At 34.2% G+C, this 1,153,433-nt stretch overlaps 5 protein-coding genes, 1 long non-coding RNA gene and 1 other non-coding gene across 18 annotated transcripts; 5 read left to right on the top strand and 2 right to left on the bottom strand.

Annotated features, from left to right (window-relative positions):
• The first annotated feature begins 207,559 nt into the window (after positions 1–207,559).
• LOC118187589 (uncharacterized) lies at positions 207,560–220,796 on the top strand. The gene is made up of 2 exons (XM_035357838.2): positions 207,560–207,659; positions 218,881–220,796. The coding sequence occupies exons 1-2, from the start codon at positions 207,623–207,625 to the stop codon at positions 219,495–219,497; spliced, it is 654 nt and encodes a 217-aa protein (XP_035213729.1). The 5' UTR covers positions 207,560–207,622; the 3' UTR covers positions 219,498–220,796.
• Positions 220,797–345,590: 124,794 nt separating this feature from the next.
• On the top strand, positions 345,591–828,302 carry LOC118189934 (neogenin-like). Of its 8 annotated transcripts, none has more exons than XM_085807362.1 (26): positions 345,592–345,882; positions 722,247–722,415; positions 724,756–724,901; positions 734,101–734,385; positions 746,057–746,210; positions 752,611–752,756; positions 755,831–756,106; positions 759,216–759,375; positions 763,465–763,619; positions 765,923–766,069; positions 766,806–766,961; positions 767,072–767,121; positions 775,658–775,802; positions 779,929–780,039; positions 784,512–784,706; positions 787,346–787,441; positions 789,552–789,777; positions 791,569–791,771; positions 793,032–793,226; positions 794,306–794,441; positions 796,600–796,793; positions 803,782–803,883; positions 805,911–806,054; positions 812,103–812,381; positions 813,631–813,788; positions 822,380–828,302. In XM_085807362.1, exons 1-26 carry the CDS (start codon positions 345,798–345,800, stop codon positions 822,476–822,478), a joined length of 4,212 nt encoding a protein of 1,403 aa, XP_085663488.1. In that variant the 5' UTR covers positions 345,592–345,797; the 3' UTR covers positions 822,479–828,302. The 8 variants fall into 8 exon arrangements, with proteins under 8 accessions (XP_085663506.1, XP_085663488.1, XP_085663482.1 ...); XM_085807356.1 differs by having other exon boundaries at positions 759,183–759,375; positions 765,923–766,054; positions 796,615–796,793; XM_085807346.1 differs by having other exon boundaries at positions 759,183–759,375; positions 765,923–766,054.
• Positions 828,303–836,154: 7,852 nt separating this feature from the next.
• LOC118189902 (DNA polymerase epsilon subunit 3-like) lies at positions 836,155–876,155 on the bottom strand. Of its 4 annotated transcripts, none has more exons than XM_035360615.2 (5): positions 876,040–876,155; positions 852,361–852,441; positions 844,266–844,351; positions 840,469–840,587; positions 836,155–838,695 (listed from the first exon to the last, which is right to left on the bottom strand). In XM_035360615.2, exons 1-5 carry the CDS (start codon positions 876,136–876,138, stop codon positions 838,493–838,495), a joined length of 588 nt encoding a protein of 195 aa, XP_035216506.1. In that variant the 5' UTR covers positions 876,139–876,155; the 3' UTR covers positions 836,155–838,492. The 4 variants fall into 4 exon arrangements, with proteins under 4 accessions (XP_035216506.1, XP_085663460.1, XP_035216512.1 ...); XM_085807334.1 differs by lacking the exon at positions 876,040–876,155 and adding an exon at positions 871,205–871,227; XM_035360621.2 differs by lacking the exon at positions 876,040–876,155 and adding an exon at positions 854,293–854,475.
• Positions 876,156–883,952: 7,797 nt separating this feature from the next.
• Positions 883,953–1,071,260, top strand: LOC118188927 (uncharacterized). 2 transcript variants are annotated; one of them, XM_085807305.1, is made up of 22 exons: positions 883,953–884,106; positions 918,740–919,250; positions 934,600–934,699; positions 956,980–957,027; positions 986,876–986,994; positions 992,120–992,180; positions 995,053–995,151; positions 997,102–997,212; positions 1,002,236–1,002,367; positions 1,005,210–1,005,267; positions 1,006,809–1,006,892; positions 1,012,793–1,012,934; positions 1,014,707–1,014,866; positions 1,016,597–1,016,821; positions 1,032,128–1,032,330; positions 1,037,901–1,038,012; positions 1,041,361–1,041,404; positions 1,058,531–1,058,621; positions 1,063,625–1,063,730; positions 1,064,647–1,064,696; positions 1,065,485–1,065,594; positions 1,069,397–1,071,260. In XM_085807305.1, exons 1-22 carry the CDS (start codon positions 884,064–884,066, stop codon positions 1,069,539–1,069,541), a joined length of 2,754 nt encoding a protein of 917 aa, XP_085663431.1. In that variant the 5' UTR covers positions 883,953–884,063; the 3' UTR covers positions 1,069,542–1,071,260. The 2 variants fall into 2 exon arrangements, with proteins under 2 accessions (XP_085663431.1, XP_085663424.1); XM_085807298.1 differs by having other exon boundaries at positions 1,014,671–1,014,866.
• LOC146999560 (uncharacterized) lies at positions 920,379–1,047,840 on the bottom strand. Its single transcript, XR_015038423.1, has 2 exons — positions 1,047,448–1,047,840; positions 920,379–920,666 (listed from the first exon to the last, which is right to left on the bottom strand). It is a non-coding gene; the product is annotated as an uncharacterized LOC146999560 (long non-coding RNA).
• A 4,499-nt stretch (positions 1,071,261–1,075,759) lies between the features above and the next one.
• LOC118188928 (cytochrome P450 4V2-like) lies at positions 1,075,760–1,129,650 on the top strand. The gene is made up of 11 exons (XM_035359455.2): positions 1,075,760–1,076,019; positions 1,081,815–1,081,927; positions 1,091,497–1,091,582; positions 1,099,480–1,099,670; positions 1,099,764–1,099,833; positions 1,109,408–1,109,534; positions 1,110,962–1,111,156; positions 1,118,004–1,118,174; positions 1,120,192–1,120,258; positions 1,122,167–1,122,346; positions 1,128,788–1,129,650. Exons 1-11 carry the CDS (start codon positions 1,075,797–1,075,799, stop codon positions 1,128,982–1,128,984), a joined length of 1,620 nt encoding a protein of 539 aa, XP_035215346.1. The 5' UTR covers positions 1,075,760–1,075,796; the 3' UTR covers positions 1,128,985–1,129,650.
• TRNAN-GUU (transfer RNA asparagine (anticodon GUU)) lies at positions 1,095,036–1,095,109 on the top strand. Its single transcript has one exon. It is a non-coding gene; the product is annotated as a tRNA-Asn (tRNA).
• Positions 1,129,651–1,153,433: the final 23,783 nt, after the last annotated feature.

Genomic DNA, 1,153,433 nt, shown 5'->3' with positions numbered 1-1,153,433 from the left:
AAGTAGGATTAGTTGTAAAGATGCTGGATGCCTCTCGAAATATTGAGCACCCCACTCTCCTGGAAGTACAATTTTCAGATCCTTGAGGAACCAGACCTCTGTATTTGGTCATTCATCCTATATTATGCTTCATTTGGGTTTTAGACGGCATATTAATTTGGAAAATCCATTCAGATGATATCTCCTTTCAAGTATTTTGACAGCAGAGATGCTAGATGAGGAGGAGCATTGTCATCCATTAACTACATTATGGGCCAATAACACCCCTAAACAGCTTGCATGAGATTCCAAGACTTCACTTACATATCTGTGCCGGTTACAAAACTTCTCTCAAAGATATTGTTACGAAATGTCCAGGCGCGGTTAGACAGCTTCCCCGCAAATTAGGTTTAGGGTTGCCATAAAATGGAAAGGGAAGGCAGGGTTGCCACATTTGGAGAAAAATCGACCATTTGGAGACAAAATTGGTGATATGCCATGGACTTATAAAGAGCCTTCTGGAACGAATTCTTACCGGATAAGCCCAGAACGTTCTCGAACACAAGCCAAGAAATATATAAACCCTGCTGATACACCGAGTATCAAGTGCGAGATAGTTAGTCTCGAGTAAGTCAGTCCGTACGGAGTCGATCGAGTTGACAGCCGGGCAGCGAGTGCCGAGTGGGTCGTCGAGTGCATCGAAAGAGTCTTAGTGTATCGCGGTTAGTGCATCGTCGAGAGAGTGTGTTGAGCTCCGGGAACGACTGAACCGAAGAGTCAGGAGCTGTGCTCTGTGTGTCATCGACTGCATCGCGAGTTGTAGCGTGCAGAGTCTCGAGAGTACGTGGAGTTCCGAGAACGACCAAGCAGAATCGGGAGCTGTACTATGATGCTTTGCAGTGAAGCTGTCTTCACCATTATAGCCTGATAACCTGAAGGCTGTGTCGCTGATTGTTCCAGCGAATGTATAGTAGATCTTCGGCGACTGTGAAATGTGACTTTGGAGCTGTCCTGACTAATAATGGCTACATAAAGTGTGTTTCGATACTTCATCAAGTGTCGTCGTTATTCACTCAAAATCTACGAACCCCGTACGAACGTGAAGGAAGAAAACAACGTAATAATATATTACTGAGTAAGGCCATAGCTTTATTGAATATGATTACAATGTCACCATTTTAAACGGACCTCTTTGAAAAACTGTTTGAGTGGGATACATACCAATGAATTTTCTTCACGTAATGTCCAACCTTGTGAAGCCTTCGTGCAGCTGCGAAACAGTTAAGTTCAGTTGCTGTAGCAACTTGAAAAGTTAAGACGATTAGCTATTTCTGACCAGCAAATAAGAAAAATTAGTTTTTCCTTTTCAGGACTCGAACAATAGGCACTTGCTAGACGGATGTGTTAAGCATTTACATCATGAGAACAGACATGACTGAATGCGATAATTCTTTTCTTGTTGTTTAAATGGCGACTAGACAAAGACACAAGCCAAAATCGACCAAATCATGTGTTGCTAAACATTCATTCCATCACATTTTAGTTCGGTTACAGTGTAAAGAACATAAGGATGTTTGGAGAAGGAATCTTAAAAATCATCTGTGCCCTTGTAAGGATTCGAAGCACGGATCTCCTATTTTCTAGCTGGCAGAGCAAAACGTTTATACAAAAAGAGCATGCCATGGGGGTAATAACACATTTTCTTATATTTTTTTCACCTAAGGGGCAACTGTGGGGTAACTAAGGGGCAACCTAAGGGGCAACACAAGAGCTCCAGCCGTTCAAATACAGACAGTGACAAGTTATTATACAGACATTTTAATTCGACGGCACTGCAGAAATTATTATCTTCTTTTAGGTGCCTCGAGATTTGAACCACAGATATTTCTTCTAAAAATTGGACATTTTAATCACTTACAACACGGAAGCACACGAGAGAAAGGGTAGATGTAGCAATTCCGTACGAATCAGTATCCACAGTCTAGGATATTTAATGTAAGTGGTAGCTTTATAGTACTAGTTTCATCTAGTTTCGCATGACTGTGACTTTCGCATGAATTCCATTACGTCAACTGAAACAGAGAGGTACTAACAGTCAGTTTAGGATACCAAAAGTAGATAAATATTTTTGTTAAAAAATTATAAATTAACTGTATGCTATATTACGATAAATAGCTTGCGTATGAGTTGAAGAAGTTAAAAAATAAAAATTGCCTATAATAAGAAATTTTCGTGTCGCCTACTAGGTATGACGATTAGTATTTCTTGGGTGTAATTTAAGAGTTAGCGTAAAGGTTTATCTTACTCTTTAAAGGTCGATTCGTTTATCTTACGCTTTAAAGGAAGATTCAGGCCTTGGATATTTGTGACTGTAGCGTAAGTTAAGTGAGATAGTCCAAGTTAATTGTCCTCTTAGTGAGATTAACAGTGGAATAGGAAAGTAACAAGATCTTAATTCTGTCTTCTCTAGTGTTTGTTGAAAGTTTCTCTAGAGCTGGGCAAAATCCTACTGGTTCTTGTGGTGTTCAAATTTGAACATATGCAAGGATTGTGTTAATTTTATTAACAGTTAAATTTTAAGTTCCTTTACTGTCAAATTCTTAACTTCAACTTACTACTTCCGGCCAGAACGTAGTTTTGGAATCACTCTGAATACTTAGTGGGGAGGAGCGGTAAGGTGAAGTCTACTTGCTGAGTTAGAGAGAATCAGAGTTTCTGATTTGCGCGCGTCTGTCTTTTGGCTACTCTCTTTCAAATCTGTTATTACGCTCGGCCGTACTCAGGCCCTTGATAAGCTTCGTAGTCAAATAGAGTTAAGGGGCCAACTCGATTAGAATCTTGATAGCTTCGGCTATATCTCTTTAGTTAATCTTAGTTTTAGTTTATTTCTTAGTCTCTCAAGTTCAAGCCCAAGTGTCGTCTTTTATTGTACACTCCAAGACGGAGTTTTGTTAAATCTTATTGGAATAATAAAGGGTTAGTTACCCTTCCATCTTGTTGTTTCTTGTTACACGAACTTAAGCGATTATTCGCTAACTAGTTTTTAAGGTTTTCACTCATAATTGCAAATGCTCAGTGATAAACCCCACACATCAATAGTGGAAACATTTTTATTCAGGCTTTAATCATTAAAGCCTTTTTATCAACCATAGTTATAGAATTTCATAATGAAACACAAAACACACTGTTCATAAAACTAAAGGATAATCTGAAAATGCTCTTTGATTAAACTTTTCAACAGACATCCAAAGGCATAATTACTTATGTTAATTATCTGCAACTAAACGCAAAGCCGGATTCCAGCATATAAAATGAAATATTAAATTATACAACTGAAAACATGTTAACGTTGCTTAAAATTAATGTAGTCTCTTCAGTGACTAATTCTATGACTCAACGATACCGTTTACTTGAAAGGCAAGTTAATTCGTGGACTCTAGGAGAAAGCAAATAGAGGTCGCTCAAGATCTGAATATCGCTCAAAATACTATATAGAGAATTTGACTCTCTTTTCACGCCTTGTATCAGTTTTTAGACAGCCTCGTCAAGAACGGCTGAGAGCAACTGCTGAATCCAAAGACCATTTTCTGTCATTGTCGGTTGAAGAAACCGATAGTGAAAGAAAACGTGAAACGTCTGCAAGAGCATGCATTGATTTTAACTTGTCAAGTTGCTACAGCAACTGAACTTAACCGTTTAACAGCTGAGTGAAGGTTTTACAACGTTGGACGTTTACGTGAAGAAAACCCAGTGGTATGTATCCCACTCAAACAGTTTTCCAAAGAGGTCCGTTTAATGTGGAGATCCGTTTAATCATAATCAATGAAGCCAAGAAGAATGGGACAAAACTGTTTACTAATAATAGAAACAATTGTGAAATCCTCTATAAGTACTGGGTATGTGGTGTATATCTCACGGAACATAATATTTCAAGCCTCCTCACGTAAGATGCAATTTCCATTTACTTCTGAGTTTGTTTTATTTGGTGCATTATAATTTTTATTTTAGGTAGAGCTCGGAAAACATTTGTGACATATTTGCGGGAAAAATATTATTTAAAAATTTTTTTATTATTTATGTTTTATGAATATCAACAAGGCATGAATCTTCCGCAGTATTCTGCTCAGCCACCCACCTAGTAGCCACAAAATTCTACTTGTAAACATTCTCCTTTATTTACCGAAATAAGTCAATTTCCTTTTAAATTCTCAATGTATTGTTGCACTGTTACTTTACCAAAAATATAAATTCAGAGCCACGTGCTTAAAGTTCTTTTCTCTTTCGAGGAAAAAAAGGACAATAGCGTCATGTTTTATGGAACTCCTTCGCATGGAATCATTCTGGTCGAAGAACTCACGGTCGTGGATACCTTATCTTTGCCTAATTCCTCTTCACTTCCTTGAAAGGGATCTTCGGCATTTTTTCCTTTCCCCCTTCTTTCCCTCCGCATCATTCTTTCCATAATTCATATCTAGAGGTCCCTTTCGCTTTTTCCTTTTCTTTGGTTTTCCGTTTTCTTTCGTCTTACTCCTACACCTTGCAGAATTCTGTAGCTTGCCCAGCATTTGCTGCCAGTGTCTTATACCACTTTTTTGTTTAGTTTTTTAAGGTTTACTTTTCGTGTGGCGGCGGAGTTCAGACGTTAGTTCCCGTTTCGAATTTTCACCCCTCACCGAGTTTGTCCCTTGTTGATTTTCTAGAGTGAAGTGGATTCCTGCCTGTCACGTGACACCCTTCGGTATGTGATCAGAATTTTAGTTTCTAGTTACAGCGTACCCAGCTGGGTACAAAAATGAGGTGGGGTAAATTTCACTTCCCCCCCCGCGAAGCATAGTATATGCATAGGTTTTCATTTGATGGAAGTTGTGAGTGAAGTACTGTACTTACAATACCCAGCGGTAAAGTAAGCTATGAAAATTTGAAAGGGCTCGAATTTTATATTATTAAAACAAAATATCAAATTCTAATTGAATGTTTTACTTTTTAAAAAATAGAAAACATTGGTGGCACACATTATTTTATCTTTGTTTCACTTCAGTTGATCTTCCAGAAGGTTTAAGGCCGAGCCATGATTTTCACAAAAAAAGGTTTAGGATTAAAAACTCCTTTGAAGGCTTCCCGATTTAAAAGATTGTCATTAAATATGAAATACTTTTTTTAATCTAATGGCGGGCTCTTGCCTATTCGACATTAGTCACTCCTAAGGCCAGAAGTGGTGTCCATTTTATTGTGGAGGCACCTAATAAGCAGCCACCGTCGCTTCCTATGAAGATGCTTTCTTTGGGATTCGAATGCAGGCCCTTCGTTATCGAAGTCTGCTCCCCTAACTACTGACCAGTCTCGGACCTAAAGAGTCGGACATTCCATCAGCTCCTAAGAGTATGGCAAGAACGATGGGATCAAGCCCTTACAGGGAGACGTGTTTACAATCTCATTCCCAAGGTCAAGACAACAATCCAAACTAATAGCAATTACATAACGTATTTGCTCACTGGTCATGGGCCCTTTCCTTCCTACCTCCGCCGCTTTGGCTTGAGAGAGAATGGTAACTGTGAATGCGGGGAGGAGGGTCATCCAGATCATTTTGTGTTCTCCTGCCCACACACAGCACTTAACAGCCTCAAGCAACCAGGAGCCAGATTCTGGCCAAATTGGTTCCAGAATCTACAAAGTAGCAGAGTTGCCCAGAGGAAACTGAAAACAATAATTGACGACTGCACTAGCAATTACTTTTCTGACACTGGAAGATAGTAGTCATAAAAGTCTGTATAAGCTAGTTCAATATGTCAGCAACAGAGTATGTGATATGTATGTACAATATGTAATTTTGCATTTATGCCGTGCCAGGTTTTCATACATAAAGTTCGTACTGTATCTGAATGCTGTAATGTATCTGTACATGTTTATATCTTTTATTTATGGTAACTAATTTATACTAAGGATCACGCGTACCTCAATGGCACGCTTCTTGTAAACGTTAACTATCATGATAACGTATATGTATGGGTGTATATATCAATATGAATGAGAGTATGTATACTTTTATTTGTTTCGGAATATCTATGTAAGTGTGTAGTATATATCTGTATATGAGTTTGTATTTATATGTATATACATATATTTTGATTGTACTCTTCTTCAAGTGTCTTGTATGCACATGTATATATTTCTTTGTACATTGTTGTACTCTTCTTCGAGTGCCTTGTATGCACATATATATATTTCTTTGTACATTGTTATAGTCTTCTTCAAGTGCCTTGTATGCACATGTATATATTTCTTTGTACATTGTTGTACTCTTCTTGAAGTGCCTTGTATGCATATGTATATCTGTTTTTTGCATTTTATAAATGCCGTCTGCTCAGCTGGGGCTGCCCAGCTGCCCAGCAGGGCTGCGGCCTGGTAGCTAGTGGTTGACTCCCGCCGAGTTGGTAACCAATTCTGCATGGATATATCTATACTATCTATACCTGGGTCGGAAGCCAACCCAGCGGTTTACCTCCCCTAACTACTATACTATGTGGGCGGCAATATGAAATATGTTGCGCATAAAGGAAGATCTTTCTGCGGAAAATATTGTTTAGCGAACAGAAAGTTCGTTCAGCTTCAGCGAAAACCATCATAACAAATCCCAGAAATAATTTGCTTTTATTTCATACTTTGACATAAAATTTAATGTTTACATTCTTTTTTCTTCTTCTGGATATGGACATGTTGCTTCTATTTTCCATCTCTGGCTAATAAACATTAAAAAAATCACTTTTAATTCTTTGCCGTTGAATTCTCCTTCCTTTTAATTTTTAATTTTAGAATTACTTTGAAACCATAATATATTTTACAGACATCGCGAGATAGTTCCGTAGGTTTTCTGCTGTAATTTGTTGAATTTGTTCTTGAGTTTGATCATCAATCCTTTAGATGCCTTTGATTTTGAAAACGAAATTAATTTTAGATTAAAAACACCCTTAAAAACGGAGACCTTTCTTCGAAATAGAAAGACTGGTGTCATTTAAACTATGATAATGACAAGCAAGATATGTGTTTTTCTTGGAATAAATAAACAAGTCAAGAAAAAGTATAAGAGGATCATAAATTAGAGGAAAATTTAACAAAATGCTCGTGGAAACCCTAGAGCAGCGGTTTTCAACCTTATGAGTAACGCGTAACCATCTAAACAAAAATTGAAAATCTTTAGTACCACCACTACTCTCGAACAAAGCTCAGATCACATAAATTTACGAGTGTTAGAGAAAAACTCAATAAGAATGTTGGGTTTTAATTTTTGAATTTAATAATTTAAAATAATTTCCTTCTTTGCGTACTACCGGTTGAAAAGCCCTGCCCTAGAAAAGTCATCACTGCATATACATTACGATACATAGATCGCAAAATTACAGCTAAAAAACACATTTTAACATTCGTTGTTTGTGCCCAGAAAAATAATCTTGTAATGTGAATAATATACCAAAAACTTCATATCAGTAAACCCTGCATGTTGGAATTTAGGAAAGTTCGAAAGCCACAAGTAGACTTTGCATAAGCCACAAGATCATATTCACATCATTTTAAAAGCAATGAAACAGATTTTATATGGAAAGAAAGGTCTGATTTTAAACAATTATTAAATGTCACTTTATCTTCAGTATGTGACGATGCGTCGAGGACAACGCAAAGTTTGCGGTGTCTTGGTTTTCTTACAGCTTACGAGAAAAGTACTCTTTTTCACTTTTTAAATACTCCCTTTCTATCACAGTTAATCTATCACAGCTTTGTAATGCTCATGAAAGACTTTGTAATGTACGTGCAATGCTCACTCTTAAATAGGCGCCACATAGACTGAAATCCTTTCTCTGCTACCTTAAAAATTCTCCCTTAATTCCCCTATATGTTTGTTTCACGGGAAGCAAGCCGTATATCCATTGTTCTAAAATTTTACGAATAATTCTAGAAATTTTCTAAAGTAATTTCTATAAATAACATCCTCTAAGCTGTGAATGCCATAAGATTTGTTTGAAATTCCCAAAGCTTCCAATTGCCCTTAACTCATCAATCCCCTAAGTGTGGTCATATTAAAAGTGGCATGAATAGTCTGAAGTGACCTTCAACATCATTCATTTTTGGAAATTAAACGCTGCTGCTGCACATGAAAGAATATAATTCTTCCCTGTCGGTACTAAAATTATCGGGTTTTTTTGTTTACTATTTGCTAATCTGCTGTACCTAAACTGAAGTGCACGGCAGTTGTGCCAGTTGCTGTTATGCAATACTTCAGCAATAAAAATCTCAAAGCAAATTTTTGTCAAAATACAAAAATTTGGGTGATTACGATATACCATCCAAATTATCTATTTTCAAATTACTTAAAATAAAGATTGTTCAGTATATGAAGAAAACTCAAAAAATTAAAAGGACAGACACCCAAATTAAAGTTTGAGGAATCAGTTTTCCGTTGGAAAGAAGACTTTAAATGTGTCAAAGAGTACGTATTTTAGACAAATAAATAACTTTTCCCAGGAATCTTAAAAAACATTCTTGCTTTGGCTGAAAAGTTTACCGAAACGTTTTGTAAATGAACAATAGTATACTTGAATAAAAAACGCAATCTTTTTTCTTTTCTTCTTCTTATTCTCCTCTTTTTTTCCAAATACAGTTAGAGGAAGAAAGTAAAATAGTTGATTTCGGAATGAGAATGTTGATTTTTTTTTAAGTGAAGAAATATCCGGGTGCTAATAACTTTTGGAAGAATGTCAAAAGGCTTTGTAAAATTGAATCAAAATCCTTTCCTTTTATCCAATAGTTTCCATTTATCACATTTTAACACGTCTTTTTCAATAACGAGAAATCCACAAAATCCGGTAACGTTTGCGTTTAAACCAGGAAACCAGAGTGACTTTAAAATTTCATTTTATGAATACCGTTTATTTAATTTAAAAAAGTACTCAGCATTCATTTTTAAATCCTATTCCGTACTTTGAATAACGTTTCTTTAGACAACAAATCTGAAAACATGGAGGGTGAACTTCATTTAATAAAAATGAAGTTATACCTACTTTTTAAAATTTTTACTTTATAAGGTAATTTTATTTAAAATTTTTATATAGCCCTACAGGGTGTACATTTGTGCGTATTATAATCCCCCCATTTCTTTAATTCAAATAATTTTAAAACATCCAGTAAGAACAAATAATGGAGTCTTCTGACAAAATGTTTTAAAACACACTTTATAATTTAGATTTCCTGTCGCATATTTAAAAATAGCTACTTCAAATTTCCAGCTTTTGTTTTGACGTTAATTTTTTAAAGAAACTTCTTTGGAATAAAATATTTTATTCGAAACGTTTCAGTTTTCTTAAATTAAACATATTAAGAAATCAAAGGATTCTTAAAAAGTTCTAATACATCTTTTAATACTACGTATTATCTGAAGAACTGACGGATAGATTTTAATCAACATGCTATGGGCATAGGCTGATAAACGTACACACACACAGAAAATGTAGTATACGGCAGCCATGGTACACAAAAAAGATCTTGCGTAAAGACGTAGAAAGGTCTACAGTCCTGAGGCTAACGGAGTATTGCCTCTTCTAACTGTCATACAGCTCTTACAGCAGGACTTCATACTGGAAATGAAGCAGTTTATGAGTGCCAGTGGCTGTTGATCCTACTCCTGTAATTACTCTATTTTCGTGCTATTACCTGGAGGGTTTAAAAATGGAATGGCGAGTTGCAGTTGCGCTTCTTGGAACTTTCCAGACATGTTCTGTAGGATTTAAGTCTGTAAATCTGGCTGGCCAATCCATTCATTTAATGTCCTCACTTTCCAGAAAAATCATCCATCAGATTAGCTTTATATGGGCGATGGTAGTCCACAAAGTTCAACGAAGGATAAACTGTACCATGTCAAACATAGGTCTGTAAGATCGCATCTCTTTGCCTGAACACCCATGCTTTTTCGCCTCGTTCAACTTCTGCGTACAAACAAACTCTTTAGATGGTGCAGAGGATACTGTGAACCAAGCATGAATGAGGAAATCGTTCTCTTTGCAGATGAGTCACAATTCAATGAAACCATTGATTCTCGAAGGAATTTAATTTGCGAAGGGCCAGGCACGCGCTTCCTGCCCGTAAACATCCTGAATTAAAAGGACCAATATGGCAAAGAAGATTTGATGGTCTGGGCAGGTATCATGTTGGATGAGCGCACAGATCTTTATATCTTTGACATATGCCGTTTTTAGGGATGCAGTTAAAGCTCAGTTCATTTTTATGGACGATAATGCTTGTGCATCTATGCTAATTCGCTAGACGGTTTTCTAGAATGGCAAGATGTTAAGCAAATGGATTGATCATCTAAACGTCCATACCGAAACCCCATAGAAATATCTTCGATGCTGTTGGGAAGGCAACCGCCATTCACCATTTAACACTCAGAACCCTCCAGGACCTAAAAACAGCGTTACTGCAGGAGTAAGCGTGACTGTCAAACATTGAAGGCCAAATCTTCAGTATGAAGTCATGTTGTGAGAGTTTTATGATCATTAGAGATGATTACATCCTCCATTAGGCCCACTTTTGTTTTGTTACAAGATTTATTTAACACCTTGCTGCGTTGATGAGCCTTACGCGAGATCATGCGTCATCTTAAATCAGTTTCATTAATTAAAGTTTGTTTAATAGTTTTTGTGATTATCAACTTAATGAGGATATTTCAATTAATTGACACCAGTGTATATTTTTCGCATACAAAATGGCACGCAAAAATTCGATTTGCTTCCGTTCTGCAGCCAATATGTCAAACACAAACGAGGACAAATTTTTTTCTAGATTCTTCTACAATAGTTTTTTGAGCAGTGTCTTCGTTACTTAGTTGAGTCAGTTATCGTTCGAAAAGGAAGACGATGATTTTTCCTCTTTACGGTGAAATTTTAATGCTGCTATTTGTTCAGCATTTCGAATACGTGATAGCAGATATTCATTGGATCAAAGCAAACAATAAAATAAATAGGAAATTTTCTCCATAAACAAGCAATATTTTAGAAGAAACAAGTTGAGATATCATAGTAATAAGTATTGTCAGTTATCCTTTGGTGTGTTACTTGGAATTCGTTAAAAATTTAGAAACTTTTGTATACGCATTGTGTACCGAAGATCATTTGCACTTAATGAAAACAATTTTCTATTTAAATGTTCTCGTTTGTATTTGGAGGTAAAGATTTGGCATTTTCAATATAATTGTCTGATATTGTTTTATTCCGATTGTAATACAAAATAAGATATTTATATTGCAAATGACTCATAAGATTAATAGATGGCTCAAAGGTTACGCAAATCGACTTTCCGAAGGAAAATTTTCGTATCAACAAATTGTAAAGCGGTGTAAAAATAGAGATTATTGCCTTTTAAGGAAAGATATTTTTAATTTATTAAATTTAAAAGGGAAAAAGTGTCCAACTGAAAGTGAAAAGGAAGAAAATGACCTCAAAGCATAAGACTGTTCGAAATGCGGCTGAATATTAAGAAAATGAAGTCTCTGATACAGGAACAAAACCTGATTACTCAAAAATACATTGTATCGGAAAGGAGAATATCATCTGGCACTGTCAGGAAAATCTTTCATAAAGAATTGAAATTAAAAGAAAAGATGGTTAAATCTATTGTCAAAGCATATTGCAGAAAGAAATACAGATTATCGAAAATTATATGAAAAATACCTAGCTGATGGATGATAAAAGAAAATTTGTGGTAACACTTGGTGAGGCATAGGTATAATTAAGTACCTGTAATAAAAAAGATTCATTTTCTATTTCTCAGTATACCGTACAAATGGTACCGTTTGAAAGTGCTTCGTCAACGTGCAGTAAAGTTCTCAGCGGAATTTATGATAATTATACGATTTTGTTACAAAGGTAAATTAAGCCTCAAGTAAAGTCTAAAATTAATTCCTTGTAATATCAGTAGAATATTTTAGCATCGCGTTAAGGGAAAAAAACTAAAGCCTTATATAGAAAGGGCATAAATAAAGTTGAGCTACATACGAACAAAGTCTCTCGCCTAAATCAACTGCCGTTTATTTAGCAAAGAACTAATCAGAAACAGGAATAAAATATATCCTATTTAATGAAATACCTTCAAAATCACCTGAAGCTTCTCTTATGATATTTTATTGTGCTTTTGGTTTGATAAAACAAGCCTTATAAAATTTTCATCCAAAAGTACTGAATGGTCTTTGGAAAATAACCCAAGAGGAGTGTAATAAAATTGACATGACGGGGTAAGAAAAATTTTACTTTTAGGGAAAATTCGAGCTAGAGCCCAAAATAAAAGCTATAAGGTAGAAACAAATTGCCGAAAGAAATACGTCCTTTATCCATAAAACTTAATTATGAAAATCATTTCCATAAAGGGCAAACGACGTTCTGTAGACCTATGGTAGACGTAATATGACGTAAAGGTCCAAAAACTTTTGGAAAGGTTTAGACATTTTTATGGTCTAAAACGCTTTAAACAAACACATCTTTTAATTTAGTACCAAGTATTATGTATAGGTATAGCATTATAGTATTTGGTGCTGATTAAAAGAATACATAAATCAAGCATTTGTATTGCTAAACTAGATATCTCATATTTTGCAATTATTCTCGCCATGTATTCTTCGGCTTGGTTATTTGTCTTTGCGTGCTGTGTTTTCCTTTTTATCGATCTGAGAGCTTTCCGAAAGCTCATCAACCTTTCCATGTTCTTAGTTTTATGATCTTTATCCCCCTTCCCTTGAGAATACCCGGCTTCCGTTATCTTGATCTGATCTTCCCTCATGTTCTCGTTTTCCTATGGGGCTTCCTTTTTGAATTCTTGAAAAATCCCTTTTAAGTGAACGATCCTTAGCGAAAAAATGTGCGTTGCATAAACATGTGCGTTAGTATCAGCTACTTAAAAACATTTGACGTGTTTTTGTAAAGAACTTTTAACCAATCATTATTTTTAGATATATTTTGCTTCTATTTTCAAGCAAAGATTACGTTCACTGTTGCCATTTACCAAAACCGAGCTTTTCCATTTAAAATAATATTAAAAATAAAAAAGCAGGCGATTTCACTCTGCAATTCTGCTACAGGAATTTTGCCAATGATTTTAAGAACAGCTTTAAAATAAATTTTTGTTATTTGTTAGGAAATCGGAGCTATTGCAATATTTTTTGCTGTTGTTAATTCAAACATTTTTTCCGAATAAATTGTATAGTAGAACTCTGTAGCTTAAAAAATACGTATTACATGGTGTAAATGTCGAGACTTTCATTGATTATATTTCTGGAAAATTTGAGTGAGAAAATTGATTATATTTCTGGAAAAGTTTTTTGACGAACCACTGAGAAGAAAATGCTACTTTCTAAAGTACTAGATGGTAGATTTTAAACTAGTGAAGAAACACGTTAATGTGAAATTAAATGAAAAGGATTTTGAATAAAATTCTCTTGTTTTCTAGGACGATCTAATTTCTCATTCTCATTTTCAGTAGCAAATATATTTTGCAAAGTTAAGAAGAGTGACACCAGTTTTGTTCATGTGGACGCGATGGGCGGAACAAGCTGAAAATGACGCTGGACCTTCTGTCGAGGAAATTAGCAATGAAGCATTAAAAACAGTAAGATGGTTACAATTTTGAAAACATTGGGAGAGAAGTGGCTTGCAATTCATGTCATTTATAATGAAAATAAATTTTTGTGAATTGAGAATCTTCAAGGAAGTCCAGTTAACTGATTGGAGGAAAGAAGCTTTAGGGATAATTTTTGCAGAATATAAAGTCAAATTTGTGATTAAGTGCCTAATTATGATAAGCTATAGATTAGCTATTTATTTACCCCTTCCGAACATAAAAATCATATTGCTTGACATAAAATGCTAAGACTCTTAGTTTGGCCGATAATATATCGAACCATATTGACCAAATAGCCTAGAAATTTTCAAAGAATTAAAATCAGAGATAGATACTTTAAGAATCAATAAATTCTGAGCTTTATGTATATCTACAGAATTCAGTTTCGACACATACGTTATAAAGGGAATCTCAAAACATATTCACGGCAGAACTGCTATCTAAAGACCTCTTATGTCAAAAATAAATGCAAGATAGAGGCTAAACTGAATTTGTCTAAAAAGAGGGATGTTGGTTTATACAAACAAGTCCTGGTTTCAGACGAGTCAGTCTTCACACTATTTCTCACCTCGGAACTATTTCTTACCTCATATGTGCTAATAACACCATATAAGCTTATGATTCAGAGTGCATCTTTCAGTAAAATACGGTACTGATTGAGTTATGCAATGGACAGTTATATAGTGGTTTGTTGAAGATCCATCTCCAAACAGCACAGAATAAATATCCCTTATTTACATAGCCATTTGAAGCGATCATGTCCAGTGACGGCGCAGAAATTGTTATTCAAGCGTAACTGCCATTTCGAAGAAGATAACGTTTCTTTCGTAAATTGTTACGTAAACTGAAACACGCAAAGACAAAGTACACATCTTCTCAGTCTTACAAGCACTAATCATTCTTACCTATACCAGACTTTAATGTCTGTTGGGAGGATGGAGTGAGGTTCAGGATCTTTCTCCAGAATCTGTCAAAGGACAGGAGCTGTAATTAATAGAAGAATAATATGAAATATCAATTACCAGCATTCAGAAATTATATGCCTTCGTTTCAAAGAGACTTTAAGCAGTCTTCGTTTCAAAGAGACTTTAAGCTCTTCAATATAAATGTGCTCATATAATTCTTAATATTTTTAAGTGTTTGCATTATGTAGGACAAAAACTGCAACCACCATATTCTTAAAATGATACCTTTCGGGGAATATTTAAGTCATCGGAGAAATTCTATTGCAAATGATTAACTTCTATTTTACCCCAAAAAGATGTCTTTAAGCGAGTTTTAGAAAAATCTAAATGCTAATAATATACCAGAAAAGTAAATATTACAAAAATATGTATGTGAATCTTAATACAGGCTTTTTACAGTAATTTTGCGTATTCTCCCTATTTCGTATTTTGTCAGTTATTGCAAATATACATACATATCGTTGTGCGTACGGGTTCGCAATAGATTGAATGCACACAAGTCGATGATAGGTTGATAAAATTTATTTTATCAAAAGAAACATTTCAGAGTTCTGCAACGTCTTATATAGTTTTCACCCGGCCGCTGAGATATTTCTAGTATTTTCAACTTCTAGAAATCAGTGGAAGGCATACTACGGCCAAATTACGGTTTTATCTAATATAGTGGTAAGTTACATTTATTCAATTGCAATATTTATTACGGTGATATAGAGACCAGACCAAAATGTCGCCAAATGGTCCCAAGTTTGGCAATTTTTCACTAAATTGGGATACAAAAATTAGTACCCAAAAACATCGCCAGCTAGGCCATATCTCGCCAATTTAGCGAAACCGTTTACTCAGTGTTAAACACACGTGCACACGTATTCTTACTTTTCCGGCAACCTTCACTCCTCCGAATTTTCAGGTTTCATTATATATATATATATATATATATATAAAAGAGAGAGAGAGAAATTACATATAATTGCTCTAAATTCATCTATCTATGTACAGAATTCGTAACAATAATTTCAACTTTGATTGCTTTAGATTATGGAGTGTTTTAATATATGTACTCTAAATACAAGGTTGTTATTGCGATTTTGATTGTCACATTGGCGTGTTTCTCCTTCTATTGTATTAGAATACGTACTCATTTTCAATGTAATTTTAATTACTTCTTAAGTATTTATTTTTAGCTTGCCTTTTAGTTTTATACACTACTTTATAAACACTATACTATATTTTTATTTAGTATAGTGTGTATAAAGTAGTACTACTTTATAAAAAGTATACTGTATTTTATATACACTATATTATTTTATATACACTACATTTTATACACACCATACTATATATTAATATATATATAAATCTTGGAAACATTCCCCAAATTTCACAACTTCAACCCTTTTGAAAAAATAAATATCACAACATGAAATAAATTCATTTTTTTTGTTCTTTTAGCTGAATAATAATTCTAGATAATGTTTTTGATTCCAAACACATATATTTAGTATTCATATAAAGTCTGAAAAATCCAGCATGTTCCATACCAAAAGAAAAAAATATTATAAAAGAGGGGAACTTAGCATTTAACCGTCTGGATTTTCGCATCTGAAATTCTAAACTACAATATCAAATTTTTAATCATAGTCTTATTAATAAGAAAATCATAGCAATTGAATAGATATAAATAAGAATTATTTCTTATTATTTATACACTTAGAGTATTTGTTTTCCTAATTGTTGTATATTTTAATGCTCTATCAAGAATCTGAATTTTATTTTCCCCTCTCTCAAGTAAAAACTACTCGTGGCTAAAATATGCTAAGTTTATTAACTTTATTCCAAACTTCTAAATAAAAAGACTTTTATCCTTTTAAAACTCCGACCTACATTAATTACTATTTACTTAGAATTTAAAAATTAAGCAACATTTTCCTATGTTCAGTTTGGAGATAATTTAATCAGTTTTCGTCTGCGTCCATGAAAGCTGTTCCCTTTTCAAAGCTCAGTAACACTAAATTAAAGAAGAAACACATTATTAATGCAAACAAAGTTCTCAAGTTTGGGATTTATGAAAGGTAACGACAAAGATATAATTAAGATATATTCCTTCATTGACGATTTTATTAGCAAAAAGTTGCATTTTATTCGTATAGATTTTAGTAAGATCTTTTGAATTACAGAAACCAGTCCAAGTTTTATTCAAAAAGAGTTTTAAATAACTCAAAGAACTGTAAATATTTTATATTTATTATAATAAGGATTAAAATTCTTTACTATAATCTATTTGAACATTATCCTAAATTCTTTTAATCTGCAGCATAATGAATGCTTTAAACAAACTGGTTTTAGTAAGAAATAGAAATGTGATATTGCGTAGCACTATAAAATGCAAAATTTGGTGATACGACATGAAATCTACTGGGAGCATTGAATTATATGCTTTGCAAGATTTCAAAAATTTGCATAGCTACATATAAATAAATCAAATGATGAGAACATAAAAGTAAGACTAAAAAATACGAATCTTTATTTCAAATAACTGATAACAAAATTGCTAAAATATTACAGATATTACGATCAACATTCTTGATAGAGCACATTTAGGATATATTCCTATATCCTAAATGTGTGAATGCTTTTAATGAATGGCAGAACAAAACTCACCATACGCTATTCATAATAACTACTTAACATCAGGCATTATAATTCATCTGGAGTAGCCTGAATGTTCTCCTCTTATCACACGTCACCATGTACTGCTTTTGAATCGCTTAGCTTTTAAATCTATGACAGACAAATTACATCTAAAAGTTAAATATCTTGCGCTTCGCTTTGACTAATGGCGACACACTGGCGCGTGAAAGATAAATTTGTTTTGTGCAGTGGCAACACTTTCCTTTGGAATTTCTGAGTTAGTTGATTAAATTTGAAAGATAAATATTTTACGCTTTGCAGCAATGGCAACAGCTTTTTTTTTCATATTTCAATACTAAAGATTGTAAAATATTTTAGACTGTTTTCGAAGTCAGAAAAGTGAAGAAATCTGCAGTGTCCTCGCCAGGATTCGAATTCCAGACTTCCCGAATATGTGTTCAGTATGCTTCTAGTTACCCAGTTACACCACGAGTACACGCGAAAAGAAGGGAGAAAATACCTTGTATACGTTCCATTTTTTACAGGGCGAATGGGGATGATATTCTCCAGATTCTGGTGTGATGAATTATCGTATATCAATTTTTTACTTCATCTGCCATTGTAGAGTCATTTAGAACTTTTCTGAAGCGGTAAAGTGAAAATCTTCGCAATGCCATCATCCAGGTTCGAACTCCGGACCTCCCGAATACTCGTCGAGCGCGCTTCCAGCTACCCCCCCCGAAGGCATGTGGGAAGGTTTGGTTTGATAGATTATGGCAAAGCACACTAGGGCTGTCTGCCTAAGGGAAGGGATGCCTTTGTGGAGGGCTTTTAAGGAAAACTGGCTCATATACACATTTACGCAGGAGGAAAGCCACGAAGCGCCCCCACAGCCAGTCGCCTGGAGTCGAACGCAAGTCATAACTACCAGTGTTCAGCGATTTTTATCGCTCTTCTGGTGGTGGTCCCATGCGGAAAGGAGAGAGAAAATACCTTATAACTGGATTCGGAGACTTTCTTCCTTAGATTTTTTTTGTTCCACTAAAATTAAGCAACAGAAAGAAGTTGCATTAAATACATGATAAATAATTAATTATGTTAGTAAAAATGAAATATAATTCTTGTCAAAATACAAAACTGCACACTTCTACAAAATTTAAACTGGGGACGATAATCACGAGCTCAAAATGTTCAAATATTGCAACTTCTATGCATTTTAAATCGCAAAGAATAAGTTTTAAGATGTGAAAAGAAAATTAAACTGCCCATTATTAGAACTGCATCAAAAGATGATATTTCATGGGCAATGTTTTTAACGTAGATAGCTAAAGTTGAACATGGGACCTTAAAATAGCCGTTTCTTTTAATAGCTGAATTGCAAGCAAAAGTTCGAAACGCTGAATCGAATAGTGCGTATATGAGATTTTATTATAAATTCTCATATGTGGGTTTTGATATGTAAATCGAGAAAATAATCCGAGTATATTTGAACTTCATAATATGTCGCATGACAAACTTGAATGATGTTTTGGAGAATATTCATATATTATTTACAAATTGGTGGGAATTTTTTGATTGATTTACATGAATAAAGAAGAGTTAAACGCGTGCTCGTCTATCATAAAAAATCTACAGTTTTATTAAGATCTTGACGCAATTTGGCACACTTTACCCACCAAACAAGAGGAAGGTCATTCTCTACCATACCTTTGTGCTGTAATGGTAGCACACTCTGCGTGCATTCGAGAGGTCCACGTTCGAGTCCCGGCGAGGGCATTTTTTAAGATTTCCTTCTTTAGGATAACCTAAGGTCTTTACAGCGGCGTCCAAACTAAAAGGCGGTTGACGATAATTCGTCACCACCAGGATTTGGCGATTGGTCCGCTCATCTCCTGTCACCCTTTAAAAGGGATTGTATATAAGATATTTTCCCTCTCCTTTCCAGCATGACTTTGTAGTGTAACGGTAGCGTATCCGAGAGGCCCAGGCTCAAGTCCCGGCGAGGGCATTGGCAATTTTCCCGTCTCCAGCAACAAAATAACCTAATGACTTTGCAATTTAACGAACGTTTGATTAAAAATTCAGCGATTTAAAAGTTATATGTTGCTTTTCTGCAAAGCATGAGATAATTATATTTCAAATTTAATCGAAAAACTCGGCGATGCAAAAGAAATTTGTTGCCATTCGCAACATATTTGCCTTTCGAATTTAATATATAAACTCAGCTATTTAGGCCGAATTAAAATACTTTTATCTTCCACGTTGTTGTTCGGGAAGATATTTCAAATTTTAATTAACAAACTAAGCGATTTAAAAGCAATAAATGCATATTTTTTTCAATTATTATTAATGACCAGCTGGACTCGTGAAATTAATCTGGCTGAATTCATTAAAATTATCTATATACGCAAAGACGAGAGAACGTTTGTTTATTTGTCTATGTCTATTCATGAAAATCTACATGAAAATTTTGATGAAATCATTTTACCCACTTGAGCTTTAAAACACAAGGAAGATTACTGTCTACATAGGATTTCGAAAAAACACTCCACGGGGCCTAGTATTTATATTAGAACAGTGCGTTCACAGCACTCATCGTAGATTCACGTCGCCGTTGTTGTGCTCCTACTGTCAGTAGCAGTAATACATAATAAACAAAGATTTTATAATTTTTTTTTGTAAAAAATAAATATTAATATTCCTACTTAGTTCACAAATGACGTCAGCCATATTAGTTTCATTTCGCCATTGCGTTCCTGCTAGATGTTTAACTAAATCTGGTAGATGGCAGCATATTTGTTTACTTTTTAGAGCAGTACAGAACCTTCAAAGCAGAATTTAAGCGCCCTTTCTATCAGTTTTACGCGAATATTTCGTAATAAGTAAAGAAATCGGGTAAATTGGATGGTGAATTTCAAAAAGCTCATTTCTGAAGAAAAGACAAAACCGATTCCGTTGCATAGCGCCGTGTTAGTTCTACATGTTATTCGAACGTTGTAAAATTTTGCGCTCTTCATATTCAACCAAAATAGGAGGAAAATTACTGTCTACCTGAGATTTCGAAAAATTAGCTCCATCCCCCTAATTGAAGCCTTTCACTTTGCATAAATTCCAGGCAATGTCGGGTACTTTAGCTAAATTGTTAATAATTATGATTTTTGTAATGTGGCATATTGTTTTCATACATTTATTTATTTAGTACATTTTGTATAGCAATTTTACGTTTATTGTGTATTTTATATAATTTAAAATTTTCATTATAAGGTACTAAAATTACAATTACTCTGTTCTTGAATTTAAGTTTTTCACTGTTTTATGAATATGAACACCCATGAAATAGTTCCTCCCCCACCCCCAAGAAAAATCTACTTGTTCTAAGATGTGTAGATCTCTAGAACCAAGGAATTTTACCATTTGATGAGATAATATTGCGTAAGATTTCACACACACACATGTGCACATTCATTTCTGCCTTGCTAAGTGATCGCCCATTCTATTTAGTTAATATCACGTGCTTGAATTGATCTCAGATTTTCTGTTAACTACGGAATATGCAAGATAAAATATGAAAATTATGTGCATCGTATTGGTGTTCATCTTTAAGACTTCATTTGCTCAGAATGCAGATCTTTCGCACAATAGTTAAATGTTATTTCAGGTACTTTCCATTTAGAGTAAATATTCGTTCCTAAATATATTTTTAAAAGCATCACTAAATTCTTAATGGTTCCGTTTCTTTTTGCCACCTTTATTTACACAAAGAACATTTCAAGAAAATAATATTTATACAGGAAAAAATTTACTATATAGAGATAGATTTTAAAAAAGCAATTGCAAAATACTAAACAGAATCAGGATCAAAACATTATCCATCTTTCAGGAATGTAATCTCTTAAAAACACCCATAGAATCTTAATTCGCTTTTAGATCTTCCTTGTAAGAAAATAATAACAATTCTTGTTTAGACGTGCCAGTCGCTATTATGAGTTCAATATTCTTTATCTATTTCATGATCTTATTTCTTTTCTTATTATCAGCAATTAATCATATTTATAAAATAATATTACGTAATATTGGCAAATGTGCCAATTCTTCCTTTTAAAATTTTCTTCTCAAAACTCTGATAAATATGCTTTGCGAAAAAAACCAAATTTATTATTAAGGACTCCATTATCCCAACACATCAGTAAACAAATTATTTTCTTGTCTTATTTTATGAAATCATAAAGACTCTAGAGGGTGCAGCAGCGATAGGAAATGAGCTGAGTCCAGAATAATAATAGGACAACATAAATCCACCTCCTGGTGGTCCCGTGAGCATATCCGAAAGAAGACCACTTGCTGGGGGTAGTAAAGGGGAACGGAAAGACAAACACAAGCATGCAAACTCCATATCGGATCGATTTCTGAGCTCTCCATCGAACATGAAATATTGAGGACTTACTGCGAGTTTTCCGATGTCTTAGCTGAAAGAATATAATTCCAGAGTTTGTTGATGTGAGAAGTCAAACATAAATCTGCAATCCAAAGACTTGTATTAGGACAATTAAAGTCGAGACCGTTTTGATCCAAATCCAGACATAAATGCAACATAAAAGTCTGAGATATATTTGTGCCTATTCCCATATTTGAAACAATAATCTACGGTCCTCGAAGTATTTCAGAATCTGAGACATTTTACTATACTCAGACTCAACAATATTTATTTTAGCAATCTCTTGATGATTTCAGTAAGAGATAGCTTTCCAAAAATTTTCTCTTCGGGATTATTTCCAATATTATAGATAGATAGATAGATCTAAAGTTAAAGTTAGGAAATGGGTTTACATTTATATGGAATATAATTTTTACTTTTCGTTTTTAAAGTGCTATAAATAAAAAGGCGATTTTAAAGTCAGTATTCTACAAAAGTAATGCGTTTTTAAAATTAGGTAAATAAATCAACTTTGGATTGTGCAGATTTTGAATAAAACTCTGTATCAATTGTGACGATCAGACTGCTCCTCTTCTTCAGAAGCAAAAATTTCTTATAAGGATGGAAAAACAAAAACTGTCATTTATAATTACACCAATGAATGGAACAAAATTAAAACAAATTTAGCGTCATCTGATGAAGAGAGCGGTAATTAAACGTGGAAAAGCTAAGATGTTAGAATTTTTAAAACGTTGGGAAGGTTTAGATTGGAATTAATATAATTAATTAAAAAATCCAATTAAATTTTCTTAGAAAGATATTGTAAACATTGTTTTAAAAACTGGAGAATTATCGTGTCTGAAACGCACGGCACACCTCAACTTTCTTCTGGAACGAAGGTTTTGGCTTACTGTAGACTTTCGAAAACATCAGGTAGAAAAAAAAGTGTTCGCTGATATAAAGCTGCTGCAAATGTCTGATCGTGTGAAGACAAATTTTGTAACTTTTTAATCAGAGCTGTATCCATGTATTTTTTCACTTGAGGCAAAGAATTTAATATGCGTCCCAGTGCGATCAAAGTAACTAGTATACTTTCAAATACAGCAAACACAACTATATTAAATCATACACAAACTCTTGTACTGTGTATTGTTTAATCCTAACTTTATATCCTCAGTAAAATTATAATGTAATACTTCATAATTTTTAAATTGTAGGGCTACACTTGCTCGGCATTGCTATTTTAGTCAAATAACCCAAGTAGGCGTGAAGCGAATTATCACTCTGCCTGGGTACAAAGATAGTGCCTTGAGAAGGTTGAACAAACTTTTTTATTAGATCAGAATTTAGAATATAAAGACACTCTACTGTACCACAATTTCCATAATTCGTGGGGATGCAACATAAGATAAAGCAACCCAAATTAAATAAAATTATGAACAGTAGTCAAAGCCTACACGATTAAATATTACTAGAAGCTGCCTCACTCTACCGGAGCGTCAGAATTAAAGTGTCGGCAGCGATAAACCGCAAAGCCGAATAATTACAACTATCAGAGCTAGTATGAAATTAACAACCTAGCCCTCACGCGATGCCAGGAATTTTCTCTATCTTAAAATCCCAAAATCTGAGTTTAAATACTGGTTACTCATTCGTGCGAGGAATACGGAACGGGGAAGTTATAGTAAAGGTTGAAATTATAAATAACTGGTTAATTAACATAAGATCCCTTACGAAATGAAAAAATTAACAGACAAATTTTGGATAAAAAGCAAAATTCTTTGAATTCGTGTAAATAATATTAAAATTAATTACAAAAGTTTTGCTTTAATTTTCAACATTTTTTTATCGTTTATTTTTTCTTGCTTTTAATGAAACAAAATCGGATTCTGTAGAAAATCTTCTTCTATTCTGTAGAAAAAGTAATCATATTTGGAACTCTTTTTAAAAAATTTCTTTAAGTAAGGAAAGATTTACGTAATTTTGAATTATTTTATATGTGCTAAATTTTCTTTCTACTTCTTAAAAGTAATCTTTTCAATTGGGGCAAATTTGAAAATATTCTTAACTTTATTTTCACACTGGGAACTATTAGTGCACAGAATTATTGAAAAGCGTAGTAAATAACTTTTGATAAAAGTTCTTGAGCATTTAATATCATTTTTGATAATGTAAGTTACGAATACTAACGCCTTTTAAATTACAGCATAAATTTTTCACCAATTCGTGGAAATCAGAAGCTATCTTGTATAAATTTTCATATCACCGTCATTTTACCAATTAGATTAAAATATCTATCAGTTCGAAAAAATATTTTTCTGAATATTTTTTTAGTTTAATTGATTTTTTTATGAAATGAATCTTGATAGTCTGATTTATTAATATTCTTTTTGTTTTCCTTTTTAAATGTTTTCATCTTTACAGGTACATTTTGAAATTTCTCAAAAATATTTTCTCCCACTTTCTGTTAAAAAAATCCTTTTCTTATATTAGTTTGTTTAATTCAGTATGGCAAGACGTACGAGGGCTAACCTTTTAAGGAAAAAGAATGAACTGACACGTTTACATTTACACGTTACACATGAGGAAAACCATAAAAACACGAGTTCAGTCAACGCATTTTTCAAGATTCTATATTAGATTAATCCCTCTAGTAAGCGTGAAGTTTAAATTTTTTTATTGCAAGGCTTTTTTTTTAATATTCAGGGTGGCCTAAAAGCTCATTAACATTTGAAAATTCAGTAATTCTCTGAATAATGTAGGTATAGAGGTAAAATCTAAAGCACATGTATGGCATGTCATGAAGTTTTATTGAAAGGGGGGGAAGTGCTTAAAACGGTAAACAGATGGCGCTTTATATGACAGCAAAAGCAATAACTAGCATAACAATTGATTTTTAGCAAAGCTATGTTTTTTATAACAGATGCTCAACATGTCTATCGTCATTCACCAACAATACCTGTAGTCGAGGGATAATGTTATGAACAGCACTGTACAGCATATCTGTAGGTATGGTGAGAAATTGCCGTCGGATGTTGTCTTTTAGCATCCCTAATGAGATAGGACGATCGCGGTAAACTTGCGATTTAAGGTAACCTCCACAACCAATAATCACACGGACTAAGATCTGGGGACCTGTGAGGCCAAGCATGACGGAAGTGGCGGCTCAGCACGCGATCCTCAACGATGTGTGCAAGAGATCTTTCACACTTGTAGTAGTATGGGGTAGAGCGCCAACCTACATAAAAGTCATACCTTCCAACAGGTGATTATCTGCCAGATTAGGGATGATGCGATTCTGTAACATATCAGCCTACCTCGCACCCGTCACACTGACATTTTGAATAGCAGAACTACACATTTCCTCGAAGAGTTACGATCATGACTGATGTGATAAATCCACATCACATCGTGACCAACACCCGGAGGCGAGGATAGAAAAGTGAAAAAGGTCAAAATGGATTTATTCTCTCTCTCGCTATAGCTCATTTCATACAGAATTCTCGTGTGTCATCACTGACATTTTGCTACCCATCGCCATAAATCGACACTTTTTCCCTTTTTCCTTTTGTTTTTGCTTTCAATAAAACCCCATATCATTTCAAGCATGTGTGTGAATTTTTGCTTCTTTACCTACATTATTCCGTAATTTTTAGATGGTTTCAGATCCTTTCAGTATTACTTTAAAGAATAAAATTTTATACAGATTTGCATAAAGACGGTATTTTTTTTAACCCTAGTGTAATGATTTATCATTCGATACCATATACAGGGTGATGCAAAAGTATCTGGTAAAAATTTATAGGTAGGTGGAAGAGACTGAAATAAGCAGATTTTGTAACTGAATGTGTGTGCGGACATGGCTCCTTAAGATGGTTTAGAGAGTTTGGGCGGTAGACAAAAACATTCTGCTGGCGTTTAATTCTCTTTGCCGTGTGGATTAGGACCTGTACAAATTCGGAGCTTGCCGGTAAGCACTTTTATCCGTGCGTCTGCGGATGGAATTGGAGAAGGTGTTCAAAGGAGGCGTTCGGGAATCATTCTTCTGCACCTTCTTTGGGTAATAAGGTATTTCTCATCCTTTCGTAGCATGCTCTCGTGGTGTAGTGGTTCTGCACGCTGGGCCGGTATTCCAGAGGTCTGTGGTTCGATTTCTGGCGAAGGCGGTTGCTAATTTTTCATCTTTCCTGCTTCGAAAAAATACCTAATGTCTCTACAAGGTATTTGAAGCATTGATTAAGGGAAAATATACGAGTGTGCAAGTGCTCAAGAATGTAGGGTTCTTTTTATTGCTTTAAATATTACATTTTAAAATGATGCTTCTAAACATGTTTTCAAATTAAAAATTAATAATTATAGTTTCTTTTTTCTTTTTTAAATAAAATTTCGCTCCTTTCCTACTTTTTACCTCCTCCTACTTCTCTTGGGGCTCTTCTTGTTATTAATGCTATGTTTAAATATAGTTTTGTGTTCGTCTTCATGTATCCTGTTTACTCTGGAATACTTGTTTTGAATTCTAATTCAACATATTTATGAACAGTCACCCAGGAAGAAATGCAGAAAGAAAACAATATTTCTATTGAAATAAAAAGGGTTTATCATTGAAGAAATAAAATATTAAGTTATTTCTTTAAGATGGAATATATGCCGGGAGAGTGAACTGTATTTTATGTCATGTGATGTTATTTATTTGTAATACATTTGAATAATATTTTGATATTCAATTTTATATTGAAATTCAATTTGTTTTTAAAGTTAACTATTTAACAAATAAAGTGAAATGATCAACTACCGATGATTTGCTTTTTTCGCTTTTCGAACATAGAATTTTGATGGGGAATACAGCATATTAACGTGCATTTTGATGTAAAATTTTAAAGTTCTAGTTCGGCCGATATATGTTAAGCTATACAGACAACGTATGCTAAAAATTCCTCAGCAGAGCTTGGGATCTTATAAAATGCAACTTCAGATAAAAATACATTGATCTTCCAATCCATATGTTTCATACAGAATGAACATTTTGAGTGTATTAATAGCTGTTGCTTGTTTGACGTAGTCGGCCCAAGCCCACGAAATTCCTCGTGGCAAGAAGCGCTAGATTACGTCTGTCGTTGGCAACGGCCTTGAACACCTAGCATGTGACAGTGCTATTTGGCTTAGTTTCGCCCCCAATTTTGACGGAGAGCACTCTGAGGGGACGGATCCGAGGGTCTCCGACCCTTTCCCCTTTCAACAAACGAAACAAAAAAACTTTTGGCTCGCCGCATGTCTAAAGTGCCGCCATGCTGCACCGACATTATACATATATAAACAACCATGCCGTCTCGTGGATTCGAACCCGGGCCCTTAGCCACGGCAGTCAGCGACACTAACAACTTTCAGTTCATATATGTCGGTTTAAGTGCCTCTAAATCAAAGACTTGTCCCCAAACTCGATTTTAGATGCTAGATACGTAAGGTTTATCACCACTACTTTACGCGTTAGGGAATCTCAAAAGTACTGCTATTTTATCAGGCATTATATGATTTATTTATTATTCGAAGGCTGGTAGGTATTGCTATTCGTGTTGCGTAACATTTTTATTTACCTTTCAAGAGTATATTTCTTAACTAATTGCAACATTTTAAAGCAATATATGTGTTACAATAAAGTGCCGTTTATGTCTTTCAGGAAACCATTCAGAAAAGAAGATTAATCGAAATTTTAATTTAAAGTACTGTGCGTATATTTTAGTTTTAAAATTTGAATACAATAGCTATACTATTGCTGTATCAGTACTGTACTAGTATTTTTATTCCATACTTTTGCTATATTTTAAAAAGGTCGAGATGTTTCCTTTTTAAAATTGTATAAATTCAGAAAGTATAATATTGAAAATAGAAATAAGAATGGCTATACTTTTATTTGCCCATTTTGAAAGTTCAGTTGCCCATTTTGAAAAATACTTACATAGCACGTTTTCCAGCGAAAGATTTCAACAGAAATGCAGATTTTGTTACATAATATGAAATCATAATTTATGATTTTTGTTACATAATATGACTCTGTTACATAATATGACTTTGTTACATAAGTGTCATCTGTTTATGCCATTTGATTATGCGTTACTATTATTAAGTGTCATCTGTTTATGCCATTGCAAAGCAATATTCAATTAAACGTTTGAAACGTTTTCTCACTAGTATCATTAGAAATGAAACTTTTGAGTGTATTAATAGAATGCATTGCATTTTCAAAAGACAATGATAATAATTTACCCTTTTCTCTTCATTTCTTTCATTTAATTGTTTATCCAGACATCTATTTTCAGGCAATTTTTCGACTGTTCATATAGCTTTGAAGTCTTTAGTCTGGTATGACAGTTTATATATTTTTCGAAAACAATGTCTGTTTCAGGAGAGTCTTCCTTTTCTTTCACAATCTCAATTTTTTTATCGTTCTCTCTGTCAACGGTTTCGACTAACTCTAGATTTGAAAACCCTCCTTTAACAATTTTGACCCGAATTAAAGCCAGAAAAAAAAACTTAGAGCCTCATGTACAATTTTTTTGTATTTCTTGCAGTAATTTTCTGAAGGGCAAAATAAACTAATATCTTTTTAATGAAAAGTTTAAAATCTTGATTATGCCCAAGTCTAAAGATTGCAATGCAATCGATACATTGGCGGATTCCCCCTTTTTAAGAAGTCTCTGCTCATTTTTGAATCCATTACACTGACTGACTGTGCATCAATTTAGAATCTTACATGGATGAGGTAGTCAACGTTAGAAATGCCTTTCGTACGACATTCATGAATTTTATTGGAGAAATGCTTCAACCACTTTTGATCAGATTCATTTGAGATATCTTTGGGTAACTTGTCATGCTATAAGTTTCTATGGTTAAATTTAAAGTAGCCACCCAGCTGTAAACCAAGCGTCTTTCTCATTCAGTAGCAATGATATTTAATGTGGTTTCTTCGCTAGCATAGAACCGTTCACTGCAAAGTTATTAATAAATCTTCGGAGCGGAAGCCATTAAAATTCAACTGTACTCTAACCAGGATTTGACCCACCACTTACTAGCTGTATGAGCTGACGCTTACTTCCCGAAAGCATGAAAGTTAAATGCAGCAATTTCTTACAACTATCTCCTTTAAGAATGGCTAGGAAGAGGTGAGCTATACCAGTCGAACAAATCCAGCTAATGTCTAGTTACCGTCCACCATATTTCTAATTTGGTCACCTCTGTAGGGACTAGGTTTTACGGAGCAGATAACATGAACAGTCAGTTTTACCTTCGTTGGAAACTGAACGCCGAAACTTCCACTCAGTAAACCTAGAAACTTCCTTAAGTCTTTAACAGTTTTCTGTTTCTTCGAAATTTAAAACTTTATCTACTTTTCAGGTAAATGTTTACTTCCATTTAGTTATTAAATAGGGTAAAAATTCTACATCAGAAACACCGAAAACACATTTTAAAGTATTTAATTTTAGACTCTACCCATTTAAGTTGTGAAAAACTTTTGAAATGTGTTGTTTGTTGTGTGTTTCATATTCTGAGAATATAGAATGTCATCTAAGTAAAGTATGTAAGAGAAAGCTAGTCCTTATAACACTTCGGGAATGAAATGCAGGAAGGCTTGAGCAGCATTTTGAGTCCAAAATTTAAGTTTGAAGACTCAAAAAGAACAAGACGGTTAATTATTGCTGTTTTAGGTATGCGCTCATCATAGTCGGGTATATGATGATAAATTCCATGCAATATCTAACTTAGGAAACACTATTTCGCAGTGAAGTTTATTGAGCGAAATCTTGTATATGTGGACTTAGGATATGAATGAAAAACTGTAACTGAATTAAGTGCTCTGTAATCTCCAACTGGTATTATGTCAGTAGGCGTTTTATGTGCTGCACGTAAAGGTAATGGACCAGTTACTTCTAGGGATCAACAAATTCTTTGTTTAAAAAACATTCGAACTCCTTTTTTTGCTTCATCATAAACTTTGGGCGGATGCCTTCTTGATTTCGAGGTGGACTGGTTGTCCTTTAGTTTCGATATAATGAATGTGTTATATTTGATTGATTTGCTATTAATACGAATTTTGTATTTATATAATTAATTTTAGTAGAATTATAATTAAAATTGTTGCATTTACACGTGCAATGCTGCGCGAGATAAATTTTAAGAAAAAGCTATACTAGAAAAGTAAGAACAGAGGGGTACGTGCATTTAACATTGAGTGAATGGTTATCTCGGTAATCTGTATTGAAACTGAATAAATGTAATTGACCACTATGTTAGCTGTAACCATAATTGCATCCTCTTATTGCTTTCCAGAAGTCTCGAGAAGCAGAAATTTCTAGAAATACCTCGCGACCAGTTGAAAGTTATAAATGGCCGGAGAGAGAGCGACTCACTTCAGTTGCTTAGTTACTGTTGTTGCAAGTTCTTATTTCCGCATGAATTGAGAAATCCGAGTTAGCTATCTCTTTAGATACGCTTTGCATTGCGTTGTATTTTAACGTTTTTAGTAGTTTAAACTTTAACTACTGATTATCGTGATATTCTGAATACTTGTACGAATACCTCTGAGGAAAATTCAAGCGTTCTGATATATTTCTTTTGATAAGAATAAATTTTATTGACCTATTATTGACTTGTGCATTTAATCTGTTACGAACTGGTACGTACGCAACACTATATATAGCAGAATTAGTTAGTTCAGGAAATTGTCTAAGTATTTTGTGACATACAGAACATTCAAAAACAGTCTTAACATTCAGTTAAGTGTTGGAAGTAGCAAGAATCGTCAATTTGTCAACGATTTGTTTTTGCATAAATTAACTGGTAAGCTAAAATGGGCATGAAGGTCAGCTCCTGTTATGGAAACTGACGCATCAGCGATTATGAAATCCCACTTAAAATTTCGCCTGAGATCGAAAGTTAAAAGTTAAAGTTCGTACGCATTAATTTTAGTATTATTTATGGCAAATAGTTCTAAATTAATAGCACTAATTTCTTTTCCTGTTGGCACAGGAATACAGGAAATGCCACTACTAATTAAGAAGATATTTCTTGTTTGCATTTTTATCGTATGTGTGTTATCTGTTTGAAGTGTTTGCTGCTATTTCAGTACAGTTCATGATTTGCTTTGGACTAGTAGCCGAATTTATTTTCCTGACTCAAAAATACACGGAGAAATACACTTACCATCATCAGCTTTGAAATTTTGATGATAAAAGCAGTAACCAGTGCTGGCTTTATTTATGTAAAAACTACGTTACCTACTTTTCCAATTATTACGGGTATTCTGTTGTCTTAGCGTTTCATTGTACAGTTTTTATGACAAAAGTTTAACTTGCTTAGTGAGATTCTCAGTTTGTTCGTTTCATTCTGACTTTTGTATTTTGTTCAATATTTGATGCCGCACAAATAGTTGGTTGTGCATTGTTTGTAACTTTAGAAATTTTATTTGCTGTTTGGGCTAGACGAGTTAAATCTTCATCAGAAACCAAAGCATTTTCTTCCATATTTGAAAGGAACTCTTTGTATATACAAGTATTTTAGGAAATCATCATATATTTTGTTTAGAATGTTTCATTTGCTTCAAAGGGTTTTTGTCCCCTAATTTTAAATCCGATAAAAGTTTACGGATTTATTGAAATTCGGAATATTGAAATATTGCTAGTAATCTGTTTTTTAAAGACAGCTATTTGTCATTTTTAGGAACTGTTAAGATTATATCTTAGGCATGCGTTAAAGTTAACGGTTAGCTCGACTAAGTGAGCTCAGTTCTTTTTATTCTTATATATTGGTAAATTTTTGCATATTTTGCCTTAAACGTGATTCAATTATGTTGTTCTTATGTGTGCGTTGCGGTTTTTATGCCTTTAGTCAATTTGCGTGCAATATTTGTAGAATTATCAACAATTTAAAAGTTGTTTAAGTGCAGCAAAGCCTATTTTTTTAATCATAGCAGCTATTTTGTTTACCTTTGAAACTTAGCAGAAGAGTGAATTAATTATTTCTGCACCTTTAGTGTGTAATTTTAATTGTAAAAACTGTTTTTAATTGCTTTAGCTGTATTTGATGTTTTATGTTTTTCTATATTTTTCAAATTTTAATGGGGATGTTTAGTTTTTATGTATTTTTGCCTTATCGCAAAGTGAGAACTGAATTAAATGAATGAGAAAAAGTCGGCTATGGGAGGGAATCCAAGTGCTGTTGCTCGCAGAGGGAGAAGCTAAACCTGAGTGACAGGCGGAATTAGACAGGAAAGTATCAAAATGACAGACTGAGTAAAATTTGCACTGATTATCTTCACTCTCGCGGGGGGGGGACACTTTTGATAGCATCCTGCGCAACTGTCCGTGTCGCTAGTATCTTGAGCCGACATTGTATATACTATTTATACAGTACAATATACTAATATATAGTATACATATAGGATAATTATAATTTCTATGTGAGGTGAGGAAACAATATGGCTAATTTTACTTTATTAATTTTAGAGAAGTTACTTGGGAAAAAAATCGCAATGTATGGAGTTCCGCCTGTACTCAGCTACAGCTATTTGTTCTAAATTTAAAAGTCTACTGCGAAGTCTTTTCACTTGGTGTATATTTACTAAATAATTTTGCCGCATTGATCCAAATTTTGCCCTTTTTGCAAGACGTGCTTCATCAAGACCTCCCCCAAGCCTCTTAAAAAGAGTATGAAGGGGTGGATTGTGAAAGATTCATGAATTACATCACCCCCGAAGGGATTTTTCTGCGTCGCAGAACACGGAGTCTATAAGTAGCGCCCAGATGCATGTCGGAGTAATTGACTTCCAATTGACAAGAAGGGGCTTTAGCAGAAAAAAAAAAAGGTGGTTGTTAGCCTACTCGGATGTTAGGGGAATGAAGCGGCTTCCCGTAAAAATAGTAAGAGTTTGTCAGGATTTTCTAGGGATTTCCTGCTAGCGGTTCTAGGAAGAGAAAGGATTAAATATCAAGCGTTCTATTTATTTATTTATTTTTTTCAGGTTGTCTACATAACCCATTACGAGAAAACTGCAATTGGTTTTTCGTAATTCCGTGAGTGCTTTTGAGTAAACATCCGTGCTATTAACAAAAATACATAAAAGTGAATTCTTTAGTTGAGAAAGAATATAATTAAAACAAAACGATTTCAAAAATCCTTTTCAGTTTGTTTTAAAAATGAGGATGACATGTTTATAAGAATTTTCAAGTCGATGGTAAATCTGATTTTTTTCCAGAACTGTTTTCGTTTTGAACAATCTCATAACATGTTAGATAAAATAAAATCATGTTTTGTAATCAGTCTCAAGCCCGTCTAAAATATACTATTCCATGGAAGACAAAATGTAAAATGAAACAGAAAATACATAAATTATATACATGCAAATGTGTACACAGCTTACAATGTCGGATCACTGTTCAAATTGTTGCCACCAAATATTAGAGCCCTGTATTATTTTTAAAGAAATTAAATAATGAATAAATGAAGAATCTGCATAAATGTATGTATGTTTCTCGAACTGTGATAAAACAACGGTACATAGACCTATCAAATTTTGAATAACGTAATTCTCCTCCGAATATGGGCATCTGGAAGCCCAAATTTGGAATTTGATAGTCCAAAGGAGCAATTTGCCCTGAAGGATTATTTATGGTTTGACATTTTAGCAGTTTTGGCATTTTGCGTTGGTTCACTTTCTGCGTTGTTTCCCTTTTCAAATTTTTGCCACCAAATATTATCGCCCTGTTTTATATTTAAAGAAATTAAATAATGAAGAATCTGCATAAATGTATGTATATTTCTGTCACTGTGATAAAACAACGGTACCTAGAGCCATCAAATGTCGTACGTCTCCACCCGAATATGGGCATCTGGAAGCCCAAATTTGGAATTCATTTTATTATCTAGTTCATATTTTGTAAACATTTAATGACTTTTTAATTAACAAACTCGATGATTTCAAAGCAAGCAATGGCAACACTGAAAGGGAAAAAAATTATCTCCAGGGCGCGAGACTGTGTGTCGGAATTTCTAAAGATATTCTCATTTTAAAATTATTTTGCGACATTGCTGTTGAACTGTATTTTGTGGTTTAAGTGCGAAGAACACGATATTTAATAAATAAAGGTAAAACACAAAATGTTAAAAAAGCGCCCCTTTGGGCGTAATGTAAAATCTGAAAGCTTTCAGATTTTTGAATATATATATATATATATATATTAATTAATGTTTAAGTTTCATAGTGTTCTACGATTTCTATTTTCAACTTTTTGAATGATGTCACTCTTTCTAAATGTATCCAAACATAAGAAGAGACAAAAAAAAGAAAAACTGTGTTTAGTCACGCTTTTTTGCAGCTATTTTATATTTTATAGGAATTTTCCGTTTCGATAACCCTAAAAAATTAAGCCATATCGTATCTTATAATTGTACATCGCTCCAGTATTACGATTATTTGTCATTACGTACGTTAAACATTTTGATTCGTCGAACATTATTAGTGAAAAAATATCTCTCAATATTTGAATAATAAAATTGTCATATTTTGAGTTACTCCAAATATAATGTGCGTTAAGCAAAAAAGTTGTTTTGAAAGTTGATAGAGTGCATCTTATTTAAAGTGGAAAATAATTTTTAATTTAATATTATATGGTGTCCTTATGCTGATATATATCACTGTGCTAAAACCAGTTTTAGCGACTACATCAATTTTCTGTTGTGTCTCTAAGTAATTAACTCCGAGTTAGGGCTTGAGCTGATTCATGTAAACAAAACTGCCGATGTTAGCAGAGAGTAAATTTCACTCCAATGACCGCACGCAGCAATAATATGCCTTATTGATTGTTAGGGAAACAGTAGGTATATTGCATTTACACCATGGACATACTTAGGAGAAGTAAGTAGCGCTTATATATCAAGACTCAATCATCACACTTGCACGAGATTTCATCTCACTTATGGACTTTTCCACGTTATGATAGAAAATTATTATGATTTTCTATCATAATAATATCATATAATCTATAAATTAGTTATGATAGAAAAGATTGCCATTTTCATACGAGTTCCATACAGGATGTGGTTTTTCACCCGGGCGCCTGATAACAAGTGTTTCTAACACCTGAGTCTCTCTCCAACGACTTATAGGTTTCATATAGGTATTATAGTCTCTCTCCAACGACTTATAGGTTTATAGGTTTCATATGGTGGACATTAACTATCCAAGATATCGATTCGATTTGTAAACAGGTGGGTTATTGTATACTTCTTCGTCACGCCCGCCCATTACAATACAAGGTTTAATTCGCTAGAGCAGGCTTCGGCAACCTATGTCTTGAGGGTCATTGAGTGACTCATTTCATAATTTCAAGTGGCCCACTTGAGTTAACAAAGCCTATTATATAGAAGTAAATTATAAAGCATAAATATGAAACGAACCCTTGAAGAATACATAAAAAATTAAACTGGAAATAAATAATAGAAAAACTGAAAGCTTTCAGATTTTGTAATATGCCCAAGAAGCAGTGACAGAATTTCAAAGAAAAACCGATAAGATTGGTAACGCCGATCCGTAATTCATAATTTAAAAACATTGGCTTAGCCGTTTTGTCAGCATTCGATTCAACTTATAAATGCAAGCGAGTATTTTCACACCTGAAATTTATTTTAAGTAGGAACAGCAGAAGCTTAACTACCGAAAATTGAGATGTTTGTATTCGTGTTAAGACGACTAGCCGTAACCCAGACTTGACTAAACGGACATCACAAGTTCAGCATCAGAGGAGCCAATGATATCGAACAGAGAAATCAAGTTCCTTTAGTTATGTTTATTTTTATAATAATTAGAACTATAATTCTAATTTTTATAGTTTGTTCAGAGTTTAAAACGTATTGTAATTATTTTCTCAATGAATTTTTTCTTATTATACACACACACACACACACACACACACACACAGAAAAAAAAAAAAAAAAAAAACTGTTCTAAAACGAAAATGTTACTGACTCCAAACGTCGTCTTTATACGCATATTTTGGTTGAATTTGAGCGGCAGCCAAAAGTTGTCGACGCCTGGTCTACAGCCCTTTCACAGCCGATGTCTAGTCTAAAGTCTGGCCTACAGTTTCCACAGTAGCGTTAGATATCCCAGAGCTCATTTTAGGTCCGATCTAGGACCAAATTAGCGGTTCCACTAATTTACCAACGTAGGTATGATATTTCAGCTATATTTTTAAATAGATCGAAAACCTCAGATATCACTTATGAGTTTTAACTAGCTGTTATTCAACTACTATTTCTTGACGACGATAGTAAGCTTAGAGAAATTTTTACCGTCTCCTCTAACTGCTCTATATTGCAACTTCAATAACAATTCAAAGAAAGGAATAAAACCTAAATATTTATTCTGCAATTCATAAAATTTAAAAAAACATTTGAGTTTAATCAAAATAGATAAAGATAAAATCTTTAACTATGAAATTTTAGCTTTACAGCTGAGTCATACACAATTTCTGTTAATTCAAATTCTGTTACAAATTCTGTTTTCGTCTTCAAATGTGTAAAGAATTTTCGAATCACGACGGCGGGTTTGCTGATCTTTTATATCCCTTGCTCCACAGTAAACGTAACAGTAACGTTTATGAAGTGTGCTGCCACTTTCTTAATGTCAGTTGAGGAAATAGTTTGTAAAAAGACTGTTTCGAGGGTTTATTTTAGTACCAGAGGTTGTATATACGTTTCGATATTCGATGGAATTCTATTTTGTATTAGTATATTACACCTATACAATTTTAGTTATTTTATCGAAGTGAACCGAGGGTCACAGAAAAATGATCAAAGGACTACATGCAGCCTGCAGATAGCAGGCTTGAAACGCCTGGGTTAAAGTATTTACAAGTTTAAATTTAGATTCTAGCCACCTGGCTCTTCTATTATAACGTTGTTAACATATTTTCAAGTAGAAGAAAACTCCTTAACTGGTAATATTGTAAGGATCTTAAGTTTTACTAACGTTTATTTTATTTTAAATCTTTACTATCACTTCTTATTTTCTACTTCCGGCCAGAATTATAAGCGTTAAGGTTTTTATGCAAAGTATGTCTGGCGAACGCCAAGTATTTAAGTGTGGCCTTTTTGCTAAGCGAAAGAGAGGAAGCAGTGAGTCAACGCAGGCCGCTTACCTTAGAAGTTACGCAGTTGCTGTTTGCCTTCCAGGCCAGAGGTTTTAATCCTCTTGATAAATTAAACGTATTGTAGTGTTCACAGTCTCTGTGCTACATACGCTTCCTGTTATTATAAGGGCAATCTTCCACGTGTATTATTCTAAAGTTAAATTAGAGTTTAGTTTTATTTTTATACTTTTACGTTAGACCCCGAGTGGTGGGTCATTGTATTCCGAAGTACGGAAGTTATTGTATATAGAGAAAAATAAAGGGTTTTGTATACCCTTCGTCTGTATCCTGTCTGCTTACCACAATTAGTGAACATAGCTTTAGTAAGCTCTCTGTTCCGAGTCAGGTCCTTGTATGTTCCCGAAGAAGGTTAGAAGGAACATTGAACCTGATAGTGGCGCCCAACGAAGAAGAATAACCATGGCCGAGTTTCAAGAAGAACCTGTGCTGCCTGCAGAAACGGCTCAGAATCCAGAAATGCCAGCTGCCGGCCTGGAAGGATTCGGTTACATCGTCCAGACCATGCGCGCTTCGATGAAACCAGAAGCAACGTTTAACGGAAACTCACCGGTAACCACTTTTTTGGAAAAATTGGATGACCACTTCATGCTCTACCCCGTGCACGAGTTTCAAAAAGTTACCTTAGCTACCAGCGCTTTGAGGGGCCAAGCGCTTAACTGGTTCAAATGTATAGGCAGAAGTCTCTTGGGTCAAGCAGGAAGTCCCACCTATACTTACGAAAATTTCAAGACTGCCCTACTAAAAGCCTTCCCTGTTGTAAGGGATCGTGCGAAATTAGAAACGGAACTTTTCAGTATATATCAACAAAGAATCGAAAACCTCTCGAGCTTTATTTTAAGAAAAATTCACGTTTTCAAGCTCTTGTATGGAAACCGTCCGGATCCTGAAATAATTCAAGTGATTTTGCCGAGGTTACTGCCCCAAGTGCAAAACTTTATTGAATTAAGAAATCCGACTACACTGGAAAAGTTATTTGAGCTAGCAATCCAGTTTGAAAGTAGAAGAACGGCGGACGTCGAAAGAAGACGCCAATATCAACAGCGAAACCAATTTGGTACGCCAAGACTACAGCAAACTCAAGCATACGGCTACGGAGAAAAAGCGAATCAGTGGGCAAGGAAACCCGAGCATTCAAAAACAGCCGGCGAACGTCGACAGTTCAATAGCAACCCAGGAAAAAAGTCTCAAGGCCAGTGGAAAAAGAAGGAAAGCACGGAAAGGAAAAATAATTTAAACTAAAACGGATTTCTGCTGACGAGAGGGTGCGGAAATCCGAAGGCCACGAAAATCCCTCTTCCTACAAGTTAAATACAGTAATGGTGAAAAATTTGACTCTTCCGAAGATTGAAGTCTTGGTAAATAATATCCCAGCCACCGCACTCCTGTATACCGGCGCGCAGTGTTCCTGTGTGGCAGAACAGTTTTTTAGGAAGTATTTTCGCAAATACCGCATATATAATGCGGATAATACGACAGTATTAGCGGCGCAAGGAGAAAAATGTAAGTGCGTAGGTAAAGTACCTTTGTATATCCGTATCAAGGACGAACAAGTAAAGGTGATGTTTTTTATAGTAAAGAATCTGCAACCACATTTAATCTTAGGAATAGATTTTCTTTCAGACGCACAAGCGACACTGGATTTTAATGAAGCGTTCCTTAAGCTGACAATGAAACCAGTGCGTGTAGAAAAGGCTGAACCGCCAAGGTTAAATCTTGACCACCTGCCTAATGACGAGCAAGATAGAATCCGACAAGTGGTAAGTGAATTTGCTTTGTTATTTAGTGATATTCCAGGATTTACTCAGGTTACTAACCATAGTATTGACACTGGAGATGCAATGCCAGTTCGCCAAAAACCATACCGGTATGATAAGAATAAGGAAAAAATTATAGAATGGCATATTACCGATATGCTACGTAAAAAAATCATAACGCCCATCTCAAGTAGTTATGCTAGCCCGGAGGTTTTATGTAAGAAAAATAATGATTATCCTTTGGAGCATCCAAAAAGGTGGAGGTTCGCTATTGATTACCGTAAATTAAATTCCATAACGAAATATCCGGTATATCCGTTACCGATCATAGAAGAAATTTTAAGAAACATAAAATCAACCAAATTTATGACGACTTTAGACTTAACGACTGGTTATTTTCAAATAGGGGTGAGGCCTGAGGACGTGCCTAAGACTGCTTTTATAACCAAGTCTGGCACTTATGCATTTTTGCGTATGCCGTTTGACCTTTCAGGGGCCCCAGCAACATTTCAGCGATGCATGGACATTGTGTTAAGACCTGTTCTTGGAAAGTCCACATTTATCTATTTAGACGATATCATTATTACTAGTGATAATCTCGACTAACATGTACAGGATTTAAGACAGGTGTTTTCTTTATTAAATGAGGCCGGTCTAAAAGTTAATGTCGAAAAGTGCAAATTTGCAGCCCCTGAATTAAAATATTTAGGTTACAAAATATCTCAAAAAGGGATCGAGACAGACGAATCAAAAATAATCGCTGTACAAAAGTATCCGACTCCAAACGCGGCAAAGAAGCTCTCTTCTTTTCTAGGACTTTGTTCATATTATAGGTCCTTTATAAAAGATTTTGCGGTTATCGCTGAGCCATTGTTAAAATTAAAAAGGAAAAAGGCAAGATTCTCGTGGACGGCCGAAGCCAATAGTGATTTCGAAAAATTAAAACAAGCATTAACGCAAGCCCCTGTGTTGAAATTTCCTGAAAAGGATGAAAATTTAGAAATTTCAGCGGATGCTTCGGATTATGCGGTAGGAGCAGTACTTTCGCAAAATCAGCAGCTCGTGGCATTTTTTAGCCGAACTTTAAATCAAACACAAAGAAACTATTCCGCGACCGAGAGAGAGGCACTTGCAGTTCTCTTAGCAGTGCAAAAGTTCCGAGTCTATTTTGGAAAGGCGCCGATAACAGTATACTCTGATCATGCGGCGGTAACTAGATTGTACTCAGGGAAAAATTTATCCCCGAGGTTAATAAGATGGGCACTCAAGCTGCAAGAATATAATCTGGTAATCAAGCATACCCCTGGAAAGGAAAATATCGTAGCAGATGCCCTATCAAGGATTAAAATAGACGAACAAGGCAATACCGTAAAGATGGCAATGCTTACAGCGTGTACAATAAATTCCCGAGAAACTGTAATAACCGAACTGGGTAAGGATCCTGAGTTTGGAAGTATTTATGAGTATTTGAAGGATCCTGAAAATTTTAGCCACCAAGATATTGTGGCGATAAGAAATAGGGCGGCCCATTACGAACTAATAGATGGTCTATTATTCTATACAAAAACTACGAATTCCAACAACGAATTTCGACCTGTTATCCCAGCTAGTCTTAGATTAAATATCCTGCAGGAGCTCCATGACAGCCCTTTAGCTTCTCATGCTGGTATTCGAAAAACTATCCAACGCGTACGCGAGGCAGTCTACTTTCCTGAACTGCAAAAGTTAACAAGGGCGTATGTCCAGTCCTGCCCAACATGTCAAGCAGTTAATTATATTAATTTCCGCCCGGCCGGGTTTCTAAATAGTATTAAATCCGAATTTCCAAATGAAATAATTGGCATCGATTTATTGGGCCCTTTCCCAAAAAGTCAGTTAAATAAAAGTCGCTATCTCCTTGTTATGGTTGATCATGTTGATCATTTTAGTAAATGGACCGAAATTGTTCCCTTAAAACGAGCCTCCGCGAAATTAGTTACTGATTCTATTTTAAATAAATATATTTTAAAATACGGGGCGCCCCTAAAAGTTATATCGGATAATGGTCCTCAATTTGTAAGTAATATATTTGAAGACATGTGCCAAAAACTGGGCATACGTCATTTAAAAATGGTCCCGTATCGGCCGCAATCAAATATAGCGGAACGGGTCAATAGAAATATAGTGAAAATTATCCGTAGTTATGTTAAAAATTTTCATAAAAGCTGGGATAACTATGTCAATGAATTTGCTTTCGCCCTTAGGACCGCAAAACATGATACAACGGGCAAAACTCCTGCTGAGTTATTTCTAGGCAGAAAGATTATAACGCCGTTAGATAAATTATTTTATGTGCAACAAAGAGCCCCAGAATTTAAAATGGGTGATATAGAAAAACTAATAAAAGAAGCAAAAAAGAATACGGAAGTAGCACAAAGAAAACAGAAGCTATATTATGATTTGAAACGACGGGGAGTAACTTATAAAGTAGGGAATGAAGTTTTAAAAATTAAGCATTCACTTTCTTCAGCACCAGAAGATAAAACTGCCAAATTTTTTCCACGCTTTGAAGGACCATATGTTATAGAAAAAATAACTCACGCTGTTGTAGTGTTAAAAGCCAGAAATGGTGAAACCTGTTCCGCAAACATTGATCAAATCAAGCCCTACTTCGATCGTAATAAAATGCAAATCTTTTCAGATCTTTTGCAGGATCCGGCACGGCAGACACCGCAGGTACAAGTTCCAGAGGTGGAAAAACGACAAGTACAAGGGCAAGCCAATGAGAGACAGAAGCAAGTGAAAAGAAAATTGCCCCGCGGAAAAATTGAAGGTAACAAGAAAAAGAAGCCGTTCCACCGTCCAGAAAACAGAGTTCACGAACACCCCCAGAATGAAGAAGGGAGAAGGACGACGTATGTGAAGAGGACCAGGAGAAATGACGGCAACTATAACCCGGCTTTAAAACGGAAGATCTACTCATCCGACAGAACTCTCCGCAGCAAAAGTCGCCGAACTGCGGAAGGGCCATCAGCGGCGGAGGAAAAAGTACAAGGAAAATTTGAACGGCCAACAACGAGGTCCAAGCAGGATCACGACAGAAGTTTCCCGGTTCCGCCAAGACCAGCTGCCTTCAAACGGCCAAGACCACAAGCAGAGGAGAAAAGGAAGGTGTTCAAGGGTGGCCGAACTGGTGAAAAACGGAAGCTTCCAGAGGAAAGCACTGAAGGGCGAGCCCGTACAAGAAGGAGGATAAATCAAGCTACTATCTGCAGTACATTTAAAGACTGGGCCCAGAAAAGGATGTCCGAATATTACAAATTTAAGTAAAATTTTATGTTACTTTGCAAACTTAAGTTAATCTTTCATTCTTACTGCAAGTGGCAGATTTCAAGAAGTTTTACCTCATGCGAGGTCTACCTTTATCGCCAAAAGGGCGAGAAATGAGTTGTGACCGATTTTCGTATTATGTTTTTCAATTACTCGTGCGTAAAACTAAAGTTGATGTATAATAGCGTTGTGTAAAAACTTAAATATTGTAAAAAGTTATTGTATAAATTTTATTTAAAACATTCTAGCAAGAGAGAAGTTTTAGTCTGAAAGACGTTTTTTGAAATGTAGTATTTCAATGTAGAAAGAATTGGCACTTGCTTTGAAAAGAATAGAAGTTAACAATGTACTACTAATGTATGTTTTCAAATGTGTAAAATTAACAGCATGTTGATATGTTCTTATATACAATGTGAACTGTTATTTTAAATGTTAAGAAATACCGTGATATGGTAAAAGTGAAAGTAATGTTAAAAATTTGTTATTCGTGTGACTGTAAAGACTAAATCATGGCGAATATGTGTTAAAGGTTGAATGATGTAGTTAGGCTCTCTGACGCTACACTTTAGAGTTAGCCACTTTTAGAATAGCACATCAGGGTTTAGAGTTGATATTAGGGTGTGTTAAGAGGTCTCGTTATGTTGAATTTTAACACGTTTTTTTTTTGATTGTAGGAGGAAGTGTGGCACACGTAGACAGAAACACATTCGTGTTTGGTGTTCTTTTACAACACATGTCAGAGAGCACGGGGAGAGATAATTAAAATAGTCATGAATGAAATAAGAATGTTAAGAGCAGTATAATTGTATATGTTACTTGCCATGTCATTGTGTAACATTTCATTAAACTAGTTTTCCTTCCAGATCTCTGGAAGGAACCAGAATTGAATAAAAGCTCCTGTTTAGATGCAGTACAGATGAAAAAAAAATTTTTGTATCCTGGGAGCTGCTATTGTAACAAATTTCTTTCTTTTAAATTTCTAGTTTCTAGCGAAGTGTGTTTGTAAAAGGTTGGCCTCGCGTTAGATTCTAGAGCTAAAAGTTTTCAACAAGGTCGTTTTAGACCTCAGTTTCAAACTAATTAACTCTGGCGGGAAGTATGTAAGGATCTTAAGTTTTACTAACGTTTATTTTATTTTAAATCTTTACTATCACTTCTTATTTTCTACTTCCGGCCAGAATTATAAGCGTTAAGGTTTTTATGCAAAGTTTGTCTGGCGAACGCCAAGTATTTAAGTGTGGCCTTTTTGCTAAGCGAAAGAGAGGAAGCAGTGAGTCAACGCAGGCCGCTTACCTTAGAAGTTACGCAGTTGCTGTTTGCCTTCCAGGCCAGAGGTTTTAATCCTCTTGATAAATTAAACGTATTGTAGTGTTCACAGTCTCTGTGCTACATACTCTTCCTGTTATTATAAGGCCAATCTTCCACTTGTATTATTCTAAAGTTAAATTAGAGTTTAGTTTTATTTTTATACTTTTACGTTAGACCCCGAGTGGCGGGTCATTGTATTCCGAAGTACGGAAGTTATTGTATATAGAGAAAAATAAAGGGTTTTGTATACCCTTCGTCTGTATCCTGTCTGCTTACCACAATTAGTGAACATAGCTTTAGTAAGCTCTCTGTTCCGAGTCAGGTCCTTGTATGTTCCCGAAGAAGGTTAGAAGGAACATTGAACCTGATAATATTAGCGTAAAAGTCGGACATTCACAGACAAGCTTCACTACGGGTCGTTTAAATATCCAAACCGCTCTCCTAAACTCAGATTCTTGCTGCTATTAAAATGTTTTCATTTACATATTATGGTGGACAGACGAAATAGTAGAAAGTAGGACAGGTTTTTAATATGTGCATTAAAATAATCCTTTCGATCAGTAGCTTACATTGGATAATTTCCTGTTCTTGTGTTGTGACTTATCTCGGTTGTCTGACAGTACCATCAGAACGAGCCAACGAAATTCATCGTGTCAAGGAAGGCAAGATTGCGCCTGTCGTTGGTAAGAGCATCGAGCACCATATAGGTGACCATACGACTTTACTCAGTTACCCCCTCTACCACCACCACAATTTTGGTGGTGAGCATCCCGGGGGGGGACTGCTCCAAGGATTTGCTATCTTCCCCTACTAACAACCTCTCGAGAGGACTTTCGTCTCGGCGCATATTTAGAGTGTCCCTATGCCGCAGAGACACTGTACATTTTCAAAAATCCATGCCTTCTCCAGGATTTGAACCCGGGTCCTTCGATACCGTAGTAGTCTTTCCTACCTACTGTACTGTCTGGGCAGGTAGATAATTTCTTTATATATCCTAGAAACACATAATATCTTAAGACACAATAATAGTCATTTGTTGTTTGAATTCTGAATTACATATTATCTTTGATGAAAGGCCTTCTTTCGGTGTGGCACACACTTTCGTGTATTTCCTTTGTCCCCCACTGTCTTATTTGCATTTCTTTTCTTAGAGAGAATCTATTTTAGTTGATTGGTGACTATTGGATTAAGAAAGAGCTCTTTTTCTAACAAAATCAAACGACAAACACAAATATATATTAATAACTTCAAACTCATAACTAGCAACAACTTTCTACTCCATTCCTTTCGGAAGTGAGGAAAAACTCTTTCCCGAGTTCTGTCTGTTTGTTTCCAAACAAACGCTGTACAACTTCCAGCCAAGCGCTGCAATTTCTATTGCTTTCAAACCGGTAGAAGCAGTTCTTCGCTTGATCTGGACTAAGCTCAGTTGAGATTTGCAATCAGCAATAAGCTTTTTGTTTATTTGTGCTAATTATTATGTTGTAGTTTTTCATTTGTAAACTATTAAATAACATAAATTTACTTTTTTGAAACATATGAAAAATGTTTTCATTTCGGAAAAATGTTTTCATTTCGGAGAAAAATGTGAAAATTTATTCATTCAGCTGGGCAGTGTACCCAGCACGCAGCATCAGGATATTAAAGCTTTATAGTCACCTAGATAGTAATAATCCTCATTAGGCAATATAGACATTAACAAAAATATTATTGAATGGGAAAAAGGAAAATGAAACTTATTTTAGGAGATTATGAAAATCACTGATCTATAATAGACAAGAACACGGTTCTTTTCATTTTCACTACTACAAAATTCTCCCGCATTTAATATATTAACGCTCGATATATTGACAATAAATAAGCAATAAAAGAGTCAAAACAGAGGTTAATTTGGAAGCTGTCTTCTAATTTCGCTTAAACAATCATTTTTAAATCGTTTTCTTTCTCTGTAAAGTTTTAGATATTATCGATGGCACAATAACTCAAAGAAGTTTCCATTTTTAGAATATTAACCCCTCCGGCCAGTCTTTTTCCTCCCTGTCTTCTTTAGTTAATAATTCGAATGAAAAAGCCTGATCTTTCCAGCGAAAGGAAATAAAATAAAACTCAAATTCCCTCTCCTCTTCGAGTAATATCTAATAACGCCATGTGGGACAACATCAGAAAATTCCCTCAAGGAATCCCTGTGGGGGAAAACAGTCTAACTTATTATTATTGCTCGACATAACTTCAGTAGGGGGAACACTTTTGATGAGATTTAGAATTTGTTATTCCCGAGTTGTTTCTGCAAAACAGAAGAACGTTCTTTACTTCGAAGCAATAATTTGTTGCAACATTTTCCCTCAAATGAATGTAGTCATGAGCATAATGAGAGGGCTTTTTTTCATTTGTGGGAGTTTAACTGGTGTTTAGAAGTAGGATGATTATTTTGGGTTTAATCTGAAAATATATAGTGGAAATATATAAAGACTGGAAACTGAAGATAAAGAATTTTACCATTAAATTCACTCTAAACATCGATCTAAAATTTAAGTATTGTCGAAAGGTTTTGTAATATTTATTTATACTTCACTGCAGTTTTGTTTCTGTTATATTTCTCTCATGCTATGTATTTTTTTAATTTATGTATTTGCTTATTTTCATATCTTGATAATTTTAATCTAACAATTTTAGTGTGGGTTTTAATTTAATCTAGTTTATTGTATTTGAATTTGAAAGTGTTTATTCATGTACAGTGCTTTCGCTTCTGTAATTCTGAACCGGTCAGCTTTTAAACTGGGATAATAGCTTAATTAGAAATCAAAATAGAGGAAGAAGTTCTTCTAAGAGTTCTGGCACGACATTTGGTGATTCATCGTCAGCTTGGGGATATTCTAGAAGTTTCTGGAAAGCGCATTTTTGAAGTTGTATGAGCAAAATTTCACAAAGCTTTCACAAGCACTGGGCAACCGTATCAATTCGGCTGCTTTGAATGTGAGAGTTAAGAGATTTAGCGGAGTTATTCAATTCAGAATTGTGCGATTACTGATTTAGAGTTAATCTGTGAGTCATGTCGGTGATCTACAATATTTCTCCTGCAATAAGGAGAGTTTTAATTGAAGTTGTGTTATTCATTTCAATATGGTTTCAATTTCTTCCTGCTCATCTGACGTAGTTATTAAAGATTGTACGAGTTCGTAGCTAGCAACAGTATAAGTAGGAAAAAGAACATAACTAAGCACGTAGTTTCACGCTTTCCTTCAATTTATTGTGATGATTTAACGTGTCTCATAAAATATTTTACTCTAAATTTCCGGATAAAATTGATGTTTCATACATAACATCCTTTGCATACCTATTATAGGAAACTCATAGTTTACATAATTTTCACGTTTAGAGTCAAGTGACATTTTGAACGTTGCACAAACATTAGTTTCATTAAAACACTTTTCTCAATATTTTTCTGCATCCTTTTAGAAGGAACGAGCCGACGTATGTGACCTAAAGATGGGTTTACAGGGAAATAGTCTCTTTCTTTGTAAAAATGTGTTCATTGTTCAAACAGGTTAAGGCGTTTTAATTAATACTTAAACTTGTCAGTGACACCGCCTCTTACGTACTAAACATCCTATTAAGTTATAATGGGCTCTTCAGATGTCTGATTTTCATTTAAATCTTCATTTTGAAATTCCTTTTTAAGTGCTTGTTAATTCATATAGCTGATATGGTATTAAATTAATTCAATGATTTGCTCTATATTATTTTACAAGAAGTATTATTATATGCTATATGTACAATGTAACGGCTGTGCAAGAATTTTTAAGCCTTTACTTAAAATTCTTACATTAGTTTTGTCCTTTAGTTCTGTTTTTGATTTGAACTGCGGATCAATTTTGACTAATTTTTTAATCTTTACTTAAATTTTTACTTAAGTTTTGTTTTTAACTTGTGCTATGAATCAATTTTGGCGACCTTATTAGACTTGATTTGGTTTTTATAAATAGTCGTTGCATAGGAAGACGACGAAACACATTATAGATTAATACAGTACATTAAAAGTACATTAATTATTGTAAACTGATGGGAAATTGATTTGTTCCCCAAGTCAATTAATTTCAGATTAATAAAAATAATTGTTTCAATATTTACTAGTAACATAAAATTTTTACTTTTAATGAACTTTTTACTTTCAATAGATGATTTTTAAAAAAAGTTTTACTAAACTATTTTATTACAGTTCACTATTTTTATTCATCTTCATAAATTGTTTCTCTAGGAGATAATTCTAAAACTACTTTAATAAATATATTCACACATATATATATATCCATTCCCTCATCCGGGATAAAAGTCCTTCTCGGGCCTTTATTTTCACAATCATTGGTCGTAGTCATATATTTCCAATTACAGAAGTGTTTTAAATGACAAAAATATTTTGACAGTGCTAAATTTTAAAATAAAGTTAACGAAATATAATGTTGCCTCTCGGTTAATATACTTAATTTGGGAAAGTTTCGTACTCGTTATGAAACAATAAAATAATAAGAGGTTTGACTTCTTTACGACAAAACTTGACAGTGATATTCAATTCCAAAACTTGCAATTTTTGATGTCATTTTCAACTTGCCAATTTAATAAAATGGCTGTTATTCAGCCTGTAAGATATGATTAAAGAAGCAATAATAAATATGATTATTTAAATGTAAGTATCTGTTCGTAATTATAATGGAAGTTTAACTGGACCCTAAACAGTAGTTAAGCTATTTTACACAGTGAAATGTAATAAGATTAAGAACAAGCTTCGAATTTCCGATGAAAAGTTTTGATAAAATTTTGAAAAGAAGAAATAGATTTGGAAAGCAGAAATAGATAGCAAAATTTGATCACTTAGTATGCCTCCAAACACTTTTATTTATATTCACCTCTAATTAGGGTTCTATGGAATTGAGCTCAGAGCTCTGAGTATCTTTCCTAGAATTAATTAAACATTCGTCAAATTCATAGAAAATATTAAATTAATCAAAAACAAAGTTGAAATTCAAAATTCTGGCTTCTATGAGCATATGTTCGGGTGGAAGTCTACTCGTGTTCAAAATTTTCTGACTAAGTGCTGCCGTTCTTCCGCAATGTGAGGAACATGTAAACATATAGTGACTCCCAAAAGTGTTTGTACACCTACGAGTTTCAATGAAATATTTCTTTATTCATTAGTTAAAATTAATATTTGAGAGTGTGAAATTTTAGTAATATCTATAAATTTCTCTTAACAAAAATATATTAGTTATTTTATGAATATAGTGAAAGCTATTTTTGGAAAATAAATAGTAAAAAAATAACAGAAAAGTTACCCCACAAATGACTCAGTACACTTTAAAAACATCTGAACATATTAGAAAATATACATTTCTAAATACATAAAATACATTTCTGTTAGAAATTTGTAGGAAATCTTGCAGTATTTATGACAGCTTTCAAACTTCTCGGCATAGAGTTCACAAGCTTTTGTGTAGGGGGGTAATATCTGCATCAATGTCCCTCCATTCTTCCACCATTCCTATTAGTTCGGTTTTCGTTTGTATGTTGCGTCTTCGTACTCTAACCTCCAATTCTCTCCAAACATTAGGTATTTTTTCTTACATTAGGTATTTTTGGAAGCAGGCAAGATGAAAAATGAGCAACACATTCGCCGGGAATCGAACCACGGACCTCTGGAATACGCGTCTCACTCGGAGCTTCCCTAAGTTCGAGGCCCTGAGTGGTAGTTACGACCCTCTTTTCCCCTTCACAAAGATTTACCGTATTTAGTTGATGGCATTGTTTCCAGTACAGTTCTTCCTAACACTTACAGAATTTTAATGATTTAGTTTTTTATACTTCATTACTATTTTCTGCGAAAGATGGCACTACGTTTGTTTTCTCTTTACTCCATTCATTACTTTCGATATAAATTGGTAGTTGCTTCTCCTGTTTTTGGAAAAATATTTTTACTACTGAGAAAGAGGTAGTTGTGTTTGGTCGCCCTAGAAATACGTAGGGTTTTAATTAAAATTGTGATTTTTTTGCCAAGTATGAACCCTTAACCTTCTTATGCTGCAAGGCTCTCGTTCGAAATAGGAAGGTGAAAAGCTTATTTTAAAATCATTTAAGTGCATAGAATGTAAATGCAGGGAATTTCAGATGAATGCAGTTTGATTTCGAGGAGCTCTACAATAGCATTTACCGAAAGCGCAGCATGCTGAACTTAGCCAACATAAAACGACTGCTCATATTTTAATAATATTCTTCATTGAGTATGTATGAGTTCAATATTTTACTGCAGATTAGCACGTTATTTAACTCCACATAATATGCACTCTTGTGAAGGCTGATGATTAACGTAGAAGGAAATAATTAACATAAAATTGCCGTGTTACTTAAAATAAACTTTTCGAATCTTAACTTCCTTTTGCTTTCAACGAAGCAAATATTTGTTATATTTTGATTTATTAATGAATAAGCAATTATAAAAGGAGATGCTATATCAATTTTTATTGGATAAAAGGAGATGCTATATCAATTTTTATTGGATGCCAACGAACCTTCTGAAGAAAAAACGCAAACAGAATTTTTAAAAATATTTATCAAAGACATCAAGAATTAACAGTTTGCATTATTTCTGGCTAAATATTGCTATATTATCATTCCTGAAGTTTGATAATAATAATATAACAATGAAAATACCATTGGGTTTCTCTAAGAATAAATTATTTCGGGAAAATAATAGATTTACAATTATTTTATTTTATAGCAAAACTTATTTTTATGGCTTAAATGAAAACTTTGGAGAAGATCATAAAGTTGGTTTCATGGGCAGTTTTTTATTTACCCATTTGCGTTTTACCAAAATTTTATGCACCACTCTCTTTATCCATATTTTAAACTAAATTCGTGCCTGTTCTAGTTGTAGAAAGACCCCGGAACCGCCGCGCGAGCCTTTCAAAATGAGTCTCATAAATCTTATGAGACACAACTCTCAAATCCCAGACTGTCAACATTTGCTACACCTGAACTAATCACTCTTACTTGAGAAGAGGCGAGGCAAGTTCAGTTCACCGTAAACTCGTAAAAATTCGAATCTCTTAAAACCACTTTACGGCCCACGCCTGGACGCTCAACAAACGCTTCTTCTTCATAACTTCCTTCCAAACGTGGAATTCCACTTTCACTTCGAAATGTTTCGAGGCCAAGTTATGAGACCCTGAGATGGCAACTGTCGCTTCGTTGTCATGGAGACGAGAGTTTTAATGCTTCGCAATGGAGCTCACCTTTGCGAGCATTGATCGTTTGCTTGCTTTTATTTATTTTTACCTTCTTTTGCCTGGGAAAGGGGAATGTAGGAAGGTTTTTACACGTTTCGAAAAGCTTTCTTTCGAAATGCCCCTCTTTCAATGTATCCCCCACTATACTCTCACACATTCGAACATTAGCGCATCTTGATCAGCTCGTTAAGTGAGAGTTTATTTGTCTAGGGAAGACATTTTTTATCAGTTTATCAGTTTAATTGAGCAAATATTTTTCCTTCAATCTCAAACTTGAAATTCAGTTTCACTTCTTAAAACTTTTCATTTTTTAATATTACATTTCGTTTCGAGATATCATAATTTCATGACAGTTTCGCTTAGACATCATTCTACTTTAAACAAATGTATTAATTCTAAAATATTTCGGAGGTCTCGGAAAAAGGAATTTTTGAAGCAGAATTGTATAACATCTGATATTAAAATTATGATAATTGTAATATGTGTTCATGAAGACTTGTACAAAAGCATTTTACTCATTTTTACAACCAACGTTTCGAATTGCAACTGATCTTCCAAACAAAGTTGCTTATTTATTAATTGATTCGTTTGATTCTTATGTTAAAATAAACAGTTATTATGGTTTTTATCTTTAATTTAGCTTCTTCTTTTCGTATTTCTCACAATAACGCAAATTAGCCTGTAGTGTGTTTATGGTGAGGGCTTTTGGATCTCGAGTTTTCTGCGAGAGTTTTCTGCCAGTCGGTGTTTTAAAATTCTGCCAGTTCTAGCTAAAAGCAATGATAACTGGATTTGTTCTTGAAGCCGATACTTAAAACTTGCACGCCAGTAAGTAAATTGAGCCAGCTTGTAGCTTAGTATTAAACTGTGTAGTCTCAGATTACTTTCAACGTTTAAATTTATTTGGCTATTATTACGTATTTACTTGCATCGTCACAAACGTTGGTTATCTGTAGCACGAACCGTGCCCTGTTTTGTTAAAAGTTCACTTTAATAAAATGTAATGGCGATAACTCGCTACCTGTCTAGTAAGGTTTATATAGGACTAAAGTTCAGAGGACAAATATAACCTCGAAAGTGACGCGCGAAACTATGAAAATTAGCCAGGATTAAGAATTATTAAACCTGCTGACATACTAGATTTCAATTAAATACTTTCATTTGCAGCGAAATTAGCACGCTGCAAATGCAAGTATCGTATATCACAGCCAATCACGATTAACTGTCAAAACATATACTAATTGAACAATCGTTGGAGATATCAGGTATCTCATGGGTTTGAAAATGTTTATTTAAGTACTAATACGAAACGTTTAAGAACTTTCGTAGGGTAAGTTTTGAAGATATTCGTGTTTCTGTAACTGAAAGAAGACGATTGGCAGCTAGTGAGCTCTGACACGTTATCAGACGAACCAAGGTCAATCAAAGTTGTCACTCTTTTCTTTGACATTGTTCATTCAATGAGCAGTTCCAAACAACTGCCTGGAGATATGTGTCCGGTTTACCAGGGTTACACCCCTTCTGGAAATCTATATACTTCTATAGCAACCAATTGGAATCAAGACCGACCTCCGAAGGTGTCATAACCGTAGTTGTAGCCAGACTATATTTGTGAGTACCGTGCACCGAAAGCTTAACATGAAAAAAATTGTACTCCCTAGTATCAAGTGCTTGCGTTCAACCAACCTCGTAGTCTAGAGAGGCAAGATTGAATTGGTTTCTGCAACATTTCCTTCAGGCTGTTTCATATTGGCGCAACATTTTGTTCACGTACGAGTCCAGATCTGGCCTCAAATCAGATGATATGTGTGCAAGGGTCTAGAGAGAACGAGGCACACAGAATTGGGTTTACAACATTATCAAATATCGCGCATTCAGACGTTGCAGCATCATGAAGTGAGCTAGAATTTTAAAGGGATATCACTCTCGAAAGCAGACCTTAAAAGTTTTGTCAAGGCTGTGAGGTATATGTACAAGTAAAAATATGGAGGACCCCAGCGATGTGCTATGGGCCAACTGGTAGACTGTCAGGTATCGGAATGAAATCCTAACCCCACTGAGAGAAACTTCTTTGCAGAAGTTAGACCTAATTTCCTCCTCATGGAGACTAATGCCTGTCCCCATCCATCTAATATCGTGATTGAGTACCGGGAGAGTGAGGGCGTTTCTCGTATGGAGAGGCCGTCGTATACCCTCGATATTTATCCCATTGAAAATCTTTTTTACGCTGTCTCTGCATGTTGACATTCTCCAGAAAGTCTCAGAGAGTTGGAAAGTGCTCTGATAGAAGAATGACCATTGCTATCATCTGTGATGGCTGATCACCTCATTGAAAGTACGAGCAATCGCTGTAAAGTTTGTGAGAAGGTCCAGGGTAGTTACATATCTTATTAATGTAAGTTTATGTAAGATTTGTTTGTTTATTTTTTATTTTAAACATAAATTTTTACTGGTCCAAATGTGATGTCAACTTATAATTCACGAAATTTCTTTATTGTTTCTGCCTTTGTGTATAACGCTTGTTTTTATTTTCATGCGTAAATATGTTTGGAACCTTAATCAGCAGTTTTGTGTTAAAGCTCTGCTTTTCCTTCATTTTTGATTTTATTGTTACATGCCCTTAAATTTTGGAAATATATGCATATATATTATCTAACTATTAACACTTTAGAAAAAGAGAATTTGGAAACAGAAGGTCCAGTTCTCTAATGAAATCATAAAGTTAGTATTGATTGATTTTTCCTTATACAAAGCTAGATGATCATTCATAAAATTATGTACATATAAGAATAAAATTAGTAATGATGCGTAAAAAGGAAGATAAAAATAAAATACATAATAAATAGAAATAAATTAAAAGGAAATTTCAAATTCGTGTAAAACCGAAACCACACAGTAATAAACAAAAAACAAATAAAATTAATCCACAAATATTCTACCTTTCTCCTTTTAATTTCATACGAAAGAAGCGAAGTTTTAAAATAATAATAGTAATAACAGTAATAAATATAATCAATGGATAATGAAATGATGAGCATATATTATCAGAAGGTGGTTAATATACAATTCCATTAACTATTTTTTTATATTACCAATCCCCTCCCTAAAATAATTTTTAAAACATTTTATCACGATCAAATGCCAAAATAAATTTTCTAATCTCAGTAAACTGACAAGAGTACACTTATAACTTCAGACGAATTATTACAAATATAGTTTTTTAATTACGGCCTTATTTAAACGACGACAAGATTATGGCCAAGATTTAGTTAAGAAAAAGTTCAAAACTTAGTAAACGGGTAACGTGGTAAACGGGTTTAATACTCCCAATAAGAATTTACACAGCTAATATATTTACTTCCCTTTCGCATGCTTGTTGTAGAGCGGTAAGCAGTCATGGCTTTGGATATAGCTTTGAATCCTGCAAGAAATATGTATATTTGTAAGCGTATACTTTCTTTCCGATATGGACGTACTTAACATACTGTCAATTCGAAAAGTCCTTTTGAGAAGTTGATGGTAGAGAAAGAGGTGGAAGGGACTCTCTTTCCTAAGGACATTATCCGTCATGATTGGTATGGAACTGAGCAAACTCGTACTGTCATCTATAAGGTGCCCTAAGCCTGAACCAACGACAGGCACAACACTTGCTTTTAGTCCTGATAAAATTTATGGACCTGATCTGGCTGTAGGTCCAGATTAGAAGGATCAGAAACAACAGCGAAAAAACTTATCGCATACCATTTGTGGCTGCCATATCTCGGTAAATGTTTTTTAATGTAGCATTAAAAGCACTTTCTTGTTTCAAGAATTTCCACCATGCAGCCACTAAACTCACAACTTTAAAACTAGCATCCCTCTTGTTAAGGGACAGTGCTGAAACGGCAACTTATAATTGCATTTATGATGGACGGATTATATGTGACAGAAGCTAGAACAGCTGGCTGTTTGGCGACGACTTGAGAGAATCTGATGTTATTTCTATAGTAGGCGGCGAAATAATAAGGAAATACCTCTTTCTCCAAAGAAATTTGACAAACTGTGAATCATAGATAGAATGACGACGAATGAGAATTTTTAAACAAAAATAAATGGCAAAAGCTAACATACACAATACTATGTACAAAAAAAAAAAAAAAAAAAAAAAAAAAAAAAAAAAAAAGAAGAAGAAGCAGAAAAAAGCAAATTTTATTATAATTACAGCAAGGTGGCTGAGTGTCTAGACTAGTCCGTGGGAAGCTTGTGAATTTAAAATCACTTTTTATAGGCTATAGAGCCAATCTTACTCCAGCTGCCATCATATGAGAAAGAAGGGAAATATGTATGAAGTATGTGATGAAATTCTAGGGAAACAAACAAGACCTTAAATATCTTATTTCAAGGAAAATTTCATTAACCGTATAATGAATGTCATTTTAGTTTTAAACTATCCAGTTTCGCTCAGTCACTTAGCTTTTCTGTCTTTCTCTCATTTCCATTTCCTGCCAAAATGATATTTTAGTTTCGCGTGATATGGAAAATAGGGTAGAATGATACTATTTAAGCTGGTGTCTGAGATTCTTCAGAGAAAGCGTGGTTTGCCTTTCCACTACGTTGTTTCACTCAGTTAAGCTTGCTTGCAATTTTACTGCTGTGCACTTTAATTACCGGTTTATGTACGTCGGTGGTAGGGCTAAGAGCCAACTCGCGTTAATTTTCTTTGTGCAGCTTCGGCTGATTATTTCTCTTAGTTTGAATTTTATATTTCTATTTGAGATGCAACCAAAAGTGTTGGCTAAGTTTGCAAGCACCAGGAGGGTCGTCTGCAAATTCCTTCATGACTTCAGAGTCTTCATGAATAAAAGAGTCTTTTCATCTTTAGTACGTTTCGTTATTGATATAGTATGAACTCAGCGAATAGTCGCTTCATAGTTCAAGTAAAGATATAGCCATCAAAATAAAGTTAATTTATCTAGAATCTTACAATCGTTTTGTTCAGATCATTTATTTTGCATATAAAATTTTAAAGTTTTATGCGATTGATTCTCTAAACATTTTTCAAGTTCCTGATTCAATAAAAAAAAAGATTAATTAAACATTCAAAAATTTCAAAATTCACGTTAAAATATATTAAAAAAGTATTTCGAAAGAGCAAAACCTGAAGTTATGAAATCTAATAATTCTATATGTTTAATCAAACAAAAATAGTTTTAACTGCATGTGAATACTTCCATTTAAAAGTAATATTACAAAATTTCCTTCATAAACATTCTCTGCATTTTTCACTTGAAGAAACGAAACTTAAATAATTTTATTCTGGGTAATATTCTAAGCAATTCTTTTAAGCCATTACTCTAGAGACTCATTTTACCGAACGGAAATAAAAATAATAAAATTCTCCAAACATTTCACAACCGTAAATATAAAACAAAAGTAAAAATAGTTTCTTAAAGAACTGAGAATTAATTGTAAGTTTCTTTTTTTTAGGAGCAGTTAAGGGTAAATACCCGTAAAAGTACCCGTCACTTCCTAATTAGTGACCTAATTGGTTAGGGATGTAATTATCTTGCTCAGTGCAGAACAATTGCTTTTACTCGTTAGAAGAGCTTTAGGATCTTACGTGAATCCAGAAAACAAATGTAGAAAACAATTTATAACTTTAACTTCGAGGCATTATATTGTGTCATAAGTAAACGAAATAAAAAAAAATATGTACTTTTTGTTTTATTTATTTTATTAATTATGCTGAATAAAATTAACGTTAATTATTTGTATTATTAACGAAATGTAAAAATGCTACAATAAAATATTACTTTTTTTAATTTAATAAATGATTCTTTATTCACTTAATAAATAATTAATAGAATAATATTTTATTATTAATTTTTAGAATAATTTTTATTTTAAATAAAAATAGGAGACTTCTCGCGATATATCTGCATTATTTAAAATAAATATTCAGTTATTTTAGAGAGTCTCTTAATAAGAAAAACGAAGCCAGAAAATTGTTTTCAATTCAGAAAAGAATTAATGTGGCTGAAGCGAACAAATATTAAATATGTTGGCCAATATGATGTAAATTGCCAAAAAATCATAAATTGACCCGTTTAATTATGTTAGACTACCATATTCGAAACTTACATACTGGAGCACAAGTTTTCTTGCATAGTGTTAGACAAAATGTTGTTTGGCCGATAAGTGGACGTTATCTTCCTAGAAGGATCATAAGAGAATGCGTAACGTGTGCTAAGGTAAAACCAGTATTGCTGGATCAAAAGATAGCCGCACTAGTGTTGAGATTTGTGGCCCTTTTGGTATAAATTATACATATCAGACGAAGGCTAAAGATTTATGTGAAGATAGGCTAAAGATAAAGTGATGAATGGCGTGAACAAAAACACCGGAACAAGTTTGTGGCTGTCAAGTCCCAAGCTTATATTATAATCTCGTAAAGAATTATCTCATTTTCTTAACGTATCTTCTCGTGGTTTAAGTAATTAACTTGCCCAACGTTCAGAACACGAAAATCCGTATACTGAAACACGGCAAGGGCACATTTGAAGTTTTACTGTTTCTGACTTTGAAAAAAAGTAATCATCTCTATAATAGCGCACAAATTAAAATGCGGTTGCATTATTTAAAATCTGTATTTAATCGAAAGGTTTCGTGCCTCTTTTCATTCGCCTTTTAATTGATGAAAATGTAAGGAATTATCGCATTCGTCGATGAATTCTATCGTAGTATAAGTAGTTTGAATGTCCAGCTAGCAATGAAAAATCCATTGTTTGCAGCAGAGCCACAGTTGATTTCTCACATTTTTCTAAATCCATAGCAGCGTAGTTGCTGCCATAGGGACGCCTGCACTAAATATGAAGACGTGCATTTCAGATTGGATTTAGATGACGGGACACTTTGCCTCAACATAGTCTTTGTTTAATACGGGAGAATGTAAGAAATTATCGCATTTACTGCTGGGATGTCCTCTCTGTGTATGCGTTTAACAAGCGCTGGTGACTACGAAATATCTGTGGTTCAAATCCTATCGACAACACGTTTGGCTTATCACATTTCTTGGCTGGTACTTCTGTACATTTCTTAAGTTTCTAAATAACTTCAGATTCAACCTGTACACATATACACAAAACAAGCTTCTGATTTTAATTGACAGTAATCTCTTTTATTCTTCATTTTAATTTGCGTACTTCCCTTTCTGTCCTAAAAATAGTAACTACTTATCATATATCAGTCTAAACTGCGTAACTTCAAAATTAACCCGCATCCTACTATCCTACGTAACACTGCAGTACAGATACAGTTTAACCACTCATTTTTAAACTTTTTATCTCCCTACACTTCTTCTGAATACGTAATGCCCCTTCTCGCTTGCCTGCATCAAAGTAACAAGTCGCCGCTCGCTTCTGCCTGTCATCAGTTCTATGTCTTAAGATGTAAGCTTCCGAAAATTATGGGGTGCATATTGCGCCTATAATGATGAGTGAATCAGATTATATATCTACAAAATTGCGTCATCCAGTAATAGAGTTATGTTGAATATACGACTACTGCAGTCTGTTTGCAAGGTGTCATTTACGCAATATAACTCTCCAAGCTATTATACCAACATATATGTAGAAAGAGAGGGAAAGGCTGCATTTTCGTTAAAAGTTGAATGTTTTACATTCAGCGAAAGATGCCTTCTGTTCGATATGATGGTTAGTCGAGCTGATTTCCAGTTTTCTGAGACTGCATTGGACTTCCTTTGTGGATGCAGTATTTGTCTACTTTTTGTGGTGCTTACTGACCGACGTTCCTGGTACTATAATTTCTAACAATTCCGACCACAAAATTTCCAAAGACCTTCATTGACTGGGTTGAAAATTATTTTTTTCCTCAAAATTCAGTGAAACCTCTTTAATATTGTAAGGTATTTTCTACCTTCCTTCTGCATGCCTTCGTGGTGTAACAGTAGCACACTCGGCGCTTATTCGAGAGGTTCAGGTTGGAGTTCCAGCGAGGGCAATGCTTAATTTTCAGTATTCCTCCTTTAAAAAACTTAAGGACTCTACAGTACCACCTGAACTAAAACAGGTGGTGCATGATGATTCTTCACCACCAGAATTTGGCGATTGGGTCCTTTAATCCCCCAGTCGCTCTTTAAAAGGGGGAGTACACTAGGTATTTTCTCCCTCCTTTCTGCATGGCTCCGTGATGTAACAGTTAGCACAACGCGTATTCGAGAGGTCCAGGTTTGAGTTCGTGTGAAGGCGTTGCTCATTTTTTGTGTTTCCTTCTTCTAAATAACCTACTGTCTCTACAATATGACATCCACGGATTTAGACAAATTTGGTTTTATGTGTAAGTGGTCGACTTTGAATGCCTGTACGTTATGAATAGTTGACTCTGCCTCTGCGTTATGTTTAATAACATTATTCAATTATATTATCAGAAATACCGGTCAGTTTCAAGATGGTTTTTTTGCGGAGGTGGTCATCATGTCGTTGTTGTTGCTAATGCTCACTTGTTTGACCTATAGTCAGCCCAGACCCAGGATATTCCTCGTGGCAAGGAACGCAAGCTTACGCCTATCGATGGCAACAGCATTGAGCACCATACAGGTGAAAGTAGGGTTAGCTCAATTCCGCCCCAATTTTGATGGAGCGCACCTGGGGGGAGACGGATACTAGGGCCTCCCACACCTCTTCCCTTACCACAAACCTCTCGAGAGGACTTTCGGCTCGCCCTATGGTCTTCGTAATAGCATTCCTTGCATTTTATTTCCCATCGCTTTACTGTAAATGTAAATGATGTTTTATTGGCATTTTTAAGGAAGAATTCTAAAAAGACATAATCAAGGGAACAGGAACTATGGTAAACCATAAAAGCCAAATCACTCGTAAAGCTTTCAGCAAAATCGCTGTGTACATCACCGCGCAAATTTACGAGAGTTGTGTATAGTATCTTATCTACTTTTTCCTAATGCGAAAATGACAATCAAAAGCCATTCATTCCTCTCAGAGTGCCATTCATCTGTGTATCGATAAGCATTACGCGTTGGAATTACGGCTTTCCTAATAGGTATTCACTGAATCGTAACCAATTTTGTATCACTCAGCGTACACAAAAATGACATTATGACTCAGATAAGCGTTCTTGAGTAGTTATTAAACTCCCATCAACGTTCACCGTTCATCGATTAGAATCAGCTTTTGTTATGGTGTGTAGTTTGAATGACAAGATGACTGTTCATTGTCACTTCCCTGATATCTAAATGAACCTTTTGCCACAAAGCGCATTTATTTATTGAGTACAATGAAATAAATTAAGCAACTCAGCATGCAAATAGATCATTAAATGAGACGAAAGTAAAGCATTTGAAGGTTACTTTGCGATGATCGGGAAAAGAGTAATTGACAATGTTTTGAAATATTTGTCGTATTTTATTATCTGTGCTAAGGTACAGGGGCTGTTCGCATATTTTCAGACTACTTTGCTTTTCTACGTAAAGCAGCGATACATAATATTGTCAAAAGGAAAGGCCAAAAAAAAGTTTGCCTTCAAGGATAAAAATTGTTCAAAATACATATCCAAGGAAAAAAAGGGTATCGTTTAAATGTTGCAAAGGTAAGAACGTTAATTCTGAACAAAAATTCGCGAAGTCAAAACACAGCTGGGTAATTATTAAAACGCTCAGTGTCAGCTGTAAACAAAGTGATTAATGCTAATTTGAATATTGAAAAGGCGAACAAATGCAATGTGCATCATCTTTCTCCACAACATATCTCCGAAAGAAGAACGTGCTGCAGAATTCCTTATGAGAAACATTTATCCAAAAAAAAAATGGAAACATGTTGTAACAATAGATGAATCCTGGGTATATTTAAATGACAGCCATAAAAAGAGATCCATTTATGATCATCGAAGAGAAGCCAACAATCTTAGAACAAGGTTCAAAGAATCTAAAATACGTTTTTCTTTAGATTCTTTGAATAATATTAATTATAATATAAATCAGAAAACCACATATTATCCAGAACATATTTCATACCCAATTTTCAAATATGAAATATCTTGTCTTCACTCTCAGTGCCACCAGTCAGTAGAATTGCATCAAGACAAAGCAAACAGCCGCATGTCAAATTTTGTTAATCTGTTGAACAAAAAAGGAACAAGAAACGGGTATCAAGGCCATACCGTTCCCTAATATCCCTACTAAATTTCCTGATGTACCACCCACGAATGTTTGTGCTTTTAGACTTAAAAAGCGAATTGTCCTCTCCTTGGCCTCCAGAAAGCTGTTCAGGAGGAATGGAACAAAATACCGCTTTCGATACTCAGAAATGCTTTATTGTCTTGGAAGTTACGATGTAAAAGGTTAGTGAAGATTAAGAATTGCCAAATGGAATATTTAAAACACAAAAATTATAAGTATAATATTTCTGTAACTAAAATGAAAATCAGAATAGAAGAGAAACACGCCAAAGTGACAATCAAAATCGTAATAACGACCTTGTATTTAGCGTACATATATTAAAAAACTCAATCGATTTCGAGAGCAGTTAAAGGTCCCTCCTCATCAGGAGAACGAAATTACTAGAAAGGGGAAAAAGAAGAAAAATAAAGCATCGGCAAAGAGTATCAGAAATCACGTGGTCGTTATCAGCACTGCACGTGGTCGTAATCGGATTTTAAATTAGAGTTACCCTGGCCGCCTACTTTTACTGAGCCAGGCTATCTGATCAAACACATAACACATAGACTAGAACGCAAAAAAAAATCAGCGAAGTCAAAAAATAGGGAGGCGAGGGGCAACTGCACCTTCACGCACCAAGTCTGAACCTCGAATGAGGACCAGGTCTTTACCATTCGAGATTCAGAATTAATTCAGAAGAATTAATCAGAAGATAATAAAATTCTAGTGACATTAGGTCATTTTGAAGCAGCAGAGATGAAAAATGAGCAATGGCCTCGTCGGGACTCGAACCAAGGAAATCTCGAATACAAGCCGAGTGTGCTGACCATGACACCACGAAGGCATGCTAAGAAAGAGAGAAAAATACCTTATATACTCCCCCTTTTAATGGGCGACTGGGAATTAGGGGATCCAGTTGCCAAATCCTGGTGGTGGAGAATAATCATCCACCACCTTTTTTAGTTCAGGAGCCACCGTTGAGACATTAGATTTTTGGAAGCAGAGACATGAAAATTGACCAATGCTCTCACCAGGACTCGAACCACCGACCTCTCGAATACGCGCCGAGTGTGCTGACCACTACACCACGAAAGCATGCTAAGAATTCGGGAGAAATACCTTATAAAAGATTTATTTTGGCTTTAGCTCGAAATGCAGAACTAACACAACTATTACATAACAAATTTCTGTTTCCCTCGGAATTTGAGGATTTAAAAGTATAACAATGGAAGATAACGATGATTTAAAATCTTTACAAATTTATGGTTCAAATTTAAATCTTAGCTACCTGGCTGTGCTTTTCCAAGAACATTAAGGAATGCGACGGATTCCTTAATCAGAGAAGCGACGGATAATCATATGGGAACTTCATTACGGCCAGGTGAAGTGGTCAAACCTGTCTCCTAAATTCACATTCCTTCTCCTACTTAAAATTCCTCTCATTTATATATTCTGGTAAAGTTGCGGAAACCAATAGAAGTATAAGACAGATTTTTAATATACAAAATAGCGTCTTAATGAACTTTGAAAGGGTAATTTTCTTTAACTAAAAGACTAATAAAACTTGATTTTTAACAATTCTTCCGACCATTACTTTTGCGCTAATAACCCCTTTTCCCCAGTTTTGGGGAGGGCATATATCGGGTTAAATGCAGTGACAGTAGAGGCATTTTCGTTCAAATTAAAGGTTTTAAAAATATTGGCAGTGATTACACTGTAATACCTATTTTAACCCCATTTTCAGCTGAATCAATTTCAGCTGACCCCATTTTCAGCTCGATTTCATTTTGAATAAAAAACATATTTATTCATCTAATTATTATACATATTTATTCATAATTTTACTTGGAGAAGAAATAAAAAATATATAAATTTGAAAGCTTAGAGATTTTACATTATACTCAAAGGGGCGTTTTATAACATTTTGTGTGTTACCTTTAATAATTAAATATAATTTTCTTCGCACTTAAACCATAAAATAGAGTTTAACAGCAATATTGCAAAATAAATTTAAAATAAGCATATCTTTAGAATTTACGATACAGTCTCGCGCGCTGGAGATAAAAATGTTCTTTTTTCGTAGTGTTGTTATTGCTCACTTTAGAAGAGTTTGTTAATTAAAAATTCGTTAAAATTTTACAAACTATGAAATAGTAATAAACAAATTCCAAATTTTAAATTTGGGCTTTTCAGAGTGAAATTAGATTTATCACTGCAGAATATCCTACACTTTCTGATATTCATTAAAAATAAAAAATTAAGAAGTTATTTACAAGAAACGAGCACATTTAATCTTTATCTGGATAAATAAATAAAATAACTTACGAAATTAATTGTTTTTGTTATGTATCAAACTTTATATCATCTTTAACCGCAGCGTGTTATGGAATGTTTGTACGAAAAATGCTTAGCAGTTAGTGCAAAAGTATGTTTGTATAGCTTTTATCATTTCCGAGTTCGTTTTCAAAAGAAAACTGTAAAAAAAATTCAGTCATAAAGATTTGTTTCTGCAGATAAAATTTCTTTATTAGCTTATCTTCTGGCGTTCTTTCAAAAACTGTAATGTTGAACTTTTACATACTGGACAGCTTCAATTAAACGAAGTGCCTTTGCATAATTTTCTCATAACCTAAGCGAATTTCAAAAACTCTACTTTACTTTTAGCGGCGAGTTTTATTTCTTTCCGTTCTTGGTGTAGGATGTTTTTATCTTGTCAGGTCGTCAAAGAAAAGAAGTTCCATTCTTCTATCTTCCCGTTCTTTTTTTCCCCAGACAAACTCGTCTGCTGAAATAAGATTACTGCTAAAACTTAGCCTCGGGGCTAAAAGCCTTTTCTCTGGTTGTTGATAACAACTTCAACTTCTATTCTTGCATCACTTAGTGACGTCAACAGCGGCCAAAAAATCAGTATGCCCGCGAGAGAACGAAGTTACCGTTCATAAAAAAACGTAGCGAAGCGTATAGATACAAAATACGTGTTTATTCGCTCTAAAGGCATTTTTTATTTCTGTTTTTGGTTCCAGATGAAATCGTTGGGAATGTTGAGGAGTCGGAATACTTCTCTAGGGTGGTAAGTAAACAAACAATCTTCAGGAAGTTTCTCAGAAACTTTAGTAAAATGCTGGTGTAAACTGTCGCGTATTTTTTTATACTTCAGAGTTTTTGCAGTAGGCGAAGAAATTTTATTGGGCATAAGTTTTAAAATTAATACGAGCATACCATGGAAATTAAAGTTTTCTTGAAATGTTTTCATCTTTCTGTTCGCTATTTAGAACATACAAAAATATATTATGTGTTCTTGCTTTATGTTATAAGGCAGGAATATTATAATTCTTATTTGCATTTAATAGAAGCTTTCCTGAAAAAATAAGTTAATGTAACTGTGCTTTGACCAAACCTTTGTTTTAAGAATACAAATGTTAAAAACTGGCAAAATACCACTTTGTACAGTGATTTTATGTGAAAATTATTGATTTGTTTCGAAAAAGCTTTATTTTTATTGCAATTTTTTCTGAATCCAGTTAGCTATAATTCTCAAATAAAAATGAATCTGTGTTAGCAGCTTTAAATCTTGTAAAATAAATTTTATGCATTTCTCTATATCAAAAAGTTCCAAAATTTTCTAATATTATAATGGTTGGCGCTAAGATAAAGTGAGAGAATGATTCTAGTACGTCCTGGCGAACAAGCTGCTTCCAACCACTGAGCTACTGAATTCTACTTCAGTTTTCAGATAATTTCTACCGAATGAACTTCGATCATGTGACATAATGGATTAATAATTTAATAACATAACAAGGTTTGTTTTTTGTTTCACCGATGTCTTTTAGGTGAGATATAACACAAACAACAAAGAGCAAAAATATCGTTGAAGTGAAACCCTGCACCTAAAAGACTTCTACTTTTAAATTAGTACCACTGTTACGGCTTTGACTACATGTAAGATTTGATCTTGTCCTCTTCCGCGCAATCAGACGATCTTTATAAATCGAATTGGCAAATAAATACAAATACTATCAATCTAAAACAAGAACTCGAATGACTGATTTTCATGGCTTAGTATAGATGTATACTTTAGCCATTCTCATTGACGGCTTCCCTTACATTTTCTAGAATTAATTTTGTTTTACGTATGGAAATTATCTCCGCAGAAGCTAATTCTTCAGATTAATTGACATTTCGTGATTTAAATAATTAAAAAACATTTTGTTTCTCTTTTTGTTCAGTTACTGAAAACTGTTTTTGTACAGAACAGTGCGATATTTCTTTCGTAACAATTCGCTAAAATATTTTTTAAATCTAATTCTTATTTAGTGATTCCCTACATTGTTTTTATTCAATCGAGTCTAAAATTAATGAATATTTAGGAAATTTATTGTTTCTCTAAATGCACTGGTTCAAAAAACCATTCACTTTGATTAAATCGAACATATAATCAATAAATATTTCACTTCTAGTAGTTTCCGAAATGCATTCGTCCAGAAATCCATTAATTTCAATAAATCGAGTATAAAATGAATGGATTTTCATTATATCTCTCGGTTTCTGAAATCCATTGGTTCATAAAAATCCATTCATTTTCATGAAGTTAGGACAGATCCAACGAAGTTTCCATAAATCGTTTGGGAAACAATGGATTTAATGGAGCTATAATTCGGAAGCTAACGGATTTAATGGAAATCCATTGTTTTTATACTGTTTTAATGGAAATCCATTGCTTTTATACTGATTTAATGAAAATAAATGTTTTTTGACAGTGTAAAACTGATGGATTTGATGCAATTTTATTCGTTTCAGGTTGAGAAAATTTACAAAAGTAATAAAACTTTTACAGAATTAAAGTTTTTTTTATTGAAATATTTTAGCGATATGTATGCTTAAAACATATAAGATGAACACTGGTAGTTCGGTCCGAGTCCCCATGTGTAACGCGTACACGAGCCAGTTTCCCTTAGAAAGTCCTCTACGAGGTCATCCCTTCCTTTCGTGTAGGGCCTAAGGACGAAGCACGTAAATAATAATGATAATAAAAAAAGTACAACAGCCAGATAATATAAATAAAAGTTTAATTCATTCTAAAACTATCAAATTCGACATCTTGTTCGTTAGAAGAACGGTTTAAATAAGTTTAAGGATAATGCACGGGACGATGCAATATTCCGCAAGCAATGCAGCAAATTTCTTACTGCAGCTAGTTTGTCCGTCCTTAAGAAACCTTTGCCTGTAAAAGTTGTTTTTCCGCGGATTTTTGGATACTGCAGAAAATAAAACGTCACAATCAATTATTTGAAAATAAACGCAGTGTACTTTTTAAGTTACCCACAAATCAGATAGTATATTCAGAAAGTTCCCTAAATATTTTACTATCGTAATCACATTTTAAAAGGTCTATAAGTTTGTCTTTTTTCAAAAATTACTGCAGTTGTCGGTATGATTTAAGCATAAAAATAAATCTAGAGTAACATTAATTTAAATTTAATTTGCTAAATCAAAACGCAATTCAAATGGCGAAAAACGATAATTTATCGCAAATAGTGATAGTATTTTTCAGTAAAATTGATTTTTCTTTGCTTGAAGCTTTTGACTTCAAGAGAATTATTATATCTTTAAGAAAGGAAAATAAGATTATGTATTTGGCAGAAACCATGTATTACCATTATTCAATGTATTGCCAAAGAATTTTATCTCCTAAGAAAATTTTATTTAATGAAGAATTTTAGAGATTATGTAATTAACCATTTGACTTCAGTTTTAATAGCTATGATGCTTCTGCCCTTTCATCAAAACTTTCATCAACACTTATCCGTATCTTTTAATGTGTAAATTAATTTAATACTAAATGATACTGTCACGTAATCTGCTTGTAAGCTTGTAAGAGTTTATTTTGTATACAAATTGTAGTTGTTTAAATTCTAAATCATTCAATGTTTAAATTGGGAAAACTGCTCATCTAGAAGCCCAACTATGAAACTATACTTTCCTAACAACGGGCTTTGCAGAGTTTTGCCAGCTTGGCGATTTTTTTATAAGTTTCCAGGAAATGCATATATGAAACAAAATGAGTATTTTTCTAGAAGATCTGGCAGCTCTTTGTATACATATATATATCGATATATATGTATGTATATATATGTATCTTTATATACATATATATTTGTTAGTTATTTTAATAGTTAGTTATTTCAGAGACTTCATTGGATTAAAGCAGTAGGCTGAACGAACCCTTTTGTGTTTTTTGCTGTCGTGTTCACTGCGGTGAGTTACATCCGTAATTTGTGATATATCTGCTGGGCTGAAAAGGAAATGTCTTATCTCTGTGCTTTCTCTCCTTCAGTTATTTACAGCTGTTTAATTTCTTGGGTACTCTTATTAACAGCAATAACTTTGCCGTTCCTTCCTGACGCATATGGAGCAATTATCGAAGAGATCTCCAGGAGCCTATAGCTGGTAATAATATGTTTAAATTCAAAGTATGATTAGAATTCATTTATTCATTCATATCTACGTTGTTTATATCTATTAAGTAATATTAATATTTCTACAGTCTGTTTTTAATTGTTTACATAACAAAATAAATTTTGATCAGTTGTTAAACTAGTAACATTAAATAACAGTATCTATTGCAAATAAGAGAATAATAGTTTCAACTCCTAACTAAAGTAATATAACATTCTGTTGCTTAAAAAAATCAAAATAATGCGACGGTGACATCTAAACTAAACGAAAACACTTAAATACAATTATTGCTTTAATTGTTGATCTACGCTAGTTTATTACGGACATAAGCCGAAACTAAAAGACAAGAAGGTTGTATTCAAGTTTTTCAGAAAGTTCTGGAGCTGGAGTGTTATGTCGTTTTTGAACTTAACAAAAAAGGTACCCTACTAGTTGACCACAACAAATTAAATAAAAACTCAACAATAAGATACTAGTACCAATAAAATTTAACATTTGCGTTGTGTTTATTCCGGATTAACCCTTAAATCAATTTGAGTAAAAGACTGGTAAAAATCATGAGCACACAAAATAAATTTAACCATTGATTGATCTAGAAAAACTTATTTATTTAACTATTAATGCAAATTATATATATATCCATTAGTTGAAAAAAAATCAAAATCTATTCAACAAAAGTTGTACTATTGTTTTACACATCCAACATTTCTGAGTAATTATTTTTTTAACATCCTTGTAATTGCTATTAAATTTAATATTGCAAATCTGGTAAAACATACCAAAAATAAACTATAAATTTATGAACAGTACCCTCCCCGGGGAGAAAAATAATAATAATAAAAAAATTTAACAAGTTACACTTTCCACTTCACACAGAATTGATCAATACAAAAATTATTGCATAATATTGCACTCAATACCATCATTTAAATACTATTATTGCACATAATAATTTTTATCATCTATTTTTTCTTTTTTGATTAATTAAATATGGTTTAACCGGATAAAGATAAGTAGTGACACCTTTACACTTCTACAAACAAGTTCGTCCTGAGAGGAGCAAGAAAGCTCTAATGCAGGCACTATTACAAATCATCCTCACCAATGAGTAATTCAAACAAAAATTCAATTACATAATTTCAAGAAGGACTTCTTTCTCTTAACTATTAAGTTAAGTTACAATAATTTTAATAAGGTTATAAATCTTTATTCAATTTAATGCTTTTACTTAATCGATACACCAAGGAAAAATGAGTTCTATAGAGTTAGGATAAATTTGTCAACTACAAAAATTTAAGGTTCAATAAATTAAATTAATTCAATCATTTTTACTGCAGAAATCTATAATATTTAACTAACCAAGAATAAAAAAAAAAAAAAAAAAAAAAAAAAAAAAAAAAAAAAAAAAAAAAACTTATCTGGTAGCTGAGTAGCAGGAAAGTCAAACAAACAAAAAAAATGTCCATTGAAGCTCATGAGGAATACTGGCAGCCTGTTGAATGGAAAAAAAAAATGTTCGTCGAATGTATGGAGTCATTACGGTAGCCTAGAAGTTCTAGTAGATTTTAGGATGAACAAATGAGGTTCCAATACGGTAAGATAAGTGAAATACAGTTCCGGATGTGGAGATACGAGGAGATTAAGAGGAACTAATTTTCAGACAATTTTCCGGACATCTTCAGCCGGAAACGACGAGTCAAGATCTAAAGGGGGTCCGAAAGCAACGGTGGTAATTTTACGCTCCATTTCAGAGTATAACGGCAATCAGACGGTTGAGAATTGGGAGCACTCATCATTTTTCATAGATACTGCTTTAAATTTTTTCTTGAAATACACAAACACACACGAAAGAAAATAAATTGAAGAAGGAATTTTGAATTTTTGCGAAGACATAGATGCCCGTACCTACGGCCCGCGCTCAAAGCGCTTAGCCAAGAGTCCCGTAGTTCCCTCGGGGCCAATATACATTTTTTTCGGCTGAATCAGCTGTCGCCTCGGACCGCCTCAGAAAGCAATTCAAAAGGGCAAACGAAGTGTCAAAAAGTGACCTCGTCCCCCAAAACTAGCCGTTAAAAGGGAGCGCGCCGGAACTCCAACTTGGCACAACTCCCTCCTCGCCAAAAGTTAAACCAGTTGCAACTACAGCATTCCTTTATGTTAGCAAACTCGCCAAATCCACCACTTTGAAACCTCAACGGAAATTCTAAATCGCCAAGCCGCCGCCAAAATAACCACGCCTAATGGAAGGAGAAACTTGGAATTTTAACAACCCTGTAAGCAGTCCCAACGAAAGAACGCTGAAAACTCGAAAAAAGCGACAATTCTACCGGAAAAGGGCATTTCTTCTCCCACAAGAGAAATCACCAAGAAAACGGAAAAAATCTACCAATTAAAGCTCATAATTAAAATGCAATTAAAGTTAGGAAAACGAAAGTTATGTCAAATTAAAGAGCTAATGATATTAAATACTAAGAAATCAAATTAATTTTTGACATGAAAAACTGAGTTTATTACAAGAAAATTCACCTAAATTCATTGTTTGATCGTACAAGATTGAAGACGCAGTTCGCGTAAACTCGAATAGCCGAAATAGATTACACTAGAATTAATAAGCCAAATAAAAGAATATAACCAAACTTGTTAAGTAGCTCAAATTTTGAATAATTACAAATTAAAATTTTGATTTTTATGAATCACTTAATTATATTAAATTCGCTACACAACAGGAGTAGGAATCTAATGTAACCATTTTGCATTCTATAAGGCAGTGAGAAGAGATACTACCAATTTTGATGGTGAAGTCGAAGCCATATTTATTGCTCTGAATCATTTAAGCGCTCGAAAGAGTTATTTCGTCCGATAGTAAAGCCGCTTTTCAGACTATCTCCAACAATAAATTTTAAATTTCTGAATGAATTTACGAATGTAGGGAAGATTCTCAACACTCTGGCTGACTAAATTGTCTTCGGGTGGATTCCTGCTCATTGTGGTATCGAGGGAAATGAAAGATACGATTTCTTGGCAAAGAAAGGAATGACGTTTCTGCAGACCTCTAATAACCATATGACTTTTAATTCTGAAAAACTCATAATAAATTAAAATTTAATAGGAGGTTTGCCTTCTACCTATCAAATAAAGCTAAGCAAAAGCCTGGGAGTGTCTCACTAGTTTAAAGCCAGTTATTCCAGACTTTTCCTCGTCCTGTAGCTGTGAAGTTATTTTGTCTTTTGACTGGACACGATTGTCTGAATGCCCATCCTTTTAAAATTACATTTAAGAACTCTTCTGTCTATATACTTTGTAACTCTGGACAGTCGATGGATAAGGAGCATATTGACGAAGGCACTGCAGGTATTATCTTTCAATTCTAATTTGCTTAAGTATTGGGAAGCAAGATCAAGACTAATGGCTTAGTGAGCAAATGCCTGACATTTGTATAAATAAATAAATAAATCTTATTTTTCTAAGTGTTCAGTTGGTTAATTTTTTCAATTATCAGTCTGCGCCTTGATTTCCATGTTAAAAGGGCATTTGATGACTTTAACATGCATATGTTATTAATTTTTGTCCTTTAATTGTTTTAGGTTCAACGTCTAATAGCGTCCTTTTCGAAGTTCCGAAAATACAGTAACTTATTTGTACTATATAATGAAACTTTGCTTGGATGTTTTAAATGAGTATAATTTAAATTTCTGAATGAATTTACGAATGTCTTACAAAGATCACTTACACTGGATATTTATTAGGAAATGTTGATGCATTTTCCATATTCTGGTGGAGATCAATTTTTTTAAATGGCATGTACAAAAAACGGGATTGATTTCAGGTTTATTAAAGACCGAGTATTATTACAAAATCTTTTTTGAAACTTCCTTTAAACTCTTAAAGTCTTCAGGTCTTTTTTTTTCTTTTTTAAGGTTGGTCCCCTCATGGCTTTCTGCTCCAGTCATTCAACTGTAATCACAGTTACACTCACAACTAATAACAAACAAATAACAACCAACAAACTGTAAAAGTATAAAAAATCTATAAAAATATAGATCTATAAATATATATATATATAAATCTCATAACAAATCTATAAAAATATAGAATCGGAACAAACTGTCATTTTTCAGACAATAAATGATTTTTGTAAAGACTTCTACTTCTGGTCTTACACTCGGTAGCACATCTTGGAAGAAGACGATAAACTCTGTATTTTTTATTAAAATATTTGTTTGCATTTTCATTCACAGTGCAAACATATTTCAATAGCTGATGATATTGTAATGTCTAAGACGTTAAAATAATGGAGAATTATTGTACCAAACATAACGGCTGACCGTAAAAATTATCTTCAAATAACTGGCGAGTTATTACTTAACCATTAAGACACAAAATAAAGATTAATTTTAAAACTATAATTTATGTTTTAAAATGCGTGCTATATTCGGCTTAACTATTTGGCATTTTATTTCTTGTAGAATGCAGTGACTGCCTACTTCTTTTTGTTGTAATTGGTATTGTTTATTCTAATCTTAGACATCTTAATTCCAAGATTACTACATTATTTTGTATTAAAAATGAGAACAGTTTTGTAGAGTCCCTGGGTTATTTTGATGCAAGAGACATGAAAAATGAGCAATATCCTTACCAGGACTCGAACCTTCAGCATATGGACCTCTCGATTGCGCGCCAAGTGTGCTACCATTACACCACAAAAGCATGCTGGAAAAAAAGGAGAAAATAACTTACATATTTCCCCTTTGAAAGGGCGCCTGGGGAGTATGAGAACTAAACGCCAAATCCTGGTGGGGATGAATTATTGTCTATCACCTTTTAGTTCTGGCCTCCACTGTAGAGACATTTGGTTATTTTAAGCAAGAGGTGTGAGAAATGCGCAATACTCTCCCCGGGACTCCAACTTGGACCAGTCGAATGCGCGCCGAGTGTGCTGCCGTTACACCACCAAGGTATGCTGGAAAAAAGCAGAAAATGCGTTATAGTTTCTTCGCAAAGTGTATTAACATAGCCTTGTATCAAAAACATATTTGCATGAAACCTCTTGTTGTTGTTGTTGTCTTGTCCATAATACATAGAACAATGGTTGCCAGAGGCTACTCCGAAAAGAGATTGGACTTCTATTTCCCACCCGCAATTTTGAGAAAGAGCACCCCGGGCGGGGATCCGGAGGTCTCTCACCCCTCTCCCCTTCCACTAATCCGTACGAGAAGACTTTCGGCTCGCCGCATATTTAGAGTGCCGCCATGCCGCAACGACACTATACATTTACGAACATCCACATCTTCTCCGGGATTCAAACCCTGGCCCTTCGATACCGTAGTAGACTCCCCTAATCACTATACCGTCTGGGAAACATGAAACTTCTTGAACTCATGAAATGTGAAACATTTTGAACTCGTTAAACGTTTGATTATACCAGACGGTAATTTATCACTTAGTAGAAAAGCTATTGCCATCATTTTATGGATCGTTAGCTTCAGTTACTTTAAGTCTCTCTTAACCATTCAAAAATGTGTCAGTAATTTTTATTTAAGTTTATAATACATAAAGTGCTTGCTTCACAATAATTGAAGAATTAAGATCTCTTAAACATTTGGTCGTAAATTTGTGGTTACTATTTAAGAAATGATTCTGATAGTATAGAATTTCAGAGCAAACAAGTGAAATAATCACAATAAAAATTTTTTTATTATTGAAGAGAGTTAGATTAGATGCAATTCAGTCCAACTCATGTTTTAAGAATATGGTTATAGAACTGTATTAAAATAAATAGATAAATAAAGTAGGAAATATTCATTTTTAGCAAATTAAAAATAATTAAAGAAATGCAAATCTAAAAAAATTGTATGTTACATTGTCAAACGTAAATAACTTAGCAATCATTCTCTTTCATTTTCTCTAGCTCTTTATGGAACTTTTCTTTAACAAGAGGCTATTTTAATTCTGGAACTCGTCACCTAGAACAAACATGCTAACTTCATGATTAGACGAGAGGGAGCGGAACTTCAGAGCAGAACCTTTTGTTTTGGGCGATCTCTCATCTGCATCAGCAGTTGAGAAGTGATGAGTTGCTTTGTGCCTTGGGCGATTAAGTCACGTGATTTAGGGTCTCTAGTGACCAGCGATAAAGGAGATTTTACCTTCGTTGTCCTTATTCTTGAACGGAAGAAGTCCTAATCCTTGAGTTTGCTTTATCATTACGCAATCTAGGAGAATTTGGTAACAAATCTGACGGTACGCTTGGAAGTTGAGTTATTTAGTTGCTCTATTTTCTACTTGAAATGCTACTATTTCATAAGGAAATATACGTAAATTTCTTTTAATCTTCTCGTCATTCTAGTTTTTCTATTATTTATGTTTTGTACATTTGTTAATAATGTACTTAAATTAATCTAATGCATTAAAAAACATTTAATTCATTTGAACATGTTAGTTTAGTTTAGTTTAGTGACGGAGGATGTGGGCACCATTCCTTTACCGTTATGGTTAAAACTTGAACATGTTATAAGGTATTTCTCCTGCCTTCGTGGCGCGGTGGTCTGCACGCTGGGTGGTTCACCGTGGTTCGATTCCCGGCGAAGGCGTTGCATATTTTTCATCTTGCGTGCTTCTAAAAATACCTAATGGCTCCAGAACTAAAAGGGTGTTAGATGATGATTCTCTACACCCAGGATTTGGGGATTGGGTTCCCTAAAAACTCCAGTTGCTCTTTAAAAGGGGGAGTATATAAGGTATTTCTCCCGCCTTCTTGGCATGCCTTCGGGGTGGGGTGGTATGCACGCTGGGGGCGTATTCCAGAGGTCCGTGGTTCGATTCCCGGCGAAGGCGTTACTCATTTTTCATCTTTCATCTACACTGTCTAATCCCTCTTCTCTACAATGTTAAAAGCACCATTTGCCTTTGAAGAACTTTAACTTCTAGATGACATTTGGGATTAGTATTGTTAGAATATTTTATAACTATTTGTGTCTATTAGACTTTTTTTAAACTTTTGTGTATCGTTTTAATGTTATGTTGTGTTTCTAGTTATTCATTTATATATTGCATTTTATGTACTAATTACAGAATACATTGTTTGGGTAATTTTCTTCTGTTCATTTACTGTTTCACTGATTTTAAAAATGCGCAAATAGCTTGTGTCGGTCCTCGGAAAACGTTATTTCGGCTGCTGAGTACAGTGAATTCTTTTATGGTGACCGTCTCTAATAAGATGACATGGATATTGATCATGATCTCTCTAACGAGACCATCTGCACATGAGAAAGACGTTGTCTAGAAACACAGATGGTAGTCTTCAAGATGAGTTCAATGCATTTATGAATTCGAATATGTGGCTGCTAGTTTGACTACGCTATTTGCTTATATTATGCACTTCCACTGAGATATAATCGTTTTGTTATGTAAGTAAGACTGTAAGGAATTATCTCATCCTCATGTGCATGCCATTGTGGCGTAAGCGGCGAACAAGTCTAGCTAGAGAAGGAAATATCAAAGTTTCTAAACTCGATGTGGGCACTGTTGACGTTTTCCACTATCTAACCATTGAAAGTCTGTCAAGAGATGTATTTCTTTTCACTTGCTTCGGGAGCATACTGTATCCTGAATAAGAACAGGGAACTTACTAAAGCTCTGTTCCAGATTGCGTGGAATAGACGACACAAGCAGAAAGGGCACAAGCAGAAAGCAGCTAAACCCTTTATTCTCTATTACTTTACAGGTACTCCTGAACTTCGGGAAACAGAGAACAACCACTTGTGGTCTGAACGTAAAAATATAAAACTACTAACTAAAACTCTAACTAAAAGCTAACTTTGAATTAGTATACAAATGCCTAGCACTAAGACTGGCCTTTATTTGAAAGGGTACGTATGTAGAATGCTGAGCTTCTGAAACTACAATACGTTTTCAAATATCAAGGGGGCTAAACCTCTGGCCTTAAAGGCAAACAGCAACCGAGTGAAAACTCGTAAGACTGCAGTGGCAAGCGGCTCGCTTCCCAAATCTCCTTCTCTCTCTAACTCTTGGCAAAAGGCCACAACTTAAATACTTGGGCGTTAGCAAGAAAATTTGCATAAACAAGTTAAAGCATTTAATTCTGGCCGGAAGTAGAAAATAAAAAGTGATAGTACAGTTTTAAAATAAAAATAAACGTTAGTAAAACTTAGGATCCTTACAAACCTAATGATTTATTCAACGAGCGTGTTAATTATTTTTAACCATTAAATTGTTTTAGCAGAAAATAATTTAGCTGATTTTAAATATTAAAAGTTTAATTTTTTTTAAATTCTAATCATTTTAGATTTATTAAAATTAAGAAAAGGAATTGGAAAAAGGATTTCTCAAAACGCTGAGTGAAAAGAATTTAAATTACCTCATAACCTGTATGAGATAACAGGAAGTTATCTCATACTCACATTTTACGTTAATATATCTTTTGGGCAAAAACTGCTTTTCCTCTTTATTTTACCAACGTGCCGCCATTATCTGTGGAATGAATTAATAACGTTTCTACCGAATATTTGGTTCTTTTCACTTTTTTCACTAACAAAGCAGTAAATGTCGTAATGGCCTGTTTTATGCCTATTAATCTTTATAAATAGAAGACATTTTAATAACTTTAAAATGTGTTATCTTGCTTCTAGCTCTGATGAAAAATATTTCCTTTACATGCGCTTTATTATGTTAACAAACAAATGCATAAATTGCATTCATGGCAAGTAATTTTCTTTCAAAATTTCATAAAATTTCTTTTAATACATGAAAAGAGTATTATTATTTTAACTTTGGAAGATTTTAATAAAATTTAATTATCTAACCACGGTTTTAAATTTCTTGTCTGTGCATAAAGGGAGTCCGTCTAGAAACTGAAAGTATTTCATGCTACTATTTTAACATTTCCTATAGTAAAAATTTTATTAAAATTTTCAGAATAACTAAATTTACAGAAAATGTCTTTAACGCCATATATAATATAGTTCTGCTATAAAATTATTGCTAACTGTTAAGCTATTTCGAAATTCTGTGTTTTATTTATATTAATTAAATTAAGGAAAGAAAGTCGAGTATTTATAATTTAATTGTTTAAAATTAATTATTGTATAATAATTAATCTAATTGTCCCAAAAGGACAATGCTTTTGGGACAATGAAAATTTTTCATCAGGAAACATTCTTCTGTAGGACAATTAGGGTAGAAGAGAATTTTACGTAAAATCATTATAGATGCGTAGTTTTACTTTTCATTCGAGTTTGTTGCCATTCGGCAAAATGTAAGGTAATTTATCTTCCAAACTGAATCTGTCTGTTGTGGATTAACAAATTAAACTATTTGAAAACAATAAATACAGTTCTTAAGAATATTCATTTCTTAGTTTTGAATAGGATTTATGTAAATATTAAAAATGCATTTAATTCATGATCTATCTAATTAAAATATTCAATATTTTCATGGAATGACGATATAAATTTTTTGTTATTTCTTTCATATTTTACAAAACTTTAATGAATATTTTTATTAACAAAAGCAAAGTTTAGAAAGCGATCAGCGGCAACTCTGTAGGGAATAAAACACTTTTATCTCCACCTCCCCCCCCCGAGACTGTCTGGCGAAAATTCTAAATTTTGTTTATAATTTTTTGTGATTTTGCTGTTGAATTGAATTTTATATGTCTTAAATACGAAGAACGTGATATTTAATAAATAAAGTTAGCAAACAAAATGTAAATAATAAAAGGACAACAAAATTTTGTAAGCCACCTTACTAAGAAAGCTGAACATTCATACGATGAACTAAGAAAAGACAAAAAAAAAAAAGTAGGTAATGTTTGCGAACACTTAACACTGTATCGAGAATTGTGATTTTGCTGTTGAGTTATATACAATGTAAATGCGAAGAAAACGATGCTTAATGATAAAGCTAAAAAATCTTATGTGTGCACCACATGATTTCTTGTACGGAGTATTAAATTATACGCCTTTTTTTCTGGCACTTCATTTAAACTTATTGAATTGAATTAAATCTACTTTATCGATAACGCATAAACCACAATAGAATAAATGTACTCCTTAAAATTCACTATATTTGTTTACTATAGTGACACTCTGTCCCTAGGTTCACTTAATAGCGCTACATTTCAATCATTTTTTAATTCAGAATGCACAAAATTTATATCATCTTAAGAATTATCTAATCGTTGTCACATGTTCTATCCAAATACTATAATAAATCTAAAACGATGTATAAAAGAAATTAAGCAAAGAACAAAAAAAAAAAAAAAAAAAAATAGAGAGAGAGAAAAGAAACAGTTTTTACAGATTATTTAGTATTTTTCATTCAATTAATTCAGTTCTCACTTCGCGACAAGGCAAAAGTACATAAAAACTCAAAATGTGTCTGCATTGAAATGTATTAATTTTATTAAATTTATGTCTGTATTGAAAATTATGAAGTAAATCTTAAACACTTATTTAGTAGAATAAATTCCAGAAGGGATTAAGCACGATTTTATTTTCAATAATAAAAGAAGGCGTTATCTGTGTTATTGCGTAGCTTACTTCTCTAGATTGGCAACAAATCTACTATTCTGCTGTTTCAAATGTAAACGAGCAATGGCCGACATGGCAGAAATTATTAGGCTTAGCGGCACTTAAACAACTTTTAAATTGTTGATAATTCAAAAATATTGCATACAGATTTACTAAAGGTAACCTTAACCGTAAGATAAGAAGAGCATAATTCAATCATTTTTTTAAAGATAAAAATGCACAATTTACAAACATATAAGAATAAAGAAACTGAGATCACTGAGCCAAGTAACAGAGTGGATATATATATACTTTTATATTATATACTTTTGGTGCCGCCGATTGCAACCAAAATACGAGGTACACATCTACATGTTATAGCAGTCCTATATACAAAATTTCAACATTCTGAGGCTACTCGTTTTTGAGTTATGTGAGATACATACGTGTGTACGTACGCACAGACGCGACGAAAACTTCTCCTCAGAATTCCTTTTAAATTAGTTTTACATTTTTTGGGGGGGAAAGAGCCCTTTATTCTGTCCTTACTTACAGATGCCAGGCAAAAAAACTGCATTCGAATGCGGTAAAAATGGATATTTGCGTTGAAATATGATGACTGAAACTTTTTGCGATTACAATACTTCCTTTTTACTTCGTACAAGGAAGTAAAAAACAAAACAAAATTGGTTATCAGGAGTGATCGCAACAGCAGACTAGTGGACTGCGAGCTCAGTGAGAGAGTAAAAAACCTTAACAAACGCTTTTGGGAGAAGTTAAAACCTGAAACCTTTCAGCCATTTTTTTTATTTTGTTTAAAATTATTATGTTGTTATAACTGTTTAAAATTAATTTTGTTTTTGTTAAGAAAATTAATATGCAATAAATACTGCTGTAGTAAAATTTTTATTGGAAAAGGGTAACTCGCAAAGAATTTTTTCCGGTGAACACAATACTTTATAGACATCACGGAAAGATTTCTTAAGAAACCTCAAAGTGTTACACTTGAAAACCTTTAATCATATCACTGATTTTTGCTTCCTGATAATGCGGCATCGTATATTTTCATTCTCGTGAAGCAGTTTCAAGCAAAGGGCTTATACCATAATTCTTAACCATCCTCTTTATTGTCTAGACGTTTCCGTAAATTAAATCTTAACTCAAATATTATTATTTTAACAACACTAAAAATGTTAAAAAAAACTTTAAGGAGAGATTAAAATAGCATTCTAAAATGTGAGTTCTATACAGGAACCAAGCCGCTATACGCACATATCGAGCGTTGTTTACAGGGTGAATCTGAATAAGTGGGCAAACCTTAGGGGTTAACAGAAGGCAGCTATACAAGCAATATTCGGCATAAAATGTATAAAATATCTGTCCTCTCACCCAACGGCATTTTCTACCTTAGATTACTGAGGGGATTGATGGTTATACGAGCCACAAAATTTTCAGGGCGATCGATCGGTCGAGGTGGTCCCACAGCTCGGCCACTAAGATCACCGGCTCTCTCATGTTTGGCCTTTTTCTTGTGGAGCCATATAAAGCCTAATCTTAGAGTGCCCCATTGAAACACTGCATCGAGAAAAAGAAATATGGAATCCATTGAAAGAAATATGGATCTCGCTCTGTTGCCGGTGATAATCTGAAAATGCCTGGTGTCTTCGCAAATGTGAGTAAAATTTTATTCCGCAGGTGTGAAGCCTTCATTACAGCTGTGGAAGGTCTTTTGAGCAATTTCTATGAGCTTGTTCTGTTAATAAAATGCTGCCTGAAGTATCTCCTCTGATTGTTGTGTTAATTCTTTAAATGTGACAGTGGAAAGCTACCCTTTAACTTCTTACCGCTATCCTTTCCGACCATACATTGTATGACGAATATTGCTCTTACAGTTACCTTCTATCATCCCCTAAAGTTTTGCCCACTTATTCAGATTCACCTTGTGCATTCAGAATGATTGTATACTGAAGATCATAAAGTAAGAATGTTGAATTCTTCACTTTTGATTTTACACGAAACTAGCCCTAAAACTTTGTACACGCACTGTGTATGTTGCACATAAACATCTATCGTCGCTAACCGATGCCAAAACCGGCAGCCGATTTCTCCCAGTATTTCCTCTGCAGGGAAGAACATCGTGACCGAAATGAAAGCTTCCTCTACGAGTGTAGTTGCAGATATTTCCACGAAAAATCAATTTGAAACCTTAGATGCAGTTCCCTCTACTGAGATAGAAATAGATTGCAATGTTGAACCTTGTCCTTAAGTTGACAGCCAATCGGAAGTTAACCTCTGAAGACAGCCAATCAGAAGTTATCAACACTGTGGTTGATCCTAGCAAGGAAAGTGTGCCTCCGATCATCTGCCCGAGACCAGAGGTAACCTGGAAAGAAGTCCGAAGCTTATTCTCCAACTACAATGCAGCTAGCTACATTGGTGTATTAACAAGAGATAAGATTACTATTATTTTTGACTCTGCTACCAACAGGGAATGCGCCTTTACTAACTTTCTGAAGAAAGAAATACAATTCAGTACCTTCACACCAAAGAAAGATGCTCCCCTTAAAGTTACAATCAGAGGACTTTCTGAGGATTCTGATGACGATGGTATCAAGAATGAAATTTTTGCGGAAGGTTTTCCTATCATCAAAGTTTCTTAAATGAGAAACTCAAGGAAATGAAGTCAAGCTTCCAGTTTTCTTCGTGGCGCTTACTCGAAATGATTCAGGTCGCAGTATTTATAAGAAGAAGTTTACTCTGCTTCTTAAGGTTAAAATGCGAAGATATAGAACAAATCGCAGCTCTGTTATGTGCTTCCGTTGCCAAAGGTTTGGACATGGCCATGGACAATTATTTTGTAACAATAAGCCTAGAAGCTTGAAGTGCGGGAAAAATAATTTGATCTACACTTGCGATCTCCCAAAAGAGGAAAACCCGACTTGGGTTCTTGTAAACAAAGTTGTAAGTCACGTTGCCCGTTCAAGGAATTGTGAATTTAATCCTAAATTACGTACAAAATTCTGAGAAGTTAAGCCAGTTCCGAACGAGCTAACGAAACTGTTAAAAATGCTTCTAAGTCAAGCAAGAAATCACGGTAAAGAGTGCTCCACTCTCAGTGAGCGAAACCATTCCTGTGACTGATTCTTCCATTGGAACTATTCTGAAAATCTTTGCAGGACGTTATCAGCAAATTTCCTAACTTCGCTGCTCAATTTAAAAAGTTGAAATCATAATACGAAAAGCAACTTGCTCTGTGTCTTGTGGACATGTTTGAAGGACTTGAAGTTTAAACTTTCACATTTCTAATGTACGATGTAATCCTCTAATGTAATTTTTTGTCATGATTGTTTTACTGTCAGCACCCTTACGCCACAATTATTTCAATTGAACCGAGACACAGCTGGCAAATGAGCGAACTAGTCACGGCATTAAAAGTCATGTGATTTCATGTCATCTGCTCTCAGTTGTTTAGTTAGCTGCTGTTGTTATTGTTGCGAGTTTAGCGTGAGATCGGATTAGCTTTCTCTTCAGATGCGCTTTGCATTGCTTTTTTTTAAACGTTCTTAGTAGTTTGTTGTGTAATACTGATTATATTATGTGATACTGTGAACACTTGAACGAATATCTCTGGGGAAAATTCCAGAGTTCTGAAATCTTTCTTTTGACAAAAACACACTTTTTTATTAATCTATTGTCGGACTTGTGAATTTAATCTATTACGATTCCGTACGTACGCAACAATATATAAATCAAACTGCTCATGTAGAACTGTACCTTACTATTCGTCAGCTTGAAGACAAGTTTAAAGCCTTATGCCGCAATAAAGTCTCCAATGTGAAAAATGTCAAGATATTCAAGGGAAACATTAAATTTTATAAATAATTGTTTTTATCCCAAAATCGGAGAAAGATTATCAAAGATGATGAATCATATCTTATTTTGATCCTAATCTGAGTAGTGTAATGAGTATTATGATTCAGAATTTTCTAGCTGTTTAGCTATACACTTCAGAGTACAGTCTACAGGAAATTTCATAAAAGAATTAACGGTATGACATACCATGGACAGAAAGAGATGTTAAATCAAACCAATATTGTTCAGAGAACTGTAAATGGCCTCATACATGATAATTAAAAAAAGGTTGATTTTTGCTTTCTTAAACGACAACAGCAAAGTGAAGTCATCTTATTTTCTCTAGGTTTGGTTCGCACTCATTTTACAAAAGGTGTTGTAAACTATTTGAAAACCAGAAATTTGATCTTGTGTTTTATCATATAATGCCCCCCCCACGTACTTCAAACCAAAGAAACCGAAAGTTTCAGAACATGATTTAAAGTAGGTGCTCTAATATTAAAAATCGGATGTGGCCAACACATGACTTATTATCGCCTATTAAATTATACACATTTTTTTCACTTCATTTGAACTTATTTCTACGAATTATTCTAACTTAATTTACTGATCCCTCTAGGCAAGTTGAAAAGGCATCAGAAACTGCAAATTTTGAAATTAAAAATCTCGGTCAATTTTTGTGCGGGAGTCCAACTACTTATTATTTTATTTTTCATAATGAGTATAAAAGTTCCCAAATATAAGTATAGGAACCGAGGGACCCCATTTAAAAGTTAAATTTCTTTATTCGTCTACAATTTTTTTCTTATTTAAAACTGTCAGAACATGAATATTTGCGTCAAGAATTTAACTTCCAAAAAAATCTACAACCACAAGAGTTAAATTACTACAAGCACACTTACAGATATATTGATGACCTTATTACAATTAATAATTTTAGTAAAATTGAACACTCCGAAATTTATCCAAATTGTCCTACACTTAATAAAACTAATAATTTACAATATAGCATAAACTATCTAGATCTTCAAATCATTAACTACAAAAAAATTTTACTTTTTGACAAAACAAGAAACTTCAATATCAATACTAAAAAATTAATAAATTGGAATTCCAACATATCAAAAAAAGTAATTAGCAATACAATAATAAATCAAATACAACGAATTAAAAATATCTGCACATATACAATAGATCTACAACGTGAAATTTTGCTCCTTATTAAAATTCTCAAAAATATCTAATACCCGATCAATTTATTAACAATTGCCTTAAAAGAGCAGGCGTTAAATACTCACTCTAAATCATTTAACTGATAGGGATATGATAATTTGTTCCTAAACCTGAGAAGGCGGTATAAGTTGGATGACTATCAGTTGAAGGATTTGTATATAGTGTAATTACTCAGTTGTATATATTGTAAAAAGCTGTTACTAAAAAAATGGGCCTATTTCATAATCTTTAGTCTTTCAAATAGCTCTTTGACAATGAAAATTCCTTTTTTCCTTTCTTAAAATCTTAATCGTTTCGACACGACAATTAGCCAGAAATTAATTAATTTCCATTCACACGGTTTCACTCAAATAAGAACTCCACAGAATAAATCCCTCAAGAATTACGAGTCCCACCCACTACCATAAATTACTTCACCCAAGTCTTACCGACTGATATAATTCACAGCCCCCGCTGCCGCTAAGAATTTCCGGAAATACTACACTTCTGAGTCAGACGCGAAGAGAACACTTTGCCCACTCCCCACTAGAAAGAACGTAAGTTAATTAATACTTTTTCTGGCCTTTATATCTTCATGTACCTTCACTTTTCTTATTATATTTTTTATTTTTATATTATTTTTTATTTGTTTTTACAAAGTTTGCATTATTTATCTTATATTTTATAATTTTCTAATGTTTATTTCAACTACTTTGAATTCTATTTCATAATGACAATTTCCAATGTTTAATTTTTACAAATAATATTGAACTCAAATGCATAAACACGAGGGTGTCGGGGGACGGTTACTCGAGCATTATCGAAATTTACTGCAGAAATTGATTTTCACTCAAAATTGAATTGGCTAAAATGCTTAATAGGAATAAGTTCTCTGAATATCAGCATTGGTTCATAATCCCTTCTATTCACGGAAATATTTGACCAGACTTGAATTGCCGGTTTGGCTTAGCCTTATTGCTCGACTAAAGACGAAACACAGCTAATCACTTTTGAGTTATGTTAAGTTCATACTTACATAAATACGCATGTACAGACGTGACGAAGGAATCCCTTTTGAAATCCATTTTGGGAAAAAGAATCCCTTATCCTGTTCGTATGTACAGATGTCACACAAATGGTGGAAATGGATTCTGGAACGGTTAAAATGGATATTTTCCTTGAAATATGGTACCCGAAATTTTTTCCGATTACAACACTTCCTTTACTTCGTACAAGGAAGTAAAAAGAGTCTAAACCTTTGCTCAATTTCAGATAATTTACTTTCGACGTTTAAAGTCAATTTCCCAAATAACAAAAGAAGCATGCATGGATAGAAAACAAAGTAAATCTTCATAAGATATAAAAAAAGGAATTCACGCAGGAATAGAATGCGCACACTGGAAAAGAACAAATTAAATAATATCCCGTAAGTTAAATTTTTCTGCGAATCGCAGAATAAGCTTTTAAAAAGTTTGTATCTCTGTTTTGTTTCATTTTTAGTTTTTTACTGAGTATTTTATTTTGCCTTTTCCTTAAACCGCATTAAATCAAAATGGCGTAAAATATTCCACTTTAAAACAGAAATGTGCTCCTATTCTCTTTTTTTGAAAATTTACGAAGAAATGACTTTTATTTACTTTCCTACAGTGGCAACAAATATTTCTTCACTCTGCGAACGAAGACAAGAAGTGCATTAACGCAAGCATTGGCAAAGGTAACTCATTCAATTGGACGTAGAATCCTTGATGAACAATATAGCATTGAAGCAGCGTTGCTATAGAAACTCATTCTTGTCCGCAGATTCGAACGAGACAAGCGGAAACAGCCGTCTTGGGAGCTATAAATTGGTTAATAAGACTGGTGTAGCGTCTCGTTAGCCGTTAGGGTTTCTTATGAGAAACTTGGCTGACACCGAGTCTTTCCCTAGAGCCCCTAAATGAGAAATAAATATCCAATATAATGCTTCTTTAAAAATTTTACGCCTTTAACGTGTTCTGGTGGTTTAAATTGAAAAGCGGAATCAAAAGGGAAATCTCGCTTAAAAGTGCTGTTTCAGAGAAATTCGTAATTTTTGTGAAAGGAAGATAACAAAGAAAAAGGCACAGTATTGTTTTTCCCATTTAAGAAAAGCATCTAATATGTGTACTGGAATATAAATATTTTCAGCATGAAATATATAAATGTACTGAAAAACTGATGTTTTGTAAGGAAAAATACTTCTTCATATCTAAGTTATATAAGCAAAAAAGTATTGAAACTTTTCTATGATGACAAATAGTTGTCCTTACAACGAATTGCATTGAATCAATAAGATCGATTTTTTTGTAGGGTCTATATATATTTCTTAGAAATTCGAGGTTATCCAGTTTCACGAGTCTAATTTCCATATCTTTTTATGCAATGAGCTTGAAAGCTTTTTTCTTAATTAATACACGACGAACAGAAGTCAAAAAACAAAAATCAGCGTTATATTTTAAATTTTTGAACTTGAGACATGCAACTCTCTTCCGTTTCCCCAGATTCTGGTCACACGTAAGACATCCAATTTCAGTACTACGGTTTACTGTAAACCTTCATCGGTTTGACTTCCACCACACTTCAAATCATGTCATCCCACTAAACAAACCTTTCTTCATTTTATTCCTAAGTTTTCCGTGAACTTCAAGTTTGCTTCTCCAAACTGTCTCTTGATGAAAAACTAAATTATTTAAAAGCAATAGCTATTGACAAGGGCTTTTCACCCAACATTACTAATCAAGCAGTTAAAAAATTCTCATCTCAACACACCAAAAGGCACACTCTTGTTTTAGGAGATTATAAGAGTTCTGTTGTCATTTCCTTCTTTTCATCAATTAGCTATAAAATTGCACGTATTTTACAGAAATTTAACTTCCTGGTCGTTTATTCTCCCATCAATAAAATTCCGAGTTCCATACTCTAGGATCCCACTCCGGATATGAATTCCTGGAGTATTTACAGAATTCCTTGCCAGTGTGGTTTAATTGACATTGGTCAAACTAAGATAACTAAGCGCAATAAGAGAGCCTTAAAATTTTGCTTTAAGGAACATGAGGCATATGTTAGAAAAAAGGAAACACAGAAGTCTTCTGTTGCCCAGCATTGTTGGTGCGAAAATCTCACTTTCAATTTTTCTGCAGCCAAAATTATTCAAAAAACATCTTACATTCGTGAATTAGATTTTCTAAAGGCATTTCAAATTTTAAAAAATCTTTCTTTTCTGATTAATGACTCTAATTCCAAGCCATCTTCGCCTTCAGCCTTTAAAGAAACTATGTTTTAGTTCTCCTTTTATCAACAGATGGTGGCAGTAGCTTAACTCCTGTCCAGTCTTTCTTATCTTACCTTATTTAATCACTATATCTTATCTCGTTCAGCCCACCAGCGGCCGAGCGGTAAAGTCGCTGAACACTGGTAGTTCGGTACGAGGTTCGAATCCCGCGAACGGGCTGGCTGCATGGGCGTTTTCGTGGTTTTCCCCATGTGTAACGTGTATACGAGCCAGTTTCCCTTAGAAAGTCCTCCACGAAGGCATCCCTCCTCTTAGGCAGATAGCCCTCGAGGCTTTGCCATAATCACACACACACACACACTTATCTCGTTCATTTGCAGCCCTCCAGCGGCTGAGCGGTAAAGTCGCTGAACACTGGTAGTTCGGTCCGAGGTTCGAATCCTGCGAACGGGCTGGCTGTATGGGTGTTTTCGTGGTTTTCCCCATGTGTAACGTGTATACGAGCCAGTTTCCCTTAGAAAGTCCTCCACGAAGGCATCCCTCCCCCTTAGGCAGATAGCCCTAGTGTGCTTTGCCATAATTAAATACACCACACCACCACACACCGTTCATTTGCGCTTTTGTAGCTGAGGATGATGGTTCGGTAAAACCATCGAATCTGGTTCTGTGAAAATTTGAACATATAACGTTGATTTTTGTTGTTTGACTTCTAAATCAACAGCTTTTCTTTTGCTTTGAAACGTCGATAGAAAACAATTCATTTGGCTAAAATATAAACCAGAAGAAATTTTCATAAACGGTTCGCGTTTCCTTTTAAATGAAAATAAAAGCCCTCACCATCATCGAATAAATCGAACTCTTTATCCATTAAATAAAATCAAAAGGAAAAACATGTAGACTCTGTACTTTGATTTAAAATTTTACTTTTAACATTAAGTTTCATTTTTAATGCACATGATAATGTTCAAGTAAATCAAAATCTGCACCTAAAGTGTATAATATAAAGTAGTTAAGGTAACAGGAGTGCTCGATCTACAATCATTACAGATCTATAGATCAATACATCTATTGCAGTACTTGAATTAATTTTTATGAGGTATTTTCTCCCTCCTTTCTGCATGCCTTCGCGGTGCAACGGCAGCACACTCCACGCATACTCGAGAGGTCCAGGTTTGAGTCTCGGGAACGCCATTGCTTATTTTCTCGTCCCCTGTTTCAAAATAACCTAATGACTAAAATATAAAAGAAATATATAACAGTCTAATTTTACTGCAATTACGTTTTAAAATTTGCGAAAAAAGATCCAAATTTTAGAATTTTACTGATTATTAGAGATTAAACACTTCTACCATTGTGTAGTATACTACAAAGTGATATCGTATATTTATGATATGTGCAAATGTAATGATATAATATATACAGTGTAGTATTTGAACTGCATTATACGTATGAAATAATAACGTATACAATAAAATATATTATATACATTATTTTATGTATATAATATATGCTACATAGGAACAATATATATACGGTTCTACAGCATATGATACTATATATGATATAGTATCATATGCTGTAGAACCGTATATTAAGCTGTTAGTATCAGTGGATTTGTAACGGTAACAAAAAATACTGAAAACATTTTTTCATATAATCAAATTTAATTCTTAATTTATGCCCCGCAGTTTTAAAATTCAAGGAAACGTTTTAGGAAGTTTTTAAAAAAATATTTTAATTATTATAAATGTATTTAGTAAAGATTGCACTTCACCCCCACGTATAAATTTGAAACAATGTACAATTTTTCCAACGTAGAATATTATGCTACAAACAAAAATTTGATGTATTCTTTGCCCATCATCTGAGCTTTTAGAAAGCCATCAGAATAGCTGTATGATATTCTTGAACACGTTTTCTGATTTCCCTCAAACTGAAAACACTCAGCTATGAAATTTTCTATCCAGAGTCCAAACTCCCAAAATTTCAAAAATGAAATCATCATAAACTATTCCTCTCCTACATCATTCTACAAAGGGCGTCATTTGATGAAACGTTTCGGGAAAGAACATCAAGGTTCGATTTAACAAAATGCGAGTACCGCTCATTCGCATTTTGCGTAATACGTATAAACACCAAAATGAGAAAGAATAAGACGAGCGAAAGAGAACATTTCTCAAGAAAAGCAGTTCCTTTACGTACTACATTTAAAAACTCACGATATGCAGTTGCCTATTCATAAATCACACGGCAGTAATCACGGGAAAGATTTTTAGGACGGAAATGGGAAATTTTCCCATGTCATTAAGGGAAGAGTTTAAGGAAATGGGCTTTTTTATTAACATTCGTAGCGAGATAGACGAACTGTTTCGTCTTCTTAAATGTTTTAAGCACATAGTTTTAAAGAGATTACCCGGATTGTTTTGTATCAGAATACAGAACTAAGCGCAATATGTAATTATTTTTTATGCTAGAAATTAAAATTTTCATTCAAAATATGCTATTTTTGAATCAATACAAGGCTAAGGTGTCACGAACTAAAGTAGGTTGGTTTGGTTTATTCATTGCGTCAAAGCACTCGAGGGCTATCCGCCTAAGCGGAGAGATGCCTTCATTGAGGAACTTCTAAGGAAAACTGGTTCGTATACACGATACACGAATACGTTTATGAAGCCAGCTCCTTTGCCAGAATTCAATCCTGGACCGAGCTATCAGGGTTCAGTAACCTTACCACTTGATCGCTGGTGGGCCTGAACTAAAGTAAGAATAGATTTTTAAGGATGACTTCCCAAATCTTCGTCTTCATAAATTATTTGAATTGAGTATATTCAATTGCCTATTCATTTTGTCATCATTATCATTTTGGGAAAATGGCAAAGAAAAATAATGTCCGATGAATAAAACTGTCGCATGAAGTTAAATTCTACGAATATCAATTATATATAAGAGTTATTTAATTTATGATATTCAATGGATTGGTTAGATGGACCGCTTTTGCAACAAGCATGGTCTTAGCTTTCCCTGTTCAGATTTAATTCAAACATTCCTTTACCTTAAAATCTTCTTTTCAAAGATTCACTTTATGAATGCAATTCGTGATAAAAAACACATTTTAAAAGAAAAAAAACAAAATCTGAAATGTTTCAGATTTTAAATTACGTCCAAAGGGGCGTTTTTTAACATTTTGTGTGTTACCTTTCTTTATTAAATATCATGTTCCTCGCACTTAAACCATAAGATCCAGTGCAACAGCAATATCGCAAAATAGTTTTAAAACGAGCATATCTTTAGAATTTCCGATACAGAGACTCACGCGCTGGAGATAAAAATGCTCATATTCGTTGGAGGATTACGTTATTCAAAATTCGATGACTCTATGTACCGTTATTTTATGACAATGTGAGAAATATACATACATTTACGCAGATTTTCATTATTTAATTTCTTCAAATATAATGCAGGACTCTAACATTTTATGGCAACAGTTTGAAAAGTGAACCGACATTTATCCGTCCGACGCAAAATGCCAAAACGAAAGTAATAGTCCTTCGGGACTCAAGTCCCTTTAAACTAACAAATTATTATTATTTTTTTCGCATTCTTTCTGAAATTCGTAGATATTTTTGCAATTTACGCTAGCGTTTGAATTGGAGGTTATACTTGAAACACCATATCTTATCACAAATGATAACGTAAACAGAGAATTTCGAAGGTTGTTCTGCAATCTTAAAAAAACTTCTAGTTTACAAATACAACTTTATAAATACTACTAGTTTCGAAGAATTTATAAGGTTTCATTTGAATGGAAATGATACTTCGTTCAAATCTTTCCTATTCATGTACTGTTTCACCTACTTCACCAGAAAATGTAAATGTAAATAAAGTGATTTTAAATAAGAGCGAGAATTTACGCTGAAAGAAAGGGTTGATAACTAAAGCATACCGTGATGAAATTCTTTGTTTTAGATTCTTTTCAATACTGTAAAGCGAGCTAAAGTTGTCTTTGATTTAAACTCCATGAGAAATAGAAGGTTTGAGAAGGCAGGTTGTTAGGATTTAAATTTAAAACATTCTGTTGCAAACAGTTTGAATTATTTGAAGTGCAAATAATTATTTTGTTTTACATTATTGTAATTAATTTGTGCTCTGAGGCTGAAAGTTAAACCCAGGACGGTAAATTGCCCCGCAGTCTAAGAAGGTTAGATTAGTGTTTATGTTAAGGCAGAGTTTAAATTTATCGTTAAAAAGCGAACTTGTAAACCTATACCTTTTCTTGAGCTTCTAATAATCAGCGGGAAGCAAAATATTTATTTAGATAATTTTTTAGATAGTAATAGTGTCGCTTATTTTTTGATTAATTCATTGGATTTTGTATTCTTCTGAAGTCTTTCCGATGAACTGTCTTTCCCCTTATCCTTAAAATGCATAAGCATGCGGTTTATCAATGCAAGAATCAGCGAAAACTTTTACAAAGTTCAAAACAAAGAATATTACTCACTTTTGTTTTATTTTGGTTTTAACTATGTTACTGTATCTATTTTTATCAGCATTTTACAGAAAATATTTAGCCCATGTCTTTTGCTAAATTTTTAATAAGAAATTCAAAATTGTGCGATAGAACTAAATTTTTGTATATATCCGTGTTCATTGGATTGTATTTAGATTTTATGTACTTATGTAATGTTATGCATAGTTTTTAATTGTTTAGTTAGCTAGTTATTTTTATGATATAAAAATGATAAATTATAAAATCATTTCATAAAACAAAATCTGTCAGAGATTTTTATCAGTCTACCAATGCTAGAGACCGTTAGCATTGCATAAATGTTTAAATCTAAATAAGAGCAGAAAAAATAAGCAAAGTTATCCGTGTATATTTCTTATTGTTCAAAGTTACGTGAACTGTAGTTAAAAAGTTTGTATGAATGCCAGAAAAGCAAAACTGATTTGTTCCAATTAAAAACCATAGCTTCAATGAATGGGTACTATAATGGGTTCAATAGACAATTAATCATAATACATAAGAGAAAATATTCTCCTTTTTTTTTCGCTAAAAGAATAGTGAAATGAAAAATGTTAAATCAGGTACTTAAATCGTGAATAAGTGCGAATGAATGAAAACACGTCCGTATAACTGTGTACATATATTTTACGTAAACGAACAATTGAAAAATATAAAATCAGGTACTACATATATTGTGAAATTATAATATATCCAAGGAGAAATATGAAAGGTATGATTCTTATGGTAAGAATGAAGTTGTGAACTTTCGAAACAAAACGAAATTTTTCTTCAAATCTAGTTTTCTGGAAATTTTTTGATAAAATTTAGAGAAAAGTGGTCTCGGAAGTGGAAGAGAACAATTATTTTATAAACTTTGCACAGGTCCGTACTGCGAAATATTGAATTGATTGTTCGTAAAGTTTTCTTTCCGGTAGAAAATGAAACCCAAAAGGAATTATAAATATTTGTAAACACCAGTAATATTCAAAACATGATGACTTCACTAATTCTGCTAATATGAGCGTAAACTATACTTGGGGAAAGAAATTTCTAACCACTAAGATAAATTAACTATTGAACAACGTATTGTTTATTGCTGGCCACTTAAGGCGAGATGCTGGACGTATACTATAATGCGATCTTCAAAAACCAAGCAAAATGGAATTCTGACCATGATATAAGATGCTAAAAAACTTTACTTCATTTAAAAATTTTTATAAAAATTTCTAACTTAACGCTCAAAACTGGTTAATTTATAAAACTTTTATTATGTTCATTTCATTATTTTATAGGCTCTACAGTAATTAACCTAATTAATACGCAACCAATTAAGCCACTTTGGAATAAATACAATGCTAACCCCCAGATATTAATACAATATTAAAAAAATTATGTTAAACACTATGCCCTTTAAAGAAATTCAGTGTGTTACCCTAGGGGGCCCATGAATTCGTCTTTGGATCGTGACGGAAGATTTTCATTTTCAGTTACCCCAAGACAAAGAAAATCTCAGCTTTTTTTCATTTCCCGTTAATATGTTTCCAGTGTATGATTTCATGTAGGTAAAATTTTTCTTCAAATCTAGTTTTCTGGAAATGTTTTGATAAAATTTAGAGAAAAGTGGTCTCGGAAGTGGAAGAGAACAATTATTTTATAAACTTTGCACAGGTCCGTACTGCGAAATATTGAATTGATTGTTCGTAAAGTTTTCTTTCCGGTAGAAAATGAAACCCAAAAGGAATTATAAATATTTGTAAACACCAGTAATATTCAAAACATGATGACTTCACTAATTCTGCTAATATGAGCGTAAACTATACTTGGGGAAAGAAATTTCTAACCACTAAGATAAATTAACTATTGAACAACGTATTGTTTATTGCTGGCCACTTAAGGCGAGATGCTGGACGTATACTATAATGCGATCTTCAAAAACCAAGCAAAATGGAATTCTGACCATGATATAAGATGCTAAAAAACTTTACTTCATTTAAAAATTTTTATAAAAATTTCTAACTTAACGCTCAAAACTGGTTAATTTATAAAACTTTTATTATGTTCATTTCATTATTTTATAGGCTCTACAGTAATTAACCTAATTAATACGCAACCAATTAAGCCACTTTGGAATAAATACAATGCTAACCCCCAGATATTAATACAATATTAAAAAAAATTATGTTAAACACTATGCCCTTTAAAGAAATTCAGTGTGTTACCCTAGGGGGCCCATGAATTCGTCTTTGGATCGTGACGGAAGATTTTCATTTTCAGTTACCCCAAGACAAAGAAAATCTCAGCTTTTTTTCATTTCCCGTTAATATGTTTCCAGTGTATGATTTCATGTAGGTAAAATTTTTCTTCAAATCTAGTTTTCTGGAAATGTTTTGATAAAATTTAGAGAAAAGTGGTCTCGGAAGTGGAAGAGAACAATTATTTTATAAACTTTGCACAGGTCCGTACTGCGAAATATTGAATTGATTGTTCGTAAAGTTTTCTTTCCGGTAGAAAATGAAACCCAAAAGGAATTATAAATATTTGTAAACACCAGTAATATTCAAAACATGATGACTTCACTAATTCTGCTAATATGAGCGTAAACTATACTTGGGGAAAGAAATTTCTAACCACTAAGATAAATTAACTATTGAACAACGTATTGTTTATTGCTGGCCACTTAAGGCGAGATGCTGGACGTATACTATAATGCGATCTTCAAAAACCAAGCAAAATGGAATTCTGACCATGATATAAGATGCTAAAAAACTTTACTTCATTTAAAAATTTTTATAAAAATTTCTAACTTAACGCTCAAAACTGGTTAATTTATAAAACTTTTATTATGTTCATTTCATTATTTTATAGGCTCTACAGTAATTAACCTAATTAATACGCAACCAATTAAGCCACTTTGGAATAAATACAATGCTAACCCCCAGATATTAATACAATATTAAAAAAAATTATGTTAAACACTATGCCCTTTAAAGAAATTCAGTGTGTTACCCTAGGGGGCCCATGAATTCGTCTTTGGATCGTGACGGAAGATTTTCATTTTCAGTTACCCCAAGACAAAGAAAATCTCAGCTTTTTTTCATTTCCCGTTAATATGTTTCCAGTGTATGATTTCATGTAGGTAAAATTTTTCTTCAAATCTAGTTTTCTGGAAATGTTTTGATAAAATTTAGAGAAAAGTGGTCTCGGAAGTGGAAGAGAACAATTATTTTATAAACTTTGCACAGGTCCGTACTGCGAAATATTGAATTGATTGTTCGTAAAGTTTTCTTTCCGGTAGAAAATGAAACCCAAAAGGAATTATAAATATTTGTAAACACCAGTAATATTCAAAACATGATGACTTCACTAATTCTGCTAATATGAGCGTAAACTATACTTGGGGAAAGAAATTTCTAACCACTAAGATAAATTAACTATTGAACAACGTATTGTTTATTGCTGGCCACTTAAGGCGAGATGCTGGACGTATACTATAATGCGATCTTCAAAAACCAAGCAAAATGGAATTCTGACCATGATATAAGATGCTAAAAAACTTTACTTCATTTAAAAATTTTTATAAAAATTTCTAACTTAACGCTCAAAACTGGTTAATTTATAAAACTTTTATTATGTTCATTTCATTATTTTATAGGCTCTACAGTAATTAACCTAATTAATACGCAACCAATTAAGCCACTTTGGAATAAATACAATGCTAACCCCCAGATATTAATACAATATTAAAAAAAATTATGTTAAACACTATGCCCTTTAAAGAAATTCAGTGTGTTACCCTAGGGGGCCCATGAATTCGTCTTTGGATCGTGACGGAAGATTTTCATTTTCAGTTACCCCAAGACAAAGAAAATCTCAGCTTTTTTTCATTTCCCGTTAATATGTTTCCAGTGTATGATTTCATGTAGGTAAAAATAAGATTTCATTTTGTTATATTATTAAATAAGATATAATTACTTATTTGTACCATCCTGTATAGTCTACTAAGATCACTGAAACAAAAAGCTGGTTTAGAAAAGTTGGAGATGGGTAGTTTCTCAGAAATTACTGATTCTCTCTTGCTTTCCATTGCCGTTTCGGTTAACCGAGGCTTCCATTAAGCGCTATTTTTAAACACTAAGTTTGGCTAAATGTTATTTGTTCGATATGTATTATCAGTATATGTGGCTTGTACTATCTGAAAGCTTATTTTATGAAAGATGACACACTGGGAATTTCCGTTTATCTGATTTTGATTTAGTGTAAATTTTGCTGCTACTTGACAACTGCTGCTATCTTCTGCAAGTAACAGAAAGAATAATACGAATTTTCTAGGGAAGTTTGTACCAAACCTTTAATTCTGTATGGATCTAAAGTATTTATAAGAGTAATAGAAATAGTAATATGGATTGGTAATTAAAAATCTTAGTAACTAACAATTAGATTTACTAGCTTTTGCTAAGGAGTATGCATATATGGTTCGGCAAATGAAAAGTTGCTGACTGTGCTAAGAGTGTGCGCTACTTCCTCACGAAGGTATTACAAATATAGCCTCCACCTCATCTGGTGCTACTAGAGAGAAACAAATTTGTGACGTCACTCAACATGAAATAACCCTGCGTAATAGTTCCTGATTCCCCTCCAGTCGGATGACATGCGTATTTGATGAGTGTATAAGGTATTTTCTTCCTCCTTTCAGCATGCCTTTGAAGTGTAACGGTAACATACTCGACGTGCATTCGGTAGGTCCAGGTTTGAGACTCGGCGAAAGCATTGCTTATTTTTCACACCTCCTGCTTCAAGAAAAGTCTGTACAGTGGCGCTTTAACTAAAAGTAGGTGGACACCTAATGTCTCTACAAGTGTAATGTTTGAAAATGATGTTCCAGCTAGGAACTGTTAGAATAAGTGTCGTGGCCGATGACTGTGGGTTCGTTTTACTGTTTTCTTCTCAGCATTTCGCTGGCAGACAGAACAGCACTGCAGTGATAGGATAGATCCACTATCAACTTTATGAAGATAAGGACGTATAACACCAGAGTGATCAATTCTTAGGTGAGTTAAAAGAATCTCCTCGCTCCGGCCTCTAGTTGCCCTCTAGTTCCTTCTAGTTCCATTCTGGGTTTGACGCTCCTTAATTTTTCATTAATGTGGACGTCCCATAATAGCTTTCATTTATTTATTTTTTTTCGGCTGATATCTCTATGATATAAGAGTTATAAGAGAACGACGATTAGTGGGGAATTCCATCTCAGATTTTGCTGTGATATCCGCTAGTTCGTTTCCCTTTATACGAACATGTCTAGGAACTCAGCAATAAAGAATTTAGTATCGCCAGGTGGTTAAATTCTGGCTGAGTCTTAGAATTTCAACAACTACAGGATTCCTGGCATCAGAGAATGCTTCTAGAGTATACTTCAAGCACTGTATACTTCAAGCATTCAGTACACACTATAAACATTTTCCTACATAGCTCCGATATGCAGGAAAAGGCAAAATACACAATAGTCAATTCCGAAGTCAAAAATGAGCAAGCCGCCTCATGCAGTCGTCTTCCCTTCACATGATTTCCAATCACAAAGTATATTCTGACATGAATGGTTGCTTTTGAACCATATGTATAAACATGAAAGCAACTTCTGTACCTATGCCTGTGCACAAGAAAGAACTGTTTATGAATGACCCCGTTAGCACTTTTTTATCAGATTAATGGAAAACATCAAGAAGCTGAATTTACGCATTCTCTCAAGGTGGAGTTTCAAAATGTTTTTCAGGTTGGGGATTTATGTCACGCTGTCATCAATCAGGGAGTAGACTCTTCTGAGGAAGAAAGCCACACATGATGGTCGCGCTTCAAATAAGCGATCAAACATGTAAACACACAAAGAGATTTTGCTTGCATGGTCCGTTTGCGACAATATATTGAAATAATGATGGATTGACAGATGTATGTTCGCACCGTAACTGAAACGATGTTTTAAAATAGTCAACACACTGTCTTTTAACAGGAAATATTCAAAATTCTTCAAAACATATTCGAACATGACCATAGTCGAAAATGAATCAGAACATATTCGAAAAACCTCTTGAATAGGATCAAGTTTCAACAGAGTAGAAGACCTTACCAAGTCATAAATTGCGGAGCCATAGTCCACTTTATAGTGAATTCGAGCTTTGTAAACAGGAAGCATAGCGCAATGATCCGCACCCCAGGATGTATTCGCAAGCAGTTTGAGGAGGGTTGGAATTTTAAGGCATTTCTTCCTCAAATATAGTATATGGGGAAGGAAGGTGAGCTTTCGATCTAATAATCACTCTTAAAAATTTCATTTCAGATTCAATACAGAATCAAGGAACCTTCAAGGTACAGATCAGAATCAGAATGGGCATTTCGTTTCATGCAATAGTGTATACAAATGTTCTTTTGACTTGAGAAATTGAAACCATGTTGACTAGACCAGCTAACGATTCTGTTAATCGCAATCTGCAATTTTCGCTCCGCATATGTAATGTCTGCAACTTGACATTTTATCTGGAGTTCATCAACATATAATGTACGAAAAACAGAGAAAGTAAGCTATTCTAAATCTTAATTTATTTTTAGACTGAACGGTATGATAGTTAGGACACTTCTATGAGGCACACCTTCTTTCTGAGAGAAAACGTCTAACAAAGCATTATTAATCCTTCCTTCGAGTGTCTTAATATGAACATTGACATGTTACCACGAAAGCATCCTATTGTCTAAGTATCATAAAGGTCTCAGAGAATACCAGATCTCTAGGGTCTATGGTAAACTTTAAAAATATTGAGACCAGATTTTTTTTTTTTTTTTTTTTTTTTTTTTTTTTTTTTTTTTTTTTTTTTTTTTTTACGAAGGCATTTTGCATGGAGGTTTCAAAAACAAGAATATTATCTAAAGTTGCTCTTCCTTTCCGAAAACCACTCTCATATGCGGATAATTTATTTCCCTCCTCCCCACATAGGCAGTGGGTTGTTTTCCACTTTTTTTCGGACATTTTATATACCCAGTTTGTAAGAGTGATCGGCTGGTAGTTTGAAGGTCTCCCTGTATTCTTTCCTGGCTTAGCAATAGGGGTGATAACAGCATTTTTCGACGCACTGGAGATGTTCTCTTTCCACACTATATTGAAGAATGTCAGAAGCACTTTCAATGACTTAAGGCGAGATGCTTTAACATGTCTTAATCACGGACCTGAGCTTTATGTGTCTTCAACGGTTTTTTTTTAACTCCAGCATAGTAAAATTCCTTCTGTAAGAATCTGAGTTGAGAGATTTGAAAGAAATGGGAATTCTTTTCAAAGCGGTGTTTGACACGAAGAAATGCTGGTGCGGTAACAACAGCAAAACTCTTCCCTATTGCATCTGGCCATCTTTTCCCAGAGTGGAATGAGAGTGGTTTCTGTACATTTATGTTGCTTTCTTTGCTCTTTCGCATACGTGTTTGCTTGTAGAGGATATGATAGAAGACACATAAGGCATCCAAGAACCCCTCTCGTTCTCCTATCGTGCATGTCGTGCATTTGCCTTAGTTTTTAAAGGCCAGGAGATTTACTGAAGTGGAATACCGGAGAAACCTATACGAGGGTTTCCTTAGTAGTTGTAAAGTCTCTTGGCATGGACACCTATAAACGTGCATTTTCTTTTTTATTACAAAATTATCGGAAATAGAAAAATGATCAGTATTATGTAAATCATTTCCAACTTTTAATTTGCAAAAGGGAAACAAAGATGATGAGCAGATAGCGAGATCAATGTTGCGTAAGTTATTCGTAGTTTTGGTGGAAGTAAGTTTGCTCTCCGTTGCTAAGGAGACATGGGAAATAGTGACTGAGCATTTCCTCAGTTTGCCTATCATTCAAGTTTTTATCTTTACTTCCCCAAAGAGGTTTGTGGCCACTGAAAGAACTTAGATTAGAAGAACTGATTAATTAGAACTTTTAATTTCAACTGTAAAAATTGTTTTTTAACTATTTTAATTGCATTTGGTGTTCAACAGTTTTCTGTATTTTATCTAACAATTTTTAATGAAGATGCTTAGAGTTTTTATATATTTTTGCCTTTCTGTGATGTGAAAATGAATTAATTGAATGAGAAATGTATCTCTAATGAAATTCGAGGAAATGAGTTTAAAAATGAACTGCAGGAAGAATGTGTATAATGTCCATACAAGGAAGTCACATTTGTCCACATCCGATGTTTTCGTTCCGTCATGGGTAAGGCCAAAATGCAGAACAATATGGAAATATTTATTTTACTTACAAATGTTTTATTAAGCACTTTTGTAATGCGTGGATTTACACCCCAGATAAATTCACGTATTCTTCGAAGTCTGTAACCGATTTGATGTGCTCAGAGTTTAATTTCTTTAAGGTATTTGTCTTTGATCAATATAAATGCGAAGATACTTAAGAGATTTCACTTCCGTTTTACGAGCTGCCCTGGTTTGTGAATTGTCGTAAACTGAAATTTGGAAAATGAAATTTTTAATTTATATTTTTGCAGAAGTTTTTGGGATATAGGAACTGTTGCTTGGCCGATTGTTTGGAGGAGCGAACTCAAGACTGATAAACATATGAAACGGTTGAAGTAATAGACGAAAACGATGTCTCGCCAACTTCCATTATAATCGATGTATATCTAAACATGGTCCCTTCCCTTACCTCTTACTATGAGAGAAACATCTTGTCTTTCGACTATTGCATTTGCAAAGAAAGGGGGAACACTTAGGCACTACCTCTTCTATTAAGACAAGCACATCACAGTGGTAGACCAATTTTGAAGCCGTTAGAATTTCTAAGGTACTTGATAAACACTCCAAAGCTTTATAATATGTTCAGCAAAATTGCCAAGCAGATTTCGAAATAGGGCCAAGATACATACGAGCAGTAACTGTCACGAAAAATACCCCTGCCTTAGGGTATGTTCTCTTCAAAAGTAATAACTGTTTGAAAATCCTTTTGGAGAAAGAGAACGTTAGTAATGTGTTGCACTGGATCAGTAGCACCGCGAGAGAATACTTGGATCACCATATAGCACAGTCCCAAAATCCGGTATACTTATTCCTGTTCTGTTACGTTAGTGCGTTATCGTCTGTCATTTTCAATATCATATGGCGAAAAATGGCATCATTACGTAGTAAAAAAATGAAACTACTGCTCTAAATTACTGGGTCTCATCCTTCAACGGAAGTGGCAACATTATTTTCTTAGTATTTTTCTTTTAAGTTAGATCTGTCCTCCCAATCCCCAAAAAGAGCTAATAGCTTTAAAATTCTACGGCTTTTTATGTTAGCACACCTTTACATCTGGACTTAGAGAAAAAAAGCCTAAGTATTACTTATCCTTATCACCACTCAATAGCTGTTCTATGTATATAAAGAAGAAGAAATATTAGAGAAACTATTATTGAGCTACAAAATTCGTGTAAAAGAAAAGGAAATTTACATTAATAAAGATACTCATAAATTTTGTAAGGTAGTTTATGTTATTTAACTAGTTATTATGGTTTAAAATTTTACTATAACTTCTCTTTTCCGTAAGTCCTCACCAGGATGCAAATTTAAATAAAAGTGCATCTAAGTAGACATTTTGAATGCCTTTTATATATCGTCTTTAGCCATTTTGCTAGCCAACTTTATACCCAACAATAAAGTCTTGAATTAGTTTAAATATACCAATTCGTGTGGTCTGAGACTACGATACCTTTCATTTAAACTTTCAAGTTTGTTATTTTAAATATCGCAAACGGCAATGTGATGTTGGTGCGTACAAGCCACTGTTCATTTCAAAAGTTAATAAAGATGTTATTTAAACTTTTTTAACATTTACAAGCCACTGTTCATTTCAAAAGTTAATACAGATGTTATTTAAAACTTTTTTAACATCTCTCTTCTCCGGGAAAGAGAAGACTTTCACGTCTCAGCAAGTAGTAACGCACCTTTTGGATGAGTCTATGTGTTTTGGCAGAACGCCAGCCAAGGTTGCGTTTGAGACGGTCGGACTATATCTCGATTATTTTTGTTCTTTATTCTCGTCTAGGTGCATGTTTCTGTTTCTCATTCTCATTATCGCAGCTGAAGAGAAGTTTTCTAATTAACCTTCGATAGTACATGCCCACAAACCTGTTCTCGTTGCTCTTTATTAGTTTCTTTAACAAGTCCTTTAAACGTTAAACATTATCATATCGTGACCTACAAAACGTTCTCAAATTGGTACAATTCATAAAATTAAAGAAGTAAATAAGCAATAAAATACATGAGGAAACTAAGGAAAATTGCCTTCTTCGTTTAAAAGTGCTCTAACATTTGCTTTTGATTAACAGCAATTTAAAAAAATCTGAAAGGGTTCAGATTTTAACGATCACCTTAAACTGATTGTTAAGGTTTTTTGCGCTCTCGCTGAGCTCGGAGTCTACCAGTCTGTTGATACACGCACTCTTAATAACTCTTTTTTTGGCCGTTTTAGCTTTATTAAATTATTAAGCATAATTTTTTTTGCACTTACGTCATATACTATTTAACAGCAAAATTACAAAAACAAAAACAAACAAACAAAAAAAAAATTAAAAGTAACATAGAATACGTTTGGAATTCTCGATGTAGCGTTAAGTGTAAGTATAAAAAACAATTTTATAATTTTCTTAGTCTTCTCTCAGCTCACTATATCAGGGTTCAGTTTTCTTAGTAAGATGGCTTGCAAAACTTTGTCTTTTTGTATCAACTTTTTATGTGTTAGCTCTATTTATTAAATATTACGTTCTTCGCATTTGCGCCACATAAAATTCAAGTGCTTTCAGCAAGAAGGGCCCAGCTCTGCACTTTTAAATTTTCGAAAGTGAAAAAAATTCATAAAAAATCTGGAAGCTTTCAGATTTTACATTGCATTTTTTAACGTCTTGTGTGTTACCTTTATTTATTAAATATCATGTTCTTCGCCCTTAAACCATACAATTCAATTCAACCATACAATTATCACAAAATAATTTTAAAATGAGCATATCTTTGGAATTTCCGATACACAGTCTCCCGCGCTGGAGATAAAAATCTTTTTTTTTTTTATCCCATACAGTTTGCCTTTAGTCGCTTTGAAATCGTCGAGTTTGTTAATCAAAAATTCGTTAAAGTTTTACAAAATATGAAATGTAAAATTCAAAATTCGGGCTTCCAAGGGCACATGTTCGGGTGGGGGGCTACCTTATTCAAAATTTGATGGCTCTAGGTACCGTCGTTGTTACACGAAGATTCTTCATTATTTAATTTTTTAAAAAATAATGCAACGACGATAACAGTTTGTGGCAATAATTTGAAAAATCATTCGTCGTTTATAGTGCAGGACGCAAAATCCCCTTTTGAGAGTAATAGCCCATTAGGGTTAACGCTCTTTTGGGCTGAAAAATGAGTAAACGTGGAGCACTAAATAGCATTTTAAAGTTCGAAAGAAAGTATCATTTTATATGATAGATTAAACTTTCTCATATACATTTTAGAATGATACTCATTTTAACTGAAACGCATGAACATATCACTTTAAACTTGAAGCAAGAATCGAGTTAGTACTTCTAATGCATCCAAGGGAGCAATTTGCGAAAAGCTGTAAAAACGCAACGTTCCTGTTCTAGGCAAAAATGTTGATTATACGCTTCAAGAAAAGTAGCGCTGATATCTCTCTTCGACTTTCGCAAAATGCCAATTACGTAAACTCGCGAAAAAGATGGTGAATGAAAAGAAATATTTCCAGGACTTAACGAAACTGAATAAGATAAGAACGAGCTTTTTTTCTCCAGATAATGTTCGTGAAAATTGGATTCATGTTAAATTTTAGATTTAACTTGCCTATATATAGCAGCAAATTGGAAGACTTTCTTCTAGATATAAATATGAAAAGTCTTAGAGTTTAGGAGTTTAACCTGCGCGCTTTAATGTTCTGCACAATTTTGTTAAGCTATTGTAAAAAGTATTTTTAAAAACTACCGTAAGACCTTTTTTCTCTAAAAAAGACATTTATTTGTGATATTTTTATATTACCCCTCTAGTAAAGATTGGAATACCTAGCCAAGATGGAAATTAAATTAGCAGACCTTTCTACTCTCCACCATTAGTGATTGGGTGGTTGATTGAGTACACAAAAAGTATCTGTAAAACGGCTGATGCCTTCGTGGAGGACGCTTTAAGAAAAAATTGTCCAAATTCAGGTTACCCATGGGGAAAACCAAGAAAAATCACATTCAGTATTTTTTTTTTTTTTTCTCTGAGAAATTTTAACCCGGCTCAAAATAGTACTGTTCAGTGGCTGAGTGGGTAAACTCAGCCACTGGTAGTCAACATAAATTTCAGTAAGACATTCAGACGATTCGTTTTCATTCCAGTTACCCTATATAATGAAAAATCTTATATTGTACAAAATATTGTTGCGACCTACGATTTGCACACAGCAAAAATAACAGTTGTGAATTATTAAAGAAGGACATAAGGCAAATTCTTCTCAATAAGCAAGAAATATCGCAGGCTAATGATATGACTTACAGAGTAAACGCTAAAAACGCACTACAGCTAACCCCATGGATAGTATTTTTTCGGAAGTCACACGGAACTGACCGGCTGCTGACTGTCGGAACCACATATACTGACTAAATGTTGTTGCCTGGCTTTCGGGGAGACTCAGTCCTAGAGCTTCGAAAATGCATTTATCTAAAGCTTTCAAATAGTAACTAAGTGATAAGAAAAAAGCAATAAAAGCCGGTCAGCAAACTCCGTCGGGAGAATTTTTGCAACATGGCTAAAGGTTCTACTTTAACTATTTTCACAACTTCAACTATTGGTGCATTCGTAATCTTAAGATCTACAACTCTGTATAACCACATAAACATGTGTACACTAATTACATGGCCGAAAATTTAATTATACAGAAATAAGCCATAAAATTGTAACATAAAATGCAATAAACAAAAACAATACAAAACATTACAACAGTATCTAAAACAAGAGTGTAATCAACTGCATTCAAATATTTACAGCAATTTATAATAATATGTTAGGGCTGTGTTTTTGGTAAGGATTCTGAGTAAGTAATTTCATGGGAATTAATTTTATGGAAAGTAAACGTTACACAATGATTTCAGACAGATAGAGATAGAGGCTAAGCCAGCATCTTTGTAGTACCAGAGGTATTGCTGAACCTAGCTAATCGTCAAGTTTCTGTCAAAATTTTAAGGATCCGCGGAGGTTCTCTGAGGGTTTCCCACTTCTCTTCCCTTACCTGTAACCTCTCAAGAGGACTTTCGACTCTCTATGTATTCCAAATGTCCCCTTGCCGCACAGACACTGTATAGTAAAAAACATCCATACCTTCCCCGAAATTCAAATCCAAGACCATCGGTAATGCAATCAGCGTCAGTCAATCAGGCTGAGCAGTGGTTTCGCTCCACTTGGGAAGGGGTTGCTCGTTTGACTCGTACGTTATTCAAATTCAAGCGTTTTCGCCGTGGCACTCAGTTTATCTTTGGGCGCCATATTATTTCTTCAGGAAATGGAGGACTTTTGCAAAAGCCTATTACTACAATTTGGTTGGCGATATTTGCCAGTACCTTGCACTGTGAATGAAGGTTGATGTTTTTGGTTCATTACATCAAGCATCCTGAATACTCTTAGGTGATGGCATAAAAGCTCGTGCCATCCAGCTGAAAGCATGGTCGGTTGAGATATCCAGGTCTATGATAGCAAAACTCCCTGAGTTACCACTGCGGCGAATTTTGAAATGTCGAGTGGAAACATTACTTTGGAAGTTTTTACTTGTATATTGAACGTCATGTCGTCTCATACCTCTTAATCGCTCGACTTGCATGGCGTCAGCTTTTAGATTGCAACTTACACAAACAGCGCATACCATGTTTCTTATCTTCGTTTGGTTCGCCACGGAACATTAAATGTAACTGTTAGGAAATACACTTATTTTCCTTTATAATACAACAAATAGCATTATCTCGAGGATAATTTATATTAGATTAGCAGTGTCAAGAGAACAATGCTAAATTATTAATAGTTCTAACAGGTCTTATAGGAGGCATGAAACTGAAACAACAGAAAATATTGATAGCAAGATATCCTTCCAAATAATGAGATTTGAGTTGAGAGCAGAATCTGGACACCCGTGTGGCTTACTTAGACTGTTCGAGTCTAGTCCAGGTTCCGCAACTATCCGGGGCAACACCTCATGGGGCCTATAAAGGCATACATTGGTCCTGTATACATGCTTACATAGTTCATAGTACATGCTTATATACAAGTAGTTCATAATACATAGATCTTTCATAATGCTTGCTTACATAGTTCATACATATACATGCTTACATAGTACATAGTTGCTTACATAGTTCATACATATACATGCTTACATAGTACATAGTTGCTTACATAGTTCATACATATACATGCTTACATAGTACATAGTTGCTTACATAGTTCATACATATACATGCTTACATAGTACATAGTTGCTTACATAGTTCATACTTGCTTACATAGTTCATAATATATTGAGCCTGTTACATAATACATAGTTCATAATAATTTTCATTGTCCATAGTACATACATGTTTCATAATATATACAGTGGGCCGTAATACATACATGTTTCATAATATATACAATAAAAATAGAATGAAAAAAAAAGATAGAAGAGAGAGAGAGAAGAGAGATTGACAGGGAACTACACCACACTGCACAAATCTGTTCCCAATTCCTCCAGTTTCTGCATTATCTTGCATATTTTAATGCGAAATGCTGGCTGTTTGATCAGATTACTCTTATGAGAAGTTGCCTGTTCCGGAAGCTGCACATGCCACTGTGCGGTTAGAGGGCATTGGGTCAAGTAACGGTCTGGTTTACCAATGCCTCCCCAGACGCAACTTTCGGTATTTGCAATTCCTCTCTCATAGTAATAGGAGGGGAAAGGCCCGTGCCCCATCACAAATCTCGTTATTTGTGGGGATGACTCGAGACGATCGAGCGAAACTTTATGGTAATATTCATAGGTCTTCCTGCTTTGTTCAATAGAGTCCCATTCCCATTGCCACTGGTGCTGAGCTGCTGTCCTTGTCACTTTTTTAAGGTGAGAGCACGGGAGTTTGGTAATTACGCATTGTGCATCGATATTGTGAGCTGCTTCTTTTGCTAGCCTGTCGGCTTCCTCATTACCTTGAATCCAAATAATGAGAGAAGTATGGTGTGCATTTGGTGTGTATTTTAATTATGGCAAAGCACACTAGGGCTATCTGCCTAAGGGGAGGGATGCCTTCGTGGAGGACTTTCTAAGGGAAACTGGCTCGTATACACGTTACACATGGGGAAAACCACGAAAACACCCATGCAGCCAGCCCGTTCGCGGGATTCGAACCTCGGACCGAACTACCAGTGTTCAGCGACTTTACCGCTCGGCCGCTGGTGGGCAATAATGAGAGAAGAACAAGTTTGAAAGTGCTAAATATCCTTGTCGTAAATCTTCGTAAAATATACTTCTTATGTTATTTTTCATTAACAATAGAGTGGCAAACAAAGCCGGATATTTTTATAAAGCAGGTGGATTTTTTAAAAGTAATAATAACATTATGTCAATACAAAAGAATAATACAAAACTATTATAATATGCATAAAATAAATCATAAGACAAAAATAATAAGAAATATAAATAAATATATATAATACGACACATTCCAAACATGTTGTTAAATTCATACAATGGAAACTGACGTGTGTCATTCTACATATAATCACTGAGAGTTGTTCCTTCTCGCACCGTGTTGCGAGATTTTACCAATTCGCTATAATACCACTTTATTGCGCAATGAATTGATCACAATATCCAGGCATTACTTTCTGGCTTTCCCAAGTGCCAGGTGCCGGTGTTAGGCACAATCAAAATAGTTCTTGGCCTCAGTCACAAAGTGAAGACTCCATTGTATAAAGTTGCTACGGCATAAAAATTGACAACACCATGTAATCAACATCCACATACTGTAGACAAGGCTTATAATTAGCAGCGGCGCATAATCAAGAAAGAAAGGATTTTATTAAAATATTTTTTTTGAATGCCTTTCTTATTTTTCTTTCTTTCTTTTTTTTTTTTTTTTTTTTTTTTTCCATAGCCTCGAAACCGGTTTTTGATTCTCTGATTCGGTCATGTCCAGCCGAAAGATGTCGATCCTGTGCCGCGTCGGCTCTGTTCCGAATTCCGATTTTGTTGACGAGTGTACTTAAAGCATAATGATTATTTTACTAACTGAAAATTTTACTTTTAGGGGGCAATGCAAGAATTTTGGTTTAACCCTATTAGATTACTTTTCACTTTTAGGTTTGACATAGTTTCCTACCTTCTAAATATTAGTAATTTGAATCTGAATTGATAGACGTTTAACTATTTTTAAAACCGTTATCAAGATTTTTAAATCACGATAATATATTATTATCTTTTTTTATTATGTACTTGTGAGACCTAATTTTCTTGGCTAACCTACAACTAGACCAGACCTATAAAATGACAATTAGGGAGTTATTATGTGCCTCGTGAGTACCGCGGACGCAGAGAAAGAGTGTGAAAGAACCCTTACCCCCCTAAACAAAGTTAAACAGATGGCACCAACTCGTATTTATAGAAGCTAACAATTTTGGCTTTAAATCAAATATAATGGATAAAGTCAATGAAATTTAGGTCTAGCCTAACTGTATCACAGTTGACTCTGACTGAAGTCGGCGTAAACAAGACTAACTGCAAGAATAACAAATACTCAATTTTAATCGCTGGGGAATAAAAGCTAGAAACGTGGCCTTCAAGCAGACAGAACACGCTCTGATTTCACCCTCCTAAACTTTCCTTTAAGTTCTTCCTTCATTCTACCTAATTTGAACATCGCGCGCGTTGGAAATTTACATTCTGGAAGGGAAAAGAAATGAGGCTGTATAGAAGAGTAATTTAACTTAAAATAAACAGTTAGGAAATTAAAATGAACCTTACAAGTAAACAAAATACATCGTATAACGCCTACAACGGGTGTTCTAAATGTAGACAGTTTCGAAAAACGCAAGCCAGTAATTTAAGAAAAAAAGAAAGATTAACTCATAAAACGCTTAAAAAACAATATGTTTTTTAAAATGACTGCACAAGAAATTTCTAAGCCACGTTTATTCGTAACCAAGTACATAGGATAAAACGCTATTCTTATAGAAAATTTAAGTCTAGACGTAAACGTAAAAGACCCAAGAATAAATTCAAAGACTAAATCTCAGACGACAAGGCAGAATCTGGCCGGCCATTACAAAACATCCCGCATCTCCTCGTCTACAATGAACTGCAACAGGCGGAGCGAAATTTGAATTTTTAATGCAACAACGGAAGTCCTTGAAGACGACTACAACCTACGAATGCCCCTCGTAAGAAAATAAAGAGCACGTGACAAGACACCTAAAACGATCCCAGCCCGAAGATGAAATCCGAAACTGAAAAGCTCGTGCGCCACTCTTGACAACTGCTGGTTTAGCGATTCATTTTTTATACATGCAGTATTAAGGCTGAGCTGAGATGGATCCTGAATTCAGCTTCTTGAAGGAGCGAATTTTTTGCCGCTTTTTGCTTCGGGCTGTCATCTGAAGAGAGTTTAAGGAATATCGCAATGACACTTTAAGTGATTTTTGTTCCAGCGAAGGTATTTTGAGAGAACTGCATTTGACATTTTCTAGGAGTTAACCTAGCAGCTCCACAAAAGGCTTGACAACGAAATTGAATAGAAAGTGTGTCATAAGTTTAAAACTAAGGGAGCGAGAGTTAAGTGATGTTGAAAATTAATCTGGGCATCAAACGAAAGTCTTGGTACAAGCATATTTTTAATATAACCTTGTCTGATTTCATAAACGTGAGGAGTTTAAAGGTAGAGAAGCAAGCATTTGTAATGTATTTTTAACAAATTATACATATGTATATATAAAAAAAATGGAGTTTTTTTCAGCCACTGAAGGCAAAACTCTCAGTTTTGTTTATGCTGGAAATCTCACTTAGGATCAACTCTTTTAAGCATTTTCAAATTTGGAATTATATATTTAAGCATAATGTTTCCGAAATGTTAGCTTAAAACCACAAAACAGTTTCTGTTATTTTACTTTTCGAAATCAACAGAAATTTCTTTCTTTTTTTAATTTACCGTCAGAAACGTCAATATTAGCGTCTATAGTATCTTTCCAATGTTTTAACATGTCTTTCTAATGCTTTAAGCGATTATAGAATTTTACATTATGCATTTATAAATCACACAGTCCGATAAATATTGCTATTCCAAGAAGCGTGAGTTCTTTAATTTAATAATCATGTCTGCTCAGATTATTGCCATTCAGTGTCACACAAGATCTTCAATTTATCTTTCAAATTATCATTGAAGTTGCCTAAAAAATTTGAGCAACTCAAATGTAATAAAATAGCATTCTAACAATTTTTACATTATTTGTCATATTGCATTTATGTTCATTCATGGATAATGCTTGGTAGATAGAATTGCAGCTCACAGATGATGCCTATAGAATAGATAGAACTGTAGCTCATGGATAATACGTGTATGTCTTTTGAACGGTAAACATTTATTTTAAACGTCAATTATAACATCTATCAAAACGTATATATTTACTACAGCGCTACAGTTATTCTCGGAAGCACTAGGAGTATTGGTATTTTTAAGAGCAATGTTTTTCAAATTTTGTCGAATAACACATAAGATTATATTTTTTGCTTTTGTGCAATCCCAGCTATTTTCGAAAGATTATAAGAATTGAAAGGCTATTTCTAGCTACTAGCTACTTAAGCTTTAACTCTCGCCTATCAGTGTTACCTAAAAGATTTTTTAGTTTAGCTAGCAATGAAAATTACGATGCTAATTTTCATTGCTAGCTAAACTAGTAAATTGTGAAGGCAGAATAAGTTAAACAAATAACCTTTATTCTACCTCAAGGGTTCTTAAATTGTGGATCGCAAACCCAAGGGGGTCGCCAAAAATTTTAGAAGTTTTGATATTTCTTATTATAATAATTTTACAATTACCAAATAGTTTTATACTAGGTATCTGAAAATAGATAAAGATAAGACAATACAGACAAAGAAAAAACGAAAACGTTTCAACGCAATTTTTTTTTATAATATAAACGTTCATTTTCCTTGCTTTGAACGTGACGCTGTCATATCGTCTGTTACTTATTTAAAATTATCACATTGTTCTATTTCTTAAAATTAGAAATTATAGTTAATAACCTAAAACTGCAATAGTATATTACAGTATAAGTGAAAACATTGACAGTTTCACTCACGCGTGTGTCGGATTTGCGCAATACTTATGGGGTCTCACAAAAGTTTTGTAAATATTATGAGGTTCTGGGGGTTGGGAAAAAAATGATAAAAAGGGGTCGCGAATGAAAAAGGTTTAAGAAACCCTGTTCTACCTCATCGCTTGAGAATCTGAAATTGAAGTATTATTAAACGAAATAACAGCTAGAACGTTAAAGATAAAACAAATCTAACTGTGCTATTAAATCTATTAAGGTTACAAGCTCTAGGTAGAACAAATAAATCTTCCTTGTACGAAGTAAAGAAGTATTGTAATCACGAAGAATTCCGGGTATCATATTTCAACGAAAGTATCCATTTTGACCGCTATCGAATGTAATTTAACGACGTTTTTGCGTAACGTCTGTATGTAAGGACGGAATAAAGGACACTTTTTCTCCAAAAGGGAGGAATTATAATAGTGATTTAACATGGATTCAGAATATATTTTTTTCGTGGCGTCTGTACGTACGTATTACAATGCTTTTTATTTTTTAAAATGCCAAATCTGCTGAGTGAAAGCTCCTCGAAGAATTTTCTTTGGAGAGATTTAAAAATCCTTTACCAGTGGATTGTCTAAAGTTGATGTTAGAGGTCCTGCATAAATCGTTCATTTCCATTTTCTTTCCTAAAAATTATCAAACCGATGTTGTAATCCTCATTTTAAAATGTGAAGCGTTTTTCTCCTTTCAAAACTTGTAGAGAATTTACCATCTATTTTAATAGCTTTTTCTTCAGAAAGTTTCTCTTGTATTGCACTTGGATGTAGCCGAGAAAAGTGGTAAAAGTCTTCTTCTGCTATTCTTGTTCGTACTTGTATTTGTTTCCTCAATATCCACCCAAATTTCACATTCCTCAATAGTTCGAGAATTGCATGTCCTTCTTTCTTTTTGCTCATTTATTTAAAACCACGCATGCTGTAAAAGATTCCTTATAATTTTTGTGGAGATGTTTATAGACATCTTCAGCAGGTGCACAACATCAAGGCTGATTTCTTTGTTAGCTCATCTGTTCTAGCATCTAAATCTTCCATATTGTGAACACATATAAAGGGTGACAATACGGAAGGAGTGTTATAAATGAACTCCCATATTGTGAAGGATTGATGGCTATATCTCAAGGCTCTCTTTCATTGCTATAATCAGCCATTGATTACACGACTGAATTACGGAAGTGTTTTTTTCCCTAAAGAATCCAACTTTCGTACATGCAGTATATAATTTCAGACAATAAACTAACCATAATGAGAGTGACATCAGAGTTGTTCGCTGGGTAGCTGGCCCCATAAAAATGTTGTCATTCTTTAGTTCGTAATTTCGCTACGAAATTCATTTCTTAAAGCTGTTAATATCATCCATGCCATATATTTAGCATTAAAAAAACGTCAAATATAGTATTTTTTCTTTGTTATCTACTGTAAAGACCCTTATTTTCGCGACGTTTAATTTTCGAGATTTTCGCGAACCCGTCGTAATCGCGAAAATTAAAGCCTCGCGAAATACTTTTATTTTTCCACCTCAAATAATAATCAAAAATCAGAAATTTTTCTTCATATAAAATTCGCGAAATTTTCAGCTTGCGAAATCACCGATATAATCATTTATGCGAAAATTACGGCCCGCGAAAAGATGTGCCTTTACAGTATTTTATGAACCTTCGTACACCAAACCTTCGAATCTCAATAACGTGTATAAAAAGATAACATTTTTACCAGACACTGATAAAAACCTTGAATCAAAAAGATTTTAAGTAAAGATTGGCAGAACTTGCAAAAACCAAGAAATGTATATTGGTCGGAATAAAAATCAAAACAATGTTCATTCTGTTCCACGACTGCAAAGGAATTATGTGTAAAACTTTTGTCCTGAACGGACAAAATATTTCCTGTCCCTGATTTTTCACAACATTGCTCGGAATATTTTTTCAAAAACGTACATATATTCTATTACTCGCTGCTATTCATTGGACTTTTCTCTGCTTTCCAGAAATAAAAGCATTATTTCAAATGTGCAATTTTAATGATGTATCTACTAACTGAGAACTCTTTTTCTTAAACCTCATCCATTTTTGTGCTTGTCAGCAACCATTTTGTCCACTTTTCTAAATATATAAAGCAGTGAGTAGATTCGGAAGCGACTTTCTAATAGATTATATTATAATAGATTATACTCTAAGTTAGTAAACCGCTATAGCAGCTCGTTAATTGTAGAGTCATTAGGTTCTTTTGAAGCAAGAGACGTGAAAACTGTGCAGAGCCCTCGCCGGGACTCGATCCTGGATCTCTCGAATACGCGCCTAGTGTGCTACCGATACACCACGAAGGCATGCAGAAAGGGGGGAGAAATTACTTTATAGACTCCCCCTTTTAAAGGGCGACTGAGAGTTAGGGAATCCAATCGCTACATCCTGGTGGTAAAGAATCATCATCTACCACCCTTTTTAGTTCGGGCGCCACTGTCGAGTCATTAAGTTATTTTGAAGCAGGAGACGTGAAAAATGTGCAGTGCTCTTGCTGGAACTCGAACCTTGACCTCTTGAATACGGGCCGAGTACACTTACACTACGAAGGCATGCAGAAAGGAGGGAGAAAATACCTTATTTATATTTTATATATTTTTAACCATCATCAGTCTCGTTATCATACTAAAATTTTTATACATATTCTTTTCCATACCTCTGTTATCAGCAGCCAGGCTTAGTGATTACTGTATTTATAAGTTGCGTCCCCAGGACTGTCAAAGCATAAACAAAAGAGTAATTTAAATATAAAAATGAAACCTTTTAATTCAAATAATAATAATTTCAATGGTCTCAAATGATCCCATTTTGCGCAAATAATGAATTCACTTCGATCGTTTTACTAAATGATTGATTATTCAGCCTATTTTTACCTTGAGGCATTTCTTAACAATGCTAATTGAAATGAGAGCACTTGACAAACAACTTTTGCATGTGAATTTCCGTTTTCTGTTGAGGATTATTTACGTATTTCCTACAATGCTTCAAGGTCAGGGCCTCAGAGCCACAAATAAAATTATTTATTCATTTAATTGCAGATTCAGCTAAAGATAAAAAAAAATACAATCTACTATAGGTATGAAATGTCAGAACTCGAGCGTTATTAAACACCTTTCAAAAAGACAATTCTTGGGCTCTGAGTCATCTCCAAAACGGCGCCACCTGGTGTCTGCTTTGGAAACATGAGGTGGTTGTTTCCGGACGTGACTGACTAAAAAGGGCGTGAACCTTTTATGCTTAGAATGAAAATGTTCCTGAGTCATTCGTTCGCAGATGGTTGAGCACGACTCGAGGACCACATCGAGTTTCAGACAAATGGGTGGCAACAATGGAGAGAAAAGAGCACTGAGATTATCACTTATAAAACATTTCGCATTTGGGAGATAATCCCAGCCAGATGAGCTCATTTGTAGTCGTAAGTAAACACAATCTCTCGTATGAGAAGGACCGCATCGCTTGGGGCTGGCTGCTGTGAGCGTTTTGTCTGAAAAGTAATCGTTAGAAAGCAATGCTATCCATCATATTTATCTTAGAAATGTCAGATTTGTGGGAGTCGTTCGAAAAATACGTAGTTATTAAGCCTAAAAGCATTTGCATATTTAAAATAATGAAATAAGTCTCATTCTTTCTCTTTGTAGAAAAGAATTTACTGGTTCAGTTTTGCAACAAAACGGAAATTGCGGATTCCGTTAAATTTAAATAGCAACAAGTTTAGAATAGGAAACATACCTTTCCTGAGCTTTTAGTTTGTAAATTCAGAAACCTTACATGAGTGGTAGGTTTAATGCTGCTGTGACAAAAAATTAATCCGAGGGCACAGCTTTAGTATAGCCCACCCGGAATTTTAACTAAACAAATATCGCCAAGAGCGGCGATAATGATTTGATGTAGTAACCCATACAATTCGCCAAACGCAATGTAAACAAGAGGATGAAATTACGGTTACAGCTAATATAGTAGACAGTTAGATTTATTCAATTTCAATACAAATTACCGAGATATCCATTTACTCCAAGTTAAATGCACGTGCCAATATATTCTTACGTTTCCGGCGTAGATTTCACTTAAAATTTGTCTCGCGCTGCATTGCACGGGGAAATACAACATTTTAAATCAGAATTCTACTAAATATCTAAATACAACATTTTTAATCAGAATTCTACTAAAATTAATATTTAAATACAGTCGAGAATAAAAAACGATAATCATCATCACAATTCGTAATACTGTTTTCGGGCTAAAAAGATATTCGAGAATAAAATACGATCTGTTGTGCGATTGTTTAACGTTCAGTTCCCGTGGAAAATACTATTTTGGATATATTTTTTGGCTACTTTGGAGGTGAGATTTTTGTATTTAGTTATGGCTTGCTCTAAACCTGCTGTTAGCGATGTTGTATTTAAGTATCAGGAGATTTTAAAGGAAAATTTAAGGTGGGAGTTTTCAAACAAGCGTAATAGTTTGGGAAAGCCAGGCATTCCAAACAGATATTTTATGTATGAATTAACAAGAGAATATGAACTTTTTAGAGGATTTTTGATGGATTGTGGTTTACTGAAGGATAACGTTTGTTGTGAAAAATGTAAGATACCATGCGGGTTAGTTAATCAGGAAAAGTCATCGAATGGTAGTATTTGGAGATGCAAGATGTGTAGGGCTGAAAAATCAATTAGGCGAGGATCTTGGTTCGCTTGTAGTAAGCTCAATTTACAGGAAATCTTTTTCTTAACATGGGAATTAATTAAGGGTACGGCGTCTAGTAATATTGAAGAGGATTTTGGCTTTTCTTCTACGACTTTAGCAGACTGGCGTCAATTCGTTAATGAACAAGTGTTAGATTATGTTGAATTGATGTCAAATAAAATTGGTGGTGTAGGCAAAGTTGTGGAAGTAGACGAATCAAAATTTGGTAAAAGGAAATACAACAAAGGGCATTATGTCGAAGGTCAGTGGGTTTTTGGGGGTGTAGAGCGTGATTCTGGAAAGGTGGTTTTAGTGGCTGTTCATGAGCGGAGTCAAGAAACTTTAATTGCATTAATTAAACAATGGATAGAGCCAGGCACTACTATCATCTCGGATTGTTGGAAAGGTTATAATCACGATGTGTTGACTAAAGAAGGATTTAAACATTTAACCGTTAACCATTCACTGAATTTTGTTGATCCAAGTACGGGCGCTCACACCAATACAATCGAAAGCACTTGGAGACACGTATAAACACGTTTCCCAACATATAATAGGCAAAATGATGCGTCTTTCCACTTAGCTATGTTTATGTTCGAAAAAAGTTGCTATGAAAAGAAAATTGATTTGTGCAATGCATTTTTTGAGATTATCAGAGATGTAGATTGAGAAAATTTTACTTATAACCTTTAGAGTGTTTTCATTTCTTAGTAGAAAAAAAGAAACATTGAAACCAAACCAAAATTACAATTGTTGAAAAATGGCAAGTGTATAAAAAGAATGGAAAAACATTAAAATTAGGAAAAATAAAAAGGTTAAAAATATTCTTAAAATATGTAACAAAAAATTTCCATAAATTTGCAATATTGCAATATAAGTGTATACATAATCAACCATTATAATAGTTTTTTATGTAGACACTTAAATTGCATCGAGTGGAGTGACACGTGAAACAGGGTCCTCGTCCCTCACTCTGGAAACTGTGCATTAAATATGATTGCACAGGCTAATGGTTTCACAAATTTAATTTTTTTGTTTCCCCGGGGGGGATCTCGTAAATTTGTTTTTATTTTCTTTTTATAGCCTGTTATTTATGGTTAAAATTATTGACTCAATCCTGGAATAGGCTGCCCCAGTCGATACGTTTTTTACTTGTCTTAGGCTTGGACACGCCTTTTTATGACGTAATATTGTTACATTGTTACGCCTTTTCTTAAAAATAAGTTATACCTAAGCTATAGCTTCTTATTTAAAGAGTTATTCGCGCAGCATTTCTGAGTATATGAGCAATGAAGAGTTTAACAATGTCTTAATTTTTAAGTTAAAAGAGATCACTATGTACATGGGCAAAGCCAATGTAGTGCGCAATGCCGAGGTTGTGCACGTTGCCATGTTTCTGCAATTTTAGGATGTTCTTTTAAGTGAAAATAGATCGATGTGTACATGGGCATAGCCAATGTTGTGCGCAATGCCGAGGTTGTGCGCGGTGCCGAGTTTGTGCAATTCTAGGATGTTTTTTAAGTGAAAATAGATCGATGTGTACATGGGCATAGACAATGTTGTGCGCAATGCCGAGGTTGTGCGCGGTGCCGAGTTTGTGCAATTCTAGGATGTTTTTTAAGTGAAAATAGATCGATGTGTACATGGGCAGAGCCAATGTTGTGCGCAATGCCGAGGTTGTGCGCGGTACCGAGTTTGTCCAATTCTAGGATTTTTTTAAAGTGAAAATAGATCGATGTGTACATGGGCAGAGCGAATGTTGTGCGCAATGCCGAGGTTGTGCGCGGTGCCCAGTTTGTGCAATTCTAGGATGTTTTTTTAAGTGAAAATAGATCGATGTGTACATGGGCAGAGCCAATGTTGTGCGCAATGCCGAGGTTGTGCGCGGTGCCGAGTTTGTGCAATTCTAGGATGTTTTTTTAAGTGAAAATAGATCGATGTGTACATGGGCAGAGCCAATGTAGTGCGCAATGCCGAGGTTGTGCGCGGTGCCTAGTTTGTGCAATTCTAGGATTTTTTTATGGGAAAATAGATGGATGTGTACATGGGCAGAGCCAATGTAGTGCGCAATGCCGAGGTTGTGCAATTCTCTAATATTTTTAAGGTGGGAATAGATGGATGTGTATATGGACACCGAGCTTTGATGTTTTTCGAGCGAATACGGATCGTTGTGTACAAAGGAAAACGAGATAATGTGTGATGACGAGCTGTGATATAACGTATTTTATATGCAATGTTTAACATATCGTTTGTGTATTTTAAATTTGTATTGTTGTTTTAATTGTGAATTATATTTAAGACATTATTTTTCATTTAAATTGTAATTTTAATTTTTTGGTTTTGATATGTTTATAATGCTTTCCGACTTACGATATATATCGATAGCCCAACGATCTACTCAACAGTAGCAAAACTGTAAACTTTGACCCTATAAGTAACTTTTACCTCATTATTATAATACGTAGTGTTTGCAATCGTAATCGCACTTGATAATATGAGTTCTTTGATAATACAGTGTCTCACAAAAGTGATGGGACACTTGTGCTTTACAAAAGGAAACTGTAATAAAATAAATTAAAAAAACATGTAAAAATTTTTTGTGGGTGTGTTTCATACTTAAATTTAGTAACAATTATTAAACATACATTTTGTCAAAATATTAATTTAATAAAAATACAATTGTTTAGAACGGAGCAAAAAATGGTTCACATAATTTATGGGACACCATTAGATACTAACTACTATGTACTATGCAACAAAAATCGTCTGAAGTAAGCAATAAAAATATTTTTGGGGTTTTTATTTTTACTCAAAAGCAATTGGCAATAATTTATAAAATCGTCTGCAGTATTTCTCTCCAGTTTGTTTTGGAATTTTTGAGTTTTTTATCTCTGTGTAGCCATGAATGCTAAACGAAAAGAAACTTTGCCTGAAATTCGAAAATTAGTTATTAATTTGCATATTGAATGTGGAAATTCTATTAGAGAAACTGCTGAAACAGTTAACCTGAGTCATTCAACAGTTTTCAATATCATTAAACGAAATAAAAAGAATCATATGATTCAGGATAAAAGAAGACCTGGTCGACTATCAAAGCTATCCAATGGAATAAAGCGAATTATCGTTCGAAATATTAAAACAAATCCAAGAATGAGTGCTCCTAAAGTTGCTGCTGATTTACAAGCATTATATGGAGTAATTGTTAATCCTGAGACTATTGGAAGAGTAATTTGATCTGCTGGATATCACGGTAGAGCAGCCAGGAAAAAATTCTTCGCGAGTGAAAAGAATAGAAACCTCAGACTAGCTTTCGCAAAATCCAACATAAATAAGAATTCTGATTACTGGAATGAAGTTATATTTGCTGATGAGAGTAAATTTAATATATTTGATTCTTACGGTAGAATCTTGGTGTGGAGAAAACCCAGGGAAGAATTTCGCAAACACACCATTTCTTCAAAACAACAATCAAAATCGGTGCTTCAAGAAGAATGGGGTAAAATCACTCCAGAAATCGCAAAAAAATTAGTCGAATCCATGCCAAAAAGATTAAATCATGTTTTAAAAGTAAAAGGAAATCAAACAAAATATTAAAACCTTTTATGAAGAAAAATTTTTGGATAAATACTATTTAATGGAAAAGTAAGTGTCCCATCACTTATGTGAGCCATTTTTTGCTCCGTTCTAAACAATTGTATTTTTATTAAATTGATATTTTAATATTTTGGGAAAATGTATGTTATGTAATAATTGTTACTAAATTTAAGTATGAAACATACCTACAAAAAATTTTTACATGTTTTTTTAAATTTATTTTACTACAGTTTCCTTTTTTAAGCACAAGTGTCCCATCGCTTTTGTGAGTGTGTGTGTGTATGTGAAGCATTGCTTAGTGTTCCTAATTTGTAGTATTTATTTTTTATAATATTTTCTTTCATTGCGAGAAATTAAATTTTTTATTTATTTATGTGTAGAATTCTAGTATGCCTGCCTATAGAGAATATAATGTGATTTAGGAATTTAAGAACCTGTTTTTCATTAATGTGAAGTTTAAAATTTTTAGAAAATAATGAAAATTGTTTACTTCCTGGTATATAAGGGATTATGTTGTTACGTAGTAAAACGTTAATTTGTAAATATAATAAAATTGATATGTTTCAGAGTATTAATTTAAAAAAAACTTTTTTTATTTGTATAAATGCTAAAGCTTAACAATCTTTGAAAATACTGAAGCTGTGTGAAATACAAGTATGAGAGACTGCGACGTTCTTTATCGTTGTAATAAGTGGTAGAATTCGCTTACTGTATCATGATAATTTTAAATATAAACAATTTATTATACTTAGTTTCAGTTGCGCCTAAGCTCAGAAATGTAAATTTAAAGATTTACAATAATAAACAAATCATTATCATCTAAAGAAGCATATCTTTAGATGTTAATTTACAATAATAAACAATTCATTATTTTTTTAAAGAGAAAATAGAAATTACGCGTAGCATGGAGAATACATTGTGACGTCACACCAAATTATTTATTAAAGGTGAAATAGCTAAAGGTTTCCGGTATTGTTTTTAAAATTACATCCTTTTAATCTTAATCATTTTTATTAATCTTTTCTTAATATTTCTTTCTCTTAAAATCGTGTATAATAGTCGTAAACTTATTTCTATTATCCACGATTTCTCGTGAAATCAAGATGGCCGCCATTTTTTGAAACACGGAGTTTCGTCGAAAATCTGTATGGCAACCACTTTTCAAAACAACGTATTTCATGTGCTTTGGCGCCAAACCAAATTCGCCAAACTTTGAAGGTGGGCTATACTAAAGCTGTTCCAATCCGAGTTCTAGAACATGCTTGTTAATCATTTATTTCATTTTACATGAGTGTAACAAAATGCAAAATGAGGAGCATTTGCAGAAGGATAAACTGGCGTATTCTGGCTTGGACAATAATTAACTTAGTCATATAACTTTTAAAAATGTTATTTCAGATGCCAAACAAATAAAACATAGTAATGAAAACTGCATTTGGAAAACTTCAGATTGAAGTTTAACTTGTCAGAGGAAATTAATTGTGTCATTAAATAAATAACAGAATTATTTACAAAGTTAATACTTTGATGTTAATAAAATTAAAATACAACTAAAAAAAACTGAAGAGTTTCAGATTTTAAATTACGTCCAAATGGGCGTTTTTTTAACATTTTGTCTGTTACCTTTATTTATTAAATATCACGTTCTTCGCACTCACAACTATAAAATTCAGTTCACGAGCATTATCGCAAAATAGTTTTAAATTGAGCATATCTTTAGAATTTCCGATACGCAGTCTCACGCGCAGGAGATAAAATTTTTTTCTGTACAACATTGCCATTACTCGCTTTGAAATCCTTGAGTTTGTTATTCAAAAATTCGTTAAAGGTTTACAAAATATGAAATCGATAATAAAATAAATTCCAGATTTCAAATTTGGGTTTCCGCATGCCCATATTCGCAGTAGAACGTCATTCAATATTCGAGGGCTCTATATACCGTTGTATTATCCCAATGCGAGAAATATACATACATTTATGCACATTTTTCGTTATTTAATTTCTTCAAATATAATGTAGGACTCTAACATTTGGTGGCAACAGTTTGAAAAGTGAAACGGACATTTATAGTGAACCAACGCAAAATCGATAAACGAAAACAATAGTCCTTCAGGGACAAAACCCTTTAGACTAAAAATCAGTTTTGAAAGCTCTGTAATTAGTTTCTGCAATTGTGTTTTAAATTTTAAGCTTTAAAAATAGGAAAATATCAAAATAATAAAACGTGTAATTAACGTTTGAGAAATATTATTGATTGGATAACGATTAAAGAAAAATTTGTATTTATTATACCGTTATGATAATAAATATATGATAACAATAATCTATATATAATATATAGATTATTGTAAAATATGATAACAATAATCTATATATTACTTTTTATTTTTTATCATTACCATATGATTTTATTTTTGACATCAGCAAAAGTGTACACAAAACTAGAGTTAGAAAATGTTCTAATATTTTTTAGAAATGTACTTTAATGGAAAAATTTCTAAAAATAATGGAAGAATTTTTTAAAATGGAAGAATTTAACGGAAGAACTTTTAGAAATGTACTTAACAGTGGCATAAAATAGCACCAGTTGTAAAATTTTATTAAAATTATATGTAAAATTATTTTTAAATGATTCATTTTCTAACGTTAATGAGCAATGCACTTCATATCAAAATCATGAATATCATCACAGGCGGGGAAAGGGCTTTTGGCCTTCCTTTATTGCAATTTTAAGTTAGAACAGATCTTAAAATACATATATAATGTAATAATTAAAATAAAAAAGCTATTATAATAAGGCTAATTATATTGCCAGTTGTAAAAATGCAGCCAACTCAAAAAACGAACCAAAAGAAAAAAAATTTTTTCGGGGGGGGGAGATGTTATTCGGAAAGGAGAAACATTTAGGCTTAAAATTTGATTTTTTTTTTTACATTTGTGGAAATATGCGTTGGGATTAGATATGTATTCAATTTCAAAAAGTACTTTTTTTTCCTCTAGCGTTGTTTGTCATCATATAGCGTAAGCAGTTTTATATTAAATGTTCAAAGTGAGTCGTCTGTGCACTAATAATCAATCTAAGATCAAAAGTGAGTCATCTGTGCACGAATAAGTCTTTTAGGTATAAGTACGGTAATGACATTTGTTTACGAATCAGTTATAAAAATTTATCATCAAGGACAGAAATGGCTCGGCTTAATTGATTATGGCATAGCACATTAAGTGTATCTGCCTAAGAGGAGGAATGCTTTCGTGGAGAACTTTCTAAGGGAAACTTGCTCGTATGAACATTACATATGGGGAAAACCGCGGAAAAGCCTATGCAGGCCGCACGCTCGCCTGGAATGGGACTCATGTTGGAACTACCAGTGTTCACCGATTTTACCGCTCGACCGCTGGTAGGCCTCAAAGACATAAATACGAATTATATGTAAAGAATAATACTGAATACTCTTCTATTTTATTGGTAAACAATCCATGAAAACACAAATTAAAACAATTATAAAAAATCCTCTAAAGGGCCATTGTTTTTAGTTATAATATTGACAGAAAAAATAATTAATTGGCAAATTAGACGCAATAAACTATTTCTGATAATATCGTTCTCGAAAATAAACGCATTTTTTCTACAGAAAAATCTACGTTTGTACTTAAGAAAAAATACTTTAAATATAATAACAATTTAATAAATCACTTAAATTAGTTCATATTATTCATTCATAATTTAATACAGCACTTAAATTAGTTCATATTATTCATTCATAATTTAATAAAGCACTTAAATTAGTTAATTTTCCAACATAATAGTTAGAGTTTTTATGCAATACCTTTACTCACACAGAACAGTGGGTTAAAAAAAGTTGTAACTCAGCAAATAATACACGAATTACTATTTTATGAGAAAGGACAAATTATGCAATAGACATCTTTAGAAAAATATTAATTTATTTTCGAGGAAAAATAAGGTTATACATTTGGCAACAGCGTATATAAAATGTGTATCCTGTGAAAGCCATTTCATGAATAAGTATGATTTTCAGTGATCATCTATCTGTATTCAAATAAAAAGTAATTATATGCGTTTTGAATCTAAAAAGAATAATTATCTGTTGGAAAAATATTTCTTTAAATTCTACACTCATGATTGAAAAACTTTTAAAAAACTAAAATATTTTTTCAAGGATTTTTTTTTTTTAAATTTCACATAGGCAATTTTCTACCAAATGTAATATTTAACTGCAAAAACATTCATTAGTTTACAAAAAATTAATTTCAATGCACTGGAATCACAAAAATGTTTTTAAATTTAATTTATTTAATATATTGTTTTGTAAAAAACTGCAAAAAATTGTCGGTTCATTCAGTTCTTATATAACTAAATCCTACTGATCATGTCATAAACTATATAAATATAGCGAAATAATAATTTGAAAGGCTCATGAGAGTTAGATATTCCTTCAACACGAACGTCGTAAAAAATAAGTGGGGAATTATGTTATAACTATTGAAGTATCTCTAGAGTAATAAAAAATACGTTGAAACTACCTGTATTGCAGGGGGTAGTCTTCTTTGCATGTTCTATACTTATCGTTTTACATGCTATCTATGCCTCTGCCTCTAGTGCTGAAGCCTTTTGTTATGGATAACTGTTACATGATGAATGAAGCAAGGGGAGTCCCAGAACACGCACGGTTCATTTACAAACACTTTCATTCTTTTTTAACATTATTTTTTTCGTTTCGTATTTCCATTTTGTGCTTCGCCACCTCAACATTAACAACAAAAGTGCAGAGGGGCGGGTACAATTTAACGAGATTGTGTTCAGTATTTCTTTCTTTTTTATGTTTTCTTATCCAATTTACCTATCTTTTCTTCTTCCGTGTTGCTAAAAAAAGACATTGTAATAAATGACTGGCAGATTTTTTTTCGTTGCGTGTTGGACTTGTAATATGATACTTTCTGATGCAGACGATGCTATGGTGTAAATTTCCTTACCGGTTCGATGTGTGTTATGGCTTTTGCGCTTATTCCAACAGCTCTCACTGATTTATCGATGTAAAAAAAAAATCGATTCTTTTAAAGTACTTTCTGGTGCGCATATTTTATACATACAGTGAATTTCGTTTATAAAAAAATTAACTTAGTATTAAAACGAAAAGTAAAGGTAAACAAAGGGTAATTCGTAAAATGCAACTAGTAAAATTAATTTAGCAAAATTTGAAATACAGGATGGTTATAATTATGTTGACCCTATTCAGATCCCTGTAGAACGCGTTCCGTCTATCGGATTTTGATGAAACTTGGCATGTACGTTATATGGACTATGAGGAAAAGATTTCTGCAATAAAAAAAAAGTTCACATTTTGACCGCCAGATGACAATTTTCAAAACTTCCTTCTGAAAATCAGTCAAACCTCTAAACAGACTTGCAGCCAGAGCCAGAAAATCATTCTGCGTGTCTTTGTCATCGTTAATTATGCTTTACGGGTAACATTTTTTTATCAGACTACTGTCTTCATGCAAGATGGAGCAACTTCCCACATTGGGCGTCAAGTCAAAGAACTGCTTCGTGCTAACTTTGGCGAGAATCATGTAATATTCAGAGCTTTTCCGGATGCCTGGTTTCCTTGTTGACCCTACTTAAATCCCTGTGATTCCTGGTTGTTGGGATTCCTGAAAAACGGCGTTTATGGAGGAGGAATTATGACTTTACCTGAGTCGAAAGACAGCATTACTCGCCATCTTCCTGAAATCCTTCGAGAGTTATTTCGCGATACCATTGAATATGCTTTCGACACGTAATTGGTGTTAATGAAGCACTCATTGGGCACATTCTGTAATTGAATAAATTTTAATGATTCTGACAGATTTTTCGTCCTTCTTTAGTCCTTCCATAATTCCTCCTGGTGGTCAAAATTGGAACCATTTTTTATTGCAGAAATCGTTTCCCCACGGTTCATATAACATATATACGAAATTTAATCAAAATTCAATACGTAGAACGGGTTCTAGAGTGGTCTAAATAGGGTCACTTTAATTATAACCAACCTGTACTTCAGCTGGTATTTCATCATACAGAATATCGATTAATCACAAATTAGCTTGTGACTGTTATTTTTAAGTTTTAATAACAGTCGAATTAAATATTATCCAGTATTTCTCAACTTAAGACACAATACTGCTAAGATAAGGAAGTTTTAGTAAGAGATGTAGTTTAAAAGTGTGAGGTTCATCTTAGTAGATATAGATGAGTAGATATAGATACTCATCTACTAGATATCTTAGATATAGATGTTCTATGAGATATAGTTTACAAGTAAAAGGGTCAAGCCTATTGGAGCTTGCGCCACATCGTGGTTGTTTCTGAATGAGTGTAATTTCTTTTCATTGAATGGCTTTAGTTAGGTAATGATTGTGATATTGTAAGTGTTTAGGTATAGCTAAGAATTTAGGTATAGCGCATCCGAACAGTGTTGTAGTTTTCCATTTAAGCTCATGTCACAAATAATTTGAATATTAGTAGCTAAGGCAAATTGTCTTGTCTTGTGTTAATACGTAACATTAAGTTAATTGGTTTAGTTTGTATCATTAGTTAGTTCGTAAACCACTAAAAGTGAATTACTAAATAGTTAAGACACAATAACACGCCGAATAAATACTGATTCAGAAGTCAAACAACAAAAATCAGCGTTAATTCACAAAATTTTCACAGGACTAGTTTCGATGGTTTTACCGAACCATCATCTTCAGCTGCAAAACCGCAAATGAACAAGATAGGAAATAATGTTTAGATAAGATAAGAAAGCCTGGACAAGAATAAGCAAGTGGCGCCATCTGTTGGCGAAACCAGAACTAAAATATAATTTCTCTAAAAGCCGAAGGCAAGTTTGGATTGGAATTAGGATCGTTAACTAGAACAGAAAGATTTTTATGAATGTGAAATGCCTCTAGAAAATCCAGTTCTCCAATGGAAGATGTTTCTTGAATAATTTTGGCAGCAGAAAATTTGAAAGTGTGATTTTCGGACCAACAATGTTGAGCAACAGAAGACTTCTGTGTTTCCTTTTTTCTAACATATGCCTCATGTTCTTTGACGCGAAATTTTAAGGCTCTCTTAGTTTGGCCAATGTAAATTAAACCGCACTGGCAAGGAATCCTATAAATACCCCAGGAATTCATATCCGGAATGGGGTCCTTGAGTATAGAAGTTGGAATTTTATTGATGGGAGAGTAAACAACCCGAAAGTTAAATTTCTGCAAAATATGTGCAACTTTATAACTAATTGATGGAAAGAAGGGAATGACAACAGAATTTTTATAATCTCCTAAAATAAGAGTGTGGCTTTTAGTGTGTTGAGATGAGAATTTTTTAACTGCTTGATTAATAATGTTGGGTGAAAAGCCCCTGTCAATAGCTATTGCTTTTAAATAATTTAGTTCTTCATCAAGGGCTAGTTTGGAGGAGCAAACTTGAAGAGCACGGAAAACATAGGAATAAAATGAAGCTAACTTTTGTTTAGTCGGATGACATGATTTAAAGTGTGGTGGAAGGCAAACCGATGAAGGTTTACGGTAAACTGTAGTACTGAAGTTGGATGTGTTACGTGTGACCAGGATGTCGAGAAACGGAAGAGAATTGCAAGTCTCAAGTTCAAAAGTGAACTGAATAGCAGGATCAATAGAATTCATTGTTGAAAGAACTCTATTTAAATCATCTTTATTAGCTTCAAACAGGGTAAAAGTATCGTCTACGTAGCGGAACCATGCCGGGAAGTTTAAAGTTTCAAACAATTTTGATTCATAATAATGCATGTAGATATCAGCCAGGATGGGACTGAGGGGGCTTCCCATGGCTAATCCCTCAGTTTGCTTGTAATATTTATTTTGGAAAACAAAATGTGTTTGTTTCAAACAGAGTTGAGTGAGAGAAATTAGCTCATCAATTTCGATGCAAGAGAAATGAAATTCGCGAAGTCTGGTTTCTAGACATCTTAATGCACCCTCCACTGGGACATTGGTGAATAATGATTTTACATCAAAAGAAACCATGAGTAAATTACGAGGAGAAATGTTTTTAACCTTTTTTACAAACTCTATTGAATTTTTTATGGTGTAAATGTTATTGTCTAATAGAGTGGAAAATCTAGAAACTAAATATTTAGCTAATGGATACGAGGCAGTACCTAAATTTGATACAATAGGGCGGAAAGGAATACCACTTTTATGAATTTTGGGAAGAGCATATAATCTGGCACAATTCGCAACAGATGGGATAAGCGAATGTTTTAAGTTGCTTGAAATGATTTGCGAAGATTTGAACGGAGAATGCAGTTAACCGTCATAAAAACACCCTTGCAGTTAAATTCGAAAAACTTCTTTTACAGTCTTCCAGTTCAAGTAGTTCAAAAAATCTTCCCATTGTAAACATCAAGCCAATAGTTAATATTTCTAATGTTAGTCTTTCAGAAGAACAAGAGAGAATTCTAAAATATAATTTTAACTTCTCACAAACCTGTAAACCCTCGATTCCAAAGATTTTGGCTCCTATCGAAAAAGCTTTCAAGTTCAGTAAAGTTTCAGATTCACAGAAAGAAATGATTAGGCATCTTATCGCTCATAATGTGAAATTCAATAATAAACCTTTGAAACCAAATCTAACTGCGAGAGAAAGAGCTACAATGCGCGAGATTCATTCTAACCCGGATATTGTCATTTCAAAGGCCGACAAAGGTGGCCAGATAGTCGTCATGGATAAGAACACTTACATCGATGGTGTCACTAAACTCTTAAACGAAGGACCATATAATCCGATCCCTAAAGATCCTTCACCTTCGGACTTATCCAAAATAAAAACTGCGATCAAATCTTCGCAAATCATTTCAAGCAACTTAAAACATTCGCTTATCCCATCTGTTGCGAATTGTGCCAGATTATATGCTCTTCCCAAAATTCATAAAAGTGGTATTCCTTTCCGCCCTATTGTATCAAATTTAGGTACTGCCTCGTATCCATTAGCTAAATATTTAGTTTCTAGATTTTCCACTCTATTAGACAATAACATTTACACCATAAAAAATTCAATAGAGTTTGTAAAAAAGGTTAAAAACATTTCTCCTCGTAATTTACTCATGGTTTCTTTTGATGTAAAATCATTATTCACCAATGTCCCAGTGGAGGGTGCATTAAGATGTCTAGAAACCAGACTTCGCGAATTTCATTTCTCTTGCATCGAAATTGATGAGCTAATTTCTCTCACTCAACTCTGTTTGAAACAAACACATTTTGTTTTCCAAAATAAATATTACAAGCAAACTGAGGGATTAGCCATGGGAAGCCCCCTCAGTCCCATCCTGGCTGATATCTACATGCATTATTATGAATCAAAATTGTTTGAAACTTTAAACTTCCCGGCATGGTTCCGCTACGTAGACGATACTTTTACCCTGTTTGAAGCTAATAAAGATGATTTAAATAGAGTTCTTTCAACAATGAATTCTATTGATCCTGCTATTCAGTTCACTTTTGAACTTGAGACTTGCAATTCTCTTCCGTTTCTCGACATCCTGGTCACACGTAACACATCCAACTTCAGTACTACAGTTTACCGTAAACCTTCATCGGTTTGCCTTCCACCACACTTTAAATCATGTCATCCGACTAAACAAAAGTTAGCTTCATTTTATTCCTATGTTTTCCGTGCTCTTCAAGTTTGCTCCTCCAAACTAGCCCTTGATGAAGAACTAAATTATTTAAAAGCAATAGCTATTGACAGGGGCTTTTCACCCAACATTATTAATCAAGCAGTTAAAAAATTCTCATCTCAACACACTAAAAGCCACACTCTTATTTTAGGAGATTATAAAAATTCTGTTGTCATTCCCTTCTTTCCATCAATTAGCTATAAAGTTGCACATATTTTGCAGAAATTTAACTTTCGGGTTGTTTATTCTCCCATCAATAAAATTCCAACTTCTATACTCAAGGACCCCATTCCGGATATGAATTCCTGGGGTATTTATAGGATTCCTTGCCAGTGCGGTTTAATTTACATTGGCCAAACTAAGAGAGCCTTAAAATTTCGCGTCAAAGAACATGAGGCATATGTTAGAAAAAAGGAAACACAGAAATCTTCTGTTGCTCAACATTGTTGGTCCGAAAATCACACTTTCAAATTTTCTGCTGCCAATATTATTCAAGAAACATCTTCCATTGGAGAACTGGATTTTCTAGAGGCATTTCACATTCATAAAAATCTTTCTGTTCTAGTTAACGATCCTAATTCCAATCCAAATTTGCCTTCGGCTTTTAGAGAAATTATGTTTTAGTTCTGGTTTCGCCAACAGATGGCACCACTTGCTTATTCTTGTCCAGGCTTTCTTATCTTATCTAAACATTATTTCCTATCTTATTCATTTGCGGTTTTGCAGCTGAAGATGATGGTTCGGTAAAACCATCGAAACTAGTCCTGTGAAAATTTTGTGAATTAACGCTGATTTTTGTTGTTTGACTTCTGAATCAGTACTAAATAGTTGTTGGATTTTGAGTTAAATTAGTGTTGTTTTGACACTTAAAAAAATCTGAAAGCTTTAAGATTTTATATTACACCTAAAGGGTGACTTTTTTATTTACATACACATACAAGTTTCGAAAACATTTGAGCTAAAAGTATTTAAAAACAGCCTATCTTTAGAATTTCCGATAGACAATCTCGTGTGCTGGAGATAAATTTATTTCCGCACAATGTTGCCATTGCTCGCTTTGAAATCTTTGAGTTTATTAATTAAATATTCGGTAAAGTTTTACAAAATTTGAAATACACAGTAAAATATTTAATACAACGTTATGATCTCTGAGTTTCATTTTCCAGTTGTGCATTTGTCTTTCATCTGTATAAGCCAAAACAAAACCCACAACCTGTACCTTTGTTAATTTTACAACGATCTGTATAAAGAACTGAGGGAGTTCACGTAAGAGACTCGCAAATCAAACTATAGTTAATATCATAAAGTCCACGGTCACGTGGAAGTTTAATTTCAGGATGTTTATAATCGCCCCATACATAGGTGTGTTGAAGTAAGGCAATAGTATATTGGATTCAAACTGCACGTACAGGAGCTTCTTCTGTTTGTATTATACTAGATGAAGAGAAAGACTTTTATTGAGTAAAGCAAATTAATTTTCCAAGGAAAAACAGAGTTATCAGAAGAAAGTTTTCTTAATAAGCCAGAAACTTCTCAGGTCACCAAAATCACTCACAGAGCTGCGTTTAAAACAGTAATCACAGAGTAGAATAATTAAGATACAATAACACTCCGAATAAGTATTAATTTAAAGATCAAACAACAAAAATCAGTTTGTTGTTTCACTTCTAAATTAACACTTAGTAGAAGTTCAAGAAGTTTAAGTATTTGGAGATGCTTAAATACTTTTAAGCATCTCAAATAAATAATTTTCCTGGGTTTACTGGCCCTTATTTATAGGGTTGCTGAAAGTTAAAGACATGTACTTGAGCTCAAAACATTTGCTCAAGAACTCCGTGCTTAAATACATAAATTAATTTGCATCCTGGTAGGAGTTGACGAAATTAGAAGAGGTACTGTAAGGATCCTAAGTTTTACTAACGTTTATTTTATTTTAAATCTTTACTATCACTTCTTATTTTCTACTTCCGGCCAGAATTAAACGCTTTAACTTATTTATGCAAATTGTCTTGCTAACGCCAAGTACTTAAGTTGTAGCTTTTTGCCAAGCAAGGGAGAGGAAGGAGTTATTGGAAGCAAGACGCTTGCCATTGTAGTTTCACGAGTTTTCACGCAGTTGCTGGTTGCCTTTAAGGCCAGAGGTTTAGTCCTCTTGATAATTGCAAACGTATCGTAGTTTTAGCAACTCTGCGTACTACATACGGACCTTTGTTAAATAACGGCCAATCTTAATGCTAGGCACTTGTATACTAATTCAAAGTTAGTTTTAGTTAGAGTTTTAGTTAGTAGTTTTTATATTCTTACGTTCAGACCACAAGTGGTTGGTCTCTGTATTCCGAAGTTCCGGAAATACCTGTAAAGCTAGAAAAATAAAGGGTTTCGTATACCCTTCCTGCTTCTATTGTCTACTTCTCAATTTCTTGAACATAGCTTGAGTAAGCTCCCTCTTCCGAGTCAGGACAATTCATGTTTCCAAAGCAAGTCAAGAGGAATACAAGTCCTGATAGTACTATAGGCAAATATTAAGATACCTGAACTAATTAACATAAAACTCTACAGTTCGACTCAGAAGTAAAAGATTTAAGATAGTGTAATACTTGAAATAAACATATTAACTTTCTGCAAATTCAAAATGAAAGAAAGTGAACATAAAATCACTATACAAAATGTGCCGAATAAAGAAGTACAAATACACGCTAAATACACACTAAATGTATTAAAGTAATTATATAACAGTATGAAAATAAATAAAAGTAAAATTACAAACAATAAAGTACAATTAATCACAATATTTAAAAAAACGTAAATATTTGACTTAACGCTGAAACGAACAAACAAATATCTGGATGAAACGGTAATAAGAACAAAGACTATCATATATTTACATTTCGTAGCTTCGAATATTTAAAGTGTGTCATTTATAATTTTGTGTGTTGTTCTCTGACTTAAATCACTTGTAGTGGTCAGCACACTGAGCCGGTATTTTAGAGGTCCGTGGTTCGAATCCCGAAGAAGGCGATGCTCGTTTTTCATTTCTCCTGCTCCTAAAAAAATACCTGATATTTCTACACACTTATCTGACAGATATCAGAATAAGCCCTCGAAATACATAGTGGGCAAAGATGTATTTCTGCATCTTTGCCCTGCACCTGACTTGAGCACCATACAGATAGTACGACTTCGCTCATAATTTTGATGGAGAGCACTCCTGGAGGACGTATCTATCCCTATCAGAAATCTCTCGAGAGCCTTTCGGCTCGCCATATATTTAGACAGCCCACATGCCGCAAAAACACTATACATTTACAAATCACATCAGTGAACTCTGAAGACAGTAAACGGTTCACGGCTTGATCTGTCTGCATGGTATGTTATGTATATACTTAGCTACTTAGCAGCAAAATGCGAAAGATTATTTCTAGCTTTGAAGGGAACAATTTGCTTGATCTCCGTGAATACCAGTTAAAAACGTATACAGACTCTGAGCCAGAAGGCCATTCAAGGGGCTTATGTGTAAATCCTATAGTCAGGTGCAGCGGACTCTAATTTCAATGGGATCCTTCCCACTCTGGAAAAACAAGTAACAAAACGCCCCATGCCACTCTTGCCACCAAGCCTGTTGTGCGTCACTTTAAGTTTAAATTTTAAAGCAGAGCTGAAACGATGGCGACATGACTAGGTCTCCGATACTACCGATGAGTATGCACCGTTTTCAAACAATCTTTTCTTATTTTTGTAGTTGCCGTTACCTAAATAAATTTGGTGTAGATCTGGTTTTATGAGTAAAATCACAATAAAATAATGACTGGTTTTTCATTTTGCATTTAAAGTATACGCAGTACGGATAAATTATCAAGGCTTGAAACATTTGCTTTTCTGAGAATGATATGCATTATAAGGTATTTTTCCGCATGGCTTCGTGGTGCAATTGGAAGCATACTGAACGCGTATTCGAGAGGTCCAAGGTATGACTCCCGACGAGAGATCTGAATATTTTTCACGTCTTCTACTTCAAAAAAAAATCTAATGACTTTACAGGATGACCAAAGAGTTTGAAGTACGACAAACATATATGTATAGTTTTATGGGTTTCTTCAGTCGAAGAAGTTTCAAAACCACTACTCTAAAATTACTTACCTAGGTCAACATTGTCAGTATTTGAAACTAGCATTTTCCCAATACTGGGTTTCGGGAGTTTTCCTTTTTTGGTTTGTTTTTCAAACAGGGAGCATTTGAAGGGGAACAACTTGTATTTTTATGCATGCAAATATTTATAACGTTGTTAGTCAACAGAAAAAAAGTGACAAGTAAAATAAGTTTCAACTTTTACACGGTGAACTATTCCAAACACGTTCTCTTTCACAACAACACTCTTTTTCTATGTTCATCCTTCTCTCTCTGTGCGAGTAAATTGAGTTATTTATTGAAAAGCACTTTTAAAGACGGTACTCAAAATAAAACTTGTCTCAAATTCGCATCGCTGGTGTTCGTAAAGGATGGACCGATTTAAAGGCAATAACAATTTTATGGAAAATTGGACTTTTATACTGCCTAAACCATCTCTTTCACAGCGTGATGGGAGGGTCCCTATCACGTAGACGGAAAGGAACAAATATTTTTTCTTGCCAAAAAGAAGAGGAAAGAAAGACGAAAAGATTTTTCTCCTTCACAACTTACTTCCTAAACTATTTTCGCCATCAGTGATTCGGATAATAGGGTACTATGTTTCGCTAAAGAAAAATACGAGAATGGGGATTTTTACGCTCCTGTTTCCTGGAGAAAGGTCGTACAAAAGAAGAAGAAATTTTTCTCTGCCGGAAAAGGGGCATGTGTACGTGATATTTGTGAATGCCGGTTTTCAATAGGTGCAGAAGGACAGGGTAACAAAGGGCTTGTTTATGATTCCTGTAAGGGTTTATTTTCGTAAAGACCCTCTGAGGCTTAGAACTGCTATTGGCTGAGTTATGAATTTTCTAAATATACTTTGAGGGTATTATCAAAATAATTCTGATGAATTATTATAAATGTTAGCAGACATACGTGATTCGCAACTTTTACTTGAATAGTGTTTCGCATCATATAGGGAGTTTATGAGGTATTTTCTCCCTCTTTTCTGCGTGGTGTAACGGTAGCACACTCGTCGCATATTCGAGAGTTCCAGGTTTAAGTCTCAGTGGGCACATTGCTCATTTGCCATGTACTCTTGCTTCAAAAAATCTTAACGATTCTGCAGTGGCGCCGGAACTAGCAGGGGGTGGATGGTGATTCTTCACCACCAGGGTTTGGAGATTGGGTTCCAAAATACCCAGTCGCCATTTGAAAGGGAGAGTATATAAGGTATTTTCTCCCTCATTGCTGCATGTCTTTGTCGTGCAACGGTTAGCACGTATTCGAAAGCGCGTATTCGAAAAGTCCAGGTTCGAGTCCCAGGGAAGGCACTGTTCCTTTTTCATGTATCCTGCAGCAAAATAACCTAATGTCTCTACAGGTTATTGCTTCAGACAGCTGAGCTCAGTTCTATAAATTATTATTCAAAACTATAAATGAAATGTTCTAAATGAATACAAAACCTTCAAATCAAACAAATTACAACTGATTACAACCTCATTCAGAATTTACAACTAAAATACAAGGGACCTTTAGATATCAGCAGGAATTTTCATGCTTTTCTCTTGCAAAAAATTCAACTTAATTATAACTGATTAAAACAAATGCAGACTAAATTGAATTTGTGAGTAGTAGTGCTAGTTTCTCATTGCATTAACTATTTTAGTTGTAATCAGCACACCAGGACATGAGGTTCACTGGAGTGTTGCAATAAGTATCATCTCTAGATTTTTTGATTAACGAAGGTTTCATTTGGCCTCATATTTATTCCAGATTTAAAAATGACTTTGGAGGTGTGCGTCTCTCTTAATATATAAAAAGTATGTCTGGCGCAATTCTTTAAAAGAAGGTCGGTGAGAGATAAAAGTGAACCAGAAATCAAATGAGCAGGCTATTGATGCTGTAGAAGAATGGGTCAACATGAAGTCAAAAGAATTTTATTCTTTGGAATTAAGAAGCTTACTGACAGCGAAATAAGTGTATTGCAAAGACAGGTGACTTCATAGGAAAACGGCGAGAAAGTTTTTTCGTTGCTCTTAATTTTACCTGGAACTAAAGTAAATTGATTTCGAAGAATCTCGTTTACAGCAGGAGTTTAAATTTTTCGAAAAGTTAACAGCGTCTGTAATCCTCCTCGAATTTTCAATGCAAATGTATTCAGCATCTGAATCATCGTGAGCTTTCTCACAGATACAGGGCGATCATAAAATAATTTCAGAAATTAAAGACAACATTGCGAGCACGAAAAACAGAGAATTTCTTGCAACTTTTGCAGGCTAATTTAAAGTGACATGTATTCATGATACATGAAATAATGTGTAGAATATATATCACTGTTGTAATTGACGTAATATTATCTCAAAAGCATTCTATATAGACACCCAGAACACACTCTGTGTGGGAAAAATGTCATAAAGATTTGGAACAGTGTAACTAGAACGGAAAACAGCCAAGTTATTAGTTTTTTAGTATAGAGACAGCGGCATAGGCCAACAGGAGCCAAAGACAACGCGAAAAGGACTAGTAAAGATGAAAAATAAACTGTATGGATTTCGATATATCCTCCACTGCTATTAGGGACACACAGCATATGGCCAAACAGAAGAAAACAGTAGCCCGACGCACATGAACTTGGATACACCAACTCTATAATACTTTCCTTAAACCACTCAATATACAGGAATTATTCCAATAAATTGATCCAAAACCACAGATCTATTCGTGTTAGATCATAGGAGTTTGGAGGTGATGAGGTAATAGGAGAAGATACTATTACCGAAGTGATCTTCAAGCAGCCGTTTTTCATTCATTTCACATGTGGTAGCATGAAAAACATAACGTGTCTCCGGATCGAAAAGCCTATGCTTAGACCTAACTTGCATTTGCTTAATTTAACTTTGTCTGTATGACAAGACTATCTTCACTGAGAACATAGTATGTCTGCTAGTTTCCTCCTTCATCATGCTTCCATGATAAGGAGATACACCCTGTACATTTTGGCTAATATGTACGACCGGTGGAACAGCTGTTCAACATTGGTATCTGTCTCCTGCCGTAAATTGAGTAGAAATTGTCGTACTGTTTGCATTGTACGTAGCATTGTAATCTTTCGTGTAACACAGTTCACGATTTCACTACATTTGTTTACATGGACCTTTTCCGTGAAATCCGTAAATAGAATAGAAGAGCGAGGAATGCATAAACTTTTGCACTCAACAAAGCTTTGTTTTACATGGAGTGTTTTATCTGCGAATCATTTTTTTTAATAGACAGCACTATCCATTTTTAGGCTTTCGCCACTACTAAGGCTGGAAGTGATGGTCATTTTATTATGAAGGTACCTAATAAGTGACCACCGTTACCTCCTATGAAGAGACAGATAATGTACATCTATTTCTACTCCGGGATTCGAACGCGGACCTTTTGTTATCTCAGTAGGTTCTCCTAACCACTATACCATCTGTATCTGCGAATCGAATAGAGGTCTTCTATCACAGATGTTGGCTTTCTTGTTTTTTTTTATTATTTAAAGATCGCTGTCTCTGTTGCTTTTTGTTTTATACACATCATTTCGCATCTTATGCTATTTCCCTTTATGTAGAATCTTGCGCCATTGCCATTATGAAATCATGAGGTTTGATTTAAAAATTTTTTAGAAACGATTATAATAACTGTAATTATGATACGCATTTTATTTCTGTTTTCGTATAACCTAAGCTTTTGTTCCTCTGGCTGATCTAGCAAAAGTTGGAAGGATTCCAGTTATTTTATGACCACCCTGTTTGGTTTGGTGGTTGGCGGCATCGAATGATGTGTCTCTATCGGGTTCGAATCATGAAGATTACATGGATATTTGTAGGTGGTGTATTTAATTATGGCAAAGCACACTAGGGCTATCTGCCTAATGGAAGGGATGCCTTCGTGGAGGACTGTCTAAAGAAAACTGGCTCTATTTTCTGAATGTGTAATACTTAAGCAACACGGGAATCTTAAAATACCATCAAGCTGAAAATCATCACGAGAGGTTGGTGATAGCAGATAAAGAGCATGAGGTCCTGGAATCTATTCTTCGAGATGATTTTTCATCACATTTGGATAGAGTTTGGCAAGCTCATTCAGTTATCTATAAGTTCCCAAGTTCTTAGCTAATGGCAGGCGCAACCCCGTCTTGATCTCAGTAAATTTGTAGACTTAATGTAAACTATGTTCATATTAGAAAGATAAGTCACAAAGTAGTGTTATTGTTAACGTTAATCTTACTGCAGTTCCTCAATCTTATTCGCATCCCTGTTCGAAATTTTTCTTTACGTATTTATAAAATTATATTAATTTTATCATTTACACATATATATTTGGATACACAATGATATTTGGATTGAGCGAGTAATTTAACGAGAAAGGATAAAAGAATAAAACAAAAGACTAACAGTTTGCAAAGTATCTAAGTCTTGCAAAACCGGAGGTCCCTACTTATCCGTATAGTTTTTTTTTTCTTCTTTTAAGTCTATTTAACATTAAGCTTGCAATAAATTTTCTGTTGCCATAATCGATTTTTTTTTCGTTTGTAAAAGTAATATAAAAAGATTTATACATATATATATGTGTGTGTGTGTCAAAAAATCCGAGCACTCAGAAGAATTGTAACATAACGTAAATACCTGTACGTGAGGAATGAGGAGACAGAGACGAAAGAAAGATGAAACCCGGATAGCATTAATCATCATTCATCAACACTGAGTCCATAAAGGCTACTAGCATCATATTTAACACCTATAGCGTAAATGCACGAGGTTGTAGGTCTGACATATAATTATTCAAAGATTAAATGCTGCTCACCAGCGTTTGCGCTGTATACTTTGTAACTGCTCAATAAAACACTTCTCATCGTGAGATGATGTAATCGGTATCATTAACACGTAAAGTAAAACTTGTGTAAAGATGTTAAAGTACTGCTGCATAAAGGTGTGCGGTTTATCTATTCCTTTTTAACTAATAGTTAATTTTTAGTACTTTCCTATCACTCTCTTTTCATCCACGCTTTTCATGCCAGAATGTAAAAGATATATTGAGTTTTTATTCAGATTAAGGTAGAAAGAACTGCTATTTAAGCAAGAGTTTCGGAACTGTTATTTAAACATGAGCTTCTAGCCATTCGGCTTGTCTCGCCGGTTTTTCTACAAACTAGAGCCTTTCCTGCACTTTAAATTATTCTGTGAGCCGTTAGGCTTGTCTACCACATTTGAATTTGTTCCACGTACGTATTTCTGTTAAGCCGGAAGTGCTTGGCTTGTGTAATCCCAAGTTGGGTAATTGTGAATTTTGTGTTCGAATACATACACCCTTCTTCTGACTTTTGTTTTGTTTCACAAAGCTAGAAGATACTTCTTGAATAGTCTTTTTTAAAGTCTGTAGTGTATGCTTCCTTAGAAAACTAAGTACCAGATATCATAAGCAATTCGTGCACAAATTGTGATGTCATGAGTAATGAACGTATACCGCTCCCCAATGACATAGCATGAGCAGCACCCGCCAGGTCTCTTTGACATCCAAATACTTCCGTGAAACGAAACCCTGATTTATCACTGAGCGTATAATGCATCAAAATGAATATAAAAGCAACTGCTACATTGGTCCACGGGAGAGAGTAAAGAGTAAATTTTACTATTGATGGTCCTGAAGATAATAGTAGACATCAACATTGGAGTATAGCCTCTGGGAAGCTTCTTGTAATTGCGCATCGCGATACTGCATTTCCAAATGATATGGGCAACCGTTTTTCAATGCAAATAACATATCTGCTGCTATAAATGTAGCAGCCCTCAGTATTGCCTCAGTCGTATTGCATGGTTTCTTATAGGAGTGTTTATACTAATCTGGCTATGACGTGATGCAGTAGATGCCTTTTGCCTTTTATGAAACAGCTAATGAATTTCTAATTATAATATGCTATGCGTTTAGTGCTACTGACCCATTAGCACAACCTATCCGTTTCCCTTAACTCGGTTAAGCCGTGATAATAATTTAAAATTGTGCAAACAATTAAGTTTAAGATAAACACTGTCCTACCTTTTCCTTGCTCCTCGTCACATTTATCAACTCATGCCGAAAGATTATGCAACTTAGCATGCTAAAAGGAATTTAAAAATTAGGCAGGTTACATACATCTCATGTCCATACTATCTTTGATAACTGCAGCTTATAGAATGAACGCCAACATGTTGGAGAAAGTTAACGTCATAACTGAGCGGAAATCATAGCGACAAACCGACGTACAAATTGTTAAGTGCTTAGGAGATAAAAAAACAACCAGATGAGGTTATAATATCCTAGCTATAAAAGAATTCCTTGAAAGGTAGAATATTGAAGAACTATGTAGCGACTATTCGCTGAGTTGGTGCAACGTAAGTAACAAGTTAAAAGAAGGGTTAAAATACCCTTTTATTACAACTCAAAATAAATGTGCAAAAGGCCCCTCTCCGGCGCACAAGCTTCTTGTGCGCCGGAGAGTGCTGAGATGGGCTTTAACTCAAAATAGAAAATATAAGCTAAGACCAGATAAGTCTAAATCAGACGAAGCTGTACAGAATCCACTCGAGGAGTTGGCCCTTCTTTCAAGATCACCGTAGGCTATCAGGCATATATTAAGTACGGCCGTAGAATAGCAAGCTTAAACTAATAGCATCAACGTGGCTGAAAGGCAGAACAAGCTGTCATTTAGTGACTCAGACTTTAGCTTAAATATCCGTTTCTAACTTATATGCGTAAATCGTAATCCTGAAACTCATTCTGTGAATTCTGAAACTCATTCAATCTCTCTCATTCTGGCAGTGAAATGTAGGTCAGAAACTAGAAGGTAAAGGAAAGGCTTGTTCCAAACTAAAAATAGCTATTAACAAAATAAAGAAAGTAAAACTCTACAAGACCCATCTCTTACAAACTCTTAATCCTCAAAAACACGTCATTTTAATTTTGTTTCTCATTATCACTAAGTTATTGACTATTTAGTATGAAATAGGTTTCAACTATCGGACACATAAATTATTATTTAGTTTAATCTCTGTTAGTGGGAAATCAATAAATAGCTTCGTACCACAGCTGACACCCAAAAGTAGTAGATTTGTAGGCAGCTGAGCAGGAACAGTTTAATTGAAAATTTATAAAGCAACCTTACTCAAATACTTTCAATTATTTGTGAAGTCGTGGTTTGGGTCTTCGAAGCATTCTCATTTGCTAATGGAAATAACACTACCATAAAAAAGTCCGATCCATACAAAACGGCCGAGAATTGTATACCATACTAGCTGTACCCGCCCGGCGTTGCCCGTGCATTTAAAAATTGCAGATAAGTGAATAGCGCAGGAATAGTAGTGTAGGACATGTAGACTGTCTCTCTCTCTTCCCCCCCCCACAAGCTACAAAAAAAGAAATGAATTGTAATTAATCGATTTAATGTATCGTCAAAACAGCAAACTAACGCTAGAATAAAGAAATCAATTGTTACAATCGAACGTTATTTGAAAACAAATAATAATATCAGTGAGTCAAAAAAACCGTGATTAATTAATTATAAATAATTTTTTTAAAATTTTTCTAATTCAAAAATCGAAAATCGGGCTTCGAGGTCTGGTGGCCAGCCCCTTTGTGCTTCCGTATAAAAAATTCCAGGTCCCTGCGTGCGATAGATTTGGCTGGAGAGCTCGGTCAGACAGACAGACAGACAGATAATTAATTATAAATAATTTTTTAAAAATTTTTCTAATTCAAAAATCGAAAATCGGGCTTCGAGGTCTGGTGGCCAGCCCCTTTGTGCTTCCGTATAAAAAATTCCAGGTCCCTGCGTGCGATAGATTTGGCTGGAGAGCTCGGTCAGACAGACAGACAGACAGATAATTAATTATAAATAATTTTTTTAAAATTTTTCTAATTCAAAAATCGAAAATCGGGCTTCGAGGTCTGGTGGCCAGCCCCTTTGTGCTTCCGTATAAAAAATTCCAGGTCCCTGCGTGCGATAGATTTGGCTGGAGAGCTCGGTCAGACAGACAGACAGACAGACACATTCCACTTGCTTTTATTATTATAGATGTATGCTTGGGTTCATTTTTCCCGCCTCTTTGGACATGCTTGGATATTTCATTGATTATGTGTGCTTTACCTATATTACTTGCATATATAGCTAAGATTTACAATCAAATTCTGATTTATTAGAGGCGGATTAACCGGATTGTAGGCCATTCCGGTTCTATCTTAAAAATGGTTAATTTGTTCCTTGAGAAACAATGAAGATAATTACTATCACATACCATCAACGTAAAAAAGAAAAAAAGCCTGTCTACGAAAAACACAAAAAGGGAAAGTAGATACGTGGGAGTAGCATTAGTGATAGTTATTATGTTCATTCTTTCTTTATTCAAAGGATGTTCATTTTTGTTTTGAACACTTCATTTTGTTCTGAACATAATTTAAATTACCAAATTAACTTATTCATTCAGATTAAACTGCTTGAAAATCAAAGCAAATTTAACCGTAATTTTCTTGTGTTTTATAATGTACAATAGTTTATTCCTCTTTTCCTGTATCTTTTAACAATCCTCGGATTAATAGTGATTTTGAGTTAGCCGTGAACGTCGTTCCCTGTGTTACCCCACTAGATCAGGAATTAACTCTATTAAGATGTGAAAATTCACGATAGTGAAGGAATGATTTTTCTTGACAAGCGAAATTGTTTTTCTTTCATCCGAAGTTAACTGTACTTTATAAAGCTATTAAATTAATTTGAATTAATGTGTGTTGCATATTTATTCATTCACATTAAAGGTAATTTATAGTAAGGTGGTCAATATATCAAACATCTTAATTTAATAACATCTCATAATATTAATATGTTAATATATACGATTCAACTTGTAAATATTAACATAAAACCAGTGACGTATTGGATATAGGACTGTTATTTGCACACTAGGCTGTAAGGATTATGTTAATTTTATTAACAGTTAAATTTTGAATTAAACTTCTTTCCTGTCAAATTCTTAACTTCAACTTACTACTTCCGGCCAGAAAGTAGTTTTAGAATCACGTCTGAATACATAATGAGGAGGAGCGGTATTTAAACCGCGAAGTTCTTCGGTCCTAGAGAGAGAGTTACTAGATATTCTGTCTGCAGGCGTCCGGCTTTTTAGGCTACTCTCTCGTAAGCTATTATTACGCTCTGTCGTACTTAGGCCCTTGATAGCTTCGCAGTCAATTAGCGTTAAGGGGCCAACTCAGTTAGAATCTTGATAGTTTCGGCTATATCTCTTTAGTTTATATTAGTTTTAGTTTACTTCTTAGCCTCTTAAGTTCAAATCCAAGTGTCGGCTTTTAATGTACACTCCAAGACGGAGTTCTGTTAAATCGTATTTGACTAATAAAGGTTTCATTTTGTTGTTTCTTGTCATACGAAATCAAGCGATTATTCGCTTATCAGTTCTTAAGGTTCTTCACGTTCAGCTGTAACGTAGGATTACAAGTGGAGAACTCTAGAAGGTGGAGCACTGATTAGCCAAAAAAACTACTTATTTTCTAAAAGCATGCTTATCAGTGTAAAGTTCTTTCTCCACACGAATAAAATGTGATTAATATCATTACGCATCAGCTTTAGCGCTTTGCATATTAGAAGTGTTTTTTGAAAGTGTGCTTTGCAAGTGTGTTTTGAAAGTGTGTTAGTTGCAAGTGTGTTTTGTGTATTGTTTCAAGAAATTAGCTAGACTATTTCTAATATTTACCATGGAATTTCTTCCGTAATCATTATGTTTAGTTTATATAGCCTATCCTGGCAAGCAGGTCTAACGATACTATCGTTTAACTTCTTTTTTAATGACCTTTAAGAAAGATTTGCCAGGTTTTGTTGCATACAGCGAAAAGAGAAATTTTAGAACAAAAATAATATACATAATAACTACTATAGAACGCCTATTCTATCCTCTAGCATAGAGTTCTTCACGTAAAAAAGCAACAATCAATATATACTGAAAGACAGAAGAAGTATAAAGGATCCCAAAATACTGTTAACGCTCACTGGGAATTAATAACCTACTTAAGTAAAGGGACTACTTTTCTTTTGGGAACTTTGTGCGGTTTCATCCAATGCGTGCAGTTCCCCATAGAAAAGGATTGCAACTGCGAGCATCAATAGTTAAACGCTGAAGCTAAACAAAGGAGAGGGAAGGTGTATTCACGAGAGCTACTTTTAGTCCCTTCAAAAAAATGATTTGCATGTCATTCAAAACCCCCCAAAATTAATGAGCCATGCACTAGCATGATAGGGGAAAGCATCAGGTAGAAAAGGGACGTAGGCGTTTAGTTGACCTCCCGATGCACAGGCGTTTTGGCAAACGTCGCTGTTAAAGATTTAAAGTTATAAATATCCTCACAGTTTTATTTTAGTAGTCTATTTATCGCGTATGAATTTTAATAATATTGAATTAAAAATGTGTTCGAGTGGTAATTCATCTAAACGTGTACAGTATTATTCTAATTAATAAATGAACAGAATCTGTTGATTTTTTTCCCTACTTAATGCTGCCGTTTTCTGTTCAAAATTGTTCTCGATTTCGTAAGGCTGAAAATATTTTTTCAGATCAGAAATTCGTTCTCGAAGTTTGAAGAAATGGTATATCCCAGAACCTGTTACATTTCAAGAGTAACTCTTTAACTTCTAAATTTCTGCAGCTTTATTTGCATCAAATTTTTCGTAGCATTCTTTTAATATCCGAAATAGGAAGTTATGTCAAGCTGGTATTAAATTAGAGGATTCACTTAGAGCTTTGCGTACTTTTTATTATCATAATACTGTAGAAATACTAAGAGGTCATTAAAATCAAAACAGATAAATTCTGATTACTACATGTCATATACAAGATTACATCGTTATCCTCTAAATTTAAATGATATCCAAAAAAAAGAAAATCGGTTTTTTATCTTACATTTTTTTTTCTCATTGAAATATAATCTAGAATCAGAACAATGAATCCCAAAAGATGGAAGTAGCCTGAAAAATATCTTTCAACACACTGCCATCACTACACTTGAAAAAGTTAAGTTTTTTAAAAGAGAAACCATTATATTGATATATCAATTCTAACTCCTTATCTACTGATTTGAAGATAACGCGCGCACCTGTCCTTATTTCGCAATTCATTTTATTGTTGTTTTTGTTTTTCATGAAAATTCATTTCCTATCTTCCATGGAAGGCTGATACAGAAATGAATTTTATTTCCTCTCTGCGCAACATAGTTGAGGTCGTTTGCGAGTTGACGATTGGTGATTTCGTTTCGATTATCCCGACAAAAGAAGCAACTGGGATGCAATTGTAAAATGCTTTTTATTTTTCATTCTTTGTGAGATATTGTTATGGATGATAGAAAAAAGAATTTAAAGAAGAATGGAAAAAATAAAGATCTTTTTAGTACTTCTTTTGTGTTCCTTATGTCATTTTCTTTGAAGTATGAACAAATACGCAACAAGAAGAAATTCTCGATTTGTCGTACTTTTGTCATCTGTCGTCACTCAATAACGTAAAAAAATTATTTTTTCTTGCCCCTTTTTTTCCTATGTCTTATTATCTATGGTAGATAAAAGTATTCCAATACAAGGAAAACTGCAAATGGACTACGTACGTTTGAATTTATTATCGGATTATTGCTTGTAAAAACGTTCTTAACGTTCTTTTTTATCCAATACTTCTGTTTATGTTTCGTAGGTTACTTTACGTTGCGTTAAGTTATATGCTACCAGGCATGCATAATCATTTGTCCTTGCAAATGTTGCCACTGCGCCAAACATAAGGTCTCTAACTTCTCGCAAAGCCTGTTTCTACAGTGTTACCATTTGGGAAAAAGTAAGACTTTTCATTTATTTTCAGATTTATTCGGCTTCAAACTGCTTGATAAACTATGCTATTTAAAAGCAAAAAACACACTTTTAAATAATTTAAAATCTTATTTAATTTTTAAGATCTCACTAATTGATACAAGTTTAAGCAAATTTGAGATACAAAATATCCAACTGCTAATTCTTAATGACTATTTCCAATTTATCTTGTATTGGAAATAGTCATTAACAATTCAGATATTTTTTTATTATTCAGAAACTGCTTGACATCATAGTTTATCAAGCAGTTTCTTAATAATAAAAAAAATATTTCCAGTGCTATTTATCACGTAAAAAATCCTTTATAAATCAGGGAATTTATAAACAATATTATAATTTTCTGAAAAGTTCCCCAATTTTAATTTACGAACGAAGAAAAGAAAGAAACATTAATAATAATGACCATTTACATATCGTGTTGTAATAATAAGTAATTTGAGTCGTATCTCACTTTGTTTTGTGTGTTCTTATTTCAGACTGCAAAAGTGCTAACTTCAGAGGAAGTGCGAAATAACTTAACTTTTAAAACAGGCTTTGATAGAAGAGGTTTAATTGATATACGATTCTGCTGAGGAGCTCTCGCAGTAGAGATGTCCCCAAAATATTTGCTTCAGAGAAAACTGTTTTTTTACGTGATCGTTTTTTTTAGCGCTAATAGTAATGCTTGCATCTCAGTTTTGCTGCAATAATCATTTTCTTGTAGAACACCTTTTCTTTGTTTATTTTTTTAGATTATTTTTTACTCTCAGTTCCTTAGTCTATCAATTAATTATTATCCGAGATATATTTGTTTCCAGTCTTAAATTTGCTTAGCATGCGGATTGAATTTTAAAAGTCAGAGCCTCTACTGCTTTGTCTGTGTCTTCCTTATTACTGAGGGAATGAATGATGTCGAGGATATTTTTAGTTTCGGCTTTCATGACAGCAATAAACTCCTCTTCTTTGTTCTTTGCGATTTTAAAACGTTTTAGAACATTTACGGAGGTCGGATTTGAAAAGTTAAATGTCGGACTAAGAGATGTTATCCAGGATTCTTCTGTTGTCGAGCTTATTTGCTAGGTGACAAGAAGCAAGTGTCAAATCGGTCAAACCACGTCCTTCACTTGTTTTAAAAGAAGGTACATTTACAGGATTACAGTGAATAATTGGGTTATATTTATTAATAAAGTGTTTAAGTTGTCGGCCTCTTTGGGAGGTAAATTAGGAGCCCCATAACTGAATTTGAGAGTTAAAGGTTTCTACAGATGACATGTGGGGGTGGAGAATTAAATCATTATTTAATCGTTAATTGATGAAGTTCGTCTAAGGTTGAGGAGATTTCTTCGACTGGAGGGATGTAGAAACTTTGATTAACAGTTGAAAATCCCTGTAATTCAATGAGAAAGTTACTATACCTCTGCTGGATTTTATTAGAATAGGATTAAATGGAAAATGTTCTATGAGAGAGACAATCTCTCTACTTTGCTCTCAGCGCAATGACCTCTTTTAGGATAGTGATATTTTTGTAATTTAATTTAAAAAGAACTGCCAGATGCTGTTTTCGATTTTGCATGTTAATTTGAAGAAACTAAAAGTTGCTTTTGCCTGGAATTTACTTGAAGAAAACGGCACTGGGAAGACGATGACGCGTAGAAAATGTTGCTTGAGAAGGCTGCGTATCTGAATTAAAATCCATTATACGTTTGAGCTTTTATTTTCCAAACTTGTTTCTGGTATATCTGACAAATCGGGGCTGTGGCTGAATAATTGATATAAAAATAGCGTGGTTTACATAGCCGTTTAACTTTCAAATGATGCATTTAATACTAGTCGCAATGCATTTTCTCGAGTCAAGGCTTCCTGCGCAGTATCTTTTATAGAATAGTACTCGAATCTACACTGTCTAAGAAAGTGTTCGTAGTCTTGATAATTGTTGCATCGCTTCATGCCGTTACATTCAGCCTTTCTGAATGTTTGCCATACATAGATTGTTGTTTTAATATCAATGAGAGGCGAAGAACTGCAGATTAATTACTGATACGAATGATATAATAAGAATTTCGAAGGCGAATACAGCATTTGATGGTTCTTATACGAAAGCTACTGTAGTTTCCAGTAGTTTACGTCGGTGGTAATTTGATCTTGATTTCACACAAAATTGATGACTGCTTTTCGTTTATATTTTAATGAAAACACCAGAAAGATATATTACAGTAATACCGCATCATCGCAACGCCGAACCGAATGTTACATAATATAAACACAGAATATTTTCTTTTGGCGCAACAGCGCCCCTTGTCATGAAAGGTTGCAACAGTTACTTAATGAGTTGGCTGATGTTTTAGATTTGGATATTGGCTCTATTTGAAATATAGGAAGATTGTTTTTTTTTTTTTTTTTTTGAGAATTAGTTTAGCTGTTTCTTTGAAAACTTTGGATTGGCTCTAATGAGTTGACAGAGGATTTTCTTAATGATATTTTTATTTAGGCATTTGTATTATATATGGTATAGTTATTTAATTATAACTTATAGTTATTTAGTAATATTTTTCTTACATGAGTTACAAATGCCAATCTCAGAGCTCCAAAAAGGGAATGCATCATTAGCAGTTGAAAAGAAATGTGTTTAGCCGCCGGACAGAAAGATTTGATACTATGGTACACCAACCTATTTTGGCTGAATTTGTTTTCGATTCGCTGCAAAACTCTGTAGCTCTTGTTAGGCTTGACACACATATACTTTTAAAATGTTCATAATACAGTCATTTACAAATTGAAAAAAACTATATTAAAAGATACGAAAACGCTTAAAATCCACGACGCGAATAGAAACACATTATTATGCAAACACTTAATATAAGTCTAAAAAACGACAGCTCACAAACTGTGCAGCTACATCGGCTGGTATTCGCAGAACATTAGTGCATATGTATAGTAATAGCAAGAGGGAGGATGCATGATCTTGCGGTTGTTTCTTCAAAATAACGCTGACATAACACTATGTTCCAACGTACAAAATCCATAAATCGGCCGACTTGTTGGAAAGACTTCTGAGGTGGCCGCAGGTCATGAAACACTGGTTCCTGTGCCGGAGCCCTATTCCAGTCTAACAAGATATGTGATAAACGTATCATGAAAACATAACTTATAAATAATATAATAATGTATAATAAGCAGCATAGTCCTTGTAGCAAGTTCTTGTAGGGTGAAAAAACGATGGGAAAATGTTCGTAAAATGGCTATACGAAATGAAGCATATCCGTCGATATCAAAGCTTGTATAAAAAGCACTGGTGGAGGAGTGGGAGCGATGAGATGGGTCAAATGGTATACGTCCTTTGAAGATTTAATGATAGGCAGGCGGAAGCTTAGCTGTTGCCTGAAAGTAAGGAAAGCACCAGAGCACAGAAAATTACAGGCTTGTTCCAAATAGTAACACAAACAGGAATAACACGTGTTATAACAGTATACAAGTAAAATGAATAAAAGCACAACAAATGAATATAATAATCAGTCTAAATGTCTAAGAATGGCTCCAGGCCATCTTGTGAAAACTGCATGATAAGGATCATAATTTAGCATTGGAATTAAGGGGTTATTAACCCTGGAAATTCTGTTAATTTTTTTTTTTTTTTTTTTTTTTTTTTTTACTGTTAGAAAGACTCCAGCAAGAGATGCACCCAAAAGTAGGCGGAGCTTCTTTTAACAAAGGGCTCTAAAACTAGAAATCGCGGTGCACTAAAATCCTTCAAACAAAAAGTTCGGATTTGATGCAAAACACACACTTAACCTAATTAAGCTTAGCTACATGAAAGGCAAAAGCGTTAATTATTTTATTAATTCCACTCAAAATAAAAAAAAATATTAAGCGACACTAGACTGAATATCACTTAAATTACTTTTAACACACAAAATTACAATTTAAATAATCTTATAATCATAAAATAAAAGCATAATTTGATGAGCTCACCAACTTCCACGTAAGACCCACCGCGTCTTACAGTTTTCTAATTTAAAGTAAAGCTTATGGTGGAGGTGAAAAAAAGCACAGTTTTCTAGAGTCAGGTGTACTTTTTCGGCACAAAAGCTTTATTTTAGATTAAAAAATTACGGTTGAAACATTATCAAATAAAAGGGGTATTTTTCATTAACGAACGAAGCAAGAAGCAAAATTGAGTAACCAAATTATATAATTCTGTTTATCTTCTTACGTCTATTTTAGTTAATTTTTAAAATAGCATTAAAAGTCTAAGCTTTAATTTTATTTAAGCTTTAATAAGCTAAGCACTTGAGCTAACAAATTTCTTTCATTCTTGGCAAATTGTTTAGTGTAATTCTACTCTCAGATTGAATCTATTTGTTCAATATGATTTCTACTTTCACATCTGAACTGAAAGTTTGCGAAATTTTTATTATAATATTGCTTTTAAATTAATCTGATTTTTATTATTTTTCAACTGTCACCTTTAGATTTTCAAATTCGTAAGATATTTGTTTCGGAAATAGGAGGAAGAATTGCATCAGGTGCGTAAGTAGAGAGTCTCTAAAATTACCAGCAGATCTACTTAGAAGGCGATATCATGACTTTTCGAAGTTAATTCAGGAAATTAATGGGAACTTCTGAGGATGCGGGCTATGTCAAATTGAAATATCTTGAAAATATTCTTGTGCTATGTGGGTTCATTTATTATAGCTCCTTAACTTCCGCTGAACATCTAATCCAAAGCTTTGCAACCTTTTTGAAACAGGTATCATACAACCAGCTGCAAAATTGTCGTCCCAATTTTAGAATAAAATAAACAAACTATTTAAAAAGAATTATTGAATATGGGACACGTAAACATGACTTAGATTGTAAGGACCTTAAGTTTTACTAACATTTATTTTATTTTAAATCTTTACTATCACTTCTTATTTTCTACTTCCGGCCAGAATTATAAGCGTGAAGGTATTTATGCAAAGTTTGTCTGGCGAACGCCAAGTATTTAAGTGTGGCCTTTTGCCAAGCGAGAGAGAGGAAGCAGTTGAGTCAAAGCAGGCCGCTTACCTTAGAAGTTACGCAGTTGCTGTTTGCCTTCCAGGCCAGAGGTTTTAATCCTCTTGATAAATTTAAACGTATTGTAGTGTTCACAGTCTCTGTGCTACATACGCTTCCTGTTATTATAAGGCCAATCTTTCACGTTTATTATTCTAAAGTTAAATTAGAGTTTAGTTTTATTTTTATACTTTTACGTTAGACCCCAAGTGGCGGGTCAGTGTATTCCGAAGTACGGAAGTTCTTGTATATATACAGAAAATAAAGGGTTTTGTATACCCTTCGTCTGTATCCTGTCTACTTACCACAATTAGTGAACATAGCTTTAGTAAGCTCTCTGTTCCGAGTCAGGTCCTTGTATGTTCCCGAAGAAGGTAAGAAGGAACATTCACCCTGATAGTGGCGCCCAACGAAGAAGAATAACCATGGCCGAGTTTCAAGAAGAACCTGTGCTGCCTGCAGAAACGGCTCAGAATCCAGAAATGCCAGCTGCCGCCCTGGAAGGATTTGGTTACATCGTCCAGACCATGCGCGCTTCGATGAAACCAGAAGCAACATTTAACGGAAACTCACCGGTAACCAGTTTTTTGGAAAAATTGGATGACCACTTCATGCTCTACCCCGTGCACGAGTTTCAAAAAGTTACCTTAGCTACCAGCGCTTTGAAGGGCCAAGCGCTTAACTGGTTCAAATGTATAGGCAGAAGTCTCTTGGGTCAAGCAGGAAGTCCCACCTATACTTACGAAAATATCAAGACTGCCCTACTAAAAGCCTTCCCTGTTGTAAGGGATCGTGCGAAATTAGAAACGGAACTTTTCAGTGTATATCAACAAAGAATCGAAAACCTCTCGAGCTTTATTTTAAGAAAAATTCACGTTTTCAAGCTCTTGTATGGAAACCGTCCGGATCCTGAAATAATTCAAGTGATTTTGCCGAGGTTACTACCCCAAGTGCAAGACTTTATTGAATTGAGAAATCCGACTACACTGGAAAAATTATTTGAGCTAGCAATCCAGTTTGAAAGTAGAAGAACGGCGGACGTCGAAAGAAGACGCCAATATCAACAGCGAAACCAATTTGGTACGCCAAGATTACAGCAAACTCAAGAACACGGCTACGGAGAAAAAGCGAATCAGTGGGCAAGGAAACCCGAGCATTCAAAAACAGCCGGCGAACGTCGACAGTTCAATAGCAGCCCAGGAAAAAAGTCTCAAGGCCAGTGGAAAAAGAAGGAAAGCACGGAAAGGAAAAATAATTTAAACTAAAACGGATTTCTGCTGACGGGAGGGTGCGCAAATCCGAAGGCCAAGAAAACCCCTCTTCCTACAAGTTAAATACAGTAATGGTGAAAATCTGACTCTTCCGAAGATTGAAGTCTTGGTGAATAATATCCCAGCCACCGCACTCCTGGATACCGGCGGGCAGTGTTCCTGTGTGGCAGAAGATTTGTTTAGGAAGTATTTTCGCAAATACCGCATATATAATGCGGATAATACGATAGTGTTAGCGGCGCAAGGAGAAAAATGTAAGTGCGTAGGTAAAGTACCTTTGTATATCCGTATCAAGGACGAACAAATAAAGGTGATGTTTTTTATACTAAAGAATCTGCAAGCACATTTAATTTTAGGAATAGATTTTCTTTCAGAAGCACAAGCTACGCTGGATTTTAATGAAGCCTCCCTTAAGCTGACAATGAAACCAGTTCGTACTGAAAACGCTGAACCGCCGATGTTAAAACTTGACCACCTGCCTAATGACGAGCAAGATAGAATCCGACAAGTGGTAAGTGAATTTGCTTCGTTATTTAGTGATATTCCAGGATTTACTCAGGTTACTAACCATAGTATTGACACCGGAGATGCAATGCCAGTTCGCCAAAAACCATACCGGTATGATAAGAATAAGGAAAAAATTATAGAATGGCATATTACCGATATGCTACGTAAAAAAATCATAACGCCCATCTCAAGTAGTTATGCTAGCCCCGAGGTTTTATGTAAGAAAAATAATGATTATCCTTTGGAGCATCCAAAAAGGTGGAGGTTCGCTATTGATTACCGTAAATTAAATTCCATAACGAAATATCCGGTATATCCGTTACCGATCATAGAAGAAATTTTAAGAAACATAAAATCAACCAAATTTATGACGACTTTAGACTTAACGACTGGTTATTTTCAAATAGGGGTGAGGCCTGAGGACGTGCCTAAGACTGCTTTTATAACCAAGTCTGGCACTTATGCATTCCTGCGTATGCCGTTTGGCCTTTCAGGGGCCCCAGCAACATTTCAGCGATGCATGGACATTGTGTTAAGACCTGTTCTTGGAAAGTCCACATTTATCTATTTAGACAATATCATTATTACTAGTGATAATCTCGACCAACATGTACAGGATTTAAGACAGGTGTTTTCTTTATTAAATTAGGCCGGTCTAAGAGTTAATGTCGAAAAGTGCAAATTTGCAGCCCCTGAATTAAAATATTTAGGTTACAAAATATCTCAAAAAGGGATCGAGACAGACGAATCAAAAATAATCGCTGTACAAAAGTATGCGACTCCAAACACGGCAAAGAAGCTCTCTTCTTTTCTAGGACTTTGTTCATATTATAGGTCCTTTATAAAAGATTTTGCGGCTATCGCGGAGCCATTGTTAAAATTAAAAAGGAAAAAGGCAAGATTCTCGTGGACGGCCGAAGCCAATAGTGCTTTCGAAAAATTAAATCAAGCATTAACGCAAGCCCCTGTGTTGAAATTTCCTGAAAAGGATGGGAATTTAGAAATTTCAGCGGATGCTTCGGATTATGCGGTAGGAGCGGTACTTTCGCAAAATCAGCAGCCCGTGGCATTTTTTAGCCGAACTTTAAATCAAACACAAAGAAATTATTCCGCGACAGACAGAGAGGCACTTGCAGTTCTGTTAGCAGTGCAAAAGTTCCGAGTCTATTTTGGAAAGGCGCCGATAACAGTGTACTCTGGTCATGCGGCGGTAACTAGATTGTACTCAGGAAAAAATTTATGCCCAAGGTTAATAAGATGGGCACTCAAGCTGCAAGAATATAATCTGGTAATCAAGTATACCCCCGGAAAGGAAAATATCGTAGCAGATGCCCTATCAAGAATTAAAATAGATGAACAAGGGAATACCGTAAAGGTGGCAATGCTCACAGCATGTACAATAAATTCCCGAGAAACTGTAATAACTGAACTGGGTAAGGATCCTGAGTTTGGAAGCATTTATGAGTATTTGAAGGATCCTGAAAATTTTAGTAACCAAGATATTGTGGCGATAAGAAATAGGGCGGCCCATTACGAACTAATAGATGGTCTATTATTTTATACAAAAACTACGAATTCCAACAACGAATTTCGACCTGTTATCCCAGCTAGTCTTAGATTAAATATCCTTCAGGAGCTCCATGACAGCCCTTTAGCTTCTCATGCTGGTATTCGAAAAACTATCCAACGCGTACGTGAGGCAGTCTACTTTCCTGAACTGCAAAAGTTAACAAGGGCGTATGTCCAGTCCTGCCCAACATGTCAAGCAGTTAATTATATTAATTTCCGCCCGGCCGGGTTTCTAAATAGTATTAAATCCGAATTTCCAAATGAAATAATTGGCATCGATTTATTGGGCCCTTTCCCAAAAAGTCAGTTAAATAAAAGTCGCTATCTCCTTGTTATGGTTGATCATTTTAGTAAATGGACCGAAATTGTTCCCTTAAAACGAGCCTCCGCGAAATTAGTTACTGATTCTATTTTAAATAAATATATTTTAAAATACGAAGCGCCCCTAAAAGTTATATCGGATAATGGTCCTCAATTTGTAAGTAATATATTTGAAGACATGTGCCAAAAACTGGGCATACGTCATTTAAAAATGGTCCCGTATCGGCCGCAATCAAATATAGCGGAACGGGTCAACAGAAATATAGTGAAAATTATCCGTAGTTATGTTAAAAATTTTCATAAAAGCTGGGATAACTATGTCAATGAATTTGCTTTCGCCCTTAGGACCGCAAAACATGATACAACGGGCAAAACTCCTGCTGAGTTATTTCTAGGCAGAAAGATTATAACACCGTTAGATAAATTATTTTATGTGCAACAAAGAGCCCCAGAATTTAAAATGGGTGATATAGAAAAACTAATAAAAGAAGCAAAAAAGAATACGGAAGTAGCACAAAGAAAACAGAAGCTCTATTATGATTTGAAACGACGGGGAGTAACTTATAAAGTAGGGGATGAAGTTTTAAAAATTAAGCATTCACTTTCTTCAGCACCAGAAGATAAAACTGCCAAATTTTTTCCACGATTTGAAGGACCATATGTTATAGAAAAAATAACTCACGCTGTAGTAGTGTTAAAAGCCAGAAATGGTGAAACCTGTTCCGCTAACATTGATCAAATCAAGCCCTACTTCGATCGTAATAAAATGCAAATCTTTTCAGATCTTTTGCAGGATCCGGCACGGCAGACACCGCAGGCACAAGCTCCAGAGGTGGAAAAACGACAAGTACAAGGGCAAGCCTATGAGAGACAGAAGCAAGTGAAAAGAAAATTGCGCCGCGGAAAAATTGAAGGTAACAAGAAAAAGAAGCCGTTCCACCGTCCAGAAAAGAGAGTTCACGAACACCCCCAGAATGAAGAAGGGAGAAGGGCGACGTATGTGAAGAGAACCAGGAGAAGTGACGGCAACTATAGCCCGGCTTTAAAACGGAAGATCTACTCATCCGACAGAACTCTCCGCAGCAAAAGTCGCCGAACTGCGGAAGGGCCATCAGCGGCGGAGGAAACGTTACAAGGAAAATTTGAACGGCAAACAACGAGGTCCAAGCAGGAACACGACAGAAGTTTCCCGGTTCCGCCAAGACCAGCTGCCATCAAACGGCCAAGACCACAAGCAGAGGAGAAAAAGAAGGTATTCAAGGGTGACCGAACTGGTGAAAAAAGGAAGCTTCCAGAGGAAAGCACTGAAGGGCGAGCCCGTACAAGAAGGAGGATAAATCAAACTACTATCTGCAGTACCTTTAAAGACTGGGCCCAGAAAAGGATGTCCGAATGTAAGGTTATTTTTTACGATTTTGATGTCCGAATATTACAAAGATAAGTAAAATTTTATGTTACTTTGCAAACTTAAGTTAATCTTTCATTCTTACTGCAAGTGGCAGATTTCAAGAAGTTTTACCTCGTGCGAGGTCTACCTTTATCGCCAAAAGGGCGAGAAATGAGTTGTTACCGATGTTGGTATTATGTTTTTCAATTACTCGCGCGTAAAACTAAAGTTGATGTATAATAGCGTTGTGTAAAGACTTAAATATTGTAAAAAGTTATTGTATAAATTTTATTTAAAACATTCTAGCAAGAAAGAAGTTTTAGTCTGAAAGACTTTTTGAAATGTATTATTTCAATGTAGAAAGAATTGGCACTTGGTTTGAAAAGAATAGAAGTTAACAATGTACTACTAATGTATGTTTTCAAATGTGTAAAATTAACGGCATGTTGATATGTTCTGTTATTTTAAATGTTAAGAAATACCGTGATATGGTAAAAGTGAAAGTAATGTTAAAAATTTGTTATTCGTGTGACTGTAAAGACTAAATCATGGCGAATATGTATTAAAGGTTGAATGATGTAGTTAGGCTCTCTGACGCTACACTTTAGAGTTAGCCACTTTCAGAATAGTACCTCAGGGTTTAGAGTTGAAATTAGGGTGTGTTAAGAGGTCTCGTTATGTTGAATTTTAACACGTTAGTGTTTTGATTGTAGGAGGAAGTGTGGCACACGTAGACAGAAACACATTCGTGTTTGGTGTTCTTTTACAACACATGTCAGAGAGCACGGGGAGAGATAATTAAAATAGTCATGAATGAAATAAGAATGTTAAGAGAAGTATAATTGTATATGTTACTTGCCATTTCATTGTGTAACATTTCATTAAACTAGTTTTCCTTCCAGATCTCTGGAAGGAACCAGAATTGAATAAAAGCTCCTGTTTAGATGCAGTACAGATGAAAAAAGATTGTTGTATATCCTGGGAGCTGCTATTGTAACAAATTTCTTTCTTTTAAATTTCTAGTTTCTAGCGAAGTGTGTTTGTAAAAGATTGGCCTCGCGTTAGATTCTAGAGCTAAAAGTTTTCAACAAGGTCGTTTTAGACCTCAGTTTCAAACTAATTAACTCTGGCGGGAAGTATGTAAGGACCTTAAGTTTTACTAATGTTTTTTTTATTTTAAATCTTTACTATCACTTCTTATTTTCTACTTCCGGCCAGAATTATAAGCGTGAAGGTATTTATGCAAAGTTTGTCTGGCGAACGCCAAGTATTTAAGTGTGGCCTTTTGCCAAGCGAGAGAGAGGAAGCAGTTGAGTCAAAGCAGGCCGCTTACCTTAGAAGTTACGCAGTTGCTGTTTGCCTTCCAGGCCAGAGGTTTTAATCCTCTTGATAAATTTAAACGTATTGTAGTGTTCACAGTCTCTGTGCTACATACGCTTCCTGTTATTATAAGGCCAATCTTCCACGTTTATTATTCTAAAGTTAAATTAGAGTTTAGTTTTATTTTTATACTTTTACGTTAGACCCCAAGTGGCGGGTCAGTGTATTCCGAAGTACGGAAGTTCTTGTATATATAGAGAAAATAAAGGGTTTTGTATACCCTTCGTCTGTATCCTGTCTACTTACCACAATTAGTGAACATAGCTTTAGTAAGCTCTCTGTTCCGAGTCAGGTCCTTGTATGTTCCCGAAGAAGGTAAGAAGGAACATTGACCCTGATAAGATAAAAGTGCAAGTTTTTGCTTTTTCCATACAGAAATGTTTTTTTCTGTAATTAAAAAATCTGATGTGGGCACCACATAACTTCCTTTTACGGCCTATTAAATTATTCACAAGTTTTCTTGCACTTCACTTATATTAAATGTGGTTTAATGAGTGTTTTTCAAAGAAAGTTCTTGATCATTTCAGCCTACGCATTTCCAGTGGGTCTGAAGATTATTAATCTCTGTTTAAAGAAGTTTTTCCTACCAAGCCTCTGGATGCATCTGGATAATATCGTCACCGTCGTGAAAAATTTTAAAAAACATTTGGAAAATATTAGGAAGCTGCTTTACAAATTGACAAATTGAAGGAAACCATACTAAAATTCAGTTCCCCCAAATGTTAATTGTTCACACAGTAGGTGTCTTGCCTAGTACATGCCATCTCCGACGAAGTTGTTGAAGAAAAGGTTTCGGTTGTCAAATATTAAAGATACCCCAAAAATGTTCATCAGCTGAGAAGTTTTCTGGGGCTTTGCACCTACTATAGAATATTTTAGAAGGATTTTTTTTAACGCAATGACTTCTTCACAAACTGACAGACAGCAAATAAAAGGACAAAAAAATGTGAAGATGCATTGACAAATTGAAGAAGGCTTTAGAAGATGCGACAATACTGACGTCAACAAACCGCTGCTGCGTCATCAGGAAAAATCGCTCGCCGTAGTTAAAGCTGTCGAACATTTCCATCACTGCAGAAAATTCCTGCTCTGCACAGTTCATGCATCGTTGGCCTGCCTTTCAAATTCCAAGCGTCCCTAAGGGTAATAACCCGCTGGATAGAGAGACTCCAGGAATATGACAATAAATTATCGGTTATTGCAAGAGATCATCAGATGAAAAGCCCAAGGCCCTATCTAGAGGATCCTGCCAAGAAAGCTGCCGATATTATTCCAAGGTCGAAGAAAAATACGAGCTGCTTAATCCGGTCGTAAGGTAAGATACGAATTCTAAATCGTGTTGTGCCAGAAGTTCGAATTGGATGATGGTACATCACTGGATTTCCAGGTTGAGTGCCTCTTCAGTTACATTCCGATCAGGGAAGGAATTTTACGTCGGCAGTAATCAAAGAACTCTGCAAACTACTCGGCATTGACAAAACCCAAACGACGCCATTACATCCCCAGTCGGACGGCATGGTAGAGAGGTTCAATCAAACCATCCTTAATAACCTCTCATTAGTGGTTTTCAGAAACCAACAAGACTGGGACAAGAGGTTACCTCTGTTTTTACTTGCTTATCGTAGTGCTGTCCGTGAGACTACTAGCTATTCTCCGTCCCAGATGCTCTTCGCTCGTGACCTTCTTCTGCCTTGCGATATCTTGTTTGGTCGCTCTCCGGATGTGTCCTCCGCCCTATCTTCATCGCCTGAGGAGTATATTGAAGATCTGCAATCTGAAGTAATGCACCGTTTTGCATGACAGAGAGACAACTTGACGACGGAGAAGATGAAGACTCGCTACGACATGAGAGTTACAGGACATCAATTAAACGAATGCGGCAAGGTATGGTTGTGGAATCCGACTCGACGGAAAGGATTGTCTAAGCTACAGTAACTTTGGGATGGTCCTTACACAGTCCTAAACAGGTTGGACGCTGCCGTAGTTCTGATCCGTAAATCATCACTTTTTAAACCTAAAATCGTTCATTACGATAAGCTGGCCCCTCACTATGCCACAGTAAGTAGTCCGCATAGTGTATATATAGTAAACAGTATACTATGTGTATATAAAATTTGACATTTATGCATTAATTTATTGATTTAGTATTTGATTTATGCTATTTACTAAAATTATTGTGTTAGTTCTGCATTTATTTTTCTTCCTTGTGATTATGGTATCCTGTCCAGAGATTGTATTGCCTGGGCAGTGCAGTCCTTGAGAAGACGAAAATGTTACGAAATTTTACATATGTAAGTAATTTTAATGAAACTGTAGTATTTTTTATATAATGTAACATGAAATGTTAGAAAGAGAAGAAGTTTTATGGAAAAATAAGATTAGAGGTAACAAGTTTATTCAGCATCATGTAAATTGCTATCTCGCTAAATTGGCGAGATATCGCCAACCTGAGGGTGGTTTTGGAGACTAATTTTTGTCATTAATTTTGGCGAGAAATCGTTCAAAATCGCCAAACTTGTCTACCATTTAGTAACATTTCGGCCCGGTCCCTGTATAACTAATTGATACTGTAACTGAACAGCTAATTGGTTCCCATACGTAACTATAAACGTATTCGGCCCTTAGATGTAACTTTAATCGTATATGCCTTCCAGTAATTTCGAAAAATGGAAGGCAATAGAGATTTCTCAGCAGCCTGGTGAAAATGCTGAATTAGAAGTATTGAGATATCCGTGAGAGTTTCGCTTTGTATTGCTTTGTGTTTAACGTGCTTAGTAGTCTTAGTTGTAACTACTATTGTTCTCTGCGATACTAAGGAGAGCTTTAAGGGGTATTTTTGTGGAAAGTTACAGAATTGAAAAGTGTTTCTTTTAGTAAAATAAATTGTATCACGTTTTCATCGGTTCAAATACTTTGAGAGCCCGTACGCATGTAGCAATATAGTAATTATTATTGGTGTGACGCATCATAAGGTTATACATGCTACAAATGGCAGCCAATGACAGCAGTATGGCATTTGCAACGCTGTAGAATAGGCTGAAAAACAGTGGATATTATTTCAGAGTAAAGGGAAGCACAAGTATTATCAGACAAATGTCTCATACATCCCGTGCCCGTGGCTTTGTGGCGCACACATTGAAAGTCTGTTACATCGTTCCTACATTTCATCCGCTATTGTTGTCTTCTGCTGCAACATTCTTTAGATCCCACACAGTTCAATCCTGTTTAATCTTGTCACATAATATCGTAACTACTATGCTTGAATATCAAATTCTGTTCTTCATTGCCTTTGCTACTTGCCCACATTATCAGCTTCCTGATAATACTTTAAAGTTCAGTTTCCTTGCTTTAAAGAAACGCGTACTCACTTCTGTTTAGTGTACCATGGTGCCTGCTTTCTAGTCAGCTATGACAGAACTAACACGCAGCTGTGACAGAACTAACATTGCAGCTTCGAATACAAAATACCTACTCAACATGTCTTTAATAATTTTCCTGTTGCTAATGTTTAAAAAATATAAAGTCGTTAAGAAATAATATGTGCAACAACTCATTATTTTACTCCAGAATCAAATACTTTTCAAATTACCGCACTGCGTAATTAAACAAATAAGGGCTGATGAAAGATGCCAAATTGTTTTTTGCGTAGTGGTAAACTTTACTTCTTCATTTCGCAGTAAATACACAAGAAAGTTCCTCTTTCCGCTCTAATTCTATCGACCTAAGAATTCTCTCCCAGGCGACCTTTATCCTGGCCAGGAAAACGGAAACTGTTATGTCCAGGAAAACATTACAATTTCACTTTATTGCTGGCTCGTATGTCGTAAAACCTCTATTACTTACCGCACAAAATATCCCTCACTTCCTTTAGAACGAGCACTTTTCTTGTCGAATATTCCTCTTTCACTCCTCCCTCCAGCATTCCAAATCACATCGCTTGCAGAATATATTCTTCAATCGATACTTCGGGACATGTTCGAACGTGCCCCATTCGAATGTAAATGCGCTCCAGAAAAAGAAATTTTTGCATTTGAAAGAGAAACACGGAGGTGATGTGCACTTTTTTGGAACGACACTAAAACGAGAAAATTCAAATCAGAGACCATATTGTACTCTTTTGTGAGCTTTAAAGAAATTGTTGGCAACACTTCGAAGCAATGAATAAATAAGTTCTTAATGCTTTAATGGTTATTTTAGATAGTGATTTTTAAGCAGCGTGTACGACAACAGGGAATTTTGTGTATTGAAAATGTTTGCGTTTTCAATGTGCAAGTTTTTTCACTTTTTAATGGCCTATTTCCATTTTTAACGATATTTACATTAAATAATTTGTTTTGACGGTTTACAGATTTATATGTCAAAGTTTTATTTTTGTCTTGCATGTTGTAATAATACAATGACGATAAGCATTATCTAAGCACAGTTTACGATTCAATAATAATGTGATCCTTTTCGATGATTTCAAGATTACAACGAAACTATTTCCTGTCTGAGCAAAGAGTTTCATGCTCTCATTTTATATATACTTATATCATTACGTAGAGTCATTAAGTTTGTCGATGCAGAAGACGTGAAAGATGTACAGTGTCCTCTCCAAAATTCGAACATCCGACCTCCCGATAGCCAGCCGAACATGCTATCTAGTTGCACGACAAAGACATGCGAAAAGGAGCGAGAACATAAACCGCATGTTCTGTTAAATATTATATTATCTAGGCTATATTATCTCTGTAATTCACAGTTTCGGTGGTGTCCAGATGAATTTGCCTTTCTATTGGCGGCCAGACGGTATAGTGGTTAGGGGATGTAAACCGCTGAGTTGGCTTCCGACACAGGTATACTTGATATATCCATACAGAATTGGTTACCAACCCAGCGGGAGTTAACCACCTGCTGTCAAACCGCAGCCCTGAGACGCCCCAGCAGAGCAGACGACATTTATTAAATGCAAAAAAGAAATATACATGTGCATACAAGGCACTTGAAAAGGAGTACAATCAAAATATATATATATATACATATAAATACTAACTCAGATACAGATATATACACACTTATATACATATATTCCGAAGCAAATAAAAGTATACATACTCTGACGCATATTCATATACTTTATCATGATAGTTAAAGTTTACATGAAGCATGCCACTGAGGTACGCGTGATCCTTAGTATAAGTGGTTAGTGGTTAGGGAAGCATACTGCAGAACTGAAGGGTTCGGGTTCGTATCCTGGAAAAGGCATGGTTGTAACTGTCCGTCTCTGCATAGGAGACAACGGTGACCACCTGTTAGGTACCTCCACGATATAATGTCCACCACTTCCGGCTTAGAAGTAACCAACGATGAATAGACATATGCCTGTAATATTTGTCAACCACTGCTCCGCGAGATGGCCACTAATTTGTTTCCTGCGTTCTTGCTAAGAAGCGATCCTAATTTCCATGTCTTGAGGTGTTCTGGAGTTCCTTCGCAATTCAGCTGGCATTCAGCACCGAAGTTCCATTAATTTAGAGTCGTACACTTGTCACTTTTATTCCGTCTCAATGCATTAACTTGCCTGGTTAATTCATCAAAATGAGCAGTCACTTGATCTATTGGCTCCTGGCTACTGGCAGCTGTGATTGGGTGCCGATCTTAAAGAGTGGCTTGCTGGACTGCCTCGAAATTCATGGCGTACATTAAACGCAAGGCTTTCTTTATCTCAGTATCTCGGATGCCATCGATGAAGATACGGCAGAGACAGGATTTCCCTTTTTTCTGATGAACAGTCTAGAAAGGCGAGATGAGACTGCCTTTCAAGTTTTGTGGCGAGCTCTTGGAGTGTTTCTGTGGGCTTTTGTTGACGAGAAAACTGAAGGCCTGCTATAGCTTTTTAATGCAAAAAAAAAAAAAAAAACAGAGGCAACAGAATCGAAAACATCGCTTCTTTAAACTCGGCCTCTGGTGGGTGAAACGTAATAGTACATATCAGCAAACCTAACTGTCTTGGACAGTTTTTAGAATTTTTTTATTTTAAGCTCTGAGTCTTATGTAAGTGACGTACATAAAAAATATTACAGATCGCTTCCAATTTGCACCTTTCACGGTTAAACTACACATAAACGCAGATGAGTATAACTCTGAGAGCATACCGATCAATGACAGAAAGTTTGGAAGTTTATACAAAGAGCTTGTAATTTTAGAAATACTTTTAAAGTTCATTTCCGAGAACTTTTGACCCTGTGAACTGAAATGAAAGAATAATTTCTCTACTAGCCGAAGGATTTAGACGCATCTTCAGTGTGTTAATAAATTAATTTAACTATCTTTGCTGAGTTGTACTGAGTATAACCGTTCTGGAACTAAACCGAAAAGCCAATAATCACAGAAATAGTAGTTAAAGTTATATTAAAATACTGTGATCATAACCGGTACCTAACTGATGCTTTGTAGATCATTCGCAGGATATTATCCCAGTAGCATACATACAATTCCAACATTCTTTTTAAATTGGTTCTACATTCATTGTGTATAGCAGTAATGATTTGCCTGACCTTGAGAAAGGCTTTATAGTCTGTACCGGAAAGATGGGCTATGGAATATCCGAGATCGTGCAGGATTTCTGCTTTGCTAAATTTGCGATGTCAAAATTTTCTCGTGTTCCTTGCATTATTGAGATTTTCGCTGCAGTAAGCATTATTAGTTTCACCGTCATGTTCTCCTCCCATCGGAGCTTTTAACTGCTGCCATAAATTTTAACACTTACTAAAACAAATGAAATGTTACTTACTCGCCTACATTTAATGAAATAACTACAAATTAAAACGTGGTTCAAGCGCAAAATGCTCTTGAAAATATTAACTTTAACTTTTACTTCCTGTTCTCTGTCCGAGTTGGAAGACAAGCACCTTCTAATGCCATATATTTACTCTTCGTCACAAAAGACTGTGCCCCAAAATTGCTTCATTAGATTATAGAATAGTACATGCTTGTAGTCATGGTCCAATGAAGACATTTCCAACTTATGGTTTCCCTAGAGTTAAGAGTAAACTACTCGTAACCTGGCTGTAAGTCCCCTTTAAAATAGGAGAGGGTTCTGTTTTGGTATATTGCTTATTAATGCGCTCTGAGTTCATCGGAATGAAGCAATCGTCTATATTTATACTCAATAGGAACATTCTTGCAAGTAAACTTCATTCCTTTATAACTTTCAAATATCCTTACGGTAAAGGAATATTCCAGCAAGAAAATGCACTATGTCATCACACCCTTGTTATGAACTTCTTAGAAAATTTAATATGAACAAGCCCAATACCCTCTTAGCTATGGGTTTCGGTCAGCTATAGTCTAGGGTGTGTAAGCCCAATATCATCTAACGCAGCATAGCTATTGTCTTTCAGAATTTGTAAGCATTATCTTTGAAGAACGGCATCATCAAATCATTAAATCAACTTGTTGCTCAATATTGGGAGCTCGATATAGGCCAACCATTTTATCTCTACCTATAAGATAATGGCAAAATTTTCTCTGTAGTCAGCTAGTGTTTTTAGAAAATTCCGCATAAATTATTGACTTCTAACAGCATCGATGCAGAAAACTGCGCCAAAATATAATCTTCAATAATTCTGTAAATCGAAAAAAGCTTTACAAACTTTTTCGCTAGCCAACTTTGCACAAAAGTATAATTCACTTAACAATGTTAGTGAAAATATAAATTTTATTCTCTGACATATACTTTTAGCCCAAAGTGAGTTAACCCAGAAGAGCTATTAATTTCGTTTTGGCATTTTGCGTCGAAAACTTTTGAAAAGTTTGAATCATTTTTCAAATTGTTGCCACCAAATATTAGCGACCTGTTATATATTTAAAGAAATTAAATATTGAGGAATTTGTATAAATATATATATATGTTTTTTACATTGTGATAAACAACGGAACTTAGAGCCATCAAATTTTGAAGAACGTACGTCTCCACCCGAATATGGGCATCTGGAAGTCCAACTTTGGAATTTGTTTTATTATCTATTTCATATTTTGTAAAGCATTTATAAGTTGTTGATTAAGAAACTCAACGATTTCAAAGCGTGAGATGGTAAAACTGTGCAGGGGAAAAAATAATTTTATCTCCAGCACGCGAGACTGTGCATCGTAAATTATAAAAATACTCTCTTTTTAAATTATTAGTCCAAAGGGATTTGTGTCCCGAAGGACTATAACTTTCCGTTTGGCATTTTGTGTCGGACTCCTATAAATGTCGGTTCACTTTACAAACTGTTGCCACAAAATGTTAGAGTCCTACATTATATTTGAAGAAATTAAATAATGAAAAATCTGCATAAATGTATGTATATTTCTTGCATTGTAATAAAACAACGGTATCTAGAGCCATATAATTTTGAATGACGTAATCCTCCTACGAATATGAGCATGTGGAAGACCAAATTTGAAATTTGGAATTTGTTTTATTATCGATGTCATATGTTATAAAATTTTAACGAATTTTTGATTAACAAACTCAAGGACTTTAAAACGAGCAATGGCAACACTTTGAGAGGAAAACAATCTTTTTATCTCCAGCGCGCGGAACTGTGTATCGGAAATTCTAAAGATATGCTCAATTTTAAAATTATTTTGTGACATTGCTATTGAACTAAATTTTATGGTTTAAATGCAAAGAACATGATATATTTAATAAATAAAGGTAACACACAAAACGTTAAAAAAACGCCCCTTTGGACGTAATTTAAAATCTGAAACATTTCAGATTTTTTTTTTCTTGCGATATTGAATTTTATGGTTTCAGTGCAAAGAACATGATGTTTAATAAATAAAGGTAACAGACAAAACATTAGATAAAAGCCCCTTTGGGCGTAATATAAAATCTGAGCTAATTTTTTTTTATTAGCCATCTTGGTGTAAATGGCATTTTTCTCCACTAAATCGCAATCTTAAGGCTTTTCAAAGTAGAATAGTTTAATATTAATGTGCAGTGATATTAATATTTCCTTTTTTATAGTTTAATGCTTTGACCCAATAGCTTTTTCAGTGTTTATTTTTATAGACCGAAATCTCATTCTTTACACTCTTGCTAATTTACGCGTGAATTTTAAACAAGTCTCTCTAGAAGGCAGAATTATTAATCTTGTTTCTCAGCCTTAGACCTGTAAGTCAACATCTTTTAATCAAAAGAAAATAAGTCCAACAAGAACCTGAAGGAAAAGTATGAAAAACAAGCCAGCCATTTCCACGGAAAATTTAACCTAATCCAGCGGATGAGATTCAATAGAATATTTAAAGCATGAAATTCGAAATACTTTTTTTATGCATAACAGAACTTAAAGCTAAATTTTTGTTTTATCACGAGTCTTTGAGTTTGGGATTTGCAAGGAAGCAAGTAATGCATATAAGTTAGGCGGGTAAAAAGAAGTTTGAGGATTTGGTGAAAGAAACGCTACCACCCATATATATATATATATATATTTAACTTATAAAATCGACTTGCTACGCCAAACTTAGGGAGCTTCCGCATTATAAAGCGCGAAATGGTTTCTTTCTCAAATGGATTTTAGATTGGTTGTTGAATTTCATGAAAAATAAGTTTGAAGAGATTAAAACCTCATATTCTAAAATGAAATGAAAAGGTACGCGAAATTAACCGTGTTTTACGTTCAAGAACTTAAAAAATTCTACTCGAATCAAGTTATTCCCTGAAAAAAACTTTAAATCAGTAGAAATAAAAAACCGAAAGCACTTACTTGGATTTCTACTTTTTCATGACGTCAGTTTCCTATTTAGTACACATTTCATACGCGTGCAAGAGCAAATATTTTTATTATTAACCAAATTCAGTTTGATTTTTTGATGAACTGATACATTTCATACTATAGATTATAAAAATTAGATATTTCTCTAATTTCATACTATAGATTATAAAAATTAGATATTTCTCTAATTTCATACTATAGATTATAAAAATTAGATATTTCTCTATGCTTACTCGTGTAGTGTAAGTGGCAGCATGTCCAGCTTTCTGAAGGAAAATTCAGGCACTTTGGATCAAAAATAAAGTATTTTATTAGGAGAATAAGCATAGCTTATTTACTACAACGATCATCACATTGCGAGTGAATTCAGAGCTAATGTTGGCGTATAGCCAAATGTTCATGTATTCATGTAACAGTGCTTTCCACAAATGCGCAGAAGTCGTAGAGACATTAGAGTATTATTTTAGATCAAGAGACGTGAAAAATGAGCAGTGCCTTCGCCGGACTTTCAGCATTTCGATGCTACCCGTATGTGTGGGGAAGGCGTGCTGTAAGGAAGGAGATAAAACATTGCAAAGGTGGGATAAGGAGTATTAATTTACTACAGAGGTAAAAGCTTCTGAACACTGATAGTTCAGTCCGGGGTTCGAGTCCCGGCGAACAGGTTGTCTGTATTTCGTAGTTTTTTACAATGTGTAATGTGGATAAGAGCCAGTTTCCCTTAAAATGTTTTCTACGGGGCATCCCCCCTTGCCGTGTAGTGCCTAAGTATGGAGTATTTATGTAATAAATAAATAAAGAACGTCAGTACATCTCTGGAAAAGATAGATTAATAACACCCCTTTGGGATGATAAATTCTTAATAAAAATGCCTCTAAACTTATAAACACTGTATTTACAACAAATACATAATTAAAATGCATTAATAAAAGTGCAACGGGCGCCAGACGGAACTCCAGGGCACCAGTGGGAGACCACGGGCTAAAAGGACATATTCCCAGTGATTACTATTGTGTCGGAAGTGGTGCTTAGCGAAAGATGACATTTTGCTCATTCTTAACATAGAATGACTATATAATTTTACAGACGGGAATTCCAGTTTTTATCTACTCTGCCGTGTCATCCAGTTTCTATCTACTCTGCTACACATATCCAAGAAATCTGGCATGGCGGTATATAAATCGTCATGCCAAATTTCTTGGATATGTGTTAATAACGGTTGCTACTTGTATCATTTCTCATAAGGAGTAGCATTTTAAGTTCTTTCTTCTATAATCTGTTTTGCAGGCGATTATCTCTCACAACATCTTCATTCCAATAATTGTTTGGAAGATTAGCTCCTTTCAGCGGCATGCTGGTCATCTCAATTTATGTTCGGTTCTTTTTTTTTTTTTTTTTTTTTTTCAGCAACTCTATTTTTTGAAGAGAAAAACGAAGAGTTTTCTCATGTATTGCACCATCTCCTTTAGCAGGTTTTCAATCCTTACTCACATATTCTTCTCCTCGATCAGATCTCAGTTGTTTTGATGCTATCCAAAATTGCGTTAACACTTGTTTGGTGAAATATGCTTTACATTCTTGAATTTCTACTTTCTGCTTCAGAAGGTAAACTATTGCGTATTTAAAATTATATACTGTTAGAATATATCTGGCGTTATCTCGAACTAATGTTTGTATTGATCTGAAAACATCAAGATTGCGCTAAATCGAGGATTATGTAAGTTCGTGGATCAGACTGCCAAGGAAATTGCTCTCAACATGCTTTGGTTGCAATACAGTACTCGCAAGCCAGTAAACTACAGGAAGTATTCATGTTCTTCGGCCATAGTTTCTTTATACATTATGAAAGTGTCTGCTTGATTTCTCTGGTGTAATTTTATTTGCCAATCAGAAATACATTCGGCATCGGTTTGTCTCGTGAGAAGAACATGTTCACTTTTTTTAAGAACGTATAAGTCTTCTCTGATATAACCAACATCTATTATATTGTCATTCTTAAAATATGTTATTCTGCCCTTTTAAAGTTCAACGCATATGCATAGTAACTTAGCGTCTTTATAGATAAAAATTTTCCAGCTAGTTGTGGAACAAAAGAATTTTTATCCATATTCCATATTTCCTCATTTTATATATTTTGGTACTTTACCGTGCTGTTACCCTTTCCCCTGACTAAATAATGTATTTTCATAAGCTAATGATATTTTCACGTAAGAATTGAGTTACTGTTAGAATTGATGAATTGCCTTTTATCAATATATACGTAAAGTCTGACGAATTGTGACATGTGATTTGTATAGATCACTCATGGAGGTTAGAATAGATCAGTAAGAATGGCGCCACAAAATTGAAGCCAAGTAGCGTAATCAAAACAATATTTTTACTTGTTTATTTTGAAATAAAAATTTTATTATTACATTTTTATTATTTTTCCTTTATTACTATTTTTTATTATTATTGTTATTTTTCGTATTATTATTCCAATTTTTTTATTATTATTGTGTAAAGTATTGCCTCATGAATTTTATAACTATACTTCTTTTGTTGTGTGGCAACAGCTCTTCTGTAATTCTTAGATATATTTCTTTTTAGTGTGTGGCAACAGTGATTCTGCAATGCTTTAAAATTAGAGCACCGTTTTTGATTTTGTAAATGAAACATATTATCTCAGAACATTCTTTCTTTAAAAATACTATGTGAAATAAATGTTTTGTTTTTGAACTTGGATTATACAAACGTTATTTTGTTTCAACACAAGGAAATGTTAGCAACGTGACGTCAGTCTTATACCCGCCATACAGCGTTAGGGTAAGACTACAAAAGATATTGCTAAATAAAATAACACTGAATTTGAAAGCAAATATCAATTTCTGCAGGCTCAAAAAAGTGTTTTTAGGCATAAATTTGCATAAAATACTATTGAAACTTCCAGTTATCTTCCAGCTTTTAACCTTGTATATATTTGAGTTAAAGTTACCATTTACACACTTTCACGCAACTAGATTTTAATAAATTTGAAAAGGTTTCTTGCAATCCTTGTGATTTTTCTATATACTAAGTAGAAAATCTTTTATGTTAAGTATTAAAATTAGAACTGGGAACTTATAAACATTCAATATTGAATAGCTAACATGCAAACAACGTTGATTAGAATATAAACAAAGTCAGCATGGCAGCGGCCATGATAAATAGTGACGTAACATATACATATGTACCGAACATATGGAGAAAGCTTACTCCCTCTATTCTAACCTCCATGGGTGCAGCAGTAATCCTACAAATTATTTATATTGGAAAAACCATGATGATTAGAAATTTGCCTCGCTTCATTAATATCCCGTGAATTCACAGCTGCATTCAGTAATTACTTTTGATTATGCTTAATTTCCATTTCGTATATTTCCTGCAATCAATCTTAACGTGTCCTAATTCCTTTCAAAAGAAACACTTTATTCTCGTCAGTTGCCATGTTACATGTAGAAGAAGAACACGATTTTAAAGTGTTATTTCCGTTGTCTATAAGAAATTCTTTCGTTTCGTTTCGGCAAATATGCTCTTCTAGCAACTTATTTTTAACTAATTATTATTAATTAATTTTTAACTAATTAACAAACTATTTTCAGCCTAGTTTCTAAAGCTGTTATTAACGTGGCATAATTTTCAGATAAGTTTCTTAAAATCGATTCAATCAAAAGCAAACTCAGACATCTTTTTAGCTAGAGCTAATAACTTATCAATCAGTAGCTTCCATTTTCATTAGATCATTGCCCATTTGGTTGTTTTTTTGCCATAACGCAAATTAACAAGTCTTTTCAGATGTCCACCTTTTTCGGATAGTGCTGACTTTTCGGTACTGTTAAAGTGTATTCTATATCCCTTTCACAGCCGTACACCTTCGAATATCCCTAAATTGATCGGACGCGGCTGTAGGAGTTTCAGTAAACGTTCTATAGTGTTCTAGCGTTTTCGTCTTTTATAATCCTTCTTTGGAAATGGAGGTTCTGTAGGTATAACTTCTCATAAATCTCTCTTAATTAGCAAATATTTGACTTTTCGAATTTCCATGTACAATAATTTCAGTTGTTCAGCTTTACGATGAGGATGCGACTTATATTCAAAGCCGCCTTTTCTAGAAATCTTTGTGCAGCCAGGAAGAGGCGAAGTCATCGATTTTTAATCAAAATTGCTGGTGGTAATACTATTAGTAAAAAATATAATGTACGTTTTCATAATTAACATTTATTATCCGGAATCGGATTGTTTAAAAAAACTGTGCTTAGTTCAAAGGACTTTTGTTGAACACTGGGACCTTGACGTTTTTGTAAAAGTTAATCACAGTGGATTCAAGTAAAGCGTTTTATTAAGAGAATAAGCAAAGCGTATTTATTACAGAGATCATCACATTTTGAGGTCAGAGTTAGCTTTAGCACACATACAAAATACACACAATCACACATACATCACTCTCAGAAAGAGAAATTATTCATTGTATCCCAGCAAATGCGAGGTTAAAACATAAAAAATTCAAAACTGTAGCCTGTTCTTTAAAATAGGCCCTTCAAAGACATTTTAGCTTCTTACTAGACTGGTAAACATGGTAACGAAAACTTTAGTCGAGTCTCTCTTATTTTGTTTTCACTCCATTTATGCTTACTGTGTTTCCCTTCTTGAGGAGAGCATGAATGAAGGCTGACGTTAGCTACTCTCTCAGCTGAGACAGAAAAAATAAATGTTGCTTGATTATGACCAATTATCATTATGCTGCGCGTCATGATCTCAAATGAGGGAAGATCGTAAAGAACTTAAAATGGTTATATTTAAAATAACAGACTATTGCAGTGTAAGATCCGTGGTTCGTTTCCCGACACCTGATTTATTACGTTCTCCGATTTTTTAAAAAAAGGGAATGTTTATATTATGACACCTGAAATAAGATGTACTGTAGGATAATTCATTAGATATGCTGTAGGATAATTCGTCAGTACCTGGATTTAGTCGACTGGATCTTGTGCTTCTCCCCAGCCATTTTTAAGTGGTAAAGAATACAAAGAATTTTGGTATTGTCTAATGTATTCTATCGTCAAGTAAGTAACGGTATATTGCTCTTACAATTGGAAGTTTCAAGCATCGAATACCGAAGAGAGCATAGATGAATTGCCCCACTTGCTTGTTTTGGTAGCATGGCCAACTAGTATCGAAAGATCTATGGTTCCAAATATTAACGAGAGCATAGGTCATTTATCACTATTTCTGGCTTTGATAGCACTTGCCGTTAGCACTAAAAGAACTATAGTTCAAATTATGAAGAAGGCACAGTTTAATTTTCACGTTCTCTGACTTCAGTAGCATATGCAACCAGCATTGGGAGATCCGTGGTTTGGATTCTGGCCAGAATATAATTAATTTATGACGTTCTCTGGTTTCTTTAATACTTCCAGCTACCAATGAAAGGTCCATAGTTCTCTGGCTTCTATAATACTTCCAGCTACCAATGAAAGGTCCATAGTTCTCTGCAAAAGAATAGTTGTTTTATCTGGCTTCGGTAGGACTTTCTGGAATACCATGGATTTGATTCTAGATACATCATAACTGACTTATCATGTTCTCTGATTCCTGTAGGGTATTCACCTAGCAGTAAAAGATTATGGTTTGAATTCTAGAAACAGCATAGTTCATTTAACACTGTTTCTAATTTCTGTAACACTTCGAGTTAGCCCTGAAAGGTCCATAATTCGAATTCAGGCGAGATCATTATTGATTTAGTCCGTTTTCTGGCTTCGACAGACCAGCTATCACTGGGAGATTTCTGGTTCAAATCCTAGCGAGTGGATACATAATTTATCACATTCCTTAAATTCAAGAAAAGCGTAATATTATTTGTGTAATGATGACTGAACTAAAATCTAGCAATGGACAATACGTGGCTCTAATCCTGGCGTGGAATAAAGTATAATTTAATGTTTTCTGTCCTGAAATGTAGCTACTGACTTCATAAGATTATCCGTACGACATTTTTCAGCAGCTAATTCTTTCACAGCGAAGACACTCGTAACGCCCGTGCATTCAGACAACGGAAGATCACCTGCACGCCTAAGTCTATTTCCTACCCGGTCCTTTCACCCATCACGTTAGTGCATGGTTTGTTGGTTTCGTGAGTTGTTATATGATATGCCAATCATTCTTTTGAAACGAATAAAAATGCTCTGATATTTGAAAGCACTTTCTCTCTCCTTTTCTTAGCATCAACATTTAGCTACTGATGCTCGCAGTTGCAATTCTATCCTAAGGGGGAACACAGTGGTTGAAACTACACAAAGACTCTAAGAGAGAAGTAATCACTTCACTTAGGCAGGCTATTGTTAATGCTGTAGACAGAGGGGAAGGAAATATATTTTAACAGAAATTCGTATACACGAGCGTTTTAGATATTTGAAAGCAACAAATTTTGACCTCTCTCGATGCGAAAGAGTTAAAAAATAATCTGGCGAATCAGTTTTCAATTGCTTAATTTGTAGAGACATTAGGTATTTTTTTTTTGGAAGCAAGGAGAGATGAAAAATTAGCAACGGCTTTGCCGGGAATCGAGCCGCAGACCTCTAGAATACGCGCCCAGCGTGCAGACCACCATACCATGAAGGCATGCCAAAAAGGCGGGAGAAATGCCTTATAAATTTTCTATTTTTTAACGTCATGTCATGTTAGCTACCGCAGGGTTAATCATTCGCGTGGGTTGCAAACTGCCAACTCTAACCACTATTTCCAAGCTTGTGGCAGAAGCTCTGTAATATACATGCATAAAGAATTATGTAATGAGCAAATAGCTTCTTACCTTTTGAATTATAACACCACATTGCATATTAGCGTAGTATACGTAATTTAGCGTAATATTCGGAATTCCAAATTCGCGCTTCGAGGTGCGCATGTTTGGGTGGAGGACTACATTATTCAAAAGTTGATGGCACTAGGTACTGTTGTTGTTTCACAATGCGAGAAACATACACACACTCATGCAGATTCTTCATTATTTAATTTCTTTAAATATAATACAGCGGCGATAATATTTGGCGGCAACAATTTGAAAAGTTATACAGCTCATTTAAGTGCTTCGAAGAAAAATGCCGTTTGGAGACTAATATCTCATTCTGGACTAACGTCCTTTTTGGGCTAATTAATAGTTTCAAGTATTTCTGTAATAAAATAACTATTTACCAATGAGCCTAATATAGACTATTAATTTTTTGAAGAGGGAAATACGAAAAATCAACTTCCAAAGCTAGCATTCAACCACGTATGCAGTAATCACTTTTACCAGGTGATCGTGTACAGTGGAATCTGGTAATTCCTTACATTCTCCCCCAACTTAAAGAGCAACTGCTAAGAGGCACGAGGCCTAGTCAGTCAAATCCAGATGGTGCCAGTTGGCCTCCACCATAGATTATTTCGAGTGCCACTGTAAAGACTATTTTGATTTTTCAACACCAGAGAACATGACAAATCAATGTTGCTCTTGCTAAGATTCGAATCACGGATTTTCCAGTTGCTAGCTGGAAGTATTGCCCACTTACACCACAACAGAACGCACAGAGGAGGGCGACAATTCCTTGCAAACTAACATTTAATTAAAGCCTCGTAACTTTAATTACAGCCACAAGCACTGCTGCAAAAATTAACTTCATCGCAGTAATTAATAAAAGATGTTTCAAACACATATACTTGGTATTTAGCAACAAAATAATCGTTTGGAAGCCTCCTGGCAACAAGTTTGCGTTACGCTGCATCTCAACGGATCCGTGCGGAATTCGAACGAAATGGGTATCAATTTCCATTCTCGTCCACGAACTTAAACTGCAAAGAAAAAATGTGTACAACTACGCATGCGCATTACGACACCAGCAAAACGACCTGGCGCTAGATAAGAATTTCCATTATGCGAGTAAGGTTTAATAAATATACAAGAAGGGACGTATCTGTAGTAATTTTTCCTCCTTCTTTGATTGGAACACATAAATCACAAGAGAGCTTTCTTCGTACTTGCATGCAGTTGACATGTCTAAGTCTGAAAAGTCTCATTCGTATGCACGGGCTTGATTGAAGTAGTAGTAAATATCCATTTCTCTCAGAAAATCGGTTTTTTTTCCCCGCTCTTTTTCTTCTTAGCCGAGAAAGTTTGAAATGATCTCTAAAATGTGCGTTCACTGGGAAGTGAATGCTGTTCTTAGATAAGGAAGGATATATATTATGCCAATATATTTCAAGGTTATAGCCTTTTCAGATCTTAACTCCAATGTGGAAAAGGGCTAGATTTTTTTCCCCGTGTTGTTGTTGTTCGATCCGATTTCATGAAGGAGGGGCGGAATGTTTTCAATATTTATTTGGAAAATACTTAAGTGCAACGCAGTTATGTAAGATCGTATCCAGTATGCAAAGCATAAACCTTAGGAAGCATTTTCGAAAATAAATTCGTTAGTTACATTTGTATTCAAAATCTTGCCACTTATATCAACTTTATGGGTTTCTTCGAGATTGAATCTTTAAATTGGTTCCGTTTCAAAACAGTAAATTAATTACTGAAATGGATTCTGAAGCAATTTACTGCGAAGCAAATAGATTCGCAGAAAATATAGCCAAGGAAGGTCAGATGGAATAGGAGCACAAATAAGCAATATCTTTTAAAAACGAGTTTTATGTGTTTAACATAAAACAATGGTTTACAATCTTTATTGCTTTATTCCCTCTTAGGGTCAATGGGAATTACCCAAATGTCAAAACGTCGTTGCTCCACGTAATTATTATTTATTTTTATTTAGCGATGCCATTCAAACAGTAGATAAAACTGAAAATGAAAAAAAAAAAAATATTTTAGTACGCATTAAAATTGCATAGAAATTTAAGATTCATTATACTTAATTGTACTTTATTTATATTTAAATTATTATATTTCGTAAATATAATTAAGGAAGCATATTTAATTATTTCATTTCACATACATGATACTTATAGAAAATTTTCTTAGTCCTTTTGAGTCACGTGATTTCTAACATGCCTTAGTTTTGCTTTCACAGCGAGTTTTCTCTTAGTTTGATTCTATCAATTCTAGCGGAATTATTCCCTCAGAGAGAAATTCTTCGTCGACTGAAATCTTCTGCTATGAAATCGGTCAGTTTGTTCTGAGGTCATATGAAAAAGAAATCTACCCTGCCTATAGTTTTTTACTTTAAAATAGGCATTTCCAAGTCATAAAGACTCTTCTCTCATTTACGAAAGTAACGTGTATCCTCTTCACAATAATTAATAATGGGGCAATTAGTGGCAGGGTGTGTCATCATCGTGTGCCAAGTACAGAGCGGGTATTAAGACATTTTAGCTAATTAAAGGACACGGCTGTCTTCTACAGCTGCCGTTACCATGGTTGCAAGGCAGGCCAGGAAGGAGAAAATGATCTTGAAGTGCATATTTTAAAATAGCATACAGTAAAACAGGCAGTGTCTTTTATGAATAATCAGCATTCCTTTAATTATAGCTGGTAGCTGATGGATGAGAGTACACAAAGGTGCCAGTGCTTTACTGTGAGGTCAACAGGTATTGCCTTTCGGAGGCAAACTTTTGTGTACACAACGCTGTTAGGGTACAGCTAAACTAGTGTTGCATTTTAGGGCGTCATTAAACGTCTAACTTTTGGAAATGAGTAGTTTTCCTTTACCTTTAAGGTTTGCCTAAAGCCAATTATCCACAAGACAATGATATCATGTTGCGGACAAATGCAATAATTTCTGAATGGTTATCATGCTCTTCTACTTCTTTGGCGCCCGTCTTCATGAGATCTATAGCCAATTGAATAAATCTGGTTCATGATCTTACTGCTGTTATCGCGATCACGACCAGAAGAATTTTCATGTGGGAAAGTGTCATGTATTGATTTAGCGGAAACACATATTCACCTTCTCTTCCTTTATAAGCCGGGCAGTGTTATAGCAGTTATTGTTGTCCATATTGTTGTCCATACACGACATATTGATTTCTTTATTTCGTAAGTCGAACTAGAAGTTATCTATATAATAAATATGGGTTTAATATTTGTTGTCCATTCACAGCACTGTGTTTTTAATGACCAGCAATATATGTTAAAATAAAGTATGCTATGTTTTCCAAAGGTGTGCCTTGCAACTATATCTTATACATCAAGTAGAATGTATGAGATCCTATTGCGTGCGTTCGTATTGGGTTGGATGAACACAGAACCAATGATAGATTGATAAATTTCGTTTTCGCAAAGGAAACACTTTATAGTTCTGGAACTTTCCACCAAGGCACTGGTACGGTTATTTTCAGTTCGCAGAGCACAATTACACTTCAGACTGCTGAAACCGTTAAACACAAGGCAATGCAAAGCACATCTACAAGGCGAAGTTCTCGCAGATATCTCAATATTCAGAAGTCAACCCTCAACTAACAACTGAGGACTGATGCTGTCTTCAACATTATATAGTGTTCCCCCGGCCGCCCAGAAATCTCTATTACCTTCCATTTCTCAAAACTACTGCATATACGGTTAAAGTTACATGTAAGGGCCGGATACGGTTTAGTTACATATGGAGATCAATTTCAGTTATGCAGTGACAGAACCAATCACAGTTATACAGGAAACCACGGAATGAGCGGCTGTTCAGCCTGAAAGACTTTCCGCTTTTTCTGTTTATTTAGCGGCTTTTATTTAAAAAAAAAATCTTTGGATACAAAATTTTGATATAATGGTAATATAAATGTTACAGAGAATTTTTTACACTTTTACAAAGAACATTACATTTTATAGAGATTTTTCTGCGAAGTATAAAATTTTGTTACAGGTAAAACACTGGTGTTGCAAAGGCAAAATAGATGAGCAGAGATGGTAGTGAATACTTTTGACATAAGGTCTGAGATTCTGAGAAGATTTTACAAATCTGAGAAAGTATTTGGCAAATTCTGAGAAAATTAAACAGTTTAGAGAACTTATGTAATAAAATTAAATTATGCTACAAAAATAAAAATGAATCTAATAAAATAACGAACTAAATAGAGAATTATACTGCTTTCAGGTTGTCGCTGTTTATAATAAGCTAGTTCATTAGAATCTGAAGAATTACAGTTATACAGGGACCAGACCAAAATATCGCCAAACGCTCGCCAAGTTGGACGACTTTTGGCGATTTCTGTCAGAATCTGGCGAAACAAATTAGTCGCCAAGACTATCTCTAGTTTAGTCATATCTAGCCAATTTGCCAAGATAAGCATTTATTTCAATATTAAATGGACTTGTCTCTGTAGTCTTAATTTTCTGGCAGAGTTTTTGTCTTTTCAGACTTTTCATGTTACATTATAATATAAAAGATACCGCCATTTCCCATATTATTTTACTAAAATGACTTATATATATATGCTGAATTTGTAACAATATAAATGCAAGAGCTATTTTAGAGCAATAGTCGTTAACTGTTGGTGTTAAAATAAAAAGGGTTAGTATTGTTTTTACCACTGATTATTCATTTGTATTTTTTATATCTTTTGTAATAAAAAAAAGCTTTCATACTTTTGTTTATGTTTACGTATATATTAACGAGTTCCTTTCATAGTGTAAGCGTTTATTTTTGAATTCAACAAATATATCATCTAGAAAATATCCGTGAATTATCCTCCAGGGCCTCTCTTTTGGAAATTTTATTTAAACATTATTTTTCTAGAGTTAACAGCATTCTAACTTCCGAAAATGTATCAAGAGAAATGAAAAACCATCATCTATGAAACAATAAAACTATAATACAAGAGATATCTTACATATACAAAGCAATATTCATAGGAAGAAACATAAAGCACAAGCAAAACAAAATGATAACGCAAATTAGAAAACTTAATTGCAAATGAAAAAGCGAAAACAAAACAAAAGAATTTCGCAGAGTTTAAATTAAAGCGCATTTGTTTAAATATAATCGTAAAAAAAAAGAAATATTGCATAATTATTTTAATCAGCTGAAAGCAACGCATATTTTTAATATTCTTTTGCTTACAAATCATCCTAAAAATCTCATACTAACAAAACAATAACGGTAATTCTTTAATTTCAGTTACATTTATAAAATTAAACAAAAGAGGATTGTCAAACTAAAACCAAATTTTTAATGTTTTTTTTAATAGTATAAGCACAAATGGATGTGACAGAGATAAAAACACGCCAAAGAAATAAAAATTCATTTTTTTGAAATTGCGTAACTGGATTTGGTAGGAAGCACAAACGACCTCGGCAGATAAAAGCTAAATTCCATTAACTGAGTCTTAAATTGAATTTTATTCCGCAAGACAATGCATACTAACAGGATACTAACCTCGTTCCCAAAGCATTGTTTGCAGATACTGTTTAAAATGAAAACCACGTTAAATGTTTGTAGAAAGAAGCTATTCGTATTATGCTCTTATTGGCGCATAAATCGGATAGGATTTGAACGGTTCAGATAAATATGCTGAGCTCTGTGAAATCCAGAATAGAATTCTTAATTAGTCTAGGGATCATTCTATGGCGACGTTTGCTTGAGTTGCCTACAAAAACTTCTGAAGATATTTACATTAAATATGTACATCAATCCGGAATATGTGACAAACATTTGAGGACTTTGTGAAACGTTAAAATTCGTTAAATGCTTCATTTGAATCTGTTGACATGCAGCTTCCCTTAACAAAAGAGAAACAATTCTTTAGAGTAGGTTGCGGAAACTTTGTTCAAAGAATACTTCATCCCTGAGCGAAACGCGTAAGGAAATCAATTAACAGAGTGTTGAAATCTTTTAAATGAGTCTAACACATTTAATGTTTCATTCGTTTCAAAAATGTAGCTGTAACCGTATTCATAATTCGAGTAGAAATTCTTTAGTATTTATTATGCCAGCCTATTCCATATCTTATAATATCACCGTACATGGTTTCATTTAATTTCATTAACTAGTTATTTTATTTTAATTTGCTTTTCTGTTCTTGTTTCCCATTTTCCTGACAGAATGTAAATTTCTAACTTGCATGCGTTCAAATTACAAGGTATTTTCTCCCTCTTTTCTGCAGGCTTTCGCGGTGTACCTGTAGCAGTCTCGTATTTGAGAGGTTCATGTTCGAGTCCCGGCGAAGGCATTGCAGATTTTTCACGTCTCCCGCATAAAAAAAAAAAAATTCCTAATGACTCTACAGTGGCGCCCGAACTGAAAAAGGTGAGAGACGATGATTTTTCACCGCCAGGATTTGGCGATTGGGTCCCTTATTCCGCAGTCGCTCTTTAAAATGGGAAGTATATACGGTGATTTCTCCCTCCTTTCTGCATGTCTTCGCGGTGTAACGGTGGCGCACTCGGCGCATATTCAAGAGGTCCAAGTTTGAGTCCAAGAGGTCCAGGTATTATTAATTTGATTCTCTTGAAAGCTGTAGTCTGCGGCGTTGCGTTATTCTCGCCATAAGCCTTATCACTCGGACTTTAGCTCAGAGCCAACTTGCGCGACGCGCTTCTGTATCTGTCTTTAACTTACATTTACTTAGTGAAGTCAATTTCAATACTTTTGATTTAAGCATGGCTCTCCTGTAAGCCCGAGCGGTGCCTTCTGTTAACTTTTATTTGAGTTAAAGGGTCGCTTACACTCTTTCACAGCCTCTGTTTTACTGTACAAGACATAGTGATAATTCACTTTAAAAGTTTTGTGCATTTGATGTTACCAAAGAAGAAGAAAATCTATAAGCGTTAAGCTTCTAAATTTAAGCGTTAAACTCTGAGAAATTTATAAGCGTTAAGCTTATAAATTTCTCAGATAAAGAACTTTATAAAGATAAAGAGATTAAAAAAGATAAACTTTATAAACGTTAAAGAGCTTTATAAACGTTAAGCTTATAAAGCTCTTTATCTTTTTCTATACTCTCTGAGAAAGATTCGCTTGGCTTCGTTGCATGGGTTAAAAGGGAAAAAAAGCAGTTTTGCTACAATGATATATATATATATATATATATATATATATATATTAATTGAAAAAGAAAATGTAAAGCGAACTGGTAATTCGACGAAAGACCTATCTGGCCTCAAAAACTTTTGCGCATAATGCTGCAAAAAGATTTGAAAGAATAGTAGTAGGTGGGAACATTGCAGCAACCTTGCTAAAAAGTTACCAGGAGCTGTAGCTCCACGAAATGTGCCAACATATATATGGCGATTAACCATTGAAGGCCCAGTCATCGCTTATAATCGATTTTTTGTTAATGACAAAAGCCAAAGAAAACAAGTGCTTTTGAGCTAGCTGTAGCATCAGTACTGCCAGAATACTGAAAACGAGAACAACGTATCAAAAGTAATACAGCTATAGTTGAGAAAACTTGAAGGGAAGCAAGCAGCCGATTCATATTTCATTCTCAGTATTTAACTGCTAAAAATAACCTAACTGAATTATGTAATAAGTAACGTAAACTGAAATGTAATATAATGTAAATAAAATAATGTGAGTAAATTATTGAAAATAAATAAAATAACAAGGCAAGCTTCTCACTAAACCTTAAGCACCAAACATTTCTTAAGTCCATTTTGTTTAGGTATTTCATACTTACATTTTATGCAATGTTGAAATTAGTCTCTCGTGCTCGAGGTTAAAAAAAAGGTATAAATCATTATCATAATCTGCTTCCGAAAATAACATATGCATTGATTTCATGAATTTTCTTTTAAAATTCGTTTAACTCACCCAAAATGTAATATAACTTAAAAAGAAATTCAAAATTCAAATATCGATCTTCGAGAAGCACATGTTCGAGAAGCACATTACGCATATTCAAAATGTAGTGCTCTAAGTCCCACTCCCATTCCACAAAACAGAGAACTTCCATACTCACAGATTCTTCAAATTTTAATAATTGGTCACTTTCATAGTCAGCGTAAGTTGCTATTATATAAAATAAATAATATATAATCATTTTAATTAATCTAGTTAGGGTAATTCCATCAGGTTCATCTGGTGTAACTTCATAAAAATATTTGATCATTCTAACAAAAATGATTGATTTTGAATTACTTTATCTTAATTAATCTCTTCGCAATCTCTCCAATCTTACGATTCTAGAGTTTATATACCATACAAATTATAAACGAACTTTAGCTCATTTTATTCTTTCTTTAATATGACTCCTTTTAATTATGCTGCAAAACGGCCTGGTATCACAAACATATATTTTATACCATTTTATTATTCAGTGCATAAAAGAATCTTATTGTTTAACAAGTAACGGAGAATGAAATATTGAATCATCTTATTCTTTTCCTTCAGATCTTCTCAACTATACATAGTATATTGTTTTTGACATGTTAATCTATTTTGCAGTATAAATTGGCAATATTTATATGAACCAAATTTCGAATGTTTCTTATCTCCCCCTCTTTTTTCTTAAGAACTTTATAATAGGCGACACGATAGTCGTTTCGTATCAATCATCATATATATTATTTTTGTAACAAAATTTAGAGCTAATTTTTAAAATCTACTCGTGCGACTTTTACGAAGATTAGATCTTTGTGTCGTTTCAGAAAAAGTCCGATTTCGTGTCAAAATATATGTGTTAGAACAATGCTATATATAAATCTAGTACATATTCTAAATCGCGTCTTTCGAGACATGAAAAACGTAAGTTAAAATTTCGTTCCATCAGCTCAGTAGAAAGGAAGATACAGAATTGTCCCTCCCTCATTTTTTGTGCAGAGTGTACATGTTGCCAACCTATCGTATATTTCGTAAATCGTGTAGCAAAAATTCAGTCAAAATTGAAAATTATCTATAAAGTGTGAAAATAGTAAAATAGGAGTAATAAAAATGTAGGAACAATAGGTTTCACTTTCTCAGTTCTCTAAACTTTTGGATATTCATATCGTTTGGTGCTTTTTAACAGCGTGTGGAATTTTACTTGAATTCACAGTTGAAGTAACCATTTTCAAGTAATCCCAAGATTTTTTTCTTCTTATGTGCATTCTTGCTTTAATGGATAAAGTACAATTTCTTATTTCAGGTACATAATGAAAAATTGACTACTTTTTTTGGGGGGGGGCTAGTTTTAAATTAAAGTTTCTCATCTGAGCTTAGCTGCGGAGGAAACTGAAAAGGATATTATGTATGATGTTAAAAATGAACTAGAGAAACGATGATATTCGTCTGAACTTTAGCGTTTAACAGAGAATAACTTCCAAACATTGCTAAACAATTTCGAGCCGGCCACCGATTCTATAAATTTTATTTCTTAATATCGGTATTCGGCTCGGAATTTCGTCAAATTAAACAAATAAAAGTAATATTTTTCAATTCTTTAATATAATTAATTATTATTTTAAAACATCATTTTTCTGATCGAATTATTTATACATTACTTTTAATACTTGTACGAGTCGATCTCCGAATTAAGTAGCAAACATTGCTGAAATTTCTTGGCTTGCACACACAAACAAAGAATAATTAATAATTTTGGGCCCTGAAAGTGTTTTAAATGGGTAGGCAGCACATTAAAAAATCCAGAATGGCAATTTACATATTTAATGACGGTCTTGGTATTTAAACGAGTTGAAGACCGGTCACTGAATTAAATGAAAACTTCATCGAGTTAACAAATAATTCATAATCTATATACATCATAAAAATATGATGTGGGCAGCACATGACTTCCTTGCGCGGCCTATTAAATTATACACATTCTTTTGCTGTGCTTCATTTAAACTTATTTCCTTGAATTCTTCGAAATTGAATAACCGATCCCTCCATATAAGTTGAAAATAACATTAAAAGCTTAAAATTTTGAAATTCAATATCCCGGTCAATTTTTATCGTTAAGAGAGTCAAACTTCTTATAACTTTATTCGTAAGAAGTATAAAATTTTCCCGTAAGTATAGGAACCGGGAGACCACATTAGAAATTCTCGTTATTTGTCCAAAAATTAATTTTAAAAAATCTGAGATTTCTTAAACATGAATATCTCGTTATTTAAAACACTTCTGCAACTCGAAATATATGACTACGACTAATCATTGCGAAAATAAAAGCCACATAAGGAGTTTAAAGCAGGGTAAGGGGGTGGCTATACATATTTCGTCGATACGTCGTACTGCCCATTGCAATGAAAAAGAGATGTTATAACACAACTAGATATTATAGCAGTTTCATATATGAAGTTTCAGTGTTCTACGGCTAATCGTTTGAATTATGTACGTACGTACGTAAACACAGACGTCACGACAAAATCCCTTTTAAACCCATTCTAATTCCATTTCGTAATCAGTTTCAGGAAAAGGAATCCTTTATTATGCGCATGCATAAAAACGTCATGGAAAATATTCGTCCAAATAGATTCGGCAACGGCCAAAATGAATATTTTCTTTGGAATATGATACTTGAAATTTTTCACAGTTCCATAATTCCTTTACTTTGCACTAGGAAGTAAAAAGAATATCGAGAGCTTCAATAGGTCTTGAGACAAGCAGAATAAAAACATGTGTAGTGATTGGAAAAAAAGTGATGAATGGCAACAGCGAGGGAGCAAAATTTCATTCTCCGTTGCCATTCATCATTTACAAAAGTAACATTTTATCTTGACTACCGTCAGTCTGTACGTCTTTAAGTACATGCAGGCAACATTCATCTGCGAGACTTAAACACTAAAATGATTTTTAAAATGCTGTAATTAATGACCTTCAGCAACAAATACCACAAACTAAACTTCGCTACTGCTGTTAGAGGATTTTCTTCCTGTTTCAAATCGCCATTCAAGTAAGTAATGGCTGTTGCTAGATTCTGCTTCTTTTTTCCCAAACAAACAGCAGTTTTCCGAAAGTAACTTTTTGTTTGAAACGAACTTCTATAAAAGATGAGCGGAGTTACTTTCTTCGATTAGACAAACAGAGGCTGCTAACAAGATGTGAAAGTTTCTGACATGGATCAGAAGCTAAATGATGTCATTAAAACTTCCTTTTTGTGTCTTTGCTTGCATTTTCGGGTACACTAAATGAATTTTCTGTAACAGATCATTATTTATCTTCTCTTCACGGTAAAACAAATGGCTATGATTAACAAATTGCAGCTTCTTTTTAATGACGGCTTCTTCAGAACAATAGCACATTAATAAGAAGATTTTAAAGTATTGTTAACATCAAAATAAGATGTTTAAGTTGCTAGAAATAATAAGATACAAATAGTTTCGATGAAATAATGTTACGAAATGCAATTGGAAGATCGATTTGTTACTGAATCGACAACCTCTCTGCCAGCAGAGAATTGATGCGGAAGTTCTAAATCCGGTTTCGATTCTATGACGATTTTAATCATGTGCAAGTACCTGGCAAATAAGAATTTAATGAAATTTTACCCTCGTGATCTTTGCTAATTGTAAGACATGCCTACTTTCCGGAAATGTCGCTTGTATGCCGTTGTTGATACAATGCGATATCGATCATATCTTAGTGCCAATTCTATGTACGCTGTCGGCCCTGTGTTAGTGTTTATTCAACATAAAGTCGACTGTGTATTTTATTCAGCATCGATCGTGTGATTGTGTAGATCCTGTGCAACCGACAAAATGTGCAGAACTTCTCTTACTGATTATTACATAATCATCCCAAATTGCTTTCTTTTATCGTATCCATGCTATACCCATGTCTATATTATACTAATACGATTTTACGACTTTTCGACGTTACGCACGGTCGATCCTTTGAAGTACAGAACCTGTGCGGTGTCGATTTTACTGAGTGTTAAACCTATGAATTTAAGCTCAATATAGTGTGTTTCAAAAGGATTGCACAGAGTATTTCTCATTGTGGGATTGTAGACTCGTGAAGCCAGTTTAAGAAAATGGATCAAATAATGTACGCCTTCTAATTGCAGTAATTGTTTCATGACAACTTTCATTAAAAATATATGAAAAATAACTTTTAACATCGCATGAAGATCTATGTTAAATGTTTTAGTGAATTGGATTATTAAATTTAGGCAAAACGGAAGAAAGCTCCTCTTTCTCTACCAGCAAACTCCTCACAGAATTTGCGGCTAGACTGATTTTTAAATGCTTTTGCACACCGAAAACATTACAGTAAAATGGTCCAGAACTTAACCATATTCTAAACGGGACTCAGTGGCGTGGAAATAGTCACCTGCTGCTAACCAGCGTTTTATATCGGCAGCATTAAATCTGGGAATGCATATTTCCAATAAGATACATTTTATATTAGGAAAAATCATAATTCAGAGGTTTCATATTGTAGAGTCATTAAAAGTTTTTATGCTGGGGACGTAAAAACATGCAGTGCCCTCGCCGGGAATCGAATCCTGGACCACTCGAATACACGCCGAGTATGCTTCCATTTACACCACGAAGGAATGCGGAAAGGAGGAAGAAAATACCTTATAATATTATCATTCAACAGAAATATTAAATTTCGCAACTTTGGGTTCAATTTAATTTTGTTTATATGACCCCTAAATGATTCTTTTTCCCGAATGACAGTACTTTAAGTCACATAATTTTGATCAGAACACTTTTGTGCATTATATACGAGAATGTTTTTCTTCCTCTTACATACTTTCATACTAGACTAAACAACAATCACTAACTGGAAATTCTTTCCTCGTAGATAATACGTATAAAAATTAAAATTTCGTATTTCAATTTTTTCGTAAATAAAGAACTTTCATAAAGAGCTTCACGTTACCAAAATTTTCTAGTCTATAAGCTTACTTAGATGATTGATTTTTTGCAGTAAAGTAACGGCGTGTGTTACAGATCTTACAGGATTTCCAGAAAGTGGCAAGGAAAAGCAGTGTTACCAGATTTGGCCCGAAATCGCCCATTTGGCGATTTGCCGAGAATTCTAGGACGAATTCTTCCCCGTTTGCCCCAGAATGTTCTAGAAGGCAGGTCAAAAGCTATATATACCCTGCCTGTAAGCGGAGTAAGAAAGTATCTTGAGAGTTAATGTTGAGTTCAGTAGTAGTATCTTGAGTTCAGAGATTAGCTGGAGAGCGATTGACCGAGTTGGGATCTGTACGTTAGTGTTTTGCCGTTATAGCCTGATAGCCTGAAGGCTGTGTTGTTGATTGTTTCAGCGTGTTTGTCGTAGTTTTTCGATGACTGTAAAGTGTCTTTGGAACTATTCTATATAATACTGACGAATAAATTGTACTTTGATTCTTCATCAGATTTGTCATCAATTACTCCAAAACCACGAACCCGTAGAACGCAACAATATTATTTATTTCTGACGAATTTCTCTAATGTATTACAGAGTGTATAGTTTTATTTAACCGTAACCAGCTATATTATTTTCTGTTTAAAAAGAATAAAGCATAAAAAACAGGGTTTCTAAAAACAAGCAGTGGGGTTTCGTGAGGTCTCTCAGAAATATGTATTATGAAAAATACGTTGTAAACACTTTTTCTTAGTTGATTTAATTAAAACGATTATGGGCTTATGTTTTTGCAATACGCGCAACCTGATGTTGCACCTTCGGTTTCAAAATATACATCTTTTTTATTTCAAATAAAGCGAATGAAAATGTCTGATTTGTGTATCTTATTTCAACAGGATGAAACACCGCCCCATTTTGTTATCCACGTCCGAGGTGAATTGAACCTTTGATTTCCAGGACAATACATTGGCTGAAATTGACCCATCTCACGTCCCGCTATAGTTTCGACTGCGTATCTAGACATCTGTAATCGTGATCTTACTGCACCAGATTTCTTCCTTTGAGGCCTTGTCAAAAATTAGATTTGCAGTAAAAGAATTGATAATTTTGACCACCTCAAAAACACATCAAACAACCAACCGCAGACGTCACGTTAAACCCTCTAGTCCCAATGTGGGCGGAAATTGAATATCATTATGACATTTGGCGTGCTATTAATTATGCACGTACTGAAACTTCTTCATTTTTTTCGTGATCATTTTGAATAAAAGTACTTTTGATTCATTTGAGATGATATACTCTTCGAAGAAACGTCATGGAATCCCACTATTCACTGACGAATAGATTATACAAATACAAATGTTTTTGCACCGTCTTTTAATAATATCTGTTATCTTGGCCTTGTGGACAGTGATCTACACAGTTTAGTTTTGTCAGTGCCATTACGAAACAGATAATAAATTCCAGGAATTAAGTAAAACAGTAACCTCTTGAGTAAAAGTTATCATCTCTGCTGTACGGTATGCTGTTGATATATGCATCAGCAAATTTTGTGAATTAGACTTTACAAATTTCAGACAATTTAAATTTGCATATCTTACGCATATGTGATTAAATATTTCTTGTCATCAAAAACCTAAGATGGACGTTTGATGATGATTAATGAACTTACAAGTTCTAAACATTGAATATTTCAGTACGATACCTTACAAGTGTCGCCCTGGATTCAAACTGTAAGTTTTAATAGTTCATATGTGTAAGCAGATGTTATTATTTTCAATATTTTCAATACTGGAAATCATTGCATTCACTACTGAAAATATTCAGGCTTTAAAAGTAAACATTTTGTTGTGTTTTGCGTGATACCTTTCAATGGTAGTGGGTATTACGCATTGGCAGTGTTATATATCCCTCTGTAAGATCTGTCTCTTCTATTCCACATAAACTAAATTAGATCTTAAAATGAACCTGGCGAATTCTTTCACAGTCGTAAATGCAGTGCCACAGCACAGATCTTGGCGCTTTACAATAACACCGTCAACTTGCGGTGAAATTTAAAACGCAGAATTACGCTAATTAGAATAGAGCTGGACTAGCACCTTAAGTTATGTCTAACTTTGGTTGACTCAACAAATCCTAACAGGCATGAGGATAATCCGAAATGGCCAAGAGGCGTACTAGCGTAACAGCGAGATAGCAATGAAACCTGCGCTGGCTAGCGAAAACATGCTGTGAATAAACTCAGAAATTCACCCGTTTAAATACTCACTTCACTTACCTTTAAATTTACATCCTGGCGAAAAAAGTGCGAGAGGAAGTTGAGGAGTTCAGGAAAGGTATTAAACATAAAATAATTTGTTATGAAAAATAAGGGAAACCCTACACCTTCTTCTAGCATACCTTCGTGGTATAATGTTAGCACACATGTTAGTTCCGACAAAGGCACTACACATTTTTCACGTCTCCTGCTTCAAAATAACCTGATAACTCTATAGTGGCCTTCGAACTAGAATGTGATTGACAATAATTCGTTCCCAGGATGGCCAGCAGGATTTGGAGATTGGGTCTCCTAAACTCAGTCGACTTTCAAAGGGGGGTATATAAGGTATTTTCTCCCTCCTTCTAGCATACCTGCGGATTATAACAGTAGCACAACCGGCGATTTATTAGATAATAGCGAGGCATGTAAAATGCTCTTTTTTATTGACACCAGAAATATTTCTAGTTAACTCTTTTCAAATATTTCGGACCATTACAGTACGCTAAGCTACCAATCCGTGCAGCTTGGCCAAGTTTGCAATTGCGAGAAACATAATCATCTTTATTCTATCTTCTGCAGGGCCTGGCAGATAGCGCAAATAGGTTATTTTCAGACTGTTACTATTCGACCTGATGTAACACCTTTAATTTATCTTTCAGATTTAATTTACCATTACTGCTTAACAAACTAAAAGCTTTAAAAGCAATAAATGCACGACTGCAATAACTTAAATACTTGTTTTGCTTACTTAACAATATACTTAATGACTCAATTTAAAATGCATTTAATTTGTAATATACCCAGCTTACGACTATGAGCATCTGCAACATTAATTAATTAAACATGTTTCTAATACTGTATCTTACGTACCTTGACACGAAAACTTTCTTTCCCCTTTCCGTTTTAGATAAATACCATATAATGCGCTCGACAGTACAAGCAATGCAAATGCTTTAATTCATAAATACTTATTTACCTGATGATAAGCGAATACTCAGTGGAAACAACACGGAGTTTTCCATGCTCTTATCATGTATTCCGGGTTTGTGAAAGTTGCAAATTCAGAAGTATATGCAGAAGTCTTTCTGATGTAAGCCAAATATTTGAATCTTCCTCACGTTGCCTTCAGAGACAGAGAAGAGACGAGAAACTGTTGCATATTTTGGAGAAGCAACAGAATGCAAAATTTCCGATGCATGAAACCACTTGCCTGCGCTTCACCAAACGCCGTATCCACCCCTTCAAAGATGTATGTATTGCACATAAGGGACGACGAATGGAGGAAAAGTCATTTCAAGGTTGGTTGAGAATAAGGAGAGACATGCTTGTTGATTCGTGGAAGACTGAATCAAGACACAGCATCTTTTTTGTTTTTTCTTGGAGAAGGAGGGTTCTTAATCAGAAAGTATTGAAATTCAGATAGTAGCGAAAATAATGTTTCGAGTGTCACTGGATCAAGTTTGGCATTCTTGGTATTTAAATGTTCATGGTAGATGCTTCATATCATGGTAAAAATTTTTCCGAAGAGTGAAAATAGCAAAATATATACAGTCTCCCCCAGGCACAGACATAATATATTTTGCTCGTGAGTTTAGTTGAATAATCTGTGTATACATGTATATTGTTGTAAATTTAGGAAGCATTTGTGCTATTCGTGTTTTGTTATATATCATTTTTTCAGTTGGTCGATTGCGAATTCTGCTAAAATTGGAAATATTGGCATTTTTTGGAACTTTTTTTGGGAAGTAATTTTATTATTTAATTCATATTTATTATTTACGTAATATTAAACAACTTTTCGTTTGTTTATTGTTTTCATTTCATGGATATCGCTTCCTGACAAAATGGAAATTAGAGAAAAATATTTATTGGTAGCCTCGAGGGCAAAAGATAGAAGGATATAAGTACACAGTAAATCATAATTTAAAACTCCACCTAACCTATAGAAAATAAAACAAAGCTTTTCGAATTATCAGATTTGAATTTAGATTGTTTGATGAGATTCGAACATTAATCAAATTAAAACTATTCAAAAATCTACTTCGACAAGTTATCTACTCAGCCAAAATTTAATTGCAACTCTAATTGCCTTTTTATTATATTGCAATTATTGCTGCATTCAACGCAATTTTAATTACAGGTACAGGTAGAATTGCGCGGGACACCAAAATCTCACTATTAGTCATGCAGGTATAATCCAGCTACACTAAGTGAGCAGTTCCACCTCAGGTTTGAGGGAAAATGTCAGAGGAACACCCATCCCTCTTCATCTGCCGTCAACCTCTCGAGAGGACTTTCGGCCAGCAGTACATTTGACATAGACATTATACGCTTACAATGATTCATATCTTCTTCTGGATTCGAATCCAGGCCATTTGGTACTGTAGTTAGCGTCGCTAACCACTGTACTGGCTGAGCGGCTGTTTTAATTAAAAAGTAACTATATGTAATTAACAACTTTGTATTCAATTATTAGCACTATAAGGTTGTAGAGTCCATCTAACGGGGAGGTCACCATTGGGTCTGCCACTTCTGAGCCTTGTGGAGATACTTCTTCGTCGGCCATCAGTTTCGCGTATTAATTCGGGCGCCAGTTTAGAGTTCAGGTGGGTTAACTTCTATCTGTGTACTGGAGTAGCAGGAAACTACACAGGAGAAGTTGTACACTTTATTAACTCTTTAAAATTTACAATGCGTCAACTCGACGCTAACAAACTTCGCCTCTACTTGGGCGATAACCGAAAGTCAGATAATTGAAATTAAAAGTTGAAATGTTTAACAAGTAATAAACTAACCTACAGGGCTCAGTGAGATCCCGAACTTCAACCGCCTTCTAAGTTAGTGGCAGCAAAGCAATGCAATTAAGCCACTTGAACCAGCAATGAGCAAACGTACTTGCGGCAGACACAGCAGCTAGAGCCTAACTCTCCCCTTCTCCTACCGAAACTCGGTTTTAAACTACTTCCTTCGAAATAGAAAATTTGCATTCGTTCACGCGCGCTACAACATTTAACTATTCTGGCATTGACAATTAGGAGAATGAAGACTTATAGAAAAGTTTCAAAGAAAACTCTAAATTATTAGTTAAATATAAATCCCTACAAGGTAATTATCTCGCCTTCCTAGCGCGCCTTCGTGGTTCTGCACGCTAGGCCGATATTCCAGAGGTCCGTGCTTCGATTTCCGGCGAAGACGTTTGCTAATTTTTCAATTTCTCTTTCTTCTAAAAATACCCAATGTCTCTACAGCACACTTCTTAAATTTCAAAGATAAATTAAAGATCTTATGCTTTGGCGAATGACTGAATTCTGAGAATTCGCTATGCGCGAAGATGCAGGAAAGATAAATAAAGGTTTCATGTTCCAAGCAGTCTCAATATTCGCCGAGGCCTATATATAGATAAATTCCGTTTATCTCATCCGTTAATTTTCGAGGTATGATCGTAATTACGGATTGTATTATCCAAGGAAAAAATTTTACATAAGTAAAATATTACAGTTTCCTCGATATATAAGTATAATAATGCTCGATTTCTAATAAATTTCAGTATAATAATATTGTAACTGCAGTTAATACACTTATTATGCGATTATAACTGTGTTTTTTAATTATATTGTAGTTGTATTTATATTGCAATTATAAATACTAAATTTGCAATCGTATTGTTATTGAAATAATTTTAATTACAATTAGATTGAAATTGTGTGATTTGTAATTATAATTTCACTGTAATTATTGTGTCATTATAATAATTGTAATTATTTGTATTGTAATAATGATAATTATTTGTATCATTGTAATAATTGATCGTTAATTTTTATAATTGCAGTTACATTGTTATTGCAACCGCAAATGTATCGCAATTCAAGTACACTGAAGGAAAATCTTAAAGGAACAACAATGAAGAGGTGTTTTGTTATTATTTCTGTAAAGTCCAGTGAAATATAGTTGTTTGGCAGCTCAAGGTAAACATTATCATGTAACCCAATGGGATTCACTTCTGCTACACAGAAATATACAAGTTTTTTTTTTGTCTTTTGACATGTGGGGAAAGAAATGCATTCGGATGCTTATTTGCCCATGCTACTGGGAGCAGATGGAGCAGTAGAATTACAGAACAGATTTTAACATAAACAAAAGTGTATTAGTTAAAATAAATCTTACTAGGTCACTCAAAATAACAAAAAAGTTCGGGTTACTTTTGCAAAAAAAAGGGAACAGATTTGTATTCTGACAGAAAATAAAATTAATGGAAGTTTCTTTCTCACTAAAAAAAGTTGTAATACAAATTGTGCACTGTGTGCAAGAAGTATATAAATGTAAATGAATGTGGATTTACTTAAAATATCATTTGGAGAAACCTGGTGTCGATCATTCCAAGTAAAACAAACTCAAAGTTTAAAAAATTCTGTCTCTTAGACAACTTCCGTATACCTTTATATCATTTTTTTGAAGCACAGCAGAAATTACAGAATTTGATTCTCAAAAAGCTATAGGAATTGATTGAAAGTTCTTCTGCGTTTCGCCAATTAGAGGAGAAGAGTGGAGAGTAGAAAAAAGTAATCAGCAAAAATAGATTGAGAAATTGTCTTGCGTTTCGGATTGAATTTCGAAATTGTCATTTCGAAATCGAGCATTTAAACGATAAAAAAAGCATTTGCAACGAAGAGGGGATTTTTCAAATGAGGAGATTTCACTTCTGGTTTCTGCTCAATCGTTTTATTGGCGGGGCTTTCCTAGGAAATAGATTCTGTAATCGTAAAATTATGTTTCTTATGTCTTTACAAGTCTTTACTCAAAAGACATTGTTTATATCATGGCTTTAATGCAAAGGTTGGTATGAAATTTGTCTTAAATCCCTAAAAGTATATATTTGTAAAATTGTCCCGGATAACATAATATACTTTACATTAAAATACTATTCTTAAACTCGCAGAAGATTTATATGCCTATTATTCAACCTAATACTTTTTCCCTCATATTAGTGTGATTAAAATGTATCGTGAAAGCTTTCATGACACATCGGATGTGGCCAGCACATAACCTCTCATCAATCGGAATGCCAACAAGCTTTAATTCAACTATAGTTTCGATTGGTTGTTTGTAAATAAAATCTGGTTTAATCAATACTAATTAATAATATAATATCGGGTTTTAACGAAATTTTACCGCCACTGCAAATATCGTCTGAGCAAACAATTCGCATTGGTGCCTATAATCATATTTTGTCAAGCGAATTTTGGCATTTGAAAGAAAGAGACTTGCTTTAGAACACTATATTGTGAAATTTGCAAAGAAATGTCGTTATCATTAAATAAAAGGTGTCTGAAATGGAACTATCACGCTATCAGATTAGAACCATCATTTACTTCCAGTGTTGCAAAACGTCAACTACAGAATGTCACCAAATCATGTATATAGCTTTAGGTACTAATCTTGTATCATATGACACAGTAAAGGTTTGGTACCGAAAGTTCAAAAACAAGGACCATGCCATTCAAGAAGCAAAGCGCTCTGATGTTGATGAGACACGCCTGCGAGAACTTGTGGCAGAAGGTCAGTATGCAACCATTTAAGAGCTTGTTAAGGAGATACACATTAGTGCCATGTCCATTAGGTGAACTATGCATCGCATAAACGTGAAGTACTAGTTAAATCGATGCCGCATGAGCTGACTCAAGCAGATAAGAACAGACGTGTTAGGGCCTACACCAATCTGTTCGAATATCAACGCAAGGACCAAAGTTTGGTCCGGATCGTCACCTGTGATGAAAAGTGGACTTGTGATAAAAAGGTGTTCGTCTGCGCTCGGTGTGCCAGTCCATAGCGTCACAAAGCGCAATTTGACTAATGAAAAGATGATGCTTTGTAACTGGTGGGATTCCCTTAGTATTATCCACAAAGAGTACACAAAGAATTCGTAAGTTCTACATTTTTGAAACTTTTAAACGTTGTTTGAGTTTTTACTTTTTTTTTGTTCTAATACCTCCTAGAGGTCAGTACTAATCTATTTCTAATTGAATTTCCCCCCTCCCACCCAGGTTTTATGAACACTCGCGCCATTTTACATAAGATAGAAGACAGAGAGAGATCTTCAACGTCTACTCAGCAGAAAAAAAGAAAAAAAAAAATGGTTGTGAATTGGAAAGACAAGAAGGATATACGTTTGATGAGTGCAGCCCATAATAACTCGATGTTTGATGTTGAAACACAGAAAAGAACTGTAAAAAAGAAAGCAATAATTGTAAACAATTACAACAACAAAATGGGAGGAGTTGACCGCCTGGATCAGATGTTATCAAATTAATCCTGCTCTTAGAAATAAGCAGAGATATTATTATTTTTTTTTCCATTATGCTTTATTTGCTTATAATTTTACTTAATATTCATTTACATTCATCCACTACAAAAGTTATGTATGTACAAAGAAAACAACATTACACGTTGTGAAAAACAAAGGGCCGCTGGGGAGAAATTTTCGCGGACAGGCGAGGACGGCGAAAGGGTTAATAAAAGCTAACTGCAAAATATTACGAGGCCCAATTGGTGAATGTTATAATTAGAATATCTTATGTCAGATGGATTGACAACAGCTTCATACTTGGCACAAGGCGTAAGACAAGAAGGATATACGTTTGATGAGTGCAGCCCATAATAACTCGATGTTTGATGTTGAAACACAAAAAAGAACTGTAAAAAAGAAAGCAATAATTGTAAACAATTACAACAACAAAATGGGAGGAGTTGACCGCCTGGATCAGATGTTATCAAATTAATCCTGCTCTTAGAAATAAGCAGAGATATTATTATTTTTTTCCATTATGCTTTATTTGCTTATAATTTTACTTAATATTCATTTACATTCATCCACTACAAAAGTTATGTATGTACAAAGAAAACAACATTACACGTTGCGAAAAACAAAGGGCCGCTGGGGAGAAATTTTCGCGGACAGGCGAGGACGGCGAAAGGGTTAATAAAAGCTAACTGCAAAATATTACGAGGCCCAATTGGTGAATGTTATAATTAGAATATCTTATGTCAGATGGATTGACAACAGCTTCATACTTGGCACAAGGCGTAATATGAGTAAAATAAAAATGATGCCACTTAAAAACGTGTTGCGTAATAATATGCGCAGGAGCTAAATAAAAGATAAAAAAGAAATAAATAAAAATTATTCGAAGTTAAATGGTAGCCTAAATTTCCTTATAAGTAATGTTTTACGACGATATAACTAAAGATAAACTGAATGAGTGTGAGAAGTACCATTCTAATATTTCCTTGGCTTTCAGTACTAATAAAAAGCTGCTATTTTTAATTAATGATTTTAATTCCAAATCTTTTTATCTTAAAGAATTTTAAAACTTCATCTTATATTATTTTATCTGGCTTTAACGAAAGTTTTCCACCAAAAAACATTCTTAATGAAGTTATAAAAAAAACCATGAAAGCAGTACCTTTAGTGCGAACAGTAATCACCAATCTATGATTTTCTGCCAAATGTTTGGTAGTTTTCAAAGCCTTCAAACTTGGTGTCACGAGTCCAAAAACAGGTAAACCTCATTTAGGACGTCCTGTACAAAATGAAAGATAGCACCAGCAAGATGTAGCTGCAGGTGTGAAAAAAGGTAGAAGTTCGAAGGAGCGATGGCAGGCCTATATGGTCTGTGTGGCAAAAGATCCCATTCGAAGTCCGTACAGAGTCCAGCCTGTGAATGCAGACAGATGTCTTGTATTATCTTGAAGGAACATTACGTTTTTGAGCCGAATCTCAATTCGGGTTTTTATTTTAGCTGAAGGTCATTAAATTAAGTAATACTACTACTTGTATAATTTTGGTAAAGTTTAATTGTGTGTCTTAAGTATCAGAGTATTTATGTGAGTTCATTTCCAGCATTTTTTGAAAAATTATTTGATTTCTAAACAGGATTTGAATGCCATTTTTGCAACAAGCAAATTTGAAAGCAATAAATCAGAGAACGTGTAAAAAAAACTGAAGTCGGTTCCTTAATATTTAATTGATGTCTTTTCAAATAAATTTCAAACTCCAAGGCGTCTGAAAATAAATGCCAGTCAGTGTAAATCTTTATACGTTACAAAATACTAATCGTTAAAAATAGTACAATGTTGCAAAGGATTCATGCAGATTACTTTAAGATCTACGCGAACAAAACTGAAAAAACTTTTATACGTTTTATTTAAATGGATGCACATTATTTAATACAGGAAAATATATTCTTCACATATAGAAACAACTTTAAATAACTAAAGATAGAAAAAAAGAAGATAAGACAAATTCTATTTAAAACACTAAGAAAGCACGATTTTGAATGAATCACTGGAACTAACTGTAAACAGTGTGTGTATTAATAGGGTTGACCATCACTTCTGGAACTTTAGGAAAATTCTGTGCTCATCTACTAATGTTTAAAAATGCGTTTCCCGGAGACTCAGAACGTGTCACCAGTGTCTAGAAATCGTCAGGTATCTCCAACCTTGTGACGAAAAAGCACATGAAATAAATATTTATAAACAGAATAAATAACCATAAATCTGATCAAAAATACATATTAAAATTATTACACAAAATTCGCAAAATAGATGAATAAATTAATAAAATCATAACTTATCAAAAATAGATCAAAATCAAAATGCAATCAAATAAACATAAATGATTTCATAAATGGGTAACAATATTCAAAGTGTTTTTAGCTTTTACAAAGTATGTTTGGAAGAAGTTTTCGAGATTTATAAAATTAATATAAATAAACATTTAATCATTAGAATAGTAATTGCTTACATTGTTTTCCACCAAATGCATTTCATTTAATGCACACAACTAACACTGAACTGCATTAAGCACATTAAGATGCAATTATACATTTATTGAATTCCCGATAAAAAATGCTTCGTTAAATTTAAACTCGACGGAACTTCAATCCAAGGCAAACAAACGCACAACACTTTAAAATTGAATTTATCATTTTCCTAGAAGCTACAATTCTCCATTCGATATGAATACAACATAAAGAAATTGATGTTCAACAATGAAGTCTTTGTACTTTGACGAAACAGAAAAAGAAATATTCTAACTTATTATTTGAATGAATACGAAGGAAATGAAAAATGAACAGCGACATCTTTCTTGGATTTCTACTAAAAGAGTAAAAAAACTCCAAAAAAGCAAACGCAAAATTCCTCGCAAATATCATTAACTTGCTCCGTTTTCCTTTTAAGGATCATGTAGCTGTCGAATTTTCTAGACTTGGAAAAGATGGTAGCTATTGTTAAAACACAAAGCATTAAGAAACGAAATTCTTTTTTAAAGCAAGAAGACGATACTTTTTTTTTATTCAACCAGTGTAGAAAAGAATGAAATTTTTATTTCTTCTTCAGTCTATATTTGAAGAATCTGCAAGCATAAATATGTTTCGGAAAATTAACTTACGGTGATGTACTGCAAAGTAATAATACTCTTTCGAACTTTGGAATAAATTGCATTCAGATTTTACTCTTTTTCCCACTTTCTTTCTATGAAAAATGTATGTTCTTTCTAGAAATAACTCAAGAAGTGTGCCCAACTTTCCCAGCATGGAACCTGATCAATCATTCTGAAATACTGGAAAATGCAACTAAGAATTAATTTCGTATGTTTGAATATGTCTCCTTTCAGTAAATTTATTTAGTTGTTTTACATTATTAAAAAAAGAATTCAGATTTCTTTGCTTGTTTATTAGATAATGTATAATATTATAATGAATGTAAATAGTAATTTATGACAGTAGTAATTTAAGTAAATAGTAATTTATGACAGTCTAATTGATTTGCAGTAATTTTTAAAACTAGCACCCTTTCTTAACTGTTTTACTTTTTAAACGTTTCTAGTATTTCTATTTCGAGTTATAAGTTACGTTACTCATTCTAACATTAATCACTTATTCCGCTTTGCAATGCGGCAGTTCCGGGAAGTTTTGCCGTTCTATAACAACATTTTTAGTAGTAGCTTTCAAATTATGGAAGTGTTTAAGTTATCAGTATAATAAGCTGAGCGATTTAAAATCATAACGTAAACGAAAGTTTTTGATTAATTTTGTATTTATACTTAGAAAACTTGTTATTGTTTTCAGTCGCAGATAAAATCTAATCTATTATAAACACGCATTCTTACCCATAGAATATGCGTAGGATCTTTTATCTATCTTCAGTATTTATAAATGAAGTTTAAAGGTAATGTGGGTCCAACTCATCGGCAAGAAGACATGAATTCTACCAATTAATATAGCCCATCATCGGCCGAACGGTAACGTCGCTAAACACTGGTAGTTCGGTCCGAGGTTCGAATCCCGCGAACGGGCTGGCTGCATGGGCGTTTTCGTGGTTTTCCCCATGTGTAACGTGTATACGAGCCAGTTTCCCTTAAAAAGTCCTCCACGAAGGCATGTAGTCGAAAGACCTTTTTGGCTACTGGAATTAAGAAATTTTCGGGGGTTTAGAAAATATGTTCTGCAATGTCACGTGACTACAGAAAAATAGTTTTTAGTCGTTTCACTGCATTCAATAAATAACGTTTATCAGAAATACTTCTGCTTTAAACCTACCTCGTTGAATAATATTAAGAAAAAAAAAAGAGTTAAATGGAAATGCAGAAGATACAAAGACATGAAAAATTTCACCACCAAAGTAAAGGATAGTAAAAAGAAAGTTCTTCTTTTATTGAAAAATTCCCTCTGCGTGCCCTAAATTTACAAAGATTAAAGGAACAGCGAGCGAGCGAGTAAAGAAAAATCTCTGCTTTCGACTCGCATCCAATCAAGTTCAGATGAGAAGAAAAATGAGGCCGAATCCATCGCACTTCGTAATGTTTCATCCTGAAATGTCGAATCATGGGGGAAATGAGTGGAAAAAGAAAGTTCAGTGACTCCAGATAGAGTGGGTGGGAAAATATTCGAAGCAATATTCGCTCTAAGGAAAAAAAAAAGGATTCAGGAGCCTGCTCCTGAGGTAGCAGGTATTGATCGGAAACGTCTCATCAATCATAGACACTCCTCCTTGAGGAGTGTTGAGAAGCAACCGTGATTTTTGACTTCATTGTGAAAATGGAGATCATGTCGCCTATGAGGAAACCTGAGAATTGGGGTTTAAGTGGTTTACCAGGAAAATTTCCCAGGCTATAGAAAGAATTTCCAAGTCCTAGAATTTCTCTTTGGCTTGCCAATTAGGTGTATACTTCCAGATAACGAGGTCTAATGTCTGTCGCAATAAAATGAATGTCTCAACGAAATGAGTCTCATGAGCATTTCTAGTTTCCAGAAGTGTATAAGACTTATGTTTATGGTATACATATTGTAGGTTATAAATAAATAGAGTTATTTCATTTTTATATTCTTAACATTTCGAAGAATCATTTCCAAATATTATTGTTTTTAAGAGACATGCACGATGAATACGGTGTTTCATTTATTTTCGATATTATAAAATTGCAAAAGATTAAATTTAGAAAAGCGTAATAAATTACATTTAAAAGTAATTTTATTTGGACTTCTTGACAGCATTTTGCTGTGCATTTTATTTTTTATTATGAACGTCGCAAATCAAACAGGTTTGGATTAACCTGTAGAAACATTAGGTTATTTCGAAACAGGATACCTGAAAAATGAGCAATATCCTGGCCGTGACTCGAATCACTGCCCTCTCGAACACGCATCGACCACTGCACCTCAAAGGCCTGCTAAGAAGGCGGGAGAAATACCTTATAAACCTATAAATGTTCTGTGCAAAGCTTCTCTCTCTAATAATACCAAGAACACATGAAATCTACAACATGGAAATTATAGGAATTCAAAAACCAATGAATGCAGCCTTATATTTTTATTCTTCAAAACTCATGAATGCTTTACACTGCATTGAAAAAGGTCTGCAGACATCCATTAGACGTATTTGTTGTACTGAAATATGAAGGTTTCGGATTGTTGTTTTAATCTTAATTCTCTGGAACAAAACTTCCTTATAAGAACTGTTCCGTTTGGCTTAAATATGCAATGTGAGGTCTAGTTCTGAGATTAGCAACTTTATTTCTTTCTTTTTAAAGTACTTTAGGTTTTACTTTGCACATTTAATATGTAATTGTACAAATTGTTATTAGCCCTAATTCCTGTAAAATAATAGCAAAGATTTTAAAATATTACAAGAATTGTATACGTTTTAAATGTATGAAATTTACGCAGTTATAATAAAATTCTGAGGAAAGTAAGATTTAAAAGTGAACTTTAAATCTGCTACGACATCATAAAGAAGGTTTTTGATATTATTTTTAATTAAAAGTGTTTGCAGATTAAAAAAAGGAAAATAAATATTTCGCTTTCTTTTTAAATAAAAAATAATAAACTCAATTAAAAAAGAATTTTAAATTTACACATTTTTCTTTTTGCATTTTTTGTTTGAATGTAAAATGTTACAAAGAGAAGAATAGTAATATATTAAAATAAATATCACCGTTTGAATTAAATTTAAAAAAAAGTAGGGAATAAAAATTACATTTGGTTCAAAACATTAATGAAACTTTTAAACAAAATAAAACGTCAAAGCAAAATTCTTAAATGATTATGATTTATGTTACATTTTTTGCATTAATGCTATTAATTTTTATAAAACAGAACAAAGAGCAGAATATACCTTGGCACTTCAGAAAATGACTGAAACTTTAAAGTATAGTCCAATTCACATTTTCTCAACATTTAATGAAGATTTTTACTCAATATGAAAATGAACGACAGGAGTATGGATATTTACAGGACAGTTGTCACAATAAAGAAATGTAAAAAGTTCTTTCATCTTTATAACGTAGTATAGCTTTTTTATAAATCATATATTGTCTTGGCGGCCTCGTCTGAGTTTTGTTTTCAAAAAAGTAACAAAACAAGTCGAACAAGATGCACCGCGCTCTGTCGGCCATGAAAGATGACATCCTACAATAATGTATGGTAATGTGTCATGCGATTTTATGAAAACAGAAAGTCTTCAATTCGCGAAAACATGTACGCTCAGAAAACATTAAATTAAACCTCTAACATCTCAGAATGGAATTTACCGTTAAATAAGTGAGAGAAAGTCTACTGTTTCCAGCTTATAAAACTAAAATTTAAGTGTTAAATAAGGTTAAAATTTAACATACCAAGAAAAAGGTTTTGGGAAAAATTGCAGTTTTATTGAAAGCTTTGGTGATTCTTTCCACATTTTCATGTTGATCACATAATGGCAATAGAAAAATAGCATCATAATAAACAAACCATTTGAATTACCATTGAGATTTGAATGGAATTAATAAAAAGAGAAATGCTTAGAGAGCATTGTGATATACACTGGTGTGCAAAAATTAAGGACGGTTTTTTGAATATAACTTTGTACAAAAGCTTTCCAAATCAACACATTTAATACCGTAAGATCCCCAATACGTAAGGACATGAGTAATGTAAGCAACACTTACTAAAAGAGAAATCTGAGGGATAAAAAGAAGCTTTGTTTAAAAACTAGCATGGAGCGCAATGCGACTGAAGGCCAAAACATCCCTGTGATGGGTGTCCAGCAAGAAACACCCGTTCTTTAATAGGAGATATGATCTCCCCTGACTGCTAGGCAGGTTTCACAGCGTCTGCCCATGCTGAGAATGAGGGTGTCAATAAGTTGTTGAGGCATTGTTGCCGATTCGTCTTGCAGCGCCAATCGAAGCTCCGGAATCGTTACTGGTGGTAAGGTACGAACTGCCAAGCGTCTGCCTAGAAATTCCCATACATGATCGATGGGATTGAGATCCGGAGATCGTGCCGGCCAATCCATACGTTCAATATCCTCACTCTCTAAGAGCTGTTTGGCAGCTACTGTGCGATGCTGTGCGATGCTGTGCGATGACATGGTGCATTGTCGTCCATGAAAAGGAACTGCGGACCCATAGCGCCTCTAAAAAGACGCACATATGGAAGAAGAATCTCGTTACAATAACGGGTCCCGTTGACTGAACCTGCGTCGAAGATGTGAAGGTCTGTACGACTACGAAGCATGATGCCTCGCCAAACGAGAACACCTCCACCTCCATACCTGTCCCTTTCAATGATGTTCGAGGGATGATTGCGGCTTCCCCGCTCTCTCCAGATGAGTATGCGATGAGAATCGCTACTCAGACTGAATCTGCTCTCATCTGTAAAGAGTACTCGTCCCCATTCATTGTCTCTCCAATTCCGGTGTTCCCGGCACCACAGAGAACGCCTTCTCCGATGGGCAGACGTTAGAGGTACACACCGTACAGGGCGTCGTGCAAACAGACCACCACCGTGCAGTCTTCTGGCCACGGTAAAACGCGATATCGGTCGTCCAGTCGCCTGTGTCGTGTGTCTAGCGATTTCTCCCGCTGTCTGCCGCCTGTTTCTTCTGGCCTGTAAGGCAATATACCGGTCATCTGCGGGTGTAGTTCCTCGTGGACGACCATTACTAAACCCCCGGATAGCTGTTCCTGTAGTTTGAAATTGTCTCCAAAGTCGTGAAACGATGTTGTGAGCAATTCCGAACTCTGCAGCCACACTTGTCACACTGCGGCCTTCCTCCAACTTCCCAATCATTCGACCTCGGGTAAAAGCATCCAGATGTCGTCTAACAGATTGATTATTCGCCATTTCTCGCTGAGGCAGCAACTCGGTGTGATTTTAACTGCTATACGGCGTGCAATCTCTTTGCCAGAAATACTGATCTTACACCGACAACATGCTTTATACTACTCAGACACTCTCCCATTACGTCTACCTGCATATCTGCGCATGTGCTACCGTACATCACCTTACTTAATCTCCTGATTGGTCTTTCTGTCCGCTCTGCCTCTTCGTTCAGCTGATATGCTAATTTTTCGACTTCGTCCTTAATTTTTGCACACCAGTGTATTTATTATTAAGAAATATCATCATAGTCAATAAGTTTTATTTATTAAAAATTTTATGTTTTATGCAGTGGCAACGCTACTTAGGTTGAAGAAATAAGAAACGACCTGGTAGGATAAAGTTAAGGGATAAAACACGACATGACTGCCCTCAAATTGTAAAGATTTCACTAAAGGCAAAGATATTTTTAGCACCAAAATTAATAATACATGTGAGATTTTCATTCCTTAATATTCTGAAAATTCCATTTCATCAGTGGAAAGTAACCATCCAAGACTCTCTAGCTTTGCATTCATTTCAGATGAAGAAAGGAAAAGGTTGATCTGTATCTCTGATGCTGTTGCAACAAAAATGAACAATACCAAGATACCGTATGATGTCTCGTTCCTTCTCTAACCATATTTCATCTTTTTTCTGATGACATTTTTCTAAAACTCGCTTTGTCTCCACAAAACTGATTTAAGCACGTTCTTCTGTTTTCTACTACGAAAGGAAAAACTAATCTGGAGTTTATGGTAGCTAACTTTCAATAATTCAATTTTCTAATACCTTATGCGGTATTCAGTGTAAATCTGGATATATATCAAAAGCTTAAAAATTAGAAACTATGCTAATTAGGTATACATGTTTCTATTAATATAATCTGCTATAAATCTAGTTAAATTTTTATCAAATCTGGTTAAATGTTTATCAAACTAATAGGAATATTGACATAAAATCTTTTATTAGATTGTAGGGTTTATATTTATTTTAACTAACAGTTATTTTAAGTTTAAACTATCTTTCCTGTTAAGCCTTACTTTGCCCTGGAATTGCCAATGCCAGAGTATATAAGTTTTAGTAGAACGCGCAAGGATTCAAATTATCAGCGGAAGTATTCTGAGTTAAATAGAAAGGAAACGAGTTCGAAGTGTGCTTTCTTGCTTCACGAGTGTAGAGGTGTCTAGTTAGAAATTGAAGAACCACGCGTTTCGGCCTGTGTGCTTGCCTCGGCAAATTGTTAATCTTTCGACGTAATATTCAGAGTTTTCTGAATTATCAGCGGTATTGTAGAACGCGGTGAGGTCAGTTACGTTTAGAGAGCCTCGTAGTTAGTCACTTGTTATTATCTCTTTTCATTTTCTTATTTTTATTTTACCGCCGGGTCGGCGTAGTTTGTGAGCGTCAAGAGCACGCATTTGTAATTTCTAAAGTTGAATAAAAAGGGTCTTAAACCCTTCTCAAGACTCTGTCTAATTTCCAGTTTTCAGCAGTCACCACTTTGTTGCGTGCAGGTTGGAAGCGCGCAACTTTACAAGATAATACGGCATAATTATTTTTATGTAGCTTTTATTTTGTAATACTACCTGAATTCGACAATGATAAACTTATGCAAGTAAAGAATAACAGTTGAGGATTAGAGCTAGTGGATTTTTCTTTGACTGAAAATTAGGATAGTAATCGCGGAAAGCGGAGCCAGATTGTAGGCAATAAATTTAAACTTTTATCTGCAAATTCTGTATCAACAGTCATTACATAAGTAATCAGATTTTTCAGTCACTGTCACTACTGCAATCGCTAAAGTGTGATGAAGCAAGATTAGCTCCCAAATTCCATAAAATCTTTTAATTTACGTTCAATGCTAATTTAGGTTGAAGTGTACTCTTTTAAACCTTAACGAGGTATGTATTCGAAGTACCATCTGTGACTATGCTTAACATATGATGAAACTAACTTATCCCAAATTCTGCCATCATATTTATGGATCGATAAAGTTTAAGATTCGGTAGGAATTTGACGGCTTGTTATCACTATCATTACTTCTGTCATGACTAATGCTAAAACTATATTCTCCAACTTCACCTACATATACTTCCTATTTATTTTATGCAGCTGTGTTCATTGCCTCTTCGCGCACCATTTTCGAAATGACAAATCTTTAGTTCATGTTTCCTCATTTTCATAGATTTTCTCATATGACACAGTAATGAATTTCCTTGTAGATTAATATGCTCTTTTAGACATTGATCGGAAAACTAAGCATTGAGATTTCAAGAAGTTGCCAAGAAATACCAAAACAAGTAATTACCACTTTTTTAGATCACGATATCAAATTTTACAATGCGAAGAAAACGAGCCATAAGGACTATTTACATTCACACAGAAATCTTAGGATCTATTAATTTTCTGTTATTTGGAAAAACAACAATTCCTTCGCAACATTTTCCCAGGCATTGGTCGTCTTTATAAACGTTGCTTTACTCTTGATATAGTGTATTTGGGTATTTTGGGTTTTGGGTTTATTTGGTATATTTGGGTTACTGTTAGATAAAATGATGAACTAGAATAAATTGATCTTACAAATGGTACTTATGTAGCCTGTAAATCAGATTAAAACTGTGCATGCGAGATTTAAAACGCATACATTTATATGCAACATAAACATAAACGAGGGATGCTCAAATATAAATAAGATTTTGGGCTCTATTCTTGTAAAGAATTCAACGTAATCATACCTTATTCGAAAATATACGCAGATTTGAACTTGTGAACTTTTTTTCCCTGTTAGATGAAATCAATATGTCGGAGCAGAAGGTTTACAAATCTGTTGGCCAGATTAGATTTCTGACTAACGAAGCTGCTATTCTGTCGCAGTTTTTTTCGAATAGGGTGTATCATTGGTGCGAGTCTTTAAAAGAGGGAGGATGAGGGTTGGAAATGAAGAGCCTTCTCTTCCACCGATGCACTATTTCGGGTCTATCGGATAATCCCTTCGAAAACTTTGTTACGAAATTTAGTATAAGTGTTAGTGGAGTGCACACATTACTTAAATATCGTCTTAAACTGAGTAAGTTCAGAGCCAGATGTTTTTATCGTATTTTAATGCTTGAATGCAAAAATTGATTGCAATCATACAACTTCTGAAACATTATCAAAAAGGACAGCGACAAGTTTTTTTTAAACATTATAGTAACCTACGATGAAACGTGGATATATTATTTCACTCTACAAAGTAATTTTAGAAGATCTAAAATTTAATTTCATGTGAAGGTTATTGATGCTATCAAAGAGTGAGTCAACATACTATCAAATGATGTTTATTTTTCTAGAAACAAGAAACTTACATCGTGCTGGTTACGCAGAACAAAATATTCCACCGTATTTAATAAATGAAGTTTAACTGATAAATTTCTGCTGTTATTTAAACGCTTTTCGTAATATCGTAAATAGATATTCAAAAAATAAGCAATTTCGGTATGTAATTTTTGTTTCAATTTTAAACAAACTCGTGCCGTAGATAGTAAAACGCTATTTGAAGTATAGGGCTCGAAGAAGTTTAAAACTTTGATCCTTAAAGCCCTATACGTTTTTCTGGTAGTGACAAGCTGAATTTGTTACACGATTAAAAAACAAGTTTTTGCAATGATAACATCATACTAGTCGTTTAAACATCAAGGGCTCTTTTTCTTATAATAATAATAATAATAATTTGAAATGTGATATAGTCGTTGCTGTTTCGAGACTAATAGCCCACCTGGGCTGAAAATCTAGAAACCTGAATGGCTTTATTTTACGCCCAAATATATACGTATTACAAAGTGTTATTTTGTCCAAACTACTGATCACTGCGATCACTTAGATATTGGCGAAACAAATACATAGTCTAGTTTATATTAATAGCCGCTAGATGTCAGTTGTCTTCTGTTTTGCGTGGTAACCGTCACATGTTTAAAATGACTACTCCGCAGCAGAAATCATTTTCTGTTTTCGAGTTTGCGAAGAGCAATTCTGTGATTACAGTGCAAAGACACTTCAAGTTGAGGTACCAAAGTGATCCTCCTTCGAATGGGTGGAACATTCGCAGATGGTATCCACGGTTTGTAAATACAGGATGTGTATATAAAGGAAAGAGTCCTCCCCGCACTCGTGTTCTCGACGAAAATGTTGCTCGAATTCAAACTGCTTTCCAACGTAGTCCTTCAAAATCAACTCGTCTTGCCAGTCGAGAGTTATAACTGCCTACAACAACAATTTGGCGTGTTTTGAGACGTCGGTTGGTTATGAAGCCGTACAAGTTACATTTGTTACAGGCTCTGCGTCCTGATGACAAACGCAAATGTGTGGCATTTTGTAACGAGATTATTGACGCTATTGACAATGATAACACTTTCGCACAACGCATCGTGTTCAGTGATGAAGTGGTCATGCAAACTAACACAATTTTCGAATTTGAGGCCTACAGAACCCACATGCAGCCATTGAATATTTACGAGATTCGCCCAAAATCAATGTGTTTTGTGCGATATCCTGATCATCTGTTTAAAGCCCATTCTTCTTTGATGAAAACACGGTTAACGGTCAGCAGTATCTCGCTATGCTACAAAACTGGTTGTTTCCGAGGCTATACGAAGACAACTTCATTTTTCAACAAGACGGGGCACCCCCTCACTGGTGTCACCAAGTGCGTGATTATCTGAATGAAACTCTACCGAACCGTTAGATTGGTCGTCAAGGAGCTGGCGACTTAGCATGTCTCAGCTGGCCTCCATTGTCACCGGATTTGACACCCTGTGACGTCTTCCTGTGGGGTTTCATTAAAGACAACGTTTATATACTACCAATCCCACAGAACCTGGAAGAGGTGAAAAACCGCATCCGTACTGCCGTAACATAAGTGACGACGGACATGCTTGCCCGAGTATGGAAGGGATTTGAGTATCGATATGATATTGCTCGTGTCGCTGATGGAGGACATAGTGAACATCTGTGACATCTGTAATCTGAACTTGAGAGATTCGTACATATGTGTGTAAAGTTTCATATTCGTATGCCATACAGTTTAATAAATATATGCATTCGAAATGCATATATTCTTTCTGAAACACGCTGTATTTAAAAACAGCATATTTATAGAATTTATGATAGACAGTTTCCCCCGCTGGAGATAAAAATATTTTATTCCCTACAGTGTGTTGCCACTGCTCGCTATGAAATCGTTGGGTTTTTTAATCAAAAATTCGTTGAAGTTTAAACAAAATATGAAATAGATAATAAAATAAATTCGAAATTCAAGATTCGCGCTTCCAGGTGCCCATATTCTGGTGCAAGTCTACGTTATTCAAAATTTGATAGCTCTAGGTATCGTTGTTTTTTCACAATGCGAGAAACCTACATACTTTCATGCAGATTCTTTATTATTTAATTTCTTTAAATATAATACATGGGGGATAAAATTTGGCAGTATCAATCTAAAAAGTGATACAGCCGTTTATAGTGATTTCGAGGATAATAGCCATCTTGGCTAATACCCCTTTGGGCTAAAAAAAAAGGAAAGAAATTTGATGACAATGTGATTAAAAAACGAAACTTGACAAGAGAGAGTTTATTTGGTCTTCCAATTTTAATTGTTTTAACAATCTCAAACTTTGTATTAAAAATGGGATTGAATAACGTAACCTAAATTCTTCATTACGTAATCAGTCGTAGTCATTACGTAATCATTCCTTCTTTAATATGTAATCTAAACCCTTCATACAGTAATGAGAGCAAATAAATAAATAAAAACGGAAGATTACAATGATGATGAGAGTTTAATAGCAGCACCTGTTATGCAAAATATAATTGAGTTCAGCCCGCATTAATAACTCAATAGTGAGAACGCTTTATAGTATTCTCACTATTGAGTCAGATTCTTAGATTAAGTAGCAGTTGGCCATTTAGGAAATCATGATTGTTGCGTTGCTCGTCACATTTGCTATGATTGGTGAGTAAATTTTCAAATTCTTAATATAATTTGTTTCAGGAAAATACGTTATCAGTTTATGTTTTACCGTTTCATAGAGGAATGAATTTTCTTATTTTTTCATTAAATTACGTAAGAAAATAGTAGAAATAATTAAGTATTAGAATCGTCAGTCATCCGATATAACACATGATTACCGGAAACCAACGGATTTTCGCTTTCCAAATTCTACCTCGAAAAGCAAACACCCGAAGGTGTTTTTGATAAAAAAAAAAAACCCGAAGGTGTTTTTGAAAACCGAAGGTGTTTTTTGTTTTTGATAAATGTATGTTAATAAAATATTTCGTTAATATATGTCTGGTAGTATGTTTACTGATCCTCTTTCGTGCATTTGTGCAAATCATTCAGAGTTAGCCGAAAAGAAACAGACATACTAAATGCTTTGCAAATGCAAAAATATTTGCTTTTATCTGGAAGGATTTAGTACTATTTTACAAGAGAAGACTTTATGTTTATGACCGTCTTCTTTCGTTTGTTTTGTCACGTGGCAAGCATCACATAAGCACTCTTGATGCACGGACATTATAAGAAAGGTATTCTTATGAGGTCTGTATATTGATTTGAGTCGAGCTATATGGCCTCTAATCAGGCAAGAAGAAGCTATAAGGTATTTTCTCCCTCCCTCCAGCATGCCTTTGTGGTATAACGGTAGCACACTCAGCGCGTATTCGAGAGGTCCAGGTTCAAGTTCCAATGAGGGCATAGCTTATTTTTCATGTCTCCTGCTTCCGAATAACCTAAAGACTCTACAGTGGCGCCCGAATTAAAAACAAGTGGTGAACTTTAATTCATCACCATCAGGATTTGGCGACTGGGTCCCGTAATCTCCAGTCGCCCTTTATAAGAGGGGAGTATATAAGGTATTTTCTCCTGCCTTCCAGCATGCTTTCGTGGTATAACGGTAGCACACTCGGCTAGTATTCGAGAGGTCCGGGTTCGACTCCCGGCGACGGCATTGCTGATATTTCATGTCTCCTGCTTCAAAATAGTCTAATGACAACAAAGCATTTTCAGACCTGTAGCCAAAAGGGTGCCCTGAGGGTCTTATGCACCTCCTTCCCCCATGTCGTAAAGTGGGAGCTAAACATAGAGCAATTTAAAAACTTCTGACGAATAAGAGTTCTAAACTATTTTTATTAGAAGTATTTTTAAAACTTTTATGCATTGATTTCACACATGATATAAATTCGACTGATCAGGAAGGATTTAACACAAAATTCAAAAGCTTCCTTAGTGGCAAATATTTGAATTATAAAAAGCAGAAAAATAACATTTTCTACACTTTCAAGAAATCTGAATATGGTAAAATGTGAGTGCGATTCCTTGATCACAGAACAACAGCATTCATAATAGCTACTGTCAATTTTAACCCGTTGGGGGTCTCAGTAACCAATATTTTTCTCGCGCTACCGCTTTTCAAAAGAATTTAATTCCAGGAATATAAACTGCCTCTGAGTAAATCCAAGAAATATTCGTGATGGGATTATGTTCGGATAATCTTAATTAATTACCTTTTCTGCATTAAATCATGTTTCAATTTGAAATCTATAAGTAAATATAGGGGGAAAAGTTGATTTTAATTTAAATAAATTATGAAAATTTTTACTGTTTAGTATTGCAAACTTTATTTTATTTATATTTTATTTGCAGTAAATTTTATTTTCTTTTATTTTAGTATCATAATAATTTTTATTTTTTTTTCAAATATTTCATTTTGTCATCTTTCTGATAAATCTAAATTTTTCCAAATTCAGAACATCATTCAATCATTTTTTCTTGAAGCCATAGATTTTTTAAGTATCTGTTAATTAACGAGCCTTCTTTGCTTACATTTTGTAAGAGTTACTATAGTTAAGGGTTAGTTTGTGGGAAGCAACTCATCCACCTGACCACAAGCTGCCCTGTGGCTTAATTTGGCTGCCCTAGTTACAGGTACAACACAGTACATACACTAAAGTAGGATTCCCACAGCTGATCGATTATTATCTACATAATACATAATCTTTCTTGATAAACTGCTCGCCTTGTCAAAATTTCAGAAAGCCATTCCATATTAAAAGTTTCATTTATGATAAAATCTTTTCTTAAGTGGGCAGATTTCCATGAAGTGTTTAACATCTCCTGTTGCTTTGCAGCAGCCACAGAGGTCGGAGTTTTGAAAATTAATTATTTTAAAGTTTGCAGGAAAACAGCCATGACCTCCTAAAATTTGATCTAAATCTATGTCATTATATGTTTATTGTTGCCAGTCTCATATAGTTTTTATTTTTATCGGACACTTCTCTTTCCATAATTTGTAGGTATAATTCTCCATTAGGGTCGCGGCCTTTTTCTTCAACCCCTGCAAGGATTCAGGGTAATTTTGGGTAGTAGCCTCTTTGGCAAATGCGCTCGCCCTTTCATTTCTAGTACCGATACGTCTACGATGTTTTCAGCTGTAATCGTATAAGAATAAGAATATCGAGCGAAATTATTATTCAGTAAATGCTGTAAGTACAGACTGATTTTTCAACACAAAATTTACACTTTAAATTTCTGATAAGCTTTTTATAGCCTGCGACTTTATGGGTTATAATGTGATATACATAATTTCTACTTTAATATAATGAAAATTTATGCTTCATAAAAATGTAATTTTTCAAAAGTGCATGTAATAACAATAAAAATTATTCTAAGAAGTAATTTATCGATATGATATGCATTTGATGCTTAGGATCAAACTGCAGTTATGACATATGTAGAGTCATTAGGTTATATCGATATTGCCTTTGTGTTATATCGATATCGCCTTAGTTCCTACTGTGTTCGTGAAAGGCAAAAGCTTAATCGATCAGTTTACCGTTAGTAAATACTTAGGATTTTAGAGGTAATGTAGTCTATTAGGTACGTAGTTTTAAACTTAAAATCTTATTATTTTGTTTTGTGTTTTGTGTTAATAGTAAAATATTTGTTATGAATGGTATGTTACGATAATGCAATGGTTAGTCTTTGAGTTGAATATTCAGTTTAATTGCACATCACAGGAGATATACACTTATAATAAGACATGAAGTCCTATATCTTATAAGGTATTTCTCCCACTTCCCTAGCGAGCCTTCGTGGTGTAGTGGTTCTGCACGCTGAGCCGGTGTTCCAGAGGTCCGTGGTTCGATTCCCGGCGAAGGCGTTTGCTATTTTTCATCTTTTCTGCTTCCAATTAATCTAATGACTCTACAAGTGGCGCCCAAACTAAAAGGGTTGTGGATGATGATTCTCCGCACCCAGAATTTGGCGACTAGGTCCCCTAAAACCCTAGTCGTCCTTTAAAACGGGGAGTATATAAGGTATTTCTCCCACTTCCCTAGCAAGCCTTCGTGGTGTAGTGGTTCTGCACGCTGGGTCGGTATTTCAGAGGTCCGTGGTTCGATTCCCCGCGAAGGCGTTTGCTATTTTTCATCTTTTCTGCCTCTAAAAAATTCCTAATGACTCTACGTTCTTAATCTATGCAACTAATTGGTTTTCTGTCTAAACAATAGATATATCATATGCATTGCATCCGAAAACAACATTACGTATGAAAAGAAATTCATATGCTTTGTCTTCCTAAACTTCAATTTTAAAAGTACGTGGAGCCGTTTAGGTACAGGAAAAAAATGAAGACTGGCTTTCGGCCGGAGAACCCGGATGCTCAGTGAAGCGAATTATAAATCAGCGATTCCGCTCCTGTTCATGTAGTTAGTTTCCCTTTTGTAAAAAGTTTACATAAGTTGTATAACGGGTTGTAAATAAGCGGAGAAGATTAATCTGGGTGTCATTAACTGTGTACAAGACACGACATCGGCTACAAATAGATGTTGCAAAAGTATTGTGTTGTACACTTTGCACTAAAATAAATAAAAAAAAAAAGACATTACTATATCTCCCGTTCTACTGTCCCAATGGACGAAATTTAACTTGCGTTTTTCATGTCTCAAAAGCGCGATTTAGGATATATATTAGATTTATATATAGTGTTATTCTAGCATAAGTATTCTGACACAAAATTGGACTTTTTCTTAAATTTTATATCGAAGTTTTCCCATATTTCGATTTTACAACTCAAATTATGCTGAAGTACCAAGTTTTGTAGAAATCGCTTAAGTAGTTTTTAATAAACTAGCTCTCAAAAGTTAAGCTCCTCGGTGTTAACTCAGGCTTCGTATATATTTAATAATATCTCTTTTTTTATTACACTTACTTGATTACTTCTTTCACAGTTGGAAAGTTAAATCCAATCTAAATAAAATTCGTATATATTATAAGATGTATTTTTTAATTTGTATTTTTTAGTAATTCTTATAAATGTTTCGAAAGCATTTCTGAATTATAATCTATAAAAATTTTACCGTCACCTTAAAGTATATGTATTTCCAGGCATAGCTGCAAAACATTAGAGTTTTTTATTCAAAATTTCGAAAGATATGCGGGATTTATACATTGACGCGTTTTGAAATTTGACATATTTGTTATAAGCGATAATGACGTCAAACGTGCTTAACGCACTTTATTAAATTTATTTGAAAGAATGTACGATACACTTTTTTTCCGCTCGTGCACAACTGGAAAAGGGAAATAAAAGTGGGTTACTATAAATTAGGAATTTCGCCAACTGAAATTTTCTTGGCGAAAACTGAAAAAAGTGAGCTAAGATAAATTTTTAAATTTCTCGCTAGGTTTCTTATAAAATTTTACAAAATTTAATAAATGAGCATAATTTGAGTCGTAGAATCGAAATGTGGAAAAAAATCGGTATGTTGTTTCAGAAAAAGTCCGATTTTGTTTCAAAATAACTATGGTAGAACAAAGCTATATATAAATCTAACAGATTATCGTGCTTTCCAGACACGCAAGTTAAATTTTGTCAATTATCCCAGTGGAACGGTAACTCTCCCTCCTTATGGTGTGTGTGTGAAAGGTGTAACTGATAAACAACAAACTTTCAATATGATTAAAATATTGCATGCCTGAAAACGAAATAAGAATTCAAAGTAAAACTACTTTGCACGCACTATTTGATATGCATTTCCACTATTAATAAATAACGAACTCAATTAACTGAACAAAATTAATAAATAATGAGCGGAATTAAATTATCCTTTCTAAGGACTTTAGAAACTTCTAACATTTATTACCATAATAATTGTTGCTAAAATTCATTAAGATGAAATGAATAACGCATACATCAATGGACATTTACATTTGTACCCATTTAACATAGACGGACAATATAGATCTATTAATTTACCGACAGTGATTTTAGCAAACGTCTTCAAACAGTATCTTTTTTCCCATAAATGTGAATTTATTCACATAAGATTTAAAAAGGCAGTAACTTAAAAGAAATTAACAGTTAACTGCTTGATTTTATTTTTTTACTTTTCATTTTTAAAACCAGATTGTTCAAAGCAGGATATAGTAAATCGTGGCAAGTTTTCACTAACTCACGATATATCTATCCTAATTTTACTTATTGATGTCAAAATAAACTGCGCAGTTGTAGTGAAATAGTTCAAACTACTGAAGATCGTTTAAGGATCTAAAAAATCTCGTAATTCTTTTTGCGTCCATGCATTCGTTGGTTTCGCATCTATGATTTACTATGATTCAAAAAAATGTATTTGTTTAAATTGATTAAAGGCAAAGCATACGAGAGTTACTTGTCTAAGCTGAGGGTTGCTATTTAGAGCATTTTCTGATGGAAATTGTCTGTATATTGTCTGTAAAAGCCACAGAAGCACGCATGAAACCTGTCCGTACGCTGATATTCGAACCAGCATTGAATTATTAATATTCAAAGGTACTCCACTGGTAGACTAATACACTTTTGAAAAATGAATAAAAAATTGGGTTTGTAAAATACAAAATGCGCACCTAGGTAGTATAGATTATAAAATAAAGAAGTGCTATAATATAAAATATTGTTGTAAATATTTGTAAATATTTAATTCCCTTTTGATTGTATTTTTGTCTTTCTCTAATTGTTTTAGTTAATTGCTTTACTTATTTATTTTATTTATGTATTGTTATTAGAACAGTATTTTGTTGTTTATTTAGCGTGTACTTAAGTGTTTGATTGTTGTATAGAACTGTATATCTTTTAACTGGTGGCAATAGTTTTGGAATTGCAAAAGTAACTCAGTTAAAACCCGATATTTAGACAGTTTCGTTCCTAAGGAATTTTGATGAAACTTTTCGTCACCACATTGGCAAAATTTGACGATTTTACCATCTTGAAGACTTTTTGGACGATTCGCGGAACACATTTTTGAAGCTCTACGACCGATTCTTCTAGAAGTTTCTAGAGCCCCTGCTTCAGGGTATAAATAAGGGTCAGAGAGCTGCGAAACTCCTTTGTGAAACAGTTGCGAATCGGCTATGAGACTTATCTGTTAGCTAAACTGGAGTTAGGATTTATCCTAACAGTGATTTAAGGAACTTAGCGGTTTTTTCCCCTGAGCTAAGCGGTTTTTTCCCCTGAGCATTCTCGTTTTCGAGTTATTTCCAGATATTATTGTGCTGGGTGTATTGTATATTGCGCTTATCTTCCTAATAAATTGTTTATTTCTTTCTGCTTATCTGAACTTATTATTTAAAAAAAAAACATCAAATATCCAGTAGCTGACAGAAAATGATGTCAGAATTTGAGGTTTCTCTAAATACCAATAAGCAGAAAGATGGAAAAATAACTGAAAGCTATATTGGAAATAATAGCCGCAACTTCTGCCAAACAAAGAATTATATCGACGGAAATGCAGCTGAGATGAAAATAGACCTTGATAGAAGTGAATGCTGTAGAAATGAAGAATTCCATCGAAGCAAATGTCGATGAAATGAGGAAGATGGAAGCAGGAATAAAAGAAGATACTTCGCCAAACTACTTTCTTCAAATTTCTTCTGTTCAAGGCGGAGATCAACAAAGGTGCGTGGAAATAGAAATCAGCAGTTTTCCATCCCTTATGATAGCAGATACGGGAGCAAATGCGACTGTTCTGTGAGCTGATATAACTAAGCGGTCGAACGATCACCTACTGTATACGGCTTTATCTTTGGACCTACAAGACGTGAGTGGAGAAAAAATGCCAGTGCATTGGAAAAATGATGGTGCTCATCAAGTTTCATCCTATGCATATGAGCACATATTCTATGTGGCTGATTTAATCGATTCGTGCATTCTCAAACTTGATTTTCTGATGAAGCATGGATTTTTCTTAGATGTCAAGAATAATGAATTGCTCACATTTAATGAAGAAATACCTATGTTTGGAATAGATGAAACTCATATGAGTTGCTATAAGATAATTATTCGTGATAATATTACTATCTCTCCAAGAATAAAATGCATCATCAGCGGTGCAGTGAAAACTCACCAAAAGTCGCTCTTCGGGATTACTGATTTGCCAAAGGAAACTACAGTTTCGAAAGGACTTCTAATTTGACTGCCCCTACTGTACTTAGGAAACGAAAATGTGCCTGCCAACATAAGTGACAAGCGTCGTGCTTTTATGAAAGGAAAGGAAATTGTTTCATATTTTCCTGCGGCAAGTATCGTACGAAGTTCGGTCCATTGGAAACAGAGTTCGCCCGAATTAAAAGATTTAATTCAGAGTACAGAATTAAATGCTAAACAGATTCAAACTGTAAGTCGTTTAGTATAGGAATTTTAAAATATCTTCTCAACTTCGCCTAGTGACGCTGGTCACATGAATGTTAGACTGTATAGGATCAACACAGCCACCGATAGATGTAAAGGAGTTAACGATGGCATGTCGACAGAGAGGGAATTCAAGGAAGGAAATCAGGTCTGGCTGTACAACCCGAAGTATCATCGCGGGATTTCTCCCAAGCTGCAGACATTTTAGGAAGAGCCCTACCGCTTAATCTCGAAATTGGACGACGTTGTAGTGCGCGTACAAAGAACTCCTTCTTTTAAACCTAAGCTAGTGCACTAGAACAGACTGGAACCTTATTAAAGTAATGAGAATTAGTTATCCCCGGTACTAAGGACTGTACTGCCCAGGATGTGCAGTCCTTAAGAAGAGGGCTCATATTATAAATATTTGTGAATATTTTAATCCTTTTTGATTGTATTTTTGTTTTTCTTTATCATTGTAGTATTTTGCTTAGAATGGTAATTTTATTGTTTATTTTAAAGTTAATCTACTTTGTGGCCATATGTCTTACATTTAACTGTTTATTTGTTGCATAAAATTTTGATAATTTAATTCTGCTTGCAATAGTTTTGGAACTGTAAAAGCATCTTAATTAGAACCTGAGATATAGGCTATTCCGTTCCTAAAGGTCCTTGGCGAAAATATTTTTATCCAAGTTCGCAAGAGCAATTTCTCGGAAACTTGGCGACTTTCTAGGAGATTCGAGACAATACATTTTCAAACTCTTCAACCGATTCTTCTAGAAGTTTCCAGAACATCTGCTTCAAGGTCGGAGAGCTGGGGTCGCTTTTCCAAGCTCGCAGCAAGGTGGGAGAACTGGGAGCTCATTTGTGAAACAGTTGCGAATCGGCTGTGAGACGATTAGCTGAACTACGAGTTACGGTTTACTCTGAAAGTGATCTTAGGAACTCTTTACTTCATCTGTTGAAGAGGAATATCAGCGCTCTCCTTGAGTTACTTCCAGACATCACTGTGCTGTGTGTACTGTTTATTATTGGACTTGTTACTCAAAAAAACATCAACGATCCAGTAGCTCGCAGCAATATGCACTTATGGTTGAGTTGTGCTCATGAGCCGATCTTCCTTTGGTAATCCGGTCTATAAGCATCATTACATGTGGTAGATATGGATAAGCGTTTCATTGCCCTTACAGCGTTTCAACAGAAAGCATAATTATATTTTATTCTAGCTTTCATTGAAACTTTACATGTAAATGTAGTAAATTTCGATTGCTGCATCTTTTCATGAATATTAGTCTGAAATCCCAAATCATTAACTTCAATACAGTTAAAAGAGGAAACAGAAATTATACTGCCTACAGCTCAGAGTACTGAAACGGGATAAGATAAACTTGAAAGTTTGTTCAAAAATATAAAAATCAAACAATTTTTGCTTAGTATCTTGTAACTGCAAACTCTCCGTATTTACTGGAGGAAGTTATTCGTAAAAACTAAGTTGAGCAATACGAATCAGTATCATTTGAATCGTTCTTGTTCGGGATAGGAAAGCATTTTGCTCTCAAGATCCTGCGTTAGAGCTCCATAACTTTTGACACGAAAACGAGTCGGAAACCTCATTGCGATACCAACACGTGTTCGCGAGAGACCTGACGTTTCTGACAAGTTCCCGATATATGCGTTGAAATTTCGAGGTATATTGTCACGGAATGAAGTGAGTTTCGAATGCTTCCTATGACATTGTAAAAAAATAGACATGTCTAATATACACATTGCATTGTCCTAGCTACATTGCTACGGCTGCCTTTTTTATGCAAGTTCCTGCATAAGTTAAAAATAGCAGAATTCTGCCTTACATTATTTTCTAGAACCAAAGGAAACATTCTTGAATTAGTAAAAACTTAGGCAACTACAGTCTATTCCTTTTTCCAGGTTTTCTCTTATCAATAAAAAATTTTAGATACTTCATTCTTTGGTTCCATTTGTTGATGCTGATGATATTAACAACGACTCTTCCTGTTCGATCCGTTGTTCTCTCACTAGATATCACATGGTTTTTCAAAATGTGATAAACATACCTACATACACACATTTAGATTCTTCATTAGTTAAGTTTGTTAAAGAGAATACAGGGCTACAATATTTGGTGGCAACAATTTGAAAAGTGATTTTCTTTTTACAGTGAGCGACGCAAAATCCCGTTTCGAAAATCAGGCTAACGCCCTATCCGTCTAATAATAAAAAAATGTAACGCTATTCAATGAAAATATTAGATATTTTTAATTAGATACATCGCGAATTGAATACATTGTATTCATTCAATATTATTCAAAAGTAAAGCATGAATATCCTTAATAAGTGCATCTATTGCTTTCAAGCAACTTAGGTTGTTAATCCACAACAGGCAAATTCAATTTAAAAGATTAATATCTTATATTTTGCCGAACGGCAAAAGACTAGAATGAAAGGTGGAACGACGCATTTATAGCGAATCGACGCAAAATACCATTCCGAGACGAATAGCCTTTTTTGGGCTAAAAATTATGTCAGACACAAAAAACCGAACGCAGCCCCCAACATAGTATTAAGTTGCTTGCTTCAGTTATGTTTGATACAATACGCCACGTCAGTCACATTGGATACAGCAGTGTATAAGAAAAGTGACCGATATAAATATATCTAACGTTAAAACCGAAATGTGTTGTCGGTCACATGTGATCTTAGCAGTCCCGAAGATTCAATGACGCGTCTGTCGCATATTCCCAATACGACAGTATATGTAAGCTTAGATTGTTGGACAGTTAGGCGTCTAGCAAACAATACAAGGTCACAGTTAAATGGACACAAAACAATTTATAATGAATAAATAAGTAAAAATTACATAAACACAAGCCAGAAAGAATTAGGAATATCTACCTCCTAAAGGTATTTTCCGTAAAATTAGCTGCAAAATATGTAAAGTAGGTAAACTATAGCATTATTCCTGAACATCCGATCTTTGATGATGATATGAAAATAATTTAAGCCATGTCTGAGTTAAAATAACACGTCGAATAATGATTATAACAAGAAACAGCGTAATATTTCTTAAATTTTCAGAGCTAGTTTCGAAGGTTTAAATACAGAACTTATTCAGTTATAGAAGTGCAAATGACGAAAGAAAAGTCCGATGAGGACAGGCTTTTCTTTCCCCATTTGCACTTTTGCAAGTGAAGAGGAAGGTTTTGTATTTAAGCCTTCGAACTTAGTCCTGCAAATTTAGGAATATTACGCTGATTATTGCTGCTTTAGTACCTCTAATAGTTTAATTCCTAATAATTATTTCTATTAAAAGATTTATCCATTGTATTTTTCTCTTTCTGTGCCCTAAAAAGGCGAATATAATTTTAATTTACTTGAATTTTCTCTGTGAATACGTCTATCCCTAACTCTGAATGGTAAAAAAAGATGGTTTCTTTTATTTTTCACAATTCTAAATAACTAAAATGTATGCCGACTGTAGTTTTTAGATGACATAAATTTTGATTACTTTTTCAGATGGTTCAAGTTCTAATGTAGCAGATGAATATTTGGACTCCATCATTGGCGAAACTTTGGAAAGAGAGATTAAGAATATGAAGCTGGATCCAGCGCCTTTGCCAGATTTTGGCATCCCTTTTAAACAGATTGGTCCAATACCTGTGTCAGGAAGAGTGGATTACCACAATGGCATTTTCAATGGTCTTTCCCGCATTCGCAGATTCAGGCAGTGCGATGGTCCTTCCATTAACATTAACGAAGTCAAGATGGAATGTGTGATGAACTTCTTTGGCATGAACACTGTCTACGATGGCAAGGCAAGAGTAGAACAGTTTCCACCAATACCATTCCAAGTCACTGCGTACATCAATGAAACAATTGTCCGATCCGCAATAGCCGGGCAACCAGCAAGTCTGAAAGGACAACTGAAAGCTTTTGAAATTGAAAAGTTTGGTGATATTAACGTCAGGCTATCAAATCTTGGACCTTTTCAGTATATATATAATATTGTGGAGGAAGAATTTAGGGAACGAGTAAGAGAAGAGATAATTAGCATTATAATAAGTCAATTTCCAGTTGCTTTTAAAAAAGCTATAACACAAGCCAGACTTCCAGGTTTAGGAGGCAGACGTTGATTATTTCCTACCGATTCCTACCAACGATCTATAAAAGGCAAAGAAGTCTGTAATAAAATCTCCCGATTATATAAAAAGGAGTATTTACATAAAAATTGAAAAATAAAATATGTGAAATCAGTTTAAATGCATTAAAGAAACTAAGGATAGCTTAAATTATTTCAGTAATATTTTTGTTGGACTAGAATAAAAACAGAAGATTTCTTGATTTTTATTTTAATGGGTGAACATAGCACACGCAAGTTCGCTTCAGCTATCATTTTAAAGTCTCTTTTTTTTCAGAATACTTATTTTAATGATAATTAATACAGGACGCATTTAATCTGAATTTAATTACCTCTATTCTTTTTCCATTTTTGAATTACTTTTGACAGGTATGCATAAGGTATTCATTAACTTAGTTTAATACTTTAAAGTTTTCCTCTAACAAATCTACATTAATTATAAATAAATAACAATAAAACTGGTGTAATAGGAGCATATGACGACCCCATATGAAATTTTAAAATATCTGAGAATACATAATTAATTCGATTGTATCGATTTTAAGAGATTTGATAAAAATTTTCCTTGTTAGCCCAAGTGGGCTAGTAATCACGAAACAGGATTTTGCGTTGAATCACTATAACTTGTATATCGCGTTTCAGACTGTTGCCAACAAATATTATTGTTCTGTGTAATTTTTAAATAAATTAAGTAATGAAAAATCTGCATGAATATATGAATGTTTTTCGCAGTGTGAAAAAACGACGCTACCTAGGGCCATCCAATTCTGAATAACCTTGTTCTCTACCCTAACATGTGCACCAGGAAGACCGAATTTTAAATTTCAAATTTGTTTTATTATCTATTTCATATTTTGTAAAATTTTAACGAATTTTTTATTAACAAACTCAACGATTTGACTCAGCGACTTCAAAGAGAGCAATGGCAACACTGTACGGAATAAAATATTTTTATCTCCAGCGCGCGTGTCTGTCTAGTATTGAAAATTCTATACTGCGAGCTTAGAGACAGCGTAAGAAAACTTTAACAAATTGGGCAACCGTTAAAATCTGAAACTTTTCAGATTTTCTTATTGAGTTTAATAACATTACATATCCTCAGATAAGAAGTAACATTCTATTGCTATTCGTAAATGAACATTCAAAGATGTTCATAGTTTCAAAATATTTGTTTACCTCAAACAGAAACTTCTAGGAAATATTTTTAAAAGGCAGTTAATATCCATCTTTTCTGATTTCATTCATAAAATACTGCATCTTTATAAAACATTTTCGAAAGTACCTTCACATTTTATTTTTGTCATATTATAGAATCATTAAACTGTATTAACATTTTCATTAGCTTTGCATTAATTTTGAACCAAATAAAAATTATATATTTGCGAACCATGGTTTTCTGACAATATTTGTATGAAATGTGGTTACTAGTAACGCTAGTTAGAGGCATTTACCTAAAATCGTGAAGCTATATTCCTAATTTAATACTCATTAAATCTAGTGCTATAAAGCTTCTCGTTTCTATTATGAAATGCTCATTTTAAATATAGCCCTTGAACTGGCATATTAGACTCCAATAATAAGATTTTTTTTCCAATAGCGGGCACTTGTCTATAACGACATTGGACACTCCTAATTCCAGAAGTGGTGGATATTTTATTGTGGAGGCACCTAATAGGCGGCCACCGCTACCTCCTATGAAGGGACAGACAATTTTACATCCATGCCTTCTCCGGGATTCGAACCCAGGCCTTTCGGTATCGTAGTCAGGCTCCTCTAACCATCATACCGTCTGGAGCTGCAAAATAAGATACATACATATATGAGCTAGCTGCACAATATTTTCATGGTTTTCTCGAAATCTAACACAAATACCAGAGAGTTTTTCCTAGAAAGACCGCATTGCTTTCCTTAGGCAATATCCCTTGAGTGATTTTTATTAATTACTTGCCCTTTTGCCACATTTAGGTTTTGACTAAATCGTCTTTTCTTTTTTTTCGACATATTCTGCTGTTTACAAAAGATAAGAAAAATATTACTATTTTCATGATTTATTAAATTTATTAGCATTTTCTAAAATTAAAATCGTATACTCGCCTGACAGTGTACCAACTTGCATTTTAATATTCAAATTGCATTTAGCATTAAATATTAAAACTTAACAACCTCTATGCAAATAAAACTAGTTGTTTAACGAGATGGAAACGAAGCACATAAATTAAATTTTTAATTAAGGCCTCGGGTCATTCCGTTGGGAAAACTCACCCAACCTTCCCCTCTTTTAAATCTGAGCAGTTAATCACCTTCACTTAATGTGACACAGACATGAAGCGGAAGAGAACATGGGTCCCTCATTTTGTTATCGGACTCAGCACCTAATGGAGCATCTGTGTGACTGGCAGTTTAATTATCCGTGATGCAACAATAACTTGAAAGCCGAGAATAATTCATTGATTTGTTGTAGAATATATTTTCTTTCGGGAAGTCAAACCCGGCTGCATAGTTACTGGAACCAGAAAGATACAACATCGAGAAAGAGGATCATCAAAATTCGAAACCTTATTACTATAAGATAAAAGCTTCCTGTTATACTGCTTTGAGAAACGAAAGAGGCGTTGTAATCTCTTGCAAAATTTAATTACGTTTTCATAGCTTGCAAAATAAGGGATGTATGCTGTAAAGTAGTTTTGCACAGCACACAGCAGACGAGGCCGCGAAGAATATTATTAACTCACAAACTCTAAAAATGACTGTAATGTAAGTCGATCAGTCGTTATTTAATAAAGCTACATCGGCGGTACTTGTTTAGGGTGGAAAGACGCGCTATCAGTATGAATTAACGCAAATATGTTCGCGAAGATTAAAATTCGCTTATCGACGGCTGTAATTATGTTTAGAATATATAGAAGGATGTTAGAATGAAACTAACTCCGAGGAAATAAATTTATGTCAAAGTAATCACAAGGCCTTAATTGAAAATAGGAAAATTGATGGCGTAAATGGTAAGCAGCAAAAGATGTAATATTAGAATTTATAATTTGCAATTATGGAAATTAATAAATTGCTTTTAAAAATTTCTAAGCAAATTTCATTGAAAAATATATCATATATACAATATAATAATCATCATATAGATTTACAGACGCAAAGGAATTGGTCGCTTTAGAGATTCTACAGCATTCCTGAAGAGATTCTGCTGAAGTTTCTTCCACCGCAGGTAAATCCCACAGTTGCTAATTTTAAAATTGAATTTAAGACGAAAATGATCAAGATTTGTCTAGAAAAAACATTAGAACTTGAAATATAACAAAAAGAAAGCGTTAAGAAAATGGCCATGTTGTTTATTAAAACTAAAGAATTGTTACGCGTAAGACTGCCTGAAGAACTGTTGCTAGAGTTAGACATGTTGCTAGAGTTAGACGCATTCTGAAAATTTTGTTATTTCTGTTAATATGGTAGAGCTAATTCGTAAGTGTTTTATTTTTTAGCTAAGAGAAATATGTTAATTAAACCGACAGCTGGTCGGGAAGTATTAGATATCAATATTACCTATTTTGTTTTCGTCATCACTACTAATCACCATTAAACAAACGGTGTTTCCCTTTTAGGGAAATCATCTTCTGCGTTTTCTTTAGCAAAATGTTTAACTTTGTTTTTCCAAAAAAGTTTTCATTTTTGTTTGGTTGTTTTTGACTAATAGAATTTTGCATTTGCTATATGTAGATAAGCACTGGTGAAATGTTTTCTTAAACTTTGTTCTTCTTTCAGTAGAAAGGTTTTATAAATTAAACTAAATCTGAATACTAGATAATCTTGCTAAATTTCTGATTGGGTTTTCATCCCGTTTCTTATTATAATCCATACAAAAGTGATAGCAACATTCGTATAAAAGCAATTAAAACGTTTCATAACATTGTTACGAAATGCTCAGCTTCGGTCAGATAGCTTCCGCGCAAAGCGGTTTTTAGGGTTCCCAGATTTTGCGCGAAATCGCCCATTTGGCGACAAAGTTGGTGATATGTCTAAGTCGGAGCGAGAACATTCTAGAACGGATTCCTACCAATTTTCCCCAGAATGTTCTCGAAGGCAGGTCAAAAGCTATATAAGCCCTTTCTGTACGCGGAGTAACGGTGTATCTAGGAGTTTATCTTGAGTATGTTGAGTTCAGAGATTAGCTCGAGAGCGATCGACCGACTCGGAAGCTGTACTTCAGTGCTTTGCCGTGAAGCTGTCTTCATCGTTATATCCTGATAGCCTGAAGGCTGTGTTGCTGATTGTTTCAATGTGTTTATCGTAGTTTTTCAAAGACCGTAAACGTGTCTTTGGAACTCTTCTGTATAATACTGGCGAATAAATTGCGTTATGATTAATCATCAAGTGTCATCACTCACTCCAAATGCACAAATCCACGAACTCGTAGAACGCAATAATATTTTGCTTGAAGGTATACAGCTAAAATGATTAACAGAGGTGGAATATCCTCTGCTTGTGATCTGAGAACACGATACTAGTTAGCTTTAAATTAAAAATTAAGAATCTGATTACAGTGCTAACTCACCTGTTCATATACTACAGTTTCGAGTTAAAATGAGTGCTAACTCACCAGCAATCAACACAGCAGTACCAGCATTGGTCAGTATCAGAGAGCTCTAGGTCTAAGATGCCCAAACTCTATTCTATAAGTTTCAGTTCCAGCTTGTTAATTAAGCCAATTTAATATCAATTTCTTCTGCAATAGACATAAAATAAGAACTTCACGAAACATTCAACGCAAAAAAGTTATATCTAAAATTAATCTTCCAATCTCTCATTTAGAAAATGAAACTCAAAATGTTTGTCTCAATAGGTCACAATTAATTATTTCTTCTTCTTTCTTTTATGATGTTTAATAGATAAATATCTTAATTATGCTAAAGATAAATTATCTTAATTATGCTACTTTTTAATATGCTACAGTGTAAGGTAATAGTAGTGTTCTGTCTTAGATACTTGATAAAGGCAATTGTTTCGCCTTTGATGAAATTGCGCCTTTGATGAAACTGTTTAGAAATGCGGTGTTATAGAAAAAAAAATGGTTCTTAATTCTGGAGCCATTTTAGAATGAAAACATGTTAAAGGAATGTCATGTTATGCAAGTCCTATCTCTATGTGAAAGGAAAACATTTCTAGAAACATACATAAGAAAATATAGTTTGCAATTTACACCTTCAGATTGATCTTTCTTTAAATTTCTTGAAATATTTACATGCATCTACATTTCCTTCACAATTATATGTATGAAAACAAACGTAAAATAATATAATTGGCAGTTTTTCAGAAATTTAAGTAAGAAAGAAAAATGAAAACTTGTTAAATACGAGCTTCAGCAAGTTTTAGTAATAGCTAAGAAATAATAAAATCGAAAGAAAAGAACCTTCATGTTAATGTCTAACTCCGTTCAAGGACAAGAGATACAAGAAGAATCAAAATGTATTTTCAACGGATTTAGCTAGAAATAAACGAAGCATTAAATACAGTATAAGACCGTAAAATAAATACAACGCCAATGTGCCGATATAACCTATTTTAAAAGAATATCAGTTTTTGAAGGAATACTATTGTATTAAATCATCAAAAAAGCTTATAGCTTGTAAAATATTAAATAATTAAGAGCTGTAATAATTAAATATTGGAAGCAGGCACAGGAACAGGTAAAAATAGGGATGGCACCAGAGGACAAGAGGACCTTCCCATACTAACTCTAATAAAAAAAAAGTTTTATGAGAGTTTATAATAATAAAAATTGCACGTATATATATATATTTATATGCATGCAAGTTTTATCTATATATATACTAGAAATCTCGGCTCAAATTCCCGGAGCTCAACACGCTCTCTCGACGATGCACTAACCGCGATACACTAAGACTCTTCGATATACTCGACAACCCACTCGGCACTCGCTGGCCGGCTGTCAACTCGATCGATTCCGTAGGGATTGACTCGCTAGACGAGACACCAACTCGATGGTAACTAAATCTCCGCGTACCAGCAGGGTTTATATAGCTTTAGGCTGGTGTTCGAGAACATTCTGGGCTAAACTGCTAAGAGTTCGTTCCAGAAAGTTCTCCATCCGTCCATGGCACATCGCCAATTTTGTCGTCAAATGTCGCCATATATGGCAACCCTGCCTTATCTTGCCGTTTTATGACAACCCTAAAACTGCTTTGCTGGGAAACTATCTCACCGCCCCTGGGCATTTCGTAGCAATATATATATTATGCAATTCTTATTATGGGAAGGCTTTATCTGTTGGCCCATGGTACATCGTTGGTGCGCCCCAGATTTTTACCTGTACCTGCTTCCAATATTTAATTATTACAGCTCTTAATTATTAATAATATTTAGAACAATTAAATACCCAGACAATTAAATATTAAAATAATTAAGATTAGACATATAGAGCTTCTACAGAAAGAGAAAGCCTATAAGGTTCCTGTGCAAATTCTGCAGAACTTAAACTGGAAGAACAACACGCCATTGTAGAATTTAAAATTTAGGCAAAGAAACAAATAACTATAGATTGAAATACATTTTAAAATAAAACTCTATCAATTACTGAGGCAATGACACATAAATCCTTTAAGGAAATCAGTAGACATCGAGGAATTTTTTACATTTTATTAGTTGTTTCTCGATAGATAGTCATTTTCTTTTTGCCGCGCCAATTTATTCATTGTAAATACAGCTGTTGCTCCCCTCGTCTTTACAAAAAAAAAAAAAAAAAAAAAAATTGTTCGCTCCTGTATAAAAAGGACCTACGTCTAGTTGATCTCGAAATAAATTTTATTTAGAGTTTTACTCAGAATCTACTCCAATTTAAGGTATGTTATTTAATTTAAAGTCTTGTGAAGGCTATAAAATATAACAGATAATAAATGTACGCCCGTGGAATAGTTAACCTCAAAGACGGAAAATGATTGGCTGCTTGTTCTTCATAGAAAACAATAACATTATGAATCAGATCAAGCTAATATCTAGGTTTCGGATTTACATTATGAATAACCTAAAACGAGTGAATAAGTAATTAATGTGAGCTTATTTTAAAAATTAGAATTTGGTAAACGAAATTGCTATTCATTGAATGTCTACTGCTCACGAAGGATACACTTCCAGGAAAATGGGTAGTAAGCACTTTCTGTTTGAATAATTATGTTTCAGAATAACATATGCAATACAATAAACAAAATTAAAAGTTATCAATTTAATACTAAAATTTACGTTTTAGGGATAATTTATGATTTAAAACTCATAGGCATTAATTTAATCAAGGCACAGGTTGAAACACTCAGCATAAAATAAACAGAGAGTAAAAGACTGCAGACAGTACACCTCTAGACTACAAACCTCTACATTTCATGAATTAAAATATTTAAAAAAAATAGTACAAATCTAATGAGATTAAAGCAAACGTATTACAGACAGCATCAAGAATGAGAATGAAAAAACATGCAACAGAAGACCAAAGAACCAAAAGACATACAGAAATTGGAAAATGCTTTTAAAAGACAAAACAAGATAGGTTGTGTTGCATGCTCATTAAGTAAATAAACTTATCTGAAAATGTGTATTTGCTTTACAGAAACTAATCGTACCTCTTTGCGTTTCGTATATCATGTGTTATTTTATTTGGTGCTTCCATGTTTTGTTTTTTGAGTTTTTCTTGCACGATGAACTGTCTGAAATAGATAAGATTCTTTTGGTACTTTTAAATACATAAAAAAATTCAATATTCGGTATACACTTTTCTGCTCTATAAATAGTGTGCTTATTCTCTTTAGGTCACTTACCTTACTTGTCAGTATACAAGGCAATCACTTACCTTGTATACTGTTATATCACTTATCTTGAAAAATTAATCATAAAATCAAACCTCGATTTCAAAAGTGCGCTAACATTAATTTGCATGAAACGGTTACCTAGATTTTATTTGTTTACATAGGTATCTAGATAGCATACGTAACTGTCATTGTTATATCTTCTAGTATATTTTCAAGAAAAAATAAAATATTGGGTTAAAAATAGTATATTTATCATGAATAAACTTTATTTTATAAAACAAACTGAATATGAAACCATTCTACCAAATGAACAAAACGTATCCTTTATTTTAGAAATCAAACAAAAAGAATTACTTTAGAAACAAAGGGATCTATATTAGAATGATATTGAAAAACTTTAACACTCAAAATTATGCATAATTTGCTAAAAAATAAATTTTCAGAAGAGAGTTTAAATCTGCAGATAATATATATATCAATGAATAATTATTTTTTAAGTTGCAATTGTTAAAACTTCATAACAATTAATTGTTTCGGACGAAAAGAATATTAGAGAAATAGAACATAAGGGTAATAGAACTCGAGGCAAATACTAATTAGAGCTGCCCTCGTTTCTTTCGAAACTCGCCGACGACCTAAATTGTAGATATTCCATGTTTAGGAACAAATTCTTCTACATCTTTTTACAAAGCTTCTGGTTGGAATCTCTGTTTCGAAATATTTGTATCGAATAAAAAAATGTTAAATAAGCTCCTGCAAAACTTCTTACTTTCAACTAAATTACTCGCTCAAAAGTTTTCTTCAAAACAATAGATCTAGTAAAAATAAAAGAATTCCCTTTAAAAGTTCATCTTTTGGTTTCGAATCAGTTTGACTTTTAGGAAATCTATCATTCTTACACCTATGGGGAATTTAGAACAACATCCTACTCTTCCTTTTTTTTCCTTTCTGTAACCTTTATACATGATTCTAAAGTCGATTGCAGAAGTTTCGAACATTCATAGAGTACAAAGAATTTTTCTTTTTTTTTCCTGTTGTTGTTTTGAAAAGATTTCTTTTCCTTTTTAGACAAGGATTCTCTGTTTTGATTTGGGGGTAGTTCGAGGAAAGGAGAAGGAATGAAAAAATGTGGCATGGAGAAGATATCACGTTGTCGTTCCGGATGAATGAAACGAACATTGGAAAGGAAGAAAAGTTTTGTAAGTGATAGCGTCATTTGTTAAGAAGCAACCTCCCTCTCTTCGGCAAAAAGCTTGAAAGACAAAAGGCATCATTTCATTCTGCAAATACGAAGCTGCTTAATTACTTTCTTAATGAGAAATCTTTAATTATTTCTCATTTTTGGATACTGTGTTAAATCAGAGGAAGAATGTGGTTGCTTACAAATTTACATCTCATGCAGTTTAATTTCTCTGTGCAATTAATTATCGCATATTCCCAAATGCAAGCCTATGCGTGTGTAAGCCAAGAAGTAAGATTTACTAAAAAAAAAGGCAGAAAATCTATTAGAGTCATTAGGTTTATCGATGCAAGAGATCTGAAAATTCGCAGTACTCTCTTCAGGATTTGAATACTGGACCTCCCAACTGCTTGCCGGATGCGCTATCCAGTTACATCACAAAGGCACAGGTAAGGAGGCAGAAAATATCTTACATACTTCCCCTTTTTAAGAAAGACTGGGTTTGAGGGGACCCAGTTGCCAAATCTCTGCGGCCACCTTTTGTATTTCCAGCTCCATTTGTAGAATTTATTAATGAAATAAAGGTTTATTGATGCAGGAAACGTCAAATGTGTGCACCTTCCTTGCCCAGACGTTCCGATTGTCAGCCGGACGTTATATTCAGTTACACCACAAAGGCACGCGGTAGGGAGAAAGTTTGTACTATTAAAATCTGTGCACGTCTGTTTGTTTGTTTGTAATATCATCTCCTCCAGAACGGAGGGGAGTTGAGGTACCCACGGATTCCAAATATTCGTGGGAGGCCATTTCGAGCATTCTCATCTTCCCACGACTTTAATCAGCAGAGATATTAATTCAAAATTCTGAAAACGTTAATTTTTGCACTCATTTTTCCGAGTGGCCAAAGTTACGCGAGCTGGAGTTAAAAATGCTTTATTTCTAAAAACGTTGTCACTGCACGCTTTCAAATCGTACAGTTTGTTAATTAAAAATTCTTAAGTTTTACAAAATAGTTTTACAAAATATAAAATGAAAATAACATTTCCAAGTATTAAACATATTGCTATTATATAAGGTCATATTCTGAAGTTGAAGACAGCACACGATTGCAAGTGACGTCATTTCTACGTCGAAACGTTTTCGTCAATTTCAGCATTTTAAGTAAATAGCTTGCTGCTGTCAACTTTTCTCTTTACGGTTATTTTAATTGATACGAAATGTTACTGCCACGTTAATTCTTTTATTAATATTGAGAAAAATTTGTAAATTGCATTAAATTTAAATCATGACGTCATACGCACATCCGAAGTGTCAAAAATTTATGTTTCCAGTTTTGGCAACAAAACAATTATTTAGAAATTGGTTGTTTCTAGGAAAGAATGAACTCATTTCATTCATTCTGACATGTTTTTATGCATTTTCTTTTCAGGTGTTCATAAACCCTAAATTTTGCTTTGGCAGCAGCCCGCTCATACAGGGGCTTGCCCGTTAGTACCTGATAACCTGAGAACCTGTATGTAAGACAAATTTAAAATCCCCCTGTAAATTTAGCTCTGGGTGTCATTAAGGGTGTGAGTAATTCTGCGTTTAAATTTATGTAATAGATCAGGCTGAAAGAAGGGCCAATTCCTCTTCGGTTTCCATTTAAAAAATACAGTTGAGGCTATTACAGAACGGGCACTTGCTAACATTTCATGTTCCTCAATTTTTCTGCTTTGGGGCGTGCGTATCATTTAACATTTTAGAAATATCGTGGGGAATTTTACTTTAGTACATGGTTGTGGAAATCATTCTCAAGCGGTTACAAGATGTTTTCTGTTCAGTTGCGCTCTTGCGTTTATTAATAAAATTCAATACTTCATTTTTGTTACGTAATGAAAGATACTCGAAGAAGACCAAACTGTCACTTTTGTTGAGAAATGATATGAAACAGAACTGAAGGTGATATTTTTATGATGCGGATGGCAACTATGTTCATAATGAAATAGGAAACATTGACTTACATCCTCTAGTAGACGGAGATATCTGATAATGGCAAGAAAATTTCGAATTAAATACCAATATCAATAACTCTAATGACTGTATATCAGGATTAAATTAAATTAAAATACTTTTTCAGTCATTTAACATATAATATGATTTTGTGACCGATTTCTTATTAAATCATTTTGAACTAGTATGTATGAATAGACCTTTAAATTTCAAAACACTGCTAAAATATGTTGACTCATATAGCTAAGTATACAATCCTTTTGATTTAAATTATTTCCTGTTTTTTTTTTTTTTCCCCCTCCAAATCAGGCCTATCTAGATGTTGAAAACTCATTGCTAACACAACAAGTAATGAATAGAGATGATAAATATAGATGTTTTAAACTACTCGAAGTATTTTTTTTAATTGTTTTTAGTTTCTTTGAAATGGTTTTTATTGGAGCCACGACAGCTTTAGCTGAAAATTTCTTCGATTGGAAATCCGAATACCTCAGTCATACCAAATAACTTTTTGATTATTCATATTTGACTTGCATTTGACTGTATTTGGTTTAATCATTAATACCTGACCGAAACAGAACAAATTGGATTTATTTTAGTTAATTCATAAAGCTAGAGTTATGAACTTGTTAACCTGTGCCTTCTTCTCGAGGTGACAATGGTTAGCACTTCCAAACAGCAGTTCGAAGATCCGTGGTTCGTATGTCGGTTGATTTTTCATGTTCCTTCCTCTGATACAGTTAATGATCTATTCAAATTTAATAAAAGTTAATTTTATTTTTAACTTCTGTTATGTTACTTGACAAATCCTTCATTACTCTCGAGATTTCAGTCATCGACAGATATTAAGTCCAGCCTTGCAGACAAAGTAAACCTCGGACCTTCTAATCCATCTATAAGAATAATCGGAAAATGAGATATAAGAACATAAAATTTTAGCCTATTTTTTCTGTTACAATGGAAAAGTAAAAATTAATCATTGTGAAAATATTATTGCCTGTTTACAGGTTCATAGAGATCTCTTCAAATGCGTATGAATAGGAAGACTTGAAACTTTATTCAGACAAACAATAGCTATTACAGCAGGATGAAGTGTCATAAACAGCTTAAGTAAAAACAGAGGTAAGGCAAAATATTTCTAACATACGAAGAACATCGCAAATTACCAAAATTACTCACAAAGTAAAATCGAATTACTGAAAAGTTCAATATTGTGGCAGGACTGTTAAAATTAAACTACTGATCTAACCGAAGCCGTTTACAGCCTCCTATTTATAAACTGCTCAGCGAAGATTTCTAGAAGTTTCAAGAACACTCGTTCCTAGAGCTTTGAAATTAATTTGCCAGAAATTTTTAGAATGTTTTTGCGACTGGCGCGAACTTACGAAATGTTTTTCGTAGGAAGGTCTTAGTCCATATTTCCACTTCAACTTGAAGTGTCTTTATAATTCGAATGTCAATCAACTAGGAATTAAAAGTTTTCTACTACTATAATGCGATAGAGATATACAAACACATTAATGTGGTCACAAAAGTTTCCAATCCGGAATAAAATATAGCATTTAGAAGTGCGAAGCTCTGTCTAAGATAAGCAAAAAAGAAGTAAAAAAAACTATTGATTCTGACGAAGATTAAAAAACAGGGTCTTCAAAGATATTTTAAAAGATAAAGTTTGAGCTTAGAGATAAAAAATGTACACTTTAAAAAACAAAATTCTTAGAAAACTAGATAATGTCACATTATAAAAAAACTTAAAGTATAGAGCGGAAAGCAGTTAAAAAATGTAAAGTTTAGAGCATACAACTAAACAAGGAATCTAGGAAATTGGAAATAAAAAGTAGAATTTGTCAGGCACCCTGAAAGTCTGAAGAGTTGACAACAGTAAAGGAGAAAGAAGAACAGCTATAAAGTAATATAGAAGTAGGAGCAGTACATACGAGAAAGTGCTAAGTAAATTTTATATGAGTCTAGTAAAGCAGAAGTACTCATGCGTATGAGGCAGCTACTAAAGTTACATACGAGACGAACGATCCATGCACGAAGTATTGGAGATTTCATATTTTTAAAAGTTGTGTAATTTAAAATAGAAGGGCAGGTATTGGGATACAAAGAAGAGATAAGAACTATGACTAAAGAAATTTTCCAGACTAAATTTACGCTATTGTATTTTTATATTATTACTTGTATAATTGTATAACAATGTCTTAAAAAGTATAGGTATTTCTTATCCAATGGATTAATTTTAAGGAATGTTAAACTTTGTATAAAAAAGTGTGCAAAGCAAGCATAACAAAACTCTCATACTCATGACTGATGCACATTATTATGTGCGGAAAACCAGAGGCTTCACTAGGATCTTGCATTGCATTGTATAGCACCTAAATTAAAAAATTAAAAGTATATCTATCAATTAAGAGGTTTAATTTTAAAGTAATCCAAAAGAACAACAAACAGTTCAGATTGAATTCCTGATAATTAAAATCCGAATAACTGTATGTAAGTACCTTTTAAGAATACCGGAGTATACTGGCATTTACTTTATGCATGTAGTTTTGTTGAAGTTTAAATTCAGAAAACGCCCCAATTTCTGTTTCTATATTTTGGTTACAATTTCCAGTTAACTGTAATAAAACCAACTTTTACGATTCTTAATAACCTAACTCAGTTTTCATAAGTACCATTAAGTCTTGCAGTCATTTTGAAAGAAACCTAAGAAGAAATGAAGATCTTATTTTTAAAGTTCTAGTGTAAAATATGTAAACAGAACATAACTGATGATTTAAAAATAACCGCCATTCTCTTTCATCTTCAGATGAGCTGAACAAAGTAATTGCTGTTTCCCTAAAGAAACAGACAGCTTAGAAAGGAAGAATCACTACACCTGTGAAAACATTAACCAATATAACAATAACAATAATATTACTACGTTCAATAAATTGAATGCCACGTATAGAACATTTGAAATTCCTGAAAAACTATACATCTCTCTCCTTTGCCACAATAAACTACGACTTACCGTGAAGAGATTCAACAGACATCTTGGATAATCCCAGATAGTCCTTGATTCCTAATTATGGCCGCGACTGTGTTCTGGGTAGGATAAATATTGGGATTTTTAAAGCAATAGCTAATAAAGAGTAAAATGACAACGTTAACTTAATACAAAGGAGGGAAATAGAGCAAAACTTTACTAATATTTTTACTAGATTTTAGAAAAAACAAGTATTTTAGAGATCTTAGCGGGTAATTTTCTTAATGCATCTTTATATCATCTGCATGTTCACACCAGACATATTGAAGAATAGTATAGAACTTTTCAATAATTTGAGTATATTTGTTGATCGACTTCGCTGCTTCTTCATTTGTTTTTACGTCTTTGCGTGTTCTTGTTTGTTGCGTTAACTTACTTGTCGCTTTCCTGAATTGAATTTTCTGAATTAATGACTGAAATTAATTTTCATAAACAGCCCTACTGGGCTTTCTTGAAATAAGGTAACTCTAATTATCAAGAACTTAACTCATACAATCAACCCATTGTAAGCATATACTAGAAAAACATTTTCTCCCCATAATTGACGGTTAAAAGGAAAGAAGATATTTTTTATGGACCCAGAATTAGATTTGCAGAGTCATTAGGAATTTTTGAAACATTAGACGTGAAAAATGTGCAATGCCCTCGTCGGGACTCAAACTTGGACCTGTCAAATACGCGCCGAGAGTGCTAACCATTGCACCACGAGGACATGCCAAAAGGAGGGAGAAAATGCCTTATAGACTTACCAGTTCAAATGCTGAATGGTAGGCTGTATATTCCAAAATGTTTCCAAAACCTTTTTCGAAAGTGCAAGGCAAAGATTTATTAAAGTTATTTTTTATAATGAATGATCTTCTCTAGTTACAAGAACCCATGGGTTTTAAATCTTCATTTTTTGGTTTCACTACTGAGGTTTTTAGTGAGCAGTTTTAGAGCAATAAACAATGAGCTTAATGAACATTTTCTTCGCGGAATTTTTATATCTAGAAAGATATTAATGCTGCTGGAGTTTCAAGAAGTTTTATAATTTTTTCTACACCCCTAAGTGATAATGCTGACCAATGACCGAGTGGATAAAAACTCTGAGCGCTAATAATTCGACTCACATTCAAATTCCGACAAAAGAACTGGCTACATGGCTTTCTCCGTAATTTTCCTCCATACATAACTGAATAGCCCACCAGCGGCCGAGCGGTAAAGTCGCTGAACACTGGTAGTTCGGTCCGAGGTTCGAATCCCGCGAACGGGCTGGCTGCTTGGGCGTTTTCGTGGTTTTCCCCATGTGTAACGTGTATACGAGCCAGTTTCCCTTAGAAAGTCTTCCACGAAAGGCATCCCTCCCCTTAGGCAGATAGCCCTCGTGTGCTTTGCCATAATTAAATACACCACCAACACACACCACCATAACTGAATACAAGGCAGTTTCCTTTTGAAAGTTCTTCATGAATGTATCTTTTTGCTTAAGCACATAGTCTTCGAATGGTTTGCCATAATCAATTAGCCTAATATTACATTATGCATTCCTCAGATCAAAGACAACGGAAGCCCGCCAGCGGCCGAGGGATAAAGTCCCTGAATAGTGGTAGTTCGGTCTGGGTTCATATCCCGACAAACGGGCTGGCTGCATGAGCGCTTTCCTGGTTTTCTCGATATGTAACTTGGATATGAGCCAGTTTCCCTTAGAATGTCTTCCACGAAAGCATCCTTTCTCTTAAACAGATAGGCCTGGAGTACTTTACTATAATTAAATAAGCTATAACAAACCAAGGACAACAGAAATTCGTACTACAATTTATGCGTGCACACATAAATTTATATCAGCATGCTAATATAAAATTTAATGCGTTCACGAAACATCATTGTGTGATAAAGAAATAATGATTACTTTCTTCAGTTCAGCAAAATAAATATTGTAATGCTTCTGTTGCTTGAATTGAGCAGCAGAAATGCATATTTTTAATTGTGTGACGAAAGATAGCATAATGTTATTTAACAGTGATAATTAATCTTGCGAAATATTTTGAAAGTTTTAATAAAAATGCTCTTTTAAATTTTTATCAGAAATTCCAATCTAAAAATAAAAAAGGCTTCATTATATAACAATAATTTCTTAGTGATTTAAGAATTATTTCTATCAGTGGAAGCTGAAATAGCAAATTCAAAGTAAATAATCTTAATTAAAGTTTACTTTGTTACCAACCAGCAAAATGAACTTTAAATTAACATTCGCGAGAAAACATAGAAAATCAAAATACTCTCTACCAATTTTATCAGCTAAGGAAGTATAAATAGTTTACTACTATAACCCTTACAAGACCTGGTGGCGCGGTGGCTAGCGCATCGCGCAGCACCACTACAGGTCTGGGGTTCGATTCCCGGGCTGAGCTAGGTCGGCTCAGCGTTTCATCTCTTGATTTTAAACTTGATTAATTATTGAAAGTAACTTTTGTTGCAATGTATCAATATTTTGCATAATATTGTCTGAGCATTCAAAATTCAAGCATTAACCCTCCGGCTGAATTTATTTATTTTTAATATTGATAGCACATTTCTATTAACTCGAAAATTTTGCAAAACATAAAAAGGACATTCTCTCTGAAACGTTTATTTATATGGAAATTCTGCGTGAAATATTTCACACACAAATCGTTGATGCTATTCTTCTGATGAAATGAGCATTTTGGATTAACCCAATTACTTTATGCAGCTTCTCGATGAAATGATTATCATATCGTTATGACAGAGAAATGTAATCCTTTTCCATGCAAGTTAAAAGGTACTCCTTTACTGATCTTTATCGTCTGAAATATTTAAAATTTACTGTTTCATTTAAAATACGTGTATGCAAAAGCAGAGGTGATTACTATTCTTAGACATATTTCTTCCTTCTGAGATGGTCTTTATTTTGTCCACCTCAAAGCGGCAAGAGTCAAAAAAGAAAAGGAAAAAAAAAGAAAGAAAACATAGCCAGAATAGAGAACAAAAGACAACCGGGAAACAATGGATTTATTTATTCATTCATGGAAACAAAAATCCCTGCGGAGGGGAAAAAAGTCGCATCTGCAGATGTGACTGACAACGAGAAACAGGCAGGAGGAGAAGGGAGAAAGAAAAATACACGTTTTGATCTATCTACCTTACCATTCTCTTTTCCCCAAAGACATGCAGGAATAATCTTAAGTCTGGCCAAAGCTATTGGCTCAGAGCTGGCATTATGCATCATGGGTACGTTGCCCTCATCCCTTTTTAAAGGTTAGAAAGACATTTTCAGGAGAAAAAAAGCATTTTGAAGCTCGTATGGGTTAGCTTTGGTTTCCCAGCGCGTAACGCTTTCGCCACGAAGAAATGAAAAACTCGCTAAGGCATTCACTAAAATCGTAATAGTTCATTACTCTTGACTTTGGGTTTTATACTTAAGGTATACCGCACGTCTTTGATTTTGAGACTCGCCGCACCCCCCTCTTTAAACTTCATTAAAAATAGGTACATGTTTTAGAATAGCTGGTTTTTTACAATGCAGACATTTCTTATAATTATACAGAAAGAATTAGTTTTTTACTAAATTACTCATTCAAACAGATATATTATAGTCTCAGTTTATCTCAATCGATTTATTAAGGCATTTGCAAGATATATGAAGTTAAACGTTACTTGGTTTAATATAAATACTAGTCTAACTTCCTAAGATTATCGGGTGAATATCCGTCCGTTTTATTCTTTCAACACCAGAAAAACTAAAAGATTTTTTACAGCAGTTTGAAGATATGGAATCGTAAACAAAATAAAACTGACTTCCGTTTGTTGCACAGGCTGGACGAACAACAATGATTCAAATTAATTGCAACGTTTAAATACTAGCTCGTAGAATCACCGTTAAAGGCACAAAAGTGTGTGTATGCGTGTGAGGGGGTGTTGTTTTGCTTTGTTTTTTCTCAAATGGCGGATATTCTAACCGTTCACGGACGGTCACTACAAAGGCCGAAAGTGGTATCACTTTATTGTGGAGGCATTTACTAGGTGGGCCACAAAGCCTTCATTTACGCATTCTGGTGGAGTAGATAGAAAAGAAGCTACGCAGGAATGATTTTTTTTAAAAAAAATTCTTGATTTAAATTAACCTTGCAAATGTAAACTAGTCCTGTGAAAATTTTGTAAATATAACGCTGCTTTTTGTTGTTTGACTTCTGAATTAGTACTTGCAAATGTATTTTAGCTTTTATTTAAATCTCTTCTACGAGTATATGTAATACTACAAGAAAGGGATGTGTCCCTAGAATTAATGGCGTCTTGTAACCGAAGGAATACGGTATGCTTTGATTCCAAATGATAAGTTTCTCACTAATGTACAAGACATTAAAATATTAACCGTCTGTATGAAATACAATAATATTCTCTTCATTGTAGTTATTATAAAGACAGCGTATTTTTAATCCTGCATTGTATAGTATTATAGGATTCAATATGAAAATAATATTTCACTTCTTTACGTTGGGTCTTATTAAATGTAGCCAATTTCAACAAGATGTGTTTTTTATTAATTTTACTTTTCTCAATTTAAATCATTTGGATAATAGCCAACAAGAATAGGAAGACAGATAATTTGATTCTCATTCGAAATTATCAGGAAAACATTATAGTAATTGCTCTAATAAGGCTTATTTCTAGCATTGGAAGAAAACGTTAAAATTTACATTAGACATTCAAAACCATTTTAAGCAGGATGATGCATCATTTTCTTCATTTGTGAAAGTTGTTCTTTTCGTTTATCATTAAAACACTTAGATTTAACCCTTTTAAATGACTTGTCTTCTTTTGGCAACAGAGTGCCGTTCTGTCCATTTGTAGTGTTTATCGCTGTCGGCTAGCTTCTGATGTTATTATCATCTGGTGTCATCTGCAGGGGAAACTGTTATGAAACCAACTACAAATTATAAGAAAAAAGTCAAATGTAAATTGGTTTTTACACATAATGGTTATAATAACTAATTACAATAATATGATGTAAAGTACACAGCACTCTTAAGAGAGGGAGGTATATGGTTATAACGCGCACTAGAAATTTCGACTATATCGGCACTTATTGCATTTAATTATCATAGATGAATGATTATTGCAAACGTTCGTACGTAATGATAGGGGCATTTAAAATTAGTTTCAGTTAAACGTGAACGATCTACTTAAAATGATTATAGTCTACATGCAATGGCAAACATAAAGTGGAAAAATTCTCCGGAAGTATGATTAGATAAAGTAGTCATTAGCATGAACATCTGAACTATAAACAGCGATTTAACATACCAACTTGTGCTCAGTTTATCAAAACGAAAGGTTTAAAATGCTTAATTCCTATTTTAACAAAGAGAAATATTATATATAACCAATAATAACAAATCCGTTTTCAAATTCTAAGATTGATAATGAAGAATGATCAAATTTCGAAGTATTATTATGTAGTTCTTCAAGTATCTTTACAGAATGTCTAAGGCGATTTGAAGGAATGTTTTTTAAAATTCTGAATATTTTCCTGTAGGGAGTTCTTTCGCTCTATCGATATTTCATTTCCACTCAACACTCAGTAGTTTGTTAACACCAGAATGGCAACACCTCGGCAAAAAGTGCTCTACAATCTCTTCCAAGTATTCGGCAGTAATTTCGAAAGTTTCAAGCTAGTGGACATTTTTGCAAAGAAGCAAGTCCTGGATGGCTACGACGTTTGGAGGACAACGTGGAAAGTCTTCCTTGGATAAGGAAGTTGGGCTTCCAACTTAAGCCATGAGCTTCAAACAACAATTCATGAGCTTATGATTCTTGAATCCATTTGAACTCCTGTAGCACAGAAAATTAAACTACATAATAAGTTGAACCCTTTTCATGCCCAAATTTGTTTTCTTTAATAAAATTCATAAATATAACGTTTCAAAACATAGTTCTATGCTATCAATTCTCTTTTTTAATAATCCCGTATTTCAAACATGCTTAGGTTCTGCTTCGGCTGGAGAGCAAAACTTTCGTGGTCTAGCCGCAGTAAATCGGTTGTCTTTTAATTGGTTAAAGAAATTACAGCTAAGACATTTTGCATAGTTTAATAATTTTTATTAATTTTGTAAAATTTGCATCAAGCATTTTATTAATTTTTCTGTGCTATCTACATTTTTTGGAAAGAGAACTTTGACATTATGCCAGAATAGCGATTCTTAACTTTTGTTATGTAGAGAAATTATCTGATAGCGTTGTAAAAACTAGGTGAATGATTTTATGATTTATGGAAATTTAAATTTTATTTTGATTCTGAATTATTTAATTTAAGGCTTTAATTTTGGGGAAGAACAGATGCTTCTGGAAATATTATTTAGTTTAAAAGAGTATTATTTATTTTCCTCTATTTGTAAATCTTGTACAAACTTTTATTCATTGAGAAAGAAGCAGGGAAAGGGAGGCAATTTTCGCCAAGTCATGATTTCGCGCGCTTTAGAATGTTCGAGAAATAATTTTCATTGTTAGTTGACCTTAAGAGAGGCAAGTACGTGACGGAAAGGTCAAAGGTTGCTACTTGTCTTTCAATGTAAGTCATTCAGGTTTTTGGCGATTGAGGGTCCGGTTGTTGGCTAAGTGAAGAAGGGCGCGCATGCGCGATCACCCTTTTTTTCCGCATTCTGGAGTTGAAAACGAAGATTTTGCCATAATTAAGGGGGCGATAAGTGAAGCCATAGTGGGAGCCCGTTTGGTGAAGGAGAAGAAAGAAATTTGAGTTGGACAGACTTACTTTTGGCTGACTCTCGGACTGACTCGCTGATTTTTGGGCTTGCTGGAAAAAATGTGACTCCGAGAGGTGTTTTCCGGCGGGGAGCGGCAAATATGCTCCCCGGCCGCGTTTTGGTTAAGAGGCGAGACTCTCTTACACACTTACTCTGGACTCGCTTAGGCACTCACTGCTTGGATTCGCTGACTTTCGGGCTTGACGGACTTGTTGACGGAGACTGAGAAAAAACTTGTGGGTGTTGCGAAGGAGAAAGGAAAAGATTTAGTCGGCATCGAGCAGTGCTTCCGGCGGGGAGGGGCAATTATGCTCCCCGGCCGCGGGTTTTCTCAAAAAATGCGAAGAAAAAAAACTGTTGAGCGAATAACAAAAAAATTAACAGAGACTTGGGTCTCTATCTGTATCGGCAAAAGTCAGGACGATGTTCTCTGAACTCCGACTTGAAAACAGAAGGAATTATGTCACCTTAGACAACTGGAAGCCTGCGTTAGCCGTTCTCTAAAATGCCTAGCTTAATTGTCTACGTTTTCCTTGGTGGAGCTGAGAGTCTAGGCAGACAGCCGTGCGGTGTAAGCTGTTCTCTTGCTTCCAGTGGGAATAATTGTCTTCTATGGAAACCAGTAGCAGGCGTAAGATTTGACGGTATAGCTGATGTAAATTATTGTCGTGCCGTTCGAGTTTCTGGCTTGCGGATTTGCCAAGTGACGTAAGGATAGAGCTAAGATATGAGCTCTCCTCCACTTCAAGATGTCCACTCAAGATAAGTATTATTTTTTTTTGGTGTGTTGGAACTTTAGGCAAGTTTTTTCAAAAACGTCCTTAGCAGTAAAAACAACGTCGAATCTACAATTTAACTCTCAGGCCATAAATTGTTTCCCTTCCCTTTCTTTTAAATCACCAGACAAACCTTAAGTTTTTTTTTATGAATTTAAATGAACAGACTCTCAGATGAGGTTAAGATTTTTCTTATTGTGTTGTAATTGAATAAACTGATATTTAATCTGGAACCTCTTACAGTATGTTTTCTTTATATATTTAATATGAACTTTTCCTTTATATCTTGTATATGTTTTATGTTTTCGATCCTCTCACGGCGCGGTCCCGGAATGCATTTTTTTCACAACGCAAAAATGCTGTACACGTTTCACTATACGATCACTCCCTTTAACGGCAAGTAGTTTCATATTTAACATTTAACAATATAGGAATTTCAGATATAACTGGTACCTAGAAGTAAAATTATTTAACCTTGGTGTCGAAACTTATTTCTTCATAACACTTTGGCTATTTCCTCCTAAACGAATTAACCAAATTTATTTTCTCCGTTGCACACTAAAAAAAAAAAAAAAAAAAAAAAAAAAAGTTTATCATTCTTCGCGAAGCATATGTAGGAGTTAACTAATCTTAAAAGTCGTAACTCGATCTCTTTTAAGTATTTAATCGAAATTTTCTGGAAGTCATGATTTTCGAGATTCGTTCTTTTGGCTTGGCATCGTGGCGTATCTTTTTAAGCACAAACTAAGGATTCTTTTTTTAACCTTAAAGCTAAAAATTAAAATTTTAACAAACTTAATTTAGTTAGCTTATGACAAATCCTCGATTTAAACACATTTCTAGGTTAAACTAAATATTTTCTTTATAATATGTACATTTGGAAAACGTCTATGGCATGATATTTCTAATTTAAATCTTGTATTAAGTAAATATTGTTTGACAAAAAAGTATTTAATGCTTATTATGAATTTACTTCTTACATGAAAAAGAATATTTCGAAGAATGGCAATCAAAGTCTTAGAGGCCGACACTTTGTCTACATGATATCTCTCGGATGCTCGTTCCGAAGCCTCATGGGAGTAAAGTCGCCCCAACCACAGCAGCCACGAATTACCGAATTAAAATGTAATCGTGATCGTATTTCCCTCTCGCAGCTGCGCGGTAGAGGTGGCAATGGGAATATTCATGAAAGGTTATTAATGGAACGAATGAAGTGGAGGGTCTCTTTTGGAAAACGCCACGAAGGGAATTCGGTTGGTTTATGATTACAAAATGCATGTACAAGAACATAATGATTCACAGCATCGTCTAAGTGAGAGTGACAATATAATATCTTTTTTTGCTGTTAGAGACCGTAACCAGATCCATTGGCAGATGGCAATGTGTAATCGTAGGAAAGCATTTAACAACAGCGATTTGCTTTCCCTATTAAATTTGAATTTAAAATAGGTATTACATGAAACTGCATCCGTATATTTAGATTTGCTCGCTTGTCTGCTCTTTAAAAGGGTAGACGAAAGCCAGCATAGTTTACCACGTGACACAAGTCTCGAAATTTTCTAAATATGCCTTCTTATCACTTTCACGCTAATATTTTATTTGTTATATTTTGAGACATCTCTCTTATTTCATGAGAGAACTCCCTCATTTGCCTCAGCACCGTCATGCCAGTATATACTGTGTAAAAACTTAATTTGTATATTTTTGTTACGTTAAAATTTAGTTTATATTATTATTTGGTAATGAAAACCATGAAACTGACTTTTCTTCTTTCCAAAAATTATGCATTTCGTGGGAAAAAAAAGAGAATTAGCTTTTTTGTAGTTTTTGAAAGCACAAAAAGAAAGTTTTGTAGCACGTTTGAAAATGCGCTGTGTTTTGTATTCAGAAGTAAAATATAATTTAGAATAATATTCACATTAAATAAAATGTTTAAGTACCTACGAAGTAAGACCGAGGTTTAGGTTTTCTCGAACCCAATATGTGTCAGCGGGATTCGAATTACGTATCTTCCAGTTGTCAGCTCGACATATGCTTACACATGAGAATACATGAGAACACATCAGAATGCTTACACATGAGAGTGTACTCGGAGAAATGCAACGGATACTTACTTTCACTTTTAGTTAAAGGGCAACTAGGGAAAAGCATGAGACCCAGTCGACCAAATCCAGGCAGTGATGAGTTATCATCCGCGATATTTTAAGTCTGGCGTTAGACATTTCAGACCATGGAAACATGAAAATCCAACTCTGACGTTACCGGGATTTGAACTATTGATATTCCGATCGTCAGATGGCAGAATACCTTCATCACGATAGCATTCATGGGGAATGCAATAGTTCTCCCGTCATTCTTGAATGTCACTGGAACACCAATAATATTGCCCAAGGTTATTGAGTCTTTTTACCTCAATATCTCAATATCTTAATAATATCTGTTTACCTTATCTGTTTGTTGGGAGCATCGCTGTTAGTTATAATAGATATAACTTACATATATGCTCCCCGCTATCGAGTTATTTTCATCTGGATCATTGACGTTATTTTTTTTCATTTTATTGCTATCATTGCTAGTAACCAATCATTAGTATAATTAGTTAATGCTAATTATACTAATGATTAGTTAATAGCATACCCAGCTCACCATATAGGGTTGCTAAAAAAGTAATTTCCGTTTTTTAGTGTGAAATAAAACTCGTTCTTTTCCTATTACAAAAATTAACTTGAATCAGTCAGGTATCTTCCATTCTGTTCGATGACTTTTCACCACCTTTCTGGTAACTTCCTTGCTCGTAGAAATGATCTTTTTCAGCAAAAAACTCAATTTAGTGCGATTTAATGTCATCGTTCCATTCTGTTCGATGACTTTTTGCCATCTTTCTGGTAACTTCATGATTCCGTGCTCACAGAACTGATCTTTTTCTGCAAAAAACTCAACCTAGTGCGATTTAATATCATCGTGGTTACTGAAATTTTTACCATTTAACAAATTCTGTAAACTTCTAAATAAATGATAATCTGATGGTGCAGAATCGGGCCTATATGTGGATGCAACAATACTTCCCAACCAAGCTCCAATAATTTTGTACCTGTTTCTAAAGTTGCGTGAGACCTCGCATTGTCTTAGTGGAACACGATTCCTTTATGAAATGCCAATTCTGACCTTTCTCTTCCATTGCTTCCTCCAAATTCATAAGTTCTTGGCAGTAAACATCAGAGTTGATCGTTTGGTTTCTTGGAAGAAATTCAAAATGCACAACGCCCTTGTAATCCAACCAAATTGACAGCATGCTATTTTTTGATACAATTCAGCTTTCGATATGACTTGCGCGGATTCTTCATGCGTGCACCATGGTTTTCTTCCATTGATGTTGTTGTAGCTGATCCATTTTTCACCGCCAGTGTTAATTCGTTTTAACAAAAGGTCGATAGCATTGCGTTTGAAATGCGTATAGCAAATATTGACTCTTTGTGTCAAGTGAATTTCTTTCAACTCACGCGGAACCCAATTATCGAGCTTCTTGACGATTATAAGACAGCTTATGTGATTTTCAGTTATTTTGTGTGATACATTTAACTTTTCTACAGCCTCTCGCACAATACAATCTCTTTCTACAATATGACGATTGGATTTGATTATGGCTTAAATGTTTCATCATTTACTTCAGAAAGCTAGTCATCTTCAAGTGAAAAATCTCCAGAAAGAAATATTTTAAATCAGTTCTGATGTATACGTTCTGTTAAGAAATCAGCGCCATAAACTTTACGTATCTGTTTGTGAGGCTCAGTCGCTTTTTTGCCTTTATGGAAATAAACATGCAAAATATGTCGAAAATATTTATTTTTGCACCTCGCTTTAAAGCTGATCGTAAACCAAAAGTTATGAATAAAAATACACAGAATTTACTTCTGTAGCAACCTAAAAGGGTTGGCTGCCAAATCTCATAAGAAAACAAAATTATAAGATTGACACAAGGATAAAAAAAATGAAATTATTTAAACTAATTGAACTAATTAAAAATATAAGATTAATTTCTGTTTCTATTGTCATGGTGAGCTTTCTCCCATCAAACAAATAATGTCCATTTTTATTTTTGACTCATAAGTAAAACATCGCTATCTGAACACATCGGTATTAATTTGAGCTCTACAACCAAACCTTTATAATGTATATTCTCTCTCCTTTCCGCATGCTTCCGTTGTGTAAATAGAAGCACACTCGACGTGTATTTGGGATGCCCGGAGTTCAAATCCAGGCGAAGGCATTGCTGATTTTTTCAGTTTTCTGACATCGAAAAATTCTATAAGACTCTCCAATTGGACCCGGACAAAACAGTTCTGGACGATAATTCGTCATCACCGGGATTTTGCGATTGTGTCCGCTCATCTCCAGTCGCCCTTTAAAAGAGGAAGTATATGAGGTATTTTCCTACTCCTTTCCGCATGTCTTCCTGGTGTAATTAGAAGCACGCTCGAAGCATATTCGGGAGGTTCGGAGTTCGAATCTGGGTGAGGGAATTCCAGATTTCTTCGATTTCCTGACTTCAAAAAATTCTAAAGCTTAATGACTTTGCACCATTTTGCTATTGTTTATTCAGCTTTCGAACCTATGGCAATATGCGTTCACTGGCTCAATGCAAACGATGAGGCGCAAAGAAAATTCTATTACATAGATTATAATTTGGAAAAAAGCAAGTTGAGATGACATAGTAGTAATTGTTGTCAATAATCGTTTAACAGAGGTTCTCTCAAATGTGTTAAAAGGTAGTTAGTTCTAAGATTTTGTGCCAATACTGTGTATTTTGCAATAGCACCCTCTAGCAGTATGCCTTCCAAACATGCTGCGCTATTTTTGTAACATGTTTCTCACCATCTCAGACCTTGAATTTTGCCCACTGCCTTCGTCGCTGTTTTCTCTATACCTCAATTAATCTCCGGACATAGCCTTTTTTTTTTTTTTTTTTTTTGAGGGGTAAAGCATTTTCCCCCTGGGGATGTGAGAAATTAGAATTTCTACATCTCTGTACTTCGGTACTTCGTAAGGTTATAAGGTGTTTTCCCCGCCTTCTTGGCATGCCTTCGCGGTGTAATGGTCAGCACGCTCGACGCGAATTCGAGATGTCCGTGATTCGAGTCCCGGTGTGGGCATTGCTCATTTTCCATGACTTCTGCTTCAAAATAAGTTAACGTCTCTACAGTGGCACCGAACTGAAAAATGTGGTGCATGATGATCCTTCATCACCAGGATTTGGCGATTGGGTCCCTTAAAATCGCATTCGCCCTCTAAAAGGGGGGCGGAATATATAAGGTGTTTCTCCCTCCTTCTTGGCATCCCTTCGTGGTGTCATTTCTGCACGTTCGACACGAATTGCAGAGGTCCGTGTTTCGAGTTCCGGGGAGAAAATTGCTCATTTTTCCTGACTCCTGCTTCAAAATAACCTAATGTCTCAATAAGTTGAGAAACTAACTGATTTCTTTCAAAGTGGGCAAAATAGTGTAGAATGATAAAGTTCGGCACTGAAAGGTATAAACCAAAAGCTAAACGCAGGTACAGGTTTAAGGTTTCGGCTCCCCAGAATTTCACCATTGGTTCCCCATTCACTATATAACTCCGCCCAAATGTTGATGAAGACCAGAATTCCAATGGTGGACAGATCCGAAAGGGACAGAGGACATCCATCCCTCTTTCCCTATCACAAAAACCCTCGAGATGGCTTTCGATGCGATATTAAGTGCTCCATGTCACGCAGACACTATACACTTACAAACATTTGCGTTTTCTCCGGGATTCGGACCTAGGCTAACGATACGGCAGCCAGTATCGTTCAGGTTATAGTCGCTAAGCTATTATAACAATAGGGTCGGATAAAGACAAATGCTTCATTGCTTAATGCATTAATGTTTAAAGTATTTCTCCCGCCTTCTTAGCATACCTTCGTAGGGTAGTGGTCAGCACGCTCGACGCGAATTCGAGAGGTACGTGGTTCGAGTCCTGGCCAATGCATTGCTCATTTTTCATCTCTCTTGCTTCAAAAAATACAAAAAATACCAAATGTCTCTACAATGCTATTGAAAACTTTAGTTCTTCAGAGCTTCAAACTCACAAATTTCAGCAAATGGTAGGCCGCTCATTGCTAGTGCTTCAACAAATCTGAATCATGAATATTCAAAACATGAACTAGAAACCTGGGCCAGATTCTTCTTTGGTTTCAAATCCGACGTCTTTAACTGACGCCGAAGTCTCAAGACTATTTCCCTTCAGGCGCAGCTCAATCTATATTTAACCATCTGAGGGAAATGAAATTGAGTAATCTCACGAGATTAAAGGAAGAAAAGAATCTTCCGAAACTTCACCTAGCTTGTCACAGTGGGGAATGGGAATGGGAATTTCCGATCACCCCCCTTCCCCGCAAATGAAATATCTTCCTAGACAACTGCAAGCAGATAGATGGCTGTGTGGGAAACAGATGGGAATGTCAGTTCTCCCTATTCCGGTATTCATCAGAAAGAAGAGTTTCCATTTTTTAGTCCGTCTCTCAGGCCGTTGAAGTGCGAGTTCCAGAAATCGAAAGAGGAAATTCTGAACAGATTATTGGATATTCTTCATTTATTTATGCTAGAGAAGCAATGAAATTCCTCGCTTTCTATTTTTAGTTATCGTCGAATCTGGGCCTACATAAACTAGATAGCTAGACGTTGATGTATAATCAAAATATTGTCTATTGTGTTCCAAAATAGGATTTCTGTGGCTTGACGGAATTATCCATTAAACTCTTTCAGTGAAAGATTGAGAATGAAATCCAAACTAAATGCATAAGAAAAGACATGATAGCCATAATTTTATAAACTTACAGTTTTAATAAAATATGTAAAAAATATTGAACTTTCCTAGATAACAAGTTATACTTGCTAATTTATTTTAAATTAGTTGTACTAGCTAAACTAACTCATTTTTGCACGTTTTCGTCGCAGTATTATAACTTTAAAAGAAGAGTTAATGAGTTAAGCGAGAAAAGTTTTACGATATGCTTTATTAAAAGTTTAAATTATGACTTAGAATGCTTTCAGCTGCTATTAATTTGTCCACAAATGCTAACTTGAACAAACAGTTGTTTTCTTTTTTTTTTTTTTTTTTTTCAGAACAACTGACCGCTTCTGACTAAATTTCTTTTGCCATCCAGAAAGTATCCTCCTCACCACACGGCTACTAAATAACATCTTCAAACATCTTTAAATACTGAGACATCCAAAGATAATGCTGATGTCTGTTTACCGGGGACATGCACTATTTACAAAGTTTGCGGAAAATTCATGTCATGTACTGAAACTCGTAGTAATTGTATTTAGCTGTTAAAGGGATTTACTTTGTATTGAAGAAATATATGAAATAACATCGTGCGGAACAAATTTAGTGTAGTGCAAATGGATATGAAGGAACTTTAGACTGTTTAACGCGATTTAAGCATTTTGATCAAAGAAATGTCGATATCTTTGAACAGAAATAGATCTCTTTCCTACCATTACCACAGATCTTTCCTCATCTGACTCCTTTGCTGTCCTTCGTTCCAATACTCTGCGAGGTCAATTCTCTCAGGTGCTTCAAGTAATCCAAAACGACGTGAGGTCAGTGTATTATACTTACCAAAAGATGTAGGGTAAGGTTGCGTGAGTCATTCCACCTAAGAAAAAAATAGATATAAATCGTAGTTTGTCTTACAATCCAGAAGCCTCAGCTTAAAGTGCTTTTTAACTCAATCTACATTCTGGTGAGGAAACGCAGAGAAGGCAGAAATTATAAATAATTAGTTAGTTTAAATAATAAGTCTTATACGAGGTTTGGAACTTTAATAGTGGCAACACAGCTGAAAAAACGCTACGCAACAAAACCAAATAATATCGCGTATACCACACGTAAACTACATACCTACCTTACCTCTCAGCAAAAAGACTCGTCCTGCCTACTTCACGCGCATGCGGAGTGACACGAAGAACGAATCCTTTTATTAGCTCGCGGTCTAAAGTAAATGTTGTCAGGATGTTTTCAAAAAAAGAACAACGATGTTGGATAAAAATTGAATGTGCCAGAGGTTGTACAGCACGACAGTGTCATCAAGGGCTTCAAGAGGCTTGCGGGGAATCTGTATTTCCTTACAGAACCGTAGCAAGATGCGTGAAAGCATTCAATGAAGGACGCCAAAACGTGGCAGACATGCTGCGGCCAGGTCGTCCGAGTGTCAGCGATGCAGACGTGCAAGCTGTTGCCGCACTAATGGACATGATGTACGTGTGAGTAACACGTGCATACGAAAATATCCCTAACATTAACTAGGAAAGCCGAAATCTTAGTTAAGATAGACATGTTATAATTAATAATCAAATTTAATAAGGAAAAGTAACAGTTGCCGGGTACATTATAACGGCTTAAGAAATTCAGAGCACAGTACAGATGCGAGTACACAAGTTCACATATCTCGGCGAAAACAGAGATGCACACATTTGTTGAAGTAGTTCCACTTGACTGCCGGAGAAAATTCTTCTCTCCCCGTCAGCCTGTAGGTTTTCCAAACGGGTTTACTGTTTCGCCAACTGGCGCTTTTCTGTACAGTTTTTAAGTCCGTATCGCCTGTTTGGCGCTGCCGCTGCATACTCCTTCCGCAGTGTCAACGAAATGTGACATACCGATGCGGGGGTCGGATTAATCGTCCAGAACGGGTGATACAAATGTCCGAAGTTTTTTTCACACTCTTGGAAGCAACTTGAGAAGAGTCCATGGTTACAAAAGCGGGTTTCAGTCTATCTATGGAGATCGTTTGCTTAGTCCCTTTTATTTCGAGATCAAACGTTTTATCTCGTCTTTCTAGCACCTTAAATGGTCCATCACAAGGAGTTTGAAGTGGTGCACAAACACATATGTGGACTTGTGAAGGCGTGGATGAATGAAACATGTTCGCTGGCCGTGGCTAGAAGTCGTGGTCGGGCGGACACTGGCAAAGTGAGATTTTAAATCCTCCACAAACTGTTTGGGGGACGCATCCGGAGGTGTCGGATTGAAAAATTCTCCTGGGAGACGGATAGTCTTTCCATACACCAGTTCAGAAGTGGTTGCTCCTATGTCCTCTTTGAGAGCGGCGCGGAAACCCATCAGCAGCGTTGGAAGGGCAGCCACCCAGTCACTGGTATCGTGCGCTTTTAAGGCAGCTTTCAAAGGACGGTGGAATTCCTCGATCAGTCCATTCGCCTGTGGGTGGTACGGAGACGTCCTGATCCTCTTGATTCCCAATAATTGGGAAAGGGGCTCGAAATAAGCCGCTTTCAAACTGTCGCCCTTGGTCGGTAGTAATAACAGTCGGACAACCAAATCGAGTAATCCAGTGGTCATAGAAAGCCTGTGCTACTGTGCGTGCTGTTATGTCTGGTATGGGTACTGCTTCGGGCCATCTAGTAAATCTATCTATCATAGTTAGACAGTAATAATTATTTTGAGAAGGAGGTAGGGGACCAACAAGGTCAAGGTGGACGTGATCAAACCTCTGTGATTGGTCTGGAAACTTCATTAACGGGGTTCTAGTATGCCTGCTTACTTTTGCTTTCTGTCACGGAATGCACTGCCGTGCCCATTTCGCGCAATCTTTGCGGATGGAAGACCAAACAAACCGTGAACATACTAACTTTGTTGATGCGCGAATGCCGGGGTGAGACAAATTGTGCAAGGTGTCAAAAACTTTCTCACGGAATGCCGGAGGAATGTAAGGACGGGCGTTACCTGTTGACACATCACAATATATCGGTAAGCTACAATTCGGTAAGGTAAGTTTTTTGAGATGTAGAACGTTTGACTCTTTAAGCAATGTTTGTAATTCTGGGTCAATTTCTTGCATTTTAGCGATTTCCTCATAGTCGATAGGGTTAGGCATGCTTATTGCTTCTATACGCGAAAGTACGTCGGCAGCGATATTCTCCGAACCTTTTATATGGCGAATTTCAGTGGTGAATTGTGAGATAAAGTCTAACTGCCTAGCCTGACGAGGTGAACACTTATCCAAACGCTGTCGGAATGCATACGTGAGCGGTTTGTGATCGGTGGTTAAAGAAAAGTTCCGTGCTTCCAACATATGCTTAAAATGCCTAATAGCAGCATAAGCTGCCAACAGCTCTCGATCATACGCACTATAGTTCCTTTCCGCCTGCGAAAGCTTTCGTGAGAAAAATGCGAGAGGCTGTAAATTTCTATCAACTATTTGTGATAGCGTTCCACCGATCGCGAAGTCTGACGCATCAACCTGTAAAACCAACTGGGCATCTTTTTTCGGGTGTGCCAAAAGAACAGCATTAGCGATTAGCTGTTTGCACTTTTGAAATTCACTCCGCGCTTCCTCAGACAAATTCAGGATTGTCTTATCATTTTTCTTAGCCCCTTTTAAATACGAAGTTAAATGTATTTGATTCTGGGCTACGTTGGGTAAAAATCGACGGTAAAAATTTAAAAATCCTAAAAATCTCTGCAAATCTTTTACCGTTTTCGGAAGTGGGTAGTTAAGTATCGGTTCCACTTTGTTCGTCAGAGGCTTGGTACCATCTTCATTGATTATATGGCCTAAAAAAGATATTTCCGGAAAGCCGAAAACACATTTCGAAGCGTTAATTGTCAATCCATATGAAGTTAATCTTTCAAAAACAGTACGTAGATGAGATTTATGCTCATCTTCCGTATCACTAAATATCAAAATATCATCTAAGTAGACGTAGGCGAATTTTAGATCTCCAAGAATTTCGTTCATAAACCTTTGAAAGGTTTGAGCTGCTCCGCACAGTCCGAAATTTAAAGATGGAAATTCGAAAAGACCAAATGGGGTGCAAACTGCAGTTTTCGGTATATGATCTGGATGGACTGGTATATGATGATATGCCCGAACGATATCAATTTTTGAAAAAATTGTCTTTCCGCTAAGCGTATTATTAAAGTCTTGTAAATGCGGGATAGGGTATCTGTCGGGTTCGGTGCACGCGTTTAGTTTTCGGTAGTTTCCTACTAGCCGTATGTCGCCCGAACTTTTAGAAACTACATGAAGAGGTGATGACCATGCTGATTTTGATGGTCTACAAATACCTTGATCTATCATAAATTGAAATTCTTTTTTTACTGCTTCGTATAACTTAGGGCTTAACCTACGCGGTTTACTGTGCACAGGAGGACCGTTTGTTTCGATGTAATGAACCGTACTATGCTTTACTCTACCCGAATCGGATTTTAACTTCAGTACTTCCGGAAAGTCTTTCAAGATTCTGTGATATGGTGAATCACCAGATATTAACTTTACCGAAAAATAATTTTTAGAATCGGAAAGAGAACCAATACGAGTTAATTTCGTAGTATTATCGATAAGCCTACCTCGTTTTAAATCGATTAAAAGATCAAAATGCCTTAAAATGTCGGCTCCTATTATAGGCACTGGTACATCGGCGATTAAAAACTTCCAAGAAAAGTTTCGTCTAAGTCCTAAATTCACAGTTAACAATTTTGTTCCATACGTAGAAATTCTGGAATTATTCGCGGCAAATAATTGAAGCGAATCAGGATGCATTTTCTTAAACTTAGAAGTCGGTGTCACACATAAAACATCCGAGCCCGAATCAATCAAAAAGTTTAAATTTAATCTGTTATCGTAAACATGTAAACGACATGAATGCGCGACTGCCGATGAATTTCGATCGACAGCCGCTACTACTAGTTTTCCTGGGCCGTAGTGTTCTGAGAAAAGGAACAAGGTGCTCGACATTTTCGTGCATTATTACCGAATCGCGAATGAAAATAACAATAATTGTTCACACGCTCTCGGGAATGCCCCCGCGAAAAACTACGTGCTGTGTTATGTTGATCCCGGGGGAAATTATTCCTCGTTTTTCCGCGGGAGAGTCGCTCGACTTGTTTACTTAGGGCAGAGATTTCACTCCTTAAGGCCTTAAGCTCCTCGAGGGGGGCACCAGAATCGTTAGGGTTTCTGGGGGAACTCGCCGAAGCTGCCTGGACCGCGAACACGCTGTTGTTCGTTGGCGTGCGCACTTCAGCTATCTTATCAGCCATTTTTGCTAAATTGTCTAAGGATTCCGAACTTATTGATAAAATGGCATGCACCTCGGAAGGTAACCTTTGCAGCCATAATGATTTTAAAAATTCGTCAGTTATACAGTTTCCACCTAATTCTCTCATTTTTCTCAATAAGTGAGATGGTTTGTCGTCCCCTAAATGCAATTCGGAAATAAGTCTGCGTATTTGCTCGCTTTCCGAATCTGAGAATTCTACTATTAACCTAGCTTTAAGGGCATCATATTTAGCCGTCGCTGGGGGATTAAATAAAATATCTGATACTGCGGAAAGAGTTTCAGGGTCTATCGAAGAAACTACGTGGTTGTATTTTGTACTATCGCTACTAATCTTCGCTAAAGCAAAGTTACTTTCAACTTGAATAAACCAAAGTTTAACATTTTTTTTCCATAAAGGGGGGATTTTAACTGCCACGTGTGAGATTTGTGGCTCCTGAACCGCCATATTCGATTCCTCGTTGGTTTGGCCTTCCGATCCTGGCATGGTTGCCAATTATAAATATATCGTAAATCGTAAACTTAATGTTTTGCACTATACCTTATCAAAACAGTATCAATTTAGAATAAAATAATGAAGACATTCAACATCTCAATAAAAGCGTGAGCACAAATATTACCCAAAGATCAATTTTAAACAATCAATAATTAAATTAAAACTATAATTTTAGAGCAAAACATATCACAAAAACATAATCAAGACCAATCACAGATAATTAAAAAAATTTGACCACATACCTGTAAATCCTCCTTAAGTGTGATAAACCACGTGTAATCCGTACGATAAAATGAGGAGGAAATAAATAGGGTGGAGCCTTTATCAGTCATAAGGAAGAGCATTGGCATCAAAATAAGGCATATTTTTAGTTTTTTAACAAAGATTGAGACAGATAGTCATTAGGGATCGAAACAGAAGGAGCGAGGGACAGGGTCACCAATGATGTACGTGTGAGTAACACGTGCATACGAAAATATCCCTAACATTAACTAGGAAAGCCGAAATCTTAGTTAAGATAGACATGTTATAATTAATAATCAAATTTAATAAGGAAAAGTAACAGTTGCCGGGTACATTATAACGGCTTAAGAAATTCAGAGCACAGTACAGATGCGAGTACACAAGGTCACATATCTCGGCGAAAACAGAGATGCACACATTTGTTGAAGTAGTTCCACTTGACTGCCGGGGAAAATTCTTCTCTCCCCGTCAGCCTGTAGGTTTGGCAAACGGGTTTACTGTTTCGCCAATTGGCGCTTTTCTGTACACTTTTTAAGTCCGTATCGCCTGTTTGGCGCTGCCGCTGCAGACAGTGATCGCCGCCAAACGATTCGTCAGCTGGCCGGACAAACAGGATTAGCGCATACGACTCTGCTGCATATTCTGAAGGAACGCCTGTCCATGAGAAAAATTGCTTCAGGATGGGTTCCACATCAATTGACGAAAATGAAGAAATGCCTACGATACGATGCTGCCCGAACCCACCTGGAGCGCTATGAGCGCTAAGGAGATGCTTTTTTACGCCGTATCATTACGCTGGATGAGACTTGGGCCCGATCGTACCAGCCAGAACTGAAACGCCGATCAAACGAATGGCGTCATCACGGGTCACCACGACGTTCGAAATTTCGTCAGAACCCCAGCAATGTGAAAGTTATGGTGATTCTCATGTACGACTGTGATGGTGTCATCCTAACGCATACCGTTTCCCCGCAGCAGACCGTCAGTGCGCAGTATTACTGCTCATTTTTAGAGCACAATCTCTGACCAGCTTTGAGAAAAAAACGGTGACACTTTCTGCAGAACGCTCCTCTCATTTTGCATGACAATGCTCGGCCGCATGCAGCGCAAGCTGTGACTGATTTGTTGAAGCGATGGGGCTGGGAAGTGCTTTACCATCCACCATACTCCCCAGATCTAAGACCTTGTAACTATGCCTTAATTCCTAAGATGAAGGAACCACTTCGTGGCATTCGCTTCCAAACTGTTTCTGAGATTCTTGCGGCAGTAGACCGGTACATTCAAACTATCAACAAAACAGGCGCTGCTACAGGTATTCTGCGACTTCCACATCGTTGGAAACGGGTTGTACACAATGCTGGCGACTATACTGAAGGACTGTAAAACATGGTGACATGAATCACGTTTGTATTCCTTGTAAATAAATAGTTGCCACTATTAAAGTTACTCAGAGAAGGCTGAAATTATAAATAACTAGTTAGTTTAAATAATAAGTCTTATATATTGGTTAAGGCCGGAGCTGTGAGACTCGTGCTGACCGAAAGGACGATTCATCAGGAACTGGTTTTAATGTAGTACATAACTGTACTGATAGTTTTTCTCTTCATCTTCATCTATGCCAGACATTTAATCTGGGATCAGTTTAATGATTATCTTATAAGAATTGTGTTGTTTTTATCAATGCAGTACGAAGCACCCCTCTCTAACAGTGTGATGATTTTCAGAATCTTTTGCTGTCTGGCTGTATTTTACAAAGAATGAATTTATTTCTTTTCTGTTAGTCTTTCATATTACCTGTTAAGTTAACAGGAACAGGAAAAAGCGGACGGAGTACCAGAACTTCGCCTATGAAATCTGCATTAATCTATATTATTTTGGTTGAATTTTTGTAAAAGGTGGAATTATTGCTGACTGTAAATAACTCAGCTGATGCTCAAAATCTCGGTCATACTGGGTCGGGAAGGGGAGACACTTGGCTCAAAACTGAATCCAAAATTCAAATAGATTGTTACGAATTGTGTACTCAGATAGGTAATTTTAGTAGAATTATAGTAAAATTGTTGTATTTCTTTTGTAACATGAAAAATGTAAAGAGTAGGTATGCCGGAAAAATAAGAATACAGGGACAAATGCATTTAACATGGGTAAATGGGTATCTCGGAAATTCGGGGAGATATCGCCAAGCTGACAAAGGTTTTGGCTAGAAATTGCTAAAAGTCGACAAATTTGACGACTGTTTAGCGATATTTTGGTCCGGTTCCAGTACCACCGTAATATGTCTTGAAATTGAACTAATGTAATTCACCATTATGTTAGCTATAACCGTAATTCCATACTCGTATTGCTTTCCAGTACTTTCGAGAAGCAGAAAGTGCTATAAATATCTCTGCGGCCGATTGCAAACTATGTAAAGCCGTAGAGAGAGCATGTGCTCTCAGTTGCTTAATTATTGTTGTTGCGAGCTGTAGTTCGGCGTGAACTGAGATAAATCCGAGATCCAACTCTCTTTAGATGCACTTCGCGTTGCATTGTGTTTAACGTTCTTGGTAGTTTGAGGTGTAACTACTGATTCTAACGTGTGATACTGTGAACACTTGTACGAATATTTCTGTGAAACATTTCAGAGTTTCAGAGTTAAATTTCGGAGTTCTAAAATATTTCTTTTGATAAAAGTAGATTTTATTAACCTATTATCGGACTTGTGAATTCATTCTATTAAGAATCCGAACGCACTCGACAATCGCAGTTGAGTAATGGTGCCATCGTTTAGAGTGGGTACCAATTGCGCTACTGGTGGGTCTAGTGTCCTTAAAGTACTGTTCAACTAGTGTCCTTAAAACTTGTAAATGATCTTGAGAAACGAAATGAGCTCTGCACGTATTGCACCACAAGGCAAAAGACCTCCCAGATTATACGTAGTTTTATTTTTTGACTACGTGCGTTGATTTGGTCATCGAGCTGTCCAATATAGTAAATTAATATAAAAGAGATAAAAATTCTGCAGAAAGGATTATTAAGAAATTTGCTTTATTAAAAAAATATGTCAACACGGATCTGGACATAGTAATGTAATTAATGAAACAACTTAAATGAATATATGCGTGCAAATTAAAACTCCCTATGAAATTATTAAATAATTAGTATTATTTATATATAATTCAGAGCAATCATTCGGAATAATTCTGGCACTCCGAAAATAAATCCCTGAAATTCTAGAAAGTCTCAAATCAGAGCTGCATTAACGAATATCATTATTTTCGTCTTTTAACTGCCTAGCTACAACAATTTAGCACTTAATTAATACATGCCATAATATATATTTTTAATGTGAAAATTCATATTCAGTGAAACCTTCTTATGACCAACTATGATTCAGAGAACTTTGACTTTTGCGCAGGTCACCGCCTTAGAAAAGTGTTGTTTCGAAATTTATTTCTGTTCTTGCAAATACTGATGGCATTCACCGATGGTTATCTAAGAAAACTGGTCATCATAAGAGTGTTAACAGTATATTTATTATTAGAAGCACTGAACATTCAGAGTTAGAAATCTTTCCTTGTTAGTTAAGTCAAAATATTATGTTTGCATTTCTAGTGCTAACAGGTAACTTATTATTATTTCAATCTGCTAAGCTAGAACATTAATCTGATATAATTCAGTGCGTATTTTACCACCACTGTTTGTTTAAGATATAAATTTAAGCAATTATCGACAGCTCTCGTAGATGATATTGATCTTAGTGACTTTTCAGGCTTCACAACAGATAGCTGAATATTTCAACTAGACCAGTAATATTATCCATGAAAGCGTTCGGTTATTTAGTTCACAAACTTTTAACATTAATGTAGTATTAAGTATTTCACAAGCAGATTTAATCCGCCAGCTATAAATATCAAACACCATTATTTAATTAAACCATTAGTAACAAACGAGCAGTTGAATAAAAAATTAATTAGAATCAGAAAACCTATGTTCTAATAATTCCACGCACACTTTCATTAAATTTAAGCAGAATGCCAGTTTCAAATTTCAAATTCGCATTAATCAAAATCAAGCGTTATTTTCAGGCTTGGATCATAAATTATGCGCTTCTCAGTTTTGAATTTCAATTAAATAGCTTATGAGGTTTATCTATTAATTTTTAAATAATAGTTTATTTTAAGTTTGACTTTCGTATCACTCTCTCTTCTCACCCACGCTTTTCATGCCAGAATGTAAACGAGATAGCATGAGTTTATTCAGATTGAGGTAGAAAATAGTGCTATTTAAGCAAGAGCTTCGGAAGTTAGTTTTAGAGCTATGCAGATGACACCGCGTTAGCTGTGAAATCTGCAAATGTAAGTCACGCATTCAAAAAAATTCAAGATCTCATTCCTTCGATTGAACAGTGGTGTACGCAATGGAAAATCCAAATTAATGTCTCTATGTCACAGCTCTTGATCATTCGGAAACGCAAAAGGAACGCTCCGATCAAAAAGCAACTTACTTTATTCAACGAAACTATTCCGGTGGTTTCCCAGGCCAAATATCTTGGTGTTTTATTTAATGACTGCCTTACTTGGACACATCATGTTAATAATGTGCGTGACAGGGCACTTAAAATCATCAAATGCTTATATCCAATTTTTGGGAAAGACTCTTCACTGGACCTGAACAAGAAGAGACTTATTTATCTCTCTGTTATCAGATCAGTCATGACTTACGCTTCGACGGCATGGATAACTATCTCCGATAAGGATCGTGAAAACTTCAAGTGGTACAAAGCAGATACCTTCGCATCATTACAAATGCCTATTTCTATGTACGTAACAAATGTCTTCACGACGACCTTAAGATCGGACCTTGGGCGAAGTTTCTCAGAAAACTCAATGAACGCTTCTACCAGGAAGCACAAGAAGGTAATATGATGAACCACTTTGAACTTTTCAATTACGAGATTCTTCAAGAGGATTGGCATCTGCGCCCATTTTTGGCTTTCATGCTCAGCGATAACCAAAATTTTCCTACATAAAGCTTAAATGTGCTTTCACATCTGTGTCTAAGATCTCAGCTGAACCTGTGTATATAGTGTTATGAAATAAATGTACAGGCGCGGTAAGATGGCTTCCCCGCAAATCAGTTTTAGGGTTGTCATAAAATGTAAAGGGAAGGCAGGGTTGAAACATTTGGCGAGAAATCGCTCATTTGGCGACATTTATCGTGGTTAGTACATCGTCGAGAGAGCGTGTTGAGCTTCGGGAACGACTGAACCGAAGAGTCGGGAGCCATGCACTGTATGTCGTCGAGTGCATCGCGAGTTAAAGCATGGAGAGTCTCGAGAGTACGTGGAGTTCCGAGAACGACCGAGCAGAGTCCGGAGCTGTACTCTGGTGCTTTACAGTGAAGATAGTATTTCGACCGTTATTGCCTGATAGTGTGAAGGCTGTGTCGCTGAGTTTCAGCCTGTTTATAGTAGACAATAAAGTGTGTTTCGATATTCCATCAAATGCTGTCGTCGTTATTCACTCCAAATCTACACGAACCCTGTAGGCACATGAAAGAAAAAAATAACGTAACTGGTGTCATAAAAGAAAAACGCAACAATTGGTGTCAGGATTGGGATTTGCGAGTGAATGCCAGTGACCCGCCTGCAAAGGAAAGCCGACTTTGATGGACTTCTTGGCTGAGATGAAAGCCGGACATGATACGGTCTTTTGGTGTATTTAATTATGGCAAAGCACACTAGGGCTATCTGCCTAAGGGGAGGACTTTTTAAGGGAAACTGGCTCGTATACACGTTACACATGGGGAAAACCACGAAAACACCCATGCAGCCAGCCTGTTCGCGGGATTCGAACCTCGGACCGAACTACCAGTGTTCAGCGACTTACCGCTCGGCCGTTGATGGGCCCCGGACATGATACGAAGAAAGCTAAACTGAAAGAGATGAAAGCCGTACAGGGGGAGATAAAGGCTGAAATCAAAGCCGGACTGAAAGAGATGAAAGCCAGACTGGAAGAGCAGAAAGCCCGACGAGAAGAAATAAATGTCGGCCAAGAAAAGTTTCGAAAGCAACTTCCAACAGATGAAAGTCGAGCTTCCAGAAGAAACTAGACCCATAAAAGACGACGTGGAAATGAGACAAGTGGCATTTGAAGAATCAAAGGATGAAGAAATGAAAGAAGTAGCTAATGAACTGTCAGAGAAAGATCCAGAAATGAAGGATGAAATATTTAATGATATTAGACATTAAATATAAGACAGATATCGAAAAAGTGAAGAAATGAAAGACGGAAAAGAAGTTTTTGATTCTCATGTGCTTGAAGTGGAGATGGAAGAAAGTGAAAATGCGACTATCAAGATCGTAGAAAGTGTATAAGGTATTTCTCACACTTCCCTAGCGTGCCTTCGTGGTTTAATGGTCAGCCCACTGAGCTGGTATTTCAGAGGTCCGTGGTTCGATTCCCGGCGAAGGCGGTTGGATATTTTTCATCTTTCCTGCTTCCAATTAACCTAATTTCTCTACAAGTGATAATGAAGTTAGAGAGTCCCAGTTGGCGAGAGTTGAACCATCTGAAAGTGCATGTGATGAAGAGAGGGGAGAAGCTGATATACAGCTTAGGCAACTCCAGTACTGAAAGAAAATTCAACCACTTTGCGAACTATGTGTGCGTCTCATAGTGCAGGTTGTGCAGACAAGGATTTGATTCTAAACCAGGATGCTTCTGTTTGTAAAGAATCGGATTCCGTTCATGACTCTGATGCAGAATTTGAAGCTGGTTCCTAGGAAACGGGGGAAAACGAGTATATACCAACTGGCTAAAAATACCGAGGTGAACTGTATGAATGCTGCGAATGAACTAAAGAGTGATGAACAAACTGTTTCAGATCTTTCTGTGGATGAAAAGTCGGAAAGGATTAAACCTTCAGACTGGATATGAAAAACATAAATATATCTAAGAATTGCAGTGGAAGAGTATGTGACCCGGGTATAACTTAATGAAAAGACTTAGACTAAAATTCATTCTTAACTTTAATTTGCATACTTTAAAATTGTTATGTGTTTAATTTGTGTATATAACTTGTACATAGTATAAATATTTGTTTCTTTAGTTATGTTATCTGTATGTTTTAAAACGTAACGAAGTCGAACGAAGTCTCTGCTCGAAATTCGCAATAACCTGCTTGAGTTAGTCTGTTGGAATCGAATTTTTCACTCTTGGTAATGTAATTTTCAGCTCTTCCATGATTTTTGATCGATCTCTGTAGACTTGATCTTTAACATATAAAACGAAAAGTCAGGGCTACAGATTCCTATAGTAGGAATAAAACCATCCATCGCCAGAGCGATTCGGGAAGCCTTTTGCGACCACACGATTGTGGTAGTGACTTCTGAATAAGTCCGAGACGAGTCCTGTTGAATGTCGAGGATCTCTATCCTGCTGAAACCATGTGGCTTGGATCAAGTGTTCGTGGTAGGTATTAGAAAGGAATCGTATTCTCAAGAAGTGAAGACAGCATTAAGAATTCACTGTCTAGACAAAAAGTACTGATCCAAACTGCCATCTACACACAAACCGCACAATCCAGACAGTGACTTTTCGTGGGTGAAGAATCTTGACAACAACAAATTCTGGCTTTTGGCTACCCCAAATCCAATAATTTTGACGTTTGACTTAGCCATCCAACCAGAAGGGCCTCATCAGAAAAAACGATATCTGCATAGCTGAAACTAGTGTTGATGATTTCGCACATGATGCTGGGGAACTCCAGTTGTTTTTCAATAGCATTTGAACCGGGAGGTTGTCCTAACTGAATTTTTTAAGGGAAACTGCCAAGATCTTTGTGAGCTATTCTTCATGCTGCTGTGCCTGCACTGACATCAAATTGTTGAGCCAAGTGTTGAGTTAATGCCCCTTTCATCATTACTGTTTTGACAGCGGTGACGTTTTCGGGCGTCTGCCTTTTTTCCCGTTTTCATGCCCACTTTTTCATACTGAACTTGTTCTTTCAGACTTGGTAATTAATGCTCTTAACATGCGTGAAGATGGTTTTGTCTTCGGCATTAGACCACTTACTGAATTTTTCGGCAGGTCCTTGGACTCCTAAATAATAATTAGGTGTTCAAGAGATAAAATGTTTTGACTAAAAATCACTCGCTTCAGTAGAATATCGGTATATTTTGGTGAAAGCAAAGTATTCTTCAAACTAACCAGAGTCCGTAAATAAGTTTCATTTGGCTGGCTGCACATTCGTACGCAATTTCGTACGTCACTGGCTCTACTAGTTGAAGATTTATCCAACTAAAAATTTCACTATAGCCTGTGAAGCGCCCTGTACTTTATAGTACTTAAATAAATTTAGAAAATAACTCATCTATTTTATGATACCTGAAAAAATTTTCCAGAATTAAATTTGAAAGATAATTTATTGACTTTTAAATCTGCTTGTGAATTAGCAGAACACAGTGAATGTGACGCTTTGTTGAAAACAGAAAACGTGATTGTGAAAAGGATAAATTAAAAATAAATATTTCTTTTTTATACCTGACCGATGTGAAACAAGTATGAGTGATATTTTTAGGAGATACGTTTAATTTTACTGGCACATTTTGTATGTTAAAGGTAAGCGACGTGTTTTCTGTGATAGAATCGTACAGGAATTATTACAAGATGTAACACCCAGCTGTACTGGGTGCTACAAAATATTTATGTAGAAACATGCCTAGATTTTCATATGATCAACAAGAGACTTGAAGCAGTAGTTTAATATTAAATAACTAAACATTTAACATAAATATTACACATTAAATTAACGTACGAGTAGATAACAACTGCGTCGGAGGAAAACGACGACGCGGCAAAGACGTTTCACGTGAGGCGTTACTTATTTTTGACTCGAATTCTGTTAGAGATATCGTTACGCTGTTGGTGAGTAAACGCAAATTTACCCTAGAGTCGTCGCAACATTAATTGTAATTCTATATTGTTCAATCCTAAAAGCATTCAAAGCGTTTAAATTCCTTTTTCTTTTTTCAGAGTAGCAATTTTTAGATTCGTAATTTTGGTCAAGACGATATATAGTATAAATTCAGAGCGGAATTTTACTTGGAAAATTTTTTCTACATAATGTATGCCGTAACGCCTCCATCAACTTGTCTACGTATGCCCTCTGGCAGGAAGAATGAGGCAGTACAAACTACATATCTGCTCAAGTCGGGAAGATTCAGCAACAAGCAGAGTTTTAGGCAATCAACGCTTTGCTGTTAAATTTTAATTTTCATTTAAAGCCTGTTGTGCGTATTTCTTAATAAACTTACACCTCCGTACAATTCCATTAACATTTATAAGAAGAACCAACAATTCGAATAAGTAAAATGATCCCCGTTCATTTCAGTTTCATTATGACTCCAAGTGGAGGCAGACTCTATGTCTTTCAAGAGACAATACACTTAACCACCAGCTGAGTTACTGTATCGCCTGTTATATGACTATCGGCATTCGTACTCAATTGGTAGAGCATTCTATTGTCGCTAGGCCTAGGCAAAAATCTCTATCACCCAGGGTAAACATCCACCTAAAAACCACTCTCGCCCTGGATCAGAGAATGGCAAAACTAATATTGACAGCAGTTATTGATATTGAGAGAGATTTTGAACGCATAATAAAAACGAATTGTGGAAATTTTGTACATTTCAATACATTTATTTTCCAAATACAAGAAAAGTAAAGATTTAGGGTTACGAGAAAGAATTCAACATGGTTATTACATGCCTTTTAACCCCAAAGGGGCCATTCATCTCGGAATGGGATCTTGCGTCAGTTCATCATAAACGGCGAACCACTTTTAAAATTGTTACCACCAAATATTATCGACCTGTATTATTTTTAAAGTAATTAAATTACGAAGAGTCTGTACGAATATATGTATATTTCTCGCATTGTGAACAAACGACGGTATCAAATTTTCATATAACGCTGTTTTCCAGTCGAACATGCGCACCTGAAAGCTGGAATTTTGAATTTCGAATTTGATTTATTATCTATTTCATATTTTATAAAATTTTAATGAATTTTTTATTAATAAACTCGACGATTTGAAACTGAGTAGTGCAAAAACTGTACGGATTAAAACGTTTTTACCTCCAGCGCAAGACTTTCAACAGACTATCTTTAGAATTCCCGATAGACAGTCTCGCGCTCTGGAGATAAAAAAATTAAAAAAAAATAATAATAATAATCCGTATAGTATTGCCATTGCTCGCTTTGAAATTATTGAGTTTGTTAATAAAAAATTCGTTAAGATTTTACAAAGCATGAAATACACAATAAAACAAATTCGAAATTCGGGCTTCCAGGTGTCTATAATCGGGTGGACGACTACATTATTCAAAATTTGATGACTTTAGCTACCGTTTTTTCCAGTGCGAAAAACATGTTTATATTCGTGAAAATTCTTCCTTATTTAATTTCTTTAAATATAATACAAGACGATAATATTTGATGGCAACAATTTGAAAAGTGATTCAGGCTTTTATAGTCAGGCAAAATCTCATTTTGAGACAATTAGCCCTTTTGGGCTAACGACACTGCATCTAGAATTCTAAACATAGGCTGCTATGCGTCTTTTAAAATGCTTTTAATTTTCTGTCAGATTGTATATGGCATAAGTCAGGAAAGAAAATGATACTTAATAATAAAGCTAAAAGGAAAGGGGAGAAAAATAAAGCTTAGCAGGAGTGCGAGTTCAACAGCCAAGCTGGTAGACTGTCAGCTCAGCAAAAACGTAAAAAAAAAAAAAAAAAACGGTAATAAACCCTTTTGAAAACGTTAATATCTGAAGCCCTTCAAATTTATTATTATTATTATTATTATTAAGGGTAAGTTAAATTACAAAATAAAAACACCAAATTATTGCTTGAAATTACTCTCCTTGTCTGCACTGCCGACTTTTCATGTCAAATATGGGTTGATATAGCCTTCTTTTCAAAGTATATCCCACTCATAAAACGTGGTATTGAATGGATATATTTCTCAAATATTTGATTTTGAAATTACCTCAAATACTAGGGCAGAATTCCTGAAATCAGTTTGCTTGCATTTCCTGAACAACTAAACTGGAGAACTGCACACATTTCAATTCATCTTTCAAACCTATTACAGAAATTTTGCAATATGCGTGGTAGTGGTGTGTGACATGGTATACGGAAGATGACGAAGCCGATTCCCATTTATTATTTGAGACATTACGTTACATGATTTGCTTGCATCATTTTGAAACTAACTACGATAGACAGCGCACCAAATGCAGTGGACAACAAAGGAAATATTGCAACCAGTATTGTCAACAGGTAACGTTAGGTTCCCTTTACTAACTGGATTACATCCAGTATTTATGAGTAGAAAATAAGGAGCCACTTATAGCTAGATCATTCTCGAAAGGCTTTGCAGACACGGGTGGTATCTGCAAAGTTTGAATATTAATCTCGTTGAGCTGTTCTACTAAGCACATATCAGTCGGTATCCTGTGTACATTTAATAATTCGAAAGATAAATTAATGTTTTCACACAGTATCCGCAACTTTTCTGAAAAATGATGCCATTTGGTTGGAAAGATAAATTTAGGATATTATACCTCGAGACTGACAACGGTTATCAAAATCGGAAATCAGGTAGCCCAAGATTTCGAATAAAAGTTTGTTCTTTAAATTTTTTTAAAAAGTAATAATTTTAAAATGAAGCAATGCAAAACATCATAAATATGTTAAACAATAAATTATTCTGTTGCAGTTAAGTAACAAACAGTATTAGAAAAATCTTATACTGAATACAGCAAACCTTAAGAAGTTGGCAAATTTAATTGTTGGATATATTGTAAGTTATATATATTTTATTTTACATCAAATATTGGATGTATTATTAAAAAATAAATAAAGATTTAAATTGGTAAAAAGAAATTTTATTGTTTTTAAATAGCTTAGTTTTGTTGATCAGTAGCAAAATGATTAAATGCGAAACGTACATTAAAAATCGTATGCTTTGCTTGTTAAGCTAAATATAATTAGTTTTTAAACTACGCCTAATTAAATATTCTGACGCCTATTAAATTTCCCCCAAACATGAGGTGAAGTTGGAGGAAAATTTCCATTGCCACATGAAGAAAAGAAATTTCCCAAAATCATCATTGCCACAAGGTAGAAATGGAAATATTGAATTTTCCGTCATCCAACATGTCGGGAAAACGTCACATTCAGGAATCACGGAAATCCAAAGTTTTCAATGTCACGCCCCATTTCTGCGACGTCACTTCTACAATCCGCGGAGCTGAGCTTATAAGGTATTTCTCCCACCTTCTTGGCGCTTTCGATGTGTGGTGGTCTGCACACTGGGCCGGTATTCCAGAGGTCCGCGGTTCGATTCCCGGCGAAGGCGTTGTTAATTATTCATCTTTCCGGCCTCCAAAAAAAATCCTAGTGTCTCTACAGTGGCGCCCAAACTAAAAGGGTGGTGGATGATGATTTCTCCCCACACAGGATTTGGCAACTGAGTCCCCTAAAAACTACAGTCGCCCTTTAAAAGGAGGAGTATATAAGGTATTTCTCCTGCCTTCCTAGCATGCCTTCGTGGTGTGATGTTCTGAACACTAGGACAGTATTCCAGATGTCCGCGGTTTGATTCCCGGCGAAGGCGTTGTTAATTTTTCATCTCTCCGGCCTCCCAAAAAAAAAAAAAAAAAAAAAAAAAAAAAAAAAAAAATTCGTAATGTCTTTACAAGCTTACTACTCACTCTGTCTCAAAATCATAAATGGAGACATCATCATTATTATTAAGCCTTTGGAATGTCGCCAGCACAAACTTTAAAAAAAAAAAGAAATTACAGAATTTCGGATCCACAAAATTTTCTTATTATTCAGACCTCAACCAAACTAAGACGAATCCTGCTGAGAAATCCTCAGTGATATTTTATCTTCAGCATAGAGACTGCACAACATTAAAATACTTATATTTTGACGAATACATGACATAGTTCCTGTGCAAATAAAATGAAATAAAATAAATACTAGTTTGCAATCATTGATATGCTAAAGTAATTTTAAAACAACCTCAAAAAATTCTTAGCCTTTATTTCAATATTTCTTTGAATAAAATATAAATCCTCGAAACCCACAGTAATCCTCCTCAACCCTCCCCCTCCGCAGAAAAAGCCCGGTTATAGAGCTGATCTGACATCCAATAAGATTTTTGCTTTCTTTGAGCAGTTACTGTAGAAGTGCTTCTCCTCGTATTATTCGCCTCCTCTCTTATTTATAAGAATCAAATTTGCAAAAAAGAAATTTCATACCCGCATTTTCTCACGTATTCTCCTAATACGTGTTAGTAGGAAGGCAAAAATGAAATTTTTCAGCTACCCTGAATTTTCTTCGCTCAAAGTTTAAAAATATCGACACAGGGATTCTTTACAACAAAAGTTTTCCTAAAATAAAACTTTTATTTTCAAAAAAGAATACATCGCTAAATTCAATAGGAAATGGAAAAATAACGTGAAAGTAACATCTATTTGCTTTTAGTAACCAAGGAAACATACGGGTCTTAAGTCCAGTATTATTTATTTGAAATATGCAGTGTTCTGTTCATTGGTATGTAAGATCAGAGACATTATGACGGATTCCGTTTGTTTCCTGAACTCAAGATGTGTATTTTGCCAATATATTTCCAGTTATTTTATTTATCATTTACGTATAAATTCCCTGATTGGACAGGACAGGAAAATGCAAGGAATGAGTCAAACAAAATTAGTCAGCTAGATATTTTCTCTAAATAGCACCAAATTAAGGTCCTTGGAAAACATATTAGGTGCTACATACACAGTCCTACCAAAGGTTGATTGAAAAATACTGAGACCGTCCTAATATTCAAAGGCTGATTGAAAAATACCGAGACTGCCCTTATATTCAAAGGGCTGCCCTTAATTGTTTTGCCTGGTATTAGATGTGGCAATTCTGTACTGGGTTTTGTCAAGTTATCTTGTTCCTATCAAAGCGTTTGAACTTGCAATTGGATAGGCATAGAATATGAACCCCGGCGAGTGGAGTTCTAACTACAAATGTCCATTAAAAATAAATAATAAAAAAATATCTAAAAGCTTTCAGATTTTATATTACGCCCAAAGGGACGCTTTTTTAACATCTTGTGTGCTATCTTTATTTGTTAGATATCATTGTTAGCTTTGAAATGGTGGAGTTTGTTAATGAAAAATTCGTTGAGCTTTTACGAAACATAAAATAGATAAATAATGAAACAAATTCCAAATTCTAAATTTGGGGTTCCAGACACCTATATTCGATTGGAGGACTACGTTATTCAGAATTTGATGTTTCTAGGTACAGCTGTTTTTTCACAGTGCGAGAAACATACATACATTCATGCAGATTCTTCATTAATTTCTTTAAATATCATGCCGGGCGATATGATGACAATTGGAAAAATGCAACGCCGTTTATAGTAAACCAACGCAAAATGTCAAAACGAAATTAATAGCCCTTATGGACAAATTGTCCCTTTGGGCTAGTAAAAAGTAAAAAGGAATTTTCATGCTTAGTTCTTGTAAACAGTTCAACACTTTGAAAATGTGCATATATCCAAATTTAGCACCATGGGTTTTCATGTCTTCAGTCCATAAGTCTAATAAGAAAATTACTGAAGCTGTGCAAGAAAGGGTTAACGACTTTTTATTCTTTTGGAATTAAGAAAGTTCCGGGACAATAGAACAAGCGTACTATTGACAAGCGAATGGGTGTTACAGTTACGTAAGTTGCTTCGTTGTATTGAAAAAATAAAATTTTGTTGATAAATTCTGGTTTATGTTTGAGTGTTGTTGTTTTGCGACTTATCTCACTTGTCCGACAGTAACATCAGACCAAGCCTACGAAATTCATATAGCAAGAACCGAGAACGCGCGCAGGGATGGCACCTATTACGGTATGGAATTCATGTTTAAAAATGTGCCTCCTCCAGAAATAAAATTGGCTATGACGACTGTTATCGTCTTTTATGTTCACCAAAGTCTGTCCTTCCGTCACTCCATAAATCATGTTCTCTGCCTCGTCAAGAATTTTTAAACTGCTTCATACATTTCTTTTTTGAAATGTTAGCTTAAAAGAAATGATATAAATGGTAGTTTATCTAGGAATAAAACCAGTAGAAAAAAAAATGGGGAATTTTTAGAATCAACTATAAGCTGCAGAAGATTGAAAAGAAGAGGTAAACATCGGGTGAGGTTTAGAAATAAATAACCATTCGGGAGCTTAAAATAAAGCTGAATGTGAATAAAATATGTAATGCGATCCAGAAAGAAAAACGAGCCAGTTTTGCTAGACCTGAATGAAGAACAAAAAATCTAAAACATTTTGCAATCTAACGAAATGCTGAATCAGAGAGAAACACTTCATGATTTAAAAAAAAAGAATGGAAATACTGTAATATGAAAAATACGAACTCTCTGTAAGATGACCATCTACGGTTTTAAACGATTGAGGTCTTCTGTCAAGGTGATTGTTTTAGATAGATCGTATTAAAAATTAAAATGTATTTATGCTGTCATAAATAGAGATTACTATCAGAAATGGTCGTCTTTTCGAAGTGATCTCTTCGAGAAGATTCATTGTACATATAAATACACTTTTGTTTATCTGGTGCACTTGATAAAAATACACTTAGCATTTAGTTTAAAATTATTGCTATTTGTAATTACATAAGCAATGTTATAAAATTTCAGATAATGGGAAATTCAGAGTTACTCTACTCTCTGAATGATGATTACAGATGCATATTTAGAAGAAATCTTGAAAAAATTGAAGGAAAGAATTGAAGAATTGAAAGAAGAATCATTGCATATCTTTAAAAAAACGAAACGAGCTAATTAAATACGCTTACATGGAAAAACCTACTCTAGTTGCTGTCTATTTTAATTCTGATATGCATTAATCTCAATTGTCATTATTTATTTTGTTATTTTTCCATTAAGTAGCATTCTTTCGCTTGAAATGAAATTATCTGATAATAGAATCCGAAAGCTGACCATTAAGAACTCCTTACTTAAGCATTATGAACGCCAAAACATAGAATTTTAATCAACTGCTAATGATTCTATGGAACAAAGACGTGACTTTTCTCCTATGATTTGCTTAGTAAACCTCATTAGGAAATGGAAATTCAGAATTTCCTCAAATCTCATTTATTCTAAAACTTTTCATTAAGAGAATAATAATGATTCCTTTTGTGAATATGCTATTCTTCGAAATTAATCTTGAAAGCTTAGTGGTCATCTGAGTACAAAATTTAAAGAGTTTCATAAGTATTTAATTTAGTGAGATCAGATTTGAAACGAATTAGAATGAAACCCAATTGTTTCCATGATTATGCTTAAACGTATTATAATTACATATTTATCATTATACGCCAATACGAATGATCAAAATTATTCTTATATTTACTTTATAATTCATCATTAATTGTCTATATCTTAACTCTTGCACTTAAATAACTCCGTAGCTGGAACATTAGAGTATTAGAGGAAACATAAAAAGTAATATGAACGGGATTATGCAGTTCATATGCTCGTATTTTCACAAATGCATTCTATGAAATGCTATGAAATTCATTCTATGTTTCGAGTACCGGATTGAGGATCAATATTAAGTAAGGTCAACGGATTCTGTGGCAGCATACATCCGACATGACTGCATCAACACTGTTTTCCATCCTGTTCGGGAAAAAATATTACACAGGTGCAAGCATCCTCAGGCGATGTTGAAATACCTTGAAGTTCAGAACAAGCATTTCAAACGCCAAAATTAATTTGTCGAACTAAAAAGCTTAGACCCCTAAAAAATAAGACAATCAAAATCGACCGAAGACGAGGAACAAAAGTAAATGGTTTGGATAAGCTACAACAAACATCGGGCTTATAAGGTATTTCCTCCCTCCTTTCTGCATGCCTTTGCGGTGTAACGGCAGCACCCTCGGCACGTATTCGAGAGGTCCAGATTTGGGTCCTGGTGAGGGCATTGCCCATTTTTCGTGTTTCCTGTTTCAAAAATCCTAATGAATGTGTAGTGGCGTCTAACTAAAAGGTGGTGGATGAGGATTCTTCACCACCAAGATTTGGCGATTGGGTCCCCTAAACTCCAGTCGCCCTTTAAAAGAGGGAGTATATTTTCTCTCTCCTTTCTGCATGCCTTCATGGTGTAACGGTAGCACACTTGGGGCCCTTTAAAAGGGGGAATATATTTTCTCCCTCGTTCCTGCATGCCTTCGTCGTGTAACGGTAGCACACTTAACGCATATTCGAGAGGTCCAGGTTCGAGTCCCGACGAGGGCATTGCATAATTTTCAAGTCTTTATGCTTCAAAGTAACCTAATGACTCTACAGCCTTGCCGTAAAAAATGGGACTAGAAGCAAATCTTAAGAGTTCACAGAAATATTCTGCTACCAATAATGACATATCAGCTTCATTTTCCAAATAATCAAAAAATAAATTCAAGCAATAACACATATAATGCCACAATAACAATAAATACTGTCCTTCAAACAAGATTTTACTGATGAAGATACTTCAGATCAGAAAGTAATTCGCAATTGCGTTATCATTCCAGAAACAGCAGAAAAGTCTCATTTACAATAAAAAACATCTCATACATAATCACTTAACCAGGGAAAACGCTCCGTCTCGATAAGCTTGATAACCTGATCACAAAACTTATTCATGCGTCAACAAGAATTTAATCAAGGACTTCAGCAACAAATGTCTTGAATTACACACTTTTCCCATTTCTTTAAAAGTAGGTCAGATTTTTCTATTTGCTAAAGTGAGATCCCAAATCCTATAAAAGCCAATAAATCTTCTTCCAGCTCTAAAAAGACTTTTGAAAAGAGTAATAATAAGAAGACTCAGGTATCACTTCCATACAAAGGACTTCATAAGTGCTCACCAATTAGGCTTCAGAAACTAGTGCTCGGTATTTCATGCAGCAGATGCTTTATTGGAACAAATAAAATCCCAAGATCCAACAAAACAAATCAGCAGCCATCAGCTATTTTATGCTTGTATTTAAAGTATGCATTTGATTCGCTTTTGGTGCCTGCGGTTCTACAGGCTCTCAGAGTGATTAATTGTCCCAAAAATATCTCTACCATAATAGCGGATTATTTACAACAAATAAAAACATAATTTTACAAAATAATAAGATAATCACTACTAAAACGTCAAGCGACTGTCTCCAGAAATCTCGCATGAATGCAGACATTTTGAAAATCACATCAGGGGCCCTCACTATCTAAAATATTCGTCTTCGTGGACGCGGACGATGTAGTGTTCGTTACCGCTGGCGCAGTAAAAATCCTTAAAGCTCTTAACTGCAGTAACTATTAATTCATAAAACAGCCAAGAGAATTCTTAAAAGCATAACATTAAAAGTATAAGAAATTTGTCTCCTTCCTTTGGTGTAATTGGAAGCACATCCAACTAACAATCGAAAGGTACGGTGTTCAAATTTCGGCTTATTTTTCACGCAAAATTATCAAAAGGCTGATTTTTTTATATTTCCTATCCGCAAAAATTATAAGAGACTCCAAGATTATAAGAGACAAGTGGTGTCTAAGCCAAAATGTGGACGATTTTAAGTCACCATCTGGATTTAGTAATTGGGTGTCTGCCTTCTCAGTAGCATTTTAAATGGAAGAGAATGTAAGAGATTTTGCTCCCTTTTACCTCATGCCTTCGTGGTGAGTAATTGGATGTAGGCTCCGCTAGCAATCGGGAGGTCGAAATTCAAATTCTAGCTAGAAAATTGCTGTTTTTTCTTGTTTCCTGCTTTGATAAATATCTAACTGCCCTGCAAATATAGTAAATAGGAATCAAAAGAGTTACAAGATTGAAATAGCTTGGTATTATATCCGACCCAAAAATTATATTTCATTTCTCATCTATAGGGCATTGATTTACGCAGTGCGGCAAAAGGATTCACACAATGCCGCATGCAAAGTTACAAATGCAGACTTAAATCCTAAGTAATAAAAATCCTATTAAAAACGGGAATAACTAGTATGGTAACATACAGTGCAGCCATACATGCTTTCCTATGAATACAAGGAAACTGAGGTCTCTCCGTGCCATTAAAGGATCATTTGTGTCGCAAATTACTAGAGATTTTTAAACGGCGTAGCACTAAACCCTCTGAGAGGGGCTAATACTCTTAATTAACAGAAACTGTGGCCACTAGAATCCTGCAGGTTAGTCAACAATTAGAATGTACAGGTCAAACCTTACCTATCTTTTTAATAGTACTATTATCTAGTCTTATTAATCTACGGTATACTTTAGTACTTTTATTATAATGGTAGTCATAGTATTATGTTTTTCCACTTTTTCTCTACGTATGATTGTTGTATTGTACCTCCTTTGTATGATTGAGTTATTTATTTTCTTCTGTAAGCATCGTAGCATACTTTGTGGAACACAACGAGCTCTGCATTTTGTTTCCTTAAAAAAAAATCTTATCCCGAGTCAATACGAAAAAAAAAAAACAGGACCGTATGATAAACATCCAGCATTTTCCTACAATAGATTAATATTCTATAGATTTAAAAGGTAAGAAAAATAAAAGAAAATAGCATATTCTGAACCATGATCTTTAAAACCCTGTCCATGTTAACCTAAAATAATGTTGCGGCGTGTGTTCAGTGGAATCTGATGTATAAGTAGTTGAGTCTGAGGTGCAGGAAATTTCATTAGAAGAAAGTGAGGAGGACAATATTATTTCGATTATCCGCCAATAAATGTTCCACGCCTTGGTATGAACCATTTTCTGAAACATCTAAATTTACTATTACTTTTACGAAAGAGATGAGTACAGTTTGCCCTGAAGTTACTAGGCATTTTCGCAGTCATCTGTCACATGAATGTTTCATCAGAAAAAGATCTGAGAGTTCAGTTTTTTAAGCTACAGTACACTAATTTATGTGGTACTGTAGTATTTTTTATAACAAATATGTATCCTTTATCAGAAAAGTTCCGGGACAAAGTAGAAAATTGAATTTATCAAGTAATGATCCTAGCAACGTAGTCCCCTTAGCTATCAATACACAACTACCAATGTTTCTGGAGATCTTGGAAGCAAGCAGGGAAATCTTCAACTGCCACACTTGCAAGGTCATTTGTCTCAGCCGATTCGATGTCTGCAACAATCTTGATGAAGCTCTCCTTTCGGTCACCTTTTCACTCACGGAAACAAGAATCTCATGACACACATCCCGATTCAAATTCAGTTCTTCTGATATAATACGTACAATGCAATATTGATTCTACACAATATTGATTCCCGTGTAGTTACACGACGATCTTCTTTCAATAACTGCCTTACACACTCCAGGTTTGCATCGGTATGTGTAACAGATGGGCGACCAGCTCTGGGATCGTCTTACACTGAATCTCTAATTTCACGAAACCATTAATGGCACTCGAAAATACGACTCCTTGAAAGTGCCTCACCTGCATATGCTTGCTTAATCATGTTCACGTTTTATTAGGTGTTTTTACCGAGCTTAAAGCAAAACTAAATATTCACACTTTGCTCGCAATCAGCATTCATTGTGTCACCTTAACGAATGCAACAACAACCCGAACAATCTAGTAAGTTGGGTGGAAACATGGCCAAGGTCATGTCAAGTTAGAGTACATACCAGGTAAAATAAAAACAACATTTGTTCCTTTTCAGTACTACAAACTCAGAAATAAAAAAAAAAAAAAGTGTCCTGGAACTCTTCTGATAAAGGATGTAATATAATGTAGTACGTGTGTACTTGCATATTGTGGAAAAAACTATTCCATAAATAAAATTTCAGTCTCCGTTAACACTAATGTTTTTAACAGAAAGTCTTCTTTTTTTCAATCCTTGGGATTCGTGTTTTAATGAGGGTTTTCTGTAGTATCAGTTTTGTGCAATATTGATTCTACACAATATCGATTCCCGCGTAGTATTGATTCTGTGCAATATCGATACAATTAAATGTTAGTCTATTCCAAATAACCAGGCAGGATGAATAGGGAAACCTGAAGCATCAAGCAATAATAGATTTTACAAACGGAGATCTAAACACAGTTCAAAGAGGAACAAGAGCTAATGCTGTTATTTGACCCTTTGCCACTAATTAAAAATTAAGGACAACTGTGATTGAGAGATAAATCGCTCATAGTCAAGAAACTCAAGTAAAGGAATTTTAATTAATTATAAAAATATAAAATTTGTGCTTGAATGTAGGAATTTTATGAAAATTTTTAAGTAATGTTAATTTCTAATAAAATGTTTATTTCTAAGAAATGTTAGATCATACGCCTGGCAACAGCGATTTTAAGAAACGAATCATTATAACAGTGCACTCTGATAAAAATGATTTTAATGCGAAATGTTTTACGATGTCTTATCTCGCGTTTTATCGTTAATACCAACCATTTCTCATTAGAAGGAACTCAGCGTAAGCCATTCCGCGGAAGATTGATAGACTTCGCGTGCTGTGTCGTAATAAATTCTACCCATCAAAACTGCTCACCTCGTTTCGACTGAACAAATACATCAATTATTTATATTTATGATAAAGAAATCCTAATTCTGTGGCACAGTAATGCAGGGAGAATTCAATATATAATTTCTCGAATATTTTCAGTTTCTAAGCTGACTGTTTAACTTACCAGTTAATTTACGAAAACAAATTTAACCTACAATTTTTTTTCTTCGAATACACTTTGGATTTGTAGATTTTCTTTGTCTATGTTGTACACTAATACCTAAATTATTCTTAAAAGTATATTAATTTAATTGTACTTCACTAAGAGTTACATTTTAAATGTTGGTAAATTATCGTTCAAACTATGTATACAAGTTATATAAAATTTACTAACTTTATTTGACCACTCTTAGCAAGTTAGTTATAACTAAAGCGAGAATTTACCGAAGTAAAGGATCGATTGCAAAAACTAGTAACAATAATACGATTTGCTTTGATATTGTTGCGAATTTTGTACATAGATAGATGATACAAGTGAAATTATATTTGAAGTTGTATTATTCTGCTTGATGGAACATGAAAAATCTAGAGAGAATACAGAGGCAAGCCTATTTAACATTATGTAAATAGGTATCTCGGTAATTTGGCGAGATATCGCCAAGTTAGTAACGATTTTAAGTTGCCAAAACTGGCAAGAAATCGCCCAAAGTCTCCAAATTTGCCCACATTTTGTGACATTTTGGTCCGGTCCCTGTATCACCATAATAGACTGAATAAACATAACTGATTACACTATGTTAGCTGCAACCATAATTCGACCCTTATTATTGCTTTCCAGTAATTTTGACAAGCAGAAAGTAATAGAAATATCAGAATATTTAAATTTGGTAGCGCGCGTGAAGTAATACAAATTCTACTTTGAGAAGAAAAGGTTTAAATGCTGAGTTCTAGAAGGGGAAAGCTAGAGAGTGTGGGCAAGCGCTGTACTTTTGTAGCGCGAGCTTCTGAATTCCACGTTTATTGCTGGTTATTGTGTCGTAAGTGCTATTACTTTGCTGCCACTGTAGATTTCGACGCGGTTTTAGATAACAGGATTATCTGAGCCCTGTAGAGTAATTCTACTGCTTGTTAATATCTTCGTATTTTTAGTTTAGTTCTTGTTATTTGACTGGTGAGACCAGGTGAGACGTATTTTGGTAGCTTTAAGTCGGCGCATTGTGAATTTTAAAGAGTTTAATAAAGGGTTCTTTTTACCCTTCTCCTGTATAGTTCCTATGCATACTTCAGCTGTAACATCAGAAGATAAACAAATAGATATTACAAATTGTTTAACTGGAACTAAGCCTAACGAAGCCGCCGTTTGTTTATATTTGAAACTTTTAGTGGAACAGTGAATTAAGTCAGTTTCTGCACCATCACTGTCTTTTTGCCGAATTGGACCAAATGTAAAAAACTTTCACTTTCGTGCGCCGAAAAATTTGCCTTCATTTCCTCTATCGTACTGCTTGTTTTTACGTAGAAACTCTAATTTTTAACCTTTTTAACTGTATTGTAAAAATATTTTTAACCTTTTTAACTGTATTTGATGCTTTAAGTTTTTCAATATTTTTAATTTTTTATGAAGATGTTTTCAGTTTTTATGTATTTTTGCCTTGCCGCGAAGTGAGAACTGAATTAATAAATGAGAAATATATCTCTAAGAAATTCGAGAAAATAAGTTTAAATGAAATGCAGCAAAAAATGTGTGTGATATAATAGGCTGTACCAGGAAGTTGGGGTATCCACATCAGATTATCTCATGTAGCTATGTGTGCCAGTGTCCTAGAAAGATTTTAATTCTAAAAACTACGCCTTTTAACTGCAGGTTACAGCGGTCTCGTACAATGTCAAAAACTTGCTCATTAAACTTGAATTTATTTGCAATTGCATGCCTATTCATTTCTTGTAAGGAATAAAGTCATTCACCTGTGCTTCATCACAGGTTACTAAAGAGAGTCTAAAAACTTCTCGTTATCATTTACGTAACCTTGCAGCAGTTGTGTAACTACATCCATTCTTCTTCCTTTGCATCCAAGCATGAAAAGAGGGGAACCCACTTGGCGCTAAGGCAATCTGTAACTAATATTTCCAAATTGCAGATGTCTATTTTGAGTTCCTTACCAATTTCTTTGACGCTACTCTTCAGTCGATCCGAAACAGTACATTAATGTAGGCAGCTTCTCTATATCTTTTGAGAGTTGCGGGAGTATGGTATATTTTTACGTGCCTCCCCGCCATGTTTAAAAGATCTGCATCAATTATATTCTCTGTAAGGAAAAATGAATTCACCTCCAAATTGATTTTAAGTGTTCAGTAACTCTGAGATCTTCGTTAGTCAAACATCTAATGATGATCTGATGCGCAATATTGTTGTGAATCTCGTGCCGTGACATTTAAGCTACTTCGACCAGGGGGGTTATGAAAAGAGAAAAGCGCCTTGCTTATTGAAAACTTCAAACGTGTCGGATAAATCAGTCCAAAGATCCCTCAAAAACTTAACGAATGTAAAACTAAAAATTGAATTATGTAAAAATTCAGAAGGTCCCAAAAACTGAATGCATATAAAAATTCCAAACTGTCAAAGCAAACCTTTTCTAAAAGCATTTGTAATTCGTATAATTTTGTAACAAAACTCTCTATAAATTGGAAATTTACAATAAACTGCAGTGGCAGGTAGTAGATAATTGCACAGTAGCATATACAGCTGATAGCTGCTCACTTTGTGGTCTCTTGTCCTGTCCAAAGATCCATTATTACATTAAACTATTTATAAGAATGAAGCATGGAATTTCATGCTTATATTTAAATATTGCTGGTACATTCAAAGTAACAGCAAATGGCTTTATCCCTGCGATCTCGAATGTGGCTTTCTCTGAATGAAGTTGACTCTGAACTCATTAATATCAAACACCTAAAATTAATATTAAAAAATTGGAAAAAGAACCACAGTAATGATTCCAGAACCCTAATCAGAATATAATGCCTACCTCTTTCCGCCTACTGGTTACAGATTAATCATTCCATTCATAGTTCGGAACTGTACACATTATTTTTCCATGCTAATTTCTCTCAATACCCGCTGCTTAAAGGAGAGGAGAGCGGTACTCATTTAAGACGCGGAGAAAAGGGAGCATTACCGTCTGAGGAGTATTTCAGCATAATGTAAGCACCATGACTAATTTTCTCAGTGGCTGCGAAAGAGAAAAGAGTTTGTTTCACGCATCTCAAAATCTGTTGCTTAAAAGCAACGAATAAACAAATAAGAATGTCTTCTCCGTCGCTTAGCAACAAACTACGCATTCTGAATTGCCGAGCGCGGGCTTCCCTGGGGGTTGGGGTGGAAATTTCGAAGATATATTTCTTTCGCTTCTTCTTTTTGGAATGTAAACGAATTTAATTCGGTTGGAGGCAGTAAGTTATTTATTGCTGCACATCAGTTATCGTTTTACGGCGAGCATCTAATCATCAGCAATTTATGATATAGGGAGCGACGTTGATTTATGTTAATAAGTGTTTTTAAATGAGGTAGCATTTTTAATGGCTGTTGTTTGAAAAGGGAAGTATATGCTTTTGGATACTGCTGCATATGCCTAATAAATATTGTAGAAATTCCTAGACACTTGAAAAAATATATTAAACATCTCTAAGACGACCACAACCGTTGGTTCTGGCCATTTGTAGAAATGGAAGTCTTAAAGACATAATATTCAAAACGATTATGATCATTTATGTTATAGAGTTTCACCTTCTGCACTAAGTTGAGACTCCGAAAGACTAAAGCGAATTATCGCTATGTCTTCCAAGAAAACATGTAATGCAAGCAAGATATAAAAGACCATTTTATTAAGAACTCTAATAGTTAACAGAAGGCACGCCTTGTGTTTACAAAACCAGCCAGTATTTATGACTTAACTCAAAAGTGAGGAATTCGAATTAAAATTATGCTAAATCTTAAGTTAGCCCAAAGACTGCCCAGAAATAATAGCGCGCAAGTTGGCTCAAACTTATACCGGCGTAATAAGCACTATTGGCAAGAACAAAGTAACGCCGAAGACGGACACAATCCCAGGATGATTCGCTATAGTAGGATTTTGTGGCCTTCAGGGGGCTGAACTCGGGCTGTGACTAATCCCTTCCTCTTGAAGGCTTCTCTCTTTCTACTTCATTTGAATGCACGCGAACTAAAATTAGCATTCTGGCATTAAAACGGAAGAAGAGAATGACAGTAAAGATACTTAATGTAAAATAACTTGTTGTATAAAATAAATAAATACCTTACAATGTTCTCAGAATTATGGTCACCTTCAGAGATAATTCATCATAGGGAGATTGTTCTCAGGAGAGGGTTTATAATAATTTCAATACCTATTTTTTAAGGGTGATTACTATGTACAATAAATTGCATTTATTCTTATAAGTACAACTTAACCATGTTTAACTTTTTCTAAAAATATATGTTTACTTAACGTTTACTGGCTTCTAAAGGTAACCTCCGCTAAGAGTTACTTCTTAATTGTTTGGGAGTTAATCCTTTGATTACAGTCAACAAGTGCAAGAGTCCAACAAGCTATTTGCGCACTACTAATGGGTTACAGCTAAAATAAGTAGTAATAAACAAAGGGTTGATTAAATTTATCGGCATTTGCTGATAATATGTAAGACGGCCTTTCTTAGAAATTTACAGCTATCACAAACAGATCCTCTATAAAAAGGACACTTGGATTTTTGTCCTCAGCTAATCGTTTGGAGAGAAAGCGGGCACTTACCAACCTCAGACGGAAAAGGGACTGAATATTAATGTGTAGAGACATTAGATATTTTTGAAGCAGGAGAGATGAAAAATGTGCAATGCCCTCGTCGGGACTCGAACCCGGACCTCTCGAATACACACCGAATGTGCTAACCGTCACAGCGCGAAGGTATGCAGAAAGGACGGAGAAAATCCCTTATACACTTCCGCTTTTATAGCTCATTAGTGACTGCAATTAGACTTTCAATAATTTATTCTTAATTATAAGGTTTTAGAGAATTCTCATTTGAGAAAATAGTATTCAAACAATTAGACCAAAAGCTAGTTATCTCTAGCCTTTTATTATTTTTTCAACCTGGTCCATTCTTTATATAAAAGTTCATATTTCATAATGGAAATGCATTAATGCTTATGCGATAAGTTCTATGTACTGAAAAGCGGAAAATAAAATAAACTATTAATTTAATGCGAGTTTCATGTTTTGTATACAAAGTTTTTTTGCTAGCTGCTATCAAAGCAAAATTTATGAGCGTTATGTACACCTGAAAAAAAAGTGCATGAAAACGTTTCAATATGAATCAGTTCATTCTTTCTAAGCAACAAACCGTAAATAATTTTTTGTTGCCAAACCAGGAAACCAAATCTTTTGACATTTCAGGTTAATACGGATGACGTCATGATTTAAATGTAATGTAATGCAACAGCGTTTTCTCAGTATCAGTAAAAGAATAAACGTGGCAATAACCATATCATGTGTTAGCCTGAAACAAAAAAAAAGTTGCCAACAGCAGCTATTTATTTAAAATGATTAAAGAACAATTTTCGACGTTAACGAAGAATTTTCGACATACAGTGATGTCCCATGCAATCGCGTGCTGTGTTCACCGTCAGAATGGGACCTTATATAATAATATGTTTAATGTTTGGAAATGGTTATTTTTATTTCATATTTTGTAAAACTTACCAATTTTTAATTAACAAACTCTACGATTTGTAAGCAAGCAGTGGCAACGCTTTTCTAAATAAGCAGATTTTTATCTCCAACACGCGAGACTGTTGCCACTTAGAAAAATGAACGTGAACTTTAGCGTTTCCAGAGTTTTTAATTAATATCTCGGTTGATTAAAGTCGTATGCAGATGGGAACAGTCGAAATGGCTTCCCACGAATTTTTGGAATCGGAAATAAAATATGTAATGTTTGGCCAAGCTAATTTTATTTCATATTTTGTAAAACTTATAAATTTTTTATTAACAAACTCTACGATGTGAAAGCAAGCAGTGGTAACGCTTTTCGAAATAAAGCAATTTTTTATCGCCAGCGTGGGAGATTGTTTTCACGCGGAAAATGAGTGCGAAAATTACCGTTTTCTGAATTTTTAATTAATATCTCGGCTGATTATAATCGCATGAATATGAGAATGGTCTAAATGGCTTTCCACGAAATATTGGAATCCGGTGGTACCTCTCTCAAAACTCAACTCCCCGCCCTTCCGGAGGAGATAATGCCGCAAATAAACAAACAGACGCGCACAGGTTTTTTAATAGCATAGATTGTATTGTTATTATGTTATTGCTATTATATAAATTATTAAATTCAGTCTTCTAGCTTGAAATATTATCCTGATATATGTTAGTTTGAAATATTATCTACATTTAAAAAAAAACTAAAAGATTTCAAAACAAAGACATAAAATTTCGGACTATTATAATATTGAAAATAGAAATGAAAATGCAATTCTTCTACTAGTAGAATAATTTTATAGCGCATTATTACGGGGAATTTTATTCGAAAGGAACATAAAAATTACTAAATGAAAAAATAACATAACGATTATAATAGAAATTTAAAAAATAATAAGAAATTTTAAACGACATTCGCAAAAAAAATCTGATATTCGAAAAATTATAGAAAATAAAATTCAGGAAATTAATCGGAAAAATTTGCATAGAGATAAAATTCCTGCTTTAGTCATTATGCATTCTATTCTATTACTTTGTCCCCAAAAGCAAAGGCTGAGTAACGAACTCAACAAAAAATAATTCTTTTGCTATTAAATTATGTTAATTTAATATATAAAATATGTCATATTTAATGGAGTATGTTGCTCATAGGAAATTTTAACTTTGAAATTTAGTGACATGATACTTCTGCATTTCTTAAACGTTTATTTTGAGAAATTTTCTTGGGCAAGATACCTAATCATATTGTTCTTAATACCTTTACTAAGTACATATTTCTGACGTAAATTTCCGAAATTTCTTGAACCCTCTGACTGGCAAAGAGTTTTGCTAAAAAAAACTTTCCCAAAACAGCCATGAGAAAAAAGGTATTTTTCTCCAAAATAACGCTGGTATTTTTCACCCGGATTTATGTACTTTTAATATATTTTTTTAATTTCTTGGATATATTTCAAGATTGCACACATATATACTTTCTTAAAGGCATCACAATATATACTTTCTTAAAGACATCACAATATATACTTTCTTAAAGACATCACAATATATACTTTCTTAAAGACATCACAATATATACTTTCTTAAAGACATCACAATATATACTTTCTTAAAGACATCACAATATATACTTTCTTAAAGACATCACAAAAAGTATTCTAGGCTGTATAACCCTGGTACTTTATACCTGGATTTATGTACTTTTAATATATTGCCTTAAATTTTTGGACATATTTCAAAATGCACACATATATGTACTTTCTTAAAGATATCACAAAATGTATTCTATTCTAGGCCGTATATATAGGGCATTAGGCAATATATACGGCCGATTCGGTAATGGCGGCATTTACGAAATTAGATATTGTGAGGTATTCTAAATGACTCCACTCATATTAATCCATATGAGGCTGTTTCTACTTTAGCTATCGATCGCACTACCAGCCTTACTAAAATTTCCTGAAACTGTCGAAACATTCCTGGAGGTATTTTCCCACTTTCGCTTAAAACTTTTAATAAGTGCTTATTTTGATGCGAAATCGGTTAGCATGAGTTATCCAAAAACGTAGCGATCTGGAATTTCTCTACCCATATTAGTTCATACAAAGGGGTTCTACTCCACTGGCGATCGATCGTAATGTCACCTTATGGCTCTATTAAAACCTTGCAGAAATTGTTGAGACATTACTTTTCAATGTCTGTTAATGTCTCTGCGCATTAGGACGACAGCTTCTGGGACGTACTACGCTATTTTAAAATCAAGGAATGCAAAATAAGTTATTACGAAAACTCCATTTCACCTGTTCCTAGTGTTGCCATGGTACCCAAGGGACTCGCTTTGCAAGGAAGGGGGAGCACTGCGTGCTGTGTTTTATTGCATTCATTCTGGCAAGACTCAGGTGAAGGCATTCGATGTTCTTTTGAACGGTAATACTTTACTACTTCCAGTCACGCTTGGAAAGGGAAGGGGAATCCAGGAGTTTTCTCTCCAGTAATGATGTTTTACGGTGGATCAATACCTTCCAGTAAGTTGGGGGTGGGTTGCTACGCGAAGTGTAATTCCGTCACATACTATTCTGAGGAGACCGTTAGGAAAGACTGGAATAGGAACATAAGGAGATATGCTGTCCTCTAAAGATCGTTATGTGCTTTAGAAACGGTGTCCGAAAGTTTAGATTTTAGATGGACACTTTTGTGGTGTCATGCATTTTAAGTAAAAAACCGTTAGACAACAAGAAGACTGTGATAGGACATTTCATTTGAGACATGCTTTTAAAAGTTAATTATGTTCTCTCTCCACTGGAAATAAAACTATTTAAAAATATTAATGAATCGTTTCATTCCAACTAATGTTATTTCCATTAGATAGAAAGGATTGCTAGATCTAAAATTATTTACATGAATTCATGTTCAATAATTTTGCAATCATAATTTTTTCTTATACAATTTTTATATTTTTATCATTAGAGTAAATTATGTTGATGCTAAGACAGAATTTTTGAAGTTCCATCTTTTGGAAGAACGATTCTGACTTCGGGTTTTTTCAAATTGTATCTCAATTTATAATTTCTATCATCACAACTGATTTAACAAAATTTCATTCTTCAAGGGTAACACTAGATTCGAAGATGTTATCATATATTAAGGATGTTATTCGTAATTCCCCGAAAAGGGTAATTAGTCCGCTCTTAAAATTAAAATTCTGGATCACTACAGTCTCAGGCAAGTCTGATGATTTGAAATCATTGCATTCCGAAGTGCGAGTTGTACCAAGTGAGATTTTAGCAAGTCTCTCTTGGTCAATTTCTCCTACTGATAAGTAATCAAAATGTGCCAAAAGATCAAGTTCACGTAGCCAAAACAGGTACAGAAAAACTCCGCCGATCATCTGTGATGATGGCTACTGATGAACGTAGAATGATGGGCCGCCCGTTTGTTTTAGGTAAAAAGACCTGGCTATGTTTTCTTAAATTACCTAGTCTACAGTAAATAGAGGTGCTCTTTGTTCTCTATCAGCAGTAAAGAACAAGAGCAGCCAAAGTTTTCTTGTTGATTGCGATGCATCAGTGACTGTCTCCCTAGAAAAAAATTAATTCACTCTTTTCCATGTTAAGAGTTTCTGAAATCCATACTTATGGAGTTAAAAATTTAGAATTAAATCTAGGTATACGTAAAAGGTTTCGTTTTGCTTTTATAGTAACAGATGTGTCTCATCTCATGATCGTTATCCATTTTTTAAGAGATTTGGTTTTCTAGTGGATGTTAATATCGCGTGCTAATAGATAACATGACTTATCTTAAAACAGATTCTCAAATTCTTACTTGTAGCGGATATAATTTCGCAGGCGATGAGGATCTGAGCTTCTGGGGATCTGAGCGAATCTTCGGCGCTTGCAGCACGCAGATTTTGTATGAAGAGAACTACACTCGAAGCCATCTGTTAAGCGTATAAAACTAAAGTATTCTTCAGTGGCCAGAGAAGAGAAGAATTTACCTATGCATTATAGGGCCAATTTTAAACTACACATCTCCAGCCGGATCGGGAATAATAAATGCTTAGAAATTCTTGGATCTGCCATACCTCTTGTGACTGATCGATCTACGCAGATATTCAGACTGAAGTACTTGATGTTCCTCTGGATCTCAGTGCAGCCATTTAGGAGAAGACAAGAAGTTTCACATTGCTTTTACTGGCATTCTACCACACACAGTTTGGATGCAGACACGAATCGAAGAGCGTGAAATGCGTTGGCATTCACCACTCGACACTCTGCGAAAACCCCAAATCGGACCACCTGTTTTGTTCCAACTTTTGTCAAGCACAGACAGGAATTTTTAGACGTTGCCCATCATATCCGAAAGCAGCGCTCAGCACGTGTTAGAAACGGTGTGAAGTACGCTAAATAGGTAGCTGTAGCCCACTCCGAGGTTGATGACTGACCAAAACCTAGAGGGAGCCAAAATTTATACTGGAAAACGTATTTCATCTCTAGCAATAATTAACGACTGAATAAAGCCAAAGTTCTGGAGGCTGCTTAAGTAGCAGTAGATCAATCCAGGAATTTCGCAGTGCGTCATGGTTAGATTAACACAGGCGGAATGCTCCCTCATTAAAATCGCTTCTTGAACTTCATCAATTTTCAGTAGAACAGGATTCGGAATTTCGCAGTGCGTCATGGTTAGATTAACACAGGCGGAATGCTCCCTCATTAAAATCGCTTCTTGAACTTCATCAATTTTCAGTAGAACAGGATTCGGACATTTGTCTTATAACGGAGACATATGCTAACCTATCTCACTCCTTTAAACTAGCAAATTACTCTGCGTATCGTTGTCACAGACTCCACAACTGTGGCACTCATTTACGTGAAAATGAACTTATCTCTACGAATAACTCCACTTCAAGGACTTCGAAGCTGTGAAGTCCTTGGTTCCTTGGACATAAAACTCCCAAAATATGTACTCTGAAGTCTTCAATACCATCGTAATGTCCATCAACAGTAGACATAGCGTGAAATAGAACTGTTATCAGATGCCGATGAAAGTCGTAATAACATCTGAAACTTTTTGCAAGAGTTTTTTATACGTGCGTATTTTAAATGAATCGTTTTTGATAATTTTTATTACAATGGCCTATAGTGTATTTTAAGGGAGATCAAGACGCGTACTATAACGCCTGTAATCTTTTGAAATAAAAACAAATTATTCAAAGAGGAAAATTGCACATTAAATAATTTGTGCTACATTTTCAATCCAGTAACGATCTAACAGAGAAAATGACTGTTTTATTAGCCGATTATTTTTGCTCGTCATCATATCCTTAAAAAAATAATAGAAATGCACGAATAGAAAATTAAACGGTTACAAATAATCACAATGAACCGCAATTCGTTAAAATAATCAATCATTACGCTACCTCTCGTGATGAAGAAAAGTACCTACAATTATTTTGATTACGTACGACAATCAAGAATAATTAAGTATACCTTAGCAAAGAAAATATAAGTACAATCTTTTAGAAAATAATAAAAAACGCAATCATAGCAGTTTTTTTTCTGAAGGTTATTTAATGGAACTTAATTTTCTGGAAAAATTTTCCAAAGGTTCAGTTTTCAATCATTGCTCTCATTATGCAATAAAAAAAAAAAAAAAAAAAAAAAAAGAGAGAGAGAGAGAGTTCGCGTCTCAGTATTTCAGGAATTGAAAATGATTGGCCACTCAAAACTCGAAAAAAATAACTGGGTATTATGGGTAGTAATTCATTTCCTGAAATATTTCTTGGAAAAAGATCTCGAATAATAAATGCCCCAATCTTTTTCATCTCCAAAATTTAAGAAGTTTTAAGCTTATAAATGTCGACAGATCATTTACTATGCATAAAAACGGAAATTTGTAAGGATTTAATGGCAGCGTTTACGCTCGAACTATAAATTATCTAACTATACGTAAGGAGCTCTGAGTGAGTTATGCATGCTTTAGGTTTGGAATTCTAGCGTTAATAGGATTGAGTTGCTGAATATTAAATCATTGATTCAGAATACAAATTAGTTACCGACGCCTTTGGCCATGTTCCACATTCATGTATCTACCCTGTTCAAAACTTACAGTTTTTGATAGAAAAACTTCTATAATTAGCATCATTTTCTTTTCCGTATCATGCCACCACCCTTATATTATATTCAACCGGAACAGTGGTTAGCGACACTACATAAGGGCTAGGGTAATTCGGCAGAAGGCAGGGATGTTTGTAAATATATAGTGTCTCTGCGGTATGGGGTACTCTAAATATGCGGCTAGCCGAAAGTTGTCTCAAGGTTGATGGTAGGAGAAGAGAGAGAAGACCCTCTGACCCGTTCCTGCCCTCGGGTTGCTCTCCATATAAACTGGTGTGCAAAAATTAAGGACGAAGTCGAAAAATTAGCATATCAGCTGAACGAAGAGACAGAGCGAACAGAAAGACCAATCAGGAGATTAAGTAAGGTGATGTACGGTAGCACATGAGCAGATATGAAGGTAGACGTAATGGGGGAGTGTCTGAGTAGTATAAAGCATGTTGTCGGTGTAAGATCAGTATTTCTGGCAAAGAGATTGCACGCCGTATAGCAGTTAAAATCACACCGAGTTGCTGCCTCAGCGAGAAATGGCGAATAATCAATCTGTTAGACGACATCTGGATGCTTTTACCCGAGGTCGAATGATTGGGAAGTTGGAGGAAGGCCGCAGTGTGACAAGTGTGGCTGCAGAGTTCGGAATTGCCCACAGCATCGTTTCACGACTTTGGAGACAATTTCAAACTACAGGAACAGCTATCCGGGGGTTTAGTAGTGGTCGTCCACGAGGAACTACACTCGCAGATGACCGGTATATTGCCTTACAGGCCAGAAGAAACAGGCGGCAGACAGCGGGAGAAATCGCTAGACACACGACACAGGCGACTGGGCGACCGATATCGCGTTTTACCGTGGCCAGAAGACTGCACGGTGGTGGTCTGTTTGCACGACGCCCTGTACGGTGTACGGTGTGTACCTCTAACGCCCGCCCATCGGAGAAGGCGTTCTCTGTGGTGCCGGGAACACCGGAATTGGAGAGACAATGAATGGGGACGAGTACTCTTTACAGATGAGAGCAGATTCAATCTGAGTAGCGATTCTCATCGCATACTCATCTGGAGAGAGCGGGAAGCCGCAATCATCCCTCGAACATCATTGAAAGGGACAGGTATGGAGGTGGAGGTGTTCTCGTTTGGCGAGGCATCATGCTTCGTAGTCGTACAGACCTTCACATCTTCGACGCAGGTTCAGTCAACGGGACCCGTTATTGTAACGAGATTCTTCTTCCATATGTGCGTCTTTTTAGAGGCGCTATGGGTCCGCAGTTCCTTTTCATGGACGACAATGCACCATGTCATCGCACAGTAGCTGCCGAACAGCTCTTAGAGAGTGAGGATATTGAACGTATGGATTGGCCAGCACGATCTCCGGATCTCAATCCCATCGAGCATGTATGGGATTTTCTAGGCAGACGCTTGGGAGCTCGTACTACCTTACCACCAGTAACGATTCCGGAGCTTCGATTGGCGCTGCAAGACGAATCGGCAGCAATGCCTCAACAACTCATTGACACCCTCATTCTCAGCATGGGCAGACGCTGTGAAACCTGCCTAGCAGTCAGAGAAGATCATATCCCCTATTAAAGACCGGATGTTTCTTGCTGGACACCCATCACAGGGCTGTTTCGGCCTTGAGTCGCATTGCGCTCCATGCTACTTTTTCAATAAAGCTTCTTTTTATCCTTCTGATTTCTCTTTTAGTAAGTGTTGCTTACATTACTCATGTCCTTACGTATTGGGGATCTTACGGTATTAAATGTGTTGATTTGGAAAGCTTTTGTACAAAGTTATATTGAAAAAACCGTCTCGTCCTTAATTTTTGCACATCGGTGTATTGCTCGTATACTGCGAATTGTAAGCTTGCAGTATATTGTATGTGTTTTGCATAATAATTATACTATATTGTTAACTTAAAGCCCTCATCAAATTAAAATCGCATTTGTACGTACGTAAATAATATGTAGTAAATATCTTATATATATTTTTTTAATATTATATATTATTTGTATGTCATTCTACACAGCGTGATGATTAGATGTTATGTATGAATAGGTATTTAACTGTATACGCCGTAGAGATATAGGTTAACTGGAAGCAAGAGAGATGAAAATGAGCAACACCTTCGCCGGGAATCGAACCACGTACCTCTAGAATACGCGCCCAGCGTACAGACCACTACATTACGAAGGTATGCTAAGAAGGTGGGAGAAATACCTCATATACTCCCCCTTTTTTGAAGGGCGACTGGGGGTTTTAGGGGATCTAATCGCCAAATCCTGGGTGTGGAGAATCATCATCCACCACCCTTTTATTTCGGGCGCCACTGTAGAAACATTAGGTTAATTGGAAGCAGGAAAGATGAAAAATGAGCAGAACCTACGCCGGGAATCGGATCACGGACATCTGAAATACGCGCCCAGCGTGCAGACGACTACACTACGAAGGCATGCTAAGAAGGCGGGAGAAATACATTATAACGTTATGCGCATATTGCACGCGTATATTGCACGTATATTGCAAACTGCAAGTATTTAGTATATTGTATGTGTTCTGTATTTTAATTGCATATTGTTAACCAGAAGCGTGTATTGTACGTGTATATAGCGTATATAGTAGGTGTACTGTATTCTATTAAAGTGTATTGTATTTATTGTATATTGTATACATGGCATGCAGCGAAGCACATAGTATTTATCTGTCAAAATTACATGGGACTCAGTAACTAGAAACTTCAAAGAAAAAAAATTTTTGGTATCATATTAAAAATTTGAATGCTCAGTTAAGTTAATTGAATTTGATAAATAATTGAATGCGAAAACGAAACCTGGGAGAGGCACGGGGAATCGTAACGATTTGTAATCTCTGAATTAGTAATTACTGGCATCATATTGACTATTACCGGCTTTACTACGTTCGATTCAATCCTGATTGTAAATTGTCATCAATGATAACCTCACACCCTTTTACTTTACTTTTTTAAATTAAGTTACAACTTCTAAAACAAACTTTCGAATTGATGTCTTAGTTTCTCTAACTGAGTAACAAATGATCACTGATTAAGTACATTCATCTGTCGACTCTATGCCTACCTTGGCGGAGGAAGCTGTTAGCTAGTAGACTTTCCGCCGAGGCAGGCATTATTCCGTTCGGTTTTAGCCTTAGGTCGGAAGCCTCCTTGGTGGCGTTATGAGGTGCTCTCGATTAAAATTGGGGACGGAACTGGTGTCCAAGGGTCTTGCAATAACAAGCGTAATCTTGACTCCTTCCCAAGATGAATTTCATGAGCTTGCTCTTACTTCGGAAACCTGATCTGATGTTGCTGTCGATCAAGTGGGATAAGTCAAAAAACAGCAACAATACGCTACGTTATTTATTAAATAAAGAGATTTAATTGTCGATATTAGAAAGTTTATAGACTAGCTATTCTATTTTTCAAATTTTACATAATTGTCGGTTATCTGAATAAGCACAGAACATGCTATCTTGACAACGGTTAACCATGTACACTGCGAAAAAAAAAAGGGGGGGAGAGAGACATTTCTACATCTCCCGTTCTACTAGGCCGATTGAAGAAATTCAAGTTGCGTTTTTCATGTCTCGAAGGCTCGACTTAATATATATATTAGATTTATATATAGCATTATTCTAAAGTAAGTATTTTGACACAAAATCGGAATTTTTCTAAAATAACATACATTTTTTTTCCATATTTCGATTCTACGACTCAAATTACGCCAAATTACCAAGTTTTGTAAAACATCGCACGAGTAGTTTTTAAAAAATTAGCTCTCAAAATTTTAGCTCCTCGGTGTTAATCGAGTTTGGTATATATTTACTAATCTTTCTTTTTTTATTGAACTTATTTGATTCTTTCTTTTACATTTCGAAATTCAGGTTCCTTCAGAATAAAATTCACCTATTTTTTATGATTTATTTTTAAAATTTGTATTTTTAAATAATTTTTATAAATTTTTCGAAAAGATTTTTGTATTATAATTTATAAAATTTGTAACCATCATCTTAAAATAGACGCATTTCTAAGCATACCTGCAAAAAATTACAGTTTTTTATTCAAAATTTCCGAAGATATACGTGAATTTAAATATTGGCGAGTTTCCAAATTTGGCATATTTGTTGAGAACGATAAAATATCAAATGTGGTTTAGACGCTTTGCTAAAATTATTTGAAAGTAGAAACGATGTGACTTTTCAGCTCATGCACATTGTAAGAAGGTAGGAACGAGGTGCCTTTTTTTCCGCTCCGGCATAATAAAAGGGAAAGGAAAATGGGTTGCCATATATTAAGAAGTTTGCCGAGTGAATTATTCTTGGCTCAAAGTGAAAAAATTGTGCCAAGATAAATTTTTGAATTTCTCCGTAGATTTCGCACCAAATTTTACAAAATTTAATATCTAGGCATAATTTGAGTCGTAGAATCGAAATATGGAAGAAAATGGTATGTTATTTCAGAAAACTCCAATTTTGTGTCAAAATATCTAAGTTAGAACAATGCTATATATAAATCTAATATCTATCCTAAGTCTCACTTTCGAGACATGAAAAATGCAATTTGAATTTTGTCAATCGGCCGAGTAGAACAAAAGATATAGAACTGTCTTTTTTTTGGGGGGCGAAGTGTACATATTGCTTACATTCTTTGTCACAGGAATTAGTTATAGACCAGAATAAATGTACTTAAGGATTAAGGAGCCTTTCAGTAGGAAATAACGGTATCTGACAAATAAATGGAGAGTGAAAACAAATATTTGCAAGGTAGTTTCCATGTAGCCAAATCCATGTAAATATTAATTCAGAAGTCAAACAACAAAAATCCATGTAAATATATTAACATATTTTCTTTCTGCCGCAGACTTTATTAACATGCGATGTATTGCAGTAACAACCATGATATGAAACAAGTTGTATGCAGTACTAAATTTAATTGTTTCAGTTTTGTTGTAAATAATACACATATTTATTTAAATAATCTGTAAGATAGCTCGACTCTAAACCAGTATTTTTCAAACTGTGTTCAGAGAGACCGAGAGGTTCCATGAGTAAACTCCAGGGGTTCTATGTGCAAAAAAACTCTACGTATGACATATGTCAAAAAGAATGAACGATGTGCACTTAATTGCAAAACTAAATAGTAGATTTCCTTATAGAAAATTAATTACATTTAGAAGGCAATGTTAAAAATTACATAATTGAGCATCTTTTTTCGGTTTAAGAAAACTATAAAATAACATTTCTCAGAAGAGAAAACTAAGTATGACTGAATAAAAAATTTCCCTTTAGTGCTGCGTTAAATCAGAAAGCTTGCCAGTGAAGAATAGGGAACAACCTTTCGACATATCGACAGATTCGATGTCGATTTAAGAAAGACATCTAAATTTTTGGTTGCAGATTCTTGCAGAATACCTAGAAGCTTCTCACACAGCTATAAACATTTTAATACCTTTCGGAGAAACTTGTTTAAGCAAAATAAATCTTTCTCAGTGTATGCGGCAACAAAAACACAAAGTAAAGAAACAAATAAAATTCAGAATATGAAACGCGACTGCAGATAGCACCAACAGAACAAGACTTCCGACAGTTTATGCAGAAAAATGTTAGCACACCCCACTAAATATAATGCCACTAAAGGGTAGGTGACATCTGGGGCACTTACTTATATATGTATGTAACTTACATTATTTTTATATTAAACTTATTTAATAAAAGGTACAATGCTTTTCTTTGATCCTCTTTACTTCAAGTACCTATAACATATTGATCTACTTTAAATATTATTAAGGTAAATTTTTTAAGAGCAGGGGGGTACCCCGAAAAAACTTTTCTAGGGCTTCCGTTGACAGAGCTTGAAGACCATTGGTCTAAACACTAGTCTAACTTTCTTTGCCTGACGGACGAATTATCGTCCTGTCATTACCTTCAAACTTCTAAGATTTAAATAAGAGCAACGGAATACAAAATAGAACTAAACATTTATTTTCAGTTACAACTTATTAACTGCCTTTGCCTTTGGTTTTTTCGAAATGATCTGACAGCAATAATACAATTTACTTACAAGTTCAGATTCAAAATCTAATAGCCGGACTCCGCTACTACTTCACTACTAACTTAATCTGAATCAAAGAGAATTTCGCCAGTTCACTGCACAACGCTAAAGGCAAGTAGCAAATACCACAGCCTAAGGTCAGCAACTCACTCTCTCTATGTCACTGAAATGATAAGGAATTATTGCATATCCCTGTGCGTGAGCTCATAGTATAACTTTTTTGTTGTTAGCATGTCCAACTAACAACTGGAAGATATACGGTCCGAATTCCCACTAGGAATAACTGATTTGTGGTGTACCTACACCGAGAAAGAAAGAAACCTATCGTCACTACAGTGGCTCTCAATTAAAAATCTGGTGTAGCCTAATTAATAACTACCTGGATTTGGTCGACTGAGATTTAATCCTTTGAAGTCCAAAACACCCGAAACACTTTTTCATTAAAACGAACGAAACGGCCAAGATTATGATGTTGTTTTCTTCACTCCCCCTAAGGTATGCAGTGGCAGGTGTAGTTTCCTCAAATACACTGTATCAACTGTATCAGCTTATTGCAGAACAGTTTGTTTATTGCAGAGCAGCTTGTCCTGAAAGGCTAATGGAAGCTTCTTTGTTAGGCAGTAGAAAGGATATCATTCGAAATCTTCTGAGCTGTTTGTGCGTTAATTAATAGGAAGGGGAGGAAATGAACGGTACATGTAATGAACAGAGATGACGTTTCGTATTTTAAGCATACAGGTTAGCGAAGGCTTCGGTTTTCCATAGGTTAAAGTAGGCTCTCTTTCAATGGGAGGGTAGTATAAGGAATTATTGTAGTCTTCTAGCGTTCTTTCGTGGTACAAGTGGTAGCACATACAGCTGGATGCTTAAAGTTCCGTGGTTCGAATCCCGGTGGTGGTACAGATGATTTCTCGTGATTTCTGTCCTCCCCCCCAAAAAAAAACCTATTGTTTATACACGCTTATTTCACGTTATTTAAGCCCACTTCATTTACATTTCTGGCAAAGTGTAGACAGTTGAACATGAATAATATGTTAATTAAAATAAACTTTGTACAGAATTGTAGAATCACAGAATTTCTAATCTAGTAACAATTTCACAGAATGTGTTTGGCGATGTGCTTTTAAAATGTGTTCGTTTATATATATATATATATATATATTATTTACTAGTTTTTTATTAGAACTAGTTTTTTTATTAGAACTGTATATAAAGTAGTGTGTTTATTACTAGTTTTTTTTTATTAGAACTGTATATAAAGTAGTGTGTTTATTACTAGTTTTTTTATTAGAACTGTGTATAAAGTTCTAATATCAGAATTACGTTTTTGTAATTTCCTTATTGTATTTCATAATCTAATTTATTTTTAGCAAGAAATTACGGATGAAGTTGTGAGCTTTCGAACTCATCATGCAAAAATATCGATCTAATCTAATCTCCAGAATTCAATGTTCATTTCTTAAACACATTCCAGCCAAATATGCGCTTGAAGAAATTTCCAAGCATATCTAATAAAAATACACATACATTACCATATTAAATCAGGAAAAGAAAATATTATCGTTTCAGTTACAAAGTTTTACGGCAAACTATAAATAGTTTAGATGGAGCTGAACTTCATTTTACTTCCAGTTTTCTTGTTCACTTTCAGTTTTTCTTCTTCAATTTTTTTTTCCATTTTTATCATTTTTCCATCCTTAGATGTATTTTTCTTCCGAAGGATTTTATGACGGATAGCTCGGATTTATAGAGAGATATTAAGCAAGAAGCATCTTAGAAAATTAGTTTTTTTTTATTATTTTTATGTTACTGATTGCTGTAAAGTCGGTGCTGGTTAGGGGGGAAAAATTAGATCCATATTTCATGAGGTCTTAGTCTTTGGAAGATTGGAAGATCTGAAGTAAATTTCATAATATTGAAAGAAAAATGTATTCATGTACTAGTGAACATTGAAGAAGCAGGCTGATGCAGTAAACTGATGTAAAATGTTTAAAGTACGTCTCGTTGTTGATTACGACTGCGCAGTTTTCATTTCATAGAGTAGACTGATTGCATGTAGACTTTTAAAAGAATAGAAGTTACAAGATGGGAAAATTTATTACACTGAGTGCACCATTAAAAAAAGCGCGTGTAGAACTGTTCACTAGAGCATACCGTCGCCTTCCGAATACTCGCATTGTGGACGAATACATAGTGGTGCCCCGTCTTCAAAGTGCAGGCACTTTTATGCAAATCTGTCAACCTACGAAGACATAGATGCTTTCATAAAGAAGCATAGCATAAAAGTGTCCGTACTTTTATGCACGTAATTTCTAACTTTAAAAACAGCTTTCATAAAGGTGAGATTACTTTTGTGCCAGGACCGTTAAGCAAGTACCATTTTCATTTGTTTTGCAAATCGGAATAGCAAATCAAAACACATCTTTTATAAGCATAAAGGGTTCAAGCACTTATTTTAAATGTATTGATTACGATGATTTTTTTTTTCTTTTACAAGTTAGAAACTGATCATCATTAGGGTGCAGGCACCCTTGTAAAAGTTTCTGTCTCTTCGAACAGTAGCTGATTTGCATAAAGATACCGGCACCTTAATGAGAGGTTTGGTTTGGTTTATGTGGTTGCGGCAAAGGCTGGAAGGCTATCTGCTTGAGGGGAGGATACCTTCGGGGAGGACGTTCTAAGCAAAAGTGACTCGTATACACGTTATACATGGGGAAAACCACGAAAACCACAATGCGGCCTGCCCGTTCGCGGGATTCCGAACCTTAGACCGAACTATCAGTGTTCAGCGACTTTACCGCTTGACCGCTGGTGGGCCCTTTATAACAGGACATAGGCGGCATTCTCCTTTTTAGAAGCATATCTCAAACTTGTTTGCCGAGAAGCTGTTACAAGCATGTCTCGTATTTCTTTGGATATTAGTTACTGTATAAAATATGTAAGTTTACACCTATTATTTTTCATTAAATAATTAGTTTATGTTTTGGATCTTTATTATCACTTCTCGTTCTGTTTCCCTACTAGAATGCAAACGAGTAAATGAGATAGTATTTAAAGAAAGGTTTTGGAAGTTTCATTCAGAGCGTGTTTCTGACTGTGTATGCGCACGTTACTTTTATCCCCAATTCTAACTGCTTGGATTTCTCGGCTTTGTATTAATTACTGCCGATACTTGAACATCTATCCCGGTTGGGTTCATGAGCCAAATTTGCGTTACTAATTTGTGTAGTTTTTTACTACTACCTTATTTGAATTTAAATTCACTATTATTTTTAAGTTATTTCGCCATAAGTACTGGCTGAGTGTATAAGCACCAAGTGTGCATTTTGTTTTACTTAATAAGAAGGTCCTTTACTACCTTCCCAAGTCTCAGTTGTAAACTTTAGACTTAGCGATAATTCGCTGTCCGTCTACCTAAAGTTTGGATAAATTTTATGATGGCTAAGAAAATCAAATTTTATAAATATTCGTCATATCGTAACAAGTTTCGATTTTGGAAAAAGCTATAAATCAAACAGAATGGAGTCGGATGAATTCGCACGATGATTTAATTACGTAATCGCGTTTTTAGCTGTAAATCTGTCACATGGAGCACATTTTGATGTAAAGGCACAATCTTCGCAGAAATCTTTCTCATGACCAGTTCTAGTGAAATTATAAGAAATTTTAACATTCTTCAGGTGCGCGTTCTCATGGTGTTAGTGTTTACCATGCCCACCTAGCAATTAGAAGATCCGAGTTTTAATACTAAGTAGAGGATCTTGCCGGCTTCAATAACATATAAAAAGGTATATAAAGTGGCCCCCAAAACTAAAAAATGTGGTAGATAATATCTCGTCGCCACCTAAATTTGGTGTGTTAACTCTTATACACTCTTGCAAAAAAAAAAAAAAAAAAAAAGGCGGGCGTTTCTATATTCCAGTTCTGCTGGGCCGATTGAAGAGATTTAACATGTGTTTTTCATGTCTTGCAAGCGCGACATTTATATATACCGCTGTTCATTTATATATATCGTTTGTTGACATTTATATATACCGCTGCTCGTGTCCAAATAGGTGTTTTGACACGAAATCGTATTTTCTCAACCGAAATATCAAATTTTTTCCATATTTCGATTCTATGATTTTGATTATGCCAAAATACGAAGTTTTGTGAAAATCGCGGGAGTAGTTTTTGAAAAATTAACTCTCAATGTTACTTGTATTTGGGATATATTTATTAATATATCTTTTTTTACTAAACTTACTTGATTCCTTCTTTCAAAATTCAAAATTTATGTTCAATCTAAATTAAATTCGCAGATATTTTCAGATTTATTTTTAAAAAATTTTATTTTTCAGTAATTTTTATAGGTTTTTCGAAAACACTTTTTAATTATAAAAGTTTTACCATCACTATAAAAGAGTTGTATTTCTAGCAAAACCTAATTTTTCTTCCATTCCTTTGAAACCATTTCTGCAAAAAATTAGAATTGCTTACTCAAAATTTCCCAATGTATATGTGATTTTATATACTGACGAATTTTGAAATTTGGCTTATTTGACATAAACGATAATAACGCCAAATGTGGTTTACTCACTTGATTAAAATTATTTGAAAGAATGAGCGATGCACCTTTTTTCCCCTCCTCCACAATGAAAGGAAAAGGAAAATAGGTTACCGTAAATTAAAGAATTTCTTCAAGTGAATTATTCTCGAGGCAAACTGAAAACAAAGTTCTCCAAGATAAATTTTCTAATTTCTTGATAAGTTTCTCACCAAATTTTACAAAACTTTATATTTGGGCATAATCTGAGTCGTAGAACCAAAATATGGAAAACACATTGGTATGTGATTTCACAAAAAGTGTGATTTTTTGTCAAAATGTTTATGTTAGAACAGCACTATATACTCTACGTCAATAACGCTATATATATCTACTATATACTCTACGTCGCGCTTTTGAGACATAAAAATACGAATTAAATTTGGTCAATCGGCCCAGTAGAACGGAAGATATAGATAGAACTATAACCCCCTTTTTTGTTTTGTTTTATTGTTATAGTGTATCTCTTCCCAGTTTTTTTTAAGACGGAAAGAATGTACAAGTTGATGCACTTTTTCATTCTTCTCTCGTGGCGTATTATTTAGTGTGTCCAGCTAGCAAATGAGAGAGATTTGTGTTGAATGCCTGAAAGGGTCCCGTTGAATCTCGTTTTATGTTTGTAAATAATGTAATAGTTTGTAGAAAAACGTTTAACTGTTTCATCTGTAATTCTTCAGCCATCAGCAGTGCATTTAATTGTGTGTCGGCCATAACTGCTATTGTTAACGACTGTCATTGTTATTTTCTTATTGTTACTACTGTTCATCTGGGATCATCTGCAGAATAAACTGAACCATCTTGGAATGTTTTATGCGAATCAAATATTCTGTTTTTTTTTTTTTTTTTTTTTTTTTTTATCCGTGGCATCTTCATAATATGCTATTTTTAATGCTTTTTATATTTCAGTGGTTCTTTTTCCAATTTCTGACTAAATGGCATAAACTATTACTCTCCATTTTTATGATGAAATATATTCAAGAATATTTATTACTTTTCCAATGACTAACTAGCACCTACTTCTATCAGGCTGAAATTTATGTATATATTAGTTCAGACATGTTGAAGCAAGAAATAATCACCTAATTTTAATATAGTTTCGTCATGATATCATGAAGATGCCAAACCATGATTAAATTTCCACCACCTTTTTCAGTGCAAAACTTTCCAGTAGCTGGCATTAAATAATATTACATGAGATTGCATCATTGCTGAAAGCTATGAGGAATAGAAAATTTGCTAAATAAAAAGAGAACAGGCATTCTGTTTTTATTCAACTGTTCAATTCAAATTTTCAATTCAAACAGACAAAAGGAATCAAAGAAACGATCTGTAGAAAAAGATTTTCCAAAGTTCCACTTGCCCTCCGATAATACGTTCTTCCATTCTCCTATTACAGAGACTTTACACGGAGGCCTTATCAAATATTTAAGGAGTTCAAAAACTTATTCCAGCTCAGATCACTGTACTACCAAATTAGTCTGGGTTGCTGTAGGAATGCCTCTGGTAATGATAATTCCCTCATCAAAGATTCCAGCCATTGAGGAAAGATTATATGGTGAGCACAAGGCGAGACTCAAATTAGACCATGATCCTCCCGGGTGGTTGGTGGTATTGAAAAAAGGGTGGTAGACAGCCTCCCGGGTATTCTTCCAAAAAATTAGGGCGAAGATGCACAGTTAGTGCGGTGGGTCTACATTTGTATAACCTATGGTGAAATTCTGGTGTCCCGCCCACTTATACCGGTACTTGTTATTATTATAACTATTATTATTATTATTAGTCCTATTATTATAACTATTATTATTATTATTAGCCCTATTATTATAACTATTACTATTATTATTAGCCCAAAGGACTTATTGGTCTTGAAATGGGATTTTGCATCCAATCATTATAAATGTGTCGTTTAACTTTTCATTCGAGTCTGTTACCATTCGGCAAATTCAAACTGAATCTGTCTGCTGTGGGTTAACAAACTAAATTGTTTGAAAGCTGTAGGTGCAGTTCTTAAGAATATTCCTTTCTTACCTTCGAATCGGATTGATTTAAATATTTAAAATGCATTTAATTCATGATCTATCTTTTTAAAAGGATTCAATATTTTCATAGAATGAAGTTACATATTTTTCTTATTATTTATTTCCTATTATTTTGTAAAACATTAATAAATTTGTGATTAATAATGTCAAAAATTTGACAGCGAGCAGTGGCAACACTATGCGGAATAACACATTTTTATCTCCAGCGTGCGAGACTGTATCAGAAATTCTGAAGATATGCTGTTTTTGAATACCTTGCGATTTTGTTGTGGAATTGAATTTTATGTGGCGTAAATGCCAAGAACATGATATTTAATAACTAAAGTTTATAAACAAAACGTTAATAATAAAAAGACAAAAAGATTCCGTAAGCTATCCTACTAAGAAAATGATATGATAAGCTGAGAAAAGACTGAAAAATAGAAAAGTGCTATGCCAACATTTAACACTGCACCGGGAGTTCTAAACATATGCTGTTATGATGCTGTTAAAAATTTTGTGATTTTTCTGCTGCATTGTATATCAATCTTGTTTAATTTTGATAAGTAGTATATCAGAATAATGAGCTTTGATGTTAGAAAGAAAGCGTAGTCTAAGTGCCAAATCCAATGATCAATCGCACTGTTTGAGATCTGTGACACGTTTCGTTACTAGACATTGCTTGACAAGAATATAACTGTGGGACGGCAGAAATACTGCCATGGCACAGTTACTGCCGTAGTACAGCAAAAGAAAACAATTATTAAGTATTTTCAGGCCTAATGCTCTGAATTCTTTCTAGTAGTCTATTACGTCTTTATAAATTACCTGTCCCTCGAGAACCAATTCATAGGAAATTAGGTACTGTTCTGTTATCAGTACCGGTTACAGAAATGTATGAATGTATGCAAATGTGTATGTATGCATGCGCATATATGTGTATAAGTATATACACACATACATTCGTACTTACGTACACACATGCATACATGAATGTACTTATATACGTACATACACGCAAACGTACATACATTTCTTTATCCGGGCTTGATAGCAGAACAGTACCGGAAATGATCAATTTCCACTCAAGAAAAGCTCTCCAAAATGGTCTTTGGAGTTCATTTCAGAAAATGAAGTTTCTGTGTTTGAGGTCACCCAAGCAGAGGAAGCCGTTTTACCTCAGGTTTAGAAACAAAGCGCCAAGTTTCATCTTTTCTCCCAATTTGTTTGAAAAAGTGAACACTAATTCCCTTTTTGAAGCAAAACTTGAACGCTTTTTAATTCATAACATCAGATGTTCAATGAATCAAAGCAAACGGTTAACAGTAAAAAAATTTCCGTTTATAAGCCGATGATAATTTAGAATAAGCAGGTTTCTTTAGGATATAAACTAATTTCAAATCCTAACAGACATTTAGCAAACAACCTTCATGTCTGAAATTAATTACAAAGATTTCAAAATGTTTAAAACAGCTTTTTTATTAAAACAGAACTTGAACGTAAGTGCACGTTTTGTGCTCAACAAAATCAACCTCCAATTGTGGCGACGGAATTAAAGTAACGGATAAAATTTGAAACGTAGGCTAGAGTCAAAGACTATACAATTATGTTTACATTGTATAGTCTCGGAAAACTCTAACCGTAGTATCAGTTTGAATCTCTGCAGCATATAAATCAAAGCCAAATAATTAAAAACTGATCAGAGCTGGTGGAATTACTCAACGTGGCCTCGACAGATAGAAACACGCTCTATTTTATAACCCCCAAACCTCAGCTTAAATACGTTTTTAACTCATTTAGATTTCTGGTGAGGAAACGGAAATGAGAAATTATAATAAAGGCTGAAATTATACATAGCTGCTTAATGCAAAATAATTGTAACCCTACAAAATGCTGTAATTTTTTTCTGCGTGTTTGACGGAAATGGTTAAAAAAATTATTCTTAAAACTTTGTACACGAACTGTGTATGAAAACTCAGTACGCATATCAAATTGAGAAAAAGCAGCTACAAATTCCTCTTACAGGTAAAAGTGTTAGAAACTTCATTTAAGATCGAACAGATATAACTCTCAAAAACTAACCGACTAGAGCAAATTATAAAAAGCTATTGACAATTCATTGTAAATACATAAGTTATTAAGAGGGATGCATTGCTTAAGAAGAAGTCAAAAAGGGAGAATATTCAGTACCAAGCAACGGATGGACATAGCCTACATCACCAGGACTGCCTCCTCCAGCTGAGACCAGGCCTCTCATTCATATCATTCATATTTCGTAGAGAAAAATTCGTAGATAAAACATCAATTTCGCAGATAAAAATACATAATTATATAAATGCAAAATATGTAAATAAGAATAAACATCAAATATATAAGTACATAAGATGAAGGATATACATAAAATACATAGAAATAAAATATAAAATTAAACATAAATATCATAAAATGTCATATTATGAGATACCACATCATAAATATCATAAGATATCATAAAGTATCATATGATAAAGTTAGAATTTTCAAATTTAGAGACAAAGGTAAAACATAAAAATGTATAATGTGTAATGTAATGTGTCACACAAAAAAGTTTAAAAAAAGAAAATAAAATAATAAAGATAATATGTTTTGTTTAGAGTTAATGCGTCATTAAAGTGCTCATGAATAAGAATTCATCTGAAAGACATCATGATTTAAATTCACATATTTCATGACTCATTTTTCTTTAGACACACAGCAATTACGCGCAGTGGCTCCTTTCTCAGTTCAATTTTGCTGCCATGACTATTTTTATCTTACAATAATTGCAAGGTCAATTTCATATTTTTCTCTGACTATGAGACTAAATAGTATTTATTTTTCGATTTATCGACTAATTACTGATAGTCACAAAAATCAGAATATATTTCGTGCATTTCATCTGGAACAGCATCAGTTCTGGGTTAATTATACCTGAAAATTACACTAAATAACAACAGCTGCTATTCGGTTAGTGAAAGATGTTCATACTTATTCATTTATGGTTCATGAGATCACGTAATAACAGGCCAGGCGTAGACGCCGGCTGCAGATGATTGAGGTATTGTGATAAACGATTAGAATGGTCTTTAAAATGCCACTGGAATCAAATACAATAACAAAATATCATTTGAAATGAAATGCATGCATGCTAGATTTCTTAGAAAGCCTGAAATGTATTTTGGTATTGTTGCAATTTGGCAATTTTTTGAAGAAGAAAAAGAATATTAATTTCAATAGAAGAAAGTTATTTATTTCATATCATACATGTTATTAGGTACATATTTTAAGTTCACTTCGGTATTTAACCCAGAAAACATTATTCCAGTCTACCACAGTGTTACCGGTTATTTCTAACTCTTTCGAGCAAAATTTAACATCCATCAACTCTTTACTCCAGCAGTATATAAATATAGTGAAGTAAGTGGCAGACGACTGTTTTCGAACCAGTTACCGCTTCGAATGCCGACGTGTTCGTTACAGGTTTCAAGTTGCATTTCCAAAAACGTTGCTTTACATACTACATTGTGATATAAATACAACATCATCAAATCCAAATTTGAACATTCTCGCCTTCGTGGCAAAATATTACATTCCTGGAAAAATTTCACAGAACATTCTTCGTTTGCACGCAAATTCGACAAGCGCATACTTCAAAATTCAGCTGAAGACCAAAAATATCGCAATTTCCCTACACCAATGTTTATGAAAATGCAATAACAGGAAGGAATTGTCGGAAATGAATGAAATATATTCCACATATTACTGATAGTGATACAAATAAACGTTCAAATGGACAAGACAAATATACAAAACGAACCCTGGAAATCAATATTTTATGTCTCCGGCACGTTGAGCGATGAGAGCCTGTTCACGTTATGGCACTGAATCATATATGTTCTGAATGTAATCCTGGGGAACGGCATTCTATATGGCTTCGACTTGACGCCAAAGTTCAGTGTGCCTTACCAGTTGTATGCGAGAATCGTTGACCGATGAAATTCCAGATTGAAATGCTCAATGGGCAATATATCCGGGGTATAAGCAGGCCATGAAAGAAGCGAAACCTGATGTACTCTAAAGAAAGCTTGTACAGTCTGAGAAATATGTCCACGGCCTTTATCCTGCTGAAATATAGTTCCCGGAATGCGTCGAAGGGAGAGAACTTCTGCTCTACAATTTCTTATATAGAGATCACTGTTGAGGTTGCCTTCAGTCAAGCAACCTCGCCATTTTTGTATTTCTTTTTGGTTGTATTCGAAGTTCTAATGCTTTTAAAAAAATCGTGATATTTTTTACCTTAGTTTTTAAAAAATGAGCTTGTAAAATTTGCCAGCAATGGAAGAAACTGCGGTGAAACTTCTGCAAGAATAAATAAATTTACTGAAATTTTGCCAAAGGCAACAACGAGGAAATGCATTTCATAGATAGCCCCTGTTGCCGAGATTTGTACGCAGCTGAGTCTCCGCAACTCTCTGATGGAGTTTTTGAGCGAAAACAGATCACTGTGTACTTCGGGAGAAGAATAGCGAGAAAATGACACTAAAATTTGAATAAGAATATAAATGTTTAATTTTTTTAATTATCACGTAACTCTTATTTAATAATTAAAATTTGTATTTTAAATTGCTAGCATATGTTATCTCTTCATATGTTGATAATGTTTACTGGTACACTCTAAATATCAACAGTTTTGGAATCGTTCTTAAAAAAAAAAAGGCACCAAAATCACCAAATTACACCCGATAAGTAACTTCTGCATTTTCATCTGTATAAAGTCACCAAATTGAGCCAAGGAGATTGCGTTAATATTTAAGTACCGAAAAAAGAAACGTACAAAAACCGAATTATAAAAAAATAAACGCAAATATTTGCAAAAATGGAAAACAGTATCAAAACATGAAGCAAAAAACTAAACTTCTAATTACGGCAACTCCTTAAAGATATTATTAATATATATAGATAAATAATAGCATTAGGTTGAAAGTTTAGACAAAATCTTCGCATGAGTTCGAAAATAAGCAGTTTAAGAAAAGAAAAAAAGTGTGAAATATTTTGTTACAGTACATTGTTTTTAAATTCATGTATTTGGTTTTAAAATTTGTAGTCGCTAGTTGTGGCATATTATAAAAAATTCAGAATAATTAACACAGAGTATAGTCAAAACTCACTTCCAAACAATGAAACACCCATGTTAATTACGTCTCCCTTTTGATACACAGCCTTTAGCCTTAATCGGTTTAAACACGATAAAGTGACGCGGTGTTTATTTAGATAATCCTTTCGAACTCTTATGTCATTAATTCGTAATATAATTACAGAAAACTTCGTTGATTACTTGAAAGCAATATTAGTATCAGAAATAATGCAATTTTCTTGCCTCCAGAGAGTTAGCAAGCTCAGTAACGCTGGTATCAGAAAATGCATAACAGCAGTTTAAAACTTTTCTGTCTTATTTTGGTTCAGCTATCAGGTATTTTTCTCCTTCTTTGTCTCATGCCTTCGTGTTTAAACTTAGCACACTCGGCGCGTATTCAAGAGGTCCAAGTTCCGGTACCTGTGAAGGAATTGTACATTTTTATCATCTCCTGCTTCAAAATAACGGACTGACTCTACAGTGGCACACGAACTAAAAGGTGGTGAACGATAATTCGTTACCACCAGGATTTGGTGATTGGGTCCCCTCATCCCCAGTAGCCCTTTAAAAGGGGGGAGTATGTAAAGTATTTTCTCCCGCCTTCCAGTATGCCTTCGTAGTGTAACAGTAGCACACTCGGCTCATATTCGAAAGGTCCCGAATCGATTCCTAGCGAGGGCATAGCACATTTTTCATGTCTCCCATCATCAAAAACCTTAATGACCGTACACAGCAATATTGTACCATTTTTCAATGGAAAAAGATTGATTTTCAAGGTATTTATCCCGCTTTTTTAGCATGCCTTCGTAATGTAGTGGTCAGCATGGGGTGCGTATTCCAGAGGTACGTGGTTCCATTTCTGGTGAGTGTGTTGCTCATTTTTCATCTTTCATGCTTTTAGGGAAACCTAATCCCACTCTTAGAAAATTATATCCTAAAACAATATTCAAGGCTTGGAAAACCGAAGCCTTCGCTACCTGTATACTTAAAATATCGAAACGTCCATATCCGTCCATCAGCCGTCCCGTTCGTTTCCTCTGCTCCCTATCCATTAATGCACAAAGAAGTGTAAAGTTTTCAAATGACATCCTTTCTACTTCATAACAAAGAAGCTTTAATTAGCCTTTTTGGACAAGCTCTCTACAGGTGAGCTCTCTACAGTAAACTGATACAATATAATTGGGGAAACTACACCTGCTACTTCACACCTTAGGAGAAGGGAAGAAAACAACTTCGCAATCTCGGCCGTTTCGGGCAGTTGTGGTCGTTTGAATGAAAGGTCTTCTCGGGTGTTTTGGCCTTCAAAGAATTAAAGAAGATCAATATGTCATAGGTACTTAATGTAAAGACAATTAAAAAAAATTGCAGTTTTTATTTCAAAATTTTAGGGCGAAATTAATGTAATTTATTCATTAATAGCATTAATTTCTGCTCCAGGTGTCACCTTCCGCTTGTATTAGTTTAGTGCCAGGAGTGTGCTTATAATTTTTTTGCACAAACTCACATTCTGTATTTAATTCTTTCCTATATTTTGTTTTTGTTGTCACATACGTTGAAAAAATATTTTTTATTTAAATATATTGTTTCGAAATTCATAAAAATGCTTTAGCTGTAAGAGGAATTATTCTTTTATAGTTTTCTTCAATTGAAAAATGTTCTGCTTTGCATAATTTTTAACACTTATAAGGTATTTCTCCCACTTCCCTAGCGAGCCTTCGTGGTGTAACGGTAGCACGCTGGGCTGGTATTCCAGAGGTCCGTGGTTCGATTCCCGGCAAAGGCGGTTGCTAATTTATCATCTCTCTCTGCTTCCAATAAACCTAATGACTCTACAAGTGGCGCCCGAACTAAAAGGGTTGTGGATGATGATTCTCCGCACCCAGGATTTGGCGACTAGGTCCCCTAAAACCCTAATCGCCCTTTAAAAAGGGGAGTATATAAGGTATTTCTCTCACTTCCCTAGCGTGCCTCGTGGTGTAACGGTAGCACGCTGGGCCGGTATTCCAGAGGTCCGTGGTTCGATTCCCGGCGAAGGCGGTTGCATATTTTTCATCTTTTCTGCTTCCAATTAACCTAATGACCTTACACACTGTCGTCTAAATTTAACTCACTTTCTATTAAAAAATTGTTTTCCTGAGTAATGAAACATATTGTTACGAATTCTGTACATTGATCATTTTATTGAAATTATAACTGAAATAGTTGTATTTTTCTGTACAATTTAACATGAAAAATCTAGACAGAGGATGTTGTGCTGGAAAAATATGAATACAGAGGCAAGTCTATTTAACGTTGAGTAAATGGCTGTCTCACTAATTTGGCGAGAAATCCCTAAAAGTCGCCAAGTGATCATTTGGCGACATTTTGGTTCGGTCTCTGTATTACCGTAGTAGGCTATTGCAATAGAATAACTGTAATCGATTTTAGATGCTCTGTAACGCTACTCAACCTGACTTCCAGTAATTTTGAGAAGCAGAAAGGATAAGAAATATCTCGGCTTCCGTATGTAAACTATATAAGACTGGAAAGGGCATATGTTCCTGTTTTTGTTATTGCTGTGAGTTGTTATTTCAGAGTAACTTCAGAATACCGAAAGCTTCGCCTTTTAGAGGCGCTTTGCTTGCGTTGGGTTTAACGTTCTTAATAGTTTGAAGTGTAACTACTGATTGCACTCTGTGATACACGAATATTTCTGAGGAAAATTCGTTAACTCTGAAATAAATTTTATCAACTTTTCATCAGACCTGTTTGCATTCAATCTATTACGAGGCCGTATGCACGCAGCAATATGATGATACGATGGCGTATGATGACCACATATTAAGTTTTAAAATTAATTTATAACTAAATGTATCTTTGTATTTTGTTAGTTAATAAACACTAGTCAAATAGTGTGAGCACTTTATTATCTTCTTATCTAACTTTTATTTTGACTCGCAGAACCCTGAGTTTTTACTCGAGGAACCTAGGGGATCCGCGGGACACATTTTGAAGATCACTGGCTTAGTTTGTCATTAGATCTGTAACAGCTTTCTATTATTCACTTTAAAAATTGATTTGAATCCATGGTACAGATAAGCCTAATGGAAATTAACTTGCTTTAATTAGAATTAAGAGTGACAGTTAGATTGAATTTTCCTTTCCCGTTTATTTAAATGATGTGTGTTATTTCTCGTAATTACTATAAATCAAGTCATTTTATTGTGATCTTTATCATTCTGTAACTAACACATATTTGTCTGTTATTATTTTCGTTTCCAAATACAGTATTTTGCATTGTATTTTAGCTTATTTAATTCTAAACTTTTCTATTATCGCTTAAAAGTTCTTTGAGCCGCCCAGACGGGATAATGGTTAGGAAAGCCTACTGCGATACAGAAGAGTCTGGGTTCGAATTCCAGAGAAGCATAGATGTTTTTAAATGTATAGTCTCTATGTGGCATGGGGGCACTCTAAACATGCGACGAGCCGAAATTTCTCTCGAGGTTTTGGTGGTAAGGGAAGAGGGATGGAAGACCCTAGAGCCTATTTTCCTGGGAGCTCTTCTTCAAAATTCGGAGTCGGAAATGAACGAAGTCATACTGTCAACTGTATGGTGCTCAAGGCTTTTTCAACGACAGGCGCATTCTTGCTCTCCTTGCCATGGTGAATTTTATGGGCATGTTCTAATATCACTGTCAGGCAAGTGATATAATTCACAACAAATGTTCCTGGCTTGAAATTTGAATCAGAGTTACAGTAAGTGTTTGTAATGATATAGAAAAACATCTCACAACGACAACTTATTTAAAACGAATGACCAAAATTTCTGAGAATATAATTAAGAAACGGTAATTATATTCTCAGAACATCACTATCAGTTGTGTTCTGTAAGGCGGCCTCCTCTACAAAAAACCAAAATTGTTTAAATCCGTGGATGATCGCCGTAACGAAGTTTCACTAGTTAAAGACATAAAATAGCACTATTACGGAAAATCCTAACAGTCATCATAAAAATATTTAACTCTTGACAATTTGAAGAATCCCACTTTTAGACTCTCAGCGAAATTTAGTTAAATTTCATTAGTTCTGCAGTATATAATCTAAGTAATCTGTAGCTCTAGTAAATTTATTATGTAGTTTATAAATTTAAGCGTAAACCAGTTACAAATGACTTTAGTTGCTAATCCTGACGATGCATTTATTATATTAGCCATTTGTTTATTACTAATTTATTTCAAATACACACCTGCTTCCTAACAGCTGCCCTAACCATTATTTACTTCTAACTATGCATAAAGGAAGTTAAAAAAAAGGGAAATAATTTTTAATTATTTGATCCATTCAGCAGCTGCAAAAGTTCCTATTATTTGGTCATAGGCTGAAGTTTCACAAATCTTTCTGTTTGCTAGTTAGATTCAGATTTGTAAAATCATCTGAATTATTACAAGACTCCACGTATTCTAATATCCGGAACGGATCATTGATTAATTTTTAAAAATCAATAAACATATTATTTAAAAATCAATAAACATATTATATCGCAGACGGCGTCGAAATTTTAAGAGAGATGGAACTCCACGTCATAAATCCGCCACTGACTGAAGAATGACAAGATAGAGAGTGAGTGTAAGAAATTTCCAAAAATTATATATGTCATCCAGTTCATGATTATTAACTCTACGTATAGAGGTGGGCATAAATAAAATTACTACGTCTACCTCCATACATAGAGTTAATAATCATTATTATGGTGATAGTATTTTACCATTTTAATCTCTCAAACATGTTCTTCAATTGCAGTACGCGTAAGAGGAATGTAACTCTGAATATTTTTCGGAATGTTGGTAAATGACGACATCAACTGAATAATATCCCTCATCTAAGCTTTTTGAAAATGTAAGCTGAATAATGCTTTGCCAGATATATAGTATACCAGTTCGCGATTTATTTAATTTATTGCGTAGAACATTTGTAGGAGCTTATTTTACTGAACTTAAAACACAGGAATGAAAGAAAATTAACTATAAATTACGGAAAATCGAATAATTGATCAATTATTCTTTCCCGTATAAGAACTGGTTTCTTTTATAATCGATAGGGTGCATAGCAAGCAGACAAAGAATTGTCGCAATCTAGCGTGCATATTTTCATAGAGTAAGTAGTAACACGTCGAACTACAACTGAAGGATACATAGTTCAAATTTCAGGGATGACATAGATTCCAGGCATGACATTCCAAATTTCATGGCTTCGAAAAATTCTAACAGACTCTGTAGCAGCCCCCGAACTAAAATATAATGACGTAACATACGAGTGTGCTGCAACCCTCCTGGACAATAATAATCGGCCTCATGGTTATCTCAGCACACCTAACACAATTGAAAACAAAAATACTGTTAAAAACATCAAATCAAAATTTCCAGTATTGTCTATTGCCATTTAGAAAGTTAATTAAACCTTCGCAAATCTTTTCTGCGACAATAGAATTCTTTTACGTTGCCATGTTTTTCCCTAACATATCGCAATAATACGCAGTCTTCCACAAATGTCGTGCATTGCCTTCAGTACTGCAAACTTTATTTTGCAAATTAAATCTTTTCAGGTACTCGGGAAGCGTCCGTGAACAGTAATTATTCGATTGTAATCAAAATCGCATATCATTCTCACATTTTTAGAAACTTCAATCGTTCAGCAAATAATCTTTCCTTTTTTTTTTTTTTTCAGAATGTGTCATTTCTCTTTCCAGCACTCATAACATACTTCCTTGATTTTATCAATAACAATTCTTTTTGATGTCTGAATATCGAAAGCATCCCGGCATTACCCATAGCGGCCTCTTTGGCCAACATGTCGGCCCTCTCGTTTCCTATAACACCGATATGGGCTTTCACCCAGTTCATTTTCACTTCATGTATTTTCTCAACTTTTACAAGGAGATTCTTTTATATATGAGGCCAAAATATTAGTGTTATCAGCATCTGCTAGTGTTTTCTAACCAGACAGTGAGGCTGTATATATATTACATATATTACATATATATACAACATATAATATATATATTAAACATATATATATTAATATATTTTTTTACAGTCAGGTTTTCATCAATCTATTTAAGAGCAAAATATGATAGCAAAATATTAATGATACTAAAATGTAGCGGATAGTAATTCGCCATCGCCACTTCCTAAAATTTGATAGATTGGGTCTCCTGCTTCTCTCGTTTTTTGCAAATATTTTACGCCGGCAGTTTTCGTCTTACATATATCGTTCTAACACCATTTGTGATTTTTCAATACGCTGATCAATTCGCGTAGGAAAAAAAAATGTTGCCATTCGAAAATTTCGAAATTTTTCTACTGTAACCGTAACTGTGAGAGCTCTACTGTTTTAAATGATTGGATTCTGCATTGCTAGGCAGAAGAGTCCACATTTTTTTCTGAAAAACTGAGAAAGAGGCACTACACTATGACCATGCTCTGAATCAGTATATCACAGGGCACGGTCCTTTCCCCACCTACTTCCATGACAGAGGCATGTGCCCCACGGATCTCTGCATATGTGGCGAAAGGGGTGACCCTGATCATTACATTTTTTACTGTCATCTAACAGTCGGCAAATATCTGATTAAGCCTAACAATAATCTAATACTATTTAAGAAATATGCAATAAAGAACAGACACCTTAGGGCCAAAATCAGAGACGTTCTTATACATATCCAAAGACTCGGACTGGATATTTGTCATATCTAATGCTTATTCATCTACATATGTTACTAAACCATATTTGTCTTTTTTATTTTATTTTATTTTATTTTATTTTATTTTATTTGTTTTTATTTTTATTTATTTTTTATTATTTATTTTATTTATTATTTATTATTTATTATTTATTAATTTCATTTTAATGTTTCAACAGTTTCATTTATCTACGCAATGCTGATGGACGGGAGTTTCCAAAGACTTGCTTATTATACCTTCCGCCTTAGAAAAGACATTTGCTCTTACATTTAGGCTTTTGGAAGCATCAGTTGTTGAACTTTTCAAGGACAGTCTTTTCTCAATATGATTTGTGTACACTATTAATACCAGAACTCAGTTATCTCAGAAAGTCCTCTCAAGTGGTTGATGGTAAAAAAAGAGGGGCGGGAGAACCTCGGACCCCCCCCCGGGGTGTTCTTCCTCAAAATTGGGGTTGAAAGTTTAACAGTTAGCTAGGTTCAGCAATACCTCAATTACCTGTGGTACTACGGAGGTGCTGGCCTATCTACTACCTGTACCTGTTTTAAATCATTACAATCTCGAGCGCATACCTTTGAAGAACAAGATCTGAAATTTCATTTCCATTAGTTGAGCGGATAGACCGCTAGGGAATCGTTTTTTCTTTTTTATGACCACCATGTAGCCATTGGGCCAATGTAAACCATTGGACTGAGAGTCGTCTAGGATGACCACTGGCCTGATTTGTAAAATTCTTGCAGTGTCAAGAGACATCCTGGCAAAAGAGATTATTTCTTCCATATATAAATATAAATATTACATGGGTATACAAGGCTTGTATATAAACACAGATATGTTAATTACAAACATTGTCTTGTGTAAGTTACATGAAATACTTTGATGTAATTATGACAGTTATGTGCACATTTAAACATTATTTGATTTCATATTTACAATACTGTTACTGAGATAATCACAGTAAGCTCGTAATTCAGTTACACATTAACTGGAGTTTCTATGTTATTATTAACTGCCTTACAGCATTATGTGTAACAAAATGGATAGTAATGAGCTTCCATTACAATCGTTTTTGCTCTGACAGTCCAGTTACTATTCTACGGGGCGAGCTATTTTTCTAATGCTGATTTTCAATTGTTGTAATATACTATCTGGCTTAGTCTGGGTAGGGAGTTACGTGACTCAGTTTTCTGATACCTTAGCTGATTTGCTTGGAATAGTTGCAACTGCTGTTATACCTATCAAGGGAGTGTCTGTCTTTGTTACTGTTCAGCTACTTGGGTACTGCTGTTGTAAGAGATAACTACACTAATCTGCTGCTCCGTTATCTGCGAATTGTGAGTTCAATGTACTCCACTTTTGTAAAACCTCTCTCCACCACTTTGTTTTGCTATTGAAATTATGTTGCGAAGATCCAATTCTCAAGGGAGGGTAGAATTTCTTAGTACCTTGCTGAGCATAACCTGATCACCTCCTAAATCTTAGTTTTCGCCTGCTTGTTGCCGCAGATATTCTCCGCCCACTGGGGCCAGTATTCACTGCTTGGTGGTTTTAAGTGCAATTTATCTGTGTGTGGGGCAGTTGAAGAGGATCTGCATCACCTACTGCACTACATTTACATAATTTTGAGTCTCGTTTAGCGAATTTCTTAAGATAATGTAGCAAGGGAGCATAGCCAGTGTACAATTCAATATGTGAGCCGCTGTGTGTTTTAATTGAACATGAAATCACTGGGCTGAACTCCTTACGTCTCTAAAAATATAAATGAGGAGAATCTACACATTATTCCTGAATTCATTTCTTCGGATGAGGTTCTTGGGTTACGTTCATTCTAACACATTTATCTGAATTAAGACAGTCATTGTTAAATAAATAAATATGACATCTACAGGAGGTTTAGCAAGAGTGGTAAACAAATTTAATGTAAGCTAAGCAACAAGAAATCCTGAGTTGCTACTATTTCTTTTAAATTCATTTGCATAATATTATACTGTTGGTTTATCTCTCTTTTAGCTTTCTTAAATAATTTATAGCCACTTAATAAATTAAAACTGATAAGATTCCAGAAATTAAGATTTTAGCATCCCCGCTTACAGAGATAGCCATTTGAATAAAACGCGTCTTAGGGATTGGTCTCCTCGAAGTTTTCTTTTATCGAATTTTCTCTAAATCAGTTTTGATACATCTGGGAAATCAAGATTGGTGAAACCTTCTTACTTTCGGAAGCACCTGATAGAATTTGCATTCTAGAAGAAAATCGAATTGTTTTTAGTGTTATTTACTTTACTTGTTATCAGTTTCATTTCTGCGTTAGATGCTGCTTCGGTGGAAAATCAGCTTTCTCTGTTCAACCACTATCGTGTTAGATTTAGTCACGTTTTACCTCGAATACCCTCGCTGCGAGAGAAATTTGTTTCGGGAAGCAAATTGCCCAAAAGCTGAGGAAATGAAAACTGCGGAAAAGGGAAGAGCCAGGTGTCATGTGAGTTGTGGGTGGGGAAGGCGTGGTTGACACTGGAAAGGGGATCGGTATCAACCGGTGAGTCATATTTTCGCTTTTGCGGCGACTCAAAGGCACCTCTAATTAAGGAAAAAGAAGATGACGGGGCGCCACTTACCCCTGTCGTGATGCCAGCTAGCTATGCCATTTTTCTCATTTAAATTCGGTGCTTATTCGTAAAAATTAACTGAGCTTAATTCTTTCCGTTTTTTTTTTTTTTTTTTTTTTTTTTTTTTTTTTTTTTTAATTTGAAATACTTGAAGAAATATCCCTCATGAATAAGACATGTCTCGAAATCTCCGTGATATTTTTATAAAACAACACAGTTAAATAAAGTGCGAAGCCTATTTTTTAATTGAGTTCTGATTTTTTTAAAGTACGGTCTGCTTCCGATAATCCGGATTAAAACCGGAAATGACGTACACGGTTAACTCGAAATCCCTGTCAATCCGAGGATGGTTAAAAAAGTACAGGAAAAGGAAATAACCTATATTATGATAAACTGAAAAAAACATACTTACCTGTACTTTTAGGTAATTTAATAGGCTCTTTTATTTAAATAAACAATCAATATTCGAAATTCTGTCTTTTTCATTGTCTATTCTCGATGGCGCCTCTCACGTTCTTTTTCTGTTTCTTCTTATTTCTGTATAAGGTATTTTCTCCCTCTTTCCTGCGTGCGTTCGTGGTGCAACGGCAGCACACTTGGCGCGTTTCCAGTGGTCCAGGGTTCGAATCCCGGGAAGGGCATTGCACAATTTTTTCTTCTCCTGCTTAAAATAACCTAATGTCTTTACATCTGTTTATCCTTGTTTCATCCTTGTTTTTATTTACTTTATTCCTGTATTTTTAATAGAATTGTAAAACAGAATAGTTGACTCATTTTTAAAACTGTACAATTTACTTTCATAGGAGGATTTAACAATGTTTATATATTTCCGATTTCGTAAATCTACATTTTGTCAGGTTGTGGATACAAACAACTCCTGAATAGTACACATCATCTGCTGTCTCTTATGTTAACCCTTACCATTTTTTTTCCCCAGATAGTTTTGTTTTATGCTGATGGTTTGTGATATTAATTTTTCCAACGTTCCGCAGTAAAAAAAAATCAATCATCATAATAATAATTTTCCCTTCTTTCTAAAGGAAGAAAGTAAAAGTACTGTAATCGAGAAAAAACTCTGGTATCATTTTTCAGCGGAAATATAAATTTAAACCTTCCCGAATCCATTTGGAAGATTTTTTTTTGCGTGACATCTTTACGTACGGACATAATAAAGAACTGTTTTTCCAAAAACAGATTGTAAACTGAATTTTAAATAGATTCGAAAGGGATTTTTTTCGTGACGTCTCTGCGTATTCACGAATACATGTATGTATGTATGTATCTCGTTGAACTCAAAAACGATTAGCTAAAGAAAGTTGAAATTTTGTGTATGGAACTGTATAACATGTAGTTGTGCACCTCCCGTTTATACTTAAATCAGCAGTACCAAACTTATATATATATATATATGTAATCCATCTCTTACCTGGCATAAAAGTGTTTTATTTTCTCAATCGTTGGTTGTTCTCATATACTTCTAAGAAGCGCTTTAAGAAAGAAAATATTCATGTTTTGGCAATGTCAAATTAACAAAAAAAAAAAAAAAAAAAAAAAAAATCGGCAAACAATGAAATCTAACTTTTAATGCTGTCTTTCCTGATTTCTATGCTTATGTTCGAGAAAGTTTCGTACTCGCTATGAAATAAAATTATAAGAAGTTTGACTCTCGCAAGACAAAAATTGAGGGGGATATTTAATTTCAGAGTTTGCAGTTTTTGATGTCATTTTCAACTTATCTTAAGAAATCGGTTAATTAAGTTAGAATAATGCGAGGAAAATTATAATAAGTTTAAATGAAGTGCAGCAAAAAATGTATACTTTAATAGGCAGTACAAAAAAGTCATGTGGTGTCCACATTTTTTTTTTTTTTTTAAGAAAAAGATTCTGCCCCTTGGTTATCAGTATTTAACTGTTTGCCTCATTAAAATTCTTATAATATATTATCTCTACTCAAATCATTGCTTTAGGCAATGGTTCTGGATAAGAAAAACTCAATTTTCCAAGCTAATATGTGGTTTGGGATTTATCAATAAGAACTTGACATTATTGCCCTTTTCCACGAATCTTCCGTAAGAACTTCTAGCAAATAAACAGTTGTGTACCATTCGGCACTTGTGGACGTTTCCTCTGTAACGACTGCTTTATATCTGAGTGAAGAACGAGGCAATCATTTATTTGCAGGGCTCCTTTTGCCGATTTAATCTTTCAAACATTTTCGTGCATCACTTCAAGCGCGTCTTCTCCGCAATTGTCGTTTCGTAAAGAATCTATCTGCAACAAAGCTTCATGCTTAACAGCAAGGTAAATACCCTTGACGGCACCACTGTCCTGGAGCTGAGGAGTTCGCCAGCGGCCGAGCGGTAAAGTTGCTGAACCCTGTTAGTTCGGTCCGAGGTTCGAACGCCGTGAAAGGTCTGGGCGCATGGGCGTTTTCGTGCTTTTATTCACGTATTTCCCTTAAGAAGTCAACCACGAAGACATCCCTCCCTTTAGGCAGATAGCCCTCGAGTGCTTTGTCATAGTCTAATAAACCAAACCAAACCTGGCGTTGAGGTATTGTTGCGTTAGGCATTCGCTTGTTCTCTTCATTTGCTTCTGGGATGGGAAATATATTTTTCATAGAAAATTATATAGATCAGTGAATCATTATAAATATTCTTAATGAAAACCTGAAAGCATGTGTTTATTATGCAGCTGTCGTAAAATTATCAAACCTCCTCCATATTCTCCGGACTTAAACACTATCGAACATGTATGGGTTAAGTTGAGGAAAAGAATAAAGAAACATGATATTTCTTCGAAAGCTCTATTAAAAGTAATTCTTACCGGTAAATGGAATAATTTTATATAAAAGTATAGAGTCTAACTCTCTTTGGCAATATAAACTGAGGGAGAACTTTGGAAGACTTAAGCGAATTATCGCTATGCGGTGGATTTTAGAACATAGACTTTGGAAAGGGTGTAAACTGTAAAGGGCTCTTTTATTAAAATCAGTAAATTAACAGAAGTCACAGACTGTGCTTATAGAACTAGCTAACATTTAAAGGGTAAATCAAAAGTAACGAATTTAACTAAGCAAATCGTAAAGGCTACACAGACAGAATGCGCTAAGATCTAATATCGGCCAAGTCTAATAGCGAGATTAACACAACGCCTCAAAAACACTTTTATTAAGAGTTTCAACTAGTAACGTGATTTTCAGCAGGCAGAACACGCTCTAGTTCTACAATCTAAACCTTTCCTTTAAATACAATCTCTTTTCTACCTCATCTTTATACGCAAGAGCTAGGAATTAGCATTCTGGCAGGAAAGAATCAGTACATCAAAGGACATCAAAGGCGTAATTTTAATCAAAAGGTGTTGAACAAAATGTTGAATATCTCGTTAGTTTCGTGTTTTTACATTAAAGTTTAACCAAAGTGTGCGAATGGTTACGTGAGTTCAGAACTTTTTGAATAACTTATTTCATTTGCCAAAAACGTTTTTAGAAAATATTTCCAAAACAAACAGGTTTAAAAAACGATGATCGCTTCTACTTGTGAAAGTTATTCCACTAATATTTAGTAACTGATATTTTCAAATTAATTTGAAAAACACAAGTGTTCCAAAACAAATTTGTCCAGTTATAAGTGGCGATAGTAAAAGAATATTCTTTTGATCTATATTTTAGATATATATTACAATATCAATTTTTTTATCAGAATCCTATTTAAATGAATTATCAACAAACCATTTAATGTAGAAATAAATGCTTCCATTCTAATTAGATTTAAATTTGTTGTTAAATTTGTAGGTAGTAGATGCCATTTTATACAAGCGTGTCATCGGATTTTATTTTGCCAGTTTAGAATTTATTAGTATTAAGTGAAAACAATATGCTTCATTTGTGTTAAAACGTAATATTTTATTATTTAACAAATAATTATATTATTATTCTTGATACTGGAGTGGCATCGGCACATTTGATATCGTCTGTATTTTTTGCATCTTCTTGTAACCGTTGCTATGCAACGTCAGAAAATGTTTTAAAAATTCAGATTCTTCAAAAAGTTTAACCAGTAGTAGATGTACTATGAAAAATTTGTAACTAAAAGATTGCATTCAAACTATCTATCGCCGTAAATTAAAAATGAAATTTATGTTTCACTAAGACGATCATCTGTTATTTTGTTAAATACTGAAAAATACGTTACAAAGTATTTGATACAGTAAATTCTGTCAGTGTAATTCCTACACATAACTTGTATTTTCCTGTGTAGTTTTTTTTATCAGATATTTATATTATTTTTGTTATTAAGTGAGAAAAGCAACAATCCCTCACAGAAAATCTGCCTTTTTTTTTTTTTTTTTTTTTTAATTTGAAGATCGAAATTCTTTTAAAACCGGTTATAGACGCAGCTAAGGAACTGATGGTAAACATGACTATGTGAAGAATAAAAATAATGATACAAAAACTAATTCTGCTAGAGGAGAATAGGGGAAAACAGAATTTATTCTCTACCTTAACCGGAAACTCTTGTTTTTACAAAATCGTAAAACTAACTGAATACAAGCAAGCACTCTTTTAACTGCTGTCATAATAAAGTTTTAGCTCTCCATTTCTTTTAAAACGTAGCTACATTTGAATTGTATAACGTGAAAGTTAAACACGCAATACAAAAGCATCCTGTTAATATTTAAATCTTTGCAAACCTCATGGCCTTCCCCTAAACAGACGATAGACATATGCGAGGTTTGTTTACAACTAGGAGTTGTCGACTTGCCGAATCTGGTTCAGCATGATTGGTCCCCTTCGGACAGATGTGCTTCAGGGAAGGTGTTCGGTTTGGCACATTTGGCGCTAAATCGCTAGAAGTGCAAGCAGAATAAATATGCACGTATTAATCAAAAGCTAAGTTTGGAAGATACTACTTTTCGTAGACTAACTGATAGCTTCTGATTTACGTGTTCAGAAGAAATGGCTTATTTAAAAATTGGTTGAAATATAGTATCTATCATCTTACTGTTTTAAACAATTCATACACTAGATTTTTTTTTTCAAGTGTTGTTTCACATGTAACGCTTAAACCACCTAAAATAGATTTCGGCGTTCCAACCGATTTCCTAAGACGATACAGAATACATCAGAGATGTTCAATATCAACACTTATTTTTCAGAAATATTGTTTACTTTTAATGGTGGTCGCCATAACGGGTTTCATTGTATTATATATGTAGCAGCTCCCTCTTACGTATATTATCTTTATTGTTGCTAAGTTTAGTTTTTCTAAATTGGCAACAAGAAAAAAGTAAATTAAAAAAGTTTGCTTTGATGTTGTAACCCTAACGTATTCTTTTATTATTGTGAATTAAAATATGCTTAATCCAACCTGCAATTATCATTTTAGTTATTAAAGTATCCCATGTATTGATCTAGCATAGCGTCCACAACACATGCATTTCTGAAAATATATTGTGCTGTAACTGGAAATGGAATTCTCTTTTTAATGTTACAGATTTAAAATAAACACAATTATGGAGAATATTGTTACTCTGCTTCAGTTTTATATTAGAATAATCATTCAATTTTTCAACGTTTTAAGCATCTTTCTAAAAATATAGTTTCTTTGAATAACTTTTTATGAGATATTACCAAAATATTTTCTTTCGAAAGTTAAATTTTCCCGCACATGTTTGCATTCTACAATATTTCCAAACGGTGAATTCTTCAGAAATTCGAAATTCTTCAGATGATTTAATTTTGCTCTCAGTATTTCAAGTAGATCAGAAGTCTAAAAATTCTTTCATTAGTCAACTTTTTTTAAAACTTCATGAGTTTTAAATAGTCTTAAAAATTGAATTAATTAATTATTATTAATTATTAATGGAAAATTGAATTCGTAACTACGAATTACGAATGAATTATTGTTCACTGGGATCATTGAAAATATTCCTTATGCCAAAAAAAAAAAAAAAAAAAAAAAAAAAAAACATCTCGTGACTGTTCGGAGCTGCATTTATAAATTGCTTGTCAAGCATGTTTTCGCTATCCATGAATGTTTACAGAGGCATTTTCTGGGATATATACTGGACGGACAACGGACAGAAGTAAGATATATTTCGACCTATGTCATCCGCGATCATGAGAGCAAACACGCATGCGCCACTGGGACCAAATATTCTAAAATAGGGTTTGGAAGGATATAAACTCTTCTTACTTCCATACTGAAAGAATACTGTTGAAAGAATTTTTATTCCATATTATTTGGATGCTCCAAAAATAGGAGAAATTGACATTTATACAAACGGGTCAGGTCTGGGAGACGTCATTGCTTTCGCATGTGTTATATATTATTATGGAACAGAGATTGAGAATAATAAATTTAAACTCAATATTTATAACTCAGTTTATCAAGCGGAAGCTTTGGCTATTTTTTATTCACTGAAATGGGTTAAGACGACTCTTAAAGGGAAATGTGATATACATATTTATTCTGACAGTCTGACAGTTCTTCAAGCTCTCTCACGACCTGATCAAGACAACCCTTTAAAGGTAGATATTAGAGAATTATATAAAGACTTGAGACAAGATCAAAATATTGTGTTTAATTGGGTGAAGGGCGCACGTTGGACATTTTGGAAATAAGAGGGCGGACGCACTGGCCAAGGGGGCAATTACCGATGTTAATGCTCGTGATATTGATGTACAGGGATCAACAAGGAAAGCTGTGACTATTATGAAAAGTTGTATTTATGATAAATGGAGGGAGGAGTGGGAAAGGTCTGATCGAAATAAAGGTTATATGAAATTTGTTAAACTTAAGAAAGGTTTATGTTATTCAGACATTGACGTTAACCAAATCATTACAGGTTATGGCCGTTTTCCTTTCTATTTTAAAAGGTTTAAATTATAAGAGTCTGACATCTGTGATATCTGTAAAGAACCGGGCACTGCGGAGCATTATGTGGAAACATGTAAATATTTTACTAATAGCAGGAACGAGTTTAACACAAATAATGTTTTTAATATATATGATATTTTAAATGATTTTAAAAGACTGAAAAAATTTGCCAGGAAAATGAGGGAGAATATTAATCATGATAAGCTGGAAGTAGAGATTTAATTTGGATTTTTTTTAGTTATATATTTTATGTCTGTTTGTTGAAGGTGTTGTTTCTAGCTTGCTCTGGCGCAGCCCGCAAAAAGGCCATAGGGCGACGCAAAGTTTGGCAGGAGGGTCGGGCTGCATTCCTCATATCATATCATACTTCCATATAAATTCTCTCTTTACGGAGAAGAGAAGACTTTCACGTGAGTTTTCACGTCGCAGCAAGTAATAACGCCCCTTTTGGACGAGTCTATGTGCTTTGGCACAATGCCAGCCAAGGTTGCGGTTGAGACGGTCGAACTATATTTGGATGCGGAGCTATCCTGCACGATCTGGGAGGTCTAGTCACTCTAATTTACATTCAAAACCAATAACTGATTTAGGATAAAACCTATTTCCTAAACAGTAGTTGAAAAGTACGGTGTGTTCTATTTTTTTTGCAGTGAATGAGACCACAGGAGTGAACATGCATGATTTAGGCAGTTGTATTTACAAGATACAGTTGAACTCATTTCCCAGACATACCTTCAGAATCGTTAGATTTATTTCGGAGTCGTGAAACTTGATAAATCAGCGATACCTTCGCCGAGATGCGAACTCCGGACCTCCCGATTACCAACCGGACGTACTTCCAATTACGCCACGAAGACACACGGTAAGGAAAGAAAGGATTCCTTGCAAGCTTATCCGGAAATACAATACATCGGATCAATTATTCTCCTTTCTATGCCAAATAAAATTTATACTTTTACTTTATTTAAACGTGTTGCAAATTTACGTTTACTTCCGCCTTTCCGCATACCTTCTCGGTGTAATTGGTTGTACACTCGATATGTGTTCGAGAGGTCCAGGTTCGAAGCCCGGCGTGGGCATTGCTAATTTTTTACATCTCCTGCTTCAAAAAAACTTAATGACTGTACAATTTTTATTTTTTTCCATTGGTTTAAATAATCTAAAATGGTAACAGAGTAAGTCTTTTTATCTGTAATCCATCCCCGGCCCATAGGTCAGAACTAAAACTGGCTAAATATAAAAAAAGATTACATTCCAGCGGATGGCCAACTTTTTTCCCAACTAGCAGGATTTTTTTTTAATTTTTATTTTTTAAATAAGAGTATACTCCTCATTAACAAGAATAATAACGGGCACGATGTCTATGGTCCTAAAATATGATACCCGAAATTTTTCGCGATTACAGCCTTCTTTTGCTTCGTACAAGGAAGCAAAAATTCTGCACGGCATTAGTAACTTATGATGATAAAAATATTTATTAACTTCGTTTCTACTTAAATAACGTTGCAATTATTCATACTAGTTAGATATATTGTTTAAAAATTAAATTCAAAATGTTAATAATTAGGAAACAAGTTCGTTCTTTTAAACAGCTTAATTTCTTAAACAATTATAATTCGAAAGATAAGCTAATGGTTTTATGTCATGTTGAATGACAACATGCTAAAAATACGCTATTTGCAGGGTCGATTAAGATAATTTGGGGTTTTGGACATAGAGATTTGTTCCTTGTTTTGGCAACAGAAAACAAAGGTTATGAAGAGCTACAGAATGATTTGAAGACTTCCTAAAACCTGAAGCCCTAGGCCAAATTTTTGGGTCTAGGCCTATAATCAGGTCTTAGCTATTTGCGACACCACGAGAAACTTAAAAATCTTGTTCTCATTTAATAACGTAATTTAACATAAGCTGACAGTCTAAGAGTATTGAAAAGGTTCCGCTAAAGCTAATGAAAATTACACTGAATAATATTTAATTTGTTTCTTCTGGATCTACTGGGAAATTTTCGGATTGCTTTTCATCTTGCTTATTTAACTGGTCGAGGTCATGAGGGATCGGCTTTTTTACATGATGGCATTTCCCATTCATTGATATCCCATTCATTCTATGTAATGAATTAAAGTGGCTATTGTTGCGATTGATAATGAAGTAATGTTTGTCACGAAGCATTGTTATCGAAAGTTCGTAAGTTATTCAGATTCACTGTCTTAAAGTTTTAAAAATTCTATCTAAATGAAAAATATCCCTTTTGTATCGAAGTTAAAAGCTAAATAACTCTCAGAAAATCAAAACAGTCGGAAACTCAGTACTACTGCAATGTCAGGAGAAATCCAAGTGTTATTTCCGGTTTGGCCATTTGGTGGCTTTCAAGAAATTATCATCGAATGCAAAGTTCTTGAAAAGAAATGGTTAAATAAACAATCAACTCAGACATGGGAAACGCCTCATGTAGTTGAAGGGTTATACGCGGGGTGGGGAACTATTTTGCATTTCATTTGTGTGCCTTCATTTCCGTAGATTGTACATATATTCTGAGGTTTACCGCAGTTGGATGAAGTGGCTGATACCAGGCGCTACATGTAATGCGATATTCAAGTAACGTGCATATGTGCGATAAAGGTTCAAAGATAAATTAAACACAGAAAGACTTTTTAGCTTTAAATAAAATAATAATAAAGCACGTCGCATTGCCGCACATTACTTTATCTTCCTCGCATAGAGGATTCTAAAGTTTTTGTCAAAAGACGACATTCAAATAAAAACTGTTGCAAAACTGCGCCATAAAATTTTGCAAATTGCAATTCTGTTTTTCTCAGAAACTCTTTGAGAGGGTTTAGTGGCACTTCCGCACGGGATATTTCTGTATAATAGAAATCAGGGACATTTTCGCATGAAAAACATTCATTAATGGACAGTAATCGTAGTTTATATAATTTAGTGGCACTTCGCGCAAATTACTCTCCGTGTTTATTTTTCAATAAACTTGGGATGGTGATGTCGATTACTTACTTTAGTTTAACAATATCTTCATATTATATATTGTTTAAGGGGTATCAGCAACCCCTATACCGACAATGTTTAAATTGGCCATTTTCGATGCACCTTTTCTCAAAATCTGCTATAGATACACGCTTGAAATTTGTTGCGTAATTAAAGTATACCTATCTGTTTATACTGAAATGAGCTTTTGAAATATTTTGAATTTTAGAATAATTTACAGAATATTTTGTTAGGCATAGTAAAATTTAGCACTTTTCTCACACAAACAAAATTTTTAAAAATTTGTTCTCTTAGTTTATACCAAAAGGCTCATTTCAGTAAATATTAGGAAACCTAATAAATAAGCCATAAAAATTTTAGATACCTGTGAGCAGTAATTCCTGAGAAAAGATACATCGAGTATAAAAAAATCACGTTTGGAGAAAAACGCGTTTTTATATAAAAATCCTCATTTATCAAAGCATTCGATGAAAAATTAAAAGTAGGTTTTTTAGATTTCTAATTTTCATAGAGATTAAAGGATTGGATTTTTAGAAAGATAAAAGTGTAGAGAATTCGAAAATGCAAAAATCCGGAATCACCATTTTTTTAAAGATTTTTGGGTTCCAACACCTCTTAAGGGCTTTATTTTACTTTAACCAATTACTTTTAGTTTTATTTTTACTTCCTGATTTCAGTTTCCTGCCGGAATGTAAATTTTTATGACGCAGTATGCTAATATAAACGTGTTTTGGAAACAGTACTTAAGCTGCGTTTCAAGAATTCGAAAAGGAGTAGTAGCGGAGTTAATTCCGATGTTTATGCTGCGTATTTGAAATTAGCTCTCTAGTCGGTGTTAGACACCTTTCAGTTTATAGTGATATTTTTAGGCTCGGCTTTGCTGTATGCACCCGATTTAGCGTTTAGTTAAGCTAAGGAGCCAGTCGTAAGCCATTTTAATTTAATGTGCATTTTACATTTTTATTTTCTTTAATTTAGTTAACCACAAGTGGTGGTGAATTATGAGCACCATTGCATGCGTCTGTTTAAGTTTAGTTCAAATAAAAAGGTTATTTAAACCTTCTTCTGTAGCATTTGTTCTTCAAGATATAGGGACTATTCGCTACTTCGTCTTCTACGTAGAGTCCACGTTGTATGCTTCCGAAAAGAACACACCGCCTCTACAATTGTTACGTGCATTTATGTAAAGAATGATAAGTATTTTAAATACATCTCGTAATTTCTATTCTTCCTTTATCCAGGCTTTGGGCTGTCATGATTAAAAAACTCATGTCCCTCATGATTAAAAAAGAAATCTTAAATTTTTGTTTCGACGGCAAAGTTCCTCTTAGTCGTTGAAAGAAAAATTTAATATTCTTGTTGTTAATCATAAGTGTCTTGTATTCAAAACACAAACTATTATTTTTCATATTCAGTTTTTGATTATATATTTTTAGCTATGTTTTGCGATGAATGCTAGAACATTTAACTTCTTTTTTGTAATATTCGTTGCTTCTAACATAATTAAGATACATCTGATCTTCTTATCCACCCGAATGCGTTCTTTCTGTGGCTTCTTTCCAGAAAATTTCACATCTCCGCTATTGATCTTATAGTCACTGTATTTTAAATTCCTTTGACTGTTTTAGTGAGCTGCTTGAACAGTTCAGGTCTTTGCATAAGCCCGATGAGTTTTTGACTTCTTTTCTCTACAATAGTTGGTTTAAGCATCTCTTATCATAATTTCGCAATTTCATCTGAACATTTTCTTTAACCAAACAAAATATCAAAGAATTCTCTTAATTTATGTTCACTGTATCTTCCTGTTAGTGTTACTTCCTGTCATCCGCTAGCTGTTGAGGTGATCGCGTTGTCAATTTGCTTGCGTAAAAAGATATTACATTCATGATTGTGTTGGAAAATAAACGAGATATACAATAGTAATTGCACCTTCTTCCAAACTCCTTTTTTTCTTGTCGGAGGGGGGGGATATCCTCCAGCCGCCGCATTTTATTCATCTGCTGAGCACCGATGTATTTTTTCCCTCCTTCCAGCATGCCTTCATGGTGTAACAGTAGAACACTCGGCGCGTATTCGAGAGGTCCAAGTTCGAGTCCCACCGAGGGCACTGCACATTTTTCCCGTCTCCTGCTTCAAAATAAAAAACCTAATAACTCTGTGACGGCGACCGAACTAAAATACCACCAAAATTTAGCGGTTCTATCCCCTAATCTTCAATCGCCTTCTAAAAGGAGGAAAATATAAGGTATTTTCTCCTCCTTTCCATCATGACTTCAGGGTGTAACGACAGCATACTCGGCGCGAGCTCGAGAGGTCCGAGTTCGAGTGCCGGCGAGGGAATTGTTCAAATGTAACATCTCAACATCTCCAGCATGTTCATATTTAATATCTCAACATCTCCAGCATGTTCATATTTAATATCTCAACATCTCCCGCATTTAAAAAAAAAAAACCTAATGATTCTACACCTTCTAAGGATACAAGGATACACTGCCCGTTCCTACATCTGAAAGTCCCATTCATGAAATAATGTGTGCCATGTTTCAAAACCCGTGTTAATGTTTTCGTCTAAAGCAGCGGTTCTCAACCTTTTGAGTAACGCGTACCATCTAAACAAAAAATGGAAAACCTTAGTACTGCCATTACATTTTACAGTGATTTTTCAGTTCCTCAATAAAAATATTTTTAAAAAATATTTTGCCACTATCACAATCTATTGGCTATTTGTATTAATAATATGCACACATAAAAATATTAGATTGAGGTTGGTTACCATCTTAATCATCAAAATTTAAGTTACAATACTTTAATTCTAAAATTTAGTATGAAATTTAGGCCTGTTTAAGGGAGATCAATTTCTTTATGTCTGATCTTATTTCACTTCATTTTAACCATAAATTAGGATACACTTTTAATTTTCTTCTGTATTTATTTTTCAAATATAACATGAAAAAAAATTCTTGTCCACACAATTAGGTGCTGCAAAAAGGTGATAAAAATTTAATAGCTTTATTTCAAATACTTTTAAATTCTTTTTTTCGGTTCCAAACATTAACAAGTGTTATTTTTTTAAATCTTGGGTTAGAGTTCGATCACAGGAAATTTCTATCAAGCGTTCTTTTTTTTTTCCGAGATTTTGGAATTTAATAGTTAAAAATACTTTGTTTCTTTGCGTACCACCAGTTGAGAATCTCTGGTCTAGAGATTATGTCTTTGGTGTTGTAAGGAAATAGCTTGTGAAATCAGTAGAAACAATTAAATCATTAGTACGATCTATTTCCTGCATTGTTTCTTGAGCTTTTCTCCGTATTCTGTAAAGAGATTAATTTTGAAATGGTGGTATATTGATTAAAAAGTTATAATTCCTACAAAAGAGTCCACTCATTTAAGAAAAACTAATTAATGGAGTTATTAAATAATTTTTAGTATCAAGACATCTTTTCTAATTCGTTTACATGTGTTCAACTGAGCGTTAACTATGGTTTCGGATACATTAGACGTATACATATCTTCTTTTACTGTCGAGTTTGCTTTATTTTGCGTCGCCATCCCCTCTTTGTACCTTTTATCTTCGCATTTATTACGTCTCCAAGCAGTGCTTTAAAATTTATATTAACACGAAAGTGTAGATGTTGACGGTAGCTGTGGACTGCACTTCAGATGTTACGATATTGGTGAATACGATATCTCGTAGAAGGCAATTCATGTTACATATTTTTTTAAAGTACGCCCGAAAAAGCTAAAAAAAACTAAAACCACTGAGACCAACCATCACAGCAGGAATGGACATTATTAAAAATATTCTGTGAATAATCATTGGGTTATAGATTGTTTGTGATCTAACGTGGGGAAGTGCCACTTGTTCCTGATTAGTTACGATTGTTAGAAAACTTCATGCATTACTCACACCTAGGACTTGCGAAAATGCCATGCGCAGAAGTATCAAATCACCTGTGGGAGAGAAGTCCACAGGTGGTCGTTAGCGATACTTCGGTAATGGGAATTTTAATCAGCATGGAATGCTTCACGGATGATCAGCGCGCTTTTTACTTGAAACACTTTTGCAAAGATAATCGCAAAAGTGTGTAATACCCCTTTAGCATAATGACTGTGTATCCGTACCATTATCATTTATTTACATTGCACTATGATTTAAAAGTCTGTGCCTGAGTGTTAATTTAATTAAAGCATGGGTTAGAAAATTCGAACAAACTAATTCCACTAAAGCTGTGAAATAGCCGCTCAACCGGGGTCATGGGTGACTCTGACTGCCATACCGAAGAGTCCGGGGTCGAATCTCGTAGAAGGCATGAATGTTCGTAAATGTAAAACGTAAATGTTCGTAAGTTGTAGAAACATTAGGTAATTTCGAAGCAGAGACATTAAAAATGAGCAATGCCCTCGCCAGGACTCGAGCCACGAACCTCTCTAATACGCGCCAAGTATGCTGACCACAGGACACCACGCCGAGGAAGGCATGCTAAGAAGGCGGTAGAAATACCTTATACACTTCCCCTTTTAAAGGGAGACTGGGGATTAGGGGACCCAGTCGTCAAATCCTGGTGGTGAAGAATTATCATCCACCACCTTTTTTAGTTCGGGCGCCACTGTAGAGACATTAGGTTATTTCGAAGCAGGAGACATGAAAAATTTGCAGTGTCTTCGCGGGGACTGGAATCTCGGACCTTACGAATACGCGCCGACCGTGCTGACTACTACACCGCGAAGGCATGCTAAGAAGGCGGGAGAAATACCTTACAAACTCCCCGTTTTAAAGAGCGGCTGGTGATTAGGGGACCCAGACGCAAAATCCTGGTGGTGCCGAATCATCATCCACCACCTTTTTTCACTGTTTGGGCGCCATTGTAAAGACATTAGATTATTTCGAAGTTGGAGACATGAAAAATGAGCAATACCCTCGGCGGGACTTGAACCACTAACCTCTCGAATACGTGCTGAGTGTGCTGACCACTACACCACTAAGGCATGCTAAGAAGGCGGGAGAAATACGTTATATAGTGTTTGTTCGGCATGGGGCACTCTAAATATGCGGCTATCCGAAAGTCCTCTTCAGAGGTTCTTGATAGAGGAAGAAGGGTGGAAGACCTCGGACTAGTTCTCGCTGGGTGCTCTCTCTCATAATTGCATGGAGGTAGGAAGTAAGATGGAATGGCTCTGATCAGTTTCCCCCATACCCTACTTTGAAGTACTGGCGATCCCTTCGTGGTGACCAAAACATTGGGTAATTTACCAAGTTCAATGGGTTTTGACACGATCGGATGTAAATATTTTGTAATTACGTCGTAAATATCCTACATATAAATGTATATATTTTCTTTTACTACAATACTTCAGAGACCTAAGTATATGAAAAGACATTTTCATATACTTAGGTCATCTAACTTAGGTTTTTAAACAACATTTCATTCTGAACGGAATTAATGCTATACTTTTCACAGAACAGTTTGCTCAGAATGGTTTAATTTGAATGAAGTACTTTCACAAATTTTCGTTAATTACATTAGAACTTATTTTAATGTAATTTGATTTTATTCGGTTAAGGATTACAAAAATTAAGATCAAAGTCTATTGTATTATTAATATTAAAATTATGCATTATTTTTTTTTCTATTTATAGAGCTTCTTCCTAAAATACTTTCTCAAATATGACATTATTTTTTAGCTTCTGAGGCATGTTTTAAATCGAAAAATATAAGTCAATTTATAATTAATGCTCTATTCAGTCCATTTCAAATTAGAGCACCTTTTATTTTAATAGCGAAATAAGTTAAATAGTACTTAACTTTCTCTGAATATTTCTGAAAGAGAATAGAATATGGATTTTTTTAAATATTATATAAAACTTGTGACTGAGTTATTATAAAATGTAAGGGGAATAATTCTTTTAATTATACTCTTCAGATTTTTTCCCCTTAATTTCAGCAGTACATATTTCAAAACTCTTCTTAATTACTTTAAGTACGCATCTCATAGAATTTGCTTTACAATACCTTTTAACAGATTGCTTTCCAGCACGAACAATTCTTGTTTAAATAGTTTTATAACGTATTTGTCAACAGGATTTCAATTTATGTGTACAATTCAATGTTAAGGCTATTATATATGTTTAGAAAATATTTATAATCATTATAATTTTAGATAGATTTAATAATTAGATTTCTAGTAAGATAAATTTTAGTAAGATTTAATAATTAGATTTCTAGCAAGATTAATTTTAGTAAGATTTAATAATTAGATTTCTAGCAAGATTAATTTTAGTAAGATTTCTAGTAAGATTTAATAATTAGATTTCTAGTAGAGTAACTTTCACAGTTGTTTATGAGTGAATAAATGCTTCATTTCAAATACATTTATAAATAATTTAATTTTTATTTACTTATTTTGTTAAAGACAGATGCATGATTTTTGCAAGCACATGCATAAATACCCATACATATATCATATTTTCATTTCCGGCATGTGCAAATCTTTAATTTTCATTCACTATATTTTTCGAGTAAAGTAATTTACACTAATTTAATATATACCCGAAAGTTTTACATGAGAAATATGTATAAATATAATTTGAATAAATTAATTTAAATTTTAAGTGTACCGTAAGGTATTTTTCATTCTTTGAGTGCCGGTTTGGCCACTCCTTCCTTTCTTACCTCCATGCATAATTGGAGGAGGGACTTGGGCTTTCACCTAGAGGGTACTCTAGGCTCTTGCCAACGACAAACGCATTTTGATAGCTTGCCACGATGAAAGTCACGGTCATGTGCTGACCATTGTCAGACAAGAGAGATTCGTGACAACAAGCGGGAAAATCCCGCTTTCGGCGAAGCCAAGGAAATGTGCAAGACGTTAAAGCCCTGGTTGTCCTGTAAAGAACAACGAGGGGCTGAAAGAATTTGAGGGCTATGATAAGAGAACCTGGATGAAGTAAGATGATGCCACATGCCTTTCCTCTTGTCTGTACTCGGGACTAAAAAAATGTTTTCCAAGTAAAGTCATTTCTCGTGACGATGACATCCTATGGCCTGCAAGGAATCATGATCTTTCTCCGGCCGACTTTTTTATGGTAGTATTTGAAAGTCGTATATACAAAAATGAATCTAAAATAATAATCCATTGAAATAGAATATTTCTGTCGAAATAGTCGCAATTCTACGTGCCATGAATCAGTTTTTTTCCCCAAATACCTATGTCGTCTTTTGTGAAAGTATTAAAAATGAAGTAAAAATGAAGGTGGACATTTATATGATATTATTTTTGAAAAGAAAATTCCCGGATGTGTGTATTCTGATTAACCCTGTTAAAGTAATTAAGATAACTTAACTACATTTATTTTATTTGATTTTCAAAAACCCAAAAATGTACAGATCACCCTATAACTTGTGGCACTGGCTGCTATGGGTACATAGTATAGACACTTTGAGCGTACACTGTCTACCCGTGGCGGCCAGTCTGAAAGCAGAGCTTTCTCGTGAAAGCTTTCTTAGGCCGAAAGAGGGTTAAACTAAAAAGTAGCTGGTATTTATGAAGGAGTGAGAAATGTTATAGAAAAATTTTAAGATCAACTCCACATATTATCAATAAACCTGATTTGTGTATTTTTTACCTTACATATTCCGCCCCGCCCACCAGCGGCCGAGCGGTAAAGTCGCTGAACACTGGTAGTTCGGTCCGAGGTTCGAATCCCGCGAACGGGCTGGCTGCATGGGCGTTTTCGTAGTTTTCCCCATACGCGCCAGTTTCCCTTAGAAAGTCCTCCACGAAGGCATCCCTCCCCTGAGGCAGATAGCCCTAGTGTGCTTTGCCATAATTAAATACACCACCATATTCCGCCCCTTCAAAGAGAAAAAGCCTATTTCCTCTTTATTATTTTATTCTAACAATATTAAAACATTTCTGGACTGCGCCATTTCTAGATTAATCTCTACCACAAAGCTTACATAACGCTAAGGACGTAGTTATTTTGGAACCTAGACTCAGAGAACTGAAACCTTTCTAACGTAAAACGAAACCTTCATTGTTGAGCTGCCATATTGGATAAATGCACATTTCGCTTGTATCTCTGTTCCTGCGTGGACGCCATTTTCTGTCACTGTGCTCTCTCTTTCCATCGCAATAATATTCAAAAATGTAAATGTTCTGAAAGCAGGCACGATTAGAGTGCCAAGTGAATTGTCGCCACAAATGTGGATTTAAATAAAAATGGAATTTAATCTGCCTCGACTGTCAAGTTTCCTCTTCATTTTGGATTAGCATTATACGGCTCAGCATTGCTACGTCTTTCTACTGTTTTCATTATATATATATTCGGTTGATTTTTTGGAGCAAAATCTTGCCTTTTGACTTACATTTGGAAATATACGAAACGTCTTTGACTTGCTGAACATAGTCAAAAAGAGGCTAAAAGCCTAAAAAATTAAACCAAATATTATGAAAATAGATAATGTGATGTAATTGAAACAATAATCAGTTTTATTCTTAATAGATTTGTTTGGATATAATCTTAATTGTAAAAAGCTTTTATTTATTATCATAACATACAGCATACAAGAGTTATTAAATTTACAATAATGATTTCTACTTCCGTTGATTATTTTTCATTGACCAAATCTCTTTTTTCTCTGCCCCCTCCCCTCTCCAGTCTTTCTCTTTTATCCAGTCGTTGCAACTACTTCACGAGTGCTCTTTGTATCACATTAACGTGATCGCATTTGGAAGGTTTCCAGAGATTTAATTTCTTTAATGGATAATTTTGTTCTCTTCTTTTAATTTTCTTTCTTTTGCTTTAGAGCAGCGTAATGAAAGCAAAAGCTATGCAGAGGATTTGAAACAAAAGCAGATCCTTTTCGTTTTAGGAAGTACCGTCCTGTTAAATTTCGATGAAAAATGCTTATTTTATGCAGTGTTCCACAGCTGAGATGTAGCCGAAGGAAACGGAGGGAGAGGAATTTAAGTGCAAGCGCATTTAATGGAAGTATTAAAATATTGTAAAGATTAATGGATGAAATGAATATGAAAGAAATACAATTCTGCATATCCTTCCGTCTATGCATAATATGCAGGAAATGATTAATTGGTTTATATTAATAATGATCAACTAATATTACTAGGCTATTGCAAATGATATGCCTAATTTTAAAAACGATTGTCAAGAAGAGAATAAAAAGAAGAAAAATATGTGTAATCAAAATAATTTCCAGCTACATCAAAGTATTGTTGCCAACGTGTGTAAAGTCACTTGAATTACTTTTATAAAATTTTATAAAAATAAAATGCAGCATTTATAAAAATACTAGCAACTATGAGGTCAGACTTAGTCTGACTTTTAAATTTACTGGAAAAATGCCTGAAGGGAACACCAAACGTCAAATTTAAAAAATGCGCAAAATTTTACTCTGCAGAACAACTTCATAAAAAAAAAAAAAAAAAAAAACCTCACAAATTTAGAAAAAAATTTATTACATATAACAAAATTACAATGAAATAAGCAATATCCCTTAATACAAATATTAATTATCCTAATAAATAAGTTAACCAACTTCCTGTTCCCTTCTCTCAACAAACGTCCAGTATCCAAGAGAAATATTAAATTTAAAAACTGCGCAGAATTATCTCCTCCATTTTTCCAAGGAGCAACAGTACTGATTTTCAAACAGTCAGCAGTCCACTATGCAATTGAATGAAAAACTGTTCCAAAACCACATTTCTAAAAGAATGAAACTATTCAAAATGACGCGATAAAATCGAAAAGATAAAATAAAAAAATCTGATTCTAATTTTGAAAAAAAAAAAAAAAAATCGCTTCGAGGTGCACTGGCTCTTGTCTCGATACACCTATATACCATGTTTCGTAGCTCTGGGTCTATTAGCTTACGCGCAGCACGAACGAAAGACGCACAGACTATTTATTTTATTACATGTAGAGAAGAGATAACTATATAGCCGATAGACTATCAAAAGAAGGTACTTCTATGCCTCAGATTTATACTGAACCTTTGACGGTTACAGCCGAAAACATCGCTAACGAAAACGTCGCGGAGAAAACAATGCAAAACGAAAACTTCGTGGTACAAGACATCGTGGAAGAAAAGAAAGCAAAGAGCATCGCAGTTCTAAAACATCGTGGTACAAAATATCGTAGTCGAAAATATCGTGATAAAAAATAAAGCACCTACAAATCATCGCATGAGGATAACTTCGCACACATGTGCTTTTTAGGTTTTAAAAGTTGTAAATGCATATTCGCATAAAGATTTGGTAGCGCAAGAAATATTAACGACACTTTAAGAATAAACGGAAACAAAACAAGATATAATTCTCACCAAAACAATATCAGATTAATAAACGTGAAAGAAAGTAATTTGATAATTAAACTAATTAATTTTTATAGAGGTAAACTCATGTAGTTATTTATCTTCCCTTTTCTAAATATTTTAGGCTTTTTTCCCCATGAAAACTTATGAGCAAACTTTATAAAAAAGATTAATTTATCCATGACATTTGTTAATTAACTATGACAATTAAAAATTATGTTAAGTGCTATAAGTTGCATTATAGGTATATCTACTCATTTTCAATTTTTAAATGCTTAGTTTTTTTTCTTTATTTTTCAGCAAAAATTTATTAAAAAATTTTTTGCTAAATTAAAAAAAATTTATTCAAAATATGAAATTTAAATGTAAAAATATCCCTCTTTCCTTTTGCGCTCCTAGACCATCATGCGAAAATGCATGTACAGCTTTTAAAACCTCAAAAACGTATGTGTGCGATGTTATCGTCATGCGATGATTTGTAGGTACTTTTGTTTTACCACGGTATTTTCTAGGACGATGTTTTTAAACTGCGAAGTTTTTGAACCTCTTTATTTTCCATGACGATATTTTGTACCACGATGTTTTAGACCTGCGATGTTTTCGGAGGTCACGCCCTTTGACCTGACTTGAACTCTAGAAGAAAGGCTTTAATTAACAACTCTTGGAGACAGCTACCGACACACTCATGGTATTGTAGCCCAGGTCCTGGTACTGCTATTGGTTTCAAGGGTGGCAAGAAGGACCGTATGGCTCTGGCTCGGTTGACTTCAGGACATTTAAGGACCCTGATGAATTTCCGTGGTACTAAAACTTTTCCCACTTGCGCCAAATGTGAAATCCATGAAGGTACTGCACAACATCTACTTAGATGTGTTGCCTTGGTGTGTGAAGATCTGCTGAAGAGGCCTAATTTCGTTTTGGAAGTTTTGAAGGTGAGTGAACTTAATGCATCTGATTTGATTCAGATCAGAGGGATCAGTAAGAAGATAAAAATCAGTGTCCGTGGAAATTATTCCCAATAAAATGATGCGTCCCATTTCTTCGGTAAAAAATAATTCAGATGCTGTAAAAAAATCTGTGTTGAAAATGTCAGAACAATATGGATGATGATGCAGAAATTTTGCATCCCAAACCGTTAACAGTGCTTTAAATGGTCGGGCATTATCTTTAAGCAATAAGACTATTCTCAAGCGCTGTTGCTTAAGGCACAAGTTTTTATGTATTTGCTGCATGTCTGTACAATACCGAGCTACGTTTAACGCTTCATTTTGTATAAGGAATGAATATTCAACAACTCCATTACGGCATCATCATATAATAAGTATCTGTTTTGGATACAAAGGCAACTTTGGAGTCCATTTTTAAGAGTCTTTCATTCTCAATCAACCACTAAAAAAAAAAAAAAAAAAAAACGACGATTGTCCTAGAATATGCATTTCTCATACGTGATCAGTACAATTCGTGTGCAGGAACCATTCTTTACATAGTTTTAAAGAAGAAAACCACACTTCCAAACACCGTGCTCTTTTAAGGTCCAAAAAATTTCTCATTTTTCTTTTCCTTTGCGTTTTTTTCATTTGCTCGTTCCAATAAATTTTCCTCTGCCACAATTTTGGTATGAATTGTTTGGGTTGTAGGATAACTGGACACTAAAGTTCAAGAAATAAAATAACCGATCATTCTCAGACAACATTCAGCACTTTGTTGGAAGCTCTGAACCACAAGAATCATTTATTTGGCTCCCAATTAAGCCAAACGTTTTACACTTTTATTTTTAGTTTCAGAAGTCATATTCTTAATGGCGGACAGGAGCACGATATATCCACTGTTTTTTATTTGAAGACTTTCTTGTGAAGTGGCATATACCACTATTTAATATTTTTACAAATTTTGTATGGGGTTATTTCTGTTTTTGATGCATCGTTAATCATCATAATCATCATAAGTTTATTGAAATTTAAGTTTATTAAAATTATATGTAAAATTGTAGTGTCTTGTAAATAATGTAATATGAAAATCTAAAGAAGTGAAGCTTTGTTTGAAAAATAAGAATACAGGGGCAAGTCTATTTAACATTGACTACATAGCTATCTCTCTTAATTGGCCAGATATCGCCAAGCTGGCTATAGTTTTGACGTCAAGCGACCGTTTGCAGAAATTTTGGTCCCGGTATAACTGTAAAAGACCGTTCTCACTAGGGTTTATCTGAGCTAACAAAGACAACTGACTCAGCCGACCGTCTCCAAAACTAATTTTTTTTCCCATAGGACAGGCAGCAAGTTCAAAAATCTGGACTGCAGGCATAGTCGACACATGGAACTGACTCCGTTAGCTCAGATAAATCCCAGTGGAAACGGCCTTTAATGGGTATTGTAGTTGAATAACTGTAATTGATCGCATGTGTAGCTATAACCGCATCCGACTCGCATATGCCTTCCATTAATTTCGAGAAGTAAAAATTACTAGCGGTTTTTTCGGCCGGGAAAAATTAAAAAGTTCCTACAAAAGTCCTACAAAATTATTTAGAAATCCTATTCATAGATTCAGAAATAAACCCATTTTATGGAATACATTTCCAATGATCAAACTTCTTAAAAAAAGATGCATAATTTTAAGGAAATAGTCTAAAATGGGATCGAATTTATCATACAAACCCTGCAAAGCATAAATTTTAATTTTTAAACTAGTGATAATGTTTTAATTACTTAATAACAAATTATTCTTTACCTCTGCTGAAATAGACAGAGGCACGATTAATACCCACGTTTTCAAAAATTAGAGGGGCTTGTTAAAAATTTAATATCGGAATGCCGCTTTATTTAATCGCTTTATTTTATCGGAATGCATCGTTAATCATCATAATTAGTCCAGCTGCCTTTGAAGCAGCTGTGTCTGCATTTCTTCTAAAAGCTTTGAATTTAAGATTTTAGTAGCAGTAGAAAAAAAATTCTACAATCTGTAAATTCGTTCTACAGTACCTCTGCGAATTTTACATCCAAACATTTGGAATAGTTTATTTCTAACTAATTCAAGTATAATTAATATTTTACTAGTTGGAACCTTTAATTTATGAAAACCACATAAAAAGGTATTTTTAGAACCTTTCTACACACAACATCAAAAATGCTATGTAAAATTTCGCCCCTTACTTTGAGAAACTCTGTAACGCACTAAGCCTGATTATCTGAATTTTAACTACACAAACTGTATAACTGTATGAGCAAGCCAGGTTCATGATTAAATTGTAAGTCAAAGCAATTTAGAAAGGAATTCTTATTTTCGAAGATAGAAATACTCGATAAATTTGAATATGAATCTGGAATAATTGGAAGCAGTCTGATAATTTGATCTGAATATGGAATACCTCGGAAGACTTCCTATAATCTGAATGATCTAACCTTAAACAGAAAGAGTTTGGCAACAGATTTGCAAAGCTGTTTCTCTTGTGAAACGCCAACCTGTTATTTGAGCTGGTTTGGGTACGTGTTTTGTGATATTTGCTAACTTTTACGCATATTGGTGACTAATTAGGAGCTAGCTTATGTAGATATTAAATATATTTATTGTGTCGCCTTCTTAGCATGCCTTCGTGGTGTAGTTGTCAGCACGCTCGGCGTGCATTCGAGAGGTCCGTGGTTCGAATCCCGGCGAGAGCATTGCTCATTTTTCACGTCTTTCAGCATCAAAAATCCTAATGTCTCTACAGTGGCGCTCGAACTAAAAAAGGCGTTGAATGATTCTCCACCACCAAGATTTGGCGATTGGGTCCCCTAATATCCAGTCGCCCTGTATTTCTTAAAGCTCTAGATTGCAAGGTAAAGCGGTAGGTCGTACAGTTATAAGGTATTTCTTCCGCTTCCCTAGCGTGCCTTCGTGGTGTAGTGGTCAGCACACTGAGCCGGTATTTCAGAGGTCCGTGGTTCGATTACCGGCGAAGGCGTTGCTCATTTTTCATCTCTCTGGCTCTAAAAATAATCCTAATGACTCTACACAGTAGTCAAGAACGTTCGTTTTAAGAGTCAATTGAATGTATTCAGAATGACTGCTAAATCTCAATGAAAAGAATTCTATACAATAGAGAAAAGAATTATAATTATTTTAATATTAAATTTGCTTATAATTCTTTTTTATTATTAATAATAATAATCCATATAACTACGTACCCACCTCTAATTGCATTGCTTTAATGTTAAAAGAACTTTACGACTTGCTCATTAAACTAAAGCGTTGTACATACAAGAATTGTTATTTAAAAAATATTTTTCGCTAAATTTTTTATGAGAGAAAAAATGGCATTCCAATTTTACATTAAGCCGGCGAAAATTACTCATGCGTGTTATTAACAACAAAAAGCGGAGAAGGCAGTCCAACTAAAAATTAATTAATGAATATTTATAAGATTTTTGTTCGATAAGCTTAAAGACAAATTAAAATTAGCATACCCAAATTAATGATGTCTCAGAATAAATTAGAGGGAATGGCATAATCCCGATTAAGGTAAGGGTAAAAAACTCGGAAGTTTAATAGTGAATTAGTCCGAGAATTAAATAAGATATTCATAGATCTTTAATTTGAAAAATGTTTTGGATACATTTATCACAAGTGATTAACACGTAGTTATTAATAGTTAAATTATTAATTCCTTGCGAATATTCTTCTCTCGGTAATTATTTTTCCAGTACAGATGAACGAAAAAAAAAAAGTGTCTCATTTATCCCAAAATCAAATATTAGCAGAGCAAAGAAAAGAACAGAAAAAAATTTAAACTGATTTCTCCATCAGAGAAGAAAACGCTTGATTAAATTGTTGGAATTTTTTTAATTACGCTTCTCTAAACTTAAGTTTGCTGTGAGCAGCTGCAGAATTTGGAATATGCATGATGGTCTTTTTTCTGCTTTTTATCATTTGTAGAACAGATTTAAAGCATTACAGTTTTCTAAATTATGGGTCGTAGGATAATATTTAGCTAGTCGCAAAAAGTTTGGATTTTGCAGTTTTGTTATGCAATTATGGGTTCTCTTTTGTTGAAAAAGGTCTAGGAAAAGGCATGCAACATGTATGAAACTTTGCATACCGTGAACTCCCAGTTAACTGGGGTAGATTAACCGGACTGCACATTAATTAAACCTTGTCTAAAGAATGAAAATTTGTTTATCGGAGAAAGATAGAAAAATTGCTATAAAAATATCTCCTTAAAACGAAACGGTATGCGGAAAATACAAAAAGAAACAGGCAACGCGTGCAATAACAATGATAGCACATTAATGTTATAGTTTTATACTTAAATTTAATGATTAAGTGTTAAGCAAAGCAGGTTTAGGGTTGCCATAAAATGGCGAGGGAAGGCACATTTGGCGACAAAATTGGCTATATGCCATAGACGGATGGAGAACCTTCTGGAACGAATTCTTACCGGTTTGGCCCAGAATGTTCTCGAACACAAGCCAAAAGTTATATAAACCTTGCTGGTACACGGAAAGTTAGTCAGTCTGTGCGGAGTTAGAGAGTCCATCGAGTTGACAGTCGGTCAGCGAGTGCTGAGTGGGTCGTCGAGTGCACCGAAAGAGTCTCTTAGCGCATCGCGGCGGTGAGTGCATCTCGAGAGAGTGTGTTGAGCTCCGGGAACGACTGAACCGAGGAGTCGGGAGCTGTTCTCTAGCGTATCGTCGAGTACATCGCGAGTTGTAGCATGGAGAGTCTAGAGAGTACGTGGAGTTCCGAGATCGACCGAGCAGAGTCGGGAGCTATACTCTGGTGCTTTGTAGTGAAGCTGTCTTTACCGTTATTGCCTGATCGTGTGAAGGCTGTGACGTTGAATTTCAGAGTGTTTATAACAGATCTTCGAGGACTGTGTAGACGTCTTATTGGAGCTGTCTTGAATAATAACTGGCACTGGGCAATAAAGTGTATTTCGATACTTCATCAAGTGTCGTCGTTATTTACTCCAAATCTACGAACCCCGTGCGAACGTGAAGGAAGAAATTAACGTAACAATATGTATGTATGTATGTTCTATATAAATTTTTCTATAAAAGCAATGATTTTTTGTGTTCCGAAAAATTCTTCAAACTGCACAAAAGGTGGTTAGGATAATACTCCTCTGTTATATTTGCAGTTATTTTACGTATCCTTCTGAATATTTACTTCATTATAGACCAACGTGTTTGAAATTGTAGGTAAATTGTGGAGAATATTTTTATGTTACTTATACTATATGTTGCTCTTCTTTCGTTTGATTTTTAATAGTCCCCTCATCATCCGTGATTATCAGTTAACCGTTAACGCTCTGGATGATATTACTCGTACTCTGATAAATTAGAAGCTGACTGTATTTGAATGTAACTGTTTCGGACGTTAGTCTGCTTTGTACAGAAAACATGCGTGAAATGATGTCCCCTGTACAGTAAATGTCATGTTCAATTGCAAACGAAGTTAAAGCATCTTCCGATCTTTCGGCATGATGTAACATTTTGAAAAAAAAAAAAAAAAAAAAAAAAAAAAGAGGGCCTTTGAGCAAAAAAGGCCTGGCTTTCATTGACCAAATCAGATGCTTTTCAAGCCATAACCACACAAAACAATGTGATGGCCAATCTGTGGAAGGTATTAAGGCAACTATTTTCTTCCAGGAATGTCAGTAGGGCTGGAACAGCTGTACGTGTTTCGATTTCTATTAAAGTTCACTAAATAGTGCATTTTACATCTCAAACACAACTGAAATACATGCAATTTTATGCGAATTTATATGAATGTATTGATATTTATTCGTAATTGTTAATAATTAATAAAAATTAACTAATTATCAAAAAATATGTTTAATTATAATTATTTAATTACTATATAATTTATTTTAAAAAATGTCTTCTCACTCTCTTCTTTTTTTCAGGGCTGTTGTACACACATCCCGTGTCAGAAAAGTTTCAGAACAAAGGTCGTAAAAAACTGAAACTTGCGTTTACCAAGTAATGATCCTAGCTGCTATCAAAGTAGTCCTCTTGGCTATCTATACACAACTGCCAATGTTTCTGGAGATCTTCGAAGCAAGCAGGGAAATCTTCAACTGCGACGCTTGCAAGTTCATTTGTCACTGCAGATGTCAGCAATAATTTAGATGAAGCTTTCCTTTCAGTCATCGTTTCACTCACGGAAACAAGAAAGAAAATTAAAATAATTTTTGACACAAATGTGGAATCAGGTCTGGCTTTATGCAATAGTTTAGCAGAAATTCTTCGTCTTTCCTCTTTTTATTCATCTGTTAGTAAGTGAGGGACGATTCTTGCATTAAGTTTCCGTTTCCCTAAATCTTCGCGTAAGATCTTATGACACACATCACGATTCAAATTCAGTTCTTCTTATATAATATGCACAGTTACAGCACGGTCTTCTTGCAATAACTTCTTGCAATCACGCTCCCCATTTGCATCGGTGTCTGATATAGACGGGCGACCAGCTCTGCAATCGGCTTGCACTGAATCTCTGCCTTCACGAAACTTTTTATGCCACTCGAAAACACGACTTCTTGAAAGTGCTACGCCTGTATATGATTGCTTAATCATGTTCCACGTTTGACTAGGGGTTTTCCTGAGCTTAACGCAAAACTTGATGTTCACACTTTGCTCACAATCAGCATCCATTGTGTCACATTAACGAATGCGACAACAATCCGAACAGTGTGTTACCTAGTTCAGCCCTGCTCGCTACTAAATTTGCGAGGAAATGTGTCATGTCATGTAAGAATACATGCCAGGTAACATAAAAACAAAATTTGTAACTTTTTTAGTACTGCAAACTCAGAAATAAGAAAAGTTGTCCGGGAACTTTTCTGACAGAGGATATACATAAGTCATGAAAATTTGCAGCTGTATGCATATACATTGTGAAGCTAAAACCTTTTGCAACAGCTGAAATAACGTACATGTATTTTTTAAGGAGTAAAAGTATAGCAAAATTCTTTTGGTTCACGTGAGACAAGTGGTTAAAGTTTGGAACATATGATTTATACTAACTAATATTTCGCGAAATTTTACGCCTTTGCATCAGCTGAGTTGCGGATTAACCATATTCTGTTTAGAAGGAAGTTTGCTATTGCAAAAAGATGTATAAATTACTCTCGCAAACATTTAGCGTTAAATAAAACTGTCTATAGAGAACAAAAAGAGAAAAATAAAAATGCTTGGTATAACAGCAGAGGACGTTTAGCTGGATGAACTCTGGGGGGAAGAGGGGAAGAGAAATGGAGCTATAAAAAAATGAGAAGAGAAATTGTAGTTAGCTCGCCAAAAAGTTACCAAAAGCTGTGGCTCCAAGAAAAATCCATCATATGCATACTCATATAAAAAAAAAAAAAAAAAAAAATCTGATAGCTTTCAGATTTTATAATTATGCCCAAAGGTTTTTTTCTTTTTTTTTTTCTTTTTTCTTTTTTTTTTTTTTTAAATATTTTGTGCTTTACCTTTGTTTATTAAATATCATGCTGTTCTCGAGTAAACCAAATGAAATTTAGTTCAATAGCAACATCGCAAAATATTTAAAAACAACATGTCTTTAGAATTTCCGAAGAGTCTGGCGGAAATATTTTTTTTTTTTTTTTTTTCCGTAGAGTGTTGCCATTGCTCGCTTTGAAATTGTTGACTTTGTTGATCAAAAATTCGTTCACGTTTTACAAAATATGAAGTAAATAATAAAACAAATTCGAAATTCAAAATTCGGGGTTCCAAGTGCCCTTATTCGGGTGGAGGACTACGTTATTCAAAATTTGATGGCTTTAGGCACCATCGTTTTTTCACAATGTGAGAATAGATTCTTCATTTATTAATTTCTTTCAATATAATACAGGGCGATAATATTGAGTGGCAACAATTTAAAAAGTGATTGGCTGTTTCTATTGAAATAACGTGAAATGCCATTTCGAGATTAAAAGTCGTTCTGGGTTAACGCTCCTTTGGGGTAAAAGAAAGAAAGAAAGATGTTGTTTCCTAATATTACTTAGAGCTTAGTTTATTCTCTTTGATTTTTAGTATGGGCTATTCTTGTTCCTTGCTTTTTTTTTTAGTTTAATTTAATTTTTTTTAAATTACTTTCGGCCGACTCGTGATTTATGGATGTCGTGTAGGTCTTAGTTTACTTGAATACGGCATATTACGCGAGATGTATCTACCAACATTAACACCGGAGTCAGAGCCCTTGCATTTTTCAGCCAGCGTTTTTCAGTTTTTAATGGAGGTATTTTATGTACTTCTGCCTTGCTGTGGAGAACCGAATTAACTGAATGAGAAATGCATCTGTAATGAAATTCGGGGAAATAAGTTTAAATGAAATGCAGCCAAAAGTGCGTATAATTTAATATTCCGTACAAGGAAGTCATGTGGTATACACATTAGAGATTGCTTTGACTCTAAAGTTTGTTTTGTAAGAAATAAATAAAAGATAGTCTTCTGTTATCGGGACCTAATTCAGAAATGTATGTATTTATGCACGTGTGTATGTACGTATGTATGTATGTATGTGTGTGTGTGTGCGTGTATGCACACACTGCATACGTACGTATATGCACACAATGCATACGTACGTATATGCATGTATATATGAACACATACATACATGCATACATATATATTTCTGAATCCGGTCCCGATAACACAACTGTACCAAAAAAAAGTAAATTAACATTCTCCTGATTTTTAATATTACTTACTGCAGTTTTTGAAGAACTGGAACTAGATTATTGATTGTTTTAACTTTTGAGTCGGCATGTTATCTCGATGTCCCAAGTAAGATCGTATTGCCAAAACGTTTTAATATCTCTGCTGTATAGTATGATAATTAAACTCCTTCCTGTCATTTTGCAGTTTCATTTATCAAAATGATCTGTTATAAAATCTTGCCAAATTTTCGAATCAAAAATACAGCAAAAATGGCGATAATATGGGTGTGATGCTGTATTTCAGTAAATATGGTAGTTATTTTTTGATGGTAGAGAGAAGAAATTTTTTCTTGAAAGAGGGAGTGCAGAGTTAGACACCACACTCTACAAAGTAGCAATAGGTACTTTCTTCTCTTTTTAAATTTCTAGTATTAGCTCACACTTTCCTTATATGTTGTTCAAAATTCAGTCGTTAATAAAATACTTTTTATTCATCCATTCAAGTTCAAATACATTTTTTTAAACTTGCAGTGGATGATACTTCATGTTAATACAGTTTCTTCACGTATTAAAGTCAATAAAAGCAATAAAATGCATATTAAAGTCAATAAAATGATGTCATTGATTTTATTGATTCATTAAATTAATGAATTGATTAATTTCATAATCAATTCATAAATTCTTTAATGAATCATTCAAATCTATTTAAATTTATTTAATGCGAATTAAAAAAATTAAAATCAGTTAAATTTTTCTTTGCTGAACTAAGTAGGAATAAAAAAAATTATATTACTTGCTTAGTTTTTGATGGTTTGCTATCATTGACGTCTTTTTTCCCCCTTTTCTTTTTTTCAGTTTATGCTTAAATTTCATATTTCTGCTTCACTTCAGCTGTTTTTTTGTTTGACAGTTATCCGATTCTGATAAGCCTTTCCTTTCTTTTTCTTTTTTCCTAAAATATCCGAGGTTACTTCTGGATGAGCAGATAATCCCAAAGAACAGTCCCGAAAACAATATTTCTCTTTCATGACGCTGAGGAATCAGACACCTCATCAAAACGCCGCTTAATTACATGCAGTAATTACAATGTTGGTCTAACTATGTTATCTCAACTTCAAAACGCTGATGCATCATGTTCTCCTGTCACCGCAAAAAAAAAAAAAAAAAAAATTAGAGCAGCCTACCGACCCAGAACTTGAACTTTAAATCCATTGGCGACCCGCGAAAAACTTCTCTTGGCGCGCATCCAGAAAACGGGCGCCGAGGCAACCAAGGATCTTCGCCAAGAGAGGCCAGAAACCCTGCCAGACATTCGGGCGGCTTGAGCGCGGGGTTAACGGTTCCTCTGAAGCAGAAGATAGTAGAATGCCGACCTGGACTGATCTGTAGTGTGAGAAACTCTGGGTGAGAAGATCGCCGCTTGGATTATTATGCCTTTGGAACTTAGCTTATGATGATTTCATCACAGTGGGTAGGTGTGTTGTTGTGTGGGACAAAGAAAATTTAAATATGAATTTAGCGCCAGGACTAAAGATATTGCGCTGGCTGTCAAGGATTTTGTTCATCATCTGTGCATGGGAGATCATAATAACAGGTAACTTTTTATGCAGTCCTGGTTCTCTTAATCGTATGTAAATTAGTTGTGCCATATCAGAGCTTGGAAACAATTAACTGTAAATCATAATATATATTTATACATTAAAATTTAAAGGATAAAGTGATTAATGAATAACAAATTATTAATTAATTCAAGCGGTGCATTTCTTTTGAACTGGAATAGTGCTGCTAGATTGATCACTCAGATGAGCCTGATCGTAGTGATTAGATCACATTTTTTTCGCTCAGTGTTGTTTGTATTTTCTGTTACAGTTGTGACTAAATATGCGTGATATTTTTGAAGAATATTGTGTTATTTTTATTATTAGAAATTCTATGATAATCACAATATGTGTGAAATTCACGAAATTTCCGATTTTTGCTTTTGAAGAAATTGTTTCCTGGTTTCCAGGATATTGATCTAACTCCCTCACGCCAGTGATTCTTCGTGTTTTCAGTCTTCTTTTGTTTTAATGAAAGTGCTAGTCAGGAAGACATTTATATTTTTCTTTTCATACTGAACTCCAAGCACTAAAGATAGTAAGACTTTACTGCCGCGTAGGTGTGGAGATATTAAAACGTAACTTACTTATGAAGGCATTTTTACATTACTACATTAGATTGTTTATATTATGGGTTTTATTATATGCTATGGCTATCAAAGGATGAGAGGCCTTCGTGGAGGATTATATGAGGGAAATTTGCTGATAGTCATCGGGGAAACTCTCGAAAATTTCAATGCATCCGCCCTATTTCCCGGTATTTGAACCCGGGTTACACTACCCGTGTTCGGTAGTTTGACCGCTTGAACACTGAGAAGTATTTCACATCTTAGAATAATTTTAATGTTATGTATGGCTTTTGTGAGAGAGCGGTTTGATTTGTGACTTCTTAAGAACATTATTGTATTCTCGGATCAAATTCCTGCGATTAGTCCCTGCATTTATAAGTATATTGCTAAACCGTAATGATACATTACGAGTTGCATGGCTTATTCAAATTGTGAATAATATATTATTGTATTGTGAGATAATAACGTAATTATTTATAACGTGAAGACGCTCAAAAATTTAAAGAACTTTAAAAAAAGTGTGTATCAGTGTTTCCATATAAATGTGTTGGGATACTTTCACCTGGGTTTTGGGAATACCTTTTATCCGGCATCCTGTATAACCGGATAAAACCTTACCTGTTTAACCGGCTGTGCTTTCGTAAAGAATTCTTTTTGTAAATAAAATTTCTTTCACCGATTTATGGCAAAAATACAGTAGATACATGGGTCCTTCCCGTGGTGCATTCTCAGGGGATTCTAATTGCCAAAACAAATTTTATCGCTCCCAAATTCTTCTGATGCGTGCTGTTCACGCCGGTTCTGGCGTCGCTCTTTTTCATACACAACGCATACTTTATTCAAAATGCTTGCTTGTTTGTTTAATCGAAGACAACGAAGCACACGACGTGTATAGAAGTTAGTGACGTCGACTGTCGTAACGAAGGGCCGGCGTTCGAATCCCAGAGAAGACTTAGATGTTTGTAAGCATATAGTGTCTTTACGGCACTCAAAATACATTAATTAAGTTACTCAAAATACTCCCCCCGGGGTATTTTCTTTTGGAATTCCATCTGGAGACGGAGTTTACCTAATATGCCTAATTTACCAATATGATTCATATTTGCCGGCCTTGCCTTCAACCTATAAATTGTAGCTTATGTTTAAGAACAGAGATGGCATCGAGGAGAGCATTATAAGATTAAAATTATCCCGCATAAAATTATCAGACATTTCCAAATCGTGTGCTTAACAAGATAGTTTCAGCGAATGGAAAGGAGGGGAAACTAACGCTACTTTGAAGCATATCTTATTAATTCTAACAACTAATATTCTTGAGGTTTATCGTTTGCTGACATGTTTTACAGGCAAACAGACATCACACTAATGATTTTGGTCTTCTGTAAAGCTGGTCGCCTTAGAAAATTTGACTTTCGGTAACGGTCTACGCCAGTGTTTTATTTATTTCTTAGAAATACTGTCTTCTTTTAGAGGTAAACGCTACGAGAGGTTTCAGCTACATTTATTGTTGAAAATTCACTATGTTTCTACAGTTCTTGCCCATAAACAGAGTTCAGTTATTACAGATTTGATCGAAACTTAATTATGCTGCTTATACGAAAACCCTCGCTATCTATTCTAGTGCTGTATTCAGACTTTTCTGATATTTCATACCTTTCTAAATGTAATATTTTATTGAATAATTTGTTATCAGCTAGGTATCGTCCGTGAAAATTTTGTTCGGAAATTAATATTGTCCAGTCCATGTAAATTTTACAGTATTTTCATGACGTGATCCATTTGACGCTCATTAGATGACCTAATTTTATAAATCATCTGATATTCTCTCTCTCTTTTCGTTTTAAGTAACCAAAATGAAAATGATTTTAAGAAAACAATTTTTTTAACGAAACTAAAATTTAAATTTTATTTACTGAATGTTTATCAAAACATATATTAATAGTAATATTAATGATATTATTACATATATTAATAATAACAGTAATATAAATTGCAAAAAATGCAGTTTATATTTATTTTATGTATTTTATCAAATTTTATTATTTATTTGAATATATTCATATTTCAATTTATATTTGTTTATTCGTTTCAGCAAGAAATTTCTGAAGGCTACACTTTGTAATTCAAACGTATTGACCGCATAATATTAAACTTTGAGCATGACATTTATTTAAAATAATTTGATATTAAATAAATGAATATAAAAAAAATAATAAATTAATAAATATAAAAAAATATGTTGAATAAACGATCATATAACTTCCTTTTAAAATAAACCAATACTGAAAAATGTCTCAAGTGAAACATAACTTGAGAATAAATAATGAAAACCTATTCTCTTTTTTTAGTCCAAAGGGACAATTTGCCCTGAAGGACTAATAATTTCGTTTTGGCATTTTGCGTCGAAAATTTTAAAGGCTGTATCACTTTTCAAATCGTTGCGATCATATATTGTTGTCCTGTTTTATATTTAAATAAATTAAATAATGAAGAATCTGCATAAATGTATGTATGTTTTTCACATTGTGATAAAACAACGGTACCTAGAGAGATTAGAATTTAAATAACGTAATCTTTCATAGAATATGGGCATGTAGAAGCCCTGATTTGAATTTGAAATTTGTGTTATTATCGATTTCATATTTTGTAACACTTCAACGAATTTTTGATTAAAAAAACTAAACGATTTCAAAGCGAGCAATGGCAACACTATAAGAAATAAAAATTATATCCAGCGCCGCAACACTCTGTATCGGAAACAAGATGTCTCTGTATAGATATGCTCATTTTAAAATTAATTTGCGATATTTCTGTTGAACTGAATTTTATAGTTTGAGTACGAAGAACATGATATTTAATAAATAAAGGTAACACACAAAACGTTAAAAAAAACACCCCTTTGGATGTAATTTAAAATCTGAAACCTTTCAGATTATTTATTTATTTATTTTTTAAATTTATTAATTTTTTTCGTACATGACCAGTAAAAAATAAGATATATTTGTAAAGATACAAAAAAGTAAATAGAAACTTACTTTTGAAATGCTAGAAATAGTACGTACTTTTTTCGAATATTTATTTGGATTAGAGGTCTTTCCATGTAAAAATAACGATTGACGACATTTCACTTTTCGATTAAAATTTTTATTTTGTTCTGAGAAATATTAATATCATATGTTCTCATCATCATCACCATCTCAGAAGTTTTTGAATTGCGATATAAGAATATTTCTTATTTTATTAAATGGCAAAAGTATATCCTTCGATCGACAGCTTATTTATATCCTACGTTTTGAGTGAAGAATAATTCCAAGGTAGCAAACGACATTTAGCGATGTTTCCCATTTCAAATCATACGTTCTGCTGCCAGAAATTTTTATTGCATAATATTTAAACTTTGTAATCCTTTATCGAAATCTTTCAAAAAATATGTTAACACCCTCGGTATGGAGAATTCGGAAATAATTTAAATACACCTGTAGTCGTGACTATAACTGCATATGCAGTACATTTTTCAATTAGAAATGTGGAAGTAGAACTAGGAAAAACTATTCTTTATTTGCCGTTTGCTTTCAGTATTGAGGAATATTTTAGATAAAGAATAGTGTTGGACCACCATTTCACGTTTTACAACATTCTTCTATTCGAAGATATTTTTTATTTTCACGATCATAGTCTAGCTAATATTGTTTCCATTTTCAATTTTTTCTTCTCTTCCAAATAGGGTAATGTTATCTTATTGTAAAAAATCAGTTAGTATATGTGTATATAAATAAGAAACAATATTCAGTTTGATTTACACATACTATGGAGAATGAAATTGGAAAAGTTTACTCGCCTTTTGTATTACTGTAAAGTTTCCGATGAATTTTGATGTATGTTGTGAAAATATTTTCGTATAATCATTCATGTGCAGCAACTATTTTCTTCATTTCAGTTCATTTGTATGTTAAAATTATCAACAACAAATTTCTTTGAATTTTTTTTTCATTTCTCTTGGGACAGTGAGTCGCTTAATATGTGTTCTCTTAGTTTTGTATTCTGCAGTAAAAATATTTTTTAAATACCATTTTGTGCAACTACAATAGAATATCCGTGTTGGAAACAGAACTTCCTTGAAAAATCATTATCTGATGTGTTTTAAACTTGTCAGCAATTTGGTATGATTGTAGACAGCCTCATTGAATGTCTGGCAAGGCTGAATTCTTAAGACTTGGATAACATGATCAGATTTTTCCGAAATACCAAAATTGATAAGACAGTTATCTAAGGCTGAAAAGAAAGAGGCCTGTAGGGATTTTAACACGGGACCCGTTTGCAAATCTCGAGCTTTAGTTGCATACGTGTTTTAAACACGAGAAACATATACAAATCATCTTTGTACCTGTTACAAAACGCTTTGTTTCGAAACTATATGCTGGCCATAAGAAATATTCTTACACATTCGCCATTAATAACGTCCTGCAAGAGGCTTGTAGTTCTGTTAGCTGCACGTGAACTTGGAAAGTTTCATGAGATCAACCATTCAGTGAGTGATGTTAAAATGCCACCAGATAATGAATAGGTTATAGGATACCACGACATGAACTACGGTGATCATGGGACATTATATAAGATTAGAGGAAATAAGGAATTTCTCTTAGATGCCAGAATTTGAAAGTTCTTTATGATCTATATACATATAAAGAAGAAAGTCTGTGTGTTTGTCCTCTAATAACTCAGTCACTACTTTAGCTATCGTCACCAAACTTTCTACGATTCTTTTCTGGGTCCTGGAAAAGGTCAACGTCCACTTTTTTCCAAATAAAAGTAGCTAAGATCGGAGATATTAATTAAAAACTCGAAAAACGATAATTTTCGTCCTCATTTTTCCGAGTGGCATTTTCTGGTTTACGAGCGAAGAACATGATATTTAATATATAATGGTGACACACAAAACGTTAAAGCAAAATCTGAAAGTTTAAGGGTGGTTTTTTTTTTTTTTTTTTTTTTTTTTTAAAGTTTATCACATTAATGTTCAGTTTTCTAAGTAAGATGGCTGACATATTTCTTTTTTTTTTATTTTTTATTTTTAACACTTTATGTGTTAACTTTATTTATTAAATATCGTGTTCTTCGCACTTATGTCATTTAAAATTCAATTCAACAGCAAAACCAGAAAATATTTAAAAAACAGCATATCTTGAGAATTCCCGACAGAGTGTTAGAGGTTACCATACATATTTTTTGTATTCGCTATATTAGTCCTTTAAAAACTGAAAAAGTATATGATGATTTGAATGAGTCCAGCTAGGGTAATTTCGTAAAAATGATTAATATTTCTCATGATTTTAATACATGTTTATTTAAATTAATCACATTAAAAAGTAGAAAAATATTTATAAAAACTGTGTTTATTGCTTTTAAATCGCTTAGTTGATTACTCAGTATCCTTTCAGATTATATTTGAATGCTCCACCGAATAGGAACACGATGACGCTCGGAAGATATAAGTATTTTATTTTTGGCCGCAGCAACACACTGCTTTCATACAGCCAAGTGTAAAATTAAAACTAAAAGATAAATAAGATAAATAAGTACTTCATAGGATCTTACGTTTTTCCGAATGGCAACAGTTTCACACGCTGGAGATAAAATATTCCATTTCGAACAATATTGCCACTGCTGGCTTACAAATCGTTGTGTTTGATAATTAAAAAATTTAGGTTCCATAAAATATGAAATTCAAATTTCGGGCTTTCAGGTTCACGTGTTCGGGGGGAGGACTACGCTGTTCAAAATTTGATGGCCTTGGATACCATCGTTTTTTAACAATGTGAGGAACGTACATACATACATTCATGCAGATTCTTCATTATTAATTTCTGTAAAAATAACACAGGCGATAATATTTGGTGGCAACAGTTTAAAAAGTGATACAACGTTTATAGTGAACCAACGCAAATTTGCATTTCGAGACTTTCAGCCCCTTTTGAAGTAAAACTACCTTCATCCTTTGGGTTTAAGTGAACTGCAACAAAGAGAATTAATTACCAGTGCTAGTTTTACATAATCTGATTCATTTTTAACTTAAAGTTTAGACTTAACTTCCCCACATGTTTTGTACAAAATACACGAACTAAAATCGTCTTCCTTTTATAAAAATATCCGTTGACGCGGGTAAGATGCGTGACTTCAGCTATTACCAGAAGAGCATTTGCATTGTAGAATATTACATGTGTAACCATCATTTCCCCCACAAATAGGGAAATTTCCTTTCGTTAATTAATATGAATTTCCCCGTGCTTTCAGCATTTTCTTTTTGCAACAAAGTACCGTCACTAAGCCTTAGTTACCTAGTATTTATTTCCGGTTTAGAGCAACGTATAATGAAAAGGCATCTCGTTTGTTTCTGCTATAAATTCACTTAAATAGTTGCGGAATTCGCTAAAAGATATTCCAAAATAGTTACTTTATCTGTTGATCGCAAACATATATTTCCAGTTATAAAGAATTTCTTAAAATAAGGTGTAGAATTTTGCGAATGCGGTCTCGGTAGTGCGGGTGAATAGTGCTCTGTCTGTGAAAAAGTTGCAACTTTTTATAGTGTTCAAAGGAAAGGACCGATTCAGAATAACTTCTTTTTATTGTTTAGTTAAAAGCAAAAGGTCTGAAAAATAAAGAGACATATTCAACAGCGAATTTACTGGCGCAGAATTATTTACCTTGCTTTTCTAAGCTTGTAGTCAGGTCTTTTAGAAAGGAATTGAGAATGCAGAAGGAAAAGAAAGGTTGTTTCACTTGACCAGTTTGACCACTACGCTAAATGTGTGCTTATTAATGCATAGATATCAACAGAAAATCTGCAGATACGGCTAATGTGAAAACGACAGCGTAAAATTATGATTAATGCACAAATATCGGAAAAAATAAATTTTCGGGGCGTTAAATCACCAACAGGCAGTATATGCTGTTAAGAGTGTAACTGAAATAATAATAAAATTTATATACATTCTTTAGTTTTTCTTTCAACGAAAAAAGCTTGGGATATTTCTTTTTTTGGGGGGGGGCTTCTTTCTTTCCTTTTTCCTGTCCCCAGAATCATTTTGAAATTCCTAAAGCTTTTAGAAATATGGCGAGCTGTGTTTTTGTTTACGTGAGTACGATAAAGCTGACAAGAACTACCGTATTTACGCGAATCTAATGCGCATCGTTTTTGGCCAAATGTAGTATTCAAAATTGGGGTGCGCATTAGATTCGATGGCGCATTAGATTCGAGTGCAAAGTTCGCCGATGACGTCAACCAAATTTCTAGACTACGTTTACCGTTACATTTATCGTTGATACATTATTGCATAGAGGATACAAACTGCAGAGTACGTAGTCACGAAATGGAGGGCAAACAGAGAAGAATGTCATATGACGCTACTTTCAAACGTAAAGTAATTCTTTATGCTGAAAAAAAAAATGGCAATAGAAAGACAGGGAGAGAGTTCAACGTAGCTGAGAGCAATGTTCGCTTGTGGCGGCAACAGAAATTGGCACTGTTTGCAACTAAAGCTAGTAGAAAGAAATTCACTGGCCCTCGCAAAGGAAGACACCCTAAAATTGAAGAAAAAGTTTTGGAATTTGTACGTGAAAGGAGGAAGAATGGACAACCTGTGACTAGTGACACCATAAGAAATAAAGCAAAAGAGGAGGCTGAAGTTCTTGGAATACCGAAACAAGAGTTTAAGGCTAGCCGTGGATGGGTGGATCGGTTTATGAAGCGGATGGGTTTATCTCTAAGACGCCGTACAACAATATGCCAAAAGCTTCCTGCAGATTTTGAGGGAAAACTACTAACATTTCAGCGGTATGTCATCACACTTCGGAAGGAAAAGAATTTTTCAATGGGGTAAATTGGCAACGCTGACGAGACGGCAATTTGGTTTGATATGCCTCGTAACTACACCATTACGGATAAGGGGACTAAGGAAGTTATCATCAAAACTTCGGGATGTGAAAAACAACGCGTAACAGTGATGCTGGCAATAACAGCAGATGGGTGCAAACTTCCCCCTTTCTTAATCTTCAAACGGAAAACATGTCCTAAAACCCCTAAGAATGAAAAGCTGTTCCCAGATGATGTCCTGATTCGAAACCAAGAGAAGGGGTGGATGACGGAATCATTAATGCTTGATTGGCTCAAATGTATGGAAACGCCGTCCCGGTGGGCTCTCTAATCCACCATCAATGCTTTGTCTGGACGCATTTCGTGGTCATCTCACCGACGACGTAAAAAAGAAGATGCACAGCCTAGGCAGTGATCTTGTTATCATTCCTGGAGGGGTTACATCTGTGTTACAACCCCTGGACGTTAGTATAAATAAACCTTTTAAGGGGTACGTTTAGGCGGAGTACGAAAAATGGTTTTGTGAGCCAAACCTTGTATTGACCCCCGACAGGAAAAATTAAGCGTGCTGCACCGCACATTGTTGCACACTGGGTTTCTGCTGCCTGGAAAAGCATCAAAGCACCAATGATTGTGAAATCTTTCAAGAAATGCTGTTCAAATTCATTGAATGGCAGTGATGATGACGTGCTTTGGAACGCCGAGGATGACGATGACGATGATGAGGAAAGAAGAAATGAATCTGCTTTGGACGAAAAGAGCTGCGAGGATTCCAGTGATGAAAACATTAGTGAATAAAGACGTTTACTATTAATCACTGATTGTAGAAACTGTTAGCTAGATTGAAATGTTACGATTTATTTCATGTTCATATTTTACGATAGGTACCGTATATACGGTAATGCTAATTAACAATGATTGTTTCACATGACAAAAGCCCACTAATAGGTTAATTCTATGTTCTGCTACTTTATGTATAAATCCATTGTTGTATAAAATATGGTATCTAAATTTAAATAAAATTATCATACCATTAATTGATAGTTTATATACAAATCCATTGTTGTATAAAATAAGATTCAATAAATTCCTTATATCATTGATGCGCATTACATTCGCCGACAAACAATTTTTTTATTATTTAAAGTTTTAAAATGGGGATGCGCATTAGATTCGCATAAATACGGTATCTGCCTAGGGTGGGGGAAGAATAGCTTTGTAGAAACTTTCTAAGGTTAAAGCGGCTGATAGCCCACTGGTGTCCGAGCGGTAAAACTGAGCACTGGGGGGCAGTTCAGTCGTGTGTTCCAGTACCAGTGACGGGCTGGCTGCATGGGCGTTCTCGTGTCGTTTCCCCGTGCAATAACATGGATACACGCCAGTTTTCCTTAAGAAGTCCTCCAGGGGGCATCCTTCTCTTCCCGTGTAGTGTTGAAGCAGGTAATAAATAATAATAAAGTGACCTTGGTGTACGTTACGCTGTAGAGTCAATAATGTTTTTTGAAGGAGGAGATATGAAAAATGTGCAGTGCCCTGGACGGGACTCAAACTTAGACCTCTCGAATACGCTCCGAGTGTGCTACCGTTACACCACGGAGGCATGCAAAAAGGAGGGAGAAAATACCTTATAACGTACAAGGAAAATCACAATAAACTCGTGTAGCCTAAAGAACTCAAGGCGAACCAACAGTATTTCAAGGCTTTAGCATTGGTCAACACACTTCCACGTAAATCATTTTTGTATGACAATGAACATAAAAACTGAAATCGGATAATTTCTATTACTATCTCGATACATGGTTTTTGGTGTGAGAGTTTCTTGCAAGGAGGTGGAAGTTAATTTATTTAGACAAATTCAAATTGTAGACACAAAGCATGTATGCATTTAGAAGAATACATTTATAGAAGTCTTTCTAAAGGAAATTCCTCGTATTAACGTTATGCATGCGAAAACTATACCAATTCTATACAGCCAGCCCATATACGATATTTGAAATCGGATCGAACTATCAGTGTTCAGCGGTCTTCATGCCACCGATGGGCCATATCACTTATATCATTCTACTTGAATTCCATTCATTCAGTTATATGATCTTCGCTTATATAACTGTTAGAGACATTAGGTTATTTCGAAAGCAGAAGAGATGGAAAATGAACCATGCCCTCTCCAAGACGCGAACCACGGACCTCTCGAATACGCGTCGAGCGTGCTGACCACTATACCACGAAGGCATGCTAAAAAGGCGGGAGAAATACGTTATATACTCCTCCTTTCAAAGGGCGACAGGGAATTAGGGGACCTTTCGAATACGCGCCACTACACCACGAAGGCACGCTAAGAAGGCGGGCGAAATAACTTATAAACTGAAGTCATGTTAGCAAAGTTTGCTTATATATTCCATTGCCATATGCCATACCATGGCCTTCATTTTTATTCCACATTCATCATAATTTTCGCATCGCTGTTTCCTACGGGCTGTTTTTCGGACGCTGCATCCAGAACGTTTTGGTCAAGAAAAAATCATATCGCGTGCATTGTTCTTTCTTACCTTCCTAATCCATACGTCTAAATTTCCCTCGTTTTTATTTACAAACGATTTAACGCCAAAAATAATTTCAACGTGGCTGATCGCTATTATAGCTTCATCGGCAAATCCTTCCACTTTCAGATAAAAGGGATCAGTTTCTGTCAGCCATGTATAAGCGTTAAGCTTTATTTTATGATTTAGATGTATGATTCACGGCATCAAAAAATCGTTAGCTTCTTTCAAAAGGTTTTTCAGCTTCTTCGATATAAGTCTAGTAAACGTTTCATGCAGGGTCAGACTAAAAGTTTTAGAGGCCCTTGAGAACTTCAAAGATTTTAGTAGACCCACATACACTTACCCCATTCTTTCTCTCTCAGTCTTGATTTATTTGAAACGTACATCTATCTATCTCATTATAAAACCTGCAGTGGCAAATTTGTATGGTGGCCCGTTTCCTGCGTCTCAATACCATTTTTGATGCCGTCTTTCTTTTATGTCCTAAGCGAGTACTTATTTTACTTTACCAACTCAGGTTTTGGGGAATATTGCACGAATAATTCGCAAACGGATAATCAAGAATTCTGTATCACCTTAGTTCTTCTGTGTCTCTTTGCCACTTTCTAGTTGTTTTAGCAATATTTTACCCTGTTTGTTTATTATTATATTCAAATTAAGCAAACGAATAATCATACGTAGCGTACCTAAAATAAGAAAACGGCTGAAGACGAGATTCTTGCTTCAAATTGTAACCGAATTCTGAACACAAAGGACTAGTTCTTGTAGGACAGTTTCAAATATTATTTCACGGAGTAAAGAAATAGTAAGAAAATTGAAAGGACTTTATTCATTTATAGATTGTAATATAAAATTGTTAACTAGGGATGGGACATTCGAATCTCTGTAATCTTGAAGAAGGAATTGAGATTCAAAACCTCAAATCTCATTTTTTCCTTGTTTTTGAAACCGTCGAATCTGTTAAATATATTTTAAATATTTTAACTCAAAACTTCAGAAAGATTAATTTTACTGACGTCCAAAGTATTCATTAAACGAAGAACGCAACTCTTGCAGTTCACTAGCACTCACTGGATTATGGAAATCACGTCGTGGAGTACTACACTGGGTTTTGTTGGGCCAATCTTCCAGAGTTTTCAAATCAGTGGCGCGCACTTTCTGGAAACCTTTGGAGACTTAACTCTCAAACCATCTTTATAGTTCTGGAATAGATAACTTATTAGTACTAACCAATCCTGGATGTCTCCAGCAACTCATGTTATGGTGTAAAACTGCTGCGCGGCGCAAGCAACTCAGGATATCCATCAGTTATTCAGCGATTAAAACGTAAACTATTAATTGAAATTTGAACTGTTTCTGAAATATATTTATCAAATTATGTTTACAAAATGAACCACAAGATTAGATTTTTTTATTATGTACTTCATTTAATTCTTCTAAGCTAACTGACCTCGTTCAAAAGGCCGATTTGGGCAAAAAAAAACTGAAATGTTTTTTATTTCACGTTTTTAAAGGCCACACTCTTAGCTATCAAAAACAACTTGATATGTTTATTAGAAGTGGAGACATACCAGTTTTTCTGAGAGACGACAAACCGGAAATTATCCTTTGCCACCGCGGAAGTGAAAGTTTAAATGGCAAATTAAAAATGGAATTTACGCCCTTTTTTTTTAATGTGATTTGTTAACTAAATATGAGCATTTCAATTAGTCTGGACAATCTGGCAAAGTATTTTTAGTATGAATTTTCTCGTTTTCGTTTGGTTCACTTGTGTAGTAATGTTAATCAGAGAACTTAAAATGGGATTTTTGATTTGTTTTTTAATCCAAAGGGGCAGTTTTCAATAAAGGACTGTTAATTTCGTTTTGCATTTTGCGTTGAAGTGTCGGTTCACTTTTCAAATTGTTGCCACCGAACATTAGAGCCCTGCATTATATTTAAAGAAATTAAATAATGAAGAATCTGCTTAAATATATGTATGTTTCTCGCAGTGTGATAAAACAGCGGTACCTAGAGCCATCAGATTTTGAATAACATAATATGGGAAGCCATCTAATATAGAAGCTATGTATATCTAATATGGGAAGCCATCTGGAAGCCCGAATTTGAAATTTGTTTTATTATCGATTTCATATTTTGTAAAACTTTTAAGAAATATTGAATTAACAAACTCAACGATTTGAAAGCGAACAATGAAGACTGTGTATCGGAAATTCTAAAAATAAGCTCATTTTAAAATTATTTTGCGATATTGCTGTTGAACTGAATTTTATGGTTTAAGTGCGAAGAACATAATATTCAATAAAAAAGGTAACACAGAAAACGTTAAACATATGGTTATCTCATAACATATTATTAAATAAAATAGTAAAAAAAATTTTAAATATGAAATTCAGATTCAGATTTTATATATTTTTTTTACTATTTTATTTAATAATATGTTATGAGATAGCCATATGTCGACAAAATGTTTGTAACAGTGATCCGTTTAAAAATTTCTGCGGATGAGAAAGCTTATTTAAAAACAGCATACCTTTAGAAATTCCGATAGACAGGCTCGCGCACTACAGATAAAAATGTTTTATTCCGTATAGTGTATTATCACTGCTCGCTTTGAAATCGTCGACTTTCTTCATTAAAAATTCTTTAAAGTTTACCAAAATATGAATTAGGTAATAAAACATATTCGAAATATTCGCACATATTCAAGATTTGGACTTCCAGGTGCCCATATTCCGGTGGAGGACTGTGTTATTCAGAATTTGATGGCTGTAGGTATTATTGTTTTATTGTTTTTTCAGAATGCGAGAAACATACATACATTCATGCAGATTCTTCACTATTTAATTTCTTTAAACGTAATATAGGACAATAATGTTTGTGGCAACAATTTAAAAAGTGTTACGCCGTTTATAGTGAACTCCTTTGGCCTAATAAATTGAAAAATTAAGTAGTTTTCCGAGTATAAATCAGAAATTAGCGGAACGGAACAAGGTCTAATCAGAACAAATATAATTCTTTCAAATGTGTAGCTGAAGTCTGCTTATTGGAAAAATTGCAACAGCTCACCGTATATCTTTAATTTCACTAATAAGTATAGCGAAGCCTTTCATGGCGATAACCTTTCAAAGTGGATAATATTTATAGGAACATAAATGAACAGTGATTTTGAACATTATCGACAGTCATATCCTGTGAGGCGACCAGTTTCATGGAAGATGGAAATTGTTTGAAATCTAATAGTTCGATTAATTTCATTGTTACAAGTGAGCAACTAAAAAAAAAAAAAAAAAAAAAAACTTAAACCATAAAACTCAGTTTAAGAGCAATATTGCAAAATAGTTTTAAACTGAGCATATCTTTAGAATTTCCTTCACGCAGTCTCACGCGCTGGAGATAAAAATGTTCTTTCTGTACAACGTTGCCATGGCTCGCTTTGAAATCCTTGAGTTTGTTAATCAAACATTCGTTGAGGATTTACAAAATATGAAATCGATAATAAAACAAATTCAAATTTCAAATTTGGTCTTCCACGTGCCCCTATTCGTAGGAGGATTACGTTCGTACAAAATTCGATGGCTCTATGTACCGTTGTTTTATCACAATGCGAGAAATATACATACATTTAGGCATCATTTTTCATCATTTAATTTCTTCAAATATAATGCAAAGCTCTAACATTCGGTGGCAACAGTTTGAAAAGTGAAACGGACATTTAATAGTGAAGCAACGCAAAGTCGCCAAACGAAAACAATAGTCCTTCAGGGACAAAGCCCCTTTGGACTAAAAATGGGCAATGCCCTCACCGAGATTCGATCCCTGGACCTCTCGAATAACGCGTCGAGTATGCTTCCAGTTACACCACAAAGTCATGCGGAAAGAAGGAAAAAATACCTTATAAGTGCATTAATTCTCTGAAATAATGCGACTAATATTCCAAAATACTTCTTTGCTCCTTCTGTTGCCGAAATTGTCTTGGCCGAGAATGGTTCGGAAAAATCTGCTTACTTTAGGTTTAGATTAATGGTATATGAGCTGATTTCGTTTCAGATGTTTATGAGGCAGCTGCTGTTTTGAAGCTAATTTGAATCAGCTTGACGAGGACCTACAGCTAAGCCAAAATTCATTGAATATGTATATCGCAACGGGGTTCTTTGAAGATCTGTAGGGAAGCATAGCATGTCTCCTTTTCTAAAGCATTTGTAGTCTTTAGTGTTCTGAGTATATAATAATGATGATTTCTTTATGGATGTCTACCCATCACATTTAATGCTTGAAGAAACGGCAGAAATAAGTAGATAAAATCTACGTGTCTTTCAGCTTTGGATGGGAGGATGGCTGGTATCAAGCTGCTAGGAATTTGTTAAGTACTTTTAACTAATTGTTGAAGGAAGTCAAACAATTTTTCTGCTGGTAGTTTTAATATCAAAACGTATTTTCCTCTATTTTTATTCGAATCTGAGGCTTAAGAATAAGAAGAATATACTCAAAGTGCAAGTAGATTCGCTAGATATGTACAATTATTTTAAAGCAGAGAATGAATAAGTTTGAAAGCTTTAAACTGTGGTAGAGATGACATCTGTTGTCAAATTTCTAAGGTTATGAAGAGACTTAGAAATTAATTGTGTGATGTTGTTTGTGACTTGTCTCACTTCTCTGATAGTATAACATCTGATCAACTCCACGAATTTTATTGTGGCCAACAGGCAAGGGGTGCACCATTGGGTGCCTTAGGCCTTGGTTACCTTACAAGTGACAGAACGACTTTCACCAGCTTCGTCCGAGTTTTGAAGCATTTTCCTCGGCGGACGGATTTAAGGACCAGTTGCGAGATAGACGGCTCCATCTTTCAAGAGCTTTCGTAATTCCAGAAGGGAAAAGGGTCTTTCGACTACATTGCACATCTTTGTACAGTATTAATAATCTGTTCATTAGACTTGAATTTTCTTGCGATTTCATTCTTGTTTATTTAAATTGTAGAGGGGAATAATCCATCTACGCTGTATTACGGATTATTGCAGGGGTGGGCGAAAGCTGGCCCCCGGGTAGAATGCGGTTCTCTTAATTGCTTATTCCTGCCCCGTTATGAAATTGTGTGCAACGAACCTGTGCATTTTCGTTCCTTTCCTACCCAATTTTGTACGTCAATTATCAAAATGAGAATCATCGGTGCACATCTATTGTTGCAGTGTATATGCGCATATATACTACAATACATTAGGTATTGTAGAAAGTATGTGCATCCACTAAAGAATATAGTTCTACCATTTCTAGCAGCTTTAATTCAGAACTTAAGCAATTAAATATGAGTATTTTTGAAGAAGACTTATCAGAAAAGAGAACTTAGGGAAAAGAAATTTTAGTCGTAAATTTTTAATTTATTAAATTATTTTAAGATGAAACAGTACATATATGTAAATTCTGGCGAAGCTCCGAATTGGCATTAGCAATAGCCCAGCAATACTCTCTTTCTAAGAAAAGCAATAAAATAATCAATTACCCCCCGAGCTGAAGAAAGGAAGGCAGTTGTCATGGGAAGCTCAGTTCGAGTTTCATCGTACACCCAGAAAAGGGGGAGGGGAATCTTTGCTGATTAAACTCGCCAAATTTGGAAAACAATTACTAGATTATCCGGCATTATTCGAGCAATCGGGCATTTACGAGTGGTTAGTGCGTACGGATAACTTAAACAACGGAAGGAATAGCTGTGATTTTGTCCTTGTTATTTTGACGCAAGTTATATTAGTTTGGTTGGCATCGGCCCACTATCTCCCGAGCGGTAAAGCCGCTGAACACTTGTAGTTTGATACAGGGTTCGAATCCCGACGAACAGGCTGGCTGCATGGACCTTTTCTTGGGTTTCCCTATGTGTAACGCATATACGAACCAGTTTCCCATAAAACGTCCTCCGCGAAGGCAACCACTTCTCATAGGCAGATAGCCCTCGAGTGCTTTTTGCCATAACTAAATAAGCCAAACGATCGCAGTGAGAACAGAAGTAGTAACTTAGTAAGTTGCGGAACTCCATTGGTGAATATTCTCATGCAGAGTCATCTTAACCTCGTACTCACCATCTTAAAATAAAACGTATGAAATTAAGTGCGTCAATTGCTATTTTAAAAACTATTTTTTAAAAACTTTCTACGAAAGCGGGGTGTTCCCCTCTTCTCACCTCGTCCTGGCAAATGCTAGAAGAACCGCCAAAGATAGTCACACAAGCACAATTGTACCTTGCGACGACCTTATGAGCACGGGCACTTAACATGCCCATGGTTAAAAGCATTTGGCCGTGGTTGAAAAGCGTTTTTTTAGCCCGTGGTTAAAAGCATTTGTCCAAGCCATGCTCTAGAGTCTAAAAATTTGTCAACCTTTTCATAACGCTGCAGAAATTAATCTTCTTCCTTTGTATTCTAGCATTAAAAGAGGTGGAATCCATCTCTCGTTCATTTTGCTAACTATGCAATGAATTTCAATTAATGCTTTCCCTCTGCCAATTTCTCTGACTTTTCTCCGATGTGTGATTCAATTTCAACTTTCATCTGGTCTTCTTTAAAAATACCTGCTTCAACCATGTAATCTAAATTTAGAGCTCTCCAGACTGATTTTTAAGTCTCGAATAAATCTGACAAGGACATATTCGTTAGTCAAAATTTAATGATTACATCTAGCAAAAGTATTGTAAAGTCGAATTGCCGCTAGTAATCACTGGTTCAAATATTATGTGTTTGCCCAGTAGGTCATGATTGCATTACACTCTTGATAAGAACGAAACCTGAAATTCTAGTTTATATTTTAACGTTTCTTGTGGTCATAATGCATCTTTGTAACGCTGAAACGAATCTAGAAGTTGTTTCTGTGGATGTTGTGCAATGCATATATATCGCTAGATTAATGGGGCAGGATAACTAAAACGACTGTGCTCAGTTTATAGACTTGACAGAATGGTTTTCTTATCACAATTCAGTTTAATATTTGTGTCACGTCTCATAGCCTTTCCTTCTACAAATCGGTCTGAACTTTGGCAGCGATATATTTTACTGTCGTCAGAACTCTTTGAAAATCTTCCGAGTATTATAAAATACGATGAGTCGTGTAGTGGTTGCTATAAAAGAATAATTTAATCACACCTCATATTATGTTCACTAATTTTAATATTCTTTCCTTTTCGTGCTTTGAAAACCGAATGTTTCCTTCTCGCTGTTTGTATCAGTTATCCCTTTTTGTTGTTTAACACTTATTACTATGGTAGAACTGCATATATTATCACAATAATATCACACATTATTATTTTAATTTTATGGCCTATATTCGAAATATGCGTTCATTTTGTAAAGGGAAAGACATCTCAGGGCATTCTTGTAAGAGAGAGAAACTACCTTATATACTACCTTTTATAAAGTATATAAGGTAGTTTTTAGGTAAGGTATATAAGGTATATAAGGTAAAGTATATAAACTACCTTTTATAGGGCGACCGGGGATTGGGGGACCCAGTCGCCAAATCCTGGTGGAAGAATCATCATCCACCACGTTTTAGTTCGGGTGACACAGCAGAGTCATTCGTTAAAAAAAAAGTAAGCTGGACTCGAATCTAGACTTCTCGAATACGCGTCGAGTGTGCTTCCGTTACAGTACGAAAGCATGTAGAAAGGCGGGAACAAATACCTTATACGCTTTTGAAACAATTTCAAAATCTTCACCCCGTGGAAGATAAATATACAAATTTACTTAAGGATGAACAACGCTGATGAAAAATATGCACCAGAACGCTGTTTATCCGAACCTTTTAGAACATCAACATTTCGTATGAAGGGTTTTTTTTTTTTTTTTTTTTTTCAAGATAAAACCGTGGTAACTGTTTTTGACATTAAAGATAGAAATAATTACTCGTAGCATTGCTAAGAAAAATATCTGCATTACAAAATATATTTATCTAAGAATAAACCCTGTATAAGACGATCGCTTACAATTCCAGATGGTCGTCTTAATGAGGAATTCTCCACGAAATAGTTCACTGTATTTACATGCATATTCTTTAAAATAATGAAAGTTCTTTTGAGATACTATTTAAAATTCAAAAGTTGACGTTGATTATATTGAAACTTGCTGTACGTTCGATTTCGTAGATCTACCTAGTTTTGATAATGAGTATCTATTTTTTTTTAATATTATTTTCGCAACAGTGAAATGTTTATCTGAGAATCATACACAAAGCACCAAGTTTCGTCTGGAGTCGTTATTTGTTCGAAACATTTACCTATTTTTCCCGCTTCACAGCGAAACTTTATCGCTATTCTTTGCTAATAGATATTCACTGAATCAAAGAAAACTATTAACTGCATAGAAAATTCTGTCCGCAAGCAGACGATATTTTAGAGGAAGCATATTAAGATCTCTTTGTTTTACACTGTATGGAGGTTTGCTAGAATTTGTTTAAAAAAATAGTTCTGAAACTCTGTATTCGAGAAGGAATTAGCATTATCGATTAAATAGTTTGGAATATGTATTGTCAAGCAGCAATTTCTACAAATTTCAAACTGCAGAGTTACAAACTCTAAAAATGGGGACATTCATAAAAGAAACACATGACATAAAACCTTCATTGAAATTATATTCGCTCTCTTTCTTCCGCGTTCTAAATATGTCCTAATGGCGTCCGTGAAGAAGCGTTTGAAGAAGAAAATATTTATTCTTCCAAAAATGGCTGTCTTGCAAAGATGCGGCTTTAGCGACAAATTAACTGCAACAGTCCTCCATGGGTGATCCTTCATCTGAATATCATTAGCGACCCATTTGCAATTTGAGAGCGAAATATAATTAAGTTAACTGGAGAGTCTTTACCTTCATCCTCCCCATTAGCCCGCAACGTACGGTGGTGGATGCGTTAATAAGAAGTTTGACATGATTTGCTGGCAACACGATCCTGATCTATTTTAGAGTGATTTGGAGGAAAGCGGAAGAATGTTTTCTTTAAGAATTATAAAATTATGGAATACATGTCGAGAACGATTTTGATTTTTATTGCCTGTGGATTACATAAAAATGGAAAATTTCGGTACTTAAAATAAATTGAATAATGCTCCGTTCTTGATTAGCCGGTATAATGTGGAATAATTGAAAACTTGAATAAAACGGAAGCCTGGCTTTTAGATTAAAAACATGGATGTAGTATTTTTACCAGCTAATGAGTAGAATAAGTTTTAACGTTCCTCTTTATATTTCGATAAAGTACTTTATTTATTCAATAATCAATATATTATTGCAATTACTATGAATTTAATTTAAATAATTTAATAGTTTCCTGGTCTGAAAAGTGTAATAAATCTCTATAGTGGCGCCCAAACTAAAATATGATGATCAATAATTCCCACCATATGTATTTATTTAGTCGACTGGGTTTTGTGCCTCTCCCAAGTCATCCTTTAAAAGGGCATAATGTAAGGAATTATCACATTCCTCTGTCCATGCTGTTGTGGTTAGCATGCCTAGCTAGCAAGTGGAAGATGAGTGGTTCGAATTCCGGCTAGGGTATAGTTAAGCAATAGAAAAGTATTGTACTTATTACATGTAAAAGTTCTGCCGTATAATGCAGAACATCGATTAACCGGGACTTGAATAATCAAGAGATTCCGTTATGGCAGTTCCGCTCGCTCTGCTGTCTTAGAAAAGATGACAAAGGTGGAGATAAGAGGCCGTCCTGGCCTTGAGGATGGTAAGTCACTTTGGAGTTTGATTGTGGTTCGGTTTTTGTGGCAAATAAACGTCTAACCGTCCTCAATCACGACGACCATTCGTGAATGCGTTGCGATCCCGAGAGCCTATCAGACACTGGCAACACGAAACATTTCAAATATCCGAAATTATCGTAAAGTTGCACTTATGCGATAGCGGTGAGGTGTTTAACTGCTACGGAACAGACTCACGACAGTACCCCGAAATTACGTATCGACTTAAAGAACACTGGAACACTCAGAGCAGCGCTTACTCATCTGAGTTAATAGATGGCATCACGAACAAACAGCAGCAGTCCAAGCAGCATCTGCGAACGAGAGTCCAGGACTGCCACATTTATATTATAATTTGATCATCTTTATAATGACGAGTGTATATGCGAAGAAAGACGCGTAAAAATGTACACTGCAAATAAAAACTGTGTCATATATTTCCGAAATTCTGTAAGTTTATTTATTTGTAATTAGGTATTATAAAATACATTTATAACTTAAGTATTAAAAGTTTTATCTAACTTCTGATTTGCGTAGATTGGTCTCTTTAATTATATAAATAGTTAAAGATTTTGATATTAAAAGTGTCTTTGGTGGTTAAAACGTTCGTATTTTTAAACATAGGTTTTTTTTTTTTTCCAAATGACTTCCCAAATAAGTTTCTAGAGTGTTGCTATTTCACTTGATGTAAGACCGCTAATTTACCTTTCAAGTTATAAGTGTAATATTGTTTAGTAATAACTGAAATTATACTCAGTATTGATAACAAAAATCTTTATTTCTTTAATAATGTACTTTCAGCTATCGATTATCCCGAAGGGGGGATGGATTAATAAGATTCTGTCTAAAATAAGGTTATTTATTATCGCAGGACGACTGGCAAACTATTAGCAGTAAAATAAATTATTATTAATAATAATAATAATAATAAAACTGTCTTCGGGGGGTACAGAGCTTGTTATAATAGCAGTGAATGCAAATTATGTCTGCCAAATCCATAAAATTAAAAAATTTCACTCGCATTTGAATTCAGTGACATCGTTGAAGTAATGTTGTAAATATTTTTCTTTAGTGCCATTTAAAAGTTTGTTTCTTCATTTCCCAACTATGTCTGTTTTTTCGTTATTTACAGTGTATTCGTTTGCAGTAAAATATGGATTTATTTTATGCTACCAAATGAACCTATTTTCCTTGCTAAGCATTCCCGTTAAAGGTTAGGTTATTTAATTACGGCAAAGCCTCGAAGAGGGCTATCTGCCTAAGGGGAGGGATGCCTCCGTGGAGGACTTTCTAAGGGAAACTGGCTCGTATACACGTTACACATGGGGAAAACTACGAAAAAACCCATGCAGCCAGCCCGTTCGCGGGATTCGAACCTCGGTCCGAACTACCAGTGTTCAGCGACTTTACCGCTCGGCCGCTGGTGGGCCCCATTCCCGTTAAAATACATGTAAATTGTTAAAAGTATTTTTCTTTTAATTCTATTACTTTTTTTTTTTTTTTTTTTTTTTTTTGCGTATTTTTGAGCTGGCCTTGGATTAATGGTGACTTTAAATTAACTGTGCGCATCACCCTCGGTATCACCCCGACTGATCGGGAGTCGACTGTTGTTACATGACATAATTTAAAATGCATTAAACTTCCAATAAATCCAGTTTAGAATTATGAAAATGTGCAGCAGTATTATAATTGATACGATTTTTCTAATTCCATATATTCCATATTTCGGCACGGAATTGTTTAGTTTGGTTTATCTTCTCGCTCGCATTAATCTAATTCGGTTTACAAATTACGTGTTATTTATCCCTATTTACAAAAGGGCCTGTTCTTGATCTCCAAGACACGACCTAGAAAATATCTCAAAATTTCAAGCCCACCAGCAGCTCTGAGCGGTAAAGTTGATGGACACTGACAGCGAACGGGCTGCCTACATGGGCGTTTTCTTGGTTTCTCTTATGACTAATGTGTATACAGGCCAATTGCCCTTAGATAGGCCTCGAGTACTTTGGCATAATTAAATAAACTAAATGAACTATACGGATATGCTATATTATATTTTGTAGCTTGAAAGTTGCTGCAGTAGAGTAAGAGGTAATTTTGTTTTTGGCCTTGTAGGCCTGTGCAGCAAACATAACTTTCTGACATTTATCAAAGTCTTCTTAAGTTTAGTCAATTTAGCGAAACCTTCGTGTTAGATAGAAGCTAAAAATCTATATTGTTTTGAGAACTTCAAAATATAAAACTTTATAACTGGTGGAGCTATTAGAATTTTGAACTCGAGCAGCTACTAGTCAGTAGTACTTTGGAAAATTTTCCAGTTTCATAGAATCTGAATTTTTTTCGCTTTTTTCCGTTATCTGATGACATTACTTTCATTTCATTAATAACCTTTTTATATCGATAAGTAAAAAATATATATATATATTTATATAAAGATAAAATATTGAATTTTCTATTACGCCCAAAGGGGCATTTTTTTCCATGTACACATACACACACGTTTCGAGAGCATTTGGGCTAAACCCGTTTGGACTAAAGATATTTAAAAGCAGCATATCTTTAGAAATTCCGATAGACAGATATAAATGTTTTATTCCGTACAGTGTTCTTTGAAATTGTCGAGTTTCTTCATCAAAAATTCGTTAAAGTTTTACAAAATATGAAATAGATAATAAAACATATTCAAAATATTCAAGATTTGGACTTCCAGGTGCTCAAATTCCGGTGGAGGACTGCGTTATTCAAAATTTGAATGCTCTAGGTATTGTTGATTTTCAGAATGCGAGAAACGTATATACATTCATGCAGATTGTTTATTATTTAATTTCTTTAAAAAAATAATACAAAGCGATAATATTTGGAGGGGGGACAATTTCAAAAGTGGTACAACCATTTATAGTGATTTGACGTAAAATACCGTTTCGAGACTAATAGCCCTTCTGGGTTAACATACCTTTGGTCTAATAAATGAAATAAAATTTTGTTGTCTTTAAAGCGGAGGGCGGTATTTTTTTTTTTAATCTTTAAGTCCCACCCCTCCCCCGTCCTTTTAAAATTATGTTACATTTGCTTAGATCTGCTGTCAGTTATTATACATTCAAGAACTACTCATTTTCTAACGCTGCAGTTCTTAATCTTATCTTTATTGAAAGTGGATTGGTAGCATTGACCTCTATCAAGTAACGATGAACGATGCAATAATTCATCATAATTCTATAAAGAAGCGAAAGAAGATGTTTCACTTGAACACAAAGTTATAAATGCATGTTTTTTTTACTGTCAGAAATTTTTTAACACCTCAAAGAAGTTGTTATTTTTTTTTCAGTACACGATTTTCATGGTTTAGAGAAAGACAGATTGTTGAAATACTTACTGTGGAAAATGGTTTTTGTAAACCTTGTGAACAGACGATAAAAGTGAAAAAAAAGTGCGCCGCGAAATCTTGAAGTAATTAAATTTTTCTAGCAAAACTTTCCTGCTGGCATTAATTAATGATAAAAATTATATCACAGCAAGTTTTTTTTAATTGTTTATAATTACAGTTTGAGCAATTTTTTAATATATAGTATTTTATGTTCTTTATCTAACGTTTCTTCTCAATGTTAATTTAATTTCGTATATATTTATTAATATCTTTTTTTTTTTTGTTAAACTTATTTGATTCCATCTTTCACAGTTCGAAATTTAGGTCCAATCCAAATCAAATTCACAATATTTTCTGATTTATTTTTTAATTCGCATTTTTAATAAGTTTTATAAATTTTGCAAAAGCATTTTTGAATTATAACCTATAAAATTTTTGCCGTCATCTTAAATTGGATGTAATGTCTTGCCATACCTTCCAAAAAATTAGTTTTCTTTTTTTATTCAAAATTTCCCAAGATATATGTGAATTTATATATTGGCGTTTTTTGAAATTTGACAAATTTCTTATAAATGATAAAAACGTCAAATCTTGCTTACGCGCTTTGTTAAAATTATTTGAAAGAATGAACGATGATGCCCCACCCAGAGGGAAAGTTCTGACTGTTGCTCCCGCGTGCACTCACACGTCTTTCGAACAATTGAGATCTGTACATCACTGATTGCTGATTGACGAACAACTGCTTCAACGTTTTAAGTCCCTATCACATATGCCCCGTCGAAAGGGACGTTTTTCAGGACCCGCACGTTTCCACGAAACCTACGTAGCTAGGTTAGCATTTTCACTTACTAAACAGACTTTAACTCCAAACAGTTATCGGTTATCGCTCAGATTGGGATCGCGTGATCCTTCAGAAGCAGGACTTTCGTCTGATTGGTCTTGATCTACGCGGGACACAGCTACAGACGGAACATTTTCGGTGAAGTTTCAAAATATCCTGCGTAGCCAGGACATCGTTTCCGTACCTAGGCGGGACTTCGTTTCCAGAGAAGCTATGTCTTATAGGAATCCTCCCGTGTAAACCAATGCTACCAGAATCACATTTTTCAGAAAAGTCCCGTCTAGCGGGCACCGTCGCTAGACGTGATAACCCTTCTTGTGCTCGACTTGTTTATGGATTTATTTTTCCTGCTGTCATCACCCCGGTGCTACTTTTAATACTATGGCGGCTGCCTAACAAACTGCTGTATTGAAGGGCCTGGGCTGGAATCATAGTATGGATGCAATTTTCTGTTCCTTCATAGAAGGCAACGGTAGCCCACCTATTAGGTGTCTTCACAATAAAGTGACCATCGATTCCGGGCCGTAATTGTACTCAGTGCCTATAAACGACTAGAGTCCACCATTGAAGGGGGGGGGGATTTCGCCACGTGAGTTATTCTTAGCACGAGCTGAAAAAAGTGTGCTAAGATGTGTTTTTAAATTTCACGGTAAGTTTCTTACGAAATTTTATAAAATTCAATATTTAGACACTAGTTTGAGTCGTAGAATCGAAATATGTGAAAACTCGGTATGTCACTTCTGAAAAAGTCCGATTTTATGTCAAAATACCTATGTTACAACGATGCTATATATAAATGCAACTATGCATCGTAAGTTGCTCTTTAGAGGCATGAAAAACGCAAGTTAAATTTCGTCAGTCAGCCCATTAGTAGAGGAGCTATAGAACTGTACCCCTGCCCCGTTTTTTTTGGTCCAAGGTATCATGTTTTGTGCATCATGTAAGATAAAAACTAAATACTATAACAATCGGATTGATCATTTCATAAAATTGTTATAAAGGCAGAGATAAATAATATGACACTATTATTATAAGGCATTTTCTCCCTCTTCTCAGCACGCCTTCGTGGTGTAATGATTAGCACACTCGGCGCGGATTCGAGAGGTCCAGGTTCGAGTCCCGGCGAGGGCACTACTCATTTTTCATGTCTCCTGCATCAAAAAAATCATAATGTCTCTATAGTGGCGCCCGAACTAAAACGATGGTTGATGATCATGCTTCACCACCAGGATTTGGCGATTGGATTTCCTAATTCCCAGTCGTCTTTTAAAAGGGGGAGTATATAAGGTACCAGACGTGGGCGCAGGCCGAGCCACCTAACCAATAGGTATATAAGGTATTTTCTCTCTCCTTCGTGGTGTAATGCTTAGCACACTCGCGCGCATTCGAGAGGTTCAGACTCGAGTCCCGGCGAGGGCATTGCTCATTTTTCATGTCTCCCACATTTAAAAAAAAAAAAAAAAAAAAAAAAAAACAATGCCTCTACAGTATTAACAAAATTAATTGATTCGGCGCTATATGGAACCGTGTTATTTTAGATTAAATTGTTTCATAATTTTGAAAATTGCATGTGATCTCTATTTTGGACTCCAGATCCAATGTTTCCATTGGTAGTTGATTTCAAGAATGGAAACTTCTCGTTATAAATTTATACTATGACGTTTATAAACATATGCGAATTCTGGAAATTAACATTATCCAGAATAATTATGAGCATAATTATTTTTGAACTGTTAAATGCGGTATTCAGTTCTATTCGTGTGACACGCATGGCACCATCGGACCAAAGTGACAAAAACAAAATAAAAAATAAGCTTGGAATTTTTTATAATTCTTTTGGCTGATACTTATCCATAATTTAAATTTAAAAATATTTTTTGTATTATTTTTAATGTTGCCAAATATTTTTGAAAATAGGTAGTGAGGAAAAATTGAATAATTTGACATTTATATTTTGTAGTGGGTCACTTATGTGTTATTATTACTTAAATATTATTTCTAGTCTAATAATTTAATTATGACGTAAAATTTATCTGATATATATTGAGCAGAAACTACGAGTACAAAAAATATTACATTTACAACTGATATCAACAAACAAGTTCAGACAAGAGTATATTTGAAGTTAGTGTGAACCAAGTATCTTCTTGTTGCAAAGACAGAACCAGAAAGAAATTTGGGTGTGGAGTAGATCTGTTTTCCTTCTTAAGTGGTCATAATACTAGGTTAGGCTGCATCTCACCCCTCCGAGGTGACTTCTTGAAAAGTTCAAGGTCATCCCAAAAGGCAGAATTTGTTTTTGAATTTAGTCTCGGTTTCTGTTTCTTTTGTTCCTTCCCTCCGGCTTGCATGGGAAAACGCAAAAAACATCGAACACTTTTTTATGATTCATCTGGTATTTTTTTCACTTGGGCATTTGCTTTGGAATGCACCGTCCGAAACTCACCCGTAGGCAATAATGCGCCTATCCCAAACGTGGTACCCCTGAGCCTTCTTAAAGACACTACTCACGACGATTTGTTGACCCTTGGCTTTGTGTTTTTTTATCCCTATTCGCTTCTGCTTTGTTGGTTTTAAAACAGGAGCACAGATCAACATATGGCAGGTTCCAAGTCAAAGTACTGTGAATTTTTTATTTTTCATTTTTTGGAAGAATGCCTGGATTGAATAGCGCAGGAGTTCGCGCCAATAAAAAAAATATTTAGCTATGCTGATTCGCTGTCCGTGGTTTCAGCTATCCGAAATTCATTGCCACCCAAAAAAGGAATTTGAAAATTAACGGAATAAATGGTGGAACGCGCGTCATGCAAGAACGCATCATACTCAACATCCTAAACGCATCTAATACTATTTTTCTACATTAGTTCTAACTCTATGACCGCTTAGCAGCGGCCGACCCGTAAAGTCGCTAAATACTGGTCATACGATTTGGGTTCATCGTTTTTGTAGTTTCCCCATATGTAGGGTGGATGCGAGCCAGTTACCCTTTGAAAGTCCTCCGTGAAGGCATCCCTCCCCTTAGCTCTAGAATGCTTTGCTGTAATAAACTAAACCGAACCAAACCAAACCACACAAGACCACACAAGAGACACTGTCTAGAACTGGAAATGAAAGAAAAGAAAATTATTAGAATTCCTAATCCCCTCTACTTCTAATTTTATAAAAAAATGCATAAAATATAAAAAATTTTTAAATACTGAAAAAAGTATTTGGAGGCCCATCCGAAAGGGGGAGGCACGATGTCTGCCGTGACGTAAATCAAGTCCTGCAAATTGTCGGAAAATGTCAATAGTAGTGCAAAACAAGTAGTTATAATAATAAAGAAGAAAACTGTTGTACTTAAACAAAGGGGAAATTTCCCGGATAAGAATGAAGTGCTTGACGTTATACGTTTTCTGGCGAAGTCGTGTGATCGGTGAAGCTGCGAAACTTTCAACTGCAGCATTTAAAATTTTTATGTGATATGTTGAAAAAAAAGATGCAGAAATGTTCCGTACCGCTACTTTTCAATAGCTCGTGTTTGAGAAGAGTTCGAAACATCATTCGGTTTCTTAAAACGTCAAAATTTTAAGCTATTATGAAAGATAGAATTTTTGAAGTCACAGCTTAAATGTAATGCACAAAAAATGCTCGAAAGCGTTTTTCTTGGAAGAATCAAATTAATAAATTACTTTTAAATTTAATTTAGAAGATTATTTTTAGCCCAAAGGGCAATTTGTTCAAAAGGGCTATTAATTTCGTTCTGGCATTTTGCATTGATTCACTACAAACGGCGAAACACTTTTTAAATTGTTACCGTCAAATATTAGAGCCCTGTATTATATTTAAAGAAATTAAATAATGAAGAATCTGCATAAATGTATGTATATTTCTCCTAATGTGATAAAACAGCGGTACCTAAGGCCATCCAATTTTGAATAACATACCTCTTTACCCAAATATGCGCATCTGGAAGCCCAAATTTTGAATTTGATGTATTATCGATTTCATATTTTGTAACACTTTGAGGAATTTTTGATTAAGAAACTCAACGATTACAAAGCGAGCAATGGCAACAGGCAACACTGTACAAAAAAAAAAAAAAAAAAAAAAAAAAAAAAAAATCTCCAGCGCGCGAGATTATATATTGCAAATTCTAAAAATATGCTGTTTTAAATATTTTGTGATATTGCTGTTGAATTGAATTTTATGACCTAAGTCGAAGAATATAATATTGAATAAATAAATGTAACACACAAAACGTTAAAAAAAAGCCCCTTTGGGCGTAATATAAAATCTGAAAGCTTTCAGTTTTTCTTTTTACCCCTGGAGATGCAAATGTTAAAACTAGCGATAATTTTAATGCCATTGTTAATGAAGGTAGGGCTAGCGCATCGCGCAGCAGCATTACAGGTCCTGGGTTCGATCCCCGGGCTGGGCAAGGTCGACTCAGCCTTTCATCCCTTGATTTCCATCACTTGGGTCGATAAAATGAGTACCAAGTTCGCTTGGGGACTAAACATTGGAGGGCCTGCGATAAGCTGACCACGGTCAAGAAAGCAGATTTCGGGCACTTCATGCCTTGGCCCACTAGGGCTGTTATGCCACTTAGTTTAGTTAATGAATGTACAGTGAAGGGGAAAAATTCCCCGCACTAAGAAGGAGTTGTGTTAGATAAACGAAATATGGTAGGCGTATTTATAGATTTGAAAGATGAATGACATATATTCACGTTTCGCGCTCGGTGCGTAAGTGCGGCGCTAGTAGTGCCACTACAAGCACTCAAATCGAGTGATTTGCTTTAAAATACGCTCTGTAAAGTGTGTGAGCGTTATTTATTGTTGAGTTTTAACGAAGCGAGTTGATCGTCTTGTCAAAAGTTAAGAATGCTTTTGACAAGACGAAAAAACTATTATCAACAGTTCAGTGGATTTTAACGAGGTCGCGTAATAGGGCTACTATTACTACTGTAATAGGGCTACTACTACGAGGTCGTGTAATAGAGACACTTACTAAGTTGTTTTACTAATAAACAGAGTAATTCCGGAAAACATACCAATAGCGAAACAACATGAGCAGACAAGGTCCTTGAAGAGAGTACATGTTTTCAGCGAAGAATATATAAGGTGGAGGCACACTATTGTGCAGAATGATATGCGTCTAGATAAAAATGCAGTTAGGGCTACGAGTGTAATAGGGCTACGAGAAGATGGATTTTCTTTCCGAGATATTGCAGAAAGACTTGGAAGGAATATATCCACTGTATGTGATTGTTGGCAGCAGTGAGTGAGGGAAGTTATTGGCTGAAGAAGACTGGATTCCGGGCTTCTACGTGGCACTACTGAGAGGGAAGACGCCGTGTTCGGCGTATGACTGTGGCGCATTGTGTTCTGCGTCTGCAGTAGAATTTCGTGCTGCAGTTAGCAAAACGAACGAACTGTTACAAATTGGTTACTTGAAGGACAGCTCCGAGCCAGACGCCCTATAGCGTGCAATCCACTGACTCAACCACTGCCGTTTGCGACGTCAGTGGTGTCAGGCTAGAGCTCATTGGAAGAATGACTGGAGATCTGTTGGGTTTTCTGATAAAAGCTGGTTCTGCTTTTGCACTGGACCTAGAGTTATGGTCAGGGATGAAATTTCATATGACAGTAGGAGCACTGACGTGGTTATCTCACGCACACTGACAGCAAGTTTGTACGTCCGTCTGGTGATTCAACCTGTTCTGCTGCCATTCGTGAACACCATTCAAGGGGCTGTTTTCCAAGATGAAAACGCTTGCCCTAATACCGCCGTTGTAACCCAACATGTACTACAGAATGTCAACATGTTGGCCTGCTAGATCAGCAGATCTTTCTCCAATCGAGCATGTGCGGGACATCACTGGACGACAACTCCAGCGTCATCCACAGCCAGAATTAACCCTCCCTGTATTGACCGACCAAATGCTAGATAAGATATGAAAAAAGAATTCCTTTCAGGTGCAAACTCTCCTTCCCCTTGGAGAATATACTTATCAAATTTCGAAGCTCTAGAACTTACCGTGTCTACGCTTTGATATACGCACGCCTGTCATTAATTTGCAAAAACTGCATAAAGAAAAACTTCCTGTTATTGCTGTTGTTGTTGTGACTCATCTCACTTCTCTGACAGTAACATCAGAACAAACCCACGAAATTCATCGTGGCAAGGAGTGTAAGATTGTGCCTGCTTTTGGCAAGAGTCTTGAGCACCATACAGGTTATTACTGTAGGTAGTATGTGCAATGTCAACGTGCATTTCTGGAAAAGCATAAAGGGAAGGCATATCTGTAAAAGCAAAAATTTCATATTAATTCTTTTATTGCAATTGCTATTTTAGTCCTAGAATTAGTCCTTCAATATTCCAGTGTATGCCTGTACTGCAAAAGCTCCGACATTAAAAATAAATAAATAAATAAATAAAATAAAATAAAATGCTAAACATAAAAATTGAAATCAAATGCACTTAATCGATATCACCAGCTTTTTGTTCGTACGATTTGCCAAACATGTTAGTGTTTCTCAGAGCCTGTTTAATTTCAGTGCGTCTTTTTTTCTCGTAAATTATTTTTTCTTCTCATTTATTTTTCGTTTGATCCAGTCCTGAGACATTATTAAAAGGAAAAATTTAATTGATTTGCACAGTTCAGATAATCTCCAAGCTTTAATTAAAATTCACTGCTTGTATTAAGCGTTGCCATAAAGAAATAAGGAGAGAGATGAGAAAAAACAAAAAGATATACGCATAAAATTCATGAGAGTCCGTTGTAGCAGCATTTATGCCGTTGCCAATTATTTCCCCTTAAAGATCAAACGAGACGTCAATAACAATAAAAACCGAACGGTTCGAAAAAATATATTTAATTCTTTCTTTCCCTTCACCTCGACCGTTCGAACAAGAGCTGTGAGTGTGAAACTCCAAACGCCCTTTGAATGATCGATGCTAGCTCGATCTGTCTTCCCTCTTTTCTTTTCTTTTTTTCCCCCTTTTTTCGTATTTTTCTTTTGGTTATTTTCTTTTCCATTCTTGACAGAGCGGCACGCGAGAACTCTCAGCGCATGCGCTGGCGTTTCGCACGCTCTTCTAGTTGTGGATCAATGACAAGCGTGTACCGAACGATATAACCGTGTCGGTAGAATAGAAGTTTTATTTTTATTTATTTATTTATCCCTTTTTTAAATGTTCGTATAATAGATTTATTTATTTAATAATTATGGGTATTTTTCAGAAGGTCAGGGTTCAACAATTGTTGCTTTTTTAGATGTGAGTAAAATAACTGGAATTTGAATTCCCAACGAAATGTAAAGGAATTTTGATTTGCTGAATGGTGTTGCTGTAAAATTACTCTATTCGTCTATTTTAAACGTACAAATGTGTGTACTTCTGCGTAAAGACTGTAGATTCAAGTATACTTTTTCTTGGTTTCTGTTTAAAAGTATAATTTCCATCTCCACTACACCCCCCGCCTGTTTTATATGAAGGATTAGAAAGTAGGACTCGGATTCTAGATAAGGTAGGATTCGTCCGATATCGATTCCGAATTACTGAAAATCATTGGAACTGATTTCGTTAAAATTCTTTAAAAGGTTTCGTGAAAATATTTTTATTGCTGAAAAAAATATGCCTATGTCTGAATGTTCATTAAACTAAATAGACAAAATTTTATTCGAAATCTGCGCGAGCCATAATTTTATTGCCCCCTCTTTTTTTTTTTTTTTTTTTTTGGCCTAATTTTAAGTATACAAAGCTATCTGAAAGTACATATAAGCAAGGCCAGATTTACGTACAAGCAACACAAGCTATAGCTTAGGGCCTCCACGTTTTGGGGGCACCCAAAAAATTAAAAGATACTATAAATAATATTAAAATATATTATAATAGACTTATAAAGGGCCCCATATCTCAAATAGCGTAGGACCTTATCAAATCTAAATCTGGCTCTGCATGTAAGACATTCGGGCATTCCTCCTGAACGGCCTTTGTTGTGTAGTTGTTCGACTCTCATTAAACTTACAGTGGGCTTTTCCCATTTCCCATTACCCTGCACACGTGTTTACACCATTACCTTGATAACACGTCAGTACACTCTTATTACGTATCTTTTCTGAAGTTTCAATCCGTATTATCTATTTCCGTTTATATCTTATTCTAAGAAGAAACTCCTCTGAAAACGTCATTTTGAGCTTAACTTTAATTCTGTGAATTTTTGATTGCCAAAACGCATTTAGAGATCTCGAGAAAATAGCAGGCTATGTCATGATGTAAACTGAAGTAGTTCTACTATCCATTTCTTCCGTACGCGCAGTCCGTGTGGAAGGGGGCACTCTAAATATGCGGCGAGCCGAAAGTAATCTCGAGAGGTTGGTGATAAAGGAAGAGAGTGGGAGACGCATCCCACCGGGATCCTTACCACGAAGAATTTCGTGGGCTTGGGCTGACTATAGGCCAGACAAATGAGCATTTGTCAACAACAACAACAAAAATTTATATTTTGTTTTCTGTTAGTTTCAAAATTTCACTACCTTCTCGATGGAAGGTCTTATGCGTCATATCAAGGAATGAATCAAGTTATCTTTTGGAATTACATTCCATATTCCAGAAGATTCCTTAAAATGATTTTGAAGCCTTTTGAATGCTGGCAATTTAATTGTATCAAATCAAAAGAAGTAGCGGATGAGTCATAATTTCTCTTTAGGGTATCTTAATTTTTTCGAACATTTTTAGGTAATATAAAATCATGCATTTTGTCAAGGTGAAATATACGCACTTTATGCTAATTAGTGATGTAGGTTTATTATAAGCATTTATTTAGTTCAATTATAGTGTTTCACTGTGAGTGGAACTTTGTCTCCCATTTTTGACCTACTTCCTGATGACGATGCAGTGTGAAGTAATTCATTTTTAAAATTCGATTTAAATATTTTTATTTAATATTTAATCGATTTTTTGCACATATAATTGTTTAAGAAACAAACTAAACATATGAGAATTTTATTTTTTACTTCATCGAATAGAGCGGGAAAAAATATTCTCATTGTAATTTGTCGGAAAATTCTAACTTAATTTCTGAATTATTGTCGAATTTTTGAAAATTTTCCGATTTTTTAGACTATTTGACACTTATGATTTTAGAATTTCGGCATTTAAAAGTGTATCGTGCATAACGTTTTGAAATTTTCATAAATTATAAAACAATTTTTTCGCCCTCTTTTAAATAGAATTTTTAAGAAAAGCTTAAATTGAGCGATTTTCTTCCCCCCTTTTTCTTAAATATGTTTTGGTCTGAACCCTGCGAAAGAAAAGAAGCGTTTCTGGGGAGAAAAAAAAAAAAAAAAAAAAAAAAAAAAAAAGTGCTTTTGTGTTTGCCATCGAGGCGCATGTAATAAAAAACTTACAATATTAGTTTTTTTATGAGTTTTTTTTATTGATCGCATGTAATTCGGACTTAAAAAAAATAAAATAAAATTTAATTTATAAAGTATTATCTCCCTCCTTCCAGCATGCCCTCGTGGTGTAACGGTAGCACACTCGGCGCGTATTCGAGAGATCCAGGTTCGATTCCCAGCGAGGGCATTGCACATTTCTCATGCATCCTGCCACAAAATAGCCTAATGACTCTAGAAATTTTAAAAAAGTTTTTGTACAATAACTTTTCATTTAAAATAAATATGATAATTAATGCCATAAAAGAAAAAAATAGTGTATCATATAGTTTAATGGGGAAAAAGTAATTCTATTTATACATTTGACATTGCAATTAAATTAATACATTTCATTAAAGCTTTTATTATTCCCACAGTAAAATTGTAATGAATTCTGTAAACAGAATTGTTTAATCTATTAGTCCCATAAAACTATATGATAAATAATTTTTATCCGTTCTCCATTTTAGATTCATTAATTATCTTACCCCTTTTAAATCAAAGCTTATTGCATAACAAGCTTTTCTTTAATTGCCTTTTACTTTTCACCAATAGATTATGGGATAGTTATATTCAGAAACAGTTCATGTTCTAGAAATGTTCATATTTCCTTCACATCTCTCCAAATACACAACATTATCTCCTTTAGCATGTTCTTTGTATGTGGTTTTTACTGCCCTGGCTTTATCAGACTTTTGACTTTTATGTTGTATACTCTTGTAAAGAATGCAGTTTCTATCCCTAGTTTCATTCAGTTTTAGTGACTATGTAGAGTTATTAGGTTTTTTGATGGAGACGTGAAAAATGAAAAATGCCCTTCCCGGGACTCGAACCCGGACCTCTCGAATACGCGGCGAGTGTGCTCCCGTTACACCAAGAAGACACGCAGAAAGGAGAGACAAAATACCTTACATACTCCCCCTTTTAAAACGCGACTGAGGATTATGGTCGCCAATTCCTAGTGAAGAAGAATTATCATCCACCACCTTTTAGTTCGGGCGCCACTGTAGAGTCATGTAGAATTTTTTTTTGAATCAGGAAATTGAAGAAATGTGCAATGCTTTTGACGGAACTCAAACCTGGATCTTTCGAATACGCGCTGGGTGTGCTACCGTTACACCACGAAGGCAGGTAGTAGGAAAAAAAAAAAAAAAAAAACAGGAGGAAGAAAACACCTTATAGCTATTCGATTAAAAAATGACTCTATTCTTTCTAACTTTAAGAGATTAGAAGTATTTCAAATTCATATTCAAAAGTTAGTTATTCTTTGGTTCCACTAACTAGTTCTTAAAGGTTTTAAAGATCAGTGACCTCAAAGGCTTGATTGGATCTTCTACCATTAAAAATTAGATTTTTCTCTATCAGTTCATATGAACAATACGTTATTCGTGGAATGACCTAATATTATATATCTAGACGGTACGTATAATTTTACTATCTTTCTCGTCTTTCAGATACTATATCTTTCACGCAATATTTGTTACAAACCTTCGTATTGTGCGTTTACAGCTAGCCGATGATTGAATTCTTTCTGTCTTACTCACAGCGTTTGGTTTTTAGTTTACTTAATTATAACAAAGGACTCGAGGGCTATATGCCTAAGTGGGTAGGAATACCTTCGTGGACAACTTTCTAAGGGAAATTAGCTCAATACACGTTGCATATAGGGAAAACCATGAAAACGCCGCTGAACCAGCCCGTTCGCCTGGATACGAACCTCGGACCGAATTATCATTATTCAGCGATTTTACCGTTCGGCCGCTGGTAAGCCCTTACACAGAGCGTCTAGAAAGTTTTAGGAATAATCATAGAAAATCGAAAGTTTAAGAAAACAAAATTTTTATGTTTTAACTTTCAGTGTATGGTCGTCGTAAATCTGTGCAACGTTTGTGATGTTTTTTACATTGAGTATATTTTAGTTTTTTATATTATTGAGTCCCTTATAGAATATTTTTCAGAATGTTCTTTAAGTCTCTGGCTACGGTTTTGTGATTTATTTCAGTGATATTAAAGTAATGACTTTTGAGGGTGAGACTTTCGGAAAAAGAATGTAGTCTGCACGTATCAGATCTGGTGAATAAGGGTGATAATTAATGCCTGTGACAATTTTGTTTTGTTTTGTTAGAAACTGTATCATGAGAATGGAATTGGGTGCCGACGCATAATCGTTCATAGTCATGGCACATATTCGTGCAGCGATCATTCGATTGCGTGTTTCCAGGCTTAACATTCTGTGTGTGCGTTCTGAATTCTCTTCAGAACTCTATCTAATTACGTCTTTTTTAAGTATGGAGTTTACTCTGTAACCTCCCCCGGGGGGGGAAGAGCTATCCCTTTCCAATCAAAACAGGTCATCCACATGATCTTTTCTAGAAATTTTTGAAACCGAGATTTATGTAACTGTGGCGAACGTTTTCCATCCCAAGCCAGTGGCCATTTTGTCTCTGTATCTTAACAAGAGCTTAAAAGAAACATCTCCATTTAACAATTTATGGGGGGGGGGGGACCACTCGATGAATGTTTTCTATTTGGATAAAGCAAATGCAGATCATAAGTTTTTTTCCCCCCAAGCTCTTTCACGGCTATTTTGTGAATAGTGTCTTTATATACGTTAAATTATAGCTACCATTCGAAGAGACAAGTGACGATTTTCGACAAAGCAAATTATTAACTACGTAGAAAATTCCATCCTTTAGAATAGAAAGCTGAGCTGTCTTAGTAATAAATGTGTGGCATAATACTAATTGTGTTCGAATTTGCTTTTAAAAATTATTTCTGAAACTTCGTTTCTCATGTATATTTATCTAAAATCTAGATGAGAATTTATCTCTTTCTACTGAAAATGCAATACCCAAAATAGCTGCTCAATTTCAAAAGGAAAGAATTTTGCCATCTTTGGATCGTTTTGCAGCAAAAAATGACTAGTATCGAAATTATCAACTCAAAATGAATTACAGTTATTTGGTTGTTATTTTCAACGTCTATTCCATATAAATACGAAATAAAGATTGTAATACATTGCAAAACCAAGAGAAAACAATTTTTTTTTAAATTCCTAATTCAAAAGTAACTGAAGTCGAAATAACAGCTAGTTTGTAAAAATTATATGTACATGGGTAAAGTGTTTCTGTATTGTATAGATTCCGTTATAAATTTAAATTAGAATAAAATCTCAAATGCTTTTTAAGTCCGTTTTAAAAGTTACCTTGTTTTATACGTCACCTTTAATCATTCCTAAGAATCATGCACCATCGAAGTTTGTTCTTCTTTTCACTTTTTGCATGATAAAAAGTGCAAAATGTATATAAATTTAAAAATATTTGTTAAAGCTAAGTGTTTTAAAAGTCACTTAATAGTAAAAATATCTTAAATTTTTACCAAAATGAATTCAATTTTTTTGTAGAGAAATTGCTCCGAAAGTATGAAATATTCTAAAGACTATTATAATGCAACTAAGTAATACTTTAGATTTTAATTTTAGATTTACATTTCATGTAATTTACATTTCAAAGTCATGATATTTCTTTTTTCATTCCATTATCTGCATATGAACATATCACATGTAAGTAATGCTTGCGAAGAATTCTCATAAAAGTGGATTGTTAAATTTGATTCTTCTGTCTATGACTGCAGAAAAATTCTTAAGTACTGAAGTTTTCTTATGCAAGAAAATAAACAAAGAAAGTGATTTTAATTTATGTCTTTTAGATCCAGCGCTTGTTTTGCGCGAAATAAAAAATAAAGAAGTTCCACCTCAGAAGAAGGGAAGGGGAAAAAAAAAAAAAAAAAAAGATTATACTCGAGCTCAAAACTCACCGAGTTTTCCATTAATCTCGCACGCAGGGACGAAAGTTGCACATGCACCCTCGAAATACGATCCTCTAAAGCGGCTGCTGCTGACGTCACTGAACTAACATAGATGAAAGACTATACTAAAAAAAAGATTTCGCCCCTCCCGCTTTTCTTTGTTCCTAGGCATGAAAAAGCTTCCGTATCGTGATTCTTTTTCTTCTTTTGTCCTTTTTTTAATTCCGTCATTTCCCCTCCCCCCTTAAATTATGGAATTTTAAGCGATGGTATAATTCGAGGCGAGCTGTCAAATGAGAATGTGAGATAGTGAAGAGAAAATGCTACTTCTCTCTTCTCTCGGAATCGAACTATTTCAAAACAAATAGCGATCCTACTTTGAGAAAAAGGATTTTTTGTTCTTATTGAAGAGCAGTCTTAGCAATTTTTTAAACATACATGGCATCTTGGAATCGCATGCCTAAACTCTACTGCCCAGTGATGAGAATCCATACAATTATTCAGTTTTTGGTGGAAAAAATGCTGAGTCCCCTCGTCCCACATATCAAACGAGCTTTTTCGTTCTGTCCAAATCTCTAATTTTTTAATGATGTTTTATACTGCTATAGCGAACTTCCAAACATATAAAAAACTGATATAAAGACACTATTGGATATCTTGGACTGAAACTTTTATTAAATTAATTTTTTTATTTATTTTCCCTTATTTTTTCCTGAATTCTTGGAAGCTTTAGCTGAAAAATTAGCAACCATTTAAGCCTTATTAGCCTATTTAGGCTTATAAAAAAAACGAAAAATAACTTTATATTGGTCTTACATCTTAACTTCCACTTTTCACTGTGCTCTAACTTTAGTTTTATGAGGCAAGTATGTTACCAATTCTTGATCTCATGTTGTCTCACTAGGGGAACTAAAAAAAAAATTAAAATGAAAGATAAATAAAATTTTCATTTCAAAAATTTCAGATTTTAAATTACGTCCCAAAAGGCTTTTTTTTTTTTAAGGTTTTGTGTGTTACCTTTATTTATTAAATATCATGTTCTTTGCACTTAAACCATAAAATTCAGTTCAACAGCAATGTCACAAAATAATTTTAAAATGAGCATATCTTTAGAATTTCTGATATACAGATAAAAAGGTTTTTATCTCCAGCGAGTGTTTACCATTGCTCGCTTTAAAATTGTTGATTTTGTTAATCAAAAATTCTTTAAAGTTTTACAAAATATGAAGTAGATAATAAAACAAATTCCAGAATTGGACTTACAGATGCCCATATTCGGGTGGAAACGTACGTTATTCAAAATTGGATGGCTCTATGTACCGTTGTTTTATCACAATGCGAGAAACATACATACATTTATGTTTTATTTATATATATTCTTCGTTATTTAATTTCTTTAAATTCTTCATTATTTAATTTCTTTATTGCCCTGTATTGTATTTAATTCTTTAAATACAATACAGGGCAATAATATTTGGCGGGAACAATTCCAAAAGTGATTTGCCGTTTATAGTGAATCGACACAAAATGCCAAAACGAAATTAATAACCGTTCTGAGTTAACGCTCTTTTGAGCTAATAATTTAAAATTAAAGAGGAAGATAAGAAGCAAGTTTTGCTCTACTCTTTCAAGCATCAAATTACGCGAAAATGGTCAAATAAAATTCACATGGATTTGAAACTGAGTAATAGTAAAATGTAATTTAAACTTAAATTGAAAAAAAAAAAATCTTTCACACAGATTCACTTAAAACTGAGATACAACAATAACCATTATCCACCATTTACCCAGACTATTTAAAATCGGACAAACTGAAAACTTAATACATACAGAATAGAATAATAGGTTCAAAAGAAAATCTCCCCCTTTCTGTTTTTCAATAAATAAAACGCAATTTAAAAAATTCAAATTTCTTTATTATGAATAATTTTTAAAAACGCATATTTATCGCAATTTCATTGCCTAGAAATTTCAAGATCGATGTTTGCAGATGTTTTTTCTTTTTCACTTTAGGTCATTTCTCTGTAGCAGCTAACTGTATCGTTTATCGTTCAGCTTTAAAGTACATTCCTATTACATTCTCTGACAAGGTTTCAATCATTCCAGTAAAATTTTAGCTGTTCGGCTTTAATATTGATAATAATGATAGTTATTCAACGGTGGGCCATAGACAGCTGTTGGAGTTCAAGAACGAGGCTTTAGCATAGATGTACACATAAACAATGTGGAACCCCAGAAAAAAGTGAAATATGCATTGTATCGCATAACTTTAAAATCTTACCTGATTGTACAATGAAAGTCCTGATTGTACAATGAAAGAAAAATCAAACACTTGTGATTAAAATTTAATCTGTGTACTATTTTCGTAGAATTTATTTTTATTTTACTTTATTTTCAAATTTTCAATTCGAACGAATGTGAATACGGTCTATCCGAAGATTTTTAAAGCCCTTCATAATGTACGCAGATTTGTAAAGCCCTTCTTTTATAGTGTTTATAAAAAGTAATGAAATTTTTTTTTCATCTAGGCTGAAAGCTCTATTAGTGAAATATTACTTAAATTACTTGTAAAATGACAGTAAACAAACAAAGCTTCCAAAGTTTATTTTTAACGGACGGTAACTATATTTTAATTTATAAAATGAAGCATTTTACCGTGCATTTAAAAAAATATTTCACTGATACGTGTGATAACATTTAATTACTATTTAAAAATGAAACGAAATATCCAGCCGTACGCGTATGGTAAATCGAAACAATTTTGATTATTTGACTCACTCTCATATTTGATGTTCCTACTTTAAACACCGAAGCTACATTCAGTATTAGTAAGTAGTTAAAGTTATGAAGATATTTGAAGTAATAAAAAAGAATGATGATGCAGATTGAATTACAGCATGTTATACAATTCAGAGGAATAATCCGAATTTCCTTTTGTCGAGAATAGCTTTATAAAAATATGATACAGTAAAAAAACTTGCTTAATTATTTATGCAAAATACATGAATGCACTGAAAAAGGCCTCTCGAAAGAGCTCTAACCTTATTAAATATACATTCTAACAGACGTAGATCGCGTAGTTTCAAACGGAATAGGTTTTGTTTCGTTTATTTAAATATGGCAGAGCACGCAAGGACTATCTGCTTATTAAAATGGGGAAGGACTATCTGCCTAGGGAAATGGATGCCTTCCCGAACGACTTTACTAAGGAAAATTCGCTTATATAACACGTTATGTGTAGGGGGAGGCACGAAAAACGTCCATGCAGCGAGCTCGTTCGCCTGGAATCGAAATCAGGACGGAACTACCAGTGTTCAGCGACTTGACCGCTCGGCCAATGGTGGGCTCAAACATAATAGGAGAGACGTTTCTTTGTTTACGTGTGGCAAGATTATTTCCATTGCAGCAACTCAGTTTGTTAAAATTTTCATTATTTTCGAAAATGCGGGTCACCCATATGCATGGGAAATATACGAAAGTCAAAACTTTAACTATCCATTAATGCTGATTGCAATATCTGTGCCTAACGCTGACATATCAAATATAAGATAAAGTTAAAAGGTCAGAATGCCGCCGTTTGCCATACATGTTAAGCTTGTTGATTCATTTCCTTTTTAAATAAAAATTAGAAGTCATAATACATATCAGTGAAACGATTTTCATATTTTCTGCTATCAAATTCAATTTAATTAAATAACGGTAAATTAAAATGAAAATGCTGTTTTCTAAGGATAAGCTTTACTGTTGTCTTACCGTTTTTTTAGTAGTATGTCGAAGACAGAAATATCAATCTAGCTGAATAAACTAATTACTAAAGGAGTTATTTATAAATCCCCGCATTTTACTTTTCCTTAACTTGTCTGGATTTTTTTTAAAAATCAGAATTACAAAGAAAAACATTTTTAGTCTTTCCAATTAAAGTTTATTTCAGTACTTAGTTTTTAAATACGATCAAATAAAACAAATTGTATTGTGTGCTGAGTAATTTCGTTTAAAACATGATCGAACGGGGGGACACGTTAAGTAGTCTGCTCTATAGAAGTTAGTGCTATTAATTAGTATGCTAATTTGGCAAACGGTCGCCAAATTTGAGCCAGTTTAAGACATCGGACTTAAGAAAAAGTTAAAGCCGGAATAAGGGGTTGCGAGATTTTAACTAAGTGGGGAGCGTTTATTTATTGCAGCCTGCTTCGATTCCCCTTCTGTGAGGGAGGAAAGAAATTTTGGCTAAAAGTTCACTATTTTCTCGATTTTCCCTCGTGGCTAAAAATCCATTGGCTAAAAGGATACCAAACTACAGAGGGTTGCAGAGAGAGAGACTACCGAGAACTGCTTGAAACTTCCAGGAATGACAACATACACCTGGACTTGCCTCTTGCAGAGAGAGACTTCCGAGTCGTATACTGATATTAAGAAATTTGATCAGTGTATTAAAAGTGGATTAAAACGAAACAAGTAGATTTATCATTTCTTTAATGTATAATATCATTTTTGTAATCGAATCATTTGCAAGTGCAATCCATACAGACCGATGATCCAGGTTTTATTTGTAAACTATACCCTAGAATTTCTCGGCTTATACAGGGAAATGCACTATATTTCAAAATGCTCAGATGTGTATCAATTTCCTCTGTGAATTTCACTTTGCGTTTTTTCCTTTTTCTTTGTTTAAAATTAATTTTTACTTTCACGAATTTGGCAAGTTTGCTTAAGTTCCCCATCGGCACAAGCGTTTTCCTTGCAATGTCAAGGCCTTTAATATCTGTTTCTACTATTCGCTCTCGGGTCCTCGCTAACTGCGTCGCCATAAATCGAAAAGACAATTTACTAGCTACTTCTCCTAACTCTGATGTATAACCGTGCCCACATTCCGACGGTCCTTGTGTATATATATCCTGCCAACCCTCTTCCCAAATGACACGTTTCTGACGGCATGGAAAATTAACTGTTATGTCGTGAATGTCCCCTTATGCTAACGCCATTAGTTGGTTCGTGGCCACTGAACGCATTCCGCCTGTCTGGGCTTGCCTAATATTTGGTGAAGGGTGCCTGGTAAAAGATGATGCGTATGGGGGTCAGTTAGTTCCACTGAACATGTAGAACCTGTGTGAGATTGCAGCTGCTGCTTGCTATTCTGTACAGAGGGTACTGCTAGTCTAAGAGTATACATAAGCTATAGTTAGCAGACTTATTTACATCGTGGTTATTAGAATTTGTAAAATTGTTCTGGTATTTAGAAAGGTGTGCTGATAAAAAAAATGAGGTATTCCGTTTGTTGCGGAAGCTGTATATGGTACCTAAAAAGGAAAAGAAGAACGCCATTGTAAAATTTAAATTAGTCAAAGGGCAACCTTAACTTGGCGTAAATGTGAAAAAGTTCTATCGATCTGGAAGAGCAATCAGATATATTAATCCCTTTTCTTCAGAAGACAAAAAAAAAAAAAAAAAAAAAAAAAAAAAAAAAAAAAAGCGAATGGGAAAAAGCATGGGATTATGGGAATAATACGTGCAAGAAAGCGAGAGCAAATGTTATGCCATCTGTCTATATAATCAGTGATGAAATGTTCAGAAGGTAAGCTATTAGGGTCCTGGAAATGTTGGGATGAGCTGGATTAGAATTAATGTCTTTAGCTGAAGGTAGTAATTTTTTTATCAAAGTGAAAGACTTCAAGGAAATTCTGTTTATCAGCTGAAGAAATTTCGAGGATAGTTTTCACAAAACAAAAAGTCAGAATTTTGTTAAAGTAACCAGGTGTCATTAACTATCAAAAATTAGTTTATTTTTCTGTTTCAAATGTAAGATTCGTGTTCCTTGATGCTGAAATTTTACACTGACTTAGTTGGGTCGACATGACAGAATTTTATTTAAAATCTAGAGGCAATAATGAAAATGATAGAATTTTCTTAAAATCTAGTCATTCACCAAATAATATTTTTTTCAAAATCTATGCCTTGAAATCAACAGCATTTTTTTAAGTGACAAAGTTTATTACATAAATATTTACTTTGTGCGAATTCTACTAATTTAATTTTATTTGTGTGAAATAAGAATGCGTGTACCGCTCTTTCACAGAAACAAGAAAGTTTTTGACAACTGCATAAACAAGAATCGCGGGAACAGGAAGACATTCTAGATATTATGCATAGCTCGTTATTTATGTAGGAGGAATATATAAGTAATAGTAATAAAAGAGGAAATCTGTGACTTTCACCAATAAGAAGAGAAAAGCAAAGTCTATGATCGCAGCGGAGAGAAATCATAAGGCATAACGGTAACAGGGCTTAATTGTTGGGTTGAACATTCGCCATATCCATGCATAGTGAATCTCTTGTTAAAGTCTTCAGTCTTTCATGTAGGAACCTTTTCGAGACGAAAACCGTTTTTTTCCAGGAATCTTCTTGACATGACACAGTAAAAGTCTGCACTCCCACTGGAATCATAGAACATAGGAATGTATTAAACAAACTCACAGGACTCTCCCTCGTAAGATTTTTGTCTCTGTGGATCTGTACGTTACCTAGGCCACGTTTGTACCAGATCTTCGTGGCATTATTTTTCAGCTCCGCGACAGCTAGGAATGTACGCAAATTCCTAACTTTCTATAAGCAGTATTTCCCCAAAAATTACTAATAAATGATTTATTGCATCAATCAGTTTGCTTCCAAATCAAGTGTTAAATCAGTTTGGGAGTTCTAATGAAAAAATGTGTGAATCAGTTTGCTTTTAAAGTGGAATCAGTTTCTAAGCGCTTCTCAGTTCTGCTAAACGCTGTAAAAACTCCTCTTGTCATTATTTTATAGATTCCTTATCAATAAATCTAACGCTGATAATCATACGTTAGGGACATTCTGAGAGCAGTGACAGTCTGACCATGAGATCCGTATGAACAGATCACTTTCCATTGCATCCGAACATGCGAGAGACTAAATGCTTATTAACTATTGCTGAGCGCCGCCTGAGATAACCACTGACCTTGTTGTAGAAGTCTTACAATGTTAATAGTCATCGAGTTATTTAATTAAATCCTATTTAATCACAGCGTGTTTGTTATATACCAAACAGGATACACAATTAATGACGATGATGCGGCCAATGATGAAGGTGGCCATGGAGAGGGTTTGACAAGAGGAAACATGCATAATTCAAAAAGTTTCCGATTCATGGTATGACTTAGCGTGTATTGTTGGATACATGTACTTCGAATAACATTGTATGTAGCATTTAAAACATGCCTGTATAAACTTGGTAATTTCATAGTATTTAGATTTGTGTAAAATGAACTATTTTTGATTGCTTTGCTGCATATAGTACACACTGAATACAGTTTTGTGAACTGATATACACTAGACATGTCCATATAGGTTGTATTAGTTTATTGTAGAGAAATTCTCTATGTGTAATTTCCTTGGAAAAATATAGTTTTCTAATTTGCTGCATTTTAGCTGTTATCTCGTACGTATTTGATGTAGCATACCGAATTATATGAAAATAGTAAAGGTTAAATAATGTTTCTTCTTGTAAGGAATAATCGCATGCTTTTGTATGTGCTGTTGCTGTGTAAATTGCAAAACTGGTAATCGAAAGATCCACGTTGAAATTCCCTCGAAGGCACATTTGTGATTTCTCACGTTTTCTGGCTTCAAAAATCTTAGATCTCTTTAAGATTCCACACTGGTTTTAGGTATGAGGAAACGAGAAATTATTGTGTATCCATCCGTGTAGTGTTCAGCTAGCAATTAAAAGACCCGTGTTTCGAGTCTTAAATGAGGGTATAGTTAATTTTTTGTTACCTGAGTTCTAATTATTCGTTATATTTAATAATACAGTGGAAATCGTTTACCACGAAACTGAGGGGACTGAAATATTTTTTCGTGTTAAAGGAAACTTTGAAAAAAACTTTTTCAACAAAGTTAAGTTTATTAGAGTATATTTTATTTAGATAGATATGTATATATGCATATATTTAATAAAAATCAATGAATCAAAAACATCCACAAGAACTTCATGAAATTTAATGCAAAATTATCAAGTCTTTTGAAAAACAAAACATTTTCTGAATTTTTGGAAAAGAATCTGATTGTCCTTTTTAGCTTTGTCTGAATTGTCTTTTTTTAGCTTTGAACAAACTTCCAAAATGACTTTGTCTGCCATAGTTGGGGCTGTACACACATTGTCATCAACTACTGCAACGAATTCTTCCGATAATACAGTAGGGCAGTCCTAGGGGCGTAGCTAGAGTGGGGCAAGGGGAGGCATCTGGCCCCTTGCGCAGAATCCAAGGGGCGCCAAACTGATGTTACAACATTTTAGAATTAAATGTTTTCCATTTTTGGCAAGCAGTAGGGGGCGCGAAACCTTCAGTTGTCCCTGGGCGCTGAAAACCCTAGCTACGACTCTGCGCAGTCCAATAATACAGAAACGTTCTCAAATATTTTATTAAATGTCGGCTTAGTTTCAATATCCTCCTTCTCCGTTTCTTTTGGCGCCAAAGAATCTGATACTTTTAAGGATCGTGCATGACGAAAACAATTTTCATTCGTTCGTACTGAATTCCATACAGAGTGCAACATATGAAGAGACAGACATGCTGAGTGCAACGTATGAACCAAGCTCAAACAAAACAGGCTCTTGTCACAGGCTATTCCGAGGGTATTTCAAAGCCAAGTTAGCCTCCTTTCTACGAAACATGTGAAACCACCTTTTAAATCTCGTCTGCGAGGCTGGTGTTTTCCGTATTTTGTTCATTTCAAGAAAGGATATCTTTTCGTGTTAAGCGATTTTTGTTTCGTGTTAAGAGAAACAAAATGCATGAAAATATATAGTAGTTTGTCGGAACCGTTGTATTATTTCGTGTTAACCGATATTTCGTCTTAAGCGTTTTTGCGTTAAACGTATTTCACTGTATTGATAATTTGGAACTTTATACAAATTCCTTTTGTATTCTTTGGTATAACGGGCACATCTGAAATCGTATTTTCTAAATGTCTCGTCAAGAGTATTTATATGTGAGTGGTAAGTGTAATATGGAGTGTTTCTAACTGGAATCAATTATAGCTCAGATTCGTTTAGGTCAAGATTATTTTGTAATAGCGCTTTTAGACTTGTAGTCATTATTTATAGCCTAAGATCTCAGAGGCCCAGATTAAATAGCTTTAATCTGATAGGTAAAAGTTCCGAAGTACGTGAAGATAAAATGTTCATGCATGTTTTGGTAGCAAAAGTGAAATTATTCTATTTTTATATAAATTTATATTAAAATAAAGGAACTAATTAAGTAATTTCAAGCAGGCATATATATTTAACTAATTAAGAATATGTAAACGCGAAAGTAAGGATAGTAATAAACAAACACTCAAAGCCGAAAAAAACATGAGTGTTGTATGTTAAACTAACTTTATGCACGTCGTTTAGAAATTTGCTTGAATTGAGCTTGCTCTAGGTTCTACTGCATTAGTACTTGTATGTAGATCACCATAGCTAAAGTACTTGCATTGCGCAAAAAATGAAACGTTTGTTGATTTTTGCATGTTTATCCTAAATACTAGGGAATTCAGTGTTACATTTAGCAAAACTTTCATGTGATATTCATATATAAAAGAACGCTTTCTTAACGTTGCGCCGTCATGAAAGTGTTAGCACTTATAAAAACTGTTGGAATTTGGAATAAAAAGAACACTTAAGAAAATGGCGACATTGCTTGACTAGAAAAAAAGATTGTTACGAGTATGGTTGGCTGAAGAATGTTTATGCGTATGGTTCCCAGAGTTTGGTAGGAATCTGGCAATTTGGCGATTCTTACTAAGGTGGCTGCTATTTGAGATAAACAAACTGTTTTCAGAATTAAATTATCTTTTATTTTCCTTCTTCTGCAATATAGTACTGCCGTCCCAAATGTCTCGGCAGTTGCAACTTAATGCATTAGTCGAGAACAACCAATATCTATCAAACAGTTATCCACTTCATCACTGAGAACATTGCCCAAGATGCACCAAAGACAGCAACCGGTTTTGCGCACACAAAAATTAGTTTCGTAGAACGTAGAAGTTTCGTCTCAATTTTTAAAGAGAACATCCCTGAGTGCGGATCCGAGGATCTACCGCTCCTCATCCCTTACCACAACCTCTCGAGAGGACTTGGGCTCGCCAGTAAGTGCAGCCATACTGCACAGATACGTTATACTGTGCATTTAATAATATTTAATACTTCTCTGGCATTCGAACACTGGTCCAAAGATATGGCAGCCAACATGCTCATTTACGATGTACCAGGGCGTCAGTTCTGCGATATAATTAAGAATTTTTTTTCCTTTTATTAACCTGAGTTACGTTTAATTAGTTTTTCTTTTACCGAAATTAGAATTTCTGCCAGTAACAAAGATGTTTAAATCGTGAGCTACCCCCCCCCCCCAGAGTTGCTGTTATCGATGCTAGTTATCCTTTCCATATTGTTTGCAAGCCTGACGCTCTAAATTTTAAAGAATTTATTGTTCTGCGTTTATCGGTTAAATGGTTAAATTTTAGATGTATTAGGTTTGAATGACCGTTTACCTCCTTTCGTTTAAACAATAGTTCAGCGAACAAATGTAACATGAACTGCTAATTTATAGCCTGCAAATGTAAAATTATTTTCCGTCAAATTACACTGCTAACCCATTGTCCTTGATGATTGTAATATATTTAAAAAGGGGGTCGCGAAAAGAGCTATTTGAGCTCCCCTCCTTCAATTTAGTCGCAATAACCTCGGTTAATGGAAAGCATTATTGCGAGCAATGGCATTCGAAGTCGTTCCATGAAATCGCTTCTCAAACATTCGCCTCCCGTAAGTGCACATAATTAAAATATTCCAACCGCTTGGAAAGGGGGTTAGAGCGAATGTTCGAATGTCCTGCAGCGTCGCCTAGTACCAGTGTTGCCTACCCCCGTCGTCCTCAGAAAGCATGGTTCTAAGGAGCTCATCGATTAGCAGTTCGATATCGGCTGGTGTCTGGACATTAAAGTGAAAGTAAAGTGCTGTTTCGTGTGTGCTGTTGCCACTTACTTCGTTTGATTAGATAAAACATTGTGTTTTCTGGTATCTTTAAAGAGCTGGGTGTTACTGTAAAACATGCAACATTTAGATTCAAGAATTCCTGTGCATTCAGTACTAAATAAAATGCGTGTAAATCATTTTCTTTTTCAAATATTTGCTTTAATATGGAATATGAATTACAATTAGACCCCTACGTACCTTGGGTGACGTTACTATGCCTTGTCTGAAAAGAGAAATTTGTTTATTGCGAAATGATCGCAAGAAAGGAACGTAAAACAAAATTCCCTGTGAGAAATTAATCAGGCCTTGTATTATAGTATTACATTTTTTTTTGTTACTCTTCTGCTTAACTGAAAGATCTGTTGTGTTGAACTTTCAACTACGTAGCATTTAGATATTTTATTGCGCTTAAATTTCTGTATTTACTGGTAATTTTAATTTCTATTTTTAACGTAATTTTTTTCTGTTTCTTATGAAATTTTGTTGCTGATATTGCACGTATTATTATTTAACAGAGGTAATTCTAATGAGATAATTCTCTGAGAACCCTAGTCTATTATTGAGTCCATTTGTGGTTTGAATCAGAATATTTAACTATAAAGAGACGTTTAATTATTTTTGTAAATAAAGTTTACCTTGAATAAGTTTTTAGAACACTGTTTCGAACTTTAAACAGACTTTCAATTTTTACTGCGTATAATTCTTAGTGAACCGATTCTTACGTATATTTGCGTATCAGCAAGTTTTTGGGTACTGTTTGGACTCCTAATCAAGCGAATAGAACAGTTAATAAAAAATGTAGTTATGAAATTAAAAATCGTTTGATTCGTAATATATTTTTGATTGCAATGTGTAGCGTGTGTATCTTTGGCTCTTGAATCCATTAACTGTGTACTTTGCATATAACTGATTGTAATCTCTTCCCCTTCCAACGTCATCAACGTCATCAACTCAATGACATTACCAACGTTCTTTTGTAAATATTATTTTTTAATGTCATTTATAACTTAGTTTTTTTTTTTTTTCATTTCTTAATGATATTTCTTTCGTTATTTACAATGTGCTCTCTTTTGTTTCGAATATTTATGTAATTCACTAACTAAAACGAACCGATTAAAATGTTTGAAAATACAGATAAATTAATAACTATTTTTTGTTAATTATTATATGGATTATTCGGGTTTCCTGTATCACTTATGAATACTTAGCACTTTTTGGTACCCTTTTTTCAGACGTTCGCAACATTCGTAAAATTTCCATTTCTTTTGTTATCCAGCAGAACCTTTTTGTCAAGGAGATGTCATTTTTGTTCTCGTTGAGCTCGTTGTTCTAACCTTCGTAAGAGCTTTCAAGACCCCAAAGTTCGTTTAATTTGAATGAAACTATTTAGATGGCTTATTATTATTCCTTTTCTAAACTTAGTATGTTTCACCATAATCAGTTTCAAGTCAGGTGTATTTCTTCAGACAACGGATTCACTGTTCGGAACGCTTATTAATGTAGGATGTCCTTCTTAATCTAGCAGTTCTTGATTGCTCTGTTGACGTTATCTTAGTTCTGTTAGTTTTCCCTCTTCGTAAAACCTTGTGTTTTTCAAGAAAAAATCAGAAAAGAGCTGCTGCCATATCGGGACAATTCGATGGATTTTCAATCATATTGGTTACTGATAGGCTGGAACAGGCAGGGTCCTCCTGGTCATGAACGTCGCCAACATTGGATCTGTGTTCTCCAGAAATGCATCGACACGGCAGTACTCGTCTGAAAAATGCTGAATAACTAAGCTCTGAATGAAAAATAAGTATCTAAACGGATGTGATAATTGAAAGATTGAACGTCACTCTATACTATCTGCATGACTGATATTCACGTAGATAATTTACAGCAGAATTTTTATCAGGGTTTCTCTGCAGTCTGTGTTTGCATCACGTCTGGAATAAGTGTATTTGTGTATTGTATCACACAGACTAAGATCTGTCTGTTATGTACACGTTAGAGGAGTTGATCACCTGCCAGTCCCCTTTCCATTAATTCAGTTCCACTGACCCATCTGTTTCTGGGGAAGAGCTCCATCGTAAAACGTACTAAATAAATGAATGGAGAAAACATAGACTCTTTTGAGCTCCTGTCCAATATTTACTTTAGGGATTGATGTTCGGGGTTAAGCCTGACCTGTCGTGCAAATTGCCTTTATTATATTGCTAGGGGCATGGTTTATGTGATCCTCAATTTTTCGCAAAATAAGCGTATCCAGCTATATTTGATGACCTTCCTTAAACCTCGGTGCAGTTTTTGATGTCGTATAAAAATGTACTCTGCTGATTAGTTTGCACAGGAGAGTGTGTTTGTAGCTGCATGATACATTTAGGCTTTTTTTAACCTTTCTTTTAGATGTTTTAATACTATTTTTGTTTGAAAACTTATCCTGCCCTGTCTAAATTTTAATAATAAACAGCTACTTGTTCTAAGTAGTGTGGTTATTAAAAAACGGACTTTCAAAACTGAAACTACATCTCATGTGGGTATGTGTCATGAAACTACATCTCATGTGAAACTACATCTCATGTGGTAAAAGTCATGAATTGATGTCCAATATCATAGCAATTTTGAAATCTATCAAATAGAAAATATTTTATTTTCTGCCTAAAATTAGTCCGAATCATGCCTAAATTAAAATGTGACGTCCCGGATTGTGCGAGGCAATTCCGAATTAGTGCAGTGTCCCGTTTCAAGGTATGTCACGGATTTTGTAAATAGTCGACATGAGTTTTATTAGTGCTGCGTTCAATAATCAAATAGTTCTGTAAGTTTCACCTATTCACCTATATAAGAGAACGTGCGATGTAGGAAAGGATTTGTGAACTAATTTTTGGATTGCTACTCAAACTGCATTTTGTGCTTACAAAATGGAGTATAGGATTTTTAATAGATCACTGTTAGAAAATATTGTAGAATGAAAAATTGGAAAACTTAATTATTTACATGAAAGCAGTTTGAGGAAGAACTATTTTAGAAGAAACATTTCAAAGAAATGTTGTTTTTAGAAAGATGCGTGACATCAGAAAATTTAAAACAGTTGTTCGAGTATAAAAATAAAATAGCGAAACGGACAGAACCATTTTCCATTAAAAAATTATGCTTATTTCAAATCTGTAACATTAGTAACTTTAGGAAACAATTGCAGCAGCAGAATATTTCTATAATAAATACATTGCAATGATAAAAGCTGTATCTCTTTGTGAAAAAGAACAATATCTGTAAGTGATAAAAGGTAACAACCAACAGGGATTGGCAAGCTATGTTTGAATGACACATCTCTCCTCAGAAGCATGAATGCTAGTAAGGAAGGTCCATTCGCAGGCGACAACATCTAGATGATCTATTTCGATGACGTTGATCCATGTCCGACTTTATCGAGACCTCAGAGAGGTTCAGTACCTAAACTAATGATTATCGTAACAATGTCAGAAATTCATAGAATGGTGCAGACAACAACAAAATCGGAGTGTCAGCAACTGACAATGAGGTAATGTATTTCAGCGAACCACCATTTACTTTTTCTCCTACCAGAAAAATTGATCTATGAAGACTGCCTTCAGCTGTGAAACACAGAGAATTGTTTACGATGGCTTGGAAAGCTGTTTTATGGCATTTCTTAAGTCAAGTCCGTTAATCATTCTGAAAAGCTGTGACATAGCTAAAAGATATCTGGTCTTTTTCCAAGGCCGTATGCATATTTCATAATACGGACAGTATTTGCCAACGCTGTTTCCTGATTCCAGGTTGATAATTTTTTGGACATGTTCACGAAGTTAATATTAGAGTCGCGATATAAATATTTGAAGTGCCAGGTTGATCTCCATATCTTCTTAATTCTTGCAAATGATAAAGGAGGGAAAAGTACCTTTACCTTTACTACTCAATTTCTATCTTTGTCTATTACGCGTCGACCTGTTGTTGCTGTAAACACTTCCAGGGATTCCAGTACGTTCCAACTTTTTAACAAATCATGTATTTTTGTAGCGACGTCAAAAGTCTTAGGAATCTCCTTGTGCAAGAAACAATTTAAATAAGAGGCTTAATGGTTGTTATTGAAATAAATCAAACCATTTAGTTCTTCGCGTAATGAAATAGCTTACAAATGTTTTGAAGTTTGACACTGACTATTTTTATATTCTCGAAGTTTATTTGCTCATATATTTCCGATATAACTGCAAGAATTTTGGAACAAAAATTGCGGCATAATTACGTATTTCACGTTCCTATTTATAACGGATCCCCCCTTCCCCAACATCTGCAATAAAAGTTAAGTACAGTTTGCCATTAGATTGTTTTCTCAGATTAAATACGAGCTTCTGACATGCAGCAGTATTTTCAGTATTTTTCGATTATTGCTTGTTACACTTTGTAAAATTCTCCTGAATTAATAGGTCATATAAAGAAGAAAACTGGAATGTGCAACTAGTACTATTGGTTTAATTCCGTAACTTAGTTAATTAGTAATGAAAGTTTTTAAATAGAGTATATTTCCAAATATAAGTCAAAAAGTAAGATTTTGGTAAAACAATTTAAAATCTATTATCATTCAGACTTAAATTCGCCCTAGGAATCCAGTTATTAGAGTGATAAACATAAATGAAGGCACACTTTGCATTATTTTCAAAAATATCGTAAAACACTTTCTTAAAAAACACTTTTTTTATTCAAAACATATATGTTATTAAATTCCTACTATTAGCTCACACTCTCTTTATATGTTGTTCAAATTTTCAGAAATGTTCAAAAATAAATACTTTTTATTCATCCACTCAAGCTCAGATACATTTTTTTAAAACTTGTAGTGGATGACACTTAATGTTAATAAAGTTTTTTCACATATTGAAATTTAAAAAATTTTTTTAAGTTTTTATTATTTTAAATGTTAAAATTAAAAAATAGTTTAAATGTTAATTTCTTAAATTTTCAATTAAAATTTTTTTGTATTTAAATTTTTTTTGTATTTTAAAAATTTTTTCTTTATTGACCTAAGTAGGAATTAAAAAAATATTTAATTATTAATTAATTAATTTTCAATCATTAATAAAATGCTTTTTATTCATCCACTCAAGTTCAAATACATTAATCTAAACTTGTAGTGGATGACACTTGATATTAAAACAGGTTTTCACAATTTTTTTTTGTTTTGTTTGAAACATTTTTTGCGTATTTTTAAAATTTTTCTTGGTTGACCTAAGTAGGAACTGACTTAAAAAACTTTCTTTTTATATTGCTTGTTTATATGATCTTCAGAATAATGAAAAGACAACTATAAATTGTGAAATTTAATTTATTATTTGATAAAATAACTTTTACAATTTTTTCCCCATTTTTTAGAAAATGTAAAGTGTGTCTTCACTTACCTCCATCACTGTAATATCGCTAAAAAGGGGCAAATAATTCGTCGTCTAGCTTTAATAAACTTCCCAGACGAGGTGGAGAAGATTGACACTTCACCTGCCAGCACCAGAAAATAAAAGCGCTTTTTGGCGCCTATAATTCCTCTTACTCATTTCTTCAAAATTTTAAGCATTTGACAACAGCGTGAGAGATTTTATTTTTCAGTTACGATAACTTTTAAACAAGCATAAGATTCCCCCTTCCCCTCAGATGCGTTTTCGTTTTCAGGTGTAACGTGGTATTTTTCATTTCTGTTGTATAGTTAAAGGTGTTCGGAGACACACGCGCACAACAACAATTTAAAAAAATGTATTACGCCCAGAGGGGCCCTTTTTTAACGTTTTGTGTGTGTTACCATTATTTCTCAAATTTCATGTTCTTCGCATTTAAACCATAAAATTCAATCCAACAGCAATATCACAAAATATTTTTAATATCTTCAGAATTTCCGATACACAGTCTCTCGCGCTGAAGATAATTCCCCCCCCCCGGTACAGTGTTGCCCTTGGTCGGTTTGAAATCGTTGAGTTTCTTAACCAAAAACTCATAAATGAACAAAATATGAAATAGATAATAAAACAAACTCCAAATTCGGGCTTCCAGAGGCCCATATTTGGATGGAGACGTACGCCATTCAAAATCGGATGGCTCTAGGTTACGTTATTTTATTACAATGCGAAAAAAATACATACATTTATGCAGATTCTTTCATATTTAATTTCTTTAAATATAACACGGGGCGATAATATTTGGTGGAAACACTGTGAAAAGTGAAACGTGCATTAAAAGTTTTCAACGCAAAATGGGAAAAAGAAATTAATAGCCTTTCTAGGCTAACGCCCTTTAGGCTACAAACTACGTATCCTGCTAGTTAACTTACTGCTCAGCAGTAAGTCGTGATTACTGCTGAGCAGTGCTACGGACGGACTTGGCAGATGGTATTATCTACGAGGTTGATAGCGGTCATGCTAACGATGAATAGAGGACGATCGCATTCACTGATTACTTAACAGAGAATAACTTCCTAGAATTGCTGCAAATTTCCTAGAATTACTGCAAAACTGATATTAAGAATTTTTATTAATGTATATTAGGATTAAAAAAAGTAACAATAATTCCGGTTATATAAGATATAATATTTTTATTATCGAATTATTTATAAATAATTTTGAACTTATGTATATGCCGACCTTCAAACTTCAGTAGCAAAATATTTACTAAATATTCTTAGCTGATACTCAAAAATATGCTATATTGTACTCATTTTGCAAAGTTAAACATAGAATCACACAGCAGAAAGTAGAAGAAAAATTTACTAATATTTGACAATTCATTAAGTTTACTAATCAAGATATCGAAGTTGAATGATAATTAATAAGTCCCTGTAGGAAGTGTGAGTGAGGCGTGTGAGCTTTCATATAATTGAAATAAAACCAGCTTCAATATGAAAAATTTATTAACTTGTTAAAAAAATCCGCAGTTTAATTTGCCACTTTTGAGATAACGGAGTTGTTCCCTTTATGGAGATAAAAGCACCGCGAAATATCACACAAGTTTGTAATCCTAAAAATGTTTTCTGCGCTCAAGAAAATTATTACTCTGGCAGTGAATGAAAGTAAAAATGCACACAGCTACCGATACAACAGGTGCATTTTATTATTTTTCCCATTTTCATCTACATTCTTTTGTCTTTGGAGGTTTTATAATGCAAGTAACCCAAGTTTCTTATCGGAGTAACGTATTTCACTATTTGCCCTCTCTCGTCAATAGATGTATTCCGGTTCAATTGGGCTTGCGCCCTTTATTATTTATTACATTGCCTACAGAAATTCACTTTATCTTAGTGGCAACGGAAAGAATGGAACTGTCTGAATACAACTTCTGCATATTCCAAAATGGCAGAGAAAAGGTAATAAATTGATTTTCGATATCCAGTTCCTTTTCCCCTTTCATAACAAACAGGAATAAATAAAAACCGAAAAAGGAGGAGTGTGTGACGAATCCCGAAAAAGGGAAAAAAAATTTCCCTTGCCTCTAAGTGGCTAGTTCTTTATAAATCTAACGGAGAATTTTTTTATTCTTTTATTGTTGTCTCTGTTGCTGTTGTTATTCCTTTATTTTTTATCTATTCGCCCGAAACCTGAAATTGATTGTTTCTTTTCTTAAGGTGCTCATTTCAATAAAACCTAGGCATTCAAAGAAAAATTTAAAAAAAAAATAAAGTTTCTGGTTTTTGGAATAGGAAATGCATTAAGGCGATGAAATGCAAGGCGATTTTAAAAAGCTATTTCGGTGAGGGATGGTTTTTGAAAGCGAAATCCGGCAGCGAAAAAGGCATCGATGTGCCTTGCCGGATAATGAGAGACCGGGCACATCCGGTCGATGGTTTAATCCAATTAGTTTTTCTTCGCTGGAAAAATCAACTTCGATGGTGGCTCGTTAAATCGTTGTTTCTGACGTGGTAGGAATATTTTCATTTCAAATAAAATGTACTTTTTTGCCATTGAAGTAGTAAGCTGCCAAAGTAGTCTTACGGAGAAGAGTGGTTTATCTGTCTAAAATAACGTACTATTTTGGGATCTGCCTCATCTGTGATGCAGATATTTCTTTTGAAAATTCTCCTTGAAGGTATAACTTAATTGACATAAACAGCCCGCTAGTGCTTTGCCATAATCCAGTAATCTCATTTTTTATATGATTTTCTTCAATATTTTTATATATGCATATATATAAGATAAATAATACGCAACTCTGAATTATACTTAGTTAGCAATAGCCTCTTAATTTCTGTTTTTGGTTTGGGAACTCCCCCCCCCTCCTCTCTATTCTAAAAGTAGTAATAAATGTTTTCGAAACTGCGCCATATCTGAAAATTAATTTCGCATCATGTTATTTTAATCTTCTGCATTGCGCATAATTTTTAGCCAATCAACTTAACGAAAATAACTATATTATTAAAATCTGTGCACGTCTCTCTATTGGTGACATCAACTACTCCGGAACGGGGGGAGAGATGAGTTTCTAGAGATATCCACAGATTTCAAAAATTCGTGGGAAGCCATTTCGACTATTCTCACCTTCGCTCAGCCGCGATTTTAATTCAAAACTCTGAAAACGATCATTTTCGCCCTCACTTTTCCGAGCAGCAACAGTCTCGCGCGCTGGAGATAAAAAAGGTCCTTCTCCATTTTAACCCAAATTCTCTAAATCTGCATCACCATGGGCTGTTTAGAAATATTAGGATTTTCTGTCGATTACCATATTTTTGCTTTTATTACTTATTCGGCAATTAAAAAAATTGAAAGCAAATAAATCATATATTGAAAAATATACCTAAGTAAGTGATTAATTGAGTGTAAGATAATTTTAAACTAAACTGAACTAAGTAAAACTTAAAAAGGATAAGATTAAAAACTAAATAACTTAAATACAAAAAAATCTGAGGTTTACACCACATGACTTCCTTGTGCGAAATATTAAATTATACGCATTTTTTCCTGCATTTCATTGAAACTTATTGACTTGAATTAAATCTACTTCGTCGATACCGCATAAACTACAATAGAATAAATGCACTCTTTAAAATTCACTGTATTTGTTTACCACAGCGACACTCTAGCGTTAGGTTCACTTCACAGCGTTACATCTCATTCATTTTATAACTCAGAATGCATAAAATGCCACATGTTCTCTTCAAATACTATAATAAATCTAAAGCGCTGTATAAAAGAAATTAAACAAATAAAAGAGAAACAGTTTATTCTTTCATAGACGATTCAGCGCCGCTTACCTAATGCGCATGCGCTGCTCTTAAGCATTTTCCTCTGTCTGAGACAGAGTGGTGACAATATTTGATGTTAATACAATACACTTATTTCCTCGATTTTCATTAGGGATTTATTTCGCATTCAATTAATTCATTCTCACTTCGTGGCAAGGTAAAAATTACATAAAAAACTCAAAATATCTTAATTAAAAATTAAAAGATATAGAAAAACATAAAATACCAAATACAGTTAAAACAATTAAAAAAACAATTCTTACAATGAAAATTAGAGTTTCTGCTCAAAAACAAGCAATTCAGCCAGCAGGCAAAAAGGCAGATTTTTCGGTGCACAAAACTAAACGTTTCTGCTAAGTTTCAAATGTAAACAAATATGGCTGCTATGGTAAGAAAAATTAGGCTTAACCGCACTTAAACAACTTTTAAATTGTTGATAATTTTACAACTATTGCATGCAGATTAATTAAAGTATGAAAACCTTAAACTGAAGATAAAAACAACATTATTCAATTATTTTTAAAGCGGATAATGCTTAATTTACCAATATATAAGAATAAAATCTAAGCTCGCTGAGCCAAGTAACAGAGATTTATATATATATATATATATATATATATATATATATATATTGTAGATTAGTTCGCAGCAGTAATTAATCATTTATTTGTATTTTAATTTCATTGAAAACTTAATTAACCTTAAATTTTCTTTTTACGATTTTACGAATAGAGAATGTTTGTTAAATATATGTATATATATAATTTATTTACTAAAGAAGATAAAGGAAATGTAACTTATGGGCAAGAAAGAAAAAAAAATCATTGAGCAATATGCAAGGAATAGTCTCAAACTACAGTGATCTTATCAGCATACCATATTTAAACGGAAGCTCTGTAGAAAAGTTTCTGCCCGATGAGTTCGTCACTTCTTTATGTACCGTTACTAAAATGATATTTGATAATGAAGATGACAGATGCCTGCTTCGAATTATCACTTTTGGAAAAATGTCGATTAGAGACTTTTAACCACAGTTGAAATTCCTGTAAATCCTGTAGAGAAGAAGACCATCCTCCCAGCGATCCTAAATTTCGAATTACGCTATCTTAAATGAAGTAATTAACTATATTTACCTAGGATAACCAAGAAATCATTACAAAGGTAAGAAAGGTATTATTCTGAGTGGTTGCTAAAACTGCGCAGAAAAGTACGTAAAAGCTACTTAACTTGCTTAGGTATAGGCAATACTTTCTGAACGCATTACACACCTGCATGGTAGGAAGTTGTGACAAGTGAAAAGGTTTACTTCACCCACCATAAAATATATACGTCCATTAGAAATCAAATTCCTTGCGAAATTCTTTGTGAAGACGTTTCTTCATCAGTTACCATACCATATCCATCTGGAGACTGTAGTTGTACCCTACAAGGAATGCAAACCCTCCAACACTCTGAATGGTGACAGTTTAGAAGCAAGAGGCCTACTCAGATAAAACATAATGAGAAAAATATTAAAATAAAATAAATTTAAGAGGACAAAAGTTCCAGGGCATTATTTTTTAAATGAGTTTCATACCATTTTTTACTCTAAAATTCACATGGCCCCGTGATTCCCAGAAAGGAATTATTTGCCATTTTTTTATTACTGAGTGGATTAGCGCATAGCACGAATATATTGGAATCGACTAATTTATCACACAAAAAATGTAAACTAAGAAATTAAACTGTTGTTGTCGTGTGTATGATAAAGCCTATTCAAATAGTGCCTGCCATGCGCGAAGATGGCAGCCCTGGCAATCTGCAAAATGTTATCATCGTAGAGGTTCGGTTTCTCAAACTAGACCTCAAAGAAATTAAATTACTTATTGGTAAAGAAATGTGTCGTTGAACGATTTGTGTTTTAAAATGCAATTATATTTTTTAAAATAAATCTATTGTTTATTGCAGGCAAGTTATACTATTTCAGGAGACAAACAGCTTCATTCGGGTCGCGAACCGCTGTTCGGCTGTACCTGCTTTAGATGTCTAGGTTAAAGATAAAAGCAAAATTGTCAGTACACACTAAATACCAACCATTAACTGGTTTGTTCAGTAGACCTGAAATTATGAATGGATTTGTTCTGTCATGTTTCCTGTGGCTTGGAACTTTTGTATTAGGGGTGCATATTAATAGGATTGAGCTCCTGTGAGCACTTTCATCTAGTCAGAGAACATCTGCTGTTTTTCATACCTCACTTAGTGGATTTAGAGTCATGCCTCATCAAACTGTCCTACAGAATGTAAAAAATAAAATAATGTTCATGGATAGGTTTATTGATTTTTATCTTGGTGAGCTAATGTTATCTTTTTTAAATAATACTGGAAACTGAAGCATTTTCGGTATTTATCTGAAATCTTATTATAGTGAACCCTCTCGAGGAGACAACTTCTCAAGATGATCTTCCGACTAGTGACAGGGGGGAGGGTAAATCGCTGAACACTGGTAGTTTGACCTGGGTTCGATTCCAGGCTGGCTACATGGGAGTTTTCATGGCTTTCCACATGTGTAACGTGTATACGAGCCAGTTTCCCTTAGAAAGTTCTCCACGAAGACATCCCTCCCCTTAGGCAGATAGCCCTAGTGTGCTTTTCCATAATTAAATACACACACCTCCTCAAATCCGTATTTGTTTGAAACCTATTAGGATTCATAGATATATATGCATAATGTTTTATACAATACGTATTATATATAATGTTATGTATGTCTAATTTTATCTCTTGCGTTTTATATTTTAATCAAACCAGTTTCCCTTTAAAAGTCCTTTACGAAGGCATTCCACCCTCACGTGCTTTGCCTTAATTAAATGAACCAAACCAGACCCAAGATGATCACTTTTGAAAGTGACCAGAATGTTTAGGAACATAAACAAATATACAACAGTGAATTCTAAAACGATGGGTGCTTGTCTTAGGGTTCGATACATTTGAAATAACCACTCCGAAAAAAAAAATGTTGCAGAATTTGATATCTTAAATATTCATCTTATTTACGCATTTTCATTAGAAAAAGTTCTGAAACGGAAAAACATTTTAGGTAAACAGTTTCAAAACTGTGGGTGGAAAGATTCCCCCAAAAAATAGAATAGCTTTTCATAGGATCTCCATGGAATAGGAATTTCATTATATAAAACACACAATGCATTTACAAAATTTTTGGACTGATTTTTATTAACAAATTACACCAAACTTGCCAAACGATAATAGACGGCATATATTACTATGACATCTCAGTTTGCTTCCCTTAAAGTATCGTCTGCTTATGAACACAATTTTAGATGTTGTTAGTTGTTTTCCTTGATCCAGTAAAAATAGTTGTCACGGATTCAAAAGCTGAACAAACAGCAATAAAGTTTTTCTGTAAAGCAGGCAAGATATTTGAAATGTTAGGTAAAGCATATGAAGATGAAACATTAACACGTTCCAATGTTCTTGATAGTATAGTACGGACGATTTTGTGGTTTGCGCGATGATGTGATGAATCCAGGAAAGGTCGTTCTTCGTAGTCTTCGATAGTGTGTCGTCGCACAATTTCGTTGTTATAAAGCAGTTTCTACCTTGCTCATTCACAATTCTCAGCTCTTCTTATTCACCAGATCTGACACCTGCGGACTGCTCTGTCTTCCTTAAAGTGAAACCTTACCTGAAAGATTATTTTAACAGCCCTGGAGAGATTCAGCAAACTGTGACGAAAGACTTAAACAGTACTCCAAAACATGAGTTCCACGAAGAAATAAAACAGCGGTGTGAACATGTCGAACTTTATATAGACTTGCAAGAATTGTATATTGAAGGCTGGTTTTTTTCAGCTGCTGATTTTGTACGAAATTAATCTTAAAACTCAGTAGACGCACTGTGCTACTATTTTTAGAATGGAATGCTGGAGGAGGGGTGGAATTAAGATAGAGAGCTAAGGGACTATTGTAAATTTTAGTTATAATTTTGACTTACATATTATTTATCTATATTTTACCAAAATAAGTTTATTGCTAGCATACAAATAAAATTACGTTGATTATTTAAAAAAATTCAAATTAATAATACAACATTGTTGCGTATGAATAAAATAAAGATATAATATAATATAATTAGTTCAAAAAGGCTTTGTTCCTGAAGGACTATTCTTTTCGTTTTGCGATTTTGCGTTGAAAATTTTAAAAGGCTTTATCACTTTTCAAATCATTGCCACCAAATACTGTCGCCCTGTATTATATTTGAAGAAATTAAATAATGAAGAATCTGCATAAATGTAGGTATATTTCTCGCATTGTGATAAAACTATGGTACATAGATCCATCCAATTTTTAATGCTGTACTCCTACTGCGAATATGCGCATCTGAAAGCCCAAATTTGAAATTTGGTTTTGTTTTACTATCGATTTCATATTTTGTAAACTTTAAAACTTTAACGAATTTTTGATTAACAAACTCGACGATTTAAAAGCGAGCAATAGCAACGCTCTACGGGGAAAAAAAACCTTTTTATCTCCAGCGCGCGGAACTGTGTGTCAGAAACTCTAAAGATATGCTCATTTTAAAATTATTTTGCGACATTACTGTTGAACTGAATTTTATTGTTTAAGTGCGAAGAACATGATATTTAATAAATAAAGATAACACACAAAACGTTATAAAACGCCCCTTTGGACGTAATTTAAAATCTGAAACCTTTTAGTTTTTAAATTTTTGATGGAATAAGTTCAAAAATTAGTTTCCTCGATTTTTTTCCCTTTTATTTATTCCGGCCGTTTTTTTCTGCTGCGAAAGAAACTTTCATCCCCTGCTTTCAGCGTTGGTCTCTTAGAGAGCTGGTCGCGTTGAGAGGATTCATTGTAATTAGAATTTCACTATACTGTTTCTTGGTTTTAATTCAAAGTTTTAATCTGATCACGCTGGAGAATAAGAATATACAAGAGTCCATTACCTCTTTTCAGTGCTTTCTCTGGCGAACCCATTTCCCGGTTTCCAGAACCCGAAATCCGGGAACCAGATATACCGGTCGACCACTTCCGACCTGGAAATCTCATCCGGGCATAATTTTCACGTCACTTCCTGCGCGTGACACGATCCTATCCTCCTGCAACATCTCCGGTTTGGTAAAGTTTCCTGAACGGGAGGAGGGAGTACGAGAGGGGTCGGCGTGCCTAATTTATGTATCCATTCAGCGTGCGGTGCTGCCGCTTGTTTTGACTTTCAGATGAAGTTGACAGTCTCTTCAGCTGTTCGGGAGGCCTCATTTTTTTGCAGAGGAAGAGGATGATCGTCTGGCTTGTTTTCGCAAAGCAGCTGACGACTATTATTATAGAGAGAATATTCTAATAAAAAGACATGAGGATATATATGATATGTAGCTCCTCCCTCCTTATTTTTCTTGTATTTGACTGATCCGATTTGTGTAATGATTCCTTCCTTTTGTTCTTTGCCACTTGGAAAACTATTTTTGTTTCCAATTGTGAATGCTTATTTGTGAATGAATATCCTTATTTGTGAAGAAAATTTCTTATCATTTACTTTGAGATATTTTATGAACTTTTGTAAGTACCTTTTTTTTTCCTTTGCACTTAAAGAAGGTAGCGTACAGATTAGAGTTAACTTTGACCAGGCGTCGCGAACAGTTCGGGATAACCCTGCATTTCAATGCATTGTCCTGCTTCAGAATATCTCCCGGAAAATGCCCCACATTCTGTTGATATTCCCAGATTTTAGACAGAACTGAGAGAAATTTTATTAGTGTGCTGCTTCTTGTAGTTATGGAGATTTTTCTGTAAGATCAATATATTATTTATTTAAATAATCAATTAGTTGTGTTTTCTAGACATATGTTTTAGGAAACACACGACGTCTGTAAGGCCCATATCACACAGCGTTTGTTTCACACAAACAACTGTTTCGAACAATTTTTCTCTCTGATTTACTATTGAAAGAAAGACGTGCGACTTTTTCCTTCCTTTCCAAAAATATTGTAAGTTGTTCGTTTTCAACCAATCAGCTGCTTTCTCTATGTTAACCCCAAAGCGATCTATTGTGATTGGCTGTTGTGTCAAAGCAGAAAAATTGTTCCAAACAGTTTTTCTTCCGAATCAAACCCACGTGTGATAGCAACCTAAGAAGACCTGTGAAAGAATTTCTACATTTCTCTTTCAGTTGCGTTTCATCCTTTAAAAATCGATAGTGAAATTGAAGAATTTTAAATAGATACGTTTTGAAATTTGTATAGAATGTAAACACTTAGAAGGAGGCTTAACGTTTGAAAGAAAATATTTTGATAAAGGATAATTATATGATATATGTAAAATCTGTCTCTGTTATTCCACAAAATTAAATTAGATCCTACAATTAGCCTGGCGAATTCTCGCACAGACGTGAATTAAATACCAGCATAGAAAAAGGGTGAAAATAACCCTTCATTAATTCAAACTAATTAACAGAAAGGCACGTTACAAAGACACCGGCCACTTGCAGTGTCAACTAAAACGTAGAATATAATACAAGTCAAACTGAAATAAATAGTGCAAAAGCGCACTTAAGTTTACGCCTAAGAGGTGAACAGGAACCTAACCGGCGTGATACTAATCTGATAAGGCCAAGAGGCTTACTAGCGTGATAGCGAAATAACAACGAAACGTGTGCTTGGCTAGAGAAACACGCTGTGAATAAACTGAGATATTCACATGTTTATATAGCACTTCACTTAACTTTAAATTTAGATCCTGGCGAGAGAATGTGAGGGGAAGTTGAGAAGTTTAGAACAGGTATCAAATTTTAAATAAATTTGTTATGAAAAATAAGGAAAACCCTACATATATAATTCAATAAAATGCTGTATTTAGAAAGATATGAAATATTCGAAAAATTAAATTAATATCCCAGTATAGAACTGAAATTTAATGATATAGAGCAATATATTTCCTATAATTACAATCATATTTTATTCATGTGTGCGGATATTAATAACCGAATTCAGCGTATTGGGAAAACTGGCAGCAACACAGTATGTGTATTTCAATAATAAATGTGGTAAAGCCTTTCATGGAGGCTACCTGTAATATGTGCGAGTATAAATAACGAAGAGTTCTATTCCTTGAACTTGAACGTTAGTAAAAATAACTGCTTTTTATGCTTGACAAGAAGACTCGACTCAGAAAGCCTTAGCAAACTTTGACAGATAAATTTCTGCTAGGGACCGGGCATTTAAATCGTGGAATTCTCGAATGGTTTTGAAATTCGTAAACTGTAAAAAATCCCTCACTCGTTTTTACCTGTTGGAATCTTAACTTGTTAAGTAATTTAATTCAAAATTATAGAAATGTTAATTTTATTGACGTCTAATTGAAACGTTCATTAAAAGAAAAGAAGAAGAAAGGGGTAGAAAACAAAATAAAAAAAGAACGGGATTGTTTCAGTTTCAGTGAGCTGGATCATGAACTTCGCCTTATGATGGTTTTCAGTACCACACTGTCATTTTTTGAATAAACACTTGTTTTGATTTAAAAGGATTTGGGATTCTAGAAAAATGTATGATATATGATTTAATTATTTTTGACAAATTTTATTGAGAAAATGAAGCCTAATATTAAAGAGTGTGCGTTTTTTGCTAAATTTTGTTTATATATTTTTAATAAATGTGGAAAAACACTTCCTAAGCTTTTATGTATTAATATCTGGGGCAACAGAAAACTCGTTAATGGCTTTATTAGTCTTTTACACCACGCGTGAAATTTAAAAAAAAATGAAAGGAATTAAAACAAGATTTCCTTAGAAAAATGGTCAAAAATTATTAAGAACTGTTGAAGACGTTTTGTATATGCTTTCATTTTAGTTTAAGCATATATTATTAAAAATGTTTCTTGTGCGTGTTATGTTTAGTTAAAATATGGAATGTGAAATTCACCCAAATACAGGTATATTTGTTCTATAAAACGTAAATTTGAAATTTTCTTTAATTAAATTTTGATAATAAATGGGAGTTTTTTTTTCTCTCCTTATATGAAGATTCGAAATTCTCTTATAATTCGGATTGGAGAAAATTCAGGATTCGGTCCATACTTCTACTAATAAAGATGTAACTATGAACGCTTTAGAATTACATGGACAGTTTTTGTAAAGTATTCATTGCTGGAAAAGATCTGTTGTTCGTATCTGTTTTAATATATTCTGCTATTCCACAGAAACGGTAAGACTGTGTTCCACAGAAACGGTAAAGTAAATTAAGTACTTAATTTACTTTGTGGTATTCAATTCACAGAAATTTCTGAAAAAATAAATGCTTTTTATGCTACTTAAGTGCTTAAAGCCTTTGCAAACTTCGCCAGAGCTGTGATACTTCTTTGGAGAAATGAAGCAACTCCAATGATGGAACACAGCAATAACTTTTTTTTAACACTCAAAAAAATGGCGACATACAAAACAAAAAGAGAGAAAACATATTCTATAAACTTATTTAAAAAAAAATAATTACATGCTTCGTGCGAGAAAATGCATGCAGCTCTCGAGCCTGCATTTCAATATTGCCAGTAAACTGTACATTATTTATTATTCACCTATTTCAAATGCACGAGAGATTAATAACGATATTAAAGCTGTTACAGAGCGTTTCTACCTTATTTATTGGCTGTTTTCCTACAGATATTGTCTCCCCTTTCGTGGATACATTCCCAACATTCTACAATCCAGCCCCCAAACCACAATTCTGTCATTTCTGTGGAAAGAAATAACTGGGTAAACACGATCTCATTTTATCCACTTTTTGTGGAGATGAATGAACAAATCTGGGAGCTAGAGTTCAGCCTCTGCCACAGATGTCTCTCCGATCATCCAAAAATAGATCTCATAACTGGCATTTTGGCTACTTTTTTCTTCGAAACTTTCTTCCTCTTTTTTTCCTTCTTGGTTTCTTTTTCTAAGAGAGGGCGTGTGGCTTTTTGCTTTCGTTCTTCAGGGTCACGGGGTTGACGTCTTGGCAGTTGAGTTAGAGGCTGAAAATTGGCGTAGAATCGGCGGGTAATGTGTCATCGGGGCCTTATTACTGTGCCGGTTTTGGAGAAGGAATTAATGATGATGCTGAGTGTGGGTTTGGGAACAAGCAAACGATAGGCCTGAACTGAAGCAAGCTTTCGCGGCTTGTTGTTTCCAGTTTCCGCTGTGTTTAGAAGCAACAAACATCGCCATCTCTTAGGTTAATGCGCTGTAGAAGGTTAACCCAAACTAAATTTTCTGTCTACCTCATTTACAATTTTCTTAGTTCTCATCGAGAAAATAGAATGGAGGTTTATGTTTTGTGTGTCTACCCACCAGCTTTTGAAATCAGCTTTCGGTTTGGCGTGTGTAACTTATTGAAACAACAAAAAATTAATACCTATCTTCTCAGAAGATGAAATTGAAAATCAAACATCGACCTAAAAAGCTATTTTTCATTTGTTATTAAATAGGTACCTTGGCTGAAGGGCAAAGAAAGAATTAATGTTGCTGAACAGTAAGGAAGTAGTTAATAAGCATGTATACTGAAAAGAAGGGATCAAGGAATATAGTACATTGTTAAGTATACAAATTCGCTTGTAAATAGAGCATTAGTGTAATCAAAACCTCAAGCACAAAAGTTTCCAACCGCAAAGAATTTTTTTAACATTTTAAACTTTCAATTCGAATCATGCCGCATGCAGGTGAGGCAAGGAAGATTATCATTCTGCTAAATCGAAGAATTTATTAAAAGAGATCTGAGGTGATTTTTATGAAAAAATTCATAAAATATTCAAATTTTAAAGTACATTGGTGATATAGAATTTGTAAAAGGTAGAAACATCTTGTTTTTAAAATGATGCGTAATATAATGTAGAGAAAAACGAAACATGTTGTTCAGCACTCATTAATCGACCCATTTTAATGTTTTAAATACGTACCCCTTGACAAGTTTAGTTTGAAATATTAAATAAGGGCGATTAATTTATTATTTTTTCATTGTTACGTTTTCATTGCTTCTTTAATTCTAATGATTACGTCACTGTTTAACAAGTTCCTGTACCAAAATGCCTACTCTAATAAATTTTCACTTTTAATATTATGACAAATTATAGATGCCCTACACCTTTTTCCTCAGATAGGATAACCAAAATTTTTAATCATTTCGAACTCAGTCTTTTAAATATACATACTGTTATTAATTTTTTATAATAGACAATTTAAAAATATTTTTAACATTTTGGGACTTTTTAGTCCAAAAGGGCAATTTGCCCTGAAGGAATATTAATTTCGTTGTGGTATTTTGCGTTGGTTCATTGTTAATGTCGGTTCACTTTTCAAATTGTTGCCACAAAATATTATCGCCGTGTGTTGTATTTAAAGAAGTTAAATAATGAAGAATATGCGTAAATGTATGTATGATTCTCGTATTGGGATAAAACAGCGGTACCTAGAGTGATCAAATTTTGAATAACGTAATCTTGCACCGAATATGGGCATCTGAAAGTCCTAATTTGGAATTTGATATTTATTTTATTATCAATTTCATATTTTGTAACACTTTAACGAATTTCTGATTAACAAACTCAACGGTTTCAAAGTGAGCGACAATGTACGAAAAAAAAAAAAAACATTTTTATGTGCACCACGTGAGACTGTGTATCTGAAATTCTAAAGATTTGCTCATTTTAAAAGAATTTTGCGATAATGCTGTTGAATCGAATTTTATGGTTTAAGTGGTAAGAACATGATATTTAATAAATAAATGTAACAGACAAAACGTTAAAAATCACCTCCTTGGGCGTAATGTAAAATCTGAAAGCTATCGGTTTTTCTTTTATTATAGTAACTCTCTCCTTTAGGGAAAAAAAAAAAAAAAAAAAAAAAAAAAAAACTTAGTTTTTAAATCGCAGAGGTCGAATGTATTTCGTTTAAAAAAGAAATGTCTGTAGTTTACGGTAATATAAGAGTTGAAATTGTGCGGTGAAGAATATCGCCTCTAGGAGTGGCAGAAATTCATTAAATTCGCATAAAGTGTGAAGGGGGGAGGAATCGAAACTCAAAATTCTAGCTGCGTTGTGCACGTGTTCGATATCAGGATTGCGTATGTTCAGAATTTGATGCCTCTAGCTGCCACCATCGTTTCACAGTGGAACGAACTCACACTCATACACACACACACACTTTATTTCATAATAATAGAGCTTACCAATACAGGATGGTCATAAAAAATACTTCTCCGATATGAACCCCTAGCAGCCTACCCGCTTTACCAACTCAAATGAAATTTCAGATATTGTTTTTATAAGATATGCGCTCGAGATTTTGATGATTTAAAACAATGGAGCTATCACGGCTAAGGACTGCAATTAAAAAATTTCGAAATTTTCGAGTGGCCCCTGCTGATTTTTTTCTTGCGCAAATTGATCAGTGCATTAAAAAACCATAAATGGTGATGGACTTATACACATATGACGCAAAATTGCCGAAGTAAAGCATTTGCAAAGAAAAGCATTGTCTTTAGTGGTGATGATGCCACATATCTTCCCGCAGACTTTATTAATATGTATACTCCAGATAAAGGGGCGGTTGAAAGTGATTTCGAGGTATTTGGTTGAGCTAATGAAGGGAATCAGTTTAGCAGATAGATTAATTGTTGTAGTCATCCGATTAACAAATGTATAACGTCTTACCAATAAGGTCTGTGACTTTTCAGGATTTATGTTAAACTTTCAAATCTTACAGTAGTCTTCAATGACGGCGAAGATGTCCTGCAGTCAGTAAACTGCACGATTCGCTTTCTTGGACCTTGAAGAAAAAGTAGTGACAAGCAGACTTACACTTACTTCGGCGTTAGCCCATCAAAAAAAAAAAAAAAAAAAAGGAACATTTTCTCCAGTAAAACTCTGAAGTGAAGACTTAACTGAAAGTGGCAAAAAGACGCGAAGCAGTTTCGAGACCTTTCCATATATTGCCGAGTGAAATGCTGATAATGCCATCTACAGCAGGAATGTCGGTGAAAGAAGTACTTGATTACTGAGTGTGGTTTGGTTTGGTTTGTTTTCATTATAATAAAGCTGGCGACCGCTAGCTGCCGAAATGAAGAAATGCCTTCGTGGTGGACTTTCTAATGGAAATTGACTGATACTCACGTTACACATGATTCCTGAGAGTGACAAACCTTGAATGTCGCCAGATTATCAGATTTTTCTCTGTATATTTGGAACTTCAAAATCACTAGGGATTTTTAAACATATTTGGTTTTCGTCGTTTCTTTCTTCGATTCATTTAGTACTTAAAGTACAATAAGTATTTCCTTTACTATTGCTTCAGGCACAGCATAGTTGAGAATGGAGTAAAAGATGGCACTTGTCACAAGCGATGATATAAAGGGCGAGAAATTTAAAATACGATAAATGAAATAATTATAAAAAAAAAAAGTCTGAAAGTTTTCAGATTTTATATTAGACCCAAAGGGGCTTTTTCTTAACGTTCAGTCTTTTACCTTTATTTACTAAATATCATGTTCTTCGCCCTTAAACCATAAAATTCAATTCAACAGCAATATCACAAAATGATTTAAAAAGAGCATATCTTTAAAATTTACGATACACAGTCTCGCGCGCTGGAGATAATTTTTTTCCCCGTACGGTGATGAAATCGTTAAGTTTCTTAATCAGTAACTCATAAATGCTTTACAAAATACAGAATAGATAATAAAACAAATTCCAAATTTGGGCTTCCAGATGCCCATATTATGGTCGAGACGTTCGTTAATGCAAACTTTCATGGCTCTTGGTACCGTTTTTTATCACAATGCGAGAAACATACATACATTTGTGCAGATTCTCCATTATTTAATTTCTTTAAATATAATACAGGGCGATAATATATGGTGGCAACAATTTGAAAAGTGATTCAGACTTTTAAAGTTTTCACCGTAAAATGTCGAAACAGCCCTTTGGGCTAAAAATATTTAGAGAGGTGCAGTTTTAGTATTATATCCCTTAGAAATTCTAAAATCTGCGTCTTCCAGTTTTTAGGATAGTATATATAATTTGAAAACTTTGTATAATATCACGCTTTCTCAAAATGGAATATATATTTTGTATTAGAAAAGTCAGGCGAGGGGTAATCTGTTTTCATAACTGAATTAAAGAAAAATCGACACAAAATAATTTTAAAAATTTGATTTTAGGAAAATGTTAATATGTAACGTTTTTTGGAAAAAGGTATGATTTAGCTATTTAATCAAGCTGAATCTGCAAAATTATAATAATGAGTATTAGGAACTCAATTTTTTTTAATGTTTTATTATTTTTCCATCAATTCTGCTTGAAAAACGTTTCATTAAACACTTTAAAGATTAAAATTACTTGATAAATTGAGTGAAAGGCTATAATTCTTTAAAGTTTTTTAATGATGCAAATATTTCCATTAGACTATTAAGGGATGTAATTACTTACTCTGGAGAAAATTGCTTTTGTCTTCTTTCACCTTGTTCCCAGATTCATTATCTTTGTTCCTTACATTTATTTTTTTAAACGAGTCACTTCATTACGCGTTGGTGTTTAAAACAGTCGTTGTACTTAAAGAAAAGTACTGTTTCTATTCTCTACAGTAAGCAAATTTACGAATTCATATCCAGTGCGATCGCAGTGAGGCGATAAATAAATAAATAAAAATGGATGAAGGGAAGATAAAAAGCAGCATTCTGCTTCTGCTTACATTGCAGTAGACCGTTCCCTTATTGGCAGAGAATGTTAACATCGGCGTCCCTTTGTCGGCAGCGCCTAATTAGGCCTAAGGCTGGCTGTTAGATCGAGAACTGATTGGGGGGCTATCCGTGCCTTATTCCCCTTGGAAATTTACCCTAATTGCCAAACCTCATTCACCCATCCATCCTATTCCCTTCCTGGCTTTCTGTGGGTGTTTTGTAATGCTGTACAGAAAAGAACTTTGCTGACAGAATATTTCCTGTACTCTAGAGTTAGTCTTTGTGGTTATCAGTAAGCTGAATTTTCAATACTTTAAGGAAATAAGAAGCCTATCTGTAACTCTAACTGATAAGAACTTACGAACTTTAGGAAGGACTTGTCTTCTTTACACAAAGATACCGATATGGCATATAGCAACAAAAATATAAAACCAAGCTAGCGTGGGCAGCCTTCGGTCTGGCATAAAAATGAAGTAAAAAATAATAAATAACCTTTGCAAAAGGTGAAGAAGTAACAATATCAAAAATCATGACTTAGCTGTTCAATGTTCCAACGGCGAGGTCCGTAGGCAAAGCGAGCAAGACTGCCTAAAACGAAGGGTTTATTAGTCTCTGTTACAAAAATCATAACAAATTTAGCTTTTAAAATACAGCGGTGAAGAAGTTTATTAGAATATAAATGTCTTATTATATATATCAGATATTATGTACTTAAGATGATATCATGAAAAAAAAAATAGAACTTCTGTAGTGTGAAATTAAACTGAGTGTTTAGTCTAACTGGCAACCACAGAGATAATAACTGGTTAACAAGTTAATCTTCCTTTACAGTGTTCTGCAGTTCAAATGCAAGCCAGGTTAAAATTAAATAAATATTTACTTATCCTCTCGTTATGGGTTGCAAACTGACAGGGGCGGATTATGACCTTTAGAGACCCTAAAGTACTTGAAATATTTCGGGGGTCCCCTGCATATGTTTACGCCAAATTTTCCTTCATTCCCTACCTCTCGCGGTTTTGTTTTAACTGCAACTTGCATTCCATGGTAGAACCGGCAAATTTTTGGTGTCCTGTTTCTTGAATAGCTAAGGGCCTTTTTGTGGTACCTCTTTCACTTGATGTCTTAAGCACGTTCTTATATTGCTTAGTGGTTAATCTAGCCCTGCAAACTGAAATGCGAAGACAACTAAAATTATTAAATTGTCGTTAATGGAAATTACAAGATGATGATACCTGCTTTAGTTGCTGAGTTTCAAAATATGTAGAGAAAAATCTTACAATCAAAACTACAACTCTAGTCTAGTTGGCTGCTCCATTACTAAATTAAGGAACATAAAAGTCAGACAAAAGACAACGTGGCGAGAGCTCCGGTAGCCATGTTGTTGAGATATTAATTTTCTACATTCAAACTGTACCACTTAATTTGCCGATAAATTTGCGTAACTTGCTAGTCTGTGCGAATATTTTCGGCAAGAGCTAAGAAAGATAGGATATTTAGCTCAAATTTAACTTTTAGAAGTTAAAACAAAATTGTGTTAGAATCGCATGATAATATTACGAGTCCGTAGGTCCGCACCTCGTGGATACCAGAATTTTGTATAATTTAAGACTTGATCACAAACCTTAGCTGAAACCTGAAGGGAATGTCTGTTTGGTATTTTGTCTTATAGAACTGAACTGTCTCTATTTCAATATTAACTCTTCGAAGTTTGATCCGCAAATTTTATATGCGACTACACGGAACAATTATTTATTTTGGAGACCCTTATTATTCGAACACATATCAAAATTATTTTACAATAATATGTAGACGAAAAAAAGTATTTACAATTGCAATTACAATATACGTTTTTAAAAGTGCATTTTTTAAATCCGCCACTGCACTGCTTACATTTAGCGATTAAAAAAATATGAGAAGTTTCATGTTCTAAGGTATTTCTCCCACTTTCTCCCGCCTTCCTAGCGTGCCTTCGTGGTGTAGTGATTCTGCACGCTGGGCCGGTATTCCAGAGGTCCGTGGTTCGATTCCCGGCGAAGGCGTTTGCTAATTTTCATCTCGTTTGCTTCCAAAAAATACCTAATGTCTCTACAGTGGCGCCCGAACTAAAAGGGTCTTGGATGAGGTTTCTCCACACCTAGGAATTGGAGATGGGGTCCCCTGAAAACCCCAGTCGCCCTTTAAAAAGGGGAGTATATAAGGTAATTTTCCCACTTTCCTAGCGTGCTGTCGTGGTGTAGTGGTTCTGCACGCTGGGCCGGTATTCCAGAGGTCTGTGATTCGATTCCCGGCGAAGGCGGTTGCTAATGATTCATCTTTCCTGCTTCCAAATAAATCCTAATGTCTCTACAATGTGACTAAAAATAGAACGTAAGATATATTAAAAAAAAAAAAAAAAAAAAAAAAAAAGAAAATGTTATAAGTAGATTTAAGCCACCTTTTAATACTCTCTGATGACTTCCAGAAAGATCGCGACTAAAAGGCAGTTACCAGTGACCATATGATGTTAAATTATAAACCATTATAAACTAAGTTCAACAGAGAGGCTAGTTTCTGGCGCAATTAAAATGGTCAAAGCTTCTAATTTTTTTTATGTGGCTCTAATTAATCAGTTACTCGTGTTTTCTTAAAAACGTTTCCATATTTTTGAAGTGAGCAACTATTAACAAACGACATTCTAATTATTTCCAGAATTACATAATAAAAGTATTGACTTTGCTGTCAATGTTGACTTTGTTGGTTTTAGTTAAATTTAATGAATAAATTTATATTTCTGAAGTATTTTTTTCTTTAATGCCTTAAAGACGTGTAGTATCAGTTGAATTGGTACGACCAAAAAGGATCTTTCGTTAGAAACTTTAATACTTCCTAGAGTAAAGCCATTGTCTTTAACAAGCCCTCTGCGCACGAGAATTTTACAAGCTGCATTCCATTTATTTTCGTTCCATTCAATTTGGACGTCGATTAAGACAAAGACCTACTTGTCTAAGAAGAAGTTCAGCAGCAGAGAATTGATTTTTGTGGGAATCTTAGGATAAGATTAAAAGACTGTCTTGTTCTTTGAAAAATGTCCCGAAAGCTCTGCACAACGAATTTTGTTCTCCTTCGTTAATCTGTCTAAGAGCGTAGCTTCTGTTCTCTTTCCTTAATCTATCTAAAAACGTGCCTTTCAGGGTTTTAAGGAAATGATTTTAATGGTTTATCCAGGTTTCGAATTCTACGTCAGTTTATGTTTCTTTGAAAGAGCAAACGAGGTTTCCTTTTTAAATTCCATGAGCTCTTCTTTATCACTAACGGTTGTTTTAATTCTTTCATAGCTCTTATATGTTATTTAACTATTTTAATTTGCATCGCTGTTTAACTCAGCTGAGTCTATCATTTATTGAGATTGCAAAAAGGAATAATTTTTTGACAAATATTATTTCTTTTTCGACTTCCAAAACATTAACTTCAACGTGACTTCAGATATCGTGCAGTTAATGTGGTTTAAAAATCGTAAAAGGAGTAAAAATAATGTGTATTTAATTTTTTTATGGAACATAGAGAAGCTATATATTAAAGTTTCTTTCACGGCTTAAAAAATTGTTGTGAAAAACGGTCGCCCGAATTAATAAAGTAACTCTTAAATTGCATTCGAAATCCAACGAACAAAAATTATTAAGGCGGAAAAAAACTATATACATCCTTTTTAGCCTTTAGTGAAAATAAGTTTCAAGATTCCCACAAAAAAATCAATTCTCTGCTGCTTAACTTCTTCTTAGACAAGTAGGTCTTACTTTGTCTTAATCGACGTCCAAATTGAATGGAACGAAAATAAATGGCGTGCAGCTTGATAAAGGACCTCTCGAATACTCTTCGAGAGTGCTGACCACTACACTACGAAGGCATGCTAAGAAGGCGGGAGAAATACTTTGTGTACTCCTTCTTTTAAAGGCCGACTGGGGTTAGGAGACCCAGTCGCCAAATTCTGGTGGTGGAGAATTATCTTCCACCATCCTTTAGTTCGGGCGCCACTGTAGAAACATTAGGTTATTTCAAAACAGGAGAGATAAAAAATAAGCAATGTCCTCGCCGGGACTCGGACCACGGACCTCTCGAATACGCGCCGAGCGTGCTGACCACTACACAACGGAAGCAGGCTAAGAAGGCCTTACAACCGTCCGAGAAGCACAATCTGAATATTTTTTTTCTTTTTTTATTGACGGAAACTTTGGCACTCTTACACCAATTCAGAATTTTTATAAAGGTATGGGCAGGTTTATAACAATTTAGCATTTCTCATAAGGGTAAGGGCACCCTCATACAAAGCCCCATTTTTTGTAAAGGTGCTGAAGATTTATTTCGTCTCCTGTATAGTTAATTAACGAGTAATCGAAACGAAAATCGGACATGCATAAGGGTTCGAGTATATCAATGATAGACGCCGGATTGCCATAAGGATGGCGACGCTCAGTTTCATGCGAGAAATTGATATTAAGTTTAAGCACGCTTCGTTATGCCGTGGCACTGTAATAAAAATTTCTGTCTTTAGCGGCCGATTTGCATAAAGGTGCGGCACTGTTATGAAACAGTCCAATGTATTGTTCAAACTGCGGACTTGTGTTCGGATATGGCCCTTTAGAAAAAAAATACTGTGTTTATATCGGGTCTTTCAAGGAGTTAAACAATTAAATTTCAATAAAGCCTTTACAGTTTTTAAATTGCTTTTGGTCTCCTCAAGTAGTCGTACGTACGTACGGAACCAAATTATTCTCAAGGGCATACACATTGTCACATCTGCACTCTAATAAAAATTTAAAAGCCATCACTTGAGTTTTGAGTGAGTAGAAGGCGTACACCCCTACTAACAGATTTCAAGGGGGGGGGAGTTATGACTCATATTTATCTCCTACAGTGTGACATCGGGGCAGGCATAGGTCGTGAGAGGGGTTGGCGGTTCACAAAAGAGGGATCGGAGCAGCTCTTTTTTTCTTCTCCTCCCACTTCCCTTGCGATTGTGGGGCGAATCAGTTTTTTTTCCTCTTTGCTTCTCAATTTCTTTTTTAAATCCTGTGGCTGGTCGAGAAGTGATACGGAGTTGACAAAAAGGATTAGCGTTGGTGTGCTTGCGTTGCTGTTAATGACAAGTTACTTTCCGAATCCTTTTGCTTTGTAAATTTTTTGGGGAACTTTTTTTTTCCTAAAGTCCCCCCTTTTTTTATTGTGGAGGAGAACAGATATGGTGGGAATGGGATTCAACGTTGATGGGAAAGCAACAGAAGTGTGAGTTTTGGTTGTGATTGAGTGCGTGTTGAGCGTGTTTGTGGAGCATTGAAACATAAATGAAAGTAAAGTATCTTAACGGTGATTTTTAACGTTACTAAAGTACCTTAACGTTTAGTGCTTCCGAAAGCTAAGTTATAGATGGGTAGTATTTACTTTAAGTTCGTAACTAGTTTTTCGAAAGTGAGACTCAGTTCTCTTCCTTCTGATTTCAAATCCGCAAGCTAGAAGGTTACATAAAATAGTTAAGAGAGAAAGAGCAGCAAGACCCAGTGATTATAAATGTAACTGCTATAATATTGATCATGTATATAACTGAAGTTTGGGAGGTCGATTTAATTTCGACTTGAAATGATTTACAAATATATTAATCACAAAAATGATATAGATTAAAAGCTGAAAACAAAAGTTGCTGATATAAAAGAATATCATTTCAGTTTTATTTAATCTTACATACATTTATCAGATTTATTTATATCGATATTCGACTCAAAATGTTTTGCAGTTTTCGAAGTCTGTCTCTACTAGAGTCAAATCTGCAAGGTATCAATGGCTTCCATTTCACCTTTAATATCTTTATCATCCGCTTCCTGTTGGCGTTACCTTCAATTGCGTCCACAGTAATACTCAGCAAAGATGTTAAAGGTTTAAAATTTGGAGGAAACACTGTCGGTTTTTGCCGCGATATCTTTTAGTAAATAATATAAATGAAGAATTTCATCTTACTCTCAAAAGTAAAAAGCACAGCTGCGGAGGAAAAAATATTCTGTGATCGTTTAAGAATGGGTATCACAGCTCAAAAGCTAAGTAAAATGGCTTCACTGTTGCAAAGCATCAAATAATGCTTGCGCCCAGAAGTTAACGGAACTAAGAAAATATTGAAATCAAAACTGCGCTTTCACTTTACATTGATTTCCTCTCTATTTATAGATCTAGGTAATGTAGACAACCAGATATTCACACAGTTGGCGATATGTATATAGTTGGTTTTATAGGGCGATTTTTAATTCGGCTTATGCACTAAGTCTCCGATCGCGTCTGACATGATGAGCTTATCTACGAATTAACTGACTTCAACCTGGGCAAAGAACTTACAGTACTTATACTTTCATTTATTACGAACAGAAAGTTCGAGGTTTCAAAAGAAAATCCCATTCTTTCTGAAAAGGTTATCCAAGCTGGAGTGTCCTAGGGCAGTATTATTACACCTGTATTGTAGCTCTTCTATGTGGCCAACTTTCCAAAGAGTATTTGCAATTACAGCTCCATGCTGGCGTGCTGTGCAGATGACACTCATTAGCAGTGAAGTCCGCTAATATTAGTCCCATGATTCGCAAACTCCAAGAGCATACCTCACATTGAAGATTGGTGCAGTTTCAGCTTCTAATTATTAAAGGCAGGAAAAGAGATACTATTATCACGAAAAATTTACTGCTTTTCAGTGAAACTGTCCCATTTTGTAAAGTAAGCGACGTATTCAGATATAATTCTGAATGAACGACTAACCTCGGCTCACTACATACAGTATATAATATCCAAAGCTAACAAAGTGATCAGTTTTCAACTCCACACTGGACATGAACATGAAGCGCGTTTACTTTACATCTCTATGTTTCGACTTATTTTAACTAAACGCTTCACCAGCTCCTGCTGTATTTACTGAAACAGATTTGAGAAAACTGTGAGTTGTTTAAATCTGATATCTGCGTATAATCACTAACGCTCACTATTTTATAAGGAAAGCACAAGGATTTTAATATTGACGTTTTATACTTTTTTTTATGTAGACTTTTAGTTCCTCAGGAAAGTGAACGAAAATTTCTTTAAAAATTCTATGAATTGTGACCATCTTAAGTACTTTATTTCACTGTGCAATACTCAATGAGGATAAATATCTACTCCCTTTTGATTAACCAGAAATTTACTACATAGTACGATAGTACTGAGCAGTGAATGTGCTTTTGTAACTATGTATATACTAATCTCACGTACATGTGTATATTATCTACATATTTATTTTCTTTACGATATTATTTTTATGTATTTTGAACTTTGTTTATTTCCCATCCGAAGTATTTAGCAGTTTCTTTGCTAGACACTCTCCCGGAAATGGAGTCAATCTTTCTCTGACCAATCCCTAGATTGAGGTTCATGAGTAACCAATAGCAGTGCGACTACTCTCGCACTGAATGTTTAAGACTGGCTTAACTACATCACGTAATCACGGCTACAACTTGCAATCCTATGACTTAAAACTTTTCTCAATGCCTTTGATAGGCCTTTCCCCTTAACACCTTTCAAGTCTGCTAGGAGAAATTGCATGTTAGGTAACATTTTGCAACAAAATCTTAGTTCTCGGATTATACGCAGATTGGCTTATATTCAGAAATAAAAGTTAATTCTTCTTCCAAAACAGCGCAAATTCAGTTTTTACTCTTCATCCAGATATGCTTTATAAAACCCTCCCCAAGCGATGCCATTAAAATTTGATTGCAGAGTTGAATCCACTTGAATGTTTTATCTGTAACTTTTTGAAGCTTTCTTCACATCAGTATTTATCGAATGAGTAACATATCAGGTATGGTACCTTTGTTTTGGAAGTTGGCAAATCTTGTATCGAACTGCTATAATAGTGACTACATTTCCATTTGCAAATAATTCATGTTTTTATTCCTGAAGGACAGCGTATTAACAAACTTTACAGGATGCTTGGGCTAGCATTTCTTTGTAGATCTTTCACCAGAGTTGGGAAACCCGGTCGAATTTGTTTGGTGGATCGCAGAAAAGTTTTTAGGTTTGAAAATACGATATTAAAACGTTTAGACAGCATAGCTAATGCTATAGCTGAATGATAAGCATGTTTCATCTTAAGATACACTCATGCGCCACCGCTCATTGGTTCTTGTAAAGTTACGTTGGCAGTGTTTCCTACTCCATTTAAACCACTTCCAGAACGTCACGCATATATGACGAACGTTGATGATGACATTGCATATGTTAAATATTGTCTAAATTGCCAAATAAATGAGGTATGATTTAGCAGTTAGATTATTAAATCAGAAGTTACATATTTAATGAGCCGTGAAAGTATCATCTGGCCTCCAAATTAAAATTGTTAATTTAAGTTTGCTGGAGGGAATGAGTCTCTCAATGCGAACAGCGACAATTTTTAAATTGTATTTTCTGAAATTTCCATAACTATAGGTTGTGATTTGCCATTTTATATTTTTTTTCCTCTGGTTACGGAACGATAAGAATCTGGCTAGTGATTGCCCATTTGGGTATAAGGTCCTAGTTCTTTGCTTTCGAGATAAGATACGGCTGTTTTTAAGGCATTGCCTTGTATATCCTTAGGAAACGTTCAGGATAACATCTTGAATTAGGTGTTATAAATCAGCCAGCTGCCCCCAAAGTGTTAGACGCAGCTTCGTACCCTTTAGCAGATGTGTAAAGTATCTTTGTCTCGTATGGGCTCTTAAAATACCATCGAGTTGAAGTCCCCTCAAATTGGGGATAAGAGAAGAGAAGCAGAAGATCCTTGGATCCGGCCCATAAAATATTCTGCATCAAAACTAGGACGGAGTTGGAGAAATTTTATCATCAATAAGATGCGCTGAGTGTTCTCCTACGACTAGAATCTAGATTTAATCTGGACTTACTTTAGATAAGAAGGATTTAGTCAGAATACTAATGTACATAAGTACTACCACAAGGACAAAAAGCAAAGACCTGAGGACAATTACACTTTTGCTCGAAAAATCAGTTACCGATTTCATTAATTATTCCTGAATTCTGAGTTTTTCAATGATGATAAAAACAAGAAATTTGAGTAAGCACTTAAATAAGCATAAAGATAAGAATGAGGCTCAGGGAATGTTTTCTTTTTTAAACTTTTTCTTTTACAGTATGAGTTTTTTTAAATCAATGTTTTCAGAGTATCTTTTTATCAGTTTGACTGTAAGTTTTTTTTTTAAATGCAATTTAAGTTTGAACTGCGTCTTGAATTTCATTCGATGGCATCCACAGTACAAAGAATACTTAAACCATCTCTACAAAACGCATCCTATCATTCGCTAACGATCAGTTTTCTTTCTTTCATCGTCTTTATGGGCACTCTGGTATTGATTTCCCAAGTGACAATGTTTAGTGTCGATAACATGCAGCCGCCAACGATGTTTCCCATCTTTCAACGACCATTTTCTTTTCTTCCCCATTTCTGCCATGCTTTCCTTTGTCCTGCCGCACAAAAGACTAAGGCCTGCAACAAAAACAGAAGGTGGACAAGAGGAGGCTTTTGTAAAACGTTTTTCTTTCCAAAAAAGAGAAAATGTTGTTGTCAAATTGCACCTATTATATATGAGATGACATCAAATCGATATGTCTTAGTTCTGCGCTTTCTTCTTAGCCGCAAATATGAATGCTTTGATATAAAAATGGAGGAACTTTTCAGGCTGTAAATAACCACAAAAAAAAAAAAAAAAAAAAAAAACAACAATAGATTCATGCTGGTTTATGGTATTCGATAGAGTTCATTAGAATCTTAAAATTGAACAGACGGCCATGAAGACTTGCATATGTAAAGTTTGAAACATTTTTCAGAATTAAATTAGTGGCATAATTGCTTAGCATTTGACTTTTAAATGTTTCTGTTTATAAACTAGTAGTTATAAGCAGACTGATTCAAAATTAATAAATCGTATTTAATACATTTCACACAGAAAGTAAACTAACTTTTATTATGAATATTTTTTTTCTAAGTTTTTGGTCTACCACGTGGTATTATGATTGGAATGATGCCACAGTTACTATTACACTGGGAATAAATAAAGTTAATACTCTTGTCAACTAGTTGTTGCTGCCTGCTAAAGTACAGTTGGCGAAACTTTTGCACGTTGGAATGGGGCTTAAACATCCTGATTGTTTCGTCATCTGAGCCATATAAGTCATGATAAAGGGCATTGTGTATTGTAGGCTTGGAGACAATGAAAAGATGTGACACAGCAGAATCTTCCGTGAATTGGGAGACCAATTATGTGTTTCCCATTGGGCACTCATTTGGCTTCGTTATCCAGACATAGGGCAAGACAGACATTTCTTGTCGATTGTAAGATTATTTGCAAGCAATTTAGCCTAGTCCTCAGTATGTATTCCATGAGAACAAAATTATTTCATAAACTAGTTCTTTGCTCCTGTACGTTTTCTCATGCTATCTATAATATTGTAGCTCATTATCAGGAAATGCTGAATGAAGATGGTAGCTACAATGAACATTTAAATGCTTTGACTAGTTTTTTGTCTTGTACAAATCCTTTACAGTTTGTAGGGCATAACTGTACTAAATGTGCATAATAATTTACTTTTCAAACAACGTAATTTTATGCATTTTCACGCTAGCTGCACTACCTTGCATTGAAAATTTGGCAAAATACGAACTTCTTAAATGTTTGTAAACTTTTGGATAATCCTGTTGCATTCAAATATTTCGAGCTTCAATTAAATTAATGTGACCTAGGTATAACTAAGAAGTTTAATACCGGACACTGTGTATTTTCAGTATGAATTCTTGGCATTGTCGTTGGACTAAGGGTTATATTCTTTCTAGAGTTGTCTGGCAAGTTGGCCACGCGTCCATAGCAACGATGATGTTATAAAATATTTACTTTGAGAGTTTGCTATGTGTAGAAATTAAAAGTTCTGGATGAAATGACCATGCAAAGAAAAACCGCCGTTAATGATCAAGAATTAAAATGAATATCAGAATAGCCGTTGAAGGGACAGCTATTAAAAGAAATTTGCCTGTTCGGCTTACTCATTACATAGATTAATATGTCCATGTATTGAAAGGTAATTTGGGGAATATGTTTCAGTCAGGTTTTTGTTTCCAGTGCTTATCTGGATATTACGTTCCAACTGCTAACACGTAACAATACTGTGGTTAAGCCTTTTTAAATTGCTGTCTGTCACATTTTTTATTTTTGCTTCATCAAATTTTTAATATATAATTTTTAATATTCACACATTTTTGTAACGATTTTGCAAAGATTTATGTACAAACAAACCTTATAATTTTAGTTTCTAATATGTTTAGTCTGATAGCTCTTTTGTTGATCTATCATATTACATCTTAATTTCCAAGATAAAATTGCTTTTCATAAAATATCAAGGTTGACCCTTTTTCTACTTCTCTTTCACAATCTTCCAGAGTCCATCTCATGTTTTGGGATGCCGCATTTAAAGAGCTGGTTTTAAAAATCCAAATGTGCAATAATCCATAGAAGACACATCAGAGAACTTGGGTGGGATGCATTTAAAGGGAATAGCTTCAATTCCGGTGTCATTTCTTATTTTTCAAAAAATAGAGCAGTCAATTTAGAGGCATGGCATGGAGCCTTTTCCTGATGGAACTTACACAGCTCTTTAAAAGGCGGAGTATATAAGGTATTTCTCCCGCCTTCTTAGCATGCCTTCGTGGTGTAGTGGGCAGCACGCTCGGCCCGTATTCGAGAGGTCCATAGTTCGAGTACCGCGAGAGCATTGTTCATTTTCCATCTTTCTTGCTTAAAAAATACCTAATGTCTCTACAACTGAATAAGAGTACTTCTTTTCGGAAAGCGTAAGAATATAGCCTTCGATCCATTGTTTATTTATCGGCGACGTTTTAAAGGAAAGTCTGTTTTTAATGCTGCAAACGATAATTGAACCTTATTCCAATTGGATGCCAGTCACGTTTGCATTTTAAAATTAATATTTAAATTTATGGAATAAATAAAAATCGTTTCAAAAATGTGTGAAAACTCTCTGAATATGTTAACGGCAGTGTATGAAACAGCGGCATTCTTTAGAATACCTAGGCATTTTATAGAATGTCTGGCGTTTTTAGGTAAAGTATGAAATTTGAAAAATAGTATATACTTTACCTAGGCATTCTGTAGAATACCAAATGCTCTTTGGCTAAAGTATGAAAAACGTCATGATACGGCTATTATTTAAAGGACGTTCATTCCTTAAAAAATACAAATGTTATTTTGAAGAAAATAATGAAATACTGTCATTGGAAATGTTTTTTAAAATACGTACAAATATTAGCAAGATGTACTTTGTGCACTATACATACTTTGTACACGATAATAAATTCGTGTTTTATATCTGGCTGACTCTGTAAATCAAAAAGATGTACCTGAAAACGGGAATTATATTCAGAAAAAATTATTATAGTTTTCACAACAGTACTTTTTTGGTTTTCCTGGCAGGGCTCATAAAGGTGTATGTCAGTATCATATACAATACATTGCCGGTCAATTTTCGGCAATCTATAGAATGCCCGATTTTATACTTTGCGAGTAACATATAGTATATACCAACTCTTTTTAGCCAAATAAATTAGCTTTAAATTGTCATGGTATGTGTTTTCGTCGTGAAAGCACTTAGGTTGCTGTGAAAGATGTATTATTTTAATTTGGAAGATGAAATACAAAACTTACGCCATTAGCAGGCAAATGGCAATAATAGCCTGCTAAATTGGCAGCTTGCAAAGTCGGTCGGTTTGTTAAACAAGTGGATAGTAATCAGGTAGCGAAATCTAACGTAACGGTAATGTGAAAGTGGAGGAGAACTGAAGGATTTAGACAGAAGTACCTACTTTCGTACAAAATTGAGAAGGGAATTTTTTTATTCTCGATTCGTTTTGTTTCTGGATTCAAGGCTATTTTCTTATTATTACTGTTTTGCTTCGGAATAATTTATCCCTTTCATTTTGTGAGTTAATTGCTCATTGCAGTGTGTATTGTTTTTGTAATATCATCAACACATTTTGCGATCTGGCAAGCTAATTATTTTGCTTTGTGAGTTTATCTGTGCATGGTAATATACACATTTTTTTGTTATATTGTTAGTAGATTATTATTAAATCCTTCGAAGGAAACCTTTTTGCAGTGTTTATTATTTTAATTTCGCAAATTTCATATCCTAGAAAAATATAAATTGTTATAATTAAAATCACATTGGAAAAAAGTGTTTGTTGCAAGTGTCCGGTGATACAAATACGCAGCTACGTCTTGAATAATTAAATCTTTTCTTTATTAAATAAGTGCGCCCATATCCATGTGACGTAATTTAATGCGGAAAACTACCATAGCAAAATGTTTTCTATACAGTTTGGCTTTACCATTTGGAATAACTAGCTTTCAGTATAGGATTTCATGTTCTATACCTCGAATTTCTTAAATTAGTAGCCTTACCGTAACAGCTTGCTTAAAATTAGTAGTTCAGAATTTCCAGAAATTTCAGGTCTTCATTTGGAATCTGCATATGAGGATCAGATGACAATTTCGATTTACTCCTATGATATTAATATTTTATTTTTTTTTTAAAGTTTTGCTAGCCCAAAAGGGAAATTTGCCTAGAAAGGCAATTAATTTCGTTTTGACATTTTGCGTCGTCCACTATAAAACGACGTTTCACTTTTCAAATTGTTCCCTAGAAATATTAGAACTGCGCATTGTATTTAATGAAATTAAATAATGAAGAACCTGCATAAATTTATGTATGGTTCTCGCATTGTGAAAAAACAACGGCACCTAGAGACATCAAATTCTGAATAACGTAATCCTCCACTCAAATATGGGCATCTGGGAAGCCCAAATTTGGAATTTGTTTAATTATCTGTTACATATTTTGTAAACCTTTAACGAATTTTTGATTAAAAAATAAATGACTTCAAGCGAGCAATGGTAACACTGTACGGGAAAAAATATTTTTATCTCTAACGCGCGAGACTACGTGACGGAAATTCTAAAGATTTGCTCTTTTTAAATACATTGTGATATTGCTGTTGAATCGAATTTTATGATTTAAGAGCGAAGGACATGTTATTTAATAAAAAAAGGTAACACACGAAACGTTAAAATCGCCCCTTTGGCCGTAATATGAAATCCAAAAGCTTTCAGTTATTATATATAATACTAATGTTCTTTTATAAAAAATTTTTTCGCCTTAAACAAGAGCTTCAATGGTCTGTTTCGGCGAAACGCGTAATGGTATTTAACCTAGTTCGAAAATCAGTTTTTTTCCCTTGAAAAGCCAATTGAGAGTACGAGTGGGTTAATTTACCATTTTTCCGCTATTTAATTATTGTTTATTGTATATTGTATTGATGCATTTTGTGTCTTCATTTTAATTTTAATTTTTTAAAATTTTTTATTTATATATTGGCGTTTTATAATCTATGTTTTTTGTACTTTCCTTATATATATTTTTTTCCGTCGATCTATTTTTCATGTGAGTTAACGTTTCACAAAGGTCAGATTAATTAATTTTTTTCGTGCATTAGCAAGTCTTCCAGCACTAAATTTGGCTGTTTTTTCGCGTGTCTACAGTTTTTTCCAGTTTTTCCAGACAAATTTCTTCTTATTTATGTAATACTGCGTTACAATATTTCGTGGAGCTACAGCTCCTGGCAACTTTTTAGCAAGTTCGCTGCAGTGTTTCTACCTACTACTATTATTTCAAATCTTTTTGCAGCATTATGCGCAAAAGTTTTTGAGACCAGATAGGTCTTACGTCTAATTACCAGTTAGCTTTACATTTTCTTTTTCAATTATATATATATATATTTAATTTAGATGCCTTAACATTAAAAAGAAAAAGAGGGCCTGGAACAAAAGAAAAAAAAAAAGACAGTGTTATCTCAGATTATTACAAAGCTGCCATAGACAGTTAGGTATCTCCATGAGTATAGTGTGCTAAAGGATTTGATTTGATTTTATTACAGCAAAGCGCACTAGGACTATCTGCCTAAGGGGAGGGATACTTCCGTGGAGGGCTTTCTAAGAGAACCTTGCATTACACATGGGGTTGGTAGATGTGATTACGGCAGAGCCGCGAAGGCTATCTACCTAAGGGAAAGGATGCCTTCGTGGAGAACTTTCTGAGGGAAACTGGCTTGTATACACATTAACCCATGGGAAAAAAACCACGAAAACGCCTATGCAGCCAGCCAGTTTGCTTGGATTCGAACCAAGGTATGAACTGGCTGTATTCAGCAATTTTACTCTTCGCAGCTAGTGGACCTGCGCCAAAGATAAATATGACAATTATGTACATATATTCCCATACAGGCATATACATGGATTCAGCGCATTCTGAAGAAATATGTGATATTTCACCACCATGTTCTGTGTCAGCAAAATTTAGTTAAATCGGAAAATGTCCTAACTTTCACATTTTTTTATTTCTTTTTCACTTTTTCCTTTGGCACCTCTCGTTTTTTCCACACATTCCAGAATCTTTTGTTCTTCCGCATGAAAGGAAATAAAAAGAAGAAAGATGAAAAGAATGCTCGTTGTTTTGTTTTTCAGACAACATTTACCGGATGATAAAGAGCAGACGAGAAAAAAAAAAAAAAGATCTCCCAGCAGCGGTTTCTTTTGTTGATTCTTTGCTTGAAGTAAAAAACGGGGTTTCTGGGGTCATTAAGAACGAAAAAAATACGCGAATCTGGCAATTTCGAAAAAAGAATTTATAGGAAAATGCGTAGCTAAGTTATTGCTTTGTGTTCTAAACACGTGCTGTATCTCACAGCGATTAAAAACGATTCTTATTTTTTGTTCTGGCATTTGATCCGCCAGATATATTGATAAAAATTCTAATAATCCCTTCATTAATAGATAATTAAATTTAAGGTTTTTATTGTATGAACATAAGATATTACTTTACTGAACGAACATTACCGAACATGGGCACCTGGAAGCCCAAATTTTAAATTTCGATTTTTTTTTTATTGTGTATTTCATATTTTGTAAAACTAAAGCATTTTTGATTAACAAACTCAATGATTTAAAAGTGAGCTTTGGCAATACGGTAAGGGAAAATCACGTTTTTGACCCTAGCCCGCGAGATTTGTCTATCGGAAATTCTAAAGATAGGCTGCTTTTAAATATTTTTCGCCCAAATGCTTTCGAAACTTGTGTATGTTTATGTAAATGAATAAAACGCCCCTTTGGGCATTATATAAAATCTAAAAGCTTTCAGATTTTTTTAAAACTGTTTCAGAAGGACTTGTTAATTTCAGAGAAAAAGAAAGCATTATTGCATGAAATAAATGAAGAGAATTTAGGATTTGAAATTCTGCTTACATGTGCTCATATATTAACCTAATTGATTTATTGGTAAGCTAGAATTTATTTAAAAAATTGTTTTTCAGGAGAAAGTTTTTTCCCCACAGTGTTGTGACAGATCTTGGTTTAATCCTAGTGTACGGTACATACGGGATTTGGCGACATTATGATGAGCAGTAAACGGTCATTTTATTGTTGGCGACAATTTTCAAAATCGCACCAAGGCAGTACCGTATAATAGGATTTTACCCAGATCTTTCTAAAGATTTACATATTTTAAATATTATTATAAAATGTGTTCACAAATTTACTTTTTTTATATATCAGTATAAAATGTGTTTAGAAACTTGCATTTCGGATTGTGTACAAATTTATGTATTTTTAATGGAAATGATAATGCGTTTATAAATCTGTATTTTTAATGCAACAGTTTAAACCTTGTTTACAAACTATTATTTTTAATATAATAATATGAAATTCATTTACAATATAAAATGCACTGTTTACAGCTTATAAATGTATATTTTTTAATGTAATAGTGTAAAACTTGTTTGTAAATTTATATTTTTAATATAACAATATACAGTGCATTTATAAATGTATATTGCTTAACAATATAAAATGTAATTATAAATTTATATTTTTTAATTTAGAGCTATAAAATGTATTTCTGAATTAATATTTTTAGAATATATGAAGATAAAAAATGTGTTCATAAATTTATGTTTTAACATAGCAGTATGTGTTCACAAATTTAGATTTTTAATAACACTATAAAATATGTTTCTAAATATATTTTATATAACCATATAAAACATGTCTACAAATTTAGATTTTTAACACTTTCCGTGCAAATTTATATTTTTTAATGTAACGAATTATTCAATATAATATATAAAAAATTATCCTTTTTAATGTAACAATAAGAAACATGTCTACAAATTTATATTTTTTAAAATAATATAAAATACAAATGCAAAATTTTATTTCTTATTATAATAATTATAGAATCTGTGTGTCTTACTGTCTTACTGTAACAATTATAGAATGTGTTTACAAATTTATATTTTACAATTTTCTTTCTAGGTAAGCTAGAAATTATGAGGAAAAGTGTTTCTTCCGGACAATACTCATTGTTCAACAAGATGGCAAGTTAAAATGCTTTTGCTTTCATTACTGGAAATTCTTTCTTTCATTTTGCAGGAATTATTTAAAACTCACGTTCACGCTTTAAATTTGTGTGTATGAGTATCTATCTGTAATTATATCGTAATTATCAAAGATAGAGTAAATATCGTAATTATCAAAGAAAATTGTATTGAAAATTAAATTGACAAAAATAAAATCAAGAAAAGGTTTATCACCAAGAAAAGTCTTTTAATGATATTTTAACTGAAAAATCGTATATGTGAAAAATAGAGTCCTTCTTATTCTTTTAAAAATAATGTATCTAGAAAAATTTGAAAAGTGATCTTGTTACTTAACAACCTGTTGCTTGAGAAAATACATACCGATTATAGCATTATTTTCTTAGTTAGCTTAAGAATCATTATGCTAATTTTCATCACTTTAATGGATCTTATTCAAATCTTATTTTCCTTTGCACTTAGCTCTTCTTTTAAATGAAGATGCCTTGGTAATTCTTCAGTAACGGAAGAGAATGTATTTTCGTTTTTACGTGCTTGTACGAAGTAAAGGAAGTATTGTAGTCGCAGAAAATTTCGGGTATCGTATTTCAACGAAAATAGCTATTTGGACCGTTCTCGAAACCATTTGAATGATTTTTTTTTTTTTTTTTTTTTTTTTTTGCTTGTCATCTACCGATTATAACCTTTTATTTCACTTACATCCAGTATTATCCTTTGGTGGGCTACCACGTATAAGTACTACGTATCCAAACCCAACATCCCCGAAACAACAAAAACAATGAACAATTTTCTTTTGACGCCCTCAATGCTTTGGCCTTTGACTTCAGTGTAACGTGCACTGTGGAGTGAACTGTTATATAAGAAATCCGAGCGTAAGTTTCTATTTCAAAACTCATTAATTTTCTAACGCTAGAGATCCTTTTCTGAAATGTTGTGAATACTCCGCATGCCAAAGTTCCGAGTCTACGTTCGAAACCCCGAAACGACATGGATGTTTGTAAGTGTATAGTGTCTTCGCGGCATGGAGACTCTTAAAATACTGTCGAACTGAAATTACTCTCGAGAGGATGGTGTTAGGGAATTTTATTTGTAGTGTTTTATTTTAAGCGAGCCTATTTTAAGTTCCCCTGTGTCCCAAAGAAATATACCGTTACAAAGATCCATGCCTTCTGCGGGATTCGAACCTGTACTCAAGGCTATGTTAGGTGGTTTGTTCAACTATAAATATACAAATAAAACTCAAAGTAAAATCTAACAGAAAACTTTATTAACCATGACTTGGGGTAATACAACCAAACCAAAATAATAATTTGTAACAAATATATATTATGCGACTTCTCCTCAACTAGCACGACACCAACTTGTTGGAAAGGTAAAGCTTTGTTGTTATTACAACAATAAAATGTATTCAGATTTAGAATAACTTTTTAGGTTGGATGGAAAGATCAGCTAACTTTCTAATACTTGGCCGAATTTTGCCAATTTTCAGGAGCTGTAACTTCTTGCTGCAGCAAGAAGCTGTGCTTGCTGTAGCAGAAGACGTGCTTGCTGTCTCAAAGAACTAATTATCTAAAAGATGTTGTCTAGTAGCGGCTTTCTTCATCAAGGCAGTGCACCAGAGAAAATTCCACTGAGTTCCCAGTTAATCTTGCATCTTATTTTTAACTTGCGTTTCTAGCCATACAACCGATATAACTATCTGGTCGGAGAGAGTAACGTGACGAGACGAAGCATATAGGAAAGAAAGCTGACTATTAGGAAAACTTAAATCGTTAATGTTACACCTGTAGCTACGACTTTTCGATCTTCTAGGAACATATCTGCTTATAACCATGCCCTTATTGCTTCCTTTTCCAACCCTAACTAACATACAGCCAGGCGCAGCTTCAGCATTTTCGACCCCCTAGGCGATTGGATGACCCAGAGGATTGGTACAGATTGCGCCAATGTAAAATAAACATAGTAATATTAAAAATAAACTGTACCTTTGGTAGAGACGTTAGGTTTTTTTCTTAGCAGGAGACATGAAAAAAGAGCAGTGCCCTCGTCGGGACTCGAACCTCGGTCCTCTCGAATACGCGCCGAGTGTGCTGGCCATTACACCACAAAGGTATGCTATAAACGCGGGAGAAATACCTTATATACTCTCTCTTTTGAAGAGCGACTGGGGATTAGGGGACCCAATCGCCACATCCTGGTGGTGGAGAATAATCATCCACTACCATTTTTAGTTCGGTCGCCACTGTAGATTCATTACCATATTTCGAAGCAGGTGACATGAAAATTGAGCAGTGCCCTCGCCGAGACTCGAACCTCGGCCCTCTCGAATACGTGCCGAGTGTACTCGCCATTACACCACGAAGGGCTGCTAAGAAGGCGGGAGAAATACTTTATGCCATTAATTAAACTGTCTCTTCTAAGAAAAACTTGCTAAGGCATTTTCGAATTGTTATTCCTAGAGTGTACTATTTATATGGGGTTAGTTTCGGGCGACATCTGCTATCCGAAACTTATTGTACTAAACAGTATGATAAGAAAGACTATTTCAGTTATAAAAAAGTTTTTCCCCCCTACACAAGAAAGAACTTTTATAGGAGACATATATCAGAAGAATTTTAGTTTTATTAATGGCTGAAGACTGTCCAAGTTATACTCTGCACGTCATAGTTAGTTCTCAAAAACATTTACAAGATATAAGTCTTTCATCAGTATTCTGTTCTTGTTTCATTATCGAACCAAACCTGCTGGGACAATGCATCGTAAAATTTCTATTAACCTATTACGCAAACCATCGCGTCTAATTTATCGTCACTTTCGAAGACAACCTCAATAAAACGTCATAGCTCTTGATAATGTACTCTGGTTGGCAGACAGACAGCTGGTTAATGCTCTTTTCCCATCCAGGCCCACTCACTAACTGTAAACCGAGAAGGACCTTGTACACTCGCTCTGACTCTTCACGTCAAGAACTAGTACTGAAAGTTATCTCAAGAGGGCGTGTTATCAGAGTACTTCCGCTTTGTATAGCTGATGGGCTTTTACTGTCAGCCATTTTTATTGCTCTCTAAGTATTTTTTCCCCTCCTTAAGATCGTTTATTTTTCTCATGTTTAGAATGGGTGCCATGTGCGAACGAGGGAGATTTTTTCATTGAGTTGAAAAGAATTTATTTTGGTGCTTTTTTATATTTTAGGATCTTGTATAGTGAGGTGAGAAAAGGAAGTAAATGTATAAAAATATATTCATACAAAATAAAAAAATATATTCATAAAAGAATTAAAAGAAAGAAGAAGAAATTAGAGTTGCAAATACAGAAAGCTGTCTGAATATCTGTGATAAACAGTCTATTTCGTTTAAGTGTGCAGTTTGTACCTAATTTATATTTTGAAAGAATAAATTTGGCGTTCATTACTATGTTGTATTATAAACAAATCCTGTCTGTTTGATTGTAACTGTTTAAATATGCATGTTAATTGTAGATATAGTTGTTGTTCACTTTTCTAAAATTTTTAGAAGTAGTTATACTTATTTCCATTAATAATGGTGAAAGACGAATTTATTCATTTACATTTAAATCATTTCAAAAATACTTTTGTTTACTTGTACATTTCAGCTTTTAGAGTTTTTTTTTTTTTTTTTTTTTTTTTTTTTTTTTTTTTTTTGTGTGTGTGTGTGTGGGGTGTAGATTAAGAGCAAGAATATCTAATATTCGCATAAAGCATGATCATAAAATTTTGTTACGAAATGCCCAGCCGCGGTAAAACAACTGCCCCGCAAAGCGGGTTTAGGTTTGCCAGAAAATGACAAATATAGGCAGGGTTTCCAGATTTGGTGTGGTGCCAGATCGCCTATTTGGTGAAAAAATTAGTGATATACCATAGAGGGAATGAAAACATTCTAGAAGGAATTGCCCCAGAATGTTCTCGAAGGAAGGTCAAAAGCTATATAAACCCTGCCTGTACGCGGAGTAGCAACGCATCGTCGCATGTATCAGGAGTTTATCGTCAAGAATATCTTGATTGTGTTTGAGCTGCTCCGAGAGCGATCGACCGAATCGGGAGCTGTATTTTGCCGTGAAACTGTCTTCACCGTTATAGCCTGATAGCCTGAAGGTTGTGTTGCTGATTGTTTCAACGTGTTTTATCGTAGTTTTTCGACTACTGTAAACGTGTCTTTGGAACTCTCCTGTGAAATACTGGCGAATAAATTGTGTTTTGATTCTCCATCGAGTGTTGTCTTCAATCACTCCAAATCCACGAACCCGTAGAACGCAACAAAATTTATAATAATAATATTTATATAATAATAAATTTATAATATAATAGGAATAATCTGACAAACCTCAAAATCTCATCAAAGGAAAAAGAGGTTGGGATATGCAAATGATTAGTACTTCAGCGCATTTAGACGACGCGAAGGGAGAAACAACACCTCAAGCACTGCATAAAAGAAAAGTTGTGTCGTGGATTTCTCATTCGGAAAGTGCTTTGTAAGGTCGGGGTTTACTCAGAATATCGTGTTATGCCTCGAATAATAAGAAAAATTCCTACCAGCAAGTATCGGAATTCGACAGAGGCAGGACTGTTGCTATCGAGTGTGGATTATCGTTCCATGATATCGCCCGTTGCACGGGTCGGCATCTATCCACTCTTATGTGAATATGGAATCAATGGGTTGCTGAGGGTCATACTGAACCGCATGAAGGATTTCAAAGCCCTCCGTGTCTGTATCCCAAGAGAACAGATTTATTGTGAGGTCATCCCTGCAAACCGTACAACCTTATCACGGACATTTAGTCAGGAAGTGGGCATGTTTCTAGCATGCCCATTTCCTGACTATGCCCATTTCCTAAACTCATATATAAACCCCAGAACTTCAGCAGTAATATATTTACTAAAATCTCTCGGCTTACTTACGGAAACATATGTTAGTTGCCATTCATAAAGTGACTACAGTCAAAAGTCGTTAATTCGGACACCCATAATCCGGAATGATCTATAATCCGGACCTCAAAGCTAAAAACTTTATGCGCATGCGCCGCGTTCGCACATGCGCATAGGCGTTTACGCGTGCGCGTAAGACCTTTACGACTGCGCATATGCGTGTGCGCAAGTGCAGAATACGTTTCCGCGTGCGCGTTTAATGTATAACGGACGTTATAAGCTAAAATTATCTAATTATCTGTTTTAGTTAATGTTGATGATTGCGTTGTTCCTTAATCTTCGAACTGGATCCCGCTTATTACTTTTTTTCAGACTGTAAGAGCAATTTTATAAAAGTAAACTTAAACTTTCGATTATGTCAAATAGAATTTCCGATGCTGGAGATCCCAAAGGATCTACAAAACGAAAGTATGTTTCAATGTCCATCAAACACAAAATGGAATTGCTGCAAAAAAGGGATAAAGACATGAAGAAGGTGACAGAGAGGTTAGTGAAAACGAAAAAATTTCGATTGATAATTTAGTCGGTATTCTCGGCACAGCAATTACGGGACTTGAACAGCGGAACTTTGTAACTGAACAAGAAATTATATCTGTTTATAGAATTAAAGAGAAAGTATTATCACATAAAACGAAGCAATTTAAACAACTTACATTGAAAGAAATGTTTAATAAAGTAAACAAATAAATATTAAGCTTTTTTTCTTTGTAAATTTTGATACCCTTTAGATCATAATTGTTCTTTATTTCATAAATTACGGTTTCATATTTTTAATTTTAGAATTTCTGCATGCCATCTTACGAGATTTAAACTGATGATCTATAATCCGGAAAAATCGATAATCCGGAATCGCCGAAGTCCCGACGAGTCCGGATTAACGACTTTTGACTGTATTTTTCAATCTATTGACCATTTTGATAGACCGGAGATTCCGTTCCATGCATAATGGGATCAGCGATAGAATATTACCTATCGTATAAGGAATATTCCTCGTTTGTTGAGCTGATCCTTCTTTATGTGTCTGATATGACTGTTGTTTTGTGTTAAGTACTAACATCCTAGACACTGACATTTAAATATTTCCACCATCAAATGTCGTATGGAGTAATAATCAGAGGAGAGTGAGGACAACTTTAAGCAACGTGGAACAGTACGCCTTTCTAACTGTACTGCATCATATAAGGTGTCATTATTTCGGCACCTTAATACAAGTAGACCGCTTTTTGAAAAGACTGAAACCTTCGTAAATATGTTTCGGGTTAAAAATAGCATAAAACCGCCTTCATAAATGTATGGGCAGACCTTTATGCCGGGGCACAACTGTACAAGCATAATATTCGTTTGTAATCAAAGTAGCAAATTAAACTCCGATTGCCTAAGCAGTCTCTCTGCATAATGGGGCTCGCAGGTTTATGATTTTAATAAGTTTAAAAATGATGAGCAAAACGAAGCTGTCTCCTTTTGCTGAGGCACCGTTATGAAGGTTTCCGTCTTTTCGTATAAACTGCTAGTCAGTGTACCTGACTAAACAGATAAACATATTTTATTCGTGTAAAGCTGTATAAGGTATTTTCAACCTCCTTCCAAGCATGCCTTCGTGGTGTAACGGTCACACACTCGGCGCATATTCGAGAGGTCTAAGTTCGAGTCCCGGTGAGGGCGCTGCTCATTTTTCACTTCTTCTGCATTAAAAATAATAATGACTTTACAGTGGCGCCCGAACTAGAAGGTGGTGAAAAATAATTCTCTTCACCACTATGATTTGGTCCCTTAAACCTCATCCGCCGTTTAAAAGGAGAGTATATAGCGTATTTTCTCTGTCCTTTCCACATGGTGTAATTGGAAGCATATTCAATGCGTATTCTAGAGGTGCAGGGTTCGAATCTCGGCAAGGACACTGTACATTTTTCACGTCTCCTGCTTCAAAATACCCAAATGACTAAACAGTGGCACCGGAAGTAAAGTTGACGACTAGGTCTCTTGATCCCCAGTTGCCCGTTAAAAGGGGGTGTACATAAGGTATCAGAAGTGGAAGCAGCCGAACCCACCTAACCAAACAAGTTGGTCTCATGGTCATAACAGGCCGCGAGAGTACATAAGGTATTTTCTGCCTCCTTCCAGCATGCCTTCGTGGTGTAACGTTAGCACACTCGGCGCGTTTTCGGGCGGTCGTGGTATGAGTCCCGGCGAGGGCATTCCTCATTTTTCACCTCTCCAGGATAAAAAAAGCTCTTCATGGCGCCTGCATAGCGAAATTAAATGTTAGAGGCTCCATTTTTTTAGTTAGAAGGGCAGTTTTCCATTTGTTACTCTAAATACATATCTAGTGCGAAAGATCGCTGGCCAGGTTTAGAAAATTTTCGTACACTTTTTAAATGGCAATGTGCTTTTTAATGGATTAATTGGATTAATCTTAAACTGAGATTTTGCTTAGTCAGAACTGATAAGAAAAAACTGCATTAGTTATAAGCTGAGCTAGGAAGTTTTTTACTAACTTCAGTTTAGCTGTTGATCTGTGTATTTATCAGCTATCATTTTCTGTGATATTTTATTATTTATGTGTTATAGTTAAGGAATTCAACCATAATCATGATGTCTGTCATTGTAAATTAGACACGTTTAATGGAAAATCTATCATAGTTAGGAAGGGATTTTAACGAAACGGGTCCATTGTACACTTTAACACATTGGCTATTGAAATTTATTTTTCCTTCTTTAACTAATCTTAGTTTAAATTACTACTGAGCGACTCAAAAGCCTTTGTTCCTTCTGTAATTAAGAAGACAACTTAGAGAAAATAAACTTCAGATAGAAAACCGTTACCGACAACACTGAATAAAACGGAAAAAAATCAATGCCGACAGAAACTTTTTCTTGCATTCCTCTCAATATATCCAAAACTGCGTCTGTGCGAGCTTAGAAACGCAAAGACAACTGAAGATCTGTTTCGGTCGAAAAGAATCAAACTGCATATTTTCCCCGCTTGGTTTTTGTTTGAAGCCGTGTGAGCTTTTGGTTCCTTTTCCCTGATCCTGTTGTTTCTGGCCGTTTTGATGTATTCCGACATAAACGATGGAGGTGGGAATCTTCCTATTTCTGGATGCTGTTGGTGTAGCGGCTGTTCTTTAGAAAATGGTAGCATTTGTCTTGATGCCTCGGTTCTTTTTGTCCCTCCCCCTTCGGGCGGTCATGTGTGTCTAATTTTAGAAGCGATCAAAAGGAATGAAACAGATCTTAAGACACTTTAAGTGCTGAAGACATTTAACACGTTAAAGAAAAAGGTCCTTGCGATACTTAAATGTGCACTGAGAAAATTCGTATGTTTATTTCTGTTATCTTAATTTATGATATGAGTGTTGTATCTATAATAAAAAAAGACATAATAAATATAAAATGCATTAAAAGACATAATTTTCTTTATACACTCTTTTGCAAAAAAAAAATCGAAGCACCATGAAGGAAGTGGTTGTTTTTGATGAAACTGAATATATGTATAGCTCATACACAGATAATCGGCTCACAATCACTCATTGAGTGTTCAAATTAGTAGTCGGTCGAACCGCCCGTGGCAGCAGTGTATGTTTGAATTCGTCGAGGCAAGAAGTGGTAAAGGTTCTTAACGTCATACTGCGACACATTCTGCCAGGCATTCATCATTTGTTGCTCCAGATCTGCGATATTTTGTGTTGCCCGAATCTGGCGGCCTACCATGCCCCAGACATGCGCGATTGGTGAATGGTCTGGTGACTTTGCTGGCCAAGGAAGAGTATCAACCGCACGGAGACAGTCCAGAGATATGCGAGCGGTAAGTGGCCTGGCATTATCTTGTTGGAAAATGGCTTCAGGATGACGTGCCATGAAGGGTAATGCAACCGGCCGCAGGATGGTATCAACATATCGTTGAGCTGTTAAAGATGTACGGTGTATGACTAAAGATGACCTGCTGTCATAAGAAATAGCGCCCCATACCATCACACCAGGAGTTATGGCTGTATGCCTTTGGAAAACAAAGGCTGATTGGAACCACTGGCCCCGTCCTCTCCAGACATGAGCACGGTGGTCATCTGCTTCAAGAGTGAAGCGGAATTCATCGCTGAACACTATGCGATGCTAGTCTGATGGCAGCCATGAGGATCGGCTGCGACACCACTGCAGACGACTCCGCCGATGTTGTGGGGTCAAAGGCAAACCTCTTAAAGGCCTTTGTAAGCGTGACCCCGCCTCAGACAAGCGCCGTGACATGGTGGATGATACCACGGAAGGTATAGATGTAGCTGTAGTGCGTTAAATAGTCGACAATGTTGGGGCGGTTCGGGCCTGGCGAACAATCATTCTATCTTGCCTCGCATTTGTGCTCGTTGGTCTTCCAGTGCCTTCATTTCGTTGGCAATTTCCTTGTAGCAACCATTGCTTCCAACATCTTTGCACAGCAGTGTCTGTACGCTGCAGGTGGCGGCTTATTGCTCGGTATGAACACCCAGCTTCACGCAACCCTACAATGCGACCACGTTCGAAGTCGTTTAGTTTTCTGTAAGGTCTTCGATATCGTCGTAATTTCATTTTTAGTTGCTTCTTTACGGAATTACAGCGGCAGCAACAAAAGAAGATAAATTTTCCGCCTCTGTTAATAGTTTTATACATTGCGAATTGCGCACTAGAAATGCGCGCTATGACTGCAATTCCTGTTCATTTTCCTTGAAACTTTGATCATTTGCATGTTCTATCAAGATGTTTTTACATACCAAATTTCATCACGATCGCAAAAGTTCTTCTTGATGCTTCAATTTTTTTTGCAAAAGAGTGTATATAAAAGGAAGAGTCTGTCTGTGTGTGTCTTTCGTTCGTGCTGCGCGTAAGCTAATAGACCCAGGGCTACGAAATTTGGTACACATGGCGCATCTAGACAAGAGCCAGTGCACCTCGAAGCGAGTTTTCCAAAATTCGAATAAGATTTGTTTTTTATTTTATGTTTTCTGATGAAATCGCATCAAATCGATAATTATATCAGCAACAATGGCATATCAGCACTGTTGCGACTCGGAAAAATGAGGATAATAATTCTATGCAGATTTTAAATTTAATGTTTCTCTTGGATACTGGACGTTTGTCGAGAGAAGGTAACGGGAAGTTGGTTAATTTATTTATTAGGATAATTAATATTTGTATTAAGGGATATTGCTTATTTCATTGTAATTATTGGTGCTAGTTTGGTAGACGGTTGCACGGATTTTTGGCGATTTACGTTGGCGCGGTTTTTACAATCGTCAGCCATCTTGAAAAACGCTGTTTTTACGTATTTTACGCATAGTAAAGTATTCGAAACTTTAAAAAAAAATAAATGTCGTTAAAAAAATAGATGGATTTTTTTTTTAATGTCGTTTTTTAAGATGGCAGGCAACTGTAAATAAATACATTCACTATGAGTATAAAATACGTAAGTAAGGTTAAATTATTACTTGTATAGCAAAGAAATAGAATAAAAACACCGCTATAAAAACATTGCGCCAACGTTTAATTGGATTAAAATATTACTTAAATTGAATATCGAATTAAAAAACGTTTAAAAGAATTAAAATATTACTTAAATTCAAATCCTTTAAAGCAAGTTTTGTAGGATATAATTATTTAACATTAAAACAACATATGTGGCAATAAATATCTTGGCAATTTTTTAGAACAGCAATCAGCAATATTAAAAAAAAAATTTTTAAATCAAAATTGCAGTATACTATTATAATGCATTACAAGTAAAAGAAAATATGTACTTACATTTTTTTGAGTATTTAACCTGTAGTATATTGATAAGTACCACAAAAAAATCGGAATCATAATTTACACATCAATGAAAAAAATTTGAAAATGTAATATAATTTAAAAAATGTAATCTAAAGAAAAAATTTTGAAAACATTTTTATAAAAATTTGAAAAATGAAATATAAGGAATTCGAAGAGATGAATAATAAAACTTTAAAATGTCGCGGTAATGCACAAATATTCAGTAACCAATCAAGGAGGTGATTACATCACGAATAGAATTAAAATCATTTAAATAATCATACATAATAAAATCATTTTAAAAAATGCAAAATTAAATTTATTTTAATATTAACAGCCATAAATAATGTTTAAAACATTAGATTAAATTTATAGGTATTAAAACCAATTACTTTTAAAGTAATGTGACGTCATTCATTACATCATCCACAACATAAAATTCCAAAAAATAATTATAAACAATAAAATTTTTATTTCAAATAAAACTGCAAAATTAAATGGATTTTTAATATTTAGAAGCCATAAATAATATTTAAATCACGAAATTTATGCATAATAAAACGCACTATTTTTTAAATAAAATGACAGCAAAGTATCGGTTACCATAACTAACTTGTCTAGCAGTGGGTTTACCATAAGTCGTATTACTCTGCAAAAGAAAAATCGCCAAAATCCGTGCAACCCGTCTACCAAAGTAGCACCTAATTATTTTATATGTAATATATTATTAGTCCAAAGGGATTTGAATCCCGAAGGACTATTAGTTTCGTTTTGGCATTTTGCGTCGGACTCGTAAATGTCGGTTCACTTTTCAAACTGTTGCCACAAAATGTTAGAGTCCTGCATTATATTTGAAGAAATTAAATAATGAAAAATCTGCATAAATGTATGTATATTTCTCGTATTGTGATAAAACAACGGTACATAGAGTCATCGAATTTTGAATAACGTAATCCTCCAACGAATATGAGCATGTGGAAGACCAAATTTGAAATTTGAAATTTGTTTTACGATCGATTTCCTATTTTTTAAAACTTTGACGAATTTTTGATTAACAAACTCAAGGATTTCAAAGCGAGCAATGGCAACGTTGTGCAGAAAAAACATTTTTATCTCCAGCGCGTGAGTCTCTGTATCGGAAATTCTAAAGATATGCTCGTTTTAAAACTATTTTGCGATATTGCTGTTGCACTGGATCTTATGGTTTAAGTGCGAGGAACATGATATTTAATAAAGAAAGGTAACACACAAAATGTTAAAAAACGCCCCTTTGGACGTAATTTAAAATCTGAAACATTTCAGATTTTGTTTATTTTTTTTTTTTATTATTATTATTTTGCTAAAATTGTTCTGCAGAGTAAAATCTGTGCAGTTTTTAAATTTAAAGTTTAGTGTTCCCTTTAGGCATTTTTCCGGTACATTTAAAAGCCAGACGAAGGCTGGCCGCATAGCGACTAGTACAGGAATAAAATGAAAAGGAAGTGCGTCATGTAAATAGTATATACTTTGGAATTTCACTTTGTAGAATTGAGATAGGTGTACAAATATGTCTATAAACGTGCAATATTTTTAAAATGAAAACAAAATATAAAAGCAAATCATCCAACACATTAAAGCAGATACGACTTGAGAGTGACGTATATTAAGTATGATTAAAAATTAAAATGCTGTTACGAATTTTGTACATAGATAGATGATTTTAGCGCAGTTATGTGAAATTGTTGCATTTTGTTGTGTAATGTAACGCGAAAATTCTGAAGCTAGATCTATGCTGGAAAAGTAAGAGAATACAGAGCAAGTCCATTTTACATTGGGTAAATGGGTATCTCGGCGTTGTCTTTTGAGGGCCCAGATGATGGTGATGATCATACGATAAGTTGAGACATCGAAGAGAGAATGGTGAGAAATGCAGGAGATGAGGCGTATGATTCTGTTGGCGAAGTGAACTGGGGAAAAATTTCTTGTTTATTATTTTTATGGCGTAGAAAAAATTAATGATTTCTAAAAAATTGTGGAAAATTGGCCGTTTATAAATTTGAAATGTTGTTCTTTGAAAGTGTTGGCTTTTGACGAACCACAGCTTTTGATGACAGTACTTCGCTGCAGCATATTGGCAACAGCGTCTTCTTCTCTCGCGAGACAGCGATATGTGAAACGGTAACTTGTAACGAACCTACATTTCTGTAAATAAATTTTACGAAGAATATTGGCAACAGCGTCTTCTTCTCTCGCGAGACAGCGATATGTGAAACGGTAACTTGTAACGAACCTACATTTCTGTAAATAAATTTTACGAAGAATATTGGCAACAGCGTCTTCTTCTCTCGCGAGACAGCGATATGTGAAACGGTAACTTGTAACGAACCTACATTTCTGTAAATAAATTTTACGAAGAATATTGGCAACAGCGTCTTCTTCTCTCGCGAGACAGCGATATGTGAAACGGTAACTTGTAACGAACCTACATTTCTGTAAATAAATTTTACGAAGAATATTGGCAACAGCGTCTTCTTCTCTCGCGAGACAGCGATATGTGAAACGGTAACTTGTAACGAACCTACATTTCTGTAAATAAATTTTACGAAGAATATTTTCTCTTGCTGCATAACATTACTTTGTGGAGTTCGTTTAGTGAAAATACATGATCGTAATTTCCATGAATAATTAAATCATCAACTTTCCTTTACAACCAAATTATGTGTAACGTTGTTAACTTTAATCTCTTTTTTCTGTGTCTTTCTGTTTAAAAAATATGACAAAATAAACAAAGAAGGTGAGTATATTTGATTGAATTTTCATATCGAAGGTAAATACGAAATCATATGCTTTGCTTGGAAACAACTAAATTAGAAGAAACAATCATTGATCGTTACTGTGAAAGAAACTTACAACTCTCGACTTCGAGATATTGGTCGAAAAGGTAAAAAACAACATACATACACACATAAAAAAGAGGCTAAAGAAGAAAAAAGGAAACCTCGAAGAAAAATAAATTTTGAAACTTTTTTCATGTCACTTTTTTTTTATCTTTTAATTTTCTTTTCTTTTCCGCCTCCCCTTCTTCTAAATTAAAAGGGTGCAAGAGCGTATCTTGATTGTACCGAACTTGAAGATTGCTATTTAACCTGGCTGAGTTTACTTTGGGAATAGAAAATAACGTGGAATAGAAAAATAACACTTGGCAATAGAAAATAACATGAATGGGATAATAGAAAATAGTAAAAACATTTCATTTTTTAAATAGTTGCTGAATATTCGTTTTATTTTTGCACATGTGAACAAGTTACACTATGATATGCTTTTTTAAGATGAATTTCCAGTTGTTACATAGTTTTGTGCTTTTATTGAAATTTACCTCATATTGAAATACAAGATGAGTCAGAAATAGAAATATGGCTACACGTTTGGTCGCATAATATGTTGGAAGTGTTCCGGGCTACGGGAAGTAACTTTGACTTTTTGGGAAAGTGATTTCAAATTGAGGAACAGTACACGAGTTAACAAAACTCTTGCATCTTTCCATCTTAGCGAATACTTCCCAAATCATGATCGATGTTGCTGCATCGGTGCTACTGCGAATCCTTCCAGATTTTCTTTTTTCAGATGTTTTCCATCGTTAAAAGTGGGTTTCTTACTATTCCTACAATCAACGGCAACGAATATGACATTCATGTCATGTTTCTTCCATCTGTAAGCCCTTACTATAAAACCAGCCACGCTGCAATTACAACAACTGCTGCTCCATGAGCACCATCTTGGCTAATGGCATGAGTTTGGGCGGGGGAAAAAGGAAATTCACTATTAATTTTTAAACTGTTTTCTAATATACTGCAGTTATTTCAGAATTGTAGCCATATTTCCCACTCACCCTCTAACAATAAAAATCTCTTTTTGAAGGCATCGATAAATTTAGATGTATTTCTTCCAACGCTCAATTATTGTTTCTTTTGATGTTAAATCACTGTTTGAAGGAGCAATAAATGTCTTGAAGCCAGACCCGAGAATTCCATTTCACTTACACTGAAAATGAGGAGTTAATTCCTTTCACGAAAAATTAGACCCGCTTCGTTTTACAGTTATTATCGTTCGATTCAAGAATTAGCTGTGGGTAATCCCTCAGAACAATACTTGGTGACATTTACATCAGTATTTTGCAAACTGTCTTTTCAGCTCTGGATGCACTACGTTGATGAGATATTCGCGATTTTTTATGATGATGAATAATATTTTGCCAATATTTTATTTGTCATGAATTTGGCTCGTCCAGCCATACGGCTCACTTTTAAAACTGAATCTGATAATTCCTTTCATTTCTTCGATAAAGCATTAGTGAAACATTTATTAACCCAAAGGGCGTTAGCCCAGAAGGGCTATTAATTTCGTTTTGGCATTTTACGCAATTCACTTTCTGCGTTGATTCACTTTTCAAACTGTTGCCGCCAACTATTACAGCCCTGTATTATATTTAAAGAAATTAAATGATGAAGAATCTACATAAATGTATATATGTTTCTCGCATTGGGATGAAACAACGGTACCTAGAGCCATCCAGATTTTGAATAACGTAACCCTCCATCGAATATGGGCATCTGGAAACCCTAATTTGGAAATTGTTTTATTACCCATTTCATATTTTGTCTGACATTAAAGGATTTTCTATTAAGAAACTCAACGATTTCAAAGCGAGGAATGGCAACACTTTACGGGGAGGGAAAAAAAACTTTTTTTTATCTCCAGGACGCGAGACTGTGTATCGGAAATTCTAAAGATATGCTCATTTAAAAATAATTTTGTGATATTGTTGTTGAACTGAATTTTATGGTTTTAATGCGAAGAACATGATATTCAGTAAATAAAGGTAACACACAAAACGTTAAAAAAACGCCCGTTTGGGCGTAATGTAAAATCTGAAAGCTTACAGATTTTTTTCTTTGTTTTTATTATTGTAATTATCTTAGAATGCACGAGATGGGCCTATATAATAGCAGCAGAGAACTTATTTTGATTAAGTGATGCCTTTCGAATTATACAAGTACGGAATTGGGGACGAGATGGTTAGCGATCAGTGAGAAGGGAAAGCAAAAAGTGAAGCTTATGTCACTGATTCTGACATATGAGAAGATGGGAAAGAGAAAAATTTTAAACTCATCTGCTTAGACCTCATGGTATTGTTGTTGTTATTAATGGTATTAATTTTCGAAAAGGAAAAAGTACTGGATTTGTTCGTAAGCCCTAAAGACTTATTAAAAAAATTAGATCTGTTAGGCAAGTATTAGAGGTGTATACTGCTTCAGGACAGTATTAGTTTAAAAAAACTGAAATATTGCGATTGTTAATAGTCGATGTTTTTAACGCATGAAATATGTAGCCATAAGAGTCAATTACTGTCTGTGCATCAACCAAGGACCATTCAGAAAAGACGTATGATCGGAACTTCAGATTGAGAAAGTGATAGATATATTTTAAAAGGTACAATTTTAATTCCGCTACCGTAATGTTGCTGTTATGCAACATTTTACGTCTTGAATTTAGTTTATTTAAAATGCTAAGTACAATTTAAAAAATAAAATTCCTTAAAATCGTAGGATCCTAAGCTGTATAATATTTATTATAAAATTAAGAACGATCACACATTTCAGTTGTTATCTTGAGAGTATATCATCACTAACACGTTTTGAGGAACATTTGAATATAGATGCAGATCTGAATTTAAACAAAAGAAAACAAAACAAAACAAAAAAAAAAAAAAAAAAAAAAAAAAAAGCCCTCAAGTGTTATGATATACCTTTGGTTTTGAATACAAAGCTGTGAGAGTGCAAAAAGACAAAGAATAGTCCAGTTAAAATTTCTTACTGGATGAAAAAGAAACGAAGCTTCTACCATCAGAAAACCCATCTGGTCAGCAGACTCCATTTTCTATACTGTCCCTTTATGTAACCTCCATGTTATCCACAGGCCGGATTTTAATCCCTGCCCAGCCTGAAATATTCCACAACTTAATCTCCTTGGTATTCCAGTTTAAAACTTCTAAATGCTAACAAAAGATAAAAATGGCATTCAAAGAAGCTATCTGAGCTGAGAAAGAAACATCAATAGACAAAATCAAGGGCAAAATATGTAACCGAAATTATACGTCATATAAATGAAAATACTTTACGATTAATAACAATAAGAATGTTTCGGGTTAAAGATGAAAAGACCTATAAATGTTTCACTACATATATGATTTTTATATTATGTAATTGCTCAATTTTTTTTTCCACTGGCCAACTGTTCAATTTCACTTTAATGCGGATATAATTCCAACGCACCGCCTTTAGTAACACTGTTCATAAACGTTCACAAAGTATCTTAAAATCTGCTTATAATCTTTTTCTGATCATTTTTGTTAAGGCACATGCAATTATTTCCAAATCTTTGCCCTTCCTCATTAAATGCGATGTCTGAAAATCATTTAGTTAAGAATTCACAATATAACATTCCTGTAATCTACGCTTGCCAAGAAGTCGCAGAGCTTTCGAAATGCCGTCTTACATCTATTTGGATTTCTACCAAATCCAGAAACGAAATGTTTGCCGTCAAATTCGAGTTCCAATACCTGAGGGCTGAAGCTGCAGCTCCAACTGCATCACTGGGCCGTTAGTCTTTAATGAAACCAAACATGGAGGAGAGCGGAGTTGAGTGAATTCTAGTCTGCGACTGCCAGAAATTTCTCCTGCATGGATAGAGGGACCAGCAGAAATTAATTCCGGACGGAGCTGCGTTGTTTGAGCGTTCGCCAACAGATAAGACACTCAGGATGGCTGGCTTATTAGCAAGCGGGCCGTGTTGACACTTCGGTGGTTTTGGGCGTCCTCCACGTGTTTGCCAATCTCTGCCAGCAGATAAAGGGATACATTTAAACGCAACCCTGGGATCTAGAATGGTGGTTGTTCGTCGGCGCGTTAGAACATGAAGTCGCTTCAGCTATGGCTCATTATCACACCAGGGTTGAGTTTAGTTGTAGATGGAATGATACCGTGAATATCGATGCATCTTCCGATGATGATAAGTCAGTGACGCGAAGGGAGTTGTGGCTTGATTTGGGTGGCTTAATATATTACGCATCATCGATTTTCGTTATCCGCAACTATGATGTGTGTTTAATAAATTAGTGAAGGTTTATTTGCGCAGGCTTTTGAAACTGAGCGATTCGCCAAGGTTTGTCCACAATTATGTGAAAATTAATTTGCGAATAATGCAGATTTTTTTCATCCCTTCATTTTCTGCAAATATTTCACACTTCTTAAGTAGAAGCTCAGCCATGATTGTATTAATTAAGAAAACGGATTTCGTGAGCTTACGTGTATAAAAATTAAACAATTTAAAGGAAAAAAGCAAGTGTAGAATACAATATATATTTTTTTTTTTTTACTACAGCAAAATGCATTCATTGGAAAAAATACTTTCATTATTGTTATACAGTTAAACGTCGATCTATCGTTCCCTGCAATGATCGTTCGCTAATTTTCGTCCCAAATGAAGGGCGAAGTGCTGTGTGTGTGTGAGCCTGATTTACAAAACTAGTGGCCTTAGGCTGAAAATTTCTTATGAAGCTCATTTGTTCTTTAATTTTTACTTCCTTGTATGAAGTAATGGAACTATTGTAATCCCGAAAAATTCCGAGAACTATATTTCAACGAAATTATCCATTTTGAACTCTGTCGAATGCAATTTAACGATGTTTTTCCATGACATCTGTACGTAAGTACAGAATAAAGGACTCTTTTACCTAAAAGGAATTATAAAACTGATTTAAAATGGATTCAGAAGAGGTTTTTTTTTTTTTTTTCGTGGCCGTATGTATGTGTCTCGCATAACTCGAAAACGAGTAGTCTTCGAACTTTGAAATTTTGTATATAGTACTGCTATAACTTGTACTTGTGCACCACCATTTTGGTTACAGTCGGCCGCACCAAAAGTATATATATATACGTATATATACCCGCTCAGTTACTCGGCTAAGTAACTTAGTTTTTTTTATTCTTATATGTTGATAAATTGAGCATGTTTTGCTTTAAGAATGATTGAATTATGTTGTTCTGATCTTCCGCTTAAGGTTTTTATGCCTTTAGTTAATTTTCAATTTTCATGCCATAGTTGTAAAATTATCAACAATTTAAAAGTGTCTTAATTTAAAAGTTGTTTAAGTGCGACTAAGTCTATTATTATTATTATTTTTTTTTTTTTACCATAACAACCATATTTGTTTACATTTGAAACTTAGCAGAAAAGTCTTTCTGCGCCTTCAATGTCTTTTTGCAGAGAGGAACCAAAAGGAAGCTTTTAATTTTGTGCCCCCAAAAATCTTCCTGCAGGCCGAATTGTTTATTTTTGCGTAGAAACTGTAATCTTAATTCTAAGTTTTAAAAAAAATTGTTTTAGCTGTATTTGATGTTGTATGTCTTTCTATATTTTTCAGTTATTAATGAAATTTTGAGTTTTTATGGATTTTTGCCTTGCCGCGAAGTGAGGACTAAATTAATTGAATGAGAAAGCTATCTGTAATGAAATTGAAGGAAATAAGTTTAAATGAAATGCAGGAAAATGCAAAAATGCGTAGAATTTAATACCGTACAAGGAAGTCATATGGTGTACATACCAGTTCTTTTTTTTTTTTTTTTTTTTTTTTTTTCCGTTAATGTAGTAGTTGCCGTTGACGCAAATTATGCAAAATATATCTTTGAATAACTTAATGTTTATTATTTTTTCATATAAAGTTATTTAAAGTAAAAATAGATTTTACCTTTGTGCATATTTTGCTTCCATAGTTTCAACTTATATCGTTGTCGTGTAAAATATAGGTTTCTTTATTTTTCTCGCTTGAAAACTAGATGGATGGGGAAGGGGACATCGAGAAAATTACTAACTTGTATCGTCGGTATTTTGAGAAGTCCCAATCTTATCATAAATATTTCTTTCTTTGCGTCACAGAATTAGCGAAGAATGATGTAATAATTCTTTCAATAAAAGTATCACATCCTGGCTACTTAGCATTTTCCTTCTTTCGTGTCCGTGAATGGAAAGTTCCGCGTATTTCTTATCTCGATAACATCATCGCAGGAGATGAACTGTCTCCAGGCGCCCTAATTAGATCTCGAATGACTACTTCTGTCATCGATTTTCGATTGAGTAATTTGTAGTTATCATATCTAATTCTATCGTAGGTATTAATATCCGATAGGCTATCGATTTATGTTTTTATTTTCGAAAACTGGATAACAAGGTTTTGTTTGAGAATGCCAGGAAGTGCGCGCAAGGAACTCAAAAAATAAAAACAAGATTCTCTTGATAGTTTATCTCTTCAATAGTTTTGCAGCTTCCTGCTTGTGAAATATCTATCGTAAATCTGTCACGTGATGTCGGTTTATATGGTATCGTATAGTAATATATCATACAATCGTATTGTATTGGATAATAGTAATGATCATACGACATCGGTTAATGCTGATGCAGAAAGAACGCACCCTTTCTTTCCCTTTATTTTTTAAATATAATTAATATTGCGTATTTTTATTTTCTAAAATAGCTTTAAATATTATGAACGCAACCAACGCAGGCTAATTTTAATGAATGTGTGTTAATTTCAACTGAAAAAGGTTGAGCACATTTAAGAGAAAAATGATGTCCTCTTTCTTCTTGAACAACTTGAGGATGTTTATAAAACAATGTTCTCTTCAAGGAGAAAAATTGCGTCTTTTATTTGTGAAAATCTCTTCGAAAATAATGGCAAAAAAATTCAATAGTAGTACCTTAAGATGTACTTAGTTTTCCTATTCTTCTAATTATGGGAAATCTATTTGAAAATGATGGCAAAAAATTTCAATGTTAGTACTTAGTTTTTCTAGTAGAGTTAGTTTTTCTTTTCTTTCTAATTATGGAAAATCTCTTTGAAAATAATGGAAAAAAAAGCTCAATATTAATACTTTTAAAAAGATAGTTTTCCTATTCTTCTAGGTATGGGCTTACAAGCGGCGTAAAGGAAAATTCACTGAACATTCACAGTTCTACGCTGTGTTCAGCAATTTTTCTTTTTAGACTGTTGTGTAAACTTCCATTCAATCAGCCGAGTTCAAATCCTGACAGATGGGCTGATTGAATGGAATTTCTCTTAGCTTATCCCATATCTAACATAAATACAAGACAGTTTCCTTTGAAAACTCCTCCACGAAAGCATCCCTTTCTTTACTCGTTCTTTTCCTTCCGTGTTTGTTTTTGCATTCAAATAACTAATTAAACATAAACTTCAAATTATGCGGAAATCGGTTGTCTGCATTTTTAATTTTCTGAAGTAGAATCTTGAAATGAATAAGCCCTAGCCTCCTTACTTCCACGTCGTGAGGTGCATATTCGAATCGCAGAATGATATAGACATATCTGATAGTGACTTTAGTAGCTTTGCATAAAGGGGGCATCAAAATCTGTCGGTATGCAAAGGGTCCTGTCGAGAAGCTGATGGCAAGGGATGAAGAGTAAAAAAATCCCCGGATTCCATTGATCCAGGGGTTGCTTTCAGCTAAATTTGAGGCGGAGGTTATACGCTAATGCAATCAATTCGTTAGTGGTTAAAATGGTTTTGTCAATTTAAAATCATCGTACTTATTTCATTCTATTTATATTATTTTATTCGATTTTTTTTTGTTATTTTTATGAATTTATTTTTATGTCTATTATTTATCAGCTCAAAGGGGCAATTTTCCTAGTAGGACTGTTAATTTCGTTTTGGCATTTTGCGTTGATTCATTATAAACGCCGAATCACTTTTTAAATTTTGCCGTCAAATATTAGAACCCTGTATTATATTTAAAGAAATTAAATAATGAAGAATATGAATAAACGTATGTATGTTTCTCGCATTGTGATAAAACAGCGGTACCTAGAGCCATCGAATTTTGAATAACGTACGTCTCCACCCGATTATGGGCATCTGGAAGCCCAAATTTGGAGTTTCGAATTTGTTTTATACCTATTTCATATTTTATAAAGCATTTATGAGTTTTTGATTAACGAAGGTCACTGATTTCAAAGCGAGCAATGGCAGCACTGTACGGAGGGGAGGAATTATTTCCAGTGCGCGCGACTGTGTATCGGAAATTCTAAAGATATGCTCTTTTAAATATTTTGTGATATTGCTGTCGAATTGAATTTTGTGGTTTACGTGCAAAGAACATGATATTTAATAAATAAAGGTAACACGCAAAACGTTAAACAAAGTCCCTTTGAACGTAATGAAAAATCTTAAAGATTTCAGTTTTTTTATTATTATTTACTTTTATTACAGTTTTGATTATAGCATAAATCCTTATAACGAATAACTTTTGAATCTTATTTCATCAATCCATGCCTTTCCTCCGAAAAAAATATTCTTAAGAAATGTACAGGCGCGGTAAGATGGCTTCCCCGCAAAGCAGTTTTAGGGTTGCCATAAAATGACAAGATAAAGCAGGGTTGCCACATTTAGCGAGAAATCGCCCATTTGACGACAAAATTGACGATATGCCATGGACGGATGGAGAACCTTCTGGAACGAATTCTTACCGGTTTAGCCCAGAATGTTCTCGAACACAAGCCAAAAGCTATATAAACCCTGATGTTATTCGCAGAGTTAGTTAGTATCGAGTTGGTGTCTCGTCTAGCGAGTCAATCCCTGCGGAGTCGATGGAGTTGACAGCCGGGCAGCGAGTGCCGAGTGGGTCGTTGAGTGCACCGAAAGAGTCTCGTAGTGTATCGCGGTTAGTGCATCGTCGAGAGAGCGTGCTGAGCTCCGGGAATGGCTGAACCGGAGAGTCGGGACCTGTGCTCTGTGTGTCGTCGAATGCATCGCGAGTTGTAGCGTGGAGAGTCTCGAGAGTACGTGGAGTTCAGAGAACGACCAAGCAGAGTCGGGAGCTGTACTATGATGCTTTGCAGTGAAGCTGTCTCCACCACGATAGCCTGATAACCTGGAGGCTGTGTCGCTGATCAGAGTGTTTATAGTAGTTCATCGACGACTGTAAAAACGTGTTTGGGGGCTGTCCTGACAATACTGGCCAATAAAGTGTGTTTCGATACTTCATCAAGTAGTATTGTCATTATTCACTCCAAATCTACGAACCCCGTACGAACGTGAAGGAAGAAAGTAACTTAACAACTGGTGTCAGTAAAAGAAAACGCAACAATATTGTTACTGTATTAGCCTAAATATAAAAAACGACTTTATAAATAAGATGTGCCTGTAGTTTTTAAGATGTTTGTTACATGACTGGTGGAATGTTGTCCATAGCCTTTTCGCATGCATGAGCCAAGATACGTCTCCTACTGAAAGATAAGGAAACGAACTACATATGATATATCTTGATGTAAAACTAAGTATGCTTTGATTTAACATAAAATTGAAAAAAAAGTGTGAAATATATCTTTATATGTATTTTTAATGTCAGGCTGTGCATGTAATATGGGTGTGATTTTCAGAAGACCTTCTTTTAAAGAAAACAGCGACTTACATTGTGTGATATAATATTTATTTTTGAACGCATTTGAAACTATATAAAATTTATGTTAATTTGCGCCTAAGTTATTATCGTTAATGTCATAACCATTAATAACGAATGTAAAAACGAGAATTGCATTATTAATGCATAAATAAAAAACACATCTACTTAGAAAATTGCATCTTTTTTCCAACTCGGATAAAAATCATGATAACAAGTTACCTTTTCCGCAAATAATGAAATATTTTCGCTTCATTCTAAGTGAAATCTGAAAGTTAATTAGCATATGTAAAGCCTTCGTCGGCTCTGCTGGTTTCTGTAAACTTTCCTGGCTAATGTAGTCTTTCGTCAGAAATAAATTTATCCATAATATCATCATTAATTTTTATAATTAATTATAAATTTTCATAAAAGAGTATATTGTGTGTATTATGTTTTCATAGATATTATTATTTCAGAATTTTTAAGTGTGATTTTTCTAATCAACAATCACGGGAAAAGAGGGGAGATTCTGTATTGCCGTTAAAAACACGTTATTCATTTAAAACAATGTTGCATTTTTTTAAAAAAAAAGTCTATACCAATTAAATACAATATTAAAAATGAAATAATTGCTTCTCATAGAGAATTTTTCAGTGTGTTCTGCTTTTGGCGATGTGTAGGAGAGAAAAACAATGGGCATTAAATTTTTTCGCCTTTTGAAGATTCAAATCGTCATTAATCACTTTGTTTATAATTGACACAGATCATTTTAATGATTATGCAACTGTCCTTTGATTTCGAAAATTTTCTTTTAACTTTAAAGTTCTTATCTTTGCAACATTCGAAACATTCTGTTTTTTCTTTGGATATGTATTTTGAAATTTTTTCTCCTTGAAGCCGAACTTTTGACGGGGTGTTTTTTTCTTCCTTTTTGACAATATTATCTAACGTTGCTTTAAATATAAAAAAATCGTAACTTTCGCAGCATATTTTAATAACAAAATACAAATAATTTTCTTTGGAAAGAAAACAAAGAATTGCTTTCTGTCCATTGTTTCTTTAAGAGGGCCATTTTGCATGAAAACAGAACTGCCAAGTAGAAGACTATAATTTACGCTTTCAAAAATATAGTTGCTGTAAATAATAATAATAATAATATTAATGTCCAAAAGGCTTTTTTAACGTTTTGTATGTTACCTTTATTTATTAAATATCGTGTTTTTCTAACTCAAACTACATACAATTGAATTCAACAGCAATAGCAAAAAGTATTTAAAAACAGCATATCTTTAGAATTTCCTACAGACAGTCTCGCGCGCTTGGAGATAAAAATGTTTTTCTCTGTACAATGTTGCCACTGCTCGCTTTGAAATCGTTGAGTATGTTGAGAAACAAGTCATTAAAATTTTACAAAATATGAAATAGATAATAAAACAAATTCCAAATTTCAAATTTGGACTTCCAAATGCCCATATTCGAATGGAGGACTACGTTATTCAAAATTTGATGTCTCTACGTAGCGTTGTTTTTTTCACAGTGCGAGAAGCATGCATACATTCATGCAGATTCTTCATTATTTAATATTTAAATATAATGCGGGACGATAATATTTGGTAGAAACAACTTGAAAAGTGAACCGACATTTATAGTGTGTAGAGTTTATATTTATTTTACCTAACCTTTATTTTAAGTTTAAACTATCTTTCCTGTCAAGTCTTACTTTCCCCTGGAACTGCCAATGCCAGAGTATGTAAATTTTAGTAGAACGCGCAAGGATTCAAATTATCAGCGGAAGTATTCTGAGTTAAATAGAAAAGGAAACGAATTCGAGATGTGCTGTTCTTACTTCACGAGCGCGGAGGTAGTTAGCCAGAAATTGAAGAACCCCGCGTTTCGGCCTGTGTGCTTGCCTCGGAGAATTGTTAATCGTTCAACGTGATATTCAAAGTTCTCTGAATTAGCAGCGGTATTGTAAAACGTGGTGAGGTTAGTTACTTTTAGAGAGCCTCGTAGTTAGAGTCTTGTTATTATTTCTTTTCAGGTTCTTATTTTTATTTTACCGCCGGGTCGGCGTAGTTTGTGAGCGTCAAGAGCACGCAATTGTAATTTCTTAAGTTGAATAAAAAGGGACTTAAACTCTTAGCAAGACTCTGTCTATTTTCCAGTTTCAACAGTCACCTCTTGGTTGCGTGCAGGTTGGAGGCGCGCAATTCTACAAGTGAACCGACGCAAATGCCAGAACGAAATTAATAGCCCTTCTGGGCAAATTGCCCCTTTGGTCTAAAAATAAATAGAGAAGCCTTTTTAAATTATTAAATAATAACTAAATAGCAACGGGTCATAACGTGGTGTAAAACAACAGTGTATACATGCCACTACAGATGCTTACACTTCCAAAATAATCACGACTGTAAATATCTACATATTTCTGGCAGTTTAACTGAATATGGCGAAAGGCGGTGGTCTCTGTGGAACGTCTTATATTCTCTCAAGTTGAAGGTCGCCCATGAGATTAGCGAAATCCTTTATTCATGTTATTTATTCTTTATGACTATGAATGTATATGCAGTGGATCGCGTGAATTGAGTGGTAAAAAAGTATTTGACTTACCTTTCCTTTGTTTTCATATCCAGTTTTCTTTGCCAAGTTCGTCTGTTCTGAACCTGGCATTCTCTCTTTTTCATTAATGCTGCGTTGATAGTATTATTTTTTATTGCTTTGTTGTAAAAAGAGTGAATTTTATTTCACTCGCCCTTTCATATAGTACAGTATGCTATATAGCACAGAAACCTACATTTCTTCATTCCTCACTCGTCTTTTGCAGAGAAAGCTGAAATGTCAATAGCATTTACTTTCTTTAGTATGAAACTTTAGTCAAAAGCATTGACTTACTTTAGCATTAAAGAGAGAACGGCGATGTGCAGTATAATTTACATTACTTTATTTAATACAGTATACCTTATTGTTATTTTATTTATTATTGGTCATGTGTACTTTGCATATTTTATCGATGAAATTTCACGGTAATTATGTACGTCTTATAAATATCCTGTTTGATGCAGTGTTTGCCATCATTCACGTATCCGCAGTAGATCTTGGAATGTGCAAGGTTATATCATCGGATTTCAAAACATTTATTTCATAAAGTATGGCAAATATGATATTAAGTACTACTTGAAATGAAATAGTCATTAAACCGTAATCTCCGATGTGTAGTCTTGTTAATGTAATAACAATGTCAAGAGGTACCTCATCTCTGGCCATACGCGTTGTATCCTATTTTCGCTGATTGTCGTCAAAAGCAACCATAATACTGTTCTTAGAACTTTTTCAATGTTGCTTGCAATGGAGGCACTTAAACATTATTTTTACATTTTTACATACATATAACATTTTTATACATACCCCAAAAGGAAAATAATCGCTGAATGATAGGTCGGGAAACCTCGTGGTCTTCTGAGCAATGTTAAATGGTTTTCCCATGTCAACTAATTCTTTCTCCACTGTTTTATAAGAAACACTGGACATTTCGGTATGCTTTCCTTTTTACTGGCAGCCAGTGTTTTGAGTTGCCGATACATTCTCGGAATGCTATGATACCTGGTGGATATGTACCGTACTTCCTTCAAAACTTAGAAAATTGCATACCAACAATGGAAAGATATTTTCTCATTCTAAAACGCAATACATTTTCTGCCGAAAATTCGCCACTTTGAAAATAAAACTTGCCTACTACACCGCCTCGGAATGGTTCGTTGTTCACGCTGAGATCTGTGCTCTGGCAGTCTCGGCTATGGGGGTATGTTACATAAAAACTGGGTTCCTACTTAACATCCTTCGGGCAGGTTCTGCAGCGGACAGGTCGTTTTCAGACTGTGGTTTGTTTGTCTCCTTCTATTCTTAATGCATAAGAGCTTGTCTTCCTTAAATTGGTCCTTAAATTGGCTGGGCTTCGAGTTTAATGGACTGTCTGTGGAACATTTTCGACGGATATGCTCTTCCGACTAATATGTAGTTAAGCCTGAATGTTTGGTCTCATAATTGCTTTTTAGCAAGAGTGAATAAATAAATTTGATTGCTTGATTAACTGATACACGATGTAAGGACGTTTGCTCCGAGCAATTCTAAGATACCAGAGAAGTTCAAACATAAAAAAGAATTTTTATGCTCTATTCTTGTAAAAATTTCAACGTAATCATAACTCACTAAGCGAACACAAACGTCCATGAACTTGCGAATAGTACTGCTAGTTTCTGTTTTTATCACGCTTGCTAGTTGTGATCAAAATACCAGTCGAATGAGCATGAGGTTCGAATTAGTCTTGTTCAGCGAATCTTCGTTAGAATTTTAGACCAATTGAAGGCATCATTTTGTCTCATTTATCCGAGACTTAAAAATCAACATATGTCCAGATATACCGCAATGGGACTTTCGTCATTTCGGTCCACTTAAAGAACTTTTAAGCGATTTATTTTTATTTTTAGCTTAAAGAATTTCTAAAATCGCCGCTGTGCCAGAATGGATCAGCATGCAGTCAAAAAACAGTTTTATCTTCTGGAATTAAGAAACTTCCTATATTCTGGGCCAAGTATGTTGCAGTGCAAGTGACTGCACAGGAAAACAGTTAGTAAATCATTTCATTGAATTCAGTAAATGAAGCTTAGCTGTCAAATTCCTGTCTATGTTTGAACGTCCTTCGTATTGTCTTTCGTTATTGTACATATGCCTATAACATGGGAAACTAACAGGATTTTAGAAAGCGACGAATCATTTGTAATAACCATGTAATATTTTACAATATCGGGTCATTACTGTATTCATTATGGTAAATACTTTTTTTAAATTTCAAGCATAGGCTAAGCTTTTTTCAGTGAGGTTGAAACGGCAAGATTAAAATTCCCCTTTCCCCAGAAATATTTTGCTTGCTGGGATTATTTCCGGCTTTTTTCTTCTTCTTCTTCTTTTCTTTGTTGTATCGTCGTCAGACTTCTCATCTCCCTACAACAACTGACAATTGTGACAATATTCATCTCAGGGTGTCACAGTTTTGAAGGGCGTTTTGCTTAAGCTGTCTCTCAGAAAGCTGGAATTGGTGGAAGCTCTGGATTTTGTGTAGGCTGGAAAGATGCTCGATTCTGTTGAATTCTTTAAATTTATTTCTCGAATAGAATTGTAACTGTCCTGTAGTTTGCTTTCAGAGTTTTAAAATGGTCGGTTTAATAATTTTTAAAATTATATGTTTTGTACTTTGAAATTATCCCTCTATTGAAGGACAAGAGTGGTATGCTTGCATTTCCTGCTGCATATAGCTTTGTACTATGAATAAACTGCATCTTTTAACGACTATAATCGGAAAAGGAATCTAAAATTAAGCATTTAAAACATACACGTGCAAAAATCGCAGGCAGAGTTTTTCAGAAATTATTACGGCTCTCATCGATATCTGGTCCCAATCCGTATTTCATTTCCTTTTACCGTGTGCAAATAAATTCGTCTTAAATGAAAAAATGAATTTTGGAACTAATTTTTCAGGGCATAATTGAGAGGTCCGCGGTTCGATTCCCGGCGAAGGCGTTGCTAATATTTCATCTTGCCTGCTTTTAAAAAAAAAAAAAAAAAAAAAAAAAATCCTAATGTCTCTACAATAGAAATAACAATATTACACAGCTCTTCTTTTTCCCAAAACGGTTTATAAAATGGATATAAAAAGGAATTTTTTGTGACGTCATATCTACACCCATCCGCTTACCTGGTTTGGTTTGGTTTATTGAGAATAGTAAAGATATAATTTATTATTGCGAATTAAATCATGCTTAATTCATTCTGGAATTTATTCGATGAAATAAGTGTTTAAGATTTATTTCGTAATTTTCAATACAGACATCTTGAGATTTAATTTATTTTTTGCTTGCCGCGAAGTGAAAACTGAAATAATTGAATGAGAAATACAGAATTGCCTGTAGAAAACTGTTTCATTTTTGTTTTGTTTGCTTAATTTCTTTTGTACATCGTTTTAGACTTATTATAGTATTTGAATAGAACATGTGGCAACGATTAGATAGTTCTTCAAATGATATAAATTTTGTGTATTCTGAGTTATATAATTCTTTAAATGATATAAATTTTGTGCATTCTGAGTTATAATATGGAAGAAATATAACGCTGTTGAATCTAGCGCCAGAGTGTCGCTATGGTAAACAAATATAGTGAATTTTAAAGAATGCATTTACTCTGTTGTAGTTTATTTGCTATCGACGAAGTAGATTTAATTCAGTCCGATAAGTTTAAATGAAATGCAAGAAAAAATGCGTATAATTTAATATTCCGTACAAGGAAGTCATGTGGTGCACACATCAGATTTTTTTATTAGGTTAAAACAATAATTTCTTTAATATCTCTTTTTCTTTCTTAAAATAAATAAACAAATGAAGCGTACATGATTTTTGCGAGCAGTTTTGAATTAAGGTATTTTTGCCAAAAAGCAAATTTACTCATTCCCGTAGGAGTACTTCTTTCAGTAGAATAACACCTTCTAACTCAGCTGTAACTTGAAAATTGCATTTGCAAACCATAGGTGTGTAATTGTTCATTTATTATTCATTGCCGTATGTGATTCCACTCACGTAGGAGTCTGAGTAGTTATTGCCTCTAGCGTACATGAGTATTAAGTTTCTTCTACAGCATTTACTTATTGATTATTCATTCTCCTTTCACAGATTACTATTATAGCTGCATTTTGCATTAAATATAACTTTTTGAAGTTTATATATAACTCAAAACAACTATCAAAGTCAAAATTAACTATCGAACGTAGCAAATGTGATAAAAGATTTTGGATATGTAAAAATGTTAAAACTAGTCTCAAATGTAAATTTTGTTATGTAAATTTTGGACAAGAGGCCACTCATGATAATTAAATTATACGGCTCTTAGAACATTGTATAATTATGGTGATTTTCAGTTATAACATGGACGTGTAGAAAATACTATTAGGTTCACGTGTAAGGAACTATCGCATCCCCCATATGTGCTGTCATGGTGTGAGTGGTTAGCATGTCCGACTAGCAGTGAGAAATTCGTAGTCTGAATCCCAGCGAGAGTATAGTTATTCTTTACATTTCGTGCTTCAAAAGATTAAACATCCCTTGCAGTGATACCCAAACTATAAAGTGGTGGACTATTCGTTATCTGCGACTATGGTCAATGGCGTTTAATGTAAACCCATTTGGGGGAGATTGTAAAGAATTATCGCATCTCTCGAGGATGCTGTCTTGGTGTAAGTGGTGAGCACGTCCAACTAACATTGGAAAATCCGTGATTCGAAACCCAGCAAATGATGATTTATCACGCTGTCTGGTTGCAAAAAGTCTTCTGTAAGGTTTTTACTCTGTCGATACTATTTTTTACTGAAGAAAGGGTTTTAATAGTATTTACAAAAATATGCTATAATAGGTCCAAACATTTTAGCTTCAGTTCAACATGTGGTTCAATTTAAGTAGCGTTTTTATGATACGTTTCTGATCACTATTAACGTGTATTTTGAAAAATGTTATCTGTGGAAAAATGTTGTTAGAGATGAAATTGAGAAAAATTTTAGAACTGTAATAGAAGGATAACCATTTAGAGATGAAATTGGAGATTACTGGAATCGTTTTAGAGCTGAGTTTGTTCTGGTTTTATATTTCCGGTTATTTTGAAAAAGGAATGAATTAAAAAGAAAACTGATGTTGTTTTATAACGGAATTTTTTTCTTTTTATATTTCTGTTGTATCTTTTATGATACTACTGTCATCTATCGATTTGATTTTACCTTTCCCTCATTCATTGTTTTGGAGAGTGTTCAAGCTGTTTGTAGATCCTGAAACACCTTAGGTTAAGTAAGATTAAATAAGATGCACCATGTTTTACTAATTTAAAGAATTTTAAATGCCTATAAAAACAAGAGAAGAATTAATGAATGCATCAACTAATGTCGATCTCTTCGATTCTACTATGAAACTACTATCATCAACAATTTATGTTTTATGCTTGGCATGTCTCAAATTGGATATTTTTTTCTTGAAATCAGATTTGCTTTTACATTCAACTTATAAGATCTAGCCCTTTTAGGCCACATGAACTAATCTAGGTCCTACAAATGAACCTGGCGAATTTTCGCACAGGGGTGAACTAATACCAGCACAGAAGAAGGGTGAAAATAACTCTTTATTATTTTCAACTAAGAACAGAAAGGCATGTACTTCGTGCTTTACAATAACACCGACAACTTTCGGTGGAACTTAAATGTTATTACATGAAGCAATTTAAGTCTAAATAGAACAGTACTGTATTAGCACGTTAAATTACGGTTAACTTAGGTTGACTCGACAAACTTAACAGGCGTGACAATCATTCGAAATGGGCTAGGGACGTATTAGCGTAACGGCAAATCAGCAACGACACGTGCGCTGGCTAGCGAAAACACGCTCTGAATAAGCTGCAAGTTCCACCAGTTTAAATACTCACTTCACTTAACTTTAAATTTACATCCTGCCAAGGAAATGCGAAGAGAAGTGGAGGAGTTCAGGAAAGATAACAAAAATTTGAATAAAAGGTTAGTTAACTAAGAGAAACCTCACTAACTGCCCATTTATGCAATTTACACTTGCGGTGTAAAAAAATTTTACAAAACCGTTTAAAAAAAAGGTTATTTTGAAAAATTTGAAAAACTAAATAATGCTTTTGTGGTGGTGGGGAAATCTTTTCATATGGATCTCCGCCTACCCCACTCATTAGTCCCTGTTATAGCACTAACTTGATAAGATATAAAATATGAAAGAAATTACCAACTTAGCCTTTTTAATTCTTAACTTTAACGTTGCCTTCAAAGTATCTATACTGCGTCACTTACATAATTATTTCATCCGCAATGATCCACAGTGATGAAAAGCTCTTATCCAATCGCCATTCAAAACTGAAACAAAGGAGCCTAGTTTATAATTAAACCAGCTACTGAATACGCAAGTTATTTTCTTCCCTGTTCTTGCTTTGCAGGCACGCAATTAATCGCTTTTCTGCTGTCATCTATTGTTAAAAGATGTGATACATGCTTATAAAATTGTGGAGATGCTATTAGCGCCTGTAGTATTGTGAAAATGAAAAATAAAAGTCCTGAGAAATTAAGGATGTGATTTTGTTTTACAAGAATGTCCAGGAATAAATTACGTGTTGCACTCGGCATGATTGTCCTCAAATCCATCATTCCATCTACGCAACCGTTTCAAGCTATCTTCTAACATAAAGTTATATAAAGGTAAATAATTACATGTACATAACTGTGCTACTGAAATGGTGAGTTATAACTAAAGTTAGAATATACAACACAAAAAAATTCGATTAACTTACAAAAGATGACGTTAAAAAATGTAGGCGATCTGCCTATTACTAGTATAACAATTGACCAATATCATATTTCTCCCTAATAACTTAAAGTCACTTAGTAATGAAATGGCAGTCGGGAACACTGCAGTCTCTGTCAAATACAGGTTCGCGCTAAATCCTCCGAGGCAGTACGGCGGCGTTCATACCGCTAGGCATAAGCTGCAGTTAACCTATCTTGCATTTAAACCTCCTTTTGCGCTCTCTTAATAAGTATGGTCTTGTATCTGAGAGAATCCAGAAGCTGTTCGAATATTTTTGGGACGATTTATAGATATATTTTGCCTAAACGTTTTGTGTTTCAAATGTTCTTTTTGATAAACCTTATTCTTCCCTATCTTTCTATACCGTGATTTACAAGACTGCTTTTTGTACTATCGGAAGAGGTGTTTTATCCCATTCCTCTTCAACAGCTTTTCCGAGTCCAAGGAGGGTTGCTGGTCGACGTTTGGTCAATCCCCCTTTTAAAAGCATAAAAGCGCAAAAATCCGTAGGTGATACATCTAGAGCAGCTGTTCTAAACTTTTTGACTAACGCGTACCATCTAAACATAAACTGAAAACCTTTTGTACCACCACTACAAAGTACTACTACCACCATCACTGTTGAACAATCTCAGATCGCATGAATTTACGAGTGTTAGAGAAAAAAACTCAGTCACGATGTTGGGGGTTTAATTATTGAATTTAATAGCTCAAAATACTTTGCTTCTTTGCGTACCACCTATTTTTCTCTTGCGTATCACCAGTGGTACGTGTACCACCGGTTGAGAACCCCTGATTTAGAGATTGAGTAAGGATATGAGTGAAGGGTTATTGTTTTAATACCCTTTTCTTGTTGCATTTTTTCTAGGAAATCAACAGTGGATTTTGATGTGTGGCTTCCTGCTTTGTCTTGATGCAGTTCTACTGATTGATGGCTCTCTGTGTGAAGAGTGGTTATTTCGTATTTGAAAATAAGGTATAAAATATGGTTCTGGTAATATGTCGAGGTGATCTTAACATATTCCTCCACTCTCTTTATTTTTAATTTAACGTTGTATGAAAAATCAGCAACAATCCTAAATCCCTTTGAAAAACTTTCAAGATTCTTTGAACCATGCTTTAAGATTTTTTTTCTTCCCTTTGATGTTAATATATGGATCTCTTTTATTGCAGTCATTTAAATGCATCCTAGATTCAACTATTGTGACAAAAACTTTTCCAATTTTGTCCGTGAATATGTTTTACATAATTCTGGAGTGCGTTCTGCGATCGGCGGTGTGTCGTGGAGAAAGGCGATGCACGTTATGTTGTTTCCCCTTTTTAAGATTCAAATTCACATTAACCACTTTTTTTACAGTTGACAACGAGCATTTTAATGATTTCGCAACTGTGGGTTGGCTTGGCGGATTTTCTTTTAACACTAAAGATCTTGCATTTGCAATATTCGAAACATTCCGTTTTTGCCTTGGATATGTATCTGAAAACGTCTTTCCACTTGAAGCCAAAAACTGATATTTTTTTTTCTTTTCTTGATGACAATATTACCTATCGTAGGCGTAGATATAGAAAAACCATGGCTTTCAGAGTGTTTTTAATACTTAAGTATGAATAATTTTGTTTGGAAAAAGCACAAACAGCCTTCCATCCATTGCTTCTTTAAAAGCGCCATTTTGCATGGCGCCTAGTTTATAATAACTCAAGTAAAACTGTCATGTAGCAGACGATTATTTATACTTTCAAATTATCTGCAGTTAAAAAAAAGAATTTCCAAGCAGACGATTATTTTATAGCAAAGCAAAATCGTCCAAAAATGTGCAAACAGCCTCTCTATATGTCACGTAAGTTAAAGCGAAGGCAGGATAATGTTTATATTATGTTTGACTAGCAGTAAAATGTAAAAATATTTGCCACATGCATAGCGAAGAAGAAATCTTGTTTCATCTCTTTAGCTTTTGCGGTCAGCATATGGAGATTTTAAATGTAAAATATGAATATATGTAATTAATCAAACAAAATACTTTATTAAATCAATATTTTATGGATTGTTCCTAGTTACAGATTAGCATATTCTAGCGAAAAGTTTCGTATACATCCCTTACTTTTCAGATATTTGAAAGTGCATTTTTGAGTGCTAATAATATCTTTTGAAGCATGTATACATCACAGTGGGAAAACATATCTCCAGTATTCTCTAGAGTCATTACCACCGTCATTTTTCATAGTTTTCATGATCCCTTGAAGCTTTACTGTCCCCACCTTGTTTCAAAACACGAAACGCGCTTTTAACAGAACGTAGCATCTTCCTATTTTCGGTAAATTTCTGATGTACTACAGCCGAGAGAGAACATAAAGAGTTATAACACACAGAATTCACCAGTATTGAAAAAAATGCAGCCATTTCGTGCGGAAGGTGCTGCTACAGACATATGACGGTAGTTCTTTCTCCCACGACATTGAAATCTGGACACTAATACGACGGGACTGTCATAGTGGATCGTGACTTACGACTCTTTTTCCCGCAGATGATGGCACGGGTCGATGAAGTTCGGCAGCCAAATGGCCCTTGGCATCTTCCCAAGGTGTGTATTAGACATATGGGTGACAAAAAGGAATTTTTGGAAAGGGATCGTGTGTGATGAGACAGGAAATCAGTTACGGATTGTTTACGTTTCAAATTTGGGAAATTAATACTTTTTGAAATGACATTTGTAAAATTCTGTTAATGATGTCAATGTGATCATAAGAGATAATAATTCATTTCCTATATTATTGAGGAATATTTTTATTAGGTAATGATTTGAATGCTTTAATTTTGGCTATATGAAAGAGTTATTAAAAATTATTAATGAGATTTCATGAGGGAGTGAAACACAGTTTGTTATTACTCTTCGTTTTCCTATGGTATTGCATCCTGATCAAGTCTTTTAGCAGTTTAGAACATAGTCAACCCTCGATTAATCAAATGCAAATATCGGGCTGTGAATTTAATGAGCCCTATCTAAAAATAGAATGTTAAGTTCCTTTATTTCGGAATGATGGAAAAATTAGATAACAAACCATCAGTGTGTGTGAGATTTATGATTTAATTTTCTCTGAAAAATAGCTTTATGTTAATTTCTTCTCCTTGTGCCTTGACTCGCCCCGTTGTTCTGTCACATCAGAGGTTTATGCAAATTTTATTGCAGACGATATAATTTAAAACTGTGATATAATCTTACAGTAATTCAGACATTAAAGCGGGGTGCTTAGGAACCTAGGGTATAGAAGTATATACTAGATTCTTCAAGAACGCTCAGTTGCCGGCATTGGACAAGCGAGGCAGAATAAGGCTTTTAAGATCTGGATGCATGTTTTTGCTGCCATGAAATCTAGTTTTGGTTCCAAGACACCATCTGGGTTTTGTTATCAGAGCCATTTGTTTTTGGAAAACGCTGCTTTGAATTTTTTAAAGGCGATGTTTGCTCATAGATGGATGTCCTTTTGCTGTTTGCTAAAAACGTTTAGGTCCGAAGTGAGAGCCTTTTAAGTTGATTCAGATGATCAGAGCAAAAATGCATTTCGATCTCAAGCATTCGGGAAGCCTTTTTGCGCAAGTAACGTTTAGAGAAAGTCTGTTGGAAAATGTTGGGCAAGTCCAACAGTTTTAGGATAAATTTAAAAATTGCTTGACATCACGAAACGGATCAAAGGTCGTTGAGTATTATCCAATAAATGTTCGATAGAATTACATAAAAATAACACCACTTTAGCTTTTCTTGTGTCTGCTATGTCTTATGTTGTAAAGTTTATGAACAACTTTAAGGAACTGGAATACGCCAGTATTTTAACACAAGCTGATATGTAATACGCTGTTTATGTTTTATTTATATCTTCCCATGCTATCATACCTTCAAAATTTATGGTAATTTTAAAGCATTCCTTCTTTTTTTAAAATACTTTAGGCTCTTAAAACCTGAAGATAAAAGAGAAATGCGAAAAAAAAATGCATCCATCTCACTTAACACTAGACCTTAGAAAATTGGAAAAAGATAAGGTAAAAAATGACATAAAAACCGTTTTATAATGAACGCAATTAAATCTTACGGTAAAAAAAATTAAAACTAGCATCTAAGTAAAAAAGTAGTTCTGTCATCTTTCATGGTTGAGGGGTTGCGAATTAATTTTTTAGCCACCAAATTAATGGACTTCATTTAAAGCTTCATCCTTTTTAATCCGTTGGTTAAACATTTTCACCATAACTTATCTTTAGAGTAAATTGATAAGGCTTAAGAAAAGAATCTAACATCTCATTTATTTGGAGTTCATTATATTGAGCTTAGTACGTATATAGCAAAGCCGCATGGAGTTCATCGGTTATTTTGAAATTTATGTGGCAGTGGAGGGAAGAAAGAAATGAACAAGTATAAAGCTGGAGAAATCCTTATCGGACAATGTGTGTGTTTATCAATGAGATTTAATCGGAATGGTGATGGATTTATTAATGTGTTATTTGCATTCGAATTAATTGGCAGGCCTTTTGTTTACTTATATCCTTTTTTTGAGGAGGAAAGGAGAGAATAATAAGAGTTCTGCCTTTTAAAAACGGAGGTAAAATACTAAGATAGTTATATTACGTGATTCACATAAAAAAATGGAATTCCGTTAAGTAAAAAAATTGCATTTTTCGTACGTAAGAAAATGTTTCGTACTCTGCTTCTGGTTTAATATAGTAATGTGTCTTATGAATTATGTGTTAGGGCAGTAATTTCATCGCATGAAAAAACTATGGTCTCTGGGTAAATAATAAAAATTACCGAAACTTTCGCGGCTTGATATTTACACTAACGATTTCGCAGTCGAGGATGTACGCTGCGGGGGGCGGAACAGTTCCGACTACTTGGCCGATTGACGAAATTCAAATTGCGTTTTTCATGTCTCGAAAGCGCGACCTAGGATATATTATTAGATTTATAAAAATATTGTAAAGTTCTTAGAATTTAAATGATATTGTAGATTAGTTCGCAGCAATAATTAATCATTTATTTTTAATTCATTTTCATTTAAAATTTAATTAACTTTAAATTTGCTTTTTACAAACAGAGAATGTTTGTTAAATTTATTAGCTTTATATATAGCATTCTCCTAACACAGGTATTTTAACCCCAAATCGGACTTTTTCTGAAATAACATACTAATTGTTTTCCATATTTCGATTCTCCGACTCAAATTATGTCTAGATATTAAATTTTGTAATTTTTGGTGAGAAATTAAAAAAATTATCGTGGCGGATTTTTTTCAGTTTGCGCCAAGAATAATTCACTTGGCGAACTTCTTAGTTTAAAGTAAACTATTTTCCTTTCCCTTTTTATAATTGCAGTGTATTCATATATTATGCTGTTCATACGAAAGTTTGATTCATTGAGAGGATCGTTCGGCAACAGGATTGTTTGTCGGCACGCAGTGGCGATTAAAATTGATTACGCCATAATGGCACTATTATGCAACTGTTCTGTACTGTCCAGTTGCTTTTCAATAGCAGTTAACTAAACAACATGCTCTTGCTGCCACTCAGATAAGTAGATCTCGATGGTGGTTGCCAGGAATGTCTCTGTAAGCGCTTATTGGTTGGCGATTGGATGTATTAACCTATAAATAATAAAACAGAAAAAAAATTGAAAAATTAGACGTGACAGATTTCATGGACTTGCTGATTCAGTGTTATTTTTATTCACTTTTTATTCATGCAAAATTCTTTTAGCGAGTTTTTCCGTACACGCTTCCTCCTTCTATAAATCTTTTTATATCTGTATCACTGATGTAGTTCTTGACCTATTTACAAATACGCTTTTCCTTCCACCCCAGTGCTTTGAAAAATGGGATGCACCCGTTCCCAAGCATCATGCATTGGAAAAATACGTGACTACTTAAATATCTTTAACAACCGATTCATTCCATTTGTACATAAGGGTACTCAAGGGTGGTTGAGAGAGGGGACGAAGTGACTGGAAACATGATTCATGGCAGCAGCGACAGAACCCTCCCATTAGAACCCAATATTCGACACCCCACGGGGATATGAAGGACACTGATTTCCCCGAGGCTAAAGGGAAGAATAGATTGGACTAAATTAATATTGGTAATTGTCTTCCTATTGCTGTTTGCTGTGAAGGGTAGGGGGAGTGATTTTGTGACGTGGCGTCTATTCATTGTAGAGCAATTTTATCCTAATTTAGAAGCATGGTCCCTAGGTGAATTGAATCCCCCTTCTCTTACAGTGCCTGTATTCCGCAGAATCGTGTACTGGCTAAATTCTTTATTAAAATTCAATTAATATGTAAACGTATTACTTTCAGAGTGAGGGAATATTCCCTTTTTGGTGGAACTAACATTCTCCATACACGCAAAGTAACCAAAAACATAACTCACAATATCACAAGATGGGAAAATATATAGCACATGATATGAGTAAAATGTATAACACGTTACAAATATAGTTGTCGTTATACGGATCAAAAAATCTAGATTTGGATTTATTAGCTTATGACAGACTGACTAAAGATGGAAAGGCCATTGTGTAGAGCCAGCCTAAGTGGAATTAGCTCGTATTCATTTTCCACATGAGAAAAACCTCGAAAACGCTCATGCAGCCAGATTATTTGCCTGTATATGAATCCAGATTGAATTTCTAGTGACTACCAATCTTATCCGCTCGAACTCTGATGACATAACATAACATAAATAAAGATGCAGTGCATTTAGTAATTCTATAACAATGCAAATAAAAGATACCGTATCATCATATATCATTATTACAACGTTTTCTATAAAACAAAAATATGTTTCAGTAAACGGACAAAGATATGCTGCATGACATAAATAAGCATGTAATAGGGAAGATATGTAGTAGGACATAATGTAATAGGGTAGATGAAATCTTAACATTTAAAAAAAAGCAAAAAATTCAGATAAATTTCCTACCGCCTACAAACTAAAGACCAAAGTTCTTAATTTGTCTTTAAAAAGGCTAATCCGGAAATTAGTTTCTAACCCAGATTGTTGCTCTTAATGATGTATAATCACAAAAATCAGTATGTATTCATGCAAAATCATTTTACAACCCATGCTGTAGATGAAATCTTGAGGAGAATACAATACAGGAAATCACAAAATCTTCTTACTGCTCTGCTTTGTCTTGACATGGAAAAGACATTTGATTCCGTCTGGTGGCCTGCCGTATTTCAAGCTGTCAGACAGATAAACATCCCCAAAACAGCTTTGTTATCATGTAAAACTACCTATTCAATAGAAGTATAATCACTCAGAATAACCGAACAGTTGAAAAGAACCATGCAAGAGGATGTTCGCAAGGATCCTGTTTGAGCATGGATCTGTAGATTCTTACCTTTAATTCTATCACATCACATGAGTGGATAAATCATACAAAACGCCTGGCATTCACAAACGACGTCGCATGCATCATCTCTCACAGAACAGGAGAACAACTCAAAAGTAATACCAACCTTTGTCCCGAAATCTTCAACTAACTTTATAACGCACAAAAACTAACAACTTCAAAGGAAAGTCCAAAGTTATGATACTTCAAAGTCTGACCAAATGATACCAAGGAAAACCAGCTTTCGAAATTAGTGAAAAGAGAATAAAGATAGTAAACAAACTGAATTACAACAGATGGAAAACTTAGCTGGATAGAACGCCTTCAAGATGTTAGAATAAAAACTTCAGAAATAGCCATCTCTATCCAAAGAACGAGGGCATATGACTAGAGCTTAAATCCTCATGTCTAGAAGCTACTGTTCATTACCGTGATAGAGAAAATTGTTAATTTCGGGGCTGCTATCTGGCTAACCCTGTGACAAAAAGGAAGAAGCAACAGAGGCGTGTCATTCAACGACCTTTTCTCTTCAACATAACAAAATCTTTCCGCACCACTGCTAACTCTGCACTGTGCGTACTTTCCGGAATACATCCTTTGTACCTTTTATCGGAGACTAGAAGCGTGTAAAACCAAAACCTTATTGCCAGGAATCAAGCTTCCTTTATACGGACTAACTTACGATCTGAATAACTTGGAATTCCCAAACTCTTCATAATTTCGGCATCCTGCAAAGTCTTCAAACATCAAAATTTACTTTAAATAGCCTATAAATATCAGTACATTTCTAATAGCATTAACAGATGACCAAATATAGATGAAAAACTGAAATCAGCCTATAACTTCCGTAAAGTCAAAAATCTAAAAATATCCTGAGAAGGATGCTTATGCCCAGAAAATACAGTTTTTCAAGCGGAAATTTTAGCAATTAAAAAGACAGCAGAAATTGAAATTAATAATAAATACATCAGCTCACAATTCAGTCAGATTCTTTTCCTTCGCTGCATGCAGTAGCAAACTGCAAACACCCTTCCCCGATAGCAGAAAAGAAAAAATCTTTCATTTCCTCCAACAAAATAGCCAAATTAAAATTTCGCTTACGCGGGTGGAAGCACGTGCAAGGAATGAAAGAAACAAAGACGCCGACTCCTCTGCTAAAGATGCAGCTACTATTCCTGCTTCTAAGATTTGAATTTAAAATGGTCTAAGTCATACAAAAAATAAATAAACGTACAAGAAAATAAATCAAATCTGGCAGAATGAATGGAATTTTGTTCTCCAGGGCAGGAGAACACGTGAACTACTCAATGTAATAAACAGGTAAAGATGTCTCAATAGCACCCGTTTAAATCAATTCATATTTGGATATGAACCCTTGCCACCCACTACTACGAAAGAAATATCTCTTCCTCAGACAACTGGATTTGCGGCGAAAGAGGATCTCCAGAACACTCCCTCTTCTCATGCCGAGAAATAGAAGCTTCGCAGTGTTAGACCAACTAACAAACGTATTCGATTTTGAAAGATATATCACAAATAATCCAAAATTTCATACCAAAATCAATAGTATTGTTAAATAAGATATTCTAGATATTCTAAGATATTCTTCTAAATAAGAAGTACATGAAAATGTTTTGGAAAGATTGCGCAGTAGCATCACGGGATAGTACCTGAATCACCATATGGTAAAGTTCTGATATGCCGTTTGCTTATTTCTGCTTTGCCCTAACGATCTATTACTCTTAGCACTTCTACCAAGGTTGAGGAAGCGTTGAGTTTTAAGGTCTTAGATTAAGGCAAAGCACGAGACGATTATCTGCTTAAAGTAGTTTTCCAATCTTTTCTGGACTCACCAATTTTTTTAGTCCAAAGGGGCTTTGTCCCTGAAGCACTGTTGTTTACGTCTTGCGATTTTGCGTCGGAACTCTATAAACGGCGAATCACTTTTCAAATCATTGCCACCAAATACTATCGCCCTGTATTATATTTGAAGAAATTAAATAATGAAGAATCTGAATAAAATGTATGTTTCTCGCATTGTGATAAAACAACGCTACCTAGAGCCATCCAATTTTAAATGACGTAATCCTACCTCGAGTATCGGCATCTGAAACCGAAATTTGAAATATGGAATTGTTTTATTATCGATTTCATATCTGGTAAAATTTTAACGAATTTTTTACTAACAAACTCAACGATTTCAAAGCGAACAATAGCAACACTCTACGGAGGAAAAAAAAAACCTTATTTATCTCCAGCGCCTGCAGAACTGTGTATCGGAAATTCTAAAGATATGCTGATTTTAAAATTATTTTGTGACATTGCTGTTGAACTGAATTTTATGGTTTTAAGTGCAAAGTAACACACAAAACTTTAAAAAAAAACGCCCCTTTGGACGTAATTTAAAATCTAAAACATTTCAGTTTTCTTTCTTTCTTTTTCTTTTTTTTTTTTTTTTTTTTAAATAGCGTTCCCTACGCTTGCTGCAATCATTCATGTTAGATATCATCTGAATGTGATCTTTGAACACTGAATAGAAGCTTTGACTGAGAACGCTTGAAAACTTTTAGTTATTTATTACATATACTCTTCATCATTAATTAAAACTCCTCACCTGATACAGAAGCAAAATGGTATAGATTTAAAGATTTCTCAAAGTATTAAAAACTTAATAAACTATGCAGAGATTATAGCAGTAGACAGAATATGCTATTTACATGTACGGGATATCACTAATTTAATATCTGTGGTCATTTTATTAGATTATTATAGAATATTAAACTGATAGTTTATAACTTTGTTCCTATGGAATTGAAAAATGGATCTGCATTCAACCTGGACCAACATACGTAAAGATTGCTTTGGTTTGGTTTATGTGATTACGGCAAAGCCTCGAGGGGTATCTGCTTAGGGGGAAGGATGCCTTCGCGAAGGACTTTGTATGGGGAACTGGCTCCTATACACATTACACACGGGGAAAGCCACAAAAAACTCTCATGCAGCCAGCCCGTTCTCGGGATTCGAAGCTCAGGCCGAACTACGAGTGTTCAGCGTCTTTGCCACTCGGCTGCTGGTGGGCCTCATACGTAAAGAAATGACTGACATGATTTAGTATGATTCTTGTAAATTAATATGCTGTAATATTAATGTAATGTATAAATGTTTAAATATAGTGTTTATTTAGGCAACCATTTTTTTCAGGCATATTTTTTCTGTCCACTTCTTTTCAATGGTTCTCGGAAAAGTCCGAGGTCTTTTAGATCTTCTCACTATCTATCCCTGGGCAATCACGTCCACTTTGGGAAACCGCGATCGAAAAGCAGAGATGCTGTCAAGATGAAAAAGGACACTACGTGTTATTTACATTACACATGCGGAAACCTATGAGCTACGAAAACACGTATGCAGTCATCCCATTCGCCGAATTTAAACCGAAGTAGAACTACCAGTATTCAGGGTTTCTATCCTCTCTGATTCACATTACACATTACTCACATTACACTACATCACATTACACACGAATTTAAACCGAAGTAGAACTACTAGTATTCAGGGTTTCTATCACTGGTGCTTCGGATTGAGAAAAGGAGAAGATCACAATAACCTGCCGTCTAAATACATCTCAGCTGTTAGTTACTGGCGACCATTTTGTGAAAGGACTGTCAGGAAAGTTTTTTTTATAGCAGTGGGTTCAACAAAATTTATTAAATGTGATAGCGGCATGAGTTAGAGGATCGTTTTTTTTTAAATGAATGTGTTGCGCTCATAACGTTATGTCACAGCTTTGTGAGTGAAGTACTGATGATACTCTTTCCTATGCTCTGTAGTAACCGTAAGTCAATAAAATATTACAGCAAAAGTTGGACAATCCGGCACGTTTAGTTATGCCCGATTATAAAATATACGAGGTTATAAAACTAGAATCGTGTATTGCTGCATTTTTTTTACTTTGTTGAATATACTGAATTTGAGACAATTTTCTCAGTTGAAGCTAAATTTTGACGTTTTATCGCTTTGTTTTGACAGCAATCTGCCGTAGCTTTAGCTATCGAAAAAACATAGCTTTTGCAACGAAAAATACGATTAATTTTCTTCGGAAAGAACACAAACATACCTTCCATCCATTCCTTCTTTAAAGCCACATTTTGCATGAAAACAGAACTGTGAAGTCGCAGACGATCATTTATAATTTCAAAAATATAGCTGCAGTTTAAAAAAAAAATCCAAACAGAAGATTTTTTTTTTCACAACAAAGCAAATCGTCTGAAAAAAATGTGCAAGCAGCCTCTATATAAACGTAATGTTTCAAATAAAGGACTTACGGAAATCGCAAAAGCAGCGAATCAGTTATACACCCTTAATGAATTAATACTAGCATTCGTAGGAATGTCGCATCTTATTGGTGAAATGGATATTTGATTGTCGAGTGTGCAGGATTACCAGACTTTTACAGTAGGAGGTTAAGTTAGAATACTTAAAACTATTTTTATTATACTGAGCATTATTTTCAAAGCTCATGAGATTTTCAGCTACAAATCACATGCAAAAAAAACCTGCTCACAGTTTGCTGGAAATTTTTATTTTTTCATCTCTTTTATAAATTTTCTCCTTCCATACCTTTGATCAGTTCGATTTATCCAAAAGAAAGAAAAAGTAGTCTTTAACATGTGTGGCTAAAACCTTTACTAGTAGCAGAAGGAGAAGAAACATTATATAAAAAAATATCAAAACCCTATTCTAGATAATCCGAAAGCAATTTCTAATCTGTTCCGCACAAAAAGGAAACTAAATTTTCTCATCTCTGAATAAAATCGAAAAGTATTTTGGAGTTTATTCGATAGGGAAATTGAATTTTTTTCTCCGTCAATGACATTTCGGTAATCTCAAGTGAATACTTGCTGAGAATCTTTAAGCTGCCTCTGAAGGCTGCGAAAATAGATTCTTTTTCTTTTTAAACCGTTTGTTATATTTTTATATTCTGAACCTTAAAAGGATTCAGATTAATTCAATTTGCTATTATTCAGAGTTTTTTACCGAGTAAAATAAAGTATTTTCCGTGTTTTAAATATTGAGGTATTAGAGAATTTGTTGCGGACTTAGTGATTTATTGAAAGCTATTTTACATTTAGTCACTTCCCGTGATGGTGTCTCGGCTAAGATTCTGTGGCTTTGTAGAGCTCTGAAATAACTCTTACTGGCTTCTGTGAGAAATGAAAAATTTTTATTCGGGGGGGGGGGGATTAATTCTCATTTTAGATTTTGACAGCGTTAAACTTGATGCAGAATGTTGACAGTTTCCCTTAACAGGAATTTTCCTGAAGATGTTACTAGTTTCAGTGAATTGGATTGGTACAATCAAAGCTTGATGAAATTTTATCCCGATTTTTCAGGATTGTATATAAACTGTTTTGCAGAATACCAAATTTTATGGCCAATATCTTTCTTCTTTACACCCTTGTCTTATCTTCATTTTGACATTTTTATCCTTCATTGAATAACTAACTTTAAAAAGGATTTTCATTATAAAACCACGAAAAGCGAGCTTCTGTGAGAGGACAGAAATTTTACATCTATGTCTTCTCCGGGATTCGAACCCGGGCCTTTCGGTATCGCAGTCGGTTCCCTGAAACACTGTACCGTCTGGTCAGCAAGTTGTACACGTTAATGCATCCATTCCATCAAAGTTACGCATGAAAATGACATAAATTCCTTTCGAAGGATATCGGATACTTTATTTTGTTTGGATCTTAGGACATTTCATGTCTTAATACGTTTTACATCTTTGTAATGCACGGAAAACATCTTATGGTACACTTTCTGCAAACTGGAAACCGCGTCTTAAAGTATCAAACGCATTTAACATATCTTCCGGCGAAGATTTTATACATTCAATCTTTATTAACCCCTTCGAGCCGGGTAGCGAAAACGCGCGCTTATCGCTGAGGCCGGCAGTGTCTTACGCGAGCGTCTCTCCAGGGCCGGGGGCTTTTTTGCTACTAAGCCTAAATCCATGAAATTTCCGAAGTATCCACGCATTGTTTAATAATGCTCTATAGAGTATTTAAACGGCTTATGCTTTATAAATATTTTTATATATATACTTTAATTACCTTATTTCTTGTTTAAATGCATATTTTACACATTTTATTTTAATTACTCACCATTTTATGAATTTTAACATTATACGTCTGAAAACTAAATATATTACTTAAAATTCTCTTTTCGTATGAAAAATTTGAAAACAGGGATCTACACACAGTCCTACGTTACATTCCTTGCACTCCTAATAACTCATTTGCCGTTTTGGAGGATTTTCCCGGGAATGTGAACAAACGAAGCATCGTCGTCTCATTTTCTTATCAGTCTCTTCTGAACAAAGTTTTGGAAAATGTCTTTCAGTTAATCTTTCAGAATCAATATCAGAATATCAGAATTTCAGAATCAATATCTGAAATATTTTGCATCATTTCTGCTATTTCATGCTCTGTTAAACATTTTCGACGCTTCGACATTGCAACGGTAAAAACAAAGAATTCACGTCTAACAAGATCTAATTATTTTCAAAAAACTGAACTGCAAACCGAAATACCCAATGCTTTAGAGCAAATAAAACTTCTCTACTTACAGTAAACAACTACCACGTGCGAATAAAGTGCGATTTAAAGAGACGTCATAAATCACGCCATTCGGAAACATTTATTTCCCCGTTTGTTTATATAATCAAAAACACGTGTATGTGAGTCATGCTTCTCTCATTTCGAGTAGAAGGTCTAATTTACATGTATCTGAAACCATATGGACATACAGTGCCATCTTGTGGCAGAAATTATAGTTTGAAAAACGTTCCAAAGTACTGGGACAAATACGTGACAGTCGATAGAGAATGGAACAATCCTCTGGTACGCCTGCGTGTCGGCCGGTAGGTAAGTGCGTTCGTTGCTGGCACGTATACGTGACAGTCGGCGCGAAGGGGTTAACATTTTCATCTTCTTCATCATCAGTCGCTTTCTGTCTACTACATTTTATGCTCTGTCTACTACATTTTATCCTCCTCAGGTGGAATTCCTGAGGTTTCAGCATTGTTATCCATAAAAAAAAAATCTTGTAATTCTCTTCACCTGCAACCGCATTATTATTCAGCTTCTCATCTCGCCCATCGTCGTCACTGACATTATTACGTTTATCAGTAGTGTCAGTAAGAACGATGAAGTGAGTATTACACATGAATGCCGATTACTTTCAGTTCCTATAGGGGCTTCTTTTGCGATAATGAATCTTAACATTTTTTTATCATCTCTTGATCCATAGAGTGCAGTTTCGCAGTAGTATTTGGAGGGAAGAAAGAAACCTTTATGGCACTTTCTTTAGCTTTGGGTTTGCTTTAAGATGTTCGGATTAATGTGACCAATACAGCTGGCTCTATGGTATCTAATTACAAAGTGCCACTAACTTTCTTTCTAGAGTTATCAAAAAGGAAAGGATATGTGCATGCAGAACAAGCCTTAAGTGCATTTAACATTAAGAGTGAGTCTGTTCTTGAGCATTGCAGACAAAAAATATAAAGGTAAACACTTTACGTAATGAAACTAAAATTTACATTTCAAAGATAATCCTATGAGGAATCACAGTTCACTACGTTTTATTAAGCTAGTCTTTAGCTTACCGATTTGGACGAGAGTTTTCTCGTCATCACATACTAACACTGTGAACAGTCAACGGCTACTGCTTCCATGGTTCCATTCTTATGATCTTCCACGCTTGTGACCAGAGTAGGCTACCGTTTTTCAGGTAGACCTCCAACATAGGCAACTGCAGGCTACCGACCGACTGACGGTTCCAGTTAACTGCTAAAACCCCTACGCTTTTCTCAAAATCCGCGTTTTTTTTTTTTTTTTTTTTTTTTTTTTTTTCTTCTGTAAGTAATTTTTATTTTTTCCTGTAAGTAAATGTTTCAGTTTTTCATTTCCTTCCATATTTGCACTAGCATCGCAGCAACTCTGCTCTGCTTGCCTCCAAAATTGTTCTCTTTTCTGAATGTTAATGTTCTCTATGATAAACATTAATAAAACAAGCCGTTTTCATCGTCCCGTACCGATATCTTTTGGTTTGCTCATTTCTATGATTTTTTTCAGTTCCCGATGTTTCCATATGACACAGTTCATTAACGTCTTTGCTTTCGCCGCATGTGATTTTTGCAACTACTTCGTGGCTTTTTGTTGAATTTCACATGAAATTCGCTTTGGCAGACTTCGTAACATTTTCCTTTATCAATGTCACTGATACCGGTACATTTTTTTCTCTCACTATGCACAGCTGTTTTAACGTTTTAACCTAAAGGTATACAGATCAACTATAAATTAGCTACAGATTTTGCTTCTTCCAGAAGAAAGTTGTGCGTGTCAGTGGTCTATCCCATTCGATCGCAATGATTCCGAAGAACTAGAAGCCCTTGGATAATTATTTTATTAACTTCACGAATGATTTACGGTAATTTACATGTAAGAATTACTGGCTACGAAAACGAATGCGTTAATGATATCATGATATTGATATATTCGGCAAATCTCAAATAAAATTCGGAGTTAATTTCGGTCAACAGCTCTCTCCTCGAGCTTGGAAAGGAAATTGCTACCGATGGTAACCGAGAAAAAGCAATGTAAGCTCGGAGAAAAAAAAAACTGAGAAAAACCTCTGCGTAAGCTAAACAAAACGTACAGTAAAAAAACTTCCCGCGAACATGTGTCGCGACGCTGAAAGGGAGGGGAAGGGTTGCTGACACAGAAGTAGCATACTACTATTCATTGATCGAATGAGAATCTGGAACCTCGCCAAATGAGGCGAGAAGCTCGCCAATCATCACGCCTGTGTTTAATCTCGCCAAGAGCAATCTAGAGTCTGCATCTTGAATTACCTTTTTCGTGTCCCATAATGCCGGAACTGCTGATTTTGTTTAATGTTGCTGAAAATTCTTACGTATCTGTCATGCCCATAATAACGGAGGGAAAAATTCCTTAATTACGATGCAGTATTCAAACCGCATATTTTCAAAACAGAAAAATCTATTTGCTTCTGTGTTTCTGAAAAAAATATTTTTCATCATGTTTGTTTTGTTTTAATTGAATGCGGTGAAGCATACGAGAGCTATTTGCCTAAAGGGAGGGATACCTCGTGGAGGATTTGCTTAGGGAAACTGGCTCTTATCAGAAGCAAAATCTGTAGCTAATTTATAGTTACGGAACTTCACTCCAGTTTCAGCAGTTTTTCAGTCACGAGATCTGAAATTTGAGAGATAATAATTTTTATCGCAGAAATCTTATATTTCCTACCAGCCTTACTCAGTAATACTCTAAACATTACTGAGTTGCCTGATATGGAATGAAATAAAAAAAGTATTGAGCTAGTAAATCTGTTAATTTTGACATTTAAATTTTCCACTCAACTAAACATCTCTAAACATAGTGATTTATTATGTTTTCAAATGACGTACGATCATGTTTTCACCCTTAACCCCTTCGCGCCGAATGTCACGTATACGTGCCAGCAACGAACGCACTTACCTACCGGCCGACACGCAGGCGTGCCAGAGGATTGTTCCATTCTCTACCGACTGTCACGTATTTGTGCCAGTACTTTGGAACGTTTTTCAAACTATAATTTCTGCCACAAAATGGCACTGTATGTCCATATGGTTTCAGATACATGTAAATTAGACCTTCTACTCGAAATGAGAGAAGCATGACTCACATACACGTGTTTTTGATTATATAAACAAACGGGGAAATAAATGTTTCCGAATGGCGTGATTTATGACGTCTCTTTAAATCGCACTTTATTCGCACGTGGTAGTTGTTTACTGTAAGTAGAGAAGTTTTATTTGCTCTAAAGCGTTGGGTATTTCGGTTTGCAGTTCAGTTTTTAGAAAATAATTAGATCTTGTTAGACGTGAATTCTTTGTTTTTACCGTTGCAATGTCGAAGCGTCGAAAATGTTTAACAGAGCATGAAATGATGCAAAATATTTCAGATATTAATTCTGAAATTCTGATATTCTAATATTGATTCTGAAAGATTAACTGAAAGACATTTTCCAAAACTTTGTTCAGAAAAGACTGATAAGAAAATGAGACGACGATGCTTCGTTTGTTCACATTCCCGGAAAAATCCTCCAAAACGGCAAATGAGTTATTACGAGTGCAAGGAATGTAATGTAGGACTGTGTGTAGATCCCTGTTTTCAAATTTTTCATACGAAAAGAGAATTTTAAGTAATATATTTAGTTTTCAGACGTATAATGTTAAAATTCATAAAATGGTGAGTAATTAAAATAAAATGTGTAAAATATGCATTTAAACAAGAAATAAGGTAATTAAAGTATATATATAAAAATATTTATAAAGCATAAGCCGTTTAAATACTCTATAGAGCATTATTAAACAATGCGTGGATACTTCGGAAATTTCATGGATTTAGGCTTAGTAGCAAAAAAGCCCCCGGCCCTGGAGAGACGCTCGCGTAAGACACTGCCGGCCTCAGCGATAAGCGCGCGTTTTCGCTACCCGGCTCGAAGGGGTTAAGTCCGTTTCTTTTGTCTTCCTCGTTACAGTGAGATGTTATTTATAGGCATCGATGATATGCGAGACAATAATTTCGTCATTTTTTAAACTTAAAGCGATGCGATAAAGGGATACATTAGCACCTTACTCTAAAGGTGTTATCAGGTATTTCCTTCCTCCTTGTTGCTGTAACGGTATCACACTCGGTGCGTATTCGAGCGGCCCAGATTCGAGTCTTGGCGAGGGCATTGCTCAGTTTTCGCGTCTTCTACTTCAAAATAACCCAATGACTATATTTCGGCGCCCAAACTAAAAGGCGATGCACAATAATTCGTCAGCACCAGGATTTGGCGATTGGGTTCCCTAATCCCCGGTCTCCCTTTAAAAGGGGGTTATATAAGGTATTTTCTCCCTCCATCCAGCATGCCTTCGTGGTGTGACGTTAGCACACTCGGCGCATATTTGACAGGTCGAGAGGTTCGAGTCTCGGTAAGGGCATTTGCTCATTTTACACGCCTCCCGCATAAAAAAAAAGTGACGCTGCGATGAAACTACAAAATTTCTCATGCGATATTTTTTATGTTGAAGTTTTGGAAAAATTATTATGTTTTGGTTTCATATTTTAAATTTATTCCACAAGCACCTTTATAGATAAACATATTTATATTTTCTTTACCGTTCGCATTATTTCTGCTTCTCTTATTCATTAACAATGAAAGCTCAGTTTTCCTGTCAGGCAACGTTTGTATATATCCCAAGATAATCAGGAAGCTTTTCGAAACTGTAATGTATAGACTTAAGTACCCCCCCCCCGAAAAAAAAGTGCCCACCCCGCTACAACTTTGAGCATGTTATCATCCAGTTGCCAGTAGAACATTTGAAAGGAAAAAATTTTAATTCTTTATTTTGCACATGTGCTGGATCAAGATCGGATTGAAAACGATGTGCAATTAATTTGCGTCTCTGAGCCTTACGTAATAGATACATATTAATTAATAAATAAATATTACGTCAAAGTCGAGGATCAGAAGCGCATATTGTTTTAAATATCCACCGGAAAACGTATTTAATGAATTAGTTCTGGTTAAAGGAGAGTAAGTTTTACGTTTATTAATTAAATCTGAAAAAAATTTTACTAATAAACATAAATGTTAAAAATATTCTTTATCTATTACATCTGAAAGGTTTGCTTTGATTTTTAAGAATTTTCAAACACGTTTTAATCATATTTTAGTTCGTTTTAATTTTCACCTTAATTAATTTGTTAATTTTGTTTTTTTAATTTATTTTAATCAAATTAAATTTCAAAAGACCTCATTTTATTTTTCAGTTAAGAATAGTATGCATAAATACCGTGCGCAATTTAAATAAGATCTATGACATTTTTAATTAATATCTTAATTGATAAAAATAAATGAGTTTCTTGTTTCATATCCTTACATTAGAATTACATAATGCTACCTCCGATTTCTCAAAATTACTGGAAGGCATATACAGTTACAGTTGCATATGGCCGGATACAGTTACAGTTTACATAAGAATAGGACTAATTAGAGTTGTATAGGGATCGGACGAAAATGTCGCCAAATTTGGCGATAAAATTAGTCGGCCGCTTTATCTCGCCAATTTGACGATATAGGCATTTACTTCAGTGTTAATGGACCTTGTCTGTGTAATCTTACTTTCCGGCGAAGCTTCATTCTCTTAGACCGCCTTGTATTATGCAAGAGATACTACAATTTTTCATGCAATTTAACTCAAATTATTTACGTGTATAAAAAACTCGTAACAATATGGATGAGGCATAAGTATTTAGATGGAGAAAGGATGGGAGATTGTGTAACTGTCTTCGTGCAGTTTGATTTTTCTAAATTCTGAGTACTGATAAATTCCGTGAGTACTGATAATTTTTTGTTCCTGGATAATTTTCGGGGGAGGGATGACTGTATTATGTTTATCATAATATTTTATTATTAAAATAAGGTTTACTAACGTTATATACGGATACAATTTCTATTTTACCGCTGAAAATATCTATCCATATTTAACTAGCATTTGTTAATTGATTATATTAAAAGAGCAAAAAACGCATAAATGTAAATAGCAATCTGACTGTGCTGATGAAAACGAGTGGAGCAGGAAATTCAGAGGAGAGGCTTCACTAGTCGTACAGTGGGGATTGCTCGTAGCCACTCCATTTATTTTTTACTTCTGCGAAAGTTACAGGCTTCCTATAAATCATGTCTGCGCTCAGAAGTTTTCTAAAGCTCAGTGCTTTAATTCGAAACCAAACATAATAAGTAGATAAATAATCATCCATAAATTCTAGTTTAGAAGACAGCTTTAATCAAACTCCAGGAATTTCGGTTGAAAACGATTTTTCACTCAATGATCTTTAACTCCTTTTAAACCTTTAACCACTTCTGTCGCATAAACGCTTCATTTACTCGCAGCTCTCTTCGTCGGTTGTCATGGCAACGGGGAAATTCCATATTGCGTATCCCTTCCATTGCTGTGGCAGAGTTAATATCGAATCATGGGAAGGTAACGTGACTCGACACGTGCGAGGCGACTGGAATCTGCTGTATTATGAATGAAATGAACGGCAGCATCCTTGGTGGATATTGACTTCCATTAAATTTGTTGTTAAAGAGCAGAGATGTTATTTCTTATTTTACAAAAATAAGGAATTTTTTGCGTTGAAAATATGTTAACTGAGCAATATTACAGTGCCAGAATTATTCAAGCTATTTAAATGTAACCTCAAATGTGATTTAATTGATTATTTAACGTAGGCTATCAATTACAGTTTGGAAGATTTTGAGAGTATTTTGAATCTTGTGAAATATTAGTAATAAAGGCTATAGGGACAGTATTATCGCATACGTTAATGGAATGAATCGTTGGATCTTCAATATTAATCTGAATATCATTGGATGGAATTGCAAAATCTTATTCAGAGTTACGCAAATAAACATTTGTAATAATGAGTACCATCAAGAATATCTTTTTTTTTTTTTTTTTTTTTCAATATTACATTAATGATATAAACAGGCACACTAATTTAAAAATAAATGGCCTGGAGACAATCGAAGAAAAAATGATTAAAATGTCTTTGGAATGCTTCATTATTGCCACTTATTAGAATAAGGGACGATAATTTTAGAAGATAAAGCATTAAATCGTTTCCTTTAAGATCGAATAATGGCATATAACGTTAGTTGTTTGGGCTATGAGAAGTCACTATACGGCACTTGCCGGCCAGCTGGCATGGTGGCAGGAGAGCTGGCTGGGCACCTTTGGGCTCTTAGCTGAATCGCAGAGAAGGCAGGGATGTTTATAATGTCTTTGCGGCATAGGCAACACTTTAAATATTGTTGCGTTGGTTGTTTTAACTATAACTGATTCACTGTACGGCACTTCCCGGCCTGCTAGGATGGTGGCTTCTCTGACTGCTAGGATAGTGGAGAGATGATTGGGCTCCTTTGGATCCGTTTCTGAGTTGCAGAAAAGGCAGGGATGTTTATAAAGTGTATAATGTCTTTGGGGCATGGGCGACGCTTTAAATATTGTTCCGTTGGTTGTTTTAACTATGAGAAGTCACTAAATGGCACTTGCCGGCCTGCTAGCATAGTGGCAGGACAGCTGGCTGGGCACCTTTGAGCCCATATCTGAATCGCAGAGAAGGCATATGCGGCATGGGCGACACTTTAAATATTGTCGAGGCCGAATATCCTCTCGAGAAATTTTATGGTAGCGGAAGAGCTATGCGGTATCATCACATCCCTTCCGCGGCGTGCTAGTCAAAATTAAAACGGAGCTTCTCCTTTCTTCCGAGACGTCATTCCCTGTGGTGCATCTTAGGCAACGTTCTTGGTGAGACGGCTCAATGACCAATAAGTATGGCCTTTCTTCACAAATGCTTACTTACCAAATCGACCAGAACGTCATTCCCTGTGGTGCATCTTAGGCAACGTTCTTGGCGGGAAGGCTCGATGACCAATGAGTTTGGCCTTCCTTCACAAATGCTTACTTACCAAATCGTACGGCAGTTGGAAGGGGGGAGAGACAGAAGCATGTCTGATGTAAGAAGTGAAACTTAGACAACTTTTCTTATTTTTAATATGTCGTTAATCACTCTTTGTGATTTGAAACTGGAGAAATCGTTTTCATTAATTCTGTATAAGACTATGTTACTACTATTCAGTGTTTTTACGTACACAAATTGATTTCGTTACTCCAAACCATTTAGGAAATTGATGAAGTTATTATTCATTGTACTCCAAATTCCAATGAAGGGAAAATGTTCTTTTCGAAAGAAAGCTGCCGTGAAACCATCCAAAATGAAGAGTAAAAATTTATCCACTATTTTATTTATTGCATTCTGACATACAATTAATGACTCTGCTATTCAACCGATGTCATATTTCATATTGCGAATTTGTCATACTTTCGTCTGTCATTACATGGACTTCATTGATGATTTATGGCATTAATTATCGCAGTAGCCTTGGGTACTGTTGATGATTAATGCTGGTTCTAGATAACCAAGTGTATTTAAATCAATTTATTTTGTGAAAAAGAAATGCTACGTATTCCAGTGAAAAGACTTTGGAATACGTAGACGAAGACGTTCTTTTAAAAAGGATAAGAAATTAGAAAGCAGTATGTGGAGTGAAATTTAGAATAAATGTATTATGAAATATTTAAATGATTTTTATTTTCTCAAAAGGAAAACGGTATTTTGCGTTGAAACACTATAAATGACGTATCACTTTTCAAATTGTTTCCACCAAATATTAACGCTCTGTATTACATTTAAAGAAATTAAATTATGAAGAATTTGCATGAATGTATCCATGTTTCTCTCATTGTAAATAAATAACGCTGCTTAGAGCCATCAGATTTTGAATAGCCTAGTCCTACACTCGAATATGGGCATTTGGAAGCTTACATTTTGAATTCCGAATTTGTTTTATTATCTGTTTCATATTTCGTAGCAGCTGTGCTTAATATCTTGTGGTCGAATTTTAAGTGGCGTAGCCACCAAGAACGGGATATTTAATAAACAAAGTTAAACACAAAAACTTAATAATAAAAAGACAAGAAAAAAATTGTCGTGTAAAGCCATCTTAGTTAGAAACTGAGCATTCATATTATGAACTGGGAGAAGGATGAGAAAACAAACAGAAAAATGTATGCCAATATTTAACTCTGCATCGGGAATTCTAAACCCTATGCTGTACTGCTATGCTGCTTTTTAAAACTCCTAATTTTCGTATTGAATTGTATATGGCATAAATGCGAAGAAAATGATGCATAATAACAAATCTAAAACCCCCCCAAAAAAATTGAAAGCCTTCAGACGCTTTCTGTGTGAACTTTAATTATTAACGCATATTTATTTGTTAACGCTTGCTGTGCGACCTTTATTTATTAAATATCATGTTCTTCGCACTTAAACAACACAAAATTCAATACAATAGCAATACCACAAAATAATTTAAAAAGAGCATATCTTTAGAATTTTCGATACAAAGTCTCACGCGCTGGAGATAAAATGTTTTTTCCGTACAGTGTTGCCATTGCTCGCTTTGAAATAGTTGAGTTTGTTAATCGAAAATTCGTTAAAGTTTTACAAAATTTGAAATAAATTATAAAACAAATTCGAAATTCAAAATTCGGTCTCCTAATGCCCGTGTTGGGTTGAAGGACTACGTTATTCAAAATTTGATGTCTCTAAGTACCTTTGTTTTTTCATATGGCGAGAAACATTCATACATTCATGCAGATTCTTCATTATTTAGCTTCTTTAAATATAATACAGGGCGATAATATTTGGTGGCAACAGTTTGAAAAGTGAATCAACGCAGAAAGTGAAACGACGCAAAATGTCGTTTTGAGTTAAATAGCCCTTTGGGACTAAGGCTTCTTTGGGCTGAAAAGCCTTAATAAACCCAACTTAATGAACGTAAAACGCTGGGAAAACCAGTGTTAAACCCTAGACCAAACATGCCTTAGTAAACCCTTTTGGGCGACTGTTAAATTCTTAATGTTTCAGATTTTTTTTTCAAACTTTTATTTGAGTTTTATTCATTAGTTAAGTTCTTATTCTCCCCCCCCCGCCGAATATCAAACATAGAAGTGTGAAGCATTTGTTGGATACAGAATAATGTTTTAATAAAATTGCTATAAACAGTAGCGTGTAATGGTTAGATGCGAAATTAGTTAGAATTTGTTATTTGTTCAGTAAAAAATGTGAGATCCGGACTCGTCGGGATTTTGGCAATTATAAAATTAAAAATATGAAATAGTAATTTATGTAATTTGGAGGAGCATTTCTGCCCTTAAGGAAATTAAAAAAAAAAGTATTTTTTTCCTTTGTTAAAGATTTCTTTCAGAGTGTATGTTGTTTAATTTCCTTCGCTTTTTGTATTAATACTTTGCTTTTAATTCTATAGATAGACATAATTTTTCACTCAGTTTCAAAGTTCCATTGTTCAAGTTCTGTAATTACCGCTTCTAGAATTCTCACTCTGTTGTGAAACGAATTTTTTCCCGTTCTCAGTAACCTCTCAGCCCCTTTTTTCGTTATCGGTAGGGATATTTTCGGGATTTAGAAACCATAATACAGCTTTCGCCGTATGTTAGTTGATTAATAATTGGGGCATTGTCATCGTAATGAAATTCTTCTGTTATATCATTTTCATTTATTACCACTTCTCCACATCTCTTTAAAAATTGCATTAATTCTGAACACTTTCAGGTATGCGGCAATAATGGACAGAAAGAACTCTAGAACTTCAACCTACAAAATATTATATCAAACAAAAATGTGGAAACAATCGTAATTCAAGTGACATAATAATATTATTGCGAAATGCGGTGAGATAGCTGTCCCCAGAAATTGACATGTAAAGGCAGGGTTGCCAAATTTAGAGCTAAATCACCCACTTGGCAATATTTGTCGACAACATTAACAATATGCCATGGGCGGAGCGAGAACATTCTAGAATCCATTCTTAGCGATTTTCTCGGGCATATACTGGAAGTTAGGGTAAAGCTATGTATACCCTGCCTGTACGCATATTTTGAATTCAGTAGTGTAGTAGTAATTAGCTTGAGTCAGATTAAGCTTGAGAGCGATCGTACCAAGTCAGCTGTATTTTAGGGCTTGGCTGTGAAGGTCTTCATCTTTGTAGCCTGAAAGCTGCGTTGCTGATTGTTTCAGCGTATTTATCGTAGTTTCTCGACGACTGTAAACGTGTCTTTGGAACTGTAATATGTAATACTGGCTAATAGATTGCGTTTTGATTCACTAATTATTCCACATCCGCGTATATCAAAGAGGGGACGTATATAGAAACAAAATTATAACTCGCATAAATATTATGTAACTAAATAAAAATTATAGTGTGCATTTTTAATTGAAATTGACATTTAGAAAACATTCAAATTCTGGAAACGCGTATAACACCACTAATTTTGACGAAAATGACCATTTATTCGGATGCTACTGTAAGCACTATGCTCTACATACGCAGATATTCGCACTAAACAACAGATTTTTTTAATAAAAGCCTAAATTTTTCGGCATCGAAAATGTCAAAAATGTACACTAAAATATACACTATAAATTTTCGGCATCGAATTCGATTGTAGGCAGACATTAACAAGAAATGCAAGGTAACTGTATGTAACTTCGTAATACGTTTCTCGTATTCTAGAACTACAAAATTTAAGGTAACTCAAAGCTCAATCTTTGGAAAAGGATTACTCAGCAATAGATTTCTTTTTTGGTGGTGGGGATGGGGATTCTTAAGCAAAATGATGTAAAATTTATGTAAATATGTATTAAGAAAATGTGACGATTATAATAGAAATTTGTAAAAAATATAGGAAAATTTCCGAAGTTCGCCACTTTATTCCACATTTTCAAGAAAACTTTACAAAAATAAGGAGCGAAATTTTTGAAAAATCTCCTAAAATTCGAGAAAATTGATCGCGAAAATTCGCGCTGCGATAAAATTAATGATCTGCCTGTTAATAAAGCCGATGCATTCTTATTTTCCATGCCTTTCCTAAATTTATTGTATTTACTTGTTATCGTAAGAAATCTAACGCCTTCAAATACTACGTATTCAAACATTCATTTCGCCTGTAGATTATCTAAAGGATTTCATTCCCGGGAATAAATCCCTGATATCTGAGAACTGGGAATACAATATTGCCGGCATTATTCTACCAGTCTCCTGAGAAATGCGTAACATTTATTGTTTTTTCTGAGCCTTCAGTGACGATAGGTGACGATGGGATAAATTGAACGGTAGGTATTTTGTTGCATAAAATCCTTCTTCTGCATAAATGTAATATATAATGGATTTTCGTTTTGTATATGCGGTCATATGGCAATAAATCAGCATATGGAATTTGTAATGCTTCAGGAATTAATGTAGCGGACTGCGGCCAAAGCAAAGTATGTAAGTTCTATGTACATACATCTGAAATGAAAATGTATAAAAACATTTCACTATGAATGAAATCAGTTCATTCTTTCCAAGCAACAATTGATTCGTAAATACTATTTTGTTGCCAAACCAGGAAACAAAAACATTTAACGCATCAGGTTAATACGTATGTCATCATGATTTAAAATATAATGTAACAACTTTTTCACAATATCAATAAATGAATTAACGTAGCAATAATAATATACCATGTCAGTTATCCTAACCTGAAACAAAAATGTTGCCAACAATAGCTATTTATTTAAAATGCTCGCATTAACGGAAACTTTTCGACATGCAATGGCGTCATATGCAATCGCATGCTTTCTTCAGCGCCAGAATATAGCATTATATAATAATAATATATTTAATGTTTTTGCAATGCTATTTTTATTTCTTATTTTGTAAAAGTTACCGATAAGCAAGCTGTGCGATTTGTAAGCCAGCAGTGGCAACACTTTTCGAAATAAAGCAGATTTTTATCTCTAGCGCTCGAGACTGTTGCCATTCGGAAAAATGAGTGCAAAAATAAGCGTTTTCAAAAATTTTAATTAGTATCTCGGCAACTAAAAGCAATACGAAGATGAAAATGGTCGAAATTCAACTTCTCGCCGATCCAGAGGAGATGATGCTTCAAATAAACAGAAAGACGTGCGCAGATCTTAATAATGTAGATTATTTATTGCAAATTCTAGTTAATTTATTTCTGCAACAATTAATAAGATTTAATGTATTACTAGCGGGAGTACCCGATGGAAGTTAAGTTAGATTGAGAGTAATACATCTAACAACAGAGAGAACGATACCGATGTAATCCTTCTCTAATAACGATGCAAAAAATATGATTCATAGTCATACATTTTTCAGTCTGATGCGATATGGAACCCATATAAAAAATTTCCATAGAAAAATAAACTAATTCTCTCGCATTATCAACAACAATGGCACGTAGTTTTTAATGATTTTCGTCTTTCTAATCAGATGGTCGTATAAGCTCAAGTTCCATCCAATGTTTCACCTATATTCATTTTCAGTCGATTAATTTGTGGCAAACAATTTATCATAATTGATCAGAAAGAAATCAATAACGCGAACAAAAACACACACACACATACAACAGACATTCTTATAGGAAATGAAATGAAAATATTCAAATTTCTTATGTTATTATATATCTGAGTACGTTTGGCGACACTTTCAGCATTTTTTTTAATATTACGATTATTTCCTGTTTATATTATGAACATTTCTTGGAAGCTTTACAATATTAGAATATGTGCGATATTGTTTTTAGTTGAAACTAGAGTCTGATAGGAATTCTTCGCTACGAAAGCGAGCTCTTTCTTCATTATTGATATTAGATATCACATGGGTTTATTTACTGGAAACGTTAAGGATAATAACGTTTCCAGTAAATTCGGTAATTTACAAGATGGTCTCTGTTTCAGTTACAATATCTAGATATATCTGTATATTGGTAAATCTTATTCAGAACAGTTCTTTATGATTTTCGGTATATTTAAAAAACCTGGAGAGTTAAAACATTTGCTACTAAAGTGATATATATAAAGATTTTAACATCTGTCACATTTCTGTATGAATATAAAAATAAATAATTTCATAAAGCCCATAAAAAAAGTCACTTCCCAGTTGATGTCGATATTGCATGTTTATTTTTGTCAATCCATTAAAAGTTTCAAACTACGTTTTGCTGTTCACGATAACATTTAAGGAATTTACTAAGCATGTTAAATTTCTTAACAGTGGATGTGTATCTTGCGTAAGCATGATGGGAAAATAAAAATGCTTTTTTTTTATTCCAAGTGTTACACGAGATTGATTGCGCATGTTCTCTTAGAGGCATTTTCTGGGTGCGCCGAGGAACGCACAACGGCTTCTTCATTGCTGTAAATCTTATGTTTTGTTCTTATTCCCTTTCGTAAACACTAAAAAATAGATGTTGAATAAATGTGATGCGCATCTGGCAACAGTCAAATGAAACGGATGAAAGGCAGATTATTAGTAGATCTTTTCGGCAACATTTCACGTCCCGCATTTTTTTTAGTCACTTTGCTGTGTCAGAATCAAATACATTTAACAAATTGAACGCTATATCATCACAATGCAAGTGACGGAGAGGTTATCGAAGCGGCAACTTCACTTGTGGTGGTTATGTTCTTCTAATTAGACAGGTCTGTACAAATAATTCGAGAAAAATTATAATTTGTGAACTTTATTGTTTTACCGCTTATTTGCTGCTGCTTATTTCTGCAATATTGTTTTGGAAACTCTATTAAATAATATTGCTATTTGTCTAATTTCAAATATATATATATATATATATTATAAGCAAGGTTGTAAGTACAATACTAAAAATACCAATTTTGGTCAAAAACTTTTGCGCAATATGCTGCAAAGGAATATATATATTGTTGTGTTTTTCTCTTCCTGACACCAGTTGTTATGTTATTATCCTCCTTCACGCTCGTACGGAGTTCGTAGATTTGGAGTGAATAACGACGACACTTGATGAAGTATCGAAACACACTTTATTTACCAGTATTGTCAGGACAGCTCCAAAACACGTTTTACAGTCGTCGATGAACTACTATAATCACGCTGACAACGACACAGCCTTCAGGTTATCAGGCTATCACTGTGGAGACAGCTTCACGGCAAAGCACTATAGTACAGCTCTCAACTCTGCTCGGTTATTCTCGGAACTCCACGTACTCTCGAGACTCTCCACGCTACAACTCGCGACGCACTCGACGATACAGAAGAGTATAGCTATCGACTCAGCACAGTCTAAGACAAAATTCGGCGATGCACTAATTCGCGATGCACTAAAAGATTCTTTCGATGCACTCGACGACCAACTCGGCGCTAGACTTCGTGACACTCGCTCAATTACTGACTATCAGCTCGCTAGACGAGGCACACACTCTGAGACACACTAACTGACTGCGGACCAGCAGGGTTTATATAGCTTTTGGCTTGTGTTCGAGAACATTCTGGGCTAAACCTGTAAGAACTAGTTAAAGAAGGTTCTCCATCCGTCCATGGCAAATCGCCTATTTTGTCGCCAAATGGGAGATTTCTCGCCAAATGTGGCAACCTTGCCTTCTCTTGTCATTTTACGGCAACCCTAAAACTGCTTTGCGGGGAAGCTATCTTACCACGCCTGTACATTTCGTAACAATATATAGGTAGGTGTGTATGTATGTAAAATACAAAATATGAAACAAAAGTATTAACAAATTACTAACTAGCCCTTTTATTTTCTGATTTTAATTTAACTATATTCCTCTTCAAAAATCCGAACTTATCTGCAATGCTGTGAACTTTTATCCAATGACCTTGTAAAGTCCAATACTTCCGTGTGAAAAACTGGAATAGTAGTAACTGCACTAAGCAAAGGGTTAAAGTACCCTTTATTAACTCTTTAAAATTTACAATGCGTCAACTCGACACTAACAGACTTCGCCTCTGCTTGGGAGGTAACTGAAAATCAGATCACGAAACTAAAATTTGAAGATATTTAACAAGTGATAGAACTAAACCACAGGGCTTAGCCAGATCCCATTACTTAAACCCCCTTCGAAACTAGTGGCAGCAAGTGAATGCGGTTTAAGCCACGTGAACCAGCAATAAGCAAACGTATCTACGGCAGAGGTGGCGGTTGTAGCCAAACTCTCTTCTCTTTCCCATTAAAACTCGCCTTTTAAATATTTTCTTCAAAGTAGACATTTGCATTCCTTAACGCGCGCTATAAAATTTAAATAATCTGGCACTGACAATTAGGGGAATGAAGGCTTATAGGAAAGTTTAAAATTATAAAATTTAAATAATCTGGCACTGACAATTAGGGGATTGAAGGCTTATAGGAAAGTTTAAAATTAAACTTTAACTTGTTAGTTAAAATAAATATAAATATCTATAACCTTCAAAACTAAAACGAAGGAGACGAGCGGCTATATACCCACTCTCTTTCTGCGCTTGCTCAAGCATGGATAAATCACGTCTCTTGCTTAGCTATATTTTCTATTATTTAAAATGTTACTAGTGTAAATAAAATTTGTTTGGCGCTTGTAGCACCTCTAGTGTTGTATCAGTCAAGAAGATATGGCTTGATAGATTAGTAGTCAAGAAATAAAAGTGCTTTTTTGTAATTATCAAGCTAATTATGCTTCCCAACGTTCCAGTCATCTAATACGCCATGTCTGCCACTTCTATCAGCACTCTGGCCATGATTTCAGAGTTAATTGGGTCTTCTTCACTAAAATTATCACATATATAGTAGATACAGGGACTGGACAGAAATATGTAAATACCTCGTAAAATGCATATTTGAACTGAAATGTTTGTTCTTGCGAAAGCTGTCGGTGGCATTGATGTATTTGCTGTCTAACTTGACCTGTACAACATCTTCAAATACGTTGCAAGTGTCATGCGTTATCGAGACAATGCTCTATGCAGTTGTGAGTGCATCGTGTTGGAGCTATAAATACATTCAAACGTGGGTAAACTGTTGGGGCTCGTGGCGATGGGTGATTCTGTAACCTAGGTAGCTGAAGTGTTTAGTGTTTCAAGAATCATGGTATCTTAAGATTTTTAACTCGCAGGAAATTCGCATCCTAAAATCTGTGTTGAATGATCATGAGGGACGGTCGGTCATTAAACAGGATTGTGCTGAAAACTAGAGAGAACTATGGCCGCAAAAATGACTGCTGAACTGAATGTCGCACTCGCAATCCCGGTCAGTACCAAAGCAATACGAAAGGAGCTCCACAAGCAGGGTATTTTTGGGTGAGCTGCAATTGAGAAGTGATCAAAATGTCTGTAAGAGGAGAAAGTAGTGCAAAAGTCATAAAACCTGGACTATAGAGCAATGCAAGACTCATTTGGTCGGATGAATCTTGTTTCACATTGTTTCCGAATTTTGAACGAGTTTACGTCTAGCGAACGCCGTCCCAAGCGTACGATAGAGATTGTTTTCTGCCCAGAGTTAAACATGGTGGGGGTTCGATCATAGTTTGGGCAATCATATCGTGGTATTCAATGGGCCTCATCATTGCTCTGCATAATCGCATTACTTCCAAGGATTATGTGACTATTTTGGCTGATTACGTCCTTTCCAAGGTACAAATTTTGTTCCCCAGTGGTGATACCGTATTCCAAGACGACAGAGCTCCTGTTCACTCAGCTCACATCACCCAGAATTGGTTTATTGAGCATGAGGGTATCTACCATTATAGTGTCATTAGGATTTTCTATAGCTGGAGACGTGTAAAATGAGCAATGCCCTCGCCGGAACTCGAACCTGGACCTCTCGAATACGCGCCGAGTGTGCTAACCGTTACACCACGAAGGCATCCTGGAAGGGGGCAGAAATACCTTATACCATGACCACTACAGTCACGAGACATCAATATAATTGAGCCTTTGTGGACTATTTTGGAAAGGAATCTGCGTAAGCGCTATCCACCGCCATTATTAACTGAACTTGCCAAAGTTTTACAGGAAGAATGGTATAATATTTTCTTGCAAAAGCGTACAAGACTTCATTTTATCCATTCCGAGAAGACTACAAGCTGTTTTGAATGCTAACGATTTTCCTACTCCGTATTAGTCACAGCAATATGTTTTAATTTCGGCGTTTCTATATTTTTATTTAACCTTTGTTTTTATATATAAACAAAATCGAAAGTTGAAGAAAACGATACGCGCTTTAAGCAGCAGTATAGAAATAAATAATACTATATATGTCAACGTTTATTCTTAAAAATTTGTATATCGGGCCTCACTTCTGAAATTTTTTAAGTCACTCAAAGGAGAAATCGCTTAACTTTGGACCTTGTATTGACATTATAAATAGTGTACTTTAGAATTTTCTGAACTACATAAGATTCAAGTTGTACACGTAGAAATATGACTGGTAATTGTTTATCGTATGTCATGCATTGCCTTCCCCCTTTAACTATGTGACAGTGCATTTCTAATATTTTTTATCATGTTTCTTCATCTTCTATATATTTTTTTGACTTTTTGCATAATTCAAGTCACTATATTCGCTCATCTGCTTTATATTCTGATGGCCAACATTAGTGCGTTTCTTGTAACAGAAAAATATGCAGTTAACTTATTCACATTCTTATGCGTCATTCTGATTTAAATTAAAGTACATTTACATGTATTATACGTGTTAAATAGAATCATGGTCACGGCACCATTGTTAAATAGCTGAAAATTATGGGGTTTTTAACCTTTTAAACTTCAACTCATCTTATCTCGCTTAAAGTGCCAGACAAACACTCAAAATATATAATCCTCATAAGAACAATCGTATAGTGATAGCACAAATTAAATTTTAAGTTCATGTTGTGAGTAACGTATGCAAAAGGAAAAACAATAACACCAAATTCAATAAAACTCCATGTTTCTTAAAAAGCCTCCCGGCTCAAACAAATGGAGGGACTTGACGAACCACACAAAAAATATAAACACAAGATTAAAAAAAATGGAATAAAATTATAAGACAAACACATTTATTAATTTTCTTGAATAACTCTAACATAAGTTAACGGGGTAAACTGATCAGTTCCCTACCATAATAATACTATGCAAAATAACACAGAATATCACACCCAATTACAGCTTACACATTAATTAAGTTAACATTCTCAAATCCTACAGTATAATAATTGTAACACTAATATTTTACTCATTTCATTTTTGACATAAAGTGTTAATCAAGGTAATTTCTTATAAGAATAAAGAAATTGCAGTGTAACGATTAATTAATTTTTTAAGCAAACTTAACCCTACGATATCGTATTCTAATTTCAGCAAACATTAAACTGACAACTCCAGCTTGGTTATTAAGAATAATCATTAAGGTAATTCAAAATAAATAAAAATACAAAATCATCACTGACTGATTCTTCCGCAACATACAGTCCTTCTAGACACAAGGAAAAGTTTCTGTCCTTTTCGTGAATTCATCTCTTAGATTTCTTAGGATTATTACAATCCATCTACTGACAGAGAAAAGTTTCTTTCCTTTTCGTTAATTCATCTCTTAGATTTCTTAGGAACATTACAATCCTTCTACTCACAGAGAAAAGTCTCTTTCCTTTTTCATGGATTCATCTCTTTAAGGAAGGTAGTCAATGACCTCCGAAGAACCGTCGTCCAAACCCGCACCGCGCCGGATACTCCTCACGGATTTTAAAATGATTCGCCTTCAACGCTGCGTTCATAACAGCAGAGAGTTCTCAAAGAATACAGAAGATACCGGAAGTAATCAGTGCTAAAAGTTGTCGGTAAAGTACTCTTGGAAATTAGCACTTTATTTTAAATCTTTCTAGAAGAAGATGCTCTAGTAGCTTAGTCAATACAATCCCGACCCACTTTGGGCCGAAGCCAGCCGCAGGGTGAAAGTCCCCGCGCACTCTTACCAGACTAAAAACGTTGCAACTCAAGTCACTCATTATCGTACTCCGCTCCGAAATCTGAATCAACAGCCGGCGCTCGCGAGAGCAAGACCCGCAAGGGGTCAAGCCCCCACACTCTTTTTCTCCCTTTCCTTTTAGCTCGAAAAATTAGAGTTCGAATGAATCTAACAAGGTGCAAGCCTCCCAGGAAATCTCGGTCTCTCCGCCTCTCTAAGTTCATAGGCTTACAAAATTACATAAAATTAAATCACACCAATACCAGAATTTTACTTTATTTAAACTGAGTAAATTACACCCCCACAACAAATCGAAAGCAAGGCAATCCGGACAATGCAGTCAAACATCTGTACTCAGAAACGTGAGAAAGTAAAGAGGACCCCCCCCCAATTAACAAGCGGAAACTGAGCTATACGAGAATCCAATTACCTAAGCTTACAACAACCCCCACTGTCTTAAGTAAACAAAATTGCAACTATAACAAATGGAAAGCAAGACGATTTTCGTTTCAGCGCTATTATTAAAAAAGGGTCACCAGCGAAGAAAGCGACAACACAACACTCTAACTGTTTCCAATGTTAGTAAAAGGCCATAAACCAGGTGTGCTCTTGCAACCGTTTCTTGCTTTGTTTACACTACAGTCTCGAAAATAACGAGCCAAATAAAGCCCTAACAACTTTCTCTTTTACCGATTACACATGGGTACAAACAAAAAAATACTAGAATAATGATAACTTACAACACATATTAATATAATTAAAATTCGTGACATAACATACGTTATATATATCAGAAACAATTTAGATTACAACGTGTAATATATTGTTTTATCGTCTGATGGAAAACTGATACAATACATAAGGTAAACAAACAACCACCTTAGAATTTCCCGCACTTTTACCTGATTTTTTAGGATCACATCCATGCGTGATACAGTAAAAAACAGTGACAGCTTTCGAATAAGAACTTTCATATTAAGGAGTAGGGAGAGGGAAGACATGCATGACCTCTCGACCCCTCATACCCATTATAAATCCCATTAGCAGTGGAAAATCTCTTCATCTCTGCCCATAAAACACTCGTTCTTCCCCTCTGCGCCCTGCACCCCAACCCCTCGGGTGAGCAGTGCGCAACAATCGTCTACCGAATCAATGAGAATTTCGTTGCATTTTAGGATGCAGGAAAATTTTCCCGCATTGATTTTAGAACATGCCACGCTTTCAACAGAAACGCCTCGTTGGGCTTTAGAGTTATGGCCTTGTCTACCCCCTTGCAAAGCTCCCCGCTTTGCCTCCAACTACAAATTGATTGCCGTATAAATATATTGCTATTCCTGCCCCTTTTCTTATGACATACTGCCGTATATTCTATCGTCTGCCTTGCTCGCATGTTCTGATCGATTGTAGTTCGACGGAAGTTTCTTCGCAAGCATGAAGGTTACAGGAGATAAAGACCATAGGAAGGGGGGCACGAAATTAAGTCCTGTATCGATTATTGCATCGGAATCGATAAATATTGGCATCAAAGCATGTTTCGCTGAATTTTATTGGCTAACATCGTATCTTGCGCCGGTACCATTTTTGCCTCAGATACTAAGTTTCACACCTTTGAAGCTTCAAGGACATGTTGCTGCAAAATAAAATGTTTAAAATATCAGCTTATCGATGAGAATGCTCTTGTTGGAGAATTTTTATTGTACCATGTAGTTTGGCGTTTGGCAATATAAATGTTGCTTTGTTCCGAAATACCCTGTAGTTGTGTGCTAAACTTTTGTTTTGTTCTGCATAATTAATCAATATCTTAAATAGTTTCAAAACCCACTTTATGTATTTCATGATCTATTATTTGCTATTTTAAAGGCGCATTAGGTCGTAATCATGATGAATTTCAAATTCAGAAAGTAGGTCATTACGGTAGCTCGCGGGTGCTAGCTGTAATTTTCTACGGCGCAGCGACTATACCTGTTCACAGAGCTGGAAGTTAAGGGTTATAGGTTATATCTATGCCTGAGACTTGTAAGGTTTCTATACATTAATTAACCAGTTATTTTTTGTTTTGCATTTTTACTGTCACTTCTCCCTTCCATTTTCCCGCCAGAATGCAAATTAGGTCGCGACTAGCTTAGGTTGCTAGCTAAGATAAGATTTGTAGTCTTCGGCCTTTGCATTATAATCTTCGCTATTGAATCTCAACGCCGGTTAAGTTGAGTCAAGTTCCATTAAATTGATTTATGTAGCTTTAGGCTACTAACTTATTCAAATTTATAGTTGATTATTCATTTAAGTCAGGTGTGGCCAACCCTTTTAGGAAGAGTGCCGGTATCTGCAAGAAGAAAGTTACGTGTGCCACTTCCAACGTTTCCAACATTACTAAAAAATTTTATTTATAGGCTGATTATGGGATTTTTACGCAAATGGCACACTTTTTTTATGTAGGTCTGAGTAGTGGATATTTAAAAATTAATAAATAAAACGAACGTACAAACTAGGGGTTTATTGTTAATAAACATTTTTAAATGTTCAGTTAGTTATGTATAAAATAAAAATGAATAATTTGAAACATTTAACTCTAAATAACTATTAAACAGTCAAGCTCTTAATTAATGTGGTTTTTGAATATGCAGTTTTATTTTACCTAGGTCAGAATTAGTTCTTGCAGATGCTAACAAAGTTAGATGTTTTAAGTGCGTATCAGTTAATTTTGAACGTATTTTTATTTTATTATGTTCATAAAAGAACATAATAAATTCTTTTATGAACATAATAATATTTTATTATGTTCATAAAAGAAATTTGTTGATCCAAATCTACAATAATATCTGACAGCCAAATCTTGGAAAATTGGTTTCTTGGTACAAATTTCCAAAATTCAGTATAATTTGGATCACTTGCAGTTGAAATAAGTTCCTTATATTTGCTTTTCAGTGTAGTATGTTGCTGCAGGTCAGTTATTTCGATTTGGATTTCAGTTGGGTAACAATTAATGTCTTGCAGAGAAACTGAAAAAGGATTTGAGAAAAGATCAGCATTATTTTTATCATCTTGAAAATGACCAAACCTAGCACTGAATGAACCCTGCAAAATGGATATTAAATTTTTAAATCCATCATAGTTCGGAGCGTTATTGACTTCAATACCTAGTTTTGGCATTAGTGTGAAATGTGTTAATCATTTTTTCTCCGAAATCAACACAAAAGAGCAAAGGTTTGTAGTGCACTTCCTTTGGAAAGCCAGCGCATGCTACATTGAAGGAGTAACTCTCCATACTCTTCTGTTTCTTCCGAAAAAAAGGTCACGAAATCTTCATCGATTCAAAGCATGAGCTCGTATTTTGTTGATACAGCGCTACGGAGTCAACAACAGAAGACAGGGTTAAGTCCTTGGCAAAAATTGCTTATTGATAGTTAATACAAAGATACTTAAAAAATTTTTATCCCAAATAATTTTCAAGCAGTGGAACAAAACCTTTTATCCTGCCAGCCATGCAAGGCGTTCCATCTGTGCAAAACTATCTAATTTTGTCCACTCTACTTAACTTCAATTACAGTCCTCACCTGTAGTTAAAACTAGTTGGCGCAAATCAACAAGTTCTTCTATAATATCAAAATTATCATTCGTGTAACGCACAAATATGCTATGTTGATCGAGGTTATACGTTTTAGGCACTGCTACACAAATTCCACGTATAAAACAAACACGCTTGGAAGTATTTTGATGCGTAAACAAAAATTTTTCTTCCCAGGCAGCTTTAAAATCACAAATTGCAATATCTTTTTCATATTTTCTTTTCGATGTCGAAAGTTTAATCATGGTAATAGAGAAAATAAAATTTTTAAAACGACGACGCTCGGCGCCAAGATATAAAAACATTTGAAAAAAGCTTAACGTCTTGCTCGGCAGTATCAAATTAGCTGAAACAGCGAAATAGCTAAAAAGAATATGCCGCCAGTTTGTCTAAATTCCGAGAACGTTTAGGAATGGCGCATCCGCATTAATTGCTCAAGCGTCGCTCGTTATATTAAATCTTGTTCAAAACTCCATGCGTATTTTAACTAAAATTGTTGAAGTATTCCGGTTTTGATACCGAAATAGAGACTTTTCAGTTTCAGGCAAAAACAACAAAGGTATTAAATTTTTAACATAAGTCTTTTGTTTTATTACAGTGATTAATAAATTAACTGTGGCGAAAATCAAAAATTATTGTTAAGTATTTCAGCCATATAATTAATTACTAAAATAAAAATGTAATGCGTACAGAATGTTTATTGAGAATGAATCATTAGTGGTTAACGACAAAAATAGAAATCCAAGCGAGATTAACATCAAGATCTTTAATTTATAATAAATATGAATTTTAAAAATAAATTTTAATTTAAAAATTTCAGAAATATATCCTACATGTCAAAGAAGAGTTTCATTGAAAGTTTCAAAAAGTAAATAATCATATTAAATTACGACATACAAAATATAGAATATATTAGATTAAGTATTAGACATTATATTAAATAATTCAATGTGTAACAAATAATAAATATATAACATATATTGTGTCGCCGAAGCGTCTAAGAATATGCTTTTTTTTATTTGTTTTGTTTTATATCATTGCAATTTATTATGGTAGTCACATCGAACTTGTATGCAACAACGATTCGATTGCTCATCGTGTGTTAAATTTTCCTGTGTAGTCCACTTCTGTGTATGTAGCTGAAATTGGAGAATAGCATCGGAGTCTCGCTGCAGCAAAATAAACCTAAATTAAAATTCAAAGAGTTATTATATTTATTCTAATGTGTTTATGTCTGTATCTATCGATGGAGTTGGTACAGGTGAACAGGTGAATGAAGGGCCGGACACCCTTTTATGACAAATCTGGTATTATCGTCCGGTATCCGCAACTATCTAGTTGAGCCAAACCCTCCCTGCGTCCAATAAGAGCCGCAATGAGAGTTTATTGACAGTAACACTAAACATACATGGTCACACAGGGGTTGCCACAAAACGTAGATTTACATAGATTTAGGTGCTTGAAAGAAGTGCGAACATGTACTGTTGGGTGAGCAGAGGTTGGTGGTTTTACGTTCCACCGCGTACACAACAGTTGGCCAGTCATACACATAATACATACCATAACATATGCATATCATAGAACGTACCTATAATTTACGTATATCCTGTTATTAAACATATATATACTATTAAATACGACAAATATTGAAAAAAAATGGTATACATGCCCCGACATATACATACCATGACATATATATCCTGGTATTTTTTAAACCTATACATTCTAGTGAATATGATAAATGTTGGAAAAGCAGGTACATACGAAACATCATGTACATACCTTAACTTACACATATCAGAATATATACATTCCATACACATATATCCTACTATACGATGAATATTGGAAAAACATAACATACGAAAAATGAGATACGTACCATAATTTATACATATATTCTACTAATTTTTAGGCTATACGTTCAATTAAAACGATAATTATTAAAGAAACTGATATATACGAATAATCATGTACATACCCTAACGTATACGTACTTATAGCAACGTGACAGTCGCGATAGCCTCAATTTCAGCTCATATGTGCAGGAGGATGAGTGCTGCAAGAACCTCAGCGCAGCCGTCGAGATTGTTCTGTAAGCCCTGATCATGGCCACTTCGAACGGTGGACGCTATTCAAAATCTTCACTTTCCTTGTATTCATGGGGATGGTCCATATCGCTTCTTCATACGTGAGGATTTTCTCCACCACTGTGCGATAAATAATTTTAAGGATATGAGGTCTTATTCCCCAGAATGGGATGAATTCCCCAGAATTCCATTGCATGTTCTTTAATATATTGGAAAATTTCTGGGCCACTGCTTTCTGGACATATAGATGAGGTAGCCAGGAAAACTCTTCGTCAAGTACAAAGCCAATGAGTTTTAGTTCCTTGACTCTTTTAACGGTACGGTTTCTCAACTGGATGCAGGGATTCCTGAGAATCGTCTGGTCGAGCTTGTGAAAAATGATATATTTAAATTTCTGCTCTGAAATTGTTAATTTCTTCTCACTATAGAGCCTGTTGAACATTTCTATGATTTCGCTACAATGCGCTTGTAGAATATCCCGACTGGGCCCTCGGACAATAAAAGTGGCATCATCAGCAAACGCTATTGCTTTTCTATGAATGTTCAGAATTGAGTTCAGCGTGGCGTTCCACCAATCTGGACCGAAACATGAACCTTGCGGACAGCTTCGGGCCCACTGCCTGTAAATGACTTCTCCATTGTGGACCGCAATGAATATTCGTTCGCTGAGGTAGCTTTTAAAAATCTGAAAGATGTTATCGGGGATTGCGGCGGCGTGTAGAGCCTCAAAAACTGCCGGCCATCACAAGGAGTCAAATGCACTTTGGAGGTCCAGGCTGAGGACCGCCACGTGTTGCTTGTCAAATTTTGCGTCTAAAATTTCATTCTTAAGGGTTTCCAAAGCATTAAAGGTTGATCTGCCAGCTCTCCAGTTTGGCTCTTAAAATGGCCTCTTTATATAAAGCTTGCGCTTGGCAGTAGGCTATGCTTAGTTCTGCCTTTCTTGTCTGATCGCCTGGTCCCGTTCTGCTTTCATTCTTCTCACTAAACGCGTACGGCTGCGGTGGGCTGTTGAGCTTTTAAGTCCACCAGTTGGCAGCATGTTGCGTTTTCGGGGCTTTCAAATCTTTTAAATTCTAAATAAGTCTTCGTCTAAGACAGTTAAAACTCCGCCGTGTCACACTGTGGCACGGGAACCGCGGGCTGGCCATCCCTGAACTAAACATCGAACTAAACATCGAATTAGAGGTAGGTCATGGAGATGTTTTCTGAAAGGTAGTACTTGCTTGTTCAAAGCTTCTGGTATTAGCGATTTATGGTTATATTGAGAATAGGACGTTATTGTTTATTAAGGCTATATAACTAGTGGTTTTATTTTTGATTAAAATACTTATATTAAAATAACTATAAAGATTTTGGCGTTCAAAATCCGAAACATTTTATTTTTGACTAAATTAAGCCATGGTTCCAAAATTCTGTGTCGAGAGACAGTTTCTAATGAGTCGCGAAAAATGTTAGAAGTGTTTTTTTTCAATTATAATGTTTGCGTATAACTGCTAATTAATTTTTCATTATGTATTGATTATTAATAATATGTATTGATTTCTTATTATTTTTTTCTTTAGGTCATTTCTATTTTCCACATCAAACTCGATTGTAATTCTGCTTACACATTCTATCCTAAAAAATAGTCAGTCAGTTTTCGGGAATGACGAAAAAATCTAGAAACTCGCTGAATGTAAGACGTAATTTATCTTTAAAACACGCTTGGACGTGATTTTCAGAATATTTACATTCAGAATTAAATTTATTTATTAATTTCAAATTTCATCAGTTTGGTGGTGATTCACAAACTGAGCAGTAAACCAAGTTCTTATTAATTTAAATCCTTATTTTTCATATATTTATCTGATAAGTATGAATTAAAATGTATTTTATTTATAATACATCCAAGCTGTAATTTTTATCAAGGTTTCCAGCTTTTTATAAAAAATAAAAAATGTTTCTAACATTATGTCTTTCGTAGCTTTTTGGGGGAGAAGGGTTAAATAATTTAATGTGTTATACATTTAATTATTATAACGTTTAATATTTAATCTAGTATATTATGTATTTAATATTTAATATGTATATTTTAATATTTACTATGTTTATTTACTTTTTGAAATTTTCAATGATAAACTCTTCTTAGAGGCTTTCAATATAATTCCGAAATTTTTATGAAATTCTTATTTATTATAAATTAATTATCTTGAAATTAATCTTTCTTCGATTTCTATTTTTTTTTTTTTAATTTTCTCGTTAACGGCTAATGCAATCATAATTCGCACTAAGCATTAGGTATGTTTTACAATTTTATTTCAGTAATTCATTGTTATATGACTGATATACTTAAGTGTAATTTTTTATTTTTGCCAGAATTAATTTAAATTTATTAATTACTGTAATATGGTAATGTTAAAAAATTTAATACCTTGGCTGTTTTTGCCTGAAACTGAAAAGTCTGCATTTCTGTATCAGAGTCTTAATAATTCAACAATTCTAGTTAAAGTATGCTGGGAGTTACATATATGTTAAAATTTTATTACTCGATTATTTATTTATTTGTTGAATATTTATTAATATATTTTGTTTCTTTGCAGGTAAGCTGGTTCTTGACTAACATTGATCTGCTTTGTGCTGAAAATTTGGATTTTATCAAGGCAAGGTTAGTTCCCCCCCCCCAATATGAGTGAGGGTTTATCTTGCTTGCCTGACTTATGATTAAGTCCACGAATTTTGGAAAGAGGGAATCCGTTGGGAAGGAGCGCAAGATTGCGTTCGTCGTTGCACAGGTATTGAACACCGTATTTGTAACTGCACAATTTTGTTCATGTCCTTCAAAGTATTTTGAGTGCCCCATTACTGCACAGACACGATTCACTTAAAACATCCTCACCTTCTCCTGGATTCTAACCCGAGCCAACCCATACAGCATCCAGAATACTAACCACTAGACCGATCAGGGTGACCTATATGTTAGATGGTTGGTCATGGTCTGATACAGTTCCAGTTTGAGAAACATAAAAGTTAAGCCGAGGACATTTCTCGTCGTGTGACCAGTACTTTTCAGTTAATATGTATGAAAATTAAAAACTTATATGGACTCTATTTTTGGATGGAGAGGTTAATGAAGTATGAAAATTAAAAACTTATATTTTTTAATGGAGAGCTTAATGAAAAACGTTGTTTTCGACAACCGAAAGGAGTAGACGATTAAAATTACTCATGCATCGTCATGCGACTAAAATCACCAGATATATCATTAATTTAAATTTTAGGGGACATATACAGTAATTTCTATGAGACAGCCACGATTACGAATTTCTGGAAGTTCTTCAATATCTTTTACATCGGAAAAGCATGAAATTTAGCATAGTCATTTGAAGCTAACTTTTGCGGAAACGCTAAAGTTCTAACATTTTATGTATTTAATAAATTTGTTTCTATAAGCGCCTCAAATCGATGCTTTTCCGTCGGATGAAAATGGTTTAAATCATGTCATTTTTACAAGAGCTCCCATGAATTATACAAATTATAAATCAGTTCCTTTTCTGATAGATCTGATGATAAACAACAACTGTGCAAATGAAATTAGCCTCTTACTGGGCTCGCAAAAATTTTTATTTCTTATATTTCTGTTGTGCATGTGAATGAATCGGGACACAGATGAAACGATGTGGAAATGTAAAAGACGTTTAAGTGAGAAGCATATAAACAGTGCTTCATTGTATAGAATCTGACTTACCGTATGGTTAGTGTAGAGGTAAACTACCGGCTAGCTAAATAGTCATTATATTCTACTAGATTAAATACATACAGTTCCATACCTTAATGTGCAAAATTCACAGATATATTCATAATTGATAATTTCACTGGGCCAATTAACAAAGTTAGCAGCGTATGCTCTTTCATCTAGTTTTAATCCTAAATGATCAAAGGAGGAAAACAAATTTTCGTAATTTCTCCTGAAATCTAAGCGAAATATCTATCAGTATTAGCTAGGTAATGTATGTTGAAAAGTAATCTAATTCAGAAAATTTGTTCTGTTATATCTCGGCGAATTCGGCATGTATGAGGACGGAATTTACGAAAGTGTTATGAACATTTTACTAATCGGAATTTTTATTGTAAGGAAATTATGTAAAATATTAGGTTTTTTTTTTATATTTAAAAAATTCTTATACGTCAAGTACCGAAGGTTTCATAAATTTATCTACCTTATTTTGAGAAACACTGTAGTTGAGAATATATGCATTGGGTCAAAACGTATGGAAATAATCTTGTGGATACCAGTTTCAAACATCTGTATTTAAAGATGAAAAATGTCAAATTTCTGCATTCTGAAACGCATTTTTGAACTTCAGCACTACCAGCAGGGGGGAAGGGGTTAAAGCCGAATTAAAAAATAAAAAAATTTTGTGCAAAATGTAACGCAAAGGTAGATTCTGCGAATATTTTTAGCGGCATTTAAATTATCATACTTAACGATGCATACAAATGCAAATTTTTATCTCTCTACGAATGGGGAATTGAAGTATGTAACAGAAATCAGAAGATTAAATATTTTCTTATCACAAATATTTACAGTACACCAGATAAGAACAAGTATTGAATCTAGACATTCGTTACGAATAAATAAATACTGGAGTTTTATATCATAATTCATGAACCAAAAAAATTTTGATATACTCAGAGTTCTTTGGATAAAATGAAACAAATGAAACATATATAAGACCGTATTAAACTTCATTTAATAAGAAAAGGTAATTTTATTTAGATGTTCAAGGGCTAGCGAAAGGGTCATTTTTAGTAAAATGTTCTCGAGAAAAATAATATTCGGGGATCAAAATAGAAGAGAAACAAACAGTCAAAGTGAAACATAAAGTTAGAAAACCAAAAACATTTGTGTTTTGGCTTGGTGTCCGCCGAAAACATCTCAATCGAAAATGTCGCTGAGAAAACAGTGTAAGACGAAAACATAGTTGTACAAAATATTTTAGGAGAAAGAAAGCAAGGAGAAATCATCCCAATTAAAAAAAAAATTTAAAGCAGTCGATTTTTTCACAGCGAAGCAAAATCGGGTAAAAAATGTGCAAACAGCCAGATACAAAATACAAAACAAATATTTACACTAATTTACAATATTATCTACTTATTTTATAGTCACAGAACATCTTGCTTCTTTCAACACCAAGAGTAAGAAAATATTTATAATTTATCTGCTTCTAAGTTCTGAATTGTTAATACAATTTTAATCTCTGCAAAAAACGTATCAAATGAATTATTTTGCCTAAGAACGTGTTTAGTTACTTTTTAGTTTAGTACCGTTACAAAAATCTATTAATCTTCATGAACCTGAATTTACAAAGTGTCAAAATGACCCAGCAACATAAATTAAAACTTTTCTAAACTTTTAATAAATGGTAATTGCTCGCTCGGTATTCTTTTTCATAGGAGAAGTAATTAACTTCTGCTTCAATTAACCAACTAATTAAAAGAGTAGGAGAAATGAAATTCTAGGCCCTAATTCACCCCTCCCCTCTTTCAAATAACTTATTCGAGAGAGTTTGTCTTTAATTAAAAATACAATGAAACCTTTTAGTCAGGAAACTTTTGCTTAACGAGACGACATCCGTAACTGTTACTGTACTTTCCTTTCATGACGGTGTTCTTTCTTTGCTTGGGTTTGTTGACAATAGATGTAAACTCATTAGGGGGATGAATGTTTTGTATCTGTTAACCCCCAAAATATAAATAAATGCAGGTGTTTCTTTGGTTCTAAGACTTGAAGAATTTAATAATGACTAGTGTTTTTAATTGCAAGTGTAATTTATGTGTTGTTGTTTGAAAGAAATGATAATTGATTCGATTTTGATTCAAAAATGTTCTTAGATACTGTCATTTTGTTTGTTTTTATTCATGTATTTTATAAAGACATTAAAAATTAGTAAATAAAGGAAACTATATTCCACTAAATAAACAAAAATAATTAAAAAAGGGAACTTTAAATTAATTTTAAATGTGTCAGTAAATTCGTATTTATTCATTATTCATTTTATTAACGTAATATACCTTTTTGCCGTTATGCATAGAAAATTCATGCCATCCTTAAGTGAAAATATTCCGCACATTTTAAAAGTTGCATATTGTTTATAACATAAGATAATTCAATCTGTAAATTGTTCTAAAAGTTCATGTTTTGTAAATAAATATTATCTGTTAATTGTCATATAAATAAAAATTCTTGCAATGTATAAATAAAGCCTTTTTTCTATATTCAATATTAAAAAGGTACGTTCATCAATAAGTTAATACATTAAATTGTCATTTTATCTTAATTCCCTGGCATTATTTTGCAACAAGTATTACGTCACGATAAATGGCATAAATGTTTTAAAAAGCAATGACTGAAAGATTTCAGATTTTAACGGTCGCCAAAAAGGGCATTTTAAGGTTTTTTTTACACAATCACTGAGCTCGCAGTCTACCAGTTTGCTGTTGCAAAAAGCCATTTTTTTAACCATTTTAGCTCTATTATTCAGCTTTATTTTCTTCTCACATACGCCGCATACAATTCAATAGTAAAATTACAGGGATTTTAAAAGCAGCATATGCTTAGAATTCCCGATGCAATGTTAAGTGTGAGCATTCAGTTTTCTATTTTTTTCCAATATTTTCTCAGCACGTAATATCATACATAATATAGTTTTCTATATATATAATATAGACACGTGCCAAACAATTTTCTGCAGAAAAAAATACGCGGCATCATTGTCTATATCTACTACAATTAAATTAAATGTGTTTCTCTTATCTTTTATAACGATATTCTTCTTTTAACCGCCCAGCCGGTATAGTGGTTAGTGACCGAAACGCCGTCGCATGGACCTCCGACTTAAGGTTCTACACCAGGGATCAGAGTTATGTTCATGGGACGGAAAAGAATCTACCAACCACCGCCGGCAGCATTCATTGAAACAATTAATATTACCATGCTAAACTGGCAATGCCATCTTTGCATTAATTGTTACATAATAATCCGTATGAAAAAATATATATACAATCAATTAATCATTACATTGTCATGGATAGGATCTGTACTGTGGAGAGTGGAACTTGTATTATACAATATATTAACCAGTCTCTAAACCCATGATTACTTCAATACATCATAACTTCATGTTCTTTTCAGTTACACACCTAATGGCTTGTGTCCTTAGCAATTTGCACACTATTTTTGCAATTATCCACAGAGTAGGCCAGTCATATCAATTCAGACATTTAATAGCCAAAAATTTAAGATGTTTTGAAGACTGTTCTATGCTCATATGAACTTAATTCTAAGTTAACTTTAGATAAATTCGAAGTGCACATTTGTTAAGTTCATTGTTCACGTAAACACTTGTCCACTTCGATACACTACTGTCATAACTTCGTGTTCTTAGCAGTTTGCACACTTCATTTATGTGTGTCCATAGCAGTTTACACGCTATGTGGCAGTTATCCACAAAGCAGTCAAGAAATTGCAGTTTGGGAAGTTCACAGTAATATGTACACTGACTGTCGTAGCGAACGGCCCGGGTTCAAATACCGGAGAAGACATGGTTGTAACTGTCCATCCCTTCAATCGAAGGAAACGGTGGCCACCCGTTAGGTGCTTCCATAGTGGAATGGCCACCATATCCGTCCCTTGTAGTGACGCAAGGCTAATGGCTAATAAATATATTCTTGTTTTCAAACTAAGGGTTGTCATTAGAAAGTTTTAAAATGTATCATTCTATTTCGTTCTCTGTGAATCGAAGTAACTAAGGGATATATTTCTTTCGTTACAAAAAATTTTACCAGTGTCGAGTCAACGACAAAAATTTGTTTTATCGCTGGAAATATCAAGTTAGCGTAAATATTTTATGTAGAAAACTTATTAGAGCGTATTGTCCTGTAACGGAAAAGATCCTAGTTAAGCAACGTTTTCCGAATATTTTTTGATAATAACACGAAATATGTTTTCTTGAAAAGATTTCGAAGGTAATACAACTTATACGTAATACTGATTGATGACTGTGGCCTCGGAATCAAAAGCATAAAATCTTAAGATTAAAATCTCTGCTTACGATTAGAACAATTTATTCCACATTCACACTTAACTATCCACCGGCTGGTGATTTTACCCCATCCAGAGTTAGTTAAGGTCATCGCAGCAGTAATTACATAATTAACGGGGGCGGCCTGTCACACACCCTCCGAATATTATTAATGAGAGTCACGCCCTCTTAACACCAAGCATAATTGAAGTGCACTTTGCGTCCTTATAGTTTTGGCCACTCTTCCTAATTGGAGAGCTGCTTTTACAAAAGCAAACGAACGGGTTGAAATCGACAATGAACGTGCTTAAGACCTCGGCAGGGAGGAAAATTATTAAATGGGGTTGAGTGGGAAGAGATCACGTTGCTGTCATCATATGTAATGGGCATTTATAGGGTTGCCATGTGTCTTAAAAATGCCAAAGAAACTGTCGATAGAAATTTATAAATAAAAATGAGTTGAACGTATATTTATTTTGATTGTATCCTTTATATTTTTCAGGACAACAAATTTTCTCTGAAATTTTGTGCTATTTTGATCAATTTATAGAATTCAGTTCATCACTTCGGGGAGCACTTTTGTAGTGAAAGTTTCTTTTTCTAACGTTGTCGCAGTCCTTGTCACTTTGAAGCCTGTCATAATCAGTAAAACTAATAATGCACTAAATGGAGTTTTCAAAAATACTTGCTTTTAATTTATGATAAAAGTTCTGAAAGGTCCACCACAAATTAGAAGACTCCTTTGTAAAACTATCGTGTATGGCGAACTTTTTTATCCTCAGTTTCTAGGAAATGTTCTGTAGAGAACTATTGCAATTTTTTTAGCGAGAAACATGGTTAATCAACTATACCCTTGTTGGTATTCAAATCACGGATCTTCCAACTGCTAGCTGGACGTGCTAACTATTTACAAAACGAAAACGCACGGGCAGGGAATGAGATAATTTCTTACCTTCTTCTCTTTGTAAATAGTGATTAGAAGAAACTCAATCAAATATAGTTGGCCACGAATCATCATCCATTGCATTTTATTTAAGTACCACTCTAAAGACTATAAAACATTTTGCAGAAAAAGCAGAAAAGAAATCAACCTGTGCCTTACCGGGATTCTAACTATTGATCTTCCATTTGCTAGCTGGACCTGCTGCCCACTTACACTACGAGAGCAAGTATGGGTAAATTTGCTGCTTACAGAGGAAAGTTTGCGCAATCCGAATATAATGAGTTTTCACACTTTTAAGATGTGAAAAGTGTGTGTATATTAATGATACTAGTTTTTGTATAAGAAAAAGGGCAGAGAAAAGTATAAGGTAATTGGATTTGTATAAGAAAAGTATAAGGTAATTGGATTTGTATAAGAAAAGTATAAGGTAATTGGATTTGTATAAGAAAAGTATAAGGTATTTGGATTTGTATAATAAAAGTATAAGGTAATTGGATTTGTATAAGAAAATTATAAGGTAATTGGATTAACACTGTTTTATCTATAGTTTTATAGAATATGCTCATAGCATCTGATTTCTAAAAGTGTTTTGCTCCTTTCTGTAACTTTACATGAATAGAAGTTTTGCTCTATCTTCACGTTTTCCTAAAATTTGTCTTTATATTACTAGCACAGTATAATATAATTTCATTTTTTCACAGAAAACTTTTCAAGGTATTTAACGATAATGAACGAAGGAATGACAATCAGCGATGAATAAGTCAACGATTTTTAAGGTAAAATAAACTATACTATAGCTCAAAGAAAACATGTATATTAAGTAGAAGTATCAGCAAGCCATTCTGTAGCACGCTAGAAGTATAATTTCCTCAAATCACCCAGAAAGTCTAAAACGCAATTCAGCTGACTTTCTTTGAGCTGAAACTCTCAGATCTGATTGACAACCGACTTGGAGCCAGTACAAGTCTATTCGGTATTGCCAAGTCTATATAGTATTGCCATGTATATGCTATTGCACAGTCTTTTCATGCGTTTTCCCGAAATTTTCAAAACGGAAGTCACAAAGTTAGTGAGAAATTGCCAAATATCGCCAAGCTAACAAAAATCGTCGCCAAGGCATGTCAAAAACGTTTTTGCTCACATCTCACCTTCAAGTTAGTTGAATTATTTTTACAATTTAAACATTATTGGAGTCATAATTGAAAGAACTACAATTCGGTTCAAGAAATAAACACTTATGCACGAAACATGTGGCTAGAAATTCAATTGCACTGCGAAAAACGCTCGCTCTAAAATTATTAACATTAAAGTAACAAATAACTAAATCAAACGATAAACAATACCACAAAAATACACAAACACAAACGACACAATCAAATAAACTTAAAATTTCACAGAAATATACATCACCATCTAATTTGAGAATTAAGGCCGGTAGAATAACAGCGAGACGTAGAGAAATCACATGGAAAAGTAGAAAAGGGGATTGGGATTGAGAATGAATTTAGTGAGTTACGGCATCGACTTTATGTGGCTCTGGCGGAGTGAAACTAGAAGAAATATATTATTTAAAGTTTTGATATCTTTAATGGTACCTTATCTTTTTTGATACCGTACCTGACTAAGTAGGAAGCTGATTTCTTTAGATATCTAGCTACGAAAATTAATGTGGCCCTTTTGAGAAACAAGTCCTACTACTATTTTACCTATGGCTAGTAAAGTATTGTTATAAATAGCCAATGTCAATATGTAAAAGCTAATCTGTATTTGTGATGAAAGCTCCTAAACTGTAAAGAACTCGTTCTTGTAGAAGTGTGTTGAACAGCACATGTCACTACTATCAAAATCCATTTTCCAAAATGCAGTTATCTTCCTTCCATGAACAAATCCAGCGCAGCTTTCTTCATGTCTTATCCGAGAATAACTATTATCCTTTTAATGACTTGCCAGCAGGATGAAAATGAAAGCACGTATTAAAAAATCATTCTCGATGACTGTTTAAGGCAATGATGGCGAACCTTTTGAGATCGGTGTTTCAAAATTCAGATAAACCGTAGCTTAATTCTGGCGCTGTGTCACACATAAAATCATCTACCTGCCTCGAATGTACCTCGAATGCACTCGAATATACCTGAGGTTAGTGCAGCACGTGTTGGTAATGAAGAGGCTCCTGCAAGAGACAAATATTTTTTGTATTATGCAATTTCTTGTCTTCATCGACGGCCTTGGAAATGCGGGATGCGTGTCACCCAAAATGATTTCGGGAGTCACTTATGACCCTTGTATAATAGGTTCGCTATTACTGGTTTAAGAGGAGCAAGCAGTTCCTGCTTTCCAGCTTTCGACTGTTGCAACGTGAGGAAAGATAATGTGATGTGACATCCTCACGGAGTTTAAAAAGCGTTTCGTCTTAGTTGTGAATCATAACGACTTCACTTCGGGTGCGTCTTATTAATAACGCTGTTCTTTTCTGTACTATAGACAATTCTGAGTGCAGCAACCATCTTATTAACCAATCAGGTAAATAACAGATTTATATCATATCTGATGCAGCATCTGTACACAATTTAGAAGTGGAAATCGGTAATAACAGTATTACTCGAAAAGAGTGCAAGAGTTGCTGTGAGGCGGAATTATGCATAAGGGCAAATAGTCATAACAGTTGAACAGCACACGTCACTTACTATCAAAATTCATTTTCCAAAATGCAGTTATCTTCTTTCCAGATATAGAATTGAAAATCATTATAAATAATAAAATATAATATAGATTTAGTTGTGCAAGAGTAGGAATCGCAATAGCAATGTAAACCATTAATTAGTGTTTTGTTCTGGAGAAAGAGTATATGAGGATGATACCTATTTACTGTTCGTGCTATTTATGTGTCCTCCATACTTTTATCCTATATCTGTTTGTCTATCGTATCCTATGATTCTGAACATACACCAACCACGCCAGCGCTTATGATCAGAAACCTTTTATCCACCCTTACGTTACTTTTTCTGTTTATCTGTTATGTTTCTGTTCTGTTATGTAAGTGTAAATAACCGCTGTTTGTTCATTTTCGGAAAAATAAAATAAATCTGGTAATTTTTATGATTTTCTTTTTTTCCAAACCGATAATAAGTAGAAAAAATAATCTGCCTTGCTCATGTGTACAGTATACTAAAATGTACCACTCTCTAGGGGTTTAATTGATTTTGGACATCTGTGGGGGGGGGTCTTTGAGAGGTCATGTTCAATATCAATGCTTTTTTATGTTGTCTGGGAATATACTCAACTTTCACAGGTAGTTCTCTACGAGAGGCTTAACTATATTTGTAAGCAGGATGTCAGGTGTACATTGAAAAGAAATAAAAATTAAATACAGTGAACCCTTCTTAAATGACTACTCAAGATTTCATATGATTTTAGTCAACTGTAGAGGTGGACATCTTAAAAAGGTTATTTATTTAAGTATGCGCTTCGGCATGTTGAGCACTTTCAGAGAGGGTCATCTACGGGAGTTGATCATTAAGAGAAAATTCATTGTATAATATACTCGAATAGCAATAATTTGTAATTAACTACAAAAGAGGATACGTAAACCAATCAGACATAACAAATTTTTCAGTACCTCGAAACCGGAAAATAATGTTCCTGAATAAATAGGAATAACAAATTTAAACAGAAAATGCTTATTAATCCGAATGGTATTCTGAGAAATACCCGCCATTATTAATTAGCACCCACTATTAATTCCTATTCAAAATAAAGGAAACCGACATGTATGGGGGGCAGTGAGGGATATATCCTAGTACTCCCCAAAGCAGCCTAAAGACCACAAACTCTAGCAGTGGTAGGCTTCAGATTAAACTTTTGTATATTTTATAATTCTATTTTGAAAGATTGTTTTCACGGATAAAATATATAGCTTTAAAGTCTTACGTCCTGTGCTTACTGACCGACAACAGCTTGTCACCAAATTTAATCCAGTGGCGGAATTATCTTTCCTTCTAATTAAGAGTTCTTTGAACACAGGTGCAGTGATCCTAAATCTTATGCTTAATGGCCTAAGTTTGGTAAGAACCAAACGTCAGAAAGGAAAAAAAATGAAAACCTTAATCACTGTTTTAATCAGAACTCTTTTATAACAAGCTGATCGCAACGACCAACCATAACAAAGCATTGCCGCTTGCCAGCCTTAGTTGCTGGGACTTGCCCCTAATGACTTTTTACGTTTCGTGGGTGTATGTTCGCAAAGGATTATGGGAGAAAAAGAGGAGGGGACTTCTAGATATCAAAAAGGATTAAGCAGGGTTCCAATGGAAGTAGTTGTTGTAAAAAAGAAAGACAAAGATCTGCTGTAATTGTCTTTCTCTTTTCGAACATAAAAGACAGGGAGGGTGAAGCAAAAGAATTCGTCTTTTGTTTTGAGAGAAGCAAACAATTACTCCCTCTTAATTGGGTATTAGCTTTTTCTTGATTGCTCTTTTAATTCTGTGCTGGGGTATTTTTATTTAACTGTGCGATTAATTAAATTTGGAAGACCAAAGAGGCTATGCAAGGATTAATTGGAGGGATTTGGGAGGAAACTTCTTTTAGTGAAGGATAAGGTAGAGAAGATCATTTGGATATCTTATTCTCGTCTCGTCGCATAGCTTTTCTTATCATCTAAGTGGAAAATTTATGTTCTATTTGGCACTGTTATTGGAGTTATTTGAAGTGGTTAAATTTGTTTTTCCTCATTTGTATGTTGTTAAAAACGAGAATACTTAACGATGTTATGAAATAATGGATGGCAGTTAAATAAACATTCTCTTATTCAGAAGTCAAACAACAAAAATCAGCGTTAATTTACAAAATTTTCACAGGACTAGTTTCGATGGTTTTACCGAACCATCATCTTCAGCTGCAAAACCGCAAATGAACAAGATAGGAAATAATGTTTAGATAAGATAAGAAAGCCTGGACAAGAATAAGCAACTGGCGCCATCTGTTGGCGAAACCAGAACTAAAACATAATTTCTCTAAAAGCCGAAGGCAAATTTGGATTGGAATTAGGATCGTTAACTAGAACAGAAAGATTTTTATGAATGTGAAATGCCTCTAGAAAATCCAGTTCTCCAATGGAAGATGTTTTTTGAATAATTTTGGCAGCAGAAAAATTGAAAGTGTGATTTTCGGACCAACAATGTTGAGCAACAGAAGACTTCTGTGTTTCCTTTTTTCTAACATATGCCTCATGTTCTTTGACGCGAAATTTTAAGGCTCTCTTAGTTTGGCCAATGTAAATTAAACCGCACTGGCAAGGAATCCTATAAATACCCCAGGAATTCATATCCGGAATGGGGTCCTTGAGTATAGAAGTTGGAATTTTATTGATGGGAGAGTAAACAACCCGAAAGTTAAATTTCTGCAAAATATGTGCAACTTTATAGCTAATTGATGGAAAGAAGGGAATGACAACATAATTTTTATAATCTCCTAAAATAAGAGTGTGGCTTTTAGTGTGTTGAGATGAGAATTTTTTAACTGCTTGATTAATAATGTTGGGTGAAAAGGCCCTGTCAATAGCTATTGCTTTTAAATAATTTAGTTCTTCATCAAGGGCTAGTTTGGAGGAGCAAACTTGAAGAGCACGGAAAACATAGGAATAAAATGAAGCTAACTTTTGTTTAGTCGGATGACATGATTTAAAGTGTGGTGGAAGGCAAACCGATGAAGGTTTACGGTAAACTGTGGTACTGAAGTTGGATGTGTTACGTGTGACCAGAATGTCGAGAAACGGAAGAGAATTGCAAGTCTCAAGTTCAAAAGTGAACTGAATAGCAGGATCAATAGAATTTATTGTTAAAAGAACTCTGTTTAAATCATCTTTATTACCTTCAAACAGGGTAAAAGTATCGTCTACGTAGCGGCACCATGCCGGGAAGTTTAAAGTTTCAAATAATTTTGATTCATAATAATGCATGTAGATATCAGCCAGGATGGGACTGAGGGGGCTTCCCATGGCTAATCCCTCAGTTTGCTTGTAATATTTATTTTGGAAAACAAAATGTGTTTGTTTCAAGCAGAGTTGAGTGAGAGAAATTAGCTCATCAATTTCGATGCAAGAGAAATGAAATTCGCGAAGTCTGGTTTCTAGACATCTTAATGCACCCTGCACTGGGACATTGGTGAATAACGATTTTACATCAAAAGAAACCATGAGTAAATTACGAGAAGAAATGTTTTTAACCTTTTTTACAAACTCTATTGAATTTTTTATGGTGTAAATGTTATTGTCTAATAGAGTGGAAAATCTTTTCACCCAACATTATTAATCAAGCAGTTAAAAAATTCTCATCTCAACACACTAAAAGCCACACTCTTATTTTAGAAGATTATAAAAATTATGTTGTCATTCCCTTCTTTCCATCAATTAGCTATAAAGTTGCACATATTTTGCAGAAATTTAACTTTCGGGTTGTTTACTCTCCCATCAATAAAATTCCAACTTTTATACTCAAGGACCCCATTCCGGATATGAATTCCTGGGGTATTTATAGGATTCCTTGCCAGTGCGGTTTAATTTACATTGGCCAAACTAAGAGAGCCTTAAAATTTCGCGTCAAAGAACATGAGGCATATGTTAGAAAAAAGGAAACACAGAAGTCTTCTGTTGCTCAACATTGTTGGTCCGAAAATCACACTTTCAATTTTTCTGCTGCCAAAATTATTCAAAAAACATCTTCCATTGGAGAACTGGATTTTCTAGAGGCATTTCACATTCATAAAAATCTTTCTGTTCTAGTTAACGATCCTAATTCCAATCCAAATTTGCCTTCGGCTTTTAGAGAAATTATGTTTTAGTTCTGGTTTCGCCAACAGATGGCGCCACTTGCTTATTCTTGTCCAGGCTTTCTTATCTTATCTAAACATTATTTCCTATCTTGTTCATTTGCGGTTTTGCAGCTGAAGATGATGGTTCGGTAAAACCATCGAAACTAGTCCTGTGAAAATTTTGTAAATTAACGCTGATTTTTGTTGTTTGACTTCTGAATTAGTATTTATTCGGCGTGTTATTGTGTCTTAATTAAACATTCTCTTTTTTGATAATAAATAAAATGAAATTTAACTTGCAAATTTGATGATTTTTGCAGAATTAAAAGGCACACCAGTAGTGCTTAGATAAAACTATTACATAAATTACATAATAAATTCGTTGTTAGGCAGTTTCTATGGATCATTTTCTATGGAGGTACGTAACTATGGTCTTCGTAAGAAACTTCAATTTTTTAATTATATTAATGGTGCATATTTGTGTTCCGCCATGGGCTTCCGCCATTTGTAATTTATGCCAGATGAGCCAAAAGAAAGCGACACTTTAAAAAAAAAACAGCACTACAGCAAGTTAAATAGCTGTAAAGAGCCGACTGAAAAGAAGATACGGTAAATACTGAAGATACTGAACAGAAGATACGGTAAATTCTCCTTAAAATGTGACGATTATCGAAGATCAGTATAAATCTCAGTACAGTCGTATGCTTTTGAAACAAGTCACTGAAGTAATCGACTGTCTTCAATGAACCAGTATTTATAAGGTTGCACCGCAATTCTGGAAGCTTCTAGAAAAATCACACCTAGGAATTAGCGTTTCTGGAAGTTAGCGGAATGTCATTAAGTTGGCGAGAAATCAAGCTGGCAAGCAGTATTTGTCGCCAAACACAGTAGGAAGGTTTCTGCCTATATCTCCGCTTCCAATTGAGCTATATTTACAAATGAAAATTCGATCGATTCAGAACTACAAAGTATGCAATATAATTCACGAAAATTCAATAACTGGGCAGAGATTTAATAGTACAAAAATGGACAATAAACTTATTACATAATAAATCAAACTAAAGAAATAAATCAAACTAATGCATAAAAAGCAAAATAGAATGAAATAAATATTTCTGTAAATTTACCTGTATGTCATAATAATTGCTTTATATATGGTAGATTGTATCATTATATGTATTATAAATTATATCAGTTAAGTATGTTATCAAGCAGCGAAATAAAAATATAAATTACTGAGAAATATATACGGAATAACTCTACGAACTAATTCATTCCTCACAGCAGTTCATAAAGCGGACATCTGCAAACTAAAATGTAACGATGAATTCCAGTTTTGTCTTCGTGTTGTATTTGCATGACAACATACGCTATCATTTTAGATTGAGTAAAACATTTTGGATAATTCTACATATTTTAGCTATAATTTTAAAAGAAGAATTCGTAAAGCTGGAGCTCCTTAAATATAAGTGTATTTATTTGGTATTTGCTGATGTGGTTACTTAAAGCATCTGTAGTTTTCATTTAAAAGAAAAAGATGTTATGTCGTACCTTACGGAATGGCATCAGTTCTCGGAAATGGCATTTTGCCAAGCCGCGTGAATAGATAAATGTAACATTGACGGCAAGCTGTTTTAAGTTCTTTTGGAAATTTAAAGAAAAGATATACTGGCAGAACTTAATAAAAGTATACCTTTCGCTCTTATAAATTTGTATGAAGCGATTTAAAAACTTTTACCTAGTCTTCTACAGTATTTAAACCAAGCATTAATAGAAAGCTATTCTGAGAAGTGTGTCTTTTATTTCCAGCAGTAAACTCTTTTCGGGCGACCATCTCCCATAGAAGACAATATCTGAAAGTGACCTGTATTTGTGAGTGCATAATTAAACATTATTGCTGTACATTACCTCTCTAAGGCGACCAGAATCATAGAACTGTGGGTTATCGTCGTAAGGGGGGGTCAGTACGTTTTAAAATGTTGCCTTTTTCTACACATAAAAAACATTCGTCTGTATGCAGAAAAATACTGATATTACAAGCTTTCGGTACATGTTTTCTTGTAAATGTACACATATCCTTTAAGCAAAGTTGCTACTAAAGGTAAGAAAAATGTATGTTTAACAGGATATTTGTTTAATAATTTGCTTTACTTGAGTTGCTATTTGTGAGAAAACTCGTTACTTTTCTTTAAAGCAGCTGGGAGGGATTTTGCATACCTAGAATGCATTTAGGTAAAATCACCCTTTTGTATGTCATAATTTGAAGTACTCACACCTAGTTATAGATTAACTTAAACGCACGTAGAGCTACGAGGTCATAGGTCCCTTTAAGTTGCATGGGTTCTGTGGTCGCCTAGTGGTTTTAGAGGCATTGCAGTAAATTGCACAAATTGCTCACACACATGCAAGTTAAACTGCGCAATTTAACATAACACACACGAATATCAAATTGCACAGTTATTTATTTATTTATTTATTTTGCGTGTGTGTGTACGACCACCGTTTCTTTTTGTGCGCGCAGCACTGTAACAAATTAGGGGGAACTTTGCACGAGATACAGTCAACAACCCAATGTAGATGATAACAAATTATTGTCAACAACATTTGAATTCGAGCCCTATCAAAAAGAACATTAGGTAAGAAACGTGAAAAATCAGTTATATTTCCACCGGGATTTGAGCTGCATGTCTCTCTTAGTCGGTAGCTGAGCTTGCTACCACTTATATCGCGAGAGCGCCGGATAATAATGCAGTAATTCCTTACAAAATTCATAAAGAAGAGTTAATGGAAAATAAATAAATACACTATGAATTAAACTGTGTAGCTTTGATGAGAACATTTCTAATAATTTATTTAATAAGTTAAAAACATATTTATTCATTTGCTGGCAACTAATCTGCTAGCGAATGAATAAAATACTATAGCTTAAGCACTCTGAAATTTATCATTACTAAGATACTGTTGCGTTTTTTTTTTTTTTTTTTTTCCCTGACACCAGTTACGTTATTTTCTTCCTTCACGTTCGTACGGGGTTCGTGTGGATTTGGAGTGAATAACGACGACAGCACTTGAGAGAATATCGAAACACACTTTATTTACCAATATTAACCAGGACATCTCCTAAACACTTTTACAGTCGTCGAAGATCTACTATAAACACGCTGAAACAATCAGCGACACGGCCTTCAGGTTATCAGGCAATAACGGTGGAGACAGCTTCACTGCAAAGCACCAGAGTACAGCTCTCGACTCTGCTCGATCGTTCTCGGGTCGACGGACATGATTAGGTATGATTCTTCTAAAGATGCTTCGCAGTAATCCTTGGAACTAACATTTAAGCATTAACTAGTACAGTAAAATGAATGCTTAAATGTTTAAAATTACTTAAGCACCACTTATTCCAAGCTTGATCATATTGCTATTTACTTTCGAATGTCTCCTCCTAATCCTCTCAGACCCCTGATCCTTTAGATCTATTCAGTGCGAGTTATAAAACTGATTTTTGCTACGTGCATGTACACTGCGCAGAGGCGGGAAAAGGACAGTTCTATATCTTCCGTTCTACTGGGCCGGTTGATGAAATTCAACTTGCGTTTTTTATATCTCGAAAGCGCGACTTAGGATATGTATTAGATTTATGTATAGCATATTATTCTAATATAGGTATTTTGACACAAAATAGAACTTTGTCTGAAATGACATGCCATTTTTTTTTCCATATTTCAATTATATGACTCAAATTACGCCAAACTACGAAGTTTTGTAAAAATCGCCCGAGTAGTTTTTAATTAATTAGCTCTCAAAATTTTAGCTCCTCAATGTTAATTGAGTTTGGTATATATTTATTAATCTCTCTTTTTTTATTAAACTTATTTCATTCTTCCTTTCACATGTCGAAATTCAGTTTCATTTCAAATAAAATTCTCTCATCTTTTATGATTTGTTTTTAAAATTTGTATTTTTAAATAATTTTTAAAATTTATTTAAAAAAATTTGAATTGTAATCTATAAAATTTTTACCATCATCTTAAAATAGACGTGTTTCTAAGCATACCTGGAAAAAGATTACAGTTTTTTACTTAAAATTTCCGAAGATATACGTGAATTTATATACTGGCGAGTGTTGAAATTTGGCGTATTTGTTGAAAGCGGTAAAACGTCAAATGTGGTTCAGGCACTTTTTAAAAATTATTTGAAAGTAGGAACGATGTGATTTTTTTTTCCGTTCATGCCAAATGTAAAAAGGTAGGAACGAATTACCTTTCTTCCTACACCGGCATAATGGAAGGGAAAGGAAAATAGATTGCCATATATTAAGAAGTGCGCCAAGATAAATTTTTGAATTTCTTCGTAAATGTCGCACCAAATTTTACATAATTTAATATCTAGACATAATTTTAGTGGTCGAATCGAAATACAGAAAAAAATTGATATGTTGTTTCAGAAAAGTCCGATTTTGTGTCAAAATACCTATGTTAGAACAATGCTAGATATAAATCTAATATATATCCTAAGTCGCGTTTTCGAGACATGAAAATGCAATTTGAATTTTGTCAATCGCCCAGTAGAACGGGAGATATAGAACTGTCCCCCCTTTTCTTTTCCCCGTAGTTTACGTGCAATCTTGCTTTGAATGACATAAATTCAATTTCTCAACTGTAGGATTCCCATGAAACATGAAATACGTCTAGTAATATGTATTGTAATTACTAAAATTGTAATATTACAGAAACGTGTCTTTACTGTATCTCGAATTCAGTATTCATTCAATTACACTCGCAATACTTCAGAGCTTTCAGACACCCATTATCGAAGCAGTTCCTGTTATAATTTCACAATTAGTTTCAGTAGTTAACATCCGTGGAACGAAAAGACCTTCATTTGTCTTCAGCGGAGTTGCCATTGTCTTCCCATCAGTTGGAATAATTCATTTAGGAAAGGCATTTACGTAATTTATGGTTGCAGCTGTAGGTGGGTATATCTGAGAATCTTCTCGGCATTGTTGAATTATGATCCCGCATCCGAGGAAAGAAGCCCTGGAGAACGAAAAATGAGGAACTGGAGGTAGGTCGTGTACCTAGTGAATGAAAAGATTTGGAAGAGTTCTAACTTTTTGAAAACTGTTGTATGTGGTTTAGTGGACTGGCTTTTAGAGTGTGGCTTTCCGAAGTTCACTAGGAACTTAGAAGTTTTTTGTAGCTCTATTACATTTGTAGCGTTGGTTTTTCTTTCTATTTCTTTCTTTTCTTTAAGACAAAGAAGCAATTTGCCCAGAAGGACTATTTTGGCATTTTGCGTTAATTCAGTATAAACGTTGATTCTTTTAAATTGTTGCCACCAAATATTATCTCCCTGTATTATATTTAAAGAAATTAAATAATGAAGAATCTGCATAAATGTGGATATGTTTGTGATGAAACAACGGTACCTAGAGGCATCCAATTTTGAATGACGTAATCCTACTGCGAATATGGGCATGTGGAAGCCCAAATTTGGAATTTATTTTATTATCGATTTCATATTTTGTAAAAATTTAACGAATTTTTGATTAACAAACTCGGGGATTTCAAAGCGAGCCATGGCAACGTTGTACAGAAAAAAAAAATTATCTCCAGCGCGCCAGACTGTGTTATCGCGAATTCTAAAGGTATGCTCATTTTAAAATTATTTAAAATTATCACTTAAACATAAATTTATGGTTTAAGGGCGAAGAACATGATATTTAATTATTAAAGGTAACACACTAAACGTTAAAAAAGTGCCCCTTTGGACGTAATTTAAAATCTGAAACCTTTCAGATTTTCTTTTTTAATTAATGCAACGTATTAATTTCTAAGAAACAATATCGTCTGTTCTCTTTAATTTACGTTTTTTTAAAACCTTTTTGCCATCAATTCCCCCAAAAGGATAATCCGCGAAATGAAGCTTAATAAGCACTAATGCTTGTTGAAATGTTATTATTATTTTATTCCCCGAAAATTTTGAATACAGAAAGCGAAATAAAGATATAACTTTAAGAGAAACTGCATGGAGTGCGAACGTCGATGAAAAAAGGTAAAGCAAAAAACGACATTTAACCGAAATTATGCATCATATGAATGAAATATTTTACTATTAATTGTACTAGCAATGAATCGGGACAGAGTGAAATGACGTATAAATGTAAGAGATATATAAACAGTGCTTCGTTGTCGACTAATTCGTAATTTAAGTCGGTTAAACGTATGCCATCGGGGACAAAGAAGTCAGAAATGGATCCTTCAGAAATAAATACCGGTCTTGAGTCACGTTTATATGTTCATCTCTCTATTTACGACTCAGTGGGCACGATGACTGAGTTAGACTTTAGTTTCGTAAAATGGGAAACCGTCGTAAATCTGATCTCAGTGTGAGCTTTTGTTCACCTAATTCATGGCTGCTCTTAACGGTTTTAAGCGAAGGTTAATTTGATGGTGTAGCTTTCTCTTTTAGCTGGGTAATTGGATTTGGGTTTCTCTAGGATCCGTCTCCCGCTCTCATAGGTGGTAGCAGAACGAGGGAGGCCATGCGGAATTAGGAAATATCCTATGTGCATTAGGGAGTGTATTCATGACAGGACAACTGTCATGAAGTTCTGTGGTGATATAATTATACCGTTTCGGAAAGGTAATGTGCGATTTCCTTTTTAGAAAATTACTAGGTAGTTGTAAAGCGATTTTGTTGATTACATTGTTTATCCTTTGTCAGCTTTGCTTGTTATTTGTCATTTATGTTGTAACTGAGTAGTGTTTAGGTTCTTGATTTGTATAATAATTTGCTGATCATTTGCAAAACGAGCCAATCGGAAGAATTTTCTCTACACCACATAAATAAAAGAGAGAAGTCTTTTAAAGAACAATTAATGCATATTATGAGGTTCTGTGAAATAATGCACTTTGATAGAACTCAAAAATGCGTAATGCATTGTACGAAAGATATTGTTTATATATGTATGTATATAGGATGTATGTTGATGAGAATCTTTCATAGAGGTTAATGAAATTTAATGATTGTAGAAATAATTCTGAATTTCTGTTTGAGTTATGTAAAACTATAATAGAGATATAGGACTGTGTAATATAGTTAATAAAGTTAAATATAATTTAAGCACGAAATTTACCTACCTAAGACCTACCTCATATGTATGACTACAGTTTAGAACTGTTTCCAGTTTCCAAACATTTAAAATGTATGTTATTATTGTTATTTACTTCAAGAAATCCTCAAAGGCTGATAATCTTAAGCATACAAAGGAGATGCATATATAGTTACCCATAGGCGTTGAAGACCGTGATGGCTTTTCCCTGTCACTCTTATTTCCTACCACGAATCTCTCGAGAGGACTTCCTGCTGGACGTAGTGCCCCCATGCCATAAAACTATACATTTGCAGAAATCTGTGACTTCTGCGGGATTCAGATCCGGGTCCTTCGGTACGACAGTCAGAATCACTAACCGTTATCCCCGTTGGGCGGCCACTTTCATTTGTTTTTATGAAACACCTCCCAAGGCATGAGTTTGGGGATTTGTTACTTATCTTCTCCTTCCATCGTTCTCTCGAGAAGCCGTTTTACCGATGGTTACCGTATCGATCAAGAAAATAATGAGGTAGTAACTAGAAAGGTACAATTATGCTAATGATAACCATCAGTATAACTAGTAACAACCAGTAGAAGAATCTGTGGGTAGATCTGCAATGGTCAGAGTTTCGAAAAGAATTCTGAAGTGCTTATATAAGGAGCCTCACCCCCCAACATCATTTGTAACTATTCTAAAGCAATATTCGCAGCGGTATTTAAGCAGCGGCTTTAAGAGTAGTAGGAGTTCCGAATTGATGTCGCGTGTTTGAAGTAGCTTTGTACGTGAATAGTTGGTGTTTAGCCATTCCCTTTAGATCATATTGATATTCGCTGTGGGCAGCAATTTTAGCGGGTTAGATAATTAAGGAGCCAGGAACGTAGCCTATCTTTCTTTACTGTGATTTTACATTTTTATTTTCTGTTCGAGTTGCTTAACCACAAATGGTGGTAAATAGTGAGAACAGAGCGGGTGTGTTTTGTTTAGTTCAAATAAAAAGGTAATAAAACCTTCTTCAGCAGTATCTGTTCTTCCAAGACATAGGAAGAATTTGCTACGTAGTCTTTTCAGTAGGGTCTACCCCTGGATGATCCCGAAAAGAACAAGGAGACTCTACCATGTATTTCATCACTGTTGTAAGGGTACAGGACCACTGTTCAAACTTGATGCTCAAAATAAATAAAATACCAAAAGAAAAATTCTGATGTGTACACAACATGGCTTCCTATAAAATATTAAATTATACACATCTTTTCCTGCATTTCATTTAAACTTATTTCCTCGAATTTCATTAAAGGTATATTTCTCATTCAATTAATTCAGTCCTCACTTAGTGGCAAGGCAAAAATACATAAAAACTCAAAATATCTTCATTAAAAATTGAAAGATATAGAAAAGTATAATACACCAAATACAGTTAAAACAATTAAAAAACAATTTTTACAATTAAAATTACCATTTCTATGCAAAAACAAGCAATTCGGCCAGCAGGCAAGAAGGCAGATTTTTCGATGCACAAAAAAGTTTCCTTTTGGCCCCACACGGCAAAAAGACACCTGAAGAAAGACTTAATTCACGATTCTCCTAAGTTTCAAATGTAAACAAATATGGCTGCTGTGGTAAAAAATTAGGCTTAGCCGCATTTAAACAACTTTTAAATTGTTGATAATTCTACGACTGTTGCATGCAGATGGACTAAAGGCATAAAAACCTTAACCGGAAGATAAGAACAACATAATTCAATCATTTTTAAAGCAAAGAATAGACAATATACCATCATATAAGAATAAAACAACTGAGCTCACTAAGCCGAGTAACAGAGTGGGTATGTATTCGAGAGTATAAGGTATGATACAGAGTGGGTATAAGTTAGGTGCACAGCTGCATGTTATAGAAGTCCTGTATGCAAAATTTCAACGATCTGAGGCTACTCGTTTTAAGTTACGCGAGATACATATATACGTACGTACGTTCGGACGCCACACACACAAAAAAAATCCCTTCTGATTTCATTTTAAATCAGTTTTATAATTGGTCCTTAAGTACAGATGTCACACAAAAACATTCGACATGCATTCGACAGCTTTCAAAATGGATATTTTCGTTGAAATATGAAACCCGGAATTTTTCGTGATTACAACACTTCCTTTACTTCGTACAAGTAAAAAACAAAATAATATATAAAAAAACAAAGAAAGAAAAATGGTGCTTAAAAAAAGGGACCATCTCTTCGAAAAGGTGGTGGTGAGATGGAAGAGTTAGTTCTAAAGCAAGAAAATATCTTTTCGAATGAAAATCGAAAGAAACTAGAACAGCCCTCTTAAAATGTTAAACTGCCATCAGTTTTTTTTTTTTTTTTTTTTTTTTTTTAATGTTGCATCTTAAAAAGTTTTAAGAAAGATCTTGTCCAAATGAAATAACGACATATTTACCTTCAAGTAAATTCTTATAAAACCCTTTCTTTACGATAGCAGAAAAGTAATTAAACTGTGTCGTTATAAATACAATATCTACAAGTCCTGTGCTTACAAGTACTATTTTCGCTAATGATGCTTCAGTAGGAAAAACCGTTATTAAACAGGAGAGCAATCTTTCTTAACGAACTGTAGATATCAGCCGTCGACGTAACCACACCCACTGTTTAAATAATCCACAGACTTTGTTCGCTTAAAGGACCCTTTGGGGTTTTAACAAATCATCTTGTCTCTAACATCAGTCGTAGATGTCTCCACGTAACTGTCCTAGGAGAAATCCTTGGGGAGTTTTAATCGTTGGACTGCGCAACGACTGTTCCTTTCTTGAAGACTTACTTTCTCGTTCTGTAACAGGAAATTGACTCACTATGAAATGCGAAAAGAAATTCTGGGATTGTGGTCTCTTGGGTATGCATACGCTTTCAAGAGAGATTTGTATGAGGTATCAAAAATTTGATTTTTCTTAAAAACTTTGCCATAAATGAAATATCAGTTAAATCTGGAGAGATCTCTGTTTTGTGCGCTGTGTTTTAGTAAATGTTATACTACAGAGGGTGTTTACACATTTTTAGAATGATTTCGGAGCCGTTTAATTAATGTTTAAAATGTAAAGCTTTTTCTTTCTTTCTTTCTTTCTTTCTTTCTTTCTTTTTTTTTCCTTTATTCGATTTGGTAGGCTTTTTTTTTCTGTCGTTTCTAGACTTAACTCTGCATTTTGTTTTCCATGAGAGAAGATCTTTTAAAATTTTTAATTTGATTTTCATTCGTCTTGCAATTCCTTGTAGAATCCATCAATGATGGTGAGTTTGCACTTAGAAAGAGCTCTTTTCAAGAGACCAAAGGCACATTTGTCCGTAAGTGAAACGTCAAGGGATTTCGTTGCAATACATTGGAAAGGTATATATGCAACACCTGTATCAGTCTTTATTTTTTCAAGGGATGAAGTGGTAATTTTCGAAGTATGACTTGTTGCTTTCACTTATGAAATTTCGCTCAAGTCATTGGGATAAAGGAATGGAATATCTTTTCGGACTTTAAATATCGGACTTACAAATTTTCTCTTCATAATACATTGAGTTGATTTTAACAATTTTTCCCGCTCTTCATATTTTTTATTTTTCGTTGTAAGAAATTCTTGCGACAGTCATAAATCCCTTACTGAAACTTTCTCTGCACTGCGGAATCAAGTTTGTACTTTTTTTTTTTAGTCCAAAGGGGCTTTGTCCCTGAAGGACTATTGTTTTAGTTTTGCGCTGAATCACTATAAATCTCCGTTTCACTTTTCAAACTGTTGCCACCAAATGTTAGAGTCTTGCATTATATTTGAAGAAACGAAATAATGAAAAATCTGCATAAATGTAAAATATTTCTTGCAAACGGTACAACAACGGTACCTAGAGCCATCGAATTTTGAATGACGTAATCCTCCTACGAATATGGGCATGCGGAAGACCAAATTTGAAATTTGGAATTTGTTTTAGGTTCGATTTCATATTTTGTAAAACTTTAATGAATTTTTTATTAACAAACTCAAGGATTTCAAAGCGAGCAATGGCAACACTCTACGGGGGGGGGGACCTTTTCATCTCCAGCGCCGGAATTGTGTATCGGAAATTCTAAAGATATGCTCATTTTAAAATTATTTTGTGACATTGCTACTCAACTGAATTTTATGGTTTAAGTGCAAAATATTTCATAAATAAAGATAACACATAAAACGTTAAAAAAACGCCCCTAACACACAAAATTTTAAAAAAATGCCCCTCTGGACGGAATTTAAAATCTGAAACCTTTCAGATTTTTTTATTATTTTATGTATTGTTGCTACAGATGCATTTAAATATTTTGCAAGTGATTTTTACATCGATGGATTTTCGATTGTTAACAGCGATTTAACTTAAGACGCATTTGAAATACCTTTTTCGCGTATTCGTTTGGAGTCTTCTTTCCATGTAGAAGTAATGATTGACAGTTTCCCCCTTTCGATTAATAATGTTCCTTATTTAGCATCTTAATACTAGAACAGGAATATTTCTCTTCGAAAAGCGCAAAAACATATCCTGAAATCCACGGCTTGTTTGCATACGACACTTTGAAAGGAGAGTAAATTCAAAAGTAGTAGACGATGTTTCTAATTTCAAACAATAAGCTTGTAGAGACATTATGTTATTTTAATGCAGGAGACGTGAAAAACGAGCAGTGCCTTCGTCGGGATTCGAATCTGGACCTCTCGAATACGCGTCGAGTATGGTAACCGTTACACCACGAAGATATGCGGGAAGAAGGGAGAAAATATTAGTGGACCCAATCGCCAAATCCTGGTGGTGAAGAATCATCATCCACCGCTTATTAGTTCGGGTGCCACTATAGATTCATTAGGTTATTTTAATACGGGAGACGTGAAAAATGAGCAATGCCCTCGCCGGGACTCGAACCTGGACCTCTCGAATAAGCTAACCGCTACACCACGAAGGCAGGCGGGAAGGAGGGGGGAAATAAGCCGTTGCCAAAAACTTTTATTCCAAAACACTTGCTTTTTTATTTTGTTTATTATTATATTTTTTTATCGAAATCGTCCAAAAATCTGTAAGCATGCTTTTCTGTTTGGTGGCATCCAAACTAAAGAAGCGTAGCATTTTTAAAGCAGACAAATTTCCTGCTATTGGAATTTATTCCCTTATATGTCTGATAGAAGAAGGGCACGATTGAGAAGCAAATAGAGTTTTTTGTTTCTTTATAAATTAAATGTTTTCTTCTGCGATTGCTTTTTTAATGACATATCAGAAATATCTGACGTTTGTTCATTTGAAGAATTGAAATTCAACAGTCAGTAAGATTGATTCCGTATTCTTTAGATTTCTTTCACTGCCTTTTGTTTTGTAGCTCTGTTTTCTCCGTAATTTGCTGCATTTGTATTACAGGACCTACAAACCTAAATATCTGGAATACATTCGAATCGCGATATCTTGGATCACTTACTGTCATTTAATGCTAAAAATATTTTTTGCATTTTAATTTAATATATTTTTCCATAGCTATTTCGATGCATTTTCTTTTAAACCTTTGCTGTCTTAATTATTTTTTTTTCCTCTGTCAGAGCAAAAAGTAAATAGTTGAAGTTCTATTTCTTTTTCCATGAAAATACGGGTTGTCCTCTAGTAGTTTAAAAAGAATCTGTAACCCTCAGTTGTCGTTTCCGAATATTTACATATGAGTGCAGCTATTTTTGCGCAGTTTGACTTTTTTTTTTTTTTTTTTTTGAAAATTTTTTGAAAATTTATTCTGAGGTGATTGCGATAATACCCAAGTACCCATTTCCGTGTGTTCTAAAAGACAAGACATCAAAGTATTTTACAAAGCTGCACGTGAAGAAATTTTTTGATTTTTTTACCTTGAATTTAATAATGAGAGCAGTCATTTTGGCAGAGTTATAAGCTAAGCAAAGAGTAATAACATAAAAGATAATGAAACTAGCGACTTGTTAAAGTTTAAAACAGGAAAATTTAGAAATTCTTTAAAAAAATACAAAATCTTAAAATCTATTTTATAAATTTCTTTGATTTCTGTACTTCAATTCCAACAAGTGGGACTTAATAAATAGTCCCATATTATGACAATCAAACAACTATCAAATACCCATCTACCGATATGATGATGAAGCAGATTTATACAAAATTATATAAGCATAAAGCAGGAGTGTCTTAACTAAAATTTTCCAATGCGATACTCTGTTATTAAATATAAGCCCTTTAAAATCAAAGTAACCATCCCTTTATTTGCGCTCGTAACACCGCACAGAGGGAATTAAGACATTTTAGAAAATTAAGGAATTCGACCATTTGCCGCAGCAGTCGCTACCGTGGGTGGGAGGCACACCAGAAGGGTCTATTCTGAAATAACATGTAATTAAATTTTAATCTTTAAAATGCAACTCTTACATAAGAATTGCTTCAAATGCTGTATTATATCACGTGGAAGGAAAAAAATATCGCGTTGTGGCATTGCCTCGTGTGTAGTTGAAATTAACGAGTGAATGTGTTTTAATCAAAGTAATAGTGCTAAAAAGACAAATAGTAATGGTATAAGAGGTGCAAGCTGAGAAAGACGTAGTAAACGGAATTTCTTCTCGGAAAGGGACGAGTGGAATGGGCTAAGTTAGTTGGACGAATAAATGGCGATATTTCAGGTCTTCAAAAAATAGCTTGATAAACAGGGAACTTGTTATCCATGTGATGGTTTTACGACTATTATCATTTAATAAGAGCTACCTGTGCTCAAAATAAAGTCCTCTTGAACCGATATATCTCAGGTCCTTTACACCACGCAACGCTAGAAAAAAAAGGGGGGGGGGCCCTTATCAAGGGAGGAAGAACTATCTACCGAAGAAGTGCTTAATCTCGGAAAATTCTCTTTTCCACGTTCCTCGTCTTCCAAGCTCGGAAACTGGATTATCTGTCAGTTCTGACAGATGCCTCGGTCAAAAGCTTCGCCAATTTTGGTGATTGCGAGAGATCTTGAGCTGCGACGGTCTCCCATCCGGCATTTTCTATCTCCAGGAAAGATTCGGTTGCGGTTATGGTATTGTAGCCTCTCGCCAGATTTATCCCTCCTCCCCTCTTCTTTTCCTACATGTGTTGCTGCTTTTTCATCTTTCCAGGTGTGCAATTCTGCGTCATGGGACGTGCGCAGCTGGTTATCCGCAATTCATCGAAATGTTTTTGTGGCAAAGAATGGAATTGTGTTGGATGGTGGATGGTCTAATCTTCGGAAAGAAAAGGGAACCCAGCGATTCGTTTATAGATTTGAAAGCATGTCCGCGATATATGTGCTTGGTTGAAGGAAAATGGTAGATTTCTATCACACAAATGCATTTCAAAAGACTCAGAATATGCGATGTTGTAGTTATACGAAGGCAAGACTATTTAGAATCCGTGTTGATGGCATATACAGTTTTCTTGTTCGTTTTAGAGAAAAGCGTATTATTAAAACGTAGTTCCCTGAGGATGGAAAGCTTGCTTTTCCCCCTAGTGGCGTGGTGTTAATCGTTTAATGATAATATTATTGTTTAATGATCTCCCAGCTGCTTATGCTGTAATGATTGTGGATTCCTAACAATCAGATCCTGAATGTGTTTGTATCGAGGAGGAAAGAATCACATTTTTCCTCCGCCATTTTCTGGGCCCTTAGGGAACCCAATAGCCAAATCCTGGGTGAGGGGAATCATCATCTAACATCCTTTCAGTTCGGACACCACTGTAGAGACAGTAGGCTTTTTTTTTTTTTTTTTTTGAAGGAGGCAAGATGAAAAATGAGCAGTCGCCTTCGCTGAGAATCGAACCACGGACCTCTGGAATACCGGCCTAGTGTGCAGACCACTACACCACGAAGGCACACCAGGAAGGCGGGAAAAATATCCCACAAGTCTAAGGTAGAGATTCTTAAACTGTGGGGTAGCAATCCCAATTGGGGTCGCCTAACATTTTAGCAGTTTTAATATTTCTTTAACTTATTATTATAATTTTATAACTCCCAAATATTTTTGCATAATGCATCTGAAAATAAATAAAGATAAGGCAGTACAGACAAGTAAAAAACGAAAAAGATTCGATGCGGTTTTTTTTAATAATAGAAACGTCCATTTTACTTTAAAAATTAAAGACCTAAAACTGCAATAGTATATTACAGAACAAATTAAGAAACTAATAATTTTACTCACGCGTGTGTCGGATTTGCGCAATGTTTATGAGAGTTCCTCAAAAGTTTCGTAAATATTATGAGGTACCCACACCAAAAAGTTTAAGAAACCCTGGCCTAAGGGATTTTGCCACTTTTGTTTACATCCAGCGTAGATTACTTTGGCACTTCTGTGCGACTTAAAAATTGGGCGGTACTCTGGTGCAAAAACCTTTATACTTATGTATAAAGATAATTTCTTTATATATCTTATTTAAAAAATAATTTCTTTATATCTCTGTTAACGTTTAACTGAAAACTGAGGAGCAAACTGGAAGAAAATTGAACAAAAAATAAATATAAGGAAATTACAAATGAAACATAATGGAGCGAAACATTACTGACTTTTGCTGCATAAACCGTTTACCAAATTTAATTAGTTTTTAAAGATAATAAAGGGAGAAAAAGCACGAAATTCATTACAAATTTATTGTAATTTATGAAGCGGTACAAAATGCTTCAGACATGTATTTTCCAATTATTTGAAATATCTGAAATGTATTATGATATTTTTAACGAAGAAAGATGAAGTGGAAGTACAGTAAACATTTTGCATAAAATATATCATTTTCAAACTTGCTAAATATTTTTATTAGTTTTGGTTTGGTTTATTTAATTATGGCAAAGCACACTAGAGCTATCTGCCTAAGGGGAGGGATGCCTTTGTGGAGGACTTTCTAAGGGGAACTGGCTCGTATACACGTTACACATTGGAAAAACCACGAAAACGCCCATGCAGCCAGCCCATTTGCGGATTCGAACCTCGAACCGAACTACCGGTGTTCAGCGACTTTACCGCTCGGCCGCTGGTGGGCCCGCGCACTTTTAATAAATAATTAAGAAACAGTACAATGATAAGTATTCAATTAGTAACGAAGGAAACTGAGTCCTTTGTATCAGAAATTAAACGTTTATCTTTTAACTAGAAATAAATTTGATATGAAATTATAGACTACTAATATTATACAAAGAGGGGGGAAAGAGCGTGGAGGGGATGCTTTCGTAGAGGACTTTCTTTGGATAACTGATTCATATTCATGTTACTTATAGATAAAACAATTGAAACCTACCATACAGCCAGACTATTCGCCTGCTTTCGAACTTGGAACGAACTACCAGTATTCAGCAGTCTTTAACCTCTCGGCCAGTGGGGAGAGAGTCAAATTTAAAAAAGATGAATTAGAAGTGTATTGTTTATTAACATTACAATAAAATAATGCATGTAATTTTTATTCAATTTATACATATTTCTTACTTCAAAATTCTGATACATGCTAAATGATTGTAAATTACATTACTGGAAAAATACAGTGCATGCACAGAAAATGAATATTAGCACACATCGAAAAAGGAAAAATTTTAAATATATATGTGCATTTATTTATGCGTATCTTTTTAACAAACATATATACTATATACTACATAAATATTCATTAAATTCATATAATTTCATTTTCAGATAAATGCATCCTTACAATGCCCTCTTGATCCGCAGACACTATACATTTATAAACATCCATGCATCTAAGGGATTCGAACGCGGGCCCTTCGGTACGTCAAACAATCGTGCTCACCACTATCCCGGTTGTGCGGTGTAAAAGCACTGTTGTACAGTTCACTGTATTCCTCTTTCACTAGTAATGAAATCCATAAATTAATAGTAATGAAATCCATAAATACTCTGTGCTTTGAATTTCATTATGAGTTCGGTGTCATTAAAAAGTTTAATTAACTAGCCTCTTTCAATGTATGACTGTTTGTTACTTTCAAATTCGTACTTGAAAGGATCAAGAACTGATGAAAATTTGTTATATTTACCAATTGGCAAATAAGTTTCAAATTGTGATATCGGAATTTCGAAATGCGAACATAATATCATTGCATAATTTCCCCTTCTATAACGAAACAATTTTCTACTGGGTAGAGAGAGAAAAAAAAAAAAACTCTAAACTTGGAAATGGTAAAAAATTTCTGTCTTTTACATAAACTAATTTTCCACTCAGACATCTTTTGTTTCTCATGGGCATTGGGATTGGTAGACAGATTTGATTCATTCACTTTTGAGAATGCCCCTGAAAGGTATATGCCAGTATAATTTGCCACATCCATAAGTAAGAAATGATGTAAAATCTTATTAATTCCGTTTACATGTAACAAAACATTTTTGTAAATCTAGGAAAATCACAAAGACAGGTTTTGAGAATCACGTATTATCCGCAAACCACAGATAATGAAATGCACAGAAATGATGTCTTCAAAGTTTATTTGGAAGGCATTTTTGTAATCTAGGGATCACAAAGACTGGTTTCGATAATCACATGTTATCCGCAGACTACAGTTTGAGAAACTTTGACCTAAACTGTTTAGCAATGAAAGTTCATGGACAGAATGATGTCTTCGAAGTTTATTTGGAAGACATTTTTGTAAATCTAGGGATCACAAAATCAGGTTTCGAGGATCACATGTTATCCGCAGACCACAGTTTGAGAAACGTTGACTTAGAACTGTTTACCAATGAAAGTTCATGTACAGAATGATGGCTTCGAAGTTTATTTGGAATGACACACACATGTTGTCACATTACGATTGGCCATGAGTGCTAAATGGTGTAATTCGTATGTCTCATGCAGTGTTATTCCATAATTATGCTATTCTGTAATTATATTTTAAGATTTGCTGCCATATCTTTCATAAATCAGCATTTTAAAGATACATTATCATTTCAATTACTCCTGTTACCTACATAAGTTTGCTAATGTGATTATTTATTATAGTTTCGCTTTTTTAATGATATTATACTTTTCTATCTTTGCGTTATTCTACAATCCACTCTTAATGATACTTTTTTCGTTTCATCTTTGTTATTCCATTAAATAGAGGGGAAAGCACTCTTTAAAATTCACTATATTTGTTTACCATAGCGAAACTCTAGCCCTAGGCTCATTTAACAGTGTTACATTTCATTCATTTTTTAACTCAGACTGCACAAAATTTATATCGTCTTAAGAATTATCTAATCGTTGCCACATGTTCTATTCAAACACTTCAATAAATCTAAAACAATGCATAAAAAATTAAGAAAAAAAAATCTGAAAGGTTTCAGAATTTAAATTACGTACAAGGGGGCGTTTTCTTAACGTTTCGCGTGTTACTTTTATTTATTAAATATCATGTTCTTTGCAATTAAACCGTAAAATTCAGTTCAATGACAATGTCGCAAAATAATTTTTAAATGAGCCTATCCTTTGAATTTCCGATACACAGTCTATGTCTATGTCTTATCACTTAGTAAGAGGCAGTCGACTATTAACGGCTTTTACCAATATATTATACTTGACTTTACCAATATATTATACTTACTTAAATGCTTGAAGAATCGAGTAAGTTGTATCCAATAATATGGAAGTACTTGTGAACATGCTGTGCTAGAACTCAAAAGATCCGATACACAGTTCCGCGCGCTGGAGATTAAAAAGTTTTTTCCCCCCGTAGAGTATTGCTATTGCTCGCTTTTAAATCGCTGAGTTTGTTACTCAAAAATTCGTTAAAGTTTTACAAAATATGAAATCGATAATAAAACAAATACCAAATTTGGTCTCCCACATGCCCATATTCGTAGGAGGATTACGCCCTTCAAAATTCGATGGCTCTACGTACCGTTGTTTTATCACAATGCGAGAAATATACATACATTTATGCAAATTTTTCAGTATTTAATTTCTCCAGATATAATGCAAGACTCTGACATTTGGTGGCAATAGTTTGAAAAGTGATTTGCCGTTTATAGTGATTCAACGCAAAATCGCAAAACGAAAGCAATAGTCCTTCAGGGACAAGCCAGCCAAATTATATTTCTGCCTACTAAAACCTTGTGTTAGATTTACATTAAAAGTTTTCTAATAGATGATAAGTGGAAGTAAGTTTCGAGCTTTTATCTTTTTTATCTGTTAGACGTAATGGATGTTAATAGCATATAGTGTATTATTTCATTAAACGGTGACCACAACTGACGCAGTGAAATGATAATACAACATCGAGACTTAATTGGATTATTCTAGCTAATTTGCTAATGGACTGATATGGAGATCAATGGAATATTCCATTCCTGGGTCTTAGATACCATTAGACTAGTACGTTCCTGCGGAGCGTTCGGATAAATGCGAGTTAATGTAGTTTTAATAGCTATAAATGCTGAGTTTACTGGGAAGAAAATGTTCAATATTTTGCGCCTAAAGCATATGTTTCATTCGATGAATAAAATTATTAATTTTACATGGATTTCGAAAATTTTGGAAGATAGTTTAAATAAGTCTATTATTGGTGTTACTTAGCAAGTTGCTACTTACATTAACCGAAATAGGTGAGAAACATGTTACTAAAGTATAATTTTTGCTCTTTTTTCATATTTTGAGTTAAAAGTATGTTAAAATATCAGGTTTAATAGTTATGTTCCCACAAAATATTTATCACTATCAATGGGCTGTTCGTCCGTTTTTCAGAAGATTTGCTTTGCTATAAAAAATGCTGTTGATTAGAATTTTTTTTTTTTTTTTTTTTTTTTAACTTCAGCTATATTTTTGAAAGTTTAAATTATCGTGTGCTACTTTATAGCATGCAAAATGGCGCCTTTAAAGAAGCAATGGATGAAAAGCTATATTTGTACTCTTTCTGAAAAACATTATTCTTTCTGAAAAACAGATATTAAAAAATGGTGTGAAAGCTGCGGTTTTTCTATATCTAAAACCGCGATAGGTAATATTGTCAAACAAGTAGGGGAAAAAACGTCAAATGAAAAAATTGTTCCAAATACATTGTAGAGACATTAGATATTTTTTGGAAGAAAGAGAGATTAAAAAATTAGCAACGCCTTCTCCGTGAATCGAACCACGGACCTCTGGAATACCGGCCCAGAGTGCAGAACCACTACACCCGCTAGGAAAGCGGGAGCAATACCTTATATACTCCGCTTTTTAAAGGGCGACTGAGATTTTTAGGGGACCCAATCGCCAAATCCTGGGTGTGGAGAATCTCATCCAACACCCTTTTAGTTCATGCGCCACTGTAGAGACATTAGTGTTTTTTTTTTTTTTTTTTACAGGCAAGATATCCTGTTTCCCAAAACCCAGATACATGGATAGATATTTTTTTTAGAAAAATTAGCAACGCCTTCGCCGGGAATCGAACCACCGACCTCTGGAATACCGGCCCAGCGTGTAGAATCACTACACCACGAAGGCACGCTAGGAAAGCGGGAGAAATACTTTATAACATATCCAAGAAGAAAACGAAATGTTTCAAATGTTGCAAAGGTAAGATCTTTAATGTTAAGAGAAAATCCGTCAAAGCAAAGGATAGTTACAAAGTCATTAAATTGCTCATTGTCAAATAACTAAACAACGTAATTAATGCTAAGGCGAGCAAACATCGTCATTCTACACGATATATCGCCGAAATCACGACATATCTCAGCGAAATTTTTTATGAGAAACATTTATCCGGACAAAAATGGAAAAATGTGGTCACAATAGATGAATTTTGGGTGTATTGAAATGGCTGCAATAAAATGAGATCCATTTATTATCATTAAAAGGAAAAAGGAATTTTAAAACATGGTTAAAAAATATAAAGAATGTTTTTTAAAGGGATTTTTGATTGTTCTGGCTTTTGATATAACGGCAAATTAAAAATAAAGAGAGTGGAGTAAAATGTCAAGATCAACTCCACATGAAATAAAAACGTAACCAATTATCAAATATGAAATACCTTATCTTTACAACACACAATCAGTAGAACTGCATCAAGACAAATCAAGCTTAAAAAGCGGATTGTCCAGATGTCGACCTACAACTCTCCTTTGGACTTTGGAAAGTGAAGAATAAGGGTTATCAAATCGAATATTTAAAACACAAAAATATTAGGTAAAATATTTCTGTAAATTAAATGAAAATCGTCCAAAAGATGTGCCAACCGTCTCTGTATATTACTTTTATTTATTTATTTATTTTGGCTTACATTTATTACGGTATAAGAATTTAAGTGGACTAAAATATAAGTGATAAAGGAAAATATCAGCATATATAATATATATATATTAAAATATAAGTGATAAAGGAAATATAAACTTGCCTGTTTGAGAACATGTCCCAGCTAATTTCTTTTTTCATTTACAAATTTGTTTGCAAAAATTTTTAATATGTGCACAAACTTGTGCTTTTACTCCATTTAATTCACAGTATTTCATCGAATACTTGTGGAAAGTTTCATAAAATTGTTATTGTAATAATTTAAGTTAAAGTATTTTTTTCATAACAGAAAAGTTGAAAAAAAATCACGGTTTTCAATAAATTAGGTTTAATGTATTTAATGCAATGTAAACACAACATAATGAAAGAAAATGTTCCAAATGTGAAAATTAAATTGTAAAACTAATCTTGTTCTAAAATGTTAAAATCATCTTTTGAATATCACCAAAGGTGTTCAAATGAAAAATTCCTCAGTTTAAAGTTATTTAGAATAGGGTGTGTCCCTTGAAACATCAACTTCCGGTTTCTTAAATAGAAACTTCTGGTTCATGGCGTTGAACGGGAACAGCCATAACTCTGCTTCTAATGACTGCAGAGATAAAATAAAAGTAGTTTTGAAAGCTAAAATAAGCTTTAAAGTAAAGTTACAAAAATATTTGAAAAACTGACAATTAGAACGTAGCCGGGTACCTTACAACATACTTAAGTTTTCATTGCTTATTCCGTATGTAAGTACATTTACTTTTTTTAGAGAGAACTGCAGATTATCCTGAATAGAAAATTATAAATCTTGTTATGACTTATCTCACTTGTCTGACAGTAACATCAGAACAAGCCCACGAAATTCATCGGGGCAAAGACAGCAAGATTGCAACTGTCGTTGGCAAGAGCCTTGAGCACCATACAAGGGACAGTACGACTTCATTCAGTTCCGCTCCCCAGCTTTGAAGGAGAACACTTCGGGGGGTGAAGAGTCCGAGGGTCTTCCACCCCTCTTCTCCTAACACCAACTTCGCGAGAAGACTTTCTGCTCGCCGCATTTTTTTCCGTGCCCGCATGCCGCTTAGACACTATACATTTACAAATATCCATGCCTTCTCCGGGATTCGAACCCGGGTTCTGATTTTCTGTTTGGTACATTAGCTGGTGAGCAGCTAATATCTTACAAGTTAATGAATGAACTCATTAACTTGTAAGAAATTTTTCCCACTTTCCTAGCGTGCCTTCGTGGTGTAGTGGTTCTGCACACGGGGCCGGTATTCCAGAGGTCCGTGGTTCGAGTCCCGGCGAAAGGCGTTTGCTAATTTTTCATCTTGCATGCTTCCAATTAACCTAATGTCTCAACAAACTGATCGTAGCTTCAGTATGTTATATCATGAACAGTTTCATATTGTAGTTATCTGTTTCCTGAAAAATTAATTGAAGAAAATACTTAGTAATAACTGAATAATAGTAACTGATTAAAAAAAGTCATATAAAAAAATCTGAAAGCTTTCAGATTTTTTTTTATATATATGACTTTTTTTTTTAATGTCCATTTATGTTTTTTCTCGTACAGTGTTGCCACTGCTAGCTTCAAAATCGCTGAGTTTGTTAGTGAAAATTCCTTAAAGTTTTACAAAGTATGAAATGGACTATAAAAATCAATTCGAAATAACGAATTCGGGCTTCCGGGTGGGACTACACGATTCAAAATATGATGGCTGTAGTTAGCGTTTTTTTTTTCACAGTGCTAGAAACATGCATACCTTCATGCAATATTCTTCATTATTTAATTTGTTTAAATATAATACAAGGCGATAATATTTGGTGGTAATAATTTGAAAAGTGAAACGAACATTTATAGTGAACCGACACAAAATGCCATTTCAAGATTAATAGCCCTTCTGGGCTAATTTCTTTTTCTTTCTTTCTGTAGTTAATTTATTTGCTTCCTCTACATTGAGGATAATTTTTGAGTTTTTATTTATAATGCATTTGTCATATGCATAAAAATCCAGCTGGTAAAGTATCTCATGCGCTTTAAATAGCTAAAAATATTCCAAATCTTTATGTGTATATATTATTAATATTATGTATATATTTATGTGTGTGTTAAAAATATTTCAAATCTTTATGTATATATATATAAACGTTTTTAATCTTTGAAAGTCTGGGGGATATTGGGGAACGAATTTACTGATAGGTCATTTTTTTTTCCATATCCGTTGCCAATTTAAATTCAAGACTTACGAGAAGAAATGTTTTTCGATCGAAGATTATAATATTAGCTTGATATACTATTTACTCAAAAAAAGTGCACGATTAGTAGTAGTGTTATGCCTTGTCTCTTTTTTATTTGTTCGTGTTTAGAAAAGTTAATGCGGTCTTTCAAGAATAAATTTAGAGAGCAGTTACATAATTACACAACATTTTTATTACACAACATTTTTCTGATTAATAGATTTGTCTTTCCAAAGAAAGAAAACGTCATTATTAAATTTGATTTTTTCTTTCAACTAATTAAAGAATAACTGGAGTTTGGCTGCATAAAAAGGTATTTTTTATTTTACAGAATCATACAAACCCACAGTATCGGCCTGGTTTCGTAATGATCTTTTTTCTTAAACTCTTTCTGTATCATTTATATTTAATGCGACCATAATAAAAATATCGAAAATGATTCATTTAAAATACGAACGTGCAAAACATCGCTTTCGGAGTTTTTTCAGTAATTTTTACGACTTTCATTGAGATCTGGCAACAAATCCGAACTTCATTTTCTTCTATCGTTTTCAAATAAAGTAATTTTTAATGAGCAAAGATGGTTATCCTTTGGCGATTACGCAAAGTAACGAATGTAGCTGAACAAAGAAAATGGTTATTTTTTCTTCTTCAATGAAATTTTTGTTGCAAAGGACATGTGTTGCATTTAAGTTGTTTCTTGTTGCATTTAAGGAGAAAACATTATCAAAAATAGTACTTAAGCAGCATACGGATGTTAAAGAAGGTGGAAGAATCCATCGGAAATTATCATTTTCTTTAACTAATGTCGACCAGATGAGAGATTTACTGCCCAGCAATCGTTGTTCAACATGATATTTTGAACAATTTCATATTTCATGTGTTTTATCAAGTAATTTTCAAACATCATTTGGACTTGCATTTTGTCAATTCTCGATTTTTTCCGAAAGCGGTCAGTTTTTTTCCTAAAGAGACCAACTCGAATATAAGGACCAGGAGATGCTTTCTCAGGGCTAGTCCTTCTCAAAACGTATTCTTATTGGTTATGAATCATGTATCTACGTTTCTGATTCAGAAGCACTTAGAAAGGTCCTCCACGAAGGCATCCCTTCCTCAGGCAGATAGCTGTGCTATGGGTGCCGTAATGAAATAAGCCTAATCAAAACCAAGTGAATGGCTCTCGAATGGCAAAATAAAACCCAAAAGAACCATGTAAAAATTGGTAAAAAATTCAAAGTAAATTTGACTGTTTCCTTCGATTTTATCAGCTGACTAAAAAGAAAATTATTAAAGTATTTTGGAGCATTTGTTTGAAGCAGTTATAGGAAGTGATCCCCATTGAGATGCCATAACTTCTCGATTTTGTATTACGCCAGAGCAGCTGCTCATAATGCCTTTTTTTTTATTATTATTATTATTATTTTATTATTTATTTATTTATTTATTTATTTTTTCTTTTTTACTTTCATTTGTTTTGTTTCCTTGAAATTTGACCCAAAATTTGATAAATTTTTAGACGATTTTCATTGTATTTACAGAAATATTTTACTAGAATTTTTGTGTTTTAAATGCTCTGTTTCAGGGGTTCTCAACCGGTACGCAAGGGAAAATAGGGGATACGCAAAAAAGCAAAGTATTTTTAACTATTAAATTCAAAATTCAAAAATTAAAACCAAACCTCAACAGCCTGATTTTTTCTCTAACACTCGTAAATTTATGCGATCTGAGCAGCTTTGTTCAAGAGTGGTGGTGGTAGTAGTACTTCGTAGTGGTGGTACTAAAGGTTTTCAGTATTTGTTTAGATGGTACGCGTTAGTCAAAAAGTGAGAACCGCTGCTCTATTTAATAAACCTTATTCTTAACTATCTTCCTACTCCGTAATTTCAAAGATAATATAGCCATTAGTAATATCGGAAGAGGTAGTTTATTCCATTCTTTTTCAACAGCATTCTAAAGTCTAAGGAAATTGGTCTTTTTTTATTGCAGTCATTTAAATATATACAATATTCATTTATTGTGACAACATTTTTTCATTTTTGTTCAGATAAATGTTTCTCATAAAGAATTCTGTAACGCGTTCTGCGTTCGACGATATGTCGTGGAGGAAAACGTTGCACATTGATTTTTTCCCCTCCTTTTTAAGATTTAAATCGCCGTTAATCACTTTGTTTACAGCTGATACTAAACGTTTTAATGATTTTGCAGCTGTAATTTGACTTGGTGGATTTTCTTTTAAGATTAAAGATATTACCTTTGCAACATTCGAAACATTCCTTTTTTTTCCTTGGATAAGTATTTGGAAGAATTTTTCCACTTGAAGTTAAATTTCTTTTCCTTTCGCGTTGAAAATATCGTAGCTTTAGATATCGAGAAACTTTCACAGCGTTCTTTGATTACTGTATACAAATAATTTTCTTCAGAAAGAGCACAAACATAGCGTTCCTTCCACCGCTTCTTTGAAAGTACCATTTTGCGTGAAAAGAAAACTATCAAGTAGTAGGCGATAATTTATACTTAAATATAGTTTATGTTAAAAAGAATTCCAAGGAGAAGATTATTTTTTATGGCAAAGCAAAGTTGTCTAAAAAGTGTGCAAACAGCCTCTGTGTAAGTTCCTTATATAGCCCCTTGTGAATTTTTTTTCATTTCCCGTTTAAAATTATCCATTTGTGTTCACCATTTTGTGTTTGTTAATGCAATGAAGGAAAATTCGCCTTTAAGAGTTCATAAAAACGAGTTTAATACATTTTCGAGGATTGGATAAAAAACGCGTAAGTATTGTACATTAAATTTTAAAGGGATTACCTGAAGGGATGCAATAAATATTGGCCGATATATTGATGTTTTTTGTATTATGGAATCCTTCCGATTACTTTTTGATTGCGGTAGTAATAAACTGTAACTGAAGCATAACCTTATGATGAACGAATCATGTACCGAAGTTTTACGCATTACATTGTAAACACTTACTTTTCTATTTCGGCATTCTTTGACATCTTCCAATATTTACTCCATTAATCTAGCGGAACTGTTGCGCCACTGGAGGCTTTCTTGGGTCGTCCAGGGTTAAAAGAATTCCCTGGCGCTCCTGGCTGCCGTCTAGAATTCGTCTCAGCGGAGCATAAGGAAGAGGGGGCCATCTGGCCTTTCTTCCCTTTTTCATTTCTTTCTTCATTCATTTGTTTGTATATTTTTTTTCTTTCGAAGAATTTCTTGCTGTTTGGTGTTGCATCGCCCTTCCTTAGGTCTGCGGTCTCGGGGGAGGACTGTAGAGGGGCGGTAGGGGTTCCGAGAAGGGGCGTAGATTGAATGGCAGTTTTCTGCTGCTTTTCCCTCATATCCAGAGCCACGCGTTATCTCTAGGGTTGCCATACGATTGCCTGGTGCAGCTGAAGAAAAATAAATGCTCGTATTTGGCTGTTTACGGTACATATAATCTGGTCAGATTATAATATGCTGCTCTGAGACAGGGGCTCCCAGCGGGGTCGGTATAGATCCTTCGGAGGTCGACGAACTTTTAAAAGGAGTTTAATGACGATCGCTGAATAATGAACCCACAAACGATCGGCATAATAATCTCATTGATTACAGAAAATTATGAATGAAATTCGTAATTAATTCTTTATTGATATAAAGCTGTATCATATAGTAAGGAAAAAAGCCATATAAAATGAATAGAGGAAAATACATTAAAATTATTTAATACATTTTGAAATCAATAATATTTTTATATATAATTTTTGGAGGTAATAAGCACAATAATATAAGAAAGTAAAACGCAAGACTCATTACAAGGATACGAAGAACACAAAACTGGAATGAGTAAGAAATGGAGAATTAAATATTTTTTAACGAGATGATTTAAATATTAAATTAACAAATTTTATGTCAAATATTAAAACATGATCCCATCAATATATCAAATGCAGCTATCACATTAATTAACGTCGAACTTTTGTGCAATTAGTTCAATCCTGTGAATCCTTTTGTGCAATCCTGTGATTTGATAGTTTTTAAATGTGGAATTGAAAATAATATCTCATATTTTACATATTTGTACGTCGCTTTGCCCTTCTGGAAATGAGACTCTTTAAAAAATGTATTTACTGAAAAGTGGCTTGTGTTTAGAATTTTAAAAGTATTTCTTAAAGAAAAAAATCTGAAAGCTTTCGGATTTTAACTGTCGCCCAAAAAGATTTGTTAAGATTTTTTTATGTTCTTGCTGAGCTTTGCACACACGCAGTTACACGCAGTTACCTGCGTGTTACCTGCGTGTACACACGCACACACGCAGTTACCTGCGTGTGTGTTTTCGCAAATAGTGCTAGGACAGGACGATGTCTTCTGAAACTTCCATTTTGTGACCGTAAAGATGAGCCCCGCCGACGTCAACGCTTATTAGGATACGAGTCCTCCACTTCAAGATGTCCACACAAGATAAGTTTTATTATTATTATTATTATTATTATTATTATTATTATTATTTTTGTGTGTGTGTGTTTGAACTTTAAGTAAGTTTTTCAAAAACTTCCTTAGAATGTAAAAACAACGTCGAATCTTAAAATTAATTCTCAGGCTATCAATTGTTTCCCTTTCCCCTTTCAAATTACCAAGACAACCCTTAAAGTTTTTTATATGAATTTAAATGAAAAAAAATGTAAATGACAAATTGAAGAATTCTCCTTAGACTCTCTGATGAGGATAAGATTTTATTTTATGGTGATGAAATTGAATAAACTGATATTTAATCTGGAAACCTATTACAGTATGTTTTCTTTATATATTTAATATGTTTTATATGGAGCCTATCCGTCTGCTGCTACTCTCTCTCTCTCTCTCCTACTAACTTTTTTTTTTAGCGCTTTATTATTAAGTATCATTTTCTTCGCATTTATGCCATATGCGATTTAACGGTAAGATTACAAAATTTTTAAAGCAGTATACCAGAATACGTTTAGAATTCCCAATGCAGCATTCTGTGTTGTCATACATTTTTCTGTTTTTTTTCGTTCATTTTTCAGTTCATCATATCAATGTTCAATTTTCTTACTAATGTGGCTTTACAAAACTTTTTTTTTTATCTTTTTATTAATAGCGTTTCGTGTGCTTACGTTATTCATTAACTATCACATTCTTGGCGCTTACGCCACATACGGGATCTGGGGATAAAAATATTTTATTCCGTGCAACGTTGCCACTGCATGCTTTCGAGTTGTTGAGATTTTTAATCAAATATTCGTTTGTTACAAAATATGAAATAAATAATATAAGCATAAAGCACTCAAAATTAAAAATAGTATTAAATTGAGAACAAGATAATTTATGTTAATTTTGATTGTTTTGTTGCAATGTAGGCCTTTTCTACGGTTTCAGTTATTAATATTAATAGAGAAATGCCTTTTCGTGTTTCCAATTTAAATTTATTTTTAATTTTGGATGCTTTATGTTTAATATGCTTCAATCTTGCAGCAATAGCTCAGGAATAGGTTAAATTTTTGTTTTTGGCATATTACTTTGTTTTTCTTTGTAAATAAACCCGATCATCAAACTCATGATTCATTTAAATTAAATTAATATCATTAAATGTTTTTTTAAATCCGTTCATTCGAACGGATTTAAAAAAACAAAGGAAAGATGAACATTATAACCAGTTAAAAATATTATTGGCAAGGTATCAGTACTTCTAAGCATTTTAATCTGCAGAATAAGTTTATTTTGTTAAGTTAATCAAATCAATGTAAAAAGATATCATTCCGTGTCTTCCAATTTCATGGTGCATTTTCACTTAAACTCCAAGCACTCTAACTTGTAAGCTGTTAAAACTAACTCTCGTTTCGAGTAATAGCAGCCCGCACGCAGCGCAATACTACAACAGTGATGCATGTTTGGAAGAAATGAACAGAGCAGAACAAAACAAAGCAAAATCCTAGCAGTGGGGTACGCAATAACACAGCGGCACAAGACGACGGAAACCTCAACCGCATGGCTGTGACGGATCGTAAAGCGTCCTCTTCTGTCTTAGCACAACGTTGAAGCACGGCTGCAGTTGTTATGTTGTCTAATTCCACGGTTCGTCGTTGTCTGCTGCAGCATAAACTGCGTCCAAGCGTTCCTTTACGGAGGATTTCCCTGTCGCTGAATCCATGGAGGCGTCTGTAATTCAGCCATGGAGGTTTTACTTCCTACCTCCATGGCTGAATCACAGACGCTGTCCGGGGGGGGGGAACAGTGGTTGCAGAGAAAATTTAAAAGTCGTCCGTCTCAGATTGGGGGGTTAACGGTAATAACGATTGACCCACAGCCTTCTTGAGGAACTTCGCCAGACCGCCTACCCCCTGCCTAATAGGGGGCCTCTTAGTTGGGATCAAGTCCGTATAGTGTCGAATAGATAGAACACGCATAACAATTATTATTATTATGTTGTGTAGAGAATTTGTCTGATAGCGTTATAAAAACTATGTGAATGATTTTCTGATTTATGGAAATCTTAATTTTTATTTGCTTTTGAATTATTTATTTTAAGGCTTTAATTTTGGGGAAAAACAGATGCTTCTGGGAATATTATTTAATTTAAAAGAATATTATTTATTTTCCTTTATTTGCAAATTTTGTACAAGCTTTGATTCATTGTGAAAAGAAGCAGGGAAAGGGAAGCAATTTTTTTGCCAAGTCATGATTTCGCGCGCTTTGTCCTTTAGAATGTTCTAGAAGGATTTTCATTGTGTAGTTGACCTTAAGACAGGAAGTACGTGACAAAAAAGTCAAAGGTTGCTACTTGTCTTTCAATGTAAGTCATTCAGGTTTTTGGCGATTGAGGGTCCGGTTGTTGGCTAAGTGAAGAAGGGCGCGCATGCGCGATCACCCTTATTTCCGCATTCAGGGGTTGAAAACGCAAATTTTGCCATAATTAAGGGGGCGATAATTGAAGCCATAGTGGGAGCCCGCGTTTGTGAAGGAGACGAAGGAAATTCGAGTTGGAATAACTTACTGACTGGCTTGTGGAACTTACTTTGGACGTTACTCGTGAAGCTTGCTCTTGGGATGAGCAAGAACAGGCGAGCCATAATTGCCTAGAAAAAACGTTTCTGGGCGGGAGCTGCAAACCTGCTCCCTTGCCGTGTTCTGGTAAAAAGGCGAAATTTGAACCAGTTACCTGCGTGTTGACTTAAGACTTTCAAGACCAAGCGGATAGCCGTGCTGGGCAGCAGTGCTCCTGTTTCTGTTTTACAGAGGTAAAATAACGTCGTCATTATGAAAACCAGTTACCTGCGTGTTGACTTAAGACTTTCAAGACCAAGCGGATAGCCGTGCTGGGCAGCAGTGCTCCTGTTTCTGTTTTACAGAGGTAAAAATAACGTCGTCATTATGAAAACCAGTTACCTGCGTGTTGACTTAAGACTTTCAAGACCAAGCGGATAGCCGTGCTGGGCAGCAGTGCTCCTGTTTCTGTTTTACAGAGGTAAAAATAACGTCGTCATTATGAAAACCAGTTACCTGCGTGTTGACTTAAGACTTTCAAGACCAAGCGGATAGCCGTGTTGGGCAGCTGTGCTCCTGTTTCTGTTTTACAGACTTAAAAATAGCTTCGTCATTATGAAAACCAGTTACCTGCGTGTGTGTTTTCGCAAATAGTGCTAGGACAGGACGATGTCTTCTGAAACTTCCATTTTGTGACCGTAAAGATGAGCCCCGCCGACGTCAACGCTTATTAGGATACGAGTCCTCCACTTCAAGATGTCCACCAAAGATAAGTTTTTTTTTTTTTTTTTTTTTTTTTTTGTGTGTGTTTGACTTTAAGTAAGTTTTTCAAAAACTTCCTTAGAATGTAAAAACAACGTCGAATCTTAAAATTAATTCTCAGGCTATCAATTGTTTCCCTTTCCCCTTTCAAATTACCAAGACAACCCTTAAAGTTTTTTATATGAATTTAAATGGGAAAAAAATGTAAATGACAAATTGAAGAATTCTCCTTAGACTCTCTGATGAGGATAAGATTTTATTTTATGGTGATGAAATTGAATAAACTGATATTTAATCAGGAAACCTATTACAGTATGTTTTCTTTATATATTTAATATGTTTTTCCTATGTATCTTGTATATGTTTTTCTTATGTTTTCGATCCTCTCACGGCGCGGTCCCGGGATGCAATTTTTACAAGCAAATGCATTAAAATTCACTATACGATCACTAAAGTTTTGTAATTAGCAAAATTCTTAAGAGTTTAGTTTCCTCCCTAAGAGGAAGTAGAAACCTCTCACGGCAAGTAGTTTCTTATTTAACAATGGTGCCGTGAAGTTTCATATATAACAATTATCACACATATTAATACTTCGCTAAAAATAATCATTTAGACCGTCACTAAAGCATCTTCCAATAAATCTGAAGTTCGTCTGCCAAAAAATGGTTGTTAATTATCCAGCATCTTTGATGCTTTCAAAAAGCCGGAAAAAGATTGTCTTTTATTCGGCCATATGAACTGTAACTGTAATCTCTATGATATCGAGCCTGTAAAATATCACGCCAATTTTCCTTTGTGGAGATAAAAAAGTTATGCAAATTCTCGCTGATGAAAAATTAAAACAAGGTACATATTCGGGGGGTCGTTAGTAATAATATATACGAAGAGGTGTGGACAGATGAGATTATATTTTGTGGGTGGGCTTAAATGTTTCGGACGTATCACAGCCAAACAATGTTATTTCATATTTTCTACGTATTTTACATGTATTTTTAACGAAACTACTTGTATACTGTGAGATTCAACCGGATCTGTAGTAATGATAAGTGGAAACTCGTGTTTTGTAAATATCGATTTTTTGTACGGCTGTGAATGTGAGCTCTCTTATACAATTGCTTACTTGTTATATTATATAACGCTGGGAATGAGATCAGACCTGAACTATATTCTAAAGCTGCTCGTATTATACTAAAAGCGAAAAAAGACCTTAGTAATTTAGAGACCTTAACAATAAATGTTAATAGTCTTTGGTGTAATGTTTACCGGAGGGCTTGGGTTTGAATTTTTGTAAGGCGTAGTCATGTATGATTATAATTTTTTTTAAATAGGCGATGTTAAATTTTTTACGCCAAAATATTTTCGAGCGGCTGGGTGAAAGGGAAGGTGAAATCTAGGCCTCTTTTAGACAGTGTGCATTTGTTCTAAAGGTGCTAGGAACTTCATGCCAAGTCCTCCCTTGCTCGAAAAGGTAGAAACCTTTATAACGAAGCTTTCCATAAAGCTACTACCTTTATGAAGATCAGTTTCCTTCTTGAAAAAGAAATTTCATATAGGTCCGGGCACCTTCAGGATCTGAAATAAAATTTTAGTTTTCCATTCAGGTTAGCAAAGCAAAATGAAATTATGTTTACTTGCGTTTGTCGAGCAGGAAATTAATATTTGCAGATTAGAAATTAATCTGTAATTAAAAAATACGGGCCACGGGGGTACCTTATCAAGGTTTCTGTCTTTTCGAACCGTGGCCAACTTGAATAAAACTTACCAACTAGAGATGAGAACATAGGCATAAGGATGAAATAGTCGTTACGACGTAGTTCCAAGAGCACGCAAGTTCTGAATTAAGAACGGAAGGGACTTCGAAGGAGCTTCCTGTTGCTGAATGCATATTATTATTCTCATCATTAAGGAGTCCAGTAAGAAAACCTTACTCAAAGGGGCGCCTTTGTTATAAAGATGCTTGCAGTTTGTGCAGGTTGCTCGTTTTTCAAATATTTAGGAACCTTGTATAAAGGTGTGCGCGCCGTCATAAATATTAAAACTTGGAAAAAGCAGCTAGAATTACAAATGTGAGGGCATGTTCATGTAGGATACCGCTATGCAAGTCCAGTTTGCCATTTTTTTATTAGTTAAACTAGCAAAGAGTAAAATAAATCCACCGCTTTATGGAAAACAACTTCAATTGTACAAGCTGCGGCATCTTTATGATAAACGTCTAATTTACATATAAGTGCCTACACCTTTATGAAAAGTGTTGAGCTGGCACAAAGGTGCCCGCATTTTGTGCAAATGAAGTGATTTTACATAAGTGTGTCATGGATTTATTTTATCCTCAGCTTAATTAATCAGTCATTAATGTTAAGAAAAGGGACTCGAATAGTGGTGTGCCAGCATAATGGTGACGACACATTCACACACATTTTTGAAGTTAGAAACTGATCTTCATTGATGCGTAGGTACATTTATCCCGGGGAGACTTATCAACATCTTTTCAAACAGTCACTGATCTGCGTAACGTTGCTGGCACCTTTATAACGCGGCATTATAATGAGTGGGTTTCAGAGTGCATCGGACTTGATGTGTTCCGGGAGAATGGGATTGGCCAGTTTGTTGCTGAAAATTTTGGAACGTGTTTGGGGATAAAAAAAAACTCTCTACGTCGTTTATTATTGTACAATTAAATACTTATTCCTTTACCGTATGTTCATCATGTCATTAACTATGATTCTGCAACACAATACATAAGATCTTCTGATACTGAAATTATGGAAATGTGCGCGGTTAGAAAATGTCAATAAATTTACTGTTCTAAAAGGAAATTTGAAAAGTATTACGGACTTGTCAAGTTTCCTGAACCAAGCGATAAAAGAGAACGCTGCTTTCACAATTTTCATTCATGGCATCCTGGCGCCGGCGTCATTTCCTGAATTTAACCTCCTAGCACGAAGAACCTTGTTTCTCTGCACCAGGCCAATGAGAAACTACAGTAACCCCCCTTTTACCCGCTCTGCTTCTAACTCTGCGGGGAACTACTTTCCTCCGCAGTTACCATAGAATTTCCCACATTTAGTTATTCGGGCGGAAGGTTAATTAGATAAGCGGAGTAGAAAGCACCGAAAATGGCGAATTAATTCTTCCGCCGAAGTGCTTGTAAAACCCCACGTTGTCGGAAAAGTTCATCGAAATCTCATCATCGCGTTCGCGAAACCGTACATGATGCTTTTTAAAGAGCACGACAATTAAAACATTTTAATGGGAGGTTGTAGAAGACAGGGCTAGAGGCTGGTAAATGTAATCCAGGGGGATTTGTTGTTAAGAGTCTACTTCGAAAGGATATGTTCCAAGTAATGGCTTTTCGCAGTCATTCGGATCCTTCATAAAAACTATGGCATTTAAAGATTTTAATGAATGACTTGTGACATTTTTAAAATGCTGAAGAAAAATGCCTTTTATATTTAAGATATAGTATTCTCTGTATGGTTTTCAATATAATATACTTACATGTTTTTATTCCTTTCAAAGATTCTTTCGCCAAAGTGCTTGTAAAACTCCAGGTTGTCGTTTCGCGAAACCATACATGATGCATTTTAAAGCGTACGACAGTTAAAATGGGAGATTGTAGAAGAAGGGCCAGCGGGGGGAGGGGCGCTGGTAGATGTAATCCAGAGGGATTTGTTGTTAAGAGTCTGTTTGGAAATGATATGTTCCAAGTAATAATCTTTCTCAGTCATTTGAATCTTTCATAAAAACAACGGCATTTAAAAATTTTAATGAATGATTTATGACATTTTTAAAATGCTGAACAAAGTTACATTTTATATTTAAGATATATTCTATTCTGTGTATGGTTTTCAATATAATACACCTACATATTCTTGTTCCCTTCAAAGTATTCTCTGCCAACGTTTCCTAATGTTTTGCCCACGGCTGGAAATAGGGAAACAAACAGTTCTGGAACTCTTAATACGGAATATTATTCAAGGCAGGCAATGCAATTTTTTTTCGTTTAAGTCCAAAGGGAATTTTGCCCTGAAGTACTATTAATTTGTTTTTGCATTTTGCATCGAAAATTTTAAAAGCTGTATCACTTTTCAAATCGTTGCCACCATATATTATCGCCCTATCTTGTATTTAAAGAAATTAAATAATGAAGCAACTGCATAAATGTATGTATGTTTCTCGCACCGTAATAAAACAACAGTATCTAGAGCCATCAAAATTTGAATAACGTAATCTTCAATAGAATGTGGGCATGTAGAAACCCTAATTTGAATGTGAAATTTATTTTATTATCGTTTTCATATTTTGTAACACTTTAACGAATTTTTGATTAAAAATCTAAACGATTTCAAAGCGAGCAATAGCAACACTGTACGAGGGGGGGGGATTTAATCTCCAGCGCGCGAGACTCTGTATGGAAAATTTTAAAGATATGTTCATTTTAAAATTAATTTGCGATATTGTTGTTGAACTGAATTTTATAGTTTGAGTACGTAGAACAGGATATTTAATAAATAACGGTAACGCACAAAACGTTAAAAAAACGCCCCTTTGGACGTAATTTAAAATCAAACCTTTCAGATTTTTTATTTTATTTTATTTATTTATTTTTTCACTTTACCTGTATCACTTAATTTTTTTTAATCCATTGAATAGCTTTTTGAGATATTTCTTAATTGTTTAATCGCTTAGTTTTATTAAATCCACACTGAATTTGAGCTTAATGGTGGTTGAACATGGGAGTTCTCCGTAGAACGTGCAATTAATTGCAAATAATTTTGTGCCTCTTGGATTCTACTCCAAGGTAATTTATAAGCTGCATTCTGCGAAAATTAATTCTACTTCTTTGCAATGTTTTGCTTATATTGTGACACTTTTTGATGGAAAGCATCATTTTTCAGGATTAAGATTCCGTGCGTGAAATTTCAAGCGAGCCATTTTTATTTGCATCGTTAGTTATTAGTGGTCGAGGTGCTTAATATTAGAAATGTGGAGATTTCATTAATTTTTAACTAAAACAATTTTGCTGCAGGGCTGTTCAAACTTAACATTTCTGCGAATATTAAATTTCTTGAAAATTGAATTATTCATTTGCTTTTCTAAAGGTAATCGTGTATCATTTTGAATGCTTATCCATTATTTTTACATCCTTTTTTACTTTTTATACATTTTTACTTTGAATGCTTATCCAGTATTTTTACAAAATCTGGATAAGCCATCTGAATACGGGGTATAAAGTAATTCGTAATAGCAATTAATATTTTACGATATCTTTTTAAATTATCCTTTGAATGTATTCTATTAAATTTGCTATTGAATTAATTGAAGCTCGATTAAAGAATAATGATGTACAACTCGATTAGTTCAAAACCAAGTCGTTTGCGTTTTTTATACTAACTTTTTTAATCATTGTTTCATTAACAGGAAATTAGTAACTAAGCCTTGTAATGAAAACAAACAATTTCAAAATAAATAACCTAAACTATCAAAATCTGTACGAGTCTGTCTGTTTGTTTGTTTGTGGCATCATCTCCTCCGAAACGGCGGGGAGTTGAGTTATGAGAGAGATACCTCCGGATTCCAAAATTTCACGGGAAGCCATTTCGATCATTCTCATCCTCGTACGACTTTATTCAGCCGAAATATCAATTAAAAATACCTAAAACGTTAATTTTCGCACTCGTTTTTTCGAGTGGCAACTATCACGCGCTGAAGATAAAAGTCTGCGTAATTTCGAAAAGTGCTGCCACTGCTCGTTTTCAAATTGTAGAGTTTGTTAATAAAAATATGTAGATTTTACAAAATAGGAAATAAAAATGACAACATTAGATATATTATTACTTGATAATATATCTAATGTCATCTTTTGATGTTGAAGAAAGCTCGCGGTTTTATCTGACGTCATTGTATGACGAAAATTTTTTGGTTAATGACAGCGTTTTAAATAAGTTTCAGTTGCTATTGGCAACTTGTTTGGTTTAGATTAAGATAACTGACACGGTTTGTTATTGCCACGCTAATTCTTTTATTGATATTTAAAGAAAATTGTTATATTACATTAAATTTTAATCATGACGTCATACGTATACGTATTAGCCTGAAGTGTCCAAAGTTTTTGTTTCCTGGTTTGGCAACATAAAATTATTTACGAACTGGTTGTTGCTTGGGCTGATTTCATTCATACTGAAATGCTTTTATGCACTTTCTTTTCAGGTCTTTTAGAACTCATGAATTTTATTAAATTAATTATTAAATTATTAATTATTAAATTAATTGCTCATTATATTTCCAGTTTTTCAGTACGTGAAATTTATAAATTTTGCTTTGGCCGTAGCCCGCTAGTAATAAATAAATACAAAAATGATAAATAAATCTCTCTTTAGATGTTGACTTGAAATATCTACCTTTATTGATGTACATTCTTCGAGTATAAAATTTCATGAGGTCTTTGCGAAATCCTTAAGTGGGTCGCTCAAGGTCCTTTCGTCTTATCCAGGACGATGGATATAAGATCTATCGTCTAATCTGATCTATCTAAAGAGCTATCATCTAATCTGATCTATCGTCTTATCTACAAAAGATCTATCGCCTGGTCGTCTTCAAGAATTTCTGATCTTACCCCGTAAGATTTCTTCTTGTGAAAAATGACGTTTATAGCTAAAGAATTCATAATCTCGATCATCTCAAGGAGAGATTCGCACAAGCAATTGCAAGTTTCATTCAAACATTTTTGCCAAGATCGAAATTTATTATCCCTATGGCGTTTGTTAATTATGCACGTATTGAAATTTATTAATTTTGTTTGGGATATTTTTGGATTAATAAAATAAAAGCAACTTTCTTTCCACTACACGTAAAACATACTACACATAAACTTCATGATACCCTATCATTAAAAATCCTCTGAAATGGAATACCAGCTAAAATTTGCTGGACACTAGAACAATAACTGGAACGTTACTAAGTTAGTCAAAAATGAAAATGTTAAAAAGTTTATGTAAACTGTAAAAGCGCCTTTTCATTGCTTCCAATCGAATTGTTGCCATTATGGGGGGGGGGAACTATCTGTGGTAATCCACTGTTATTGATATTATTTTTAATTATTGATAATAATTATTCATTTCTTCTGTGAGTGGATCCTGGTGTGAGTGATTATTAAGTTCAACAAAACTGAAGGATAACTGTTTCGACTGCCGGGGAGGGCACAATTACTTTTTCATATTCTTTTCTCAGAAAAACTAAATTTTGCAATTTTAGAAGAGGAATTTTGAAATTTGAAACTTATCATTATCTATAGGCTACCATAAGTCTTTTAATTAATTATCTACCCTTTAATTTCGGGGGTTTATATCTTTTTATTAATTTTGTGTGTCTAAAATACACTGCCGTTATTAATTTTCATGTTTTGTTGTAGCTTCGATTTTATGACAGTGATTTAATTATCTGAAAGTAATTATAGAGATAATTTAACTTCTTTTTTGGGGGGGAGGAGAGAATTAGTGCCAGTCACCTAATATATATCCTTTATGTAACTTCACCGAAAAAAGAAAATGAAAGAGAAATTTTGAAGTTACGTATAATATTACATATTGTTATGAATTTTGTATTTAGATAGGTAACTTTAGTAGAATTATAATTAAAAGTTTTTGTAATTTTCTGTGCAATGCCGCGCGAGACAAATTTTAAAAGAGAGCTATGCTGGAAAAGAAGAATACAAAGGCATCTGCATTTGACATTGAAGTAAGTAAATGGATATCTCGGTTATTTGTATTGAAATATAATAAATGCAGTTGACTGCTATGTTAACTGTAACCGTAACTCCACATTCTTTTTTTTCTTTCCAGAAATCTCGAAAAGCAGAAAGTATAGAAATATCTCGCTGCGGTTGAAAACAATTTAAGGCTAAAGCGAGAGCATCTGCTCTCAGTTGCTTAGTTATTGTTGTTACGAGTTGTTTAGTTCTGCGTGAACTGACATATCCGAATTAGCTTTCTCTTTAGATACGCTTTGCACTGCACTGTGTTTTAACGTTTTAGTAGTTTGAAGTATAACTACCGATTATACTGCGTGATATTGTGAACACTTGTACGAATATTTCTGTGAAAATTCCAGTGTTCTGATATATTTCTTTTGATAAGAATGAATTATATCAACTTATTATCGGACTTGTGCATTCAATCTATTACGAACCCGTACGCACGCAACAATATGTAATATTCTGAAAAGCGTATTAAAAATATATCCAGTTGATCAATACTCAGTGCACATTGTGCTGGAGTCAAAAGCAATCATCCATAATTTTAGATAACTAAGCTCCTCGAATTTTAGATAACCAGTTTAATTAAAATCGTTTAGATAATATGATACTTACATGTTATCCCTTCGACCGTGAAAATTGGCTTTCATCGAACCGTGACAGTTTGCGAAGCGCTAATCTTTTCTAGGGAATTTAGAAGGAATTGACGCCTCTTTATTTAATAAATTACCAATATTCGACTCGCTTCGTTTTTGTGCTTCGTAAAAGGTTAAATTAGGTTAATTGATTAAGTTATAGAGACATTAGGTTTTTTTAGAAGTACGAGAGATGAAAAATGAGCAATGCCCTCTCTGGGACTCGAACCACGGACCTCTCGAATACGCGCTTAGTGTGCTGACCACTACACCACGAAGGCATGCTAAGAAGCCGGGGAGAAATACCTGATAAAATCAAAGCAACTCGAGAGCTATAAAACCTAGACAGAGAGATGCCTTTTTTGGAGGACTTTTTAACGGACACTAGCTCGTATCAATGTTATACATGGGAAAACCGGGAAAAACAACTACACATCGAGCCTGATCACCGAGAGATTTCTTCTATTTGGTTTCGCCTCCGATTTTACGAGAAGCTCTGTATAGAAAGCTGTGAATACACATTTCCAGTAAGTAATTATTCCTCCAATCTGTTGCTGTTTTGTCAGTCATATTCAGCTGACCCTATCGTGTCTTACACGATGGTGATAGAATCCCAATATAGGGAAGAATAATCCACTGCTTGCTGTTCTGTAGAAGGCAGATTCCAAATTTTAATCCTTTATTTCAAATTAAAGAAAAAATACAACAATAACAGTTAATTTATATCCTTGTTTATATATATATATAAAACATGTCTCTTACTGAAAATCATGTGAGGTTACACCAAACTAAAGCGCATGTGTTCTAAGTGTACCTAACGTCGCGCTTATCCATAACTGGCGCTATATCGCGCCGTTTGGTGACACCTTTTAGGATCGACGGGATGACACGTAAAAGGATCTATAAATATTTTTTACTATTATTCTATCATTTTTGTTTTTAAAGGAGCGAAAAATTGGTTTTATAGTTACTGACAATTTTATAATTTTGAAATTTTTAGAGTTTTAAAGTAATGGCAGTGAAATGAACGGAAACTGTTTATAGTAGTTTAAAAAAATCCTTGAAAATCAGTAAATTACATTAAAAGTTCGTTACAAATTATAGATGATTTTTTTCCGCTTTCCAATGGGTTGATGTCAACAGAAGAATTCTGAACGCTTTATTTTGCTTTTTAAGCGAAGAGACGGATTTAGACTTAATGAGACCTTAAGCTATTTGAGATATGGGGCCATTTATAAGTCTGTCCCAAGAAAGTGGGGACCCAAAGCTATAGCTTATGTAGCTTATACGTAAATCCTGCACTGGTTAAGCGCAGATATGCGCAAGAAATTGACAAAATATCGCTTTAAGATTAAATTTTTAAAAAAGTCTAAAATTGAGTTTAGAACTGCACATCGAGCCTGATCAAAGAGCCTGATCGCTTCGATGTGCCGACTTATCTGTAAGATAACATAAACTTCAAAGTCTATAGCTGTGGACATTTCCGTCTCTGCACAATGTGAAAAATCAGCAAAAATCACATTCTATAATAAAAGCCATATGCAAATATAATATCGTTGCGAGCTCCAGCTTCGTAAATAACTGGGCAAGATGAACAAAAACGATCTGAAACTTTATTGAGATAAATAACATTTCTTGCAGATAAGATACGTAAACAGCTTTAAATAACAAAGAAGGGAAAATAGCATGTAAGGAAAAATTCTGCGTAACTCGCGAGGTATTATTGGCAAATCATTAAAATCGCTTGTTTAGTTTTCTGTGATTAGCAAACATACAAAACTTCACTTGCATAGCGGTATCCCGGCATGAAGGTGCAGCACCTAAAAGAAGTTGCTTTCTACAGGATATAAACTTATATGCGATGCAGGTAAATTGATAGTGGTGCTATCTTAAGAAAGTTCTTTCTCTTCGAAATAAAGCTGAATTGCATGAAGGGGTTCGTACTTTTGGAGCACTCTTGTGAAAAATCTCTCGTTTCGAAAGAGGACCGATTTGCATATAGATTCCGGTACATTTATGAAGAATCACATTTATGAAAGTTCTGTCTTTTCGAGCAGGGCTGAAATATATCTATGTGCTGGTAACGGAAGCCTCCTGGATATGATAACAACAGAACCTAATTTGCAGAGTTTCTGCTTGTTTTGTCTTTTGAAGCCAACCTCATTCTTTGAGCACTCTAAATCCCCAAACATTTGTTCGGAATCTAACCAGTAAATCCTACTACCCACCACTCTAAAAAAGAAATGAAATCTTAGATATTGCCAGGCTCTTCACCTTAGCTAAGGAATCTTTAAACTTAGATGTTTCTGTGAAATAAATATCTTCCCTGCGGATTCGCAAAGCAATGGTTCACATCTTATAATCCCAGATGGAGGAGGAAAAAAATTCCATCATCTGGCTAGTTCTTGATGTCTGTTGACTTTCTCTCTGGAGATCTGATGTCGGTAAAAACGAACGACGTTTTTGTGTACACTGGGAATAGTTTTCCGCTATATTGACTATGAGATCCTTTTTTCCCCTTCTTCTGTTCTAAGAAATGCATAAGGAAAGTATTAAGCGATGGGCATTTATACTTAATGTGGATAAAATTGGAAAAAGCAGACAATTTCAGTAAAGATATGCTATACAATTCAAGGGATAATATTTCGATATAATTGAATGTCTCAGCTACTGTAAGAAAATCTTTTTCAAAGTGAGAATTCTGAGCGGTAAATGGGAGAGGACATTTACTTATATGTCTCAATTTAAGATTTAGTTTGATTCGCAACTCAAAAAATATTACTTTGTAAGCATCTGGAATTTTGGTATTATCTTTTGCTCTGTTAAAGCAAAACTTTCATATAGATAATTTAAATTCAAAACAATTAAACTGATCAACTGGAACTCCAATATTTCTAAAAATGTAATTGAAAATAACTATTTCAGTCACATTCAAGAGGATTAGGAATATCTGTTCAGAAACTGAAAAAGACCTTAAAAGTGAAATTTCAATACTTATTAGCACACTAATAGATAATCACGTTCCTTCAAGTTTTATCAGTTTTTTAATCTCAGAAAGGCAGGCATTAATTCTAAAATTTAATCTTTTAGTTTAGGGGATATGAAGGCGTTATCCGAAACTTTTATAAGGAGGGTAAAGTTGGATGGTTTGGAATGGAATTTTGTGAAAACGTATAATTGTAAAATATTTTCTAAAATGTCTTTCGATTGGTGGCTGCTATACATTTATTAACAAAAGAACCAAGTAATTTCTCAAATCGCAGTTACAGCTGGATTTGCGTAAAGAATTTATTTGTTTCACTTTCTGTTGTTTTTCTGTTTCAAGACTTTTGCCAGAAATTTTAAAAATGGGTTAATACTTGCTTATGAATTTGAAAACAGCTAGTAGCGCTGTCTAGGCCTTCCATAGATCACAACCAATTTTTCTCCTGTGCCAATTTTAAATCTGCCACAGCGAAAACGTTTTTCTTCCAATTTTAAATCTGGCCACAGCAGAAACACGCTTGTCGTTGGGCTTAAAGAAGAGAACCCCAAAAGAGAAGTGTTTTGTTAGATGCATCAAGTATTAAGTTAATCGTAATTTTTAAAAAATTTTCTGTCCTTTTTTAATAATTTTATATAAGACACTATATATTAAAATGAATATTTTTGTAATTAAGAAGTAAATTGCTCATTTTTGTTAATTTTTTTGCAATTCTTTGTAAATATTGTTTTTACAGTTTGATTCTTGTGTGATTATTTCATGTAATTCTTTGGAGACCTAGTTATCGCGATATTTGAATTTAGTAAATTTAACTGAATTACAATTCAAAGTGAAGAACGTGTAGGGGAATTATTTACATGCATATGGATTTGCTAATTTTTAGAAGAATTGTTCATAATAAAAAATTTTTGAAAATTAAATATGCATGGGAGGGAGGAAACACGATGTCTGATCGGTTGAGCGGAAGGTGAGATAAGCTAATTTCCTCCCTGATGAATCGGCATAGTCTCACTGACTTCTCAGTTGTTCATATTTCTAAAATTTAAGATCAAAATCTATTAAAAAAATTTTAACTTATATTGGTTGCATTTTAAAATTGTATTTACTTTAGTTGCTGGTTCTTGCTTGACAGACTGATTACCTTTACCAAATTTACTTCACTCTTTCTGCATCTTTTAATTTAATTATTCTAACTATCTGTAATTTAAAAATTTTATTAAACTTAACTCTGTATTTACCTTTATTGGATTTGGTGCATAATTTGCACAGGGTTAATTTTTGACTTAACTTTGAAATTCTTAATTTTTCGGCTAAATATGCAAAATTTAACAGGAGTTATATTTAATGATTGTAAATATTGTATACATATTCAATCTTCGCAGCCGAGGGGCAGGATCGTAAAAATTGTCCTACTTCTCATTTGAGGATTATGTTACTGTTGCGTTCCACAGGTTCGTGGATTTGGAGTAATTGAAGACTTGACGAAGACACTTGACGAAGAAACAAAACACAATTTATTTCACCGTATTACACAGGGCAGTTCCAAAGACATGTTTACAGTCTCCAGAAAACTACGATAAACACGCTGAAACGATCGGCAACAGAGCCTTCGGGCTACAACGATGAAGACCATGATAAATCACTAAAATGCAGCTTTCTGCTCAGTTCGGTCTCTCACAGGCTAATCACTGAACTAAAAACACCACTACTGAACTCAACATACTACTGAATTCAAGATACTCTACTACTACTACTACTCTCTCCGTTCAAGCAGGGTATATATAGCTTTAACCTATTTTCGAGAACATTCCCGAGGAAAACCGCTAAGAATGAATGTTCTTACTCCGTCTGTGGCATATCGCCCATTTTCTTGCCAAATATCGCCAAATGAGCGATTTCGCGTCAAATCTGGCAATTCTACCTTTACCTGACACTTTCTGGCATTTCTTCTTCTGGCACTACCGCAGCTGGGCATTTCGCAACATTATTACACTAAATGGATTTAAGATTATATATACATATATATATATATGCGCGTATAATGCAAATCACATTAATATTTGCTAGATTTCTTTTTTTTTCTTTTTTTAAAATTTATTTATTTTTTCCTCCCCCCTTTTTTTAAATTCTCATATATTTTAAAATAATTGAAATTAATTGAAAAATAATTGAAGTAGTAGATAATTGAAAAATTATAAGATAATCTGAATTGAAAAATAACTGCCTAGAGTGAAATCATGCAATTCAAAATCGTATGTAGATTTCTTCACTTTGTAAATGCTAAGTTACAGTTGAACGTGAAGAATCTTAAGAACTGATAAGCGAATAATCGCTTGAGTTCGTGTGACAAGAAACAACAAGATGGGAGGGAAAATAACCCTTTATTATTCAAATAAGATTTAACAGAACTCCGTCTTGGAGTGTATACCGTCTTGCTTACAATAAAAGCCGAAACTTGGGCTTGAACTTAAGAGGCTAAGAATTAAAGTAAAACTAATCTAAACTAAAGAGATATAACCGAAGCAATCAAGATTCTAACCGAGTTAGTCCCTTAATGTTAATAATAGACTGCAAAGCTATCAAGGGCCTAAAGTACGGCCGAGCGTAATAATAGCTTACGAGAGAGTAGCCTAAAAAGGCGGACGCGTGCAGACAGAATACCTGGTAACTCTCTTACTAAGACCGAAGAACTTCGCGGCTAAATACCGCTCTTCCTCATTATGTATTCAGACGTGATTCTAAAACTACGTTCTGGCCGGAAGTAGTAAGTTGAAGATAAGAATAGACAGGAAAGGAACTTAAAATTTAACTGTTAATGAAATTAACATAATCCTTATAATTTAAACTTTAGTTTGTATAGATTAGATTAGATTTCGTATATTTTAGGGTTAATTGCACTTTATAATCTTTTTATTGTTTCAGTAACAATATTTGAAGTTTTAGTAGTGGGGGTGAAATGAAATAATACATGCCCACTTAACCCTTTGCGACACGCATATTTAAAATATATTTTAATCTTTAAAAAAATGCCTTAGAATAAGTCAGATGGACTTACTTAAGTGCCTTTAAGGCTTGAAAAAAATTCTGCGCTTTTATTTTTTACGGTGGAAGGTGGGATACCGTTTGTCCCACCATGCAACTAGCACATGTCTTATAGCATATTGGTGTATAGCAGGAAAAAAAAATTATATGTGGAATGAATAAACAAAATAAAGCGTGCATTCTAAAATATTCATAATAAACACACTAAAATGCATTTTGTACTTATTGCATATATGCCTGACTTGTAAAATTTTGCATATGCACATTTTGCATGTAGTATATATTTAATATTTTTAAATTTTAGGAACAAAAGAAAATATTTCCTTGAATATTATTTTAAGATTAAAATTTGATACTCGTACATATGATACTAAATAAAATATTAAAATTGGCACTTGATTCAAAAACATTTATATATGACTAAAATTGAAAAAAAGTCACTTTCATGAAACTTTGAAAAACATGTTGTTTCATTCTTTTGTAAGCATAGAGGCACTTGACATGTTTCACACATGCAAAATGTTCGTCGTTCTTCTTTCGATATGCTGCAATGTGCACATCTTCTCCTGCTCGTTCTCTTTGGCGTTTTACTTACATTTTTTAGTGTCTTTTCTGGTTGTACGAACGGGTTTTTAGTTTTATTTGAACTGGGGATTTCAGTTTTCTTTTCAGCTCTTTCTTGCCTGCAAGTGCCATTAGACCTTCTGTAACTGAGAGAAGAAAACCTTTCATTGTTTTTACATCATGATCAGGTTCGCGAACAAACTTGAATAAATGTGTTTACTATACTCGCATCTAAAAAGTAAAAAAAAAATCATGTGCCACCATTTCTTGCTTTTGCGGTCTATTTCATATAGTCCTTTCAGTTGATCAATCAGTCGACATATCCCATATTCTTATTGTATGAAATAATGCTGTTTGGGCACAGTACTTTTTTTTTTTTTTTGTCTTTCCATCTCGTTCCTTTCTATTAATTTCTTTCATTTCAGTTGCCTTTTCCAAGCAAGACAGGATAGAAACGGATCTTTTATCCTTCCATTTTATGCAATAAATTGAATCATCGCTAACTGAAAAGTCTATATTCTCTTGACATAAATTTGTCTTTTAAATTTTTGGGTAGATACTTCCGATCCATATTTACAGTGCCACATGCATAGATGGGTCTGTGTCTTTAAAAAGCGAAACAAATTATGACTACTTCCCTTTCTTCTTCAGCAATAACTTCAACCTCAGTTATTCTCTCCTGGATTTCAATTTCATCTGAATCAGAACTGACATCTGAAGCATTTGAGTCGCAATCGGATGGCAATTCAGCAAAAAGGTCCAAAGCTTCCTGAGTTGTTAATTTTTTCCTAGACATTTTAGCACATCAGAGCATACAACGGATGTAAAAGCGCGAGCAATCACGAAAAAAGTAGATGCAAAAAAGAAAAGAAAAAATAATCGTGAGTGCTGCCATCTATTGAGCGGAAATTCAAGTGTGTGGTGGGACAAATTTTAACCCACTTATTTCAACTGCAAAATTAATGTTATAAAATATTGAATACAATTAAGATTTTTGAAAATAAAGTACTTTTGAATATTAAAAAGTATCATACATATCATAAATTGTATACCAAAATTTTTAAAATATTGAAAAATGCGATATACAGGGATATCACTCTTTTGATCCTATTTTGAATATTTTTTGCTGATAAACTTAAGCCCTGGTATAGTAGTAACATCTACTGAGAAAAATAATAACTAAAATAGATTATTTTTAAAAGATTAGAAAATTTCTAACGGAAATTGCTAACTGAGAAAATAAATATTAATTAGGTGGGACATATATTGACCCACCATGCCGCAAAGGGTTAACTGCAGATTCATTTTTCCACAACGTCGTTGAGACTTCAGTCTCTTCCTTAAGCTTGCTTATAAGGGTGGAAAGTTGTAAATAAAATTTCTTAATGGTTAAAAACCATTGACCATTACCCTTGAAACATAATTCCAGCATAAATATGTCTTTTTTCTTCTTCGATTTTAATATATGAAACCTGCTGTATATCTCGCAGTGAATCTAAAATCAACCTAACGAGAAAGTATGGTCTTGAGAAATTGTATTTCTCTCAAATTCTTTAGACGTCAGAATGTTGGTTCGAAGACGAGAGCGCGGGAGGTAGGCTACTTTTTTCCTTGGATAATCGCTAACATTTCTTTGAGATGTCCTCCGGGGCATACCGCCCTTAAGTAGTCGGTCCTTTGTTAACGTCAAATTCGTTTCGAAGACAAAAAGAATGGCGGGGGAAAAGTAGAATTCCACATGGGAAAAAAAAAAAAGGCAGTTGTTTCTCAAGGAGGGGGGGATGCTTATGCAGTCACGTGACCCAAGAGAAGAATGAGACTTTTATTATTGATGCTGTGGGAGGGAAAATGACGGAAATGAAGAAAAGGGGCTAAGAACAAGGGAGGGTGGATTTTCATATTTATGATAGTTTGAGAGAAACAATAACCCTGTGTTCAGTTATAAATAAAAACGAAAACGCTTTAAACGCTATTTAATCATAAATTTCAGATGAGCGGCTCTGTTTATACTCAAGCATTGCATCGCGGCTTATGCTCAAAGCTTTGACGGCCTGGGAAGCTAAACTGGAATATTTAGAATCTTAGAGAATTTTTCGTAACGTGTTTTTCATGTTCTATTGTTTGCAATGCAATGTTATCTTTATTTGAAAAATGAGGTAATTAACTATATTATGGGAAACAGCATGTGTCTTCATTTTCTGAACAACCATGTTAAATTACACATATGTGTCCTGCATTATTAATTACCGCCGAGAAGATTCCTTTTAAATGATATCTTAATGTTATACATTTTTAACATTCTTTTTTCAATATCTGAGCACATATATTACTTATAAATGAAATGTAGTGTTCTAGAATTTAAATGTTTACTATTACTAATGTTTTAACATTATTATGCTTATTATCCTTAATTAGAACGTTCTAGTGCGTTTGAAATTATAAACATATATTTAAAACTTTATGAGGTTTTCGAGCTTTTTTTACTGTGGGGTATGCATACATCCATGTTTGGAAATGTTCTTGGTAATTAGCTAGGAAAATCGTTGATAGGCTTGTTATTCCTTGGCGAATACCGAACTTGTAAGCGCTAGCGTAAGTAACTCCTATTCGCTGAAACTTATACCACTTTACGTGAAACGTTTCTAAAATTTGTTACGTTAGCACCACATGACTTCCTTTTAGGCCTATTAAATTGTACACATTTTTTGTTGCACTTCATTTAAACTTATTTCCTCGAATTTCATTAGAGGTATATTTCTCAATCAATGAATTCAGTTCTCACTTCGCGGCAAGGAAAAATAATTAAAAACTCTAAACACCTTCATTAAAAATTGTAAAATACAGAAAAACCTAAACGCCCAATACAGTTAAAAAAAAATTAACAATTCAAGTTTCTACGCAAAAACAAGCATTTCGGCCAGCGAGTAGGGAGACAAAATTTTCGGTGATCAAAACTGAAAGCTAACTTTTGGTACACTGGCCAAAAAGACGTTGGTGAGCCAACTATTCTACTAAGTTTCAAATGTAAACAAATAACGGCCTCGTTAGGCTTAGCACCACTTAAACTTTTTTGATACAACTATTGCATGCAGATGAACTAAAGGCATAAAATAACTAAACCGAAACGTAAGAACAACATAATTCAATCACTTTTAAAGCAAAAAAAAAAAAAAAAAAAAAAAAAAAAAGTACAATTTACCAATAAACATTTTGGTGCGGCTGATTGCAACAATAATGGAGATGCACAACTAGGTGTTACAGCTGTCCCATGCACAAAATTTCAACATTCTGCGGATAACCATTTTTGAGTTATGCGAGATAAATACGTAGGTACAGACATCACCGTTCAACAGGATATTTTCATTAAAATATGGTCAACAGTTATGTATAACTGTTCATCGTTTTACTTCTAATCATCTTGCAAATCCTTTGTTAATGATTTAGAGCAAATGCACTCATTAGTACCTCATTCACTCATGATTATTCTTATAGTCAGCATAATTCTTTTGTTGTAACTTAGCTTTAAACGTTGCTTGTTTATTTATGGTGTAAATTGTCCCGCTGTAATGATCTAAAACGGGCTGTTACACAATTTTCGAGCGAAGTGTAGCGTAAAATTTTCCTTACAGATTCCCCATCGTTGGAAAATAAATTGGCGACATTAGGAGTAGATGGTGTGTGAACGAAGTGATAAAGTCGCCATTTAGCATCCCTTCCTTTTCTGCCTCTTTCCGACGTCATTGATTTTCAGAATAGCATCAACGAATGTATGTAAATGACTGGGAGAGAAGTGAATAATAAAGGCGCATGCGTCGGTGGCACGTGCACTCTTTCATCTCTACCGCTCTCTGCTTCAGGCTGTGTTTTTAAAGCAAGAAAAATTATAGTCTGCCGTAATGGTGAAATTTTGAAGCACTATTAGATGGGATGACCCGACTCTGTCATTTTCGGCTCTTTTCGGATAGAAATGCACTGAACGTCCCGTATAGAGCCACATTCATCATTCAGAAAACAATTTATCTGGCGTCGTCTGAAAACTGCTGCTCTGCGCGACTGCCTGTATCAGTAGTGCTTGGAGTTGGGACAGTACTTGGACTTTCTTGAATGGTATGCTCCGACATTAGAATAGCTTTCCATTCAGTTTATACTAACATCAGGCTCAATTACGAATGTTTTTGATTTATTGCGTCACCCAGTAAAAAGAAATATACAAAAACTTATATTAAAGTCGAACGAAATATATATGTATGTATGGTGTTTAAGATAAATATATTCGTAAATCTAAAATATATAATTTAAACTAGCTAGCAAGTTAAACTAACAATTCATTTCCCCTCTCTATTCAAAAAATAGTAATAACTTCCCTGCTCTGCATCATTTCTAGATCAGTCCATCTCATGTGACTTGCGTAACGCTAATGACGTAACTAATTCAGAATCTGAGCTCAAAATTTCCAGAACTGAAACTTTTCGCTTCATAAGGAAGAAAAACATTTTCTTGGTGAGCCTCCATATTGGATAATTGTGCACTTTTGCATCTACCTCGGATGCCGCTAAGACGCGGCTTCTCTGCTCTCTTCCTTTCGCAATAGTATCAAAAATGTAAATATTTCGGAAATAGGGACGATTAGAGTGCCAAATGAATTGTGACCGCAAGCGTCAATTGAAATAAAAACGAAATTTTATCTCTCTCGGTTGCTATTCATTATGGATTCAACATTTTACATTCTGCGTCATCAACATTACTGCGTCTTTCTCATCACACGCAAACACACCCGGCCTTATATGCCTTCCAGTATTTTCGAGAAGTACTAGACTTTTCTCGGCGGCCGGATGGAAACTATATAAAGGCCGGAGAGAGCATCTGCTCTCAGTTGTAGTTGTTAGCTGTTTCGTTCAATGCAAGTTCGGAGTATTGAGATGTCTTTGTGCGAGCTTCCTCTTTAGATGCGCTTTGCATTGCGTTGTGTTTAACATTCTTAGTAGCTAGAAGTGTCACTGCTGATGGTACTCTGTGATACTGTGAAGATTTATAGGAGTATTTTTGTGGAAAGTTCCAGAACTGTAAAGTGTTTCTTTCGGTAAAATAAATTTTGTCAACCTACATGGGACCTGTGTGCATTCAATCTATTACGAACCCTTACGTACGCAACATTATTATTCCTCAATAAATGTTGAACATGAGAAATAAATAAAACTGCTGAATAACTGTTGTAAATTAAAAGTAACTGAATTTTTGAAGTCAAAATTTAGGGAAATGAAACTAAGTTATTTTTGAATGTAATTCACCTAGAAGTGAAGTAAATAAGAATTGTTTGTTACCTTGCTTGCGAGTTTAATTATTTCTGTGCAATGTCTTATGTTGAATTTCCTGAAAAATGTCATTAGTGTGTCGTACTTTCCTTTGTCTTGTGCTGTAATGGCAGAGATGTGAATGTGCCTGGCGTAATAAGCTTTGAAGGTTTTCTTGATTCCATGATCCGTTGGTAGAATTAAGAAAGTAGTTTTCGGAGAAAGGAATACAATTTCTACGTTTGGATGCAATGTTGTGAGGGTTTCAGTATCATGTTCTGGAGTATTATCGAGAATTAGGGGAACTTTAAACATCATCTTTTGCTGCTCTGTGTAATGTTTGACTTCCTTACTGGATGAATTTTCAAATTCATTCATTGAATTTTCAAAAATTTCAAGTCATTAAAAAGGATTATCACTACGCGGACGGCGCTGTGCAGCGTCCAAATATAATTGAAATTCTAGTATTGGGCAAATTAAATGGAGATAGTTAAGATATCGCGCATACGCAAAATCAGGTTTCATAAGGATTTGGTATATTTCTCTGAGGGCAAATAAATACCGATACTAAATATCACTAATATTCATATTCTCTTGAAGCGATCACCTTTACAGAAGACAGGAATTGTGTCAGTGCAGCAAAGCTATCTGCGTGAGGCGGAACACAACCTTGGGCGATCATTTACTAAGAAAAACTTGCTCGCATTGTACATGGGGTAAACCATGAAAAACCTGCATGGTAGAATAGAAGATAATAATTTTTTAGAACCGTATAGTCTATTGAAATGGCTTCGTTTTAATACGTGAGCAAAAAAACTAAGGGTATGATTTGTTTGAAATAGTGAAATAATGCTTCCATTAATATGCTCGCCTACCCAGTCCCTAAAATTTTCTTCTCCCACAATGAAAAATCTCATGTCTTTATCTTAGGAGACGACCCCTCTGTGTTATGTTTGCATATTCAAATAAACAAACTGCATGTGGTAAAAAAATGAGGCGTGTGATAGAAAAAATGTTTAAGAAGACAGAGTTTTTTTTTTTTTTTTTGACCCCAAAGGGGCAATTTACCCGGAAGGGCTATTAATTTCGTTTTGGCATTTTGCGTTGGTTCACTGTAAACGGCGTTTTACTTGTTGTTGCCATCAAATATTAGAGCCCTGCATTATATTAAAAGGAATTAAATAATGAAGAATCTGAAATGCATATATGCGTGTTTCTCGCGCTGTGAAAAAACAACGGTACCTAGAGACATCAAATTTTGAATAACGTAGTCCTCTACTCGAGTATGGGCATCTGAAAGCCCGCATTTGGAATTTGTTTTAGTATCTATTTCATATTTTGTAAAACTTTAACGAATTTTTGATTAACAAACTCAACGATTTCAAAACTAGGAGTAATAACATTGTATGGGGGAAGGGGGAACATTTTTATCTCCACCGAGCGAGCCTGTTTATCGGAAATTCTAAAGATAGGCTTATTTTTTTAATATTTTTTGATATTGCTGTTGAATTGAATTTTATAGTTTAAGCGCGAAGATTATGATATTTAATAAATAAAGTAACGCACGAAACCAAAAAAAGCGCCCCTTTGGGCGTAATATAAAATCTGAAAGCTATCAGATTTTTTTTTTTTTTTTTTTTTTTAATTTGCTGAAACGAGTATTGCAGTAAATTTTCTTAATAAATCTGCCTTTAGAAATATTGGTAATAATTCTGCTCTATTTTTTTTTGATTGCTTAGTTGTTCGTTTTCTGATTTATTGATCATCTTTTGGGAACCATGTACAAATGCCACTGCAGATTTTTGTTTATTTAATAAATACGTGCGTGAATAATATACGTTATAGTTTTTATGCATGTTTACTGTAGCACTTATAGCAATATACCCTTGTTTACATTTTATATTTTATACGCAATATCAGTACACTTCAGATGTTTTTCCCCGATACCTATAATCCACTACTTATTTAAAATAAAAATAACATAAATGTAAAACCAGCGCAATAAATTAAGTTCAAGCTAAAAGAAGGATTTTTGTTTTAAGAGCTCAAAAATAAGATTTTTAATAATACTTCTGTGCATATATAACCAGTGAAATTGTAAGAAGATTGAAAAACCTTGTATTCTATAAGCTAAATTATCCGTTTCATTTTATTCCAATTCTCTTTTACGAGATGAATTAACTCAATTCGCGTAATGGCAACAAAATAAAATTATATTTCTATTTATAGGAGAAAAAAAATATTTTGAATGTTCACCCAGCTTTTACAAATGTAACGGAAGCAATAATTATGTCCCAAAATAAAACGGGCGAAATCAGCTCCATAAGAAAACTATCGACATCTTTATCGGGTGCCATTTCAACGTCTCTAATAAAGAAAACATTTACCCGTTGAAAAAAAAAAACTGCTCCACCTCGACAGCGGGCCTTAACAATCGATATTCTTATCTTAATCGAGTTAGAACAGCGACATCTTGTGTACAATTCCAATTAAATAAATTCTCATTCTTGCTACAGAGTGGTATTTTTTTCTTTCTTTCAGGTAAGCAAGAGAACGAAGTTTTTCTACCGAGAGAAGTTGTTCTGTAGCTGCTTCGCATACTCGAGGACTATTTCAGTTGGAAAAAGCCTGAAAGGCGAGAATATTGTTTTCTTTATGTATTAATTTTCCTTTTTTTAAACTTTTGCTTGATATTATGAAAAATGTGTTTTGATATAATTAATAATTATTTTCTTCACGTACGATAGGCATGCTGAAGGTCATGCACCGTTTTAAAAACGAAACAGTACTTAAAAGTAATTAAATTAAAGAAAAAAACTTTTCCTCGCTATCTTGTCCTTTTAATAAATATATCAAGTTTATCCCATGTTTAACGAAAGCTTAATAATTATGCTTGTCTTTGCTAGGAATTACTATATGAGCCTTAATTCTAAGTTTGTTTGGTGGGCTGCATTTTTATTTTCATTTTCAAGACAAATATTACGTTATGTTGCTAGACATGTTTGGAACCTCTTAGTTGAAATTCTGGTTGTCATTTGCAAGCGATTAAGTGCTGAAGTTTCGGATATTCTCGTATGTTTCCTTTATTGAAAAAGACATTGTTTCAGCTACAAAAGAAAATGTGTAAGCGTATTAGAATTCAGAAAAAGTGGTTCTTTTTATTATTGATGCTAAAAAACTTTGTTTCAAAAGTAATTAATGAGGCTGAGTTTTTAGATAAGTGAAAATTAGTGTTCAAAAGTTCAGTTGTCTTGCAAGTGGAAGTGCAACATAGGAAACACTGAAAAAGTTCAAGCAGGCTTGTATTGATAGTACTACTTGAATAAAAGAGTACAAATCAGTTTGATTGAGGAATTTACCATGCCCACCAAAAACGGAGAAACTCGTGTATTTATTTAATATACCAGGAAGCATGAAAAATGTGAAGTGCCCTCACCGGAACTTGAACCCTGGGCCTCTGGAATTCGCGTTGAGTCTGTTTCCAATTAGACCACGAAGGCATACGGAAATGAGTGAGAAAACACCTTATATACTCCCACCTTTTAAAAGGCGACTGGGGTTCAGAGAACGCAATCGCGAAATCCTGGTGATGACGAATTATTCTTCACCACCTTTCTATTTGGGCGCTGCTTGTAGAGTCATTAGGAATTTTCGATGTCAGGAAACGTGAAAAATGTGCATGACCTGGCTGGGACTCGAATCCTGAACCTCTCGATTACACGTCGAGTATGCTTTCAGTTACACCACGAAAGCATGCGGAAAGGAGGGAAAAAATACCTTATAAGACTCGTATGTAAATCTATAATTGAGAAATCGCTGAATGCGTGCAGTATAGCGAATATTATAATATGAGTCAAACTGCTATAGATTTTACCTAAAATAAGTAAACAATACTAGACTTTTAAGACTACTTTAATACAACAGAGTTCATTGTTAAGCTTCCAGAAACTACCACGTCTGTTGAAAGAGTATTTTCTGTTGTGAAATGTAGTCAAATTGGAATCTGGATGAAATATTGTGAAAAATGTTTCATAGATGGTGACATGTTAAAACCTTGGAAAATTGAAATTTATAATATAAGATATTTTTAGATAATTATTCATGGTATGATCGTGGAGAAATGCAGTCCATCTGTAAGGTTTCTTATGACTTTTTATTAAATTTTGTTACTGCAGAATGTTAACTAAGCTCAAAATATGTTTATACCACAAAACGTTTTTTCCCCCTACTTTGCCATCATTAAAACTTCATCCCATTTATGCAATCCTGACGTCTCGTTTCCATGAAAGGTCAGCTTAATAAAGTATAACTTTAACAATCTAATACTTTATATTTTCAAAACCATATTATAAAGTACAAAAACTTCTTTTTTAGATTTATCAACTTTACATGATGTAGATTATAAAAATCTAAATATGATGTGACTTAGAATAACTTAGTCTGTGGTGTTTTGGTATATGTCTACAACTTAAAGGGAAAGGTGACAACAAAATAATTAATGTTGAAAGAAAGGTAATCATAATTTTTAACACATCTTATGAATATTAGATGCATCTGTCTTTTGAGACATGGTAAGTTGCTTATCACTTAGATATCCTCACAATACTTTTTCCTGATGAACACTAGATGATAGCTGGCACTTATGATGATTCTGTTGATGATAGTTGTTGAAATATGTCATTTCAAAGTCATATCTCGGCATCATGGTGGAACTTCATTACGCTTTCAAATGTTAGTCATTGTCTGTCATAATGAGGAATTACAAAACACTTGGGCAGGTTTTGCAGCTTTTGTCAACCGGCCATATTTCGATTGGCATCTTCAATCACTGTATTTAATTCTGTGTAATTTCATGCTTGAAGACTACATTAAGGGCCAGTATTTAAGCTGATTCTTCCATACCAACATTCAACAGAAATTGAAAATATAAGTTTTGCTACTATAACCGAGGTGAACTACACAACTTTTAGAGCCAGTGTGAACTATCTGGATTGCACGATAAATGCTTCGCGTTTTACGAAAGAAGAGACACATTGACAGTTTCTAAAGTCCAAAAATCTTTGAACGTGTGTATTTTCATTATTTTATTTATAAGGTATTTTTCCCGCCTTCCTAGCATGCCCTCGTGGTGTGGTAGTTCTGCACGCTGGGCCGGTATTCCAGAAGTCCGTGGCTCGATTCCCGGCGAAGGCGTTTGCTAATTTTTCATCTCTCTTGCTTCCAAAAAATCCTAATGTCTCTACATATTAATCATGCTACCCTATCATTTAGGATAATAACAGTACATTGAAATCTTAAGTACTCACCATTAATTTTGTCAGAAAATCTCATCTGTTTAGAGCATAATGGAAGATTTAGAGAAGGTATGCTTAGAAAAGTCATTTTGTGTGCTTAGAAAAATCATTTTGGGAATAAATAAATGCTATCTGATATTTTAACCGGTGAAGATTAAAAAAATACCAAAAATCTACTATTTTTTCATACTTTAGTTATTAACAATAATTATCCCTTGCATATTATCTGTTCATACCTGCCACATACATACATCTAGTATAACGCATAATAAATTCGGTTTTAGTTCCGCAATTTACTAAACATCTTATTGTTGGCTGTAAATTTACGTGAAATAGTGTTTGTTAACTTGTTTTAGAATTGGTCTCTGAATGTTATTTTATTTTTCTTGCTTTTGTGTTTGTTCTTCATGTTTCCTATAATTTGCGAACTCAAGTTTATTAAAGAAGCTATTCTTCTTATTATCTAAACCATTGTTATCTAAATTATAATTATCCAAAATATTATGCTAATTATCAATTCAAATTATTATCTGATCCTTATTTAAGTTTCAACAAAAAATGATAGGAAAAAGAAGAAGCTTTACTGCTTTGTAGAATGCAGTGTTTTCACTGTAAACGTAACTTTTAGATGCCCTGGAAAAGTAAAATAATAATAATAATAAATAATAATGGTAATAATCACGGTGATTCGTTTTATTTTGTTACTAATCACGTGATTCGTTTTATTGTGGTGGTCTTGGGCCCGTTATTGCGATGTAAAATAAACCTTAATATCTTGAGACAGACCCGTAATGTGTTTTTCCAAATACTTCTGTCTAAAAGACAGTGAAATGGATATGAAATACAATTTTTAATAATATCTATTCAATTATGTTAACAATATCGGGAAAAATTTCGCGTTCGAAGTTTTGCATAAACTTTGGGGTGGCGGGCGGATGTATACTAGAAATGAAACAATAACACATAGGAGTTACTTGACTAAATAAGTGAATTTTTAACTGAAATTTAATGAAACCAATCCCGTTCTTGAAAGGTATTAAATGCTTTTATTTTAGATCAAGATTACTATTTGATTGGACAGTGTTACACAGATTTCCTTTATTAAGTAGCGCGTTTTTAAAGAAGGAATATTCTTTCTCGTATTCTTCAGGGCCATCCTCATATGTCTTTCCGTATTCAAGTAACTTAACCTAATCTATTCTCATGTTATAGAAGTTCATTAAAGCTTTGGATAACTCAAAGTTCTATCTTTTAATCTGGAATTTCTATGTGGGAAATTGTGATAGAAATTTAGCATAAAATTATTTAAGCATTATATAGTCAAACATTTCACATGTGTAATCTAAGTATATGTATTCAACAAAAATACGTTGAATATACGTATATTCAACGTATATTTCACGTTTGTTTTGTAAATTTATATATTATGTAGTCAAATATTTTCAACATTTATGGCATAATTAAAAAAATAACAGGTTAAAAACAAATTTGTATCAAGTTCGCGAAAATTTACATCGTGATAAAGCTTAATATCATGAATGGAATATGTTAATTATTTATTGCAATCAATCTCTGAATCCAATTTAGAGAGGAGAGCTTTCGAGCCATTGAAACTCTCATTTACTGTGAAATAATCCTGTCACTGAATCTCTGTTTCATAGAACTTCTGTTTCATAATAGCTTGATTAAACAATTCATTGCGCACCTTTCATGAAACTTCTCGCTCTCTAACTGTCTGTAAAGGCCAGCGTACTGCGAAATATAGCACGAAATGTTTCAAAGCGGATATCCATGAGACAGTAATCTCACAGCGACTGTCAATCTGGGCCAGGTGAAGCGTCCGAGACAGGTGCTGAAAGCCGGGAAGGATTTGTTTAGATGAGATTGCAGATTGCAGGATTTTGATCAATTCCAGCAGTTTGATTAATAGCGTTACAGGCACATCGCCGACGGCCAGCTTTGTTGATTATGTTATAATTAATTTGAAGCTTTTGAATAGATAGATACGTTATATCACCAAGCCGATGCCACCAGGTCTTCTCTGTCTGTGTTTGTTCCTTAGCGTGGGGAAATACAATCCACAAAATTGTTGGTATCTTGAGAAGAATAATGCCTGTCAGTTTAATTAAATCAAAATCGAATTTTGTGCAGGAGTTGAACACCATTATCATCACAACTTTGAAGTTTGTACTTCTGCGCAATCTTTGAAATTTGTACCTCAGTTAGTTTTGTGCGCACCATTGCAGGTATTTCTTTTCGAATGGTCTTTGATGTTTAATTTTGTGAGAAACGTTTCCAACTACTTTTGCAATGGGTTTTTCTTATCTTTCTTCTGGAGAAAAAGTTGATAAGAGTGGTTCTCACTGCTTAGAGTGTAATTATAGCATTTGCCTCTCTATACTATAATGATGTAAGTGGTTAGTATGCTTATAAAGTTCTAGTAAATTTACGTGTCCTTGTCTACTATAGTAACGTTTATGGGAGTGTATAGAGCAGCGGTTCTCAACCTTTTGACTAACGGGAACCATTTAAACAAAAATTGAAGAACTTTAGTACCAGCACTACATTTTACAATGATTATTTTTCAGTTTTTCAATAGAAATATTAAAAAAAATATATTTTGCCATTTGCACAACCTATTGGCTATTTGTTTTAAATATGCACACGTTAAAAATATTAAAAATTGGTTACCATTTTAATTATCAAAATTTAAGTTAATACTTTAATTGTAAAATTGATTGTGAAATTTGGACCTGTTTAAGAGAGGTCAGTTTCTTTATGTCTGACCATATTTTATTTAGCTTTAACGGTAAATTAGGATCCGCTTTTAATTTTGCGCTCTGTATTTTTTTCCTTCAAATATAACGTGGAAAAAAAATCCTTGTTCACACAAATAGATTGTGCAAAAGGGGAATGAAAATTCAATAAGTTTATTTGAAATTGCCTCTGAATTCTTTTTTTCGGTTCAGCCTAAAGTTAACGAGTGTGTTGTTTTTTAAATCTTCAGTTAGAGTTCAATCTAAGAAAATTTCCAAATTTCTATCTATTGTTCTTTATCTTCACGAGATTTTTTAATTTAATAGTTAAAAATGCTTTGTTTCTTTGCATATCACCTATTTTTCTCGCCTACCACCGCTTGAGAATCGCTGGCTCCTTTAAACTATAAAATAGAAGTCCAAAGAACGGGTTAAAAAGACTTTTATTCACGCAAAGAAACACAATCGGCCCCTTCTAGGGCTTACAAGAAAGCCTCTACCTGGGCTTTAACTTAAGATAGAGAATAAGAAACTGAACTAATTCTAACTAGTTAAACTTTAGCCGAAGCTGTACAAAGATAACCAACCTAGTTAACCCGTAATGAAACCTCATCGACGAATGCTAACAGGCGCATAAAAAACTACGGCCGTTCTTAGTATAGGCTTAAAGTAACGACGTAGACCGAAAGCAGAACTCGCTGTACTTAGAACTTCTGAGCTGTTCTACGGAAGTGACTGAACTTCAGCATTAAATACTGGTTCTACTTCATTTACATAAAACGCTAATACTGGAATTTCATTCTGTCAGGGAGTTAGTTGTACGTGGAAAACAAGAATTTGAAGGAAAGGGTTTCAAAATTAAAAATAACAATTAGAAAATTAAAATAATCCCTACATGCTCATTTAGCCAAGTGAAAGGTCAGCGGTTCGAACGTCGGTTAGCGAACTTTTTCATGTTTCCTATAGTGAAGAAGCTTAATGATCTCCGTAGTGGGACCCGACATAAAATACGGTGGATAATAAATTCGTCACTATCTGGGTTTGGTTGAATAGGCCTCTTCTCAGTGACTCTTTGGGGAGGCATTCCTTCGAGCGTGCTTTCGCGATGTAAGCAGTTAGCAAGGAATCAATCGGCCCAGTAGAAAGGGAAACGGAAAACTGTCATCCCCCTTTTTTGTTGTTGTTTAAGGTGTCCTGTAGGATGTAAATAAGGAACGCTATTCTCTGAGGAATACTTAAATATAAATAATAATAATAATAAAATAAATAATAAAATTGTAACGAGAACATGCATTTAATGATGATCTCACCCATTTTACTACAGTGGGCAAACAAGAAATTAAATATAAGTTCAGTACAAACTGAAGCATATTGAGAATGTGAATTTTGCATCTACTTTACACAGCTCATTTAATTCATTCAATAAAATATGACTAGTTAAATTTCTGAAAATAGCGCCGCCATCAGTTCCGAAGACTCATTGTTAAAGTTTACGTTTGCCAAATATTATTCAAGGCTATATGTTATCTTAAACAAATTATAGCTGTTCTTCTTTTGAAGGCGCTTAAATTCGGCTTGTGACAAGCTTGCATGAGGTTTTAGGATTTACCACTTTTGAAAATCCGCCCAAATATTTACATTAATGCCCGGTTTCAGGAACGTTGTGTGAAAATGATCCATCAAGACACGTCACTTTTCCGGAGGCTTGGGAAGGTGTAGGCGGCGAAGGAAAAGGATCTAAGTCGCGATTTTCACACCACACGATTCATCACCCGGTTTTCTAAACTCCTCCAACTCACGTGAGTGTAACCTAACCTCCAATTTGTAACCCTAACATTCTTTTTCTGCCATCCTCCGCCGTTTTATACGAACTCTTGCAGTTATATATCTTGTCAGCGAAGAGAATTATTGTACGCGTCTGAAGATAGAGAGCAATATCTCACACTTTTATATCGTAACTTTTTTTCGCCCTGTTTACTTTTTGCCTTCTTCTGTTCAATACAAGAGAAAAAAATGTTCACAGTAGTTTGCTTTGCTTTTATTTATTTTTCTCCCCCCTTCAAATTTTTATCTTTTAAAAGATCATTTTACGGGAAGTTGGCTGAATCTGAAACCATCACTTAGGAATTCGAGAAATGGAATATCCGGTGTAACGTGATGTGCTGCAGGAAAGGGGTTGTACATAAAATGACTTACTTTAGCATCTAATCATGGATAAAGCTGTTTTCGTTTTACGCTGTTTGCTTGCTTATTTTGTTATTATCTTTCGGTCTCCAGTTCTTGCAAGAATAAATTGAAGGAAAGCTTTTTTTATTCATTATATTTATTTATTAAAATCAACAACTTGCTTAAACGCATTTGATGAAAATTTTGTGTTTACTTCCTTAAAAAGGCTTTGCTAGGAATTTTCTCCTACCTCTCTGCGCGCTTTCGGGGTATAACTGGATGCTATTGAGGTATATTTACCGTTTTAAGAAATTAATCAGTGACTTGGGCGTCTTGGTATGCAAGATCCCTCGCAGTTGTAAACTCGTTGCAAATGCATACTTCAAGGACAGTGACTTCATGTCAGGAATTGCATTTATTATAAAGTATTATTTGATATCCCTGTTATGTATTTAATAATTCTTCAGAAAACTTATAAGCTCATATACCTGCGTTCGAAATGTCCCATTCGTGTTGTCGCTGTCACGTAGAAATGCTTTTGAGACTTCTTGGGAAAAATACCTGATGTGGACACCACCACTTCCTTTCAGAGCACAAAATTGAAAATACGTTTGCCCCATTGGGCGAAAGGGCATTAAATTGGTGCACCAACTGACTTAATTCGCTATTGTACTAAGAGTTTCAAATATAAACAACTAGCGCTACTTTTAAATTGCTGATAATTACTACTGCATTGCTGATTAACTCAAGGCATGACACCTTAATCGGAACATTAGGATCGCCAATCACGTTTAAAGAAAAAATGCACAGTTTGCCAACATATGAGAATAAAAAAGCAGAGCTCACCGAGCCGGGTAAGAGGATATATATGTATACGTTTGGTGGCGGTCAAATGCAAAAAAATCATGAGATACACAACTAGATGTTATAGCAGTCCAATGTATTCCAAAAATTCCAATATTCTATGGCTAATCGTTTTTGAGTTATGCGAGATACATACATGCGTATGTACACACGTCACGAAGAAAAATCCCTTCTGAATTCATTTTACGATTTGGGAAAAGTGTCATTTATTCTGTCTGTACGTTCAGATGTCACGCACAAAAAGTCGACTGAATAGATTCGAGAGCGGTCAAAATGGCTATTTTCGTTGAAATATGATACCCGAAATTTTTTCCGATTACAATGCTTCCTTTACATCGTATAAAGAAATAAAAACAAGCATTTATGGAAGACCAACTAACACATCGCACTGGAATTGAGAACATACTTGGCTCGGCTCTTAGCTAGCCATTTTCGATAATCCGAAATGGTAGGATGCATTTTAGGTGGCCATGACAGAAGTTGTCGGTGTTGCAAGGAATATTTTGGTCTGATTCCCACAAGCGCATGAAAGATAGAGTAGTTGCTTGAGAGGAGAATGCATGTGATATATTTTCTTCTCGTAAATTAGGATTTCTTTTTATTTGTTAGAAATACAGTTTGGTGGACGTTGTTAACGTTACTTGATCGCCTTGTACAAGTGTAAATGTATTAATTTATAGATAAGGTGTAAAAGTAGCTTTCTATGCAATATCCCTTTCTTTATAACTTTTTATGGTCAAATATTAAACCTATTTTATAAAACTGGCTGCATATTTAAAGTAGTTCTTGAGGTTGTGTAATAAAAACAATGAAACAATTACGAATATGCAGACATAAAAAAAAATTACACATATATATTCAAACATGAGCCAGAGTAACTGTTTTTATACATCTTTGGAATAATATAATTAGAAATAAATAAAATAATAATAAAAAAAAAAACTGAAATTTTTTTAGATTTTATGTTACGCCCAAAGGGACTTTTTTTTAACGTGTGTTACCTTTATTTATTAAATATCACGTTCTTCGCACTTAAACCATACAATTCAGCTCAACAGCAATATCGCAAAAGAATTTTAAAATGAACATATCTTTAGAATATCCGATACACAGTCTCGCGCGCTGTAGATAATTTTTTTTCCCTTACAGTGTTGCCATTGTTGGCTTTGAAATTGTTGAGTTTGTTAATAAAAAATTCGTTAAAGTGTTACAAAATACGAAATCGATAATAAACAAATTTCAAATTCCTAATTAGGGCTTCCAGATGCCCAAATTTGGTGGAAGATTGCATTATTCAAAATTTGATAGCTCTAGGTACCGTTGTTTTATCACAATGCGAGAAACATACATACATTTGTGTAGATTCTTCATTATTTAATTTCTTTAAATATAGCACAGGGCGATATTATCTTATGGCAACAATTTGAAAAGTGAACCGACATTTAAAGTTTTCAACGCAAAATGCCAAAATGAAGTTAATAGCCCTTCTGGGCTAACACCGTTTGGGTTAAAAACAAATTTCTGACTACCATTTGTTTTTATGTAAGTACATATGTAATTATGTACTTAATGGGATACATATTTGGAATTCCTTAGCAGCTAGGCTTATCATATTGAAACCGCTTAATCATAGAAAGATTTTTACTTTTGACGAAATATTATGTGGAGTTTCTTAAATTTGTTTAACCAATTATTTTATGTTAAGAATCTTTACTGTCACTTCTCTCTTTCCATTTTGCCGCCAGAATGCAAATTAACTCGCGTGTATTTAAGTGAACGTTTAAGATAATTTAAACAGACCGTGTTGTGCCTAGTGAAGGCCACATTATTAGGTGTGCTGATAACAGTTCCTGTTTCGGGTCGTACACTATAGCTGCCGATGGGATTTCATGCTGGTGAAGCTTTAAAAGACAACTTCGCGTTTAAATTACTATTTGTAACCTTTGGCTGATATCTATTTAAATTTAGACATACGCTCAATTTTTATTTTGAGTTCTTGCTTTTAAATGCTGGCTGATTTGCAAGCGCCCAAGTGTGCCTTCTGTTCATCATACTTAGTATTGAAATAAAGGTCTTTTACACTCTTCTCAAGTCTGTGTAGTACTTTTGAAGACTTAGCTATAAATCACTTACAGCCTTATTGAGGTTTTGGCACAAGTTGCATTTAGTAAAAGGCTTATTCCTTACAATCGTTTTGCTATCTTTCTTTTTTAAATGCAGTTTTAGAAAACAGGTGGGTAATATTTTAAGTCGTGGTACATCGAGTAGCGTAAAGCAATGAGTTCTGTATAGCATTAACTAATGCTGAAATGAATATGACTGAGTAATACTGAAAACGAGGATGACACAATATGTAATTACTTTAACACAATTTATTAACTTAGAAAAATGGTATTCTATTAATTGAATATAATTTGTACTCTATGTTTCCTGTAGTACTTAGCGTAATTGTAAATCATCAAATGCTATATACAATGCATGAGTAGTTGTATTATCTGCATGCGAATCATAGGAATACTGTTATTCTGTCTGAGAGTGACAGTCAAATATATCAAACTGACACAGCATTCGAATATTGTACATTAGCTTTCGATGAAACGTCCAAACGGAATGCAAATGAACATAGTTGTAAAGCATTTGAGGTAGTTATACACCGGGTATTGTAGAATTCATGTCGCACCACAGTCGTTTGTCTCCTAAGTTGTAGCATACATGTATGGAATTCCAATGGGATGCTTTCTAAAGCAGAACTTAAAATTAACACCAACAAGACCGCATTATGATTTGAATTATCGAAACTAAAGTTATTTCGAAAAATTGCGTTGATTTCTCAATATATGAGAAATTTACGAAAGAATACGTGGATTTCTCAATATTTGAGAAATTTATCTTTGATTTCTCAATATATTCAGTGGAGTTCAGTTCATGTATTTATTTATATTGTAATATCCATTCAGTTCCATGTATTCCATAAAATAATTCAGTTCCATTGTAGGGTTTATATTTATTTTAACTAACATTTATTTTAAGTTTAAACTATCTTTCCTGTCAAGCCTTACTTTCCCCTGGAACTGCCAATGCCAGAATATGTAAATTTGAGTAGAACGCGCAAGCATTCAAATTATCAGCGGAAGTATTCTGATTTAAATAGAGAGGAAACAAGTTCGGTGTGTGATATTCTTACTTAGCGAGCGCGGAGGTAGTTAGCGAGAATTGAAGAACCCCGCGTTGCGGCCTATGTGCTTGGCGGGAAGTAGTGGTAATCGTTCCAGTGAGCTTCAAGTCTGCTGAATTAGCAGCGGTATTGTAAAACGCGGTGAGTTAGTTATTTTAGAGAGCCTCGTAGTTAGAATCTTGTCTTTACTTTCTTTTCAGGTTATTATTTTTATTTGACTGCCGAGTTGGCACCGTCTGTAAGCGTCAAGAGCACGCAATTGTAATTTATTACGTTGAATAAAAAGGGACTTAAACCCTTCACAAGGCTCTATCTTTTATACAAGTTTTCACAGTCACCTTTTGGTTGCGTGCAAGTTGGAGGCGCGCAACGTTATATTGGCGCCGAACAATTATCGAACTGAAATGGCCGAAAACTGGATGGAAGCCGCTGGACAACACCAAGAAATGACAACGCAGTTAGAAGGATTTGGATACCTGGTCCAGACTTTGAGAGCGTCAATCAAGCCAAACGTCTATTTCGACGGAAAAAATTCGGTGTCCGTATTTTTAGAAGGTCTAGAAAACCACTTTCAGCTCTACTCTGTGCCTGAAAGACAAAAAGTTGCCATCGCCACATCAGCACTAAGAGGACAGGCCGCGCTATGGTGGAAAAACATTGGCAAATTTCTATTAGGGGAATTTGGAAGCCCGACGTATACATTTGAAAATTTCAAAAAATCGTTAGTAAAGGCCTTCCCCATAGTGAAAGATCGCGCACGGCTGGAAGCCGAACTATATAGTTTCTATCAACGGGATACAGCACAATTGACGGACTTTATTTTACGAAAAATCAAGCTAACGGATATGCTGTATGGAAAAAAACCCGATGCGGAGATAATTGAAATAATATTACCAAGATTGTCCAAGACTACTTTGAAATTAGAAACCCAAGCACATTGCAGGAACTTTTCGAATTGGCGGTGAAGTTTCAAAATCGCAGAATAGTGGAAAAAGCGAGAGGGGAAACATATTCTCAAAGTACCCGAAGGAAGGAGGAAACCAGAAATGGAAATCGCTCTTATGGGGGAAAGAACTATCAAGCTAACGCATCGAAACTCGAAGGTCAAGGCCCAAAAAGAAAATTTGAAAATAAACATCCGCGTACCCAGAAGACACAGATTGAAAGGAAAGCTTTAAACGAGTAGAGGGGCCTGTGAAAGGGAGGGTCCAGACCCCGGAAGTTTTAGAAAAACCCTCAAATAGACATCTAAATACAGTCATCGTAAAAAGCTCACAGCTACCAATTATACAAGTCCTGGTTGGCGATGTACCAGTAGAAGCCCTCATCGATACAGGGGCAGAAGGAAATTTCATGAGTGAAAAGTTCTTCAAAAAGAATTTTTTTAGGATACGACTCTTTAAAACCAGAAATACGGAAATTATAGCGGCGCAAGGAAAAACATGTCACTGCATCGGGAAAGTATCATTAAACTTACAGATAAAAGAGGAAAATCTCAAAGTATTAATTTTTGTGGTGAAAGACCTCCAACACTCTCTTATTTTAGGTATGGACTTTGTAAGGGCCGCGAGGGCCAAATTAAATTTTCAAGATAGTTCCGTGGTGTTGGAGATGGACCAGAGGGTGGTGGAACCTGTGGAGACACCTGAAGTGGACTATAGCCATCTGAATGACCATGAAAGTAAAGCAATACACCAAGTGATGAGTAATTTTTCTCATTTGTTTTCAGAAAAACCGGGAAACTGCCAGATAGTAACTCACAAGATTCAATTAAATGCCGAAAAACCTTGTAGGACTAAACCGTATCGCTATGATAAACAAAAAGACCTAATCATCGAAGAACATATTCAGGAGATGTTAAAGAATAAAATAATAACGCCCATAAATAGTGAGTACGCGAGTCCAGTCGTACTATGTAGAAAAAAGAACGAGTTTCCTCCTTCCGATAAAAGGGCTTGGAGGTTTGCTATTGATTACAGAAAACTAAATAGTATTACTAAATTTCCAGTTTACCCTTTGCCGGTTATAGACGAGATCATTAGACAGATCAAATCGACAAGATATATGTCTGCTTTGGACTTAACGTCTGGCTACTATCAAATAGCTATGAGACCCGAAGATATACATAAAACCGCGTTTATAACAAAATCGGGCACTTATGCATTTTTACGCATGCCCTTTGGGTTGTGTGGGGCCCCATCAACGTTCCAGAAAGCTATGGACATTGTTCTAAAGCCTGTCCTAGGAAAATCAACTTTAATTTATCTAGATCATATAATTATAACGAGTAGTACGTTGGAACAACACATTCATGACCTCGAACAAGTTTTTAAATTATTAAAAGAGGCCGGTCTTACAATTAACGCCTCAAAATGCAAGTTCGCAACTAAAGAACTTAAATATCTCGGTTATAAAATTTCGCAAAAGGGTATAGAAACGCAAGATTCAAAAATAAAAGCTATTAAGAATTTCCCACCTCCCAACACCGCCAAGAAACTTTCATCTTTGCTTGGATTATGTTCTTACTATCGATCTTTCATAAAAGATTTCGCTAATATTGTTGAACCACTCTTAGTAATCAAAAGAAAAAAGAGTAAGTTTACGTGGACAGCGGAAGCTAACACAGCTTTTGAAAGATTAAAAGAAGCGCTTATTAATGCCCCTGTTTTAAAATTCCCTGAGGGGGACGAAAACCTGGAAATTGCAGCAGATGCGTCAGACTATGCGGTGGGTGCGGTTCTTATGCAAAATAACCATCCGCTGGCATTTTTTAGTAAAACATTAAATCAGACACAAAGGAATTATACAGCTACAGAAAGAGAAACATTAGCCGTATTAATGGCTGTACACAAATTTCGAGTTTATTTCGGCAAATCGCCAGTAACAGTCTTTTCGGATCATACGGCTGTTGGTAGACTTTACTCGGGAAAAAACCTAACGCCCAGGTTAATAAGATGGGCTTTAAAACTCCAAGAATATAATATCACAATAAAATATAAACCGGGTAAGGAAAACAATGTAGCTGACGCACTTTCTCGTATAAAACTGGACGATGAAGGAAATGAACTTAAATGCGCTGTGTTGACTTCAAAAATTTTAGATTCTAGAGATACGGTTATTACTGAACTGAAAGCTGATCCTGAATTTGGAAATATCTATGCTTATTTGAAAGACCCCAAAAGCTTTGAGCATACAGATATCGATGCGATAAGAAATAGAGCAAAAAACTATGAAATAATAGATAATTTATTATTCTATACGAAAACAACAAACGAAAATCTTGAGTATAAGCCAGCCATCCCAGCCTCGCTTCGATTAAGCATTTTGAAGGAGTTGCACGAAGAAAAAAAACAGCGGGCCACCTCGGGGTCAGAAAGACTATAAAAAGGGTACGCGAGGCGGTATATTTCCCGCAATTATACAAAATAGTAACGGCGTATGTCAGGTCCTGCAATCAATGTCAGTTAATAAATGATATTAATTACAGCCCGGTCGGGTACTTAAATAGCATTCGCGCTACATTTCCGAATGAAATTTTAGGCATAGATCTCCTTGGTCCCTTCCCCCAGAGCGAGTTAAATAAAAATCGTTTTCTTTTAGTAATAGTAGATCATTTTTCAAAATGGATAGAAATTGTTCCACTTAAACGCGCGTCAGCCAAAACAGTCGCAGATGCATTCTTACACAGATACATTTTAAAATACGCTGCACCGATAAAAGTCATTAGCGATAACGGAAAACAATTCATTAGTCAAATATTTGAAAACATATGCAATGGACTTGGCATACGCCATATCAAAATGGTTCCGTATAGACCACAGGCTAACATAGCAGAAAGAGTTAATAAAAACATAGTAAAAATAATTCTCAGTTACGTGAGCACACATCACAAGCGCTGGGATGGCTACATAAATGAATTAGCTTATGCTTTAAGAACGGCACATCATGATACTACGGGAAAAACTCCAGCAGAATTATTTTTAGGCAGAAAGTTAATTACGCCTTTAGATAAATTATTCTTTGTGCAACAAAGAGAGCAGGAGTTTAAACAAAAAGATGTGCAAAAGCTAATTGATCAGGCGCTTAAAACCTCGGATACGGCAAGAAATAGGCAGAAACTATATTACGATAGAAAACGCCGTGAAGCAGATTTTAAAGTTGGGGATAAAGTATTGAAGCGGAAATTTTCTTTATCAAGTGCCCCAGACAATTTTATGGCAAAGCTAGCTCCAAAGTTTGAAGGCTGCTATGTAATTCAGGAAATCAAAGCGGTAGTATTTTATCTTAAGAACGAGAGAGGGGAAATCTGTAAAGCAAGTCCCGACCAGGTGAAAAAATACTATAATCCAAATGATTTTGAAATCCTTAAAAGTTTCTTGCAGGACTCAAGTCTAAACGAAATAGAAGGTCCAGAGTCTACAACAACTATTCCACCACCCAAGAAACAGAGAACTGAAGCGAGACCTAGCACTTCTACAACCCGGACGTCGGTATCAAAAAGAAAAAATAATTTTCAAACTCCAGCGTTTAAGAAAAACAAAAATACAGATGCACCGGGTAAAGAGAAAAACACCACCTACAAAGGATAGCAGGAGAAATTACACATCAAGGAGAACGCGCACACGGCCACAGAGTCAGGTGCCAGCAAGGCCGCCGTTCCGGAAACTGAAACGCCAGCAGGAGGCACAAAAATACGAGGAACAGAAGAAATTCAAGAAGGACTCCAGACCGGAGGACGTCAAGACCAGCCGTCCCAGGCAGAAACGGAAAGGCCAACAACCAGATGATTACTCCGTCAAGAGGCCAGCATGTAGAGGACGCAAAAGAAAAAGCAACGTGGACGACACTCGGAGATCAATAAGGAGAAGATTGACATCCATGAAACCTCTAACTTGGGAGCAATTTTGCCAAAAACGGATGACGGAGTTTCAAGCATCGAAAACTCAAAGATAAGTTAAAACCTTCTATAATTTTTTTTCTCTTTTGTTCCGAAATGTTATGCATAAGTACGAAGTTCTATGTTTTGACGAAAGTCAATATGTCTCGGTTGAGACTTAGTTTTGTTTTACTTTATTTAGCTAAGGCAAAAGTATTATTTTCTTTAAGTGTAAAAGCTAAAAACAAGCATTTTCTGTTGGTCGAAAGACTAATTCTGTTATGTTAAAGCCAAAATTTGGCCGAAGATAAAAATAACTTCGTATTCTTGTACTAATAAGAATTTTAGTTTCAGTGCCGCCAGCTTGGCGAAGAATGAATAAAGTAAAAATTTATTTTCTCTTATTCATTTTATGGTAAATTGTAAAAAGCATATGTATTAAAAATTTGTAAATGTATGTAAATACTTGAAGGTTATGTAAAAGTAGAATTTAGTCTAGAAGCATAAAATTGTAGATGCTAAAAGTGAATGTTTAAAAGCAATGAAGTCAAAATTTAAGTAGTAAATTGTAGATAAAGTCATGCCTTAGAGCGAAAGCCTGCATGCTTAAAGATGAATGAGGGGGAAGTTAGAATGAATGTGTTTTGTAGGGTTCTCCACCTACATTTGAATTTTTAAGACTATTAAAGTAGCTCATTGAGTTGTAGAATGTCGAGTAAGGTGTGTCTATTTGGTCGTTGAATTCTAACAAATCATGGTGGTTAGGGGAAGTGTTGTAAGACTAAAACACGAATATAGAGAAAATAAATTATTCCCGTTTGACACCACACACGGTGGAGAGCCAGGGTAAAGTTAAATTAATGCTTGAAAAATTGAATGAATGTGAAGTAAGCAATAACTAAGAAAAACGAATCGTTTAAAAACAAAAATTTATTGTGTCAAGAAAGTGTAAATTATAATGTATGTAGAAAGATACTGATACTTATTCCTTCCAGATGCTGGAAGGAAAGACCAAGATTAATTGATGAAGTCCAGGAAAAGTTGCTGTAAGAAGAAAGCTTTGTAACGATCAACAGAATTTTAGTATACAAATGGTTACATAAGATTTTTTTTTTTTTTTTTTTTTTTTTTTTTTGTGTAAACGAGGTTCTCGCCAATTAGTTCAGAATTAGAGAAACTTACAACAGGTCGTTTGTAGGACCTGCTTCCAAGTTTTCCAAATTCTGGCAGCGGCAAATGTAGGGTTTATATTTATTTTAACTAACATTTATTTTAAGTTTAAACTATCTTTCCTGTCAAGCCTTACTTTTCCCTGGAACTGCCAATGCCAGAATATGTAAATTTGAGTAGAACGCGCAAGCATTCAAATTATCAGCGGAAGTATTCTGATTTAAATAGAGAGGAAACAAGTTCGGTGTGTGATATTCTTACTTAGCGAGCGCGGAGGTAGTTAGCGAGAATTGAAGAACCCCGCGTTGCGGTCTATGTGCTTGGCGGGAAGTAGTGGTAATCGTTCCAGTGAGCTTCAAGTCTGCTGAATTAGCAGCGGTATTGTAAAACGCAGTGAGTTAGTTATTTTAGAGAGCCTCGTAGTTAGAATCTTGTCTTTACTTTCTTTTCAGGTTATTATTTTTATTTGACTGCCGAGTTGGCACCGTCTGTAAGCGTCAAGAGCACGCAATTGTAATTTATTACGTTGAATAAAAAGGGACTTAAACCCTTCACAAGGCTCTATCTTTTATACAAGTTTTCACAGTCACCTCTTGGTTGCGTGCAAGTTGGAGGCGCGCAACGTTATACCATGTATTTATTTATATTATGGAGATTACCATGTATTATTTATATTGGTAAGCAATGGAGTATTAATTGAACCCATATATTTTTAGGTTAAGTATTTATGTACAAAAGGTAATTTGTTAAAATTATCATCATTATTATTATTTTGGATAGAAAAAGGATTTAGAAGAGAATCACGGCAATAAAATTTTAGAATCCGAAGTTGCCTTTTTGCGTAATTTTAAAGGGAAAAAAACATATATTTTTTTTAAAACGTGATATTTAGTAGAGCTGTCTTTTCCATCATGTTGTTGTAACAGTGTATTAAAACTTCGAATTTTCTTTGGTAGCTTTGGGTCTTTCTGTCTCCGCGCGGTACGACACACACATGCACATACATATTCTTTCTTTTATTATGATAGTAATTCTCATACTGTGATTCTTTGACCGAGGTTCAGAGAAAGAAAAGATTCAAAGATATTTACTTCCTTCTACGAGGAAAAGGAAGTATTGTAATCGCGAAAAATTTCGGGTTTCGTTTTCCAACAATAGTATCCATTTTGACCGCTCTCGATTCCATTGTTTTTGCGTTACATATGTACGTACGGACAGAATAAAGAAGTCTTTTCCCCAAAATGGATTGTAAAATGGATTTAAAATGGATTCAGAAGAGATTTTTTTCATGAAGTCTGTACGTACGTACGTACTCACGTATCTCACATAACTGTAAAACGATTAGCCTCAGAACGTTTCATTGTCTTTTTGCCGAGTGAGCACCGAAAAATCTGTTTTTCTATCTAATTTAAATTAATTTAAACGCTAATTTTATTCGTAATTTTTTTTTATGGTTTTGAACTCTATTTGGTGTTTTAGACTATTTTTTCTGTGTTTTCTATTTTTTCTGTATTTTACAATTTTTAATGAAGATGTTCTGAGTTTTTATGTACTTTTTCCTTCTGCAAAGGGAGAACTGAATTGATTGAATGAGAAATATATCTCTAATGAAATTCAGGGAAATACGTTTAAATGAAATGCAGGAAAAATTGTGTATAATTTAATAGGCTGTACAAGGTTGTGTACTGTACAATCTGATGTGGTGTCCACATCAGTTTTTTCTTTTATGTATGTGATATGAACGTAGGAGAAATATAGTTAGTATTGTGCTTGCTGTCAGGGTACTGTGATTACCTTGGCTGTCGAAGTCGCTACACGACTTTTAGTAGTTCCTTCTTAATGATGTGATTTCTGAATTCTCTGAACTATGTTTAGTTGATCTGGATCTAACTAGCTGCAAAGTCCTTCTCTGTTCTTTCTTGTCTAGGGCTGGCTGTATGGGCTTTACATGATAACCTTTTTTCAAACTTAAGGTAAAGTTTTGAAAAATATGTCAGTCGATAAAAGTCTTCCATTATCATCAAGTATGGGGAATGTATCTGTTCTGGTTTGGATCTACATACTTATATGAATCGGGTGTTCATTATTTAAAGTCCACAAAGACTGAACATCGTTCCCTAATTCCTCTTTCCATGTATTATTTTTGTCTAGATGCAAAACAAATTATGAATGCTTGGTTGAAGATATGCAGACGCAGATTTCCCATGTAGTTTCCAGACGGAGACTTCCCAGATAGTTTCCAGACGCAAACTTCCCATGTCTAACGTAAACAGAACAGTTTCTTTCTGAAGAAAATTATCATCGAAACCATTCCTTCTTGTAGGCAGATAGCCTCATGTGCTTTGTTTTAATCGACCAACCAACTTCTATTTGGGACGAGCATGGTTATAGTTAGCATTGATAGAAAGGCAGGCCTTACCTCTGCGGAAGATTCCACTCTAGTGGTGTAGCAGTAGGTCCATTAATTAGGATTGAACCTGGAGCTAAATACACAGAGAAGTAACTGTGCCTTAGGATTAGAGAAGCTGGAAACTGGCTTCGAATAATTTTTATTTGACTGTATAGACTTATTATATGACTAAACTGGTAATTAGGTTTGGCCGCTTTAATGTAATCAGATTCCAACCGCAATAGCTAAAAAAGTAGCTAATAAAATGTACCAAATGTAACAGAAATGTTGTATATGTTTAATAAAAAACTCATTCAATACATTTGCTTGTATAATTTCATTTTCATACCAGTTTCATTTCACACCTGCAGTTTAGTTTGTACACTTGCAGCATACAAACTAAAACTATTGTAAATTCATAGAAAACAATTTGTTTGCGAAACAGAAATAAAAGTGTTAGAAAATTCATAAAAGATCCTAGAGAGTGATATTCTCAGTCAAAAGTAAATAAAATACATATTAAAACAAGTTTTAGCTTACTTTGAAAAGTGTACTGAATACTTGACCACATTTAACTGAAAATAAAATTATGAAACAATAGCGAATTTTAAATCAAAACTATTAAGGACCAAATTTAAAGCGTAATTGTCAAACTTTTGTTTGACAATTACGCTGCAATTTTTTATGTATGCCATTTCCGTTACTTCTTTAAATTATGTCAGTACAATTCTTTAAATTATGTCAACACAATTCTTACATCTGACCCTATGATTTCATATGTAGTCGCATATAACCAAAACTATTATGATAGTTAAAGAATTAAATCTACTTTTTAATGCATTTTACTAAAACTAATTAAAAATGAAATATCTTTATTTATTAAATAACATGTTCTTCGCACTTAAACCATGTAAAATTCAATAGAAGAACAATATCACAATATATTTAAAAAATGCATATCTTTAGAATTTCCGATACACAGTCTCGCGCGCTGGAGATAGAAATATTTTTTTCTGTACGGTGCTGCCATTGCTCTTTTTGAAATATTTGAGTTTCTTAATCCAAAATTCGTTAATGTTTTACAAAATCTGAAATAAATAATAAAACAAATTCGAAATTCAATATTCGGGCTTCCAGATATCCATGTTGGGGTGGAGGATTATGTTATTCAAAATTTGATAGTTGTAAGTATGTCGTTTTTCACAATTCGAGAAACATACCTTATATTCATGCAGATTCTTCATTATTTAATTTCTTTAAATAATCTTTAATTATACAGGGCGATAATATTCGGTGGAAAGAATTCAAAAGTTAGCCGTTTATAGTGAGCCGACGCAAAATGCTTTTTCTGTACTAATAGCCCTTCTGGACGAACGCACCATTGAACCAAAAAAAAGTTTTTTTACGTAAATATGTTTTAACACTTTTTTAGATCATAGAATTGGGAGGGGGAATTAGCCAATAAAAAATCTTTGAATGTATCCAGTCGCGCAAGATTACATTGAATTAAATTAAATTTCTGTTTGGTCTGATCTCATCCTTAAAATCATAGAAATGCTAAGAATAAAAAATTAACTCTTTTGACTTAAAAATTCACAATTTTTAACAGTCACAGGCAAATTTGAAAGAAAATGAATGCTTTCTGAAAAATTATCGAAATTCGGTAAATCAGGTATGCGTGTCTGAAAAAAATGTCATTTCGAAGAACATTTTTCAACTTTTCCGGTGGTGCAAAAATTAAATTCTGAGATTTAAATATTAGTTTGATCGTTAACAAAGGATATAAGAAAAAAAATTCAACCAAAAACAAACAAACGAAAAACTATATATAGAGTTTTGGAAAAACATCTCTTTGGTATTGATTTGTAGGTAGTGAATTACGAAAAATTTCTAGATTTGGTCTTAACAAACAATACTGAAACCAAGTTCATCAAAAACATGTAAAAATCAGCTTTCAAAAATTGCTAAGAATATGGTGCTATACAGTATACAAAGATCTTTTTTGAGATAATTTTGGATAAGGGATTTAATCCTTCCTCCGGAACCCGTGCACTTACTTAATCTTACACTTAAATCTTACATCTTAATGAAAGCAGATTTAAACTGCGAAAAGCAGAGGCCTTCCTTTATCCAAATTTAATGTCTGCTATTATCGTAAATGTTTCACACCTTCAGAAAGTTAAGTTCTAAAGCACCGAGCCTAAATTATGAAGCGTGGTATTAAATATCTGAATTCCTCTCACCCATCCAAATAGTGGATTTTATCAAGTTCTCTGTTGCTGGAACGCAGCCACGCACATTGACCATTGTCCAGCCTTTCCGTCCATTCCCTGGAGAATTCTCATTATATCATTACCGCGGCGCTCCTGACCGTCAGTCGCATGGAATGTTGTTCACTGGGGCTGAAGGCTTAGCGCCCGCTTCCACCCTACGCCCTGTCCACCACTCAGCAATAGCGTGTCGTCCGAGTTGACTAATTTAGGCGCAATTTGCGCCTCCAGTTGAACATCGGGATTAACTATTTGCTCTGCAGCGTACCCTGCACGAGCCCTTCTCGATGGAAGCAGTTTAGATAAAATGATCGGGAAATTGGGGCGACAGCAGTCGTTGAGGTGAACCAATTTTAGGGATCTATTGATTGACGTAATCGGCCCTTGTCTCGCGGGATGGATTAGTCGCTATTCGCTGAGCCGAAGATTGAGGAGATGATGAAAAGTTTCGTTAAAATTGTAGTTTGCAAGTGTCGGTGTGTGAATTTCTGATTTCTAAAATGAGGGATACGAAGGATGTTCGAATATAAACAAGAATTCATCATCTAAAGAGTTTCTTTATTGAATATAATGAGAATTACACATACTGTTTTCTTAAGTAGTCACCTGCCTCTGCAACAAACTTTTCCCAGCATCCAGAAAGCTTTTTAATTCCAGAATAATAAGTGCTTTTATTTTATGTTGATTCATTCGTATATAGCGTGCAAATAACCTGCTCATTAGATATGAATATCTCCCTCTCCTAACTATTCTTTAAGTGTTCCAAGAGTGTCTCGTGGTCCAACAAAACCTTGCATTATTAAGTACTTCCTTTAAGTAAACATATTTAAATTTTAATTAACTACTATATGCTACTACTCAACTATTTATTATTTTTGCTTTCTATTTGATTTTAGTTTTTGTTTCGTTTTCATTTTACGTATGTGTGTTGCTTGTCTCTGTGTATGCATATATTTATATATTATTAATAGAGATATACCCTTGGAAAATGAAGGAAAGGAAATATTGTAATCATAGCACTAATAAAAGGTAACTGTGCTGGAAAATGTATAGTTTAAAATATTGTAATTATAAAATTTTGTAAACATCACTGAATCAATAAATTACGAAAAAAACTAATTAAAAGAAAAATAAAACAATTATTGCTGATTTTATGGAAAAAAATCTAACTTATCAAAGGTAGTTAGCCCTTCTCGTTACGACCACCAATAATTATGAGATCTGACAGTGTTTTTGCTCCTTTGGCATATTTGAATGAAATTTAATCTTACACATCCAAATAAATATTCAATTAAACAAGTTCAACTTATATTAACACATTTGAAAGAAATTCCCCGACACGATCCCATAATGTTTTGAACCAAACAACGGCATAAAAGTTTCATTAAATTTAGTAGCAATAATAATTAATATAAATATGATTAATAAATTTTTAATCTTTTCGGAACAGCAAGAACTTCATAACGTAAATTAAAACTAAACTGAACTCAGTGGCGGAATAGCCATAGTGGGCCATGGTTGCAGTGCCACGATATCAGCTCTCCTGAGCATGGGCCCCGGGGTGCATAAACGTATGTCCTGGACAAATGGTAAGCTCGTCGCAGGATCCCCCTTGTTTAGTCCCCAAGAGAACTTGGTGTTTATTTTACCGATTCACTCAAGGGACGGAAAGCTGAGTCAACCGTGACCACCCCGGGGATCGAACCTGGAATTGTGGTGCCGCTGCCATGGTGCTGCTTCTCCAACGCGCTAGTCACTGGGCCACCGGCCTCATAACCAGAGCCGGATTTACGTATAAGCTACACAAGGTATAGCTTAGGCTTCCCCTCCCCCAAAAAATTAAAACATAGTATAAATAGTATTAAAATATGTTATAACAGACTTATAAAGGGCCTCATATCTCAACTAGCTTAGGGTCTTATCAAGTCTAAACCTGGCTCTACTTATAATGTAAAAATTACTAAGTCTAAAAAGTGCGAAATATAAAGAGAGATAGAGGAAAAAAAATCCAAAGCTAAAAACGAAGTTTTGCATAACTCATTAGTCTTAAACTCAATCTGCAGGCAAGCCGAACGCACGATCTGAAAGCAGCTGACTGGCCAATTTTTTTTTAAACAAAATTAAGAGTTTTTTTTTAAATAAATCCTTAAACTAAATTTTTAGTTTCATATACTAAGTAGATATCGAAACACACATAAAAAGCAATAGTAATGACGCAGAGGAAAAAATCCCTATTTATACTTATTTTCTACCTGAACTCTAGAAGTTGGTACCTGCAAGAGTTTTCTATTGGCTGCATTCTGTAATTCAAACACGTCGGTAGTTAAATAGAAGATTTCGAACTGACTTTATTTCTTACAATAACTTTCAAATACAACGACTCATTGTGTTTCGATTTTGATAAAGCTTGGAGAAAAATGACTGGAAACTATCTCTGTCACGAGCTGTAAATGTTCATCGATCAATCAGATTCTTTTCTTAAACTTAAATAATTTTCAATTTGGGAAAAAAACTGTTTGCATATAAATGTAATCTCAAATAAGATGATTATTCTTCTGCAAAAATTCGCAAACGAGGGCATGTATCTTTTGACAAGTGCGATGGCTATGCATCTTTAAATCTTTGAATAATATGTATCGCAATGTAAATCAATTATCTTCATTTATAATTTTTGGGGTGTTACTCACGTTCATTTTTAATGACAATGAAAATAATGTAAAATTGGACCCCAAATCGTTAAAAATCCTAAACCTTTCTTCAAATTCTAGCCATAAGTAATGCCGGTATAATTATGAGAAATATATTCGATGGCCGTGGAAAACAGTTTCAGGGTCGCCAGTCTGAGACCAGTGGCTTAGCTCGTAGCACTTCTTCAGGAAATTAATCCTAAGAGAAAACTTAGCAGGACAACTATGTTCCTGAACTACATAATGGACAGTTTAATGAAGACGAACACATACTAAGCAAAATGAAGTAATGAAATTGTTATTCACGTGTTTGAATCCCTACATGTTACGAATCGTTTAGGTGCAATTCTTTCATTCAAGTTATTTTAATTAGGTTTATTCGTGCGGCTGGATTTAAGTAACATGCTTGGACATTTTGCTGTATGATTTGGACATTTTTCTGTTCAAATAGAACTACAGTTTTTCTCTTAGCCATAAGAAGCTACAATAATGGGCAGTTTAACTACCTCATTTTAAGTAAAATGTTAAAAATTACTAATTTTGGACTTTATTAACCCTTTGAAGACCGGAGACGCATTTTCATGCAAACGACCACAACCGCCCGAAACAGCCGCGATTATTATGTTGTTTTCTTCCTGCTCCCTAAGGTATGCAGTAGCGAATGCAGTTTTCCTAAATGTATTGTATCAGTTTATTTCAGACAGCTTGTCCTAAAAGGCTATTGGAATCTTCTTTGTTAGAAAGTAGAAGGGATGTCATTTGAAATCTTCGCACTTCTTTGTATATTAATGTGCGGAAAGGAGAGGAAACTTATGGGACGTGTACTGGACACAGACGGGCGTTTCGATATTTTAAGCTTACAGGTTAGTGAAAGCTTTGGCTTTCTAAGGGTTAAATTAGTCACTGTACAATTCAAAAACGTTACTGTCCTGTTCTTTTGTCGGCAGCGCTCCTGAAAAGATGTGTTTTAGAAAGTCTTCCTGCTTTTCGCGTTTATGGAAAATAAAATAATTTAAATTATTATTTTAAATTCTGTGCATATACACTACGTCCACAAAAGTCCTTACCTGGCCTTTATTTTCGTGACAATTAGTCACAGACATATACTTCCAGTTACAAAAATGTTTTAAATAACGCAATGATTCTTGTTTTGTGTTTTTTAATTTAATGAAATCAGTTTTATAAAAATAACGAAATCTAACATTTATCCGTTCCTCCATTCCCTATATTTATACATAGCACAATGTTAATCTCGTTATAAGAAATAAAACATTTTGACAAAAAGTTTGACTTCTGTACGACAGATAATCGCCTGACTGCGCGTTGCTGCTAGCCACGCAGTTTTGCTTGTTGTAATGTTTTTCAATTTGTCATCATAAGTATTACAAAATATAACTGGGGCTTTAAACTTCAGAAACATGGATCATCGGTGAGCTGAGGTCTATAGCGTAAAATAACCTCTTTTTAAAAATAAACAGTCACTTGAAAACACTTGTAATTTATAATCGACATATCATCCTAAATTCTTTTCGAAGTCTGGATGGGTAATGCAATAATTAAATATTCAGTCTTCTGCCTCGTTTAATTGTACTTCTTCCGGATTGTCACGAGCAATTCTTTTCTAAATCGATTACGCTTTTGTCTGCTTTTATAAAATCCCCATTAAAACAGATTTGTCACGCTTCTGACAATATTACGCAAAGAGGCGATCTGCTTTTGATTAGGGCGCGCAATGTTTTTTTTTTTTTTCCTCGGGACAAGAATGTTGCTGGTTATTACCCATCAGTGGCGCTAATCGAGTGACAAAATAAGTAATGGTTATTCTTCTTTACTTGGACAGCAGCCAGGGAATGAAACACTATTATAATGATAAGGAATTTCTAATTCTGGGAAGAAGGGGAGGAAAAGTATGGGAGTACGGAATAAACTAAATTTCTGTATTTTGGATTTCCGCCAGTTAGAAAATGCCCCCCCCAAAAAAAAAGGGGGAAAGGAGGAAAAGATAATCCTTTTATTGCAGAATGAATACTGATATTAGTTTTTGAACAATTTTCCATTCCTTTAGGCGGTAAAAACATTGTGTAATCTCCAGATCAGTATTTTTGAAAGATATGATAAATATTATTGCGTCCGTACAGGTTCGTAATAGATTGAATGCACACAGATTTTATGAATAGACTGTTAAAATTTATTTTACTAAAAGGAACATTTCACAGTATTGGAACTTTCCACAAAAAAAGTTGTGCCTTTCTTTACGGTATCATAGAGTACGAACAGTAGTTACACTTCAAACTACTTAGAACGTTAAACACAGCGCAGTACAAAGCGCATCTAAAGAGCAAAGCTAACCCGGAGATATCTCCAGTACTCCGAACTTTCGCTGAACTTATAAAGTATTTCTTCCACTTTCCTAGTATCCTTCGTGGTGTAGTGGTTCTGCACGCTGGGCCGGTATTCCAGAGGTCCGTGGTTCTATTCCCGGCGAAAGCGGTTGCTAATTTTTCATCTCTCTGGCTTCCCCCCCCCAAAAAAAAAATCCCTCTACTAAATCTAAAAAAATGTCTCTACAAACTAACTACTACTTACAATTTAGAAACTGATGCTCTCTACGGTCGTATAGAGTTTTCACCCAGCCGCTGAGATATTTCTATTACTGGAAGGTGTATGAGAGCCGATTGCGGTTACAGTTATATAGAACATCAGTTACAGTTATTCAATTACAATATCCAAGCAGTTATACAGGAACCAGAACAAAATGTCGCCAAATGGTACACAAGTTTGGTGACTTTTGATGATTTCTCGCCAAATTTGGTGATAAAATTTAGTCGCCAAAATTTGCTGGCAGCTTGGCGATATCTCGCCAAATCAGCGAGATAGCCATCTTCTCAATGTTGTCTCTGTATTCTTATTTTCCCGGCAGAGCACTGTTCCTGTCACCTTTTACTTACTATATTATACAAAAAAATACAAAAATTTCACCTATAATTTCATTAAAATTATCTGTCTCTGTACAAAATTCGTAACAATATTAAAAGGTATTTAAATGAGCTTTTCGTACATGTAAGTGATCGCTTTAGGTATGAAATTCGATGTTACGCCAGTTGAGCGTTTATTGAACAATCCAGTGATTTAAGTGTGAATGAAGTTCAATGTTATTCGTTAAATTTTAAATTCTAATTTAAAAGTTTACGAATTGAAACTGCTATATGAAACGAAATTGATCGGATATTCTTGCTTCTAGAAATATACGTATGTAATTTTGAACCGCGTTTTAGTAAATCTTATGAACTTCGCTAACATCATGCTTATAATAAATTTCTCTGAAATGCGTTACTTCAGAATTAATCCTTATCTTGTGATGCTAATATAATGCTAATGACGCAGAAAGTCAAACGAAAACTAATCATTCTTAAGTTAAGTATCGAAGTATAATCTGCGTATTTGTTCTGCGGTGCTTCGTTGTTCTGCTTATTAGCTTGTTGTCCTTTTCTGCTCCTTCTTTCTTTAAATATAGCACAAGAATGTAAAAAGTAATAATTCAACTCATTATTCAAGGAAGAAACTAATTGCTTTCACCAGCTTAGCTGTGTATGTCTCTGTCAAAAAATTGTTTTGTCTAGAGAAAGTGTATTAAACTGAGGATACATCGGTATAGGTCGATGCACGACCTGTTCCAAGGATAGTCTCGTACTTTTGTACGTTTGTTGTATTTTTGTACTAATGTCGTACTTTTACACGACCTGCACCGAAGGATACAAATTAAATAATCTAGAGCGGCGATGGCGAACTTTTTGGGGGCCGCGTGCCTACACCACGAAGGCATACATTAAGAAGAGAGAAAATAAACTATATTACCTTAGTAACTCCTTACAGCTCGAATGACCAGCGCCAAGGCCACAACCCCTGCAAACAATGCAACCGCACCAGGCGACAGAATTCAGAGGCAGTAAATTTTTTAGAACTTAGGGAGATGCCGAGGAGCAGAATTTTGGACCCGCAGAGATTGCAAGTGCTTAGCGCCACCACTGCGGAAGACATAGGAAAGAGCTTAAAGAACAGAGTTTGAATGATGTACAACTGAAAATTTGTTCCGCAGAGTAGTTTTGTTAATTCATGAATTTACGTGCTCTTAAGGATTAAGACTCTCATGGTAAGATCTTTACTTTTTTTAGGTTAGTCATTATGTGAAGTGAGAAAGAAAGATGAAATACATCAAGAGCTTCGAATAATTTACTAAACTCTGTATCAGTTCTATTGCTTTTAAAGCAAAAAAAAAAAAAAAAAAAATCGTGAATGTACTTGTGTGATATTTACATTACGCTCATTTGTTTTTATATGTTAATGATTAGACGCAAAGCTAAATTTAAGCGTTCTTTAACAACATTATTTTTACGTGCCTAGGTAATTGTAGATGGCAATATCAACGGCTTTGCTGAGTCATTGCAGCGAAAAGCCAGAAACCACATCCCCAGATCTTATCCACCAATTGCGGCAACGCGTCTATCAGTGTACCGGAAATGTTGCCAAGCTATTTTTCGGAACGTTTCATCTGATGCAGACATCAGTAGCTCCCAAGCACCTCGCTCGATGGCTATCTCTCCCGACCCATCCGCTGTTAATGACACTCCAGCATTTATTTTCGATCCTTCCACCAGAATAAAAGCACTTCTTGTTGTTCCCTCGCAGTACCGAGGGAAGGATAATTGTCTGAAGGAAGTTTTCATACTGGAGGGGATCTCTGCTGTTCCCCCACAGCTATGTTTGCATTGACTGGAAACACAAGTATTGTTTGGTAACGTTCCCTCACGTAGACAAATCTCTCTTGTCTATTTCCATGTACATGGCGTGAATAGGAACTACTGGTATTGTTTCAGCATCAGCATTGATCCGAAATTCTCTGAAAAGTCGTATATTATGTTTATTTTTAAGCAACAAAACCAGATATTCTGTTAAATGAGATGGTTAGACTTTTATGATACTGAAAGATCAAAAATTAGAAATTCGGCACTCATATGTGAAGTGATAGGTACAAACTTGTATGCAAAATATTAATAGGTAATATCTAGAAAGAAGGTAATTATATATATATATTGTGTGTGGAATAATATTTTAGATAATGGCGTAGAAGATGATGACAAACAAAATGTTGTTTTTTGCTTTAAATACTTTTGTGTAATTATAATCCGTAGAATAATGACCACAACAAAGCAACATAAATATTGAGATAGGCGCATCTCTTGTCTAATAATTAAACGTATTCACGTAGATTACACGTAGACATCACGTGTAATTAAAACATTTAAGTTGAAAGTTTGCAGACTGTCTATTTATTATATAAGCGTTAGAAGAGGAATATGACAGATTCAAGACATTGTGTAATTGCTTTATGTTTCAACAGAAGGGCGTAGTATCGCTTTATTGCTTTTCACGTAGATTACACGTAGACATCACGTATTCACGTAGATTACACGTAGACATCACGTGTAATTAAAACATTTAAGTTGAAAGTTTGCAGACTGTCTATTTATTATATAAGCGTTAGAAGAGGAATATGACAGATTCAAGACATTGTGTAATTGCTTTATGTTTCAACAGAAGGGCGTAGTATCGCTTTATTGCTTTTCGTTGATAGAAGTGTTTGTTCGAATACCCTTGAACAAATGATTTTAATTCCACTGTCTTGTATGATAATCGTATCACACATATTAATTTTATTAGAATGTCGTAATCCAAAAAGGTTTATAGCATTTCAATTTATTTTTTTAAGAATAGAAAACGGAAATAACCAAATTAAAAAGGAGACTTAAAAAGTTCTTACAAATAACATTACAATTTTTCATAGATATATAACTAAAATGTAATCTGTAAGAAGGGGGGAGATCAAGCAAGTGAAAAGATAAAGAAGAAGCTTCGCATACGCAAATTTAAGCGAAATACCGAAACAAAGAATACTAAAATTCTCTGCCAAAGTCATTCAGCTGTTTGTTTTCGGACTATTTAAATTCTAGTCAGGGCGACTAGGTTTTATGTTGTAGGGTTTATATTTATTTTAACTAACATTTATTTTAAGTTTAAACTATCTTTCCTGTCAAGCCTTACTTTCCCCTGGAACTGCCAATGCCAGAATATGTAAATTTTAGTAGAACGCGCAAGCATTCAAATTATCAGCGGAAGTAGTATGATTTAAATAGAAGGAAACAAGTTCGGTGTGAGAGAGTTATTCTTACTTAGCGAGCGCGGAGGTAGAAATCGAGAATTGAAGAACCCCGCGTTGCGGCCTATGTGCTTGGCGGGAAGTAGTTGCAATTGTTCCAGTGAGCTTCAAGTCTGCTGAATTAACTGCGGTATTTGTAAAACGCGGTGAGTTAGTTATTTTAGAGAGCCTCGTAGTTAGAATATTGTCTTTACTTTCTTTTCAGGTTCTTATTTTTATTTGACTGCCTAGTGGGCACAGTCTGTAAGCGTCAAGAGGACGCCATTGTAATTTATTACGTTGAATAAAAAGGGACTTAAACCCTTTATAAGACTCTGTGGTTTATACAAGCTTTCACAGTCACCTCTTGGTTGCGTGCTAGTTAGAGGCGCGCAACGTTATATTGGCGCCCGAACACTTATCGAACTGAAATGGCCGAAAACTGGATGGAAGCCGCTGGACAACACCAAGAAATGACAACGCAGTTAGAAGGATTTGGATACCTGGTCCAGACTTTGAGAGCATCAATCAAGCCAAACGTCTATTTCGACGGAAAAAATTCGGTGTCCGTATTTTTAGAAGGTATAGAAAACCACTTTCAGCTCTACTCTGTGCCTGAAAGACAAAAAGTTGCCATCGCCACATCAGCACTAAGAGGACAGGCCGCGCTATGGTGGAAAAACATTGGCAAATTTCTATTAGGGGAATTTGGAAGCCCGACGTATACATTTGAAAATTTCAAAAAATCGTTAGTAAAGGCCTTCCCCATAGTGAAAGATCGCGCACGGCTGGAAGCCGAACTATATAGTTTCTATCAACGGGATACAGCACAATTGACGGACTTTATTTTACGAAAAATCAAGCTAACGGATATGCTGTATGGAAAAAAACCCGATGCGGAGATAATTGAAATAATATTACCAAGATTGTCCAAGACTACTTTGAAATTAGAAACCCAAGCACATTGCAGGAACTTTTCGAATTGGCGGTGAAGTTTCAAAATCGCAGAATAGTGGAAAAAGCGAGAGGGGAAACATATTCTCAAAGTACCCGAAGGAAGGAGGAAACCAGAAATGGAAATCGCTCTTATGGGGGAAAGAACTATCAAGCTAACGCATCGAAACTCGAAGGTCAAGGCCCAAAAAGAAAATTTGAAAATAAGCATCCGCGTACCCAGAAGACAAAGATTGAAAGGAAAGCTTTAAAAACGACTAGAGGGGCCTGTGAAAGGGAGGGTCCAGACCCCGGAAGTTTTAGAAAAACCCTCAAATAGACATCTAAATACAGTCATCGTAAAAAGCTCACAGCTACCAATTATACAAGTCCTGGTTGGCGATGTACCAGTAGAAGCCCTCATCGATACAGGGGCAGAAGGAAATTTCATGAGTGAAAAGTTCTTCAAAAAGAATTTTTTTAGGATACGACTCTTTAAAACCAGAAATACGGAAATTATAGCGGCGCAAGGAAAAACATGTCACTGCATCGGGAAAGTATCATTAAACTTACAGATAAAAGAGGAAAATCTCAAAGTATTAATTTTTGTGGTGAAAGACCTCCAACACTCTCTTATTTTAGGTATGGACTTTGTAAGGGCCGCGAGGGCCAAATTAAATTTTCAAGATAGTTCCGTGGTGCTGGAGATGGACCAGAGGGTGGTGGAACCGGCGGAGACACCTGAATTGGACCTTAGTCATTTGAATGACCAGGAAAGTAAAGCAATACAGCAAGCGGTGAGTAATTTTTCTCATTTGCTTTCAGAAAAACCGGGAAACTGTCAGATCGTGACTCACAAGATTCAATTAAATGCCGAAAAACTTTGTAGGACTAAACCGTATCGCTATGATAAACAAAAAGACTTAATCATCGAAGAACATATTAAGGAGATGTTAAAGAATAAAATAATAACGCCCATAAATAGTGAGTACGCGAGTCCAGTCGTACTATGTAGGAAAAAGAACGAGTTTCCTCCTTCGGATAAAAGGGCTTGGAGGTTTGCTATCGATTATAGAAAACTAAATAGCATAACTAAATTTCCAGTTTACCCTTTGCCGGTTATAGACGAGATCATTAGACAGATCAAATCGACGAGATATATGTCTACTTTGGACTTAACGTCTGGCTACTATCAAATAGCTATGAGACCCGAAGATATACATAAAACCGCGTTTATAACAAAATCGGGCACTTATGCATTTTTACGCATGCCCTTTGGGTTGTGTGGGGCCCCATCAACGTTCCAGAGAGCTATGGACATTGTTCTAAAGCCTGTCCTAGGAAAATCAACTTTAATTTATCTAGATCATATAATTATAACGAGTAGTACGTTGGAACAACACATTCATGACCTCGAACAAGTTTTTAAATTATTAAAAGAGGCCGGTCTTACAATTAACGCCTCAAAATGCAAGTTCGCAACTAAAGAACTTAAATATCTCGGTTATAAAATTTCGCAAAAGGGTATAGAAACGCAAGATTCAAAAATAAAAGCTATTAAGAATTTCCCACCGCCCAACACCGCCAAGAAACTTTCGTCTTTCCTTGGATTATGTTCTTACTATCGATCTTTCATAAAAGATTTCGCTAATATTGTTGAACCACTCTTAGTAATCAAAAGAAAAAAGAGTAAATTTACGTGGACAGCGGAAGCGAACACAGCTTTTGAAAGATTAAAAGAAGCGCTTATTAATGCCCCTGTTTTAAAATTCCCTGAGGGGGACGAAAACCTGGAAATTGCGGCAGATGCATCAGACTATGCGGTGGGTGCGGTTCTTACGCAAAATAACCATCCGCTGGCATTTTTTAGTAAAACATTGAATCAAACACAAAGGAATTATACAGCTACAGAAAGAGAAACATTAGCCGTATTAATGGCTGTACACAAATTTCGAGTTTATTTCGGCAAATCGCCAGTAACAGTCTTTTCGGATCATGCGGCTGTTGGTAGACTTTACTCGGGAAAAAACCTAACGCCCAGGTTAATAAGATGGGCTTTAAAACTCCAAGAATATAATATCACAATAAAATATAAACCGGGTAAGGAAAACAATGTAGCTGACGCACTTTCTCGTATAAAACTGGACGATGAAGGAAATGAACTTAAATGCGCTGTGTTGACTTCAAAAATTTTAGATTCTAGAGATACGGTTATTACTGAACTGAAAGCTGATCCTGAATTTGGAAATATCTATGCTTATTTGAAAGACCCCGAAAGCTTTGAGCATACAGATATCGATGCGATAAGAAATAGAGCAAAAAACTATGAAATAATAGATAATTTATTATTCTATACGAAAACAACAAACGAAAATCTTGAGTATAAGCCAGCCATCCCAGCCTCGCTTCGATTAAGCATTTTGAAGGAGTTGCACGAAGAAAAAAAACAGCGGGCCACCTCGGGGTCAGAAAGACTATAAAAAGGGTACGCGAGGCGGTATATTTCCCGCAATTATACAAAATAGTAACGGCGTATGTCAGGTCCTGCAATCAATGTCAGTTAATAAATGATATTAATTACAGCCCGGTCGGGTACTTAAATAGCATTCGCGCTACATTTCCGAATGAAATTTTAGGCATAGATCTCCTTGGTCCCTTCCCCCAGAGCGAGTTAAATAAAAATCGTTTTCTTTTAGTAATAGTAGATCATTTTTCAAAATGGATAGAAATTGTTCCACTTAAACGCGCGTCAGCCAAAACAGTCGCAGATGCATTCTTACACAGATACATTTTAAAATACGCTGCACCGATAAAAGTCATTAGCGATAACGGAAAACAATTCATTAGTCAAATATTTGAAAACATATGCAATGGACTTGGCATACGCCATATCAAAATGGTTCCGTATAGACCACAGGCTAACATAGCAGAAAGAGTTAATAAAAACATAGTAAAAATAATTCTCAGTTACGTGAGCACACATCACAAGCGCTGGGATGGCTACATAAATGAATTAGCTTATGCTTTAAGAACGGCACATCATGATACTACGGGAAAAACTCCAGCAGAATTATTTTTAGGCAGAAAGTTAATTACGCCTTTAGATAAATTATTCTTTGTGCAACAAAGAGAGCAGGAGTTTAAACAAAAAGATGTGCAAAAGCTAATTGATCAGGCGCTTAAAACCTCGGATACGGCAAGAAATAGGCAGAAACTATATTACGATAGAAAACGCCGTGAAGCAGATTTTAAAGTTGGGGATAAAGTATTGAAGCGGAAATTTTCTTTATCAAGTGCCCCAGACAATTTTATGGCAAAGCTAGCTCCAAAGTTTGAAGGCCGCTATGTAATTCAGGAAATCAAAGCGGTAGTATTTTATCTTAAGAACGAGAGAGGGGAAATCTGTAAAGCAAGTCCCGACCAGGTGAAAAAATACTATAATCCAAATGATTTTGAAATCCTTAAAAGTTTCTTGCAGGACTCAAGTCTAAACGAAATAGAAGGTCCAGAGTCTACAACAACTATTCCACCACCCAAGAAACAGAGAACTGAAGCGAGACCTAGCACTTCTACAACCCGGACGTCGGTATCAAAAAGAAAAAATAATTTTCAAACTCCAGCGTTTAAGAAAAACAAAAATACAGATGCACCGGGTAAAGAGAAAAACACCACCTACAAAGGATAGCAGGAGAAATTACACATCAAGGAGAACGCGCACACGGCCACAGAGTCAGGTGCCAGCAAGGCCGCCGTTCCGGAAACTGAAACGCCAACAGGAGGCACAAAAATACGAGGAACAGAAGAAATTCAAGAAGAACTCCAGACCGGAGGACGTCAAGACCAGCCGTCCCAGGCAGAAACGGAAAGGCCAACAACCAGACGATTACTCCGTCAAGAGGCCAGCATGTAGAGGACGCAAAAGAAAAAGCAACGTGGACGACACTCGGAGATCAATAAGGAGAAGATTGACATCCATGAAACCTCTAACTTGGGAGCAATTTTGCCAAAAACGGATGACGGAGTTTCAAGCATCGAAAACTCAAAGATAAGTTAAAACCTTCTATAAATTTTTTTTCTCTTTTGTTCCGAAATGTTATGCATAAGTACGAAGTTCTATGTTTTGACGAAAGTCAATATGTCTCGGTTGAGACTTAGTTTTGTTTTACTTTATTTAGCTAAGGCAAAAGTATTATTTTCTTTAAGTGTAAAAGCTAAAAACAAGCATTTTCTGTTGGTCGAAAGACTAATTCTGTTATGTTAAAGCCAAAATTTGGCCGGAGATAAAAATAACTTCGTATTCTTGTACTAATAAGAATTTTAGTTTCAGTGCCGCCAGTTTGGCGAAGAATGAGTAAAGTAAAAATTTATTTTCTCTTATTCATTTTATGGTAAATTGTAAAAAGCATATGTATTAAACTTTTGTAAATGTATGTAAATACTTGCATGTTATGTAAAAGTAGAATTTAGTCTAGAAGCATAAAATTGTAGATGCTAAAAGTGAATGCTTAAAAGCAATGAAGTCAAAATTTATGTATTAAACTGTAAAGTCATGCTTTAGAGCGAAAGCCTGCATGTTTAAAGATGAATGAGGGGGAAGCTAGAATGAATGTGTTTTGTAGGGTTCTCCACCTACATTTGAATTTTTAAGACTATTAAAAGTAGCTCATTGAGTTGTAGAATGTCGAGTAAGGTGTGTCTATTTGGTTGTTGAATTCTAACAAATCATGGTGGTTAGGGGAAGTGTTGTAAGACTAAAACACGAATATTCCCGTTTGACACCACACATGGTGGAGAGCCAGGGTAAAGTTAAATTAATGCTTGAAAAATTGAATGAATGTGAAGTAAGCAATAACTAAGAAAAACGAATCGTTAAAAACAAAAATTTATTGTGTCAAGAAAGTGTAAATTATAATGTATGTAGAAAGATACTGATACTTATTCCTTCCAGATGCTGGAAGGAAAGACCAAGATTGATTGAGGAAGTCCAGGAAAAGTTGCTGTAAGAAGAAAGCTTGTAACGAGTAACAGAATTTTAATATAGAATTGTTACATAAGGTATTTTTTTGTAAACGAGGCTTTCGCCAGTTAGTTCAGAATTAGATAAACTTACAACAGGTCGTTTGTAGGACCTGCTTCCAAGTTTTCCAAATTCTGGCAGCGGCAAATGTAGGGTTTATATTTATTTTAACTAACATTTATTTTAAGTTTAAACTATCTTTCCTGTCAAGCCTTACTTTCCCCTGGAACTGCCAATCCCAGAATATGTAAATTTTAGTAGAACGCGCAAGCATTCAAATTATCAGCGGAAGTAGTATGATTTAAATAGAAGGAAACAAGTTCGGTGTGAGAGAGTTATTCTTACTTAGCGAGCGCGGAGGTAGAAATCGAGAATTGAAGAACCCCGCGTTGCGGCCTATGTGCTTGGCGGGAAGTAGTTGCAATTGTTCCAGTGAGCTTCAAGTCTGCTGAATTAGCTGCGGTATTTGTAAAACGCGGTGAGTTAGTTATTTTAGAGAGCCTCGTAGTTAGAATATTGTCTTTACTTTCTTTTCAGGTTCTTATTTTTATTTGACTGCCTAATGGGCACAGTCTGTAAGCGTCAAGAGGACGCCATTGTAATTTATTACGTTGAATAAAAAGGGACTTAAACCCTTTATAAGACTCTGTGGTTTATACAAGCTTTCACAGTCACCTCTTGGTTGCGTGCTAGTTAGAGGCGCGCAACGTTATAATGTGTTTAGCTCATTATCTTTTTATTTTTATTTTACGGTCACTTCTAATTTCGTCGGCTCCCACCGCGTTGCAAATTAGGTATGTGTATGTAAGAATGAAGTTCTTGCTGTTAAGAGAGGTCCTTTGATAGTGATCGTGATCCCCTCCAAAGTATTTTCGCCCAGATATTACATTTATCTGAAGCAACTTACTTGCCAGCAACTCGGTTGAATTTTTGCCAGCCGTGTTGCTTGTTTGATAGAAGGGACCTGAGGTGGTGTTTTATTCTTTAACTATACGAACCGCGTCAGTTGTTACATTATTTTCAATTATTCGACTTAAGTTGTTGTTGTCTTGTCCATATTACATGGAACAATGGTTGCCAGAGTGTACTCCGAAAAGAGGTTGGAAAAGAGGTTGGACTCCGAAAGAGGTTGGATTTTCCACCCCCAATTTTGAGGAAGTGGATCTACCCCGGGTGGGATACGGTGGTCTCCCACCCCTTCCCCTTCCACCAATCCACACGAGAGGACTTTCGGCTCGCCGCATATTTCGAGTACCGCCATGCCGCACCGACAGTATATATTTACAAACGTCCATGTCTTCTCCGGGATTCGAACCCGTGCCCTTTGGTACTGTTAGAAGGCTCTCCAAACCACTATACCGTCTGGGCAACATTTGGCTTACAAACTCATTTTTATGGCCAAATTATTTGTAAATCATTTTGAACTCATGTAGAAGCCGGCGCCCAAACTTCAGCAATAAAAGATTTGTAAACATTTCTCGGCTTATAGTTACAATATGCAGATTAATTTAAGTTAGATTTGTAGAGTTAAAGCAAAATTTTAAACTCAAACTCAACGAAACAAAGCGAACTTGGGGAAAAAAAACAACAGTGCAGATTAATAGCAGTTTACACGTTTAACTATACATTATAACCTCTTCTTCATTTAGCAATGTTTTTATATTGCAGTTTGTATCTAAAGTATGTTGGAAATAGAAAAAAAAGAAGGAGAGAAAAATTTGCTGATACTTTGAAATCATTGTGCAAGTAAGTCTTCGAACGTTGCAGTTTACGAAAAACGGAGTATAGCCTCAAGGCATACATTTTCTTCTGCTTTTTCCCATAAAATGTCATAAGCCTGGCTTTCCCTTGCATGAAAAAAGGAGGGGAAGAGGAATAATGGCAATCAAAAATGCAGAGTTGAGATGCAAAACTCCTGTTCACAGGAAGTTGCTGCAATGAACGATTTTATAACACCTATAAAGATTGGAAGGATTTTTGCAGGATGTAATGATTTTTTCCTCCTCTAATATATCAGATCAAAAGATTACGCCAGTTTTTTTTTCATTAAGCGTTTTACTGTGCAAGAATACGGGTAAAAATTCTGGTTCTACAGAATTCTGTTTAAGTATTTACAATACATTTTGCACTAGCAGATTTAATATTTTGATTACCGTATATTTCAATGTATAACCCGAGAATTCCAGCAGATTTTTTTTTTTTTTTATTTCTGGATATTCGGGGTGACTTAGGTCCAAGTTCAAAATGATTAACAAATAATCAATTACAAAAATGATATTCTAGGTTAAATGGGTGGAAAACATTATTTTTGTTTTATTTAATCTTATTATACATCAATCAGGTTTTTTGATATTTGTATCCGACTTCGAATTTCCTAGGAATTTCTGGAGGTCTTCCTTTGAGTCTTCCATTTCACCATTAACATTGTAGAGTGTCATTCGTTTTGGTAACGTACATTAAGTCAAGACTCTAAGTAGAACTAAGCGACTTACCGTTATGTCTAGTTAAGCAATCAGAAACGTATGAAGGGTATAAAATAAACTTTTATTAAGAACTCAAATAATTGAGCAGAAGGCACTTCTAGTGCTTACAAGCTCAACCAGCATTTATGGCTAGAATTCAAAAGTAAGGAATTCAGATTTGAGCTAAATCTAAATAGAAATTAGCCAAAGACTATGCAGAGGTATTTAATGCACAAGTTGGCTCTAATCTACGCCGGTATGTCAGCATTACATGCAAGATTAAAACAACACCATAGACAGGAATGCTATCGTAGAATATGACGTAGCAACGTGGCCTTAAACAGGCAGAACATGCTCTGACTAAGGCAATCTCAAATCCTCACTTAAATACACGCGAACTAAAATTTGCATTGTGGCAGGAAAATGGAAAGGGAGAAGTGACAGTAAAGTTTCGGAATGTAAAATATCTGATTAATTAAAATAAATACCTTACATCATCATTATTACCCGTCTTTAAATAACACCATCTTTAGTTCCATCAATAACGTAGCTCAATAAAAGTGATAACTGTCAGTTTAAAGCTAGCAAAAAATGCAGTCTTCTTTTTCCCGGGCATATTTCACTTTATATAGCAGAAATAAATTATATTTTTTTCGTGAACGCGATGGGTCATCTCGCTTTCACGAATGTATGGAGGGATGGGGAGAAATCTTGTGAATGGTTATCACAGCTAGAAATTAAAGTACTACTATTGCAAAAGCTACAGTGGATGAACATATACCTTAAATATGGGAAAATCGTGGAAGACAAAGGATTAGGCCAAAAGTGCCATTCATTCGAAAACGCTCTCATTTTTTTATCAAATGTAATCAAAAAATGGATTAGCCTTCACCTCCAGCTCATTTAATTGATCTATCTATTAAAGTTAAATGACCACTTATTTGCTCATTTTATGTTATGCGTACCTGGATTTATAGCATGATTTTCAAATTCGTTTTATACGCGGCTTTTAGTCTTGGCTGAATTTTCATAAAAAGGAAGATATTTTGTCTCGACTCATATTTGAATCTGCTTATAGTCTGAAATATACTGCAATTAGCACTTCATATCCTGGGAGGGGGGTAAGGGAAAGTGAGGAGTAGATTTGGAATGTTATCCATAGGATAATTTAAGGTAACAAATATATGAATAAAGTTTCTTGTCACTACAGAGAATTATTCTGAAAATAATTTTCTATTTCTTTTCTAATACCTTATACAGTGTTAACTTAAATCTGATTCTAATTATGTTTCCTTGTGGTAAAATCTTTAAGCATTGAAGGTGTCTTCTGTTTGAATTTTTATGACGCCGCAAGTAGCGGTATGTAAATTTTATTAAAATTTAATAGTTCTGCGAGACATAGCTTTATAATGAATCTTTTAGTCGAGTTTTACCTCTTACCATTTAGACTTCTGGTGGCTCGAAGACGAGAAATCAATCCGCGCTACAAGAAATAAGTTTTCTCAGGTACAGTTTAATTGTTAAATAGGGTTAAACTTAATAAACATACTGAGAAGAAAACTTTTGAAGGTAATACATGCATTAAGAAGCCCATGTAACATATAAAGATAGAAAGGATGAGAAGCTTTAACTCCTTGCCTCGCAAAGCTGGAGCATATTGTTACGAAATGCCCAATTGCGGTAAGATAGCTTCCTCAAAGTATAAAAGACTGAATTAATTGGATGAGAAATATATCTCATTGAAATTCGAAGAAATAGACATCTTTGACATCACGGCTTTATTTAATCAGATAAACAAGCGCACGCGGCTGATAAAAAAGTGTCGCAGTCTGTGTAATTACTTGATGTTTACCAGTATAATAAAAAATATATTAAGCTTTCAACTAAGAATAACTCTCATAAGCCTTTAGCAAAGGAGAACTATTTTCAGAAGTTGATTTCGTGCTCTTTTGTTGACTTTTCGCTTTTGCCAAATTCCACCAGACTTTCTTTGAAATTCTTTTAAGACTGCGAAGAAGACAGTCACGTTGAACAGAAGCTTTTAATTCGTTTAATCTCTTTCCGCTTCCTTTTTCAATTTTTTTTGCCCGTAAGATTTACTGCCTCTGGCTTAGCAACCACGTTAGAAGTAACCATGGTAACAGTGAACTAAAGGATTTCAACACAAGGTTAAAGACCATGCTAGGACTGTTTGCGCTTTTTCGCCGATCTTATAGGTATATCGCGCGTATAATTTTCTCATTTCTTATATTTCATAGAAGATTCAAGTTTAAGCTTTCAAGAATATGGCAGTCGAAGTCTTTTAAAAGATCTCTTTTATATTTTTCTTAGTATGGTAGGTCAAATTTATTTATAATAGCGGTAAAATGTATATCTCAATGACTAGTAAATACAAAATACACTGGTGGACAATGGCTAAGGACGGATAACAGTTGCAGCGATAGCAACCGCAAAATTGCAGGAAAATGTGGGAAGTAGCAAAGGGGCGGGATGCAGTAAGACGGATTGTGCGTTCGCAAATGTTGGATTGCCGAAGTTGTTCGTCACGTGATAACGCTGATAATAGATATAGAGAATTCGACGCGTATTGATGGTTGATGTTCAACATGCGACATGCGACGGGGGACGTGGGCACCACCCCTTTACCGTCGGTTAATTGGTGTAGCGCCACGTCCACCAATATCTAGAGTTGAACCTTGAGTCTTTCAAAAGAGCAATTACATGGCCATACAAGGGCTGTTAATATTTAGTATTACATTCTTGTTTGCTGGTTAACATATTCTATGGATAACGTGATTTACAGAGTTACATACTGACTTTGTCTCTCATTTTCGGCATATAATGCATATGCATTACCGGTTGACGTTCAACAGCAAAATTTAAAAGAAAGGATTAACTGATGAAATCGCAATTTTCCGAATGTCTTCCAGACATCACTTAGATAATTTTACGCGCGCCATACTATTGGCAAGATTAAAGAAGGGCGAAAAATAACAGATCTTGCAAGGGGGTTCGATGTCAGTCACAGCTTTGCTTCAAGGCTTTGGAAATCGTTTCAAACAAATGGAATGTGTAGCAAACGTCACGTGGTCGGTCTTGTTCGCAGTACGATGCCTGCAGAAGATAAATACATAAAGCCAGACGTTTGCACCAAGGAGAACTATACACACGCCGTTCTATTGTGTGCATTCTATTGTCTAGACTTCACCGTTCGAGATTGTCATGTCCTTCATGACAATCAAGGCATTTCTGCCATCTCCCAGGACACTTGCCATAACGCGATGTTGAATGCTAGCATTCGCAATCAAATTGTACTTCTTAAAGTTGTTTATGTCAGGTAGGACGAGAAAGTAAACTTGACATTTTCAAATACTTGTATAAAAGTGTACGAATGCGTTTTTTCAGCAGTTACAGAGTGATTCAATTTGACAGATAAACTGAAGGTCGTGTGTTTTACTGAATGTCACTACTCAAGAGAAACTGACTCTGAACGAATGCACTTACAGAATAAATTAAAGATCTTATATTTTGCAGTGATTATATATCGCAGTGAGGGTAGTTACTAGGCGAATAGATGATATAAGCATGGTGAGATAAAGTAATGCAGCAATTTTGGAAAGACTCTACTAAAAACGTTTATGATGGCATAAACCAACCTTGCCAGAGGACTTTCAGCTCGCCGCGTATTTAGAGTGCCTTCATGCTGCACGAATACCTCCGGGATTCGAGCCCGGGCCCTTCGACATGGCAGTCAGCGACACTAACCACTATACCGGTTGGGCGGTTCATGTGTTGCTTTACGTGTCTACCGCCCACCAGTGGGTGAGCGGGTAAGACTGGGCACTAGTAATTCATCTGGGTGAAAATTTTAACAATTGGGCTCGCTGAATGGGGTGGGGGGATTTTCTTCACATAATGTAATGTGAATATGAGCCATTTTTCTCTAAGAAAATCCTTCATGAATAAAGCCCTCGTGTTCTTTATCATAATCCTATAAATCTAAACCTGTTTAGTTGTCTGTCGTAGATCGGAAACTCTTCTGAGGACCATATGGAGATTAGCTTCCACTCATATTTGTTTTCTAGGTATATTTCTGTACTTTTGATCCATTGAAATCATCAGCAAGATATACTGCTTCAGTGTGAAATTTATTGCTCACTACATCTGAAATCAAAAATTTCTTTTTCATGCATTTCCAAATAGTTATTTTGATTGATGATGGCTATTCGAAGCCTATATTTATGTTGCTACATTCCCCATTTTTCATCATTTATGTTCGCCAAGTACTGTTTGATATTTCTTAGCACTTTATCACGATGGTGTTCATAAGAGATCCATAACATGCCACAATTGTGTTGAAGCCATTCTATCCGTGTAATGTTTCATCGGATGGCTCAACGCCCTAAGAAAAATCATAAATCCTCTGAATCTTCTGACGCACTTTACCTTAAACTGCGCTACTATATCACATTAGAGCCATAGCAGTAAGTCTACTATATCACTAAAGTGCTCGCTTCTGACCATGCTGCTGAAAATAAACAATACCCCGTGGCAATACAGGGGACGTAAGTTACGATTTATGTTGCAACGCGCTACTAACTGCGCACGCGCAATACCTTTATGACACTCCATTAGATGCGCCCCCTCCCCTTGGAAGAGCACTCTCTATCTTTTGATAAGCCCACATACATCAAGCTGGAGCTTTAATGTCGTTTTATGCTTACGCCTCTTCATAAAAAGGTGAAATGCAGTGAGGGTACGTTCCCAACAAATTGGGATTTTTATGCCTCTCGCTTAGGCCAAAGGGACGAATTTATTAAGCAGGTAACCCAGAGAGCGTTGCCCAGTGAATTGCCGCTTTCTCTTACAACTGAGCTGATGGACACATTTTGTGGTCAGGATATGGACTATTTAGAAATATTATATCCATAATACTATGGTTATCATTCGTAATGCAATTTGATGGTGAGCTGAAGGAGATTTAACAGCTGAAGAACTTCCAAAGAATTCATTAACCGTTTCGTATAACAGTAAGGTAACCCCAAGCATGCGTAAAACTTCTAATCTTGTGTTTCTCGACAACAATTGATTCTTTCGTTTTGCATTATGAGATAATATGTAATATGAAGTGAGGTATTGTCAGAAATAAAAGGTATTTGTTAAGGGCTTATGGGTGGACTTTTAAACGGTAAAGTAAACCAGCAAAGCAAGTCAAAACATTTATAAGTCGTATTATCTAATAATCCTCTACTATTTATCGATTTAACTTTTAAAAATGGCAGTTATTATATTCATGTAATCGTCGTACAATGGAAACTGTTATTGTTTTGTTTAAGAGAGAATAAGATACCAGATACTCAGCAGAAAATTCCTTTCTTGCAGTTAAACTTCCTAGCAGTAAATTTTATCACACTATATTTATATATTCTATCTTGTCAAATAATGATGCTCCAGCTGGGATATACAATTAAAAGACTTTCGCGCGAACAACACTGACTAGTTTCCACTTATCTTGGACGATTTCATTCCGACGTTTTTGAGGTTGAGAAAGTTATCTTCTATCGTTTATACTCTAACTACATAATCTGACTGAATCACATTTCATGCGTCGTTCTTTAATCTTCAACTGGCTAAGATATCGAAGATGGTGTGGAACTCTTCATTTTGTTAAGGCGCTTCTTTAATTGGAAGCTATCTCGACTTAAATTCAACACGTTGGCTCAGTTCAAGATCTTTCGTTCCGCTCGGTCGAAGATACTGTTATTTTCTGCTCAGCGCTTCTTTAGCACATTAAGCCAACATCACTGGCATTTTTGAAAACAAGAGTACTTCATCAAATTTTAAGGTACTATGTTATCTGAGCTTGTTTTAATTTTTCTAAGACCCAAGTGATCTGTTTTGTCGACATGACTTTTTGATGTTAAAACTCAATTTAACAATTTAACTCTGAGAGCATTTCAGAATGAAATAAAACTGATTACGTTATTTCTGTTTCTGCTATATTTTGTTCAGTAGGTTAGGCTAAGTTATCCATTGTATCGCGTGTTTAAGATAAACGAAGCACTGCTAATGCACAGTTAATTTACTCTTAGGGAACAACGCCTTTGTTTATAAAAATCCATTGAGTCGTATTATTTCAAATCAATACCAAAGACTGATTTTTCCTAATGACTGAAGTAGTTTACTTGCCAAAAAAAAAACAAAAATTATTTACATTAGCTTACAGGCATTACAGGCAAAGTAACAGATTGTTCTCGTTTTATCTTTTATTGTTTGATAGAAAAAGATTCATTGTCCACAACAACAGAATTTAAAAGTTTTGCATGAAAATTGTAGGTTTATGCTTACTTCCGCATTGCATTCTATATCACAGTTGTTCTCAAGATTGTTGTGTGATATGCAGATTAAACCAAAAATATAGTTATTAATTGTGTATTAAAATAAAAAATGGCTGTATGTAACATTATTCATAATATGTGAAGTAAAATAATATCTTTTCAGATGTAAGAAAATAGTTACTTTTTGGTAAAATATTCTTTTCAATTCTAGATATATAATTAATATAAGCAGAAAATAGAGAAAGCAGGAAATATAAAATTTAAAAAAAAGTTTTCCCAAAACTTGCAGACTGGACATTGGCCTTTTCACTGCCAAAATAAACTGTAATATTCGTATCATCTGCTATTAAATACGCTGTTAATCTCGACTAGCAGTTCTGTATCTCCAACCAGGCACTCCCTTTTACGGTATGCGCTTGCGCTTTAGATAGTAAAAGTTGTGGCCTCTCCTCCATGATTAAGAGCTCGCATTCCCACGAGATCCAGACGAAACATTGTCGCTTTCATGGATCTTGAACATAAATCATCATCCGTCACTGCATCAGATAGGATCAGGTTAGGGCCATCGTCATTTATAATTCTGTTGCTGGCTGTCCTCTGCCTACTCTATCAAGAATAAAATGTCTAAGATCTTGTCTGGAATACTTGTTTACACTTCTGTGAAGGAATATTTCATCTGTTTTTGTACGTGTGTGTGTTTCTTGCTGAAGTATTTTTTATTTGAGGTGATGTCCGTCAAATGTTGGCATCTTTATTACATCTAATGAGGCTAGTAATTGCCATGGAAAGTTTGTTTCCAGTTTGACAGTCGCAGAAAAATTTTAAGACAGCTGACTTATCTTGTTAACAAAAACTGCGATATCGGGGGAATCCAAGCAAAAATATTTGTCATCTAGGCCTTCACGGATAAAAAGTTAATTAATGGGACAAAGGTTGCGTGTCTGTGATGTAACAGCACTTTTCCCTCAGGACCTGCAATCTTGTCCTATTTAGGAAAACCTGAATCTCTTGTCGAAGTGAGGAATTCATCAAAACAGTTTGCAAATATTTAATGATAGAAATATTCCTCAACGATGTTTTTCCACCCTACCAAAATCATCCACTTGTAAATAGAAATCTTTGCAATATAATAATGTTTTTGGAATATAAAGATTATTATTATTATATGCTTGTTATAAATTTTTATTTCTGAAAATATGTATTTTTGTTTCAGCAATGAAATGATGTAATGGTAAAAAAATCCCACCTGAGTAAATATTTTTGATAAAATCTGAAGACTATTTTTTGAATTGCTTGTTAGTATCATCAGCAACAATTGTTTCAGTAACTGTAAAAAGCTGCGCATATAAATAAGATACGAATTTGCTACATACTTTTGTTAACAACAGAGAGATAAGCATTCTATAAAAAACTACTGAAAGCTAAATATTTCGTACTTGTGAAACTGATGCGTATCCGCAAACGATGTGCAAAAAGTGTAACAAACGATGCAACAGTTGCAGTGTTTAAATTGCGCCTGAGCCCACCTAAGCCCGGCTTACTTAGTTTTTGGGATAAATCATAATTCTAGCCGGATAATCATAATAAGGCTCCGGCACTTCTTTTATATAACGGAACAACAATTTCAGTAGTAATTTGATATCGAAAATTTTTTTTGCAATTAAATTATATTAAAAATCTCTTATTAAATTTTAGTTTATCTCATTACATTTGATTTAATTTCATTTATTTAATTAATTCAATATTTAATTATTAATAATTTTAATAAATATTAATTAATTAATTTTTATTTAATTAAATAATAAATATTAAATGAATAATAACTGAGAAATATTAATTATTATTATTATTAATGATTTTAACAGTCATTTTATTTATTTATTTACTTTTTTTCTTGACGGTGTTCTATAGGACTCCGACATTTCTAATTTTAGAATTTAAGTCCTGAACAAATGTATCTATTGACTACTACCGGAAAACAAAATGCCTTGTAATGGAAAATAAAATACTGTGTAATTTAAAAGTAGTAAACCCCCAGTTCTCTAATGAATCCACTAAGCGACTTGCTACAGTATGAATTGCATGGGAATGAGGATGGGGAAAATTAAAAAGTAGAGGATATATCCAACTTTTTGTAAGTTGTATATATCTGTATATGTCGTATATATCACCGCTAAAGTTCAGAAATCAGTTATTCTGCTGATTATCTAGCTAATCTGCAAATTAAATAAAATGTTCCGTTAAAGTGAGGAAAATTGTTTTATTTCTCAAATCACCCAGGTAATCTGCACATTAAATAGGGGATCTGCACATTACGTACTAGGCAGTCGTTAAAGTGAAAATAAGATCTTGCGGAAACAACGACAACGTTTTTATACGCTTAAAACAGCTGATATTTTTAAATTGTTGATTGGGCAGGGTTTCACGAAATGTTACTGCAAAACTAAATGTACCACAAATAGGTGTGTTGCAGCAAAATCCAGTTGCTAGGTAATTCAAAGTTTCACAAAACTTTAGATTGCACTAATAAGTGAGAGTAATTTTATCATGATAAAAGTGGATAAGTGTTTTGCAAATTCATTTCCTTAATTGTAATAAGATTTTAAACCGTTTTATTCTTTGTATTATAGTTTTTTAATTTATCGAAGATCAATTCTGTCAACTAATTTGTTGATTGTTTGATTTTATTAACTTGATTTTTTTAGATAACGAAAACAAATGAATAACATTATGTTAATTTTAAGCATACAGAAACACTGCTGTTGTTCCAGCAATGATCTTATTTTAAGTTTAACGAGCGCCTAGTAGGAATTGTGCAGATTAGTGAGTGCCTAGTAGGTAATGTGCAAAGTTGGAGAGAGAGAGTGAAAGGAAATGAGAGGAAAAAAACTCTTGCACTTTTAACTATACGGACGCCGTTTATGTGCACATTGCGTAGGTAAAATGTGGGAAAACTCTTGATTCCACACTTAAACGGAGCAAATCTGTTAAGATGCTGATTAGCTAGGCAATGCACACATTAACGGCTTTCGCATTTTAGAGGTAATATACATTTTGAGATATAACGATAAAATTAAGCTAAATTAAATGATAAATAAATAATATTCAATAAAAATTAAACGAATATGGGTCAATTATTTTATTCTTTTATGTTACAACGTAACTCAAACCTTGCGCAGTAAAATTAACAAAGTAAACCAACTCATGTAATTAATCAAGAATTTCACTGCACGCAATAATTTGGGTAAAAACATTAATAAATATTGATTAGCTAAGTATATCCACCACACTCACACTTTTTTCTCTTCGTCTTTTCTAATATTAAGATCGTTGACGTAGTTTGAGAAGAATTTACTTTATGTGCCCATTAACAACGTATTAATATGATACTCTTCAAGCACTATATCATTGAAATGTTTTTACGTTTCGTAGAAAATCGGATTTTCTAAACGTGTCATGTGTTTCTTGAAATTAGATATATCACAATTGAACCCAGTGACTTACCGATCAGAAATGGACCCAGTGTACCACAGTCGGCAATTTTTGGTGTTGAAGTAATATGTTCGTGCATTCTTCTTATCTTAGAATAATATGCTCATAAAAATATCATGTTCGTTCCACTGTTATTTCCATGATCTTAAAACCGGATTGCTAATGGAGGCAGTAACAAAGAATGTATTGCAGCAAGTGTGAGAAGAAGTGATTTGTAGCTTGATATTTCAATGCAACTCGAAAGAAGTCGCGTAAAACACTTATGAGAGAAACGTGGATTTTTTTTTTTTTTTATGTGTTACACTTGTCTCTCTGTATACATAAATTTCAGCAATAAAGCCATTAAATCGAATTGAATAGAGCTATCTAAAATGATGTTGTATTGCATGTCCAGGTCAAGTCCGTGAAGCACTTGTTATAAATCTTGGGTTTCCAAGATTGATTTTATGACACTTTTGGTTTGAGGAGTGTATTGATAACTTGCATTGTCTTTAAGAGGAATGTCATCTTGGAGAACATTTTAGCTAGCTATCAGTTATGTTAGAGAATGACACATAACAAAAAGTCCTGTGCTTATCACGTTCATTCATTGGGAACTAAAGTTGATATGAATTCTATTTAGTTGATTTTAATTATGTTAGTAAGCATCTTTTCAGGTAATTAAACTGAACATCTTGAATGTGTCTTATATTATTTATTTAAATAGTGTGTGTATTGTACTGTATGCGTACTGTGTTTGCCTTGCATAAAAATTGCATGAATACATAAAGCATTTTTCAAAACTTGCGCTAAAAAGTGAGGTAGACAGTACGCTAATAAATTTAAACAAATAATGTAAATAAATATCTTATGTCATTTATTTAATTAATGTAAGATATAAACTCGATTTAATGAACCCCAAAATCTTTTTTTAATTATCATTAAATAGAGTTTACTATTGTATATTTCAGACATTTCTGTATTTATATAATACCTAAAATTGCACTAATATAATATCAAAAACCAAGTTATTATTATTATCATTATTAACAATATGCAATGAAATAAGTTTTTAGTAGGTGATGCCATTAAATGAAATAACGTACTACCTAAAGGAAACGCTTTAATGATATTCCCCTAATATTGGTATGATTATGATAATAATCAAAATATATATGTCATTATTATATATATTAATATTGATATCATCATCATTTCGATTTAATATCCTTAAGGCGTTAGCAATATCTTTTTGGATTCATAACTGTTGTCTGTAACATACAAGTCACTGCCAATATTGTCTGTCGATATTATCTTACAATCAATCCGTATTCTCATCTGGCGAAAATATCTTAACTTCTGTCATATTGAGGTCAATGTTATCATTGGTATTGTTATTATGGTAATGGCACTTTTCATGAGCTGTGTGTTGTCAGTTCGTTTACTGGTCTGCAGATTTCATTGAATCTTCCCACTGGATAATGATTTAATGTCAGTGTTATTTGCTGATTTCGTTAGGGATTTTTATATCACTATCACATCTTTTGCTGTTATTATAAGAGCTTGCTATTTTCGCTGTCTAACTCCTAAGCACCACTCTAGCTTAGCCAACTACCACTTTAGATGATAAATCAAAATCTAAATGAGTATCAAAATAAATAATATAAGTTTTTAAATTGAAACAACCTGAACTATTTTGAACTAGTAAAATAGAGAATAACTTATTGAAAACTGTCGGGATACACAATGTAAAAACTTCTAAAACTGGCCTTACAAGCAAATTAACAAAGGTAATTTAACTGGATACTTAATGTGAGTTTATGATCATTCTAATTTTGTTTTATTGTCTTACCCCAAGCAAACATTTTAAAAACATTTATTAATCATAAAACAACGAAGTATATACTTTCAGTGCATCAGTCACTGTATGCGAAGCCAGAAAGCAGCTCAGATAATAAAGTCGCAATTAATTTCAGTCAGTCAATCTTCATAACAGCACTCTGCCCTCAACTCCTTTTATCTAGTCTCTAATTCAAATACAGTGTGAAGGTGTTTTTTTAAACTGACATTGCTTAGACCCAGCTGTAGCTCTATTTCCCAGATGAAAATCCACCAAATTTGGTAGTAGAACTAAAGAAGGCACGGGAAAAAAAGATTCCATGACAAAAGGAATAGTTCATAATGTTTCCGACAGATGGAAATTCGGCGCTGTTGTAGTCTATACAGCTAAAAAAAACGCAGGTAAAATTTGAAAATGCGCGCTTAAGTAAACGACAGTAGCGTCATTAATTCAGTTTGTAAAGGTAAGGGGAAAACACCTAAGGACATTGCGAAAGTTACCTGGGTCCAATTGTGCGTTTTAATTTACCTTCAATGCGTATTAAGTTGATTTATCTTCACCACTCGAACACATCTTCCATTCTTTGTGAAATAAAAAATCGTAAAAATCTATATAAAAGCCCTCTTTCAATTAATGCATTGACCACCACGTGTTGGTCCATCGATAGAGCGACTGAAAGAAATGATTCGCAGAAGTTTGAAGAATAGTATACTTAGCAGTTCGGTATGGTAAAGACCGAAAACCGGTGTCAGAACAGACAGTTGCTGGTGCCGTTAACTGCAGTCGTTGATGGCACCCATGGGATTATTGTTGGTAGTAGCAGTGCCCGGGGAGTAGCACGACAACTGTATTTAAATCTTTAGGCGCTGTGGAAAATCTTGTGGCAAGTTCTTTACTTTTATCCATATAAGATAAGCCGGTGTGGAGGAATTAAAAGGCAACGATTATGATAAACGAGTGGTATTTTCTCTGACATTTCTTGTCAGGGTGGAGGTCTGCCATGCTAATCCCCGGAGAATTCTGTGGGGAAATGAGGCCCATTTTCTCCTAAATGGGGCTCTTAAGTCTCATAATTCTCGAATTTAGGAATCCGAACAACCCATGTAATTCAGGATATTCCTTTGCATTCACCAAAAGTCACTGTTTAGTGCGGCTTTACAGCACATTTCATCATCGTATTATTTTCTGAGAACGTTGCTGTAACAGAACCACAGACTGGTACCGTTGCCACACAAAGGTATCTTGGTATAATGACTAGTTTTTCATTCCACAGCTTCAGCAGAGGCAATTATTGGATCAGGTAACTTTTATACGAAAGGAAGCACCATCGCACATTGGTCTATCCTATCATTACAGCGGGTTGCTATGCCATCGCTTTACAGAAAAAAGTGTCAGTATCGGGTTTTTTTCCCATTTCCTTAGCCGTCTCGCTCCCCAAATCTAACCTCATGTAACTTTTGCATGTGGAGTTATTTGAAGTCCAAGCTCTATCTGTGGGGCCTCGACGTTTGGACGTCGAGATGCAGGATGTATACAGGATACAGCATGGGGCCTGCGTGAAGGGTATTCACATTGAAAGGGATCTTTGCCCTGACCGGGAATAGGCTTTTATTAAATAAAGTGTTATGGAGCATTGAAATATCATCTCTGTAAACCTTATGACCTTTCATTTGCTGCATTAAAGCTGTATTGTACTTAAATGTCTTCTTTGTTATTCATTTACCTAATTCTCAGCTGTGTAGACTGCGACAGCGCCATATTTTGCCCTATCGACAACCAGAATCTTAAAACAGAAGTACCAGTCACTTGGCTGAAACGAAAACTTCCTTTAAACTGTTATAATTTCAAACACTAATTTACATAAAAGAATGATTCTAATTTACCAAAGCAAATCTATCTTTGCGCTATTCTGTTTAGTTGGAGAACAGCAATGAAATGGTCAAGAGATAAACTTTCTGTGGGAGGTAGTGTCGATGTGGAAACCAAAACTCTCATAAAGGCTGTTCACAGTTCTTCTAAATTTAAGTAAAACGGCTTGCCACTCAAAATGTACGTAAATTTTGGAATGAGCGAAACTCGTGGCGAAATGATGCAAATAAAAAACATGTAAATTAAATAAATGTTTAATAACTCAAACATAATGCCACAGCATTTAAAATAAAGTAATCATAAATTGTAATATATATACTGCATTACACATTTGTAATGTTTCTCAAACTCCCAATCACTTATTTTTAAATTTTACTGTGTCTTGTCTTATTCTGATTGCATACATACAAAGGCGCATTGCAGAAGAACAATTAGTTAGCTAACTCGAAGAAGCGTTTAGAATAAATACAAATGAACACTCGTGGCAAATGTGCATTTATTTGCTTTATAATAGGGATATTGCTGTTTGGCTACCATTTCATTTGCCCTTGCTGCGAGTTTAGCTTGAACGGAGTTTTCAGTGGTACCGTGTTACCTACCACGAATGTTGAATAATTGAAGCAGTGATGCCCATATCACGGTGATGTGCTATGCAGTCGACACTCGTCATAATGATCACCCATAGCGACCGTTCGTACAAAATGTCTTCAACTAAGGAGAATGTATGAGATTCAGTTTCGTTATAGCGACACTTGTTATACATTGGCAAAATGCCACTACCGGTGGCTTTGTTCATTACTATTCATGTCGTTATCTTTCCAAAACATTTTCATCTTACAGGGGTTCCAACGTCATATTTTTCAGAATCATCTTTTATGTTGGTAAAACTCGATTGATAATTTAGGTGAAACACTGAAAAGACAAGATAATTTTGCAGACGTTCCCCTGCAACGTAAAATAATCGTTAGATCAAAGGGGAAATTTGCATTTTATGCTAGAGGAACATTTTCTGTTTAAAAAAGACGTAATAGCCATTTAAATCAACTTGGCGATGTTCAAAAATAATAAAGCGGAATAAATTGCTCTGCGTAATAATAAATACTCCATAAATTCTTTGAGCAAAACTAAAAGCTGAAGAGAAAAAAAAAGACGTAGATACAGTAGCGATTTTAGAGATAAGTCATGCTCCAGACCACCTCATTGGAGCCAATTAACGATATTTGCTTTACAGCTTATCTTCGTTAGTAGAACGTGCGTCACGTGTGCATTTACGGGATGTTTGACACTTGATTAATAAACTGATTTTTTTCCTTTATTGTGTTATTTAGAATATTTTGTTTTCTGAGTAATCAAACTAAAAAAAAAAGTATTTTTATTTCTTCCGTAAACTAAAATAGCGTGAGTTAATTTTGCCACAGGATATTGGTTACATCTTTTCTTTTCTGTTTTCAGATATCCTTCAAAGATTTTTAACCATTGCTGTGAGTTATTAATTTCTTTTTTGATAATTTCAATTATTGTATAATGCAGAATTTGTCAATGTGGGAATTCATCGCATAGCACAGCAACAGATAAATCCATACTTATGGAAATTGGAACATACGTTGTTCGGATGATGAAGGTGTGTGCACCTTTAAGTAATTTCTTCAAAATTCAATTTAGACCTTTTTTTAGTGTTGAAACGATATTTTGTAGTTTTTTGCTCATATCTTTGCTCAGCGAGCGAACTAAGATTCTTAGAATTTTATTGTTTGAATCATCAGATAGAGCAGGAAAAAAAATCTTTTAAACAAATTTTTACCGAATTTTTAATTTAATCTACTGATTTTTTGGCGATTAATTGGAAATCGCTTCCGTTATTTTAAAATTCCTATATCCAGAAATGTTTCTATTGTAGTATTTTGAAAAATTTTCTAAATTACAAAATCAAATCTTCGCCCTCTTTTAAAACAGAAATAATGAGAAAAACATCAATTAAACTATTTCCTAGAACTTTCTATAAGCATGTTTGACTTTAAGCAGAAGGAGAAGTACCCGTTCTTTGTTGGGAATTCCAAGATTTCCATTACGTACTTGGTTTGGAGAATACGGTGTTTTTATGTGTCGCAATACTTTTTCTCCTTCTGTAAGATTTGTCTAATATTTATTTTATTTATTTATTTATTTTTCATCCCGCCCAGCCAGAGAAAATTATTTGCAAGGAAATCGCCTCTTTTGAAACAATAATGGTAAAAAATTTAATTACGTGATAATCTGTACATGGAAGTACAAGTATGCCTTGTTTTATTGCTCTTTCTTACAAATATATCGTATGCGAATATGACTTAATGTGGGACACAGAATGACATCGACTGCCTGCTCTTTACAGAACTAAAGTCTTACAAATCGAAGACTTTAGTTCTGTAAAGAGCAGACAGTCGATGTCATTCTGTGTCCCACATTAAGTCATATTCGCATACGATATATTTTTACGATATATTAAACTTTTTTCATTATTATTACTATATTAAAATCGGGTCATATAAATCTTCCAATGGCTGTATATGTTCAGTTTTTCTTATTGCATAAATTATTTTTTTAAATGATTGCCCTGTATTTTCTCCTTGCATGTGCATTTTCGTGATTTTCGCCATGTGTCACGTGGATGCGAGCTAGTTTCCCTTAGAAAGTACTCCACGAAGGTATCTTCTCTTTAGGCAGTTAGCTCTTGTGTGCTTTAGCATAATCGAATAAATCAAACCTAATGGCAAAGAATATTAGAATTAGAGTAGTCTTCCTTATAAACGACCATCCATGATTCTAGATGATTTTGTTCCACTTAAAGAGGCTATGTTCAATATCAGTATTTCCTAATATTCTTAGGAATACTGATCACTTTCGAATATGATCACCACCTGAGGATTTATTATGTTTTGTCGTTATAAACGTCCATAATTTAACTATTTTTATATTTTATTATAATTACCATTATGTTACGTTACACAACGAACACATTTATTATTCACCCGGACTCGGAAATCTTCGATTCTCAGAAGTGTTCTTAATCTTCATTCTTCAAGTAATTTATCTCCTAAATTAAAGTAGTACATGGTTTAGTTAACTGCATGATCTTAAAACAATGTTATGTACTGTTTGTGTTATTCGCAGGGTTCCAACCCATACTACAGTAATTTTTCGTCATAAAAAACATGTTAACATATTAATTATTGGATTTGAGATGAACAATGAATTCTTCCTAGGATGAAACAACCACGGTTCGTTTTTTGTGGAGAAGTTACGAGGGTTTAGTCTTTTGTGGAGAAGGCTGTATTAGATAGTATGTTTCAGTAGTGATGTTTATTTATGTTTTCAGATATATTGGTCACTTTCAGATGTGCTCATCTGGAGGTAATCACCATGAAAGAGTTCAGTTTATTTGTTTTAATTCGTAATGCATTTTATATTACTCTACCTCACCCCAAAAAATGAACAATAGCAAAGTATCTTAGTTAATATAATTTCACTAATTAAAATAATAATTTTTCATTTATTTAAAATGAATGATCCTATGTAAATAAAAGATCCAGGTTTATAATAATAACCTTGCAATACACTGAGCTGCGTCATTGCGACCATCGCCATAAAATGGCCGCCTTAGAGAAAATAACTGCTATTACTGAGAACCTGATTAATTATCATTTGAAGTAATCATACTAATAGCTAATCAGAAAATGAGAATCATTTAGAGTCATGCATGATCGTCATAGTCCGACTTTCCCCAAATAATGTTTAGCATAGTTTTTTGTTTTTTGTTTGTTTGCTGCTCACAGAGAGTAAATGAATCCATCTAAAAAGGAAAGTGTCTTCAAGAGTCTAGCACTTGAAGACGTCTATGATAAGTGAAGGGAAGAAATCTGTTACTCGTACAGTTGGTGTTCGTTTATACAATTAGTCGGTTTTATTTCTCCATTCATGCCCAGCGGTTACAGGTACCTTTTGTTTTCTTTGAAGGTTGTCGAATTAGAAAGATGATATTCAACGCTGATATTTATTTATATTCTCAAAAACACTAATCGCTTTCAGAGATGAATAATTACGCAAACTATCCAAATATTGACCAAATTGGGAATTTTTTTATATTCATTCTCCAGAGTTAAATAAATATTATTTATATGCTGAAAAATTATCTTAAAAATTAAATTTTAAAATCTCTTGTGCAAACTTTGTTTTATAATTTCTACATTCCTAAGTATTAAGACCTTAAAAACAGAATGTGGTAAAGGAAATGTGGTTCACATATGTATGTGCATAAGATCGTTCCGGTATACGTTTTGGCTTCGACAGCTAGAATTTAAAAGTAACCTTTTAACAATTAGAAAGAGGGAAGAGGGCCTTTCTTTTTAGATGTCTGGAGGTTTGAATACGTCTATGGTGAGTGAGGAGGAGAAATGTATTTCTCGTGCAGTTATTGGTTGGTAGGTTGGTGTTCATTTATTGGTTGGCCCATTCTCGACCTACTTCAATAGACATGGCATAACAACCACGGACATATGCGCCTGCGGAGCGGAAGGCTTCCCGGACCACTATGTTTTTGAATGCCATCTGACAGCAGGAAATCACCTCCCTCTTCCCATCAACAATAGTGAAGCTTATCACCGCTTCCTTGTAAAGCACAAACCGGCAGTAAATACAATCTCCAAAGTTTTTAACAAGCTCAAGAGAATGGGCCAAGATTTGTGCTCTCCTCATTAGCCAAAACTCTCAAGGCATGATATACTAACTAAGTTAGCATGCAGTTCCACTTTCTTAAACACATAAGTCTACTCCTAAAACTTACATAAGTCCCTATTACAGATACTTATCAAATAATGTACAATCAAATGTATTTAACATTTCCTCTTCTGTATATGCATAATACTTAATTTTTATTTTTATTTATTTATTTATTTATTTTTAACTTATGAGCCTGTATTTTAATCCTATTATTTTGTAACTGTATTTTTGTATCTCTATATTTAATTTGTATTTTTATTTGAATTTTATTGTGAATATGCAAAATTACCATAGCAAATTGCAACAACAAATGTCAAAACGGTAAAACGAATGCAATCTGCCCTTGTATGGCCATGTAAATGCTCTTGTTAACATCCTAAAAAGCTCCCAAGGCGGCCTCTTGAGGCCTCAGGGAGTTGTTCCTGGTTAGTGGAGGGCGCGGGACACATGCCTGTTTACCTCTGTTAGACATCAGGCGTCCCCGTCCTCCGTTACCAACCAACCAACCTATTGGTTGGTCGGTTTTGTTTCTTTATTCGTGCCTAACAGTATTTCTGAAAATTTCAAAACGTTGATAATTTTTTTAATCCTATGTAACGTAATGCAATGTAATACACTAGTATGCTGCAACATTCCTGGCCAATAATAATCAGCCTCATGGTTAACGCAGCACACCCATTACAGACAAACAAACAAAAATACAGTTAAAAGATTAAAACGCAGATTAAAACGGAAATACAGTCACAAACATCAAACCATAATCCGATGGCGGGCACTTGCCTATTCAGCATTGGCCACACCTAAGGCCAGAAGTGGTGGCTTTTTTATTGTGGAGGCAGCTAATAGGCGGGCTCCGTTGCCTTCTATGAAGGAAAGCACAGTTACATCCATGTCTTCTTCGGGATTCGATCCCGGGCCATAAGGCCAGAAGTGGTGGCTATTTCCACCAACCACTATGCGGTCTGGGCTCCCCAAACCACTGTGCGGTCCGGGCGGCACGGTTAGTAAATAAAGTAGTAATTTACGCAGTGCTTCTGAACATTTTATTTAAATTAAATAAAAATTGCTAATACAATTAAAATTTACACAGTTAAAAAGTCTTCACTTTCTTCAGTGTGAAAAAAAACGTATTGCATGTCTCTCATTTTAAACCAAAAGCTAGAAATAATTTTAATAAGAAAAACATTCCGAGCGGCGACATAGTCCGGAGACTAGAATGCTTACCCAGGAAGAGTTAACCTATTTTCCAATGCAGATTTTTTCGAACGTAATTAAAAGTGCTATTTCTGTGAAAAAAAAATATGGTTCACATATGTATGTGCATAAGATCGTTCCGGTATACGTTTTGGCTTCGACAGCTAGAATTTAAAAGTAACCTTTTAACAATTAGAAAGAGGGAAGAGGGCCTTTCTTTTTAGATGTCTGGAGGTTTGAATACGTCTATGGTGAGTGAGGAGGAGAAATGTATTTCTCGTGCAGTTATTGGTTGGTAGGTTGGTGTTCATTTATTGGTTGGCCCATTCTCGACCTACTTCAATAGACATGGCTTCAATAGACATGGATTCAAGAAAGTAGTTAAATTAAATTTATTGCCTTATAGACTACAGCCAACAGTATAGTTTAAATGTAATGCTATACGACGTTAAAAATCAAAACATTTACCGTCTTTCACTTTTGCGATGATAGGAACCCAGCCCGCAATAATTCAAATTGCAGCTTATGTAAAAGTTCACAGTTTAGTTGTACGCATTCTAAGTTATTTATTGCGTATACAGGATGCGGCATCTAACGTTACTCACTTCCAGAGAGGAATAACAAATTTATTGTAAGTTGCAATAAATAGTACGATGAAAGACGTTTAAGATAAATCAGTATCTTGACTCAAAAAACAAGTTCTACTTCTTTAAGTGAGACTTGTCTTCTGAGGAGACAGTCTTATCTTTTCAGGAGACAATCTGTCTGAGGAGGCAATCAAAACATTGCTGCCATCTCCCAGGCATGCTTGCCATGACGCTATGTAGAATTTCGTGCGAAATATTCACAGTCTCCTGAATAACTAACTGCAATTTTTAAAACTGTTAATTCAGGTGAGGTGTAAGTGTAAAGTTGAACTTTCAAATATTCCCATTAAAACTCTACTGAGAAAACGGGGAATTAAATGTCGTTAAATGTTGCCCAACCGAGTGAGAAGTCTCTCGCGTTGATGCAGCAGACTGTAATGGGTACATTTACTCATACAAGTTTTCAGTGTCATTCTATATGACATTAACCGCCGTAAAAGTGCAATTAGTCAGAAGATCACGGCTGTTATACAAAATATTCCACGTTGCATTATAGGAAGTTACGTGGGTATTAACAGCAGTGCCTTGATTATCATAGAGGTTATATCCAAGCCGTTGCATTGAAGAAATGATGCTAGTTTTGTAAATCCGCCCGAGTTAGCCTTTTCTAGAGTATTATTACCTATACAGATTTAAGATCCTAAATTGTCAAAAGATTTTTAGGTATGCGATGTGCTAGCACAATAGCTTGATCGTTATGGATTTGACGACACAAAACATGACAATAGGTTTCTAAGAGAAGATTTTCGTCTTGAGCAGTCAGGTAAAGAAAAATTCAAAACATGTGAGCGATAGAGGATGCACCACCCCTCTACCAATACGGTTAATCGGTGTCCAAGGTTCGAGTCCGGGCGAGGGCATTTCTCATTTTTCACGTCTGTCAGCATCAAAATATCCTAATGTCTAAACAGAGTTAATACGTACGCTTATATAGGGTCAAAATGGGGGAACATTTAATAAGCATATGATAATATACGTGACAACCAGGGCTTGATTAACCATCAAACAATGCTTTTTTAATGGCTGGGCGCCTTGTTTAATAGCACTGGCCTTGCGCCACTCATTACAAGGTACGAGAGCCGGAAGTGGTGGCCATTTCATTATGAAAGCATCTAATAAGTAGCCACCGTTGCCTCCTATGAAGGGACGGACAGTAACAACCATGGCTTCTCCGGGATTTGAACCCGGCCCATCACTGCAGCGGTCAGGCTCAATAACCACTGCAGCGGCTGGGTAGCTTCTCAAACAACATAAGCATGTACTTAAGGCATCAAAGAATATAGGCAATACAAAAAGGTTCTTAGGTATTCAGGTAAGGGGGCACAAAAAAATTTCCCATTGCTGGTTTTACCATGGAATGCATGGTGCAGCTAAATTAAAACTTAGATGTGAAAGGAATCAAGAAAAAACTGGCGCAACCATGTGTGGGACACCAAAATCATTGAAGCCTCTGAAGCCAAAAATTATCATGATAATTGTATTGCGATAATGACGTCATTTTGCCTTTGCCATACACATCGAAGGACTGAATCGTTTTAAACTGTATTTATTGCTGTGTACACTCAATGTGTCATCGTGCTTCGAAAATGGGTAACATTAAACGCCGCACTCTGGGAGAAATTCTTACAGTTGCAAAATGAAACTGTTCAGCGTTCTCAGATTACATTTATTAATGATTTACATGTATGTTGTCGAGGAAACTTTAGAATTGAAGGTTTTAAACCCCTCATTATTCTGAACATTTTATTTTATCTGTATCGGTAGATCTGCATGTTTGAATTTTTCTTTCAAATTCATCGAAGTTAAGAACAAGCAAGGAACGTCTGTTGAAATTAGCTGGTGTAGAATGTCATTTGCGTGCAAAAGACCAACTTTGCCCAACTGAAATATCTCTAATTGAGATGAATACGGGTAGAATTATGGTGTAGAAATTCTTGGAATAAATCTTCTTTTGAAGATTTAATCCTATTGTATTCAAATCTCGCGTGTCTCCCGTGACAACCAAACCTCACATTAGTTTTCGAAGGAAAGAGAAAATTAGCACGAAAATAAAAAATTCTAGACAGGCCTTAAGTGCGCAATTTGCAAGTATTACTTGAAAACTGTCTGAAAGTCTGTGCTTTTTCTTCATTGAAACTTTTTTTTTTTTCTTTTTTCAAAATTACTTTTTTCAGATAAATGTTTTCCAAGAGTATAATGCAAAACTCAAACTACTACACAGTGCATTATAAATTCACTGTTCAGTATAGTTTGGCTGAAATATTAATTTATTAAATATTTAACGAGTTTCAAATTATCCTAGTGAAACATCTGTACTGGTTGCACTATTGATAATCGCTGTAATCAATGTCATATTATATGCCGAAAACAAATAATACGGCACTAAATTTGATCTTCTAACACGTTCGGAATTTTACCGACCCGTATTATCAAATATGCCAGATTATAATACTAAATTTCCTTAATATATTTTTTAAGTGTTAGGCTGCGCATTAAAAGGGTTGTTGGTTACAGAAAGGCATTTTAAAGGGAGAATATCATCTTATATTCGGACATTTGGAATTTGCAAAAAAATCTGACATGGACACCACGACTTCCCTGCACGGCCTATTAAATTCTACATATTTTTTTGGTGCACTTCATTTTTAACTCATTTCCTTGCATTATTCTAACTGATTTGAACGCTCTCTCACGGCAAGTTGAAAATGACATCACAAACAGAAATTTTGAAATTAAATATTTCGGTCAGTTTTCGTCGCATGGGAGTCAAACATTTCCTAATTTTATTTTTTCATAACGAGTGTAAAACTTTCCCATATATAAGTAAAGGAACCAAGAGACACACATTAAAAGTTAAATTTCGTTATTTGTAGAATTTGTTTTTAAATTTAACTTTTCCAAAACGTGAATATTTTCTTATTTTCTTCATTTAAAACACTTCTATAATTGGAATTGTATGACTATACCAACGATTTCGAAAACACAGGCCGGTTAAGCACTTTTAAGGTGGGTAAAGATGTATATATATGTAAGATATACAAATTACGATGGCTGCTCTAAGAAACGATTGACAACTTCAAAATTAACTATTCTAAATTTGGTGTTCTCCCCTCTAAACTCATCTGTTCTCCCAAATTTGAAATCTTTCCATGTTACATAACAACCTAAAATTAACCAGTCACAGGTTCGAGTACTTTTTGTATTTACTTAATATAAATACTCTTTGCAAAATAACTACGTCATTCCTTTTCTTAGCTTCTTCTTTGCCAACACCTTTGCGGTGCTTTGCCGTCCAAGATGCCTATGTTTTCCTTTAAAAACCAGTGTTCATAAAAATTATGGTGTTTAACTACGATTGGATAAATGCCTAGTCTACTAAAAAGTGATTTGAGGCGAATTATCGTAAAATAAAGTTGATGTTTAGAAATGGCCACGTCTGAAAGTTACTGGCTTTTGCATCTATCTCTCTAACTACGCAACTAAAATACTACTGTTCTATGTAAGATAAAACAAATTACTATGGCTGCTCTAAGAAACTATTGACAATTTCAAAATTAACTATTCTAAATTTGGTGTTCTCCCCCCCTAAATTCATCTGTTCTCCCAAATTCGAGATCTTTCCATGTTACATAACGCTGCTTAAAAAATGCAACTAAAACCTAAAATTAACAAATCACAGTTTAGTTGTCTCCGCACTCTTTTTTTGTGCAAGATGTACATCTCTACAGTACTTTAATTTTTAACAATGAAATAAATTTCTTTCTCAGATTATTATAAAAATATTGTCTTAATGTTTCATTTCTAGTAATTACATAAAATAATATTTATTCACAGTTTTTTCCAAAATAATGATTGTTCATAATCTGATTTAAAATTAGTTATTATGTGCATTTTGTGTTTTTTAAAATAAACGGGGAATTAAAATTCGTGAGGCGTTTTCAAAGAGTCGCAAAAACCATAGGTTAGGCCGAGTTAGAAAACCCTTTCATTACTGCAACATATTCAAACTTATCTGAGCGAACAATCTTCTTTAATCGATTCCGTCGTTTAAAAAATAACTGTAATCGTTTCATGTCATGTGAAGCTCCATTCCGTCGATAAATGCTTCTCGCAGAAATCTATTGTATTGGTACTTTCTTTCACTGAGAATCCGTATTGATCAGACATTTCACCTTCCCCCCCCAACCCATCTTCCCAAAAAAATTCACTGTTGCTATCGGGAGAGATAATAACGATTTGCGTTAAGCTCGAAAATAACTAAAGAATAAAAAATAAAAAAAAATTGTCGTCTGCGTTTCGGCGAAAGATTTAAACTTCAGATTCCAATCGGGATGTTAAAAATGTTTTCCAAAGGTTTTACTCTTACTCATTTTTTACCTTTTTTTCGTTCACCGTTCTTTTTTTCCCTTTCCCTTATTTATATATTACATTCTTTTCCTTTTGGATTATTTTTATGGATTTAACGTGAAAAAACGGCTGTTTTGAAAATTTAATTTTTACGTCGCAGTTAAAATTACGCAAGGTAATAAACTAGCAGTAACACCTGTTATGCGGTAGAATACATTACAACGACCTGTAGAAAACTGTTATTGGTCATTTCTTTAATTTTTCATGGAACATTAAGATGTAAAATACGTTCGTAAATGACTAATTTATAAAGGCAGTTTTGGCTGCTACATGTAGGACTGTAATTCTACAGCACGTTCCTTAAAGCTACTTTCGCAATCACTGGTCTCAGACACATGCTTTCAATTACGAAAATGCTTTAAATAAAGCAAATCTCCATGTTTCTGCAGATTAAAAAAAAAAAAAAAAAAAAAAAAAAAATCTGAAGTTTCAGATTTTAAATTACGTCCAAAGGGGCGTTTTTTTAACGTTTTGTGTGTAACCTTTATTAATTAAATATCATGTTCTTTGCACTTAAACCATAAAACTTAGTTCAATAGCAATGTCGCAAAATAATTTTAAAATGAGCTTATCTTTCCGATACACAGTTCGACGCGCTAGAGATAAAAAGTTTTTTCCTCCTGTAGCCTTTGCTCGCTTTTATACCGTTGAGTTTGTTACTCAAAAATTCGTTAAAGTTTTACAAAATATGAAATCGATAGTAAAACAAATTCCAAATTTGGGATTTCAGATGCCCATATTCGCAGTAAGATTACGTCATTCAAAATTCGATGGCTCTAGTTACCATTGTTTTATCACTATGTACCGTTGTTTTATCGCAATACATTTATGCAGATTCTTCATTATTTAATTTCTTCAAATATAATGCAGGACTCTAACATTTTGTAGCAACAGTTTGAAAAGTGAACCGACATTTATCACTTTTCAAACTTTTAGAAATCCGACGCAAAATGCCAAAACGAAAGTAATAGTCCTTCGGGACTCAAATGCCTTTAAACTTTATTTAAAAAAAAAAAATGAAAATTACGAAATCTTAACTTTTTATACAGTTTTCGGACGCTTATTTTTTATACAAAATTATATAATCGTTCTAAAAAATAAAACACAAATGTTTTTGTCCATATGACATGAATTTCATGGAGCTATTTAATGTTTTAAGATGTTTTCTGAAAATTCGAAATTTTTGAAAATGAATTTTTGAGAATTTTTCGATACTCTAATTTGAGCTATTTAAATTTGTACATAAACAAAAATGAACAGTCAGTGTAGGAAATGGTTTCTGATGACAGAAAGTTAAAAGACAGGCATTCAGATATTTGTAGTTTTGATCGCTGCAATTCTTTTTAAAAGAAGATCTTATTCATAGAAGAATTCTTTTAGAATTCTAAAAATATTCTTCTATATATTAAATTATAATATTATAATTCTTCTATTCTTCTATGAAAAATATTCTAATTCTATTCTTTTATAATTCGTGTTCTAAAAATAGTGTCAGGCTTCAGTATTGTCATATATCAACTCGTAATATTTTTTGTATAAGTTAATAAAAATATTTCTAGTTCTTTTTTGTATTACTTTAAAATTGTGATTTTAAAGTATTAACATTGCATTTGAATACTATTAATCTTATAATTAATTAATTTTTTATAAGCTGTCAATTAATCTTTAATTAATTATGAATTTTTTGTCTGAAAATGCTTTCGGCAAACCAGATGCATCAAAACTATTAATTTAAGAATATTATATACTAACAGATCACAAAGAAATATCATTCAATGACACTCTTGGAAAAAAAAATCAACCACAAATTATTCCAAATTTAATTTAATTTGTTAATCGATGCCTGAAGAAAAACGATAAAAATAGTCTTTTGCAGCTAAAACATAAAAAATTAAAAAAGAAGGAAAATCCGAAAGGGTTCAAACTTTAAATTACTTCCGCGTCTGTCGGAAGACTGTCTGTCGAGAATTCTAAAGATACGCTGTTTTTAAATATTTTGTGATAGTGCTGTTGAACTGAATTTTATGTGGTTTCAGTGCGAAGAACATGATATTTAATAAATAAAGATAACACACTAAACGTTAAAAAAACGCCCCTTTGGGCGTAATATAAAATTTGAAAGCTTACAGCCATTTTTTTTTTAAATTTACTTTACGCAGTAATATACTGATATCGTTGGTAGTCAGCAGTTTTCTAATTTTTTTCCCGGCTAATTTCCCTTCTCGTCAGGAGAAACTGCTATGCAGTATTCGTGTCTTTCTCTAGCTACAAACGTAAGTGCCTTGCATGCTAATGAAAGAATGAAGTCATTTATCATTTTTAAAATAGGTTTCTTATGGTATTGTTTTATGATAAAATTAATACTAACTGCACGCTGATTTTACTTATTTGATAGTCATTTACTGCTATGAAAATAAACTTTCTTCTCAAACTTATATCCAGAACTTTTGAATAGGTAAATCTTTTCCCGAGTTGAATGGAAGTATGTAACATGACGTAATGGGAATTGCTGCTTCCGAAATTTAATTCAAATTTCCAATAATGAAGTAAGGCAGTAATTTCTAACTGGTGGCCTCAGAAGCGATTTTATGCTGCCTGAAAACAAACACATTTTACTTATTCATTTATCGTAAATGCAGTGCTACAAGTTTGCAGATGGATAAGGTTATTCTGTAAACTTATCCTTCGATTAGCCCTGAATCAATCGTCGAGTTTGTTGCTCTATTTGAAGAAGTTGAAAGTGAGTAGAGAAATTATTTAACCCAACGAGGTGATGTAGTTATGCCGTAGAGCACTATTAAAACCATTTCTTTGATTCAATAAGTGAAATAAATTTTGTGTTACAAAAATAAGAAACTAAATCAAAAAATAAATATCTGGAAGCTTTCAGATATTATTTCAAATAAAACATCTTAAAATTATGCAATAAAATAGTACTATTACGATAAGAATTTGAAGAAATACGTTTTGAAACTAATGATGTAGGGTCCAATTTTACAGCATTTTCATTACCATTAAAACACGACCGTGAATCAGGAAATTTACATCAAGAAATTTACAAGTACATACAATTTGCGAGCTTGATGCAAATCTTACTGAAAGATTTGAAGATACAGATTTGATTAATTTTTATTCGTACTTCTCGAAAAATGGTTATTCTAAGTTAACGAAGTTCGTCAATAAAAATAATCTCTTTATTTGGAATATTCATATGTAAACAGTTTTTTTCGGAGTTAAAAATTAATAAACCCCAGAAGATTGACCGACGAGCATTTAAAATCTGTGATGGGAAAAGTTCCTAATAATTTCCTTCTAAGGTCACAGACCTTATCAAATTCGAAAATGCTGTTAAGTGTCAAGTTGCAGGAAGAAATAAAGAAGTTTATAATTGTTTATGTACAAATATGTGCATTTTTTTCTGAATGTGTTTGGGAAAAGTTTAGTAAGTAAGAAAGAGGTTTGCCATTATTTATTGTCATGTTTTCCCTCACTTCGAAGGTTTTTATCTCCGGAAATTTCGGAAGTTCTTTGCAAAATTTCTTTATTTTTAGTTTAAATATGTAATTTTCAACTGAGAGTTATTAAAGACGATATTTTTATTGACGTTCTACGGAAGCTTTTATTCAGAAATGGATGGCGATTGCACTAACCTTTTGCAGTATTTTTATCACCAATATCATCTCATGGCAACTGAAGAGTTTCACTATGTTTTGATGTGCCATCTACCATAATGTAAAAATTTCCATTGAAGATTTTTACTCTTTTAGATTCCCCTAAACGTGTTTAGTGTTTTTATGTTTCAAATAAACAAGTTTATGATTTTTCTCAATATTTGGAAGAAACGTTAACGTTTTATATTTTAGTGTTATTTTGCGTTAGCTCTTGAAATAGTCCTTCCACTCTGAACTTGCTTTGATTTAAAATTATTTTGTAAAAATATGAAACATTAGAATTGTTAGTCAAACATTTTTATCAATGTATGTTAAGAAAATAAATTACTTCATGTTACAAAACTTTAAATATGTATTTCATTTTCTCAGTTTGATTATCTTCTTCTTATTAAATATAGATGAAATTTAAAAAGTCTTTATCTTAAAGTTTTTTCATTAAATGTTGATTTCAAATTTTGTCCGATAGTTGACTTCAAATCTTCTGTTTCACATCGATACAGTCATTACGATTTACTGAGAAAAAGTTACGTTTGCTTATTGCAGAATGTTGGAAAAGTTCTTATCATAAACCTTCAATATAAAACGAAACTGTCTATGGAAATTCCAAACGAAGAAAGCAAAATGCATGGAGTAATATCAGTAATAGGAGATGATGTCGTATTATGTCAGAGTTGTTTTATTCATAGTAGTATATAATTTAACTGTATTAGCACGAAATAGTGAATTTCATTGTATTAATGTGAAAATTGTTGGTATATTTATTAAAAATAAGCTGCTCAGTATAAAAAATAAACCAAATATACAGCCATTAATCTTCTGTTTCACATCGATACAGTCATTAATCTTTTGTTTCGCATCGATACAGCCATTAATTTTCTGTTTCACATTGATACAACCGTTTATCTTCTGTATCACCCTGATATTGTTAATAGTATTTTTCGGTTAATTGTTAATGTAAGTTATTTTAACTGCCTTCGGATTAATCATATTTTGACTTAACTGTAGAACCGGCAACTGTTTGACTTAAAGCGGCATTATATCGATAAATCGATAGTTGATTATGTTAAAAATTTGTAGTACGAAATTTTTCATAAAGGGTTTGAAAGATACAATAGCTTCATAAGATTCTGATATAAAAAAAATACAGAATTCTTCCTATTTTTAGTTATTCTGAAAGGTCTAGTTTCGAAACACGATTTTATGTTGTTTCACTTGTCATTCGAGTCTGTTGCCATTCGGCAAAATGTAAGGTATTCATCTTTTGAATTTAATCTGTCTGCTATTCATGAGCAAACTAATCTCTTTAAAAGGAATAGATGCAGTTCTTAAGAATATGTATATATATTTTTATTTTGAAACTAAACAGTTAACAAACAGTAGAAATGCATTATACAAAAGACCGTTCTGATGTTAGTCTAATTGTACAAGGTGTATCAAAAGGTCGTTGCCAAACTGTCATGCCATGACAAAGAAGAATATCCGAAAATGCGAACTGCGACCGCTAGAGGGCAGTGTGGCAAGCATAGAGGAGAAGAAAGAAAGCATGTCAAAAGAGGTGTTAAAGTGACTTTTATTAAAGAACATAGTTAAATCGTAGAAGATATTCAAAATCCCTTCCATTCACCACAATGCATGCTTCACAACGTCGGCGCATGGTTTCATGGACCCGTCTAAAATGGGCAGGCGTGTCACGGACACGTGCCGCTTCCAAGATCCTGAAGACGAGATCCATGCCCGATGTTACGGTCGTCTCATACACCATGGACTTCATGTATCCTCACAGGTAGAAATCTAGTGGAGTTGGGTCGGGAGATCGACTTTTGCCAATCCAGCGATTAGGATATATTGTATCCAGGTATTTCCACACAGTGCTGTTAAAAATCTGTAGGTGCTCCATCATGCTGAAACTAGATTCTGCATGTAGCTGCTGGAGCGTCAACCAAGAGATCCAGCAACACTCTTTCCACAAAATGTCCATAAAGAATTGATCTAATAAACCGATTCATCCTTCTCCTCGAACGTCCTCGCCTGAAATGATCATACTTCCCACTCTCACATAAGTCTGTCAACATTGCCCTTTAGCTGTCGCCGTTCGCGTTTTCGGGTACAAGTTCCTATGTAAATATTGTTTGACATGGTATGACAGATCACCATGTTAAGTTTGGTAACGACCTTTTGAGACACCCTGTATATTCGCCTAATATCCTGTAAAATGTTTCGCTGTTCCAACTGGGCCTCTCTATTGATAATCTTTTTTGCTAAACCGTATTAATCTTTAAAAGAGCGATTTTGGGCGAAAGTTAAAATTTGAATCCTTTCAGATTTTCTTTTTACTAATTTATTTTTTTAAATAAAATTTTAATTTTTTCCCTAAATAAACTTTTTTTTTTTTTTCATTTAGACGACATTCACTTTCAGTTACTTTAGGTAGCAGTAAACCGTGAGTTTGATTCTGGCACCATTCCCTTGTTACCCTGGAAAGCAGTACTGCTTTTCCTTATTCGACTGTTTTTCTTTCTTTATCTGTAATTTGTCACAGAGCGACATAATTTTTATTTTCCTTCTGAATTTCAGAGAAACGTACAGTGTGTTATTCTTAATATGAAATTTTATAGCCATCCATCTTCTTTGTAAAGTGCGCTGTCTTAAAGAGGAGTTTCCTTGCAAGAGTACCGGCTATACATATTAATGGGACACGGAATTTTTCGCAGAAGAGCCATTAAATATTTAAAAAAAAACAGGTGTGCCAAAGTGCGTTGGCAAAATGCCTAATCAAGCTGCAAAATGTGTTGCTACAGGCGATACTTTTAACACTTTCAAAACGGCCTTGATGTGTTTTCCTACACCAAATGGAATTTTGATGGCTAGACATATATTAAAAACCCACATAAAACCGGGCTGTTGTTTTACAGAAGTGCTTTATTAACCTTTTTGCCGTGGAAGAGTGTTTAAAATAAATTCTAACTTTCATGAGACCTATAACTTAATTATTTTACTTTTTTCTTCGTGATTTAATTGTCAATGTCGTAAATTCAGTAACCTAAAAATAATTGCAAATTTAATAATTTAAAAATAATCGCTAATTTAGCAATTCCGAGACCATTTTATTACAGTGGAGAATATTTTTCATGGAGGATTTTGTTTTGCTCTATTTGCATTTTTGAATGGGTTTTTACATTGGGTTACAGAATGGGTTTACATTGAGTTTGAATGGGTTACAGAAGATAAGAGGAGGATGCAAGGATTTTCTGTATATATTTGATGGAAACATATGGCCTCTGTAGAGTTCTGATTATATGTCAGAACTTTAGTCAGTATAAGTAGAGTGATGTAAACATGCATCAATTTGATATACATTCAAGAGAATCTGAGAAGTGATTTTTCAGTGTTTTATCGAAAAGTGCTTATAATGTTGGATATAGTCATAAGTGTTGCGCGGATGCGTACGGGTTCTTAATGGACTGAATGCGCACAGAACCAATGAATTGTTAATAAAATATGTTTTTACGAAAACAAACATTTTACAGTTCTGGAAATTTCTTCTGTAGAGACATTACGTTATTTCGAGGCCGGTGAGATGAAAAATGAGCTGCGCCTTCGGCGGGAATTGAACCACGGACCTCTGGAACATGCGCCCAGCGTGCAGACCACCACACCACGAAGGCATGCCAAGAAGGTAGGAGAAATACCTTATACCTCAACAATAATCATACAGCTCTTCAGAGTATCACAGAGTACAACCAGTTTCAAACTACTAAGAACTTGATACTACTAAACACAGTACTAAACACAGCGCATTGAAAGCGCATCTAAAAGACGAAGCTCTCACGGAAGTCTTTCAATACTCCGAACTCAACGCTGAACTAAACAAGTGAGAGCTGATGCTGTCTCCGACGTTATAAATTTTTACCCCGGACGCCGATAAATTTCTACTACCTTCCACTTCTCGAAATTACTATAAGGCACATACGGTTAAAGTTCCATATAAGGGCCGGATACGGTTGCGGTTATATATGGGCATCAATTACAGTTATACAGAACCGAAACAAAATGACGCCTAGTGGCCGCAAAGTTTGGCTACGTTTGGCGATTTCTCACCAAATTAGTTTCCAAAACCGTCGCCAGTTTGGCGATATCCCGCCAATTTAGCGAGATAGGCATTTATCCCAATGTTAAAATGTTAAATAGACTTGGCCCTGTAATCTTACGTTTCTCTTACTCTCGTAAGACTTTTCATGTTACATTATATAAAAATCCGTAACAAAAGTACTTAAGACATATACAGAGCATCTAGAACAGTGGTGCCCAACCTTTGGCCTCTCGCGAGCACATTTGGCCTATCGCGAGCACATTTCCAAAACATCAACATTTTTGTTAAATATATTTCCAGTCTTATGTGATACATCTGAAATATTAATTTCGGCAAATGGGTTTGAGATGAATAATAATATTGGTTGAACTTTATGGAAATCAGAGAAGCGCAGTTCAAAATTTAGTGCATTTAGGTTTTCCGAGTATTTCTCTGTTTCAGTTGCCTTGTGGTTATTAATATGGCTTGATAAATTCTGAAAATGGGTGAAATTGTTTTCTTCCATCTGATTTATCCACAAATTTAACTTTATCCGAAAAGCAGTTACAGTCCCAGTCAATTGAAAAAGGGTTTTTTTCTTGTCCCTGGAGATCTTCATTCAGTTTGTTCAGTTTAGCTGTTATATCCGTCAGAAAATACAGATCGGATAACCAATTATTATCGTCCAATTCTATATAACTTTCGTTTCCGGATTCCAAACTCTGCTTTATTGGCGAAAGAAGTTCTATAAATCGTTTAAGTACTTTTTCCCTGCTGAGCCATCTAACATCAGAATGAAGCGATCAATTATTTTATAAAGTCTTGTAAGATATCTCTTATGATTATAAATGCTTACCATATTTTAACAATTAAGAAATATAAATGAATGGTATTTTTTAAAATAATTTTTGTTCGGGCCCTAATCGGGCTGGCGAGCACAAGGTTGGGCAATCGCTGAAGCTTTAGGGCTGAGTTCATGCAAAATCAATATAAGCAGCATTCTTATCTTACTGCTTTCAATGTACAATATTCTTTTCTGTAATGACATATGAAGCCTTTAGTGTAAAATCAGAATGATAGAAATCGTTTTTACTGGAAGAAGCACTTATTTAATGTCTTTCAGAATGATATCAGAGGGGGCGTGCAAACAGTTATCTAATAGCAAAGCCTTTTTTTTTTTTTTTTTTTTTCAGTTCTCTGCTTCATTTCAAAAGGAAACCAGCATAAATAAGGCTTGCCATCCATGATTTCTTGTTATTATGGTAAGTTAAAGTTAAATTCTTGACTCTTTTTAAAGATCGAGGTTTTTTACTTTTTCAGTTACCATTTGCATCTTCTTAATTGTTGCATCCATATTGCATAACTCTTGCTTTTATCCAGTTTTCAACCGAATGATGATCTGCTCTTTGCTTCTCACGGTGTAGTTTCCGATAAACAATATTATTTCTCTCTTTCCATCTTGTGAGCAAGCCATCGGTTGGCACAAAATTTTCTTCTAGCATTTAGCGAATTCTGTGGCGTTTCTGGTCAAAAAAGCTTAGAAATTGGAACATTTTTTAATCTCGTAGCTTGAAACTGTTCTAGAAGAGTGGTTTCAACATTTCTCGATTTTCTATCCCTTTAGCGCTTCCTTGAGACATGTGATGTTTTACTAGTTCTTAATCAATTTTATTTCTTTGAGTGAAGTGCGCAATGCTATTTCGGAAATTCCCATTTTAAATGCTGCTTTTCTTTGACTGCATTTACCAAACGCTTCATAATCTTTCAGCACATTAACCTTTCCTTTCAGGCTTAAATAATTTCGTTTAGGCATTTTCGGCACGTTACAAGTCATGCAGACAGTAAATAAAAATTCTTTTTCCCAGTGATTTGTTCTAATCCAAGTTTGCCATTGCACTTCGTCTGTCAAGTCGACCTGTCTCTTCATCGTTATTATAGATGTAATCAATGCTTTCTTTTTCTTTTTTCTTCAGCCTATAATGGCCACTCTCTTTTTCCAACTAAAGATCGATAATTTATGATAATACAAGAAAGTATTTCAGGATGTTTTCTGAGATTATTCTGCGAACTTAATATATGTATGCACTTTCACTTCATGTTAGTTAGTGTTCAAGAAAGAGAACAGTGATCACTTAGGCACCACCTTTTCTTTAATCCTGAGAAACACTAACTCATTTACAAAGAACTTATTTCCAATGCCTGTGGAGGACTTCTTTTATTAATCATAAGGTAAAGTTATTCTGTCACTTTCAGCTTTAGTCTGTACAAAGAGATATCACAAACGGTGTCTGGTAGGAAAGATTTTTGTTAAACCTGTTTTATTGAAGAACTACATTACTGAAAGATAAATGCATGAAATACAAACAACTTTCATTAGCCATAAACAGTTTATTCTAGATCTGTAGAATTGGTTTTTCGCCAGTTTGAGTTTTTTATGAACGATGGAGATGAGTTTAATAAACGGTGTTTTTTCCATTGATCAGTATGTATATCTGTTTTTGTTCCTGAAATTTGAACTTAATACTTGGTTGAATTTATTAAATAGGGCACTTAATGAGCGGCAGGCACTGTATATCCATCGCCAAAATGAATAATTGGTCATTTAACTTAAATCTATCGGATGAGTTGAAGGAGAATGAAAATTCATTTTTTGCTGGCGTCTGAAAAATAAGGGTGATATCATTGCAGAATGAAAGAGCACTTTTGATAACATTTTCTGTTTTTCAGTTTCCTTAATGTTTGAACGTGCATGTTATTTGTGGCTATAGCGGGACAATTTTCACTTTGTTTTTTACTTGTGACAAGCAGTCGTTGTCCATCCATGCAGTTGTCCTCTTGCTTTTAGGAGTAGAATACAATTTTTCCAATCTGTTATACGATGAAATAATGAATTTTCATAGTTCAGCTATATCATAAATTTCTATATCTTATATTGATAATAAAGATGTTGATAATGAAGTGGAGAACGATGAAGTTCATCCAGACTTCTGTATAGTAGAAGAAAGGTACTTCCGAAAATTGCCTGCCAATTCAGCGTCGGATACCGGTATTAAGAATATAGATTAAGGACACAAAGTACATATACTATGACAAAATGAATTAAAAATTATATTTTTCATAAATATTTAATCTATAATATAATTTTTGAAATTAAGTTATTGGAAAATCAATTAAATTTGTATATAAGGTAACCCCCATGTTTCGATATGAAAAACCTCTGCTGAAAATTTTCAGTTTATGTACGGAAATATACGGTAGTTTTTATTTTGCGATAAAAAGGGAAGATTCCTGCTATTTTCTTTTGTTGATCATGGAAGAACAGGGTGTGCGTTGCGGTTAATGCGGCTTCCGCTTGTAATATGCTTGTATGGCTTCAGTTTGTATGAACTGATACGACTTCCTTTCGTAATATGTCATTTTAACTGGTATTAGTAAATAACATTTTTTCTCTTGTTAATATGCGATAAAAAGATTCAGCATTTTTTCTCTTATTTATTTATTATCTCTGCATGTTAGGATTTTTTTATTTAATTAACACAAAGAGCTATTAATCTCGAAATGGGATTTTTCGTCTGCTCACGATAAACGGCGTATCACTTTTCAAGCTGTTGCTACCAATTATTATCTCCTTGTATAATGTTTGAAAGATTTAAATAATGAATATTAACAAATAATGACACTTTTTCTATTTCCTATTTAACATCGGAAAAATCTCTTTTATTTACGGTACTTTTTTCATAAAATCATTAAGCACTCGTACATAAACCCGAAAAATGCGGATATGATTGCTATTTTTCAAATAATTTAGTTTGTTTTCATTCGAGTAAATTAAATTTTTAGGACTTTAAAGAATTTTGTGATACGTTTTGTTTCGTCTCTCCCTCGGCGTAATGCAGAGTGTTCATTATACCGAGGCATAAAATATGTATTCAACAGGTTAAAGCATGTGTTTAACAGTTTACTTTTTTGAATGGTGGAAAAGTGGTTTTAGAATTATAATGATGGTAATAAAAGCCTTTCCAAACGCACTAAGAGTTGCAGGATTCATTCATATATGCAATCTTGGCAATAAATAAAATGAAATAAAAGAGTTCTTTATTTCATTTTATTTACTGCCACTGAATTTTTGCAGTTGTTGCTCATCAGCTGCTGAAACTTTGATGTTTTTTCTTCTTTTTCCTTTAGTTATAGCTGGATTTTTTTCAAATTCTGATTGCAGAGCCCCGATATCACTCATAATGGAAATTTTAAAACAGTGGCCGCCCAACCAGTATCGTGGTTAGCGTCGCTGACTGTCCTGCTGAAGGGCTCCGGTTCGAATTCCGGAGAAGACATGTTTATAAATGTATAGTATCGGTGCGGCATGGCGGTACTCTAAATATGCGGCGAGCCGAAAGTCCTTTAGTGGTGGGAGATCCACGCACCCTTTCCCCCCTCCGGGGTGCTCTGCATCAAAATTGGAAGCGGAAGTGAGATAAATCGCACTGACACCTGTATGGTGCTCAATGCTGTTGCCAACGACAGGCGTATTCTAGCGCTTCTTGCCACGAGGAGTTTCGTGGGCTTGGGCTGACTACGTCAGGCAAGTGAGCATAAGCAACAACAACATTTTAAAACAGTTATAACCAATTGATGTAATAGCACTATCTTGCTCTGAATTAATTCAATTAAATCTCTGCACTGAATCGATTCTTCGCTTAAATGCAGGGTGTTTATAAGCTTGTCTTATTAACACGCTGTCCAGTTTGCAAATTAATCAAACCTATAGAGACTTGTAGCCAGAGCCAGAAAATTATTCTGCTTGCCTTTGTCATCGTTAACCATACCCTTACAGAAGAAAGATCGAGCTTTACTGGTAAAACTGTTTTGTCAGACCATTGTCTTCATGCAAGATGGAGCAACTCCCCACATTAGACGCCAAGTCAAAGAACCGTTGTGTGCTAACGTTGGCGAGAATCGTGTAATATCCGAAACATTTCCGGATGCCTGGCCTCCTCGTTCACCCGACTTAAATCCCTGTGATTTCTGGTTGTGGTGATTCCTAAAAGATCGTGTTTATGGAGAAGGAATTAGGACTTTACCTAAGTTAAAAGCCAGCATTACAAACCATCTTGCTGAAATCCCTCGAGAGTTACTTCGCGCTACCATTGAACACGTTATAATGCGCGTTTAACACGTAATTGATGTTAATGGAGCACACATTGAGCACATTCTGTATCAATAAATTTTAATGGTTCTGACAGATTTTCTGTCTTTCTTTAGGCGCCACAATTCCCCCGGGTGGTCAAAATTTGAACTATTTTTTATTTGCAGAAAGAGTGTTCCCATGGTCCATATAACATATATACCAAATTGCATCAAAATGCAATAAGTAAAACGGTTTCTAGAGTGATCTGAACCCGTACTATTATTTTAATTTTTCACACGTTTTGAACTTAATTTTCCCCTTTTACGTATATAATTTCTAAAAAATCTAAAATTCATAAACAAATACAGAAGAATATAATTTTTTATTATACGCAAAATAATTAGTTTTCTTTTCACTGAAAGCTAATTTGGGGGCTTGAAGAAGTGCACTGGGCTAAATCTCAGTACAACTTTATCTACTGTCAAAATAATTATTTATTAAATCGTGATTAGCGCTTTGCGTCGTTCGTTTTCGTACTTCCTACACTAGAATAAGATTTAATTCTGTGCCCATTACGTCTTGATGACTTTCATCAAGAAATTTATTTTTACCTCTTAAAAGAATATATTGCAGAAAGATTTAAAACTAATCACAAGAAAATATAAAATATAAATCAATTCGAGTACATAAAAACGTAAATAAAAACTTCTTAAATACAAATTGATTTTATTCTTAACGTGGAAATTCCTTTTACGAGTTGATTCTCTTCAGCAAAAAAAGTGCTTTCTGAATTAAAGCCCATAAAAGCCGATAGTTTAATGTTTCTTTAGGGATTTATTTTCAAGGGTCATCGGAAGTACCTCATGTTTTGCGGCAAGGAGAATGTCTGCGTTGTGCCATAGGCGCCCATTATGGGCCGTCGATGCGCCATTAAACGTGGCCGCCATTAAGACTAATTGAGGAATTAGTGGTTACTTGAGCACAATGCCAGGACCAGCTGCAGCGCTGATGACCTAATCTAAAAGTAGAACCCGGGAATATTTCCACGCCATTAACTCGGATAAGGGAACTTAGGCACAAGTGATCGCATTATGGTAGAACCATATGACTCTTTTTGCAGATAGGTTTTTAAATCTTCACCAAGTATCGCAGTAGAGTCATTAAAGAAGTTGGTGTCGTTAAAATTTATTTTAATGACCGATTTCTGATGATGGGTAAATATAAATTCGTTAAGTAATAAAATTATAGTGGTTTTATGGAGAGTCAATTAAATTTGTTTTTAATTAGTTTTTCCAAATGACTTTTATAGCTTTTCTGCAGTTTTGTTTCAATGTACGTGGAGCAAAGATTTATGCGAATTTCGTCGGAATGATGCTATTTAAATGTTAAGAAACTTTTCAGAACTAAAAGAATTGTGAAAATAAATTTTCCCGCTTTTTTCTTTCATTTACCTGTTGTACATATCTATCTGTACCACTGCTGTTGCAATTATTTTTATCGTTGCTATTATGTTTCTATCTAAATGAACTGTAATTCATTTGACTGACTTTGTTCGGTCTTATGTAGTCTTTCTAAGAACATCTGATATCTAATTATATGTAGGCATGATCCGCAATTTTGTCACATAAAGTGGTTCTGATTGGAAGCTTGCAAATGTGAAATAACTGGTACTGTACCAGCCATCTGTAGCTGAAATTCTGCAGATTAAACTGAACGAGCGCATTGTAAACAACACTGCTTCATTTGCTTTGAAAATTCTTCATCAGTATTTTATTTGTTTGTTGTGCATGTTTCATTTGTTTAATTTTTCAAGTGAATGTATTGTATTTTTGGAAATAAGCTGGGTAGCTTGTGTTTAATAATTCTGCCTTGAAGAGATAGATAGTACTATGAAATATGTTATAAGGTATTTTCTCCCTCTTTCCAGCATGGCTTCGTGGTGTAATGGTAGCACACTCGGCGCGTATTCGAGAGGTACAGGTTCGAGTCCCGGCGAGGGCATTGCACATTTCTCACCTCTCCTACTTCAAAAATTTAATGACTCTACAGTAGTGTCCGAACTAAAATGTGATGAACAATAATTTGTCACCATTAGGACTTGCCGATCGGGACCCCAATCTCTAGTCGCCCTTTAAGAGGGGGAGCATGTAAGGTATTTAGACCATCCTTCCAGCGTGCTTTCGTGATGTAACGGTAGCACACTTGGTGCGTATTCGAGAGGTCCAGGTTCGAGTCCCAGCGAGGGCATTGCTCATTTTTCACATCTCCAGCATCGAAAGTCCTAATGACTCTATAATGTCATCAACGCTGAAGTTTTAACTTATTTCCTCTGTTTAACATTACGATGTAATAAAGGTCATCCGAATCTGTCGAAATTTGTCACAGTTTCGATAACCCGAAGTTCGGTTAATTAAACGGGCTGATTATGTGAAATGTATATTCCATTTTAATATGTTTGAATATCGATACCCATTCAGGGTATTTGCGCCTTCCATCCATTTAAAATACAAACCTTTTTTGGGGGGAGGAGGGATTAAAAATTGGGAATTTAATAAATCAGAATTTTAATATTCTATGAAAAATGCATTAACGCGAATTTGAAATCAGCTATGTTTTTTTCTACTGACGACGTTTGGTATGGAGTTTATTCTTGGGTATAGGTCGTATGTGCGCCTGCCCTATTCGGCCACCAGTGTTGTCGGATCTTTTGAAATGTATTTATGAGTTGCATCTTGAGATGGGAGCTTGGCCATAGAACGGTTAATTTCGTTGCATTTATCACAATTACAACGTAGCTTCTCGTGTGTTCCACGGAACGAGATTAAAATTGTGTTATAGGAAAGCTTTTAGTCAGGAAAAGTAGTTATGTTAGTTGCGTAACACTCGTTTGGGCTCAGATGTTTTTTAAAGTAATAAAAGTGTCATACGATGGGCTGCATTTTTTTTAAAAATCCATTGTTTTGCTCCAGAAACCCAAACAAAGATGGAACGATGTGCTTTATGTTAAGCTACCTCTTGTATTTTCAAGTCTTTCTTTAGAATTCTATATTGTTGCTGCCTCAGTTGTACGGAGTTTTCACGTTCTCTCTTGCGTGCTGGTGTGATTTAAATGGTTAACATGTCCCTCTGGCAACTGGAAAATTCATAGCTGGAAGCTCGGAGAAGGCAGAACTGATTTTTTACCTTTCCTGTTCCGAAAAATCGAATAATAATCATTATACAAGAACTGCGCTTACGAGACAAATACAGATATAACAATGTATTCTTGTGTCATGTTGCCGTTTTGTATATTCTTGCAAAAAGCGGAAAGATATATTTATATCAAAACATTTAGCTTCACCTAAGAACTCTTTGAATTCCCTGTATATCCCATATTTCTTAAATTCTCATTTAATCTTACGGCATTAATGTCGAATCTTTACTTCCATCAGTTTGTTGAGACTCGTTCTTTCTTGAAAACCTTTCTAGGATCAACTTACAAAAATTGATCGTAAAACAAATTACTTCTTACCTCATTCTCAAGACAGACGCTGGGAAAATCCTCTGATTTAATCCCTGTCTAGACCCAGCCCTAATAGACTCAACTCCCATCAAATGCAGCTGAGGAATTTCTTGCTGCTCTAGCAGCACTCTCCCTTCAACAAGTGCGCGTAAAAATACTTCATTAATCCCTTCGCGTAGAATCATGAAAGAAAAGCGAAACTCACGGACACACTTGGTGCCTCTCATTTCGTCGACTTAATCATCCGGTTGCAGTTTATCCAGAGGCGTTAAGATGCGCTTAAGCAGCACAAACACCAGAACCCACTCCGCCTCATTTACTGCATCCTTCCTCACCACCCCCACCCGACGTTCCGGATGGAGAGTTCAATGCGCATCATTCGTCTTCAGAGAGGAAGGAATCCGTCGCCATGGTAGCGGATAACCCCTCTCCACTAGATTATCGCTGGCTTCGCCTGTAGAGTTTTCTTTTCCTGAGGAGCACCACTCGTTGCTGTGTCAGGAAAGGATTACATTTCAGGTGTTCTGATTACGCATGACGGGAAAGGAAAAGAAAAGAATGGGCAAGAGTTACCGTATTTATAGCAAAGGGCATTTACTAATAAGCAGCGTCAATGGAAGCAACATTCAGACGTAAATAATATTATAATATGGTAAAGGTTATAAAGTATTTTCTCCCTCCTTGCAGCAGGTTTTCGTAGTGTAACGGTAGCGCACTCGGCTCGTTTTAGAGAGGTTCAGGTTCGAGTCCCGGCGAGGGTATTGCACATTTTTCATGTCTCCAGCGTAAAAAATCTAATGCCTCGACAAGGCTTTAGCTTAGCTTCAGAATTTGTAGTTTTTTCCCTTTTTGCCTTTTATGAAGAGGAGAGTATAGGCTAGTATTTGCCGCTCCTGTCATTTTTACGTTATGTTGTTTACTAGGACGTTTATCATCTATGTGGCCTGGTACGTTTTGCCATTCTAAGAAGCATAAAACCTCTCAATCTCGGGAGAAGAGGAAGGGAAAAAAATGGAATGAATAGCTTTTGACTTAACAAGGTTTTCACTTCTAGTAAATCTTAGTGCAGGGATTCCCAAACTTTTTCTCGCATCGACCCCTTTTCAAAGAATGGGTTTCGCTATCGACCCCCTTTCCTCACAGTTTTCTGTAAAATATGCAGCATACATCATCATAATACAACTTAACAGCTAGACTAAATGTAAATAAAAGCTCTGAAATTTTTTATTAGATTTATATTTAATTATTAACCCGAAGAGCCGTTAGCCCAGAAGGGCTGTTAGTCTTGAAACGGCATTCTGAGTCAAATCACTATAAACGGTTGTATCACTTTTCAGATTGTTGCCACCAAATATTGTCGCCTTGTATTATATTTAAAGAAACTAAATACTGAAGAATCTGCATGAATGTATGTATGCTTCTCGCACTATGAAAAAGCAACGATACCAACAGCCACCAAATTTTGAATAGCGTAGTCCTTCACGCGAATATGAGCATCTGGAAGCCCGAATTTTGAATTTCGAATTTGTTTTATTATCCGTTTCATATTTTTTAAACTTTAACGAATTTCTTATTAAGAAACTATACGATTTCAAAGCGAACAGTGGCAACACACTGTACGGAATAAAATATTTTTATCTACAGCGCGCGAGACTCTATAGGAAATTCTAATGTGTGTGTGTGTGTGTGTGTGATTATGGCAAAGCCTCGAGGGCTATCTGCCTAAAGGGAGGGATGCCTTCGTGGAGGACTTGCTAAGGGAAGCTGACTCGTATATACATAGGAAATTCTAAAGATATACTGTTTTTTAAATATTTTCTGGCCCAAAGGGGCGCTAGCCCAAATGCTGTCGAAACGGGTATGTATATGTAAATGGAAAAAAAAAAAAAAAAAAAAAAAAAAAAAAAAGCCCCTTTGGACGTAATATAAAATCTGAAAACCTTCAGATTTTTTCCCCTTTTTCTTACTTTTTTTTTTTTTTTTTTTTTTTTTTACAAGCATCAACAAATTTTCGGAAACAAAAAACAAAATCATGAGTACTAATTGCAAAAAATTTCGGTTTAAATTATTGTGATGGCCGCACTTGATGCTTAATCATTTCTTTTAGTAGTTGGGCATAAAATTGTTAACTTAATTCTTAAATCAGCTCGTTCAAAAACATTCCACCTGTTTCTTGGTTTCCGTAACAAATAACTCTGTCGAAAGCCTGGGTCTATAAGTTTAGAAAAGGGGGGGAATTCAATAATGTTGTTTGGTAATAACTTTTATTTTGGGGTATTTCTCTCAGATGACCATTAAATTCCAAATCTTAGCGTACTAATATGTTTTAAATGAGACTTGTTCTTGAACATCCTCCTTCAATGCAATCAACGTTTCTCCATCATAATATCGAGCTCAGATATATCACAGTTCGTTAATAGGCGTGATGGCATTTTTCTAATTTTCATTCTCTTTCATTCAGAACGTTAAAATCTTTTAAAATATACAGCGGCTTTCTGTAACACTGCATCTTCCGAGGATGTTTTGCATTCTTCGGATTTCTTTGGTTGTACTTTCATGTGTTCCTGCGCTTTACTTTTATATATTGCACGTTTTGCATAAAAATTTTTATCCGTTTTAAAAAAATTATTATTGATTGAAAATATACTAAATCATTTTTGTGTGTTTGTTCCCTTATATTTATTTTATATGATGTTTTCCTTATAAGTTATTTCACTCGCCTTCTTAGCATTCCTTCGTAGAGTAGTGGTCAGCACGCTCCACGCGTATTCGAGAGGTCTGCAATTCGAGTCCTTGCTCATTTTTAAACTCTCCGGCTTCGAAATAACCTATTGTCTCTACATCCTTACTACATGATATAGCTTTGTATTAATAAACAATTAATTATCAGTTTTACAATATTAATAATTTTTTTGTAATCGATGGAATATTCATTACGCCAGTTGAACGCCGATTCAGTACGCTGGTGCTTATTGAACTCTCGACCCCCAAGCGAACCTTTGATCGTAATTGAGCCCCTTTAAAATATCATTGGCAATTAGAAAGCCAATACCGACCCCTTTGGAAACCCTTGTTTTAGAGTAATGATATAAGGTTTTATCATTCTCATGCTTATGCTCTCGTGATGTTGTGGGTCCGCTAGCAAGTGGAAGGTTCATGGCTTGAATCCCTTCTAGGACACGGTTTATTCTTCCCCTTTCCCGGCCCCCCCCAAAAAAAATAATCCTAATGTCTCTATGGTCTATTAGAATTAAAAATGTAGTTGATTATAATTTACTCGGATTTTCAATTGCTCGGTTATATCTTGTGCCTGTACGACTAATACCTCGTGCAATAGCTCTTTAAGTGAGAGAAAATGCGTATAATTTTAGCGTTCTTCTGTGTATGCTGTTGTGATGTAAATGGTAGAATATCCACTTAGCTAGTGGAACAACAGTGATTCGAACCTCTAAGACGAAATAGTCAATTCTTCAGGTTTCAATCTCCGAAAAAAAAAATAATAATAATAATGTCTGCAAAAATTGTATACAAAATTAACAATTTGGAGCACACTTCAGTAAAACTGAAATAGATTCAATGTTTATTTTTAAGTTTATAAATTAAATATACAAGCTTTTAAGATTTAAATAAGATTATTTATTCAAATGTTGAATAAAATCTTACCTAATTGCAACACATTTTAGTAAAAAATAATCCGTGAATTAAGTCTAGGGCCTGTTTAAATATCGAGACTGAACGTCTTTCTGTAAAATATTTATTGAAGGGAATAATTGACTTTTACTTTCAGGATATTCTAAACAGATGCGCAGCATGTTAGCACAATTTCTTTTCTCCTTTTACCGTCACGTTTTTACTGTAATCTCCCTGTAAATATGTTTCGTCATCATTATATGATGGAGATTTTGTATCTGTCAGAATTACGGCATCTATTAAAGTCTCGAATATTGCAACAACTAAATGGGCCACTTCCAAGAAATGAAATTGCAGGATTCTAAGAGTATAAATTTCCACGGGAGTGGACGAAAAATTCGGCTTCTCCTCTGATTGGTCATCATTGTATTTGCGGTAGCGGTGAAGTCGCTGAACACTGGTAGTTCGGTCCGAAGTTCGAATCCCGCGAACGGGCTGGCTGCCTGGGCGTTTTCATGATTTTCTCCATGTGTGACGCGTATACGAGTCAGTTCAGAAGGCACCCCTCCTCTTAGGCTGCTGCGTCTTGCTCTTAGGTGGGTGCCGGTAAACCTTTGAGCCAGCTTAATTAGTCTGTCTATACGTAGTCTTAGACTACATGATCTACTTTTGAAATTTAACTTTCTGTTATGTTAATTTAAATGCCCACAAGGTAGCGAAATTTCGTTGTAATACAAGCTGTATCCTTTCTGTTCCGCTTAAGATTAAATAAAAAGGTTATTTTAACTTTCTTCAGTATCAGTGATTTGCTGAAAACTAAGCGATAATTCGCTAGCAGTTTCGTAGTGTCTGCAAGACTTACATAGAAGTTTCCAATTACAGTAGAACCCTACAATTTTAGCATGCTTCTCATGTCTTATCTTTTAGGACACTCTGAAACAAACACAGAATCGCCGCTACTGAAGCAAAACTTGGGGTTTACGGATGGAAAAGCGCTCAAGTTACTGAAAACTACCTAGTATTTTCAGAACGAAATGGGATAGAGGTTCATCTGCCTCTTCTTTACTGCGGCACATAAATCAAGAATTCGAGGTAGCAAGAATTTTTTTCAGAAAAAAAGATAGCTATGAAAACATTTAATGCAGAAAATACCGGTTACTGGGCAGAGCTGGAAACAATAAAAATTGTTTCTCACCAACTCTTGCTCTGGAACTGTATTCACTCTTTTTTGATCAAGATTCTTAAACTCTCATTTGCCCGAAATTTTCGGAGCGTCTCCCGACTGGCGAGTGCATTCTGATTGTTTGCGGGCATAATGTTGACAATCCTGGGAAAATTTCCGTGAGAATTCCTAGGCTCCGACTTGGAACGTGATTCTGGATCCTCTCTATGTAGGATGATTGGCGACTGGCAGTTGTTGCATAACAATGCATTTACAAGTTGCGTGGGAACTTTAAATGAAGTATGCCCACTATCCAGGCTTTCTCAGAAACGGAACCATGTTTCTCCTTTCGGACCACCACGAACGGTACGTGGTTAAGGTCACGTTCAGCTTTCCCGAAAATTACTCAATTGTCATAGAAAACTTTTCCGAGAATTTCGGGGTGGTCATTAGAAAATACCTGAAAATATTACAAAGGATGTGAAATTTTGAAAAGCTGAAAAATGCACTATTCTGCGTAAGAACACCATCAGAGCGAACCGAGAAAACTTCTTTTCCAAAAGTTTTCTCTGAAAGCGGATGTTATTCGACAAGTCAGTCAGTATGCTATTTACCTGTATTTTGAGAAAGTATATAGCTGGAAATTTCAGTACTTTTAAAATAAATATCGGTATTTTTTCAATAAAATTAGAATGTTAAACTAAAGAAATATAAAAATTCTCAGTTCCCCCCCCAGTTAATATTTCTCTTTTCATTTTTTCCCAAACTTATTATTATTAGTAATTAATACTACTAATAATAGCAGGTCTTTTGTTTTAACTAAAAATGTTTTCAGAACATCAAAGTTCTTGAGAATTTCTGAAAAATAATCTGGAATGTGAGAAAAATTTTAATTATTGATTCAGGTATTTTTAAATTTTGAGGAAGCAAAACTTTCAAGAAAGCACTATCACTACTTTGTTAAAAGAACGAGAGTTTGATTTTTGTTTTATCAGAAATTTCTGTGATTTGCACTAAAATAGATTTTCTGGACTACGTTAATAATAAAATTCTCGTTATGCAGCAGGCAACAAGCATGTAATAACTTTTGGGCTAGTAGGCTTATGTAAGGTTATCTTGATAGTCATCAGCTTTAGATATGATGCCATTGCTCGAAAAGATTACTTAAGATGTAAAACATGTGTAGGAAAATATCTGCTGATTCTTTTCCAGATGGAATAAATCATGTGTTAACATCCCAGAAATTTAAATGTTATTATAGTTAGGAATATATTAACACAAACGCGAATGCACTTTCAAAAATCTGTTGTTTTAAACCAATGGAAGTTTGTCTTATCTTCTGCAATCCGTCCAGCGCTGGTGATCAGATATTTCAAACCGAATCGACTTAATTCTCTAAGAAGATTGCTAGGCAGTCATTTGGGGCTTAAAAGACGCTGAATTTCTGGACTCTGCCTTGTCGTTCCATTCAAACATTCGAGAATAAAGATGGCAGAATCTGCCCGGAGACCAATCCTCGCTTAGATCGATGGAACGGGCATCACAGTAGATGGCATTTAGAAACTCCAAGAACGTTAATTGCATCACTCCTCGCAAATCTCCTCGAGAGAAACTTTTCCCGGCCTAGCCCCACCTCCCTCTTTCCCTCCCGGATAACATCGAAGTGGAGGTCACTCCTGGAACTTAATTATCGCCCCGGGGGTGTGAAGGATTTCGGCAGAATCCGGAAGAGTGGAATTTTCTTCGCTTCGCCGCTGATTCAGTCCGCCCTGAATCAGCAACGACAGTTTGTCGCTCGTTTGTCTCTGAGTGCCTTTCGCCCATCGATGAATTAATGTGCTTCCTAGAATTATAAAGAAATAGTGGTGAATGAGAAGTATTCATTGCTTGCGGTATGGTGCTGAATAAGCTGTTGTTTACGTGGCCAGTTTTTGTTTTGCCATCTATTAAAGCTCAGTAAGTGCTCACCAAGCTTAAATGGAAATGATTAGAGAATAGTCAGTGCAGAGGAAACTTGCTTTCTCATAAGCAGGCTAAGGAGTATTGGGTTCGATTGCTATCGAAGCAAGGTTTTGCCAGCTGCCAGGACTTAATTTCTGAACGTATATGCCCCAGAGCTCTGTGAACAACTGCCAGGAATTCTGAAAAAATCAAATAATAAACGAGTAAAACAGTACATAAATACCAAGAAACATGTGAAATTAGGGTTATGTCACAGCAGGAAACATTAAAATCAACTGTGACCTCACCGGAATACGAACCAAAGGTTTTCTAGTTGCTAAATTGGTGTGGTATCACTTAACCACAAAAGCACACTCGGAGAATGTGATTATTCGTTTATTATTATTACTGATAATAATAAACGCTTGAAAAATAAATAAATGAAGCAATATAACACAAAAGGAAAATTAAGCAATATAAAATTTGGAGGCAGGTTAGTTAATAATCAGTGTGCCAGGGATAAATTAAAAATTTGTGAAGAATGAAATAAAGATAAATATTTTGAAAAGCATTTTCGTTTCTGTAAAATTTTACGCTTTTGACTTAAGTATTTCATGAAAAATGTATCTTTAAATGGGGAAGGTGCGCAAATTAATGGCAAGTGACATAGTTTACAATTATGACGCTGAATCTTGAACGTGAGATTATTGGAGCTTTAGCCACGTCGGCGTGTCGTCTTACTAAGCATTATTTTACTGTTCGTGAACGGCTAAAATTAGGTAATTAATATGATGTAGTAAGTGTTGGACGAATTTAGAGATAGTATAGCTTACTACACGTTTAGTTTTGAATTTAGAATCTTATTTAAAAATATTTCAATCTTAGTGAAAAGGACAAATAGCCTCGTCTTGTGGTATTTTGTATACAAATAAGTAAGTACTTTTACTTTGTGCTGGCATTTCAGTTGTGATCCATCTACTTCTTAACTTGATTTTTGTTTTATGTTGAGAGTTAAATACGTATTAAGAGGGATAGCTTGACAGCAAATAAAGTAGTTCTTCGTGCTTAGCCGTTAGGTTGAAAATTCAGTTTATTTAATTTTACAGAAACTATAACGTCATTGTCATACCATGCGTTAAACATGGTTAACATGTTTAGAGTACCGTATATTTGGTGCCTCTATGCCGCAACGACACTATGCATTTACAAACATTCATGCCTTCTCCAGGATTCAGACCTGGGCCCTTCGCCACGGTGGTCAGCGACGCTAACCACTTAACCGGTTGAGCGGCAATTGATTATGTAGTAAATAGTAATAGATATGGTTGAGTTTTATATTTTATTTTCGTTAGTCTTTTCTTTTTTACTTAGTTTGGATTCTAATTCTCTATTTACTGTTTTGTAGGATTCTTCTTTCCAAACATTGAAAATCGATTTCAAAACCTTTCGCAAAGCGATCTCTTTTAGACTTGACTGTACTAATCATCCTTAATATATATGAATATCTCTACTGTCCAAGAAACCGAAGACATTTATTTATTGAATCACAATAAGAAGTATTATAATAAATTTGAAGGGGGGAACCTGCGTTGTTTTCCCCCTTATTAAAGTGAGAAGAAGAACAACAGTTTTATTCGCGTTTAACTTAGAATGTTTTTGGTATAGTGAAGGGATTCAATTAGAAATTTTACAGAACATCCACTTTAGCCGTATTGCAAGATGTTCCAAAATAATATTTATATTTTCTGAACGTTAATAGCAGAAATACTAATAATACGTAACAAGGTGAAATTTGTTTTCCTAATATTACACCTCAGAGTCAAGTTGTAAATGTTTAAAATGGCCACTTTTGGCAGCAATACATTATCTGCAACGATATAGAACAAGTCGATAAGTACCAGATATTAATTTTTAACGGTAGATAAGCCTAGGTAATATCAGTCTTATGTTCGCATAGTATTATGTCATTTGGTATTTAATGTCTGATGTTATTCAGAGTCTAATATCTTATGTCTCCAGTGTCCATGGCATTTCTCTGGAATTTTCTAAAAATCCATAACCTAGTATACACAGTCTCTTTTTTTCGTTGTTGTTCTGTTCCTGCCTTACCATCTTGTTTTCACATCACACATAATTTTTCTGAGATTTCTCACATATTTTAGTCTTACTACAGGGACGGAGTATCGAATCCTGTTCTCCATCACCTTTGCACTCAAGTATGTACATTCTGAGTTCTAGCAATGCTTTAGAATCCACCTACATTGCTCGGGAAAATGAATGGTGCCTAATGCCTACACCTGAGAAACTAAAAACAAGAGAATGCTTTCGCGTGTACAGGTAATTCAGTTTCAAATGCAGAATGTTCAATCCTGTCATCATTAATAGTTTCTTTGTTATTAATATTTAAAAATGTAACCGTTATTTTAGAACATTCTGTAAACGTAAAGCAGCATGTATTTTGTCGTTAGCCAAGAACCAAAGAACTCAAAAGTACATTGTTCTTCAATCTGAAAGCGAGGCTTATTACATGAGATGAGAGTTGGTGTGGCTGTCTGTAAGTTAAGAACTAGAAATTATTTTCTTCATAAATATCTATCTGCTATAAAGATCATAAATTGGAGTGGGTATTTTAGATAGTAAAATGAATCATACTGGAAGTGTACTGCGTTTTCTCTCAACTGCCATTTATGTATCATTAATAGGAGCTAATGTTATTGAATAATATTTTGCTGCGCAACGAGACGTGGAAATTCCGGTACCACTTTGAATAAAACTGACAAAATATTATGCAGAAATCGGCAAAATTATTGAAAAGCAGAAGAATTCACTACTTGGAATCAAGAGTCAAAACAATGCTTCCCATAATTCGACTAAAATGATAATTAAAATATGTTTAGAAGCTTTGCTATTTTATTTGTTTAACAAGCTAGACACATAAAATTTCAATTTCTGCATTTCCTCGTCCGGGACAAAACAAGAGTGATTAAGGGCATCAGTACAACACGGTAGAAAAAGTGTCTCTTTCTTTAATGACAAACTGTCTTCAACTGAAACATTTCTAACATTGGTGGGGAGAGGGACAAAATAAAAGAAAGATAGTCATCCTGTACACTCCTTAATGAGTCTTCGCCCTTCAAAATCAATAAAACTGCTTCGGTCAAGGGGGGAAGAGAAGCGGCATAAAGTTCGATCTGGAAGAAAAGGTGCTTTTGCCCTTACTTTCTTTTGTCTGCTTCACTCTTGGAACGTTTCTTTAAGGAAAATGTGGTATAAGTTATGAATTGAAATTCATAATCATTATATATTTTGCTTTATTCTTGTCGTGGTTGATATTAGTTCCATGCTTTTTATTTTAGTTATCTTACGTATCTACAATACTTAATTTTCACTATGTATTACCTGGATTATCTTTATAAGTAAATATATTCGGGTCAAACTATTAAGTATTAATGCCTTGAATAAAAAGAATAAACATTACAGAGCCTCTTGTATAAATGCTTCTGTAATTACACTAGACTCTTTGTAATATTACTGTACGTTAGTTATTTAGAACACATTCAGTTATTGTTTGCTGATTTATTATGTAATCTTCATTGCGTTTAAAAAGTGCTAGGTGGATATATTGATACTTAGCCTGATATTTGATTTGGTGTATTCAAATGGAAGTTATGACGGCATCTCTAAACCATTATATATTCATTATTCAGTGCTGATATACGTTGGCTCAGTGTTAAGATAACCGGAGAAGATGGAATGATTGTACTTGACGCTACAGAGTGATTGTATGTTTTAATAATAATAAGACACGATATATTTAAAGACGACACGGTAAATACATGGTATATTTAAAGACAATAAATAATACATAATATATTAAATTAATTGAAATGCGTTTTAATAAAATTTAATATTCAGTACACATTAAAGTATGCATTAAATTCCTTCATATTATCATCCTAGTTGAAGTACTCGATGCCAGTTCATTTAAATTGAGAGTAATATATTTAACAACATAGAAAACGATACCGCTGCAATGCTTCTCTAATTATTGGTCTTTGATGGAACAAAATCGGGTGAGGGCGTTTTCTTCTGTTATGAGGTATTTTTATTTTAAAAAAGACAATTCACTTAAATGCATTTTTATTGTAAAGCTGTGCGATATACAATATTTCCAGTTTTACCAGCGGGAGCGAAAATGTACAAATTCTTTCCAGTTCCTACTCTTGAACATGTTACGTACAACTGACCATGTGAAAAGCAAGGAGTTCCCAGATAAATACCAGCAATTTCAAGAGATTGACCTTGAGCTTTAGTGATAGACGTTGCAAAAGCAATTGAAACAGCAGATCATAAGCAAACATGGGAATTCGTGGTATGAATATATCTTCTCCTTTTGCATAGTTTTACTCATAACATCATTTGAAAATTCGTATAATAGCATATTACACGTCGTAGGGAATGTGATTCGTCATTGTAATGCATAAAAATTTCCAAAGAAACAAAGTAATATTCAATATATTGACCACAGCTGTCTACGTAATCATGGTATCATATGGTATATATACCCATATGACACATGGAATTGCCATTTGGGTCAGCAAAAATAAAAACAAATACATCATTATTTTGAGTAAAATGAATTATTTTGAGCGATATGGAACCTACATAAAAATTTCGATAGAAACATAAGCTAAGTCTCTCGATATATGATTGTTGCCATTGTTGCTGATATCAGCACTGTTGCCACTTGGAAAAATGAGGACGAAAATTAGTGTTTTCAGAATCTTTAATTAATATCTCGGTTAATTAAAGCTGTACGAAGATGGGAACAGTCGAAATGGCTTCACACGAATTTCTGAATCGGGAGTAATTTATTTAATGTTTGGCAATGCTATTTTTATTTCATTTTAAAACTTAGAAATTTTTATTAACAAACCCTACGAATTAAAGCGAGCAGTGGCAACACTTCTCGAGACAAAAGCAGATTTTTATCTCTAGCTTGTGAGACTGTTGTCACTCGGAAAAATTATGTTTTTCCGAGTTTTTAATTAATATATTTTAGCTACTTTTTGTTTGAAAAACTGTGGACATCGACCTATCCCAGGACCCAAAAACGAATTGTAGAAAGTTTGGTGACGATAGCTGTAGTAGTGACTGATTTATTAGCGAACAAACACGACTCTCTTCTTTATATATATATACATATATATATAGAGAGAGATGTTTGTTTAAATTAGACACAGTGCGCTGTCGTTTTTATAACTGACTAACTGACCTTAACTTAGGGTCTCTATAATTGTTTGTCAAAATACGATTTAAATAATTATTCTTAGTAACTGAGTTTTCACAATTTATTGGATGAGAAAGTTTAACAAGCTGTTGAAGGCAGAAGAGAAACACGCCGAAGTAAAATATAAAATTAGCAAAGCAACAGCCCTTGTGTTTAGCGTAGATTTTAGTCAAGACTCCGATGGCAAACAGACAGGAACAAAGAATTCTGCAAGAAATCCTGCAGATTTCTTTGCTCCTGATGAAAATGGACCTGTACCGGTTTGCCCTGGAAATCGCTAGAGTCTTCACTAAATATAAAATTAGCAAAGCAACAACCCTTGTGTTTAGCGTAGATTTTAGTCAAGACTCCGATGGCAAACAGACAGGAACAAAGAATTCTGCAAGAAATCCTGCAGATTTCTTTGCTCCTGATGAAAATGGACCTGTACCGGTTTGCCCTGGAAATCGCTAGAGTCTTCACTAAATATAAAATTAGCAAAGCAACAACCCTTGTGTTTAGCGTAGATTTTAGTCAAGACTCCGATGGCAAACAGACAGGAACAAAGAATTCTGCAAGAAATCCTGCAGATTTCTTTGCTCCTGATGAAAATGGACCTGTACCGGTTTGCCCTGGAAATCGCTAGAGTCTTCACTAAATATAAAATTAGCAAAGCAACAACCCTTGTGTTTAGCGTAGATTTTAGTCAAGACTCCGATGGCAAACAGACAGGAACAAAGAATTCTGCAAGAAATCCTGCAGATTTCTTTGCTCCTGATGAAAATGGACCTGTACCGGTTTGCCCTGGAAATCGCTAGAGTCTTCACTAAATATAAAATTAGCAAAGCAACAACCCTTGTGTTTAGCGTAGATTTTAGTCAAGACTCCGATGGCAAACAGACAGGAACAAAGAATTCTGCAAGAAATCCTGCAGATTTCTTTGCTCCTGATGAAAATGGACCTGTACCGGTTTGCCCTGGAAATCGCTAGAGTCTTCACTAAATATAAAATTAGCAAAGCAACAACCCTTGTGTTTAGCGTAGATTTTAGTCAAGACTCCGATGGCAAACAGACAGGAACAAAGAATTCTGCAAGAAATCCTGCAGATTTCTTTGCTCCTGATGAAAATGGACCTGTACCGGTTTGCCCTGGAAATCGCTAGAGTCTTCACTAAATATAAAATTAGCAAAGCAACAACCCTTGTGTTTAGCGTAGATTTTAGTCAAGACTCCGATGGCAAACAGACAGGAACAAAGAATTCTGCAAGAAATCCTGCAGATTTCTTTGCTCCTGATGAAAATGGACCTGTACCGGTTTGCCCTGGAAATCGCTAGAGTCTTCACTAAATATAAAATTAGCAAAGCAACAACCCTTGTGTTTAGCGTAGATTTTAGTCAAGACTCCGATGGCAAACAGACAGGAACAAAGAATTCTGCAAGAAATCCTGCAGATTTCTTTGCTCCTGATGAAAATGGACCTGTACCGGTTTGCCCTGGAAATCGCTAGAGTCTTCACTAAATATAAAATTAGCAAAGCAACAACCCTTGTGTTTAGCGTAGATTTTAGTCAAGACTCCGATGGCAAACAGACAGGAACAAAGAATTCTGCAAGAAATCCTGCAGATTTCTTTGCTCCTGATGAAAATGGACCTGTACCGGTTTGCCCTGGAAATCGCTAGAGTCTTCACTAAATATAAAATTAGCAAAGCAACAACCCTTGTGTTTAGCGTAGATTTTAGTCAAGACTCCGATGGCAAACAGACAGGAACAAAGAATTCTGCAAGAAATCCTGCAGATTTCTTTGCTCCTGATGAAAATGGACCTGTACCGGTTTGCCCTGGAAATCGCTAGAGTCTTCACTAAATATAAAATTAGCAAAGCAACAACCCTTGTGTTTAGCGTAGATTTTAGTCAAGACTCCGATGGCAAACAGACAGGAACAAAGAATTCTGCAAGAAATCCTGCAGATTTCTTTGCTCCTGATGAAAATGGACCTGTACCGGTTTGCCCTGGAAATCGCTAGAGTCTTCACTAAATATAAAATTAGCAAAGCAACAACCCTTGTGTTTAGCGTAGATTTTAGTCAAGACTCCGATGGCAAACAGACAGGAACAAAGAATTCTGCAAGAAATCCTGCAGATTTCTTTGCTCCTGATGAAAATGGACCTGTACCGGTTTGCCCTGGAAATCGCTAGAGTCTTCACTAAATATAAAATTAGCAAAGCAACAACCCTTGTGTTTAGCGTAGATTTTAGTCAAGACTCCGATGGCAAACAGACAGGAACAAAGAATTCTGCAAGAAATCCTGCAGATTTCTTTGCTCCTGATGAAAATGGACCTGTACCGGTTTGCCCTGGAAATCGCTAGAGTCTTCACTAAATATAAAATTAGCAAAGCAACAACCCTTGTGTTTAGCGTAGATTTTAGTCAAGACTCCGATGGCAAACAGACAGGAACAAAGAATTCTGCAAGAAATCCTGCAGATTTCTTTGCTCCTGATGAAAATGGACCTGTACCGGTTTGCCCTGGAAATCGCTAGAGTCTTCACTAAATATAAAATTAGCAAAGCAACAACCCTTGTGTTTAGCGTAGATTTTAGTCAAGACTCCGATGGCAAACAGACAGGAACAAAGAATTCTGCAAGAAATCCTGCAGATTTCTTTGCTCCTGATGAAAATGGACCTGTACCGGTTTGCCCTGGAAATCGCTAGAGTCTTCACTAAATATAAAATTAGCAAAGCAACAACCCTTGTGTTTAGCGTAGATTTTAGTCAAGACTCCGATGGCAAACAGACAGGAACAAAGAATTCTGCAAGAAATCCTGCAGATTTCTTTGCTCCTGATGAAAATGGACCTGTACCGGTTTGCCCTGGAAATCGCTAGAGTCTTCACTAAATATAAAATTAGCAAAGCAACAACCCTTGTGTTTAGCGTAGATTTTAGTCAAGACTCCGATGGCAAACAGACAGGAACAAAGAATTCTGCAAGAAATCCTGCAGATTTCTTTGCTCCTGATGAAAATGGACCTGTACCGGTTTGCCCTGGAAATCGCTAGAGTCTTCACTAAATATAAAATTAGCAAAGCAACAACCCTTGTGTTTAGCGTAGATTTTAGTCAAGACTCCGATGGCAAACAGACAGGAACAAAGAATTCTGCAAGAAATCCTGCAGATTTCTTTGCTCCTGATGAAAATGGACCTGTACCGGTTTGCCCTGGAAATCGCTAGAGTCTTCACTAAATATAAAATTAGCAAAGCAACAACCCTTGTGTTTAGCGTAGATTTTAGTCAAGACTCCGATGGCAAACAGACAGGAACAAAGAATTCTGCAAGAAATCCTGCAGATTTCTTTGCTCCTGATGAAAATGGACCTGTACCGGTTTGCCCTGGAAATCGCTAGAGTCTTCACTAAATATAAAATTAGCAAAGCAACAACCCTTGTGTTTAGCGTAGATTTTAGTCAAGACTCCGATGGCAAACAGACAGGAACAAAGAATTCTGCAAGAAATCCTGCAGATTTCTTTGCTCCTGATGAAAATGGACCTGTACCGGTTTGCCCTGGAAATCGCTAGAGTCTTCACTAAATATAAAATTAGCAAAGCAACAACCCTTGTGTTTAGCGTAGATTTTAGTCAAGACTCCGATGGCAAACAGACAGGAACAAAGAATTCTGCAAGAAATCCTGCAGATTTCTTTGCTCCTGATGAAAATGGACCTGTACCGGTTTGCCCTGGAAATCGCTAGAGTCTTCACTAAATATTCTGCGCCAGACACAGTGTTGTTGTAATTTTTTTTCCTCCGTTCTTTTAATGACTCATGTATCAGAGGATAAGATTTTATAATATAATATGCATACCCGCATTATGAAGTTTCTTAAAGCAGGAGTTTGTGTTTTCAGCTTCATATTATGTAAACCTTAATAAATCTGTTCGGATGTTACTCATTTATTAATATTTTAGTATTTAGAAGAGATTTCTATGTAATGTCCCAAGCTATGTTTATACCGGAAGAATGCTGGTGATTTAAGTATTAACCCTCATCTATCTCATCAGAAGAGTATCAATTTTCGGTTTAAAATTAGTATTCAGATCACGTGGCTTCCTCACTTCGTCGCGAACAAATGAATAAATTATGACCCTATTATGCATGGTCAATATATAGAATAGAAGTAAAGAGAGAGAAATACTACGAAGCACATCAAGCGGGGTGTAGTCAATTGATGCTCATTCAAAATCATATCAATTAAATACTGACCACCTTATGTGTCTTGGCTTACTTATTTGATTATTCGATTACTTTTTGTTGGTTTGATGTTAATTACATTAATAACTTTAACTAATGTTTAATATGTGCAATTAAGCAGAATGACACGCTAGTGATATATATCAATAATGGCTTAAACAGAAGTTCATTCGGATAAACTAAGTTATTTGATTTATTATTTATTAATCGTTAAAAAAACTTAGTTCATTAGTTATTTTTTAACGATTAAACCTTGAAAAATACGTGCTGAGAATTATGTTCATAAATGCTCTACTGCATTCAGAATATTCGTAGAAAAGTCAAGTCATACTCATAAAACCTACAGTACATGAATCTGGCTGTCAGCAGCATTAATATACTTTGTACCCCCGCCCAAAAAAAATTTTAAAAAAAACTAGATCGTGCAGACCAGAAACCTTCTTTCGATCGTTCATCACAATGCCACATTTACGAGGGAAAAATTGATTTGGACATGATTTTCTAATGCGGTCTATTAAATTATACACATTTTCCCCTGAAATTATTCTAATTAACTGATCCTTGAAAGTGACATAAAAAATTGCAAATTTTTAAAATTAAAATTTGCGGTCATTTTTTTTTCGTAAGGCTTTAAAATTTCTTATAATTTTACTTTTTCATAACCAGTATAAAACGTTCCCAAATATAAGTATAAAAACCTGGAGATCTCATTAAAAGTTAGATTTGTTGACAATTATTTTTGCTAAAACATACATGTTTTTGTCATTTAAAACATTTATATAATTGGAAGTATATGAGTACAACCAACGATTGCGAAAATTAAGGCCTGATAAGGATTTTTAAGCCTCTATGGGAGTGGGTATGTAATATATATACAGGGCGTTTCAGCAATGCGGTTACAAAGTTTCAGGAAAGCTAGAGTGACCCTGGACGGGGGAAAATCATTTGGCAGTGCCTTCCTGGAGCGGTAGTGACAACACAAAACGCAAGAAAGGATGGACACGAACAGTGTGTAAAAACATGTTTATTATGCTCAGTGCTGCTAAAATGTTGGGAATGTTAAATTTTTGCATACATTAGCGACCTTGATGTGAGTTTCCACCTGAATGCAATGTATCCTTAACATTGGATCGGCAGGAGTGGTTCTGAGCATGGGCCAGCAAGATCGCCATCTCACTTGAGTTGACTACTTTCTCTGCGGGTACGTCAGGACACTGGTGTGCGAAACCCATGCTAAGACTGCTATCACACATCCCTTTGTTTCGGAAGAACAACTGTTTGGAACAATTTTTCTGCTTTGTCACAACAGCCAATCACACAGATCACTTTAGGGTTGACATCTAAAGGGGAAACTGGTTCTCCGTTACAAACAAGCTGATAGCTGATTGGTTGAAAATGAAGAACTTTTTTCCAAAGGAAGGAAAAAATCCGCGTCTTTCTTTCAATCAGGCAGAAAAATTGTTCGAGACAGTTGTTCGTGTGAAACAAATGCATGTGTGATATCTGGGCCTAACAGTCCTCAAGAACTTGTTGCACGCATCATGGCAGCTGCTGGGGAAGTCCGGCGCACGCCAGGTATTTTCCAGAACATCAGATCCTCTATACGCCGGAGATGTAAGGTCCTTGCATTACGGTCCGGGGTCGTAATTTCGATGTCGTAAAATTTAATTCTTTCTTTGATGACAAATGCTGTCGGGTTTTGTTTTCATTTCTTGGTTTCTACTGCATTGAACATAATAAGCATGTTTTCTCATCCTGTTAGTTTCCAACCTTTCTTGTGTTTTGTGTCGTTACTACCGCGCCAAGAAAGAGTTTCCGACCATTATTGCTATGTTATTTTCCATCGTCTAGGTAAACATCTCTCCAGAAAGTTTGTAACTAAATGTTCTTGGTCATTCGGGGAGGTGGTCGTCTTCGAGAAGTTATTTTTAATGTCCATGTTTCATTATGTTCTCAGGAATCCTGGCTTATTTTAAGTTGTCATCTTCTTGAAGTGGTTAGCATGAGAGGATTAAGAGTAATTATTTTTGAAATACAGTAAACTCTTTCTAAAATGACTTCTCAAATGTTCTTGGTCGTCTTTAAGAGGTCATATTCAGTATCGTTATTTATGTTACAAGGAGCACTGTTCACTTTCACAGGTGGTCGTATTGAGCGGGTTTAGTGCAGTCGTGTTTCAAAATTTATAGCAATAATGAAGTATAGTGGAACCTCATTTAAGACGATCACCCATGGTCCGAGATATTCTTGGTTATTTGGGGAGGTGATAAAAAAAAACATTTCTTCTCGAGGTTATATTTAATGCCAAAGCTTCGTTGTGGTTTGAGGAATATTGGGCTTATAAAGATTTTGAGTGAAAGAAATATACCGGATGACCAATTCCCGAAAATTTGATAAAACCGTTGTTAGATCATTTGAGATTACAAATACTGAATTATCTATTTAGAGCAAAGATATTTTTGAGCAATACAAGAATTTAAGAAAGGATAACCATTACTCCCTGAGTAACTTTACATCAAATCACATCGCGAACTTATACCGCTTTAATCGTCACTGGACCAAAACGTTGCGTCAGAAGTCATCGCATCCACATGATGATGATGACTTCCACGTCAAATGTTTCTCCTCGAGGATTATTTTCGAAGGAAATACGAGAAAGAACGCGCGCTGAAAATTTAATCAGGTCTCCGTATCTAACTGACAGTCATATTTTATTCAAGAAACGAGTAAATATTTTTAAACGATCGTTATCCTGGTGAATAGGATGCAAAGGATTTATTTAAGGATCGTTCAGGGGAAGCTGTTCTTTTTTTACAAGTTCCGTTTGAAGGCTGTTGATAAATGTGGTGTAGTGTCGTTAAGCGGGCAAAGTGGATCGGAATCAATAAGGTAGGGAGGATTATCATGTCATAAAAGGATGGATGGCTGTGGAATTATTATATGCTTCAAGCGGAAGAAATTTTAAGTAGCCTCGTACGTTGATTGTAATTTTAATAGCCTGATACGGCTAGCACGTAACTTTCTCCAATAGAGAATAGATTAATTATTATTGAATAATAAACGTTTTTCCTCAGAAAAAAAAATCCAATATGAACACTGCGTGACTTCCTTGTATGTCTTATTAAATTATATACATTTTTGCTGCATTTCGTTTAAATTTATTTCCTCGAATTTCTTAAAGATGTATTTCTTATTCAATTAATTCTGTTCTGACTTCGCGGCAAAGCAAAAATACATAAAAACATCTTCATTAAAAATTTTAAAATACAAAAAAACATAAAACACCAAATACAGTTAAAATGAGTTTGAAAACAAACAACTTTTACAATTAAAATTAGAGTTTCTACGCAAAAACAAGCAATCCGGACAGCAAGAAGGCAGATTTTCGGTGCACAAAACTCAAAGTTTATTTTTGCCGAACGCAGATAGGCCACCGACCAATATTCAACGCAAATAGGCCATCGTTTTTGGTTGGATGGTAAGTATTGCCGACTGCCACATATCTGGAGCCGGTTGGAAGACCTGCATGTATAGTGTGTAGGAAGAACTTGGATGCATGGAGGGACACGCAAAATATTGTCGACCGAGAGATTGGTCGTAGGAGAATAGCCAGAGGTACACCTAATTTGGCCTAACTAAGCTGGCTCAAACTTAAATGGCTCGATTTAACTTTGACTAGAAAATGGTTAATGCCGAAATATTAACTGTCTGAGCTGGAGGATAGAAAGTAAAGCTGTGGACATCCCTGCCAAGAGCTCTATATCTAAAACATGCAAAACCTTTCCCTTAAATACTCATTTCTACATCTGGTGAGGGCTAACGAAAAAAAGTAATAGTGAAGCTTTGCCAATGACAAATGCAACCCATTTCCCTCTTGCCTATGAGAAATTTGTAAACCTGATGACTATATTCAGATTAGGAAAATTTATTATAACAACATTTCTTAAATGTGTATGCAGAATTTCAAATTTGACTAAAGTGATTTTCCCTGTCGAATTTAAGTGAAAATTTTCCTTCTGTTGTTTGCTTATTTTTTATTTTTATTTTGTTTAATTTCAGTTTATTTTTGTAATTATTATTAGTATTATTATTATTTTCAGATTTTCAAAATTATATACCTTTAAAATGTAAACCACTTTTGACACTTATTTTCGTTCTGAAAACAGTTATGGTTGTAGTATAAATAACTACAAATGAGACAAAGAAATTACTGTTGAAAAAATGCAAAGCAAATGCTGGAACATATGCCTTTGCGAGTTGATTAGTTATTATAACAGAATGTCATACGTCTTCAGTTAAGCCGAAGATCCAACTTTTAGCAATCAACTAAAAGACCGTTTTTATCCTAAGGCTAAAAATAATTTTTTAGTTTGTAGAGTCTGTGTCCTTTTGGGAGCATAAATTACAGACCCTACGTAAAAAGACTGCTTAGCGAATTCTCGCTATGTCTCTGAAGAACATATACTGCAAAAGAAGGTTTAAATAACCTTTTTATTTGAACTAACTTAACAAGAGGCACTGACTCGGTGCTCGCAATTCACCACCACTTGTGGTTAAAAAACTCGAACGGAAAGTAAGAAATATAAAATCAGAATAAATTAAGATGGGTAAACGACTGGCTCTTTATTTATCTAAACCACGAAATCGGCTGCACACAGCAACGCCGAGCCTAGAATATCAATATAATCTGAAGAGGGTGGCTAACACCAACTAGAGAGGTGTTTCAAATATGCAGAATAAACTCGGAACTAAATCCGCTACTAATCCTGGCGAACACATGAAACGCAGCTTAAATGCTGCTTCTAAACACACTTAGATTTTGCATGAACATTTACATTCCGGCAGGAAACGGAAATCAGGAGGGAAAAGAAAGTCAAACTAATAATATGAAAAAAAAATTTTTTTTTTTAATTAGAATAAAATAATATTGCGTGCGTGCGGGTTCGTAATAGATTGAATGCACAAGTTCGATAAAAAGATAACAACATTTATTCTTATCACAAGAAATATAACAAAAATGCTGGTTATTTGTTTTCTCTCAAAGATATTCGACAAAAATCACAATATCGTACAAAATCACAATATCACGCAATATAATCAATAGCTATATTTTAAAATGCTAAAACACTAAATAGAACGCAATCCAAAGCGCAGAGAAAGCTAATTCGATCTCACCGCGAATTCGCTACAATCCACAAACAACAGTTACCTAAACAGCAACTGAGCTGAGATATTCTCTCTCTGGCTTTTATAGCTTTTTGAATCGGCCACGCGAAATAGTTCTAGAAATTTCTGGAAAGCAAAAAGCGTGGAATTACGGTTACAGTTAACATTGTAGTCAATTACATTTATTCAAATTGAATATCAGTTTCGGAGATAAACGTTTATTCAGTGTTATGTTTTATGCATGTGCTCATGTATTTTTACTTCTCTGGCGTAGCTTTCTCTTAAAATTTGCCACGCGCTGCATTGCACGCGGAAACAAAGCAATTTTAATTGTAATTCTGTTAAAAATATCTAACTAAATGCAAAATTTTTAACAATAAGGTCTTTACAAGTTCTTTTCGTTGCAGATTTGATCAGCACATCTAAAAATGAGCATTTTAACTGTTAAATTCGATGGAATTCTACATCTTTCTTTTAAGCTAATATGTCGATGTAATGCAGTTCATTTATTATTCTATAATTCCTAAATCGGCGTGCGGTAAAAATTCACTTTCCTGCATTCAATCTTTACGAAGGAAGAGGATCAGAATATAAAATTCGATCATGAACAGCCGACCCCCACGGGGTAGGAATCACGTTTGCTGAAGAAACTTTAACAAAATGACGATTGTTGGTTGGGCTCTCGCAGTGCGACAATACTTCACCGTGAGAGATGGTTCTTCTAAACAAAAGCTTCCTTTTTTCCATCTCTTTTGGGACCAATACTCGGATATTTCTCGGTTTGCCCCCTTTTTTTTACTATGTTTTGTTTTCTGCATTTCTAAGTATGTGCAGATTTCAGACGGTGTGGAATAAATCTTGCATGCGATGTTGTTTAGTTTTCGTCTTTGAATTCAAAAGTTATTGGATTCTTCTTTCTTCGCTTCGTCTTCGTTGTCAGGAAAGAAGGTTTCATCAAAGAGATCCGTTCTCTTGTGTCTAGAAGCCGTATTTGTTGTTGGATTTTGGAAATCGAATACATTGTGGTATAATGTGGCCGCTGCTTGTCAAAAGGATTAAAGATTTTTATTCCTTCTGGTGTGACTAGTAACAATGGGTATGCATTTTTGTGCTTCTCTCAGTGTATGCATATATGTCTCAAATAAGAAGAATGGAAATCTGTTTAGAATTTTTTAACTTTGGCTTGGCTTTATTTGCAAGGTATTTTTTGTCAACCTCCTATAGAATAATTTCTATATGCGGGAAGCTACTGGTGTTTGTCGTCTAAATCGTCGCTTTTTATTCTTTTTTTTTTCTCTTGAGGCTACTGGTTCGTAGAGATCTCTTTTATAATTGTAACAGATGAGAAAGAAAAAACTGGTTTTTATTGAAATAAGTAACAAATCATGACAAAGTTAACAGTTGTAAATAGCTCAAGAAGAGCAACAGAAACAAGCAAATTTTCTTTAACACGCCAGAAATATCACTGGTATCGCTCAAAGATCAGTGATATTACTGACAAAGTAAACTCTGAAGCAATGATCGTACAATTTTCAACATCACTATGCGAATGCTCCAAACTGAACTGACTCTCCGCTTCGACGCAGCCATGTTATAGTATTTCCCAGCGTTTCTTTTCTTTCGGGAAAACTCGCTGCTGAGGTTCCGAAAATGCGAAATTTCCAGAAAATTGCCAAACTAATGAGACTTTCGGGATGTCGCTGTGTCCTATCAGAAGGATTTCTGCCTTTATGGCGGCTCCTAATTGAGCTATTTTTATAATGTAAACATTGATAGATTCAGAATTAAAAAATCTATAATCAAGTCTCTTACTGGTAACATGCTTGTAGTTTTGCATTACTTATTAAAGCCGAAGCTCTAAATGATCGATAGTATAATAAATGGGAAAAGTTTAGCAAAGTTTCAGATTAAAAATTTAGAATTTTTTTTAGGTGAAGTATTCGTTTCTTCGAAGGAAACTAAACTCGAAAGAAGCCATCTTGAACCATGTTGTAAGATTGTTTTCTCCTCTTTCATGATAATAAATGAATCTCTTTATATTGCAGTCATTTAAATACACCCAAGATTCACCTAGTGTGACAACATTTTTCCATTTTTGTCCTGGTAAATGTTTCTCATAAAGAATTCTACGGCGTTCGGCGGTATATAATGGTAAAAGACGATGCACATTGTGTTTTTTATGACTTTTTAAGCTCCAAATCAGATTAATCACTTTTTATAGTTGACACGGAGCATTTTAATGATTTTGCAACTGTTCTTCGACTTGGCGAATTTTGTTAACGTTAAAGATATGATGTTTGCAACATTCGAATTATTTCCTATTCCTTTGGATATGTATTTGGAACAATGTTTCCACTTGAAGCCAAACTTTGACGTTTTTCGTTTCTTGTTGACAATATTGCCTATCATAGCTTTAGATATCGAAAAAGCATAGCTTTCACAGAACTGTTTAATAAATAAATACGAATTATTTTCTTCGGAAAGAGCAGAAACATAGCCTTCCATCCACTGCTTCTTTTAAAGCACCATTTTGCACGAAAACAAAACTGTTACGCAGCAGACGACAATTTATACTTTCAAAAATATAGCTGCAGCGAAAAGAAAAATTTCAAATCAGACGGATTTTTTACAGCAAAGCAAAATCGTCTAAAAAACGTGCGAGCAGCCTTGTACTTTTATAATTAACGTAAATGAAATACTATTTTATGCACTGTGTATTTGCAACAGAGTTCTATTTTCTTCCTAACGTAATTTTCTTCTTAAGATGAAAACGGTAACTCTTCTTTCAGGTATTAATTAATCTAACACATTTATCTCACCAAAATTAGCTCTTTTATTCCAAAATTAAGGTGAATAATACTCACTGTTGGCACCTAATAAATATAAAGAGTGAATAGAAGCGGAAGAAATCATGCATTATCCAAACTCAGCCCTTTTTTTAATTCCACCTCTTCTTTATGTTAAAAATTCTTTTTTTTTCCCAGTGGTTTAAGCTGTGTTACGAACTCACCTCAGCATTAAATATTTACAAAAGAAATTAAATTCCTGTTTCTTAAGTTGATTTTCGAAAATTCGATTACAGTTATTTCTCGCTGCATTCAACCTTGGTTCCTTTTCGAAGATTTTTTGCAATGAGGTTTTCTCCTTAATCTTTTCTCTTGTTTACTCTAATTCTGCATTTCTTATGAATAAGTTAAAAACAAATATCTCTTTTTGCCAAGATAGTTTTTTTATCTTTGTTTTATTTATTTATTTATTTGACATTTTCACGGATCTCAAATTGCTTTCCTCCCTTCAATTTGAGCGACTCTTGAGGATTTAGCAAGAAAGCAGAGGTATCCTTGGAATAAAATCCTTTTTTCCAATCCCCTAAGGTGTGTTCTGATAGATTTTTCAAAGCCGAAATTCGTCCGCTTGCAGTCTTCACTAAGAATAAAATTTATCTCCTCAGTTTAGGCCTCTGGATAGAGGTTTCCTTTTTCCCTTTCTTATTTTATTTCGTTTTATTTATCTGTGTCATCCTGTCTATGTTGGGCAATTTGTAAAGGGATGTAAAGGCGATGTTGAAGACGTTGTTTTCTCTGCAAAGTTAAACAAATAGGAGGATTTCTCAAGTCTCTTACTGGTAATATGCCTGCAGTTTTGCATTAGCGCTTTACTTATCAAATACAAAGCTCTAAATGATCGATGGTATAATAAATGGGAAAAGTTTTGCAAAGTTTCAGATTACAAATTTAGGATTTTTTTTAGGTGAAGTATTCGTTTCTTCGAGTTGAGAAGGAAACGAAACTCGAGAGAAGCCATCTTGATCGAGAATATAGTTACGAATGAAGATCAAACAGTCAAATGTATAGCGCCAAAATAAAGAATGTGATGCTTTTAAATTATAAAAACAAAAGTCAACGAAGTTTTATTAAGTATATTTTGAAGCTATGTATTTTTGCGTGCTTCAAAGTTCACGAAGTAAATTAAGTATTTTAATCGCAAAAAATTTCGTGTATCATACCTCAACGAAAATATCCATTTTGACCGCTGTTGACGATTTTTTGCATATCTAAACGTATGGACATAATTAATAAAGGACTATTTTTTCCAAAACAGAATAGTAAATAGATTTAAAATGAATTCAGAAGGGATTTTTTTCGTGACGTTCGTACATACGCTTGTATGTATCTCGCATAACTCAAACACGATTAGCCATAGACGTTGAAATTTTGTATATGGGACTACTATAACATCTAGTTGTGCAACAACTTTTTTTTTTTTTGTTTCAGTCGACCGCACCAAACATATTATATATATAAACATAATATAATTTATATACTAAAGAAATATTGATTATATTATCTCCCAAGATTAATTTTAGTAGAATTATCTAAAAAGTGTGAATCCATAGTCAGGAAGTCCAATTACGAAAACCGCTTTAAAGTAATTTGAATGTAAATTGTTAAAAATTATATATATATATATATATACCTATCCTGTTAGCCGGAAAAAAAAAAGAGAGATCACCTATCCTGTTAGCCGGATTGGTGATCTCTCTCTCTCTCCTTTTTTTTTTTTTTTAATTTTTTTTATTTTATTTTACTTTTTTTATGTTGGTTGTATATTTTTTGCTTTAAAAGTGATTGAATTATGTTGTTCTTATGTTCTGGTTAAAAATTTAGCCTTTAGTTAATCTATATTCAATATTTGTAAAGTTTCAACAATTTAAAAGTTTAAGCGGCGCTAGGCCTAACGAGGCCGCCGTTTATTTACATTTGAAACTTTTACTAGCATAGTGAATTAAGTCAGTTGATGTTAGTGTCCGTTTGCCCAGTGGGACCACAAGTTAAGTTTCAATATTGTACATTGAAAATTTTGTCTTCTGGCCCGTAGGCCGAATTGATTTGTTGTATGGTAGAAACTCTTAATTTAATTTTAAAAATTGTTTTTCTAACTGTTGTATTTGGTGTTTTAGTAGGGTTTTCTGTATTTTACAGTTTTTAATGTTTTTCTGAGAAATATATCTCTAATGAAATTCGAGGAAATAAGCTTAAATGGAGTGCAGCAAAAAATGTGTATAGTTGAGTAGGTCCTACATGGAAGTCGTGTGATGTCCACATCAGATGTTTTAAAATGAGTTTCAAAGTTTTCATGCCAATTTGGCGCAACTTCTAGTTGTTCATCTGAGGTAATGTGTCGCCTCCCTTGCCTCACCTTGTCCCGGCTCTTGATGTCTTGTCTAATATTGTTAGATACCTTTTTTGTAGATTTTATATTCACGTCTTACCTCCTTGTACGAAGAAAAAGGAAGTATTGTAATCGCGAAAAGTTTCCGGCATCATATTTCAACGCAAATATCCACCGCTATCGAATGCAATTTAACGATGTTTTTGCGTGACTTCTGTACGTAAGGACAGGATAAAGAACTCTTTTCTCCCCCCAAAAAATTGTAAAACTAATTTAAAATGAAATCTGAAGAGAAATTTTCGTGGCGTCTGTGCGTAAGTAGTATGTACGTACGTACGTATGTATCTCGCATAACTCAAAAACGAGTAGCCTCAGAACGTGAAATTTTGTATATAGGACTGCTATAACATGTTGATGTGCTCCTTGTATTTTGGTTGCAATCGGTATATCAATATATGTATATATCAATATATGTATCCAAAAGTATATCAATATATGTATATAGGTATCCACTCTTTTACTCGGCTCAATGATCTCAGTTTTTTTATTCTGATATGTTTGTAAATTGTGCAATTTTTGCTTTAAAAATGATTGAAATGTTGTTTTTATCTTCCTTTTAAGGTTGTTATGCCTTTAGTAAATCTGTATGCAATAGTTTTAGAATTATCAATGATTTAAAAGTTGTTTAAGTGCCGCTAAGCCTAATAATTTTTTCCATGGCAGCCATTGCTTGTTTACATTTGAAACAGCAGAATAGTACATTGGTTGCCAATCTAGAGAAAGTAAGCTTCGCAATAACAAAGATAACGCCTTCTTTTATTATTGCGAATTAAATCATGCTTAATCCATTCTGGAATTTATTCGAGGAAATAAGTGTAATTTAAATGAATTACACTTATGAAAATTATGAAGTAAATAAGATTTACTTCATAATTTTCAATACAGATATTTTGAGTTTTTATGTATTTTTGCCTTGTGCCGAAGTGAGAACTGAATTAATTGAATTTTTCATTCACTTGTCTAAATTGTCTGCGAAAAGCTGTTTCTTTTTTTTTTTTTTTTTGGTTTGTTTGTTTGTTTGTTGTTGTTGTTCTTAATTTCTTTTATACACCGTTTTAGATTTATTATAGTATTTGAATAGAACATGTGGCAACGATTAGATAATTTTCGTGGCGTCTGTGCGTAAGTAGTATGTACGTACGTACGTATGTATCTCGCATAACTCAAAAACGAGTAGCCTCAGAACGTGAAATTTTGTATATAGGACTGCTATAACATGTTGATGTGCTCCTTGTATTTTGTTACAATATATTTTTTTATATATAAATTTTGTGCATATTGAGTTAAAAAATGAACGAAATGCAACGCTGTTAAGTGAATCTAGGGCCAGAGTGTCGCTATGGTAAACAAATAGAGTGAATTTTAAAGAGTGCATTTGTTCTATTTGTGGTTTATGCGCTATCGGCGAAGTAGATTTAATTCAATCCAATAAGTTTAAATGAAGTGCAAGAAAAAATGGGTATAATTTAATATTCCGTACAAGGAAGTCATATGGTGCACACATCAGATCTTTTTACTTTATATTGATCCTTGCATTGTTCTCTCTATGGTCTTGGAATATTTTGTTAAATTGCGTAACTAACCATGCGTTTCTATTTTAATGTTTGGAATATTCTTTCATGTGTTGTTTATACAGTTTTTCTCAAATCTCGACTTTTATTCAAAATCCGCCTCCGAACTCGAAAGGTATGCGCTTGAATAATCGGGGGAGGGGGGGCAAGTGAGCTGTTGCGTGTTACGTGCTTGTCAGCATCTCTAAAAGGTCATTGTACTTTTTCTGAAAAAATAAACGAACAGTTGCGTCTAAAAATGGCAAAAACCGAAAATATAATATCCTTTTTTACTACTATATAAAGAGCAATAAAATAAACTCTTCCCATGTGTTCGCTTAAAACAATAAACTCAGTTAAACGCTCCTGCATAAACAAACGTTTTTGTTGGGCAGCTGCCAGCTTAAAATATAAACGCATTTTATTCTAAGAAAAGAGGCTATTTTGTACACGTCGTTAAGTCTTCGAGCCCAATGAGCAATGCTAACCGCAGAATGATTATTAAAGTCGGAAGAATAACCACGACCTTTTCATTCATTATACTTTTCTCTATTAAAGAGAACGAGTGACACTTCGATGGAATGATAACTGTGAAAAGGGGAGTAAAAAAAAAATGAGTCGGAAATTTATGGAAGGAAGTAAACTTAATTGCGTGTTTCCGTCTATGAACAAAAACTAAGTTTTTTAGAGTCAGCGTCGTTTGTCTAAGAACGTATTTTCGTTTGATGTTTGGATGACCTAAATTTATTTTTTATTAAAGTTTTGGTATTACTACAAATCTCTTTAAACAATCAGTTGCTTAACAATGAACATTTTGAAAGAATTTGCGGTGTTATCGGTGTTGTACGAGTATTTAAAAATATTTTGCAAAATTTCATACACATGTCGCATTTTAAAGTTCTAAATCGTCATCGTCATCCTCATAGAAACAAAACAGAAAAATTACCAAACGATTATATTAAAATTCTAATAGCCTTAAGGCTAGACATGAAACTGAATTTCTGTAATTGTATTATTCCAAGTAAGTATTCAACTGATTAAGCAGTTTAGTTGATATTGTTAAGCCAGCTGCTGAACTTAACCAAGGTGTCCATAATTGAATCACCAGATAACAAAATCAAATTGAAACGTAATTTTTTCAAGTAACAGGAAATAATTTATATCGATGTAAACTTCAGTCAAGAAATTTCATATATTGTAATTTGTGAGAATGGCAACGGGGAACTTGTTCGTTTACAGACAAAATGGCATCATGGTTTAAAAAAGCAGTGTGCGTTCTCTGGCTTTGAGAAACGAAATCTCTGACAACAGTTTAGAGGCGACTTAATAAACCAGTCAATTTAATGAATTTAATAAACCTCCACCCAAGGAACAATCAATTAAAAGATGGTTAAAACAGTTTCGATAGACCGGACATGCTTTGCATAACTTAAGTGCAGGTAGGCTAAGCGTCAGTGATGAAACTGTTTCCGTCATTCGAGATGTATTTGTGTGCAGTTCCGGTAAATCCATTCGCCGTGCCAGCCTGCAAATAGGAATTCCCAGGTCGACTGCTCATAAAATTGCTCATTAATGGTTGAAACTGACTATATTGTATAAATTGCATATTTGTACCAAATCTAATGACAGAGTCGTTCGAGTTGCTGTAAAATTAACTGTAGTTTTTATAAGACTGAAATACTGATTTTGTCGCCTACAAGAATCCAATTATCGAAATGTTGTAATAAGCTACGGCTATCAAATAAAATCCGTAGATCACCAAAATTCTTTTCTGTTAGTGAAGCCTCGATTTCCAAATTGATTGCTTTCAGTTCACTCCTAAAGACAGACCAGTGATTTGGATTAAGATGTTAGTTTTATTTTTCTCCGAGGGGTCTCAATATAAATGCCTACATAGTTGGCAATTTTGCTGCCTTCTATCTTGCATGAATATAGCATTGCAAAGTAAATACAAATCTTTGTTAAGTTTTGCTAGATAGTATGTCGGGATACTTCTGCTTCAACAATCTCAAAATTGCATTAGAGAATATGATACAGCTTAGGTTTTTAGGTTGGGTGTTATGAAATATCAATTTTAGTGCTTGCTGTTCAAACCATGGACATAAAGGAAAGCTTGTTCCTTCCCGTTCTGTCTTGTAAAATTTATCCTTAAAGAGTGCACTGCGACTATCCCTAGATATTTTCTAAATGCTCACACCTTTTCTAGATTGCCAATAGACGATAATTCGTTGTTTTCCCTTTGTGCCAGCTGTTTTGTAAAAGTAGACATCAGTGCTCTACTGAGTGTGCGGCGTTATTGGTTACAGACTCTGTAACCAATGCTTGTTGTTAATAATAATACTGTTATTTATTAAATGCCATAGTACTTACGTATTATCGCAACCACCTTATTAGAAGTCGCCAAATTTTCAGAAATCGCTAAACTCTGGCAACCATGCGCATAACAGTTCTTTAGGTAATCATATCCGTTGTAAGCTGCAATTCGAAAATTCACCGGAATACCTTAGATAGGTAGCCGCTCGTGTGTTTTGTCATAACCTTAATAATCCTGTTCTCTCTGTTTTGACCTTCTTGTACTATTCAGCTTCTTTTAAAAGCATTTCAGCAAGTAATTAATCGAATGCTATCATATATTTCTTTCAAAGACTCACCAGCAACCTAGTGGCAAAACCACTGAACAGCGGTAATTGGACTCAGCTTCAACTCTCAACGAACGCGCTTTATGGGAATTTTCATGTTTTCCTTGTGTGTAATGAAAATACGAGCTAGTTTATGTTAGAAAGCCTCCCACGAAGGCATCATTTTCCTAGTAAAAATATCCATCGTGTGCTTTGAAATATCCAAATAAGCCAATCCATTTTCTGTCAAAAATGAGTACTAAAATGAACTCAGTGGCTCAACGGCCCTTAGTGAGCCATGGCCTGCAGTGCCCTAGTATCTGCTTTCTTGACCGTATGCCCCCTAAACAAGTGGTCAGCTTGTCGCAGGACCCCCGGTGTTTAGTCCCCAAGCGAAATTGGTACTCATTTTATAGACCTACTCAAGGCATTAAAGGCTGAGTTAACCTTTCCCAAGCACGGAGATCGAAACCCGGACCTGAGGTGCTGCTGCGCGACGCGCTAGCCACTGCGCCAATGGACCTCAAAAATGTATACAGTGAAAGAAATTAATTGTCTAGATATATTTTCATAATTTTTGTAGGATGATTTTTTTCTGAATGTTGAAATCCATCTATTGTTGTTGTTTTTGTTGCTTATGCTCAATTGTTTGACGTAGTCAGCCCAAGCCCACGAAATACCTCGTGGCAAGCAGCGCAAGATTACGCCTGCCGTTGGCAACAGCCTTGAGCACCTTACAGGTGACAGTGCGATTTAGCTCAGTTCCGCCCCCCCCCAGTTTTGATGGAGAGCACCCGGAGTCCGAGGATCTCCCACTGCTCTCTCCTTCCACCAAGCCACACGAGAGGACTTTCGGCTCGCCGCATATTTAGAGTGCCGCTAAGCCGCACCGACACTATACATTTACAAGCATCCATGCATTCTCTGGGATTTGAATAGGCACGGTAGATCAGCGACGCTAACCATTATATCGGTTGAGCGGCGAAATCCATCTAACAGATATTAACTTGCAGAGACATATTTAATGGATTGAAGTTTTTAAGGCAAAAAATATGCAAAGATATGTTTGCTTGCGATAATTCGAGGTCCCATCATGACGTGTAATACACAGTTTTTAAGGCATAGGCCTGTTCTTTTTTCTTTCTTAAAAGAAAATGCCAAAGATTCAAGTTCCGCGTTCTTTAACATTAAAAAAGTATTTAAAAACTCCATTCCTGAAGTTGTAATTGCGAAACTAATGATTCTCATTTGTTATAACATGTGATGCATAATTAAGTTGGAAATTCAACGCTTAATTAACAAGTGATGACGAACATCCAATGATACCAACTCAACACATTCCGGGTTTTTTATTTATTTGTATAATCGAATTACCCCATAAACGCTGTCGTAATTAAATATCCAAAGGGAGCCTCTGCAGTTTCCGGTAATAAATAACAGATCAACGGGGAAAGCATAAATATGTCATAGTTACGCGCTTTTTAAATTTGAGCTGGTTATTTGCGAAGTTCTTTTCCTCTTTTTGTGTTTAATTAGTAATTAAGTTAATAACCATTAGTTATTGTTAATTGTTCCGCTACGTTTGTTTAAGTATAGGTGGAAAATGTATGTATGCGTAAATGCTACATAAAGTAAATTATTTTACGCCTCCTCTGTTGTTTGTTTAGTGCAATTTTGTTTTACTTTGTTTTGTTTGTATAGTTAATTAACATTGTCTGTATGCCTTTGATATTCTTATTCTGTTAATTAATATGTAGATACTATAAAGTTTCTTTCATTGCTAGAATTTCTTGAGGTATAAATTTGAAAAAATGTTTTTGTTCTTATAGACGCTTTGCCCTTTTTTTGGGGGGAGGGAGGGGGAGAACGGAAGTTTTGTTGACGAAAGTGAGGAAAAAGTTCAATAGTTGTTTCTAAAAATTATCAGAGGTAAAAATTTGAGCTATTATTTTAGAAACGATAGAAATGGGAATTATTTGGCATTCTTTCAGAATAAAACGGTTTCCCTTTATAACACTGCTTCTACCGCGTTTTTTGGGTATTAAGTCGATGTTGCGTACTTTGCTGTGCTAATATTACGTGCATGAGAAAAAAATTCTTCAAGAATTAAAATCTCACCACATAAGTGAAACCAAACGGTTATCTCCAATCGAAAAAGTTTAAATTTTGCCGAGAAATATAAAATCCAAATGACAGTTAAAAATTAAAAACAATAATTTTTAATACATGATGCACGTATATCTTACGTGCGTTAAAAATGCATCATCATTGAGACTTGCAAATTCCCATTGTTCCAGGATACGATGTGTGTGATTTTAATTTATACATTGATGCACCCAAATGATCGTAGTGTTGCGTTCTACGGGTTCGTGGATTTGGAGTGATTATCGGAAACATTCGATGAAGAATCAAAATACAATTTATTCTTCAGTATTACGCAGGAGTATTCCAGAGGCACTTTTACAGCCGTTGAAAAACTACGATAAACACGCTGAAACAATCAACCACACAGCGTTTGGGCACGGTGAAGACAACTTCACGGCAAAGCACTAAAGTACAGCTCCTGACTCGGTCGATCGCTCTCGGAGCTCAAGACGCTAGAACTTAGCGTACTCTCAAGATACACTGCTACTCCGCATACAGACAAGGTATACATAGCTTTTGACCTGTCTTCGAGAACATTCTTGGGAAAACCGGTAAGAATTCGTTCTAGAATGTTCTCCTTCCCGTCTATGACATATATCTCCAATTTTGTAGCAAAATATCTCCAAATGGGCGATTTCGCGCCAAATCTGGCAACACTGTCTTTCTTTGCCACTTTCTGGCAACCCTAACCTGGCTTTGCGGGGAAGCTATCTTACCGCGGCTGGGTATCTCGTAACAGTATTTATGTACGTTCTGCGTGTTATTTGTTGTTAATTTGTACTTTTATGTTCTCTGATGCTCTGGTCCGTATGGAGGTTAAGCGGTGACGACTGTCATTCCGTCGAGCCTAGTTTCGAATACTCGAAAAATTTTGAATGTTTGTAATTGTTTATCCCCTTCTTGTGGGTGATGTATGCTAAATCTTAGGTAGTATTATTAGTGATGAGATAGCTAAATGACCGATGGGCTCGGCCAAAATTTTTCTGTTTTCTTTTCTGTAATTTGTTCACAGATAAACGTAAAAAATGTCTTTTACAGTCCAAATTTCTGTGTGTAATAGCTATAATCTTTACTTTGTAAAGTAGTTTCTCTTTTTTATTGGGAAACCCTTTCTTCACTTTCAGTGCAATATGTGAACTTACAACGCAGTTTGAATTTTGGTTTATTTTCACATTTTAAGAGGATGTTCTTCATTTGAAAAAAAGTTGATATCAATAATGTCTTGGTATTCTCTTCTAACGAATGAAAGACTTAACTCGCTGCGAACAGTTGCTAAGTACTTCGTAGTATAAGTTCTTTTCTTGTCCGCAAATCGTAAGTGTACCAATAATTTACAACAATCAACCATTGTTTGACGTTAATGGCAAATATAAATGGTGTGTGCATTTCGAGAGATTAAAAACTTTTTATCGGAATGGAATTCATTAATTTAGCAAGGACTATATATGCAATGCAAGGATTTCAAGTAAAACTGGTTGAAAATGGGAAAACCAAAAAAATTTCGATGCGGAGGGGAGTAGAACAGTTCAGCAGCCGGAAACAAACCTCAGAAAAACTTCCAGTGTTTTATACCTTTAGTTTCTTAACTAAAAGTATAAAACCTGTAGTTTCTCAACTAAAGGTAAACTAAAGGTATAAAACATGTCGTTTCTCAACTAAAGGCAAAGTAATCCTAACTCAAATCAACAACACAGTTGTGGTTGGAATGGAAACTGTCTTAACGCTTACCAAGCTCAAACAAACCTTTTGGTAGCAATTTCACCAGCTTTGCAAGAGAACCTTCCACAAGCCAGGCGACAGAATCATGAAACGAACTTCAAAATCCTCGTGGTTAAGATATCATGCTACTCTTAAAATACGTTGCATGTCAGTCCATTTGCACGAACCTCTGGTGTGACGAACCAAAGAACATAAAATGAAAATTAACCTAAAAATATGTTGTTAATAAAATTTAAATGGTAACTTTTACAACAGCATCAACATTTAAGTAAGCTTCTCTACCACATATATTCAAAGTTGAACTATTAACTAATTAAATGTTATATTGGCAGTGAGCGGTGCAAAATAAACAAAATTTGAGCATTCTTATTAGGGATTCTAATTGTTATTGAAATACTTTTACAAAAGTCCTGTGTAGGTAAATAAAATATTAAGAGCTTTCCATTAAACTCTTTTATGAAAACGCTATGCAAGTACCCAAATGAATTAAAGAATTAACTATAGAGTGCTCTTACGAGACCCGTTCCATTCCAATATTAAAACTGTGTTATGAAAACGCTTTACTGTACATCTGCGTGTGTGTGTAATTACCTATTCTTGAAGGGAATTCAGTAAGCTATAACCTTCTGTGCATGCGCACATGCGGGAAGACGGGTGCTAGTCCTACCGCTTTGCTTGAAGTTGATTTACTGGAGGTCGGAGTCTGGGATCTATCCTTCACATTTCGGGTGCTGGGACGCGTATTTAATGAACTGATTGCGGCCCTCGTCTCGAGATCCGGATTTAATGAAAACGGGCCATCGATTATTTCGCCGAGAATGTAGTACTCCATTAATCTATCGGGGCACATTGTTTGGACTTAATGAAAATTTCGGAAAACAAATGGCTGGTTGGGGCAAAGAAGAGGGCACATTCCTGTGGGTTGATGAGCTAAAAGAGTACACTAGCGTTTTAAAAATAATTCATTTCTTTCGGAAGTTCGAACTCATGGATTTTGTTTGCGGAAATGCCAGTTTTAGCAATGAATTTTCATGTATCGTGCCTCAACTTAATGTATTTATTTGTATTTACATCCAAGTATGCAATTGTACGAATTTTTATACGAAAAGATTATGCATGAGACTGTAACTTCTAGCTTGATAAATATATCAAAGCTCTTGCCTGCTAAATTTCTACTTTCTTATGTATACCTCTCAAGGCAGATAATCCTCGAATGCTTTGCCATATTAAGTAACCTGAATCTCATTCCCACTAAGTGGTCTGTCTTGTAAAACATCCGTAAATAACTGGAAGATCATAGGACCATTATGCTTCTATTCGCAAGCCAAATAAGTTAATAACACAAACTTTAACATAATTATGGTATCAGTTCCTTGTATTTAACCATAAAAACCTAACGTGTTGAATTATGCTTTCTTAATAACCGTGGCTTTTTTCATCCTTTCGGTAATTATTCATTTTTCTAACTGAGCTTTTGCTTTGGATTGCAATCCTTAGACGTATTTTTGCAAGATCTTTCCTAATGCTTTTTTTGATGTACTCAAACATTTCCGAAAGATTTAGTGTTTCATCCCATTGTTTACGCAGTGTACATGATATTGCATGATTATCAATGATGTCGGAATGCGTACATACTCTTATATGATTGTTTGGCATTATGAACTGCAGTGAGTTCTGCATTGTGATAATTTTCACCTTGTCAATGAATGACAAATACATTGGTATTTATTATTTCATCCTATTATTTACGCAGTTTACATAAATGTTGTATCATGATCAATGATGTCATTTAATACATGCTGTTGTATGACCGTTTACGTAGCAGTAATCGTGCCATTATGAACTGCAGTAAATTTATGCATTGTAATAATTTTCACCTGGTCATTGAAAGACACATACAATGGTGTTTATTTTTTGACATATATTTTATATGCTATTTTTACATTATTTTTAATTACGTCATTCCAGTGAAAAGTGAATACAATTACACAAAAGTTCATGAACTTCCCTTTCCAGTGTTTATAACTTTCTCACTCAGTGTATATAAATCATGCGAATTTTGTATCATTAAAGGAAATATATTATAACAAATTTTGTACTTAGATAGGTAATTTTAGTAGAATTATAAGTAAAATTGCTGTGGGGCGTTTTTTTTTTTTTTTTTTTTTTTTTTTGTAACATGAAAATTCTAAACAGAAGCTATGTCGGGAAAGTAAGAATACAGGGGAAAGTGCATTTAACATTGAGTAAATAGGTATCTCTGTAATTTGGCGAGATATCACCAAGCTGAGAACGGTTTTGGCGACTTATTTTCTCGCTAAATTTGGCGAGAAATCGTTAAAAGTGGCCAATTTTAACCACCATTTGGCGACATTTTGGTCCGGTTCCTGTATTACCGATCATGTATTCAAATTGAATAAATGTAATTGACTACTATGTTAGCTGTAACCGTAATTCCACCCTCGTATTGCTTTCCAGTAATTTTGAGAAGCAGAAAGTACTAAAAATATCTCGGCGGCCGGTTGAAAACTATTTAAGGCCGAAGAAAGAGCATCTGCTCTCAGTTGCTTAATTGTTGCTGTTGCAAGTTGTTAGTTCCGCGTGAACTGAGATAATCCCGGTTAGTTTTCTCTTTAGATGCGCTTTGCATTGGGTTGTGTTTAATGTTCTTAGTAGTTTGATACGTAACTAATGATTGTACTGTGTGATACTGTGAACTCCTGTATGAGTATTTCTACAGAAAATTCTAGAACTTTGAAATATTTATTTTGTATGAAATAAATTTTATTAACCTATCATCGAACCTGTGTGCATTCAGTCTATTACGAACCCGCACGCACGCAACAAGCATACTGTTTTCGCCCTGAAAATTACATTGCTAATTTCTCTATTTCCTAATTAAGCAGACTGCTTTTTATTATGTTCTTGATTTTAGTTTCAAGTTTGCCGTGAACAGATTTGGTCGAATCTCGACAGTACCTGTTCCTCTTTTCTAACAAAAGCAAATAAACTACAAAATCTTATTTGGGTTAAACCATGCGATAGAAATGACATTCATTTGTACGCAAGTAATTAATGACAAAACTCCGTTATTCTATTTAAACGTGTCTGCAACCAATTAACTAGAAGTCGAATTGTAAACGCTCGACAGTGGAAACGGATTTCAAAATGAATTGGGAAATGATTAGTTTCGGAAAACCGCTTATTTATTCCCGACTTTGTTGGAAAGTTATTGGCAACAGCTTTGAATAGAAATGTACTTGGACGATCTTTCTAGGTAACGAGAAACTGAGAAATCTCTTCCCCAGAGAGGAGATAGGCCGTGGTATCTTGAAGAAGTAATTAGGAATCCATCTCTGTAGCTGTCTGGGGAGACGCCATTGATCATCGTCTGGAGATTAGGACTGTCCATTAATTACAGGCCGTCACGTGAGATTGTCGCCCGAGCACCAACTTTTCGTTGTGCTAGAGATGCTTACGTAAGAGTGATTATTTGTCGCTCACTGCAGAATGAAGCTGGAAAATTCTTTTTCTTTTTATTTATCCGTCGTTAGTGTAGTTAAATTTGTAATTAAGGCCAAAAGGTGACCTTTTATTTTTGCATCGATCATTATGGTTTCAAGATTTAGGAATTGAGCGAGGAGGAAGCGTTTTTGGATGATTTTGCGTGCAATGCAGTCCTGTTATAACCATGTTCCATATTCCTTTCGGATGTTACGTCGCTATCACATAAGAACATATATATATAACGAATACGCGGCACAGGATGGACCGTGTGTAGAATCGACAACCTGTCTATGGGCACAAGACAGTACCTCCTACATACGTTTTTCTCCACCGATGGCTTTCGGAACTCTCTCTTTTTTTTTTTTTTTTTTAATTTACCTCAAAGGGGCAATTGCCCAGAAGAGCTATTAATTTCGTTTTGGTGTTTTGCATTCTTTCCTTTCACTAGGAACGAGGAATCACTTTTTAAATTGTTGCCACCAAATATTAGAGCCGTGTGTTATATTTAGAGAAATTAAATAATGAAAAATCTGCATTAATGTATATATGTTTCTCACAATGTGATAAAACAAAGGTACCTAGAGCCATCCAGTTTTGAATAACGTACGTCTCCACCCGAATATGGGCATCTGGAAGCCCAAATTTGAACTTTTGGAATTGGCTTTATTATCTATTTCGTATTTTGTAAAGTATTTATGAGTTTTTGATTAAGAAACCCAACGATTTCAAAGCAAGCAATGGCAATACTGTACGGGAAAAAAAAAAAAGCATTTTTATCTCCAGTGCGCGAGAATGTGTATCAGAAATTCTAAAGATATGTTCTTTTAAATATTTGTGATATTGCTGTTGAATTGAAATTATGGTTTAAGTGCGAAGAACATCATATTTAATAAACAAATGTTACACATAAAACGTTTAAAAAAAGCCTTTTTTGGCGTAATTATAAAATCGGAAAACTTTCAGATTTTTTATTATTATTATTATTTTCCCACTTGATTATTTTCCCTCCCCCATGTAGTCAATAGTCAGCGCAACAAATTTGGTGGCACTTTTGATAACAGATCGAGTTACAGATGACTATGAGCAGTGTCAGTTTTTTTTTTTTTTTTTCAACCTATATATTGATAATTTTGCTTCACTAAAAGCAAGAATTAAATTATAAAAAAAAATCAAAAATTACTATTAGAGTATTTTTTGCACTACTGTTTACACTATTTCTTGTTATTGAAATAGATATCTGAAATTCGTATCTTAAATGTCGTCCTTTTAATAATTCAAAATCATTACTCATCAATTCACATGGCTATTGTATAAAGAATTACATTAAAAAAGTTAAAGAAAGAAGTCCCTTTATAAAAGATTTTGCTCCTTACCTTTAGTTTTCTGAATCGGACCCTGGTAACAGCAGAAAATCGAAAGGAGAATAAGGGCTAACCTACGCTGTGTCAAACGTAGCAGTTGAAACTAATTTGTTGTATTAAAAGTTGACTTGGTAAAACCAAACTAAGAAGGTAATTAAAATAAAACCTTAAAAGTGTGAGGTTGTTATTTTAAACTAACCATATTATGATGTGAACCTTTAACTTCTGCTTTCCATATTTCTCACCAGAATACTAATTAGTTTGTGGTGTATTTGACTTGAGGTGTTTAGACTTTGAGTAAAAGAATGTTTCTGGCATTCGCATAGTAAGCTTAGATTTTTGCCATCTCTAGTTAGTTTGTAGTCTTAGACAGAAGTTAGTAGTTAGCTATCTATTGGTAGTCTTAGACTACTGGTCAACATTTTAAATTTAGAGAATTTCGTGTACTTTAAGCAACGCATGCAGAATAATCTAATACTTTGCCCTGTATGGTCATGTATGGTCTTCGGGGCGTTACTTCTGACATTTGCGGGATGCAAACGATATCCGATTATTCTGTGCAAGCCGCTCGGATGTTCGGCTTGCTCTCGCCTATCTTTGATCGCTGCCCGAGTGTCCGGACCCGCTGTCATCTGTCACTTGTACTTATTTGATTTGCATCGTCACAAGCAGTGGCTATCTGTATAGCATGAGCCGTGCTCTGTTTGTTAAAAATCTGAGTTTATAAAAAGGTTATTTAAAAACCTTCGTAAGTCTTTGTCGTACTGTGTCAGGCATAGCGGTAACTCGCTACATGTCTGTTACGGTTGCAGGACTGAAGTTCAAGTATTATACAAAGTATAATCTTGTGAGTGTTATGAGTCTGAGGGTGATTTGCTGTGAAACTCTGTTGTGACACTGTTACGATGACGTGTTGATTATAATCAAGAGGCTCATCGATGGAGAAAAATAGCGCTACTGTTGATAAGTTCATATTATGTAAAATAACAGGCCGAGGAACAAATGATGAAGATACTGAAGCAACGAGACATAAATTTGCAGGACTGCTTTCTCTAGAGCGAAGTGTGGTGGGGATTAGTATACCTACATTACTAATAGTAAACACTATATTTCTATCAGACCAGACCAGGACTACTTTCGGAGATTTGAACCGAATCTTCTTGAGCTGCAGGAGTGAGTTTCGACGTCCTGTACCACTTACGATGATTGTATTTGCTTCAGTATCTCTAGCATAAGTTCAAGCATGTATGCTTGCCATTTATAAGAACACAGCATGAAAATTTCTGTTTGTATTTGAACGTCCCTCGTAAATTTGTGCTTTTGTTTTTTCATGGGGTGGGTAGATTATTTCCTTGACTCGTCCTTCTATTAAGACACCACCATTCCTGCTTGTCAGATCGGAAGTCAACAAATAACCACAAGCAAACCACCGACCTTTGCTTCAAGGATGAACGGAACGTCGTCGGATCACATAATGAAGAATCCTTCCATCGATTAGTTAAGAACAAAACGCCGTCTTGCGCGCGTCCATTAATAAAGGCGTCCCCATTGCCTAAAGGGTTGGGCACAGAGATGCAGACGAAGCCCTCTTTTATGTCCGCAAGCTTTTGCAGCTGACGACTGACAGATTGATCTGAATGGAAGAGGGATCGTCTGCTATGAGTAATGAGGCGTGTGGGAGTGTCTTCCAGACCTACGTTGGGGAGAAAGTGGCTGACTTTCGCGTATAAACGTTTAAAGCCTGCAAATGGTGGTGGAAGCTTATTTTGCGTGGAGTTTGGCACAAAGGAAAAGTTAGAATTTTAGTAAAATCCTTCCGATGTCTTTAACGCTTATGAGATTAATGTATGTAATCAGGAGATTCCCCAGTGCAAAACGTTAAATGTGTGTTCTTTGTTAAGTTGTTTGGAGTTATAATTATCTTTAATGGAACAAGTGGTCATTTCTGTGTATTAAAGTAATTATCTTTTTTCAAAAATATAGTAAGGAAGGGACTTTATTATTGTTTTCAGTTTGGAGTAAATTCATGTCCATTATAAATTGACGCTATTGCCAAACAATCATGCATCATTTCTTTCATACGTGTTCAGTGTTTATAAAGTTCGTTCGTGATTACATATTTTAAAAAAAATATTTTACTTGGACGCTTTAACAAAATTTGACATCATTCATGAGGGATGAGGGTCTTAAAGCTATTTTATACTATGAGTGACATAAATTATTTTTTCCCCAGCTTTCTACAATTAGCCAAATGCAGAATTTCAGATTATCCCTTCTATGTGCTATCTATCATCAGCATCCGTAATAATTCTTTTATGATAACTTTTTTATAATATCATACAGATAAAAATCTTTGTATATATTTCTGTTTTTAACTTCGATTTGATAATTTATAACGATATTAATTTTAAATTTTTTTCTTCTGATACCATTTTACATTCAAAAAGAAATTCCAAAACAGACGCAACTTACAAAACCGAAATTCATTCTAAGTTGAGTTTTAATTTTATTCAGCAATGTAGATTTATTTTCATGATCTGGAAACAATATATATTGCTTTGTTTAGAATGGAAGCGAAACACTGGAAAGAATTTTCACCTTTTGTTAGTTCTTTAAATTTTTAAACAATTTGCGAACTTTTGAATAATATTTTACTTCCTTGTACCACTTAAAGGAAATATTGTAATCACGAAAAATTTCGGGTATAATATTTCAGCGAAAATATTCATTTTAACCGCTCTCGAATCTATTTGATTTATGTTTTCGCGTGACATCTTTACGTAAGGACAGAATAAAGAAGTGTTTTTCCCAAAACGGACCGAAAAATGGACTTAAAATGATTAGCATCTGCGTATGTATGTATCATCTCGCATAACTCAAAAATGTAACCTCAGAACGTTGAAATTTTGTATATGGGATTGCTATAACGTGTAGTTGTGCACCTCCCATTTTTGGATGCGATATCCATTCCTACGATGAGCTCAGTTTTTTATTATTCTTATATATTGGTAAATTGTGTATTTTTTGCTTTAATAGTGATTAAATTATATTTTTGTTTTGCTCCAGTTAAGGTTTTTATGTCTTTAGTTAATCTGCGTGCAATAGTTATAGAATTATCGATAATTTAAAAGATGTGTTATTGCCACTAAGCCTAACGAAGCCGCCATTTGTTTACATTTGAAACTTAGTAGAATGGTAGTTAAGTCAGCTTCTGCATTTTCAGTGTCTTTTTGCCCAGTGGAACCAAAAGTAAACTTTCAGTTTTGTGCACCGAAAAATATGCCTTCTAGCCCGCTGCCCGAATGACTTGTTTTTGCGTAGAAATTCTAAATTTTAATTGTAAAAAATTAATTTTTAATTGTTTTAACTGTATTTGGTGTTTTATTGTTTTCAATTTTTAATGAAGATATTTTTGAGTTTTATGTATTTTTGCCTTGCCACGAAATGAGAACTGAATTCACTGAATGAGAAATACATCTCTAATGAAAATTGAGAAAATAAGTTTAAATGAGAAATACATCTCTAATGAAATTTGAGAAAATAAGTTTAAATGAAATGCAGCAAAAAATATGTATAACAAGGCCGTACAAAGAAGTCATGTGGTATCCGCAACAGATTTATTTTTTGAAGATAAAATTGTAATAAGATTTTTTTAAATCCATTTCCAAAATTTGTCTTAAAAAATAAGACGACTAATTTGTTTTCATATAAAAGTTATGGAAAGAAGTAAATGATATTTTATGCTTCTTCTTGACTCGCATTTAATAACGAAAAAATGAGTTTTTTAGAAGTAAACCTGTCAGTTAACTCTTCTGGAAAGTATCGAACATTAAAAATACATCTATTTTACAGAATCTTTATAACCATGTCGAACGCTCTTAAAATGACTCTCTTTTAAGTGATCCGGTTCGACAAAGTTTTCGAGGAACTTCAATGATCCCGGGCAAAATTTCGTCTCGCATTAAAGGGAAACACGAGCATTTGTCAATTCCATTTGCGGTGACGTAGCGGGTGCAGAACTAAACTCAGTAATTTTGCTTCAGCATAAAAGCACTTAGCCATTAGTGATGGACTTACGGCGGCGTGTCCGCTGCTGCATAATTGGAAACCTGCTCGGCATAATGTTTCTTGTGTTATTTATTCCTCTTAAAGTGTCTGATTTTAGCATTTTATTAAAGAATCTTTCTAGGGAAGTTTGAAAACGCAAATGAGGAAACCACTTGTCTCGCTTCCTGAAACTGAGGTGATATGTGTTTATGCATTATTTGAGGAAATTTGATGTCTTGCCATTTTTCTTTGAGAATTCTTCGCTTAATGAGAAAAGCTACCGTTTAGAAATATGAATTTTATCTTTTGAGGAATATGAATTTTACCTTTTGAGGAAATATGAATTTTTTAATCTTTTGAGGAATACGAATTTTATCTTTTGAAGATCGTGATTATTAACGAGGGGAAAAATCTGAATAAAAAGAAAAAAAGCATGTTTTTAACCCCCTGTCCCCCGTAAGTATAGAGGATATTTTGCAGATTTCGTAAGAGATGAAAGAGTTTTACGATTATAATAACTTCTGTTTTAACCTGACTTAAAAATATATATAGCTCTTTACTTCTTTGTCTTCCAGCTAGCTTGATTCAGCTTTGTTGGTGATTTAGCTCAGCAGTGGACAAAGCCGCTAAATACTGATATTTCTCCTCCAGTTCTCGTATACTTTTCTCTTTCTTTCTGCATGTTTCTTATATGTAATGTATGAAAGAGGCAGTTTTCTTAACCGTCCACGAAGGTATCGGCCATAGTGAATATTCTCACATCCTTGATTAAATAATCCAACTCAATTTTTCCAATAGTAGCCGACTGGATACGATCGTTAACATTTATAATTGGGCCTGATCCGAAATTTCGTTGAGCGGTATGGTTGAATGAAAATTTTCATGAACCCATGTGTAACGAAAATGCAGCCAATTTTCCTTAAAAAGTACTTCACAAAGACACCCCTTGGCATAAACCCCTTCGTACACTTGGCCACGATAATTTAACCTAACCAGTTGAATATTTTAAACAGAAATGGATTGGTCTGGGTATATTACGTCACTCACAGGGACTATTGTCTAAGAGAAGGAATGCTTTCTTGTAGGACTTTTTAAGGGAAACGGAAACGTATTCACGTTGCATGCGAAGGGAAAAGAAAACCCTTTACTGGAATTATAATTCCAGTCAATTTGCTAATATTCAGCGATCTTATCCGCTCGGCCGTTTGTAAGGCGTATAAACAGAATGTGCCCTCAGGAGAACACACACACACACACACACACCCAAAAAAAAAAAAAAAAAAAAAAAATTACAAGGTTAAAAAAAAAAAAAAAAAAAAAAAAAACAATATCTAATAAAAATCTAAAAGCTTTCATATTTTACATTACACCCAAAAAGGGCGTTTTTTTAACGTTTTGTGTGTCACCTTTATTTATTAAGTATCATGTTCTTCGCACTTAAACCATAAAATTGAATTCAACAGCAAAATCGCAAAATTATTTTAAAATGAGCATATCTTTAGAATTTTCGATACAGAGATTCACGCGCTGGAGATTAAAAAAGTTTTTTGTTTGTTTGTGTGTGTGTGTGTGTGTGTGTGTACAGTGTTGCCATTGTTCGCTTTGAGATCGGTGAGTTTGTTAATCAAAAATTCGTTAAAGTGTTGCAAAATATGAAATCGATAATAAAACAAATTTCTAATTCCAATTTTGGGCTCCCAGATGCCCATATCGGTGGAGGATTAGGTCATTCAAAATTCGTTGGCTGTAGGTACCGTTGTTTTATCACAATGCGAGACACATTTATGCAGTTACATACATTTATGTAAATTCTTCCTTATTTAATTTCTTTAAATATAACACAAGATAATAATATTTGCTGGCAACAATTTGAAAAATGAAACGAACATTTAAAGCTTTCGACGCAAAATGCGAAGTTAATAGCCCTTCTGGGCTAACGCCCTTTGGACCAAAAAACAGAAACTCGCAATTATTTTGTGTCCAAGAAGATAAATTTTAGGTAAACACTTTTTCATTTTTGCTTTGTCTTTAACACAACCTTATTCCAGTTTATTTTCGATCACGATATCAATACTATAGCGGTTCAAACCTGTTTTGCTCTCTTGGATTTTTTTTTTTTAATCACTATGGAAAAAACGTACGAGAGCTATTTGTTTATAATGAGGAATGCATTCATGCATGCCTCGTCTTGGATGAATGACTTTCTAAGGAACATGGTTTGTATTTACATTACACATGCTGAAAATCATGAAATGTTTGTTTGTGTAGTCATCCATGTAGTCAGGGTCCAGTAGCGTTTTGTATAGATATATGTTCTGTTCGCTCGCTGCAGTAACTTCAGTGGCTGCCGCCCAACCGGGATAGTGGTTATTGATTTTGACTGCCGTACCGAAGGACTCTTCGAATTTCGGAGAAGGCATGGGTGTTTTTAAATGTATAATGCCTGTGCGGCATGGGGTCACTCTAAATAGGTGGCGAGTGAAAGTCCTCTCGAGAGGCTGGTGATAGGGTAAGAGGGGGAGGAACTCGTTTCCCAGAGTACAGAATCGGGGCGGAATTGAACTAAAGTCGGGCTGTCACCTCTATGGTGCTTAAAGCGCTTGTCAACTTCAGGCTCGTTTGACTCTTTGCCACGATGGATGTTGTGAACTTATGCTAACTTTTTTCAGACAAGTGAGATTGGTAACAGCAGCAACCAACTTGAGTGGTTGGCAGAACAAGTGGATAAAAAATTGCTTTTTCATTGGACAGTATATTAGTCATTCTGCTATTTTAAACAAATATTTAACGATAAGCAAATATTCCTAGAATAAATACTTCGCAGACTTTTATGCCGTTTGGTATTAAAATTTACATACGAATTTGCTAGTTCTTTTTGTAAAATAATCATTTAGTAAGAGCAAAAAATCAGCTAAAACAGTTCGATTGCGAAAACGTATTAAATCATTTCTTAAATTGTTCTTATCTTATCGCTAATGAATAAAGATGCGTTTTTACTCTAAAAGCGTGGCAGTGCTATTGAAATCAACCATTTTTTTTTTCCTTCACAAGCTAATGTAATTACGTCATAATTAACCAGTACGTAATCTGGTTTATTAAGTGAATATTTGCGTGATGTATAATGAAGCCTTGCAATGTACAGTTATCTCATCAGATAGGAAATTTTAAAAGGAGTTATGTTTTCCTTCTTAGTTAATTAGTTAGGTTCTCCTTTTATGTTTGGTTATTCTGTATTAATTTTATTTCTCCTTTACTAAATTTCTTAATTTTTAGTTTAATTTTATCTTTTTTCTATTTGTTATGTGCTTTAATATTTTCACATTAAGCTTGAACTGTAACAATTTATTATTCAAAAAAGCTCAATAAAAGTGAAAAGCAGCATTTAATTTTATTATTACAAAAGAGGGAAAGAAATCTTTTCGAGATGTTTTATTATTTTCAGTTCACCGATTTCTTGTCTTGATAAAATAGAAGTGTTGCCACTTGACGAAAAGATTTGTTGCAAACGTCGCAGTGGAAAAAAAAAAAAAAAAAAATGCACAGCTACGTCTTGAATGATTTAGTCTTTTCTTTGTTAAACAAGTGCACAAGTCTCCAGATGCCGTCAATTTACGATGAAATAATGTGACAGTAATTTTTTTCCTACCATTTGTGTTTGCCATTTGTTAAACTCATTTAAAAATATGATTTTGTATTCTTCCACATCTGTAATTTCTTGGGAACTTAATTCTTAAACTATTAAGTCTGTCCCAATTGCTTACTTAAAGTATTTAATTGAAATTTTGCATACGAAGTTCAAATTGAATTGTTTAAGCTTATATGCGATTAAATATTTTTAAGAATACTTTTTAAAACTCTATATGCGTTATATTTGCTGTCTGAAATTTGAGATTACCTTGCTTTTCTTTTATGCTTTTATTGGTACAGTTAAAAACGCGAAAGAATAACACGCCAAGTGAAGTTGACTGTAAAAAACCAACGATAACTGGTGTAGATTTTATTTTAGCGGAAGTGCTTTCAGCAATTCAACATCGTCTCAATCTTCAACAGCATTTAAACGAAAGATAAACACCAAAAATAGAAACAGAGATCGGCGAATTATCGATAACTTGCTTGTAAGCTGACTACAACCTCAAAGCTCGTAGCTAACCTCAAAATAAATAGGGAAGAAAAATAGCGATAACAAATAAACCAAGTAGTGCCATCTATCGATGGAAACTGGAGTTAGGGAAAGATTACGCTAGTTAAAAATTAATTTAAAATGATTTGGTTGACAGCAAATTTTATATGCGGGCGGTATTCACCCATATATCACATATTATTTTCTCTAAAAACTCATTTGTCTTGTATTCAGGTTCTAGCATTTGAAAGATATATTGGGTGATATAAAATCCCTCTGCGGTTTTTTGCCACTAGATGGTATTGATGCCTATATATCCGGCAACTATCACCCGATTGTCTCAAACGAACATGTGCTTAAAAAGTGGCATTGAGCTTCCATTGTTTTATAAAGATAGTTTTCTAATTCGTTGCTCCTGTAAAAAGTTATATTTATTTGGACCATCTGAAGAAGTACGCTATGGGATGTATTTTCACTATAAAAAAAGTAAAAACATGCCTAAAAATTTGTGAAGTGTACGGTGAAAATGCTGTGAGTGAACGAAGGACACAGGAGTGGTTTGCTCCTTTCACCGTTCCGGAAATTTCGATGTTAAAGATGCACCTCGCTCTGGTCGAATACTGGCGAAACCATCAAGTCAGCTCTGTACTGTGCACAACTCGGCCGTTCGAACGAAGCAATCCAGAAAGAGCAACCAAAATTGGCGAACAGAAAGCGAGTTGTGTTCCATAATGACAATGCGCGGCCACACACCTTTGATGACAGGGAACAAATTGATGGAACTTGGTTGGGAACTTTGATGCAGTCTCCGTATTGCCCGGGCTTTGCAACGTTTGACTACCATTTTTTTCCGTCTCTGTCAATCTCTCTTGATGGTAAAAAACTGGCCGACCGAAGCGTCGTTGGAAATCACTTGGCCAAGTTTTTCGGTAATAAATCACAGAAGTTCTACACCGATAGAATTATGAGGCTACCCGAAAAATGGCAAAAAGGTCATAGATAATAATGGTCAATATGTACTTGATTATAATTGGTTTTCAATAAAGAACATTTTTCTTAAAAAATGTACCAAAACACCAAGGACTATGCCGACTTCAGGAAATTTCCCGAGGCGTCGGTAGCTATCGCATCTTTTCCTACCTGATATTCCTGGTTTAAAATCGGATGAAGTATTAAACATGATTGTAGCACTTACGCAGCAAGAAACAATAAACTCGTTGGAATTAAAGTATTTAATTCCCCCCTCCCCAAATCGGAAGCTAATCTAATTGTAAACATGGTAAACGTACTGAACTCAACGGTACTAGGTGAAACATGGTACTCGTCTTAACTTCGTCGTCATTAGCTCGTCCGCAAATTCGTAATTTTTAGAACCAGTTCTTTACTCCATAAAAGTGCCATAAAAGTAAGGAATTTTCATGTCTCCCTCTCTTGATTATTTCATGAAGATGCCAAGTCCTTTGTGTAAGTCGGCGACTGTTTGTCAAGTTACAGACTTTCATATTCCCAGGGTCTTGATGGAGGCTGTGTTATTTGTGCTATTAGCCGAACTTTCTAAGGCTGCTTCACAGCATTTTTTTTAATGTTGTTTCACATGTTTTATATCTTCGCGAACAATAGCCAGCTTGCAAAAACGTGCTGACACTTTTTTCTAAATGGCCTAAATAGGCCCATCCGCTCCTGTATTAAAGTAACCCCCCCCCCCCTCGGTGGTCGACTGTGAGCAATCCGGGCGTTCTGGCTAGGTCAGTACCTAGACAGACTCCTGGGGAAAAATTAAAGTTTTCTCAGTGACTAGAACCATCAATGTTCAAGCTCTCCAGGGACCATATGGTACTGTCTTGTGTACCCATTGGTTGTGGCGACGCTACATGGGAAGATATCGAATGTTGTCCTTGGGTGTTTGGCTCCCCTTAGTCTATATTGGAGGAAAGTCGATGTCTGGCAATGACTTGACTTCTTGACTTATTTAGACTTTGTTCTCTTTGTGGTAGATGCGTTTCCGTTCACCTTTGAGTTGCGTGTTTATAACCTAGACTTTATGAAAATTTTAAGTTGCCCCGGGTGGACCGGGGGGGGATTATGCCTCCTCGGATCGCCTCTAGGAGTTGAGGCGTTTAACTGTGTAAGGCAGCCTCAAGCTTGCTAGGCCTGGGTACCTCTGGGTTCTAGTGTATTGTATTAATTATCATTCTTGTTGCGTAATTAGTCGTGTGTGTGAAACCTGTCATCCGTTTAAAATGAAACTGAACTGCTTCGCTAAGATATTACTGCTAGAACTAGGAGAAAATGCAATCCAAGAAGGAAAATGTTTCATATCCGATTCATGGTGAAATTAAATTATGCAAATGGAGAGTATGAATGTTATGGATAATGTGTAATACTTGATTACTACAAAGCTAACCATCCCATTATTACAGATAATATATTATTAATTCAAGGTTAAAACATTTTCTAATTCATTTGTATAATTTTCTTTCTTTTCAGTATTTCTTTCATTTACTTTAATCTAATCAAATATTTAAAAAAATAAAAAATAAATAAAAATAAAAGAGAACTTTGAAATAATTGCTTGTTATTTTTTTAATTGTTAAATATTAAAAAAATAAGCAAGATGAAAGTAACTGTCGCTTAAAAAAATTATATTGAGCAAACGGGAAGGGAAAAGCTCAATATTTTTCAAACTCGAAGTAATTAAAACATTCTAAAAAAATACAAAACACTAATTACTCATTTCTCTTAGCAAAGAATGAAGGTACGTTACTTTTTACGAAAAATAAAGCGTCACTAAAGGAACTTCATTAATGTATGAACATTTTGTTAATAAGTGAAACGTGGACGGATTCGAACTTTCATTCTTTAAATAAAAGAGAAAAACAGAGGAAAGAAAGAAAGATAAAAAATAAGGGGGTTAAAAAAGCGGATATCTATTTATATGAAAGAGAAGGTGAAAAAATTAACGAATTAAAAAACATTCAGACATTAAATTATTCTTGAAGTTCTCTTTTTTTAAAAAATTCCTAATTTATAAATAGTTTACGCTATACTTATCGTCAGTTAATTCTCTGCAACATCATGTTTTATTCTTCATCGAAGGAAGAAAGTAAGAGGAATGTCTGGCGGGGAAGGGGATAAAAATGTATTTTGAGTTTATCTTAATTGAAGAGGATATTTTGTTAATGAGCTCATCTAGAGAGAATTCTCATTTATTTCTTTTTTTATTATTGTATGGTCGCATGTTCGATTGTTGGGAAAGACACCGTTGATTTTTCTATTTCCCTGCCTACAAAATTTAAATAAATAAATAAATGTCTGAAAAGGACTTCAATATCTGCATGTACTCGTAATAAAAGGAAGTGTCTGTCTGTGTGTGTCTTTCGTCCGTGCTTACGCCTAAGCTTATAAACCCGGAGCTACGAAATTGCTACATAGGTGCATCTAGACTAAAGCCAGTGTACCTCGAAGCGATTTTTCAAAATATGGAGACAAACGAGTTGGTCTTATGGCCATAATAGGCCAGGCAGCTTATAAGGTATCAGAAGTGGGCGCAACCCACCTGAACAAACAAGTTAATCTCATGGTCATAACAGGCCACGCCCAATTCTACAAAGGAAAATAATTAAAGTATAAAGTAACTAAATGAAAAGAATGATTTCTTAGTAATAAGCTTATAGGGTATTTTCTCCCTCTTTCCATCATGCCTTCGTGGTGTAACGGTAGCACACTTAGCGCGTATCCGAGAGTTCCATGTTAGAGTCCCGGCAAGGAGATGGTGCATTTTTCACGTCTCCTGTTTCAAAAAATTGTAATGATTCTACAAGCTGATGGACCAAGTTTGTTTTCTCAGCAAAATCAAACATTTTTATGAACAAACTAAAAGTGTATTTTAAATGTTTTTTAAGTATATTTATCAAAACATACGTAAACGATAATAATGATAAAGCAAATGCGAAAAATTCAAATTGATATTTTCTTCCTAAAATGTAAATTTTATTACTTGCAAGACATTTTTGCTGGTTATGCATTTTTAGCTCAAACATATCAACAGCTAAATATTAAGTTTTCAGACTAGCATCTATTTCAAGTAATTCTATTGTTTATAATTTATCATTAAATAACTTACATTATAATGCATTACAAATAAACAAATTAAAAAAATTTTCCAATTAGAGCCAAAATTTGAGAATAAATAATGACAACCTACTCTCTTTCTCTTATTTATTAAATTTTTCTTCGACACAAAAATAGTAAGACCTACATTTCTACGCAAATAATTATAAATTTCTTTATTTCTTAACACGTGTCGATTCTTACAACGTTTGTAGCCTTGGATCAAAATTATTAAAAATTGCCTTCATCAGGAATTGCAGATGGTCATAAGTTAATCGGATTCATTGCTTATTAAATTTCAACTATGAAAAAAACCTGTTCACATATAAATGCATTTCTGTACAAAGCGATTATTCTAAGTACAAAAATTTCTAACTGGCTATATTTATTTTATGCCAAGCACGAATAAAAGTAAATCAAATATCTATCTTCAAATCTTTGAATAAGATTTATACAATAGAGCAAACTAATAAGAGTTCCATTTATAGATTTTCTGGTACTTTATTCACTTTCGTTCTTAATGGTAATTTTTTTTAAATGTTTGAAAGCTTTTAGATTTTATATTACGCCCAAAGAGGCGCTTTTTCATTTACATACATATACACGTTTCGCAAGCACTTGTGCTAATGTTTCTCTGAGCTAAAATTATTTAAAAACAGTGTATCTTCAGAACTTCCGATAGACAGTCTCGCGCACTAGAGATAAAAATGCTTTTTCCCCGTACACTGTTGCCATTACTTGCTTTGAAATCATTAAGTTTGTTAATAAAAAATTCGTTCATGTTTTACAAAATTTGAAACATACAATAAAATCTTTAAAAACAGCATATTATTAAAATTTACGATATACAGTCTCGCGCGCTGAAGATAAAAATATATTTTCTGTATAGTATTGCCACTGTTCGCTTTGAAATCATTGAGTTTGTTAATCGAAAATTTGTTAAAATTTTACAAAATATGATATGCATTATAAAACAAATTCGAAATTTAAAATTCGGGCTTCCAGATGACCATATTTCGGTAGAGAACTACGTTCAAAATTTCATGGCTTGTTTAGTTAACAAGGTATAAATATGGGTATCATTGTTTTCTAGGTACCATTGTTTTGATAAACATACATACATTCATGCATTCATTATTTAATTTCTTTAAATATAATACATGGCGATAATATTTGGTGGCAACTGTTTGAAAAGTGATTCAGACTTTTATAGTAATTCAACGCAAAATCCCCTTTTCAGACTAATAGTCCTGGGTTAGCGCTTCTTTGGGATTAAAAATGATATAAATTCGGGGTTTAAATGACTGAAATCCTGAAATATTGGCAACACCATCTTTTAGAAAAATGTGGAAATGTAATATATTCTCGGCCTGCATAAAATTGTTTCTTCATCCAGCAGTTTGAGACTACTAATTTAAGAGACAACAAGCCTCGAGTATTTCTAGTAGTTATGAAAATTCCCAGTGCTTCTGTCTGAAAGCAGGTTTTTTTTTTTTTTTTTTTTTTTTTTTTTTTTTTCCCAATAATTGCTGAGCCGTGCCCAAAGTAAGGACGAGTGGTTGAAGATGATAGGGTTGCAATTTTTTTCGCCAACGTCCCGACAGTTTGCTAGTTAAGCATTTCTCGAGAATGGCCGAAGCCATCCATCATCAGCGAGAACGTTGCCAGGTTGCAACACAGGGAACGACCGAATTAAATCTTCGAGAAAGAGAAAGCTCGGTCCCAATTTTCATGGGGAAAAAAACCCGTGAGGGAGATTTCAAAATTAAAATTTACTGTAGTAAATGAAAGATATTTTGCATATCCGTATTTAATCAATAAATCTGATGAGAATGCGCTAGCAATTAATTAATTAAAAGTATGAATTCCGGTTGAAGTATAGCATTCCTTTTCTTTTTCCTCAAAGGATTAAACATCACTTTCTAATGAACCCTAAAATTTTAAGCAATCTAAAAAAACCCACATTGCGGGGCAATTTTCGTCAGATTCTTCAAGTGCCTCGATAATATTTGTTTTCTCACATTTCGGTAAGAGATTTAGAAGCAGATTATAAATTGATTTTATCAACTAACTACTTACGGCTTCGTATCTTTTTTCCAGGAGTTCATTTTCTAGAAACCCAAACATTTAGATCCCTGATTAGAAACCAATAACTCGAAGAGATTTGAAGCGGAAAGCAAATATCTATCTTCTCGAGCATTTTCGCAACAATTTCGATAATATTTTTCAAGTCCCGCAAAGAAAAAAGAAAAAAAAGAAGAGCTGTACATGGGTCGAAAGGCAACAGCGAACTCGAAAGATGAAACCACCCGATTGGTACTTTATTTAACGAGGCGAAATTAGAGAGAACAAGAGATTAGGAAAAGGAAAAATGTAATTCTATCTTTGCTGGATAAATACCGTAAAACACTGGAATCAAATTGCTCGCTATAAATCAAAGAAAATGGGTCCAATAATATTGGATTCCTGACGCCGGAAACAAGAGACAATTTCCAGACGTTTAAGAAACCCTTGGAAATATAAATGAATTACTTCCTTGTTTCCCTCACGCTAAATGGCTCTGAGGTCGTTAGGGGTCTATGTCTCGATTTGATAAAAAAAAATTACTGTAGTTTAAAAGAAAATTATATATTTTAGTAAACTTTTACGAAATTTCATTTGATATACTCATTTTCTGCAAAGAAATTTCCAAGTCATACGTTTTTCCGTAACTTATTCAAGACAAAGGGAGAAAAATATTCCGTATTATAAGAAATTTAAGAAATTAGTGTACTGCCTCGTATGTGCTCACACAGGTTATAAGGTATTTCTCCCGCCTTCATGGTGTTGTGTACGTTAGGCGCGTATTCCAGAGGTCCGTGGTTCGATTCCCGGTGAAGGCGATGCTCATTTTTCACATCTTCCAAGAGAATACCTAATGACTCTACAAGCTTAAGGGGTAGGACATCCATCCAGCAGTTGGAAGATCCGTAGTTCGAATCATGAGGACCCATTCGGTTCTCTTAAATTCTTTGAATCTAAAATCTTAATATTCATCTAAGGTATTTTCTCCCTTCTTCCAGCATACCTTCGTGGTGTAACGGTAGCACACTCGGCGCGTATACGAGAGATCCCAGGTTCGAGCTTCGGCGAGGGCATTGCGTATTTTTAGCATCTTTTGTTTCAAAAAAACTAATTAGTAAAAAGTGGTGAAACAATAATTCTTCACCACAGGATTTGGTTCCCCAATCCCCAGTTGCCATTTAAAAGGGGAGTATATAAAGTATTTTCTCTCTCCTTCCAGCATGCTTTCGTGGTGTAACGGTAGCACTCTTGGCAGGTATTCGAGAGGTTCAGGTTCGAGTTCCGACATTTTTCACATTTCCTGCTTCAAAAATAACCTAATGACTCTACAGCCATTATAGTAGTGCGCCTGAAATAAAATATAATGGACGATAATAACAGGAACTGATCTCGTGCCTCTCCTCGATCACGCTTTAAGTGGGAGAGAATGTAAGGGATTATTGTGTTGTCCATAAATGCTTTTGTATTATTAGTTGTTACTAAATCTAAGTGGCAGTTTTAAAATATGTAGTTTGAATCCCAGCGAGAGCATAGTTGATTTTTCACGTTTTTCGCCTCCGAAAAAATAAGTAATCACTATAAATTGACCAGAAGCTTGTCAAAATTAAGAAATCATGCATAAAAAAGTCGATTTCGGCGGTCATATAAAATGAAACTTAACCAAATACAAAATTAAAAATTTTTCTACAAATTATAATTTGAAACTGATGCTGCTAAACTCATGTTTAATCTACCGTTAATTCGTTTCTAAGAAAAGTACATTCGAAAATTGAATAGGTATAGCTATGTTTAGTTGCATAGTTTTTGCCGCGTAATAAAATTGTTACTTTTTACATAAAAGTAATTATGAGGGATTACAATCTGTAAGTTGGTAGGTAATATGTGCTTAAGTTCTTATTGTCGTTAGCTTTATTATTAATTATGCCTCTAGGAAATGTATCTGTTACTACATTCACTGTGTTGCTGCCCGCCGAAAGAGAGCACTGCTATTATTCATAAAACGCTAAAAACAATTTAGTTATATTTTTAAATAAACTGAGTTTTCTGTGATATTGTTTCAGCGATGTGGCAACACGCGATTATTTTTATTATAATAGTTTTCTAAAGATGTTATGTTATGCCGTGTTTGAATTTTGTATGTTATTAATTGTATAGAGTATGATTTCCATTCCTCTTCACAAAGAGGGGAACGGAATTATTACGTAAATTATCATTTTTATACTGATGCAGGCATCAATGTCCTAAAAAGTCTAAATCTGTCACATTATTTTGGACAGCACAACCCAACTGATGTGTCAAAACGCGTTGTTCGCGTGATATGAATCTCATGTAATGTCTTAGAAAGTTTTCCAATTTAAAATATGCATTTTATGTCACTAAAAGAGACTAAACACGAAACTGTGTGTAATACTGATTAAACAAAGGGTGGTTGCACATTTCTAGAACGATTTCGTGGCCGATGTTCAAATTGTAAAGAGCATTTTTTTAAATGTTTGATCTGATACTATTTTTTCTGGCCTATAAGTTGCCATCGTGATTTCCGTGACAGAAGGGCTCTTCATAAAATTTCCAGGGGTTCCATTCCTCTTATACTACTTTCGAGGGTCAATCAATCGTGGTGGGTTTGCCCTTAGAAAGATCTCTTCCCAAGCGACCAGAGACACAATAGTCCGTAGACGGAACATCCAGGAATTTTGCAGGAATACGTAGAAAAGTTATATATGCAATACTTCTATCAGTCTTCATTTTTTCGAGGAAGAAAGTGGTACTTTTCAAATTAAGACTTGTTCCTTTGTCTTGATGAAGTTTCACTCTTTGAAAGTCACTTGGTTTTTCTTCTGTAAATATAGGACGTAAAACTGTCTCTTGGATAGTACGTAGAGTTCATTTTTAACATTTTTGTCCATTATTCTTATTTTTAATTTTCCATTTTAAGAGAATCCTGTGACATTCATAAACCTCTTACTGAAACTTTCTTTGCATTGACGGGCCAGATTTGTACATTTTTTTCTCTTCATTTCGATAATAAAGGCCTTGGTTTTTTGCAGTCATTTAGATAAACTCGTGTTTCTTCTAGGGTTACAATGCATTCCTATATATCTCATGCTGAATAGTTTTGATACAAGATTCTACACATAGTTTTACGTCACAAGCCTTGGCAAAAGCAGGTGAACGTTATGCTCTTAGCTTTTTTCAATAATAAATCTTGGTTTATTATTTTACTTATTGTTTCTAAAGATGTAATTAAAGACTTTGAAGTTGATCCCTGCGTCGACTCATTTTCTCCTGTAATCAACAATTTAACTTTAGAAATCTTAGTACGTACCTTTTTCGGGATTTGTTTGGAGTCTTTTTTATGTAAAAGTAATGACTGATTGTTTTTCTTTTTCCGATTCATAATGTTACCTATTTTCCACATAGAAATTTTAATATCATGCATTTTTAGAATGTTTTTGAATAATGGAATAGAAATATATCTCTTCGTAAAACGTATTAACATATTCTTCAGTTCATAGCCTGACATTTTGAAAGAAGAATGAACTTGAAGAATGAATATCTCCTACTACTAGCAGGCGATATTACTCATTCAAATTAATAAGCTCTTGCGGAAATTTTTATTCCAAACCATTTGCTTTTTTAAAATTCTTTATCGAAATTTTTCTAAAAATATATAAACACCCTTATTTATAAACATAAATCGTATTTTTAGATCTGGTAAAACTATAAAAAGGAAATGGGGAAACTCATTCTTGCAGCATTTCATATTATTGGTTATAAATATCTTTTATTGTTGCGGGCTAAAATTATTAAGAATGTTGTTAATAACTATGTCAGATGTGCAGGAATCAATTGACAATATATAGCAACAGATAACTACTCAGAGCAAAATAAACAACTGCAAATATCTCAAGAAGAATGACAGAAAAGTATATATTAACGTGAACACTTGGCAAATATTGCAGGTCAGCCATATCACTCACAAAATAACTCTGTACGATTTTGAGTTTAATCAATGAGCTAACTTCCTCGACTCAAATGCAGTTTATATTCGAAAATGCATTTTTCGGAATATTCCCAAGTTTGCGAGAAATCACCAAATGTAACCATTTTGGTGATTTGACATGGGGGCGAGAGTTTCTGTCTGTATCTCGGCTTCTAATAAAGTTACCATATTTTCACAATTTAAACGTTGATTGATTCAAAATTTGAAGATTTGTAACTTGTATGAGAAATAAACGCTTACAAACGCAACCCTTAGCCACAAATACGATTTAAAAAATACACAATAAAATTATTACATAAAAATGCTAAATAAATAAATTAAATTATAAAAATGTAATGTTTCTGACTACTTAGTCTATGCTTAAATAAGTAGGGACCTTGCTGAACTATGCAACAATTTGTCGTTGAGTTTAAGTGTGTAAATGAAAAGTTCAGAGAAGGGTTAAACTCATCCTTTATTATCTCAAACTAAGAACACAGATGGCCTCTTTCTTGGGCTTACAGAAAAGCCTTCACTTGGGCTTTAACTCAAGAAAAGAAAATAAGCAACTAAACTGAACTTAGCGGAAGCTTTACGAAATTATCTAACGTAGTTGGCCCTGAATTAAATTAACCGGCGAATATCAGCAGGCATATACAATACGGCCGAGCGTAGATAGCTTTAAACAACGAAACAGCCTAAATGCACACCACTAGAGACTCATAACCTCTTCTGCTGAAGCAAGCGAAACCTTCCTTTAAATACTCTTTCTACCTCATGTACATACAGCGCGATACTAAGAACTTATACTGGCAGGGAACAGTAGGCGGCAAACGACAATAGACAGTTAAGCATGTTTTTAAGATAACTGTTAAAAACTTAAAATAACCTCTACAAAAATAATGTTTAAAATTGTAAAATTAGCAAAAAATGTAAAACTACATAAAAGTTCAATCAAATAAACGCACAAACATTTACAAAACGTTGCAATAACATGACAACATCGTAACTGCAAAGTAATATTCAAAGTAATAATAATAACAATAGTACCTCAAAATCCAAATAACTGAGTTGTGATATCACAGCTGTTCAGTTACGTATATCGTCAGCTGCAGACTGCTGAGATGCTAATTTAACACTCATTCTGTGGAAACACCAAGTCTATTGGACTTACGTCATTCTGACTCTTAAATGTCTTCCAGAGGAAGTGGTTAAAAAAAAGCCAACTTGACAAGTTGTCTGATTCATTGCAGTTTGACTTTTTAAGGGGGTATAAACCAATAAAAGAATTATATATAACATCACTTAATGGGGAACTAACGTGAAGTCCTCTCTTTGTCTCATTCGTACGATTAACTGTCGAGAATCTTTTTGCTTTTCTTTCCGGTTATTTTTAGATCTCATCTAAAAAAGGGAAGAGCTCGGTGAGGGTGATGAGTTATAAATCACGTGACGTATAGAGCGTCACGTGACGTATAGGATAGTAATAGAGCGTCATGAAATCTTTTCTGCCCTTTTAAGATGAATGACTCTTTTGTTACAACAAAATTATTCCGATTTTTGTGGTCACAGTGTTACGACTATTTTCAGAATTTTGTTAATATCGGTGAATGCTATTCATGAACATTCGAACTGTTTGTCTTTCCATAAAAAAATATGAATCTCTTAATGATCTCGGATATTCAGTGTACTTTTCAAGACTTTGCCACTTAAAAAAGAAAAACTCCGGAGACTATTCAGAGGGGCGCGAACCCCACCGGTCCCAACTGGGCTTTCACGAAGCATAGGACCAAAGAACGCTATGGCGAGTTTGAACGAAGACTCTTTCTGCCTCCGTCACCACTCCGTCCACATCGAATATTCAAATGGGGTGGTCCATACCTCTACAAGTCCTCCAAGAAGGACCAAATGAGACCAAACCCCCAAAGATAGCCACATATCAAACAATGTAACAACCCCACAGCCAAGTTGCAGACAAGGCAGTACCAGTACGGTCCCAGCCAAGCCTGAACCATCCTGAGAATAAACTCGGGTTCTAGTCCTGTGAAGAGTGGTTATAAGAAGAGACTGCCTAAGTACAGATCCTAGCCAGTACTTCCCAGGAATTCTTCTGAGTCAAACCCCGGGGGAATAGAAGTTGACAATCGTTGGTGGTCAACCCCCGAGTCACTAGTATGGAATGATGCAGACACTTTTGATAGATATTAAAATTAAAACCCTAGGACATCTGTGCTCGTTAAGGTTATCGATCATTGACGATATGCAAGTGCATGATCATTAGAGGTCAACCAATAAATCGTGGGTATGGGTGGCACAGTAATTTTAGACAAAATTTTAAATTCAAAAGAAGTATGAAGGCTGTTGGTTACGGGTATTTTACATGTTGATGATCAGTTAAAACTAAGGCATGAAACACCGGTATGATGCAGTGCAGTAAATTTATACGATTTTTTTTAATTAAAATGAAACTCGCCGATGTCCGTGAAATCATATGATCTTCGGCGATCTCCTACTGGAATCACTGGAATTAAACTTATAGGTTACCTGTGTGATGAAGTGAAGCAGATTAAGATTTCATAAATCCCAGGAAACATTATTGATGGCCCAGTTTATATAGTTTTTCTTGTTTTTTATTGCAATTGAAATTACTTTTCAAGGTTCAGAAATCCATTTCTGTATAAGATAAAAATAAATTTTTCAAATAAAATAAATTTAATAGTACAGGTGACCGTCAAAGCTTACTTAAAGGATTGGTCATTGTTGCTTGTCAGTGCTTTAAGTTCCATAGATCACGTCACTGGTGTGAGCCAGTACAGTAAATGAAGACAGACTGTTAAAATGTCAGTAACCTAAGAATACCCGTGACCTCTGACTACTGGTAACCTGTATATATTTTCAGTTATTATGATGGGTAGTGCAGTGTTGTTGCAGTGGCAACATTTGTGGATGGTAAGGACATAGAGCTATGGGCATCTGTAGAAAATTTTAAAGGGCTGGCAAACATTCCTGACAAATAGTCACATGAATGAATTTTTAGCCCAAAGAGCTATTAGTTTGGAAAGGGCATTTTGCGTTGAATCACTTAAATGCGATGTGTCACTTTTCAAATTGTTGGCAACAAAAATTATCGCCCTGCATTATATTTAAAGAAACTAATTAATGAAGAATCTGCATGAATGTATGTATATTTCTAGCACTGTGGAAAACCAACGCTACCTAGAGCCATCCAGTTTTGAATAACATAGTCCTCCACCCGAACATTGGCACCTGGCAGCCCAAATTTGGAATTTCTTTTATTGTCTGTTTCATATTTCGTAAAACTTTAACGAATTTATGAATAAAAAATATCACCAATTTCGAAGCGAACAGTGGCAACACTGTAGGAAATAAAACATTTTTATCTCCAGCTCGCGAGACTGTCTATCGGAAATTCTAAAGATATGCTGTTTTTAAATATTTTTAGCCCAAATACTCTCGAAACGTAATGAAAATAAAAAATGCCTGTTTGGCCATAATACAAAATCTGAAAGCTTTCAGACTTTTTCCCCTTTCATTTAACTATTTTAGTTTGGAGATCGTCTTAAGCAGATTATAGAATATGAAATTTCGGAAGTACAAAAACGCACACACTATACATGCATTGCTAGATAAACACATTTTTACTCTATTCTATGGAGGGTTTAAGTAACCTACTTGCCACATAAGGATGCCTGTGCATAGAGTGCAATATATCATAAAGATCCAAAAGTCTGGAAAAACTGCGCTAAGAAGTTTTCTAGCATTAGTAATGAAACAGCTTATTTCTATATATTCTAAGTTTTGGAGAACGTAATATTTATACATTTGCATCCTTTTACGTTTCCTTTTTGTATCGATTTGGATCTTTTCCAAGAGCGTTTTCATTTTCTTTACTAATCAATGAGTCTTTTCTCTACTTTAAACCTGTGAAATGTCTAGACGGGGGGGGGGGTGAAGAATAAGAAGAAGATTCTTTGCAACTACTCCTTTCCGAAAGTAAAAATTTCTTTTTAGAAAATTAATTACACTGAAATTAGATTTCACTTCGTAATGGCACCTATGAAATGTTTCGCAATGGGCAATAATTCCAGCGTGAAAATACTTCTTTTTTTAATCACTTGTGCTCTTTCCTTAATTATTTCGAGACGGAGATTCGAAAATAAAAGCCTTTAAATTATCCCTTTATGTTGAATATTTGTTGTAATTCAATGAAAGTGTACATTTGTTAAAAGTAAAGATAATTATGATTTTAAACAAACTTCCTTTTATTTTATTTTCCTTTAAAAGAAAAACAATTCTCGATAAACGGAATTTTTAGCTGTTTATTTTTCCGATATCTGGCACGAAAAGAAAGACAAAATTCTTCCACTGCTTTTGCAGTGTTTCGACTTTGGTTATTTAATTAAAGAAAAAATTTTCTTCGCGATCTAAATAGGATTTAGGGTTGGCATGGAAACGGAATTAAATCGCTTCTTTGTACGTTTCGTCAGAAAGTTAATTTTTCTACAAATGTTGATCTTTATTTTATGGGCTTTTAAAATCGATGAGGTGAGGAAACTGAACTAAACATTTTGAATTTTTCAGTATTTTTGTCTTTAATAATATTTTTTCTAAAGAAAGCTTTTAAAGAGCTGTGCCCTTGCTTATTCATTCCGAGCAAATATTTCATAAGAAGCCTCGAAAATCGTTACTAATAATTACGAGTATTTGATGTTTATTTTTACAAAAATTTGTATTAAACGCATTTGACACGATATGTCAAACGCCGTTTAATAATCGTATAAGGTATATCTCTCACTTTCCTAGCGTGCCTTCGTGGTGTAGTGGTTCTGCACGCTGGGCCGGTATTCCAGAGGTCCGTGGTTCGATTTCCGGTGACGGTTGCTAATATTTCAATCTCTTTTGCTTCCAAAAAATCCTAATGTCTCTACAGTGGCGCCCGAACTAAAAGGGTGATGGATGAGGTTTCTACCAGGATTTCACCCAGGATTTGTCGACTGGGTCCCCTGAAAACCCCAGTCGCCCTTTGAAAAGGGGAGTATATAAGGTATATCTTCCACTTTCCTAGCGTGCCTTCGTGGTGTAGTGGTTCTGCACGCTGGGCCGGTTTCCAGAGGCGAAGGTGTTTGCTAATTTTTCATCTTGCCTGCTTCTCGCCCCCCCCCCCCCAAAAAACCTAATATCTCTACAGTTGTAACTGTTATTTTCATTCTTAAATATTTTAATTAATGTTTACTGAAGATGTAAAAATTTGGAAGCTCTACCTCATACAACTGAATCTTTTCAACTGGAACCCTACATTCAGACCCCTACATTAGAGAGCATTTCAGGAGCACTGTAAATTTAATCGTGGAATATGAAATTCATGAAATGAGAAACATACACATGCTGCAACGAAGGAGCACAAGCAAACAAATAGCATGACAAAATACCGACTACAAATGCAAAGTAAATTGAATACAAAAATGATAATTACAGTGCACGCGAAAACACCACTCTTAAAACGTGCGTCTGAAAGTGCACATATATCTGTGCAGGGTATGTCTTCTGGTTTTATCACTCCTTAATGTTTGTTTGTTACATTAGGTTTTGAAACAACCTGTATAAATAAAATATATCAAATTACTAAATACGTTTTGTTTTTAATTTTCAATTGTTACAACGTCTTTGCGCGGGAGTAAGATTTCCATTTAAATGACGAATGTTCTGATGGAATGTATTTATACATGTATATATTTTCTTCTTCAGCGTTAATTCCTGTTATGCTGTGACACATTTTTAAGCTTAAAAATACTCCTCCGTAAGCAGGAAAATTATTTAAATGCGAATGGAAATTCAAAAATTCCAATAAAAATCACAAAATGAGGGGGGCAGAAATTTGATAATCACAAAATCCGTAAAATTCCTTCTGCGATAAAGGTGTTACCGAGCCACTGTACATTAGAATTAAAGAAGAATATTTTTAGATATAAGAAAGAAAGTAAGAAAAAAGAATATACTTTTCCAATATTGCGGTAACTTTTGAGAACCAGGTTGTAATTTTATTATAATTTTATAATTATACGTCTGCTGTGTTCCTTAAAATGTTTCGTGATACTATCATTGTAGTCTTTTGTTTATTCATAAAAGTTTATACCATATGAGTGTAAAAAATTATAACTTTTGTGCTAATTCATAGAATTTTAATTACTCAAATTTGCCTATTCAGGTTCGGCAGCGACATTTAAAGAGCTTTACTTCACCGTCGAGCCGACGGATGTGATCGCCGTGAGGGACGGGCCTGCCCTTCTCAACTGTACTGCCAGAGGACCCTCCGAGCCCAGTTATAGCTGGAGGAGGGATGGATCGACCGTGCAGTTCATTGGAGATACCAGAAGGTGAGACCCATTCAAAAATTTTATTTGATAAAGAACGTGATTTTCAATTGTGTGCGACACTGTAGAGACATTAGGTTATTTCGAAGCAGGAGAGATGAAAAATGAGCAATGCCCTCGCCGGGACTCGAACCACAGACCTCTCGAATACGCGCCGAGTGTGCTGACCGCTACACTACGAAAGCTTGCTAAGAAGGTGGGCGAAATACCTTACAACACATTTAACGTTTTTGAAACTTCTCGCATATTTAAGTGGCGATTCGATTGAATTATGGCCGTAACTCTCTCATCATCAACATCAGAAGGTTGGCCAGAACGGTGGTGATCTTGAAATGAAAATTCTCTGAAATGAATTTTTTTAACCAATTCTGATTTATGCATCCTGTTAAGCAATCAACACCACAAATTTCACATATATCTTTGTGAGACTCAGTCGCTTGTGAAAATTAAAATGTATAAAATATATCAAAAATGCTTATTTTTTGCACCCCTTGTTAAAACAGAACATAAACTAATAGTTGTAAACAAAAATACGCGGGATTTGTTTCTATAGCAACCTAAATGTGCCAGCTGCCAAATCTCAAAAGAAAAAAAAATATATGATTGACAGAAGAATTACAAAGCGCTGTCTGTATGTGCAAACCGAAATTACTTTCTTGCCAGCCCAATGGCATAAGACTTATACTATTGTTTAGAAAAGTCCTCTAAAGTTTGAAGTGTATTTGAAAATTATAAAATATAATATAAAATTTGCAAGACATTTCTATAAATATAACAACATTTAGCCACCATCGAGTCAAGTGAATGTGTTAAGTCATCAAGTTTTTGTCATAAAAGGCGATGGATAAGTATCGCAGGAAAAAGGAAAAATGAGCAATGCCCTCGGGATTCAAATTCCCGATCTCTCGAGGGCCAGCCGAACGTGCTTCCCCTTACTCCACGAAGATATGTAGTAAGGAAGGAGAGAAATCCGTTGCAAATGTATCACAAGAATAATCATTGAATACTTCATATTTATTTGTATTATTCAAATTATCACTTAGAAAACAAAACTGAAATATTTTTAATTTTTTGTATCTCTGAACGATGTTAAGATCTTATCTGTACATTGACATAAGGGTAAGTAGGATCAATGCAACCCATTTTCCATCGTATCAATGAAATTATACTTTTTATATGCCAGAAAGAAATTAAATACTGGCAAAAACGCGTGAATGGAGAATTTATTATGCTCATAATTTGTACTCCAAAGTGATGCCGATAAGATCTTCTGATATATCTGACCTTTTGAGATATCATTATTGTATGACTGTGCTGAGAGAGTCATTATTGTTTATTTTCGTTTTTAAACGGCTAAATTCCTAAATACTTCTTTTACTCTGAAATTACCATTTATTTTACCAGTTATTTAGCGAAATTAATCTAAACTCAACTTTAATTTTCCTTTACGGACACTGTGTAAATCCAGTTTGATAATTATGTAACGCAAGCGAATATCAAAATAAATATTACACTGAAAAGTCAAAGTAAAAAGTCAAATGTCAAGAGAGCAAAAAGCAAAAGTATACCAAAAATTAACTGCCTGTAACTATGATACATAGTTTAAGATAAAAATTCCCAGCATTCATTGCAAGATATTTGACGTCTTTTAACTTTGTTATTACTTTTTACTTCAAGTCATTTTTACTTTATGTCGTAAAAATTGAACAAAACTTCTTGATTTGTTTTTAAGGGAAAACAAAAAGCCATTTGTCATCATTAAGCAATATGCTAACAAGAAATAAGGAGCAGTAGTCGTATGTAGTGTATGGCCCATTAGCGGTCAAATGCTAAACTCCGCTGAACATTGATAATTTGGTTCGGGTTCCGAATACCAGCGAACGGGCTGGCTGCACGGACGTTTTCTTAGTTTTCTCCATATGTAGCACGTATATGAGCCAGTTTCCTTTAAAAAGTCTTCCATGAAGGCATCCCACTTCTTAGGCAGATAGCCTTCGAGTGCTTTGCGGTAACGTAATCAAATATTAATAAACTTTGTTAAATATTGTACGCTAAGCTATCTTTCGTATTTATAAATGCAAATTAATTAATAGTTCCTCATGAAAATGTGTGTACTGCATTGTAATCACTGCACTGTACTGTAATTGTGTGTACTGTATCGATGTTATCTAATACAACAAAAAAGAATTACAATTTCGTGAATAAATTAAAAACGAACATAAATTTACTTAACTAATAATGAAGAATAAATAATCTGGAAAACGGGAGGTTCGAGTAACTGAAATTTTATTATATATTTAATTATATTCATGATCTAGAATAAATATTTATTTCTTCTCGTAGGTCGATCTTGTCAAATGGCTCTCTTTTCATCAGTCAGGTGCACCACACACGCAATGAAAGGCCAGACGAAGGCATTTACGAATGTGCAGCAACGGTCAAAGATGTTGGCACCATCGTCAGTAAACCGGCCAAGCTGCAGGTCGCTAGTAAGTACAGATATGTCATTAAATGTACCGATATATTTTTAACGTAGCAGTGTATATTACACTGCTACGTTAAAAATTATATCGGTATAAAATATATAACGGTAAAGTCCTTATAAGAATATTTTTAAAGACGAATTAAAATTTTATTGAATCCGAATTCTAGAAGGTTTTCGAATCTCTAAAATTTTCATATAAGAATGTTAAGGAGAAAAGAAGAATAACATGCTTTCAGTTAATTTAGATATCTTTTATTAAAGCAAAATCTGAAATCGGCACTTAATGTAAAACTATTTTAAGAATACATTTTTTGAAACCATTTTCTGCATTTATTAAGGGACTACAGAGGAACTTTTAGCAAATATACGGAATTAAGACTCTTCAACCTTGAGATTTATTTTCGGATTTTTTGGGAGCCTCTCCCCCCCCCCCGAAAAAAAATAAACAGCAGTTCATTTAGAAAAGAAATTTTGTTGGAAATTTTTTAAATCAAAGCAAGCGCAGAAGAGAGAAAAGTTAGCTTTTAGCAATTAAAATAGGTAAGCACTGAGCATTGAGCATTAAACGCCTTCCAGAAGATTATAAATGGATTATAAATGTACCTTCAGGTCTGCCACGATCTGACATTGGGGAACCAAATGCACAAAAATAGTAAAACTCGCGTTTTTTTCTTTAATGAACATTTCTATTGGATATCAATAAAATTAATCATTCTAAAAATTTTCAGGTAAAACAATATTTTTCTTTTTAACTTCGGAAGATTTAAATGGCGAAAAATGCGTTAAGATTCCAGTTTTCGAATCTCGGATCTCTAGAAAAACTGATCCAATTAAAAAAAAAGATTCAAAAGTTCTGAACAAAAATATTGTTATTAGAGTAGCATTTCAGCTAAGAAAAATATGAAAGAAAGAAATGACAAAAAGGGTAGTATCAAAGAGGGAAAAATCTAAAGATCTAATTGAAGCCAGGTTATTGATTTTATATATCAACATTCTTGCGAATAAAAATCAATGGCCATAGAGTATTATTTTAAGGGAGATGAAAAATGTTTGGTGAAGCAAGCCTTTTGTTTTTACTAGGGTAGTTCCAGGTTGATTAATTCTAGTTCGTAAATAAAAATTTATATTTCACTACTAGTTAACGATTAAACTCGAACGAAATAAAAACCCAAATTTCCACACTAACTGGAACCGTAGGCTATTCGAATATTTGAAAATCCTGAGTAATTGGGTGTCTTTGTTATGTTCGCCAAATGCGTATTTGCTTCAGTACATGGAAGAGATTTCTATTTTTAACTAATGATAACTTTGTTTACTATATTTTATCCAAAAAAAAAAAAAAAGCTGTGCAGTTGAAAATATTAGTATTAAAACAAAAAGAAACATTATAGTACTTCACGCTAAAGGGAAAAATTACCATTAATTTTCAATAAATTACGTTCAATACTATGATGTATATCAGAAGTTTAGTGAGAAGAATCTGATTGTAAATGCTTTGCGTATGTGTGAAAATCATTTGTAGCTAGAAACGCAAAGGAGTTGTCATAATGTCTCCATGTTTGTTTAGTCTTTTTTTACAAAAAGAACACCAGCTAGTGACGACTCACGCAGTAGAAATGGCTATATTATATCATGACAGGCCTGTTCATTTAGATTTTAGTATATACATTTTTAAAATATGTTTCTTAGAGTTTATTTTAAAACTATAATTGTTTTAAATATTAATTTAATATTGTATTATATATATTATATCTTATAGTTCATGTTTTTCTTATATTAATACTATATAAAATATCTTGCAGTTTTTTTTAATTAATTTAATATTTTATAGTTTTATTTTAAAGAGTATAAACATTTTTTAGTTTGTAGGATTCTCCACTGTGTGATTCTAAGTTACCGTTGAAAGTGAAGAATCTTAAGAACTGATAATAGATTAAAATTAGAGTTTCTACGCAAAAGCAAGCAATTCGACTAACAAGCAAGAAGGCAGATTTTTCGGTGCAGAAAACTGAAAGTTTACTTTTGGTCACACTCGGGGGGAAAAAACACTGAAATTGATGCACAAACTAACTTAATTCACTATTCTACTAAGAGTTTGAAATGTACATAAATATGGTTGCTATGGTAAAAAAAAAATTAGGCTTAGCCGCACTTAAACAACTTTTAAATTGTTGATAATTCTACTAGTATTGCGTGCACATTAACTAAAGGCATAAAATCCTGAACCGGAAGATAAGAATAACACAAGTTAATCATTTTTAAAGAAAAAAATGCACAATTTACCAACATATAAAAAACCTAAGCTCGCTGAGCCGAGTAACAGAGTAGATATATGTATTTATATAGTTATGTACTTTTAGTGCGGCCGAATGTGACCAAAAAGGGAGATGCACAACTACATGTTATAGCAGTTCTATATACAAAATTTCAACGCTTTGAGGCTACTCGTTTCGGCGTTACGCGAGATACATGCATACGTACGACTTACGTACAGACGCCACATCAAAAAATCATCTGAATTCATTTTAAATCAGTTTTACAAATCGTTTGGGGGAAAAGAGTCCTTTATTCTGTCCTTACATACAGATGTCACGCAAAGCATCGTTAAATTTCATTCGACAGCGGTCAAGATGGATATTTTCGTTGAATTATGGTACCCGGAATTTTTCGTGATTACAGTACTTCCTTTACTTCGTACAAGGAAATAAAAAACTGATCCGGGCAAATGGAATTCTGGGATTATCTATATGATGATAATTTTATCTTAGTTGCATGTACAATGCAAATATTAGTTTAAATTTGCAAAAACTATTCCATTATAAATAGGCTTAACAGACGTTTTGCTTTGACCGGGACTGCCCCTGTTTGGTGAAATAGTCCCTGCGTTTTCGCCAGATCATTTTTGTCTAGGTTATTTGGTAAAATTTGAAAAGTGCCGTATATGCAGGAAGTAAAAACAGTGCAGCTTAGAGTAAAACGGTGAGTTAGAAATCAAAATACCCTTATGTTACACTCATTGTTGCCAGTCTAAATATTTTGTATCAAAGTACTTTTAATGCTGTCTAGATGTTTTCGCACCAAATTATAACATGTGGTATGAAGAATTTAGATGATTTATTTTTTCGTCCAAATGTTTTTCCACAGAATTCATATAGCATGTAGCCTATGAGATCCAGATATTTTTATTTAATTTCTTAGATATTTTGTTTCAAAACAGAGTTGGCAACATACGTTGCCCACGTCAGTGTTTTCCGTATGTCAGTTAAAGTCAAATTGCGAGTCGGGATTTGGGATTATTTTGTACTGTAGACTGAATTAATCCAATTTACATAATGCCAAAAAGGAACTTTGCGTTTAACAATAAATTAAGGAAAAATTATCTGTTTTTGAAAGTAATTTGCTATCGATTTTTGAAAGTAGTTTTTTTTATCCGTTTTTGAAAATAGTTTGTGATCGAAGGGAAATGCGAACTATGCTTTTCAGAATTTTCTTTACCTCATGGTGGGCATTCGGACACTACATATCACTTGAAATGTGCGAAATACAAAGCAACCCTGATAATAGTGGCAGGAACTTCCTCAAATATGTTAATTTTTAAGGGTACCTATGTCAATGGCAAAGTATCCTTTGTACTTTCCAGTTATGCAACTGTCAAAGTTTTCATCGTCTGTGAAATAGATGCCAAACACACGTCGAATCCAATCATAGCTTCATCAACCTCTTATGTGTGCTTGTTTAATTTAAATTTAACACGTTTAACTGTGTGTTTATAATTTTAAAAACTCGCGAAAATGCGTGCCAATTGCATAACGGAGAATTTTTAATAGCGGCAATATTTGCATCTCATGTTGCTGTTCACTCTCTCAGCTGTAAGTCAACCGACCTTTCATCAAAATTAATTTCGAAGCTTTTTTGAAACGAAGTCATAAATACTAATTGCGTCTTAATAATAAAGTATAATAAAGTATGTTCAGTTGGAGTTACTAAAATTTTAATTCATTATTATTTTGTTGTTAAAAATTTCTTTACCTTTTCAATCATAGATACTCATACTAGTAGGTTTTATTTTCTGCTGTGTTGCTTTGAGCTCCTGATCTTAGCAAAAAATATTACGATAAACCTAATAATAAGGGGAAATTTTCCTTTTCTCTGAATTTTTACCGAATAATTACGAGAAACGTAAATTTAGATTTGGAAAGAATTACCTTAAACGTAATTTAATAGAAAGTTTTTCAAAATAAAAGGTATTGATTAATTTTATATAGCATTGTTCTCAATTTAAGTCCTTTAAGTTTTATTGCAACAAATAGTTTGTAGTTTGCAGTAAAATTAGCTTTGAATAGCTAGAGCCTGTATGTTGGCTTTCTTGCATTTGTATTGCGTCTGCTATAAAGACACATTTACAGGCAAACCAACAGTTAATCAAGAACGGGTTTAATGTGTTTCTTCTTCCCAACGTTAACAAGTTCCCAACTAATGGAGCAAGGAATTGTCTAGGAGAGAGATAAGCAACTTTGGGAACGGGTCAAAAAAAAAAAAAAATTACAGGTGAATATAATTTATTCTAAAAATATTACGATACAAAGGGTAATGTATTTAATAAAATTGCAACTGCATTTTTAAAAGTTCCTTATATTTAGGTTCGAACTAAAATGTACTAATTCTGAGAAGTGATGCTAAATTCTCGTTTGTCAGTTTATTTCTAACAGAATTCTTCTTAGGTTCATGGTAGAAAATACTCGTTCACATGTCTAAGATGAAACAAACTGAACGCTAATTTTCTAGGTACGAGATAATGAATTTGGAAAACTTGCTTTTGGTAACGATTTGTAAAACTGTAGCTTTGAACATTGAGAAACGACTGCTTGAGATTATTGTTAGATTAAATTGTAACTAAAGTAATTCAATCTTCAAACCCGACTTCACTGCTTCACATTTTACGTTAAAAGGCATGGTGAAAATATTCAATTCTGTTTGAATGGCATTAATATCTTCAATCTAACTCAAAATCTAGTTTTTTCAGACCGTTTTTATAACCCTTGTCTTCAGTTGTTCTGTTCGTTTTACTTGTGTATGCTCGTACTACAACAGAAAGGCGCTGGGAGGAACTTAAAATGCGCAGTGTAAATGTCAGTGAAATGAGATAATAGACATCTACCTACATGAACTCGTTTTCTTCTCTGATCACGTGACATCCTTTTCTATTATTTTGGCATGAGTTCTGTAATGTGTAGATTTTATTCTAAAATAATATAATAATATTAAATATATAATATTATATACTGTAAACTAATATTATAAATATATTATGCAAATGTAATTTACTTTTAATTTCTGGTACGCTTAGGATGGAACTTTCAGGAGGGTTGTAACTGGCCAGCGGACCGTAGTTTGTCCATTCCTCATCTAGAATATGGAGATGAACTCCTTTTTATACGTCAATGGATGAACTTTGAAGGTAGTTTCCGTAATTTCCAGCAGCAATTCGTACTTATATACGCCAAATTTATATTTGTCTGTTGCTTGGATGCAAAGATGCGAAGAACATTACTTTACGTTACTGTTTGTGTAAATTTTGTCTTAGGATCATATTTACAGAAAACGAATGGAGTGACGAAGATTCTCTTGGTTTCAAAACACGTTCAGTACACGTGGCCTGACATATTGGATTTAGTTACATGTTCGGAGAAAGTTGGTAAAGAGGGGGTGCAGGTTTGCATTTATGTAAGCAGTTCTGTATTCGTCACACGTTCTCAAGATGACGACGAAATAGTCGGTCATGTACTACGAAAGGAGGAAGAATATGAGGAGGAAAGGAAGGATGAAGATGAAGATGAAGACGACATGCAGAGCCCGAACATTACGTGGAAGAAATCTGACGAAAGTTTGCAGACTTTCATAAGATTTGCAGAAAGTTATCATTTATGTCGGTATATATCATGAAGCTTCACTGTATATTCAGCGAAATTTTGAAACTGCGGCCAGTCTTGTAAGCAGACAGACATTTGAAGTTGTGTGCCATCACACTTGGAAATTCATAGCTGTCATATGTTAATTTTAAAATGTTGTTTAACTTTTTGTTTAGAAAGATAAAATCACGTGTGTGTGTTTTGATTTTAAATAAGCTGTATGGTTTTTGATATTATTTTTTAACTGTGGCCGATAGATCAAAATAACAACCAATGAACTGCAATTTGTACAGACGGCATTACAAAGAATTTAAAAGTAAGTTCTGGAAATATATAGTCAGTTATTCGGAAAAAACCCTCTTATCCGGAATCGGCTAGGTGCCGTTGCTGCCGGTTAAAAAGACTTTTACTGTACCACGTTGATAGGAAAGAATGCAGGAATTTAATTTGCCAAAATTGGAATGCATGAAAATAGCCTAAGATAATTCTGAAGTCAAAACTTTTGAAATGTTTTTTGAAACAGAAAAATGATGTTACATAATAATTTGCGTATTCTCCGACCTGTGAATTTTCCGCCTGCACGGATATGCTGCAGAAGCCAGAAGGAAGTTTTGAAGTTTTTTAATATACACAGACTCTGTAAGTGAACGTTAATTCCTGGGGTAATGTAAGAACCTCTGATATGTAAATTTAAATTTCTGAAGACCAGCGTGTTATTGGATGACTAAAGGAGGCGTGGAAGGTGATGATTTAGAGATGTCGATGAAGGAACAGAAACAGAAACATTATACGAAACAGAAACAGAGAAGAGGCTTCAATTTGCACAATCAACAACAACAGTGTTTTGCATTTCTGTGTTCACAAGAAGCTGAACCTTCCTTAAAAAGTATTCTGACTGCAGACGAAAAAAGAATTATTTATGTTAGTACTACTTGAAAAAAACATTGATTGAACCCAAAAGGGAAGCCAAATTTTACAGAAAGAAGGAAGTTATTGTCTTCAAAGAAAGTTTAGCTCTGCTAAAAAATTGGTGGGTGGGATACGGAAGGAGTAATTTATTTTTGATGTACTAAATAATGAAGACATTAATGCCGATGTGCTTTTTTACCTGATAAGTAATATGAAATTGGCTTTAGTTACCCGGTAACTTCCACTGAATAGTAACTGTGCTGAGAGTTTTCGGCAAAATAAACACTAAGACACGCATGGCTAGGATACTTGACAAAACCTTAGCATTTTGACTGAATAATCATTCCTCATACGTTAAAGCATCCAAATGTTACCCTATCTGATTTTTACTTGTTTTGATTACTGCAGAATTTCTTATGGGCAAAACTTTCCAGTGTAAAATAGAGGTCTGAAATGTAATAAATAAATATTACACGGCTAAACGGAAAGGATTCGTAAAAAAAGGAGAGATAGAATTGAAATTTTTCCTGAAAAATGTGCAAAGGTCATAGAAAATGACAGATATCTGAATCAAAAGCAAAATGTTTCGAAAATTTGAAGTTATCTTTCTTAAACGTACATTACATTACCAGGCCGTACGTTTACCAGTAAACGTACATTACCAGGCCGTACCAATACCAGTAAACGTACATTACCAGTCCATAACTAATTTATATCACGACAAATTACAAGCTTAAAGAAAAACTCGATATACCATCTAACACCGCTGGCAAAGAATAGGGATGCCAAAGCCTCCGCCATCGATGCTGTCCACCATTCAAGTGAGAAAGAAAACCAGTTAGACAACAATTAAAGAACTCGCTGCGCGACTTCGATGACGATTAACTAATCGAATATCAAATGTGAATGCTTGCTTTCACACTGATGTATATATATATATTATTATTAAATAAAACGTTTTTATTATATATTATAATTGCATTCAAATAGTATTTACGTCTCCTAATTGGTCCCAGCAATTTCAAATGGCATGTTTTTTCGACTAAGCTATGGTTAGACTTTATATAGTCTCACCCTCTTTGGTAATATAACCTAAAATAGAGACTCTGGAAGACGTAAGGAGAATTGTCGCTGTGTCTTGGAATTTACAACAGAGACCTTTGGAAAGGTTGTAAAAGAACTTTTTATTAAAATCAGTAGAATAGAAACCATAGATTGTGCTTACCTGACCAGCCAACATTTATAGCTAAATCAAAAGTAAAGAATTTAGTTAGCTAAGTAAGGCGCGCAATTTGGCCCAGACCTAATATCGGCGTGACAAGTGTAATGGGGAGAATAATGCAAAGCTGTAGATAAATTGCCATCAAGAGATTCAACTAGTAACGTGGCCTTCAGCAGGCGGAACACGCTTTGATTCTACAACCTAAAACCTTTCTTTGAATACTGTCTCTTTCTGTCTCATTTGAATATGCGCGAACTAGAAATTAGCATTCTGACTGGAAAACGGAAGCGAGAAAGACATTAAAGATAATTAAGATAAAATAACTGCTTAGTTAAACTAAATAAATCCTTATAATTTTTTGGTATAAAAAGTCTAAAAGGAAAGCGAGAGAATTGTTTGTTGTGTTATTTTTAATGTAGTTATGATTAGGTAAACGTAAGAATTTCAAGTTCTTTCATTGAAATTGCATAAAGTAATAATATATACTTTTGTAATTACGAAATAAGCATGAAGTTTTTATCACAAGATTCATATAATTATTTAAATATCTTTTGGCGACTTTTTTCGCTGTCAACATGAATGAACAAAATGGGCTATTTTGCCACAGAATGGTAAAAAAATCACTTATGATTTCCAGAGCATTTTTTATTCTTTAATAAAATATTTAATGCTGAATAATAAATTAATGATTTGGTTCTTAGAAGTATTGTACTGATAATGTCCTAAGACATCCAATCTACATTTCATTATTGAAAGCGTAGGGAAGTGTTTAATAGACTTGAAATGGAGCATTTGAGGGGAGAGGACCGAAAAAAAAATTGAAAAAATAAAAAAGGTTAAAGTCCAAAAAATGGTGGGAAACTATGGTTTACATAGTTAATTATACGGATAATGTGGTATTGTTTCCATAGTTATTTGTTTTGGTTTGCAGGTAGGTAATTCAACATTCGAAGGATTACTTTGTAATTTATTTTTCGCATAAATTCTAATGAACATTCTGTAAAAATTATTTAAAAGTAAAAAAGGCAATTATAAAACGAATTGGCGTATAATGGTAAAACAAATCTGAAATTCATTTTCGCGTAATTCATTAGCGGAATCAATACTAAAATAAAATTACTACATAACCATTACCATTTAAATCTTTCTTTCTTTTCTTTCAGATCTGCCTAGGTTCGATGAACAACCACATGACGTGACTGTATATCCAGGACAGACGGCCTATTTTCCCTGCTCTATTCAAAGTCACCCTCCTGCGGAAATTACTTGGCTGAAAGATGATCGACCCATCCGAATGGAGAAAGACAGGTACACCCTTCTGCCCAGTGGAGCACTAGAAATACAGAGGGTGCAGACATCGGATAGTGGGACATACAAATGCAACGCTTCCAATATCGAAAGGCATAGAATCAGCTCCACTGGAACCCTAACTGTCAGTTTAGATTATGGTACGTATTTTAAGTAGCACCGTGTAACAAATATTTAAGTGATATTTTTCTCAAAGCTCAGGATACATTCATTTTGTATCATAAGTTTCGGTGCGTATCGATACCTTATTTCGATACGTCTTCCATTCAATGTACAGCGTCCATTCTTTAACATCTTAACCATCGCATATTTTTCATAAAGTTATTTAAAAACAACAACGTTTTTTGCTACACCGTTTTATTGTTCAAACATTTCTATTCAATTGGTAGAATTAGCAACATACATTTTGCGAAATTTCATTTTTAACGAAATTTTTTATCTAAAACTCCCGCATTGCCCACTTTTTTAGGCTTTTCTCGTATTTGAAAGCTTTAGCCAAATTTTATATCATAAATTTATGCATTTACGTTATAAAGTTACCTGTATAGTGTGAGGAATTTATATCACTAACAGGGATAATGTTTTACATATAAAACTGCGTATTGACTCTACATCAGTAATTAGGTTTTCAAAATTAATAATTTTTTTGAGTATGATATGTTTTGAAACAGGGTATGAGTATTCCAGCATCGCATTTTTGTAAGAGAAACGCTCATCGGGGAAAGAAACACTAATACAGAATCAAATCCAAGTTCTTTAGCGCTAAAATTTTCTCTTTGAATAAAGTTACTCCTTATTTGACAAAATATTATATCATGAAAAGGAAGCTGAGATGGAAAGTTGTACAGTGAACACTTTTGTATGTACAGAGTTCTAGAAGAAGTAGTTTTTAGCTTAAAATAAAATTTATAGAACTTATGCTATCATCTGTTAAAATTTTCTGCATTTAAAATAGTTACGGTCACGACAAAAATAAACAGCGGAATAGTTTTCGACAGTTCATTTTATTCAGAGCAAAGGAAGACTCATCGCGATGTTTAAGAAGTTGAGGTAACAGATGCTTGTCTCACTTTTTTAAGTTCTTTGTTTTGAAAAATCTGCTTAATAACTATAATACTTAATAAATTCATATAATAAGTTTCATCTGTTGTGACAACACTTTTCCATTTTTGCCCAAATAATTGTTTCTCATAGAAAATTCTGCAACGCATACTGCTTTCGGCGATATGTTGTGGAGAAAGACTATGCACATTATGTTTTTTCGCCTTTTTACGATTCAAATCAGCATTCTTCACTTTGTTTACAGTTGACACTGATCACTATAATGATTAGGCAACTGTCCTTTGAGTTCAAAATTTCTTACCTTTGCAATATTCGAAATATTCCATTTTTTTCCCTTGGATATTTATTTTGAATCATTTTTCTCCTTGAAGCCAAACTCTGACTTTTTTTTCTTTATTATTGACAATATTATTATCGTTTCTTTAGATACCGAAACATCGTGACTTTCACAGCATTTTTAGTAACTAAATACGAATAAAGTTCTTCGGAAAGAGAATAAACATAGCTTTCCGTGCATTGCTTCTTTGAAAGCGCCATTTTGCATCAAAACAAAATTGTCAAACAGCAGACGATAATTTACACGCTCAAAAATATAACTGTAGTTAAAAAACTTTTTCCAAGCAGGCGATTTTTTATAGCAAAACGAAGTCTTCTAAAAATATCTCAAGAGCCTTTGTATAATAAACTACGTTAACAATAGTATTAATAAGACTAAAATAATTTGAAAGGTTTCAGATTTTAAATTACGTCCAAAGGGGCGTTTTTTTAACATTTTGTGTGTTACTTTGTGTATTAAATATCATGTTCTTCGCACTTAAACTACATAAAATTAAATTCAACAGCAATATCAGAAAATTTTAAAAACAACATATCTTTAGAATTTCGGATACACAGTTTTGCTCGATGGATATATATATATATATATATATATATATATATAAAATGTTTTTTTTCTTTCGTACAGTGTTGTCATTGCTTCCTTTGAAATCGTTGAATTTGCTAATCAGAAATTCGTTAAAGTTTTACAAAATATAAAATCGATAATAAAACAAATTCCAAATTTCAAATTTGTGCTTCCAGATGCCCATATTCGCAGGAAGATTACGTTTTTCAAAATTGGATGGTTCTTGGTACCGTTGTTTTATCACAATGCGAGAAACATATATACATTTATGCAGATTCTTTATTATTTAATTTCTTTAAATATAATACAGGGCGATAATATTTGGTGACAACCATTTGAAATGTGAAACAAAGCTTGTAGTGAATCAACGCATAATTCCAAAACGAAATTAATAGTCCTTCTGGGAAAATTGACCCTTTGAATTAAAAATTAATTTTAAATATATGTTCATTGTTTTTAAATTGAAGTTATTTAAACTCGATAAAGTTTAATTTGAAAAATAAATTAAATTAATTTTACCGCATCTAAGCACTTGTAAACGCTGGGATATGACAAATTGTCGAGCAGGTTCAGTGCTGCATTAGAACTGTACCCTTTGTAATGGCAATGTTTTCACATTCGCATAAATAATAAGTGTTCTCGTGGCGGTAACGTTATAAATGGAGCCGAGGGATAGTGCGAAAAAACGAAGACAGCTATAGACACATTAAATGTCACCCTTATAAAGTACAAAAAAATTCCATTATATGAATGTGAAATTAAAAATGTAACGTTATCAGGTTCAATGTTTCTTCTTACCTTCTTCGGAAACATACAATGACCTGACTAGAACAGAGAGCTTACTAAAGCTATGTTCACTAATTGTAGTAAGTAGACAGGATACAGACGAAGGGTATACAAAACCCTTTATTTTTTTCTTTATATACAATGACTTCCGTACTTCGGAATACAATGACCCTCCACTCGGGGTCTAACTTAAAAGATATCAAAATAAAACTAAACTCTAATTTAACTTTAGAATAAGATTGGCCTTATAATAACAGGAAGCGTATGTAGCACAGAGACTGTGAACACTACAATACGTTTAATTTATCAAGAGGATTAAAACCTCTGGCCTGGAAGGCAAAGTAGCAACTGCGTAACTTCTAAGGTAAGCGGCCTGCTTCGAACTCACGGCTTCCTCTCTTCTGCTTGGCAAAAAGGCCACACTTAAATACTTGGCGTTCGCCAGACAACTTTGCATAAACTCCTTCACGCTTATAATTCTGGCCGGAAGTAGAAAATAAGAAGTGATAGTAAAGATTTAAAATAAAATAAACGTTAGTAAAACTTAAGATCCTTACATACTTCCCGCCAGAGTTAATTAGTTTGAAACTGAGGTCTAAAACGACCTTGTTGAAAACTTTTAGCTCTAGAAACTAACGCGAGGCCAAACTTTTACAAACATAACTTAGCTAGAAACTAGAAAATTTTAAAAGAAAGAAATTTGTTACAATAGCAGCTCCCGGAATATACAACAATCTTTTTTCTTTTTCATCTGTAGTGCATCAAAACAGGAGCTTTATTCAATTCTGGTTCCTTCCAGAGATCTGGAAGGAAAACTAGTTTAATGAAATGTTACAGAATGACATTGCAAATAACATATAGAATATACTTTTCTTAACATTCTTATTTCATTCATGACTATTTTAATTATCTCTCCCCGTGCTCTCTGACATGTGTTGTAAAAACACCAAACACGAATGTGTTTCTGTCTATGTGTTCAACACTTCCTCCTACAATCAAAACACTAACGTGTTAAAATTCAACATACGAGACCTCTTAACACACCCTAATTTCAACTCTAGACCCTGAGGTACTATTCTGAAAGTGGCTAACTCTAAAGTGTAGCGTCAGAGAGCCTAACTACATCATTCAACCTTTAACACATATTCAGCATGATTTAATCTTTACAGTCACACGAATAACAAATTTTTTAACATTACTTTCACTTTTACCATATCACGTTATTTCTAAACATTCAAAATAACAGTTCACATGTATACAAGAACATATCAAGATGCCGTTAATTTTACACATTTGAAAACATACATTAGTAGTACATTGTTAACTTCTATTCTTTTCAAAGCAAGTGTCAATTCTTTCTACATTGAAATAATACTACATTTCAAAAAGTCTTTCAGACTAAAACTTCTTTCTTGTTAGAATGTTTTAAATAAAATTTATATAATAACTTTTTACAATATTTAAGTCTTTATACAACGCTATTATACATCAACTTTAGTTTTACGCGCGAGTAATTGAAAAACATAATAAGAAAATCGGTCACAACTCATTTCTCGCCCTTTTGGCGATAAAGGTAGACCTCGCATGAGGTAAAACTTCTTCAAATCTGCCACTTGCAGTAAGAATGAAAGATTAACTTAAGTTTGTAAAGTAACACAAAATTTTACTTATCTTTGTAATATTCAGACATCCTTTTCTGGGCCCAGTCTTTAAAGGTGCTGCAGACCGTTGCTTGGTTGATCCTCCTTCTTGTACGGGCTCGCCCTTCAGTGCTTTCCTCTGGAAGCTTCCGTTTTTCACCACTACGGCCACCCTTGAACATCTTCCTTCTGTCCTCTGCTTGTGGTCTTGGCCGTTTGAAGGCAGCTGGTCTTGGTGGAACCGGGAAACTTCTGTCGTGATCCTGCTTGGACCTCGTTGTTGGCCGTTCAAATTTTTCTTGTACTTTTTCCTCCGCCGCTGATGGCCCTTCCGCAGTTCGGCGACTTTTGCTGCGGAGAGTTCTGTCGGATGAGTCAATCTTCCGTTTCACAGCCGGGTTATAGTTGCCGTCCTTTCTCCCGGTCTTTTCCACATACGTCGTCCTTCTCCCTTCTTCATTCTGGGGGTGTTCGTGAACTCTGTTTTTTGGACGGTGGAACGACTTCTTTTTCTTTGTACCTTCAATTTTTCCGCGGGGCAATTTTCTTTTCACTTGCTTCTGTCTCTCATTGGCTTGCCCTTGTACTTGTCGTTTTCCCACCTCTGGAACTTGTACCTGCGGTGTCTGCCGTACCGGATCCTGCAAAAGATCTGAAAAGATTTGCATTTTATTACGGTCATAGAATGGTTTTATCTGGTCAATGTTTGCGGAACAGGTTTCGCCATTTCTTGCCTTTAATACTACAACAGCGTGAGTTATTTTTTCTATAACATATGGTCCTTCAAAGCGTGGGAAAAATTTGGCAGTTTTATCTTCTGGTGCTGAAGAAAGTGAATGCTTAATTTTTAGTACTTCATCCCCTACTTTATAAGTTACTCCCCGTCGTTTCAAATCATAATAGAGCTTCTGTTTTCTTTGTGCTACTTCCGTATTCTTCTTTGCTTCCTTAATTAGTTTTTCTATATCACCCATTTTAAATTCTGGGGCTCTTTGTTGCACATAAAATAATTTATCTAACGGTGTTATAATCTTTCTGCCTAGAAATAACTCAGCAGGAGTTTTGCCCGTTGTATCATGTTTTGCGGTCCTAAGGGCGAAAGCAAATTCATTGACATAGTTATCCCAGCTTTTATGAAAATTTTTAACATAACTACGGATAATTTTCACTATATTTCTGTTGACCCGTTCCGCTATATTTGATTGCGGCCGATACGGGACCATTTTTAAATGACGTATGCCCAGTTTTTGGCACATGTCTTCAAATATATTACTTACAAATTGAGGACCATTATCCGATATAACTTTTAGGGGCGCCCCGTATTTTAAAATATATTTATTTAAAATAGAATCGGTAACTAATTTCGCGGAGGCTCGTTTTAAGGGAACAATTTCGGTCCATTTACTAAAATGATCAACTATAACAAGGAGATAGCGACTTTTGTTTAACTGACTTTTTGGGAAAGGGCCCAATAAATCGATACCGATTATTTCATTTGGAAATTCGGATTTAATACTATTTAGAAACCCGGCCGGGCGGAAATTAATATAATTAACGGCTTGACATGTTGGGCAGGACTGGACATACGCCCTTGTTAACTTTTGCAGTTCAGGAAAGTAGACTGCCTCGCGTACGCGTTGAGTAGTTTTTCGAATACCAGCATGAGAAGCTAAAGGGCTGTCATGGAGCTCTTGCAGGATATTTAATCTAAGACTAGCTGCGATAACAGGTCGAAATTCGTTGTTGGAATTCGTAGTTTTTGTATAAAATAATAGACCATCTATTAGTTCGTAATGGGCCGCCCTATTTCTTATCGCCACAATATCTTGGTGGCTAAAATTTTCAGGATCCTTCAAATACTCATAAATACTTCCAAACTCAGGATCCTTACCCAGTTCGGTTATTACAGTTTCTCGGGAATTTATTGTACACGCTGTCAGCATTGCAACTTTTACGGTATTACCCTGTTCGTCTAATTTAATTCGTGACAGGGCATCTGCTACGATATTTTCCTTTCCGGGGGTATGCTTGATTACCAGATTATATTCTTGCAGCTTGAGTGCCCATCTTATTAACCTTGGGGATAAATTTTTTCCAGAGTACAATCTAGTTACCGCCGCATGATCAGAATATACTGTTATCGGCGCCTTTCCAAAATAGACTCGGAACTTTTGCACTGCTAACAGAACTGCAAGTGCCTCTCTCTCGGTCGCGGAATAGTTTCTTTGTGTTTGATTTAAAGTTCGGCTAAAAAATGCTACTGGCTGCTGATTTTGCGAAAGTACCGCTCCTACCGCATAATCCGAAGCATCCGCTGAAATTTCTAAATTTTCATCCTTTTCAGGAAATTTCAACACAGGGGCTTGCGTTAATGCTTGTTTTAATTTTTCGAAAGCACTATTGGCTTCGGCCGTCCACGAGAATCTTGCCTTTTTCCTTTTTAATTTTAACAATGGCTCAGCGATAGCCGCAAAATCTTTTATAAAGGACCTATAATATGAACAAAGTCCTAGAAAAGAAGAGAGCTTCTTTGCCGTGTTTGGAGTGGGATACTTTTGTACCGCGATTATTTTTGATTCATCTGTCTCGATCCCTTTTTGCGATATTTTGTAACCTAAATATTTTAATTCAGGGGCTGCAAATTTGCATTTTTCGACATTAACTTTTAGACCGGCCTCATTTAATAAAGAAAACACCTGTCTTAAATCCTGTACATGTTGGTCTAGATTATCACTAGTAATAATGATATCGTCTAAATAGATAAATGTGGACTTTCCGAGAACAGGTCTTAACACAATGTCCATGCATCGCTGAAATGTTGCTGGGGCGCCTGAAAGGCCAAACGGCATTCGCAAAAATGCATAAGTGCCAGACTTGGTTATAAAAGCAGTCTTAGGCACGTCCTCAGGCCTGATCCCTATTTGAAAATAACCATTCGTTAAGTCTAAAGTTGTCATAAATTTGGTTGATTTTATGTTCCTTAAAATTTCTTCTATAATCGGTAACGGATATACCGGATATTTCGTTATGGAATTTAATTTACGGTAATCAATAGCGAATCTCCACCTTTTTGGATGCTCCAAAGGATAATCATTATTTTTCTTACATAAAACCACCGGACTAGCATAACTACTTGAGATAGGCGTTACGATCTTTTTACGTAGCATATCGGTAATATGCCATTCTATAATTTTTTCCTTATTCTTATCATACCGGTATGGTTTTTGACGAACCGGCAATGCATCTCCGGTGTCAATACTATGGTTAGTAACCTGGGTAAATCCTGGAATATCACTAAATAAGGAAGCAAATTCACTTACCACTTGTCGGATTCTATCTTGCTCGTCATTAGGCAGGTGGTCGAGATTTACCCTTGGCGGTTCAACCTTTTCTACACGCACTGGCTTCATCGTCAGCTTAAGAGACGCTTCATTAAAATCCAGTGTAGCTTGTGCGTCTGAAAGAAAGTCTATTCCTAGTATTAAGTGTGCTTGCAAATTCTTTACTATAAAAAACATCACCTTTACTTGTTCGTCCTTGATACGGATGTACAAAGGTACTTTACCTACGCACTTACATTGTTCTCCTTGCGCCGCTAATACTGTTGTATTATCCGCATTATATATGCGGTATTTGCGAAAATACTTTCTAAAAAAGACTTCTGCCACACAGGAACACTGCGCGCCGGTATCCAGGAGTGCGGTGGCCGGGATATTATTTACCAAGACTTCAATCTTCGGAAGAGTTAAATTTTTCACCATTACTGTATTTAACTTGTAGGAAGAGGGGTTTTCGTGGCCTTCGGATTTCCGCACCCTCTCGTCAGCAGAAATCCGTTTTAGTTTAAATTATTTTTTCTTTCGGTGCTTTCCTTCTTTCTCCACTGGCCTTGAGACTTTTTTCCTGGGTTGCTATTGAACTGTCGACGTTCGCCGGCTGTTTTTGAATGCTCGGGTTTCCTTGCCCACTGATTCGCTTTTTCTCCGTAGCCATGTGCTTGAGTTTGCTGTAGTCTTGGCGTACCAAATTGGTTTCGCTGTTGATATTGGCGTCTTCTTTCGACGTCCGCCGTTCTTCTACTTTCAAACTGGATTGCTAGCTCAAATAATTTTTCCAGTGTAGTCGGATTTCTCAATTCAATAAAGTCTTGCACTTGGGGTAGTAACCTCGGCAAAATCACTTGAATTATTTCAGGATCCGGACGGTTTCCATACAAGAGCTTGAAAACGTGAATTTTTCTTAAAATAAACCTGGAGAGGTTTTCCATTCTTTGTTGATATATACTGAAAAGTTCTGTTTCTAATTTCGCACGATCCCTTACAACAGGGAAGGCTTTTAGTAGGGCAGTCTTGAAATTTTCGTAGGTATAGGTGGGACTTCCTGCTTGACCCAAGAGACTTCTGCCGATACATTTGAACCAGTTAAGCGCTTGGCCCCTCAAAGCGCTGGTAGCTAAGGTAACTTTTTGAAACTCGTGCACGGGGTAGAGCATGAAGTGGTCATCCAATTTTTCCAAAAAACTGGTTACCTGTGAGTGTCCATTAAACGTTGCTTCTGGTTTCATCGAAGCGCGCATGGTCTGGACAATATACCCAAATCCTTCCAGGGCGGCAGCTGGCATTTCTGGATTCTGAGCTGTTTCTGCAGGCAGCACAGGTTCTTCTTGAAACTCGGCCATGGTTATTCTTCGTCGGGCGCCACTATCAGGTTCAATGTTTCTTCTTACCTTCTTCGGAAACATACAATGACCTGACTAGAACAGAGAGCTTACTAAAGCTATGTTCACTAATTGTAGTAAGTAGACAGGATACAGACGAAGGGTATACAAAACCCTTTATTTTTTTCTTTATATACAATGACTTCCGTACTTCGGAATACAATGACCCTCCACTCGGGGTCTAACTTAAAAGATATCAAAATAAAACTAAACTCTAATTTAACTTTAGAATAAGATTGGCCTTATAATAACAGGAAGCGTATGTAGCACAGAGACTGTGAACACTACAATACGTTTAATTTATCAAGAGGATTAAAACCTCTGGCCTGGAAGGCAAAGTAGCAACTGCGTAACTTCTAAGGTAAGCGGCCTGCTTCGAACTCACGGCTTCCTCTCTTCTGCTTGGCAAAAAGGCCACACTTAAATACTTGGCGTTCGCCAGACAACTTTGCATAAACTCCTTCACGCTTATAATTCTGGCCGGAAGTAGAAAATAAGAAGTGATAGTAAAGATTTAAAATAAAATAAACGTTAGTAAAACTTAAGATCCTTACAACGTTTCTCATAAAATTAAACAATATTAAAGATAAAACTTGGGAAAATTAGTAAAGGCTTAACGTGGAATCCATTACAACAGTATTATACGTTTGAAATTATTTTCGTGAATCGTAAGTTTGAAATTATTCTCCTAAAGAAATTTTCTAAAAATTATCTAAAAAATAAGTATTAGATGAACACTGCTTACTAGAAATTAATATATCGCCTCTTAATAAATCAGATCCAATAATTAATAGTTTAATTTTTTTAACAGAAACTAAAAATTGGGAAGCAAAAATTTGTGCATTATAAGTGGAAATATTTGAAAAATATTTAACAGGCCGTTTGTTAATTTATGACTCTATTTCTTAACATATTAAAAATACAGTATTTAATGATACTTTTCTTTTAACGGATGCCAAAGTTTTATTTAATTTGTTATTTAATTTAATTCCGGTGGTACTAAAATTCGTTATTATTTTGAAAAAAACTAGTATATTGTGCTGTTGATCCCTTGCATAAAAAATGATCCGTGAGTTCAGTTAAACATATAGGGATCCAAAGTGTTTCTTTCCTTGCAGCAGCATTGACTAGCATTTTAAATTACAAACTTCGCTAAGTTTTTTGCAAAGTAACTGTGTCCTTTTCTTAGAATACCTGCCGAGATTTGTACTACATGACCTGCCGATATTTATACTTCCTTAGAATTCCTACCGAGATTTGTAGAAATGTAAAACTTTGGATTGTAAGGGACTATAGAGACATTAGGTTTTTTTTGGAAGCAGCAGAGAGGAAAAATAAGCAATGCCCTTGCCGGGAGTCCAACCACGGACCTCTTGGATACGCGCCGAGTGTGCTAACCATTACACCACGAAGGCATGCTAAGAAGGTGGGAGAAATACCTTATATACTCCCCTTTTAAAGGGTTTAGGGGTTTAGTGGGATTTAGGGACTAATCTTTAATTACTTATTAGGATTTATGGACCTACTGAGCTTTAGGAAAGACTCAATCGCCAAATTCTGGTGGTGAAGAATCATCGTCCACCACCTTTTTTTAGTTCGGGCGCCACTGCAGACTTATTAGGATTTTTTTATGCTGAAAAACTGAAGAAATGCGTAATGCCCTCGGCGGGACTCGAACATCGGACCTCTCGAATACGCGCCTAGTGTGCTGGCCATTATATCACGAAAGGCTTGCTAAGAAGGCGGGAAAACTACCTTATAAGACTAGGCTCGAAAAGAGACAGAAGGTGCGTCATCTAGTCTAAAGTGACGAGCATTTTCCTAAGCAGATGGAGGACGGTTTTCGTTTCTTTCGTTTCGTTCAAGACGGTTTCGACATCTTGGGGGGGGGGAAGCATATTTGGTTTGAAGTATTGGGAAGAATTGTTTTATTATTTCAAACAACTGATACTATTAGTTGGAGTTTTTCACTTGTTCGTAGGATACAATAAAACCGCTCAGACAGCTCTAAACCATTTCGGCCTCCTGTTAAAAGGGTTGAATTAGAGAATATGATTATCATTGTTGTTCATTAACAGTTTTATTTGTAATCTCAGAAATATTACCCTTATTTAGAGGTGGTTTCATTATATATTTATTATCGAAATATGTGTTGCTGCCTTTATTTCCATTAAACGAATTCATTGATTAATGGCACACTAAAGCAGGATACTGTATTAAAACGCGAGACTGTCCCTCACAGTCTGGAACGTCTGGTCACTTTAGTCTAATTCTGCAGAATCGTAGCTGAATTTATCCAATTTCTATATCAGCTTTGCTTCAGTATCGGAGATCAAAACTTTGACAAATACAATGGGTGATGCAAAAGGTTTGAAATGTAACACTATGCTTGACTGCTTGAATTAGCGCTCATCTTCTCCCAAATCATTCAATATATATTTTTCTTCAGTTATAAATTCTAAATTCTGCATTAGCTTTTATACTTCTCTTATAAGTAAACGTTCTTTTTGGAACTTTTTCAGTAAATAAGTAAAATAAGTATTAATGTAGATCTTACTTAGAAACAAAATGGCAGAAACATTTCTGGCAGAATTCGATAAAACGGAGAATTCTTGCATTTGTCTGTTATATGCTTTTAGTGATGGTGTGATATTTATTTGAATTTTCGGGAAATTAATAGAATTTTTCTTCTTTAACCACAGCGGAAGCTAATAAATTGTTGGCACCCCAGTTCATTGCCGTGCCGAGGAGCACCTTTGTTGTAGAAGGAAAAAGCGTCACGCTGGACTGCGCAGCCAATGGAAATCCAGCTCCCAAGATTACTTGGCTGAAGGATGGAGCGACAATTGATTTGCAGTAAGTTATAATTAAACCATGAATACTAAATAGTCACTGATTTGCATGAAAAAAAATTCTTGTATGCGTAGAGAAACATTTTTGAACTGGGTTCTGTTAGAGGTGTAATGATTATAAATATCCAAAGATTTCGTACCGAGATGCATTACTACATGGCTTCGAATCGTATTTTATTTACAGTAATGTCAATAGAGCCTTCTTCTACATTATTTCCAGCTAGAAGTGTGTTGGCATGCGTGGGCAGTTTTAGTCGAATGAACATAAAAATGAGAATTCTGAGATATACAGTAAGACATCTGGACAACAGACGATGAATTTCTTGTGTAAACGCGTTCTGGTTTCTCCTTCAAGATCATGACAATTTTAAGAGGCGTACAGAAATGGCCCATTAATGAAAGTTACGAAGACGTTTTGCTTTAAAATCTCAACCTAGTGTCGCGTACAGTAGCTCTGGTTTATGTTCTTCCACAGACCAGCCAAAATGAAGAGGATAACCACTCGCTGTTTCTCTGGGCGCATGTGGCAGTACTGCAATTCGGAAGCCAATCAATGGGTACATACTCAGAAAACATATCTACATATTTATTGCCTAGGCTAAAGGGCACTTTTGCTTTTCTATGCAATATGCGGTTTTAAGCCTCAAATGCTATTAGACAACGAAGCCGCCCAACCGGTATAGTGGTTAGCGTCGCTGACTGCCGTACCGAAGGGCTCTGGTTCAAATCCCGGAGAAGGCATTGCTGTTTGTAAATGTATAGTGTCCTTGCAGTTTGGAGGCACTCTAAATATGCGGCAAGCTGAAAGTGCTCTCAAGAGATTGGTGGGAGAGAAAGGGGGGTGGGAGACCCAATCCCCCGGGGTGCTCTCCATTAAAATTGGGGACGGAATTGAACAATGTCGCACTGTCACCTACAAGGTGCTGAAGGCTGTTGCCAACGACAAGCATAATCTTGCGCTCCTTGCCGCGAGGAACTTCGTGGGCTTGGGCTGACTATAGGTCAGAGAAGTGAGCATTAGTCAACAGCAACATAAAAGACGACGAAGACGTAAGAACTAGCATTTGGTCCGCAACTCTTATGTGGCAGCTTAGCAACTCCCTCTGAACCTTAGTGGTGAGTCGAAAAAATGACTGATTGCTCTGCTGTCCCCCCTCCTGTTATGCAAGCGACTGTGTTACTGCAACGTCACACCAGACACTTCCGTTCATAATCCTACAATCCGACATCGTAACACAAACTCAGTAGACACGCTGACGCTGCAAAGCGTTGTTTCGCAAATATTATACCTCTTTTATATATTTCTACTGCAACTTTACTGAAGGTAGAAGGATTAAATATCCAGGTATCGGGGCCCAAAGCAAGCATTTAGCTTGTTGCACAAGATGCAGAAAACTCAAGATATGCCACGAAACCAAGTTTCATGGCACTGAAAACCGATGACCAGGCCTCACACAGCAGCAGTCAACATCGATCTTCGCTCAAGGTGATGTCCAGCAGCAAATACCAAAATTTTAAACAAGGATCTTTAGCATCAGCTAGTTCTAACGAATATAGATGACGCCACTAAGAAAGCGAAGTCACGTAACAAAAATATCTGTGCCATGTTCTTAGTAATATCAGTTTAACAGAATAATATTATTAGTGATAATCTTTTTCACAGGTTATGATAACTACTTTCAGAGGTTATCATTTACAGAAAATTGTTCCCGATCAATGTGATTGTCTTAAAAACAAATTTCAGTTTCTAATACTTGAAACAATTTTAAGTTGTTGTTGTTGGTGGTGTTGGTGTTGGCGTATTTGATTATATCAGAGCATTCAAAGGCTATCTGATTAAGGGGAGAGATGCCTTCGGGGAGGGCATTTTAAGGAAAAATGTCTCGTATACACGTGGAACACATTGGGGAAACCACGAAAACGCCCAAGCAGCCAGCCCGTTCGCCAGATTTGAACCTCGGACGTACGAGCGTTCAGCGAATTTACCCCTCGATCGCTGGTGAGCCACAATTTTAAGTTAAACAGTTATGGTAGTTTAAAAGCTGCTAATTTAAAAATAAATTCCCCAGAAATTAATGATACAGAATTTAAAACCTTCTGTTAAAATTTTTGAAGACTTAATGCCGTTTTTAATAGATAAAAGATTGAATAGTTTGAGACGTTGTTGTGCATTTATTTGTCTGGGTTGCTTGCGGATGAGACTTGCAGCAAATATTTATTTTCATCAACTTTAAAGCTTTTACTTTTGCTAATACCGGAAACCCATGAACTGAAAACAATTAAACACATAAAAAATATTTGTTTTGAAGTGTTTAAAACAAAAAGAACTTTTAAAATTCTTTCTTTTTGCAAATGATTGTTCTTTTAATGAAACCGCCCTAAGAATTTACATATATATCTTTGCTTTTAAAGTCAGATGATTTAGAAAGCAGCTGAAAGAGAATCGCTTTGAGCTGTAGTTGTTAATGATTCAAAGAGCATTCATTAGAATTCATTCAAACCTTTTCCCAACTAGCGGAGCTTCCAAAGTTGATGAGGCCGTGGCGAAGGTTTGGTAATTATCATTTCGCGTAATTTGAATGGCTGAGAAATAATTATTGGCGTAACAAACAGTAGCAGTTCATGCTCAAGTCCAGATTTTGCATCTGATAATGTTCGAAAACATTTCTTTGTATCAGCGGGTGAAGGACTGCAAAAGTACTTTCGAACAACCTCTAGAGAATTCGGAGCGTGTTTGAAAAATCATTCTAAAGTAGTTTCTATTTACGTAGTGCATTCATTAATTTCTTGCTAATTGGTTTCCGTTCGTTGTAATTATGATAGTTTTGAGTTTTGTAAATACGTTTGGACGGATGCCAGTAAATTATATTGGGTAAATGCAATTGAAACGATGTTTGCTTTTAAACTCGTATTTCATAATTTTTAGTGACTTTATTTTATTTTAGTTTGAAATCTGTAGTGATTTCAATATCGGCCACTACTTTTAACTTTGATATAATATTAAATTCATTGGTATATTAGGAAGAGCTTACTAGGAGTTGGCAACATAAATATTGGTGCATTTTTTTAATTAGTGAATTTTGAATCCAGATTGGGTGCTGCGTTTTGCTTTGACGTTAGAAATTTTAGTGTTTTTAACTTTTTAACGCGTCCTAAAACGTTTTAGAACGTTACATTAATCTACCTTATTACTTACCGTTTTGGCAACTGCTACGACATTCCTATACTCGGTCAACAGTATCCATTTGGTTTATTTAATGTTATTAATTTATTTAAATTTACTGCACTTTCTCACAGCAGTAACTTTCTGTGCTGACCGCCTGTTTTTCCCAATTTACTTTTTTAACACTTAGGTCACCAGAGACCAAGAGTTTTGATGCTTGCAGCTGTTCTTCAACTTCACGATTTATTCACATTTACTTAACTACTCTACTGGTAACTTTCGAGTTGACATCCAGTTAACGTCGGTCTTATAGAAACTGTGTAGAGGTTATTTTAAGTTTCTAAAAATTATTTTAATTTTTAAACATGCTTTACTGTCGACTCTCGCTTCCTACCTACTATTCCCTGCCAGAATAAGTTTTTAGTGTCGCGTTACATGTAAGTGAGGCAGAAAGAGTATTTAAAGAAAGGTTTCACTTACTTCAGCAGAAGAGCTTAAGGAGTCCTTAGTGGCGCGTATTTGCCGTCAAGCTAATTCATTGTCTTAAGCTAACTACGTATTGTACTTGCCTGCTGATATTCGCCGGTTAATAGTGAGGGCCATCTACGTTAGATAATTCTGTACAGCTTCGGATCAGTTTAGTTTAGCATTAGATTAGTTTCTTATTTTTTTTCTTGAATTTAAGCTCAAGTGCAGGCTTTTCTGTAAGGTTACAGTAATCTTTCTGTAAGCCTACAGGCTTACAGTAAGCCTGTAGGTATCCAGGGACCAACAGCCTCATCGGATACAGTTGTGTTGTCATGTGATTTTAATTTCATATTATGTCTAAAATTTTAATCGGGTTTTCAAAAAGTAATAAAATCGAAACACTGGTCGAAATATAAGTAATTAAAACTGGTTGTGAGAAGGATATATGAAATTAACGAACCTTACATGTTAATGGATATAGAAACGCATATAAAACGAATTTTAGAAATGTGTATAATAAAATATACTTTTAAGGCATGAAAATAATAATACTAGTAATTAAATGCTTTGTTATGTTAGTAGATAAAAAAATGCTTTCAAGCATTTAAAAATGTAATAATAAGTTGAAAAAAAAAAGTAAATTTTTGAAAAAACATTAACAGTGGAAAACTTATGTACTAAGGCTTTTCGCACATTTTTTAGACAATTTTCATTGTATTTACAGAAATATTTTACCTAAAACTTTTGTGTTTTAAATGTTCCATGTGATAATCCTTATTCTTCAATACCGTTCTATACCGTAATTTCCAAGACAATAAAGATTTTTTTTTTTTTTTTTTTTTAGTAGCGGAAGAGGTATTTTATTCCATTCCTCTTAAACAGCTTTCCAAAGTCCAAGGAAGGATGTAGGTCGACGTTTGGACAAGCCGCTTTTTAAACCGATATATATCCGTGGATGCATCAAAAGATTTAGTAGAGATATGAGTGAAATATATTGTTACGAAATGTCAAGGCAGAAACTGAACTACAGTAACACACAAGGTTTGGTTTATGCGATTACGGCAAAGCTTCTAGGTTTATCTGTCTAAGGGAAGGGATGTCTTTGTGAAGGGCTTTCTAAGTAAACTGGCACTAAACATGGAGAAAACCACGAAAACGCCCATGCAGCCAGCCCGTTCGCGGGATTCGAACCTCGGACCGAACTACTCGGCCGCTGGTGGGTAATAGCACACAAGGATGAAACACAATATTTATTTGCCATTCTTCATAGGTTTTTCAAACCAAAACGCAAAGTTAGCAAAGCTATCCACCGTTATTTGCGGATTTCAAAGTAGCACAATTATTTAAAAAGAAAGAATACAATAAGTTTTGTCTTTCGAACCTCGGCGCTGCAAAATCGATCATTGACCTTCTACAGGACAGCTATCTATTCCCAGTGGCACTGCGCGAAGTATTATCCAGTAAAATAAACAGCGAACTTTTCATTGCCAGTCCCAAGCTGTCTAAATATTACTTGCATTTGCCTTCCAAACTCACCGTAATTTGGAGCCTGGGGAACATTGAAAGACATCTATAACAGGTACACAAGATTTAACATAAAGCAGTATGCTTAGTTTATAAAGTATTTTCTCCCTCCTTCCAGCATGCCTTGGTGGTGTAAAGGTTAGCATACTCGGAGAGTATTCGAGAGGTCCAGGTTTGAGTCCCGGCGAGGGCATTGCTCATTTTCCATGTCTCTTACTTCAAAATTATCTAATGACTATACAAGTTAAAATAAACTTTCAATCTCTGCTTATCTTTTCCCTCAAGTTGTTAAGTTTCTTTTAAGTTTCCTCTCAAGTTTCTTTTTTAAATTTATTGGGCGAGAGAAATAGTTAGAGGCTTAAAAAAATGTAGTTTAAATAATTTTTTGCATCCGTGTTCTGAAATAATCTGGTATCTCACTTCTCAGTTAAAATTGTTTGGAGGCTCAACACTAAAAAGCAACATTTTAAAAACAAACAACATTTTGAGAAAGAAAATGTAGTATTTTGAGGAAATGCTGGATTTTATTCTTTTCTTCTCTCTCAAACAAATCTTTAGATTTGTATAAGAAAGAAGTAAAAAATGGCGAGTCAGGTTCTGAGATTGTTTTTATCTTATGCAACCTTTTAAATGAAGAGGAATTTTAAACTGAATAGTTTGCATCTTATAAAACAAAGTAATATAATATATGAATTCTCTTTTGTGTAATGGCTGGAGAAACGAAGTAGTTTATAGGTTATATGGATAAGTAAAGATATTTTAGGTCCTTGACAAGTAATGTGATGTATTATCCAAGTGAACGATTCGAAGAATAAATAATGGCATTTCCCCGTGCGTATAACGTATTATGACATATGCATATAAGGAATTATGATATCCTCCATGCGTGTTCCCGTAATGTAAGTAAAAGCACGTCCAGATAGCAGTGGAAAATGCTTGCGTCGAATCCCAAAGAGAACACACTTATTTTTTTCACTTTTTCTGGGTTTGAAAAACTTAATGTCCTTTTTACTTACAAAATATGTTGGCTAAAATGCATGATACGCGTTCTCTAAGGTAGCTATTAATTATGTAACTTATGTGTAACGAGTATATGAGTCAGTTTCCCTTAGAAAGTTCCTCCATGAAGGCATCCCTCCTCTTAGGCAGATAGCCTTCGAAGCTTTGCCGTAATCACATAATCCAAACCAACGAAACTGTAAAGTAAGTAAAAATTTTTTCCATCTTAACGAATGTTTCTTATTTCCAGGGAAGGCTCAGACGGTCGTCATCGGATTGTCGGTGCGGGCAGCTTGACAATAGACCCAGCTACAGAAGGAGATGATGGAACATACATGTGCAGAGCGGAAAATCACGTCGATTCTGTAGATACTAGCGCTACTCTTGAAATACAGGGTACATTTCCATTTACTCTTTATTTTTTCGGTTATGTTAGGGCAACTTGGAAAGAAGTAATAACGTTCTAACCATGAAAGCATCGTAGCAATTAAACTGTAAATAAAACTGTTAAGAAATGGCATTAAAAATCTTCATCAGCTGAGAAAAAGAGCTCTAAAAGTTGCTATTTAGCAACATTGCTTAGTAGTGGCATCGTGATATTAAGAAAGATGAAATTGTAACATTGAGCTAAGTTTCATTAACGAGCAACATGTAGCAATTAGTGAAAGCCTCTTTCTTTCTCTAATAATGGCGCCCACCAACCTCCAAACGGTTAAGACTGCTAAACACTACTAGCTCTTCTCAGATTCGAATCCTGGCAAACGGATTAGCCGAATGAGTGTTTTTATTCTTTTCTTCGTGTATAACATGAAACCAGTTTTTTCACTTTGCAGTTAATTTACGAAGGCATTCATTCATTTTGAAATACCTCCCTTTTGGCAAGTAGCTTTTGTATGCTTGGCTATTGTAAGATTCTGTACTGTGTACTTTTAAGCTATAGTTGAATTTGAAGAACCTTAAGAACTGGTAAGCGAATAATAGCGTGAGTTAGTGAGACAGTAAATAAGACTTGAAAAGAGTTAAAGACCCTTTATTATTCCAAATTAAAGTTTAAGAGAACTCCGTCTTGGAGTTTTACAATAAAGCCGCCACTCGGGCTTGAACTCAAAAACTAAGAAATTAACTTGAGTAATCTTAACTAAAAATATAGAACTCAAGCTATCAGGATTCGAACCGAGTTGGCCCCTTAAAGCTGAATAACGGCGATGCTATCAAGGGCTAAGTACGGCCGAGCGTAATAAGAACTTAAGAGAGAGTAGCCTAAAAAGGCGGACGCTTGCTAGCCAGAATCACTGGTTCTCTGTCACTAAGACAGTAGAATTCCGCGGTTAAATCCTTCTCCTCGGTTTGTATTCGAACGCGTTTCTAAAACTACGTTCTGGCCGGAAGTTGTAAGTTGAAATTCAGAAAGACAGGAAAGGAACTTAAAGGAACAGGAAGTAACTCAAAACTTAACTGCTAAAGAAATTAACAAATTCCTTACACTTTCATAAACTATACAGCCACACTGTTTGGTATAGTGATTAGCATTGCTAGCAACCGTATCGTTGAACCTAGATTTGAATCCCGAAGATGGCTTGGATGTTTGTAAATGTATAGGGTCCGTGCGGTGTGCGGGGGAGGGAACTTATAGAGTGTAGCGTTTGTGCGGCACTGGCGAAATGAAGGACTTCTCTAAAAGTTTACGAGAAGAACGGTCTTTTCTTTCAAAATTGAGACGGAAGTTTCTCCTTCTCATGGGTGTGAAATCAGTCACTCCCTTTGATGCCTCCTCGACGAAATACTTGGTCAGGAGATGGCTGAATGATCTATGCGTTTGGCCTTTTAAAAGTTTAGACGGAGAGATTTGGCAGCGATGCTGACTGTAGTACTAATTTCTTGCTCAGCTTTGCGATTTAAGTTACCTGGCGTTAGCCATTTTGGTAGCTGAATTCAGTTGCATACCGTTAAAATTTAGCCAATACTTGTTAGGCAGATTCAATTGTAAATCTCCAGTCCGTACTCTGAATCTGAACTTCACATTTCTGTTATTTGAAAACCCGCAAGCTGCAACAATTTAAATTATAAACAAAAACAGTGTATCTGTTAATTTTAAAGTTTTAAATAAAAAGATTGTTTAAAACCTTCTTCTGACTCAGTTATTATTTCGATAGAGGAGGCGATAACTTACCTGACAGTATCTGTAGGGTTCAAAACGTAAATTAAGAAGTGAAAAATTAAGTTAAAAATCAAGGAGTGAAACCCTACAAGCGATTTTAAGTAAACAATTAATTATTATTCCTTTTGCTGGTTCCTAAGTTAGAGAATGTTTGAGTGATCCTAAATTTGAAAATGCCCTGAATAATTCGATGATCATGGAAAATATTTTAGTCAGCACATGTATACTATAAAACTTTTCATAAAGGAAGAAGATACCCAAAATGCTAGTTGTGCTAAACCTTAGAAAAGAATCAATAGTATATTATGCTTTTGTTTGAAGGCAATGTTTACTAATTAAAATGATTTATAGCCATAAAATAGCGTATTGTTTTTAAATCCCTATAGCGTAAAATAACGTACAATTTTCCTCAAAATAACACCTATTGGGACAGTTTGGTAATTAGATCTGAAGTCAGTTAAAAAAGATTTTTGTATTGTAATTGTTTTATATTGTAAAATTATGTTGTATGTGTATTGTAAAATTGTACAGTTTCATTGTTTGAAGCCTGTAACAAAAATATGTTAATTTTGTTTTTCTTGTGAGAATCAGCTAAAATAATCCTTCTAATTTTAAATATCAAGCCGTGTGGCTACTTAACACAACTTTATTAATAGTTTCTTCACTTTATCAACAGTTTCTTAAGTTTATTCATAAGCTGTTCTTAAAAGTGTGTTCACCTAACAGTACGTCGCTGTGAGTTACTTTCTAAATGTCGATGAGTTATCTCCTGAAAACACAGATTAAAATTCAACAATCTTAATTTCTTCACTCCTGACAGATTACAACTTACGTAAGAATTGGCAAGCAATTAGTCGATTTGCCTTGAAATATACAAATATAAAATCCAGTTCTCTAAAACAATGCATCGGGCTAATCACTGTGAAAAGAAGCAGTTAGTAACTACGAGCGGCACAACGCACATTGAGGTCTTCGAGTCCTGCGACCAATTAGCAGTTTCCAACGCAATCGGCTTGTACTGCATTAGCAAATGTCTACAGCAAGGTGGCTTTTCGCACAGCAGAAGACTTACAGGAAGTACTTAATGTTCGCTAGCTTTTAAACTGGAGAATATATGTCACAGGAATGAAAAGGAAAATAGAATAGTACTTAAATTGAAATTAGCTTTTAGATAGTGTAAAATGATTGTCACAACCGCACAAGAAATTCTGCTAGCTTTGTTTAGCCTCTGAAAACCCTTAGATTGCCTCGAAGCCTTTGCATATTACTTCGTTTCGATATCATACTAATTCCATCGTTATAATTTTTTCAGTTCCTCCCCGATTCACAAAAAAGCCTCAAACTCGTTATGCCTACGAGAAAGAAGACGTTGAACTGGAGTGTGAAGTATATGGAAGACCAGAGCCTAAGGTCCATTGGCTGAAGAATGGTGACGTTATAGTGCAAAGTGAGTACTTCAAGTTGGTAAATGGGTACAATCTCCGAGTTCTTGGCCTTGTGAGATCTGATGCTGGAGTGTACCAGTGCTTCGCAACTAATCCAGCTGGCGCCATTCAGGCTACTGCCCAACTGTTACTACTCCAACCAGGTAAGTTAGTCTAATAGCTTATGTAGCATATTCAGCCAAGAATTAATCTGTTAACTAATTCTATATATAGAAAACTTCATACAGAAGTTGAATACTGCATAAAAATATTTATACAAAAAATCATTAAATTAGAGGTTATAACAATAATTACGATTATGTGATGATAACTGGGTTGGTGACAGTCTGACCAGCATAATGATACTTAGATCAGATTTTGTTCCAGTCGCATTAAATTTCGTTGCAAACCATCGCTATAAAGAGAAAATAGTTACGAAATTTAGGCATCATTTTTGAGTGATAATATCCTTTTAGTTTTATAGTAAATTGCAAATATTTCATATCATTCAGATCAAACTTGCTCAAATTTAGAAATGTTCGTGATGATGCTTGCATGTATTTTTTGGTGTGTCAGTTGCTCATATTATTAGGTGGGAGTCTATGTGTTTTTCCCTGCTTATTGGAGTAAATTTATAAGGAATAATGTCAGTTATCTATATTTTATTTATTTATATATCCAGTTACTCATCCCGGCTTAAAATGAGAGCAAACTCTTTAAATTTTGAGGTTTTCTTCTTATTAGTAAAAGTATTTTTATTGCTGCAATTTAACTTTACTTCTGAGGAATTGTTGCAATATATGTATTAAAATTAATGTAATGTTTGTTTTTTCATAAACTGCCTAATTGCAGCGCTTCTCAAACTGTTCTCTTCGGAGTTCTAACTGCTCCGCGACTACTTCAGTAAAATAAAATAAATAAAATCTGGGTGAATTAAAAAAATTAATAAAAGACAAATAGTAGGATCAATACACAAAAACTAGAATTTACGTTCTTAAGGTTAATCTGCCAAACTGAATTTTATGCTTTTTCTGGCAGATGGCGCTCAGATAATTCTGCTGCCACTAATTAAAAAAAAGTATTGTAACGTAAGACAGATAACGGACAAAGCTGAGCGGATTGCCATCTGTTGTTTGCCGCGTTTTGCTGGTCCTTCACATAACTAAATGGTCAGATGATTTCTGGGAAATGCTGATTTGAGAAATTTCTCACTCATTCTCAACTTTTGGATAATTCCTGGAACCCCCTTGAAGTTTCTAGATATTTAGCCCCATACAAATAAAGGCTGGCTTGTCGATTTAGAGTCACTTCAGGATGAATTTAAATATTAGATTTTTTTAATCATTCTTCTAGGTTTTAAATCTGTTTGCGAGTTTCGTGTAATTAGCAAATATTAAAATCTTCTGTTTGTCTACATATTTGAATCCTTAACTACTATAATGTATTTTCGTTAGCAAAGTTTTATATTTTTAATTCGTGGAAAACCATCGTCAAATTTGCTGAAACTGCGTGCTGAGGTATCATCAGTTGTGACCAATTATAAATTCTGTCAGTGACGGTTTTAAATGAAGACTGTGTAAGCAAACTGATGTGTTTGGCCTAAATTTTTAACAAAATGAACGAATTGAATCTATCATGGAAACGAATAAATGCCACAGTTCTTCATTAAAATGTCTAAGTATTGTTTTTAACAGAAAAAAAAACGAATTTGGCGTGCGCAAAAAAGGAAGACATCAGTTGCTTAGATCTCCCAAAAGTCTTTCTTAATGAAACTAGCATCAAGATTCAAGAAAACATTTAGAGAAACATTCAGGCGAAACATTGAAAGATTTGTTTTAACATTATTTCTTGACAGATCAAGCGAAGGTGATTGGTAACTTTAAATGGAATCTTAATGTGTAATAAAGCATGAGAAAAATTCCTTCCGGCGTAAAACTCAGAGTAATACGAGGTCTTCATAGATCTCACATTTCACATCGAGCTAAAAATTCGGTTTCAGAGCCAAAAACTACCAGAAATTTGGCTGCATTTGTAAGATGAATTCAAAAATCTTGTCCGAGAAATCAAAGTTAGTATTGGTGCCTTTTTCCGCTAAATATCTCAGTGAAACGAGATTCTTTGCTTATACAGGTGATAAACAAAATAGAGATGTGGCTTAAATGGAGCACCAAGCATTCGCTTGCCGTTATCAGCAACTGAATCTAAAACAAGAAAACCCTGCAAAAATACACTCTCAAATGTCTCATTAATGCTTAAACTGATGTCTAGTGTTGCACTACAGTGCGTACTAGTTACTATACAAACTAAAATTAAATTAGAATTGAGTTCTATAATGAAAAAAATAAATTTTTGAATAACAAGTAATGAAGAAATTTTGTTTATTCTGTAATTGTTGCTCTCACCAGTAATGTAAAATCTATTGTTACGTAAATGGTTTTATTTATTAAGCTTTGAATGAACTTTTACATGCGGCAGAATTTTGATTATATCATGGGTGTTGGTGGTAGTTGAGACTAAATTGAGATATTAAGGATTTTAAAATGTAATTTCACTGCATGGACATTGTGCACCTGTTTAGATAACTCTTTACTCTACGGTCCCTAAGATCTCTTCCCTCTTTTTACTCCTGTGGCATAACTCCTAAACACTATTAATTTGTAAGGCACAGATTAAGCCTAAGGAGGCTCTGTTTTATAATTTGTACCTAAAAAGGGCAGCTTGAGAACCACTGGTGTAATGAATTTTTTGTAAGTGATCCTCGTACTTTTAGCTTTTGTGTTTATTTGCTTTTTTATATATTTGTGTAATAATTGTTTGTTTTATTAATGATACTGATTTTATTCATAATTTTTTCCCCAACATCAACTTGCTTCTCTCAAAACTAATAACTAATTTTCATTCTTTTCTGAACACTAAATATATCTTTATTTTAATTCCTTTGTTACCTTAACAAAATATCTATTATACATTACTTAAAATAACTTCTTCTTTTACCGTATGCTAATTAATTATAAATCACAAATGCGAATTTTATAAAATTTAAAAATCAAAATGATGTTAATTTCTCCATTTTATACTCCGTTCTACAAAACTCACAATTCATTGCTTAACCTCAACGTTATCATTTCTCAACGTTATCATGTTTTTTAATCCAACAATATATGCTAATTTCTTTCTACTGCTTCATATCGCTTATTCTCTATACTTTGCTGCATGCTTGCTGTACTAACTTGCATATAGCCACTCCTTCTCCTAAGCCTACCTCCTCAACAGGTGACCAACCTCACAGCAAAAATGTGCCAACAGCTCCTAGAGACGTCACTGCTGTAATTGTCTCCACGAGGTTCGTCACGCTGTCCTGGACGCAGCCACTTAAGGCCAATGGAGAAATCATTGCCTACTCTGTATATTATAAGGAGACCACATCGACCAGGTATTAACCCATTCTTTTATCGCTTCGGTGTTTTAAGGGTACACACATATGTATGTAATACGATGGAAACAAATTCAGAGAAGTACTGATGTAGGAACACTGAAACGTAGAAACTCGTAAATTCTGATGACGAAGCAAGTAGATGGCATATTGAAGAGGAAGATTTCTGATTGCGTAGAATTCTAATCCATAATGAATAAGAAACTTGGCAAACGAGGCAGATTAATTCCATTTTTATTTAAATTAACATTCGAGGCCAAAATTCATTTAGCACTCTAATCGTGACTATTTCCAGAACATTTATACTATTCCGATAGGAAGAGAGCACAGTGAAATGAAATGTCGTCCAGTCAGCAACAGAGATGCAAGCGAAGTGCGCATTTATCCAATATGGCACCTCACCAAAGAGAAAAGTTTTGGTTTACGCTAAAAAGGTTTCAGTTCTCGGGGTTTAGGTTCCGAATTAAGTACGTTTTTAGTGTTGCGCAAGCTCTGTGGCATAAATTAATCTATAAATGACGCAGTACACAAATGTTATGAATTTTTTTTAGAATAAAGAGGAAATAACCAAATTAAAAAAGAGAGGAATTAAAAGACTATTACAAAATTAAATTATAAAGCTGATTTACATATTTTTTTATCTATTATTTTAAGGAATCATTGCATTCTACCGTGCATGATGTCGTCATGCTATAAGCGGTTATCACGTCCAGCCAGCATTTAGAGGATTCGATGGTTCGAATCTCAGTAACGACAAAATTGATGATGTGACGAAAACAACCATGTTTTCTGACATAGGAAAACCTAATAATCTCGATAAATCAGTCTATTGTAATGTGATGATGCTATCTTCTCTTTTCTGCAAGATCTTCGGAAACATTAAGTCAGTTCATTTCGTATTTAACTTTTCATTTAGAAGTTTCGTGGTATATTCAGCATGCAATATCTTTGATTCGGACTACATCCGAAATCAATTGCATTCTAATTCTTTGCTAAAAAAATACGTATATTTCTCTGCCGCCCTTAATTTCAGTTATGGACTTTTCGAGTTAAACATTATCGTTAAATATTGTTCTTTTTTGTTTGAGTGATAAAATGGCAGAGCTAATTAATTAAATCAAAACGCTGATAAGCCATCTCAGAGTTAAGTTGACTAAGTTGAATTTCCTGTGCTGCCCTTTCCCACTTTGCCCTGTGTATGTTACACAATTCGAAAACGTTGAAAATTATCTCGGTGAGCCCGAAAACCCTAAAGTTGAGGAAGAGCTGCAGTTAATTAAAACGGCATATGCTAACAGTTACAAAAATTAAGGCTATGCCTATTTATGCAAATTTTCTTTTAACTATTTGCACGACGTGTTAAAACTGAATCTTCACGATGCACAACAGTTGTCAGCTATATTAGAAACATTAAGTGAGTTCTTATTATTATTCTACTATAAAATAAACGTTATTCAGAATTCTATGAAACAGTTTAAGAAATAATATTTGCTATTGATATCAAATTTTATTATACTATAATAAAAGCCATCTCACTAAGTTATTTTTTACGTACTTAAAACATGCACAGTGTTTTACTGTTTGCTGATACGGTTGATATCTGTGCGATAATACGTTTCGTCCCAACACGTGCGGCTATTTTAGATCAGCCGCAGCCACATCTGTGTTACAAATGGAATAATACGCAGTATCCTTGATATACTTTATAGAAGAAAGGTGAGATGAGAGATGAGATTAAATCTGGTCACTAACGCTATATCTCATCATCCTGAGCATCCTAAGGTATCCGCTAAAAAGGAGTGGCAAATTTTGATTGAGACATCTTCTCAAAACACTTCTGTATTCCTTACAACGGTGAGCCTGTGCCTCGAAAGTATTACCAAGAATCGTGAAATCCGTTACTCATATAAACATCAAACAAGCAACGGTGGGCACACTAAAAGAAAGGAGCACATTTTCAACATATATTATCGATTGCGTGCTTTAAATTATTATTGGCCCAAAGGAGCCTTAGCTCAGAAGGGCATTTTGCGTTGAAAACTTTAAATGTCGGTTCACTTTTCAAATTGTTGCCACCAAATTTTATTGCCCTGTGTTATATTTAAAAAAATTAAATAATAAAGAATCTTCATGAATGTATCTATGTTTCTCGCATTCTGATAAAACAACGGTACCTAGAGCCATCAAATTGTGAATAGCGTAATCTTCCATCGAATATGGGCATCTGGAAGCCCTAATTTGGATTTTGAAATGTGTTTTATTATCGGTTTCATATTTTGTAACATTTAAACGAATTTTTGAGTAACAAACTCGACAATGTTATGGCGAGTAATGGCAAAACTATACGGGAAAAAAAAACATTTATCTCCAACGCGCGAGACTGTGTATTGGAAATTCTAAAGATACGCTCATTTTAAAATTATTTTGCGATATTGCTGTTGAATTAAATTTTATGGTTTAAATACAAAGAACATTTAATAAATAAAGGTAGCACACAAAATGTTAAAAAGCGTCCCTTTGAACAGTCCTTTCATACTTTTTTTTTTTTTTTTTTTTTTTTTTTTTTTAATTTTTAACCTTTTTCACTCGAAATGAGTGTCTGTTGAAAGTTCCCATGAATGCAAAGATTGAAGATAAATAATTGTATCAATATATTTTTATTTGATTATCTTAATTTGGAGGCTTATAAGTAAATTATAGAATGTAGTCTTGCATTAGTATTTTTAAAAAGTATATCCTATATAGGCATCAACAGAATATTCGATTCAAAAGAATGAGAGAGGAAGTTTCATATTGTACCATTGCAAATGGCCATGACCTATACAATGTAAACTTTTCCGTTTTACTAGTTCAATCATCTTCTTCTTTTTTTTTTCTTTAATGCGTAGAGTAATACCATTTATTACCATAAATGAGTTTATGGTAATAGTATGGAGGTCTAGTTTTCATAGTGCATTGAATGCACTATGAAAACTAGACCTCGATCGAAGGGCGCGATTTACCAACATGTTTGTTATATTTCTTAATTTAAGTATTTTTTCTCTTGAATTGTTTTCAAACTTAAATGTTATCATTAATGAAGTGAGTAAAAATTCATTATTTTGTGATAGTCCCAAAAAACCTTTTAGGTGAAATTTATGAAAATGAACATCAACCATCACTGATAAGAAAATATTTATGATAAAGAATTCCTTTTGCCTTTAGTTTATACCATAAACATACAGCACGACAGATGGTGATATTGATCGAAACATTCGCTTATGAGTATTAGTTATTTACTTTAACTTCCGGCAGGAGACAGTGAGTACAACCAATTCCCTTCGGAAATTCTCGAAGTTTTATTCAGCGGGGCTTGGTCTCTCATGAACATTCTCGAGGATTTGATGAAAATGGAAGAGTGGACGAGTCCTCCCAGCGCTTTTAGATTTATATTTTCATAGTGTTACATAGCGGCCAAAGCGAAGAATATTGTTAAACACTAATAGTTCGATCCGTATTTAAATCCTGACGATCGGGCTGGGAGGTTTCGTAGTTTTCGCCATGTCTAAGGTAGCTACGAGCGGGTTTTAAATTCATCTGCGAATGTATTCTTGAAGCAGATAACCCAAATGTACTTTCCCATTATCTGAAACATCCAAATCCTTCTTAAACGTTAAACTCCAAGATAATGAAAGTGAACTGTTGGCTCTTATTGTTTAAGTGGAAACCTGACATTTTCTCCTGCAGTATAAATTTCGGAATATAACAGCAAAAACCAATATAAAGGATAAAAAACCCAAACCTATTATTTTAAAAGTAATGATGAGAGGATTAACGTAAGTTTATAATTATATTCCCACGTTTGGTACGATCATATTATGGCCATCCAGTACAGTAGTGTTTAAAATTAGCAAGTCTAAACAAAAAAAGTAAGGAACTTTTTTTTTATTACTTATGAAATGTATCAAAAAATAACTTAAGTTTCATTCAGTGGCGTGCCTACATCAGGTAGTTAGCTACAGGTGACAACAATATCTTCTGAAGTATTAAAAGCATGGAAGGTACCAGATTATGAAAAAGTAAATATTGCTTTTACATTTTCTTTAACAGGGAACGTGTGTTAAACACGACTCGCCCAAGGCTGGAAGAAGTCAGCATACAAGGTCTTCAACCATCTACGAAGTATCATTTCCGTGTGGTTGCTTACAATGAACATGGACCCGGCGCCAGTTCTGAGGAAATTATTGTCGAAACACAAGCAGAAGGTGAGCTATATTGTGTTAATTTTAATCTTTAAGAAAGAGTAAGAGCCATTTTCTAGGCTGTACTCACCTCCTCTTCTAATATAGCAGTGTGGTAGGCTATAATACTGATTACTAATAGTATAACCTACGTGTCCTAACAATCTTTTCCCTACCATCACGTCTTGTGCGATAGCTCTACACCTACATCATTAATGCAAAGTTCTCGTGTACTCCTGTGCTATTATGGGTACTTAGTTATTAACGCACAACCACCTGGTCACAGTTTGCGATTTTTTTTTACGGACGAAAAGATGGAAGTTACTTTCGAGTGCAAGTAGGTAGTTTTCATGGCTGTTTTTTACTTCCTTGTACGAAGTAAAAAGGAAGTATTGCAATCACGAAAAGTTTCAGGCAACATATTTCAACGAAAATACCCATTTTGACCTCTATCGAATGCAATTTAACGATGTTTTTGCGTGATATCTGTGCGTAAGGACAGAATAAAAGACACCTTTCCTCCAAAAAAATTATAAAACTGCTTTAAAATTAATTCTGAAGAAAATTTTTCGTGGCGTCTGTACGAACGTATGTACGTACGTGCGTACGTATCTCTCATAACTCCAAAACGAGTAGCCTCAGAACGTTGAAATTTTGTATATAGGACTGCTATAACATGTAGATGTGCACCTCGTATTTTGGTTGCAATCGGCCGCACCAAACGTATATAAATATATTTATATATATATATATCCACTCTGTAACCCGGCTCAGTGATCTCAGTTTCTTTACTCTTATATGTTTGTAAATTGTATATTTTTTGCTTTAAAAATGATTGAATTATGTTGTTTCTATCTTCCGGTTAAGGTTTTGATGCCTTTCGTAATTCTGGAAGCAATATTTGTACAATTATCAACAATTTAAAAGCTGTTTAAGTGCGGTTAAGTTTTAAATAACATGGCGGACATATTTGTTTACATTTGAAACAGCAGAATTGTAGATTTGTTGCCAATCTAGAGAGACTAAGCTTCGCAACACAAAAATAACGCCTTCATTTATTATTGCGAATTAAATCATGCTTAATCCTTTCTGGAATTTTTGCGAGGAAATAAGTGTTTAAGAATTACTTCGTAATTTTTAATGCAGATATTTTGAGTTTTTATGTATTTTTGCCTTGTCGCGAAGTGAGAGCTGAATTAATTGAATGAGAAATACTGAATCGTTTGTGAAAAACTGTTTCTTTTCTGTTTTGTTTGCTTAATTTCTTTCATACATCGTTTTAGCTTTATTATACGAGTATTTGAATACTCGTAGTATTTGAATAGAACATGTGGCAACGATAATTCTTCAAATGATCTAAATTTTGTGCATTCAGAGTGTCGTTATAGTAAACAAATATAGTGAATTTTAAAGAGTGCATTTATTCTATTGTGGTTTATGCTCTGTTGACGAAGTAGATTTAATTCAATCCAATCAATTTAAATTAAATTCAAGAAAAAATGAGTATAATTTAATATTCCGTACAAGGAAGTCATGTGGTGTACACATCAGATTTTTTAGAAAGCTTCCCAATTTATCATATATAGTATGTTGCTAAACATTATCAGCGTAAGAGAAAACCTACTTTAGCAATTTAAAATACAAATTTTAATTATTAAATAAGGATTAAATTAAAAAATAAATAATTGCGTACATTAAAGAATAAAACACTTGCAATTTCTTTGTGCTATTCTTATCCCTAAGCAAACAGCAATCTGTTTTCGTTTAAAAAAACATCAGATAATTGCGAAGATTCGACTTCGCACAAACTTCGGTAACAGCGGCTGTCTATGATACGCATTTCCTCGTTGTTCCCTTTAGAAAAATTTCAGCAAAGTTCTGTATTCCTGCAGAAATTTTACCAAATTTCACAACCTCATGTTTTAAAACTCGGATTTGTTTGAAAAAAACCCTTGAACTTGGAATACACAAAAAAGTAGTGAATGCATACGAAAATGGCGGCGTTGCTTGACTGAAGGATTGTTATGAACCTGTCTGCCGGAAGAATGGTATGCTCATGGTTGTCAGAGTTTGGCACATTCTGAAAATTTGGCGACATCTACTCAGATGGTTGCTTTAATACATAAGTGCCCATGCTTGGTCCTATGCTGTTAAGTTCTCTTCAAAATGCATGAAGCGAATTTGCAACATTAATAAACATTAATAATTGCCAAAATAAAGTTGCATGTTGCATAATTCTAATCTGTTGTTGAGTGTCTAGCCATTTTAATTTAATTTTTATTTATTTTTCTTTTTTTTTTTTTTTTTTTTTTTTTTTTTCTTTTCAGTTCATGTTCCTGGAGCACCCAAGAACCTGAAAGCTGTTGCTCTGTCTCCGACATCGATTCTTGTTTCATGGGATCCACCAGAACCTGCCACAGAACCTATACAGAAATACAAACTTTTCTATATGGAAGAAGGTTTGTATACATCCCGTTAGTATTAACTGTGTTTATTACCTCTAATACACCATAAATTGAAATATTCACTTAATAACTAAGTATGGGTTTGTAAATTGGTACCAAACGGGTTTGTAAATTGGTTTTGTAGGACGTAGTCGTCGCGAACAACACTTTTCAAATAAATTTATAGTGATATATATATTTGGTTAATTTTGGCATTTCTAATATTTCTGCTAAGCAAAGCAGCTAAATAGCATGAATCAACTTACTTAAATATTCAGGTTTTACATAAAGGCAGAAGGGCTGTGCGTTGAGACTCTCGAGATGCTCCGACGACCAATTCGACACTCCCCTACTCAACGTATAGACAGGGTTTATATAGCTTTTGGGCAGCTTTGGAGAATATTCTAGGCCAAACCGGTAAGAATTCGTTCCAGAAGGTTCTCCATCCGTCTACGGCATATCGCCGAGCCGATTTTGTTGCCAAATGGGCGATTTCGCACCAAATCTGGAAAACCTGCCTTCTTTTGCTATTTTCTCGCAACTCTAAACTCGGTTTGCGGGAAAGCTGTCTTACCGCGGCTGGGCATTTCGTAACAATATTTTAAGAAGGAACAATTTATTTTATTAATTGTTTTAGAAGGAACAATTTATTTTATTAATTGTTTTAAGAAGTAACAATATTTTAATTATTTGAAAGAAGTTAAAATTTAAAAAGAGTTATTGTATGTATTTGTGTGTTTGATTTCATGATCACTTTGCATTCAAGGTACTTCCGAGGAACGAGAAGTCTCCACCACAGAAACTACCCACACCCTAAGAGGTTTGCGGAAGTACACAGATTATAATTTTTGGGTGGTGGCCTTCAATGCCAATGGTCCCGGACTCAACTCAGAAGAAGTAACCATGAAAACATTATCTGACAGTAAGTCTTCCACAACACAAGTGTTTCATTTATGGTAGATTAACATTTTATCTCTTGTGAAATGTTTTTGATCATGCAGGAATATAGCTCATGCGTTTTTCTTTTCCTAGCCCCAAGTGATACTCCACAAAATGTTACCATAGAAGCAGCTAGTTCGAGCGTAAGTTGTTTAATTTATCATATTAGAAGGTTTTACTTGATCTGGAATTGGTAATGACTCCAAAACCCCTAATAGACGTGAAGCGAATTACCGCTTTGTCTGAAAGTAACTAACTACACGTGCTTAGGAATGTTTAAACAATTTTTTATTTAGACAGACTTTAGAATATAAATGCACTTCCTTGTGCTAACAAAATGAACCACTACTCGAGGTGATACAACTAAAGGAACAGTCAAATTCATGTTGAAATGAAATAGTAGTCAAAAGTTACACAATTTATGTATGCTCTAAGCTGGCTAAGTAATTCTAACCGACGCGTTAAAATTAGTATCTTGCCAGCGAATAACACAAAGCCGAAAATTAGAGCTATCAAACTGGCAGGAACTAAACGTACTGTGCACGCGTAGGCGAAAAACACATTCTTTCTTAAAATCCAAAAACCTCAGTTTAAATACTTGCTAACACATTTACATTTTGGTGATGAAATGATGAAACGGAAAGGCGAAGTTACAGTAAAAGTTGAAATTATAAATAACTGGTTAATTTAAATAATAACTTTACAATATTTATAGATTAAAATTAACACTTTCATAACATGCATTGATTGGACCAAACTTTTTAATATTTTAAGTAAATAGTTAATTATGTCGTGTCTGATATTTCAAAGGTTAGTTTATCAGGTTCAATGTTTCTTCTAACCTTCTTTGGAAACATACAATGACCTGACTAGAACAGAGAGCTTACTAAAGCTATGTTCACTAATGGTAGTAAGTAGACAGGATACAGACGAAGGGTATACAAAACCCTTTTATTTTTTTTTTCTTTATATACAATGACTTCCGTACTTCGGAATACAATGACCCTCCACTCGGGGTCTAACTTAAAAGATATCAAAATAAAACTAAACTCTAATTTAACTTTAGAATAAGATTGGCCTTATAATAACAGGAAGCGTATGTAGCACAGAGACTGTGAACACTACAATACGTTTAATTTATCAAGAGGATTAAAACCTCTGGCCTGGAAGGCAAAGTAGCAACTGCGTAACTTCTAAGGTAAGCGGCCTGCTTCGAACTCACGGCTTCCTCTCTTCTGCTTGGCAAAAAGGCCACACTTAAATACTTGGCGTTCGCCAGACAACTTTGCATAAACTCCTTCACGCTTATAATTCTGGCCGGAAGTAGAAAATAAGAAGTGATAGTAAAGATTTAAAATAAAATAAACGTTAGTAAAACTTAAGATCCTTACATACTTCCCGCCAGAGTTAATTAGTTTGAAACTGAGGTCTAAAACGACCTTGTTGAAAACTTTTAGCTCTAGAAACTAACGCGAGGCCAACCTTTTACAGTCATAACTTAGCTAGAAACTAGAAAATTTTAAAAGAAAGAAATTTGTTACAATAGCAGCTCCCGGAATATACAACAATCTTTTTTCTTTTTCATCTGTACTGCATCTAAACAGGAGCTTTATTCAATTCTGGTTCCTTCCAGAGATCTGGAAGGAAAACTAGTTTAATGAAATGTTACAGAATGACATTGAAAATAACATATAGAATATACTTTTCTTAACATTCTTATTTCATTCATGACTATTTTAATTATCTCTCCCCGTGCTCTCTGACATGTGTTGTAAAAACACCAAACACGAATGTGTTTCTGTCTATGTGTTCAACACTTCCTCCTACAATCAAAACACTAACGTGTTAAAATTCAACATACGAGACCTCTTAACACACCCTAATTTCAACTCTAGACCCTGAGGTACTATTCTGAAAGTGGCTAACTCTAAAGTGTAGCGTCAGAGAGCCTAACTACATCATTCAACCTTTAACACATATTCACCATGATTTAATCTTTACAGTCACACGAATAACAAATTTTTAACATTACTTTCACTTTTACCATATCACGGTATTTCTAAACATTCAAAATAACAGTTCACATGTATACAAGAACATATCAAGATGCCGTTAATTTTACACATTTGAAAACATACATTAGTAGTACATTGTTAACTTCTATTCTTTTCAAAGCAAGTGCCAATTCTTTCTACATTGAAATAATACTACATTTCAAAAAGTCTTTCAGACTAAAACTTCTTTCTTGTTAGAATGTTTTAAATAAAATTTATACAATAACTTTTTACATTATTTAAGTCTTTATACAACGCTATTATACATCAACTTTAGTTTTACGCGCGAGTAATTGAAAAATATAATAAGAAAATCGGTCACAACTCATTTCTCGCCCTTTTGGCGATAAAGGTAGACCTCGCATGAGGTAAAACTTCTTGAAATCTGCCACTTGCAGTAAGAATGAAAGATTAACTTAAGTTTGTAAAGTAACATAAAATTTTACTTATCTTTGTAATATTCAGACATCCTTTTCTGGGCCCAGTCTTTAAAGGTGCTGCAGACCGTAGCTTGGTTGATCCTCCTTCTTGTACGGGCTCGCCCTTCAGTGCTTTCCTCTGGAAGCTTCCGTTTTTCACCACTACGGCCACCCTTGAACATCTTCCTTCTGTCCTCTGCTTGTGGTCTTGGCCGTTTGAAGGCAGCTGGTCTTGGTGGAACCGGGAAACTTCTGTCGTGATCCTGCTTGGACCTCGTTGTTGGCCGTTCAAATTTTTCTTGTACTTTTTCCTCCGCCGCTGATGGCCCTTCCGCAGTTCGGCGACTTTTGCTGCGGAGAGTTCTGTCGGATGAGTCAATCTTCCGTTTCACAGCCGGGTTATAGTTGCCGTCCTTTCTCCCGGTCTTTTCCACATACGTCGTCCTTCTCCCTTCTTCATTCTGGGGGTGTTCGTGAACTCTGTTTTTTGGACGGTGGAACGGCTTCTTTTTCTTTGTACCTTCAATTTTTCCGCGGCGCAATTTTCTTTTCACTTGCTTCTGTCTCTCATTGGCTTGCCCTTGTACTTGTCGTTTTCCCACCTCTGGAACTTGTACCTGCGGTGTCTGCCGTACCGGATCCTGCAAAAGATCTGAAAAGATTTGCATTTTATTACGGTCATAGAATGGTTTTATCTGGTCAATGTTTGCGGAACAGGTTTCACCATTTCTTGCCTTTAACACTACAACAGCGTGAGTTATTTTTTCTATAACATATGGTCCTTCAAAGCGTGGAAAAAATTTGGCAGTTTTATCTTCTGGTGCTGAAGAAAGTGAATGCTTAATTTTTAGTACTTCATCCCCTACTTTATAAGTTACTCCCCGTCGTTTCAAGTCATAATACAATTTTTGTTTTCTTTGTGCTACTTCCGTATTCTTTTTTGCTTCTTTTATTAGTTTTTCTATATCACCCATTTTAAATTCTGGGGCTCTTTGTTGCACGTAAAATAGTTTATCTAACGGTGTTATAACCTTTCTGCCTAGAAATAACTCAGCAGGAGTTTTGCCCGTTGTATCATGTTTTGCGGTCCTAAGGGCGAAAGCAAATTCATTGACATAGTTATCCCAGCTTTTATGAAAATTTTTAACATAACTACGGATAATTTTCACTATATTTCTGTTGACCCGTTCCGCTATATTTGATTGCGGCCGATACGGGACCATTTTTAAATGACGTATGCCCAGTTTTTGGCACATGTCTTCAAATATATTACTTACAAATTGAGGACCATTATCCGATATAACTTTTAGGGGCGCCCCGTATTTTAAAATATATTTATTTAAAATAGAATCGGTAACTAATTTCGCGGAGGCTCGTTTTAAGGGAACAATTTCGGTCCATTTACTAAAATGATCAACTATAACAAGGAGATAGCGACTTTTGTTTAACTGACTTTTTGGGAAAGGGCCCAATAAATCGATGCCGATTATTTCATTTGGAAATTCGGATTTAATACTATTTAGAAACCCGGCCGGGCGGAAATTAATATAATTAACGGCTGGACATGTTGGGCAGGACTGGACATACGCCCTTGTTAACTTTTGCAGTTCAGGAAAGTAGACTGCCTCGCGTACGCGTTGAGTAGTTTTTCGAATACCAGCATGAGAAGCTAAAGGGCTGTCATAGAGCTCTTGCAGGATATTTAATCTAAGACTAGCTGGGATAACAGGTCGAAATTCGTTGTTGGAATTCGTAGTTTTTGTATAAAATAATAGACCATCTATTAGTTCGTAATGGGCCGCCCTATTTCTTATCGCCACAATATCTTGGTGGCTAAAATTTTCAGGATCCTTCAAATACTCATAAATACTTCCAAACTCAGGATCCTTACCCAGTTCGGTTATTACAGTTTCTCGGGAATTTATTGTACACGCTGTCAGCATTGCAACTTTTACGGTATTACCCTGTTCGTCTAATTTAATTCGTGACAGGGCATCTGCTACGATATTTTCCTTTCCGGGGGTATGCTTGATTACCAGATTATATTCTTGCAGCTTGAGTGCCCATCTTATTAACCTTGGGGATAAATTTTTTCCAGAGTACAATCTAGTTACCGCCGCATGATCAGAATATACTGTTATCGGCGCCTTTCCAAAATAGACTCGGAACTTTTGCACTGCTAACAGAACTGCAAGTGCCTCTCTCTCGGTCGCGGAATAGTTTCTTTGTGTTTGATTTAAAGTTCGGCTAAAAAATGCCACTGGCTGCTGATTTTGCGAAAGTACCGCTCCTACCGCATAATCCGAAGCATCCGCTGAAATTTCTAAATTTTCATCCTTTTCAGGAAATTTCAACACAGGGGCTTGCGTTAATTCTTGTTTTAATTTTTTGAAAGCACTATTGGCTTCGGCCGTCCACGAGAATCTTGCCTTTTTCCTTTTTAATTTTAACAATGGCTCAGCGATAGCCGCAAAATCTTTTATAAAGGACCTATAATATGAACAAAGTCCTAGAAAAGAAGAGAGCTTCTTTGCCGTGTTTGGAGTCGGATACTTTTGTACAGCGATTATTTTTGATTCATCTGTCTCGATCCCTTTTTGCGATATTTTGTAACCTAAATATTTTAATTCAGGGGCTGCAAATTTGCACTTTTCGACATTAACCTTTAGACCGGCCTCATTTAATAAAGAAAACACCTGTCTTAAATCCTGTACATGTTGGTCTAGATTATCACTAGTAATAATGATATCGTCTAAATAGATAAATGTGGACTTTCCGAGAACAGGTCTTAACACAATGTCCATGCATCGCTGAAATGTTGCTGGGGCGCCTGAAAGGCCAAACGGCATTCGCAAAAATGCATAAGTGCCAGACTTGGTTATAAAAGCAGTCTTAGGCACGTCCTCAGGCCTGATCCCTATTTGAAAATAACCATTCGTTAAGTCTAAAGTTATCATAAATTTGGTTGATTTTATGTTCCTTAAAATTTCTTCTATAATCGGTAACGGATATACCGGATATTTCGTTATGGAATTTAATTTACGGTAATCAATAGCGAATCTCCACCTTTTTGGATGCTCCAAAGGATAATCATTATTTTTCTTACATAAAACCACCGGACTAGCATAACTACTTGAGATAGGCGTTACGATCTTTTTACGTAGCATATCGGTAATATGCCATTCTATAATTTTTTCCTTATTCTTATCATACCGGTATGGTTTTTGACGAACCGGCAATGCATCTCCGGTGTCAATACTATGGTTAGTAACCTGAGTAAATCCTGGAATATCACTAAATAACGAAGCAAATTCACTTACCACTTGTCGGATTCTATCTTGCTCGTCATTAGGCAGGTGGTCAAGTTTTAACATCGGCGGTTCAGCGTTTTCAGTACGAACTGGTTTCATTGTCAGCTTAAGGGAGGCTTCATTAAAATCCAGCGTAGCTTGTGCTTCTGAAAGAAAATCTATTCCTAAAATTAAATGTGCTTGCAGATTCTTTACTATAAAAAACATCACCTTTATTTGTTCGTCCTTGATACGGATATACAAAGGTACTTTACCTACGCACTTACATTTTTCTCCTTGCGCCGCTAACACTATCGTATTATCCGCATTATATATGCGGTATTTGCGAAAATACTTCCTAAACAAATCTTCTGCCACACAGGAACACTGCGCGCCGGTATCCAGGAGTGCGGTGGCTGGGATATTATTCACCAAGACTTCAATCTTCGGAAGAGTCAGATTTTTCACCATTACTGTATTTAACTTGTAGGAAGAGGGGTTTTCTTGGCCTTCGGATTTGCGCACCCTCCCGTCAGCAGAAATCCGTTTTAGTTTAAATTATTTTTCCTTTCCGTGCTTTCCTTCTTTTTCCACTGGCCTTGAGACTTTTTTCCTGGGCTGCTATTGAACTGTCGACGTTCGCCGGCTGTTTTTGAATGCTCGGGTTTCCTTGCCCACTGATTCGCTTTTTCTCCGTAGCCGTGTTCTTGAGTTTGCTGTAATCTTGGCGTACCAAATTGGTTTCGCTGTTGATATTGGCGTCTTCTTTCGACGTCCGCCGTTCTTCTACTTTCAAACTGGATTGCTAGCTCAAATAATTTTTCCAGTGTAGTCGGATTTCTCAATTCAATAAAGTCTTGCACTTGGGGTAGTAGCCTCGGCAAAATCACTTGAATTATTTCAGCATCCGGACGGTTTCCATACAAGAGCTTGAAAACGTGAATTTTTCTTAAAATAAAACTCGAGAGGTTTTCCATTCTTTGTTGATATATACTGAAAAGTTCTGTTTCTAATTTCGCACGATCCCTTACAACAGGGAAGGCTTTTAGTAGGGCAGTCTTGAAATTTTCGTAGGTATAGGTGGGACTTCCTGCTTGACCCAAGAGACTTCTGCCGATACATTTGAACCAGTTAAGCGCTTGGCCCCTCAAAGCGCTGGTAGCTAAGGTAACTTTTTGAAACTCGTGCACGGGGTAGAGCATGAAGTGGTCATCCAATTTTTCCAAAAAACTGGTTACCTGTGAGTTTCCATTAAACGTTGCTTCTGGTTTCATCGAAGCGCGCATGGTCTGGACAATATACCCAAATCCTTCCAGGGCGGCAGCTGGCATTTCTGGATTCTGAGCTGTTTCTGCAGGCAGCACAGGTTCTTCTTGAAACTCGGCCATGGTTATTCTTCGTCGGGCGCCACTATCAGGTTCAATGTTTCTTCTAACCTTCTTTGGAAACATACAATGACCTGACTAGAACAGAGAGCTTACTAAAGCTATGTTCACTAATGGTAGTAAGTAGACAGGATACAGACGAAGGGTATACAAAACCCTTTTATTTTTTTTTTCTTTATATACAATGACTTCCGTACTTCGGAATACAATGACCCTCCACTCGGGGTCTAACTTAAAAGATATCAAAATAAAACTAAACTCTAATTTAACTTTAGAATAAGATTGGCCTTATAATAACAGGAAGCGTATGTAGCACAGAGACTGTGAACACTACAATACGTTTAATTTATCAAGAGGATTAAAACCTCTGGCCTGGAAGGCAAAGTAGCAATTGCGTAACTTCTAAGGTAAGCGGCCTGCTTCGAACTCACGGCTTCCTCTCTTCTGCTTGGCAAAAAGGCCACACTTAAATACTTGGCGTTCGCCAGACAACTTTGCATAAACTCCTTCACGCTTATAATTCTGGCCGGAAGTAGAAAATAAGATGTGATAGTAAAGATTTAAAATAAAATAAACGTTAGTAAAACTTAAGATCCTTACAAGTTTAAGTAGGTGTTTGAAGGTGGTTCTGAATCTGCTTAGTAAAATCCTGGATTAATTATTAGCAAACATGAATAAATATAAACGTAACTAATAAAATTCTAACGATTTTTATAAATTTCCAGTTCTTAAACAGATTCTAGCCTAAATCTGTACAATAAATACTGGATCGTAAAGAAAGTTTCCACTATACTTTGTATCTGTGTAACAAATTCTTCGTTATCCTGCGAATTTTTAGGGACCCGTTTCTTTATTATACAATTTTACTCTAGGTGACTTAAGCTTCCTCCTTCCTGGAGCTGGATTTTTTTTATTTCTGTTTTATCGCGCTTGCTATGGAAAATTTTTCAGGATGGAGAAGACATGATTTTCTGCAACTTTAGTGCTTTATGAGTTTGAATTAAGATATCGATCTGCGAAGGTGCTGTAAATGATGCCCAGCGCGTGTCCAAAGTACATTTGTAAAACATACAGCGCAGGAATAGTGTACGGAGGTTATATTCGGAGATCTGAAACTTCAAGATTCCCTATATATCCGGATGGTCCGGTAAGTCCTATTTATGATCATGTGGTGGAGCTGGTGCAAGTTAATCTAAGAGTTATAGGTATGAATTTCTTGAAAGTGCTTACTTATTCGCACAGTGTTCTGTAAAATATCTCCACTTGATGGAGGATATATAAAAGATGAAAAATGCTGTACCCCAAAATAACAAAAATTTCGAAGATATCGAAGAAATGTCGAATAACCTGAGCTCTTTGATGCGGCAGTCAGACTCACTAACCACTATCCTGGTTGAACGGCAAAAGTAATATATAGAGATACAGTTAAAATATTTTATTGATGTCTGTTTATCTTTTGTGAACTAGGTACTTTACTTGTCTTCCAAATGAGAGAAATTGTGACAACAAAAATAGTTTGATTTGATTTTAGACTGTCATAGTCCGATGGGAACCGCCTCCTAAGGAAAGTCAAAATGGAGTGATCATGGGCTATAAAATACGCTATAAGCTCAAAGGGAGCCGCCGTGGGGATACAGTTACCACCGATGGAAACAGACGACTGTATGCTCTTACAGGTAATGCTAACAAAATATAAATGGAATTTACTTAATTTATCTTTTATAAATGGAATTGACATAATTTATCTTTTATAAATGGAATTAATTTATCTTTCATAAATGGAATTCACTTAATTTATCTTCTATAAATGGAATTGATTTAACTTAACTTTTCTTTTTTGAAATAATGTAATTTAGTTTTCTTTTAGAATTCCGATTTTTTTATTTTAAATGTGCTTTCCTATTTTTTGAAGAACGTTTCCTTGTTTTTTACATTTTGATCGAAAATTTAACTGATCTTATATAACTTATTAATCATTTGGTTTGATGATATGCACATAAAGCACTGGGAATATTTTTTAATTCGGTAATTCTTCATTAATTAAAGCCACGTAGGCAAATATTACAAAACACATGCGAAATAGTTAATCAAGTTAAATTAACTGTAAAAAATATACAATAAAATCAAAGTTGCAAATAATTAAATAGCAAATGCATAAATCCAAAGTAAACAAGGAATATAAGATTGATTTAAATAAGCTCTTTGGCATTAATCTTAGGAGCCATTTTCTGACAATGTAACCAAATTAATTTGTGCTCAATTAATCGCAGCTTTGATTTTATTGTACTTTATAATTTTTACCCTTGGTTTAATTTTATTAACTGTTTTAAATGTGCTTTTTAATATTTGTTTACTTGATTAATTAATGCAGAATTAACAATATTTATTGCTGTTGCATCTGGGAGAAATTAAAACATTTATTTCAGTAATTTCACAAGACACTTTATTTACCTTATATATATATATATATATATATATATATATATATAATATCGTGAATATATATGTGATGCTTTGATGCTTCACCTTAGGCACTCAAAATAGGTCCAATCGATCATGGCATGGATTCTAAAAGTCTTTGATAAGTATCTGGAGGAAGATTGAATCAGAATTACAAGCAAAGGTCACGCAAAGTCTGTTGGTTATGATGGGGTAGTTGGTGAGCTCTGAACTGGCACTCCATGACATCCAGATTTCTCGATAGGCTAAAGTTAGGAGACCAGAGCATAATCGAAATTCATCAGCTTGTGCCTCAAACCGCATAGCGCAATTTCCACCGATTGTAAGGAGAAGCACTACCCTGCTGGTGCCCATTCCGGTGGGGAAGACAGAAGCAGTTAAAGGATGAGAACAGTTACGTCCATATTAACCGTAGCTGTCGTTATGGAATTTATAACTACCACCGAATCCAGGGATGCCCAAGGGAATGCCCCTCAAAACATAATACCTCATTTACCAACCTTTTTATGCTTCGCAGTAGACGTGTCGGTCATCTGTTTGTCTGGAAGATCATATAGTCTGACGTGATGTAAAAGAAACCATGATTCATCCGATGAGACAACTCTGTTCCATTGTTGCAAGGTCCAATCACAATGCTCACTGTAGTCGCAAATGTTGATGACATGACATCCAGATTTCTCGATAGGCTAAAGTTTATGGCGCACAAACAAACAAAGGCATTATGAGGCTATCTACTGCTGCAAAGTCCCATATCCTACTAAATCTAATGAAATGTGTGCTCAGATACACTTATACTTGCATCTGCAGTGCATTCAGCTTTAACTGAGCCACAGACAGCTGCATAATTATCAAGTAGGACAATCTCATTATATATCAATTATTGATCAGACGCAGATTTCTCTACGCTTTGGTGTCTACCATCGGCTTAACCGCTCATGTTTTCAACGGCTCATGCTGCCGTTAACAATAGCGGCGAACGAACACTCAGGAGACAAGCAGACTCGTCTGTAGTCTACGGGCTGTAAGAATCTGATCTTTATTGAAGTAGCTTAAATTAACTATCTTTCTTTTTCATGCATACGTAATTGAAAAAATAATGCCTTTTTATCCCCGAAAGCCGTTAAATATTTTTCTTATCTTGTCAAATGCTATCTACGTCTTTCCAGCTAGTGCCTTTCACACTGTAGAGGTGGTCGTAATGTTTTTTCTCTAATTATTAAATATATGTACATGCTTCTGAACTATCACAATTTTGACAGTGCAGAAAAGATAATTCTTGGAGAGGTTAAATTTTAATTGTTGTGTGGTTTTTGGTGATGTTGAGGGTATTTCTCTAATGTGAAATGCGGTTCCCTGCCAAAGGAGCATACTCGATGTAAGTAAAATGTAAATTTTAATGGGTACTTTCCTTGAGCTTTACAAAACCGATGAACAGGATACGTCAGTTTATAATAGGTGGGGAAGAAACATATTATGAGTAACAGGTAATTAACCTGACTGGTATATGGGTAGGTACTTGGCTGCAACAATTTCATGCTGAGACACTTTACTAGTTTCCTGTTCTAGTCTTCGAAATCTATATTCTTTATCAGGATTCCGCGCATCACATCTCCGCACCACGCTGGAGAGAATCACAGCTACTGGCCATGCCGATAACCAGAACAATATACACCCCGCATAGGCACATCAGGAGGATACGTAGTCTTTGTCCGCCGTCGTAGTGATAAATCGTTCCATTTCATCATTCTTCTACACCAACCTATCACTGCTTTAAAGACCTCTTTAGAAATGTTTAAATGAGGACGCTTTCGGTTTTATAACTTCGTGGGATATTACGCACTCTTCATTCCGCTTTTCTATTACGAATTTTGACACTCACTGCTCAATTTCGTTAAACCTTCCTTTTTTTGGGCCCACTGAAAGATTTTCTTGAAGAATTGCATTCTTATATTTTGTTAAATCTTTTCTCCAGAGACAGATGTTTTACTTCTGGAATTACCACCATACTTCCTTGAAGATCTCAAGTTGTTCATTCTCTCTGCCGCATTTGCAACCATAATTTTAAAATTCATATCGTAAGTTCTCTTGATACCTGTATTTATTTGTGTCTTTGATGAGCCTTTTTTCTCAGCACTACTGCTATCAGTTGCGTCCATTTTTTTATGGGTAATAAAGAATAAAATAAGTAACCATCGCTAGAGCAAACAAGGTATAACGGTTGCGAGAGGCGTGGAACTTGGAACTACTCGTAGTTGTTATGCTGGCATGCAGCTATTTTAAAATATTCTCCAGCTCCTTAGAGAGTCCTCGAAAGTGAGACTTCCTTAAATGGGTTTCTCAGGGAAACTCACAGATATGAGGTAGAAAGCGAGGACACATTATCCTCCATTAAGCAGAAAATATCGGCGAGAATTGAAAGCGGGTGTCACATGTGGCTCCATCTGCTGGTCGGAAAGGAGAAGAAGATAACCGTGAGGCAGGAGAGGCCAGAACAATGTTGGGATCATCGGCTGACGAATCAGAAGCATTATAATGGCGAATCAGGAAGGTGAAAGTCACGTGAGTTGTGTCAGCAAGTCTGAAGTCCACGGTATGAGAAATTAATTTCTCACTGCAATTTCGTGAGAAGATGTGGGAATTAAAGCAAATAGGTGAAAGTATACTACTAATGAATTTGTCTAATCTGATGAGCAACATATGGTCTGTTGTTATAATCCCCTGGTAAAATTTCATGTATGAGATTGTCAGGAAAGTTAGGTGTTGGGCAAGCAAATGATTTTTTTAAGAAATTATCATAAAGCTTGCTAAGATGGTCTTGAACAAAATCGAGTTTGAGGTCCCGATGCAGACAGTTGTTCTGGATAAAACAAGGAGCTCCTGTGATGATACGCAGGAACTCATTCTGAACAGTCTGAAACTGTTGAATGTCCGGGAATCACAGACACAATATATAAATCGAGACTTTCCCAACTTGGTTCGGGGAGAGGTAAGGCCGTCCCGTTATTACAAGTCTCTTCACAGATCAGGCGAAGGCATAAACGAATCAATAAGAAGAGTAGTTACATACCTTTAAAAAACCTAGACCGCGAATTTAGCGTTAGTCAGTTTTTTAGCGGGAAATTATTAGTAAAAAAATATCACTTTACATTCGGGCTAATATGGTAATCCATTTCACTACCATTTATCATTTGCACTTCGTTTTTAAGGCTGAAACCAAACTCCTTTTTCTTCATGTATGCTGTTGATTTTTATAGGATTTTTCAGCGCGTAGTTTCAAGAATTTATCTCTGATATGCAACTAAACTGTGTCTATATTCTAAATTGTGTTTTTATTTTTCAAAGGACTAGAGAAAGGTGCTCAGTACAGTATAAAGATTGCTGCCTTAACAATAAATGGAAGTGGGCCTGCGACAGACTGGATCGTTGTGGACACTTATCAGAATGATTTAGATGGTAAGTTTGGACACTCACGGTATTTGAAAAATCTTGCAGTTTATATGTTTGTATTTGTTCATTTATTAAAGATAAAAGAATTTTGCATTTTGTCACTATAAATATTCAAATTATTTACAATTTAATATATGATTATATTCCGTTATTGCTATATGGTATGATAATGTTCTAATATGATTACATTCTGTGATTTGGGTTTAGTGGCATTATAATCTCTAATTCTGTAATTATTGTGCGTCATTATGGTATTATCATAATATTGTAATCATCGAAATCACCTCTGTGATTATTGTTTTTATATTTTATTTTTATTGAAAGAAATTTTACAATTTTGTCATCACAAATCCTCAAATCATTTACGATTCTGGAAGGTTTATTTTAACCGATTATCTTATTATTTTATTTGTACTATCCCGTTTATACTTTCGTCACCTACTAACAGGATAGAAATCAGTTATATTAGAATATAATTCTGGAATGTATATGAGGATAGAATTCTTGAAATTTAAAGAGAGAGCTCAGGCAGCGACATTGATCTTCGCAATATTTTCTCGCCTAGTTCTGAGAATTATTTTAAACCGGCATTAACCTTTTTGCTAGCCGAGTTTTCTCGCGCGAAGTCTGAGCCAAAGCTTATTAGAATTTTGATTTGTGAATTTTCGACATTAACTTGCTTAAGCTTTACATTTTCTTTTAGATTAATCGCGCAAGCAGCGGAGATTGTTTTAAGATAAGCAGGATCTGATTGTTAAGTTTTAATAAAAAGGTTATTTAAACTTTCTGAGTTTGTCTTACCTGTTCTAAGACGGGCAATAAATCGCCTGACAGTCTCACATAGAACCAAGACATTGTTAGTGAGTTGTTCCCTATAATTCGATCTGTGATTATACTCTGAGATTACAAAGTGGTGTGATTATGTTATGATATGGTTGTATTCTGTGATTCGATGCCATATGATTATTTTTTTCTGATTCTGTGATTATTGTCTATTGTTGTTTTTCTCATAATATAGTAATACGGATTTAATTTTAGCTAAAGAAATTTTTTATGTTTTTCATTTTAAATCCTCAGATCATTTATTGTTCGATGTGTGATTACAATGTTGTATAACTTAATTATGTACTCTAGATTGTGATTATTGTCCGTCATGACAATGTTATCTTAATGTCATTATCAGCGGTATTATCTCTTTGATTATGGTATTGTTGATGTTAAATCAGAATATTAGCTCTTTTTATTATTATTTTCGCTTAATTATACTTAATTGTCGAGTGGCTTGTTAAGAATAAAGAATCGTCATCAATATTAAACAGCGTGCAAGTTTTTAATTTTATCCCTTAATAATAGTCTATTCGAAGGTGGTGCTCCTATGCCTACCTTGCCCTTAAGCAGATTTTAGGAAAACAGAATTTACTTGAAAACATTAGCTCTAATTAGAATTCAAAAATTGAGCAATAATTGAGAAAGCATATTTAGTTTGTAGAGACATTAGGTATTTTTGGGAAGCAGATAAGATGAAAATTAGCAAACGCCTTCGCCGGGAATCGAACCACGGACCTCTGAAATACCGGCTCAGTGTGCTGACCACTACACCAAGAAGGCACGCTAGGAAGGCGGGAGAAATACCTTATATACCCCCCTTTTAAACGGCGACTGGGGCTTTTAGGGGACCCAGCCGCCAAATCCTGGCTGGGGAGAAATCATCCACCACCCTTTTAGTTCGGGCGCCACTGTAGAGTCATTAGTATTTTTTGGAATCAGGCAAGATGAAAAATGAGCAATCGCCTTCGCCGGGAATCGAACCACGGACCTCTGGAACACCGGCTCAGCGTGCAGAACCACTACACCACGAAGGCACGCTAGGAAGACGGGAGGAAGTTACTTTACTAAAATTGATTAACTGATGGTTCAAGACTTTTATAGTTGCAGTACAAATTCCGAAATCCCGACTTTCCATATGAAGACTTCGAAGCAACCAGCCTTTTTTTTTTTTTTTTTTTTTTTTATTTTATTTTTTTTTTTTTTTTTTTTTTTTTATTATTATTAATTTTTCTAAATAGAATTTTATTTTGTGTGTGAAAAGGGAGAAAGAATTAGATTTCAAAAGTAGCATATGCTTAATGAATGCACCACGCATGTTTTAATAATAAAGTATGTCGAAGGTCCTGATTCTAATTTCACTTCAGTGATTCTTAATTTCACTTTCGATATTTCAGTTTATGGTTTTACAATGCGCTGATCAATTTACGCAGGAAAAAATATTGGATGTTGCCATTTAAAAATTTCGAAGCGTTTTCACTGTAATTGTTTCCTTGAGAGCTCTATTGTATTAAATCATCACAATCTCGAACGCATACCTTCAAAATAGCAATATCTGAAATTTCATTTCGACTGGTTAAGTGGATAGGCTGCTATGGGTTCGTATATGACCACCCTGTATTTGTGCATGAAGGAAAACTATTAAACTAAAAAGTAAGCGAACTCTTATCTATCCTGTGTTGACGAGTCATTTTCCCTTAAAAAATCATCCACGAAGGCATCTTTTCCCTTAGGCAAATAGTCCTCGAGTATTTTCCCATAACGAAATAAACCAAAATAAACTTTTTTAAGTGCAAGTTTTGTTTGAAACTTATCTTGTTACAGAGTGGCGTGTGAAAGAAAACGCTTAGTTAAACGCTCCGCAAAGAAAAATGTGTGTGTAAAATAAACTAAAAACCTTTTTCTTACCCCCACCTCCATAGTTAGAACAGTTTTTTCTATTGCTGGCAGTTCTCTTATATTCGTGTTCAATTTCTTCAACTCGGAGATTCAAAGTTGATGCTAAAATGCATTTCAAACGCTTTTTTTTTCCCCATTTTGTTATTGTATTCTTTACTAATACGCATCTCTTTGTTTAGAGTTATTTTATATTTCTTATTAAATTTATTCGTCGTTAATTTTATATCTTTAGCAGTCTAAGAATTTGGTACGCATTAACGGTTTTTAACATTATTTTTGAAAACTCTTTACCTAGAAAATATTTCTGTAGCGTTTATTAGAACTTTGGAATTTGTTATTTTTATTGATTTTGTTACTGCAAAACTTTGTCTTGATTTATGGGTAAGTGAAACGGCTTCGTTTTCAATTTCAATCTTATTCAGTTTTCAAAATTTGCGCATTCGTTATGAAAAAGTAAATAAATTTAGGATTTATTTTACATCATAAAATGTCGAATTCTGCAAACAACAATTTTACCAGCAGTTTAACAAATTTATTTCTTAAAATATTAGAAGGGGCTCTTTCCTTTTTTTCCCTTAGGTTTCTTAAGATAGATTCAAAGAAATTTTTCATAAAAGCGCCATTTTCATGTACTTAAGCTTGCCCAATACTGAATACATGTTATCTTGATGAAATTAGCATCTCCGCATAGAAAAAGCTTTTCATAACGGTGCCTCATCATAAAATTCAGACAACTGTATTGTATTAATCAGCCACTCCTCGAAAAGACATAAACCTTTATAGAATTGGCTCGAATGAAGGTGCCTCCGTGCTTATGCAAATTAGTTCCTAACTTGGGGAAAGGAAAAAAAAAACTACATAAAAGGCGGACTCTTTTTATCTCGGATCACCGCTATGCAAGCAAAATTGCCATTTGTGTTGCTGATCAAAATGGCCAACTAAGACCCTTCTTCGTGAAGATGCTGTCACCTTTATGAAAGTTACTTTTTTTAAGTCAGAAAGCCATGCGTATAAGGTTTGGTTTAGTTTATTATCGCAAAGCACACTAGGGCTATTTGCCTAATGAGAGGGATGCCTTTGTGGAGAACTTTCTAAGGGAGACTATTTCGTGTATGCGTTACAGATGGGTAAAACTACGAAAACGCCCGTGCAGCCATTCAGTTCTGGATTCGAACTGAGGTCAGAACTACCGGTATTCAGCGATTTTTACCCCTCAGCCGCTGGCGTTATATAAGGGTAGTATGAAGTTTGATGTCTTTTCGAACGGTGGTCGACTTACATCCGCTGCCTTTATGGTGGAACATTGTTATGAAGAGGTTAGCTTTATCAAAACTTACATGTGCATTTTTTTACTTTGTGCATATATATATATATATATATAGTGCCTGAGACAGAATTTCAATAAGAGTTGAGTTACGTCAGGATATGATTGTTAACTGGTATGGGCAGTTAGTAGTCCTATGCGGTTAAGAATCTTTAAATGACGATTTTTCGCCAAATTTAACGACAAAAATTAGGCGTCAAAACATGGCTAGCTTGGCGATATCTCGCCAAATTAGTGAGATAGTTATTTACTCAGTGTTAATTAGACTTTCCTCTGTGTTCTTATTTTTCCTGCATAACATCTAGATTTTCATGTTGCATTATGCAGAAAAACACAGCAATTTCACGTGTAGTTGCATTAAAAATTTTGTCGTAATTTCTATAGAAAATAATTAGATGCAGAAAAGCTAATGATCTTTTGGGGATTTCAGAGACAAGGGTTCCGGACAGACCAAATTCTCTACGTGCACGCCCTACTGCAAATAGCATCCACGTTAACTGGACACCGCCGCGGAATCAGAACATCATGATACGAGGCTACACCATAGGTTGGGGCATCGGATTTCCTGATGTTTACACCAAAGTGCTTGATGGGAAACAACGGTACTATAATATTGAAAATTTACGTAAGTATCTGTTCTCTGACTTTATTTAAATCCACGATTATCGTATTTAAAAATATATATATTTTTACAGCATTCATCCTTTGATCGTAGGTCTGTTAAAAAGGTTGAAAACTGTTAAAAAAATCATGTTGGCAGTATATTGTCGGCACACTCGATGTCCTTGCCAATGGATTTTTACTGTTTCTGTTCGAAAATAAATTTGCATGAGTTTCATGGTGATTTAAATTCCAACTTTCTAATATAAAATATCTCAAATGTTTACAGCATGAAAGTGGGTTTTTGTAAAATCGAAGAAAGAGACCACTGACAGATACCAGGTAGCCTTGGTTTTTGACTAGGGAATTCACCCACTCTGTTAAGTTCACTTGCCTCTTATTTCTTGTACTTCGTAATTATGTGTTCTTGGGTATGAAGTGTTTTTCCACATTCAGAGCTAAATCTTCACTGATTGTGTGTGGTTCATCTTAGCTAACACATTATTTTTATGTTAATTCTTTATTTCTTTATTTATTTTTTAGTTACTTTTTGTTTCCTTTGCCAACCATCATCAGCATGTAAATTAAGTTGAGTTTAAATAATGTTAAGCGAATTTGCAGCTTAGAAAGAAAGAACTGTGGCAACTTGCCAGGAAGATATCTTTACCCTTGGTGTTTGCCTGTGTTCCATTTTGTATTTAGGGGATCATTTTGATTTCATTAGCGCTATTTTGAATTTATTAGTACTTAGAAGCCACAGTAGTTGCAGCTATATTAGTAAAACACTGAAAGTGATCTTCACTTTTGAACGTAATTAAATATTTGTATTTTTGTTATTTCGCAAGTAACGGTGGTTAAGTTTTGTTAAATCTTATTTCTACTGAAAACGTAGGTTTTAATGAACCTTTGATTGTGTTCTTGAAGTTCAGACTTCTAGCCAAGCGCAAAGATAAGACTTCGCGTGAAGCACAGAAAGCTTAAACAGGTGGAATTTAATTTCTAATTACGCTTAACTTTATATCTGATGTTCAACAAGCTAAACAAGAGCCTGAAATAGTCCTTAGAACGTCTCTAAATGTCCAGTGCCTGATTACAAGGAATTCGGAAAAAATGCTCTTTGAATTAGTTGTGTATTACATCGTTTCATTTCTGAGCTATATGTATATAAATTCAAAACTATCTCTTTATATATGTTTGTAAGATAAAAAAAGATGAAAGCAAACTTCTCGTTTTAATCGGCAGTAGCTAGCCCCTTATGATCTTCATTTTAATTTGGGTATATCCCATTTCTGTCTAAAAAATGTAACTGCTTATAATATATCAATCTACACTTCGCCCAAATAATCCATATCGTATGGTCTTACATATCGCCGCGATGTATGGACAGCGAATAAAATTTCAATTGAAATGAAAACATTTTAGGAAGCAAAGCCTTCTGACATCTTCCCAGGCATTCTTTGAAATGCGTTGCACTTCTTGCTTGCTTGTTTTCTTCTGGCTAACATATAGCGATTCACTTCTCTCTGTAATCTCATTATCATATCATCTGTTTGTCTTAAAATGTGGTAAACTTCCAAAAATTTGATGACGAATGGATGCGGATTGCGGCCATAATGATGTATGTGTATCATAATATGCGTGTCAAGAATTATTTTGTCCAGAAATGAATTGTGTTGAATCTGCAGTTTTATTTTCAACAAATATTTCATCTTTCTTCTACGCAGTAACGCATTCTGTATGCCAGCGCCGTCTATCGGCCGTGATTTAAAAGTATTTGTGTCTTCTTTACGCATTACTAAATTATTACTTATATATACGAATTCGAACCGGATTTGTGAGAAATATGCACATTAATTCGAAAATTAAGAAATTTCATCAAAGTGCTTGCTTTAATATTTTTTTAATTTATTTTAATTTGAATATTACTGGAAAGAATTATTTCAATTTGATTTTGTTGCGGGAAAAATATTTTCTGACTGATTTTAAATCATTTTGCAGCGAAAAAGTAAAGTGGAAGATGGCTGATGGAAAGGAAATATAATTTTAATATTCTTTTCTTTCTTTCAGATTTTTAACGGGTATATTTAACTTCAGTAATGAGTTTGCAGGTGGGGGAGAAGTTTATTTTATTCTTCTTTAAAAGCTCATTTCTTAACTATAAAGTTTAATCTGTACCTAAAGAATATTTTTAATTTATTCCATTTCAATAAAGGCATTTAAAAATATAAAAAGATAATTTCCTTCAAAATTGATTTGTTTAATAAAAAAAAGTTTTAAAATCCGTTAAATTTAATATAAATCATTTTTCCGATGCATGGGGTAGTAAATTTTATGAAACAGTAGAATTATCTTAGGTTATGAAGAAATAGTACTGATAAAAGCAAGTTTTTTTTTTTTTTTTTTTTTTTTTTTTTACTTTTAAAACAAACTTCCAAAATGAAAGGTTTCTATTAGAAATTAACGGAAAAATCTCTTGAACTTTGAAATGAAAGTAAACATTTCTCATCTGACTAAATAATCTGTGTGTCCCATTAGCACAACTGATGCCAGTTTGAGAAATAAATGCGCCAAAATAAATTTACTAGTATATATATTGTTCTTCTTTTATTTTACATTCAGTGTTTAAATATAGTAAAATAAATTTTCATATATTTATTTTCCCAGAGCCGTCTTCGGAATACGTCATTAGTTTACGAGCTTTTAATCAAGTAGGAGATGGAATTCCTATATATGAAACTGTCAAAACTCTAATTCAAGCACGTAAGCAACTTTTATTATTATTATTATTATTATTATTATTATTATGTACCTTAAGCTTCTTGTGGATCTTTGGGGCAACCAACTTCCCAAAATCTCACTGAAAGAGTAGCAATCGAAATGGAAGAGATTTTGACGGCCACAAATTCACAGTTGCCGCGAGAATAACGTCGAAGCAATTTTCTTCGAATTTAAACTGCAAGATATATCCTAGTTTTATAACAGTTATTTTAAGTTTATTACACTTCCCTATCTCTTCTAGCTTCAGCCTACAATTCCTTACCAGAATGAGTTTTTATAATCGCGTTAAATGCAAATTAGAAATAGAGTAGTATTTAAGTCAAAGTTCCACTGACTTCGAGAGAGAGAATGTGTTAGGATTCCTGAATAACGCGCGTTTACCTTTTGGCTACGTCTCTCTAACTGTTACTACGCTCGGCCTTATTACATGCCTTTTGATAGCTTCGCTAGCTAATTTAATATTACTGGCCAACTAGGTTAGAATAGGTGTTAATTTCGGACAAATCTCTTTTGTTAATCATTAGATCGTTCTTATTTCTTACATTTTAAGTTAAACCCAAGTGGAGGCTTTGTTGTACGCCCTGAGAAAGGGGACATCTGTCAATCTTTATTTTGAGCAATAAAGGGTAATTAACCCTTCTTGAATTTACGTTTCTGTTCTTGAACTTAAGCTATTATTCGCTTAGTAGTTCATTAGGTTACTTAACACTTAGTTTAGTAGAGTAAAAGGGAGTAACACTATAAAACTGCCCGGCGTATATTTCAGTTGATGGCGAACTAAAAACTGTTAATATTTAACGAATAAAATATAAATTTTAAATAGTGAAATATCACTATAACGAAGGATTAAAGACGATAAGCTAGCTTATGAAATACAAGACGCAGATACGGAAAACGGTTTGCTATTTTATGGGACATTAAAGTTGTGACTAGTTGAATTTATCTTGGTTGGCCCACAGATCCATAAGTATAGCTTGTATTTGCATCATACGCAACTTTAATTCGTACTGTCAATACATATATTTGTGCAGATTCCTCAGTGAACTATGGTTGGTCATTTCTGTTTAAAATGATTTCTTTCTTACGATAACGTTAACTTTTGAGAAGGAGTGATCAGCACATGATGGAATGTTTGAAAAAAAGTTTGCTAATTCGTAATTTTTCTTGAAGAAAAATATTCAGATATACTAAAGGTCATTAGAGTTTACGAGAGAATAAATCGTGAATTGGTTAAGACATTTTTGTGTTTAATTTGGAAACTGGAAAATGTATGGACAATTCCAAATGCGCCGTTTGTTCAAACTTCTCCTAGCAAAGCAGATGACTGCCTTTTTGGTTATAAAGGGCTATATTTCATCTTTAATTACAATTCGTTTGAAATTCAAGATTAATGGATGCCATTTCGATCAAATGATGATGTACAGAAATTCTATCTTTGTGTTTTTAAGCGTGTGAGAGAAGACGAGAACAAATTTTTCTTTTGCAAAATCTTAACCTTTTTAGCAGTGATGTTAAGCTCATTAGTTGTGATTTAAAGAAACAAATGACGATATTTCGTCAGAATTGTCAAACCTTTTCGATTTCGTCATTCATATATTTCAGACTGAAAAGGGCTACCGTTCCTCAATTCATCATCAACAGCTTTTCATTACGAAATCTTCCGTGCTGGTGGTGGAAAACATTAGATCATGTTGATGCTTAATCCTCGTAACGCTTTACGAAACATTTCAGGTATTTCGGATACTGTGATTTCCCCTTTACAGCAAAACTTGTTTCTGCTTTTGAGTCCCTGATAGCTGATGTCACTGGATTAAAGCAAAGGTTAACTGCGCAGCAAATTCTCTCCATAAGCACAATATTTTAGGAAAAGCAAACTGATATGCCGTAATAATAAATGCTATCAGTTATCGCTTCGCAGATTTGCTGGAATTTGTTAAAATAAAAGGACCAATCCTAAAAATTTGTAGATGCCTTGGGCATGAATATGTGTAATGTCATTTGAAGTTCATCTTTCATGTGAAAATCTTAAATATTTTCCATATTATTTTCTTTTTATTATACTCTATCATGGATAACCATCTTTTCTTTGCAGCGCCTGAACCGCAGACACCAATGCTGCCTCCTGTTGGTCTGAAAGCTATTGTCCTTTCCTCTTCTACTGTTGTTCTATATTGGACAGACAGCACTTTATCTCGGAATCAATTAGTGACTGACAATCGCATTTACACTGTTCGTTATAGTCCCTACTCAACCAGTTCCAGTCCAAAATACAGATATTTTAACTCCACCGATCTAAACTGCATGATTGTTGATCTCAGGTGAATATTTATTTTTAACTTATATGTGTTTTAATTTCATCTTGGTTTTTCCTGTTATGACTTTAGGTTAACTGGATGAAATTAGGTGATACTCTCTTTAAATATTGGTAGAATTTGAGGTGGTGAAACTGTAGTCTCTGGTATAAGAATGTGGTATAAGAATGTATTTCTAATCGTATCTTGCTGCATTGTGTTACGGCAATGAAACATCAGACTTTAAATAATGTTATGCAATAAAATGTTATCTGAAACTCGATCAAAATACAACTAATATGGAGGAATAATAATAAACTCTATACGGGCATATGGAGAACATGCTTAAAGGGAGATGAAAGCGCTACACAGCTTTTTACAGGACTTCTTAGGCGAGCCGCGCTCGGAGATTTCACATACCCCAATAATGAGCAGAAATGAGGTAAACGAGACGCAGTCAGAGGATGATTAAATTTGAGTTGGTCTACAATGCATGAAGTTTTAACTAAGCATGTGGAAGGTGTATGCCAAATTGGTGCCAAAACAAAACTTCACATTTGATACAGAGAGAATCGAAGGAATATATGTTTCGATTTTCTGAAACTCATCCTAAGCGACTTCCGCAAGAAAATGAAATCTGCTACCAATTTTGAATTTTCGGATATGGTCCGGAAACGAATCGTGAATGCTAGAAGTGACACTCGAGCACATCATCTCATATACAAAAAAGTAGAGATCAACAATCAAATTCAAATTCTTTTTTTTTTTTTTTTTTTTTTTTTTTTTTTTTACAGCGAGGGAGGATTATTGAAAAGATATGTTACATTAGGTTATTTGAATTGCGCAAAACGCGGAGGATTATTTGCCAAATGCAGGGATGCTTTCATGGTGGTCTCTCTAAGGAAAAACTGGCTCATGTTGACTTTATACATGGGGAAAACCACAAAAAAACACTCATGCGACCGCTCCTTTCCCTGGATTCAAATCCAGGTTAAATTAGACGTATTTAGTAGTACTCTGGTGGGACTTATTCGGAAGGAATGTGTACCATAAGAATAAACTATGAACAACATTACTGTTTTGAAATTATTTAAAGGCTACGGCTACAGAGCGTTGAGCTCGTTCTTAGTGCTGTTCAATGCTAAATGTTAGGTTCATTTAGTTTCAGTCTTAAATAATATTTTTAAATAAATTTCAGTCTTAAATAATATAAAAATCATTAAAAAAATCCAAAAGAGAATTTTGGAAGTTCCGAAAAACTCTTCAGATCAGAGTTCATAAGTTTTTTTTTGTTTTACCAGATTTATCTTTCATGGAATTTGACAACAACCTTTTTCTTGCAAAATATGGCTTGTGAATGTCCGTTACAGTTCCATGTCCTCAGACTTATCTGTAGTACGGACAATATTGAACTGCATTTGTTAATCGTTGTGTAGTGTCATTTGTATTGTCTCTTTTTCAAAAACATTTGGTGACTCTTTTTCAAATTTCCAGTATGACATTAGATGGAATTTTCGTTTCTTCAATTGTATGTCTGTTTTCAGTCTTAAATAATTTATTCCTATGTTCAAGAAACCTCAATAATTATGCCCTTTTAATATTATTATATTCAATATAAAACATAAATAATTTAATAAGCAGTAATATCATATCAATTAAGCTATAAACAAGCTATAAAAAGTTTGTATAAAAAACACAGTTAAGCTTTACGAAGGTGCGTTCAGTTAATTAACAAATAATAGCAAAAACGAATACTGATTAGATTTATATCCCAGTGCATTTTAATGAATTAATATTACTTGTTTTTTTTTAATGCAGACCAAATACGCAGTACGAATTTAGTGTGAAGGTGACTAAAGGCTCCAGGGAAAGCACGTGGAGTATGAGTGTCATTAACAGCACACAGGAAGCTGCGCCATCCTCCCCACCTCGTGATCTGACAGTCATACCTTCTGAAGATGATGCCACATCTATTGCTTTGACTTGGCAACCTCCAAAACAACCTAATGGACAAATATCAGGTGAGAGTTTAACTAAATATATATATATATCTTTTTTTAGTCCGAAGGGGCTTTGTCCCTGAAGGACTATTGTTTTCGTTTTGCGATTTTGCGTTGAATCACTATAAATGTCCGTTTCACTTTTCAAACTGTTGCCACCAAATGATAAGAGTCCTGCATTATATTTGAAGAAATTAAATAACGAAAAATTTGCATAAATGTATGTATATTTCTCACATTGTAATAAAACAACAGTACATAGAGCCCTCGAATTTTGAATGACATAATCCTACTGAGAGTATGGGCATGTGTAAGTCGAAATTTGGAATTTGTTTTATGATCGATTTCATATTTTGTAAAACTTTAACGAATTTTTGAGTAACAAACTCAACGATTTGAAAGCGAGCAATGGCAACAATCTGGGGGGGGGGACCTTTTTATCTCCAGTGCACGGAACTGTGTATTGGAAGTTCTAAAGATAGGCTCATCTTAAAATAACTTTGCGACATTGCTATTGAGCTGAAATTTATGGTTTAAGTGCGAAGATCATGATATTTAATAAATAAAAGTAACACACAAAACATTAAAAAAACGCCCCTTTGGACGTAATTTAAAATATATAACCTCTCAGAATTTTTTTTATGATTATTTATTTATTTATTTATTTGCTACTCATAATAGGTTTCTTATCAAAAAGCTAAGGTCTTGTTTGTTAACTAAAATATCTGTTTTCAATATGAATGGAGCACCTTGATGACCAATCATCTCTCTCTCCAAGAAGCAGATCCAAATCTCGGCACCCAAACGCTGAAGTTCCTGCATTGTGAAGCTTGTAGTTGCTAACTTCCAAGTTGCTTTGCGATACGGATTTTTATGCCGCAGACCTCAATTAAATTTCACAGGTCACTTAACATTTTCAAGCAGACTGAGGCATTACTTAACTACAATAATAATAGGTTATAACTCTATTTAAAAGAGGCTGCAACAAAGAGAGCGAAGGGCAGGTCTGCCACGAGAAAAAAACCGAGTTTCTATTTATTGTGTTCAAATTTTCATTTAGAGTGTGTTGACTTCGCAATAAATTATGCGTATGATACTTGAGATCTAAGTCGTTGTGTGAATGCAGCCGTAGTTGTGAAACTGTTGTTTTATTTATATTAGCGGAGTATTTATATTATTATGCTATCATAAATTTGGTATTTACAAGGCTCTTTTGAGTACTTTTTGATACGATCTTGAATTTATTGCATACAACTATTAGTAACGTGTTTGTATTTTCAGGTTACGTAATTTTCTACACTACCGATAACACTCAAAGGGATAGGGACTGGGTGCAGGAAGGAGTCATCGGTGATAAACTCTCCACGGTCTTAAGAAATCTTCTGCCTGACACCACATATTACTTCAAAATCCAAGCAAGAAACGCTAAAGGTTATGGACCCTTTTCTTCAGAAGTTGTTTATAAGACGCCACCAGGTAAAAACAGAGGATACTTCAAAGATTCTTTTATGATCTGTGTGCAAGAAATGAATGACATATTATGCCTTTTAATGTTTTTATTTAAATTATGTAGCGAATGATAATAACCAGTTTGTTCAATTAACATAGGCTTATACTGAATTTAGATAGTAATAGTCTGCATTCAGTCATACAGAAAGGTTAATGGTAGAACAGTTATTGATGAAAAACTGTTCAGAATCCTGATAAACTATCACGTTTTCATCTTGTAATGCTGAGGTCACCAAATATTTTCCCTTCTATTTACAATAGACTGCATTCCGAGTCTTTCCTCTCTATTAATTTTAAAGTTTCTCAGTTTTTATCTGGTCGCAGTAAATTTGCAAGTTACCTGTTTCGTACCAATCTAAGGTCAAACAGTATTTGAATTTTTTTATGCCCTATCTTTGATGCCCATAGATTATACTTGCAGAGCGAACTGAAAATGTTCGGCGTGACTTGGTCAGATAACTTATCTGTCCAGACTGTTGTTCTCTGCTTTTGTTCGTTTTTTGTGCACGCAAGATTTAATGTTTTAATTAACTTACTTCTGTAAGCCCCGTGTTGTACATATGTGGTCGACGAGGAGATTGTACGTGTTAAAAAAATTAGTACTCTTAATGACTTGGTATCAACTAGAGTAAATATCGATTTGTAGCCTTTTTATTTGTTTATATTATGTTCTGCACAAAATTTTTATTACTTTTACAGTTTTCCAATTTTAAAATTCTCTGGACTTAAATTCGAATGCGACTATCCCTCCCCCCCCCAGTTTTCCAATTTGATAATCCTACTGCTGCTTAAACTCGAAATAATGTGGTACCTTCCGAAGAAAAATCAAACGAGATTGAGAAAATTCTAAAAATGCTACACAAAATAAAAACTGGTATATTATAAAATAATAATTATGATAATTATAGAAGTAATTGTGATAACAACTTTTCCTATGTATGTTATGCATATATGAAGAAATAAAAAAGAAATATATTGATAAATAGATGATTATTTTAAATCCAGATTAATGATTTCGAATATAATTCTCTCTCTCTCTTTTTTAGGTCTAGCGAACAATTTTTTATATATTATCATCGCCGCTGTCTCTGGTGGTATCGTTGTTATCATCCTCATCATAATAGTTTCTGTAGTATGCAGACGTCGACATAATGCTTACTTGGCTCCTGTTCAGAAAAATAGGTAAGCAGCTTCTGATCCTTCTAATATTTTGGATTTGCGCGCAAGATTTCATTGTCATTAGAAAACTTAAATAGTTAATAGGAAGTTTCGAAAATTTATCCAAATTTGTATAAAAGCTTTCTTGGATCTGAAATAAATTATTTAAAAAACGTGAAATTTCGATAATTTTCAAAACGCTTTGTGAAAGTAAAATTAACAACAAAAAAAAAAAAAAAAAAAAAAATGAAGCAAACTTGATTTGGCATATTTTGAACAAAACTGCAAAGATTTTTAAGGCGATAAGGCTATAGGTTGGCAATAGCAGTAGTTGGCATAGTGTTTTCTAAAGTGTGAGCATAGACCTTAAACTATGGGCTCCTCAGGCCTTTAATCGCTATGTTCTATCTGTGTTTGACATATGCTTAATGGCAAAATAATTTGGAAATCAGAAATAAAAGAATTTTCACTGTCAAACTAACGACATAAAAGTGACTATGAGCTAGTAATATGACCCCATCTATTGGCCCTGAGAATGACTATCTGAAATTCCTACCATTATATAGAAATATGTATCTAAAATGAGAAAAGCAGATTCAATTACTAACAGATTACTTACTCAATTACTTACTGAGGAGGTCTTGTTGTTCAAGTATTTCTTCAACAAGCTGGCTTATTTTTCCATCTGTTAAGAAGGAAGGAATTTCATCTTTATCGGATGGAGAATCCATGGATTCTTCCTGAGATTGAATAGTTGAATTTTAAATTTCTTCGCTCTGGGAACTGTGTGTTTCAATATCCGCAATGTAAACATTGTGGAATGAAACCATTGTTGTTATGGCTTGTTCCTTCGGATGATGCTTACAATGAGAATAGTTGGTTGGGTGATCATAAGACGAAACAGACTTTTAAAAATTTTTTCTCCAGTTCACACATGTAAATGAGAGGTCCTCGAGCACATATCAAACACCTTGAGATAATAGAGCAATCTTGTTGACCGTGCCTAAAGCACTGAATCTGTTTTTTCCCAGGTTTAAAAGCAGTGATCTTGATATTCAGGTGTAGTAGAGTTTCGACGGAGTAAATCCGTCTACCCTTCGTCCAATATGGTAACTTCACACCAGTATCTGGCATCAGACTTCTGATGACGACTTCCATTGGCTAATTTCATTCCTTTCTGCTGATGAAATGTTGTACGGCATTATTTTTGAAGACAAATTATTGCATGAAGTTGTGCCATTTCTGATTGAAAGTTCCAATTTGATGGTGTCCTTTCCACAGTGTACGTACGAATTCATAAATGTTACATTCTGAGAAGAATCCTTATTTCGTTCCAACTCAAATACGGACTGAGCAGAATATGAATAGAAAGTACCTTCTTTTTGCTGAGGTAGCTTCGAAGAGAACTCGTTTGAAACGTAAATTTTGTGAACTTAAAAGGCTTCAAGAAAATCCATATCATCAATAAAGAAGCTTTGAGGATAATTTTCTCGGAATCAAATCAAAATTGTGACTAAGTGACCGCTTATGATTGGCTATGGACAGTTTTTTTATTTCTCCTTTTCGAATGCAGGATTCGTATTCTTTGATGTGAATTTTAAATGCTTTCCTATTTCACGTTAGACCTGCGGCGTTTTCCTATACTGTATATTTCAAATTACAAGATACAGTGTAAATTCTCCAAGAATTAATATAGATGGGATACTTACGAATTGAACAACGAACTTTCATGAACTGGAGTTTTGAAAATTTGTTTTTACTTCATTCTTCTTTGCATAAGGTACCTATATTCTGGAGTGACAGCGAAAATGAACTGAAGCGCCGGGATGCGATGCGAACCAACTTATATATAAAATATGTGGATAAAATTAAACTGGGTCCCTCTTAAGATATTTTTACGTTATATCGCTTAGTTAAAAACCTTATTTTGACCGAATTTTCGTAGAACATCGTTAAAATAAGTTATAAACGTGAATCCTGGTAAGTAATCGAAATGCATAATTTTAATACTGTTTCCGGAGGTTTAGTGGGGAAATGGATGGAGAATTAGATAATAAATACTAAATATATTAGGGTATTATTTTATTTATTTATTTATTTATTTATTATATCACAATTTACTTCATCCATATTTATATAGTGTAACATACAATGCTTTTTTTTCATTTCCTGTTAAAATCAGGATTTTGATCACTAGGTATGGTGGCGCTAAAGCTACTGGAAGAGAACTCAAGCCTCCTGATTTGTGGATCCACCATGACCAGATGGAACTGAAGGAAAAAGTGAGGCAAGGCGAACATCCAGGATTATCCCGGAATCCCCATGAAGCCGATGTCATGATCGACGTAATGGAAAAGAAAAAAGGATCTTATATTGGTACAGAAAAAAAAAAAATAAATAAAAGAAGTTTCATACATTTATTTCTAAGACAAAAAGTAAATCTTTGCCCAAAGAAATGATACTTCGGGGAGTTTCGATAATATCTTTGACTTTACTTAGGTGGCGAATACTAAGAGTATATTTGTATCTACAGTTTAGATAATAAATTACTTATAGATAGATAATAAATTACTTATTTTACTCAGGCAGATTAGGCGTGTTAAATAATGGTAATGGGTTTTTAAAATTTGATAAAATCCAACCTTTTATTATCATAAAGTCCTATGCATTGAGTATTCTAAAGTTCCTATGCATTTTGTGAGAAACTCATTTAGGTACATATTCCTCAACTAATGAAAGTGGTGTATGTCATTTTGCAGAAAATACATAAATAAATGGGAAGTGACAGGTGTAACATCATGTACCCAATAAAATAGAAAGGAAAGGAATAATAAGTAATGTGATAAATGCGTCAAGCAGAAAAGGAGAGAATGACTTGATATTAAAAATCGTTAGCTAAAGATGTAATGTTAAAAGCTTCAAAAACGCCCAATTTACTAACTGAAGTAGTTTTTTTTTAACTCAGTTTGGTTTAACAAGTTAAAAAACTGCTTAAGTGATAGCAATACTTAGTGATTCAATATGTATTAATCTCCCTTCTTTTACTTTTTTTTATTACTTAATTCTGCTCTCATCAGTACTAATCATTTATTATCAATAGTAATTTACCTTTCGTGAGAGATTTGCGCTGTGTTAATTCTTTTTATGATATTAATTGAAAAGAAAGTTTATCTTTTCCTTATTTATTTATTTATTTGTATATGTTACGGTGAAACACCGAAATCTGGAGAATGTCGACTTTCACCGGTGAATGTCAACATTCACATAGTCGCTTGGTGTATGTCCTAAATATTTTCCAAATACTCTTATTTCTGACTTACAGCGGTAAATGTTGACATTCACCATGTACTAATGGTGAATGTTGAACACATAAGAATATTACATTTTCTTCTCCGTAATTCGGTCGCGAAAAAACGCACTTGAGACTTAAAATAAGAACTTAAGAACATAAGAACTTAAAACACACTGTACATTCAAAATGAGAAAGGAAAATAATAGAAGTTAAAAACTTACTAAATTACGTGATTCAAATCTTATTTATTGCAACAACTTAAACTATTATGACACTTTGAATTTCACAAGAGGCCCTTGCTTTTACAACTGCATTTATTTGTGGAACACTTCCATTTGCAATGACAGCGCGTACATATATTCATCTCTTTTCAACCTACACCAGAGCATACACCGGTGAGGGTCCGAATGTAATGCAATATTCGATCTTTCACCGACGTATTTGGTGAATGTTGACATTCTCCGGTGAAAGTCGACATTCTCCAATTTCGGTCTTTCAAGGTAACATATATATGGCTCACAAAACAAACGCATAACTTCCATCAATTATTCATGATTATCACTTGGAAGCTTATTTTGCATAAGAATTAAGCGAATATTCAGATGACAAGTATAGTGTTTTTTCTTGGAAATTTCATAATTATTCGCTCTTTCAATCTCCATTAGACGGTGCCACACGCACACCAGTCTATCAAAGAACCTTAAAAGTCCTGTGGTTGGCATCAGACAATTGTAGAAATACACGCGTTTCTAATTTTATGTACACTAGTTAGCAAAATTAAGAGATTTGCGAATTATGTCCAATTTCTGAAAAAGTAATGGACTGATTTCAATGAAATTTGATCTGAATATACATTTGTAACAAAGAAAGAGATATACCATACAAAATCATTTTATGTACGCATGGTTACCAGTAAAGCTCATAATGCAAGGGATGTCCGAAATACACGTTGTGATATCCATCTGAAAATGAGTCTAATGTCTCACAGCTAGACAGGTCACGGGGCATGACGGTATAATGGACAAGAAGCAGTCGAGGAGTTCCTGTGGCAATCGATCCCACTCATGCAGCAAGGCAGCTTTCAACTCTTGGTTCTCGAAAGGGAATGTCGAGATGAAATTGACTTGCCAAGAGCCTCTCAGACAGGCCCTCTAAAATTAAAGTCAGGATATCTGGCTGGCTAATCCATGTGGCGAATATCATCACTTTCCAGGTAATCATCGACCAACTGAGTCCTATGTGGACAAGCGTTGTCATCCTGTGTCGTCGTACACTACGAACTATCTGTTCCCGTGAATAGTCGAAGATAGGGATCTAAGATCTGCTGTCTGTCCATCATAGCAGTCAAACGTCAAACAGCCTTTATCAAACACATGTTGGGATATGCGGCCGTCCAACGTAATGCCTGCTCAAACAGTTACACCTCCACCACCGTAATGATCCTTTTCCCTGAAGGAGAGTATCGTGTTCGAGGCTTTCTCCAGATACAAGCACCCCGAGAATCAGTATCCAGGCTGAATCTCGACATGATATGCAAAAGACGCGGTGCTCCTCTGAAGTCTGTTCCAAGGCACACGTTGTTTACACCATGCTTGAGCACTTTTTTATGTACTGCAGTGAGCGGGATGCAAACAACCAGTCTTCTGGCATATAGCCCTATCTCATGAAGCCTTTGGGCAACTGTAGAAGTTGAACCTCGAGTTCCAGTGGCACCATTCAGCTCACGTAAAATCTGTAGAAGTCCTGTGTTGCCGCGCTGAAAGTGGCAAATAATGATCCTCATTCGTTGTTGTGAATCTTAGCCGACCTTGTCTAGATCTTCTGGATATGTATCCAGTGTCCTGAAACTGTTTCCACAAATTCCTGAAGACTTCATAAATACCGAATAGCTTTTGGCGTACACGTGATAAAATTTTGAATGCGTATTTTATTTATGAGCCGGATGTAAGCTTGCACCTTTTAGTTTTAAGCCAGGATATAAATGTTATGTTAATCTATCTTTAAACAGTGGAGTTTTTTTAAAGCAATAATTTAAACGTCGCTAAGAATCATTCTACATTGATGTTTTACTGAGATGTGAGAAGCTGAAAGTAGCGAGCACGATTAATGCATATGTACAATGTAAACATATTTTAAAGGAAAAAGAACCCCAAAAGGTTAGCCCACATCTAACTAAAAGCGCTGTATCAGAGTAAGAATGAGAAATAAAATTCACTAGAATTACATTATCAGGTAATTATTACCAATTGTAACAGGGTGGCTTATTTTAAGTTAGCATAGCACACTCGAGCTGTCGCATGAAGGAACGGGTGCTTTAGTGTAGGACTTTCTTCGAAAACGCTTATGCAGCCAGCCTGTTCACTGGGATTCGAGTTCACCAGTTGTAATTACGCATGTAAAATAATTTCTTCTTCTTCTCTCTCTCTCAATCACTCTCTCTCTTTTTTTTTTTTTTTTCTGTAAAAAATATATATTTCTCAAAAACAATGCCCGAGGGGAAAATTTGGAGATTTAGTTAAAGAAGTTCGGTATTTGAATGTCTTTTGTAACAAAAGAAAAGTAAATTTTTTACTTGTTGAACTGTAAGCAGATATTTTAAGTTGAATAAAACTTATATACGTCCGTTTCTATCGATCTATGACTTATGTAGAAATATCTTTTCATGTACTGGAAACGATTTTGTACCTTAGACTGGGCAAGCATAATAGAACATTCTGTCAGGCATATTTAAATCACAAAATGAACTAACATTTATTCTTCAGAGATAGCCAGCCTTATCAGTGGCCGAATAGTGAAGAATGGGATCGAATCCTGGTCACTATATGGTTGGTTTTCGTTGTTTCCTCCTGTGTAAGTTGAGTGCAAGCCAGTTTCTCTTAAAGGGGCCACCATGAACAAAGCTAACGACTTTTCACTCCCACTGACTGCGGTAGTTCTGATGTTTAAGCTATTGTGTGAACACTCCTTGAAATAATTTTACCTGAAATTATGCATGGTATGAGCATGAAGATACCCTTTGTGTCAACAAAATGTGTGTTTCTTGTGGTGAATTGTTTTAGTCTAATAATTTTATATAACAAAGCAAGTGTTTCCCCATTTCCCTCATTATGTGTATATTTATAAAATAATATATATAAATACCCATCCCGTTTCAGTCTGAATTACTTAGTAGACAATCCATGCCATGTACTTGACATTAAATCGTACTGAATTACATGAAGGAAATTATAACCATCACAATCTTAAAAAATATGTAGAGATTATACAGGGCAGCAAAGTGTCTAGCGCCGTTCCTGAAAGTTACTTCTTCCAACCCCTAGGTCTCGAATTCAGAATAAAAACATCATTATATAGCAAATACCGGTTATAGCGAATACCGAAAGCTGTGCAAATGGACGAAGTTAAATTATATTAAATAGATTTAAATCACAGAGGAAATGGTTTGACTTATTAACTTCTAAATCGAAGGAAGGCCAAGCTTCCTATAAACAATGCAAAGATTAGATTGGTTGGTCGTGTTCTTTTTATTAAAATTCTTCAGAAGTATGTAAGTCAGGGGTAGTCAGGTGATACAGCTACGGTGTGAGTGTCCTTGTAAATAATTATGTTGAATAAGAGAACTCTAAAATTTGCAATGGAAACTCCAAAATTCTGGAGGAAGAATACTTGAATTAATGGCAAACAACAGCCTCCGTCTTTCCGTATCGCAGTCAGTGTATGTCAGGGCTGGTATCCGACGTGGTATCTTGCGCGACTGCAACAATTGGCTACATTTTGGAAGCACTAAACGGAAGATTTAAGAAGTTGCAGAGTTTGCAACCTGGTAGCAAAAACTTACTTCTAGTCCTGCTCTGTTTTATGTGACAACCGGTTTTATGGTTATTCTTAATCAAAGATCCCGGTGTTAAGAGAAGAAAAGGCGATTGTTGAAACCTGCAACCATTCTCAGCAAAAAAAATTCTTTTCGACGTTTACCATAATATCACGCTTACTAAAAATCCACTGATGATTGAATATTTTCTGAACAAATTATTAGAGTGGTGTTTATTTCTTTGAATATGAACGGAAAATCCACTGATGATTACTAAAAATCCACTGATGATTGAATAGTTTCTGAACAAATTATTAGAGTGGTGTTTATTTCTTTGAATATACGAACGGAAAATCAATTGGCTGTATGATAAAGCTCTTTTTAAGTATACATTTAAACTAGAGCTTAATTTTTAAAATTAGAAGTGCCAAAGTCCTATGGAAGGCCTTCAGGGAAGAGAGGGGAATTAATAATTTAAAGTAATAAAATAATTAAATTAAAATTTAATAAAATTTAAAGAGATAAACAAAAATTTAATAAATTATTAAATTAATCGTAAACACTTAAATAATAAAACAGAACACCTTACGCCTTTTATGGGGCTCCAGGTAGAATTACAGTTTTGCTCAAAAACTAAGAGTAGCTCAGCCGAGCTGTAGCTAAATTCAAGCCCTGAAAATACAGTTTGATGTTTTATTTCAAGGGATGTCAAAAAAGAAGAGCTTTCTTATTCTAGCACATCAGTGAAAGAAGGTGAAACGGTGAAAATCACTGGTGAAAATAAAGAGAACGCTAAAAATGTGAATATGGAAGGAAATTTTAACGAAGATGTGTGGATATGAAAACAGAAAAGAATCCAACACTTTCTGTTCACGATCTCCTGCCGATATAATTCTAGCTTTCAAGCAGAAGGAAAACATTCTTCTGAATCTGAGGGCATACCTGCAAAATAAGAACAAACGTAACGTTCTGTATAAGTGATAATTTTCGTCTCACTTATTTTTGGTTTTATCATTCCAGAACGTCTGCAGATGATCTTTTTCAAGGGAAGTCACTGGCACTGTAGCACTGGATTTTCACGACCAGGGTGATTACTGCTAGAGAAAAATTTACTCGCTATTATAAATTCATCACACTTCTTGAAAGAGTAAGGCTTTGACATGTGGGTGGGGCTTTACTTTCCTTAAAAGTGTCAACCTCCATTAAAAGGTTTATTTCCCATGTTAAAACAGGAATGTATTCAAAAGTTTGAATCGATTTTTAAGCCTTGCTCATTAAGAAGTGCGGGAGCTGGGGTTGAACAATTTAAGTTCTGATTTAAATGCTAAATCGGCCTAGGCTTAGATGGATAGAACACCAGAAATTTTTCATTTGCGATACAGGTATCTCCTATCTCATTACTGTGCTATGTAAAGATATAGTAATGATAAAATGGACACAAGTTTGTAGGAGACTTGAGCTTTACTATTAGTGATCAAAATCGTGTCCAACTACACTGCTGGCATTCCCATGGAAACTTTAATGAATGTACCTGAAATCAGAAAAATGTGAGGCAGCAAATAAAGAACGACTAAGCGTGGATTTCTGGGATCACGCAAGTCACAAACGCAAGGAGTCCTGTATTCTAAGAAGATTGTATGTTTAGTCTATTTATTAAAAAATAATAGTAAACAAATCCTGCGTGTTGTAATGAGATTCTCCCCGCCACTCACTTCATAAATTCGCTCTGTGACGATAATAGTGAACTAACCAGTACAACTCTGAATCAAATGAATGATAATGTAAGGTACCTTACTCTAACTGGTGAAGTGTATGGTTGTAGAAGATGTCACCAAACAGGCTAACAGATTACATCACTTTTATTTTCACTATCTCGGAATTTTCTTAATTGGGATTAATTTTTAGTGGGTTCTAAGAGGAAAAGTTTAAGAAAGAACCATCATAAATTGAAAATTGTAAAAATTATGATTAAAACTTGATTTTTAAATTACTGTAGCAGATGTTTTTAATTTTTACTAATAATCTGCTTAGTCACACGATTATTTTCATATATCTTCCTTATTTATTTTGATTCCTTTAGAATGAGCATGTGTTTTTGCATTTAGATTTTTAATTTTATTGCACGGATTTTACTTTAAATTTTTTTAAAAAAGTATTCCTAAACAAATTTTTAATAGGTTTTTAAGTTTTTTTCCAGCACATTTTGTTTTGATTTATTTTTCTCCCTTGCAAGTGTTTGTTTTGATTTTTCCCATGCGCAGATCTTGTGGCTGCCTTAGATGATGCATCTGATACTGGTCAGTCCCGAGTTAAATCTTTCTTACTACCTCCAGAAAACTTCACCCTTCCTCCACCTATGCCTAGTAAGTAGATCCTGCTTACCAAAGTGAATTTTTTAGTATACTTTGTAATGAATGACTGTCAGTAAATGCAGAAAGCATGTGTACAAATGCCGTAATTATGTGATGTCTTAAAATGTTTCAAAATGACAGTTGTCCAACACGAGAAATATTGACCATAGTTTAGAAGTCCTCTGCTTTCTTACCTAACTTTATATGAACGAAAATTCAACAGGAACCAGTTTATCAACACTTCATGAAGAAATAAGAAAAACATCATTCAAAAGAATACAGCAATTGCCAGAGAAGTAATAATCCTTTCTTCTCTATCCTGAAAGCAACCGCTGATGTCTGTTATATTTCGTTATTGCCTGCATACGCTGCTTGAAAAGTTTTAAGATTGGTTGTTTCATTAAGAATTATTATTATTTTCAAAGTAGAATCTTTTGTGCTGAATTTCGCTGTTTACAGTGTTCTATGAACAATTCAAAAATATAAAACTGAAAATATTTTTTTCCTTACGGCTAACGTAATTGTAACCATTCACTATCTGTCCATAGGTTGGCAATGCTACCATCTATAACCACAGCAGATGGATGGCCTACCTAAACATGTCTTTCCTTTCACTTGCCTTTAAAGTGCCTCCGCAAATGAAAGGCAGAGCTAGGTATTTCATCACTATATCATGCCGTAACTTTTCGAATGTCTCATGACCATTCTCACACATCTGCCTTATTTTCATACTGATGTCTCCTTCGTCTTTCCCCCACGGCAAAATATAGTAGATCATTCCAGTTATTGTGACCAAATACTGTAGGATACAGCTGTTCAGCTGCAAATGTACTGGATGTACTACCTTCACCCACTAGGCTTTTCACCACCCGGTACAAAGATACTTCTAAATTATCGCCTGATTTCTTTCTAAGAGTTTTGCTGCCCCCTGAGAAAGCACCGATTTTGATGCTGGCTTGTGCCTTCTCCAATGCAGTTTCCCACCTCTGGTATCAGAAAACAGAAATAAAATGAACCTTACAATTTTTCAATCAGCTGTTGTATATATAAGCATTGCGATAAATTTCTAGAAAGTTTTTTTATATATTTTACTATTTTACAGAGAATCGTGCATCTGTATTGATCATGATAGAAATTCATCTCTCAAATGAAAAGAGCAGTGCTTGAAATTTTCTACGATGTTCATAAATTAACAATTCTCTTGTCATTATTTTCGCATTTTTGTATGATATATAATTTTATTATTTTTTCTATAAAGTGTTTTTTTTTTTTTTTTTTTTTTTTTTTTTTTTTTTTTTTTACAAAAGCTGTATACGGTCAATTTTAATTGAGATAATTTTGCAGATGCTATCTTTGGGTAAATTTTGGCTAATATACTCCCAAAAATGGTCCAGGTAATGCTTTTGTGTAGTAATGAGCTGTACAAATGTCCTGGAGAAAAGTAATCGTCAGTGTTTTTCATTCATGCATAATAATTTCATGCATGTTATAACATCAGCCAGCGTTTTTAGTTTGTTCATGTAAATCTTCGCAGAGAAGCATAGATGTCTGCTACCTTAGCAAAGATGGATACCCTCATTAGTTTGTAAAATATGCTGAAAAGAAGCTTAATGAGTTTTGCTTCTATTTCACTGCAGTAAAATATGTTATAGATTGCAGAGTTTGATTATTAAGGACTTATTAAATGTTTCACAAAACTCTAGTGTTACATTCATTCAGTGTTCAAATTCATTTAGTGTTTAAAAATAGCGCAATGACTGTATTTATTTATTCTGAGGTATTTGGGAGAAGTGAATCAGAAAATATACTTCTGTCTGAGCATAGGGAACTACAACTAGCTAATCTGTTGTAATAAGAACTTTGTCCACCAGGTTTTATGTCTACTCTTCCCAAACTAGTTGATTCTGGTGGCATAATCCTCGAAAATTTGCTTTTAAAATATCTTTATGAATCACTAGTCTTTAATCGAGGAATTATTGTTTTCATGTCTATGTTGTATTCTGAATAAATATAATACTGAATCTCTTTTGTTTCTGTAGCTTTGTCAGCTACTACGCCAGTCCCAAATGGAGGTCTGGAATCTCCATATGAGATGGGTTCAAGTGGTTTGGCAAGGCCAGTATATCCACGGACGCAGTATAACATTCCTCATGCTCATGTCACTATAGATGCTGCTCATCCTGGTAAGTGTTTGTTGTTCCTGTCAATCTAAGTTAGATTAGCTGCTTACCAGAGTGATATTCATGGAAGATTCTAAATTTCAGATTTTTAATTAATTGATTAATTATAGTAAAACTCTGGAAAGTAGTCTGCTTAAGCTAGTAATTCAAAAGCTTTTTTATGTTCCACGCACCTAGGAAATGTTTAATACTCGTCAATCAGGGACCGGACTCTTGCGGGGAAATAAGCACATAAGATGACCATGCTTCAAAAGTGATCTTATTAGAATGTTCAGGTTGTGACAGCATATTGAAATAATGACAGAGAGACAACTGTTCGCGCCTGAACTAGCGTGATGATTCAAAACTGTTCACTTACAGACTTTCAATAGAGAAGTTGTAAATGCTTCAGAACATGTCTGCAAAGCCTAGTGATGCTAGTTTTAATAAACAGAAAATCGTACTGAAACCGTAAACCATAGTTCATTTGCGTCATAGTCTAGTTTAGAATGGACTTCCTTATACACACAGCATAGCATAACGATCTGCACCTCAGGAGGTATTCGCGAAGACTTTAAGAAGATTTAATGTTTTAAAGCAGTTCATCCTCAAGCATAGTATAATGTGGGAGGAAGATCAGTTTCTGATCGAATATTACTTCTAGGAATTCCACTTCAGAATCGACAGGAATGAATGATCCATGAATATGCGGCTGAAGCTCAGGATGGAGATCTCGCTGTCCGCAAAAATATATGAAAACGATCTTCAGACTTAAAAACCCATGCTTATCCTGTTAAATGCGATCTGCAATAATCCCTCTACGTACCTCATGTCCACATCATGGCAAGTTATTAGCAGGTCATCAGCACACAGTGTACCTGAAACAGAAGGAGGAAGTCCTTTCAAAACAGAGTTTATTTTTAGGGTGATAACATAACACTTAGGACACTTCTCTGAGGTACACCCTTCTCTTAATACGAGGAATTAGACATCACAGAACCAATCCTCACTTGGGCAGTACAAGCCTTAAAAAATTCTGGATAAAAACTGCCATGGTATCATGCAAGACATAATCATAGAAAACGCGCTTAGAATGTCGTATCCCCAAGCTCTGTCATAAGATTTCTTTCAGCATATCGAAAAATATTGAAACCAAGTGTTTCTTTTTCTGAAGGCTTGACGGATAGATGTTTCTAAATAAAGCTTTTTGTCTATGGTTGACTAACCCTTACATAAACCACTCTGATAGGCGGAGATTATACTATTTTTTCAGATAGTGGACAAGTAGGCAATGGAATATTTTTCAAACAATTTGCATATGTAACTCGTAAATTCGATTGGCCAGTAGTTTGAGGGTTTTGTTGAGTCCTTACATGGACTGCAACTAGGATAATAATAGTTTTTTTTTTTTTTTTTTTTTTTTTTTTTTTTCCCATGCACTAGGAAAAAGGTTCTGTTTCCACACTCTATTGGATAAAGTTATACAGACATTGTGTGACTTAAGGAAAGATGCTTTATCTAATTGGCGTCGGGGCTAGACTAGATCTGTGTATCTTGAATAGAGCTATTTTTAGCTCATGCATGGTCAAGTCAACGTTATAAAACTGAGTTGGGAAAGCTAAATACGATAGGAAGTTTATCAGACCGTAGCTTGATAGAAAGAAATCCGTATGGGTATTGCTGCCACCGCATACGGCAGCTCACCTCTTGCATTCGCAATTTCTTCTGTGTTGGTTATCACTTTAGTATCTTTTTTCAAAATGTAAAGTGGGGTACTGATGAAACTTCTCCAAGGATTTCCTTTGCAGTTTTTGAGTCGCTTGGCACTGTCGGTTGTTAGGGTATTTCTGTAATTTTATTGATGAAGCAGTGATAGAGAAGTTAGCTGCCTGAGTAATAACCGCTGCATTATTTATAGGCGCAGTTTTCACCATTTCTTCAGTGAGCTGAGCATAAAAGGAGAAAAAAGCGAATCTGCTTTTTCCAGTATGAAACGTGCGTATCTTCAAATGGGCTTGTCTCTTTTTCTGCAAAAGTAATAATAAAAAACAGATGATCGCTGGCTTGCAGATCATTTCCAATATTAAAATTGCAATATAGTGAATAAGTTTGCTCTCCATTATTAAGGAGGCAAAGAGAATGGTCATTGATCATTTGCTCAATTTGCCTGCCACGTTAGTTTTTTATTTTTACTTCCCCAAAGAGGATTATGGCCGTCGAAATCACCTGTAAGTGAGAATGGAATAAGCAGCTCCACAATTAAATTATCCAATTTTTCTGCTCAGTGTGTTCATTAGGAGGCGATAGATTGAATAGATTGAAATCAGTGTTCGCATATTAACTTGTACAGCGATAGTTTAGAGACAAGTTGGGAAAGGGAGAATGCTTGAAGTATGAGGTAAGGATATAAGGCATTTCTCCCACCTTCTTGGCGTGCCTTCGTGGTGCGGTGGTCTGCACGCTGGGCGCGTGTTCCAGAGGGCCGTAGTTCGATTCCCGGCGAAGGCGTTGCATATTTTTCATCTTGCCTACTTCCAAAAAATCCTAATGCCTCTACATGGAGACCTACACCACTGACACGTTCATTAAAAAGCTTACCTTTTCTCACAAGAAAATGCTTTCGAAGCTTCAGCTGCTGCTCAGGTTTCAATAGGGTTTCTTGAGCTGCAAAGCAGACAGAATAATGTGCGCTAATTAAGTGTTTTATATGAGCAAGAATTTTGTTGAAACCATCATGATAGTTCCAAAAGCTTTAATGGCAGATTGAGTAGACTGAAATCTGAAATCAACCTATTCCATCTACCATTATCTATTACTGATTATTTCATATGTGCTACTTTTTCATCAAACGTTGAAGGACGATATCTCGGGACTTCCAGTCCGTCCTCTACAGTCATTTCAGAAACTGTATGTGAATTTTTAGGGCTCATATTTTTAGCAGAACTGATACTCTGGATTGTCGGTATTTTTAATTTTTGTTGCCGGCGGTATTTTTTGTATCTTTTGTCTTTTTTGATAATGATAAAGATTTTTGGTGTGTCGACTGGAACTTTCTTCTGCATACTAATGTCTGTTTGTGTAACTGTTAATTTAGTATTTTTAACAGCTTTGGCATATCGTACATTTCGTTACGGCTGAATGAGCGTTTTATACTATTCGTCTAGCTGTATGAGAATTTTTTGGATTGATGATTTAACTTGCTTGCCAGATTTCCACTTGGAAAAGGACCTAGGAAAATACCGTGCGGTTACCATTGCAACTAGCGCACAGTGAATTAGCAGTAGTTTTCACTGCCATAGCCTACTACAGAACATCAAGCACATGTAGGATTATGACAAGATATCTTCGAAAGGCCAAAACGTTTACATTGGTAACGTTGGATTGGATTTGAAATATAAGGTCTTACAGGACGCCATAAATACTCGGTCTTTGTATTTTTTGGTGAATCAGGCGTACTGAATCAGAATGACATGCTTTATATCAATCAGTTGATCTCCACGCATCTTGATTCACTTGGAATTTTGATGTTAGAGCTGAGACATAACTTCCTCTTCAAAAATGGAAAGAAAATCGATCTCTGAAATAACTCCTTGGCAGCAGTTCGGTGTCTTATGCGCTGACACAGAAACTTCCACATTTCCAAGTTTGATGAAACCAAGAAGTATAACAGATTGGGTAGAAGAAATAGTTTCAATTAAAAGGTAACCAGCACGCAGCCGTTTTTATGTTTTTTGGTTCTCCTACATGTGATTGAATAAATTTTTGAATCTAAAATGGAGATATTTTTTGAAGCTTCCCTATTGCTGACAACGGCAAAACATGGTGGCCTTTAAGATGGACAGACACTGGCATTGCACTTTTGATTTCTCTAAAAGTTTCTGAAGAGGAACTCAAACAGTTCCTCTTCAGAAACTATTTGAGAAATTGAAAAGGCAACATTTGAGAGAAATAAAGATTCAGACCCGGCGGCCTCAACCACCACAGAGTTAAAAAGGGAACGCAGTACCTCCCCCAGGAATAACAGGTTTTCTATACACAATCTGAAACACCGCAGACAGCTTTCTTGAAAGCAGGAGCTCCCGAAAATTTATCCCCAAGGCAGTGCACGAAGGATTAGTGACCAGGCAATTGAAGATAGGGAGAAAAACTAAGTGCCTCCCATTTGGAGTGAAGCAGAGGCTGAAAGAGTATTTTGGGGATAGTACTCCCCTCAACGACCAGGATCCTCCTTTTCAGTCTTATGAGTCTCCACGCACTGCAAACACGTAGGCAGTTTACTCATCATAGTAAGTCAGAAATGAAAGATTTTTGATAGATAATAGATTTTGAAAGAATGAAAGATTTTTGATAGTAAGCCCCATCTTCTGAAAAGAAAAAGGAGCAAAGTTAAAGCCAAGTGGAGGGGAGAAGGAAATAAAGACAGATCACTGAGGCTTCAGGATCATGAAACCCGTTACACCAAGATGATGATCCTCTTGAAAAACTAGGGTACCTCGAGATTGCTACATTTATAAAGCTATATATATATAATTTATATTTACACAAAATAAGACTCCGAGACTATCAAAACGAGAGGCACAGTAATGTAAAATTATGGTCAGCTTTCCCGAAAGCTGATCTCCAAGCCATGGACTTAAAAGCCAAAGTTAACCAACAGACTGATACTAGCGAGGACATCTAAGTGTTCCTGAATCAGAGGTCAAAACAGTTTGTTTGGAACAGTACCTCACCTCTACTACCAGGATCCTTCTTTCCAGCCATATAGATCTTCACGCACGGCAAACGCGTAGCCCGTTTTCTTGCCATGGTAAGCCAGAAACAAAAGATTTGTAATAGCATCTCATAGTGAGCCCCGTCCTCCAAAGAGAAAACGACAAAGGAGAAAAAATTTAAGGAAAAGAGGATAGATCACTTGGCTCCATGATCGTGACATCCGTCTGACCCAGATAATGACACCCTGAAGGGCTAGAGTGCCTCGAGATTGTCATCCCCATGCTCGCAGAGTGGAGTGAGTCCCTGAGGGCATTAATTATATACGAGTATATACGGCATGTACGTATATATATAAGTGTTACCTCTGTGGATTTAAGCATCCTTAGTGCATATTAATCCTTGTAGCATATTCTATCTTGTAGCATATTCCACTGCATCGTAGATTAAAGATGACTCCAGCTGTCAGGCTTATGAAGTATTTCCTCTCTGTATTCTAAAAGTAGTAATAATGTTTCTAGAATGGCGCATTCTAGATTAATCTATGTAACATTGGCTTGCATAACCCTGATGATGTACCTAATTCGGAACTTAAAATCAAAATTTTGAGAACTGAAAGCTTTCTAACCTAAACCAAAACCTTCTCTTGGTCAGCTTCCATAATGGATTAATTGCGCACTTTTGTTTCTACTTCTGTGCTGCTTGAACAGTATTTCACTCTGCTCTCTTTCTATCGCAACATTACCAAAAATGTAAAAATTCTAGAAATAGGCATGATTAGAGTGCCAAGTGAATTGTAGCTACAAATGTCAATTGAAATAAAAATGAATATTTAATCTTACTCGGTTGCCAAGCTTCTTAGTCATTACAGATTCAACGTTTTAGCATTCTACGTCTCAGTGTTTCTTACTTCAGTAATTCTAAATTTGTTTTTATCACATTTGACTGATCTTCCAGTTCATATCCCAATGAATACCACTAAATAAATTTCAATTGAACATAACTTCTGGAAGGAATCTAAACTGCAGACTATATTTTTAATTCTACCTGCAGCTAAAGCTTATACTGCAAGCACTTATACATGCTGGCGATATAGTTTAGAAGATCACTTGGTAGAAGTACTTTGATTCAGTTTCATAACTAGTGCTTTTTCAGACTAGTTTTATCTACAAGTACTTATTATATATTCTTGCTGCCTGCTAAATGCGAACTAACTAAGAAGACTTAAATAAGAACTAGTTAGAAAAAAATGAAATGAAATTTAATATCCTCTTTGATAGAAGGAGATTAAGAGACATATTGTTCTTTTGAATTTTTAATAATTCCAGTCTAACTTAAGTATAATGAATTATTTATTTTCAGGATCATCATCATCGACCCTTGCCTCTCCATCTGCGCGAAGTCATCATCCTTATGATCAAGTGACCTCACCCACCTTGCACATAACATTAGGTGGTGCCTCTGTGCTGGGCACTGGCCAACATGCAACCTATTCGAGCAACACCAATACAGCTGCTGCTGAATGTACATCTGTTTCTGGCACCCTCAGTAAAAGGCCGCCCAATCACTCATTGAAATCATTCAGTGTTCCGGCGCCCCCTTGCCAGAGTGCACCCACCACACCTCAACCAAGACACATAGGTAAGTTATAAGCCAATAACTAGTGATACATACAATTAAAGTTAATTACTGTTTTAAAAAAATTAAGCTTAGTGAAAAAAATAATCTTCAATGAAATAGCTTTCTTCCCAAAGGACTTTGTATTTGTGGAAGCTTTTAATTTGAAGTATCGTTGAGGATTTCATGTAATTCCAGGAAGTCCAAAATTATGATCGCCTCATGCTAAGGATCATAGGCATAATTATTTTCAGCTATTCTTTCATTTTTTTCCCATATAGCCATTCAAACAAGAGCATACAGTAGTCTCATCCAGGTTTGCTGATTTCAGTTTAACATCTAAAATAATTTTGAGCAATTATGATGAGCTCTATTTAACTAAGAATTGATTCCCCAGAAATTTAAGATACAGAATATAAAATCTTGTATTTAAACAGAATTTTTCACAATGGCAACACCAAATGACAGACAAAAATCTTGATTTGATATTATGTATATCAAATTAACATATGGAAACTTGTACATTTATTTAATAAAGAAGAGACTTAAGACATACTTGTGCATTTATTCTGCTCGATTGCTTGCAGATGAGGCTTGTAACAAATATTTCCCTCATGTAGTATTCTTTTCTATTTTGGCATGCCAGGACATAAAAATCTGCTCATTGGAAAGAATAACTTCAGCTCGGAATCCACAAAAAAGAATATCCCTTAATAAGAAAAACATGGATAACGGTTCACTTGCAAAAGTTTCATTTTTCTGGATCTTGCAATATGAAGAGTTTTAATTTCAAATCACTGTTCTAATCGCAGAATTTTTAAAGGCAGAAATAATAGTATGATATTTTTAAAAAAATAATAATAATAATTTGATACAATATATTTAAAAATTCTTATTCTAAATACCTTGCAATGTATAAATCATACATAGAGCAACTTGGTCTTTTATTAAACCAGCCAGAAAGTGCACCAAAAACAATTCATAATTACCATAAACCAACTATACTGTTATCTTTCAGACAGAAGTATTGATAAAATACTATGAAGAAAGCTAATAAGGACGCACAGAGAAAAAAACTGAGGGCTTTCATTTAAATGATATTTCCCAAATTTAAAACTCTGAAAGGTCCCCCCCCCAAAAAAAAATAATAATTTAAGATATGACAATTTTTTTAAACAAACTTCTTTCATCTTTACCTAATCTATGATTAATTATATAATATGTCTTATTCATTTTTTCGAACTCCATCAATATTGACTGTATTCTGTTGTAGTGAAACCTCAACAAGTGGCCAGTCCTCAGAAGAAACTGCTGGCAAGTGGTGGTCCTTCACCTGCTACTCCTTCTTCACAGCAGTCTACTTTAAAATCTCGGCCATCTACGATGCCCCGACAGCAAGCAGAAGGCAGCAGTGACAGGGAGGACCTGCCTGTAGGTACTTAACTCTCTTGCTTTTCTTCCTCATTCCCTTCCCCTTGTTTTGAGCTAGAAGCACTAATCAAACTGCTTGCACCCCTTCTTTCAACTGAGCTGCTATTACTAATACCACATTAATGGGGTCTAGCAATCCACATGAATGCATGTTGAAGACCATTCTACATTTATAAAATTTAGTTATGCATATTTATGTATTTTTCAATGCTGAGATTCTATGAAATCATACAAATATGAATACAGTTTTCAATTTATCAATAATTCTAAGTGGCTTTCATATTCTGTTGAGATCTTATATGAATTGTCTTAATTTTAATAGGGAGTGTGGCAGTTCTTTTGTAATATTAAAATTAAAATAATCATACATAAGAGAGTTCCTTAATGATGGAAATAATCATAGGTTTTGTAATTTATCCTGCACCAAGACTGTATTCAGGGTTTCTCTCTATCATATAAATGTCACCAATTTACCCACTAAAATTATGAAAATCACCTAAAATCATTAACAAAGTGAGATGCAATTCTCTAATTTGAAAAAAAAAAAAAAAAAAAGCAACAAACTTTGTACAAAATAGAACTTTCTAATATAATAATAGCTGTAAATATTTTTCAAATTATGGCATTTTGTTTTGTAGTCAATTCTAATTGTGGCTACTAAATTTTATTGTTTCTTCTATTCATTTCTATTTTTACTTGGTACTTTGGTACCCTTAATTGCAATGTTGGGTAGAACTCTAATTTATCTTGCATTATGATTATTTTTTACAATTTTTTTAACTCACTGTAGTTTTTTTCATCAGTAATTCCAAGTGGCTTTCAAATTCTTCATTTTTTTTACTTACCATATACAGTACAAAGTCCGTAATCCGAACGGAATGATCTATAATCCGGACCTCAAAGCCACAAACTTACGCATGCGCGTTTGATGCGCGCATCCGCTACGCATGCGCGTAAAGCCAGTAAAGCCTTTACCCATGCGCGCTTCCGATAGTAAAGAAAGTAACAGAGAACGTTATTGAAAACGAAAAAATTTCTATTGACAAGTTAGTCGGTATTCTCAACACAACAATTACAGGACCTTGAACAGTGGAACTTTGTAACTGAACGAGAAATTATGTCTGTTTATAGAATTAAAGAGAAAGTATTAGCACAAAAATTGAAGCAACTTAAACAACTTACATTGAAAGAAATGTTTACTAAAGTAAACAAATAAATATTAAGGTTTTTTTTTTTTTTTTTTTTTTTTTGTAAATTTTGATACCCTTTAAATCATAATTGCTCTTTATTTCATAAATTACGGTTTCATATTTTTAATTGTATAATTTCTGCATGCCATCTTACCAGATTTAAATTGATGATCTATAATCTGGAAAAACCCCAAATCCGGGATCGCCGAAGTCCCGACGAGTCCGGATTATGGACTTTGTACTGTATTCTGTTAAGTATTATAATGGCATTTGTGTGGTACCTAAAGAAGTGAAAACATTTCTTGGTGCAGAATATAATTTCTTAATTTATTCTGCGCTGCAATTAATTTCAGTGCTTGTTTAATTTATGAATTATCATTTTGGAGACTGTTCTTAAAGATTTATTTTAACAAGCAAATGCTTTTGCAATATCTGCATATAATAAAAGAAAGCATCTGTTTATGTGTGTGAATTTCGTTCGTGCTGCGCATAAGCTAATAGACCCAGGGCTACGAAATTTGGTACATAGGTGCATCTAGACAAGAGCCAATGCACCTCGAAGTGATGTTTTCAAAATTCGAATCAAATTTTTTTAATTTTATCTTTTTTAATGAAATCGCATCATTTTGAATAGTTTCATTCTTTTAGAAATGTGGTTTTCAGAAAACCGTTTTTCATTCAATGCTTTGTATACTGGACTGCTGAAAATATTGACTGTTGAAAAATATGAGATAAAATGCTGCTTATTCTGTTTTGATTTTTGGACACGCAACACGCACATAGCAATCATCTTATTCTGACGTGCATGTCAACAGAAAGAATTTCCTTTGTTTTTCCCTCGTCTTTATTAACTAATGGCAAAGAGGTTTGTATATTTTGAATTATGTCATCCACAAAGCACAATTTTGATTGGTTATTGCTTTCTGATGATGTTTTCATTTGTTTAGGATGTGGTTTTGGCAACAGTTTTTCATTCATTATGAGATAAAATGCTGCTTATTCTCTTTTGATTTTTGGACACGCAACACGCATATCGCAATCATCTTATTCTGACATGCATGTCAACAGAAAGAATTTCTTTTTTTTCCCTCGTCTTTATTAACTAATGGCAAAGAAGTTTGTATATTTTGAATTATGTCATCCACAAAGCACAATTTTAATTGGTTATTGCTTTCTGATGATGTTTTCATTTGTTTAGAATGCGGTTTTGGCAACAGTTTTTCATTCATTGCTTTGGATAATGAACTGCTGACTGTTTTCTCTTGAAAATATGATATTTATTGCTAATTTTATTTATAGTATGTTTTAATTATATAAAAAGTTTTGCATGATTTTTAGGAAACTAAGTTCTTAACTTCCTTTATACCATTTGAATTCTTAAGATTTTGTAACAGTGTAAGGATCTTAAGTTTGACTAAGATTTATTTTGTTTTAAAACTTTAATGTCCTCTCTTATTTTCTACTTCCGGCCAGAAAAATGCATTAAATTGTTTATGAATGTTGTACTTGCTAACGCTTAAGTATTTAAGTAGTGGCTTTTTGCCAAGAACAGAGTTAGATGGAGAGAAAGTGAGCCTCCTTGCCACTGTATTTCACGCGCTTTCAATCAGTTGCTGTTCGCCTTTAAGGCCAGAGGTTTAGTCCTCTTGATATCTAAGATGTACATGTATATGTAATAATCTGAAAGGCCAGTCTTAGTGTTAATCATCTGTGTAAAGTATTCAAAGTTTAGCTCTTATTTAAATTTAGTTAGTTAGTAGTTCTTATATTTTTACGTAACCACAAGTGGTTTGTATCCCAAAGTGCGGGAGCACCTGTAATATCATGGACAATAAAGGGTAGTTAAACACTTCTCACCTTAGTCACCTATTCTGCAATTCCACAGAACATAGCTTCCAATAAAAGCTCACTGTCACTGTTTCTCATTCAGGACATTAGATGTTTCCTAAACAGATTCGACGATCACTCAGTCCTGATAACGGGAAGTTAGCTAATTTATTTATTAGAATAATTAATATTTGTATAAAGGAATACTGCTTATTTCATTGTAATTTATATATATATATATATATATATATACATATAATACTTTTTTTGGGGGGTAAAGTAAAAATTCTGTGCAGTTTTTAAATTTAATGTTTGGTGTTCCCTTTAGGTAGTTTCGCAGTATATTTAAAAGCCAGACAAAGACTAGCTGCATAGCAGCTAGTAGAACTATAAAAAAAGATATTTGATATGAAATGAAAGTAAATTTTTGAGAAAACTAATTCATTAATTTTGATCAGTTCACATGGTAGAGTTTGCTTTAGTTCTCTTTTAAAATTAATTATGTTCATTTTAATGTAAGATATATATATACACAGAGTAAGAAGTCCAGGGTCCCGAATTGCTGGTACTTCGGCGATTCCATATTTCGGAAATTTCTGGATTTTAAGTTTAGGTTAAATCTAGTATAATGACATGGACATGGCTGCATTGCAGCTTTTGAGTTTTTAGGTTAGATGGGAAAATACTAACGCTACATACACATAACTACTCAAGGGCCGATAGTGAGTGATCCTGCCCAATATCAATACAGCATCAACTGACGTATTTTTCTTGGCCTCCCTAGCCAACAGGTGTTTGAAAGTGACATGGAGGTATATCTGCGGAGAAAAATCGCATTTGCATTCCTAAACTTTTTTTTTCCTTATTTTATTTTATTTTTTTTATTTTATTTTATTTTATTTTTTATTTTTTTATTTTTTTTTTTTTTTTTTTTTTCTATTTTATTTACGTTTGGCTGTTGGCCCATAGGCCTCAATTCTTTCTGGATACTGGATGTTAGGATTTCAGACTTTTCATTGTATATAATTTGGGAACGTTGTGAAGTGTATTTCTGTGTGTAGAAATCAGAACATACAAAACTTTCATCTCATGAATTTAAAGTGCAAAAAATTAAATACTTTTAAAATAAATTGTTTTTAGGCTTGTTTTCTAGAAAATGTGCAGTTATGATGATTTATCATATGAGTGATTTAAAATTTTGGTACATGTGACAGCTTTTTTTTTTTTTCTGAAAGGGGAAATGAGAAGGGAAAACATCTATTATATGTGAGAGATTAGCCTTAAACCTATTGTTTCATTTACCATTCATTTTTGAGAAGTAATTTTTTTTAAATAGAAAATAATCATGTTTAATTTTTTTTAAAATATACTGTTATGGAAATAAAAGTTTTTATTATAATCCAATTACAAATACACTGCTCGACATTGAAAATGCAACACCATGAAGGAGTGGTCAGAAAGTGATGAAATTTGAAACAAAGACAGAGACAGCAAGCAGAAATAAGTGATTGTTATTTCAAAATGATAGTCAGAATACAGAGTGAGAACGGCGTCGGCTCAGTAGCATGTAGGACCACTGCGGACAGCGATGCACGAAGAAACACGTCTAGGCATAGAGTCAATAAGAGTGCGGATGGTGTCCTGAGGGATGGCTCTCCATTCCCTTTCAACCATTTCCCACAGTTCGTCTTCTGAACGAGGCAGGGGCAGAGTCTGCAAACGGCGTACAATCTCATCTCACACATGTTCAATTGGTGACAGGTCAGGAGAGTATGGTGGCCAGGGAAGCATCTGTATATTTTGCAGAGTATGTTGGCAGAGTATGTTTGCAGAGTATGTTGGCAGATGTGTGTTCGGGCATTATCCTGCTGAAAAATTGCATTAGGCAGTCCCTGAAGATAGGGGATTGCCACCGGCCGCAGTACATTATCCAAGTATCGTTGGGCCATCATAGTGCCCTGAATATGAACTAGAGGTGACCTGGAATCGTAGGCAATAGCGCCCCAAACTATTATGCCGCGTTGTCGCGCAATGGGGCATTCCACAGTTACTGCCGGATTAGATCTATCTCCACGTCGACGCCACACACGTATGCGGCGACTGTCACTGGACAAACAGAAGCGTGTCTCATCTGAGAACACGATGTTTCGTTATTCTGTCATCTACATCGCTCCAGTCCGGTACCATTCTAAACGTTGCTGTCTATGCTGTGGGGACAATGGAAGTCTTCTTAACAGATGCCGTGAGTGCAGTCCACGTTCAACCAATCGACGGGAAATGGTTCTGGTCGACACGGGAACATCCAGGGTATCTTGCACATGCTGCAGAATCGCGGTACATGTGACTTGCGGGACTGCCACCGCTTGTCGGCGGACGCGTCGATCCACGCGTGCTGACATCACTCTATCTGCACCTGCACCCCTTCTTCTTCCCATATTTCCTTGTTCCAATCATGTTCGCCATAGCCGATGCACCGTGCTCGCATCCGTGTGGGTATCAACTGTGATTTGACATAAGGACCAACGCGCCTTTCTCCGTTTGATCACCATACCCCTTGTAAAATCGTCTATCTGCTGGAAGTGCCTTCGTTGATGGCGGCCTGGCCATTCTCTCCTATTACACGTATCCTCCGGAACAAAAACCAACTTTCTTCGATAATTCGTCTGGCAGAAATAACGACACGAATATTGCCTATTCTGCACGTTCCTTCCCTTATATCTTACTTCACATCGGAGAGCTCCGCATTTCACATCATTCGCATAACTCATTGATGTGCGTCTACTCTAAAATTTGCATAAATTTCTGGCCACTCCTTCTTGGTGTTGCATTTTCAATGTATATTCGTATAATTTGTTAGATAAGCACTATGAAATGCAATATCCATACAAAGTAAATAAATCAAGTTTTAGTAATTGTGAGTGAAAATGCTATTGTCATGATATTAAGAACTTACGCCTTTATTTAAGACGTAGGTGCCCTTGTAATAGTATTATTGATATGAACTTAAGCAGTCATATGATTTGAAAACAGAAGAATTTCCTACAACACATCTAATTTTTCCTGGTTGAAAACCCCTGCTCTAATATTCTTCATTTATTGATTCTCATCATTATTTTCGTTTTTTCTGCTGTACAGTAATTTATCATTTATAATTTCTCCGGCCCCAGAATCATCCAAAAATGTTCCAGTCATAATGATTTATATATAAAAATTTTCATTCAGATATTTCTTCATACAGTGGGTGATCAGTTAACGAACATATTCTGTTCCAAGATTATATTCGCTATCCGTATTGTTCGTTAACCGATCACCGATTTACCATATATGTTAATGGGAATTCGATTAATTCGTTCTGGAGATCCTAAAAATTAAATTTTAAAAAAATGTCATGTACAAGTATAATTTCTTAGTAAGTTTATTTATTACAAATATAATACATACATATAGTCTTACTTATTACAGTCCTTTTCCTTTCTTTGGGTGTTAAAGAACATGTCCAATGTCCATTGTTTTTCTCTCTGCTTCAGGACTTTCAGGAAATGATTGATAGCAATGCCATTGTAGAGATCAGCAACTCTATTGACATCAGCTTAGTTTGGGTGCCATTTTAAGACCGTTGCTTTGACATCTTCCCACTTCTTCAAAAGAACTTTAATGGCAGATGTCGTAATTGCTCCTCTTTCAACTTCCTCTTTTTCAGAAGGAAACACATTTTGCTGAGTTTCTTTGTGTTCTTCATTCAAGATTTCTTGGAGTTCTTCTGCCGTCAAGTCACCTTCATGTTCCATTATGAGCTCTTCAATGTCATCCTCCTTCACCTCCAATTACAGATCTCTCACAGTTGTTACAATTTCATCCATAATTTCAGGATTGTCAGCCTGATCACCTCCGTCTCCTTGAACGAGGGATGGACACAGCTTTCGCCAAGCAGAAACCAACTGTCGTTGAGTGATTTCTGACCGCGCCTTTTCAATAAGCCAAATAGCTTCGAGAATGACAAATTTTTCTATCCAAAACGTTTTTAAAGTCATTTTTGAGGAGAATTGGCATGCTTCAAAACATCGCCGAAATAGCGTACAAGTGTACAATTTCTTGAAACCTGCAATAACCTCTTGATCCATTGGCTGAATCAGTGAAGTCGTATTCGTAGGTAAAAACTGCACTGTCAGCCAGGGAAAGTCTATCAGCAAATTATCTTCAAGGTCCTTTGGGTGCCCTGGTACGTTGTCCAATAGCAGCAATGCTTTCAATTGGCAAGTCATTGGTATCAAGGTAGTCCTTGATGCTCAGGGCACAAACTTCAAACAGCCACTCTTTGAAAAGAACTTGCGTGACCCATGCCCTCTGACTCGATCTCCACATGACTGGCAGTTTTCTCTTGATTGTGGAATTTTTTTTTTTTTTTTGAATGCTCTAGAATTCTCAGAGTGATAAACGAGAAGTGGTTTCAGCTTCATATCACCACTAACGTTAGCTCCCGAAAGTAACATCAATCGTTCTTTCATTGGTTTATGCCCAGGAACACTTTTCTCATCTTTCGTGATGTGGGTACGGTTCAGCATGCGCTTCCGAAACAAACCAGTTTCATCACAATTAAATATTTGTTGTGGACAATACCCTTCTTTTTCAATGAATTCTTGAAATTTGAGATGGAACCTCTCTTTTTTATCTGCACTAGCAGACTCATCATGCATGCCCACGTTTAATGCCAGATCTCCTTTTAAACTTTGCAAACCAGCCAGTGATAGCCTTGAATTCTAGATTTTCGGATGACGAAACTGGAGTTTGTTCTTTCAATTTCTCAAAAATTTCTCTAGCCTTCTCTTGAATGATGGCCATACTAGTTACATCTCTCTTCATCTCCCATTCATTTATTCAAACTAACAGTAAACTCTCCATTTGTTTATGGATGGCACTTCTTTGCTTCTCACATGTATTCCTTTAGCGGCTTGAGCCTTCTTGATGATATCTTTCTTAGCTAGGAGTGTGCCTACTGTAGTCCAGTTCAAGCCGTACTGCCTAGCAGCATCAGTCATTTTTTGTCCACTATCTACTTTAGTTATAAACTCTTGCTTTGTTTTTATGGTGAGCACAGTTCTTGACACTCCACTCTTTTTAAGTGCCATAATATTGTCAGTTTTTCAGGGTTTTTTTGTAAGGCGTTTAGACAAGCACATACGAAAATCCACAAGGACAGAAACCAACTGTGGTACACAATTGACAAAGTGTACCGTACGCATTGTACGGTGCTGCCTCACTGCTACGTAGTATGAATGATGACGTGTCAGCGCACGCGCACATCCATTTTTAGGACGAATTGAGGACTGGTGTTGGATGTTCCGAGAGCCAAGAGGTTTTCGTTAGAATTAGTTTTGGCTCGTTATCCGAATACTGTTCGTTGTCTGAACACAAAAATCTTTCCTGAATGTGTTCGTTGTCCAATTTGTTCGCTGTCCAAACTGTTCCTTAACCGATCACCCACTGTATTTTATTCAACTTTTAAATGCTTAAAACATACGACGGATATTTTTTTATGAATAATGTACTAATTTCATTATTCTTTCTCCTCTGTAGCCTTCTTACAGTACTGAAGATCTAAGTGTAGAAATGGCAAATCTAGAAGGACTGATGAAAGATTTGAATGCCATCACAGCATCAGAATTTGAATGCTGAATTGTTAATAGCTTATTATGCCAATGATCATTATGATACTCAGTGTGCTTTTTATAGAAACAATGACTTTTTTGTGCGTGCAAGATGCTGCCATGTGAAATACTGCTTCATAACTACCTGTACCTGTGATTACAAATCTGGTTTGTTTTAATTAACAACTCATGTCATCTTGCATTTACTTTCACAAAGACTATTACCTTCATAAGGTAGATTCACTGTTTGTGATGCCAAACTTGAACATTACTTTTCAAGTAAGTAAAAAGAATGTACTATAAACATATTTATAATACATCATTATTCATACATTTGAAATGAAAATAATGAAACACTTCAATCATTTTTAATACTTTTTCTAGTTACTTTATAGCATGAAACTTAAGCCATGGAAAACATTTTAAACAAAAACTAAATGAAATAGAAAGACTAATTTATAAATTGGTAAGACCATTAAATTTGTATTTTAGATCTTGTTAAGATTTTGGATGCAAATGTGTAAGATATTTGAAATATATTCAGCCTCTAACAGAAATGAAAGCAGAACTTTGTTCTGATACACAACTATTTGATTGCAGTTTATTTTGTTTCTTAATATATAAGTTAAAAAAAGCAGAACTAGTATTCTACATAGTAGCGGCTTTAAAGGGGGATGAGGATGGATGACCATTTCGAGTGCCAAACCGAGAGTTTATTCAATACCAAATAATCAAAATTTTCTGAAAATATCAAACGAACATCTTTTCTGAAATCTTCTGTCATAATTTACCTATTTTTGGCTCATAGGCAAGTGTGACAAAGGAATTTGTTAGTAGGATTCCAAATTTAGTAAAGCTGGCTGTGAATCTCCATTTCCCATAATGCTGTCTCAGAGAATATCCACAAATAAATTATTAATTAATGTCATAAATTTAACTTTTTTATTAAATGCAATCAGTCTGATACTCTGTTAATCAATTACCCACCCTGATTGCGTAAAAATTTCATTTAGTGTTAAAATAGGAAACAATTCATTTGTAAATATGCTGTTTCTAAGTAAATAGGAAAATGTAATGTGCATGACACTGGTTAAAATTTAAGCAGTTGAGATGTTTTAAGTTTTAACTTTAATGGTAGGTAAATTCATAGCTAAAATAAGATAAAAATCTAGCTACACTTATGCATATTTAAGAAATTTTAAAAGGTGGCTACATTTCCGTAAATATTGATGCATAGACATGCATAGTTAACTTTAGATTTAAAGATTTGCCTTGAACCAGTTACATTGGGAAAAACTAAAATGACATTAAAAAATATACAATGGAAATTAAGAATTGTATACTCATATCAAATCTTAATAAACTGAAGATTTTTTTATACAAATCAATGAAGGAATTTCGAAAAATTGATTTACACAATTTATTCTTGTTAAGGAAAAAAAATCAGATAATACAAATTAGATCTGAATTTGCATCAATAGGGTATAATATTCGATAAAGTATTTCACTTTCCAAAATCTCTGTTTCAGTTTGAAAATGATAAATTATTTCATATTTCTTTATGATTCTTGTACATACTCTGTGACTAAAAAAACATCCACAAGTGGATGTTTCTATATGGTCTCCGTAGAAAAAAAAATTCCAATTAGAAAAGTATTTATTATGTTACAACGAATTAAATATTTCTTACCATAACATGCAAAATTTGGAGCTATTTGGGAATTAATTTACTGACATGGTTAACTTTCCAATGCCTATTACCAAATAAAATTTTAAAATGATCACCGAAGTGAGAGCAACTACAAAACTAAACTTTCTCGTTTTGGCAAATTTATACTTCCATATTGTGATTGCATATGTAGCTGACATCTTGAAAATGTTAGGTATATCTTTGTAAATTTTGCATTTACAATTGTGCAAATTTGTTCATTTAACTTGATAAAGTATAATGAATATCTCATTACCTGTAGTTTTCATTCTACTGAGACCATACGAAAAAGTAGATTTTTATGTACTTCTACTCACAGTGTTGAAACTGTTCTACACGTTTTGAAGTCTAGAATTATATTAAAGAAAATAAAAGCACACGTCTAGAATCGTAATTACGGAAATAAAATTGTTAGCCACCTTTTCTGAATGGCCTGTATAATCTAAAAACTGTCATAATAAAATTTTAAATAACCCATTAAAATTCTGAATTTCTAGAAATAATTTAAATAATGGCAGTAAATTTTAAAATAATTAAAATGCACATAATTAGATTTCAGCTTCAGTGTAAATTTTATTTATCTTACATATCATAGTTTTTAACACTTAGACATTAATTTTAACAAAAAGAAATATGATTAAACACAATTTAAGAATATATTGCCTTTTTTAATAATTACAAAACAAAAAAATTATTGAAAAATTATCAACAAAGACATAAAGTAAGAAATTTAGAATATATAAAATCTCTTTAAAATATATGCAGCCTCTTTTATGTTAAAATTACTGCCAATATAATGTTAAAAATTAATTAGTAAACATTAATGCAAATGACCTTAAACTAATTATATTACATTTATTTCTATGCACTAAATATATTTTTTACAATTAATTATTTAAAATATTATATTCACATTTGTCTCAGAAAATCTTCTTTGCTGAACTTAATGATCCCAAGATGTTATTTGTGCAATTTCTAATACTCATTCAATTCTGAGCCATACAAACATGAAGAACATTCAGAAAAGATGATATAAGCTTTATTTCTCAAAACAGCAATTCTATCCTTACTATTTAATTTCTACAGAAGTTCTTCGAATAAAGTGGAAAATTTTATGCAAAATGGTTCCTTAAAATTAAAATGTGTTTGTGTATATATTCTCCATAGGATAAAATTTCCAACTAATAATATACTTGTTACGCTTTAATCAATTACAAACAACAAAGTTCTGTATCTTTATATGCAAGATTCAAAGAGTTATGCTAATACTATATGTTTTTAAAATGTCAGTGATAAAAATGTATGAGGAGTGCTATTTTACCTGAAATAGAACCATTAATTGCCAAAATGAGCAACTTGCAACTGAATCTCTAAATATGCTCTCAGAAATCTTTGGTTGCATTGGTAATAGGCAAAGAAAAATGACCTGTCAGTAAATTCATTCTCAAATATCTCCATGAATTTTGTTCATAAAGGTACAGAACTTTCTTGCATTTTATTAAATCAGAATGAATGTTCTATTAACTGGAATTTTTAATTTACAGTGATAATAATAAAAGATGTGCTTTATGCTATAGTTTGAGATTTATCTAAGCTACTGCCACAATGTTGAAATGGTTTTCATGCCTTATTTTAAGATACTCTGAAAGTAAAGAGTTATCCATTTTATCCAAACATCCTATATAAATAATATTAAATACAATATACGCAGAGAACAAAAAGCTGTCTAAGTGGCAGAAGAATAGTAGAAAACTAAAATTTATCTTCTCAATTTCTCTCGTAGGTTGAAAAAAAAAATATTTCACATTCAGTAAAAATTGCAGAGCAATTAAAAATAATTCAGAGGGAGATAAAATGTAAAGACAAAACATTCACAACTTATTCTCATTTATAAATGCCAGATCTTCATCCAAATCTAACTTTAATATACTGATAATTTGTACATTCCTTTTGTTTCTAAAAACTACTTCTTGTTTAAAAATATTAACAATGTAAATTGAGTCAAAGGCCATCTTGCAGATGTATGCGATATCTAAATTCAGTGGATTGGAGGAACTAGGCTAATCCCCTAATATTTTAGGTAATGATACTTTACAGTATCTTTTTACTTATTATCACTTATTACTTTTTATTTACTTATTACATATTTTTACTTATTATTACATTATTTTACCTTTTTTTGAGAAGGCTTTACTGATGAGCTGAGATTGCATCAACTATAGCTAACGGACAACTAGTTAGTTTTCCTGAAACGAAATCATAGTGACACAGTAACTTTCATTTAAACTTTGGAGAGGAATTCAGTTAAGACAAGTAAGTCTCTCACACTTAAGATGACATATGCTAAAGCAAGCTGTGTCACTTTTATGTCACTGTCAGCTGTAAAGTATCACAGTGATGTGATCTCAGGTGCCTGTTCAGTGTATCTTTTATATTAAAAAAATAATTAATAATCACTAAATTTAGATCTACCCTTTGTATTTACATTGGTAAAACAATATTGGTACATTTCTGTCCAAAATGAACATGTTCTCAAAATGATCAGTTACAACCAATTGAGAAAGTCTGTTTTAGACCTGGTGCTATTTGAGAGATATATCATTTTATTAATTATTTAATATATTTGCTTATTAGAGTATTCATGAAAATAAAATTTTATTTATTATTTCAATTTGATTTACTTCCTCCTTCCAATTTTCACAGCTTTACTAGAGCGTTTGTTGTGCAATAGATGTAGTCTTCACATAAGAAAATATTTTGGGTTCAAACCTTGTGTATTTTTTTTTTTTTTTTTTTTAAATGGAGTAGTTCAGAAAATTACAAATTTTTAAAACTTAATTTTTCTTTCTGATAATGTATCTAAAACTGTTTATTTTTTAAAAAACTCTTTTTGTGAATTTGAATTTATTTATGTTTATCATATACATCTGCATGGTTTTTGTTAAGTACTGGTTATTACCATAATGAAAGAAATAATCAATATGACTGTAGAAAAACCCTTTCTGTAGAATCAGTGCATCTAAAAATATAGCAAAATCTATATCTTTCTTTGCTTGATAAAACTTTTCTTTGTGCTATTATTGCATATGCTATTTTTACATGTTTGCTTTTCAAGAAATGTATGATTTTCATTTTTATGTACACATGATGAACAGTTGTGCATCCAGTTTTGCATTTAGTTTAAATTATCTTTCTTATAGATACTGCTGCCAAAACTACACAATTATGCTATAATAATATATTTATGATAAATATTTTTTTCTTAAAATTAATTTTTTTTTAAATACTGATAAGATTAATTCATTACAAATCCTTATTTAATGTTCGGTTATTTGTAAAAAAAGATATTTAATTTTAATGAATGAAGGATAACTTTTTATAAAATTATGATGATCAGTACTTTCTTTGTACTTTTTGTAATTATAATGTAGTAACTGAGTAATTTATCATTATTATGAAAATGGAATCAATATTTGATTGCCAAGCAATTTTCTACAATTTTTTTATGAACAAGGGAAAATAATCAATATTAAATGGTAGAACAAATAGATTTCTTATAATGCATATTTTTTAATCCACATTTATTAAAAAAAATTAGCAAAACATTTCACAAATAAATAAATAAGATAAAGAAATAAATAAATAAAAATAGTAGAACTGTAATATATGTGTTAAATCAAGATACATATTGTAAAAACTATATAGAATAATTTCAGTAACATGCACTGAATAATATGTAACAAAATACGTATAAATTAATGTATATAAAGATATATTTCTAAGGTAACATTTGGTAACTCATTTAAAACTGGTCAAAGTGACAACATTATATATGTAAATAGATCAAATAATTCTAAATATATGCTCCAACGAATGCTTCATTTGTAAAATAATCAGTCACATTTCTTATCAGCATGTATGTATACAGTGTTCAGTTTATGTACAGTTAATGTTCTTTCTCATTACAATGGGCTTTTGTGTCACATTTTTATGTATTGCATAATAAGTATAAAGTTTAGGAGATGAAAGAACTCCTTTTTATACAAAATATTCAATTTGTATTTATACTAATGTGAAACTATATGCTAAAAGTAAGAGATATACTTCATTCAATTTCTTAATAAATGCCATTTGAATCTGTAAAGAGCTTATTTATTTCTATTCATATTGTAATCTGCATTAAGAAGACACATTTTCCATATTTCATGAACAGATTTTGCTTAAAAATTTTTAAAAATACACTAACAATCCACCATCACATGTTAATGCATGGCCCAAAAAGATTAATCTGACAGCACAAATTAATACTTAAATGATACTAGTTTAAATTGTAATTTTACTACTTAAAGCTGTTATGTATGCTTCATATTCTGGATATAAATATCAACTTCAAATAGGTTATGAACAGCATGAATCTGTAATTATGTTACTTACTATAATGAATAAGATAAAATTTCAGTTACGTGCTGCTTGCAAGCAGCACATAAGAGACAAGCAGATCTCAACACCCTCCCATGACTAATGCCAGAGAGGAAAGACATATTGCGACTCCAGCCCTGCAAAACCGTACAACCACATCACGGGCCATTAGTCAGGAAATCGGCATGTTTGCAGCATGCCCAGTATCAGCTTTTAAGGTGCGTCGACATTTGCAGGAGCATGGACTATCAACAGGGTGACCATTCCTCAATGGTCTTATGCACTGTTAATTATTTTAAAGCATTTATCAACTTAATATCAGAATTTATGATTTTTATTAAAACACTATGATATAAAACTGCAAACACCTCTGACTGACAAGGCCATATATATATACTTATATATTGTTGCGAAATGCCCAGCTGTAGTAAGATAACTTCCCCACAAAGTGAGTTTAAAGTTGCCAGAAAGTGGCAAGGAAAGGCAGCCTTGCCATATTTTTGCGATATTTTGTGCGAAACTGCCCATTTGATGTCATGCCATAGACGGAGCATGAACATTCCAGAAAGATTTCTTGCCAGTTTTCCCAAAAGTAGGTCAAATGTCTGTACGTGGAGTAGCAGTTTTATCGTCAAGAGTATCTTGAGTGCATTGGAAGGAATGATATGACGAATGGCAAAAACACATGAAAGGAAGAAGTTGGGATATGCAAATGATTAGTATTTCAGCACATTTAGACGACATCTGAAGCACAGCATAAGTTGTGTAGTGGATTTCTCATTCAGAAAATGCTTTATAAGGTTGGAGTTTACTCAGAATATCATGTTATGCCTCGATAAGAAATGGAAATGCTTACCAGCAAGTTTTGAAATTCTATAGAGGTAGAATCATTGCCTGTCGAAAGTTAGATTTTCGTTCCGTGATATCACCGGTCAACATCCAACCACTGTCATGTGAATATGAAAATCGATGGATTGCTGAGGATCATACTGAAGCCAAGCAGATCTCAACACCCTCCCATGACTAATGCCAGAGAGGAAAGACATATTGCGACTCCAGCCCTGCAAAACCGTACAACCACATCACGGGCCATTAGTCAGGAAATCGGCATGTTTGCAGCATGCCCAGTATCAGCTTTTAAGGTGCGTCGACATTTGCAGGAGCATGGACTATCAACAGGGTGACCATTACTTCAGCTTCCCTTGACAATGCAGCATAAAGAGAGACAAGCAGATCTCAACACCCTCCCATGACTAATGCCAGAGAGGAAAGACATATTGCGACTCCAGTCCTGCAAAACCGTACAACCACATCACGGGCCATTAGTCAGGAAATCGGCATGTTTGCAGCATGCCCAGTATCAGCTTTTAAGGTGCGTCGACATTTGCAGGAGCATGGACTATCAACAGGGTGACCATTACTTCAGCTTCCCTTGACAATGCAGCATAAAGAGAGACAGTGACTTTGGTATGCCAAATGACAAAGCTGGGTACAGGAGAGTCAAAATGTTGTTTTTTCACACAAGTCCCGGTTTTACGAGCAGTATTCTAATGTATACGTGTCTGGGGTGTCCGAGAAGACCGCAAGTCGCTTGCTTGCCTTCTATATCGGCATAGGGGCCCTGCACCTGTTGTGATGGTTTGGGCAGCCCATTGGGTACACGACACGCACATCTCTAGTTTGGATCAATGGTATTTTGAACACAGATGGGTACATTTTTGACATTTTATGTGCAGTGGTTGTGCCCTATCTTCAAGGTCCATAAACACCATGTTCTAATAAAATTATACAAGACCACATGTTGCACATTGTGTTCTGACCTTCCTCGATACAGAGGATATTCAATTGCTGCCTTGGTCTGTACGCTCTCCAGATTTTTATCATTGGATCAGACTAATCTGTAATTATTTCTTTTAAATTTAACTTTTTGGAAAATTTTTCTTTGATCTTTTTTGAAAAAGTTCCTCTCCCAGGTCATTTTCCATTTTCCTTGCTTTTCAGGAGAGTGGAAACCTTGTTCTTACTACGATTGTTAGATCTTTGCTGATACAACATTGGCTGGCATATTGCCAATTTTCTCAGTGATAAGTAATGTAGAAATTTAGATGTTATCCTTCCCATACTCATCTCTCTAATTCTGAGTAAATCAGTTCAAATGACACATGCATATTAGTAAATTTATTAATATCTTTCATGGTTAGATTTCACGGTATTATAGACTTTAATGAGAAGATATGGTATCATTATCTTTTTTTCCCTTATGCAGAGCAACTACAGTAAAGGAAGTACATAGTATCACAGCATATCCATTCAAATTCTCTTTAGTAATGGACAACGAAAGTGTTTGCAAACCAAAATGATAGGCAGATAATATGAAAATATTGCACCATTATTTACAAAATACTGTTGTAATAAAACTTGTTTTAAATATACAAAGTTCAAATTGCAAGCTATTACTATTTCTCATATCGCATGAAGGTGTAAAATACAGAATGGCATGCAAATTTTACAGAACAGCTGTATTTTTAAAGGTTACAATACCAAAATTAAACAAAACTGCCATGGCAATTTGCATAATTATAAATAGTCAACAGGAAGCTGGTGTATGAATAAATTTTGGAATTGTAATGTCAGATGGTGTTATATATAAAACTAGAAGTTCAGTAAGTCTTTCTAAATGATAAGAAAGATCATTAATAGATATTTAATGAATTTCATTCTATATTGCAGCCAATGAAATAACCACTAAGAAATATTTAAATAATTAGAAATACAGTAACACCCCGCTTAACTTGGGGTATACGTTGCATCAAAGTAGAGCATAATATGAAACAGTGTTAAATGAGGTTCTCTCATCATGTAAATAATGGGGTTTGGGGAAGATGGGTAGAAAATTGGTCAGATATTTTACCATTCAATTTATGTTTTTTATAACAAAAAACCAAAATTTATTTCTTACAAATATAGAAACATAATAAACGGATATACATATAAAAATAAAATTCTAGGTCAGTATGTTTTTATTTCAGATCATTCAGTCTCTTCTGTATTTCCAATTTTCTGCCTTTTTATCAAAAAGGTATATAATGTAATTTGCGTTTTCCTTTTGCGCTCTGTAACAAGTTGTTGTAAGTGGATAAAGCATCCATAACACCCCGTCTTGCCTTTGAACTCCTGTCAAAATTTGGGTCATTTTCAATAAATTGGTTTTCAGAAACGCTGTTCAAAGTTCTTTTTGCTCTTCTTCAGAATCACTACTTTCAATATTTTTGTGTTTTTCTTGGTCCACTAATTCCTTGAGCTCATCATTAGAAAGACTTGCTGCTGTTTCTTGCACTATTTCTTCGACATCTTCCACATTTAGTAGTTGGATTAAGGCAGTTGAGTTAGGCAGCAAGAAAGCCACTTCTACTGGAATGCATGCTATTAAGTCATAAATTCGTTGAATGGCTTGGAGCATTATCAATTAAAAGGAGTGGTCATGATTCAAGTTTTTTAATTTCTCAATAGCGATTAACAGACGGGCAAAAATATTCAGTGAACCAATTCTGGAAAATTTTCATAGTTATCCATGATTTTTTATTAGACTCCCAAATTACAGGTAAAGTTGATTTGGATATTCCTTTCATTGCTCTTGGGTTTTTGGAATGGTAAACAAGTAGTGGTTTTAATTTGAAATCTTCCCTAGCATTACCACCCAGTAGACGTGTTAAGTAATCTTTTGCAGCTTTCAATCCTGGTGTACATTTTTCTTCCTGGGATATAAATGTTCGTTTTGGCATCCTTTTTCAAAATAGTCCTGTTTCACCAATATTAAAAATCAATTCTGGAGGATAGTTTCCTCATTCAATTATTGTTTTTTAATGTTGCTGGATGTTTTTAATGTTGTGAATTCAGCCACTGCTTTCGTATCACCACTTGCTGTTTCTTCTGTAATCTGTATGTTATGAAGATTATTTCGATGTTTAAATGTATTAAACCATCCTCGACTTTCAACGAAAGTTTCACTTGTCTCAACCTGAATGTAATTTAAAATTCTTCTCGCTTTTTCCATTATAGTTGATTGGCTTAATGGCATACTGCGTTCAATTTCGACGTCAATCCATATAGAAAGTCGTTTTTCCATTTCCTCTATTGTATTGTATTATTTCTAGAATGGGTAATTCTAGTTGCAGAGCTTGTCGTAGTTGCAGTTGCCAATGACAGTACTTTTCCTTTATTCTTAAAAGTAGTTCTTATTGTTGAAGTTGCCAAATTTAATGCAGCACCAATTTAAGATTGACATTAACCAGTATCTAATCTTCTAATTACTTGCATTTTAGTTTCTAGTGAATTGCTTTTTCTTGTTGCTTTATTTTTGTGCTTTTTTTTTATTATCACCCATGATAAAACCTAAAAAGCCATAATATTTGTCTCTATATCAATCGTTATATTATATAAATTTATACTTACAATAACGTCAACAAATTTTTGAAGCGATAAAAATATGTTCGTATAACACCACAGGAAAGAAGGAACACAGATAAACTGCTTCGGATATCGGGAAGCCTAATGCTACGTGCAATTTCGGCGAGTCCCACAATTCAAATGAAAGAGTGTTAAACCGAAACAGTGCTAAATGAAACAGCATTAAGTGGGGTCTTACTGTATGAAAGAAAGGCAAAGTGTGAGAGTGTAGCTCACAAGTTTGGTGATGTCTGTTACATCACATTGCAGGCATGAAGGGCTTGCAGAATAAGTATGACTGTTTAAGAACTGGTAGTAGTTTCCAATAAAAACTGTTTATTCCCTGATATAATGGAAAGGAACAGAAGCCACCAAAATCTATCTATGCTCGAGGATGTGAGATCTTAAGTTTTACTGTGACCAAATTATTCTGTAGAGTTAAGATTTTCTGACGGAATAAAAAAAATGCCAAAGTAATTAATAATAAGGAACAGGAATTGATATAATGCAAATTAATTTGCAGTATTATAGTTTTGAAGGTTAAATGGAATATTCTTTCTAACTGCAAGAATAAAAATGATGGAAAAAATATGTAACTACATGAAAACAACAGGGAGAAATTTGAGAATGTTCTAACTATATACAGAAAAAAAGCATTACTAATGGCTGAAAAGTGAATGAAAAGTAACAAAGAAACAATTCTTTGAAAAGTAGACAGCAATAAGTAATAGGAACTGGATTCATTAACCAGAAATATAAGATTTTTATAAATGCTGAAATGACTCCAAGAAATCTGATTCGCCAATGGGAGACTCCCATTTCTGAATTTTCTTCCATATTTCATTTTTTCTGAATTTCTTCCACACAGAAATCGAAAATGTAATTTTTCACTAGCAATGCTGCTGCTGGCTGTACGTACAGTCACTTTTTCACAATGCAAGAAACATCCATACATTCATGCAGATTCTTCATAATTTAATTTCTTTAAATATAATACAGGGCTTTTTGGTAACAATAATTTAAAAAGTGATACACCGTTTATACTGAACCAATGCTTTCATAATGAAGCAACGCTTTTATAGTGGATAACTTTTTAGCTCCTTTGGGCTAAAATGTTGTGTAAGTAATCTAAGAAAACTGAATAGTGATATGATGAACTGAGAAAAGACTGAAAACAAATTTAATGGCAACTCTTAGTAATACTGTATTAGGAATTCCAAACATATGCTGCTGTTAAAAATTTTATGATTTTGCTGCTGAATTTATGTGGTATAAGTAAGAAAGTGATATTTAATATTAAAGTTAAAAATATAAAAAAAATTGTGTAGGTCATCTTGTTAAAAACACTGATATGATGAACTGAGAAAAGACTGAAAAAAATATGTATGACAACACATAACACTTTATCAAAAATTAGAAATATGCCGCATTTAAAAATTTTTATGTGGCAAGTGTGGATAAAATGCTTTTTGCAGATGGCAATGATATTGCAAGTTAGGCAATGTGTAAAAGGCGACATGTGACATTACCCTACAAACTTTATTGAAACACATTGATAAAATGATTGAGGTATTCTCATCTAATAAGGCATTCTCATTTAGATTTGGATGGATATATAAAGATACAGACAATAGCAGTAATTGCAACAGAATGAAATACCTGTCCCATGAATACAGTGACCGAGATAAGCAAAAAAACACATCATGTGGAAAATAGAGCAACGGTGTTGAGTATTCTTCACAGATGAATCTAGGTACTCTCTCTACAGTGTAACTCAGTTCTTCCATGATGTGGAGAACGCAAAGAACACGATGCAGCCAGTTAAATATTCTTGAATACAGTATTTGCTCTGGAGGCAGCATTCTCATTTTGGCAGGCATCAGACAATTACACTGGCCTGTATGTGTTTCTGCAAGATTTATCCACAATCCTAGCATAAGAACATATGTCATCACAATTAATTATTCTTTGATTTTAAAGGGCGATAACACTCAGCTTTCTAGTGCACATATAGTCAAAAAGTACCTTCAGGAGCAACTTGTGCTGTGCATAAATTAGACAATTCGTTCACCAAGTAAGCTTTTATATACTTCTAAGATCTTAAAATAACTTACAATGAGGGTTATGACATGCAGCTTTTGCTCTCAGTCTAAATATTATACAGTTTAATAGATAACATGAAAATGAGGTATTAAGCCTATATTTGTGATAGAGGAAGGCACATTCCACATTAAAATATTCTCATTATTTGAGTAAAAATGCATTTGAGCTACATCTCAATAATCATGTATTTTCAAAAATCTCCCTGCCTGCAGAAGTACAAGGTGTACAACTTTTGTAATGCACTTTCATAAAATAAACTTGTGCCAGTTTCATACTTCTTTCATTTGCTTTAAAATTTCTATTTTAAAAATCACTTATTCTTTAACTTTTTGGAAAGCAGTATTTTTCGCTATATGCCATCAACACCTGTTCCGAAGTATCACTGATTTCAATTTTAGAGATGATTATATGACATATCATATTGCTGCTTTTCAGAAGAAAGGACATTGTTCAAATGAGCCATGCTTGTTTCTCCAATTTGAATACCACTGAACAGATCTAGGATATATGGAAAATATCTTGATACTTTATATCCATTTACAACTAGTTGAAGTAGTTGAAAATAATACTGACAGAACAGTGGACAATCTGCTGCATGAATTTATCAACACTATGTGATAATGCTATGTGGAGCAAATCATTGTATACCACTTACTAAAGATGACCTCTTCTCATTATCTCACCTCCAAGAGTGATTTATCTGTTATCATTGCAATCAATGCATAAAATATTTTTAAAAAACTTTAAAAAATATTTGCTATTAAATAATCATTTTAAGTATTTTGTTAATTGAATAATTACCCTTTGGTTTAAAATCTATCATTTATTATTTAATTTTCAGTCTTAAAATAGATGAAATCACATATAAGACCCGTGTGAAACTGCTCAAATCATAATGTTATGCTGCTACAGTTTGCTAACTGGATAAAATAAGACATCTTAAATAACTAAAATGAAGCTAATTTAATTAAATCACAATGATGTTCCCTTTAGTTAAATTCCATCAAGGTAAATTGAATGATTCATAATTCAACATTTATTAATTTTTATTAATATATATAAGTTGCTAGTAAAACAAACAATATCATGAATTATCATTTAGGAAATATAAAACACAAATTAATGAGTAAAATGTCATTATCCCTTCCCTCAAAAAGTAAGTAGTCTTTTGAATTTGTCCATTTTCCTCATAATATTCAAATTTCAATCTTTAAAAAAGAATAAGTTTCTACTTATAAATGAAATTACATTTGTAATATTTTACTTTCATTTTAGACATCAAATTTGACAAACAAACAAATGCAGGTACCTATTCATATTATGCCAACTGTATCTGAAAATATCCATTACAGCCCATTATTGTGAATTTGACTACTAATTATTCTATACAAACACTATATTACTATAATTTACTTTAATTACAAATGATAACATATTTTTCCTTCCTATAAGTCTATCTATAAAAAAATTCTAAATAAAATTTGGAACATTCATTGAATATTTCCTATCCAAGTATACAGAACTGTTGGACTGGGGAAGAAAGTGGGGAAAAAGATAGAAAAAATGTAATTCACCATTATGGCTATCAAAAAAATATATAGTATTTACTAATCCCAAGTCATTAGGAAACACACTGGTGCACTGGCTGATTGGGATCTAAACACTCAATACAGTAGAAGTCCAGAAATCTCCAAGGCTTGGGACCAGAGGTTGTGCGGATTTTAGGACAGAAAAGATAAATCATAATATTCAGACTCAAAGTGCAAAACAGTAAATAAAGCGTATTAGATACATTTAATTAAATGATTATATACACTATTGCAATAATTTATTATATGTGTTAAATTATTATTACATATATAAATTGATTATATTATTCATTGTACACAGCATCGAGGTTTGCCGATTTCACTTCATGCAAAGACTTCCGGTTTCGGATTCCGGTGTTAGAATCACTGTTTCTGTAAAATTTCAACAGCTTTTCTTTATTTTTCCGTATATCATACACAATCGTGTCACAATTCCATACGATTCTGCTATAAACCGAGGAGTAGAACCTGCCTCCATCTTTTGCAGAATTTGCACTTTTTTTATTACTGTCAATGCAATGTCTTTACGTTTTTCAGCGTTGCAAGCAGTAAAATCATGAGTACGTTTCTTACCTGTCATTGTATTAAAAAGGACTGAAATTTAATATACTTTTAATTTATCCACAAAATATCTGGATAAAAAAGAAGGCAGCACTAAATAATCTCATGAAATAGCAAAGCTAAAAAAATATAACAACGTGAACTTGAAAAAAGAGTCGAGTGAATTGTCTGCTTTTTTACCTCGATGCAGATTAGAGGGAAAAAACTTTTATCATGATGTCAATAATTTGGTATTTCCATTATGACTCATTATTATTCAGTAATTATGACGTCATTATTCGGTAAGTATTTTTTCTTCGATATTTCGTACTCAATCTTGCAGTTTCCGGAACCTATAGACTGAAAGTTTATATTTTGAGAGGCAACGTGGATTTCAGGTCGGCGGTTTTCGGTATTTGACTGTATTTACTACTTATAAATTTTACACATCTCAAATTTTAGATTTTCAGATACAAATATTCAATTACACCTACATTAACTACTATGTAAAAACATTGACAAGGTAAGGCTCTTAAATCAAACTTGCTACCTCATGGAAGGAAATTTTAAAAAACTTTCACTTGGAAACAAAACTTCCACTTCTGATAATGACTTGAAAAGAAAACAAAAATTTTGTTGTATTATCTTAATTTCATAATCAAAGAATATTTTTTCAGCTTGGAATCAGAAACATTTTGCTTTTTGACTACTCTCTGATGACAACTACAAAAGCATATCAAAATCCATTTTTTTCAACTGTTCTTCACTTTTACATTTGATTTTTTTTAAAATTCTTATTCTGTTTTCAATTTACGAGCTCTCAACGAGGTAGTGAATATAACCTCATAGTTCATTGTCATATCAATGTCATTACTTATATCATTTGAAGCAGTAAAAAAGAGTATTTTAACTGTTTATTCTATGACATTAAAAAAATAAAAGTTGACCTGAAAGATTGCTATGTAAATCATTATTACAAATTATACAAAAATGTTTTATTCAAAACAGTATTTTACAAAATAGTGAATAATAATCAAGAAACAAAATGTAAAATTATATACAAAATTTACCGTTTAAATATTTAAGATATAATAAAAAATTATATAAAACATACACTGATTTTAATAAAATCATGACAGAAGAATAATATTTACAAGTAAACTTTAGCATCCTACTTCCATTAAAATTAAAGGCAAGTATATTGTTTATTTCCTTCTTATCAAATTCCTGTTAACCTTCAATCAGCGCAAGTGGATGAATTTCCAATTTCAATTTCTTCACACTGAAGATCACTACTACTAGCTTCTAGAATAATATTTGCAGTCTCTGGTTCAACTGCAGTTGTACTCTGGCTCCTTCTTTTTTTGGCTTTGGGTAGTGAACTGGATTTTGTAGGAGATGTAGAGGAACTGTCTTTTTTCCCTTTTTCTGCATGGTATGCTAAAATGAGGAACATTAACATAACATATATATATATATATATAATATTCATAATTATGATATCTATATTTACCATGCAAACTCTGCTTCCAAATTTTGAACTATGTATGAAGAAATTTTAAAAATTCACCCCATTTAGAGCAGAGTCTAACTGGAGTTTCGTTATATAAAAAAGAACTAAAGGAGTTTTATTGTACAAGAAAGGTACTAACTTGTAAATTTATTCATAGCACATTTTTCCTTCAGATAGAAAATTCTCTTTTTGTTTTCCAGTAACCTTGAAAACCATTGAAGGCAGTGGAAACTTGCTTTGCCTTTCTAAAAGACAATCTGACTAGAGCTGCTAAATTTGGCTCTACGCCAGCTGCCATAACGATGCTCATGCGATATATAATTTGCCAAGAAAGTGATTCCTACCAACATTTGCACAAAACTTGCTTTTTTTGGCATCTCCATATGAAATTCAATGGCTTTTCCAGATTTTGACTAAAATACTTAAATTCCCTGACTTCAGTCAATTTTTGAATTCCCTGACTTTTCCAGTTTCCCAGATAGTGTGGCAACCCTGATATAAGTACAAATGTATGTGTGTGTATACATATACACACACATAACATATATGTACATACATACATGTATATATTCATACATTTTTTAAATCCAGTCCCAATAACAGAACAGTACCTGCACAATTTCTAGTGGTTGCTCAAGCACTTCAACCATGTGCAACTTCATTTTTTATCTAACAGCATAGTTCTTGCATTCTAAACATTTTATTAAGGCACTTACTATTTTAGGTACTTTTCCGTTTCGCCGGCACAAATTTCGCCAAGCAGACTTTCTTGGTGACAACACATAAAAAATTTTAACAAATGTTAGTTCAAAGAATTTTTTCTTTTGAAGGCATAAACATTTTAATATTGTTTTAAATTTTGTAAAAAGACATTAATTTAAGAATTTACTATGCTCTCATGGTACAACATCTTAATTCACCGGTTCATATCATGCAACCCCAATCTCACGTAAACTACGCTACAAAAATATAATTATCTCAGTAATTTCAAGTTAAATCTTAATATGGAATACAAGTTTAAATGCAAAAATTATTTCAATTTGTATGCAGTGCTTTACTTCACTAGTGCATTAGAATTGATGAATTTAACCCTTAATTTTGCCTTTCCTATATTTTTGCCTTCGGGTGAGCGGTGTGATTGCTTCCTAATTGACTTAATTACCGCAAATGGTTTAGGGTATAAAATTTAACTATCTTTTGTAAAAATTCTATGTAATTGTAATGCCAGTATTGAAAGAAACAATTAATTTGATAAGAAATGACTGCAACTTGTTTTGAAAATGAAGCATAAAAGGTTACCAGTGAAGATATTCCGTTTGGCATCAGTTGTACCATTATTGGCGACTTTATCATTTGCGCCGGCAAAACGGAAAAGTACCCTATTTTATTCCAAACTTCATCACACAAAAAAGAATGAAGTACAAATTGAGGAGGGAGCTTTTAACATCATATAATATTTTAGCTTACAAAAATTATAAAGTTCTTATAATTAATTCTACATAAAAAGCAAAATTTACAATTCTTGTTTTACTTGATGGAAATGGAGCATTATAATACTGATGCAGACAAAACATGCTATTTGATTTAAAGACATGTAATGAAATTTTAGCGAAATTCAATAATGACAAATTTCTAAATAGTGAAATAGTTCATACATTGAGAACTGTATAAGGTTTAGAAACAATACAGCCTGCACTTACCATTTAAGCTTTCTTTTATAGGGTCAATCATATCTTCAAAAAGCATGTCCTCAAGTGCTAAGAAAACATCAGTCGCAGAAAGTGTCTTACGCTGAGAAGTAGCTTGGACTTGGCTTGCACTGTAGAAAAAGGAAGTTTATACAAACAGTGAAAAAAAATTAAACAAATTTGTTTAATGTATTTCCTCAACAACAGAAAACTTCATTACAATTTGAAATAAAAGAAAATTTAATTCTCATCAAGTGCTTAAAGCAGATTTTTCAATTTTACTTTTTAATTAATTAAATAAATAGAAATTAATGTTAAGTTAAATAAAGGTTATATAAATTTAAGTAAATAAAATTCTTGTTTTATCTTTAGAGCACAAATCCAGTAATTCACTTAAGTAATTTACATACACAGTGACACATTTTTAGAGCAATTAGGCACCGTTTAATTTATGTTTAAAATGAAAATAGTGTTTCTTTAAATGTTCAATCTGAGAGACTTTTTTTCTGGGTTATAAATCTGCATCATGATTTCGATTACAGAGGAGCTTTTCATAAAATTTCCAAGGACACTGATTGTCATTCCTCTTCCATTACTTTCCAGAATCCATCAATCATGGTAAGTTTTCGCTTAGAAAGAGATCTTTTCAAGAGACTAGAAACAGAACAGTCGATAAGCTAAACATTAAGGGCCTTTGCAGGAGTATACATTTAATGCCTGTATCAGTCTTAATTTTTTTTAAGGAATCAGTGCTACTTCTTGAAGTATGACTTGTTGCTTTGACTTGATGAAGTTTCACTCTCTGAAAGTCATCAGGATACAGAAACAGAATTTTATTCTGTAAATATCAGACGTAAAACTTTCCCTTGATAGTAAAATGAGTTGACTTTAACATTTTTTGGTACTTTTCCGTTTCGCCGGCGCAAATCTCGCCAAACAGACTTTATTGGCGACAACACACAGTATATACATAAAAAATGTTAGTTCTAAGAAATTTTTATTTTTAAGGCATAAACATTTTAATATCATTTAAAATTTTGGAAAAATACAATAAATAAAGACAATTGATTTGTAAAAAAAGACATTAATTTAAGAATTTACTATGCTTTCATGGTACAACATCCTGCTTCGTCGTTTCATATCACGTGACTCCAAGTGATCTTATCTCACGTAAACTACGCTACAAAACTCTAATTCTCTCAATAATTACATTAATTTTAAGTTAAATCTTAATTTGGAATACACGGTTAAATGCAAGAATTATTTCCATTCGTACAAATTGCTTACTCAGAAATTATGTAAAACCCCAGTGCTTTACTCTGCTAGTGCATTCTTATTGGAATTTATGAATTTACTTGACTTTTCTATATTTTCGCCTTCAAGTGAGCAGTTTCATTGCATCCTAATTGACTTAATTACCGCGAATGGCCTTAGGCCATAAAATCGAATTATCTGGTAAAAATTCTATGTAATTGTATGCCACTATTGAAAGAAACAATCAATCTTATAAGAAATGACTGCGACTTGTTTTGAAAATGAGGTGAAAAAAGTTGCCAGGGAGGATATTCTGTTTGACATTGATTGCACCATTTCTGGCGACTTTATCGCTTGCACTGACAAAATGGAAAAGTAACTATTTTTTCAACTCTTGTTATTTTTTAATTCCCATTGTAAGAGAATTCAGCAAGATTCATACACCCATTGCTGAAACTTCTTTACATTGATGGAACCAGATTTGTATATTTTTCTTTTTTTTAGAAATGGACCTTTAGATACCATTTTAAATAGTTGCTTTAGGTAAACCCATGCTTCATCTAAGATCATAATTTATTTCAATTTAACTCCTACTAAATAGTTTTATATAGGATTATACAAATTATATGTACAAACATAATATTTAAGTACATATAATTATGTACATTACATAATATTAAGTACATATAATTATATGTACAAATATTAAGCTTTTCTACAGTGTAAATCTTGGTTTATTATTTTATTTATTGTTGCTACAGATGTATTTAAAGACTTTGCATTGATTTATGCATCAACAGATTTTCTATTGCTACCAACAATTTAACTTTAGAAACAACATTACTTTTTTTATGTACCTTTTTCGCATATTCGCTTGAAGTCTTCTTTTCGTGTAGAAGTACTGATTGAAGGTTTTTCTCTTTTTGATTGAGGTTGCTTATTTTGCCCTTAGAAATTTTAATACCATGTATTTCACAACTTGCTTGAATAATGAAATAGGAATACTTCTCTTTGGAAAGCATAAAAACATATCCTTCAACCCATAACTTGCTTACATGCAACATTTTGAAGAAAAATAACTTTATGAGTTACAGACAATATTACTTATTTCAAATCATAAGCTACTGCCAGAAATTTTTATTCCAAAACATTATTGTTTTCTTTATCAAAATCCTTTAAAATGTATAAACACCCTCTGCACTTTCACAAATAATACCTAATTAACTAAAGGAAAATAGTACAAATAAAGATTTCCAAAATGAAGCAAAATTTCATGCATGTTATATTGATTTAAGTATAAAGTATTTTAAGATTTAAGATTACAAGTATTTTAAAACTAAAGAAATGCATTTTTAAACATTTTAAAACTTTCATTACAGCAAAGAAATTATAGTGCATACATATAGGTAGGTCCATGACACTTAACTGACAGAATATTCAGCCGACACGGACATTTAGCCAACGGTATGTTTGACAAACAATGCATTTAGTCCACAGCATGTTTAATTGACAACACATACATGCAGACAAAAACATGCGAAAATTTTAGTTAAATTTCTACATATCAACACACCAAAAACACGTTTCCAAGGTACACAACATGAAGGTTTATAGACAAGTACCACAGTTTTTTTCTTTACTTTATGCTATACAGGATTTAAAATTAGAGACAAAAGCAACCTTAGGCTGGTATAGATTTTGAAATCACTTTCAAGAGCAATCATATGCAGAACCATTTCTTTTAAAACGGAAAAAGAAGACTTCAGCAGTGGAAGGAATGAAATGACTTTATATGGAAAGAAATTGATTGAGCAAAATGAAAACATATGTAATGCAATTAGTTGAAAAAATAGTAATGAAATGTGAAAAAACTAACATATTAGAATTGAAATCATTGAAAAATTAATAATATTAGCTGAAGAAGAAAATGTTCTATTAATGTGAAAGGCTCCAAAGAAATTCAGTTTACTAACTGAAGAAACTTTACGAAGAAACTTTATGGATAATTTTTGCAGATCTTATGTCAAAATTATGATTAAGCATCCAATTTAGATTAACTATCAATTCCCTCCCCCTTCCATTTTGGAACACTATTTCACGTTTCCTGATAAGAAATTTCAACTCTTTTTCAGTTTGATCGATATATGACAAACCACACCGACACGATAAGCTAACAAGTCCTAAAGTATTAAAATCAGAAATGGAACTTCAAAGAATTGAACAACAAATTTCACTTACAAGTGAGAAAGTAACTCCGAAGTTGAACATATCAAGATTCCAAGAAATTTTATAATTGACAGAAACACTAAATAGTATTATGGCAATGCTGAAATGATTATTTATAATTTTGAAGAAAAAAATTAGTAACACAACAAGCTTGAGTTTGGTATAGATTTATGTCAAAATCTCCACTGATTTTGAAGACAAGCAGGTATAGTGGGTTTTTTTTTTTTTTTTTTTTTTTTACAAACATTATGAAAAAAGGCAGAATAAATTTAAAGGACAGTGTTTGATAAAACATTGTTTTTCAAATTAAACAAATATAAATAGCTTACGAAGCAGTTGTATAAAGGACAAAAATAGCGGCTGCTCTGGCAACGGCTGCTCTAGCTTCTCTAGACACATTTATTCCATCTGGAATCTAAAGACAGACCAATAAATAAATACAAATGTACTACATAAATCAGAATTTTACAGAACAGTAGTAAAATTCATATCTATGAAACTACTGTTAATGTTACATAGCTAAAATAATAATGCACATTTTGGTGTTCAAACTTTTTATATTGCACAGTGTGGTTAAAAAAAAATTTAGCTCTTGTAATGAGCCAAAAAACACATCAATTTGTATTATATACCAAATTATATAACTGTTATTCAAACAATTTTTTAAATGATATTAAAATCCTTCAGGTGCTTCGTCTGTCGTTTACATTACTGTAACCAATTTTCCTTGTAACATGTTCCTTAGCATTTCTGACTTGGTTTTAACAGCTTCCATAAGACATTTTTAACAAATGGCTTACATTTTTAACAGTGTCATGTCATTTAGTTGTGAAAGTATGGTCGATCACCAATCCCATGTAAAGAAATATGGAAGTGTATTGGAAGATGGAATTCACCCTAGATTTTGTTTAAACGAGAAAGTTGTGAAAAACTATGCTTCAGTAAACTAAGTACTAGTGTTGAATTTCAAAAAGCAATTGCAAAAATTCTTCAAACAATAACACCCAAATTGCTGGGGAACACTTTGCAAAAGAATGAATAACAACTGGAATATTAATGTACCACTGAATAGCCCATAATGAGTTGCTTTCATCCATTATGAACAGCTGCTATGTCATTTCCTAAATAAATAAGCAAAAGTTTTTTCTCATCCACAAAGATTTAAAATTAAGCTTGCCCCTAAATATTTGTCAAGTCACATAGGTGTAAGATGCACAGCTACTAACATAATATTTATTAACTGATACTTTTTCTTGCTTCTTAATTTTACCAAATTAAATAAGATTTAAAGTTTAAATAAGATTTTTTTTACACATAAATTTGACTAATAATGATCAGTTGTACATTATGGTCTGTCCCTTACGCAGGTTAGCACTCAAACAGGAAAATGAAATTCTGACTTTCCTGTGTTTTCCAAGGGTGTTTTAAGAAAATTCTAGTCTAGCTGTAAAGTGAACATTGGCTGTGCTGAGGGTAAATTAATTATGTTACCACTTGAAACACAAAAATTTGCCAATTTCACATTACTTTGATTAAAAAAAGAAAAAGGAAAAAAAATTCCCAAATCGATGCAATTAGAACTATAATAGAAATTTTTCTCCTCAATAACTTTTAAATTAAGTTTTTGCCAAACTAAGAAAACTTGCTAACAGTATTTGCATGCTAAACTATCATTCTCTTCAGCAATCAATTGTATCACAAAATTAGTCAAGTCCAAATAAAATTCCTTTTTAATTACATGAAAAGAGTCTATACTACATGGAGTGATTGTTAGTGCACCTGAAATATTTACAGTCAATGACAATAAAACACATTTATAATAAAATGTCTGTGCCAAATATAATTAATTAAAAGTATAACTTAAAAACTTATTTTACATGCATAAAAAACATACATTTACAAAAGAAATAAAATGCTTACAATATATGACACGTATGTAATAAACAAAATCAGAAATGAAATTTGTTGACTTCTCAATACAATGTACAGCAAAGGCTTGACTATCCAGAATGCATGGGAAATATGATGTGGATAGTTGATCGTATACAAAATGCAATTTACCGTAGAAAAGCCAAGTGAATAAAGAAAATTTAGGTTTGAAATTATAAAAACTGACATCTTATTTGTTATTAGCTTGAATACCAAAAACCTACAATTAAAATTATGTAAGATTTGAAAACAAACAAATCAAAACTTCATTTCAGACATAAAATTTTACGTATTTTGTTAGCCTTTGTTGGCCATAAAACAAAGACCCAAAATTTTAACTATCTTTTCAAACTGCAATGAGAATCCCATAAGCAGCAGTTAACATATATTCTTTACAAAACTAAACCTGCTTATCCAGAATCAATACAGTTTACATAAAAGTATGATGAAGAACATATAACTGTGTTGTGGCATTACACTTACACATTATTGACACTAAATCACACTATTTGATTACAGTATTACTTTGTAAAACATGGTCAACAGTAAAGCACACTAAATACAAATGTTTTAAATAATGGAAAGACTTCTGACCTAAATGAATTTAAGAAAACTGAAGAGAACTTTCATTTTATAGGGTACAACTCTAATATATCCCCTAATTTCACCAAATGTGGCGATATGTGTTCTGCGCTGGTTTTTGGCACGATTGCGTGTTCTATGGCAACCCTGTTGATGTTGAAAAATCTTTCACTGGAGCTCGTTGGTTCGCCTCTGTGTCTGAGAAGATGGGAGGGAAAGATAAAATGGTAGTTGTTGAATTGAAGTTCGGCAAAAGGAAATATGATTGTGGCTATCCTGTTGAGGGGTAGTGGGTATTTAGAAGTGTGGAAAGAGGGTCTGGGAGATTATTTTTAATGGCAGTACATGATAGAAGTAGGGATTTGTGATTTTATTTATTTGTGAACTATAGTATAAATTTTCTGGATAGTGTGTCTGGCTGTCATGTAAATACGATAGTGATTACGTGGCAGCATGTTAAAGGCGCTATGAAATTTATATTTCTGCTATTCGAAAACGCACTAATTCATGGTAAGTGCATTTTATTTTATTCTTGTTCTTATTTTGTAGAATGTTATGTTCATTGGTTCTTTAGTATGAATTTCTGTCTTTATTGTTGTTTTTTTTAAATTGTTTGAAATTTATTTTAGTTTATTTTGTTGTTTAGTGTCTAGACTGTACAATTCGTAGATGTTTTTTAAAGTTGAAACAGAATGCTGGGTACATGGTATTATTTGAAATTTATTGTTGTTATGTTATTTTATTAAAGCGAGGAGTGCGTAGATCATAGATTCCTTCCCTGCCTAAATTGTGCAATTCGTAGAATTTTTTTCAAGTTTAAACAGGATGCTGTGTACATGGTATTCTTTGAAATTTATTGTTGTTATGTTAATTTATTAAAGCGAGGTGTGCGTAGTTTGTAGATTCGTTCGTTGCCTACATTGTGCAATTCGTAGATGTTTTTTTAAGTTAAAACATGTTGCTGTGTACATGGATTCTTGTCAAATATTTTTAGTTAGCAACTTTACGTTTTTGCTATCTAAATTTTTTGTTTTTGTTTTGGATTTTTAGCTAAATTGTGTGTTCAAAACGTAGTTTTTGCATGTGCGAAAACCGCGTTTTTGGAAACATTTTAGGCTAAAAGTTCAAAATGTAGACAAAAAATTTAGATAGTAATATGGCAGCGTGAAGTTTCTCGCCAAAAATATTTGGCGAGAAATTTGGCGACTTGAGAGAGCATATCAGAGTATTTCCTTTATATTTTTTTAGGTAAATAGAATTCTTAAATTTTTAATAAATCAACATTGTTTTGACGCAGTTGGCATACAATTGAATAAATCACGAATGTCTGTTTTAATGAAAGTTTCTTTTTTTCCATAAATTTCTCTCTAATGAGATGCAGTTCTCTAAGATTTTCTTTGGTGCATAGACAGTTTTTCTCACAAAATTGCAAAAATGTCAAAATACCTTTCTCTATGTCATCCCAAGAAATACAGTCAAAAGTCGCTAATCCAGACACCCATAATCCGGAATGATCTATAATCCGGACCTCAAAGCTACAAACTTTCTGCACATGTGTAAACGCATAATGCACGTATGCGCATATGCGTGTACGCATGCGCGTTTAATGTATAACGAATGGTATAAGCTAAGCTATCAGTTAATGTTGCAGATTGTGTTGTTCCTTAATCTTCGAATTGGATCCGGCTTATTTTTTGCAGACTGTTAGAGCAATTTTATAAAAATAAGTTGGAACTTTCGATTATGTCAAATTGAATTTCCAATGCTGAATCTACAAAGGGAAAGCATGTTTCGATGTCCATCAAACAAAAAGTGGAATTGCTGCAAAAAAATGGATAAAGGCTCCTTTGCTTCTCTAACCATTCCGAAATCTGTTTATCAATTTCACGCTGCTCTGCGCGGGGAGGGGGAACGTCGCGGCGCGCAACGAACTGGAAGTTGATCTGTCAGCACTATCCTTATCTTCAGGGCAGATGTTTTTATTTCATCTCGATGTACTCCATCTTTGATATGATTTAAATCAAATTCCTCGTCATTATAAATATCACGAATACAAATCAAATAGTTTTCTGGTTGCAATTTTCTAATTTCGACTATGCGTAATGTATGCTTTACGCATGCGTGCGTTGAAAGAAATGTTTAATAAAGTAAACAAATAAATATTAAGTTTTTTTTTGTAAATTTTGATATACTTTAGATCATAATTGCTCTTTATTTCATAAATTATGGTTTCATATTTTTAATTTTATATAATTTCTGCATGCCACCTTACCAAATTTAAACTGATGATCTATAATCCGGAATCGCCGAAGTCCCGATGAGTCCGGATTAAAGACTTTTGACTGTATTTCTTGTTTGTGTTTCCTCTTCAGATGAATTAGAATTTGTTTCGTCCTATAACAATGCATTTTGAATTAAATCCTCTTCTGTTACAGGTAAATTTTTGTTGCAATCAAACCATGTCTCTATTTCAAGCCTAAAAATGGATTCTTCAGCTTTGTTTCTGCTTGTTAAGGCTTTTAATATTTTTGTTAAACCTTGTCCTTCTCTTTTAAAATCATTAATTCCTCATCAGAAGAATTCAAATAAAAGTGAATTTCAAATAAAATACTCTGACATCCGTTCCTGAAAATCCAATTAGTAATGTAATGCCACACATTTGCAAGCCTGTAAGTTGCAATATTTATTGAAAATGTTGACTGAAATTCTATGAGGGTACTTTTAGCATTCATAAGTCTGTTCACAAAATTTTTACAATAAATCACCTTTTAAGTTCTGGATAATTCCTTGATACACTGACTAGATCAAAGCAGTTACATTAGAGGTCATATATATAGTTCTGATGTTGCAGTAACATAGCTTCTCTTCACGAGAATGCATTCAGCAGTTATCAATCAGTAAAACAACTTAGCTGTCTTTGGGTATTCATTTTAATTTTAACTCACTCATAACAAAAATTAATTCTGAACCAGTAAAAAAAATGTATACTTATCCATCCAAGCATTCTTTTTATGTTTGTATGCCCCATGGAGATGCTTGATACACGCTAATGCTCGAGGATGTTTGGATTTCCCAGTCACCAATTATTTTAGTATGTGCGATCCAGATGCATTCAAACCAGTCAAAATTGTCAAACTATCCTTACTTTTTCTTAAACTGTGAGCAAATGTTTCATCAGCACTTGCTAAAGCTGAAGTCAGAAGCCATCGAAATAACAGACTTGTTTTGCTGGAACTATAAATATTTCCATCCTATGTTTTTTTTTTTTTTTTTTACAAAGTCTTTGAAAAAAGCAGCATATTCAACAGCACCTTCTATACCAGAATATTTTTCACCAGATATATCGAGCTTGCAAAGTCCATGACGTTTTCTGAAACAAGCATGACATCCATATGAAAACCTGCAGTCTTTCTCAACATTCACCTTTTTGGAAAAATCTTTTGTATTTTGAATAAGCACCAGCTCAGAAACATGAACTTCTTTTTGTTTCAATACAAACCACTTATACAGCACTTTATCTAAGTTTCCATTTTGAGGCTGTTGCAAAGTTTTTCTTTCATCAGAAGCTTTGCTTGTCTCTGCACAGGAGGCAAATTTCATTAGTTTTTTTTTTTTAAGATTTAATATCATAAATTCTAGACTATCTAATATTAAAGTCTCTTGTTAAATTTTGTTTGTTTCTGCCTTTTCTAAAATGGATAATTATTTCTAATTATTCAGTAACTGTTAAAACAACACACTTTCATTTTTTAGATGTTGATGAATCTTCCCTTTTTACAAATGAAGTTCTGGCAAAAATTTTGAATCAGTAGATGGATAATTAAACAAAACAGATAAAAGATTAATTTGCTGTCACACTAAAAGATCTCTAAAATGTTTTAAGACTTTCCCTATATCACATTCAACTTACGACCAATTCATTGGAATACCTGTTAGTAAAACAGGTGAAAGCAGTTTCTGTTAGAACACATGTAACAAGGACACTTTCAAATTCCACCCTATGCAGTGACCTTAGCTCCCTTCACCTACTACAAGAATATCTCTTGACAGAATTCGAAATCTCGTATGTTCCTGTGATTAGTAACAAAGAAATTCTAAAGCGAAATCTGGTGGATAAAAGCTCCCGCTTTCCTTTCTTTGAGGAGTATCAGGGCCAAGGAACTAACTCGTGAGCAGATGTGATGGGGGGAAGAGATATAAGCAATGTATTTTGAAAGAGAGACATGTAATTCTATTCACATTTTAGAAGGTATTATTGCGGTTTGTAGAGATATGAATGTGCTTTATACTGGCTCTGAAAGTTTTCCATTTTCTTAACTTTTTTGAAAGGATGTTAAAACATTTTCCAGTTACTTGAGGTTTTTTTGTTAGTTGAGTACGAGGCAGTCAAGCTTTTACTGTATAAAATTTTTAAACACTGGATTTCCTCTGCCACTAATTGTGTAAAAATTGAATGAAAGTATTATAAAAAAGTATTATAAATAGATTCTGGAATGGAAGATTTTACAAAATGGCAATGGAAAAGCAGTTATCTACTAAATAATATATATAAGTATTGAAGAATCATCCCTGCAATATTAGCACAGTTGCTAAATTCTGAAAGGTCAAAAAAGTATTTTTATAAAGTTAACCGAATTTTGAAGAAAAACTTTTAAATAAACATATGTAATACAAATTAAATGTAATATGTTATTAGAACTGAGGGGAAAAAATAACTGATGCATAGATAAGAAAAGTATAAAGTATAATGAAATATAAGAATTATTATAGACTTTACCTAGGCATTGCACATAATACCTACCTACGCATTCTATTAAATGACAAATAATCTTTAGGCAAAGTATGAAAAAAAAAAAAAAGGTCATGATCAGGCTATTATTTAAAAGATCTTCATTCCTTAATACAAATGTTATTTTGAAAAAGTAATGAAAGACTGAAACTTAAAAACTTTTATGTTTCTGATGGAGGGAAAAAGGACATTTAGAAAATTTAACAAAATGATAGAAAAAATACTAACAAAAAATTAGCACAAAAGTGGATTTATTGTTTTAATTTTCCAATATGCAAGTCAACTGAAAAAAACATCTCTGCTCAGTTTTTGTTTTTCTAACTCCAAAATTTCAATCTGTGCTTGTGCTTTCCTTTTGTGCAATAACATCTTTATTATCACACAGCTTTTTATCTTTCAGTGCTTGATGATACAGACTATAAGCAGTTGTGGCATATCATATCAGGAATAACAATACTTTTTTTTTTTTTTCTTTTGCATGTTTATTCTGCATTAAATATGGGATGAATTTTAAACTTACTACTAATTTATTTTGCATTATATAGATATATAATTACAAAACAATTTTTCAAAAAATAATATAAATATATATATGGCAGTTTTCCTTGGCAAATTAAAATTTCATCTAGAAATAAAAAAATTAGCAAAGAAGAATAAAATGTTGATATATTTATCTGAGCGTCAGCTAAGAAACAGTATTTAATACTGAAGTATTACATAATAATTATTTAAAATTTAATATATTACTGATAGGTAAATTGTATGTAACATACAGTTTACCTATCAAAACCTTTTTATAAACCAAATTAAATCAAAATATTATACCTAAAATAGTATTAACAACAATTTAAGCAGTTGAGATTTTATGTGATCAGAATCCTTTTAAAAATGCATAGTATATTTTGATAAAAATGACATGTGAAGATAAAAATGACCAAGAATACTAAGTTGAAATGGAGGAAGCAGACTTTTATACTAATACATTCCACTATATTTTTCATAAAGAGAGATAATTTTATCTAACAAAATGTTAAAAAATATTAAAACATTAAATATATTTTGGTTCAGCAATGATCAAAAAGGTCAAATTTTAATATGAATATTAACAGATTAACATTACTTACAGCATCTTTCAATATTCTCATAATAACAGCTGACGGCAAAGCAAGTTCATCTACTTTTTCAGTCATGGCCAAATTTAGAACCTACAAAACATAAATAACTTAATAAAAACCACACAGTACACAAATTAGGATTAAATTATCTACAGTTATCACCCTTATATATACATTTCTTTTTTATAAATAGCCTAATAAATATTAATCATTTAATATTTATTAGGATGTTTATAAAAATTTAATGTATAATGTTGATGGCAATGTATAAAACACTGGCATTCTATAGAATACCTAGGTATTTTATAGAATGTCTGGTGTTTTTAGGCAAAATATGAAATATGAGAATTATTATAGACTTTACTTAGGTACTGCATATAATATCTACGCATTCTATAAAATGACAAACCTTACCGGTTTGTCATTTGGCATTTTATAGAATGGCTAGGTAACAAGAGATGTTAATGAATTGTTTAATCATTTCTTACATTGCCAGCCAGTTTTCAGCATTATATAAAATGCCTAGGTATTCTATAGATCATAAAATTTCATAGTTTGCCAATAACATACATAAAGCTTATATATAAAGCTAACATATGATGCCTTGATTGAATGCGATGTTCAGTTTCAGGTACTTGGACATAGCCTATACCAATGTAATAAATGAATGACTTTTGTGTGCAAGAATGCTAGCAATGACAAGATGAATCAGTAGAAGAGATGCAAGTCGCTTCATAAAAGAGACAATATGGCCCACAAGCTGAAAAGTTTAGAGGCCCTTGCTGTAAGCAATAAAAATAAATATTCTTCAGGTTACGTAAGATGCTAGTACGGACATAACAATTCACTCAACAAATTTATTCAATATATTTTTTTTTAATTGAAATCTAAAGGTCCAATTTTCTGACTTCTGCACTTATTTTGAAAATTTGTCCTGGCTGGGTTTAAGAAATGGAGAAGACATATAAATGTAGAACATGATATTTTTTTAGATTTTGTGAACTTGCTAGCATTTCTCGATTATACAGTTTTTACACTTCACAGACATAAGAAAATTTTTTGGCTTTAAAAGTGGAAAACATTTCATAAGAAAATACTACGTATTTAAATACTTTGTTCAATAACTTGACAATGATTTATCTAAGAATGAAAATCCAAATAACAAAATTGCCTAGAAGTATTAAGTATTGAAAAGCACATGCATGCTTCAATGAGTAAAATCCAGCTCAACTGTAAATAAAACTTAATTTTAATTGTAAAATGTTGATTAATATGATACAAAAATAGCATTAGCAATACATGCTAAACACCTCCAAAACAAATTTCCAGGATCAGAACTACCTTTTATTATGTCATACAGTTGGATTCTCATAATTAGTTTGCCAATTTAGTATATGTTTGGTTTAAACAATGCAGAAAACTCAAAGCGAAAACAATGCAGAAACTTCAACAGACAGAAAATGCTAAGCATTCTTAATATTAATCAAACATGTAAAAAATTAAAATACCTCCCCCCAAAAAAATACTAATCATTATGCTACACAATGCACTATATGGCAATTTGACTAAATTACATACTGATAAAAATACATATAAAAATACTTTAAAATGAAATAATTAGTACAGTCTTTGACTATAAAATTTTATTACATCAACCAATCATAATAATATATGCCTAAATAGTGCAACAGGTTAACTTATTATCACAATACGGTGAAAATGAAGACCACCGTAAGGAAATTTTATATCGGAAGTAAAAAAAAAATGATTGAAATGGATCGTGTTCTAAATGAAATTAATATTGTTAAAATGCTCAGCACAGATTCCATATGTTAGAGAAATAATTATCACGTCGCTACAGTAATAAAGCGCAAATCAATAATACACTTTCTAAGTAACATCACGACAAAAAAAAAAAAAAAAAACTTTTATCATATCAACCTGACACTTGGAAGAATATACCGAATATTTAATTCAGCAGAAACAATAAAAATACTACAGCTGTTCAAAATATCACTTGCAAATATTTCTGCTTAGAAAATTCTCAAGTTAAAATATTAACACAAAATTACATATTTTAACACAAAACTCAATCGGCGCGAAATTTAGATCAAAATAGCGGGAAAGCGGTTGCAGTTACAAAGTACAAAAGACTGCCTAGAACCGGGAAAAGGGCTTAGTAGTAGAAAGTATCACCTGGAAATATTTCTGCGCTCAAAACTCTCAGATTAAAACATAAACACGAAATTACATATTTTAACACAAAATGATCAAAGAATCTCGATTCTTTGAAATGGTCAAATTCGGATCAAAATAGCTGGAAAGCGGTTGCAGTTATAAGATACAAGCTGTTGGAGACGGCGGCTGCCTAGGAGGTTAGAATAGCTAACCTCCTTGGCAGAATAGAATAGAATAGGTTGCTATTCTAACCTCCTTGGCGGCTGCAGACAGACGATTACATAACGGCTCGGCGAAGGTCAACAGAAGGAGCGCCGCATCTGATTGGACTATTTTTTATTATTCTTATTTTTTCTTTAACTGCGAACTAAGCGGGGAAATTCCCTTTGCAATCAGTTATATGTATGCACTTAATAGAGTAATGTAACGTTTTCAGCTTGTGTGAGATATCCATATTAAATTTTTATATTAATAATCCCTGCTGTGATTATTTAATTTGTAACCTGCACGTTGTAGCCCTGAGAGTTGCAACATAGTAAATTTGGCGTCCTCTACTTTATATTTTTGATGAAATATGGATATACAAGTCTTGAAAGCAAAACGAAAGTCGCTGAGAACAGCTTTCACGGTATGCTGCAACGATATAGCTCAGAAGATCGAAAACAAAAGTTTAGGAAGTGACGAAGTCAGTACGTTGTTTCGGCAAATTCAAGACAAATTCACACGTTTGGACACAACTCAAGATGAAGTTTCGAATTTGTTGTTAAGTGATGATGCCCTTCAAGATGGATATTCTGAAGATTTTTTGAAAGCAGAAGAATACCGTGACAAGTTCTGCTTGATCTGTTCGCTGTTAGAAAATGCAAAGAAGGCAAATTCGGTTACGGAAGGAAGAACAACTGAGCAAAAAAGGAAATTCAAGCTTCCGAAACTTGAATTAAGGAAATTTAGTGGAGAACCGAAAGACTTTCTTGCTTTTTGGTCCCAGTTTGAAAAAATTCACAACGACGTCTCCATTGTCGATGAAGATAAATTTCAATATCTTTTACAATGTGTGGTAACAGATTCTAAAGCGTCAATACTCGGAACAAGTTTTCCGCCAACTAAAGAAAACTATTCAAGGGTCATCGCACAACTTAAAGAACGCTTCGGGAGAGATGAACTTTTGGTTCAGATTTATGTACAGGATCTACTTTCCATAGTAATAAAAAATGCTACTGGTAGGATTAAAGTAGATTTAACTGAACTTTATGATTTACTTGAGAGCAAGCTTATAGCGCTGGAAATTCTCGGTAGAACTAAGGAAAAATTTGCAGAATTTTTAGAGCCACTTGTTGAGTCCTGTTTACCAGAGACTGTTCTTCGTGCGTGGGAAAGAAGCCGCTCGATGGAAGATAGTGCGCGTTCGTTGGATAAACTTTTGTGCTTTCTTCGAAATGAAGTGCAAAGTGAGGAAATGATTAAGCTCGCTCGTACCAGGTTGGGAGCTTCACGTTCTGCACATTCGCGTCCCCATTGTGATGATCCGGGTTGCTCTACAGCTGCTGCCTTGGTAAATATTCAAGACAATACAGGTAGGCGAAATTTACGTTGTATTTTTTGTGAGAAATCCCACAATTCTGCCGAATGTTTTTCTGCTCGCAAAATGTCTTTAGAAGACAAACGAAAACTTTTGGTGCAAAAGCGCGTCTGTTTTCGCTGCCTACGATTTGGACATAGTTCACGAGCATGCAAAAATAAAGTAAAATGTTTAACATGTGATAGATTTCACTATACCATTATGTGCTCAAATGGCGAACCTGTAAAGCCAAATGAAACTGACAGTACTGTTATTTCCAGTAATGTGTTGTCTAATCAGTCAACTGTTAATGAAAATGTGTATTTGCAAACACTTGTTTTAAAAATAGTTTTTGAGGGTGGAGAACTTACAGTTCGTACAATTTTGGACAGTGGTTCTCAGAAATCTTATCTTTCAGAAAGGGTTATCGCGTTTCTGCAACTGCGTCCTAAATCGAAACAAACCATTATCCACGGTTTGTTTGGGGGGAGAGAGACAAGTCATCATTCCCATTTAGTGTTTGATGTTAATTTAAGAAATTTTGAGGGCACTCATGACCATAACTTTGTAGTACTTTCTCAGAACAAAATATGTGGATGTGTTTCAAAAGTAGTTGATCCCAATACCCTAAAAGAATTAAAAGAAAGAAATATTACCTTGTCTGATTTGCAAGCTAAAGAATATGACATTGAATTGCTTTTAGGAGCAGATGCCATTGGGGACATTATTACTGGCAGTTCTCTGAAACTGAACTCTGGTGTAACTGTAGTTGGAACTAAATTCGGATATACTGTGTTTGGTAAAGTAAGCAGCTTATCTAAAGAACCTACTTCAGCTACTATTCCAGCATTACTACAAAATAATGTGTGCAATAATGTAGTTTCGTTGCATTGTGCTAATCTTAGCGTAACTGAAGTCTGGAATTTAGATGCCATTGGCATAACAGATCCAACTGAAGATGTTAAACGTAAACTTGCTCATTCTGACACCGTTAAGCAATTTAAAGAGAATTTAAATGTTCTTCCTGATGGCCGATATGAATTCCCACTACCTTTTAAATCTGAAATTCTGTTACCTAAGAATAAGTCTATGACTTTTAAAAGGCATCAAAGAATGTGTCAACGAATTAATGAGGAAAATCAGTTAGATGAATATAAGGTAGTTTTTAAGCAATGGGAAGACCTTAAAGTAATAGAAAAGGTTCCTGAAACTGAAATTGATAATTTGAGTTATTATTTGCCCCACAGACCTGTTATAAAGCATACTAGCCAGACAATGAAGGTAAGGCCGGTGTTCGACGCTTCAGCCCGAGAGAGAAATCAACCGTCCCTAAATGACTGTTTAGATAGAGGGCCGAACTTAATTGAACTCATACCTGATATAATTGACAGGTTTAGATTGTATTCTGTTGGTTTATCATCGGACATAGAAAAAGCATTTCTTCAGCTGAGTATTATCACACAACACAGAGATTATTTGAGGTTTTTTCTTCCAACTCTTGAAGAACCTATGATTTACAGACACTGCAGAGTGGTGTTCGGCGTTTGTTCGTCTCCGTTCTAACTCTCTGCATCGATAGAGCATCTCTTGGATAAATTCCCTGCCGAGTTTGACGATGTGACCCAAAAATTAAAGCATTCGTTTTATGTTGACAATTTTGTCAATGGGGTTCACGATATTAAACAGCAAGAAAATTGTATAGTTAAGGCTACAGAAGTAATGGCTCGGGGATGCTTTAACTCTTTCGCATCGAAGTCGCCCTAAACGCCCAAACATTCAGACATCGGCTGGACGCCCGAAACGCCTGAATAATTTCCTACCCAGTGCTTTCCCCCATCACGTTACTGCATTACTCATTGCTTTCAGGTGTTGTTAAATCACGTGTCAATCATTCTTTTGAAGCTACTAAAAATAGCTTCCTTGTTTCCTTTGTTCCTTCCTTTCCTTTGTTTACTGTCAGTGTTTAGCTTTTGATGCCCGAAGTTGCAATCCCGTCCCAAGGGGGAACTTCACAGAGTGTCAAAGCGTCCAAGAAAGAAGTTCTCGCTTTACTTAAGTAAGGCTATTGTTAGCGCTGTAGTATTCAACTTGTCATGGGGGAAGGAAAAGCATTCCAAGAGAAATTCTTAGATACGGGAGTTTTCGATGTTTGGGGAATTGAAATTTTGCCCTCTCTCGATGCGAAAGAGTTAACCTACGGGGTTGGGAATGTAATGTTCCAGGTCACTGTATTTCCCATAATTCAGGTATAACTTCTCTTCTTGGAATCTTATGGGATTTGGATAATGATACATTAAAATGTAATCTTAACTATTCAATGGATAATGAGATAAGTAAACGTAATATTTTGGCTATGGTACATAAAATTTTTGATCCACAGGGTTTTTTGAGTCCAACTACCTTGTTACCTAAGTTACTATTACAGGAGGCTTGGACTATGAAATTAAAATGGGATGATACCTTGCCAGAAAACATTCAGAAAACTTTTCATAAGTGGCAGGATGAAATTAAATATTGTTGCGTGCGTACGGGTTCGTTATGAAATGAATGCACAGGTCCGATGAAAAATGAACAAAAATTTATTATTATTACAACAAAAATGCTTAAATTTTCTCAAATTATCATGCAGTATTACAATATCTCACAGTAGTTATCTTTTAACTACTCAAATGTACAATAGAACGTAATTCAAAACAGCTAAAGAACGCTAATCCGCGAATTCGCTACAATCAACAACAGTAGTTTTCTAAACAACAACAAACTAAGCAACTACTACAAACTGAGATGTTTTCCTCCTTTTATAAGATTTTAAAATCACGCGCTAGAATTTTCCAGTACTTTCTCGAAATCAAAAAGAGATATTTATTTATTTAACGCACGCGCTCTTGTATTTTTAATTTTTCCGGCTTAGCTTTCTTTTAATATTCGTCACGCGCTGCACTGCGCGAGAAATAAAACCATTTAATTTATAATTGAACTAACATTAGCTTTTTAAATACCAAATTCGTAACACTGCCCCCTTCCCAAGGACTGCACGTCCCGGGCAGTACAATCCCTGGACAGGAAGCTAAACTTACAACTGTGGCATAAATGCAACTGAGGCATAAAAATTACATTACAATATCAAACAATATAAACAATAAATGCAATAACTAACTTAAACAAATCAAATACTATCAAATACTAAATACAAAACAAATACTAAATACAAAACAAATACTAAATACAAATCAAATACTAAATACAAATCAAATCAAATACACATTTAAAAACAAAAAGGACCATGGTCTGATACTATTTACAATTATTTACATTATGTACTATGGCCATAGTAATGAGCTAACCTGTCGTAAGAGTTCGAAAACTCACGGATCCGAACCACGACGTCATTCGTGTTCAGCACTGTATATGGACCATCCGAAGGTGACTGTAATTTAGGACTGAGTCCTTTTCGTTGAATCGGGTTCCACAACCACACCTTGTCTCCTTTGTTGGATCTATGTCTAGTAGCTCTTGTGTCGCATCTGGTCTTCGTTTTCTCCGTCGCCAAGTTGACTCGCTTTCGTGCAGAACGGTGCATCCCCTCAAACCGGGCCTGGGCATCTTGGATGTGTTCCTCAGGCGATGAAGGCGCATCCGTAGGGAGACTAAACAGGCGGTCACAAGGCAGACGAAGGTCTTGACCGAAGAACTTCTGAAATGGAGAATAGCTGATAGTCTTGCGTTTCTTTTCGACCCTGATATGATTTCGGCAGCTTCCCGAGCTCGATCTTTCGGACAAGGCGTCGACATTTCCAGGCGAGGATCCCTTTTGAGGATGGATAGTCATGCCATCAGATGCTGAAAGCAGCTTATTGTTTTTGAAATCTAAGGAAAAATTGTATTTCCTTAAAAAGTCCAATCCGAGTATGCATGGATCTGTAATATCCGCCACATATGCCATGTCATGGTAGGCGGCACTTCCAAACGTGATTTTCAGGTTTAACTTCCCAGCTATGTCGATCTTATCACCAGACGCAGTCTGAAGGGTAACATAGGATGGCGTCCAAATAAGTTTATCTTTAAACTGTTCAGCTAAATCTTTCCTAATGATGGTAACATTAGCTCCTGTGTCAATGATCATATTGCAAGGAACTCCATCGATATTCCCATTGATGGACAGTCCGTTATTGTTGCCACTCACTATAGAGATCTTAAGCGCTTTAAAACAGGGTTTCTCATTATCTGGCAACCTCCGTTCCTTGATATGGTCATTAATTTCTTTCCTGCGTCGTTGCTCAGAAATTGTCTCAATTTTCGTACCCTGGGGTGTTCTGCAATTCTTTCGTACGTGGCCTTCAGCTCCACAGTTCCAACACTTTGGTTTCTTGTCAGTCCTTTTCCTTCCCGTGGCATTTAATTGTCTGTTTAAATCGTATGCTTTATTTTCCGTGCTCTGGGGAGTTCTGCAGTTCCTTCGTAGGTGGCCTTCAACACCGCAATTCCAGCACTTTAGGGTCGGTTTCGTTTCACCACTATTCCGTCTTAAAGCATTCACTGGTCTTGTCAACTCATCCGTTTTATTATCCGTGCCCTGGGGTGTTCTGCAATGCCGTCGTAGGTGACCTTCAGAACCACATCTCCAGCATCTTACAGCCACTTTGTTCTCACTGCTACTCCGTATCAAAGCATCGACTTGTCTGGATAAATCATCTAAACGAGCCATCAATTGGTTCCCTGGGTCCTGGACTCGCACAGCTCTGACTGGGTAGCGATCTCTAAGAGTAGCTTGCTGGGCTGCCTCGAACTTCATGGCGCACAACAGAGCGCTTTTTATGTCCTTTACATCTGCCATTCGAAGAGCTTTCTGTATTTCAGGATCCCGGATGCCGTCGATGAAATATTGCAGCGACAGGATTTCTCTTGTTTCTGTCGGGCACTCCGAAAAGGCGAGGTGGGTCAGCCTTTCAACATCCGTGGCGAGCTCCTGGAGTGATTCGGTGGGCTTCTGTTGACGGGATTTTAATTGAAGCCTGCTGTAGTCTTTTAAACATTTCTCGCCAAAGCGCAGCTCCAAAGCGCCGGACAGAGCTTCGAAATCTAACCTTTTGTTTTCGGGAAGAGTCTGAAGGATATCCGCTGCGTCGGCTCTTAAAGAAGCGGCGAGATGACAGGCCTTAGCTTGGGAATCCCATCCATTCGCATCTGCAACGATAGAAAAACTGGGTCTTGTACACTTGCCAGGATGTCTTCCCATCATATGTGGATAGCTTCAGAAATGGACGAGCAGGCATCGGTAAGAATTTAAAATCATCATTCTTGCTCCCTGCCGTCGCTACGAATTTCTTTAACGTTTCCATTTCTTTGGCAACTGCAGAAACTCTCTCATCAATTTGTTGTTCGACTTGGTGTTGCACGGCACAAACTCTTCCTTCAATTCGTTCCTCCACAGCCGAAACTCTCCCTTCTATATGTTCTTTTACAGAAGAAACTTTTTTTTCTATTTCTTCTTTCACCGAAGAAACTCTTTCTTCAATTTGATCTTTTACGAAAGAAACTTTTTCTTCAATTTGTCCAACTTTATTTTCAATTATGCAGGTAATTTCTCTTTTCATTTCTTCTTGACATGCTTCAATCTTTTCTTGACCAGCTTGAACGGCTTTCATTTCGTCCTTAACGGATTCCTGGCCCAATTTCATTTCTTCCTTAACGGATTCCTGGCCCAATTTCATTTCTTCCTTAACGGATTTGACGGCCCCTTCCATCTTTTCTTGGAAAGCAGCAAATGCAGTCATCATTTGCCTGAATTGTTCTTCCATCGCTCTTGTTATTGGCATTCAAATCCCACTTCTGACACCAAAAATTGTTGCGTGCGTACGGGTTCGTTATGAAATGAATGCACAAGTCCGATGAAAAATGAACAAAAATTTATTATTATTACAACAAAAATGCTTAAATTTTCTCAAATTATCATGCAGTATTACAACATCTCACAGTAGTTATCTTTTAACTACTCAAATGTACAATAGAACGTAATTCAAAACAGCTAAAGAAGGCTAATCCGCGAATTCGCTACAATCAACAACAGTAGTTTTCTAAACAACAACAAACTAAGCAACTACTACAAACTGAGATGTTTTCCTCCTTTTATAAGATTTTAAAATCACGCGCTAGAATTTTCCAGTACTTTCTCGAAATCAAAAAGAGATATTTATTTATTTAACGCACGCGCTCTTGTATTTTTAATTTTTCCGGCTTAGCTTTCTTTTAATATTCGTCACGCGCTGCACTGCGCGAGAAATAAAACCATTTAATTTATAATTGAACTAACATTAGCTTTTTAAATACCAAATTCGTAACACTATCTTGAGAAAATTAGTATTCCACGATATGTAGAGATAAATGAGAATTCAGAGCTGCATCTATTCGTTGATGCATGTAAGAGCTCCTATGGTGCATGTGTTTACATTAAAACTGTAACGCCCGTGGGAGTCAAAATTCGATTGATCAGAGCCAAATCCAGGGTAGCGCCGTTGAAATATCTGACAATACCTCGGTTAGAATTGATGGCCTGTTGCATTGGCACGAGACTGATTCACTCAGTATACGCCGCCTTAGACTTGCCTGATTTGAAAATTATTGCATGGAGTGATTCTATGGTAGCACTCTGGTGGATTAAGAACCGTGGTGATTGATCAGTTTTCGTTGCGAATAGGGTAAAACAGATAAACAGTCTGATTCCTTCTCAGTGTTGGCCCCATCTTCCAGGTTGTTTAAACCCGGCAGATATGCTTTCAGGAGGCTGGTGGGAGAGGTTAGTTCGTGTAGTAAAGGAACTATTGAGAAGGACACTCGGTAACGCGGTTCTTACAACCGAGGAATTGTTCACACTATTGTGCGACTGCGAGTCACTAATTAACTCTAGACTTCTTACCTATGTGTCGGAAAATCCCGATGATTTAATCCCACTTTCCCCAGCCATGTTTCTTATCGAGAATCGTAGCTTAGGTGTTCCTGATGTTGATTTCTGCGATTCGAAAGGTCTTCGAAAAAGGGCTAGACATCGCCAAAAACTGCTTAATGATTTAAGGCATAGATTTAGGAAAGAATATTTAGGCCTTCTGGTTCAATATAAGAAGGATCCATCGTCAGAGCTACGGTTGGGTGAAATTGTCCTAATAGGAGATGACATCAAAAAACGGATGCATTGGCCTTTAGCTAAGGTCATTCGACTAATTCCTGGGAAAGATGGCAAGGTGAGAACTGTAGAACTGAAGACTCAAGCTGGTACGCTGCTTCGTCCCATTCAGCGAGTCTTTCCTTTGGAAGTGCAGTTAACGGACACACCCATTGATCCCATATATGATAACTCTTTTACTTATCCTATTTCTTCTATTTCTAGTGATGAGCATTCAGATTCTAATGACTCTTCAAATGACTCTAGTAAAATCCTGCAAGGTGCTAAAGTGTCAAGATTTGGACCTGTAATCAAGGTGCCTCAGAAATTGGATCTCTTCGACCAGGAACTATATGTCTTTGAGCCAACCTGAAGTCGACTCAAAGAGGGGGAGAATGTTGGAGACGGCGGCTGCAGACAGACGATTACTTAACGGCTCGGCGAAGGTCAACAGAAGGAGCGCCGCATCTGATTGGACTATTTTTATTATTCTTATTTTTTCTTTAACTGCGAACTAAGCGGGGAAATTCCCTTTGCAATCAGTTATATGTATGCATTTAATAGAGTAATGTAACGTTTTCAGCTTGTGTGAGATATCCATATTAAATCTTTATATTAATAATCCCTGCTGTGATCATTGAATTTGTAACCTGCACGTTGTAGCCCTGAGAGTTGCAACACAAGCCTTCCTCGAACCGGAAAGCGAGCTCAGCGTTTTTTGTTGAAAATTTGGATATTCTTCAGAGAACAGCCTTAGTCGTGACAATTTGGCTCCTTTAAGGATGTGGGCGACATTCTATTATGCCAACGGAAGGAAATATCATGTGAGGGATAGCAGCTAGGTAGAAGGGGAAAATATATGGGAAAAAAATAAAATTTAAGATGCGTTTACATTTGTTTGGTAACTGATTACTAATTTGGTTCTGTTATCTGTTTAATATAACAAGTAATGCGGATTTACGACATAAACGCATTACAATTACTTTTGGATCCGATTATATCCTATTCCCGCTCATATGCGTATTTAATAATTACATTATTTAATTACTAGCTACTTTTGATACTAAGCGCGACGTTATCAGCTCTTGAAATACATACTGCCTTTTTCTGGAACATGATTGTTGTGAAATTTTGCGTGGATGGAATCCATGAAGACGGAAACATCGAGAACTAATTTACTTCATTCTGATTAAAATCTGAACTATATTTATATATTTACACTTTAAAGAAAAAAATAGCTTCAATAAAATATGAATATAATACGATGAAGGACCCTTGGATATATAAAAGAAAATAAACCTCCCACAGTGTTATGTACATCAAAACTTCAAGTGCATGCATATTTGAATATAAAGCCAAAAAAGCTGTTCCTGTTTCTTTTGATTCCTTGCCAAACGAGCAGGTTCAAATTATTGCTGATGACGATAAATATAACTGGATCATTAAGTGTTTACATCATGAGTGGTATTGCTTATTGATCCAGTTAAATAAGCTCGCTGGCAAACTGGTGCTCAGGCTTATCGCAATTAAAATTCTAAGTTTCTTGAGACAAGCGTGGTGCAAAGGTGGAAAAAAATGAAGGTACAGAAAGAACACGATCGCCTGTAGTTCACTAGAACCAAAGAACTTAATAGGAGAACTCCAGGATTTTTTTTTTTTTTTTTTTTTTTTTGCTATAACTCCCAAAACTCCTACATTATGGAAGTGATTTTGCATTATTGTCACATATCAGATTTTCTTGTAAATAAAAAGAGTCTAGACAAAAATACACCAAAGTGGAACATAAAATTAGCCGAACACAAGATTGTTGCTTTGCTAATTTTATGTTAGCTTAGGATTATTAATACTGATAACAAAATCTTTTTCAATATAATTAATTGTTAATTAAAATGGAAAGGGAGACGTGACAACACAGATCCAAAACATAAAATAACTGGTTAATTAACATAAAGGAACCTCACATGTGTAATACCATTATGTGAAAGTATATTTAAAACATTGATGAAAAGTTTAGATGTTCTGGAAGTACTGTTTTTATTCGCAACGTCTGCTCTCAAGAGCAAAATTTTCGATAGCTTCCTAGAAGCCATGGTTCCATTTATAATATTACATATGAATCTGTTTACATCGTCGGTTTCTTCACCAACGGAAATGAAAATGTTGTTGTCTCTGAACGCATTTTGGATATTATCTGCTGCATTAATATGTAGACTTCTTAATTTAGATTGGCAGAGAATTTCTTGTTTCATGTAAGTTTCCAGAAATCTTTTCAAGATGTATTTTTCACATTCTGAAGTGGAATGACTGTCGACACAAATGCTATACACATATCCCAAGAAAACTGACTGTTAATAAAGTTGTTGTTGCAAACACTGTTAGAGATTATTGCAAAGAATTTTGTATTTAGTTAGATATTTTTAATAGAATTATACTTAAAATTGTTTCATTTCCCCGTGCAATGCAGCGTGTGATATATTTAAAGAGAAAGCTACGCTGGAAAAATAAAAATATAGGAGCACGCGCGTTTAACATTGAATAAAAGTTTATCTCTGTGATTGATATTTAATTTGAATAAATGTAATTGACTGCTATGTTAGCTGTAACCGTAATTCTAGTCTTTTGCTTTCCAGAAATCTCGAGAAAACATAAATTACCAGAACTTTTTCGCGACCAAATAAAAAGCTTTAAAAAGCCGCAGAGAGACAGCTCATTTGTTTAGTGCGTTGTTGTTTACTTAGCTGCTGGAATTTTGTTGATCGGATAAGCTTTCTCTGCATTGGATTGCGTTCTATTCTAACGTTTTCAATATTTTAAAGGATAGCTACTGATTATACTGCGTGATATTGGGATATTGTACGAATATCTTTGAGGAAAAATCCAGCGTTTTGTTATATTTCTTGCGATAAGAATAAATTTTATCAACTTTTTATCGGATTTGTTCATTCAATGTATTACGAACCCGTACGCACGCAACATTATGTTACATCTCCGCGGAATGGTGTTTTATACACCTGGGTGCCCCAAAATCGAACATAGTTGAAAGTTTCTAAATATTTTACAAGTAACTTGAGATGTAGCAATATTTTTTTTTAAATTTAAATTTTGAAAAGATCCACGCACTATAAATTCAAGCCTCAAAGCTGTCTAACTGAATCTATGTTATCAAGATTTCTGCTGTTTGTAGTAGACCAGAAGGACTTATTGACATTGTTAATCGCCTACATAAATAAGGTGATTAGGGCTAAGCTTATGCTCCTGTAAGAACATGATATCGGGAAATACTCATTTATAAAGTCCCGAAGTTCATTAATCTTTCAAGACAGTCCATTAGCATTCTATGTAATGATACTCAAATTATTGTACAAATTAGTCATGATTATTATTTACATTGGAATTGAAAATATCCTCGAAAACTGAGAAAAGTACAAACCGTTTATCAATTGCATTTTCTGTCACCTGTAACTCAGGTAAACGAAAAGAATTTTTTCTAAACAGTGAAATACCATTAAACATACATTTTAATTCACACAACAATTTTTGAACATCTTTAAATATTTCTAATAATGGCTCAAACATGGACATATTGCGCTTAGAACTAGTTTTAGCATTAATACTATTTTTAACAATATGGTTATTTTCATTCAGAACATTTTTGATTGGAACATTAGAAGGCACTTGATTTTTTACAGCATTAGCATAAGATAGTCCAGGGATAATTTTATAAGTATTGCATTAACATTGCAACATTATGTTATTTTATCGACACTGCACTTCCTATTAATTTCAGATTTGTGCTTTATACTATTTAAATGTTTTGTCACAAAATAAAATTTTGAGCATGAAGTGGTTTATCAAATCTTTACAAAACAGTACTGATGCATCCCTTGTAAAAATCCCCATTTTAATTCTTTCGCAGGATTACTCTTTTTTTTTTTTTTTTTTTCTTTTTTCAGTAACAGCACTGCCTTAGGCATAGAGAGACAACTTAAACTGAAAGAAAAAATTTCTTCAGAGAATCCAGTTGTCACTCTCTATAGATGTTTTTTTTTTTTTTTTTTTTTTTGCAGGAGTTCATGCTGCTCGACTGGTGAGCAATAATTGCTCCCTTCTCCCGAAGACGAATGTTCTATTTCTTTCCTTTTTTATTTACCATATATCATTTATTTACCATATACCATATATCATAATCTGCATTGAATGACAATGATAAACAGGTTAACGCATATTTTTGGTATAAAAGCTATAAAAAAATTAAGAAGCAAAATGGAAAACATGGACAATGATCTCAATAAATTGCATTTATTTACGAATTTTTTACCAAACGAAAAATGTCACTATATGGCATTTACGACATTTTGTCACAACTTACTGTCTTTACTTATCAAAGTTGATAATATGTTGACTGTTGATTTTGTAACTGCTTCAGTAACAATAACTTTTGAATTTTCATTTTTTAATGTAATTATGCAATTTCATGTAAATTTACTGATACTATAGATATGAATGATCAAACTTCATTTAATCCGTACTCTAATAGCTCTTTTTTGTTCTCTTTCTCCTAATGTTCTATGACTGTGTATTATAAATGATATTATCTTGCAATATATATACGTAACTTCCGTTTGAATACCCTGTTACTTATAAATAACAGGGTATTCAGAAGGTTGAGGCATTCTGTTTTTCGATGGAGGTATGATTTATAAACCAAGGCACTCTGAAGAATGCATTATTCTATCAAGAATGTCATGTAAATTTGAACAAGCATCATATTAACTCTGCCCGTTTATTTTTTAATGCTGTTTAATATGTTTGATTAAAATTGCATAGCTTAATATAACCCAAACTTTTGAATTTTTAGGTATTTTAAATCAATGTAGAAGATGCGCACATTAAATCTACGAGAGAACTGAAGAAAACAAAAATTAATTGTATTCAGACAGTATAAGAAAAAAAGTCTGTAGTACACAAAGGATTAACAATAAGTCCTTTGTCGCTCCTGAACATAAACATTCATTCTTGAGTTCATGTATATTTTTTCTACCTTTGGAAATCAGGAGATAATGTCGACATTGTCAAGTTAGCCATGTGTTGGTAAAACAGTCCAGAAAATAGCCACGTAAATTTTACACCATAGTGAATTAGCAGGGCTAACCGGAAGGTACCGAAACTTTAGATCAGCAATTAGATGCATTGGTATATTCGTGGACATACTGAAGGAACGTCGATGAACCGGTGGCATGCTGAAGCATGTATTGACACCGGAAACTTACCCGGGAAGGGGAACAATACACCAAAAGCATAAAAGTGAAATTAAACTCAAGCAAACATTTAGTACTGCAATATATCAGTTGCACCCACAAGCGGCCGAGCTGTAAAGTCGCTGAACACTGGTAGTTCGGTTGAGTTTGAATTCCGACAAACGGAATGGCTGCATAGATCTTTCATGATTTTCCCCATGTATAAGGTGGATACGAGCCAGTTTCTCTAACAAAATATCCTCCTCGAAGACATCGCTTCCCATAGGCAGATAGAGCCCACTAGCGGCCGAGCGGTAAAGTCGCTGAACACTGGTAGTTCGGTCCGAGGTTCGAATCTCGCGAACGGGCTGGCTGCATGGGCGTTTCGTGGTTTTCCCCATGTGTAACGTGTATAAGAGCCAGTTTCCCTTAGAAAGGCCTCCACGAAGGCATCCCTCCCTTTAGGCAGATAGCCCTAGTGCGCTTTGCCATAATTAAAATACACCACACCACACACCCATAGGCAGATAGCTGAGTTGCTTGTGCAATTAACCGATAAACCTGCCTTCTGCTGCGGTGCCAGCAGGGCTAATGTTTGAGCATATGTCTTTATAACATTCTTTTCATATCAATGCAGCTGTAGACATAATCCAAATTTAACCTTAGTTTCAACTTCATGTAAATTTCCTCAAACATCAGATTTGCTCTAAGTGCTTATTATTTGAATGCTCATCGTTTAATATATTTGATTGATGTTGCAAGTGACATTTCCTTTTCTCTTATTTTTCCCCAGTCAGTAACAGATTGTTACTGTTACGAAAGTCACTCATGGATTTTCACTAGCCTGGCAAGCAGCGCTCATAATATTAAATGAGGCATTATTCGACACTTGACTTTTGTATTATAATAATGCTTTGATTACTAGTGTAAAAGAACAATTAATTCAGAGAATGTTGTTTAAAAATTACTTTTGGTAATATTTTGAAATAATATTTATTAATGTTTTTACTGCTGATACACGGTATTTCTAGCGTATTATCTCGAATGTTTCTACTTCTACTCTCAGTCTCATTCATCTATATCATAACAAAAACTTAACGATGATAAAATTCTGCAACTACATGTAGACGAAAACCATTTACATGCTCTTTTTATTTTTATTAAACATTTCATTTAATTAATAAGTAACTAGTTTTATCAGAGAGAAAAAATTTTTCGTTTTTTACATAACCTATGCATACAGTAAGTATTGTTGGAAACATCTGTAAATATTTGTTTCAATCCTTTCTGATTGTATTTTTGTTTTTTCGTTTTGTTATTGTGTTTTATACTGTTTTATTTACCTGTTTTATTTATTTGTTGTTTGCAGGTTGCCAATTTTTAAGTTTGTGTTTGATCTAATGTGAGATCTTCTCTACATTCTTTTGGGTAGAATTCTTCATTTCTTCTTTTTTCAAATGGGGAGAGTGTACGGCTTTACCAAATCTGCCCACGCCTGCTGTTATCATGCAAGCAATTAGCCCGCCCAGCTAGCACTTGGGAGATCTGTAATTCGAACGTTTTCTTGCTTAAAAATATGTACTTTATGTAGTGGGGTATGTTTGACGAATATCTGAAATAGATTGACGATGGTTCTTTGCTAGGCGTTGTAATAACTTGTAAAGGGCGTTGTAAAAACTTAGCAAGGCTTTACCGGGTATGTGGAGGAATGACACTTGAAGACGGGCTTAGCCGATTTACCACACATAATTTTAGTTCTTGATAACTAATGCTTAGGATAATTATTCTTTTTCATTACACATCATCATTACAGATGAACTGTATACTCCCTAGTTTTATTCAGATTATACTTTTTAGACAAATTCACAAGCTAGAAAAGGCTAAGCGATACGTCTTAGCAACACTGAGCGAAATAAAAGAAAAATGGGTACGTAACAGCAAAGCGCTAGATATACAGTAAATTATTTCTTTAATTAAGAATGGCTGAGAGCTGTTTCACTGCAGCTTGATAATATAAGAGACTTGAAATGCATTAATTTTTATTTGGCGCACTCATAGTATTTTCAAGACGGAAAGGGAATGTGATCAAATTAAAAACAAGAATTATATATAGATATATTTCAGTCTCCTAAAATATATTCAAATATGTTTTGGTCAAAGCAAAATTGATTATTTTTGTGTCATTAGGGTTTTCTTTAGTCCAAAGGGACTTTGTTCCTGAAGGACTATTATTTTTGTTTTGCGATTGTACGTCGATTCACTACAAACTGCGAATCACTTTTTATACTGTTGCCACAAAGTTTTATCGCCCTGCGTTATATTTAAAGAAATTAAATAATGAAAAATCTGCATAAATGTATGTATATTTCTCGCATTGTGATAAAACAACGGTACATAGATACAGCATCGAATTTTGAATGACGTAAGTCTCTTACGAATATGGGCATGTGGAAGACCAAATTTTAAATTTGGAATTCGTTTTATTATCGATTTCCTATTTTGTAAAACTTTAACGAGTTTTTGATTAACAAACTCAAGGATTTCAAAGCGAGCAATGGCAACGTTGTACAGAAAAAAACATTTTTACTCTGTATCGGAAATTCTAAAGATATGCTGATTTTAAAACTATTTTGCGATATTCTGTTGAACTGAATTTTATGGTTTAAGTGCAAAGAACGTGATAGTTAATAAATAAATGTAGCACACAAAATGTTAAAAACACACCTGAAGTATTTCAGATTTTCTTCTTGTTCCCAGCCGTAAATCTTGCAAAACCACCTGTGTCTTCTGCTAATTAGGCTCAAGGCGGCTGGATGTGCTAAAAATGCAACGCAAGGAAGAAATGTCTTTAGTTCTTTACAATTTTACTATAATTTTCTCCTAGGTTGACTATTTAAATCATGCAATTTTTGTATTAATGCTTTATATTATGAATTAAAACGTTGAATGAAAATTTATTATTATTTACAAATTACGAGGTGACTTTTAAAAAAGGCATGATTATTAGCATTAGATTTAATGCATTAGAACATTAGATTTAATGAATGGCAAATTAAGCGAAATATTAATTTAAATAAGTTACATTCCTAGTGCTAAAATTATATCAAGGGCGCCCCTCCTAATCAAGCGCCTTTCTGTGTGAAAACACCTCGAATACCAACAGGATGCGCGCCTTGTTAACATACAGTTCAAAATCTCTTGGACAGATGGCAGCACTGCCCACAATGATGGTGCTTTGGAAAACATCCGATTTAACCCTACAAGCAATTTTTTTTTTTTTTTCCAGAAACAAATTATGAGACAAATAAAAAACTCTGACTCGAGTTACAAACACTCAAGTAAGCATTAAATGATTTGCAAAGGCATTTCGAGGAAAGTTCTGCCACGAGGAAGTTAATTAACTCCAGGGACTTCATAGAACATCATGTTGAAAACAGACTTGAATTTGACATTGGATAACTGAACTATTGTATATGTTATTTATTATAATTATACAAATCTAAGAAGTTTTATAATTATCTGTATTATAAATCAATATTTGTTTAAAACCCTTCGTTTGAGATGGCAGATTGCTTGTCAGCCTTTTGGCCATCCGTGAAGTGATAACTTCTCCAAAGCGATATAGAGGTAATGCTGCCATCTATCAACGCTGACCTGAACTGCAGGAAATTTTCACGCCTGTTAAATTTGCATTATGTGGCATGAGTTAACGATTAGATTTGAGGAAAACTTTTGGAACTAAATATTAGTGTAATCATTACATCACCCCTTTCTTTTTTCTTATTTTTTGTTTTGTATTACTGCAGAATTCTAAATACCCGAAATAAGATGGATTACTGCTCATTCTGATTTTAAAAAAAATCCTTATAACTAGATTGCCACTTTTTTCACACAAATACGTACTTAATATATTCAAAATAACGAAATTTATTTTCTTATTTAGTAAATTTTATTTTTATATCAGCCACTCAACAGCATTAACAAATTAAATTATCATTTCTATTTAAGAAGAACAAAATGCTTCAATAATGCCTTCTTAGCAAGTGTCCAGTCATTGCGAAAAAAACAAATTTAAATCCTTTTTTCTAACTACGCATCTAAATAATATAATTTAAAATGCATTTAATGTGTAACGCATACAAATGATACTTTTATGGACATTTACAGCATTATTGTTTTTAAAAAATATGTTGCTAACGTACATATTACATACCTTGTACAACTTTTTTTCTACTTTTATTAATATATTTAATTAGTATAATATAAAATCCATTTATTTATAATACGTGCAACTGACATCATTTTCAAGAACATTTGCAACATAACTGTAGTTACAAATGTTTGCAAAAATCCAATAAAATGGAGCTAATTATGTTGAACGCTATACCATCCCTCAAAAATATGTCAGAACGTATTTTTGCGAGTAAATGCATTATGTAAAATATAAAAAATACGATGGGTTTGCTCTATGCGAACAGGCAACCTCTAATTAACTTTCCGCAACTTCAGAATCTTCCTCCCTAGACCAGTACTTTCGAGAACATTCTGGCATGCTATGTAACTACTAGTGTATAAATCCAGAGTTCGCGCCATTTTTCGTCAGACTGCTTTCTACTATCGCTGCTATAAGACTTTGCGCTGCTCTGTCCATTACTCTTCCCTTTTTTAGAATAGTTATGACGTCAAAATGCTAAATTTAACCTTATTTTAATTGAAACCATCAATGGATATGTAATTTGGAGAATTTAATCTGAAAGAATAATGATCTGCCGTTTAAATTGAATAAAGATGTGGAGTTATAAAGTTTCTTCTTTGTCGTCAATTGGATGTCTAACTTACACTCAGCCACAACAATGCCCGGATTCTAATGCCAAGCTTCGTCATTCCTGTTATTTACTAAAGAAATATTTATTATATTATCTCCTAATATTAATTTTAGTAGAAGTATCTAAAAAGAGTGAAACCATAGGTAGGAAGTTTAATTCCGAAAATTGTTTTAAAGTAACTTGAATGTAATTTGTTAAAAATGTTGTACGGGGACTTGAAGTAAATCATGAATAACAAAATTTCAAACTTTGAAAAAGAAATTAAATTAAAAGCAAGTAATTATTGCTATTGATCGGAAATTAGTTGACTTTTCAAGAGAAACAAACCAAATTCCGTTCAATGAACAATAATTAATAAATACGAAGGTGTTCCGTCTTTTACTCAAGTAACAATGGTGATGCCAAACTGGCAAATTAAGTTAGGCCAAATAGTTCCGTGAAGTGAAGGTATTTAGAACCAAAGAACTCATTCTGAATTAAGCATTTTCGCTAATATAAATTTTGAGTGAAAAGCAATGTACTCATTCATAATTCCAATTAAGATTATCAATGTTTAATTTTTATACAAACAGTTTTGAATTAACATGCATAAAAGCGAGGGTGTTGGGGGACAAGTACTCAAGTATTTTATCAATTTTACTACATAAATTGCTTTTATAAATACATCGGGGCGTAATCCGAGGTCTTTCCCTACCAACAGCATCTCGAAAGGATTTCGATTTGCCGTGTATTTTGAGTGGCCTTTGCCGCACAGACACTATACGCTTACAAACATCCATGCCTTCTCAGAGATTCAAACACATGCTCTTCGGTACGGCAGTAAGCGTCACCCCGTCTGGATGGCAGAACGGCTTTGATACACCAGTTCAGCCCCATAGCCCAGATAGGCCCATAGAAAGAAAACTAAAGATGTCAGGCCTAGTGATCCACACAAATGAGCTCCATGCCTAATCTAGCGACATGGACATTACTTGTGGAACTAACTAGTCACATACAAAAGGCGAGCTGAACTGCACCGGGGGGGAGATCACAACGTAAGTAGTGCTCATAAGGTTATGTCGTCGAAGAAATCAACTAGTACATCACAGAGAAATATCAAGTGTGAATGTCGGGTGTGTCACTGAGGCACCAGTTTGGCCCAATAATGCCATTACTGGGTATGCCGGTCCATAAATTTGTAGCCAACTAATCTGATGCTTGCACTCGGATTGTTTGAAAACTGGTTTGTGACCACACATTATTGTGACTGTTGAAGATCTCACCACGCGTGAAACATACTTCACCTATACACAAGATTTGTGTAACAAAAATATAATTGGCTTCATGTCAAAAATATGACTTTGATTTAAAAAAAAAAAAAAAAAAAAAAACCCGGCAAAATGTGCCCCAGGCCTTCACTTCAAAAAGGCAGTGAACCAAGAGTATTTATACCAAGTCTGAGGCATAAGTAGAGCTAATCTGTGATTAGTTAATTTAACGTTGCTGCATAGCATAGAAGATTCTCAAATTTGGGAGAACAGATGAATTTAGGGGGAGATCACCAAATCTAGAATGTTAATTTTGAGGTCGCCAATTATTTTTAAAGCAGCTATCGTATTTTCTTATATCTTACATATATCTGTAAGGTTAAAAATATGTAAGTCAAAATTATAATTAAAAATCCTTTTAATTGCTCATTTTTAATTTGGTTATTTCCTCTTTATTCTAAAAATAATAATAACATTTCTGGACCGCGTCATTTCTAGATTAATATATGTCACAAAATTTGCGTAACGCTGATGATGTAGTTATTTCGGAACCTAAACTCTTGATAACTGAAACTTTTGTAATCCAAAACTTTTCTCTTTGGAGAGCTGCCATATTGGATAAATGCTTACTTCGCTTCAACTTCTGCGCTGCTAGACGCAATTCCGGTGTGCTCTCTTCCTATCGCAGCAGTATCAAAAATGTAAATGTTCTGGAAATAAACACGATTAGAGTGCCAAGTGAATTGTGGCTACAAATGTCAATTGAAAAAAAATTAATATTTAATATTCTGATACGCTATCATGTGTGCTTCGTCTTTTTATTACATATATATGTACACATTTCCACCCGTTTACCCAGCTCGGTGAGACAGGTATTATTTTTTATTATATATTGGTAAATTGTGCACTGTTTACTTTAAAAGTGGTGGAATTATTTTGTAGTAGAATAGTGAACTAAGTCAGTTGGTGCACCAATTTCAGCGTGTTTTTGCCCAATGTGACCAAAAGTTGACTTTCAATTGTGTGCACCGAAAATTCGCTTTTTTTGCTTATTGACCGAAATGCTAATTTTTCTCATAGAAACTCTAATTTTAATAGCAAAAAATATTTTTTAAACTGTTTTTAAAAATAGCTGTATTGTAAAATTGTGGCTTTTTTTTTTTTTTTTTTTTTTTTTTTTTTTTTTTTTGGTTTTTCTGTATTTTGGAATTTTTAATAAAGCTGTTTTAAGTTTTTATGTTTTTTTGTCTTGCCGCGAAGTGAGAACTGAATTGATTGAACGAGAAATATATCTCTAATGAAATTCGAGGAAATATGCTTAAATGAAGTGCAACAAAAAGTGTGTGTAATTTAGTAGGCTATACAAGGAAGTCATTATATTTTTTCTTTTAAATCAGCAACAAGAACAACAAATAATAAATATACAAATAAATAATAAATAAAATAAATGTGTAAACAAATTAACAGCTAGCTTAATTTTACTTGCCTTAAGAGGGAAAAATACTTGGATAGCTGTAGTTCGTGTGATCTGCTTACTGACTTTCAGGAAAAGTTTTATTGAAATGCTTTCTAATCGCCTAAACATCGTTTAAGGTTATCACATTTTCCAAAGAATAAATACAGTTCCGGGTGTTTAGCGAAAGCTACTTTTTTTTCCTACCTCTCGGACAAACAACGCTCTCCAACACGTGGGTCGGCCACAAGCGACTCGTGGGCCACGTGGGGGCGAACCGGTCGACCTTGCGACCACCTCCGCTAGGCGGCATTCCGGGCAGAACGGCCGATGAGACGTAAAACAGCGAGACAGTTCGTTGCGATGTCGGCAATCGCAGGAAAAGGCCACCCGCAAACTAGAGGATGAAGTTGCTCAACTATACAAACATACATGTAGAGTAATTAATAGGTTAAATTCGTATCAAAATATTTATAAGGGTTTTCAACAAATTTACTGACTATCGGAAAAGTGCTGAATATTTCCTGCTACCGCTTAACGTCAGGATTCAGATGAAATAACACATGCTTTGTTTATGTCTATTTTCTAGGGCAAAATTGAAAGTTGTAATACGATTGGTTGTGTTTTAGGCATCTAAGCTTTGAAAAGAGTATTTAACACATTTTCACAGTAATGCAAGACGGCAAATGAATGTAAATATTTATGTCGAAGACAGATGTTATTAAAATTGTGTCTCACGTAACAGTTAATGAAATACAGTTGCACACAAAGTTAACAGATGTAATTTTTAGAAAAAAGCACTTTCTCAGGAAAGACGAGGGCAGATCTAAGACTTGCTTAGGCAATATAAAAATAAACTGCAAGTTCAAAAAAAAAGAAAAAAGGAAGATTATATGCTCATAACAAATGATGAAAGGAAAAGAATTTTATATCTAAATACTTCAAGTTACATAGTACTTCAAAAAATTATCTGCCATACATTTTTTAAAATATATATAAAAAAGTTTAATATAAAAAACCAAATCTAAAAATTAAAAAAAAAAAAAAAAATCTGAAAGCTTTCAAATTTTAAATTACGCCCAAAAGGGCGTTTTTTTAAACTTTTTGCATGTTACCTTTATTTAATAAATATCATGTTCTTCGCACTCAAACCATGAAATTCAATTCAATGACAATATCACAAAATAATTTAAGAAGAGCATATCTTTAGAATTTCTGATACACAATCTCGCGCGCTGGAGATAAAAATGTCCCCCCCGTACAGTGTTGCCATTGCTCGCTTTGAAATCAAGGACATAATAAAATTTTAAAGAAGATGAAATCTATAGAATAAAACAAATTCCAGTTTTGGGTATCCAGATGCCCAAATTCGAATGGAGGACTACGTTATTCAAAATTTGACGTCCCGTCTATGTACATGCATGCATGTACACATACATCCATATGTACATGCATATACACATTGTAGAGACATTAGGACTTTTTGGAAGCAGGAAAGATGAAAAATATGCAACCGTCTTCGCCGGGAATCGATCCATGGACCTGTGAAATACCGACTCAGTGTGCTGACCACTACACCACGAAGGCTAGGAAGGCGGGAGAAATACCTTACAACATATGTTTCTGAATCTGATCCCGATAACAGAGAGTACTCTTTAGCATATAAGTCCCCTCTGTGACTGGTGTTCATAGAGGATAAGGAAGATACCCACATTCATTTCTTTTCAGTGTTTTGGGATTTGTATAGTTACAAAAATAGCGTAAAAAAAACAATATACCTTTATATCCCCAAAATTATACGTACATTTTCGGATCCATGCTGCTGTAAAATTCCAAACATTCCTTTTTAATAACCCTGAGTTTGTTCCCATTATTACTATTGACCAATTTCTTCAGTGGCCATTTAAACCCATTTAGTCTTTGCAAATACTCCGAAATGACGCCACGGGCATGGGAAACGAAAGCTTCAAAATCGGAAGACAATGAAGCCATTCATCAAATTTGCACGTTTTCTTTGCTCTATCACAAGCCATGACCAGCCTATAAAAGAAATTACTCATCTCAATGATTGATTGCGAAGTTTGTTATTAATGAACTTCGCACGATGCAATTTTTTTTTCGCTTTTGTATATTGTGTGGGAAACAATATGTTAACTTCGTATTGCTTATTTGTTGGAAATACACAGCGAGGATAAGTGAATTAAATTTCTTTTCAGTGGTTTTTTTTTTTTTTTCTGAAAGACATTGGATATCTGTGAACGTTGTCCGCTCGGTATATTTAATATACGTAATTATAATTCGTTTTTAGACGGTAACTATGATGTTGCGTGAATATTTTTTCTTCAATAACAGGTGTTTCTTGGACTTAGGGAGATCAGTTTTGTTTAAGTATATTTCGTTGAATAATAATCCAAGAAAGGAACACACGCTAAAATTTCAAATATTCAGAAATGCAACTGATGAAAGAACAGCCACCCATCCGAGATAGTGGTTAGTGTTTCTGACTGTTGTGCCGAAGAGCCCGAGTTAGAATGCCGGAAAAGGCATGGATGTTTGTAAATGTATAACGTCAGTGCGATATTGGGGGACTCTAAATATTCGGCGAACCCAAAGTCCTCTCGAGATATTGGTGGTAAAGTAAGAGAAGTGGGAGGCCCTCGGATCCGTTCCCCGGTATCGGTTTAAAAGTCCCTACTCGGCCTTTATTTTCGCAATCGTTGGCCATAGACATGTACTTCGAATTACAGAAGTGTGTCAAATGAAGAAATATTAATGTTTGGGTAAGGACAAATGTAAAAAAAATATATAAATAAAATAAATAAATAAAAATATTTTAAAATATTTTTTAAAAAATTCGACAAATAACAAAATCTAACCTTCATATGTATAATAACAGTTTTATATATAGTGAGTCTAACAGTATTTATCTAAGAATATTTAATATCAATTTATTGCAGTAAATATTTAATAATATTTAATATCAGTGTATTGTTGTTATAAACAGAATATTTATGCCGTAAAAGGAAATCTTTCAAATAGTTTAAGCCGTCACGTGCAAAATTTCAAAACGTCTCCTTTAGGCCATGACACGCTATCAAGCCATTTGTACTGCTACTTGGTAAATACGAGTATTTCATTTCCAAGTAGTATATAAGCCAGTTTGGTCCGTTTCTAAAATACTGTCATTTGATACGACAAAAGAGTTTTTAAATTTAACTTTAAAACTGTGATTGTACTGTTTAACAAACTGAGAAATTTAAGAGCGATAAACACATTTCTTAAAGAATAAACTCATAACTTTAATTTTTAATTATATATCTATATGATACAATGTAAATTAAATTTGAACTATAAGATATCTAACAAATAATTTTCATGAACATTTGCAACTTCATTGCAATTAATAAAAAATGTTTTTGATGCCACATATTACGTATCTTGATACTGTGACGGATTTTGTATTTATTTAGCTATCTGTAATTAAAATTGTTTCATATCTCCGTGCAATGCAGCACGAGATTATTTGAAGAGAAAGCTACGCCAGAAAAGTTAAAATACAAGAGCACGCGCATTTAACATTTAATAAATAGATATCTCATAATTCTATACTCTTTTGCTTTCCAGAAACCACAAGAAAACAAAAATTGTTAGAATGTTCTCGTGCACGATTAAAAAGCTTTAAAAAGTCGGATTAAAACATATCAGTTCAGTTGTTTACGAAGTTTTTATTGCGGATTGTCGCGAATTCGCGGTGAGATCAGATTAGTTTTCTCTGTTTTGAATTGAGTTCTATTTAGCGTTTTAGTAGTTTAAAATATAAATATTGAAAAACTTAGTAAACAACTGAACTGAGATGCTTTAATCCGGCTTTTTAAATCGTGCACAAGAAGAGTATAACAATTTTTATTTTCTCGACGTTTCTGGAAAGCAAAACACTACAATTACGAGATATCTATTTATTGAAATGTCAAATGCGGGTGCTCCTGTATTGTAACTATTCCAGCTTAGCTTTCTCTTCAAATAAGTCTCGTGCTGCATTGCACGGGGATATAAAGCAATTTTAATTACAAATAGCCAAATAAATACAAAATCAGCTCCGCAATTCCAGCACTTTGGTTTCTTGTCACTCCTTTTCTGTCTCATGGCATTTAATTGTATGTTTAAATCATCTGCCTTATTTTCCGTGCTCCGTGGTGTCTGCAGTTCCTCCGTATGTGGCCTTCAAATGCAGTTCCAGCACTTTAGACTTGGATTCTTTCCATTTCAAATCCGTCTCAAGGCACTGATTGGTCTTGCAAATAGTCTGTTTGATTTTTCGTGCCTTGGGTTGTTCTGCAGTTCCTTCGTACGTGGCCTTCACCACCGTATTTCCAACACTTTAGAGTAAGTTTCTTCTCACTCCTTTCCCGTATCAAAGCATTGGTTTGTCTGGTTAAATCACCTAAATGAGCCATCCTTTGATCCACTGGCTTGTGGATTCTGCACATTTCTGACTGGGTAGCGATCTTTGCGAGTTGCTTGCTGGGCAGCCTCGAATTTCATGGCGTACACTAGAGCGCTTTTTAAGTCTTTGATATCCGCCATTCGTAGAGCCTTTTGTAAATCCGAATCCCGAATGCCATCAATGAAATACTGCAGGGAGAGTATTCCCCTCGTTTCTCTCGAGGCGAGAATAAAAGGTAACTCCATAAAGGCGAGGTGAGACAGCCTTTCAACATCCGTGGCGAGCTCCTGTAGTGTTTCCGCGGGCTTCTGTTGACAGGATTTTAATTGAAACCTACTGTAGTCTTTCAAACATGTCTCCCCAAAGCGCTCGGATAGAGCTTCGAAATCTAGCCTTTGGTTTTCTGGGAAAGTTTGAAGAACATCTGCTGCGTCTGCTCTCTTCTCTCAGAGAAGCGGCGAGGTGACAGGTCTTAGCTTGGGAATCCCATCCGTTCGCTTTCGCCATTATTGAAAATTGCGTCTTATACACTTGCCAAGAGGTCTTCCCATCACATGTGGATAACTTCAGGGAGGGACGAGCAGGATATAGGCAAAAATTTTAAACTATCAGAATTGCTCCCTGCCGTCGCTACGAATTTCTTTAGGGTATAAAATCTTTGGCGACTGAAGAAACCTTGTCATCAATTTGTTGTTCGGTTTGGTGTTGGACGGCAAAAACCCTTCCATCGATTCTTTGTTCCACAACAGAAAATCTATCTTCTATTTGTTCTTTGCCAGAAGAAACTCAGTAATCGATTTGCTGTTCCACGGCCAAAACTCTCTCTTCTATTTGTTCTTTGACAGAAGAAACATTTTCTTCAGTTTTTAAAACTTTATTTTCAACAACGTCTATTATGCGTTACATAGCCTCAAATTTATTTTCTACTATGCAAGTAATTTCTCTTTCATCACTTCTTGTCCTGCTTCAAACTTTCTTGACCAGATTTCATCTCTTTTTGGCTGGCTTCCATTAGCGCTTTAACAGAGTTGACGGCCTCTTCCATCTTTTCTTGGCAAATGCAGTCATCAATTGCCTGAATTGTTCTTCCATCGCTCTTGTAACTGGCGTTCAATACTCCACTTCTGACAACAAAAAGTGTTGCGTGCGTACGACTTCGTAATGGATTGAATGCACAAGTCGATAAAAGTGGATAAAATTTATTATTACTCCAAGAAATAAAACAAAATGCTGAAATTTCGTCAGAGATATTCGTGCAATATCGCAATATTTTTGAGGAAATTTCAGCATTTTGTTTTATTTCTCGGGATAATAATAAGTTTTATTATCGACTTGTACATTTAATCCATTACGCACCCGTACGCATGCAGCAGTACAAAGTCACTTCATTTTATACTGATACTTCTAATATTTAGATTTCACTTTTGGACTTAATTGTGGAAGAGAAGAAATCATAGACTTTTCAAAGGATCCCAGCCCATGTGAGCATCGAGAGGAATGAGCAAGCTGACTCTCTCGTCAACGAAGCCAGAACAATCGAACCCACCATCCTGTCCACCACAATTTCTGATGCTAATGCTGTCACAAAGTGAAGGCTTTTTGGCCATCCCCGGCCGAAACTTTCAATACCTGAGTTACACTGTACCCAAGATGTCACAATCACAATCGCAAGACTAAGAACGGGGCGCCTGAGGGGCATGAAGATCCTGCCTGATGGAACCAGGGTATACACGGAGTGCATGCACTGCCTGAACACAAAGCTGGATCCCGGACATCTCGTGGCCTGTCCTGGTGTCGCAGCGGCCCTCTTCCAAACTGACAATGACTGGACCAGAGACATTCTTTTCACGGACAGAGTCGAGGACGTGGCCAGAGCAGTGCTTCATGCCTTTGGCCCTATTCGATTTCTTGTCCCTAATCCTTGCTATGTTTTTTTTTCTCTCTCTCTCTTTAGCACTTGTCCTGGACACGACAACAACAACAAGAATATTTTAAGATTTCAACTATCAAAACTTCACATGGTTTTTTTAAAGCTAATTTTAATAGTTGGCTTATTTTTCATAAATAAGTGTTAGGTGCAGTGGATGAATATGCCGATTTCCTATGAAACTTTATTTTTATGAATTTCTTTAATCTATGGGTGCAACTGGGAATTAGAGAACCCAGTCGCCAAATCCCGGTGGTGACGAATTATTGTCCACCACCTTTTAGTTCGGGCGCCGCTTGTAGACGCAACAGTTTTTTTTTTTTTTTTTTTTTTTTTTTTTTTTTTTAAATTCTGGAGATGTGAAAAATGTGAAATGCCCTCGCCGGGACTCGAACCTGGACCTCTCGAATACGCGGCGTATGTGCTTCCAATTATACCACGAAAGGACGAGAAAAGGAGCGAGAAAATTATAGGTGAACTGTGTGTCTATAGTTTCGATATCTGGCTGGCCAGACGTCGAACGAAAGGCTTGAAGTAAGGAAACATGCTTTGCTGGTTAAGACAGATATATTTAATTTTTTTATTATATAATTCTTTCAAGGGAATCAAAACAGCCTGTAAAAATGTCTTAAAGCTACATGCCATGTAATAATTAACAGGACAGTATAATTATTTATTAATTATGTTTTCACGAAATTTTAGGGAGTTTTTCTAAGATATCACGAGCAGAGGATTGTTTTCGCGAATATCAAATTAACTCGCGAATTCTATCATTTTAAAAATTTTCATTATGGCTGTTAAAATATTTTATATTTAAATACTTTTTACCGCACGTTTTGTTAGAATTTCCGCAAAAATGCACTGCGAAGTAATACAGTTTCAATATCTAAAGTAGACCTTCCAATTAATCTTACGTTTTGCTTCACTTTTGGAATACAGAGAAAAAAGTTTTCCGAAGTAATATTGAGTCTTATCTTCAGTACTTGAAAAAACTCCGATTTTATGTTTCCCATTTGCATCAATTCATTTGCTCAGCTTTTGAATCCATGAAACAGGAAGTTCTTTCGATTAAAGTAATGGAAGATTCCGTCCATAAGCAGACGATATTTTATGAGAAGCTAGTTGCGATACCATTGTAATAAATGCTGCCATTTATTATGTGGCAGTTTTAAAAAAAAAATTTTTTTTTAAAATTAGTTCTGAAATTTAGTAGACGGACTGTGCATAAATTTAAGGTCTTGTGTTTCCCAAAACAGTAACATTTGGAAGCTGTTTGGAACATAACATAACGTAAAGTAAAGGTCCAGAGTCAGAAAATCTCTCCCCAAATCTGCGTTACTCAGAAACCCTACTCACAAGTTATATCGCAGTTTCCAGAAAACAAAACTCATTAAGAGGTGAAGATAACACATATTTTTAAAATTAAATTCCTGATATGGACAGCTACACGAGAGTGAATTTCAGTGAATAATTCTCCCGACAGCACTTCCTTCATCATCAAGAATATCTTAACAAATACATTATCTGCTCGTCCAAATAAAGCGAACCCGAACGCTACATCAGCGCGAACAAATCGAGAAACGTACCCAAAACTGTCGCCCACGCCCGCCGCTAGGTGGCGATTACTGTCTTCAGAAAGGTGGGAAGCCGCTAGCGAAAGCCAGAGTACTCCATCCAGTGTCAACGATGCCTTCCTCCGATATGGATGTTGATAGACCGAAGAGTAGAGGTGAGTTGTATTCTTTCCTGGTCGTTCTAAGCTGTGGATTTGTTGAATATGTCAGAAATATGTGTCATAATATTTTGACATCATTTGGGAAGATATTTCTCTTAATTAAAAGCAAAGGAGAATTTAAAAAGGAATTACATTTCTAAGTTAGCCAGTCAACCAAGTGTTAACCGTGCTGTTGGTAAACACGATTATAGTTTGTTTACAAACAAATGTGGTATTTTAATCGTTTCGAATGCGAACATGCATGTTATTAGGAAAAAGTTATCGAAATTATTCATTTTTCCAATTTTATAAAATATTTCAATTATTACTTGTGGGAAATTGATTTTCTTAAAATAGTTTGCTTCAAAAAATATTATATTAGCTTCTTGAAGAAGTGTTTTGTTTCAGGTTAACGATAAAATTCCGTGCCTTTTAAATACAGCGTGTTGCCTACGACGACGCAAAAGATTTTTCAGTTTATAGTCGATATTATAAAAGTGCATTGCTCATCATTGTAAGAATGTTAATCATTTAGAAAATAATTTTACTTGGACTTCGTATCACCAATTTGCAATAAGTGTTACACCATGTAATGAGTCTCATAAATAAAACGGGTTTATAACATCCTATAGTCGTTGGCACAGGTTTATAACACCTACAATAGGTCGACCAAACAGGTTGATTTTAAAATTTCTAATTATGCTTCTACTGATTGTCGTTTACATCCAAAATAAAATCAAGTTACCCTGATTAAATTTTACAGTGACATACAGATTTCAAGCGCGTATGTCTATTATTTTATAAAATTTTGTGCAAACGGTATATAATATGTATTTTTAACGTTTACATATTATTTTCATTTAAACTATTTTAACAAACGCTGGAGCTTTAAAACTAAAATTGTTTTTTTTTTGTGTTGAGTTATAAGGTTATTTTATGAGTTAGCAACATATAATATTCTTACTTGGTAAGAGAAGCTATATATTTATATGACCTTTTTGATTAAAAAGAATGTAACGATAAATTTTTTTTTCGAGGTATTAGAGTATAATTAAAATTTTCAGACTGCATAAAATTATTAACATTAAATTTCAAGTTAATCCTAAATTAAAAATTATTCTTAAATAAATCTGAATTTAAAATTAATGCTTTTAATTTTTCGTTTGTGCAAAGAGTATTCATTTGTAATTAAATTAGGCAATCTCTAAATAGTGTGCCTAGGATCTTATGGTAAATATGTATGTAAATCTTATTTTAGTTTCCACGACTTCCTCAAATCTGTGCTCGCCAGCGTCCGAGTGATAAAGTCGCTCAACACTGGTAGTTCGGTCCGAGGTTCAAATCCCGCGAACGGGCTGGCTGCATAGGCGTTTTCGTGGTTTTACCCATGTGTAACTCCCTTAGAAAGTCCTCCACGAAAGCATCCCTCCCCTTAGGCAGATAGCCCTAGTGTGCTTTGCCATAATTAAATACACATACCTCCTCAAATCCGTATTTGTTTGAAACCTATTAGGATTCATAGATATATATATATAATGTTTTATACAATACGTATTATATATAATGTTATTATGTATAATTTTATCTATTGCGTTTTATATTTTAATAACTCTTTTTCAAATTAAACAATTAGTCTCTTATAGAAAAATAAAAAATTTCTGCTTAATAATTCTCGACAGGACATGTTTAAAAAAAAAAAAAAAAAAAAATTGCTTCAGTAAATTGCAGCATGATCCTCGAAATGAATATAGTTCTTTTTCACTTAAAATCCACAAAATATCCGAAATGTGAATAGTCTTAAAGATGACATTTGAAAGGTGAGACTTATCAATTTGTTGTTTTGTTGTTGTTTGTTTCATTTTGTTATGTTGAAATTTTGATTTAAATTCTTTTTGACTTAAAATGCACGATATATCCGAAATATAAATAGTCTTACAGATGGCATTTCAAAGATGGGACTTATTCATATTTTTTGTTTTGTTTTGTTGGAATTTATTATTTATTAGTATTATTTCATTCCGTTCTGTTGAAATGTATGCAAAATTCTATTTTTGATTTTGCATACATTTGCATCTTGACTCGTTTCCTCTGATTTCTATTATGTCTCTTATTCGATTTTCTGTTTGCTTTGATTTCGTGTGTGTGTGTGTGTGATTATGGCAAAGCCTCGAGGGCTATCTGCCTAAGGGGAGGGATGCCTTCGTGGAGGACTTTCTAAGGGAAACTGGCTCGTATACACGTTACTCATGGGGAAAACCACGAAAACGCCCATGCAGCCAGCTCGTTCGCGGGATTCGAACCTCGGACCGAACTACCAGTGTTCAGCGACTTTACCGCTCGGCCGCTGGGCTTTGATTTCGTTAAGGGTTTAAAATTAGGCAATGTTAGTTTTATCGAAAAAGTCCCTGCGTCAGGGGGTGGTGGTGGAGTTCACCTGGGTTTCTCTTCTTTGCCTAGAATATCACTGATTTTGCCGAAATGAAAGTATTAAAATATTATGAGCAAAAGCTCTTATTTTATACCTGGAATATATTTAAGAATAGTTAAGATGGACTGGACAAAATTTTAAATTTCAGATTGTTTGATTTTTTTTCTTTATATTCTTGTACAATGACAATTGTTTTTGTAAATTAGGTCCTAAGTGTATGACGAGTTTCATGCTTTTCTTTGAGATAATCAGGAATAGACTGAACATCGCCAAATTTTTACATAAATTATTAGTAAATTTTTTCACAAAGTAATAATTTGTTTACATATTAGTAATATTGCATAAAGCTTATGTATGTAAAATTAATGTAGTTTTTTATTTAAATTAGTAATTTTAAATATAATAATTTTAAATTAAAAATCATTTAAAATAAAAAGCACATTTTATTTTAAATGTCTTTTTTTATTTAAATATATTATTTTATAAAAAACATTTTATAAACCTTTGGGCCAGTAAAATGTTTATACTTTCCTAATTTGATTTCTTTTTTTCCCGAAAAATAAGGATTTAATTTGATCGCCTTTTTAAATTGAAATCTGTCTATAGATAATTTTCTGATTGTAGAAAATATTACTACGCAAATTACGAGAATGTTGCTGTTTTTATGTAAAACATTTTATGCAATATATTAAATATATATACTACAATATTAATGTTACATATAATGTAATGCTATATATAACGTATGTATAAGGTAATGTTATATACAATTTAGTTCATGATATAACAATTTCATAATTTTACATAATAAATTATAGTGATGAGCAAAACTGCTTGCCAGTGGTTTGTTGTTGTAATTGTTTATATAGTAAATGCATTGGGGATAACTGAAAAATTGTTTGACTCAACGTTGAGATCTGGAAAACCTTTCAATTACATGAATAGTTTAACGTAAATAGGCTGGTAACTTTAATGAACTTTATTTTTCTCTTACTTTTGAAACGAAAAGGTATTTAAATTATAAGGCAAGACTGCATTTTATAAATTTAGAAATAAAACTGAATACCCAAATTGCAAATTTTTAACTGTACCCCCCTCCTTATATTATAAAAGCTTATATTTGAACAAAGAAGCAGAGCATATTAAAAAAATAATAAGAACACACATACAAAAAGAATGCAATAGAATTCTGTTCATCTGAACTTTCTTGTTTTCAAGTCAGATTGCAAATCTGAAAGATTTAGGAAAAAGCCTCATTTTTTTTTACAGGTGAGGAAGTAGACTAAATTTGTATATAACATAGTTGCCCAAGAAAATCTCTATTTCAAAATTTAGGTTGGAAAAAGTCAAAAATATGATGGATGAGTGAGTAAATTTGGTTGCAGATGATTCGGAATATCAGTTTTTAAATGATATGAGATCCTCTTAACTATTCAAGAGAAACAAGATCTGTAGGAAAATGAAAATAAAACCATCTATGGAATGCGAAGCATAAGGCCTTTAATTTATATTTTATTCCGCCTCGTGCAGAGTCAGTTCTAAGAGTATTGCCATCTATCAAAGCGTAAGATTTTAAATTTATAATTCAAATGCAAACGATGTGCAACTGCTTGATAGACTGAACGATTTAAAAGCAATAAACGTAATTAAAAAAAATCTGAAAGGTTTCAGATTTTAAATTACATCTAAAGGGGCTTTTTTTAACGTTTTGTGTGCTACCTAACTATATCTGAATATCATGTTCTTCGCACTTAAACCATAAAATTCAGACCAAGAGCAATATCGCAAAATCATTTTAAAATGAGCTTATCTTTAGAATTTCCAATACACAGTCTCGCGCGCTGGAGATAAAAATGTCTTTCTGTACAACGTTGCCATTTCTCGCTTTGAAATTCTTGAGTTTGTTGATCAAAAATTCTTTTCACAAAATATGAAATCCACAATAAAACAAATTCCAAATTTAGGCTTCCAGATGCCCATACTCACAGGAGGATTCTGTTATCCAAAGTTAGATGGCTCTAGGTACCGTTGTCTTATCACAATGCGAGAAAGATATATACATTTATGCAGATTCTTCATTATTTAATTAATTTAAATATTTTAATACAAGGCGATAATATTTGGTGGGAACAACGCGTGAAAAGTGAAACAACGCTTGTAGTGAATCAACGCAAAATGCCAAAATGAGATTAATAGTCCTTCTGGGCAAATTGCCCCTTTGGACTAATAATTTAAATCTTTATTTTATATTTGAGATTTAAAATGTTGCGAAGTCTCTTTAAATTTTTGGATTGTATTACGTTACATTGCCATGCATGAATCATTCATTGACTTTGGTCATAGGTGAGATCTAATTTAAATTCACAAATTATATATATATTTTTCTGTTTTAACCAGCTTTTCTTAGCAAAGTGAGCGATTTAAATACAATAAGTGCATGTCTTACTAACCTAAAATTTTCTCTTATTTTTTAATAATATTTCTAATGCATGTAATTAAAATTTAATTCATAACATCCTGATGATAATTCTTACGAACATTTACAGCCTTGCTTTTCTTAATAAAAGACGTTCCCAACGCCCTTCATACGGTACAGAATTAATTTTTCAGTGGTAATTAAAAAATAGTCAGTTTAAACTTTTATACGAAACTTAATATATTTTAAAACAACTGAAAGCGACTGATACCTATCCTTGTGAATGTACGTTTTGGCGTAACATTTGAATTATCTGTCCATTATCCTAACTTTAGCTTATCCGAAATAAGATAGGTCCCTGGATAAACCACAGGTGCTTTATTATAAATACAATAAAATAATAAATGTCTGAAGTTGGCATTGCGCTGTTATTACTATGCCAAAATGCAACTTCAGAAAATTCCACCATCCTTAAACAGCCCCTCTAACATCCATAAAAACAATTCTCCCCAGCCACAAAATGACTGAATACGAACTAGCGTGGCGGACAGGGCAGGAGAAAATGTGACGTCACCAGACCGTCGACGGGATTCGACCATTTTAGGAAAGAGTCGAAGTTGACTCACACGTTTCCCTTCGTGAACGGCGGAGTTGTAAAAGATTTTCTGGTTTGGCGATTAGAAAAAAAAAAAAAAAAAAAAAAAAAAGAATTTCCGAAACGATTTAGGGTTAGGATGTGACTAGGAGAAGACAAAAACAAACAATCTCGTCTTCACGCCCATGATTAAGGAAAAATAAAATGTCTATGCACTTGGGAAGGCGAACACCTGGAGCCGAATATTAGTATGCTTTTGACAGACTCTCACAGAAAAAAAGAAGAAATGAACCGACTGTTTTTAAAATCAACCGCTGATAAAAAGCAGTTTTTACGATTTTAAAAATATTAAAATGATTCATCCATTCATTTTCCATAGCATAAAATAGCAGTAACAATCAAATAATACCACATCAAATATCCAGAATAATTGCGATGATAGCCTATTCTGATAAACGAAAATTCCGGATAACTGGGTTTTCTCTTTTTGCTGTAGGCCTAATTATGTACTGAATAGTAATGTAAGTGAGCGAATTTTACTTGAGACTGGACTTTTAGGAACTTTAGTTTTCTCTTACTTCTACAACGAAAATGTATTCAAATTATAAATTAAGACTGCATTTTATAAAATTTCTGTAAAAGTTTAAATTTCTCTAAAAGGACATCAATTTCGTATCTTTTGTAATACTAAGTAACACTTAAAATACACTGAAGTGTCACTGAATTAGGAATAGCTAGTCAATAACGAGTTGGGCCTCCTCTGGCCTTCATAATGACTGCCAAACGACAAAGCATAGATTCAGTAAGTTTCTGAAAGCATTCTACGGGAATGGCTTGCCAAACATTGGATAGAGCTGTCTATAATTTAGGAAGAGTCGCTAGTGTTGTGTAATGAGGTTTCGAACCTCTCTCCAAAACGTCCGAAAGATGCTCAGTAGACTTTAAGTCAGAGCTTTTAAGTAGCCAATTTATGATAGAGAAGTCAGAAGAATGCTCATCCAACCAGGCAGTAGCCAGCCGGGACATGTGAGAGGTTCAGTTATCTTGCTGAGATACTCCATTTCCGTGTGAATGACATGACAACATAAATAGATGGAGATGATCGCCCAGCAACTCTACGCACCGAATCATATTCAGGGAGATTGGTACAAAAGTACCAAAGATCCTAAACACTGCCAAGAGAAAGTATCCCAGACCATGATTAAGCCATCATGACCTTGTACAGTTCCAATCTGCCATACAGGATTCATGGCTTCATGAGTCTGACGCCATATTCTCAGCCTCCCATCGGTATTAGTCAGTCGGAATCGAGATTCATCACTCCTTGCTACTCATTTCAAGTCCACTAGAGTTTATTCGATGGCATGCACTAAGCAAAGGTAGTCTCGTGGCTCTACGGCTTCCTAAGCCCATATGGTTAAGCGAGGATTGCACGATCCTTTTATAGACTGTACGACTGTCACCCTGATTCAGCTGGATGGTTATTTGAGCTAATGTTTGGCTTCGTGTACTATGTACTATGTACAATATGGCTGAGCCGTCTCACGCGACCCTTGTTCTAGGTTAATCGTCCTTTGCAATTTGCCCAATTGCTAGTTCTTTTTCACACTATCCGTGTATTCTCGGTATACTCTTGACACTGTCGACCTTAAAAATCCTAGCCCGCTGAGGATTTTGGAAATTGAATGGCTCATGCGTCGAGTGCCTACTATCTGTCCGAGATTGAAGCTGTCTAAACCAGGAGTTTTACCTATATTGGTAATTGAAACGACAGATTAACAACAATCATAGTACTAGCTGTATGTGCATTTACCACAACTTCCTCCCGTGAGCATAGATGCCGCGCAACGCTATACAATTTGCATAGCCATGTCTATCCTTAGTTCAATGGCACTTCAGTGTACATGAACTACGAGCAAAAAGTGCACGAAAATCAGTTACTAACGTTTGGAAATATGTAAAAAACTTAATGCTACAATTTTTTTAGCCCAAAGGGCGTTAGCCCAGAGGGGCTATTAATTTCGTTTTGGCATTTTGCGTCAAAAAATTTAAATTCCCGTTTGACTTTTCAAATTGTTGCCACCAAATATTATTGCCCTGTTTTATAGTTAAAGAAATTAAGTAAAGAAAAATCTGCATAAATGTATATATGTTTTTCGCATTGTGATAAAACTACGCTACGTAGAGCCATCCAATTCTGAATAACGTAATCCTCCACTGAGTATGGGCATCTGAAAGCCCTAATTTGGAATTTGCTTTATTACCGATTTCATATTTCATTTACGAGTTTTTGATTAAGAAAGGCAACGATTTCAAAGCGAGCAATGGCAACACTGTACGGAAGAGGGAAAAAAAAAAAAAAAAAAAGAAAAGAAAACGTTTTTATCTCCAGCGCGGCGAGCATGTGTATCGGAAATTCTAAAGATATGCTCATTTTAAAATTATTTTGCGATATTGCTGTTGAATTGAATTTTATGGTTTAAGTGCGAAGAACATGGTATTTAATAAATAAAGGTAACACACAAAACGTAAAAAAAAAAAACGCCCCTTTGGGCGTAACGTAAAATCTGAAGTACTTCAGATTTTTTGTTTTCATTTATTTATTTATTTATTGCCAAAAATGGCAAGACATAATCATTTTCTTTGCATGAGAAGTAATTTTCTTTTCAGTTTTCTTAGAAGTATTTGTTGTCATTGGTATAATTTTTTGTAATTTGCAATGTAAGAAGTTGAATTGTGTAATGCAGATTTTTGCTGTGTTAATTTAACTTCCGCAATAAATTAAATTAAATTATTTATCATCGAGAACAGACATTCGTTTAAAATACGTAGCGAGAATATTTGAACCCATTCTTCTACGGAGAATTAAGTATGCCTATGGACAAATTCCATGAAATTAAGACATAATCACATCGGTTTTGTTGCATACAGCAAATTTTACATGAAATTACACTTTTGATATATATTTAAATGTCTATAATAAGTATACATTTTAATTGATGGAATTTTAATGTGAATAAACATAATTAATGGAATGTCTTGGATATGAATGACTTTGTTAAATATCAGATTCCCTATGCAAAAAAGGATTGTTCTTCATTATGTTGGCCAAACAAAACGAAAAGTTGAATTTTCTAGTGCAGGTCTTCACAACCGGGGCGGGGGGGGGGAATTCTTCTTTGGGGGAGGCACTCAGTCTTTTACTTGTAAAGTATTCAGTTTTTGTTTATGAATATAAAAAATTCTTTTATTTATGTTTTGGTGTTTATCAACATTTTCTACATTTTTTCTGTTTTAATTTTTAAAATACATTAAAAAATTAATTTAAATTAATGTATATGTATTTTTCGAGTTTGGGAAATGGAGGAAGGCAGGAGTGATCGTCTAGCAATAGTAAAAGCGCAAAAAAGGTCGAGAACAACAGTTCTAGTGCATATACTAATGAAAATACATATCAGAAAAGATATGAATGAAATGATAACAATTATCTACTAATTAATTTGATTTTTAAAGCTTCATTCATTATTTTTAGCAATGAGATTTTATGCTTGCGATCTTTTTATTTTAAAAAATAAAATCATGTCTTCAATTTCTGGTTCTTATAATTTAAAATTTTGCTCATAATTTTTATGAAGACTTGCAAAGCTCCCCGAAAAAAACTGCTCTTCTTTTCTATAGCTAAGACATAAAAATTACTATGATCATAGTTTATTTTAATTACTGCAGATGTCATAGTTTATTTTAATTACTGCAGTCGTTTGCGCTGCCAGCCGCCTTAAATTGTTATGTTATAAAGGAGGAAAATATATATTGCTTTTAATGAATCCAGCTAGCTTAAAATTCAAGGGTGCAGTTAGTAATTAAAAATAATAGACGCTTAATTTCTTAATCAGTAATAGATAAGATTAATTCGAAAGAAAAATTAAATATGTTACGCTTTGCCTAACGGTACCTTGAAGGAAAAAAAATCATTTCGAGCAGTGGCAACACATTTCTTTTAAATTGCTGAGTTTGTTTATTTAATTTGAAAGACAAATATTTTACGTTATGACGAGTGGCAACATATATCTTTTAAATATCTGAGTTCGTTAATCAAAATTTCATTAACTTAGCACGAAATATAAAATAAATAACAAATGAATTTGCATTTCAAAATTCGGTGTTAAAAATGCGTATTTCCATATATGTTATTAATATGTTAAAAGATTTTTGGAAACATTTTTTAATGATAAAATATGTTTTGAATTGTTTAGATAGTAATCTCATAGTATGCAGATTATATGCCCTTTAGCTTTTATTCTGGAAAATCAACGGCAATGCTATTAAAATATAGCTCTCGTGGTGTCATCTGCCCAGTGTTTCTGAGAATATAAATAAACACCGTCATTAATCATCACTTTTCAAGAATGACTACTTTCAAAGAAGACGATAACTGTTTGGAACCGTCGATTGTTATATATCAATGCGTTACTGTTACCACACAGTTTTACTAAAATTATGGCAGTTATAGCATTTGCTGCAGAAAGAGCAATTCATCTTGCTGGGCAAACAAGAACTTTTTGTTACTAAAGAATGGCAATAAACAGTCTTTTGTTTACATTTTAACTTGGCGACTAAGCGAATTTGGCGACGTTTTAAGGGTAGGAAAAACTACGCCTGTGAGTTACTGGCGACTAGCAATTAACCCGGTTTTTCTTCAGATGTTAACCTGGAATCTGAAAGATCAGACTGAGATTTTGTTTTGTTTTATTTTTTCTTCCAAATATGCGACAAATGCGCGAAGAAAGCTCGAAATTCCAGTCCTTTTTCACGCACTTAATGCTTGGTGTGCCATCTAGTTTCTTGTAGGGTTTGTTAGTGTTTCTTTTGCTGTTTCTTTTTTAGTGTTTAGTGGATATCCAGTCCATCGGAAGATAATGAACTAAAATAGGTAGCGTCGAATAGATTATTATAGGATTCTATCAGGAGTTAGTCGATGCACTTATAAAAGAATGAATGATCTTAATTAGTTATTATTTTTCTCGAAAGTTAGTACTTAATTTCAAGCAATATGTAGCAAAACCAGGGGCGTAGCTAGAGGGGGGCAAGGGAGGGCATCTGTTCCCGGGCGCAGAATCCAAGGGGCGCCAATCTGATGTTAGGACATTTTAGAATTAAATGTTTTCCATCCTTGGCAAGCAGTAGGGGGCGCGAAATCTTCAGTTGTCCCTGGGCGCTGAAAACCCTAGCTACGACTCTGAGCAAAACCATTGCTAGGTAATCGGCAAATAATTATCATAAAGTGTTATAAATGATAAAAGGCGTTAGAAAAACTTTTTTTTTGTATTAATTATGTTGGTGAATGTAAATTTTTATAAAAGTTATCAACTAGGTATATATTATAAATTGTTTCAAATATCAACTAGGTATATATTATAAATTGTTTCAAATAGAGATATTATTTTTAAAAATACTTTATTATGTACGAGATAACGTAATATAGAGCGTTAAGAACATGTTTTATTAATATACAATAATGATACTCATACATATTATCAATAAGGTATAGTATAACTTTCATTATTTAAATATACTATACATTATGACAGTTAGCTGTATCGAAAAATAATATAAAGATATAAATTATTGAGAGAATCGTTTATTACTTTAAATAGCTGAGTTGTTAAGCAACTATAGTTATAATTTATTAATTCATGTTAGTTTAAGTTATCTGAATATGGTAAAGCAACCGAGGACTATCTGCCTAAGAACGGATGCTTTTGTAGAGGACTTTCTAAAGGAAACTGGCTCTTATTCACTTTGTGCATGTGAAAACCCCGAAAATCAAACATGCAGCCAGGCAATTTTGCTGGGCTCGAACCCAGGTTGAACTACCAATATTTAGCAATCTTATTCACTTGACCATTGGTAGCCATGTTTTTAATGCCAAAGAATCATATAACTCGATAAATCGTTTGCTTGTGTTTTTAATCAGCCAATGGCTTTATTTTTGCCTCCTCTCACTTTTTAACTCCACGATGAGGTGTTACTACAGATAAGAAATTCTAGATCACATTGACAGACGGTGCATAAAGATAGTTTATGTATCTTCTCTACAGTAAAATATCTCTTAACTTGTAGCAAAGGGACCTCGCTGATTACAGAGAAGGTATTTTTCCGGATTATTGAATGTATATTGCTAGAACGTATATCAGGGGTGTACAAGTATTTTTAATCATGGGACGAAAAGGTCCTTTTTAGCGCATCATGCGATGCTTCTGTGACGATCCTTTACGGTGTAATTATTTTTTGTCAGGATGCTTTGGGGGGAGGGTACTCCGCCGTAGTAGAAGTTTTTTAAATTATAATTCAAAATAGCATTTTTTGCATTTAATTTCATATTTTAAATAAGCCCTAGGATATAATGGATATACATGCAGATCAACCAACCAAGTATAAAATGAGTAATGAAAATATACATTTCAAGGAATTCATTCCTTCAAAAATATTCCTTGAAAGGTGAAAAAAAAAAAAAAAAAAAAAAAAGGCCGTCGAGGATTAACCAAAATTTTTTATAACTTCATGGTTTTACATACATTTTAATTTTTATTACAAATACTGTGTTGTAAAACCAATAATTACTTAAAATGTATTTAATGTGAGATGTAAAATTTCGTAAGTTCCTTTGCGATTATTTCATTCAAATTAGATTCCAACTCACTTGTTGGAACCTAATTTGTCGGTATACAGACTGTAAGTTTGCATCGGTAATTTGCGATCAATATTTATTTTTCGTGCTCTTCATTAACGAAAAGTTCTTTCACATATATAGTATGTATATATTTACATCATTCAGCAGAGATTTAAAAGCAATAAACGCACTTTATACAACGTTTATTTGAAAGTAATATCACGATGATTTCGAAATAAGCGGTGCTTATTGGACGCATTCCTATTTGCTAAACGTAGCACATTATATGATATGCAGCTACAAGGCACAACTTAAATTGGAGTTTAATGGCCCAGAAGTTGGCCACCATTGATATAATTGAACATATTATTAGTTTATGAAGTATATAATCAATACTTATGAAGATTTTTAGCAATACTACAATTACAGAAAAATGATTTTCATGTCCTTTACAATACTTACTTTGACGCAGATCCGCATCACTGGCCTAAGACCTTTGAATGCTAGTAGTTTGACCTTGGTTCGAATCCAAGCAAACGGGCGGGAAGTATGGTTGGTTTTTCGTAGTTACCCCAGTGTATAACGTGAATACGTGCCATTTTTCCATTTTTCTTTTCAAAGTTCTCCATAGAGATATGCCTCTCCTTAGGAAGAGAGCTTTTATGCGCTTTGCCATTTGAAGTTGTAGAGACATTAGATAATTTCGAAGCTGGAAGAGATGAAAAATGAGCAATGAAAAATGAGCATGGACTCGAACCACGGACCTCTCGAATTCGCGTCGAGCGTGCTGACCACTACACTACGAAGGCATGCTAAGAAGGCGGGAGAAATACCTTATAAAGTAACCTAAATAACTTAGACGCAGATTTTTTTTTCCGTTTGATATTTTTCTCTCTATGCCAGTTTGAGGTTTAAGAAGATATATAGAAAAAAAAAAAAAAAAAAAAAGGAATTTTTTAAATTGGAATTATTGTAGAATAGAATTTTAAAGTTATTTAAAGATAAAAGTTAAGTTTTATGCACTGTCAACAATATATTTTTATTTGAGATGAGAAAATTATTTGTGAGAATATTTTACCTCTTTTAATTTTTTAAATATTTTAATTCTCAAATTTTTTTTTTCTTCCTTCGGGTGTGAGACAGCAATTCTTCGTTTTCAGGTAACACGCTTTAAAAATAATACGGGCGAGATGTACGTATTTTTGTTTTATTTGCCGAAGAGAAGTACCTTACTTTTTCCATTCTCGACACGATGCTATCTTTCTGTATTCACTCTTGAGTAAAATCCATTGCATCAGTTGGCTAATGATATTTATTAGATATTTATTCACCTTTGTGAAATGCTGAAAAATATAATTTTCCTTTTTGGAACGCGAAAACTTAATCCTTTTGTGAGACCCCTAAAACCATTATTTTCTTTTAAGGAACCCCCCTACCCTCCTATGATATAAATTTCTTTTATGAAATCCCCAAGATTATAATTCTTTTTAAAAGCCCCAAAACTATATTTGTTTTTGGTGGAACTCCTACTATGCTCAGAAAATAAAAAGGCGTTGAAAATACATCAACAGAACTTTCAACAACATTCTACAGAGGCTGTTCTCATACATTTTTAGACGACTTTGCTTTGCTATAATAAAAATCGCACGCTTGGAAAATTTTTTTTAACCGCAACTATATTTTTGAATTTTTGAAAGTGTAAATTATCGTCTGCTTGTTGACAATTTTGTTTTCATGCAAAATGCAACTATATTTTTGAAAGTGTAAGTTATCGTCTGCTAATTGACAATTTTGTTTTCATGCAAAATGCAACTATATTTTTGAAAGTGTAAATTATCGTCTGCTAATTGACAATTTTGTTTTCATGCAAAATGCAACTATATTTTTGAAAGTGTAAATTATTCTCTGCTAATTGACAATTTTGTTTTCATGCAAAATGCAACTACATTTTTGAAAGTGTAAATTATTGTCTGCTAATTGACAATTTTGTTTTCATGCAAAATGCAACTATATTTTTGAAAGTGTAAATTATTGTCTGCTAATTGACAATTTTGTTTTCATGCAAAATGGAGCTTTTAAGGAAGCAGTAGACGGGAGACTATGTTTGTGCTCTTTACGAAGAAAATTTTTCGAATTTAATTGTTAAAAAATGCTGTGAAAGCCATGATTTTTCGGTATCTAAAGCAGCGGCGGATAATATTATCAATAAGAAAGGGTAAAAAAAGTCAAAGTTAGGCTTCAATGAGAAAAATTGTTCAAAATATATATCTAAGGGAAAAATGGAATGTTTCGAATGTTGCAAAGGTTGCTGTTAAAAGAAAATATTCGAAGTCAAAGGACGATAATGATTAAAATGCGCAGTGTCAACCGAAAACAAAGTGAATAATGCTGGTTTGAATCTTAAAAAAGACGAAAAACACGTAATGTGCATCGTCTTTGAAAAAAACACACCATATCGCGACATATCGCCAAACAGAAAAATTCGCGCTGCAGAATTCTTTGAGAAACCATTATTAGGACAAAAATGTAAAACTATTGTCACAATAGATAAATCTTGAGCATATTTAAATGACCGCAATAAAAAGAGATACCTTTATTATCATCAAAAAGAAGAAAAAAAATCTTAGAACATAGTTCAAAGAATCTAAAGAAAGTTTTTCAAAGGCATTTATGATTGTTACTGGTTTTTAATATAACGACAAATAAAAATTAAAGACAGTGCAGAAGACTGTCAAAGTCAATTCCACATATTATGAGGAACATATACCTAGTTTTCAAATATAAAACACCTCCTCTTTACCCACAGTGCCATCAATCAGTAGAACTGCATCAAAACAACGCAAGAGCCGCACGTCAAAATCCGTAGCTAATTACCTGGAAAAAATAGAACAGAAAATCTGTATCAAAACCATACCCTTCATATCCGTACCAAATCTCCTGATGTATCTATCATTCACGGATATTTGCGCTTTTGGACTTTTAAAAAGCGGATTGTCCAGATGTCGACCTACAACCCTCCTTGGACTTGAAAGCTGTTCAAGAAGAATGGGATAAAATACCTCTTTCGCTGGTAAAAAAAAAAAAAAAAAAAAAAAAAAAAACTTTATTGTCTCGGAAATTACGGTGTAGAAAGACAGTGAAGAGTAAGGGTTATCAAATGGAACATTTCAAATAAAAATCTCTTAGTTAAAATATATCTGTAACTACAATGAAAATCATCTAAAAATGTGCGAAAAGCCTCTGTATAACGAACTACTGAAGCTCCAAACGAAAGAAGACGCTTTGGCGATGTGGTAGGGCGACGTCGGATTTAATACGTACCACGCGCTGTCACCCCGCTTTCCGGGGCGTGTCCATGCGTTTTTTCCAAATAAACATTACAAAAAAAAGGGGGGAAATGTCATTTAGCTCATTAAAAGTGATCTGACCGTTTTTACTAGAAATCTTCTTTTGATAATTTCGTGCTGCTAAGGAAAGTAAACAGACAAGTTTAGAATGAAAGATCTTTCTATAAGAATACAAGAATTATGAATACCATCATGTATTATATATATGATGATTTCGGAATGACGCAGATAAGATTTTGAAGCGTATATAGATGATGCGTACACACTGAAGAATAAACTGGAAGTCGTGTAGATGCAATAAGACATAGTCATAGCATAGTAAAATCAGATTCCTTTTATGTTAGTTAAACATTTTGAGGCAAAACAAATTGCCATAATCAAAATAATCAAATTGCATAAACAAATTGCCATAATCATGCCTAGTCAAGAATTTTTACATCTTGAGATTGTTACAATAGCACAAAAGAAGCAGTGAAAGCAGTGCCGCAGCTTTTTAGCGGCAACAGAAGCAGAAGCAAAGAGCAATGTGTTCAGAACAAAATCTAAATTCAGAGTGGCTTAGCTTCGACTTCATTTTGATTGGATAATTAATAGAGCTCTAAAATTATATTGGCTGCAGGCTTATGTAAGTTATTTTCATCAAAGCGTTATGAAAATGCCATATGATATGGATTAATTTAGAACTGATACGTTATTATAAACAATTACTATTTTTGGAATAAAGAGGAGAAGTTTTTAACTGAAAATGGAGAATTAAGGGTCTATTGCTAATTTAAGTTATAATTTTAATTTACATATATTTTATCTCACACATACGTTATTCAAAACATTTTTGTAATTTGAGGTACGCAACTAGGACAAACGATTGCGAAAGTAAAAGCCGTATATGAACTTTTATGAAAGGTATACGTATTATAATATTTTTATTACACTGTTAATTCATCATTGATAACGATACTTTGAATAATTAATGTTCTGTTATAAAATATTATTATACATTTAATTTCGTTAATTTGAAATTAACTAAAACTTATTAATTATTTAGTAATAATATTGATTACATTGTAATTTTTGAGAACGAAAAACCAAAATTTAATTCATGGGTTTGCATCTACATGATGCAGGAAGTCCAGAAAGAGAAAAGTTTTTGTCAGAAAACTGGAAACATTTTATTGAAGCACATGAAAGACACAAAAGGACAAACACAACAATAAATGTTCTTTCAGGTTATAAACAAAACACCAACTCTGATTCTTATACGAGTACATTCTAGAAGTTGACGGCTTCAGTTCACAAGATCTTTCCCTTGTTAAGAATCAACTTATTCTAAATCATCGATGTACAGTTTCCTACCGTCTTCAGTAAACTTTCAGCAATTAATGACTGACAACCTTCAAGTCTTTGAAACTCATTAATAAGTTGCAGCTCTAACTTGGAAACTCAATTTAAATCTATAACTTTTTTAACCAGCTCATTTTCAGTTTTCTTCAGATTGAGGGTAAATGACGTTTTCAGTCCTTTCCGTTCTACTTTTAAGGCGTTCAGATCCATCTCTAAAGAATAATTCAAATTTCAAATTTCAAAGTTCAAAAACATCCGACCCGTTCGAAGGTACCACGTTCTTACGTTCAAAACGAAAAGCCGAAATTTAATTCATGGGTTTGCATCTACTCGATGCAGGGTGTTTTGCAAAGTCCAAGAAGACAAAAATCTTTCCGAAAAACATAGAGATATGTTATTGAAGCACATGAAATACATGCAAGGACAAGACACAACAACCAACAGCTGAACGTTCCAACCTAGCTCCAATTCTCATACATTGTAGAAGCTGACGTCATTCTACCCGAGCCTCGTTTCACTTCAGTTCGTAACAGCGATACTAATTAACTTTAAAACACAAGTAAATTACATTATTACATTATTAAATGTGCTATGATATGAATTAAATTAATAATATTAAACTTTCCGTTAATTTTTAAGTTTAGCATAAAATGCATTTTTTATATATCTAACTTATATTTTGCTTTTTGCGCTCTGATTTGTGAAATGGAAAACCTGAGTTTAGTTCGAGTACAATCCCTGGTTAGGCAAACAAATTACACTCATATTAAAAATAATGTATCACATATTGGAAGTGCTATGGCAACATATTCCTAAATTAGGTGTCATTTGCTATGGTATGCCTTGTTCATTGGATGCCTTAGCACCTGCAACAATAATTAATCGGTTTGTTATTTTAAAACTCAGACCGGTATTAAAGATTAGAAATGAGAAAGAATAATAAATCCGTCAATCAAAGTATTGAAAAGCACACTGATACATTTTTTTATCTTTGATAAAATTTTTTATCACTGATAACATTTTTTATCAATTATTGCACTGTCTGGTGTTTCGAATACATTTATAGGCAGAATTATCCGTTAATGTTTTATGATTAAATTAACAAAACAACAATTCGATGTGAACTAATCTAAATAACTTTATCTTCTAACGAACATATGTGCAGTTTTATCTTCAGAACTTCTTTAATAAGAACCTTTGTAAATGAGAGATATCATGTAGCGTGAAATCGCAGCACCACTCTCCAGTTACGATTTCATCTAAATGAATACGAAAACTTTCTTTGAAATTTAATTTCAGTCGGTTTGAAACAAATCTAAGTTCTGATTTTAGGCATACTTTGGATTTGCATCAGAATCATTTAATTCAAATTCAGACATCAAAATCCTCTTTCATTTAATTCAGACGTTTTTTAAAAATATATAGTGTAAAAGAATCTCTTAAGTATGTTCCTATCGATTAAAGATACTTTTCCACGTGACACAGTTCGTACTTTTCGTGATATTCTCAGAAGAAAAACACTTGTGTGAATCGAAAGAACTGGAGGGAGGAAAAAGACATGTTTATTCTATGCCCTGGTTTCGACCGTACGTCGCCATATCGCCCTTTTCAGACATGGGTGTCACCTCACTAAGTAATTGTGTCACAGCTATAATTAAAACTATAACTGTAATCATGGACCGGCAGCCAACGAAAAGCTGCATTTTCAGTTTCTTTCAAATAAAAAATTAATTACAGAAGTAGCTAGTTTTAAAAATGAATTATGCAACTAATGGACTTTTATGGAATATTATGGACTATTATGGACTTTTATGGAATATTATGGAAAACAGTAATATTAGGGAGTTTTGTCATATATACGCAATAGTTTTAAGCAGTTTTAAATACTAATTATGCAACTAATATAATGATGTTATGGTTACACAATCTATGCGTTACAATCTACAAAGTTATAGAAAGTCGCATGCGCAAATTTCCATGAACAGTTATTTTTACTATCTGTCAACACCTGTATTTTTTCACTTTGTAATTAAATCCTGATCGCGGTAGATATACATTGCTGCCAGTCATTGAGGCATAAGATCTGTCATTTATCTTATTGTTTCGTGAAAACAATATTTCAGGAGAAAAAACTTCTATAAAAACAGAAGTTTTCAGATGAGGGGATTATTACTACTATTATTATTATCATTATTATTTTAAAACAAAAAAGATATATTATTACATAAAAAGCATAAATGAGAAAGATGTGTAATTGAAATTTCAGTTTAAGACTATGATATGTATAATTTAGCTGTACAATTTTAATGCTATAGTTATATTATTACAGTGGTATTGTCATAAAACTGCTATATTCCGCAAATTTAATTCTATCGTATTGCTTTTAGTTTGCCTAAAGTTTTATTTACAATAAAATTTTTCAATATTTCATTTTTTAAATCATAAAATTCGAATTATATGTTATTTAATGTAGAAATGAGAACGACCATACTCTTATTTAACTTACTGGTCTTGAATAAATGGCAGTTTTCTCCAGAAAGACTAATACATGAAATATGCAAGAATGCAATATGCACATTTCAGAATGCAATATGCATGCAAATTGCAAAAATATTGCATGAAAATATATGCAAGACAATATGCATGCAAAGTCTAGTTCTTCCCGAAGAAAAATTTTCAAATGTCTTTTGAAATGCCATTTGATTTCGGTCTAAGCAAGCAGTAAGAATGCAACAACAGTTTTGTTAAACACTTTTGTAACAAGAAACTTTAGATACTTTCGATAGAAACCCAGAAAATAACTCTCCAAAATTGACTCGCCAAGGAAAATAGTATCTTCCAAGCAGAATTACACGCAATTCGAATGGCAATAGAATACTCAATCGATAAAAATTTACAAAAAATCAATATTTTCTCAGATAGTCAATCCGCAATACTAGCTCTACAAAATCCCAAACACACATCTGAAATAATTCAAGATATTTTTAACAAAATTATCCAATATCCTCAAATATCAGCAAACATTTATTGGATAAAGGCTCACGTCGGAGTAACGAACGAACGAAGAAGCCGATTCAGTAGCCAAATCAGCTACTACCAACAATAATATCCCTTCAAAAAAAATCTCCTGCCCGAAATCATACCTCAAATATCTACATAAAATCAGCCTCCAAATGTGGGAAGAAGAATGGACAACAATAAATACAGGAAGACAATTACATCAAATAGCACCTCATGTAAATGATACATGTACAATGGCCAATGGTTATATAAACCGCTTTTTAACTGGACATGGGCCATTTCCCACATACTTCTTCAGAATAAACATCTCAAACTCTGAGCAATGTGTATGTGGAAATAAAGATGATCCAATCCATTATATTACACAATGTCCTTTAACAAAGTCAACTCATATTAAATTGCCTAATTCAAATATCAATACCTTCCTTCGTTTTGCAATTACCAACAAACATTTAAAAAATAAAATAGAAAATACAATCAAATATCTATCTTCAATAGGCAAAAATTTATGTGAGCACTAACGTAATTAATGCCAAAATTCATTTTTGAACTTCAATTCATCTAAAACTTTTATTATCTAATTATCTTAAAAACAAACCCTTGCAATAATAATGATGTAGTAAAAAAAGGGAAAAGAAGAGGAAGAAGATACAGATTCATGTAATAAACTTTATCTCAAGGAACTATTATGAACTGTTATAAATTATGACTGTTAGCCTACTATTATTATACCTTTTATAACAAATGTCGATATACTATTTATACTGTTATATTATGTGTTATATTATACTATGTACTATTTTGAATATTAACTTTAAAAATAAACCCAAGTGTAGTGGGACTATACCTACATTACTTACAGTAAACATTGGGTGTCCCACTACATTTCCACATGAACCTGAATCTGATAGTAACAGTTTTGTTAAAACATGCTTACCACGGAATACAGGAATGAAGTGTCTTCATCGGCAAATCTGTTAAATCAACAGATATCATTGTTCATTTATTCTCGAACACTTGCATATTTTTTCTGGTTTCTATTATTTTAATAAATAGGGCTTTCCAGATATCTAAGATGAGCCCATGTGGAGCATGAAGAAGCTAAATTTCCTCAAGAGTTCTGCTAATGAAGTAAAATGAAGTTGGAAGAAGAAACAAAGATATTTCATTCATTTTAAAGGCGTGCATTGAACATGTTACCCATAAACAGGCAAGCAGACGCGTCACCATTGAGAAAAGCACAATGCTAATAATTTCATCCGGACACAAACTGGAGAATTTAACAGTAGATGCTGCCGAACTTCATTTCTTTAAAGAAATCAGTAACTTTGACAGCTAGTTTCAGATTTTGGATGGGGTTATTGGTCTCCTTCCTGTTCATCGCAAGCTTACCACGAAGAGCACTGAGCTTGGGATCTTCAAAGAAGAAGAGAAAAATTGTAACTGGCAAAGCTGTAAAATTTTATTTTTGACGCAGTTCATGTTAATGTTAGACAGGTCTGTAAAATTTAGAATTTATTTTAAAGGGCTTTTCTAAGTAAGGAAAGTTTATTTTTTCTTGAATCTATCCAAGTCTTTCGTTAGTCTCTCTCTATATTCTTTGCGATGTGGAAACTCCAGATATTTTCGATAGTTTTTGGGGTGATCACCGTGGAACCTAAGGTTTTCTTGTCTTTCGACGGACAGCAGATGTATGACAAATGAGTCTGAGCGCATTTACGTTAACATGGATGGTTAACACATCTAAATTGTGTCCAAATCGTTGACATCTGGAGTAGATAACAAAGAGTTTTCTTCTTTTGTATTGTCTCTTGCAAAGAAAAGAAAATTTTGACGTTGATAATTTTTATCTTTCGTCATTTTGAGAAGCCTCTACAAAAAAGATGAAGAGCTTTTCGACACTTCTACCATGTTTTTGAGGAACTGTTTCATCCTAACCATGGGGAAATTCATCATTTTTGGTAGCAGGAGTCTAGGGTAGTCGTGAGGAGTCCTCTGATGATCGCTTAGTGTGCTTCCTTGGAAATACATAAGACGCTGAATTACGTTTCATCTTTATATTAGTGAGGAGGCTTTCAAAGTCGCCAATTTGAGATCGGCCGACGACAATGTCTTTCCAAGTTATATCAGGCTTGGGCGGAAATAGTCCTTCTATTTATTTTTCTGCCTATTGGTGAACTTGGTGTTGACAACTTCTTTTAGTACAGAAAAGTTATTATTCAGAGCAAACCTGATGCTGAATTTCATTGGCCGCTGACTTGGGGACTAAATGGCTTTTCCTGCTTTTCAAACATTTGCCGGGTTTGTTCATTCGTCGCAGCGTCATGCCGGTCATCTGAATAGTTAATCTGACATTCTGTTTCGATATAAAAATCCTTCAGATAAAACATTTTTAGAAGTATTAAAATGCCGTAAGCGTTCTTGCTCTTGAACAAGATTTCTTTTATTGAGCAAGTAATTATGCCATATATTGTCACTTAATTGAAATTTCGAGATCGTGTTAATCAAAGATAGGAACTTTCATGGTGGAAACAACATCTCTAATCCTGGCGATTTTTTATGTGTTAACGGTAGAAAAGCATTTTAAATGTATTTTGTCCGACTTTTGCCACCGGCTCATCATAAACTGAAAGAAGAAATTTCAACTGAGAGGTCATAGTGAGATAGCTGAACACAACCCTTAACCTCCACCGCAATTCCTCGAATGGATCAAAAATCGATTTGTTCTATTCTGCTTAGAAATTTGCCTTTTTAAACACCGTTCGGGCTCGAATTCCTTGTCAATCAGAGATATCGCACCTTTTTTGCTTCCCCTTATATCCAAATGTAGAATTTTCAAATTCAACTGAAAGAAAGAAATGATGTTTGGAGAACGTTTTCAGTGGAGAGTGATGAACAAGTCAGAAAAATAAACCGTGTATAACCGAAATTGTATGCCGTGTAAGCAAACTATTTTGCTATTAGCATGGAAAGAAATGAATCTGAACTGAAATCACATTACGTATAAATGTAAAATACGTATAAACGAGAAACGTGAACGGTATTTCTCTGTATTATTGTCTCCGATGGGATTTTCGAAGAATATTTTTTTTCTTTTCTTTTTCTTTCAAAAATCGGGAATCCTAAAATAAAAAGTAAATAAATAAATAAAACACAAAATTGTCTAAAATAGGGACGAAATTTTTATATAAATCTCGAAATTTTCCAGGACGGGAATGATGAGCGTAGTCCCTTTTAGCCATAATTTACTTTCTAATAGCTGGCTGAGAAATTACCAATGATGTCATTAGTTCATAGCTATTAAACCACATATGTTATTGACTCTTTAATTACCGTAGCATGAAACTAATACAGAATCAATTTCAATCGAGTTGCGAATAACTAACAATTACTTCTTATTTCGAAATCGAATTCGATTCATTTTCTCAATTCACAAACGTTCTTTAGTGAACGCGTCAATTTGACATCTTAGCTTTCGGTTTTGAAACCTACATCTCCGCGGCATTGTTCGCCCTCGACCCGGTTTCCTTTGGTCGTTTAAAGAACTTGTTCCTTAGTGAAACAAACGCCCACGTTATCGATAGAGGAAGTAATGCTTTCGTAATTGTTATCGGTTTCCCTTTATCTGTAGTTGGAACAGTAAAGGCCGTTGTGTGAATGAACAGTCAGTGTGATAATGAAATTTCTTTATTCTGGGTGATAACACTAATGATTGTATAAGTAATGCACTGAAAGTGCTTTAATTTTGTGGATTTGAATTTGTTATATGGAAAAGCCACGCGAATGTAAAATATGAAATCAAGAGAGGCAAAAAAATACACTGGATAATTACACTTTATATGAATCTATCGATTTCTGGGACAATTGACATAAGTCCTTTCTCTTCTTGGAGTTTAGCAAATGACTATATATATATTTTTAATCTAAGTAGAAAAAAGAAATCATAATTTATGTTTAAAAAAATAATTTTTCTAAACATTTTTCTAAACAAAGAAAGAAAAACACACGACAGGAGTTTGTTGTTTTCATTTTGGGATTAAATTGTATCCGCAAAGGCGAGAGGTAAAATTACTAAATACTTAAAATTCGACCTAAATTAATATCCTGGCTGCAATTTTCGTAATTTTCTTCATGCGTAACCGATTATGAGCTACAGGTAGCTTTCCTTAGAAAGTCCTCCGCAAAAAAATAGTTCCCATTGGTAGATAGCCCTTGCGTACTTTGCCCGTGATCCAAACCAATCCATAACAAGCTACAAACGTGATGAAATGTGACATTCTAGAAATCAATGCCCAGCAGAAGCTAAGTAATAATAAAAATAAAAAAAAGAAAAAGAAAAAAAAAAAGAAAAGAAAAAGAATGCCCGAGCACAATGTAAGACAGATCAATGCTAATTTCTGCAGCTAATTGAAGCTCATTTTCCCTACTAATTTATCCCTCAGAGAATCGAGGACCTTGAAAGACGCAAGGGATCGTTAAAAGAAGATTTATTGTCCTGCAGAGATCGAACCAAAAGGCATGAAACATTTCTAAAGAGTAATTGATTGAAATTCTTGCATTCTGCATCAGAAATATCCGATACAAAAAGACCTATTGTTGTTAAAAGTTATCTAGTTGCTTGATTATGCACCTGACTACCTGAAAAATCTAGAGGAGAAATTGGAATTTAAAAATTCCTTTTTTTACTTGCCATCCTAAGTAACCTCTGTGCTTCAGATCACAAGTAATTTCCAACTGTTAAGAGATTATCTGCAGGAGCACGTTTCAGGAGATGTCTTAAAATTCACCAGTTTTATCTGATACGAAAATTAGAAACGTGTGGAAGGATAAATTTTTCATTTAGGAAACAGTCAGAAGGAAAATCCAAAAAACACTTTTAATTGCCTTCAACTCATTTTGGACTACTCTGTGTCCTGACTTCTGTAGATGAATTTGTAGATAACAACGATTAGTGGAGGAATTTGTTTTCACAGTGCTGATGGGGATTGGAACGATGAAGAAAAGATACTAGAACACCACCAAACTGATTGCTCCACTAAAATTTCAAGCCGTCCTTGAGCAGGAAGAGAAGGAAAGCTACGGATTTCTGGGTAGAAAAAAGACACAAAGGGACCAGTGCCTGCTATAACAATCAGGAGGAAGGACATTCAGGAGTCGGAAGAGATGCACATCACAGCCAAGCAGTGGATTCAGATGACAGCAAACTGAGGTGAACTGAGTGACGTATCTCTCCAATGAAAATATTTCTGCTGTCCAAAGTTCTTCGATCGACTAAAATTAGATATCATCTAATTTTAGGTATCATTCTAAAGACGCGGGCGATCACTTTTGATAATTTCTTGAAACTTGAACCTCTCGAAAAGTTAGAAGCAGTAGTGGAATAACTACAAAACCAATTGAATCTTCCACCTCGAGGGAAAGACTTAGACAAACTAAACTGAAAAACCAAGAAACTGTGTCTATTCATAGTATACTTAAATACTTTAATATTTGAAAACTTAATAAGCGCTTAGCATTACCGAGATCGGCAGCGGTTTAAGCACACTGTAACATTTTAAATGATGTGTCATGATTTTCGACCGGTCTTGGGAATGTATAAAATTTTACAATAGTACCTATGAGAAGGAACGTCCCGTGCCACAAACGCCGTCCTGAAACAGACTGCTTTCGTTATGCGAGGCACTTAATGTAGGTTTCGAACATCCTAAATTTAGTCAACTGCAGAATTTCTATAAAAAGACTTTTGTGCGCAGAATGTTCTAATTTCAAGTAAAATCTGATAGTTATGAAGAAATATTGTTGCGTGCGTACGGGTTCGTTATGAAATGAATGCACAAGTCCGATGAAAAATGAACAAAAATTTATTATTATCACAACAAAAATGCTTAAATTTTCTCAAATTATCATGCAGTATTACAATATCTCACAGTACTTATCTTTTAACTACTCAAATGTCCAATAGAACGTAATTCAAAACAGCTAAAGAACGCTAATCCGCGAATTCGCTACAATCAACAACAGTAGTTTTCTAAACAACAACAAACTAAGCAACTACTACAAACTGAGATGTTTTCCTCCTTTTATAAGATTTTAAAATCACGCGCTAGAATTTTCCAGTACTTTCTCGAAATCAAAAAGAGATATTTATTTATTTAATGCACGCGCTCTTGTATGTTCAATTTTCCGGCTTAGCTTTCTTTCAATATTCGTCACGCGCTGCACTGCTCGAGAAATAAAACCATTTAATTTATAATTGAACTAACATTAGCTTTTTAAATACCAAATTCGTAACACTGCCCCCTTCCCAAGGACTGCACGTCCCGGGCAGTACAATCCCTGGACAGGAAGCTAAACTTACAACTGTGGCATAATTGCAACTGAGGCATAAACATTACATTACAATATCAAACAACATAAACAATAAATGCAATAACTAATTTAAACAAATCAAATGCTATCAAATACTAAATACAAAACAAATACTAAATACAAATAAAATACTAAATGCAAATCAAATACTAAATACAAATCAAATCAAATACACATTTAAAAACAAAAAGGACCATGGTCTGATACTATTTACAATTATTTACATTACGTACTATGGCCATAGTAATGAGCTAACCTGTCGTAAGAGTTCGAAGACTCACGGATCCGAACCACGGCGTCATTCGTGTTCAGTACTGTATATGGACCATCCGAAGGTGACTGTAATTTAGGACTCAGTCCTTTTCGTTGAATCGGGTTCCACAACCATACCTTGTCTCCTTTGTTGGATCTATGTCTAGTAGCTCTTGTGTCGCAACTGGTCTTCATTTTCTCCGTCGCCAAGTTGACTCGCTTTCGTGCAGAACGGTGCATCCCCTCAAACCGGGCCTGGGCATCTTGGATGTGTTCCTCAGGCGATGAAGGCGCATCCGTAGGGCGACTAAACAGGCGGTCACAAGGCAGACGAAGGTCTCGACCGAAGAGCTTCTGGGATGGAGAATAGCTGGTAGTCTTGAGTTTCTTTTCGACCCTGGTATGATTTCGGCAGCTTCCCAAGCTCGATCTTTCGGACAAGGCGTCGACATTTCCAGGCGAGGATCCCTTTTGAGGATGGATAGTCATGCCATCAGATGCTGAAAGCAGCTTATTGTTTTTGAAATCTAAGGAAAAATTGTATTTCCTTAAAAAGTCCAATCCGAGTATGCATGGATCTGTAATATCCGCCACATATGCCGTCGGCACTTCCAAACGTGATGTTTACGTTTAACTTCCCAGTTATGTCGATCTTGTCACCAGACGCAGTCTGAAGGGTAACACAGGAGGGCGTCCAAATAAGTTTATCTTTAAACTGTTCAGCTAAATCTTTCCTAATGATGGTAACATTAGCTCCTGTGTCAATGATCATATTGCAATGAACTCCATCGATATTCCCATTGATGGACAGTCCGTTATTGTTGCCACTCACTATAGAGATCTTAAGCGCTTTAAAACAGGGTTTTTCATTATCTGGCAACCTCCGTTCCTTGATATGGTCATTAATTTCTTTCCTGCGTCGTTGCTCAGAAATTGTCTCAATTTTCGTACCCTGGGGTGTTCTGCAATTCTTTCGTACGTGGCCTTCAGCTCCACAGTTCCAGCACTTTGGTTTCTTGTCAGTCCTTTTCCTTCCCGTGGCATTTAATTGTCTGTTTAAATCGTATGCCTTATTTTCCGTGCTCTGGGGAGTTCTGCAGTTCCTTCGTAGGTGGCTTCAACACCGCAATTCCAGCACTTTAGGGTCGGTTTTGTTTCACCACTATTCCGTCTTAAAGCATTCACTGGTCTTGTCAACTCATCCGTTTCATTATCCGTGCCCTGGGGTGTTCTGCAATGCCGTCGTATGTGACCTTCAGAACCACATCTCCAACATCTTACAGCCACTCTGTTCTCACTGCTACTCCGTATCAAATCTTCGACTTGTCTGGCTAAATCATCTAAACGAGCCATCAGTTGATCCACTGGCTCATGGACTCGCACAGCTCTAACTGGGTAGCGGTCTCGACGAGTGGCTTGCTGGGCTGCCTCAAATTTCATGGCGTACACTAGAGCACTTTTTAAATCTTTTACATCCGCCATTCGTAGAGCTTTCTGTATTTCAGTATCTCGGATGCCGTCGATAAAGTATTGCAAGGACAGGATTTCCCTTGTTTCTGTCGGGCATTCCGAAAAGGCGAGATGGGACAGCCTTTCAACATCCGCGGCGAGCTCCTGAAGTGTTTCGGTAGGCTTCTGTTGACGAGATTTTAATTGGAGCCTGCTGTAGTCTTTTAAACACTTCTCCCCAAAGCGCAACTCCAAGGCGCCGGACAGAGCTTCGAAATCTAACCTTTTGTTTTCGGGAAGAGTCTGAAGGATATCCGCTGCGTCGGCTCTTAGAGAAGCGGCGAGATGACAGGCCTTAGCTTGGGAATCCCATCCATTCGCATCCGCCACGATAGAAAATTGTGTCTTATACATCTGCCAGGAGGTCTTCCCATCATATGTGGATAGCTTCAGAGGTGGACGAGCAGGCATTGGTAAGAATTTAAAATCATCACTCCTGCTCCCTGCCGACGCTACGAATTTCTTTAAAGTATCCATTTCTTTGGCAACTGCAGAAACTCTCTCATCAATTTGTTCTTTTACAGAAGAAACTCTTTCTTCTATTTCTTCTTTCACCGAAGAAACTCTTTCTTCAATATGTCCAACTTTATTTTCAACTGCGTCAATTCTGCCTTCCATAGCTTCAAATTTATTTTCTATTATGCAAGTAATTTCTCTTTTCATTTCTTCTTGACCAGCTTGAACGGCTTTCATTTCGTCCTTAACGGATTCCTGGCCCAATTTCATTTCTTCCTTAACGGATTCCTGGCCCAATTTCATTTCTTCCTTAAATGATGCTTGGCCAGCTTCCATCTTTTCTTGGAATGCAGCAAAAGCACTAATGAGCTGTCTCAATTGTTCTTCCATCGCTCTTGTTATTGGCATTCAAACCCCACTCCTGACACCAAAAATTGTTGCGTGCGTACGGGTTCGTTATGAAATGAATGCACAAGTCCGATGAAAAATGAACAAAAATTTATTATTATCACAACAAAAATGCTTAAATTTTCTCAAATTATCATGCAGTATTACAATATCTCACAGTACTTATCTTTTAACTACTCAAATGTCCAATAGAACGTAATTCAAAACAGCTAAAGAACGCTAATCCGCGAATTCGCTACAATCAACAACAGTAGTTTTCTAAACAACAACAAACTAAGCAACTACTACAAACTGAGATGTTTTCCTCCTTTTATAAGATTTTAAAATCACGCGCTAGAATTTTCCAGTACTTTCTCGAAATCAAAAAGAGATATTTATTTATTTAATGCACGCGCTCTTGTATGTTCAATTTTCCGGCTTAGCTTTCTTTCAATATTCGTCACGCGCTGCACTGCTCGAGAAATAAAACCATTTAATTTATAATTGAACTAACATTAGCTTTTTAAATACCAAATTCGTAACAATATTTTAGTCGATAGCAGAACTTCTGTAACTAGACGTTTTGTGCTCAGTATTTTCTGCAGCCAGTTGGTTATGAAGTAATGTTTTAGCACCATACAGATTCAAAGCCTCCGTATATATAACAAATTAATTGCAAGTTAATAACTTACATTACATTTACATATTACCTCTATATATTAGTTTCAAAGCCCAGAATTTTATAGCAAACAAATTGCAGGTTTTATTAATTTACATATATAAAATTCAATCCCTTTCTTGCGTAACAGTTATGTATTTCGTCCAATCTGGTTAGCAGTTGAATAATAAATGGGAAAAGATGGGGGGAGTGAAATAAAAATACAATAAAATTTCAGCCTGAAGACCAGATTACGATTAACACATTAGAGAAGAATTTGGCGTCACAGTTTTAAAAATATTATATAATTAATAGTAAAAATAATTAAATAATTTAGAAATTAATAAAAATAAATTGCAATCTGGTCTTATTATTAAGATCACAGTTTAATAGCTGGCACAGTTTTAAGTTAAGTTACGATTCTATTAGTTTCAGTTAGAATCGTCAGAACACAAGTCATAAAACGCAAAAAAATCATATACCGTATTTATGCGAATCTAATGCGCCATCGAATGTAATGCGCACCCCATTTTAAAATTTTAAATAATAAAAAAATTGTTTGTCGGCGAATGTAATGCGCATCAATGGTATGAGGAATTTATTGAATCTTATTTTATACAACAATGGATTTGTGTATAAACTATCAATCAATGGTATGATAATTTTATTTAAATTTAGATACCATATTTTATACAACAATGGATTTATACATAAAGTAACAGAACATAGAATTAACCTATTAGTGGGCTATTGTTATGTGAAACAATCATTGTTAATTACCACTACCGTATATACGGTACATATCGTAAAGTATGAACATGAAATAAATGGTAACATTTCTATCTAGCTAACAGTTTCTACAATCAGTGATTAATAGTAAACGTCTTTATTCACTATTTTGATGATAACTTTTTTAGTCCCCTTCTCCGTAATGGTGTAGTTACGAGGCATATCAAACCAAATTGGCGTCTCGTCAGCGTTGCCAATTTGCCCCATTGAAAAATTCTTTTCCTTCCGAAGTGTGATGACATACCGCTAAAATGTTAGTAGTTTTCCCTCAAAATCTGCAGGAAGTTTTTGGCATATTGTTGTACGGCGTCTTAGAAATAAGCCCATCCGCTTCATAAACCGATCCACCCATCGACGGCTAGCTTTAAACTCTCGTTTCGGTATTCCAAGAACTTCAGCCTCCTCTTTTGCTTTATTTCTTATAGTGTCGCTAGTCACAGGTTGTCCATTCTTCCTCCTTTCACGTACAAATTCCAAAACTTTTTCTTCAATTTTAGGGTGTCTTCCTTTGCGAGGGCCAGTGAATTTCTTTCTACTAGTTTTAGTTGCAAACAGTGCCAGTTTCTGTTGCCGCCACAAGCGAACATTGCTCTCAGCTACGTTGAACTCTCTCCCAGCCTTTCTATTGCCATTTCCTTCAGGATAAAGAATTACTTTACGTTTGAAAGTAGCGTCATATGACATTCTTCTCTGCTTGCCCTCCATTTCGTGACTACGTACTCTGCAGTATGCAATAATGTGTCAACGATAAATGTAACGGTAAATGTAGTCGAGAAATACAGTAATCCATTGTTACGATTTAAATTCGGTTGACGTCATCAGCGAACTGCTGACGTCATCGGCGAACTTTGCACTCGAATCTAATGCGCCATCGAATCTAATGCGCACCCCAATTTTGAGTACTACATTTGGCCAAAAACGACGCGCATTAGATTCGCGTAAATACGGTATTTAGAATGAAGTGTTAAAAAAAATCCAAACAGTAAGGGGAAAAATCTTACTATGATATTATTGATGTCACTTGCACTTACTTGAAGAAAAAATATAGTTATTCAAAACGTAGCTAGCTTCTTATTTGTTTCATTGTTAACTGCAAGCAAATGTTTTCCGCAAGTGAAATGGCAACAGTTTCTATTTTTTTTTTTTTTTTTTTTTTTTTTTTTTGGACAGGAAATTCACATAGCGTAAACAATATAACCCCTGACTTTTAGGTGTTAAAAAATGAAATTCTAACTGTAAGATTACTTGACTGGTAACTAGTTAATAAATCGTATTTTAGAATTTTACGCTAATCTAAAATTTATGATTGTATAATAGTCCTGTTTTTTATTCCTGCAATGGGTGAATATTGATTCGTGATATAATGAAGAATATGCGGAAAAGTCTTTGAAAAACCGAACACCTGATAAAGAGATCTAATGAATTTTCGCAGGAATCGGAAACCGCTGGTCCTAGGAAATTAAATTCATCACTTATGATATTAGATACCGAGATCAGTTTTCAGATGGCAAGCCAATGTTGCAATCGCATTAAAATTTGGTGATCCTAGCATAGGAATCCCAAATTTGCGAGACAGCCTTCAAATGTCAGTTTATGACAAATCACAGTATGAGCAGAAACACGTAATACCACCTTGCCTCTTACGCAAATTATGTAAATAGCGATGTGTGTACCCCCGGGAAATAATAACTTATCCTTATTGATGATAATTATGAGCCTTGTCGCGAAGTTGTTGATTATGATCTGTGGCCTTTTTAAAATTCCTTTAGCGACTTTTAATCATCGGAATGCAGATGCATCAGAAAATAATTTCGTCATTAATGTTACGAGTTACCTAAATGGATGATTAGTAACTTTCTGCAACAACGAATTTTAGAGTAGACTTTTAATAGAGTAGAAATAATTTCTTCATTAATTTTTTGAGTTACCTAAATGGATGATTAATAACGAATTTTAGAATAGACTTTTTTAATATAAAATTTTTGTTGAACATACAGAGTAATTTGATAAATAAACACTATGTAGTTTTCTCTCTCAATGCGTAGAAAGTGCTTGTTGTTGTTGTTTTCGTGACTTATCTCACTTGTGTGACAGTAACGTTAGAACAAGCACAGGAAATTCATTGCGGCAAGGATTGTCTGTTATTGGCAAGAGCCTTAAGCACCATACTGTACAGTCAGGTGAGTACTGTTCCCTGTAATCACTGTCTGCTGTAGGTAACAATACGACTTTGCTCAGTTTCGCCTCCAGGTTTCATGGAGAGCACCACGGGAGGACGGGTCCGAGGATCTCCCACCCCTCTTTCCACATCATCAACCGTTCCAGAGGAATTTCGGCTGGCCGCATATTTAGAGTGCCCTCATGCCCCACAGACACTATACATTTACAAATATCCAAGCCTTCTCCGGGATTCGAACCCGGGCCCTTTACGGCAGTGAGCGTCGCTAACCACTCAGAAAGTGCTTAATCATCTGAATTCAGCGATTCGTCAATAACGGTGATTTGAGTTTCTCTTTTGGGATTGAGGTCCGAATGTCCTGGGATTTGAGGTCTTAAGCTGTCAGTCAACGGACTCAAAAACCAGAAGACATCTTTCGCAATAAAATCGCTTTAGTGCGCTGGTATTCGGGACTCCTTGGAATCTGCGAGTGATTTAATTATATTTGACTTCCTGTTTATTTTATAATTAACTTTATAATAACCTGGAAATTCAGGAAAGCAAAACCTTCATAACAAACTAAGTTTGCGTAATAATGATGCGAGGGTTTCACATTATTAAGTTTTATATTTTTTCCATTTTCAAACAGAATAATTATTTCAATTTGCGTCAGGAATATATACTCTGAACTGCCAGATAAAGCTGTCACAAACAATTACTTCGCTTCGCTGTAAGTTTGTACAAAAAGACTTTTTTGTAGTAGAAATCAGTTAGATATCAATTTAGATAAATTGGTTTATAACACTAAATGATACTTTTCACATCTAAGATTGGGATTTATTAGATCACGGCGAAGCACAGATGAGATATGTTCCTAAAGGGAGGGGTGCCTTTGGGAAGAGCTTTCTAAGGAAAACGGGCTCGTATTCACATTACATATGAGAGAGAGGCCATGAAAACCCTCATGCAGCCTTCCTTTTCATTGGGATCTAAACCCGAATTCCTGGTATTCAAGAGTCTTTTTCTCTTCGGTACTCTTGCACGTCTAATGGGAAAGAAGAAACACTATCCTTTCCAAAGGAAACAGCAGTAAGAATAGTTTACTTCGCGAGAAAATGTTGCTAATCAAACTTTTGTTTTTTAAAAAATTATTTATTATTTTTAAGCTAATGTTTGTTGCTTTTTTATACCACGAGGGAGAAAACTCCGGGGAAAAGTTATTTGCTTTTAATTAAGATAGAATTACATTTGATATAAATTGATTTTATATTCAAGAAACAAGAGATAAGATCTTTTATTCAGTACTGTAAAACTAAGCTTTGTTTAAAACAGAATAAGTTAAGCCTTTAAAAAGTCATTTCAGAGGAGATATAAATTTCATTTTGGAACCACTACTGTTTTGTACAAAAGGTGTGGCGAATAAATTATGTTTTTAAACCTAATTGCTAGATTCTTAATTTGTGTCAACTTTTGTCCGTATGCCAAATAAAATTAAATGATAATGTTGAAATGTTTTCAAACGTGGTAATTGTAATTCTTTATAGATATTACTTTTTAGCACCTGAGACACTACTAGTCTCAATCCTCACTATTTTGCCCATATCACTTTTTAAATAAAAGGATGTTGCCGCCAAATATTATCGCCGTATAATATTTTTAAAGAAATAATATTGCGTCTATACAAATATATGGCAACACTTAGCACTCAGTTGGGAATTCTAAAGATAAAAAAAATTCTAATGCCATGTATTACGTAATTTGATATCGAATTATTCTTTTTTTTATTAATGTTGTGACCTATCTCACTTCTCTGACAGTAACAGCAGAACAAGACCACGAAATTCTTCGTGGCAAGGAGAGCAAGATTGCGCCTGTCGTTGGCAAGGGCATTTGAGCACCATACAGGTGACAGTACGACTTCGCTCAGTCCCCCCCCAATCTGGATGGTCAGCATCCGGGGGGGACGGATCCGAAAGTCTCCTACCCCGTCTTCCTCTACCCTACGTTTCGAGAGAACTTTCGACTTGCCGTATATTTAGAGTGCCCCCATGTCGCAAAAACGCTATACATTTACAAATATCCATGCCTTCTCCGGGATTCATACCCTTTCCTTAGGTACCGCAGTAGACTCCCCTAACCACTGTACCATCTGCGCGGTCCTTTTTTATTAATAATATACTTAATTTATACTGTTTTTAGTTATAAGTTGTTTAGAATATAATTGTATTTTTTTCTTTTAATATTTTTTCCAGAAGATGTCCTGACAGAAAACACAGATGATTTCATCATAGGCGACCGTGTCTGGGTCAACGGGACCAAACCAGGTTATATCCAGTACCTTGGCGAAACTCGTTTCTCTCCAGGCGAGTGGGCAGGAGTCGTTCTTGATGACCACTCGGGCAAGAACGATGGGTCCGTGGCTGGAGTCCGGTACTTCCAGTGTGAACCTAAGAGGGGAGTTTTCGCCCGCCTCCACAAGCTCACCCGATATCCTCTGCTGCACGCGACGCCAGCACCCACCAAACTGGGCGACGCTCACACGCCTCCACCTATTCAGAGATGTCTCACACCCACACGTACTCCTTCCCCAGGGTCTCGCAATCTCCGGGAGGGTGACCGAGTGCAAGTGACCAGCACGTATGGCCCTACGAAAACTGGCGTGCTTCGGTACCTTGGACAGACAGATTTTGCTTCTGGAGAATGGGCAGGAATCGAACTGGACGAGCCTCTTGGGAAGAACGATGGAACTGTGGCGGGAAAGAGGTATGTTGACTTGCACTTTCGAATCCTTTGCTTATCGGTCCTAATATTATATCAAAGTTATTTAAAAAATCCAGCATACTCGGGATCTAGACATCACTGGACCACGATAAATGACGGAAGAAGGGAAGAAATTGACTCTTAAGAAAATCAAAATCCCTATCCATTAGTAAATGTATGTCCAACCCCTAATATTTTCAGGTCACTCCATAAACCAATATTAACCATAGTATAAACCTCCGTAAACCATAATTATGTCTCTATTGTTATCTTGATACAGTTCCATGAATAATGATATTAGATTTCATTGCTGTGCTGTATTCTGTTCTGTGCCAACGCATTGTGGTTACAAGTTATTTAGCTGTCGTTCGATTAGCCACGAATAATCAAGAAAGGCTGCATGACTTTTTGTTTCTGACTGTGCTTCGACAGCAGCTGTAGAAATGGTGGAGACAAGAGAAGGGGAGATCGTAAAACTGTTTGGATATTCAGTACTTTGTATTTCCTTTTTTCCAGAATATTTGGCAATAGCCGATATTGAGGCAGAGGTTATGGAGACAAGAGAAGAGAAGACATAGTACACTGTTTTGACGTCTGTTGTTGCATGTCTTCCCTTATTCCATCTCCACCATTTCAACAGCAGTGTCAACAACTGGCACATCTGCATCTTAGTTGCAATCGAAATATAACGAAAAATGAGCAGTCGATGTCATTATCTTGATTACCATGATTACCCCCCCCCCTATTTTTTTAGTAAGAGATTCTGAAAATTTTTGAAGTATTTGCATAATTTTACTCTTTCTCAAGAGTTTCAGAAAGTGAGTTACCCCAAATTTTAAAACGTATTCGTCCATTTAATTACTTTCGTCTCGCTAATTGATTTACTGGTGGAATTTGCCTGAATGGGCTCTGATTGATGAACAATAACAGTGAAGAGTTTCTAGAAAATGGAGATATCTTAGTGGTTCTGAAGATTATTGCACATGGGAAGACAGACTGAACGGTGATGAAGATAGTGACAACAAGTGACGATATCGATGACTTACAAACTGTGGCAGACAGCAGTCCCAGCAGTATTAAATAATTTCAGGCCTAGGGATTAGTAGTAGACAGTAATAAAATTGAGCGAGATTCAAAATACAGGGAAATGAAATAGAAATGAAGGTATCTTATTAGTTAAAAACTAAACTAAACTAAACTCGGCGGCACAAACAGCGCTTAGAGAGCCATTGCCGGCAGTGCCCTGATATCTGCTTTCTAGATCATGGGATCCGGGGTGCTTGAGCATCTTGCCTGGACAAGTGGTCAGCTTATCGCAGGACTCCCGGTGTTTAGTCCCCAAACGAACTTGGTACTCATTTTATCGACCCACTGAAGGGATGAACGAGTGAGTGAACTTTGCCCAGCACTGGGATAAACCTAGTGAGAAAAGAGAAAAAAATGCGAGTAAATACCGTATTAGACTTGTCATAAATAAATAATTTGTAAGAATTATGCAATGCCGTAGACATTACAACAGTAAAGTTATTGGTTTAGCATCTTTATTGACAGATATACATGGAAATAAAAACAGGTACATTTGTGTGAACACCTGATACATAGTGGTGTAACATTAAAGGTTCTTTTTAAAGTTTATGATATTATCAAACTTTTCTCGCTTTCATTTTTAGCCAAATAACTTGAATTCAAGTCTTATGTATTTGGCGATGCAATTCCATCACACTCCAGGCAATCAATTATTTGTTTGGTTTACAAAACAGTAGCATATTAAATGTCCATGTGTTACAATAAAGCTGTTTTTCTCTTCAGTCTCTTATTTTTTGAAAAGTAAGCTATTCAAATGTTCTCTTACTTTTCAAATACAGTTCTCATCTATCATTCTGTTTTCTTTAATGGAGCCATGTTGATTAGTAAAAATAAAATCTTTCCTGTGTTTGTGAACTGAATGTTCTTAAGTTTAATGACGTAAACCTGACACTTCAGATAGTCCCAGAGAAAGTTAGTCGATACTGAGAACACTGCAGAATGCATCGCCCATGAAATGTAACATATAAAGAGTTAGTAAGTGTGAAATATGACTGAGTAAGAATATGAAATATGACTGAAATGTTGTCGTAAATTTTCTGGCAGTATGGAATGTTGCCTCATTTTGCTAGAACCAAAATTGTAAACCCGAAAAAACAATGCAGAAATCTAAAATTCAACCTAGACTTCTGCAGAAGTTATCAGATTCGACAAAGAGGACTTGTTAAAAAATTAAGAGGCTGAAAAAAGTGTATTGGATATTTAGTTATTTTGGGAAATAAATAAATACTTGCGCTATGCTTTATGGTATTGATTCATGCCATGATATGGTTTTCAAAATCGTTAGATTCCTGTGGCCTATCCTTTACTAAATACTATGTTCTGCATCATTTGATTTCCTTAAGACTAAGCTGAATATAAGAAATTAACAGGACAGTAAAAGTGAAACACTAAGTTGCAGTATAAACAAATACTTAATCTTGAGTGATACTAATAGCTGCAGATCCAAAGCGTTCTGGATCAAACGAACTGCTGTACATAGCAAAACGTCGGATTAAGGCGGTATAGCCTGTATTTATTAGTAGGATTGAATGCAGATTTTCTGCGATTTAGATTTGAACTTTCTCACGACGGCTGTGTGAGCATTTGTTCCAAGCTGCTATGTTCGTTTTCTTTCTTCGTTCATTGGGGTCTGAGGATAATGCACTCGTGTACAAAATGCGTTGCAAATTATATCTATTTTTAAGAAAAATAGTGAACCAAAGGTACTAGGTCTGCCGCCGAAGAATTATGCAAATATTCCGAGTAGAATACATAAGCCTACACGTACGTGTCTGCGGAGCTTTGTTTCGGCGATTTGGGCGCTCGTACTCGTTCACGACTTTCGTCATGTTTCTCGCAAGATTTAAATTTTAGCGGTATCGGGTAAAACGAGTAGCCACGAGCAAATGGATGACAGAATGAGATGGAGAATTGTCGGTAGATTGAATTCAAGGAGGGCCACTCACAAGCGCAAGTGCCTGCAGAGCTCAGTGTAACACCCATTGTAGTCTGTAAGTTTTGAAAACAGTTTCAAGACACTGAATCCATATCGAGAAGACCTGGACAAGTTCGACCATGATCCACAACGACAAATGAGAATCGTTATTTGGCACTTTCAGCGCGGAGATACAGGACTGCAACAGCTTCACAGCTGTCATGTGAGCTGTACATTGCCCTTGGAACACGAGTTTCATGGTCTACACTTGCCCAAAGGCTTCATGAGATAGGACTGTATGCAGAAGACCCGCAGTTTGCTTCCGGCTTTCTGCAGCATACAAGAGAGCGCATTTACCATGGTGCAGATAACATGCACCTTAGACCAGATTTCAGTAGAGCACCGTGCGTTTTACAGATGAATCAAGATTCGGCCGGGATACTGTATCTCGAGAGAGCGTGGAACATGATACCATCCTTCCCTCATCAGAGAAAAGGATTAGTACGGTGATGAGGTGATATGGTTTGAGCAGGCATTATGTTGAACTGCCGCACACTCCTGCATGCATTTCATAAAAGCTTCCTGACTACTATTAGGAATGGAGATCGTAGAGCCCTATGCTTAATCTTTTAGGAGTACAGTTGGTCCTGTGATCTTGTTAGTGGACGACAACGCTCGTTCACATAGGTCTCAGCTGGTCGACGATTACCTGGAAATTGAGGATATTTGTCGAATGGATTGGCAAGCTAGATCTTCTGACCTTAACCTTATAGAGCGTGTTTGGGATGCTCTTGGAAGGGAAATTTCATCTCGGGTCCCCCTCTATCTCAGAGTTGAAAACTGCCTTGCTGCAGGAGTGAGATTGATTGCTACTGGGACTTCTCAACTGCCTCCTGTCCAGAATATCGTCATGCTGTGCAACCTATCTAGCTGCGAGAGGGGACCATACCCCATATTAGACTCATTTTCGTGGATTTTGCTCCTCTTTGCACTATTTTTAATGATAATCATGTGTACATAAAATGGCTTTCGAATGGTACTTCTCTTTCTCTGTTATAAATTTGTATTCACACTAATTTGATTAAAATCTGTCTATTAGTTTTTCAGAAATTCGACATATTGTGCAAATTCACTTAGTTTTGGGCACGAGTGTATTTTCCTTATTGACTTTGTATATTTTTCGTTTTATTTCTAATGCACAAAATCTGTGAATAAAAATTTAGGTACAGATAAATCGAAATACATACAAATAACAATGATATACTGTGAAAATAGAAATGCAAAATACCAGTAACAGGAACAATTATAAAATACATATATTCAGAAGTTCGACAAGTGGTCTTCTACTTCCTGCTAGCAGGAGTAATGTTAGGCTTTGGTTAATTGGTTAAAGACAAAACTGATGAGGGTTATCTGTTTAAGAAGAGAGCTTTGTAAAGACTTTCTAAGAAAAACTGGCTCTAATTGAAATTGCATATGAAGTAAACTACGAAAACACAAACACACGAAGCCAGCTCATTTGCCGGGATCTGAACCCAAGTCAAGTTACAAATGTTCGGTGGTTTTATCCACTCGCCTACTGGTGGTTCCATTAGCTTCAGAGAGATGTGATCATGTCAAAGCAAGCGAAAGCCTTGGAATGGTTGTCTGGGGGACTTAAATATTAAGGAAACAGGTTTATATTCGTGTTATGTGCAGAAAAAATATTGCTAATTTTAATTACTATTTTAATTATTATCCGTATAACATCTTGTTCGTGTCACCTATAAAAAATCAAAATCTTCGCTACTGTATATCTGATATATGGCTGTCATATCTTACATACTCGGTATTGAAGTAATTCGAAAATTTTTATTAATGACAGAAGTTCTGAAAATGTCCATAAAATCAGTAAGTTGTAAGGCTGCTATTTTGCATTATCAGTTGTAGAAGAGAGAATGGAATTTTATTGTAACTTATGTATTGCAAGATTCTAAGTATTAGATTTCTATTTTTATTTTTTTTCAAGCGATAATACTCTTTTTTAATACTTTACTACTCTTCTGTTTAAACTGTACGTTTAAGAAAAAATAATTAAGCAAACGTTGGAGGTTTTAAAACTGAACTTCTTTCTAGTTTTTACTTTATTAAAAAATAAAAGTTTAGTTTTTTAAGTCAGCAGTTAAGTATAAGATATAAAAAAAAATATTATTCTTAAATATTAAGATTAAAGTAAATATTGTTATTACTAAATGAGAATATGATTTTTTATATATTTAAAAATTTTTAAATCCTTAAATGTAAATTCTTTTTTGATGTATCAGACTTTAATCTAAAATTTCGAGACTGTGGTATTTTAAAAATAATTTATTGGTGTTTTTGATGAGAATCCTTCTGTTTTCGGTATTCCTGAAATATTCAGGAATTCTTTTTAAGCAAATAAAATTTTAATTGGAATTAAATATCAAGAATATGTTTACAATATCCACATTTGTCAGGTGACCACTCGGGGCTTAAGATGTGTTTTGGTCTTTTGTGAGGTACTTGCATTAGAGAAAGGATGTTCAGGCTGTCAATGATTTAAAAACATACTGGCCATTTTCTCATATGGTCGTCATAAGGAGGTGGTCGTCACGAGACAATTCACCATACTGGAATGTTCCGCCATTGGCAGAGATATCGCAGCTTCCCTTTTCCCATGCAAAATAAAAACAGATTTTAGATTTTCTGCTTGCTTTTGTCTTAAAATATTTTGATGGATTTGCTGAACTTTGAGATTTAGTGTTGATATAGGCACTTATCTAAAGGGCAGAAAGATTTTATCAGTTCTTGGAGCTAAACGGTTCTTCTTGTTTTGTTTATCACGAGTGCATCTCGCCCACACGTGGTTGCCACGTGACGTTAACAAGATTTTACTCAATATTTTTTTCTTCAGTTTATGAAAGTTCTTGTCAGGGGGAAAAATCTGTGTTTAGCAAGCGTTTGATAAACTGGCACGTTCGAAACTTGAGTAATGCCGGATTATCGGACTAAAATGGTATGATGCCGCAAAACGATTTTTTTTCCTTGTTTTAATTTTTAAACATTTTCTCGCGTTTCGGAATGTCTTGAGGAATAAAAAAACGCAGAAAAAAATTGATAAATGTATAAATGGAGTTAAGTATGACGTTACAAAAATGAAGCCAAAGAAATGTCAACAACATGACGTCACGACTTACCATGGCCGCCATAAGACTGCGAAACATATTGTTAAATAAAATTATACTCACTTTGAGAGTAAATACCAACGTCCGGAGTCCCAGAACACGTCTTTAGACATAATTTGCGTAAAACACCGTTGAAAATTGAACTAATCTTCTAGGTTTTACCATGTCGTATATTTACCATTTGCACATTTTCATGTTCCCAGATTTTATTGAATTTGGAACAGTTACTTACCACGTAAGAAAAATGGCGACCACATAAGCGAAAAGTGTTTTGTATTCTTACTAAGAGTGAAATTTCAGTTCAGCGTGCGTTTCGTTTAAGTTTAATTGTAATCCCCCATGTAGCAAAAATATCTGCTGATGGTACAGGCTATTCGAAGCGACTATATGTCTTACAAAGGAGATGACCAAAAGTGTCTGTAGAGGATGCTGTCAGAACATTTTACCTTCGTAGTCCTGGTCGGGAAATCAAATCTTGAACTTCAGTTGCCAAAGACGACAGTTTGGAAGGTTTTAAGAAATTGTTTTCACGTGCGTCCATAGCGGTTACACTTGATACATGCTTTAAAGCCAGATGACTATGGCGTATGTTTTACTTTGCAAGTGAAGTGTTTGAGATTCTCCCTCAAACACTTCACTTGCTCCAATGATGACTTTCAGAAGCCAATGATGACTTTCATGATCGTGTGGTGTTCAGTGATGACTCAATTTTTCACTTGAGCGGGAAGTACCATAATGTTCTCCAAGTTAGAGGAAACCACTTTGAACACACCTAAAAGATTCCATAAATTTGATTTGTACCATTTGGCTGCATCTAAAAAATTTCAATCCCAGCTACTTGCGTTCAATGAATGCAACCATTATTTTGGGGTATTCTATATTATAAAAACATAAAAAGCATTTAAATTATCAAAAAGCACATTCATTGCTTTAAAATCCTTTGTTAACCTGCTAATTCTCAGATTCTTTTAAATCGTATTTTGTCTTTAAATTTGATTTCTTTTACGCCATAAAAGGCATGGGTAGGATATTTTTACCCTAACAAATATCAGTTGTTATTAACAATGATGCGTTTTTATAGACATACATTTATGCAGATTCTTCGTTATTTAATTTCTTTAAATATAACACAGGGCGATAATATTTGGTGGTAACAATTTGAAAAATGAAACGGACATTTAAAGTTTTCCACGCAAAATGCCAAAACGAAATTAAGAGCCCTTCTGGGCTAACGTCCTTTGGGCTAAAAATATTATGCTTTTCGAATGGCAACAGCATATTTCATTATATACCATGGTATAGTTAATTGCGATGCCGCGTGGAAGCTAAATTGGATGTGTTAATGTTTCGCGCCATGGCAAGACTTAAGTAATCGAGTTGATGACAAACCTATGGTTTGGATACATGGTCGAATCGATGATAACGCATGGAATGATGTATTCTTGAATTCATATAGCAATATAGCATAAGTTATCAAATACAACGATTCAAAAATTTCAAATTACACCGCCAGATATGTTTCCAATTTAAAATTTCACTTTTGCCTTGCCAGGTATTCCCACATAACTGGCAAGGACTGTAATCTACGAATGGGGGCACTCCCATCAACTCTCAAAAAAGAAGCTTTTTTAGAACGCGGTTAAGCTTTCTCACCCCTGTGCAACTGAGGTTATTTGTGTGTTCAAAGAGAAAAAAAGAAAATCTTTTTCTGTTTTGCAAACCATTGAATTTGTTCATTAAAAAGAAATGTAAATCTCCAATCCCGTTAACATTTTTTTTTTTCGAATTATTCCTTGTTCATATTAGCTACTTACGTCACTGGCATCCCTTGATGGGAGGTGAACAGGCGTGAGATGACGAGAGATATTGCGCATACAATGGGCCTTAAATGACGAAGGTATTTGCCGCCATTGTGTTGAATAATGCATATTCTGAGCAACTGTCCCTCCTCCCTTGTTTTTTCTCTTTTCTTTTTGTTCCCTCGCTCGAAAGCAAGTTTCACCTACTTCATATAGCACTAGATTAAAGTTTTTTCTCCTGTTTTTTTACGCATTCGTCGCCTGCAAAGATTTGTAACATATTCTAGGCTGAAGTGCAAAAGTATTTTCATAAAAATAGGTCTAACAAATTTGCTCCAAATTATCACTTTTGTTTTATGTTAAACTAATTATTTTAACCATATGATGTTACAAAAGCCTTTTGCGAAATTTTGACAAAAGGTTTGGATTATTACGTTACGCTACCGTGCATTTATCATCGGGTGACTTCGCAAGTGTTACTATTGCGAGGAAACATAATTTTTCGTATATTTGCTCTGCGACCTCGCCGATACCTGGTTACCAATATGTTGCTATACGTCATGATACTATAACATCTTTAATTTATGTTGTAATTTGAGTGCCAGTATAGTGTAGTAGTTTGCATATCCAACTAGAAAACTTTCAATTTAATAACTGAAATCCTATTTATATTTTAATTTAATAAAACCTTTATTAATATTTCAAAAAAATTTATAGTTAAATACTTTAAATTTAAAATTTTCATATATTTAGCATTCACGCATATTGACAAGTATTGTCGTCCATTATATATATATTTGTCCATTTAGGAGGAAATGTTTTAAAATTCATCTTTGACAATTAATAAAATATTAATAAAAATATTAATTAATACAATAAAAATTTAATTAATCGCTTTAAGAAGTAGTGATTCTAATAGTAATAAAGGCCAAGTCTCATCAACTGTAACTATATAGTTCCATTTTTTGCCTGCCAAATAATTTTCATATAGCAATCTTCACATAGTCTTACACTGAGAAACATGTTTCGGCGTTAAGCGATGAACATCATGTTTTTTTGTTTTGTTTCGTTTTGTTTGTTGTAGTTTTTTTGTTTTTTCGTTTTGATTAGCTTTAAATCAGATTTTATAATTTTTTTCACAGATCCTACAGAGATATTTAAAGATTTTGCAATAACTCTTTGGGGGAGTAAATTTTCCTTTAAAGCATGAGATGCGATTTTAGATTTAATAAGAGCTGTACGTACGTTTGTTGAGCATGCATTTTTTGCCATTTCACCACTCACATGTAAACTTTGACATTTTTTTTTCCTTTCATATTAAATATGTCATTTATTTTGCGTGTAGAAACATTAAAACCATGCTTTTCACATCTTTTTCTAATAATTGAATAAAAATATTTCTCTTCAGACAGCGTAAAAATATGGCCTTCGATCCATTGTTTATTTTTAAGCGACATTTTAAAGAAAAGAATATTTTTAATGCTGCAGACAATAATTAGATCTTATTCCAATTTAATGCTGGTCACGTTTGTATTTTATAATTAATATTTAAATTCGTGGAAAAAATCAAAATCGTTACAAAATTGTGTGAACACCCCTCTGTATAGTATTAGCTTTCACGAAATTTGTTCTTGCTTGCACTGACTTGTTAAGACCGCGCTGGTAGTTCGCCCCGGATGTATATTCTCGACAGAATGCAACAGATTGCTGCTCATTACAACAGATTTATAATTTTGCTTATGCGTAATACACGTCCGCGAATTTCTCTAAAAAGTTCTTCATGAAAATAACACCTTCGGATGGTAATAGTGGATGGCGTAAAGTGAGTAAAAAGTTATAAAAAATTCCAACCTGTTCCGTGGATAAAAACAATGATGATTTTGAAAATAAAGATATAACTGAGAAAAGTGGTTCGTTTGGTCTACTTAACTCAGGCCTCGGCAACCTATGACCCGCGGGTCACCGAGTGACCCATTTCATAATTTCAAGTGACCCATTTGAGTTCCGAAAGTAAAGTACGATGCATAAAAGTATATAATATAAAACATAAATATGAAACGGAGAACTTAAGGAAGACATAAAAAATAAACCGAAATAAATAACAACCATAACATTTATGTCTGATTACGAAGTTGTAGTAGTCAACATGCATGTTTTATTTTTAAAAATAAAAATTGTAACATAATTGTAAGGAGAAATAGATAAGTTTGGCAATGCCGATCCAATAATTCGAAGAAATTGGTTTTGATATTTTGTCCGTATATGGTTCAACTTTAGCAAATGCGAGCAAATATTTTCACGCATGAAAGTTAATTTAAGTAAGAACAGGAGCAGCTGAACTACCAGAAATTCACGTGTTTGATATCTTCTTAAGATGACTGACTTACTGTAAGACAGACTTGACTAAATTGACGTCACAAGTTCAGCATCAGAGGAAACTTTGATATCGAAGAGAAAAAAAAAAATTAATTCAGATATGTGTGTTTTTTTAATAATTATTTAGCCCAAAGGAACAATTTGTCCAGAAGGGCTATTAATTTCGTTTTGGCATTTTGCGTAATTAAAGAAATTAAATAATGAAGAATCTCCATGAATGTATGTATGTTTCTCGCATTGTGACAAAACAACGGTACCTAGAGCCATCAAATTTTGAAAAACGTAGTCCTCCACTCGAATATGGGAATCTGGAAGCCGAAATTTGGGATTTGTTTTATTATCTGTTTCATATTCTGTAAAACTTTAACGAATTTTTGACTAAGAAACTCAACGATTTCAAAGAGAGCAGTGGTAACACTGTACGAAAAAGGACACTTTTATCTCCAGTGCGTGAAATTGGAAATTCTAAAGGTATGCTCTTTTTAAATTATTTTGTGATATTGCTATTTAATTATATTTAATGGTTTAAGTACGAAGGGCATGATATTTAATAAATAAAGGTAACACACAAAACGTTAAAAAAACGCCCCTTTGCGCGTAATACAAAATCTGAAAGCTTTCAGATTTTTTAATTATGATTTTAATTTTTATGTTCAAAGTTTAAAACATATTGTAATTATTTTATTAATAAAATTTACCTTATTATTTATTCACAAAGAAAGACTGTTCTAAAATGAAAATACTTCTGACCCGAACCATCATCTTAATGCACATATTTTAATTGATTTTGTCCGGCAGCCAAAAAGAGGTTGCCGGAGCCTGACTTTACTTGTTAACATGAAATACATTTTCAGTGTTCTTTAGTTTTTAGTAAACAAATAACTTCAATAAATGGTTCTGTTTTAACGGTTATAGAGTCATATAATTAAGTACTGTTTCCTATCTTTTTATCTTCTGGGCAAGCGAGCCTAAAAGAAATAGATAGGTTAAATGCATACCAATCGAAACGTGGTTGTCTTTACCAGAAAGCATTTAGTGTTGTTTCATAGAGCAAATTTTCAAATTTGCGACTTCCTTTTTTAGATGTTTTCGTAATGTTAACATCATGCAAGTGCCTTTGAGGATATTTCGAGCAATATGGTGTCTAATTAAATAGGAAAAGTTTTGGAAAGTCATAAAATTTCCATGGTTGTAGCGATCTGAAATATCGTAAACTAAATTTATTTTAAATTACACCTATTTATACTTTAATTAATTAAAATATTTAATAATCTATCAGACTGACATGATTAGGTAGCCTTTTTAATAATTAAAATAATTTAAATCTAGATTTAAAATAAAATAAAGATTTAAACTATTTTAAAGTACGTTTATCATTTTCGAATCACTCATCTTGCTGACCAATGTAATTATTGTTTGAAAGATAAGTTTTAAGATCTTATGCCACTGAGAATAATAGCTCTCCGAAAACTGTTTATCTACATGGCCGTGACAAGTAAATTTAAGATCTTATGATGTCACTTACGAAGACCCGTGGATTGTAATTGCATGGTAACCTAATGAAACATGAGTAATCCAAAAATTTGGATAGAATATCATAACGTGACGTAAAGAAAGTAACGATTCGAACATTTTGGAAATAATATTGTAACATAACGTAAATAAAAAAATTTTGGAAAGACCTCGCTAAAGATGTTTCTAATATCAAATAACTAGTACTTTTTGCTCATTTCTTAAATCTAGTATACAGCTTAGCGATCTCTGAAATTTTTCCTATTTTCATAAATAAATCCTCATTCACAGACATGCGCCTCGAATTATAAATTTACCCTTTGGTTTCTAATAAAAGAATAATCAAAGGCGGCGAAAGCAGCTGCCCACACCTACAGTGCCAAAACTCTGCAGTCACGAGTCACTTATAATAAGTCACGATTCCATTACTTTTCCGTTTCCTTATCGACCGGTACCGCACATGCATAGCGTCCGCTTCCACGACGTGCGATCAGGCGGCTTGGTTCCGGTGGCGAAATTTTATTGTTCACGTTTTCTCCTCCTGCATATGGATGCGTCACCGCAAGATTTGTGCCCGCGTCGGCCTTGGGCAATCCTGCTGCAGGTATTTCTGCTCACGGTTGATGCCATCCCTGAAAGAGGAAAACTGGCTTTCGTGTACTGCTAACATCATCCGTCCATAAATTGCTCCAGATGACAAAAAATCCCAAGTTCGGAGGCATTTCGAAGCAATAGTATTAAAAAAGAAAAGATTTTACACATCGCGTCTCTATAAAGGTAATACCATAGCTAAAAAAATGGCGAGGTTTGAACTGGTATCGTACTTCTATTAGCAAAATTTGAATTCTAAATAGAGACATAAATATAATATTAGGTTCAAAGGGAATCAATCACTGGTGGAATTTCATGAGATCTTTGCAAAGCATGTATTATGTGAAATGGATTGAAAGAGCTCTTATTTAATTCAATCACTCGAAAAGATCACAAACAACGATAATAAATTTAAATATCTGTTCTATTGATATCAGAAGAAATGTCATAGCGATTGGTCCATACTGTAGCAAGAACGGCTAGTATGTGACATTGCTTTAACAATTATTTCTTGAAGGTGGTCAAGATTATCAATTTTTTTACTGTTCTTGTTTCTTATTTTCTTGATCTCAGACGATCATGATTAGATCCATGAATTCATCGTAGCGCCTATCATTGGCGCTTGCCACATCTGTGGAACTTTATAGATCACAGTTCGATTTTTGTCCAGCTCTGTCCAATTTTTATATAAATCCGCCTAAAAGACGAATCTTTTAGCTCACTTCAAAAAAGCCATAAGGAGTGTTTCCGATTCCTCTTCCCCTGCCACCAACGTCGTGAGTGGGCTTTCGACTCGACAGTATTTTTATATATTCTCATGATGCAAACTAAAAGCATTCAGGCCTTCGCGGAGATTCAAATCCGAGCCCAAGGTTACATCAGCCGGCTAACCTACCACCATGCTAACAAGCTGACATTCCTGCATTTTAAACTTCATTTTTGGTAAACCCCGAGAGGAATAGCTTTGGTAAGGTAAGATTAGTGAGTATTCCTTGAGTGCCATGGGACAGATTACTTTCTACCAATCCACTATGTTGACAATTTGCTTCACGCATGATTCTTCAAATAGGATGGTGCTTCATCATGTTGAAAGAAGATCTAAAACTCAGGGACTTTCATTTCCATTTGTACAGTTTTGAGAAAACGAAAGTATCTGTAGCATATCCAAGTGTACATTACAACTGATATTAGTTTCAACAAAAAATAAAAAGGGAGCCCAAAATCTTATCACTCATTATGCCGCTGGAGGCATCGACCTTAAAGGAATCCTGAACATTCTCATGTATCACAAGCGTACTCAGTTTCAGCTATTATGGCTAGTTTTGAAACACTTTACCTAGAATGTAACCCTTTCCCTAATAGGCGTATTTTTATTTGATTCTAGTTCATTATCAAGTCTCTGGTATGTTATCAGAGTAGGTAATCCTATGCTTCTTGCATGCCATTTGATTCTATACAACAGTCGACTTTTATAGGGATATAATTTATTTCTTATATACAACGTCATACACAGTTGATGTAGGAAGGCCTGTTAGCTGACTGCGGCGCGAAATTTACTGTTGAGGATTACGAATAAGACTGTCGCATTCTTCAAACATTATTTTCTGATATTGTTGTTTACGCAAATACATCATCTCGTGAACGCAGTATAAACATATCTATATAATCTTTTTAAGTGACTTTATTTAAACAAAAGCATGCTAAATCCCTTTCATATTATATATATATGTCGCAAGACAGATTTCTTTCAAGGTCCTCCTGTCTTGTAGGATTAAATTATTTAACTTTCTGAATTGACAATTTTAATTTTAAATCGCCGAATCGAAATTAAAATCTTTGTGAGTATACCAACCATCTATTTTCCGAAAATTGCTAACGTTTGGTAAATTCAGTAGAGATTGTGAATTAATTAAATTTAGAGATTATTTTCCGATATAATGAATAAAGATCGAATATGTATGTTGGTTATTTCGATCATGAAGCATGGCTATGTGAGAAAATTTCGTCATAAAATGGCTTAAACATTAAACACAAGTGTATATATAAATCGAATTTGGATAAAACCTCTGTGAAGTATTGTGGTACTGTACTTCATATATTACTGTAACAAATATGCATTGCCCCATAGCTCAAAAGTCCTTTTCAGGATTTCAAAAAGGATGTTGCTCATTGCATGAGTGCGCATGTTCAGACATTCCGGAATATCCACTTTAAATTGCCAAATACATTCTCTCGAATGCTTAATGTCCTATTCCAGTATAGCCCTAGATATTTCGTAGATCGTTGTGCTAGTGTACGAGAATGTTGTAAAACGATTGTGAGGACTTACGACATAAACTTATGACATCCCAGAGATGTCTTCAGAAACCTCCTTAGATTGTGACTATTAGACAGTTAGAGATCATGTGGGGACCTTCTGATGTCTCCACATACTCGTATTTATGGCATCTCAAGGAATTTTTAGGACAATGTACATAAGAAAAAGAAATCGACACTGTAAAAGTAATTAAAAAAATTCTTTCAAGATTTGATTCAAAAGATGCTAACAAAGAGACGTTAAAAGAGACGCTTGTTAAAGATGAGCTAACAAAAGCAGGGTATACATGAATCTACACATTTTTTTTTTTTCGGGGGAGGAGTATTCTCTATGTAACATCAAATTCAGTAAGGTAGTTAAAGAACTTTTAAAGTTGCAAAGCTTTAAAGAAGCTTTAAATGTCCTAATTAGCAAAATCATTCATATTCGTAATATAATATCTGAAATTATATTGTCTGCGTTTTATCTGATTTTCAATCCATGTTCCTGAGAATAAGCAAATCAGAATAAAAGAACGATTTACGTGAAATTCGGATTTGTTATGAATTTTTACTTATTTATTATTTTGCAGGTACTTCCGATGCTCTCCAAATTATGGTCTCTTCAGTCCAGTGCACAAAGTCAGCAAGATTACAGGAAGCCTGGACAGGCACAGGCGTACTCATAACTTGGTGAGATTTTATTTAATTATTCAGTTCTTTGATCTATGTTATTTCTACTATTAAGTTACTTGCGAAAAAAAGCGGACATTGAGAAAGAATGTTTAAACAGACACACATGTACTTTCCTTTAGCTGAATATATTTTGAAGTTCGAAACATATTTAGAGGAGTCATTCCAAATGTTTACGCTTTTATGTTAAGTATTTTAAAATAAATAAAAATTAAAAAAGGAGAAATGAGTTTTATTGTTATTAAACTGCTGAGCTTCTTAAACAACTGGAATTTGAAGGATAAAAATATGTCACGTCAAATGGCAACATTTTGAGAAAAAAGCCATTTTCCGCACCGAGTTCAAAATGATTTGAAGACCTTACGTTTCGCATAATTACAGTAGTTGTGAGTAGCGTAAAAGATAAATGTAACGATAACCTAACATAACGTAACCGTTCAAAACATTTTAGAAAAAATTTAAAAGATCTTTCTAGCATCCAAATGTAAATGATAAAGAAATACATTAATTGCTTAGTTTGTTAAGCAATCACGAATATAGTTTAAAACGAAAAGATCTTATAGAAGAGAGAATGGGGATAATATGAGTGCTGGCTATTTGTCAGGCCACATAAAATATAAATGAATGATTTCCTTATCGTCTATTAGCAACATATTCTAGGTCATGTTTAGAGTCATTAGGTTATTTTGAAGCAGGAGTACATGAAAAATGAGCAATCCTCTCGCCGGGACTCGAACCTGGACATCTCGAATACGCGTCGAGTGTCCTACCACCACGAAGACATGCTGGAAGGAGGCAGAAAATACCTTATAATGTGTATGATAAATGCCTGGTAATATGTCATAACATGACTGCCCGAAATTTAGAAATTTCTCCGCAGTATATATTTTTAATGTCAAGTTCGTCTTTGGCACTTTTGACTTTCCTTTTCGGCACTTTTTATCAAGTTCGACCTATGACACATTTGACTCCCTAGGCGATTAGTACATTTAGACAATGAAAATAAAACTTACTAATAAATGAAAGCGAAATATTTAGCAGTCGCTTGTGCGAACCACGAACCACTTACCTTACGCCCTCTAAAAATCGGTGCCCTAAACGGCTGCCTATGCCGTGTATGCGTAAAGTCTGCTTTATTTAAATCAATAAAAAATTTAGCATTTTTAACTTAAGTTACTAAATGAAATTATTCTATGCCAGTAACCTAATTTTCATTGTTAGGAATATATTTTTTATTTTTACGTAATGCTGTAAATATTCGTAAAAATTATCAATATGATACATCATAAATTAAATGCATTTAAAATCATATAAATTATACATATTATTCATTTATATTAAACTAAAGACGACCTTCAAAATCGTTGTTGTCTACTGGGGGGGGCATAGAGTAAATTTAACTTAGGTGATCTTCGAGTCAACGGTCATGGGTGTGGTATGGTGCAATAAAATAGCAAATGCATTTATTGCTTTTAAATCTTTCAACTTGTAAAGCAATTTGTAAACTAGTTAAATTTAAATCATAGTTAAAGTGTTATGTTTTGTGGAATGCCAGCAATCTGAGAAATGGCTGTTAGCGAGGCCGCGCGGAAGATAAATTTAATAAGATTTTATATTTCATCCAGGGACAACACTTCTAGTCGGACAACAAAAAGTAACATAAATGACACATGCTTGGGAACACTCCTTGCTTGACATATATTTGGGAATGATGTCATCCTAACGTAACAGTTCAGATTTTTTGGAAATAATCCGAGAAGGATGTTTACTGTGTTAATAAAAATTGAGCAAAATTTTAAACGTAACTGATCTAGGTAAACCGTTTTAAGTATCACGCCACTTAAAAAGCATCACGAACGACGGTTGAAATCTGAAGTGTCTGCTGTTACAGCAGGCAGGCCGGTTAATACCATCTTGCAGATGCGGTGATTTTGAATGAGAAGCTGTCAGTCTAAATTGGGTTCCTCCTACTACATGTTTAACGGCTTACGCTCTCAGTTTCACGTGAATTGGATAATGACTAGTTGTCCAGACGTCCGACATGCCTCATACGTTTCCCCTTTATGTGCTTCTCAACTACCGGATCAAAGAGTTTCAGTCCGTTTTTATCTGATTCGAACATCACTTTAAGCGTTAAGGGGTATGATATACTAGTTAACAGATTAAAATTTTGATTTCAGCCATAGATTTCAAGTAAACGAATGTAAGTTTCCTCTGAAAAAAGACGAGAAATTTAAATTTCGTGCTTCTTCTAATAAGGAAATTTATTTAAGCTACAATAAAATTCACGTAAAGAAGGTTTCGTATCTAAGTGGTCTGATATTTAAAGTTCCGAAATGAAACTTTAAAAGATGCATAAAGATATTCTCCTAGGCATGAAGCTTCCCTTAATTTTGCTCTCCTAAAGTAGTCTTAATTCCGTGATATCAACAGCACGTATATTTTACTGGTATATTTTATTGTTGTTGTTACTAATCTCACTTGTCTGATGGAATCAGAACAAACCTACGAATTAATATCGTGGTCAAGATTGCATTTTTGGTTAGCCAGAGACATGAGCACCATACGGGCGAGTCTGACTTTATGCTTAAGGTTACCCACTCTTCTTCTTCTGCCAGCAACCTCTCGAGAGGACTTTTACACTCGCCCATTGGCGACTATTTGGCGACGTTTTGGTCCGGTCCCTGTATCACCGTAATAAGTATTGTAATTGAATTAAATGTAATAGAGTACTGCATTAGCCGCAACCGTAATTCGACCCTCATATTGCTTTCCAGTAATTTCGAGAAGAGGAAAGTGCTAGAAATATCTCGACGTCCGGTTGAAAACTATATAAGGCTGGAGATATTTGCATTGAGTCGTTGTTGTTACTGTTGCAAGTTGTTAGTTCAGCCTGACATCTGATATAATTCCGGGTTAGTTTTTCTCTTTCAATTTTAGATGCGCTTTGCATAGCATTGTGTAACTTTCTTAGTAATTTGAAGCGTAACTAAGATTGTACTCTGTGATACTATGAACATAACTACGAGTATTACTGTACGAGTAAATTCCAAAACTTTGAAGTGTTTCTGTTGATAAAATAAATTTTATGATAAAATAAATTTATTATTTATATATCACTAAATGCCATTAAAGAGACTGGAATTAATCTAATTCATTTCTGAACGGAAACCTTAAAAGATAAAAATCTAAATTTTGAAATTAAACATCTCGGTTAGATTTTGTCGCATTGGGAATCAAACTTTTTGTCTTTTATTTTTTAGAATAAGTATAAACTTTTACTATATGTAACTAATTACAGGACTGGGGGAACGTAAAAATGCTAAAACTAATTTTTATGAACCTGAGTTTTTTAATTCAAAAATGTCAAATCGTCTATATTTATGTCACTAAAACATTTTTGCCACTGAAAGTACATGCGTGCTACTACCGATTGAGAAAATAATAGCTGCAGAAAGACTGGGCACGATTTATATGTATACATATTCATGAGTGCTGCAATCTACACATATCTATTGATTCGAAAATGTTTTGAACTACGGTCTGTAAAATCAAGTATTTTAAAAACGTACTCCTACAATGAATGGGTTGTACAAATACCGAAAACGCAGTCAGCGTATGTTAAATTGATAAACAAATTTTTCATCTGTCAGAAAGGTTATTTTATTTATTTATTTACTTACTTATGTTCTTAAGATTAAGTTTCATGGAAATATTTTGCAACAAGTATTTTATACCATAAATATCAAATAAAATAAGTTTCTAACAACCTATAAAATAGTGAACTGCAATTCCTTTTTTATTTTTGATCATTGTCATGTGCATCCAATGTAAAATAATAATGATTGTAATGAAATTTTATGGGAGCATAAAGCGTGCAAGTCTATATATATATATATATATATATATATTCTATTAAAAAAATTTTGAAATATATATATGTATATTAAACATTTTGATATTTTTTATTTCGAAAAGAAATACGGAAACAAATGCCTGAGCTTTAGAATTTGCAATTATTTTTGAGTAGAGTTTCAGTTTTACTCAAAAAAAAAAAAAAAATACTTTAATGAAATGGAAACAGTACCTATTATGTTTTATTTAAAAAGTCATTTAAAATGTCCGTAAAATTTGTCCGTCGAATGTCATTAAATTTAAAATGTCCATCTAGAACCATTTAAATTTAAAATGAAAAGTGAAATTTTTCAAAAATATTTGATATTTTAAGATTTTTTTTACAAATTTGATGTAAAGAATTTTAAATGATGTTTAAATGATGCATTTTGTTTCAAGGCGTTACAGGTTTCCAGACTTTTTTTCTGGTGAGGCTAATTTTATAGCATTATAGTTGCAAAGAACGGAAGTTTTGCTCATTGTTGATTTACACAGTGACAAATATAGAACTCTAAATATCCGAACCACAAATGAACCAGATAATCGAAAGATTCGGATAACAGAATTGTCAGTTTTTAACAAGCCAATAAAATATACTTATCTCAGCATAAACGGGGGAATTTCACTTTCTCATTTAAGCTCTTCAACAACAATTTAAAAATACAGTATTTTTATTTTCGTAAATCGAAATGGTGAATACGCTTTTTCGACAGTGCTGAACAATGAAGTGGCATTATTTGTCTAAACAAACAACCAGTATATATTGCAGATGAATAAAACAAGGAAGATAATTTTTATTTATATAGTTTCTAACGCATATCTTGTTTTCTGTGCGTGGAGAGAGATATAACGTATAAGGCATTTGTTATAAATAAGCAATGATTAGCGAAATAAAAAACAAACTTATTTACAGTATATAGTTACTTTACTGTTAATGCTTATAAGCTACATATTTGCCATATACAGAATGCTTCAAAGGGTATAGAAAAAGAAAACACTGACTAACTTTTGAGTGGGATAAGATTTTTATTTCAAACTTTCAGGATTTACACATGAGAGTAAAGCAAATTAAAAGATGAGTTTCTCAAAATGTTTGCCATCAGAGAAGACAACGAAGCGAAGTTTCTGCTCGAAATTCGCGATAATTTGCTTGAGTTAGCCTGTTGGAATCGACCTTATTACTCTTTTCTATATCTTCCATGGTTTTTGGCCCATCTCTATAGACTTGATCATTAGCATAGCCCCCAAAAAGAGGTGGTAGAAAATCAAGGCTTATAGGGAGGCCAAAAACGTCCATCGTCAAAGTGATTCAGGGGCTTCTGAGTAAGCCCAGGACGTCTCCTATTGAATGTGAAGGAGCTCTCTTGATGAAATTATATGTCTTGGATCCAATGTTCATTACAGGTAACAGGAAAGAACCTTGTTCTCAAGAAGTCGAGATAATATTCAGAAATGACTATCTGTTCATAAAATATCGGTTCAAAATGCCACTAGCACACCAGCCACAACAGACAATGACCATTTTTGGATAAAGAGGCTTGGCAATGACAAATTCTGGCTTCTCACTGCCCCAAATCCGATAATTTTGATAAGACTTAGCCATCCAACTAGAAGTGTGCCTCAACGGAAACAAAAAACATTATCGGCACAGTTGAAAACCAGTGTCGATCAAGTCGCAAACTACAGTCGTTTCTCAATAGCATCTGGTGACAAGAAGGCGACTTAATTGAATTTTCTGAGGTCAAATGTCAAGATCTTTGTGGCCTATCCTCCATGCTATGCCTACACTGATTTGAAGTTGCTGAGGCAAGTGTAGAGTTGATATTGATAGCTCTTTCTCCATTATTGTTTTGATACTGGCGATGTTATCTGGCGTCCTTGCTGTCTTTTGTTTGGTCTTCATGCCCATTTTGTCATCAGCCACTGAACCTGTTTGTTCAAACATGCCAGCTAATGCTCTTAACTTGCTTGAAGATGGCTTTGGCTTACTTTTAAAAGCATTAGGCCACTTCCTGAGTATTTCGGCAGGTTGTTGGTCACAAAAATGCAACGTTTTGAGTAAAAATCACGCAATTTGATTGAATATCAGTACATTTTGACGAAATCAAAATATTCTTCCTAACTAACTTCCTAACTAACCAAGAGTCCATAAATAACTTACTTTGGATGCCTGCACAGTCACTTGCTCCACCCGTTGAAGAATTTAATCAGCTAAAACATTCGCTATACCCTGTGAAGCACCCTGTATGTGGGGACATATTATTATACAAGCACGATAAATTTGCTGCTGAATTAATTCATATAAAGGTGATCAATATGTATGATATGTTACTTCTTTTACAGTGAATTATTTTCGATTGTAAGCCAATAAACATGTCATATACAGTCATTAATTCAGATTATTAATCAAGTAAAATATGTATACGCGGCTACATAAACTTATTTTCTTGATCTTAGACGACAGGGTGTGTTAGTGTGGTAAGCTTACAGTTGTGATGCATTTTGCAAGTTTTTGATTATCCTCTGATAAGGTGTGACCTCTTAGGTGTGATCCCCGCTTGCTTGTCGCACTTTCTGCATGTTATATGCTATGTAAGACATTATATTGCATGTTTCCTTATGTTTTGTTGCATGAGATAAAATGTGCAAGATTTTTTAATGCATGAGTCATAAAATGCTGCAATTATTTTAAAATATTTTTATTCATTGTTATGTAACATACGCATGTCCAAAATCAAAGTTCTAGAATCGGCCACATAAGGCAATATACACCAAAACGGATAAGAATGTTAAGCGCGTTAAGTAAAGAAGATTTTGAATACAAAGAAAATATTAAAAAAATTATATACAGGGAGATATATTGAAAAATGTTAAAACGCAAGCAAATAAATATAAAAATGCGATTAATATGCTTACTGATTTACTAAGGATATACAAGAATGCTAATGATGAGACGAATTCCTAAAAAGGCCATTTGTGTAACCTCGAGTAAGAAGGACATTCAATTTTTCAGACATTGCCTTAACTTTCAGGTGATGTTTAACCGGCGGTAGTTTGCTTTCTAAAGAAATGGCCAATGAAATCTTTATAACGTTTATATCTGAACACCTAGTCGCCAGTTTGTTTGCAAATTCTTTCAATCTATGAAAAGATATTATGAAAGGCAGCTTGTGAAAATGAGGGATTAGTGTCCATTAATAGAAAATTAGGATAAATAGCCTATTATAAGAGGCCTGATGTAGAAGTGCAGGATTTTGTTCTTATGGTTTACAGTGTTAACATCCTCTTTGGGATATGCGAAACAATGTGTAATGATTAATCACTATGCCGTCCCAGTCTCATCAACCCACTTCAAAAGAGTCCGGTTCCATAGTTAAAATGATGATTACCGATTTCCTTTTCTTTTCTTTGAGATGAAGGCTTTACAAATTGCATTCTATAAAAACAACAGAAGCATACTTTCTGGACGAGGAATGCCAAGCCCAATTATGCCAATCAGGGGTCTTAAAGACAAAATTTTTCAGCAACTCCAAGCACTCATTTTCTCGCTCAAACAGAAAACAAAATTATAGAGTATAGGATTATTTTTATAACCTCCTAAATTCTAGGGCTTAAATATGAACCTTATTGGCCCAGGAGGTAATTAGGCCGTGAACCATGCTGTTTATAGAAGTTCAGTTTTAAGAGGTTAGAAGTTCAGTTGTAAGAGGTTAGAAGTTCTGTTGTAAGAGGTTAGAAGCGTATAAATCTCTTGTCTTCTGGTATAGATTTCTCATTACGATATCTGTTATATCGTTCTTCTTCATTCATTTCTTCCAGCAGCTGTGAAAAATAGTTGCCTGTCAAAGTACAGCCTGGCATCTCGTCACTAAAACCAATAGAAGTATTTCGTTACCTTAGCGCGACCAAAGTCAAAATCTCTAATTCTTCAATCTCATTGATTACAACGCCGTGAGACTATTCTGTTGTCAATGTAGAATTATCTTGCGACTTAGGTTTAAGAACTTCCATCTTGAAGTCCTCATATGGTTATGCACTGAAATGAGTCGCTAATATATGCATAGGACAAAATGATCTATGCGTTGAACAGTTCCTGATTTCTTTTGCAATACACACCACCTATTAAGGTTTTGTCAGCTTTACATAAATTAAGAACACTTCTGTGGGACACAGGGATATACGCTGGACAGCTCCTTGCTTTTAGGAACAAATCGTTTGTCAAGTTTCTACAAGGTATACAAAGCCTATTTGATCTACACTGTTATCAGCTTCTACTTGCCTAAGATTAAAATTTTTCTTAGCTAAATGTTTCTGGCGAACGCATACATATAGTAAACGCATACTGTTATACTTTATTCAATTAGTCTTAATAAAAAAGCAAAGCACACATTTCGAACTTTAATTTTTGGACATGTGTGTAAAATAACCGGATATGCTTATGAGCGTCTTTGTGTGTGTTTGTCCTTTGCTTTGTCTTACTGTGTGCTGTTGTGTGTTCGCAGGGGCTTCGTGCATGAAAAGGGACCCAATATCTTAATTCAGTTCAAGTATCCATCCGGAGTAACCGCCCACTGAGTGCCCACCGGCCAGCTTCTCCTTGCAATTCTTTCAGCCTGCATGTCATAACGGCTAACTTTCGCTGGACTACCCAATATTATTTTATTTAGTTTTTATTAATAAAGAGTTTATTCTTTTAATAGTCTTGAAAGCCCTAAATTCACAGACATGACACAACCTTTACAGCTTTTGTCAGAAATCACATCTTGCTTTCAGTAGAAATTTGAATTACGTCGAACAAAATACAGTGAACTCCCTTTAAGATAGCCACTCACAGTTCCAGATATTTCTGATATTCAGTACGAATAGTGGTATAAGAGAGGTGGTATTGAATAATATCGATATTTTTGTATGTTTTCAAAAATACTGTACGTTTTCCGAGGTGATCGCCTTGAAAGGGTCCACTGTATTCGTTCGATAGCCCTTATGAATGGTTTCAAAATACAAATGATTTGTAAGAAATAGTGATACCATATTTACGTGTAACATTGTAGATTCCTTAGATTTTTTATGAATGTGAATCTTTAAAACCCAAAAGTGCATTTCACTGGAACTGAACATGAGGTTTTCCTAGTGCTATCCAATAAAAATTTTCAGCATGGATGGGATTACTGTAGGGCGAAACCACATGTAATAATGTCTTGAAACCCTTATATTCCCCATTATTACTTAAAAGCAACTACGGAAAAAGGCTAGATCCAGTTATCCAAACAAAAATAATGTCGAGTTTACCATTATATTTTATTTCGACAATGTGGCGTCATTTAGTACCTTTTATGAGAAAGGAAATTTTAAATACTAACTGTATCAAGAATTATACGCAAGATCTTCCGCTGCTACTTGCATGTATTAATTATACATCATAAGGACCCATTCCAGGCATGCTTTGAATTTCTGACCTCACCAAAATAGCTCTGTTAGTGGCATTCTGCGTTTTTCAGATGCATGGCAAAGGTGAAAAACATGATAGCAGGTTATATTAGAAGTACAGCAAAAGTAATAAATTTATATAAGGCATTTCATAATTACATAAAGCTATTAGGATACCACCACCAGACTATTCTTAATAATGTTATCATACGAACGCTTAAAGCCCGGAAAATTTCCTAACTTAAGCCTTTTTTATACATTCAGTTTTAGGATAAAATGTTTAGCGTCATACCATAACTGAAGCAAGAATCCAGTCGATGATAGTAGCCATTACCTCCATAGGATATAAAATCTATTTCATTTACTCACTAATCTCAAAATGATATGGAAGTGTTGGTACATTTCCATTAAGCAGTTTCCTCAGAACCCCACTGTTGATACAGAGGATTATAACAAATTTCTATAAGACTATCTTCCTCCTAACCTTCACAGGAAGTACCGGATTTCCAAACAGCTTGCTCCGTTACCTTGAGTTAAGATGCGTGATATCATTCTGCTACTGTTGTGAGGAATCTCTTCATATACCTGAAAAATGAGCCGTTACGATTTTTCCTCGAAATTATGAGAACCACACAAGAGGAAAATAGTTTCACATAAGAAGACAACACTGGCTGTTGTTTACTATCGACCCCATCAATAATGGCTCTTCTGGGATGACCGTATACCTGATGACAGCTTGAAGAGGAACACTCAGATATCTTCCGTCCTCTAAGTGTGTATTCGGTACTCAAACATTCACAATATTACAGAGTATTCCAAAGTAAAAAATGTAGAGTATCAGTAGTTACAGCTTAATGGTAGGTAATAAAACATCCACAGTTTCGTAGTAAATAAGGTAATCAAACATCCCTGTTCTTTATTTATGGTAGATTCTGAAGCATTTACCATATTTATCTCATGAGACTGATGGCAAGTAACAAAACCACTGTACTCTTAGTGCACGGTGGGTACTCAAAATTTTCATCGTATTCTTGGTGGTGGCTTAATGGTAGTTGTAAAATATCTACCATACTCTTAGCGAATAGCAGGTAATGAAATATACACCATATACTCCATATACTCTGTATACAAGTATGCACCATATTCCGTAAATATTATATGACATATCCACCGTATTCACTGAGGTTATCCAAATATCAGCTTGATCATACGAATATCCATCATATTCCTTAAGTACGAATTTTCATCATATTTCGTAAATACAGAAAACATTCAGCATTATTAAAATTAGATTGATGACAGATACTAAAACATCCACTACACGAATAGATTTCACTCAAAATTTCAGAATATTCTTGGTGGCAGTTTAAAAGTGGAGCCTAAAATACCATCATTTCTTAGGTGCGCGGTAAGTAATCAAAAATCCATTATGTCTTTTGTTAATGGTACATGCTTAGACAATGTGCTCAGACAATAACAATCTTTCGTGTTAAATTGACTGCAAGTAATCAAACATCCACCGTATTCTTAGTGTAAAGCCAGTTATCAAAATCCATTGTATTCTTGGTGGCAGCTTGCCATTAATGGTACATGTTAAAACATCAACCATGTTCTAATTTACATAGTATTCAAACAACCACCGTATTCTTTAACTGAAAGAAAAAGAAGAAACCGCCATATTCTTCCACTGAAACCACTAAATACCACTGAAATACTACTGATATTCCACTGAAAGAAACCACCATATTCTTCCTTTTAGACTGATATCATCAGTACTAAAAAATTGGTACTAAAAAATCCACCATACTCTTTTAATGTGTTGTTGTTACTGAAACCTTCACTTGGTGACTGTCTGCCGGAAGATACTAAAACACCTGCATTGCATAGTATATGACAGGAAGCCAGACATTCACTGTATTCTTTGAATATGGTAAATAATGAAACATTTATTCATATTCTTTGCATTTGTTTGATGACAGGTACTAAAATATTGATTATATTCTTAGGATATTCTTGTTAGTCAAAAATCCAATATATTCTTGGTGACAGCTTGGCGTCAGGTACTAAACCACTCATCAGTTTTAGTCTATGGTAGGTAAACAAACATCCAGCATTATTCTTAGTGTGTGGTAGACACTTTCTTTCTTTTCGCCATCGACGGAACAGCTGGCCCACTGGGTTAGGTGCTTTTCAGCCTCTTGGATCCCGTCGATTTAATTAAAAATAAATGCATAAATAAATATAATTAAAGTGCTTAGTACTGGACCCTCCTGCAGTTGACCATGCTAAACGAGGAACATTGAAATAAGGACCAGAACATGGAAAGAAGGTGCTTGGTGGGGACTGCTGAGACTAAGGGGAACACTTATTATGTAACATGTCAGGCATACAGTTATACAGTTATGGTACATGTTAGGAATACACTATTATGGTACATGTTAGGCATACAGTTATATTAAGAATATGCTATATAATCAGGTACAGAAGAAAAGAGGAACAAATACATAAAAATTGTGGGATACATTGAAAGACTTTTGGATTAATCATAAAATTAAATATTATTAAAAACAAAACAAAACTAAACTAAAACAAAACTAAAAAAACAAGACATTAAGTAAATTAATATATCTGCAGAGCACACTGCTGACGGCATGGTGTCCAAGGAAAGAAGTCACTCCAGGTTGTCAGCAATGCTTTTAGCAATAGTAGTGCAGTCTCTAATGCAGCTGAGCGTGTAGTAGACGCTGAAACATACATTTTGTACATTTTTTACTAGATTCATGGCAGGTACTAAAATATCCATCACATTTTTTTATTATAATTAGTTACCCCGCCACATATTTTTCGTTATAGCTTGATGGCAGATACACCAAACGTCGATCGAATTCTCGAAATGTAAACCTATATAACTCTTTCTTCAAAATTGTGAGAATTATTTTAAAAAAATACAGTTTCGTGCAAGAGATCAAACAAAATTTTGGTGCTTATTTTCCAGTGACATTACGAAGAACGGTTGTACTTGGGATATCCAGTACGTTTCCTAACGTGGGATAGAAGGTTATAAATGTAAGAGAAAATTCTATTACAGGAGTAAAAACTAGCATAAACTGTAATTACTCTCGCAAATTTCTGTACTCTATTTTGAGAAATTTATGAATCGAAGTACGATCATCTTTTAAAGCCTTTATCCACTATTCATGAACACTTTTTGTAAGCCGCCAATACTGTCTTTGCTTCCTGATTGGTAGGTTTGGTAATTGTCTTTGCCTTAAATACAAAATAACCTTCCTAAATTAAGGTACTCCGCCTTTGAATTACCATCGAATCATTGTAATAGCTGAACCACTGTTAAATTACCGTTCTATTCATTGAATTTCATAATATTTAAAACCTCTGCAAGGACATGGGTACACGTATGTACACATACAACCATATTAGAAGTAAAGAATATACATATATTGTCTCTAAAGATCATTGTGATAGGTATTTATACGTATACCTATCACGACCTTTATTAGTATTATTTTAGGACTTTAATGGCTACGAACCACTTCTGAAGACTGCTACTGTTTTCTAAAACATTAATTCTATGAGTTTTTGCGAATAAGATCTTCAGTTTGGAAAATTATAATGATCAAAATTTTTACGACAATCTGTCGTAGCTTTCAGCCTATATAAGCAATCTAAATTAGCACTTAATCTATTAATATACAAAAATCGTTTTCTAAACTGATAGTTTAGTCAAAATCAGACAGAAGATAAAAGAGAAAGGCGTCTGTACTCATCACACATTAAAGAAAGTCAATCATGGCCAGCAGGATAGTGATAACTGGTATTAATAATGGCTTTGAAGCAAAAAAAATTATTAAATGCAATTAAACTACAAAACAATCTACTTATAATCCTTACTCTTTAAAATGTATGAAGAATAATTAGATGTAAATTTTTCATCCCTCAACATATGCAATAACTCGAAAAAAATTCTTTTGCCGCATTACATAGTCTAATAATACGGCATACCCTAAGTTCCAAGCGTGCCGAATTATCAGATATCTGCAGCATTTAAAAATTGAAAATCGATCTATTATATAGGGCTTAAAATATATTTTATTTATTAACTCATGGTATGAAATAACTATTATTCGAGAATGGTGTAAGAATTAGTAATAAAATTATTGTGTACATTTCCTGTTTGTAAAATCTGTAATACCTTGAAGGAATCATCAGAATGGATAAAATTTATTTTCATACGATCCTTAAAAAAATACATGATACGAACAAACTATTAATTTAAAAAAAAAACGATACTAGATTGTTAATTGCTAAAACCATTATTGTGCGAAGACGACATGCGTGGCATTGAATCAAATAGGTTTTTGAATGTGTGCCAGAGGATCAGCATTTCATATTGCTTTTATCCGAGCGAAGAGCTGATCCGTATTTGGTTGCGGAACAAAATATGACGAATACTTTCCTATCCACGTAATCCCAGATATGTTTAATGGGTGACATGCCTGATGAGTGAACAGGAAGAAATTATATGTGGCATGTTGAGAAGTCTTGATCATTTCTAGCAGCATGTAGACAGGTACTGTATTGTTGAAATATATGTTCAGGAACTTATTGAATGAAGGTTGCAACTTCGAGTTCAGCAGCTTGACGTCCGTGACCTAGAGGAGACTCATCATTCTGAGCAGATGAGATCACCTATCACACCCAGTAGTACATCAGAGGGGTCACGCTTGGCGATCAATAATATGACGTTGGGTAATTTGCTTATAAGATGACAAAAACTCCTATAGCGTCGGTTACTCGACATTGTTTTATTCTAGACTGGAGCGCGATTCATCGGAGATGACGGTCTGTTGACATTCGGCACACCAGTAGTTGTGTTGTTCGGCTCACTATAGCCGCCAAATAATACAACCACTGGTATTATGTCAGTAGTTTTGCGCCAGGAGCCTTACGGGCGCAACAGACACCGGTAAACTACGAAAGCTGACAATGGCACACCTCAATCAACGTTGCGCCAGCCATTAAGGTAAAAGTGCGCAGTTACAGGGCGCGAATGATGTGTCGCCCACCAGTGCTGACATAACATTTCGCGGTCCTTTGCCAAATTTGCGACTTCTCCGTTCTTTTGATCCTACTCATTGTTGAGATTATGTTCCATACAAGCTCCCATTTCACGATAGAAAGATCCTTTTTTTACTGCAGGCCAATCATTCGATCCCCCTTAAAAATGGCATAGCTTTCTTATATTGGGTTGTCGACGAAGCATAGTGACTTTTCATGAAATACTTACCGATGCCATTAATGAAACACTACTTTTAGCGTTCTGCTGCAGCCTACTATTTATAACTGATAACATGATCACGAAGGTATGAAGAAACTCCATGAACCTTTTTAACTCCACAATTCATAATTCAGAAGGATCTACTTAACTCACTAAATTCTATCACTCTGAAATACTACTTACGTATACTGGGCTTCGCAATTTCTGTAAATTTCAAGATTATGCGCATGATCCTTCCTGGTGTTTCAACTTTCTTGAACAGAAATGTATTTTAAAAGTGCAATTCACATTTCTATTTGGAGTAAATCATAACTCAGGTGTTTGACATTCTACGCTATTTATTCTACGCTATTTATTAAATTATTTTCTTTAAGAGGTTAAAAAGGATGTTTTTGAAATATAGTTGTTATCAATCTATTTGCCTTAAGGGGGCTGTATACCTTAGAAGCCGAGATTTTGGTCAACAAAACTCCTTTTTTTCTTACGCCCGATGAAAGTTTTATTTCTTATGTTTTCAAAACTGTTTGAACATTGTTCCTACGTTCATTTAAACCGGGGTTATGATACTTTATTTGACACCTTGTCCTCGAAAAGCATACCGGAAGTGCACAAGACGGAAGCATTTTAAAGGCCGAAATGGGTGTGTAAGAGTTGTTTACTTTTATTTTTGGGGCTTAAAACTTTATTTAAATACATTTTAAAGACCAAAAAGTACTTTTATGATGGCAGCGAAACAAAGTTCTAGAATAATTCCAAGCCGTGTGTAATGAATTCATTAACGCCTTTTTGCTCGTGATGCGTTAATGAATTCTCGTGACGCGCTCGTGATGCGCGTGATTCTGTGTTTACATTCCTGATAAGCATTTTTTTATTTATTACTAAGTAATATTCATTAATTTTTATAGGTGCATATAGATATTGTTATACATTAGGTATAGATATGGTAAATTAGGTATAAGTATTGGTTACTACTCTGCAAATGAGTATGAAAGTTTTGATGTTAACCGTATCGACAACGCAGAACATTTCCTGATTTGGCTTTAAAAGGTTAGAAAAATTTTAAAAGCTGCGAGAAAGCAAAAAAATGTAAATTCTAAAAACCAAGAGGGCATTATTTATAAATCAGGGGAATTTCAAGTTTACAAACTGATTAAAAATAAGTATTCGAGTGTTTGAATTCTTTAAACGCGTTTATCTCGTTTTTCATTTTTCGTGTTTTAATGCTAACAAGAAACACGATATCTTTAAAAATTACGATTGAAATATTATGCAATTTGGTATATATGTTTAGAACACTTCATGGAAGGAGACAGATTATGTACTAATTGATAAATGCATTTTTTATAAAGTAATTATGTGTTAAAGATGAATTTTAATAAGAAAATACGCTTTTTCTTTGTTACATTACACATTCTAGCTCAAAAATATTTTAAATAACTTTCTAGCTTTAAAATAATAGTCTAACTCCTTGAGAATATCTTTATGATGGGTTTGCATTTTACAAAATATAAAAATATATTATACTTTTTTTAACACAGTGTTTCTAATTTATTGTAAATATCGCTGTTTTTTTTTTCTTACTTTACTCCAAATATACAAAATTAATGATCATTAAATAACTCAGATTCTTCATTTTTTCATCAGTAATTACTTTAAAGCCAAAATTAAATGCAAAAACTTAAAAATTAAAAAAAAGTATTCGAAGGTATACAGCTCCCTTTTAATGTTTCTAACCGGTATTCCTCTTGTTGAAAAAAAAAATATATCACATGTAAAGGCATTATTTCATTAATTAACTTTCTAATCATTTTCAAGCGGACCCATATGCCGTCTAATTCTCCATCTGAAGCATCATCTCATAACCTTGTACGTAATATTTTTTATACGTATTAACTGATATTTTATATTACTTCTTTCGAAATAAAAACTTTTTAATGAAGAACTCTGTCACGCTTATGAATAACGTCTTTTTATACTATGGAAGATTTTTTTTACAGCGGGCACTAGCCAATTTTATGGACTAGCCACTATTTTAATCCAGAAGCGGTGGTCATTTTTTTATTATGGAGGCACTTAATAGGCCGCCACCATTACTTTCTATGAAGGGACGGACAATTTACATCCGTACCTTCTCCGGGATTCGAACCCGGACCCTTTGTTACCGCAGCAGTTCCCCTAATACCACCTGAGCAGCATATTATGGAAGATAAAAAGCAGATCTTAGGCACTGAAGGAATGACTGGAAGCACCTTTTGATCTTTAGAATCAAATCCTGATTATTGGAGGCGGATTAACTGACCTTGTCTTACAAAAAAGTTCATTTATGTATTAGATGAAAAAACATAATTAATACAAGCTATCACCGTACAAAAAAACTGCCTACATAAATTCCAAAAACGAAACAAAAGTGCTGTCTGACAGAAGATACTGTTATATTGTTTCAGAGTTGCGTTTATTTACCACAACACATAATATATAACATGTAGGTCATCTGGAATATATAAATACTACTGAATCATCCATTAGAAGTAACCCAATCAAATTAAACTACTATTTCAAGCGGACTCCTAATCGAAATGCAAGAGTAATGGAAAATAGAGCAGTGAAGAAGAAGAACCACAGAACAAAGACAGGAAAAACGTGAAGATTGAGGGTCTGCATGCGCATTCGAAAGAATTTTCAACACATTTAATTTATTGAAAATAATTAATTATTGATTTTAGTTATTGAAATTAACAAATTTTATAACGAAATTTATTTATGTATCCAAATAAATTTATTCTCTTGATTAAACTGCCTGAAATGTTGGGTAAGTTATTACGGTAGGTTTCTGTTATTTATAGCAAAGGCACTCTTTCTTTTTTCTGAGCATTTTAACTGCTTTTAGATTACCGTAATTTTAAATTAACGTGGACATCTTTCTCGGTATTACAACGGTTAACTGGTTGACTGTACTTGCGTAGGATAAAAAACTGCTAAGTAACACTCTTCCAGCGAAATAAAAAATTGATTTAAAAAGTAGGAATCAATACTCGCCTTCTGTATTATATGAGCCAATACAAGCAAAAAGATTTTGTACGGAACTACTAAAAATCAATATTTTGGTAATTAGTTTATCATAAAACTATTGTACTTATCTATCCCCCTTCACTAAACACTTTCGCTAATCATATCGTATCGATCGGTGTGAAAAATGTTCAGTTTTCTATTAAGAGTTCCCCCATTCCTAGACGGTTAAACCATGCAAAAGGCACAGCCAGTTACACTTAACGGACTTCAATAGCCCTCAACTGTTGGCAGCAGGGTAACATCAATGGGATGCGATTTCGCTTTGCGTTGTTTTCTCCGCGATGTTTTTTTCACGATGTTTTCGTCAGTAACCGAATCATCATGCTTGGACCATGATTTTTTCAATTAATATTATTGTAAACGATCCATTTTTCATTACCGGCGACAATTCGTTTCAAAAGGGTCGATTGCACTACGTTTGAAATGCGTATCGCAAATATTGATTCGCTGTGTTTAGTGAATTTCTTTTAATTTATGCAAAACCCAAATACTGAGTTTTTTAATGAGTCGACGCCATTTTATGCGATTTTCAGTTATGTGTGATTCACTTAACCTTTCTACAATCTTTTCCACGTGACGATTCGATTTAATTATAGCTTTAATTTGGCGACATCTACTTCAGAACGTCGGCCAGAATGTTGGTCAGTGATGTGATTTCGAAAAATCTACCAGTTCTGACACATGCGTTCTGTTAAGAAAACAACGCCATAAACGTCACGTATGTCTTTGTGAGACCAATTTTTGTTCAGATGATAAGCGCCAGTCAAAAGGTTGAGGACCGCTGCCATAAATAATATTGATGACAATAAATAATATTTTACAAATTTATTGTTATGATTATTTTCTTATGACAATATGAAACTATATTCTAGCATTTTTCCATTTATTATAATTAGTCTTGTTTTTCTCTAAGCAGAATTGAGATTAGGGTTTGCTTCTAACAATCGATAGTATCTTAGAATCAAAGAACTATATTATAGCAAAAATAAAATAAGTTAAAAAAAAACAAACAGAATACTATCGTCTTTCACAAGTCTTTTAAAGAATCTCCAAATCTGCCACTTTACATTGAAGTACGGGGGGAAAAACCGAGCTCACCGAGTTTTTTTCTAATGCATAAATAACGATTAGCAGTGCATAAGCGAACAAACAGGTGCCTACGTTTCAGCTTTCCTAAATATCATACCTCTTTACAGAATATCTAATCTTAGAGATAACAAAAAGCTTATCTGAATGAAAATGTTTGCCTGTAACGCAAATTTATCAAAATTGCTCGGGCAAAGGTGCGAGTGTGAAGTCGTTAATAAGCGATTACTTCTAGAGATTAGGATTTTCTGCCTACCTCCACAGTCGCGTTAAGTCGAAAGGAAATAAGAGGAAAGGGAAAAGTGACCTTCAGCTCGTTGGTAGGATTGATTATTTTTCTGAATTTTATTTTAATTGGGCAGGAAGTGAGCTTTATAACGTTACAGTGCTCGAAATGTATATGGTTTACCCATTCATATTTTATACCAGCTGATCTTCTATCAGAACAAGGGCGTCAGCAGTAGAAAGGGGAGTGGCATGTCGATGCACTTCTGCAATTGTGCAATGTTGTGTTCTAGTAATTTATTTGAAAACTCCCGAAAAAATATATAAAAATTCATTGATGCAATAATTTCTCTTGGATTTTTCCCTCCCTTCCCTGGAAAACTTTCTGCGAACGACCGTGTGTCAAAAGGTGGCTAACACAAATGAATTTTTCTAAATGGCTTCAGGTTCAGCTTCACCTTGCATAACAATTTGCCATTGAAAAAAATTTAAATATATTTTTTAAAAAATCTGCTACGGACACTACATGACTTCCTTATATGGCCTATTAAATTATACGCATTTTTTCCTGCCTTTCATTTAAACTTATTTCTTAGAATTTCATTAGAGATATATTTCTCATTCAATTAATTCAGTTCTCACTTCGCGGCAAGACAAAAATGTATACAACCTCAATATCTTCATTAAAAATTGCAAAATATAGAAAAACATAAAACACCAAATACAGCTAAAACAATCAAAAAAAATTTTTTTTTACAATTTGAGTTTCTACGCAAAAGCAAGCAATTCAGCCTGCGGGCAAGAAAGAAAGCAAATTTTTCGGTAGACAAAACTGAAAGTTTATGTTTGGTCGAACTCGGCAAAAAGACACTAAAAGTGAGGAAACTGAATTCATTATTAAGTTTAAATGTAAACAAATATGGCTACTAAGTTAGGCTTCACCGCACTTGGACAACTTTTAAATTATTGATAGTTCTAAAACTATTGCATGTAGATTAATTAAAGGCATTAAAACCTTAACCGGAACATTCAATCATCATTTTTAATTTTCATTCAATCATTTTTTTAAAACGCGCAATTTATCAACATATAAGATTAAATAAAACTGAGCTCAACGAGCCGAGTAACAGAATGATTATATATATATACTTTTGAAGAGGCTGACTGCAACCAAAATTGGAGGTGCACAACTACATGTTATAGCAGTCCTATATACAAACTTTCAAAGTTCTGAAGCTACTCATTTTTGAGTTATGCGAGATTTATACATCGTACGTACGTAAATACGCATGTACAGACGTCACGAAAAAAATCTCTTCTGAATTTATTTTAAATCCATTTTGCAATATGTTTTGGAAAAAAAAAAGAGTCCTTATGTACAGATGTCACACAAAAACATCGTTAAATTGCATTCGATACCTTTCAAAACGGATATTTTCGTTGAAATATGATACCGGAAATTTTTCGGGATTACAGTGCTTCCTTTACTTCGTACAAGGAAGTAAAAAACTACAATTTGGAAATTTTAGTTATATTTTAATGCCTCGTGAAGGGTTTACCATTAAAATGTTTTTAGATTTAAAGTATAAAAAATTTAAAAAAGCATAAAGCACTTGTTTTCTATACTTAAATAAAAAAGAATACACATATGCTGTTACCAGTCCAGAAATCAAGCCTTTTCTCTAAATTAAAAATTAAACTTAATTTTAAAAGAATTCGAGGAAAACCTTAAAGCAAAACTTCTTCGAGGTAGTATTTATTGTGTTCAGTCGGTGTTGTGGCTGCAGCGGACGTGGTCAGAGCGGTCACATTTTTTCCCCATCTTAGAACAGATAAAGGATGCAGATAAATAAGTAAATAAATACTTTTAAAAATCACAAATATAATTTAAAACAGTATTTTAAGTGGCAAATCTCTTTCGAGTGGGATAACTTCTTTTTTACCGAAGTTTTCTGTTTTTGCATACGATTATCGAATTGCAAGGCACTGGAATTAATCTTGGCACTGGAGTGTGTCGGTATTTTACTAATGAAATCATAACCTTTCCGATATAATTCTGAAAGTTCTTCTTGAAATATCTGGGGAACGGGAACTGATGTTTCTTCTCAGACTCTTTTTCTGCAAGTCTCTAACTTCCATCTCAGCAATGTTGGGCACGCAGGAATGTTTAGTTTTCTTCAGTACTTCGTATTGAAAATTTGTCTTTAAATTTCCTTTACAACGATCTGTCTTACATACCCAACTCATTCCTAATTTATTTTTTCGGTGTAAACGGTGTGGGTAATCATCTACAACTAAACATTCTTTTCCGTTTTTTGTAGAGAGTAATTTTGTTGAAGTGGCTATGGGCTCCATCATAGAGTTTTTTGAGGCTATAAAACGACATTCACACTTCATAAGGATCAAACATCTACTGAGAAAATATGAACCTTAAAGCTCGAAACTACACAATCGATGACATGTGAATGATTAGGTAAACAACACAACAGGTGCAAAAATGTCCGCTCTGCCCACCCAGCTACCCTCATGTGTCCTCATGTGTCCTCTGCCAAACGACGATGCACGAAAATCTTTTGTTTGTCTAAAATATTTTATACGTATGTATTTAACGCGTCGTTTCATCTGAATTTCTTAATAATATTTTCCAAATGTTTTTTTTTTATATATATATTATAAATGCCATGTAAAAAGCAAGCTTTTAACAAATTATAAAGACTGATTGCAAAATTTCTTACTCTCTTTCTTCACTGCAGAATGGTACCCAAGATAAAACCGTATTTTTATTTTAACATTTGTAGTAACTTATAGATTTCAACCCTGTGTACACATGTTTCCGTTCTTAATTTCGTTCAAATGTGATAAGCTTTTTCAATATTTCTTTATTTTTTATACCATTTTACGTTCAAATCAAAATGAAAAAAAGAAGCATTTAAAATTAAAATTATATTTGAATTAAAATTTTTATTTTTATTCGAAAACAAACAGTAGATATTAACCTTACTATAAAGAAGCGAAGTGAACTGTATTTCTGTAGTATTTTACGTTTAAAAATGATTTAAAACGTTTTAATGCTTTTCAGATTGCAAGATTCAGATATTTATTTATTTATTCATTTGTAATAACCATTGAAAACTGAGTGTCATCGTAAATCCTCAAAACTGAAACCCACCAAATATAGCTATTTTAACTGAAAACATTTTCTTGTACTTATTTTTTCTTCATTTTTTGCACTTTTATATTTTAAGTTTTTGCAAAAATAATTACGTTTCTGTTATGTTTCTAGGAACTCGAAAAAGAAAATAATCAGAAACATGTTCCTGCAAACGCACAAGTAAGTATTTTCTTTCTTTAATATACTCATTTCAGTATAACCTAACGTTGAGCATAGGCAATGCAAACAGTCAGCCCGTAATTCATCAAAGAGCTCGTGATCTAATTTTTTTTTTTTTTTTTTGCTTTGAAACAGCATAAAAATAAACTGCCCAAAAGAGATTCGACTATATAAAGCGATGACACAAATCGTTAATGTATTGAAAAGTTCATAGTTCTGTATAGTAATTTTTAGAATTATTTTTATTTTGCTGAGTTAAAATTTAATTTGTTTCGAAATTTTTATTTGAACTGTACTACGTGTGGTATTACTGATGATGTCGTTTTGAATTTAATACTTACATGCGTTGATAAATGTACTTGTGACTTACGGCGTTGAAAATGCTTGAGCCGGGCTTGTCTAGTTTACATGTTGATTAACTTGAAACTAGAACTTGAAATTAACTTGAAAGATTCATTATATTACAGATTAAATTATAGCGCATGTTTTTAACGTATTTTTGAGTTTCGATAAGAGATATCAACCTAAATCATTAAAATGTATGCCTTTGTTGATCCTAATCTCTTAATGACTATCGTTTCATTCATTGTGAGAAACAATCTGTTAACTGATTGTTTGCGCCCCCTACAGCTCAAAGTTCAGCTCCCCCTTTTTCTGTTTTTGTATACGTCTGGACAAGAATTACCAGTTTGGCTTCTTTCAAAGCCCAATTCCTGAAGTTTGGTTTATTATCGATTTCGTTTGTGCTCAAAATTAGTTTGGTCTTTTTGGCTTTTTCCAAAGTTCTGCTGTGAAAAGGTTTTCTCAAAATTTGTGCAATTTTACATTGTGTTGCACTACTTTATGTAGGAGTTACCTTTTTTCCACAGGTATTATTCTTAGGCGAAATATCTTCAATCTATATCATCAATTTTATCTTCAATATAGACAGGGAAATAGTCAGTCTACAGGGTATTGGCATTTAACGATAACGTAACATTTTAACTTGTTTTCATTTATCTTTTAGATAACTGTACTGCTTAACAAATATAAATGATATAAAAATAAGAAATGAACTTTTTACCAATTTAATCATTTTTTATGATTTACTTACATATGTAATTGATTTATTTTTTAAATAAACTGTTTAATTTGCAGTATATTCATTTGGCAAGCTTTATGAGCTTTTACAGTCTTAATTGCAATTAATGTTAATAATTAATTAATTATATTAATTACTTAATTATAATAATTAATTAATGAAAGCTATTTTTACATCATATATTACGTATTTCGTTGCACAGGTGTTTAGTTGAGAAGCTCATCCATTTAATTTAATTTTATTTTCTAATACTCTGACGGAAAAAGAAATCCCAACACCAAGGAACTTTTGGCAATACATTTGTCTAGGTAACCTTTAATAATTACACTTTCAAGATCACAGGTTAATGCAAGCGCCAGAAGAGTCATTTCAAATGTGAAGTGCTGGTACATTAAAAACCGGTGTAAGCGCCAGATGTTTTAATGCAAACATATAACGCAAAACATATACGCGGCAAATGCCGGATGTCAGTTTGTGGGATTGAGTTCCATGCCTTTCGCACATGGTCGGTCAATACAGGGACGGTTAATGCTGGTCGTGGATGACGCTGGAGTTGACGTCCAGTGATGCCTCATATGTACTCGATTGGGGAAAGATCTAGTGATCTAGCAGCCAAAACTACATGTCCACGCTATGTAGAGCTTGTTGGGTTAAAACAGCAGTATGAGGGCGAGCGTTAGCTTGTTGAAAACCACCCCTTAAATAGCAACAGAATAGGTTGAATCTTCAGAATGACGTGCAAATTTGCACTCAGGGTGCGTGTAATAACTCCGAGAATGCTCCTACTCTCATACTAAATTGCTCCCCAGACCATAACTCTAGGTGTAAGTCCAGTATGTTTAGGCCAGCGGACAGGTTAGTTGCAGGCGTTCAACTGGCCTCCTTCTAACTAACAAACGGGCGTCATTGGCACCAAGGCAGAAACGGCTCATCAGAAAAACAACAGAACTTGGTCCGTCCTCCTATGGGCTCTAGTTTAGCATGACTGACGTCGCAAACGGCTGTGGTTTGGAGTCAGAGGAATGCAAGATACAAGGCGTCTGGCTTGGCGATGTCCTTCAAGTAACCAACTTGTTATTCGTTGCGTCACTGTGGGGCCAACTGCAACTCGAATTTACGACCACTAGCCTAGAGCATAGCGCTGTGCCTACGTATTTTTTGACTTGAAGCAAAGAAGAGTGTATATATGCAATCGCCTCTGTATACTATTGAATTAACTGTCTCTGTATTTTTATATTCAACAAAATTAGGTATTTTAAATCATACTACAACTTTTACAATATTTGTAAGCATAACTTTATGTACTCGGAAAATTAATACTTGTAATAATTTTTAAATGAAAACATTAAAAATATCTTTTTAATAAATAGCTCATAACTGAAATAATATAAAATTATTTCAATTCTTATTATAAAATTATTCAGTACTTCTATATTATTATTGCATTAATAATATAAAATGCAATGCATTTATAATATAAAATGTATTACATTAATAATATAAAAAGTATTGCATTAATATTGAAGCATTTTAGCAATTTAATTTTTCTTTCTTTTCGACAGTGATTTTTTTTCGAAATATACTTGATTATTTAATTTATGTTCTAGAGAAAAAATACTGATATTTAAAACCTTTTTCGGGGGGGGGGAGGTTGAATTTATTCTTATTATTCTTACTGTTTTTTTATTTTACGTTTTCTGAAGCTTTTTTCACACTAACAATAGTAATTGCTAACGTTAAAAATATTCTGAACGCAGTTTCCGAAATCAGATATTATTAAATTATATTTGTACTCCTTAATTATCTGTAAAAGATCTGATTTTGGTTTAACGACCCGAATGACCGAAATAGCGTAATTTCTAAAATTAGATATTTCTGATGGAATATCTGCTGTATTTACATCATTTCGATATTTAAATGCTAAGTTCCCTATAAAATACCTAAGCATCTCTCTCCTTTGGCAAATAGTCCTCATGTTCTTAGTTAGCTGACTTAACCTAACATATAAAATACCTAAATCCAATGACATTAATTTTTCACCAGTCACAGAAATCCGAAAGTACCTCGTATAATTTCTGACATCTTCAGTTTTAGTTGAAAGTAACGTAGAAACGTAGAAAGCATTTGTAAAATAAATTTTAAAATTTATTTTGACTTTAATAATGACCAGCCAGAAAGGAAGCTACTTCACAAGTTTAGAGTTCCTGACGCTCTTTTTCATGACTGTAATGCTATGTAATTGCGCTCACGCCCTTTGAAACTTGAACCTATTCATCAACTTTATATTCTTATTTATGGTCAACAACGCAATTAACTTCCCAACGTTTTGTTTAATACTTTATTTTACGAGTCCGTTAACCTTTTCATTGCCACTGCCGCCAACGGGCGGTCGGGAAGTTCATTTGATATACTTTTCAGTGTGCATATATGCCTAAAGAAGTATGTCACTCGTATTATTGGCGACTTCAGATTTCAAGCGCTAATAATTCAAATGTTGTAGCAAGCATTTTCAGCCGTTAAAAATTATTCTCTTTTATTGGAAAACGATACAATATGGCTCTTGAAAGGAGCTGTTGGTTACATTATTCATGTTAGAATGCAAAAGGGAAAAGGTTGCTATAGTTAATTTTTAAGCAGTTTTATTTCACGTAATTTTTGCATGGTAAGAAAGATAATAATAATAATAATAATAAATCTGAAAGATTTTACGATCGCTCAAAAGGCTTTGTTAAAGTTTTCTTCACGCTCTTGCTGAGCTTGCAGTCTGCCAGTCTGTAGTTGCACTCATTCTTGCTAACCCATTTCTTTTTGGCTTTTTAGCTTTATTATTAAACACTATTTTCTTCTCACTTATGCCATAAACAATTCAACAGCAAAATTACAAAAAATTTAAAATCAGCACAGCAGTTTATGTTTAGAATTTCCAATGTAGTGTTAAGTATTGGCATAAAGATTTTTCTATTCTTTTTTTCGGTCTTTCGTTCATCATAGTTCATCATAACAATTCACTCAGTTCATCATAATAATGTTCAGTTTCCATAATAAGATGGCTTTACTGTAGAGTCATTAGGTTATTTTGATGCTGGAGACGTGAAAAATGATCAGTGCCCTCCCCGGCACTCGAACACTGGACCTCTCGAATATGCGCCGAGTATGCTAACCATTACACCACGAAAGCATGCTGGAAGGAGGGAGAAAATACCTTATATTACAACACTTTTTTGCCTTCTTATTATTAGCGTTCCGTGTGTTTATATTAATTCTCAGTTCTTGGTGCTTACGCCACATAAAATTTGATTCAACTATAAAATCACAAAAAATTTAAAAACAGCATAGCTTTAAAATATCAGACCGACAGTGTCGCATGCTGGAGATAAAAATGTTTTTATTCTGTACAGTGTTGACACTGTTCACTTTCATACCGTTGATTTCGTTAATCAAAAATTCGTTAAATGTTTACAAAATATGACAGAGATAATAAAACAAATTCGAAATTCAAAATTTGAGCTTTCGAATGCACATATGTTAGCGTGGAGAACTACCTTATTCAAAACTTGATGACTCTAGGTACTGTCGTTTCTTCACAATGTTAGAAATATACATACATGATCACGAATTCTTATTATTTAATTTCTTTTAAAAATAATACAGGGGATTTGGAAATGGTGGAAACAATCCGAAAACAGATACAGCTGTTTATAGTGGACAACGTAAAATCATGATTGGAGACTAACAGCCCATTCGGGCTAACGCCCTTTTGGGTTTATTAAATTGCAATCGGAAAACTTCAAACTACAATCTAACACCTCAAAGAGTTTACAATTAATGTTTCAAAATGTTAGAAAAAAATTGATAGACAAAAATGGCAAGCCTTAAAAAAACTGATATACCTTATCTTCACATGCTGATCCAATTTAACTCTTAAAACAAGTTTAAATTAAACAGTTACCAGTAACGTACTAGTTAATGAATTAATCTTCGAAGAATTCAAGTTACAGTAAAATAGTAAATTTAAAGGAAGTGTCCCAAATAGCAACGTCTAATGGTAGGTCAATGTCAAATGTCTCGGCGATGCAGTGTAGTGTAATATTAGTGTACATCATGAGATCTTTTGCAAAGGAAAGAAAAAAAATCTTTGATACGAAATCAATATTCTCTTTTATCCCCTTTTATCGATTTTGCTATTCTGTTTCCGTTATTAGAGGAGGAGAAATAGTCGCATTAATGTGTGTCAGAAACAGCTTTTTACTTTCCGACCGAAGCGTTAAGCCTGTTTAAAAAGAATTGCCTTTACCTTTACGCTCGATTGCAAATTCAATAATACGATTAGTTAAGTTAGTTCTTTGTTCAGCCATTCAAAGGAGGGGAATCTAACCTAGCCAGATTACTGTTTCGGTACAAAAAACAGTAGTGAAGTTTACAGCCATTAGGTTTTTTGAAAGAAGGAGACGTGAAAAAAATGAGATGCCCTTGACGGGACTCGAACCCTGGACCTTTGGAATACACGTCGAATATGTTTCCAATTACACTGTAGGGTTTATATTTATTTTAACTAACATTTATTTTAAGTTTAAACTATCTTTCCTGTCAAGCCTTACTTTCCCCTGGAACTGCCAATGCCAGAATATGTAAATTTGAGTAGAACGCGCAAGGATTCAAATTATCAGCGGAAGTATTCTGATTTAAATAGGAAGGAAACAAGTTCGGTGGGAGATTATCTTACTTAGCGAGCGCGGAGGTAGTTAGCGAGAATTGAAGAACCCCGCGTTGCGGCCTATGTGCTTGGCGGGAAGTAGTGGTCATCGTTCCAGTGAGCTTCAAGTCTGCTGAATTAGCAGCGGTATTGTAAAACGCGGTGAGTTAGTTATTTTAGAGAGCCTCGTAGTTAGAATCTTGTCTTTATTTTTTTTCAGGTTATTATTTTTATTTGACTGCCAAGTTGGCACCATCTGTAAGCGTCAAGAGAACGCAATTGTAATTTATTACGTTGAATAAAAAGGGACTTAAACCCTTCACAAGCTTCTATCTTTTATACAAGTTTTCACAGTCACCTCTTGGTTGCGTGCAAGTTGGAGGCGCGCAACGTTATATTGGCGCCCGAACACTTATCGAACTGAAATGGCCGAAAACTGGATGGAAGCCGCTGGACAACACCAAGAAATGACAACGCAGTTAGAAGGATTTGGATACCTGGTACAGACTTTGAGAGCATCAATCAAGCCAAACGTCTATTTCGACGGAAAAAATTCGGTGTCCGTATTTTTAGAAGGTATAGAAAACCACTTTCAGCTCTACCCTGTGCCTGAAAGACAAAAAGTTGCCATCGCCACATCAGCACTAAGAGGACAGGCCGCGCTATGGTGGAAAAATATAGGCAAATTTCTTCTAGGTGAATTTGGAAGCCCGACGTATACATTTGAAAATTTCAAAAAATCGTTAGTAAAGGCCTTCCCCATAGTGAAAGATCGCGCACGGCTGGAAGCCGAGCTATATAGTTTCTATCAACGGGATACAGCAGATTTGACGGACTTTATTTTACGAAAAATCAAGCTAACGGATATGCTGTATGGGAAAAAACCCGATGCGGAGATTATTGAAATAATATTACCAAGATTGTTACCCGCTGTCCAAGACTACTTTGAAATTAGAAACCCAAACACATTGCAGGAACTTTTCGAATTGGCGGTGAAGTTTCAAAATCGCAGAATAGCGGAAAAAGCGAGAGGGGAAACATATTCTCAACATACCCGAAGGAAGGAGGAAACCAGAAATGGAAATCGCTTATATGGGGGAAAGAACTATCAAGCTAACGCATCGAAACTCGAAGGTCAAGGCCCAAAAAGAAAATTTGAAAATAAGCATCCGCGTACCCAGAAGACACAGATTGAAAGGAAAGCTTTAAACGACTAGAGGGGCCTGTGAAAGGGAGGGTCCAGACCCCGGAAGTTTTAAAAAAACCCTCAAATAGACATTTAAATACAGTCATCGTAAAAAATTCACAGCTACCAATTATACAAGTCCTGGTTGGCGATGTACCAGTAGAAGCCCTCATCGATACAGGAGCAGAAGGAAATTTCATGAGTGAAAAGTTCTTCAAAAAGAATTTTTATAGGATACGACTCTTTAAAACCAGAAATACGGAAATTATAGCGGCCCAAGGAAAATCATGTCACTGCATCGGGAAAGTATCATTAAACGTACAGGTAAAAGAGGAAAATCTCAAAGTATTAATTTTTGTGGTGAAACACCTGCAACACTCTCTTATTTTAGGTATGGACTTTTTAAGGGCCACGAGGGCCAAATTGAATTTTCAAGATAGTTCCGTGGTGCTGGAGATGGACCAGAGGGTGGTGGAACCTGTGGAGACACCTGAATTGGACCTTAGCCATTTGAATGACCAGGAAAGTAAAGCAATACAGCAAGTGGTGAGTAATTTTTCTCATTTGTTTTCAGAAAAACCAGGAAACTGTCAAATCGTGACTCACAAGATTCAATTAAATGCCGAAAAACCTTGTAGGACTAAACCGTATCGCTATGATAAACAAAAAGACTTAATCATCGAAGAACATATTCAGGAGATATTAAAGAATAAAATAATAACGCCCATAAATAGTGAGTACGCGAGTCCAGTCGTACTATGTAGGAAAAAGAACGAGTTTCCTCCTTCGGATAAAAGGGCTTGGAGGTTTGCTATCGATTACAGAAAACTAAATAGCATTACTAAATTTCCAGTTTACCCTTTGCCGGTTATAGACGAGATCATTAGACAGATCAAATCGACAAGATATATGTCTACTTTGGACTTAACGTCTGGCTACTATCAAATAGCTATGAGACCCGAAGATATACACAAAACCGCGTTTATAACAAAATCGGGCACTTATGCATTTTTACGCATGCCCTTTGGGTTGTGTGGGGCCCCATCAACATTCCAGAGAGCTATGGACATTGTTCTAAAGCCTGTCCTAGGAAAATCAACTTTAATTTATCTAGATGATATAATTATAACGAGTAGTACGTTGGAACAGCACATTAATGACCTCGAACAAGTTTTTAAATTATTAAAAGAGGCCGGTCTTACAATTAACGCCTCAAAATGCAAGTTCGCAACTAAAGAACTTAAATATCTCGGTTATAAAATTTCGCAAAAGGGTATAGAAACGCAAGATTCAAAAATAAAAGCTATTAAGAATTTCCCACCGCCCAATACCGCCAAGAAACTTTCGTCTTTCCTTGGATTATGTTCTTACTATCGATCTTTCATAAAAGATTTCGCTAATATTGTTGAACCACTCTTAGTAATCAAAAGAAAAAAGAGTAAATTTACGTGGACAGCGGAAGCTAACACAGCTTTTGAAAGATTAAAAGAAGCGCTTATTAATGCCCCTGTTTTAAAATTCCCTGAGGAGGACGAAAACCTGGAAATTGCGGCAGATGCGTCAGACTATGCGGTGGGTGCGGTTCTTATGCAAAATAACCACCCGCTGGCATTTTTTAGTAAAACATTGAATCAGACACAAAGGAATTATACAGCTACAGAAAGAGAAACATTAGCCGTATTAATGGCTGTACACAAATTTCGAGTTTATTTCGGCAAATCGCCAGTAACAGTCTTTTCGGATCATGCGGCTGTTGGTAGACTTTACTCGGGAAAAAAACCTAACGCCCAGGTTAATAAGATGGGCTTTAAAACTCCAAGAATATAATATCACAATAAAATATAAACCGGGTAAGGAAAACAATGTAGCTGACGCACTTTCTCGTATAAAACTGGACGACGAAGGAAATGAACTTAAATGCGCTGTGTTGACTTCAAAAATTTTAGATTCTAGAGATACGGTTATTACTGAACTGAAAGCTGATCCTGAATTTGGAAATATCTATGCTTATTTGAAAGACCCCGAAAGCTTTGATATCGATGCGATAAGAAATAGAGCAAAAAACTATGAAATAATAGATAATTTATTATTCTATACGAAAACAACAAACGAAAATCTTGAGTATAAGCCAGTCATCCCAGCCTCGCTTCGATTAAGCATTTTGAGGGAGTTGCACGAAAAAAAAACAGCGGGCCACCTCGGGGTCAGAAAGACTATAAAAAGGGTACGCGAGGCGGTATATTTCCCGCAATTATACAAAATAGTAACGGCGTATGTCAGGTCCTGCAATCAATGTCAGTTAATAAATGATATTAATTACAGCCCGGCCGGGTACTTAAATAGCATTCGCGCTACATTTCCGAATGAAATTTTAGGAATAGATCTCCTTGGTCCCTTTCCCCAGAGCGAGTTAAATAAAAATCGTTTTCTTTTAGTAATAGTAGATCATTTTTCAAAATGGATAGAAATTGTTCCTCTTAAACGCGCGTCAGCCAAAACAGTCGCAGATGCATTCTTACACAGATACATTTTAAAATACGGTGCACCGATAAAAGTCATTAGCGATAACGGAAAACAATTCATTAGTCAAGTATTTGAAAACATATGCAATGGACTTGGCATACGCCATATCAAAATGGTTCCGTATAGACCACAGGCTAACATAGCAGAAAGAGTTAATAAAAACATAATAAAAATAATTCGCAGTTACGTGAGCACACATCACAAGCGCTGGGATGGCTACATAAATGAATTAGCTTATGCTTTAAGAACGGCACATCATGATACTACGGGAAAAACTCCAGCAGAATTATTTTTAGGCAGAAAGTTAATTACGCCTTTAGATAAATTATTCTTTGTGCAACAAAGAGGGCAGGAGTTTAAACATCAAGATGTGCAAAAGTTGATTGATCAGGCGCTTAAAACCTCGGATACGGCAAGAAATAGACAAAAGTTATATTATGATAGAAAACGCCGTGAAGCAGATTTTAAAGTTGGGGATAAAGTATTGAAGCGGGAATTTTCTTTACCAAGTGCCCCAGACAATTTTATGGCAAAGCTAGCTCCAAAGTTTGAAGGCCCCTATGTAATTCAGGAAATCAAAGGGGTAGTATTATATCTTAAGAACGACAGAGGGGAAATCTGTAAAGCAAGTCCCGACCAGGTGAAAAAATACTATAATCCAAATGATTTTGAAATCCTTAAAAGTTTCTTGCAGGACTCAAGTCTAAACGAAATAGAAGGGCCAGAGACTGCAACAACTATTCCACCACCCAAGAAACGGAGAACTGAAGAGAGACCTAGCACTTCTACAACCCGGACGTCGGTATCAAAAAGAAAAAATGATTTTCAAACTCCGGCGTTTAAGAAAAGCAAAAATACAGATGAACCGGGTAAAGAAACCGTGGTAAAGACGAAAACACCACCTACAAAGGATGGCAGGAGAAATTACACATCAAGGAGAACGCGCACACGGCCACAGAGTCAGGTGCCAGCAAGGCCGCCGTTCCGGAAACTGAAACGCCAGCAGGAGGCACAAAAATACGAGGAACAGAAGAAATTCAAGAAGGACTCCAGACCGGAGGACGTCAAGACCAGCCGTCCCAGGCAGAAACGCAAAGGCCAACAACCAGACGATTACTCCGTCAAGAGGCCAGCATGTAGAGGACGCAAAAGAAAGAGCAACGTGGACGACACTCGGAGATCAATAAGGAGAAGATTGACATCCATGAAACCTCTAACTTGGGATCAATTTTGTAAAAAAAGGATGACGGAGTTTCAAGCATCGAAAACTCAAAGATAAGTTAAAACCTTCTATAATTTTTTTTCTCTTTTGTTCCGAAATGTTATGCATAAGTACGAAGTTCTATGTTTTGACGAAAGTCAATATGTCTCGGTTGAGACTTAGTTTTGTTTTACTTTATTTAGCTAAGGCAAAAGTATTATTTTCTTTAAGTGTAAAAGCTAAAAACAAGCATTTTCTGTTGGTCGAAAGACTAATTCTGTTATGTTAAAGCCAAAATTTGGCCGAAGATAAAAATAACTTCGTATTCTTGTATTAATAAGAATTTTAGTTTCAGTGCCGCCAGCTGGGCGAAGAATGAGTAAAGTAAAAATTTATTTTCTCTTATTCATTTTATGGTAAATTGTAAAAAACATATGTATAAAATTTTGTAAATGTATGTAAATACTTGAAGGTTATGTAAAAGTAGAATTTAGTCTAGAAGCATAAAATTGTAGATGCTAAAAGTGAATGCTTAAAAGCAATGAAGTCAAAATTTAAGTAGTAAATTGTAGATAAAGTCATGCTTTAGAGCGAAAGCCTGCATGTTTAAAGATGAATGAGGGGGAAGTTAGAATGAATGTGTTTTGTAGGGTTCTCCACCTACATTTGAATTTTTAAGAATATTAAAGTAGCTCATTGAGTTGTAGAATGTCGAGTAAGGTGTGTCTATTTGGTTGTTGAATTCTAACAAATCATGGTGGTTAGGGGAAGTGTTGTAAGACTAAAACACGAATATTCCCGTTTGACACCACACACGGTGGAGAGCCAGGGTAAAGTTAAATTAATGCTTGAAAAATTGAATGAATGTGAAGTAAGCAATAACTAAGAAAAACGAATCGTTAAAAACAAAAATTTATTGTGTCAAGAAAGTGTAAATTATAATGTATGTAGAAAGATACTGATACTTATTCCTTCCAGATGCTGGAAGGAAAGACCAAGATTGTTTGATGAAGTCCAGGAAAAGTTGCTGTAAGAAGAAAGCTTTGTAACGAGTAACAGAATTTTAATATATAATTGTTACATAAGATTTTTTTGTGTAAACGAGGTTCTCGCCAGTTAGTTCAGAATTAGATAAACTTACAACAGGTCGTTTGTAGGACCTGCTTCCAAGTTTTCCAAATTCTGGCAGCGGCAAATGTAGGGTTTATATTTATTTTAACTAACATTTATTTTAAGTTTAAACTATCTTTCCTGCCAAGCCTTACTTTCCCCTGGAACTGCCAATGCCAGAATATGTAAATTTGAGTAGAACGCGCAAGGATTCAAATTATCAGCGGAAGTATTCTGATTTAAATAGGAAGGAAACAAGTTCGGTGGGAGATTCTCTTACTTAGCGAGCGCGGAGGTAGTTAGCGAGAATTGAAGAACCCCGCGTTGCGGCCTATGTGCTTGGCGGGAAGTAGTGGTCATCGTTCCAGTGAGCTTCAAGTCTGCTGAATTAGCAGCGGTATTGTAAAACGCGGTGAGTTAGTTATTTTAGAGAGCCTCGTAGTTAGAATCTTGTCTTTATTTTCTTTTCAGGTTATTATTTTTATTTGACTGCCAAGTTGGCACCGTCTGTAAGCGTCAAGAGAACGCAATTGTAATTTATTACGTTGAATAAAAAGGGACTTAAACCCTTCACAAGCTTCTATCTTTTATACAAGTTTTCACAGTCACCTCTTGGTTGCGTGCAAGTTGGAGGCGCGCAACGTTATAACACTACGAAGGCATGCGAAAGAGAGGAAGGAAGAAAATACCTTATACACTTCCCCTTTTAAAGGGCGATTGGGGATTAGGGGAAACAGTCGCCAATTATCTTATCATCCACCACCAAGTATCTTAACCAAGCTTTAACTAATCATGGACACTTTCCATTTTATTATTATAGGTTTTCGATTAAAAATTGTGCTTGTCCTTGTGGTATGAGTAATGTTGATCTTGAGCACCTGTTATTTAGATTCTCTTCTATGAAAAATATTGGTCTAAGATTTATTCCAAATATTGCTAAATTTAATACTCTAAAGGATCTAAGTAAAAATGTAGTGACTAAATTGAAACTGTAAAATTTTATAAAATTTGAATCTGTAAATGAAATGAATTTATATATTGATTGTGTTTTCTCTGTCTTTCTCTGTTTTAAGAAAAACTATGGTGTTTATGATATTCTGTTATTTTATTTCTTTGTATATGTAAGTAACATTTTTATGCATGTAACAAACATGTGTTATATTTTATTTTACAAATAATGTGTTATTTGTTGGTGTAGTTGGTAAACCTCACCAGCTTCTAGACCTTAAGTTCAGATTTTAGTTGTTTATTCTATTTAAAGTTATTTTAGGTTATATGGTGGTTGTTCTGCTGCTTAATAGACCTGATTTAGGCCTTGTTTTTGATTTCAACTTTTTTTAATTAAATAGCTCCACTAAGCCCTATTAAGCCTCTAATGGCGGTACAGAAAGTTCGATCAGTCATACATATCATCTACCACCTTTTAGTTTATCACAATTTATTATCCACTACCTTTTAGTTCGGTGCCACTTGTTACGTTCCCCCCTTTTCTTAAAGCAGGGGACGTGAAAATACACAATGCCTCGCCGGGACTCGAACCCTGGACCTGTCGAATACGCACTGAGTATGCTTCCAATTACACCACGAAGGCACGCGGAAAGGAGGGAGAAAATACCTTATAGAACGAAAGAGGATAGGCTGTTACTTATTCTGTATTAGAATGAAAAAGACCCGTTTGTTACTCTAACCCATAATAATAGTAGCAGTTGATGAATTTGTCCCATAATAATAACAGCAAAAGAAAATAAATGTAGAACGCAATATTTATTATCAAAAAATAAATTTAGTTAAATAATAAATTAAATATTATTCCTAATATTTATTTTGAGTGTTCAGATAGTTTGTGGATTGTTCAATAATTTCATTACTGCATTTTAAACTTGTAGATAGTCTTTGGCTGCAAAGCTTTGCTCTTCCCATATGGGTGAACTTAAAATTATCAGAACCATCGTTTTTCGTTGCTTCCGGCACAACTACTTGAAGTGATAGAAACGGAATTTCGGGAGAGTCATTATCAATGTTGTTTACTGCTTCTATGGTGCCTCTTCTAGTAAGACGAACATGTCTAAAGTTTTTCAAGTTTGTCTTCATAATCTTTGCGTTTACTTCCACAGTTTTGTTTTTTCAAAAAATCAGAATAACGTAAGATTCACCTCGACAATTATTTTCGGAAAGCATGTTTCCAAATTATTCATACGATCATTCTTACTGAAAAGATTCTAATAGTAAGAACGATAATAATAACATTACTTATAATAAAAATACTTTCTCCTTCCCCAGACGTATACAGGTTGTGCAGTTGTTACGCTGATATTAAGAATTTCTCGTCTGAAAACTAGAATTATTACAGCTTTTCATTCGATTGCATTAGAAACGGCTTTTATCTTTCTAGAATTTTAACGTTATCTCGTTACGTTAACCTGCATTTATTATTATTATTATTGTAAGGGGACAGCCCTGATCCTTCTAGCCGGCACAAGCCGGGTGTATGGTAGTATGATCAAAAAATGGAACTGGGCAGAAAAAACAATATAAGAAACAAACAAAAAAGTCCAAAATCTGAGTCTCAGTGTCGAATTCCAAATCTATTTTTCTTCGTATTTATAATTTTCATTATTGTCTCTGCAAAATCTTTTAAATTTGAATAGTTCCTTTTAAAATTTTCCTTGAAATTATTTCTATATTTCTCTCTTGCACTCCGGGTAAGCGTACGTTCATGGACGAAGTGTCTGGCGACCCCAAACTTGTCACATATTAAGCATTTGTCATTATTCTGTAGATGGAACCGATTAAAATAAGACGTCCATGATTAGTCAATACGGTATTTATATCAACATTATTTATAATATTCATCTTCTTGTTTAACTTTATATTTTTCATTCAATCTTTTTTTCTTATTAGACGACTCCCAGCAAAAATTCCATTCTATATAGATCCAGTGTCGCGCTGATAACCAAATAGATGACATTCGACATACCAAATGATGTTTAACCTGTATTCAATTTTCGGCACTGAGCGTTAATAGAAAATGTTTCTAACGCCATGTATTACGCACCTTGAGATAGGAATCGTTTGACCTTTATCGAGTCATATAACTGAATTCATTGATTCCTTATAGTATAACCTTTGTCTTCGAAAGGTGACTCCCGGTCACCACTTGATTTGATGCAGTAACTTGTGAAGTGACTCTCGATCACCACTCGGTTTGATGGGATAATTTGAGAGGTAACGGTGCTTATTTAGGTTTTGTTTGGGCAGTATCACGAGTGTATTCAATAATAGATGTGTATAAAACAACTGCGAATCTTAAATACATTTTTTACATTTATTGTTATATATTCGTCTTCGACATTAGTTTGAACTCGACAGTGGTGGCAAAAGGAAATTATTTTCAAAGTTATGGAGCACAGTAAGCATCGAATATAATGAAGGAATCAGTTGAAGTGAAGATGAGTTCGAATTTTCGTTGATGAAGAACGAAATTATGTCTATGACCACATTGACAACAACGAGAAGAAAAATAGTGTCAGATAGTGAAGAAGTAAGAGGTGTAAGAAGGCAAAAATCAGGGCAATACATAGTGAATGTGAAAGCGACAGTTATTCCGCAGAAGAAACAGAAAATTCAGAATAGATAACGTGCACAGAATCCGAAGAAATACCATCAAAAATATCGTTTGTATCTGGCAAAACAGCCTCAGGACCGCAAGTATCTTCAGACATAAAAGAACCATTAGATTTCTTTAAATTGTGTGCGAATTCGTTTTGCTGTGAGAAATTCACCATGTATGCGGAAAATAGTCGCGGTTGCTAGTTCTCCTGAACGAAAAAGGTCTCTAGTTCAAAGAGCTAAATCAATTTCTGTAGATAAAATTCAATCTTTTTTTAAATGCTGGTACAGTATCTTCAAACCTTTGAAGGTTACAATGAAAAAATAAGGCTACTATAATTCAATAAATGGATTTTTAAAAGTCCACCTATTGGATTTGGACTAAAGTGACCTATTGTTTTTGGAACTCTAAGAAAAAATAATATACTATACAATGAGTTACCCCCCTCCCCGTACGTTCCGTACGTTTGGCTGGCAAGTCGAAAGATCCATGTAATGTTGACCAACTGCGATTTGTTTTCGGAGTAGGAAGCAGAAGAAACAGAAAATTCAGAATAGATAACGTGCACAGAATCCGAAGAAATACCATCAAAAATACCGTTTGTATCTGGCAAAAGAGCCTCAGGACCGCAAGTATCTTCGGTTCAGGCAAACTCGATGAGTTTTCGCAAAGTGGGTTCCCGCGTTACAACGCTATCCCGGGATAAGAGGTGTGCGATTTTCGAATCTTTGAGCGTCGAGCAGTTGGATAGAAAATTCGAGCACTATGAGTTCGTAACAAGAACCGATGATATGAGTCCTGAAGAAACACCAGTAGCTGATATGCCTTAGACGGAGATAAGTGTGCAATGGCGTAGTAAAAAAGAAATTGCCTATCGCTAGTCTGAATAGGAGTCCGTGTGACCACTCATCATAGTACAAATATATAACCATAAATACATAACATTCCATAGGTAATTAAATAATACATAATAAGGAAAAAATATTTAAGACATAAAGTAGGAAATATGTACACTATATACAGAAATTAAATCAGGCGGCGAGTCAGTTCAAATCAAATCAAATCAAAACAAATCAAAACTCAAGTAAGGGAGAGTGTTTACATAAGTAGATTATAAAAATTGTATTAATTTAGGTATCTTAGTATCGCAAGCGGCCGCTTGCTATTAATGTCAAGTGAGTAATCATAGTGAGGCACAGGTATTGAACTATTGTTTACATTAGCAATATTATAGAAAAATTTTTCTGCAAGGAGTGCGAAGTAATTTGAAATAGTTGGAATTTCCAACTCCTCATGAATGGCCGTATTTCTTATGAACCAACGGCTTCTGGAGAGTTGTCGAAGTGTAACATTCTGCAAGACTTGCAGTTTATTAATATTGGTATGGCTGGTATATCCCCAAACAGGGCAATCATAAGAAAGTATGGGACGCAAAAGGGTTTTGTAAATGAGCAACTTATTATCAATAGAGAGAACGGAGTTCCGGCTAATTAATGGGGTAAGTGTTCGTTTACGAGCAGGGAACTTGGCAATAAGCTGTGTAATGTGTGGGGTCCATGTGAGTATCTTCAGACATAAAAGAACCATTAGATTTCTTTAAATTGTGTGCGAAATTGTTTTGCTGTGATAAATTCACCAAGTATGCGGAAAATAGTCGCGGTTTCTAGTTCGCCTGAACGAAAAAGATCTCTAGTTCAAAGAGCAATTTCTGTAGATAAAATTCAATCTTTTTTTAAATGCTGGTACAGTATCTTCAAACCTTTGAAGGTTACAATGAAAAAATAAGGCTACTATAATTCAATAAATGGATTTTTAAAAGTCCACCTATTGGATTTGGACTAAAGTGACCTATTGTTTCTGAAACTCTAAGAAAAAATAATATACTATACAATGAGTTACCCCCCTCCCCGTACGTTCTGTACGTTTGGCTGGCAAGTCGAAAGATCCATGTATTGTTGACCAACTGCGATTTGTTTTCGGAGTAGGAAGCAGAAAAAATAGGCTATGCGCTCTGCGGAATCCAAACCACTGTACCCCAATGTACTAATGTTCTGTTGTCCAAACCACTGTACTAATGTTCTGTTGTGGTTTTTGAATGAATGTTAAGTTTTATGCTACCATCTCATTCCTACGAAATTTGCTTTATTATTACCTGCAAAATGTGTTCCTGTTCGCGTTTACTGCATAGTACGATACAGTTTTATTTATTATACCAAACATCTGAAGTAAGGGAAGTCTTAAAACTTTTCAGATCGTTACATTACGACATGATACTTTATAATGGGTTTATCATCCACACGATTTAAAAAGTATTGCCATTAAGTGAAACTCAATTTCCAGAGCATAGAAATTTAAAGTAACATAAAAGCTTTATATCTTTCAAATGATAATCGTATGCTTAACAGCAGGAAAAGGTTAAAAAGTTAAAATAAACGCATATTTTAACTTTTTACTTTATTTTTTTATATCAAAAACGTCTTTTAGCGCAGTGGAATTATAAACGCCAGAATTGGCAAATTGACTACTGCAGTGTGAGTTCTTACACATCTTTAGCAATAACAATGAAATTATTGGAACTTGGTCGGGAAGTGATGTCGCATCCCGTATACAATCCCGATCTTGCATCATCGGATTAACATTTATTTCAAAAACTTTTTAAATGGTAAAAATTTCAATAATAACGACCTCAAATCGCGCTCGGTTCATTTTTTTTTTACTCCAAAACGGCAATTTGTACAGTATGACTAATATGTAATAATTTCGTTTTGGTATTTTGCATTGATTCACTGTAAATGTCCGTTCACATTTCAAATTGTTGCCACCGAATATTATCGCCCTGTATTAAAGAAATTAAATAATGAAGAATTTGCATAAATGTATGTATGTTTCTCGCATTGTGATAATACAAATTACATACAGCTATCAGATTTTGAATAACGTACTTCTCCACCCGAATATAAGCATCTGGATGCCCAAATTTGGAATTTGTTTTATTATTATATGTTTCATATTTTGTAAAACTTTAACAACCCTTTGCGGCACAGTGTGTCCGGTCTGGACACAATTAAAAATTTCCTTCTGTACGCACAGAAAAATTGAATGAAAAAGGATTTATAGGTTACTATAGGTTACTCTGAATTCTTTATTTACAGTAGATGGCAGCTCAAGACAAACAAGTCCATATATTTTAGCCATGTTTAGTTTTTTAAGATCCTCATTTTTCAAAGAAATCTTCCAGATTTTTTAGGGTATAAAAGGAATTTTTTTAAAAGAACTTTCTATGTTATTTTTTTGGCTGTATGCTAATCTCCTTATTCTATATTAGTTTTAAATTTTTACCTCGAAATCTTGCCTAAAATCAAGCAGCGAACCCTAGGTGTGCCCGATAATCTAGGACAACTGAGAGTCTGTATTCTTTGTTTCTCCGCATCTCATCGGTCAGTTCATTGATAACAATGCTCGTTTCAGCACTCTTTTCCAAACTCTATTCAATCAGTGTGCGACTTTGGGCACACCCACAGAATTAAAACGATAAGTGCTATCTTCACAAAATTGTACTTGTGTACTCCTCTAGGCCTAATTAGACTGCCTACTTTTTTTTTTTTTTTTTTTTTTTTTTTTTAAATCAAAACTCCGACTTTAAAAGCTAGCGTGCCGGAAAGGGTTAACAACTCAACTTCAACGATTTCAAAGTGAGCAATGAAAACCTCTGTACAAAAAAAAAAAAAAAAAAAAAAAAAAAAAAAACATCTCCAGTGCACGATACTGTGTATCAGAAATTCTAAACATATGCTCATTTTAAAATTATTTGTAATATTCCTGTTCAACTGAATTTTATGGTTTAAGTGCGAAGAACGTGATGTTTAATAAGTAACGTTAACATACAAAACGTTAAATAAACGCTCCTTTGGGTTTAATATAAAATCTGAAAGCTTTCAGTATTTTTTTTCTGCTAAAGATCAGACGTTCTATAAACGGAGAATCATAAAGTTACTAGAAAGATTGCAAAATGTCATCGAATAGAACGGAAAGTTTGACTAATTAAAGTTCATTTTTTGTATAGGAAAACATTGAGTCATTTTTTGTATAGGAAACATTGAGTTACATTTTTCCCACTAAAAAACAGAAACCTAAAAAACTTTCTTGCCAACGAATTGTCGACGATGACAGTCCTCAAAGAACATAGTCCCAGGTTCTGCATATATAAATCCGTCACCAAGATTTTAATAAGCGGAAAAGCGCTTTTCCTACGAAACAACTTTCCGCCAACAACGAAATGTTGTGTTTAGTTAATTCTGATATATATCGAAAGTTTTCGATTTGCTTTCGAGTTAACTAGTCTGCATTATCCTTTTCTGTTGAAATTAATGATTAGTGCTGCATTGTTATTACATAGAATGTTTCGATAAAGATTTTATTTCTTTAATTAATGTCTCATTAATTAAAGAAATAAAATTATTTACAAAGCTTCGAAGTTCTGGTAGCTATTAATTTATGAGAATAGTTTCAGCGAGGTGGATATTATAGATTGGTTTTGAGAATACTAATTTTTTAAAGGATCTTTGAGCATTTAATAGTCCAGTTAGTAAAATATTGATTATATAAAAAGTACTAAAATATTAAGCATATTTTTGTGCAAAATTAGTGTTGATATTATAAAGTAATTTTCCGGTTTAAATAAGAATCGGTTATTTTCGATAAAATTAAATTTTCTCTAAACTTTGGCTTGTTGCTTAGTTAATTAAAACGAAGGAAGGATGCGTTACGAAAACACTCAGTATAGTCAGTCCATTCGATAGGACTCTAACTTCCTGTTGGAATATTACTTTTAAACGGTCTTAACCAATCGCTGCTCTAAAAATTTTGGAAAGATTTTGCTAATAATTTTTATAACATCGCACGTATCACACAGTTTGAATACCAGGAAATATCCATTCGAAAAAATAGTTGTAAGTTTAACTCATTCCAGTTAGACGTGTCCAGAAACTTACAAATCGTGTAACTTAGTGTAACTTATTTATTACAGCGCGTTTATCTATGTATACAAAGAAGAAAGTCAGTGTGCTTGTTTGTTCGCTAATAACTCAGTCACTACTATAGCTCTCGTTATCAAACTTTCTAGAATTCTTTTCTAGGTCCTGGATAAAGGTCGACGTCCACTTATTTCTACAAAAAAAAAAGTAGCTAAAAATCAGAGATATTAATTAAAAACTCGGAAAAACGATAATTTTCGCCCTCATTTTTCCGAGTGGCAACAGTCTCGCAAGCTGTAGATAAAAATCTGCTTTATTTTCGAAAGTTATTGCCACTGCTCGTCAAATCCTAGAATTTGTCAAGCGATGAAATAAAAATATCATTGCCAAACATTAAATACATTATTTCCAATTCCAAAAATATGTGGGAAGCCATTTCGACTATTTACATCTTCGTACGACTTTAATCAGCCGAAATATTAATTAAAAGCTTTGAAAACACTAATTTGCGCACTCATTTTTCCGAGTGGCAACAGTCTCGCGCGTTGGAGATTCTTTACTTCGAAAAGTTTTGCTACTGCTCGCTTTCAAATCGTAGAGTTTGTTAATCAAAAATTTGTTAAGTTTTGCAAAACCTATATATAAAAAGAAGACTGTATTTTTGTGTGTATGTTTGTTTGTTCGCGTTATGGATTTCTGATGTATTATGATAAATTTTTTGTCACATTTAATCGACTAAAATTGAATGTAGGTAAATTGGATGGAACTTGAGCTTTTACAACCATTTGGTTAGAAAGACGAAAAGCATTAAAAACTGTGTGCCATTGTTGCCGCTATAATGTGACAGAATTAGCTTATTTTTCTATCGAAATTTTTATGTGGGTTCCATATCGCATTGGACTGAAAAATGTACGGCTATGAATCGTATTTTTTGCATCGTTATTAGAGAAGAATGACAGCGGTATTGTTCTTTCTATTGTTAGATGCATTATTCTCAATCTAACTTAATTGACATCAGGTACTTCCGTTAGTATTGGAATATATATATATATAAATATTAAATGGCAGATTGTGAACAGTTACAGGGTAACACAGTCCATTAATCTATACAAGGCCAGATATGGTGGTCTTTTTATTATGGAGGCACTTAATAGGTGGGCCACCATCGCCTCCTATGAAGGGACGGACAGTCACAACCATGCCTTCTCCGGGATTCGAACCCAGGCCCTTCGGTATCGCAGTCAGGCTCCCCTAACCACTATACCGTCTGGGCGGCAGTATTGGAATATAAACGCGCTGAAACAAGTTATCGTAAAATAAATAATTTTTCGGGGATCGGACAAAATAGCACTATATTTAATCAGTGTCGATAGGTAATGGCAAAAACAGTCTTAGTGTATTAAAATGAAAGCACTTCAGTTTATTATTACATAATAGACACTTAAACTAGCAAGTAATGAAATCTGTATAATATGACTATAAGCTCAACATGCAGAAGAAAAATACTGTTTTTTCATCATATGGGTTCATAACAGATATATTCAATAACTGTGCGAGATAAACAGGAAGGAAATGAAAATTTATTGAAATATATGACATTTCATACAATAAAATAAACAGCCACTGTAGAAAGCGCACGAAAATAAAAGTGGTAATCATTGAGCAAATTGCTTTCTAGCAAAATTTTACTAGATTATGAATTGCTACTGAACATATTTACCGACAGCCGCTCACAGCGTCCCATTTATATGATTGTTTAAGGGAACGAGAGGCAAGCACTTCTGGAGGCTTCGTGAAAAGTGACTTCTAGAACTTTGAAAATGCATTTTCTGGAAACCTCCAAAATATCTTCAAACTGGCAAATTATCAGCTAATGTTTGGTTAAGAGGGTTCGCCCCCATATCTTTTGTTATACTTAGCTATTTTTGTAATTCCAACATCAATGAAATTAGAATTTAAAAAATCTACAAGATAATACATTAAATAAGATAGATAAACACACTAATTCAAATTGCATTTTTCATATCTCGAAAGCGCGACTTAGGATGTATATTAGATTTATATATAGCATTGTTCTAATATAGGTATTTTTCACAAAATCGGACATTTTCTGAAATAACATACCAATTTTTTTCACATTTCGATTCTACGATTCAAATTATGCCTAAATATTAAATTTTGTAAAGTCTCGTGCGAAATTTACGGAGAATTTAAAAAATTTATCTTGGCGCATATTTTTCAGTTTGCGCCAAGTATAATACGCTTGGCGAACTTTTTAATTTACAGCAACCTTTCTTTTCTTCATTGCAATCGAGCGGAAAAAGGTCCTCCTTCATGACTTTCAAATAGCTTTAACAAAGTGCGTAAACCATATTTGGCGTTATTATCGCTTATAACAAATATGCCAAATTTCAAAACGCGCCAATATGTAAGTTCATGTATATCTTAGAAAATTTTGAATAAAAAACTCTAATTTTTTGCAGGTGCGCCTAGAAATACATCTACTTTAAGATGATGCTTTCATAGGTTATAATAAAAAACTTTTTCAAAATATTTATAAAAACTTTTTAAACATACAAATTTTAAAAATAAATCATAAAAAATGCGCAAATTATATTTGGATTAAGCCTAAATTTCGAATTCTGGAAGAAGGAAGGAAATAAGAGAAAAAGAGATATTAAATAAATAGATATCAAATTCAATTAACATTGACGAGCTAAAATTTTGAGAGTTCATTTTTCAAAATCTACTCTTGCGATTTTTACAAAACTTGGCAGTTTGGTATAATTTGAGTTTTAGAACGAAATATGGAAAAGAGTTGTCATTCATTTAAAAAAAAGTCCGATTTTGTGAAACATACCTATATTAGAACAATGTGATATATAAATGTAATACATATCCTATGTCACGCTTTTGCGACATGAAAAACGCAAGTTGAATTTCGTCAATCGGGGCAGTAATAAGATAGATATAGAATTGTCCCCTTTTTCCCCCTAGTGTACTAATAAATAAAATCAATATAAAAATATATGAAAACCAAATTAAATACGAACAAATACAAATAATAATTGCAAAATTTACAACAGTACTTATGACATTAAGCAGACAGTTAAAACTTCCAAATTCTGGATTATAAACCTAAAATGCAGAAAATTGTATTTTCCCTTCTCACAGAAATTTCCTGGTTATATGCAGTAATTTCATAGAAAATGCACTGTAATTCACTTGTAAAATTTTCCTTGTGCCTGCTAGTCTAGACTAATAATTCATTTACCATATCAGCTATGCATGCATTTTCCTACCCTAGGGTGAAATTGTGAACAATAAATAACCTTGGCAGTGTTGCCATGGAAATGAAAAATGAAATCTTCTCCAGAGATTATATGAATGGTTATGAACATCTCATTTTCTAGAGTACTTTGCAATTTACTTCCATTTATTTTTGCATTATGTGTATTTGTAAGCTATTTTTCTTACATTAAACTAAATAAAACTCAAACTTAGATTATAAACCTTATTTTAGTAGAAAACTTTATTGATTTCGAGGGATAGTAATACGAATCTCACTTCTTGAACTAAGGACCGTATTCAATACTCTTTTTTTTAACATTGCTGCATTTCATTTCTTCTATCTTTGTATAGAAATTAAGTTTATTTTTCAGGACTTTAAGATTAAATTTTTCTTACTTTTAAACATCAAACTGTCCCTCAGTTTTTATGAAAATATAAATCATTAAATTTATTATGTAAAGTTTGTAATTACAAATTATACAGAGATTAAACATTTGTTTAATCTTCCTTTGTGATATGAATTTTCGTCTTCGCTCTAAAAGTTTGATCTTCAAACAGACAAAAGGTAAAACAATAAGCATTACTAAAAATGCTTATTGCATTCAGCATCATTAAAATTGACATATACTACCCATCGCTGTTTGCGTGGTCTCACTAATTCAGATATTTAATAAATGCATGCAATACAGAAGTTAATTTTTAACGGCACGGTAAGTCGGCTTCAGTTAGGAAGTTTCTATCCCTGCGTGATTACAAATACAAAAACTCACAACAATGCAAATTGGTTACAGGTGGGAATCTCAAATAAAAAAGCTTACTATCGGACTACCACAGTTCTGTATCTGTGAGCAACAAATTCGCACGCTATTTAAACTAAATTTAATTTGAATTCTAGTGGTGGTTGACAGAAGAAACGGAAGTACAGAAAACAATTAATATAAAAATAACACGTTATCGAATTGATAAGCAAAATTAACGAAGACACAAGATTGATGCGTTCACGCAAGATTTTGTAAGGGAAACTGAGTCAAATCGATTTGATATAAAAAATGAAACACGCGCCCATTCAAACGGCCCCATTACAGAAATCGAACTTAAAATGAAATACCAGTGTTCGGCGTCCTTGTTCGTTCGGCCGCTGGTGAGTGCCAAAACTATAATAATTTTTAAATATTTAATGTAAATCTGAAACTTACATATGCATATTCACAATACTAACTCGCATAAGAAAAATTATAATAGTTAAAATATACCAAAGTTTACTGAACTTCCTAGACCTCTAGCCGAATTCTTGTTTCGTCTTTACTTGCTGTCAGTATCAGAATCTTAAGTAAATAGGATAATATAAAGAAATTAAGGTTTATTCCGAACTTCAGTTCAAAATATAAAACTAAAACAATCTTTGAGTTATCACTGTGGGTGGCTGGCGGCAGGTAGCGCTTTTGATTACTTATAATGATAAGAACATTTTTGAGATTGAACAATACTTACTATATTTTAAACTCAAAACATATTTATTACAATTACGAGAAGCTCTTTACAAATATGTATAATTCGTGGATAGCATATAACATATATGGTAGTGAAGTATAGTCCTCCTGACGTGAGGAGCCTGCTAACGAAGGTCTCTCTAGTCGAGAGTTCAAGAGCATTCTGACGTGCTGTTTCGATGGAAAAAATCTTCAGACTGAATTAGCCACGCCTCCTTAATTTTTCAGTAGTATTTTACATCCTCTGATTCGTTATATCTGGAAAGATATCAGAGTAAAAACAAGATCATTGGTTCGTCAGCCCTCCTGAAATCGAGCGGCTTTAACGACAGACACAGATCAGAACGTTAAAATCTCCCGACACTGGTCGTGAATTTGTCTCTTGTATTGTCAACTAAAACGAATTATTGCGTCTGAGATGTCAGACCAAGTCGTGTGACACGTCGTAAAAGCTTGAAAACAGTGACTTGGGTGACCGCACACACGATTTTCTCGTCTTTGTGTGGTCCGCCGCAAATCAATAAAATTAACTTCCGCATCTTGGGGGATGGACAGATAATAATAATTTTTAAGTATTATCACGTCAAAAGTTTAGTTTTGGATAGTCTAGTTAGCCTAGTCTTAGCAACTTGAATGTGAAATTCCAAGATGAAATTTTCAATCAGAGGAAACTCACCAGTTGGTTGGAATAGTGTCAACACCACTATTCAGCTGTTTTACTGAACAACGACTAGTCTAAGAGAAGCTTGACTACAACCGGCTGATGATGCGAAGTATCTCTCTTAGAGTTTTTGCTCTTATTTAAAACATTTATCATTTACATATTCTAGCAAAGAAAACGATGTAGGATAAATTTTAACGTAAAAAAATAACATGTTAATTAAAATAAGCCTTACAAGTTAATTAATTATAGCGAATTTCTCAAGAGCTGTCTGCCTAATATGGTTTAACCCTTTGTTGCATCATGTCCGCTGTAGTAGACAAAAGTTTAAATTTGTTTATTCTTCTATAAATGTCTTAACAGATTCCATTCCTGTGTTTATTCATTCTATAGTATTAGAACTTTCAACTGTCGATCATAGATGGGTGTATAGCATCACTAAGTAAAGCATTGCTATTTGGAAAATGGCTGCTACTTCTGTTTCCGAGTTAGTACAATTTCTCATAGTAAACATTATATAATATTGCTTACATTTTCTTATAATGCCAATTTTTATTCACAATTAGTAATTATAGACATTTTATTTTAAATGAGTTTGAGAAAATTGTGGAGTGGATAGATAAAGATCTACCGGGAAGAGTGAACTGAAACCCAAATGTACTGCTTATCAAGCCAAAACACCGCTGGAAATGTTTATGCTTGGAAAGGAATTTCTAGAACATTTGACATTTGAATCCAATAGGTACAGGTTATAAAATCGTAGCAAAATGAATTAAATCACAATCGACGAAATGAAGGTATTTTGGGGGATCTGTATGCACATGCCAGTTGTAGATTTACCATTTAGAAGATGGTAATGATCACTGCAAACAAGGCAGGAAATGATTTCAAATGCAATGACCGTAAATCGTTGGGAAGAGATTTGTATGCATGTACGCATATGCATTCTGTTCACTGTAGTGAACAAACTGTAGCAATTATTTAAAACGAAATTTGAAAAAAAAATTATTATTATTAAGGTTATTTTAAGTAAAAAAAAATACAAACATTTTCGTTTAACTTCTCTAGATTATTTGTATGCAACAAAGGGTTAATGTCGCAAATACTGAATGAAACACTTTGTTTTGAAAAAGCATTTATATTTATGTGCAGATAATATTTAGATTTATATTAATGTGCAGATATTTACGTGCAAATCGCAAAAACACAAAATGGATAAATGGAAAACGCATTTAAAGGTTGGCTACTTTGAGAACAAATGGGTTATTATTTCTAACAGTGAACTACAGCAATATGATACATTTAATGTGGATTCCTTTTACTTTCTAAGATATATTGGTCACTTTCAGAGGTGAAATTTTATTATTTGCGTCCCTTTTCCTATACAGAAACTGTTCGCACATGTTTTAGACGATTCTGCTTTGCTGTAAAACAACATCTTTAATTTGGAATTTTTTTAATGCAACTATATTTTTGAAAGTATAAATTATCGTCTTCTACTTGACAATTTTGTTTTCATGAAATGACGCTTTGAAAGAAGCAATGGATAGAAGGCTGGGTGTGTGTTCTTTCCGAAGAAACGTCTTCGTATCTAGTTATTAAAAACTTTTTGAAAGCCATGGTTTTTCGATATCTAAAGCTACGATAGATAATGTTGTCAACAACAAAGGAATAAAACGTCAAAATTTAGCTTCAAGTGGAAAAATTGTTCCAAATACGTATCCAAGGAAGAAATAGAATGTTTCGAATATTGCAAAAGTAATATCTTTAATGTTAAAAAAAATCCGCCAAGTGTAGAGACATTAGGAGTTTTTGGAAGCAGGAGAAATGAAAAATTTGCAATTACGCGCTGAGCCTGCAGACCACTACACCACGAAGACTTGCTAAGAAGGCGGGAGAAATACCTTCTAAAAGGAAAGTTGAGAAATCATTAAAATACTTAGTGTCAACTGTAAATAAAATGATTAATGCTGACTGGAATCCTAAAAAGACGAAAAAACATAATGTGTATCTCCACCTCATATCCTCGAACGCAGAATGCGCGTGAGTGAAACTGTCAGTTTTTTCACTTGTACTGTAAAATACTATCGCAGTTTTAGGTCATTAACTTTAATTTCTAATTTTGAGACATAGAACAATGTCAAAATTTTAAATAAGTAACAGACAAAATGACAGCGTCACTTGCAAAGCAAGGAAAATGAACATTTATATTATAAAAAGAATAAAAGAATACGTCGAAACGTTTTCGTTTTCGTTTTTTTTTTTTTTTTTTTTTTTTTTTCTTTGTCTGTATTGTCTTATCTTTATCTATTTTCAGATACATTGTGTAAAAATATTTGATAATTGTAAAATTATTATAATAAGTTAAAGAAATATCAATCCGTTATCTAATCCATTCCATTCGCTACTAAATCTCTTAATCTGTCACCAATCTGTATTTGCCTTTTTGGACTCTTAAAAAGCGGGTTGCCCAGACGTCGACCTCCAACCTCCTTAGATTTCGGAAAGCTTTTCGAGAGCAATGGGATAAAATACTTCTTCCGATACTACAAAAGGCTTTATTGTCTTGAAAATTACAGTGTATAAAGATAGTGAAGAATAAGGGGTAACAATTAGAACATTTAAAACATAAAAATTTTGAGTAAAATAGTTTAGTAATTACAATAAAAATCGTCTAAAAATGTGCGAACAGTAAGCGTTTCTCATTAAGTAAAATTCATTTTATCATGAAAAAAGAATGAACTGCAGAACATGAGACAAATCAGCCTAGTGTATAATAAATTAGATTCTTATACATTTTAATAGAGGAGCAAATGATATATTTTTAGTAAAAATATTCATCAGTCATGAATATTGTTACTGATTACTGATATAAATTCAATATAACCTGTAGGATCAAATATTTTTGTGATATTAAAAGTAACTGCCTTTTGGTTTCTAGACTAAACGACATTAAAATTATGTTTATATCACAAAGCATTTCGTCTGAGGAGACGTCTCATAGTAAGCCTAACACTTGAACCGAGCCTTTTCCTGAGGATTCCGTTTTAGCATATTTCTTAGAGTTGTTAATTCATCCTCTAAAGTGTCCAGTGTATATCAATTGCTCAACGCCTTCGGCAAAACTCTCAATCCTTTTCATTTTCTACACTGGCATGTATTGATTTGCGCATTTAAATAACATCAGAAAGAGGTTTTGGCTTAGCGATAAAAATCCTTCCATTACAAAAAAGTGCTCAGAAACAGAAAGGCATGAGGCTGGGAATCGATGAAAAATAACATTATTTTTTATCTTGAATCTTTGTAACTTGCACTGCTTATCATCGAAAGAAAATAAATCAATTCTAATGTTATTTTAGCTGAACTTCTTTTAGCAATATTTATGTGGCAAGTGTTATTTTTACCCTAAGTACAATCAATGAAATGGTTCCTAACATCGTATTTTATGCCAACTGCAAAAGTGGTGGTATTTTACTTCTGGTGTGCGTTATCATCGGTATCCATGATCAAATCTAATAGTTTAAGATGAAATTTACTTTTAATGTACGAATTGTAATCATTTCTATCTGCTTCTTTTTTTTATTCGAGCAATAAAATATTTCCTTAACATTAAGACACAATAACACGCCGAGCAAATACTAATTCAAAAGTCAAACCACAAAAATCAACCACCATCCTCAACTGCAAAAGAGGATGGTGGTTCGGTAAAACCATCGAAACTAGTCCTGTGAAAATTTGAAAATATAACGCTGATTTTTGTGGTTTGACTTCTGAATTAGTATTTCCTTAACATAGTTAATATTATATTTGTGTTTTTATTCAATAGCAAAAATTTAGTTTACTAGTAGATACTATTTCTTATTTAAGAAGAGAAGTGATATATTTGTATGATATTTAATATTTTCAATTTTTTAATATTTGCATATGATTTTTTTAAAAATGTCTTTGAAATGTGAGATTGTAATCTGCGGATAATTTATAGTTTTTTTTTTTTTTTCTTTCTTTCTTTTTTTCGTTTATTTATTTCAGGAAGAGCAGCGACGCTTTGCGGATGAAAGCGAGCGAAGAGCTCAGAGACTTCGCCAGCTTCTGGAAGCGGCAGAAGCAGAAAGAAAAGATCTGGCAACCAAACTGGAAGAAGAACGGAAGTAAGAACGTACTGCAGATTACATCTATCTGTTAACAGCACTCATAACAGCTAAGCCTTAAACTATAAACCGGAAACTTAAAAAATGACTTATCTGCATGTAATGGGTTTTCAGAGGGCACGTTCATTTAAAGCTTTTCGGAACTCTGTTGGATTTTAGAAAAGCAGGCGAAAGCTATGTGCCAGAAGGAAAAGATGCCTTCGTAGAAAACATTTTAAAGTAAAATGGCATGGGCTTCCAGATGCCCATATTCGGCTGGAAACATACCTTATTCAAAATTGGATGGCTCTAGGTACCGTTGTTTATCACAATGCAAGAAGCATACATACATTTATGCAGATTCTTTATTATTTAATTTCTTTAAATATAATACAGGTCTCTAATATTTGGTGGCAATAATTTGAAAAGTGAACCAAGGCAAAATGCCAGAACGAAATTAATAGTCCTTCTGGGCAAATTGCCCCTTTGGACTAATAATGTTAATAAATAGCAAAACTTGAAAAAATTATTTTTTATATTCGTAAACTAAAATTAAATACTTAACAGGTAAATAATGAATTCCCCACTGAAACTGTGAAAGTGTTCCCAGGGGGAAAATTCCTGCCCCTCAGTTAAGAAACCACTGGGCTAATGTTTTAGGAAGATAGTAACTAGCTGCTAATTGCTACGCTTTCAAGAACTGAGGGTTCAATGTGTAACAGATCCCAAGTAGCTCGTAACTATGCGTAAAACATTTTGAAAAACTGAAATAATTACATACATTTTATACTTTTGTTAAGTGGTTGTATCTAAATATGGTTAATTAATTGCTTCTCGCTGAAAGAGGTTATTTCGAAATTCCCTAACACTGCCGGTATAAGGTTACTAAATGCTTTCATTTACTATGGCAGTCAAAGGAAACCGTAATCACGCCAGAGATCTGGAGTTCGATAACTTAGCCTCAAATCATCCATAAATAATTAGAGAAGGTGAATGTGTATCTGATTCAGTGAAATAGTAGACTGAATGTCAGTTTGTGTTTGCTTCGATGTGATTGGTGGATTCTTGTGTTAGGCTGGCATAAAATTCAATATTTAGAAGGAAAGTTTCGGCTTGACCTTCACAGGTAGTTTGCGAGGTTTTGTTTTTGTTAGTAAGACAGGAACAATCGCTGTATGGATAAATCCAATTTAAAATTTACTAGAGCTCGTTCTCTGAACCTGTGGAGGAAGGGGAAAATTACGCGAATATGTTTTTTTCAGAAACTGGCTCTAAAGGGCTAGGGGGCGGAACGTACTAAAGGAAATATGGAACTATCATTGCTAGTGCGTAAGGTCTGTAGCAAATGATAGATGGCGTTTGAACTACTCTTGAATATGTACAGTCTTGCCTGCTGACTGATTCTCTGTTTCTTCAAGAAAGTGCTCCAAAGCTATCTGCCTTAAAAGGAGTGTTTTCATTGTATATTTTGTAAAGGAAAACGACTCAATTACACAGTGCACATGAGAAGATCTCGCAGAATACCCCTTGCGGCCAGCACAGTTTCCAAGAGTGTAAACTGGAACGAAATAATGTTCAATGGTCAGCCTTTGACGTGTCAGTGATGAAAGGACTTAATACAATTAAAAAACTAATTAATACAATTAGAGAATAATGTAGTATATAAAAATATAACTCTTTTTAACTGGATTACACTGCTTAAAAATAAATGTTCCTTCTCCCTTTGCATGAAATTTTTAACACAAAAATAAAATTCACGTTAATTCAAAAAGATTTAACACCATGCCGTAATTGAAAGGGTGCTTTTAGTGTCAGATTCAATTTCCGTAATCCGTAATTTATAAGCATTGCGCAGTAAAAAATACAAAAAATTCTAACCGCCTTTTTAAGCGAATTTGAATTCAATGGTATTCCTTTTAAGTTCTTCTATAAACTACGTCTAGTCTTTTTGAATGCCATTTTATAACTCTCTTTCTTCACGTCTAATGATATTTATTCTTTCGCTATTTACACAGTGCTTCTGTGTTTTTTGAATACTCATTAAATTTATGTAACCAAACGAAATATTTTGCAAACATAACAGTGTAAAATAAAATAGATTGAGACGTAGTTTATTCACAAAAGGAAAAAGATTGTAAATGATTAACTACCGCTATAAAGAGTTGAAATAGCTATGTGAATTTGTGTTTAAGACGTCTTTTACGTGTATGGCCGAAACTGATGCAAACTGTATTCATGGTTAACGCATGGAGTTTTGAACGACATCAGAAGGCAGCAACACGCCTCCCGAAACCGTCTCACACAGTCCTTAATGGAAATAATATTGGAAAAGCGTGCTGGCATTTCATTTGGATTTGGACTATAGTTCCTTCTTCAGCAAATTGGTGCACGAGGCGAGCAATGGGAGGGCGGGCATTATCTGCTAAGCAAAATGAAAGTATCGTCAATTAAGGCATCATACGGAGGAACAATACGATCCAGTATGTCGTCACTGTACCTCTGTACATTCAGAGTTCCATCTGGCAGGACATACAGACTAGGCGCCCACCTAAAGACTCCCATTCGTACAAAAACATGACCTCCCAAATAGGAACCCCTTTCCCGTATGTCAGGTCGAAAATATCGAATGTTTATTTCTCTTCATATGTTAACACGACGAAAATTACTACAGAGCAAAGCGGGACTCATCAGTGAATAGAACAAACAATTCCACTGATTTTCAGTCTAGTCCGCATGACGTAGTACCCAATTCAGGTGCTCCTTCCGGTGGAGTGCGGGACTCACAGTGCCGGTGGCCTGGCATACAGACCTTTTTTCATGTAGCGTTCAGCGTTCTGTCGTGACTGTTTCATTAAGAAATAAGCTGAAATGGAGTTTCAGTCCAGGTGCGGCGTGCACTAAGTACCAAATACTGGTCATTTACAGAAGTAATATTTCATAGCCTACATTCGGCAGGTCTCCGAGAAGCTGAACGTGTAGCTAGAAATTGCTTCCACAACTTACCACGGAACGGTCGACATTTAGCCATTTTGCAACTCCTTCTAATCTTCCTATGGCTCTATAACGCAATTCTGCTGGCAAATGTTCGCCTCGAACTCATTTTTACACTTTGCCTATCTCGAAATTCTTTTATATACTGTAGTTAACTGAATAGAGATTCCCTGCTAAATAGGTGGTTTTATATTTATGAAAAACGATGGTAGCGTTCTTCTTTTGCATTATGCTGCTCCATGAAACGTACTTTTATTCGTAACATAATCAAATTTCAAGCATTTCGAACTACTTTTAGCCGATTTATAGCAATTTTTCAATTTGTTTCGTCACTTTTGGAAACTAGTGCATATTGAAAGAACATACTATTCGGACGTATTGGATATCACTGTGAGCACAGATTTAGGGTCATGGTTTATGAATATTTGACTGATAATTCGTAAGTTCTGATCCCATACAATACAAAATGAAACTATTATTATTTAGACCAGTTTGTATGAAACCCGAATGTCATAATTTGACATGATGTTTGAAAAAACTATGGTATCCGCATAATCAAAGCGATGTTTAAACATTTGCTTATGTAAAGTGTTTATGTAACCAAATTTTCCAAGCTTGTTCTTTTTCCCTGCTTGCTAGTCAATTCCCTCTTCTTGCTCCTCGGATCAGTGTCATTTCCCAAATTTCCTTCCCCAATGTAAACCGGTGGGTAATAACACAAAACTAGACCATTATTATGTTGTAGACAGATACAATATTTAAGATCGTTTACCGTTACCAGTTGTTCCTAAGAACAGCTATTATAATGGCTCAAAACTGCTGTGGGCATTCTCAGTGGAAACAAATCTATTTACGTCGACATAACCTACTTGCCATCATCTTTATGACTTCATAAAGCTATTCCTTTATAGAAGACTTCATAACAGAATCTTTTATGAAGAACCATCTCACACGTATCCAATATATCTGATGCACCAACGAAAAATCCATTGGTTATGATAAATTTTCTATCAGCATATAGATTAAATTGAAAGCATCTGTATACATTTAAATTTTTAGCCCAAATGAGCATTAGCTCAGATGCACGTTTTGGCATTTTCCACCGTCCACTATAAAATGGCGTTTTACTTTTCAAATTGTTGCCACTAAATAGCCCCGCATTATATTTAAAGAAATTAAATAATGAAGAATCTGCATGAACGTATCTATGTTTCTCGCACTGTGAAAAACAACGGTACTAGAGACATCAAATTTTGAATAACGTACTTCTCTACCCGAATATGGGCATCCGGAACCCAAATTTGGAATTTGTTTTTATTAACTAGTATTTCATATTTCGTAAAACTAAAAAATGTTTTGTTAGCAAACTCACGATTTCGAAACGTTCCATTAACATCACGTGCATCTTCCCAAGCACGGATATTCAATGCGCGAGGTTTATTATTATTATTATTATTATTGCTGTTCAATTGAATTTTATCTTTTAAGTACGAAGTACATCATATTTAATAAATAAAAGTAACATACAAAACGTTTAAAAAACGCCTCTTTGAGTGTAATATAAAATCTGAAAGCTTTCAGATTTTTTTTTCATTTTGGTTTTTAACAGAGGGCAAAGAAAATTGTATAGCATACGTTTTCTGATGTTGAAGCTTTAAAATGACGGACGTCAAATAATAAAAAAAATCGAGCAGTTTTCTAAAGTTTGTCAAAAAAAATTAGAAATTACGTTAAAACTTTCTATAAATTTCATTAAAAAATTTTTAATTTAAAGGATAAATACATTTTTAATATTTTGATATTTTGCTCTTTATATCATTTTATATTCAAAACCAAAATGCAGACAGCTGCACTGACTTTTTTTAAATTGAAATTAATTTTGTGTCGGGTTTTATTCAACAATGAAGGTTTATTTCTACTAATTAGTAACGACATGTATTATTTCTATTTCAGCGAAATAAAATAGCTATATAATTTCTTTAATATGTTTAATTAAAAAGGTTAATAGTAAATTCTTCATTGTGATGTCAGATCCCAATATGACGTTTTCGCATAATAATACTTTTTCCCCTCTGTTCTTAAGATTTAATATCAAATTCAATTTCTCATGCTCTTTTATAGAGTCACTTTAAAAACAAATATTTTTGTTTTTTAGAAAAGTAGAAGAGCTGGAATTCAGGATTGAAGAAGAAAGTATCGGCAAAGAAGATTTGGAAGTAAGCCAAAAATACATACATTCCCAAATGAGACAAAATGCATAGATATATATTCGTAACTATAATGTAAATTTAACAACATATGTTGGGCAAAATGATAAATTTAGTAGTATCAGCAAACATGCAAAGAAAGTACTAAATTGAGCAAACATGCAAGGAAAATACTAAAGTTGGTGACAAAAAGTGACTTCATAATGCTTATTAAATTTTTTAGAGTACCTTCTTCGACAGGGAATTTGTAGTGAAGTTTGCGCTTCATTTAAATATGACATTGATTAAATTACTTCCTTCTAATGGCTCATACGTAAAGACTGCATTTCGTAAGCAGCCAGGAATATTCTTAAATGCTCATATTTCTAATGGATTAAGGCCGAGTGATAAAGTCGTTGAACACTAATAGTTCGATCCGAGGTTCAAATCCCGCGAACAGGCTGGCTGCGTTAGCGTTTTCGTGGTTTTCTCAGTGTATACGAACCCTTAGAAAGCCCTCCACGAAGACATCCCTTCCCTTAAGCAGATAGCCTTCTAGGCTTTGACGTAATCACGCAGACCAAACCAATACATTAAGAATTGCGCATGTATATCGAAATAATGAGCAAGACTATATTCGAGTCATTCGCATAAAACTTAGTTTAAATCATGCAATTTTAACTGCTATTAATTGTCGCATAGTTTCTAAATTAAACGATTATTAATGTTCGAAGTAATTAAAAATAAATAATTGAAAAGCTTTTTATTCAGTAAAAGAACTCTGAATTCTCTGAATAACTCTGAAGCTCTTTTAAGAGCACTTTCTTGCCATTCACTGAGAAATTTTGTAAACTCAGCTTGAGAAAAAATCTACAGATAAATGAAATCCATCAGGATTGCATTATTTTTTAAACACAGTGACTTCTTTTGACAACTAACTCCTTAAGATGACCACTTTCATAGAGATCAGCATCTTTAGAACGTAAAAAACATCAGTGCCACCCAACCGGTACAGCGGTTAGTGTCGCTGACTGCCGCGCCGAAGGGTCCGGATTGGAATATCGTGCGACATGGGGGCACTCTAAATATATGGCGAACCGAAAGACCTCTCGAGAGGTTAATGGTAGGAGAAGAAAGCTAGAAAACTGGAAAACCCTAGGACGCGGGTACTCTCCATCAAAATTGGGGGGGGCGAAACTGAGTTAAATTGCACTGTCACCTGTAAGGTGCTCGAGGCTGTTGCCAACGGCAGTCGTTATCTTGTGCTTTTGGGCACGAGAAATATCAAGGGCTTGGACTGACTATACGTCAGATAAGTGACAAAATCGGACTTTTCCTGAAATGACATCCCAGTTTTTTCCATATTTCGATTCTACGACTCAAATTATCCCTAAATATTAAATTTTTTAAAATTCGGTGCGAAATTTATGGAGAATTTCAAAAATTTATGTTGGCGCATTTTTTTTTTTTTTTAGTTTGCGCCAAGAATAATTCACTTGGCAAACTTCTTAACAGATGGCAACTTAAATTTCATTTCCCTTTTTATATTGTGCAAGAGCGGAAAAAAAGTAACATCGTACCTATTTTCAAATAATTTTAACAAACTACCTACACCATATTTGATGTTAGTATCGCTTCCAACAAATATGCCAAATTTCAAAACGCACCAATATATAAATTCACGTATATCTTCGAAAATTCGAATAAAAATCTCTAATTTTTAGCAAGGATGCATAAAAATAAATCTTCTTTGAGATGATGGTAAAAATTTTATAGGTTATAATTCAAATTTGTTTCGAAAAATTTATAAAAATTATTTTAAAATACAAATGTTTTAAATAAATCATAAAAAATGGGCGAATTTTATGTGGAATGAACCTAAATTTGTAAATGTGAAAGGAAGAATCAAATAAGTTTAATAAAATAAGGGAGATTAATAAATATATACGAAATTCAATTAGCGTTCATTTGCTAGAATTTTGAGATCTAATTTTTTAAAAACTACTCGTGCGATTTTTACAAAACTTTGCAGTTTAGCGTAATTTGAGTCTCAGAATCAAAATATGGAAAAGCATTGGCATGTCATTTCAGAAAAAGTAAGATTTTGTGTCAAAATACCTTATATTAGAAAAATTGCTCTTTATATAAATCTAGTATATATCCAGTGGCGCTTTCCAGAGATGAAAAACGCAAGTAGAATTTCGTCAATCGGCCCAGTGGAACGGGAGATTTAGAACTGTCTTTTTTTTTCGTAGTGTATATATTGTAATAAGCATTTATATGTACGTATCAATTGGATTTTTAAGTTAATTAACTGATGTAATTAGCATATTAATGCTCTGACTATTTCAAATCTAAATTAAATTCTTCGCAAAATTTTGCTATCTGGACTCGTGAGTAGATTGTTAACATCGCAGTATATATCGATGCCTCAGGAGGCGAAGAGCAAGGGATCAAACAAATTGAAAAATGAATTCTGCATTTTAAAAGAAAATAAAAGTTTTAAAATTAAATTTTGACATACGTTTTCTTAAACTTTCGAAACTAGTAAAATGCCATAACAATATATGCTTTTGGTATATGGAATTGCATTTGCTGTTCGATAAATTCAAAAAGCGAGATTTTTAACATCCAACAAAAACTTGTTCATCCAAGAAAAATCAGTTCTCTATCAGAACTTTGAGAAGCTCAGAAAATAAAACTTCTCATACAAGAACTTCCTGTCTAGGCTGTATTACAAACACCCGCCACCTAGCACACATTGTATTTTGTGATAAAATAAAGTACACAGATATCAATTGTCAAGATAGTATTACACTTCCGTATGCTTGAGTCTTTGGGAAACAATCTTAGCAGTATAATGTAATAAGATTATGAGCTGTATTTCGTTTTCCTTTTTTAGGCGGAGCGCGAGAAAGAACGACGGCGGATCGAGGAACTTGAGAGGAGGCTGGAGCAAGAAATTCGAAAGAATGAGATGATTGCCGGTGGCGCCACACCCGTGAGTAACAACAATTTTTCTATTTCCGGAACCCATTTTCCACAATGCAAATTCAGCAAATTACAAATGGCAGTCTTATACATTTTCTTTTCGACATGCAATAATGTTACGCCCTAATGCCTATCGTAAAACGAAGCACTCACATACAACCTTTCTTAAGCTGCCCATGCATATGCATTCCTGCGCAGTTATCATTATGATGTTGCACGGGTGCTTTTATGACTCGTGAATGGCAACGCAATCGAAGATGTGCAAACCTCTGATGCCCAACAACTAGACACAAGATCCCGAAATTATAAGAAAAATTAAAAAGAATATTGATCGTAATCGATATGGAGAATAAACATATTGATATAAAGGGTGGGTTCAGAAATATGTTGATATAAAAGAGTGACGCACATCGGAATAGATTGTCTTAATCATTTTGTACTGTATTTTATTTTCATGTCCGGATTCTCATTTTAATAAAACACTTATGGTTACGACGCTGTTTGATGCTATTCTCTATTACTTTAAAATATGGCGTCTCAAGCTCATTTCAGTCCCCTCAAGCTTTTCTCGTAACCGTAATTACTTTTGCCCCTGGAAGAGTTTATATTGACTTTTCGTCGTTCCTCCTCTTCCTATATGTCGTGAATACTGCCAAGTCTGTACGAGAAGATCGCTTCCTTTAGGCAGATATCTCTCGAATAATTTACCATAATCTAACTAATCCAATCAATCTAACCAACTGTAATTCAACTTGCAACACGAAAAAAAATCAAGATGCTGATTTTGGCCCGTGATATCGAATGGGTAAACTGGTAAAGAAAATGGAGACAAGTGATTTGGATTGTGATTAGTATATAAGTGATTAGCGTGTAAGTCAGTGGTAACTGGTTATCGCTGGCGGGTGCAGCAATGAAAGGATGGCTTGAATAGTAGTCTCAAATAAAATGCGAACATTTAACAGAGTGCAAGGATGATGGCATATGTTTACGCACCGAAAGATGATCCTTCAAACGTCTGCTTTAGTAGTAAGACAGTATGACATCAACCACGTAGAAACAATACCTAAACTCGGGAATTTTTAGAATTTAATATATTTGTTATCAAACAGATATCACGCGTAACATCATATGCTGGAAATGATCTCTGTTCTCTGCTGCATAATTTTACTTAATAGGGAAAAATAGATCTTTATTTAGACTAGCAAATATGTCTTTCAATTAATTTGGAATTCAAAAGTATATCTAAATGTAGTATTGCACTAACTCACACCGGTGATCATCGTGAGGAGTCGAGAACATGCATGTTATCGATGGTCAACAATCTCGGCAAATATCGATGTCCATTAATTTAATTTTCATGTCAAACTAAATTCACTGCACCGCTCACCAGTGAGCTGTGGTTGACCACCATCGACCATCAAGTCACCATCAATCGGCCATCAATTCACCAGTGAGCAAGCCCAGCCGCAAAGATGGGTACCGGTGTCCTACAGGTTAATTTTAACTTTAAAAGTATATAAATTGATTGCACAGCTTCATACCGACCGCTTACTGATTTAGTTGCCAGTGATCCTCAACCTGTACATCACCAGCCACCAACAACCGTGAAGGGTGCCGATGATCTTCGATTTAATTTTAATTTAAAAACACTTCTGAAATTTCACAAAATATGCATTTTATACAAGGATAATTCTATGAATATTTCCAACATTATTGTAATTAATAAATGGAGACTCTAATGCCATGCATTACAACCTTTGGTTTTTATTTTATTTATAATTTTTTAGACCTAATAATAACCATGAATATTCATGTTATTCTTCATCTTATTAAAACTATTAAAATCGGTTCTGTGCGAATTATCTGTTTACTTTAAAAAATATGGCATCGTTTTGTAATTATGATGTAAATATGTCTTTTTTTGAGGATAGAAATGTTTAAAATTTACTTTGTGTTACAGGATACTGTACTAAAAGAAGAAATTACAAGGCTAACTGAAGAAACAGATTCTTTACGAGATAAACTTAGACAAGCGGAACAGAAGATCAAAGAAGTCCAAACTGCCAAACAAGTAAGTGACGTTTGGGAAAATTAGTATTCAAGTAGATATATTACGTTGTGGGCATTATTGTAGCATTGTTTACAAGAGATTCATTATAACATTTAGTGCGTTTACAGAATGTTAGTACTCACTTTATTTAACAAATCTGAATAAATACGCCAAACGATGTAACACAGTTTGCTCTCCTAAAATATCGCCTGCTTATGCAAGGACTTTTCTATGTAGTTAATCGTTTGTTTGGATCCATGTTTGTTTCCGAGTCCAGTATCGCGGATCTGAAATCTGAAGAAAGAACAGTAATAAAACTTAAGCTGTAAAGCGACCATTAATACTGATTCTTCAAATAAATTGTGACTGGAAATGAAAAATTGATTCTTTGTTTATAGACTTGAGACCAAAAGGCACATATCTGCTTGAGATGGAAGAAATTCATTGCGACCCAGAACCTTCCGTAGCAGCTATCTCTAGCAAAGATGATGTTAAAGATGTTTTTTGCATGAAAAGAGAGAATTCACGAGGAATTTGTTTCAGGGGGACAGATGGTTAACTCTCTATTTTATAAAGATGTAATGGACAGACTCCTGTTAATAATTCAGCGTGTTAGGGCTGAAGAAGCTCGCACAAATAATTCCAGAGTTTTTAATTAATATCTCGGATGATTATAGTTAGACGAAGATGAGAATAGTTGAAATGGCGTTTCATGAAATTTTGAAATCCAGGGCTACCTCTCTCGAAACTCAACTTCCCGTCGTTCCGGGGAAGATTATACTATAACCAAATAGACGCGCGCAGAATTTTAATAGTATAAGTTATGTTTCAAAATAAAGCTGAGAAGCTAAGAATTACATTCAGTTTTTAACTAATATAGTTATGGATTGTAATGTACAAGCATATAGAGATGGTACTTCTTAACTATAGTATATATTTTTGAAGCGCAGTTACATTACTAAAGAAAGGGGCAAAAGAAATGTCACATTTCTGAAGAGAAGAGCGAAGACATGGAGAAGAAAGCATGAATTAATAAAATCGTAGTTATCAACCCATGTTCAACCCATGATCTCTTCTTCACCAGGTAGAAATTTTATTCCCTTCATCAGGTATAAGGGAGTAAACTTTCTGCAAGAAAAGCAAAAATTTCAGTGACTCTTTATTTGCGTTTTTTTTTTCTAAGAGAAAATTCTTATTGTGTACTATTTACTTTTATTACTTGACAGGACTGATCTATACATTTTTTCTTTTTTTAACTTACATGACATTTTTGGAAAACTTTCTGATTTTTTCTTTTTTGACATTTTGGAAAGCGTTTATAATTTTCTTTGCTTTATATTTCCATTTTTTATTTTCTTGGCTTTTCATAATTTTCCAGAGGAAAGAGAATCCTAACACAATTCTGTAAATTTCAAGATCCGTCTTCTTCAGAAACAAACCACTTTTGCCTGTGTTTAAATATATATATATATATAATTGAAAAAATATAAATATTCTTTAAAAATTAATAAATTTATAAAAATTCTGAAATGGGTTTCTCATATATATGAGGAATTCATTTCAAATTATTTCAAAATCGATAGAGCAGTATATAAATTTACTCCAGTCTTTTAGACCTAATTTTACAAATGTAAAGGCCGCCTAACCCAGTGGTCGGCAAATTTATTAGCCAAAGAGCCAAATATGAACATTACAACAATTTAAAAAAAAAGATTGGGAGCCAAATATGCTTGTTTAGTAAACTTTTATTACACTAAATAAAACTAAATTTAATACTTAATAAATATTTATTAATGCGAACAATGTGCTTGCATCTCCTTGGAAAGTTTGAGTAATTCTGATTTGCATGTTGTTTTTAATTTTAGGCATGATTCCAAGTTATCATCAATAAGACGACTTCTCAGTTTATTCTTGAAAATTAATGTTCATACTTGAAAAAGATTGTTCGCATATATATGTAGAACCTAAAGGGGGAAGAACAGCAAACGCAAGCTTTTTCAGCTGATCGTAAGAGTCAGGAATACTATTCCAAGCGTTGAAAATGATCATGTCTTCCTTCTCCAGGTCATTCAAAGCAGACCACTTGTGTTGTAAACTAAAATCACATTTTTCTTCTCCAATATTTCCAGTTCAACACAATGACGTTCGAATTTAGAGCGCTATATCTCTTTGCTTTTTAAATTCAGCAATTGTATTTCAAAGCTACCAATGTCAATTTCAAAAGGAGAAAATTTCAACTCGATTATCGTAACATTAAGAGGATTTCTGCCAAATGCTAAAGTTGCTCTGCTGTTTTTAAATTCTTGAAACCTGCTGAGAAATACTTCCCTCATATTTAACATTATTGTTTAAAAATGCGATGCTTCAGCAGGCTCGGAAAGTGAAACAATGTTTCCCTTTCAAAATCCTGTGCAAAAATGGATAATTTAGTTTCGAATGTTATTACTTCTTCTAACATCGAAAAAATTAAGTTTCCTTTCCCTTGTAGTTTACGACTAAGCTGATTTAGATGAGACGTAATGTCTACCATGAAATAAAAGTTTTGGATCCACTGATCGTCTGTTAGTTCTGGATAGCGAACGCCCTTCTCAAGGAGAAATGCTTTAATTTCCGGAAAAAATGGACGCGAAACGTTTAAAAACGTTCCCTCTTGATAACCAACGTACCTTGTTATGAAGCAGAAGATCAGCGTACTCACTCTCCATTTCAAATAAGAATTTGAGATGGAGAGATTATTAAGACGATGATTAAGAGCTTTAGCTAAAATGGAGTTAATAATGGTAATCACTAATTCCATAACTTTACAAATTTCTTTAGGAAATGTTTGTACACAAAGCGCTTCTTGGTGAATGATACAATGGTAAACAAGTATCTCGTGATTAATTTTTTCTTTCAAAATAGCAACAACCCCTTTACTTACGCCGTTCATACTTTTGGCCCCATCTATTGAAATCGACACAATTTTATCGAGGGGAATATGATGCTTATCCATAACACTCAATTACAGCATTGGCGATATTTTCTCCACGCGTCTGACCTTTCAGTGGCAATAATCCTTAAAAGTTCTTCTTTAGGGCCTGAATGAGACATAAATCTTACAAAAAGTGAAACTTGCGCTGTATCATTTATGTCACAAGACTCGTCAACTGCTATTGATAAAGCCGAAACCAATTTCAGATCTTCGATATGCTGGGTGATTATATTCGAACACATTTTAATTGTTCTATCTTTAATGGTTTTTGAAGACAATGGTAACTCTTTAATTCTTTTCAGAATATCTGCTTTTTTCTTAAAATCTCGAAATAGCTTTTCGGATGCATTTATAAAACAATTTTCTATGTATTCGTCGTCTATGTACGGTTTTCCTCTCTTAGCAATCTCTTGGCTACAACAAAACTTGCCATATTAATATTGCTGGAAGATTGCATCCAGTTATTAAACACAGAAGTTGACGACTCTTATGAAGTTCCTCAACTGCTTTCTTCCTTTGCATCACCGGTAGGATATTTAGTGCTAAATGACGCGTACTGTCTTGTAAAATGTCTCTCTAAATTTGACATCTTGTTATGCGCGAATTTCTCCTTACAAATAAGACGTGTCGGAAGTCCATTCAAGTTTTGAATAAACGCAAAATTCTCGGTCCACTCAACTTTAAATTCGCGGTTTTCATCTTCCGTTTTTCTTTGCCTTTTTTTTTTTTTTTTTTTTTTTTTTGGTAGCCATGTTAATTGGGGTGCCTATAAAAATATTCCAAATATATTTTTTCTAAAGCCACCAGCACAAAATTATTATCATTATTAAATTGATGAAAATAAAAATTTAAAAAAATCTTTTTAAATAATACAATTTTATTAACATATGTAACTGCACTAAAAAGAAAAAAAATAATTTTTTCCATCATCAAAATAACAAAACTTTTAATATGATCAAAAATGGAAGAAAACTTCCAACATTTGGACACATAGAAGTTATCGAAAAACCGATTACAAATTTTGTACCGGAACTACAAACATACATAGCAGGTGTAATAAAATCGTATAAAAATACCTGTAAGATGTGCAGCTAGATTAAAAAATACAACAACTTTTTAATAAGACAGGACAACGGCAGACACGGTAGATAAGACAAAACTGTTCACACTGCAACTGTTGCTCTGTGATGCCAATTTGTACCTTCACTACTTTATAAAACGCATGCACGCGCATGCCGGTAGCTTGTACATGGTTTATGTTTACGTTTACGAAAACTAATAAAATTAAACTCGATGTTCGTTACGTATATTTACAACAATATAAAATTTTAATTACCCATCTTTTTACTCAAACAAAAAATTTACATGTTCTCGATTTATAGAAGAATTTATCAAAATAAGATGTAATTTTTTCTTACATAGTTTTTTTTAAATGAAAATATTATTGCGCCTTCCATGGATATTTATACCAGAGCCGCACTTAAGAAGCCAAACAGCCACATGCGGCTCCGGAGCCGCACTTTGCCGATCACTGGCCTAACCTGGACAGTGATTCTGATTCCCATACCGAAGGGCCTAGGCTCGAATACCGGAAAGGCACGGGATGTTTGCAAATATCCAGTGTCTGTGCGTCATGAGGCATTTTAAGTAAAGCGGTCCGCTGAAAGTCCTCTTGAGAGATTGATGGTAAGGGAAGAGGCATAGAAGACCCTCGGACCCGTGCCCCTCTTCCCGAGATGCACTCCATCAAAATTGGGGGCGGAACTGAGCAAAGTCGTACTGTCACCTGTATGGTGCTCAAGGCTCTTGCCAACGACAGGCGCAGTCTTGCTCTCCTTGCCACGATGAATTTCTTGGGCTTGTTCTGATGTTGCTGTCAGACAAGTGAGATTCATAAAAACAACAACACAAATGGAAACAAATTAATAACTAATTTTAGAGAGAAAAACAATCCATATAGATAATTTGAGTTCTGCTATAATGGGAAATCATTTCTACTTTCATGCCGTATATAGTAAAATAATAGCAGTAACATCTAAGATATTTGTGATTTTTTTAACTTATTTCCCACAGAAACCCTCCCCTACGTCATCCGTTAGAGCGGACGAACTGACAAAAAAGGAAGAGGCCCTTCTCCAAGCACAATTGAGTCTCGATAACAAGAAACGGGAAGTGCAGAACTTACTAGACAGGATAACAGAGTTGGTAAGTTTCGTTGTTGCCTTTTTATCTGCCCGTCCATCGACAAGAAATCTCCTTCTCACTTACGCCCACTGACAACTGCGGTGAAATGAAGTTGCGGTTATAGGGAATGTTGAGAAGGAAAAGAAAGGTCTGCCCAATTCCCACGTTTTAACCTTCAATCTTCCTTTTTCTGGAGGGTAAAAAACAACTCTTTTTTTTCATTTAAGTGAGGAAGGTAGAACTGAAAATTACTGCAATCTGAAAATCGAAGGTTACTTGAAAAAATGTTTATCGTTAAAATGTTTTCTTAAATTAAACAAAAAGTAAAGCAATTTCTAAAATATAAAAACATTATACAAATATTTGTGCATATTTTTACTTACGGATACAACCCTACTGAAAATAAATTTCAATTTCAAAAAGTTCTAATGTTTCTTTCTGCGTCTGTTTCTTTGGTAAAATGATGTAAAAAGAAAAGCATTAATTTATTAAAATAATATATTACCATTTGACCAAAAAGAATATTAATGTATATTAAGACTTCTGAAATGTCTGCAAAATTTAATCATTTGTCTGTATGTCTGCAAAATTTAATCATAATCATTAGATTTAATTTTTAACGCAGGCGGATTGTATTATTAATTTATTAGGCGGATTTATTAGATTTTATATTTAACGTAATACATTCCTTTTAAAAAAAGCATCATTAAGAAAGAAATTGTTTTTATTGTTTATTGAAATTGAATATGCATAAAGCCCATGCATGCACAAGTAATGAAATGATTAAAAATTCAAGGCCATAGGATCCATCAGTGGTCAACATATTGAATGTTCAAATCAATAATTGGCGATGCATGCTTGTAAGCGTTGCGGTTAGGAGTGAAAAAAAGTGTCTTAATCTCATCCTGCAATAGATTCCTTCAGAAATTCATCAATTGTTACTCCATATCTGCGATATTTTCGGTGCCCGAATCTGGCAGCCTACCATACGTGTTCGGTTTGGCGTAAGGTCTGGTAACTTTGGTGGCTAAGGAAGGATACAAACAACTCAGAGACAGTCCAGAGATTTGCGAGCCGTAGGAGGTGTGGCATTAGGTCGAAGTGCTGACCAGAGGTAATCGCTGTATGCCTCTGTAAACAATGATTGGGACCTCTGGCCATGGCCCCCTCCACAAACGGACGTGATGGTCATCTACTTTAAGACTAAAGCGGGATTCGTGGCTGAACTCTATGGGATTCCAGTCGGCTGGCAGCCATGATGATTGTCTACGACACCACTCCAGACGACTTTGTCGATCTTTTAGGTTTAAAGGCAGCTGTGAGCGCAACCTCGCCTTGGCCAAACGTCTTGGGATGCTGGAAGGTGCTACGCGTGGTATGGAAGAGGCTGTAGCAAACTGGGTAGCGGGCAGTTCGAGCCTCTCGCACAATCATCCTATCTTGCCTTGCATTCCTACACTTCCACCTTCAAGAACCTTGATTTTAACGACGAATATCTTGCAGCAACCACTGTTAGCAGCACCTTTGCACAGCCGTATCCGTAGGATGCTAATGACGGCCTATTGCTCAGTATGACCAGCTTGCTTCACGCATCCTACTAAAGAATGACGTTCGAAGTCGATAACGTCGTAACGACATTATTGGTTGGGTCTTCAGAGAATGGAAACGCCCACAACGAAAAATGGTAAACCGTCAGCAAGTGTTACCTGTTTTATACACTGGTAGCACAGTAGATATGCGCTCTCTGACCGAAGTTAACACTGATTGGCCTTGAAAATGTAATCATTTGCATATCTGGTATGAAGGAATCTGCATGCAAAATTTCGAGATCATTGATTTATTTTTTAAAGGTGCTCCGTTTCTTTTTCTTTCTTTCTTTTTTTTTTTTTTTTTTTTTTTTTTTTTTTTTTCGAAAACAGTATGTATGCAGGAAGTAGAGTCGGAAATTTGCAATCGATCTATGACAGATATTTAGAAACCTATTTTATTGATGACATGAATGTTATAAAGTGACACCTTTTGAAAAACGTTAGAAAGAAATCAAGATAAAGGGGTTTACAAATAAAGATACAGTGATTTACAACATAAAGTGAGATACTAGAAAAGTGACTGCTTACTAGATAAAGTGAGTGATTTATTAGATAAAGTGATTTACAAATTTACGCCGTTTTGAGCAACACTATTTTCTAATCTCAGAGATTAAATGAAAAATCTTAGTTATCGTAGACTAGCAACAGCATGTTTATGTAGGGTATGATATTGCCGAATCTGAAATCAGGAATAACTTATAGAAATATTTAAAAATTACTGTCTGAAAAAGCTTTAGATGTTTTTTTTAATGTTAGTATAACATAAAAAAAATTTTAAAGAAAACTTTATGTTTTTTTAATTAAGAAAAAAAACTGCAATCTGATCTTTGCTTTTAGATTTTTATTTAACACTTGAAACAGTTTTAAAGCAAGCCATTATAGTAGCTTACTAGTTTAAAGTACATTTTTCGAGGTGTTAATTTATTTATTCAGGTTTATTTTGAAACTGCATGAGCAGAGTCAATATGTTTCTGCTTTTGTTTACTGCACATTTCAAACTGAGTATAAATTTCAGTAATTATTCAAGTTATTTCATGTCTACAACAAATTAAATCATGCTTAGTGAAAATGATAAACAAAGATAGTTTTACCCCACAAGCTTTGAGAATTCTTGAATCAGTAATTAATTTATGAAAATTAAAAGCATTTATAGCCAATAAATATTATGAAACTGATATTTAATTGCATTTACAGACTATAAAAGTTATGTATTATGTATATTAGATTTAAAGTAGATGTTGCTATAAACACTCAGGTGATTTTATGCATTTCAGGAAAAAGATCTAGAAAAAAGCAAGTCTCGTCAGTCGAGGCAATTGGACACTATCGATGGTGAGTATTAGTTAATGATATTAACTAAACAGTGTTAAAAATCTTTTAAAAATAGCATCAAGTAAGATAAATATACTAGACAGAACGAGCCAAATGCAATTAAATAGAAAATTATCCTGTTTTCAAGAGCAACATCCATTTGACAGACTGTTTCTAGGCAGAATAATGAAATACACTAAAACCTATTATGGCAGCACTCCCCTAAGGTAAATCAAAAATAAACATCGGAATTTTATTTTTCTTCAGAAGTTAGATCTTCAGAAAAGGAAAAACATTTTGAAACGTGAATAGTCAGTTGTTTCAGATATTTGTTGACTCTAATAAACATGACTTGATGTAGTGGCTGTTGGCTCGAGTATATTCAGTACTTAGCAGACAAGAGCTACTAAAAAAATAAAAATGCCGTCACGCTTGTCACATACATTCAATTCTTAGCACGAGATCTAATGAAGATGAAGCGCCATCACGCCCCAGACCATCAGGTTTAGTAATCGTCCAGTATGATGCTGGATAGTGGACTACGGAATATGGCTTTCAACCCTAAAGCGTTTAACACGTAATCGACCATCGATGTACTCCAAATTCACGCAGGAATCATCGGAAATAACAATCCGTTGCTGATAGATGCGTCTATAGGTGTGTTGGTGCCACTATAGTCACATGTGTCGATGGTTTTGGATAAGAGGAACCCTGTGCAAATGAATGCATGCGCACAGTTCATTGCGCAGCAGACGAGCTTTTGAGATGGAAGCTGCATGGCGCGATAATGCCGTGCGGATGAAGTGTCTGTCATCTCGTGTTGACATAACATTTCGTGGTCCACTGACCGGGTTGCGTCTTGTCCGATTATCTTGAACCCACTGCCTTCCGTACAGACATCACTGATGAGGCGCTTACTTCTCGCAAGCCGATTTTTCACCTTTCGTTCAAACGGTGTAACTTGGTTATATTAGGCGCTTTGTTATTGACGAGGCATAGTGACTTTTCATGAAATGTTAACAATTGGCAGTTAATGAAATACTACTTTTAACGCTCCGCTGTAATCTTGTATGCATACAACTAACATGATAGTCCACGGGAAGCTGCTAAGAATACGCATGTGCTATCACTCAAATAGTTTAATGATTTGCATATCATATCCTGCTTTTCATTTCTTGTAAAGTTTCCTTTATTCGCATGATTTTTTTTAATTCTGTCGCAGGTTTCACAAACAATAGCATATACAGAGAGAAAGGTTCAAATTGTTTGTTTCCCAAATCTACAAAGACTTCGTTAAAGGCGTTTTTAATTTTTAAAAAATGTATTGTATTTCATGGTTCATATGGAAGAATGCGAAATCTGTGATAAACCGGATTTTTGTACTTAACTGATTTCCATTTCTGAGATTAATTATGTTCCAACGTAAAGAAATATTTTTATTTTTTGTATTTGACGTCATTTTTTATTTTTAGAACTTGACTAATGTAAAAAATTGGTTATTTGTTTAAATCAAGTATAATGGCTGTATCGTTCTAATTTTAATGTAATCTATTCTTTTGCAGAACTCAATGTGAAGTTACAGAAGTCAGAATCCAGATGTGCTAGCTTAGAAGAGGAAATGCACACTGCCAAAGAACAAATTCAAGGTAAGCTTCCGGATTATTTCTGCCCCAACAATAAATCGTTTAATATAGTTGATTTTGAAGTGCTTATACGCAAAGTAAAATTGAAAGTAAAGCGCTTAGAATTGTTCGTCAAAAATGCTCGAAAATTTGCATTCATGAGGATTGCGGTCCCACATTTTCCATGACGTTTTCCTATATTTGAGGAAACACCTCTCAAATGGGCTGTTAGGCGTTTCTAGCGATGTTTCTTTGGAAGATTTCGAAAAATTGAGAAACTTTTAGAAAATGGAAGCTTCCTTTTTAAACCACGTTATTAAAAAAATTCATAAAAATGTTCAGTCGTGCTCAATCAGAGAGATAAGTTTAGAATCCAGTTTTTATCCAGTCCATCTTAAGTAATATAAAGAAGCGTGCATCAGGATCTGAGAGATATGCCATGACCTTAAAAAATAAGTTAAGTTTAGCTGCTGTGTCCAAATGCTTTATCATTGTGTTATCGTCTGCTGAACTTCTCAATTTTGTACAAATTTCGCGTTTAAAGATCTCGTCTTTCTTGCATTCCTCTTCATCCTTAGATATTCCTTCCATAATCGCCTTTTATTGCTGCTTCTGAAGTTGTTCCACTTTTTCATTGCTGAGCTCGTTTTTAGTACTACGTTGTAGTAACTCCTCCACGTCTTCATTTTTAATTACCAAGAACATGATTTGCCTAGCGATAAAACATCATAAATAACAAATAAGGATAATAATTCTCAGAGTCGAAGCCTTCAAAGTCTCTGCCTTCAGCACAATTTGTCTATAATTTCCATCCAGGCAGAACTCATCTGCTGCTTGCTATATCAGTGAGAGTTAAAAAATGGACAATATCAAAATCACGTTTTCAGAAGTCTCTTGAGTTTTAATTTTGTATCAGAGCTCACCTCCAAACATCTTTAAAATTATTTATTACTGGTTGCCTGTTTGGTATCCCAGATACCGCTGTCATCTGAATCCCCCCCCTTTTTTTTTTTTTTTTTTTTTTTTTTTTTTGGCTTCCCAACATCTCTGTTAAATTTCCCTTCGTTCTGGTATTAGTATTCTCCGTATTCTTAGTAATTCTCCTTTAACTATATTATTTTTCTTTGGAAACTCTGGAAATATCACATTATACTGTACATTTATTCTGCCGCATTCATACTGTTGCACTGCTTTATTTCTCTCTCATGATATGTGAATTAGTCTAAAATGTCATAATGCATTACGTAAGAGAGAGCAGAGTATAGTCTAGCCGTTCAATGTATTTTGCATTACTTCATACTATACAGTATGTTACAGTATGTTATATAATGTAGTATAGCGTATTTTATTATTCAATTACTTAATACTATATGGCTTTCCCTTATTGTGGATAACAAATATATTTTAAGTTTGATACCTTTACTAAACTTCTCTGCTTCCCCTCACATTCTCTCGCCGGATATAAATTTAAAGTTAAGTGAAGTGCGTATTTAAGTGGGTGTATCTCTGCGTTTACTCAGAGCGTGTTTTCGCTAGCCAACGCACGTTTCGCTTTTGTTTCCTTGTTACGCTAATAAGCCATTTCGGATTTATCATCGCATTATACTGTATATTAATAGTGTTAAGTTTTTGTAAGTCAACCTATTAGGCGTAACTTACGTGCTATACAGCATTACTTATTTTAGATTCTGACTTGAATTAAATTCTGCGTTTTTAATTTTACCGCAAGTTTGACGATGCCATCGTACCGCACGAAGATCGTGCCTGTTAACTATTTTTGAATTAATAAAGGGTTATTTTAACCCTTCTTCTGTGCTGGTATTTATTCACGCCTGTGCGAAAATTCACCAGGTTTATTGTAGGATCTAACTTAGTTTATGTGGAAAAACAGAGAACGACCCCACAAGTGGCGCCCGGACAGGAACTCAACGCGTATTTGAGAGGTCTGTGGTTCGAGCCCCGGTGAGGGAATTGCTCATTTTTCATATCTCCTGCTTCGAAATAACCTAATTTCTCTACAATACTACTAATATCTTACAATTCGTAATTTATTGACCATATTTAGTGTATGTTATCCTGTTTTATACAGCTTTCGTTGCTATTCTTGCTTGAGAATGATTGCTGGGTATAATTACTGCTGGGTATAATAACTTTTTTAATGGAAAATTCTTAATGTCTTTTACACTACATAATTTTTTCATCAAACCATGGCCATATTTCGTTACTTTGGAAGAAAAGTGACATAACTCGAAAACCAAAAAGATTTAATCAATGATTAAGACACAATAACACGCCGAATAAATACTAATTCAGAAGTCAAACAACAAAAATCAGCGTTATACCTACAAAATTTTCACAGGACTAGTTTCGATGGTTTTACCGAACCATCATCTTCAGCTGCAAAACCGCAAATGAACAAGATAGGAAATAATGATTAGATAAGATAAGAAAGCCTGAAAAAGAATAAGCAAGTGGCGCCATCTGTTGGCGAAACCAGAACTAAAACATAATTTCTCTAAAAGCCGAAGGCAAATTTGGATTGGAATTAGGATCGTTAACTAGAACAGAAAGATTTTTATGAATGTGAAATGCCTCTAGAAAATCCAGTTCTCCAATGGAAGATGTTTTTTGAATAATTTTGGCAGCAGAAAAATTGAAAGTGTAATTTTCGGACCAGCAATGTTGACCAGCAATTTTGTAGGTATAACGCTGATTTTTGTTCTTTGACTTCTGAATTAGTATTTATTCGGCGTGTTATTGTGTCTTAATTATAGAAGCCCCAAACAGGCTTACATTTTGCTTTCTTTTTTGCACGTGGTGTGGCCGCCATTTTGTGATTGTAGGAGTTTCGGTGAGTACATTTTTGCAATTTTCAAGTTATGTTTATGTTTTGTACATTTGGATATTGTGCTTTGCTTGTCTGATTTCATGCATTTTGCTTACAAGCGTTTTGTTTTCTATTCATTTCACTGAGGGATTTTTCTGCTGTTTTGTGTGTACTTTATTATTGCTCAGTTAATTTAGTTTGATTTTCTGCATTGTTTATCATGCCTTCATCCGTTAATCGTTTCACTAAACTACGCCTGAAACGGCAAAAATTCCTGAATCATCTTGACTTTTTACTTAAATGTAAATGTAAAAAATTGATCCCCAATTTTATTCAAATCAAATCTAATCAAAAACCTTCGAGTCGCGTTTCAAGAATTCTGTTAAATTGCAAGCTTGCCTTACTTCGGTCCGTGATAAGGGATACACGTCAACAATTTTCCAAAATTGAACATGAACTCTATAAGCTTCATCTGGAACTCGCTAAATCATATCCAAAATTCACTGCCCTTGAACAAAAGTCTTGGTCTAGAACGGAGAATGCAGTTAACCGTCATAAAAACACCCTTGCAGTTAAATTCGAAAAACTTCTTTTACAGTCTTCCAGTTCAAGTAGTTCAAAAAATCTTCCCATTGTAAACATCAAGCCAATAGTTAATATTTCTAATGTTAGTCTTTCAGAAGAACAAGAGAGAATTCTAAAATATAATTTTAACTTCTCACAAACCTGTAAACCCTCGATTCCAAAGATTTTGGCTCCTATCGAAAAAGCTTTCAAGTTCAGTAAAGTTTCAGATTCACAGAAAGAAATGATTAGGCATCTTATCGCTCATAATGTGAAATTCAATAATAAACCTTTGAAACCAAATCTAACTGCGAGAGAAAGAGCTACAATGCGCGAAATTCATTCTAACCCGGATATTATCATTTCAAAGGCCGACAAAGGTGGCCAGATAGTCGTCATGGATAAGAACACTTACATCGATGGTGTCACTAAACTCTTAAACGAAGGACCATATAATCCGATTCCTAAAGATCCTTCACCTTCGGACTTATCCAAAATAAAAACTGCGATCAAATGTTCGCAAATCATTTCAAGCAACTTAAAACATTCGCTTATCCCATCTGTTGCGAATTGTGCCAGATTATATGCTCTTCCCAAAATTCATAAAAGTGGTATTCCTTTCCGCCCTATTGTATCAAATTTAGGTACTGCCTCGTATCCTTTAGCTAAATATTTAGTTTCTAGATTTTCCACTCTATTAGACAATAACATTTACACCATAAAAAATTCAATAGAGTTTGTAAAAAAGGTTAAAAACATTTCTCCTAGTAATTTACTCATGGTTTCTTTTGATGTAAAATCATTAGTCACCAATGTCCCAGTGGAGGGTGCATTAAGATGTCTAGAAACCAGACTTCGCGAATTTCATTTCTCTTGCATCGAAATTGAGGAGCTAATTTCTCTCACTCTGTTTGAAACAAACACATTTTGTTTTCCAAAATAAATATTACAAGCAAACTGAGGGATTAGCCATGGGAAGCCCCCTCAGTCCCATCCTGGCTGATATCTACATGCATTATTATGAATCAAAATTGTTTGAAACCTTAAACTTCCCGGCATGGTTCCGCTACGTAGACGATACTTTTACCCTGTTTGAAGGTAATAAAGATGATTTAAATAAAGTTCTTTCAACAATGAATTCTATTGATCCTACTATTCAGTTCACTTTTGAACTTGAGACTTGCAATTCTCTTCCGTTTCTCGACATTCTGGTCACACGTAACACATCCAACTTCAGTACTACAGTTTACCGTAAACCTTCATCGGTTTGCCTTCCACCACACTTTAAATCATGTCATCCGACTAAACAAAAGTTAGCTTCATTTTATTCCTATGTTTTCCGTGCTCTTCAAGTTTGCTCCTCCAAACTAGACCTTGATGAAGAACTAAATTATTTAAAAGCAATAGCTATTGACAGGGGCTTTTCACCCAACATTATTAATCAAGCAGTTAAAAAATTCTCATCTGAACACACTAAAAGCCACACTCTTATTTTAGGAGATTATAAAAATTCTGTTGTCATTCCCTTCTTTCCATCAATTAGCTATAAAGTTGCACATATTTTGCAGAAATTTAACTTTCGGGTTGTTTATTCTCCCATCAATAAAATTCCAACTTCTATACTCAAGGACCCCATTCCGGATATGAATTCCTGGGGTATTTATAGGATTCCTTGCCAGTGTGGTTTAATTTACATTGGCCAAACTAAGAGAGCCTTAAAATTTCTCGTCAAAGAACATGAGGCATATGTTAGAAAAAAGGAAACACAGAAGTCTTCTGTTGCTCAACATTGCTGGTCCGAAAATCACACTTTCAATTTTTCTGCTGCCAAAATTATTCAAAAAACATCTTCCATTGGAGAACTGGATTTTCTAGAGGCATTTCACATTCACAAAAATCTTTCTGTTCTAGTTAACGATCCTAATTCCAATCCAAATTTGCCTTCGGCTTTTAGAGAAATTATGTTTTAGTTCTGGTTTCGCCAACAGATGGCGCCACTTGCTTATTCTTTTTCAGGCTTTCTTATCTTATCTAATCATTATTTCCTATCTTGTTCATTTGCGATTTTGCAGCCGAAGATGATGGTTCGGTAAAACCATCGAAACTAGTCCTGTGAAAATTTTGTAGGTATAACGCTGATTTTTGTTGTTTGACTTCTGAATTAGTATTTAATCAATGTTTGACTGAATATGAAGAGTTTAACTAATAAACATTAGTGATAATTTTCCGTTAATGACTTCTTTCCACATAAAAATATATCACATTTTCGTTAAGCGAGAAACCACATTTTTGGAGTTATGCCGGTTTTCTTCCAAAGTAGCGATTTATGTATTTTGCAAGAATACTCTGCTTTATAAAGCGTTCGCTCTTATTCGTGGCCTCATGTATCTGCTTAAATGTTGGAATATATTTCCTATACGTTCAGTATTAATATTATGCCTTTCGAAAATACGTTTCGTAGTTCTTCAGAATGCGTAATTATTCTTTGTTTACAGTATTTATTTAGCAATCAAAATATCATTTAATTTTTTAGATCTGGAGCATCGTCTTCGTATCACGACAGAATGCGTTAACAACCTGGAATCTGAGAAACAACGTCTGGAGAAGCAGCTCCAATCTCCCGAATCAACGCCAGAAGAACAAGCCCTCATCTCTCGGCTCCGGGATCGGGAAAGGTTAGTTGCATCTTCTATTTCCTGATTGGTTATGCTGTTGGGTGTTTTCTAGCAGCCTCCCAGCAGCCTAGTATATACTATATGTACTTTACAGACTTTTTGTCCCATTACATCACACAAAGTATGCATACGCACAAAGAAAAGCAGAAATACCAGTGGAATATCGGAGGACAAATGTTTGAGTATGAGAACCGGATATATTTACTGACGGTTCGGGTTATGACATTAGAATTGGTGCAGTATATGTGATTTACTTGTTTGGTACAGAAGCAGACTATGGCAAAATTAGACTCGAACTTTAAAATTCGGTTTTTCAAGCCGAATTGGCTGATGTAATATTTGCACTTAAATGGATTGATGAAACCCTGACTGTAAAAACATGTATTTATATATATGTTACAGTGAAAGACCGAAATCTGGTGAATATCAACATTCACTGAGTCGCTTGGTGTATGTCTGAAATTGCTAAATATTCTTATTTCTCGGCGAATGTCGCCATTCACCATGCACTGATAATGTTGAATTAAAATAATTTTTTTTTACGTTTTTAAATCATTCTTTATTTATTAAAACATATTATGATATGTATCAAAATAAAAAAAGTTTATGTAATGTACTTTTGTAACACATGTAAAATAAATTGCTGAACATAAAACGACAATTACATTCTAAATGAGAAAAGAAAATAACACCAATAATAAACTTACTTAATTATGTGATTCACGTTATACAGTCTTATTTATTGCAGCAAAAACCGGTAATGGTCCGAATGTATAAGAATATATAACAAAATATTCGGCTTTTCACCGACGTAACTGGAGAATGTCGACATTCTCCGGTGATTGTCAACGTTCTCCAATTTCGGTCTTTCACGGTAACATATACATACAGTCACATTATCTGGTTTGGAAACACTAGCAGATGTTGATAACACCAATATTTTGGTCTCTTATGTAAAATATCTTGTAAACGTTGAGAAAAATACGTGAAGTGAAGTCCACATTGGCGTTATAGGCAATAAGAAGGGCCGACACCCTGGCTAAAGAGGCTGCTATGGGCAATGACGGGGATGCCTTCGATATTCAAGCGGCAAAAAGATTTGTTATTGGTAAAATCAGGGTTATTGGTAAAATTTGTTATTGGTAAAATCTATCATGATTGCTGGAAAAAGAAATGGAACATTTCGAGAAAAGGAAAGATTATTTATTGAACTTTTAAGTTTCTAAAAATATGAGAATGATATGTGAAAAGGAATTCTACCGCACAATAAGAGCTTAGATTTGCATAGGATTAGATTAACTTTATAAATGGCAATAGAACATTACTGGGAATTTTGGTTTGATGTTTTAGACTATTATTGTTTGAATATTTTGTTTTAATCTTTTAACTGTATTTTTGTTTGTCTGTGTTGGGTGTGCTGTATGAACCACGAGGCCGATTTTTATCGGTCAAAAGGGTTGCAACCCACTCGTGTATTACATTACATTGTACACATTTATCTTGAAATATGTTCAAATTGTATTTTAGAGTCATTAAGTTTATCGATGTTGCAATATGAAAAATATGTAGTACCTTCGTCGAGATTCAAACTCCGCATTGAATCCAGTCTGCTTTCAAGTACACCATGCGAATACTTTCTTTAAAAGCAGTCGTTAGAGAATATTTTATGTTTGTATGGAGTTCCTGAAATTCTTGGTACTCTTGTATCAGCAATGTACAACTTTGTCTCTTAACAGAATCCTCATTCTGATCATATTTGGATGTTGTTCCAGAGAGGCTGCAGAGTGGCGAAGAGAAGCCGAAGCAGCCCGCTCTGAGGTAGATCGTTTGCGCGAAGAGCGCGAGAGGATGAGAAAAGAGCTGGAAGACAAGATTCGACGACTCAAAGAAGATCATCTCCAAGATTCAAGAATGGAGAAAAAGAAAGCAGCGGTAAGTTCTAGAACACTACTGAAGCTAGGTTATCTTTTTATTGTAAGTTATTGTGTCACATTATTACAAATTAAGTTACCCAAAGCTAAGTTACCTTTCACGCTTTTGCTTAATCATCCCGGCTTTCATAGTCATAAGCTGTAAAAGTCACAACAATGTAGAATTCCTCACTTGTATTCTGCTAAATTAAATGTCGAGGAACCTAGTGAACTGTTACGCGAATTATCGCTTAAAAACAGAAATCGTTAAACTCAAGAAGGGTTAATTATCCTTTATTCACTCAAATAAGATGTATAGTTGGCCCCTTTTTTCGGGCTTACAACAAAGCCTCCACTTGGGCTTAAAAATAAGAACTAACAGTATCTAAGAGATTTAGACGAAGCTAACACAATTCAAATGTAGTTGGCCCTTAATTTTAAACTAGCCGGCGAACTATCAAAAGCACGTAATATACGACCAAGCGTAACAGCAGCTTATAGAGACTTAGCCCAAAGGTAAACGGGCTCTACTCAGGATTCCTAGCTCTCTCTCAAGAAGTAAGTTGATCTTTCCTTTAATACTATTTTTTACTCATTTGCATTCAATGCGATTCTAAAAACTCATTCTGGTAGAAAAATGTAAGTTGAAACGAGAAACGATAAGAAAGGTTAACTAAATTAAAATAAGTGTTATAAAATTAAAATATACCTTAAAAACACATTCCGAAGATTTAGGCGATTTGAGTCTCAGCAGCAATGAAATAAGGAAGTGCAATCATATGTGCATTTAATTTGTTCCAAATTTTAAACAGTCTTACTTCTAATCCAAATTTTCGGCTAAGTTACAGTTTATGGGCAAACTCACAGTAAAACTTTGAACAGTTGTACATTATATTATAAATATAAAACTAATTAATGAATAAAGTTAATAAAAGATGAATGTTTTCAAGGCATTCTGTGATATGTGACTTCAAAACTAAATCGATACAGGTAACTGCCTAATTTTCTGATTGTTTACATATTACAACAAGTGAAAGTTATTTCCCTAATCCGAAGGATCCTTTATCGGACGATTGTAAAACATCTACCTTCAGCTTCACCTCTGTTGTTTAGAAAGAACACTTTAACATCTGTTGCACATGTTAATAGTAATAGCACTGTTTTCGTAAAGTTAGATTTAATTTCAAAGAAATTGTATTCGGCAACAAATTTTTTGTTTATTTGTACTATCTTTTTGGTTTCAATTTATTTATTTGTTTACTATTCATATCGCATAAAGGTATTTTTCTCATAATAATCTAATACTTACTAGCTACTAAAAGACATGCTGCATGAATAGTAGATTTTCTACGGATCTTATTATTATGTTTCATAACCAAGTCATCTCATTTTCTTCCCCAATGCGCTGTAGCTGGAAATGGGATTTATCTTAAAAACTGAGAAATGTGGTACCAGGCTTTGATGGGTTCCAGCTATTTTTAATTTCTGACTCTTTTTAAAAGTTACGATTACAATAATATATCACCATATGCTTGAATTGAAAAATTCCTACAATGGTATTACCAGTTGAAATCATTGCCTTCACGAAGTTAAATGCAAGGATATTTTTCTGTGAAAATATACTTGCTCAACCTGTATTAGATTTAGGATTTCAAAGAAAAAATATTCAAAATGATTGTTAAATATGCGAATATGTTACTTAATTCGCGCAGATTAATTCTTGAGATCATATAAATTTCAATTTTATTTCAGGAGGCAGAGGAAACGAGCCAATCGAAAATCAAGGAATTGGAAAGAGCCTTGACACAAGTCCGGACCGAGCTGGAATCGGCACGGGCCGAGGCCGATGTCCGTCTGTCCAGACAGGAAGCTCGCCTTCAGGAGGCTGAACTCAAAACAGAAAGCCTGGATCGGCTACGGGAGCAGATGAGTCGAGTCCAAGCCGAGAAGGATCTCTTGCGCGTTGAGAAGGAAGAGGTAATGGAACTTAAAGCATTTCTTTCGTTTATGATACGCCTCTCAACCAGTAAAAATTGTAAATCTCTCCCACATGTATGTAAGATATCAAAATATAAAGAAAAATTTGTTACCAAATTAAACAAGATAGCATCTGCCTCGGGAATCCCTAAGTTAAATTCATCTATGCAGAATGAGCTCCGTCTCCAGTTTATCTTAAATAATTCAAGTAAGTGTATAAACGAGAAGAACTGAAACTTGGCTATAATAACGATTTTATTCTGCATTCATATAAAGCATCGTTCTCGATCCATTCAATATCCAAAAATGAAAGAAGAAAATTCTTACCATGCCACACAGTGCTTCCAAAATTAATGAAACAAAGTGTTTACGTTAAAAGTGATTTTTCTTAATCTTGTAGTTCGTCAAACAAAAACTGAAAATTATTGTCCTACAATCAGGTTCCTTACATCACGTATTTTGTGAATAAAGAAAAAGGTTTTAATAATTGCAACTAGATAATATCATATAAAAAAATTTTTACGTTTTGTGTGTTACCTTTATTTATTAAATATCATGCTCTTCGGACTTAAATCATAAAAGTCAGTTCAACAGAAATATCGCAAAATAATTTTTAAATGAGCATATTTTGAATTTCCTATACACAGTCTCGCGCGCTGGAGATAAAAATGTTTTTTTTTTTTTTTTTTTTTTTTTTTTTCGTACAGTGTTGCTATTGCTCGCCTTGAAATCGTTGAGTTTGTTAATCAAAAATTCGTTAAGTGTTACAAAATAAGAAATCGATAATTAAAAAAAAAAAAAAAAATCAGATTCCAAATTCAATCTTCCAGACGCCCATATTCAATGAAATATTACGTTATTTAAAAATGGATGGCTCTAGGTACCACTGTTTTATCACAATGCGAGAAACATACATACATTTATGTAGATTCTTCATTATTTAATTTCTTTAAATATAACACAGGGGGATAATATTTGGTGGCAACAATTTGAAAAGTGAACCAATGCAAAATGCCAAAACGAAATTAATAGTCTTTCTGAGCAAATTGTCCCTTTGAACTAAAAATTGCTAATCATTATTATTATATTGAAATTTTGAATACATAATGCTGTTGTTTTCTAACATTAGATTACAGTAAAATTTTGTTTTATGAAAATGAAAGATTAACATTTATATGATTTTAAATATCCGAATTTTGCTTATTGGGTTTAAAAATTAAAGAATTTTAAGATTTTATTTAGGGAGGGTTATTAACATGGTTAATATATTTTTGCATTATTGTTTAAATACATTTCAATTATTTTAACAATTATTTAACATTTTAGATTATTGTTTCAAAATTTGAATTCTAAAGAATGTTCTAATTATCTTAAGAACAAAGTGAATATAAACTTTGAAAGCTCCCATCGTACAATTTTTCACATATAATTATTATTTTTATAATGGAGTGAAATTTAATATTTTTTTTATAAAATGAAATGTTTTAGCGCTGCTCAAAAAAATCTTTAAACCAGGAACAGAGGTGCAGAACAAACACACCAGTTAGTTCAAGTGGATTTGCCCATAAGATGGATATGTTAGTATTCAGGGCTGTATGCGGTATTATATTAGAATGTGGGGGTCTTTAAATTTTATACAAAAGAAGTAAATTAGAAATGTATTAAAAATAATAGAAAGCATAATGTTAATAAAACAATTTCAAATGATGTTAAATGAAACGAAAATTAGTTTATAAAATCCTGAGTTCTTTTTGATCATGTACAATAATTAAAGGATCTATTCAAACTTTTTACAATGTGCGAAAATTTTTAAAAGGCCTTCCTGAAACAAATATCATTATGAAGATTTGAAACCTTAAACTTTGTGGCATTTTACTCCACATTTGATTCTTTCTCTCAATCTGGCTTTTCATTCATCTAAAAGTTTTTTTTAAAATTATTACTAGTATGGTATTGTAAAACTGCGTTCACTAAATTTTAATGGCATAACTTTATAGAGACATTTATATTTTGTAAAGCAGGAGAAGTGAAAAATGACCAACGCATTCGCCAGGAATCGAACCACGATAGTATAATGAACCACGACCAGGAGAAGTGAAAAATCTCTGGAATACGCGCCCAGCGTGCAAACCACTGCCCCACGAAGCCACGCTAAGAAGGCGGGAGAAATATCTTAAAAACCTTTTAAAGGCGACTGTGGGTTTAGGGGACCCAATCGCCAAATCCTGGATGTGGAGAATCATCATCCACCCCCCCTTTTAGTTCGGGCGCCACTGTAGAGACATTACGTATTTTTTTAAGCAGGAGAAGTGAAAAATGAGCAACGCTTTCGCCGGGAATCGAACCACAGATCTCTGGAATACGCGCTCAGCGTACTGACCACTACACTACGAAGGCCCGCTAAGAAGATGGGAGAAATACCTTATAACTTGATTATACAAGTTATTCGTCTTAACTTGGATTTTAATTTTTGTATACGTCCTATAAAGAATTTTACAACTCTGAAAAGTAAATACAAACTTTCATTTTTTTCATAAACTACTAAACGCCAGTTGCCTTGTATAAGGAACGTAGATTTCTATGTTAAGCATCCCACCGTCATCAGCAAGTAATTACGTTGATTCGCTTTATGAGGACTTGCTCATTTTAATCAGAGTTTACTATAATATTAAATTTTTCATTTCTGTATATTAACTGTTACATTGCTCAACAATAAGGAAATTTAGTTTTGTTTCATAATAAGTATTAATTTTAATAAAATGTTATAACTATATTCTAGAAATATTTTTATTTTGTATTTATAATAACACATACTTTTTAATGAAAGATTTTTCACAAGACTGCAAGAATTTCTTATGTGATTTTGCAACCACTTCAAGAGTAAGCTCTTCAAGTGGCTTTTATATGCTAGCCACCTCAAGAGCTCTAATTTATATTTCAGAGGCTTTCAAATTGGACTCTAAATTTAATTTGCTGAATCATATTTTGTTTTAGTATTTGTAAATTACTTCTTGAAGCTATTTATTTGTTTTGCCATTGAAATTGTAAATATTCTACAAAATTTCTCTTCCTTTGCTGATACGCTAACGCTTTCTTCTCAAAAGGCTTTTCTCTCGGCAAAACCTTTTTCTCCTTGAAGAAGGGTGTATGTAAGATATCAAAATATGAAAACAATTTAATTGAACAAACTGACAACAGACCTTTGAATTTGACCGGCATCTGCGATTTTCCTGCAGTATCGCATTGCTGTAAACGTTTGCCCAACAGCTATCGAGAATTAAGCCAAGATTTTCCAAGCATGTAAATAATACTGCAACTAACTACGAAACCTCTTTTACTGTCTGACCTTCCTAACTAGAGGATGTCTCTTGCTTGGCTGCTTCTATTCATTGTTAAAAAGACAGCACGCCATAATCAAAACTGTAGGGAGATGATTGTCTTCATTGTGATGTGCTATGCCATAGAGTAATCAAAAAATAATAAAGATGTGTTTGGATTGTCAAATGATTTTGTAATTCTTCAAAAGTTCACGGCATCTTTTACCACGTTTCAGTGATGTTGCAACATCAATCCACTCGCTACTGTAGAACTGGTGCCTTCCCTAGTCAAGCACTCATCTGATATCAAATTACCTACAACGAACTACATTTTAACACATGTACTATATATTGAATGTGTGCATGAATGCATGAGCGTGTGTATACGTATGGTCAAAAGGACAGCTGCAGAATGGTTATGCACACTGAAAAGAATTTGTAGCCTCGAAGATGTAAAGGAGCAGATATGTTGAAGAAACAGCTGTACGCTGGTCGAAAATCGAGCCAAGGATCTCTCAGCTGTTAGATGGATGTCCTGAGCTTAACAGGACATAGGTGCATGGAAACACTTTATTTCTTTGTAAAGTCGACAGACATCTACAGTGCAAAATATAGTTATTGATACAGCAATAAAATTGTATTACTATATACAAGATTTGTTAAAATCTCATCAAAGAATTGCTTTAAGGACTGAACTATTCGTAAATAAGAATCGCATAGGTAAGATTCTTAATGTTTTATCTCTTTCTATGCTTCAATACCATGTGGCTGAGAGGTTAAAGACGTGAAATATTGATATTTTTTCATACCCAGTTTAGAACAGGTTGGCTATGTAAGGTTTTAGCAGTTTTGCTCTAATATAACAAAAGCATTTCATAAACGTTTCTTCTAATATAACAGAAACATTTCATTTCTTAATTTCCCTTAGAAAACCATGAAAGCATCTCACTTGAGAGACAGATGGTCTTAAGAGCTTTTTACCATTGTGAAAATAAACTAAACCATCCATACTTAATACAAATTCTCCTATAAATTCTTGTTTCATCATCCATATCAATAACCTGAGTGCCCGAACCTTCCGTCGAAACCTCTTCAAAAAAGGGAATCCATCAATCAATAACTATCCTTCACTTCATCTCAAATTTCATTTGTTTTTGAATGGCATTTTTTATAAATATCTTCCGAGTCTTTAACAAATTCATCCAGTTGTTTTCCAGTCCTGACTTTCTGCAAATTTCTTTCAAAACAAAAGACATCGCTATTAGCTGTTTTTCATAATTTATTAATTCTAAGTGCATTTGATGAAATACCAAATTTTTGCAGTACAGTGGAATCTCGAGATACGAGCACCACGTTATACGAGAAATTCGAGATACGAGGAAATACTTTCCTCGGGGAAAATTTGTCCCTAAATACGAGCAACGAGTCATTCTGTTGGTATGCGTGGCGCGTTTTACGCTTCGGCTAGACTCGGAAAATACCCTCTTCAGATCACTTAGTGTTCTTTGATCTACGTGTTTGTGCGCTTCTGAAATGAAGTTTCAAAGTGTTCCTTGTGAAATGAATTCCACAAATTGAAGTTCCAAAGCCGGAACAATAATGTCATTCTCCAAGTATATACTGTAAATCAGTGGTCTCAAACTCAAATTGTAAAAGGGCCGAATGTACGATTTGGAAACAGCTGACGGGTCTAATTTTTATTTAATAAAATAAGAGCGAATATGTATATACTTTGTGATTGACTCATAAGCCAGAAGTACCAACACAACGAAGGGGGAAATAACCGGAAATGCCAGACACTGAAGCGCCGTCAATTGCGACAGACGAACTAAATTTACTGATTGTACCTACCTGGGAAGTTATCCAACTTTACCACAATCACATGGCTTAGTATAGAGACGCTTAACTGTGGCAAAGCCCAGTGTATTCATTCCTGCCTTTTACCTGTCTCGATTTAATCTCGCACTAAAGAGATGCTATTATTATTTTTCGTTGATGCCATAAACTCTGATCAGTCAGCATGATTTAGCTTTTTTATAAATAACTTACATAGAGGCTGAACTACATTTATTTTCGTAGATATAACAACTCAGACTTATATCTCTATATCTCTGAAACTGCAGGAACCGTATTTACAGCAAACGAATACTGAAAATATATTCAAGTGCAGTGTAAAATTGCTTCTTTGACGGCCAGTTTGAGACCACTACCCTAAATGTTAATTTTAGGAACTATAAACCTTCGCCTCCTAGTTTTTATAATATTTTATACATTTATAATTTTTCTTCTTTGTTGATTTTTCTCTGAAAACGATAAACTTCCAATCTTGACTCAGTTCCAGTACATCTCTATAATTCTTTCTCTTATATAATTTAAGAGGTATCACTTCCATCTCAAGCCCAATTTTTTGTCAAGTGGATTGATTATAATTTCATTACTTCCATATTTGGCATTGTTTACCGCATCTTTATATATATCTCCATCGTTAGCATCTCTTAAGTCCCAGCAAAAAATCCTTAAATTCAGAGAGCTCCTATCGCATCGTTTCAATGGTATGCATTACATTAACTTCACATTCACATTTTACACGGTCTGTCTTCATATTTGATTCACAAAGAGTTTTCTTCATTTTAGATATACCTATTCGCAATTGTCCGAAATATATATCTTTTTTCCGACAAATATCAGCTTCGATCACCTGTAGATTTGGTTAGTTACCAAGTCAGATATATAACTTTAGCCTTTGAGGCTTCCTTTCTTTTTAATTTATCAACTATAATTTAAATTTACCAAACAAGAGCGATTATCATATCCCCAAAATTTGTGAGGGAGTCCAAGTCATTATTAATCTCCCCCCTTTTCATGCGAAACTTCATGACTACTAGCCCCTGGCTTCACATTATTCTCATCTATCACATTCTCTTTACCTATTAAACTCTTTATAATATTAACATCTCTAAACTGCTTCTATAGCACTATCTGCCATCACAAAAGCATACAGTTATTATATAGTGTAAATTACATTAACACAATACAAAATTATATCATATGTTCAAATAAAATCAATACTATAGCCAATACCATATGTTTTTTAAATTTGCAGTTAAGTTACTCTAAAAATTTAATTTGTATCTTTAACATTTAAATAAAGAAGATCAAAAGACAAGAAATACACACAACAAAAATGTAGAATTAAATATAACAACACATATACACTAGACAAATTAATATGTGTTTTGCACAAATTAATATGTGTCGTCGACAAGCTCATAAACTTAATTCCGTAGTGTATTAAAAAAGCGTCATTTCCGGTTCTTCGGGCAGTACTCAAGAATAGCAAAAACTACTTCACAAATATACTTAAAAAAATACTTGCCTTTAAAATTTAGTGAACGGAATTTAACAATACCATACCAGTAATAATTAAAAGAAACTTTTAGATGAATGAAAAGCCAGATTGAGAGAAATAATCAAATGTGGAGTGTGGAGTAAAATGCCACAAAGTTTAAGGTTTGAAATCTTCATAATGATATTTGTGTCTTTTAAAAATTTTGAATACATCCTTTAACTATTGTACATGATTAAAACGAACTCAGGATTTTATAAACTAACTTTCGTTTCATTTAACATCATTTGAAATTGTTTTATTAACATTATGCTTTCTATTATTTTTAATACATTTCTAATTTACTTATTTTGTATAAAATTTAAAGACCCCCACATTCTAATATAATACCGCATACACCCCTAAATACTAACATATCCATCTTATGGGCAAATCCACTTGAACTAACTGGTGTGTTTGTTCTGTACCTCTGTTCCTGGTTTAAAGATTTTTTTGAGCAGCGCTAAAACATTTCATTTTATAAAAAAATATTAAATTTCACTCCATTATAAAAATAATAATTATATGTGAAAAAATTGTACGATGAGAGCTTTCAAAGTTTATATTCACTTTGTTCTTAAAATAATTAGAAAATTCTTAGAATTCAAATTTTGAAACAATAACCTCATTGTTAAAATAATTCAAATGTATTTTAACAATAATGCAAAAATATATTAAGCATGTTAATAACCCTCTCTAAATAAAATCTTAGAATTCTTTAATTTTTAAACCGAATTTCTCCCGTCAAAATTCGAATATTTAAAATCATATAAATGTTAATCTTTCATTTTCATAAAACAAAGTTTTACTGTAATGTAATGTTAGAAAACAACAGCATTATGTATTCAAAATTTCAATATAATAATAATGATTAGCAATTTTTAGTTCAAAGGGACAATTTGCTCAGAAAGACTTATTAATTTCGTTTTGGCATTTTGCGTTGGTTCACTTTTCAAATTGTTGCCACCAAATATTATCCCCCTGTGTTATATTTAAAGAAATTAAATAATGAAAAATCTACATAAATGTATGTGTGTTTCTCGCATTGTGATAAAACAGCGGTACCTAGAGCCATCCATTTTTAAATAACGTAATATTTCATTGAATATGGGCGTCTGGAAGGTTGAGTTTGGAATCTGAATTTTTTTTTTTTTTTATTATCGATTTCTTATTTTGTAACACTTAACGAATTTTTGATTAACAAACTCAACGATTTCAAGGCGAGCAATGGCAACAGTGTACGGAAAAAAAAAAACATTTTTATCTCCAGCGCGCGAGACTGTGTATCGGAAATTCAAAATATACTCATTTTAAAATTATTTTGCGATATTGCTGTTGAACTGACTTTTATGATTTAAGTCCGAAGAACATGATACTTAATAAATAAAGGTAACACACAAAACGTAAATTTTTTATATGATATTATCTAGTTGCAATTATTAAAACCTTTTTCTTTATTCACAAAATACGTGATGTAAGGAACCTGATTCTAGGACAATAATTTTGAGTTTTCGTTTGACGAACTACCCGATTAAGAAAGCAAAAGTGCAGATAAATTTCTTGCGTGCGCATACTTGAAGTGCGTAATAGAAGCAGACTAACGACCTTGGAATTGCTGTAATGCTAAAATAATTTGGAACGTTGTTAATAATTTGGAACGGTAGATATAACAACTCAGACATATATCTCTGAAACTGAAGGAACCGTATTTACAGCAAACGTATACTGAAAATATATTCAAGTGCAGTGTAAAATTGCTTCTTTGACGGCCAGTTTGAGACCACTACCCTAAATGTTAATTTTAGGATCTATAAACCTTCGCCTCCTAGTTTTTATAATATTTTATACATTTATAATTTTTCTTCTTTGTTGATTTTCCTCTCAGAACGAAAAACTTCCAATCTTGACTCAGTTCCAGTACATTTCTATAATTCTTTCTCTTGTGTAATTTAAGAGGTATCACTTCCATCTCAAGCCCAATTTTTTGTCAAGTGGATTGATTATAATTTCATTACTTCCATATTTGGCATTGTTTACCGCATCTTCATATATATCTCCATCGTTAGCATCTCTTAAGTCCCAGCAAAACAATCCTTAAATTCAGAGAGCTCCTATCGCATCGTTTCAATGGTATGCATTACATTAACTTCACATTCACATTTTACACGGTCTGTCTTCATATTTGATTCACAAAGAGTTTTATTTGATTCACAAAGAGTTTTCTTCATTTTAGATATACCTATTCGCAATTGTCCGACATATATATCTTTTTTCCGACAAATATCAGCTTCGATCACCTGTAGATTTGGTTAGTTACCAAGTCAGATATATAACTTTGAGCTATATATATATGACTTTATATTTAAATTATAGTTGATAAATTAAAAAGAAAGGAAGCCTTTGAGGCTTCCTTTCTTTTTAATTTATCAACTATAATTTAAATTTACCAAACAAAAGCGATTATCATATCCCCAACATTTGTGACGGAGTCCAAGTCATTATTAATCTCCCCCCTTTTCATGCGAAACTTCATGACTACTAGCCCCTGGCTTCACATTATTCTCATCTATCACATTCTCTTTACCTATTAAACTCTTTATAATATTAACATCTCTAAACTGCTTCTATAGCACTATCTGCCATCACAAAAGCATACAGTTATTATATAGTGTAAATTACATTAACACAATACAAAATTATATCACATGTTCAAATAAAATCAATACTATAGCCAATAGCATATAATGCTTTTTAAATTTGCAGTTAAGTTACTCTAAAAATTTAATTTGTATCTTTAACATTTAAATAATGAAGATCAAAAGACAAGAAATACACACAACAAAAATGTAGAATTAAATATAACAACACATATACACTAGACAAATTAATATGTGTTTTGCACAAATTAATATGTGTCGTCGACAAGCTCATAAACTTAATTCCGTAGTGTATTAAAAAAGCGTCATTTCCGGTTCTTCGGGCAGTACTCAAGAATAGGAAAAAATACTTCACATCACTGTCGAAATCAAATGGTGTGTCACCAGATGTACTATCCCATGAAGGAAGTACTTATCCCCATCTAATAATTAAGATAGTTTCCCCATCTAATAGTTTATGACTGCGAATCATTTCTGTAAGAATAATATTATTATCACATATAATCCTTAATCACAAATGTTCAAAAATATTCTTGACTTGCTTGCATAAAGAATGGAAAAGCTGTGATCATGACACAAATTAATAAACAATTACGTACGCTCTAATGATGTCAACCACGTAATACAAATATAATTAATTACAAAAATTTTAACACAATGAAAAGATTACATGTGGATGCTAGGTTTATTAACATTAATAGGATCATTAATGTCATATGTACACATTTTAATTTCATTATTATCAATACTATTTTATTTTTCACGAAGTGTTCTGGCAAGATGGTAGTGGAAAGTGTAAAGTTGCGTCATATTTAATTCAACATGGATTTTTCAACTTCAAACGTACAACCTTGCATTAGTAATTTGACTTACACAGAACACAGTTCTGCGCCACTTGCAGAACTCTGCTATTGATTTTCCCAGACAAGACTGGCGTAAGCATAAAATACTCCACGAGAGTGATCTATGCGCCACTACAATTAGCCTGATTAGGTTTAACAGATAACGTGGGAAAAACACATATAACTCTAAAAATACATCATTATCTACACTCGTGAAATAAATAAAGAGAATTTTCATATTTGATCTACGATCTCCAGAACTACTGGACAGATTTTAATACCATTTGGTGTGAACGTAGGTCGATATAATACAAACAAAATAAACATTCAACAGTTATAATAGACACACATGTTCGTGTGTAACACTCATGGGAGTCTGAAGGTCTGAAACAGCGGTTGCAGAAGACACAAAAGAAATGGGTTAATAGGGAGTTTGGTCCCCTCTTAGAGTCATACAGGCCTCGCAGCATGATGCCATAGTGGAAATAAGAAAAGCAGTTTATCAGTGCCTGTCGCAACTGGTCCCACTCATTCAGAAACACTGTTTTCACTTCCTGGATGGTTCTCGGAGAGGGTTGCGAGTTGCAATTGTCCTCTTTAGAGCATCCTAGACATGCTCTATAGGGTTGAGGTCTGGAGACCTGGCTGGCCAATCCATCCAGCAAATATCCTCACTCTCGAGAAATTCGTCGACCAGAAGAGTTCTGTGTGGCCTCGCGTTATCGTCAGGTGAACTCGGGGCCCACTGCACCCCGGAAAAGGCGAACATAGGGCTCCAAGACCTCATCCCTATACCTCACACTAGTCACAGAGCCTCTGTTAAAGACGTGGAGAGGTGTGCGGCCATCCAACATGATACCTTCTCAGACCATTACACTGCCACCTCCATAATTGTTGATTTTGTTGACGTTGGAGGATAGGTAGCGGGTCCCTGGACGTTGGAGGATAGGTCTATTAAACTCTTTATAATATTAACATCTCTAAACTGCTTCTATAGCACTATCTGCCATCACAAAAGCATACAGTTATTATATAGTGTAAATTACATTAACACAATACAAAATTATATCACATGTTCAAATAAAATCAATACTATAGCCAATAGCATATAATGCTTTTTAAATTTGCAGTTAAGTTACTCTAAAAATTTAATTTGTATCTTTAACATTTAAATAATGAAGATCAAAAGACAAGAAATACACACAACAAAAATGTAGAATTAAATATAACAACACATATACACTAGACAAATTAATATGTGTTTTGCACAAATTAATATGTGTCGTCGACAAGCTCATAAACTTAATTCCGTAGTGTATTAAAAAAGCGTCATTTCCGGTTCTTCGGGCAGTACTCAAGAATAGGAAAAAATACTTCACATCACTGTCGAAATCAAATGGTGTGTCACCAGATGTACTATCCCATGAAGGAAGTACTTATCCCCATCTAATAATTAAGATAGTTTCCCCATCTAATAGTTTATGACTGCGAATCATTTCTGTAAGAATAATATTATTATCACATATAATCCTTAATCACAAATGTTCAAAAATATTCTTGACTTGCTTGCATAAAGAATGGAAAAGCTGTGATCATGACACAAATTAATAAACAATTACGTACGCTCTAATGATGTCAACCACGTAATACAAATATAATTAATTACAAAAATTTTAACACAATGAAAAGATTACATGTGGATGCTAGGTTTATTAACATTAATAGGATCATTAATGTCATATGTACACATTTTAATTTCATTATTATCAATACTATTTTATTTTTCACGAAGTGTTCTGGCAAGATGGTAGTGGAAAGTGTAAAGTTGCGTCATATTTAATTCAACATGGATTTTTCAACTTCAAACGTACAACCTTGCATTAGTAATTTGACTTACACAGAACACAGTTCTGCGCCACTTGCAGAACTCTGCTATTGATTTTCCCAGACAAGACTGGCGTAAGCATAAAATACTCCACGAGAGTGATCTATGCGCCACTACAATTAGCCTGATTAGGTTTAACAGATAACGTGGGAAAAACACATATAACTCTAAAAATACATCATTATCTACACTCGTGAAATAAATAAAGAGAATTTTCATATTTGATCTACGATCTCCAGAACTACTGGACAGATTTTAATACCATTTGGTGTGAACGTAGGTCGATATAATACAAACAAAATAAACATTCAACAGTTATAATAGACACACATGTTCGTGTGTAACACTCATGGGAGTCTGAAGGTCTGAAACAGCGGTTGCAGAAGACACAAAAGAAATGGGTTAATAGGGAGTTTGGTCCCCTCTTAGAGTCATACAGGCCTCGCAGCATGATGCCATAGTGGAAATAAGAAAAGCAGTTTATCAGTGCCTGTCGCAACTGGTCCCACTCATTCAGAAACACTGTTTTCACTTCCTGGATGGTTCTCGGAGAGGGTTGCGAGTTGCAATTGTCCTCTTTAGAGCATCCTAGACATGCTCTATAGGGTTGAGGTCTGGAGACCTGGCTGGCCAATCCATCCAGCAAATATCCTCACTCTCGAGAAATTCGTCGACCAGAAGAGTTCTGTGTGGCCTCGCGTTATCGTCAGGTGAACTCGGGGCCCACTGCACCCCGGAAAAGGCGAACATAGGGCTCCAAGACCTCATCCCTATACCTCACACTAGTCACAGAGCCTCTGTTAAAGACGTGGAGAGGTGTGCGGCCATCCAACATGATACCTTCTCAGACCATTACACTGCCACCTCCATAATTGTTGATTTTGTTGACGTTGGAGGATAGGTAGCGGGTCCCTGGCTCTCTCCATATGAAAGTACAGCGAGAATCGGTGTTTAGGTTAAAACGGGATTCGTCGATGAACAGAACCGGTCGCCCATTGCTGCGTACTCCAATCACTATGCTGCCTGCACCATGCTAATCGGACTCTTTTGTCCTTAGACGTGAGCGGGACACAGACAGCCGGTCTTCTGGCAAACAATCTTCTCTCATTCAGTCTTTTGGAAAGAGTTACCCTTGTTACTCGGGTTCCTGTGGCTGCATACAGGTCCCGAGAGAGCTGAGAAGCTGTATCTCCTCTGTTACGCCTCGCTAAAATGGACAAATAGCGATCTTCTCTGGCCGTCGTGGCTCTTGGACGCCCTTCTCTCGCACGGCTTTCTCTCGATGGATCCAATATCCTGGAACTATTTCCATAGGTTACACATGACGCTGGGCGTTAAATTAAACTCTCTGCATATCTGGACTTGCGATTGGCCTGCCCCTAGCCTCCCCATAATTCCCCATCTCATTTCATCATCTAAACGTTGGTGGTTATTCATTTTTACTGTTCCGATGCGAATTTAACTGATTGCTGCAAGATAACACAAAGAAATTCGCCGAAGTGTGCTAGCGACTCAATTCGTCTTACCCTCCACGCGCTTATAAAGCCTATTTTACTGTTGGCTCCCTCTACACACATGTGTACGCTTACGTATTTACCGTACAAGATTTGCATTTTTATCTAGAAACAGTGGCGTTTTCTTCAATTCCGTTCTTTTCATGCAATTCGATAAAATATGCAAATTCTCTCAATTTATTTTACCAGTGTATAAAATAAAGTACAAAAACAGTTAGTTTAAAATCTTTCGCATTCAGGAAATTAAAAATTATTCAATAATAGTTCCAGAAAACCACATTTAAAATCAAATTAAAAGAGCTCACCAAAATCCAAAACAACAGCCACCTTGACATGCATAGAACTCTTATAGACATTCGCAGCTCAGGCGTCACTTAGTAGGATACTTCCCAGTAAACACTCATCTTTCGGCGAATTAAGTGACTAGAAACCTTCCACAATACTTTTAATCTATCGGCTGGGATACAGCTTGCTGGTCTCATTTTCACTACAAAAAATCATACGATCGGCTGAAACAAAATCGCCACTGCGGTTCGCTGCCGCATAAATTTATTTCAATGACATTTGTAATGTTATTCACTTTGTTTATGTTTCCACTATTAATGTTTTGCTGTCGGGCAGCTGTAGTACCGAAATCGAAACAATTGAAGTACGCTGCCGTACAGAGTTGGGCAAAATATAGCTGCATAGTTGGAGCATGTAATTGCAATTACACTGTAATTAGATTATGAAGTTACCCTCTAATTACATTTGCAATATGATATCAATTAAACTGCAACTACAATTACATTGTAATTGTGAAATACAATTAAAATTACAGTGTAACTGCAATCACACCGCAATTATAATTACAAAGTAACTGTATTATCCATTTACAGTTATATAGTAATAATGTAACAGTAATGAATACAGTTACAATCTTATTGCAATTATCCTGTTATTTTAATTACAAACTTACTGAACAATCTAATTACAATTCGCTTACGCGTCAAAATAAACTATTACGCTACCAGTGTATCACGGACTCTTAAGAGACTACTAAAAATATTCTAAAATATTTCATTTATTTAATAAAACATCACTCAGGTATATAACATTTTATTCTTCTTCAATAAGCCTAACTAACTACATAAACATATATTTCTGCTAATTCTATAAATTGTTTTGTTGCCACTTCTAAGAAACTAAATTAACAATAATTATTAGTGACCAAACGACATTAAATAAAAAATTACTGAAAGGTAAGTAAAGTTAAATTGAAGTACGTATAAAATAAAAACTACATTCATTTGAAATCCAACAATTACGACGTAATTGCTATTATGTAATCTAATTACAATTACGATGCTATTTGACTGTAATTTCAGTAGGTAATTATAATTAGGTAATTAGAAAAGGAATTGCTCCTGATAATTTCTTTTACGTAGCCGAGGGAAATAGGGATCATAATTGAAAATTCCACTAAATGATGAAATGGTTAACCATTTTGCGTAGCTTTGCAGAAACTACATTCTAAGAATAATCGTGCTCGCATTGAAGATAACTTGGACAAGGTCTCCTATTTTTTGGCAACCCTAAACCGCGGCTGGACATTTCGGAAAAATATGAATTCTCCTCTTATTGTTAAATTTTTATAGTAATAGTGTCTTATATTCTCACAGAAAATTTCAGAAATAATTTGCTAATTTCTAATTTTTATTCTTCAGACACTAAAGCGTCTTCAGCTATCGGAAGAAGGCAGACTAAGATGGGAAGCCGAAGCTGCCAGAGCCTCTGATGAAGTGAACGCACTGAGGTCTCAGGTTCAGCATCTAAGAACTGAATTCACGACTCACAGAGAAGATCTGGTCAAAAAACTTGCAGAGACGGAGTTCGATGCGCAAATGGTACAAGACTTGCACTCTCAAATGTAAGTAGCCTCATACTGCGATGAATACCCATTTACCTTCCCGGTGTTGTTATTATGACCGTTGACATTTATACTCGGGGAACGGAAATATCTATGTGATTTTCGATAGGGGTAAAATCAAAAAAGGAAAAAAAAGGGTTTCATAATAAACTCAAATGATTCTGTAGAGTAATACATGTTTTCAAAAACATCTTTTATTTATTACAGTAACGCTGCCTATGCTCATAAGATCATTTATTGGGCATTTTATAAATGTGAAACAGTTTTAAAAATATAAATTATTAAAAGGAAATTAAACCGAAAAGTGCGATGCCGTCGAGGTTCTTGGTACCTGACATGAATGCCACGAGTGCTTGCACATCGTAATGACTCCTGTAGGAACAACACGTGGTATGCCTTATAGATGAAAAATGCATGGTAGTGTTGTAAGGATCTTAAGTTTTACTAACGTTTATTTTTATTTTAAATCTTTACTATCACTTCTTATTTTCTACTTCCGGCCAGAATTAAAAGCGTTAACTTATGCAAAATTTGTCTAGCGAACGCCAAGTACTTAAGTTGTGGCTTTTTGCCAAGCGAGAGAGAGGAAGGAGTTAGTCGAAGCAGGCCGCTTGCCTTAGAAGTTTTACTCGGTTGCTGGTTGCCTCCCAGGCCAGAGGTTTAATCCTCTTGATAATTTTAAACGTATTGTAGTGTTAACAGTTATCTGTACTACATACGGCTTCCTGTTAATATACGGCCAATCTTCCACGTTTATTATTCCAAAGTTAAGTTAGGGTTTAGTTAAATATTTTTATATTCTTACGTTCAGACCACAAGTAGTTGGTCTCTGTATTCCGAAGTACGGAAATTATTGTAAAGAGTGAAAAATAAAGGGTTTCGTATACCCTTCCTGTGTATCTTGTCTACTTCCCACATTTATTGAACATAGCTTTAGTAAGCTCCCTGTTCCGAGTCAGGTCTGTGCATGTTCCCAAAGAAAGTAAGACGGAACATTGAACCTGATAGTATAACGTAATTGTTAAGTAACGTAACAGCATAGTGCTCTAAAAATTCTGGAGTATTCATTAATGTTGCTTCTACGTCATAATTCAGAATTCGGGCATAATTTTGTTTTGGTTCACTGTATTAAACACATACCCACCAGTGGTGGAGCGGTAAGGCCACTGAACACCAGTAGTTCGACCAGGATTCAAATCGCGGAGGACGGGCTAGCTTTATGGGGAATTTCATAGTGGAGCGGTAAGGCCAGTGAACACCAGTAGTTCGACCAAGATTCAAATCGCGGAGGACGGGCTATCTTTATGGGGAATTTCATTATTTCCCCATGTTTAACTTGAATACGAATCAATCTTATAAATTTTCATTCATCTAAATTTAAAAATTACCACCATACGTGAAAAACACCCACTTGTATAAAGTCCTCCGTGAGGGTACACCTTCCCTCAGATAAATATCATTAGTGGAATCTGCATTATCCGAATAATCGGATCCACTTAATTTAATCCTCTATTAAGTGAGAAACATATTTGGGGCAATGCGGTATTTCCTAACCATGCATCAAATCTAAGCAGTCAAACCGCAGTCCAAAAGGGGCTTCAGGAGGGTGTAGAAGTACCGCTTTCAAAAAGGGTCAATATACCGAATAAAAAATAGCAAATGCACGCAAAAATGTTATCCTATTATAAGAGAGACTAGCCGGCAGACTGTCTGTCTACTTTTCGTGGTCATGGTTTCCATCGCACTGCAGAAAGGGTTTAAATATAGGTTCTCGAAAAAGTGCATATTCGGGGAAATTTTAAATATCAGAGTGTTCCTGCTTAGTCTAGTAATTTTTTGCCCTGCGATGTAAACTAAGAATTAAAAATAAAATCAAAAGAATATCTGAAAGCCTTCAGATTTTATATTACGCCCAAAGGGGCGTTTTTTAACGTTTTGTGTGCTACCTTTATTTATTAAATATCATGTTCTTCGCACTTAAACCACAAAAAAATTCAGTTCAACAGCAATATCAAAAAATATTAAAAAATAGCATAGCTTTAGAATTTCCGATACACAGTCTTGTGTGCTGAAGATATTTTTTATTATTATTATTTTAAATTTTGCCTCGTGCAAGTTGCTATTGCTCGCTTTGGAGTCATTCAGTTTGTTATTCAAAAATTCGTTAAGTTTTACAAACCACGAGATAGATAATAAAACAAATTCGAAACTCATAATTCGGGCTTCCAGGTGCTCATGTTCGGGTGGAGGATTACGTTATTCAAAATTTGCTACCTCTAAGTACCGTCGTTTCTTCACAGATGTTTTCTGAGCTGTAAGATCTTTACGCAGGCCATGAAGTCCATGCTATTTGGTAACTGCGTGAGTTGTAAGGTTCTTAATGCATCTTTAATGCGGCAGCGCAGAGAGCAAGTTCTAAGAATATTATCTTTTCGATGTGACACAAAAACAATTTATCTTTCAAATTATAACAACACGCCGGAGAATAAATGCTTAAATATACAATTGTTATACTAATTTTTATTGATAGCTATTATCTTTAACATTTATTTCACTACATACTTCACAAAGCTGAGCTGTTTGAACGCAATAAATGAACTGCTTAATAATTTCAATCTTTATTTCATTGTTGAAATTCGAAGCACCTAGGAGAGTGTTTCCGAAATGTTTGAATTTTTGGATTACGTTACGCTAAGTCACCACGTATTTAGCATGTGCGCCACTTAGCTAGGTAGACAATGCGAGAAAGATTAGAGTTCTAATTAAGCTTAATTAAGTTCTAATTAAGCTAACGTAGCCCGACAAATAGCCAGCTTGAAGTATATTGCTATTCGAAGGGATATAAGATCTTTAATTTATTTTTTAAATTATGACTTCTTAAAACAATGAGCGGCTTAGATGCATAAATACTCTTCCTAATAATTTAAATCCTTTTTTTTTTATTTTTAAATTATATACATCATTTATATCTGATAATTTTCATCAAAGAATACTATTAACACAATATATTACACACTTCGGTCCAGAGTTTGATTTATTTTTCTTATAAGTAATTTTATTACGTAATAAAGCCAAGAAAAAAAGACGGAAACGTCAGATAAATTCTCCCATAGCACTGAAACTGAAAGAAAGGTAAATATTCAGAATTTGGCAAGAATAAATATACCAGAAACCCCGGAAGAGGAGAGGAAAAATCGAAGATTTGGATTACGATAGCTAGCATTGTACTTTTATTGATTCCGATGTTCTCTTGTTAATACTTCGTGTCATTGATAGTCCCCTTATTTATCTCTATCGTAAATCATTTCTGTTGCAGTGATGGGGCGAAAAATCGCTGTTCTAACCCTAGCTTAGGCTTAAGGCATACACCCTTCTGCATTTCTTGGAAAACTTCTTCTGAACAAAACTGGGACGGAAGCAGTTTTTCAATAAATTATGTTATACTATACAAAATAGAAATTACTTCTCATGTATCCAACTTATAGTTTCAAAAAAACTGACTTTTATTAACTAGAATAATGATAAATTATGTCTACAGAATTAAAACACGAAAAACTTCTGGCGTTAGAAACATTCATAGCAAAATTTTTCCTAGATTTGTGGAAACTCACGCTACGTTGTCATGCATATATACCTACTCGCAGTTGGCAAATGTTCCTTTCAAGCAAACATTGCGCTGAGCCATACTAGTGACTGCTGAAACATAGGTCCCCAATGTCCTCCGATTTAATTTTATTTTTAAAATCTATCTAAATTTACTGCATTGCTTTACATCAGTGACCTATGGAATGAGATGACTCCAGTGACTACTAAGCTTTATGTCACCAGTGACAGGTTGCTTTAACTCACACTGATGTTTTATGGTTCAGCGATCTGTTAAAACTTAGTCCTCTGCCCAGCATTAGCGACCCATGGGTTGGCTACCATTGACTATTGACCCATAGTTCACTGAAAATCCATATACTTCGTTTAAATCATAGTTTAATAATGTATTTATATTTACTGCATGGTGTTATACTGGGGACTTGTTGAATGATTACCAGTGGTCAGTTTGTAGATTATGATTAAACATCAAGTCATCTGTAGAGTAGTTCGGCTTTTTTTGAAGCAGGAGAGGTGAAAAATGTACATCGTCTTCTCTGAGACTCGAATCTTCAACCTCTCGAATACGCATCGTGTATGCTTTCAGTTACACCACTAAGGTATACACAAAGGAGGGATAAAATACCTTATATACTCCCCCTTTTAAAGAGCGACTGGGGATGAAGGGACCCAGTCGCCAAATCCTGGTGGTGACGAACTATCGTCTACCACCTTTCAGTTCGGTCGCCACTTGTAGAGGTATGAGGATTTCTTTAAAGCGGGAGACACAGAAAATGTCTAATGCCCTCGCCGAGACTCGAACCCTAGATCTCTCAAATATCCCTCGAGTATACTTTCAATTACACCACAAAGACATGCGGGAAGGGAGGAGAAAATACGTTATATACTCCCCCTTTTAAAGGACGACTGCGGATGATGAGACCCTAGTCGCCAAATCCTGGTGGTGACGAATTATCGTTCAGAAAGGAGGGAGAAAATATCTTATGCATCTTTGGTTTAATTTTATTTTAATTAAACCAAAGATGCATAAGATATTTTTATGATATATATATATATATATGATTTTAGGTAAATTAATTTATAGTATGCCAAATGAATCATTTTCGTTAACATTTGCAACATTATTGTAACTAGTTAAATATTCATTTGATGTCATATATTATGCACTTGGCGCAGAATCGACTCGAGATGCATGTTAGGTTCATTTAAGCTTTAGCAGATATACCATTCAACTAATTTACACGATATGCGCCGCATCAGTGGGTTAAAAAGTAGGATTAGAATTTAAGATTGGTCTCATTGCACCTCAGTTTTATTTTCTTGTTGTTGCACATTAAAAGGATTTTAAGTTCCGTGTACTCTTACGTGGTATTTCAACAACTGATAGGTAAATTATTTATATTTACTTACTTAATTGATCAAAGCAAAATAAACGATAAATATATCCCTTGGAGGAATAATGCCTTTTGTATTTTGTCATGGAAACTAGCTCGTTTCACACTATACATAAGGAAAACAAGAGGATTTTAATGTTAGCAGCCCATTCACCAAAAGATTCGAACTACCAGTATTTAGTGATCTTATTAAGTCGGTCACTGATGTCCAGTAAATTATTCCTAAAGAACATCTTAACCCGTTGTTCCGAATTTTCACTCTAATTTTTCATGAAAATATTTTTTGTGTATAATTTTACTTTATATGCGATACTGTATTTTTAAAAGAGTATTTTAATCTCTTATTCTAAATGCTATCGGAAAACAATTGTATTTCATAAGATATCCTTGTCTATCGGACGGGGAGTGGTGGTTAATAGAAACTGACGGTTAAAACATTGACGGGTAATTGGTTTTCCACTGTAAAAAACTAAAATGCAATGAATAAAAGATTTAATCCAATTCCTTAAGCATTTTGAAAACCAATTCAATAGACGCAATTAATTGTATTCCTTTTCTTTTTAATTTTTTCAGTGAAGACCAGCGACGCCTGGTGGAAGAGATGCAAACTCGTCTGAAATGGACAGAAGGAGAGAGAGATCAACTACAAACAGAACTTACCACCCGCCAACATGACCAAGTGCAGGTACTGCGGCAAGCTTTTTTTTTTTTTTTTTAATATCTGAATCGTGATAGCACGAACATCAAATTATCTCGAAAACAATGCTTCAGTTTCACCTTAGGAGTGTCTAGCGTGCTGTAATTGTACGAAATTAGAAGCATTCAAATTAGTAGCTTGCTGTATAACTTGCTAGCGAAACTGTTATGCAAAGTCACTGTTTGTAATGGCTGTCTTCTCGCTTTCTCCGTGAATAATGAAAGTAAGTATCAGTTATTATATGCAGTAAATTAATTTTGAAGATTCGAAGCCTGTTTTATTTTTTAACAATAACACGAATGTATAGATACGCATCTAGCATTAAAAAATCAATCTAGAAGATTACAACGTATTAAAAATACAACTTTCGTCAATGGATTTTGTTGGCTACATTTGTCTCATTTATGACATTGAAGCTCAGAGTAAATAAAAAAGCTAACAAACTCTTCTAATTTCTCTTTCGCTGTACTGTTTCACATCAGAAACCGAAGTTGCTCAACATATTTCTTACAAACGACGCTATCGAATATTTCGTTTGCAATCACCAAGAAACTTTCAAGGAAGGCCAATCATATGAACAAAACAATATGCGGAAAGTGATATTTAGTAATCGCCCGCAAAAATCAGAGCGGAGCGACGCATGCGCCCTAGTGAGTGTCATGTGATGTCTCTTCTGGAAGTTGATGTAATAAGCTGGCTAATTGGTGCCAGTTGATGTTCCATTGCATCATTTATCTCAAGAGCCGTAGCAATTTCTTCACTTTATTAGGTGCTGTCCTGTATTTTCAAGCAACTGCTGTTAAAGACTTTTGTTGCTTTGACAGGGTAAACAACTTCTCTACAAAGAGCTTGTTGATGTACGCTAGAACCATATCTTCTGATTTATCATCTTCATCCCTTCTGTCCCCAGTATTTATATCACAACATGAGGATTATATGCCATTTTTCTAAATTAAGCAATAGTCACGTCGTATTGCTTAATTTAGAAATTAAGCAATACGATGTGATTTATTTATCAATTTTTATAATCCTATCTTCCAGGAACGTGCATAAGGAAATAAGAACCTCGTAACTAGCAAATATGTTATATTTGCCAGTTCGGTCGCTGCAGAGATAGCTGGCGCGTGCAACCTCTGTTCTCTATGTTAAGGACGACAGCGAAATGCTATACTTCTCATCTATTTTTCAATTTAAATCGCATAATCTGTTTTTATTTCTCATGCTGTTCACATGCTTGATCCCCCCTTGAAAGTTTTGCAGCGATCTGTCTTCGTGAAACCTATTAGCAAATTCTTTGCTATTAAAGAATAACACATTTATGCACGCATCTTCCCGAATATTTGAGAATGCATTTTACAGAATGCTTAGTAAAACAAACATTTACAATATTTTGAATAAGGAAAAAAGAAAAGTACCTTATGTTTAAATTGCAATAAACTTTAACGCAGCTAATTCCACTGTTTTTAAATCATTTCAATTCATTTCTCAGTAATTAGCTGAGACAGTTTCAGTTTTGCTGCTGAGGATTTAAACTGCTTAAATATTTTTACGCTTTCTATAAAATGGTTTCCAGACGTTTGTAAACTATAGTGAAGTTTTTGAAATTTATTTCTTAAATTGTTTTCACGATGTCTTAGATAGGAACTTGATTTAAAAATCTAACTAAAGTATATAGATATTGTTTGAACGAAGAATAAGCATATTTAGAGTAAAAACAACAGAAGAATTTGAATTTTTGACATCGTAAACTTTACATAACAGACAGGATTTTATTATTGACAGAATTTATTTTTTTAGACAGTAACATCCATAAGAAGTATTAAAAATGCTTTGAAAATATTTTGAAAATTTAAGAACGCATCAAACTAGTATGATACATATGAAAAAGATACATATAACCTTTTAATAACATGTTGTTAACATTTTATCAACGATCATATCATTGCTAAAGTTAATAAAATTATTTTTAGCACCATATTATAATATTATGTTCTCTGTGTTTCTGTTACACGCACCACGTACTACATTGTCACTGAAATGGTAACCAGGGATAATCAATGTAACGAAGATTTAATAAATACCGAATTTTTGTATTTTTCTTTTAAATCTAACCATGGATATATTTTTTACTTAGAAATGCTGTTAGCAGAGTCCTTCCAAAATTTTTTAAACGTTACGTTGTATTAGGTACGCTATTATGCGTTTGTCATCCACTTGGTACTGCGAACCATTGCCACTGCACAAAATAATGCCCTGCCCGCACTAATGTTAACCAATCCATGGTGCTAACATCGACGGTCACCAGCTTCCTTTGATTTAATTATATATATATTTTTAAACTATTGAAACTTACTACTATGCCCCACACAAATGACCTTTAGGTGGATTGCCAGCAACAGTCAAAGTCACCTGTGACCAGCTGCCTTAACGGTTGCCGGTGCCCCTTGATTTAATTTTATTTTTATAATATATTGAAATTTATCGCTCAGCCTTACACCAGTGACTTTGAATCGATTGCCAGTGATCATAAATTAATAGGTCACTGGTGACCAGTTATCTTAACGGATATCAGTACACTTTGATTTAATTTTATTTTCATAACCGATTGAAATTTACTGCCCAGCTGTTGACCTTAGGGTTGACTGCAAGAACTATCAATTAATAAGTCTTCGATATCCTTTGATTTAGTTTAACAATCTAAATTTACTGCATTATCCCATTTTTAATTTGTTCGTCATTTAATTTGTCTTGGGTGTTCTTTGAATGTGATACTACAATACAAGATAAGTAAAAATAATAATAATAATTCTATTACAAGCAAGTTGTAGTGAACCATGCAACTGACATGTATTTGACTGTGATAAATTAAATTAAATTTCAACTATCCAAATTTCTTGTTTCATGTTACATGTTCTGTATGACGATCTGTTCTGAAAATGACAATGCATTGCTTAGTTGATCTTGAAACTGAAATGCTAAGAAATTTGAATAATTAAATTTTGATTTGATACATCACATCAATCTATTGTTTAAATGCATACAATTTTCAAATAAATTATTTATTGTAACCATTTGTAGTAGGAGGACTCTTCTTTGATGTATGTGTGTAACATGAATACGAGACAATTCCCTTAGAAAGTCCTCCACGAAGGCATCTCTTCCCTTACACAGATAGCCTTTATATGCCATAGTCCAATAACCTAATCAAACCATTTTTAACTTAATCTTCTTTATATAATATATTTTATGTATACCCTTGGTTTTTACCGAATGCGGATGTAATGCTCTGCAATTGCTGTTTTTTTGTGAGAAACGAAAATTCTTTTTTTCTTCCAGGTCGAAAATGGACTGCGGCAGGAAGTGGAGACTTTGAAAAGAAGGTAGAGAACCTTCATCTCCAACTACTTCTCCCTTTGCTCTCTCTTAACCAACCTACTCTTCCTCTATCTTTTCACCGCCATCACCACCGCAGGAGTACTATCCATAAATCTCGGAAATGTCTTCCTTCTTTAATGAAAAGCAGTGCCTCTGGAAATCACTCGCCGGCTTTTTTACATACGTAGATTCTTCTTTTATGCAAGAGGTGCCCCTGCTAACTAAGAATAGATTCTCAATGGTGCTTGAGGATTGCTGCGATGACTAACCACAGACGCTTGCAGACCGCGCCAGAAACTAAACACTATTAATGCATTTCTTAACATGCTGAGCTTCAGTTGTTAGCATTACAATGCACTTGTACGACATATCGCGTACCACTTAGAATTACCTCAGAATTTCATTTTTTGAAACGTCTAGAACTCTAATATCCAAATTCCAAGTTTTAGAAGTTTCATTGTCCTGATCGTTTTTATCCACGTGAGTTGAAATTGAGCTTCTTAGTTAATTTATTTAATTTTTTTTTCGTTATTTATACATTGCATAACCTTATACACAAATTTTAGAGGGAAATTTTCTATGCTTATTCAAGGGAAACTCTCAAAGATAAACTATAGTGAAAGTCACTATCACCACATCTCAGCTTTAATTTTTGTAGAATATCATCTGCTTAGGGTATAAAAAATTCAGTGGTAGTTTAGTTTTGATTTTAAACAGTTGATAATTGTCATGGATTCAACGGTTTGACACTGAGAAGTAATAAATTTTTTTTCTCACAGTCAACTATCCTTCTCTTAATTCATTGCCAGGAAGGCTATAACTATTTTAGTCATTTCCTTACTCACCAGATTCGATATCTGCGAGCTACTTTTCATTCCCTAGAGCGAAATCTCACCTTAATGAGCATCTTTTGAGATCATTTCTGGAAGCACAGCAAGGGAATAAAGCAATATTCAAAAAGTTTACTTTTACGAACATATCCAGAATTTTTGCGAACATGCCGATAGATATATAGCGTCAGAAGAGATGTATATTGAAAACTAAATAATCATAATATTTTCCCGAATATAATATCATAATATTTTCCCGAATATAATATCATAATATTTTCCTGAATCTTTTTTATTATGAATTTAAAGCCGAAATTTTATAGACCCACTGTACAAGTACAATGAACCTTTCCATGGCGACTACTTCCCTAAGACCGGAAATAATAATTACTTCTAAAAGTTCTCATTATTTCTGACAGCAAAAATTAACGCCAATGTTGAACATCATCCCTTTATGACTGCCATCTACACAGAAGAACACATCTTTTGAAACCGTGAGTGGTCATCTTAGAATGTTACATTCTATTTTCACTTAAGCTAAACTTACTAGACTGCCAAACAACTTTTTATCCCAGTGTAACTTAAAATGCTGCAATATAAAGAAACACAACAAAATTTAAAAAATACAATGAAAATATTTACTTCTGCTGTATGTTTTATAACTAAAAGTGCTGGAAACAGAGTACCTTAATATTTACAAATCAGAATATATTAAATCTAAGAACCTGGTTACTGAGTTAACGCGCGTTCTCGTGTAACTACAAGTGTAAAATTCTCTCAGTGACAATCAGCACTCTATCCAGAAGAAAGAAACAGAGATTATTACAATGAAATGTTGTAATTATATTACTACAGTATTTAGTTACCTATTACTGCAGAACAGGAAGGATTTAACTTCCCTGTACTAAAAGTACAGGGAAGATTCAACATAAGAAATGCCAAGTTAATTCAAATAAATCAGTCTTAGAGAAAATTTCATTGCATATATATTTTTAGAACGCATTAAATTAATTTTGATTACCGGCAATGAATTATAAAAAATATCGTAAGCAAATAAATCAGTAATTAATTTATAGAAAGTCAACAAACATTGCTGTTGCTTATTTAATTCAGTAACATATCAGCACATATCAATAACACAGTACGACATATCATATGCTAAATATGTACTTAGAATAATAATAAATAATTTAAAAGAATTATATACTAGTATATAGGCGTATTGTTTGCTTATTCTAAGAATATCATTGCTTAGCGTAACACGCGTTTCTTTTATATAAATAGACATAACATTGTGATAGCGTTAGGCCTAATTTTTTTTGTCTACCCAAGCAGTTTTTGTTATAAAATGTTCGATGTAATTGCATTTAGCCTTTTTATGCATATCCCGATTTTACTATAATACGTGCCCCCCCACACACACAAAAGTTATACTTAATGTAAATAAATCAAAATGCAGAAATCCACAATGATAAAACTCCTTATTTTCAACGGATGTTTTGTTTATTGTATTTGCCTTTACAAATATTCACCTGTTTCACACCTATCGCAATGTGTAACGTGTATACGAGCCAGTTTCCCTTAGAAAGTCCTCCACGAAGGCATCCCTCCCCTCAGGCAGATAGCCTTCGAGGCTTTGCCATAATTACACACACACACACAAAACCAAACCAAACCACGCCTATCGCAAAAAACAACATCAAAAAATATTTTTCAACAAATAGACTCTGGCTTATAATCGTCTGCGACTCAGGTTGACGCCAAAACATTTCACAGAGTAAGCCGTAGATATTGCCAACGTATTTTCTTAAAATTAATGTGTATGCATTAATACATTATTATCGTATTCATTTAAAATTACCATAATTATGGTCGTTATTCTTCTAGGAATGCGTACGAAGCTTCTGCTTTAAATATTTCATTGAGTTAAATAATAGTTGATTCCGTTAAGAATAATAGTTGATTCCGTTCAGTGGCATCGTTCAAGTTCTCTTGTAAATATTATTCTTTTGACGTGATTTGTAACTCTTTTTTTACGTTTCGAATAGCGTTAATTCTTTTATTATTTGTAATATGTTCTTTTTGTTTTCGAATACTGATTTTACATAACAAATGAATTTATTATCCAAATTAGACGCCTTAAAAATGCAGATAAAGTGTTAAAAATATTTTCTGTTAATTATAATATATGTTATTCCTTTTTACCGCGTTTTTATAACTCGTCTGATTAACCTTAATTTTAAATTAAACACTTAATCGGGATTTTACCATGTGGCATCGTTTCTGCAAACATAGCTAAGTTGTGATATGTTTATTTCTACAAAAATTGAGCGTAGCTTGTAGAAGGTACAAAGAAAAACGATTAGCACCTATATTAACGATCAGTATTTTTTAGAAATGAATGTTATATTTGCATACTCTAAAGTCATCGCAGAAATCCATATACTTTTTTTATTCAGATGCTATTAGAGGTTTGTGAATTTACTTAAAAACCCAAGAAATACTATATTCTTATGTGCCCAATAAAGTGAGTGACTTATTTAGTGTTTCTTTTCTGTGGGAATAAAGGCATTTTATTTAATTTCCGGATTAATATTTAACAACGGGTGTGGCTTCTTCTTTTAACACAATTAATATTCATTTCCTTCATAATATTATAACAAAGTACTGACGAAATTATTCTTTTCAAATTTTCTTTTTCAGAAAACACAAGTAATTTAAATTTTATTATATAGCAAAACAACATTTATACGGTCTTTCAAAGTATCATACGAAAACGATACGTAAATGCGAAACAATTATCACAAAATTTCAGCCTTGTTATGTAATATGCACATTTTAGTTACAGAATTTTACTGCTATTACTATTATATGATATACTATATAGTTATAAAATTTAATTTTATAATCCTGATTTTAGTTTGTGTAAAATATTATCTATATTTTTTAAGATGTGAAACATTTAATTTTTATAATTATAACGGTTTAAATTGTATAATAGTTAAGAAAAAGACCATAATTTTGTTTCAGTGTTTGTTTTGAACAAGTAATTCGTGTTTTTATAAAGGTTTTAATACAAACGTAAGTTTTAGTTTTCCTTAAAGAAAGCAAAAAAAGTATCATAAGTGCCCTTTGATTTTGAGCTTTCAGCAAAATGCTAACAGGGCAATGAGCACACAGTATTCCATTTAAGCTATACTTAACATAAAGATATAATGAATAAATGAAGATTATTAGTTTATATGAAGTTGATGAATATGAAGTTCATATGAAGTTGATGAATATGAAGTTCATATGAAGTTGACAGGTTGGCTGATGGAAAACATATATCTTAGTTCATATGAAGATATAATGAACTAAGGTATATGTTCCCCATCAGCCAACCTGTCTGTTCAACATACTGCACCATAAAGTCTATACTTTCAAGTGTGCTTCCATCCAGCTGCCGGATTTGAATCCAATCTGAGTATAAATGAGAAAGATATACACGTTGCTTCATTCTATATGTATTTTAATTGAATATTTATTTATTTATTTTCAGTTTCTTTCTAAGTTATATTTTTCAATTTATAATGTTTAAGAACATCATCATTTATTCATTCATATAGAATCGAATCTGCAATTTTTCCTATTATTCAATTTACAGGTTGTTTCAGCAAATCTGTTACAGACTCTCAGGAGAGATAGGGTAAATTTAGACGATGGGAAAACGCATAACAATGCATGGTCGGAAACGCTTTCCTAATGCGATAGTTACGACACAAAGCGCAAGAAAGGAAGTCAAAATAATGCTTATTATGCTTAATGCAGCGGAAATTAAGAAATAAGAACAAAAACAGACGATCATCATCAAAGAAGGTGTTCGAAATTACGACCTGGACGGTGATGCTGGAACCGTGTGCTTCATGTATCTTCTATGCGCCGGAGATGTTAGGCCTGCATCACGTACAGGGGTCGTAATTTCGAATACATTCTTTCGTTCGAATCTTATCTGTTTTTGTTCTCATTTGTTGATTTCTGCTGTACTAAACAAAATAACATATGTTTTGTCACGCTGTTCGTGTCCTTCCTTTTTTTGTGTTTTCTGTCGTCTCTACGGCACCAAGAAAGTGTTTCCGACTATGCATTGCTATGTGGTTTGCCATCATCTAGGTGTACTCTATCTCTCCTGAAAGCTTGTAATCGATTTGCTGAAATACTCTGTATAATGTTTAATAATTAATTATCAGTAATGTTCTTAAACAATATCAGTCCACAATGGCCACATCAATTGATTAGGCGTGTGATCACCGACAGTGTTGTTCAGGATATACCACAGGGAGTAGACCAACAATGCGCGAGCGATAAAGGGAGACGCGCACAAATAACTAAGCCTCACACAGAATTTGAAATTCGCATCCTGACCCTCCAAGCCGAATGATTTAAAGAGGTTGTTCGCACATTTTTTAACCGATTTTGCTTTGCTATTAAAAAAAAAATCTTTGAAAAAATTTTTAACTGCAACTATATTTTTTTTTCAACGTATAAATTATTGTCTTTTACTTGATAGTTTTGTTTTCATGCAAAATAGCGCTTTCCGAGGAAAATTATTCGTACCTAGTTATTAAAAAAAGTTGTGAAAGTCATGGTAAGCTACGATTGGTAATGTCAACAAGAAGGCGAAAAAAATCGAGGTTTGTCTTCAAGTGGAAAAATTGTTACAAATGCATATCAAAGGTAAAAACGGAATGTTTAGAATGTTGAAAAGTTACTATTTTTATCTTAAAAGAAAGTCTGCAAAGTCGAAGGAGAGTTGCAAAATCATTAAAATGCTCAATGTTAATTGTAAACAAAGTGATTAATGCTGATTTGAATCCAAAAGAGGCGCAAACACATAATGTGTACAGTCTTTCTCCACCGCATATCGCCGAACGCAGAACGCGCTGCAGAATTCTTTATGAAAAACATTTACCAGGACAAAAATAAAAAAATATTGTCACGAAAAATGAATCTCGGATGTATGTAAATGACTGTAATAAAAATAGGTCCATTTATTATCATCAAAGAGGAGGAAAAAATTCCTAAAGAATCTAAAGAAAGATTTTGAAAGTGATTTATGATTATTGCTGGTTTTTCACATAATGGCAATTTAAAATTAAAGAGAGTGGAGAAAACTATTAAAATCACCTTTACATATTATCAGGAACACATATATACCAAATTTTCAAATATGACATACCTTCTGTTTACCCACAGTGCCATCAGTCAGTAGACCTACATCAAGACAAAGCAGCCACAGGTTAAATCCACTGTTAATTTCCTGGAAAAAAAAGAAACAAGAAATGGGTATCAAGGCCATGCTGTTAACTCATGTCTCTCCTGAAGTATCGCACATGAATGTTTTGCGATTTGGACTTAAAAAGTGGATTGTCCAAACGCCGACCAACAACTTTCCTTGGCCTTTGGGAAGCTGTTCAAGAGGAATGTGATAAATTACCTCTTCCGATTCTCCTCTTACAAAAGGCTTTACAGTCTTGAAAATTACGCTGTAGGAAGATAATGAAGAATAAAGGTTAACAAACAGAATATTTTAAATACAAAGGTTTTAGGTAAAATATTTCTGTAAATACAATGAAAATCGTCTAAAAAATGTGTGAACAGCCTTTGTATTGCAATACAATTTTACAATAAATGTGTGGTTTGTTAAAATTTCTTACCAGTAATTTTAAGTCCGCTTCCGTTACCGATGCTGGAATCTTAAGAATACTTGAAATTGAGATATTTGAAATATTTGAATGTCTTTTTCTTGATTTCCGTCTGATAACCTTCCTAGCAGAAAAAAATGGTTCCGAAAACATTACATAAGCAACATTAAAATGATGTTCCTAGAAATCTCTTATTTCTTAATTCTGTGTCATAGATTATCTCTAAGCACTTTTAAGAATCATTTATTGCTTTATGAACTTGTTTTTTTTTTTTTTTTTTTTTTTTTTGGATAATTTGTGAACAGAATTGTTCACGATGAGAGGCATTCGTGATATGAGGGTCTATTATATAAATAAATTAAAAAGTTTAATAACTATCTTTTTTTAAACTGATGAGCAATGTGATTTTATAATAATTAAAGATAAATAAAAGCTCTTATGCAAACATCGATTTACAACAATACATTGATTTCTTATTTCTGATCTGAATTTGCAATGCACATGATTTTTATTCTCAACTGAGAGCATTAAAGTGAAAAAGAAAATTGCTGGTATTTAAACTAATTTTAAATATTTAATAAATATTTTAGATAAACACGTAAATTTACTTTTTAAATGCAATTTACGGCGTATAAATACAATTCTCTTATATTTTTACAACTAACCAACAATTTTGCTTATACAGCTTGAGGATTTGTTTCATAAAGGATAGTTAATGGGCAGTCTACTGCAATCTAAATTAAAAAGCGAAATATGTGCATTAAAGGTACTATATATTCTGGTTCGTATATCCGTCACAAGATTCTAAACTGTTAAAAGATGGGCACAGGTTCCCGGATCTTATGAAATGAAACTGTACATGAAGAAAGATGTAAAATGTAATGGTAACAACTTCTGGTAAAGAGTTGGAAAAAGAACTGGAAGTTGGTTCGAAAAAATTACTTGTTTTCTTATATGGCGGCGTTCGTATGGGTGAGATACAAATAACGCAAAATAAATACTTTTTGTTGCGACTGACCAAAAGTACTTGGCAAAAAATAAAAAATTTAATTTAAAATTAAAAAAAACGCGTTTAATCGATCTTTTGATATCGAAATTCTATTTCATTCCTGAAAGCCGCTAACAGGTAGTTGGCGGTGTATCGACGGTACCTAATATCTGCGAAATAAATGATACACCTGTTCTGAAATACCGTGTTTCCTCAAAAATAAGACCCGGTTTTATATTAAATTTTTTTGCAAAAGACACTCTAGAACTTATTTTCAGAGGATATCTTAATTTTCACGCAGAATAATTAGTATTTATTCATATTCAAGAAGCACTTTTTTTAGTTCAAAAAATACATTTATTCACGTTCGAGAAACATTAAAAAAATGAACAAAACCATTTCCTCTAATACAGTTATGTCGCCTTCTTCTGGAACATAGTCATAAAGCTCCAAATCATGGTCGATTTATTCGGCCTGATTTTTTTTTTGGGGGGGGGGGGACTTTATTTCCTCTAAGACCATCAGACCTAGTCTCTCATGTTGAGCAATAGAGCTGTCCTCACATGAGCTTTCGTCTATGTAACCTGCTCTGAGGGCATCGACAACACAGCTGTCCGTTATTTTATCATGCATTCTTCACCCAAATAACGATTTCTTGTAGATTAGATTTCACAAAGTTTCCTCGTTAAATTTCTCTCCATTCCATTCTCAATGTAGTCATTGATTTCCGTTCGCAGATGATGTTTAAATGGCTTGCTTATTACAATATCAAGAGTTTGGAAATATGCTGGCATTCCTGCGCGAATCATTATTTGATCAATTCTTTCTGCAAGGAAGTCTTTATGGTTTTAGCGAAGTGAAAAATGCTGACAGAATTCCATATTAGTATACCTCTTTTGCCACCTCGCAAAATAAGTAGTAGAAATAAATCGACCCATTTTCTTATTACCGCTTGTGTGCGCCAAGCGCTTTCAGTCTCAAGCACACCAAAGCCTGAAACGCTTTTAGTTTCCTCTTTTTTGCCTTTGGAAATGATTAGAGAAGGGGAGCAGGTTCTTTCCATCGAGAGAAATTTCCGAAATACATACTATAATTCGTACACGTTCGTAACCAGTGGAGGGAAACCAGTGGAGGGAATGTAGTATATCGCAGAGGCACTCTTCTGATCAATTGCAAGTCTGACACTTTTGACCTATAAACACTATAATTCCATCCACAGCAATCATGTTCGAGAGTTGATACTCAGAAAGGTCGATGCCGTCAACGAAACACTTGAATGCAAGTGCACGTTTAATCTCTTCAGTATGTTTCAATGTGAACAGTGTTGTCGAAATTCTCAGAAACAATTCATATCGCTGAAGGAAGCCGTCCATCCAGTGCTGTTATGCTTTATATTCGCCTGGCCGTATGTCTAGCTGTGGTGCCACTGCAAGGACAAATGCTTGCATATCAGCCTGCGACAACCAAGCACTTTGCTCTTATATCAACAATCCATTCACAGATGATGTGTTGCAATTTAGGAATTAATGTTTGTCGACCTGATACAGAATTATCCCTTCTAAGCATTTCCCTCGTCGGCCTGTTGACTGATATTATTGTACTCTGGTCGCCATTTTCAGACATTCGTAGATCCATCTTCTTTTTTCAGAAAGCTGTAAAATTAATTAATTATCTCTGGACTCTCCAACAGTTCCTTTCTTGTACTCGACGGATTAGCTCTTTCTTTTTTCTCTTATTTTAACTGAATATCAAAATTTATTAGTTTTTAAATTTATTATTAAATCAAGTGCTAAACGCCCTTTACTAACGCGACGTATTGGATACTGATGATTCTAATTTTAATAACCATGTTCGTTTGTGTGAAAGTGTGATGCGTCTACACTTGGTCATTCGGAAATAAGGCGCTGCTCTGGCTGGCGATCTTAACTAGGGAATATTTTATTGGTAAGCCTTGGCCAGGTTACTCGCTGAAAAATCCAATGCCAGAGCTTATTTTTGATTAGGTTTTATTTTCGGGGAAACCCGGTAAAAAAAGCAAGAACAATATCGAGGCATCCAAAAAAACATCAAAGTTTCCGAAACTTAGGGGTAGACAAATTAAGCTAACTTTTCTACATTTGTACGAACAGTCTTGCAAAGAATACAGTCAAAAAGGGAAAATAACAAGGATAAGATAAACATAGAATGTGTAAATGAAAACTTGTGGTAACTGAAAAATAGTATCAGTCCCAAACTGTGCGTGTTAAATTTATATTGGTATCTCTTTGCGGTTAATGTGGTTTTTCTTAAAGCAGCATTTGCCTGAGCAATAAATTGCGACAATCTTTTTGTCTAACGAGGCAAATGTTTTAATAAACTCGATTCTAGATTTACCTCGTAAAACCCTGCACTAATGTTTCCTTGCCGACAAAAAGAAAGCCGTAAGCAAGATAATGTCATTCCTCCTACACAGTCTCGTTAAAAATAACTAGACTCAAATTCTAAGATTTGTGTGATAATGATCTTCTAGAAATTAAAAACAGTGCACATATAAAGTCAGCTAATGAATATATAAAGTGTCAAAGAAGATAATGATCAAAATATTAGATGAAAGAACTCAGTCTTGAATTACTTACAGTCTACTGAGCCTTAAGTTATGGATCCATGTGATAAATATTAAAAAATGGGGAAAAAAATAAGAGGAAAAGAAAAGGGAAAAATTAAAGAGCCAAGTAAAGAGATAATAATTAATACGACATAGAGTTGTTTTATCTGTTATTGTAGAATTTATGCTGATAAGAAAATCCAAATGAATTTATATACGGACTATATAGCTTTTCTTAACTGTAATAACTCAGTAAATATGCCTATAAATTATCTGCTGAATATAGTTTTATAAACTAAATGTATTTTATAACTACATAAATTTGATATATTATGAAAACGTAGAATGAAAATTAAGAAAATGGTTACTACTTTTAAATCATTCAGTTTTTTAAATAGCTGTAGATTGATTAAATCCGAAAAATAATTTATGCTTTGCGTGTAACAACCAACAAGTAGCAAACGACCTTCTAAACTGACTACTGAAAAAGTTTCTAACATCAGTAAAACTAAAATAAACTCTATAAAATAAAAAGAAAAAAAAACTGAAAGCTTTCAAATTTTATATTATACGCCTAAAGGGGACCTTTTTTTAAATTTACATACATATACAAGTTTCAAGAGCATTTCAGCTGATGTTCCTTTGGGCTAAAAATATTAAAAAACAGCATATCTTTAGAATTTCTGATAGACTGCCTCCCACGTTGAAGATAAAACTATTTTATTCCTTACACTGTTGCTACTACTCATTTTAAAATTGTTGAGATTTTAATCCAAAATTCATTAAAGTTTTACAAAATTTGAAATGCATAATAAAATATTTAAATACAACATATCTTTAGAATTTTCGATAGAGAGTCTCGTAGCTAGAGATAAAAATGTTTTTTCCCTACAAGTATTGCCATTGCTCGCTTTGAAATCATTGACTTTGTTAATCAAAAATTCGTTAAAAGTTTTACAAAATATGAATGAGAAAACAAATTCGAAATTCAAAATTCGGACTTTCGAGTGCCTATGTTCAGGTGAGGGACTACGTTATCGCACAATGCGAGAAACACGTCTACATTCATGCAAATCCTTCATTATTTAATTTCTTTAAATATGGTACAGGGCTATAATATTTGCTGGCAACAATATGAAAATTGATTCAGACTTTTACAGTGATTCAACGCAAAATCTCGTTTTGAGACTAATAGTCCTACTGGGCTAATGCTCCTTTGGGCTATAAACACAAATTCTGCAAAATAAAGCCCTTGAGAGAAATAGCCAGTGTTCGATTTAAAAATCGAAACGTCAGAAAATCCATTTCCAGAACTACTAACAAGTCTTTGAGGATTATTTAAGCATCATGAAAACACTATAATTTCAGTTCAAAATTTTGAACCGTGACCGTAAAAAAGCAACAACATGTAGCTGATACTTTTCTTTTCTAACAATCGGTATCATTTAAAGGTACACCTTTGCATCTTTCACGAAAAAAAAAAAAATTAAATATTCTTTACGGATATCCCATTGCTTATTATTATATCTGAATGTTGCAATCTGCAACGGAATAGAAAGGGCTACTTCTCAAAATTTCAAAATATCGTATGTCCTTGTGTAAAACAAAAATTGTACGAATGACTCTTGATAACATTTTCTCTTGGCAAAAAAAACTGCAATAAGTAATATAGCTGAAACATTTAGCATTTTCTTTTCTTTCATTTTTTACCGTTCTTAAAAGAGTATCGTATAAAACGAATTATTAGCACATTATTTTATTATGAACGAACTGTGATTTTATCGTCAGTTATTATCTTTTATTAACATAGCTCGGATTTATGCAATAATATTTATGTATTAATCAATTACATTAATCAAGGGGTACTGTATTTTTTAAATGACAAATTATCGTAAATCATTTTATTTGATGAACTGTTTTTAAAACTGCAGCATTAATTTTACTTTTACTAAAACAAAGAATTACGTAGCGTTTTCACAAAAAATAAAGTACTGTACAATTAACGATTATAATGTTAATACTTTTTAAATTTATGTCATATTGTATCACTCAGAATAACGACAAAAATACTTTCAATTTAATGAAATTTCCGAACCGTACATGATATTTCCTCGCTTTTTAATAACGGAAATAGTTTTAAAAAACAAAATGTACAGTACAGTCTTTATGTACAGTTTGTGTTCAGTTCTTTTTTTTTTCAGAATTCTAATAATAATCTAATTGCAATGATATATAGATAATCTAATTGCAATGAAAAATGTGTATTTGAAATTAAAATGAAAAAATTCTTAACGCCTGATAAATTTTAGCATATGCAGCATATGGTAATAGATGGCGCCACTGCATTAAGAAATTTCATTTCTTTGTCGAATTTGTATATTAGATGCATTATCAAATAAGAATCGAATTAAAGAACAAACATTGCACTTTTGCAAATACAAATGTAAGCAGAAAATTTAACTTATTGATAGAATATAATAATTGCTGCTATGGGTTAATTTGAATCTTCAACCGAAATAAGATAAATAGATCAGAATCCAATTAACTAGTTCTTTTTAACTAGCGCCATCTACCGAGTGAATAACTAATTTTTTAAATGCTTAACATATTTGTTTCGTTTCGAGTAATACGTATTAACGTCTTACTTTAAAAATAAAGTTATTACTCTACCAAAGATCTTTAAAACTACAGAAATACATTGATTATTCAGGTACTAAAAGCTTATCTACATAATACCTGTATGCTTCAAGTTATTGCTAACATTTACACTAATAATAAAGACATTTTCTACGTCTGTGTGATTTTTTAATCTCGACTACAGAACTTCTCAGCAACTCTCCTGTGTATTATTTTTTCGCGTAGAGAACGGAAAGCCTAGCAATCGTTTCTATCTTTGTTAGTTTTGCTTTAAATTTGTCTCAAATATAAGCACTTAGTTTCACTAAATGGCAATAAATGTTTTATTCAGTTTAAAGAGAAACTAAATGTACATATGATTTCCCGTTTAACCGAATTTCAACAATGTTAGTTTTCTAATATTCAAGATTTTCGAGATTTTTATTCTAATTAGACATCTTATCATTTAATTTATTTGTGAGTGTATAAGGAAATTTTTGAAGAAGTGCAAAATCACTGAATTATCCAAACATGTCTTAATTACCTGTTGCATCTTAATTACCTACCCTATGGCATGGCACAGTATTTTGTAAGTGTATTTTAAAATTTTTATGTAAGCTTATTTTTTCAATTTACTCTGATTTAAATATTTTTAGTGCTAAGAATATCAGAAAAGAAACTTTTACGTACTTAATTCTGAATAATTTCATATATCTTATTGCTAGAAGTACACCTCAAACTCGCTGTATTTAGAGCTTGTAGAATCTATTAAATTTAAATTAAAAAAATAACTTAGTAAATAAATTTTAAAATACCTATTGCTTCGAACTAACAAAATTAAATTTTACTATTGAACAAAATCAAAACTCGACTCAGAAAGAGAATTTCATAGGCCTTTGTAAGGTAAACTCGTTTGTATTCACAATATACAAGCGGAAAACTACTGTGATACCTGAATAATACTGATTAAATTATTCACCAAGTATTTTACCGATGATATGGTTTGTCTGTTGTACTGCATTACAAGTACAAATCCAGAGTAGTTTTAAATAAATTAGAATACAACTAACAAAGAAAATCTGAAAGGTTTCAGGTTTTAACGTCGCACTAGAGGGTTTGACAAGGTTTTTTATGCTCTCTCACATCAGGGAAAACCAATCTGCTCTTTTACTAGCTTTATTATTAAGCATCGCTTTCTTCGCACTTACGCCACATACAATTCAACAGCAAAATAACAAATTTTTAAAAGCACCATATACTAGAATAACCGATACAGTGTTAAATGTTGGTTTTCAATTCGTCATTTCAATGTTCTGTTTTCTTGTAGATTACTTACACAATACTTTTTTTTAATTACTAACTTTTTGTGTTTTTAATTTTAATTACTAAATACCACGTTCTATGCGCTTGTAGTAGGCAACAAAATCGCAAAATACTTACCAACAGCATATCTTTAGAATTACCGACTGAAATAGCTTATTTTAGGAAAGAAAAAATATAAAGTGATTTCTATGAGTCCAGCAGTTTAATTTCATAAAAATATTCAATATTTCTAATTAGACATCTCATGATTTTTAATGCGTTTTATTTAAATGAATCATATTAAAAAGTTTTAAAAATATTCTGAAGAACTATGTTTATTGCTTTTAAACCGCTTATTATACGAGTATAATAGCATATTTATGCATAGTCAGCTATTTTGCCATCCGAAGCCTCACTTGTTGTTTCGAACTAACAAATATACCTACTGCTTCGAACTAACAAAATTAAATTTTTAAATCCTGCTGATTGCCTCATCGAGCTGAAGCTGCACATTCCCTCCTCCATATGAAGTTAACGTTCTACAGAAACTTAACAAAGAACTAATATTTCTTGAAAATATCCTTCCTGTTCTTGGAGAGGACAGCGTTCCATATCAACGGTTGAGTAAATCGCTACAGTTGTCGAGTTTGAGATTGGAAACTGAATCGGCATGGGACCCATAAACATATTCGGGATTTTCCTAAGGTCGTTGTCTAGTTGAGCCTAAAGAATACTTGGCTACTTTTTTCTTTGTTGAAACTAATATGAATTTTAATGTGTACGCTCGTATGCTACAGAACTTTTTATTCCTTCAAGTCGCCAAGTTACAGGTCTTCTTTTAACGAGATCCCATGAACCGCAAGAAATTCTGACCTTACCTCGCTACATCACTAGTTTTTTCATTGTGAGGTTCTCTTAGAAACTGTAAAAAATTCGATAATCTTGATCACGTCAAAGACAGAAAAGCGATAACAATTGTAACATAATACCAGGCATTCATGCCAGAGTATGGAAAAAAAACTGTATATCGCTATTTGATCATTATGATGTCATTAATTTACATATTGAAATTAATTTTGTGGACTGATTGAATTAAATAAAAGCACTCTCAATGTATTTTACACACAGGAGTAGCAAAGATTCCATTGTTCATTCACTGCGATGGAGTCTACAATACTGTCATTTCATCAAAGAGTTCCTCTTTCAAATATATACATAATAAACAAGGATTTCTTAAAAAGAAATTGTATTGCGTATGTAAGAGACATTAAAGCGCTTTTAAATATTTGTATCACGTCCAGAAAGTAGCCATTTGGTAAGTTTGTTGCGCCTTTTTTATTATTAAAAAGTATGTACATATCTTGAACTATTATTACACTCGGGCACCCATAGCACTTCAAGCACTTATTTATAATGGTAGATAAGTTTGTGTGATCTGTGTCATTTATGTCTGCCGCTAATTTATGGAAAAAAATCATTTACGCATTTTTGGAGCTCTTCGTTGGCAGGAAAGCCCTTTCCACCCAGAAGCTCCTTAATTTTGTGAAACGATTAATCTCAGGGATCGTTTAATCAGAGGGCTGTTTGTCGGCAGAAAGTTCTGGAACAAATGCTATATGATTATAGCAATGTGCATAGTGATATATGATCAATATTTTTCCTGACAGAAAAGTGTTTTCCTGTTTCCTCTCTTTTCGATTTGGGGAGGGGAAGGTGACAGCTAAGATTTCCAGAAAATAATAACTGTATTTCGGAAAAACTTAATATCGCGCATGCCTCTTCCAAATGGCCGCAAATGTTGCAGGAGTTTAGCTAAAATGCTCAAAAACCGGCAGGGATTGATCAATGAACCTGAAATATTAGCGAATGTAGTACCTCAGTTTCATACTGATGCTCTCGCTATATTCTGGTCAGCCATCTCGTATGTCCAATTCGATCAACGGCAGCAAAACGTGAAGTATGAATTATTTATAACAGGTCAGTAGCATAGCTTTGCATCAACGACTGTCAGCTGCACAACGTAATGGGAAATGCTATTGCTTCTACTGTCATATAAGTACCGCATATTAACCAGCTACGCCACTACGATGCGAAATATATCATAGTTTAAAACAGGCAAACATTATATACAATAAATAATTTTTAGCTCAAAATTCCTGTTTACATTTGAAAAGCCCCTCGTATGACCATGACAAATCTTTGTGTTGTATTGGAAGCCACAACACTGACCTACTGAGCAACTTCCGACCTAAGTTAGCCTAAAGGCAACAAACGGAATATGTTACTCAGAGGTAAAACCATCTACTATCTGCTGGCCACAACCTTAGGTCGGGGCTAAAGCAGATCAGTCGGGCATTAATTGTCAAAGTCAAAATTTCAAAGTTTACATTTGTACAAAATACAGAGTTGTTTGGGTATATTGCATACGTTGAAGAAATACATCTGGAGTTATTATATAAAGATTTTCTAGAATAGTTAAGACAGTAATTTGCAGCCGCCTACAGTAACAAACATGGTAACAATAAATGAAAAACGTTTAAAGTAGAAAATCATAGTTAGCTAAATGTCAGCCGTATATAATAGGAAAACACAGGTAAATGAACAATAAGGATCAACACCCTGTTCAGAATCTTCACGCTATTGAAATGAAGCAGTTACACAAGTATATAGTCATGAAAGAATCAAGTCTGTTCTCTAGAGTCCAAATATTGGAAGCCACAGTACTCAGAGTAGACCAGTGAATCAGCAGGAAGATCTAATCGCACAGAGTACAATCTAGTAAGACCCAGTATATTATCAAAAAGGATTTACTACATCCACTAAGGGTAAGCATATCCCAAGACAAATTAACTATACCACTAAGAGTACAGCATGAAGTTATGATTATATGAGTTAAAACGTATTTGCTCATGTTGAACATGTTGATGAGGTAATTTCCTTTTCTTAAAACCTTGAGATAATATTTTATCTAATGTTTTTTAGTAATCTATGATTTATGTTGTTTTTTTTTTTTTTTTTTTTTTTTTTTTTTTTTTTTTTTTTTTGTTGTTAATTTTCGTAAATCCCTCATAAAGGTAAGAAATTCAGTGTAAATTGACACTTGTTACCAGGTTATTACTTATTGTAGATTGCTGGAATACGAAGCAGAGAAACAGGCGATGCAAAGAAGTTTCGAAGCTACGCAGTTACTGAAAGAAGAGAAACTTCAGCATCAACAGGTAAAGTAAACCTTATTCTATATTATTCGGACTAGTTATCTAGCTGTTAAAAATTAGACTGACCTTTAATATTCCATTCCTAAAGTAATTAAGTAATTTTTAACACAATTTTCAGATAAATTCCTGTATCTTTAAACAAGAAAACAACATTTTAATTTTTTTATTACTGAGGGACTCTTAATATAATTTTCAGTCAAATTCCGGAATTGTAAGATTTTAAACAGTTTTTCAACTTTATCCTCTTGGTGGAATCCTTGATAATTTTTTCCATATCTCGAAAAATTCTTGCATAATTCATGCCTACCATTTATGACCTCTGATTACGGATAGTTCAACCTAGTTTGGGTTCGATCATAACGAGCTGGCGAACAGGCCGCATGGTTGGTTTTCCCCATGTGTAACGTGAAAATAAGCCAGATTCCCTCTGAAAGACCTCCACGACGTTATCCTCTCTCTTAGTCAGATAACCTCCGTGGGTCTGCCATATTCAAATAACCTAACCTAACCTTGCATAATAGATATAGTAGTTGTTAGTGCTATTTTGAATAGCGCTAGTCTAGTAGATGTGTTTCTTAACAATGATTGGAGAGCTGTTGAAAAGAAATGCGTTTGTATGTAATAAACTTTTCATTTGCGGAACATAATAAGTTGTAATTTGGCAGCCCTTCAGTATGATCTTTTTCCATATTTAGAACTTTCTGTTCTGCGTGTAAAATGTATTGGATACGATCAGCAAAACCATTTTCAGTGGTTTCCACAGATGAACATCTAAAACTGGAGGGGAGGATTTCTTTGTTTGAACAAGTACAATTATTACTAGTTCTGTCGACACTGCGAAGTGATCAAAATTTCTGCCACAAACCAAGATAAAAAGAATATAGCATCCAGTTTCGACCTAAGAAAAAGAAGGGTGGAAATGTGGCCAAGTAACCTTACAATTTCAGAATTATAGCGAATTGGCTCATTCCAAAGTGATTCCAAAGTGAATGATTCCAAAGTATAAAATCATATCAATCCGTTACCAACACATCGTTGATGCAGCTTTAGCAACATTTTCTGAACCATCTTCGTCATCCCCCCTTCTAAAGATAAATCGGGGAAAAAGCTTTCTGTGCCTTGTTTTGATATGACACCATAAGGAAATTCGTATCAGGATAGCAGTAGAATGTAATGGAAGATTCTTACAGTGGCTAAGTTATTAGTTTAAGATCATCTTAATAAAAGAAATCATAGTTATTACAAAACATATTTACTGGAAAATTTCGATTAGTCAACTGATTATGTTAAAGCACGTGAAGGCTATCTTCTTAAAAAAATATTGCCTTCGAAGAGAATTTCTGAGTTAGTTTATATTCGTATTACACACGGAGAAAACAAAACCCCGAAAATCGCATGCAGCCAGACGGGTTGCCTGAAACCGAGGGGTGGATATCTCCTGGTATTGAACAGTGATATATGACTATATGACTATACTATACTTTACTATATGACTATTAGTAAGCAATTTATAAACGCTCATTGACTTTGGATGAGGTTCTGTCATCGAAACCGTAAAATGTGGAATTTCGGATCTGTTAAACATACTCAGAAACTAATGTAGGTATTGTCTTAATAAAGCGAGAACAGGATGTTGCAGGTAATCATAAGACATCTGCAAGGTAGCTCAATAGGTAGCTGTATAGCAATAAGTAATAGGTTGTCGTAACCAACAAAAGTCACAAATTTGCGAACGTTGTAGACTCTCGTCTTCAAAAATTACTTATTTCAGCTCTCAGAATTGATACCAAATTCTGATGAGTTTCAAAATCCACGGTTAACACCATTACTTTGAATTGAAATATACAGGTGAGAAATAACACGTGAGAAGCTGCTTATAACCCAAAATTCAGAGGTATCAATCCTAAGCAAAGTTTTACAGATAACAAAGCTCATCGCATTTAGATAAAAGAATTAGAGATTAAATTATTCAACTAATTATTCAACTGACCTCTCATAGGGTATTAGAATATAATAGCACTAGCTATGTAAAATAACACTCATTACAAAATGTTACTGAGAGAATACAGAAAAGATGACTTTCGGAAGGATTCCTTTTGTTTTTGTTCTTTGTCTCCTAAAGAAAGAGTCCTAGTCCTTATCCGCTGCTAACCATTTCTGACTTTTGTAGTGGATAAAAAATTGCTAAATGGAAACAACAACTTTCCTCCCGATGTGTTCAGAAAAACATTACATGTGTAAAAGAGGTATTAAAATTAGGGGCTAACAAACTGTTTAAGTTCACTAGTTTAATCTTCCTTGCTTTATAAGCTATGTATTGTTTTCGCTACTATTAGAAAGTCTAAGTAACTTCAGTGACACTAATAATAAGTTATAACACCTACTAGTCACAGCTGAAAATTAGCAAATGCTACCCGCCGCTCGTTCAAATGTTTAAATCAATAAAATACATAATCTAAGTCTCAGCAACAAAATAGGCTCCAGCAGCGGGATTCTAATCCTACTATGCAATAGTTACAAATTCACACTTTAAGCTGCTGTTCAATTGAGGTAGGTGATTCTGCTCCTCAAACTATGAGTCTACTAGGACGTCACCATACACATATAGCACTTTAACTAACTGCAATTCCATACGCTGTTTAAATTAATTTGCACACTAGTGAAAGCTGGCAGAAGAATAAAAGATACAGAAAAAGAATTAATGTAAAAATAGCACGTTATTTAAAATAAATTTCAACATGCTTCCAGGCGCATTGTGGTATGCCATACTTACTTCACACTTCCCAGCATATCCTTGTCTAAATTCTTCGTTCACCCCGCAGTTCATTCAATGTGCGAGTAATGTCCGACTTTCATTGAATCGCACTGAAAACAAATCCCATACGGCCAAGTGAGTGCCAAGTAGTGGACCAAGTGAGCCATTGCACTTGCTAAAAGTTGTTGTTATGACCTGTAGCATTTTTCTGACAGTAGGATTAGAACAAGTACATGAATTTTATCACAGCGGGAGCTCAGGATTGCGCCTGTCGTTCGTATGGGTACTAGTTACCATACGGAAGACAATAAGAGCTTTCCCCAACTCTCCCCCCTCCGAATTTTGAAGCAAAATCCCCCAGGCGACAAGTCTAAGTGTTTTCTATCCGTTTACCCCTAACCTCTGGAGAAGACTTTCGGCTCTACACGTATTTTAAGCGCCGCCATGCCGCAAAACACTTACAAGCATCAGAGCGTTCTCCAGGATTCGAACCCGGTCCTAGAGATATGACTGCCAGCATCACTAGCCACTATACTGGTGAGGACGACATTTGCTAAAATTAAGATTCTTAAATCCGCTTATGTTAACTAAGAAATGAAAGGACCCAAAAAATTTTAATACTTGTGGTGAATGCAAGTGTGTTAGGCTTTTATAAATTCACGAACGTATACACTTCGAGAGCTCTTACAAGCATGTATTATTACATCATGTACTTTGTAGGGTTTATATTTATTTTAACTAACATTTATTTTAAGTTTAAACTATCTTTCCTGTCAAGCCTTACTTTCCCCTGGAACTGCCAATGCCAGAATATGTAAATTTTAGTAGACAAATGCTCATAATCCTATATAAAAGTTCTTTTGAAAAGGGTCTCTACCCTAAAAAATATAAATATAATCTGAATTGTGTATATATGGGCCCAACGTTTTTTTTTCCTCAATGACGGGCCCAACCGTCCAGAGACGTTGGGCACTACTAAGGCCAGAAACTATGGTCACTTTAGTATGGAGGCATCTAATAGGTGGGCCACTTTTGCCTCCTATGAGGGGACGGACAAATACAACCATGCTTTCTCCGGGATTGGAACCCGGGCCCTTTGGTATCGTAGTCGGTTTTCCAAACCACTATACCATCTGGGTGACATACCCCAAAAGTTAACATTATCGTTATGTGCATTGCATATATGTAAGCATTTGCTTTCTCGTTTCTATTGCAATATGGAAGAATAGTAAAAACTTATTCCTACGTGCATGCCCTCGCGATGTAAATGGTTAGCATGTCTAAATAAGCAGTTAAAGATTCGTAGCTTGAATTCCGAGGACACCATAGTCGAACGTTTCATGTTTCTTGCTCTGAAAACCCAGATGGTTTCTATAACAGTCCCCGAACAAAAATTGCTGGGAGACAATAATTCGTTATCGCTTGGATTTGGCTGGTTTAGAATTTGGGACATTTCATGTTTCTTGCCCCGATAACCCAGATAGTCTCTACAGCAGTGCTCGACCAAAAATTGTGGCAAACAATAATTCGTCATTGCCCGGACTTGGCTGGTTGAGAATTTGGTCTCACCCAAATCACATTTAAATAAGGGACAAAGGAATGAGTTATTGCAATTATGTCATTCGCCGTGCGTGTTATGTAAAGTGAGTAGCATGCCCAGCTAGCAAGTAGAAGATCCGCGATTACAATCCCGCCAAAGACACGGCTTATTTTTAAAACTCTTCGAGCTGCATAAAATTTAATAATCAGGTTAAGGATAACACTTGCTTACTAATAATATAGTCTTGGTACTTGATATAACAGTTAATAGATATTTTACCACTGAATTCTGCCCACTTATCCTTGAGCCTCTGATATGGTAATTTTCGCAGTGCCAGTGACGAATATTAGTCCTGAAAAATGTGATTTATATCATTGGATAGTGGATTTCTGATTCTCCTTGTGCATGCTTCTTCCACATAAGCACTTCTCAGCATTTTTTACCTTTACAAAATCTTTGAGAATGTATTCATGTCTGTGGGAATCATTATATAAACATCTGGGGAATATGATTAATCCATTTATTACACTTCCTTGCTAAGCCCTAGTAATGTCTTATGAAATGATGGTGTTAAGGAGTATAGGTTGATAAAAATACTGTTCTGATCTCTATTAAATGTGGAATATGCTTCAGTATCATATGGTTATTTCAGCATTTATCAGTATCATATGGTTATCATGTGGCTTATCAGTATCATATGGTTTATTTCAGGCTAAAGATCTTGAAAAGAACGAAGTGGAGAAATCGCAACTAGAACAAAAAATCGTTGATTTGCAAGTCGAACTGGCAGCTCTGAAGAATGGCAGAACAGAACCAAGTAATTTAAATTACTTTCCATTCTTACTTGGTTATTATTTCTTAAGTTAAGGGGACTGTTTTCGCAGTTTTAAATGGTTTCAGATGTTAAACTACCACCTAAAAATGTTGCTTAGACTCAATTTTTTAAATATCTTTAATTTTTATAATTTCTTTTCAAATATTTTGAAAGTCTTACTGTTAAATTCTTTAATGAGTTGTTTAACTTTAATACGCGGTTTTCAGATTACAGTTTTTAGCCCAAAGGGCGTTAGCTCAGAAGGGCTATTAATTTCGTTTTGGTACTTTGTGTTGAAAACTTGAAATGTCGGTTGACTTTTCAAACTTTTACCACCAAATATGACAGCTCTGTATTACATTTAAAGAAATTAAATAATGAAGAATCTGCTTAAATGTATGTATGTTTCTCGCACTGTGATAAAACGACGTACCTAGAGCCATCCAATTTTGAATAACATACGTTTCCACCCGAATATGGTCATCTGGAAGCCCAAATTTGGAGTTTGGAATTTGTTTTATTATCTATTTAATATTTTGTAAAACTTTTATGAATTTTTGATTAACAAACTCAAGGATTTCAAAGCGAGCAATGGCAACAATGTACCAAAAAAAATTTTATCTCCAGCTCGCGAGACTGTGCATCGGAAATTCTAAAGATATCCTCTTTTAATTATTATATTAATAATTTTTTAACTCAGTGAAGAAAACTACAGTACCTTAACTTCGATGACTTCATCTAAAGTTTGTCTCAAAGTTCCCGCATTGTATTTTTTCCAGCAAATTCCAGGCCTCCAATTAAGTTTGTTTACATCTTATTTGTTTACTTTTCCTTAATGCGAAGCAATTTTTATCCAAATAATAGCTTTTCATTATTAAGGTTGCCCTTGGTTATTTTTTTCTTCATATGCATCTTGCAGATCCCGACATTGAACAGCTGAAGATCGACAAAGAAGCGATGGAACAACAGGTAAAATAAAATATAAATTTTGTAATAAAGAAACTAAATATTTCGTTTCCATGGTTCCCTCAGATGTAACGAATTTTCAGACTGAACGTTTACCAGAAATAAGAATATTTCCTCATATTTTTTAGCTATGAGTATTTCACCCATACACAGCTAGATGAAATCCAGGTATAAGAATCCTAGTAAATTTCCAGAATTGAATGTGAGGACAACTGAACAAATAGATAATATTTATAAAAAAAAACTTAAAATATTCATCAACATTCCGATGTCTTTATCATTATAGAAAAATTCAAACTAAATTTCGAAATAAAATATAATCTATTCTAGATAGTATCTTAAATCTCAAGTGGAGAATAAAAGATTCGAAATAAAGAGTTCTTGAGGTAATAAAATTTTAATTTCGAATGAAGTTTCGAGGAAAAAATGCATACAGTAAAAGACATAGACCCCATCTTTATGAAATGTTAAATAAAGTTTTTTATACGTAATATAAAGGTAACTACTGCACATTTTAATAACAAAAGTAATCTGAGAGAAATAAAAAGTAGTTCAACATACACTACACTTTCATAGGAACTATTTAAATATTGTCCGTGTTAACAATGTTGATCAACTTTGATGGAGTTTAACAGGCGGTTTAACATCATAGTTCTTTAACAAAAAACAGACAGGTTAACATGTCTTATTTTTTAACAACAACAGCGTAAGGTGTTACTTGTAATGAAATTTTAATGACATGTTTCTAATGTTTAAGGAATATTCATAGATTATTTTAATTCTTTTTGCAGGTCAACTTCTTGAACAGCGTGATTGTCGACATGCAGCATAAGAATGACGATCTTCGATCTAGGTTGGACATTTTAGAGACAGAAGTCATCTTTGACGGACATTTGCAGCTGTAGGCTTCTTTTTTTCTTTTAACTACTTCACATGCAAATTATAGTACACTTCTTTTCTGTCAAATTTCTCAAATTTCCTGAGTTTTGTTACGCAGAATGGCAGAATAATTTTGAAACCTATGCTCACAATGACACTGCCATTCTTCTGTTCTCATCGGTCAAGCAGTAGCCGAACTATAAAAACGTTGAACCCTGCTAGTTTGAGCTGGGTTTGATTCCAGGAAAACGGGCTATCTGAATGAATGTATTCGTGGTTTTCCTAATGCGTAACGGCCCACCAGCGGCCGAGCGGTAAAATCGCTGAACACTGATAGTTCTGATATGGTTTCGATTCCAAACGAACGGGCCGGCTGCATGGGCGTTTTCGTATTTTTCCTCATGTGTAACATATATGTGAGCCCCTTAGAAAGTCTTCCACAACGTCACTCCTTCCCTTATGCAGATAGCACTAATGTGCTTTCCCAGAATCTACCATAACCAAACCTAATGCGTAAAGAAAATAAGAGCCATTTTCCTTTAGAAAGTCCTCTACGTAAGCATTTTACCCTTAGGGAGATAGCCCTCGTGTGCTTTACTGTAATCAGAATAAACCTATGTTCTTATCGCGACTAACAAATACTTGTTCCATAATCGAATTTTTTCTTGTCCAGTGCTTCAAATTTTATACAATGTACTTTTACTGCAATTGACTTCGGTCAGTATATATATTCAGTTTCTATATTATATGCATTATTGTATTTTTACTGATCTATTAAAAGTAATGTATCACCAAGAGTACAACGATCAAACTCAAAAACTGAAGAATGTTTTAATTTGTTTTCTCTTAACTCCAGTCTAAATATATATTTGTTCTTCTCATTCATCCGGTTTTATGGTTTTTGCTAGATCATGAATATGATTTCAGGATGTTGTATCTCCTGATTTTAAATTCTGCATTACACGGTAATTCAGCAATAACTAATATTACATACACAGCGGTCAGCGTATTGAAACCGATTTCATTTACACAGTTTGTAAAGAATTAAGTGCGTATCTTCCATGGGTCCTTGTTGTGTCCTTATTAATCAAACAGCACATCTAGCTTGAGATTGCAGAACCTTAGGTTCAATTCCTACCTGCTGATTATTGACTATGTTTGCTCCAAAAATCATAATGCTCTTTACAATGATGCCGGAATTAAAGTAGAATGGACTATGTTCCATCACCATCTTGATTTGACCCCTCAATCGCCCTGTATATATATGAAATTATAATATATATTATATATATGGAATTAAAGGTATTCCTCCTCATGTATCCTTGTGGTGTAGTGGTAAACACCTCGAAAGAAAAGTTTGATATGCCTCAAGTTAGAATCCTGACGAGGACGCTAGTCATTTTTCAAGATTCCTGCGAACAAAAATGTACAAATATTTTCTCATTTCTTTTCCAGGTGTTAAATTCTTTTATTTTCAGCAATTAGGTTTAGAAAAATAAAAAAAATGAATAAATCGAACTGAAAAAATTAGATCAGGTGAAATAATAATAAACCAAAAAACGAATGATGGAAATGTCTTTAAATGTGATAAAATATGTATTCTTTCGTAGATCATAATAAGTTTAGAAATTTCAGGATAATATACTCTATTTATAATTTTTTATCACACTTCTGGAAGGCATTAAATGATACCGACAGAACTAAATTTATTGATGCCAAGCTGCAAGGGCTCCAAGTATTCTCTCATATAGATGGTGTTGCTTAGAGGAAACTTCCTGTGTAAAAGATTTCTTTTTCAGGGATTCTTTCATTTGAGATGAGTTCTAAACTACTGATGGGAATCAGTGCTGAAATTAGAACCCAATGAATGCAGCAGTCGTTCGTGATCTTGTTGGGTAAAGAAACTGCACCAAGCAATTTCCGGGAGGCATATCTTTGACATATGAAACTTGCCAGCATTTTCAGCGTCATATTCTCTCTGTTGGAAAGTAAAATGTTGGAATCCAAGCTTCTGGCTTCTTTGACGATGAGTGATGTAATGATGCTGCTGTTGTAAAGAATCCGTTTGTACAAAGTCAGGGGAAAATACTCAAACAGCTGCGTTTTTTTACCACATATAAGCCCGTGTAACTTTGTCACCTTCCGTTAGCAAAAGAGTTACTCATATCATTTCCAGACAAGACGCTTCTTCTGACTGACCATTAGAACGCACATCCCACTTGAGTCAATACTGATTTTATTACTACTTTGCTATGTCTTAATGGCAAATTATATAGGTGAGAATTAAGTATTTTTCTGGCTACGCAAGAAAAAGTTCAAGTTATTTTCTCGCAAAAATTTATTGCATGAAAATTGTAATAATTGTACATATATGTTTGTTTGTTTGTTTGTTTTAAATCGTAACTGAAGTAATAGAAGTTTTTTTTTTTTATGGATAGTACTTACGTCAACAAATTTTAACGTGCTTCCCTTTTATAGATTGCAAAATGTTAAGTCAATATTCCAGTTATCGCTACGTGTTATTCAATATTTGCTTTGTAATATCTATTCTCCTGGCTGTTAAAATATCAATATCACGAACAGCAATAGCAAAGATCTTATCCAAGATATAATCCCAAACGAAGAAATCGAAAGAGGAAATTTCAGGAGACCGCCAGAGCCATTGTATTGAACCATCCCTCTCAATCCATGGAGCAATTTGCGTTTAAGAATTCATGATCGGCGAAATCCTAGTGAGGAGTGCGCCATTTTGTTGGAGAATATGATCTGTGGTTGTAATTCTTCTGAGGTGTAATGGACATCTCCAAGATGTATAAATTAAACATTATTTGTAATGCTTGCCGCGGTAATGAAAAATGTTCCAGTAACCTTATTATTGTGCCACACATTAGCATTCATCTTAGCGCAGTCTCTTTCCGTCTACAAAGCGGCATATGGATTTGTTGAATCCCAGATTCATACATCATGCTTATCTGCCTAAGGATTATTATTATTAAGGATTGCGTTTTTGAAAAATTCATACAATTTAAGCAATCGCTGTTCGTCACTTATTATGCTGAGAATCTCAGTAGCAAAAGTAGCATGTTTGGGACAATCATTGGGTTGCAAAGCCTGAAAAGTTTGCACTTCGCTTTCTTTAAACTTTTCCATAGCAATTCCTTGAGATAGTACCAGAACCCATGCAAATATTGGAAATCGCCGTTGAGAAATGGTTCCATGACACCTTTCGTCAACACTATTTCGTTATTAACTGTTCTTTGAGTACACGCAACTATAGTGATGTTTACATTAGGTAAAGATACTGTGACAACAGGGCTACTCAACAATACAGATTCAATATTTTTATCTTCCGCAGCTGTTTTCTGAAAAAGTGATATAATCACTTAAAGAATTTGTGTTCTTCCTGTAAATATAATATGGCAGCAAGTTATAGATACGAGAAATCGGCTTGAAAGAATATAAGAATAATTTATTGTCAAAGTGGGAATATTTTACCGGTATTTCTTACTCAACAATTGTAATATCACACTGCGAAAATAAGAATAAGGTTGCAATATTTTTAATTTATAAATTTTATTATGCATAAAGCGTGTTTGGCTGAAGGGTGGATACATCTAAAAAATGTTATATTTAATTACAATTGGTTCTTCATACATTTTCTGGCAAATCTTTAGAACAGTTTGAAACATTAATTACGAGTTTTCTAGTTTACTCTTCGTATCAGTAAATTAAAATTTAATTGTTGTCTTATAAATGAAGTAAATATTTACAGATACATAATAATTTAATAAATTAATACTGTGTGTGTGCATTTCTTTCCCTAGGGGTGTTCCGAATCATCGGTCAACCTCTCGTCTATTCTGCGACATATGCGATGTGTTCGATGTCCATGACACCGAAGATTGTCCAAAGCAGCAGAATTCCGTCCGAAGAACTCTTTCTTACTCTTCCCAAGAAAGCGAATTTTGAGTCCAGATTCTTGTTGTCAGCGAGTCAGAAGACAGCTACCACATTTATTTTTCTCATATAAAATGTTTCATAAATCCAGAGTCATAAAAATTAATCGCACGTTGTCAGGACACTGGGCAGGTCACCAGTGGACTGCTGTGTGACCCTCATTAAACCTAGTCCGGGCACCATTGGACTTCTACACCTGGATTCATTTTAAGCCAGAAGGTTTTGGTCCGAAGCCATCGGGAAAGAATCCTTCCTATTGGTCCTGAGATCGGTTCTTCTATCTCGCAGCTAATGTAGTATAATGATGAAGCGGCAGTATCGATTGAATCTACTTACTAAAAACAAAATGGTTCGTTTTGAGCACATTCCAGAAAGTATTGTATGACACTGGATTTATGAGACATCATCTAGTTGTTCGATAGTTAATCTGACTATCTACAATACCTGTTCTTGATTCCTAATACCAGGGGCCAAAATAGCTGATATACTATTTAGTTTATGTGAAGCGAATGATTAACGTGCTATACAGTTATACAAGTAAGTTCCCTATGCACAGTTTCAGTTAACCTCTGGTAACCGAGATCCAAAATTTTATGAAAGAATATAGTTTTATAAATTACCAATCGTTCTCAGAAGGAAACGGCTCATGAATGGTAAAATACAACAGCCCAAATGCACTTGATCCTGCCTTCTTACGGCAGTCTTGACTATTAGAATCAAAAAGCATGGATATTCTGTTTAGTATTTCATTTTTTATGTTTTGCTAGAAAGCATGGTTTTATTGGTATGTCATCTCTTGGAACTCTGCACAGTACTGTACAGTGTACAATATTTAATCGTTGCTTGAGAGTTAGGTTAAAACTTTAGAATTCCTTACTTCCACTATTAGGTAAAAAAAAAGTACAGCGTAAATATGCAGTACACTTTATCATTTCTTTAACACTGTTAATGTCTTACTGTGCATTATTTAGCAATTAAATGCAACGCATTTATTATGCATTTTATCTACACACTTCTTTACATAAACTTTGGATATTATCCATGGCAAGTTTAGTAGCACATTATGCGGATACTGGTGCAAGTCTGTATGTAACTTGCGCGTTTACTTTCTTGGTCTTTCTTTCTCTCACGGATTTAAAAAGATTCGGAAGAGAAAGCTACATCTCTCATTAACTAGTACCTCGTTAATAGCAGTATCATCCCCCATAACTAGTTCCAGTGATGGCGCAGTCGCGAAAGAATCTTTTCTTTTATTACTAAATAAATATTCAACTATTCACTTAGAATTTAAATTGTCAAACCATGTTATCATTTGCCTCACATAAATAAATCTGAAATAAATGATTTCTTCTTTTATTATAATCAGTCGTTGATTTTGGAATTTATTCCGTCCTGTATTTATGCAGTTTCTAGAATTTGCTTATTTATAGTATTATTTTACGTATTTTTATAACTTAGTAGACATTATATGAAACTAGGATGCAAGCGTTGGATCAAAAATTGCATTAGAGCTCTATATGCTATATGTGTGTGTGTGTGTTTGTGTGTGTGTGCACGCGCGCAGAAAATAAGCAATAAAATCGGTCTTGTTTTATAACGATTCCTCTTTCACTTTTATTTTCTTTTCTTTGTAATACATTTTGTGACCATTCCCTCCAGTAAGTTACAGTTTATTTTTATTAAAGTTTGTTGTATCAAGATTAAGAAAATAAAATATCTTTTGAAACAGTTTGTTCTTGTTTTTATTCGTAGATTATGCGAAACAAAACCATAGCTGTGGGAAGAACGCATATATATGAATTCTGCAAACAAAATATTAGATACGTGTTAACCCAATAAACGTCTAGATCTGCTTTTAGCCGGAAGAACTGTCATAATACACCACGACATCGATTCCAACAAACATCGGAGAGTTGCCGAAAGTATTGCCCAACCATCTTGTTGCGCATCTCCTTCCCTACCTCAGAGCCGGAATCATGGACTCATCAAGCTCAGCGATATCTCTGAGAGCTTCTGTAGGTTATAATTTGAACCAGAGTAAAATCTGGAACTCAAATGACAGTTTTTCGAAACACACCTCGGAAGTTTCTGCTCGGATTTAGATGACGCATTTTCATGCTAAAGCTCACCATCACCACAAAATGTTTCCCTGGGCAATCAAGTATTATATTTGATTGCGGAATAAAGCGTATTCCAATCTAATTCAGTGGAATCTTGTGTCTTCAGTGAAATGACTTGCCCGTGAGAATTTCATGAACCAGGAACCAATAACATTATAGGAGAGCTGGGATTTGAGAAGCAAAAAAGAAAGCATGGCGTAGGTTCATTGTCGTACATAGTCATGAAAATGACAGTAAACAATAGAGTAAACAAGGATTTTACACAATGGTGAGGCGGCTTCTGATCAGATGCGCAGTATTTAGTCTGAGCTGGTAGTCTCTTCAGACAATCCAAGAAACTTGATATAGTTCTGGCAAAAGAAACCACAGATAACTCGAACTGAACTGACTGGCAGATGGATTCTACAACCTTGTATTTTCTTTAAAATCCAATAATATATAGAGATATTATTATTTTAGTTAATAAGTTAGTATGAATTAAACCTTTACTATACCTTCCTTGTCCCCATTTCCTCACCAGAAATATAAATCAGTTAAAGAGTATTTAAGTATTTAAGCTGCGCTTTTTTTAGAGGTAATTACTAGATTTTGCCAGCTCTGATAAGATTGTAATTCTTCGGCTTTGTGTGATAGCTGCCGACATCTAATTGTTACGCCGCTGAGAAATCGAAGCCAATTTAGAATCTGAAATCAATTGTATAGTCTTTGACTACTAGGCTTAGTTTAAATTTGAATTTGACTTACTTTAAGTTACAAACGTTAAACCAAACGTGGCAGCTAATTTGTAAACACGAGACGTGCATTTTATGTTCAAATTCTGATTTTAATAAAAAGGCTATTTTAACCTTTTCCATGTCTCTGTCGTTAACTTCAGGCACAGCGATAATTCCCTCTAAGTCTGTTAGGAGTGTGATACTAGTTTATGCTACCAAAAACTCTATAAATGTTTCGCAGTATTCAAGTATTTTAATTAAAAGATGTATTCACTGTAACTTTAGCTGTCGCAGCTACAGTTGATAAGAAATATTACTCATATATCCAAGATTGTGTTGATACTTTTAAGCCTGAAATCTGATTTTCCAAGTGCCACTGTCAACCGCACAACGTATTCCGGCTGTCATCAGCTTGGTGCCTTGTGATGCCAGAAGACAGCGTAGAAGGTTCAAATGGAAATCTGATGCTGTATAACACTGAAGTTTAAAAATATGAGAATGATATGTGTTTTGATTACAATCAAAAAAATTACTGGACACTGGCGTACCTGAAAAGATTTAATTTGCAAAGTAATTGTCTTAGTAATTTTTGCAGTGCTGAGGGCAATGCACATTTCTTTGAAGGCTGCATATTATTGCGACATTTAGGATAAAACATTAGCATAAAGGAATTCTATTATGGCAGGAAAGAGTTTAGATTTGCAAAGGATTTGATGAAATTTATAAATGGCAATAGAACAAATATTGGGAATTTTGATTTAATGTTTTTAACTGTATTTTTGTTTTAATCTGTGCTGGGTGTGCTGCGTTAATTATGCCGCCGATTATCATCGGCCAGAAGGGTTTTATCACACTTGTATGTGATATTACATTACTGGATAGCATTCATAAAAAGTACATTAATAGTGAATTAAAGAATACATTAGTAGTATTCTTTTTTATTCACCACTATTATTATTATTAAGTTACTACACTATTAAGTTATTATTAGTTATATTATTAAGTTATTAATCGTAACTTAATAATTCTTTATTTACCACTATCTCCTTATTAAGAATACATTAATAGTGGCGATTTTACATTTACATAAGTTAATAAAAATATTAATACTTACCTTCTATTCTAATCAAAATATTAATACTTACCTTCTATTCTAACCTCCTTGTATCCATTTTTTATTTGGGGAAAACCATAGAAACGCCCGTTCGCCTGGAGTCGAACTGAGGTCAAACTACCAGCGTTCAGCGAATTTATCGCTCGGCCGCTCCTCTGACGTTTAATAAGACCGTTCCAAATGCTCTTTAACTTAACAACGACTTTGCTGTTTATAATTTTATTTGGAGACTCAAAGCTTTCACTATAAAAAAGGAATTGTCCCTGTGTCTGCCGATTTTACCAAAATGAGCGAAATCAGTCGTAAAATGTCGAACCACCAACAAAGAATGTGAGAAAAGTGGTATAACAATGAAATTTATGCGTTGCAGAATAATGGTCAATCCTAATAAGACTTCAGTCTGCATTGGAAAACTGATTTCTATCTTACAGTAAACAACTGGTTTTTTTTAAGCTAACACCATAAACTACAACTGAAATTTTCAAGTGATATATTACTTGTAACAGTACAGGGCATCATCCATTGAAACAATTTTCAGTTTGTATTCATTTCCGGATTTTTATAGTTTTTTAAAGATGTATGCGAGTTTTCGATCGCCTTGCACATTTTTGACGTATAACCCATGGTCAGGTTTGTTTCGTTAAAACACTGAAGCAGTTTATTTTTCTATTCAGTAATTTTAGAAATAATGTTAGATTTGAACATGTTTAGAATAAAATTTACTTTTTAAATCATTTCTCATTTGAATCATATTATAAGATACATGTTTACGTATTATAAGATACATATTATAAGATGCATGTTTATTTTTGAATAAGAAAAAGTATAGATATATATATAAGCTATATTTTAAGGCACATCTATTACTTGGTTTAAGTAGATGGAAATATGGAAAGAAGGAAAAAAAAGTAACTTTCAGAACATACCTGCCATATGTGACTGAAGATAAAATCGTAAGATTGCTGATAATAATAAATTTTAAAACTTGAATGATTAGTTTGATGTTGTAGAGTTCCTCACTTTTATTCTGCTAAATTAAATGTTGAGGAACCTAGTGAGCTGTTAAGTGAATTATCGCTACTCAAAAAGGGTTAATTTATAAGGTATTTCTCCCGCCTTCTCAGCATGCCTTCGTGGTGTAATGGCCAGCACCTTCGGCGCGTATTCGAGAGGTTCGAGGCTCGAGTCCCGGTGAAGGCGCTGCTCACTTTTCATGTCTCCTACTTCGAAATAACCTAATGACTCTGAAGTGGAGCCCGAACTAAAAAAAAATGGTGAATGATGATGCTCCACCACCAAGATTTGGCGACTGGACCCCTCATCCCAGTCTCTACAAATTACCCTTTTTTCACTCAAACATAAGATGAACAGTCTTATCGGTCCTTTCTTCAGTCGGCTCCTTTCTTCAGGCTTACAAGAAAGCCTCCACTTGGGCTTTAACTCAAAAATAAGAAATAAGAACTAACTATATCTAACTAAGAGATTTAGTCGAAGCTAACACAATTCTAACGGCCTAACGGCTTTAATACTATCTTTACTTTCCTTTAATACTATCTCTTACTCATTTGTATGCAACGCGATTCTAAAAACTCATTCTGGTAGGGAATAGTAAGTTGAAACGAGGAGCGATAGGAAAGGTTAACTAAATTAAAATAATTGTTATGAAATTAAAATATCCTTACAATGTTTAAGTAAGGACAGATGAAAAAAACATCTAAATTAAATACAAGAAAACGTGTAGCTAAGTCTTTAAAGAATCGCTGTAGAATATTGCACGGGCATCGCAAAAGCGCATGTGTGAAAGAGTTTAAGAAAATCAGCGCTACAGAACGGTTCCAAATTAAATTCAAGATTTGAAGCGAGCAGAAGAACAAAGTAACCAAATTAAATAAAACAATATAAAAAATTAAAAATTAAAAATTCAGTCTTAGCTTAACTGTTTCAGTTAAACGGAACTTTTTATTGGGGGGGGGGGCAATATTTATGAAATAAAGGTTATCTTTTTCACATTCAGTTTATATTTAATCCAGCAGTTAACAATGCAAATGACACTTTTTCTCTCCTCTTATTTTCTCCCATGCATATGTATTCCATTCTAATCTCATAAAGTATCGTCAATGAGTTGGGGTCAACGATACTGCATTTCATCAACAATTTTATTTAATAAACAGCATAATCTTGTCATAAGATATGTACCGTATTATCTGTCTTGCCTGTAATATAATGTCAGGGAAATCGAGACAGATAACAATGATAAGAACTAGCAAACAACACTACAGTTTGTTTTTTTCCCGGTTACTCAGTTTTGTAAGGAATAAAAATGCTTGAATTCATTTCAACAGGTTTACCCTTCCATTTCGTTTGTATTTTGTTCTTTGGTGCTTTATTGTTTTACTTTGCTCGAATTTTCTTTAAAAGACGACGTTTGGTGAATATCATAGAAAAACTACCTTCTTTTAAATTAAGATTTTATCACATTTTCGGTCACGTTCAATTGCTACTGCCGCACCGATTAGTTAAGAAACAATGGCCTCCAAATGTTTGTAAGTACTGGTATTTTTCAATATTTTAACACCTATTATATATGCTGTTTTGTATTATTTTTGTATATAACGTTATACTGCTATGCATATTACTTTATGCCTAATTAAAAATGAAAACTGAAATAAATGGAGAAAAAGATAAACGCTTATAAACTGCAGCGTAGAGTTAATTTATAATATAGATCAAAATGATGTAAGCGAATGTAAATAATAAAGTATCCAAATTACAATATATATTTGTGTTGCTGGAAAAATAAAAATGTAGGTTGGCGGTAGTTTAATCATTATAATATCAATTGCATTAGAATTTTGAATTTCAAATTTGTTTTACTATTTCATATTTTGTAAAACTTTAACGAATTTTTGATTGAAAACCTCAACGATTTCAACTGAAAGATATCATAAGGATGAAAAATATGTAAAAAGCAGAAGAAAAAAATACATTGATAATAGAAATTCTTTACAATTCTGTACCTCACCAGGCTGGAGCAACACCTGAGATACAATTAACCACTATCAGTCATATTTCTGAATGTATATATTAAGTTTTGTGCTATTTGGCAAGAATAAATAAATAAAAATTTTTTAAAAATATATAAATAAAATAGTTAAAAAAATCTGAAAGCTTTCGGATTTTGTATTGCTCTCAAAGGGATTTTATTTACACACACATACACGTTTCTAGAGCCATTTCGAAAGCCTTTGGGCTAAAAATATTTAAAAACAGCATATCTTTAGAATTTTCGATAGACTGCCTTGCGCGCTGGGGATAAAAATGTTTTATTCCGTACAGTGTTGCCACCACTCGCTTTCGTCGCTCAGACAGTATAGTGGTTAGGGGAGCCTACTACGGTACCGAAGGTCCCGGAGAAGACGTGGGTGTTTGTAAAAGTATAGTATCGGTGTGGCATGGCGGCACTCTAAATATAAGGCAAACTGAAAGTTCTTTTGTGTGGATTGCTGGAAGGGGAGCGGGATAAGAGACCCCCGGAACCTCCCCCTTGGATGCACTTCCTCAAAATTGCGGATGGAAAATAGAAGTCCAACCTGTCTTTGGAAGTAGGCTCTGGAATCCATTGTTCCACGTAATATGGACAAGACAACAACAACTACTCGCTTTCAAATCGTCGAGCTTGTAAATCAAAAATTCATATTTAAGCTTTATAAAATATGAATTAGAAATATAAAATTCGAACTTCCAAGTGACCATGATCGGGTGAAGGATTAAGTTATTAAAAATTGGATGGCTCTAGGTACCGTCGTTTTTTCACAATGCGAGAAACGTACATTCATGCAGACTCTTCATTATTTAATTTCTTTAAATATAATGCAGGGTGATAATATTTGGCGGCAAGAAATGGAAAAGTGACTCGACGCTAAAGTCCGTTTCGAGGCTAATAGCGCACCTGTGCTCACGCCATTTTTGGGTATTAATAATAATAATAATAATAAGGTGATAAAATGCATTTACGCATTTATAGCACTTTTGTGGTCAATTGTTACAGTTTTACTTAGTATTTGGTCAATCAGCAAGTATAGAGTATTTGATCAGTTAGACGAGATTTTAGCAATGAGCACTATTTAAAGAGTACTTAAGCTATTCATTCATTTGCAATTTTTTCATCTGATATCTTCATCCACATTTGTTCATCTTCCTTCAGTTTTCATTTTGGTCCCAAGTCGCGTAAGGGTAGGGTACAGAGCTGCTTGATTTGTAATTTTCCTTTTTCCCTAAGTTTGTCAATAATATAAAATTTAAGCTATACACTCAGAAATTTAAGACAAAAGTTATTTCCCATTCATTGTGGTTATACGTGGTTATTGTGAACATACGTGGTTCGTTGTATATAATGCGTTGCCCACCCTCAAGACACAGCACATAATCCATAATTTCTCTTCTTAGCAACCTTTCATCTATTTTGTACTGATTTTTCTCTTTTTAGATGTTTTGAGTTCACTGGGTTTCCTCATTTGCTTCCTGCTCTGATGGTTATATTACTGTCGACCTACATATGTATGATTGCAGAGACTCAAATGGCCCACCAGCGGTCGAGCATTAAAAGTCGCTTAACACTGGTACTGAGGATGGTGGTTCGGTAAAACCATCGAAACTAGTCCTGTGAAAATTTTGAAAATATAACGCTGATTTTTGTTGTTTGACTTCTGAACTGGTACTTTTAATTCGAATCCCGGTGAATGGGTTGCCTGTATGGGCGTTTTCTTGGCTTTCCCCATGTGTAACGTTTATACGAACCAGTTTCGCTTAAAAAGTCCTCCACGAAGGTATCCTTCGTCTTAGGAAAAAAATACATAATTAAACTTTATCTCGATTTCATTGTTTGTTGATTTCACTGCTTGTTGTTTTTGTACCAGATTTTAAAATTAATATTTAGCCCCATTGGATTGAACCGATTTTTTTAAACTTTGCATGCCTGTATATTTGTAATAACTGTGTTGATTTCCGTACCTCGATGCACACTTTTCGCTCTAAATTTAATGTTGAAATTTTCTCCCATATCTTTTCTTTGCTATCAAATTAATCATCGAAGAATTCGAATCGAGTGTGCTACCGTTACACACCCATGCAGAAAGGAGGGAGAAAATATCTTATATTCTAATCTTTCCTCAATCAGAATAATTCGAAAAGCATTCTTCCCCATGAATTTTCTTCGGAATCCGTGAGGTAACTTGGAAAATGTTTGTGATTTTTCAGTAATCGATCGATATTTTTTTAAGGTATTGTGCAACAGCAAGCGGTGTGTTTTTAAATGATAAGTGTAATGCCATTGTTAACAGCCCCATTGTTTTAAGATATGACGAGAAGACATTTTTAAATCAAACAGGAATCTTTATCATACTATCCCCCACAACTGTTTTGATTAAAAAGTACACATAATTTTTGTAGTTTTCATTCAGTAAACGTAAATTTTTAGCTATCATAATATTCTTGATGTTATGTGACTAAATATAAAATCGCGGTTTTTCTAATAATGGTGGATTTCAAATCAAAAGTTTCGTACAAAAGATTTAAGTCAATTGAATATAGTCATTGACATAATGAATTGTTAACTGAATACATTATTTGCATGCGGTTTACCCAGCTTTATTTTAAAAACACGTGATCATTAGTATTTTGATATTTAAAAAAATCCTTCTTTTTCTAAGTGTCCTTTGCTAAAATTGTGTAATTAAGAAAGGTTTAATATATGTATCTTACCTACTTCTCCACGGGAATTTCAGTTCTAATTCTTAAATACTTTTAATTATAAACTGCACTGTTAATAATTCATAAACGAATTTTTTTACAAGTTTTTCATCCTTCTAAAATCAGAACAGAGGAATATTATAAGTTCAAACTGATGCTATGCAGATTGCATATATTTACTTTCCAATAATAGACACCTAGAAAAGATTTACACATCTTGTCATTTTTACTTCTTTGTACGAAATAAAGGAAGTATTGGAATCGCGAAAACTTTCAACATACTATTTCAACGAAAATATCCAATTCAACCGCTCTCGAAACCATTTGAACGATGTTTTTGCGTGATATCTCTACGTATGGACAGAATAAAAGACTATTTTTGCTAAAAAGGATTGTAAAACGGATTTAAAATGGATTCAAAAGAGATTTTTTTCATTGACGTCTGTAAGTACGTATGTATATATTTTTCTCGCATAACTCAAGAATGAGTAGCCGTAGAACTTTCAAATTCTGTATACGGGACTGCTATAATATGTAGTTGTGCACCGCCCTTTTTCGTTACAGTCGGCTGCACCAATCATATATATATATATATTCCCACTCTGTTACCTAGCTAGGTGAGCTCAGTTTATTTTTTTATTCTTATATGGTGGTAAATTGAGCATTTTTTGCTTTAAAAGTAATTTAATTATGTGGTTTTTATGTGCCGGTTTAGGTTTTTGTGTCTTTTGTTAATCTGCATGCAATAGTTTTAGAATTATCAACAATTTAAAAGTGGCGAGTTAAGCCTAACGAGCCGCTATTTGTTTGCATTTGAAACTCAGTAGAATGGGGAATTAAGTCAGTTTCTGCACCTTCAGTGTCTTTTTGCCGAGTGGGACTAAATTTAAACTTTCAGTTTTGTGCGCCGAAAAATCTGCCTTCTCGCACCGCTGGCTGAATTTCTTGTTTTTGCGTAGAAACTCTAATTATAATTGTAAAGGTTGTTTTTTTAACTGTTTTAACTGTATTTGGTGTTTTATGTTTTTCTGTATTTTATAATTTTTAATGAAGATTTTTTGAATATTTTTGCTTTTCCGCGAAGTGAGAATTGAATTAATTGAATGGGAAATACATCTCTAATGAAATTCGAGGAAATAAGTCTAAATGAAATGCAGCAAAAAAAAAAAAAAAAAAAAATGTTAAACTTAATCGGTCATACAAGGAAGTCATGTGGCGACAACATCAGATTTTTTTAATGCTTTTGTGAAACTCAGGAAACAACATCCCACCGCCCAAAATAAAGGCAGATCACCATAAAACTATAAAAATAGTCAATATAAGGCTTTCCTTTGAACTAAATAAAACTGTATAAAATACAAATAAAAAGTTCAAAGTGATGACGTAGACTGAAAAACTTTTAATTTGGCCACATTTTTTTTTTTTTTTTTTTTTTTTTTTTTTTTTTTCTATTTCGACGGCCATCCCACCAGCCCTCTCCTTCAGGTGCTAAAACGTTTTAGAAAGGGAAAAAAAAACAATTACATTTATACGTAAATCAATAAGCGGAATAACACAAAAGCAAATGTAAGGCTATCCGTTAACGAAAACAATAAGGAAAGGTAAAAAAGCTGTTAGAATTCTGCAAACGTTAAAAAGAAATGGATTGGAATTAATGCTTTGAAACTATATTTCCTTTTTTGCATTGCTGCCCCCCCCCCGATGATTTCTTTGTAAATACGGTTGTTACTTCTGTCATTTTTGTAAAAAAAAAAAAAAAAAAAAAAAAACTGAAAGGTTTTCAGATTTTATATTACGCTCAAAGGGATTTTTTAAACGTTTTGTGTATTACTTTATTTATTAAATATAATATTCTTCGCACTTAAACCATAAAATTCAATGCAACACAAATATCACAAAATATTTTTAAAAAGCATATCTTTAGAATTTTCGAAATACAGTCTCGCGCGCTGGAGATAAAAATGTTTCTTTTTCGTAGAGTGTTGCCATTACTCGCTTTGAAATCCTTGAGTTTGTTAATAAAAAATTAAGTTTTACAAAAGTTACAAAATATGAAATATAAAATTCGATATTCAAAATTCGGGCTTCCATGTGTACATATTCGGATGGTAGACATCGTTATTCAAAATTTAATGGCACTGGGTACCGTCATTTTTTTCACAATGCTAGAAACATACATACATTTATACAGCTTCTTCATTATTTAATTTCTTTAAATATGATACTGGACGATAATATTTGGTGACAACACTTTGAAAAGTGATTCAAAGCATTTAAGTTTTCAATGCAAACCGCCAAAACGAAATTAATAGGCTTTCTGTGCAAAATTGAACCTTTGGGCTAAAACATCTTTCAAGATAATGATACTGGGATGAATCAGTTTCGAAACTGGTAGAGTTTTTATCACATTCTACGCCCATTTAAGACTACATTTTTGACCAATTTAAAAATTTAATTGTTTTTTTTTTCTCCAAACTAGCTGAAAATTGGAGTAAATCGGTTGTTCTCATTTTTGCGTGAAGTGTGCACTGTTATAATTCTTGAAAGTATATGTAAACCGTTAAACTTTAACATACGTGCTACTTTTTAGATGACTTCATAGCATTGAATGGCTACAATCATGTTTTCAACAAAGAGAGTATCACGAACCTGTGGCAGTTCTACATTCCATTCGTGTCAGTATACAAAGCCGATGCTGTTGAAGTGAGTAATCCTGTACTGTGTATAAAATAAGTCCTATAGGAATATAAGCAGAAAGATGATAAGTGATACACTTGAACTGATACTTACTTAATATCTGACACCTTAGTCAGATATTTTTACATCACTGTAAAGATTACAAATGTTCAGACTTCTCTCTCGTTTTTGCCGATGTAGAGGGTAGCTAGTGTTTTTGTATTGTATGCTTTTTAAATTTTATTAGGTTTGTGTGTATATATAAGGTGTCTCAAAAGGTTATTGTCAAACTTAACATGTCGGTTTGTTATACCATGACAAACAAGATTTGCGTAGGAAATTATGTCTGAAAATACAAAAACGGTGACTGCTACAGGGCAATGTTCGCAAGCCTAGAGGAGAAGAACGAAAGGATATCGAAAGAGGTGTTACTATGACTTAATGAACATGGCTAAACCACAGATGATGCTCGAAATTAGGTTCAAAATTCCTTCCATTCGCCGCAATGCATGCTTCATAACGTCGGCGCATGGATTCACAGGCTCATTCAAAATGTGCAGGTGTGTCACGGACATGTGCCGCCGCTTCCTCGATCCTGGCAACGAAATTCATGTCCGACTGTCGTCTCGTACACCATCGACTTCATGTAACCCTAAAGGTAGAAATCCAGGTTAAATAAAAAAATTCCTAAAGGTAGAAATAAGTTGCGGTGGCCAAGCGACTGGTCCGCCTTTACAAATCTAGCGATCAAGGCATGTCCTATCGAGGTATCCCCCGCACAATGCTGCTAAAATGCGCAGGCGCTCCATCATGAGGAAACTAGATATTTCTGCATGTAGCTGCCGGAACGTCGACCATCACATCCGGCAAAACGCTTCCTATAAAATGTCTATAAAGAACTGAATAAAGTAAACCGAATCATATTTGCCGTACAACGTCGTCGCCTGAAATGAAACTTTCCACTCTTTCATAAGCCTGCAAACATTGCCTTCTAGTAATCGCCGTTCACATTTTCGGACACAAGTTCCAAGTTCCTATGTAAATCTTGTTTGTTATGATATGACAGACCAGCATGTTAAGTTTGGCAACGATCTTATATATATATATATATATATATATAATGATATATATATATATATATATATATAATGATATATATATATATATAATATATAATGTTGTATGAAATTAAATCCATTTAGTGCGAATACAAGTTATTATTACTTGCGCAATTGCTGCAAAGTTAGTTAATAATAATTTATTTCCTAAACCGTATTGATTAATTGATTATATTATCTCCTAAGTTTAATTAAAATAGAATTATTTTAAAAGTGTGCATCCATACTGGTAAGTTATATTTTGAAAGATGTTTTGAAGTAATTTGAAAGCAAAATGTTAATAATGTTTTAACGGGGACTGGAGTTAAATCATCACGAAGAATAATATTACAATTGCAAAAGTAAAAATTAAAACATGTAATTATTGTCATTGATCGGAAATTAGTTGACTTTTCAAGGGGAACAAACCAACTCCCGTTCAATGATCAATAATTGATAGAAATACGTAAATATGGAAGTGTTTCGTCTTGACTCGAGTTATAAATTAAAGCCAAACCGGCAATTCTAGTCAGGCCAAATATTTCCGCGAATAGTTGTTACTCAAAGAACTGATTCTCATGAAGCATTTTAGTCAATTCGATTTGGAGTAAAAATCAATTACTGTAGAGAAATCTTGTAAAACTCGAGTAATCGTCCCCGACACTATCATCTTTATGTATTTGAGTACTATATTATTTGTAGAAATTAAACATTGGAAATTGTCATTATGAAATCGAAATCAAAGTAAAGTTGAAATAAACATAGAAGATTATAAAAAAGATAAATAATGCAAACTTTGCAAAAACAAATCAAAGAGAACATAAAAATAATATAAAAATAATATAAAAATAAAATAGAAAATAATATAAATAAGATCAGTGAATGTACATGAAGATATAAAGGCCAGAAAGGTATTAAGTAACTTACATTCTTTCTAGTGGGGGAGTTGGCAGTGTGTTCTCTTCGTGTCTGACTCAGAAGTGTAGGGTGTCCGAAAATTCTTAGCGGCAGTAGGGGCTTTGAATTATATCAGTCGGCAAGACTTGGGTGAAGAAATTTATGGTAGTGGGTGGGACTTGGAATTCTTGAGGGATGTATTTTGTGGAGTTCTTATCTGAGAGAGACCGTCTGTTAAGATTTTTTTAAAAATACTAGTGAATGGAAATTAATGAATTTCTGGCTAATTGTCGTGTCGCAATGATTAAGAATTTAAGAAAGGAAAAAGGCATTTTCGCTATCCAAGAGCTAGTAGACAGTCTAAAGGCAGGAAATAGGCCCATTTTTTTAGTAACAGTATAGTAACAGTATATGTCTGAAGACAATTAGCTTTTTACAATATATACAATTGAGTAATTACACTATATACAAATCTTTCAACTGACAGTCATCCAACTTATACCGCCTTCTCAGGTTTAGGAATAAATTATCATATCCCTATCAGTTAAATGATTTAGAGTGAGTATTTAACGCCTGCTCTTTTAAGGCAATGGTTGATAAATTGAAAGGGAATTAGATTATTTTTGAGAATTTTGATAAGGATCAAAATTTCGCGTTGTAAATCTATTGTATCTGTGCATATAGTTTTAATTCGTTGTATTTGATTAATTATAGTATTGTTAATTACTTTTTTGGATATGTTGGAGTTCCAATTTATTAATTTGTTAGTATTGAAATTGAAGTTTCTTGTTTTGTCAAAACGTAAAATTTTTTTTGTAGTTAATGATTTGAAGATCTAGAAAGTCTATGCTATTTTGTGAATTATTAGTTTTATTAAGTTTAAGACAATTCGGATAAATGTCGGAGTTTTCAATTTTACCAAAATTATTAATTGTAATAAGGTCATCAATAAATCTGTAGGTGTGTTTGTAGTAATTTAACTCTTGTGGTTGTAGATTTTTTTGGAAGTTAAATTCTTTGACAAATAAAAAGATATTACAGATCGAGGTGCTGGAATGTAAGCCCATTGGCAATCCTCTGACTTGTTTAAAAAGTTGATTTTGAAACTTGATGTAGTTATGAAAAAGTGTGCATTTTAGGTAGGTTTTCCATTTGTCAAGAGTCATGATATTGAGTATATTAGGGAAAAGTTTTGGTAGATCAAGTAGACTGGTATAGATTTCTTCTAGAGGAAGTGAGGTATATAAGTTTTCAAAATCATAGCAGTTAATGTTTTGGATGTTAATGGTATGAATGGTATTAATGACAGGAGTGTTATTATGAATGATCCAGCAATAGTTATGATTAGTGTTACAATCATTGAAAATAAATTTACAGATTTTATTAAGTTGAATTGAAAAATAATAGTCTATATTTTTCTTGTAATTATTAGTTCCATTAGCTATAAATCTAAATTTTAATGGTGTTTTATGGAATTTGGGAATCGCATAAAGATTAGTAAATCTGTTTTAGTTTGCATTGAAAGTAATATTGAGTTTCTTATGAAAAGTTTTAATCCTGTTTATTATAGATGTTTCTGTAAGGTTGGCTGATTGATAAGTAGTTGCGTTGAGAAGTTCTTTATGAATAATCTCAGTGTAGAATTGTTTTCATATAATGCTAAAGTAATTAGTTGCTTTATCTATTTTTGTAATAGTAAAAAGCTGTTTTAATTTACTAATATCAGATGTAAGTTGCGACCAGTTCAGTGTACTTTTAAATTTGAGGTGACTGATTTCTGTGGATATGCGTTGAAGAATTTTAGCTTTCCATTTTAAGAAGGTATCTATGGGAAAATTCAGTTGATAGCTTGCTTTAACTATAAATTCGTTGATGTTGTTTTCGAAAGTCTTGTAACAGTAATTTGTAGTCATGTTTCTGACTGGTCTAAATTTTGTACCATAACTCATTAGTGTTTTTAGTTGATGGTTTTGTATGATATTCAGGTTGCCAGTAATTATGTGCTGGTGATTAGAATCTACGTAATTGCTGTAAATTGGTGTCTTACAATGTCATTCTGCAGTTTCATCTATTTCATGGTGGTTAGTAAGCAAGTTGCTTAAGGTCCTTTGATATTTAAATGCAATCATTGGTATAGTGTCAACTGCGGGGAAGTAATCTTTACAATCTCTGATGATTCTTGAGAAATGAATATTGTCAAACTGCGGATGCAGAAAATTGACTTTAAAATAAATTTTGCGTTGAGTGAGACTATTAGAGAGTCTGAAAAGACTAAAATCAAGAATCATGTCTTTAATGATTTGTATGTCGTCGTAGCTTTCTTGAATGAATTTTTTTAGTTTGATAAGGAATTTATTAGTACAGGAGTGTAACCAGTTGAGAAGTTTCTTGGGAAAACAGTCTGAGTCAAAAAAACATTTCAATTGTTTTTTCAATGCAAGTGTATCCAAAGTGGATAAAAATCTCGCATTATTTTTTATTTTGCTTCCTCTTTTTCCTCTCTGCGTTTTGATGCTGTAGAGTTTAAATTGGCTGAAAATAGACTTCTTAGAAGTATCTCTATGACTATGTATATAAGTGTTAAGTCCATATGGATAAAGTGAACGTTGTTTTAGTATATAGAGAGATTCCTGAAAAATTCGTGTTTTGTGATTGGGTATTATATCTAGTATCTGAAGTTGAATAGAGTTGAAGTCATGGTGTTTAAAGTGTTCTAATTCTGCTGTATTAATTTGTGATGGTGTACTTATTTTAATGTTATTTTTTTGTGCGTTGAATTTTTTGATTTGAGAATGACATTGTAAGACACCAATTTACAGCAATTACGTAGATTCTAATCACCAGCACATAATTACTGGCAACCTGAATATCAATCAAAACCATCAACTAAAAACACTAATGAGTTATGGTACAAAATTTAGACCAGTCAGAAACATGACTACAAATTACTGTTACAAGACTTTCGAAAACAACATCAACGAATTTATAGTTAAAGCAAGCTATCAACTGAATTTTCCCATAGATACCTTCTTAAAATGGAAAGCTAAAATTCTTCAACGCATATCCACAGAAATCAGTCACCTCAAATTTAAAAGTACACTGAACTGGTCGCAACTTACATCTGATATTAGTAAATTAAAACAGCTTTTTACTATTACAAAAATAGATAAAGCAACTAATTACTTTAGCATTATATGAAAACAATTCTACACTGAGATTATTCATAAAGAACTTCTCAACGCAACTACTTATCAATCAGCCAACCTTACAGAAACATCTATAATAAACAGGATTAAAACTTTTCATAAGAAACTCAATATTACTTTCAATGCAAACTAAAACAGATTTACTAATCTTTATGCGATTCCCAAATTCCATAAAACACCATTAAAATTTAGATTTATAGCTAATGGAACTAATAATTACAAGAAAAATATAGACTATTATTTTTCAATTCAATTTAATAAAATCTGTAAATTTATTTTCAATGATTGTAACACTAATCATAACTATTGCTGGATCATTCATAATAACACTCCTGTCATTAATACCATTCATACCATTAACATCCAAAACATTAACTGCTATGATTTTGAAAACTTATATACCTCACTTCCTCTAGAAGAAATCTATACCAGTCTACTTGATCTACCAAAACTTTTCCCTAATATACTCAATATCATGACTCTTGACAAATGGAAAACCTACCTAAAATGCACACTTTTTCATAACTACATCAAGTTTCAAAATCAACTTTTTAAACAAGTCAGAGGATTGCCAATGGGCTTACATTCCAGCACCTCGATCTGTAATATCTTTTTATTTGTCAAAGAATTTAACTTCCAAAAAAATCTACAACCACAAGAGTTAAATTACTACAAACACACCTACAGATTTATTGATGACCTTATTACAATTAATAATTTTGGTAAAATTGAAAACTCCGACATTTATCCGAATTGTCTTAAACTTAATAAAACTAATAATTCACAAAATAGCATAGACTTTCTAGATCTTCAAATCATTAACTACAAAAAAAATTTTACGTTTTGACAAAACAAGAAACTTCAATTTCAATACTAACAAATTAATAAATTGGAACTCCAACATATCCAAAAAAGTAATTAACAATACTATAATTAATCAAATACAACGAATTAAAACTATATGCACAGATACAATAGATTTACAACGCGAAATTTTGATCCTTATCAAAATTCTCAAAAATAATCTAATTCCCTTTCAATTTATCAACCATTGCCTTAAAAGAGCAGGCGTTAAATACTCACTCTAAATCATTTAACTGATAGGGATATGATAATTTATTCCTAAACCTGAGAAGGCGGTATAAGTTGGATGACTGTCAGTTGAAAGATTTGTATATAGTGTAATTACTCAATTGTATATATTGTAAAAAGCTAATTGTCTTCAGACATATACTGTTACTATACTGTTACTAAAAAAATGGGCCTATTTCCTGCCTTTAGACTGTCTACTAGCTCTTGGATAGCGAAAATGCCTTTTTCCTTTCTTAAATTCTTAATCATTGCGACACGGCAATTAGCCAGAAATTAATTAATTTCCATTCACTAGTATTTTTAAAAAAATCTTAACAGACGGTCTCTCTCAGATAAGAACTCCACAAAATACATCCCTCAAGAATTCCAAGTCCCACCCACTACCATAAATTTCTTCACCCAAGTCTTCCCGACTGATATAATTCAAAGCCCCTACTGCCGCTAAGAATTTTCGGACACCCTACACTTCTGAGTCAGACACGAAGAGAACACACTGCCAACTCCCCCACTAGAAAGAATGTAAGTTACTTAATACCTTTCTGGCCTTTATATCTTCATGTACATTCACTGATCTTATTTATATTATTTTCTATTTTATTTTTATATTATTTTTATATTATTTTTATGTTCTCTTTGATTTGTTTTTGCAAAGTTTGCATTATTTATCTTTTTTATAATCTTCTATGTTTATTTCAACTTTACTTTGATTTCGATTTCATAATGACAATTTCCAATGTTTAATTTCTACAAATAATATAGTACTCAAATACATAAAGATGATAGTGTCGGGGACGATTACTCGAGTTTTACAAGATTTCTCTACAGTAATTGATTTTTACTCCAAATCGAATTGACTAAAATGCTTCATGAGAATCAGTTCTTTGAGTAACAACTATTCGCGGAAATATTTGGCCTGACTAGAATTGCCGGTTTGGCTTTAATTTATAACTCGAGTAAAGACGAAACACTTTCATATTTACGTATTTCTATCAATTATTGATCATTGAACGGGAGTTGGTTTGTTCCCCTTGAAAAGTCAACTAATTTCCGATCAATGACAATAATTACATGTTTTAATTTTTACTTTTGCAATTGTAATATTATTCTTCGTGATGATTTAACTCCAGTCCCCGTTAAAACATTATTAACATTTTGCTTTCAAATTACTTCAAAACATCTTTCAAAATATAACTTACCAGTATGGATGCACACTTTTAAAATAATTCTACTTTAATTAAACTTAGGAGATAATATAATCAATTAATCAATACGGTTTAGGAAATAAATTATTATATAATATATATATATATATATAATATATATATATAATAGATATATATAATAGATATATATAATATATATATAATATATATAATGATATATATATATATATATATCATTATATATATTTTCATTCATTTTCTACACAGCATTCTTATTCATAAAAAAATGCTACAGCATTTTTTTTATAATTACCGACCTTTGACATTTATTTAATAATGAAACTGAACGATCCGACTTTTCCTAGGTTTGAAGGAAGTACGACAGCCCTGTAATTCATTTATTGCTAGCATAGATTTAAGGTAATTTAGGTAGCATTTAGAAACATATTAAAAGTGAAGTAAATTTAAATGATTACTTAAGAAAGGAAACACCACGAAACGTTTGAGGCTGATCACGTATGTGAACAAAATAACAGGTGCGAATTGAGGCATTTTACAATGAATCTTATCCCCAGAAAAGAGGGTATAAAATAGCGATCCAGCCCGCATATTTTCAACCACAAATTGGCAAACATAATTGGGTGTGTGAGTTACAACGTTGTCGCTTGATAAGACGTGTTTCTGGACTTGTCGTCCAGCAGTGACGTTTGCTTTAGTAATTCGATACACAGTATTGGCATTTTCTACCTTTAACGACTAGTGTTTTGATGTAATTAAGTACGTTCTATAACTAAATTCCTCATTTTTAATCCTCATTTTGCTGTGTAAATTTTACTGACAGAAAACCCAACACACGACACTCTTACAACAAGTGCTTAATAGTGGAACTTTTATTCTTCCCGAACAACAAAAATTCTTAACATATTCCTGAAAATAGAACCACACGAAATAAAGTGTGACAAATCATCTGGATGCTTGAGCCAGCCGGTGAAATGGAACACAAAATGGTACAAATTCGACAGCAAATTTTAGAAGAAGCATAATCAAATCTCACAGATATATTACGTCTACCAATCAAAGGGTGTAAGTCATGGGGATGCATGAGTCAGTTTATACGTCATGTCCTTGAAAACAATGTGGATGTATGTTCCACTTTATGCATTCTGTTCTGGTGGTTGCGGAAAACTGCGAAATGTTATACTTCGTTTTCATTGTTTTGTTCACATGGTTGATCTCCTCTAACGTTTTGTCGTCCTGGTCATCGAGAAGTCTGATATCTTTCCTAGTAAGATAAACACAGAGTGTCTAGCAGGGCGTTTTAATCATTTCTTTAATAATATGAATTAGATGTAATTTAGTTCATTCCAATCGCAGATATGATTAACAAACTGAGTGAATTATATATTACTAATCGAAAAATAAGAATGCTCTACAGTAGCTCAGGTGATTAGTTAAACATTGAGCAATACTGAGATTTCATCTGAAAGACATATTAAAAAATTTATTCTACTCAAATGGCAACGCCTCTAAGAACGTGAGATCTGCCAGGATCCGAAGATGATAAATTAAAAATAATACCCCTTCATGAATAGCAACATTTTATGGTGGATAAAAAAAAGCTCTTGTGGCGTAACGTAACAAAACACTACATAGCGGGAGGTGAAAAACTAAAGGACTACCTTAATGTAATGTAACACTACAGCTCGGGATGTGAAAAATAGAAAAGGCTAAGCTACACATATTTCTAGAGGTCATGAAATTAGGCAAGACAGAAGTTACGACGAAATTCAGAAATGCGAATTGTAAATAATTAAATTCAGTGTTACCTGCTGCTGAGAAACGGATTCTAACTGTATTCTTTAATTTAGTTTTGTATTTCAATGTTTACAAGGCATAATACATTTTAGCCGATTATATTTTTGAGGAATTCATGAATGTTCTTAAATTTTTATTAAAAGACGGGAAGAAAGTTCGTGCGGTCAGCTAGACTAGTATTTAGAATTAAACAAAAGTGAGGGTAACTTTAAAAAGGAGTTTTAATTTTTTTAAGTGATCAATACAAATTCTTTTCGTCTAGAAAACACAGATTATTCTGCAACGAATACAAAAACATTGGGCATATATATTTTTTCTAAATTTAGATGGTTCTGAATCACAGCACCGAACTGAAGAAAGCTTGGTTTTATGACCTTTTGCATCCTTGGTTGGGATCAGGATTGTTAACGAGGTAAGTCTGCCTAATTTAGTTTGTAATATATTTATGTTCACAACAGGTAATTGCTCTCGATAGTATACATCTGGAAAAATATCTTTAAAATATGTCCTCAACTTATGTACTATCACACTGCAAAGTCATGAGTTGTTGTTTTTTAAATGCGCTAGAGGAAAAAAGGAGAAATGCCCTCTTCGCGACTCGAACCTGGACCTTTCGAATACGCGCCGAGTGTGCTACTGGTTACACCACAAATGGATGCTGGAAGGCGGGAGAATATACATTATAAGATATCTGATAATTGGTTGTCATTAGAAGTGATGAAGGTAATTCAGGTAGTTCTTAAACCCTCGTAAGAAGCCGCGTCATATGTTGGGAAATTTTTGAATTCAAATGTGCAATCATATCATTCAGAAAACTCTACAAAATATCCTGTTGCTTTTTGTTGTAAATATGTGTCAATGTGCAACACTATATGCTATAGGATATTTATGCAAATATTTTTGTTTATTTGATTTTTGGTTTTATGTATTTTTATGATATTATGCAGGTTTTATATGTTTATTTGTTTGCTTAATGCATTTTATGTAACACTTTTGCCGTCGAATTTTTTTAATCATGGTCTCTTACAGTGTATGCCTTAGGTATAATATTTTAGATCTATTAGTTATGAAACGATCGACGTTTAAATTGTAAAAATAGCTCGAGCAGAGCCTTAGACATGGACAGAAACTCTCTTGATAGACCTTGGCAACAGTTTTTGTCGCCAAGTTGGCAATATTTGGTTGCAACCGAGGGCCAGTTAGTTAGCTAAATAGCGCAACGCAGAGTCGTACGTTTATATTGTACTTCTGGTCGGCGAATTAGCTTTAGCTTTTGCTTTGCAAGTGGTTTTTGCAAGTGGCCTCTGATAGTCTTCACGTGCTAAAAAGAATATTATTGTCCTTGAATTATTTATAGCTGTCCTTGCTGTAGAGCTGTCATTTATTGCATAACTGTCAATTTCTTTCAGTATGTCTAATGTAGTTATTAAACAAATCTCTAACATTCCGCAGCACGCAGTAATATTTACCAAGAAGTCATTAGTTAATTTGCAACTTTATTATTATTTTTAATAACCAGTTATTTTACAAATTAGATCTTTTTTGTCACTTCTCTGTCCGTTTCCCTACCAGAATGCAAATTAGTTAAGAATATTTATAAGATTTTCGGATTGCGGGATAAAGCGCGATTCTTCCCCTCGGGTCCACGCTGCTACATTTAAAGTTGCAGACATTTAAATTGTTATGCGGTGAGACGTTTGAGCCAACTTTAATCAATTTTAAATCATTAATCAATTAGCCAACTTTAAATCATTTGTGTAGCTCTTGGCTACTTAGTTTTAAATTTGAATTTATATCCCCCCAGGTGGTTGGCTGATTTGTAAGCATGAGTCATGCATTTATGTGTCAGTTCTGATTTAATAAGGAGATTTGTTTTAAAACCTTCTTAAGACTTTGTATTCGTTTCAGACGAAACGATACTTAGCGCCAAGTCCGTTAGTATTTTGGACTTGAACTTATGCTAGTAAAGAAGACAAAACTCTATAAATTTTATATATAATCTATAGCAAAATAGAGACACCTACAAAATTGTCTAGTTCACATGTTTCGCTCAAAATTGCTATTCTGTATTTACTATTGAGCCTTTATTTTATATTTCTTTACAAAAAGTTGCATAAAATTAACAACTCCTGGAGGAATTTTTAATCTTTCCCTTCTTCTTGGTTTTTTTAAAAGAAAAAAGACAAAGTTCCATAGCGAGAATAGATGTCATTATTATCTTCAGTGTTTACAAACAAACTTCAAGCTTTAATAGTGCCAAAACTGGTAACTTTTTTCATAAGATTTCAGTCTTTGTGTAGACCACAGCTGTATAGAGTATGACAGCTTTCATACAGCATACTTTCTGACAACATATTCAGATGACGCAGCACTGTTTCGCTAATGAGCTTCCGTTCTGTTTGTTTTCTACGGAGAGCTCGACTGCTGAGCATCATCATATCGCTATTAAAATTTAGTTCAAAAATAACGATCCTATAATTTAATCTGCTGTAATTTAAAGAAAAATAATTTTATAGTTTTTCATGAAGGGTACATCTAGCACGAAAAAAAAGAAAAAAAAAAAAAAAGAGAGGGGGGGGAGGCAGTTCTATAACTCCCATTCTACTGGACCGATTGTCGAAATTTAACTTGTTTTTCCATGTCTCGAAAGCGCGACATGGGATATACATTAGATTTATATATAGCACATAGAAGTTCTAACATAGGTATTTTGACATATTTGTTCGGACGTTTCTGAAATAACATGTCAGTTTTTTCCCACATTTCGATTCTACGACTCAAATTATGCCTTAGGCATTAAAGTTTGTAATTTTTGGTGAAACATTTATAGAAAAGTTTTAAAATTTATCTTGGCGCATTTTTTCAGTTTTTGCCAAGAATAATTCACTTGGCGACCCAAAGGGCGTTGTCCTAGAAGGGCTATTAATTTCGTTTTGGAATTTTGCGCTGATTCACTATAAACGGCGAATCACTTTTTAAATTGTTGCCACCAAATATTAGAGCTGTTATATCTAAGGAAATTAAATAATGAAGAATCTGCATAAATGTATGTATATTTCTCGCATTGTGATAAAACAATCCAGTTCTGAATAACGTAATCCTCCACCGAATATGGGCATCTGGAAGCCCAAATTTGGAGTTTCGAATTTGTTTTATTATCGATTTCATATTTTGTAACACTTTAACGAATTTTTTATTAACAAACTTAACCGATTTCAAAGCGAGTAATAGCAACATTGAATGGGAAAAAAATTATCTCCAGCGCACGAGACTGCTTATCGGAAATTCTAAAGATATGCTCATTTTAAAATTATTTTGCGATATTGCTGTTGAATTGGTTTGCTGTTAAATTTTATCGTTTAAGCGCGAAGAACATGATAGATAAGGTAACCCAGAAAACGTTAAAAAACGTCCCTTTGGGCATAATGTAAAATCTGAAAGCTTTCAGATTTTTTAGGCATATTTTATCATTTTTCATTATTATAATTTTCAATAATTCAGCGAAGTCTTCGATCAGCCATGATTATAGTCGATTTTGGTCTTCTGTGGAGATGTCACTCAATCCCGATATTAATTTATAAAGAAATATCGACCTCTTTTAAAGATAGTCATAAAGAAAGCTTTCACTGGGTTTTTAAATTCACTCTTTCTACATAAAATAACTAAAATAATATTTTAAGTAAGTTTAATTATTCACCCATTTTTGCCATTGCGTTCTTTAGTAAATATATATACATCAACTCCTATCAGAATGCAACATTGTTCGGGAAATTCATTCAACAATTTTACAACAATACATTTTAAACTCAATAGCATGAATAATACAAATTTTGATTATTATCATTTTTTGCAAGCAGGAAGGCAAGCCTCCGTGGCGCAATTGGCTAGCGCGTTCGGCTGTTAACCGAAAGGTTGGTGGTTCGAGCCCACCCGGGGGCGGAAGGTACCGTTTTTTGCATTAATTGATACATTTCATCATAAGCACACTATTTTCATTGCTAAACTTTTATTATGACATATAAATTAATCTTGGAAGCTGCACATACTTTCATAATTAGAACGAAAAAGTATTATTATTATTATTATTATTATTATTATTATCTTTTTTTTTTTTTTTTTTTTTTTTTTTTGCATGGTGTACCTCAAGCAAGTTTCCCAAATACATCATACCAGCGGTTCTCAACCTTTTGAATAACGCGTACCATGTAAACAAAAATTGAAAACCCGATAATACCACCACTACAAAGCACTACTACCACCACCACTCTTGAACAAAGCTCAGATCGCATAAATTTACGAGTGTTAGAGAAAAAACTCGATCAGGATATTGGTGCTTTAATTTTTCAATTTAATAGTTAAAAATAGTTTGCTTTTTTTACGTACCACCCATTTTTCTTTTGCTTACCACCGGTTGAGAACCCCTGCATTATATCATTAGAGGAGAGCCAAAAGACAGCATCAGAATTAACGTCATCATTACTTTTAGTGTTATTTTATATGAGTAACGGACTACTCCCAACGCCGCTCTGTGGTCCAGATGGACCAGCATTTGACAAAAGTTGTAGTAAAATATATATTAACAAATGCTACTCGGCTAGTATTTAATAGCGAGAACAAACAATACATAAAAAGAAGTTGCTCGCTAATGGTACAATTTAATCATACGCTGTCTGTCTCTATATGAAAAGAAATTGCTTTAAGTTAAAGTGATCCATTTCAGCTTTGAAGTGCTATATCAAGTACAAACACATTACTTAGGTTAGTGTTGATGCAAAGTGTACAAAAGTCACCAAAAATTCGTTAAAAATGAACGAATTGTCCTAGAATACCTTTTGCATCCAACTTTATATCCTGAATTCGAATTTTGCAAAGTAGTTATTGTAGTTCCTCATAAAGGTATTGATTTTGCTCATGCCCTAGTGCCTGGGCTCCTCGATCTCCGGATTTGACTTCCGTTAATTTTTGGTTGAGGGATTATTTGAAATTATGTCTGACGCTAGAGCTGGTCCAACCAGTGCAGTCGTATCAGCCGGCCTTCTTTGAAATACTGGATGAATACCAGTGGCTCATCAGCCCTAACAAATTAAATGATGCTATCCGCTGCAAAATCCTTCTATTAGAACTAGCTATGTTCAATGCATCACCGAAAGGCGAGACTAACCGCTTGTAGAATGATATTTCTTGTTCTGGGGGATATACGAACTTTTTCAGCATAAAGCATTGCGTAACGAAGCAATTTTATGACACTTAACATTCGTTAAATATCATCCTAAAAGGCAAATGACCTTCACCAAATTCTTGACATGAATTTTGGTGCAAACCGCATTCTCATATGACAACTTGTTCCTTTCTAAGAATTTTTAACAAGTCTAGGGAATTTTAGTGTACTTTGTATAACATTAATAATAGTTAAACGTCTAAATTGAGGTTTCTCGATTGCTTATTTAAGTTTGTCATTAAGGGGAAAACGCTGAGTGTCACTGCTTTAGGTTGTAGTGGTGGTTTATTTAAATAACTAATTAATTTTATAGTTATTCTTTTCTGTCTTCTCTATTTTTCCAGAAACCTTCACTTACATGCTTACTAAGACTAGCCATACTAGATGAGCCCTAGTAAAATGAGTAAATAATACTCAAGAGTTGTCTGTTAAGCTCTTTAAGCGTTCTCTGTTAAGCTTTCTAAGATCATATTGTTAAACTTTAATGAATTTTTGACTAATGAACTCAACAATTTCAAAGCGAGCCGTGGCAGCAGTGTACCGAATACAATAGTTTTATCTCCAATGCTGAAGAGCGTCTGTCAGAAGTTCTAAAGATATTCTGTTTTTAAATATTTTGCGATTCCTCTGTTTATGATACGTAGGTCTGAAGGACGTGATATCTAATAAATAAAGTTAACACACAAAACATTAATAATAAAAAGATAAAAAAAAAGTTTTTTAAACCATCTTACTGAGAAAACTGAAAATTGATATGATGAACTGAGAAAAGACTGAAAAGAAGAAAAACGTATGCCAACACTTAACACTGCGTCGGGAATATTAAACATATGCCGCTATGCTGCTTTTAAAATTGTAATTTTGCTGTTGGATCGTATATGAATAGCGTAAATGCGAAGAAAATGGTGTTTAATAACAGAGCTAGGATGAATGAGTGCAACAGCAAATTGGAAGACTGCGAACTCAGCGAGAGCTTAAAAAACCGCAATAAATCCTTTTGGGAGATCGTTAAAATCTGAATTATTTCAGACGTTTTTACATACTCTTTCAGTTATTGTAGTTAAATATACTAGTAACATTTCACGAATAGTGAAGGTATGATAAATGTCCTAGATAAGTATGTATCTAATACTCTATAGTACATCAACTCCAAACTTTTACACTCAACTTCTTTTGTGTATTGATATCTGCGTGCAAAATAAAATCGAATGGGATGATGAAATTTTTCAATAACGTGCAGATCATCTCTATATATATTTTTCTTTACTTTTATTCAGACCGGGGCATACTTTAATAATTTTGATACTTTTTCGGTTTATATTATTTTACATTTAAAAACGTAAAAACAAACGTCCCTGCTAATGTAGCAGCCCCTGCTGCTGCAGTTTTGAAACTAACGTTTCTGTTCTTTGTTTCGAAATTTGTACTTTTAATTAGTCTTTTAATTTCTAGTCGATTCTATTTCTACATTTTAATTTCCACTTGGATTTTCTTCATTTAGATATGTTTAATATTTTTCACTATCGGATTGCTTCTTCGTCGTCTGAGTAAATTTTAAATTCATTTTTTCGGTTTATTATATTTAAATTTTTGTTATTTTTGTATTTCTACTTTATTTCAATTTTAAATTCAGCAAAAAATATCCAATTTTATTCTTTTACTTGATTTGATATTGGAATCTTTACCCTGCGTCGAGAAGGACTTCAAAAATTTTCAAATGAACTATTATAATTAACTACTTTAGAACAACAGATCATCACCTAATTTTGGATACATAAAGGCAATGGTTTTCCAGTGGAGGGGGGATTGTAGTTGAATCTGGTATATCCTCTTCTTGATAACATTAATCACATTAGATTAAATTCCTCTTCTTTTATGTTTTCTAGTTTTTGATATACTTTTTCAGGTTTTTATAATTTTTAGGTTTTTATTTCAGTTCTTTAATTTTTGCTGTACTGAATTCTACTTCTTTTGGGTCTTTGTGTAAAATTGGTTCTAAATTGAATTATCCTAACATAACCCTATCACTTAATATCCTATCTTTTAACATAATAAATTAATACATATATATTTTAGGCAATTTATTACGATTTATTAATATATTTAGTAGAAATCAATCTTATAAATATATAACAAAATACGATAGCTGCTTTTAAAAAATAATTGGCGACCTCAAAATTAACATTCTAAATTTGGTGCTCTCCCCTTAAATTCATTTATTCTTTCAAATTCGAGATGTTTCGACGTTATGTAACTTTACTAACTAACCAATCCTGCATTAGCTGTGCTTGTACATTAAACTTGGTATAACTTTGTTATCTTCATACGCTTAACGCTTAACTACGACGGCAAGCTAATTCCTCTTCTACGCTTTTAAAAATATGACATATTTATGTATATGTTTTATATATATATGTGATGATTTCACGTGTAGGAGGAATCCGATACTTTAACAGCTTGCAGTCGTCATGGCCGGGGGTTGAATGCGTACTGACGAAGATAACGAAACTGGATTGCGACATATCACCAATCTTTATTTTCAGGCATATTAAATCAGTTTCTTAGTGGATGAAATATTTCTAGATCATAAACAATTACAATAATTTCTTTATATACACAGGTTAACGGGAGCGACATCCTTTTAGACAAACAAGCAGAGCAGCGGGGATATGTTAGCAGTAGCGAAGCTATAACTCGCCAGCGGTATTTATACCGAAGCAGAGGCAATGGTAGAGACAAGCTATGATTGGTTAATTTTAGGTTGTTATGGAAACATGGAAGGATCTCGAATTTGGGAGAACAGATGAATTTAGGGGTACAGCACCAAATCTAGAACAGTTAATTTTGAGGCCGGCAATTATTCTTAAAGCAGCCGTATTTTGTTATATCTTACACATATATATTATATTAAACTCCAATTTAGAACATTAGAGTGAAATCTGAAAATTTCAGATTGCAAGTTAATTATTAGTTTTCTTTACCGTGCGCTGGCATATCATATATCACTGTATGGGATATCGTAATTGTCAGTTTTCTTCTTATGAGTAACATTATGATTTCATGCATTTTTTTATTTGCTTGTTTCTCAAAGCTACGATGAAAAATGGAGAAGTCGAAGAAAATTGTTGACACCAGCTTTCCATTTTCACATCTTGAAAGACTTTCTGCCCGCGATGAACAAGCAGTCCAAGATTTTGGCGAACGTCCTCAAAAATCATACAGAAGATGAATACGTCGACATAGTTCCATTCATTTCTAAGTGCAGCCTCGATATAATATGTGGTAAGCAAGTCCAAAACAAAATATCTATTTTTTTTATCAAGGCAGTTTCATAAAAAAATGTATACCTTCAGTGTTCTTTCCTTAAATTTAAAGAATCTATTCTGGGAGTCGAAGTCTATGCTCAAACGATGTCGGTTTGCCCCTACCTTAACGCCGTTACTGCGTAAGTACCAGCTTTCTTTTTGTTCTGTTTTCTGACATTAGATTTTTTATACGCGTTATTCTCGGCTAGTTCAGTAAAGCTGGACGTTCCGTGCTGTACTGAATTCATAAATGGCAAGTCATTTACCATGGACACAGCTGTCTTTAACTCTGAATTCTTGATATTTCCAACGGGAAAAAGGTATATAAGTCTGCTCATTCAAAAATGCTTAACTGCTAAAATGCTGCAGGGAGATAGATTTAAAAAAATAATAATTAACATTCGGTAATGCTGGCAGCTGGGTTTTACTAACTTTTAGGCCAAATAGTAAATAGAAAATTAAAATTTTATAGAATTGTTTCGCTTTCCGTCTAAAACTGAAAAAAATATATGAAAAAATATATAAAATATATAAATATATAAGTTGCCAGTTCATAAACATAAATTTTTGTTGAATAAAGTTAAAACATAACTGGGAAAGATTTCATTTTTTAAAACTCCGTGTGTTTCCGCATTTCGTATTGGAATTTAAAATAGTTCAACAGAATAATAATTAAAAGTATTAAATACAGAGAGTTGCATCTACACGTTACTATAAAATTTTATCGCTGTCATGTATCTCTCCTGTGGTTAGCCAATCAGCTGCCTGCTTACCGGTAGCGAAAAGCCTGCAAGGGAAACAATCATAACATTGAAGATATCTGCAAGAGCTTCGGTAGGGTGTTCGCACTCGAGTTAAGTTTTTGGCCGGTGTGGCTGATATAATTTTGTAGGGTGATGAGATAACACCTGAGTTAAAACAATAAAACCCATAAATTTTCCTATAATTATATTTTTCAAGTCATGTAAATATTTCTGCATGTAAAGTCGTGTTTGTAGTTAATAAAAAAATGTTAAAATTAGATTTGCGTGAAATATAATATCTTCGTCATCCTGACAAGTACGAAAATCATTCTTTTATTTTATTTTGCGATGTTGGCAACAGATGTATGAGAAATAAGGTTAGAAATTTGTAGTCAGTGTATTATAGGGTATTAGGAACAAGCTTTACTTTTCACATTTATTGCACAAAATAATATATGCTGACAAATATTATAGATAAATCGATGTTAAACTGAACTATCTATTAAACATGCTGAAATATACCATCTATTAAATATGCTGAAACAAAAATAAAGAAAACAAATCAAAGTGACTGTTGTTGATGCAATTGCTTACTGATAATGCTTAAAAGGCATAAAGTAAACCATGGTAAATGAATGTAAAATTATGATAACTACTAAAAGTTTTGCAATTAGTAAACTAATTAATAAATCACTGTAAGTTAATAAAATAAAGAAATTCAAAATCGAAAGTAACTCGAAAATGCATTTTATGTGTAATTAACTTATTCATCAATATACTTTGTGGATCTATTGATTTTTAGCGAAACATGAGAAACTAGTATTCTTGGGAACCTCAGTTAAGGTACATTGATCACAATTGGTTGTTTTGGTAACCGACTAAGCAAAAATAACGAATAAGAGTTGTAGATACATTAGGTTATTTTGAAGCAGAAGACATGAAAAATGGGCAGTGCCCTCGCCGAATCCAGGTTGTCATACGCCGAAATGCTATTATGACGAGACGCCTTCATAATAGTGTCCCGTCATTAGTATGCCGGCACCTTTCTGAAAGTCGGCCACAGTTGGAACTTTCATAAAAAGGTACGGGCCGCATCCTTGTGTAGCTTCTTAACTTCTAATTTTTATAAAGCAAATTTCGTAAATGTATGGGTGCCTTTATGACGGAGCATCACTACAGGAAAAGAGACTTTACCCGTTTGATAATCAAAAGAACAAATTAAAAGCTTTTTGCATAGCGGTTTCTCAGCATGAAATCTTCGTGCTTTTTATAAATTCAAAACTCATCATCTTAATAGCACCACCACCTACATGCAGTAGCACCCTTGTGAGAATTCGTCTTTTCGAGCAGTTTCCGATTTGTTTAAAAATTCCAGTAGCTTTACGACGCTGCACCATTATGCAGTCTGATGTTGGTCACCACATCTCACGAGCACTATAACCACATCTCAGGAGCACCACATTTCACGAGCACTATTGTTATGAGGTGGAATTATAAAATCAGACTGATGACAAGGTTACCGAATTGTTTCCTTAATTTGCTTCAGATCAGTTATTTTCTCAAAATATTAAATCAAGGCTTTGATGTGCTCCTGTGGGTAAACGACAAGCTATTTCAGGTCAAATTTCAGAGAGATTCACTAATTTCTATGATTCAAGACTTACAGGTCAGCGTGTGCACAGTCCTAAGAGCTCATCGTCTGAATAACAAACACATAAGTAAACAGAAAACCAAATACTGTGAAAGCTAAACTTTTGGTAACATCTACCATACCCCAAAGGGATAGGCTCGTAGTAGCATTCAGAGCCTGTAAGGTCAAAGGCAACTGATAGGCGGAGCTGGTAGTGATAGTTGAGCAAGTTATCTTCCATTTGGCTAATCTGAGACAGTTGTTAACGCGAATAGCAGCTCGTATCATAACAAATATCAGACCAAATCCTTGAGCAGAAGACACCAACATCACGCAATTTTTGTAACCGGTATCTGTGAAAAATACAGTATATATTGTTCTAAGTGTCGAGCAAATGGTAAAACAGAAACTAACGAAAAATATTAGTCCCAGTTTCTTATCTACCAGATATAAGGTATTCGTGATTAACCTGTGCAAGATTATAGATGTCCGGTAACATTCGTCGATGTTCTTGAGAAGATTTTGAGATGCTATTTCAAATATTTTACAAACCATTACGTAAATTATCGCAAATGCAACTAAAGTAGTCAAAGTTAGGATATGCCATATACTATGAAGAATTAAAAATATGTAAGAAGATGGCAAAATAATGTCAATTTTTTTTAAAGAAAAAGCGTCCAATGGATAAAAAGTGGTACTATTGTTCTGATTTGTTGTCACCCAAACATCCATCACCAATCCAAAGACGACTGTAATAGCATTCATGGAATAATGAATCATAATTATCTTTCCAAGTCTTACCAGGTTTAAAGATTTGGCAACTTTTTCAGTTATTTTGAAGATATCCAGCAAGTGTTTTCGTTTCATGATCATGGTCAGGTATAAACAAGCACTCAAACATAGGACTACCATCAGCAGTGCTCTTTCCTTGGAACCATTTTCAGTGTGGTATAGCACATCGTATATATAAACCAGATTCAAAGCGCACAAGCATAAAATGGCTAAACACATGTTAAATTTTGTAATCCATCTCAAAAGAAATTTCTCTTTGCTTTCAAGATTTAGCATCTCTACGCCTGCAAAACTGAAAATGAAAAGGTGCATACTTATCATATTTCTATACTCCTTACTCATTTTAAGCGATGTTTCACATATTAAATGAATTTGAAGGGATTTAAAGTTGATACTGAAAACTCCTGCACTGAAAATTGCTCATGAAGATCGATGACAGTTGCTAAGAGTAGCCGGGAAACAATATAGCTTGTTTTCGAAATGGAAAATGAATTATGTAGCATAGTTTCGACAGCAGTTTGTTCAAATTCATAAATATTAAAACATCTGTCGCCAGATATTCAGAACGAGTAGCAATTTGAGACCTATGAGTTTTGTCGCGTGTTCATTGGTTCATAATTTAGTTCACGGGGCTTTCAAACAAGGGATTATGAATATTTCATTTCCTACTACGGAAAAGACATATACATTGTGAATATAAATCACACCAGTCATTTTTGGAAATTAACAGTTAAAATGTTATGAAAAGCTCCATTAAACATGACGTCAGTCCACTCTTTAAACTATTGTTGCTTAATCAGTTATAAAAAAACAGGCCAAGGCCATCTGCCTGATAAAGAAGGCCTCCCAAAGTTGAACTTCAGATTGTTTTGGGGAAGGAAAAATAAAGAAAAAACAAAGCCACACATTCAAAAAGATTAAATATGTCTGCTAAATCTGATGAAATACATCTGCTAGATCATTAAGCGATCTAGAAAGAATTACTAAATACGAAGTTTTTTATCGCCAAAAGCAAACTTTCTGAAAAATTTTAGATCATTTTGAAATTTTGGGAGCTTTTTAAAAAACAGTAGAGGAAGGCATTAAAAACATTTTTAATGCGTGTCTGTTTGACATTTTCAAATTTTTAACGACAAATAACTGGGATAAAGTGACAAACTGATAGGAAACAATCCTTCGAACTAAAGCAATCCCGGTCACACCGGGACATCTGGTAAGCCCATTTAAAACGATAAACGTATAATTACAAACAACTAATTTTTTAAAACAAATAAGCTTATGATAGTACTGTAATTAATTACTAACTATAACTAATTTTACATAAGAGTTTATTGAAAACTTAAATAATTTTATCGGTGGTCGTACAACAGGTAAAATCATGGGCATAGGTAAAATCATCGGCGGGCACAATGGTGTCTGTGGACATAGGGTTGGGATCTAATTTATCTTACTCATTATGGTCAATTCTGTAGCAAAGGAAAGAAATATCTAAAGGCAATAAACGCATCTAAACCCTCGAAAAACGTAGGAAAGCTTCTTAAAAAATATCAATTATAAAGAAAACTATTTCACTCTACAAAAGTTTTTAACCATAGAACAGGGGTAGCCCATCGTTTTTGGAAAAGTGCCATTATCTAAAACACGTGCGTGCCACTTCCAATATTTAAAAAGGTGTTATTATTAAAAGATATACAAAGTTTGAAAAAAATGTTATATTTAACCTTATTATGGGATTTATACTCAAATAGCACGTAAGAAAAGTATATAGTTAAATTTTATTATTATTAAACATATACGGTTCGAACCTTAAAGTTACAGCTATGAGTGTGGAACCTTCAGAACTAGTAAGCGAATAATCGCTTTAACTCAGGAAACAGAAACCTAAACTCAAAAAGAGTTAATTACCCTTTATTGCTCAAAAAAAAAGTTAAAAGATGGCCCTTTCTCAGGACGTACAGAAAGCCTCCACTTGGGCTTGAACTCAAAAGTACTAAGAAAATCAAACTTAACTAATGCTTAACTAAAAAGATATAGTCGAAGCTATCAAAATTCTACAGGAGTTGGCCCCTAAATGTTAACTAAACGGCGAAGCTATCAAAGGCCCGAAATACGGCCAAGCGTAGTAACAGCTTAGAGAGAGTGTAACCAAATGGCAAACGCGCGCTAGTCAGAATCTTTGGCTCTCTAACGAAGTCAGTGGAACTTCGACTTAAGTACTGCTCTTCCTTCATTTGCATTTAACCACGATTCTAAAAACACACTCTGGCCGGAAATTTGTAAGCTGAAATTAGAAAGGATAGGAAAGTAGCTAAAACTGAAAATAACTCTTTAAAATTTAGTATAAATCTTACAAACATTTTCGAAGTTTCATTCAGTTAGGTTATGTATAAAATAAAAATAAATACCTTCAAACATTTAATTAGAAATAATTATTAAACAGTCAATACTTAATTAATGTGGCTTTTGAATTTGTCGTTTTTTACCAACTGATATATATTAGAACTAGTTAATATACTTACAAATTAGGTGTTTTAAGAGCGTATTAGTTAATAATCGAAATATCAAAATATCTTGAACGATATTTTAATATTTCGATATTTGAAACGCTGACTCAAAATTTCAAATTTAGAATATAAATTCCCATCCTAAATTATTATGTATAAATTCTGGAAATTTAGAAGAGGATTCTGAATGTTTTTTATATAAAACTTTTAGCAACAGCGCCTGCAGTTTGATTTTTTCCGCCCAGTTCTGCCTATTAATATCCTGGCTTTAGCCATTTTGCTGACCGGTTGTAAAACGCAATATTGAAATTTTAAACCAGTTAAGTTAGACCAAATCTGTGTAGTCCTCGGCAACAATACTTTTAAGTTATAAATTCAACTTATGTTATCATACTACCCGCAAGTGACAGAGTTTTTCTTGCAGGCACAAATATGCCGTCTGTTTTAGTTCAACATAGAAGTTAAATAGCAAGTTTAAGTTATAATATACAATTTAAATAGAGAGGTTATTTGAAACTTTAATAAGATTTTGTTGTATTCTCACTAGATAACTCACTTCTCAGTCTATTAGCGTGGAACATTTGACTTAATATTACACAATGAAGATCGTGGAAAGTTTCCCTAACTTTCATATACGCGTTACACATGGGGATAACGACGAAAACACCCATGCAAGAGCCCGCTCACGAGAATCCGAATCTTGGACCGAACTACCAGTGTTCAGCGACTTTACCGTTCGGCCGCTGGTGGGCCTCTTGCGTCAGCTGTCGGAAGAAATAGAAGAAACAGAAGAGAATCAAAACAAAAATAATATGTTAGCTAAAATAAACCTTAAAATAGAATTATATCATTTTATTAAAAAAAAAAAGGAGAAAGTAAAATTTCGAATATATTAGCATTATATATTCGAGTTTTCGACATATAAGACATATGGTATCTCTGATCAGCATATCGTTTTCAGTGCATATTAATACCTCGAAGAAGTGCTCTTGTTTTAATTTTCCGCAAAATCATACCTGACGTAAATAGAGTTTGGATGAGACTTTTCATTATCGTTCGATATTATAAAAGCGTGTGTGTTACGTAAAACGTTAAACTAATCATTTAAAAAGTCTTTTTATTTAGATTCCATAATACTTCAGTAAAACTGCTAATTTACGCCATGATTTTAATAAACAAGTTTTTAACGCTCTGTCACAGCTCGATAACAAAATTTCTAATTCTGTACCGTGTGTATAATATAAAAATAAAATATAGAGGCTATTGATAAAATTTTCTAGTAATTTATAGATTGAAAGCTTCTTTGTATATATATTTTTTATTTTTTATTAAAACAAGAATGTACTTTCTAGTATTTTGATATTTTTTATATTTATTTTTTCATATCACTTACATTGGGAGGTGGGAAAGGAACTGAGAAACCAATTACAGCAGCCGTTAAAACTGACATTCTTTATAAATCCAATTTTAACATTTTTCAGTAAAAAAAGTTTAGTTTCATGATATGGCAACATCTAATTAAAAGGAAGAGTAGTGATATAGTATATATATATGTGTGTGGTCTTTTATATTTTAAATTTTCTTATATATTTTAATTTAAATTTTTTTAATCTAAACTCTTCTTCAAGGTATTGTACACTGCGCAAAAAAAAGGAACAGTTCTATATCTATCGTTCTACTGGACCGATTGACGAAATTCAACTTGTTTTTTTTTCATGTCTCGAAAGTGCGACTTAGGATATGTATTAGATTTAGATATAGCATTGTTCCAATATAGGTATTTTGACACAAAATCGGACATTTTCTGCAATGACATGCCAAATTTTTTCCATATTTCGATTCTACCACTCAAATTATGCCAAACTGCCAAGTTTTGTAAACATCGCAAGCGTAGTTTTTAAAAAATTAGCTCTCAAAGTTTTAGTTCCTCCATGTTAATTGAGTTTGGTTTATATTTATTAATATCTCTTTTTTTATTAAACTTAGTTGGTTCTTCCTTCACATTTCGAAATTTAGGTTCATTCCAAGTTTACATTCGCCCATTTTTACTTCCTTGTACGAAGTAAAAAGGAAGTATTGTAATCGCGAAAAGTTTCAGGCAGCATATTTCAACGAAAATATCCATTTTGACCGCTATCGAATGCAATTTAACGATGCTTTTGCGTGATATGTGTACGTAAGGACAGAATAAAATACTCTTTCCCTTCAAAAAAATTATAAAACTGCTTTAAAATTAATTCTGAAGAGAATTTTTCGTGGCGTCTGTACGAACGTATGTACGTACGTACGTACGTATCTCGCATAACTCAAAAACGAGTAGCCTCAGAACGTTGAAATTTTGTATATAGGACTGCTATAACATGTAGATGTGCACCTCGTATTTTGGTTGCAATCGGCCGCACCAAACGTATATAAATATATTTATATAGTATATATATCCACTTTATTACCCGGCTCAGTGATCTCAGTTTCTTTACTCTTATATGTTTGTAAATTGTACATTTTTTGCTTTAAAAATGATTGAAATATGTTGTTTTTATCTTCCGGTGAAGGATTTTATGCCTTTAGTAAATCTGTGTGCAATATTTTTAGAATTATCAGCAATTTTAAAGTTGTTTAATTGCCGCTAAGCCTGTTTTTAATGGCGGCCATTGATGTTTACATTTGAAACAGGAGTCTAGTGGATTTTTTGCCAATCTAGAGAAACTTAGCTTCGCAACAACAAAGATAACGCATTTATTTATTATTGCCAATTAAATCGTGCTTAATTCTTTCTGGAATTTTTTCGAGGAAATAAGCGTTTGAGATTTACTTCGTAATTTTTAATATAGATATTTTGAGTTTTTATGTATTTCTGCCTTCTCGCGAAGTGAGAACTGAATTAATTAAGTGAGAAATACTCAATCGTCTGTGAAAAACTGTTTCTTTTTTGTTTTGTTTGCTTAATTTCTTTTATACATAGTTCTAGCTTTGTTATAGTATTTGAATAGAACATGTGGCAACGGTTAGATAATTCTATTCTTTAAATGATATAAATTTTGTGCATTCTGAGTTATAATATGAATGAAATATAATAATGTTAAGTAAACCTAGCGCCAGAGTGTCGCCAGAGCGCCAAAGTGAATTTTAAAGAATGCATTTATTCTATTGTGGTTTATGCGCTGTCGGCGAAGTAGGTTTAATTCAATCTAATAAGTTTAAATAAAATGCAAGAAAAAATGCGTATAATTTAATATTCCGTACAAGGAAGTCATGTGGTGTACACATCAGATTTTTTATGATTTATTTTTTAAATTTGTATTTTTAATAATTTTATAAAGTTTTCGAAAAACATTTTGAGTTATAATCGATAAAATTTCTATCATGATCTTAAAGCAGATGTATTTATAAGCATACCTGCAAAAAATTACAAGTTTTTATTCAAAATTTCCGAAGATATACGTGAATTTATATATTGGCGTGTTTTGAAATTTGGCATATTTGTTGAAAGCGATAATAACATCAAATGTGGTTTAGGCACTTTGTTCAAATTATTTGAAAGGAGGAGCGATGTGACTTTTATTCCGCTCGTGCACAATATAAAAAGCTAGGATGGATGTGACTTTTTCCGGGCCTGCACAATGGAAGGGAAAGGAAAATGGTTTGTCATATATTAAGAAGTTCATCAAATGAATTATTCTTGGTGCAAAATGAAAAAAATATGCCAAGATAAATTTTTGAATTTCTCCATAAATTTCGCACCAAATTTTACAAAATTTAATTTTTAGGCATATTTTGAATCGTAGAATCGAAATATGGAAAAAAATTGGTATGTTATTTCAGAAAAAGTCTGATTTTGTGTCAAAATACCTATTTTAGAACAATGTTATATATATATATATCTAATATATATCCTAAGTCACGCTTTCGAGCCATGGAAAATGCGATTTGAATTTTGTCAATCGCGCCCAGTAAAACAGAAAATATATAACTGTCCCCACATTTTTTTTTCGCAGTATATATTGTGCGGTATTTTAAGCAGTGAAGAAAAATAATTTTGTTTCAGCCTGACTAATGAGGTATTTGAAAGAATGCAGAGCCCATGGCTGTGGCCTAACTTTTTATTCAGAATTAGTTCTCTTGGTAGGAAGTTTAAAAAGAATCTTAAAATCTTGCAAGATTTCACCAATGCGGTAAGTAATGCCATTTTTTCAGAAATTTTAAAATGGTTAATAGGTTGATTATTTAAGGTAAACGGAGGCTATCTTTCATAAAAGAAAAGTGCCTTCATAGATAATTTTCTAAGGGAAGCTGACTCAATTTTACGTTACATATAAGAAAAGCCATAAATCCCTAGGAACGCAGACCTTTTTTTGTAACTCACTCTGATTGCTTCGGTTTTTAAAATCAAAATCAAGTTCATAATCAAGGAGCAATTCATATCAAAGTGAAAAATAAGGTTAATTCAGTTATTTTTGTTTTGATAATAATTATAATTATTAGTCGAAAGGGGCTTTATCCCTGAGGGACTATTGTTTCCGTTTTGCGATTTTTCGTCGAATTACTCTGAATGTCGGTTTCACTTTTCATACTGTTGCCACCAAATATTATTGCCCTGTATTATATTAGAAGAAATTAAATAATGAAGAATCTGCATAAATGTATCTATGTTTTTCGCATTGTGATAAAACAATGGTACCTAAAGCCATCGAATTTTGAATGACGTAATCCTACTGCGAATAAGACATGTGGAAGCCCAAATTTGAAATTTGGAATTTGTTTTATTATCGATTTCATATTTTGTAAAAATTTAACGAATTTTTGATTAACAAACTCAAGGATTTCAAAGGAAGCAATGGCCCCGTTGTACAGAAAAAACATTTTTATCTCCAGCGCGTGAGACTGTATTCTAAAGATATGCTCAATTTAAAATTATTATTAGATATTGCTCTTGAACTGAATTTTATGGTTTAAGTGCAAAGAACATGGTATTTAATAAATAAAGGTAACACACAAAAGGTTAAATAAACGCCCTTTTTTATTTAATTTAGAAGGTATTTCTCCCACTTTCCGAGCGTCCTTCGTGGTGTAGGCCTGTATTCCAGAGGTCCGCGGTTCGATTCCCGGCGAAGGCGTTGTTAATTTTTCATCTCTCCGGCCTCCAAAAAAAATTCCTAATGTCTCTACAAATTATAATTATAATTATAATTTTTAAAGCTTAAGGCGCATTATAAATATTTTCTCAGTAAAACGTGTTTTATTATTCGCCAAAAGGGACTGCTTTAAAATGAAAATACCGCTGATCCGAAACACCCTCTTAATACAGAGATTTTGGTTGATTTTGACACACAACCCAAAATGTGTACCGTTGCCTATCATTGAGGGCTAATTTAGCTTTTTAAAATAAAAAAAATGGTACCATCGTGAAAGTGCTAGGTTCGGTGCATAAGTGGAAAATAGGTCTGAGATTCTCTTTAATCCAAATACGTTTTTCAAAATTTTGTTGACTTTATGCAGTTACGTTTAGGCTAACTTGTGTTATTCAGCTATATACTCAATTTATTGTGACACAGATTTCATAAAATAACTGTATGACATTTTAAATTTAAATCTGAAACAGGTGATTGCTGAGAAGAAGAAGGAAAAAATACAGAAACATGCAGAAACCGAAATGACTGTCTTGGACGAGGACGGAAAGGAACATCACAGAATGAATAAGAGAGCTCTGCTGGATTTGTTGCTGGACGAACACCTAAACAACAATGCCATTTCTGAAACAGAAATTAGAGAGGAAGTAGATACTTTTACATTCGAAGTAAGTTATGGAACTGGATGATATAATAATAAGTTTAGCTTATCTACGTTAGATTGTAGAGATGATTACTTTTTTGAGCGGGAAACGTGAAAACTCAGCTGTGTCCTCGTCAGAAATCGAATTACGGATTGCCCCTTTGTTCACTGGATGTAGAATGAGGAATTTGTAGTATAGTGTAAAGATAAAGACGCTGCACTATAAAGGCATATTTAATGTTTTGTATGGTTATTTATTGTTGCGTGCGTACGGGTTCCTAATAGATTGAATGCACGCAGAACCGATGATAGCTTGATAAAATTTATTTTACCCAAAGAAACCCATCACAGTTCTGGAACTTTCCACAAAAATACTCGTACACCTCTTCTCAGTATCACAGAGCACAATCAGTAGCTACACTTTAAACCACTAAGAACTTTAAACACAACGCAATGCAAAGCGTATCTGAAAGGTGAGGCTCTCATGGATATCTCAGTACTCCGGATTCAACTAACAACTAACAACTGACAGCAGATACTCCCTCCGGTCTTATACAGTTTTCACCCGGCCACCAAGAAATCTCTAGTACCTTCCATTTCTCAAAATTACTGGAAGGCATATACGGTTAGAGTTAAATATAAGGTTATACGAATACGGCTACAGTTAGATATAAGGATCAATTACATTTATTCAATTAGAGTATCAGTAAGTTATATAGGGACTATACCGAAATGTCATCAAATGGTCGCATGTTTGGCGACTTTTGGTCATTCCTCCCCAAACTTTTCGTCAAAAATTAGTCGCCAAAACCGTCGCCAACTTCGCGATATCCCGCCAATTTAACGAGGTAGCCGTTTACCAAGGAGGTTAGAATAGAAGGAGGGAAGGTTCAACTCAAACGGTGAAGCTTGGCGGCCATCTTCCTGTTATCACCGTGACTTGTGCAAGGAAGTCTGTCATTGCAACATTTTTTTCTTTTCTTTTTGAAGCATGTCAGCTTGTATTGCATATGGATACATAAATAGATTCTCGAAAAAAAAATCGGGGCATTATTTTTCACACGTAAGTATTAATTTTCTTTTTTTTTTATGTAATATGACAACTATGTCAAAAAATATCACAATATCATGTGGTTTCCTTTCCAGATGTGAAAAAAAGGACTTAAAATAGGTTATTTAATATAACTATAATCAAAATATATTAAATACATTTTAATGTTTCTGTTTATAGCTGGTATCTTCGTTCCTTAAGATACAATGCTATATGGTAGGATTTAAATTGTATAATTTGAACGTTTTAGTTAATTCGTTTTATAACTTTCATGAAAAGTAAGAAATCAATTGTTACTATTTTTATTAATTGTAAAGGTGTTAAATAAAGCAATGCTTTTCTTTATATATTAATTATTATTCATTTTTTAAAGTTAAGATAAACTGTTCTGTTGTTAAAAATTTTTTGTATAAACTTACAAATTTCTGAGCAGTATAGTGATAAAATTAAGTAAAATATTTACACAATTGAACATGTGGAAAGATGTATCCAAAAACATATATAGGTGTATTTCTGTAATTCAACTTAATTAAAGGCAGTTTCTTTGAGATTAATAAATATGAAATGCGCATAAACTGAAATCAATGAATTCTGTTTTATTTTATCAAGATTTATTTTCTAACCTAAGCGAATCCGTGAAATATGCAGAAACATCATTTTTTAAAGGCTTTAATGTTATGCGCATGCATTTAGATTTCGAACTATTTCTTAACAATTTGCTGTACATAGTAAATTATGGATATCATCTTTATTACTTTAAAAACAAAAATTCAACAATAGCGGGGGATTTCATTATAAATTTAACATAATTTTACTGGAAAATAAATGCACGGAACAGCTTAGAAACACGTACATGTCACTGCCGTAATGCAATGTTTTGAAGTCACAAACATGGACGCCGCTTGTTCGGCGGAGTTTCATTCCCCGATAGTGGAGGAAACTGCGAACCCTCCCTCCTTCTATTCTAACCTCCTTGCCGTTTATTGAATGTTTAATAGGCATGTTCCCTGTAATCTTATTTTTCCGGCAAAGCCTCATCTCTTTCATGCGTTTACACAGTTATACAAAAATTGCACTATAAAAAATGTTACATAATACAAAAAATAATACAATTTCACATATAATTTCACTAAACCTATTTACATACGTACAAAATTCGTAACATTGTTATACCAAAGCACTTTTGCATGAATAACATCATGGAGACTGACCGGGTTATTTACGTTACACACGGTAAAATTCATAACATCCCATGCAGTCACTTTATTCCAATACCTGGAAATCGAGTTCTTGACTAGCTACGAATGTCTTTAATTATTCATCAAATAACTTAATATGTAATCTGAATTTATAAATTCTTATGTTTGACAACATTAACACCAGCCCCACAATCGAACCGCGATGTTTTAGCGCAAATAATTTCGGGGGGAAATGACAGAAAATTCTGAATTGTTTTATACTTTTTAAAATTTAATCTTTTATTTATTTCGAAGAAATAAATGTTATTCGTTTTAAAATTATTAGCAGTTATCATTAAAACAGAGTAGCGATTCTATGGTGAGGCGATCTATCGCAAAAAACCAGAGCAACAAACAGAGAGAACCTTTGAGCTCGTAGACGAGTACATTAACAAATGAATTATTAAACGCATCCTCCTTGTTCGGGTGCCAAAGTACTCGCCTGCAAATCCAAGGATCCACAGTTCAGTGCTCACCAGAAGAACTACGGTGTTTCGCATTATAGTAATAGAAATGAAGATTTTCATGGTGAATCTCTACAGTATCTGAAATAACTTACAACATGCATAAAAACAGAATTAACTGAAAAACAGCCCTTGTGTTTGGACATAAGTTTTCCAAAAACTGAATAATTCTTCTCGTTCTGCATCGAATTTATGTAAAATGGTGTATTTTCTGAATTTCCCAATTCGATAGGTTTTTTTTTTTTTTTTTTTTTTTTTTTTTTCCGTTGGTTAATTCCCTGGTATCAAAAACAAAAATTTTCAATCAAAATACTAAAATCCTGTAGCAACGCAAACATTGTAACATGGCTATAATTATACCTGTATGCAAAGAAAATCTGATAATTTGGCATAAATGCGACTCTAGGCATGCCGGATTATTGAGCTAAAATTATGTAATGCCACAACAATATTGCATACAATAATTCTCCAGACATATTTAGCAAGTGAAACTTATTAGCAGATAAATTTTGTCACAGTTCTATTGTATTTGATCATTTTTTGCTTTGAATCATTAATTTTCTTCGAATTCATTAATTGCTAGTGAAGTTCGAATGTCTACTTTTTTCATAAATTCCGCTCTTTAAAAAAAAGTCTGAAAGCTTTCAGATTTTACATTACGCCTAAAAGGCCATTCTTTTAACGTTTTCTGTGTTACCTTTATTTATTAAATACCATGTTCTTCGCACTTAAACCATAAATTCAATTCAACTGCAATATCGCAAAATAATTTTAAAATGAGCATATCTTTAGAATTTCCTGCTACACAGTCTGCGCGCTGGATATAAAAATGTTTTTTCCACCCATTCAGTGTTGCCATTGCTCGTTTTGAAATCCTTGAGTTTCTTAATCAAAAACACATAAATGCTTTACAAAATAGGAAATAGATAATAAAACGATTTTCAAATTCCAAATTTGGGCTTCAAGATGCCCATATTCGGAGGAGGATTGCGTTATTTAAAATTTGATGGCGGCTCCAAGTACCGTTGTTTTATCACAATGCGAGAAACGTACATACCATTATGCAGATTCTTCATTATTTAATTTCTTTAAATATAGCATAGAGCGATAATATTTGGTGGCAACAGTTTAAAAAGTTAAACAACGCAGAAAGTGAATCGACGTAAAATGCCAAAACGAAATTAATAGCCCTTCGTTAACGCTCCTTTGGGGTAAAAAGGAAAATACGAAAATTTATTATTTCTTCAGTGTTCAAATTTTTCGACGAATTTCGTGAATGTATTTAACGCTTCATTAGTCTTACACCAAGTAATCTTGGTTGAATTATCTTTTTTGTCACTTTTATTTCTGTTGGTATTTGTGGATTCAACGTCCTTTGAATGACTAATTCAACACTTAACATAATTCATCCACCGCGACAGGTTAATTTTTATCACTTTCAAATCATTAAATAACTTCGATTTTTGGAATTTCATTAACTGGATAATTCGAAGGAAGACCCTTTTTGTTTTGTTTTGTTTGCAATAACTCATTATTTAGTCATCGGATTATGAGAATTTTTGACTTATTCATAGAAGTTTGCTTTATGGCATTTGCGTAGCCAGAGGTTTACATTCTGGGGCGATCCATAAATTTACTGCCTTGGGCGGTCCCTGTATTACCCTCCCCTTCCACTACATAAATAAATAGCCAAAAATATCAGAATGGCCATTAAAACTCTATGTATATTTTTAATATATAAAACTTTAATTCCAGCATCTATAAAAATAGCGCGATAGGTACAGTGTATCACATGTCATCACTGAAGCTTTGTGATGCCACAATACAAAGATATTTATTTTAAAAACTAATCAGAAAACTTGCTACTCGCAATATATTTGTCTTTCGAATTTAATCGACAGATTCAAATCAGAGATTTAATCAGAGATTTAAAAGAAATATATTGCCACTGCCCGTATTAAACTACTTTTATTTTCCCAGTGGCAGTATGTTGACATTCAGGAAAGTGTTAGATATATAATACTCCTTTCGAATTTATTCTATTATTAATAAACATACTAAGCGATTTAAAAGCAATAAATGCCCAGTCATGTCAGTTTATTAATCACTAAAGGGACCCGTGAAATGAAATTAGCTAGATTCATTAAAATGGTGTATATATGTAAACTATGACAAAATACGATGGCTGCTTTAAGAATAATTAGCGACCTCAAAATTAACTATTCTAGATTTGGCGCTCTCCCCCTAAATTCATCTGTTCTCCCAAATTCGAGATCCTTCCATGTTACATAACAACCTAATATTAACCAATCACAGATTAGCTATTCTTATGCATCAGACTTAGTATAAATACCTCTTGGCCCAATAACTAGGCCATTCTACTTGTAAGCCTAACTTCTGTTCTATCAACACCGTGTTGCTTTACCTTGCTTAAATGCTTACGTCTTAATTTTAAAAAACCAGTGTATATAAAAATTATCGTATTTCATTATGATTGGATAAATATCTACTAAGATGGTTTTATATGCGTGAAAATAAAGATCGGGACTTCTTCAAAATTCATTTTTGTCAGCGTCACCTTTTCGTCTTTCCACTCAGCCATCTAAGACTGCAAGCTGTTAAAGTGTCTAATGCCTATTACGCATTAAATTATCACATGTTGAAGGATTTGTACATAGTGTAATTAAAAGCTGATTATAATGTAAAAAGCTAATTGTCCTCAGACTTATGCTGTTACTAAAAAAATGGGCCTATTTCATAATCTTTAGTCTGTCAAATAGCTCTTTGACAGTGAAAATTCCTTTTTTCCTTTTCTTAATTTCTTCCTCGTTACGACACGACAATTAGCCAGAAATTAATTAATTTCCATTCACTAGTATATTCAAAAAACTTTTAACAGACGGTTTCACTCAAATAAGAACTCCACAACATACGTCTCTCAAGCATTCCTAGTCACTCCCTCTCCCATAAATTACTTCACACAAGTTTCGCCGACTGATATAATTCAAAGCCCCCGCTGCCGATAAAGAATTTCGGAAACACAACCCTTCTGAGTAAGACGCGAAGAGAACACTTTGCCCACTTCCCACTAGAAAGAATGTAAGTTAAATAATGCTTTTTCTGGCCGTTTACATTCCCTTTTCTTATTATATATATTTTAAATTTAAATTTTTATTTTTTGATTTATTTTGAAAAGATTGCATTATATTTTTTATATTTTGTAATTTTCTAATGTTTATTTCGATTACTTTGAGTTCTATTTCATAATGCCAATTTCCAATGTTTAATTTTTTACAAATAGTTTTGAATTAAAATGCATAAACACGAGGGTGTCGGGGGACAATTACTCAAGTAATTTATCAATTTTACTGCATAAATTGCTTTTCACTCAAAATTGAATTAGCGAAAATGCTTAATCAGAGTGAGTTCTTTAGTGCTCTGCATTGGTTCTTGATCCCTTCAATTCACAGAAATATTTGGCCTAACTTAAATTGCCAGTTTGGCATCGCCTTATTACTGAGTAAAAAACGAAACACCTTCGTATTTATTTCTTAATTATTGTTCATTGAACGGGAGTTGATTTGTTCCCCTTGAAAAGACAACTAATTTCCGATCAATGGCAACGATTACTTGCTTTTAATTTAATTACTTGCTTTTAATTTAATTTCTCTTTACAGTTGAAATTTTGTTATCAATGATTTAATTCAAGTCCCCGTTAAACATTTTTAACAATTTACATTCAAGTTACTTTAAAACAATTTTCGGAATTAAACTTACTAATTATGGATTCGCTCTTTTTAGATAATTCTACTAAAATTAATCTTAGGAGATAATATAATCAATATTTCTTTAGTAAATAAATTATTATTAACTTACTTTGCAGCTATTGCGCAAGTAGTAGAATAACTCGATTTCGCACTAAGTGAATTTAAGATCATGCAACTGACAAACTTTTTCAGTTCTGAGTTAGCTAAAATCTCTCATTCTTTCTGAGTTAGCATTATCCTCAGTAGATTGATCAATAAAACTTTACGTTATCCAATGCATTAAGTACTGTATAGCTATTTTTAATATATCAAATATTCTTTCAAGTGTTAATATTTGATTCTCGTACTTCAGGGCCACGACACCACTTCATTGGCTTTAAGCTGGTCCGTATACATGATTGGCCTGCATCCGTGGGTTCAAGATAGAATCCACGAAGAATTAGATTCAGTGTTTGGTGAAAGTGACCGGGATGTAACTGTGGAAGACCTGAAGAATCTCAAATACTTGGAATGTGTCATCAAAGTAAGAATTACAATTTTTACTGTGTAAATCCGAGTTTTATTACATAAATTTGAATCAATTTTTACTATATAACTTTTGCACTGATGACAGTTCGAATGGTTAGCTGAGGTTTCGGTATATCGACTGTTCTGTTGAACTCCGCCGTCTTCATTGCTTGGTCTTTGCATCTTGGCCAAATTTAATTAACAATGTTTCACTTTGAACGTATGGTGCAGTTATAGCGTACTAATCCCATAGCAAATTTCTATTCCGAAGAAAGGTCTTTCTTTCTCTTTTTTGAGCATGTGAAAGAAATTTTCGAATACTTGAAAAGAAAAAAAAATTGATTATATTAATGGCAATAAATTTGAAATAATTAGTAAAGATTTCAAGTTCTGATTTCGAAATTGCCGCAAAATGAAAATTTTCCATAGCTGAAATATTAATAAACGTTGCAGTGAGGGAAAAAAACAAAGCAACGTAGTTTCTTATAAATGTATCATTACTTTAAAAAGGACCACGTAATAAAAGATTACGGTACGGGAACAAGATTAAAGGAAAAGATACAAAAGCGTTTCAGTTTGCCTTCTCGATTTTTACTAAATAGTGCGGAATTAAAAGTTCAGAATTTCAGGGAAAGAGAGAATTTGACATCTTCGAAAAATTCTAGTTATCCGGAACTCTAAATATTCGAATCACTTGTCATTTATTCCGGGAAAGTAAAATTCTGATTATTATTATTTTATTTACTCATTTTTAGTTTTTTCATTTACATAAAATATAACACAGAATGATAGTGACATAAGAAACGTTCTCTACTCTCAGAAAGTATATAATGAAAGTATATAAAGTACTAAAATGTAATCCTCCATCCGAACATGGGCACCTGGAAGCCAAAGTTTTGAATTTCGAATTTTTTTCATTATTTCTTTCATACTATTTCTTAATTGAATTTTTGATTAACAAACTCAGCGACTTCAAAGCGTTCCATTAACATTAGCATTACGTGCATCTTCAAGAACGGATATTTTATGAGCGAGGTTTCTTGTGATATAGCAATGAATTGAAGTTGATGGTTTCAGTGCGAAGAACATTATATTTAATAATTGAAGGTAACACACAAAACGTTAAAATAACGCCCCTTTGGGCGTAATATAAAATCTGAAAGGTTTCAGATATTTTTTAGTTCAAAGCGGCTTTGTCCCTGAAGGACTATTGTTTTCGTTTTGCGATTTTGCGTTGGTTCATTATAAATGTCCGCTTTAAACTGTTGCCACCAAATGTTAGAGTCCTGTATTATACTTGAATAAATTAAATAATGAAAAATCTGCATAAATGTATCTCGCACTGTGATAAAACAACTATACATAGAGCCATCGAATTTTGAATGACGTAATCCTACTGATAATATGGGTATGCGGAAGCCCAAATTTGAAATTTGGAATTTGTTTTATTATCGATTTCCTATTTTGTAAACGAATTTTTGATTAACAACTCAAGGATTTCAAAGCGAACAATGGCAACGTTGTACAGAAAATGTATTTTTATCTCCAGCGCGCGAGACTCTGTATCGGAAATTCTAAATATATGCTCGATTTAAAATTATTTTGCGATATTGCTCTTGAAATGAATTTTATGATTAAGTTCGAAGAACGTGATATTTAATAAATAAAGGTAACATACAAAATGTTTAAAAAAATGCCCCTTTGGACGTAATGTAAAATGTGAAACCTTTCAGATTTACTTTACTTTTTTTTTTTTTTTTTCCTTGACCCGCGGTCAAAAATGGTGAAGTAGTGTAACGATAAATGTATATTTCTTTTATATGTAGAAATACTAGATTTTCTAAGCAAGAAATAGGAAAATTCCACTGTGCCCTCGCCAGGTTTCGAACCATTTAATTTGCAATTCCTAACTGGGCGAACTAAATCTTATGCACGCAAGAGAGGAGTCTGTATATATATTTTAGCTGTAAAATAATATTTATATAGTTATGTATATGTGCTTCATTTCATTATGCTTTGTTTTATTTTTGAAGGAAACTCTAAGACTGTATCCTTCAGTTGCGGCATTTGCACGTGAAATAAGAGAAGATATGAAATTTCGTAAGTAGCACCCATCACACAGCTCAAAGTTTTTTTCTTTTTCCTTAGTGTTTTGGTATGACCAAGCGAAATATTTGAAAATAACATTTAATTTGAAAATTTAACATTTTAAGACACATTGGTTTCTTCTAAATGAAATTGCTTTTACTTGTTTAGAAGTATATTCCAAACCTATTTTAATTATCATTTATATATAGCGTCTGTGTATTCGTAAGAGTTCTAATAGTTGCGTCAACTGATTTTTCTCATTTTCATTTAACGCACCTTACGTAGCCGCGTCATGCTCATCACATGTAATCAGAGCTTAAATGGTGCCGGAACCCACCGGAGCCCTAAATAAGAAGGCTCCGACACTTCTCTAATTAATTGAGCAATAGTTTCAGCAGAAATCTTATCTCGAAAATGTTATTTTTAATAATAAAATTATATTAAAAACTGATTCTGGCTTCTGAATGCATACTTCTCTTTTCTTGGGAAACAAACCCTTGGATGGAGGTCGAGACTTTTAAGGAAAGAAAAGCCCCAACCCACATGTTAAGGGCTTATTCCGCAGAAAGTACAATGAGTTTATGACAGTGGGTAAATTTCTCGTTCCAACGCTAGTGTCTTCCCGCGGAAAAGAGCTCATGCACACTCTTTGGAACGATGTAACCAAAGACGAGGGATGAAAATTGCCGTTTGTCACTTTTTTCAGCTAATCCTTAGGTTAGGTGAATTTCTCCCCCTCCCCTGTCACATTCTGCTTGACAGCTAGAATTATAGCGAGAGGAAGGAGATCGTGAACCGGAGACTGGTTGAGATATTTCTTATTTTTTGTGTGAAATTGTTATTTCAGCTGAAAGCCAAGTCAAGGTCCGGTATTTTATTTTAATATTTAGTTATTTACCTTTTATTTAATGACTTATTATATTTTTATTTATACCTTTACATATCATTAACGTTTAATATTAATTGTTAATTATTCTAATCATTAATTATTTAATTGTTAATTATTTTACTAATTTATTTATTTATGTATTTACTTTTGTTCTTCTTTCTTGGTAGGCTTCCAATACTTCTAATTTTAGAAATTAAGCCCTGCGCGTAGTTATATTTTTAGCACTAGAGGTGCTTCACTTTTTGTCCAATTCACTTTTGAGTCAGAATCATTTTTCAGACTGTTGCCATCAAATGTTAAAGCAATGTATTATTTAAAAAAATAATAAATAATGAAGAATCTGTACGTATGTATGCATGTTTCTTGCATTGTAGAAAAATGACGGTACTTAGGACCATCCTGTTCTGGATACACCGAATCTTCCGTCACGATATGGTCACCTCGATGTCCGAATTTTGAATTCATCTTTAACTTATATATCATAACTTATATATATATATATGTAATAATAAAATTCCATAGTCAAGAATACACTTAAAATTCTAACTGTATGTTCTTTTCATTTTTTAATGGCCACGGTCTCTTATTTGAAAGTACGTGGAATTAAATCCACAGTCAAGTTGTTTTTCCCGCCTTTTCATACACGTACAGTTATAGAATGTTCTGGAAATATTTAAAGCGAACTGGAATGGCTGACGAGGCTGACGTCATTTCTTGGAAGCTCCGCTTTCCAGAGGCTATAAAAGGACTCGCAAAGGAATATCGGGGTCTTTTCTTAAATGTAACGATGCAATAAACTTCATAAAAAAAGTTATTAGTAGTTCTTTTTTTATTTACTCCGGAGAACAGATTTTTGTAATTGCTATTTCCCCTGAAATATAATAAATGGTTCCTGTTTTTTTAAACTTATCGTCTGATAATTTAAGCAACGACTACATCTATGATTCTTCACCAATCTATTTATTCCGGACAAAAGCTGGTACATCACATATATCTATTATAGTTTTTTGCCCTTTTTTTTTTTTTCTCAGATGATCTGGATATTCCACGTGGAGCCACCTGTGTTGTTTTATCCTATTTGCTACATCGGGATCCGGAAGTTTTTCCAAATCCGGAAAAATTCGATCCTGACAGATTCCTGCCAGAAAATACTGCAGGGAGAAATCCTTTCGCTTACGTGCCTTTTTCTGCCGGTCCAAGGAACTGCATTGGTAAGCACAGTTTAAAATGTGTTAAATTTATGCAAATAGTGCTTATACATTTTATGTTTCCATTTTGCATATTAATAAAAAAACTGATACGGACACCACACGACTTCCTTGTATGACCTATTAAAATATGCAGATTTTTGCTGAACTTAATTTAAACTTAGTTCCTCTAAGTATTCAAACGTAATCAACCCATCCCATAAAGTTGTAATTAACCTATCCCATAAAGTTGAAAATGATATAAAAAATTGCAAATTTTGAAATTAAATATCCTGCTTAATTTTTATAGAACGGAAGTCAAACTTCTTATAATTTTATTTTTTCATGACGAGTATAAAACTTTCCCAAATATAAGCATAGAAACAAGGCGACCGCATTAAAATTAATTTCATTTTTTGTCAAAAATTAAATTTTATTTTAAATTTATCATTGCCAAAACGGGAATATTTTCGTCATTTAAAACACATATGTAATTGGAAGTTTATTGCGAAAATGAAAGCCAGGTAAGGACTCTTAAGCCAGATAAGGAGGTGGGTGTATATAAAGTTTACTGGAATATTCTGTCCGATAATATTATTTTTTCAAGCCTAGAGACACTCATGCAAGTGTGCATTTGAGACATATATGGCTATCTCTCTTTATCGTTGCATTTATACACACGTGCTTTTCTAAACTAACTGAAACAAAAGCGTCTTGTGTCATTAACAAGTGAGATGAGATCGTGTAAACATGGCTACTGATAAAGTTCATTTACGGCACTATATTTTGTACGCATTCTAATAAGGAAGAAATGCCACAGAAGCCTTTCGAAATTTAGTGAATTTTCGGTTGAGATGCAGTTTCGAATTGAAATTGCAGAAGATGGTTCGAAAAATATGAGCAGGTGATTTCGATCTTAATAATAAGCCACGCTCTGAGCGGCCATCTTTGATCGATGGCGATGTTGCCAAGACCTTGTCAGACCAAGATCCTTTTTTGACAACATTGGAGATTGCAGAAAAGCTTAACTCAGTCAATAAAACCATTTCGGACCTTAATCGGAGAGCTAGGATTGGTCTATAAATATTCCAGATGCATGCCTCATGAGTTAGATGAGAAAACTTTGCATGGTCGATTCGTCATATGCATATTTGTGCTTGCTCAGAACAAAAGCGAACGCCTTGGACAGGATGGTAATTGGTAATGAAAAATGCATTACCTATGAAAACATCTTCAAAAAAAAGAGCATACTATTAGTCCTCACTGTCAGCAAATGGATAATTTAAGTGAAAGAAAAGAGGACGGCGATGTTCAATAGGAAGCACATCATCCTGCATCATAATAATGCCAGACCACATATTGCTTTGACAAGTCATCCGAAAATCGTTGAGTTAGTCTGGGAAATTTTGCTACATTCACCATATTCCCCAGACGTAGCACCCTCCAATTATTACTTGTTTCTTTCCTTGCAAAAATTTTGAAGGCGAGAAAATTCAAAACTGAAGCAGATGTCAGCCAAGCACTATTTGAGTATTTTGCCTCTAAGGACAAGACATTTTTCAAAAATAGTATTTAGAAATTACCATCACGCTGATAAGAAATCATAAGTAGCGACGTAAATTATATTTCAGAATAAATAGTATTAAAGGTATATAAAATTTATTATTTTCTTTCGCTTCCCAAATGGACAGAATATTCGGGAAACCTTGCATATACACTCTTAGACAAAAAAAAAGACAAAAAAAAAAAAAAAAAAAAACGACGCACCAAGAGCGAGCTATCCGAATGGGAAGAAACTCGGTAGAAATGATGTACATGTACAGAAAAACAAATGATTACAGTTTGAGAAAAATTGGATGATTTATTGAAGTGATAGAGCTTCACAAAGTGAAAAAGTCAGTAACAAGTTTGTCCACCTCTGGCCCTTATGCAAGCAGTTATTCGGCTTGGCATCGATTGATAGAAATTGCGGATGCCATCCTGAGGGATATCGTGTTAAATTCTGTCCAACTGGCGAGTTAGATCGTCAACATCCCGAGCTGGTTGGAGTGCCCTGCCCATAATGCTCCAAACGTACTCAATAGGAGAGAAATCCATCTATCTTGCTGGCCAAGGTAATGTTCGGCAAGCAGTAGAAACATGTGCAGTGTGGGGGCGGGCATTATCTTGCTGAAATGTAAGCTCAGGATTGCGTGACATGAAGGGCAACACAACGGGCCTTAGATCTTCGTCGACGTACCGCTATGCTGTAAGGTTGCGACGGATGACAACCAAGGGTCCTACTATGAAATGAAATGGCACCCCAGACCATCACTCCTGTTTGTCTGTCTGCCTGCCGGAAGAGAGTCAGGTTGGTATCACACCGCTGTCCGAGGCGTCTCCAGACTCGCCTCCGCTAGTCATCGGGGCTCAGTTCAAAGCGGAACTCATCACTATTCTACTCCAGGCAGTGACATTCCAGTGCGAATGAGCCCGACACCACTGCAAACGGGCTTGAGGTTGTACAGAGGTCAATGGTAGTCGGAGCAAAGTGGCGCCGTGACCTCAGCCTTCTTTCTGTGAGCCGTCTATAAATGGTGTTTGCGGTCAATGAAACGCTAGTTGCTGGTACAATCGATGATAATGATGCATCTGGGGCTGTGAGTGCCGCTCTGACGATTGCTTGGTCTTCACGTTCTGTCGTTTCTCTAGGCCTACCGCTTCCTTTTTGAAGCTGTGTGCGACCATAGTTCACCCATTCCTGCCAACATCGTCTAATAGTGGCATCGCTCCTGCTCAAATGTCGAGCTATTCGCTGATAAGACCAACCGGCTTCTTTGAGCCCACTACACGAGCTCTCTCAAATTCTGACATCTGCGCATATGGTTAGCGCACCTGTATGCGAAACATAGTTACTGTCTACCAGAGTACACGGAATGAAATTCGTGAAGAATTTATGACCTGCAATCGTAATTTCTCCTCTTAAAAATCCTGCCAGTTGCACGGATCAGATGCCCTGGAGCGACAACTGTTCATTCATTGGCGGCCAAAATGTAAAATTTTGCATTTTCCGTCGAAACTTGTATGCATATCAATTTGTGTCCAATTTGCTTTATATCTTCTCGGTGCGTCTTTTTTTTTTTTTTTTTTTTTTTTTTGGTTGTTGTTGTTGTTGTTGTTGTTGTTGTTTTTGTCTAAGAATGTGTGTGTGTGTATATATATATGCTAGGTTCAGCTAAATGCAATAAAAAAGGGGGATGCACAGGTACATGTTACAGGAAGTCGACATCCAAAAATCAATGTGGTATGTTTTTGAGTTCTGTGAGATACATACGCATACGTACATTCATGAGTACGTAGAACCTTACGAAATAATCCATTTTAAATCTATTTTGCAATCCGTTTTGGAAAAAAGGAGTCCCTTATTGTGTCCGTAAAAGTCAAGCAAAAAGTCGTCTAAATGGATTCATGAACGGCCAAAATGCATATTTCCGTTGATGTATAATATTCAAATTTTTTTCTGGTTACAATACTCTCTTTACTTCGTATAATGAAGCAATAAGACATTTCTAAGCTTAAAAATAAACTTTCTAAGCTTAAAAGCAAACTCCGAGGTTGAATTCATGTTCACGGCATAGACAAGCTCTTTGCATTTTGAAAGACTTTAGCGTTAAAAGCTCTTCTGCGAAGAGTGAAAGTATTCCAGATATCTTTGATGCTGTATCTCGACCATTTCAAATAAGCATCCGTGGTGTGCAGGCCATAAACTTGACCTACCTACTCGTGCCATGTAATATACAGTTAAATTTGGATAGTTAACTCATGTAAAGGTTTTGATTTTTAAGATCGATACTGCACACTATCGACCAGAATACCACCGACGCTAGTGATCAGCATATGATTCGCAATATGAAAACAAATCTTTGATAAAGATTTAGTACTGATTAAGAGGATCGAAGCTTATTTTTCGCCGGTATGGAGTAGGATCGATACCAGCGTACCATCGACACAGGCATAGGATTGACATCAACACCGGCATAAAATAAATACTGGCATAACTTATAGAAGTACATAATTAGCGAAGAATTTGATAATAAAAGATCTTGTTTGTTAAGTTGTTAATTTCCTCCTCTCGTCAGATTCGGCATCACTGTTGTCTTCCAACGGGGCCGCGAAAACTTTACTGTATTATATTTAATATTAATGTGCTTTTATTGCACTGATTCAGGTATTGTTATGCTTTTACTGCGCTAATACTTATTAACCCACTGAAGAACTGTTATTGTTTTCAATTACGATAAGATCACGTCAGTCTTAAATGCTCATAGATAACGTTGCCAATTCGTGACATGCAAAAGTTCTCATTTCTATTGGATATCATAAAAGCGCTATTTCAATCCAGCGCTAAAATTAATCATATAAAAGAATATTTTATCTATATTCATTAACACCATTTTACCACAAATGTTATTTTATACCATAAGTTAGAAAGGAAACACGATTTAATAACATATAATGTAGGTTTATTTCGATATTACTATCTCTACTTCTTCTGTACACTATCGTCTGCATCAAAATACAATAAATATTCATTAAGACAGAAACTAAAAGAATAAGAGTCTATCAACACGAAAACAAACCCGCTTTAACAGAGTAGACATAATGTGCGATATCCTTAATTGTTTTATATTTCTCCTAATTTTTTTAATATTTTTATTTTTTGAAATTCTAATGGTAAATTCTTATTTAATGAATTGACTATGAAGTGTGCAAAAAATGTCTTAAATTGCAAAAGTGATGACCCAGAATTTAAGAAATTGAGGCATTTTTCCTGCAGATTTTCAATTCTGCTGCTTCTATAGAAACTTTAATATAATTTTAAGAAACAAAATTTTATTGAATTTTATTTCAATTTATTAATTTGTAAACTTAATTAGCTATTTAACTACACCCGCTTAACTTTTTCTTGCTTTCACAAATTTTCATCATCGCTCTTATTAGAATTCTAAACTTCAGGAATTCAGAGAAAAGTTAAAACTTACCTCAAACGTTTAGTGAAATTTTCACCTTACAACTAAAAATTAACAAATATTAGCCACCGCTATATGCGGGGTTCTCATAATTCTGATATTTAAATAATTACAATACTTAGACTAACTTCCAACTACATTTCATTTAATAACTCAAGCTAATTTAGATTCATGCCTTAATGCTAACAAACCCACAAATTTTAACTAAATACGCGCGATGATTATTAGACAGCCAGAGTCTCAGAGCAAAGAGCTTAACCGGCGGATTTCTAAAGCTCTCTGTCTCTCTAAACTACAGATTTGGTCTCTGTTCAGCCTCATCCCTTTTTACATTCTAGCGACTGCTGACGGAAGAAATAGGAGAAACAGAAAAGAACTAAAATAAAAATAATAATGTTAAAACATATCTTAAAATTTTATTACATAATTTTATATTAAAATAATGAAAAGCAAAATATCGAACATATTAGCATTATATATAAGAGGTTTCGAGATATAAGGCGTATGATAACTCTGATCGACATGCTTATAATCCATACTAATACCTCGATGAAGTGTTATTGTTTTAATTTTCTATAGAATCATACCTTAGAATCGTACCTTATATATGCCTTGAGAATCGGCTATAGCTAAGATCCTTCCTTAATCTTCGATAATGTAAAAATATGTCCTCTGTGACGAAGTTGTTCATTTAAAAATATATTTAATTTAAACGTCATGTAACAATATTTTTGCAATAACTGTTAATTTATATCACGATTTTCATAAATAAAATAGGTTTTTATCACGCTATAGTAAATGGACCAAAAAATTCTAGTTCTTAACCTTGTATACACCATTGTCTACAAAACTGTTATAATGAAGTTTCGAAATAGCGTATAGATTACAAACTACTTTACATATTTTTTTATAATTTTTGTTCAAAATCCAATATACCTGTATTCTATAATTACAATTTTCTTAATTTCAGTTAAGATGCCTTATCCTAGAAAGTTTAAGAAACATTTTAACCGTAATATTAGATTAAGAAAACAGTTAGAACTGCATTAAGCTTTTTGTAGTAGGTATTAGCTAAAATATTTTGTTCCTATTTTATGGCTCTTTAAATAATTATTTAAATTTAATATATATATAAATAAAATAAGAAAGGCAGAAACAATAACATTGGTCAAACATCGGAGCTTTTAAATTGAAATTCTTGTTGAACTGAGTTTTAATTTTATTCGATACTGATGGTTTAGTTTTACCATTTGGCAACGGTAGGTATTGCTTTTGTTTAAGATGAAAGCTATGTATTTCTAGATTTCCCGTGTTTTTCAATTTCATTTTAAATTTCTAATTTTAAATTCTTGAGGTGTTTGAAAATCTGAAATTTTCATATTGCAAGTTGTCCTTCTGTCCGCTGTTTTTTACAGTAATTCTCTTTACTGGAAATCTGATCAAAGATGTCTTTCAGGTCAGCGATTCGCTTTGATGGAAGTGAAAACAGTGCTTTCTTTCATCCTGAGGAGGTACAGATTACGCTCCTTAGATCCTAGGGACAAGATACAGCTGGTAGATGAAATAGTGCTACGACCTCTGAACGGTCTCAGAATCGAAATCAAACCCAGGCATCAAACTCCTGGCTATCATCCACCTTATTACTATCCTTGATTTCAACGAACATCATTGCGTCACATTATTTTACAGTAAAGCCTGTAATTCAATAACCCCGATTATCCGAGCTCGATAACTGGTTATTTCCTTAAGTTGAAATCCAGAGCTTTATTATCCTTTAAGCAGTGTCGTAGAGAGAGAAGGAGAGCCGATACAAATTACTGAAGCCCGGTTCTATAAACGATCCTGATTTGAACCTTGGTTTTCTTATTTTTTATTTTTCTCTAAATATATTGCACATACATATATAATATATGAGTTATTCTTTTTTTATACACATTAAGTTCAGAAGTTAAAATAATTAATAAGCATACAAGCAATTGTCGCAAAAGCTTTTTGCAGTATAAAATTTGTTTTTCTAGTGAATTATACTCATTTATTGGGCGTTTGGCGGTCAAATTTTATTTGTTTCTGCCTATTGTTTATTAAATTGTTTTTAAATTTAAATCAAATATGCATTACTTTCTAACAAAATAATTAATCATGAAATTGTTTTTCTTATTATCCTGTATTGCGTCATGCTTGACAGGATGCCAGAGATATCATTTCCAAAATAAATCTATTTGAAACATTTTTATTGCCTATTTGCACGACTTGTATGTACACGAATATTTACAGAGGTTAATAAAATATAGTTTACGGAAGCAGTTGTATGTTTAAACTCAGGTATTATCTCAACTCAGGTATTATTTCAACTCAGGTATTATTTCAACTCAGGTATTATCTCAACATCCTACAGACTCATTCCAGCCACACCGGCTGAAACTCAGACTCATGTGCGAACACCGACTTCAAAGATCAAGGAAGGATTTATTTACAAGGCACTTAAGCATAAAATCTTTATCTCCACAATATCAAACTTTAAAAATTTACATCAAAAGAAGAGTTTCCCAAGCAGGGCAAATGTAATTCCAAATTGAAATGTCAATATTATTTAAAAATTTAGTGCCTTCTGAAGGCAAAATACGTGTAAAAACACGCGTAAAATCATAGTGACTCTTAATCTTTTATTTAGAATTTTATGGTCGAATAGAATCAGTACAATTTTCAATGAGTAGAAATTATAAATTTTGATTAGATTTAAAAGGCGAAGTTTCCTTGATCAGTGATCTTTTGATGTAAACAACACGAGAAAGGAATCATCCTCCTTGGTCAATGACATCGCAAGCGATTCGGGGATCTAGGGAAGAGCCGATGGAGAGAAATCGTTGGACCACTTAAGATAAAAGCTAGTCACCCCTCTGGCTCACTGCAGCGATAACGTAAGTAATTTTGAGTCCAAATGTGCTTAACACCTCTTTTCATAAGAGTTGATGTTAATAAAATCATTATGTTAAGTACCCTTTTCCAAGGAACAAAGAATTACAATTATGTTAAGTCAACATACGACTCCAATCTTCCACTCACTATCTACAACTCTACAACGATCAACAAACCTTCCAACTCAGTGGATCACAGCTGCTGTGAAGCAAGCGGATCACATAAAAGGAATGTAAGCAGTAGCTACCTGAAATAAAATTAACCCGAGAGAAAAAAATTAGAGAGGATTACTTTTAAAATTATCTCGTATTTGTACGTTCTGTGTTATTCCGATGGCCATTATCCGCTCTAAAAGTAACATAGTCGTGATAATAATTGACTGAAATAGAAATTGGCAATTTTGTTTGTTACTCTGGCTATAAGCCTGCGGCGGACATTTTCAAATTGAATGTATTATTACATACATAATTTAATAAATTAAATTAGTGACTAATAAAAAAGCGTGTTATTACATGATTTTCATTTCAAAATGCGATTATATTTCAAAAGTTAAACTACTGCTTGTGGCATCCAAGTCGCATTTCACAAAGGAAAGGGCAGCAAGTAGCTCGCGAATCGCAGTTAGGATGTCGGAAACCCGCAGTTTGGCCATGCCTGATATATGTTTTCTCCCTGATGAAATTTAATTAACTTACTAAAAACTGTTTTTGGCTTTAACCTTTTCCTGCGGCCTATAGAGGCCAATTTTTTATGTATTAAGGCCATTTAGCCAGCTATGTTAACAGGAAGGAGGGGGGAAAAAAATCAGCAGGGTCTTACACTTCCTACTCCATATTAAAGAGTAAATATTAAACCTTCATAATTTACTGATATTTCTTGAACCCCCTGGAAAAGATTAAACCGAAAAAACGGCTTGAAAGGATTCCTTTCCTTTGCAAACAGGGCTGAAGGGGATGTACTCACAATGACGAATGGAAACTTGAAAAATTGATTTCGAAATTGCTGTAATAACAATCTCTAAAAATGTTTTTCCAAACACTTGAATTGAAAATCGCATAAATAATTTCCATTTTAATGAGTACAACGCATGACTCTGACTACTCAATATAGAGAGGGGGAAAAGTGTGAAAAGGCATATTCGTATGCGCACTTCTTTACCGCGCTTACCTCCACAAAACATTGGTGATCATTTATCTTAATTTTTATCATCTAAAAGCAGAATATTTTAAACTAACATAAGTTTATTTACTTTTAAATACATATTTATTTATTATAGTTTCTAGTCTCAACAAAATACCTAAGTTATTGCTGCTTCTACATATTGAAAATATTTGAGACAATTATGTAACGGAACTGTTTAGAATTTTAGTGCTGCCATCTATGGACAGCTGCCCGAAGTAAAATAAATAAAACAATAGTTTTCTACTTTATAAGATATCGCTAGTGCTGCTCTCTGTAGACAATATCGTCAGCTACATCAAAATTTTTAATTGCAGAGCTATCTGGTTTTATTTTCTGCCAGCTAAGTAAAAATAGCTGACCTGACGTGATTTTATCTCACCTAATTGTGATTAATTTTATAGTTTAAATAATAATTAAAATTATTCAAAAATTAAAAATGCAAGTCTTCTTATATATATTGTTTTCAAAGTATTGGAAAACTGTAGTAAGATTGAATTTTTTATTACTAGAAGTTCAATAGCATATTCACAATTATATTGAAGCAGTCATTGTTATCAAATTTACCAAACAGTAGATAAATACACCAATTTAAAATTACTTTCTGCTAAAGAAGAGTGATCTGTGTCTGATCCCCTTCGAAATGAAGAGAGTTTTATTCGAAACTTACGTCAAGCTAAAGTTCTTCTTTAGATAATTTTAAATTAAATTTATTCTTACTCTGTTTTTTGAAATATTTGTTTATGAAAAGAAAACACTCCCAATCTTTTTTTTATTTTAAATATCTCTTTCATCCTTTCACCGAAAATATAAACTTATTTATTTAAAATATCTATTTTTCTTTTCGACTTTGTTCTGTAGACGATTTCAAAGTGAAGTTTATCTCAGCTTTACGGCTTTTTAGGATTTGTTTAGAATTTTGAAGCGACATTTGACGTAAGTGATAGTTGCTATGATTAAAATTTTATACTATTCTACTTTTAATTTTTTGCGTTTAATTAAAAGTTTCATTATAGTGTCATACAGGAAGAAAATTAGTAACACTATTTTGAAATATAATTTCGGAATGAAGCGTTTTTGCGGACTTATTACACTCATATTTTTCCCAATGCTATTAAAGCTGTAGATCGTTAAGGTTTTTGTTAGGAGACAATATATGAAATAAATATTTAAAAAATTTACACTTTTTTTTGTCTTTCTCTCTTGATTTTTGCATAGTTAATTATATTAATATATCTGTTTCAAATGTATTACTTAATATAAATCAATCCATTTAACTAATCAACATGTTTAGATTTAAGATTTTTTTTTTAATATTACCAGCGATGAAAGTCATTATGCAACGGGCAATAGAAATAAATATTGATCCATTAATTGAATTTTTATTATGCTATTTATCATCATGCAAACTTTTAACTTACGGGTTATTATGATCATATCTTGAGACCGAATAAAGTACATAAGACCTCTGAAAAGTACTGAAGCCAAGTTTTAATATGACGAATAGCCTTACTGTAGCAAATTTTTGCAGGTTTTCCCCATCTGTAACGGGAATTCAAAACAGATAACCTCAGAAAGTCCTTCACGAAGGTATCATTCTCTTAAGCAGATAGCCCTCATGTGCTTGAATTTAATAAACTAATCCTAACCTGACCTAACAATCAGCTTTCGACTAATTTATATTTTAAAAAAATAGCAGTTTGAATGATTCATCTATTTAACTTCAAACCGTCAAATTTTTCTTTCTTAACATCATTACACTAAATGGCTATTTGTAATTGTTAGTAAGTACGAATTAATCTGTTATCAGTAAATTGATGGTAAGTATTTACAAATCAATCTAAATATCTCCATTCTATATTTTAATGCTTACTCAAAAATGAAAGAATGTCCAATAGCAATATTTTCCCCGCACAACCGGATTTATTTTAGATTTAAAAAAAAGAGTCTACAGTGGAAAACCTATTAACAAAAAGGAAAGGCTACCGTTTTTATAAAACATATTTCATCAATGACGAAAGTTTGAAATGTCGTGCAAGAAATAATATTCAAGTTGCTGTTTGCATGAACTTTACGAAAACATAATTTCTCATATACTCATTTGTATACAGACATTCATCCACTGTAGAAAAGCATCTACTTCCTGTAATAGTATCGAAACAATCGCAGGCAAGGGCCGACAATGAAAAGTTCCCGAACTGAGTTCCTTTGGAGTGTGGAAATTATGTTTTCGAAAATACAAATTCACAGCAAATATGAAATATTTATACTAACCAGCTTTCTGGCTAAATTGCTGGGGGGGGAGTCACCAAAAGCTAATCACAAAGAACAAGTTTCTAATAATTCAATTTTCGGAAGTGATAAACATCAGCTTTAAATAAATCAAAAATGTGCATTCATATTTAAGAATGAATTTGCATTCTCATTTCTTTGCACATGACTTTTTCCAAACACTGGGCTATCATTAGCAGTACAAAAGCGAGATCAAAGCTTTACAGCAAATTCGTTGCTTAAGGGACTGCTGTAAAATGAGAAAGCAAACCTACATTAAGAAAATGCCCGGAAGTTTTCTTTTATGAAAAAATAAGATTGTAAATTTGGCAACAGCAATTTTAAGAAATGTATCTTGAGTGCCATGCTAAGCACTTTACATTAGAAACATCGTTAATGGAATATTTTTCTAATTTTTGAATTTTTATCTTATGTTAACCTTAATGCACCACGAGCTTGTCAAATAACATGGAGCTTTATGCTCCACGTTATTTGACAAATGTTACCACTTCATAAAACATAATATAGTTATTCCATCTTACACGCGGCATGACAAATAACCAATTTCCAGAGTGATGCCATTCAATGTAGCATACGATTTTTAAATTATTTCTCAAGTGGAAACTGCTTGATAAACTGATTGATTGAAAAGCAACGAATACACACGGCCTGACCTATAACCTATTTTCAGAGTGCTGCTATTCGATGTAACGTACCAACACTTTCTTGGGCACTTAACATCTACTTCAAATTATCTTTTAAGTTGAAACTGCTTGATAAACTCATTGATTTAAAAGCAATAAATGCACTTCTTGATTTTTTTAAATTATTTTTTAAATAGATTTAATTGATAAAGTTTTAATGCATTAAATTTATAATATATCCAATTAATAATAATGGATACTTGCAGTTACAGTTAATAAAATCTATTTCTAACATCGCACATTGCGTATTTTCTCTGTACAGAAAGAATCCTTTGGCTTTTATTTTATTTTTAATGGAATATCTAATTTACAGCGCATTTAATTTTATATATTTAATATAATTTTGATGAACATTTTTGGCATTATCATAGGCACTAAAACGCATTTCCATTGCCATATATTACATATTTCAATGTATTAACGTTTGGTTTTTATCTATAAGTATGTTCTCTTATTTATTTGAATATTAATTTTGTTGTAATTGTATTTGGCATTAATTAGCTTTGCTTATTTATCGTTTGCACACATTTACTAAACAGGTTAAATATTAATTTCCGTTTTTAATACTGCAAAACTAGAAAAATTTGAAAACTTGATATATGTTGGGAAGAAACTCCATCGAAAATTTCTTTTTTAAAATAAAAATATAGTATATGAAACATCGCTTTCCTTAATAGTTAACTTTGCTTGTTAATGAAAGATGTTTCGCACAATTCACCTCCCCCCTCCTTTTTTTTTTTTTTTTTTTTTTTTTTTAAGTACTTAAATCCTAAAATGAAATTATGTGAGTAGTATTAACAACATCATTATATAAAAAATATTGTCTAGGTCTTAAATTCAGTTTAAGCCAGTCAGAGCCCGATTCCAGGAATTCCCATTTCTTTAATGATATTATAATTCAAGGCGGAGATCTACGAGGGCCATCCAGGAAGTAGATTACGTTTCCGTCTGTGTCCGCTAGGGGCGGGGCTAGCGCGGCCATCTTGGGGTCAGAGCGTTGCGCAGCTCAGTCTGCATCTAGCCGTGCTAATGAGAGGTTCGTGCTGTGCTCCGTTCAGATACTGTGACGGTTTGAAATGTCTGCGTTAATTGAAAATCCCGCGAGGTGCGCTCAGTAATAAGGTTTCTGACTGCAAAAAACTGTAAACCGATAGAAATCTATCGGCAGCTTCGTGAAGTGTATGGGGACAACATTATCACTGAAGGTGGAGTGCGTCAGTGGGTCATAAGATTTCAAAATGGCCGAACCAATGTTCACGACGAAGATCGAAGTGGGAGACCCAGCATAGTGACCGCCGAACTTCTCGAAAAAGTCGATGCTAAAGTCCGTGAAAATCGAAATTTCACAATAACGGAACTTTCTTTGAGTTTTCCACAAATTTCGCGAAGTTTGTTGCACGAAATCATCAGCGAAAAGCTTGGTTACCACAAGTTTTGTGCAAGATGGATTCCAAAAATCTTGACAGAGGACCACAAAAATCAGCGAACGGCTGCAGCGTTGAACTTTTTGGACGCTTACCATAAGGATGGTGACTCTTCACTCGATCGCATCGTTACTGGTGACGAAACATGGGTGAAACATGTGAACGAAATTGCAATCAATGCAGTGGGGGCACACAAGTTCTCCCCAAAAACCCAAGAAATGCATGGAAACAATGTCGGCAAGGAAGATGATGGCGACTGTTTTTTGGGACAGAAAAGGTGTAATTTTGGTGGACTTCCTGGAAAGAGGCACTACAATAAACTCTCAAAGGTATTGCCAAACTCTCCAAAAACTCAGAAGAGCAATTCAAAACAAGCGCAGAGGAATGTTGAGCTCTAAGATCTTGTTGATTCACGACAACGCCCGGCCCCACACGGCAAATGTCACTCGTAAAGTTCTTGAATCTTTTAAGTGGGAGTTGTTTCCTCATCCGCCGTACAGTCCCGACCTGGCACCGAGCGACTTCCACCTATTCCCAGCAATGAAGAAGTGGCTGGCTATGCAGCGTTTTGATGACGACGCACAGCTGCAAGAAGAAGTAACGAAGTGGTTGAAGGCGCAGGCGGCCGAATTTTTCGACGAAGGAATTTCCAAGCTCGTACATCGCTACGATAAATGCCTTAATTTGTATGGTGACTATGTAGAAAAGTAGTATTTGATTGTGGCTTTCATCTGTATATAATAAAATTTGTTTCCTATACTTTGTTTATTTTTTTATTCCAAAACGTAATCTACTTTCTGGATAGCCCTCGTATATAAGATGGGCTCTTGTATTTTTAATTTTTAATAATAATTAACTGTTCGAAAATCTTCCTGATATTACTCTGGGTTATTCTAGGCGCCCTTATTATTAAAATAATTATTCAGTCGACAGTTATTTCACTACCTGACTAGATCAGCGCGGTAAAAATAATTTAAAAACACTACAAATACATGTTAGCTGGTCAGCAAGTCTTCAGGAAAAGAAATTCTTTCCTCTTTTCTGCAAACCTAAATTTTAGTATTAAACATATTATTAAAACTAATAGTATGTTTAAATTATTATTACAATTAATAACGTGTTCCCATTGGCTGGATTTTTGACATTTATGACAGCTCCCGATACGTAGCGCCATCTATTCATCAAATTATTAATAACAAGCATGATTATGCTTCCTTCATAACTTTACGATTTGGGCACTTAACATTTTTTTATATTTACACAGTCCAAATACATTATAAATATTCTACCTTTCAAAGTTTAATTAAAAATATTAAAATTAGGTTGCATATTTAATTCCTCTTTAAATAGTATGTGTCTCGACTTCAATTTATGTATCTATATATATTACACTTCTGATTTCAAATATATTAATGTAACGATTATAAAATCCCAACATCTAATATTTAGTCACCTTTGTTATCATTCAAAAACATTTTCTGCTTCTCAAATTTTGAATAATATTTTTCGCAAGTTTTGTACTTGTAAAAATTAAAAATTATTTAAAAAATAAACACTAGATGGCGCTCTTAAATATATTTTACTTCTAATGCATAATTAAGAGGAGATTCTATTTTTAATAACAAGCCCGACATTATTACGAAATGCCTGGCGGCGAAAAGCAAAATTCATTTTTTTAAAATAGCATAATCTATTTTTCGAATTCAAAAACCAGTTCTGCAACTAAAAGAACTTCTTGCATTTGCCTAAATAATAATTATCAATTACTCAGTTACCTCAATAACTGACATAAATTCAAGGGATCCAAAAGTCAGTGCAAATATAATCTCCTTACAATTTTAATCAAACAAAAATCATATCATTATGATAACACTAGAATACAGAACACTTGAGTGCATTGAAACTAAACAAAATCCAATCTTAGTTTGAGTTATGTTTTATGAGGAGCATTTTGAGGTAATATGACATGGAACCCTCTAACTAAACTATTAATATACATTGCGCACCATTTTACAAGAAATAAATCGCAGAAACAAAATAAAAATGCGTGAATAATAAAAATCCTCAATAAACAATAAAGCAATAAAAAAGAACAGTAATAAATAAATGTATTGCAAAACGTTTTACTAGACAGCACATACATATTTATTGCAGTTGATGTATACGCAGCACAGGCTGTTAGAAATGTCTTTTGTAAAATACATTAGTGATGTAAATGTTAAAAAACAATTCATTTAGATATACAATAAATTATATCCTCGGTACCATGCCAAAAACACGAGTGTGAAGTTTCGGTTATTTTCATTTATACGCAATTTTTTGGTCACTTTTCGATGTTTTACGCAACGTAAAAACGTAAAATGACACATTCTCTGAGATAAGTAATTCCCTCAATACAACGGTCTCACAATATATTGACTTTGGCAGAATGATAATGATTTTTAAATAAATAAATAATTAAAGGAAATAAAGATCGATATTATTAAAAAGGAACGTATATTGTTCCTAAATAATTTTTATCACTCTTACAAGCAGCGTAGTCTTATAATTTGAAAGATAAATTAAAAAATTCTAATGCAAGAATGGCAACGACCACAAATTTGCTAGGTTGCAGGAAAGATTAATGCAGTTATAGCTTAACATTGCGTTATGCAAAGAATGGAAGGACTAAGATATTAGCATTTTTAATTCCTTCAAAAAAAGAATCCAAAGAATTTTAATTCGATTGAATTCAATTTTACAATTTCTTAAAATGCTTCTAATGACTAGAAAGACTTCTAATAAAGAAATTCAAGGAAATAACATTAGAACTTTTTAATAGAATTCAGTGAAAATAACGAAAGCAGAAAATTGTTAAAAAACGCTTTTCGTACGAATTTTTAGTAATCATATAAGCTAAATGTATACTTCAACCTCTCAATATAAATAACTGATAAAAATATAAGTTGTAATTTCATCATACAGTATATTTTATAAAAACCCATATTCAATAGCTGTTAAAAAATGTGCTTTATAATTTTCTAATGCTTGAAAAATTAATATTTAGTCTGCCATGACTAAATGGTAGAGCCTCTTGTATTGAATTTCAGAAATTTAGAAGTTTAACATTATACTGTACACAGTGACGTGCAATCAGTGGACTATAGCAAATAGGCTAGTCCCCTGACATTTTATGCATTAACACCTTCAAGTATATTTTCATCTAAGGTTCAAAAGCATTAAAAGAATTTTACTTCCTTTTGAAATAGCGCGCCATTAGAGTGTAATCAATTTGGGGAGAATGGAAGCAGTTCAGCTCTTGCGGGATCCATGTGAGGAGAAAAGACAAACTGGCCTTCACCTATTCTCCTGACTTCCTTAGATACGCTGCTAACTACTGGCGGTAGGTAGTAAGAAATTTGAATTGTCTTGATTCTCACATGCGAAATTACTTTAACTTTTAGTGCTGTATTTTAGTTTCACCTGCTGAAAGCGTTCCAGCCTTATGTGAAATGATGCGAAGTTATAACAAGGAAATACTTATAAAAATTAATGTAATGTTCTTAGAAATTAGGTCAGAGCGACCAATTTGGTCTTGGATTATTCTCTTCGGGAGTTATGACTCTTCAGAAAGCCAGCGAAGCTTACTATGTAATATTGTTTGAACATACCAACGTCTACGCTATTCTAGAGAGTTACTGTCATGCCCAAAAGATGTTCAGTTGACCGCCTGAGTTGGTAGATCACAGGAGGCTCTTAATCGCGGGATCGTGATTGGGGGCGAATCTTTACAACATATATCCTTGTTATAATTTAAAACAAGACATCTCGGAGTCAATAATGAGATATAGCGAATGTCAATTTATTAACAAAGCTACACATACAGATGTAAAAGCCATAAATCTCAATGTTACATTGCTAGCTCCAAGAGTCCAACTCTAACGAAATGTTCATTTGGTCATACGACCTGTAAATTGAATGAAATTTTATAGTTGGATGAATCACTCATCATGTGACCTAGAGCAGATGCTCTGTTTCTCACATAATAATATGTGACGGTATATGTTACAAAGTAAAATAGTATATTCATGCAGTAATTCCAAGTATAAACTTTGGAGAGGGTACGAAAAATCAGTCCTCACACAAGAAATCACTAGGTAGCATGTGCAAGAAAACTGTGACGCCGTTTTATGACAACCATTAGCTGTCTGTATCTCAACCCTATGGTTTCTATCGCTTGTCTGCCATGTTTTTGGCATAATATATTTTCAAAAGTCACCAAAATTATGACAAAAGCTAGATTTACTCCATCTGTATAAGTATGAAGCATTATACCCGTTGTTTCAACGTGAGATATTATGTAATTTCAGAATGATTAATAACAAACAAAGTAAAAAGTAATCCTCGGGCTCTTTTTGAGATAAAAATGCTTTAACTAATTATTTATTTTTATGACATTCATCATACCAAAAAATGTATTTATTATGGTAAGTTTTAATTTCCCATCTTTATCTAATTTTTAATTCTCATAAACTCATCAGAGCATTTTAACATTATTGTACCCATTTACAATAAACCCTGTCGTCACGACCACTTCTTAAAATGATCGGTATTTCTACAAACATAAATAAACACTAGTTTTGAATTTCATCTCTTTAAGACGACTATTACCAGTTTACATGCGCGGTTATCTAAGAGAGACTTATAAGGTTTCTTCATATGTAGTCCCCTTCGTTAAAAATCATTGCATACCACTGACTATAGTATCTACTTAAAAATAGAACGTAAATTAAAACGTAATCATGGAATAATTTCAAAATGTTCAACGAAAAATAAAAATGAAAACGAAAGAAGAAAGTAAGAAAGAAGGCAGAATTAGCTTGTGATCTGAAAACTTCAGACAGTAATCAAATATAATTTCAGACAATAATCTTGAAAAGAGTTACCCCTAAAAATTTAAAAACACCTAAAAAGTCTTAAATAAATAAAAATCATACAGTTATCTCCTTTCGCTTCTCAAGTAAAAATAATCTCTAGCACTGCCAGTTCATAAAACCAGTTCATAAAAATCTTGTCTGTAGAAAACGTTTAAACTCAAATTGAAAAAATAATTTCAATTTAAAAACTCCATTGTGGCTCTACATTTCTTTATAGAACCTAACATGGTATAAAATATATCAGAATATTAAAAAATGTGCATATTACCCTCTAAACGATTTAAAAAAAAAAAAAAAAAAAGGACAAAGAGACGTACGATATGTTATCGCGAACTTTTATCTTAAACTTCATTTTTTAACGCAAATGATAGGAAACACAGAAGAAATGTTTGAAATTTTGCATTCGACCTATTTTAGTGTGTTAGAAACCTGTTTCATTTATGATACTTATGATATAAAATAACAGCTGTTGTAAACTATTGTTAAGAAGTCCGAATAAATTGACTTTTTAAATGCTCAACTCTATTACCACTCATTCACCAACGCATTTTTACTAAATAGGGAAAATAAATTAAAGGGTTTACTTATCGTCGATTGGCAACAAATTAATTTTTGTCTGACACAATTTTTTCGAGATAGGAAATAATAGCACCTCTCAGAGGTGTTAACAAAGAATTCGACCCTATTTCATTTTTTCTAGCTTTCATAATAAGATCCATTCGTGTTTTAAAAAAATAATAATGTATTTAAAATAATATAAGTAAATTACCGAATGAGTGCACAATTTGTTTATAGGAATCAAAAACCGGATTCTCTTTTTCTACACTTCTACTTTTCTGCTTTTTTACCTCTATGTGTAATTCGAGAGAATTCAATGGTTTGGTGGTTAAATTAGGCCGCCATGGAAGCTGATTGTTTTCTGACTCTTCTCATATTTAATATTCAGTGCTTAATTATTGCGCTCTGTAGTTAATATTTTTGAAGACCAGAGGTTTATTGTCGAAATAGTTCGCAGTAAGGAAATAGTTAAAATTATAAATTACATTTAATAGGAAAGATTAATTCAATTATTGTTAAATGCGATTCAGTATTTTATAAACTAAAAGATAATTTATGTAATAAGTACGTTGAGTCTTTAATTAAAATAAAATACAATTTATTTAATTTTATGTGAAATAAATAATTAAATATTCTAAAAAATACAATTATTTAATACATTAAATGGCGAAATTAAATTGACGAAAAAGTATTCACGAGAGGGAAAGTTCGATGACCTTGAACTTGGGTCAATGAGACCCCACTTTTGTTTCATCCGCCCCGTCACTAAATACTATATATCCCCCAATCCCAGACAAGCTAAATCATAAACGGAGTTCCCTAGCGGTCCTACAGAATGCTCGGAGACTTGCGCATGCGCTCTTTTAGCTGAGTCATCTCTCATCGCATCCATGCATACTTAACTGCAACTGCACGAACGCATAAAATGCGTATATATATATACATACACACTATATATGTGTGTGTGTGTGTGTGTATGTGCTTTTTTTTTTTATTTATTTATTTTTTTTATTATTATTATTTTTTTTTTTTTTAAGCCCATAGTTCCTTTCTCTATTATGATATAAGAGAACGATTCCGCTAAAAAATGAAAAATGACAAAGTGTATGTCAGAATAGAATGATCGATATATTTTTTTGCTGCTACCTTTTTTTATTCCATTAATGCCTTCTTTCTTTCTTTCTTTCTTTTTTTTTTTTTTTTTTTTTTTTTTTTTCTGTGAGGGGCGCAGATGAATAAGCTATAAAGAACGCAGTGATAATCTTATTACATTTTTATAAATTTACAAGAGATAATTCGTCATGAAAAATTCTGCGAGAACTGAGTTAGAAATTATCTTTTGTAGAAATGAAAAGTAAGCCAAATGAAATATAATTTATAAGGAAACTAATTAAAATTTTCCTAAAATGCTCAATAATACATTTTAGCCCATAGGAGCAGTAGCCCAGAAGGGCTATTGTTCTCAAAACGGCATTTTGTGCCGTCTTACTATAAACGGCGAATCACTTTTTAAACTGTTGCCACCAAATTATTGCCCTATATTATATTTAAAGAAATTAAATAGTGAAGCATCTGCACGAATGTATGTATTTTTCTCGTATTGTGAAAAACGACGGAACCTAGAACCATCCAATTTTGAATAACGGTAATCTCCACACGAACATGGGCATCTGGACGCTCGAATTTTGGATTTCGAATTTGTTTTATTGTGTATTTCATATTTTGTAAAACGTTAACGAATTTTTGATTAACGAAGCCAACGATTTCAAAGCGAGCAATGGCAACACTGTATGGAAAAAATTATTATCTCCAGCGTGCGAGACTGTCTATCGGAAATTCTAAAGATACGCTGTTTTAAAATATTTCGCGATATTGCCGTTGAATTGAATTTTATGTGGTTTAAGTGCGAAGAATATGGTATTTAATAAATAAAGTTTACACACAAAACGTTAAGAAAACGTTTCTTTGGGAGTATATCCCCTTTTTTCTTTTTCTTTTTTAAGAATTGAAGAGAAAAGAAATACTTTGAACCTCAGTGAAACAACTAGAAAAAGATATTTCAAAATATAAAACTTTTAAGTAATAATCTTTCGTTTCTATAGATCTGAGTACATATCTAAAACAAATAATCCATTTATACAGGGTGAAACTCTGTCGTGAAGATCTACACAAGTGAACCGACCGCATCAGAAACACACCATCGAAAGTTGAAGGAAAAAGCTGTATGAAGCATCCATTTATTTCAGAAGAACAATTGTTTCAAACAGTTTTTTTGCCTGCTTTACCGCTGAAGGAAAGAAACACAGAATGAAAAAAAAAAAAAACTGTAAGTTTTTCATTTTCAACAACCAGTCAGCTATCAGCATCGAACCCCCGTCATCTCATTTATATAATATTGAACCAAAACATGGCAACCCAAAACGATTCATAGTGATTGGCAGTCGCATATCGTGTGAGAAAACAGAAAAATTGTTCTAAAGAATTGTTCTTCCAAAATATTTTTAATGTGTGATACGACCTTTAGTCTATATAGAACTTGATGCTTTCATATACCTGCTTGATTTCTTTGAAGACTCATATTTGGAGAACCATTCAAGTCTGGTTATGGTTATTTGAATAGCTTCAGTGCTATTAAAATAAAAACTTGGAATGCCAAATCTGGTGAATAAGGGGGATGACTGAAAGTTGTGAGACTTTTCTTTGCTAGAAACTGTTTGAAGAAAATAGAATTGTTTGATGATGGATTCTTGCTTGCCAGAAACCTTTACATGATTGAGCTTTTCAGGGCTAACGTCCTGAATTCTATTTAGAAATAAGTTCATTGCATCTTTTAAAATAAAGAGTTCAGCCTCCGCCTCTCATTAATTATTTTTTTACAATTAAAATTGGTTGTCAGAAAGGATGACTGCCGAATTTTATAACAGAACACAGAGTGCTTTAGAGAACACACAAGCTTTTTATATAACCCTATTTTTAATTGTCGTCAAATAGTAAAACGATTTTTAATTAACGATTGATTATTGATTTTATTTAACTTTTGATTTTAATTAACGATTGATGGTGATTTTTAATTAACGATTTTCCACTTGATTTTGCATTCAAAAAATAAATCCAAAATGAAATGCTATAGCTTCTGAAACAGAATAAATTCGAAAATCAGTGAAAAGTCATGAAGTTTAATTTTTCCTTTCTTGTACGAGGTAAAGGAAGTATTGTAATAACGAAAAATTTTGGGTATCCTATTTCAAGAAAATATAGGTTTTGACCACTTAGGGAATCCATTTGAATGATGTTTTTGCATGACATTTGTACGTATGAATAGAATAAAGGATTCTTTTTCCTAAAACGGATTGTAAAATGTTTCTTAAAATGGATTCAGAAGGGAATTTTTCGTGACGTCTGTACATACGTATGTATCCTGCATAACTCAAAAATGAATAGTCGTAGAACATTGAAATTTTGTATATGGGACCGTTATAATATGCAGTTGTGCATCTCCCTTTTTGGTTGCAATCGGCAGCACCAGAAGTATGCAAATATATATACTCACACTGTTACCCGCCTCGGTGATCTCAGTTCTTTTATTGTTATCTGTTGGTAAATTTGTGGACGTTTTGCTTTAAAAGTGATTGAATTATATTGTTCTTGTGTTTCGGTTAAGGTTTTTATGCCTTTAGTCAATCTGCATGCAATAGTTGTAGAATTATCAACAATTTTAAAGTGTAAGTCGGGCTAGGCATAGTGTGGTGGCTATCTGTTTACATTTGAAACTTAGTAGTATAGTAAATTAAGTCATTTAGTGCACCAACTTCAGAGTTTCTTTGCTTAGTGGGACTAAAATTTAAATGTGTGTGCACTGAAAGATTTGTTTTTCTGCCGGTTTATAGAATTGCTTATTTTGACCTTGAAGCACTAATTTTAACTCAAAAAAAATATTAACTCTTTTTAACTGTATTTGGTGTTTTAGGTTTTGCTTTATTTTACAATATTTAAAGAAGATGTTTTGAGTTTTTGTGTATATTTGCCTTGCCGCAAAGGAACAACTGAATTGATTGAAGGAGAAATCCTCTACAGCAAAAAATGTGTATCATTTAATAGGCCACATGTCATGTGGTGTCCACATCATATCTTGAAGTCATATGGGCAGTCTTGGGATGATGGCCACATGAAATCATGTGGTGTCAACATCATTTTTTTTATTAATAAAGATTGTTGGTAACAACAGATATTTTTATTAAAGAAAAGGCGAGGATCATATGTAGAATTTTTCACATCCTATAATTTTTTATTTTTAGACATTTTATAGCTAGATAATAATTTCAAACTTTTGTATTGTTTCGATGATTATTATTATCATTTTATTATTTCTATTATTATTATTGTTGTTATTTTATTTCTATCATTATTATTATTTCTGTTATTATTGTTGTTATTGTTTTATTGTGAAAGCTTTAATTTCATTTATATTATGAATTCGCGAAGTAGAGGGATGAGGACTATTAGCTTCGTCAATTTACATTGAAAAAGCGCTGGAAGATTATTTGTTTCAGTAGAAATGCCTTCGAGGAAAACTCATTAGGAAAACCTGTCGCAAACTCGTGTAACACATAATGTAGACCACGAAAGCTTCATGCGAAAATCGAACACAGGTCAAAGTAATTCAATGGATTTATCCATTCAATTGCTGACAAACCTTAAGTATATTCGAAATATTACGTATTTAACAGTTTCATCTTCCTCTGCTCATCACTGTTGGTCTTTTAAGCACCCAAATGAATTTAGTAGCGCTAAAAATTACCTTCCCCCTCTTCAAAAAATAGAAAGATTCTGTGATCGAGGTGCATGATTTATGGCGTTAGAAATATCTCTTATTACTTATTATAATGCTTCAAGTTTGGAACTATAAATCAGATTTATTTATAATGTCCAGACGGTATAGTGGTTAGGGGAGCCTACCAAAGGGCCTGGGTTCGAATCCCGGAGAAGACAAAGTTGTAACTGTCCGTCTCTTCATAGGTGACAGGTGACGGAGGACGGGGACGCCTGGTGTTTAACGGAGGTAAACAGGCATATGTCCAACGCCCTCTCCTATACAGATACAAGAACTCCCTGGGGTCCCGCGCACCGGGAGTTACTGAGCCTTCATGAAAAAGTTTACATGGCCATACAGGGGCTATTCCAGTTTGACATTGGTTCTGTACAGGTTCTTATGTTAATGGTTGACCTGGGTGTTCATAGGCCATAATGCATACATGAAACATAACATTACATACATGATATATGACATGACATTAAACTTATACATAATACTTGCATGAATTAGTACATACATACTTTACACTTCACATGATATTAGACTACACATACATAATGCATGACATTAATCTACACTTATTAGAGTTATAACCTGACTGTATACTACGTTAAGCTAATTGTATTGCGAACTTGCTAAGTTACTTTATAACTGGATTACTGGTTTACATTATTGCTATTACTTCTTAAATGACATTATGCTATATAACAAGATAGGCACACATACTTTGCCTTATAATCATATATGCGTTACTTAAAATAATACACATGGGGCACGCGTTACACGCGCTAATGACTACATTACCGATTACGTTATGTTAAAAGTACACTTATTGATTAAATTACTTACATTACACTATTACTTACATTACACAGTTACTTATACACTTACATATTTACAATTTTAGACATAACACCTGCTAAGTTACAATAGAGACATAGAATTATTGCGCTGTGTATGCTATTATTCCTATGTTGGTTGGCAGACATCCTGCCCTAGGGCGCTCAGTTGCTGTATAATTTTACATATATTTCTTATCGCAGGTGCGTGTTTGATGATGAACCTCTTGTAAGGTACTATATCCGTAGTGGGATATGGTAGGTGATGGCTCGTCGTGAGGCTACAGTTGAACACGTAGTGGTCGGGGAAGCCAATTTCCCCCCCCACACACACACGCTTCTGTCATGGACATGGAGGTAGGAAAGGGAGGAGGGGCCATTTCGCGCTAGAAGTGAAGCACTGCTTTGAAGCTTGGGTCACCAGACGGGGTGTTTTTTGTTTACATTCAGAAGCTCGCTTGACAAGATTCTGATAGTATTTCGACACACGACAGTTCCATAGAAATCGAAAAAGGAACACTCTCGCATGAAAGAAACATTCATAGTGTAATGGATAATAGCAATTTGTATAGTTTACTGACATTTACGCAAAAATCCCATCTTGGTTATTTTTCGGTTACTAACAACAGCGATTTTGATTATGAATTTGTTTTATAAAATTCTAAGCTGTTGCACTACAAAAATATAGATTTTAAGAAAATTGCTATGAGAAAACTGCCAAAATTTATTTTCTAGAAGATTTGAAAAGTTTGAAAGTTTTGAAAAGTTTGTTGTAAATATAAAATTATGTATGTTAAAATATTTGTAATTAGGCACATAGGTCAGATGAAGTTTTTATTAAATAGAGTAACGCATGCAAAGGCTATCTGCCTAAAGAGAGAGATGCCATCGTGGAGGAATTTTGAAGAAAAACTGACCTTTGAGTGGGTATTAAAAATAATGCTTATAATTTTCATTCAAATTATATTCATATATATTTTTTATGTAAAACTTTCGGGTGTATGCTAAATTAATGTAAATTACTTTACACGAAAAATATAGTGAATGCACAGAAATTAAAGATTTGCACATGCCGGAAATGATAAATAGGAAATATGTATGGGTATTTATGCATGTGCTTGCAAAAAGCATGTATCTGCCTTTGACAAAATACTTAAATATTCATTAAATTATTTATAAATGTATTTGAAACAAAGAATTTATTCACTTATAAACAACTGTGAAAGTACTGTGAAGAAATCTAATGATTAAATGTATCTAATTTATAATGATTATAAATGTTATCTAAATATATAATAACCTTAATATTGAATTGTAAACATAAATTGAAATCCTGTGGCCAAATACGTTATAAAACTATTTAAGCAAGAATTGTTCGTATTGGAAAGCAATCTGTTAAAAGGTATTGTAAAGCAAATGCTATGAGATGCGCACTTAAGAACGTAATAAAGAGTTTTGGAATATGTATTGTTGAAATAAATGAAGGGTAAAAAAAAAATCTGATAAGTATAATTAAAAGAATTATTCCCTTTACATTTTATAATAACTCAGTTACAAGTTTTAAATAATACTTAAAAAAAAAAAAAAAAAAACTTATTTTATTCCCTTTCAGAAATGTTCAGAGAAAGTCAAATAGTATTTAATACCTATTTAATTATTAGGAATTAGCGAAATACTTATCTAAAGTATTTCGCTAATTCCTAATAATTCTCTAATTTAAAATGAACCGAATAGAGCATTAATTATAAATTGACTTACATTTTTCGATTTAAAAGAAGCCAAAAAAATCATGTGATATTTAAGAAAGTATTTTAGGAAGAAGCTCTATAAATAGAAAAGAAATAATGCATAATTTTAATATTAATAATACAATAAACTTTGATCTTAATTTTTGTACCTTAACCGAATAAAATCAATTACCTTAATTTTTTTTTCTAATGTAACTAACGAAAACTTGTGAAAATATTTCATTCAAATTAAACCATTCTGAGAAAACTGTCCTGTGAAAAGTATAGCATTTAATTCCGTTCAGAATGAAATGTTGTTTAAAAATATGTTGTTTTCACATACTTAGGACTCTGAAGTGTTGTAGAACAAGAAAATATATACATTTATATGTATATTTGCGACGTAATTACAAAATATTTACACCCGAACGCGTCAAATCCCATAGAACTCAATGGTAAATGACCCAATGTTTTGGTCACCACGTAGGGATCGCCGGTGCTTCAGAGCAGGGTAGGAAGTAAGAAGGAGTCGCCCTAAACAAGTTTCTCCGTACCCTGCTCTGAAGCACGGCGATCCCTACGTGGTGACCAAAACATTGGGTCATTTACCATTGAGTTCTATGGGATTTGACGCGTTCGGGTGTAAATATTTTGTAATTACGTCGCAAATATACATATAAATGTATATATTTTCTTGTTCTACAACACTTCAGAGTCCTAAGTATGTGAAAACAACATATTTTTAAACAACATTTCATTCTGAACGGAATTAAATGCTATACTTTTCACAGGACAGTTTTCTCAGAATGGTTTAATTTGAATGAAATATTTTCACAAGTTTTCGTTAATTACATTAGAAAAAAAAAATTAAGGTAATTCGGTTTTATTCGGTTAAGGTACAAAAATTAAGATCAAAGTTTATTGTATTATTAATATTAAAATTATGCATTATTTCTTTTCTATTTATAGAGCTTCTTCCTAAAATACTTTCTTAAATATGACATGATTTTTTGGCTTCTTTTAAATCGAAAAATGTAAGTCAATTTATAATTAATGCTCTATTCGGTTCATTTTAAATTAGAGAATTATTAGGAATTAAATAGTATTTGACTTTCTCTGAACATTTCTGAAAGGGAATAAAATAAGTTTTTTTTTTTTTTTAAGTATTATTTAAAACTTGTAACTGAGTTATTATAAAATGTAAAGGGAATAGTTCTTTTAATTATACTTATCAGATTTTTTTTTTTTTTTTTTTTTTTTTTTTTTTACCCTTCATTTCAACAATACATATTCCAAAACTCTTTATTACGTTCTTAAGTGCGCATCTCATAGCATTTGCTTTACAATACCTTTTAACAGATTGCTTTCCAATACGAACAATTCTTGCTTAAATAGTTTTATAACGTATTTGTCAACAGGATTTCAATTTATGTTTACAATTCAATATTAAGGTTATTATATATTTAGATAACATTTATAATCATTATAAATTAGATACATTTAATCATTAGATTTCTTCACAGTACTTTCACAGTTGTTTATAAGTGAATAAATTCTTCATTTCAAACACATTTATAAATAATTTAATGAATATTTAAGTATTTTGTCAAAGGCAGATACATGCTTTTTGCAAGCACATGCATAAATACCCATACATATTTCCTATTTATCATTTCCGGCATGTGCAAATCTTTAATTTCTGTGCATTCACTATATTTTTCGTGTAAAGTAATTTACACTAATTTAGCATACACCCGAAAGTTTTACATAAAAATATATATATGAATATAATTTGAATGAAAATTATAAGTATTATTTTTAATACCCACTCAAAGGTCAGTTTTTCTTCAAAATTCCTCCACGATGGCATCTCTCTCTTTAGGCAGATAGCCCTTGCATGCGTTACTCTATTGAATAAAAACTTAATCTGACCTATGTGCCTAATTACAAATATTTTAACATACATAATTTTATATTTACATTTAGCCATCAAGTTTCAAACTTTTCAAATCTTCTAGAAAATAAATTTTGGCAGATCTCTTTTAGCAATTTTCTTAAAATCTATATTTTTGTAGTGCAACAGCTTAGAATTTTATAAAACAAATTCATAATCAAAATCGCTGTTGTTAGTTATCGAAAAATAACCAAGATGTGATTTTTGCGTAAATGTCAGTAAACTATACAAATTGCTATTATCCATTACACTATGAATGTTTCTTTCATGCGAGAGTGTCCCTTTTTCGATTTCTATGGAACTGTCGTGCGTCGAAATACTATCAGAATCTTGTCAAGCGAGCTTCTGAATGTAAACAAACAACACCCCGTCTGGTGACCCAAGCTTCAAAGCAGTGCTTCACTTCTAGCGCAGAATGGCCCCTCCTCCCTTTCTTACCTCCATGGTCATGGAGATAGCACGCTCATAAAAGAAGGTGGGAAAAGGGCCATGCCCCGTGATATAGTTTACTAAAGGGGGTATGGCCTGTAAGCGTTCTTTATCTACTACAGGGTAGAATTCGAAAGTCCTTCTGCCGGTATCTCCATTCTCCCATTCGTGTTGCCATTGTTTATTCCCTATGTCTCTTAGTTGTCTTTTTAAAAATGACGGCGGGATTAGTGCTGAGACAGCCTGTGCATTATTGTTGATTGCTGCCTCATTGGCCAGTTGATCTGCCATCTCATTGCCTGCGATCCCAGAGTGGCCTCTTACCCATTTTAGCTTGATGTTAGATTGCTGGTTGCTATACAATGTCTGTTGGATTTGCAGGATTATGGGAGATGTGAGATGATGATTCTTTAATGCCTGCAGCACTGACATGCTGTCTGTGCAGATTTCTGTTCGTGCAAGTTGTATGTCATGTGCGTACTGTATTGCCGCTTCAATTGCTATGGCCTCCGCCTGGAAGATAGTATTGTGAGTCCGTCTCTTCATAGGAGGGAAACGTGGCCCACCAATTAAATGCCTCCATAATAAAGTGACCACCACTTCTGGCCTTAGTAGTGGCCAAGCCGAAGTCGGCTGAGGACCGGCCATTGGTTTATAACCATTGGTTTATTGGCCCGCCATTGGTTATTAGTAAATTTTTCATTAAAAAATTATGAGAAGTATTTAAAGCGTGTACTGTTTTTTAATTGATCAGTTCGTTAAGCAGCTCTGATTTCAACAGTAAATAAAAGACCGTGTCCCGCCGAATTCCAGCACTTAAGGAAATCGTCTTTTTGTGAGGTCACGGGGAATATAAACTAAAAATCGTTTTTCTGTTAATGGAAACACTTGCAAAATCACGTGGTTGATAAATGATGCTATGTTTTAATGGCGGAAAATATATTTTGCTCCTTAAAGGTAACGGATCCTTGTCCATTTTCCCTTCATATATGCGGATAATTTCTACACAGCCATCATCAATGCAATTTGAATTTTGCCTGATTTTAAGTTTTAGACTGACCATGCTTCTTTCTATTCCATGTGTCTCTGTATACCATATTGATGGCCAAAAGTCAATGTTCAGTTACTGGTAAAAAATTTAATTTTTGGTACTTGGTTTTTAAAATTTAATTTTTGCAGACGGAAAATATGCTATATTAAAAAAAAAAAAAAAAAAATTTACTTGCACGGGGAAAGTCCCTTCTCCTTCATTCCCTCAAGGGAAAGTTTCTCGCCATAAATTCCGCACTTTCTTCTTACCGTACAGCGAGTTCGTAGAAGGGGGAAAAAATTTTAGGCAGACATTAATAATCACTCAGGATTTCTGCGAACTTTTTTTCTGTCTCTTCTTCCACAGGAAACTATCCCTACTTCCGTTTCAGACACCACAGAGCGGAAATAACAAATTAAATGGCGAAGAGACTGATTTATTAGAAGCAAAAAATTAAATATATTGACTTTTTTCAGTTCATTAATTTTAATTATCTGAAACATTCTGACACTCAAGACTTTCAAACGAACTAAGATTTGAATGAAGCAAAATACAGTTGGACTTGCTTAGAAAAATATAAAAAACAAGGTCAACGTCTGAATTTTGGTGTGTGTTTAGATTTTTAGATAGCTACACTGTTTATTTCAAAAGCATTTGAAATTATTTTAATGAGAACAATTTTGTACCCCAGTATGAAAGTTCCTCTAAATCCTACGGTTTTCTTCAAACTTTGCCGAGGCAGGAAAACCATAAAACTACATTTGGGAAGAGGGGATGAGAACATTTAAACTTCAGGGTTTTGTAGAACACAATCTGAAGGTAATAGTTGCAGATAAATAGTACTCAAAATTTTTAAGATGTACACTTTGGCTATCTATCTAAATGATAATCTTAAAGCTAAAATTTTCCCAGGTAATAAAAAAAAATTCTGAAAGGTTTCAGATTTTAAAGGTCGCTCAAAGGGTTTTTACACTCTCGTTGAGCTCGCAGTCTATCAGTCTGTTGTTTACACTCTATTAACCCACTAATTTTTTTGCCTTTTTAGCTTTATTATTAAGCATAACTTTCTTCGCTATTATGCCATATACATATACAATTTGACAGCAAAATTACAAACATTTTAAAAGCAGCACACGTTTAGAATTCCCTATGCAGCATATATCGCGTAATATCCTTAACGCTATATAAAATTCGGTTCAACAGCAAAATCACAAAATATTAAACAACAGCATATCTTTAGAGTTTGCGACAGACAGTCTCGCGCGTTGGGGTAAAAGTATTTTATTTCGTACAGTGTTTCCGCTGCTCACTTTGAAATCGTTGAGTTAGTTAATAAAATATT

The sequence above is a fragment of the Stegodyphus dumicola genome, chromosome 1 (genome assembly GCF_044657685.1).
Source record: "Stegodyphus dumicola isolate Sdum_Otavi_A_Nest chromosome 1, ASM4465768v1".
Classification (NCBI taxonomy): domain Eukaryota; kingdom Metazoa; phylum Arthropoda; class Arachnida; order Araneae; family Eresidae; genus Stegodyphus; species Stegodyphus dumicola.
Note: the sequence above shows the minus strand (reverse complement) of the source record. Positions and strands in the feature narration are given on the sequence as shown.

Excerpts from the sequence above, each read along its gene's own strand:
- LOC118187589 (XM_035357838.2), top strand. The coding sequence starts at position 207,623 with ATGATTGTTGCGTTGCTCGTCACATTTGCTATGATTG. Across the intron at positions 207,660-218,880 it reads CGTCACATTTGCTATGATTG|ATGGTTCAAGTTCTAATGTA; the intron begins GTGAGTAAATTT and ends TTACTTTTTCAG.
- LOC118189934 (XM_085807342.1), top strand. The coding sequence starts at position 345,798 with ATGAATTTAGCGCCAGGACTAAAGATATTGCGCTGGCTGTCAAGGATT. Across the intron at positions 763,620-765,922 it reads TGTCGAAACACAAGCAGAAG|TTCATGTTCCTGGAGCACCC; the intron begins GTGAGCTATATT and ends TTTTCTTTTCAG. Across the intron at positions 793,227-794,305 it reads TGTTTATAAGACGCCACCAG|GTCTAGCGAACAATTTTTTA; the intron begins GTAAAAACAGAG and ends TCTCTTTTTTAG.
- LOC118189902 (XM_035360615.2), bottom strand. The coding sequence starts at position 876,138 with ATGTTTAGGCGATTAGAAAGCATTTCAATAAAACTTTTCCTGAAAGTC. Across the intron at positions 852,442-876,039 it reads AAGTATTTTTCCCTCTTAAG|GTTCTAAATTTGGCCATGAC; the intron begins GCAAGTAAAATT and ends TATGTTTTGTAG. Across the intron at positions 840,588-844,265 it reads GTCCTTTATACAACTGCTTC|TGCAAGCCAAGTCCAAGCTA; the intron begins GTAAGCTATTTA and ends CTTTTTCTACAG.
- LOC118188927 (XM_085807298.1), top strand. The coding sequence starts at position 884,064 with ATGCCTTCCTCCGATATGGATGTTGATAGACCGAAGAGTAGAG. Across the intron at positions 919,251-934,599 it reads GGAACTGTGGCGGGAAAGAG|GTACTTCCGATGCTCTCCAA; the intron begins GTATGTTGACTT and ends ATTATTTTGCAG. Across the intron at positions 1,065,595-1,069,396 it reads TTTGACGGACATTTGCAGCT|GGGTGTTCCGAATCATCGGT; the intron begins GTAGGCTTCTTT and ends TTCTTTCCCTAG.
- LOC118188928 (XM_035359455.2), top strand. The coding sequence starts at position 1,075,797 with ATGCTTGAATTCATTTCAACAGGTTTACCCTTCCATTTCGTTTGTATT. Across the intron at positions 1,081,928-1,091,496 it reads ACAAAGCCGATGCTGTTGAA|ATGGTTCTGAATCACAGCAC; the intron begins GTGAGTAATCCT and ends TTCTAAATTTAG. Across the intron at positions 1,091,583-1,099,479 it reads GGATCAGGATTGTTAACGAG|CTACGATGAAAAATGGAGAA; the intron begins GTAAGTCTGCCT and ends TGTTTCTCAAAG.